We start from the raw sequence: 1,020,600 nt of genomic DNA on the forward strand, positions 1-1,020,600 counted from the left end.
TTATGGAATTTTATAGGCAAAAAAGCTGCAGGTCTATGGATGTCTCTGTGGAAATTTTACTCAAGTAAGAGTAGCGTTACTTCAAAATTAATATTACTCAAGTAAAAGTAAAAGTAGTCATCCAAAAAATGTACTCAAGTACAAGTAAAAAAGTATCCAGTGAAAAGAATATTCAAGTAATCAATAACATTGTGAGTAACTGCTTTTTTTATTTTTTTTTAAACAATGGTATTTTTTTTTCTCTCAGCACAAACTTATATATATGAATGTTTGATATAATGATACTGTACAATAACACATTACATAACCACACACCAAAGAAATACAAAAAGACAAAAAAAAAAACAAATCATTGAATTCCAGTGAGAGAGAAAAAATAAGAAATGAAGCATTATTTGTCCAAATAGCATGAGTGCCCTCTAGTGGAGAAAATAGTTCCTAGTTTGAATAGTGAAAAGTTCTTTTGTCGTTACTATTATGAAAATAAAAGGATCATATCTCCGGTTTTCCATGGTCAATCGGTGCCAAATAAAGACTGGGAGAGTCATGGTAAGGGCAGCGCTTTATGTCAAATACTTCAATTTTTTACATTGCTTTAAAGACGCCACGTGATTGAACAGGCTGGCGTGATCACAGAATAGCAAGCTTGCTTCAGATTGGTTAAACGGAGTCATGTGATTGTTTTTGCGACGTCTCATTGGTGAAATTGGTAGCGCTGGTTGATAAGATGGTTATTAAATATTTGCTTTTACAAATGAAGGCTCACAATAAAGTATTGATTGCTATAATAATATGTTCCATGATTGATGAGAGTACATTTTTGTGATTGATAACGATAGACATGTTTAGCTCTTGATAGAACTGCCTTGTCATTCTGACCGGTTTAAAACGGCCCAGGTTCCACAGGTCAACTTCAAGGACAAGCCACAGACATTGAGAAACTGAACTGTCTAGGACATTTAAGATATATTGTTGTTGTATATTGTTGTATTTTATTACTTCCCAAATGCTTTTGCCTAGTGCTGCTCGCAATGAAGAAATGCTTTTGCCCATTTGTTAATGTTTTGTCTTAAAGAAGCCTTGAGGAGGCAGCTTTGCCTTGCTGAAAATGTGCTGACACACATGTATACAATTCCACCTACATGCACACACATAGCCATACAAAAACAAGTGGTGTTGCCAGCTTGCTACCCCTTTCCCTTTTAGGGCATGACACCAGTCTGTTGCTTGGGCCATCCCAAATAAAAAACGAGGTGAAGGAGGGGCAAGTTTGAACGATTGCGGAAGCTGTATAGTGTACCCCTCTTTCTCCTTACAAGCTTTTCAACTAAATTGAGTGCCTCCCCTCCTTATTTCGGGTAATATTAAAACTGTCTACCTATGGATTCGTATTAGAACTTGACACTAGTCTTGGCATCGTTGGCAAAACAATAATAAATCTAAATATATAGAATAACGAGCAAAATTGTAACGACTCTTATGGAGTCCAAAGTAGCGGAGTAAGGTTAGCATTTTTTCATCACAAATCTACTCAAGTAAAAAGTATGGCTTATTGAAACTACTCTTAGAAGTACATTTTTCTCAAAAAGTTACTCAAGTGAATGTAACGCATTACATGTAACGCATTACTACCAATGTTCCCTCTAATTTTTCATGTTTCTGAGCAGACACACAAGCTCCCTGAGCAAACTGAGGACCACTGTGAGCAACATCAGATGTGCACGCTGTGGCCACACACCAGTATCACGCCTGTTCAAAACCTTGAATAATAGCAAGGTACATGGCTTATTAAAAGAATGAAAATACAGCAGCAATTTGCATTAGTTCATTTTTAATATAATTGATTTGGCCCACTTACAATGAAAAAGACAAAGTCTCATTGTTCATGAGATGTGTACTATGTTATACAGTGTATCACAAAAGTGAGTACACCCCTCACATTCCTGCAGATATTTAAGTATATCTTTTCATGGGACAACACTGACAAAATAACACTTTGATACAATGAAAAGTAGTCTGTGTGCAGCTTATATAATAGGGTTAATTTATTTTCCCCTCAAAATACCTCAAAATATAACCATTAATATCTAAACCCCTGGCAACAAAAGTGAGTACACCCCTTAGAAACTACGTACATCCCTAAATGTCCAAATTGAGTACTGCTAGTCATTTCCCCTCCAAAATGTCATGTGACTCATGACAGGAGTGCTGTCAGCATTGCTGCAAAGTAGGGCTGCAGCTATCGAATATTTTAGTAATTGAGTAAACGACTGAAAATTCTATGGATTAATCGAATAATCGGATAAAACACTTTTTTTAAGGACAAGAGCAATTATAAATATACATGAGGAAAAAAGACATGTAATCCAATATTGAACCATTTTCAGTCAATAAATGTCTTTATTTTCGATGTACATTGTTTAAAACAGCCAACAATTCCATCTCAGATGTGACTAGAAAAACAATTTCACTGCTTTCACTTAAAAAAACTTCTAGATCTTATGAAAAATATATATTTCTTACCTAAAAATGTAATTAAGCTTGATAACACGCATCACTTGAAAGCTACGTGTTTTTTCCCACGTGTTTCAATTGAATTTCCATTTGTGTCAAGCTATTTTTAAGTTCTAGTTAAGTTTTAAGTTAGTCTAAACTGTAAGTCCTGATAGGATTTTGAGTTTTTGCAGTGTTCAAAATAAATGTATGATACCTGCTGTATTGGAGCACATTAGGGACCTGTGCTACTTGGTGTTTTATTCAGCAATGACTAATGAGCTAAAACTGACAGTTAGCTTTATTATGTTTTAATTTTACACCCTCATCACTCTACAGCGCTGTGTTTTTACAGATTAAATAAAGCCTGTATGTAAGACACGTTAGCCACGCATCGACAGTGATCATAATCAATAGAAACCTAGCCCTCCGAAGGGCTAACGTTACGTGAGCGAGTGACAGTAATGTTAGATTTATTAGCGCTGAGAAGTCTACTGCTTAAAGATGGCGGCTGATTACTACCGCTGACCAGACGCGGTCGAGTCTGTCATTTTGCATCTAGTCCTAAATGCATGCGATATCTATGAAACGCATCAGACACTACCTGCTACCACACTAGCATCATGCGAGCGCAGTTTTTAGCAACGTCGGCGTAGTTTGTAGCGGCTGTCGCCTGCAGCAAGGTTGTTTTTTTAATTGCTTCTTCCTCTACGCACGTGACGTCAGCGCGTTGTCCCACATTAACAGTAGTCCGGGCAAAACGTGATGCTTAGAGCTGGCAATATTAAACGATTCCTCGGGGTGAATAAAATTACTCAGATCAGTTTTTAAACTCGAGTTACTCGAGTTGCTCGAGTATTCGTTTCAGCTGTACTGCAAAGATTGAAGAGGTGGGGGGTCAGCCTGTTAGTGCTCAGACCATACGGCACACTCTACATCAAATTGGTGTGCATGGCTGTCATCCCAGGAAGGAGCCTCTTTTGAAGACAGTACACAAGAAAGCCCGCCCGTCTGATCAGACCATAGGACATGGTTCCAGTAATCCATGTGCTTTGTTGACATGTCTTCAGCAAACTGTTTGCGGGCTTTCTTGTGTACCGTCTTCAGAAGTGCGGTGTATGGTCTGAGCACTAACCAATGGGAGCGTCGCCTTGCCGTATCGAACGCACCAATATGAGCGGTGCGTCGCGTTGCCATATCGAACGCACCAATAGCTGTGTTGTGCTGCGGCACTGAAGTAGTGACACTACAATACGTTTCTGTTTAATTTTATTTTGTGCACTGCATCAATTTTCTTGTGCACCGAGTTTGTGTAAGCAGTGCTCAATTGCGCACACTCATAGCTTAGAGGGAATATTGGTTACTACCCACCTTTTGTAGCTGTGGAACTAAATATGTTGACCGGGTTGTTATGGACTATGCACATTAGAGGAGTTCCAAAAAATCGATTATTACATGCATCGCGATCCGACACGTGATGATTAAATTACAATTCATTAAGGTTCAAAAATGATGATTTTCCCTCATAACTTTATGACAGCCGCTGGTAGCGGAACGAAATTCAAGACACGTCTGCTACCCGGACACCGTTAACGGACGCACGCACAACGTTATGATGGATGCTCCCAGTTACTGGGAGAGCGATTTACTCCTTTTTAAAAGACTGGAAAATAAATTTCTGTATGAGACAGGCAGGGCCCGGAGCGCGACCCGGTGGTCGCGCTTTTGTGCTCGTTATTTTTTAGAGCGAGAGGGGACGAGAGATACTTCATTGCTCCTTGTCTTTCAGATGTCCAGCAGGAGTCTTAAGCCATTTCAATTAAAAAATCCTGAAGTGTGTTGCTAAGACCTGTGTGCGTCGAAAAGAGGTGAGGCCATGAACCCTCTTGTACTGTTTAGCCTTTATTGTTGTTGTTTTTGAGATGTTAATAGTTAGTGCTGAGCGCTAAACTAATTAGCTAATTCGCTAAGGTGTATTTCATATGCAGATCGTGTAAAACCATGATTAAGTACAGCGGTAACACTACAAACATGTGAAGTAGTACAGAAATCTGTTGTTGCAAAAGCTGCCTGGGTGCCGACAGGCGTGTGTGTGCGTGGGCGGGCAGGGAGAGAAGAAAGTACGCGCGCTGTAATGAGTGTGTGTGTGGCTATGTTGGACGCTGCCGGACTTTTTTATGTGCTCGGCAATTAACGCCACAAGTTAAAAGTGATCAAGAGCAAATCTGTCACTCCAAGGGTTACACAAGGGAGGTAACACTGTGAAAACAAAGTATATTGGTTAAAAGAATTCTTATTTCTAAAGACACTTTATTTGTGTCCAGAAAATGTGGAATTCATTCCACCAGCATTCCACCAGTATAAATATTATTGCATTATTGAGAGAAATAAGTAGGGTTGTTCATATCATGTATTTTTGCTCCCAATCCAATCCCGATCGTTTTAGTTTGAGTATCTGCCGATCCCGATATTTCCCGATCCGATTGCTTTCTTTTTTTGCTCCCGATTCAATTCCAATCATTTCCGATAATTTTTCCCGATCATATACATTTTGGCAATGCATTAAGAAAAAAATGAATAAAACTCAGACGAATATATACATTCAAAATACAGTACATAAGTACTGTATTTGTTTATTGTGACAAGAAATCCTCAAGATGGCATTTACATTATTAACTTTCTTTCTGTGAACGGGATCCACAGATAGAAAGACTTGTAATTCTTAAAGGATAAATGTGTGATAAATGTGTATATTGTGACTAAATATATATACATTTTTACATTTTACATTACATTTTACATATTTACATATTTTACATTTTTAATATACATACACATATATATATATGTATATTGAAAAAAAAAGGCATGTCCGATATTTTTTTGCCGATTCCGATACTTTGAAAATGACATCTTTAGAAATAAGTACTCCCTTTAAAATGGTTAATGTTTTTGCACTTTCTTGTAAAAAATAAATGAATAAAAAAGCAGCTTAAGTTCAGCTTCTTGTTGGATCCATCGTTCCTGTTGAATCATACGGATATTTTAAATGAATAATGGACATAAATTTGTTTGGCTACTTTATTAATCAGTAATGTACGATGCATCGATAATCGTGATAATTGTGATGATCGCGTAAACCGAGATCAATGACAATACCGCGATCATCGTTCAAAAGTCGAATCGTAGCACCCTGAATCGTAATGGAATCGAATCGTGGGGTGCCTAAGATGGCACAACCCTAATGCGCATCATTAGTTAAATAAAGTATAATACAACAAACCAAAGTATATCAGTAGGTGTGTTTTCTGACAGTTTTCAACTTGCCTGTTTACTACAACGACATGATAAAAATCTGAAATTATGTCTTTTAGTTTTGGTGTGCAACCCCAACATTTTAAGTGGCCCCACTGGCCACCCCGATGGAAAATTTCTCGAGGTGCCACTGATGATTAGTTAATTTGCCCTTTCTGTAAAGATAATGGCACAGAGAGGAATTCACCTCCGTAAAAGCATTTGGGCAAAAGCAGAGAAAATTCTCTTTCACAAGAGTTCAACCGCATCTAAATCTAATTACAGTTTTTCATTACACAGGTGTCGGGCAGTCAGGTGACTATAAAAGTGGTGTTGACTAATGAGCAGTGTTGGGCACGTTACTTTAAAAAAGTAATTAGTTACATTACTCACTACTTTTTCCAAAAAGTAACTGAGTTAGTAACTGAATTGCTCTATAGTAAAAGTAACTAGTTACCAGGGAAAGTAACTATTTCCGTTACTTTAAAAAGAACTTGTTGTATGTCAAAGAATTTGAAAATTTCTGAGCAGTATTCGAGTCAGTGGAATAGAGAAGAACAGACAGGTAGTTAACTTGTTAGGTGCTTCAGCAGATTTGAATTGCTTACCACAGATGTCGACAAAAGCTTTGCCCTGGGACATAAATTACACATTACATGCAGGTTCTTTCATTTAATATCGACAAACTTGAAATTGAAATAGTGTCTATATCTCCACCTCTTAAAGGATAATTTTTCTTCTGAATGATCTGCCATCCCGACCCTGTGCATCTGTTTTGCGTGTGTGTGCTTGCCGCACGCGTTGTTCCGGCTTGCTTGTGAAATCACCGGCTCCGATTGGCTTACCACGACACATGACCAATCACAATCACTTCCATCGCATCTCTCGAGGGGCTGCATTCAGGTAGGCTCATTTCCCGACAATTTACGTCACCTTCAAAGCGTCTGCCGTCCTCAAGATGGAAGCAGAATTATTGCTGGCTGACAGTGGGAGATGGGAACGAGGCTAGCATCAGGTGTAGCAAACACAGAAACGTTACCAAACTTTGGAAAGCATTGTCTAATTGAATGAGCAGGGACAAACAGCTTGGAGTCAGAAGTACGTGCGCTGTTCTCGAACCTGAACGCACCCAAAGTCTTGGATGACAAATCAACAGAGCAGAGAGTCGACTCGACACGGTTGGTAGTTTATTCAATTTATTCAGAGTAAGTAACGCACCGCTTTTGACCGTCAGTAACGGTAACGGCGTTGTAACGGCGGAAAAAGTAATTAGTTAGATTACCCCATTACTGAAAAAATAATGCCGTTACGTAATGGCGTTATTTATAACGGCGTTACTCCCAACACTGCTAATGAGGAAACCCCTCTCAACACTTCATGCTGTTAGGAGTGTTAGGTGTGACTCAATAAAAAATATATACTGAAACACTTTTCGAACTTTGATGCTCGTTCATTAACTGCTGCTAACAAACTAATCATAAGTTTGCACTGCTAATACAACACGCATGTTCCTTTGTCTCCACCTTGCATTCTTTGTATTCCTCCTTGTGAAGTCATAGCATAGAGACAAAAGTTTGTTTTTCCCACTGCCAACGACTCCTGATTTTCTGCCACTAATTGACACTCAGGACTTGTTTGGAGTCAGAGTGAAGGCAAACACACCATAAAGCTGTCAGGATCAAACAACGCTCCCTTTGCCCTTTGACAATTTATTAAGTAGAAAACAACATGTCGCTACTGTGATGTACAGATTCCCAAACTTTTCTGATGTTATTAATGTTTGATATTTTGTCTAGTGTTTGTGTGCATGCACACGTTACATTTTAATCGTCCCAGCTGTAAGCCAAGCAATGGTGTGCGCAGATGTACAGGTCCCTTCTGTACTAACCCCAAAAAGTCATCATCACTAAAGCAGCTTCGGATGATGAAGAGGGGCTAGAATTGGTTCTACACCATCAGTCTCCTGCTTCTTCTTCTTCAGCTTCATCACACCCGCTCCCTCACATCTCCAGCTCTGGCTCTTCTCTACACACGCTCCAGTTCTCACTCTTCCACACCAAGTTGGACTTGTTTCATTCTTCTAAAGAAGTGTTCATCAGAGAATTTCCTCATTTATTCCCAAAAGGGAGAGTCTTCTGGATGCCAGATTATATCTTGTAAACTATACTGTAGCTCCCCGTTTCAGAGACAATTGTAGTAAAAATTCCATAGAAGCAATACGGAGTGAATGTTTCACTCAAGAGGGGATGTTAGAGGCAGTACTGTTAATCCTACTTAAAAAAAGTAATTAACTCATTCACTCCCAGCCATTTTCACCGGTGCAACCCCCTTCGCTCCTGGTCGTTTTACTGGATTTTGACTGATTTTGCAAGGCCCACAGAAAATTCTGTTCTATTGCTATATAAACATGGAACCCACTAAAAGAAAAACTAGACTCTCTTCTTTCAGCAGGAAAAAATTAAGTTCATATCTTTTTCCATTCTTTAGAAATCAGCATTAGAAAATAGCTTAGTTTGAGCAATTTTCCAATTTCTCATGAAAAAACAGAAATTGAGGTTTTTGTGAAAGTATACATTTCAAACATAACTTTGACTTTAAAACAGCTATTTTTTGCTTTAGTTACATCCCAAACATCTGAATAATGTTTTCCTTTTACAAAATAACAAACAACAAGACAAATAGAGCTTTTGATAGCAAAGTAACAATTTATTTACACATAACTAACTGAGATATGACGCTGTTGTGGCCGCAACAGCGGGGTAAACTTTTCCCTCATCGCCGCCTGTCTCATAAAGATGGATTTTTTTTTTTGAGTCTTGGCGAGCAGCATGGACTCAATGGCATCGTCCTCTGCACTGGTGGTCCCTGTCGTTCTGCTCTGTCGTCCAGCGCCTGGCATCCCAGGCGTCCGCTAGGTTGTTCTGCTCGGTCGTCCGCCGCCTGGCATCCTGGACACCATTCGATTGTCTTCCGTCGGTGCCCCGGCCGTGCGGCCCGGCCGTTTGTTGCCGTTGAATCAGGTTGCGGTTCTTACCAAATGCGCCAGTTTTATTGCTTTAAAATGGATTTTCAGCTTTGTGCTTTGGAGCTAAATGGAATCAGAACCCAGAGATGTCTCTTGTAAAACAAACGTAAAAATACTTCTTTGGAACACTGAAACAATTAAAAATAGAACGTATTTACAGTGGGGAGAACAAGTATTTCATACACTGCCGATTTTGCTGGTTTTCCTACATGCAAGCGATGTAGAGGTCTGTAATTTGTATCATAAGTTCTCTTCAACTGTGAGGGACGGAATCTAATACAAAAATCCAGAAAATCACATTGTATAATTTTTAAATAATAAATTGGTATTTAACTGCATGAAATAAGTATTTGATACATTACCAACTAGTAAATATTTCGCCTCTTAGTTCTTTTTTAAGAACCCCTCCTGTTCTCCACTCATTACCGGAAGTAACTGCACCTGTATGAACTTGTTACCTGTATAAAAGAAACCTGTTCACATGCTCAAACAAACAAACTCCAACCTCTCTACAATGGCCAAGACCAAAGAGCTGTGTAAGGACATCAGGGATAAAATAATAGACCTGCACAAGGCTGGGATGGGCTACAGGAAAATAAGCAAGCAGCTAGGTGAGAAGGTAACAACTGTTGGAGCGATTATTAGAAAATGGAAGAAGTTCAAGTTGACATTCAATCTGCCTCGTTCTGGGGCTCCATGCAAGATCTCACCTCGTGGGGCATCACTGATCATGAGGAAGGTGAGGGATCAGCCCAGAACTACACGGCAGGACCTGGTCAATGACCTGAAGAGAGTTGGAACCACAGTCTCGAAGAAAACCATCGGAAACACATTATGCCGTCATGGATTAAAATCCTACAGCGCACGCAAGGTCCCGCTGCTGAGGCCAGTGCATGTCCAGACACGTCTGAAGTTTGCCACTGACCATCCGGATGATCCAGAGGAGCAATGGGAGAAGGTCATGTGGATGAGACCAAAACTGAACTTTTTAGTCTAAACTCAGCTCGTTGTGTTTGGAGGAAAAAGAAGGATGAGTACAACCCCAAGAACACCATCCCCACCGTGAAACATGGAGGAGGAAACATCTTTTTTTGGGGGCTGCTTCTCTGCCAAGGGTACAGGACGACTGCACCGTATTGAGGGGAGGATGGATGGGGCTATGTATTGCCAGATCTTGGCTGACAAACTCCTTCCTTCAGTGAGAGCCCTGAAGATGGGTCGTGGCTGGGTCTTCCAGCATGACAACGACCCAAAGCACACAGCCAAGACAACTAAAGAGTGGCTCCATAAGAAGCATCTCAAGGTCCTGGAGTGGCCTAGCCAGTCACCATATCTGAACCCGATAGAAAATCTATGGAGGGAGCTGAAAGTCCGTGTTGCCCGGCAGCAGCCCCGAAACCTGAAGGCTCTGGAGAAGATCTGCATGGAGGAGTGGGCCAAAATCCCTGCTGCAGCGTGTGCAAACCTTGTCAAGGACTACAGGAAACGTTTGGTATCTGTAATAGCAAACAAAGGTTTCTGTACCAAATATTAAGTTCGATTTTTGTGATGTATCAAATACTTATTTCATGCAATTAACTGCAAATTTATTATTTAAAAATCATACAACGTGATTTTCTGTTTTTTTCTATTAGATTCCGTCCCTCACAGTTGAAGAGAACTTATGATACAAATTACAGACCTCTAAATGCTTTGCAAGTGGGAAAACCAGCAAAATCGGCAGTGTATCAAATACTTGTTCTCTACACTGTATACGTTTTTGGGAGCAAATGAGTTAATTACAGTTATAAATTACTTCTCCCAAAAAGTAATTGAGTTAGTAACTCAGTTACCTGAATGTAAGAGTAATTATTTATTTGGCAAAGTAACTGGTGTTACCTTTCATGTTTTGTTTTTTTTTTCCGTTAAAAAAACAACAACAACAAAAAACAAAAACTAAAAACAAAAACAAAACAGTAACCTTTGCTATACTTGAAAGTCATTTAATGTTGTGAATCAACCATTAAAGTTGTTAAAATTGCTCCCGTTATTGCATTATTTCCCTTCTATCTACTTTCGACATGTGAAAGTTTTAAAACTTTCATCATTTAAAGATAGATTCAAGTCAAAAATGTTGCCGATTTAAGAGTATTTTTGATGAAAAGTTAATTAGGTTTGCTCAGAAGGTTCGCTACAACAGCCTTCCAGAGAAGTCTACTGCTTTAAGATGGCGGCTTTTTACTAATGCCGTCGACTCTATCATTTCACATCTAGTTCTCTTTACATGCGCTAACGGTGCCGTGTCTGTTATTTCGCATCTACAGTAGTTCTATATACATGTGATATTGTAGAATTATATTTCCATTTATTCACATAATCATATGTGGAAGCAGTCACATTGCTTTCTCCATCCTCACAGGCTCTTTCTTCTTTGTTAGGTGTATGCTATTGAATAGTGGCACATCTGGAAAGTATTTACTGGTGCTAGCAAGATAGCGGAGGGAGATAACCTCCCAAAGTTAGTTGTTGTTTGTTGTAGTATCAATTTTTCATGGCTATGCCACCTTGAAACTATGCTATGAAATAAATAAAAGGTTTCTTTCATTGGGATTAACACTAGATTGTAAAGAAGAACTGAACCTGATGGGATTCATTTTCATGGGGGATGCAGGATTACCTATTCCAATACAATGAACTCAGGTGTCACACTGAGTGAAACAAAATATGATTGTTTTGTGTTTGTTTGATTCCTATTCAATACAAAACTTTATACAGTGATCCCTCGTTTACCGCCGTTGATTCACATATGTTAGGTTGGCCCATAGACTTCATATTGACGGGACACGGGGCCGATGAATCGGGGGCCTGCATTGTTGGCGTGGCCGTCAAAGCTGACCGAGTGGAATCACAGACAAAGCTTTTTTTGTTGAAAATTCTTGTGAATAAATGCTTAAATCCCTGAATTCTTTATAGATATGGATGGAAAACCAGTCTCGATTCTTGGTTAAAAGCAAAAAAAAAAAACTGTGCAGTAAGCATTTATTTTACGTAAATATGTCGAAGTACGATGCTAGTCTGTCAGTCTATGTGGCAGTCACCATATGTAAACAGCTTTTTTGGTGAAAATTCTTGTGCATAAATACTTATATCCCTGAATTCTTTATAGATATGGGTGTCAAACAGACTCGATTCTTAGTTAAAACAAAAAAACATTTACGTGAAATAAATGCTAACTGCATATGTCGAATTACGACGCTAGTCAGTCAGTTAATGTGGCAGCCACCATACGTAAACAGCTTTTCCAGTGAAAATACTTGTGAATAAATGCTTAAATCCCTGAATTCTTTATAGTAATGGACGTAAGACAGTCTCGATTCTTCGTTAAAAGCAAAAATAAAAAAAAAACCAACAACAACAAGCAGTTAGCATTCATTTTACGTAAATATGTCGAAGTACGATGCCAATGCTGTAGCGACTAATTTCTCCCATTGCTTTTTTTCACAACGTTTAAAAATGCATGCATGGCACGAAAAATATAATAACTACCTTGAATCCTCGAAGAAATCACTCCTTAGAAAATCCTTCCCGTTTGTATGCGGTGCAACTTTCGTACTTTTTCCAACTTAAATCCGGCGTTGGATTGCTGAATGTGTTGACTAACTGCGACCGACTGCGAATAACTGAAGCGGACAGTAGGATGGCCTCAACTTGAACATTGCACAGTGGCTGATGAATGTGACCTGTCAATACAATTATGAAGTCTATGGTTGGCCTTATCTGTATTTCTGTGAGATGGTTCCAGCATGTTACTACTGTAACAGATTCCTGATTACGGCTAGACAAAGACTGTAGCTTACACTGATGCTTTTCTTTTTAATTCATGCTTTCTGTAACTGGTTTTGATACTTCCTTCATAATTCAAAGCCTTGCTTCCAAACTCTTTCAAATTCTTCTATTTTCCATTATTTTAACAAGTATAAAGACTTGCATTACCAACATATGTGTGCTGCAACAGATTTGCCGCCTTCTTCATGCATCAAACACACACACCCATACATGGGCAGCCTTTGTACTTATTGGCTTTCTTTATATGCTTTTATGAGTGGATTTTTAATATCTGTTGAAAGCATTAATTTGCAGCGGAACAACAGTAAACGGGTGTGTGGGCTGGAGCAACAAGACATGGCTTCTTATCTTTTGTTTATCGCCCTCAGATTGAGGGGAGTGGAAGTGAAATATCACTCAGGTTTCATTTGTTAGAAAGCTTGAATAGCTGTTGAGTGTTTCCAATTAGCTGCCAATTATAAGGGCTGTTGTTTGGCCATCTGTCCATAAACAGCATCTTCCTGCCTTAGACAGGCGGAGTGGTAATTTCCCGTGCATTGGTACACATAGACAAACACTCCACTATTCTGTTTGACCTTGGTAAAAATAACAGTTTAAGTGACATACAATTGGTATCTAAAGCCCACAAAGCCATGTTCAAATATGAAGATTCTGTGGTATACAAATTTAGATCATTTCAGAACATCTTCCACCACAAATGTGTAATCTGTACAACTTAAATCGAAAAATAGACACATACACTCACCGGCCACTTTATTAGGTACACCTGTCCAACTGCTCGTTAACACTTAATTTCTAATCAGCCAATCACATGGCGGCAACGCAGTGCATTTAGGCATGTAGACATGGTTTAAGACAATCTCCTGCAGTTCAAACCGAGCATCAGTATGGGGAAGAAAGGTGATTTGAGTGACTTTGAACGTGGCATGGTTGTTGGTGCCAGAAGGGCTGGTCTGAGTGTTTCAGAAACTGCTGATCTACTGGGATTTTCATGCACAACCATCTCTAGGGTTTACAGAGAATGGTCCGAAAAAGAAAAAATATCCAGTGAGCAGCAGTTCTGTGGGCGGAAATGCCTTGTTAATGCCAGAGGTCAGAGGAGAATTGCCAGACTGGTTCGAGCTGATAGAAAGGCAACAGTGACTCAAATAACAACCCGTTAACACCAAGGTAGGCAGAAGAGCATCTCTGAACGCACAGTACGTCGAACTTTGAGGCAGATGGGCTACAGCAGCAGAAGACCACGCCGGGTGCCACTCCTTTCAGCTAAGAACAGGAAACTGAGGCTACAATTTGCACAAGCTCATCGAAATTGGACAATAGAAGATTGGAAAAACGTTGCCTGGTCTGATGAGTCTCGATTTCTGCTGAGACATTCGGATGGTAGGGTCAGAATTTGGTGTCAACAACATGAAAGCATGGATCCATCCTGCCTCGTATCAACGGTTCAGGCTGGTGGTGGTGGTGTAATGGTGTGGGGAATATTCTCTTGGCACTCTTTGGGCCCCTTGGTACCAATTGAACGGAACGCCACAGCCTACCTGAGTATTGTTGCTGACCATGTCCATCCCTTTATGACCACAATGTACCCAACTTCTGATGGCTACTTTCAGCAGGATAATGCGCCATGTCATAAAGCTGGAATCATCTCAGACTGGTTTCTTGAACATGACAATGAATTCACTGTCCTCAAATGGCCTCCACAGTCACCAGATCTCAATCCAATAGAGCATCTTTGGGATGTGGTGGAACGGGAGATTCGCATCATGGATGTGCAGCCAACAAATCTGCACCAACTGTGTGATGCCATCATGTCAATATGGACCAAACTCTCTGAGGAATGCTTCCAGCACCTTGTTGAATCTATGCCATGAAGAATTGAGGCAGTTCTGAAGGGGGTCCAACTCGTTACTAGCATGGTGTACCTAATAAAGTTATAAATAAAAAGTAATAATTTTATAGTAATAAAGTAATAAATTTCCAAGAAGGGAAGGAAAAATTATGTGGATGCACAAGTGTGACTACCTCATAACAGGGCTTGTGGCTATGTTCTGAATTAATCACATTCTAACTGATGTTGAATAGCAGTCAACAAACACCTGCTACCATTTTACGTGCATCTGATTAATATTAAATTAATAGGCCGTTTACAATAGTTACGCTCAAAGCAGTGTTTTTGGCAGATCTTTTAATTTTCGTGTTCGTCTTAGTCTTTTGGACGAAAATACATTTTAGTCTTGGTCATATCTTAAATATTTCAAAATGTGTTTGTCTTCGTCTAGTTTTAGTCAACGAAATCTTAGTCGTCATCGATGGGGCCCGCGGGGCCTTGGGTGGGGCTTGCTGTCCCTTGCTGGTGGGGTGAACGTCCCGTGGTCTCCGGTGCTTGGCTTAGCGCCTGCTCGGAGTGCGGGGTGGGTGCTCGGGCGGCAAGGGGAGGGGTGGGCGGTTGCGTGTGCGGCATGGGTGGTCTGGGGCCGTGGGTGTTGATCGGGGCCCTGGCGCTTCTCCTGCCTTGTGGCCACACCCGCGGGAGCCTGTCTCTTAACTCACGCACTTCTCACTTTGGCACTGTGGGGTTGGTGGCGCGTCCCCTTTTGTTATCCCTGAAGGCCGGTTGATGGGTGCGTGGGTGGCCCGGGGGACCACCCTGGATCCCGGGGGGGGGGGGGGGGGGTGGTTCGATGGCTCCTTTGCCGGGCTGAGGGAGGATGGACGGGCTGCGCTGAAATCGACCCCCCCCACCAACCGCCCTCCCTCCCCGGGCTAGCTGGGTGGGGGCCGTAGCCCTGGGTTGGCGCCCGCGTGGTGTCTCCACTCGTCTGCGTGGCTTTTGCGCGCCTGGTGGGACTTGCGTGTGGCTGGATGTGATGGGGCGCGCTTGGGTGAGGGGGTCCCGGTGCCGGGATTGGCGATTGGGCGGCGTAGGGTCGGTCGCCAACGGGCTTACACTCACAAGGGATTCACACGATTACTGGGTTCTAGATCACAGAGCTGATTTGTGTATACTCTACCCCTTTCAATCACTTATCTTATAGACTCCCCCACACCCATCCCCCTCTTTCCCTGGTCAACAGGACCCCCCACATGGTGTCAACCAGAAATACATCTAGCTGACGATAGCACCAACATATTAGTAGTTAGTGTAGACGTTCAATGTATTTCTTGTTGTAGTTTGTTTCTTTTCTTTCTTCTCGTGTTTCTTTTCTTCTGTTCCCGCATAACCCCTTCCTGTTCGCTACTTTGTCATAATAAACGAGGTAAGTTGAAGTTTTAGTCCTTGAATAAATAATTAAATAAATAAAAGATTTCCAACAATTTCAAATGAACATTGACAGACGAGCACATAATTGAGGAGTCTATAAGGAAATCAACATTTTCATGATGATAATACGCACTCAGCAGGAGAACAGTAAATTTTTTGCAATTAATTAAACTCACCTTGGCAAAGGGGCAAAGAAACGGACAGTTGGCATTTATTTTACGTAAATAATGCAAATTATTACGCCAGTGCCGTAGTGGTTAATTTCTCCCATTAATTCGTATTTCACAACATTTCGAAATGCATGCATGGTACAAAAATTATAACAATTACCTTGAATCCTCGAACAAATCACTCATGAGACAATCCTTCCTGTTTGTATACAGCTTTCGTACATTTTCAACCTAAATCCGGCGTTTGATCGCTGCATGTGTTGAATAACTGCAACCGACCACGAATAACTGAAGCGCAGTGTGGGACGGCTCCCTACTTGAAGGCGTGGCGCAGTGTCTGTGGAATGTATGCCGTCAATATAATTATGAAGTCTATGGCGTAAGAGCGTTCCATTCATATGGTTGTGGTGCAATCCCAAAACCGAATCCGACTGCTTTGGAGGCTGGAATCAAAAGTTTGCGTCTTCCCCTTCTGTTTTCACCAACACCATGTAAAGGCGAAGCCATTTTGCGACACAATTGTTGCGTTTTGGTGCAGCAGCGTCACCATGTAAACGTCCAAAAAGTTTAGAGCTTCTAGATTTTTTTTTTTGACAGTTTATTTTGTATGCGAATCTTAATCCTTTTTATTGGCCATGTATGTTATAAACAAATTGAATTTGTCTTCCGTTTTTACAACCAATCTAGTATTACAATGGACCATCCAATCTACGATTCTGCAGAAGACATCCGTGTACCACAGATTATGTTGTAAAATTTGACAATGAAAATGTCAAGATAAAAGCTGAAATGTGCTTGAGGTAAATAAGAGGAACTTTAATAGTTCCAGGTTTGTGCAGCCGCATTATTTTAGGTTTTAGAGTTTACTTTCTCCCTCAAAAAGACATCACATGTTAAACGTTAATGGTTGAAAACCTTTTGAAATTTTCCTGGGTAACTTTTATGTCACAAAAAAACTTACATTTGATCAGGGGTGTGTAGCCTATTTTATGTATTGTGAATGTAGCCTAACATGTGCCAGAAAGCTCGAGGAAGGACGAGGCAAGTAAAGAATGTGAGGTTCAGGCCTGCCTCTTCTCTAGTTAATTGGCCTGGCTTGTAGCTGGCGATGTGACAGATTGAATTATCAAGCTGCCTCCGATCCCCCTGCGGTATATCCTGGTTGACTATTAATGACCCTCTACAGTAGCCTCCTTTGCGCTGCTTACTCTTCACTCTGATATTTTCAACCCCTAGCAGAGAAGTACTCAGCCATCTGACCATCTATTCCTGCTGCTTTTTACATATGCACCAATTTCCAACACTGCTCATTCTGTTTAGTGTCACAAAAAGCTTGAGCTTATTCAAGCTGATTTCGTTATATAAAAAAATAAATAAATTAAAAAAAACGCACGCACGTTATAATGGATGCTGCCTGTAACTGAGTGAGAGATTTGCTGGAAAATAAGTTTGTGTATGAGACAGGCAGGCAGGAAGCACGACTGCGCATGTTATTTTTTAGAGCGAGAGGGGAAGAGAGATAGTTTGTTGCTCGTCGTCTTTCAGATGTTCAGCTGTAGTTTCAAGTCATGTCAACTGAAAAATGTCCTGAGTGTGTTGCTAAGACCCGCAGTGTTGGGAAAGTTCATTTTCTAAATTAACTAGTTCAAATTACAGTTCACAAATTTTAAAATGAACTGTTCAGTTCATAGTTCATAATTCAAAATTTTGAACTAAAGTTCATGGTTCCAAAAAATGAACTTTTGTAGTTCTGTTCTTTTTGTTCGCCAAGAATTGTTGCAAGCTATTATTGGCAGTGTCCATATAGAACCACAGACAGCAATTAATGTATCCTTTTTAACACTGAAACTATGTGTCAGATTCATCTTCATATTCAATTTCAAATCCTTGTCCAACCAGGGTTTACACTAGCAGTGAGGGGGCAGCCCTCAGATTACTGGGATTTCCATAATGCTTTGCTGCCACTCATTCAGGCCACACATTAGCAGCTCTACAGCTTTTATCTACAGTATATTTTCATAAGCATAAGCAAAACCTTGCTGTTTGAATGTTCTTTATTGTGACAACAAAAACAAGACTGAACAAGAACACCGAGGGGGAAAAAAAACAACTCAGGTATAAAAATGCAAAAGAGATAATTGTAAACTGCATTTAACAACAAAGCAAAACAACAAACAAAACAACAGTTAACAACAAAGTTAAAGTGCCAACATAACTCTGTACTAACTCAATCTGAACAACAAAATTTGAGGTAGGAGCCAGGCTGAGGTAGGAAACTGAGGCTGTACCTCAACGTGCAAAACATTCCCAGTAAACACTTATTAGGGCCCGAGCACTAAGCGTGCGAAGGCCCTATTGTTTTGCAAAGGATTTTTTTTTTTTCCCAGGGCAAATGAAAACGGCCAATTTGGAGGGCTGAACACGCACAAAAAGTCACCAAAATTCTCACATACTTGCAGAAAATTGTAAATTTTGATAACTTTGCAACGTTGCAAAAAAATGTAACAAAATGGCTCAGTGGAGACCCCTTGAAATTTTAAAATTGGTCTATAACATTAGGGTCTGTCAGCGTAGAGCAATGAAATTTGGGGAGTCTATACCTTGTCCAAAACCGCTCCAAAAAAGCATTGGCACCCATATTCCAAACCCAACAGGAAATCGGTTATTTTGGATCGAATATGACATTTTTATAGATTTACAGGGTGCACATTTGAGACCTTTTCGCGAAGGGAGGTGGTTGGATCATCTTCAAAATTGGTTAGACTGTTCAGGAGACATATGAGATCTAAAATTTTCAGAATGGTGCGTTTTCATTCACGGGTCTGACCTGGGCGTGGTGCCAAAGTCGGCCACTTTTTCGGCAAAATGACAAATTCAGTAAATGACTAATAGCTCCTTGTCACAACGTTCAATCTTTTTCATATCTGACATGTATGTGCGGGATCCCACCCTTAACACGAGTGCATTGAAATATTACACATTAGCCCTGGCGCCCCGTAGTGGGAACAGGAAATGCCTTTTTTTTTTTTTTTTTACGAAACAGGCTCCTCCTCCAAGGAAAAAAAAATCTATTCACCTCAAACCTGCATCAGGGGAGCCATAAGACATGTGTTCTGGTGCCTGATGAAAAATACTGAGGTTTGGTTGAAGCAGAAGGGTCCAACAGGAGAAGTGAACATGACTGAAGCCATTTCGTCTCACCACAAGTTTTGAACAGTCATTACTTGGAAGATCTACAACATATCTGCGCCAAACATCTCGTGCTTGTTGAGTCATACTCTGAAGGGCCCTGTGGGGGTCATTTGCATCAACCCTACAGCGCCAACTAGTGGCAATAGAAAGTCACTCGTTTTTCCAATACATGTACAGTTCTTTTCAGGTTGGTCATTGTAGTTTCAAGACCTTTTGAAATACTTATTTTACGGCCCATGTCCACGTCTGAGACTCAGGCAGCTTATAGAGCCACAGAATTTGGCACACTTGGTCGAATTTGCCCAGTTAGAAGATTCATTTTAGTTTTGAATGAGGGCTTGGCTGCACAACTCAGTAGTGCCTCCTTTTTTGTAGTACTCTCTCCAATATGGGTTTTTATCTCTTAGGTGTATGAATGTAAAGAGGCGACTTTCGAGCATGTTAGGTTCTAATGAGATGATTAGAGAGGACGATCTGCCACCACCGTGACCTGCACACTGTCCGAGTTGCGTGACGTCTGAGTTGCGCTAGATTGCGAGGGCCCGTTCAGTCCTGCTTGCAGGCCTAGTTATTTTTGTTTCCATACTTGTTTGCTCAATGAAAAAAAAAGTTTTACAATTTGTGAAAAGTTGTGGAGAGTGCAATATTCAGTCCAAATGAATGAGTTAAATACACAACTGGGAGCTAGACCAAGTCCCTCTTAACCATGTGTGTGTCGCAGATACCTAGCAAGGCTTGTCGCATGCTTTATTTCGATGTGCTGTTTAAGGTTGGCTAAAGACGTTACCGACGTACGGACGGTCTTCTTCAATCCAGGTGGACAAAGTTTATAAGTAAACGTTATATTTTTGCCATCCGGGTCGGCACTGACTTTTTCGTAAAACTTTTAAATGTTGGTACTGTGTAGAAAGTTGCTCTGTGCGGGCCGGGTTTCGAGCGCTGCCAGCTTCTGTGTCCATGCTGCCGTTGTTGTGATGACGTATTTGCTTAAACAATACGGCCGTGACAGGCAGCTTGGGTTGCCAGGTTGGATAATTTTCCGCTATTAAGGTTAATTTTTTTTATTGTTTGTTTTTAGCCTATGGTTTTATATGCAGTTTTGTCGGTAAGGCTCTAAATGTGATGAACTCATGAACGAAGTTATGAGCACCGCTCACAACCGCTAGAATGAGCGCGTTCACAGTAACGTTCATGAGACAGAAATATGATGCGTTCAATTCACGTTCGCCCAAAATATGAACGTGTTCATGAACGATCGTGCATTGAACGCGTTCATGCACAACACTGAAGACCCGTGTGTGTCGAGAAGAGGTGAGTACACGAACCCTCTTCAGTGGCGCCTCCAGAAATTTTTCATAGGGGTGGCCAGATGAGGCCACTTAAAATCTTGGGGTGGCACACCAAAACTAAAAGCCATAATTTCAGGTTTTCATTATATAATTGCAGTAAAAAGGTGAGGGGGAAATCGGCGTGTTGTCACGATGACGTCATCTCGCTTAGCAACGTGTCGCCATTTTGAGAAGGGGGCACGCAAAGGTAAACATCCATAGACAAACGTCTGAAATTCATATATTTCAGGTGTGTTTTGCGTCTTTTTTCATAAAAACGTCATAAACATGGCTTACTATTATAACGAGTCACTGCCGACAGACGCGAGAAGGCGATACAACTTAAAATTAGCGTGTATTGGCCTGCAAATCTGCCCATACAAAGTCGCAGCTGATAGCTGGATAAACAATCCAAAGTAGTTGCCTGCAGCGGAGTTCGGAAACATCTACAACTATCTCATAAAGTCACCCAGTAAGTTGACCTTTATCAGTTACGTGGAATATGTACTTTGTGAAACTTAAGAAAACTGGTAGTATATACGGAGTGATTATTTCTGCCCTAACCGGTAATTCGGGTTATTTAGCCGTGAGCACGTCACGGCAAAATAACCAATTCCCACCCGACCAATAATATACCGATTGACCGATCAGAGCAGTTCACGGCAAAAGAAAAATAACGCTTTGCGAATTGTCGGTTCCGGTAATAATAACCACTGCCCAGTCTATTGAATCCTAGCAGTTAGTTGGGGCAAAAAAACAACGATTAACGTTTACTCACCAGTAATAAAATGTCGGCTGCAAACGTAAATGGGCTTGGATTTAGGCTCCCACAGGCGAGAATAGTCCACGGAACCGTCTTCTATTACTGTTCCTCGATCAATTGCTTTCAGCAATTTGTTTTTCGGAAGAATGAAGAACTTCAAATGCGGCTCCGAACTCTTCCTTGTGTGACAACCCACAACACAGCAACTTTTAGTCATTCCGACGGAAAAAAGACCACAGATAAGACGAAAATTCAACGTGTTTGTATTACAATGCACGACAAAGCAACTGCTTGTGACTCGTCTTTTGCCCCCATTTCAATATGGCAACGCTTTGTTGTGGCTGGTGACGTCATTAATGCCCAGATGTCCTACTTCCTCCATTGTGTAATATTTGATGTTAATAATGATTTAATGTGCATAGTCCATAACTGTCCAGGCAACATTTTGAGTTCACCAACAATTCTGTTTTATTGTGTTATGTATATATTAGGCATAAGGTGTACATTTAACAAAAAAAATAATTACTGGGGAAAAGCAGGTGCTGGCAGATTTGCATTTGGGATGAAATGCATAATTGATGCGACAACAATCTAACGATATACTGGCAAGTGGGGTGGCCAGTGGGGTGGCCAACAAATTTATGGGGGCGCCACTGACCCTCTTGTACTGTTTAGCCTTTATTGTTGTTGTTTTTGAGGTGTTAATAGTTTGCGAATTAGCTAATTAGTTTTGCGCTCCGCGCTAACGTATATTTCATATGCAGAACGCGTAAAACCATGATTAAGTACAGCGGTAACACTACAAACATGCGAAATAGTATAGAAAACTGTGAAAACAAAGTATATTGGTTAAAATAAGGCTTATTTCTAAAGACACTTTGTTTACAGAAAATGTGGAATTCATTCCACCTGTGTAAATTTTATTGTATTAGGCTCGAGCGTATGACGTGGCACTCGCGAGGTTTCCGCCGCTATCGCCATTGTGGAAGCGAGAAACATAAACAGTTAGGCATTTCAACACAGGTCGCTCTTTAAAAATGGTTGGAAATTATTGTGCGGTAAAGAATTGCAACAACCGATCGAATAGAAAGGAGAATGTACAGCTCGACGGAACACCATTGAGTTTCTTCCGGATCCCTAAATGGAGAAAAGGCGAGAGAAAGGTCATATCTGAACTTACCAAACGTCGAAGAATGGCATGGGTGGCCTCGAACAGAAGGAAGGGCATAACGTTTGATTCTCCAGTTACACACTGAGTTTGCTCTATGCACTTCCACTCCGGTAAGTTAATTTCGTTTGTTTACGCAAATTTCAGTAACTTTATCCCCTAAGCCGGTCTGTTGTTAGCTATAGCTACAGCTAAACAACTAGCATGCATACATGTGCATTGTCTTCATAAGACATAATTCCTGTCGTTGCTAAATGAAAAAGCTGTAATATTTTGACGTGAGAGAGTGGCAAAGAATTTGTACACAGGCTACATTTTATGCAACAAAAAATGTGTACATCCGTGGCCACAGACTAATGTAAACACACATTGCCTACCTTTGCTAGTAATATGGTGTTGCCGTTTGCTATGGTCATAATGTGAAGATCCTGCACCCATCCGCAGCAAAACTGTTCGTAGCTTTGTAGCAATTTGTAGTTTCGGAATTGCTGATGAGTGTAGTAACATACACCAAACACTAAATACAGCATGATGTCCATTTCGCGTAGTGGTGGAAGCTTGTCGACATCTTTGTTCCATTTGTGTTCGGCTTGCTCGTGAGGGTCAACATTGTTCACATCCTTAAAATTGCTCACATATCTCTCCTTCGCCGTGGTAACAAGTTTGTCTCTGTATCGAACTGGCAAGTTTTCCCTACATTTTTCCATCTTTGGCACTCGTAGTTCAATTATATTTGCCGTTAAGTTTAAATGTCCCGTGATGCAGACGTGCTTCCGCAATAGCTGCGTTGTCGCAAATCTCGCACGATCCCGTGCTGCTGTGACGTAAACGCTCGAGCCTAATTGTTGAGTGAAATAAGTACTCCCTTTAAAATGGTTTGTTTTTGTACTTTCTTGTAAAAATAAATAAATAAATAAAAAAGCAGCTTAAGGGCAGCTTTTTGTTGTGTTGGCATGTTTCCAACGTTCGTGTTGAATCATTAGGATATTTTAAATAAATAATGGACAAAAATTTGTTTGTCTACTTTATTCATTAGTAACGTACGATGCATCGAGAATCGTGATAACCGTGATCATTGTCAATACCGTGATCATCGTTCAAGAATCGAATCGTAGCACCATGAATCGTAATCGAATTGAATCGTGGGGTGCCTAAGATGGCACAACCCTACCGGTCAACAGATTTTATTTGCGATACAGTTTTTCAAATAAATGAAGGTAATTACTGCCACTGAAAGAGTCCATCATAGTACATTTTTTATAATAGCTTTATTTGGAATTTATGTTAGTTAAAGCAAGTGTTCGTGCTCTGCTTCCAGATAAATTGCGGTGATTTTTTAAAAGATTTTTCTATTTCTTTTTTTTTTAATGTTTGCTCAGAGAGTAGCGATTCCTTTTATGCATGTCTGCATTTCAGGAAAGTGAAGCTGCTATAATAGGGATGATCATACACTTCCCACCGAGGCTAAAAGCTGGTTGCCCGCTGACTTTCTGGAAAGGTAGGCATTACTGCGTAATCACTGCTTACAATCTCTTGCACCAGGCAGACACAGAATCAACACATACAGACACCATTTGCTTTCCAAGATATAAACAAAAATGTACCGTCGCATGCAGGCAGAGTGCCTCAGACATACACTCTCTACTTCTCTCTGACACCAGTAATAACACTCCCCCGAACATGCTCACAGCTTGTGTATGTGCGAGAACAAGTGTGAGAGGCAGTAAAAGGCAGGGGCAGTTTATCTTTATATATGTGGGTAGTGGGTGCTTTCTTAAAATGCCAAACATGGGCAACAACTTTTAGATAAGATCCCAAATTCAAGAATTGCAGACTAACTTCTAAAAAAATGTGCAGAAGATTCTAATTTATGGGAGTGAACGGGTGAGGGGGAAGTAAAATGGCACTAAAGATAAAATCTAATACCAATTACATTTCTACACATTTACGGGTACCTATGACAAATTCCCATCCGTTGAAGCAAGACGACTGGACTGTTCTTATTTGTGGTCAGACAAGTCTTCACCCATCATCTGAGTGAAACAACATCCTCACATCTTTCCTCACAAATATCGCCTTCTCAGCTTGTAGCAGCCATAGCACTCTTAAACCCCCCAAAATGCTTGATGAACAGCTAGCGGCAACTGTGGCATTGTCATGATAGCAGGATTTTTGTAGCATACTGTGGCTATCCTTTTGAAATTTGTTTGACCACCCGTGGCTAGATTAAATTGTTCTTCTGTAGTGGCACCAAGCAGTGGACGAGGTTCTCTTTGTCGATAAAATCCACAGTGCTTAAAGAAGATGACGAGAGCCATGCAAGGGAGGAAATCCTCAAGTGCTATACAGTGTATCACAAAAGTGAGTACACCCCTCGCTAGGGATGGGAATTGATAGGATTTTTACGATTCCGATTCCATTCTCGATATTGCTTAACGATTCGATTCTCTAATTTCGGGAAAAAGAAGAACAAACATTTTGATTGGCATCAAGTTTGTTTAATCAGAAGTCAAAACCTTACAAACTCACAACGAGGTCAACAGAGGCCCAAAGCCTCAATGTTAACTGTGGCAATAAGTTTTACTGAAACATGTTTCTAATAGAAATAAAAAATATTGATATATTTTGGCATATAGGTCGTTGTTCTGCCTTTGGCAATGTCCCCAAACTTTTTCCTGTGAGGGCCACATAACTTTTCCCTTCTCTGATGAGAGGCCGGGGTCAGTTTGTAAGAGAAAAAGTGTGACGATTGCAGGAGTGCGTAAATGTAAAAAAAATATTATTTTTCAGAAAGCCACAATCAAATAACCCTCTGTGGATTCTACACGGAGCAAAAGTAAATTAAATAAAAATAATAATATAATATTATAATAATAAATAATAATAGCACTATTAATTAAATAGATAATAACCAAATAACCCTCTCTGAGTTATTCACTGAAAAAGGCCAGGAAATAAATAACACTACTGAGGGAGAAAAAAACAAACAAAAAAATCAAAATGCTCTCTGGAATTGTTCAGGGGGCCGGACCAAATATGGAGCCGCGGGCCGTAGTTTGGGGACCCCTGTTTTTATTTACCAGTATATTGAAATGCATGCCTTTTAGTTTTTATGGTGCTTTCACGCTGAAGTGGTGGCGCCCTTGCGCTTCCTCACGCAAAGAAGAACGCGCTCACGTGAAGAAGAGCGCGCTTACACCGAAGAAGAAGAAATGCGCATCCAAGCGAGTGAGCGAGTTAGTGAGAAAGGGAAACACTGCCACGAGCCAAGGTTCTTTTTTTAATGTTTGTAAAATATCTACAGAGCCAACGTCTGTATGTATCATCTTCTGTGTTGTTGTTGTGTGTTTCCACTCGCGATCAGACACTTAAATCCAGTTGTGTAGTGGTTTAAACGATGTGCTAATGCTAGCGAACGCATGCTAACTGTTTGTTATTACTGTTCGCAACTAATCATCGCTGATTTACGTTGATGCAAACCTGTTCGTTATTGGGGACGAAATTGATTTGTTTCATTTCTATTTTTAGATTCAATTGATTGTGGAATAAAGTCAGCAAATTATACCAACGTCTTCTGCATCGTCATTTGGGAGTTTAGCTAGCTGTATAACCAGGACTGAGCCTTAGCGTCTTGGTGAGGACGCGAAGTGAAGACACACTTTCGAGCGTTCGAACCTACGTGCTGTCATTGTTATGTTTACGGCGGCAATGCTCGTGCTAAACTATCGTAACCTTTCATTTTCACCTTTTTTCCTGGTGAAGTGTAGCCAAACTTTGGAGCGAGTGGTTCTTGGCGCTATGCTAGTTTGTTGCGTCTGGACAACAAGACACGTCACGACGCAATATGCGTCTTTAGGGATCGTTAAAGGGATCGTTAAGGCTTTTTCATTATGATGTCGAGGCCTCGAAACACTTGGAACCGGTTCCGAATTGGAATCGGATTTCGATTCCCATCCCTACCCCTCGCATTTCTGCAGATATTTAAGTAGATCTTTTCATGGGAAAAAAAAGTCTAAAAGGGTAAATATTTGAAAAAGAAAATCTCGACCACTCTTTAATGTCTCCGATTTCTGCATTGCGACCCTTGTTATATTACCGTGTTTCACCCATAAATCCCATAAAATTCACATTTCATATGCAGTAAACATTTTGTTGGGTTGGCATGGTCCTTCAGAGGACAAAGAGGTAAGCCATTTTGATATTTTTTACTCATTTTTTAGCGTGGTGTTTTGCCATGCTGCTTCTGTCTGACAATGAACAACCTGAAAAGAATTAAAATGGTATCTGACTGCTACTGTTACCTTTTCTGTTGTAAAAAAAAAAAAAACAACTTTAGTAAGGGGGAAGTGTAAAAATGCTATAGAATTAAGAGTGTTATTAATGAAAATTTAGAGTGTTCATTGGCTGTCAACGAGTAGCATTTGCTCTCCACACAACTACCGTATTTTTCAGACTATAAGTCGCGTTTTTTTTTCATATTTTGGCTGGGGGTGCGACTTATACTCAGGAGCGACTTATGTGTGAAATTATTAACACATTATGATATAATTTCACATGTTATTTTGGTGTTTTGGAGTGACACTCATGGTTTTGTAAACTTGTTAGCATGTTATTATGCTATAGTTATCTGAATAACTCTTAATAGCTATGGCCACGTTCGCGTTCTGCCTTTGACAATGTATCTTCAATTGTATTATTTACTTTTTTATTTTGAAATGGATGCATTTAGTTTGTGGCGCTTTCACGCCCACGTGGGGGCGCACTCGCACTTCTTTACGTGAAGAAGAGCGCTCACACGCCAGAAGAAGACGGACAGCTACGTAACTCTGAGTGAGTGAGTGGGCGAGTTAGCGAGGGAGAAAGACGGCTGCGAACCTACGTTCATTGTTTATGCTTTTAAAATATCTCTATAGAGGCAACGCCTGCGTGTATCATCTTTTCTGTTGTTGTTGTGTGTTTTCCACCCGCGATCGGACTAGGGCCAGTTGTGTGGTTGTTTGAACGATGTGCTAATGCTAGCGAATGCATGCTAACCTGTTACGTTATTGCTGTAATAGTACCTAATTATCATTTATTTACGTTGATGCGAGCCTGTTTGCTATCGAGGACCAAATTGATTCAGCAAATTATACGGACATCCAGCATTGTCTTTTGGGAGTTCTCTGTATAGCCAGGACCGAGCCGTAGCGTCCTGGTGAGGACACTATATTTGCATTTCGTTGTTCATGCACTGTACACTGTACATTTATTCAGCATGTTGTTCTCTATTGTATTTTTATATTAAATTGCATTTCAAGATGACATATCTGTTCTATGTGTTGGATTTTATCAAGTAAATTTCCCCCAAAAGTGCGACTTATACTCCGGTGCGACTTATATATGTTTTTTTTTCTCTTTGTTGGGCATTTTATGGCTTGTGCGACTTATACTCGGGTGCGACTTGTAGTCCGAAAAATACGGTACTACACAAGAATAGCAATGTAAATTTCCCAAAAGAACAGTCAGAGACATAAGACAATCAGAGGATAAAATACATAAGATAGGCAGGGCATATGGTGGTAAAAGATAGATTGTTGAAAGAGGAGAATGTCATTGTCAATGGCTTAAGAAAAAGGTGTCGATAAAAAAGCTAAGGCTAAGCTTAGGTCGGCTCGTTTCTTTTTTCCATTTTTTTCAGCCCTCAACACTAAAGCCATCTCTTTAACTGAACATATGCATGTTTTTCCACATCCTTACCAGTGAATTTGGCACCAGGGACATCCTTTTCGGACAGAATTGCTAGGTTTAGCTCCGTAAAAATCTCCTTCGTACACTATTTCCATTCATTTACTATTGGGGACAAACAGGAGCTTGTACCCCCCTTAGCAACAGTAGCTAACGTCATGAATATTAATGAGCGGAAGTGACATGTAGCGTGTGGAACACCATTGGAGGTCTCAGAGCGGAACTTCAAGTCACCTGAGTGTTTTCCGCCGTATACAGTATGTGTAGGCATACTGTACATATGTAGTATATGGCGGAAAACACAGACAAGGCTGAAAAAGCAGTTTCTTCTCTTGCCTCCCCTCTTTAAAACAAACTGATGTATTCTAAGCCAAAAGAACTGTTGTGTTTGATAGAACAATATGTCTAGTATTCAGCAAACTGTTTGCGGAGTTTCATGTGTACTGTCTTCAGAAGAGGCTTCCTCCTGGGGTGACAGCCATGCACACCAATCTGATGTAGAGTGCGGTGTATGCTCTGAGCACTAACAGGCTGATCCCCCACCTCTTCAATCTCTGCAGCAATGCTGACAGCACTCCTGTAAAGAGTCACATGCCATTTTGGAGGGAAAATGACAAGCAGTACTCAATTTTGACATTTAGGGATGTATGTAGTTCCCATGCGGTGTACTCACTTTTGTTGCCAGGAGTTTAGATAATATTGGCTATATTTTGAGTTATTTTGAGGGGAAAATAAATTAACTCTATCATATTAGCTGCACACAGACTACTTTTCATTGTGTCAAAGTGTCATTTTGTCAGTGTTATCCTATGAAAAGATATACTTGAATATATGCAGAAATGCAAGGGGTGTACTCACTTTTGTGATTCACTGTATAGTTACAATAAACAATAAAAACAAAAAAACATTTTAGCTAACAACGGTCGCTTCTCGGGAACATTCCAATATATCCGTTGTTTAGCATTGCCTCTCAGTCGTCTGTTTTTGCCTTGCTTTTTGATCATTGTCGACGAATAAATTGTCAACCTATTTTCAGTGAGCCTTCTTTAAACCGTTCAAAATGGAGTCAGTACAAAGGGTTAACACTGGACTGGACGCGCGGGGTTTGGCCTTTCCGGCCGACTTGCTGGGGCTGTGCCAGCGGAACGCCTACTGGTTCGGCTGTTGCGGTTCCAGCGGCTTGGCCGGGGGGCCGAATTCCTTCACAGGATGGCCTGTGTGTAGCTTCACAACCTGGAGCTGTGATGCTACACATAAAGTAGTAAAAGCGGACCCTGCTCCGGTTGCATTCACAAGCGAAGCGGGTGCGCTTTAAGCGCTTTTTGAGCAGACCAGAGTTCTACAATCCAGTAGCAATTTAATTTTGTCATGCTTTCAGTTTAATTTAGCTATTTCCCACTTGCTATATTGATAATTGCAATGTTTGTTTACCGCTTTTCATCTTGCTGCGAAGAAAGAGGAAGTGACCAGTGGCCTGTCATGATATTTATGTCATCAGCCATCGTGCAGTGTACCGGGAATTTAACGCTTGCTTTCACATCAGCTTCGTTCCGGGACTTTCCCTGGCATTATACTAAGATGCAACCCACGAAATGTCCGCGTAATCGACCCGGGAAATTGCGTTCACCTACAAGGGCGGTGTTTCTGCGTGTGTGAATGAGGCTTAAAGTGTATGTCAACACCTGGGGAAATGCTAATATTCCATCATTTATCCATAAACGAATGCCTTTTGGATTCATATCATGTCACTTCGTGTAATTACACACATTGCAACACCAAGAAAATGAGAGAAATTTGGGTCAATTTCAAGCTAAAAAGACCCGCCCCTGAGAACCCGGAAATCTGGCAGATTGTGGGCGTGACATCAAAACAAGGAAACAACCGGCTCAGTGCTTTAGTACTGAATGGCGGCGATGATGGCGGACAATTACGTTTGTAGTTGCAGCGACGAATCCGACATAACGAACATTCTTCTAATGGTGACGAGGAGAGTTATGAACCTTTCTTTGGTGTTTTGGGTTATCAATTTGAGCCCAAACGAAAGCCAATGCAGCCTAATGAAAGGATCATTGAGGGGAGCAATCACACTGATGAAACCCCGACAACAGTTCGTGTGGGAAACACCAAATGGTATGTTTTGCATTTCTTTTTGTGAAGCTGATACACCGTGACCGCAAAATAAAGTAATGTATAGAATAATTATCATTTAATATGCTATCATCGGTTTCGCTCTGCCAACCGACACAAATATGAATGGGATTAGAGCAGGGGTCCCCAACCTTTTTTGCACCACGGACCGGTGTGATTTGGGTCTTTTTTTTACGGACCGGTGTCCCTGTTTTATGTTCAGTTGGACTCTCAATATTATCCAATGGTGCTAAGAAAACTATTTCCATCACAAACATACATGTGCAACACGGAAATGGCGTAAATTAACGCTTAACAATACGGCGAAGTCGTTAAGTGAGAGGGCTACGTGCAGTTGTTGTGTGCGCCAAACATGGCAAACGTAAGTTAATATTCCTTTCTTTAAAGAAAGTTTGTAGTGTGTACTTAGGAATCGCTGCATTCGCAGTCCTTTGTAACGTTACACGCATGCCAACTTTGTCAGAACACCGGCAATGTGCAGCAGAAAAATACAGCAAATATAAAATAGCATTTGTTTTTAGCCCCGTCGTGTTAAGTGCAGGGAAAAAATACAACTCACCCGCTGAATCAGTGGGAGGGCTGAGTTTGTTTCGTTGAGACGAGATGGGAGAGTGAGAGAGGCTAGCATCAAGCTAGCGATGTTGGAAATTGTAGCAGTTTTCAGCGCGCTCCAAGCGATGTCGGGATATTCCGAAATGACTTCAATCCAGAACTTCGGTAGAGTTGTTGTCTCAAATGTACGTTTAAGTCGCCGTGATTTGCGATCTCTACAAGCTGATATTCCTGTTCCACAGACATGCTCGAATCACTCGATTTATTCACATACGGGTCACAAATTCACCCCTTCGCAGTTCGTGGGTTTTTAGTGATTGGGAAGTAGAATACATTTTGTTTCCTTTGAGGTTGTAGGCACATCTTCTGGCTCGTCAGGTTCCCTTTTCCCCGTAAAATTGCAAAATTAGCCCTCTTAGCACTGACAAACTTTACTCATTGTCTGCGTAGTCCAGCTCTTTTTCTCGCGTTCGGGAACTCATGGGTACTACATTGCGACAAATGGCTATTTGTAAACCACATAGCATGACAGGTTTGAACCACTTTAGCGATTTTTTGATAAAACACGAACGCAACTTTCTCGTCGATAAACAACGATGGCACCTGCCTCGACCTTTTGTTTCCTTGTTATGACGTCTCCGCCCCATTCGGCTGTTTCCGGAACACTTTCGGAAATGTTTGTCATTTTCGATCTATTTTCGATAATTGCTCATTAATGTGATTGATTTTTTTGTTAACTTTATCAATATTTGTTATCTTGGCACATAACGGTTCTAATGATGTCTCACACCCCCTTTGCATTTTCATACCCTTTAAGAAACAGATGATATGTTTACAGGATAAATAAATTTTGGGATTGTTTGCTTTTTACATTTTAATTTCACTGAACCAGGAAAACACCAAGACTAAACAAACTGGCGTACGTATCACCACTGAACCAAAGGTTATTGATTTATAAGTTTCTATGCAAATTAGCAACTTTACTGTGTCTGAGCTGAAAAACTCTATTGCTGACCTGCTCTTTTAATCCCTTCTAAAACCATTCAACCACAGGTAACAGGCTGATTAAAAAGCTTTACATTTTGGAGCCTTTCAGCCCATTACAGTGGTCTCTGTAGTCCACCAATTTAACGTTCCACAAATTTAATTGCAAACATCTCTTGGGGGCATTGTGTTCCCTTAAAGTTTGGTCCCCTCACACTCATTGACATCAAAGTACCCATGGACCCTTTACATATTATGCAGTCACTTCTCAGACCACACCGGAGTGTAGCGAGAACCCATGGGACCCTATTAACAATGACACTACCACCAAGCTCTACTTGCGCAGTGACAGAGATAGTGAGCAGATTAGAGCACATATACAGAGACAAAAAGCAATGGTCGATAGAGTACAGAAGGAAAGAAAAAAAGAAAAATGACCATTCCATTCAATAAAGCTGAAGAGATGGGGGTCGTTAAAAAAAAAAAAAAAAAAAAAAAAATCGACCAAGTTGTTGACGGAGGAATAGTATTATTCTCGTTTGCTGTCATGTAATGCTTGATCAATCTTGTGGCTGTAAGTGGATGTTTAAATCTTTTGTTATATTTGCTAAGAACGTACAGTGGGGCAAATAAGTATTTAGTCAACCGCTATTTGTGCAAGTTCTCCCACTTGAAAATATTATAGAGTCCTGTAATTGTTTACATGGGTAAACCTCAATCATGAGAGACAGAATGTGGGGGAAAAAACAGAAAATCACATTGTTGATTTTTAAAGAACTTCTTTGCAAATCATGGTGGAAAATAAGTATTTGGTCAATACGGAAAGTTTATCTCAATACTTTGTGATGTACCCTTTGTTGACAAAAACGGAAGCCAAACGTTTTCTGTAACTCTTCACAAGCTTTACACACACTATTGCTGGTATTTTGGCCCATTCCTCCATGCAGATCTCCTCTAGAACAGTGATGTTTTGTGGCTGTTGTTGGGCAACACTGACTTTCAACTTTCTCCACAGATTTTCTATGGGGTTGAGATCTGGAGACTGGCTAGGCCACTCCAGGACCTTGAAATGCTTCTTACGAAGCCACTCCTTTGTTGCCCTGGCTGTGTGTTTGGGATCATTGTAATGCTGAAAGACCCAGCCATGTCTCATCTTCAATGCCCTTGCTGATGGAAGGAGATTTTCACTCAAAATCTCTCGATACATGGCCCCGTTCATTCTTTCCTTTACACAGATCAGTCGTCCTGGTCCCTTTGCAGAAAAACAGCCCCAAAGCATGATGTTTCCACCCCCATGCTTCCTTGTGGGTATGGTGTTCTTCGGATGCAATTCAGTATTCTTTCTCCTCCAAACACGAGAACCTGTGTTTCTACCAAAAAGTTCTAGTTTGGTTTCATCTGACCATAACACATTCTCCCAGTCCTCTTCTGGATCATCCAAATGCTCTCTAGCGAACCGCAGACGGGCCTGGACGTGTTCTTTCTTCAACAGGGGGACACGTCTGGCAGTGCAAGATTTGAGTCCCTGGCAGCGCATCGTGTTACTGATAGTCGCCTTTGTTACTGTGGGCCCAGCTCTCTGTCGGTCATTCACTAGGTCCCCCCCGTGTTGTTCTGGGAATTTTGCTCACCGTTCTTGTTATTATTTTAACGCCATGTGGTGAGATCTTGCATGGAGCCCCAGATCGAGGGAGACTATCAGTGGTCTTGTATGTCTTCCATTTTCTAATAATTGCTCCCACAGTTGATTTCTTTACACCAAGCGTTTTACCTATTGCAGATTCAGTCTTCCCAGCCTGGTGCAGGTCTACGATTTTGTCTCTGGTGTCCTTCGACAGCTCTTTGGTCTTGGCCATAGTGTAGGGTGACCATATTTCGACTTCCAAAAAAGAGGACACTTAGCCCGGCCTCATGATACTTGCATTTTACTAAAAGTTCACTCAAAGATGTCTATATCCCTTTAATATATTTAAAGTGTGCCCCCTCACTCTGGATGGGAAAATGCAGTTTGAAAATAAAAAAAAAAGAAAATAATAATGACTAAAATATATACTAAAAGTTCACTCAAAGATGTCTATATCCCTTTAATATATTTAAAGTGTGCCCCCTCACTCTGGATGGGAAAATGCAGTTTGAAAATAAAAAAAAAGAAAATAATAATGACTAAAATATAATATAATAAATATATATATATATATATATATATATATATAATGCAGACCCATGGAAACGTAGTCCAGTCAATACGCATACACACAGTAGACTATGAGCCAACTAAACATTTTTATAAATTACTATCACGACGATTATCCTTGGCAAATTGTTATTCCCATTCAATTGATATTCTCATTCCATGTTCTAGATTACTTCGGTTATTGTTTGTGTGCAAACTGACAAACTATTCAACCAGCATATTTCCAAACATAGCAGTTCAAAACTACGTTTCCCATAATGCCTAGCATGGTTTAGCTTACTGATAGCTAGCTGAGGCAAAAATCAAACTTTGCTAGAAAAGTTTACAATCATCGGCAGCGCAACGATGTGACACAAAATGGGATTTTACAGTCAAAGCTTCAACAGAAGTCAACAGTTGCCATTATTTACGTATTTATCGTTAAAAACTTAACAACTGGGCAGGCGTTGTGGTCAAATTGTCAACCCAGTAGATGGCGGTAATGCCTCATGATAGGGGTAAACTGCCAACAAAAACAAGAACTACTCCTTCCCTCCCTTCTAGTACGAGCCATGTCAACTGCTGCCGCCCAGCGGCCGGAGGGATTCTCTTCAAATTGGTCCCGTGAAAAATCATAAAAACCGGACATTTTTATGAATTTATAAAACCCGCCCGGACGACGAGGCTACCACGTGAAAGTAGGACTTGTCCGGGCAAACATGGACGTTTGGTCACCCTACCATAGTGGAGTTTGGAGTGTGACTGACTGAGATTGTGGACAGATGTCTTTTATACTGACAATGATTTAAAACAGGTGCCATTAATACAGGTAACGAGTGGAGCCTCGTTAGACCTCGTTAGAAGAAGTTAGACCTCTTTGACAGCCAGAAATCTTGCTTGTTTGTAGGTGACCAAATACTCTAATTTGGAAATAAATTCTTTAAATATCAAACAATGTGATTTTCTGTTTTTTTTCCACATTCTGTCTCTCATGGTTGAGGTTTACCCATGTTGACAATTACAGGCCTCTCTCATCTTTTCAAGTAGGAGAACTTGCACAATTAGTGGTTGACTAAATACTTATTTAGCCCACTGTATACACTATAATCGATATAAATGAAAAATTTGAGGTAGCATTTATGATTACGTCTACTTGGAGAATGTGTGCTGCTGCGTGTTTAACAGCATGTCACTGCAAGCACCAAGTAGGGTTTTTCTCTGACAAGTGTGTACAGTTGTTGAGAAAATTGTTGCCGTGACAAATGAGCTGTCGCCATTTTTCTCCGCTCTACAGAGGCAGATGTCTGCTCTTGATCCCCGTCTGTTCCCTTTTGTTTCACTGTGCAAAGTGAGTCAATTAGTTAACGAGCAACAAAAGAGGAGATAAGACCAATTAAAACAATAGTGGATGTGATAATAGTAATTACCGCAATGATTTTCGTGAGTAACCAGGTCAGCATCAGGTAGTGGCAGTTTATATATAGCCTACTGGGTTATATATGCTGTGTACATGTACATACCCAATGCTCTTTCAATATAATTGGAGTTGGGTGTAGCTCTAGGCAGTTGGCAGTATTTCGAAGTTAGTGCGCTCACATTTTAATGAGAAACTCAACAGACCTGATAAGTTTTCAGACTATTTAAAACAAAAGAAGAACGAAAAAAATACTATATTTAAAAAGCTTGTTTGTCAAAAATGTACTTAATTTAAAAATAGGTATTGTTCAAAACATTATTTGAAAGCAATTTTTTTCTTGCACGGGGTGAAAAATTACCAACTTTTTGATATATAGGTTTAGTGAAAAACAATAGAAATATTTAGTCTAATACCCCTTTCCCACAGGCCAAAAAACCCATGTCAACCCACTAACAATCGGCTTTTGGTGGCAGTGGGAAAGGTGCAGCGACCCGCTTTAAAATCACCTCGGCTCTGATCGTCATGCAGTGTGAAAGCCAAACCCCGGGTCAACAGTCAACACCCTAATCTACGTGGTGACGTAGGCTCTTACGTGACGCGTCATAACAACGTGCCAGTCGCCTCCCATTTAACACGCCCCACAACCATAGTTATGTCAATGCTAACAACAAAGCTAGTAGAAGAAGAAGAATTCACGTCGCCTACGTTGCCTTAGCACAAGTAGAGTGTTGATCCTTTGCTGCATTTCGACCATTTTGAGGGCAGTAAAAAGCATGAAAACAGAGAACACAAACTGAAAGGAGGCTTCCATGTTGCTCTGGATTGTTTACTTCCTTGAACTGAATGAATTCGGTCGCACTTGGTTATGCAAGTGTTGAAAAATGATATTCAGAGATTTAAACACAACCATGGAATACATTTCAAAACAATGACTAAAATAAAAAACTGACTTTTCGGCAAATTTTGGCGAAGTACCGATCATGTCAATTATTTTTCACTAAAGCTTGCATTGTTTTTCTCTCAAAACTTTCCACTGACTTCAGTGAAGACATATTTATGAACACATTAACATTTTATATGTATTTTGTGGATATTGTGCATATTTAATTTAGAAAACTGGACTTAAACTGGAGGAGGTTGACAAAACTGTACCACAGAATAAAAATATTGGCTGAAAGTAGGCAGCAAGACTCTCCAGACCACAGTCACTCCACTGTCTGAAAAGAGTAGAATAAACAGGCAATAAAATGTAACTCGGGATGCCACTGGTTAACAAAGGGATCACCATCTCCAAATACATGTCGATGGCAATAATAGACACCCCCCATCATGTATGTTTACTCTCCGAATTGCTTCTGAAAAGGCACCACTCTTGAGAATTTGAGAAGGTCTCTTTTTAACTGGAGGTATTATTTATTTTTATTTTATTTGAAAGGTAGCGTGTTTATTGCTTGGCCTTTCCATGATCTCACCTCCGATATAACTGCTCAGTGTTCTTTGTGTGGAAGAGCTAAGAAATGAACTTCCTTTCGTCAGTTCAGAAATTTTTATCTTTTTTTTTTTTGCTTCGCAATAATGGTAATCATGCTTACACTAAGAGCAAAACATTATCAAAATATTTGTTACCTTTCCTACACTGCAAATTTATAACATCTTAATGAGATTTTTTTTCCCTTCAATCTAGTCAACTATTTTTTCCATCTTGTTTTGAGTGTTAAAGACTAGTTAACAGATTAATGCGTCACATTATTCCACTTACTTTAAGTAAATATTACTATTTAAGATTAAATGTACTAATTTATTGGTTAAAATAAATCTGTTAATGTTATTTTCAGATCACTATTTTTTCTTATCAAATATAACTGTCTATATATTTCAATCTACTTGCTTTCTATTCCTCTTGTGCATATCTCCATTGCTGATTTCAATTATTATTATTTTTAGTAGTAGTTTTTGTTTTATTTGTATTTATTTATTTTTATTCTATTTGTTATTAAATGCGATTTTTATGTATAATTTTATTTCCGATTTTGATTGTCTTGGTTTTTACGTTGTATTGATTTAAATGTGATTTTTATGATCTTCATGTGATGTAAAACACTTTGAATTGCCTTGTGTTGAATTGTGCTATATAAATAAAAAAAATTGCCTTGCCTTATTTCAAGAAATCTAAGTGAGCAAAATTTACTTGCAGCACTCAGATAATTTCACTTATTTCTAGTAGATTTACACCGAAAACAAGGGAATTTAATTAGTTTTACAGAGGTATGTTTTTGCAGTGTACTTGTCAGTCAAACATAGTATTTGCAATAGAGGTGTGTGAAATTTCCGATTCTTAGATTATTCGCGATTCGGCCAACGAAGATTTGAGAATGAAAGCCCTGAATTTTATACCGGAACTGAGTTTCTGACAGTTCCCGCCCACTTTCACCCCTGGTTAAAACCAAGGTGAAGAACGCACATCCCGGTGCTGGGATTGGCGATTGGGCGGTGTAGGGTACGGTCGCCAACGGGCTTACACTCACAAGGGATTCACACGATTACTGGGTTATAGTTCACAGAGCTGATTTGTGTACACTCTACCCCCTTTCAATCACTTAGCTTATAGACTCCCTGATGGGTAAAAATATTATGTGATGCCTTAACATTAGCACATTATGCCTTTGTGATGTATGATTGCCTCTGTGACCTACATTGTAACAACTTGTTATTGTTTTTCACCTTGGGTTCCATAGTTAGGAGGAAAACTCATGAGATAACTTGTTTTGCACCATAGTACGTGCTTGGGTTCCATAGTGAGGAGGGAATCTCACGAGATAACTTAAATAAACATTCTACTTTAACCGCTGGGAGCCTCAACTGGGGGGGAATCTCATACCCTTGGGGGGGAGGTCTCACGAGTTCGGGTGGTGTGTTTTCGTGGGGGCGAGGAGTGGCCACCCGCGTCAGACGTGCCTATAAGAGTCGGGAGATTCCCCAACCCCCCCGTAGTCTGCCAGAGGATTACGTACGGGTCGCTTGGCTTTGTTCCTATGCCGCTTTGCCAGAGCGTTGACTCCCCGCTCATTTGTCAACGGTAAGCGATTTTCTTTGTTAAGGAACAGTTTGTTGTGCTGTAACGGTAACGCGGGGATTCTGGGATTGACAAACTAGATCAAATGTCATCGTTACCACTTGTTATGCTTGTTCTTGATACTTGGTGCTTGCTCTTGTGGGATTTTAATCAATAAATCTCATTTATTCTGCATTTTCTAACCAATAAACATCGTCTATTGAGCAAAAGTGTGCTGGTTGCTGACTCACCGCGAACCCAGAAATTTCGGAAAACACTCCCCCACCCCTTCCCCCTCTTTCCCTGGTCAACAGACCCCCCACATGGTGTCAACCAGAAATACATCTAGCTGACGAAAGCACCAACATATTAGTAGTTAGTGTAGACGTTCAATGTATTTCTTGTTGTAGTTTGTGTTTCTTTTCTTTCTTCTCTTGTGTTTCTTTTCTTCTGTTCCCCCATAACCCCTTCCTGTTCGCTGCTTTGTCATAATAAACGAGGTATGTTGAATGATCACAATGGGAGTATGTCATACTCTCAATGTGAAAAATTAAAACTGTTCAGACCATCCGGGCACTTCCATTCTCCGTGTCAAACAGCTGAATAGGACAGGTTTAAAAAAAATAAAAATAAAAAAAAAATTTAAAAATAAGGTGAACGCAGGAAGTTTGGCCTTTTGGCCACGTTGTCTGGGTTCCGCTGTCCCAGGTCGTTGGAATTGCGCTAACGCGATTCCGGCAGTTCGGCTGGCATAATTCCGACAATCTGGCTGAAAGGTCAGATTCCTTCATGATGTTTTAATTGCAGTCTCTGGTTAATTTAGACTATTTTTGTCAGTCAAGTTCCACAACTTCAAATATAAATACAGTATACTTTATGGTGGATCAAAAATTGCCTCCTTTTAACACTCATCATTTTTCAAAGGCACTTACAAGCAAATACGGCATGATCTGATGACTGGTACGATAATCGGATATGCGTGTAACAACAACTGACCTAAAATCAAATGACATTTCAGTCTAAAGGTCCTGGGAAATTCCAGCAGCGTACTATCTTTTTCCTATGTCGCAACTAGTGACTTTAATTCAGAGTGCCAGTGGAAGGTTGAAGGTTGCCACTGTTTGTGGAGATGTCGCCCTACATTCTAATAAATCCTTAAGGGTTGTGTACATTGTATGTATATTACAATATTGGGTAAGTTGAAAATCTGTGAGTGTTTTTTTGTTATGTAATGTGCACACGCGCACACATAATGACTGTTTCTATTATCAGTGGGACATTTTTTGCTTGAGGTGAAATGATCCTGATGTCATTCATCTTCATTGCATTCCCTAAGGACGGACCAGAAAAAGATGAGGAAGTTAAAGATGGAACAGGAGAGAAAAGATTATGAGATACTACAAGCAGAATAAATACAATGTCCAAGACTGTACAAGATATGGCATTGATTTTGGGAAGTGGAATTAATAAAGTCCCGCCTGCACAGTAACAGTGTCACAAGGTGAGAAGTTATGTAGGCAGTTAGGCTCTGGCTTACAGACAGAATATGACAAAAGATGGCAAAACAAGAGCCGGGATGACTTAAAACACCATTTACTTGAAAAAGGAAATAGTCAGACATAACACAGGCACATCTTTGGGAAATGCTGTCACTCTTAATGGAAGTCTTTTCTCAAAAAAGGTTCCCTGCCTTTCTATTTATTTGAAGTTTTATGGCTGTGACAAATCAAATGCAGTGTGCTTTATTTTGTGGCTGTGAATAACGTTCCTATACATATTGTGCAGAGATGAAAGTAATATAATGCACCTGTGTTAATATAAGAGTTCTATAGTCAGTAGGTTAGAGTCCTTTGGGGAAGAGGATGTATGAAGGCTATGAAAAAATGTGTAAAAAGAAAAGCCACTTAAAGTGATCCTCTACCTTAAATACATTTAGGCTCTAATAAACCACAATCGTTCTCTTGTACTAAAATATGTGGTTAGAAACACATGAAATGTTAAATCAATGGCAGTATTTTATAATATTTACGACATATTTTGACCGTTAGTTGGCGCAACGGTTTGCGGGCTCGCAGTGATGACGTCATTGGGATCTTTCCGAATGTGTAGCGTGTTCAACAATTGCTTATTGCTGCCTAAACTCTCGAAGTAAAATGCCACGATGTGCTGCTTTTGGATGCAATTTCTAGTCAAATGGAAACAAGGGGAGTGAAGTGAGTGATCAAGGTGGAATTATTATTTTTAGTGAATAAATGTGCATAAGTGAAAGCTTCTCCCCCTTTTTGGTCCCTGTATGCACGTATCCTACCCACCACACGTTACAACTGGCGCCTGAACATTTTTCCTGGATCCTCAGTCAAGTAAGAGGTCCGTCTATTTTCTGGATCCGACGGTCCCACCGCGTCTGCTATGTTGGTTTCGGATCTGTCCATTTTTTTTTATTCGTCGGTCCATCAGCGGCTTTTCGGATCAGTCTATTTATTGGAATCGACGGCCTGATCGCGGCTCCAACATTGCCATGGGATCGGTCTAATTCCTGGATCTTCGAGTGAGTAAAAAACGCGGATTTGGATTACTATTGCTATTCTTCGTGGGAATTTTCCCCAAATCATACTAAATATTTTAATTTTTAATTTTAATATTTATACTAAATAATTAAAGCACTATGGCACGCTACAGTGACGACAGTGACTCTGACGTGGACCTTACAACAATGTTGGAGTTCGTCAGGGAATGCGTGTTTGCGTACTGCTGAGCTCCCGAGTGAAGAGTGGTCAAGGTGGAAATATTATTTTTTGTGAATAAATGTGCATAAGTGGAAGCTCCTCCCCTTTTTGGTACTTTTATACATGTATCCTACCTACCACGCGTTACAATGTACAAGACATGGATTACACAAGGTGTGCTCTTTGGCCTGTACTGTATGTAAAGCACACAACAGCTCTGGATGCTAATAATCTACATAATTATATTGGGATAAGTTTGAAAACGCGATATGCTTACCTTGAATATCTGCTAATAAAACCGGAGTTCCCAACAGCATACACTCTCGCTCCCAACCGGAGTTCCCAACAGCATACGCTCTCTCGCTCTGTTGTCATTGAGACTTTTGCCCAACTTTTGTCTTATCAGGTATTTGCTGCATGCATTTTTCCCTGAAGCTCGTCTTGTGAACGACCGACAGTGCTGTCCTGCTCCTCACTTTTCAGATCTGGTTCAAATAGGAAGGGTAGAACCGACAACATGTTCGGAAAGCTAACGAGTGACACGCTGGAATTTCGGCAACGGGCCCGGTGACGTCACGCACTGTGATGTAACAAGAATGTAAAATGATTTTTAACATCAAATTATTATAACTCATACTAACATTTATCTTTTAAGAATTACTTGTCTTAGAAATAAAGGATCCCTTTAAGGCAAACCATATTTCCATTCAGGGACTAAAAGTTATTTCACAGAGGTAAAACACAAATGGAGCATTGAGATAGCACTACTTGAGTATGTGGGCATCCTGGGTGGCAAGTATATCACCATTTGCGGACAAGGCAAATGTGGCTAAAAATGGAGAAAACATAAAAAATAACAATGACAACAGTACCTTAGTATATAATGCTGAATAATCGTCCAACAAACATGGTTGACGATGCAGTTGAAAAGATCTGGTGTAGCCACAAAGCTCTTGCTCACGCCACTGCACAGGTCAACAATTTTGGGTCAAGGCTTCAAGGCATCAAAGCTTTCTTGGATAATCCACAGCGAGGTATAATGGCAGCCTCCGGATATTATGAATCAGATAAAAAGATTCTGAACTTTACAGAATTCATAGGTATTCTCTATTAGTAGGCATTGTGTTAGAGTGCAGCAGCCGGCCATTTTTTTTTTTTTTACCCCCAGTCAATAGCACTTTCAGCAACTTACCAGCTGCTCCAAATCGTCGTATTTCGAGCATGTCGTCGGATGTAGAAACAAATGGCGAGTCAAATTTTACGTCGGATGTCGAAAAGATAGTGTGTCGAAGCGATCGTATGTCGAGGTACCAGTGTATATGTAAAAGGTTTTCCAAGAGTTTAAAATGACACTCACGACACTAAATGCTAATGCTAACGCCAAAGCTATGCTAACGCTACAAGTTGCATTTAGTGTGTGATGATCACTCAGCACAGACTTTTAAAGTCTAAAGCAACATGGCATATCTAGCCAAGATAAGAAAACAAAACTTAACAAGCATCACCTGACATGTTTAACAAAAAGGCAAGTCTGGAGCCTGGAGAATGAGGACACTCAGGACAAAGGAGAGCAAGCGTGTGTATGCATGGGTCGGGACGGGGTGCAGAACGTCACGAGCAGTGTTGTCACGGATTACTTAAAAAAGTAATTTAATTACTGATTACACCTCAAAAAGTAATCTAGTTACTTTACCGATTACTTTTATCAAAGTAACTAAGCTACTTTAGGAGTAACTTATCAGTTACTTTTTACCAATTTTTCTCCTTTTGCTGCCTCAACATAAAAATAAAAGAAAAATGTCATCGCGTGTAATTGAATTTTTCACATAAGGCTTAATCTTTGAGTTAGTGGGGGTTTAATTAGTCGATGGAGTTGATTTCAACCACCATTGACTCGCCCTAGCTTAGTCATTCCGGAGCCCTAAAACTAACAAATAACTGACAAACTGCACAAAATTTGTTTAAATCAACTCCAACGACTAATTAAACCCCCGCTAACTCCAAGATTACGCCTAATGTAAACAATTCTGAACTTCCCCTTTGAAATAAAGACCTAGTCGTTAAAATGTTGTCTATAAAAGTTGTAAAGCAATAAAACAAACAACAAAAATTAAAGAAATGAACAAAAATCCTACAACGCACAGTTTTTATAATGGGTCAAAATCCTTTTTCAAACAGATCATTTGACTAGCACCTTGGAGACTATCCTTTGCTTTGCTTAGCCAAAACTACACCAGAGGAGGCAAGATGGATATTTAAAATTTCTTTAAACCTAAGCTTTCAAACGCTAACACCAACAACCTGAACGGTTGATTTAACTCAAACATTGTCAAGATGTGTATATTAGTGGTGTCAACAATAATCGATGCGGCGATGCATACCGATGCGGGGCATGGACGATTCGATTCGATGCGGGCAACAAGCTGAATCAATTCAGCGCATTTTAGAATATATAAGTACATTCAAAAATCTTTCCTGCGCAATTCTGGTGATGCAACGGATTTGGTTTCCCCATTTGTATTTTTATTCTCATGTTTCATTTTTTTACACACGCATAACTGTGGTCAAGTTTCCCACCAACCTCGTAGAAGCCAATATGTCTCCAGATGTCTGCTTTCAATGTCTTAGGTGCATTAATAATCTTTCTTGCTCCCTCTTTCTCTGCTTCAGCCATTGTTACGTTATGTCCTATCTCTTAGAGGTTAGATCTTGTGCCCGAACCGTTAAGCATTCACGTTCGGGTCGGGCCGCAGCGCCGACTAATAAATTATATTAAAAAAAAAAAACGAGAGAGAGCAGGCTCTCTGTATTGTGCATTTGCTTGTGCACGCACCTGAATGCCGTGGTGCCGCCCGCTTTTTCTTCTCCTCCCGCTGTGGCGCTTGCAATTAGTTACGAAAGACACTTTTATTTATGCACACAAAGGCAACACAAATGTGATCCTTTTGAATCTTCTCCTCTGTGTGTCTGCAAGACCGCATGTTTTTTTTGTTTTTTTTTTAATATCAAACTTTCCCGGCGTTATTTCATTGTGTAAATGGTTTTATAATGATCATAAAAATATGTAGACCGTTTAAACATTAAGAAAACTTGCATTTTTTCTGCCAACTCGAAGAAATGAAAAAAAATTGCTGCTGCTGCGCTTTGTTTTTTTCCGCGTCCCTGCAAATCTAGTTAATTGATCGGGCTCGGGCCGGGTCGGGCTTCAATACCAGTGGGCCGTGTCGGGTCGGGGTGGATTTTTTAGGCTGATCTAACCTCTATTGCACATATATAGTGTGCTAGGCCTACATTTTACTTTTGTACTACATTGCAATTTAGCTGATGTTTTGTTTGCAACTGAACTGATCCCTGGATTGATATTGCGATAAAGATGCTGCTGCACTACAATATTTTCTTTTTCATTTTATTTTATATTTACTTGAATATTTTTATTGATGGGTCGTTGTGACTAAAATACGGTGCCTGTTATTACTGATTTTTCACAGGAATTCAGATGTTGCACTGTGTGTAAAAAAGGAGAAAGTCCTGGTCTCATTCGAAGCACTAATTAAATGCTGTGAATGCTTTAAAAAAATATATATATATATATGAAAGTATTTTCATTTGACTTCAAAAGGAGTGACACAAGAGCCAATAAAAAGTTGTTTAATGTCTAACCGCTTGTGTTGCCTCATGATACACGAAAAATATGCTTTGCTTTAGAATTTTAATGAATCCCAGGCTTTAATGCATCGCGATGCATTGCCGAATCGAACCGAATCGAATCTTGACCCTCTGAATCGAATCGAATCGTAGCCCTCCGAATCAAAGATGGATACTTTGAAGAATGTAAAATACAAAACCTGTTTTCAGTTATTTCACTTTTTTTTGCCATTCCACATGTTCGTTCATAGTTTTGATGTCTTCAGTGACAATTTACAATAGTAGTGAAAATATATCAAACGCAAAAATGATGAATTGTGTCCAAACTTGTGACTTTTGTTTCAGAGTCTTCAACATGCTTCTCCCCCCAGTCCCACAAATGTAAAACTCCGTCTATATTACAAACTATAAATAAACAAACTATAAAATGTACATAATTACACATATTATAAAGGCTGGTTACAAACTGTAGAAGTGCCTTCTGTCTCGTTACCTGTTGGCTTTGTTTCTAGTTTTTTCGCGTTGTGCTGTAATTCCAAGTGCTTCCTTGTGGAATTCGAGTTTTTAGTGGTCAACAGTCTTTCTGAGCCAGCTCAGAGTTTGCAACGCACGGAGATATTTTTGTCATCTTTACTGGACAGAAATGTGAAGTAATGGCTGTATTTCCATTGAGCAAATGCAGCCGTTTGTGGTATATTCTGACAAGGTAGCCAGGCTATGTTGTTGACCGTTGTGGCAGCATGGTAATACACGTGACCCGTTTTTTTCCCGATGAGAAAACGTGAGATGTGATCTCACTCCCAAACTCAAGAGCAGTATTTTCTATTCAAATGCTCTTCGTATATGACTACAGTATTCTTCATTCTACATACAGTATGAGGCAACAATAAAATAGTAACGCACAGGTACTGAGGAAAATACCTTAAATCAGATTACTGGATTGGAAAAATGAACGTGTTAGATGGCTCGTTACTGAAAGAAAGTAAGACAACACTGGCACGACCAAACACTGCTACGATACGTGCTAACTACACATACATTGTAAGAGAAAGTTGTCCACTGATTTCAACAATGTTGAGATGGCAAAAAATGTTGTAATGGCAATAATAAAAAATTGTTTCATCTAACTCTAAACCATTAACTTATATATGTAACTTATCATTTCAGACAGGTATTTTTCCTGATGAAATGAAAATAGCTAAAGTTATACCTTTGTGCAAGAGTGGATGCAGACATCACTTCACAAATTACAGGCCTTTATCTTTATTGTCACAATTCTCAAAAATACTTGAAAAAGTCTTTAATAAAAGGTTGGATGCATTCCTTGATAAAAACAATATTCTTGCTGAATGTCAATATGGTTTTCGTTCAAATAGATCAACAACAATGGCACTGATTGAAACAACAGAAGAAAACACAAAATCCATAGATGAGGAACAACATGCTATAGGAATATTTATTGACTTTAAAAAAGCATTTGATAACCAGTAATCATCAACTATTAATCAGCAAATTAGATAAATATGGTATTAGGGGGATAGTATTAGATTGGGTTAGGAGCTATTTATCTAATAGGAGACAATTTGTTAAACTCGGGGATTTTTGTTCTTCTCACTTGGATATTGTGTGTGGGGTACCACAAGGGTCGGTGTTGGGGCCCAAATTGTTTATTTTGTATATTAATGATATTTGCAATGTGTCTATGTTATTGAAATTGGTTCTTTTTGCAGATGACACATATATTTTTTGTTCAGGAGAGAATTTAAAGAAACTACAGGGAGATATTATGAATGAAATGGGTAAATTGAAAATTTGGTTTGATTATGATAAATTAGCATTAAACTTAGGAAAAACAAAATTCATGTTGTTTGGTAATAATAAAAGTAATTCATAGGCATTTATTTCTATTGGAGGTGTGGACATTGAGAGAGTTTCTGAAATCAAATTTCTTGGAGTCATCATCGACGAAAAAATCAATTGGAAATCACATATTAAATATTTTCAAAATAAAATATCAAGGAGTATTTCAGTAAGAAATAAAGCAAAATTGTTTTTAGATTTTGATTCTCTCTATATTTTGTACTGTTCTTTAGTTCTTCCTTATTTAACTTAAAATACTTACAAAACCTCACTGCAAATCTAACTATTCTTCATAAAAGAGCAATGCGTGTTATTCATAAGAAAGGATATGTGGACCATACTCATTCACTTTTTTTTTTTGATTCAAAGATTTTAAAATTTGATTTATTCAACAATTGTTTAATTTAGAAGACGCGCATTATAATCTAAGAAGGACATTTAATTTTAAAAGGATTAAGAACAGAACAACAATGAGAGGTTTCAGCATATCAGTTTGTGGAGTAAGGCTATGGAATGCTCTGAATATAGAGTTTAAAGAATGTCAAAATATTTATCAATTCAAGAGAATGTTTAAACAGTCAATATTTCAGTGTTACATGTGTGAACCTGTGCAATGATGGTTTTTAAGTTTGTATTTATCTTTTTGTGCTTATTTACTTATTGATTTATTTTGTTATGTTGATATGCATGTACAGTTTTGAATTATATGGAGGTGCGTCTTATGTATAAAATTCATTGTATTTTGAATGTGTAAGGGTGGGGACCTTATAAGCTATGCTTCTTCTCACTCCTTTTCAGATGTTTTGGTTATTTCAAATAATAATTTTTGTGTCGATTATTTTGTTTTCACACCTGAAATCAATCAATCAATCAATCATACAATAAGAAAATGTCAGACGAAAACTGGCTTCTGTTTTGTCATGTTTTAGTCTCCCAAGAAACATTTTTAGCTCGTCACGTAATCGACATGATAAAAATTGTTCGTCGACAAAATATTCTCGTTATTGTCATCAGTGACTAAAACAACACCGCTTCAGAACTGTGTTTTGATCCGAGTTCTGCATTTTTGGGTCAATTTTTTCCCTGGCTCGTGTCAGCTTGGTATCGTTTGGGCTTTATTTGATAACAGTTACTACTCTGTACTTTTTAAAATGTTCTGGGAATTTAATGGTTCTTGAACTTATAAAACGCACAACGCACAGAACCGGTTCCAATTTAATGCTGGGTTTCGACCCAAAACTGTAGAGATACAGTGCCTTGCAAAAGTATTCGGCCCCCTTGAATCTTGCAACCTTTTCGCCACATTTCAGGCTTCAAACAAAGATATGAAATTTAATTTTTTTTGTCAAGAATCAACAACAAGTGGGACACAATCGTGAAGTGGAACAACATTTATTGGATAATTTAAACTTTTTTAACAAATAAAAAACTGAAAAGTGGGGCGTGCAATATTATTCGGCCCCTTTACTTTCAGTGCAGCAAACTCACTCCAGAAGTTCAGTGAGGATCTCTGAATGATCCAATGTTGTCCTAAATGACCGATGATGATAAATAGAATCCGCCTGTGTGTAATCAAGTCTCCGTATAAATGCACCTGCTCTGTGATAGTCTCAGGGTTCTGTTTAAAGTGCAGAGAGCATTACGAAAACCAAGGAACACACCAGGCAGGTCCAAGATACTGTTGTGGAGAAGTTTAAAGCCGGAATTGGATACAAAAATATTTTCCCAAGCTTTAAACATCTCAAGGAGCACTGTGCAAGCCATCATATTGAAATGGAAGGAGCATCAGACCACTGCAAATCTACCAAGACCCCGCCGTCCTTCCAAACTTTCTTCTCAAACAAGGAGAAAACTGATCAGAGATGCAGCCAAGAGGCCCATGATCACTCTGGATGAACTGCAGAGATCTACAGCTGAGGTGGGACAGTCTGTCCATTGGACAACAATCAGTCATACACTGCACAAATCTGGCCTTTATGGAAGAGTGGCAAGAAGAAAGCCATTTCTCAAAGATATCCATCAAAAGTCTCGTTTAAAGTTTGCCACAAGCCACCTGGGAGACACACCAAACATGTGGAAGAAGGTGCTCTGGTCAGATGAAACCAAAATTGAACTTTTTGGCCACAATGCAAAACGATATGTTTGGCGTAAAAGCAACACAGCTCATCACCCTGAACACACCATCCCCACTGTCAAACATGGTGGTGGCAGCATCATGGTTTGGGCCTGCTTTTCTTCAGCAGGGATAGGGAAGATGGTTAAAATTGACAGGAAGATGGATGCAGCCAAATACAGGAACATTCTGGAAGAAAACCTGTTGGTATCTGCAGAAGACCTGAGACTGGGACGGAGATTTATCTTCCAACAGGACAATGATCCAAAACATAAAGCCAAATCTACAATGGAATGGTTGAAAAATAAACGTATCCAGGGGTTAGAATGGCCAATTCAAAGTCCAGACCTGAATCCAATCGAGAATCTGTGGAAAGAGCTGAAGACTGCTGTTCACAAACACTCTCCATCCAACTTCACTGAGCTCGAGCTGTTTTGCAAGGAAGAATGGGCAAGAATGTCAGTCTCTCGATGTGCAAAACTGGTAGAAACATACCCCAAGCGACTTGCAGCTGTAATTGGAGCAAAAGGTGGCGCTACAAAGTATTAACGCAAGGGGGCCGAATAATATTGCACGCCCCACTTTTCAGTTTTTTATTTGTTAAAAAAGTTTAAATTATCCAATAAATTTTCTTCCACTTCACGATTGTGTCCCACTTGTTGTTGATTCTTGACAAAAAATTAAAATTTTATATCTTTATGTTTGAAGCCTGAAATGTGGCGAAAGGTTGCAAGGTTCAAGGGGGCCGAATACTTTTGCAAGGCACTGTATGTTGTGAAGTGGTTGGACATTAGGTCAGCCTGCTGGGGATGGTGGCAGGTTTTTATTGGCGGAAGACTATGAGTAAGCAAAATACTGGTAAAGACCTTGCCAGAGATGAAGAAGCATGGATTTATGGTTGCCGCAGATAAATCTGCCACACTTACATTTATAGAGGGTAGGATGACGCCTCTGGTCTAATCAGTGGGAGACTCACTGTATCTTCCATTCCTGTTTAAGAATGTAGGAAAGCCACTTGATTATTCAATCTCTGCCCGATTTCAGAATTTTATAATGTTAAGTTTCAGCAGAGCAGATTTGACTTCTTCAGGTATGACAGGAACTGTTCTGCAAGCACCTCTAGGAACTACAGTGTTTACAGTAGCTGGGAGAGTGGAGTCAGTGGAGTTTGGACTGTATTGCAGAAGCACTCTTTCCAGGGCTTCAGGCAGTCGATGGGGATGAGGCTGGTGTCCATGTCTTTTATCAGGTCTGTCTTAAGGAAGGTGTGGACATCCTAAGTGGCAAACTGTGCCTTATGACGATGAACAATCAGTACTTGGTAGTTCGGGGAAAGCTGGGGTCTGTTGCCGTACTGGGTTCTGTTACTGTGCTCTGGTCTGTTTCAATGTTTGTCAGTTAGATTTATTTCCTGATCAGTTTAATAATAACAGGAAAAAAATAGCAGTCAAAAAGCTGGTCGGATGGTAAGAAATACAAGCCCTCTTGCCATAACACATCCGAATGAAAGGGGAGAGGTTTATTACTGTAAATGTGCAATACTGTTTATTACTACTTTTTACAACCAAGGCTTTTTTATACCCTTGTGTAATCGGACTGGGTACGTGGGTATGTGACTGCATCTATGTAGAGACCTGCATATGGTTATTTGCCTTTATGTCATGTCATAGCCATTTACTTCCAGGATGAATAATAGCACATAGCCTCCAAGCGGCACCAGTGCACATGAAGGAATAGATGTGAAGTGACAAGTGTTGGGGGCAGATTCCTGGTAAGCACTCTCGTATGACAGTCATAGGGCTCATTATGGCAAATTTACTAACAAAGGACAGCAGGAGTTAGGCAGAGGAATCTCGAGAGAACAATGCTAACAAATGGCCATTATTAATGCCAATGGACTTTGTAAAATGCAACATCTGAGCTGTGAAAAAGTGGTGTTAACTTAAATCACAGCCCCCATACGGCTGTAAGATTGGCGCCAAAAACATGCTCCCAAGTTTGAAGGTTGCAAAAAAAAAAAAAAATGAGAGCAAAAATAATAATTTAAATGTCTTCACACCCATGAAGGGTGCAAAACCACCCCGAATTTAAATTATGTTATTTAAATCTACAAATACAACCATGATAAAAGAAAATCTGGACGGGTAATCAAATCATTTTTTCAAGCTTGAACTTTCAAAAACATAATTCTAAGCGCAAGTTTTTTTCCATCACCGTGTCTTGGCCAAAGTGAAGCCTTTTCTTAGTCACCACGACCTTGAAAAAGCATTTCACGCTGGACGACTAAAATGCACTTTATGTTGGTCGATGTCGATTTTTAACCAGTACACCTAGACGTGAACATATTACCCCCGTGCTATCATCGCTCCCCCGTCTTCCAGTCCATTGTAGAATTGATTTCATACTTTTACTGTTTGCTTTTAATTCTATTATTGGCCAAGCTCCTTCTTATTCATCGGAAATTTTAACCCTCCGTAACTCTGGCAGGACTCCGGCCAGCTTCTTTTGCCAGTTCCGAGGTCGAAACAAACAGTGGGGTGATCGATCTTTTACGGTTGGTGCCCTAAGGTTGTGCCCCCTCAAATCCGCACCACTGAGGTTAGGGTAGAATGACTAAACCCTAACCCTATTATCTAGACCTTTTTAAATCGCAGTTAAAGACCCACTTTGTGAGACTCGCCTTTTCTTCCGACTAGGGTAGACTGGTGATATTTCTTAAGTCAAAATTATACCGGATACATGTGTGGTACTGTACTTAACTCATTTGCTCCCAAAAACGTATGAATACATTCTATTTTTAACTGTTTCAGTGTCCCCAAGACTTATTTATACGTCTTTTATGTTTTTTTTGTTGTTTTTTTTTAAAAAAAGACATCTCTGGGTCGTGATTCAATTTAGCTCCAAAGCACAAAGCTGAAAATCAATTTTAAAGCAATAAAACTGGCCACTGGAGGGCAGTAGTACATTTGGTAAAACCCGCAACCCGATTCAACGGCAACGAACGGCCAAGCGGCACGGCCGGGCGCCTGGCAGAAGACTACCAAATGGCGTACAGGATGCAAGGCGGCGGACGACCGAGCAGAACAACCGGCAGGATGCCAGGGATGCCAGGCGATGGATGACCAAGCAGAAAGACCGGGACCACTAGTTCAGCGGATGATGTCTTTGAGTCCGTGCTGCTCGCGAGCAGAGCCCGCAAAGACTCAAAAAAATTCATTTTTATGAGACGGACAGCGATGAGGGAAAAGTTTAACCGGCTGTCGCAGCCAGAACAGCGTCATCTTTCAGTTAGTTATGTGTAAATTAATTGCTACTTTGCTATCATAGCTCTATTTGTCTTGTTGTTTATCTTATTTTGTAAAAGGAAAATATTATTCAGATCTTTGGGATGTAACTTAAGACAAAAAATGTTGTGTATAAGTCAAAGTTATGTTTGAACTGTATGCTTTCACAAAAAAGCTCAATTCCTCAAACAAAATTGCTCAAACTAAGCTATTTTCTAATGCTGATTTCCAAAGAATGGAAAAAGATATGAACTAGCTTTTTTCTGCTGAAAGAAGAGAGTCTAATCTTCCTCATGGTGGGTTCCATGTTTATATAGCAATAGAACAGAATTTTCTGTAGGACTAGCAAAATCAGTCAAAATTCAGTAAAACGGCCAGAAGCGAAGGGCCTTATTCCGGTGAAAATGGCTGGGAGTGAATGAGTTATATATTTATATGGACAACTTTATGTATTGTTCATGTTCGCTGGTGATCAAACCATGAATAAGCACCTGGCTCTGCGCATTTTGACAGAAACGTCTCAGACAAAAAAAAAAATTAAAATAGCCCAAACCATCAGGCTCCACCGCAATATCTTCGCGGATCCGTACCGCACACGCATGCGGTATAATTTGGCCGTTAACGGTTTTAATGTTTTCGGATTTTAACGGTTTTATTGCAGTTTTGACTTTTAGCGAGATGCATTTTTTTGGTCTTTTTTTTTTTCTCAATTTCATTGTACACTTTCTTGCCTTTAATTCATCATGAACTATATCGTTGTTGTAAAGCACTTTGAAGAGCTATATGAATACATTTGATTTGATTTGATTTGAAAGTCCTTGTAAAGTGAAAATGCAAGAGATTCACTGAAAAGTCGGTGGTGGAAATGCGGTTTTTGTCCAAAACACTTTTGTCACCGAAATTTGTGAACCAAAACCCAAAATTGCTTTTTGACATCATAACCTGCCAAATTTGAAAAGCAACATTTTTAATCTTGGAGAAAAAATTCTCAAGTCTTTCCATGAAAATTTGAATCATCAGTGTACTGTAAAAGGATGCTTCGTCTTTGGGCAACTTCTTCTGTCTGCACATTGCACATTTTAGGGCCACAAAAATACAGTATCTCTCCTTTAGTGGTGAGAATATATCCTACATTAACGATGTTTCATCTGAATTTACTTTCATGTTTTTTCTATTTTGTTTGCACGATATCAATACGGTTCGAATTGGGATTGTGTGCATTTCAGGGGAAACCCCTTAAAAGAATATTTACCCATCGCAAGTGTTCCCGGTTGCTACATCAAATACCCTAAGGGGAATTTTTGCACATTAACAAACACCTAAAACTAATGAAAACACAACCTTGATGGAATGAAAAGAAAGCGTGTACTGAGCAAAAGCTTTTTGCTTCCAATCCTCAAGGCCGGAATTATTCAGCAAATAACAAAGATTCCATTTTCTCTCCCTTGCGAATACATCAAGATAGAAGCTAGGTAAGGAGTCCAATCCGACATTTTCAATTTTTTTTAAAAGCCATTTTATACGTATATTGCATATATATTATGACACAAACCGTGGAAACCCAATTAATTTACCTAAAAGGCAAATCTTGGTTAGGGGAAACAGTCATTCCTTTCATATATAGAATATACTTTACAACCAGGGCTGTCAAACGATTGAAATTTTTAATCGAGTTAATCACAGTTTAAAAATTAATCAATCGTAATTAATCGCAATTCAAACCATCTCTATAAAATATGCCATATTTTTCTGTAAATTATTTTTCAAACGGAAAGACACAAGACTGATATATACATTCAACATACTGTACGTAAGTACTGTATTTGTTTATTATAACAATAAAATCCACAAGATGGCATTAACATTATTTACATTCTTTCTGTTAAAGGGATAGAAAGACTTGTAGTTCTTAAAAGATAAATGTGAGTATAAGTTATAGTAATTTTATATTAAAACCCCTCTTAATGCTTTCGTTTTAATAACATTTGTAAAATTTTCAATCAAAAAAATAAACTAATAGCTTGCCATTGTTGACGTCGACGAGCGAGATGTCACGTGGGCTCCCTGCTGTTCTTCCACAGTGTCTTTAACTACGTAAGGTAGGGACTGAAATACACCACAAGGTGTCAATGGCGAGTTTTGAATTAGAGATCTAGCCAATGAGTGCGTTTTGATGCCGTAATTTCCGGGTTCATTGTACCTCACGTTCATTTGAGTGTTGACTTCACAACGTACAAGACCGCTGATAGTTTGTATATTGTGACTAAATATTGCCATCCAGTATATTTGTTGAGCTAAACAAAATGTTTGAAGAGTTTGACCAAAGCTTGAGTAAGTTTTATGTGTATTTTTCATAGCTATTTTGATCGGGAATGCCTGTTCTCTTTGCATTGAGCGCTTTTCTTGTTTTGAACATGATTTTTTTTAAGAGATAGGAATATTATTTTTGTTGTGCTTTCACTAAATGACACTGTAGCGACTTAACCGTTCCGCCCAAATGCATGATGGGCAGTTGGGCAATCATGACTGTCAGTGGTGGCTGCAAATGGTATGTGTTCTGCGTTGTGTTCAATAAAGCGTGTTAAGAAAAAGATCGTCTCCTGTCATTCTTCCCCACGTCGCTCTCCACAATAGTTATGTTTGTTGTGAAAGAGTTTCCAAAGCTTATGCCAATAAACCGCACGGTCCAATGATTGCTTGCGTCCACTCGCATTTCTCTTTCTCTTCGCCCTCAATGCACAAAAAACGGCGTCATTGTAATTTGTTTGAGGCAATGCATGAGCGAGTCATTCCGCGCATGCGTTAAATGCATCAAATATTTTAACGTGATTAATTAAAAAAATAAATTACTGCCCGTTAATGCGATACATTTGACAGCACCTTTTACAATCTAAGAATTCCTGGTGTTGACATCACCAAGATGCACATACACAGGTGTGCACCCACCCACACACACGCACACACACAAATATGCTTTCCAAAAAAGCCATCATTGAGGAAAACGATTATCTGGGCATCCATGTGTCTGACCTGGATTTTTAAAGGTTGTTAAGGTGAAGCGCCCGCTCCCTTCTCACTCTTTCCATCTACCCCAACAACACAAGCCATTAATGCCTAGGCGTAGCTGAGCATCTCAATGTTTCATTACCACAAGACCGGAGACACCGAAATTTCATCGGCCCTTTCTGATTGGCGCGCTCCTTTTTGGGCTGCTCGACAGCGAGGCTAAGAGTAAACCATGACAAATTGAAATAAATGAGAGGGAGAAAAAGATGGTGCACAATATTTGCTCCTCCTTTAGAGGCAATGGATGGAGGGTAAGATGACGACAGCGATAGAGCGAAAATGTTGGAAAGATTTGTCCGACACACTGTAATTACACCTGATCACATTCATACCAATTGATTCACATTTGATGCAGCTCTGTTCAAGCCATCCATTAAGTGGCACGCAGGTCAGTTTTTATTGCTGTGCACAAGGAAATATGAGGCCTCCGTCCGGACTGTTCGTTCCTTTTCCCAACCGTGCTTTTCCTTTCTCATTTTTGTACTTCTTGCCGATTTTTCAGATAAAAAATGCGACTTGGATACCACGTGTTTGTGACTGTTTATACAACCCTGGAACTTTTGTTTGGTGCTGTTCCAGTGAGAATTACAAAGATGACTGCCTGAAGAAGACATCAAAATTCCCTCAGTCCTTGATGATATAGGGCTTCATGTCAGGCAAAGGCACTGGGGAGATGGATGTGGTTAAATCTTCAATAAATGCACAAGTTTACATTGACATTTTAGACAGCTTTCTTATCCCTTCAATTGAAAATATGTTTGTCATTTTCCAAGATGACAAAGACACAGACTACTTTTCATTGTGTCAAAGTGTCATTTTGTCTGTCTTGTCCCATGAAAAGATACAGTGGGGCAAATAAGTATTTAGTTCACCACTAATTATGCAAGTTCTCCCACTTGAAAATATTTGAGAGGCCTGTAATTGTCAACATGGGTAAATCTCAGTCATGAGAGTCAGAATGTGGAAAACAACCCAGAAAATCACATTGTTTGATTTTTAAAGAATTTATTTGCAAATCACGGTAGGAAATAAGCATTTGGTCAATACCAGAAGTTCACTTCAATACTTTGTTATGTACCCTTTGTTGGCAATAACGGAGGCCAAACGTTGTCTGTAACTCTTCACAAGCTTTTAACACACTCTTGCTGGTATTTTGGCCCATTCCTCCATACAGCTCTCCTCTAGAGCAGCGATGTTATGGGGCTGTCGTTGGGCAACACGGACTTTCAACTCCCTCCACAGATTTTCTATTGGGTTCAGATCTGGAGACTGGCTAGGCCACTCCAGGACCTTGAAATGCTTCTTACGAAGCCACTCCTTTGTTGCCCTGGCTGTGTGTTTGGGATCATTGCCATGCTGAAAGACCCAACCACGTCTCATCTTCAATGCCCTTGCTGATGGAAGGAGATTTTCACTCAAAATCTCTCGATACATGGCCCCATTCATTCTTTCCTTTACACAGATCAGTCGTCCTGGTCCCTTTGCAGAAATTTAGCCCCAAAAGATGAGTTTTCCACGCCCATGCTTCACAGTGGGTTTGGTGTTCTTCGGATGCAATTCAGTATTCTTTCTCCTCCAAACACGAGAACCTGTGTTTCTAGCAAAAAGCTCTATTTTGGTTTCATCTGACCATAACACATTCTCCCAGTCCTCTTCTGGATCATCCAAATGCTATATAGCGAACCGCAGACGGGCCTGGGCGTGTACTTTCTTCAGCAGGGGGACACGTCTGGCAGTGCCTTTGTTACTGTGGTCCTAGTTCTCTGTAGGTCATTCACTAGGTCCCCCCGTGTGGTTCTGGGATTTTTGCTCACCGTTCTTGTTATCATTTTGACGCCACGGGGTGAGATCTTGCATGGAGCCCCAGATTGAGGGAGATTATCAGTGGTCTTGTATGTCTTCCATTTTCTAATAATTGCTTCCACAGTTGATTTTTTTAAACCAAGCGTTTTACCTTTTGCAGATTCAGTCTTCCCAGCCTGGTGCAGGTCTACAATTTTGTCTCTGGTGTCCTTCGACAGCTCTTTGGTCTTGGCCATATAGTGGAGTTTTGACTGAGTTTGTGGACAGGTGTCTTTTATACCGATAATGAGTTAAAACAGGTGCCATTAATACAGGTAACGAGTGGAGCCTCGTTAGACCTCTTTGACAGCCAGAAATCTTGCTTGTTTGTAGGTGACCAAATACTTATTTACCACTGTAATTTGGAAATAAATTCTTTAAAAATCAAACATTGTGATTTTCTGTTTTTTTCCACCTTCTGTCTCTCATGGTTGAGGTTTACCCATGTTGACAATTACAGGCCTCTCTAATATTTTCAAGTTAGAGAACTTGCACAATTGGTGGTTTACTAAATACTTATTTGCCCCACTGTATATTTAAATATCTGCAGAAATGCGAGGGGTGTACTCACTTTTGTGATACACTGGATATCAGGTGGTTGTTTGTTCTTCTCCTCTTCTGTCTGGTTCCTTCCCTCTCTGTCCCCCATAACCCCTATCTGCTCGCTGGTTTCTCCTGATAAATAAAATATATTAAAAAACAAAACAAAAAAGATCAAGGCAGGTTTTTTTTTTGGACTGGGGAAAAAATAGCTTTTAGATAGCGCAGGATTTTTGTTCAAAAAGTCTTTTGACTATAAGACAACATCAAAGACAATGACTTTTTTCTCGTTGTGCAACTTGAATACATTAGAAGAGTGGGATCTTTCTAAGGATATAAATCAATGATTCAAATGTGTCTTCGAAATTGCAACACCAAACAACAACAACAACAACAACAAAAAATGCAATTTGGTTTGAGTTTCTCATTTCTGTTCAACATCCCGGCTCAGTTTGAAGCAAAGTTAGATTCTTTTTCAATTGTGCTGCTTGCTATAATCCTATTCTGTTGTGTGCCCTATCTCTTGGCATGCAGACAGAGGTTGCTCCCTGCAGTGAACAGACATCAGACAACGGCTACTTGGATGGGAATGCCAGAGAATTAGCCTTTGCGAATATGCATAGCATCACTTTAGCAGACAGAAAGGGAGAGAGACAACAGCATTATATTTCTGTAGCTGTCATAGATTTGTTTGGATAAAAAGACGCTTGGTTGTCTTTTGTTTGAAGATTTAGACTGCGGGTGTTTGGGGAGCCAATCATACCAATTACAGTGCGTGTGTCTTGATAATGAAGTAGTTTGTTTTAAATATTTTGCTCGCTTATAAAATATAAATGCTTCAGATTCCCATAAGGATGGCAATGTTTGCTGATTTTTTCTGCAGGATGAATAATTTAATTTTCATTTTTGCTAATGCAGCATTCAAAACGATGAGGATGAGATACTTGTCATTAACAGCAACTTGCGCTCTTTACATCTTTTTGGTGATGTGGCTAAAAATGCATTGCCCAGAAACTGATGGACAGGGACTACTTTGAGTTTAGTCGTGAATTTAAAAGCCTTGCCCTCTGTAGCGGACCAACATACACATGGACACTGGTGTTTCAACTCAGGTGAAAATTCAATTTAATAAAAGTCACAAAAGAAACAGTTTAACAAAATATCTTGGGCCCAACATAAAAGAGGCCAACACAACAAAAAGGCTTCAACCAAACTGACCTGACCTCTAGACACATCTGTGTGGCTGTTTAAATCAGGGCGGACTCCACTAACGACCACATGAAGGAGGTATGACAAATTAACCAAACATTTTCAACTTACTAAACAACAACAGATGGAAAATATACATATATTCAAACAATAATTAACTAATGTGCATTTAAACAAACAGTGAAAACTTTACTCCAAACAATCAAAATTAAACCAACTTGAATATCCCCCCCTTCAGAATGGTAGGTGCCAGATCTTACACAGCTGTGGTCATTAACTCAAATTGGCAAATAAAATCTAATAGGTATTCAGACAAATATTAACTAAAGTGTGCACCCATTAGAAAATACATGTCCAAAAAAATATCACATAAATAATTAACTAAATCTTGAAACACTAAATTGTGGTGGTAGTGGTAGCCACCACACCCTCTTTTATTTAGACAATTGGTCTACAGTTTGCCATATTTATCATCTAACCATTCATTTACTTGCAGGCAATGAGATTGATATTGATTGTCTGGTTACATACAGCTGGGCAAATAAGTATTTAGTCAACCACTAATTGTCCAAGTTTTCCAACTTGAAAATATTAAAGAGGCCTGTAATTGTTAACATGGGTAAACCTTAACCATGAGAGACAGAATGTGGAAAAAACCCTAGAAAATCACATTGTTTGATTTTTAAAAAAGAATTTATTTGCAAATCATGGTGGAAAATAAGTATTTGGTCAATACCAAAAGTTGATCTCAATACTTTGTTATGTACCCTTTGTTGGCAATAACAGAGGCCAAATGTTTTCAGTAACTCTTAACAAGCTTTTCACTCACTGGTAGGTTGCAGGTATTTTGGCCCATTCCTCCATGCAGATCTCCTCTAGAGCAGTGATGTTTTGGGGCTGTCATTGGGCAACACAAACTTTCAACTACCTCCAAAGATTTTCTATGGGGTTGAGATCTCGAGACTGGCTAGGCCACTCCAGGACCTTGAAATACTTCTTACGAAGCCACTCCTTTGTTGCCCTGGCTGTATGTTTGGGATCATTGTCATAATGAAAGACCCAGCCACGTCTCATCTTCAATGCCCTTGCTGATGGAAGGAGATGTTCACTCAAAATCTCTCGATACATGGCCCCATTCATTCTCCCTTTGCAGAAAAAAAGCCCCAAAGCATGATGTTTCCATCCCCATGCTTTACAGTGGGTATGGTGTTCTTCGGATGCAATTCAGTATTCTTTCTCCTCCAAACACGACAACCTGTGTTTCTATCAAAAAGTTCTATTTTGGTTTCATCTGACCATAACACATTCTCCCAGTCCTCTTCTGGATCATCCAAATGCTCTCTTGCGAACCGCAGACGGGCCTGGGTGTGTACTTTCTTCAGCAGGGGGACACGTCTGGCAGTGCAGGATTTGAGTCCCTAGCGGCGCATTGTGTTACTAATAGTAGCCTTTGTTACTGTGGTCCCAGCTCTCTGTAGGTCATTCACTAGCCCCCCCCCCCGTGTGGTTCTGGGATTTTTGCTCACCGTTCTTGTTATCATTTTGACGCCACGGGTGAGATCTTGCATGGAGCCCCAGATCGAGAGAGATTATCAGTGGTCTTGTACCGTAATTTCCGGACTATTGAGCGCCCCTGATTACAAGCCTCACCCAGTACATTTTTAAAGGAAAAAGCATTTTGTACACACATAAGCCTCTCCTGCCTATAAGCCGCATGTACCCACATAGTAAACTGAAATATTTTTAAAGAAATACACAGTTTTCTAAGTTTTAATACCATACTTTAATGAATCGGGTTATGATATAGCGCGTGACTTACAGGTAAGGGAGGTGCGGAAGAGCAAGAGACATGCAATTTTTGCGGGTGTGTCTGTGTGTGTATTTTGGCTGCTAGAAGCAGCAGTCGTGTGTTGTTCGACGAGTTTCAAAAAATAAAGAATTGCAACCTAACTTAGCGGGTTACACTTTGTCATCGTTACAATACCTTAACTTTTCTTTCCAAACAGCGCCAGCAACACGGCACTTAGCTGACTCCTCAAGCTCACTCCTGAGCGTGTGTCGTCGTCTTCGTCACGTAACAGACCGGCTTTTGGAAACCCGTTGGTAATGGTGGATTTTTTTCACGCTGCTCCACACTGTCAGACTTTTGCAAAAGTTGCTCTTCGCATACGGCCACTTTTGTAAACGATCTGGTGCCGCTGGCCATCCAAGCCTTCAATTCAACTCGGCACGTCATATCCATTTCTTGTAGCATTTTCCATGATGCGGGTATGCTAATTTTACTAATGTACAACGATGAGGGTCTGCTACTTTTATTCGTGCACAAAGCACAAAGTTAAAATACGGGTAAGAGTGCAAACTAGCGTCTTCTTCGACACATATAATCCACGTGTCTTACGCTTACATTTTATGCTTGAGCGCTCCTGGCGGTCGTTAGAAAAATTGATAAATTGGCCGCATCATTGCATACGCCGCAGGATTCAAAATGAGGGAAAAAAGTAGCGGCTTGTAATCCGGAAATTACGGTATGTCTTCCATTTTCTAATAATTGCTCCCACAGTTGATTTCTTTACACCAAGCGTTTTACCTATTGCAGATTCAGTCTTCCCAGCCTGGTGCAGGTCTACAATTTTGTCTCTGGTGTCCTTCGACAGCTCTTTGGTCTTGGCCATAGTGGATTTTGGAGTGTGACTGACTGAGTTGTGGACAGGTGTCTTTTATACCGATAATGAGTTAAAACAGGTGCCATTAATACAGGTAACGAGTGGAGCCTCGTTAGACCTCGTTAGAAGAAGTTGGACCTCTTTGACAGCCAGAAATCTTGCTTGTTTGTAGGTGACCAAATACTTATTTGCCATTCTAATTTGGAAATAAATTCTTTAAAAATCAAACAATGTGATTTTCAGTTTTTTTTTTTTTTTTTCCACATTTTGTCTCTCATGGTTGAGGTTTACCCATGTTGACAATTACAGGCCTCTCTAATCTTTTCAAGTAGGAGAACTTGCACAATTGGTGGTTGACTAAATACTTATCTGCCCCACTGTATTTCTTGTTGTAGTTTGTGTTTTTTTTTCTTTCTTCTCTTTTTTTTTCTTTTCTTCTGTTCCCCCATAACCCCTTCCTGTTCGCTGCTTTTTCATCATAAACGAGGTATGTTGATTGATCACAATGGGAGCATGTCAGACTCTCAATGTGAAACATTAAAACTGTTCAGACCATCCGGGCACTTAAGACTTCCATTCTCATTGTCAAACAGCTGAACAGGGCAGGTTTAAAAAGAATAAAATAAATAAAATAAAACGGCAAGCTTTAGTTTGATTGGCATAATAGAGTAATTGGATTATTTTTACAACGCCTCATTGGTGGAACTGGTAGAGATACTGTTGGCATCTCTGGCAAAAAAAAAAACCCCAAAAAACATAAAAGTAAAATCTAATATATAGAACAAAGAGAAAAAATGTAATGACTACGGTAGCCTAAAGTAGCGGAGTAAGAGTAGTAGAGATGTCCCGCCCGATCCGATATTTGGATCGGATGCCGATATGGGCAAAAAAATGCGCATCGGTATCGGATCTGAACACGGGGAAAATTCCGATCCAGACTTCCGATCCAGTTTTTTTTTTTTTTAAATCCTGTCCGGGTTTTCCAGCGCACGGATTTACATAATCCATTCCAGTTTTTGCCTCGGTTTCCCTAAAACCGGTCCGCATTTTACGGCACGCCTTCAACGCACCACATTTACATTACCGTCTCCCAATTTACCGAGAGACTTTATCGGTAAAAATGTCAGCTGTGTGGCATCATTTCACCTTAAAGGACGACAAAGACGAAGAGGTAGAGAGCAACATATGCAACAATAAAGTCAAGCGTAGTGGTAAAGCTGGAAGAAGTTTTAATACAACCAACCTAATCAAGCATTAAGCGAAATACCACCCAAACAATAAGAGGAGTATGTTAAGAAAACCGAAGACAAAAAGAAAGGTCCTACGCAACTAACACTGGCAGAAACTTTTGCTATGCGTGACAAACTGCCACTCGACAGTCCTAAAGCCCAGGGAATAACAAGAGTCATTGCCGAAGAATTCATTCTGGATGACGAGCCATTATCTCACGTGAGTAAAGACGCACCATCCAAAACGGGATTCGGCCGTGGAATATTCGTGAACGATTCACAAACATCCAAATTCCGACTATTGAAATATGTCAAGTAAAGCGGAACTAATACACAGCGCGGTCTTCGGGACGCAATGAGAAACTGGCCGCATTGCGTCCCGAAAGTAAACATAACTTGTCTTAGACCCGGGTAATGCCAATGCTCAACTCACGGCTTTAGCTCAACTCATGCCGCTGGATAAAAAACACAAGAATACCTGACTGCTGCTGACAGCCGCTACAAACTAACTACGTCAACGTCGTTTTACTGGAGATAATAGATATCATATGTATATAGAACCAGATGCTACACGACAGACTCGACTGCGTTAGCAACATTGAAGTATTGAAAAACAGATGCGTTAGTAAACAGTCGCCATCTTAAAGTAGAAGAATTCCCTGGTAGGCTGTTGTGAACCTTCCAAGCGAACCTAATTAACTTTTTATCTAAAATACTGCTAAATCGGCAAAATCTTGACTTGAATCTATCTTCAAAACAGTTTTAAAACTTTCACATGTCGAAAGTAGACAGAAGGGAAATTATGGAATAACGGGAGCAATTTTAACAACTTTAACAGTTGATTCGCAAAATTAAATGAATTGAATGTAGTTTAAAGCTGCTGATACATAATGGGGACTTGAGTATTTTATTTACCATTTTAAAATGTTAACTTGATACTGAAATAGTCGTTTATTTAAACCTGAGAGGCTGTAAAGCGCTTTGAGCGCCTTGAAAGGTGGAAAAGCGCTATATAAGTATAACACCATTTACCATTTACCATTTTTATACAATTTTTGTGACTAATGCACGAAACATTAAAAGCATCTAAATGCTTGGGGGATTTGTGGGATTTTCCACTGAGGTTGTTGGTGTGTTTTGCTTTTTTAAGACAGTTTACAATATTATTTGCACGTTTTACTGACTGACTATGCCATTTCTGTTTGTTATTTATAATGTTTTGTGTTTGTCACTGAATAAACAGGTCAGTTTCTTGTTACCAACCGTTGTGTGTTATTAAAACTCACCTAATTCAGCTGGCTAGTTGTTATCAAGAGTACGAAAACCTTTTTCAACATGAGTCTGACAACTAAGTAAGGAGGCTAAATAACTTTAAACTTTAACACATGCTCAGATAGGTCGGTATCGGCCAGTATCGGTATCGGATCGGAAGTGCAAAACAATATCGGTATTGGATCGGAAGTGCAAAAACCTGGATCGGGACATCCCTAAAGAGTAGCGTTTTTTCTTCACAAATCTACTCAAGTAAAAGTAAAGGGTGGGAAAACTACTCTTTGAAGTACATTTTTCTCAAAACGTCACTCAAGTTAGAAGTAGCCATAGAAAGGTTTCTAACCTCACTGTGCTTCTGCGATGGTTACACAGCATCCAAAAACTGTTGTTCTGATGGAGTGAACTGGTGAAGCAGTGCCCCTGTTAGAGCCTGTTAAATATTTCCCCTCAAATTTTCTACTGGTTATTTGCAAACACAAAAATTGCCCCCTACTTTTCTCTGTGTCTTTCTTACTTATTCTTTAAAAGTGGCCTCCATGTTTGAATGATGCACACAGCAGTGTATTAAAGGTTAATGGCACAAACCAGTGACTCCACTGTTGCACACCATATAAAAAAAAAAAAAAAAAAAAAAAAAAACGATCATCATCACAGTGCTTCCTATTTCTCAAGGGCAAACTGATCTCAAGCAACACTTCAACTGCGAAGTACTAATAAAAACTAAGTGCGCCACTTTGTAAACACTGAGGCTCCCCAGAGATAAGCTCTTTAGAATTGTAAGATTTTTTTTCTAATAAGTGCCCATTGCCAACTGTTAAAAAATATTAACAAGTATTTTTTGAAGTTTATTATACAATAGCTGCTCACAGTTTTAGACAGTATGAGAATAAACTGTAAGTTCCACTCCACCGCCCCTCATCTTGTCCGTGCCTCCACAAGGACAAGATTCATGGGGTCACCCCATTTCAGATTCTCTTGGATGATTGGCGGCTCTGTTTGTCCGCCATGGGTGAGTGCCTCGTTGAGACATTGAGCCTTATTGGACGGGACCGGGGTTCAGGTGTGGGGTCAAAGGTGAGAGAAGATTCGAGAAGGGAGATGTTAGCTTATGATTAGTTTATGAGTGACAGCTTGACATGACCAGGTATGCTGAGAAGAGGTGGGAACAGCTCCAGAAGGTCAAAGTAGAACTTGCAGGCGTTATTGAATGCGTTGCCTTGGTGATGATAATTATAGTCTATTCATGTTCTGGATGCTAATTGTACTTGAGATATGCAAATTACTACCATGAAACACGGGAATTTCTCTGCACTCTACTTGAACATAATAAATAATGAAGATGCTAATTATTATTGAATAATGTACATTTTTGTTTACTTTCTATTCTCTACTAATATTTAACTTTAAAAACAATTATATTTAACACATGCAAACCTTTTGTCTATTTTCTCTAAAAACAGACACTATTTCTTCGTGCAAAATACATTTTGAATATTTTTGTTACCTAGACAACAGTGGCGATTGGTCAAAGACTGCAAGGAAAGCTCAGCTTCCCCCCAAAATGTAAAAACTAAGTGAACAAATGAATAGTGTGTGTTACTGGAGTGTACATGTCATTGACTAAATATACGTTATAACACGCTCAACTTTTGTTCAGAATCAGCTTCGTATCATTGGTTATGATGTAGCTTGCTTTTCATTCATTCACACAGCTTCACAGTACTTTAAACGTGGACGCTGGTACGTCTTCAGACTTGTGAGTGCATTGTTCCACTACAGCGAAATGAGTCACATATGGCTAAAGGCTAAGTTTTACCCACCCATTCGACAGTGTGCTTCACCTGGGGGTCTATACAGTGTATCACTTAACGTGAGTACACCTCTCACATTTCTGCAGATATTTAGGTATATCTATTCATGGGACAACACTGACAAAATGACACTTTGACACACTGAAAAGTAGTCTGTGTGCAGCTTATATAATAGAGTTAATTTATTTTCCCCTCAAAATAACTCAAAATATAGCCATTAATATCTAAACCCTTGGCAACAAAAGTGAGTACACCGCATGGGAACTACGTACATCCCTATATGTCCAAATTGAGTACTGCTTGTCATTTTCCTTTTTTTTTTTTTCTTTTTTAAAACCTGTCCTATTCAGCTGTTTGACACGGAAAATGGAGGTCTAAGTGCCCGGATAGTCTGAACAGTTTTAATGTTTCACATTGAGAGTCTGACACAGACCCGGCTGCAGAAAGAAATTACAGGGGGGGCATTACATTTTTTGGGGGGGGCACACTTCTTCAATGTAAATTTAGCTGTAACAGTGGCGTTTTTACCCGTTATATTTTCTGATGATAGTGTCAGTCAGTGAAACTGCAGGAGGTGGCAGCGCTATCCCTTCATGTTGACATTCGGCCGCGTCTTTGTCATGGCTTGAGTTCGTCTTTAGTTTCTTGAAAAAAAAAAACACGGATGTCCATTCCAATTTGAATTAGCAACGGAGGAGCCGCTCAATCGCCATTTCTGTAACCGGAGCAATCCCTATCCAATCGCAGTCCACAATAGCAGGTGTTGTGCCGAAAAATAGCAACGAAATGTCCCCCCCTGACGGGAACGCTTATTTATAACGCTTTATTGAGGCGAAAACATCAAATGTTTTCATGGACTCGTTACAGTAATGGATTTACGACTGTAAAATCACTTTTAAATAAATAAGTTAGACAAAATACTAGTACTTTATTTTACTAACAAATCGTGGACTGGGCCACATAACCATCTTTGAACAGAAATGTATTAGTCTACAGGTTTTCACGACCATATCTCAATGACAATCACACAGTTATGACATTTAGTTCAAGCAGAGTAAAATAATACATATATTCACGGTATAAGAAAATCGTTTCCATGTCCATCGATTGGTAAGAAAAAGCTGTACGAGTGACGTGTGGGCGCTCAACAATAAAATAAATAAACAAATAAATCAAATAAACGCTCAATAAAGCGTTATGAATAAGCGTTCCCGTCGGATGGGGACATTTCACGCGGGGCGGCTATTTTTCGGCACAGCACCGGCTACTCAGCCCGCCCCCCTATCTGTGATTGGCTAGAAATTGCCTACATTCGCTGCTGTGATTGTGACGACAGATCAAGATAGGATGACTAGAGCAGTGTTTTTCAACCTTTTCTGAGTCACGGGACGTTTTTACGTTGGAAAAAATCTCGCGGCACACCACACCAAAATGTTCCAAAATTACTTTCTGTATAGTATATTTAATTATAAAATAATTTCTCAGTATTTATACTTACTCAGTGTGAAACGTTTAGCAATTAGGCTTGAAAAACTATCAGACAGGGGACTTGAGCAATGCATTTAAGCACATAAGGGCTGGTCGTCTCGCTGACAATGGCTTTGCAGACAGGTAGTATTAACGTCTCTGCCACAGTTTGGGACTTTTGGGATTTAGCAACAAAGTAACTGGCTTTCAGGGCGTTCTTATTTACCTTTGTAGTTTTCCTCAAAAAAGTTGCCCATTTCTCTGTGTTTTCACGAAGGCGTACAAAATAATCCATCGACTTGTTCTGAAGCGACGGGGGTTCATTTGGAGATGAGTTTAAGCTTGTATGGCGCCATGGCGCTAGATAGCCGCTCGTGTCGCGTTCAAGAACTGCTCGGATTTCTAGGTATCTCCTACCTAGCTGTCCTCGATAATGTGTTGGAATAAAACAAAGAGGGAGGATTAACGGTCGTCACATATGGATAAAATGGAAAGGACACTTTTGTATATATCGACACTTGACGAGTCAAATAATGAACAGTAGAAGTGCTGGGGTCCACATTGTTACGGAGAGCAAGGTGGCTGACGGCTAGAAATCCGAGCAGTTCTTGAACGCAACACGACTCATCTGCACACAACCGAGAACTTTTTCCACATTCCTTCCTTCCTACTGCAACTTTGCCCGACGATGTTGAAAAAAAGCGACATTGGATAATTTCTCGCGGCGGCGGCACAATCGATTGAAAAACACTGGAATATAGGGTTCATTCTCCCCGTGTGTGTGTGTGTTTTTGTGGAAGATTTAAAAAAATAAAATAAAAAAAATACACAGTACAGTTTAATCGAGCTAGGGCGGGCACAGCCGTCCCTCAGGGCGGGCATGGCCCCCTAATGCCCCCCCATGCCGCCGGGTCTGGTCTGACATACTCCCATTGTGATCACTCAACATACCTTGTTTATTATGACAAAGCAGCAAACAGGAAGGGGTTATGGGGGAACAGAAGTAAAGAAACACAAGAGAAGAAAGAAAAAAGCAAACTACAACAAGAAATACATTGAACATCTAGACCACAGGTGTCAAACAGATTCCAGAAAAGGCGAAGTGGGTGCAGGTTTGCTTTCCAACCAATGAAGAGGCCACCTTTTCACCAATCAGATCTTTTACATGTGTAATCAGTTAAACTTTGTCAGGTGCTGCTTGTTTCAGTAGGAAGTTCATTGGTTAAACTCTCTGCACAGTATCGGTTGGAACAAAATCCAGCACCCACTTGGCCCTTTCTGGAATCGGTTTGACACCTGTGATCTCGACCAATTACTAATATGTTGGTGCTATCGTCAGGTTGCCTGGCACGGCCAGACTGTTCTCCCTGTGTTTTTCAAACACTGAGAGTGTAGTCTGGGACCCAGCCCCTTAACGGCCTCTCGTGCAAGTACAAAATCAATCGACAAATCAGATTAGTTTATTTGCGTGACGTGTTCTTAACAAGCAACGTCACTCTTCCACGTCGGAAGTCGTCTCCACAACAACACAGATGGCGAACAGGAGAGCCGAGAATATGTTCCAACCCACAGTAAAATCAGTTTTAAATTACCAAAAACACATCGACACAAGTCATTGACAACAGTCTGTCTCGCGCTAGCCATGTTGAATAAACTCCGCTCTCCTCGTATGTTTACCTCCGCGGGCAAGTCCCTTGTCCCGCCCGTCGCTGATTGGTCCACTCCGCTGTCTGTTTGCTGTGGCTTGCTCCGCCCTGAAAATTTTATCCGCTTAATGGTGGCCAGACTCAATAGCTGGAACAGCGGTGAGTCTGGAGTACCAGGCTAATCGTCAGCTAGATGTATTCCCGGTTGACACCATGTGGGGGGCCTGTTGACCAGGGAAAGTGGGGGATGGGGCTGAGGGAGTCTATAAGCTAAATGATTGAAAGGGGTAGAGTGTACACAAATCAGCTCTGTGAACTCTAACCCAGTAATCGTGTGATTCCCTTGTGAGTGTAAACCCGTTGGCAACCAACCCTACGCCGCCCCATCGCCAATCCCGGCACCAGGACCCCCCACCCGAGCGCGCCCTATCACATCCAGCCGTACGCGAGCCCCACCAGGCGCGCGACAGCCACGCAGACGAGCGGAAACGCCACGCGGGCGCCAACCCAGGGCCAGGCCCCCCTCCCAGCCAGCCCGGGGAGGGAGGGAGGGCGGGCGGGGGCTGGGGGTCAAGCGCAGCCCATCCCTCCTCCCGCAGGCCAGCAAAGGAGCCACCCCCGGGATCCAGTGTGGTCCAACAGGCCACCCGCGCACCCGTCAACCGGCCTTCAGGGATGGCAAGAGGGGATGCACCACCAACCCCACGCCTAACCCCACCCCCGCCCGCCCACCCGGTCCACGAGCCACAGCCGCAGCCCCCCAACTGGCACGGCACGCCACGGAACCCCCATCGGCCCACCAAGCCCAAGGCAGGGCAGGGTCCCCAGCCGGTGCAGGCAACACCCAGCTGATACACTGGCGCCCAGCAGCGACCCGCGTCAGAGCACAGGGCAGATATCCAGTCAGAGAAACCGCCACAGCCGCGACCCCCCCCCCCCCACTCCCACGGCAGGCAGCCCAGGCAGAGGGTAACCCACGCCCCAGGAGCCACGCCATAGGGAAAAAAGTGTGGGACCCACCTACCACCCTATTACTGTGGCTGCCAGGTTCCTGGCTGGCAGCCATCACCCAGCACCGTGATGGGATTGCTTGTCATTTTCCCTCCAAAATGTCACGTGAATCATTACAGGAGTGCTGTCAGCATTGCTGCAGAGATTGAAGAGGTGGGGGGGGGGTGTCAGCCTTTTAGTGCTCAGACCATACGCCGCACTCTACATCAAACTGGTGTGCATGGCAGTCACCCAAGGAGGAAGCCTTTTCTGAAGACGGTACACAAGACAGCCTGCCCGTCTCATCAGACCATTGGACATGGTCTGATGACCATGCAAACAGTTTGTTGAAGACATATCAACAAAGCACATGGATTATTGGAACCACTGGAACCAAGCAAACAAACATCGCAATCATCAACATGACAAACTGGAAATAGCAAAATTAAACTGGAAACGTAACGGAATTAATTAAATTGCTACTGCATCTTTGAGCCAAGGAAGTGAAAGTCCATCATCTATCTTTGGAAATGTGTGGTTTAAAATGACGTAATGTCCGGGTTATAAAATCATGTCCCCTGCCCTCTCCACACAGAGACCGCCAACATGGCACAAGTCTGAAAGTTTCCAACCCGGGTAATTCCCGGTGCATCTCTCCGTATATGAGCCATGACACGGGTAAATCCCACGTCACATTACGTGGGGATTTAGCAGTATATGTCTGAAAGGGGCAACTGTTACACGACAAAATAAATAAATAAATAAATAAATAAATAAATAAGAAAAAAAAACAACAACAAAAAAAAAAAACGACTGGAGACAAAATGGTAGATGAGAGTCCAGTGTCGTAAAGTCAAAATCACGTGCGCTGCATACCTGTCAAGTTGTACTGTTTCGGCGTAATTTGTACAAGTGAGCACTGATTTTTAATTGTGTACGCCGTACGTTCAAAATCTATACGTTTTTCATGCATTCCTTTTTTTTTTTCTCCGTTCGGATTTTGTCACCATTTCGGCAACGAGACAACGTGCGTTACTATGCATCACATTGGTTGAATGACGCGAAAAAAGTCAGAGACACGGAGAGAGAAGAGTGTTAGTTGTGACGCTGAAGCAAACGCGATGCTATGCTAGGTGGCTCCAATATTTCCCGACTGTAGCCGACAGCCTACAATCTACGCCTAGATATCACATGCATATAGAACTACATGGGAAATGCCAGACTCGGCAGCGTTGGTAAACAGCGGTCATTTTTTAAAGCAGTAGACTTCTTAGAGAGGCTCTGTTGTAGTGAACCTTCCTAGGAAACCTAAGTAACTTTTTATCTAAAATACTCCTAAATCGGCCAAATCTTGACTTGAATCAATCTTTAAATGATGAAACAGTTTTAAAACTTTCACATGTCGAAAGTAGACAGAAGGGAACTAATGCAAAAACGGGAGCAATTTTAACAATTTTAACCGTTGATTCACAACATTAAATGACTTCCAAACATAGCAAAAGTTACTGTTTTTTATATTTTTTTTTTTTTTTTTTTTTTTAATGATTAAAAAAAAAAAAAAAAAAAAAAACATGAAAGGTAACACCAGTTACTTTGCCAAGTAACTAATTACTCTTACATTCAAGTAACTGAGTTACTAACTCAATAACTAACTTTATAACTGATAACTAACGGGAGAAGTAATTTGTCACCGTAATTAATTACTTTTTAAAAGTAATATTAACAACACTGGTCATAAAGATGAAGTCTGCAGAATGAAAAGTGACGAATATGGAGATTTTATTCTGCCAATTTGTTGCCGAACACAATTTGCCCGCAACTATTGCTGATCTCTTCTCAGAATTAGCAAAAGAAATGTTCCCTGACTCAAAGATTGCATCGGTAAGTTCATTTTATCAATTTATTTGTTTTAATTTATAATCGGACACACTAACGAACTACCTTCAAGTCAAACTGAATTGCAAGCTGAAGCGCCATGAAGTGCAGCCATCAAAAGACATGATAGAAATTGCCAAAAGCGCTAGATATAATTATAACAAAAGTCACTGTTAAATTTTAGTAATCATGATGTAGCTGAAGATATTGATATTTCTTTGATTGCACTAGGTTATATGTTACAATACTACCAAAAAATTCACATTATTTTAAAACTTGAGTTTTTATTTTTGTTTCATATTGCACGCTGTATAGGACGTTGTAAGATTAGTCACCAGTTTGTAAGGGCATACGTCACTATTTGAAAGATTGCCAACGGCCTCGGGTTGACAGGTATGAAGTTGTATACGTCGTAATACCGGACAAACTGTATAGAGCTTTATGTTACAACTTTATTCCCTACCCCTCCCTACCTTTGGAATCTTCTCCGTCTAAACAATCCAACCCGTTCACTTCGCTCAACCACTATTCTTCCCCTCTCCGTCCCCCGTGTCCGCCTCTCCACCTTTGGTTCCAGAGCTTTTAGTCAGTGCGCCCCCCAGCTCTGGAACTCCCTACCCACTGATCTTCGCAGTATATCTGCCCTATCACTTTTCAAATCTAGACTGAAAACACACCTGTTCACTCTTTCTTACCACAACTCCTAGTTCTGTTACATTTTTACTTCTTTTTATTGTGCTTTTAATTTTTTATCCTTTTAATACCTTTTTATTGTACTGTGATTCCATGTCTCTTGTGAAGCGTCTTTGTGTGTTTTGAAAAGCGCTCTAGAAATATAATGTATTATTATTATAATTATTATTAACTGGAATCAATTAAAATTTTACTCAAAATTCTAAAAATAATAATAATTTGAATATATATTGTTGTATTATTTTGTTCTTTTGTTGTAGTTCCTGGGCTCTCTGGAGCAAGTGCTCGTCTCTGCAAATTGCCACATTCGTCTTTTCCTCAATCCTGAGATGCATACCGAAAGTCACCCCATGGTCATGGTCACCCACCACACAATACGTAACACTGATGATTGCACTATACTTGTGGATTAAACCAGTGTGCGCTGCTTATATAGCCCTGAAGGAGGTCTAATGGCAAAAGCAATAATCACAACTATGCTTCACCAACATTTTCTTTCTCTGTCCATTCTGTCCTTCTTTATCCATTTTGTCCAATCTAAATTCTTCCACCATCTCCCCCTCATTTCTGCTCTTCTCCCTGATTTGATTTCACCTCACATTTCCACCTCCACCCACACTCATCATCTTTAAAGCCTTCATGTTTCTCTGCCTCTTCCCGCTTAAACATATTTGTTCCTCCTCTCAAGTCCTTCCCTCCCCATCATCTGTATGCCCATCTTCATCTCACTGCTCAACCTCAGCCCTTCGCTAATCAGTGTCTCATCCTTCTTAAAAGCTTCTCATTAGAGCTAGCTAAAAGGAAGACACAATCATCCCCGCTTCCTATCCACAGTCAATCTCATGCATGAGGTCAGGTGCAGCCAAGAGCTCCTCACTTCAAAATCAAATCTAATGTCACCCTAATGACCATTTGAGCAAGACCAAACAAGTACGATTTGTATTAAGACTGACAGAGCTCATTGTTAAATGCCAGAATTGTTATACTTAGTTGACTTTACCACCACATTCTTGTACTGTAGCAGCTTATGAAAGCTCCAATTAACAAGTGATAGGGAAACACTCCGTTACTTTGTATTATTCAGTACAGCATTAGTTAAATGCTATACTGTAACCTCAGATGAGTTTACTGTAAATTCTGTGAAAAGCAAAGCACTATATTACATTGGAAATGAATCTTTGCAGCATGATTATACACTGCTGGCCAAAAATATTGGCACACCTGCAATTCTGTTGGGGTGGTACTGAGTTAGTCAGAGAGCAGTGGTTACATGGGCTGAGGGGACAGACAGTTGAATGAAGCAAGAGCATAGAAAATACACTGTAGCTGTGCTGTGCACTCATAGAGACTGAAATGCTCATTATAATAGTTGTCACAAATCACAGCCACCATGCAGCATTGATTTACGCATAAATGCTGTACTCTGCAATGATATGACCGTAGGCGGAGTTTGACTTTTGTGGCAGGGGGTGGGCAAAACATGTTGATGACCCCGAAACGCAGTGTCAGCAATAAAATTAACTGACAAGATATATGCTCACTGAGTAGCTTAGCCAATGCTCGTAAATACAGGCGTCCCAGAGATGCATGTGTGTGCGTCTGTGAGTGCACGTTTTTCTGTGGAAAAGTAGCGTTCCACGGAGATATCCAATTTAATGCCAGATTTTTCCAGTCACTCACACCCTTGCAAAACGAATCCTCACCGTGGTGAATTTGAAAATGGTGGCAGGCAAAACAGGAGACGGCATCATTTTTGACTGGATATTCCAGCCAGGAATATTTACAATCATACCTTGAAAATAAAAAGTGGGTTACGATTAGGCATGTGCCGGTTACCGGTTTCTCGGTTTACCGTGGTGTGAAAACGTCGCGGTTTCAAAACCACTAGCATTTTCCGTCAGACCGTAGGACGGTATTCGCTATTTTTCTTGTGTCAAAAATGCAGCCAGAAGCGGCTTGGCGCAGCAGCGCTCACCCCCTCCTGTTTGTTGCTGTGTGTGAGAGTGATGCTATCGGCTACACAGCCAGCTAACCCAAAAACAATTACTCCAAACATGAGGCGTACTGTTCTTCAATTTATTGAGCTCTCAAATCGTGGTAAGTTTAATATACAAAATGAATACATTTAAAATGTTGTACAATTAGATTTTTCCATGTGAGTAGCTTCCACAGATTAGCACCATGGAAAAAGTTCGCCAAAAACAAAACACACATTTTCCTTTCAAATTAAATATACAAACAAAGTAAAAGCTTACAAAGATGAATGTTAGCCTAGGCTCAGCTGGGAGAGCAACTTCGTTGAGTGTTACAGCCGCAGAGTGAGACAACAAGCTTGATTCGCTTGAATGAAGGGGAAAAAGTGATAGCATCAAAGATCGCTAATTGCGAACAATGATCTTGCCCTAAGCATAAATCCACGTTCGCTGGATCAAGGTGAGGTCTCACTCCCAATGTGTTTTTTTTTTTTTTTGTTAGATGAAACCTTTCCACAACAATATTGACATTTTAACTAACTTATACATTTTTACCTAACTTATGAATTCCTTATGTTCTTTTTAACACAAAGGCATGACATCATGTAGACTAGAGTTGACACAGTGGCTGAAAATGGCGAAACTTCACTTAAGCTTTTCCACCCTCAAAAAAAAGTCATGCAGTATAAATTTTTAAAAATTTTATTCAGAAGTGTTTTTACTTTATAGATATTATTTTGTTCTTGCTGTAATCTTGTGCAACTTGAGCTGTGGCTGTGAGTATAGTCTATAAGTTATATTTATTTTAATTTTATTTCAAATATTTTTTTATTGATAATTTATTTATTTTAACAATATATTCATGTTCCAATTTGCAACTATGGTCTGAAAAAAAATACTGTTCAATGGAAAAAAGTTTTTTTTTTTTTTTTTTTTAACCCATACATCTCAAAATTTTTGGGAGCTATAATTGCAATACCGTGATACCATGAAACCGCGGTATTTTTGCTCACGGTTATCATACCGTCAAAATCTAATACTGGCACATGCCTAGTTACGATTGCATATTAGTTTGAAAATCAACCGGATCTATTGTATTTTTACACGAGTGACTTCCGGTCTGCCCGATCCTAGCTACCGGTAGTAGTATTGACGCAGGAGGGTCGCGTCTCGCGTCAATTAATAAACTCTGCTGTTCTTTTCGCGTGCGTCGTATTGAGCCGCTTCTGGGACGCGTCTAGCACGCGGCTGCACTGCGACTGGTCTGCGTTGGCTGATTGACTTTAACGCCCGCATTTCACTGCGTTCTCGCGGTGGCCACGTTGTCACGCCGTTGACATTTCTGGGTTTTACTGTCCTACCGTGTTGGTCCTCATTATAGTAGAGAAGACGGAGTATATCTAATCTACACAAAGAAACTGTAACCCGATCGACTCATAGCTTCGAAAAGTAAGGGTTACATTATGTCAGAAACTCGTTCGGTACGCCCCCGTTCTGAGCCGAGCACCACGTACCGAAACTGTTCAATACAAATATATGTACCGTTACACCCTTAATTTAAAGTCATTTCCCTGTTGATGATTTTCAGTGACTTCCTGTTGATTTTGGGACATTTTATGGGTCACATCCTGTTCTGTAACTCAAAATAAACAGGAAGTGACCTGGGAATCACCCATATAAATAGGCAGTGACTCAAACTCAACAGGAAATGACCTGTAAATGCCCTGAAAATCAAACAGAATGACTGTGAATGCTCTGGTTTCGAATGAAAGAATGTTCCCAGTCTAAATGGATTGGGCTTTGAGCACCGTCAGTGGCAGCCTTAGAGTTAACTCAGACACTATTATGGTGGAAGATTTTGGTAGCAACTTGTTGGTTCCTTTTTTTTAATTTTTAATTTATTCTTTTTTTTTTTTTTTAAACATTGATGCCTTTTTAAAACGATATCTCGATTCTTGGCAAGAGCATATCTGTAACCTTTTGGCATACAAAGTATCACGATATATCATCATTTCGATATTTTGTCACACCCCTAATATCAGTATTGTGTTATTTCTAGGGCTGTCAAAATTATCGCGTTAACGGGCGTTAATTAATTTTTTAAATTAATCGCGTTAAAATATTTGACGCAATTAACGCAGATGCCCGCTCACAGTTTTAAATGACAGTACACATTGAAACGCTCACTTGTTATGTTTTATGGAGTTTTGCCGCCCTCTGCTGGCTGTTGGGTGCGACTGATTTTATAGGCATCCATGAGCATTGAGTAAGTAATTATTGACATCAACAATGGCGGGCTACTAGTTTATTTTTTAATTGAAAATTTTACAAATTTTATTGAAACGAAAACATTAAGAGGGGTTTTAATATAAAATTTCTCTAACTTGTACAACACTTTTCTATTAAGAACTACAAGTCTTTCTATCCATGGATCGCTTTAACAGAATGTTAATAATGTTAATGCCATCTTGATGATTTACTGTTATAATAAACAAATAGTCCTTATGTACCGTATGTTGAATGTATATATCTATCTTGTGTCTTATCTTTCCATTCCAACAATAATTTACAGAAAAATATGGCATATTTTATAGATGGTTTGAATTGCGATTAATTGCGATTAATTACGATTAATTAATTTTTAAGCTGTAATTAACTCGATTAAAAATTTTAATCGTTTGACAGCCCTAGTTATTTCATGTTCGCAACTTGTTAAAGTTACAGAAGTAGGCAAGGGTCGAATTCTGAGCTTGGTCATGGAATGAATATGGCCTTAAAGATATCACATTCATATGATTGCACTCACAATGTAAAAGTAAAAGTGGTGGTCGCTATAGGCAAATAGATGCATTTGCTGAGTGTTTTAAAAAATTGGCAAGTAGATGCATTTGCTGACTGTTTTAAAACCAAGGTCTTGGTACGTAAGCTTGTGAACGTTTAAAAGTGAACAATATAGTTAATTGTTTCTGCATTTACTTAACTCTTAACAAAAGTGTTTTGATGCATTTTAAATACAACAAAAGTTATGAATGTACTGTACACGTTGCATGTGTAATTATATATTTAATTTGAAATTCTTGGTACTAATTGTTAAAAGTTGTTTTGCATTAACTGTTTTTTTTTTTTTTTTTTTTTTTTTTTTAATTGGTCCTAAATTATTATAATTAAAGACTGAAAGTCTAAAGGGTTTAGTACAATGGGAGACTCTGGAATTTGCTGGGGAGTAAGCATAAATAAGAAAACTCATTTCAATGTAAAATTTAAGTTATTGGCAGAAAACACCCAGGTGACTTGAAGTCCCGCTCTGAGACACCCAATTTGGCCAAATTAAAAAATTTCCCGATATGCATGTGTGACACGTCATTGAAAGCTTAAAATCTCAATTTCCTGGGCGAAGAAAAATTTTGGACAGAAGGGCATTTAAAAAAAAAAAAAAGTTGTTTTTTGTTTCCCATCATTTATTAGGGGAATTCTAAATCAGGCTGCTTAGGATAGCTATGCTTTTGGCCAAGGACGTCGTACAGTGAATACGGTACGGTTGTGGTTCTGTTGTACAATTAGCGTCTTTACTGGGACAAACTGAAACTCCGCTTACCATTTTGGTTGTACCCTCCGGCATTTCATGGTTCACATCTTCAATCCTTCTCACTCAGTAGTTGTTGTCCCTTTTGAAAGCTTTGGCTTGAAAGAAATTACATGGGAACACTTTATAATAACTATCTGTTATAACTAGTTAATACATCATTACTAAACTGTTAATAAATGATTTATTGTTGACTTGTGAGGTGTTTTTTAACAGTTTGCTGTGATGTATGGACATTAAATGCCCCTCATAAGTTTATACTGTGTTTAGCACAAAAAGTATTAGAAATTAGTGGGTTTTTACTAGTATTTTGTTGTTCTGTCATGTGATGGCTCAGCATGTGTTTTTCTATGCATTATTTAATATGTTCAACATTTAATCTTTGGTGTTGGTAAAGTACAGTGTACAGAAAGGCCTATGGGCGGAAAAAATTTGAGGTACAAAAATTTGATATTTTACATATTACATGAAGTTTCTTCACCTTGAACTTGTTTAACCTATTTGCTGTTCTTTAAAGTTTAGTAGATGGTTGGCAAACTATTAACAACTGATCTGTAAAGTGTGAGTTAATATGTTAAGTATAGTTATAAGCTTATGTATGTTATTGGGATTTATTATAAAGTAGCACTTATCCGTCATTTACTAACAATTGAGAAATGAGGAGGAGTTGTAACTTAAGATCAACGTCCTAATAAAATAAATAAACTATCAACTGATACTTAATAAGTCATTAGTTAGTAAGCTGCTAATAGCTTGTTAATGGTATATTAGTAATTTATAAGGTTTAGGTATAAATCATTGACATACTGCTTGGAAGTCATTTATTATTCATTAACCATGAGTTTATTAATGGCATATTAACTATAAAGCATCATTATAAATGCTTAACAAACTGTTAACAGACACTTCACAAATCAAAAAGAAATAATTTATTAAGTTTACTAATGATCTATTAACTGGTTATAATGGATAGTTATTATAAAGTGTTACCAATACATTACATTTGATTTTCATTGATATTTTTTGTGTGATTTTGTTAGCACATTCAACAAATATTTCATTCATTCATATCTACAATGTGTTACTTTAGTGTTCCCTTTATTTTTTTGAGCAGTGTAGATTTTAATTTATTAGTGTAGACAAAGCTCTGTGAAATATAAAAGCCTTAAAAACCGTTTTGCCCTTTTAACTGCAATCCAAACAAAATAACGGTAAACGACGAAAATGTGAGCCTATAGTATACAACATGTCCTTCGACAAAATTTTTTCTCATGAGAAATATTGGCACAAACACATTGTACTGCTTCACCCAGGAAATGTCAACTCCCAGGGTGGTTTCTATCTGATAACCTTTTAAAGCTTGATCAAAATGCTTAGGAGTTGAGTGGCATACAGTAATACTCCGAAATGCAGTCATGAAATACCACAGTATCAACCCCCTGTGGACTTGAAGGAAGTTGATTTTTCTCTCAGGTTTAGCCAACTTTACCCAGAATTAACTGACTCCGTGCCAGCCATTTTTAAAAAGGATTAGACTGCCATCTCATTTCAGGCAATTTAACGTCATGTTATATCAATTGGAGGCTATCAAATGAAAGATGATGCTCCCTTCTTTCACCAGGGAAAAAAAGAAGCTTGCTTTTACCTCATTCTGTTTCAGCATTAGAACATTAGTTAATGAAAAAAAGTGTATTTACAAATAATCAAAAGTGTAAAATGTGATCATTTGACACAACAAGTGCTCATCAGAGAATAAAGGTCGAGTTGGCTTAAAGTATCTTCTTCAAATAATGAGCTGCGCTGTGATTAACTGTAGCTTCATCTCTTACCAGAACGAAAGTTAGTATGGTGTTCTAAAACCTAAATTGTGTCTACTTTTGAATCTACAGCAAGGGGCCCTAAACTTTTTTCTCTGGATGCCACGTCATTTCCGCTCATTAATATTCATGACGTTAGCAACTGTTGCTAAGGGGGGAACACGCTTCCGTTTGTCCCCAATAGTAAATTAATGGAAATAGTGTACGAAGGAGATGTTTACAGAGCTACACCTACCAATTCTGTCCGAAAATGATGCCCCTGGTGCCAAATTCACTAGTATAGTTGTGGAAGAACATACAAATGTTCAGTTAAAGAGATGTCGAGGGCTGAAAAAGACGGAAAAAAAAAAAAACGAGCCGACCTAAGCTTAGCCTTAGCTTTTTTATTGACACCTTTTTCTTACGCCACTGACAATGACATTCTCCAGTTTCAACAATCAATCCTTTACCACCATATGCCCTGTTTTTCTTATATATTATATCCTCTGGTTGTCTTACGTCTCTGATCGTTCTTTTGGGCAATTTACATTGCTATTTTTGTGTAGCGATCGCAAATGCTACTTGTTGACAGCCAACAAACACTTTTAATTTTTCTCATTTATAACAAATCACATATAAGCTAAGATTTGCTGATATTTCAGACTACTTATGTTGTCTTCCACCCTGCATATCTTTCGCACACCTCCATACTGGATGTAACCCTAGACCATGATTTAGCCACCACCAAACTTCACTGTTTTCTGAGTGAATTTCAGATCCATGCGGGCTCCAGTAGGTCTCCTGTAATATTTGCGGCGACTGTGGTGTAATTTAATGGAAGATTCATCTGAAAAATCCACCTTTTGCCACAAAACAGTGAAGTGTAGTGGTGGCAAAATCATGGTCTGGGGTTACATCCAATATGGGGCTATGCGAGAGATCTGCAGGGTGAAAGGCAACATAAACAGTCTGAAATATCCACAAATCTTAGCTGCCTCTTACATTCCTAACCATAAAAAGGGCCAAATTCTGCAGCAGGATAGTGCTCCATCGTATACTTCAATCTCTACCTCAAAGTTCCTCAAGGCAAAAAAGATCAAGATCCTCCAGGACTGGCCAGCCCAGTCACCAGACATGAACAGGATGAAAGAGGAAGCATGGAAGACGAAACCCAAGAATGTCGATGAACTCTGCGGGGCATGCAAGACTGCCTTCTTTGATGTTCCTGATAACTTAATAAATTGTATGAATCCTTGTCGGACCACATGGATGCAGTCCTTCAAGCCCATGTTGTGAATCAACCGTTAATGTTACTCCCGTTAATGCATTAGTTCCCTTCTGTCTACTTTCTACATGTGAAAGTTTAAAACGGTTTTATTATTTAAAATTAGATTCAAGTCAAGATTTTGCCGATTTAGTAGTATTTTAGATAAAAATTTACATAGGTTCGCTAGGAAGTTTCTTGACAACAGAGCTTTCCTGAAAAGTACTGCTTTAAGATGGTGGCTGTTTTCTAACGCCGGTGAGTGTATCATTTCACATATAATTCTCTATACATTTGCTAACGCCGCCGAGTCTGTCATTTCGCATCTAGTTCTATATGCATGTGATATCTACTGTAGCATCAAGTGGGCGTAGATTATAGGCTGTTGGCTTCAGTCAGGAAATATTGGAGCCAACTAGCCTAGTGTCACATTTGCCACGGCGTCACAACTTTCCCACTCCCACTCTTCTCTCTCGTGTCTCTCAGACTTTTCTCACGTCATTCAACCAACGTAGTAACTACTACTACTAATACTATTACTAGTAGTAGTACTAGTACTAATGCATGCCTTTACATCCTCAATAACGGTAACGGCATTGCAAAGATAAGAAAAGTAATTAATTAGATTACTCACTAATGAAAAAATTAACGCCGTTAGTAACGCCGTTATACTCTAACACCGTTATTAACAACACTGATTATGATGATGTTTAATATTATTTACCACAACTACTGTACTGCTGTGTCTGCAACACATGCTATCTGCTGCTAGCCTGTTGCTAATCAGTACGTGTAGGAAGGCACAATTATGTAAACGGATGAATGCAAGTGTAAGTTTTTTGTTCGTTTGTTTACTGGTGGAAAAAGCTGTTAGGCAACGGGAAGACATTGATGTGCCTCAAAACAACACTTTTTACTGTATCTCAATGGGCATATATCGAGACTACATGGGTTGTACTTTGATGATGGAAGGCTTGACTTATGTTCCACCTTTGTTAATGTTTTTCTAATAATTTTATAAATTGTGATTTATTGGCCTCTTTTGCACATCCACCAATCATTTTAAATAAAAACAAATGTCTAAATTGTCCAAATGTTGTATTGCTATCAACATCTGCAATAAAAATAAATGACATACTATTTTTGTTTATCTTTACATACATACCTTCTCGTATTTCCTTGTAACAACAAAATCCGTGTCAGCCCTTCTGCATTCGGTAACTGTAATATTATTTGTTATTCCTCCTCATTTTAGTCATTCAAATGGCCGGCATATTAATCTACACCTCACGTCAACGCAGAGTGACAGGTTGTGATAATTTTGTCCACGAATGACCAACGAAGTGGTAAAAACAATCATACAATCTTTTCGGTATATCCTTGGGTTTAAAGCACATCCTCAACTTATTGTCTGCAGCTGATTTCGATTAAAAGCGTATGGTGAGCTAGATCCACTGGCGGTTTAAAGCTGGATGCTGTTCAAAACATTCAACTTCCAACCATATATATAGGTGCTTCCAGGAGTTCACGCACAGCACAGAAAATCTCGGAGTGTCAACTACTTAGTGCTGAATCAATTTATGGAGATTCCATAGGTTCCTCTGGTTTGATTTTGTAGTTTTTAAGTTTGTCAACACACTGCTTACTTCAACCGCACTTCATTTTGTTCCGTCTAAACCAGAAGTTCGGAGCAGAAATTATCAAAGATGGTGCTGCCCATGTTTCACTCAGGAAACTTTTTAACTTGGCATGAATTTTATTTAATTATTTAAATGATGGGTGTGCATTTTTAATATTATTGTTTTTTTTTCTTCTTCTTGTAACCGACTTTATTAGATATTGGCGCATATAGAAAACATTTGCGCTAAAGGAAAATTTTGAAAAAAACAACAAGGGGAACCCACGCAGGCAGGGAGGGTTAAGATTTCCCCAGCTACCCGACCATCATACCGCTCCATTTTCGTTAGTTTCTCTGTAGCCTAAATAATGAATTACAAAACTCATTCTTTTCAGCAAGATTCTTTGCCCTTCGAGGACAATATATTAGCAGTGATGTAATTCATTTGTGACCTTCAAATGAATAATATGACAACAAATAGGGTTGAGTCTGTTGTCGTGCAGATGATTAATTTTGCAAGTCCTTATGTGATTGTGCCAGCCGCTACTGTTTAATTAACATCAACCAAATGGGATTCTGCTAGGATAAAGGATGACAGTGGGTCAGGTCAAACCTTTTTTATAATCACTGCCATTATAAAATGTATTCAATGTAAGAAAAAATGGTAAAGAAGACTATGAAAATGAAAAACATACTCTGGGAAATTGATCAGATTCGATAATACTAACAGCACAATATGCTTATGAGACAAGTGCATTACATATGAATCATGACTACTCAGTACTACTAAATATACTATCCATACTGGAAATGCAGCACCATCTGCAACATATGCAATGGTTTTGGAATGGTACATACAGTTTATTCATTTAGTTAAAAAATTGTAATTTTATTAATGCTGCTCCTGGTAATTAAATAGAGAATAAATAATAATAATTATGAAAAAGCATTTAAATCTGCATATGTACAGTGGGGCAAATAAGTATTTAGTCAACCAACAATTTTGCAAGTTCTCCTACTTGAAAAGATTAGAGAGGCCTGTAATTGTCAACATGGGTAAACCTCAACCATGAGAGACAGAATGTGGAAAAAAAAAAAACAGAAAATCACATTGTTTGATTTTTAAAGAATTTATTTCCAAATTAGAGTGGAAAATAAGTGTTTGGTCACCTACAAAAAAGCAAGATTTCTGGCTGTCAAAGAGGTCTAACTTCTTCTAACGAGGTCTAACGAGGCTCCACTCGTTACCTATATTAATGGCACCTGTTTTAACTCATTATCAGTATAAAAGACACCTCTCCACAATCTCAGTCAGTCACACTCCAAACTCCACGATGGCCAAGAGCTGTCGAAGGACACCAGAGACAAAATTGTAGACCTGCACCAGGCTGGGAAGACTGAATCTGCAATAGGTAAAATGCTTGGTGTAAAGAAATCAACTATGGGAGCAATTATTAGATAATGGAAGACATACAAGACCACTGATAATCGCCCTCTATCTGGGGCTCCATGCAAGATCTCACCCCGTGGCGTCAAAATGATAACAAGAACGGTGAGCAAAAATCCCAGAACCCTGAAGAAAGTACACCTCCAGACCCGTCTGTGGTTCACTAGAGAGCATTTGGAGATCCAGAAGAGGACTGGGAGAATGTGTTATGGTCAGATGAAACCAAAATAGAACTTTTTGGTGGAAACACAGGTTCTCGTGTTTAGAGGAGAAAGAATACTGAATTGCATCCGAAGAACACCATACCCACTGTAAAGCATGGGGGTGGAAACATCATGCTTTGGGGCTGTTTTTCTGCAAAGGGACCAGGACGACTGATCTGTGTAAAGGAAAGAATGAATGGGGCCATGTATCAAGAGATTTTGAGTGAAAATCTCCTTCCATCAGCAAGGGCATTGAAGATGAGACATGGCTGGGTCTTTCAGCATGACACTGATCCCAAACACACAGCCAGGGCAACAAAGGAGTGGCTTCGTAAGAAGCATTTCAAGGTCCTGGAGTGGCCTAGCCCATCTCCAGATCTCAACCCCATAGAAAATCTGTGGAGAGAGTTGAAAGTCCATGTTGCCTAACGACAGCCCCAAAACATCACTGCTCTCGAGGAGATCTGCATGGAGGAACATCCCAAAATACCAGCAACAGTGTGTGAAAAGCTTGTGAAGAGTTACAGAAAACGTTTGGCCTCCGTTGTTGCCAACAAAGGGTACATAACAAAGTATTGAGATGAACTTTTGGTATTGACCAAATACTTACTTTCCACCATGATTTGCAAATAAAATCTTTAAAAATCAAACAATGTGATTTTCTGTTTTTTTTTTTCCCACATTCTTTCTCTCATGGTTGAGGTTGACCCATGTTGACAATTACAGGCCTCTAATATTTTCAAGTGGGAGAACTTGTTCAATTAGTGTTTGACTGAATACTTATTTGCCCCACTGTACATTTATGAAAGGGTCAGAGCTCATTGTCCAGATATTGACTAAAAATATCAACCGAACATCTCAATGGTATAGATACTGTGTATTGTAATTGACCGCTGTTAGGAGAAGGAACTTTGGCCCGATACATTATGACTCAATGAAATTTAATTAACCTAGAAGCACCTTAGTGCTTCTGTTATGTTACTTTATGATATTACGCAATGCATTTGATACTTAACTGCTCTGGGAACAAGACTGGTGCCGAAATGGAACTGCCATAATGTAAAATTAGTCTATAAAGAAAACTCAGCACACAAGGGAAAATGTGAAAATTGCAAAGCAGCAGGAACCTATTGTGGTAATAAATACAACATATCAATTATATTTTCATGCATGCTCTGTGCATATCTGACTTGCTGCTACAGCACCATTATTTTAGTTTTTCACCTCATCTGACCAAATGTCACAAGAGGTTATATTTACAGTTTGAAAATCTACAGTTCACTCACCCTCTACCTCAGCATAGAACTGCATTATGATCAAATGTTTTCATTCATTTGCAATTGCCTGGCAACCACTCTAAGGTAGAAAACGTGAACGTCAGGGTTATTGCGCTATTTGCAATTTTAGTCTTTCATTTCTGTACTCTTATTATTCATTTATTTTTATTTAATCGTAAATCACATTGACTTTGATTGTTAATTTTAAAAGCATTTAATTACATTTAAAAAGCAACTTTTTTTTTTTTTTCTGGATCGTACGACAATTTATTGCCCACTTAATGCAAACTTGCCACTAGTTCTGTGTGTTAGGGATGATAAATAATAGCTGTGCTTTAAAAGGACACTTCCATGATACATCCCATCTGCATGGTTGATATCATAATCTGGCAGATTCTACTTGTATAAGGCTTCTGGGATATGCAGATTCTGTTCCCCCAAGCTGTTAATGTTTAATGGCCATCCGTGTGTAGTTGCCTAGTCTGCTTTCATTTTGATTTGTTAATAATCAGTTACTGTCAGCTTCACATCTGACTCACTCAGCAGTTAGCACAAATTCATGTATGAGGTTATTGTACAGTATATGTAAAGACAAACTCCCACTGCAAAAGTTTATGATTATGGATGCCGACTCTACGCAGGGACGCAGGTGCTCCCTCAAATAAATGTCTTGCCCTCTCAAATCAAAATTTTAGAACTTGAGAAAGCACATTTTTAACTCATTCACTCCCAGCCATTTTCACCGGTGCAACCCCCTTCGCTCTCAACCGTTTTACTGGAGTTTGACTGATTTTGCAATGCCCACAGAAAATTTTGTTTTATTGCTATATAAACATGGAACCCACCAAAAGAAAGATTAGACTCTCTTCTTTCCGCAGAAAAAAATTCATTCATATCTTTTTTCATTCTTTAGAAATCAGCATCAGAAAATTGCTTAGTTTGAGCAATTTTCCAATTTCTGATGAAATAACGTTTTCCTTCTACAAAATAACATAAACAACAAGACAAATAGAGCATTTGATGGCAAAGTAACAATTTATTTACATATAACTAAACTATTTGAAGGGAATAGTTTTCTTTCTCACACACACCATATAACTGTTTGTATTACTCTAACACACGTAGTATAATTAATCAGGGAATAGAATCATTTCTCATATTTACTGTAGGACTGTTTGTATTACTCCAACACACCTAATATAAAATAAATAGCGCTTACACCATAGTTTAATGAAAAGAAGCAGAATAGAGGCGAAATAAAAGATACACAACGCCATGTTATCACAGAAGTCCAACGTGTGCATCCCGAGCAAGATTTACGCGCCAACTCTCGCAATCAGCTCTCCCGGACATTCCAGGACAAAGAGCAGGGCGCTCTGTCCTAAAACAAGTAGCATCTCGCACAACCAGGATATCAAGTTGATAGCGGGCGCCTGGGACGTCAAGACCGGCGTCGGTCACTGTGGCAACCATGTCCCTGCCACGAAGGATGACGCACGAACCTAACCGTCCAAAACCTGCCACAGAGGAATGATCTCAAGACAACACCAAGACACGCCTTCAGCCCGGCCCACTCCACCGCAGCTTTCAAAAAGAACTGAACATTTAGATAACACGGTCCCTATGCTGGAAAAACTAACCTATGTAGTGAGAGGGAAGGCAGATGATTTTGAGCAAATATGGAAACCCGTATTGGACTTTATTGACAAATGGGGTGTACAACTTGCCTGGTACACCAGACTCAACGCTGTTCCAGCTATTGAGTCTGGCCACCATTCCCACGGATACAATTTCCAGGGCGGAGCAAGCCACAGCAAACAGACAGCGGAGTGGACCAATCAGCGACGGGCAGACGTGACGTTATTAACTGACTACGGAAAGACGAGGGACTTGCGCGCAGAAGAAAACATACGAAGAGAGCGGAGTTTATTCAACATGGCTTGCGCGAGACAGACTATTGTCAATGACTCGTGTCGCTGTGTTTTTGGTAATTTAAAACAGAATTACCGCGGATTGGAACATGTTCTCGGTTATCCCGTTGACCATCTGTGTTGTGGAGACGACTTTCGGCGCGTAAGAGTGACGTTGCTCAGGAAGAACACGTCACGCAAATAAACGAATCTGATTTGTCGATTGATTTTGTACCTGCTCGAAAAGGCCGTTAATGGGATGGTTCCCAGACTATTTCTCTCAGTGTTTGAAAAATACAGGGAGAATAGTCTGGCAGAGCCAGGCAAGTGTACAACTACCTGTGGTATAATAAGTTGTGAAACTACTTGACTTGTGGACGGTTTTGTTTTTGTTTATTTTTTGTTCTGTGTTGTATGTTGCTATAAAATGTGTATAATCAATAAAAATATTGTTTAAAAAAAAAACACGGTCCCTGCTAGAGAACATATCTATGTAGCCTTGTTAGCCGACCCTGGATCCAGCAGTGTCCCTCCGTTGTCTGTTTTTTGCCTTGTTTTTGACCATTGTCGACGAATAAATTGTCAACCTGTTTTCGGTGAGCCTTCTTCAAACTTTTGGAACATGGAGTCAGTACAAAGGGTTAACACGGGAGTGAACGTGTGGAATCTTGGTCCCCACCGGTTGGCTTGCGGGAGTGGTACCAGTGGAACAGCTTTTTGTTCGGCTGGCAATGTTTCAGCGGCTTGGCGGGGGGGGGGGGGGGGCAAATTCCTTCACGGTGAGATGACGCTGTTGTGGCAGCGACAGCCGGGGTAAACTTTTCCCTCGTCGCCGCCTGTCTCATCAAGATGGATTTTTTTTTTTTTTTTGTCTTCCTTTTGTGATGACCAATGCCTCATGGCGGAATTCGCCTGGGGAACTTGTCTGGGGCATGTTGTGTTCCTGGGGGGGGGGACTGGTTTGGCCGTGTGCATTTCCGGCTGAGTCGTGGGACACTGGCGGGTCACGGGGGAAGCGAGGGGCTGAGCACGGCGGCGCGGGCTCTGCTCGGCGAGCAGCACGGACTCAACAGTATCGTCCGCTGCACTGGTGGTCCCGGTCGTTCTGCTCTGTCGTCCAGCGCCCGGCATCCCGGGCGTCCTCCCGGTTGTTCGGCTCGGTCGTCCACTGCCTGGCGTCCTGGACGTCCTCCTGGTCGTTCATTCAGTCGTCTTACGCCGGCGCCCCGGCCGTGTGGCCGTTCATTCCGTTGAATTGGATTGCGGGTCTTACCAAATGCGCTACTGCCCTACAATGGCCAGTTTTATTGCTTTAAAATGCATTTTCAGCATTGTGCTTTGTAGCGAAGAGATATCTCTTGTGAAAAAAAAAACGTAAAAGACGTATAAATACGTTTTTGGGACACTGAAACAATTAAAACTAGGCCTGCAAGCAGGACTGAACGGGCCCTCGCAGTTTGGCGCAACTCGGACGCCACGCAAACTCGGACGGCATGCAGGTCGGGGTGGTGGCAGACAGCCCCCCTCTACATTTCCCAAGTTATCACTGTTCAAAATATGTGGAGAGAGAAAATGATGACAGCCATAATCACTTTCCTTTTGGACCCTTCTGCTTTACCCAAACCTCAGTAATTTTCATCAGCCATCTCAACACGTCTTAAGGCTTCCCTTATGCAAGTTTGAGGTTGATTGTTTTTTTTTTTCCCCTTAGAGCGGGAGTGTGTCCCGTAAAAAAGTGCATTTCCTGTTCCCAGTAGGAGGCGCCAGGCACAATTGGTAATATTTCAATCCAGTCCTGTTCAGGCTGGGATACCTCACACACATGCCAGATTTAAAAGAGATTGAACGTTGTATGAGGGAGTTATCAGTCATTATCCGAATTTGGCGTTTAGCCGAAAAAATGGACGACTTTGGCACCTCGCCTAGGTCAGGCCCGTGAATGAAAACACACCATTTTGATAAATTAAGATTTCATTTGTCTCATGAACAGTCTCGCCAATTTTGAGGATGATCAAACTAATTCCCTCCGTGCCAAGGTCTCAAATGTGCACACTGTAAATCGATAAAAATTTCACATTCAATCCCAAATACCCGATTTCCTGTAGGATTTGAAATGTGTGTGCAAGAGACTTTTTGGAGCAATTTTGCACAAGGTTTTGACTCTCCGAATTTCATCACTCTATGTTAAAAAAAAACCTAAATGGAGAGGCCTTTTTGAAAAATTCAAGGGGGCGCCACTGAGCCATTTTGTTACATTTTTTCGTCACATTGCAAGATTATCGAACGTTATCCAAAGCCGCATGTATGTGCACATTTTGGTGAGTTTTTGTGCATATTCAAGCCTCCAAATGTAAACTCCTACTGTGAACCCATGAAAATTTCACATTCGATCCAAAATACCCGATTTCCTGTAGGATTTGGAATATGGGTGCAAGAGACTTTTTGGAGCAGTTTTGCATAAGGTATCTACTCCCCAAATTTCCTCACTCTATGTTGAAAAAACCCAATAGGAAAGGCCTTTTTTAAAACTCTTTTCTGTCGCCACTAGTTGGCACTGTAGAGTTGATGCAAATGACCCCTACAAGAACCTTCAGGGTATGACTCTCAACAAACACGAGAAGTTTGGCGCAGATATGTTGTATATCTGCCGAGTTATGACTGTTCAAAGTTTTTGGCAAGACAAATTGTTGACGGTCATTTTCACTTCCAGTTTGGACCTCTCCGCTTCAACAAAACCTCAATATATTTCATCAGGCACCTGAACACATGTCTTGAGGCTCCCTTGAAACAGGTTTGAGGTCAACAGAATTTTTTCCCTTGGAGGAGGAACCTGTCTCGTAAAAAAGGCATTTCCTATTCTCACTAGGGGGCGCTAGGCCTAATGGGTAATATTTCAATGCACTCGTGTTAAGGATGGGATACTGCACATTCATGCCAGATATGAAAAAGATTGAACGTTGTGTCAAGGAACTATTAGTCATTTACTGAATTTGTCATTTTGCCGAAAAAATGGCCGACTTTGGCACCACGCCCAGGTCAAACCCGTGGATGAAAACGCACCATTTAAAAAACTTAAGATCTCATATGTCTTCCGAACAGTCTAACCAATTTTGAAGATGATCCAACTAACTCCCTCGACGAAAAGGTCTCAAATGTGCACCCTGTAAATCGATAAAAATTTCAAATTCGATCCAAAATAACTGATTTCCTGTTGGGTTTGGAATATGGGTGTAAATGCTTTTTTGGAGCAGTTTTGGACAAGGTATAGACTCCCCAAATTTCATTGCTCTACGCTGACAGACCCTAATGTTATAGGCCAATTTTAAAATTTCAAGGGGGTGCCACTGAGCCATTTTGTTACATTTTTTTGCAACGTTGCAAAATTATCGAAATTTACAATTTTCCGCACGTATGTGCAAATTTTGGTGACTTTTCGTGCATGTTCAGGCCTCCAAATTGGCCGTTTTCATTTGCCCTGAAAAAAAAAAAAAATCCTTTGCAAAACAATAGGGCCTTCGCACGCTTAGTGCTTGGGCCCTAAATAGAACGTATTTATACGTTTTTGGGAGCAAATGAGTTAAAATATTCACAAAAGTAATACATTACATGTTGACAGATTCATCTGCAGAAGTGGAAAAAAAGTCAGCCGAAAAGGGGACACGAAGATCTATCAGTTCTTTCTCATCCCTCTTTGCCTCTGCTGGATGGTCAGCGCGCGCGCACAGTAAAGCACGCACAGCCCCTTGTAAACATCCAATCGCTGTTAGGATATAAATGAGCATAGACGTCACCAGACAATGTGGTGTCAGGTTTCAGCACGGCCACGGACCGGGAAGACTTGTAGAAGCAGCTGCGTTTTCTCAGTCACAACAAGCACAGAAATAAGTCCATGTCCACTTCACGTGACAGACTGAAACCAAATCATGATCTTGGCCCATGAGATGTTTATAACAAATGACTTGGACATGGATGAATTTGTGAGAGTTTTTGCATTTGGAAGTAGGACACTGTTGTCGTCGAGTGGAGTGAAGAGAGATTTTTTTATATATTTGGTTGCTAACATAAAAAAAAGCCAAAAAAGACAGCCTGGTGACCGCTTCAGGGTGAAGTCTGCCTTTCTCCTGAGGTCAAATGAGATAGGCTCCAGCACCATGCGACTATGACAAATATAAACTATACACCTAATAATACTTGACATGACACGGGAAACGGAGCCGATCCGTAGGGGGCCTATTTTCAAAAACTTCAAATTCAAATAGTTTCGAAACCAAAGCTGCTACCCACCTAAAACCAAACAAGCACCTACCTTAGCCATATACAGTATGCGTCTCCGTGAGCAGCGGCATCAAAAAATTCATAGTCGTTCCCTTATAAAATCCTGATTAATTATTTTTTATATAACTATAACAAAACTTAAAATGGCTATACAAATCTCAGATTTTACACTAGATGCACAAAAATCACCAAATGCAGAGATAATGACTTATATTTTCAGGATCAGTAGCAATATTTAACATATCATATACGTTTTTGACCAAAATAGCAACTTAATTTTCTTATAATTTAGCGCAAGTTTTCAGCAGCTAATCACTCAGTTTAACATCAGAAACTTAATACTTGACCTTCTGGGTCAACTTGTAGCCGGCCTTGACAGACTTTGTGGTTCTCCCACCTGACCAGCACCTTCCGGCTCGAGAATCGGGCCATCCTCATCCACTCAGGCTCCTAAAAAACATGTTTGTTTTAGAAAGATAGGTATTTTGAGTAATCTTTTTTATGAAGTGAATAATGCTGGCCACTTACTTCAGCCCCAGGACACCTGGGCAGCACCATACAGCCGTTGTTGTGGAAGCTGCAGTAGATGTTCTTCCAAAGGTGCACGGGGTCAAAGTAGACAAAGATCTGCTTGGTTGGTGTAGGACCATGATTTTTCACTGAAGTCTCCAAACACGAGCAGTTACAATTGAAAAAAAAATCACCAGATATAAGCTTGATTTTTCGCTGGTCATTTTTAACAAAGCAAGGGTCGCTAGGATGAGTATGAAAGTCAGCGGTTAAACTTAGAACAACACAATGAAAATTGAAAAATGCCTCCTGCAGATGTTAATACGACAAGGTCACTGATTTGCTCATTTGGCTGTCACTCAAAAAGGGATTCAGCCTCAGATATTGTATCAAATCATCATGCAGAGAACCAGAGCGTCCGGGCCATCAGAGCCTCGCATACACAAAACTAGGAGTGGGAACCTCTTTTTACCTCACGATACGATATGATTTGCGATACAAAGCTCACGATAACGATGATCTCACGATATGGTGATACGATTATCGATACATTGGTCAGGAAATCATTTTAGAATATTCTACAAACAACTAATAAACAAAAAAACAAGCTTCTGCTGTGAATTGGAATGAGTTTATCACTAGTAGACGTCCAATTTGTTCATTCACTGCCATCCCTCCCACTTCAAACGGATTGAACGTCTATAGCCGTCATTGACAGCCAATGCCAGGCAATGAGGTAATTTTGGGCCATATAAGGTCATTTATTTGTTGATTTTCAGCTGCTTCCTGTTGATTTTGGGATATTTTATGGGTCTCTTCCTGTTTATTTTGAGTTACAGAACAGGAAGTCACCTGGGAATCACCCAAATGAATAGACCCCACTCACCAACGTCACACAATGACGTGTCGCTGTATCCGGCCACCATATTGTCCGTCATTGTTTATCCGTATTCTCAATGGTTTCAATTTGTCGTGCAATTTATAGTGCAGTTCATGGAAGCTTTCAGACGCTGTAAACTCATTGGATGCGTTGCATAAAAGGCGTTATGTGGAAAACTTCAGTCTATCCATTCGCCAGATCCATATTTGATGCCTAAATCGATATTTTTCGACCCGCTGTCTTCGCCGTCTCTGCCTGACATCTGCTACCCTGATATCTTCAACTATCTTGTCCACACAAAATCAGCCTATTCTCACGAAAGTTTGAAAAACTTTAAGAGCAGCACTCTAAGCAATATTACCCCATGTGACCATTTACTTCTAATTTTCTAAAAATGGCGACAATACATTAAAAAAAAAAAAAGTTGACTGCGATGGCCGACGCTTCAAGGATAGGTGGATATTGGACTATTTCTTCAATGAAACATGCAACAACTGTGTCTGCCTCATTTGCAAAGAGACAGTCGCTGTTTTCAAAGAGTTCAATGTGAGGTGATATTACCAAACAAGACACGCTGACATGTACAACGACATTACAGGAAAGATACGCAGCGAGAAATTATAGCAACTTGAAGCTAGTTTAATTTCACAGCACCAGTATTTTGCAAGAGCCCGAGTGTCGAAAGAGAACGCCACAAAGACGAGATTGTTGAAATTATGAATTTAAAAAAATCATAATAAAGCAAATGTGACACACAGAAGGACTTGCTAAAATTTGTTTAAATATATTGTTCTATGTAAATCAGCCAAGGTAGCCCCCCGCATTTTTACCACACCAAATCTGGCCCCCTTTGCAAAAGGTTTGGACACACCTGTTTAACTGATGATCCGTAGACGAGGCCAGATTCTTTCACTTGGTAACAGCTAAATATTATTCAAAAAATAATGATGGTGGAAGAAATAAGCATCTTGAATTTGAAACTGTATGTTGTCGGCGATTAGCCTCGCAATGATCTTAATTATTGTTGTCAGCCCAAAACCCTCTTGATATATATTAAATGCATCTTACCAGATATAAAATGACTACTACATAATCTGTGGTGATCGTTTGGTGCCCAGTTTTCTCGTTGGATTACAGCAGTCCATCTCGCTCTCCTCTCCGGGTCTCTTGGAATACGGTAGAACTTCAAGTCTCTCAGTCTATCTTCTCTGTTACTGCAACGAACCGCCATAAACGCCTTCACCATTTTGATTATTAATGTTAACGAGCAGAAAAACACGCCATAATAGGAGGAATTTACGTAGCGGTAATGCGTTAACACAACGAGCTGGTGGACAATATGGCGCGGAGGCGTGGTTGTGACCAGTGTTGTTAATAACGGCGTTAAAATATAACGGCGTTATTTTTTCCAGTAGTGGATAATCTAATTAATTACTTTTCTCATCTTGGCAACGCCGTTACCGTTACTGAGGACGGAAAGGCATGCGTTGCTATGCGTTACTATATTGGTCGAAAAGTCTGAGGGAGACGGACTCACCGAGACGACAGAGCAGAGCAGGAGCGGGGAGGAGGCAAGAAAGTTGTGACGCCGAGCAAACGCGATGCTAGGTAGCTCCAATAATACATGTTGTAGCCGATAGCCGACAAACTACGCCCGCATGTTATGGTAGATATGGTAGACATGGTAGATATCGCATGTACTGTATATAAATATAACTAGATGCAAAATGACAGACATGGCACTAGATGCGTTAGTAGACAGCCGCCATCTTAAAGCAGCAGGCTTTTTAGGACGGCTCTGTTGTAGAGAACCTTCCTAGCGAACCTAAGTAACTTTTTATCTAAAATACTTCTAAATCGGCAAAATCTTGACTTGAATCTATCTTTAAATGATGAAACAGTTTTAAAACTTTCATATGTCGAAAGTAGAGAGAAGGGAACTAATGCAATAGTGGGAGCAATTTTAACAACTTTTTAACAGTTGATTCAGGGTAAAGGGTAAATCAGGGTAAAGAATTGGGCTCCACAAAAAACTTCACATAGTGCAGCCAATGTTTTTTTTTTTTTTTTTTGAGGGAAAAAAAAAAGTAATTATCACCAATTACTTTGCCAAGTAACTAATTACTCTTACATTCAGGTAACTGAGTTACTAACGCAATTACTTTTTGGGAGAAGTAATTTGTAACTATAATTAATTACTTTTTTTCAGTAAGATTAACAACACTGGTTGTGACGTCAAGGGAGTGGGGTCTATAGGCAGCAGAGGTTGCGCTAGACATTTTCGTTGTCTGTCATTTGGACTGACAGCGTCATAAAAATCCGTTCATAATCTATTTTTAACCGTCATTTAAATTTTTAAAATGATAATGATGACATATTCAATAGTATTTAGTTTTCTTTCATTTTTAATTAATATTGTAACGCTTGCTTGGCGGTGAAAAAATTTTTTCTCCCTCTTTTTACTCTGCTTACCGCCAACAACACCAACAAAACAACAACTCCGCCCCCAAAGAAAAAGAGGCAACTATATAGACCCCAATCAGCAACGTCACACAATAATCTTAATTGTGGTTGTCAGCCCAAAATCTTCTAAATATATATTAAATGCATCTTACCAGATATAAAATGACTACTGCATAGTCTGTGGTGATCATTTGGTGCCCAGATTTTTTGTCGAATTACAGCAGTCCATCTCGCTCTCCTCTTCGGGTCTCTCAGAATACGGTAGAACTCCAAGTCTCTCCGTCTATCTTCTCTGTTACTGCAACCAACCGCCACACATGCCTTCACCATTTTCATTATTAATGTTGACGAGCAGAAAAACACGCCGTAATAGGAGGCATGTACGTAGCGGTAATGTGTAAACACGACGAGCTGACACACAATATGGCGGCTCCAGTCAGGGGGGCGGAGCTGTGACGTCATGTGATTGGGGTCTATAGACCCTACCCACGTGACGTCACAACTCCGCTCTCCTGACTGGTGCCGCCCACTTGTCCGGCAACACATCGTGTTGACCTGTTACGGCTACGTACATTCCTCCTATTTACGACGTGTTTTTCTGCTCGTTAACATTAATAATCAAAATGGTGAAGGCGTGTGTGGCGGTCGGTTGCAATAACAGAGAAGATAGACGGAGAAGACGGAGACACTTGAAGTTCTACCGGATTCCGAGAGACCCGGAGAGAAGAGAGCGAGATGGGCTGCTGCAATTCGACGAGAAAACTGGGCTCCAAACGATTACCACAGATTATGTAGTAGTCATTTTATATCTGGTAAGATGCATTTAATATATATTTAGAGGGTTTTGGGCTGACAACCACAATTAAGATCATTGCTCGGCTAATCGCCGACAACATACACGTATGTATGTAGTGAGTGCTATCGCTAAACCATATAAACATTAAAAGCCCTAGCTCCATTGACAAATGACATGAAATATATTAGACTTGACAGTGGATGTTAGCAAGAACAAAAGATTTTGAATTGAAAATTTCGTAACTCACCTTCCGAGCACAAGATTCCTGCCGAATTTTCGTGTACGAGGACCTGTTTCACCCAACCAGCAACGTAGCATTTATAAGCCTCCAAGCTCTTAAAGTTTTTCAAACTTTCGTGAGAATAGGCTGATTTTGTGTGGACAAGATAGTTGTAAATATCAGGGTCAGGCAGAGACGGTGAAGGCAGCCGGTCAAAAATCATCGATTTAGGCATCAAATATGGATCTGGCGACTGTATAGAACGAAGCTTTTCCACATAACGCCTTTTATGCAACACATCCAGTGAGTTTACGGCATCAGAAAGCACCGGGTCTTCCATGAAATGCATTTTAAATTCCTCGATCAATTGAAACCAATGCTAATAGAGAGACAAAATGACGGACAAGTGGGCGGAACCATACGTGGTTTTATGACGTCGGTGGGTAGGCTCTATACACAGTCGGCAATCTAGTCCACCAATTGGATGACGCGCTGGCACACCGGGTGCACCAATAAGAACCTCGGGTTGATGTGTCAATCACAATGCCGCCGGCAGACCCCGGTGATGCTACAATATTCTGACAGAATAGCCAACGACGTTATGCATTAAGAGAGACAATAGATAATTAATATGCTCACTCGCCACCCTGTGGTCTGGGGTGTGAATTGCAACCTGTCAAAATGACGGACGGACTTCAGTTTTTTCCGTCACCGTTTTAAAAAAACGGTCAACGACGGAAAATATTCGGTTAACGCGACCCCTGATAGGCAGTGACTCAAATTCAACAGGAAATGACCTGTAAATGCCCTGAAATTAAAATGAACAGCAAGTAAATGCCCTGAAAATTGGACAGAATAACTGTAAATGCTCTGGTTTCGAATGAACAAACGTTCCCAGTCTAAATGGATTGGGCATCGAGCACCGTAAATGCAGTCTTAGAGTTAACTGAGACACTATTATGGTGGAAGATTTTGGTAGCAACTTATTGGTTCCTTTTTGTTTGTTTGTTTTTTTAAACATTGACACCTTTTAAAACGATATCTGGATTCTTGGCAGGAGCATATCGATAACCTTTTGGGATACAAAATATCAGGATATATCACCATTTTGATATTTTGTCACACCCTACACACAACAGTATACATTTAATCACTTATTATTTGACATTTTGGGGCTTCCCTTGCAGTCTTTGAGCAATCGCCTCTGCTGGGGACAATGTTGCGTGTTCAATCAGCTGACCTTGCATGTTTTTTGGGTAGTGGGAGCAAACTGGAGCAAAGGGAGACAACACACGCAGGCACAGGTAGAACATGCAAACTTCACACGGGAATATACAAATTCAATTAATTGAGAAAAACATTAAATAATTTATTTGCCTCATTATAAAAAATGGTGCTGTTAAATATTTTATGTTGAAACCAAATTATTTATTTAGATCGTACAACACAACAATATCAGTCTAAAGTCACTTTACAGTGAGGTAACTACTCGATAGTGGATTATGTATTTTTAATAGATGTTTTTTGAATGTTGTTTCAAGTCATAGCCTTGCATGGTGAAGAACACATATGCTGCTCCAGTAAAGGTAAAAAAAAAGTGTGACATCACACGAGGTACGGATGGCCAGGAAGGAAAATACAGCGGGCTTCCCCAAAAGAAAAGAGGCCGGAATGTGGCACAAGAAGCAACTAAAAACAGCAAACTAAACATCTTAGAAAAAAAAGGGCAACTTAGGTCTGTTCTCACACGTCAAAATACTTCCTTCAAGGTCGCTCTCCTTCCACGGCTCCTTTCTCTCAGTCAGGTCGTCTTTTATATGCCGTATTTTTCAGACTACAAGTCGCACCTGAGTATAAGTCGCACCAGCCATAAAATGTCCAATGAAGAGAAGAAAAACATATAAGTCGCTTGGAGTATAAGTCGCATTTTTTGGGGGAAATTTACTTGATAAAATCCAACACATAGAACAGATATGTCATCTTGAAAGGCAATTTAATATAAAAATACAATAGAGAACAACATGCTGAGTAAGTGTACTGTGTACAGTGCATGAACAACGAAATGTGAATATACTGTCCTCACCAGGACGCTACGGCTCGGTCCTGGCTATACAGCGAGCTAAACTCCCAAATGACGACACTGGTGTCCGTATAATTTGCTGACTTTATTTTGGCCGTCATTATGACACCATCATTTGAAGAGTGAAACTAAAAATAGTAATAATACAAATAAATTTTGCCCTCCCAGCTAGCTAAACTCCCAAATGACGATGCTGGACCTCCGTATAATTTGCTGAATCAATTTCGTCCTCGATACCAAACAGGTTTGCATCAATGATAAATGATAAAAAAATAAATGAAAATTAGGTGCTATTACAGCAATGACACAAACGGTTAGAATGCGTTCGCTAGCATTAGCACATCGTTCACACAACCACACAACTGGCTCTAAGTGTCCCGGGTGGAAAACACACTACAACAGCAGAAAAAAATGATGCACACTGGCGTTGCCTCTTCTTCCATTAATGATTGCAAGTCCATTAATGATTGCAAGTCCATTAATGATTGCAAGTTGTCCAGGCCCTGAGGTAGCAAAACAGCCCCAAATCATGATGCTCCCTTCACCATGCTTAATGGTGGGAATGAGGTGTTGATGTTGGTGAGCTGTTATATTTTTCCTCCACACATGACGTTGTGTGTTACTCCCAAACAATTCAACTTTGGTTTCATCAGTCCACAAAATATTCTGCCAAAACCTCCAAGTGCCTTTTTTGAACATTAAACGAGCAACAATGTTGTTGATTTTTTTTTTAGACAGCAGTGGCTTCCTCGGTAGAGTCCTCCCATGAACAACATTCTTGGCCATAGTTTTACATAAAGTTGATGTGTGGACAGAGATATTAGACTGTGCTAGTGATTTCTGTAAGTCTTTAGCAGACACTGTATGGTTCTTTTTTACCTCTCTGAGTACTCTGCACTGAACTCTTGGTGTCATCTTTGGTGGACTGCCACTCTATTTGCAGACTTCTCTGACTGTTTATTGATGAACATCCAGACTTTTAGAGATGGTTTTGTATCTTTTCCAAGCTTTATACAAATCAACAATCCTGGATCGCAGGTCTTCAGACAGCTCTTTTGACTGAGCCATGATGCAATGCTTCTCATCCAAACAAGTCTTCCCACGTTTGTGTTTTATAGTGGGCAGGGCATCTTTAAACCACTCATCAGTGATTATGCACACATCTGACTTAAATGGTTTGGTAAAAATTGGTTTCAATTGCTCTTTAAGCAAGGGCGTAGGTTTGCATAGGGACGGTAGGGACATAACACTACCAACCTTTCAGGATCCTCAAATTGTCCCCACCAACTTTCAGGCAACCTTATTTGTATTGTATAATGAGTTCAGTTATGTCAGTAATTTAGATTTTTTTTTTTTTTTTTTTTATTATATGTTTTAAGGATAGAATTGACCCTACTATTATTAAGTGATATATTTACATTATTTTCAGACTACATTTACCCCTTTTCACTTGCTGAATGACCGGACCGTTTTTATTTTATTTAACCTCATGTGCATGTTGGATTGGCTGATGAAATGCCCCCCCCCCCCCACACATACACACACACGCACACCCACACAGCCCCGACAAAAATACAACATGTGGACAACATGCCGCCTCCGCCGACCCCTTTGAAGAGGAGGGATATTAGAATTTTTTTTCCGGCCAGCAGCAGCTACCCGAAAATCAGACCGATGTTGAAAAGATGTTGGATCAACATTCTGCTGTTAATCGTAGGTTGTTGAATCAACGTCACTTTTGTACCCTCAATTAATGTTGTTTCAACGTTAAAATCCTTACAAAACCTAAACATTGTTTCGATTATTTATGATTTTGGAAAAACACTGAATCAATGTTATTTTTTTGACCAAAACGCCCGCTCATCCATAATTCAATGACTTATCAATCATATTTCCCTGTCAATCATAAATAAACTATTTGTCAACATTAGTTCATCAACTATAAAACAATGTTAACCCAACCATCGCCTGATAACCATAGAACAACGTTGTTTCAACGTCACTTGACGTCGAAAATTTCTATGTCAACCATACTGATGATTTTGATGGAAAATCAATGTTTATTCAATGTCGGTCTGTAAGGAATGTAAAAGGCGTCAGTGTTGTGGACATGGGAAACACATCACTAATTTTGCTACTGAAAGTCTGACCTGCATCAGAGTTAGCATAGCATTAAACTGTGTGAACATGCTAACCTGCAAAACTCGAGTGGGAAGCTGCTTAAAGAGAAATGTCCTGTACATGTTTTCTGCTGTTAATGTTCTGAGTTTTTTTCAGTTATATTTATTAGACAGACAATGTTGAGTGGTCTAAAGACAAATATTTTTTTGCATTCCTGGACAGTTAAGAGATTATTAATAGGTTTGTATTTATTGTGTATGTTGAATTTGCTAATATAATCTAGAAATTTATTCTGGAAGTTTTAAAAAATGTTTCTTCAGTAGTTTTTGAAAACAAAGGTTTGAATCAAACTGTGTATCACCTGAACCAGTACACATGAAAGTTAGTATTGGTCAAAACAGATTCATTTTGCATTAATCATTATGCCTATTAATTAATTAGGTTCATATTCATGAGAAATGTAGCCCTGAGCCCCGTTCACCCAATCTGTTTGGGTTTAATAATGTCCCTTCCTAAGCAAAAAAGTGTACATGCAGGTTATGCCGTTATATCGTCCCTACCACCAATGTTGAGAACAAACCTACGCCCTTGTCTTTAAGTCTCCTTAGGCAGAGGGTTCACTTACTTTTTTTTCACCCTTCTGTCATTGTTTGCATGCTATCCTCATTAAAATATGAAAACCTATAAATGTTTGGGTGGTTTTAGTTAAAGCAGGCACTGTTTTTTTTTTTTTTCATCTGTGTGATTTTGACAAAGATCAGATCACATTTTATGGTAATTCAATGCAGAAATGTGAGAAATTCCAAAAGGTTCAGATACTTTTCCCACACCACTGTATATTAAAGTGATAAGACATGTATGAGTGAACTTCAAGTAAAATTTAAGTATCTCGAGGCCGCGCAGAGTGTCCTCTTTGTTGTAAATCAAAATATGGTCACCCTATACTACTATACTCCATCGTTAAGATGGTAATATAAAGTAAGGCCATGAAATTGCCTCATGCTCAGATACTATTTAGCGCTTCAGAAGTACTGAACCTTAAAAGGGAACATATGCCCTCATTTAGTTTTAAATCTTCTTTTTGTCTGCATTTATTTAAAATTGTGGAAGTGCTTTGTAAATAGCTTATTTAGATTATTTCTTCTTGTCAAGTCTAATGACTGGTAAGATACCCGACAGTCATTTGGTCTGTTAACATGTCTATCAATGCACATACTTATTATTCAGGTTCGTCACTCTTTGGTGATAAAAAAATTATTTTGATCAAGTCAATCATTTCACACAGTTATTATCGTTAGGGATGTCCCGATCCAGGTTTTTGCACTTCCGATCCGATACCGACCTATCTGAGCATGTGTTAAAGTTTAAGTTATTTACCCTTACTTAGTTGTCAGACTCATGTTGAAAAGAGTTTTAGTACTCTTGATAACAACTAGCCAGCTGAATTAGGTGAGTTTGAATAACACACAACGGTTGGTAACAAGAAACTGACCAGTTTATTCAGTGACAAACACAAAACATTATAAAAAAACAAACAGAAATGGCATCGTCAGTCAGTAAAACTCGTCAGTCAGTAAAACGTGAAAATAATATTAGTAGCATTAGTTACAATAATTGTATAAAAAGCCTCTCAGGTTTAAATAAACGACTATTTCAGTATCAAGTTAACATTTTAAAACAGTAAATAAGATACTCAAGTCCCCATTCTGTATCAGCAGCTTTAAACTACATTCAATTTATTTAATTTTGCGAATCAACTGTTAAAGTTGTTAAAATTGCTCCCGTTATTCCATAATTTCCCTTCTGTCTACTTTCGACATGTGAAAGTTTTAAAACTGTTTTGAAGATAGATTCAAATCAAGATTTTGCCAATTTAGGAGTATTTTAGATAAAAAGTTAATTAGGTTCGCTTGGAAGGTTCACAACAGCCTACTAGGGAAGTCTCCTGCTTTAAGATGGCGGCCGTTTACTAACGCATCTAGTTTTCCATACTTCAATGTTGCTAACGCGGTCGAGTCTGTCGTGTAGCATCTAGTTCTATATACATATGATATCGATTATTTACAGTAAAACGATATTGACGTAGTTTGTAGCGGCTGTCAGCAGCAGTCAGGTATTCTTGTGTTTTTTATTCAGCGGCATGAGTTGAGCTAAAGCCGTGAGTTGAGCATTGGCATTACCCGGGTCTATGACAACTTAAAAGCATGATTTTTACTCTCGGGACGCAATGCGGTCCGTTTCTCATTGCGTCCCAAAGACCGCGCTGTGTATTAGTTCCGCTTTACTCGACATATTTCAATAATCGGAATTTGGATGTTTGTGAATCGTTCTAGAATCTTCCACGGCCGAATCGCTCAAGGATGTAATGATGGCTGGGCATGTTGTACCGTGGTTCTAAGTGTTAGATGGTGCGTCTTTACTCACGAGAGATAATGGCTCGTCATCCAGAATGAATTCTTCGGCAATGACTCTTGTTATTCCCTGGGCTTTGGGACTGTCGAGTGCCAGTTTGTCACGGATAGCAAAACTTTCTTCCAGTGTTAGTTGCGTAGAACCTTTCTTTTTGTCTTCGGTTTTCTTAACATACTCCTTATATTGTTTGTGGTGGTATTTCGCGAAATGCTTGATTAGGTTGGTTGTCTTAAAACTTCTTTCAGCTTTACCACCACGCTTGACTTTATTGTGGCATATGTTGCACTCTGCCTCTTCGTCTTTGTCGTCCTTTAAGGGGAAATGATCCCACACAGCTGACATTTTTACCGATAAAGTCTCTCGGTAAATTGGGAGACGGTAATGTAGTGTGTTGAAGGTGGGCCGTAAAATGCGGACCGGATTTTAGGGAAATCGAAGCAAAAACTGAAATGGATTATGTAAATCGGTGTGCTGGAAAACACGGACCGGATTTAAAAAAAAAAAAAAAAAACTGGATCGGAAGTCTGGATCGGAATTTTTCCGTGTCGACAGATCCGATCCAAATATCGGATCGGGACATCTCTAATTATCATATGTATTTTTGTGGCAGGCGGAATAAGTTTCCAGCAAAAACATAATGAGTCTCGAAATGATCTGTGGTAGGCTACATGTTGCATCCTTTGTCGTAAGGTTACACTCTTTTCTCCCACCACCTCGCAAATCTCTTCAGGCTTTCACACTGTTTACTTCTTAGAAGAATACTCACATGGTGTTGATAATTGATCATTTATGAATTCAAACTGAAAAAAAGAAAAGTAATGCAAAATGGAATGGTGATGAAAGAGCGGGAAATTATGAGGCTCAAGGAAAGAAAGGGAGGAGAGACGTTAAAAGTTCTAAAAGAGCGTGACATGAAGGGAATTAAAAGGACCTTGGTGAATAGAGTGAAATACATAATGCACACAATGTGAAATGTAAAAGAATAATTAGGAAATACAGTATTTTGAACGAGTGCGCGTCCGTGTATGTTATGTATCTGGCGGCGAGCCTCCTCTGGCCGTCTGGTCACCACTACAGCAAGGGCTCTGCATTTATTAGCATTCCATTAACACCCCGCACATGGTGCTTTGTATGTTCTCCCATATAAAAAAAATGTGTGCGCATTTGGTTGAATGTAAGAGCTTTAATGGTGTGCATGTGTGTTCTAGTTTTGTATTTGACTATGGAAGTCAGTGGCCTAGATTTGGGAAGTTGTTTTGCGACAAATACATTGTAGTGTTTATAGAACTGTCACAACTCGTAATTCTTGTTGATCAGTGCTTAATTTGTAAATCATAAGGTGCCGGAACGCAAAGTACATATGACAGCGCTGGGATGACGAGACGGGCACAGGTCCCGGAACATACGCAGAAAATGGTGCTGAAAACAACACACAAATGCCCACTTGCCATGCTTTGGGACTTACAAGCCTCAATTCCAGATAATATTCATGGTATAAATGCTATGACAACAATTTACAATTATTTAGGCTATACTCTGCACAGCACAGGCAATTGCCCACATAACCACAGGTGGGACTTACAGTAACACATACATTGACATATTAGTGCATTAATAAATATTTAGTAATGTATACTGGTACTAGTAAGTGATTATGTTATTTTAAAATGAGAAACATTGCTCTGTGAGTCCTTGGATGCTGCTAACCTAACCTTAAGTATGCCATTATTTCATGTGAATGTACCTCATAAATATTTCTTAACCTTAATTAACCATTACTGAAGGGTTTTAGGACCCTTATTGTAAAGTGTAGCACATGTTTCCCTTAACTAAGAAATTATAAATGATTAAGTCCTCCCCCTTAACCTTTATTAACCATTAATGAATGCTTTTAGGACCCTTATTGTGAAGTGTAGCACGTGTTCCTTAACTAAGAAATGATAAATGCTAAGTTAACAAATCCTAACCCTAAACCCTAACCCTATATAGGCCTATGTATATTTTTAATTTTACCAAATCAATAGTTACTGTCTAGTTATGCAATAACTAATGCCTTACTTAATGCATTAGCTAATTCATTAACTCGTGTTAATTAATATATACAAGATTAATAATTCAGAATCATCATACAAGCTCATCAATCATGGAGTCCCCCAGGGCTCCATCTTAGGGTCACTCCTCTTCATCCTTTACATTAATGACTTTGTTAATTCCTCATCTGTTTTTTATTTGCTGATGATACAAATTTATTCTTTTCCCATAAACATCTCTCTGCTCTTGAGCAAATCATAAATAGTGAACTAAAGAAAATAGACACATGGTTCAAATATAATAAACTCTCTCTAAATATCAATACAATAAATTACATTGTGTTTCGCTCCTATAAAAAAACAGCCCATCAAACAAATCTGCTTAAACATAAATGGAGAAACCATTGAAAGAGTCTGCTCTACAAAATTCCTGTGAGTCCATATTGATGAGTACCTTAATTTTAAAAAACATACTGATGAGCTCACAAATAAACTGTCGAAATATGCTGCTCTGGTTTTTAAACTGCGACATTATATCCCACTATCTGCACTTCTCACCCTGTATAAATCTTTATTTGAACCACATTTACAATATTGTAATATCATATGGTGCAACACATTTCCAACCTAGCTAAAAAAGCTTGAAACCCTACAGAAAAAAAGTTATACGTGCCATAACATGGTCCGGGTTCACTGCTCCAACTAAATTAATATTTCACCACCACCACCTTCTGAGGCTAAAAAAACACAACTACTTTCAAAATGCTTGCATAATGTATCAGGTCATCCATAAACTAAACCATAAATTACATTATCTCATCCCAATCTGTACTCCTCAGCACACATATACTACCAGAAGAAAAAATCACATCACTGGAAAAAGTAGGTCTAAAGTCTACAATCTTTGGCATTGTATGCAAAGGACCACAGATCTGGAATGAACTGGACGAAACACTGAAAATGTCACTCTCCATCTCCGTTTTTAAGAAAAAACTGAAAGCTCACCTCTTTGCAATGTATACTTAATATGCTGAGTCTTTGAATAACACTACTAAGGTATCACATGTCAAATCCGATGTAATCAGAATGTTAAAATTTTCCATTGTTAATTGTATGTATTAGGGATGTCCCGATCCAGGTTTTATCACTTCCGATCCGATACCGATATTGTTTTGCACTTCCGATCCGATAATGGCTGATACCGGCCTATCTGAGCATGTGTTAAAGTTTAAAGTTATTTAGCCTCCTTACTTAGTTGTCAGACTCATGTTGAAAAGAGTTTTAGTACTCTTGATAACAACTAGCCAGCTGAATTAGGTGAGTTTGAATAACACACAACGTTTGTTAACAAGAAACTGACCTGTTTATTCAGTGACAAACACAAAACATTATAAATAACAAACAGAAATGGCATAGTCAGTCAGTAAAACGTGCAAATAATATTGTAAACTGTCTTAAAAAAGCAAAACACACCAACAACCTCAGTGGAAAATCCCACAAACCCACCCAAGCTATTAGATGCTTTTAATGTTTCGTGCATTAGTTACAATAATTGTATAAAAAGCCTCTCAGGTTTAAATAAACAACTATTTCAGTATCAAGTTAACATTTTAAAACAGTAAATAAGATACTCAAGTCCCAATGCTGTATCAGCAGCTTTAAACTACATTCAATTCATTTAATTTTGCGAATCAACTGTTAAAGTTGTTAAAATTGCTCCCGTTATTCCATAATTTCCCTTCTGTCTACTTTCGACATGAGAAAGTTTTAAAACTGTTTTGAAGACAGATTGAAGTCAAGATTTTGCCGATTTAGGAGTATTTTAGATAAATAGTTAATTAGGTTCGCTTGGAAGGTTCACAACAGCCTACTAGGGAAGTCTCCTGCTTTAAGATGGCGGCCGTTTACTAACGCATCTAGTTTTTCATACTTCACTGTTGCTAACGCAGTCGAGTCTGTCGTTTTGCATCTAGTTCTATATACATATGATATCTATTATCTACAGTTAAACGACGTTGACGTAGTTTGTAGCGGCTGTCAGCACCAGTCAGGTATTCTTGTGTTTTTTATCAAGAGGCATGAGTTGAGCTAAAGCCGTGAGTTGAGCATTGGCATTACCCGGGTCTACAACAAGCATGATGTTTACTCTCGGGATGAAATGCGGTCCGTTTCTCATTGCGTCCCGAAGACCGTGCTGTGTATTAGTTCCGCTTTATTCGACATATTTCAATAATCGGAATTTGGATGTTTGTGAATCGTTCTCGAATCTTCCACGGCCGACTCGCTCAAGGATGTAATGACGGCTGGGCATGTTGTACCGTGGTTCTAAGTGGTTCGTCTTTACTCACGAGAGATAATGGCTCGCCATCCAGAATGAATTCTTCGACTCTTGTTATTCCCTGGGCTTTGGGACTGTCGAGTGCCAGTTTGTCACGCATAGCAAAAGTTTCTGCCAGTGTTAGTTGCGTAGGACCTTTCTTTTTGTCTTCGGTTTTCTTCACAAACTCCTTATATTGTTTATGGTGGTATTTCGCTAAATGCTTGATTAGGTTGGTTGAATTAAAACTTCTTACAGCTTTACCACCACGCTTGACTTTATGGTGGCATATGTTGCGCTCTGCTTCTTCGTTTTTGTTGTCCTTTAAGGTGAAATGATCCCACACAGCTGACATTTTTACCGATAAAGTCTCTCGGTAAATTGGGAAACCGTAATGTAGTGCGTTGAAGGTGTGCCGTAAAATGCGGACCGGAGTTTAGGGAAACTGAAGCAACAACTGGAATGGATTATGTAAATCGGTGCGCTGGAAAACCCGGACCGGATTAAAAAAAAAAAAAAAAAAACTGGATCGGAAGTCTGGATCGGAATTTTTCCGTGTCGGCCGATCCGATCCAAATATCGGATCGGGACATCTCTAGTATGTATGTGTATGGGTGTGCTGTTTGACTGGGCCCCTACTAAAAGCTTTAAATAGCTTATTCGGAGTGTCCCTTTCATGCATCTTATCAGATGAACTGCTTGTATATATGACCATGTTCCTGTATGTACCATGATACGATGTGTGGGTAAACTGAAACTAAATATGAATAAATGTTAGAAAAGTAATTATAGTAATCTTGTAATGTTACTTAAACATTAGTTAATGTCTAAAAATGCATTAACTAATGTTAATGAAGGGACCCTTATTGTAAAGTGTTACCAAACCTTTTTTTAGCTGAACATTCGTTCATTTGGGTCCTTGGTATATCCTCGTCAAGATCACACAATTTCATTTTTTACTCTTACTCAGACATTCATTATGCGTGTTTTAGAATATGTTCTACTGGCAGAAAACATCTTCCTAACCAAGACAAGGTTATACCCAATGAGGGCGTTTGACTGTCGTGGATAGAATCCATTCATTGCACTTTTTGTCACCCTTCTACCTGTCAAAAATTCCTCAGAATTTCGGGGATTGAATTCATAAATGCAAGAAAGTTAATAATTTTGAATTATGTTCAACACGTATATGATTTTATGTGGCTCATTAAAACAGTTTTACACTTTTGAGACATCAGAGAAACATGCCGTAGTTCTCTGCTAAATTCTCACACTTAGTTTTATTGCTGAAATAAAAACGGCTTGATGTTGAAAGATTAAAAAAGACCCTTCTCGGGAAGAGCTCTGGTATTTTATGACATAATTAATATTTTGCAATAGATTTTGGTTGCACCTCTGTTATTCACAAAGTCTCCGCTAACTCATTTTTGTTTTATTGTATAATTTTAAATTCCAGGTGTGATGGAAGATGCATACTCTCCTATAATTTACACCCACACATAATACATTTATTTGGGGTAGACAAATTATTACTCTTCAATTATATTGGAAGGAAGAAAAGAAAGAAAGAAAGAAAGAAAGAAAGAAAGAAAGAAAGAAAGAAAGAAAGAAAGAAAGAAAGAAAGAAAGAAAGAAAGAAAGAAAGAAAGAAAGAAAGAAAGAAAGAAAGAAAGCCTGTGCTCTATATATGATTAATATGGGCTATAAAGACCACATACTGTAAGTGTGAAAAGAGGTGTCTTTTGATTTCTACCCTTTATGCTTTCTGCTCTCCCGAGGTATATAATCTATAGGTGGCATAACTCAGTCGTTAATGAAGTCAAGTATTGAGCAACTGTGTGAGGTGCAACTGCACACATATACTGGCATCTTCGGCCAACTAACATCTTCACCAGCTGTGGCATGAGGCTCTCGCTTCATCTCAAGCATATACAGTGGAGTAAATAAGTATTTAGTCAACCACTAATTGTGCAAGTTCTCCCACTTGAAAATATTAGAGAGGCCTGTAATTGTCAACATGGGTAAACCTCGACCATGAGAGACAGAATGTGCAAAAAAAAACAGAAAATCACATTGTTTGATTTTTAAAGAATTTATTTCCAAATCATGGTGGAAAATAAGTATTTGGTCATGACCAAAAGTTCATCTCAATACTTTGTTATGAACCCTTTGTTGGCAATAACGGAGGCCAAACGTTTTCTGTAACTCTTCACAAGCTTTTCACACTCTGTTGCTGTTATTTTGGCCCATTCCTCCATGCAGATCTCCTCTAGAGCATTGATGTTTTGGGGCTGTCGTTGGGCAACAATGAGTTCCAACTCCCTCCGCAGATTTTCTATGGGGTTGAGATCTGGAGACTGGCTAGGCCACTCCAGGACCTTGAAAAGCTTCCACTCCTTTGTTGCGCTGGCTGTGTGTTTGGGATCATTGTCATGCTGAAAGGCCCAGCCACGTCTCATCTACAATGCCCTTGCTGATGGAAGGAGATTCTCACTCAAAATCTCTCGATACATGGCCGCATTCATTCTTTCCTTTACACAGATCAGTCGTCCTGGTCCCTTTGCAGAAAAACAGCCCCAAAGCATGATGTTTCCACCCCCATGCTTCACACTGGGTATGGTGTTCTTCGGATGCAATTCAGTATTCTTTCTCCTCCAAACACGAGAACCTGTGCTTCTACCAAAAAGTTCTATTTTGGTTTCATCTGACCATAACACATTCTCCCAGTCCTCTTCTGGATCATCCAAATGCTCTCTAGCGAACCGCAGACGGGCCTGGACGTGTACTTTCTTTAGCAGGGGGACACGTCTGGCAGTGCAGGATTTGAGTCCCTGGCAGGGCATTGTGTTACTGATAGTAGCCTTTGTTACTGTGGTCCTAGCTCTCTGTAGGTCATTCACTAGGTCCCCCCGAATGGTTCTGGGATTTTTGCTCACCGTTTTTTTTTTTTTTTCCTTTGTTTTTTTTTTTTTTTTTTGCTTTGTTTTTTTTTTTGGGGGGGGGGGGGGGGTCAAACCTTTTAAACTACTGAAATGCAAAGAAAACTGTTTTAGCACAGTTGTTTCTATAACACATACAAAAACTGATTTTCATTCAAAATTGTATTTTTTTCCAATGATTTGCAAAATAAAAGTGAACAAAAACAGCAATAACCCCAACCTCCATCTCCTAATTTTTATTTTCCCTCATTTCCTCACATACAAAATGCCAAATCTCAATTTTAACTATTTAAGAACATTGGATGTATTTTAAAATTGAAGTTAATGTAAACATTTACTTTGGGTTTTTTTTTTTTTATATAATAAAGATATAAGTAACATACATTCAGAAAAATAAGTACAAATGACTTATATTAAGCAGAGTAAAATATATGTGATGTATACTCGTATTTTGAAGATTGCGCAAACAGTGACTTTTTTAAATCGTAAGGAAATTAATAAGTAGCCGAACATAAATCAACAATATCAGTCCAAAGTGCACATTGACAGCTAAGACGTTCTGAACCCCCCCCCCCCCCCATCAGAGCAAATAAAAGTAATTATGATAAATAAGACTCCTCAACTCTTTCGTTGCTCTTGGATTTGATCCATTTTATGTTGAATTGCCCTTTTTTTTCGCATCAATTCAACAAGTTTTTTTTTTAAAGTTTTTTTATTCTTTTTTTTTTGCTGTTCCAGAAAACATGCACATTTGAACCAATCAGAGCTAACCATCTCTGCTGATCATGTCAGTATGTCAGCCAATTGAATGGATAAATGAGTCCAGGCGTTTTGCTTTGCTGCATGCATTCGCACATTGACGTGACTCATCATCATCAAAATCTGAACTGCAGCAGCTGGGGAAACCTCCATGCCGTCCGTGGAATAAAATCAATAATAAATATGGGTGGAAACGGATTACGCTACACAAGCGCTTTATTATGCTTTTTTTTTTACATAGCGTTTTGACAGTTGCCGTCATATTTTTGGAATCAAAGCACTGTGTACCGGAACTGTGTTCTGGCCCTGAATCTTATACCGGAACTGAATTCCTGACCGTTCTGGCCCACTTTCACCCCTGCCGTTCTTGTTATCATTTTGACACCACGGGGTGAGATCTTGCATGAAGCCCCAGATCAAGGGACATTTTCAGTGGTCTTGTATGTCTTTCATTTTCTAATAATTGCTCCCACAGTTGATTTCTTTACACCAAACATTTTACCTATTGCAGATTCAGTCTTCCCAGCCTAGTGCAGGGCTACAATTTTGTTTCTGGTGTCCTTCGACAGCTGTTTGGTCTTGGCCATAGTCGAGTTTGGAGTGTGATGGACTGAGGTTGTGGACAGATGTCTTTTATACCGATAATGAGTTAAAAAAAGGTGCCATAATACAGATAACGAGTGGAGCCTCGTTAGACCTCGTTAGAAGAAGTTAGACCTCTTTGACAGCCAGAAATCTTGCTTGTTTGTAGGTGACCAAATACTTATTTTCCACTCTAATTCGGAAATAAATTCTTTAAAAATCAAACAATGTGATTTTCTGTTTTTTTTTCCACATTCTGTCTCTCATGGTTGAGGTTTACCCATGTTGATGATTACAGGCCTCTCTAATCTTTTCAAGTAGGATAACTTGCACAATTGGTGGTTGACTATACTTATCTGCCCCACTGCATATATATGCGGCATATAAAATAAAATAGAAGTTTAAAAAAAAAAAAAAAAAAGAGATGTTCTTAAAATAAAAAAAAAAATAAATAGATAAGTAAATTTAGCTTATTTGATAAATAGAGTATAGGTATTTTGTATTTAAATGGTTAAAAGAAACGATGAATGTATTGTTGCACTTTTTTATCCTTTCTACAACGACAACTTTACATCAATGTCATATAAACCAATGTATCATCCAAATCATCTGAAACCAACTTGCCAAAACAAGAGAAAACACAATGAACTTTCTTTAATTGGAGTGAAATCCACGAACACCTTCCAAGAAGGTCACTGTTAGGGTTCGCGGAACCGGTGGGGGATCCCAACGCAGGCAACGTGACAAACACGATGAGAGGGATCATTCTTGTTTATTTGGGTCTCTAGCTTCAAGCGAGGCAGGAGGCGGAATGTTCGTGAAGAACACTCTGGCTGCCACGTGTGTAGCTGTCAGCTGGGAGTTTGAAAGGCTGGGTTTGACAGAGGTATCCGACGAGGGGCGCGCTGATCAGGTCCTGGAAACAAAAGATATCGTGAGCCGGAGGTCAAAGCCAATAGATACACTAGGGATGCGAGAATCAACTGACGTGGAAAACAGACAAGTTGTTCGGGCGACGTGGTGGTGCGTCCGCTGGGCTTTTAAGCTGGCTGATGACGATTGCTTACAGCTGGCCGCTCCACCCGTCTGACGTTCGACCTGTAATCAGGCAAAACTCCCCTCACTTGAGGCAGGGCTCAGGAAGGAGGGACGGAGGCCCTAACAGGACCCCCCCTCCCACGGGCGCCACCTGGCGTCCGACGGAGAGCATCGGGATGGGCGCGGTGGAAATCCCGGATGAGAGCCCGAGACAGCACCCACCGGGACGGGACCCAGGAGCGCTCCTCGGGACCATAGCCCTCCCAGTCCACAAGGTACTGAAGCCCCCTGCCGCGGCGTCGGACGTCCAACAGGCGACGCACCCTGTACGCAGGGCCTCCATCGACAGACAGAGGTGGAGGAGGGGGCGGAACAGGGGGGGACAAGGGACACGAGGAAACCGGTTTGACCTGGGAGACATGGAACGTGGGATGGACACGGAAATGCTGAGGAAGCCTGAGACGGACGGCCACGGGGTTGACCACCTTGATGATCTCGTAAGGGCCCACAAACCGGGGGGTAAGTTTAGCTGAACCGTTCTTCACTGGCAGAAACCTGGACGACAGCCAAACCTTCTGGCCCACAGCGTAAACAGGTGCCGGCGTGCGACGACGGTTGGACTGGGCAGACGAAGATTGTGAGGCCTGTTGGAGCGCCGTGCGAGCCTGGTTCCAGACCCGAGAGCACCGGTTGACATGGGCCTGGACCGAGGGGACAGCGATGTCCTGTTCCTGCGAGGGGAATAACGGCGGCTGGTAACCAAGGGAGCATAGGAACGGGGACATACCGGAAGAGGCGTTGGGGAGGGAGTTGTGAGCGTATTCAATCCACATTAGATAGTCGCTCCAGGAGGCAGGATGGGCCTGCGTGGTGCATCGAAGGGCGGCTTCCATCTGTTGGTTAGTACGCTCGCATTGCCCGTTTGTCTGCGGATGATAGCCGGAGGAGAGACTCACCGAGATGCCCAAGGTTGTGCAGAAAGCCTTCCACACCTGAGAGGTGAATTGTGGCCCCCGGTCTGAGACGATATCTGCTGGGATACCATGCAGGCGGAAAACGTGCTGTGTGAGCAGATCAGCTGTCTCCGAGGCGGTGGGAAGCTTACGGAGAGGAACGAAGTGGGCTGCCTTGGAAAACCTATCAACTATCGTGAGGATTGCTGTGTTGCCTTTGGACGGCGGGAGACCGGTGACGAAGTCCAGGGCGATATGTGACCATGGTCTGCTCGGAATTGGTAGTGGGTGTAGTAGTCCAGCACTGGGCCTGGTGGTCGTCTTGCTGCGTGCGCAGACAGTGCATGCAAGGACGAATGAGCGGGTGTCCGTCACAAGGGTCGGCCACCAAAAACGCTGTCTCAGCACCGCCAACGTCCTCCTAATGCCGGGGTGGCAAAACAAACGAGAAGAATGGGCCCACTCCAGTACCTGGGCTCGAAGGTCTGGAGGAACGAAGAGGGTTGGTTGTGGCCCCACACGAGGGTCGGGGTGGTCCTTGAGTGACTCTTTCACCTTCCCCTCAATCTCCCACTCCATGGCGGCAAGGAAGCAGGTTGGCGGGAGGATGGTCGAGGGTTCCTCCTGGGACTGGCTTCTCTGGAACTGCCGGGACAGGGCGTCTGGTTTTGCATTCTTGGAGCCTGGAATGTAGGACAGATTAAAATTGAACCGGCAAAAGTACATGGCCCACCGTGCTTGACGTGGATTGAGACGTTTGGCGGACTTGAGGTATTCAAGGTTTTTGTGATCGGTGAGCACAAGGAACGGTACGGATGCTCCCTCCAGGTGGTGGCGCCACTCCTCCAGGGCCAGCTTCACAGCGAGGAGCTCTCTATCACCAATGCTGTAGTTACGTTCGGCTGGGGACAACCTGCGGGAAAAATAGGCGCAGGGGTGCACTTTGTCGTCGGTCCCGCGTTGGGACAACACAGCACCCACCCCAACCTCGGAGGCGTCGACTTCAACAATGAATTGACGTGCCGGGTCGGGATTGAGTAGCACAGGAGCAGTGGTGAAACGGGCTTTGAGGTCGCGGAAGGCTACGCTGGCAGCATCAGACCAGCGAAAGGGCGTGGCTGTGGAGGTGAGGGCCGTGAGAGGAGCAGCAATCCGACTGTAGTTGCGGATGAACCGGCGGTAGTAATTCGCAAAGCCCAAGAAGCGCTGGAGCTGTTTTCGGTCTGTGGGAAGAGGCCAATCCAGGACCGCTGAGAGCTTAGCTGGGTCCATTCGTAAGTGGCCTTTGCCGATGATGTAGCCAAGAAAGGTAGTCTTGGGGACGTGGAACTCGCATTTTTCTGCCTTCACAAAGAGCCTGTTCTCCAGTAACCGCTGGAGCACTTGGCGGACATGTTCCTTGTGTTCGGCGAGGGTGCGGGAGTAGACCAGGATGTCGTCAAGGTAGACCACCACGAACCGGTTGATCAGGTTCCCGAGGACATCGTTAACGAGGTTTTGGAAGACGGCAGGGGCGTTTGTGAGACCGAATGGCATAATGAGGTACTCATAGTGACCCAGGGGCGTGTTGAATGCAGTCTTCCACTCATCTCCCTCACGGATACGGACGAGATGGTAGGCGTTGCGGAGATCAAGTTTGGAGAAGATGGTGGCATCCTGGATGGGGGTGAATGTAGACTCGAGGAGCGGGAGCGGATACTTGTTCTTTACGGTGATATCATTCAGGGATCGATAATCAATGCACGGGCGTAAGCCGCCATCTTTTTTCGGCACGAAGAAGAACCCCGCGCCCACCGGGGAAGAGGACGGCCGTATAATGCCCGTTGCCAAGGATTCTCTAACATACTGTTCCATCGCCTCCCTCTCAGGTTGAGAGATGGAAAACAGGCGCCCCCTGGGGAGGGCTGCTCCTGGTAGGAAGTCGATAGCACAGTCATACGGGCGATGTGGAGGGAGCGAAGCCGCGCGTTCCTTACTGAACACTTGCCCAAGATCACGATAGCACTCCGGGACCTTGGAGAGGTCGGGTGGCTCCGCTTCTGGGACAGGGCAGGACGGCATCAATGAAGACTGAAGACAGTGTGCATGGCAATATGAGCTCCAGGCTTGGGGTGGGACCAGTCAATGGTGGGATTATGTTTCTTCAACCAAGGCAGCCCAAGGACAAGGGGGGAGCGAGGGCTCCTGAAAACGAGGAAGGGGCTCACCTCTCTATGATTACCTGATACGAGGATGTCGAGGGCTTCGGTCTGATGGGTCACCCGGAACAAGATTTGGCCGTCCAACGCCGTGGTCTGCATAGGTGTCGGGAGAACATGCATTGCGAGCCCCAACTGATTAGCCAGTTCTTGGTCAATGAAATTTTCATCAGAGCCACAGTCCACCAAAGCAGTGACGGCGCGCGACTGGCCCTTCCTGGAGAGGGTAACTGGGAGTTGGAGGCGGCAAGAGGGGATGTTGCTCATATGGCTCACAAGCAGTCCCTCTTTTACTGGCGAGCCAGAACTTCCCAGGCGTACGGGGCAGTCGCAAAGGAAATGTCCCCCTGTCCCGCAGTAAATGCACAATTTGCTTCTGAATCTTCGCTCCCGTTCTCCTGGCGTTAATCGTGCTCGACCCAGTTGCATGGGCTCCGGGTCGTCGACAGGGGGCGCGCCCGTGGGCACACACGCAGCGCTGGGTGCCGGGAAGGGAGGCGGAAGCGGCCGGGGGAGAGAGACACGGGCGGGCGGAGCCTCCTGCTGCTCTCGGCGCTGTCTCCTTCGTTCCCGCAGCCGATTGTCCAGCTGGATCGAAAGGGCGATCACGTGATCCAGCGAAGAAGCTTCCCTTGTGGCCAATTCATCCTTGAGGGATTCGTTTAGCGCACGGGTGAATACTTCCTGTAGCGCCTCGTCGTTAAATCGGCTCTCCGTCGCCAGCGTTTGGAATTCTATGGCGAATTCTGCAATGCTGCGGGCTCCCTGGCGCACTGACATGAGCCGTTTAGCGGCTTCCTTTCCCCGAACGGGGTGATCGAAGATCTTCTTCATTTCTTCGGTGAACCTGGCGTACGAATAGCACAAGGGGGAATCTTGCTGCCACACTGAAGAAGCCCACTCCAATGCGGTGCCGCGAAGACAGCTAATCAAATATGCTATCCTCGCTCTGTCATTCCGGTAAGTGGATGGCTGTTGTTCGAATACCAGGCTACACTGCACTAGAAATGCCCGGCATGCTCCGAGGTCGCCACCATACGGAGCCGGTGCGGGAACGTGGGGCTCTCGGCCCGAAGCCGATGACGCCGGGTTAGCAGTGGGCGCGAGGCTCGAAACGGCAGCGGGGTGGCCGGGGGGTAACGGGGCCGTATGCGAGTGAGAAAGCGATGTGAGCCGTGCCTGGATGGCCTGGATTGTCTGGGAGACGTCAGTTACCTTATGGAAGAGCACTTCTATGGCCTGGTGATGATCGAGGAGTGACGTAGGCAAGCGGGCGAGGTTGTCTGCGGGATCCATGTTTTGGCCCGAACAAACTGTTAGGGTTCGCGGAACCGGTGGGGGATCCCAACGCAGGCAACGTGACAAACACGATGAGAGGGATAATTCTCGTTTATTTGGGTCTCTAGCTTCAAGCGAGGCAGGAGGGGGAATGTTCGTGAAGAACACTCTGGCTGCCACGTGTGTAGCTGTCAGCTGGGAGTTTGAAAGGCTGGGTTTGACAGAGGTATCCGACGAGGGGCGCGCTGATCAGGTCCTGGAAACAAAAGATATCGTGAGCCGGAGGTCAAAGCCAATAGATACACTAGGGATGCGAGAATCAACTGACGTGGAAAACAGACAAGTTGTTCGGGCGACGTGGTGGTGCGTCCGCTGGGCTTTTAAGCTGGCTGATGACGATTGCTTACAGCTGGCCGCTCCACCCGTCTGACGTTCGACCTGTAATCAGGCAAAACTCCCCTCACCTGAGGCAGGGCTCAGGAAGGAGGGACGGAGGCCCTAACAGTCACCCTTTCAAGTGTAGTTCTGCACCTATACACTTTGGCACTTGAGGAAGAGGGACTCTCACGAAATGGGGAAATTATGAACATAATGCATACTGCAAGTTGATTTCCTGTTTGCATGTAGTGCACGTGAAGCCTCTTAGTAGTAAGCATATCCTAGGAATTAGGGTTAAATCATCTTGGCTAAGGAAACATTAGGAATGCAAGTTAGTCATTTGTTTCTGCCTTTCGACTTATCTCACACAAAGTGAAGTGAATTCATGGAAATTAATGATGACTTGGAAGAACATCCTTGGCAGTCTTCTGATTACACCTTAAATTACGTTTTAGGGTTAGACATTACAGATCAAAACATTTTTCTTGTGATCCTATTCGAAGTACATCCTTCAACACTTCTAGGCAAATAACATTAGCAGAGTGAGCTCAAATAGGTGCTGATGCAAAGGGGAAAGAGGCTGGTGTCTCCCAGATCACATTAAGATGGATGTTATTACAACAACTCATTTAAAGGCTAAAGACTTAAATCAATAACTACTGTTTAGTACGAGGCACTATTCGCTTGCAGGAAATTCAATACTTTGTCAACACAATGTCATGTTTGATTGGTAAAATTTTACTTTAAACTTTGGTCACATTTAAAATTGTTCAGAGAAATACTTGGGTGGAGTAGCTACAGTGGGGCAAATAAGTAATTAGTCAACCACCAATTGTGCAAGTTCTCCTACTTGAAAAGATTAGAGAGGCCTGTAATTGTCAACATGGGTAAACCTCAACAACGAGAGACATAATGTGGAAAAAAGACTGAAAATCAGATTGTTTGATTTTTAAAGAATTTATTTCCAAATTAGAGTGGAAAACCAGTATTTGGTCACCTACAAACAAGTAAGATTTCTGGCTGTCAAGGAGGTCTTACTTCTTCTAACAAGGTCTAACAAGGCTCCACTCGTTCCCTGTATTAATGGCACCTGTTCTAACTCATTATCGGTATAAAAGACACCTGTCCACAACCTCAGTCAGTCACACTCCAACAGTCACACTCCAAACTCCACAATGGCCAAGATCAAAGAGCTGTCGAAGGAAACCAGAGACAATATTGTAGACCTGCACCAGGCTGGGAAGACTGAATCTGGAATAAGTAAAACACTTGGTGTAAAGAAATCAACTGTGGGAGCAATTATTAGTAAATTGAAGACATACAAGACCACTGATAATCTCCCTCGATCTGGGGCTCCATGTAAGATCTCACCCCGTGGCTTCAAAATGATAACAAGAAGGGTGAGCAAAAATCCCAGAACCACATGGGGGGACCTAGTGAATGACCTACGGAGAGCTGGGATCACAGTAACAAAGGCTACTATCAGTAACACAATGCGCCGCCAGGGAATCAAATCCTGCACTGCCAGACGTGTCCCCCTGCTGAAGAAAGTATACGTCCAGGCCCATCTGCGGTTCGCTAGAGAGCATTTGGATGATCCAGAAGAGAACTGGGAGAATGCAATATGGTCAGATGAAACCAAAATAGAACTTTTTGATAGAAACACAGGTTCTCGTGTTTGGAGAAGAAAGAATACTGAATTACATCTGAAGAACACCATACCCACTGTGAAGCATAGGGGTGGAAACATCTGCAAAGGGACCAGGATGACTGATCTGTGTAAAGGAAAGAATGAATAGGGCCATGTATCGAGAGATTTTGAGTGAAAATCTCCTTCCATCAGCAAGGGCATTGAAGATGAGCCGTGGCTCGGTCTTTCAGCATGACAATGATCCCAAACACACAGCCAGGGCATCAAAGAAGTGGAAGCATTTCATGGTCCTGGAGTGGCCTAGCCAGTCTCCAGATCTCAACCCCATAGAAAATCTGTGGAGGGAGTTGAAAGTCCGTGTTGCCCAACGACAGCCCCAAAACATCACTGCTCTAGAGGAGATCTGCATGGAGGAATGGGCCAAAATACTGGCAACAGTGTGTGAAAAGCTTGTGAAGAGTTACAGAAAATGTTTGGCCTCCGTTATTGCCAACAAAGGGTACATAACAAAGTATTGAGATGAACTTTTGGTATTGACCAAATAGTTATTTCCACAATGATTTGCAAATAAATTCTTTAAAATCAAACAATGTGATTTTCTGTTTTTTTTTTCCACATTCTGTCTCTCATGGCTGAGGTTTACCCATGTTGACAATTACAGGCCTCTAATATTTTCAAGTGGTAGAACTTGCACAATTAGTGGTTGACTAAATACTTTTTGCCCCACTGTAAACAGAATAATCGTAATTTGCCTTCTTCCTGAGAATGAATTCAAAACACATTCTGAGCATTTTGGCCTTGTTCAGACTGGCGGCGAAAATTCGATTTTTAGCCTGTCAAGACTGAAACTGGATGGCTCTTTCTTAGTCTGAACAGTCACAAAGCCCAGAAATCTCATTTTTGCGAGACGGATTGAAACCTCATACTGGAGGCAGTTTCATATCAGATATGGACAAGTCATTCTGAACAGCTCAAATGGGTTTTGACTGTTCGTGACGTCACCCCATGCTAAATGACACCTTCGATGCCACTGTAATCTGTCAGGTGTGTCCATAATGTGGCCCACTCTGAATAGGCCCAGATCTGATTTGGACACTTGCTAAAAATCGTGTGAACAGTCAGTCAAAAAGATCACATTTGTGGAGGAATCCGACTGGATATGCCTGCAGTCTGAACAGAGCCTTGGAGGCTCATTTTGATCAGAGCCTTGGAGGCTCATTTTGATCTTAAAACAAGGTGTGACTTCTTAGGTCATTGGTTGCCAATAACAGCATTACACTTCCAATCCATTTTAAAAGGAAAGAGAATACAGACCGTTAAATATACAAAATGACGTTGTTGCCATTTGCTAACCGTTACGACAGAATATTGTCATCAGCATCAAATTTGTACTCATTACAATTATGTGGCCAGTTTTCGTACTGCTACAGTGTTACAATGACCGTGGTTATACATAGAATGTATTGAATCTAAACATAATTCATACATAGAAGAAGAGGAAAGACAGTGTATTGGTTACTTTAGAAAAAGTAAGTCCAGGCACTGTTTCAGATGTTTTAAACAAATGGGATAATAAAAACTGGTGAAGTACATTTGCTTACTGAACATAACTATGTGGACAGAAGCATTTGTTGCACACAGAAAGAGGACATTCATTTGCACCAGATGACATTCATTTGCATCAAGAGAAGATGGGCTATTCCTTCGAGAATAGACAAGTTTCCTGAGCTAAACATGGGCGGTGCCATCTTTGTCATTTTCTGCAGGGCCGTTCCTTACCAATTTAGTGCCCCAGGCAATACATTTGTTGCCCTCCCCCACCACTAATTTTCACCGCATATATTTAAACACTCACACTGAAAAAGCACATTATCTCTTTGTAATTTATTATATAAAAAAAAAAAATCAACGAACAAGTGCAGAAATTAAAAGAAAAATGCTGTAATAACTATTCACAAGCACCAATAAAAAACACTTCAAAACCAAATGCCTTAAATAAATTACAATTGTTATTACAATAAGATTAACACCCACCCACACAAACCTATATAAAGACACACCGAACACTTTAATATGAAACTTTTTCTTTTTTCACCTTGACCTTACTCACCTTGTATTCACTGATGCAAAAGCATCTATTGCACTTTCATATGACAGTTGTTTTGGAAGGGGCACTTCTTTCCTGGACTTGGTGGGCTTGGACTTGGTGCTGATGTGGATAAGTTGGCTGTAAAAGATGGCCCAGGATGTACAGAGGTAGAAGGAAAATATATCAGAAGAGCATCTACAAAGAGAAGAAAGTGGAATGTTGCATTATATTAGTCAAATAGTTGTTGATTGTGAAACCAGCATGACATAACCACAATATCGCCTAAATTCTTCCAGCTTACTGTACCTGTCTATTGGATCCGACCACTACCTTTGATGGGCGTAGTTAAAAGAAAATACATTCTTGATGCACGGCAACTACACAGGACTATCCATTCATTCATTTATTTTCCATGCCGCTTTTCCTCACAATAATAATGAATTGAATAATATATGATAGCAAAAAAAAAAAATTGAATATGTTTTTACATGAACATGATTGCCATTTTAATGAATTAATGACACATTTAATAACAAATGTTTGCATTTAAATCCGTGGCACTTTTAGTCCCCCATACCACAGAACTTTGAAATTATTAATTGCATATTTAATGGTGTATTTGTTTTATTAACCTTGGCACTTTTAGGCAAGGCAAATTTATTCGAAAAGTACAATTTTACAAAAGGTAAAAGTGGTTCACATCACCTGACATCAATACAATTTTAGTCTCCCATACACTTTGTCCAAATTTTTCTAAAATTGGAGGGGGGGGGGGGGGTAAATTTAACTGAAACTAATCCACAGCTGGCTGAATACTGAAAATATTTGTAAAACAACAGCATGGCTAATGATACAGTATAATTTTGCTTTAGCACTAAGTCATATAAACTCTTTGTAAATAACCGCTAGCTTGCAGTTGCGCTTAGTCTACGTGCTTATGCTGTTAAAAAAAATCATCACAACAAACCTCTGTTTTTCTTTACGTCCGACCCGAGGGCTTTTGTCTTTTCATGAAGTTGACTTGTCACCGTAACGTCGCTCAATTGCGGAGGCTAAAAGTAGCACCTTCAGGTAGCTCGCTGGTCTGCTGGGTGGTGAGACTAGGGTCTGTGGTGAAATTATCGCATCACAGGAAAGAGTGAAACGGACAGAAGACACACTAGAAAAAGGATTTCATTATTATTTAAAGACTTATTATGAACGGTTTTGTTGTTCTTTCGTTTTATTATTTTTTATAATTTTTTTGAATACTGCTATCATCAAATATTATTTGAATTAGGGTTGTTCCGATCATGTTTTTTTGCTCCCGATCCGATCGTTTTAGTTTGAGTATCTGCCGATCCCGATATTTCCCGATCCGATTGTTTTTTTTTTGTTCCCGATTCAATTCCAATCATTCCCGATAATTTTTCCCGATCATATACATTTTGTCAACGCATTAAGCAAAAAATGAATATAACTCGGACGAATACATACATTCAACATACAGTACATAAGTACTGTATTTGTTTATTGTGACAATAAATCCTAAAGAAGGCATTAACATTCTTTCTGTGAGAGGGATCCACGGATAGAAAGACTTGTCATTCTTAAAGGACAAATGTGACTTTGTATATCGTGACTAAATATTGCCATCTAGTGTATTTGTTGAGCTTTCAGTAAATGATATTGTAGCCATGCCCAAATGCATGATGGGAAGTGGAACCATGACTGTGCGTAGTGCTACCAATTGATATATCTTCTCTGCGTTGGGGACATAGGGTGTTAAAAAGATCAATTACTACCTTGCTTGCCCACATTGCTTCCCACGATAGCTCTAATCGTAGGGAGAGGGATTGTAAGGATTTAGCCAATTAAAAAAGGCTCCAAAGGCTTCCAAAATTCACTCTACTCATTTTACACTGCCTTTTAGCTCTCTATATAGGTAAAACGGCGCCATAACAGATTGAGCGCGACAACGCGTGAGTGGGCCGTGCAGCCCATGCAATAATTGTGTTAAATATTTTAACGTGATACAATTTTAAAACAATTAATTACCGCCATTATCGGGATAAATTTGATAACCCTACCTTAAGCCAAAAGTAAAGACTCTGGATGAGTGTAACATATTATGTCTGTAATGTTAAATACAATTAGAAAACGATTTATTTAAAAAATATATATATCAAAAAAAGGCATGTCCGACATTTTTTTGCCGATTCCGATACTTTGAAAATGACGTGATCGGACCCGATCGATCGGGACATCTCTAATTTGAATATTTTTCTTGACGCCCTTTTGGACGCTGGTGCGCCCCTAAGTGGTTGCCTAGATCGCCTTTTGGGTGGCACGGGTCTGATTTTCTGCTATGGACTTCTAGTTTAGGCAGAACAACATGAAGTGCGTTTGAAGTAAGCATTGTGTGGACAAAGTTAAAACTGCAAAATGAATCCCGAGGAACCCACAAAATCTCCAAAAATGGATTCACCATGATGTAGATGAAGCTCCAGGACTTTCTGTGTTGTGCGTTTGTTCTTATCACTTCGTTGATCGTTCGTGGACAAAATTCTAACAAGCTGTGCAGCCTGTGTTAACATGAGGTGTAGATTGATACGTCGGCCACTCTAGTGACCAAAGTGAGGCAAATTTACAAATAATATTGCAGTTGCCGAATGCAAAAGGGCTGACACAGATGTTGTTGTTACAAGGAAATAATACTACAAGGTATTGTTCATCTGTTTTGATTATTATGAGCTCATCACATATGTACATACAAACACAAATAGTAAGTCATTCTTTTTTTATTACAGATATTGATCGCAATAAAACTTTTTGGACATGATTCAATTTCTTGTTATATTTAAATGGATTGGTGTATGTGCAAAACAGGTCAATAAATTACAAATTATAAAATTATTAGTAAAATATTAACGAAGGTGGAGCATAAATCGAGCCTTCCATAATGAAGGTAGAATGCTCATAGTCTCGATATACTGTATGTCCATCATCTTCCCTTTCCTAACAGCGTTTTCAACCTGTTAACAAATGATAAAAAACGTGTTTATGCATGCATAATAAATTTATGAATTTAGGGTAAAAAGCTTGTGTATGACTTGTAGTGGATGACTGTGTGTTTGCCATTTCTTTATCGTTGAAGCTAATGCAAAGCTAATGATGTGTCAGCTGTGACACAACACACAGAATTGTAGTCAAACTGAACATACAGTCCCTGACAAAAATCTTATCGCTTGTCCATTTTGTAGAAACAAGTGCTAATAACCTGACTTTTAATTATTCAATTGGTTTCAGAAATGGCTCATTTGAAAGCTAAGACCCCCCCAAATGATGTTGAATGTACAAAAATATATTTGTTTCACTGAAAAAAGATTGATCATTTAATGAAGACATAAGGGTCAAGTTTTGTCGCCTACAGAAAGTGGTGTGAAATTGAACAAAAAATGTACTTCAAATACAAAAATATGTTACATAACATAAGCGAATTAAGTAGTGGTGCTGTGAGATCCAAATTTAATATTTTCCATGGGCTTTGGCAAGGATTCATACAATTTATTGATGAAGTCATCAGGATCATCAAAGAAAGCAGTCTTGCATGCCTCTCAGAGTTTATCCACATTCTTGGGTTTCATCTTCTATGCTTCCTCTTTCATCCTATCCTTATCTTCTTTGCCTTGAGGAACCTTGAGGTATAGATTGAAGTATGTGATGGAGCACCATCCTGCTGCAGAATTTGTCCCTTTTTATGGTTAGGAATGTAAGAGGCAGCTAAGATTTGTTGATATTTCAGACTATTTATGTTACCTTCCACCCTGCAGATCTCTTGCACACCCCCAGACCATGATTTTGGTAATGATGTAACCACCAAACTTCACTGTTGTCTGAGTGAATCTCGGATCCATGCGGGCTTCAGTAGGTCTCCTGCAATATTTGTGGCGACTGTGGTGTAATTTAATGGAAGATTCATCTGAAAAATCCATCTTTTGCCACTTTTCCAGCGTCCATCCTTTTGACAGGCTGTGGGCCTTGGCAAATGCCACACAGTTTTTTAATTGTCTGCGCCCTAAGAGATAAATAGTCTGATATATCAACAAACCTTAGCTGCCTCTTACATTCCTAACCATAAAAAGGGACAAATTCTGCAGCAGGATGGTGCTCCATCACATACTTCAATCTCTACCTCAAAGTTCCTCAAGGCAAAGAAGATAAAGATCCTCCAGGACTGGCCAGCCCAGTCACGAGACATGAACATCATTGAGCATGTCTGGGGTAGGATGAAAGAGGAAGCATGGAAGACGAAACCCAAGAATGTTGATGAACTCTGGGAGGCATGCAAGACTGCTTTCTTTGATGTTCCTGATGACTTGTATGAATCCTTGCCGAACCGCATGGATGAAGTCCTTCAAGCCCATGGAAGTCATACAAAATATTAAATTTGGATAACACAGCACCACTACTTAATTCACTTATGTTATGTAACATATTTTTGTATTTGAAGTACATTTTTTGTTCAATTTTCACACTACTTTCTGTATGCGACAAAACTTTTGTCTTGCCAAAATTTGACCTGTATGTCTTCATTAAATGATAAATCTTTTTTCAGTGAAAGAAATATATTTTTGTACATTCAATATCATTTGGGAGGGTCTTAGCTTTCATCTGAGCCAGTTCTGAAACCAATTGAATAATTGAAAGTCAGGTTATTAGCAATTGTTTCTACAAAATGGATAAGCGACAAGACTTTAGTCAGGGACTGTAAACGTACCTTTTATTGCTTTGTGGTGACACTGTCTTGGTTCCACATCTGCCTCCATGAACACAAAATTCCCATATTCATGTATTAGGACACATTCAACTGGATGCTTCAGAGTTTTTCATGTCCTTGATTGCGTTTTCATGCACTGCCTTTAAATCAATAAAATACAAAACTATTTTGGTCGTGGTGACTCAGCCATTTATTCATGTTGTCCTTCCATGTCGTGATGAGGACAGATGGATGCAACTGTCACATTCAGCTGCTGCTCGGATTGTGTTTTTGTTGCAGACCTGGTAGTGGTGGGCGTGTCCGATGTCTCACCTGAATCCAATGCAGGCTCATCAACACGGCAATTAAGCGCGGGTGGTCTCAGCGAAGGCTGCCGAGATATTTTCCTTGCTAGTCGCCATTCGACATCCGTGTCATTCGAGTAACTTGCTATTTTGGTAATTTCGCCCCTTCTATGGTTTTTGGTCGCCTGTCGCTTTAGTTTTGTATGCCTCTACCTTGTGCAGGTACGTGACTGTATTTTAGTTGTTATATTGGCTCTCTGCCTACCACCTTGGTTTACCTTCACGTATGTATATTGATCCCCGTCGACCTCCTGTCACTGACCCGTTTTGTTATTTCCCCTTTTTGCCGCAATCGCGTTTTTGTTTGAAAACTTGATAATCTGTCTTTAAACAGAAAGCGGGATTTGATGCATCACCTATCTGCCCCCTCTGACCAGACATTTCCTTTTTCAAAAGGAAGTCGTGCCCTGGTGAGCTATTTTGCCACATGAAGAGTAAATGAATGATTTGTATGATCCAGCCAAAGCGGGCGGCAACAACAACAACAATGTTGTTTACCTCTACAGCACACACGCACCGAGGCATAACAGGACTTCCCACCTAAACAAAACAAAACAAAACAAAAATGGAGTAAACCTTTGGCTTAAAGGTGAATTGTCTTCACAAGTCCAGTTTTCTTGAGTCAACCTTTGTGAATTATCGTGACATGGATGACTGAGATTCTAAAGAGACATATTTGTCAATGACTGCAGTTTTTTTCGCCAACAATATCAATTGGTCAATGTCAAATTCCCCTAGTTAATGTGTGGACTTCTATCAGGTTTTGACCCCAGCCTTTTGCAATATATTTCCCCACTAATAATACATGGTGTCACAGGGGTTAAATACCACCTTAAGCAATAGTGGAATTGAAAGTGAACGCAATTAGTAAATCAATAGTTGTTTCGAGCTTGCGCTTTCTAGGGAGGCTAAACATCATCATTCTCCAAGTGAGGTTGGCAGCATTGTTTCTGTCTTCTTAGTACGACAATCTGAATTTTCTCTCTCACTCTCTTTCTCTGTCTCTCTCACTCTTGATAATTAGCAATACAACCCAACCATCCATTCAAAAGCACTGCAGTGGAAAATGGAACATTGATTCTGTTTTTTGTATCAAGGTACTTTCCAAATATTGAAATGGGTAAAGGTGTTAGAATTATTCATGCAAACAGTACACAAATTATATGATACACATTTGTTTTTCTCCTCTGATATTTAAAAAATAATGGTTTCAATGTACAGTGTTTGTACTATGGCAGGGCTCAGGGTTACCCCAAATTTGACACATTTCATGAACATATTTAACTACTCGCCACAATATAAATCTTAACTAAGTATGCTCAAACTTTTTTTTCTGTAATTTAGTTTTTTTAGATGCCAACATTGCTTTATTTTTGGATGGCAGACTTAAACAACCGTACAACTGAATTGGTCCTCAGCCATTTAACCTTTGTCAAAAGTTCAGAGATGCAAAAAGACAAATGGTTCATCTCATGTCTCTTAACTCATATGCTCCCAAAATCATATAAATAAGTTTTATTTTTAATTATTTCAGTGTCGCAACAACGTATTTATACATCTTTTACGCTATTTTTTACAAGAGACATCTCTAGGTTCTGATGCAACTTTGCTCCAAAGCAATAAAACTGGCCACTGGAGGGCAGTAGCGCATTTGGTAAGAAGTGATATGTCAGGAAACGTAAGTCGGAAGAAGCAAGAAGCGTGAGAAAAATGTGGCCAAACCAGTACCCCCCCCCAGGAGCACAACATGCCCCACACAAGCTCCCCTGGTGAGCGGTCACCACACAGGTCCCCCCAGAATCCACCCACACAGGACGCCAGGAGCGACCAGATTTAACGGAACGAATGGTCGGACCACACGGAGGAAGACGACCGAACGGACGACAAGAGGACGTCCAGAACGCCAGGTGTGGGAAGTCCAAGCAGGACGCCCTGGAGGACATCCGGGACGCCAGGCGATGAACGACCAAGCGCGACGACCAGGAGTACATCCAGGACGCCAGGCCGCGGACGACCGAGCAGAACAACCGGGAGGACGTCCGGGATGCCAGCCGTTGGACGACCGAGCAGAACGATCGGGATCACCAGTGTAGTGGATGATTTTGTTGAGTTTGTGTTGCCCGTTGAGTAGAGTTCGCTTTGCCATGTTCGGCCGCTCGTGTCTCTCGTGACTCTCTAGTGTCTCGTGACTCAGCCGGAAACGCGCACAACAGCGTCATCTCTCTGTTCAATAGTTTAGTTATGTGTAAATATATTGTTACTTTGCTATCAAAAGCTCTCTTTGTCTTGTTGTTTATGTTATTTTGTTGAAGGAAAATATTATTCAGATGTTTGGGATGACACAAAAGCAAAAAATAGCTGTGTTCAAGTCAAAGTGTTTGAAATGTATGCTTTTACAAAAAGCTCAATTTCTCTGTTTTTTCATCAGAAATTGAAAAAATGCTCAAACTAAGCTATTTTCTAATGCTGATTTCTAAACAATGGAAAAAGATATGAACTTTTTTTTTATTCTGCTGAAAGAAGAGAGTCTAAACTTTCTTTTAGTGGGTTCCATGTTTATATAGCAATAGAACAGAATTTTCTGTGGGCCTTGCAAAATCAGTCAAAATCCAGTCAAATGGCCAGGAGCAAAAGGGGGGTGCTCTGTTGAAAATGGCTGGGAGTGAATGAGTTAATTGCAATGCTCCTCACTCCTCAAAACACTGAAGGGGACCCAGAAGTTATTCTTCCACTCCCATATTAGAACCATCTCAAGTCTCTTAAACGCTTACCAGAAACAAGCCGTGAGAAAGGTTTGAGGGTTTTTATTTGCGCTAGCTTAAATCGTGAAAACACATGTATCTTCAATAAATATGCCATCTCCTCGATGGTGAAGTATTTTTTTATTTTATTTTGAATTGCTACTGCATTCATAATGTTTAACTTGAATTTAATTCAACTTGAAATCTAATACAAAGTATGAACTGGATAATGTGTGGTTACAGTAATAATTTCGTTAAACTATTGATCATTTTGGTATCAGAATAATAATTTCGCAATGCAGACAACTGACTGTGATCAGTTTATGGCACAGTTTATGATGACAGTAGATGGTGTCATCGAGGTTTGAATCTCTAATTTCTACACTGCTCAAAACATTTTGAGGAACAATTTGAAAACACATTAGATCTAAGAGGGAGGAAAAATTATCTTGAATATCTTTCCTGGTAATAAGTAGGTGATGTATTTGTAACAAAATGATGACACGTAATTTAATAGAAAGATAATGATCACTCTCTAGAGGGGGCAAATCAAAGACACCTCAAAAATGAAACTGAAAAGAAGATACAGCAGATTGATCCATTTTGGCAAAATGTCATTCTAGCAACTTAAAATTATTCTCAGTAGTATGTGTTGCCCCCACATTCCATAATAACAACCTTGAAATATGCCCCTAATGAGACGACGGATGGTGTCTTGGGGGATCTCCTCCCCGATCTGGACCAGGGCATCACTGAGTTCCTGAAGAGTTTTTCATAGCAACCTGGTGGTGCTGGATAGTCCTAAACATAATTTCCCAAAGGTGTTCTATTGGGTTTGGGTCAGTTTAACGTGGGGGGGCAGTCAATGGTATCTATTCCTTAATGCGGTCGGGCATTGTTGTGGACCAGGAGGAACCTCTGTCCCACTGCATCAGCGTAGGTTCTGAAAATGGGTCCAAGGATTTCATCCTGATACCTAACACCAGTCAAAGTGTTCCATTATCTAACCTGTAGAGGTACAGTGCCTTGCAAAAGTATTCGGCCCCCTTGAATCTTGCAACCTTTCGCCACATTTCAGGCTTCAAACATAAAGATATGAAATTTAATTTTTTTGTCAAGAATCAACAACAAGTGGGACAGAATCGTGAAGTGGAACAACATTTATTGGATAATTTAAACTTTTTTAACAAATAAAAAACTGAAAAGTGGGGCGTGCAATATTATTCGGCCCCTTTACTTTCAGTACAGCAAACTCACTACAGAAGTTCAGTGAGGATCTCTGAATGATCCAATGTTGTCCTAAATGACCGATGATGATAAATAGAATCCACCTGTGTGTAATCAAGTCTCCGTATAAATGCACCTGCTCAGTGATAGTCTCAGGGTTCTGTTTAAAGTGCAGAGAGCATTATGAAAACCAAGGAACACACCAGGCAGGTCCGAGATACTGTTGTGGAGAAGTTTAAAGCCGGATTTGGATACAAAAAGATTTCCCAAGCTTTAAACATCTCAAGGAGCACTGTGCAAGCCATCATATTGAAATGGAAGGAGCATCAGACCACTGCAAATCTACCAAGACCCGGCCGTCCTTCCAAACTTTCTTTTCAAACAAGGAGAAAACTGATCAGAGATGCAGCCGAGAGGCCCATGATCACTCTGGATGAACTGCAGAGATCTACAGCTGTGGTGGGAGAGTCTGTCTATACGACAACAATCAGTCGTACACTGCACAAATCTGGCCTTTATGGAAGAGTGGCAAGAAGAAAGCCATTTCTCAAAGATATCCATAAAAAGTCTCGTTTAAAGTTTGCCACAAGCCACCTGGGAGACACACCAAACATGTGGAAGAAGGTGCTCTGGTCAGATGAAACCAAAATTGAACTTTTTGGCCACAATGCAAAATGATATGTTTGGCGTAAAAGCAACACAGCTCATCACCCTGAACACACCATCCCCACTGTCAAACATGATGGTGGCAGCATCATGGTTTGGGCCTGCTTTTCTTCAGCAGGGACAGGGAAGATGGTTAAAATTGAGGGGAAGATGGATGCAGCCAAATACAGGAACATTCTGGAAGAAAACCTGTTGGTATCTGCACAAGACCTGAGACTGGGACGGAGATTTATCTTCCAACAGGACAATGATCCAAAACATAAAGCCAAGTCTACAATGGAATGGTTCAAAAATAAACGTATCCAGGTGTTGGAATGGCCAAGTCAAAGTCCAGACCTGAATCCAATCGAGAATCTGTGGAAAGAGCTGAAGACTGCTGTTCACAAACACTCTCCATCCAACCTCACTGAGCTCAAGCTGTTTTGCAAGGAAGAATGGGCAAGAATGTCAGTCTCTCGATGTGCAAAACTGATAGAAACATACCCCAAGCGACTTGCAGCTGTAATTGGAGCAAAAGGTGGTGCTACAAAGTATTAACGCAAGGGGGCCAAATAATATTGCATGCCCCACTTTTCAGTTTTTTATTTGTTAAAAAAGTTTAAATTATCCAATAAATTTTGTTCCACTTCACGATTGTGTCCCACTTGTTGTTGATTCTTGACAAAAAATTAAAATTTTATATCTTTATGTTTGAAGCCTGAAATGTGGCGAAAGGTTGCAAGGTTCAAGGGGGCTGAATACTTTTGCAAGGCACTGTACATTCAACATACTGTATATAAGTACTGTATTTGTTTATTATAACAATAAATCAACAAGATGGCATTAACATTATTAACATTCTGTTCAAGTGATCCATCGATAGAAAGACTTTTAGTTCTTAAAAGATAAATGTTAGTACAAGTTATGGACATTTTATATTAAAACCCCTCTTAATGTTGTCGTTTTAATAAAATTTTCAATCAAAAAAATAAACTAGTAGCTCGCCATTGTTGATGTCGCCGAGCGGTGACGTCACATGGGCTCCCTGCCGTTCTTTCACAGTGTCTTTAACTATGTAAGGTAGTGATTGATATACACCACAAGGTGTCAATGGCGAGTTTAAATTACTTAGAAATCAAGCCAATGAATGTGTTTTATCCCTCGACCGATGCCGTAGTTCCCTGTTTACTTGTCCATCCATTGTACATCAGTTGAGCGCCTTCCCCTCTCTTCTCTGACTGGACATCCGCCCTGCGCTCCGTCGCGGGGTGCTGCCTGCACCGGCGGGGGATTCCTTGGTGGGCCGCTGGGGGTCCCGTGGCGTGGCGTGCCATGCCGGTTGGGGGGTTGTGGCTATGGCTCGTGGCCCGGGGGGGCGGGCGGGGGTGGGGTTAGACGTGGGGTTGGTGGTGCGTCCCCTCCTGCCATCCCTGAAAGCCGGTTGTTGGGTGTGCGGGTGGCCCGGGGACCACCCTTGATCCCGGGGGGGGGGGACAATGGCTCCTTTGCTGGGCTGCGGGAGGAGGGATGGACTGCGCTTCTCCCCCCCGGGCTGGCTGGGTGGGGGCCGTGGCCCTGGGTTGGCGCCCACGCGGCTTCTCCGCCCGTCTGCATGGCTGTCGCGCACCCGGTGGAGCTCGCGTGCTGCTGGATGTGGTAGGGCATGCTCGGGTTGGGGGTCCTGGTGCTGGGATTGGCGATGGGGCGGCGTAGGGTTTGTCGCCAACGGGCTTACATTCACACAATTACTGGGTTCTAGATCACAGAACTGATTTGTGTACACTCTACCCCTTTCAATCACTTAGCTTATAGACACCCCCACCCCCGTCCCCCTCTTTCACTGGCCAATAGGCCCTCACATGGTGTAAACCGGATATACATCTCGCTGACGATGGCACCCGCATATTCGTAATTACTGTAGTCTAGATGTTCAATGTATTTGTTGTTGTTGTTTGTGTATGTGTTTCTTTTCTTTCTTCTCTTGTGTTTCTTTTCTTCTGTCCCCCATAATCCCTTCCTGTTCGCTGCTTTATCATAATAAAAAGGTATTTGGAATGATCAAAATGGGAGTATGTCAGACTCTCAATGTGAAACATTAAAACTGTTCAGACTATCCGGGCACTTAGACTTCCATTCTCTGTGTTAAACAGCTGAACAGGACAGGTTAAAAAAAAAAAAAATTGAGTGCTGGCTTCACAACGTGCGAGACCTCTGATCGTTTGTATATTGTGACAGAATATTGCCATCCAGTGTATTTGTCGAGCTAAACGACAGCTAAACGAAATGTTTCAATAGTTTGTCCAAAGTCTGGGCATTATTAATACAGATATAAGCGCTTTTCTTTTTGTGAACATTATTTTTTTGAGGGATAGAAATATTATTTTTGCTCTGTATTCTGTACTCAAGTCATAAAAGAACCAAACTTCATGAATGTTTTTTGTGACAAAGAAGTATCTGTTCCAATCACTCTATCAGAGAAAAATCAGAGTTGTACAAAATAACTGGAAACTCAAGAGAGCCATGACATTATGTTCTTCACAAGTGTATGTAAACTTTTGACCACAACTGTAAGTAAAACGGCGCCAATATAGGTTGTTTGCGGCATTGCGTGAGTGGGTCATGCCGCACACGCGTTAATTGCGGTAGATATTTTAACGTGATTAATTTAAAAAATTAATTACCGCCTGTTAACGCGATAAATTTGACAGCCCTAATAAAATCATATTCCAAGACAGTTGTTTTAAGTTTTAAGTAGAATGTTCAGAGCTACTTTCTTGATTCATTTCAACATTTGTAAGCATAGATAATACCCGTGGTTTCCGCCCAAATAGCAGCTGTGTTTCTCACGGTGCCTCAAATATTGAAACTGATCAGGCCCCGACTGATCTACTAGAAACTTGGCGAATTCAAATCGGATCTTTTACCTAACTTTTGGCCTCGACCTAGACGCATCCCTTACGATTCTCAGGAGGGTCGTTAAAAAGCTTGATTATTATGTAGTGTAATGCCACCCGTAGTTTGACTTGAAAAGCCGCTAGGGTGTTAGCTTTAGGTGCTGGTCTTTGATGATGCTATAGGGCACATGTTGCATTGACACTTCATTCATCTCAACTTCTTTACAGCCAACTAAGTTAATAAGGAGCTTGGGGAATCAGCATGGGATGGAACTGGAAAGTAAAGGAAGATGTGAAGGAAATATAAAATACAAGAAAGGGCAGGTAGGAAATGAGGAAAATGATTCAAAGATGGAGCCCCAATGTAGTAAGGAGTGCAACAAAAGGGAGATGATGCAAAGTAGGCATATTAAATTGTTATATTGTATTTAAAAACAAATCTACACACTTAGACATTCATAAGCAGTGGAAAGAATCCACTGAATTTTAGACTGTGGTGTGATAATGCTAGTCCATGGCCAGCAAAATTGAATGCAGTTCTGCTTATGTTTTGACTTTAAAATATACTGTAGTAGTGCTTCAGAGCCTTCTTTCGAAAGTAGATCTTCATCCAACCTATCTGCAAATTCAAGGGTACAGCAAGTTGCTGTGGCAGTGGTTGTATGGGAATCACAGCAAGTGAAGACATGATTTTCGGAACCGAGCAGCTTATATTTAGATCCGTATTGGTTTTCGTGATGGCTGTGCGGAAATTCCAAAGACTCACATCATGTTTCCTTTTGGAAGATTTTTTGTATATTTTATTTTCAGAGGATAATATTAAACTAACTCTGTGGTGTTGTAGACCGAGATCAGAGCTCACCAAGATCAATTTAAACCCTCGGTCCCTCTCTTCGTAGGTAGCGTGGGTGAGCTCCAGTATAAAACGTGGTTGTAACCCGAGGCTTAAGTGCATTTCAGTGTCATTGCAAAGGTCAGTGCAGTGATCCCTTGTTTTTTGCGTTAATGGGGACCAGAACCCGCAGCAATAAGTGAAAAACCGCGAAGTAGTGCCCCCCCCCTCCAAAATTATTATTATTTTTTGTGTGTGTGTGTGTGTGTGTGCGTGTGTGTTCAATGTATTTATTCAGAATTAGCATTGGAAAAATATACCTACAGTGGTATGAAAAAGTATCTGAACCTTTTGGAATTTCCCATATTTCTGCTTAAAATCATCATCAAATGTGATCTGATCTTTGTAAAAATCACACAGATGAAAAAAGGTTTAACTAAAGCCACTCAAAAATTTACAATATTTCCTAACCGTATTTTAATGAGGATAGCATGCAAAGAATTACAGAAGGGGGAAAAAATAAGTGAACCATCACATTTAATGTTTTGTACCCACCTGCAGCAATAACTTCAACCAGACACTTACTGTAGCTGTAGATCAGCCTGGCACATCGATCAAGACTAATCTTGGCCCATTCTTCTCTAAATAACTGCTGTAGTTCAATCAGATTCCTGGGATGTCTGGCATGAATCACTGTCTTCAGGTCATGCCACAGCATCTCAATGGGGTTCAAGCCTGGACTTAGACTTGGCCACTCCAGAACGTGTATTTTGTTAATCTGAAACCATTCTGAAGTTGATTTGTGTTTTGGATCATTGTGTTGTTGCAGCATCCATCCTCTATTTAGCTTCAACTATCTGACCGACGGCCTCAGGTTTTCCTGCAAAACATCCGGATAAAGTTTGAATTCATTCTTCCATTAATGATTGCAAATTGTCCAGGCCTTGAGGCAGTAAAACAGCCCCAAATCATGATGCTTCCTCCACCGTGATTCACGATAAGGATGAGGTGTTCATGTTGGTGAGCTGTTCCATTTTTCCTCCACACAACACATTGTGTGTTACTCCCAAACAATTCAACTTTGGTTTCATCAGTCCACAAGATATTTTGCCAAAACTTCTGTGGAGGTTCCAAGTGCCTTTTTGCGAAGATTAAACGAGCAACAATGTTTTTTTTTTTGTGTTTTTTTTTTAGACAGCAGTGGCTTCCTCTGTGGAATCTTCCCATGAATACCATTCTTAGCCATAGTTTTACATAAAGTAGTTGATGTATGCACAGAGATACTCAACTGTGCCAGTGATTTCTGTAAGTCTTTAGCAGACACTCTATGGTTCTGTTCTGTTCCATTTTCCTCCACACAAGACATTGTGTGTTACTCCCAAACAATTCAACTTTGGTTTCATCAGTCTACAAAATATTTTGCCAAAACCTCCGTGGAGTGCCCAAGTTCCTTTTAGCGAACATTAAACGAGGAAAAAAATGCTTTTTTTTTTAGACAGCAGTGGCTTCCTCTGTGTTCCTCTGATTTCTGTAAGTCTTTAGCACACGCTCCAGGGTTCTTTTTTACCTCTCTGAATATTCTGCGCCTAACTATTGGGAGAGAAGCAGCTTTGCCAAACTCTCTCTATTTGTAGACAACTTCTCTGACTATCAGTTGATGAACATCCAGACTTTTAGAGATGTTTTTTTATCCTTTCCAAGGTTTATACATATCAAAAATCCATGATCGCAGGTCTTCAGGAGTTTCTTTTGACCGAGCCGTGATGCACATCAGCCAAGGCTTCTCATCAAGACAATTCTTGCCAGGTGTGTGTTTTATAGTGGGCAGAGCAGCTTTAAACTACTCATCAGTGATTGAGCAAACACCTGACTTAAATTGTTTGGTAAGAAATGTTTTCAATTGCTCTTTAAAGGGTATGAAAACGCAAAGGGGGTGTGAGACATCAATAGAACCGTTATGTGCCAAGATAACAAACATTGATAAAGTTAACAAAAAAATCAATCACAATAATGAGCATTTATCGAAAATAGATCGGAAATGACGAACATTTCCGAAAGTGTTCCGGAAACAGCCGAATGGGGCGGAGATGTCATAACAAGGAAACAAAAGGTCGAGGCAGGTGCCATCGTTGTTTATCGACGAGAGAGTTGCGTTCGTGTTTTATCAAAAAAAATCGCTAAAATGGTTCAAACCTGTCATGCTATGTGGTTTACAAATAGCCATTTGTCGCAATGTAGTACCCATGAGTTCCCGAACGCGAGAAAAAGAGCTGGACTACGCAGACAATGAGTAAAATTTGTCAGTGCTAAGAGGGCTAGTTTTGCAATTTTACAGGGAAACGGGAACCTGACGAGCCAGAAGATGTGCCTACAACCTCAAAGAAAAAAAAATGTATGCTACTTCCCAATCACTAAAGACCCACGAACTGCGAAGGAGTGAATTCGTGACCCGTATGTGAATAAATCGAGTGATTCGAGCATGTCTGTGGAACAGGAATATCAGCTTGTAGAGATCACAAATCACGGCGACTTAAACGTACATTTGAGACAACAACTCCACCGAAGTTCTGGATTAAAGTCATTTCGGAATATCCCGACATCGCTTGGAGCGCGCTGAAAACTGTGCTACAATTTCCAACATCGCTAGCTTGATGCTAGCTTCTCTCACTCTCCCATCTCGTCTCAACGAAAAACACTCAGCCCTCCCACTGATTCAGCGGGTGAGTTGTATTTTTTCCCTGCACTTCACACGACGGGGCTAAAAACAAATGCTGTTTTATATTTGCTGTATTTTTCTGCCGCACATTGCCGGTGTTCTGACAAAGTTGGCATGCGCGTAACGTTAAAAAGGACCGCGAATGCAGCGATTCCTAAGTACACACTACAAACTTTCTTTAAAGAAAGGAATATTAACTTACGTTTGCCATGTTTGGCGCACACAACAACTGCACGTAGCCCTCTCACTTAACGACTTCGCCATGTCGTTAAGCGTTAATTTACGCAATTTCCGTGTTGCACATGTATGTTTGTGATGTAAATAGTTTTTTAGCACCATTGGATAACATTGAGAGTCCAACTGAATATAAAAGAGGGACACCGGTCGGTGAAAAAAAGACCCAAATCACACCGGTCCGTGGTGCAAAAAAGGTTGGGGACCCCTGCTCTAATCCCATTCATATTTGTGTCGGTTGGCAGAGCGAAACCGATGATAGCATATTAAATGATAATTATTCTATACATTACTTTATTTTGCGGTCACGGTGTATCAGCTTCACAAAAAGAAATGCAAAACAAACCATTCGGTGATTCTGCTGCCGCCGGTGTTTCATCAGTGTGATTGCTCCCCTCAATGATCCTTTCATTAGGCTGCATTGGCTTTCGTTTGGGCTGAAATTGTTAACGCAAAACACCAAAGAAAGGTTCATAACTCTCCTCGTCACCATTAAAAGAATGTTCGTTACGTCGGATTCGTCGCTGCAACTAGAAACGTAATTGTCCGCCATCATCGCCGCCATTCAGTACTAAAGCACTGAGCCGGTTGTTTCCTTGTTTTGATGTCACGCCCACAATCTGCCAGATTTACGGGACCTCGGGGGCGGGTCTTTTTAGCTTTAAATTGACCCAAATTTCACTCATTTTCTTGGTGTTGCGATGTGTGTAATTACACGAAGTGACATGATATGAATCCAAAAGGCATTAGTTTATGGATAAATGATGGAATATTAGCATTTCCCCAGGTGTTGACATACACTTTAAGTCTCCTTAGGCAGACGGTTAACTTACTTACCCCCACCCCGTCATTGTTTGCATGCTATCCTCATTAAAATATAAAAACCTGAAAATGTGTGTTTTTTGTTAAGCAGACAGTTAAGCAGACAGTGACGCCTGACTTTTTATTTTAAACCAATTATCAAAATTAAATGGAGCTGATCTGAAATAGCAAACAAGCCACTGTGTTTCACATCTTTATTCAAAATCTCGACAAACAATTGAACACAGTGAAGCATTGATGAAACTGAAGGGAGAGCTAATCCTGTGTTGGAGACTTGCCCTCGGACGTGTAATGGAAATGATAATGGAACTGTCCTTCATATCGTTCTTTGTCTGTGGAGGAGTATTTGAAAAACCTTGACTAGATGTGGCATCAAAACCTCTGTGAATTAAGTGCAGCGTCTCTGAATGTAAACACGTGTCGTACATATCAGCTTCGCCAGATTGCTAAGGTGAAATCTATTGTTTCACGCTCTGATATGGAAAAATTGATTCATGCTTTTGTCATAACTCGGCTGGATTACAGTAATTCTTTGTATGCAGGTGTCGGTCAGGCGGCACTGGCCCGTCTGCAACTTGTACAAAACTCTGCTGCCCGACTCTTGACTAGAACCCACAGGCGCGAACATATCACCCCGATTTTAGCATCTCTTCACTGGCTCCCGCTACATTGCCGAATACATTTTAAGATATTATTATTTGTTTTTAAATGTTTGAATAATCTTGTGCCACCATATCTGTCATAACTGCTTCAGCCTTACAGTCCAGCCAGAACCCTCAGATCAGCTGACCACCTGCTTCTAGTAGTCCCAAGATCAAGGCTGAAGCTTTGGGGTGACCGTGCATTTGTGGTGATGGCGCCCAGGCTGTGGAACCAATTACCACTTACTATTAGACAGGCCCCCTCACTTACGGATTTTAAATCACGCCTTAAAACATTTTATTTTTCTTCAGCTTTTAATGTGCAATGACAGTTTATGACCTCGTCTTTTATTTATTTTATTTTATGTGTTTGTTTTATCTTTCAAAGTTGACTTATTTTGCTGTGTTATGCTATGTAAAGCACTTTGGTCTCCTTGACGGATTTTTAAATGTGCTATACAAATAAAGTTGATTGATTGATTGATTGATTGATATGATGTAAAAACATATTTTCCCATTCGCGGTGACATTTCCACTGCTGAAATCCCCCAGCAAATCTCCAGTTATTAACATACACATGACAATGCATCAAACACAGAATTCGCAAATCTTCACTTTGGTCGGAGTTTTTAAATACCTTTGTTTTTAATGCCCGAAATGCAGTCTACACAAACACTTTTTCAAAATAATTAATAGCTTGACCATTTGTGTCATGTTTTACTTTACTTCACCTTCAAAACACACAAATAAAAGGATTTTTTGACATTTCTATCTCTCCTACTATATGCTACCACAAGGCATGGTCCTTCATTCATCTGCATTACGTGGGAAGTGAATAACTGCAGCAAGTAAGAGGAGGCCATGATGGAGCTATGATGGGTCAGCAGGTGAAGAGGAGAGCAGAAAATTGAAGGATAGGCTGAGAAAGCTTTGTCTGGGACAACCCTGAGAGGAGTCATCACCGATGAAGCAGGTGAATGGAGCAATGTGAATATTGGTGTGAAACTCTGTGTACCTACCAAAAGTAAAACAAGGCAGATGGAATGACAGAAGTTGGGCCTGTCCTCACCCTTTTATTTCTAAAGATCATGTTGTACAAAACACTGTGTTGCACAAAACACAATGTTAACCCATGTGTTTATTCAGGATCAGGCAGGGGGATGTGATGTATTTGCAAGACCCTGTAATGTACAGGGATTAGAGTGATTTGCTGTGATTTAGTAGGCGGCAGTCAGGCTCAAGCAGGTTTCCGCAATAGTTTAATTCATGGGCAAGGAGAGGCTTAAATGAGATTGTTGAGTGCGGTCGATTAAGCTCATTTGGATTTTTTTGAGGAGGGCAGCCTGCATCACATCCCTCTTTCCCTGCAATCAGATCCTAGAGGATAATGGGAATTAATTAGGAACAGAGGCTCCTGCCGTCCTGCCCAATTGCATTATAGTCTGTGTGTAGACTTCTATGTGCATGAGATGTTTAAGAAAAGTTCCAGGACTAGTTTTAAAATATATTTCAAATCCTTGTCATGGGCATCTTTATGGCATCCACATTTTCAAAATGGGTTATGTTAATGCCCCATTTGAACTTAGGCAAAAGATAAATCATTACAGAGTGCCAGATAGATGAATAGTCATGGCGATGTTCTTTTTTTTTTTTTTTTTTTTTTTTTTTAAAAACCTGTCCTGTTCAGCTGTTTGACACAGAGAATGGAAGTCTAAGTGCCCGGATTCTGAACAGTTTTAATGTTTCACATGGAGAGTCTGACATACTCCCATTGTGATCCTTCAAAATACCTTTTTATTATGACAAAGCAGCGAACAGGAAGGGATTATGGGGGGACAGAAGAAAAGAAATACAAGAAAAGAAAGAAAAGAAGCACATACACAAACAACAACAAGAAATACATTGAACATCTAAACTAGTTACTAATATGCTGGTGCTATCGTCAGCGAGATGTATTTCCGGTTTACACCATGTGGGGGCCAATTGGCCAGTGAAAGAGGAGAATGGGGGTGGGGGTGTCTATAAGACTATAAGCTAAGTGATTGAAAGGGGTAGAGTGTACACAAATCAGTTCTGTGATCTAGAACGCAGTAATCGTGTGAATCTCTTATGAGTGTAAGCCCGTTGGCGACCAACCCTACGCCGCCGCATCGCCAATCCCGGCACCGGAACCCCCAACCCGAGCATGCCCTACCACATCCAGCAGCACGCAAGCCCCACCGGACGCGCGACAGCCACGCAGACGGGCGGAGAAACCGCGCGGGCGCCAACCCAGGGCCACGGCCCCCACCCAGCCAGCCCGGGGAGGGAGGGCGGGCGGGGTGGTGGGGGGGCCATGCGCAGCCCATCCCTCCTCCCGCCGCCCAGCAAAGGAGCCACCGTCCCCCCCCCCCGGGACCCAGGGTGGTCCCCCGGGCCACCCGCGCGCCCATCAACCGGCCTTCAGGGATGGCAGGAGGGGACGCATCACCAACCCCACGCCTACACCCACCCCCGCCCGCCCACCCGGGCCACAAGCCACAGCCCCCCAACCGGCACGGCACGCAACGGGACCCCCAGCGGCCCACCAAGCCCCAGGCAAGGCAGGGTCCCCCGCCGGTGCAGGCAATGTTCTTAACCAGGAATTGTCGGTTGCTCAGGAAATTTTGAAAAGACACTTGTCATGGTGAAGTAGCCATGAGTGTATCATTCGAATCATTCCATATCTGTTTTAGAATCCAAAATCGGAAAACGGATCACGACTTGTTATTTAAAAAGCATACGACAGGAGAAAAAAAGTCTTAAATAGCATTATTATGTGAATTAGAATGAAATTTTGAGACGATTCAACTATATACTGTACAACAGCAAAGCGCAGATGACGAGAAATTAGTCTTTTAATCTTAGCCACGCCTACCATTATAAGGCTCTAGCCTCTCCAACAGGTGGATGACATCAGTGGGAGACTGGGCTCATCGGTTTTACTATTCAGCCCATTGAGCGGAATTATTCTGAACAAGGAAAACGCGACGAAGAGAGCCGCAAAATGTCATTGTTTCTGTCTCTTTACTTCAATATTTTTACAGGATATTATTTTTATCCAAGTATTTTCCCCAATTGCGAAATCAATGGCATGGTCATGACAAATAACAGTCGGGTGCTAAATGGAATATGAAATAATAAAAATGCACTTATTCAGGACGACATGGCAAAATTACTCCATAATGGTCAAAACTGTCGACTTCACCTTTACTGTCGCACCTCCCGAACGATATTTTATGACACCTAAATCGGACATATGTCATTTCCCCTCCCCTGCTTCGGAGAATGTAAACAAACCAAGCGGAAAATCACACATAACAAGCCCGGATTATTTGACATGACTGGGTTGTCAATTGTCTTTGCGGATCGGCAAACCGCCCGGCGGAGAGAAATTTACAGCTCATTCCCCGGAGGAGGGCGGCTGCAGTTGTTGTGCAGCTAACGTGCAGCTAATGTGCATGAGGAGAGCTTTTTACATGCCTATCAATGATCAAACGTAAGTAATCCTTTATTTAAAGAAAGTTTGTAGTGTTTACTTTGTCATCGCTGTATTCGTATTTGACATAATACTGTTTAAAAGCATCCAAAGAGCCAACACAGACAATATGCATGACAAACTGTCTTGGCTTAAAGTTGATTCAAGGCTGCGAGTATCTCTTCTTGTTTTTCTGAAAAACACCATGACATTGAGCAAACCAGGCAGTTTGTTTAAGGATTACACTCTGAGCTCAACTCTGCACTCATACCCAACCAGATATGCTGTTAGCGGTAACTATACCATACCTATCATAAAAACTAACTTAAAACAACGTACAATACTATGTAGAGCTATGATTGAATGGAATGCCCTCCCCGACCAAATTTTTAAAACTCAAAATAAAGCTAATTTTAAGAAACAAATAAAGCAGTACTTTCGGGTCAACTGCATTTGATCACTGATGTAATTTGTAATGTATGCCTCTTTGTTGTTGTTGACTTATATTTTACCTCTTATATTGTCTATTTACCTCCTTACTTTCTTCTGTTTTTATGTTAGTATGTTGAATTATGTTTGTTTTAGTTTGTAAATTTTTCAAGATAAGAATTCTTCTTTTATATACAGTATAGCCTATGTTGATTGGTATGTTAATGTTTTGTCTGTTTTATGTTTTGTGTGGACCCCAGAAAGGGTCCTCCATAGATTAGTATGTTGATATTTTGTCTGTTTTATGTTTTGTGTGGACCCCAGTGGCCTATACTACGAAGCCGGTTTTCTGGCTTAGCAGGGTAACTTCGAGAGTAACTTTATCACGTGCGACGTAAGTTCGCGGCTATGCGAGACTACGAAAGGTGGATATGTTGGAACCGAGAAGTGTTGCCATGGCAACACACGCCACACGCCAAACCTGGTCGTGTCAGAGTTAGATCTTGCTTAACATCAGGATTCCAATTAACCACGCTCTATTTAAACAGCACTCCTCCGCGGACGTGTCCTCCTGTCAATGACAGCGTACTTGGACGACCCATACGACATTGGCGCGCGGATTGTGAGGGGCTCTCTCCGGAGGGCACGGGTATTTCGGGACCGCCAGAATCCGCTGGCGTACCCGGAAGATGTTCTCCATGAAAGATATAGATTTTCAGCTGAGGGAATTCTTTACCTGTGCCAACTGATCTAGGCAGACGTCACTAATGTAACCCGCCGAGTCAGGCCCTCACAACCGCGCAGATTGTGTGTGCCTGTCCGTGCGCTCTTTCGCCAGGGACAATATATGTATTCCATCGGTGATGCTGAATATCTGCGTAAGAACACTGTATGCCGTGTGATTCGGAGTGGGGTATGGAAACGCTTCAAATTGATGCATTTATAATAATCATAGAAATATGTAGACTATTTAAACATTGAGAAAACTTGCGTTTTTTTCTGCCAACTGGAGGAGATTAAATTAAATGTCAAATCCACTGATAGGACAGACGCACAAATATAAAAGATATAAATGTTTATTGAATATGCATCTTACAATCTTGTTTAACTGTGAAAAATCGTTACAAAAGACGGGCTTTTATTTACGCAACAACGCATGGCATCCCCGCATTTCCTTCTTCTCCTGAGTCCTCACAAATATAACTTTTTTTTGGGGGGGGGGGGGGGGGGGGTTGTCGGGCTCGGGCCTGCAAATCAAGTTTATTGATCGGACCCCAAACTAAAAAAAAGAACATACGTATACAGTCAAGGGGACTAAACATACAATCATCCTGTTTCGTGTGGTGATGCGTGACAATTATTTCTTACTGTTAATGTACCAAATCTTATTTTATTGTCCTGACAGCAGGCTTTATTTCTTTTCATGGACATAAGTAAACTGGCATATTGACGCATTCACAAATCACACGATCTGTAAATTCGCTGTCAACAGACCCGTTGCGCTCTACTCGCCGAAGTGGTGTTGGATTTCGCGGTGAGGGTGGATTTTAATTCCTCATAATTCCGCATGATCATCGCGCATTCCTCCTCCGTGAAGTAAGGTGCCCGTGCCATCGTCACAAGTAGTGTTTGACTCTGGTCACCGCCCCCTTTTATGTGAACGCGCAGTAACTCTGACTCATAAAATTCATAAAATTGCTCCCGTTTTTGCATTAGTTCCCTTCTGTCTACTTTCGACGTGAACATTTTAAAACTGTTTCATCCTTTAAAGATAGACTCAAGTCAAGATTTTGCCGATTTAGGAGTATTTTAGATAAAAGGTTGCTTAGGTTCGCTCGTAAGGTTTACTACAACAGAGCCTTTCTGAGAAGTTTACTGCTCTAAAATGGCGGGTGTTTACTAACGCTACCGAGTCTGTCATTTCGCATGTTGTTCTATATGCATGAGATATCTAGGCGTCGATTGTATGCTGTTGGCTAAGTTAGGAAATATTGGAGCCACCTAGCCTAGCATCGCGTTTGCTACAGCGTCTCAACAAACTCTTCCCTCTCCGTGTCGCTGACTTTCCTCGCGTCATTCAACCAACGTATTAACGAACATTGTCTCGTTGCAGAAATGGTGACCAAATCCGAACGGATGAAAAAAACCCGTAATGCACGAAAAACGTGCAGATTTTGAACGTAATGTACGGCGTACACATTTAAAAATGAGTGCTTACTTGTACAAATTACGACGAGACCGTACAACTTGACAGGTATGAATTATAGTGGACCGTCACAGTTAGGTAGTAGCACTCTGTAGCACGGGACGTCCAACAATCAGTGGGGAGGGCGAAACTATGTGCTTTAGCAAAATCATCTTCGATGTCTTTGCGTGCCATTTCATAAATGTCGGGGATTACGTTGTTGGAGAAATATGTCCGCGAGGGAACAATGTAACGCGGGTCAAGTATTGCAAATAAATTAACGAAGCCCGCCGTGTTTTCACTGGTGTCATCTTCGGGGTTGTCCTACCCTGAGAAAGTGATATCTGTGGGTGATGCCGGCTGAGGTGCCGGAGTCATGTTATAAAAGTGTTGCCATTAGCATGGGGAACAAGCGCTGAGCAATGCTTGCAATTTTTTTTTTTTTTTTCAATATGTTCTCTCCCTCTGCATTGTAGTCCACGGGGACACCAAAATGTTGCCACACCGCAGATTTGAAAGAAGTCGGTGCTTCCTCAAAATTCGGTCTCTCCACTCCTCCGCTCGCCATAGCTATTTGTTTTCTTTCTTGTTTCACTTTCACTTCGCTCGTAAGCGAGAGAGGGCGTTACTCGGCTTCTATTACGCAGGTGCTTGACAGCGATCCGACATTTACTTGCGGGGCGGGAATTTCTCCACAGTGGTGCTTCACATCACACACAGGCACACAGAGCTCGATCAATTCATTCCACAAGCGTTCGGAATACATTAATTGCAAAACCGAAAAGGCGCGGTTCATAAAGGTGTATTGAACAATACAGGGTGAACCGTAGGGTTTGGCTTTGAACCGCAAACCGTTGCACCACTAGTATTTATGTGGTTCTGAGGTAAAAATGTGAACCACAAACCTTCATGCGACTAAGGCTACGTTCATACTACAGGTCTTAATGCACGAATCCGATTTTTTCGTGTTTTTCCGACTCGAGTGAGGCATTAACTTGACGGTCTGAACGTGACAAGTCTCATAGAACTGGACCATTTCAAATCCGATCTGGGTCACTTTCGTATGTGGTTCAAATCCGATCTGGGCCACATTTTTCCAGACTGTTGCGGCGGTCTGTACTGTCCACTCTCCCAAATCGGATTTCATGCAGCAATTACGTCATCAAATAGCGAGAGAGACTCTTACCGTAGTGGTGCCGCTGTGCGTTATTAGCGTCTAGCTTGCAGTGAACACGGCTTTTGGGGAAGGGCTGGGCTTGACAACAATCATAAAAAATAAAAATGGGTTGAGGATAAACCTGAGAATGCTCAGTTTTCTCTCTGCTCCAAGTGAGCAATATTTCAACATTGCCTACACGGCCGAGAGTCGGGGCAAACTGCGCGTATTTGTGTGTGACATGCAGGGACAGTGCGTGCATGCTATCGATCCATATAAACTTTGAATATAAGCCTAAACGGGGATTATTTATGTCTGTTATTTGTGTCCTTTTGAAAAGCAAAATATATCCCTGGAATGACGGATGACGTGTGTCATTTGTTTTGATGCTTCTGCGCATGCGGGTCTTCATGCTCAGCGCGTGTCGGACTTCGAATTAGTGCGCATGCGTAATACTTGAACGGTCTCAATGGACAAAGTCAGTCTGAACGGGCACGCCAAAAAATCGGATTCGTGCATTAAGAGCTGTAGTATGAACGTAGCCTAAGAGTAAGTTATTGGGGTCAATTTAAGTGCTCCAATGTTTAGGGTTAGTCTTACCCTTGCCTTGTACAGGTTGGCATTTAGTCATGTTGACAAATTTTATCCACCATCTTTTCCACCTTTCACAGCCAATCACTTTGCCCCTGGCTTATCAGCTTGAAAGTTGCAGGTTCTATTTTCAAGACCGGTGCAAGTTTGGCGCAAAGAAGGGCTGTTTGGAGGAAGTGCATCTGTGTGCAATGTGTATTGGACCAGTATTTGCATGATGTCTTTTGAAGAGCATATTGGGACATGTACTGGTGTTACACAATATACAATCCACAGCCTAAATCTTTCTTTTCTGTCCTCTAATCTCTCAGTCTCTGTTTACTTCTGTGCTCTGATTTGGTCGTCAGCAGGTTGTAGTGACCAGCAGAGCAGAGAAATTGCCTGTTAGCTGGGGGTCGATTCTTCATCGGGGTCCTGTAAATTGCTTTGTATTGATACCCTGTCAGTAGCAGGGGTCCTCACGCTAACCCCAAGATTGGCCCCGGGGTTAGCTGACCGTCACCAACACTAACCGAACTGCAGCTGCCCTTTGCTGTGGAATTAAAAAGTCTCAGGTTTAGAGGCAAACTTTAGCAACTTAAGTGCGTGTTATGGTCATGTCAAGATTCATCAACATGAATTTGCTTTCATGCCAGTGGGGGTAGGGCGAATGTGGCCGGTAATTTACGTTGACATCATCAATGTAAGATGTTTGACAGCTCAAGTCCTTCCTCCTGATGTTGTAGGAGGCATTTCATTAAAATCCATCATATGATGGCGTGTAGTAGCAGAGAAGATCGCAGAACTGTCAGAGCTTGTGATAGCTGTAATCACACAGTATACCGATTGTAATGGGAAGTATGCATTTTGTGTCAGTTGTGGCGCAAAATGTTATTGCCGACATTGTGTTTGACGTTTTTTTTTTTTGTATTTGTTCAATCCTTTATAATCGGAATAAAACTGGAATATGTTTTCATTTTTTTAATGCAGTGGAGCAGCTATAACAGGGGTCCCCAAACTACGGCCCACGGGCCGAATACGGCCCACCTCCACATTTCGTCCGGCCCCCTGAACAATACCGGTGAGCATTTTGAATTTTTTTCTCAATAGTATTATTTATTTCCTGGCCTTTTCTGTGAAGAACTCAGAGAGGGTTATTTGGTTGTTATCTATTTATTTAATAGTGTTTCTATTATTATTATTATTATTATTATTATATTATATTTAGGGGTGTCAAACGATTACAATTTTTAATCGAGTTAATTACAGCTTAAAAATGAATTAATCATAATTAATCACAATCGCAATTCAAACCATCTATAAAATATGCCATATTTTTCTGTAAATTATTGTTGGAATAGAAAGATAAGACACAAGATGGATATATACATTCAACATATGGTACATACGTACTGTATTTGTTTATTATATCAATAAATCAACAAGATGGCATTACCATTATTAACATTCTGTTAAAGCGATCCATGGATAGAAAGACTTGTAATTCTTAAAGGATAAATGTTAGTACAAGTTATAGAAATTTTACATTAAAACTCCTCTTAATGTTTTCGTTTTAATAAAATGTGTAAAATTTTCGATCAAAAAATAAACTAGTAGCCCGCCATTGTTGATGTCAATAATTACTAACACAATGCTCATGGGTGCTGAAGCCTATAAAATCAGTCGCACCCAAGCGCCAGCAGAGGGCGATAAAACTCCGAAAAACACAACAAGTGCACATTTCACTTTACTGTCATTTTAATCTGTTTGAGCGTTAATTGCGTCAAATATTTTAACGTGATTTATTTAAAAAATTAACGCCCGTTATCGCGATAATTTTGACATCCCTAATTATATTATATTATTGTTTTTTATTTTATTTACTTTTGTTCCGTGAAGAATCCAGAAAGGGTTATTAAATTGTGGCTTTCTGAAAACAATACATTTTTACATTTAGGGACTTGCAATCGTCACACTTTTTCTGTTACAAACTGACCCCAGCCCCTCATCAGAGAAGAGAAAAGTTATGTGGCCTTCACAGGAAAAAGTTTGGGGACCCCTGCTCAATAAGCAACATGGAAGACTTCTGTTGGTCCTCACTTTTCAGAAAATATTTTGCGACTGATTACTCCTCTTTGATTATTATGACAGGATACGCTCATTTGTATAAAGTTACCGTTACAATTAAATCAGTACTAATGCTGTGGTTGATCGACTGATCGATAAGGACAGTTTTCAAGGTGACATTAATTAGAAAACAATATAAAACATGGATAAAAACCTAATAGCTCTATTGCGCCAAGATTTTTAGAGATACTATTACCACAGATGCATAGCTTGCCCAGGGATATGATCTACAGAGGTTAAAAAGCCATTATTCATCTCAATAATGTGAAGTTATGTGGGAGGGAGACTGGATCTGCCAATAAATCACTTCATCTCTGACATTCTCCCAATAGACACGGGTACAAATCCTCCCACTGCATTTGCTAGTGTGCCCGTTAAACTGCTATAGAACGCAGTTAAGTTAGTAAAACTTGTGTTTCCTCATTTTTTATGTAAATATTGTGTGAGAGCATCTTTGAGAGTGGACATGCATTCTGTATGCATTTAGTAATTTCCATTAAGGTCAGAAGGACAAAGTGTGTCATGTACTGTGAGACATAAAACAAAGGTGTGAACAGCTCTGCAATACATGTGCACACACACAGTATACTTTGTGATTGTATGCAAATTTGTTTGTGTTCACGTTGATGTAGTCCTTTAGTAACTATGTTTTTCTTTCCCAAAGAAGTCCTAATTGCAGCTCACTGATGTGCAGTTTAATTATTATACTGTAGGTACAGTGGGGCAAATATGTATTTAGTCAACCACTAATTGTGCAAGTTCTCCCACCTGAAAATATTAGAAAGGCCTGTAATTGTCAACATGGGTAAACCTCAACCATGAGAGACAGAATGTGAAAAAAAAATCACATTCTTTGATTTTTAAAGAATTTATTGGCAAATCATGGTGGAAAATAAGTATTTGGTCAATACCAAAAGTTAATCTCAATACTTTGTTATGTACCCTTTTGCTGGGAATAACGGAGGTCAAACGCTTTCTATAACTCTTCACAAGCTTTTCACACACTGTTAATTATTATACTGTAGGTACAGTGGGGCAAATATGTATTTAGTCAACCACTAATTGTGCAAGTTCTCCCACCTGAAAATATTAGAGAGGCCTGTAATTGTCAACATGGGTAAACCTCAACCATGAGAGACAGAATGTGAAAAAAAAAATCATATTCTTTGGTTTTTAAAGAATTTATTGGCAAATCATGGTGGAAAATAAGTATTTGGCCAATACCAAAAGTTCATCTCAATACTTTGTTATGTACCCTTTTGCTGGGAATAACGGAGGCCAAACGCTTTCTATAACTCTTCACAAGCTTTTCACACACTGTTGCTGTTATTTTTGGCCCATTCCCCCATGCAGATCTCCTCTAGAGCAGTGATGTTTTGGGGCTGTTGTTGGGCAACACGGACTTTCAACTCCCTCCACAGATTTTCCATGGGGTTGAGATCTGGAGACTGGCCAGGCCACTCCAGGACCTTGAAATGCTTCTTACGAAGCCACTCCTTTATTGCCCTGGCTGTGTGTTTGGGATCATTGTCATGATGAAAGAACCAGCCACGTCTCATCTTCAATGCCCTTGCTGATGGAAGGAGATTTTCACTCAAAATCTCTCGATAAATGGCCCCATTCATTCTTTCCTTTACACATATCAGTCGTCCTGGTCCTTTTGCAGAAAAGCAGCCCCAAAGCATGATGATTCCACCCCCATGCTTCATAGCGGGTATGGTGTTCTTCGGATGCAATTCAGTATTCTTTCTCCTCCAAACACGAGAACCTGTGTTTCTACCAAAAAGTTTTATTTTGGTTTAATCTGACCATAACACATTCTCCCAGTTCTCTTCTGGATCATCCAAATGCTCTCTAGCAAACCGCAGACGGGCCTGGACGTGTACTTTCTTCAGCAGGGGGATAAGTCTGGCAGTGCAGGATTTGAGTCCCGGGCGGCGCATTGTGTTACTGATAGTAGCCTTTGTTACTAATGTCCCAGCTCTCTGTAGGTCATTCACTAGGTCCCCCCGTGTGGTTCTGGGATTTTTGCTCACCGTTCTTGTTATCATTTTGACGCCATGGGGTGAGATCTTGCATTGAGCCCCAGATCGAGGGAGATTATCAGTGGTCTTTTATGTCTTCCATTTTCTAATAATTGCTCCCACAGTTGGTTTCTTTACTCCAAGCGTTGTACCTATTGCAGATTCAGTCTTCCCAGCCTGGTGCAGGTCTACAATTTTGTCTCTGGTGTCCTTTGACAGCTCCTTGGTCTTGGCCATAGTGGAGTTTGGAGTGTGACGGACTGAGGTTGTGGACAGGTGTCTTTTATACCGATAATGACTTAAAAAGGTGCCATTAATACAGGTAATGAGTGGAGCATCATTAGACCTCGTTAGAAGAAGTTAGACCTCTTTGACAGCCAGAAATCTTGCTTGTTTGTAGGTGACCAAATACTTATGTTCCACTCTAATTTGGAAATAAATTCTTTAAAAATGAAACAATGCGATTTTCTGTTTTTTTTCCACATTGCGTCTCTCATGGCTCCTTTTCTGGGCTGTTGGAGGAGGGACGGGCTGCGCTGAGCACCCCCCCCTCTCTCCCCGGGCTGGCTGGGTGGTGGCAGTGGCCCTGGGTTGGCGCCCGCGTGGCGTCTCCGCTCGTCTGCATGGCTGTCGCGCGCTTGGTGGGGCTCGCATGCAGCTGGATGCGACAGGGCACGCTCGGGTGGGGGGTCCTGGTGCCGGGATTGGCGATGGGCGCCGTAGGGTCGGTCGCCAACGGGCTTACACTCACAAGAGTTTCACACGATTACTGGGTTCTAGATCACAAAGCTAATTTGTGTACACTCTACCCCTTTCAATCACTTAGCTTATAGACTCCCCCACCCCCGTCCCCCTCTTTCCCTTGTCAACAGGCCCCCCACATGGTGTCAACCGGAAATACATCTAGCTGACGATAGCACCAACATATTAGTAGTTATTGTAGACGTTCAATGTATTTGTTGTTGTTGTTTGTGTTTCTTTTCTTTCATCTCTTGTGTTTCTTTTCTTGTGTTCCACCATAACCCCTTCCTGTTCGCTGCTTTGTCATGATAAACGAGGTATGTTGAATGATCACAGTGGGAGTATCTCAAACTCTCAATGTGAAACATTAAAACTGTTCAGACCAACCGGGCACCTAGGCTTCCATTCTTTGTGTCAAACAGCTGGGCAGGACAGGTTTAAAAAAAAAAAAAAAAAAAAAAAGCAACACCGGCTGTATGTATCGATATGTATGTGTATATTAGCCTACTATCAAAATGACTATGTTGGCTACAAATACATAATTAGCCTTCATGATTAAATGTTTATTTTCCCTGCAGTGGATCCTATAAAGGATGACGTACCACGTGACTACTCGTTTTTACGATGCCACCCCAAGTTTAACTTCATGACAATATTAATGAATTGAAAGAATGTTTGTGTAATGTTTGTCCTCCTACAGGCACCGTATGGAAAAAAAAAAATAAAAATAAAAAAAAAAAAATATATATATATATATATATATATATATATATATATTTCCCTCCCCCATCTTATTCATAAATCTTTGAAAAAGCTCTAGGGAGCTACTAGGGCAGCGCTAAAGAGCCGCGGGTTTCAGGCTCCCTTCGTAGTCCTTCTTTTTCCTTTTATTTGGCCCTAATACGTACCACATTACCACAGCAATAATAGTTCTTCTGTTAACGAATCCATTTCAAGGAGTAGGGGGGGATTCCAATAGCTGTGTAAAGAGTTTTACTTGTTTTGGTGAGAAGGTGAATAGTTTTTTTTTTTGCTGTTCGTGAACTACATTTCCACACAAATGCCCGTCGATGTACCATTAACTTAGCAAGGGGAGGTGTGAGAGTCCTTTGTCGAGTGTCCCAGAGCTCGCGAAACTTGAAAAAAAGCGCAATTATTAAAGTTTCGTCAGCCGTGATTGCGTATATGCGTCTGCCAAAACAGCCTGATAGCACACATACAAGTACGCCTGCCTTTCGTTGGCGATGTTAGCACGCCGGCGCTCTTATGGGCCCCGCCTCTTAGCACAAATTCATTCAAACTCGTCCATCCGTCCAAGACGCTCGTCCACTGCTAACTTTTGCCGAAAAGTCCGATCCAAACTACTGTAATGCCCTGGATATGGGGAAGAAGGAGAGGAGTCGGTATTGGCTTACCCAAATAATAAAGAAAAACAATAACAAAATAACAGTGGGCTGCCGCGACATGCGACTGCTATCTCGCCCGTTTTCACATTCTTCCTACTCGCTTCCCCCTGCGTCACAGCTCCCCAGTCCGATCGGCTCTTAAAGGGGGCTGCGCTTAGTTCCGGACATTACAATACACAATGAATAGGTTGTCACTGAACTCTTCACACTCGGCTGACACTAGTATGAAACGGCCTTAAAAAAAAAAAAAAAAACATCTCAGACGTAGCGGCTTTTATTTTGGTGTGGAGATGCGCCACAATCACTTATACAGTCCCTGAAAAAAGTCTTGTCGCTTATCCATTTAGTAGAAACAATTGCTACTAACCTGACTTTTAATGATTCAATTGGTTTCAGAAATGGCTCTTATGAAAGCTAAGACCCTCCCAAATAATGTTGAATGTACAAAAATATATCTGTTTCACTGAAAAAAGATTTATCATTTAATGAAGTCATAAAGGTCCAATTTTGGCAAGACAAACATTTTGTCGCCTACAGAAAGTCGTGTGAAAATTGAACCAAAAAATGTACCTCAAATACAAAAATATGTCACATAACATAAGCGAATTAAGTAGTGGTGCTGTGAGATCCAAATTTAATATTTTGTATAACTACCATGGACTTGAAGGACTGCATCTATGCGGTTCGGCAAGGATTCATACAATTTATTGATGAAGTCATCAGGAACATCAATGAAAGCAGTCTTCCATGCCTCCCAGAGTTCAGCAACATTCTTGAGTTTCGTCCTCATGTCTGGTGACTGGGTTGGCCAGTCCTGGAGGATCTTGTTCTTCTTTGCTTTGAGGAACTTTGAGGTAGAGATTGAAGTATGCGATGGAGCACCATCCTGCTGCAGAATTTGTCCCTTTTTATGGGTTGGGATGTAAGAGGCAGCTAAGATTTGTTGTTATTTCAGACTATTTATGTTGCCTCCCACCTGCAGATCTCTCGCACACCCCCATACTGATGTAACCCCAGACCATGATTTTGCCACCACCAAACTTAACTGTTTTCTGAGTGAATCATGGATCCATGTAGGCTCCAGTAGGTCTCCTGCAATATTTGTGGCGACTGCGGTGTAATTCAATGGAAGATTCATCTGAAAAATCCACCTTTTGCCACTTTTCTAGCATCCATCCTTTTGACAGGCTGTGGGCCTTGACAAATGCTACACTGTTTTTAATTGCCTTTTGTTTAACGCTGGTTTCTAGGTACTGATTCAACCATGGAGGCCGTTTCTAGACAGAATTCGACAGACTGTTCTGGTTGACACAGGGACTTCAGGTGACCAGATCTCGTGGAGCTCTGCTGCAGTGGAAAAAGATCAAGATCCTCCAGGACTGGCCAGCCCAGTCACTAGACATGAACATCATTGAGCATGTCTGGGGTAGGATGAAAGAGGAAGCATGGAAGACGAAACCCAAGAATGTTGATGAACTCTGGGAGGGATGCAAGACTACTGATGGAGGAAAATATTACATCATGGTTTTGTGATGTATGATTGCTTCTGTGACATAGATTGTAACAACTTCTATTGTTTTTCACCTTGTTCCCATAGTTAGGAGACGCGCTTGAGAATCTCACGAGATAACTTGTTTTGCACCATAGTATTGTTTTAGTACACGCCTGGGTCCCATAGTTACACGCCTGGGTCCAATAGAGATAACTTGTTTTGTACCCATAATATTTACCATTTGTTGGCATCTGTTGCAGCACGGCTCATTTGTCCCATGTAAAAAGCCCTTTTTCAAGGGGGCTGAACCAAAAGTAGCTTAAATGTATGTGATTGGATGGGGCCGCGCCGCTCGGGGGTGGAAGTTGGCCTCTCCGCCTCCGAGGGGTGCGTCCCTACAAAAACCGAACATTTCCGGGCGACCAGTGAGGTCCACCAGTGGGTTACGTACGGATCGCCTGGCTTTTGTCCTTTTGACGCTTTACTGGAATGTTGTTGGCTTCCCACTCGTTTGTCACGGTAAGCGATTTTCATTGCTAAGGGACAACTAGTTGTGCTGTAACATAACGCGGGGATTCTGAGATTGACAAACTCAAATCTAGCATCACGTTACCATTTGTTTGCTTGTTTTTGATATCTGTTTGCTTGCTTTTGTGGGATTGTAATCAATAAATCTGATTTATTCTGCATTTTCTAATCAATAAACATCATCTATTGAGCAAAAGTGTGCCTGTTACTGATTCACCGCGAACCTGGAAATTTCAGAAAACAACTGCTTTGTAAGATGTTCCTGATGACTTCATCAATGAATTGTATGAATACTTGTCGAACCGCATGGATGCAGTCCTTCAAGCCCATGGAAGTCACACAAAATACTAAATTTTGATCTCACAGCACCACTACTTTATTCACTTATGTTATGTAACACATTTTTGTATTTGAAGTACATTTTTTGTTCAATTTGAACACTACTTTCTGTAGGCGACAACATTTTTGTCATGCCAAAATTTGACCTCTGTCTTCATTAAATGATAAATCTTTTTTCAGTGAAATAAATATATTTTTGTACAATCAACGTCATTTTGGAGGGTCTTAGCTTTCATATGAGCCATTTCTGAATCCAATTGAAGAATATCATTATCTGGCTTTGCCAAAAAGGCAAAGACCAGATAATTAAAAGTCAGGTTGTTAGCAATTGTGTCTACAAAATGGATAAGCGACAAGACTTTTGTCAGGGACTGTATGTAGCGGAAACCCTGGGGTACCAAAAAAATCTTTTTTCAAATTTGACTTAACTGAGATAAACAAAGTTTGGCATGTTTTCCAGCCCCAAATTACTACATACTTATTAAAAATTAGTGTTCACAACAGGAGCAAATGGTTCTCGGTTGAATAGGCAATTAAACGGACGTGTTTTCAGTTGACATTTAAAATGTGTAAGAGTCTATATTTCGGAGTTGGGGTTAGTCAGGGAGCAGTGGTTACATGGGATGAGGGGACAGACAGCTGAATGAAGCAAGAGCATAGAAAATATGTAGTGACAAAAACGATTAGAAGTCCTTGATCACTTATTGAGCAATACATACACGTAGAGCCCTGTGGTTTCATGTTTACCTCAAAGAAAAGTTGTCCCTGTGGTGACCAAGCCAGAATATCTGGAGAGCCCACAAGGGGTGAGACAAATATTTCCCTCAGAAGTGTACAAAGTGGTGCTATTATTCATGTGTTGTGTTGAAATATACCTCCCATGGAGTGTACTCTCAAAGGGACTCAACTGGAGTCGAGTCAATTTTCAGCTTTGCATGGGATTGGAAGGCGGCTGAGAGGTTCAATAATGACAATGGTAGGCAAGTACCATACCTGCTGTAACAGATAACAGATACAAACAAATACAAATGTGTAGTAACACTTGACAAGCGTGTTTTTCTCAACATGAGCAATACATCTAATAATACATGTACATTGGGCCTCATTCACTAATGTGTAAGAATATTCTTAATTTATGCATAAATTCCACATAAGCGCAAAATTACCATTGCATTCACGACACGTGCACACCTGCCAATTACTCTTAGATGACAGGCTCATGCCTGGAAGCCACAATCTGCATAAAACCGTGCTGCCATTTCCCTATAAAAGGGCATCTATTTTATGCATCAAGCAGATATGAGATTTGAAGTTTCAAGAAATGGCCCTAAAACGTTCTTAATCTTTATCCATTTTTAAAAGGTTGGCTCGCCGGAAAGTTCTATAAACACAGGAACTAAAACCAGTGACGTACGGTGAGGTTCATGGTTGGTGAGGCACTGACTCCTTTAGTGTCAGATTTACAAATATACAGTGCCAAAAGTATTCGCCCCCCTTGAACCTTGCAACCTTTCGCCACATTTCAGGCTTCAAACATAAAGATATAAAATTTTAATTTTTTGTCAAGAATCAACAACAAGTGGGACACAATCGTGAAGTGGAACAAAATTTATTGGATAATTTAAACTTTTTTAACAAATAAAAAACTGAAACGTGGGGCGTGCAATATTATTCGGCCCCCTTGCGTTAATACTTTGTAGCGCCACCTTTTGGTCCAATTACAGCTGCAAGTCGCTTGGAGTATGTTTCTATCAGTTTTGCACATCGAGAGACTGAAATTCTTACCCATTCTTCCTTGCAAAACAGCTCGAGCTCAGTGAGGTTGGATGGAGAGTGTTTGTGAACAGCAGTCTTCAGCTCTTTCCACAGATTCTCAATTGGATTTAGGTCTGGACTTTGACTTGGCCATTCTAACACCTGGATACGTTTATTTTTGAACCATTCCATTGTAGATTTGTCTTTATGTTTTGGATCATTGTCCTGTTGGAAGATAAATCTCCGTCCCAGTCTCAGGTCTTGAAGAGATACCAACAGATTTTCTTCCAGAATGTTCCTGTATTTGGCTGCATCCATCTTCCCGTCAATTTTAACCATCTTCCCTGTCCCTGCTGAAGAAAAGCAGGCCCAAACCATGATGCTGCCACCACCATGTTTGACAGTGGGGATGGTGTGTTCAGGGTGATGAGCTGTGTTGCTTTTACGCCAAACATTTCGTTTTGCATTGTGGCCAAAAACTTCAATTTTGGTTTCATCTGACCAGAGCACCTTCTTCCACTGGCTTGTGGCAAACTTTAAACGAGACTTTTTATGGATATCTTTGAGGAATGGCTTTCTTCTTGCCACTCTTCCATAAAGGCCAGATTTGTGCAGTGTACAACTGATGGTTGTCCTATGGACAGACTCTCCCACCTCAGCTGTAGATCTCTGCAGTTCATCCAGAGTGATCATGGGCCTCTTGGCTGCATCTCTGATAAGTTTTCTCCTTGTTTGAGAAGAAAGTTTGGAAGGACGGCCGGGTCTTGGTAGATTTGCAGTGGTCTGATGCTCCTTCCATTTCAATATGATGGCTTGCACAGTGCTCCTTGAAATGTTTAAAGCTTGGGAAATCTTTTTGTATCCAAATCCGGCTTTAAACTTCTCCACAACAGTATCTCGGACCTGTCTGGTGTGTTCCTTGGTTTTCATAATGCTCTCTGCACTTTAAACAGAACCCTGAGACTATCACAGAGCAGGTGCATTTATACGGAGACTTGATTACACACAGGTGGATTCTATTTATCATCATCGGTCATTTAGGACAACATTGGATCATTCAGAGATCCTCACTGAACTTCTGGAGTGAGTTTGCTGCACTGAAAGTAAAGGGGCCGAATAATATTGCACGCCCCACTTTTCAGTTTTTTATTTGTTAAAAAAGCTTAAATTATCCAATAAATGTTGTTGTACTTCACGATTGTGTCCCACTTGTTGTTGATTCTTGACAAAAAAATTAAATTTCATATCTTTATGTTTAAAGCCTGAAATGTGGCAAAAGGTTGCAAGATTCAAGGGGGCCGAATACTTTTGCAAGGCACTGTATAAAGCAAAAAGGGTAGCTTATTCAATCGGCTACTAGTTATTTCATATCTCATGAGCGTTCTTCACAAAACACGATTACAGATACATAAAGGTAAGAAAATAACGTGCATTTGCTCTTATCCCTCCATGTGTTGGCCGTCACACTTCTATAATTCATACAACATAAATGAGAGTATAGAATGGTGTACAAAACCACAGATTTCAATTTTGACCTTTAGTGAAATATTCAGTTGTTTTTAAAACTTTTAATCCCGATACTTTAATCAATTTAATACAGATTGCTCCACAAAAAGCTTGAAAAGAATATTTTATTTAAGGCAAACATTTAGTTTTTAAATATTCTAATTAGGGCAGTCAAAATTATCGCGTTAACGGGCGTTAATTAATTTTAAAAAAATTAATCACGTTAAAATATTTGACGCAATTAACGCACTCCCCCCGCTCAGATAGATTTAAATGACAGTACAGTGAACTGCTTGTTAATTGTGTTTTATGGAGTTTTGCCGCCCTCTGGTGGCGCTTGGGTGCGACTGACTTTATAGGCTTCAGCAGCCATGAGCATTGTGTAAGTAATTATTGACATCAACAATGACGGGCTACTGGTTTATTTTTTGATTGAAAATTTTACAAATTTTATTAAAACGAAAACATTAAGAGGGGTTTTAATATAACATTTCTATAACTTGTACTAACATTTTTCTTTTAAGAACTACAAGTCTTTCTATCCATGGATCGCTTTAACAGAATGTTAATAATGTTAATACCATCTTGTTGATGTATTGTTATAATATACAAATAGTCCTTATGTACTGTATTTTGAATGTATATATCCATCTTGTGTCTTATCTTTCCATTCCAACAATAATTTACAGAAAAATATGGCATATTTCATAGATGGTTTGAATTGCGATTAATTGCGATTAATTACGATCAATTAATTTTTAAGCTGTAATTAACTCGATTAAAAAATGTTAATCATTTGACAGCCCTAATTCTAATGTATTTTTCTTAGTCAAATCTCTTTTTTATAAGATTGAAATGAAAACTGTTTGTGGTCTTAGCTTTATTTGTTGATGAAGTCCATGCGCCTATCCTTCGCCACAAAAACCTCCGTTAATTTGTTGTAAAAGTCCTCCTTAATTTCCTTTAATTTTTTGTCTGTCCGCCTCAGTGGAGATGATCGCCGATTGCTTCAATTGTAGGGTGACCAAACGTCCTCTTTTGCCCGGACAAGTTCTACTTTCACGTAGTATCCTAGTGGTGGCGGGTTTTATAAATTCATAAAAATGTCCGTTTTTTATGATTTTTCGCGGGACCAATTTGAAGAGAATCCCTCCGGCCAATGGGTGGAAGCGCCGACCTGCGATGACATGGCTCCTAGTAGTAGGGAGGAAAGGAGTAGTTCTTCTTGTTTTTGTTGGCAGTTTACCCCTATCATGAGGCATTACCGCCATCTACTGGGTTGACGATATGGCCACAACGGCTGAAGTTTTTTTACGATAAATACGTATATAATGGCAACTGTTTGGCAACTTCTGTTGGAGCTTTGACTGCAAAATCCCGTTTGGTGTTGCATCGTTGCGCTGCCGATGATTGTAAACTTTTATAGCAAAGTTTGATTTCTGCCTCAGCTAGCTATCCGTAAGCTAAACCGCGCTAGGCATTATGGGAAATGTAGTTTTTAACTGCTACGTTTGGAAACATGCTGGTTGAATAGTTTGTCAGTTTATTTCGGTTTTTGTTTGTGTGCAATCTAGAACATTGAATGGGAAATAACAATTTGTCAAGTACAATTGTCGTGATAGTAATTTATAAAAATGTCTAGTTGGCACATAGCCTACTGTGTGTATGTGTATTGACTGGACTACATTTCTATGGGTCTGCATTATATATTATACATATTTATATATGTATATATATATATATTTTTTTTTTTAATCATTTTTTTTCAAACTGCATTTTTCCATCTAGAGTGAGGGAGCACACTTTAAATATATTAAAGTGATATAGGCATCTTTGAGTGAACTTCGGGTAAAATTCAAGTATCTTGAGGCCGGGCTGAGTGTCCTCTTTTTTGGAAATCAAAATATGGTCACCCTATTCAATTGGATCTTTCTGTATTCTATTTGACACGCCAGAAAACACAGTGGATGTGTCCAAATGTCTAGCTAACCTCTCATCTTTCTCAGCAAAAGCATGTAATCGTTCTACATAATTGCCACGATTAGAAGAGCTTGCCCTCTAATGTTGCCACGAAATGCTAACTCCTGTTTAGCTAGGATGCAGGTTGCATAAATGAGGTCTTTCAAAATCTCTCGGTTTTCCTTTACCTTAGCATTGTGGATGCTAATGTTGAGCCTCCGCTGTTCGTTCAAAGTCAAATCAATCCTTGAGCTTCCAAAAGTTTTGAAAGCTATCTCATGTTTGCTGAGGCTTTGGGGTAAATTTTCCATGTCACAATATGAGAACAAAAGGCGATTTTTTGAAATACAGCCACATAGAGAGTATTTTCGGGTGTACCACTCTGAAAAGAGCGAGGTATCTTCTGTCCCGTCGTTTAAAGCAAACCTTTTAGCTCTGGCGTTGGTCACGTCCACTTTTGACTGAAAGTCCAGTTTTGAGAAATTTTTAAGCTTAGATATATAATCCTCTTTCATTTTGGGAGTACGACGTCGACGGGCTCGCAGCAGTGCACTTGACTCGACTGGCGGCAAGTACCCGTTGGCTCACGTACGCCCCTTTCTGTGCGGTAGAGTACTATCTGCCGCAACCTGTGCCTTTTTACTGCGGTTTTATTTCCCATCAGCAACACTAATTATGTCACTAACTAACATTACATTTTAAGGGATAAAAACATTAGCCAGACTGTGTAAAATCAGGTAAGATAAACATATCTGCAAACATTATAATGGAGACATGCAGATATACGGCAACCTGGACGCTCCAATTGCATGTATCAACCCAGTTTGTGATGGATTGCGCGTTTAGAGGTGAGGCTTGACTCGTTGCTGCCGCACCTCTCGTTTCATTTCTTTAAGTGAACAGGAAATGGGCAAATTCAGCAATTTTGACTATAAAAAATGTTTGAAATTATTCATACATAAAGATCAGTGGACAAATATTATCAGTGGACAAATAGTAATATAAATTTGATGTTATACCGTAATTTCCCGAATATAAGGTGCACCCACGTATAATGCGCACCCCAAATTTACTTGTAAAATCTAGGGGAAATTATTGTACCCATTTATAACGCGCACCCTAATTTTAGCACCAATAAATAGAAAAATACAAGAAAACAGAACTTGTGTACAGATACAGAAATGTCATTTTACTGACTGGTGAAACACAGCACAAGCATAGCACATTGGTAGTTCAAAACATTACCATAAACTGACAATATTTACGGTGATAATTGACACCTTCTCCAACTTACCAGAATCTAGGAGAAAACAAAACAGATGTGACATTTCTTTTAAAGACTGCTGTATAACTTGCTTGTTTCATCATGATGAATAAATGTTTCTTCCATGGATTGATACGGTAAAATGAAAGTGAGGACGTAAGTCGGAAATCTGTGAGAGCTCATCGCTGTTGACACGACAGTAACAATAGGAGCTATTGTTATTTGGGTTTGAGTTTCCCGAGGGACAGATATAGTTGACGGACACAGGAAGTGTGTGTGCTTACATTTGTTATGGTCCGAGTTGCGGAGCTGCAATTAACATTGACTCAAATGAGTTCAAGAAACTAATTTCTGTGCTTTATGAAGAGTGAAAAAAGCAGAATTTAACACAGACGAAATAATTCGACCAATTAGAGTGAAGTATTACCGAAACAAAATGGTGACGTCACGTACCGTAATGGTCAGCATACGTTTCTTCAAGACAACATGGCCGTGTCAATAAAAAAAAAAATCGGTTTATATATATATGTAATATATATATATATTTCTGTCTCCATCCATGTACCCGTTTATAATGCGCACCATGATTTTACAAGTTGATTTTGGGGGAAAAAAGTGCGCGTTATATTCGGGAAATTACGGTAATTATTTTTTTGGTCGTGATGACAGGTGAGCAGTGTTGTCACAGATTACTTAAAAAAGTAATTTAATAACTGATTACTGATTACACCTCAAAAAAGTAATCTAGTTACTTTACCGATTACTTTATCATCAAAGTAACTAAGTTATTTTAAAAGTAACTTATCAGTTACTTTTTACCAATTTTTCTCCTTTTGCTGCCTCAACATAAAAATAAGAACAAAAAATGTCATCGCATGTAATTGAATTTTTCACATAAGGCTTAATCTTTGAGTTAGCGGGGGTTTAATTAGTCGATGGAGTTGATTTCAACCACCATTGAGTCGCGCTAGCTTAGCCACCCCGGAGCCCTGAAACTAACAAATAACTGACAAACTGCACGGAATTTGTTCAAATCAACTCCAACGACTAAATAAACCCCCGCTAACTCCAAGATAAAGCCTAATGTCAAAAATTCTGAACTTCCCCTTTAAAATAAAGACCTAGCTGTTAAAATATTGTCTATAAAAGTTGTAAAGCAATAAAACAAACAACAAAAATTATTGAAATGAACAAGAATCCTACAACGTATTTCATAATGGGTCAAAATCGTTTTTCGAGCAGATCATGTGACTAGCACCTAAGACACTAGCTTTTGCTTTGCTAAGCCAAAACTACCCCTGTGGAGGCAAGATGGGTATTTAGAATTTCTGTAAACCTAAGCTTTCAAACGCAACCAACAACAACTGAGCTTGAACAGTTTTATATATATGTATATATACAGTATTGGCCAAAAGTTTGGTGACACCTCAAAGGTGGACACTTTGAAGAATGTAGAATATAAAACCTGTTTTCAGTTATTTCACTTTTTTTTGCCATTCCACATGTTCGTTCATAGTTTTGATGTATTCAGAGAGGATTTACAATTATAGGGAAAATATATAAAACGCAAAAATGTTTAGGTGTGTCCAAACTTTTGACTTTTATTTCAGTCATCAACATGCTTTGCCCCCAGCCCCACAAAAGTAAAACTCCGCCTATGGTTACAAACACTGACAATAAAATGTACATAAAGGCTGGTTACATACTGTAGAAGTGCTGGCTGTCTTGTTACCTCACGGCTTTTTCAAGTTTTGTCGCGTTGTCCTGTAATTCCAAGTGCTTCCTTGTTGAATTGGATGTTGGATGAGTTTTTAGCGGCCGACAGTCTTTTTCAGCCAGCGTAAAGTTTGCAACGCACGGAGATATTTTTGTCATCTTCACTGGACAGAAATGTGAAGTAATGGCTGTATTTCCAGTGAGCAAATGCATCCATTTGCGGCATATATCCTGCCTTTCACTGTTAGCCTCGCTGCCTCGTCAGAATGCTATGTTGATGACCGCCGTGGCAGACAGCCTCAAACGGCATCGTAATACACGTGACCCGTTTTATTCCCCCCCGATGAGAAATGCTCTTCGCACATGACTACAGTATTCTTCATTCTACATACATTATGAGGCAAAAACAAAATAGTAACGCACAGGCACTAGGGAAACTAACTTTAATCGGATTACTGGCTTGGAAAAATGAACGCGTTAGATTAGTCGTTACTGAAGAAAGTAATCAGATTACAGTAATGCGTTACTTAGTAACGCGTTACTGAATACACTGCAGGTAAGGCTCCGCCTCCTCTGCCTCCCATGACCGCACGTCACTGACTAAAACCATACTATAATAATCTTCATCTTTTTTAGTCGAACTAGTTAATGTGGCGCTCAAAATACGCATAGGAAAAAAAATAAAATACGAGTCCAGCATAAACAAGTACTCTACAGTCCCTGACAAAAGTCTTGTCGCTTATCCATTTTGTAAAACATTTGCTAATAAACTCACTTTTAATTATTCAGTTGGTTTCAGAAATGGCTCATATGAAAGCTAAGACCCTCCCAAATGATGTTGAATGTACAAAAATATATTTGTTTTACTGAAAAAAGATCTATCGTTTAATGAAGACATAAAGATAAAATTTTGGCAAGACAAAAGTTTTGTTGCCTACAGGAAGTAGTGTTCAAATTGAACAAAAAATTTACTTCAAATACAAAAATATGTTACATAATTTTAGCGAATTAGTTAGTGGGGCTGTGAGGTCCAAATTTGATATTTTGTATGACTTCCATGTGGTTCGGCAAGGATTCATACAATTTCTTGATGAAGTCATCAGGAACGTCAAAGAAAGCAGTCTTGCATGCCTCCCAGAGTTCATCAACATTCTTGGCTTTCATCTTCCATGCTTCCTCTTTCATCCTACCCCAGACATGCTCAATGATGTACATGTCTGGTAACTGGGCTGGCCAGTCCTGGAGGATCTTGATCTTTCTTTGCCTTGAGGAACTTTGAGGTAGAGATTGTAGTATGTGATGGAGCACTTTCCTGCTGCAGAATTTGTCCCTTTTTATGGTTAGTAATGTAAGAGGCAGCTAAGATTTGTTGACATTTTAGACTATTTATGTTGCCTTCCCCCCTGCAGATCTCTTGCACACCCCATACTGGATGTAACCCAAGACCATGATTTTGCCACCACCAAACTTCACTGTTTTCTGAGTGAATCTCTGATACATGCGGGCTCCAGTAGGTCTCCTGCAATATTTGCGGCGACTGGGGTATACTTCAATGGAAGATTCATCTGAAAAATCCACCTTTTGCCACAAAACAGTGAAGTTTGGTGGTGGCAAAATCATGGTCTGGGGTTACATCCAGATAGGGGGATGTGCGAGATATCTGCAGGGTGGGAGGCAACATAAATAGTCTGAAATATCAACAAATCATAGCTGCCTCTTACATTCAGAACAATAAAAAGGGACAAATTCTGCAGCAGGATGGTGCTCCATCGCATACTTCAATCTCTACCTCAAAGTTCCTCAAGGCAAAGAAGATCAATATCCTCCAGGACTGGCCAGCCCAGTCACCAGACATGAACATCATTGAGCATGTCTGGGGTAGGATGAAAGAGGAAGCATGGAAAACTAAAGCCAAGAATGCTGATGAACTCTGGGAGGAATGCAAGACTGCTTACTTTGATGTTCCTGATGACTTCATCAATAAATTGTATGAATCCTTGCCGAACCACATGGATGCAGTCCTTCAAGCCCATGGAAGTCATACAAAATATGAAATTCGGATCTCACAGCACCACTACTTAATTCGCTTATGTTATGTAACATATTTTTGTATTTGAAGTACATTTTTTGTTCAATTTTCACACTACTTTCTGTAGGCGACAACATTTTTGTCTTCATTAAATGATTATTCTTTTTTTCAGTGAAACAAATATATTTTTGTACATTCAACATCATTTGGGAGGGGGACTTAGCTTTCATGTGAGCCATTTCTGAAACCAATTGAATAATTAAAAGTCAGGTTATTAGCAAATGTTTCTACAAAATGGATAAGCGACAAGACTTTTGTCAGGGACTGTAAATGTCATAAAATATATTGTAAAAAATATACCACAGAAAAAGAGCCATTGGATAGTACTCCGTCTGGTTTGCTGGATGTTAAAAACTGACTTTTTTTTATTGTTGTGCCCTGGTGACCAGCCCAATGTTTGTTGGTAAAGACTTTCCTAATGTTGAGTCAAGAACAGGTGGTAAAGAACATGGATTGTTAGCTAGATATTTAATAGGGCTTCAAGTGTGAGTTCATTAAATCCAATCTGTTGCAATGAGCACCACAGTGGCACTTGTTTTCATTGAAAGCAGTTAAATGGCCTCCCTTGATTTTTGGATCAATTTGTTTTTTGCATTTCACTTATTGACAACTGAGGGAGAATGCATACATTCTGTCACTGAATCCAAAATGAAATCAGCATTGTGATCTCACGAATAATGAAGTGCTAGGCACAGTATGTGCGTTGGATATAAAATGAAGTAGTGCTACATACTGTAAGTACATTGGAAATATAATAATATTTGACTCATACGTACATTGGCAATAAAGAAAATACGAAAGATGTCACGTCATTTTCAAAGTATCGGAATCGGCAAAAAAATATCGGACATGCCTTTAATATATCAATATTTTATTTTTATTTTTTATTTTATTTAAATCGCTTTCTAATTGTATTTAACGTTACAGACAAAATGTCTCACACTCATCCAGAGTAGTTTTGGCTTAAATTAGGGCTATCAAATTTATTGCGTTAACGGTGGTAATTGATTTTTTTTAATTAATCACGTTAAATAATTACCGCATGCGCTGCACGACCCACCCACGCATTGTCGCGTTCAATCTATAAAGGCGCCGTTTTACCTATATATAGAGCTAAAAGGCAGCGTATAATGAGTAGAGAGAATTTTGACAGCGTTTGGAGCCTTATTAATTTAGCTAAAGCCTTACAATCCCTCTCTAAGCAATTAAAAATATCGTGAGAGGCAATGTGGGGAAGAAAGGTAGTAGTTGATCATTTTCTTAACACCTTATGTTCTTTCCCAACACAGAGAAGATATATCAATTGGTACCATGACGCACAGTCATGGTTGCACCTCCCATCATGCATTTGGGCAGAAGTTAAATGGCAGCAGTATCATTTACTGAAAGCTCAACAAATACACTAAATGGCAATATTTAGTCACAATATACAAAGTCACATTTATCCTTTAAGAATTACAAGTCTTTCCATCCTTGGATCCCTCTCACAGAAAGAATGTTAATAACGTATATGCCATCTTGAGGATTTATTGTCATAATAAACAAATACAGTACTTATGTACTGTATGTTGAATGTATATATTCGTCCGAGTTTTATTCATTTTTTTCTTAATGCATTGCCAAAATGTATATGATCGGGAAAAATTATCGGGAATGATTGGAATTGAATCGGGAACAAAAAAAAGCAATCGGATCGGGAAATATCGGGATCAGCAGATACTCAAACTAAAACGATCGGGATCGGATCGGGAGCAAAAAAACATGATCGGAACAACCCTAGAAAATACAGTAATAGAAAACCAATAATTAATGGACTCACACTTTAGTCAGAGTGAAACCAAAGGGACTGCATACAGTTAACAATTACAGAAATATAATTTTTAGAGAAATTCACTACTATGCTGAGGATATTCGCACAGCACATGGTTAATATGAAGTCTTTCTATTAAAAGTGTTTTTTGTTTTGTTGTTGTTTTTTTTATAATGCATGAGTACAACCATGCAACAACAAAAATGCAGTTTCTCTTCCATGCTCCTAACCCACCCTTACACTTAAAATGTACTATATGAAGGTACTGTAATCAGCGATGCCAACAAAAATAAGTCATTGAATATTCCGCTATTGTGAGGCTGCAACATTTACTGGTGACAAGTGTAAATTTGGATATGATATATTCATCGTGTATACATGTGCCATGATATTGATGCGAGTAGTTCTGTCATGGCCTCTGTCCCTGCTGCTGCACGGCCTGATCGGCTTCAATGATCCCCACCTGTTCTCAATCCACCTCATCGCCCAGCCAATAGCGCTGCTTCACTCTACAATTAACCTGTGTATTTAAAGCCGTTTGCAGTCCCTCTCTGTCAGACCGTCTGCGAAGCCTACCTCTTATTTACCTGCCTAGCTCTCCACAGCTGACTCTTGATCCTGAAACTGCCTGACTTTGGCCTGGTCTCCTGCCCCAGCAACTCGACCTGCCTTCTGCTTTTGGAACCACAAATCCTGCCTAGCCCTTATTTGTACTGCTGCCTGTTTTTCGCCTGCCCTGCTGTTGTGTGCGTGCCTCCCCAACCCTTCAATAAAAGGAAAGAACAGTCGAAATATGATGCATTTGTGGTCCTCTTCTGTCTGGCCCGTGAAAACTTCAGTATCGCTACAATGGCGTACCGCAAGCAACACGTCACTTCCGCTCATTAATATTCATGACATTAGCAAGTGTTGCTAAGGGGGGGACACGCCACCATTTGTCCCTAATGGGAAATTAATGGAAATCGTGTACGAAGGAGATGTTTACAGAGCTAAACCGACCAATTCTCTCCAACAATGATGTCCCTGGTGCCAAATTCACTGGCAAAGATAAGGAAGAACATAAAAATGTTCAATTAAAGAGATGGCTTGAGTGTCGAAGGCTGAAAATAACGAGCTGACCTAAGCATAGCCTTAGCTTTTTTATCAACGCCACTGACAATGACATTCTCCTGTGTCAACAAGCTATCCTTTACCACCAGCCCTGCCTTTCTTATATATTATATCCTCTGGTTGTCCTACGTCTCTGACCGTTCTTGGCAGTAATATAATTAGTTTTGTGTATCGATCGCAAATGCTACTCAGTGACCGCCAACGAACACTTTTAATTTATTCATTGATAACAAATCTTAATTCTATAATTAATAGTGTTGCACCGATACCATTTTTTGGCCCCGATACCGATACCTGGCTGTGCAGTATCGGCCGATACCGATACCATACTGATACCACCCCGATTATATGTATATATATATATTTTTTTTTTCTGATTTTTTTTTTTTCCCAAAGAGCTACATAATTGGATGTGAAATCATTGCTATCAAGGCTTTGTCAGGCTGTTGCTTACAAAATAGGAAAAAGTACACTAAACCCTAGTAGACAATAGTTGAATAAACCTTCCGCTCTCAAAGGCCAAAATAGTGCTAAATTCGTGAAATTAATAAAACATGTATAATACTAGCTCAACAGTAAGAAAGTAAAAATACATTCATAATAATAAACTCTGAATGAACTGAATAAACTTTTTTAAACCTCTCAAAGTCCAAACAGTGCAACTTTCATGAAATTATTGTTACATTCTGCTGCTGGTTAGATTGTGTTTTGTTGCTGGGCGTGGGGGCGTGGAACTTGAATCCAATGCAGGCTCGTCAACGCAGCATTTAAGCACGGGTGATTTCAGAGAAGGCTGCCGAGATATTTGCCTTGCTGATCGCTATTTGACATCTGGCACAATAATCTCGCTACATTTGCTTGTTATGCCCCTGCATTGGGTTTTTCTGTTAGTGTGCTGCTCTCGTTTGTAACCGCTGCCTATCATCTTAGTTTGTCCGTCGACCTGCTGTCACGGACTCCTTTTGTTATTTCTACTGTCCCGCGATCGCGTGTTATTTTTTGTTTGCAATCATTAAACCCTTTTATGTATCCCCCGCTTGTTGTCTGCTTCGAGGTTCAACCTTGTTTCCGCATTTGCGGACGCTAACAATTATAAGTAATAATAATTGACCACAGCATCCCGTCTCTCCTTTTTTTCGGGAGGTGGGAGTCCCTTATTTCTATTTCTGAAAGGTGGTAACAATACTTTGGAAACACTTCCCAAATTACTGCGGCATTTCTTTCAGTAAAAGACAATAAAAGTAAAGTAGACAAAGTGAACTGACCAGAGATTGTTGCTCCGGTCCAGCGGCCTTCTTCCTCTGGATAGCAGTCCTGCTCTTGCAGGCTCAAACTCGTTGTGTTCGTTCACGTTTCGTCTTCAAATGTTTTATCAAGTTCGAGGTATTGAAACTGGCCGATTTAACTCCACATCTCCAAACTTTCAGGCCGCAAATCTTGCATGCAGCCATTGATTTTAATCGACGGGATTTCTATTTGGAAATATTTCCCGACCGCCGCGGCGCCGCCATATTTCCTGGTTTGTTTTTCGTCCATATGAAAAAATCCCCCTTTTGATTGGTCAGGAGTGGCTATTGGCCCGCTCTCATTGGTCTGGAGCAGGCCAATAGCGATAGCTGCTTGGTGTTCACGTGTCATCACACAACACAGAGAAAGAGTGTAGTGAGCGCCAGGAGGAGAAAAAGGCTGTGGTCAAATGTTATAATAATGGACCGGTAAATGGTATCGGCGCCGTCTTTGTTGGTACTCGCCGATACCGATACCACCATTTCGGGCCGGATCGGCGCCCCCTGCCGATACTAGTATCGGTATCGGTGCATCTTTAATAATTAATTCACACTTCCCCCCTTACTAAAGTTTTTTTTTTTTTTTTACAACAGAACAGGTAACTGGCAGTCAGATACCATTTTAATTCTTTTCAGGTCATTCATTGTCAGAAGCAGCACGGCACAACATCACGCTAAAAAATAAGAAAATATCAAAATGGCTTACGACCATGCTAACACAACAAAATGTTTACTGCATATGAAATGTGAATGGATTCACTGAGCTGCCGTTAAAAGTCCGCTCAAGTTGATTCAATCTTCATCTTTTTTACTCCGAGTTTTTGGTTTCGGGAAACGTATGAAAAAAAAACATCCTTCATATGTAGTAATGTCTAGAGTCGTTTCTACAACTTCCAAAAAAAGCAATGTGTGATCGGCATGTTCGTTTTTGAAAGATAATCGGAGAAAAGTAGCAGAATTAACATCGTTTCTATGTGAGAGCGGGTCTATAATGTCCCACTTCTACTTTACTTCCGCTTTACGATGCGACGTCACGGTTTAAAAATAGCATGCGTGCGGTACACCATTGTTAGATTGTTCTATGCAGGTAATGTACAGTGGTAATAAAAGTTGTACATACACCAAATGTTCAAATGCAAGGATTTTGTTGTACAGTATAGATAAAAGATATGTAGGTATTAGTTTATGGACTTTCTCTCTAGGCTTGATTGGTTAGATGGACATTCAGGAAACGGTTATTTCAGGGTGGCATTTAATTTATGTAAACTCTTTTAAAAAAATGTTTTTTAAATGAAAAACTGAAAGCATACTTTACCTGAAAAAGTCTGTCTCTGATAAAATATTAATGCTGAATCATCATTTGTATTGTGTTAGTCTGGGGCAATAAGTAATATATTCCTTACACTTCATAATGATATTGACGGGACACCTTCCGCAGACACTGTGCTATGCCTTCAAGTGGGGGGCCATCCCAAACTCCGCTTCAGTCGGTCGAAGTCAGTCACAGTTATTCTCAAACAAATGCAGCGATCATACGCCGGATTTAGACTGAAAAAGTACAAAAGCTGTACAGTATAGAAACAGGAAGGATTGTCTCAAGAGTGATTTGTTTGAGGATTCAAGCTAATTATTGTGTTTTTCGTACCATGCATACATTTTGAAAAGTTGTGAAAAAATCAATGGGAGAAATTAACCGCTACGGCATTGGCGTCATAATTTGTAATATTTCTAACTGCCCTTTTTTTTCTTTTTTTTTTTTAACCAAAAATCGACACTATTTTACGTCCATATCAAGAATTCAGAATTGAAGGATTTATTCACAAGAATTTTACACGTAAAATGCTCTTTATGGTGATACAGCAGCACCACAGTGGCTTAAAGACTAGTAGCACATTCGACATATTTACAAAAAAATGAATGCTAACTGCCCGCTTTTAACCATAAATCAAAACTGTTTTACGTCCATATCTATAAAGAATTCAGGGATTTAAGCATTTATTCACAAGAATTTTCAACGTAAAAAGCTCTTGTGGTGATAAGGCTGCGCCTCAGAGGCTTAAAGACTAGCAGCACATTCGGCATATTTACGTAAAATAAATGCTAACTGCCCGTTTTTGTAGGTTTTAACGTCCATATCTATAAAGAATTCATGGATTTAAGCATTTATTCACAAGAATTTTCAACGTAAAAAGCTCTTTGTGTTTCCACTCGGTCAGCTTTAAAAGAGCCCCATGTTCCGTCAAAATATTATGAGGTCTATGTTTTTCATTAAAAAAAACAAATAAAAAAGGTGGTAAATTTAAAAATTAATCAAATAAGGACAAACACAACGTTTTCCTCCTTTTGATCGCTAAGTAAAAAGGAATTAAAAAAAAAAAAAAAAAACTCACTGATTAAGACCTTAAGACACAATGCGCGTCCCACAATCTCACAATAACCCCGAGGAACAGTTCCAGTCTAATTTCTGCCCACTCCAAAGCAAGGAAATAACATTTATTAAAATCTCTGAGGACTTCCTCAAGGCAGCTGATTCTGGATTCCTCACTACTTCTCATCCTCCTCTATCAGCATTACCCACACCCGCTTATTTGAACTAACTCACATTTTAACTCCCTGGTCATTCAAAACAATTCCTTCCTCTGTCACTTCAGGCATCCCCCAGGGATCTGTCCTTGGGCTCCTCAGTTTTTAGTTTTACTTTTCAGATACATTTGTTTGCTTAGTTCAATTGTTTTGCTTAAAGTCTTAATTTTTCACTTGTAATTTAGAGAGTTTTGTTTTAATCATTTTTGACACATATCTAATTCCATACCGTTTTTAACATATCGTGTTGCTTCTGATAGCTTGTAAAGTGATCTTGTGCCAAGAATGGTGCCATCAAATATAATGCATTATTATTTTTATTGTTATTATATCATCTATCTGGATTAGACTACAGCTTCCTCAGGGGATGACCTGAAATAAAACAGATGTATTTCAATACATTGCTACGCTATTGATGCAATCCGACCCTTTTGTATCTTCAGGTAACTGGTCAGAAAACAACCTGAGTGTGCAGAGTAGACAGAAGGGGCAGAAGCCACAACAAACCAAGGATTATTCCAGTACAGCCGCCGCCAAAATTAACACACAATGAGCAGGATGGAATCTGCGGATGCAAATAGAGATGGATTATAGTTGTTTGACATGTATCCCTTCTGTCTGATCCCCATTCTGGAGAATTAACCATTACAATCTGCTCAGAGAGAAATGTCGCCAGCAAGAAGAAAACCACAAAAGATCTTCTGAACCTTCGGTGGAATTTAGGAAGAAGTATGAATTGAATTTGTGTAATTTTACACAGCAATTAACTTTTCATAATAATATTTCTTTTTAAAATACACTATGCACATGGCACATTTCTATTGTTGTGTGAAACCTCTTATTCCAGATCAGTGGCAGATTCTGGTCTTTCAGTGAGGGGAAGTTCAAAGTTTGTTCAACTGTGAGTGCTTTTTTATGGTGGAGGGCCTCACCGGCACCCGCTTCCCAATAAGGAAAGAAATTAGAGTGCCAGAAGTCAAGTCTCCAAACACAAGCAGGTTACAATAGAAGAGAACACCAAAAATAAGATCGATTTTTCGCTAGTCAGTTTTAATAAAGCAAGTGTCACCAGGATGATATGACAGTCCCTGGTTCAACTCAGAACAACGGAATGAAAATTGAAAAATGCCTCCTGTGGATGTTAATACAACAAGATCACAGATTTGCTCATTTCTCTGTCAAAAAGGAATTCAGCCTCAGACAGATCATCAGATTATCATGCAGAGGCGGCTGGACAGAAACTCCATGCTGCGGTCCCACTGCCCCAAGCCAAGCTCTCTTATTTTAATGCATACATTGCACTACCCTCCCCTCACACCCCCATCACGGTGCTGGGTGATGGCTGCCAGTCGGGAACCTGGCAGCCACAGTAATAGGGTGGTAGGTGGGTCCCACACTTTTTCTATATGGCGTGGCTCCCGGGGTGTGGCCTCCCCTCTGCCTCGGCTGCCGGCCACGGGAGTGGGTTGGGGGGTCGGGTCTCCGATCTTGCATCGCCCCGTGGCAGTTCCTGGGCGTTCTCCTGCCTCCGCCTTCCCCTCTCTTCTCTGGCTGGGCATCCGCCCTGCGCTCCGTCGCGGGTCGCTGGCTGGGCGCCGGTGTATCAGCGGGGTGTCGCCTGCACCGGCGGGGGACCCTGCCTTGCCTGGGGCTTGGTGGGCCGCTGGGGGTCCCGTGGCGTGCCGTGCCGGTTGGGGGGCTGTGGCTCGTGGCCCGGGTGGGCGGGCGGGGGTGGGTGTAGGCGTGGGGTTGGTGATGCGTCCCCTCCTGCCATCCCTGAAGGCCGGTTGATGGGCACGCGGGTGGCCCGGGGGACCACCCTGGGTCCCGGGGGGGGGACGGTGGCTCCTTTGCTGGGCGGCGGGAGGAGGGATGGGCTGCGCATGGCCCCCCCAGCGCCCGCCCTCCCTCCCCGGGCTGGCTGGGTGGGGGCCGTGGCCCTGGGTTGGCGCCCGCGCGGTTTCTCCGCCCGTCTGCGTGGCTGTCGCGCGCCCGGTGGGGCTTGCGTAATGCTGCTGGATGTAGTAGGGCATGCTAGGGTTGGGGGTTCCGGTGCCGGGATTGGCGATGCGGCGGCGTAGGGTTGGTCGCCAACGGGCTTACACTCATAAGAGATTCACACGATTACTGGGTTCTAGATCACAGAACTGATTTGTGTACACTCTACCCCTTTCAATCACTTAGCTTATAGTCTTATAGACACCCCCACCCCCATTCTCCTCTTTCACTGGCCAATTGGCCCCCACATGGTGTAAACCGGAAATACATCTCGCTGACGATAGCACCAGCATATTAGTAACTAGTTTAGATGTTCAATGTATTTCTTGTTGTTGTTTGTGTATGTGTTTCTTTTCTTTCTTCTCTTGTATTTCTTTTCTTCTGTCCCCCCATAATCCCTTCCTGTTCGCTGCTTTGTCATAATAAAAAGGTATTTTGAATGATCACAATGGGAGTATGTCAGACTCTCCATGTGAAACATTAAAACTGTTCAGAATCCGGGCACTTAGACTTCCATTCTCTGTGTCAAACAGCTGAACAGGACAGGTTTAAAAAAAAAATTAAAAAGATTATCATGCAGAGAACAAGAGCGTCCGGGCCAGCCGAGCCCAGCCCACTGCACATAGACCCCCAGATACGCAGAGCGTCTGAAACCAATGGCTCGTCTCATTTCGCTGTAGTGGAACAATGTACTCTCAACTCTGGAGAAGCACACTGTCCACACTGTTGAAAAGACTGTGAAGCTGCGCAAATGAATAAAAAGAACACACATCGTAACCAGTGATAAGAAGCTAATTCTCAACAAAAGTTCAACGTGTTGTACCGCATATTTAGTCAATGACATGTAGTGTACATTTGATCACTTACAGTGCTGCCCAAATGTATTGGCACCCCTGCACTTCTGTCAGATAATGCTCAATTTCTCCCAGAAAATGATTGCAATTACAAATGCTTTGGTAGTAATATCTTCATTTATTTTGCTTGCAATGAAAAAAAAAAAAATCATTATCATTTTACACAAAACTCAAAAAATGGGCCTGACAAAAGTATTGGTACCCTCAGCCTAATACTTCATAGCAAAACCTTTAGATAAAATAACTGCGAACAACCATTTCCGGTATCAATCAATGAGTTTCTTACAATGCTCTGCTGGAATTTTTAGACCATTCTTCTTTGACCAACTGCTCCAGGTCTCTGAGATTTGAATGATGCCTTCTCCAAACTGCCATTTTCAGATCTCTCCACAGGTGTTCTATGAGATTCAGGTCTGGACTCATCCTGGCCACTTTAGAAGTCTCCAGTGCTTTCTCTCAAACCATTTTCTAGTGCTTTGTGAAGTGTGTTTTGGGTCAAATTTCCTGCTTTTTTTTTTTTTTAATTTTGGGGGGAGGTGAGCTTCCCTTGCAGTCTTAGAGCAATCGACTCTGTTATAGATACTTCAGCAAGCTTCTTTAGCAAGGTTGAAAGGCTTGATGGAGTTTGCAAGAATCTAACCAGGACGCAAAACGGCATGGCGAGCCCAATCTCCAGACCTAAATGATTCAAACAAAAAGAAAGAAGGACTAAAGCCTGAGTTAAACTCCTGCGTTGCGGTGACGGCGAAGTGATCACGGCGTCAATGAGCGTTCGATAGTTCTGCGGTGAGGGAACGCGTTGCTCTGTAATTCACCGCCAAGCCACTAGAGGGGTGTGGCGTTATGTTTTTACGGTTTTGGGGCATGCTTGTTGACTTCCGCTAGTCTAGTTTAACGGAGAAAAAATAAACAATGCAAGATGGAACGTTTGAATGTAAATCTTCTGCTCATCAACATTGAAGAAATGTTGATAATTCAAATGTTGAGGGGCAGGCAAAACAGAAGACGGTTTCAAGGCGGCCTGGCCGACTTTTGATGCCGCACAGAGAGTTCGAGACTCGGGTGGAGACAGCGAGCTGTGGCGGCTAGCTTCAAACTGACGTCGAGCACTGCGTCCAAGATCTGCAAAGCCCTCCAGCCCGATTTGTTTGCCGTGTCCTACAACCAGCCAGTGGGAAGCCATAGCAGATTTCTGGCGCCTATGGAACTTCCCAAACTGTGTTAGGGAGCCTTGATTTTAACGTTATCATAAAAAGCACCAAGGCACTCTCAATCAGTGATGATGTATCGTGTGTGAACTGTCTGTTATTGAAAATTAAAGATCAAAACAACTCTTTTGACACCAAACCTGTGCTTTATTCTTCATATACTTGAAGTGTGACACGTAATAACAGGGTACCCGCGGGTTATTAAAAGTATTGAAAAAGCATTGAATTTAGTTTTCCATTGTTAAAGGTATTAAATTAGCTGTTGTAAGTCTGGAATTTTTTCACCGTGGTCTTGATTTTCAAGAACATCTCAGTGCAACCTAAATTATATCCGTGACGAAGTTTTTTTTGTTTTTGTTTTTTTTTTTAATCCATAACGAAGATGACACATAGAATTTTTACCATGCACTGCACTACAAATTGAAATGCAACTCGTGCGTGCCAAACCACCACAACCGGCAAAATGGAGAATCCATCCACCTCTGCATCGGGAATGCGTCCGTTTGTCGGTGGAACGAAAACCCTGCAGGCAGAAGTATTGTGGATTCTGAACACCAAAACAGACCACCATTCATATACTTCAAATGAGTCCATTAGTGATCTGTTTCGGATATTACATCTTTTTTGGTCAGCATTGGCTGTCACAATGTTGGTCATATTGCGTTTTGTTCCAGAGGGCGCGTTCCCGATGTCTTAACTGTCTTTTGTAACGAAATTTCAGTTGGCAGAAAAAAAAACCGCACATTTTCTTAATGTTTAAATAGTCTACATATTTTTATGACCATTATAAATGCATTTACACAATGAAATAACGCTGGAAAAGTTTGTTAAACATAATGTTGTTCAAATCGTGTTTTTTTTCCCGGAGGGAGCATTCCCGACTTCGTAACTGCAGCCAATTTAAGCTCATCAAGACTTGAAGATAGAGGTAAAATCGGGCCTAAAAAGTCCAGCCTGACCCGAACTGGTCCGCGGGTATTAAAGCCCGACCCGCGTTTTGTGTGATAACATTTGTGACGATGTCTGCATAAAAGCCTGTCTTTTATAACGAATTCTCAGTTGGCAGAAAAAAAAAAAACGCACATTTTCTTAATGTTTAAATAGACTACATATTTTTATGATCATTATAAATTTATTTCCACAACGAAATAACGCTGGAAAAGTTTGTTAAATATAAATAAACAGATGCGGTTTTGCGGACTCGCAGAGGGGAAGATTAAAAAGGGCGTATAGGCACGCTCTGGCTCTGCAATGACCATACAGTGCCTTCTTTTTTTTTTTATCCAAATTATTTATTTTATAACAAATATTCCTTAGTTTATCATTCATACATCGTTAATATATAGTTATTTCAAAAAGTTAGCGAGAAAGAAGCCTGGCCCGGCCCGACGTAATAATTGACATTTTAATTTTGGTCATGTTTTCAGTTTAATTTAGCTGTTTCCAGCTTGCTATGTTTTTAATTCCGATTTTTGTTTAACGCTTTTCCTCTTACTGCGAAGAAGGAGGAAGTTACATCGGCCGCCGCTATGATATTTAAGTCATCAGCCATCTGCTGTGACCCGGGAATTTAAAGCCTGCTTTCACGCACACTGCTTCCCATGTCAGTCGACAGGGGAAATTGTTTTCACACACAACTGCTGCACGGTTAAGTCCCGCGATATTCCCGTTGTTTTGGAGTATGTGATAGGGGCTCAAGTTACATCCAGATACTTTAGGTTGCAGTTTATGGGTCATGCGAAGGCAGTGGACCTGCTTAAACATTTCGGTTTGCCTCTTGAATGAATGTGAATTTCGCGTTTTAACTCGAGAGTTAGCCATGTTCACCGGGGTCTTCGCAGGTGCACTAGCAGCTAGCCTGTTACAGAAGATGGCTGGTCTGAGTTCTGTCCTCCTCCTCTTTTTGTCCATAATTATTGTGTGCATGTGTGTGTTTAAAAAAATTCTGACAGACTTTATAATGTTACTTTAAATGTGTTTTAATTGTATCTTCAATATATGTGCATTCTTTTGTCAAACACACTTAGTAATTGAGGTTAAATTTGATGTTCAGTGCTTTATTTATTTAATATGATTCAATATGATCTAAATAATGGGTGTGAGAAAAGTATTAATTTTCAGTTGAAATGGCATTATAAAAGGTCTTAAAAGTCTTGAATTTAGATTTATCAATCCTGGGGGGACCCTGAATAAGTAACAGACTCACAGCAAACATACAGTACATTAGGTGGCCTCCACATTGACTAACAGACTAGCATCGTACTTCGACATATTTACGTAAAATAAATGCTAATAGCACGGTGTTTTTTTTTTTTTGGTTTTAACCAACAATCGAGACTGTTGTACATCCATATCTATAAAGAATTCAGGGATTTCAGCATTTATTCACAAGAATTTTCAACGAAAAAAGCTCTTTGTCTGTGATTCCACTCGGTCAGCTTTGACGGCCAAGCCAACATTGCAGGCCCCCTATTAATTATGAAGTCTATGGATGCCCATTCACAAGTGTATCCATTTTTATGTGTTGTAGGACCATAGGTAAGGCCGAGCATCGCACCACTTTCAAGACTGCATGCCCCACCATACTAGTCAATGACATACCATCAACGCCAGTCCAACTGAGTTTCCCCAACCAGCCCCCGAAATTGGCCTAAAATCATTGTCCCACATTAGATGAGTTGTGATCTGGTCACTCTATATGAGAGAAATTCGCAAAGCGATGCCAGGGGTCGGGATAGGTGGTGGTGTTTACCGTACTGGAATAAAGTGTAATTGCACATCCTCTCAGTGGGTGGCAGTGGCATTCTCATTTTTAGAGTTTGCGTGATCTCTTTTTATTTGTTAAAAAAGTTTAAATTATCCAATAAATGTTGTTCCACTTCACGATTGTGTCCCACTTGTTGTTGATTCTTGACAAAAAAATTAAATTTCATATCTTTATGTTTGAAGCCTGAAATGTGGCGAAAGGTTGCAAGATTCAAGGGGACTGAATACTTTTGCAAGGCACTGTATGTACACAATAAATGATGAAGTGCACCAACCAAAAAATACGACATAAAGTGATAAAAAGTTGGGATAAAAAGTTGGCAGTTTTTGGCCGACTATGTCACCGCTTCGTGTGGCCACTCGATTCTGAACACACACGTCTCGGTGGTTCTTCCATTTTTTTTTTTTCCGATCACCGACCTTGCCATTTGGCAATCATAATAATATCTTGACGAGACTTGCTATTCGATGATACACCCGTCGGCTTGGTCCATTTTTGCGTGTAGAAAAATAATGTTTTACAATGGCGGTGATTTCAGAAACAACAGTCTAAGCGAACCAATCACAGTCCATTTCTGCTACGTCATATGCGTTAACGTGACGCTAGGGTTTGAAAAATCAATAGGACCGCGTCAGGCTAAGGCACAGGGTCATAAATCGGGTCTTCCTTGATGGCGCAGGTCTGACGCGGAAGTATAACTCGGCCTTAAGTCACCAAATAGAGGTTAGTTTCCCCTTTGCATTTATTTTTTTTAATCAGAGGATGGCTGTTTCCTTTTTTTTAATCTCTCTTACTACACACTTGTATAACACAGTCAGAATGGTGCTACTTGGAAACAATTTTTTAAAAAAGTCACTTTAAAATGTTGTGGAAATACAAGCAAAGATAGATGACACTCACTGAATCGTTCGATCAGAGAAAATGCTTCAAACCTCCCTGACTGAGGTCTGGATTTTTATGAGCTCTCTTGTAGGTCAAGAAATTGAACTTTTAAAGGGTTTCTTACATGTCTATTCACCTAGACTTTTTCTATTAGCCTTAGCTTGAAAAGCGTGACACATTTTCTACTACAGGTCAAAAACTGTTCCACCCACATATCCATAAGTGCTTTAAACTATTTCTTCATTTTAAGTTAGTTGTCGTGAAAATACACTCTTCGGCAACACATTCTGTTAAGTGTATTGCTCTTTGTTGAAGTTTGTTTAGTGCAGAAAAGTTAACTCAATCAATAGTCAACAGAAGTCAACATACACTATAGACTTCTGCATAGTAACTTATTTTTCCTGCTTGACTCTTTTATTCCAGATCATATTTCATGAGGCGTGGCGGCTCCAATTGCCTAGAGACTTTCTGAGTTCTGACAGTATGTGAATGGAGACAACACCAAGGTCATGCCGGCACTGCAAACATGATCGTAGGTCCATCCACCCACTGATATTGTGGGAAGACAAGGTCAGTTGCATTCAGGCTGAATGTAGAATAGAAGTAAGTCACACAGAACGGCTTAGTGTAACATATCAAAATGTGGGACCCTGGAAACATAATCAATACTTGGATCTGACTTAATGACTCCTAAACTGTAGTTGAGAGTTGCATTAAGGAGTATTAAAATTGACAGCTTGATGTCTGCAAGTATTAACAATGTTAAATATCCTATTGGAGAGGTGAAGAGCATGAACATGAATATTGTTTTATTAGAAGCCTGAAGGTATATTAACAATACTCTAAGAATGGTCATTTATGAGTGCTAAACTGCACTACTTATGAAATAAGGGATCTATTTCATTCTAAATCTGTGTTGCTAATTATGCTGACACACACAAGGTGAATCATTTTAAAGATGGCTCCAATCAAAGTGTATTGTTCAATTAATCCCCTTCAAATATGGCGAGCAGGAGGCTCACTCATAATCCTTGAAACAATGCAAAAAGGAACTGATATTCACAGGAATGGCAATTCAAGGTGCTTAAAATAAAAGCCATAGTGATGTTTAAAAAAAGATGATAAATATGAAAGTAATAATAGGTAAACACACTAGATACCATTGAGCGTGAAATATGTCCAAGTCATTTTAACAGTCTCAGTCAAAATGAATTGTCGGCGTCACTTCCAAACCCTCCTGTTTCAAATTTTTTGACACCAAATTGCCAATCTGCAAGGCTAGCACTTTAGCACCTCTGCTGCCATTTGTAACTCGCGTTCTCCTGCTATTGTCGGCCTGGTGCGTATTATTTCTAGGGCTGTCAAAGGATTAAAAATTTTAATCGAGTTAATCACATCTTAAAATTAATTATTCGTAATTAATCGCGATTCCAACCATCTTTACAATATGCCATAGTTTTCTGTAAATTATTGTTGGAATGGAAAGATAAGACACAAGACGAATACAGTGGTGCAAATAAGTATTTAGTCAACCACCATTTGTGCAAGTTCTCCTACTTGAAAAGATTAGAGAAGCCTGTAATTGTCAACATGGGTAAACCTCAACCATGAGAGACATAATGTGGAAAAAAAAAAAAAAAAACAGAAAATCACATTGTTTGATTTTTAAAGAATTTATTTCCAAATTAGAGTGGAAAATAAGTATTTGGTCACCTACAAACAAGCACGATTTCTGGATGTCAAAGAGGTCTAACGTCTTCTAACGAGGTCTAACGAGGCTCCACTCGTTACCTGTATTAATGACACCTGTTTTAATTCATTATCAGTATAAAAAAAACCTGTCCACAATCTCAGTCAGTCACACTCCAAACTCCACTATGGGCAAGACCAAAGAGCTGTCGAAGGACACTAGAGACAAAATTGTAGACCTGCACTAGGCTGGGAAGACTGAATCTGCAATAGGTAAAACGCTTGGTGTGAAGAAATCAACTGTGGGAGCAATTATTAGAAAATGGAAGACATATAAGACCACTGATAATCTCCCTCGATCTGGGGCTCCATGCAAGATCTCACCCCGTGGCGTCAAAATGATAACCAAAACGGTGAGCAAAAATCCCTGAACCACACAGGCGGACCTGGTGAATGACCTACAGAGAGCTGGGACCACAGTAACAAAGGCTACTATCAGTAACACAATGCGACGCCAGGGACTCAAATCCTGCACTGCCAGACGTGTCCCCCTGCTGAAGAAAGTACACGTCCAGGCCCGTCTGCGGTTCGCTAGAGAGCATTTGGATGATCCAGAAGAGGACTCGGAGAATATGTTATGGTAGATGTAACCAAAATAGAACATTTTGGTAGAAACACAGGTTCTTGTGTTTGGAGGAGAAAGAATACTGAATTGCATCCGAAGAACACCATACCCACTGTGACGCATGGGGATGGAAAGATCCTGCTTTGGGGCTGTTTTTCTGCAAAGGGACCAGGACGACTGATCTGTGTAAAGGAAAGAATGAATGGGGCCATGTAACGAGAGATTTTGAGTGAAAGTCTCCTTCCATCAGCAAGGGCATTGAAGATGAGACGTGGCTGGGTCTTTCAGCATGACAATGATCCCAAACACACAACCAGGGCAACTAAGGAGTGGCTTCGTAAGAAGCATTTCAAGGTCCTGGAGTGGCCTAGCCAGTCTCCAGATCTCAACCCCATAGAAAATTTGTGGAGGGAGTTGAAAGTCCGTGTTGCCCAACGACGGCCCCAAAACATCACTGCTCTAAAAGAGATCTGCATTGAGGAATGGGCCAAAATACCAGCAACAGTGTGTGAAAAGCTTGTGAAGAGTGACAGAAAACGTTTGTCCTCCGTTATTGCCAACAAAGGGTACATAACATAGGTATTGAGATGAACTTTTGGTCATGACCAAATACTTATTTTCCACCATGATTTGGAAATAAATTCTTTAAAAATCAAACAATGTGATTTTCGGGTTTTTTTTTCTCCACATTCTGTCTCTCATGGTTGAGGTTGTTCAATATGCTGATGCTCGATTTTTTTACCGGCACATCTAGAAGTGAACGTGTTACACCCGTGCTATTGTCACTCCACTGTCTTCCAGTTAATTTTAGAATAGATTTTAAACTTTTACTGTTTTTAATTCTATTAACGGCCGGGCTCCTTCCTAGTTTTTAACCTTTTTTTTTTTTTTAAACCTTTTTTTAACCTTCCGAGACCCTGGCAGGGCTCTTCGTTCTCCCGGCCAGCTTCTTCTGAAAGTTCCAAGGTCGAGACTTAAACAGTAGGGTGATCAATCTGCCCCCTGATATCCGCACCTTCACTACTCTAGGCCTTTTTAAATCTTGGTTAAAGACACACTTTTTTAGACTAGCTTTTTCTTCTGACTAAAGTAGCCTGGTTTTTACAGTTTTCATATGTTCGGATTTTATGTTTTATTTACTTTTATCTGCTGTAATGACTCTCAGTGTGATGCATGTTTTTTCTTCTCAATTTTATTGTATAGTGCCTTCCTGCCTTTTATTTATCATGTTTTATATTTTGCTTTGTTGTAAAGCACTTTGAGGACCTCAAAGGTTTTTGTAAAGGGCTACATGAATAAATTTGATTTGATTTTGGTACACCGACTTTTATGCTGCAATGCCTGCCGAATTTCCAAACCCGTACGGCAAGACTAATCAGCATCAGTTACTGCTTTCCTTTCATCTTGAAATGTTTTTTGAAATTATGCAATACAGCAATAATCAGGCATGCATCAGTCTTTTGGCTAAATTCCCAAAATTTCAATCAAACTCTTTAAACTTAACTGTTTTGTCAGTGCTGTTTCAATTTCCAAATCTTTAATTTGTTTAAAATTAAATGAAGCATGTAAAAATCCAACACAATTACTAGAATATTACATATTACAAATATATAAAACAATAAATTTGGTAGTTTTTATAGTAACATGATTCAATAGAAAGAGGTTCTACTTTGGGAGCTGCCAACTGCCTCCGCAACGACTTCACCAACTGCTTGTTTGAGACAAATTTCACAAGCACATTAGATAAGCAGAAGCACACGTTCTATGTTGAAGAAGTACTGGACGCTATCTACCTCGTAAGAGTCATGAGAAATGTCAAGGACTCATCGTCATCTGAGAGCAGCCACCAAGATCATGTTGAGAGGTGGCATTAGATGACTTACCAATGAAAAATGTTGCAAACTAAATATTTTGTCGTTTTTATAGTTGTACTATGTTGGCACATTATATACAGTGTATCACAAAAGTGAGTACACCCCTCGCATTTCTGCAGATATCTATCTTTTCATGGGATAACATTGACAACACGACACTTTGACACAATGTAAAGTAGTCTGTGTGCAGCTCATAAAATAGAGTTAATTTATTTTCCCCTCAAAATATAGCCATTAATATCTAAGCCCCTAGCAACAAAAGCGAATACACCCCTAAGAAACTACTACTACTACACCAAAATGTCATGTGACTCATTACAGGAGTGCTGTCAGCATTGTTGCAGAGATTGAAGAGGTGGGCGGTCTGCCTGTTAGTGCTCAGACCATACACCGTACTCTACATCAAATTGGTGTGCTTGGCTGTCACCCCAGGAGGAAGCCTTTTCTGAAGACGGTACACAAAAAAGCCCGCAAACAATTTGCTGAAGACACGTCAATAGAGCACATGGATTACTGGAACCATGTCCTATGGTCTGATGAGACGGGCGGGCTGTACAAAGTTTTTATTACTAAAAACACAACAAAAAGTAAATGTTTACATTATCTTCAATTTTAATATACTAGTACATCCTATGTTCTTAAGTAATTAAAATTGATATTTGGCATTTAGTATGTGAGGAAATGAGGGAAAATAAAAATTAGGAGATGGAGGTTGGTGTTATAGCTGTTTTTGTTAACTTTTATTTTGCAAATCATTGAAAAAATACAATTTTGAATGAAAATCAGTTTTTGTATGTGTTATAGAAATAACTGACCAAAACAGTTTCTTTGCATTTCAGTAGTTTTGATCCCCCCCCCCACCCCTAAATAAATAAATAAAATTTCTGGCTCCGTGGCGACCTTCACGTCGGGGAGTTCCGGCAAGAAATTCTTAACACTTTCACCCCTGCACACATACAGTATTCTTTGAAAAGGCTCTATGATAGCAATGCTTCAGCAACAGGCGGGATGAACTTACAGGTGAAAACAACAGTAGATAACAGAGATACAAGTTTTGAGAGGGCCACAAATGGGCTGTGTGGACCGTAAAGTACAGTACAACTGGTAAGGCGAAAGTAATAATTTGATAATGCAAGGACTTTGAGGTGATGTAGGCAGAATTAGCTTTATTACATGGGTATAATGAACAATAGTGTTTGATTTGTTCATTCATCTTCCAAGCTGTTTATTCTCACGAGGGTTACAGGGTGCTGGAGCCTATCCCAGCTAACAGTGGGTAGTAGGTGGGATACACCCTGAATCCATTTATTGCTTGATGTGTTTCAATACTTATAAGTATTTCATATTACCCCAAATCTGCAAACCACAGTACCTTATTCTTATATAATTGCAAATGGTCAAGCGAAGCTGAAAGGTTTGATAAGCGTTAGGTGTCTTTTTTGTTGAAGCTACAAGATAGCTATTTTGATTTTCAGATTAGAGGTGGATTGAAAGGCTGTATAGGTGTTTGAATTGCTAGCAGTCTTTTTTGCAGTGATTAAACATAAAAAAGTAAAATTGCTTAATGATGAAGGGAAAAAAAGCTTTTTCCAAAGCTTTATTTAAATTTAACTAAAACTTTAAAACATTGAACTGCTTTGATAAAAACTAGGGCTGTCAAAATTATCGCGTTAACGGGCGGTAATTAATTTTTTAAATTAATCACGTTAAAATATGTGACGCAATTAACGCACATGCCCCGCTCAAACAGATTAAAATGACAGCACAGTGCAATGTCCACTTGTTACTTGTGTTTTTTTGGAGTTTTGTTGCCCTCTACTGGTGCTTGGGTGGGACTGATTTTATGGGCTTCAGCACCCATGAGCATTGTTTAATTATTGACATCAACAATGGCGGGCTACTAGTTTATTATTTGATTGAAAATGTTACAAATTTTATTAAAACGAAAACATTAAGAGGGATTTTAATATAAAATTTCTATAACTTGTACTAACATTTATCTTTTAAGAACTACAAGTCTTTCTATCCATAGATCGCTTTAACAGAATGTTAATAATGTTAATGCCATCTTGTTGATTTATTGTTATAATAAACAAATACTGTACTTATGTACCGTATGTTGACTGTATATATCCATCTTGTGTCTTATCTTTCCATTCCAACAACAATTTACAGAAAAATATGGCATATATTGTAGATGGTTTGAATTGCGATTAACTATGATTAATTAATTTTTAAGCTGTAATTAACTCGATTAAAAATTAATAAAAACATTCAAATTAAGTATCGTTTAAAGCAAAGCTAGGTAAATTCACAGCCTTTATAAAATATTTTCATAACATTTGTGATAATATTTCGACTGAAAACTAGTCGAATTACACCTCTTTTATCGCTTTTACCGGCACTAATTAACTTTGAAGAGGATGACAGGAACCCTGCCACACAAAAAGAACTACAAATGTGCTGACTGCTTTACGGCATACAGCACTTCCCCCTTTTCCCATTCATTATAAAGACGGAAATCGATGCAAACGCTTTCATGCGAATTCTGCAAAGATGGCAGAGCAACAAAAGAGACAAAAAGTTTCGTCTGAGGGAGGAAAAAAAAGTGGCTACCAGCAGTGTTGTTAATAACTGCCTTAGAATATAACGGCATTATTAACGGCATTATTTTTTTCATTAGTGAGTAATCTAATTAACTACTTTTCTCATATTGGCAACGCCGTTACAGTTCCTGAGGCTGGAAAGGCGTATGTTACTATGTGTTACTATGTTAGTTGAATGACGCGAGAAAATTCTGAGAGAGATGGACTCACGGATGCTAGGTGGCTCCAATAATACCTGACTATACCCAATAGCCTACAAACTACGTCCACAAGATGCTACGGTAGGTATCACATAATATAGAACTAGAGAACTATTAATAAGACCAAACACATTAGTTGAGCTGGGGTCAGAGTTACATTTCTCACGTATATGAACCTTATTAATTGATCGGCTAAATGATCAATGCAAAATACATACTTTCAAGTGTATTGGTTCAAATAATACAGTGTTTGATTCAAACCTTTGTTTTCAAAAACTACTGAAGAAACAGTTTGAAAACTTCCAAAATACCTGGATTTTATTAGCAAATTTAAATTGCAACACTTGAATATCACTTAAATTATATTAACATACACAATAAATGCAAACTTGTTAGTAATCTCTTAACTATCCAGGAATGCAAAAAATAAATAAATAAACATTTGGCCACTCAACATTCTTTGTCTGAATAAATAAATATATCTGAAAAAAACTTTATACACAGGGATTAAATAAAATAAATACAAATTGAGTCGTCCTTAAGGTAAAACACTAATGCTTTTGTCCAAACTGAATAAAAAAATGAAAGCTCATTTGGGACTCTTTAGGACCATGTAAATAAAATAAAAATGACAATTGGGAAGAAGGTGGTAAACCTCGGTTCACTACATTTCTCAAAGTTTAATTAACGTTAACAGTAGAAAACACATACAGGAGGACGCTTCTCTCCAAGCAGCTTCCTACTCGAGATTTGCAGGTTAGCAAATTCACACAATTTAATGTTATACTAACTTGAATGCAGGCCGGACTAATCTAAATTACCTATTGCGGAAAACACTCAGGTGACTTGAAGTTCCGCTCTGAGACCCCCAATTTGGCCAACTTTCAAAATTGTCCGATATACATGTGTGAGACATCATTGGAAAGCTTAAAATCTCAATTTTCTGGGGGAAGAAAAAATTGGAACAGGAGGGCATTTAAAAAAATGTATTTTAAACAGCAAAACGCTATCCGGAGGTGAGAGCACGCGAAAGCAGAATTACAGACACCATGACTTTAACGAGATATTATCGCGTACTTACCTTGTTTCAATCCAAAAACTTCATGTAGCATGTATCACTGAGTGTCAAGACACAGCTGTGAATGGCCACAGCTGGATTTTTGGGGGATTTTATGGGTGAAACATGCTCATATAACAAGGGTCGTGATGCAGAAATCGCAGACATCAAGGAGTGGTTGAGATTTTCTTTTTAAAATATTTACCCTTTTAAACCTTTTTTTTTTTTTTTTAAATTTTTCTTTGTTTGGATCGATTATTCGTCATCTAACATATTGGAGAAAATGTGACAGTAAAAAAACAAAAAACAAAAAAACAATTAAGCGATAGTTATGAGGTAGATATCCGTGACATTTTTACAGATGCCATTTTTTTTATTGTGACATAATTTGTTTAAAAGTTTAATATATGTTAGTGAATATTTTTTTTACAGATGCCATTTTTTTATTGTGACATAATTTGTTTAAAACTTTAATATATGTTAGTGAATAATTTTTTAAAGTCGTGTTTTCTTTTTAAACGAAATATAAGACATCAATTAATGATTCTAAGCTAAAAACGACAGACTTTTTGAATAATAAATATAATTAATTACCTTCGTTCCTACATTCGTTACCTTCGGCGGGGGACCCTGCCCTGCCCTGAGCTTGATGGGCCGCTGGGGGCCCCGTGGCGTGCCGTGTCGGCTGGGGTGCTGCGTCGGCGGCTCGTGGCCCGGGTGGGCGGACGGGGTTGGGGACGGGCGTGGGGTTGGTAGTGCATCCCCTCTTGCCATCCCCGAGGGCTGGTAGATGGGCGGGGAGGGGGACGAGGGCTCCTTTGCTGGGCTGTGGGAGGAGGGATGGGCTGCGCTGCCTCCTCCCCGGGCTGGCTGGCTGGGGGCCGTGGCCCTGTGTCGGGTCCCGCGTGGCGTCTCCGCTCGTCTGCGTGGGTGTTGCGTGTCCGGAGGGGCTCGCGTGCGGCTGGATGTGATTGGGTGTACTCGGGCGGGGGGTCCCGGTGCTGGGATTGGCGATTAGACGGCGTAGGGTCGGTCGCCAACGGGCTTACACTCACAAGGGATTCACACGATTACTGGGTTCTAGATCACAGAGATGATTTGGGTACATTCTATCCCTCTCTATCACTTAGCTTATAGACTCCACCACCTTCCTCCCCCTCTTTCCCTGGTCAACAGGCCCCACACATGGTGTCAACCGGAAATACATTTAGCTGACGATAGCACCAACATATTAGTAGATAGTGTAGCTAGGCGTTCAATGTATTTCTTGTTGTTGTTTGTGTTTCTTCTCTTTCTTCTCTTGTGATTTTTTTCTTCTGTTCCCCCATAACCCCTTCCTGTTCACTGTTTTGTCATAATAAATGAGGTATGTTGAATGATCACAAAGGGAGTATGTCAGACTCTCAATGTGAAACATTAAAACTGTTCAGACTATCCGGGCACTTAGACTTCCATTCTCCGTGTTAAACAGCCGAACAGGACAGGTTTAAAAAAATAAAATAAAATAAAATTACCTTCGTTTTATGGCTGGGTTGAAACAAAAGCGGTTGCGCGACGTCTGTAAACGGAGGTTTTCAGGTTAAAACGGACAAGTTGAAAACAGTTTGGGGGGGCTTCATGCACCATGAATCTGCTATGGCAGCATATAGACATATTGTTCTATCAAACACAACCGTTTTTTGGCTTAAAATACAGCAGTTTCTTTTAAAGAGGAGTGCAAGAGCAGAAACTGCTTTTTCAGTCTTGTCTTTGTTTTCCGCCCTATATAATTGAACTCATTTTACAATGCAAATAAGGTTTCTTAAAAGTTGGTGGGGAAAATTTGAGCATCCTGAAAAGTTGGTAGTGTTATGTCCCTACCGTCCCTATGCAAACCTATACCCATATACTTTTCCGATAAGTTTATTTCCTAGCTTTCAGATCATTGTTAACATGTGGCGGAACATTGCAATAATGTCACTTGCATCCACTCCAAAGGTAAAAAGATTGGAGTGATAACACCTTTGCAACCTGTAAAACATTGTGCATTTAGTTTATCCCAGAGGTGTTAGAATGAGATGTTTTCAACGAAACGCATCTCAAGTGTTAGGTTTTACTGAGTTTACTTTTTGAACAGGTGCACATTTGTGCGGAAATAGAAATATTCCCACAATCATAAAACTTGTCATTAATTCATTGAGTGGTCTGTCGTGTATGTTTGCTGTGTTTTAAATTTTACCCTTAGTCCCTCTAGTATCTCTCTAAACACGTTTCTCTTTCAAGAATCTCTGGAATTGCTACCCCAGTTTTTTTGTTTTTTTTGTGTGTTAATGACAGATTAATGTATGGACTACACAGCCCATTTTCCCCGTACAACTGCTGTCACTAAATTTCAAGCAGCATAGAGATCCTATTCATAGTGAATTTCCAGTCTTGATTGTGGATGCCTTGCAGTACTTTTCTTCCTCAACAACAAGGTTGCTAAGGCAACAGCCTCAGGTTCCAATCACTTGATACCACGTTCTAAAGCATGAACAGAATCTTAATGAGGATTTTTTTGTTTATCTATTTATTTACATCCTGATTATTCTGATTTTGCACTTTGAAATTCCATAATTAAATAAAATATTATTATTTTATTTTACCGGCCTTCAGGAGTCTGCAGGAGTTGCTCTCGTGTTATTTCATTTGGGCTTGCAGCCTTTATGGTAAACAAGGTCAAAAGCGCTGCAGACAAATTATAGCCAAGAGGAGGTTAACATGTAGCAAAAGACAAGGAATCATGTGCAATTTGCCATTTGACAATAGCAATTGCCTTTTTTTTTTTTTTTAATATATGTGAGCGCGTTCATGCATACGTTCAATGAGTATGGGCGCTTTCACACTAGACCAAGGGGACCAGAGTCCTGTTGGAGAGTGTCAGGGAAGTTCAATTTTGAACTACAAGACAAGTATCAACTCAATAGCTCAAATGAGAAATGAATCGAACACAGCCAAGGATTGCCTGCTTCGAAGACTTTATAGAACACAAGATATATATCGAGGGTACAATGGTGTGATCCAGCCAAGAGCTGTGAACACGCTGGAGTACAATGAGAAAAACACAAGTCAAGGGTCCACATACAGTGAGGCAAATAAGTAATTAGTCAACCACTAATTGTGAAAGTCCTCCCACTTGAAAATATTAGAGGCCAGTAATTGTCAACATGGGTAAACCTCAACCATGAGAGAATGTGTGGAAAAAAAAAAAAAAAAAAAAAAAAAATCACATTGTTTGATTTTTAAAGAATTTATTTGCAAATCATGGTGGAAAATAAGTGTTTGGTCAATACCAAAAGTTCATCTCAATACTTTGTTATGTACCCCTTGTAGGCAATAATGGAGGCCAAAAGTTTTCTGTCACTCTTCACAAGCTTTTCACACACTGTTGCTGGTATTTTGGCCCATTCCTCCATGCAGACCTCCTCTAGATCAGTGATGTTTTGGGGCTGTCGTTGGGCAACACGGACTTTCAACTCCCTCCACAGATTTTGTATGGGGTTGAGATCTGGAGACTGGCTTACGAAGCCACTCCTTTGTTGGCCTGGCTGTGTGTTTGGAATCATTGTCATGCTGAAAGACCCAGCCACATCTCATCTTCAATGCCCTTGCTGATGGAAGGAGATTTTCACTCAAAATCTCTCAATACATGGCCCCATTCATTCTTTACTTTACACCAGTGGTGTCCAAACTATTCCACATAGGGCCGCAGTGGGTGTGGGTTTTTGTTCAAACCCATCATGAGGACAACCTTTCACCAATCTGGTGTCCCACAAGTGTAATGAGGTGATTGCAGTCTGGTGCTACTTGTTGCAGCACAAACTTCATTGGTTAAACTGTCTGTGCTCGATTGGTAGGAACAAAAACCAGGACCCACAGCGGCCCTTGAGGACAGGTTTGGACACCCATGCTTTACACAGATCAGTCGTCCTGGTCCCTTTGCAGAAAAACAGCCCCAAAGCATGATGTTTCCACCCCCATGCTTCACAGTGAGTATGGTGTTCTTCGGATGCAATTCAGAATTCTTTCTCCTCCAAATACAAGAACCTGTGTTTCTACCAAAAAGTTTTATTTTGGTTTCATCTGACCATAACACATTCTCCCAGTCCTCTTCAGGATCATCCAAATTCTCTCTAGCGATCCGCAGACGGGCCTGGACGTGTACTGGCTCCAGAAGGGGGACACGTCTGGCAATGCAGGATTTGATTCTCTGGCGGCGCATTGTGTTACTGATAGTAGCCTTTGTTACTGTGGTCCCAGCTCTCTGTAGGTCATTCACTAGGTCCCCCCGTGTGGTTCTGGGATTTTTTGCTCAGCGTTCTTTTTATCATTTTGACGCCACGGGGTGAGATATTGCATGGAGCTCCAGATCAAGGGACACTGTCAGTGGTCTTGTATGTCTTCTATTTTCTAATAATTGCTCCCACAGTTGAACTCTTTACACCAAGCGTTTTACCTATTGCAGATTCAGTCTTCCCAGCCTGGTGCAGGTCTACAATTTTGTCTCTGGTGTCCTTCGACAGCTCTTTGGCCTTGGCCATAGTGGAGTTTGGAGTGTGACTGGCTGACTTTGTGGACAGGTGTCTTTTATACCGATAATGAGTTAAAATAGGTGCCATCAATACAGGTAACAAGTGGAGCCTTGTTAGACCTCGTTAGAAGAAGTTAGACCTCTTTGACAGCCAGAAATCTTGCTTGTTTGTAGGTGACCTAATACTTATTTTCTACTCTAATTTGGAAATAAATTCTTTAAAAATCAAACAATGTCATTTTCTGGTTTTTTTTCCACATTGTCTCTTTCATGGTTGAGGTTTACCCATGTTGACAATTACAGGCCTCTCTAATCTTTTCAAGTAGGACAACTTGCACATTTGGAGGTTGACTAAATACTTATTTGCCCCACTGTATGCTTGTTGAAAGGGTGTTGCTTCCTATAAAAAGAAACCTACGAAAATGAAAGTGAACCTTAAGTATCAACTCTGGTGGTTCTCCACAGAAAAACATCTTAAGTTACGACCATGGGAACTTAGCTGTAACTGGTACAAGAGGGAGTAAAATCAGATAAGGCAGTCCACAGAAACTATTTGTATTATGTTCAAAGTAATACATGTGCAGTGCAAGACCATAGAGTACAAAGTACAATGCTAGTCTGTTCATGAATGTAGCTAGCAGCTGCCCTATGTAATTAGAGCTTTGCTGGTGAAAATTCTTGTGAATAAATGCTTAAATCCCCAAATTCTTTTTAGATTTGGACGTAAACAGTTTTGATTCTTGGTTAAAAGCACACAAAAAAAGTGTGCAGTTAGCATCTATTTTACGCAAATATGTCGAAGTACAATCCTAATCTGTTAGAGAATGTAGCTAGCGGCTGCCTAATGTAAACAGGGCTTTTCCGGAGAAAATTCTTGTGAATAAATGCTTAAATCCCCAAATTCTTTATAGATATGGACATAAAACAGTCTCGATTCTTTGTTAAAAGCGAAAAAACGTGTAGTTCACATTTATTTTATGTATATATTGCGAACTATGGTGCTTATGCAGTTATGCGGCTAATTTCTCGGCAGCCTTACAACAAAGAGCTTTTTAAGATGAATATTCTTGTGAATAAATTCTTAAATAGATTGAATAGATTTGAATGTAAAACAGTCTCGATTCTTTGTTAAAAGAGAAAAAAAAAACAGGGCAATTAGCATTTATTTTACGGAAATATGTCAAAGATTGATGCTAGTCTGTTAGACAATGTGGCGGCAGCCTTACAACAAAGAGCTTTTACGTTGAAAATATTTACGAAAAAATGAAAAATACAATAATTACTAGGGTTGTTCCGATAATGTTTTTTTGCTGCCGATCCCGATCGTTTTAGTTTGAGTATCTGTCGATCCCGATATTCCCCGATCCGAATGCTTTTTTTTTTTGCTCCCAATTCAATTCCAATCATTCCCGACACATTTTTCCCGATCATATACATTAAGAAAAAAATGAATAAAACTCGCACGAATATATACATTCAACATACAGTAAATAAGTACTGTATTTGTTTATTATGACAATACATCCTCAAGATGGCATTTACATTATTAACATTATTTCTGTGAGAGGGATCCACGGATAGACAGACTTGTATTTCTTAAAGGACAAATGTGACTTTGTATATTGTGACTAAATATTGCCACCTAGTGGATTCTTATGAGCTTGCAGTAAATGATAATTCAGCCATTTAACTTCTGCCCAATGCATGATGGGAAGTGCAACCATGACTGTGCGTAATGGTACCAATTGATATATTTTCTCAGCGTTGGGAAATAAAATAGGATGTTAAGAAAAAGATCAACTACTACCTTTCTTCCCCACATTGCTTCCCACGATATTTCTGATTGTTGAGAGAGGGATTGAAAGGCTTTAGCTAATTAAATAAAGGCTGCAAAAGCTGCGAAAATTCTCTCTACTCATTTTACGTTGCCTTTTAGCTCTATGTATATGCAATACGGTGCCATCATAGATTGAACGCGACAATGCGTGAGTGGGTAGTGCAGCGCATGCATTAATTGCGTTAAATATTTTAGTGTTATTAACGCCGTTAACGCGATAAATTTGACAGCCCCACTTTAAACCAAAATTAAAGACTCTGGATGAGTGTAAGATATTTTGTCTTTAACGTTGAATACAATTAGAAAACGATTTAATTTTTTAAAAAAAATTATATATATATGTATATATATGTATATGTATATATATGTATATGTATATATATATGTATATATATATATATATATATATATATATATATATATATATATATATATATTAAAAAAGGCATGTCCGATATTTTTTGCCGATTCCAATACTTTGGAAAATGACGTGATCAGACCCGATTGATCGGGATGCCGATCGTTCGGAACATCTCTAATAATTACCTTGAATCGTCGAACAAATCACTCCTGAGACAATCCTTCCTGTTTGTATGCTCTACAGCTTTCGTACTTTTTCAACCTAAATCCATCGTTGGATCGCTGCATGTGTTGCTGCGACCAGCTGCGAATAACTGAAGCGGATTGTGGGATGGCCCCCTACTTGAAGGTGTGGCGCTGTGAAGGTGGAATAGGTCAATATCATTATGAAGTCTATGGTGTGCATGTGTTTTTAGTTTTTGTTTGTGTTATGAATGTAATGGAAACAAAGAGATGGACAAAAAATGCAAACATCCACACATTTTAGAGCAGGGCTCTCCAAACCAAGAGGCTTTCTTCAGCTGCGTTGCTTTTTGTGTTTTTTTTACCAAGGCTGCCAACATGTCTGACAATACTTCTGCTTTTCCTTTCATTCCCGCTACTCTTGTCCCAATTAAAAAAAAAGATGTTTTTAGCACTCCTGCTTCCCCAAACACTTCACACTGAGGCAAAGTGCCAACTTGTGTGCTGCATGCGGGCTGTCATGGCGCACAGAGTAGGATGGAAACTAATTACTAATAACTAATCAAAAATGAAGAGTACACTTGAAAATTTCAGTGTTCCCTTTATTAATTTATTCATTTTTTGAGCAAGTACATGCATCAGATCGTCACAATTGCCTTGGGATGTACTCACAAGTGAATCCAACTTTCATTTTTTTCTGAGTATCGTTGCAAACATTGTGACCTGCAATCATTACTGCTGAATTAGACAAATTCCAGGTCTTTAAAGAGCCACCGGCAAGGAAAATTGTAATCAAATAGTTCATTTAGTTTGCAATTTTCATCGCTTCACAGAGAATGAACAAATTCAGATTCAATTACACTGCAACCATCATGATCTCAGAGATACAGTTCACGGATTTAATCAAGCGTAAGAAGCTCCATACATTTACTTTAACACATTTGCTACTCGTTAAGTAGCACTTTCTGATGATTGGATGTTTTTGAGGCATAATTTGAAGACAGTTAGACAAACTTCGGAATAATAATAATTAAATTAAACTCCCACGAGATAAGGAGGTGTATTTTCTCCTCCCTTTTACCTCCAATTATTTTACTTTTCCCCCTTGATGACTTGCTGCCAGAATTTTCACACTAATCCGGCCTTGACATTTTACTCATTATTGAGGTTTGGGGTAAAGATATTGGATTAACAGCAGATTAAAGACGATTAATGCAACATAATGAGAAGTAATCTGTTTCTCGCGTGTTTGAATATGTACTTGCCTCTACACCTCTTTGCTGAATGACTCATCTGCCTCAAGGTGCAGCTGCTCAAGTATTCATGAGATGTTGGTTCACTGAAATAAATAAAAGACTGCTATGATCCCAGAGGTGGACAACCTATTTACATTTTCAGACTCATCAAATACAAATAAAAATCAGCAAATTGACTGTAATTGATAAGGCTTTCAACTTTTAACCTTTTTTTTTTCAAAATGTTCCAAGACGACAAGCTAAATTACATTATATAATAGAGGTGTGTATCGGCACTGCCCTCACGATTCGATTCGATTACGATTCGGAGGGCCACGATTTGATTTGATTCGATTCAGAGGGTCACGATTCGATTCGGTTCGATTCGGAAATGCATCGCGATGCCTTAAAGCCTGGGATGCATTAAAATTCTAAAGCAAAGCATATTTTTCGTGAATCATGAGGCAACACAAGCGGTCAGACATTAAACAACTTTTTATTGGCTGTTGTGTCACTCCTGGTTGAAGTTAAATGAAAATATTTTCAGATATATATATTTAAAAAAAAAAAAACATCACAGCATTTAATTAGTGCTTTGAATGAGACCAGGGCTTTCTCTTTTTTTTACACACAGTAGCAGCCTTTCACGCAGTGCAACATCTGAACTCCTGTGCAAAATCAGTAATAACAGTCACTGTATTTTAGTCACAACGACCCATCAATAAAAATATTCAAGTAAATATTAAAGAAAACGAAAAAGAAAATATTGTAGTGCAGCAGCATCTTTATTGCAATATCAATCCAGGGATCAGTTCAGTTGCAAACAAAACATCAATTAAATTGCAATGTAGAACAAAAGTAACATGTAGGCCTAGCCCACTATATATGTGCAATCAGCTTAGAAATGCAATCAGTAACTAGGCCTGCAAGCAGGACTGAATGGGCCCTCGCAATCTAGCGCAACTCGGACAGTGTGCAGGTCAGGGTGGTGGCAGATCGTCCTCTCTAATCATCTCATTAGAACCTAACATGCGCGAAAGTTGCCTCTTTACATTCACACACCTAAGAGATAAAAACCCCTATTTGACAGAGGACTACAAAAAAGGAGCGAATAAAGGGTCATCACAGCAACAGACAGAGACATGTGGACATGGGCCGTAAAATAAGTATTTTAAAAGGTCTTGAAACTACAATGACCAACCTGAAAAGAACTGGACATATATTTTAAAAAATGAGTGACTTTCTATTGCCACTAGTTGGCGCTGTAGGGTTGATGCAAATGACCCCTACAGGACCCTTCAGACTATGACTCAACAAGCATGATATGTTTGGCGCAGATATGTTGTAGAAGTTATGACTGTTCAAAACTTGTGGTGAGACGAAATGGCTTCAGTCATTTTTACTTATCCTGTTGGACCCTTCTGCTTCAACCAAACCTCAGTATTTTTCATCAGGCACCTGAACACATGTCTTAAGGCTCCCCTGATGCAGGTTTGAGGTGAATAGATTTTTTTTTCCTTGGAGGAGGAGCCTGTTTTGTAAAAAAGGCATTTCCTGTTCCCACTAGGGGGCGCTAGGCCTAATGAGTAATATTTCAATGCACTCGTGTTAAGGGTGGGATGCCGCATATACATGCCAGATATGAAAAAGATTGAACGTTGTTTCAAGGAGCTATTAGTCCTTTACTGAATTTGTCATTTTGCCGAAAAAATGGCCGACTTTGGCACCACGCCCAGGTCAGACCCATGAATGAAAACGCACCATTTTGAAAAGTTTAGATTTCATATGTCTCCTGAATTGTCTAACCAATTTTGAAGATGATCCAACTGATTCCCTCTGTGACAAGGTCTCAAATGTGCACCCTGTTAATTGATAAAAATTTCACATTCAATCCAAAATACCCGATTTCCTGTTGGGTTTGGAATATGGGTGCAAGAGACTTTTTGGAGCAGTTTTGCACAAGGTATCGACTCCCCAAATTTCATTGCTCTACGTTAAAAAAACCTAATAGGAAACGTCTTTTTGAAAAATTCAAGGGGGCGCCACTGAGCCATTTTGTTACATTTTTTTGTAACGTTGCAAGATTATCGAAATCCACACAAAGCCGTATGTATGTGCAAAATTTGGTGAGTTTTTGTGCATGTCCAGGCCTCCAAATGTAACCTGTACTAGAAATGGACAGAAATTTCACATTCGATCCAAAATACCCGATTTTCTGTTGGATTTGGAATATGGGTGCAAGAGGCTTTTTTGAGCAGTTAGGCATAAGGTATCTACTCCCCAAATTTCATTGCTCTACGTTGAAAAAAACCAATAGGAAAGGCCTTTTTTAAAACTCCTTTCTGTCGCCACTAGTTGGCACTGTAGAGTTGATGCAAATGACCCCTACAGGACCCTTCAGGGTATGACTCTCAACAAGCATGGGAAGTTCGGCGCAAATATGTTGTATATCTGCTGAGTTATGACTGTTCAAAGTATTTTGCGAGACAAATTGTTGACGATCATTTTCACTTTCATGTTTGGACCCCTCTGCTTCAACGAAACCTCAATATTTTTCATCAGGCACCTGAACACAGGTCTTAAGGCTCCCCTGATGCAGGTTTGAGGTCAACAGATTTTTTTCCCTTGGAGGAGGAACCTGTCTCGTAAAAAAAGGCATTTCCTGTTCTCACTAGGGGGCGCTAGGCCTAATGGGTAATATTTCAATGCAGTCGTGTTCAGGCTGGGATACCGCATATACATGGCAGATATAAAAAAGATTGAAAGTTGTGTCAAGGAATTATTAGCCATTTACTGAATTCGGTGTTTTGCCGAAAAAATGGCCGACTTTGGCACCACGCCCAGGTCAGACCCGTGAATGAAAACACACCATTTTAGAAACTTAAGATCTCATATGTCTCCTGAACAGTCTCACCAATTTTGAAGATGATCCAACTAACTCCCTCGGCGAAAAGGTCTCAAATGTGCACCCTGTAAATCGATAAAAATTTCATGTTCGATCCAAAATAACCGATTTCCTGTTGTGTTTGGAATATGGGTGCCAATGCTTTTTTGAAGCGGTTTTAGACAAGGTATAGACTCCCCAAATTTCATTGCTCTACGCTGACAAACCCTAATGTTATAGGCCAATTTTAAAATTTCAAGGGGGCGCCACTGAGCCATTTTGTTACATTTTTTTGCAACGTTGTTAAATTATCGAAATTTACAATTTTCCGCACGTATGTGCAAATTTTGGTGACTTTTCGCGCATGTTCAGGCCTCCAAATTGGCCGTTTTCATTTGCCCTGAAAAAAAAAAAAAATCCTTTGCAAAACAATAGGGCCTTCGCACGCCTAGTGCTCGGGCCCTAACTACCACATAGCAATAAAAAATAATGAACTAAAATGAAGTGCAGCAGCATTTTAGCAGCCATAACAATCTGTTTCAACATGAAAAAATATCATTTTTTTGCAATCGAGAGAGCAGAGAGATAGTAGAGGTTAGATCGGGCCTAAAAAATCCAGCCTGACCCAACACCGCCCGATGGTATTGAAGCCCGACCCGGCTTGGAGTGACGCGAAAAAAAAAATGCAGCAGCAATTTATTTTCATTTCTTCGAGTTGGCAGAAAAAACGCAACTTTTCTTAAAGGGTATGAAAACGCAAAGGGGGTGTGAGACATCAATAGAACCGTTATGTGCCAAGATAACAAATATTGATAAAGTTAACAAAAAAATCAATCACATTAATGAGCAATTATCGAAAATAGATGGTGTTAGAAGATGTTCCGGAAACAGCCGAATGGGGCGGAGACGTCATAACAAGGAAACAAAAGGTCGAGGCAGGTGCCATCGTTGTTTATCGACGAGAGTTGCGTCCGTGTTTTATCAAAAAATCGCTAAAATGGTTCAAACCTGTCATGCTATGTGGTTTACAAATAGCCATTTGTCGCAATGTAGTACCCATGAGTTCCCGAACGCGAGAAAAAGAGCTGGACTACGCAGACAATGAGTAAAGATCGTCAGTGCTAAGAGGGCTAATTTTGCAGACCCAGCCTCCGGCACGGTTTTGTGTGGTGCGCATTTTACACCTGAAAGCTATACGAACTATGGGCAAATGAAATCAGGTTTTGCTAAGAAATTGCTGCTGAAAGCAGATGCGGTGCCCGGTGAAAGAGGACGATGACTGGCTCTGATGAGACCACCTCACCACCCCAGGCAAAGCAAAGGAGGGAAATGGCCAGAGTGAGTACTCTTTTATAATAAAAAACATATCACGCATTGGATATAGGACTGGACACGTGCATAAATTATCCCTCGTAAAATATATAGAACAAATCCTCTAATCCCATTCAAATTTGTGTCGGTTGGCAGAGCGAAACCGATGATAGCATATTAAATGATAATTATTCTATACATTACTTTATTTTGCGGTCACGGTGTATCAGCTTCACAAAAAGAAATGCAAAACAAACCATTCGGTGATTCTGTTGCCGCCGGTGTTTCATTAGTGTGATTGCTCCCCTCAATGATCCTTTCATTAGGCTGCATTGCCTTTCGTTTGGGCTCAAATTGATAACCCAAAACACCAAAGAAATGTTCATAACTCTCCTCGTCACCATTAGAAGAATGTTCGATACGTCGGATTCGTCGCTGCAAATAGAAACAAAATTGTCCGCCATCATCGCCGCCATTAAGTACTAAGCACTGAGCCGGTTGTTTCCCTATAGTGACGTCAGGCACACAATATACTAGATTTCCGGCATCTCGGGGGCGGGTCCTTTTAGCTTGACAATCGACCTATCGATCTATCATTTTCTTGGTGTTGCGATGTGTGTAATTACACGAAGCGGCATTATATGAATTCAAAAGGCATGCGTTGATGGATAAATGATGGAATATTAGCATTTCCCCAGGTGTTGTCATACCCTTTAATGTTTAAATAGTCAACATATTTTTATAATCATTATAAAAGCATTTACACAACGAAATAACACTGAGAAAGTTTAATAAAAAAAAAATTAAAAAAACATGCGATTTTGCAGACACACAGAGAAGATTCAAAAGGATCACATTTGTGTTGCCTTTGTGTGCATAAAAAAGTGTCTTTCTTAACGAATTCTCAGTTGGCAAAAAAAAACAAACGCAAGTTTTCTTAATGTTTAAATAGTCTACATATTTGTATGATCATTATAAAAGCATTTACACAATGAAATAATGCTGGGAAAGTTTAATATGAAAAAAAAAAAACATGCGATTTTGCAGACACACAGAGGAGATTCAAAAGGATCACATTTGTGTTGCCGTTGTGTGCATAAATAAAAGTGTCTTTCGTAACGGATCGCAAGCGCCACAGCGGAGGAGAAGAAGAAAAAGCGGGTGGCGCCGTGCACAAGCAAATGCACATTACAGAGAGCCTGCTCTCGGTTTTATACCATTTTTTAAAATATAATTTATTAGCCCAGCGCGCAGCCCGACCCGACCCGACACGAACGTGAATGCTTAACATTTTGGGCCAGACCCGACCCGTTCGGGTTTGGGCACAAGATCTAACTTCTAAGAGATAGGACATAACATAACAATGGCTGAAGCGGAGAAAGAGGGAGCGAGAAAGATTATTGATGCACCTAAGACATTGAAAGCAGACATCTGGAGACATTTTGGCTTCTACTAGGTTGGTGGGAAACTTGACCAGAGTTATGCAGTGTGTAAAAAATGAAACATGAGAAAAATAATACAAATGGGGAAACCAAATCTGTTGCATCACCGGAATTGCGCAGGGAAGATTTTTTAACGTATTTATATATTTTAAAATGCGCTGAATCGATTCGGCTTGTTGCCTGCATCGAATTGAATCGTCCATGCCCCACATCGGCATGCATCGCCGCATCGATTATTGTTGACACCACTATTATATAATGTTGATATTTGACCTCTTAGCCAAAAACCGCACGTTTATGGTGTTGTAACAATTATCTGATGCCAAAAACACGAACTTTGATAATCTGAAGAAAAGCCCAAACAATGACATTCGAAAAAGTTGACAATTTAATCCAAGTCGAGAACTGTCAAAAATAACAAGGACAACAATGAAAACCAAGGGCGTAGGTTTGCATAGGGACGGTAGGGACATAACACTACCAACTTTTCAGCATGCTCAAATTGTCCCCACCAATGTTTAAGCAACTTATTTGCATTAAATAATGAGTTCAATTATACAAGTAATTTTGATTGTCTTCCCGTATGTTGTAAGGATAGAATTGACCCGACCATTATTAGGTGAATAAATGCTATTATGTTCAGACTTACATTTACTACCGATACCGATATTGTTTTGCACTTCCGATCAGATACCGATACTGGCCGATACCGATACCGACCTATCTGAGCATGTGTTAAAGTTTAAAGTTATTTAGCCTCCTTACTTAGTTGTCAGACTCATGTTGAAAAAGGTTTTAGCACTCTTGATAACAACTAGCCAGCTGAATTAGGTGAGTTTGAATAACACACAACGGTTGGTAACAAGAAACTGACCTGTGTGACAAACACAAAACATTATAAATAACAAACAGAAATGGCATAGTCAGTCAGTAAAATGTGCAAATATTGTAAACTGTCTTAAAAAAGCAAAACACACCAACAACCTCAGTGGAAAATCCCACAAATCCCCCAAGCTATTAGATGCTTTTAACGTTTCGTGCAATAGTTACAAAAATTGTATAAAAAGCCTCTCGGGTTTTAATAAACGACTATTTCAGTATCAAGTGAACATTTTGAAACAGTAAATAAAATACTCAAGTCCCTATTTTGTATCAGCAGCTTTAAAGTACATTCATTTAATTTTGCAAATCAACTGTTAAAGTTGTTAAAATTGCTCCCGTTATTCCATAATTTCCCTTCTGTCTACTTTCGACATGTGAAAGTTTTAAAACTGTTTTGAAGATATATTCAAGTCAAGATTTTGCCTATTTCGGAGTATTTTAGATAAAAAGTTAATTAGGTTCGCTTGGAAGGTTCACAACAGCCTACTAGGGTCTACTAGTCTTCTGCTTTAAGATGGCGGCTGTTTACTAACACATCTGGTTTTCAATACTTCAATGTTGCTAATGCAGTCGAGTCTATCGTTTTTCATCTAGTTCTATATACATATGATAGCTATTATCTCCAGTAAAACGACGTTGACGTAGTTTGTAGCGGCTGTCAGCAGCAGTCAGGTTTTCTTGTGTTTTTAATCTAGCGGCATGAGTTGAGCTAAAGCTGTGAGTTGAGCATTGGCATTACCCGGGTCTATGACAAGCATTATGTTTACTTTCGGGACGCAATGCGGTCAGTTTCTCATTGTGTCCCGAAGACCGCGCTGTGTATTAGTTCCGCTTTATTTGACCTATTTCAATAATCGGAATTTGGATGTTTGTGAATCGTTCTCGAATCTTCCACGGCCGAATCGCTCAAGGATGTAATGACAGCTGGGCATGTTGCACCGTGGTTCTAAGTGTTGGATGGTGCGTCTTTACTCACGAGAGATAATGGCTCGTCATCCAGAATGAATTCTTCGGCAATGACTCTGGGCTTTGGGACTGTCGAGTGCCAGTTTGTCACGCATAGCAAAGGTTTCTGCCAGTGTTACTTGCGTAGGACCTTTCTTTTTGTCTTCGGTTTTCTTAACACACTCCTCATATTGTTTGTTGTGGTATTTCGCTAAATGCTTGATTAGGTTGGTTGTATTGAAACTTCTTACCGCTTTACCACTACGCTTGACTTTATTGTGGCATATGTTGCACTCTGCCTCTTCGTCTTTGTCGTCCTTTAAGGTTAAATGATCCCACACAGCTGACATTTTTACCGATAAAGTCTCTCGGAAAATTGGGAGACGGTAATGTAAATGTAGTGTGTTGAAGGTGTGCCGTAAAATGCGGACCGGATTTTAGGGAAACCGAAGCAAGAACTGGATTATGTAAATCTGTGCGCTGGAAAACGCGGACCGGACTTTGAAAAAAAAACTGGATCGGAAGTTTGGATCAGAATTTTTCCGTGTTCCGATCTGATACCGATGCGCATTTTTTTGCCCATATCGGCGTCCGATCCGATCCAAATATCGGATCGGGACATCTCTAACATTTACCCCTTTTCACTTGCTGAATGTGCTGGTCCATTTTTTTCCCTCAAACACACTTTTGATTGGCCGATGACTTGACCGCCCCCACTATCACCACCACCACACACACACACACGCGCGCGCACACGCCAACAGCCGAGACAGAATTACATGTCGACAACATGCCGCCTTCTCCGCATACGAGGGATATTCCAATTTTTTTTCCGGCCAGCAGCAGCAGTCACTGTAGGTAATGTAAAAAAACTTCAATGTTGTGGAGGTGGGGAACACGCCACTAATTTTGCTACTGAAAGTCGAACCTGAATCAGAGTTCGCATAACATTAAACTGTGTGAACTTGCTAATCTGCAAAACTGGAGTAGGAAGCTGCTTAGAGAGAAGTGTCCTCCTGTATGTGTTTTATACTGTTAATGTTAATTAAACCGTGAGAAATGTAGTGAACCCTGAACATAAAATATAATGTTAATGGTCAAATATTTCAATTTAAATGTGCTAATAAAATCCAGACACTTATTCTGGAAGGTTTCAAAATGTTTATTTGGTAGTTTTTGAAAACAAAGGTTTGAATTGAACGGTGTATCGCCTGAACCAATGCACATGAAAGTTAGTGTAAGTCAGTACAGATTTATTTTGGATTGATCATTTAGCCTATCAATTAATTAGGTTCATATTCGCGACAAATGTAGAACTGACCCACGTTCATGCAATCTGTCTGGTGTTATTAATGTCCGTCCCCGGCAAAAAGTGTACATGCAGGTTATGCTTCTAGCAGGCATATAGAGAAGTGACGATCTCTGACGGAAATGTTCAGTCATTTTTTAAAGAGAGGAGTCAGAGACCGCTTCTTCCCTAAAGCTGTCACAATACTCAACTCCAGTCTGCACTGAGTAACATATCGTAAACTGTATTTTTTTTTTTTTGCACTGTCTGATGCTGCTATCAAATATCACTTTACCCTTACCACAAGAGTATCACTATTACAAGTCATTGACTCCTCTCTGATGCATTTTATATTGTTTTATCTTGTGTATATACAGTGCCTTGCAAAAGTATTCGGCCCCCTTGAATCTTGCAACCTTTCGCCACATTTCAGGCTTCAAACATAAAGATATGAAATTTAATTTTTTTGTCAAGAATCAACAACAAGTGGGACATAATCGTGTGGAACAACATTTATTGGATAATTTAAACTTTTTTAACAAATAAAAAACTGAAAAGTGGGGCGTGCAATATTATTCGGCCCCTTTGCTTTCAGTGCAGCAAACTCACTCCAGAAGTTCAGTGAGGATCTCTGAATGATCCAATGTTGTCCTAAATGACCGATGATGATAAATAGAATCCACCTGTGTGTAATCAAGTCTCCGTATAAATGCACCTGCTCTGTGATAGTCTCAGGGTTCTGTTTAAAGTGCAGAGAGCATTATGAAAACCAAGGAACACACCAGGCAGGTACGAGATACTGTTGTGGAGAAGTTTAAAGCCGGATTTGGATACAAAAAGATTTCCCAAGCTTTAAACATCTCAAGGAGCACTGTGCAAGCCATCATATTGAAATGGAAGGAGCATCAGACCACTGCAAATCTACCAAGACCCGTCCGTCCTTCCAAACTTTCTTCTCAAACAAGGAGAAAACTGATCAGAGATGCAGCCAAGAGGCCCATGATCACTCTGGATGAACTACAGAGATCTACAGCTGAGGTGGGAGAGTCTGTCCATTGGACAACAATCAGTTGTACACTGCACAAATCTGGCCTTTATGGAAGAGTGGCAAGAAGAAAGCCATTTCTCAAAGACATCCTTAAAAAGTCTCGTTTAAAGTTTGCCACAAGCCACCTGGGAGACACATCAAACATGTGGAAGAAGATGCTCTGGTCAGATGAAACCAAAATTGAACTTTTTGGCCACAATGCAAAACGATATGTTTGGCGTAAAAGCAACACAGCTCATCACCCTGAACACACCATCCCCACTGTCAAACATGGTGGTGACAGCATCATGGTTTGGGCCTGCTTTTCTTCAGCAGGGACAGGGAAGATGGTTAAAATTGACGGGAAGATGGATGCAGCCAAATACAGGAACATTCTGGAAGAAAACCTGTTGGTATCTGCACAAGACCTGAGACTGGGATGGAGATTTATCTTCCAACAGGACAATGATCCAAAACATAAAGCCAAATCTACAATGGAATGGTTCAAAAATAAACGTATCCAGGTGTTAGAATGGCCAAGTCAAAGTCCAGACCTGAATCCAATCGAGAATCTGTGGAAAGAGCTGAAGACTGCTGTTCACAAACACTCTCCATCCAACCTCACTGAGCTCTAGCTGTTTTGCAAGGAAGAATGAGCAAGAATGTCAGTCTCTCGATGTGCAAAACTGATAGAAACATACCCCAAGCGACTTGCAGCTGTAATTGGAGCGAATGGTGGCGCTACAAAGTATTAACGCAAGGGGGCCGAATAATATTGCACGCCCCACTTTTCAGTTTTTTATTTGTTAAAAAAGTTTAAATTATCCAATAAATGTTGTTCCACTTTACGATTGTGTCCCACTTGTTGTTGATTCTTGACAAAAAATTAAAATTTTATATCTTTATGTTTGAAGCCTGAAATGTGGCGAAAGGTTGCAAGGTTCAAGGGGGCCGAATACTTTTGCAATGCACTGTATATATATACATATATACTTTTTTAAAAATTTTGCATATTGGAGATTGTATATACTATTAGTCCATTCTACGCGTAAGTGTGTGTGCACTCTATAGGGCAGCTTTGAATTTCATAACACTTTGTGTAATGACAATAAAGGCATTCTATTCTATTCTATTCTATTCTATTCTATTCTATTCTATTCTATTCTATTCTATTCTATTCTATTCTATTCTATTCTATTCTATTGTATTCTAGTCGATTCTATCAGATGGGCTGTCCGGGCCTTGACAAGTGGTGTTATCAGTCTTGGATTGGGCAAAAGAGTTTGTGGCCATTGTTGTCGATGAGATGCTGATTATCCAGTGGCAGCGTCAGACAGGAGTTAGTTGACTTGGTGCATGACGTCATCTTTCTGTCCGCCCATTATCATATGGCGAGGGGGTGACATGGTTCGTCAACTATCATCAGACTGGCCTGTTCTTATCACTTAGTCACTATATTTTTTGCATAAAGGTAGTGATATAACCATAGGCGGAGTTTGACTTTTGAGGCTGGGGGGGAAGGGGGGGGCACAACATGTTGATGACCCCAAAACACAGTGTCAGAAATAAAATTAACTCACAAGAATATTTATATTTATAATGATAAGTTGACAATGAGCGTTTTTTATGTTTCCCATCATTCTTGAAGGGAATTCTAAATCAGGCTGCTTGGGCAATACTTTTCGCCAAGATCATCATCCATTGAATTTGGTACGCCCGCCGGTGTCGTGCCAATGTAGGTACCCCAGTCAAAAATTGTATCCCCTGGGCGGAGCCATATGGAGGTAGATTTGTGTCTTTATTATTCAATCAGAAAAAAGTTGCTTCAAGAAAAAAAAAAAAAGAAGTTGCTTCATTCAAAATATATATTTTCAACCAAAAAAAAAGTCGCTTCAATAAAAAAAAAAGTGTTTGAATGCAAAAATGAATTTGAAACTCAAAAAACTCAAAAAATGCATGTGAAAGTTATTTTTCTTTGATTAAATTTTTATTATTATTATTTTTTCATATTGAAGTGAAGTTTTTTTTTTTTTTGATTGACGTAATGTTGATTTGTGTTTGGGCCACATTGTGGCTAGGACATTTTTCTCTTTATTATTCAATCAAAAAATAAGTTGCTTCAAAAAAAAAATAAAGATTTTCAAAAAGAAAAATAACTCCACTCAAAAAAAAAGAAAAATTTCAATCAAAAAAATATTTGAGATTGAAAAATTTGCATATGAACACTTAATTTTTCATTGGAAAAGTTTTCTTTGATTGAAGCAATCCTTTTTGTGTTTGGGCCATATTATGATTAGGACATTTGTGTCTAAATCATTCAATCCCCCAAAAAGTTGCTTCAGTCAAAAAAATATAAATATTTTCAATCAATGAAAAAAATAATTAAAAAAAAATATTTTATTCTCTTATATATTTTAAATGATATGCAAAGCAAACTGTCTAAGGTGCTCGAAAAATAATTTCGACCCATTATAAAAATGTTTTTTGTTCATTTCATTCATTTTTGTTGCAATTTATAGCTTTTCAACATATATATATGTAGTATAGGAAAGTCAAATACAGGCAATGACACGTTTCGGCCACCGGGGGGGTGGGGGGTGCCCCCCCCCTTAAAATCCGCTTATGGATGTAACGAGGTACGCCGAGCTTTCGAAGCGTGTGTCGAGTAATGAATGGACTTTTTCACGAAGCGAGGACCGAGGCTCGCTTCACGGAGGGAAGGTTCCGAAAACGATGACGTCCGAAGCCTGGCTGCCCAGCTGTACCAAGACATTGCTTCAGGGAGTGCTGTAGAATTTGCTGCGCGGTTTGACAGCTCGCAACACTCTATAAACACCTCTGGCAACATTCAAAATGTGGGTGTTCGAAGGAGAGTTGCGATCAGGCGAGAGTTTGGATAGTTTGGAGAGGGTTTGGAAAGTGAAAGGTTTAGGAGAGAGGAGAGAAGGGTAAAGGAGTTGATAGGATGGAGCCAGCAAAGAACGAGGACTTCCTCTCTGTGGGAAAAAAACTTGTTTTTTAATAAAACAGAATGAAAATCTCCACCATCCTGTAGCTACATCAATGTCTAAATTACACAAGCATAATCAGTACCCTTTTTCAAGTTACACAAACACGTTTACTTTTCTCTCCCTGATTATGCTCATGTCATTTTCAGAAAAAAACATTGCACAACCTGCCATAATATGACAATGCCATTTGTAGAATCATTTTCACACATGCACAAACTACATTAAAAAAATATTGTTGGTTTTACTTCATGAGTGACATATTGGACCCAAAAGTTCATAAGTTTATTGGTAGAATTTGTTGTATGTTGATATTATGGCAGTTACTTGGCACTGTTGACTTACAGCAGACATCACCATATCATATACAACCCCTAGCAAAAAATACGGAACCTTGTCCAATGCAGATTCTTGACTCTTGACACCTTGTCCAATGCAGATTCTTGAACCTTGACAAGGTGATGATGCTGGAACTTTTGTTTGGTGCTGTTCCAGTGAGATTTACAAAGATGACTGCCTGAAGAAGACATCAAAATTCCCTCAGCAGGGGTTAATTTGTGCCGGAACCTCTTGATTTTAGATTCCACGTGTTCCGGGACTGATTTGGTCCGTTCTGGCACCTTTTGAGTGTAGTAAATACTCATGATGATAATATGCAGGGTGTTTTCGAGGAAAGCGTAAATACTCATGATGATAATATGCAGGGTGTTTTCGAGGAAAGCGTAAAACGACAGTAGTCTCCATGAATACTCAAGCTCTTTTCAATACATTACGCCACGACTTGCAATACTATATTGTACGGAGCACACATTAAATAACACTGGAAACCAACCACCACTCTAAAGTCATGGTTGCCCAAACTTTTCATCGAGCATTTGGGCTTAACAGAAAACAGTTGCTTTAAATTGTAACACTTGCTAGGTGAAAGCTTGGCAGCGAAAATAACACAGGAACCTTGACGCTTTTTACCCCCTCATTTTATTCTTCTTTCCGCCACCCTAATGCAAAACAAACAACCAGTCACTGGCGGGCGGCTATGCAGTCCACCAATCGGAGCGTCGTGCTGCCGCACCAATAAGAGCCCATAATATTATATAAAAAAGTTTATTTATTTTTTTAATTCATTAAAAAAAATAATAATGTGCAAAAATTCATTTACAGAAAAAAATCCCAAGAATTGTATGCTGTTTATTTAAAAAAAAAAAAAAAACGTCATTTGAAAGAGTCGGAGATTTGGTGATGACAAATGACGCCCCTCCCCGACATAAAAAAAAAAAACAAAAACAAAAAAAAAAAAAAAAAAAAACTTCGGCGGCATCTGGAAAGCACGCAGCCAGGAATCGGATTAAACATTATTTCAACATGCCAAAAAGGCAATTTAATTTACAGTTTTTCTTTAAAAAAAAAACAGGAAGATTCAAAACGAGTCAAAAAAGCCACAGCCGGCGAACAGGGAAGCTGCAGCAAACATGCTAACAGTGAGAAGCAGGTGCAGCAGGAGGCTAGTGCCGCAGCAGGTAGCCAGGTTCACGGGGAGCCAGCCAAGCAGAAGGCTACTACCGTGGCAGCAGCTGGTCAGGTTCAGCGCCACCCGGATTCGGGACCAGCTACAGCGCCAGCAGTCAGCCAGGTGAACCACCAAGAGCCGGAACAACAGGCCTGTACCCTGGCATCAGCTAGCCCGGTAAAGCAGCCGGAGCGAAAGGCGGGAACCGCCACATCCTCTCGCTCAAAGGAAGTTCCAGAAGGAGAGGAGAGTGCACTGAGCAGAGAAGAAAGCACGACATCCTCCAGCGACGGGGTTTGGACAGCAGCTCAGTTGAAGGTGAAGCAGACTTACTACCCCTGGCTTCTTATGGGAAATTCGGGTTTGGGTTGTACAATTTGTAAGGCGGTGGGAACTTTGAATTAATAAATGTCATACCTGTGTGATTCTAATTGGGATATGGTCGTCAAAACTTGTAGACTAATACATTTCTGTTCAAAGATGGTTATGTGGCCCAGTCCACTATTTTTTACTACAATACAGTACTAGCATTTTGTGTAATTTATTTATTTAAAACTGATTTTACAGTCTTAAATCCATTACTGTAAAGCGTCCATGAAAACATTTGATGTTTTCACCTCAATAAAGCGTTATAAATAAGCTTTCGCGTCAAGGGGGACATTTCACGCGGGTCGGCTATTTTTCGGCACAACACCTGGTTGGTCTTTAATACCCGCGTGCCAGGTCAGGTCGGGCTGGATTTTTTAGACCCATCTTACCGCTACACACAACACGGAGCGTAGTGAGGGTCAGGAGAAAAAAGGCTGCGTTCATTGTTACCGGACCAGACCGGTAAATGTGGTTATGTGGGCAATTGCCCGTGCTGTGCAGAGAAAAGCCAAAATAATTGTAAATTGTTGTCATAGCATTTATACCATGGATATTATCTGAAATTGAGGCTTGTAAGTCCCACAGTATGGCAAGTGGGCATTTGCGTGTTGTTTTTGACAGCAGTTTTTGCCTGTGTTCCGGGACCTGTGGATGTCTAGTCATATGTACTTTGCGTTCCGGCACCTTATGATTTACAAATTAAGCACTGTCCCTCAGTCCTCGATGATATGGGGCTGCAGGTCAGGCAAAGGCACTGGGGAAGATGGCTGTGGTTAAATCTTCAATAAATGCACAAGTTTACATTGAAATTTTAGACAGCTTTCTTATCCCGTCAAATGAAAATATTTTTGTCATTTTCCAAGATGACAATGCATCATGCCACAGAGCTAAAACTGTTAAAACATTCCTTGGAGAAAGACTCATCCAGTCAATGTCATGGCCTGCAAATAGCCCATATCTCAACCCTATTGATAACCTGTGGTGGAAATTGAAAAAATAAAAAAAGGTCTACAGCAAAGCTCCGGCCTGCAAGGATGATCTGGCAACTGCAATCAAAGAGAGTTGGCACCAAATTGATGATGAATACTCATCAAGTCCTGCCTCAGAGACTGCAAGTTGTCATAAAAGCCATAGGTGGTGCTACTAAATACTAGAGATGTGTTTTGATTGTTATTTCTTTGTTTGTTTCTCATTATTCCATTTTTTTCCTCAGAACAGAGTGATTCCATATATATATTTCCCTGCACTTGCTCTCTAAAATTAACATTTACTGACCACCACAATGTTTTTTATTCATTTCTTTTAGTGTTTCTGAATACTAAAGAGTTGCACTTTTGAACTCATTCATTATTTTATCAAACTTGTTATCTGAGTTTATTCTACATGATAAAATGTCCCAAAATGGGACACCCATGGGACTTCTAGTGTTAAATCCCAGGAATTACCCGGAGTTCAGTTACTGTTTGTGTGAAAGGGGCTTCTGTTTGTAATATCTTTTTAAAAATGATGTACTAAAACAATAGGATGTCCATGATTATCGATTTCCATGTTAGCAAAAATACCATTTTCCTTAATTCCTTAGTCCAGGGGTCCCTAACCTTTTTTGCACCACGGACCGGTGTGATTTTTTTTTTTTTTTTTTTACGGACCGGTGTCCTGTCAAATTTTGCACCCTTATAAAGTTTTGCTCCCAAAGCTTTTGTGGCGGGGAAAAAAGCCTTATTTTATATTCAGTTGGACTCTCAATGTTATCCAATGGTGCTAAAAAACTATTTACATCACAAACATACATGTGCAACACGGAAATGGCGTAAATTAATGCTTAACGACACGGCGAAGTCGTTAAGTGAGAGGGCTACGTGCAGTTGTTGTGTGCACCTAACATGGCAAACGTAAGTTAATATTTCTTTCTTTAAAGAAAGTTTTTAACGTTTCGCACATGCCAACTTTGTCAGAACACCGGCAATGTGCGGCAGAAAAATACAGCAAATATAAAATAGCCCGCTCAATCAGTGGGAGGCCTGAGTTTGTTTCGTTAAGACGAGATGATCCCGAGATGGGAGACTGAGAGAAGCTAGCATCACAAATACACGATGTTGGAAATTGTAGCACAGTTTTCAGCGCGCTCCTATCGATGTCAGGATATTCCGAAATGACTTCAATCCAGAACTTCGGTAGAGTTGTTGTCTCAAATGTACGTTTAAGTCGCCGTTATTTGCGATCTCTACAAGCTGATATTCCTGTTCCACAGACATGCTCGAATCACTCGATTTATTCACATACGGGTCACGAATTCACTCCTTTGCAGTTCGTGGGTCTTTAGTGATTGGGAAGTAGCATACATTTTTTTTTCTTTGAGGTTGTAGGCACATCTTCTGGCTCGTCAGGTTCCCGTTTCCCTGTAAAAAGTCTTTCCAAAGACATCTGTTATTCAGTCATTCCAGTGTGGGGGCTAATTATTTCCGGGAATAAATGTGATTGGTGACGACCTACGTCATACGTTATTATCGAGTCCAAGCGCGCATAGATATACAAAACGAGGTTTAGTGCTAACAGCCCAATCAATGCATTTCTCTGACGACCTCCTATCCTGTAGTTGTATATCTAGAGTAGACAGGGATATTGGTGTGTTAAGCGGCCAGTGTTGTTAATAACGGCGTTACAATATAACGGCGTTACTAACGGCGTTATTTTTTTCAGTAGTGGGTAATCTAATTAATTACTTTTCTCATCCTGCCGTTACCGTTACTGAGGACGGAAAGGCATGCGTTACTATGCGTTACTATATTGGTCCAAAAGTCTGAGGGAGACGGACTCACCGAGACGACAGATCAGAGCAGGAGTGGGGAGGAGGCAAGAAAGTTGTGACGCCGAGCAAACGCGATGCTAGGTAGCTCCAATAATACATGTTGTAGCCGATAGCCTACAAACTACGCCCACGTGTTATGGCAGATATGGCAGACATGGTAGATATCACATGTACTGTATATAGATATAACTAGATGCAAAATGACAGACATGGCACTAAATGCGTTAGTAGACAGCCGCCATCTTAAAGCAGTAGACTTTTTAGGACGGCTCTGTTGTAGAGAACCTTCCTGACGAACCTAAGTAACTTTTTATCTAAAATACTTGTAAATCGGCAAAATCTTGACTTGAATCTATCTTTAAATGATGAAACAGTTTTAAAACTTTCATATGTCGAAAGTAGAGAGAAGGGAACTAATGCAATAATGGGAGCAATTTTAACAACTTTTAACAGTTGATTCAGGGTAAAGGGTAAATTAGGGTAAAGAATTGGGCTCGGGCCAATTGTACCAAAAACCTTCACAAAAAACTTCACATAGTGTGGCCAATGTTTTTTTTTTTTGAGGGAAAAAAAAAAGTAATTATCACCAATTACTTTGCCAAGTAACTAATTACTCTTACATTCAGGTAATTGAGTTACTAACGCAATTACTTTTTGGGAGAAGTAATTTGTAACTATAATTAATTACTTTTTTTCAGTAAGATTAACAACACTGTAAGCGGCACAGGCCAAAGTCAATTGGCCAGAATGCAGTCGTTCATAAATTATTTATTATTTCTGCGCGGACCGGTACCAAATGCGCCACGAACCGGTGCCGGTCCGCGGCCCGGTCGTTGGGGACCCCTGCATTAGTCGAAACACTAGAGCTGTCCCGACTAGTCGACGTTGTCGACGTCATCGATGACGTAAATGCGTCGACGGGCAAAACATACCGTCGACAGGTAATGACGGGTTAAAAAAATGTTTTACATGCGGATAAAGTTAAGAATGGCGGGCACTCGTGATGCAAGCTGGCCGCTGTTATTTCAATGTGACCGGCATTGTCAGGTTGAGCAAAGAGGAAGAATGTGGGCGAGCGAGAGAGGGGGAGCGAGATCGGTGAGTTGGGAAAGTGCGCGGGTAGCGCGGAGTTCAGTGGCCGCCCCCCCACGTTTTTATTTTGGTCAATAAAAGTATCCATAAAGAGCCATCCGACGCCTCTCAGTGTTTTTTTGCACGCCGCCGCCTTCCTGAGGAGGAAATCGGACGAACCGACGACAACGAGCCAATTGAATCACCGGTTCACTCCTCACTACGAACCGACGACAACGAGCCAATTGAATCACCGGTTCACTCGTCACTACAGCGAGGAGTTGAAAACACCACCAATTTCAAAAAAGGGCAGAATTGGTGACACGTAAAAGTGGCATAAAGCCAAAAAAGCGGACCAGAATAGCCAGAGCCTGGAATTTTTTCATGGAAAATATGGAGGTTGCCACTGTGTATATACTCTTAGCTAAGCTGAGCTCGCATACCACAGTAGCACGTTGGCTATGAACGAACACTTGAAGCGCCGTCACCCAAGTATAATTCTCGAAGACAACAAAAAACAACAAGCTAGCGGATTGTAAGTCCATACAACTTTCTAACGATTTTTTAAAATGGAAGTTACCGTTATGTGCGTCGTATCAACGTGCAATTTTATTTAATAAAATAATTTATATATATATATATATATGTATGTATGTATATATATATATATATATATATATATATATATATATATATATATATATATATATATATACACACTCACTGGCCACTATATTAGGTACACCTGTCCAACTGCTCGTAAACACTTAATTTATAATCAGCCAATCACATGGCGGCAACTCAGTGCATTTAGGCATGTAGACATGGTCTAAGACAATCTCCTGCAGTTCAAACCCAGCATCAGTATGAGGGTGAAAGGTGATTTGAGTGACTTTGAACGTGGCATGGTTGTTGGTGCCAGAAGGACTGGTCTGAGTATTTCAGAAACTGCTGATCTACTGGGATTTTCACGCACAACCATCTCCAGGGTTTACAGAGTATGGTCCGAAAAAGAAAAAATATCCAGTGAGCAGCAGTTCTGTGGGCGGAAATGCCTTGTTGATGTTGGAGGTAAGAGGAGAATGGCCAGACTGGTTCGAGCTGATAGAAAGGCAACAGTGACTTAAATAACCACCCGTTACAACCAAGGTAGGAAGAAGAGCATCTCTGAACGCACAGTACGTCGAACTTTGAGGCAGATGGGCTACAGCAGCAGAAGACCACGCCGGGTGCCACTCCTTTCAGCTAAGAACTGGAAACTGAGGCTACAATTTGCACAAGCTCATCGAAATTGGACAATATAAGATTGGAAAAACGTTGCCTGGTCTGATGAGTCTTGATTTCTGCTGCGACATTTGGATGGTAGGGTCAGAATTTGGCGTCAACAACATGACAGCATGGATCCATCCTGCCTTGTATCAACTGTTCAGGCTTGTGGTGGTGGTGTAATGGTGTGGGGAATATTTTCTTGGCACTCTTTGGACCCCTTGGTACCAATTGAGCATCACTGGAACGCCACAGCCTACCTGAGTATTGTTGCTGACCATGTCCATTCCTTTATGACCACAATGTACCCAACTTCTGATAGCTACTTTCAGCAGGATAATGCGCCATGTCATAAAGCTGGAATCACCTCAGACTGGTTTCTTGAACATGAGAATGAGTTCACTGTACTCAAATGGCCTCCACAGTCACCAGATCTCAATCCAATAGAGCATCTTTGGGATGTGGTGGAACGGGAGATTCGCATCATGGATGTGCAGCCAACAAATCACACCAACTGTGTGATGCCATCATGTCAATTTGGACCAAACTCTCTGAGGAATGCTTCCAGCACCTTGTTGAATCCATACCATGAAGAATTGAGGCAGTTCTGAAGGCAAAAATGGGTCCAACCCGTTACTAGCATGGTGTACCTAATAAAGTGGCCGGTGAGTGTATATAATATAATTATATATATATGTATTTTTTTATTATTATTAAATTTATTAGGATCATGGAAGCTCCCACTTGGGGAAAACATATACATATATCCTGTATATACATAATATAATTAAAAATATATATGGAAACAGCACTGGCCTGCTTTCTTTAATCCATGACTGCACTAATGTTAGTTACTTTATATTATAAAGTATCATTGTGTATATACATATAGTAGTATACTATAAAATTAATACTATGTATTTAATTTTTGTTACTGTGAGCATGTGTGCCTCTCATTCAAAATAATTGTGGTAATATTTCAGTGTGCCCTCTACTTTATCTATTTTCAGGTTATAACAAACAAAAGTTGAACAGTTTTTCCCCTCCCCCCAAAATGCAGAATGCACACCAGAAAAAGCATCTGAACTCACACAACGTATTCTGAAAATGGTTGTCTGGGACATTGCAATTCATTTTAACATTTAGAACAATATAGACAATAACATACCACATAAAGAGTAAGAATTGCTTTGACTCCTGTGAAAAAGGTGAAGTCACAGTGTTTACGTTTATTTTATTTTTTTTGCACTAGTTAATGCCAGCAGCATTTGACCTCATTGTTTGTGATTTATTATTGATATTTATGTTATTTATTTATTTATACGTTAATAAAGAATGTAGGTGTTCCAAAATGTTTTTTTGTGAATTAATAAGCTTCAACAAAAATTTCATTATTAAAGTAGTAAAAGAAAAAAAAATATTAGATTAGTCGACTAATCGTAAAAATAGTCGGCTGACTAATCGGGAGGAAATTAGTCGTTTGGGACAGCCCTACTAAACACCCAAAGGTAATTTAGCATTTACATATAAACAGTGAAAACTATTATTGTAAAAAAAAAAATGTAAGTACTAAGTGGCCAATCCCTATTTGACACATTTGTTAGATTTTTTTGTATGTAAGTATTTGTTAATTGTCCATTCCATCCATTTTCAACATTATTCTGGATTAGGGTCTCATGGTGCTACACCACTACTCCAGCACGGACCCTTTTTTTTTGTAATTGTAAAACTAATTCATGGAAAATATGCAGTGAATCAAAAAAATAGTTAAGTTAGGGCACTGAGACATTGAACTGGTTAAAAACACACACACTCACAATCACACCACCCAGGCTATGACATTGTACGGTACTCAAGGTGGGGGGAGGTCACAGAGAATCATCCCCAAGTCCCTCTCAGCATCAGGACTCCGCCTCTGGGACCCGGGCTCTTTTTCTTCCCCTCTTCTTTCTTTCATCTCGTCCTTCTAGTATATACACAAAAGACTTATTTCTTCTATTATACCATACATCATATATAATGTATGCCTTGATGTCATTGAGCAGTCGTTGGAACCACTTGACCTTGCCTCAACACTAAATTTGCCCTGTGATTGCCTGCTCAATGCTGAGAAATTCTTATTAGTGTGAGATGGGACCACATGTTGGATTCTGAGCACATCTCTATATGAATGACTGGTTTTAATAGGCTAACTAGTAATACTTTTGAGGTGCAAATAAAATTAGCCTTCAAGTTATTTTTGAATTATGTTTGTTGTCGTATTGCTCAATTAAAGTGTCAGATTACACAAAAAACCTGAAAAAAATATTTGATGGACCACCAATGCTCATATATGTTCTATCATACTGTATATGATGTTTTACTGCTGCATATCAATATGGCCTATCGAAAGATAAGTCTACCCCAATCAAAAGTATGGAATGTTTATGCTCACTTTCAAATTCCTTAAGCGATCACTTGTAGTATACCAATCCATATCCCTGTCATGGTTTGAGTTTAACTCATTCAGTCCCAGCCATTTTCATCGGAGCAAGGCCCTTCGCTCCCGGCCGTTTTACTGGATTTTGACTGATTTTGCAAGGCCCACAGAAAATTCTGTTCTATTGCTGTATAAACATGGAACCCACCAAAAGAAAGATTAGACTCTCTTCTTTCAGCAGGAAAAAAAGTCAATATCTTTTCTTTTTCCATTCTTTAGAAATCACCATTGGAAAATAGCTTAGTTTGAGCAATATTCCAATTTCTGATGAAAAAACAGAGAAATTGAGCTTTTTTAGCCTCTGATAGTTTGTATATTGTGACTAAATATTGCTGTTCAGTGTATTTGTTGAGCTAAACGAAATGTTTGAATAGAGTTTGACCAAAGTCTGAGTAAGTTTTAGTGTATTTTGGATAGTAATTTTGATTGGGAATGCCAAATCTCTTTTTCTTCCCGTTTTTGTGAACATTATTTTTTTGTGAGAGATAGGCATTTTATTTTTGTTGTGCTTTCACTAAATGATCCTTATGTTTATTGTGAAGGAGTTGCTGAAGCTTATGCCAATAAATGGCGCGGTCCAATGAACGCATGTGTCCACTCGCCTTTCTATGCCTCTTATCTCTCAATGTGCGCAAAATGGCGTCATTGTAATCTGTTTGAGGCAATGCACGAGCGGGTCATTCCGTGCATGCGTTAAATGCGTCAGATATTTTAAGGTGATTAATTAATTAAAAAAAAAAAAAAATTACCGCCCGTTAACACGATAAATTTGAGAGCACTACATCATATTTATGAAATGACACTGCCATGAGCATTACTGAATGCTTATGACAGATGTCATTTTTGTGCCATCCGGGAAATTATCGAAATTTTGAATGGATGTAAAAGATCCGAGCTGGACATAAATGGGGTTAGTTAAAATTATTTGCTGGATGACACTTAACTCATTCACTCCCAGCCATTTTCACCGGTGCAACCCCCTTCGCTCCCGGCCGTTTTATTGGATTTTGACTGATTTTGCAAGGCCCACAGAAAATTATGTTCTATTGCTATATAAACATGGAACCCACCAAAAGAAAGATTAGACTCTCTTCTTTCAGCAGAAAAAAAGTTAGTTCATATCTTTTTCCATTCTTCAGAAATCAGCATTAGAAAATAGCTTAGTTTGAGCAATGTTCCAATTTCTGATGAAAAAACAGAGAAATTGAGCTTTTTGTGAAAGCATACATACAACTTTGACTTTAACACAGCTATTTTTTGCTTTAGTAACATCCCAAACATCTGAATAATGTTTTCCTTTTACAAAATAACATAAAAAACAAGACAAATAGAGCTTTAGATCGCAAAGTAACAATTTACACATAATTAAACTATTGAACTGTTGAACTATTTGCGCACATAACAACGGGGAAGGCTGCTCCCGGTTGAATGAGGTGGCTCCCAGTAATCTGATGAGTCCGGATCAAGATCGGTCTCACTTTTTTCATCATCTCCATCATTGGCTTCAAGCAGGGGCTCAGGAGCAGTGTTGGGAATAACGCCGTTATAAATAACGACGTTACATAACGGTGTTATTTTTTCAGTAACGGGGTAATCTAACTATCTAACTATTTTTTTCCGCCGTTACAACGTCGTTACCGTTACTGACAGTCAAAAGCGGTGCGTTACTTACTTTGAATAAATTGAAGAAACTGCCAGCTGTAGCGAGTCTACTCTGCTGTTTATTTGTCATTCAAGACTTGGGATGCGTTCAGGTTCATGGCAATGAAAATAGTAAACACACACAGCCTACCTTTGCAAGAACGATGGAGTTGCCGTTTGATACGGTCATAATGTGCAGGTCGTGCACCCATCCTCAGCAAAACTGTTCGTAGCTTTGTACAGCAGAATGTCCATTTCGTGTAATTGTTGAAGCCCGTTGACATCTTTACTCCATTTGTCTACGGCTAGCTCGTAAGGGTCAACATTGTTCACATCCTTAAGTTTGATCACATATCTGTTCTTTGCCTTAGTTTGTCTCTTTATCGAACTGGCAAAGTTTAATGTCCCGCGAGCCAGACCTGCTTCCAATATGGCTGCGTTGTTGTCAAATGTCACGTGATTCCCCATTCTGTGACGTAAATGCTGGAGCCTTCAGAGCCGGTGTTTTCACACACAAACAGGAACAGCACGTGCGGCAAACACACACACGCAAAACAGATGCAGAGGGATATGATGGCACAGCATTCAGAGGAAAATTTGTCCTTTACGAGGTGGAGATATAAACACTATTTCAAGTTGGTCGAAATTAAAGGAAAGAACGTGCATGTAAAGTGTAATTGATGTCCCGGGGCAAAGTTTTTGTCAATATCTGTGGTAAGCAATTCAAATCTGTTTATTTTTGTTGCACTTCAAGTGTAGGATAAATCTGTTGCTGGTGAGGTGCAATAAATATTACAAGGTTCTATAACACAACTACCTGTCTGTTCTTCTCTATTCAACTGACTCGAATACTGCTCAGAAAATTTAAAATTCTTTGAATACAACATTTTCTTTTAAAAGTAACGGAAATAGTTACTTTCCCTGGTAACTAGTTACTTTTACTATTGAGTAATTCAGTTACTAACTCAGTTACTTTTTGGAAGAAATAGTGAGTAACTATAACTCATTACTTTTTTAAAGTAACGTGCCCAACATTGCTCAGGAATAACGCAACGTGAGCTCCGCAAAACGCGTGTGGAACCTGACGCTGTTGTGGCCGTCACAGTCTGTCTCACCAAGATAGATTTTTTTGGATCCTTTTTTGGCGATGGTTTCATTTTCTTTTCAAAACACTCCTCCAGTTATCGTTCTCCACATTTTTCTCACGTCTTCACAAGATCCCTCCAACTTCCGTTCACTGACTATTTTTCTTCACTTCCTTTCTTGGCCCGAGATGAGTTCTTACAAAATGCGCTACTGCCCTCCAGTGGCCAGTTTTATTGCTTTAAAATGGGTTTTGAGCTTTTTGCATTGCAGTTTAGGTGCGTCAGGACCTAGAGATGCCTCTTGTAAAAAAAACGTAAAAGACGTATAAATTTGGCGGAAAACACTCAGGTGACTTGAAGTTCCGCTCTGAGACCCCCAATTTGGCCATCTTTCAAAATTGTCCGATATACATGTGTGATACATCATTGGAAAGCTTAAAATCTCAATTTTCAGAGCGAAGAAAAATTTTGAACAGAAGGGCATTTAAAAAAAAAAAAAAAAAAAAAAAAAAAAAAATTAAGCAGCAAAACCCTATCTGGAGGTGAGAGCACGCGAGAGCAGAATTACAGACGCCATGACTTTAACGAGATATTATCACGTAGTTACCTTGTTTTGATCCAAAAACGCCATGTAGCATGTATCACTGTGTGTCAAGACGCAGCTGTAAATGGCCACAACTGGATTTTTGGGGGATTTTATGGGTGAAACATGGTAATATAACAAGGGTCGTGATGCACAAATCACAGACATCAAGGAGTGGTTGAGATGTTCTTTTTCATATATTTACCCTTTTAAATGTTGTTTTTTAAATTGTCTTTGTTTGGATCGATTATTCATCATCTAACAGATCGGAGAAAATGCGATTGTAACAAAAATAATACAATTAAGCGATAGTTATGAGGTAGTTATCCATGACTTTTTTACAGACACCATTTTTTTCATTGTGATTTAATTTGTTTAAAAGGTTAAAATATGCGAGTGAATAATATTTTGAAGTCGTTTTTTTTTTTAACAAAATATTAGACATCAATTAATGATTCTAAGCTAAAAATGACAGAAATTTTGAATAATAAATACAATTAATTACCTACGTTTTATGGCTGGGTTGAAACAAAAGCGTTAGCGCGATGTTTGTAAATGGGGGTTTTGAGCGTAAAACGGACAAATAAAAAATTGGTCGGGGGCTTAATGCGCCATGAATCTGCTATAGCAGCATATACCAGTAGACATATTGTTCTTTCAAACACAACAGTTTTTTTGGCATAAAATACAGCAGTTTATTTTAAAGAGGGTTGCAAGAGCAGAAACTGCTTTTTCAGTCATGTCTGTGTTTTCCACCATACGTTTTTGGGACACTGAAACAATTAAAAATAGAACGTATTTATACGTTTTTGGGAGCAAATTAGTTAATTTTGTGCCCTAGTGTGTCTTGTTCATGTGATTATCCATTGATTTGAGCAGTTATGCCCTGCTCCTAGTGTGTTGACTAATCTGACTGTGTCTCATTGTCTTGTTACCTCTTGTCTGTGTTTAAAGGGATCCTCTATTTTTAAGACAAGTAATTCTTAAAAGATAAATGTTAGTATGAGTTATAATAATTTGATATTAAAACCCCTCTTAATGTTTTTGTTTTAATAAAGTTTGTAAAATTATTTTAAGTGATAGTTCGCCATTCTTGTTATGTCGCAGTGCATGACGTCACTGGTCCTGTTGCCAAAATTCCAGCGTGTCACTCGTTAGCTTTCCCAACATGTCGTCAGTTCTACCCTTCCTATTTGAACCAGATCTGAAAAGTGAAGAGCAGGACAGCACTGTCGGTCATTCACAAGACGAGCTTCAGGGAAAAATACGTGCAGCAAATACCTGATAAGACAAAAGTTGGGCAAAACTGGTGATGCGAGAGAGTGCTGTTGTGTTGGGAACTCTGGTTGGAAGCGAGAGTGTACGCTGTCCGGTTTTATTAGCAGATATTCAAGGTAAGCATATTGCGTTTTCAAACTTATCCCGATATAATTATGTAGTTTGTTAGCATCCAGAGCTGCCGTGTGCTTTACATACAGTACAGGCCAAAGAGCACACCTTGTGTAATCCATGTCTTGTACATTGTAACGCGTGGTAGCTAGGATATGTGTATAAAAGTACCAAAAAGGAGAGAAGCTTCCACTATGCACATTTATTCACAAAAAATAATATTTCTACCTTGACCACTCTTCACTCGGGAGCTCAGCAGTTAGCAAACACGCGTTCCCTGACGAACTCCAACATTGTTGTGAGGTCCACTTCAGAGTCACTGTCGTCACTATAGCATGCCATAGTGTTTTAATTATTTAGTATGATTTGGGGAAAACTCCCACGAAGAATAGTCAACATAAAAGATAGCAATAGTAATCCAAATCTGCGTTTTTTACTCACTCGAAGATCCAGGAATTAGACCGATCCCATGGCAATGTCGCAGCCGTCGATTCCACAAAACAGACTGGTCCGAAAAGCCGCTCTTGGACTGACGAATCAAAAAAAAATGGACAGATCCGAAACCAATATTGTAGACGTGGTGGGACCGTCGGATCCAGAAAATAGACGGATCCCTTACTTGATTGAGGATCCAGGAAAAATGTTCGGGCGCCAGTTGTAACGCGTGGTGGGTAGGGTACGTGCATACAGGGACCAAAAAGGGGGAGAAGCTTCCACTTATGCACATTTATTCACAAAAAAATAATAATTCCACCTTGACCACTCACTTCACTCCCCTTGTTTCCATTTGACTGGAAATTGCATCCAAAAGCAGCACATCGTGGCATTTTACTTCGCGAATTTAGGCAGCAATAAGCAATTGTTGAACACGCTACACATTTGGAAAGATCCCAATGACATCATCACTGCGGGCCCGCAAACCATGGCGCCAACTACCGGTCAAAATATGGACTAAATATTATAAAATATTGCCATTGATTTAACATTTTATGTGTTTCTAACAACATATTTTAGTACAAGAGAACAATTGTGGTTTATTAGAGCCAACATGTATTTAAGTTAGAGGATCACTTTAAGATCCCCATGTACTGTCTGCTCATGTATCATGATCCATACCTGCGTCATACCCCTCATGTTCAAGTTCCTGCCTTTCCCAATAAGTTCTGATATCTTTTGTTTGATCCTGTGGTCTTTTCTTTGAACGTTGTATTTTGGTCAACTATTATTAAAGCATTTTTGGGTTCCCCTCCCTTGTTGTGTTCCCTGTGATTGGGTCCTCCTAGTCCTCACCCTCATGACAATCCCCTTTAGTTTATATTCAATACATATTCACATCACCTCCGTCACACGCATTTCACTGTAGGCCCTTGACTTCACCAGATAAAAATGAAAAATCTAAACAAAGAAGTTTCGTCATGGTGCTAATGTTACACATTTTTTAATGAAGAAATTGTAACAACTTCAAGGTTTTATACATTTTTTCTTAAGAAAATGCTTCCAAAAGACTTTTTTTTTCTTTTTTACAGCATTGGTATTCATTGGTTTGAAAGTATCATTTTACTTGCATAAAAGTCTCAAAAACCATTTCATCAAGTCTTGGTCAAAGAGTCTTAAAGTTAATGCAACTGACCTTACCTTACCACACTTTTAGATCGAGTAGTTACTTGTTTATTTCACTCAACTTTGATGAATAACATGTCCTTGTATTGGTCCAACACTCCTGTTTTTTGTCCTTCTCTACCTTTTGTGACTCACAATCCTCCCATCTTTACCCTCCTCTTCTTATTCCGTGAGTCCCAATTTCCCCTTTTCCCTCCCAATCACAGACTCCCTAAGGCTTTGAGGCCATTCATCCCCCCACGAGGATATGCTGGCTCAAACAGACGCAATGGCAATACCTCTACCTCAACCTTTTATTCACCATCCGCGTACCCTGTCCCATGAGAGTGTCCCCCCTTAAAATAGAAAAAAAAAGAATCCCCCTAGCCCTTTTCTGTATAGGTTGAGCTGAACTGATGAATGAGCTAGGGCAGATGTGGATGAGAGGAGAGCAATTAAAATCTCTTCTGCTCTCTTTTCTCCTCTTCACATCCAGAGGGAGCAGGAGGAGAGATATTGTGTCTGGCACCAAAAGAAAAATAAAACACTCCCCTTCAAAAGTATTAGAACAGTGGGGCAGATTCCATTATTTTTGCTGGACACAAAATATTTGAGGTTGCATCAAATGATGCATATGAAAGGACAAGAATATGAATGTATTTTTTTCTTTCGTTTTTTTCACCGGTCCAGTTCAGTTGCTTAGACACGCAGAATAGTAAGTCTGAATGTCTTCAATTGATGAAACAGTTGAATATACTCTCTTGTGGTTTGTATTGTGGTGTTTATTAAGAAAATGCAGCAAGACAGAAGTGATGGAAGAAAGAAGAAGTGTATGTTACAAAAACATGATCAAATATACAGTGGGGCAAATAAGTTATAAGCCCCCTAAAATTCAGACATAAATCTTTTATAAAGCATCAAAATGCTTCAAAACATGTAACAAATACATGTTACAATTAGATTATAGCACAAAGAATAAAGAATGAAAGTGGATACACTCATGTTAAGGGATCCACACATACAGTGGGGCAAATAAGTATTTAGTCAACCACTAATTGTGCAAGTTCTCCCACTTGATAATATAAGAGAGGCCTGTAATTGTTAACATGGTTAAACCTCAACCATGAGAGACAGAATGTGGAAAAAAAAACAGAAAATCACATTGTTTAAGTTTTAAATAATTTATTTGCAAATCATGGTGGAGAATAAGTGTTTGGTCAATACCAAAAGTTCATCTCAATACTTTGTTATGTACCCTTTGTTGGCAATAACTAGGGTTGTTCAGATCATGTTTTTTTTGCTCCCAATCCGATCCTGATCGTTTTAGTTTGATTATCTGCCCATCCTGATATTTCCCGATCCGATTGCTTTTTTTTTTGCTCACGGTTCAATTCCAATCATTCCCGATAATTTTTCCCGATCATATACATTTTGGCAATGTATTAAGAAAAAAATGAATAAAACTCGGACAAATATAGACATTCAACATACAGTACATAAGTACTGTATTTGTTTATTATGACAATAAATCCTCAAGATTCTTTCTGTGAGAGGGATCCACTGATAGAAAGACTTGTGACTTTGTAAATTGTGACTAAACATCGTCATCTAGTGTATTTGTTGAGCTTTCAGTAAATGATACTGTAGCCATGCCCAAATGCATGATGGGAAGTTGAACCATGACTGTGCGTAGTGCTAAGGTGTTAAGAAAAAGATCAATTCCTACCTTGCTTCCCCACATTGCTTCCCATGATGTTTCTAATCATAGGGAGAGGGATTTTAAGGCTTTAACCAATTAAAAAAAGGCTCCAAACGCTGCCAAAAATCACTCTACTCATTTTACACTGCCTTTTACCTCTCTATATAGGTAAAACGGCGCCATTACAGATTGAGCGCGGCAATGCGTGAGTGGGTCGTGCAGCGCATGCATTAATTGCGTTAAATATTTTAACGTGATACTTTTTTTTTTTTTAATTCATTACCGCCGTTATTGGGATAAATTTGATAACCCCACCTTAAGCCTAAACTAAAGACTCTGGATGAGTGTAACATATTATGTCTGTAACGTTAAATACAATTAGAAAATGATTTAATTAAAAAATATATATATCTTAAAAAAAGGCATGGCCGATATTTTTTTGCCGATTCCGATACTTTGAAAATGACGTGATCGCCGATCGATTGGGACATCTCTAGATATAACGGAGGTAGACACAGGGATATTCATGTCTTTGGAGATGGACTTCTAGCCTTGAGATTGCCCAAGCTTCCTCACAATCCTCAGACAGTTCTTTGGTCCTCTTTCTATTCTCCATGCTCAATGTGGTACACACAATGACACAGTACAGAGGTTGGGTCAACTTTAATTCATTTTAACTGGCTGCAAGTGTGATTCAGTTATTGCCACCACCTGTTCTATGCCACAGGTAAGTAAGAGGTGCTGTTAATTACACAAATTAGGGAAGCATCACATGATTTTTCAAAGGGTGTCAATACTTTTGTCCGCCCAATTTTTGGAGTTTTGTGTAAGATGAACATTATCTGACAGAATTGCAGGGGTACCAATACTTTTGCCCAACAGTATATGTGCTCTGGCTGGTGACCAGTCCAATGAGAAGCAGGGGCATTTTGCCTGAAGACAACTAGGATACACCATGTCACCCACAACTCTACATCAAGAAATGGCATCGAAGATGGATGGTTAGATTAGTTTTTGAATGGTAAACAGTACTGCAACTTATAGCAAGGGATTTTCTGAAGATGTAGTGGGTAATGTAGTTGGTGATGACTTTGGTGGAGCAGACAAGGTCAAGGCTTTGAGGGCTTGCACGTGTCATGATGATTATCATTCAGCAGATGCAGATACGCCGTCATAGCTGACAAAAAAACCTACTAGCTGACAACCTACATGAAAAGACAAGGAACTTCTCCATATCAATAATGTTTATTTTCTCTTTTGGATGAAATGTTTTTCCTCCTGTAAATGCATTCACCGACTATGAAGCAAATGACATGGCAACAGTTGATGACAAAGTAGCGCTATTATAAATAAAATATACTTCAGAACTTTGAATGAAAAATAACCCATGTGAACTGACATTCTTGAAAATATAAAAATGTTCTTTTGTGCTTAGTCATTTGCGTTTTTTGGGTGTTTCAAAGAAATTGTTTCTTTTTTTTCTGTCAGATAACTTGTCAGGTTCTCAAGCTTAGTGCTGTATTTTCCAAACCCATGAATTCATCACTGTTCATACTTTATGTACTTGATCCCTGAAACAGACTAAAATATGATAGCGGATATCAGCACACACGGTGAGTAGCAAACAAACGCCCATCAATATTCAGATGTTTTGCATTACATGCAGTGGTAGGAAAAGGTTTGGGCACCCCTGACACTTCATATTACTTTGATTTATAAATCATTAGGTGTTTGTATCAGAAGGTTCATTTTGGGCACTCACAGGGCATATACAGTGGGGCAAATAAGTATTTAGTCAACCACTAATTGTGCAAGTTCTCTCACTTGAAAATACGTGAAAGGCCTGTAATTGTCAACATAGGTAAACCTCAACCATGAGAGACAGAATGTGGGAAAAAAAACTGAAAATCAAAGTTTAATTTTTAAAGAATTTATTTGCAAATCATGGTGGAAAATAAGTATTTGGTCAATATCAAAATTTCATCTCAGTACTTTGTTATATACCCTTTGTTGGCAATAACGGAGGCCAAACGTTTTCTGTAATTCTTCACAAGCTTTTCACACACTGTTGCTGGTATTTTGGCCCATTCCTCCATGCAGATCTCCTCTAGAGCAGTGATGTTTTGGGGCTGTCGTTGGGCAACACTTCAACTCCCTCCACAGATGTTCTATGGGGTTGAGATCTGGAGACTGGCTAGGCCACTCCAGGACCTTGAAATGCTTCTTACGAAGCCACTTCTTTGTTGCCCTGGCTGTGTGTTTGGGATCAATGTCATGCTGAAAGACCTAGCCTATGTCTCATCTTTAATGCCCTTGCTGATGTAAGGAGATTTTCACTCAAAATCTCCCGATACATGGCCCCATTCATTCTTTCCTTTACACAGATCAGTCGTCCTGGTCCCTTTGCAGAAAAACAGCCCCAAAGCATGATGTTTCCACCCCCATGCTTCACAGTGGGTATTGTGTTCTTGGGATGCAATTCAGTTTTCTTTCTCCTCCAAACACGAGAACTTGTGTTTCTACCAAAAAGTTCTATTTTGGTTTCATCTAACCGTAACATATTCTCCCAGTCCTCTTCTGGGTCATCCAAATGCTCTCTAGCGAACCGCAGACGGGCCTGTAAGTATACTTTCTTCAACAGGGGGACACGTCTGGCAGTGCAGGAGTTGTGTGCGCATTGTGTTACTCATAGTAGCCTTTGTTACTGTGGTCCCAGCTCTCTGTAGGTCATTCACTTGGTCCCCGTGTGGTTCTGGGATTTTTGCTCACCGTTCTTGTTATCATTTTGACGCCACTGGGTGAGATCTTGCATGGAGCCCCAGATCGAGGGAGATTATCAGTGGTCTTGTATGTCTTCCATTAATTCTAATAATTGCTCCCACAGTCGATTTCTTTACACCAAATGTTTTACCTATTGCAGATTCAGTCTTCCCAGCCTGGTGCTGGTCTACAATTTTGTCTATGGTGTCCTTCGGCAGCTCTTTGGTCTTGGCCATAGTGGAGTTTGGAGTGTGACTGACTGACTTTGTGGACAGGTGTCTTTAATACCGATAATGAGTTAAAACAGGTGCCATTAATACAAGTAACGAGTGGAGCCTCGTTAGACCTCGTTAGATGAAGTTAGACCTCTTTGACAGCCAGAAATCTTGCTTGTTTGTAGGTGACTAAATACATATTTTCCACTCTAATTTGGAAATAAATTCTTTAAAAATCAAACAATGTGATTTTCTGTTTTTTCCACATTCTGTCTCTCACGGTTGACGTTTACCCATGTTGACAATTGCAGTCCTCTCTAATCTTTTCAAGTGGGAGAACTTGCACAACTGGTGGTTGACTACTACTACTATTACAAGCTAATTTAAAATCCATTTACTGATGGGTCACCATATGGTGAGGGGATGCGCCTAAAAACCGATAGGGGAGCAAGTGGGAGGAAAGGACAGATTTGGGTATGACAGGGCAGGGTGAGTGTACAAAAATTACTATCCATGTACAAGAGGTAACCCGCTTATAAGCCAATTCACCTGTGCGAATTAATGAGTCGACATCCTAATGTTCACTATTATTGTTTTTGTGGCATATGTTACTAGTTACTAGTCAGGTAATTATTTTATAAAGTTAATTTTGTAGTAATTTAATTAAGCAAAATTGTTACCTTTACGTTTACGTGAAAAGAGAAGAGACATACACCGACTTCTTGGGGCATGCTAGACAGAATGTCTCCTCTTTGAAGTAAATTGAGCGAGCATTTTTCAAAGGGAGTGAATTGGATTTTGTATGGATGGGCTACCTGCAAACACAGCATGGAGTCTCCCCACCTCTTGGGGCGTGGGATCCACCCTCCTTTCTATTGGCCAAGATATAAAGAACAAAGAAACATGAAAGTTTTGCTTGTGGTACACAGTATAAATTAAGTTGGGTGTTGGCTCAGTTGCCTTCTCTGACCTTTCTAGAATACGTCTGTAAGAATGGACAAGAGATTTATGTATGAATAAAGCCTTGACTTGTTCAAACGGAATGATCATGTCTGTCTTAATTTCTACACCACCTGCCAGCTTGGGGACAAATTGGAGAGTCTTCAAGGAACCCAAACAGGCTCCTTTCTTTAACCCAGCACCAACAATTCCCCCAGTATGTGCCCATTGATGCCCCATAGACTTCATAAAGATATTGACGGGTCAGATTCCACCTTCACTGCGCCACGCCTTCAAGTCGAGGGCGATCCCACAATCCGCTTCAGTAATTCGCAGTCAGTCGCAGCGACACATGCAGCGATCCAACTCCGGATTTAGGTTAAAAAAAAGGACGAATGCTGTACCGCATACAAAGAGGAATGATTGTCTCAGGAGTGATTTGTTGAGGATTCAAGGTAATTGTAATATTTTTCGTTTTTTCAAAAGAATTTACAACGTAAAAAGCTCTTTGTTGTAAGGCTACCGCCACATTGTCTAACAGACTTGCATCATTCTTCGACAAATTTACGTAAAATAAATGCTAATTGCGCATTTTTTTTGCTATCTTAACAAAGAATCGAGACTGTTTTATGTTGATATCTATAAATAATTCGGGGATTTAAGCATTTATTAACAAGAATTTTTAACGTAAAAAGCTCTTTGTTGTAAGGCTGCCGCCACATTGACTAATAGACTAGTACTTCGACATATTTACGGAAAATAAATGTTGCAAAAACTGCACGTTTTTTTTTTTTTTTGCTTTTAACCAAGAATCCAGACTGTTTTATGTCCATACCTCTAAATAATTCTGGGATGTAAGCATTTATTTACAAGAATTTTCGCCGCAAAAGCTCTGTTTACATAAGGCGGCCGCCACATTCACTAACAGACTAGCATTGTCATTTGACATACTGTATCTACGTAAACTAAATGCTAACTGCACGTTTTTTTTTTTTTTTTTTTTTTTTTTTTTTTTTGCTTTTAACCAATAATCGAGACTTTTTTACGTCCATATCTATTGAGAATTCGGGGATTTAAGCATTTGTTCACAAGAATTTTCAACGAAAAAAGCTCCATTTACATAAGGTGGCCGCCATATTGACTGACAGACTGGCCTTGTACTTCGAGATATTTTACATAATGTTAATGTGTCTTTCCAACTAATTGCAATAGTCTCGTGATTTCTTGCGACATTTAAAGGAGGATTGCCAACTCCCTGAAAAAGTAAGGGACACCTCATTGGTACCGTCACCATTTAATTATTATTTTGTTTGTGAAAAGTGTTTTTTTTTTTGTTTTTGTTTTTTTTAGATGGGGCTTTGCAAGGCACAGGCCCAGCTAAAAAAAAATTCCTCAACTTTATTTTTATTTCTTTCATAATCTTATTATCCACATTTTTTCGGGACACTGGAGACTCCAAACCGTTTGACCGACCGGCACCGTTTAAATATCAAAATGACCGGAATTCCATTAATTTTTAATGGCAAACATTGTCCCTTCATTTTCAATGACAGGAAAACATAGGTGGTTGTGATTTTTGACCACTTACCATTACAGCCCATTGACATTGAAGTTGCGCCTAAGTAAGTCAATACCACTGACAGCTATGTACGTCCATGCCATTCACTATCCTGAATGTCGCTACTATTGATGCCAATGTACTGGATTCCATTGAGGCATATATACTGTAAATTGATGCCACTGACGGCCATTTACGTTAAAATTAGGGCTGTCAAACGATTAAAATTTTTAATCGAGTTAATCACAGCTTAGAAATAAATTCATCGTAATTAATATCACATTTCAAACCATTTCTATAATATGCCATATATTTTTCTGTAAATTATTGTTGGAATGGAAAGATAAGACAATATGGATGTATACATTCAACATACTGACATATGTACTGTATTTGTTTATTATAACAATAAAGCCACAAGATGGCTTTAACATTATTAACATTCTTTCTGTGAAAGGGATCCAAGGCTAGATTGTTAAAGGATAAATGTGAGTTTGTATATTGTGACTAAATATTGCCATGTAGTGTATTTGTTGAGCTTCCAGTAAAGATAATGTAGTGACAAAACCGTTCTGCCCAAATGCATGATGAGAAGTGGGTAACCATGACTGTGTGTAGCGGCTGCAGATACTATATCGTCTCTGTGTTGTGTACAATGTAGGGTGTTGAGTAAAAGAGCAATTCCTGTTAGTCTTCTCCACGTTGCTCGCCTCACTAGTTAGTATTGTTGTGGAAGACATGTCAAAGCTTTAGATAAATAAAAGCACGGTTCAAATGAATGCCTGCATCCACACTACTCACCTGTCACTGCTTCTTAACTCTATGCGTAGAACGGCGCCATTGTAGTCTGTTTGCGGCAATGCATGAGTGAGTCGTTCCCTGCATGCGTTAAATATATTAACGTGATTAATTGAAAAAATTAATTACCGCCCGTTAAAGCGATAAATTTGACAGTCCTAGTTGTGCCTTATATTGGTTCAACATGTGTGCTTTATGTTAAAAGAACACAATTGCTTAATACTGAAGGAAAGCAATTTAATCAGGTGCAAATTATGTATTTCTTTAATGTCGGTTCAACATGTATTTTGGGGTGAACATGAGTGCCTTATGTTGGCTCAACAAGAGTGTGTTATGTTCGCGCAACATAAGTGCCTAATGTTGGCGAGACATGTGTGCTTTATGTTAAAAGGACACAATTGCTAAATGATGAAGAAAAGCAATATTATCAGGTGCAAATTCTTTCCATAATTTTTTTATGTCAGTTCAACACCCCATTTTTTTCAGTGCATCTGCGGCTTAAAGTCCAGTGCGGCTTATCTTTGGACAAATACCATTTTCGTGTCAAATTTGGTAGGTAGCAGCTTATAATCAAGTGCGCCTTATAGTCCGAAAATTATGGTACTTATTCCTTGGAGGGGCATAACAGAAAATAATTGAGAAGCACTGCATTACTATTTTCCGTTATGTTGGTGGTGGTCACATTACAGATGACTTTACTTGTAGGAAAGGAAATACATTTATTGGGAGTAGGCCTATAGCAATATAGCCTATACGCAGACTACGCAGCTGCTTAGCGCCACCACTAGGGGGCCCCCAATCTGGAAACTGCATTTTATACGTTGTTAATACAGCATCGTGAATAATGTGGCGCGCGTTGCCGTTGATCTATGCAAAAATCCATTTTCTTATTATCACAATCTGGCAACCCGGGGAGTGACGTTGAAACTGCTTTGCAATGATTGGTGCTCAAACTTGCTTGGAAAATAGATGCACGAATACGTCGAAGAGAATTTATCCTTTGGAGCAGAGAAACGAAAGAAGAAAATCGGACAAGAAAACAAACAACAGTATCAAGGTAATAGAGCATGTTTTTCAAGTTGTTGTTGTGCAAGACACTCTGACTTTAACGTTGTTGTCAGATGAGCTTGTCAATATGTCTGGTAATTGTCATTAGCCGCAGGGCGAAGGCCCGGAGCAAGTTGTCACCTGTCGGCAACGGCAAATGTACGGCTTCCGCTAATTGTTGTAAAACGATTTGGACTGGTGAGCGTAGATATAGGCTACGTCTACACTAGGATGGATAATGGCCTTAAACGTGTAATTATTTGGCATACTAGCGTAGCCGACATGTGGTATAGTCCTATTACCCGGATTAGTTGTTAGACGGCTAATGTAGGCGGGTAATGTTACTCGCGCCTACGCGCCGCCGAATATGGACTGCTTTCATCGTACAACATTCGGATACTCGGCAAGGGACGTGATGTCGTCGCTGTTTTTAGTGCGGAATGACAGCATCGTAAACAACGGAGGCGGACGATCACGACGTGGCATTGCTGCTCTTTTCTTTTCCACACATTTTTCTTGAACCTTCAAACTACGTCTCAATAATATGCTTCAATTCAGTACCCATTTGGGGTCCTCCCATTGCGGATGAGGTGGTGGAGATGAGCGTTCTTTACAGAGCTCGTCTCCCGAGTTGTCTCCGATCAGCCAGCTGCGGAGCTGGCCCCTCCCAACTCAATGCCGACCAAAAATGAGTTCTGTATATAAAATGCATAGAGGAAAATTAAACCCCGAAAAGTGACCTGCGTGGTACCCCCAGTCAAAGAGGCGCGCGATCAGTTTTTTTCCAAGTCATTTCTGCCTGTCAAAACTGTCGCCACTTCCAGGATCGCTACTTTTATGCACAAGTTTACAGGAAATACACGCAGCGCCACACCATATGCTTCTATTTGTTATTTTCCAAGTGGCGAGAGCGCAACTGAGCATCGATTGTAACATCCCAGTTAATGATGTCAGGCTTATGTTGTTTTATAAAGATGTATTTCTATCACAACTTGGCGCCTGCTCGTAAAAGTGCTCTTCCTTCACTCTCGCTCCTGCTTGATGCGTTCAACTGCGATCACGAAAAAAAAACAGTGATCACAAAATAATGATAAACGTGTAGTGATTTCGAAATTCGCCGCGGGCAAGTAATGAGTTTCCGGTTCAGAGGTAACCCGCGCGGGCGATGACGTAACACATTAGGCTTCTCCTTTCTACGCATGCGTAGTTTGTGCAAATGCAGACGTAGCTTGCAGAAGCGTGGGGGCATTAAACGCACCTTAAACGAAGTGTGGAAAGGTACAAAAATAGTCGGCAAAATACCCTGGAGAAAATGATCTGTCCTAGTGTAGACGTAGCCGATCATTTCATTTATTATCAAGTAGTATGCCATGTACCGTATCAGCCCCGCAGTACACGTTTTTGTTGACGAATATTTTCCTGGGCTGAATTTTGTTCCATGCAATCATATTTTGTACTTTGGCTGATTCAAATGAGCTATTGAGAAGTATTTTGGAATTGGAGGTGGAATACCGTCCTCTTCACAAGGGGATTTTCCCAAATGTACAATTCAAGGTAATGCTTGGCAATGTCGTGTACATAGTTATGTGATCAAGAATCAAGAAAGATGCACAGAAGGTTACAATTTTAATACATTTTTACAAAAATATGGGCCCCTTGGCATTATTTTGCTTAGGGCCCCCAAATGGCCTGGGCCGGCCCTGGCCTATAGTAGTTGTGACTTGTTATAGTTTTCTAATGCTTTCCACTGTTAAACCCAGTACAATTAACTTCACTGAACTTGATTTTGTCGGACCAGTTAAGACGCTTAATGTTGTGTTTGAACTTGCATCAGTACCTGTACTCTTTATGTATGCTTAAAAAATACACAAAAATAAATACATCAGAGTATGTCAAACTATTTTTACAAATATATGAGGGCAGATGTGCTTGTGTATTCACTGACCTAAAATAATGCATGTTCACCACTATTTTCTTGTCTTAATCACTGGAGCTGAATGGGAGTCCAATATACAGTAGCAGTGGGTTCAGTGTGCTGACCATGAGCCAATGGCAAACAAAGACATAGTTATTCATTTCTTTTTTATGCTTTATTTTTGTTTGACAGTCCATTAGTATCAGTTTATATATCCAAAACTGATTTGTCATCAAGATAATTGTTTTTGCGCCATTTTCACCTCTTCACGAAGTGTCCTTGAGCAGCATAATGAACCTCCATGTTGCTCCTGATGCTGTGTCATCAGTAGGTGAATGAAGAAACAGTCTCAAAGCGCTTTAAGCACCTTGAAGGTAGAAAAAGCGCTATACAAGTATTAGCCCATTTACCATTACTTCAAATACCTTGATTCCTTTATTCTATTGAAAAAAAAAAGCCTTTAATTGTAACATTCAGTAGACTATTGTTTCCCCCTGGTGTGAAGGGCCCACGGTGCTTTTCAAGCCTACTCCCCCATCGCTCTGCCAGTGAGAGGCCCTCCGCTATGTGGTGATGAATTGATCTGAGGCAAGAGGACACACAATGTAGGTTGCACTCCAGGGGTTGTCGTCCTACGATGTGTACTTGTAGTTATTTGTGCGTATGTGAGTCCCGCTGAGTCTTGGGTTTTGGGGGGAGGAGGGGCTGCGGTGGCTGGCCTCATACCGCTTCCCCAGGGGTTGGCGTTATTGTGGGGGCGATGGTGCGTGTACCCACCTGCTACCACATGATACACGAGGAGTCCGTTCCACTCTATACACCTGCCCCTGTTACCATTTCTGTTTGCCTAAACCACATTCAGACAGTCATATACAAGGTGAGGCTATGCAGCTATTTATTATAGTGCTGCTTGATTAGCTTATTATCATCAGTGTGATGATAAACTGCTCTATGTCGAACAGACAACCTTGTCTGGTGGAACCAATGTTACACAGGTCAGTAGTTAGGACTCCAAAGATTTTTTCACACACTCCATGCTCTGATTATTTTCTTTTCAATTTTGAAATAAGGTAACAATGTCAAACCTGTTTGCTGTGATCTAGTATTGCACTGTTTATCAATAAAGAGAAGAATTAGGTCAGTAATGATACAGTGGGTAAGGTTCGCGAGAAACTTGATCATACATACCGTAATTTTCGCACTATAAGGTGCACCTGACTATAAGCCGCTATCCACCAAATTTGGCACGAAAACAACATTTGCTCATAAATAAGCCGCACTGGACTATAAGCTGCAGCTGTCCTCACTGTATTATGGCATATTTACACCAAAAGATATTAACCGGTAAAACTTTATTTGACAGCAGCAGCATCATACGACTTGTCATAAGACCAAATGAACCACCATGAAACAATGAAGCTTTGCAGCCAAAGATTCATTGCTTCAAGAAGCTTCAATTGGCCATCACTTCTCCCTTGGGGGAGACAGTCAACCTCTGCTGCCTCCTGCTATCAACACTGTTGTTGTCCAACCTGCCTCCTAACATGCATTTCAGCGCTACAGATGTAAATAACAATCCAAATTCATGTTCTGTGCTAATTATTTCTTCAGTTACTGTTCTAGTTGTTTCATTAATTGCTAGTTATGGTATTTGGTAACACTTTATTTGACAGTGGCGCCATAACACTCATTAGAATCATAACTATGACATGACACTGTCATTAGCATTAGTGAATGCTTATAACAGATGTCACTTAGTGTTATCTGGCAAATTATCACATGAATGAATGTAAAAGAGCCAAGCTGGACATAAATGGATGACCCCTAATGACGTAAGCATTCAGTAATACCCGTTATAGTGTCATGTCATAATTATGACAGTCTTATGACAGTGTTATGACGACACGGTGAAATAAAGTGTTACCTATTAACCCAAATAAATCAACAAATAAACCGCATTGGACTATAAGCCGCAGGATTCAAAATGAGGGAAAAAAGTAGTGGCTTATAGTCCGGAAATTACGGTACTCTAAATCTAATAACTGGATAGTGTTGTCATGAAACAAAAATGGTCAGATCGCTATTCACACTCATAACAAACATCATGTCATGATTCCATTTGTCACACTTGCAAGCTATTCGCTCATAGCCCTCTTGCTTTGGTTAGACTCAAAAGTGTCCGACACTTAAAGCATCTGTGGGAAAACTCCCCCAGACTTTGATCTGAAAGGAGTGCTTAGCTTGTACAAGTAAAAGGTTGTTTTGGGAAAAAAAAAAAAAAAAACTGGCATAAAAAACAACGTAAACATACACAAGTGATCCGTACCAAACATGCAAAACTGTAACGGTTCAATACATCCACGCGAACGTTGTACCCCTTCCTATGATGCTGTCTCGTGTGAAGACAACCAGATAGACTGGTTAAAGATACTTTTGCAATCAAACATCGTATCTGTCCGTATTGGTACTTTGATACTGTCGAATGTTATTTGTTGTTGTTTACCTTCTATTAAATCACCTTTTTCCAGAGATAAAGAAAAACAAGATCTGACATTGATTGTGTGAACATTTCTTAATAAAGAACTGAATATTTAATGGGTTGTCTTCATTTTTTTCACATGACTTCAGGTATTAACAAAAAATGCACATTAATAAGGAAAAAAGCACCCTTTAAAAAAAAAAAAAGTAATACATTACGTTATGACTGCAAACCTATTTTTGTAACCCTTCTGCGAATTATATATCATCAATTGAACAATGCAATTTTGGAGCTTCTGAATAAAGAAACTATAAGAAGGAGTCATGACATAACACCTGACAAAACTATTAACTCAGCATTTCAGTCTAATTGGGTTAATAGCATATGTAGCTATTTATGATTCTATCATCAGTATTGTCTTCAATCTTGTATGGGCAGCAGTTACATTTGCAGTTGTTGATAAGATCCTACTTACACAGTATAAAGTCTAAATTACTCTTCTACTCACACTTCCATTTGTGTCACTCCAACCTTACTTTAGCACATGCGGTGCTTTCCCGAATTTCTCTTAAAATCTGACAAAAATAACAAACCTTATTTTCAGTATTAATGCTCATAATTTACAAATTTTTGCAGAAATTAGTAATGTAGTTTTTCCAGATTGACATATTTTAAACAACCAAACCAACAAACATATTTGAATACATCATATGTATTTTTAACATTTGTTAGAGATAGAAAAAAATAAATAAATAAAGTAGACACAAGTACTTAGTGTGTAAACAGCACATGGCGGAAAACACAGACAAGGCTGAAAAAGCAGTTTTTGCTCTCGCACCCCTCTATAAAATAAACGGCTGTATTTTAAGCCAAAAGAACTGTTGTGTCTGATAGAACAATATGTCTATATGCTGCCATAGCAGATTCATGGCGCATTAAGCCTCCGAACTATTATTAATTTGTCCGTTTTACCCTGAAAACCCCCATTTACAGACGTCGCGCAACTGCCTTTGTTCAACCCAGCCATAAAAAGAAGGCAAGTAATTATATTTACTATTCAAAATGTCTGTCATTTTTAGCTTAGAATCATCAATTGATGTATAGTATTTCATTTAAAAAAAAAAAAAAAAAACTTAAAAAAAAATATTTACTCGCATATTTTAAAGTTTTGAACTAACGACGTCACAATGAAAAAATTGGCGTCTGTAAAAAAGTCACGGATATACACCTCATAACTATCACTTAATTGATTTTTTTCCGTTACTGTCGCTTTTTCCCCAATATTTTAGATGATAAATAATCGATCCAAACAAAGAAAATTTGATTTAAAAAAAAATAAAAACGTTTAAAAGGGTAAATATATGAAAATGAAAGTCTCGATTACTCCTTGACGTCTGCGATTTCTGCATCGCGACCCTTGCTATATTACCATGTTCCACCCATATAATCCTCAAAAAATCCAGCTGTGGCCAATCACATCTGTGTCTTGACACTCGATGATACATGCTATATGGGGTTTTTGGATCGAAACACGGTAAGTACGCGATAATATCTGGTTAAAATCATGGCGTCTTTAAATTCTGCTCTCACCTCAAGTTAGGGTTTTGCTGTTTAAATTTTTTTTTTTTTTAAATGCCCTCCTGTTCAAAATTTTCCTTCCCTCAGAAAATTGCCATTTTAATCTTTCCAATGATGTATCACACGTGCAAATCGGACAATTTTGAAATTTGGACAAATTGGGGGTCTCCGAGCAGAACTTCAAGTCACCTTAGTGCAGTACTTCTCAAATAGTGGGGCGCGCCCCCCCAGGAGGGCGCAGAGCGATGCCAGGGGTGGCGCGTGTGACCTTTTTTTGCCGTACTAGAATAAAGTGTACTTGCACATCCACTCAATGGGTGGCAGTGGCGCTCTCATTTTCAAAGTGCGCGCAGTATTTTTGAAGTAAGCAAGAGCACACGGAAGAGACTCATGAAGAGCTGGAGAGCTGTGCGCCGTTTTCGAAAGCCATTTTGCGGCCGGACTCACGCAGCGACCCACTGTCTTCTCCGGTTCTCACGTGTCCGCCCGAGAGGTGCCATTTTCGGCTTGGGATCGTCACGACGACCGCCCTCGCCCACGGTTCTCCCTCGGCCGCCGAGAATGCGCTTTTTTCGGGCCGTTTGCCTTTTGGCTTTGACATTTAATACAGTTGTAGACGAGGAAAGACCACTGTTTACTGTGTCTAAAAATGATTATAGCGGACAGCCGGAAGCCAAATCAATTAAGATGCCACTTAAAGACATTAGACCCCAATCTCATTGATAAGCCGCTTGGTTGTTTTTCAGCGAAAACGTGCCGAATATTGCCAACAATCGTCCCGCTTTGTCAGTGTTATATCAGTAAACCAGTGAGCACTGTTAGCATGCTCAGTGCAAAATAACCCCACATCATTGCAAACTGGAGGTGATACTGGGAGCAGCGAGCAACGAAAATAAAACTGTCCTTCTGTCCAAAGACACTTTTTTTCCCCTTCTATTCAATTTTGTTTTTTCGATCAAATTTTTTGGCATATTGTCCTCATGAGTTAATGTTTCTAATCAATTTGACTTTGTTATTATTTACTGATGTTATTTTTCAGTATCAAATGGTAAAAAATGTACCTTGAGTGTATTTTTACAGTTTGGATGAGACTTTTTTTTTTGTTTTAATTCAGGCAAATTGATGCGCGTTGTCTTTTCTGTTACAAACAAAACAATGTTAATAAAGTTATACTTTATAAGTTGATCTCTGTTGTTTTCTCTAATAGAAAAAAAAGGATACAATGTGAGGCAGAGGCGTACTTTTAATAGTAATATTATAGACAAATGATACTATTTACAGAGTTTGGGGGTAGCGCGAAACATTTACGTCTTCCTTGGGGGGGCGTAACAGAAAATAATTGAGAAGCACTGCCTTAGTGTTTTCCGCCACATGCGTTTACATAATCCACATAACCCAAAATCTATTTTCCCTCATTACAAATGGATGCTAAATACTATGGAGAGATCTTCACCTGGAACGCAACGTATTTCTCCAAGGGCTTACACAGACCTAGATCCAAATTATTAGATATACTACATTTTGTGTGGCCTTAGCTTAAAGTGGACATCTCCGAAAACTGCCATCATGAGAACCCAGCTACCTATGAGCACAAAAGGAAAAAGAGCAGAGCTGATGTGTGCTATCATGGCAAGGCAGCCTGCGAATTGCTGTCTCTTTGCTACGTTACCTGTTGGTCCTCATATAATTACAATGGCCACCTTCATCCATCATTGCATTGTTGTGGTGTACGGCGGGCCCATTCATTCTCTGGGCTGGCCAGCGCCATATAAAGAAACAATACGTCTAAAAGTCTAAACAAGCACCATCCATAGAAAGGGAGTTTTGGGGGCACAAACACATGCTCTATTGTTCACATATTGTTCCTTTTATAGTTGGTTAATAATGACCGTAATGTGCAAAATTAACCTCCTAAGACCCTACATACTCATTTGAGGATATTAGATTTCTGCCTCTGAGACCCATTCACCGTCTTTGTTTTTTTCATTTTGTATTTTTTTGAAACCTTTGACCACTTGGGCACATCCAGGGATATTGTCAGTACCCTCTTGTGGTGTCCACACTACTTTACAACATTTAAATGAATTCAGAGATGGCATCAAAATCTGCTCAATGCTTCTCCAGTAGCTCAGTGAAGAAAACTCAAAAAGGTAACCTTAACATCCAAGATTTTTTTTTTTTTTTAACAAAAATAGTATATTTATGTTAAATAACATTTCTAGCTTGATGTCATGTAAAAAAAAATGACACTATTTAGTAGTGGTGTCAACAATAATCGATGCGGCGATGCATCCCGATGCGGGGCATGGACGATTCGATTCGATGCAGGCAACAAGCCGAATCGATTCAGCGCATTTTAAAATATATAAGTACGTTCAAAAATCTTCCCTGCGCAATTCCGATGATGCAATGGATTTGGTTTCCCCATTTGTATTATTATTGTCATGTTTCATTTTTTACACACTGCATAACTCTGGTCAAGTTTCCCACCAACCTCATAGAAGCCAAAATGTCTCCAGATGTCAGCTTTCAATGTCTTAGGTGCATCAATAATCTTTCTTGCTCCCGCTTTCTCCGCTTCAGCCATTGTTATGTTATGTCCTATCTCTTAGAGGTTAGATCTTGTGCCCGAACCCGAACGGGTTGTGGCCAAAATGTTAAGCATTCACGTTCGGGTCGGGTCGGGTCGGGTCGGGCCGCCCCGCGCCAGACAAAAAAAAAAAAAAAAAAAAATGGAATAAAACCGAGAGCAGGCTCTCTGTATTGTGCATTGGCTCACATGAAGCAGTAGCGCCGCCCGCTTTTTCTTCTTCTCCTCCGCTGTGGCGCTTGCAATTCGTTACGAAAGACAGTTTTATTTATTTATGCACACAAAGGCAACACAAATGTGATCCTTTTGAATCTTCTCCTCTGTGTGTCTGCAAAGTCGGATGTTTTTTTTTTTGTTTTTGTTTTTTTTTTATTAAACTTTCCCAGCGTTATTTCGTTGTTTAAATGATTTTATAATGATCACAAAAATATGTAGACTATTTAAACATTAAGAAAACTTGCATTTTTTTTCTGCCAACTGAGAATTCGTTACGAAAGACACTTTTTTTATGCACACAAAGGCAACACAAATGTGATCCTTTTGAATCTTCTCCTCTGTGTGTCTGCAAACTCGGATGTTTTTTTTTTAAAAATGTTTTTAATAAACTTTCCCAGCATTATTTCGTTGTGTAAATGATTTTATAAAGATCACAAAAATTTGTAGACTATTTAAACATTAAGAAAACTTGCGTTTTTTTTCTGCCAACTGAGAATTCGTTACGAAAGACACTTTTTTATGCACACAAAGGCAACACAAATGTGATCCTTTTGAATCTTCTCCTCTGTGTGTCTGCAAAATCACGTTTTTTTTTTTAATATTAAACTTTCCCAGCGTTATTTCGTTATGCAAATGCTTCTATAATGATCACAAAAATATGTAGACTATTTAAACATTAAGAAACATGCGTTTTTTTCTGCCATCTCGAAGAAATGAAAATAAATTGCTGCTGCTGCGTTTTTTTTTCTTCGCGTCACTCCAAGCCAGGTCGGGCTTCAATACCAGCGGGCCGTGTCGGGTCGGGCTGGATTTTTTAGGCCCCATCTAACCTCTACTATCTCTCTGCTCTCTCAATTGCAAAAATCTGATATTTCCTCATGTTGAAACAGATTGTTATGGCTGCTAAAATGCTGCTGCACTTCATTTTAATTAATCATTTCTTATTGTTATGTGGTAGTTACTGATTGCATTTCTAAGTTGATTGCACATATATAGTGGGCTAGGCCTACATTTTACTTTTGTTCTACATTGCAATTTAGTTGGATGTTTTGTTTGCAACTGAACTGATCCCTGGATTGATATTGCGGTAAAGATGCTGCTGCACTACAATATTTTCTTTGTCGCTTTCTTTAATATTTACTTGAATATTTTTATCGATGGGTTGTTGTGACTAAAATACAGTGACTGTTATTACTGATTTTGCACAGGAGTTCAGATGTTGCACTGTGTGAAAGGCTGCTAATGTTTGTAAAAAAAAAAAAGAGAAAGCCCTGGTCTCATTCAAAGCACCAATTAAATGCTGTGATGTTTTTTTTTTTTTTTTTTTTAAATATATATCTAAAAGTATTTTCATTTGACTTCAACCAGGAGTGACACAAGAGCCAATAAAAAGTTGTTTAATATCTGACCGCTTGTGTTGCTTCATGATTCACGAAAAATATGCTTTGCTTTAGAATTTTAATGCATCCCAGGCTTTAAGGCATCGCGATGCATTGCCGAAGCGAACCGAATCGAATCGTGACCCTCTGAATCGAATCGAATTGAGTCGAATCGTGGCCCTCCGAATCATATTCTAATCGAATCGTGAGGGCAGTACCGATGCACACCTCTACTATTTAGGAAAACCCGCGTAAATAAAACACTGGTAAATCTTGGAATTATTTAAAAATATTAGTTTGGTGTAGTAGTTTGCTAATTCTGGGATTATTTGATTTGATTCATAGTTCTAACTACCCTTTCAAGTGTCAAATTTGCTAATTTGTGTGATCAAATAAATTAGGAAAGATTAAGAAATGATTACAAAACATTCCTGTCACGCCTGGGTGAGGGTTGTCACGTCTTGGTATATTCTCTTCCTGCTTTATTTTGAAGCCTCACCCTCCTGTTTCCACCACTCACCCTTCCTGCTTTCTCACCTGTCTCTGATTATGATTACCAATTGTTCCCACCTGTGTCCTATTCATCATGTGCTTAAATTGTTTGTCACTCCCTAGTCTCATGCCAAAGTGTCTTCGTCCTTCGTCTTCACTACCGCCAGTATTCATAGTCCAAGATATTCTATGTTGTGAGCTTATTCATAGTATTCAACAGTTTGTCTTTTATGCGTAATGCAAAGTCCTTTGTTATAGTATTCTACTCCAGTGCGTTTTTGCTCTCTTGTTTCCCGTTTGTACCATTTTATTTCATAGCTTGTTATTTCCTCCTTCTGGAGCGCACTCAGTTTGTTACTGCTTCTGATTATTTGTATTCATTAAAAGACTGAATTCTGCACGTGAGTCCGCTCCATTCCGTCCAAGTGCGACAATTCCCATGAAGACCAGCGCTGCGTTTCCCATGAGGACCAACGCACACCCGCACGGTTTCGTAAAATCCTCAATCAAAAATCAATCTCCCGGTCGTCAGCAAATGGATTAAACATTTCTGATTCCAGCGACTGTGTGAAGGACGAGTAATAAGGTAATGAATCCAGTTGTGGCTAAACAATAGCATGACTGTTAGCAACTGTGTGGCTTAGTGGCTAACACCCCCACCCCAACTTGTTGTTTATTCTGTATATCCTGGTAGCTTTTCCTCCACAGACAAAACTAGTTGCTTTGCCATCTTTGCAGCACTCACATCGACTTTCGTCTTTATAATGAAAGGGGGAAGTGCCGTATGCCGTGAAGCAGTCAGCACATTTGTAGTTTTTGTGTGTGTGTGTGTGTGTGTGTGTGTGTGTGTGTGTGTGTGTGTGTGGCAGGGTTCCTGCAAGTTAATTTGTGCCGGTGAAAGCGATACAGACCCCCTCGAGATATAAGAGGTGTCATTCAACTAGTTGTCAGTTGACATATTATCACAAATGTTATGAAAATATGAATTAACTCATTTGCTCCCAAAAACGTATAAATATGTTCTATTTTTAATTGTTTCCCAAAAACGTATTTATACGTCTTGTACGTTTTTTTTCACAAGACATCTCTAGGTTCTGATGCTAATTAACTCCAAAACACAACGCTGAAAATCTATTTTAAAGCAATACAACTGGCCACTGGAGGGCAGTAGCATAATTTGTAAGACCCGCAACCCGACTCAACGGAACGAACGGCCAGGCCGCACAGCCGGGGCACCGGCAGAAGACGACCAAATGGACGTCCTGGATGCCAGGTGGCAGAACAACCGGGAGGACGCCCGGGATGCCAGGGATTGGACGACCGAGCAGAACGACCGGGACCACCAATGCAGTGGACGATGCCGTTGAGTCCGTGCTGCTCACAGAGCAGAGCCCGCGCCACCATGCTCGGCCGCTCGCGTCCACCACACCCTCCATTGTCCCGCGACTCAGCCGGAAACGCGCACGGCCAAACCAATTCCCCCACCAGGAACACAAGTTCCCCAGGCGAACTCTGCCACGAGGCAGTGGTTACCACAAAAGAAAGACTTTAAAAAAAGAATCCATCTTGATGAGACAGATGGCGATGAGGGAAAGGTTTACCACGGCTGTCGTGGCCACAAAAGCGTCTCAGTTCAAATGTGTAAATAAATTGTTACCTTGCTATCAAAGCTCTATTTGTCTGGTTGTTATTTTGTAGAAGGAAAACATTATTCAGATGTTTGGGATGTCACAAAAGCTAAAAATAGTTAACGTTATGTTTGAAATGTGTGCTTTAAAGTGATCCTCTAACTTAAATACATGTAGGCTGTAATAAACCACAATTGTTCTCCATTCTACTAAAATATGTTGTTAGAAACACATAAAATGTTAAATCAATGACAATATTTTATAATATTTAGTCCATATTTTGACCGTTAGTTGGCGCCATGGTTTGCGGGCTCGGAGTGATGACGTCATTGGTATCTTTCCAAATGTGTAGCGTGTTCAACAATTGCTTATTGCTGCCTAAACTCGCAAAATAAAAGGCCACGATGTGCTGCTTTTGGATGCAATTTCCAGACAAATGGAAACAAGGGGAGTGAAGTGAGTGGTCAAGGAGAAATTATTTTTAGTGAATAAATGTGCATAAGTGGAAGCTTCTCCCCCTTTTTGGTCCCTGTATGCACGTATCCTACCCACCATGCGTTACAACTAACGCCCAAACATTTTTCCAGGATCCTCAGTCAAGTAAGGGATCCGTCTATTTTCTGGATCCGACGGTCCCACCGCGTCTGCGATATTGGTTTCAGATCTGTCCATTGTTTTGATTCGTTGGTCCCACAATGGCTTTTCGGATCAGTCTATTTTGTGGAATCGACGGCCTAAACGCGGCTGCGACATTGCCATGGTATCTGTCTAATTCCTGGATCTTCGAGTGAGTAAAAAACGCGGATTTGGATGACTATTGCTATCTTTTTTGTTGACTATTCTTCGTGGGAGTTTTCCCCAAATCATACAAAATAAAGCACTGTGGCACGCTACAGTGACGACAGTGACTCTGACGTGGACCTTACAATGTTGGGAGTTCGTCAGGGATCGCGTGTTTGCGTACTGCTGAGCTCCCGAGTGAAGAGTGGTCAAGGTGGAAATATTTTTTGCGAATAAATGTGCATAAGTGGAAGCTTCTTCCCTTTTTGGTACCTTCATACACGTATCCTAGCTACCACGCGTTACAATGTACAAGACATGGATTACACAAGGTGTGCTCTTTGGCCTATACTGTAAGCACACGACAGCTCTGGATGCTAACAATCTACATAATTATATTGGGATAAGTTTGAAAATGCAATGTGCTTACCTTGAATATCTAATAAAACCGGACAGCTTACACTCTCGCTCCCAACCAGAGTTCCCAACAGGACTCTCTCGCATCACCAGTTTTGCCCAACTTTTGTCTTATCAGGTATTTGCTGCACGCATTTTTCCCTGAAGCTCGTCTTGTGAACGACCGACAGTGCTGTCCTGCTCTTTACTTTTCAGATCTGGTTCAAATAGGAAGGGTAGAACTGACGACATGTTGGGAAAGCTAACGATTGACACGCTGGAATTTCGGCAACGGGACCAGTGACGTCACGCGACGACCTATCACTTAAAATAATTTTACAAGCTTTATTAAAACAAAAACATTAAGAGGGGTTTTAATATCAAATTATTATAACTCATACTAACATGTATCTTTTAAGAATTACTTGTCTTAAAAACAGAGGATCCCTTTAACAAAAAGCTCAATTTCTCTGTTTTTTTCATCAGAAACTGGAAAATTGCTCAAATAGAAAAAGATATGAACTTCCTTTTTTTCCTGCTGAAAGAAGAGAGTCTAATCTTTCTTTTGGTGGGTTCCATGTTTATATAGCAATAGAACAGAATCTTGAGTGGGCCTTGCAAAATCAGTCAAAATCCAGTAAAACGGACGGGAGCGAAGGGGGTTAGTCCAGTGAAAATGGCAGGGGAGTGAATGAGTTAATAAAAAGGTTGAAAAGTTACCTAGTGTTGCTTTAAATAAAAAATGCTAGCTAACTAAATGTGGACATATTTTATTGTATAAAAGTCACACATATGTACATCTAATGTAATGACTGAAAAAAAAATATTTGTACGTGTCCTTTTCTGTAATTTCTGTGTTTTTGGACAGTCCAATGAGAGACTCTCTTCTAAATGTTATTTTAGTTGGATTGTAAAAAGGATATTTGACAGCACCCACTGAAAAAAGAAAGAAATCCAACATCCAAACATTGTTTTCACTGCATGTTACATTTACATTATCTGCATTTCCCTCTGAAACTGATTTATCCCTTTGAAATTCTTTCTCTCCGCAACATGGACCTATCCAGAGACTAATTAAGAAGATGAGCTGCACAAAATAAGTGTGTGCCTATTTGTGTGCGCACGTGTTTGTTGTGCACACGCATACCCACTTGTGTTCACCCACAGGATGACCAGTACTCCTGTCAGTTTGTGATCGTGTGTTTTTGTCTGATAGTTGGGAGTGGGTTAATAAGTGTAATTCCCTAGTAAACTTACGCACACACTCACACACATGCGGGCTCACACTGAATTATAGCATATCTACTCTGGCAACTGTTTTGTTCAATAATACATCGAAACTCTTTCATAGCTTCTCTCCACATGCACTATACATCACAGAGGAGGAGAATAGCTGATGAGGGATTATTCCAAGGCGGCACATTCGCACTGGATGTGTCTGACTTGCTGTTACTGATCTACACAATAGGCACTCTTTCTGTATATGAAGGGTTAGTTGACAATGAGCGTTTTTTGTTTCCCATCACTCTTGACGGGAATTCTAAATCAGGCTGCTCAGGCAGTACTTTTCGCCAAGATCGTCATCCATTGAATTTGGTATGCCGGCCGGTGTCGGGCTAATGTAGTTACCTGTTGAGGTAATTATCAAGGGTTGATTGATTAAATATTTGCTTGATTGATTGAATATTTGCTTGTGCTCATATATACCATAAATAATACATATTGCCATATTTTTCTCTTATTGATATAACCAGTAAATGATTATTGCTTGCTATACTAGGTTGTAGTATAATGCTGAAGTGTTACAAACAGTAAAGAGGGTCGGGATGACAACTGCCTTGCTTCATGGCCGCACCATTGCGTAACTAGACCTTCCGAGACATCTTCAGCACCTGGCGTCTGGACTTTCGTCTAGACCTTCGAGGACAATTTTCCATCCGAGGACATCTTCCATGGCCGCAGCGTTGCATAACTGAAGTGTCTGGGTCATTTTGACCATTGTTTACATGAGCCTTTGCTTACATACGTGTACTTACTTAGTTCCACCTACATGCTCACACATATCCAACCAAAATCACATGGGTGTCTCCAGCTTGCTCTCCCCTCCCTCAGGGCGGCACCCTTTCTGTGTTAGGACAAACCCCTAAATAAAAATAGCAAGGAGGGTTTTTCCTTAGATCACTTTTGGTGACCATACAGCGTAATCTAGCATTTCTCTGTCTGGTCACTCTTTTGCTCTCCTTGGCCAAGAAAACTGAGTGTCTCCTCTCCTTATTTTTGGGTAATTTTACAAATGTCTACCTAAGGTTCTAGTTTTGATATTTTTGAACTTGACATTACCCCAGTCAAAAAGTGTATCCCCTGAGCATAGCCATATGGAGGTAGATTTGTGTCTTTATTATTTAGTCAAAAAAAGTTGCTTCAATTAAAAAAAAAAAAAAGTTGCTTCAATCACATAAAAATGTGTTTGAATGGTAAATGGTAAAAGGTGTTATGCAAAAATAAATTTGAAACTAAAAAAAAATGCATGTTAAAGCTATTTTTCTTTGATAAATTTTTTGTATTTATTATTATTTTTTTTTTGACTGAAGTCAGGTTTTTATTTTTTGGTTGAAGCAACTTTTTGATTGAAGTAAGGTTGATTTGTGTTTGGGCCGCATTTTAGCCAGGACATTTTTCTCTTTATTATTCAACAAAAAAATAAGTTGCTTAAAAAAATATATAGATTTTCAAAAAGAAATATAGCCTCATTCAAAAAATAAAAAATTTCAATCATAGAAAAACGTTTTTGAATGCGAAAAATTATTTGAGATTGAAAAAATGCATTTGAACACTTAATTTTTCATTGAAAAAGTTTTCTTTGATTGAAGCAATCCTTTTTGTGTTTGAGCCATATAATGAGTGGGACATTTGTGTCTAAATCATTCAATCCCCAAAAAAGTTGCTTCAACCAAAAAAAAAAAAAATATTTTCAATCAAACGAAAAAATCTTTTTTAAAAATATTTTTCTCTAATATACATACGTATATTTTAAATTATATACAAAGCAAATTACTGTCTAAGGTGCTCGAAAATAATTTCGACCCATTATAAAATGTTTTTTTGTTCATTTCATTCATTTTGTTGCAGTTTTATTGCTTTACAACTTATAAAGTCAATTACATGCAATTATGCTCTTCGGCCACCGGGGGGGCTGGCCCCTCCTTGAAATCCGTTTATGATCAGTGGCGGATGCTGGTCTTTCAATGAGAAGAAGCTCAAAGTGTAAGTACTTTATGACGTTGGAGGGGTTCCGCAGCACCCGCTGCTCAGTAGGGAAAGAAACTAGAGTACCAGAAGTCAGGTCTCCAAACACAACCACTTGAAGGAAAAAAAAAAAAACAGAAATATAAACTCAATTTTTCGCCAGTCGTTTTTAACGAAGCAAGTGTCACTAGGATTCAAATCAATTCAATTTTATTTGTGTAGCCCTATATCACAACAAGGTTGTCTCAGAGTGCTTTGCAGAGTCAATATGATGCACAATCAGATACAGTGGATGAATTAGATGAGTTCAAGTCCTGGGCATCCCCCATCCTTAGACCCTCTATGGCGGCAAGGAAAAACTAAAAAAAAAACCCATGGGTAAAAAGAGAAACCTTGGGGAGAACCACAGTCAGGAGAGATCCACTCCCGGGACGGACAGGCTATGGAAGCACCAGGACCGACGATGGGTATTAGCAGATGGAGTTCTAGGGTGATTATGAAAGTCTCTGGTTCAACTCAGAACAACAGAATGAAATGTGAAGAACGCCTCCTGTGGATGTCAATATGACAAGATCACTGATTCGCTCAATTCGCTGTCAATCCAAAGGGGATTCAGCCTCAGACAGATCACATCATGCAGAGAAGCAGGACATCTGGGCCAGCTCAGCCCGCCCACAGCCCCTCAGAGAAGCACATTGTCCGACGGGTGGGATAAACACAGCCTATAGCCAATGGCTCGTCTCGTTTCGCTGCAGTGGAACAGCGTACTCTCAACTCTGGAGACATACCTTGTCCACTCTGTTTAAAGGACAGTGAAGCTGTACAAATGAATTAAAAGCAAACTGCATCATAACCAGTAACGTAACCAGATAAGAAGCTAATTATGAATAAAAGTTGAGTGCGTTGTAATGTAGGATGACCAAACGTCCTCTTTTGCCCGGACAAGTCCTACTTTCATGTAGTATCCTCGTTGTCCGGGCGGGTTTAATAAATTCATAAAAATGTCCGGTTTTTATGATTTTTCACGGGACCAATTTGAAGAGAATCCCTCCGGCCGCTGGGTGGCAGCAGTTGACATGGCTTTTACTAGAAGTAAGGGAAGGAGTAGTTCTTCTTGTTTTTGTTGGCAGTTTACCCCTATCATGAGGCATTACCGCCATCGACTGGGTTGATGATTTGGTCACAACGCCTGCCCAGTTGTTAAGTTTTTTTTTACAATAAATACGTATATAATGGCAACTGTTGACTTCTGTCGGAGCTTTGACTGTAAAATCCCGTTTGGTGTCGCATCGTTGCGCTGCCCATGATTAAACTTTTATAGCAAAGTTTGTTTTTTACCTCAGCTAGCTATTTGTTGGCTAAACCGTGCTAGGCATTATGGGAAACGTAGTTTTGAACTGATACGTTTGGAAACATGCTGGTTGAATTGTTTTTCAGTTTATTTCGGTTTTTGTTTGTGTTCAATCTAGAACATTGAATGAGAATATCAATTGAATGGGAATAACAATTTGTCAAGGACAATTGTGATAGTAATTTATAAAAATGTTTAGTTGGCACATAGCCTGCTGTGTCTATGTGTATTGACTGGACTACATTTCCATGGGTCTGCATTCTAAATATATGCATATATATTTTTTTTTCAAACTGCGTTTTTCCATCCAGAGTGAGGGGGCACACTTTACATATATTAAAGTGATATGGGCATCTTTGAGTGAACTTCGAGTAAAATTCAAGTATCTTAAGGCCGGGCTGAGTGTCCTCTTTTTTGGAAATCAAAATATGGTCACCCTATTGTCATGCATATTTAGTCAATGACGTATATACACTATAATGATAGCTATAGAGGACGCTGCCTCCATTCTTTTGTGCTTGTTTTACCTGTTCTACAGTGCTGGCTAAAAGTATTGGCACCCATGAAATTCTGTCAGGTAATGCTCAATTTTTCCCAGAAAATGATTGCAATTACAAATGCTTTGGTAGTAATATCTTCATTTATTTTGCTTGGAATGAAAAAACATGAAAGCGAATGGGTGAAAAAAATAATCATTATCATTTTACACAAAACTGGGCTGGACAAAACTATTGGCACCCTCAGCCTAATACTTGGTTGCACAACCTTTGGACAAAATAACTGCGAACAACCGCTTCCGGTATATTTCAAAGAGATTCTTACAATGCTCAGCTGGAATTTTTTTACCATTTTTCTTCGGCCAACTGCTCCAGGTCTCTGAGATTTAAAGGTTGCCCTCTCCAAACTGCCGTTTTCAGATCTCTCCACAGGTGTTCTATGGAATTCAGGTCTGGACTCACTGCTGGCCACTTTAGAAGTTTCCACTGCTTTCTCTCAAACCATTTTCTAGTGTTTTTTTCAAATATGTTTTGGGTCATTGGCCTGCTGGAAGACCCAGCTTTCTCACACTGGGCCCTACAGTACATTATGCAGCAAAATTTGTTGTGGGGCTGTTTCGCTTCCAAAGGCCCTGGGAACCTTGTTAGGGTGCATGGCATCATGAATGCTTTAAAATACCAGGACATTTTAAATCAAAATCTGTTGCCCTCTGCCCGAAAGCTGAAGATAGGTCATCACTGGGTCTTTCAGCAAGACAATGACCCGAAACATATGGCCAAATCTACACAGAAATGGTTCACCAGACACAAAATCAAGCTCCTCCCATGGCCATCTCAGTCCCCAGACCTTGTTTTGTTGGCAAAAGGGGGTTGTACAAAGTATTAATACCAGGGGTGCTAATAATTGTGACACACATTATTCGATGTCAAATAATTTTTTTCTTTATGTAGGATTTTTCCCCCACTGAATTAATGCACTTGTATTGAAGGTTGGATTTTTCTCTTTTTTTTTCCATTAAGGTCCCATATTTATGGAATTAAGATATATATATATATATATATTAGAAGCTAAAAAACACATCTTTTTCAGGGGTGCCAATAACTATGGAGGGCACTGTAGCAATAGAACAGAATTTTCTGTGGGCCTTGCAAAATCAGTCAAAATCCAGTAAAATGGCTGGGAGCGAAGGGGATTGCAGCGGTGAAAATGGCTGGGAGTGAATAAGTTAAACTATTAAAGTTTTCTCTGTAAAGTGGAATTTGATAAATCGTATGTCATATCATTGTAAGTGTTAACAGTCTCATTAATTTAAAATGAAGCAGTTAAATATCCAATTTCATTTGGGATGGAAGCCTCTGCATCGATTCTCTGTCATTCACAACTGCCGCACCATAGTTTATAGACAAAATGAACAGCATATCACGCCCTGAAGCAACCATTACTTTCAAGATTAGACTATGAATGATTTAAATGAACCAAGGTTGTGAGTTATTGATTTGAATCGGGAAACTGAAAGCATTCGGTGTTAGTTTCAGATGCCTTTATGGATTAACTTTGTTGTGCCTCATAGGCTTTACATCACTTGAGAAGGTTTTAAGAAAGCACATTGTGGATGGAAAAGATAAATATTAGGGCTGTCAAAATTATCGCGTTAACGGGCGTTAATTTTTTAAATTAATCACGTTAAAATAATTGACGCAATTAACGCGTGCACTGAATGAGCCGCTCTCGCATTGCCTCAAACAGATTTCAATGAGGCCGTTTATGGACATTAAGAGCGAAGAGAATGCCACTGGCCGCTTGGGGGCAGCGCAGCGCCGTTCCATACTAATGTTGTTCCTTCTAATAGTGAGAGAATTAGTAGTTGTGAGACGTTTATGCTAATGCTTTGTGCTCCACACATATTTCGGTAAGTTTGCTTTCTTTTAGTGGCAATTATGTGTCTCTTGTTGTATTTTGGGTAAGATATGCACAGAGATATATCTTTTATAAAGGCGAGTGGACACAGGTGTTCTTTGGGCTGCGCCGTTTATTGGCATACGCTTCTGCAACTCCTTCACAACAAACAGAAGTATCATTTAGTGAAAGCACAACAAAAATAATATTGCTCTCTCTAAAAAAAAATGATGTTCACAAAAAGAAAAGCACTTCAGTCTGTAGTAATGAGGCCCTATTCTCACAACAATGCAAAGTAAACTGGCATTACTCAGAGTTTGGTCACTCAATTCTTATTATTGTTATTTTTATTCTTCTTATTATTATATTAACTCTACTTTTGATTGAAAATTGTACAATTTTTATTAAAACGAAAATATGAAGAAGGGTTTTAATATAAAATTACTATAACTTGTAACTATAACATTTGTCTTTTATGAACTACAGGTCTTACTATCCATGGATCACTTAAACAGAAAGAATGTCAATAATGCCATTTGTGGATTTATTGTTATAATAAACAAATACAGCAGTTATGTACAGTATGTTGTATGTATATATCCGTCTTGTGTCTTATCTTTCCATTCCAACAACAATTTACATAAAAATATGGCATACATTTAGAGATGGTTTGAATTGTGATTAATTACGATTAATTAATTTTTAAGCTGTAATTAACTCGATTAAAAATTGTAATCGTTTGACACCCCTAATAAATAAATATTTTGATGTGATTTGGAACGAAAACCCCTCCCAAAAAAAAGGGAGAAATGCAATATCTCGTTGTTGGCCTGAAATCATTTTTGTACCCTATAAACAAAACACCCCAGGTGCTATCAGGTGTAGCTTGTTAACACAAAGATTATTATAATTAAGACTTTAAAAAGGCAAACTCAAAGATTCCAAAGCATTTACATGAGACAATGGACAATGTGTCCACAATAATAAAACAAACATCTGCACACCATTAATGAAATACATCGTTGTTGAACGATGTCTAATTTCTAATGAGCGTCCAGAAGTAATTTATGGGAGTCATTCATGCAGAAATTTGTATGGATTAATGCACTCGGACAAAATGGGGGAGCATTGTAAGGATGCGATTGTTCAGCAACAAAACATGTTTTCATCAGGATAATTAAATTTTGACACTTCACTCTCTCCTAACGGAAACTGAGTGGGGGTGATGAATGCAAATATTCTACAACATGCACACTCTAACACGTTTCCTTACATATTAGTAGAATGTATGAAGAAGAATTAGGAAAGAGAAAAATTAGCCATTAAGCCATATACAGTGGTACCTCTACATACAATCACTTCGACACACGATCTTTTCGATATCCGACATAAAATTTGACTCGCCATTTTTTCCACATACGACGACATGACAGACGCACGGGGGATTTTCTTGTGAGAGAAATCAACACAGGCATAAACTGCATAATGGTATTGACGGGTCAGATCTGTCATACACTGCGCCTCACATTCAAGTAGGGGGCCCCCCACATCAAGAGGAGTTATTCACAAACACAAGCACCCAGCGATCTAACGCCGGATTTCTGTTGAAAAAGTACGAAATCTGTACCGCATACAAACAGTAAGGATTGTCTCAGGAGTGATTTGTTCGAGGGTTCAAGGTAATTATTATATTTTTCGTATCGTGTGTAGGCTAATGATTTAAATGCGCCACCAGATGTCATTGGCGAGTTTTGGATTAGTTGGGAGATCAAGGCAAAGTGTGCGTTTTGACCCTTCACTGATGCCGTGGCTTCCTCTGTCTTCCAGTGCTGGTGCCATTGGGCCTTATGTTAGTGATGGGATCTGTCGTTCACTTGAGTAAACGAATCCATTCCGGTTCGTTCAGTAAAAAGATTCGTTCAAACAAATCGTTCAACGAATCGTTCGACCCCCTCACCTCCCACTCTGCCCAAATGAATCGTTCGGTTAGTGAACGGGAAGTGACGTTGCCAAACGAATCACCAAAGACCGCTTCGCAGTATAACTGAACGGGAAGTGACATTGCTTGGTCCCTCCCTCTCTTGCACACAGGCTCCTCATTGACCACTCATCGTAGTTTCAGAAATGAGTGACAGGCGATATCATTCTGCTTTCACAGACAGCCTCGTCTCCCTCCCGCTGCTGCAAAAGCGAGGGAGAACTTCCGCATCGTCTGTCCTAGTTCAATGGGATCAAAGTCATGGCTCGTGCTTGCATTTCGATTTAGGACACGGTTAAACATATATTTGTGGGGGGAGTGGGGGGTCGGGGGCGCACGGACTTTCTTTAGCATGATCTTGATCACATATACAATGCTGCTGCTACCAGCCAACGCGGCATGCTTGCTGTCACGAAAATAAAAATAAATCGAAAATTTAATTTCTAAATATGGAACGACCAACACATCATATTTACCTCTCGCTCTGTTGTATTTTAGTTTTCATACTCGTCACTATTATTTTAGGTCACTATTGTTAAAACTAAAGTGTGAATAGCTAGTTGTCAAATGTGCTGCTCTGAAATAAAAACAATACTACATTTTGATATTTGACAGTTTAATTGCAAATCAGTATTAAGATGATCATATTGAATTTTTGCACTGGTATTAACAAATAAAATAATCCGGTCAGCTCCCCTGTCGTCCCCTCATCTCAGATCGTCAAATGCTGACGAGAAATAATTGTTTGCTCTTTACGATGTTGCCTTTCTACTCTCATTAGTCTGTTAAGAAAAATGTAGCCATATTGCGACATCTCCCATGTCCGCGTGCGTTGTTTTTGGGCGCTTGAGTAGCACATGATGGACAGATGGACATAATTTGTCAAACCAACCAACACCCGACACGCTCTGACACGAAAAAAAAATGAAACAGTCGGAAAAAATTGACATGTATATACAGTTTCATTGCAAATCAGTATTATGGTGATCATACTAAATATTCTTTTTTTCTGTGTACATATGAGGTAAATATCGCTGGCTTGAAGCCTCCATATAGTGACAGTTCTCTGCCCCCTTCACTGCCGTCACGCGACTGCAGCTCACTTTTGCTTGCCTCGTAGCTACCCGTGTTTTTTTTTTTTTTTTTTAGCTACCCGTGTTTTAATCTACTGTAAATTTGATAGTATGTTGTCAGTCATAGGTAGTCCCGAGTCTGTTGAGAAAAGTAGTACACTAAACCATGCTCGCTAGATTTGTGTGGTGTTTTGTCTGTTTGAGCAGCATTTGATAGGCTCCACATTAACAAATATGTGACAAAGTAATTCCATTTTTTGACTCGTTCACCGCATTACTGGAAAGTCAAGTTAGCAGCAAGCTAGGTCAGGAACCGGAGCACCGAGTCACTGAACGGGAAGTGACATAACTCAGTCGTGCCCCCTTGCGTGCACGCTGGCTGCTTATTGGCCACACGTGGAAGTGAGTGACAGACGCCCTGATTCTGTTTCCGCTCCCTCCCCTGCCCGCGATGACGCTGGCGTCTGATTGGTCGTGTGCGATGTCAGAAGACGCTGCCGCTTGCTCAACGCCCTCCCACGCAGGGAACAAGCCCTAACTTCATAGAACGAATCAGTGCAGATGGTGGTTAGTTTGGTCTCGTTCACCCAAACAATTTGTTCAAAAAGAACGACTCGTTCGCGACCGATACAACACTACCTTATGTTCTATTGTATGTCATGAAGGTAAGACGTATGTTAATGGCTCTCAGCATCAAAGTTGGTATATGGTGACTAAATGTTGCCATCCGGTCTATTTGTTAAGTTAAATGGGCTGCTAACATGTTTACAAAGAGTTTGAGCAAAGTTTAAGTGAGTTTAATGTGCATTTTGAATGTTTATTTTGCCTGTGAATTTGTGAATGCCAGTAGTTTTCTTTTCATTGTTGGTTAGCTGTGAGTATATTGCCTTATATTATGCAGATTGAGCACTTTTCTTTTTCTAACATTATTTTTTTGGAACATGTGAATATTATTTTTGTTTTATTTTTGTATATGACAATGATGTTCTATTGTATGTCATGAAGGGTTGGAAAAGAAGAAGTTGCCGAGTTGCTTGTGCCAATAAACGGCGTGGTCCAATCTACAAATCAGAACGCCCGTGCCCACTCGTCCTTTCTGCCATACACCCCGTCATTACCGATCCAACAAAAACACACAACGCAAAGCATCGCGGTGTACAGAGAGGGGTCGCACGGGTCGGGTTACACATGCATGCATTTTGAAACGTTGTGGGAAAAAAAAATCAGTTAGCGAAATTAGCTGCATAACTGCATAAGCATCATAGTTTGCAATATTTGCGTGAAATAAATGCTAACTGCACGTTTTTTTTGTTTTTGCTTTTGACCAAGAATCAAGACTGTTTTACGTCCATATCTGTAAAGAAATCGGGAATGTCAGTATTTGTTCACAAGAATTTTCAACGAAAAAAGCTCTGTTTACATAAGTTTGCGCCACATTGACTAACACACTGGCATCGTACTTCGACATATTTACGTACAATAAATGCTAACAGCACGGTGTTTTTTTTAGCTTTTAACCAACAATCGAGACTGTTTTACATCGATATCTATAAAGGTTTCAGGGATTTAAACATTTATTCACAAGAATTTTCACCGGAAAAGCTCTGTTTACATAAGGCAGCCCCCACATTAACTAACAGACGAGCATCGTGCTTCGACATATTTACGTAAAATAAATGCTGACAGCACAAGTTTTTTTTTTTTGCTTTTGACCAACAATCAAGACTGTGTTACGTCCATATCTATAAAGAATTTGGCTTTTGACCAACAATCAAGACTGTTTTACGTCCATATCTATAAAGTATTTAGGGATTTAAGCATTTATTCACAAGAATTTTCAACGAAAAAGGTATGTTTACATAAGGCGGCCGCTAGCTACATTTGCTACATTTACTAACAGACTAGCATTGTACTTTGACATATTTACGTAAAATAAATAAATGCTAACTGCACGTTTTTTTTTTTTTTTTTTTTTGCTTTTAACCAAGAATCGAGACTGTTTTACGTCCATATCTATATAGAATTCAGGGATTTAAGCATTTATTCACAAGAATTTTCACCAGAAAAGCTCTGTTTACATAAGGCGGCCGCTAGCTACATTCACTAACAGACTAGCATTGTACTTCGACATATTTGCATAAACTAAATGCTAACTGCATGTTTTTTTTTTTTTGCTTTTAACCAAGAATCGATACTGTTTTACTTCCATATCTATAAAGAATTTGGGGATTTAAGCATTTATTCTCAAGAATTTTTACCGGAAAAGCTCTGTTTACATAAGGCGGCTGCTAGCTACATTTACTAACAGACTAGCATTGTACTTCAACATATTTACGTAAAATAAATGCTAACTGCACATTTTTTTTAAATTTTTAACCAAGAATCAAGACTATTTTACATCCATATCTAAATAGAATTCAGGGATTTCAGCATTTATTCACAAGAATTTTCACTGGAAAAGCTCTGTTTACATAAGGCGGCCGCTAGCTACATTCACTAACAGGCTAGCATTGTACTTCGACATATTTACGTAAAATAAATGCTACTGCACGGCACGTTTTTTTTTTTTTTTTTTGCTTTTACCCAAGAATCGAGACTGTTTTACGTCCATATCTATAAAGAATTTGAGGATTTAAGCATTTATTGACAAGAATTTTAACCGGAAAACCTCTGTTTACATAAGGCAGCCGCTAGCTACATTTACTTACGGACTAGCATTGTACTTTGACATATTTACGTGAAATAAATGCTAACTGCATGTTTTTTTTTTTTGCTTTTTACCAATAATCGAGACTGTTTTACGTCCATGTCTATATAGAATTCAGGCATTTAAATATTTATTCACATGAATTTTCACCGGAAAAGCTCTCTTTACATTAGGCGGCCGCGAGCTACATTCACCAACAGACTAGCATTGTACCTTGACATATTTACGTGAAATAAATGCTAACTGCACGTTTTTTTTTTGCTTTTTACCAATAATCGAGACTGTTTTACGCCCATATCTATAAGGAATTCAGGGATTTAAGCATTTTTTCACAAGAATTTTCACCGGAAAAGCTCTGTTTACATAACGCGGCTGCTAGCTACGTGTACTAACAGACTACCATTGCACTTTAACATTTTTACAGAAAATTCAATTCAATTCAGTTCAATTCAATTTTATTTGTATAGCCCTGGATCACAACAATGTTGTCTCAAAGGGCTTTGCAGAGGCAATATGATACACAATCAGAAACAGCAAACGAAGCAACAAAGATGAATAAATAAATTCAAGTCCAAAATAAATGCTAACTGCACATTTTTTTTTTTTTGCCTTTAACCAAGAATCGAAACTGTTTTACATCGATATCTGTAAAGAATTAGGGGATTTAAGCATTTATTCACAGGAATTTTCAACGAAAAAAGTTCTTTGTCTGTGATTCCACTCGGTCAGCTTTGACGGCCACGCTAACAATGCAGGCCCCCTATTTATCCCGTGCCTCGTCAATACATGATGTCTATGACACAGGTTCCAAGAAAATTAGTGCAGGTGGTGAAACAAGGAAAAAGGTGATGCTTTGAAATGAAGATGGAAATGATAGAAAAATATGAGCGTAGGGTACATATCTGTGAATTGGCTCAACAACACGGCCGTAGAATGTCGATGATCTCCATGGTCCTCCTCCAATCTCCGTTCACCAGTCTTTATAAGTTAAATTGACAATTATTATTGTGGTAAAATCGCCAATGTAATCGCCAGCTTTGACAGGTTTTTATCATTTATTTCAGAACTTGTGCAACACAACACACCTACTGTCCGCCACAGTTGACGGTGTTCTCAACAAAACATTAAAAGTAAAATCTCAACCACATATCCCCCTCTCTCTGTCACGTCAGCGATGCTGTGCGTTCAGGTACAGCACGCAAAACAAGCCCGCCACATTCGAACCCGGTTCGTTATATTATTACTAGGGCTGTCAAAATTATCGCGTCATTGGGCGGTAGTAATTTTTTTAATTAATCACGTTAAAATATTTGACGCAATTAACGTACATGCCCGCTGAAACAGATTAAAATAACAGCACAGTGCAATGCCAACTTGTTACTTGGGTTTTTTGGAGTTTTGTCACCCTCTGCTGGCGCTTGGGTGCGACTGATTTAATGGGCTTAAGCACCTATGAGCATTGTGTAATTATTGAATTTCAACAATGGCGGGCTACTAGTTTATTTTTTGATTGAAAATTTTACAAATTTTATTAAAACAAAAACATTAAGAGGGGTTTTAGTATAAAATTTCTATATCTTGTACTAACATTTGTCTTTTAAGAACTACAAGTCTTTCTATCCATGGACTGCTTTAACAGAATGTTAATAATGTTAATGCCATCTTGTTGATTTATTGTTATAATAAACAAATACAGAACTTATGTACCGTATCTTAAATGTACAGTATATATCCGTCTTGTGTCTTATCTTTCTATTCCAACAATAATATACAGAAAAATATGACATATTTTATAGATTGTTTGAATTGTGATTAATAACGATTAATTAATTTTAAAGCCGTAATTAACTCGATTAAAAATTTTAATCATTTGACAGCCCTAATTATTACAGGAATTATCATTATTTTATCATCCTGTTTTTTATTAATCTTTTATTTGTTTTGCTATGTGTAATTGCCATTTTTAATTGTACCAGCAGTATTTATTAAGGATTTGATGCAGGTTTTTGAGCTTTGGTATGAATTAATGGAATTATAATTGTAAGGTTTTGTGTTGGTTTTCTCCTAGTGTGACTTGTCCCTGTGATTGCCCATTGATTTCACCTGTTGTACCTACTCCTAGTGTATCCTCCAATCTGCATCCTCCTGTGTTACCCAGCTGTTCCTCATTGTCTCGTTACCCCTTGTCTGTGTGTGTGTATATAAGCTCCCATTTTCTTTTCACTCCTTGTTGTGTCCATGTCAACGTCAATTTCAAGTCCTGTCCAAGCCCTCGTGTACCAGTCCCTCCGTTTAAGTACGTTTTGGTTTGAACATTGCCTTTTTGATCCCCAGTCCTTTTGGTTGTACTTTGTGCTTTTTGTTAGTTGCTATTAAAAGGTTTTTTTGAGTTCACCGCCACCTGCCTTGCTGCTTTTTGTTTCCCTGCAATTGGGTCCACACCACCTGCCTGCCCGCGTTTCCCTGACAATAATGTCTTCTTATGGGAAAATCCTGCTTGGCATACGACCATTTCGACTTACAATCACGGTCCTGGAACATTAACTTTGTATGTAGATGTACCACTGTAATGTCAATGTAAAACATTTTATTAAAACATTTTACCAAAACCAAGAAGACAGAAATCCACTGCAAACTGTGTATGAGTCCATGTACATTTGTAGGTCAGTTGAGGATACATGTTTTAAGTTTTTGGCTTGTTCTGTTTTAGTTGTTGGACTGTGGAAATTATATTGGTGCTATTTTATTGAATTATTTGTCTGAAATCCCTGATGTGGAATTTGTTCCAAGTTCTATTTGCAACATCTTGTCTGATTGTTTCACCCAGTGTAATCTACCCCGCCCTCCTCCACGGGGAGTCTTGTTTTGTTATTATCTCTCTCCTGCCAGATCTTGAAATGAAGCTTTGGTTGATTTTTTTTTTTTTTTTTCTGACTGCACCTTGTCCTACATCATTATACTTTATTCTTAACTTTTTGGAGGGGGGGGGGGGGGGGGGGCTGTAAAAAAAACAAACAAAAAAAACTACTTCTCTGTGTTGAAAAATATTAAGATTTGAATATATTGCAAAGAATGGTATAAATCTGCACCCTCCCACAAAAAAAAAAAAAAAAAAAAATGTATATGGCGGAAAACACTCAGGTGACTTAGTTCCGCTCTGAGAACCCCAATTTGGCCAACTTTCAAAATTGTCCGATATGCATGTGTGATACACCATCGAAAAGCTTAAAATCTCAATTTTCTGGGGGAAGAAAAATTTTGAACAGGGCATTTAACAAAAAAAAAAAAAAAAAAAAAAAAAAAAAAAAAAACGTTTTTTAAACAGCAAAACCCTATCTGGAGGCGAGAGCAGAATTGCAGACGCCATGACTTTAAAGAGATATTATCGCGTACTTACTGTATCTTGTTTTGATCCAAAAACTCCACGTAGCATGTATCACTGAGTGTCAAGACACAGCTGTGAATGGCAAAAGCTGGATTTTCCTGGGATTTTATGTGTGAAACATGGTAATATAACAAGGGTCGCGATGCAGAAATTGCAGACATCCTGGAGTGGTCAAGATTTTCTTTTTCATATATTTACCCTTCTAAACATTTTTTTTTTCTTCTTTTTTTTTTGTTTCTTTGTTTGGATCGATTATTTATAATTGAACTAGGGCTGTCAAAATTATCGCGTTAACGGGTGGTAATTAATTTTTTAAATCACGTTAAAATATTTGACGCAATTAACGCACATTCCCCGCTCAGATTAAAATGACAGCAGTGTAATGTCCGCTTGTTACTTGTTTTTTGTTGTTTGGCGCCCTCTGCTGGCGCTTGGGTCCAAATTATTTTATGGGTTTGGGGAGGGAGCATGGTGTAATGACATCAACAATGGCGAGCTACTAGTTTATTTTTTGATTGAAAATTTTACAAATTTTAATAAAACGAAAACATTAAGAGGGGTTTTAATGTAACATTTCTATAACTTGTACTAACATTTATCTTTTAAGAACAACAAGTTTTTCTATCCATGGATCACTTTAAGAGAATGTTAAAAATGTTTATGCCATCTTGTTGATTTATTGTTATAATAAACAAATACAGTACTTATGTACCATATGTTGAATATATACAGTATATACGTCTTGTGTCTTATCTTTTCATTCCAACAATAATTTACAGAAAAATATGGCATATTTTATAGATGGTTTGAATTGCGATTAATTACGATTAATTAATTTTTAAGCTGTAATTAACTCGATTAAAATTTTTAATCGTTTGACAGCCCTACATCGAACATATCAGAGAAAATGCGACAGTAACAAAAAAAAATACAATTAAGCGATAGTTATGAGTAGAGCTGGGAATCTTTGGGCACCTAACGATTCGATTACGATTACGATTCAGAGGCTCCGATTCGATTATAAAACGATTATTGATGCACACCCCTCCTTTTTTTTTTTTTTTTTTTTTTTTTTTTTAAATAAAGTTTTGTACATTAGTTCCAAAATTGTTCAAAAATACTCTCAGGCTAAACCAAACTACTATTTCAGTATCAAGTTAACATATAGCAGTAAAAAAATATACAAAAATAACATTAAATTAAAAAAACTCCAGTCCCCATTCTGTATCAGCAGCTTTAAACTACATTCAATTTATTTAATGTTGTGAATCAACCGTTAAAGTTGTTAAAATTGCTCCCGTTATTCCATAATTTCCCTTTTGTCTACTTTCGACATGTGAAAGTTTTAAAACTATTTTAAAGATAGATTCAAGTCAATATTTTACCGATTTAGGAGTATTTTAGATAAAAAGTTAATAAGGTTTGCTTGGAAGGTTCGCTACAACAGCATTGCAGGGAAGTTTACTGCTTTAAGATGGCGGCCGTTTACTAACGCCCGCATCTAGCTTTTTGCAGATGTGCTGCTACCGCTACCGAGTCTATAATCCATCTAGTCCTATATAAATGATATCTACCGTAACATTATGTAGCTTAGCTGTACTTGTAGCAGCTTTTCGGCAGCAGGCAGGTATGTTGTTGTGTTTTTTTATCTCGTGGCATGAGTTGAGCTAGAGCCGTGAGTTGAGCGTTGGCATTACCCGAGGGGCCGGTTAATGAGAAGCATAATGTTTAGCTACTCCCGCTCCGTTCCGTCCAGAAGCCCGCGCGGCGCGCTGAGTGTGTTGTACTTCCGCTTTACTTGGCATATTTCAATAATCGGAATTTGGATGTTTGTGAATCGTTCTCGAATCTTCCACGGTCGAATTGCGAATAATCTAAGAATCGGAAATTTTGCACACCTCTAGTTATGAGGTCGATATCCGTGACTTTTTTTACAGACGCCAATTTTTTCATTGTGACATAATTTGTTTAAAAGTTTAAAATATGTGAGTGAATAATTTTATAAAGTCTTTTATTTTTAAGCGAAATATGAGACATCAATTAATGATTTTAAGCTAAAAACGACAGCCATGAGACAAAGGGAAACAAACACAGGTTGAAACAAACACAGGTTGAAACAAAACGGTTGTGCAATGTCTGTAGACTGGGGTTTTCAGGGTAAAACGGACAAATTAAAAATAGTCCGGGGGTTTCATGCACCATGAATCTGCTATGGCAGCATATAGACATATTGTTCTATCAAATGCAACAGTTGTTTTGGCTAAAAATACAGCAGTTTCTTTTAAAGAGGAGTGCAAAAGCAGAAACTGCTTTTTTAGTCTTGTCTGCGTTTTCCGCCATATATATATATTGTGACCTACTGTATACACTACAAGCATTACATTTTTAACTTAAGTACACTCCACCAGTGAGGGGAAATAACGACTAGCCATAGATCCGAGTTGGGAGCTTAGACGTAATGATACATGACTAACAGGGACACTGCTGGCTGACCTCAAGTCGGCAGAGAGAGAAGGGGGCTGTCAAGGGATGGGAGTTAAAAACAAGAGGTGCTGAAACTAATGTGATGATGTGAAGGGTTGTTTCCATTTTTTTTTTTTTTTTTTTACATAAAAACTATTTTAATAATTTATTTCGAGTTTTGGCCTATGCTTTCTCATGTTTAATTTTCAGTTTTGATCTTTAATTTTTGAAAATTCAGCCCCGAAATCAATTTTGGCCAAGAATAGCCAAAATTGCATTTTCGGTTTTCGGTTTAAACACCGGAAGTTTACCACCGAAAAGTGTGAAGAACCGTTGTCCTCTTGTGATGACGTAATCAAAACATGGCGAGAAGCAACAAGCTGGCTACTACTAGCTCGCAGTCAACATATATGTGCTTTAGAAGTATTTTGAGGTATCAAAGAAATATATAAAATATTAAATGGTCACTAAAACACGAGAACTACCAAAGGTGGATCAGTTGATACAAATCACTTTCATACACAGAGAAGGGTCATCTGACACTAATCAGCATATCTTTTATGAGCACTGAGGTCCTCATTAGTCATTCCCATTCATACTTGCAAAATTGGACTGCTCCAATTAACATCTTGAGTGTTTGCAGGGCAGGGCTGCCTTGTCTTTGTCGGAAAGTGGACTGCTCCGGCAGGCAATCGGGCGGACAACCTTTTAATGTTGTTGTGTTTGGTAACTGCTCATTATGGTTGTCTAATGTGATCGAATTGTGCACAATTTGACAAAATTGGGAAGATATCAGAGCACTTTTTTGCTGGGGATTTGTTGCGGAGGTTGATGATGCACAACACAATTCATTTTTTGCACAAAAAGCTTTTTATTCAATAAACAAACGTATGTGAAAAAGAAACAAAAGAAACTATATACAAGGGATGGTGTAATAAACAACAAAACAAAACATTTTTTATGTAGTGATATAAGACACTTCGCCCTTTTTTCTGGGGCTAGGTGTTGGAAGTTGTTGCCGAAGCAATTTTTCCTTCTGCGCCCACATGAGAGTGAGCCAAATCCTTTGCAAGACCCACCAAGAAGTCCACCCGTATCTCTTGCCTTCCGGTGCATGCCTGATACAACACATATGCATTCAATGCTGCCATGTCAATCATATTGTAGAACACGGTGACTGGCCATCTCCGTGTTCCTCCCTGTTCGAGAAAGCCAAGGGAGCCCTGGGATTGCAAATATTCAAGATGCTAATTGCAGCTTTCCAGAGTGAAACCCCCCATTCACACCTAGGCAGCAACTCTGCGGGAGTGTGTAGGGGGGTTTTCTGCTTGATTGCTTGTTTGAGTGGTCTGTTGTTTGACAAAGCCAAGTAATCAGTTTGGTAGCAGGGTCATTTGACGTCTTTCTGGTCTTTCTTTATAGCCCCCCCCCCCCCCCAAAAAAAAAAAAAAAAAAAAACGGGACTTCCAGTGTTAATGATTAATTTTAATCAAGCTATCACTATACAAATAGTTGTATTTAAATAAGTACATGTGCATTTGCTGTAGTTTCGTACAATAATTTGATGGTACGACCACTTTCTCTTTTTGTCACATTTTTTCCACGACATCCACCTCCCTCTGCCAGTGCCCGTTTAATCCGGCTGGGATCGACTTCGCTCGGTTTCGTCACCGCTAGGACTCGGCCTACTCGCCTGGCTCTTGATCATTTCCACTTGTTGCAAAAGAAAACAGCATATCTTATTTTAAGGAGTACAAGAAATTGTAATAGCCTTGTAAAGAGCTTTACTAGTTTGGGCTAGAACGGAAGAGTATTTTGTTGTTGTTGTGAGCTACAGTTTCACACACGCGCATCGAGATCGCATTTAGCTTAACAACTGGAGGCATGAGACCCATTTTTCAAGTATCTCAAACAAGAAAGTACATTTATCAAGGTTTCATCGACAGTGACGTCCATCAAAGAGAAAACTATGACGACGCCGACACGGCTGCTATAGGATGCGTTTGCCATAAAATGCTCACTGTCGCCGAGAAAGTACACTACACAAGAGGTTGCGTAATCTGCACCTTTCAAACCAAATTTCTCTAGCCTTGGGGGTCGTAAAAGATTGAACTGAATTGTATACAGGTCTATTATTCCGCCTATCGGTTTTCGGTTAAGTGTTTCCAATATTCAGTTTTCGGTTTTGGCCAAGAATTTTTCTTTCGGTACATCCCCAGTTAATATACAGTTCCTGACAAAAGTCTTGTGGCTTATCCATTTTTGTAGAAACAATTGCTAATAACCTGACTTTTAATTATTCAATTGGTTTAAAAAATGGGTCATATGAAGGCTAAGATCCTCCCAAATGATGTTGAATGTACAAAAATATATTTGTTTCAATGAAAAAAGATTTTTAATGAAGTCATAAAGGTCAAATTTTGGCAAGACAAATGTTTTGTCGCCTACATAAAGTAGTGTGAAAATTGAACAAAAAATATACTTCAAATACAAAAATATTTTGCATAACATAAGTGAATTAAGTAGTGGTGCTGTGAGATCCAAATTTAATATTTTGTATCCCTTCCATGGGCTTCGGCAAGGATTTATACAATTTTTTGATTAAGTCATCAGAAACGTCAAAGAAAGCAGTCTTGCATGCCTCCCAGAGTTCATCAACATTCTTGGGTTTCGTCTTCCATGCTTCCTCTTTCATCCTACCCCAGGCATGCTCAAATATGTTCATGTCTTGTGACTGGGCTGGCCAGTCCTGGAGGATCTTGATCTTTTTCCACCGCAGCAGAGCTCCACGAGACACGGTCACCTGAAGTCCCTGTGTCAACCAGAACAGTCTGTCGAATTCTGTCTAGAAATGGCCTCCATGGTCGAATCAGTGCCCAGAAATCAGCATTAAACAAAAGACAACTAAAAAACCCTGGGGCATTTGCCAAGGCCCACAGCCTGTCAAAACGATGGACGCTGGAAAAGTGGCAAATGGTGGATTTTTCTTGTTTACCTTGAGGAACTTTTAGGTAGAGATTGAAGTATGCGATGGAGCACCATACTGCGGCAGAATTTGCCCCTTTTGTGGTTAGGAATGTAAGAGGCAGCTAAGATTTGTTGATATTTCAGACTATTTATGTTGCCTTCCACCCTGCAGATCTCTCGCACACCCCCATACTGGATGTAACCCCAGACCATGATTTTGCCACCACCAAACTTCACCATTTTCTGAGTGAATCTCGGATCCATGCGGGCTCCAGTAGGTCTCCTGCAATATTTGCGGCGACTGTGGTGTAATTCAATGGAAGATTCATCATTTTCCAGCGTACATCCTTTTGACAGGCTGTGGGCCTTGGCAAATGCCACACGGTTTTTTAATTATCTGCACCCTGAGAGAGCTGCAGGGTGGAAGGCAACATAAATACTCTGAAATATCAACAAATCTTAGCTGCCTCTTACATTCCTTACCATAAAAAGGGACACATTCTGCAGCAGGATGGTGCTTCATCGCATACTTCAATCTCTACCTCAAAGTTCCTCAAGACAAAGAAAATCAAGATCCTCCAGGACTGGCCAGCCCAGTCACCAGACATGAACATCATTGAGCATGTCTGGGGTAGGATGAATGGGGAAGCATGGATGACAAAACCCAAGAATGTTGAACTCTGGGAGGCATGCAAAACTGTTTTCTTTCATGAAGACTTCATCAAGAATTGTATGAATCCTTGCCAAACCGCATGGATGCAGTCCTACAAGCGCATGGAAGTCATACAAAATATTATATTTGGATCTCACAGCACTACTACCTAATTCGCTTATGTTATGTAACATATTTTTGTATTTGAAGTACATTTTTTGTTCAATTTTCACACTACTTTCTGTAGGCGACAAAACTTTTGTCTTGCCAAAATTTGACCTTTATTTGTTCATTAAATGATCAATCTTTTTTCAGTGAAACAAATATATTTTTGTACATTCAACATCATTTGGGAGGGTCTTAGCCTTCATATGACCCATTTTTGAAACCAATTGAATCATTAAAAGTCAGGTTATTAGCAATTGTTTCTACAAAATGGATAAGCGACAAGACTTTTGTCAGGAACTGTACAGTACTAATATGGCCTTATTTTGCCCATTAAAAAAGTGATAGAGAAATATGCTGAAAACTTGTATGACCATAATTCACTTAGAAACCCTATGTCTTACAAATTCATATTCACGGACCTCGAAAAGTAGTGTAGCATGCAAAACACGAACATATTGCTAGGCGGTGCCGTTACTATTAACTTTTAACTCAGTGTGTCATCTAACCTCACTGTCTCGCTCTCATTCGGAGAAGTAATTTTGCATTACCGAGTAAATTAGGGAGGCTGATGGCTATTGAGTTTTAGGAGATAACGAACCGATGAGTTGTATGATTGTGTGTGTGTTATAATAGAAGGAAAAGAGAGCGTGTGGGAGCCTTGTCAGCCAACAAGGGTCATGAAAAATTCATGGAGGTTGTGGTGTCAGTTTTCTGCCGTGAAAGCGCACAGACGAGGTTTTTCGGATCGCTTGCTGACTGCACCCTCACTCACCCAATCAGCCGCTGTGTTTTGTACAGCTTCAGCTAACTTTATTAATCTGGCTGTCCTCATCGCAACCTGTAACTTGGCGCCCAAACCTGTACACTTATTCTGACATGTTGATCGTGAATTTCTCCAAGGATGTTTTTTTTCCTGCTCAATTCTTTTAAGGTGTCACTGAGGGGTTGGCACTGCAAAAAAATAACTCTTTTGGCATGTTGTATCGTAAACTGACAATTACAGTTAAAAGATGAAAGACAAGTCTTTGGAATGAAAATGTATGCATACTTCTGCTCATCTAAATTTAATAAATCAAATTACAACAAAACAAAACAAACTTACTCTTTGGACGCACAATAATGTAATAGTTCACTTCTTATAGGCAAGTAAGTAGTGGGAAGGGTTGGAAGGGAACTCGACAAGGCTGTCCACTCTCACCCCTATTATTTGCTCTATTTATTGAACCATTAGCAATTGCAATAAGACAAAACGCTAATATCAAAGGGATCTGCTCGCACACATCGGAACACAAAATTAACTTATACGCAGACGATATACTTCTATATCTAGAAAAACCAGAATCCTCCCTACATGAGACTTTTGAACTAATAAAGACATTTTCACAAATATCAGATTATGCTATAAATTGGTCAAAATCAATTATAATGCCCTTATCAACAAACTCATGGAATCCTGCAAATCAAAATCACAATATTCCAATAGGGAATATAAAGTATCTTGGAATCAACATTTCACCAAAACTTACAGAATTAATTAAACTAAACCATACACCCCTCCTAGCAAAAATATGTGAAGATTTGACACACTGGAATAATCTACCCATCTCACTTTTGGGCCGGATAGCAACAGTCAAAATGAAAGTATTACCACAAATAAACTATTTGTTCTCAATGATCCCCTTTAAACCCACTCAAAAATGGTTTCAAGACCTAGACTCAGCCGTCACAAAATTCTACTTTAAAAACAAGAAAAACCGAATTAGCCTTGCCAAATTGCAAAGAAATAAACCAGAGGGGGGTCTAGAGGCCCCTAATTTCCAACACTATTATATAGCAAATCAAATACAATATCTTATTAGGTGGTTATATCTTAACACTGAACAACAGTCATGGCTAGAATTAGAGCAAACAGACTGCAACCAAATACAATTGGCAAACCTCCCCTTTATTAGCTCTAGTATTAAGCACCATAGCTGCTTCAAAAACCCAATGATAGCATGTACCTTGAAAGCCTGGTGGAGAGGTATGGAAATTACGCAATCACAACAAGCCCCGTGTAAATTCTCACCAATCTGGCACAACCCAGACTTTGTAGTTAATAAAATTCCTATTTATTTCAGCACATGGGATGATACGGGAATAAACCAGTTACAGCATTTGTTTAAAGATAATACATTCATGTCATATGAAAAAATAGTACAAGATTTCCAGATCAAAGGGGTCAATTTCCTTCAATACAATAAAATCAGGGCAGCCATCAGAAGCAAATTTCCATCACTAACGGGTACGTTAGACCCACCACCTTTCGTAAATAAAATAATAAATATACATCCTCAACAAAAAAAAATACTTTCAAAAGTATATAAAGCCCTCTCATGTAACAACTCTACTTGCCTACCAATCGAAAAATGGAATAACGAACTTTCGGTAACATTAGATAATAACTATTGGTCCAACATCTGTAAAAATGCATTTATAATGACAAAGAATAAGAACCTTCAGCTTATACAGTTCAAAATACTGCACAGATGGCATATTACTCAATCTAAAATGCACAAAATGGGGTTCTCCCAATCCGATAAATGTATAAGCTGCAACGAAGATATTTCAGATACATACTTTCATGCTCTTTGGCAATGTAAACCAATACAAGATTTCTGGGCACAGATAACGAAGAAACTCTCTTTCCTATTGAACTGCAGGATTCCATTGTCTCCAACTCTTTGTCTGCTTGGCGATCTGAATACAGTGAATATCTCTATCCATCAAACCCGTCCACTACTAGCAAGTCTAACGATAGCCAAAAAAACAATATTGTTGAATTGGAAAAACAAACAAAACATTAGCATTAACCAATGGCTAAATCTAATCATTGAATATATAACATTAGAGAAAATATCTGCCAAACAGACAAATAAAATGGACAAATACGAACAACAGTGGGAAACGGTTGCAAGAATGATGAACATAGACTAAGGATTCTCTCTCACCTGCGAAGGAATGCCACAAAAATAATAAAATTGTATACATAAATGGATGTATGCGGGGTGTCCAGGGAAGTTGTATGCATCCTTCTGCAGCTGGAAACTGGACATGTTTAAATCCGAATTGTTTTATACACTCCCAACAGCATGTAATAAATAATTTTTCTTCCTTCACAGTTTAGTCGGTCAATGGGCTTATTTTACAAGGATACTCATGGACAATTTGGTTTCCAGCTGCTGGGGATCATATGCAACTTTTTTTGGAACACCCTATATATTACTTATCAGACTTGGAACAATTAAGGAACTATGCGTAAATAATACACTTCACTGGTCCTTGGCATACATCTAATGGTGTTTGATAAACCTCTTCTTCTATCAGCTTTACAGGTGGAGTTTGTTGGCGTCCTGCCCTGGGCCGTCCCGCCGCCGGTCTTGGCCCCCGGGATTTTCGGCCGGGGCTTGTCCGGTTGCGTCTGGCTGTGCGGGGGGTCCCGTCGGGCGCGCGCTGGTGTCGTGGGCGGGTGGGGGGGCCGTGCGGGTGCCGGTCCGGGGCCGCGGCCCTTCCCCGGCCGGCCGGGGTGGGGTTGGGGTTGGGGTGGGGGCCGGGGGGTGTATGCGGCAGCCATGGTTCCCTCCCAGGTCCGCCCGGCCGGAGCCGCGTCTCCCTGTACCGGGTGCCGGGGAGGTGCCCTCTGGTGCCATACCGCGCGCCCCTCTTGGCCCGGGGGTGGGTTGTGGGGGGTGCGCTTCTCTCCCCTTGGTCTGTTTCCGGCCCTGTCTGCCTCCCTGGGCCGCGGCGGCTGCGGCTGCCCCCCGGCCGGCGGGGTCGTTAGCGGGGCCTCTTGGGGCCCGCGGGGCCTAGGGTGAGGCTTGTTGTCCCTTGCCGGTGGGGTGGACGCCCCCTGGTCGCCGGCGCTTGGTGTGGCGCCTGCTCGGGGTGCGGGGTGGGTGCTCGGTGGGTGGGAGGGGGGTGGGCGGTCGCGGAGGCGCCGTGGGTGTTCTGGGGCGGGGATTGATCGGGGCCCTGACGCTTCTTCCGCCCTGGGGCCGGTGGTTCTGGTGGACGGGGCCACGCCCGCGGGAGCCTGCCTCTTAACTCACGCACTTCTCACTTCGGCACTGTAAATATTTTTCACCCTGGCACTTACATGCTCATACATTTCTCCGGGGAGAGTTGGGACGGGGCTTTACAGTCCCAGCCCGACTCCCCCCTGTTTTTAATGCACCACACACCAAGGTTGTGGGATGGTTGGGACCTGCTGGGGGGGGGGGGGGCCTCACGGCTGCCTCCTCACCACAGGCCCCGCCATCCCTGCACCTTTTTTAAATGCACCACACACATCATACTCCACAGGAGAGCTCTGGCAAAGGGCGGTGGGACGGGCGGCTGGACAGAAACTCCATGCTGCGGTCCCACTGCCCCAAGCCAAGCTCTCCTATTTTAATGCATACATTGCACTACCCTCCCCTCACACCCCCATCACGGTGCTGGGTGATGGCTGCCAGTCGGGAACCTGGCAGCCACAGTAATAGGGTGGTAGGTGGGTCCCACACTTTTTCTATATGGCGTGGCTCCCGGGGTGTGGCCTCCCCTCTGCCTCGGCTGCCGGCCGCGGGAGTGGGTTGGGGGGTCGGGTCTCCGATCTTGCGTCGCCCCATGGCAGTCCCTGGGCGTTCTCCTGCCTCCGCCTTCCCCTCTCTTCTCTGGCTGGGCGTCCGCCCTGCGCTCCGTCGCGGGTCGCTGGCTGGGCGCCGGTGTATCAGCGGGGTGTCGCCTGCACCGGCGGGGGACCCTGCCTTGCCTGGGGCTTGGTGGGCCGCTGGGGGACCCGTGGCGTGCCGTGCCGGTTGGGGGGCTGTGGCTCGTGGTCCGGGTGGGCGGGCGGGGGTGGGTGTAGGCGTGGGGTTGGTGATGCGTCCCCTCCTGCCATCCCTGAAGGCCGGTTGATGGGCGCGCGGGTGGCCCGGGGGACCACCCTGGGTCCCGGGGGGGGGTGACGGTGGCTCCTTTGCTGGGCGGTTGGGGGAGGGATGGGCTGCGCATGGATCCCCCCGCCCCCCCGCCCGCCCTCCCTCCCCGGGCTGGCTGGGTGTGGGCCGTGGCCCTGGGTTGGTGCCCGCGCGGTCTCTCCGCCCGTCTGCGTGGCTGTCGCGCGCCCGGTGGGGCTTGCGTGCTGCTGGATGTGGTAGGGCATGCTCGGGTTGGGGGTTCCGGTGCCGGGATTGGCAATGCGGCGGCGTAGGGTTGGTCGCCAACGGGCTTTCACTCATAAGAGATTCACACGATTACTGGGTTCTAGATCACAGAACTGATTTGTGTACACTCTACCCCTTTCAATCACTTAGTTTATAGTCTTATAGACACCCCCACCCCCATTCTCCTCTTTCACTGGCCAATAGGCCCCCACATGGTGTAAACCGGAAATACATCTCGCTGACGATAGCACCAGCATATTAGTAACTAGTTTAGATGTTCAATGTATTTCTTGTTGTTGTTTGTGTATGTGTTTCTTTTCTTTCTTCTCTTGTATTTCTTTTCTTCTGTCCCCCCATAATCCCTTCCTGTTCGCTGCTTTGTCATAATAAAAAGGTATTTTGAATGATCACAATGGGAGTATGTCAGACTCTCAATGTGAAACATTAAAACTGTTCAGAATCCGGGCACTTAGACTTCCATTCTCTGTGTCAAACAGCTGAACAGGACAGGTTTAAAAAAAAAAAAAAAAAAAAAAAAAAAAAATAAGGTGTCACTGAGGGGTTGGCACTGCAAAAAAATAACTCTTTTGGCATGTTGTATCGTAAACTGACAATTAGAGTTAAAAGATGAAAGACAAGTCTTTGGAATGAAAATGCATACTTCTGCTCATCTAAATTTAATAAATCAAATTACAACAAAACAAAACAAACTTTCTCTTTGGACGCACAATAATGTAATAGTTCACTTCTTATAGGCAAGTAAGTAGTGGGAAGGGTTGGGAGGGTTACTTTAAAGGTGACCTTGCGTGAAATTCCCATTTCTACAGTTTCATGCTTATGCTAGGTCAAAATGGGTGTGTGACCTTGTTAAATTTGTCATCTATCATGTTTCAAATTGGAGAAAGTGTGACGTCCAGCCACACCCTAACAAGCAAGTACAGTGCCCTCCATAATTATTGCCACCCCTGGTTAAGATGTGTTTTTTAGCTTCTAATATTTTTTTTCTTTATTCAAATAATATGGTACCTTAATGGAAAAAAGAGAAAAATCCAACCTTCAATACAAGTGCATTTATTCAGTGGGGAAAAAATCCCACATAAAGAAATAATTATTTGCCATCAAATAATGTGTCACAATTATTAGCACCCCTGGTGTTAATACTTTGTACAACCCCCTTTTGCCAACAAAACAAGGTCTGGGGACTGAGATGGCCATGGGAGGAGCTTGATTTTGTGTCTGGTGAACCATTTCTGTGTAGATTTGACCATATGTTTAGGGTCATTGTCTGGCTGAAAGACCCAGTGACGACCCATCTTCAGCTTTCGGGCAGGGGGCAACAGATTTTGATTTAAAATGTCCTGGTATTTTAAAGCATTCATGATGCCATGCACCCTAACAAGGTTCCCAGGGCCTTCGGAAGCGCAACAGCCCCACAGCATCACTGACCCACCCCCATACTTCACAGTGGGTATGAGGTGCTTTTCAGCATGCGCATCTTTCGTGGCACGCCAGACCCACTTAGAGTGTTTGGTTCCAAAAAGCTCAATCTTGGTCTCATCTGACCAAAGCACACGGTCCCAGGCTTAAACTGGGACCGTGCGCCCTGGGAACCTTGTTAGGGTGCATGTCATCATGAATGCTTTGAAATACCAGGATATTTTAAATCAAAATCTGTTGCCCTCTGCCCGAAAGCTGAAGATGGGTCGTCACTGGGTCTTTCAGCAAGACAATGACCCTAAACATATGGCCAAATCTACACAGAAATGGTTCACCACACACAAAATCAAGCTCCTCCCATGGCCATCTCAGTCCCCAGACCTTGTTTTGTTGGCAAAAGGGTTTTTTACAAAGTATTAACACCAGGGGTGCTAATAATTGTGACACACATTATTTGATGTCAAATAATTATTTTTTATGTGGGATTTTTTCCCACTGAATAAATGCACTTGTATTGTACGTTGTATTTTTCTCTTTTTTTTCAACTAAGGTACCATATTATTTGAATAAAGAAAAAAATATTAGAAGCTAAAAAAACACATCCTAACCAGGGGTGCCAATAATTATAGAGGGCACTGTATCTTGCCGATAGCGTTCCGCATGTAACATGTCACCTTTGCTCATTAATATTCATGACGTTAGCAACTATTGCTAGGCGGGGGTCAAACTTGCGTTTGTCCCCTCATGCTAAATGCATGTAAATAGTGTACGGACGAGATGTTTACTGATCTAAACCTACCAATTCTTTCCGAAAATGATCTCCCTGGTCCCAAATTCACAGGTAAAGATGTGGAAGAATGTACAAATGTTCAGTTAAAGAGATGACTTGAGTGTCGAGAGCTGAAAAAGACAGGAAAAAGAGCCGACCTGGCCCAGAAGTAGCTTTTTTATCGACACCTTTTTCTTGTGTGTATTGCCTTTCGCCACTGACAATGACATTCTCCTGTTTCAACAAGCTATCCTTTACCACCATATGCCCTGTGTTTCCTAAATATTATATCCTCTGGTTGTCTTACGTCTCTGACCGTTCGTGGGGATCATTTATATTAATATTTTTGTGTCGGGATCGCAAATGCTACTCAGTGACAGCCAACGAACACTTTTAATTTTTTCATTAATAATAAAGTTGTTTCTTTACAACACAAAAGGTAACAACAGTGGTAGATACCCTTTTAATTTTTTTCAGGTTATTCATTTTCAGACAGAAGCAGAATGGCAAAACGCCACGCTAAAAAATAAGTAAAAATATATAAATGGCTTACCTCTTCGGGGCAGGCCGTGGAAGGCAATGGATCAGCATTGTCATCTGAAGGACCATGGCCCCCAACAAAATGTTTACGATATGAAGGTGAAATGAATTCACCTTGCTGGCATTAAACTGGTCAATTGGACGTCCGCACAAGTTGCTCCATTGTTCACATGTTTTGCTCTGAGTTTTTGGCTTCAGGAAACGTATGAAGAAAACATCCTTCATATGTTGTAATGTCTAGAGTCGTGTCTACAAGTTCCATCGCAGCAGTGTTTACTCGGCATGTTCTTTTTTGAAAGATTACTAGCAGAAAACAAGCAGTACTAGCATGGGTTGTATGCGAGCGCGCTTCTATGTTGACCCACTTACGGTTTACGATATGTGACGTCACGCAGCCTTGCGGTCTAAAAATAGCATTCATGCAGTACGCTATTTATATTGTCTTACCCACTTCCCAATGGCCACCAAGGTAAATGTATAAGCACTTGCCAACTGACACACTCACTGTCAAAGAGTTTATATCTAAACAATCAATATTAAGATTTGATCACATCAACCATACATCGGTGAAAATATGACTTTGCAGAAGCAAGCAAAAAGGTTACAAAATACTGTTTTGCAAATAATAATGCGAGTTCACCTTTAAAAATACTGGACAGTGGTACCTCTACTTACGAAATTAATTAGTTTCCGTAACCTGAAACTTCTGTAAGTAGAGACGCGTTTTCCATGCAAATGCCCTAATTCCTTCCAAACCCTCCAAAATTTAGACATAAATCTTTTATAATGCATCAAAATGCATCAAAAAATGTAACAAATACATGTTACAATTAGATTATTGCACAAAGAATACAGAATAAAAGTTAATACACTCACGTTAAGGGATACATACAACTAAGTATTTAGTCAACCACTAATTGTGCAAGTTCTCCCACTTGAAAATATAAGAGAGGCCTGTAATTGTCAACATGGTTAAACCTCAACCATGAGAGACAGAATGTGGAGAACAAAATTTTATTTGCAAATCATAGTGGAAAATAAGTATTTAGTCAATGCCAAAAGTTCATCTCAACACTTTGTTATGTACCCTTTGTTGGCAATAACGGAGGCCAAACGTTTTCTGTAACTCTTCACAAGCTTTTCACACGCTGTTGCTGGTATTTTGGCCCATTCCTCCATGCAGATCTCCTCTAGAGCAGTGATGTTTTAGGGCTGTCCTTGGGCAACACAGACTTTCAACTCCCTCCGCAGATTTTCTATGGGGTTGAGACCTGGAGACTGGCTAGGCTTGAAATGCTTCTTACGAAGCCACTCCTTTGTTGCCCTGGCTATGTGTCTGGGATCATTGTCATGCTGAAAGACCCAGCAAGACCAAATACTTATTTTCCACCATGATTTGCAAATAAATTCTTTAAAAATCAAACAATGTGATTTTCTCTTTTTTTTTCCACATTGTCTCTCATGGTTGAGGTTTACCCATGTTGACAATTACAGCCCTCTCTAATATTCTCAAGTGGGAGAACTTGCACAATTAGTGGTTGACTAAATACTTATTTGCCTCACTGTATATGCCCTGTGTGTGCCCAAAATGAACCTTCTGATACAAACACCTAATGATATACAAATCAAAGTAACATAAAGTGTCAGGGGTGCCCAAACCTTTTCCTACCACCGTATGTAATGCGAAACATCTGAATATTGATGTGCGTTTTTTTGCTACTCACCGTGTGTGCTGATGTCTGCTATCATATTGTAGTACATAAAGTATGAACAGTGATGAATTCATGGGTTTGGAAAGTACAGCACTAAGCTTAAGAACGTGACAGTTATCTGACAGAATAAAAGGATATAATTTCTTTGAAACACCCAATAAAACATAAATGACTAAGCACAAACCGACATTTTTATATTTTCAAGAATGTCAGTTCACATGGGTTATTTTTCATCTAAAGTTCTGAAGTATATTTGATTTATAATAGCGCTACTTTGTCATCAACTGTTGCCATGGCATTTGCTTCATAGTCGGTGAATGCATTTACAGGAGGAAAAACATTTCATCCAAAAGAAAATAAACATTATTGATATGGAGAAGGTCCTTGTCTTTTCATGTAGGTTGTCAGCTCGTGGGTTTTCTTGTCAGCTGTGACGGCATATCTGCATCTGCTGACTGATAATCATCATGACACGTGCAAGCGCGTAAAGCCTTGACCTTGTCTGCTCCACCAAAGTCATCTCCAACTACATTCCCAATTACACCTTCAACAAATCCCTTGCTATAAGTTGCAGTACTGTTTACCATTCAAAAACTAATCTAACCATCCATCTTCGATGCCATTTCTCGATGTAGAGTTGTGGGTAACATGGTGTATCCTAGTTGTCTTCAGGAAAAATGCCCCTGCTTCTCATAGGACCGGTCACCAGCCAGAGCACATACACTGTTGGGCAAAAGTAATGGTACCCCTGCAATTCTGTCAGATAATGCTCAATTTCTCCCAGAAAATGATTTAATTACAAATGCTTTGGTAGTAATAACTTCATTTATTTTGCTTGCAATTAAAAAAACAAGGATGAAAATGGGGGAAAAAAATTAAATCATTTTCATCTTACACAAAACTTTAAAATCATGTGATGCTTCCCTAATTTGTGTCATTAACAGCACCTGTTACTTACCTGTGGTATACAACAGGTGGTGGCAATAACTAAATGACACTTGCAGCCAGTTAAAATAGATGAAAGTTGACTGAACCTCTGTCCTGTGTCTTTGTGTGTACCACACTGAGCATGGAGAAAAGAAAGAAGACCAAAGAACTGTCTGAGGACTTGAAAAGCAAAACTGTGAGGAAGCATGGGCAATCTCAAGGCTACAAGTCCATCTCCAAATACCTGAATGTTCCTGTGTCTACCGTGCACAGTGCCATCAATAAGTGTGAAGCCCATGGCACTGTGGCTAACCTCCCTGGATGTGGATAGAAAAGAAAAATTGACGAGATATTTCAACGAAAGATTGTGCGGATGGTGGATAAAGAACCTCGACTAACATTAAAACAAGTTCAAGCTGTCCTGCAGTCCGAAGGTACAACAATGTCAACCAGTACTATAAGTCGGCGTCTGAATTAAAAGGGACTCTATGATAGGATACCCACGAAGATCCCACTTCTGACCCAGGGACATAAAAAAGCCAGGATGGCGTTTGCCAAAACTTTCCTAACAAAACCGAAAACGATTTGGAAGAATGTTCTCTGTTCAGATGAGACAAAAGTAGAGCTTTTTGGGAAAATGCATCAACATGGTGTTTACTGGAAAAAAACGAACCCTTCAAAGAAAAGAACACGGTCCCCACAGTCAAACATGGTGGAATTCCCTGGTGTTTTGGGGTTGCTTTGCTGCCTCTGGCACTGGACTGCTTGACCGTGAGCATGGCATTATGAAGTCTGAAGACTACCAACAAATTTGCAGCATAATGGAGGGCCCAGTGTGAGAAAGCTGGGTCTCCCTCAGAGGTCATGGGTCTTCCAGCAGGACAATGACCCAAACCACACTTCAAAAAGCACTACAAAATGGTTTGAGAGAAAGCACTGAAGACTTCTAAAGAGGCCAGCAATGAGTCCAGACCTGACTCCCATAACACACCTAGGGAAAGATCTGAAAATGGCAGTTTGGAGAAGGCACCCTTCAAATCTCAGAGACCTGGAGCAGTTGGTCGAAGAAGAATGGTCTAAAATTCCAGCAGAGCATTGTAAGAAACTCATTGATGAATACCTGAAGCGGTTGTTCGCAGTTATTTTGTCTAAAGGTTTTGCTACAAAGTATTAGGCTGAGGGAGCCAATAGTTTTGTCGGGCCCATTTTTGGAGTTTTGTGTAAAATGATAATGATTTAATTTTTTCCCCCTCTCTTTTGTGTTTTTTCATTGCAAGCAAAATCAATAAATCAAATGAATAAAATATGACTCGGAGTAATAAGTATTTTTGTACAAAAGACTAATGGCTATGACAAAAATTAGAGGGGGTGTAAAAAAACACACTGCTGCGTATTTCTTCATCAGGATTTATACTACTTTTCTAGTGACACAATTCATTTTTTCCTCCTCTGAGGCCCATTTTCAATATGGGTCATGGCTGTGGAAAGAGAACACATAAAATTGGATATCCTCAGGTCAAAATCAAGCCTCTTAGGAATGTGGATAGAAATCAGATATGAATAAGGTTATCAGTCAACGCCACTGCAAAAAAAAAAAAAAAAAAAAAAAAAAAAAAAAAAAAAAAAACAGAAAAAAACCCAGAAAAAAAACAACAGAAAAAATATCCTGATTCTTAATTGGTCATGACTGAACTCCATTGGTTTGAAAAATTATCTGAACGTTTTGGAATTTCTCAAATTTCTGCATTAAATCTAAATCTTTGTCAAAATCACACAGATGTAAAAACAGTGTCTGCTTTAACTAAAACCAACCAAACATTTATCGGTTTTCATATTTTAATGAGGATTGTATGCAAACAATTACAGGAGGGGGATAAATAAGTAAGTGAACCTTCTGCCTAACTTAAAGAGCAATTGAAACCAATTTTTACCAAACAATTTAGGTCAAGTGTGTGCCCATCACTGATGAGTGACAAACCTGGTAAGAATTGTCTTGATGAGAAGCATTGTTTGATGTGTGTAATGGCTCGGTCAAAAGAGCTGTCTGAAGACCTGCGATCAAGGATTTTTGATTTGTATAAAACTGGGAAAGGATACAAAACCATCTCTAAAGGTCTGGATGTTCATCAATCGACAGTAAAAGAAGTTGTCTTCAAATGGAGAGAGTTTGGCACTGTTGCTTCTCTCCCAAGAAGTGGCCGTCCACCAAAGATGACGCCAAGAGTTCAGCGCAGAATACTCAGAGACGTAAAACATAACCCTCGAGTGTCTGTTAAAGACGTACAGAAATCACTGGCACAGTTGAATATCTCTGTGCACACATCAACTACAGTGAGGAGAACAAATATTGTGTATCAAATACTTGTTCTCCCCACTTTATATGTAAAACTGTGGCCAAGAGTGATATTCATGGGAGGACTCCACGGAGGAAGGCACTGCCGTCTAAAAAAAAACATTGTTTCTCGTTTAATGTTAATGCAAAAAGGCACTTTGATACTCCACAGAAGTTTTGGCAAAATATTTTGTGGACTGATGAAACCAAAGGTGAATCACTTGGGAGTAACACAATATCAACAATATCAACACCTCATCCCCACCGTAAAGCATGTTGGAGGGAGCATCATGATTTGGGGCTGTTTTGCTCCTTCAGGGCCTGGACAACTTGCAATCATTAATGGAAGAATGAATTCAAAAGTTTATCAGGATGTGTTGCAAGAAAACCTGAGGCCGTCTGTCAGACAGTTGAAGCTAAAAAGAGGATGGATGCTGCAACAAGACAATCATCCAAAAACACAGAAGTAAATCAACTTCAGAATGGTTTCAGAAGAAGAAAATGCACGTTCTGGAGTGGCCAAGTCAAAGTCCAGACTTGAACCACATTGAGATGCTGTGGCATGACCTAAAGACAGTGATTCATGCCAGACATCCCAGGAATCTGACTGATTTACAGCAGTTTTGTAGAGAAGAATGGGCCAAAATTAGTCCTGATCAATGTGCCAGACTGATCTGCAGCTACAGGAAGCGTCTGGTTGAAGTTATTGCTGCCAAAGGGGGGCACAAAATATTAAATGTGATGGTTTACTTACTTATTTTCTCCCTTCCTTCTGTTATTGTTTGCATACTATCCTCATTAAAACATAAAAAAAACGAAATGTTTGGGTGGTTTTAGTTAAAGCAGATACTGTTTTTCCATCTGTGTGATTTTGACAAAGATCAGATCACATTTGATTGTGATTTTACGCAGAAATGTAAGAAATTCCAAAAGGTTCAGATACTTTTTCATACCACTGTATGTGTGCAAATCTTTGAACTCGTTAATCCAAATAGCGATTGATATTCGGATAGACTAAACTTCAGAGGATATTTCAGGTAACTATAATTTTGTATTAGCCTTTCTGCCTTTTTGCGCCCTGTAATTTCAGGAGTATTTGGTTTGAGGTCGTCAGAGTGGAGAAAAAGTTTCACAAGATGAAATTGTATGTGGACATTCTATTGAGAACTTTTCTAACTGATGGGATGCAGCCCTCCAGTCTGAAATCAAATGCTTTTTAAATGCAAATGGTGGCAAGTGAACGGACAATGTAGCACATTAACTCTCCTCCTAAAATGATGTCTGCAGAAAAATTTGACTTAGCAGGACTTCAATTGAAGTGTCTCCTGTTTCCAATATCCGAAACAATTTAACTCTTGTCAGAATTTAGTTTCTGGCATGACTTGCAAGACATGTATGACGTTTCAGTGCACTTTTGATAGTGTTCAGTAGTATACTCATCCAGAGAAAAGTGGTTGAATCCTAAAACCACTGTGGTTCCAGAATAGAAAATGTCTTTAAATGGCTGGTGCCAAACAACTCCAATCATCTGGTATGAGATTTTTTTTTTCTCTCCATCGTTTTTGACCAATTTCTCAACTTGGCTTTTCTATCGCCTGCCCATCTTTGTCAGTCTCTCCAGTCCAAATGTTAAGCCATCTTTCTAAAGCTCAGAGCAGCTTCCGCTTGGAACCAAATGACTCTTCTAGCCCCATGCTGCTTCTAATACGTCAGTGTTGCCTGCAGCCAAGCCATAAGTGAGACAGAGTGCGCGCAGGAGCACGGGGAGTGGGAAGACGAAGCAAGAGGAAGGGCGACGATGAGAGGTCGGAAGAGATAAAAGGATGACAGGGAGAGCAGAAGAGGGAAATAAGGGATGGAGTAGTGTGTGAGTGTGTCTCGGTGTGTGTGTTGAAGACTTACAGCTCAAAGATGACAAGTACAGTACAGTATATATCCTCAGGTTTGTTCTCCTCTGCTAGATCTCAGTACATTCCTCCATTCCACTGAGCCACAGGGAGGGATGAAAGTGACTGTGCAGAGGAAAGGGGGAGGTTAGGTGAGATCCTGCTGAGATGGTGAAGAGAAAAGCAGGTACTCCCAGGTTGGGAATGGGGGTCAGAATTGGTAAAAATAGCCTCTACTGATCCCTACGCAGAATTCATAATGTTACATTTGCTTCTCATTGACTCTGATGAACTGTAACTTCATAAGACGCTTCTGAGTACCGTAATTTTTGGACTATAAGCTGCTAATTTTTCCCCTCATTTTGGAATTTGGCGGTTTATACTCCAGTGCGGCTTATTTGTTGATTTATTTGGGTTAATAGGTAACACTTTGACAGTGGCATCATAAGACCATCAAAATTATGACTGTCATTGGCATTAATGAAGGCCTATGACAGATGTCATTAAAGCTGTAGTGTGAACTAATTTCTTCACATGCCAAATAGGGTCACAAATAAAGTAATTAAACATTCTCCACCAAATAAAGCATGAAAAAATAATTTATATGTTGTATATTTGACAAAATAATCGCGTTTCCGAAGTTTGAGCCTTAAAGGGGACGAACCCGGAAGTGATACGTCACACCGAGAACAGCGATGGGAGCGCTCCATACGGCCGCCCTACAAAGCCCTTCAAACAATGCTTCAAACAGCGATATAAGTAATAGATCAAGCGCAAGTGAGGAGACCCAAGTTTTTGAAGAGTTGGAGGAAGAAGAGGAGCTTGGAATTTTATGTTGGATCTAACATGTATTAGCCAGACGCTAATCAGAATGCAAACAATATGCCTAGACTACCTGACATGGAATGGAGACAAGACCCATCGAGATTACAACATTGGTAAGATATAGGCTGTTATTATTTTCATGATTTGAAGATGCAGGCATTTGCACATAATTTTATGTTTTTGTCTATCTGATGACATTGTTAAAAAAAATAATAATCAGACTTCATGTTCATTTTGGCAGATCCGGCAGCTCTCGTGCATATAAAATAATAATATAAAAACGTTGGGGGGAAAGAAGGAGATGAGTCTTCGATGGCTTTCTCCACTTTATTGTGGCAACAATAAGAAAACAAAATAATAGCGGACTGCTGCCACATTCGACCGCAAAGTTTTGCTTCTCGACGATCTCCTCCTCGCCTCCCACTCCAACGTCTCTTGAACGGATTGTGCATAGTGTCTTGTTATGAGCTTTTTGTTTACAAATGTATCGAACACACGACGCGCTGACAACCTTGTCTCTTTATTAACACATGGAGCAGTTCTTATGGAAAAGTTAGAACACAGCTCGGCACAGCTCTCGGCAGGAATTGGCGTCTAATGGCGTGAGGAAATGTAGTTTTTTCACACAAGCGAACAGATTACAAAGCACCACTTCAGTGTTGTCCCGAGACTACATTTCCCATGATTCACTGCGTGACCTGCGCGCTCGCTGATTCGCTGCAAGATTGACTCAATGGCTACGCTAAACCAACATGCTATTTGTCAGCTGTCACCGGCTCTCATAAAACACAAACTAGAAGCCTATTACCGCGACGCCGACCCGTTAATATGCACATCCACACCCGTTTCCCGATTGACAGTGGATTAACCCTTTCGGACACGATCGTAGATGACGCTCAATTTAAACACGCTTAACCTAGCGAACGCAACAACAACTATGATCGGGGATTGCCACGAGTTAACTTTCGGCTAACGTCGCTATCTTATACTGTTCAATTCCACAACAGTAGGCAGCTATGCTTTGACAAAGTCATCAGTCATCTATCCAAAAATCACACTTACTTTTTGGCAAATCCTTGATCATAAGCAGACCGGTTAAGGAAGCAGGCATCTTCGAAGTGTTTCCAGCAGAGAACACTACTCGATGATGGCGTGAAATTCATTCGCTTAGTGCAAACGAAAGATGTCCATTTACGTGCCCTGCTATCCTTTGGCCACTCATACAACTTTTCGTTTGAGCGAGAACAAAACATCGCCACACACCGCTGTAGCATCTTACCGAGAAGCAATGCAACAAACAATACTGTTCTATGGTGGATTTCCCCCGCACGTCTAGGTGTGACGTAATTTCCGAAGATTGCCGAAGAAAAGCATTTTCGTTGTCAAGGGCGTTGCTATGGGTTAAACAAAGAATCTGGAAGGGTTGCGTTAAAAAAAATAATGAAAATATGCTTATAATTGTTTAGCCATTGATATTATTCAAAAACATGGTTGGCCAACCTTAGTTCAAAGTTCCCCTTTCAGTGTCATCCAGCAAAGACAGATGTCATTTAGTGTCATCCAGCAAATAATGTTTTTATTTTTGTAACCCAATGGATAATTGAGTAAATATTTTCAATTGAATAACTTGATGGAATTTAATATTTTAAATTTGCCTTTCAATTATTTTAGTTTATAAATGATCTAATTCACAATAGATGAATTATAGATGAAACGGGTCTCCACCCCTCTGCTGTAGTACAGGGCCTGTGGAAAATTCCCAGCAACGCGATGAGACCAACCCCTTTTTTTCAATTTACCGCGTTGTGAGCTGCTCCAGCAGAGAGGTGCTGCGTTGGAGAGCCACTGAGAGAATTTATTCGACATTTTTCTGTTAATATCCCTCCAAAAAGACAGAGTTAAACTTTTGTAGCACTTCTTTATCAGCGTGGGCTGAGTTGGAGACGGTGTGTGTGAGGCAAAAGTGCAGTTTACTCGTCCTTGGTAAGTTTAGCCTATCAAGCTAATCGGCGCTAACGTTAGCATTAGCTGGCCAGTATGGCCGTTAATAAGAATTTGTCAACTCATTGTTGACTAAAGTTAGTAAAATAATCGTCATCCTATATGTTGACGAATAGAGAAGGGAGTGGAACCGGAGTTCCTTGAGCCTGGAGTTTGTGAAGCTCTTTGAATGCATCTTGGTGAGTTACTGCAAATGTGCGAACTACAGTTAACTGTAAAAATGTAGTCTCAGCAGTTGAACCATATGCACTCCTATTGTCTGTGATACTAAATTGTTGACAATGGCAACATTTATTTTTTTCAACGTTGAATGTCATTTTTGTATTTGTTTAAATGAGAACACTCAACTCAATTATTAAATTGAGTTGAACTGCAGTTAATGTTGTTAAAAATAACATTGGTTGGGAATTAGAAAATTTAGATTTTAATAGCCTTGTTTTATACAGGCTAGGTTTTTTGATGACCTTTGAATTACACTGGATTTGGATTCTGGATTCTCCCTGAAGAGGGGGATGGCGAGCTAACCCTTGATTGACGGACCTGGCTGCTTCCTTTTCCCAAGGAGCACAATCTTCACTTCCTACCTCTCCAGTGTGGTAGGATTGCGAACTTCTTCTGCAGTGGATAGGATAAAAAACTGAACAGTGCACTTTTATTTTCATATAAATTCGGACACTCTTCACTTATTTTGAAGGGACACTTTAATTTCTTATTTTTTCTGGCACCAATCTGAACTGTTATACATTAGAGAGCCGGCTCTCATAGGAAGTCATTGTGAATATATTGTAAATATTTGTACATAGTTGTCATGAAATGGACTTGCTACGAGGATGAGATATAGCAACAAGCTCTTTATTAGCATTCACTCAGTAACTGCGTACATTCAACAACTCGTATTTCCTTATACGTCACATCACTTATGCTTTGCTACGGCAAGCTAAATGGAACACTAAACCATTCTTATCACAATAGTTTTCTCTTTTAATTATTATTTTGAATTTTAACCCTTTCGTGGCTCCAGTTATTTATTGTGTGCTAAATTTCTTCTTGTTACACCAAAATTTTCCTTCAAGAGACAGACCTAAGCGCACGTGCCCAATTGGAAAAATTCCTGTTGACTCTACAGGGTTACATTTTTTTTTTAACTTGTCCTTTTCAGCTGTCTGACACTGAGAATGGAAGTCTAAGTGTCCAGTTGGTCTGAACAGTTTTAATATTTCACATTGAAAATATAACTTACTCCCATTGTGATCATTCAACATATCTCGTTTATTAAGACAAAACAGCGAACAGGAAGGGGTTATGGGGGGACAGAGGAAAAGAAACACAAGAAAAAAAAAAAGAAACACAAAAAACAAGAAACATATTGAACGCCTACACTAAATATTAATATGTTGGTGCTATCCTCGGCAAGATGTATTTCCGGTTGACACCATGTGGGGGGCCTGCTGACCCGGGAAAGAAGGGGAGAGGGGTGGGGAAGTCTATAAGCTAAGTGATTGGGAGGGGTAGAGTGTACACAAATCAGCTCTGTGATCTAGAACCCAGTAATCGTGTGTATCCTTTGTGAGTGTAAGCCTGTTGGCAACTGACCCTGCGCTGCCGCACAGCCAGTCCCGGCTGCGGTGCACCCCACCCGAGCGCACCAAATCGCATCCAGCCGCACGCAAGCCCCGGCAAACACGCGAAAGCCACGCAGACGAGCAGAGACACCGCGCAGGCGCCAACCCAGGGCCACGACCCCCACCCACCCAGCCCGGAGAGGGAGGGTGGGTGGTGGGGGAGCGGAGCGGAGCGCAGCGCATGCCTCCTCCCACAGCCCAGCAAAGGAGCCATCGTCACCCCCCGGGATCCAGGCTGGTCCCCGGGCCACCCGCGCTCCCATCAACCAGCTGTCAGGGATGGGATGAGGAGATGGACATCCACCCACCCGGCCCACGAGCCACAGCCGCAGCCCCCAACCGGCACAGCACGCCGCGGGACCCCCAGCAGCCCACCAAGCCCAGGGCAGAGCAGGGTCCCCCGCCGGAGCAGGCGACATCCAGCCGATACACCGGCATCCAGCCAGCGACCCGCGGCGGAGCGCAGGGCGGATACCCATGCAGAGAAGAAAGGGGAAGGCGGAAGCGGGAAAATGCCGAGGAGCAGCCGCGGGGCGACATGGGGCCAACAAATAATGTTAACTCACTCCATTTATGTCCAGCTCGGATCTTTTACATCCATTCAAAAGTTAGATAATTTTGCGGATAGCACAAAATGACATTCAGTAATGCTCATGGCAGTGTCATTTCATAAATATGATGGTCTTATGACAGTCTTATGGCACCACTGTCAAATAAAGTGTTGCTAAATACCATAACTAGCAATTAATGAAACAAGTGGAACAGTAACTGAAGAGTTAATTAGCACAGAACATGAATTTTGATTGGTATTTACATCTGTAGGGCTGCAATGCACACAGTGTGCAAACAGGTGGCAGCAGAGGTTGACTGTCTTCCCCAGGGGAGCAGTGATGGACAAATGAAGCTTTTTGAAGCAGTGAAAATTTTAACCAATTGGCCACAAAGCTTCATGCTGGTTCATTTGGTCTTATGACACTCTTATGATGCCGCTGTACAATAAAGTGTTACCAGTTAAAATATTTTGTATAAATATCCCATAATACAGTGAAGACAACTGTGGCTTCTACTCCAGTGCGGCTTATCTATTAACAAATGCTGTTTTCATGTCAAATTTGGCGGGTGGCGGCTTATAGTCAGGTGTGCCTTATTGTCCTAAAATTACGGTATGTAGTATCCTGAAAAAAGTGTTATTGACGTATATCCTATACAGTGGGGCAAATAAGTATTTAGTCAACCACTAATTGTGCAAGTTCTCCCACTTGAAAATAATAGAGAGGCCTGTAATTGTCAACATGGGTAAACCTCAACCGTGAGAGACAGAATGTGGAAAAAAAACAGAAAATCACATTGTTTAATTTTTAAAGAATTTATTTGCAAATCATGGTGGGAAATAAGTATTTGGTCAAGACCAAAAGTTCATCTCAATACTTTGGTATGTACCCTTTGTTTGGCAATAACGGAGGCCAAACGTTTTCTGTAATCTTCACAAGCTTTTCACACAATGTTACTGGTAATTTGGCCCATTCCTCCATGCAGATCTCCTCTAGAGCAGTGATGTTTTGGGGCTGTCGTTGGGCAACACGGACTTTCAACTCCCTCCACAGATTTTCTATGGGGTTGAAATCTGTAGACTGGCTAGGCCACTCCAGGACCTTGAAATGCTTCTTACGAAGCCACTCCTTTGTTGCCCTGGCTTTGTGTTTGGGATCATTGTCATGCTGAAAAACCCAGCCACGTCTCATCTTCAATGCCCTTGCTGTTGGAAGGAGATTTTCACTCAAAATCTCTCAATACATGGCCCCATTCATTCTTTCCTTTACACCAGTGGTGTCCAAACTATTCCACATAGGGCCGCAGTGGGTGCGGGTTTTTGTTCATACCCATCATGAGGACAACATTTCACCAATCTGGTGTACCACAAGTGTAATGAGTTGATTGCAGTCAGGTGCTACTTGTTTTAGCACAAACTTCATTGGTTAAACTGTCTGTGCTCGATTGGTAGGAACAAAAACCAGGACCCACAGCGGCCCTTGAGGACAGGTTTGGACACCCATGCTTTACACAGATCAGTCGTCCTGGTCCCTTTGCAGAAAAACAGCCCCAAAGCATGATGTTTCCACCCCCATGCTTCACAGTGAGTATGGTGTTCTTCGGATGCAATTGAGTATTCTTTCCCCGCCAAATACGAGAACCTGCGTTTCTACCAAAAAGCTCTATTTTGGTTTCATCTGACCATAACACATTCTCCCAGTCCTCTTCTGGATCATCCAAATGCTCTCTAGCGAACCGCAGACGGGCCTGGACGTGTACTTTCTTCAGCAGGGGGACACGTCTGGCAGTGCAGGATTTGAGTCCCTGGCTGCGCATTGTGTTACTGATAGTAGCATTTGTTACTGTGGTCCCAGCTCTCTGTAGGTCATTCACTAGGTGCCCCCGTGTAGTTCTGGGATTTTTGCTCACCGTTCTTGTTATCATTTTGACGCCACGGAGTGAGATATTGCATGGAGCCCCAGATCGAGGGAGATTATCAGTGGTCTTGTATGTCTTCCATTTTCTAATAATTGCTCCCACAGTTGATTTCTTTACACCAAGCGTTTTTCCTATTGCAGATTCAGTCTTCCCAGCCTGGTGCAGGTCTACAATTTTGTCTCTGGTGTCCTTCGACAGCTCTTTGGTCTTGGCCATAGTGGAGTTTGGAGTGTGATTGACTGAGGTTGTGGACAGGTGTGTTTTATACTGATAATGAGTCAAAACAGGTGCCATTAATACAGGTAACGAGTGGAGCCTCGTTAGACCTCGTTAGAAGAAGTTAGACCTCTTTGACAGCCAGAAAGCTTGCTTGTTTGTAGGTGACCAAATACCTATTTTTCACTCTAATTTGGAAATAAATTCTTTAAAAATCAATGTGATTTTCTATTTTTTCTTTTTTTTTCCACAATCTGTCTCTCATGGTTGAAGTTTACCCATGTTGACAATTACAGGCCTCTCTCTTTTCAAGTTGGAGAACTTGGACAATTGGTGGTTGACTAAATACTCATTTGCCCCACTGTATATCCTATATGTTCATACAAACTCTGACTCTGATCATATAGTCAGATTTTTGTATTTGGAGATTTCTCCTAAAACCTTCCTTAAAGTTTATGGTTTTACTCCCAGCTGCCTGACGTTGAAATTTGTTTATTTGAAAGAAAAACATTTGACAGATTATATAAAGGGTAGATGGTCAATGGCTTATTGTAAAGATAACTGACTTTTTTGTTTTGTTAAATTATTATTTTCATGCAGAAAACTGTAGCAAACAGTGAGGCAGATGTGATAAACACTACTAAAACCTAAATGACAAAAACATTAAGAAAGAATGTTTTGCCCTCTCAAAGAGAAAAGCTGTCATCTGTAGCTATTGAGGTTGCTAGGTAACAGTTGTGTTCTTATTGGGAAAAAAAAACACAAAACATCTCCCCCATTTGAAGCCAAAATGGCATGGGCCTTTTCAACCTTTTGTTGTTGTTTTTTAATTTTTTGCAATATTATGTGGCTTTTACAATTGCAACATGAATAACCTACTTATTGAGATCCCAAAGCTTAAGAGTTACTGAACCATAATTGCTAATGAGCTGGATGCCATCAAGAATGGCGGTCTACACTAGTTGTGCTGAGAGCAGCGCATATTAATCAACGATGTCCTATCCATTATGACTGAGAAGGCGGGAAGCGAATGTTGACCAGTTGTAATAAACTGAGCGTCAGTAGCACTTAAACATGATCATTCACCACCAGTCCTCCCAGTTCTAATAGATTGGCTATCAATAGAGGCAAATGAGTGAACATCAGAATTTAAACTCACACACATCTTTTTTTCAGTTAGCTTTTTTATTTTCAACTCATGTTTTTGTGTGTCTATGTGTGGAGTGAAACTTTGGAATAATCTGGGAATGCAACACAAGCAATGCCAAACCATCCACAGATTTAAAAGGTTATACAAATTTATGGTCTGGTCACAGTATACTGATATAAGGTCTTAATTACATCAATAAATTGTCTTGGTATGAGTACTGGTTGTTTCTTACCATTGCTGGTATATTGTCCGAGACCGTTTTTGGTATTGTTATTGTTGCCATTTATAATTTGTTGTCCTGTGTGTGTGGCCTTTACCATTGTTGGTATTAGGGTTGTTCCGATCATGTTTTTTTGCTCCCGATCCAATCCCGATCGTTTTAATCTGAGTATCTGCCGATCACGATATTTCCCGATCCGATTGCTCCCGATTCAATTCCAATCATTCCCATAATTTTTCCGGATCATATACATTTTGGCAATGCATTAAGAAAAAAATGAATAAAACTCGGACGAATATATACATTCAACATACAGTACATAAGTACTGTATTTGTTTATTATGACAATAAATCCTCAAGATGGCATTTACATTATTAACATTCTTTCTGTGAGAGGGATCCACGGATAGAAAGACTTGTAATTCTTAAAGGATAAATGTGACTTGGTATATTGTGACTAAATATTGCAATCTAGTGTATTTGTTGAGCTTTCAGTAAATGATACTGCAGCCATTTAACTTCTGCCCAAATGCATGATGGGAAGTGCAACCATGACTGTGCGTAGGGCTACCAATTGATATATCTTCTCTGCGTTGGGAAAGAACATAGGGTGTTAAGAAAATGATCAACTACTACCTTGCTTCCCCACATTCCCACGTTATATTTAATTGCTGAGAGAGGTAATGTAAGGCTTTAGCCACATAAAAAATGGCTCCAAAGGCTGTCAAAATTCTCTCTACTCATTATACGTTGCTTTTTAGCGCTACCCATAGGTAAAACGGTGTCTTTATAGATTGAACGCTGCAATGCGTGAGTGGGTCGTGCAGCGCATGCGTTAATTACTTAACGTGATTAATTAAAAAAAATTAATGACCGCCGTTAACGCAATAAATTTGATAGCCCTACTTTAAGTCAAAACTACTCTGGATGAGTGTAAGACATTTTGTCTGTAACGTTAAATATGCATAAAAATGCATGTCCGATATTTTTTTGTCGATCCGATACTTTGAAAATGACGTGATATGCCGATCGATGGGGACATCTTTAGTTGGTATGGTTTTACTTTCATTTACCATGTCGGTATGAAATTGTTTTTTGGTTTGGGTGTTCCCTGTGCTAACTACATCACAAGGGACAAAATTTGTTACAAAATTGTATATGTGCAAAACTGTTTGGACTGATTTTTTGCTTGCCTACATTTTTAGAAGGAAGTAGCAAGATTTTTTTTTTGTTCTTAATTAGATGAGAATGGGGGTGGGATTAAATAAAATTTCTTCTTCCCATTCCTTTTCAGGCATGTAGTTGATGTTGCAATGTTACTTAGTTTTGCTGATCTTTTGTGTTACATGATTATATGAGCTGTATATACACTCACCGGCCACTTCATTAGGTACACCATGCTAGTAACGGGTTGGACCCCCTTTTGCCTTCAGAACTGCCTCAATTCCTCGTGGCATAGATTCAACAAGGTGCTGGAAGCATTCCTCAGAGAGTTTGGTCCATATTGACATGATGGCATCACACAGTTGGTGCAAATTTGTCGGCTGCACATCCATGATGCGAATCTCCCGTTCCACTACATCCCAAAGATGCTCTATTGGATTGAGATCTGGTGACTGTGGAGGCCATTTGAGTACAGTGAACTCATTGTCATGTTCAAGAAACCAGTCTGAGATGATTCCAGCTTTATGACATGGCGCACTATCCTGCTGAAAGTAGCCATCAGAAGTTGGTTACATTGTGGTCATAAAGGGATGGACATGGTCAGCAACAATACTCAGGTAGGCTGTGGCGTTCCAACGATGCTCAGTTGGTACCAAGGGGCCCAAAGAGTGCCAAGAAAATATTCCCCACACCATTATACCACCACCACCAGCCTGAACCGTTGATACAAGGCAGGATGGATCCATGCTTTCATGTTGTTGACGCCAAATTCTGACCCTACCATCCGAATGTCGCAGCAGAAATCGAGAGTCATCAGACCAGGCAACGTTTTTCCAAACTTCTATTGTCCAATTTCGATGAGCTTGTGGAAATTGTAGCCTCAGTTTCCTGTTCTTAGCTGAAAGGAGTGACACCCGGCGTGGTCTTCTGCTGCTTTAGCCCATCTGCCTCAAAGTTCGACGTACTGCGCGTTCAGAGATGCTCTTCTGCCTACCTTGGTTGTAACGGGTGGTTACTTGAGTCACTGTTGCCTTTCTATCAGCTCGAACCAGTCTGGCCATTCTCCTCTGACCTCTGGCATCAACAAGGCATTTCCGCCCACAGAACTGCCGCTCACTGTATATTTTTTCTTTTTCGGACCATTCTCTGTAAACCCTAGAGATGGTTGCGCGTGAAAATCCCAGTAGATCAGCAGTTTCTGAAATACTCAGACCAGCCCTTCTGGCACCAACAACCATGCCACGTTCAAAGTCACTCAAATCATACTTCCCCATACTGATGCTCGATTTGAAGTGCAGGAGATTGTCTTAAACCATGTCTACATGCCCAAATGCACTGAGTTGCCACCATGTGATTGGCTGATTAGAAATTAAGTGTTAACGGGCAGTTGGACAGGTGTACCTAATAAAGTGGCCGGTGAGTGTATTTGCCGTCTTGACAAGGAATCATGGCCTGAAATAAACGAATGAAATGAAATGAAAAATGAACTCTTATTACAAAAGAAAGAACTACAAACCTTGTGCAATTTTACACCCTACCAGCGGTCAGTGAATCTATAGACAAACAAAAATTTGTACTCACGATTTTGGCAATTTAAAATCTTCAATTATCCATCCATGTTCAACACGGCTTTTCCTTGTCAGGGTGCCGGAGCCTATCCTGGCTGCTCAGTAGTCAGTCGTAGGGCACTCACAGAGAGGAAATGGAAGGATGAAAATAACAAACTGCAATTTGATCAGTTCCTATAAAAAAATCATATCATTCTCCTCAATTTCAGGTGAATACATTTTGATTACAGACAGTTCTACCACTTCCTTATTATTAATCTCAAAGCCCTCCTGGATACTGGTGGTTTTTATCCGTGGCAATTTAGCACTGCAGCACCTGATGCAGCTGACTGTGATGAAACAGACATGCTGAAAGTAAGTACCATCTTATTTCCCCTGCTGGTCATCATTTATTGAGGCTGCATGAAGACAGGTTGAATAAGAGCTCAGCCAATGGCCAACAAGCTCTCCTGTTTTTGGCTTCTTTCACCGACTGCATCTCCCTCTTTTCTCTCAGTAGCTCTCGTTTTTTTATCCCCGATTCCTCCCTGTCATCCTTTACCCGTCTCTGGAGAAACAGTGGGAGTCTTAGCACAATTTAATCGCCAATTGAGTTAGCAACACCGAAGTCTAATCCAGCCTAACTTTGTCATTCCGAATCGGACCATAGCGGAGGACAGAGTGAGTGTTTGTTTTGAGCGTGATCAGGTTGATTGAACTGCCAGAAAAGCCCTCAGGCACAGAAAAGAGGAGAGGAAAAAAAGAGAGGGAGAGGGATTTTTCAGTGCAAAATGAACGAGGTAATCTGATGCCTTGAGATATTTGAAGGCACCACCACAGCTCCAGGCGATGGGAAACAGTGTCAAGCTGCTGTGTTTCCAACAAGCAACTTCATGATAAACAAGAAATTATATAAATTTAGAACTTGAAGAAATATAATGGTAGATAATCATAGAGGTCATCATAATGGTAGATAAATCATTCAATCTTACTTGAAAAATTAAAAAAAATATGGTATTCAGGGTAGGGTTGTTCCGATCATGTTTTTTTGCTCCCGATCCCGATCATATACATTTTGGCAATGCATTAAGAAAAAAATGAATAAAACTCGGACGAATATATTAGAGCTGAAACGAATACTCGAGCAACTTGAGTAACTCGAGTTTAAAAACTGATCCGAATAATTTTATTCACCTCGAGTATTCGTTTATTTTGACAGCTCTAAGCATCACATTTTGCACTGACTACTTTTACTGCGGCACAACGCGCTGATGTTACGTGCGTAGAGAACGAAGCAAAAAAAAAAAAACTAAAAAAAAAAACTTACTGCAGCAGACAGCCGCTACACACGACGCCGACGTTGCTAAATACTTGCCTGCACTGATGCTAGTTGGTAGCAGGTAGCGTCTGATGCGTCTCATAGAGATCACATGTATGTTGAAATAGATGCGAAATGACAGACTCGGCCGCGTCTGGGCAGCGTTAGTAAACCGCCGCCATCTTAAAGCAGTACAGCGCTAAGCGCTAATAAAGAGCGCTAAGCGCTAATAAATAAGATTAACGTTACTGTCACAAGCTCACGTAAAGTTAGCCCTGCGGAGGGCTAGGTTTCTATTACTTATGACCACTGTCGATGCGTGGCTAACGTGTCTTACATACAGGCTTTTAACATAACATAGCGTTGTGGAGTGATGAGGGTGTAAAATAAAAACTCAATAATGCTAACTATCAATTTTAGCTCAGTAGTCATTGCTGGATAAAACACCAAGTAGCACTGGTCCCTAATGTGCTCCAATACAGCCTGTATCATACATTTATTTTGAACACTGCAAAAACTCAAAATCCTATCAGGACTTACAGTTTAGACTAACTTAAAACTTAACTAGAACTTAAAAATGGCTTGACACAAATACAAATTCAATTGAAACACGTGGGAAAAAAATCCTAACTTTTAAGTGATGTGTGTTATCAAGCGTAACGGCATTTTTAGGTAAGATATATATATAGTTTTTTAAAAAAAATTTTAATAAGATCTAAAAGTTTTTTGAGTGAAAGCAGTGAATTAGTCTTTTTTTTTTTAAATTCTAGTTACATCTGAGATGCAATTGTTGGCTGTTTTCAACAATATACATCGAAAATAAAGACATTGATTGACTGAAAATGGTTCAAGATTAGATGAAATGTCTTGTTTTCTCATGTATATCTATAATTGCTCTTCACCTAAAAATATATTTGTTTTATCCGATTACTCGATTAATCAATAGAATTTTCAGTCGATTACACGATTACTGAAATATTCAATAGCTGCAGCCCTAGAATATATGCATTCAACATACAGTACATAAGTACTGTATTTGTTTATTATGACAATCAATCCTCAAGATGGCATTTACATTATTAACATTCTTTCTGTGAGAGGGATCCACGGATAGAAAGACTTGTAATTCTTAAAGGATAAATGTGACTTTGTATATTGTGACTAAATATTGCCATCTAGTGTATTTGTTGAGCTTTCAGTAAATGATACTGTAGCCATTTAACTGTTCTGCCCAAATGCATGATGGGAAGTGCAACCATGACTGTGCTTAGTGGCACCAATTGATATATCTTCTCTGCGTTGGGAAATAACATAGGGTGTTAAGAAAACATCAATTACGACCTTTCTTCCCCACATTGCTTCTCAAGATATTTCTAATTGATGACAGAGGGATTGTAAGACTTCAGCCAATTAAAAAAAGGTTCCAAAGACTGCCAAAATTCACTCTACTCATTTTACGCTGCCTTTTAGCTCTATATACGGGTAAAACGGCGCTTTTATAGATTGAGCGCGACAATGCGTGAGTGGGTCGTGCAGCGCATGCGTTAATTGCGTTAAATATTTTAACGTGATTAATTAAAAAAAAAAATTAATAACTGCTGTTAAAGCGATAAATTTGAAAGCCCTACTTTAAGCCAAAACTAAAGACTCTGGATGAGTGTAAGACATTTTGTCTGTAACGTTAAATACAATTAGAAAACAATTTAATTAAAAAAATATATATATTAAAAAAAGGCATGTCCGATATTTTTTTGCCGATTCCGATACTTTGAAAATGACGTGATCGGACCTGATCGATCGGCATTCCGATCGATCGGGACATCTTTAATTCGGGCGGTAGCTGGGGACTGGGTGAAAAGTTATTTAACAGGCAGGGAGCAATATGTCAACATCGGCTCTTATTCATCAAATAAACTCGGTATTTCATGTGGGGTTTCACAGGGGTCAGTGTTGGGGCCTAAGCTTTTCTCTTTGTATATAAATGATATATTTAATGTATCCCAAGTTATAAAACTCATTCTCTTCGCATATGTTACAAATATTTTTTACAGTAGTGATAGTTACACTGAACTCGTAACTACACTTATTTATCCCAATTCCAATCACCTATCTTCTACACCCCCTCTCCTTCTTTCCCTAGTTAACATGGCCTCCACATGGTGTCAACCGGAAATACATCTAGCTGAGGATAGCACCAACAAAGCCCGCAAACAGTTTGCTTAAGACATGTCAACAAAGAACATGATTACTGGAACCTTGTCCTATGGTCTGATGAGACAGACGGCTTTCTGGTGTACCGTCTTCAGAAGAGGCTTCCTCCTGGGGTGACAGCCATGTAATTTGATGTAGAAATGTGGTCTGAGCACTAACAGGCTGGCCCCCCACCTTTTCAATTTCTGCAGCAATGCTGACAGCACTCCTGTAATGAGTCACATGACATTTTGGAGGGAAAATGACAAGCAGTACTCAATTTGGACATTTAGGGATGTATGTAGTTTCTAAGGCGTATACTAACTTTTGTTGCCAGAGGTTTGGATATCAATGGCTATATTTTGAGTTATTTTGAGGGGAAAATACATTAACTGTATTATATAAGCTGCACACAGACTACTTTTCATTGTGTCAAAGTGTCATTTTGTCAGTGTTGTCCCATGAAAAGATATACTTAAATATCTGCAGAAATGCGAGGGGTGTACTCACTTTTATGATACACTGTATAAAACATTTCAATAAAATAATAATAATAATAATAGTGTATAAATCAAATCTTATAAACTTACACACTGTAAAATTACACACTCAAGTTTCTCTTTTCACGAAATACAATGAGTGCGTCAAGTCCCCTCACAGGAGAGTTTTGCTACCATGGTGTCATTTCAAATGACATTTCAAATGACAATTCTTGTCGTTTCTGTGCAGTACATTGGAGGGCCCCTTTATTGGCCGGCGCCCCAAGCAACTGCCTGCCTTGCCTGTCCACTAGCCCCGCCTCTGACTGCCTTAAAGATTTGAGCTATCGGTAAGTGAATACATTTTTATGTTGATTGAAGGCAAGGCAAGACAAATTTATTTGTATAGCACAATTCAAGGGTCGCTGATTGTGTAGTGGTACTTTGGCACAGACAGCGTGGGATTGATTACCACTCAGTGACTGTGTAATTGTGAGTGTGAATGGTTGTCTGTCTCTGTGTGTGCCCTATGACTGACTGACTAGGTTTTTTTCTGCCTTTTGCCTGAAGTCAGCTGGGAAAGGCTCCAGCACCCGATGACCCCCAAATTATTTTCTCCATTTTGTTTTGTTGCAAGTCAGGAGTGGAAATAATGGTTGTGACAGTATTACAGAGAAAAAGTTTGGGCGAGTAGTGTCACATTCTGCTCCTGGTTAGATTGTAAACCAAGAGAAGGGTGCCGAGATATTGTCTTGCTGATCACCATTGATACCTCATACTATAGTCTCGTTACATTTACTTGTTTCACCCCTGCCTTGGGGTTTTGTTCGTGTCCTGCTTTCGTTTGGAATCCTGTACCTTGTGCAAGTATTTCAGTGATATATTTTGCCTTTTTGGCTCTCTGCCTATCGCCTTAGTTTACCCTCGAGCTACAGTGGCATGAAAAAGTGTCTGAACCTGTTGGAATTTCTCACATTTCTGCATAAAATCATCATCAAATGTGATCTGATCTTTGTCAAAATCACACAAATGAAAAAACAGTGTCTGCTTTAACTAAAACCACCCAAACATTTACAGGTTTTCATATTTTAATGAGGAAAGTATGCTAAAAATGACAGGAGGGAGGGGGGAATAAGTAAGTGAACCATCACATTTAATATTTTGTGCCCCCCCCATCCTTGGCAGCAATAACTTCAACCAGACGCTTCCTGTAGCTGCAGATCAGTCTGGCACATTGATCAGGACTAATCTTGGCCCATTCTTCTCTACAAAACTGCTGTATTTCAATCAGATTCCTCGAATGTCTGCCATGAATTGCTGTCTTTCGGTCATGCCACATCATTTCAACGGGGGTTCAAGTCTGGACTTTGACCTGGCCACTCCACAACGTGTATTTTGTTCTTCTAAAACCTGAAGTTGATTTACTTCTGTGTTTTGGATGATTGTCTTGTTGCAGCATCCATCCTTATTTTAGCCTCAACTGCCTGACAGATGGCATTAGGTTTTCCTGCAAAATGTCCTGATAAACTTTTGAAATCATTCTTCCACTAATAATTGCAAGTTGTCCAGGTCCTGAGGCAGCAAAACAGCCCCAAATCATGATGCTCCCTCCACCATGCTTCCATGTGGGGATGAGGTGTTGATGTTGGTGAGCTGTTCCATTTTTCCTCCACACATGACGTTGTGTGTTACTCCCAAGTGATTCAACTTTGGTTTCATCAGTCCACAAAGTATTTTGATAAAACCTCTGTTGAGTGTCCAAGTGCCTTTTTGCAAACATTAAACAAGCAACAATGTTTTTTTTAGACATTTTTAGACAGCAGTGGCTTCCTTCTTGGAGTCCTCCCATGAACACCATTCTTGGCCATAGTCTTACATATAGTTGATGTCAGCACAGATGTTCTATAAGTCTTTAGCAAACACTCTAGGGTTATTTTTTACCTCTCTGAGTATTCTGCGCGTAACTCTTGGCGTCATCTTTGGTGGACAGCCACTCCTTGGTAGGGAAGCAACAGTGCCAAACTCTCTCCATTTGTAGACAACTTATCTGATTGTCGATTGATGAACATCCAGACTTTTAAAGATGATTTTGTATCCTTTCACAGCTTTATACAAATCAAAAATTCCTTGATCGCAGGTCTTCCAACAGCTCTTTTGACCGGGCCATGATGCGCATCAGACAATGCTCATCAAGACAATTCTTACCAGGTGTGTGTTTTATAGTGTGCAGGGCAGTTTTAAACCACCCATCAGTGATCGGGCACACACCTGACTTAAATTGTTTGGTAACAATTGGTTTTGATTGCTCTTTAAGTCTCCCTAGGCTGAGGGTTTACTTACCTATTTTCCCCCTTCTGTTGTTGTTTGCATGCTATCTTCATTAAAATATGAAAATCTTTAAATGTTTGGGTGTTTTTAGTTAAAGCAGACACTGTTTTTACATCTGTGTGATTTTGACAAAGATCAGATCAAACTTGATGGTGATTTTGTGCAGAAATGTGAGAAATTCCAAAAGGTTCAGATACTTTTTCATACCACTGTAGTATTATTGAGCCCAGTCACCTGCTGTCAGGGACCCATTTTGTTATTTCCACTTTTCTGCTATCACGTGTTATTTTTTTGTTTGTTTTGTTTGTATTTAATAAACCCTTGTACGCTTCCCTCGGTTGTTGTCTGCTTCGAGTTCAAACCTTGTTTCCGAATTTGCTTACCCTAACAAGTGCACTGGACTTGACCATTTGTTATTTAATTTTTGGGGTCTAGCATTGCCAAGATTACTGAGAACCTGAAAAAAATATTTAATATATACATTTGAAAAAAAATTGCTGTCAATGGATGTGACAGACTATCACAGTTTTGTCATGTCACCTTACAGATCGTTGTGCTTTCTTTCTCCTCAGGTTTGAAAGGTCAGAGGGAAGGAGCTATTCCAAAGGAAATTTTGATTTAAAAAGTAATTGAAAATGTGATAATCGCTTAGAAACTTTGCAGGGAGGAGTATAAAAATAACAGACTGGATCTGCATTGGCCCTTAAGGAAAAGTATAGTCGATTATGAAGGCTGGTCAGTTCTATTCAGAATGCAGACAAGGTGTCTGTGATATCCAGGTCAGATTCTCTCTGGAGGTCTGAATCTCTTCTCTTAATATTTTCATAATGGGATTTTTAATTTTGATTGATGGCCTGCCTGTCAAATCAACTTGTTCCCAAGAGATTGAGGGCATTTGAATGTTACATTTTCCAAATGTAATGGAACGTCTCTTTGAGCACTTTGAGAGTGTGACGACATTTGAATGTGTTGAAGAGTTCCCTTTTAGTTGAAAGGAATCATTTTTGGAATAGTGTAAAACCCGGATCAAATGTAATTATTATTCATTTCTTTTGATGGCATAGATAATAATTGCAGAAAATCTTTTAAGGGACTTTCTCACTAGGGTATGTCTCTCTCAAGATTCATCATACCGGGTGAAATAATTCACGTTGTTTTTCTTGTAATTTTGATGATACAGGTATTTGATAATTGCAGGTTTCAGGTCATGAATACTTAAACTTCATCATCTTAAAAAATTAGAACATCCCATAAAACGGATAAAAATATTATGCTCTCAGCATTAATGTCAGCCTTTTGAAATAATGTACAGTGGGGCAAATAAGTATTTAGTCAACCACCAATTGTGCAAGTTCTCCTTTTGAAAAGATTAGAGAGGCCTGTAATTGTCAACATGGGTAAACCTCAACCATGAGAGACGGAATGTGGAAAAAAACAGCAAATCACATTGTTTGATTTTTAAAGAATTTCCAAATTAGAGTGGAAAATAAGTATTTGGTCACCTACAAACAAGCAAGATTTCTAGCTGTCAAAGAGGTCTAACTTCTTCTAACGTGGTCTAACGAGGCTCCACTCGTTACCTGTATTAATGGCACCTGTTTTAACTTATTATCGATATAAAAGACACCTGTCCACAACCTCAGTCAGTCACACTCCAAACTCCACTATGGCCAAGACCAAAGAGCTGTCGAAGGACACCAGAGACAAAATTGTAGACCAGCACCAGGCTGGGAAGACTGAATCTGCAATAGGTAAAACATTTGGTGTAAAGAAATCAACTGTGGGAGCAATTATTAGAAAATGGAAGACATACAAGACCACTGACAGTCTCCCTCGATCTGGAGATCCATGCAAGATCTCACCCCGTGGCGTCAAAATGATAACAAGAACGGTGAGCAAAAATCCCAGAACCACACGGGGGGACCTAGTGAATGACCTACAGAGAGCTGGGAACACAATAACAAAGGCTACTATCATTAACACAATGCGCCGCCAGGGACTCAAATCCTGCACTGCCAGACGTGTCCCCCTGCTGAAGAAATTACACATCCAGGCCCGTCTGCGGTTCGCTAGAGCGCATTAGGATGATCCAGAAGAGGACTGGGAGAATGCGTTATGGTCAGATGAAACCAAAATAGAACTTTTTGGTAGGAACACAGGTTATCGTGTTTGGAGGAGAAAGAATACTGAATTGCATCCGAAGAACACCATACCTACTGTGAAGCATGGGGGTGGAAACATCATGCTTTGGGGCTGTTTTTCTGCAAAGGGACCAGGACGACTGATCTGTGTAAAGGAAAGAATAAATTGGGCCATGTATCGAGAGATTTTGAGTGAAAATCTCCTTCCATCAGTAAGGGCATTGAAGATGAGATGTGTCTGGGTCTTTCAGCATGACAATGATCCCAAACACACAGCCAGGGCAACAAAGGAGTGGCTTTGTAAGAAGCATTTCAAAGTCCTTGAGTGCCTAGCCAGTCTCCGGATCTCAACCCCATAGAAAATTTGTGGAGGAAGTTGAAAGTCTGTGTTGCCCAACGACAGCCCCAAAACATCACTGCTCTAGAGAAGATCTGCAAGGAGGAATGGGCCAAAATACCAGCAACGGTGTGTGAAAAGCTTGTGAAGAGTTACAGAAAACGTTTGGCCTCTGTTATTGCCAACAAAGGGTACATAACAAAGTATTGAGATAAACTTTTGGTATTGACCAAATACTTATTTTCCACCATGATTTGCAATTAAATTCTTTAAAAATCAAGCAATGTGATTTTCTGTTTTTTTTTTTCCACATTCTGTCCCTCATGGTTGAGGTTTACCCAATTGACAATTACAACTACCTTTCTAATATTTTCAAGTGGGAGAACTTGCACAATTAGTGGTTGACTAAATACTTATTTGCCCCACTGTACATACAGTATATGTCTATATTCAATACAGTGGTATGGAAAAAGTATCTGAACATTTTGGAATTTCTCACATTTCTGCATAAAATCACGATCAAATGTGATCTGATCTTTGTCAAAAACACACAGATGAAAAAACAGTGTCTGCTTTAACTAAAACCACCCAAATATCGATAGTTTTTCATACTTTAATGAGGATAGTATCCAAACAATGACAGAAGGGGGGCAAATAAGTAAGTATACCTCTGCAATTGGTTGGGCCTCCTGGCTGGATGTGTTTTTTTGTTTTTGTTTTTGTTTTTTTTTTTAAACCCCCAACACACACACACTGCCTAAATACACATACACTCACCCTACGTTTCCTTCAAATTTCTCCTTCCACCCTGTGCTTCCAGTCTGTGATGTCCACGTGCTTACAGCAGGTAAGCAATTTCTCTGGCCGTGTCGACTGATTGGCACTTGTAAACACCAGAGCGGACGGCTCTATCGGCGGGCTTGTTTGTCTCCGCTGAGTCTGGCTCTCCGATAGAAGACATCAAATATATTCAAATTCACTGTGACTCCCTGGCGACCTGGCTAGTCTCCAGGAGACGTTGTAGGGATGTCTTCAAGAAGCGAATCCTCATTACAACACTACGCCCTGCAGCTGACAGCAGGTTGTCCTTTTTTTCTTTTATTTGCAACGCTTTGTCTCCAACATGCAACATGAGCATGAAAGTTAGGAAAATCACATCCAATTAATAAAAAAAAAAAACACACTGTCAAGTACAAATTAATAAAACAATGCATTGCTGTGAACTTTGATCCCAGGCTGATTGAATTAAATCAACGTTTATAATAGACTATAATTAGTATAGAATGATTTTGTTGTCCCTTGACATAGAAAAATAACTGAATCTAAGGAAAATTTAGCTTGACGAGAATATGTACTAATTGGACTTTTAATTTCACTCAATTTTTCAAATAAAACTTTTTTGTCAGTTATTATAATGTGACACCATTTAAGTGATCTTTACACATTTAGGCTATTTACACATGATGCTATTTACAGCAATACTATGTAACTTTTTAGTTTTGGTCGATTATAGTGACACCGGTGGACAAAAGCGGTAGTGTTTTGCCTTAAGGAAGACTGCGTTTTATAAGAGGACTAGCATGAGCGCATAGTGTCGTAAAATCTTATAATATAATACAATACAATACCGTATGACGGTGGTTAGCAACCATGTGGCTTTGTGTGGCTAACCCCCTCCCCACCCGAATTCGCTGACAAGTTTAGTTGGGGGGGATTGGGGTTGTCACGCCAGCGAGTGAAAGCCTGGCTAATGCTTTTTTTGTTGCGTGTCCTTTTATCCTATTTTCCTCCTCAGACAAAACTTTTTGTCTATTTTGTTGCTCTGCCATCTTTTAAGATTTCACACAAAAGCGTTAGCATCGACTTTCGTCTTTACAATGTGTGGGGAAAAGGGGAGGTGACGTATGCCGTAAATAAGTCAGCACATTTGTAGTTTTTTTTGTGTGGTAGGGTTCCTGCCACCCTCGACAAAGTCAATTAGTGCCGGTGAAAGTGATAGAGACCCCCTCAAGATATAAAAGAGGTGTCAGTCGACAAATCACAAATGTTATGAAAATATCTGAAAAGATTGAAAAGTTACCTGGTGTTGTTTTAGGTGATTTGTGCAAATTGTTTGCGATTCAGCACAAGGCCATTTTCATGGAGACATTAATGTGAACTATACATTTAGGGACTCTTAAAACTGGGCTGAAAACATCGCAGGGAAGGATTTTTTCTAGAGCAAAGTGTACAGTCCCTGACAAAAGTCTTGTTGCTTACCCATTTTGTAGAAACAATTGCTAATAATCTGACTATTAATTATTCAATTGGTTTCAGAAATGGCTCGTATGAAAGCTAAGACCCTCCCAAATGATGTTGAATGTACAAAAATATATTTGTTTCACTGAAAAAAGATTTATCATATAATGAAGACATAAAGGTCAAATTTTGGCAAGACAAAAGTTTTGTCGCCTACAGAATGTAGTGTGAAAATTGAATAAAAAATATACTTCAAATACAAAAACATGTTACATAACATAAGCGAATTAAGTAGTGGTGCTGTTAGAGCCAAATGTAATATTTTGTGTGACTTCCATGGACTTCGGCAAGGATTCATACAATTTATTGATGAAGTCATCAGGAACATCAAAGAAAGCAGTCTTACATGCCTCCCAGAGTTCATCAACATTCTTGGGTTTCGTCTTCCATGCTTCCTCTTTCATCTTATCCCAGACTGGTGACTGGGCTGGCCGGTCCTGGAGGATCTTGATCTTCTTTGCCTTGAGGAACTTTGAGGTAGAGATTGAAGTATGTGATGGAGCACCATCCTCCTGCAGAATGTGTCCCTTTTTATGGTTAGGAATGTAAGAGGCAGCTAAGATTTGTTGATATTTCAGAGTATTTATCTTTCAGGGTGCAGATAATTAAAAACCGTGTGGCATTTGCCAAGGCCCATAGCCTGTCAAAAGGATGGTGATGGGGGAAAATATTACATTATGCCTTTGTGATGTATGATTGCTTCTGTGACATAGATTGTAACAACTTCTATTGTTTTTCACCTTGTTCCCATAGTTAGGAGACGCGCCTGAGTAGGGAATCTCACGAGATAACTTGTTTTGCACCATAGTACGCGGTTGAGTCCCATAAATTAGGAGGTAATCTCACGAGATAGCTTGTTTTGCACTCATAATATTTACCGTGGGAACACAACATCTGCTACCGGACAGCACAACCTGGGAACCATGCAAGGAAAAGCCCTTTTTTCGAGGGGCTGAACCAAAAGTACCTTTGCCATTGGACGGGGCCACGCCACCTGGGAGCAGAGGTTGGCCGTCTCCGCCCCCGTGTGGCGTGTCCCTACAAAAACAGGACATTTCCGGGCGACCCATGAAGTCCGCCAGAGGGTCACGTACGGATCGCCTGGCTTTGTTCCTTTGCCGCTTTACTGGAGTGTTGCTGGCTTCCCACTCACTTGTCACGGTAAGCGATTTTCATTGCTAAAGGGACATTTTCTTTTGCTGTAACGATAATGCGGGGATTCTAGGATTGACAAACTCTAATCTAGCGTCACGTTACCATTGTTTTTGCTTGTTTTTGACACTTGTTGCTTGCTCTTGTGGAATTGTAATCAATAAATCTCATTTATTCTGCATTTTCTTATCAATAAACATCGTCTTGAGCAAAAGTTTGCCTGTTAATGATTCACCGCGAACCTGGAAATTTCGGAAAACAGATGGATGCTGGAAAAGTGGCAAAAGGTGGATTTTCAGATGAACCTTCCATTGAATTACACAGTCGCCACAAATATTGCAGGAGACCTACTGGAGCCCGCATGGATCCGAGATTCACTCAGAAAACAGTGAAGTTTGGTGGTGGCAAAATCATGGTCTGGGGTTACATCCAGTATGGGGGTGTGCGAGAGATCTGCAGGGTGGAATGCAACCTAAATAGTCTGAAATATCAACAAATCTTAGCTACCTCTTACATTCCTAACCATTAAAAGGGACACATTCTGCAGCAGGATGGTGCTCGATCGCATACTTCAATCTCTACCTCAAAGTTCCTCAAGGCATAGAAGATCAAGATCCTCCAGGACTGGCCAGCCCAGTGAAACAAATATATTTTTGTGCATTCAACATCTTTTGGGAGGGTCTTAGCTTTCATATGAGCCATTTCTGAAACCAATTGAATAATTAAAAGTCAGGTTAAGAGCAATTGTTTTACAAAATGGATAAGCGACAAGACTTTTGTCAGGAATTGTATTTGGTCTAATCTTTGTCATTGACCATATTAGTATCAATATGACTGAGCGAATTTAAAATGCAAGCAGTAAATTCTTGTGCCAGAATGCATTTGAGTAAAGTATTACATTGTCTGCTGTTTTTGCAAGGATAAGAACTTGAAATAAACCTTGCTCTTTATTATTTTTATAGTGAGTCCAAAAAAAATTAAAAATAAAAATAATCCCCAACATCTAAGGGAAGTGCACAGCAGGGATGGAAGGGTGGTGAAGAGTCAGAATAAAAACATCTAGACGAGGAAAGATTTACCAAAACACGTTTAATCTCTCCTTGATGTCTATTTACACGTAATAAATATGCGAAATAGACTTGGGTATAAGCAGAGTTGTGAAATAGCAGCGTCTTGTTAATAGTCTGTAACTCCTAAACCGTATCATATTTAATAAAATATTGAAACATCGTATTTGCTATTCAAAGATGGAAATCCACCTTACTGTAATGACTAACAAATCCAGATTCATTGGTGGAGTTCTGAGGCTCTTGTTGACGGACTCAGGAATGACGACACACACACAACTATCTCATCAGCGGCACTGCAAAGTATTTTTTCCTAACAAATCTAATACAGGGTCTCTTTATATAGTTTGGTAACAGTTTACAGCGAGGGTCCCTTAATTAACATTAGTTATTGTCTAAAAATGCATTAACTAATGTTTAAGTAACATGACAATAATTAATTTAATCCCTGATCTAACCTTTAATAATATATTAGTTAACATGAGTTAATGCATTAGTTAATGCATTTTAAGACAAAATAATGTTTAAGTAACATTACAATAATTCATATAATCCCTTATTTAACATTTAGTAATACAGTGATACCTCACCTCACGAACGCTTCAGCTCACGAACTTTTCGCCTCAAGAACTTTAAATTCGCGAATTTATAGTCTCTGCTGACGAACTACTTTTCGGCGGACGAACACACCACGCGGTCGAGCAGCGCCGCGCTTCGTTCCCCTCCCTTTCTTTGAGTGCGGACGTGGTTAGACATTTTGGACCATATTGAACGTACGTACAGTATTTTTGCTATTATGGGACCGAAAAAGACCCCACCACAGGCAACTGTTAAGCCTAAGAAGACGCTAAAGAAAATTACAATTGAGCAGAAGAAGGAGATAATTGGTAAACACGAACGAGGTGTACGTATGTGTGACTTAGCATCCCAGTACCAGTATGCTAAGTCAACCATTGCTACCATCCTTAAGAACAAGGAAGCTATTAAGGGTGCGTGTGTGGCTAAAGGTGTTTCTGTGTTGTCTAAGCAACAGTCTCAGGCAATAGAAGAAGTTGAAAAACTTCTGTTGATTTGGATTAATGAAAAGCAGCTAGCAGGGGACAGTGTGAGTGAGAGTATTATCGCCGAGAAAGCACGGCAACTTCACTCGGATATCATCAAGAGGCAACCTGGAAGTTCGTCATCCATTGATGATTTCAAGGCTAGCCACGGGTGGTTCGAGAAGTTTAAGGGTCGTACAGGGATTCATAGTGTCATTCGTCATGGTGAGGCAGCCAGTTCTGACAATAAAGCTGCCGAAGCTTACAAGGAATCATTCCTCAAGATGGTGGAAGAAGAAGGCTACGTTCCTCATCAAGTGTTTAATGCTGATGAAACAGGCCTTTTTTGGAAAAAGATGCCTAACCGGACTTTCATTACACAGGAAGAGAAGTCCGTCCCTGGGCATAAGCCAATGAAAGATAGGCTAACCCTCCTGATGTGCGCCAATGCCAGTGGCGACTGTAAGATAAAACCAATGTTGGTTTATCACTCAGAAAACCCAAGGGCCTTCAAGAAAAACCAGGTGGTTAAATCCAAGCTTCCTGTAATGTGGAAGTCCAACACCAAAGTTTGGGTTACTCGTCTCCTGTTTATGGACTGGATGCATGATGTTTTCGCTCCTTCAGTGAGGAAATATCTCGAGGAGAAAGGACTCCCTGTCAAGTGTCTTCTTCTCCTTGACAATGCCCCAGCGCATCCACCAAGTTTGGAGGAGGGACTTCAAGGTGATCTTGAATTCATCAAGGTCAAATTCCTCCCTCCCAACACAACCCCCTTCCTGCAGCCCATGGACCAGCAAGTGATCGCAAGTTTTAAGAAGCTTTACACTAAGGCTTTATTTACTCGGTGCTTTCACGTGACCAATGACACCGACCTATCCCTTAGGGATTATTGGAGGGACCATTTCAATGTGTATCATTGTGTTCAACTGATAGAAAAGGCTTGGCATGATGTTACCTTTCGAACCTTGAAAGCAGCATGGAAGAAGTTGTGGCCCACATGCATCCTTGAGAGGGACTTAGAAGGATTTGATCCTCGAGACTCTGTTGTTGTGAACGACATTGTTTCCATGGGACAGAACATGGGACTCCAATTGGATGCAGATGACGTCGAGGAGCTTGTTGCTGACCACAATGAGGTCCTCAACACAGAGGATTTGATTCGCCTTCAAGAGGAGAAGCAGAAGGAAGCCATTCAGGAGTTGTCATCTGAGGACGAGGAGGAGATGGCTGCAGCATCAAGTGAGAGCATCAAGACCATGTTAGCTAAGTGGAGTGATGTGCAGGCTTTTATCGAACAGTACCATTCAGAAAAGACTGTGGCTATGAGAATCATCAACATGATGAATGATAATGTGATGCTTCAGTTTCGTAAGACCCTACAACTCAGAAAGCAACAGGTGTCAATTAAGAGGTTTTTAGTCAGCAAAAAGGATAAAGAGTCTCCTTCTAAGAAGCAAAGAAGACAAGCCACACCGGAGGTTGAGTTACCTACAGTCCTTATGGAAGGTGACTCTCCTTCCAAACAGTAACTCCCTCCCTCCCTCCTCCTCCCACTCCATTCCATCAACTACCATCACAAAGGTAAATAAAACTTTATTATACAGTACAGTTTATTTATTTAATTTCAATACAATAGCACATTTATTATACATAAAATAAGGTATATTTTTGTGTAGTTTTAAGGCTTATTTAGTAGAAAATTATGTTTTATGGGGACCTGGGAACGAATTATTTTCATTTTAATGGTTTCCTATGGGAAATAAATGTTCGGAAGAAGAACTTTTCGCCTCACAAACTCTTTCTGGGAACCAATTAAGTTCGTGAGGCGAGGTATCACTGTATATTAATTAACATTAGTTAATGCATTAGTTAATGCATAACCAGACAGTAACTAATAGTTTTGTAAAATTAAAAAAATATATAGCCCTATTTAGGGTTAGGGTTTAGGGTTAAGGTTTGTTAACCTAAGCATTTATAATTTCTTAGTTAAGGGACACACGTGCTACACTTTACAATAAGGGTCCAAAAAACATTAAGTAATGGTTAGTTAAGGTTAAGTAATACTTATGAGATACGTTCACGTGAAATAATACCGTACTTAAGGTTCGGTTGTAATACATATATTTAATATAGGGCTGTCAAAATTATTGCGTTAACGGGCGGTAATTAATTTTTTTAATTAATCACGTTAAAATATTTGACGCAATTAACGCACATGCCCTGCTCAAACAGATTAAAATGACAGTACAGTGTAATGCCCGCTTGTTACTTGTTTTTGGGTGTTTGCTGCTCTCTGCTGGCGCGTGGGTCCAACTGATTTTATGGGTTAGTACCATGAGTGAGCATGGTGTAATTATTGACATCAACAATGGCAAGCTACTAGTTTATTTTTTGATTGAAAATTTTTACAAATTTTAATAAAACGAAAACATTAAGAGGGGTTTTAATATAAAACTTCTATAACTTGTACCAACATTTATCTTTTTAGAACTACAAGTCTTTCTATCCATGGATCACTTTGAGAGAATGTTAATAATGTTAATGCCATCTTGTTGAGTTATTGTTATAATGAACAAATACAGTACTTATGTGCCGTATTTTGAATGTATACAGTATATCCGTCTTGTGTCTTATCTCTCCATTGCAACAATAAGTTACAGAAAAATATGGCATATTTTATAGATGGTTTGAATTGCGATGAATTACGATTACTTAATTATTAAGCTGTAATTAACTCGATCAAAAATTTTAATCGTTTGACAGCCCTAATTTAATACATAACAATAATTCACATATAAATTAGTGCATTAATAAATAGTTATTAATGTATACTGGTACTAGTAAGTGATTGCTATTTTAAAATGAGAAACATTGCTCTGTGAGTCATTGGGTGCTAACCTAACCTTAAGTTAGTATGGTTAAGTCCCCCCCCCAACCTTTATTAACCATTACTGAATGCTTTTTGGACCCTTATTGTAAAGTATAGCACATGTGTCCCTTAACTAAGATATTATAAATGCTTAAGTTAACAATCCCTAAACCCTAACCCTATATAGGCCTATATATTTTTTTAAATTTACCAAACCATTAGTTATTGTCTGGTTATGCATTAACTAATGCATTAACTCATGTTAATTAATATATTAATAAATGTTAGATAAGCAATTATATTAATTATTGTAATGTTATTTAAACAGTAGTTATCGTCTAAAAATGCATTAACTAATGTTAATTAAGGGACCCTTATTGTAAAGTTTTACCTTTAGAGTTAACCGAACAGGACCCAAATCCTACACTCCTGTAATGGCCATTGAAACAAAGTCAGTAGTAGTAGGAAAATAAAGATGAAAAATGTGTCTGCATTGGGGGGCAACATGCTAACTCAGAGTGGACCATCCACTTATTCATCCATTCACCTGTATGCTTATTAAATAACCCGTTTGGAATATATCTAGTTATATCTAGTTAATAGATCATTAATAAACTGTTAACAAATGATTTATTGTTGACTTAATACTTAACAAACTCTTAACATTTAATAATGTGGCATTACGGAACAATGACTTGTTAACTATGTCAATCATTTCTACCTACACCCCATAAATTAGTAATATACCATTAACAAGCTAATAGTAACTTACTAATGACTTATCAAGTATCAGTTGATAGATAGTTATCGTGATGTTATTCTAAAGTTGCAAATTCATCTTCAGAATACGTCTCAATAAGATATAAATTCATAACTAATACTTAATATGCCGTATTGGCCCGAATATAAGACGGTGTTTTTTGCATTGAAATAAGACTGAAAAAGTGGGGGTCGTCTTATATTCGCGGTCTAGACATTATACCCATTCACGACACTAGATGGCGCCAGATATCATTGAAGCGATGTTCTGTCATGACAGATCTCAGCTACTCTCAAGTTTAACCAGTTTGCATTATTTTATTGCAATGTTTTTTCAGATTTTTCAGATGTACTGTAATTATTTTCTGTATAAAAATTAATTTGGTGTTCAAAAAGTCTTTTTTCAAACTTGAGTCTTGAAAAAGAGGGGGTCGTCTGATAATCAAGGCTGTCTTATATTCGAGCCAATACGGTAATAACTCACACTTTATAGATCAGTTGTTATTAGTTTGCTAACCAGCTACTAAACTTTAAAGAATATAAAATGGGTTGAACAACTTCAAGGTAAAGAAATGTGATGTGATATTTAAAATAGACATTTTTGTACCTCAAGGTTAGCCATAGGCCCTTCTGTGTGCTGTACTTTTCCAAAGAAACACCAGAGATGAAATGTTGAACTGTTGTTTAATTGTTTAATGTTTAATTCATAGAAACACACATGCTAACCCTAACCCTAACCCTATCTATGAGGCATTATTGTAAATGCTTGACAAACTTTTAACAAGTCAACAATAAATCATTTATAAACAGTTTAGTAATTATATATTAACTAGTCGAAACGGATAGTTAGTATAACGTGTTACCAAATTGATTTATCAGATGATATACTATATGTGAGCAGTATACATTGCAATTTACAATACATTTAAAAATTCTTGTAGGATACCTCCAGTGCTATTCTCAGTATGGTCAGTATAGGAAAGAGGCTCAAAGGCACAGTACAGACAAATAGAAAAATAGACAAATAGAAAAGAGTCACTGTGGCCTTTACAGTAATCCTCTCCTGTTTCCCATATTACTAAACACTAGGTCTATTCAATTGCCAGTAAGTGAGAAGTATCCAAAGTTTAGCTAAAATTTGTGAATAATTTTTATGTTTCCTATCCAGAAATTTGTAAAGTATACCATAATAATTTAGCTCGGTCAACTGTACTTACCAAAAGAGTTGGTCAGGCACACTATTGATTGATTGATCATCATTATAAAAGTGGTATACAAGAGCACCGTTCAACAGCAGGAATAGCATGGTAAGAATTCCACTTAACTTTCGTGTGGGAATACAAGGTTCTCAACTTTTACACATGGAGGCTGTCTTTTATGTATTTCAGGCCATTCACACATCCTACGCCATACCTTACATTTCTCACGCCCCCCCCCACCCAAAAAAATGACTCAGCCATTTATAAAATCAAGGCGCCCGTTCCTAAAATTGTTCCATTCACATTTGCTGCGCAACAAGAACATGCGCTCCACCTGCAAGAAGCCTGATAAACCGTGTATCACAAAAATGAGTACACCCCGCGCATTTCTGCAGATATTTAAGTATATCTTTTCATGGGACAACACTGACAAAATGACACTTTGACACAATGAAAAGTAGTCTGTGTGCAGCTTATATAATAGAGTTCATTTATTTTCCCTTCAAAATAACTCAAAATATAGACATTCATATCTAAACCCCTGGCAACAAAAGTGAGTACACCGCATGGGAACTACGTACATCCCTAAATTACGCGTCCAAATTGAGTACTGCTTGTCATTTTCACTCCAAAATGTCATGTGACTCGTTACAGGAGTGCTGTCAGCATTGCTGCAGAGATTGAAGAGGTGGGGGTTCAGCCTGTTAGTGCTCAGACCATACACCGTACTCTACATCAAATTGGTGTGCATGGCTGTCACCCCAGGAGGAAGCCTCTTCGGAAGACAGTACACAAGAAAGCCCACAAACAGTTTGCTGAAGACATGTCAACAAAGCACATGCATAGATTACCCGAACCATGTCCTATGGTCTGATGAGACAAAGATGAATTTGTTTGGTTCCGATGGTCTCAAGCATGTGCGGCGGCGACCAGGTGAGGAGTACAAAGATAAGTGTGTCATGCCCAGTGTTGTTAATAACTGGGTTGGAATATAACGGCGTTATTTTCTTCAGTAGTGAGTAATCTAATTAATTACTTTTCTCATCTTGGCAACGCCGTTACCGTTACTGAGGCGGGAAATGCGTGTGTTACAATGCGTTACTATGTTGGTTGACTGACGCGTGAAGTCTGGAAAAAGACGGACTCACAGAGACGAGAGAGCAGAGCAGGAGTGGGGAGGAGGCAAGGGAGTGTGACGCTGTTGCAAACGCGATGCTACTATGCTAGGTGGCTCCAATAATACCTGACTGTAGCCGATAGCCAACAAACTACGCCCACATGATGCTTCGGTAGATATCACGTATTCAGAATTAGATGCAAAAGACAGACACGGTGGCATTATACAACATATACAGAAAAACATATATAATAAAGAACTAGATGCGTTCGTAAACAGCCGCCATCTTAAAGCAGTAGACTTCTCATGAAGGCTATGTTGGAGAGAACCTTCCAAGCGAACCTAAGTCACTTTTTATCTAAAATGCTCCTTCATCGGAAAATTTAACTTAAATCTATCTTGAAATGATGAAACAGTTTTAAAACTTACACATGTCGAAAACAGACGGAAGGGAACAAATGCAATAACAGGAGCAATTTTAACAAATTTAACGGTTGATTCATAACATTAAATGACTTCCACACATAGCAAAGGTTATTATCTAGTTATCGCAATATCCGCAATACCCTTATGTCTAGTTAAGTTTAGGGTAAAGAATTGGGCTAGGACCAATTGTCCTAAAAACCCTTTAAACTTCACATTGTGCGACCTGTTTTTTTTCTTTTTTTTTTGTTTGTTTTTTTTTTAGAAAAAAATATATATATATATATATCACCTGTTACTTTTACTTTTCAATTAAGTAATTACTCTTACATTCAGGTAACTGAGTTACTAATGCAATTACTTTTTGGGAAAAGTAATTTGTAACTAATTAATTACTTTTTAAAAGTAAGATTAACAACACTGGTCATGCCTACAGCCAAGCATGGTTGTAGGAATAACCCCCACCCCCCCACCTCTACAATCTCTGCAGCAATGCTGACAGCTTTCCTGTAAAGTGTCACATGACATGTTGGAGGGAAAATGATAAGCAGTACTCCATTTGGACATTTAAGGATGTAGTTAGTTCCCATGCAGTGTACTCACTTTTGTTGCCTGGGGTTTAGATATTAATGGCTATATTTAGAGTTAATTTGAGGGGGAAATAAATTAACTCTATTCATTGTGTCAAAGCGTCATTTTGTCAGTGTTGGGCCATGAAAAGATATACTTAAATATCTGCAGAAATGCGAGGGGTGTACTCACTTTTATGATACACTGTAAAGCAGACACACATTGAAGCTGACCATCAATGTGCGTTGTTCACTTATTAATTTTTCTGGTCGTGTTGACAGCCAAATATATCAAATAGATGACCATCCAGGGGTCGCGTTAACTGAATATTTTCCGTCGTTGACCGTTTTTTTAAAACGGTGACGGAAAAAACTGAAGTCCATCCGTCATTTTGACAGGTTGCAATTCACACCCCAGACCACAGGATGGCGAGTGAGCATATTAATAAGCTATTGTCTCTCTTGATGCATGACGTCGCTGGCCTTACTCGGAAAAATGTCCGAACTAGCATTCAGGTGTAGCAAACACAGAAACGTTAGGAAGCTTTGGAGAGCATTGTCTAAGGCTACGTTCATACTACAGGTCTTAATGCACGAATCCGATTTTTTCGTGTTTTTCCGACTCGAGTAAGGCATTAACTTGACGGTCTGAACGTGACAAGTCGCATAGAACTGGACCATTTCAAATCCGATCTGGGTCACTTTCGTATGTGGTTCAAATCCGATCTGGGCCACATTTTTCCAGACTGTCGCGGCGGTCTGTACTGTCCACTCTCCCAAATCGGATTTCATGCAGCAATTACGTCATTAAATAGCGAGAGAGATGCTACCGTAGCGATGCAGCTGTGCGTTATTAGCGCCTAGCTTGCAGTGAACACGGCTTTTGGGGAAGGGCTGGGCTTGACAACAGTCATAAAAAGTAAAAATGGGTTGAGGATAAGCCTGAGAATGCTCAGTTTTCTCTCTGCTCCAAGTGAGCAATATTTCAATATTGCCTACACGGCCGAGAGTCGGGGCAAACTGCCCGTATGTGTGTGTGACGTGCACGGACAATGCGTGCATGCTATCGCTCCATATAAACTTTGAATATAAGCCCAAACGGGGATTATTAGGGCCCGAGCACTAGACGTGCGAAGGCCCTATTGTTTTGCAAAGGATTATTATTATTATTATTATTATTATTATTATTATTATTATTCTTTTTTCAGGGCAAATGAAAATGGCCAATTTGGAGGCCTGAACATGCACGAAAAGTCACCAAAATTTGCACATACGTGCCGCTTCGCGTAAATTTCGATAATCTTGTGTCGTTTTGAAAAAATGTCAAAAAATGGCTCAGTGGCGCCCCCTTTACCCTTAAAATTTTCAAAAAGGCCTCTCCTCTCAGGTTTTCAATGTAGAGCAATGAAATTTGGGGAGTAGATACCTTATGCCTAACTGTTCAAAAAAGCCTCTTGCACCCATATTCCAAATCCAACAGGAAATCGGATATTTTGGATCAAATGTGAAATTTTTATCGGTTCACAGTTGGGGTTTACATTTGGAGGCCTGAACATGCACGAAAACTCACCAAAATTTGCACATACATGCAACTTTGCGTAAATTTTGATAATCTACAAAAAAATTTAACAAAATCGCTCAGTGGCGCCCCCTTGAAATTTTCAAAAAGGCCTTTCCTATTAGGTTTTTTCAACGTAGAACGATGAAATTTGGCGAGTCGATACATTGTGCAAAACTGCTCCAAAAAGTCTCTTGCACCCATATTCCAAATCCAACAGGAAGTCGGAAATTTTGGATCAAATGTGAAATTTTATCGATTTACATTTGAGACCTTGTCGCTGAAGAAAATAGTTGGATCGTCTTCAAAATTGGTCAGAGTATTCAGGAGACATATGAGATCTTAAGTTTTCAAAATGGTGTGTTTTCACTCAAGGGTCGGGCCTGGGCGTGGTCCCAAAGTCGGCCATTTTTGGGCAAAATACCAAATTCAGAAAATGATTAAAAACTCCGTGATACAACGTTCAATCTTTTTCATTTCTAGCATGTATATGAGATATCCCAGCCTGAACACGACTGCATTGAAATATTACCCATTAGGCCTGGCGCCCCCTAGTGGGAACAGGAAATGGCCTTCTTTACGAGACAGGCTCCTCCTCCAAGGGAAAAAAATCTATTGACCTCAAACCTGTTTCAGGGGAGCCTCAAGACATGTGTTCAGGTCCCTGATAAAAAATATTGAGGTTTCGTTGAAGCGGAGAGGTCCAAACTGGAAGTGAAAATGACCGTCAACAATTTGTCTCGCCAAAAATTTTGAACAGTCATAACTCGGCAGATATGCAACATATCTGCGCCAAACTTTCCGTGTTTGTTGAGAGTCATACCCTGAAGGTTCTTGTAGGGGTCATTTGCATCAACTCTACAGTGCCAACTAGTGGCGAAAGAAAGAAGTTTTAAAAAAGGCCTTTCCTATTGGGTTTTTTCAACATAGAGCAAGGAAATTTGGGGAGTAGATACCTTATGCAAAACTGCTCCAAAAAGTCTCTTGCACCCATATTCCAAATCCAACAGGAAATTGGGTATTTTGGATCGAATGTGAAATTTTCATGGGTTCACAGTAAGAGTTTACATTTGGAGGCTTGAATATGCATAAAAACTCACCAAAATTTGCACATACATGCGGCTTTGGATAACGTTCGATAATCTTGCAACGTTACGAAAAAATTTAACAAAATGGCTCAGTGGCGCCCCCTTGAAATTTTCAAAAAGGCCTCTCCATTTAGGTTTTTCTAACATAGAGTGATGAAATTTGGAGAGTCAAAACTTTGTGCAAAACTGCTCCAAAAAGTCTCTTGCACACACATTCCAAATCCTACAGGAAATCGGGTATTTTGGATTGAATGTGAAATTTTTATCGATTTACAGTGTGCACATTTTACACCTTGGCACCTAGGGAATTAGTTTGATCATTCTCAAAATTGGCGAGCCTGTTCATGAGGCATATGAAATCTTAAGTTATAAAAATGGTGTGTTTTCATTCACGGGCCTGACCTGGGCGGGGTGCCAAAGTCGGCCATTTTTTCGCCAAAACACCGAATTCGGAAAATGACTGATAACTCCCTCATACAACGTTCAATCTATTTTAAATCTGGCATGTGTGTGAGGTATACTAGCCTGAGCAGGACTGGATTGAAAATTTACCATTTGTGCCTGGCGCCTCCTAGTGGGAACAGGAAATGCCCTTTTTTACGGGACACACTCCTCCTCTAAAGGGAAAAAATCAATCTACCTCAAACCTGCAAAAGGGAAGCCTTAAGACCTGTGTTCAGGTGCCTGATGAAAAATATTGAAGTTTCGTTGAAGCGGAGGGGTCCAAACAGGAAAGTGAAAATGACTGTCAACAATTTTTCTCTCCAAAAACTTTGAACAGTCATAACTCGGCAGATATACAACATATCTGCGCCAAACTTCCCGTGCTTGTTGAGAGTCATACCCTGAAGGGCCTTGTAGGGGTCATTTGCATCAACCCTACAGCGCCAACTAGTGGCAATAGAAAGTCACTCGTTTTTCCAATACATGTCCAGTTCTTTTCAGGTTGGTCATTGTAGTTTCAAGACCTATTAAAATACTTATTTACGGCCCATGTCCACGTGTCTCTGTCTGTTGCCGTGACGACCCTTTGTTCGCCATTTAAAGGAAATATTTTTTTTCAGAGACTCAGGCAGCTTATAGAGCCACAATAGTTGGCACACTTGGTCGAATTGGCCCAGTTAGAAGATTAATTTTAGTTTTGAATAAGGGCTTGGCTGCACAGCTCAGTAGTGGCTCCTTTTTTGTAGTACTTTCTCCAATAGGGGTTTTTATCTCTTGGGTGTGGGAATGTAAATAGGCGACTTTCGAGCATGTTAGGTTCTAATGAGATGATTAGAGAGGAGGATCTGCCACCGCCCTGACCTGCACACAGTCCGAGTTGCGTGACGTCCGAGTTGCGCTAGATCGCGAGGGCCCGTTCAGTCCTGCTTGCAGGCCTAGTTTATGTCTGTTTTTTGTGTTCTCCTTTTGAAAAGCAAAATATGATAGCCCTGGAATGACGGATGATTTGTCATTTGTTTTGATGCTTCTGCGCACCGGCGCATGTCGGACTGCGAATTAGAGCGCATGCGTAATACTTGAATGGTCTCAATGGACAAAGGCAGTCTGAACGGGCACGCCAAAAAAACGGATATGACAAAAAAATCGGATTTGTGCATTAAGACCTGTAGTATGAACATAGCCTAACTGAATGAGCAGGGACAAACAGCTTGGAGTCAGAAGTACGTGCGCTATTCTCAAACCTGAACGCACCCAGAGTCTTGGATGACAAATCAACAGAGCAGAGAGTAGACACAACATGGCTGGTAGTTTCTTCAATTTATTCAGAGTTGAGTAAGTAACGCACCACTTTTGACCAACACTGCTATTGAATATGTCATTATTATCATTTTTAAAATTTAAGTGACGGGTAAAAATAGATTATGACCGGATTTTTATGACCCTGTCAGTCAAAATGACAGACAACGAAAAAGTCTAGTGCAACCTCTGTGACCATCTGTAAAATTGTTGCTGCAAATCCCACCTTCTCACCTGCATAGAGCTCATTGTTGCCAGGTGTGGCTAGTGAATGACCAACAAGTGGAGTGTGTAGTGGTGGCAATCATACCCTTGAAGTCAGAAACTCTTTGAGGAATATATCACAGGACACTGTGTAATGGAAACCTCATCTTCCATTTAGAGACAGCCTTTTTAGTTTGAAATAGATATTTCTCAGACCAGAAACCCTCTTAGTTCAGAAGTCCGGAAGCGGACACATCCAGCAGAGACATAAATTGTCACATTCTGCTGCTGGTCAGATTCTGTTTTGTTACAAAGCCGACTGTTGGAGCATTCCTGACGTCGCACCTTCTCCAGCTCATCAACATTAATATATTAAAACAGGCAATCCAAAAGAAGGGGACAAGACAATGGTTTCCTGATTGCCATGGATTTGATTAGTTGGTCCCTCAGCGCTATTTACAAGATTTTTTCAACAAGACACTGCGCCCCAGGATAGCCGTCCTGCCCGCAGGGGACCCAGGCATGCAAACTGGTTAGGGGTGAAAAAGGTGACAAAGTAACATGGACTCACGGCATGCACGGAAAAGTGCATTTCATAGTGCAACCAGAGACATCTCGAATTAAACACAGTACATAATAATTTAACATATACAAGTCTAAATCTCTCATCCTGAAGTCAGAACATATAAGACGCATTAAGTAGCAAATTATACAAAATCTAAATTATAAAATATACAGTATTTCCCATTTGCATTAAGCAGCTGTACTCCAGTCTCTCACTATTGTCAGTCATTTGTTGTCACGAGAAGAGAGTGGCGGTTATAGGTCTAGGTCATCGGACTAGAGCAGGGGTCCCCAACCTTTTTTGCACCACGGACCGGTGTTATTTGGGTCTTTTTCTCACGAACCGGTGTTGACAAATCTTGCAACCCATCAAAAATTGCAACGATGTGGTTCTGCGCATGCGCGTAACGTTAAACATTGCCGCAAAATGCGCAAATGCAGCGATTCCAAAGTAAACACAAACTTTCTTGAAAGAAAGCAATATTAACTTACGTTTGATCACGGAAGGACTTGTAGAAAAGTTCTCCACAGATACTGTACATCCTGCCATGTTAGCTGCACACAAAAACTCCACACCGCTCTCACCATTAACGACTTCGCCTTGTCGTTAAGCATTAATTAAGAAGCCCGCTTGACAAAGATACGATGTTGGAAATTGCAGCAAGGTTTTCAATGCTCTCGTAGCGATGTCAGGATATTCCGGAATTACTTTAAACCAGAACCTCGGTAGAGTTGTCTCAAATGTACGTTTAATAAGGTCGCCGTCATTTGCGATATCTACAAGTTGATCCTCCTGTTGCACAGACAGTCTCGAATCACTCAGTTTATTCACAAACGGGTCACAAATCCACGTCTTCGCCGCTCATAGGTCTTCGAGGTTGTAGGCTCGTCAGGTGCCCTTTTCGACGTAAAAATATCTCCAAAAACGTCTGTTTTCCAGTCATCTTTGCTCGTGTGGGGAGTGATTTTTTCCGGGAACAAATGTGCTGCGCCCGCGGCCTATTAATACGTTATTATCGAGGACAAGCGCACATAGCTATATTATATCCACAAACAAGATGTACTGCTAGCCGTCCAATCAATGGATTTCTATGACGACAATCTAATCTATCCCGTCGTATTATATCTAGAGTAGACAGGGATATCGGTGTGTTAAGCAGGGGCACAGGGTTAATTCAGCCAGAATGCGGGTATTAAATTATTATTTCTGTGCGGCCCGGTAGCAAATGGGCACCGGAACCGGTCCGCGGCCCGGCAGATGGGGACCCCTGGACTAGAGTGTAGTTTTGAGCATTGGCTACGGTTTCAAAGTTAACGGTTTCACTCGCTCGTTGACAGACCCCCCCCCGCCCCATTTTTTTCTCCTCGGATCTACATGATTCAGAAGAATGACCCATTTTGATTTCAAAACAGCGAAAATTTGCCGAAAGGTGGCAAGTTTGCATGCCTGGGGACCTTTGTGGCGGGCTATGTGAGGGACTTATGGGACCACTGGAAGTCTGCTTGTCTTAGTCTTATCCGTGGAAGACGTCGAGGATATTTGGATGATTGGCATGTTGGTCGTGGAGTTTCTCCTGTTTGGCTTGGGAGGTGTCCTACTGTACCGGAAAGTTTCCAAGACGGCAGCTTTCAAGGAAATTGGTAAATTGACCACTGATCAAACGGCGTTATTAATGGCTTCGGAAGCTCGGATCGGGACTCTATTCCGTGCTTGCACCGTCCGGCTCAGGGATGAGAGGAGGAAAGTGAATTCCATCGAACACTAGCTGACGGAGCTCTCACATCAGGCTAATGTTGGTAAGGACTTGGGGGATCTGCAATCCGGACTACACCTTGATGATTTATTCAAGGCTTCGGAGGACAGATTGGAAACCCGGATTGGAAACTGATTCCATGATTCCACGGCTCATTCCGGGGAGGGTTGGAGACGTGTGGAAACCATCGGGCTCCAACTGGCGGAATTGTCGAGACTGACCGCAAATGTTGGGAGAGACTTGCGGGAATTAAGGTCTGCCTTTTGCCTTGATGAGCGCTAATGACTGAGGACAACTGCATTTTTTCGGACATACTAAAATCCTTTCAGCTTGATTTCGGCTTAAAATATCCCTACCTGATCCCCCCCCTTCTGTCCCCACCTCCCTCCTCCTGGGAGAGCTGCGCAGATGGTCCTTATCTGATGTCCTTGATCTTTCCTCCCAAGACCGGTCGCAGAGTTCTGTGACTCATATTTTGTCTAAATGCACACACAAATACTGTATATATTGTACATGCGCACAATCACACTCACACACTTACCCTCACTCCCTACAGTCCGCTTCCGTCTTTTCCTCCTATCACTGCAACAAGCAAGAGTGCAGTAGCGATGTCCTAATGCTGATTTTTTCTTTCCATTCCAATCAGATATATTTTATGATTTTGTTTTGCTGATACCGATTCAATGCCCATATATTTAGACCAGTAATAAAAAAGGCAAAAAGTAATGTAACATGTAAATGGCAACAGACAACAGAAGTACTCTCACTCAAGTTTGCCTTGCGGTTTGTTTTACAGCAGCCGAAAAGCACCATGGTACTGAAAACACACGCAATTACTGGATCGGATCTTGTGACCAAATCAGATACTGTCTGATACTCCAAAAATAGTCATATCGGCTTGGAACATCACGAGAGTGCAGCTGTCTTGATTCAGATTTTGCTAATTAAATTGCTTTATTGTTCCTGTATGAACTGAGCTGATTTATCCATCAACAATTCCGCATTGTTTAGAATTAGAGGTGTGTGTAGAACTTGAGAAGCCTCCAAATGAATTCTAGATCTAAAATCACAAAGGTATATTTAGGTAGATCTGTAACCCTAATCTATTAATGTGTTGTTGGAAAAGTGTTCTTATGTATGTACAGTGGGGCAAATAAGTATTTAGTCAACCACCAATTGTGCAAGTTCTCCTACTTGAAAAGATTAGAAAGGCCTGAAATTGTCAACATGGGTAAACCTAAACCAGGAGAGACAGAATGTGGAAAAAAAAAAGAAAAATCACATTGTTTGATTTTTAAAGAATTTATTTCCAAATTAGAGTGGAAAACAAGTACTGTATTTGGTCACCTACAAACAAGCAAGATTTCTGGCTGTCAAAGAGGTCTAACGAGGTCTAACGAGGCTCCACTCGTTACCTGTATTAATGGCACCTGTTTTAACTCATTATCGGTATAAAACACACCTGTCCACAAGTCAGTCACACTCCAAAGTCCACTATGGCCGAGACCAAAGAGCTGTCGAAGGACACCAGAGACAAAATTGTAGACCTGCGCCAGGCTGGGAAGACTGAATCTGCAAGAGGTAAAACACTTGATGTAAAGAAATCAACTGTGGGAGCAATTATTAGAAAATGGAAGACATACAAGACCACTGATAATCTCCCTCAATCTGGGGCTCCATGCAAGAGCTCACCCCGTGGCGTCAAAATGGTAACAAGAACGGTGAGAACAAATCTCAGACCCACACGGGGTGACCTAGTGAATGGCCTACAGAGAGCTGGGACCACAGTAACAAAGGCTACTATCAGTAACACAATGCGTTGCCATGGACTCAAATCCTGCAGTGCCAGATGTGTCCCCCTGCTGAAGAAAGTACACGTCCAGGCCCGTCTGCGGTTCGCTAGAGAGCATTTGGATGATCCAGAAGAGGACTAGGAGAATGTGTTATGGTCAGATGAAACCAAAATAGAACTTTTTGGTAGAAACACAGGTTCCCGTGTTTGGAGAAGAAAGAACACTGAATTGCATCCGAAGAACACCATACCCAGTGTGAAGCATGGGGGTGGAAACATCATGCTTTGGGGCTGTTTTTCTGCAAAGGAACCAGGACGACTGATCTATGTAAAGGAAAGAATGAATGGGGCCATGTATCGAGAGATTTTGAGTGAAAATCTACTTCCCTCAGCAAGGGTATTGAAGATGAGACGTGGCTGGGTCTTTCAGCATGATAATGATCCCAAACACACAGCCAGGGCAACAAAGGAGTGGCTTCATAAGAAGCATTTCAAGGTCCTGGCGTGGCCTAGCCAGTCTCCAGATCTCAACCCCATAGAAAATCTGTGGAGGGAGTTGAAAGTCCGTGTTGCCCAACGACAGCCCCAAAACATCACTGCTCCAGAAGAGATCTGCATGGAGGAATGGGCCAAAATAGTAGCAACAGTGTGTGAAAAGCTTGTGAAGAGTTACAGAAAACGTTTGGCCTCCGTTATTGCCAACAAAGGGTACATAACAAAGTATTAAGAGGAACTTTTGGTATTGATCAAATACTTATTTTCCACCATGATTTGCAAATAAATTCTTTAAAAATCAAGCAATGTGATTTTCTGTTTTTTTTTTTTCCCCCCACATTCTGTCGCTCATGGATGAGGTTTACGCATGTTGACAATTACAGGCCTCTCTAATATTTTCAAGTGGGAGAACTTGAACAATTAGTGGTTGACTAAATACTTATTTGCCCCACTGTACATCAAAGTATTTAAAAAAAAAACACATCTCCCAATAATGAACCAATGCACAGATAGAAAAGTCTCAATTTTATCTCTTCTAACTCAAGTCTCTGACAATTTGTGGTGAGAAAAGATGACTAATACTTACAATACGACCTGCCACATTTTATAGGCTAGCCCTTTATGCAATGTTCCTGTTATTTATACGGAGCCTTTTTCCCCCCTCTGCCACAGCAACAGAAAAAATAAGGGATGCACTGTGAAATAAGAACGGAAATCCATTGCAGCATTTTTCATTTTCTTCAGTCATTTTAACAACTGTGCCTTTGAACATTCAGAGTGCTTCTCCATTAATTCTAAAACTCATCAGACATGGTTGTTGATACAGTCTGGTCTTGTGCTCTATTTAGCAAAAACAATCACAGGATTTACATTGGCCTGCTTTACATATTGATTAGCCTTTCATCGTTTTTTTTTTTTTTAGCCCAAATTTTTCTCACCATAGCCAAACCATTGCATTCTTCGTAAAATTTAGTAGGACAATTTAACTGGACAATTTTTAGCAATATGAGTCATTACAGCAAAAAAACATGCTAAACTGAAATTAAAAAGCAATTTCATGTGACATTGTCCAGTTGCGATCGATTCAAATGCCCTGAGAATGACATGACCTGGATGAATGAGAATATTCACAGGCATTTACATTTTTAAACACTTAAAGTAATACTTTTATAATAATTACAGCGCTTATTTTTGGGAACTGACATCCTACTAAATTCTACAGAGAAGAGGCCTCAAGCAGGTCATTCATCGGCATATGGAAAACCGATTTCTTTTAAACCCTCATACAACCACAAAAAGAAGCAAGGGAAAAGGCCTTCAGTATGTAGAAAAATAACACAAAAATAAATACAATTTAGAAAGCACAAAGCACATTCACATTTTAAGAATAGAGTACAGTAAATAGCATTGCAGCTTTGACTGCAGATTGGAATACAAGTACAGTAAATCAATAACATCAAAACAGGTCCGTTTTTGAATTAAACCTTGTCAAATGTTACAAACGAGAGGGGAGGTCAGTAAGTGATTTTTCGACTAAGCGGTACAATTCAGTTCATCTCATCACAGTGCAGATCTGATCAGGTGAGCATTCATCATGTTTGCATTTCCATTTAAAGGCTGCACAAAACTCCCGCGCTGTCCAAAAGCAGTTCAGTCTTTTCTGGTTTCTAACATCCCAAATGCCACGTTTCCAGTAACCGTTAATAACCACTTCTTGATAACAAATCTAGATTCCCAGAAGGGATTAAATCAGTAGACAATAGGCCACTTTACAATAGTGTGACTGATAAATATAATACTTACAGTGGTATGAAAAAGTATCTGAACCTTTTGGAATTTCTCACAGTTCTGCATAAAATCACCATCAATTGTGATCTGATTTTTGTCAAAATCACACAGATGAAAAAAAGTGTCTGCTTTAACTAAAACCACCCAAACATTTTTATTTTGTCATACTTTATTGAGGATCGTATGAAAACAGTGACAAAAGGGGGGAAAATACCATATTGGCCCGAATATAAGACGGCCCTGATTATAAGATGACCTCCTCTTTTTTAAGACTCAAGTTTGAAAAAAGTAAAAAATATTTTATATAGAAAATAATTACAGTACATCCTAAACAAATGATTATAACTATATTTGAGAGAAAAAAACATTTTTAGGGCTGTCAAAATTATCGCGTTAACGGGCGGTAATTTTTTTAATTAATCACGTTAAAATATTTGACGCAATTAACGCACAAATGCCCCGCTCAAACAGATTAAAATGACAGCACATTGAAAGGTATACTTGTTGTGTGCTCTGCTGGCGCTTGGGTGGTACTGATTTTATAGGCTTCAGCACCCATGAGCATTGTGTAAGTAATTATTGACATCAACAATGGCGGGCTACTAGTTTATTTTTTGATTGAAAATTTTACCAATTTTATTAAAATGAAAACATGAAGAGGGGTTTTAATACAAAATGTCTATAACTTGTACTAACATTTATCTTTTAAGAACTACAAGTCTTTCTATCCATGGATCGCTTTAACAGAATGTTAATAATGGTAATGTCATCTTGTTGATTTATTGTTATAATAAAGAAATACAGTACTTATGTACCATATGTTGAATGTATACATCCATCTTGTGTCTTATCTTTCCATTCCAACAATAATTTACAGAAAAATATGGCATATTTTATAGATGGTTTGAATTCCGATTAATTATGATTAATTAATTTTTAAGCTGTAATTAACTCCATTAAAAATTGTAATCGTTTGACACCCCTAGTTATTTTGCATCATTCAAATCTTAATATCTGAACATTTAAATATGTAAACTAAAGTGCAATCACAATCGTCAATGAATGGCTTCTGGTTTTTGAAATGTAAATAAACCGAACTATTGTGATAAAACAACAACATTGCAATAACTGCATTAACCATCAAAGTTAAATCTAACTGTAACTGTAGTCTTGAAACAAATCTAAATAAGGAAAAACATTGCAATAAAATAATGCAAACTGGTTAAACTAAAAAGAGTAGCTGAGATCTGTCATGACAGAACATCGCTTCAATGATATCTGGCTCCATCTAGCGTCGTGAATGGGGAAAGTAGTTGAGATCTGTCATGACAGAACATCGCTTCAATGATATCTGGCGCCATCTAGCGTCGTGAATGGGTATAATGTCTCGACCGCAATCATAAGACGACCCCCTCTTTTTCAGTGTTATTTCAATGCAAAAACTACCGTCTTATATTCGGGCCAATAAGGTAAGTAAGTAAATTATCACATTTAATGAATTAATTTTTTAAATTTTGTGCCCCCCTGGCAGCAATATCTTCAACCAGACGCTTCCTGTAGCTGCAGATCTGTCTGGGACATCGATCAGGACTAATCTTGGCCCATTCTTCTCTACAAAACTGCTGTAGTTTAGTCAGATTCCTGGGATGTCTGGCATGTATCGCCATCTTAAGGCCATGCCACAGAATCTCAATGAGGTTCAAGTCTGGACTTTGACTTGGCCACTCCAGACCATGTATTTTGTTCTTCTGTATGCAGTTGATTAACTTCTGTGGTTTGGATCAATTAACCTGTTGCAGCATCCATCCTCTTTTTAGCTTTAACTGTCTGACAGACGGCCTCAGGTTTTCCTGCAAAATATCCAGATAAACTTTTGAATTCACTTTTCCATTAATGTTAATGTAAAGTTGTCCAGGCCCCGAGGCAGCAGAACAGCACCAAATCGTGATGCTCCCTCCAGTATGAATCACGGTGGGGATGAGGTGTTGATGTTGGTGAGTTGTTCCATTTTTCCTCCACACATGATGTTGTGTGTTACTCCCAAACAATTCAACTTTGGTTTCATCAGTCCACAAAATATTTTGCCAAAACTTCTGTGGAGTATCCAAGTGCCTTTTTGCGAACATTAAACGAGCAACAATGTTTTTTTTAGACAGCAGTGGCTTCCTCCATGGAATCCTCCCATGAACACCATTCCTGGCCATAGTTTTACATATAGTTGATGTGTGCACAGAGATATTGGACTGTGCCTGTGATTTCTTTAAGTCTTTAGCAGACACTTTAGGGTTCTTTTTTTACCTCTCTGAGTATTCTGCGCTGAACTCTTGGTGTCATTTTTGGTGGACGGCCACTCCTTGGGAGAGAAGCAACAGTTCCAAACTCTCTCCATTTTTAGACAACTTCTCTGACTGTCGACTGATGAACATCCAGACTTTTAGAGATGTTTTTGTATCCTTTCTCAGCTTTATACAAATCAACAATCCTTGATTGCAGGTCTTCACACAGCTCTTTTGACCAAGCCATGATGCAAATCAGATAATGCTTCTCCTCAAGACAATTTTTGCCAGGTGTGTTTTATAGTGGGCAGGGCAGCTTTAAACCACTTATCAGTGATTGGGCACACATCTGACTTAAATAGTTTGGTAAAAATTGGTTTCAATTGCTCTTTAAGTCTCGTTAGGCAGAGGGTACACTTACTTATTTTTCCCCCTTCTGTCATTATTTGCATGCTATCCTCATTAAAATATAAAAAAAAAAAACTTTAAATGTTTGGGTGGTTGTAGTTAACTCATTTTCTCCCAAAAACGTATAAATATGTTCTATTTTTAATTGCTTCAGTGTCCCAAAAATGTATTTATACGTCTTTTGAATTTTTTTTTTTTTTTGACAATCGGCATCTATAGATTCCCCTGTATCTCAGAATGCACAAAGCTCAAAAGCCATTTTAAAGCAATAAAACTGGCCACTGGAGGGGTCTAGCGCATTTGGTAAGAACTGCAACCCTATTCAACGGCAACCAACGGCCAAGCCGCAAAGCGTGAAAGGGTGGAAGACGATCGAATGGATGACAGGCGGTGGACGACCGAGCAGAACAACCGGTAGGACGCCCTGGATGCCAGGCGCTGGCCGACCGAGCAGAACGACCGGGACCACTAGTGCAGCGGACAATGCCTCTGAGTCCGTGCTGCTCGCGAGCAGAGCCCGCAGAGACTTAAAAAAAATTCATCTTTATGCGATAGACGGCGATGAGGGAAAAGTTTACCCGGCTGTCGCGGCCACAACAGCGTCATCTCTCATTTAGTTATGTGTAAATAAATTGTTACTTTGCTATCAAAAGCTGTATTTGTCTTGTTGTTTATGTTATTTTGTAAAAGGAAAACATTATTCAGATGTTTGGGATGTAACTAAAGCAAAAAAATAGCTATGTATAAGTCAAAGTTATGTTTGAAATGGATGTTTTCACAAAAAGATCAATTTCTCTGTCTTTTCATCAGAAATTGGAAAATTGCTCGAACTAAGTTATTTTCTAATGCTGAATTTTAAAGAATGGAAAAAGATATGAACTTACTTTTTTTCTGCTGAAAGAAGAGAGTCTAGTCTTTCTTTTGGTGGGTTGCATGTTTATATATAGCAATAGAACATAATTTTCTGTGGGCCTTGCAGAATCAGTCAAAATCCAGTAAAACGGCCTTGCTCCGGTGAAAATGGATGGGAGTGAATGAGTTAAAGCAGACACTGTTTTTACATCTGTGTGATTTTGACAAAGATCAGATCACATTTGATGGTGATTTTAGGCAGAAATGTGAAAAATTCTAAAAGGTTCAGATACTTTTTCATACTACTGTACCGTAAAAATGTGACTTTCACTTTTGCATCTGTTGCACGTCATACAATTTGGTGTTTTTCCATTGACCAATCAATTGGCAACATTCTGAAGTGTTTAGCAGCCCGACAACACAGGTTCATTGAAATTTGGGGGGGCTCAGTTGGACCCTTAAACATAGTTTAATGAACTGAACTGAAATGTACCACAAAATCTATTGGGAGTTTAGCCAGCAACCCCAGGATTCATGGAGAATACAGCACTGGGGAAAAATATTGATCTTCTTAAGTCACAAATTCCCGTAGTTGTCGCACTTCAATGTTTAAAGGGAACCACGGATAGAAAGACTTGTAGTTATTAAAAGATACATGGTATTATGAGTTAAGATAATTTGATATTAAACCCCCTCTTAATGTTTTCGTTTTTGAACAATTTGTAAAATTAGTTTAACTTGTAAGTCTCCTTTGTTGTTGAAGTCGCAGGGTGCTGACGTCACTGGGTTACGCTCCCAGGCTTCCAGAGTATGACTCTAGCGACATAAACATGTCATCTGTTCAATGTTTCGGTTTGAACCTGAGAGGAACATTAATGAGCATGACAATACTGTTGATATTTCACAAAATGAGGAGCAAAAGCAAAATGAACAGGAAAGACGTGATGAGACGAGAGAATGACAAAACTGGTGTTTTGCCAAAATGTGCTACACCGGCGGAACGTCCAACAAGAGGCGAATTTGACACCCAAATTACTACCGTGCGCTTTCAGCTTGTTTTGTTTAGATGCATACAGACAGAACATACTAAAGATACCTTAAAAAAAAAAAGCTTAAACGTAGTAATATCAAATAATGGTGGTTTAAATACACTGCGTAACTAATGTGGTCAACAGTTCAACAATCTGCTTTAAAGCTACCACAAGAAAACACAATGCTTAAATGTATGAGAGGGAAACACATGCAAAATGTATTTTGAGGCAATCAAATGTAATAAAAGACTCAATAAAAACACAAATAGTAAGTACTTGCTGGTTTTAACCACTATGTGCATGTGTTGGACGTCTCGCCACGTAGGAAGGAATTGCAGAACACCTAGTCTAGTGGCAGTGAAAAACTACGTCATCACCCTGAGCATCCATTGCGCGCATAACATATGGCACCCCCCGTAGGTCAAAACATGTACTAAATATAATTGATTCATAAATTAATGGCAATATTTTATGTGTTTCTAATAACATATTTTAGTATAAGAGAACTATTGTGTGTATTAGAGCCTACAAGCCTTTAAGTCCGAGGTTCCCTTTAAGATCTAACATGTAGATACCGTATTGGCCCTAATATAAGACGGTGTTTTTTGTATTGAAATAAGACTGAAAAACAGGGGGTCATCTTATATTCGCGGTCTAGACATTATACCCATTCACGACGCCAGATGGCGCCAGATATCAATGATGTTCTGTCATGACGGATCTCAGCTACTCTCCCCATTCACGACGCTAGATGGCGCCAGATATCAATGAAGCGATGTTCTGTCATGACAGATTTCAGCTTCTCTGAAGTTTAACCAGTTTGCATTATTTTATTGCAATGTTTTTCCTTATTCAGATTTGTTTCAAGACTACAGTTAGTTAGACTTCACTTTGATGGTTAATGCAGTTATTGCAAATTTGTTGTTTTATCACAATACATTGGTTTATGTACATTTCAAAAACCTGCACTTTACATATTTAAATGTTCAGATATTAAGATTTGAATGAGGCAAAACAACATGCTTTTTCTCTCAAATATATTGTTATAATCATTTGTTTCGGCTGTACTGTAATTATTTTCAGTATGAAAATTAATTTGGTGGTCAAAATGTCTTTTTTTAAACTTGAGTCTTGAAAAAGAGGGGGTCATCTTGTAAGCAGGGTCGTCTTATATTCGGGCCAATACGGTATTTGATAAGGATAACCCAAGTAAACATAAAATTTTATTTTTAAATTGAGTTTTTCTTTCCATTCGTGGGAAAAAAATGGGGGTAAAATGTATTACGTTGTATTATGTTTACTTGAGTTATATCTGTCTGATATTATTTGTATTTGTTTGAGTAGCTTAACCAATAAACTGGTGAAACTGTAGTAAAAAAAATAAACAAAAAAATATAGATAATAATTTGAGAAGGGAAGCAATATTTTCTCAAAACAACATTTGAAATTTGCAATTGGCTAGCAACCAGTCCTGGTGGCGCCACGTTCTGCCCAGTGGAAAAGGCTCCAACATACCCCTAACGATCATACATATCCATTCATCTGTGTTATGAGGAAAATCATAACAAAATTAGAAGTTCATTTACACAGCCTGTTCAAGCCCAGTTTTATTCCCCTTTTATAACTTTAATTATCTGTAAAATGTCATGGCCATGGAATGGGGTACCAAGTCATTCCGGCTATATTCACACATTGGACCTGTGTAAATGTGTGATTAAAACAGATGTTTTTATCCTCTTTCGCTGCTGTTTTGTTGAAAGAAATCGTCAAAATCTAAGCTATTTTATACAGTACGTCACGCCAGATGCATTTACAGTGAGGCAAATAAGTATTTAGTCAACCAATAATTGTTCTCCCACTTGAAAATATTAGAGAGGCCTGTAATTGTCAACATGGGTAAACCTCACCCATGAGAGACAGAATGTGGAGAAAAAAAAAACAGAAAATCACATTGTTTGATTTTTAAAGAATTTATTTGCAAATCATGGTGGAAAATAAGTATTTTGTCTATACCAAAAGTTCAGCTCAATACTTTGTTATGTACCCTTTGTTGGCAGTAACGGAGGCCAAACGTTTTCTGTAACTCTTCACAAGCTTTTCACACACTGTTGCTGGTATTTTGGCCCATTCCTCCATGCAGATCTCCTCTAGAGCAGTGATGTTTTGGGGCTGTCGTTGGGCAACTCGGACTTTCAACTCCCTCTTCACCCCGTGGCGTCAAAATGATAACAAGAACGGTGAACACAAATCCCAGAACCACACGGGGGGACCTAGTGAATGACCTACAGAGAGCTGGAACCACAGTAACAAAGGCTACTATCAGTAACGCAATGCGCCGCCAGGGACTCAAATCCTGCACTGCCATACGTGTCCCCCTGCTAAAGAAAGTACAAGTCCAGGCCCGTCTGCGGTTCGCTAGAGAGTATTTGGATGATCCAGAAGAGGACTGGGAGAATGTGTTATGGTCAGATGAAACCAAAATAGAACTTTTTGGTGGAAACACAGGTTGTGTTTGGAGGAAAAAGATTACTGAATTGCACCATACCCACTGTGAAGCATGGGGGTGGAAACATCATGCTTTGGGGCTGGTTTTCTGCAAAGGGACCAGGACGACTGATCTGTGTAAGGAAAGAATGAATGGGGCCATGTATCGAGAGATTTGAGTGAAAATCTCCTCCCATCAATCTGGGCATTGAATATGAGACGTGGCTGGGTCTTTCAGCATGACACTGATCTCAAACACACAGCCAGGTCAACAAAGGAGTGGCTTCGTAAGAAGCATTTCAAGGTCCTGGAGTGGCCTAGCCAGTCTCCAGATCTCAACCCCATAGAAAATCTGTGGAGGGAGTTGAAAGTCCGTGTTGCCCAACGACAGCCCCAAAACATCACTGCTCTAGGAGATCTGCATGGCGGAATGGACCAAAATACAAGCAAAATTGTGTGAAAAGCTTGTAAAGAGTTAGAGCAAACATTTGGCCTCTGTTATTACCAACAAAGGGTAGATAACAAAGTATTGAGATGAACTTTTGGTATTGACCAATTTTTTATTTTCCACCATGATTTGCAAATAAATTCTTTAAAATCAAACAATTTGATTTTCTGTTTTTTTTTTTCCACATTCTGTCTCTCATGGTTGAGGTTAACCCATGTTGACAATTACAGGCCCCTCTAATATTTTCAAGTTGAAGAACTTGCACAATTAGTGCTTGACTAAATACTTATTTTCCCCACTGTAATTGTGTTAATCTGGAATATCTCTGCTACTGTATGTTTTGGGTAATAAACAAATAGGGCTTCTATCAATACCTTCTGTTTCAGCTCTGAATTGGCTATTTTGGACGTGGAGATTCTATGTGTACATGATTGGCTCAAAAATTTCCTGATGTGTTCGCCTAAAGTATGGAACACCTTATGAGATATAGGAAGTTTCTGCAATTCAAATATCTATTTTGTCATGTACCTATTTTTATGTCTCACTATTATGACAACATTTCAGAATACTTTTATCTAAAGAAAACAAGTCTCTTTGCACTAAACAACATTCAAAGTAAAACATGGCACATTACGACTTTTCCTTGATATTTTTTTTTTCACATTTTCTACTTAGAAATATCAAATCCTGTCAAACCTATCATTTGTACATAAAATGCAAAACATCTCTGTCAACTCAAACGACAAGGTGTATATTTATATAGCTATAAATGTGTTCATATATCCTTTGCTCTTTTTTGTTTTAGCTTTGTTGTGCAAATTCAGCAGAAACACGAGTGGCACAGCACTAAGGAGAGGAGGCAGTTTGGTGGGGATGGAATCAAACGTGTCAACGAACCAAAAGCGGGGTATTAAAACTGAGAAATCAAACAGTTTAAATATAAGGACTCCTTGTCGGAAGGTATGGAGTTGTTTTTGTTTTGTTTTTTAATCAGTGCCAGAGGAAGAATTTTTCCAGTTCTTCCTCCTCAGTATCCATCCTGATGAGGAGTCACACTGGAAAATGGCAACAGGAAAGGGAAATCCCAAATTGGGATCAAGTTCTTTTGTCTCAATTCTCACAATTTAAGTCTGTTGAATTTGCACCTCGGTCATGGTCCTGATTACGTCCATAGAACTCAACCACCAAACTGGACAGGAGTCAAAAAGGTTGAGTACTCAATTTGGTTGTTCCAGGCTTGGTTTACAGCTCAGTTAAAAAAAAAAAGTAATTATTTAATTCCATCCTTTGCCATCTCTTCCTTGACCTTGTAGTTTCCTTTACTTGTCATTTGTTGTCCGAACGTTGACAAGCTTAGATTTCACATGTCAGGGAGCACAAAGCGGTCTACGAGAAGGCTTCTTGCCTGGCCGTTACAGACAAGTGAGCAGTTCAGCCCTCAGCTAGCCAAAGACATGGTATCAATGACCTGCTCCAACTTGCCACGTAGCCTCTGTCTTCGGGACTGCTCATCTTTTTGTAACGCTGATAGGATCTGCATACAAATGATGAAGAAAGACAACATTTTATTATAAAACAGGTAGTCCCCGGGTTACAACGTACTCGATTTACGCGATTTCGACTTTATGGTGCCAGGGTCTCGTCCACCATTTTGTCTCTGGTTGGTTTTTTATTTATTTATTTTTTTTTTGTCGCATAAACAGTACCTTATTGTACCTCACAGTACCTTATTTTTTACTTAATTAATATGATGTGTTCTCCTCATTAAACGTGGTTATTCAATTTGACAGATAGCAAACAAAACAATTGTGCTTTTTGAAGCTTTTTACTTCCTTCACTTCTGACAATTTATAAAGCTGTACCATAAATATGTACACTTATGTTCAAAACGACACACATTTTAACATTAAAACACTTGACACAAAACAATTGGTGTTCAAACATCCATGTAGTCTGATCGATATGTATATACAGTGTATGAAATTTGCCTAATTAGCCTAAAATAACAATATAACAAGAGGACACCAGTGAGTGTGTGTGTGTGGACGGGGGCGGGGGGTGCAACAAGTCACATTAGTGACACATAAGCGGATTTTAGGGGGGGGCACGCCCCCCTGGTGTCTGAAAAGTGTCATTGCATGTAATTGACTTTCCTATATAGACTCTACTCACATGACGTCACAACCACGCCTCCGCGCCATGTTGTCCGTCTACTTGTCGTGTATATGCATTACCGCTACGTAAATTCCTCCTATTATGGGGTTTTTTTTTTGCTCGTTAACATTAATAATCAAAATGGTGAAGGCGTGTGTGGCGGTTGGTTGCAATAACAGAAGATAGACGGAGAGACTTGAAGTTCTACCGAATTCCGAGAGACCCGGAGAGGAGAGCGAGATGGACTGCTGCAATTCGACGAGAAAACTGGGCTCCAAACGATTACCACGGATTATGTAGTTGTCATTTTATATCTGGTAAGATGCATTTAATATATATTTAGAGGGTTTTGGGCTGACAACCACAATTAAGATCATTGCGAGGCTAATCGCCAACAACATACAGTTTCAAATTCAAGATGCTTATTTCTTCCACCATCATTACATTTTGAATAATATTTAGCTGGTACCAAGTGAAAGAAGCTGGCCTCGTCTACGGATCATCAGTTAAACAGGTGTGTCCAAACCTTTTGCAAAGGGGGCCACATTTGATGTGGTAAAAATGCGGGGGCTACCTTGGCTGATTTACATAGAACAATATATTTAAACTAGGGCTGTCAAAATTATCCCGTTAACGCGCGGTAATTAATTTTTTAAATTAATCACGTTAAAATATTTGACGCAATTAACGCACATGTCCCGCTCAGACAGCATTCTGCCTTTTGGTAAGTTTTACAGCAAGGCTTTTTGTGCTGTCTAACAGCGAACTCTTGTGGTCGCTTTGCGACATGGTTTATTGTTGTCTTGCCAGTTCAATATGGCTGCACGACGTCTCTGGCTGACGCCTACATTGTAATGTTGTCCCTATATGATCCTTGGACAAGATTTGTCCGTAAGTATGGTTGTAGTAAATAATGTACATATTATGTTAGTAAGCGAAATGTTATATTTATTGTATGAGACGCTTTTTGTTTATGTTTAGTGAACCTGTATAGCGTGCTAAGCTAACGTTGTTGCTAATGCAATGCTTGTGTACTTTTTTTTTGTAGTTTTACAACGGTCTAAAGAGGGCAATGGTTTGAGGCCATTTTATTAATAAATCAGATGAAAAAGAAAGAAGTCTGATTATTATGACGTTGTTCACTAGCTGTCTAGCTTTGGAAAAAGTAGACGCTTCGGAGTGAGGACAGCATAGACAGATTTAAATGACAGTAGAGTGAAATGCCCACTACAGTCCTTATGTACCGTATGTTGAATGTATATATCCATCTTGTGTCTTATCTTTCCATTCCAACAATTTATTTTACAGAATATATATATATAATTAACAGAAAAATATGGCATATTTTATCGATGGTTTGAATTGCGATTAATTACGATTAATTAATTTTTAAGCTGTAATTAACTCGATTAAAAATTTTAATCCTTTGACAGCCCTAATTTAAACAAATGTTAGCAAGCACTTCTGTGTGTCACATTTGCTTTATTATTTTTTTAAATTCATAATTTCAACAGTTTTGTCTTTGTGGCGTTCTCTTTCGACACTCGGGCTCTTGCGAAACTGCGGTCAAGCCACCCTCCAGTCGTTAAAACGAAGTCAAGCTAGCCGCCCCTCATTTTGTACATGTCAGCGTGTCTTGTTATCATGGCGTCACATCGAACTCTTTGAAAACAGCGACTGTCTCTTTGCAAATGAGGCAGACACAGTTGTTGCGTGTTTTATTGAAGAAATAGTCCAATATCCACCTATCCTTGAAACGTCGGCCATCGCAGTCAACTTTTCTTTTTTTTTTTTGATTGTCGCCATTTTAGAAATCACACAGGGTAATGTTGCTTAGAGTGCTGCTCTTAATGTTTTTTCAAAGTTTTGTGAGAATAGGCCGAGTTTCTGTGGAAAAGACAGTTGTAGATATCAGGGTAGCAGATGTCAGGCAGAGAGGGCGAAGACAGCGGGTCGAAAAATATCGATTTAGGCATCAAATATGGATCTGGCGAATGGATAGACTGAAGCTTTTCCACATAACGCCTTTTATGCAACGCATCCAATGAGTTTACCGCGTCTGAAAGCACTGGGGCTTCCATGAATTGCTCTATAAACTGAACGACTAATTGAAACCATTGAGAATAGGGCTTAACAGAAACGGACAATATGGCGGCCGGATACAGCGACACGTCATTCTGTGACGTCGGTGAGTAGGGTCTATATACAGTATATAAAAGTTCTAAAGCAATAAAACTGTAATAAAAATGAATGAAAGGAACAAAAAAAAACATTTTTATAATGGGTCATAATTGTTTTTCGAGCACCGTAGTCATTTGCTTTGCATATAATTTAATATATATATTAGAGAAAAAATATTTTCAAAAATGATTTGAATTTTTTTTTTTTTTTGGGAGTTGGACTTTTTTGGGGCTTGAATGATTCAGACACAAATGTCCTAATCATAATATGGCCCAAACACAAAAAGGATTGCTTCATCAAAGAACACTTTTTCAATGAAAAATTAAGTGTTCAAATGCAAATTTTTCAATCTCAAATATTTTTTCGCGTTCAGAAACTTTTTTCTATGATTGACATTTTTCTTTTTTTGATTGAATTGATTTTTCTTTTTGAAAATCTATATTTTTTGGAAGCACCTTATTTTTCAATTGAATAATAAAGACAAAAATGTCCTACCCAAAATTTGGCCCAAACACAAATCAAAATTACTTTAATCAAAAAGTTGCTTCAATAAAAAAAAAAAAAAAAAAACTTTAAATTTAAAAAAAAAATCTAAGTAAAATAGCTTTCACATGCATTTTTTTGAGTATCAAATTTATTTTTGCATTCAAACACATTTTTTTTGATTGAAGCAACTTTTATTTGGTTGAAAATATATATTTTGATTGAATTTTTTTTTTTTATTGACGCAACTTTTTTTTGATTGAATAATAAAGACACAAATCTACCTCCATATGGCTCCGCCCAGGGGATACCATTTTTGACTGGGGTAACTACATTGGCACGACACCGGCAGGCATACCAAATTCAATGGATGGCAAAAAGTATTGCTTAAGCAGCCTGATTTAGAATTCCCCTCAAGAATGATGGGAAACAAAAAAACACTCACTGTCCACTTATTATTTTAAATATTCTTGTAAGTTAATTTTAATTGCTGACACTGTGTTTCGGGATCATCAACATGTTGTGCCCCCCCTACCTCAAAAGTCAAACTCCGCCTATTGGGCGACACAACCAAACACTGCTATGATACAGGCAAACTACACATACGATAAGAAAATGTCACACATTGTGAACATACGATGGGGCAAATCAGTATTTAGTCAACCACAAATTGTGCAAGTTCTCCCACTTGAAAATATTAGAGAGGCCTGTAATTGTCAACATGGGTAAACCTCAACCATGAGAGACAGAATGTGGAAAAAAAAACCAGAAAATCACATTGTTTGATTTTTAAAGAATTTATTTGCAAATCATGGTGGAAATAAGTATTTGGTCAATATTAAAAGTTCATCTCAATACTTTGTAATGTACCCTTTGTTGTCAATAACAGAGGCCAAACTTTTTCTGTAACTCTTCACAAGCTTTTCACACACTGTTGCTGGTATTTTGGCCCATTCCTCCATGCAGATCTCCTCTAGAGCAGTGATGTTTTGGGTCTGTCATTGGGCAACACGGACTTTCAACTCCCTCCACAGATTTTCTATGGGGTTGAGATCTGGAGACTAGCTAGGCCACTCCAGGACCTTGAAATGCTTCTTACGAAGCCACTCCTTTGTTGCCCTGGCTGTGTGTTTGGGATCATTGTCATGCTGAAAGACCCAGCCACGTCTCATCTTCAATGCCCTTGCTGGTGGAAGAGTTTCAATCAAAATCTCTCGATACATGGTCCCATTCATTCTTTCCTTTACACAGATCAGTCGTCCTGGTCCCTTTGCAGAAAAACAGCCCCAAAGCATGATGTTTCCACCCCCATGCTTCACAGTGGGTATGGTGTTCTTTGGATGCAATTCAGTATTCTTTCTCCTCCAAACACGAGAACTTGTGTTTCTACCAAAAAGTTCTATTTTGGTTTCATCTGACCATTCTCCCAGTCATCTACTGGATCATCCTAATGCTCTCTAGCGAACCGCAGACGGGCCTGGACGTGTAATTTCTTCAGCAGGGGGACACGTCTGGCAGTGCAGGATTTGAGTCCCTGATGGCGCATTGTGTTACTGATAGTAGCCTTTGTTACTGTGGTCCCAGCTGTATGTAGGTACTTCACTAGGTCCCCCCGTGTGGTTCTGGGATTTTTCTCCATACACGAGAACCTGTGTTTCTACCAAAATGTTCTATTTTGGTTTCATCTGACCATAACACATTCTCCCAGTCGTCTTCTGGATCATCCAAATGTTCTCTAGCGAACCGCAGATGGGCCCGGACGTGTACTGGTTTCAGCAGGGGGACACGTCTGTGGTCCCAGCTCTCTGTAGGTCATTCATTAGGTCCCCCCGTGTGGTTCTGGGATTTTTGGTCACTGTTCTTGTTATCATTTTGACGCCATGGGGTGAGATCTTGCATGGATTCCCAGATAGAGGGAGACTATCAGTGGTCTTGTATGTCTTCCATTTTCTAATAATTTTTCCCACAGTCGATTTTTTTACACCAAGCGTTTTACCTATTGCAGATTCAGTCTTCCCAGCCTGGTGCAGGTCTATTCTTCGACAGCTCTTTGGTCTTGGCCATAGTGGAGTTTGGAGTGTGACTGACTGAGGTTGTGGACAAGTGTCTTACATACCAATAATGGGTTAAAACAGGTGCCGTTAATACAGGTAACGATTGGAGCCTCGTTACACTTCGTTAGACCTCGTTAGAAGAAGTTAGACCTCTATGACAGCCAGAAATCTTGCTTGTTTGTAGGTGACCAAATACTTATTTTCGACTCTAATTTTGAAATAAATTTTTTAAAAATCTAAAACAATGTGATTTTCAGTTTTTTTTCCCACATTCTGTCTGTCATGGTTGAGGTTTACCCAGGTTGACCATTACAGGCCTCTCTAATCTTTTCAAGTAGGAGAACTTGCACAATTGGTGGTTGACTAAATACTTATTTGCCCCACTGCATGACGGGAACTATGGCACATTGTCTCATTATGTTGTCGTCTCCAAAGACACGTTTTTAGCTCGTCACGTCATGGTCATGAAAAAAATTCATTATCGTCATCGTTGACGAAAAACAATAATGCTGCGTTCTGGTCCAGAAATTACACAACATAAGATTAACCCAAAAAAGTCAGAGGATTGAGCCATTATATAAAAAAAAAAAGTTGTTTTTATCCACATTTTAGAAGTTTTTTTTTTCCTCCATAAAAAACATCACTTGCGAAGAAAACATCGAAAATATACTGAATATTTTTCACACAAACAAGAGCAAAGACATAAGCTAATGCTAATTTTAGGGTAAATGCTGATTGTTATATTTAAAACTGATTACAAGTTGTGCAATGAAAGAGGGTGATTTAGAGTGCGTCACTTTGCGTTTATAGTCAGGGTATTACTCTATGCGGACATGTACTTATACACATCTTTCCTGGGGATTTTACAGCTACCTTCTTCTTGATAATAGACCATAATGAAGGGGATCGAAGGGCTTGAATGGAGCCAGCTGCATGCAGCAAACACAACTACTATAATACAGCTTTAATAATGGCATGGAGAGGAAGGAAGGGAACGGAGAAGAAGCTGCAACTTCTCATCTTTCATCATTTTACGTGATAAAGTGGGGGAAATCAAAGGTTGATGAGAATATATATAGCTGTCCGTCACGAGTCACAAGAGGCGAGTAAAAGTTGAGGGCTTAAATTGCAGTGACTCAAGAGGAAATAACGACTCAGTGAAAATAAGAAGAGGACATGAGAGATTAACACAATATACAAGAATATATTGTAAAAAGTAACCTTCGCCATAGCAGTATTACCCTTTTAACATTATAAATGTGGTAGATGAAGCTCTGCAGGTTTTACAGTAATTGTAAGAACACTGCCAAGGCTGATGCAAGTTTGCCCTTGTTGCTTTTTGTAGATGTCTATAATTCAAATATATATAGCGGAACCTTACCTCGTCTTTGTATTTGATGATGTAAGTGTAGATCTCATGTAGTGCAGACATGCTGTTGAACTGGCTGAGGTGCAGGCGGGACTGCTCTGCTAGGTAGGCACTCATGTCCTGATCGCTGATAGCTGGCATACGGGAGATATCGGCGTAATATCTGGGGGATGGGATCGGCGCAGTCTCATTATTGTCATCTGTAATAATTTTGCTCAACAGATAGGAGAGTAAGGAAATAAAAATAACATTTGACATGGAACTGTCAGAGTGATGTTTTATGTGTGGCAGAAGCTTGAGAAAAAATACCTAAATAAATTAATCCAAATGAAAACATTCCCATACAGAAGTACATTTTTCATACAGTTCAGCCAAAGGTTAGTTGCACACGGTTCAAAAATCTGAGATGAAGTTGCAGAAAAAGTCAAGAATTTGTGTTAAATTCAGACATTCCAGAGTATTAAAACATTAGTGGCAATTTTGCACAGGTTTTTGTTTTATTTTAAATGGCAGATTGGATTGTATTTTATACATAGCATATGCAACACTGTAATTTGTGATATAATGAATAAAACTGGAGTTAAATAAATAATGGCATGAACAGTATGCACACATGTCAACCTGACCCAAGGTTTCCCTGAGGAAACATCTCTCATTACCTTAATACTTAAAAAAACCCTAGCACATCTAAAATTGAAGTGTGTGTGTGTGTGTGCGTGTGTGTGTGTGTGTGTGTGTGTGTGTGTGTGTGGGTATCTGGATCGGATCGGACGCCGATAAAGGCAAAAAAAATGCGGATCGGCCGTCACGGAAAAATTCCGATCCAGACTTCCGATAGTTTTTTTTTTTTTAAATCCGGTCCGGGTTTTCCAGCGCACCGATTTAAATAATCCATTCTAGTTTTTGCTTTGGTTTCCCTAAAATCCGGTCCGTATTTTATGGCACACCTTCAACACACTACATTACCGTCTCCCAATTTACCGAGAGACTTTATTGGTAAAAATGTCAGCTGTGTGGGATCATTTCACCTTAAAGGACGACAAAGACGACGTGGCAGAGTGCAACATATGCCACAGTAAAGTCAAGCGTGGTGGTAAAGCTGTAAGAAGTTTTAATACAACCAACCTAATCAAGCATTTAGCGAAATACCACCACACATAATATAAGGCGTATGTTGAGAAAACCGAAGACAAAAAGAAAGGTCCTACGCAACTAACACTGGCAGAAACTTTTGCTATGCGTGACAAACTGGCACTCGACAGTCCCAAAGCCCAGGGAATAACAAGAGTCATTGCCGAAGAATTCATTCTGGATGACGGGCCATTATCTCTCGTGAGTAAAGACGCACCATCCAACACTTAGAACCACGGTAAAACATGCCCAGCAGTCATTACATTCTTGAGCGATTTGGCCGTGGAAGATTCGAGAACGATTCACAAACATCCAAATTCCGATTGTAAAGTGGAACTAATACACAGCACGGTCTTCGGGACGCAATGAGAAACGGACCGCATTGCGTCCCGAGAGTAAACATCATGCTTGTCATAGACCCGGGTAAAGCCAATGCTCAACTCACGGCTTTAGCTCAACTCATGCCGCTGGATAAAAAAAAACACAAGAATACCTGACTGCTGCTGACAGCAGCTACAAACTACGTCAACGTCGTTTTACTGGAGACAAAAGATATCATATGTATATACAACTAGATGCAAAACGACAGACTCGACTGCGTTAGCAACATTGAAGTATTGAAAACCAGATGCGTTAGTAAACAGCCGCCATCTTAAAGTGCCTGTGACATGAAAAAGCATGTTTATTTCATAATACACGTGGTATTTTATGCCTCTGAATGATATGGGCCGCTTGGATGTGTGTGGAAGCGATCGCTATTTTTATTTAGTTTTTTAAATCCCGCGCCATGAAAATGAGTGACTTCCGGCTTCGGTCTTGCATTGAGGAGGAGGGCGCTGTGACGTGTACGGTAGAAGACGTCCTCTTCACGCTACAGTGTACTGTTGTGTATGAGGACGAAGGATTCAGCTGATTTTGCGGATTAATACGTTTATTTTTCGCATCACGCCAGCCAAACGGCTGCAGAAAAAAATCATTCTGTATGAGGGAGAGGCGTATGCGCCTTTTTGGAGTTTCAAAAGGTTCCCATTCACCGTGGATATTTACTGTGGGACCATTGGACTTACGAGGAAGTGAGTAAACATCTTGTTTTGTATTATGTCAAATACGAATACAGCGATTACAAAGTAAACACTACAAACTTTCTTCAAATGAAGGACTACTTACGTTTGATCATTGATAGGCATGTAAAAAGCTCCCCTAATGCTCATTAGCAGCAACACGTTAGCTGCACAAGAACTCCAGCCACCCTCCTCCGGGGAATGAACTGTAAATTGCTCTCCGCCGGTGTTGTGCGGGGCGGCTATTTTTCGGCACAACACCGGGTCGTCATGTCAAATCATTCAGGATAGTTATGTGTGATTTTCCGCTTCGAAGACTTTGAAACATCACTCGGTTCGGGTTAGCATGTCGGCTAGCTGTCACGCCTTCTGGTTTGTTTACATTCTCCGAAGCCGGGGAAGGGAAATGACATATGTCCGATTTAGGTGTATAAAATATCGTTCGGGAGGTGCGACAGTAAAGGTGAAGTCGACAGTTTTGACCATTATGGAATTTTGCCATGTCGTCCTGAATAAATGCATTTTTATTATTTCATATTCCATTCAGCACAAGACTGTTATTTGTCATGACCATGCCATTTAATTAGCAATTGGGGAAAATACTTGGATAAAAAGAATATCCTGTAAAAATATTCAAGTAAAGAGACAGAAACAATGACATTTTGCCGCTCTCTTCGTCTCGTTTTCCTCGATGTGAATAGTTCCCCCTCGACGGGCTGACTGGTCCTTCTCAAGCCATTTATATAGCTATTGGGGAAAATACTTGGATAAAAAGAATATCCTGTAAAAATATTGAAGTAAAGAGACAGAAACAATGACATTTTGCCGCCCTCTTCGTCGCGTTTTCCTCGTTGTGAATAGTTCCCCCTCGACGGGCTGACTGGTCCTTCTCAAGCCATTTATATAGCTACTGGGGAAAAATACTTGGATAAAAAGAATATCCTGTAAAAATATTGGAGTAGAGAGACTGAAACAATGACATTTTGCGGCTCTCTTCATCGCGTTTTCCTCGTTCTGAATAATTCCCCCTCAATGGGCTGAATAGTAAAACCGATGAGCCCAGTCTACCGCTGACGTCATCCACCTGTTGGGGACGCTAAAGCCCTATAATGGTAGGCGTGGCTAACCGGCAGATTAAAAGACTAATTTCTCGTCATCTGTGCTTTGCTAAATTGTTGTATATAGTCGAATCGTCTCAAAATATGATTCTAATTCACATAATAATGCCATTTAAGACTTTTTTTCTCGTGTCATATGCTCTTTAAGCAGAAGACTTCCCTAGTAGGCTGTTGTGAACCTTCCAAGTGAACTTAAATAACTTTTTATCTAAAATACTCCTAAATCGGCAAAATCTTGACTTGAATCTATCTTCAAAACAGTTTTAAAACTTTCACATGTCGAAAGTAGACAGAAGGGAAATTATGGAATAACGGGGGCAATTTTAACAACTTTAACAGTTGTTTCGCAACATTAAAAGAATTGAATATAGTTTAAAGCTGCTGATACAGAATTGGGACTTGAGTATTTTATTTACGGTCTTAAAATGTTAAATTGATACTGAAATAGTCGTTTATTTAAACCTGAGAGGCTTTTTATACAATTATTGTAACTAATGGACGAAACATTAAAAGCATCTAATAGCTTGGGGGGGTTTGTGGGATTTTCCACTGAGGTTGTTTTTGTGTTTTGCTTTTTTAAGACAGTTTACAATATTATTTGCACGTTTTACTGACTGACTATGCCATTTCTGTTTGTTATTTATAATGTTTTGTGTTTATCATTGAATAAACAGGTCAGTTTCTTGTTACCAACCGTTGTGTGTTATTCAAACTCACCTAATTCAACTGACTAGTTGTTATCAAGAGTACTAAAACTCTTTTCAACATGAGTCTGACAACTAAGTAAGGAGGCTAAATAACTTTAAACTTTAACACATGCTCAGATAGGCCGGTATCGGCCAGTATCGGTATCAGATCGGAAGTGCAAAACAATATCGGTATCGGATCGGAAGTGCAAAAACCTGGATCGGGACATCCCTAGTTATAGTGATTGAGCTTCAGGAGAAAAAAAAAAAAAAGGCTGCGGTCAAGTGTATAATATTGGACTGGTAAATGGTATCGCCACCCTGTTTATTGGTACTCGCCCCCCTGCCAATACTGGTATCGGTACCGGTGCATCTTTAGTGGAAATACAAATGATATTGACAGAACACAAAAATGTAATATAATTAGTTAAAGTACACAGAGAAGAACAAGAACACAAATTGTCATCATTTTGAACATCCTTTTTCACTCAAGCTTCTCTCAAATCTCCCTCACTCTTATGTTGTCTTCCATTATAATCATTGCAAGTAGGGTTTTTCCAATCATGTTTTTTGCTCCCGATCCGATCCCGAGCGTTTTAGTTTGAGTATCTGCTGATCCCGATCCGATTGCTTTTTTTTTTTTTTTGCTCCCGATTTAATTCCAATCATTCCCGATAATTTTTTCCGATCATATACATTTTGGCAGTGCGTTAAGAAAAAAATGAATAAAACTCGGACAAATATTTAAATTCAACATACAGTACATAAGTACTGTATTTGTTTGTTATGACAATAAATCCTCAAGATGACATTTACATTATTAACATTCTTTCTGTGAGGGATCCACGGATAGAAAGACTTGTAATTCTTAAAGGATAAATGTGACTTTGTGTATTGTGACTAAATATTGCCATCTAGTGTATTTGTTGAGCTTTCAGTAAATGATACTGTAGCCATTTAACTGTTCTGCCCAAATGCATGATGGGAAGTGCAACCATGACTGTGCGTCGTGGCACCAATTGATATATCTTCTCTGCGTTGGGAAATAACATAGGGTGTTAAGAAAAAGATCAACTACTACCTTGCTTCTCCACATTGCTTCCCACGATATTTCTAATTGAAAGAGGGATTGTAAGGCTTTAGCCAATTAAAAAAAGGCGTCAAAGACCGCCAAAATTCACTCTACTCATTTTACGCTGCCTTTTAGCTCTATATATAGGTAAAACGGCGCCATTATAGATTGAACGCGACAATGCGTAAGGTCGTGCAGCGCATGCGTTAATTGCGTTAAATATTTTAACGTGATTAATTTTTAAAAAATTAATTACCGCCGTTAACGCTATAAGTTTTGATAGCCCTACTTTAAGCCAAAACTAAAGACTCTGGATGAGTGTAAGACATTTTGTCTGTAACATTAAATTCAATTAGAAAACGATTTAATTAAAAAATGTGTATGTATTAAAAAAAGGCATGTCTGATATTTTTTTGCCGATTCCGATACTTTGAAAATGACGTGATCGGACCCGATCGATCAGCATCTTTAATTGCAAGCGATGGTACCTTGACCAATGCGATAAATGGGATTTCGTTTTGTCATTGTTCCATCAGCTCTGTGGTCAAAAAGCAAGAGAGGCGAAGGAAAGCATTTCCCTGCATATCCAGTATTCGTTCTTTCAACCAACAAGACACTATTTTAGATTTTCATGATAATAGCGCGTCCATTGAAAGCTCAATACTTCTGTTTCAGAATACTGGACAATTCTGTTTTTCAAGGGACTGTTGCCAACCCTAGTCCCAGATAAATTACCCTGAAATTAGCTTTTCCCTGTAGCCATTTCTTACATGCTACTCCAATTTGCTGCTCTCCATACTCAAAAACTGTACAGTTACGATAACATATTAACTTAGCTGTGTATTTATGGTTTTATGGTGTTGTAGATCTGTAATTCAGCTAATTACCGTTACCAGAGACGCTGTAAGCTAACTAGGCATCTGTAGATTGACTTAGTTGTATTAAAATAATTTAACCACCAGCACAATACTTCGCATTTGTGCGCCTGGAGTTAAGGAGGAAGTAGCCTTGAAAAGCTACTTAGAGATTAATAGACTCACCCATGAAAGGCAACTACAGCAAGCATCAGTGGTGCATAACTTATCTGGTGCTCAGAAACATTTCGGTGCTGAATAAAAGATGAAGGGTGAACCAGGGGCTGTTTTGAGTGAGCAGTAAATAATGTCACAGTTTCAACAAATCCTACCATCACCTGTGTCTTTTCTATCTCCACTTGATGAGGAAGATTAAAAAAAAATCTGAGGGAATCGTCCATTTGCATATTGTATATTAAAGTATGCAAGATCCTGATTTGAAAAGATGCAAGAAAGCAGAAAATTGTCTCGCATATATTTTAGCCGACGTTGTACTCTGACTTCAAACTACCTGTTTGCACTTTCGCAAACAACGAGTCCAGCTTTTTGAGGAATATTCTTCTCTTACAGTGGGGCAAATAAGTAATTAGTCAACCACCAATTGTGCAAGTTGTCCTACTTGAAGAGATTAGAGCGGCCTGTAATTGTCAACATGGGTAAACCTCAACCATGAGAGACAGAATGTGGAAAAGAAAAACAGAAAATCACATTGTTTGATTTTTTTAAGAATTTATTTCCAAATTAGAGTGGAAAATAAGTATTTGGTCACCTACAAACAAGCAAGATTTCTGGCTGTCAAAGAGGTCTAACTTCTTCTAACGAGGTCTAACGAGGCTCCACTTGCTACCTGAATTAATGGCACCTGTTTGAACCCATTATCGGTATAAAAGACCTGTCCACACCTCGGTCAGTCACACTTTAAACTCCACTATGGCCAAGACCAAAGAGGTGTCGAAGGACACCAGACACAAAATTGTAGACCTGCACCAGGCTGGGAAGACTGAATCTGCAATAGGTAAAACGCTTGGTGTAAAGAAATCAACTGTGGGAGCAAATATTAGAAAATAGAAGCTATAAAAGACCACTGATAATCTCCCTTGATCGGGGGCTCCATGCAAGATTTCACCTCGTGGCGTCAAAATGATAACAAGAACGGTGAGCAAAAATCCCAGAACCACACGGGGGGACCTAGTGAATGACCTACAGAGAGCTGGGACCACAGTAACAAAGGCTACTACTATCAGTAACACAATGCGCCGCCAGGGACTCAAATCCTGCACTGCCATACGTGTACCCATGCTGAAGAAAGTACACGTCCAGGCCGGTCTGCGGTTCGCTAGAGAGCATTTGAATGATCCAGAAGAGGACTGGGAGAATGTGTTATGGTCAGATGAAACCAATATAGAACTTTTTAGTAGAAACACAGGTTCTCATGTTTGGAGGAGAAAGAATACTGCATAGCATCCGAAGAACACCATACCCACTGTGAAGCATGGGGGAGGAAACATCATGCTTTGCGGCTGTTTTTCTGCAAAGGGACCAGGACGACTGATCTGTGTAAATGGGGCCATGTATCGAGAGATTTTAAGTGAAAATCTCCTTCCATCAGCAAGGGCATTGAAGATGAGACGTGGTTGGGTCTTTCAGCATGACAATGATCCCAAACACACAGCCATGGTGACAAAGGAGTAGCTTCGTAAGAAGCATTTCAAGGTCCTGTAGTGGTCTCCAGATCTCAACCCCGAAAAAAATCTGTGGAGGGAGTTGAAAGTCCGTGTTGCCCAACGACAGCCCCAAAACATCAGTGCTCTAGAGGAGATCTGCATGGAGGAATGGGCCAAGATACCAGCAACAGTGTGTGAAAAGCTTGTGAAGAATTACAGAAAACGTTTGGCCTCTGTTATTGCCAACAAAGCATACATAACAAAGTATTGAGATGAACTTTTGGTATTGACCAAATACTTATTTATCACCATGATTTGCAAATAAATTCTTTAAAAAATCCAACAATGTGATTTTTTTTCCACATTCTGTCTCTCATGGTTGAGGTTTACCCATGTTGACAATTACAGGCCTCTCTAATCTTTTCAAGTAGGAGAACTTGCACAATTGGTGGTTGACTAAATACTTGCCCCACTGTATATAACAGCTCACATACAACATATCACTTTAATTGTGCAGCTTTTAAATGCAATTTGGATGAATGCAACTAAAATTTTACCTCTCCACCCAATTCTTGTAGTTTGGGATGTCTTTAGCATAGAGAAGCTTGTTAGACGGTGAATCTTTCCCCAGTTTGTGTTCAGATGTCGAACAGGAATCCATGAAGGTCTGGGCGACTACGGACAGACAAGCATCTGTGATGCTGTTCTTTTGGATGTCGAATACAAATTGAGGATTCTTGATCACATTCACCCAGAAACGTAGAGGAAGGCTGTAGAAAGAAAATAAGTTACTTTGCTTATGAAACATTAACATGAACAATGATCAATGACGTCATTTTCCCAAAGTGTTAATCCATTTGACTTTGTTTGTTGGTCAGTTAAAGTCACTTGTACCTAATATTTAATGTGTTAATTCTGACGAAGAAATCAAGGGCGTAGGTTTGCATAGGGACGGTAGGGACTTAACACTTGCAACTTTTCAGGATGCTGTAATTGTCCCCACCAACTTTTAAGCAACCTTTTTTCATTACATAAAGAGTTCAGATATACACCGGAATTTTCGCACTATAAGGCGCACCTGACTATAAGCAGCCCCCCACCAAATTTAACACAAAAACGTCATTTGTTCATAGATAAGCCGCACCGGACTATAAGCCGCAGCTATCCTCACTGTATTATGGAATACTTACACTAAAAGATATCAACCGGTAACACTTTATTTGACCATGAAGCTTCGAACCAATTAGCTCCAAAGCTTCAGGAAGCTTCATTTGGCCATCATTGTTCTCTTGGAGACAGTCAACATCTGCTGTCGGCTGCTGTCAACACTGTTGTCATCCAACATGCCTCCTAGCATGCATTGTAGCGCTACAGATGTCAACAAATCAAAATTCATGTTCTGAGGTAATTGTTTCTTCAGTTACTGTTCTAGTTGTTTCATTAATTGCTAGTTATGGAATTTATTAGCACTTTATTTGAAGATGGCACCATCAGACTGTCATAAGACCATCATAATTATGACATGACACTGTCGTGAACATTAAATAATGCTTATGACAGATTTCATTTTGTGTCATCTGGCAAATTATTTCCCTTTTTTAATGGTTGTAAAAGATCCGAGCTGGACATAAATGGAGTTAGTGACATAATTTGCCGGATGACACTTAATGACATCTGTCATAAGCGTTCATTAATGCCCATGATAATGTCACGTCATGATTATGACGGTCTCATGGCAGTTTTAGGATGCCGCTGTCAAATAAAGTGTGACTTATTAACCCAAATAAATCAACAAATAAGCCGCACTGGACTATGAACCGCAGGGTTCAAAATTAGGGAAAAAAGTAGCGGCTTATAGTCCGAAAATTACAGTAGGTAATTTAGGTTGTCTTACCATATTTTGTAAGGGTAGAATAGACCCTACCGTTATTAAGTGAATTATTTTCATTATGTTAAGACTTAGTTATCCTGTTTCACTTGCAGAATATGCCGGTCCATTTTTCCCCCCTCAAACGAACATTTGGTTGGCTGATGACTTGAAGCCCCTCCTTCCCTCCACAAAGACATACACACAGACATACTCAAACAACCCCGATTCATATCGACAACATGCCGCCCCCTTCGGAGAGGAGGGATGTTAAAAGTTTCTTTTTTGGCCAGCAGCAGCCACTGGAAGTCATGTAAAAAGACGTCAATGTTGTGAAGGTGGGGGAAACACCACTAATTTTGTTACTGAAAGTTCGACCTGTATCAGAGTTAGCATAACATTAAACTTGCTAACCGTCAAAACTACTGCGGTCAGGTCAACCTCCAGAAGGAACAACGAAGACAAGCCAATCATCCCTTATTTGGATCGTTGTTTGCATTTTATGCAAAATGGTAATATTGTCCCTACCAATGTTGAAACCAAGCCTACGCCCTTGGAAGAAATATGATTGTGCAAACAGAGTGTTTTTGTAGATCCCTTACTTTAAAACAGTAAAATGTCTGGTAACAAAATACAAACAGAAATAACTAATTTAGTGATGCTCAAAGTGTGTTGTACATACCTCCATGAGTATGCAGGCTTCTCTTTTTCTCTTTTTTGAGTAAGATTCAGTTGTATTTAACTTTTAAAAAGCAATAGATTTGCATTTACCAACTTAAAATACCTTATTTTTTCCAAAAATTGACAGTGTACCATATAATCCACTGGGCCTTATGTATGAATTGTGGTTGTGCTTACTAACTGTATTAGACTGCTCCAATAAAGTACTCAAGACAACCATTCACCTTTCATCAAATGCATGAATAAAACAATAAAATAAATAATAAACATACAATAAGTTAAAAGATAAAGAATGACAAGTCACAAATGCCATAGATTGATGCATTATTAAGTTTTATAATCAGGTGAGCCTTGTGTATGAGTTGTTGGAATGTTTATTGATGATGTGTCATATAATCCAGTGTGCTTTATAGTTTGTAAAAGTTTTTTTTTCTTTGGTGAATGCCAATGCTGTTCATATTAACTGGTGTTGGACAAGTCACATTCACAGAAAATAGTTTGTTTTTGTATACCAAACCTTTTGCCCTTACAGTAATATACAAATTGTGGCTGCCTCAGGAATAGGTCAAGTAAAATAATAATAATAATAGGCATTTGCCGGTACGATATTCTAACAGTATGATATCCTTAAGCCAAAATATCACGGTTTCACGGTATTACGGTATTGCAAAAAAGAACTTTTTTCCACTGAACATGATTTTTATTTTTCCAAAAGTTATTAGCGAATTGGAACATAAGTATAATGTTAAGTTAAATTACTCTAAATATCATTTTAATAAATACAGTCCTTTAAGTGAGCCTAAATCCACATCCACAGCTCAACATTATTGCCATCAGAACAAAAATAATTGAATTATTTTCCATAAAAAGCACGTGCGTCTGACTCGTATCATGCTTACATTATAGACACACTCTCTTTCACAACACAGTTGCCGGAGAGAAAAAAAAAACACCACGTTTTACCACTGCCAGACACACTAAACACGCTGGAGTTAACTGTCGTAGCTGATAGGAAACGTTCATGACAGTGTTTACTAACCCTAAATTTTGTATAAATGTGAAATCATATAGGAAGTATCAGCAGCCACGCTCCACAAACATGTTTTACATGTCGGTTGGCCCTTCTCCTATAAGCTGCGGCCGTCTGTAATTTTTCTCTAGCCGAAGTATTCCCATACCAGCGATTTCGTTTTCTCTTTTTGGGGGGAAAAAAGCTCAGCAGTTTCACCTCCTCCAGCAATTGTTTAGCACAGCTGACTCAATGACACTGAGCAACAAACGGTGGGGAGGGTTGAGCCTTGCAGCTGCAAGCGAGGGATTTCTCCATGCATTTTTGGGACATAAAAATTGCTAATACCTTAGGGACGGTATGACGGAAAATTTTCGCGGTTTTGAAACCTTGATGTTTTCAGACAACGGTATACCTTGAAACCGGTAATCGGCACATGTCTAAATAATACTAACAATGATAACAACAAAAGACAATGCTTCAAGAAGTTAATGTTTACCAGTTGCTTTTCCAGGTATGTCGGACATCATAGTCTGTGATGTTGTGTTTGTCCGCCTGCTCGTCAAGGAAGTCAAACATGTACTTAATGGCCAGCGGCAAGGCGCTCCCTCTGTGGGCTGTGCTGAATATGGTCTCAAAGAGATCATCCACAAACTTCTGTAATGTGCCCTGAATAGGAAGAAAAGTAAAGTGTCTGTGACGACAATGGAAGTGAAAAGGACAGTAAGTCACACCCAGAGGGTGGCATAGTTTTCCATAATATGAAGTTCACTTTTACGGACAGAGTTGTCATAAAACACTTCAACATGTTATTTGGGAGCATGACCAGTTCTTATGAGCTATTGCAATGACAATTCAGTCTTTATACGGACACAACCGGACGACCAGTTGAAGCTTCACATTAGCACAAAACTCAGTAGGCAATGTCAATATGCAAGGGTCTGGAACATATTGCTCGCGAATCATATCTGGCTCTTTTGATGAGCGCATCTGTCTCTCCGCTGACTTCAACGGGTCTTGTCATGACCTGAATGAGCTGTGATGAACTGCTCGTTTAATGACGTTGTTGATCTTGGACACTTCAAACATACAGTGTATCACAAAAGTGAGTACACCCCTCGCATTTCTGCAGATATTTACGTATATGGCGGAAAACACAGACAAGACTGAAAAAGCAGTTTCTGCTCTTGCACTCCTCTTTAAAAGAAACTGCTGTATTTTAAGCCAAAACAATTGTTGTGTTTGATAGAACAATATGTCTATATGCTGCCATAGCAGATTCATAGCACATTAAGCCACCAAACTACTTTTAATTTGTCCGTTTTACCCTGAAAACCCCCGTTTACAGACGTCGCGCAACTGCTTTTGTTTCAACCCAGCCATAAAACGAAGGTAATTAATCATATTTATTATTCAAAAATGTCCGTCATTTTTAGCTTAGAATTGTTCTTTGATGTCTAATTGATGTCGTTAAAAAAAAAAAAATAAAATAAAATACTTAAAAAAATTATTCACTCACATGTTTTAAAGTTTTAAACAAATGACGTCACAATGAAAATAATGGTGTCTGTAAAAAAAGTCACGGATATCTACCTCATACCTATAGCTTAATTGTATTTTTTTTGTTCCTGTCGCATTTTGTCTGATATATTATATGATAAATAAGCGATCCAGACAAAGAAAATTTGAAAAAAAAAAGTTTAAAAGGGTAAATATATGAAAAAAAAAATCTCGACCACCCCTTGATGTCTGCGATTTCTGCACCGTGACCCTTTTTATATGACCATGTTTCACCCATAAAATCCCCCAAAAATCCAGCTGTGGCCATTCACAGCTGTGTCTTGACACTCACTGATACATGCTACATGCAGTTTTTGGATCGAAACAAGGTAAGTATGCGATAAAATCTCGTTAAGTCATGCCGTCTGTAATTCTGCCCTCGCGTGCTCTCACCTCCAGATAGGGTTTTGCTGTTTAAAAGACTTTTTTAAAAAAAATTTTATTGCCCTCCTTATCAAAATTTTTCTTCCCCCAGAAAATTGAGATTTTAAGCTTTCCAATGATGTATCACACATGCATATCGGACAATTTTGAAATTTGGCAAATATGGGGCGTCTCAGGGCAGAACTTCAAGTCACCTGAGTGTTTTCCGCCATATTTTTTCATGGGACAACACTGACAAAATGACACTTTGACATAATGAAAAGTAGTCTGTGTGCCACTTATTTAATAGAGTTCATTTATTTTCCCGCAAAATAACTCAAAATATAGCCATTAATATCTAAACCCCTGGCAACAAAAGTGAGTACACCCTTTAGAAACTACGTACATCCCTAAATGTCCAAATTGAGTACTGCTTGTCATTTTCCCTCCAAAATGTCATGAGACTCGTTACAGGAATGCTGTCAGCATTGCTGCAGAGATTGAAGAGGTGGGGGTTCAGCCTGGTAGTGCTCAGACCAAACGCCGCACTCCACATCAAATTGGTGTGCATGGCTGTCACCCCAGGAGGAAGCCTCTTCTGAAGACGGTACACAAGAAAGCCAGCAAACAGTTTGCTGAAGACATGTCAACAAAGCACATGGATTACTGGAACCATGACCTATGGTCTGATGAGACGGGCGGGCTTTGCTTAGGAGCTCTTTGGCAAGAGAGCTCGTTAGCCTTCGCCCAACCTGCAGCAGAGCTGGCCCCTCCCAATTCAGTGCTAAGCAAATTGAAGTGTTTTAAAAAGCGTAGGGAAAAATTACCACGAAAATGAACTGTGTGGTACCCCAAGTCACACATGTACATGTTTAACTTTCATCTGGCACGACTTTTGGGCTGTCAAACTAGAGCCACTTCCAGGTGAGGAGTTGCAATAAACGGTTGCCCTGGAACGCTCCACAACTGTCCACTCCTAGCAAATGTTCGCAACGGCACACCATGTTTGTATTTGCAATTGGCCAAAAGGTGATCGCGCAATGCGAAAACTGATTTTAACGAGACACATTTTTAAATCACTAGTTCAGACATTTTCCTTCCTGCTTGTTAAATCAGTTTAGGAGAGCAGTGGAGTCTCAGCTTTGTGCGAAAAACCACGCGGAGCAACGATATTGTAACGACGTTTGGCCTTCACCATTGCGTTCTCAAGATTTATTTTAGTCACAACACGGCGACTGTTCGCAAAATCTTTCTCTATTTTTCACCTCTTAGCCAAGTGAAGTATTCAAGAACATTAGCCAAGTGAAGCATTCAATAACATCACGGAAATAACAGGGCCTCACATACAACTGTATGGCTCTCATGGGATTACATTTTTAAAATACAATACAGGTAGTCCCTGGGTTACGAACGAGTTACGTTCCTACGCTGGCGACCTAATCTGAATTTCCGCATAAATCGGAATTAACCCTTTAAAACTAACTATCCAAAAAGTCCAAAAGTATTTTTATTTTGTTTAACGATGGAGGATAGATACACTGAACTCTGATGGCGGTGGTGTTGGGTGTGGCTGGACTGTCGCCTTGGCTTCTATGACTGAGTAGGAGGAATAGGATATAGGACAGCTGCCCTCTCATTTGGCTCACATAAGGCTATAAGTTTTTTCAGCGAATATATGTTTGCGTATGCATTTGTAATTACCGTAATTTTCGCACTATAAGGCGCACCTGACTATAAACCGCCACCCACAAAATTTGACACAAAAACGACATTTGTTCATAGATAAGCCGCACTGGACTATAAGCAGTAGCTATCCTCACTGTATTATAGGATATTTACACCAAAAGATATCAACCAGTAACACTTTATTTGGCAGCGGCATCAGAAGACTGACTTAGCTCCAAAACTTCATTGCTTCAAGAAGCTTCATTTGGCCATCATTGTTCTCTTGGGGGAGACAGTAAACCTCTGCTGCCAGCTGCTGTCAACACTGTTGTCATCCAACATGTCTCCTAGCATGCATTGTAGCACTACAGATGTAAATAACAAAAGAAAATTCATGTTCTGTGCTAATTATTTCTTTAGTTACTGTTCTAATTGTTTCATTAATTGCTAATTATGGAATTTATTAACACTTTATTTGAAGGTGCCACCATCAGACTGTCATAAGACCATCATAATTATGACATGACACCCCCATGAGCATTAAATAATGCACAAATTATCCCCCTTTTGAATGGTTGTAAAAGATCCGAGCTGGACACAAATGGAGTTGCTGGATGACACTTAATGACACCTGTCATAAGCATTAATTAATGGCCATGATAATGTCATGTCATATTTATGACGTTCTCATGGCAGTTTTATGATGCCGCTGTCAAAAAACTGTTACCTATTAACCCAAATAAATCAACAAATAAGTCGCAGGATTTAAAATGAGGGAAAAAAGTAGCGGCTTATAGTCCGAAAATTACGGTAAATTTAGAGCAAGTTTTTGGAGTTATGTGGGTGGGAGCAATTTGCTACGAAAATTGTGAATTCGTCAGCATTCATAGCTTTTAAGCTATGACTTTTGCTAGGTAAATTAGGCTAATTTAATCAACTAAATTTACATTTTGATCTAAGGAGATACACGTTTGAACACCAACTGTTTTGTGCCAGACGGTTTATTGTTAAAATGTGTATGGCGGAAAACACTCAGGTGACTTGAAGTTCCGCTCTGAGATCCCCAAATTGGCCAAAGTCAAAACTGTCCTATATACATGCGTGATACATCATTGGAAAGCTTAAAAAATTTTGAACAGGAGGGCATTTAAAAAATAAATAAATAAATAAAAATAAATAGCAAAACCGTAACTGGAAGTGAGAGCACGCAGGAGCAGAATTAAAGACGCCATGATTTTAACGAGATATTATCCCGTACTTACCTTGTTTCGATCCAAAACTCCATGTAGCATGTATCATCGTGTGTCAAGGCACAGATGTGAATGGCCACAGCCGGATTTTTTTGAGATTTTATGGGTGAAGCATGGTAATATAAGAATGGTCGTGATGCAGAAATCGCAGACATCGAGGAGTGGTAGAGATTTTCTTTTTCATGTATTCAATTAGGCGATAGTTATTAGGTAGATATCCGTGACCTTTTTACAGACATCATTTTTTTCCAGTGTGACGTAATTTGCTTAAAATATTATTCTCTCGCATATTTTAAACTTTTAAAGTTTTTTTTTTTTTTTTTTAAACTATTCCTAAGCTAAAAATGACAGACATTTCGAATACCTACCTTCCTTTTATGCCTGGGTTGAAACAAAAGTGGTTGCGCGACATCTGTAAACAGGGGTTTCCAGGATAAAACGGACAAATTAAAAATAGTTCGGGGGCTTAATGTGCCATGAATCCGCTATGGCAGCATATAGACATATTGTTCTATCAAACACAACAGTTCCTTTGGCTTAAAATAGAACAGTTCATTTTAAAGAGGGGTGCAAGAGCAGAAACTGCTCTTTCAGACTTGTCTGTGTTTTCTGCTGTATCATTTTGGAGATAAATGTAAATATGTGTGCTACAGCTTTAAACATTTTCAAAAGTGAATGACGGAAATGCCTTGTTTGCTGTCTGTCAAGCTGAACAACTTGACGTTTAGTGAGGACAGAACACGTCAAGTTAATAAAGTTAAAAATAAGATATTGTGTGGTACAATAAGATACTGTTTACACAGCTTACAAAACAAACAAACAAACAAAAAAAACGACTGGCGACAATGGCGTCATAAAGTCCAAATTGCTTAAATCGGGTCCATCGTAACCAAGGGACTACCTGTATGTGGGTTTTAAGCCAGACAGATTGCCAACCATGTCATATTCTGGAGAATACATACTGTATACTAGAGATGTCCCGATCAATCGGGTCCGATCACGTCACTTTCAAAGTATCGGAATCGGCAAAAAAATATCGGACATGCCTTTTTTTGATATATATATTTTTTAAATAAATCGTTTTCTAATTGTATTTAACGTTACAGACATAACTCATCCAGAGTCTTTAGTTTTGGCTTAAGGTAGGGTTATCAAATTTGTCCCGATAATGGCGGTAATTATTTTTTTTTAAAATTGTAGCACGTTAAAATATTTAACGCAATTAATGCATGCCCACTCACGCATTGTCGCGCTCAATCTGAAGTGGCGCCGTTTTACCTATATAGAGAGCTAAAAGGCAGCGTAAAATGAGTAGAGTGAATTTTGGAAGCCTTTTTTTTAATTGGCAAAAGCCTTACAATCCCTATCCCTACAATTAGAGTTATCGTGGGAAGCAAGGTAGTACTTGATCTTTTTCTTAACACCCTATGTTATTTCCCAACGCAGAGAAGATATATCAATTGGTAACACTACGCACAGACATGGTTCCACCTTCCATCATGCATTTGGGCATGGCTACAGTATCATTTACTGAAAGCTCAACAAATACACTAGATGGCAATATTTAGTCACACTATACAAAGTCACATTTGTCCTTTGTGATCCCTCTCACAGAAAGAATGTTAATAATGTAAATGCCATCTTGAGGATTTATTGTCATAATAAACAAATACAGTACTTATGTACTGTATGTTGAATGTATATATTCGTCCGAGTTTTATTAATTTTTTTCTTAATGCATTGCCAAAATGTATATGATCGGGAACAATTATCGGGAATGATTGGAATCTAATCGGGAGCAAAAAAAAAAAAGCAATCGGATCGGGAAATATCGGGATCGGTAGATACTCAAACTAAAACGATCGGGATCGGATCGGGAGCAAGAAAACATGATCGGAACAACCCTACTGTATACAGAAAAAAATGAGTTATTTACAGGGAATTGCTTTGTTATAACTTCCATGATTCCATCATTTTTGGTCATGTACAAAGCTAAACATATGGTTCGTTAAGTCTAAAAAATGTATGCAACTTTGTTTTGGCAACTTTAAAGTAAAGCTCCATTTTTCCCCTCATATTTCTTTTTTGGAACACAAAATGAATAAAGCTTGAGGGAAAACTATGAATCAAAAGCCTCCCTCTTCCACAACAGAGCCAAATTTCACTGTTATACTCGAACAAAGGAATTGCACCAGTTTGTTTTAATGCAAGAAACTAAAAATTAAAACCAAAATCCTATTCCGCGTCGCTGTTTCTTACTTTTGTAGCTAAGAGCCTGGTCAGGTAGATCTCGGACACCATCTTACTGCCCCGGTCGCCCTCCCTCTGGTCCGAATGGTCGTGGTTCTTCACCAGATGCCACAATTTAGTTCCACTTTCCAGGTCAGGGGTGATCATGGGTGTTCGTGATCGAAGGCTGTCTGGACTACTTGCTGTTCTCAGCATGCTCTCTGTAACCACAAATGCAAGTACAAAGGGCATTATGGACCCTTCAGTCATTCTGGTTCATTTTTGTACTTCCCACAATATGCATAAAGGCTTGAAAGAGAATAAAAGGCTATTCCCTGATGGGTAACTTGAACTCCTCCCAAAAAGCATAGTGGTTTCGTTTCATCTTTTTATAGTATGGCACTCTCCCTTTCTTGTTGTCTGTCCTCTGTGTGTTTTATTATTCATGGCTAGGGTGTCAAAGTTGATTAGCGCTAAGCAAGGAGATGCGTATCTGCGACTGTTCTACTCAGAAAGACAGCAAGGGAGACGGAAATGGAGAGGTGAGGTGCACAGACGTGAGATGGCGATCTGCAGAGAATGCTGCTTATTCTGTATCGCAGCAAAAGATGGGGATAGATGAATGGGAATGCTGGAGATGAGCGAAAAATGTGTGTTAGAGAGGCAGGGGAGTGAGTGAAATTGAGAGTAATGGGAGGGCACAGGCTCAAAAAGAGATAGATGCTTGCTGGAGTGCTGTCTGTTGTTCTTTCTGTCAGCAGGTCACTAGTGGCTTTAATTCCAAACCCATCACGAGCCACATTTATCCAAAGCAACCTTCACTCTTCCCAGCAGCATATACAACTACCTCACACACTCATTAAATAGAAAATACATTTTACACGTGCACATTCTCACACCTGCTAGAACGGTTGTGACAAAATATCGAAATAGTGATAGGTCGTGGCACGTCCATCCACTCGTTGCAAGAATCAAGATATCGTTTTAAAAATGTCAAAGTGCCAATGCTTTAAAATAATAAAAAATAATGAACCAACAAGTTGCTACTAAAATCTTCCGTCATAATGTCTCCTTAACTCGATGGCTGCCATTGATGGCACTCGACGCCCAATCCTAATAAGACTTGGAAGTGCGACTGAACTAGAGCTGAAACGAGTACTCGAGCAACTCGAGTAACTCGAGTTTAAAAACTGATCCGAGTAATTTTATTCACCTCGAGTAATCGTTTATTTTGACAGCTCTAAGCATCACGTTTTGCTCGGACTACTTTTAATGCGGGACAACGCGCTGTCACGTGCGGAGAGGAAGAAGGGAAAAAAAAAAAATTACTGCAGCCGACAGCCGCCACAAACGACGCCGACGTTGCTAAATACTAGCCCGCACGATGCTACGTTGGTACAGGTAGCGTCTGATGCGTCTCATAGAGATCACATGTATGTTGAACTAGATGCGTAATGACAGACTCGGCCGCATCTGGGCAGCGTTAGTAAACAGCCGCCATCTTAAAGCAGTAGAGCACTAAGCGCTAATAAAGAGCGCTAAGCACTAATAAATAAGATTAACATTACTGTCGCTACTAGCTCACGTAACGTTAGCCCTGCGGAGGGCTAGGTTTCAAATAATTATGACCACTGTCGATGCGTGGCTAACGTGTCTTACATACAGGCTTTAACATAACATAGCATTGTGGAGTGATGAGGGTGTAAAATAAAAACTTAATCATGCTAACTATCAATTTTAGCTCAGTAGTCATTGCTGGATAAAACACCAAGTAGCACTGGTCCCTAATGTGTTCCAATACAGCCTGTATCATACATTTATTTTGAACACTGCAAAAACTCAAAATCCTATCAGGACTTACAGTTTGGACTAACTTAAAACTTAACTAGAACTTAAAAATGGCTTGACACAAAGAGAAATTCAATTGAAACACATGGGAAAAAAATCCTAACTTTTAAGTGATGTGTGTTAAGCATAACGGCATTTTTAGGTAAGATATATATATGTTTTAATAAGATCTAAAAGTTTTTTGAGTGAAAGCAGTGAATTAGTCTTTTTTTTTAATTCTAGGTACATCTGAGATGCAATTGTTGGCTGTTTTCAACAATATACATCGAAAATAAAGACATTGATTGACTGAAAATGGTTCAACATTAGATGAAATGTCTTGTTTTCTCATGTATATTATAATTTCTCTTCACCTAAAAATATATTTGTTTTATCCGATTACTCGATTAATCGATATAATTTTCAGTCGATTACTCGATTACTAAAATATTCGATAGCTGTAGCCCTACACTGAACGTTCGCTCATTCGAAACCAGAGCATTCACAGTCACGCTTTCCAATCTTTAGGGCATTCATCTTTCTGTTCATTTTAGGACATTTACAGGCCACTTTCTGTTAAGTTTGAGTCACTGCCCATTCATTTGTGAGATTTCCGGGTCACTTCCTGGTCTGTAACCCAAAATCAACAGGAAAGACCTATAAAATACCCCAAAATCAACAGTAAGTGACCCATAAAATGCCCCAAAATCAACGGGAAATCAACAGGTGATGACCTGAAATGGCTCAGAATTACTTCGTCGCCTGGCATTGGCTGCCACTGATTGCCATACACTAGGGCAGTACTTCTCAAATAGTGGGGTGCGCCCCCAAGGGGGCGCATGTGACCTCGGGGAACATGCTTTTTTTTTTTTTTTTTTTTTTTTTGCCGTACTGAAATAAAGTGTACTTGCACATCCACTCAGTGGGTGGCAGTGGCGCTCTCATTTTCAGAGTGCGCGCAGTATTTTTGAACTAAGGAAGAGCACTCAGCACACACAGAAAACAGATATGAAGAGCAGTGTGCCGCCGCCGTTTTCGAAAGCCGTTTTCCGACCGGACTCACTCACGCAGCGACCCACTGTCTTGTCCGGTTCTCACGTCGCCGCCCGAGAATTGTCATTTTCGGCTTGGGATCGTCACGACGACCGCCCTCACCTGCGGTTCTACCTCGGCCGCCGAGAATGCGCTTTTTTCGTGCCGTTTGCCTTTTAGCTTTGACTTTTAATACAGTGGGTGATGAGGAAAGACCACATTTTACTGTGTCTAAAAATAATTATAGCGGACAGCCAGAAGCCAAATCAATTAAGACGCCACTTAAAGACATTAGACCCCAATCTCATTGATAAGCCGCTTGATTGTTTTTCAGCGAAAACGTGCCGAATATTGCCAACTATCGTCCTGCTTTGTCAGTGTTATATCGGTAAACCAGTGAGCATTGTTAGCATGCTCATTGCAAAATAACTCCACACCATTGCAAAGGAGGTAATACTGTGAGCAGCAAAAATAAAAAGTGTCCTTTGACAGAAGGACACTTTTTTTCTTTTATTCAGGTTTTTGTTTTGGTCCATTTTTTTTGGCATATTATCCTCATGAGTGAATGTTTCTAATCAATTTTAATTTGTTATTATTTACTGATTTTATTACATTTTATTTTTCTGTATCAAATGGTCAAAAATGTACCTTGAGTGTATTTTTTACAGTTTGGATATGACTTTTTTTTAAACTCAGGCAAATTGATGCGCGTCAAGTCTTCTCTGTTACAAACAAAACAATGTTAATAAAGTTATACTTTACTATAAGTTGATCTATGTTACTTTTTTTCTTTATTAGAAAAACAGGACACAACGTTAGGCAGATGCGTATTTATAATAGTAATTTTATAGACAAATGATACTATTGACAGTGGCAGCAGAGTTTGGGGGGGGCGCGAAACATTTACGTCTTCCTTGGGGGGGTGTAACAGAAAATAATTGAGAAGCACTGCACTAGGGTGACCATATTTTGATTTCCAAAAAAGAGGACACTCAGCCCGGCCTCAAGATACTTGAATTTTACTCAAGTTCACTCAAAGATGCCTATATCACTTTAATATATTTAAAGTGCGCCCCCTCACTCTGGATGGAAAAATGCAGTTAAAAAAAATAAAAAATAAAATAATGACTTTTAAAAAAAATTGTATACCGTATTTTTCGGACTATAAGTCGCAGTTTTTTTCATACTTTGGCTGGGGGTGCGACTTATACTCAGGAGCGACTTATGTGTGAAATTATTAATACATTTTTATATCATTTCACATGTTATTTTGGTGTTTTGGAGTGAAACTGATGGTTTGCTAAACTTGTTCAAATGTTCTTTATGCTATAGTTATCTGAATAACTCTTAATAGCTATGTTACGTTAACATACTGGCCACGTTCGCATTTTGTTGTTCATGCATCATGTAACATTATCATACTGTACACTTATTCAGCATATTGTTCTATATTGTATTTTTTATTTTAAATTGCCTTTAAAGATGAAATATCTGTTCTATGTGCTGGATTTTATCAAGTATATTTCCCCCAAACATGCGACTTATACTCCAGTGCGACTTATATATGTTTTTTTCCTCTTCATTGAGCATTTTATGGCTGGTGCGACCTTATACTCATGTGCGACTTATAGTCCGAAAAATACGGTAAATGCAGACCCATAGAAATGTTGTCCAGTCAATACACATACACACAGTAGGCTATGTGCCAACTAAACATTTTTATAAATTACTATCACGACAATTCTCCTTGACAAATTGTTATTCCCATTTGATTGATATTCTCATTCAATGTTCTAGATTGCACAAAAACAATAACCGAAGTAAACAGACAAACTATTCAACCAGCATGTTTCCAAACGTAGCAGTTCAAAACTACGTTTCCAATAATGCCTAGCATGGTTTAGCTTACTGATAGCTAGATGTGGCAAAAATCAAACTTTGCTAGAAAAGTTTACAATCATCGGCAGCGCAACGATGCGACACAAAATGGGATTTTACAGTCAAAGCTCCGACAGAAGTCAACCCCCCCCCCCCAACACGCACATGCACTCACAGCTTCGACAGAAATACAACATGTCGACAACATGCTGCCTCTTCCAGCCCTTTCACAGGGAAGGGATATTCGACTTTTTTTTTTTTTTCGGCCAGCAGCAGCCACTGTAGCTTTCATTTTTTTGGATGAGTTTGGCTGTGCTTGTGGACAAAAGCGGTAGTGTTATACCTAAAGGAAGGTTCCATTTTTCTTTATTTTTGTTATTTCCTGACTAAGACATTTTTTCAGTTATATTTAATTTCTTTATTTAGACAGAAAATGTTGATTGGCAAATGTTTATTTTTTTTGTAGTTTTGTATAGTTTAGATATTATTAACAAGTTTGTATTGTGTATGTTATGTAATTAAATTGTGTTCAAATTAGGGCTGTCAAAATTATCACGTTAACGGGCGGTAATTAATTTTTTAAAATTAATGAAGTTAAAATATTTGACGCAATTAACGCACATGCCCCGCTCAAACAGATTAAAATTGTGCAATGTCCACTTGTTACTTGTGTTTTTTGGAGTTTTGTCGCCCTCTGCTGGCGCTTGGGTGCAAATGATTTTATGGGCTTAAGCACCCATGAGCATTGTGTAATTATTGACATCAACAATGGCGGGCTACTAGTTTATTTTTTGATTGAAAATTTTACAAATTTTATTAAAACGAAAACATTATGAGGGGTTTTAGTATAAAATTTCTATAACGTGTACTAACATTTATCTTTTAAGAACTACAAGTCTTCCTATCCATGGATCACTTTAACAGAATGTTAATAATGTTAATGCCATCATTTTGATTATAATAATTATTAATAAACAAATACAGTACTTACGTACCGTATGTTGAATGTATATATCCATCTTGTGTCTTATCTTTCCATTCCAACAATAACTTACAGAAAAAGTATGGCATATTTTATAGATGGTTTGAATTGCGATTAATTACGATTAATTAATTTTTAAGATGTAATTAACTCGATTAAAAATTTTAACCGTTTGACAGCCCTAGTTCAAATATTGCTCTTTAAATTTGCAAATAAAATCCAGACATTTATTCTGGAAGTATTCGGTTTTCTGGAAGGTTCGAATCGAACGGCGTATCACCTGAACCAATACATATGAAAGTAAGTATAATACAGATTTATTTTGCAAAGATCAATTAATTAGGTTCATATCACCCAATCTGTATGGTCTTATTAATGTACTTTCCCCAAAGTGTTCATGCAGGTTGTGCTGTTATATGGTCCCTACCAATGTTCAGACCAAACCTACACCCTTGTTTTACACAAAACTCCAAAAATGGGCGGGAAAAAAGTATTGGCACCCTCAGCCTAATACTTGGTAGCACAACTCATAGACAAAATAGCTGCGAACAACCGCTTCCGGTATCCATCAATGAGTTTCTTACAATGCTCTGCTGGAATTTTAGACCATTCTTTGGTCAACTGCTCCAGGTCTCTGAGATTTGAAGGCTGCCTTTTCCAAACTGCCATTTTCAAATCTCTCCACAGGTGTTCTATGGAATTCAGGTCTGGACTGATTGCTGGCCACTTTAGAAGTCTCCAGTGCTTTCTCCAAAACCATTTTCTAGTGCTTTTTGAAGTGTGTTTTGGGTCATTGTCCTGCTGGAAGACCCATGACCTCTGAGGGAGACCCAGTTTTTTCACACTGGGCACAACATTATGCTGCAAAATTAATTGGTGGTCTTCAGACGTCATAATGCCACGCACACGGTCAAGCAGTCCAGTGTCAGAGGCAGTAAAGCAACCCCAAAACATCAGGGAACCTCCGCCATGTTTGACTGTGGAAACAGTGTTTTTTTTTCTTGAAGTCCTCGTTTCTTTCCCCTGTAAACTCTTGTTGATACCTTTTCTCAAAAAGCTCTACGTTTGTCTCATCTGACCAGAGAACATTCTTCCAAAACGTTTTTGGCTTTTTTAGGCAAGTTTTGGCAAACTCCAACCTAGCTTTTGTATGCCTCTGGGTCAGAAGTGGGGTCTTCCTGGGTATCCTACCATAGAGTCCCTTTTCATTCAGTCGCCGACGGATAGCGCGGGTTAACACTGTTGTACCCTCGGACTGCAGGACAGCTTGAACTTGTTTGGATGTTAGTCGAGGTTCTTTATCCACCATCAGCACAATCTTTCGTTGAAATCTCTCGTCAATTTTTCTTTTTCTGTCCAAGTCTAAGCAACGGGTGGTTTTGATTACACAAATTAGAGTCATGATTTTTCAAAGGGTGCCAATACTTTTGTCCGGCCCATGTTTGGAGTTTTGTGTAAAATTACCGTATAATGATTCAATTTTCTTTCCCCATTCTCTTTTGTTTTTGTTTTTTTTTTTCATTGCAAGCAAAATAAATAAAGATATTACTGCCGAAGCATTTGCAATCATTTTCTGGGATAAATTGAGCATTATCTGACAGAATTGCAGGGGTGCCAATACTTTTGGTCAGTAGTGTAGAAGTGGGAGAGGTTCATTTGCTGCCATCCTCCCAGTTGAAATGGATTGGACATCTACTAGGGATAAATTTACAGCCAAACGATGAAGATAGCTTGTTTTTCTGTTCATTAGTTATTTTGTAGAATATCTTAAAATGATTTCCAAACCAATGTATCATAATCATTGTATCTCCATATCGTGAAATCGTTATCGAGAGCTTTGTATCGCAAATCGTATCGTATCGTGAGGTACCAAGAGGTTCCCACCCCGACCTGCTAGTGCGCATCATTTTATTCAAATTGTGAGTCAACATTCACTCTGGGATACTATGTTCTGATATACAGTGATATGAAAGTCGAACTACTGTAGTGTGAGATATTGATCTTGATTATTTGCATGAATGGTTCATACTATGACCATGGAGGTCAATCTGATGAGATAGTTTTTAGATGAGAAAATATTCCTGCCCTTATTCACATATCATCATTGTCCTCACCGCTAATGGGATAAAATATGAAATTATGATAATAGGTAATGACCTATTTTTCTGACAGTGTTCTTGTCTGTTGAAATGATTGTGGCAGAAAGTAGAGCATTCAATCCAGATATCACAACCCTTTACAAAATGTTTTTTTCCTGTGGATTTATTATTTTGCAGCTAATAATTATGGCATACACAGCACAATGTTACGTTTTCTATTTACTGTAATTTCAAGACATAAAAGTGCACCTGACTATAAGCCACACTTCCAAGAAATTCGCATAACCTAATAATAAAAAACAAAACAAAACAAACAAAAAAAAAAAACATACTGACTATAAGCCAGAGGTATCCATGTTTTATAGGATATTTACACAAGGAGATGTTACATAGAAATTTTTGAGTGGTCAAAAGTATCTTTATATTGAAAAACTTGAAGGGGAAGAAGTCCCTAAAAAAAAAAGTAAAAATCCCTACCATAGCATTCAACATACTCATAGCTCATGGTTGTCAATGCTAGCTAGCAAAATTTGGATATTCTTTCTTTGAAAATATGTTTAATCATACATTGTTAGACTTAAATTTTTCTTCTGGAGTGGCACAAGTCAGCATATGTACCTGAAATCAACTCGTTTTCTAACAATCAGAGGCAATGGAGCTATCACTAAACAAATGGTGCGTTTGGAGAACAGAATACCAATCGAGTGCGTGTGGATACCCATGGAAATCTCCACAGTGTTGTCTTAAATAATGGAACACTTATCCTAGGTTTACCCCTGTTTTTCAACGGGTGTGCCGTTATATGGTCAGGTGTGCCGCGAAAAATTATGCAATATCACTTTTTTTTTTTTTTTACATCGTCAGGCGGAGTTGCAGTAGGAAGGAAGGAAGGGGTAGGTAAAAGGTTGCGGTCGTGTGCAGATTAGCGAGGTATTGAGTGTGTCGCGTTCAAGAACTGCTCAGATTCCTAGCCATTAGCCACCTTATCCATATGTGATGATCAGCAATCCTCCCCCTGTGTGCAAGGTGGCTGATGGCTAGAAATTCAAGCAATTCTTGAACGCGACGCGAGCAGCTATCCAACAGCACCATGGCGATTATAGATCATGGACGTCGCCAAACGAAACAGCCTTCAAAAAAACAACAACAAAAACATGCGGTTCGCATTTATTTTACGTAAATATGTCAAAATATGATGCAAGTCTGTCAGTCAATATGGCGGCCGCTACATGTAAACAGAGCTATTCCGGTGAAAATTATTGTGAATAAATGCTTAAATCTCTGAATTCTTTATAGATATGGACGTAAAACAGTCTCGAATCTTGGTTAAAAGCAAAAAAAACATGCAGTTAGCATGTATTTTACGTAAATATGTCGAAGTACGATGCTAGTCTGTCAGTCAATGTGGCGGCCGCTACATGTAAAGAGAGCTTTTCTGGTGAAAATTCTTGTGAATAAATGCTTAAATCCCTGAATTCTTTATAGATATGGACAGACTACAGTCTTGATTCTTGGTTAAAAGCAAAAAAAAAAAAAAAAAGTGCATTTAGCATTTATTTTACGTAAATATGTCGAAGTACGATGCTAGTCTGTCAGTCAATGTGGTGGCCGCTTTATGTAAACAGAGCTATTCTGGTGAAAATTATTGTGAATAAATGCTTAAATCTGAATTCTTTATAGATATTGACGTAAAACAGTCTCGACTTTTGGTTAAAAAAAAAAAAAAAACGTACAATTAGCATTTATTTTACGTGAATATGTCGAAGCACGATGCTAGTCAGTCAATGTGGCGGCTGCCATATGTACACAGAGCTTTTCCGGTGAAATTTCTTGTGAATAAATGGTTAAATCCCTGAATTCTTTATAGATATGTATGCAAAACAGTCTCAATTCTTGGTTAGAAGAAAAAAAAATAGCATTTATTTTACGGAAATATGTCGACGCACAATGCTAGTCTGTTAGACAATGTGGCGGCAGCCTTACAACGGAGAGCATTTTATGTTGAAAATTAATATAATTATTAATTAATTAATTAATATAATAATTACCTTGAATCCTCAAACAAATCACTCATGAGACAATCCTTCCTGTTTGCATGCGGTACAGCTTTCGTACTTTTTTAACATAAATCCGGCGTTGGATCGCTGCATGTGTCGCTGTACATTTTCTGTTCAATTCTCACACTACTTTCTGTTGCCGACAAAACTTTTGTCTTGCCAAAATTTGACCTTTATGTCTTCATTCAGTGATAAATCTTTTTTCAGTGAAACAAATATATTTTTGTACATTCAACATCATTTGGGAGGGTCTTAGCTTTTATATGAGCCATTTCTGAAACCAATTGAATAATTAAAAGTCAGTTTATTAGCTAGTGTTTCTAGAAAATGGATAAGCGACAACACTTTTGTCAGGGACTGTATGGTACAGCAGTATACTGTATTTGAACAAATATACTGATGTATAAGTAACATAGGTGTAGGCGTTGAGTTTTTAAGGTTAGCAATCACTCCTTTAATCTGTTTTTTTTTTCTTTTTTCTTTTTTTTTTCATTTTACACCATATTGATGTGGAGCTGCTGTCCATCATTGCTGCCACTCATCCTCACTTGCTTTCACTTCTTTGTCAGCTAGGTATTGAGGTGTCTTCTTTTATGCCTCTCATTTACAGGCTGCTTGGAAATAGCCATTAAACAGCCTTGGCCTGAGGTGATGGCGCTGGATAAAAAGGATTGCCATTGACTGAGAGGGAAAAAGAAGAATGGAGGCTATGATTGCTGCCATCATAAACAGAAACAGCCAAAGAGAGATGGGTTGGAGTGAGAGATGAGGATCAAGTCAATAAGAAGGCGAGTACCGTATCTGCTGAGGCTCTTGGTGAAGGTGGATGAGTTAGAGATGTTATAGGCTGAGTTCTGCTTTGGCACCAGTGCGATCACTGAGCCATCTGTAACCTACACATTAAATGAAACCACCAAAATGTTATTACTCCTCGGTGTGCAAACCTGCTTTGATGCATTTTTCTGCCCATATTTGTGCCTGTGTACCTGATAGTGAGCCAGACTGTTGAGTCTTTTCCAGTCATTATCTATTTTTGTTGTGATGTCTTCATCCTGCAGAATAATTCGGGCCATTCGACCTTGACGCCATTCTTCAGATGGAGGGGATAAAGTATTTTCGCAACAGAAATGGAAGAAAATATGGAGTTAGAACACAGTTTCTCTTTATTTTCATGGGGGGGAAACGTAAATACGTCTCCCTGGATTATGTTGTCATGCAGCAGAATTCCAGAAAATGTAGGAAGCATTTCAAAGTGTTGTTAATTTTACTTTAAAAAAGTAATTAATTACAGTTGCAAATTACTTCTCCCAAAAATAAATTGCGTTAGTAACTCAGTTACCTAAATGTAAGAGTAATTAGTTACTCTCCAAAGTAACTTGTGATCATTTTCATGTTTTTTTTTTTTTCTCAAGTCACACAATGTGAAGTTTAAAGGGTTTTGGGGACAATTGGCCCTAGCCCAATTCTTTACCCTCCACTTAACTAGACACAAGGGTATTGCGATAACTAGATAGTAACCTTTGCTATGTGTGGAAAGCATTTAAAGTTGCGAATCACCGTTAAAGTTGTTAAAATTGCTCCCGTTATTGCATTAGTTCCCATCTGTCTACTTTCAACATGTGTAAGTTTTAAAACTGTTTCATCATTTAAAGATAGATTTAAGTCAAGATTTTGCCGATTTAGGAGCATTTTAGATAAAAAAAAAAAAGTTAAGGATCTCTACATCAGAGCCTTCCTGAGAGGTCTACTGCTTTAAGATGGCGGCTGTTTACTAACGCATGTAGTCCTTAAAACATGTTGCCAATGCAGCCGTGTCTGTCATTTGCATCTAGTTCTATAATATGTGATATCTACCGTATCATGTGGGCGTAGTTTGTAGGCTATGGCTACAGTCAGGTATTATTGGAGCCACCTAGCATCGCGTTTGCAATGGCGTCTTCCCCACTCCTGCTCTGCTATCTTGTCTCCGTGAGTCTGTCTCTCTCAGATTTTTTTTTATTCAACCAACTTAGGAACGCATAGTAACGCATGCCTTTTCCGCCTCAGTAACGGTAATTAATTACATTACTCATTACTGAAAAAAATAACGCCGTTAGTAACGCCGTTATATTCTCACGCCATTATTAACAACACTGGGTATAACAAATGATTATATTTTTAATTTGACATCATAACTGGCAGAGGTCATTGACAGACAACATTCCAGGCATATTCAACATGTAAATATATGAAAAGTAATGTTCAGTTGAAAAATGTATGTAGGTGATACAGCATACACTGATTAAATTGGTTCTGGGAGCTGCAACATTTAAATTAAATGATTTTATCTATACGTATCCAAATTGTGTCCCCACAAGTAAGCTTTATTGGCACATGTTGGCCAAAATATGATTCTAGTTTAGTTTTTTTTTTTGTTTTGTTTTGTTTTGTTTCTATCTTGTTTGGATTTCTCATCATAACTATATGTAGCAAGCATTCTCTCCAAAGGGGTCTCAAAGAGAAACAGCAACACATTTTTTTTTTTTTTTTAAATACAGTGGTATGAAAAAGTATCTGAACCTTTTGGAATTTGTCACATTTCTGTATAAAATCACAATCAAATGTGATCTGATCTTTTTCAAAATCACACAGATGAAAATACAGTGTCTACTTTAACTAAAACCACCAAACATTCATAGGTTTTCATATTTTAATGAGGATAAAATGCAAACAATGACAGAAGGGGGGAAAAATAAGTAAGAAAACCCTCTGCCTAAGGAGACTTAAAGAGCAATTGAAACCAATGTTTACACAACATTTTAAGTCAGGTCACTGATGAGTGGTTTAAAGCTGCCCTGCTCACTATAGAACACACACCTGGTGAGAAATGTCTGGATGAGAAGCATTGTCTGATGTGCATCATGGCTCGGTCAAAAGAGCTGTCTGAAAACCAGCGATCAGGGATTGTTGATTTGTAAAAAGCTGGAAAAGGATATAAAACCATCTCTAATAGTCTAGATGTTCATCATTTCGACAGTCAGACAAGTTGTCTTCAAATTGAGAGAGTTTGGCACTGTTGCGTCTCTCCAAAGGAGTGGCCGTCCACCAAAGATGACGCCAAGAGTTCAGCACAGAATACTCAGAGGTAAAAAAGAACCCTAGAGTGTGTGCTAAAGATTTACAGAAATCACTGTCACAGTCCAATATCTCTGCGCGCACATCAACTATATGTAAAACTATGGCCAAGAATGGTGTTCATACGAGGACTCCACGGAGGAAGCCACTACTGCCTAAAAATAACATTGTTGCTCGTTTAATGTTCGCAAGAAGGCACTTGGACACTCCACAAAAGTAATGGCAAAATATTTTGTGGACTGATGAAACCAGAGTTGAATTATTTGGTAGTAACACACAACGTCATGCGTTGATGAAAAATGGAACAGCTCACCAACATCAACACCTCATCCCCACAGTGAAGCACAGTTGAGGGAGGATCATAATTTGGGTCTGTTTTGCTGCCTCGGGGGCTGGACAACTTGCAATCATTCATAGAAGAATGAATTCAAAAGTTTACCAGGAAGTTTTGCAAGAAAACCTGCGCCCTTCTGTCAGACAGTTGAAGCTGAAAAGAGGATGGATGCTCCAACAAGGTCCAAGACACAGAAGTAAATCAACTTCGGAATGGTTTCAGAAGAACAAAATGCAGGTTCTGGAGTGGCCAAGTCAAAGTCCAGACATGAACCCCATTGAGATTCTGTGGCACGACCTAAAGACATCCATTCATGCCAGACATCCCAGGAATCTGACTGAACTACAGCAGTTTTGTAGAGAAGAGTGGGCCAGGATTAGTCCTTATCGATGTGCCAGACTGATCTGCAGCTACAGGAAGCGTCCAGTTGAAGTTATTGCTGCCAAAGGGGGGCCACAAAATAATAAATGTGATAGTTCACTTACTTATTTTTCCCCCTTCTGTCATTGTCCGCATGCTATACTCATTAAAATATGGCAACTTATAAATGTTTGGGTGGTTTTAATTAAAGCAGACACTGTTTTCTGATCACTGTGATTTTGACAAAGATCACATCACATTTGATGGTGATTTTATGCAGAAATGTGAGAAATTCCAAAAGATTCAGATACTTTTTCATACCACTTTATATACATATATATAATGGCACTTTGTGTGTGCGTGTGTGTTTTCTTTCCCTATGGACTTCATAACGGTACATTTGTCGAGAGTTGTATTTTGTTTTTGAGAGTGTTCTTAGAGGATTCTGATCTCTGGAGGCCTCTATTTAGTGCGAAAAATGAATTAAAAACTCCAAAAATTACCATAGAAAATCCCTGATTGTGGAAACAACAGCACCATCTTTTCGACAACAGACGATACATTGATAATAATGATACATTGTGGCTTTGAGTATAAAACAACAAGACACTGGAGTTTTAAAAAGAAATGTACAATTTTCTGGAATATTACTAAGGAATTCATTTTGGACGGATATTTTATAATCTCTATTAGACGTGTGCTGATTACCGGTTTCAAGGTATAAACCTGGAAAAAATTTCCGTCATACCGTTCCTAAGGTATTAGCTATTTTTTATGTCCCAAAAATGCATGTAAAATCCCTCGCTTGCAGCTGCAAGGCTAGACCCTCCCCCACTGGTTGTTGCTCAATGTCGGTGAGTCAGCTGTGCTACACGGTGGCTGGAGGAGGTGAAACTCCTGAACTTTTTTCCCCCATCGAAGAAAACAAAATCGCTGGTATGGGAATACTTCGGCTACATAAAAGTTACAAATGGCCGCGGCTTAGAGGAGGAGGAATAACCGACATGTAAAACATGTTTGCGGAGGGTGGCTGCCGCGGAGGCAATACCTCCAATGATTTCGCATTTATACAAAATTAAAGGCTAGTAAATACTGTCATGAACATTTCGCACTCGCGACGAGGGTGAACTGCGAAGTGTTTCGTGTGTCTAGCGGTGGCAAAACCTGGCATTTTTATTTTCTCTCTGGCAATTGTGTTGTGAAAGAGAGTGTGTGTATAAAGTAAACATGATATTACCGTATTTTCGGACTATGAGTCAAAGTTTTTTTCGTAGTTTGGCAGGGGGTGTGACTTATACTCAGGAGCGACTTATGTGTGAAATTATTAACACATTACGATATCATTTCACATGTTATTTTGGTGTTTTGGAGTGACACTGATGGTTTGGTAAACTTCTTAGCATGTTCTTTATGCTATAGTTACGTATCTTAATAACTTAATAGCTATGGCCACGTTCGCATTCTGCCTTTGGCAATGTGTGTTTAATTGTATTACTGACTTTTTTATATTGAAATGCATGCTTTTAGTTTGTGGCACTTTCACGCCCACATGGGGGCGAACTTGCACTTGTTTACATGAAGAAGAGCGCTCACACGCCAGAAGAACACCGACAGCTACGTTGCTCTGACTGAGTGGGCGAGTTAGCGAGAGAGAAACACTGCTGCGAACCAACGTTCATTGCTTATGCTCGTAAAATATCTCTACAGAGGTAACGCCTGTGTGTATCATCTTTTCTGTTGTTGTTGTGTATTTTCCACCCGCGATCGGACACTTAGAGCCAGTTGTGTGGTTGTTTGAACGATGTGCTAATGCTAGCAAACGCATGCTAACCGGTTGTGTCATGTCATTGCTGTAAAAGCACCTAATTATCATTTATTTACGTCGATGCGAACCTGTTTGGTATCGAGGACGAAATTGATTCAGCAAATTATACGGACATCCAGCATCGTCATTTGGGAGTTTAGCCCGCTGAATAGCCAGGACCGAACCATAACGTCCTGGTGAGGACAGTATATTCACATTTCGTTGTTCATGCACTGTACACTTATTCAGAATATTGTTCTCTATTGTATTTTTCCATGAAATTGCCTTTCAAGATGACATGTCTGTTCTATGTGTTGGATTTTATCAAGTAAATTTCCCCCCAAAATGCAACTTATACTCCGGTGCGTCTTGTATATGTTTTTTTTCTCTTAGTTGGGCATTTTATGGCTGCTGCGACTTATAATCCGGTGCGACTTGTAGTCCGAAAAATACGGTAGTCATACACATTTGCTTTTTATGGAAAATAATTCAATTATTTTTGTTCTAATGGTAATAATGTTGAGCTGTGGCTGTGGGTTAAGGCTCAGCAAAAGGACTGCATTTATTTAAATTTTATTTAGAAAATTTGGTTATTTTTTAAAAATTAATTTTAACCCAACATTATACTTATGTTCCAATTTGCTAATATGTTTTGAAAAAAAAAATCTTTTTAACCCAGATATCTCAAAGTAACACATTTTAAAGCTGTAATTGCCATTCCGTCATACGGTGAAACCGTGATATTTGGGGCTTAAGGTTATCATACAGTCAGAATCTCATACCGGCACACGCCTGATCTCTATGAAGGAGCGTTTGTTTTAGTGTTCGTGTTTTCTGGAAACCGAAACGAAATTTACAGTTGTATTCTATGTGTCTGGGTGTGTTCATAGATGGGTTTGATCTCTGTTGACCTCCATTTAGAACAGAAAATTAATTAGAAATTCCAAAAATTAGCATAGAAAATGCCAATTTTCACTTTTTTACCCAAGCAAAGCCAGGGACATACTGCTCGTAAACAATAGGTGTCTTATTTGCTCGTGTGCCTTACCTAAGTCCATGTCCGAAGCTTTAGGCCTGAGAGAATAGGGACTGCCTTTATAGACAGCATCTAGCAGCTTCTCTTTAACCTGAGTGACGGTGTCACAATTTAGACACTTAACGGTCACCTCAGAGGCGTTCTCGTTCTCTGGGTTCACACAGTGCAATGTCTGGCAGATGAAACAAAGGAGGGGGAGGGAAACAGTCATAAAGTGTTCAAAATAACAGCTTCAGAATCATGTGAAGGCATGTGCTAAGGCACCAATTGATTAACTAATTTTAAACACTAGAGTTTATGAGGATTTTTTTTTAATCAGGGCCGAGCACTAAGCGTGTGAAGGCCGTATTGTTCTACAATGGATTATTATTATTTTTTTTTTCTCGCCAAATGAAATCGGCCAATTTGGAGGCTTGAACATGCTCAAAAACTCACCAAAATTTGTACATATTTGCTGAAAAATTTAAATTTAGATAATTTTGCAACGTTGCAAAAAAATGCAACAAAATGGCTCTGTGGCGCCCCTTGAAATTTTAAAATCGGCCTATAACATTAGGGTTTGTCAGTGTAGAGCGATGAAATTTGGGTGGTCTATACCTTGTCCAAAACTGCTGCAAAAAAGCATCGGCACCCATATTCCAAACCCAACAGGAAATCGGCTATTTTTGATCGAATATGACATTTTCATTGATTTACAGGCTACACATTTGAGACCTTTTAGCTGAGGGAGAGAGTTGGATAGTCTTCAAAATTGGTCAGACTGTTCAGGAGACATATCTTAAGTTTTTAAAATGGTGGGTTTTCATTCATGGGTCTGACCTGGGCGTGGTGCTAAAGTCGGCCATTTTTTCGGCAAAATGACAAATTCGGTAAATGACTAATAGCTCCTTGACACAATGTTCAATCTTTTTCATATCTGGCATGTATGTGTAGTATCCCACCCTGAACATGAGTGCATTGAAATATTACCCATTAGGCCTAGCGCCCCCTAGTGGGAACAGGAAATGCCTTTTTTTACGAGACAGGCTCCTCCTCCAAGGGAAAAAAATCTATTGCCCTCAAACCTGCATCAGGGTAGCCTTAAGACATATGTTTTAGGTGCCTGATGAAAAATACTGAGGTTTGGTTGAACCAGAAGGGTCCAACAGGAAAGTGAAAATGAATGTCAACATTTTGTCTCGCCAAAAATTTTGAACAGTCATAAATCAGCAGATATACAACATATCTGCGCCAAACTTCCCGTGCTTGTTAAGAATCATACTCTGACGGGTCCTGTAGGGGTCATTTGCATCAACCCTACAGCGCCAACTAGTGGTGATAGAAAAGAGTTTTAAAAAAGACCTCTCCTTTTTTCAACATAGAGCAATGAAATTTTGGGGAGTCGATACCTTATGCAAAACTGCTCCAAAAAGTCTCTTGCACCCATATTCCAAATCTAACAAGAAATCGGGTATTTTGGATCGAATGTGATTTTTTAAAATCTATTTATAGTACAGTTTATATTTGGAGGCCTGAACATGCAAGAAAACTGACCAAATTTTGCACGCGCACGCGGCTTTGCGTAAATGTTTATAATCTTGCGACATTACAAAAAAACGTAACAAAATGGCTCAGTGGCGCCCCCTTGAATTGAGGCGAGTTTTGAGCAAGTTAGGTTCTCATGAGATTACGAGAGGGGGACAATCTGCCACAGCCTTGACCTGCGCGCCGTCCGAGTTCCCGTGACGTCCGAGTCGCGCCAAACTGCGAGGGCCCGTTCAGTCCTGCTTGCAGGCCTAGTTACAATTATTATTCTTAGTAATTACATTTTTTATTTAGGTTAGCATTGAAATATATGTATTTCAATTGGAGCCTTAAGATTACTGAATTGCAAACAAAACCCATTTCCACTCTGAACAAGTCCCAAAAAATATTGTTCCCATGCTTCTACTGTTGATTTGTTAACTTTTACACAAATGAAACAGCATTGCCGGTGTTTCAAGCCAAAAGTAGACAGGAACATTAAGTTTACTGACCAGCGTTTTGTAGTCAATCTGTTGCCTGATGAGCTTGTCCTCACTAAGAGAATAGCGAGCCTCTCCTGTGATGGCATCTATTGGTCCTTTCTCCATCTGCTGCTTGATGGCACAGTGAAGCATGAAAAGAGGCTCCCCTGCACACTCCTGGTCAAAGGGAGGACACATAAAGAGAGGGACTCTTATGCAGCACAATTATTAAACTTGCAAAGCAATAATCGGGAAAGAAAAACAAAGATTGTGAAAAGAAGAAACCTTGGCTTATGACATTGCTGACTTAAAAAATAATAATAATAAAGGTTTCATTTACCATGAACAGGAAGTTCTACTCATAGATGCACCGAATGTAATTTTCTCCATGTGGAGTAAAAAACCTTGATCTGGAAGCATCATGACCTCAATGAGCCCAACATCCCGACCCTTTAAATTCCATCAAACCTCTTTCTATTTCACGCTGCCTGTTGAAGCTCTATTAGCATGACATTGGTGAAAAACACAATGGTAATGGCTGTGAATAACATCACAGTCAGATTTGTTATTTTAATTGGGGTTTAAATGCGTGTCCGTTCTGTAAGGGGCACCGATCAGAATTTGCTTTAGGTTTTATTAGTGAGTAGTTATGGCTGATGAGATAGTGTTTTAGAAATGTCTGGGCGAGCCGAACAGAAATTATCTAAGGGGCCATCAGACTGCAGAGTGGTGACGTAGCGGGAAGCAAGCTAGGAGGGAAGGAGAACGGCATGAGAGCGAAGTTAGCAGTCGCATGTTGCGGATGCCGCTGTTATTTTGTTTATTATTTTCAATTGTTGCCACAATAAAGTGGGAAAGTCATCACCGACTCCTCTCCTTTCTATTTCCCCATTCGGGGCTATTACAATATTTTTTTACGTCGTCGGGCGGAGTTGCAGTAGGAAGGAGTATGAAGTTCTCGGTCGTGTCGCGTTAAAAAACTGCTCGGATTTCTAGCCATCAATGACCTTGCTTTCCGCGACAATGTGGACCCCAGCGCGTCTATTGCACATTATTTGGTTAGACTTGTCATGTGTCGATATACTCGAAAGTGTCCTTTTTATTTTATCCATATGTGACAACTGTCAATCCTCCTCCTGTGTTTTATTCCAACACATTGTCAACGATAACGGTGTCAACAATAATCGATGCGGTGATGCATCCGATGCGGGGCATGGACGATTCAATTCGATGCGGGCAACAAGCCGAATCGATTCAGCGCATTTTAAAACATATAGGTACGTTAAAAAATCTTCCCTGGGCAATTCCGGTGATGCAACGGATTTGGTTTCTCCATTTGTATTATTATTCTCATGTTTCATTTTTTACACACCGCATAACTCTGGTCAAGTTTCCCACCAACCTCGTAGAAGCCAAAATGTCTCCAGATCAGAGGTTGCGCTAGACTTTTTCGTTGTCAGGGTCATAAAAATCCGGTCATAATCTATTTTTACCCGTCACTTAAATTTTTAAAATGACTATATCTTGATGCAGTCACTATATGTATATACACAATAATACAATAATACTTCATAATATAAAGTAACTAACATTAGTGCAGTCATGGATTATAGTAAGCAGGCCAGTGCTGTGTTACATATATATTTTTATTAGGGCTGTCAAAATTATCGCGTTAACGCGCGGTAATTCATTTTTTAAATTAATCACGTTAAAATATTTGACGCAATTAACGCACATGTCCCGCTCAGACAGTATTCTGCCTTTTGGTAAGTTTTACAGCAAGGCTTTTTGTGCTGTCTAACAGCGAACTCTTGTGGTCGCTTTGCGACATGGTTTATAGTTGTCTTGCCAGTTCAATATGGCTGCAGGACGTCTCGGGCTGACCCCTACTTTGTAATGTTGTGCTTATATGATCCTTGGACAAGATTTGTCCGTAAGTATGGTTGTTGCAAATAATGCACATATTATGTTAGTAAGGGAAACGTTATATTTTTTGTATGAGACGCTTTTTGTTTATGTTTTGTGAACCTGTATAGCGTGCTAAGCTAACGTTGTTGCTAATGCAATGCTTGTGTACTTTTTTTTGTAGTTTTACGACGGTCTAAAGAGGACAATGGTTTGAGGCCATTTTATTAATAACTCAGATGAAAAAGAAAGAAGCCTGATTATTATGGCGTCATTCACTAGCTGTCTAGCTTTGGAAAAAGTAGACGCTTCGGAGTGAGGACAGCATAGACAGATTTAAATGACAGTAGAGTGAAATGCCCACTACAGTCCTTGTGTACCGTATGTTGAATGTATATATCCATCTTGTGTCTTATCTTTCCATTCCAACATTTTACAGAATATATATATAATTTACAGAAAAATATGGCATATTTTATAAATGGTTAGAATTGCGATTAATTGCGATTAATTATGATTAATTAATTTAAGCTGTAATTAACTCGATTAAAAATTTTAATCGTTTGACAGCCCTAATTTTTATTATATTATGTATATACAGGATATGTATAAATATCCCCCCCAAAAAAGGGACCTTCCATGATCCTAACACATTTAATAATAATAAAATATTATATAATTCCATTATATATATATATATTTTTTTCAATTTATTATTATTATTAAATAAAAATGCACGTTGATACGACGCACTTAAAGGAAACTTCAATTTTAAAAAAAAAATCGTTAGAAAGTTGTATGGACTTACAATCCGCTAGCTTGTTGTTTCCTGTTGTCTTCCGAAATACACCTGGGTGACGGCGCGTCAAGTGTTCGTTCATAGCCGACGTGCTACCGTGGTATGCGAGCTCAGCTTAGCAAAAAGAGTACACACAGTGGTGGCACCCTCCATATTTTCCTTGAAATAATTTCAGGCTCTGGCTAGTCTGGTCCGCTTTTTTGGCTTTATACCGCTTTCACCGTGTTACCAATTCTGCCCTTCTTGGTAATTGGCGGCGTTTTCAACTGCTCGGCGGAGTTAGGAGTGAACCGGCGATTCACTTGATTCGTTGTCATCCTTCCTCCTCCACTGCATCAGTCCCTCTTTTTTCACCTCTTTTATCAACACCATCGTCGTTTTGGGGCTTTTTGAAGAAACTTCGGACACTCAGTTGCCTTGACATTTTTCCGAGTAAGGCCAACCACGTCATGCATCAAGAGAGACAATAGCTAATTAATATGCTCACTCGCCACCCTGTGGTCTGGGGTGTGAATTGCAACCAGTCAAAATGACAGATGGACTTCAGTTTTTTCTGTCACCGTTTTAAAAAACCGGTCAACGACGGAAAATATTCGGTTAACGCGACCCCTGGTCCTATCTCTCTGCTCTCTCGATTAGAGCTTAGTTCGGGCCTAAAAAAAATCCAGCCCGACCCGACCCGGCCCGTGTGTATTAAAGGCTGAGAGCCCGAAATTTTACGTTTTATTTGTAGGCTCGAGCCCGAACCCCCCCCCGAAAATGTACGTTTCATTTGTAGGCCCGAGCCCGTTTTATTTGTGAGGACTCAGCAGGAGGAGCTAATGCGGGGATGCAATGCGTGGTTGGGTTGTGTGATCACAATTGTGACGATGCCTATGTGCATAATGATAAATTAAAACCTGTCTTTGGTAAACAATTCTCCCAGATAAACAAGACTTTAAGATGCATATTCGATAAACATTTATATCGTTTATATTTGTGTGTCTGTTCTATCAGGTGGATAGTTCATGCTCATTTACTTGGCAAAATGCAGCAACGGACATTTATTTTAATTCCTTCGAGTTGGCAGAAAAAAACGCAATTTTTCTTAATGTTTAAAAAGTCTACATATTTTTATGATCATTATAAATGCATGTACACAACGAAATAACGCTGGAAATGTATGTTAGATATATTTCTGTTGGGGATATTGTGCTCACATGGACGCACCTCTCTGACGAGGAGAGGAACAGCTGCATATACAAAAATAAACTAAAACACTTTTAAATAACATTCTTTATTTTAATGACTGGCATCAAAAGAACAAGCTGCCTTAAGGAGCACTGAAACAAAATAAATAATAACATTTTAAGAAACACCATGCACGAACTCAATGATGTCCTGCTTAGCACAAAGAGGTGCAGCCCTTGAAACAAATGATAATAACAATGTGTGACTCATATCTTTTAGGCCAGTACAGTTTTTAAAATGCTTGCTCAGCGTGAAGGTGCCAGTCTTTCTGCTCTCGTACGAGAGCTAAGCGCGCGCCACATTTGTCGCATTCGGCAAGGCCGACACAGTTTTCTGTATGCATCTTCCACTATCAATTTAAATCCTTTCCACACACCACTCGTGGATTCTTGCCATTTCAATCCCCCCGTCTTTAGTTTGCTTTTCGCCTCTTGGTGCTCTATATCAGGGGTCGCGTTAACCGAATATTTTCTGTCGTTGACCGATTTTTTAAAACGGTGACGGAAAAAACTGAAGTTCATCTGTCATTTTGACAAGTTGCAATTCACACCCCAGACCACAGGGTGGCGAGTGAGCATATTAATTAGCTATTGTCTCTCATGATGCATGACGTCGTTGGCCTTACTCGGAAAAATGTCACGGCAACTGAGTGTCCGAAGTTTCTTCAAAAAGCCCCAAAACGACGATGGTGTTGATAAAAGAGGTGAAAAAACAGGGACTGCACAAGCGGGCACGCAATTCAAGTCCATGCGCACCAGGAGGAAGGTGTAAGACTCCGTTCAGGCCACAGCAGGTGAACTGTTAATTTCATTGTTCCATATGTTATGTAGCCTACCTACTGTGGCCACAGTCAGCTGTTTTTGTCACTGCGGAGAAAAAGTTACATATTCATCTGCTTGATGTGTGATGGCACGGTGTGGGTTCTCTGTTAAGCTTGTTCGGACAGAATATTAATTTAAAATGAATGAAAACGAAATACTATTGAATATGTTGAAGCGGTATGCAATGTTAAGAGTCTTGTTAGCTCGAATTGCTGTGTCCAGCCGCTGTAGCTCTGCTGCTCTCTGTGAACTCTCTATTCATATTCAAGCCGGAACGCGCGCGGCTCTTAAGTGTCTCTGTCACGTGACTTCGGCCAAATGGACACACAAGTACGGAAGGTGAATTATGCCAAACAAAGGGTCACCACACTGTCATTATCATCATTTTAAAAATTTAAGTGACGAGTAAAAATAGATTATGACCGGATTTTTATGACCCTGTCAGTCAAAATGACAGACAACGAAAAAGTCTAGCGCAACCTCTGCTCTATATCGAAATTTGAAAAGGAAATACCAGGATGCAGAGTTGCAGACTTGCGGAGAGCACTAGAGCGCAAGAGGAAGATAAAAAGGAGGGCGGGGCCACGGCGTTCATGTGCGCAACCAATGCACTGGCTAAACTGCGGCTCATGTTTGGGATTACCAAAGCGCCTTCTCTCTGTTTTTTTCAATTTATTTATTAATTAACAATTATTCCTTAGTTTAACATCCATACATCGTTTTAGTTTACAAATATATAGTTATTTAAAAACAGTTAGCGAGAGAAAAGTCCGACCCGCACGTAAATGATTGACATTTTGCGATAAAGATGCTGCTGCACTACAATATTTTCTTTGTCGTTTTCTTTAATATTTACTTGAATATTTTTATTGATGGGTCGTTGTGACTAAAATACAGTGACTGTTATTACTGATTTTGCACAGGAGTTTAGATGTTGCACTGTGTGAAAGGTTGCTACTGTGTGTAAACAAAACAGAAAGCCCTGGTCTCATTCAAAGCACTAATTAAATGCTGTGATCTTTTTTTTTTTTTTTTTTTTTTAATATTTATCTGAAAGTATACCATTTTCATTTGACTTCATCCAGGAGTGACACAAGAGCCAATAAAAAGTTGTTTAATGTCTGACCGCTTGTGTTGCCTCATGATTCACGAAAAGTATGCTTTGCTTTAGAATTTTAATGCATCCCAGGCTTTAATGCATCGCGATGCATTGCCTAATCGAACCGAATCGAATCATGACCCTCTGAATCGTATCGAATCGTGGCCCTCCGAACCGTAATTGAATTGAATCGTGAGGGGAGTGCCGATGCACACCTCTAGTCAACGACAGCAAAATGGCTGACTGTTAGAAATCCGAGCAGCTGTTGAACGCGACACGAGCAGCTCTCCTAAACATCATCTCCAAACTAAACACCCGTCACTTTAAAACTACTCGATGGACTTTTTGTTCGCCTTCGTGAAAACACAGAGAAACAGGCAACTTTTTGATAAAAACTACGAAGGTAAATGAGAAAGCCCTCAAAGACAGTTACCTTGTTGCTAATCCAAAAAGTCCCACACCGTGACAGAGACATTATTACTACCTGCCTGCAAAGCCATTGTCTGCGAGATGCTCAGCCCTGATGTGGTTAAAGACATTGCTCAAGTCCCCTCGTCTGATAATTCTGAGCTTTTTCAAGCCTAACTGCTATAAAAAAATAAATAAAAACAAGTAAGTATACATACTGAGAAATTATTTTATAATTAAATATACTGTACAGAAAATAATTTTGAAACATTTTTGGTTTCCGCGAGATTTTTTCCAATGTAAAAACGTGCCGTGAGTCAAAAAAGGTTGAAAAACACTGCTTTAAACAATGTACAACTTTATAACTTGTCACGTGTACTTCTCTTCTGCACAAAAAAAAAAAAAATTAAAAAAAAAATGTTACAAGGAGTGGGGGGGGGGGCACAGTGATGTCACAAACACCATCAAGACCAGTTACAGACGTTTTTAATACTACATTTATGAACATTTTTTTCTGCCTGTCATGTTTTTGTTCTCAGTTGTTCTTTGTGACATGTTTGTGTTCTCATTTTTCTTAGTGAAAGAGCAAATCAGTTGTTTTTTGTGACGCATTAGGAGCGCACTGTATTTAAGGAAGCCCATGTCTTTCAGCTGTGTTGGACAATTGCCTTGCTTACCACTGTGTGTGCCCTCATCTTTCATCTTTGTTTTTTTGTGCTGTATTTTCTACTGGACTTGGTTAAATTTGCGTGCTGTTTGGCATTATTCCTTTGTTGTATTTTTAATGAAATACAAAATTATTTGCGATTCCTGGTCTCAGAGTTTGTGATTGAAATCCACATCAACGGCTTGCCGTTTCACTGCCATGAAAAAATGTTTTTACTTGTATTTTATGATTTTCTGAAATTCTTAAAGGCAAAATTCTGGCAACTGGATAGTCATTTCTTTTTTTTTTTTTTTTGCTGTGTGCTGCCACGAACCACAGGTCTGTTTCATCATCTTTCACCTATCACCTCTTAAACTTCGTCCTGTCATGAGATTTTACCATCTTGTTAATATCTTGACCAATTAAAACTGGCAAGGTGAAGAAACAAGTACACATATTACTGTAATGTTGTGTCAGTTTTTGCCTTCCTACAATGCCTCGCCACATGATTTCCCCAACGCTGCACATGCTTCCCTCATTAAGTAGCAAGCTGACATTTACAATTCAGGGATAATGATTATTGCTGCTCTATCAATTGCATGCGTGTAAGTAGTGCAACTAGCTTTAGCAGTGCATCATCACCAATGTATCCCATTTTGATCACACTTGGTGCAGTGAGCAAAAATCCCAGAACCACACGAGGGGACCTAGTGAATGACCTACAGAGAGCTGGGAACACAGTAACAACGGCTACTATCAGTAACACAATGCGCCGCCAGGGACTCAAATCCTGCACTGCCAGATGTGTCCCCCTGCTGAAGCCAGTACACGCCCGGGCCCGTCTGCGGTTCGCTAGAGAGCATTTGGATGATCCAGAAGAGGACTGGGAGAATGTGTTATGGTCAGATGAAACCAAAATAGAACTTTTTGGTAGAAACACAGGTTCTCGTGTTTGGAGGAGGAGAAAGAATACTGAATTGCATCCGAAGAACACCATACCCACTGTGAAGCATGGGGGTGGAAACATCATGCTTCTGGGCTGTTTTTCTGCAAAGGGACCAGGACGACTGATCTGTGTAAAGGGAAGAATGAATGGGGCCATGTATCGAGAGATTTTGAGTGAAAATCTCCTTCCATCAGCAAGGGCATTGAAGATGGGACGTGGCTGGGTCTTTCAGCATGAAAATGATCCCAAACACACAGCCAGGGCAACAAAGGAGTGGCTTCATAAGAAGCATTTCAGGGTCCTGGAGTGGCCTAGCCAGTCTCCAGATCTCAACCCCATAGAAAATCTGTGGAGGGAGTTGAAAGTCCGTGTTGCCCAACGGCAGCCCCAAAACATCACTGCTCTCGAGGAGATCTGCATGGATGAATGGGCCAAAATACCAGCAACATTGTGTGAAAAGCTTGTGAAAAGTTACAGAAAACGTTTGGCCTCCGTTATTGCCAACAAAGGTACATAACAAAGTATTGAGATGAACTTTTGGTATTGACCAAATACATATTTTCCACCATGATTTGCAAATAAATTCTTTAAAAATCAAACAATGTGATTTTCTGGGTTTTTTGCCACATTCTGTCCGTCATGGTTGAGGTTTACCCATGTTGACAATTACAGGCCTCTCTAATATTTTCTAGTGGGGGAACTTGCACAATCAGTGGTTCACTAAATACTTGCCCCACTGTAAATGAAGCTCGGCCCGCTCTGATAAGGCGTGACGCAAAGAATGACGAAATGTAAGGTCAATAGATTTTTTAAGTCTATGTCTACTTTTCTAATTTTGCTTTTGTTTTTTTTTTTCTTTGAGATACTCAGTGCTATCTTTTGCTCTCTGTATCGCAATGACATGGCCTGTCAATACATTGTAAAAACAGTAAAAGTGTAAACTGAATCTTGTCCAGTCCCTTGCAATCAATCTCCCACACAAAGGTGTAACTTCAAATTTCCATCTAAACTTACGTAAACCATCTTCAGCATCAGAGCCTTCCACCAAAATAACTTATATTCAGTGCATGACAAAGTAATTTGACTGTCTTGTCTTCACACACTGAAACAGGGACTTGTCATTCTGACAGTACTGACATCTTCATTGACAGAGAAATTTAATTTTGAGCGAAAGACTAAGAATTTTGCACAAAAACCTGGCTTTTGCAGGTAATCCATGCAAAATGCACATACTGTCTTGAGAATTTCAATTCTGATCTGAGAAACGTACGAAAGCACTTGAGAAAAACTAACATCCAGAAGCATTTTACAGTGGGCACAAAACAGAAACCACATAAGATTGTGTTAATGAGGTAAAGATGTCTGCAACAGATGGTGGCCTTTCAGCTATTAGAGGAAAATTAGAGTAAGCATAAATAGAAAGTACAACAATTTCAATCTTTGATACTGCTATAAAGACTGAAGTTGTAGGCCTTACCTTGAGGAACTTATACAAAAGGAATGTAAACCAGTTGGTCAGCATTTTCTCAGCAACAGATTCCGTTCTGGCATACACAAAACACACATCAGTACAAATAAACATTCCAAATGTCAAAAGCATTCAACGCTATGTAGGTCTCTAAATTACGTTTTTATTTTTGTACAACTGTGAAAAGAAGAAATGGAGGGCATTTCCTTCAAAGACATTAAAGATATTATCTGTATTACCCATATGGAAAAGTCATATATACATTTTATAAAGTTCATATATTTTTTAAATGTAACTTGTATGTAAAGTATATGACACTCAAACCACATATGTGATCCTTAGTAAATTTGTACAATGTGAAAATTGTATAATTTGGGAACTAAACCCAAATGGAAAAGACAGATAAAGTTCATATATGTTTCATCTGGAACTTGTATGTAAAGCATGTGACACACAAACTACAGATACGATCCTTAGTAAATATGTGCAATATGAAACTTGTATATTTTGAAAACTTAAAATATATGACAGGAATTGCCCATACAATATCCTTAGTCGATACTGTATGTGTAGAATAAAACTTATATGCTTTAGAAAACTCAAACTAAAATCTTGCAAGTATCATAGAAAACATAGGTGCAGTGGCACATATATGATACACCGAAATAAAAAACACACACCGTATTTTTTGCACTATAAGGTGCATCGTAGTATAAGGCCTACCTTCAATGAATGGCCCATTTAAAAACTGTTTTCATACATAGGACGCACCGCATTATAAGGCGCAGTAGTATTAGTAGTAGTAGTAGTAATAGTGGTTGCGTTAAGCTAGTTAGCGATTATTCTAATTATTTTCTCAAGTGTCCATTTGTATTGTGTTTTGGAGAAGCATGTTGGCACATGATTTATTGTTACATAGTAAAGTTGTCCCTAGGGTTGTTCCGATCATGTTTTTTTCTCCCGATCCGATCCCGATCATTTTAGTTTAAGTATCTGCCGATCCCGATATTTCCCGATCCGATTGCTTTTTTTTTGCTCCCGATTCAATTCCAATCATTCCCGATAATTTTCCAGATCATATACATTTTGGCAATGCATTAGGAAAAAAATGAATAAAACTCGGACGAATATATACATTCAACATACAGTACAGTACATAAGTACAGTATTTGTTTATTATGACAATAAATCCTCAAGATGGCATTTACATTATTAACATTCTTTCTGTGAGAGGGATCCACGGATAGAAAGACTTGTGACTTTGTATATTGTGACTAACTATTGCCATCTAGTGTATTTGTTGAGCTTTCAGTAAATGATACTGTAGTCATGCCCAAATGCATGATGGGAAGTGGAACCATGACTGTGCGTAGTGCTACCAACTGATATATCTTCTCTGCGTTGGCAAATAACATAAGGTGTGATGATAAAGATCAATTGCTACGTTGCTTCGCCACATTGCTTCCCATGATATTTCTAGAGGGATTGTAAGGTTTTAGCCAATTAAAAAAAGGCTCCAAAGGCTGCCAAAATTCACTCTACTCATTTTACGCTGCCTTTTATCTCTCTATATGGGTAAAATGGCGCCATTACAGATTGAACGCGACAATGCGTGAGTGGGTCGTGCAGCGCATGCATTAATTGCGTTAAATATTTTAACGTGATACATCTTTAAAAAACATTAATTACCGCCGTTATTAGGATAAGTTTAATAACCCTACCCTAAGTCTAAACTAAAGACTCTGGAAGAGTGAAACATATGTCTGTAACGTTCAATACAATTAGAAAACGATTTAATTAAAAAAAAAAATATATATATATATATATATATACATACATATTTAAAAAAGGCATGGCCGATATTTTTTTGCCGATTCCGATACTTTGAAAATGACGTGATCGGACCCGTAAGTTGTCTCATTTCTTTTTATTAATAAACCATACAAATAACCACTTAATATAACAGCTGAGAGTCTTCTTTCAACACAAACTCAAACTAAATAGTCATACAAGAGTGGGCTTTAAAACTGGATTTGGATTGTATTTAAGAACAACTGTTTGATAAAGAAGACTAATTCATTACAGTCTGCCTCCTCCTTATTCGATTTTGTTGTTTAGTTTGTATAAAGAAAATAAATTAGTCATTGACACAATTTATATCAGCGCTTTTTCCAAAAGAAAAAACTTTTTTTTAATTTAAAAAAAAAGGACTTTTGTCTGATTTGTGTACTGAGAATTTTTTTCGTATTTTATACTCAAAGCCTTTATTATAAACTTAAGTTTTATGTACTTCAAACAGTACAGTTGCAGACGAACAGTCAAGTCAGGAAGCTGAAATAAAATGGTATTTTTGTGGGTTATCATCCGTTTTGTCTTCATTGTTACTTACAACATGCCTAAAACAACTTCAAGTTAAATTGTGAATGTAATAGAAAAAAGTTACATTTATTCGAATAATGGATTAATCGTTTAATTAATCGTTTGATTAATCGATAAAAAAATTGTTAGTTGCAACACCAATACACACACACCTCGATATTATATATATATATATATATATATATATATATATACATATATATATATATACATTAGGGCTATCAAAATTATCGCGTTAACGGGCGGTAATTAATTTTTTAAATTAATCACGTTAAAATATTTGACGCAATTAACGCACATGCCCCGCTCAGATTAAAATGACAGCACAGTGAAATGTGTACTTGTTGTGTTTTTCGGAGTTCTGTCCCCCTCTGCTGGCGCTTGGGTGCGACTGATTTTATAGGCTTCAGCTCCCATGAGCATTGTGTAAGTAATTATTGGCATCAACAATGGCGGGTTACTAGTTTATTTTTTGATTGAAAATTTTAAAAAATTTATTAAAATGAAAAAATTAAGAGGGGTTTTATTATAAAATTTCTATAACTTGTACTAACATTTATCTTTTAAGAACTACAAGTCTTTCTATCCATGGATCACTTTAACAGAATGTTAATAATGGTACTGCCATCTTGTTGATTTATTGTTATAATAAACAAATACAGTACTTATGTACCGTATGTTGAATGTATATATCCATCTTGTCTTATCTTTCCATTCCAACAATAATTTACAGAAAAATATGGCATATTTTATAGATGGTTTGCGTTGCGATTAATTGCGATTAATTACGATTAATTAATTTTTAAGCTTTTTAATTTTAATCGTTTCACACCCCTAATATATATATATATATATATATATATATATATATATATATATATATATATATAAACTTTTATATTTTCATGTATTTATTTATTTATTTTTCCATTTATTTGTCCAGGTTGGCAGTCGTGTGATTCAACTTATGAACAAATGCACAATAGCTCATTTGGTAAGCCATACACCTATCATCAAATTGACCAGGGCTCGAATCTATTAGACCTTGGTGATGTTATTTTTATTTCTTGTTTTAAGCAAATGGCATATATGGACAATATATTAATTATATAAGGAAAGCATATTTTACATGCAGAAAACATGAAACATCTATGGAAACTATAATTTGCCATGTTTTCCATATTTACCACATCCATAAATTTTACTTGTTTCATACACAAATCCTTTAAATATTTTGTAAGAAAAGTATGCAAAAGTGGCCACTTTCAAGAGTAAATCATAGTATGAGACATATATGAATTTACATCTATTTCAGTAGTAAATTTTTACACGTTTTTTATATTTCTTTTCCATATGGGTATATTTATTATCATTTTTTGCACAGGTATTGGCTGAACTTTTATAGGCGACATTCTTGGTTTTGTCAGTTTTTGAGCAAATCTTTCATCCTCTCCATGTATTAAGTTAGTATCTTTGGAGAGATGTTTCTCTTTGTTTTCCTCACCTCCTGAGAAGCAACTTGGGATGGTTTTTGTTCTCCAGGTTTCTGTCAATCAGATCAGACAAAAGCTGCTTCAAGACTCCCGTGGCGTACTCCATCTCCCCCTGCAGGGCTGTCATGATAAGAGATGCCACATTCCCTCGGTCCCGCATTGAAAATGACCTGAAAATACAGGTTGCGTGTTGATGAGTTGTCATATTAATATATTTAACAAATGGTTAAGCCTGTCATGTCTTTATTCCAACTGAAAATAATGTTCCAATAAGCAACATTACAGCAAGAGATTTTTCCTGGAAAATAAAAGTGTAAGATTACAAAAAAAAAGTTGTGATATAAGAATTAACTCATTCACTCCCAGCCATTTTCACCAGTGCAACCCCCTTCGCTCCGGGCCGTTTTACTGGATTTTGACTGATTTTGCAAGGCCCACAGATTTCTGTTCTATTGCTATATAAACATGGAACCCACCAAAAGAAAGATTAGACTTTTCTTTCAGCAGGAAAAAAAGTTAGTTCATATCTTTTTTCAGTCTTTAGAAATCAGCATTAGAAAATAGCTTAGTTTGAGCAATTTTCCAATTTCTGATGAAAAAAACAGAGAAATTGAGCTTTTCTGTAAAAGCATACATTTCAAACATAACTATTTTTTGCTTTTGTGACATCCCAAACAGTTCCTGGGTGGGAACTGGTTTGGCCGTGCGCGTTTCCGGCTGAGTCGCGGGACACTGGAGGGTAGCGGGGGACGCGAGCAGCCGAGCACGGCGGCGCGGGCTCTTCTAGGCGAGCAGCACGGACTCAACGGCATTGTCCACTGTACTGGTGGTCCCGGTCGTTCTGCTCGGTCGTCCAGCGCCTGGCATCCCGGGCGTCCTACTGTTCTGCTCGGTCATCCGCAGCCTGGCATCCTGGACGTCCTTCTGGTCGTCGCACTTATTCGTTCGTCGCCTGGCGTCGCGGACGTCCTCCCGGCTCGGACTTCCTGCGCCTGGCGGCTTGGACGTCCTCCTGGTCGTCCATTCGGTCGTCTTCCACCGGCGCCCCGGCCGTGCAGCCCTGCCTTTCTTTCAGTTGAATCGGGTTGCAGGTCTTACCAAGTGCGCTACTGCCCTCCAGTGGTCAGTTTTATTGCTTTAAAATGGATTTTCAGCATTGTGCTTTGGAGCTAAGTTGCATCAGAACCTAGAGATGTCTCTCGTGAAAAAAAAAAAAAAAACCTAAAAGACGTATAAATACGTCTTTGGGACACTGAAACAATTAAAAATAGAACATATTTATACCTTTTTGGGAGCAAATGAGTTAATTCAATTTCTCAAGCACAGACAAGAACGTGACATGAAACTATTGACGACAGTGAATGGGCCATTGACTGTTTTCCTAATAAAGCAATGGAGTGCCGCTTCAAATGTATCTAGCTAGCTAGATAGATAGTATCAAAAGTAAACAGACCTTTGTGCTTCGAGCGTTCTAATGAATGTCAGTAGGAAGTGTTTCTTTGTCAGCAGTTGGCCAAATAAAGTCAGAGCCTTTTCTACATTTGCCTGGACCTGAAGAAAAACGCATACAGAGAGAAACAGAGTGACTACAGGAACAATAGCGGAAAAAAGCAACACAACAATTTCTGTCATTTCTCCGCCGCCTCAAATATTTTAAACCTCAACTGTCAAAAAAGCCTTTCAACATTAAATTTATCATCTAATAAAATCACAATGCTTGAGGTAAGTTCAAGTTCAATGAATGACATATAGACAAAAACATGCCGAGAAAACGAACAATGAACAGTGGACACAGATGAAGTATTTTCTGGCAAAACATTTTTTTTTCAGGTACAGAACAACGTCTTGCTGTGCTGCTGCTTTTTTGTCCACCAAAGAAATGATTTTAGCAGACAATTTGACATAATTGCCTTTCTGGCAACACGGGGTGGATGAAAATTGACAAGAAAAGAGTAGTTTTCACCAGTGTCGGGAAACCTACATACTCTTTGAAAGTGAGACTCACATTAAATGTAGGTGCAGGAGAAATGCCACCCAGATAGCAGACCTTAACGTTGATTTTCCATCAAAATCATCAGTATGGGTGACATTGAAACAACGTTGTTCTATGGTATGTCAGGCGACGGTTGGGTTAAAAATGTTTTATAGTTGATGAACTGATGTTGAGAAATAGTTGATTTATGATTGACCGGGAAATATGATTGAAAAGTCGCGCTTTTGGTGAAAAACATAACATTGATTCAGCGTTGATCCAATATTATTACCGTATTGGCCCGAATATAAGACGGCCCTGATTATAAGACGACTCCCTCTTTTTCAAGACTCCTGTTTGAAAAAAAAAAAGACTTTTTAAACACCAAATTAATTTTTATACAGAAAATAATTAAAGTACATCTGAAAAAAATTGTTGTAACAATATATTTGAGAGAAAAAGCATGTTATTTTGCCTCGTTCAAAATTTAATATCTGAACATTTAAATATGTAAACTAAAGTGCAATCACATTCGTACATGAATGGCTTCTGGTTTTTGAAATGTAAATACATTTTGTGATAAAACAACAAAATTGCAATAGCTGCATTAAACATCAAAGTGAAGTCTAACTGTAACTGTAGTCTTGAAACAAATCTGAGTAAGGAAAAACATTGCAATAAAATAATGCAAATTGGAGAGTAGCTGAGATCTGTCATGACAGAACATCGCTTCAATGATATCTTGCGCCATCTAGCGTCGTGAATGGGTATAACGTCTAGACAGCAAATATAAGACGACCCCGCTCAGTCTTATTTCAATGCAAAAAACAGCGTCTTATATTCGGGCCAATACGGTAATTTTAATATAATAATAATTAAACACTTTCTCTAAACCTTTCTTGAACCATGTGTGATGTGTTTTAATCAAACCAACTAGAGCAAAGACAGGAGAGGCAGGAGATTCAGAGGCTCACCTGGATATTAAAAAATATCTCTAAATATATTTGGGGTGTGACGATACAAGTCAGTGGGTTCAGTACAAAAGAAAAAACAAAACATTTTCTCACAGCATTTGGAAGTTAAAAGTTTGTACACTGTTATACCCTTATATTGGTGAAATTTAAAAAAAAATAAAAATTAAGAGCGTGACCTACGTTTCTTTTTAAATAAAAAATCAGATCAATTGAATCAGTTAATATAAACATCTTTTCTATGAAAGATTTTCCAGAATGTATAATGTAATAATGCGTAGAACATGAAAAGTAACATCAGTTACTTTGCTGAGTAACTAATTACTCTTACAATGAGGTAACTGAGTTACTGATTGGGAGAAGTAATTTGTAACTGTGAGTAATTACTTTTTAACCCTATATTGCCAAATTTATCACATTTGATACACCTAAAATTTCATGATTTTAGGACTAATTCAGAATTTTGACATTTCTTTTGGAAAAAAAAAAGATGGATGCAAGTCAACACATGCATCTGCAGGTTTCATGAGAAAAACAAACAGGATTTAGCAAGGGTTATAGATATCTGAGTGCTTATTACACATATTCATTTTGACTTTTCTTTTTACAAACTTGGAAGAAAAAAAAAAAGGTTTCATTAGGACCTTAATTTTCAAATTTTGGGATTCTCTGATAATTGCTTCATATTGCTGGCATTAAAGGGTTAAAAGATAAACAACACTGCAGTTTACCCTGCCAGCAACACATCTTCAACCCATCCTGTACTATTCATCTTTCTTTAGATCAAATTTCTGTTAATTTCCCCAAAATATAATACCTCATTTGTTGAAATCATGAATGTTTGTCCATTTAACTATGTCAGCGACACATTGTGGAAGAGGAGGGAAAACGTTCTCTAATAGACTGCGATGTACAACTAAAATTGTCTATCCACCATTTGGCATTCAGAAACAGAATATTTTTGTGTTAAACTGTCAGTCTGCCTGATTATAACAAAGAGCCAGTACTTGCGAATGTGAATTGTGAACGATGTAGATATGTTTTCTTACTACACTTTAATCAATCAACGATGTTTGGTTGAGCCAAAAGAGAAACAAGACTACTGGGCTGCTATAATATAATAAAAATAGGGCTGTCAAACGATTAAAATTTTTAATCGAGTTAATCACAGCTTAAAAATTAATTAATCGTAATGAATTGCACTTCAAACCATCTCTAAAATATCCCATATTTTTCTGTAAATTATTTTTGAAATGGAAAAATAAGACAAGACGGATATATACATTCAACATACTGTACATAATGTACTGTATTTGTTTATTATAACAATAAAGCCACAAGATGGCATTAACATTAACATTCTTTCTGTTAAAGGGATCCACGGACAGAAAGACTTGTAATTCTTAAAAGATAAATGTTAGTACAATTTATAGTAATTGTTTATTAAAACTAGGGCTGTCAAACGATTAAAATTTTTAATTGAGTTAGTTACAGCTTAAAAATTAATTAGTTAATCGTAATTAATCGCAATTCAAACCATCTCTAAAATATGCCATATTTTTCTGTAAATTATTGTTGGAATGGAAAGAAGACACAAGATGGATATATACATCCAACATATGGTACGTAAGTACTGTATTTGTTTATTATAACAATAAATCAACAAAATGACATTAACATTATTAACATTCTGTTAAAGGGATCCATGGATAGAAAGACTTGTAGTTCTTAAAAGATAAATATTAGTACAAGTTATAGAAATTTTATATTAAAACCCCTCTTAATGTTTTCGTTTTAATAAAATTGGTAAAATTTTCAATCAAAAAATAAACTAGTAGCCCGCCATTGTTGATGCCAATAATTACACAATGCTCATGGGTGCTGAAGCCCATAAAATCAGTCGCACCCAAGCGCCAGCAGAGGGCGACAAAACTCCAAAAAACACAAGTAACAAATGGACATTGCACAGTGCTGTCATTTTAATCTGTTTGAGCGGGGCATGTGCGTTAACTGCGTCAAATATTTTAACGTGATTAATTAATAAAATTAATTACCGCTCGTTAACTCGCTAATTTTGACAGCCCTAATTAAAACCCCTCTTAATGTTTTCGTTGTAATGAAATATGTAAAATTTTCAATCAAAAAATAAATTAGTAGCTCGCCATTGTTGACGTCGCCGAGCGGAGACATCACATGGGCTTCCTGCCGTTCTTCCACAGTGTCTAACTACTTAAGGTAGTGATTAAAGTTTAAAATTAGACAGAAATCAAGCCAATGAGTGTTTTGTCCCTCGACTGACCCCGTAGTTCCCTGTTTACTGGTCCATCCAGTACTTCGCGGTTATTTGAGTGCTGGCTTCACAACATGCATGAGTTTGTATATTGTGACTAAATATTGCCATCCAGTGTATTTGTTGAGCTAAACAAGAGCTAAGTGAAATGTTTGAAATGGCTTGTCCAAAGTCTGAGTAAGTTTTATGTGTATTTTGCACAGCGATTTTAGTTGAGAATGTTAGTTCTCTTTTGCATTGTTGTTAAACTGTGGGAGAAGAGGGCCTCATTAATACAGATTGAAGCGCTTTTCTTTTTGGGAACATTTTTTTTTTTGAGAGATAGGAATATTATTTTTGTTGTGCTTTCGCTAAATGATACTTATGTTTGTTGTGAAGGAGTTGCCAAAGCTTATGCCAATAAATGGCGCGGTCCAATAAACAAACGTCTGTGTCCCTTCGCCTTTCATTGTAATCTGTTTGAGGCAACGCATGAGCGGGTCATTCCGCGCATGAGTTAAATGCGTCAAAAATGTTAACGTGACTAATTAAAAAATTAATTACCACCCGTTAATGTGATAAATTTGACAGCACTAAATAAAAAGTATAAAAGAAGAATGAGCAATCTCCTTTGCCGAAATTGTGACATTAAAAACGTGAAAATTAAAAAATGCATCAACAGTCACAACCGCTTCCTGTGAATGACAGCAAAAAGACGGAGAAAGGAGTGAAAAGGCATTGAGGCATAACGTGATTGTATGTGTTTGTGTCAGAGATGGTGACACCCTCACTCGTCCCACTGGCCTGCACCTGTCACCACTCATGCACAACACACTAAACACCCCAAAGATGCCAGTCTGTCAGCTACTGGCTCCGCCTCCCTCACTGCAGGCTTCTTTGCCAATGTACTGTTTTAATATTTGGCTCTTCTTGTTTTTTTTTTTCCTTTTTCACACACATGAATACACTATTTCCATCTCTATTGCCACCCTCTTGGCACTGGATTCTCTCCCGCAATGTGCTCTTATGAATTGTTGAGTCCTCCATAGCAGTAAATGAGATTTCTGGCCCTTGAAGCTAAGTATTATAAGTATTGGATGTGATGTGATGCGTGTTTTAGCAACATAAAAAAAGAAATATAAATGTTAAATAGATAAATAAAACTAGCAAATAGTTTACTATATAAGGATACTATAATTAATACTATATAAGGATGTCATCGCAATCGATCGGGTCCGATCACGTCATTTTCAAAGTATCGGAATCGGCAAAAAAATATCGGACATGCCTCTTTTTAATATATACATATTTTTTAATTACATCGTTTTCTAATTGTATTTAACGTTACAGACAAAATGTCTGACATTCATCCAGAGTCTTTAGTTTTGTCTTAAAGTAGGGCTATCGAATTTATCACGTAAACGGCGGTAATTAATTTGTTTTTAAAAAAATCACGTTAAAATATTTAATGCAATTAACGCATGCGCTGCAAGACCCACTCACGCATTGTCGCGTTTAATCTATAATGGCGCCGTTTTACCTATATATAGAGCTAACAGGCAGCATAAAATGAGTGGAGAGAATTTTGGCAGTCTCTGGAACCTCTTTTTAATTGGCTAAAGCCTTAAAATCCCTCTCTCAACGATTAGAAATATCGTAGGAAGCAATGTGGGGAAGAACGGTAGTGGTTGATCTTTTCTTTAACACCCTATATTACTGCCCAACGCAGAGAAGATATATCAATTGGTGCCGGTACGCACAGTCATGGTTGCACTTCCCATCATGCATTTGGGCAGAACAGTTAAATGGCTACAGTATCATTTACTGAAAGCTCAACAAATACCCTAGATGGCAATATTTAGTCACAATATGCAAAGTCATATTTATCCTTTAAGAATTACAAGTCTTTCTATCTGTGGATCCCTCTCACAGAAAGAATGTTAATAATGTAAATGCCATCTTGAGGATTTATTGTCATAATAAACAAATACAGTACTTATGTACTGTATGTTGAATGTATATATTCGTCCGAGTTTTATTCATTTTTTTCTTAATGCATTGCCAAAATGTATATGATCCGGGAAAAATTATCGGGAATGATTGGAATTGAATCGGGAGCAATCGGATCGGGAAAAACGATCGGGAGCAAAAAAATAGATCGGAACAACCCTAAATACTATACTATACTATACTATACTATACTATACTATACTATACTATACTATACTATACTATACTATACTATAGGTAGCACAACTGGTATGTCTTTAATGACAGGTTTGTAACAGAGTAATAAAGCAATTGAATTAACTTCCCACAGCCCACTGGATTATGGATGAAAGCCACTAGGAAATTAAAAAAAAAAAAAAAAAAAAATGAAGTCCGTTTATTGTATAATAATAGTGTATATGGCATTCCTTTGTGCCCTGAATAAATAGCTATAAATCTAACTTTCATGTTTGGATCGAGGTATTCAGAACCTGCGAGCTGTGTACAAAGGTGCTGACAGTTGTTCAGACCATTCCAGACTCTGCTTGTGTGAAATGTTTTGACATATTTCTTATCAATTTAGTAATTTTCAGCCTTCGTATCTTGCAGCCGTCACCTTAACCACTTTGCTCACATTCACATGTAATTGGTATCCTCACATGTACTGGTCGTTATTTGGGTAAACTTTGCAAACGGTGAGGCGGTGAACCCTCTGCCTAAGAAGACTTAAAGAGCAATTAAAACTAATGTTTACCAAACATTTTAAGTCAGGTGTGTGCCCAATAGCTTATGAGTGGTTTAAAGCTGCCCTGCCCACTATAAAACACACACCTGGTAAAATTGTCTTGATGAGAAGCATTGTCTGATGTGCTTCATGGCTCAGTAAAAAGAGCTGTCTGAAAACCTGCAATCAAGGATTGTTGATTTGTATGAAGCTAAGAAAGGATATAAAACCATCTCTAAAAGTCTGAATGTTCATCAATCGACAGTCAGAGAAGTTGTCCACAAATGGAGAGAGTTTGGCACTGTTGCTTCTTTCCCAAGGAGTGGCCGTCCACCAAAGATGACGCCAAGAGTTCAGCGCAGAATAGTCAGAGAGGTAAAAAAAAGAACCCTAGCGTGTCTGCTAAAGACTTACAGAAGTCACTGGCACAGTCCAATATCTCTGTGCACACATCAGCTATATGTAAAACTATGGCCAAGAATGGTGTTCATGGGAGGACTCCAAGGAAGAAGCTGCTCCTCGTTTAATGTTCGCAAAAAGGCACTTGGACACTGCACTGAAGTTTTGGCAAAATATTTTGTAGGCTGATGAAACCAAAGCTCAATTGTTTCGGAGTAACACACAACATCATGTGTGGAGGAAAAATGGAACAGCTCTCCAACATCAACACCTCATCCCACCCGTGAAGTATGGTGGAGGGAGCATAATGATTTGGGGCTGTTTTGCTACCTCAGGGCCTGGACAACTTGCAATCATTAATTTAAGATTGAATTCAAATGTTTATCAGGATGTTTTGCAGGAAAACCTGAGGCCGTCTGTCAGGCAGTTGAAGCTAAAACGAGGATGGATGCTGTAACAGAGAATGATCCAAAATACAGAAGTAAATCAACTTTAGAATGGTTTCAGAAGAACAAAATACACGTTCTGGAGTGGCCAAGTCAAAGTCCAGACTTGAACCCCATAGAGATGCTGTGGCATGAGCTAAAGAAAACAATTCAGGCCAGATATCCATCCCAGGAATCTGACTGAACTACAGCAGTTTTGTAGAGAAGAACGGGCCAAGATTAGTCCTGATCGATATGCCAGACTAATCTGCAGCTACAGGAAGCGTCTGGTTGAAGTTATTGCTGCCAAAGGGGGTGGTGGCACGGAATATTAAATGTGATGGTTCACTTACTTATTTTTCCACCTTCTGTCATTGTTTGCATACTATCCTTATTAAAATATGAAAACCTATAACTGTTTGAGTGGTTTTAGTTAAAGCAGAAACTGTTTTTTTCATCTGTGTGATTTTGACAAAGATCAGATCACATCTGACCATTATTTTATGCAAAAAAAGTGAGAAATTCCAAAAGGTTCAGATACTTTTTTATACCGCTGTATTTTATATAATAATTATCTTGAATCCTCGACCAAATCAGGATTGAGACACTCCTGCTGTTTGTATGCAGTATAACGTCCTTTTTCCTATTCTTTCTTTTTTTTTTTGAGTTTATCACAGTGAAAACCAAATGCTCTGCCTGGGTCGGCCCCCAACGGGAAGGCGTGGCGCAATGTTAGTGGGAGCTGTCTTGTCAACTGATGGTGAAGTCTATGTACAGTGCAATTTATAATGCCATTACACCCACTATAGATGCCCACTCTGTTTTCAACAGGTCTGTGAAGGTTTTGTTTCTGACAGATGCTGGACATCTGTCTATGGTGTGTATCAGTTCCAAAAAGATCCTAATGTTGACCATACACATTTCTATTCACAGGGGAAGATGAATACAAGAAGATGAAATGGAGGATATGTGATTGACATGAACGAAGTGGGCCTTTACATCTTGCGTCAAACCTCAGATTTGACCATCTCTTGAAAAAACTGTAATATCATTGGATGATAGATACAATCCACATCATTTTCATGAGTAGGAATGTGTACTCATATGTGCACGTAATGAGCGTATACAGTAAAACTATGACATTAACAAAACTACCGTCAGTCAATAGGTGCAGCAGCCCAGATTTTGCTTCCAATTCATGTTAGTATGTGTTAGTTTGAAGATGAGATGATGGTGTACTGACCCGTACCTCCATCTCCTTGAGTACAGGATGGTCCTCAATGCCCGGGAACAACACCCTCATGGCATACGTCCGATAGTCCAAGAAGGGAATTCCGGCGCCATCTAATTCTTGTGTTAGCTCATGGATGTCTGTCTGAAGTTCAGCAAAAGCTTCAGGGAAAACAAAAACAAAAAACAAAATATTGACAGTCAAATTTCCAAAGCAGGTTATTTTAATTTTCAAACATTTTAAATCTACTAAATGATGTAACTTTACAAATACCGTGTTTTCATACAATCGTCTCAAAGGCTTACGTAATTTTTATGTTAGTGTAATTTTAAAAAGACATATATATGCTTTACTTTAAAGTGCTTTAATATGTAACTTGCGTCTGCCTTTCATTTTTCTAATGTGTAACTATTTGCCGTATTCATGTCTACTCAGATGCTACTTTACATGTTCAATGTTGGATTGTCTGCCTCTAATAATGGTTGGCGGAGGATTGAACTAAATGACCCATGTCTCCCCCACACGCTCTATCTTGAGTTCACCTCTTTTATTTGCTTCTCCGCCCACACACTCTTTTACATTTCTAAAGGACAGCTGGGAGAGCAGAAGGCAGCATAGGCTCTTTAGGATATGGGAATAAATGCACAGAATATGTTTCTGACATTGCTTAAAATGCTTTTTTGATTTTGTTACACACCTTTTCCTGAAGAATAAACCTTCAATATTATATGTATCATGAACAAGAGAAGAAGAACGTGAGACGAGACGAAGACTGTTGACCGAAGCGGACCCAGGTTTGATGCAGTAAAATTACAGAGACCAAGCACAATGTTAGCGGTACTTGTAATCACTTACTCCATGTACGGTTAAGTATAACCTTATATAATGTTAAGTATAACATTTATTTTACATTTCAGCAGTAGTTAACTATATTTCAAACTTGTAGGATGAATCACAATCAATGTTGTGAGGCACATTTGCAATGCGACACATTTGCCATTTAGGCTAGATTCAGACCACAGGTCTTAATCCACGAATCCGATTTCTCCATGTTGTTCCTGTTGACTCCAGTGAGGCATTAAGTTGACAGTCTGAACGGAATAAGTCACATAGAAGTGGACCATTTCAAATCCGATCTGGCTAACTCTCATATGTTGTTTAAATCCGATCTGGGCCATATTTTTCCAGAATGTGGCGGCTGTCTGAACTGTCAAGTCCCTCGAATCGGAATTCATGCAGCAATTACCTCAGCAAAGAGTGAGAGCACCAGGCAGGACGGCAGCGATAGCTGTGCATTAGCGTTAGCACCTAGCTTGAACTCGGCTTTTACGCAGGAGGCGGGCTTGACCATAGTCATAAAAAAAATAAGATAAAATGAAGAAAAGGATAAGCCTGATAATGCTCAGTTTTCTTTCTCTAAAACTGACACAAACACCTAAGGCTTATGTGTGTGCGTCACGGACGCACAGTGCGTGCATGCGTTCAATTAATCCATATAAACTTTTAATATAAGACTAAACAGGGATTATTATTGTCTGTAATTTGTGTCCTCTTTTTGGAAATCAAAAGATGTTCACCCTTGAATGACGTACAGCCAGCCATAGGCAGAGTTTGACTTTTGGGGCAGGGGGGGCACAACATGTTGATGACCCCGAATAGCAGCGTCAGCAATAAAATTAACTTACAAAAATATTTGTAACAATAAGTTGACAATGAGCGTTTTTTGTTTCCCATCATTCTTGAGGGGAATTCTAAATCAGGCTACTTAGGCGATACTTTTCACCGAGATCATCATCCATTGAATATGGTATTCCCGCCGGTGTTGTGCCAATGTAGTCACCCCAGTTAAAAATTGTATATCCTGGGCAGAGCCATAAGGAGGTAGATTTGTGTCTTTATTATTCAATTAAAACAAAGTTGCTTCAACCAAAATATATATTTTCAACCAAAAAAATGTGTTTGAATGCAAAAATACATTTGATTTTTTGTTTTTTTGTTTTTTGTTTTGATTGAAGAAACATTTTTGATTGAAGTGATTTTGATTTGTGTTTGGGCCACATTTTGGCTAGGACATTGTTGTCTTTATCATTTAATCAAAAAATAAGTTCTTTCAAAAACAAATATATTTTCAAAAAGAAAAATCAATCCAAAAAAAAAAAAAAAAACTGCGAAAAATGCGAAAAAATATTTGAGATTGAAAAATATGCATTTGCATCGAAAAAGTTTTCTCTGATTGAAGCAATCCTTTTTGTGTTTGGGCCATATTATGGGTAGGAGATTTGTGTCTAAATCAAAAAAAGTTGCTTCAATCAACAAAAAAAAAATATTTTCAATCTAAGAAAAAAAATCATTTGAAAAATAAAATTGCCCTCCCCTAATTTATTTTTGAAAATGATATGTAAAGCAAATGACCATCTAAGTTGCTAGTCACATGATCTGCTCGAAAAACAATTGTAAAAACATATTTTTTTGTTCATTTCATTCATTTTTGTTGCAGTTTTATTGCTTAACTACTTTATATATATATATTTATACGTATAAAGGACAGTCAATTACGTGCAATGACACTTTTCGGCCACCGGGGGGGGGGGGGGGGGGGGGCTGGCCCCACCTTAAAATCCGGTTATGCAGCCAGCATGTGTAGTCATTTATTTTGATGCTGCTGCGCATGCAGGTCAGTTTGCTCAGCGCGCATACGTAAAACTTAAACAGGCACAATGGACAAACACTGTCTGGAAGGGCACACCATAATAACAGATATGACAAAAAATCGGAATTGTGCATTAAGACCTGCAGTATGAACCTAGCCTAAGGCTCTTCTTACGTAGTCTGATTAACAGTGGTAAATGTCCTTATACACCAATGTGATAAATAAGAAAACAGATGTCATTTTAGCGCTTTTACAGTTTTTAAGTGTAAAAATAGTGCGTAATGAGTGGTTGATAGTGGTCAGAAGAGCTGATAGCACAAATTGGCTGCTTTGCGTCTGTCAGACTGCCCAACGGCAGCTTTGGCTACTATAGTAGCTTACCACCATCTCCATAGAGTGGAGTGAAAGAATAATGCAATGTAAAGTGTCTTTGAGTGGCCTGAAAAGCAGAATATGAATCGTACATTAAAAGTATATTATTACTATTAAAGGCTGAACATCATAAAGTTTTATTTCATGGTTTACAAGTGCTCAAATGTGGCTACCACCGCAGGACAATATCAAGTTGATATGAGAACTCTTCGCAAATGCGGCTATACATGTCACGGTCCACCGTTTTGATTGTAGCTGTTCTTCGATCTTTCATGTCATCGATATTTGCTGAAAGTAGTGATATGCATAGACCGCATTGTTGGTGTGTCCGTCAAAGCTGACAGAATCAAATCAAAGAGAGACAAAGACCTTTTTTCTTTGAAAAATCTTGTGAATAAATGTTTAGGTCCCTGAATTCTCTATAGAGACGGACATAAAACACTCTCTTGGTTAAAAGAAAAAAAAAAAAAACGTGCAGTTAGCATTTATTTTACGTAAATATTGCGAACTATGATGCAAGTCAGTCAGCAAATTAGCGGCCGACATATGTAAACAAAGAGCTTTTTCCGTTGAAAATTCTTGTGAATAAATGCCTAAATCTCTGAACTCTTTATAGATGTGGACATAAAACAGGCTCGATTCTTGGTTGAAAGCAAAAAAAAAAAACGTATATTTAGCATTTATTTTGCATAAATATCGCGAACTCTGATGCTTGTCTGTAAGCAAATTAGCGACCACCATTTATAAACAAAGAGCTTTTTCCATTGAAAATTCTTGTGAATAAATGCTGAAATCCCTGAATTCTCTATAGATATGGACGTAAAACAGTCTCGATTCTTGGATAAAAGCAAAAAAACGTGCAGTTAGCATTTATTTTACGTAAATATTGCGAACTATGATGCTAGTCAGTAAGCAAATTAGCGGCCGCCATATGTAAACAAAGAGCTTTTTCCGTTCAAAATTCTTGTAAATATATGCTTAAATCCCTGAATTCTTTATAGATATGTACGTAAAACAGTCTCGATTCTTGATTAAAAGCAAACAAAAAAAATGGGCAGTTAGCATTTATTTTACGTAAATATGTCAAATGTGCTGCTAGTCTTTAAGACACTATGGTGGCTCCCTTACTCCCTTAGTAAAACAAACAGCTTTTTGCATTGAAAATTCTTGTAAATAAATGCTTAAATCCCTGAATTCTTTTTAGATATGGACATAAAACAGTCTCGATTCTTGGTTAAAAGCAAAAAAAAAAAAAAAAAAAAAAAATGGGCAGTTAGCATTTATTTTACGTAAATATATCGAATGTGCTGCTAGTCTTTAAGACACTATGGCGGCTCCCTTACTCCCTTAGTACAACAAACAGCTTTTTGCATTGAAAATTCTTGTGAATAAATGCCTAAATCCCTGAATTCTTTTTAGATATGGATGTACAACAGTCTCGATTCTTGCTTAATAGCAAAAAAAAAAAAAAAAAAAAAGGGCAGTTAGCATTTATTTTACGTAAATATGTCGAATGTGCTCCTAGTCTTTAAGTCACTGTGGTGCCCCCCTGACTCCCACAGTACAACAAAGAGCTTTTTGCATTGAAAATTCTTGTGAATAAATGCTTAAATCCCTGATTTTTAGATATGGACGTAAAACAGTCTGGATTCTTGGTTAAAAGCAAAAAAACGGGCAGTTAGCAGTTATTTTACGTAAATATTAGGGGTGTGACAAAACATCGAAATGGTGTTATGTAGAAATACTTTGTATCCCAAAAGGCTATCGATATGCTCCTGCCAAGAATCGAGATATCGTTTTAAAAAGGTGTGAATGTCTAAAAAATAAATAAATAAAAAGGAACCACCAAGTTGGTACCAAAATCTTCCAACATAATAGTGTCTCAGTTAACTGTAAGGCTGCATTGACGGTGCACAACGCCCAATCCATTTAGACTGGGAACGTTCGTTCATTGGAAACCAGAGAATTTACAGTCATTCTGTCCGATTTTCAGGGCATTTACAGGCAACTTGTGGTTCATTTTAGGGCATTTACAGGTCAGTTCCTGTTGAGTTTGAGTTCACTTCCTGTTCTGGAACTCAAAACAAACAAGAACTGACCCATAAAATACCCCAAAATCAACAGGAAGTAACTGAAAATCAACAGGTAAATGACCTTAAATGGCCCAAAATTACCTCATTGCCTGGTATTGGCTGCCAATGACGGCTATAGACGTTCAATCCATTTAAAGTGGGAGGGATGGCACCCTCCCAGTTCAAATGGATTGGACATCTACTAGTGATACCCATTCCAATTCACAACAGAAGCTTGTTTTTTCTGTTTATTAGTTGTTTAGAATATCCTACAATGATTTCCTGACCAATGTATCGATAAACGTTGTATCACCATATCAACAGATCATCGTTATCGTGAGCTTTGCATCGCAAATCGTATCGTAAGGTAGCAAGAGGTTCCCACTCCTAGTAAATATTGCGAAGTATAATGCCAATGGTGTAGCGGCTAATTTCAAAATGCACGCATGGTACAAAAAATATAATAATTACCTTGAATCCTTGATCAAATCACTCCTGAGACAATCCCTCCTGTTTTTATGCAGTACAGCCTTCATACTTTTTCAACCTAAATCCGGCATTAGATTGCTGCATGTGGCCGACTGCCAATAAATGAAGCGGAGTGTGGGACGGCCCCCTTCGGGAAGGCGTGACGCAGTAAATGTGTCATGTTATGAAGTCTATGGTGATATGTTAAAGACAAAGTTTCTGTTAATGGTGGTCACAATGGCCACTAGCACATATTGGCTGCTTTTCTTGTATATGGTATCTTAAAAACAAAGTTTATGTGCTACCATTTCCAGCAAACTCAACCTCAAGTTCCAAAGAGCATTGCTTTCAACCGCTACTATATGGTGTAATGATTTTTTTGCATTAGGATCATTTGTAGCAAAGCTCATTTGTGTACAATACCTTCTTTACATTCCAATGCCACTCTAGACTCCAAGTTGTCCATCTGTAGTTGAAGACGTTTAAGGGTGCGGTCAGCATCTCTGGATTTTCTCTTATAAGCTATTAGCACAGCAATGATGACCAATAAGAGCATCCCGCCGCCACCGCCGATTCCGATAATGGCAGGCAGTGTCAACAAGCTATCCGAGTATATGTGAAGAGTACCCGGGGAGTACTCGAACCCGCCGGCTCGGATCTGAAAATACACAAACAGCATATTCAATGATTGGAATGTACACAGAAGTTCTCGCGACTGTTATGCAAGCAAAGGCTGAAAGCTGCCTTACTGAAGCAGAATGTTCAGGGTATTGCTCCAAGGATCATAAGGGAAAAGCATATTGATGATATACTTGATAAAGATAACAGAATATATTTTCTGTTTCTATTGGGAGTCAATTCTATTAAGACGAAAATAAACACTTGGCTTGGTTTATCTCACAGCAGCAGATGGTTGGAGAAGAATATATGGTGGTCTAAGGAGATCGAAACTTGGTGGTCTGATGAAAGAAGTTATTTGACCCAATTTCTACCATAACAATAATAAAATTTTTATCTCCTCTCTAGTCAATATGGAGCCACATCGATGACAGGCGCATGCTTGGGGAGCCTTAGATCACCTCAATTACAGTGAACACTTTTTGTGAGGGAGGTTTTGATTTTTTTTTTGCCTGCAGGGTAAATGCTCAGAGCCGTAGAAGATGAAGATCTCTCAAGATAACTTTCTAAGCTTGGTTCACGATCTCTGTTCCAGAGAATGCATAGGATTAAAAATAATTGAACAATGTTGACGATGACTGCTCATAAAGATATGGAGCATGTAAAAACTCAATGAGAAGGGTCCAGAATATGTAGTTTGATATTTTATGGAAATATATTTGGCTATCCCATTTATCTAACCACTTGTCCTGTTGAAGATCAGAAGTGCTAGCTGATTATGAATAGAATATTGTATCAGTGTTGCAGAAAATATTAATGAAATGTGTCAATATTTATTTTATAGATATGGTTAGAATATGACATATCACCACTACAGTGGGGCAAATAAGTATTTAGTCAACCACCAATTGTACAAGCTCTCCTACTTGAAAAGATTAGAGAGGCCTGTAATTGTCAACATGGGTAAACCTCAACCATGAGAGATAGAATGTGGAAAAAAACCCAGAAAATCACATTGTTTGATTTTTAAAAAATTTATTTCCAAATTAGAGTGGAAAATAAGTATTTGGTCACCTACAAACAAGCAAGATTTCTGGCTGTCAAAGAGGTCTAACGTCTTCTAACGAGGTCTAACAAGGCTCCACTCGTTACCTGTATTAATGGCACCTGTTTTAACTCATTGTAAGATAAACTTGTTTTTGGGTGCCAAATATACAGTATTATGCTAGTTTGCTCTCCCACAGCTATTATACGCGAACTCCCAAGCTATTATGAAGAATACAGTTTTAGCCATCATCATGTGCTTACGGGTCATTGTTCACATCCTGCTGATTAATAGATACACACACATATGTTGATTCATCACACAACGTCGCAGTACTTTTCTACCAAGCTGCAGTACTTTGAGTGTAAATGTGGGTTCAAAACAAAGATATCTTGCCTGCTCAGGTAATGAAATCAGGAAGTTTTAGTCAGGAAGTGTGACTGTTCAATCACTGACTAGAATAAGGAATTTGCCCGACCGAACCTGCCATGTTGGACAACAGTGTTGTAACTGTATTCTGCCCATCAACAAGCCCTCAATAAAAGTTAGCAGCGCGGGAGAGTTCAGAGAGAGACTTGGATGAGAGACATTGGTCGCGGAACGTGTCTCCTGGCTCTCCCAACCTGCAGGTTGAAAAAAATGTACCCTCTCTGACTCTTCTCACCGTGCCCTGCCTTTGGTCAGCTTGCCTTGGGTAAATAACTAAGTTAAAGAACGAGTTTTAGACCCAACACTCATTAGTGGTATAAAAGACACCTGTCCACAATCTCAGTCAGTCAAACACCAAACTCCACTGTGGCAACACCTGAGACAAAATTGTAGACCACAGTAGCAAAGGCTACTATCAGTAACACAATGCGCCGCCAGGGACTCAAATCCTGCACTGCCAGACGTGTCCCCCCTGCTGAAGAAAGTACACGCCCAGGCCTGTCTAAGGTTTGCGAGAGAGCATTTGGATGATCCACAAGAGGACTGGGAGAATGTGTTATGGTCAGATGAAACCAAATTAGAACTTTTTGGTAGAAATACGGGTTCTCGTGTTTGGAGGAGAGAGAATACTGAATTGCATCCAAAGAACACCATACTCACTGTGAGCATGGGGGTGAAAACATCATGCTTTGGGGCTGTTTTTCTGCAAAAGGACCAGGACAACTGATCTGTGTAAAGGAAAGAATGAATGGGGCCATGTATCGAGAGATTTTGAGTGAAAATCTCCTTCCATCAGCAAGGGCTTTGAAGATGAGACATGGCTTTCAGCATGACAATGATCCCAAACACACAGCCAGTAGTTGCTTCGTAAGAAGCATTTCAAGGTCCTGGAGTGGCCTAGCTAGTCTCCAGATCTCAACCCAAAAGAAAATCTTTTGAGGGAGTTGAAAGTCCGCGTTGCCCAACAACAGCCCCAAAACATCACTGCTCTAGAGGAGATCTGCATGGAAGAATGGGCATAAATACCAGCAACAGTGTGCGAAAAGCTTGTGAAGAGTTACAGAAAACGTTTGGCCTCCGTTATTGCCAACAAAGTGTACATAACAAAGTATTGAGATGAACTTTTGGTATTGACCAAATACTTATTTCCACCATGATTTGCAAAAAAATTGTTCAAAAATCAAACAATGTGATTTTCTGGGGGTTTTTTTCACATTCTGTCTCTCATGGTTGAAGTTTGCCCATGTTGACAATTACAGGCCTCTCTAATATTTTCAAGTGGGAGAACTTGCACAATTAGTGGTTGACTAAATACTTATTTGCCCCATTGTAAATATGTGAAAATACATATTATAAAGTCAACACCCTTAACTATGTGGTCAGCAAGAAACTGTATCAGTAAAGAGTGACATGGAGCGATTCAAGAGAGACAATGTAAAAAACACATGCAGCATAAAGCATATTTAGCCACATTTAAGTAATCAAACAGAGTAATTAGCAACATTTAAATATCTCCCCAAGCAGCTATGGCAATTAAGACAAGTGAAACACATGTTTTTTTTTTTTTGTGTGTGTGTATTTTTTTGCGCTCAGTAAGTACATTTGCATAAGAACAGTTTATCTCAGTAAATAAAAAACGCAGTGCGGGAATCCATCAAATCAAGCGATCCACTAGGGGGGTTGATACCCGACTCAAATGTATAATGATTATTCACTTTGAAGTTCTTTTAAGTGAACTTTGGTGTCTAATTAGGCGAGGGAAAAATCCAAGCAGAGAATTGTAACGTCAATATGTACATATGGAGTGTGTGCGTACAAATTAAATTAGTGCTAGGAGAGACTGTTGCAAAAGCGTGTGAGGAAGTTAGTAGAAGTTGAAAAAACTAACATATAAAAAAATTTAACAAAACTCTGGCATTAGCTGGGAACCATAGGCGGAGTTTGACTTTTGGGGCAGCGGGGCACAACATGTTCATGACCCCAAAACGCAGTGTCAGCAATAAAATTAACTTACAAGAATATTTATAATAATTAGTTGACAATAAGCGTTTTTTGTGTTTACCATCATTCTTGAGGGGAATTCTAAATCAGGCTGCCTCGGCAACACTTTTCGCCAAGATCGTCATCCATTGAATTTGGTACGCCCGCCGGTGTCGTGCCAGTGTGTTTACCCCAGTCAAAAATTGTATCCCCTGGGTGGAGCCATATGGAGGTAGATTTGTGTCTTTATTATTCAATCAAAAAAGTTGCTTCAATTAAAAAAAAAAAATAAATAAATAAATGAATAAAAAAGTTGCTTCAATCAGAATATATATTTTCAACATAAAAAAAGTCACTTCAACCAAAACAAAATTGTATGAAAGCAAAAATAAATTTGAAACTCAAACAACAAAACAAAAAAAAAAGCACGTGAAAGCTATTTTTCTTTGATTAATTATTATTATTATTATTATTTTTGATTGAAATCAAGTTTTTTTTTTTTTTTTATTGAAGCAACTTTTTTGACTGAAGTAATGTCGATTTGTGTTTGGGCCACATTTTGGCTAGGATATTTTTCTCTTTATTATTCAATCAAAAAATAAGTTGCTTCAAAAAATTATAGATTTTCAAAAAGAAAAACCACTTCAATCAAAAAAAGAAAATTTTCAAAGAAAAGTTTTTGAATGCGAAAAAATATTTGAGATTGAAAAATTTGCATTTGAACACTTAATTTTTAATTGAAAAAGTTTTCTTTGATTGAAGCGATCCTTTTTGTGTTTGGGCCATAATATGATTAGGAAATTTGTGTCTGAATCATTCAATCCCCACTGGAGACTTCTAAAGTGGCCAGCAATGAGTCCAGACCTGAATCCCATAGAACACCTGTGGAGAGATCTGAAAATGGCAGTTTGGAGAAGGCAACCTTCAAATCTCAGAGAACTGGAGCAGTTGGCCAAAGAAGAATGGTCTAAAATTCCAGCAGATCATTGTAAGAATCTCTTGATGGATACCGGACGCAGTTATTCGTAGTTATTTTGTCTAACGGTTGTGCTACCAAATATGAAGCAGAGGGTGCCAATACTTTTGTCCAGACCATTGTTGGAGTTTTGTGTAAAATGATAATGATTTTTTTTTTCCCATTGTCTTTTGTTTTTTCATTGCAAGCAAATAAATGAAATTGCAATCGTTTTTCTGGAGAAATTGAGCATTATCTGACAAAATTGTAGGGTTGCCAATACTTTTGGGCATCACTGTATAACAGCATAACCTGCATGTACACTTTTTGCTCGGGATGGGACATTAATAAGACCAAAAAGATTGGTTGAACGGGCGTCAGGGCTATATTTCTCACAAATATGAACCTAATTAATTGATATGCTAAATCGGGGGTGCTCATTACGTCGCTCACGATCGACCATTCGATCGCAACGCTAGTGTGGGTAGCTCTCGGCATCCAAAAATAACCAACATTGTTTTCTTTTTATATACATAGTTAATTATGATTATGTTGTGTTGTGTGAGCAACATTTGAGGTGATGCAGCACCCATCTCTCTCTTAGCATCGTTTCCAGTTTACTACATTTCTCACAGTTTAATTAACGTTAACAGTAGAAAACACAAACAGAAGGACACTTCTCTCTAACTCGAGTTTTGCAGGTTAGCAAGTTCACACAGTTTAAAGTTATACTAACTCTGATACTGCTCGAACTTTAAGTAGCAAAATTAGTGGTGTGTTTACCACCTCCACAACATTGGCGTCTTTTTAAATCACTTACAGTGGCTGAGGTTGGCCGAAAAAAACAACTTCCACTATCCTTCGTCTTCGAAGGTGGTAGAGGAGGCGGTATGTTGTCGACATGTATTCCTATCGGGGCTGTGTTAGTGTGAGCATGCGTGTGTGTCTCGGGGGTGGGTCAAGTCATCAGCCAATCAAACATGCGTTGAGGGGGGAAAAATAAGTTCAGCAAGTGAAAAGGGGTAAATGTAAGTTTGAACATCATGAGAATAATTCACTGAATAAAGGTAGAGTCAATTCTTTCCTTACAACATATGGGAAGACAATCTAAATTACCTGTATAACTGAACTCATTATATAATGCATATAAGGTTGCTTAAAGTTCAGTGGGGACAATTTGAGCGTCCTGAAAAGTTGGTAGTATTATGTCCCTACCGACCCTAGGCAAACCTATGCCCTTGTATTTTCAAACTAAGCCACTAGAGGGCTGTGTTTTAACATTGGCGGGAGTATTGTTTTCGTCAACGATGACGATAACGAAAATATTTCGTCCACGAACGATTTTTTCATGACAATGTCACGATGACGCGCTGAAAACGTGTCTTGGGAGACTAAAACTAAACGAGGTGGATGCCAGTTGTCGTCTGATGACACGAGAATGAGATGAAAATTCGCCATAGTTTCCATCATAAATTCACAACGTGTGATATTTTCTTATTGTATGTGTAGTTAGCACACATTTAGCAGTGTTTGGTCGTGTCACTCATGTGAGGTGCTGCGCCTTCCCCCCTCCCCACACACAGGCTTACTTGACTGTGTCAGGTGCTGCTTGATAAGTTTTGCTTTCTTATCTTGGCTAGACATGCATATTGCTTTCACCTTTAAAGACCAAATGTGAAGTAATTTCTTCACATGCCAAATAGGTTCACAATTAAAGTAATTAAACATTGTCCAACAAATGAAGCATGAAAAAAATAATTGATATGTTGTATATTTGACAAAATAATCGCGTTTCCGAAGTTCGAGCCTGAAAGGGGACGAACCCGGAAGTGATACGTCACACCGGGAACAGCGATGGCAGCTCCATACATACGGCCGCCAGACAAAGCCCTTCAAACAATGATTCAAACAGCGATATAAGCAACAGATCGAGCACAAGTGAGGAGATCCAAGTTTTTGAAGAGTTGGAGGAAGAGGATGAAATTTTATGTTGGACCGTACATGTATTAGCTAGATGCTAATCAGGATGCAAACAATGTGCCTAGACTACCTGACATGGAATGGAGACAAGACCCATCGAGATTGCAAGATTAGTAAGATATAAACTGTTATTATTTTTTATAATTTGAAGCATATCACGTAAATAAACCAACTACTATTGCCTGGGATAAAAGAAAAGTTTTGACAAATCCCCAATCGTGTTGAGGAATGAGCGGTGGAGGCTAGCGACGTTAGCTTTTGTTTGCCTGGCATGTTTCGGCGAACACTTCCGCCTTCGGACCCTCTGACGGGGGCGGGGGTGTTTGCCAAAGCATGTCAGGTAAATAAACCACCTACTATTGCCTGGGATAAAAGAAAAGTTTTGACGAATTTATAAGTGTAGGCAAAATGAACACAATACAACTATGATTGGGGATTAGGCATGTGCCGATATGAGATTTTGACGGTACGATAACCGTGAGCAAAAATACTGCGGTTTCACGGTATCACGGTATTGCAATTATAGCTCCAAAATTTTGAGATGTATGGGATTTAAAAAAAAAAAAAGAAAGGAAAAAAAAATGTGTTTTTCCATTGAACAGGATTTTTTTTTCAAAACATATTTGCAAATTGGAACATGAATATAATGTGAAAATAAATTAACAAAAAATAAATATTTTATATGAAATTAAAATGAATAGAACCTAGACTATACCCACAGCCACAGCTCAAGTTGCTCAATATTAGAGTAAGAACAAAATAATTGCTATAAAAAAGTAAAAACACTTCTAAATAAAATTAAAAATATATACTGTATGACTTTTTTTGAGGGGGGGAAGCTCAAGTGAAGTTTTGCCATTTTCAGCCACTGTGTCAACTCTAGTCTACATGATGCCATGCCTTTGTGTTAAAAAGAACAAAGAATTCATAAGTTAATAAGTTAGTTAAAAATGTATGTTAGTTTTATAAATTAGTTAAAATGTAAATATTGCTGAGCAAAGATTTCATCTAAAAAAAAAAAAAAGTGAAGAGTGAGACCTCCTATCTCAATTAGCGATCTTTGACGCGATCCGTTTTCTTTCCCCCCTTCATTCAAGCTTGTATTATCACTCAGCGGCTGTGAGACATAAAACCTCGACGAAGCTGCTCTCCCAGCTTAGCCTAGGCTAACATTCGTCTTTGTAAGTTTTTGTTAGTTTGTATATTGAATTTGAAAGGAAAATGTGTGTTTTGTTTTTGCGAACTTTTTAATGGTGCTACTGCTATCCTGTTGAACCTAATCACACGTGAAAAAATACAACTGTACGTTTTAAATGTATTCATTTGTATATTTCACCACGATTTGAGAGCTCAATAAATTGAAGAAAAGTACGCCTTGTGTTTGGAGGGTTTGTTTTGGGGTTTGCTGGCTGTTTAGCAGAATAGCGTCACTGACACTCACGGCAACAAACAGGGGAAGGGTGCGCGAGCGCTGCCGCACCAAGCCACTTCGGCTGCATTTTGGCACACGAAAAATAGCGAATACCGTACTAAGGTATGACGGAAAATTTTAGTGGTTTTGAAACCGCGACGTTTTCACATCACAGTAAACCGTGAAACCGATAACCGGCACATGTCTATTGGGGATTGCCACGAGTTTGCTTCTGCTGTTTATTCCACAACACGATCGGGGTTTTGCCTCGAGTTACCTTTCAGCTAGCGTCGTTACCTTCTGCTGTTCATTCCACAACAGTTGGCAACTCTGCTTTGACAAAGTCATCAGTCATCTATCCAAAATTCACACTTACTTTTTTGCAAATCCTTGATCATAAGCAGACCAGTTGAGGAAGCAGGCATCTTCGAAGTGTTTGTAGCAGAGAACACTACTCGATGATGGCGTGAAATTCATTCATTTCGTGCGAACGAAAGATGTCCATTTACGTGCCCTGCTATCCTTGGCCACTCATACAACTTTTCTTTAAATTGAAAACAATAAATCGCCACACACTGCCGTGACATCTTACCGAGAAGCAATGCAACAATACTGTTCAATGGCGGACTTCCCTCGCAGTTCTCGGTGTGACGTCATTTCCGAAGATTGTCGAAGAAAAGCATTTTTGTTGTCAAGGGCGTTGCTATGGGTTAAACCACAGGTGTCAAACCGATTCCATAAAGGGCCAAGTGGGTGCAGGTTTGCTTTCCAACCAATGAAGAGGACACCTTTTCACCAATTAGATCTTTTACATGTGTAATCAGTTAAACTTTGTCAGGTGCTGCTTGTTTCAGCAGGAAGTTCATTGGTTAAACTCTCTGCCCGTTATCGGTTAGAACAAAATCCAGCACCCACTTGGCCCTTCTGGAATCGGTTTGACACTTGTGGGTTAAACAAAGAATCTGGAAGGGTTGCGTTAAAAAAAAAAAAATAACGAAAATATGCTTCTAATTGTTTAGCCATTGATATTGTTCAAAAACATGCTTGGCAAACCTTACTTCACATTTGGTCTTTAAAGGTCTCTGCTAAGTGATCATCACACACTAAACTTACTTGTAGAGGTAGCATTGAGTTCACGTTAGCATTAGCATTTAGCGCAGCGACTCGGTGTCTTCTTAAACTCTTGGAAAGCATTTCACATACAGTTCGTGGCGTCCAGGTGACTTTAATCAATTGCAGATAATGTATTCTTTTCCTGCTGAGTGTACAGTATATATATTTTTTTGTTCTTTGTTGCGCATATTTTGGCTAGTGCAACTTATACTTAAGTGCGAAATATTGTCCGAAAAATACGGTAATGTTTTTTCGTCTTTTTGCAACATTATGCCAAATCAAGGAGCGGCATCAACAATAGGTGTTAAGATGAAAGGAATGTGGAAAGAGGGATACTGTACAAGAGCAGAACTTGTAGTAAGTGAAGTGAGCATCTTTTGCATAACAAAGGCGTAAAACGCCGGCACTACCAGATGTATTGTCTCTCATCAAAAGTAGAGTGTTTTATTATGATCTACTAACTGGTTGACAACAATATCTTCAGATGATACGAGGCTTGTGAGCACAGGCATCTCCAAAAACTTAGTGACACATTTTAAAAGTGAGCCTCTATTTTTACTCATGTGACAGACTGAAGGACTGATGGAGGAATCTAAAAAGCTGTAGGCCAAAACAACAAACGAGTTTCTTCGAAAAACTCGAGGGAGGCGAGCAGCTGCCAACGCGCAGCTGAGCGTCAGAGGGGACACGCAAAGGCTGACACACACACACACGCACACTGCAGGGCCCGCACTTTACTCTACACCCACACAAGCTGTGTATGTCTGGACACCCATTGGGGTCCCCTGTATGTAGGTCATACGGCATGGAGAAAATCTTTATGCAACAGCTGCGTCCCTCCCTAATATATCATAAGCAAAACATAAATAAATGTGAACTGTATATGTTAATAGGTGTGTGTCAATATATCGAAATGATGATATGTCGCAATACTTTGTATCCGAAAAGATTATCGATACGCTAACGCCATGAATAGATATATCAATTTAAAAAGGTGTAACTATTGAAAAAGTTACATCCTAAATCTTCCACTAGATTAGTGTCTATGCATAGACTTCATAATGATATTGACGGGACACGGGGCCGATTAATAGGGGGCCTGCATTGTTGGCAAAGCTGACCGAGTGGAATCACAGACAAAGAGCTTTTTTCATGTTTCCATGTCGAAGTACGATGCTTGTCTGTCAGTCAATGTGGCGGCCGCCATATGTAAACAGAGCTTTTCTTGTGAAAATTCTTGTGAATAAATGCTTAAACCCCTGAATTCTTTATATATATATATATATATATATATATATATATGGACGTAAAACAGTCTCGATTCTTGATTAAAAGCAAAAAAAAATGTACAGTTAGCATTTATTTTACGTTAATATGTCGAAGAACTATGCTAGTCTGTCAGTCAATGTGGCGGCCGCCATATATAAACAGTGAAATTTCATGTGAATAAATGCTTTAATCCAGGGGTGTCCAAACTTTTTGCAAAGGGGGCCAGATTTGGTGTGGTAAAAATGTGAGGGGCCAACCTTGGCTGACGTCCTTTACGTAGAACAATATATTTAACCATATTTTAGCCATTCTTTGTGTCACATTTGCTTTATTACCGTATTGGCCCGAATATAAGACAACCCCCTCTTTTTCAGTGTTATTTCAATGCCATAAAAAAACACTAAAAAAAAAAAAAAAAACACTTATTTTCGGCCTTAAATTAATAATTTCAACAATTTTGCAACTAGCCTTTGTGGCGTTCTCTTTCGACTGTCAGGCTTTTGTGAAAGCTGCTGCTGTAAAATTAAACTAGCTTCAATTAGGGCTGTCCCAAATGACTAATTTTCTCCCGATTAGTCAGCCGATTATTTTTACGATTAGTCGACTAATCTAATAATGAAAAAAAAAAATTGTTTTAACTAATTTAGCAATGAAATTTTTGTTGACGCTTATCAATTCACAAAAACATATTGGAACACTCAAATTATTCAAGTACAAATAAACAAGTAAATAACAATAATAAATCACAAATAAACAATGAGTTCAAATGCTGATAGAATTAACTAGTGTAGCGTCCCGATTGAAAAGATGGTCTCTTAAACTGATGGTTTACAACTTTTATTCCATCCTTGATGTAAACACACTGTAAGAGCTACGGTGCACAAGAATAAAGCGACACAATTAGAAATTAACAAAAACTTTTCACCTTTTTCCTTTTAAACCTTATTTATATATCAATGAATTGCCTATATGAATTGCCTTTACCTTAATTTATTACCTTATCATTGACTATCTTTCCCTTGAGTGCAATCACTGTATATACTGTATATATTTATGACCTTTTAACCTTATATAATTTTTTATACCATAAAATATACCTTTCAATTAGCATTAAGAACAATACTAATAGCACTTATAGGCCCATTGTCAATGAAACGTTATTATTTAGTAAGGCGACAGCACCCTCTGGTGTACAAAAAAATGAAAAAAAAAATGTACAAACTGCGTGAAGGCGCTTGAGGTGTTTATTCACGGCCGACGTGCAGCCAAGCTTTGCATTGAAAAGACAGGACAGAAGAGTGTACTCTCCTTTGTTTCTTTGAAATAAGTCAATGTTTTGGGCACTCTGGTGCGCTTTTTTTGGCTTTGTGCCGCTTTCCCCGCTTGCAAACAGCATCCGACATTCTAACTTTCCACGCATATATTTTTTTAACCCTTCATTAACCGTCGACGGGATGTTGTGCTCGTCGACGGATTTACGTCATCGACTACGTCGACTATGTCGACTAGTCGGGACAACTCTAGCTTCAATTTCTCGCTACGTACCTTCCCTGTAATCTTGTCTTACATGTCAACGTGTCTTGTTTGGTAATATCGCCTCACATTGAACTCTTTAAAAGCAGCGACTGTCTCTTTGCAAATGAGGCAGACACAGTTGTTGCGTATTTTAGTGAAGTAATCGTCCAATTTCTACCTATCCTTAAAGCGTCGGCCGACGCAGTCAACTTTCTTTTTTTTTTTTGTTGATTGTCGCCATTTTAGAAAATTGGGAGTAGCGGGTCACATGGGGTACTGTTGCTTAGAGTGCTGCTGCCTTTTAGTGGGTAAAAGAGGAGCAGCATTTTGTGTGTAAGCTACTTCATGTGCTGGTAGCAGTACTGCTGACCAATTTATTAAGTCTGTGTGTCTTCGCTAGCATTAGCACATCGTTCAAACAACCACACAACTGGCTCTAAGTGTCCGATCGTGGGTGGAAAACACACAACAACAGAAAAGATGATACACACAGGCGTTGCCTCTGTAGAGATATTTTATAAGCATAAACAATGAACGTATGTTCGCAGCTGTGTTTTTCTCTCTCTCGCTAACTCGCACACTCGCTCAGAGATGCGTAGCTGTCAGTGAGCGCTCTTCTTTGTGTAAACAAGTGCGAGTGCGCCCCCGCTTGGGCGTGAAAGCGCCACAAACTAAAAGCATGCATTTCTATATAAAAGATACAATTGAACACGCATTCCCAAAGGCAGAACGCGAACGTGGCCGGTATGTTAGCTATTAAGAGTTATTCAGACACCTATAGCATAAAGAACATGCTAACAAGTTTACCAAACCATCAGTGTTACTCCAAAAACACAAAATAACATGTGAAATGATATGATAATGTGTTAATAATTTCACACATAAGTCACTCCTGAGTATAAGTCGCACCCGCAGCCAAACTATGAAAAAAAAGTGCGACTCATAGTCCGAAAAATACGGTACTTAAAAAAATGTACAACACATTGCATACTTTTATATTAATCAGGAAATGGTTGCATGTTGGGTTTTAAAATAAGTTGTTCAGTGTTGTACCTTGGAGCTGGCTGGTTGATGCTGTTGAGAGCTATCATGCTGAATTAAATGGATGTGCCATCATTGGATTTGGAGGCATATTGGCTGTCGCTAGCAGGGAACAAATGTCAAAAAGATATAGCGAGGCCATTGTGAAAGGACTAGCCGATAAGTTTAAAAAGAGGCATTTGGAGGATTGTGAGTGGGTGCACTGGCACAAATATTCAGACATACATCCAAATATATTCAGAGCGGGAGCTGTGTCGTCTGCCTGAGGTTTGACCTTCTCCAGTGCAAGATGTGGTGATTTTAAAAGTCTGCTTCAGTCAGAGCGAATCAGTGATGCACGTCTTCAGTCTGGTGACAGTTCGAAACAAGTACTGCACAACACTTGTTGTCGGCTGCACTTACTAAGCTTGCTTGTATTGGATTTCTGATACTTAAGTTATTAAAGTGACATTGACGTGATTCACACCGTAGATGCTTGGGAAAACATAGTTGCATTGATTTTTGACAGAACTTTTGTCCTGAAAGCCTTCAGACTTGAAAGTGTAATTGCAGTGATTTTACCATCATGTCATGCTAGTTTAATAAGCCCACTAAAAAGCATTTCTTTATTTAAAAACATATTCTGTATTATGTCTCCCTATGATGCATATTTCTCTTTAGATCAAGGCTTCTGGCAGCCTCTTTGCCTGGTGAGAATGTTTTTGTGCATTTCTGAGTTATTTTTCAAACTTTTTCCCCCCAATGAACAAACTTTATAAGGAGGACCAACTTTAAGTGATGCTGACAGAACAAAATCAGAGCTACAGAAGTATAATGTATGCAAATAAATATAGATTTTTCATTCAAATGTTAGGTGTTATATTAGTTTTTTCACCAAAATAGTTCATTAATTTTCACACTTCCGAGAAAGATTTGTAAAAATTGGTGTGTGCAATATACCCTACCAATGATGTTAATCATTGTAAATTTGATCAAATTGTACGAATTTTAAAATATGATATAACGTTGCAATGTACATGTATAATCGTGAGAATTTTTATTTATTTATGTTTAACCTGAACAGCCAGATACTTCATAATGATGTTGACGAGTCACATCCATCATACACTGCGCCTTGCCTTCAAGTAGGGGGCCAGCCCACATTAAAGGAGCTATTTCCAAACACACGCACGCAGCGATCTAACGCTGGATTTAGGTTGAAAAAGTACGAAAGCTATACCGCCTACAAACAGGAAGGATTGTCTCAGGAGTGATTTGTTCGAGGATTTAAAGTAATTATATTTTTTTGTGCCATGCATGCATTTTGAAACGTGAAAAAAATAATTGGGAGAAATTATCCGCTACAGCATTGGCGTCATAGTTAGCAATATTTACGTAAAGTAACCACTAACTGCCCGTATTTTTTTTGCTTTTAACCAAGAATCGAGACTGTTTTACGTCCATATCTATAAAGAATTCAGTGATTTAACCCTTTATTGCCAAATGTATCACATTTGATACACCTAAAATTTCATGATTTTGAGACTAATTCAGAATTTAGACATTTCTTTTTGAAAGAAAAAAAAAAAAGGATGGATGCAAGTCAACACATGCATCTGCAGGTTCCATGAGGAAAAAAAAACAGGATTTAGCAAGGGTTATAGATATTAGAGCGCTTATTACACGTATTCATTTTGACTTTTCTTTTTACAAATTTGAAAAAAAGGTTTCATTAAGACCTTGTTTTTCAAATTTTGGGATTCTCTGATAATTGCTTCATGTTGCAGGTCTTAAAGGGTTCCCCCTTAATGACTTCAAGACTAGCAGCACATTCGACATATTTACGTGAAATAAATGCTAACTACCTTTTTTTTTTTTTTGCTTTTAACCAAGAATCGAGACGTTTTATGTCCATATCTATAAAGAATTCAGGGATTTAAGCATTTATTCACAAGAAGTTCATCGTAAAAAGCTCTGTAGTGACAAGGTGGCGCCACAAAACTTAAAGATTGCAGCACATTTGACATATTTACATAACTGTCCGTTGTTTTTTTTTTTTTTTTTTTTTTTGCTTTTAACCAATAATCTAGACTGTTTTACGTCCATATTTATAAAACATTCAGGGATTTAAGGATTTATTCACAAAAAATTTCAACGTAAAAAGCTCTTTGTCTGTTTTTCCACTCGGTCAGTCTATTAATCGGCCACGTGCCCCATGTCCAATCAATACCATTAAGAAGTCTATGGAACAGCAGATCAGAAGTTGACCGGAATGGAATGGAATTATTTATAAAATGTGAGATGAATGGACACTTTGTGACACTAAATTTCAACTACATCCCCAGTCCCCAGTCGATAAACGAGTTTCGTTCCTACGACGTAACCCGAATTTCTGCCTAGATCAAAATGAACCCTTTAAAATTTCAAAATAACCAAATGTATTTTATTTTGTTTAATGGTGAAGGATATACTGCCCTCTGGTGGCAGCGTTTGGTCCGGCTGGACTGTCATTCAATAATGCTTCCACACAGGAGCACTCAGATGTGTCACTTGGATAAAGGATAGCTGCGCTCTGGTTTGGCCCACATAAGGTTGTAAGTGGCTTCAGCTAATATATGTTTGTGTATGCATTTGTAATTAAGTTTAGAGCTACGGTTTGGGGAGTTAAGTGTGAGCGATTTGCTATGGGAATTGTAAATACGTTAGCTTTCGTAGCATTTAAGCTAGCGGACTTTTTTGAAACAATTTAGGCTAATTTAATATACTAAATTTACATATTGATCAGACTAGATGGACGTTTGAGCACCAATCGTTTTGTGCTGAGTGTTTTATTGTTAAGATACCTGTCGTTTTGAACAGACATGTACAGTTGTGGTCAAAAGTTTACATACACTTGGGAAGAACATAATGTCATGGCTCTCTTGAGTTTCCAGTTATTTCTACAACTCGGATTTTTCTCAGATAGAGTGATTGGAACAGATACTTCTTTGTCACAAAAACATTCATGAAGTTTGGTTCTTTCATGACTTTATTATGGGTGAACAGAAAAAAGTGATCAAATCTGCTGGGTCAAAAATATACATACAGCAGCACTAATATTTGGTAACATGTCCCTTGGCCATTTTCACTTTAATTAGGTGCTTTTGGTAGCCATCCACAAGCTTCTGGCAAGCTTCCGGTTGAATATTTGACCACTCCTCTTGACAGAATTGGTGCAGTTCAGTTAAATTTGATGGCTTTCTGACATGGACTTATTTCTTCAGCCTTGTCCACAAGTTCTCAATGGGGTTTAAGTCAGGACTTTGGGAAGGCCATTCGAAAACCTTAATTCTAGCCTGATTTAGCCATTCCATTACCACTTTTGATGTGTGTTTGGGGTCATTGTCCTGTTGGAACACCCAACTGCGCCCAAGACCCAATCTTCGGGCTGATGATGTTAGGTTATCTTGAAGAATTTGAAGGTAATCCTCCTTCTTCATTATCACATTTACTCTCTGTAAAGCACCGGTTCCATTGGCAGCAAAACAGCCCCACAGCATAATACTACCACCACCGTGCTTGGAGGTAGGCATGGTGTACTTGGGGTTAAAGGCCTCACCTTTTCTCCTCCAAACATATTGCTGGGCATTGTGGCCAAACAGCTCGATTTTTGTTTCGTCTGACCACAGAACTTTCCTCCAGAAGGTCTTATCTTTGTCCATGTGATCAGCAGCAAACTTCAGTCGAGCCTTAATGTGCCGCTTTTGGAGCAAGGGCTTCCTTCTTGCACGGCAGCCTCTCAGTCCATGGAGATGCAAAACACGCTTGACTGTGGACACTGACACCTGTGTTCCAGCAGCTTCTAATTCTTGGCAGATCTACTTTTTGGTGATTCTCGGTTGAATCTTCACCCTCCTGACCAATTTTCTCTCAGCAGCAGGTGATAGCTTGCGTTTTCTTCCTGATCGTGGAAGTGACAAAACAGTGCCATGCACTTTATACTTACAAACAATTGTTTGCACTTTTGCTCTTGGGACCTGCAGCTGCTTTGAAATGGCTCCAAGTGACTTTCCCGACTTGTTCAAGTCAATGATTCGCTTTTTCAGATCCATGTATGTATATTTTTGACCCAGCAGATTTGATCACTTTTTCTGTTAACCCATAATAAAGTCATGACATTATGTTCTTCACAAGTGTATGTAAACTTTTGACCACAACTGTACATATGTGTGTTACGGCTTTACAAATTATCAAAAGTGAAGGAATTAAAAAGTTTCAAAAAACACAATTGTTTTGTTTGCTGTCTGTCAAGCTGAACAACTTCATGCTTAGTGAGGACAGAACGAGACATGTTAATAAAGTAAAAAATAAGATACTGTGAGGTACAATTAGGTACTGTTTGTGCGACAAAAAATCGAAAAAGAACGACTGGAGACAAAATGGAAGAAAGAGCTTGCAAAAATGGAGTCTGTTTACATGACAAGTAGGTTAGAAATAGGGTACAAAGCAAAGCTATGTGTCAGATCAATTTGATAGGGAAAAAAACATCTTATGCTGGCTTATGCTCATTTTATTCCCTCTTGTATATAACACTGACTAAAACTAATTCAAATATTGGAAAAACAGACTGCACCGAGAGACTTAAATAACTGGCAGCACCAGCCGCAAAGAAATTCTAATGCATGCTTAGTTGATGTTGTGATGTATGTATGCTTCACCGAACAGAAATAAATGTTTTGTTGTTTGTTTGTTTTAAACCTGCAAACATGTAACACTTCATTCAATGGAACTAGTCAAGTCACACACTTCAGCTGTAACAAATTAAAAGGTCTGGAGTAGGGATGGGAATTGATAGGATTTTTATGATTCCGATTCCATTATCGATATTGCTTAACGATTCGATTCTTTGTCGATTCTCTTATCGATTCTAATTTGGGGAAAAAGGAGAACAAAAGGTTTGATTGGCATCGAGTTTGTTTAATCAGAAGTCACAACCTTACAAACTCACAACGAGGTCAAAAGTGGCCCAAAGCCTCAATGTTAACTGTGGCAATAAGTGGCAAATACACAAGAATGTGTAACATTTTACTGAAACATTTTTCTAATAGAAATAAAAAATATTGGTATTTATTGGCATATACAGTGCCCTCCATAAATATTGGCACCCCTGAAAAAGATGTGTTTTTTAGCTTCTAATAATTTTTTTATTCAAATAATATGGGACCTTAATGGAAAAAAAGAGAAAAATCCAACCTTCAATACAAGTGCATTCATTCAGTGGGGAAAAAATCCCACATAAAGAAAAAATTATTTGACATCAAATAATGTGTGTCAAAATTATCGGCACCACTGGTGTTAATACTTTGTACAACCCCCTTTTGCCAACAAAACAAGGTCTGGGGACTGAGATGTCCGTGGGAGGAGCTTGATTTTGTGTCTGGTGAACCATTTCTGTGTAGATTTGGCCATATCTTTAGGGTCATTGTCTTGCTGAAAGACCCAGTGACGACCCATCTTCAGCTTTCGGGCAGAGGGCAACAGATTTTGATTTAAAATGTCCTGGTATTTCAAAGCATTCATGATGCCATGCACCCTAACAAAGTTCCCAGGGCCTTTGGAAGCGAAACAGCCCCACAGCATCACTGACCCACCCCCATACTTCACAGTGGGTATGAGGTGCTTTTCAGCGACCAAGATTGAGCTTTTTGGCAACAAACATTCTAAGTGGGTCTGGCGTGCCACGAAAGATACACATGCTGAAAAGCACCTCATACCCACTGTGAAGTATGGGGGTAGGTCAGTGATCACTTGTATTGAAGGTTGGATTTTTCTCTTTTTTTCCATTAAGGTCCTATATTATTTGAATTAAAAAAATATATATATTAGAAGATAAAAAACACATCTTTTTCAGGGGTGCCAGTAATTATGGAGGGCACTGTAGGTCGTTGTTCTGCCTTTGGCAATATGTGTTAAAGCAGGGGTCCCCAAACTTTTTCCTGTGAGGGCCACATAACTTTTCCCTTCTCTGATGAGGGGCTGGGGTCAGTTTGTAACAGAAAAAGTGTGACGATTGCAGGAGTGCCTGTTTTTCAGAAAGCCACAATCAAATAACCCTTTCTGGATTATTCACGGAACAAAAGTAAATAAAATAAAAATAATAATATAATATAATATAATATAATAATAATAATAATAATAAAACCACTATTAATTATAAAGATAATAACCAAACAACCCTCTCTGAGTTCTTCACAGAAAGGCCAGGAAATAAATAACACCATTGAGAAAAAAAATAAAAGATAAAAATGTTCTCTGGTATTGTTCAGGGGGCCGGACCAAATGTGGAGGCGGGCCGTAATTGGTCCGCGGGCCGTAGTTTGGGGCCCCTGGGTTAAAGTGTATTATTTACCATTATGTTGAAATGCATGCTTTTTAGTTTTTATGGTACTTTCACGCTTAAGTGGGGGCGCCCTTGCGCTTCCTCACGCGAAGAAGAACGCGCTGACGTGAAGAAGAGCGCGCTTACACGCGAAGAAGAAGTGCCGCATCCAAGCGAGTGAGCGAGTTTGTGAGAGAGGGAAACACTGCTACGAGCCTACGTCTTTTGTTAATGTTTGTAAAATAGCTACAGAGGCATCTCCTGTATGTATCATCTTTTGTGTAGTTGTTGTGTGTTTCCACTCGCGATCGGACACTTAAATCCAGTTGTGTAGTGGTTTGAACGATGTGCTAATGCTAGCGAACGCATGCTAACATTTTGTTATTACTGTTTTAGCAGCTAATCATCGCTGATTTACGTTGATGCAAACCTGTTTGTTATTGGGGACGAAATTGATTTGTTTCATTTCTATTTTTAGTTTCACTCTTCAAATGATGGTTGAATAAAGTCAGCTAATTATACTGACTGAGCCTTAGCGTCTCTGTGAGGACAGTGCAGTCGTATTCCCTCCCGATGCAGTTATCTCCACCTTGCAATGACTGCAAGTCGATTCATTCTAATTTTTCCTCGTGAAGTGAAGGCACACTTTCGAGCGTTTGAACCTACGTGCTGTCATTGTTATGTTTACGGCTGCAATGCTCGTGCTAAACCATCGTAACCTTTCATTTTCACCCTCTTTCCTGGTGAAGTGTAGCCAAACTTTGGAGCGAGTGGTTCTTGGCGCCATGCTAGTTTGATGTGTCTGGACAACAAGACACGTCGCGATGTAATACACGTCTTTAGAAATCGTTAAAGGGATCGTTAAGGCTTTTTCATTGTGATGTCTAGGCCTCGAAACACTAGGAACCGGTTCGGAATTGGATTTCGATTCCCATTCCTGATCTGGAGCACGTTTCCTCTTTTTTTCAAGTAAAAAGTTCCTCTGCCTTAAGAAAATATAAGTTTTCCACAACCTGATGCTGAGTTACAGGCCAGGAAGAGCCTGAAAAGTTAAACATGTTAATTAAGAATTACATATTTAGCAGCCACCTTGGTGTGCTAGCTCAGTGAAGCGTAACCTGGATCTGTCAGAAGAAATTGTTGTGGAAAGCCACAAGGGTTTATTCCCATAATTTAACAGCAAGGTTAGAGTGACATTACGTGCCTGGATTGTCAGATGGGAATATTTCTTAATGCATAAACATGACTGAGGTCAGTTTAAACATACCAAACCTCAGCAGGTGTTACAAAGAGAAACTACTATCAAACAATGGAAGACACAAAGGATCAAATGTCAGTGCAGTGTAGAGATTTTGCATAGGAGATGCTAAACTCGAGTTTGTACACCATATAAAGTTAATCATGAGGTCTCAATCACAGAAAAATAAATAAATATTTGAATCTCTCAAGAGACAAAAATAGGACTAAAATAAGACAATAAGACTATGACATAGAACATCTTTGTCATACATTCTGTGTTTTTGACAAATAACAAAGTATAAATACTGTATAATTGAAAAATTTCCAGACTGGGGCCCAGAAAGTTGCACTAACCGTGACTTTGTGTTGTCCTGTGAGGTTGGGCCACTCGCACAGCAATTGGCTCTCAGACAGAGTGAGGACGCATGGAGTTTCACCGATGAACACCGTGTAATTCAGACGACTATTGCCTGGGGCTGCTGGGATCAGGTTACGACCCTAAACCGAGGTAAAGAAAAAGACGGGGGGAAAAAGTCAACTTTCATTTACAACAGCCATGCGTTCGTTTTGTTATATTGCTTATCCTCGGTAGAATCATGGGTGCGCTGGAATATATCTCAGCTGACTAAGTGGCCAAGTACATTAAACCGTAGACTGTTTGCCAATTGCAGTCATACAGTGGCATGAACAAGTATCTGAACCTTTTGGAATTTCTCATATTTCCGCATAAAATAACCATCAAATGTGATCTCATCTTTGTCAAAATCACACAGATGAAAAAAAACTGTCTACTTTAGCTAAAACCACCCAAACATTTATAGGTTTTCATATTTTAATGAGGATAGTGTGCAAACAATGACAGAAGGGGGAAAAAATAAGTGAACCGTCACATTTAATATTTTGTGCCCCACCCCCCTTTGGCCGCAATGACTTCAACCAGACGCTTCCTGTAGCTACAGATCAGTCTGGCACATCAATCAGGCCTACCGTAATTTTCGGACTATAAGCCGCTACTTTTTCCCCTCATTTTGAATCCTGCGGCTTATAGTCCAGTGCGGTTTATATGTTGATTTATTTAGGTTAATAGGTAACACTTTATTTCACAGCATAAGACTGTCATAAGACCGTCATAATTACTGTATGACATGACACTATCATGGACTTTATTGAATCCTTATGACAGATGTCATTCAGTGTCATCCAGCAAATTATGTCAGTAACTCTCTTTATGTCCAGCTCAGATCTTTTACATCCATTCAGAAGTGAGATAGTTTGCTGGATGACACCAAAAACATCTGTTATAAGCATTCATTACTGCTCATGACAATGTCATGTCATAATTATGACTGTCTTATGACAGTCTTATGACGCCACTGTCAAATAAAATATTACTAAATCCAATAACTAGCAATTAATGAAACAAGTGGAACAATAACTGAGGAAATAATTAGCGCTGGACATGAATTTTGATTGGTTTTTTTTTTTTTTTACATCTGTAGCGTTGCAATGCATGCTAGGAGGCATGTTGGACGCCAACAGCAGGTAGCAGCTGAGGTTGACTCTCTCCCCGCAAAGGAGCAGTGATGGCCAAATGAAACTTCTTGAAGCAATGAAGTCTTGCAGCCAAGTTGTTCAAAGCTTCATGGTGGTTCATTTGTTCTCATGGCAGTCCTATGATGCCACTGTCAAATAAAGTGTTAACGATTAATATCTTTTGGGGTAAATATCCCATAATACAGCGAGGATAGCTGTGGCTTATAGTCCAGTGCGGCTTATCTATGAACACTTGCTGTTTTCGTGTCAAATTTGGTGGGCCTTATAGTCCAGAAATTATGGACTAATAATAAATAATAATAAGTTATAATCTTGGCCCATTCTTCTCTATAAAACTGCTGTATTTCAGTCAGATTCCTGAGATGTCTGGCATGAATTTCTGTCTTTAGGTCATGCCACAGCATCTCAATGGGGTTCAAGTCTGAACTCTGACTTGGCCACTCCACAATGTGTATTTTGTTATTCTGAAACCATTCTGAAGTAGATTTTTTGTGTTTTGGATCATTGTCTTGTTGCAGCATCCATCCTCTTTTTAGCTTCAACTGTCCGACAGACGGCCTCAGATTTTTCTGCAAAAAAATCCTGATGAACTCTTGAATTCATTCTTCCATCAATGATTTCAAGTTGTCCAGGCCCCGAAGCAGCAAAACAGCCGGAAATCATGATGCTCCGTCAACCATGCTTCACAGTGGGGATGAGGTGTTGATGTTGGTGAGCTGTTCCATTTTATCCTCCACACATGACGTTTGTGTTGCTCCCAAACAATTCAACTTTGGTTTCATCAGTCCACAAAATATTTTGCCAAAGCTTCTGTGGAATGTCCAAGTGCCTTTTTGTGAACATTAAATGAGCAGCAATGTTTTTTTAGACAGCAGTTGCTTCCTCTGTGGAGTCCTCCAATGAACACCATGTGTTCACATAGTTGATGTGTGCACAGAGATATTGGACTGCCAGTGATTTCTTTAAGTCTTTAGCAGACTAGGGTTCTTTTTTACCTCTCTGAGTATTCTGCGCTGAACTCTTGGCGTCCTCTTTGGTGGACGGCCACTCCTTGGGAGAGAAGCAACAGTGCCAAACTCTCTCCATTTGTAGACAACTTCTCTGACTGTCAATTGATGATCATCCAGACTTTTAGAGGTTTTTTATTAATCCTTTCTCAGCTTTATACAAATCAACAATCCTTGATCGCAGGTCTTTAGACAGCTCTATTGACTGAGCCATGATGCACATCAGACAATGCTTCTCATCAAGACATTTCTTACCAGGTATGTGTTTTATAGTTCGGCAGGGCAGCTTTAAACCACTCATCAGTGATTGGGCACACACCTGACTTAAATTGTTTGGTAAAAATTGGGTTCAATTGCTCTTTATGTCTCCTTAGGCACAGGGTTCACTGACTTATTTTTCCACCTTCTGTCATTGTTTGCATGCTACCCTCATTAAAATATGAAAAGCTGTAAAATGTTTGGGTGGTTTTAGTTAAAGCAGACACTGTTTTTACATCTGTGTGATTTTGACAAAGATCAGATCACATTTGTGGGTGATTTTACGCAGAAATGTGAAAAAATCCAAAAGTTCCAGATACTTTTTCGTACCACTGTATGAACAGCATTCAAACTATCTGACCACACACAGAGCACTTAAAAACACAGCCATTCACATATTGTGTGCACAATTCAACCTCTTAGGGGAGCCTATAATTACCTACATTTCAATGGTTCCATCATAAGTGTAAAGCGACCGTTAAATTTTCGGTGATGGTGAGTGCGAAATGGGGTTGGATGAAATAAACTGAAAAGCAGGAGGAGAATAATTGCAAAAATATCTTGGCAAGTAACTTCAGAAAAAAAACTAAGTGAGTCGTGTGGAAAAAAAGAGAAGAAAAGAAATAATATGTAAGACTCCAGAGAAGTAAGTGAGAGGTGATGGCTTCTGTGTCTCCTGTTGCTTTAGCAGTGGGACACAAAGACACACTCCGCTTTCTAATCCCATTGTCTCTGTGGGAGTGCATAACTCACTCCACAACCTCGTAAACATCCTCCGCTCCATTTTAAGAAAACACGCACATGCACACACGTTAGACTAAAAAATAGTTATACCTAATTTTACAGAATGCACATTTTTCCTATTTAAAAATGTGTGAAGAAAATTGTCATTGTAATATTTCTAATCTTGAGTAATTCATTATTGCTTGCAGTTTATTTAATGATTGAATAATTTCAGACGTATCATTATGGCACTTTTCCCTTTCAAAAATGAGCACATCAGATGTCCATGTGACGTTTTAATGACACATAAAAATTATTCTAGTGGATCTAAATTAACTATAATAACTCGACTAATGCAGCCCCCTGCACTGTAGTTATTTTTCTTTTGCCCTTTGCGTATCATTTAGGAGTTATTTTGTTAAGGCTGAGTTATGCTTCTGCGTTGTGGTGACGGCGTAGCGACGATGTAGACCCTATGGCGTTAATGAGCACTCGATAGTTCAGTGGCAAGGGAACACGTTGCTCTGTAATTCACCGCCAAGCCACTAGAGGGGTGTGGCGTTTGTACGGTTTTTGGGGACTCTTGTCGACTTCCTCTAGTTTTCTTCCGGTTAGACAACAATGCCAATGGAGATGGTACGCTTGAATGTGGATCTACATTTAATCAAAATTGAACAACAAATGTTGATCATACAAATGTTGAGGAGCAGGCGACGCAGAAGACGGTTGCGGAGGTGGCCTGTCCGAATGTTGATGCTGCACAGAGACTGGCAGTCACATTAGGAATTCTAGCATCGGATAGAAGTCAGCAAGCTGCGTTGTCCAGCGTTTTGTCCGATTTCTTTGCCGTCTCCTACAACCAGCCGGTGGGAAGCCATAGCAGATTTCTGGCAGCTATGGAATTTCCTGAACCATGTTGGAAGCCTCGATGGTAAACATGTTATCATTGAAGTCCCAAGGCACTCTCAATCAGTGATGATTTACCTTTTCAAAATAACCAACGATATTCTCCTCTCCTCCGACTGTGGACAACTCACCATCCTCATCCTCCTGGACCTGACTGCTGCTTTTGATACAATCAACCATACCATCCTGCTCTCCCGATTAGAATCTGTACACATCACCGGTACTGCACTTTCCTGGTTCCGCTCCTACCTCACCGACTGACAACAATTCATCACCATCAATCACTGCACATCCCCTCCTGTTCCCCTACCACAAGGTGTCCCCCAAGGTTCAGTTCTTGGTCCCCTCCTCTTCATTCTTTACATCCTCCCCGTTGGCCAGATCATCCGTAAATATGGACTCCAATTTCACTGTTACGCTGACGACATCCAAATTTACATCTCCACAAAACAAATCTCGCACAGCACCGAATCCACACTTCACAACTGCCTCAGTGAAATTAAATCCTGGATGCAAGCAAACTATATTCAACTCAACAGTAACAAATCGGACATAATCATCATCGACCCTGCAGCTCACATCAAAGACTGTCAATTTTCCCTCACCATCAACAACTGCACCCTGCCTCTCTCAACACATTCCCGCAACCTAGGCACCATTCTCGACAATAAACTAAGATTCGATCAGCACGTCAACCACATCACCAGAACTGCCATCTTCCACCTCAAGAACATAGCCCGTCTTCGCTCCTCCCTCACTTTCTCTGCTGCTGAAACCCTCATCCATGCCTTCATCACCTCCAGACTTGATTACTGTTCTTTCCGGTTCTCCATCCAAACTCATCAATAAACTACAATATATCTAAAACTCCGCTGCACACCTTCTCACCCGGACCCCCTGTATCAACCACATTACCCCCGTCCTCCACAAACTGCACTGGCTTCCTATTTCATACAGAATAAAGTTCAAAATCATCCTTCTCACTTACAAAGCACTCAATAACTTGGACCCTACCTACCTCACAGACCTTTTCTGTCCCCACACCCCCTCCCACCACCTCCGCTCTTCTAATGGAAACATTCTCGCACCGCGCCAACAAAGAACACACCGAATTTGGGGGGACAGAGCTTTCTCCGTTGCTGCCCCCTCCCTCTGGAACTCACTCCCTAAACCCATCTGTACCTGTTCAGACCTTCCCACATTCAAAAAAACTGTTAAAAACTCACCTTTTTAAACTAGCTTTTAACTTATAATTATTTTCTTTATTGTTTTGTCGGTTCACGTCGTTTGCTGTTTTTGTTTCAGCGTCTTTGAGCATTGGTAAAAGTGCTCTAAAAATAAAATGTGTTATTATTATTATTATTTAAGTGTGTGAAATGTCTCACGCACATACTAGTCTCGGAGGTTCTTCCATTTTTTAATGCATTCGCTGACCTCCAGCCCCGTATTTTCAGCAATCTCCTTCCACGAATTGCTTGCCATTTGGTTATCTTTATATTGCCTTGACGAAACATTGAACAGGTGGTCGTACTTGCGAACTTCTTCGATGATCCTCTCGTCGGCTTGGTCCATTTTTGAATGTAGCGCACGAATGACGGTGATTTCGCGCTGTGCCGGAAACAACGGTCTGCTGCAGAAGCATAAGTCAGTCTTTACTCTGTCCTGCTTATGATTTTTATCTGCTATACGAAGAAAATAGCAGTGCTAAGTTGATAATGCTACTAATATTTAAAGTTACAAGAAACGTATCATGAAAATATTTGCTCACCAACACAGTAGGCTCACTTACTTACCTATGTAATTAGATTGTTTAGTATTGGCATAGACATTTTTGCATGCACACTATTAGTCTAATTTTGTCATAACGACTGTGTTGGGAGATATTCGTGATTATAGACCCTGACACGTTGTTACTTTATGTTACGTACCCACATAGTAACATTCTGTTGTAAAATGAAGTACAGTCCCCGACAAAAGTCTTGTCGCTTAGCCATTTTGTAGAAACAGTTGATAATAACCTGACTTTTAATTAGGGTTGTTCCGATCATGTTTTTTTGCTCCCGATCCGATCCCGATCGTTTTAGTTTGAGTATCTGCTGATCCCGATATTTCCCGATCCGATTGCTTTTTTTTTTGCTCCCCCAATCATTCCCGATAATTTTTCCCGATCATATACATTTTGGCAATGCATTAAGAAAAAAATGGATAAAACTCGGACGAATATATACATTCAACATACAGTACATAAGTACTGTATTTGTTTATTATGACAATAAATCCTCAAGATGGCATTTACATTATTAACATTCTTTCTGTGAGAGGGATAGAAAGACTTGTAATTCTTAAAGGATAAATGTGACTTTGTATATTGTGACTAAATATTGCCATCTAGTGTATTTGTTGAGCTTTCAGTAAATGATACTGCAGTCATTTAACTTCTGCCCAAATGCATGATGGGAAGTGCATCCATGACTGTGCATAGGGGCACCAATTGATATATCTTCTCTGCGTTGGGAAAAAACCAAAGGTGTTAAGAAAATGATCAACTACTACCTTTCTTCCTCACATTAACTCCCACATTATTTTTAATTGCTGAGATGTATTGTAAGGCTTTAGCCACATAAAAATTGGCTCCAAAGGCTGTCAAAATTCTCTCTACTCATTATACGCTGCCTTTTAGCGCTATCTATAGGTAAAACCGCATCTTTATAGATTGAACACGACAATGCGTGAGTGGGTCGTGCGGCGCATGCGTTAATTATTTAACATGATTAATAAAAAAATAATTACCGCTGTTAACGCAATTTGATAGCCCTACTTTAAGCCAAAACTACGATGAGTGTAAGACAGTTTGTCTGTAACGTTAAATACAATTAGAAAACGATTTAAATTAAAAAAAAAAATATATATATATATATATATATATATATATATATATATATATATATAGATATAGATATTGTATATTAGGGCTGTCAAAATTATCACGTTAACGCGCGGTAATTATTTTTTTTAATTAATCACGTTAAAATATTTGACGCAATTAACGCACATGTCCCGTTCATACAGTATTCTGCCTTTTGGTAAGTTTTACAGCAAGGCTTTTTGTGCTGTCTAACAGCAAACTCTTGTGGTCGCTTTGCGACATGGTTTATTGTTTTCTTGCCATTTCAATATGGCTGCACGACATCTCGGGCTGACGCCTACGTTGTAATGTTGTGCTTATATGATCCTTGGACAAGATTTGTCCGTAAGTATGGTTGTTGTAAAGAATGTACATATTATGTTAGTAAGTGAAATGTTATATTTTTTGTATGAGACGCTTTTTGTTTATGTTTAGTGAACCTTATAGCGTGCTAAGCTAACGTTGTTGCCAATGCAATGCTTGTGTACTTTTTTTTTTTGTAGTTTTACGACGGTCTAAAAAGGACAATGGTTTGAGGCCATTTTATTAATAAATCAGATGAAAAAGGAAGAAGTCTGATTATTAAGGCGTCCTTCACTAGCTGTCTAGCTTTGGAAAAAGTTGACGCTTCGGCGTGAGGACAGCATAAACAGATTTAAATGACAGTAGAGTGAAATGCCCACTACAGTCCCTATGTACCGTATGTTGAATGTATATATCCATCTTTTGTCTTATCTTTCCATTCCAACAATTTATTTTAAAGAATATATATATAATTTACAGAAAAATATGGCATACTTTATAGATTGGTTTGAATTGCGATTAATTGCGATTAATTACGATTAATTAATTTTTTAAGCTGCAATTAACTCGATTAAAAATTCTAATCGTTTGACAGCCCTAATATATATTTAAAAAAAGGCATGTCCGATATTTTTTTGCCGATTCCGATACTTTGAAAATGACTTTGAAAATGACGTGATCGGTCCCGATCGATCGGGATCGGGACATCTTTACTTTTAATTATTCAATTGGTTTCAGAAATGGCTCATATGAAAGCTAAGACCCTCCCAAATGATGTTGAATGTACCGAAATATATTTGTTTCCCTGAAAAAAGATTTATCATTTAATGATGACATAAAGGTCAATTTTGGCAAGACAAAAGTTTTGCCGCCTACAGAAAGTAGTGTGAAAATTGAACAAAAAAAGTACTTCAAATACAAAAGTATGTTACATAACATAAGCGAATTAAGTAGTGGTGCTGTGAGATCCAAATTTAATATTTTGTATGACTTCCATGGGCTTGAAGGACTGCATCCATGCGGTTCGGCAAGGATTCATACAAGTCATCAGGAACATCAAAGGCAGTCTTTCATGCCTCCCAGAGTTCATCAACATTCTTGGGTTTCGTCTTCCATGCTTCCTCTTTCATCCTGTACATGTCTGGTTACTGGGATGGCCAGTCCTGGAGGATCTTGATCTTCTTTGCCTTGAGGAACTTTGAGGTAGAGATTGAAGTACGCGATGGGGCACCATCCTGCTGCAGAATTTGTCCCTTTTTATGTTAGGAATGTAAGAGGAAACTAAGATTTGTTAATATTTCAGACCATTTATGTTGCCTCCCACCCTGCAGATCTCTCGCACACCCCCATACTGGATGTGACCATGATTTTGCCACCACCAAACTTCACTGTTTTCTGAGTGAATCTTGGATCCATGCGGGGTCCAGTAGGTCTCCTGCAATATTTGCGACCACTGTGGTGTAATTCAATGGAAGATTCATCTGAAAAATCCACCTTTTGCCACAAAACAGTGACAAAGTTAGCGAGAGAGAAGTTGATCTGACCTGACCGTAAATAATCACACATAAATCACCCCAGAGTATAAGACGCACCCTCTGCCAAACTATGAAAAAAAACTGGGACTTATAGTCCGAAAAATACGGTAAATATATAAACGCGTAAAGACTGTATCAATGGCCCCGGTCAGTGGATCCACATGCTAAATGACATAGCACCGACAGAATACCAGTCAATGGATCCCCATGCTAAATAATGTGCACAACCGTGCCAATTTTAAATCACATCCTTGTTTTGCTTCTCTTGATGTCTTGAATCCTTTGAGATTCGTAATGAGTTGTTTTTTTTTTGCTTGAGAGGTTACATAATTCAAACTGTTTGTCAAAGTTGGCGCAGCCTTAGCTTACGCATTGTCCAGAGCTGTGGCAACCCAAACGAAGCCTGGAAACTCGTCTCTTGATTGATGAACACGGAAGCTAAACGGGAACACATTTGCGACGTGTGAAAAGTCTTTTAAAATGGGAAAATCTCTGAGATCCGTTTTAAAAACATTTGTTTCTTTAATGTTTATTGAAATATTATGGCTATTTCATAAATAATTAACGTGCAAATCTTACATTGTGCACCTAAAATGGAACCTCTGCAACATTTTATGAGGTAAAGCCCTGTATTTGTACTGTGCATTTGCTATAAAAAGTTAAAGTCAAATTAGTGATACCAGCTGATATGTTTATGAGAATGAAAAAAAAAAAAATACCCCACTGCATTTCTGACCTTAAGTATCAATGGAGATGTGGGTTTGAGCTCCATTATCCCCGATGAGCTCAGCGGTTCAAAGACAGGATCGGGGTAGTAGCTGAATGTCTCATTGACCACCAGCAAAGAGTTCACATTGTCCATGTAAAACCCGATCTCATCAGGACCAGTGCCGGTTTCAGAAAAGCCCAGCTCGGAGTCTGCCACAGATGGAGCGAGGCAGACCATGATTGAGTTGTTGTATACTGTACAGTTCTGTATATAAGAGAGAAAGACAGGATACCAAGGGATTAGCTGTCATAATTCTGAGATCACTCAGAATACCTTACCATTTCTTTGTCACTTAATGACCTAATTGGTATCGTCGCAATGACATTTACCAGAATGGCTTACAAATGGAAGTGTCCTTTATATGAACAGAATTCCATAATACTTGTTTTTTCTCCAGTTTTCCCATTTGACACGTCTCCATTAAGAAATCAATGTGTATTGTAAAATGTACTGCATGTATTAACGTAGAACGTATTTATTCTTTTTGTGTATTTCTTTCATTTTGTGACACGACCAGTCAAGTAGTACATTCACATTGAAATGTGCCCTGTTGCTGAGACCAAGAGGAAATTAGCAACACGGGTTTCTTGATAAATTTAAAGCAGCCACCATCTTATTAATGTTAATCTCACAAATAAACTACACCCCCCCACCACAAAAAAAAAACAAAAAACAAAAAAGCTAAAACAGGGAACCATAGTGGCCGTGAGTTTGCAAGTATGCAAGTGTGTCACGAAAACACTCACGTGGAAAGACTCTGCCTGCCCATATTTGGCCCTGATCTTTGGCTCCTTGATGGTTGCCAGGTTAGTCCCAGTCACTGTCAGTAGAGTTCCACCACTGCAGAGAAAACAGAAGAAATTTGGATGTTATCAAGGAAGAACCCTAAGTGCATAACAAGATTATAAAACAGGTAAAGTTATTCAAAAACTCAACTAAATTTTGCCTACGCCCTTTTTAGCCATAAGAGCTTTACCTTTACGTTGTCCTATGCATGTAGCAGATTTTTTGCACTATGAAGCGCACTGAAAAGCCTTAAATTCTCTCGAAAGTTGACAGTGCGCCTTAAACCCTTATTGCACCTTATATGTGGATCAATGTTGGTTAATAATGGCCTGGCATTCCCTTTAGCACAGCTTACTCTAGTGGATGCATATCGTAACTCCAACTACAACTACTACTATCACGATTACTACTACTACTACGACTACTACTACTATTTAGAAAATCAGGAAAATATAATTGAATATGGCCCATGCAAGAAGCTTAAATTCACTTTACATTCAGCACAGCTTAATCTTGTGGATGCATAACGTAACTCCAACAACAACTTCCACTACCGCTACCACTACTACTGCGCTTTATATATGAAAAGTTTTAAAATAGGCCATTAACTCAGTGCTTCTCAATTATTTTCTGTTATGGCGCCCCCCAGGAAGACATAAACATTCTGCGCCCCCCCCCCAAAAAAAAAACTCTCTGCCGCCACTGTAAATATACTGTACTATCATTTGTATATAAAATACTCCTCTGCATAATATTGTGTTCTTTTTAATATTAAAGAAAAAAGTAATATAGATCAACTTAGAATAAAGTTAAAAAAAAAAAAAAAATCATCCATACTGTAAAAATACATTCAAGATTTTTTCACCGTTTGATACTGAAAAATACAATTTAATAAAGTCAATAAATAATAATACATTCAAATTGATTAGCAACATTAACTCACGAGGACAATATGCCAAACAATTAGACTGAAAAAATAAAAATTAATAGAACAAAAATGACAGTCATTGGACAGAGGGACAGTTTATTTTTGCTGCTGGCAGTAAAAGCTCCTTTCCTATGTTGTGGAGTTATTTTGCACTGAGCAACTTGGTATGCCACCTTATATGATTATATGACAGTGCTCACTCGTTTACTGATGTAACACTGAAAAAGTGGGAGGATTTTTAGCAATATTTGGCAGGTTTTCGCTGAAAAAAATAATTTCTGCTGTCTGCTGCGAACATTTTAGACAAAGTAAATAGACCAGTCTTTCCTCGTCTCCCACTGTACTAAAAGTCAAAGCCAAAAGCCAAATGCTACATACGCTTCGTCATATTTCCTTGTCTTAGCTTTTCATATATCCAGTGCTTTTATCTGTGTGCTCTTGTTTGGTTCAAAAATATTGCGCACACGCTGAAAATGAGAGCAGCACTGCCACCCACTGAGTGGATGTGCAATTGCACTTTATTCTAGTACGGCAAAAAAGTATGTTCCCCAAAGTCACATGCGGCACCCCCAGCATCGGCCCCACTATTTGAGAAGTACTGCATTAACTGAAGGTGCGCCTTATACTCCGATCCGATTATTGGTGGTTTAGCAAGTCACCCTCTCATTTCCGAGTTCAAAACTGGGGTCTGGCCTTCATAGGTGGTCTCCGGGTACTCCAGTTTCCACATCATTCAGGTTAATTGAAGACCCAATAATTTAGTGCTTAAATTCATATTTATTTAATTTATATTTCCCCAGCAATTTGATGAAAGGTTCAGGCTGTCTCCTGCCTCTCACCCAAAGTCTGGAATGGGCTCCAGCAAACTGTCAGTGAGGATAATTGGACAGCTTCTTCCACATTTTATAGTAATTGCAGTATGACTAATTAGAGTACATTACTTTTGATCTAATCAAATATTATTACATTGTCTTATGTTAGTTTGATGGGCAAATTTGCATCAAAAAAATATATATGTGTGTGTGTATATACTAATGTGTTCAACTTAGCATACAGCCGTGTTATTTATACAGTCCCTGACAAAAGTCTTGTCGCTTATCCATTTTGTAGAAATAATTGCTAATAACCTGACTTTTAATTATTCAATTGGTTGAATGAAGACATAAAGGTCAAATTTTGGCAAGAAAAAAGTTTTGTCGCCTACAGAATGTAGTGTGAAAATTGAACAAAAAATGTACTTCAAATACAAAAATATGTTACATAACATAAGTGAATTAAGTAGTGGTGCTGTGAGATTTCAATTTAATATTTTGTATGACTTCCATGGGCTTGAAGGACTGCATCCATGCCGTTCGGCAAGGATTCATACACATTTATTGATGAAGTCATCAGGAACATCAAAGAAAGCAGTCTTGCATGCCTCCCAGAGTTCATCAACATTCTTGGGTTTCGTCTTCCATGCTTCCTCTTTCATCCTGTTCATGTCTGGTGACTGGGCTGGCCAGTCCTGGAGGATCTTGATCTTCTTTGCCTTGAGGAACTTTGAGGTAGAGATTCAAGTATGCTATGGAACACCATCCTGCTGCAGAATTTGTCCCTTTTTATGGTTCGGAATGTAAGAGGCAACTAAAATTTGTTGATATTTCGGACTATTTATGTTGCCTTCCACCCTGCAGATCTCTCGCACACCCCGTACTGGATGTAACCCCAGACCATGATTTTGCCACCACTAAACTTCACTGTTTTCTGAGTGAATCTCGGATCCATGCAGGCTCCAGTAGGTCTCCTGCAATATTTGCAACGACTGTGGTGTAATTCAATGGAAGATTCATCTGAAAAATCCACCTTTTGCCACTTTTCCAGCGTCCACCCTTTTGACAGACTGTGGGCCTGGGCAAATGCCACACGGGTTTTTAATTGTCTGCACTCTGAGAAATCTGCAGGGTGGAATGCAACATAAATAGTCTGTAATATCAACAAATATTAGCCTCTTACATTCCTAACCATGAAAAGGGACAAATTCTGCAGCAGGATGGTGCTCCATCGCATACTTCAATCAAGATCCTCCAGGACTGGCCAGCTCAGTCACCAGACATGAACATCATTGAGCATGTCTGGGGTAGGATGAAAGAGGAAGCATGGAAGACGAAACCCAAGAATGTTGATGAACTCTGGGAGGCATGCAAGACCACTTTCTTTGATGTTCCTGATGACTTGATCAATAAATTGTATGAATCCTGCCAAACCGCATGGATGCAGTCCTTCAAGCCCATGGAAGTCACACAAAATATTAAATTTGGATCTCACAGCACCACTACTTAATTCACTTATTCACTACTTTCTGTAGGCGACAAAACTTTTGTCTTGTTAAAATTTGACCTTTATGTCTTCATTAAGTGATCAATCTATTTTCAGTGAAACAAATATATTTTTGTACATTCAACATAATTTGGGAGGGTCTTAGCTTTCATATGAGCCATTTCAGAAACCAATTGAATAATTAAAAGTAGAGATGCACGATAATATCGGTCACCGATAATTATCGGCCGATAATGGCAATTATGACGTCACACAGATAATCCAGATGAAACGAAATTCAACCGATAATGCCAATCCGATAATTATATACTTAATTTAGCCTCCAAATGTGCGCAATCAACAGTTTTGTCCAATTTTGCTAGTTTTAAGGAGGTGTTTTTGCAGTGTAGTAATGTGATATATGTTAGGAATGGCTTACTTTTAAAGGCATTTTTGTGCAACTTGGGTGTTTACTCTTGAAGTAATTGTTGCCTAAATCTTACCATTACACAATGTCATTGCCATTGTTTAAATGTTGGAATTTATTACTTGTTCACATTTGATGTGGAAAAAAATAGCACTAAATTACATTTTTGCACAGTAACATTTGATCTTTGTATACTTTAAAATTTTACATACATATTTCAATAGAATTATCGGCGTGACATTATCGGTTATCGGGTGGAAGGGGCAGGAAATTATCGGTTATCGATATCGGTTGAAAAATGTATTATCGTGCATCACTAATTAAAAGTCAGGTTATTAGCTATTTTTTCTACAAAATGGATAAGCGACAAGACTTTTGTCAGGGACTGTATAAATAACACGGCTGTATGGTAAGTTGAACACATTAGTTTATACACACACATACATCTATATTATTGCACTTCCAAGATCAACTTAATAATTGTCTTTCTTCTCAAGCTCTTAAGTAGATTGCTCTCCACTTTCAAAAATGACTCATCATTTCATGGTGGGATTGACTGATTCCTTCAGAGCACTATAATGTGAAAAAGCTAAATGCAGACACTTCAATATACTACAGCTGCTTGCCGATAAATTTTAAGTCTGTTCTATTGTGTGGACTCTAATTAGCAGAAGTGAGAAGAAGTGCTGTGGAACTCATATATTAGCTCTTCCCATTATTTCCGATGTCAGACATCTAATCAGCGCAATTTAGCATCATTATCACAAGCCCACTCATCAAATACTACTGCCTATTCACTACCTCTCAAACGCTCTACTCCTCCTGTTGTATTTTGTGCTGAGTCACTCTGAATATGTTGCTCCTCTTTACAAGTTCAAGCACAAGCAAATGAACTGCACAATTATTCAAAATTTGAATACCCAGAATGCCCCGTTTTGAAACAGCATAGATTATGAGGACATGCTCCGAAAAACTGTACAAAAACACACCAAAAGTTGTTGTTGTTGCCAATCCTTTCCGTTCCCATTTGTGGTGCACTATGCAAAATATTTGAAGCATTTGTGATTTTTTTTGCATTATCCCAAAAAATTTTAAGGCATGGTTTTGAGTTTGGATTTTGAGAAATACAGGTAACACTTTATAATACCTATCTGTTTTACTAGTTAATAGATCATTAGTAAACTGTTGATAAATGATTTATTGTTGATTTGTGAAGTATTTGTTAACAGTTTGTTAAGCATTTACAGGGTGTTCTTAACCTGAAACACAGTTTGTGTAGAAATGTTTCAAGTTTTTGTGTGTCACGTTTGGCATTTCTATCCTTTCAGGTTGTGAAATGCCGTTCACTTCAAAAGAAAAGGCATTTCGATAAGGCATTTTGCAGGCAGCGCTCATGCTGAAGGTTTTTTTTTTTTTTTTTTTTTTTTTTTTTTTTTTTACATTTATTTATTTTCCCTTCAAGCATAACAAATCCAAACAAACATAAAGCATTTATATGTGTTTACAATTAATTCAACCCGAAAAGAAAAGGGCAGACGGGAGAAGCCGAAGCTTATTGAATCCCGCCCCCAGTATACCATATAGGACGCCGAAAATATCGAATAACAATTTTTGACATTCAGATTTCGTAGTGATTACAAGTTTTTTTTTTTTTTTTTTTTTTTTTTTTTTTTTTTTTAGAAAAAAAACATTCACCAATGCCATAGAACCAACAAATATTTGTACTTTTCTCTGTATATTTAACCAATAAAACTTATGACCTTCAACATAAAGTGTATATAGTTTTATTAAGATCCATCAACTAGCATGGGCATTTAGAATGGGGTCAACCATACTGGACACCCAGTAAATGCTTAAAAACTGTTAACAAGTACTTCACAAATCAACAATAAATCATTTATCAACAGTTTACTAATGATCTATTAACTAGCAAAACGGATATTTATTATAAAGTGTTACCGAAATACATGACAAAACATAACAAATACATTACATCTCCAAAGGCAATGACATCAAGGCTTGATGTGCAATGAGCCCGTTGCTCAATTCAAGAATATATATGGCGGAAAACACAGACAAGGCTGAAAAAGCAGTTTCTGCTCTCGCAACCCTTTTCAAAATAAAGTGCTGTGTTTTAAGCCAAAAGAACTGTTGTGTTTGATAGAACAATATGTCAAAATGTTGTCATAGCAGATTCATGGTGCAATAAGCCCCTGAACTATTTTTAATTTGTTCGTTTTACCCTGAAGACCCCTGTTTACAGACGTCGCACAACCGCTTTTGTTTCAACCTAGCCATAAAAAGAAGGTAGGTAATCATATTTATTATTCGAAATGTCTCATTTTTAGCTTAGAATCATTAATTAATGTCTAATATTTAGTTAAAAAAAAAAATATATATTCACTCTCATATTTTAGACTTTTAAACTAGGGCTGTCAAAGTTATCGCGTTAACGGGCGGTAATTAATTTTTTTAATTAATCACGTTAAACTATTTGACGCAATTAACGCACATGCCCCGCTCAAACAGATTAAAACGACAGTACAGTGTAATGTGCACTTGTTACTTGTGTTTTTGGAGTTTTGTCGCCCTCTGCTGGCGCTTGGGTGCGACTGATTTTATGGTTTTCAGCACCATGAGAATTGGTGGTGCTGAACAATGGCGAGCTACTAGTTTATTTTTTGTTTGAAAATTTTACAAATTTTATTAAAACGAAAACATTGAAGGGTTTTAATATAAAATTTCTATAACTTGTACTAACATTTATCTTTTAAGAACTGCAAGTCTTTCTATACATGGATCGCTTTACCAGAATGTTTATAATGTTAATGTCATCTTGTTGATTTATTGTTATAATAAACAAATGCTGTACTTATGTACAGTATGTTGAATGTATATATCCGTCTAGTGTCTTATCTTTCCATTCTAACAATAATTTACAGAAAAATATGGCATATTTTATTGATGGTCTGAATTGCGATTAAATACGATTAATTAATTTTTAAGCTGTGATTAACTCGAGTAAAAAATGTAACCGTTTGACAGCCCTATTTTAAACAAATTACATCACAATGAAAAAATTGGCGTCTGTAAAAAAGTCACGGATATCTACCTCATAACTATCGCTTAATTGTATTTTTTTTCATTACAGTTGCATTTTCCCCAACATTTTAGATCAGGGGTACCCAACGACCGGTCTGTGGCACATTTGGTACCGGGCCGCGCAGAAATAATAATTTATTAACGACCACATTCTGGCAGATTGCCTTTGGCCTGTGCCACTTAACACACCAATATCCCTGTCTACTCTAGATATACAACTACAGGATAGGAGGTCGTCATAGAAATACATTGACTGGACTGTTAGCAGTACATCTTGTTTTGTATATCTATGTGCGCTTGGTCTCGATAATAACGTATGACGTAGGTCGTCGCCCATCACATTTGTTCCCGGAAATAATTAGCCCCCACACTAGAATGACTAGAAAACAGACGTCTTTGGACAGATTTTTTTCCGGGAAAAAGGGAAACTGACGAGCCAGAAGATGAGCCTACAACCTCGAAGAAAACAAAATCTACGCTACTTCCCAATCACTAAAAACCCACAAACTGCGAAGGAGTGGATTCATGACCCGCATGTGAATAAACCGAGTGATTCAAGTATGTCTGTGCAACAGGAATATCAACTTGTAGAGATCGCAAATCACGGCGATCTTAAACGTGCATTTGAGACAACAACTCTACCGAGGTTCTGGATTAAAGTCATTTCGGAGTATCCTGACATCGCTAGGAGAGCACTGCAAACAGTGCTACGATTTCCAACATTGGATCTTAGTGAAGCGGGCTTCTCTCCCATCTCGTCGCAACGAAACAAGCTCAGGCCTCCCACTGGTTCAGCGGGTGAGTTGTATTTTCCCTGCACTTAACACGACGGGGCTAAAAACAAATGTTATTTTATATTTGCTGTATTTTTCTGCCACACATTGCCGGTGTTTTGACAAATTTGGCATGCGCATAACGTTAAAAATGACCGTGACTGCAGCGATACCAAAGAAACACTACAAACTTTCTTTAAGTAAAGGAATATTAACTTACGTTTGCCATGATAGCTGCACACAACAACTGCACGCAGCTCTCTCACTTAACGACTTTGCCGTGTCGTTAAGCATTAATTTACGCCATTTTCGTGTTACACATGTATGTTTATGATGTAAATAGTTTTTTTTAGCACCGTTGGATAACATTGAGAGTCCAACTGAATATAAAAGAGGGCTTTTTTCACCGCCACAAAAGCTTTGGGAGCAAAATTTTATAAGGGTGCAAAATTTGACAGGACACCGGTCCGTGAAAAAAAGACCCAAATCACACCGGTCCGTGATGCAAAAAAGGTTGGGGACCCCTGTTTTACATGATAAATAATTGATCCAAACAAAGAAAAATGGAAAAAAAAATGTTTAAAAGTGTAAATATATGAAAATGAAAATCTCGACCATTGCTTGATTTCTGCATCGCGACCGTTGTTATATTACCATGTTTCACCGATAAAATCCCCCCAAAATCTAGCTGTAGCCATTCATAGCTGTGTCTTGATACTTGGTGATACATGCTATATGGAGTTTTTGGATCGAAAAGAGATAAGTACACAAAAAATATCTCGTTAAAATCACGGCGTCTTTAGCTATACGCTCGCCTCCAGTTAGGGTTTTGCGGTTTAAAAAAAAAGATAATAATAATTTTTAAATGCCCTCCTGTTCAAAATGTTTCTTCCCCCAGAAAATTTAGATTTTAAGCTTTCCAATGATGTATCACACATGCATATTGGACAATTTTGAAATTTGGCCAAATTGAGGGTCTCAGCAGAACTTCAAGTCACCTGAGTGTTTTCCGCCATATAGAAGTACATTTGTACAATTTCAATTGATAAAATTAACGTTATGTTTCAATTAGGCATGTGCCGGTATGAGATTTTGACGGTACGATAACCGTGAGCAAAAATACCGCGGTTTCACGGTATCACGGTATTGCAATTATAGCTCCAAAATTTTGAGATGTGTGGGTTTAAAAAAAAAAAAAAAAAAAAAAAATTCCATTGAACAGGTTTTTTTTTCAGAACATATTTGCAAATTGAAACATGAATATAATGTAAAAATAAATTAATGTGAAAATAAATAAATTAACAAAAAAAAAACAAATATTTTATATAAAATTAAAATAAATAGAACCTAGATTATACCCACAGCCACAGCTCAAGTTGCTCAATATTAGAGCAAGAACAAAATAATTGCTATACAAAAGTAAAAATACTTCTAAATAAAATTAAAAATATATACTGTATGACTTTTTGAGGGGGAGAAGCTGAAGTTTTGCCATTTTCAGCCACTGTGTCAACTTTCTTCTACATGATGTCATGCCTTTGTGTTAAAAAGAACAAAGAATTCCTAAGTTAATAAGTTAGTTAAAATTGTATAAGTTAGTTAAAATGTAAATATTGTTGAGGAAAGGTTTCATCTAAAACAAAAAGTGAGGAGTGAGACCTCATTTCGCAATTAGCGATCTTTGACGCGATCCTTTTTCCTTTTTTTTTCTCCCCCCCTTCATTCAAGCATTTTCTCACTCAGCGGCTGTGAGACATAAAACGTCGACGAAGCTGCTCTCCCAGTTTAGCCTAGGCTAACATTCGTCTTTGTAAGTTTTAGTTTGTATATTGAATTTGAAAGGAAAATGTATGTTTTGTTTTTGGCGACCTTTTTCATGGTGCTACTGCTATCCTGTTGAACCTACTCACATGTGGAAAAATACAATTGTATAACGTTTTAAATGTATTCATTTGTATATTTCACCACGATTTGAGAGCTCAATAAATTGAAGAAAAGTAAGCATTGTCTTTGGAGGGGGTTTTTTTTGGGTTTGCTGGCTGTTTAGCAGAATAGAGTCACTAACACTCACGGCAACAAACAGGGGAAGGGTGAGCGCTGCCGCACCAAGCCACTTCGGCTGTATTTTGGCACATGAAAAATAGCGAATACTGTACTAAGGTATTAGTGGTTTTGAAACCGCGACGTTTTCACACCACGGTAAACCGTGAAACCGGTAACCGGCACATGTCTAGTTTCAATTGATTCTATCTAATATTTGCACGCTTCACTAAATGCAAATGTATTGTCATGTGCATGATAAATCAAAGGAGAGATATTGTTGATCATTTTGTTGCGTATTACTTGTGACACATGTCCATATAATCCATACTGTTTCCGCTAACATTGCTTTGGAGTAAAACTCATGGACCGAGTCTGAATATTGATTGAATTTGCTAAATGAACCACTCTTCCACTGGCGGTTGTCTTGGCTGCAGTTTATCTGCTTTACAAATTATACACTCACTTACATCCATCACTTATGACTCTGTACTCAATTATAATTGATATTGCATTCAGTCGGTCTATTGGTACTGCCACTTAGGATTACTGCATCAAATACAAATTTAAAGTCAGCAATACTGAGGTTGTATTTAATTTAAGTGTCCAGGTACGTTTCTATCTGAGGGCACCAATGCAAATGTTGCTTGAATCTTTTTTTAATGCTTTAGGTACTTCTCATTGACTCATTTTAAATGTGTTGTCTTCATCGAAATTGATAATCTCTGGAATTGTATAATATAGATGCCCTAACACTGTTTAGATGCCCTTCATCACATATTACTGCTGGAGCAAAAGTGTCAATTCTCTGCTGCCACACAAAGGCAGACAATGATGCAGGGATGATGAAATGTGATTTCATGTCTAATCATCTTGTCACACTTTCTGTCTGAACCCAAGTGTGACAGTGACACAATCAGAGACATGCCAGCTAAATGAAAGTGTTCTGTAATTTTCTCCTGAAGGTGGTTTTATCTTATTTATTTATTGGTTTATTTAACTTTTGGAATTTTTCACATTTCTGCATAAAATCATCATCAAACTTTTTGAATTCATTCTTCCATTAATGATTGCAAATTGTCCTGGCCCTGAGGAAGCAGAAAAAGCCCCAAATCATGATGCTCCCTCCATCATGCTTCAGAGTGGGAATGAGGTGTTGATGTCGGTGACCCGTTCCATTTTTCCTCCACACATGACGTTGTGTGTTACTCTCAAACAATTGAACTTTAGTTTCATCAGTCCACAAAATATTTTGCCAAAACGTCCGTGGAGTGTCCAAGTCCCTTTTTTTGCTAACATTAAACGAGCAACATTGTTTTTTTTAGACAGCAGTGGAGTCCTCCCATGAACACCATGTGTTCACATAGTTGATGTGTGCACATAGACAGTGGACGGTGGAGGTGATTTCTGTAAGTCTTTAGCAGACACGCTTGGGTTATTTTTTTACCTCTCTGAGTATTCTGCGCTGAACTCTTGGCGTCATCTTGGTGGATGGCCACTCCTTGGGAGAGAAGCAGCAGTGCCAAACTCCATTTGTAGACAACTTATCTGACTATCGATTGATGAATATCCACTTTTAGAGATGGTTTTGCATCATTTCCCATCAATCTTTCTATTCGAAAAATGTTTCAATAAAATGTTACACATTCCTGTCTATTTGGCGCAGTTACATATTGCCACAGTTAACATCGAGGCTTTGGGCCTCTTTTGACCTCGTTGTGAGTTTGTAAGGTTGTAACTTCTGATTAAACAAACTCGATGCCAATCAAAATGTTTGTTCTTCTTTTTCCCCAAATTAGAATCGATAAGAGAATCGATAAAGAATCGAATCGTTAAGCAATATTGATAATAGAATCGGGATCGTAAAAATCCAATCAATTCCTATCCCTAGATATTGTAGCCTGCAGTTATTATTTACAAACAAACTATCAATTATTGGACAACATTCTCAGTTGTTTAAGCTAATTTGAGACTGTTTACTGCTTCTAGGTTTGAACATGAGTTGAAATAGTTGTCTCAAAAGCTCCTTTTGCTCAAGAAAATGAAGTCAATTCTTCCATGAGTTAAAAATGTTTACCTGGCAATGCTCCAGTCCGGTTCAATCCTCAGCACAGTGGGGTCTTCAGTATAATTAAACTTGACCTCCGGGTTTCTGAGCTCGGCGGCATCTATGTCCACCAAGACAGGTGTACTTCCTGGAAACAGGCCAGCTGGCGTTATGCACACTATCTCATGGGCATTCCTCCTGGATGGGAAGACAACATTGGATGTTTAAACTCAGACATAGTTACAGGGTATCTGGAAGTTGTTGGACAGTAGCAGGCTTCACAAGAAAAAAATCGTAGTTCTTCTTTGAAAACTTGTGTAGAATGCAGATTTTAACCATTTACAGTAAATAATTGTATAGTACATACAGTACAGGCCAAAAGTTTGGACACACTTCATTTAATGCAACGCAAATGAAGGTCTCATTGATAAAGCAATAAATTCCACTAACCAACCCTGAAAAAGCATACCTATGAAGTCAAAAAACATTTTAGGTGACTCCCTCTTGAAGCTTGAAGCTAAAGACAAGAGTGCATAAAAGTAACCAGAGCAAAAGGTGGCTACTTGAAAGATACTAGAATATTATACATGTTTTAGTTATTTCACCTTTTTTCCCTAAGTACATAATTCTACACGTGTTCATAGTTTTATTATTTTCAGTGTGAATTTACAATGTAAATAGTCATGAAAATGAAGAAAATGCACGAATGAGAAGGTGAGTCCAAACTTTTGGCCTATACTGTAAGAATGATGAAATTTTGGGGCATCGGGAAAGAAACTACCAAATATGGCCATGCTTTGAGTTTGGCTGCTTGGACGGAGTTCTCTAGTTTTCATTATCTTTAATTCATTATCATCGAAAGAACAGCAAAGTAAATACATTCAATATTTTACTGAAAAAGTTTCACTGTCTGAGTCTATATTTCATGTTTTCAATTAACCTGTTTGTTAACATAATTTGAGAAAGCGTACTAACGAGCAAAGCAAATATATTAGATTTACACATCATTGATGCCGACAGCTAAAATGTATGAATGAGTGTGTAAATCATAGGCGGAGTTTGACTTTTGGGGAATTGGGGGCACAACATGTTGATGACCCCAAAACGCAGTGTCACCCAAAAAATTAAATTACAAGAATATTTAAAATAATAAGTTGACAATGAGCTATTTTTGTTTCCCATCATTCTTGACAGGAATTCTAAATCAGGCTGCTTCGGCAATACTTTTCGCCAAGATCGTCATCCATTGAATTTGGTACGCCCCCCGGTGTCGTGCCAATGTAGTTACCCCAGTCAAAAATTGTATCCCCTGTGGAGAGCCATATGGAGGTAGATTTGTGTTTTTATCATTCAATCAAAAAAAGTTGCTTCAATAAAAAAAAAAAAAAAAAGTTGCTTCAATCAAAAAAAATGTGTTTGAATGGTAAATGGTAAATTGTGTTATGCAAAAATAAATTAGAAACTCAAAAAAATGCAAGTCAAAGCTATTTTTCTTTGATTAATTTTTTATTTTTTATTTTTGATTGAAGTCAAGTTTTTTTTTGATTGAAGCAACTTTTTGATTGAAGTAATGTTGATTTGTGTTTGGGACACATTTTGGCCAGGAAATGTTTCTCTTTATTATTCAATCTAAAAATAAGTTGCTTCAAAAATATATAGATTTTCAAAAAGAAAAATCACTTCATTCGAAAAAAAAAGAAAAATTTCAATCATAGAAAAATGTTTTTGAATGCGAAAATATATTTTGAGATTGAAAAAATGCATTTGAACAATTAATTTTTTATTTAAAAAGTTTTCTTTGATTGAAGCAATCATTTTTTGTGTTTGAGCCATATTATAATTAGGACATTTGTGTCTAAATCATTCAGTCCCCAAAAAGTTGCTTCAATCAAAAAAAAAAAAAAAAAAAAAAAAAAAAAAAAAATCAAACGAAAAAAATCATTTAAATTTTTTTTTTTTCTCTCTAATATATATACATATATTTTAAATTATATGCAAAGCAAATGACTGTCTAAGGTGCTCGAAAAATAATTTCGACCCATTATAAAAATGTTTTTTTTTTTGTTCATTTCATTCATTTTTGTTGCGGTTTTATTGCTTTACAACTTATAAAGTCAATTACATGCGATTACACTTTTCGGCCACCAAAAATCCGCTCATTGTGTAAATGTGTATAACGTTAAAGCTTTATAAATGCTGTGTTTAAAAGTGCAGTTCTGACAAGCTACATAATCAGATACAAATTTAGTACAGCTATGAATTGGCTGACGTTTGTCCTAATTCTTAATGATCCGAGTCAATCAATTAAGGGGATTTGCTACACAGCAAAAACACACCTCCTTTAAACCAGTTAAATTCCCTTGTATTCATCATAAATCCACTAGATATAAGTGAAATTATCTGCCAGTACTTCAAGTAAATTTTACTTAGATTTCATCAAATAAGAAAAAATAGCTAGCTGAAAATAAGTAAATCAGACTTATTTTAAGCAATAAATTAGTATATATAATCTAAAAAAAAAAAGCGTTGAAATTTCAGAAATGTTCTTCATTCAATAATGGATACTGTTCAAAACATTGTTTGAAAGCAAATTATTTTTTCATTCAGCTAAAAAATGACCCATTTTTAGATGTATGGGCTTAATAAGAACAAATAGTAATACCTACCCAAAGTAAGTGGAATAATCTGATGCATTAATCTGTTAACTAGTCTTTAACATTCAAAACAAGATGGAGAAAATTATTTGACTAGATTTAAGAAATATAATCTGATTAAGACGTTATACATTCGCAGTGTAGCTAGTGCTTGTTGACAGCAACTAATAGAGAAGTTCCAAAAGTTAGATTATTACATGCATCACGATTCGACACGTAACGATTCGATTACGATTCATAATGGTTCAAAAAGGATGATTTTCACTCATAACTTTATGACAGCCGCTTGTAGCAGAACAAAATTCAAGACAGGTCTGCCGCCCGGACACTGTTAACGGATGCACACACAACGTTATGATGGATGCTGCTGGTTACTGGGAGAGAGATTTACTCTTTTTTTAAAAGACTGGAAAATAAATTTGTGTATGAGACAGGCAGGTACAGAAGCGCGGCCCTTTTGTGCTTAAGTTATTTTTTTGAGCGAGAGGGAAGAGAGAGTTCGTTGCACCTTGTCTTTCAGATGTCCGGCAGTAATTTTAAGGCATTTCAATTGAAAAATGTCCTGAGTGTGTTGCTAAGTCCTGTGTGCGTCTATAAGAGGTGAGTACACGAACCCTCTTGTACTGTTTAGCCTTTATTGTTGTTGTTTCTGAGATGTTAATAGTTAGCACCGAACGCTAAGCTAATTAGCCAATTCGCTAACGTGTATTTCATATGCAGAATATGTAAAACCATGATTAAGTACAGTGGTAGCACTACAAACTTGCGAAATAGTACAGAAATCTGTTGTTGCAAGTGCTGCCTGGGAGCCGAAAGGCGTGTGTGCGCGTGGGCGGGCAGTGAGAGAAGAAAGTGCGCGCGCTGTAATGAGTGTGTGTGTGTGGCGGTGTTGTTTTTTTTTTATGTGCTCGGCAATAAACGCCACAAGTTAAAAGTGATCGAGAGCAGTTGTGATTTCCACCTGTTACTCCAAGAGTTACACAAGGGAGGTAACACTGTGAAAACAAAGTATATTGGTTAAAAGAAGTTTTATATCTAAAGACACTTTGTGTCCAGAAAATATGGAATTCATTCCACCAGTGTAAACTTTATTGTATTGTTAAGAGAAATAGGTACTCCATTTAAAATGGTTAATGTTTTTGCACTTTCTTGTAAAAAATATATAAATAAAAAAGCAGTTTAAGGGCAGCTCTTTGTTGTATGGGCATGTTTCCATCGTTCCTGTTGAATCATGATTTTTTAAAATAAATAATGGACATAAATTTGTTTGCCTACTTTATTAATCAGTAATGTACGATGCATTGAGAATCGCGATAATCGTGATATCCGTATCATCGTTCAAAAATCGAATTGTAGCACCCTGAATCGTAATCGAATCGAATCGTGGGGTGCCTAAGAGAGCAGACCCCTAGCAACTAAGCCTTTTTTTTTCAAAATATGTACAGTATTTTGATTTTATGTTGCTGTGTTTCATCCCCATTTACCAGAGGCAAAAGAATCTACAATCTCCTCGCCGGCCAGTAACCATAGCAACTCCTTTTAAATACATACGGCAGCAACCTTGATAAAATGCGACAAATGTGGTGGCAAAGTTCAGGTTTGACAGATAAATACATAGTTGTGGTGAAGTGGAATCAAATGGATTTACTGTGAGAGGGCTGCGACAGAAATGACTGCAGCAACATCAAAGCTAGCAAACAGTAGTTGCTTCAACACAGATTAGCAGCAGGGGCTAATCCCTGCATTTGACATGCATGCTACAGTTGAGATAGTTGGGAATGTTTTCTTTGCCTGAGATTAAGGAAAAACCTACGTGAGTACAGGCGAAGCGTTGTCAGTGCCTGTGAATGATTCTCGTGCGAGCACATATGACATACACCTGCAAATACTGACTGAATGGTTACAAGCATGTTTCATCCTTCATGGTGTTGGCACTCATGTTTCTTGTACAAATTAACAACTACTTCAGCAGATTTATGTTTTGCGTTCTGTTCCCTTTTCAAACCCATTTTTAAAACCCAGTTTTTTAAGGGGGTCATCAAATGTCAAATGCAATTTACTTTGCTTCAAACAGACTTTGTGGCAAATAAAGAAACACATTTGTAATCCTGAGTGACAACTATATTCCTACTTTTTAAAATGGCAGGGTTGCGGACCAATGCTGACAGACACAGAACTGCCTGCATTGAGGTAGCTTCCCTCTATAGTGACACGGGTGCCCCCAGAAATTGGACCCTGAGAAGGCTGGATGCCAGTGAAAAATGGCGTCTGGAAAAGACACAAAACAAACACATGTAAACCATTGAACTGAATCTAGAATAACAACAAATTGAGTTCATTTAACAGTGTGTTTGCAACACTTGAACTACATCATACAGTGGGGCAAATAAGTAGTTAATCAGCCACTAATTGTGCAAGTTCTCCCATTTGAAAATATTAGATAGGCCTGTAATCGTCAACATGGGTAAACCTCGACCATGAGATACAGAATGTGAAAAAAAAAACAGAAAATCACATTGTTTGATTTTTAAATAATTTATTTGCAAATCATGGTGGAAAATAAGTATTTGGTCAATACCAAAAGTTCATCTCAATACTTTGTTATGTACCCTTTGTTGGCAATAACGGAGGCCAAATGTTTTCTGTAAGTCTTTACAAGCTTTTCACACACTGTTGCTGGTATTTTGGCCCATTCCTCCATGCAGATTTCCTTTAGAGCTGTGATGTTTTGGAGCTGTCGTTGGGCAACAAGGACTTTCAACTCCCTCCACAGATTTTCTATGGGGTTGAGATCTGGAGACTGGCTAGGCCACTCCAGGACCTTGAAATGCTTCTTATGAAGCCACTCCTTTGTTGCCTGGCTGTGTGTTTGGGATCATTGTCATGCTGAAAGACCCAGCCACGTCTCATCTTCAATGCCCTTGCTGATGGAAGGAGATTTTCACTCAAAATCTCTCGATACATGGCCCCATTCATTATTTCCTTTACACAGATCAGTCGTCCTGGTCCCTTTGCAGAAAAACAACCTCAAAGCATGATGTTTCCACCCCCATGCTTCACAGTGGGTATGGTGCAATTCAGTATTCTTTTTCCTCCAAACAAGAGAACCTGTGTTTCTACCAAAAAGTTCTATTTTGGTTTCATCTGACCATAACACATTCTCCCAGTCCTCTTCTGGATCATCCAAATGCTCTCTAGCGAACCGCAGACGGGCCTGGACGTGTACTGGCTTCAGTAGGGGGACACGTATAGCAGTGCAGGATTTGGGTCCCTGGCGGCGCATTGTGTTACTGATAGTAGCCTATGTTACTGTGGTCCCAGTTCTCTGTAGGTCATTCACTAGGTCCCCCCGTGTGGTTCTGGGATTTTTGCTCACCGTTCTTGTTATCATTTTGACGCCACGGGGTGAGATCTTGCATGGAGCCCCAGATCGAGGGAGATTATCAGGGGTCTTGTATGTCTTCCATTTTCTAATAATTGCTCCCACAGTTGATTTCTTTACACCAAGCATTTTACCTATTGCAGATTCAGTCTTCCCAGCCTGGTGCAGGTCTACAATTTTGTCTCAGGTGTTGCCACAGTGGAGTTTGGTGTTTGACTGACTGAGGTTGTGGACAGGTGTATTTTATACCAATAATGAGTTCAAACAGGTGCCATTAATACAGGTAACGAGTGGAGCCTCGTTAGACTTCGTTAGAAGTTAGACCTCTTTGACAGCGACAAATCTTGCCTCTTTGTAGGTGACCAAATACTTATTTTCCAAACAATGTGATTTTCTGTTTTTTTTTTTTTCCCCCACATTCTGTCTCTCATGGTTGAGGTTTACCCATGTTGACAATTACAGGCCTCTCTAATCTTTTCAAGTAGGAGAACTTGCACAATTGGTGGTTGACTAAATACATATTTGCCCCACTGTAACTGAACCTCGAGAGAGGGGTTGTGGATCAAATAGGTCCCAAATATTTGCCCTGGACCCCAAAATACAGTTATAAAAAATACCCATTTGGTTAAAGTTTCATGCTACTATCCTTACCACAAAAGTGAATGGCCTGGGGGAGAGGGCCCTGTAGTCATTAATGCAGTCTCTCACACACACCTCCACCTGAGCTTCTTGTACTCTGTATCCTGTAGCATCATTCAGCAGACACACTATTCTGTTGGTTGATGGATGGATAACAGCCAAGAGGGAGAAAGAGCATAAGAGTTTACTTAATAGGGAATGCATTCACATTTGTTAACAAAATTAAAGCCTTAGACATTGTAAGGACCTACTACATAACATGATCATTTTCATTGCCACCGCAAAACCGAGAAAGCAAATAAAAATACGCTTAAATAAAATGTAAATAAATAAACAGGCAAGATAACAAATTTTCACCAAGTCACATGCTGTCAACCGGAAATTCATCTCGCTGATAACAGCATCCACATATTCATAGTTAGTGTAGGTGTTCAACGTATTTGTATTGAAGAGGTGGGGGTTCAGCTTGTTAGTGCTCAGACCATACGCCGCACTCTACATCAAATTGGTGTGCATGGCTGTCACCCCAGGAGGAAGCCTCTTCTGAAGACGGTACACAAGAAAGCCCGCAAACAGTTTGCTGAAGACATGTCAACAAAGCACATGGATTACTGGAACCATGTCCTATGGTCTGATGAGACGGGCGGGCTTTCTTGTGTAACGTCTTCAGAAGAGGCTTGATCCTGGGGTGACAGCCATGCACACCAATTTGATGTAGAGTGCGGCATATGATCTGAGCACTAACAGGCAGACCCCCCACCTCTTCAAGCTCTGCAGTGCTGACAGCACTCCTGGAACGAGTCACATGACATTTTGGAGGGAAAATGAAAAGCAGTACTCAATTTGGACATTTAGGGATTTATGTTTTGTTCAAAGGGGTGTACTCACTTTTGTTGCCAGGGGTTTGGACATTAATGGCTATATTTTGAGTGATATTGAGGGGAAAATAAATTTAACTCTATTATATAAGCTGTACACAGACTACTTTTCATTGTGTCAAAGTGTCATTTTGTCAGTTTTGTCCCATGAAAAGATACACCTTAATAACTGCAGAAATGCGAGGGGTGTACTCACTTTTGTGATACACTGTAATTTCATAGACTTTTAGCACAATACAGGAATCAACTGTTTTCGTGCCAGAGCAGCACACAGTGTTTTGGAATTTTGGGAATTAGCAGTGTATGTGCAAAAAGATCATCAAATTGTGTGACTAATGGGACACAATTAAAAAAATAATTGAAGATGTGGTAGAAAGTCAGGATGGATATGAATATTAAGTGAAGTGTCTGTTCCATTTGAATTTCGAGTTTCACTGACAAGTCCGCATGTATGCGAGAGAAGATTTTGATTTGTCTGAATTCAATTCCTCAGCCATTCAGGACATTGAACAAAATCAAACATCAGAATAGAGGGATGCAAAAAGGGAAAGCACATATGTAGAGAGTAATGGGTGAGAACAACAGACTGAAGTATCCAGGTGTTATCATACGCAAACGTATGATTTAGCATATTTTCTTTACTTTGTCTCGTCGATCAATGAAAAGTTATGAATTGGTCTCGTCGATCAATGAAATGTATGAATTGAATACACTTTCTGATTTATCGGTCTTGTCGATCAATGAAATGTTATGAATTGGTCCGTCGATCAATGAAATGTTATGAATTGAATACACTTTCTGATTTATCATATTTTCTTTACTCGGTCTTATCGATTAATGAAATGTTATGAATTGAACACACTGTGGTCAATTTGAAATTATATACTGTGAGTTTTGATGACATTTGGTCCATGTTTGCGCTGTTGACTTCCTAGGTTTAATATCTATGTCTCGACTTACTGTTACACTGCATAAACACAGCTCCTTAAACCTCGTTAAATTCCCTTGTTTTCAGTGTAAATTTGCTAGAAATAAGTGAAATTATCTGCCAGTGGTTTAAGTAATTTTTACTCAGATTTATTGAAATAAAAATAGCGAGTCGAAAATAAACTTCAGACTTATTTTAAGCAAAATACCGTACTTGCCCGAATGTAATCTGAATAAGGAAAAAAACATTGCAATAAAATAATGCAAACTGGTTAAACTTGAGAGTAGCTGAGATCTGTCATGACAGAACATTACTCCTCAAGTTCAGCATTCGCTTCAATGATATCTGGCGCCATCTAGCGTCGTGAATGGGTATAATGTCTAGACCCCGAATACATGACGTCTCCCACTTTTAGTCTTATTTCAATGCAAAAAAAAAACACTGTCTTATATTCGGGCCAATACGGTATTAGTATCTTTAATCTGACAAAAAAAGCTTGTTTGTCAGAAATGTTCATAATTCAATAATATTGTTCAAAACATTATTTGAAAGCATTTTTTTCTTGATTTAGGTGAAAAATTACCAACTTTTAGATGTATGGGCTTCTAGGAAGAAACAATATTTACTTAAACTAAGTGGAATAATCTGACGCATTAATCTGTTTACTTGTCTTTAACACTCAAAACAAGATTGAGAATATTATTTGACTAGATTTACGAAAAATAATCTGATTAAGACGTTTTAAATTTGCAGTGTAGTGAGCTTCTTTGGTGCTAGCGACCATAATAAGAACAACTTCTAAAGAAAATGGATGTATCAATAGAAATTAGATGGGTTTATTCAAGGTGTGAAAGAATATATTTTATTCATGCTTATAAAACACATAACTGGTGTGATACTATATTCATTTGTTAAGACTATTCATCCAGGTTTGTGTGTTGTATTTCTTTGAACTTCCAAAATGACGCCAGTTGACTGCCTTATCAAGTTTTGACTCCCTTTCGTCCCAGCTACAGCTAAGTTTCCAAGGTCGTACCTGACGATGTTTTCTGTGGAAAATCCCCCGATTGAGCTGTGATAAATTTCACTTGTTTCACAGTAAGCATCCAGTTTTGAGAAACAACACCAAATAAGGTACTTCCTAAACTGTTGCTATTCTGAACTAACCAATCACTGCATGCCATGTACTCACTTTCTGCATTTACCATGTATTATTAGGGTTGTTCCGATCATGTTTTTTTGCCCCTGATCCGATCCCGATCGTTTTAGTTTGAGTACCTGCCGATCCCGATATTTTCCGATCCGATTGCTTTTTTTTTTGCTTCCGATTCAATTCCAATCATTCCCGATAATTTTTCCTGATCATATACATTTTGGCAATGCATTAAGAAAAAAAATGAATAAAACTCGGATGAATATATACATTCAACATACAGTACATAAGTACTGTATTTGTTTATTATGACAATAAATCCTCAAGATGGCATTTACATTATTAACATTCTTTCTGTGAGAGGGATCCACGGATAGAAAGACTTGTAATTCTTAAATGACAAATGTGACTTTGTATATTGCGACTAAATATTGCCATCTAGTGTATTTGTTGAGCTTTCAGTAAATGATACTGCAGCCATTTAACTTCTGCCCAAATGCATGATGGGAAGTGCAACCATGACTGTGCGTAGGGGCACCAATTGATATACAGTGCCTTGCAAAAGTATTCGGCCCCCTTGAACCTTGCAACCTTTCGCCACATTTCAGGCTTCAAACATAAAGATATAAAATTTTAATATTTTGTCAAGAATCAACAACAAGTGGGACACAATCGTGAAGTGAAACAAAATTTATTGGATAATTTAAACTTTTTTAACAAATAAAAAACTGAAAAGTGGGGCGTGCAATATTATTCGGCCCCCTTGCGTTAATAATTTGTAGCGCCACCTTTTGCTCCAATTACAGCTGCAAGTCGCTTGGGGTATGTTACTATCAGTTTTGCACATCGAGAGACTGACATTCTTGCCCATTCTTCCTTGCAAAACAGCTCGAGCTCAGTGAGGTTGGATGGAGAGTGTTTGTGAACAGCAGTCTTCAGCTCTTTCCACAGATTCTCCATTGGATTCAGGTCTGGACTTTGACTTGGCCATTCTAACACCTGGACACGTTTATTTTTTAACCATTCCATTGAAGATTTGGCTTTATGTTTTGGATCATTGTCCTGTTGGAAGATAAATCTCCGTCGCAGTCTCAGGTCTTGTGCAGATACCAAGAGGTTTTCTTCCAGAATGTTCCTGTATTTGGCTCCATCCATCTTCCCGTCAATTTTAACCATCTTCCCTGTCCCTGCTGAAGAAAAGCAGGCCCAAACCATGATGCTGCCACCACCATGTTTGACAGTGGGGATGGTGTGTTCAGGGTGATGAGCTGTGTTGCTTTTACGCCAAACATATTGTTTTGCATTGTGGCCAAAAAGTTCAATTTTGGTTTCATCTGACCAGAGCACCTTCTTCCACATGTTTGGTGTGTCTCCCAGGTGGCTTGTGGCAAACTTTAAACGAGACTTTTTATGGATATCTTTGAGAAATTGCTTTCTTCTTGCCACCCTTCCATAAAGGCCAGATTTGTGCAGTGTACTTCTGATTGTTGTCCTATGGACAGACTCTCCCACCTCAGCTGTAGATCTCTGCAGTTCATCCAGAGTGATCATGGGCCTCTTGGCTGCATCTCTGATCAGTTTTCTCCTTGTTTGTGAAGAAAGTTTGGAAGGACGGCCGGGTCTTGGTAGATTTGCAGTGGTCTGATGCTCCTTCCATTTCAATATGATGGCTTGCACAGTGCTCCTTGAGATGTTTAAAGCTTGGGAAATCTTTTTGTATCCAAATCCGGCTTTAAACTTCTCCACAACAGTATCTCGGACCTGCCTGGTGTGTTCCTTGGTTTTCATAATGCTCTCTGCACTTTAAACAGAACCCTGAGACTATCACAGAGCAGGTGCATTTATACGGAGACTTGATTACACACAGGTGGATTCTATTTATCATCATCGGTCATTTAGGACAACATTGGATCATTCAGAGATCCTCACTGAACTTCTGGAGTGAGTTTGCTGCACTGAAAGTAAAGGGGCCGAATAATATTGCACGCCCCACTTTTCAGTTTTTTATTTGTTAAAAAAGTTTAAATTATCCAATAAATGTTGTTCCACTTCACGATTGTGTCCCACTTGTTGTTGATTCTTGACAAAAAAATTAAATTTCATATCTTTATGTTTGAAGCCTGAAATGTGGCGAAAGGTTGCAAGATTCAAGGGGGCCGAATACTTTTGCAAGGCACTGTATCTTCTCCGCGTTGGGAAAGAACATAGGGTGTTAAGAAAATGATCAACTACTACCTTTCTTCCCCACATTGCCTCCCACGTTATTTTTAATTGGTGAGAGAGGTATTGTAAGGCTTTAGCCACATATAAAATTGCTCCAAAGGCTGTCAAAATTCTCTCTATTCATTATACGCTGCCTTTTAGCGCTATCTATAGGTAAAGCAGAGTCTTTATAGATTGTACACGACAATGCGTGAGTGGGTCGTGCAGCGCATGCGTTAATTATTTAACGTGATTAATTAAAAAAAATTAATTACCGCCGTTAACGCAATAAATTTGATAGTCCTACTTTAAGCCAAAACTACTCTGGATGAGTGTAAGACATTTTGTCTGTAACGTTAAATACAATTAGAAAACGATTTAAATAAAAAAATATATACCGTATTTTTCGGACTATAAGTCGCGTTTTTTTTTCATATTTTGGCTGGGGGTGCGACTTATACTCAGGAGCGACTTATGTGTGGAATTATTAACACATTATGATATAATTTCACATGTTATTTTGGTGTTTTGCAGTGACACTGATGGTTTTGTAAAGTTGTTAGCATGTTCTTATGCTATAGTTATCTGAATAACTCTTTATAGCTATGGCCACATTCGCGTTCTGCCTTTGGCAGTGTGTGTTCAGTTGTATTATTGACTTTTTTTATCTTGAAATGGATGCATTTAGTTTGTGGCGCTTTCACGCCCACGTGAGGGCGCACTCGCACTTGTTTACGGGACACGCCAGAAGAAGACGGACAGCTACGTAGCTCTGAGTGAGTGAGTGGGCGAGTTAGCTAGAGAGAATAGACGGCTGCGAACCTACTTTCATTGTTTATGCTTATAAATCATCTCTACAGAGGCAACGCCTGCGTGTATCATCTTTTCTGTTGTTGTTGTGTGTTTTCCACCCGCGATCGGACACTTAGAGCCAGTTGTGCGGTTGTTTGAACGATGTGCTAATGATAGCGAACGCATGCCAACCTGTTACTTATTACTAATAGTACCTAATTATCATTTATTTACGTTGATGCGAACCTGTTTTCTATCGAGGACCAAATTGATTCAGCAAATTATACGGACGTCCAGCATTGTCTTTTGGGAGTTCGCTGTATAGCCAGGACCGAGCCTTAACGTAGGACAGTATATTCACATTTCGTTGTTCATACACTGTACACTGTACATTTATTTGACATGTCTGTTCTATGTGTTGGATTTTATCAAGTAAATTTCCCCCCAAAAATCGACTTATACTCCGGTGCGACTTGTATATGTTTTTTTTCTCTTCGTTGGGCATTTTATGGCTGGATCGACTTATGCTCAGGAGCGACTTGTAGTCCGAAAAATACGGTATATTAAAAAAAGGTATGTCCGATATTATTTTGCCGATTCCGATACTTTGAAAATGACGTGATTGGACCCGATCGATCGGGATGGATCGGGACATCTTTATGTATTATCATGTAATTTTGCTAAAAAAAAATTTAAAAAAAAAAAAAAAGGGCATGCACAACAGAAGAGTCCGAGGTCGTCCCCGTGCACGTTAAAAAATGGAACTCGAATGGCTCTAATTCGGATATAAGATTTCCTTTTCCTTGTGACTGTCTTTAGAATAGAATACTGGTTGTGTTTTATTTCCTGACAGAAGGGAATGTATTTTTATCAGACAGCTGATAAATATTACAGTGCAGTACAGCAAAATCACAGTGCAGACATGCATTAATCTACAGTTGAATCATCACTGTCCTCTATTATTAAATCATTATGCAAGTCAAATTCAACTTGAGCATTGTGCTTGGATACACTGTAAGTGTCTGTCTTTGAATTTACCTTTCGGCACTCAGGTACTCTGTCTCGATGGGGACACAGGGCACCTTGCCTAACCTGACGCCCGTCTTGATGTCTCTGAAGTGCAAACCCAGGTTTTCTCCCAAGATGGTGACCCGCGTTCCCCCTTGGCGGGGTCCTGTGTCTGGAAACAACTGCAGCCAAAAGTGAAATACTTCAATTCATTCAATGTATTGACACACTGTCGACATATTTCACTGTGATTTCTTCGTTGAAAATGGCTAAATTTAGTCTCCACTGAACACCATTATTGGACTTAAAGAATGTGGCACCCGTGGCCACACATATTAAACCAGTATTACACATTGGGGCAAACACAGTAATTCATTATTTATTGAAAACAGATTTTGCTATTTGTCAAATAAAGCTCTTGCAAAGTAACATAGAGGAAGATGAAACAAGTCGATGAAACAGTAAACCAAACCAAGACCAAAGGGACATCTCAAAGCTTTAATTGAAAGCTATTACCAAGGATTGGTCAACAGTATTTTCCGGGCTGTGGTGGGATAACATTCAGTGGTGCTTTTTGAAACCATAATGTGATTTATCACACCAGATTATGATGCGTAATGCGGTGTGACAAAACAAATATAGTGACGGATGGCTGGTGGTTGCTACCAACACACACATTGAACCAGGTACATGCTTACATATGCCTCATCAGTAATAAGCATCACACGGTAATTATGTGTAATTTGTCCATTTCTCTGTATTACACCACTGCTTGGCAGATCAAACTGCGTAGTGTGGGTATGCTATTTTTGGCACAGATGAATGCCAGTATACCTTAAACGGTTTAATTAACTAGTTAATTTCCAAGCAGATTAAAAATTTACAATAAATTTTAAAGCATTTTATAAATAATATTGCATGTTAAGAAACACTTTTGTCTTTTTTAGAAACTTACAAATGTGGGTCGAGAGATATAAATGATGAATTTAGTTGGTCTCGTAGCAGGGATCCCAAACCACCAGGCCAAGGACCAGTAACTGACCATTAACTACCGGGCCGCAGAGAAATAATAAATAATTTGTTAATATGCATGTAGTGTCTACTCTATTGATTAATCCGAGAAGAGATTTGTGTACTTCGCCCTCAAACTGGTTGGCCGCCATTACTGGGGTGTTTGCACCAAGGGTGTAGGTTTGCATAGGGATGGTAGGAACAAAACACTAGCAACTTTTTAGGATGCTCAATTTGTCCCCACCAACTTTTAAGCAACCTTATATTTGCATTATATAATGTTTTCAGTTATTTAGGTCTTTTAGATTGTCTTCCCAAATGTTGTAACGATAGAATTGACCCTACCAACATTAAATGAAATATTTTTGTGATGTTCAGACTTACGTTTACCCCTTTTTGACTTCATGAATGTGCCGCTACATTTTTTTTCCCTCAAACGCACGTTTGATTGGCTGATGACTTGACCCACCTCCGACCCACGCGCACACTCTCAATCACAGTTCAGAAATTACATTGCATGTCAGCATGCCCTCCTCCACCCGCTTCGAAGAGGAGCGATATTAGAAGTTTGTTTTCGGCCAGCGCAAATAATAGTGTAGCGGACCCGCTCTAAATAAGCAAGAACTTTTTTTTGTTATATGTATTTTATTTAAAAAGACAATTTTGAGTGGTACTAAGAAAAATGTTTTTTTTGTTTTGTTTTGTTTTTTTCCATTCCTGGATGCTTAAGAGATGATTAACAAGTTTGCATTTCTTGTGTATGTTAACATAATTTGTGTTCAAATTATGGCTGTCAAACGATTAAAATTTTTAATCGAGTTAATCACAGCTTAAAAATTAATTAATCGAAATTAATCGCAATTCAAACCATCTATAAAATATGCCATATTTTTCCTGTAAATTGTTGGAATGTAAAGATAAGACACAAGACAGATATATACATTCAACATACTGTACATAAGTACTGTATTTGTTTATTATAACAATAAATCAACAATATGGCATTAACATTATTAACATTCTTTTTGTTAAAGGGATCCACGGATAGAAAGACTTGTAGTTCTTAAAAGATAAATGTTAGTAAAAGTTGTAGAAATTTTATATCAAAACCCCTCTTAATTTTTTCTTTTAATAAAGTTTGTAAAATTTTCACTCAAAAAATAAACTAGTTGCTCGCCATTGTTGATGTCAATAATAATTATGGTGCTGAAACCCATAAAACCAGTCGCACCCAAGTGCCAGCAGAGGGCGGCAAAACACCAAAAAACACAAGAAACAAGTGGAAATGACACTTTGCTGTCATTTTAAACTATTTGAGCAGGGCATGTGCGTTAAATGCGTCAAATATTTTAACGTGATTAATTTAAAAAATTAATTAACGCCCATTGACGCAATAATATTGACAGCCCTAGTTCAAATAATACAATTTAAATTTGCTAATAAAATCCTGACATTTATTATAATTTTTCAAAATGTGTCTCCAATAGTTTTTGAAAACAAAGCACACAATCGAATAGTGTATGACCTGAACTAATACATATGCACTGCAAAAACCCACCTCCTTTGTCAGAAATGTTCTTCATTCAGGAATAGATATTATTCAAAATATTATTTGAAAGCATTTTTTTCTTGATTCAGGTGAGGAAAAACTACCAACTTTAAATGTATGGGCCTAATAAGAACAAATGGTAATATCTACTCAAAGTAAGTGGAAGAATCTTACGCATTTATCTGTTAACTAGCCTTTAAAACTCAAACCAAGATGAAAAAAATTATTCGACTATGTTTAAGAAGAAATATCAGATTAAGACGTTATACTGTAAAATTTGCATAGTGAAAGTACAAGTCAATACAGATTTATTTTGCATTTATCATTTAGCCTATCAATTAATTAGGTTCTTATTGGTGAGAAATGTAGCCCTGACCGCCGTTCACCCGATCTGTTTGGTCTTATTAATGTCCTGTCACCAGCAAAAAGTGTACATGCAGCTCATGCTGTTATATCGTCCCTACCAATATTGAAACCAAACCTACGCCCTTGGTTTGCACACCTATAGCAACCTAGCGTCAGTCAATGTAAACAATACCGTTAGCTCCTGTTAGTTGTGTGCTGCACGCAGCACACCTCAGAAATGGCGGACGCGGTACTTCTGGTCGTATCGCTCGGATTAGCTATCTATGTGCACCTGTCCTCTATAATGACGTAGGCTCATTAGATTTGTTCCCGGGAATAATAAACCCACACGTTAGGGAAGATGACTGAAAAACAGACGTCTTAGAGGGAAAAGGCCACATGCTGAGCCAGAAGAGGACTAAGTCCATTCTGCATGATATGTAACTAAAAGCTGGCAAAGCGGCAATAAAAGTGAATGTACTGAGAGCATCTCGTGGCACACCGTATTGCTAAAGCCAAGAAACCTTTCAAGATTGGAGAAGAACTCATGATGCCTGCGACCAAGGATATTTGCCCTTAAAATTTAGGAGAGGCCACTGTTAATAAAGCTTGATTCAGCGCGTGGTGAGTTACATTTTCCCTTTTTTTTTTAGCCCCATCCATCCATCCATCCATCCATCCATTAAACGTGGTCGGGTTGAGGGTGTAGCAGCTTTAGCAGGGGAGCCCAGACTTCCCTCTTCCCAGTCACTTCAACCAGCTCCTCTGGCAGGATCCCAAGGCATTGCCAAGCCGGCCGAGATACATAGTCTCTCCAGGGTGTCCTGGGTCGTCCCCGGGGACTCCCGCTGGTGGAACATGCCCGGAACACCTCTCCAGGGAGGCGTCCCAGAGGCATCCGGATCAAATGCCCGAGCCACCTCAACTGGCTCCTCTCAACGTGGAGGAGGAGCGGCTCTACACCAAGTCCTCCCCTAATGACTGAGCTTCTCACCATATCTCAAAAGGAGAGCCGGGACACCCTGCGGAGGAAACTCATTTTGGCCGCTTGTTCCGGGATCTGCAGTGATGCAGACTCTGCACTGGACCGATCCGCCTGTCCATCTCCCACGCCCTCCTACCCTCACTCGTAAACAAGACCCCAAGATACTTGAACTCCTCCACCTGGGGCAGAATCTCATCCCCGAACTGGAGAGGGCACGCCACCCTTTTCCGACTGAGAACCATGGTCTCGGATTTGGAGGTGCTGATCTTAATCCCAACCGCTTCACACTTGGCTGCGAACTGCTCTAGTGAGAGTTAGAGATCACGGCTTGATGAAGCCAACAGCAACCACACAATTTGCAAAAAGCAAAGATGCAATGATGAGGCCACCAAACCGGACCCCCTCAACGCTTCGGCTGCGATTAGAAATTCTGTCCATAAAAATTATTTACAGAATTGGTGACAAAGTGTAACCTTGACGGAGTCCAACCTGCACTGGGAACAAATTTGACTTACTGCCGGCAATGCGGACCAAACTATGACACCGAACAGCCATTACCAAGGGGACAGTATTCCCAAAGCACCCCCTACAGGACTCCCAGAGGAGTCGAACATTAGCTTGTCATAGTTAACAGATTTTCATATATTTGAGCGCTTTGGCAGCGGTGCCGTACAGAACATGTCACATTTTCCCACATGTTCCTACTTTGTTAAAAATATTGCTTTCCGATAACTTGGAACTGGAAAAAAAAATCTTTGAATCTGTTTTGCAAAAAGCCAAAAAAATACAGTTTATAGGGGGAAAAAATCAGGTCGGATTTGGATTCAGCACTCCAAAATCACTTAACAACAAAAGTCTGCATCAATGCAACATTTGCCTCAGGTAAGCAAAATTTTGGGTGCACTTAACCAAAGAGTGCTATTTGAAGTTTGCTACATGTGAGTAAAAATATGATTTTATGATTTTTATCATTTCTAAAATGTTAACTTTTAGCCTGGAAAGGGGGCTTCTTTTACCTGCTTTTATCTGTAATACAAATGGTTTAGCAAAAAGCAAAACCAATTAAATTTAACTCCGTAAATAACATGATTTTTAGAAGCATAAGACTGCAATGATCTGTAAAAAGCTCACAGAAACCACAAACGTATACCTTTTGGTGAAAAAATGCTTGTAAAAAAAAAAAACACAATCAAATAATCATCAATCAGTCTTCCCCTTCACAGTGCTAGTTTGATGTAACACTGTGTAATGATACAGCTTCTATGCCAAGGGCGAACCCAAGGAGCCAACGTGTACTTGTTTTAATAGCAACACATTAAAATAGAGCAGTTTTCATTCTCTGTGAAGGACACCAAGAAGAGATTCTGTGAGCTCTGGGGATTCACCATAGATGGCTGACGCAATGGTCTATCAAAGTTGATCAGCCTTAGATCTCTGCAGGTAACTGTATGCCCTTCAAACGATGATGATGGATTGAGATGTGGTACTGAATGACATTACGTTATTTGTTATCTTTGTATCTTTTCAACTAATATACTGCATTTTTGTATTGATCTAGTTTCACTACCTTGTGCAACGCTAATTTGCCCCGGTGAACGGAATAGTATTTTTTCTGTAAATAGTAATTTTGACTGTTTGTATTACTCTAACACACTTAATATAATAAATTAGGGAATAGTATATTTTCTCATAATTACTGTTTGACTGTTTGTATTAGTCTAACACACCCAATATAAACTAAATACAGTGTATCACAAAAGTGAGTACACCCCTTGCATTTCTGCACATATTTAAGTATATCTTTCCATGGGACAACACTGACAAAATTACACTTTGACAATGAAAAGTAGTCCGTGTGCAGCTTATATAATAGAGTTAATATAATAACTCAAAATATAGCCATTAATATCAAAACCCCTGGCAACAAAAGTGAGTACACCACTTAGAAACTACATACATCCCTAAACGTCCAAATTGAGTACTGCTTGTCATTTTCCCTCCAAAATGTCATTTGACTCGTTACAGGGGTGCTGTCAGCATTGCTGCAGAGATTGAAGAGGTGGAGGGTCAGCCCTGTTAGTGGTCAGACCATACGGCGTACTCTACATCAAATTGGTATGCATGGCTGTCATCCCAGGAAGAAGCCTCTTCTGAAGACAGTACACAAGAAAGCCCGCAAACAGTTTGCTGAAGACATGTCAACCAAGCACATGGATTACTGGAACCATGTCAAATGGTCTGATGAGACGGGTGGGCTTTCTTGTGTACAGTCTTCAGAAGAGGCTTCTGCCTAGGGTGACAGCCATGCACACCAATTTGATGTAGAGTGCGGCGTATGGTCTGAGCACTAACAGGCTGACCCCCCCCCCCACCTCTTCAATCTCTGCAGCAATGCTGTCTGCACTACTGTAACGAGTCACATGAAATTTTGGAGGGAAAATGACAAGCAGTACTCAATTTGGACATTTAGGGATGTACGTAGTTTCTAAGGGTTGTACTCTCTTTTGTTGCCAGGGGTTTAGATATCAATGGCTATATTTTGAGTTATTTTGAGGGGAAAATAAATTAACTCTATTATATAAGCTGCACACAGACTACTTTTCATTGTGTAAAAGTGTCGTTTTGTCCCACAAAAAGATTTTGTCCAACGAAAAGATATACTTAAATATCTGCAGAAATGCGAGGGGTGTACTCACTTTTGCGATACACTGTAGCATTTATACCCGATAATTTTTCCCGACCATATACATTTTGGCAACACATTAAGAAAAAAATGAATAAAACTCGGACGAATATATACATTCAACATACAGTACATAAGTACTGTATTTGTTTATTATGACAATAAATCCTCAAGATGGCATTTACATTATTAACATTCTTTCTGTGAGAGGGATCCACGGATAGAAGGACTTGTGACTTTGTATACTGTGACTAAATATTGCCATCTAGTGTATTTGTTGAGCTTTCAGTAAATGATACTGTAGGCATGCCCAAATGCATGATGGGAAGTGGAACCATGACTGTGCGTAGTGCTACCAATTGATATTTCTTCTCTGCGTTGGGAAATAACTTAAGGTGTTAAGAAAAAGATCAATTGCTACCGTGCTTCCCCACATTGCTTCCCATGATATTTCTAATCAGAGGGAGAGGGATTGTAAGGCTATTGCCAATTAAAAAAAGGCTCCAAATGCTGCCAAAATTCACTCTACTCATTTTACGCTGCCTTTTAGCTCTCTATATAGGTAAAACATCGCCATTACAGATTGAGCGCGACAATGCGTGAGTGGGTCCTGCAGCGCATGCATTAATTGCATTAAATATTTTAGCGTGATACATTTTAGAAAAATTAATTACCGCCGTTATTGGGATAAATTTGATAACCCTACCTTTAGCCTAAACTAAAGATTCTGGATGAGTGTAACAAATTATGTTTGTAACGTTAAATACAATTACAAAACGATTTAATTAAAAAATACATATATATATATATATATATATACACATATATATATATATTAAAAAAAGGCATGGCCGATATTTTTTTGCCGATTCCGATACTTTGAAAATGACGTGATCGGACCCGATCGATCGGCATCTCTAATATTTTCCTAAAACATTTTTCCTGAAGAGCAACATTATTCATCCCGAAGGAAATGTGATTAATCATGATTAATCACACAGTTGACAAATGATTAACTAGATTAAATTTTTTAATCGTTTGACAGCACTAATTTAAACATTTTTCTGTAGTCAATGCCTTTTGTGCCAGGTTATGATAATTGTGGAGCTATTTTATTCCCAAAACCCAATTTGAGCTGTTGTCCTACTGCAATGCTGAAACACAAACGTAATCAATATTATTTAGTTTCCAGTCATAAAAAATATTGTTGACACAATTAATGACATCATAAAAGATACAGCTACAGTAAAGGGAAAAACAAACAAACTGTATATTACATTCAAAGCTAAAGATTTGCTGTCATTTCTTTGTCTTATTAATTTTACCTTTGTGATTTTGGGGTGGATACATCTACTGTTTCCAGAAGCAGCATGCATCCAGCCTCCCCCGTCAGTCAACTGAAGCGGTAGGTGGGAACTCCCACCAATAGTACATTCCTGCCTGAGGGAGCACTTCTTGTCCAGGACACACCACCCACACTCGAACCGTGGGTCTGCCTTCAGACACATGCCACAGCTGTCACGTAGTGCCCTGCACTTATACAGGTGAGCTGGATGACAAAACAGAATGAAAAACAAGCGTTTAATGACCCTGATGTTAATAATATATGAAAGCAAGCAGTTGTGTCATTATTCTGTTTCAGATTTGTGACCAAGAATGATAAGTTAGGGCTATTTTACTATTTTTACGATTAGTCGACTAATCTAATAATTTTAAAAAATGTTTTTTTTTTTTTTTTTTTTTTTTTTTTTTTTTTTTTTTTTACTAATTTAGCGATGATTTTTTTTTTTTACGCTTATCAATTCACAAAAATATTTTGGAACACTTAAATTATTCAAGTACAAATAAAAACGTAAATAACAATAATAAATCACAAATAAACTGAGTTCAAATGCTGATAGAAAACTAGTGCAAAAGAATGAAATGTAATCAGATTCAGAACACTGACTTCGCCTTTCCAACATGATTCAAAATCTAGCATTAATATTATAGTATAGTACTATATTTAATAGTATAATAATAATAATTATTCATTGCCAATCAGCACAGTGCAATCTCCACTTGTTACTTGTGTTTTTTGAAGTTTTGTCGCCCTCTGCTGGCGCTTGGGTGCGACTGATTTTATAGGCTTCAGCACCCATGAGCACTGTGTAAGTAATTACTGGCATCAACAATGGCGGTCTACTATTTAATTTTTTGATTGAAAATTGTACAAATTTTATCAAAACAACTTTTTTTTAAATTTTTTTTTTTTTTAATTTCATTTCATTTCGGGCAGTTACATCCATCTTCACAAATACAGATCTTTGTTTTCAAGAAACAACAGAGACAAAAAAAAAAATAAATAAATAAAAAATGCCTGAAAGGGAGTGGGACGAAGAAAACTTATTAAATCCCACCCCGATTTCTCAATTATCATCAAAATAAGTTTAGTTACAGAGAATACATCCTTCCCCGGCACATGTAACAGGAGGGCCGAACCCTCAATGTCGATTTTTAACATCATCATTTTTCTTAAATCTAGTCGAATAATTTTCTCCAACTTGTCTTGAGTGTTGAAGGCTATTTAACAGATTAATGCAATTTATTCCATTTATGTAAAATTATTCCCATTAAATAAATGAAATCAAATTAGGTAAATATGACTATTTGTTCTTGTTAAACCTATACATCTAAAAGTTGGTCATTTTTCACCTAAATCAAGAAAGAAAAAAAAACTTTCAAATAATGTTTTGAACAATATCCATTCTTGAATTAAAAAAAAAAAAAAAAAAACGTCAGAAATGTTCTTAAAATTAAATATACAAGTGTTTTGCTTAAAATAAGTGTGTTGAGCTTATTTTCAGCTAGCTATCTTCTGTTTTCAAGAAATCTGGGTAAAATTTACTTGAAGCACTGGCAGATCATTTCACTTATTTCTAGTCGATTTACACTGGAAACAAGGGACCCCCCCGCCCCCCCCCCACACACACCCCATCCCCAGTTTTAAGGAGGTGTTTTTTTCTAAATTACCCATATAACGGAAGTCACTATATAATGCAAATAAAGTTGCTTAGTGGGGTCAATTTAAGAAGACTGAAAAGTTGGTAGTGTTATGTCCCTACCGTCCCTATGCAAACCTTCCCCCTTGGGCCCTTATCACAATGGTCCATGGTGCAAAAAAAGGTTGGGAACCACTGCAATATTGCGCGAAGTCTAGCTTAACTTTACTGATAAATGCGTTGATGGGTAACAAAATGCTATGTGATTGATCAACAATTGAAAGTGAATTGCTTGGGAAATTTTTTTTGAATTTTCTTCTTGAATCTTTCAAAATTTAAAAAAAAAAAAAAAAGACGTTTTTTCAGTTAGAAAGTTGATATTTTCAGGTTCAAATATTAATAATAACAACAGCAGCAATAAAATAATAACTTTTTGGTTAATATTTTTGGTCTAACTTTCACCTTCAGATTTGTTTTCACTTTCAGATCTTATTTTTTTCCGTTTCAAACATTTTTTTCACTTTTAGATCTTTTTTCCGCTTTCAGATCTTTTTTTTTCTTCCAGTTTCAAAACTTTTGGCCATGTTCTGGCGTGGGTGGTGTGGCCTTGTCGAGAAGCATGTTAGCTTGAGAGACACAGCCTATCAAAGCAACCCCAAATGATGCTGCCTTAAGGAAACCTGGGTACTTTGATGGACCATGACGCCACACTCTCACCACTTTATTTTCTTAATACATCATCATGTAAGGTTTATTTTAATATCTTCAAGTGTTTTGAATGTTTATTTGAAGTTTAAAGTGGTTGGTGATAAGTCTCAGAAGAAGCAAAACAATGAAAAAGGGCGTTTAAGTCACATTTACACAACACTGTGGGATATGAAATAAACACATGTATTTCATGATAAACCAATTAAAACATGCTAAAACAGTTGTGATGATGAAAGATAAAATAATAAATGAATAAATGCATATTTCAAATGTTCCAGAAATTAATTCAACGGTTAATTTGTTTTAATGCCAAAGGGAAATTGATAATTTGTTGTGCAAAAATATAACTCCTCAGAGTGGAAAAAGTCATTAGAACTAAAAATGAACACAAATAACCTTTAACACCTGAGAAGAGGCGGCTGATGAAAGGAACTAAACGTGTGTGTGTGTCTGCACTTTGGTGCGTGCGTTATTGGCTACAAACGGCATTATGGAAATAAAGTCGCATCCACACATGAAAGCACAAGCACCATTAAAATTAGCATTTGGTGGTGTCTAAAATAACAAAGATGTTTAAAAAAGAAAAAGCGGACCAGAGGATAGAAGAAAATCATCCTTCCTTCCCCTTCTCTTCGTCAGTATCCGCACATAGTGCGACACTTCAAAGTGAGCTCTTTCCGAATCCTCTGCCTCAGCCTCGGCCTTAGCGCGCCCTAATCTGATTAGCAATGGTTTATCTTAAAAGTAGCATAACGCTAATTAATCTGAAGCAAATGAATGATTTAATTAACATCTCCACTTCACACTAGGGCAAAGCTGGGCAAGCGCCAAAATGCTCTTCCTCAGACGGATAATACAGTAATAAGGGTCGGATGTTAAAAGAGAAAAAGAGGGGATGGAGTGGCAAAGGATTAATGAAGGATGGGTGGAAAAAAGGAGGAGAAAATGAAGAGGAGGTCTTTATACAGTATGTGAGCAAGGATGCTTACATAATGTGTGCTATTAACAGTGTTGGGCACGTTACTTTAAAAAAGTACGTAATTAGTTATAGTTACTCACTACTTCTTCCAAAAAGTAACTGAGTTAGTAACTGAATTACTCTATAGTAAAAGTAACTAGTTACCAGGGAAAGTAACTATTTCCGTTACTTTAAAAAGAAGTTGTTGTATGTCAAAGAATTTGAAATTTTCTGAGCAGTATTCAAGTCAGTTGAATAGAGAAGAACAGACAGGTAGTTGTGTTATAGAACCTTCTAATATTTATTGCACCTCACCAGCAACAGATTTATCCTACACTTGAAGTGCAACAAAAACAGATTTGAATTGCTTGCCACAGATGTTGACAAAAGCTTTGCCCCGGGACATAATTTGCATGCACGTACAGTGCTGCTCAAAAGTTTGTGAACCCCCTCAACATTTTGGAATTTTCTATTATTTCAACCTGATTTCCTAATCAATCAATTCAGTAGTTTTTTTTTGTTTTTTTAACAGTTGTGTTGTCGAGACTAAATTAAAAAGAGTTTTCATCAACTGATGTAGGTGCAAAATTGAACTGTTTGGTCACAACCAAAACCGCCATGTCTGGCGAAAAGTCAACACTGCATACCACCAAAAGAACCTTCTCCCAACAGTGAAGCATGGAGGTGGGAATGTCAAGATCTGGGCTTGCTTTTCATCCTCAGGACCTGGACAACTCCACATAGTCCAGGGAATCATGAATTCTGAGGAATATTGTCAAATCCTAGAACATAACCTGACGCCATCTGTTTTGAAGTTAAAGCTTGGCAGAAGGTGGATCATGCAACATGATAATGATCCAAAGCATTCCAGCAATACAACCAAGGAATGGCTGAAAAAGAAGAAGATTCGTGTTCTGGACTGGCCCAGTCAAAGTCCTGACCTAAATCCCATTGAAATGCTGTGGCGGGACCTGAAGCGAGCAGTTCATGCCAGACGCCCATCAAACCTCTCTCAACTGACTGCGTTCTGCAAGGAAGAATGGGCAAAAATCCCCCAAAGTAGATGTGAGAGGCTGATTAGTCACTACAGAAACCGTTTGGTTGAGGTAATCTCTGCAAAAGGAGGCGCAATATCCTATTAACTGAAGGGGTTCACATACTTTTGCACACATGATATCTGAGTTTTTCTTAAATTAACCACTTTTGTTAAATAAAGAATGACAATATAACTATTTCTTTTGTTTCAGTCCATTATTTGGAATGTCAGTATTGTGGATTTGGGTATAACTTAACATTTAATAAGGTTATTTTAGTTTTTTTTACAAAAAATCTGACCATCGCTGTGGGGTTCACAAACTTTCGAGCAGCACTGTACTTTCCTTTAATTTCGACCAACTTGAAATAATGTTTATACAGTGCCTTGCAAAAGTATTCGGCCCCGTTGAACCTTGCAATCTTTCGCCACATTTCAGGCTTCAAAAATAAAGATATAAAATTTAATTTTTTTGTCAAGAATCAACAACAAGTGGGACACAATCGTGAAGTGGAACAACATTTATTGGATAATTTAAACTTTTTTAACAAATAAAAAACTGAAAAGTGGGGCGTGCAATATTATTCGGCCCCCTTGCGTTAATACTTTGTAGCGCCACCTTTTGCTCCAATTACAGCTGCAAGTCGCTTGGGGTATGTTTCTATCAGTTTTGCACATCGAGAGACTGACATTCTTGCCCATTCTTCCTTGCAAAACAGCTCGAGCTCAGTGAGGTTGGATGGAGAGTGTTTGTGAACAGCAGTCTTCAGCTCTTTCCACAGATTCTCGATTGGATTCAGGTCTGGACTTTGACTTGGCCATTCTAACACCTGGATACGTTTATTTTTTAACCATTCCATTGTAGTTTTGGCTTTATGTTTTGGATCATTGTCCTGTTGGAAGATAAATCTCCGTCCCAGTCTCAGGTCTTGTGCAGATACCAACAGGTTTTCTTTCAGAATGTTCCTTTATTTGGCTGCATCCATCTTCCCGTCAATTTTAACCATTTTCCCTGTCCCTGCTGAAGAAAAGCAGGCCCAAACCATGATGCTGCCACCACCATGTTTGACGGTGGGGATGGTGTGTTCAGGGTGATGAGCTGTGTTGCTTTTACGCCAAACATATCGTTTTGCATTGTGGCCAAAAAGTTCAATTTTGGTTTCATCTGACCAGAGCACCTTCTTCCACATGTTTGGTGTGTCTCCCAGGTGGCTTGTGGCAAACTTTAAACGAGACTTTTTATGGATATCTTTGAGAAATGGCTTTCTTCTTGCCACTCTTCCATAAAGACCAGATTTGTGCAGTGTACGACTCATTGTTGTCCTGTGGACAGACTCTCCCACCTCAGCTGTAGATCTCTGCAGTTCATCCAGAGTGATCATGGGCCTCTTGGCTGCATCTCTGATCAGTTTTCTCCTTGTTTGAGAAGAAAGTTTGGAAGGACGGCCGGGTCTTGGTAGATTTGCAGTGGTCTGATGCTCCTTCCATTTCAATATGATGGCTTGCACAGTGCTCCTTGAGATGTTTAAAGCTTGGGAAATCTTTTGTATCCAAATCCGGCTTTAAACTTCTCCACAACAGTATCTCGGACCTGCTTGGTGTGTTCCTTGGTTTTCATAATGCTCTCTGCACTTTAAACAGAACCCTGAGACTATCACAGAGCAGGTGCATTTATACGGAGACTTGATTACACACACGTGGATTCTATTTATCATCATCGGTCATTTAGGACAACATTGGATCATTCAGAGATCCTCACTAAACTTCTGGAGTGAGTTTGCTGCACTGAAAGTAAATGGGCCGAATAATATTGCACGCCCCACTTTTCAGTTTTTTATTTGTTAAAAAAGTTTAAATTATCCAATAAATGTTGTTCCACTTCACAATTGTGTCCCACTTGTTGTTGATTCTTGACAAAAAAATTTAATTTCATGTCTTTATGTTTGAAGCCTGAAATGTGGCGAAAGGTTGCAAGATTCAAGGGGGCCGAATACTTTTGCAAGGCACTGTATCTCCACCTCATAAAGGACAAATTTTCCTCTGAATGTTCTGCCATCATATCCCTCTGCATCTGTTTTGCGTGTGTGTGTGTGTTTGCCGCACACGCTGTTCCGGTTTGTGGGTGAAAAAGTGAAAACTCCGGCTCTGAAGTTTGTTAAAAAAAAAAAAAAATCCAAGAAATACACATATACAAACATAGGGCGAGGCAATTCACATATAATCAACCGGCTCTGAAGTATGTGCGCTATTAGGCTCGAGCATTTACAGTACGTCACAGAATGGGGGATCACGTGAGATTTGACAACAACGCAGCCATATTGGAAGCAGGTCTGACTCCCGGGACATTAAACTTTAACTTGCCAGTTCGATAAAGAGACGAACAGATATGTGATCAAACTTAAGGATGTTAACAATGTTAACCCTTACGAGCAAACCGAAGACAAATTGAGTAAAGATGTCGATGGGCTTCCACAATTACGCGAAATGGACATTCTGCTGTATTTATTGTTTGGTGTATGTTACTAAACTCATCAGCGATTCCGAAATTACAAATCACTACAAAGCTATGAACAGTTTTGCTGCGGATGGGTGCAGGACCTGCACATTATGACCGTATCAAATGGCAACTCCATCGTTTTTACAAAGGTAGGCTATGTGTGTTTACTATTTTCATTGCCATGAACCTGAACGCACCCCAAGTCTTGGATGACAAATAAACAGAGCAGAGTAGACTCGCGACGGCTGGTAGTTTCTTCAATTTATTCAAAGTAAGTAACGCACCGCTTTTGACCGTCAGTAACGGTAACGGCGTTGTAATGGCGTAAAAAAATAATTAGATTACCCCTTTACTGAAAAAATAACGCCGTTATGTAACAGCGTCATTTATAACGACGTTATTCCCAACACTGGCTATTAAAAGGGAAACAAAATAGAGTGTTTTCTTCACCTCGGACATCACTTTGCTAATTAAACATACAACATCTACAATATTTATTTGAGGAAACCTTAGCAATAAATACACATAACTTGTTTAGTTGATGGGAAAATTAAATAAAAAGTGTGCACTTGTACAGTGTTTCTGACTGCTTCAATTTCAATTAACCTATTATGTGTGTGGAGAAAACCATGAGAAAAATCACAGCACAGCGAGAACATGCAAACTCTGCAAGGGGCGTTTTTGCATAAAACCACCATCAAATGTGATCTGATCTTTGTCAAAATCACACAGCTGAAAACAAGGGCGTAGGTTTGCATAGGGACGGTAGGGACAAAACACTACCAACTTTTCAGGATGCTCAAATTGTCCCCATCAACTTTTAAGCAAGTTATATAGGTCATTCAGACAGACTTCCCATATGTTGTAAGGATAGAATTGTATCTACTAGGGTTGTTCCGATCATGTTTTTTTTTTGCTCCCGATCCGATCCTGATCGTTTTAGTTTGAGTATCTGCCGATCCCGATATTTCCCGATCCGATTGCTTTTTTGCTCCCGATTCAATTCCAATCATTCATGATAATTATCGGACCGGGAGCAAAAAAACATGATCGGAACAACCCTAGTAGCATATAGACATATTGTTCTATCAAACACAACAGCTCCTTTGGCTTAAAATACAGCAGTTTATTTTAAAGAGGAGTGCAAGAGCAGTAACTGCTTTTTCAGTCTTGTCTGTGTTTTCCACCATATGTTTTTTCCTTTTCGTTAGGCATTTAATGGCTGGTGTGACTTATACTCAGTTGTGACTTATAGTCTGAAAAACACGGTAATATTATATAAAGGTGATGCTAATCTTTAGTAAAATCTTTAGCGACTTTACCCACCTCTGAAATCTAATAACTCATTTTAAAAATGTTGATTGTCAATTATTATAAACTTTGATTTTTATTAGGCCCTATCCCCTAATATGTTGGACAATTTTGTAAACATGTTTTGGATTAAAATGGTGCTGACAGAAGAATTAGGTTAAGACCTACAAGCAACTCATTTGCAAGATGAACGCATGTCTGACTTCACTTAGAAGTGGGTCACAAAACGCAAAGGTTGCAATATTAAAAACAACCACTTTGTCATCTAAAGATAGAAAATGAGTAGTGACTGAAAGGAGAAACACTCAGAAACAAACAACCGCAGCGGTTGACTCTATGTATGTAGATTTCTAGCAAATATCTGTGTGACACACTTCAGAGCATGGTTTGTGTTATTTTGTGTAATGGAATGTCGGGATCCATTAGCCTCTCCAGCTCAAAATATTACACTTGAGAATGAATTTCTAATGTGTAATTGTTTTCCACTCCATGCACAGAGTCAATTAAAATAATAAATGTCATCCTTCGGTGTCACTTTTGCTTTTTCTTTATCGACTCTTTCATTCTCATCTTCACTTTCTGCTATTAAACGTCACATTTATCAAGCTGTAGTTCACCCATCATTCTTACCAGACATTTCTTCTTCTGTTAACAGGTTTCTCAATTTGTCTATTTGTTTATCTCGCATCCATTTAAGTTAATTTTGTAGGGATTGATGCTTGTTCTTTGCCCAACCATTAATCCCATGCTTACTTAACCGTTTTCATGAATCATAGTAAAACTGTCTTTCTACATATTCGTGGGTCATGCCGAGTTATGTAAATTTTAATATTTAATCCTTGTAAAGGTGTAGTCCTGCAACGATTAATCGATAAACTCGAGTAATTGATTAGAAAAAAAGATTCAAATTAAATTTTTCTGCTTCGAGTATTCGTTTAATTAATGTGGCGTTGTAATGGTTTATTTTGAAAGTGTTTGCATTTAGTTTTATTGATTTGGGTGGATACACTGCCTTCTTGTCTGCCTTATTTTGCATGGGTGAATCCAGCTGCTCCCTGTTAAGACCAACATACAGTTCCATCCATAATTATTGGCACCCCTGAAAAAGATGTGTTTTTTAAGCTTCTAATATTTTCTTTTAATTCAAATAATATTGGACATTAATGGAAAAAGAGAAAAATCCAACCTTCAATACAAGTGCATTCATTCACGCCAGACCCACTTAGAGTGTTTGTTGCCAAAAAACTCAATCTTGGTCTCATCAGACCAAAGCACACGGTCCCAGGCTTCAACTTCAAGTGGGTCTGGCGTGCCACGAAAGATGCGCATGCTGAAAAGCACCTCATACCCACTGTGAGGTATGGGGGTGGGTCAGTAATGCTGTGGGGCTGTTTCGCTTCCAAAGGCCCTGGGAACCTTGTTAGGGTGCATGGCATCATGAATGCTTTGAAATACCAGGATATTTTAAATCAAAATCTGTTGCCCTCTGCCCGAAAGCTGAAGATGGGTCATCAGTGGGTCTTTTAGCAAGACAATGACCCTAAACATATGGCCAAATCTACACAGAAGTGGTTCACCAGACAGAAAATCAAGCTCCTCCCATGGCCATTTCAGTCCCCAGACCTTGTTTTGTTGGCAAAAGGGGGTTGGCCAAAGTATTAACACCAGGTGTGCTAATAATTGTGACACATATTATTTGATGTCAAATAATTTTTTCTTTATGTGGGATTTTTTTCCCCACTGAATGAATGCACTTGTATTGAAGGTTGGATTTTTCTCTTTTTTTCCATTAAGGTCCCATATTATTTGAATTAAAAAAATATAAATCAGAAGCTAAAAAACACATCTTTTTCAGGGGTGCCAATAATTATGGAGGGCACTGTAAAGGCCCAAGTACACCAGATGCATGATCGTTGCGGTTCCGGTCCGACTCCGGTAAAAAATAGCGCTGGAGCCAATCCGTTCCCATTATATCCTATTGTTCAATGTATACCGGCCGCGTCAGTGCTCCAGATTGACTGCGAACCACCTCCGGCGTGCCGCATGCCCACCGGATGGTATAGGCTATTTTCTATTTTTGCCGGACACGCATCCGACAAAATGGGCGGAGCTGGGCCTGACGTCAAAAGCCCAGGTGCCTAATCACGGTTTAAAGCGAAGATGGATGATGAGCGCTTCATCATGGAGGTGGAAACTGGAAAGTCACAAAGTAATATAGGATGCAGCAGATCGTTATTATAAGGACAGCATTAAAAGCGAAGCTGCAGGGTGTCCTATTATGTGTGTTTTTCTGGCAATGATATCAAACACACGGCATGCCGAAAAATTCGAGCGAAAAAAAAAAAAAACAGCGTATCTGGAAGTGGTTCCACTGCAGAAATTCTCGTGCCCGGCGCACACACAATGTTGGTTTGTATACAGAGTCGAGGGGGAAATGTACGAAAGAGAAAAAAGAGACACCCACAAGTTTCGACCTGGTGGTCTATTCAAGACGTTTCTTTCACCAATTCCAAGTACACTGTTTTTTAGTTCGTGTGGTATAGAATTCGCTATCCATTTTATAAAGATTACAGATTATTTAACTGTTGTTTATAACAGCTTTATGAGATGTTATGTGCCATAAATTTTAAATGTGCACAAAGATATAAACCCACCGACACAACCAAGCGCATAATAGCCCCCTTTACCCCCACACACGGAGCCCTGATCTCAACATGATGCAGTCAATCTGGAATTAAGAGACAGACACAACTAAAATATTGTAGCGTCGCCGGGGCTGTCATCGGTGGGTTAATTTATGCATCAACGCGGGGCTGTCATTGGTGTGCTGGTGCACCAGCGCGACGCTCCGATTGGTGGACTAGATAGCGTCAGTGTATATAGTTGTTGTTTTTGCATTGGTTAGGTGGCGGGAAGTTAATAAAGAAAAAGAGGAAAAAGGCGTTGAAGCTCGTGTGTTGTTTTCGCGGCCAAACTTCCGCTTAGCAAACGTTACAATATCAATATGCAAGGAAAAAAATGTGCTCTCTCTCTGCTTCTCTGATGAGTACAGACTCCGTGTGTTTGTCGTTGTTTTAAATGGCACATTATCGCGCGGGGTCACGCGAGAGCTCACAAGGGGACGGAGTTGGCGGACTGCAGCCGGTATGATTTGCCTGTTTTTGACGTACTGCGTGGCACGCAGTCAACACTGAACCGGACCGGAACCGCAACGATCATGCATCTGGTGTACTTGGGCCCTAAGCTTTTGTTTGTTTGTTTGTTAATATTTAGCTGTTTTTTTGTGGGAATATGTGTCTGAACCATTTGTTAAGAGCATTGTAAAAAAAAAAACGTTAGCATTTTATAGCATTTAAGCTAGCAGAATTTTGCTCTGTAAGTTAGCCAATTGTTCTTTTGTTGTTCATAGAGCCTCATTTATTTTTTTATACTGTTTGAGGCTGAGCTCAGGTATTTTAATTGTTCATGTTCCTTATCCGATTACTCAATTATTCGAACTAACTAGTTAATCGATTAATCGACTACTAAAATAATCGATAGCTGCAGCCCTATAAAGGTGTCAAAGGTTAGATTGGAATACAAATGCAGTACACCAGACAACAATAATGATTGGTAATAAATTTGAATGTCCATAATTCACAGGTGGCACAATAATGTTAATAATGTCTGTATCAAATGAAACTGCTCAATTTGGTTTTCTGTTATCTGCTCCAATAGATGGTTATGACTTTGCGTTGTGTTTTAAATTATGCTCCTCATCAGCAAAATGTAAAATGTAGTCAATTCATTTTTGATGTGATTAGAGTCATCTTTTGGTGTGACTCAAGGGCAAACTGATTAACTTGATCGTGAGGTTGAAGAGTTCACATCTCAGCTCCAGCATTCCTGTATAGGGTTTGATTTTTTTCTTGTATGGACATCCTCAAACGATCCAAAAACTAGAGATTAGAGATAGCAATTGGTGCCCATTCAGTAAATGTTTGTTTTTCAGTTGTATTTTCATTATGACCCCATTGTGGGATATTTCACAAAAGTCATAGACTTCATAACGTATTGACGGGACGCGGGACTGATTAATAGGAGGCATGAATTGTTGGCGTGGCCGTCTCAGCTGACCAAGTGGAATCACAGACACAGAGCTTTTTCCTTTGGAAATTCTTGTGAATAAATGCTTAAATCCCTGAGTTCTTGATAGAAATGGATGTAAAACAGTGTCAATTCTTGGTTAAAAGCAAAAAAAAAAAAAAAAAAAAAAAAAAAAAAAAAAAAAAGCAGTTAGCATTTATTTTTGTAGATGTTAAAACTATGATGCTAGTCAGTAAGGAAATCTAGCGGCGGCCTTATGTAAACAAAGAGCTTTTTTCGTTGAAAATTCTCATGAATAAATGCTTAAATCCCTGAATTATGTATAGATATAGGCGTAAAACTGTGACGGTTCTTGGTTAAAAGCAAATAAAACGTGCAGTTAGCATTCATTTTTCATAAATATTGCAAACTATGATGCTAGTCAGTAAGGAAATGTACTGGCTGCCTTATGTAAACAAAGAGCTTTTTCCGTTGAAAATTCTCGTGAATGAATGCTTAAATCCCTGATTTCTTTATCGATATGGATGTAAAACTGTTGATTCTTTGCTAAAAGAGCAAAGAACCGGGCAGTTAGCATTTATTTTACTTCATATATCGAAGTATGATGCTAGTCTGTTAGTCAATGTGGCGGCAGCCTTACAACAAAGAGCTTTTAACGTTGAAAATTGTTGTGAATAAATGCTTAAATCCCTGAATTCTTTATAGATATGGAGGTAAAACAGTGTCGACTCTTGGTTAAAAGCAAAAACAAAAAACAAAAACAACGTGTAGTTAGCATTCATTGCGTGAAGTTTGAAGCGCAAAGTAGTGAGGGATCACTGTATATATTTTTCACATTTTGCATCGGGAGAAAATACTTTTTGTTTGTGAAGTAAATTTTAAAGCAAGTAGTTTTGTACTTTTACTTGAGTATTTTTTTCCTAGATACTTGTACTTTTCCTAATTTTTTTTGCCCCTGTATCTGTACTTTTTCTAAAGTAAAAAAAAAAAAAGTAAGTACTTCCTCTACCAATGACTACTGATGATGAAGAAGAAAAAGTTGACATTCTACCTTGGATGTTGAAGGGATTGTCGATGACAAAATTTCCATTCCACAGCACGGAAAGTTCAACTGGGAGGTCACTGATGTCACTGCCCTCGTAGTCATACTGATGGAAAAAAGAAGACAGTGAGTTTTTCCTGGATTGGAAAACACAAAATGCAATTTGAAACAGTGAGCATTTCCCAAACTAGTGAATCCCAAAAAGTTTTACAGCATAGCCATGCAAACTGACCAAAATAGCTCAATTCATATACAGTAAGGAAAATAAGTATTTGAACACCCTGCGATTTTGCAAGTTCTCCCACTTGGAAATGATGGGTGGGTTTGAAATTTTCATATTAGATGCTGTCCACTGTGAGAGACAATCTAAAGAAAAACATAATCCAGAAATCACATTGTATGATTTTTTTTAACTGCTGTGAATAAACATTTGAACACCTGTCTATTAGCGAGAATTGTGAGCCTCAAAGACCCGTTTGTCGCCTTTAAAAAGTCCAACGAATAAGTGGAGCAGAGGTAGACTTTTCAAGGTTATTGTTGGTAATACACTAGGACGTCATGGTTTAAAATCATGCATGGAACGAAAGGTTCCTGTGCTTAAACCAGCACATGTACTGGCCTGTTTAAAATTTGCCAATGACCATTTGGATGGTCCACAGGAGTCATGGGAGAAAGTCATGTGGTCATATGAGATTAAAATGGAACTTTTTGGCCTACATTCCACTCAAAGTGTTTGGAGGAAGAAAAATGATGAATACCATCCCAAGAACACCATCCCTACTGTGAAGAATGGGAGTGGGAGTTTCATGCTTTGGGGGTGTTTTTCTGCACATGGGACTGGGTGACTGCACTGTATTAGGGAGAGGATGACCACGGCCATGTATTGTGAGATTTTGGGGAATAACCTCCTCCCCTCAGATGAGCATTGAAAATGGGTCGTGAATGGGTCTTCCAACATGACAATCGCCTGAAGCAGACAGCCAGAATTACAAAGGAGTGGCTTCGTAAAAAGCATAGAGTGGGGCAAATAAGTATTTAGTCAACCACTAATTGTGAAAGTTCTCCCACTTGAAAATATTAGAGAGGCCTGTAATTGTCAACATGGGTAAACCTCAACCATGAGAGAAATAATGTGGAAAAAAAACCCAGAAAATCACATTGTTTGATTTTTAAAGAATTTATTTGCAAATTATGGTGGAAAATAAGTATTTGGTCAATACCAAAAGTTCATCTCAATACTTTGTTATGTACCCTTTGTTGGCAATAACGGAGGCCAAACGTTTTCTGTAACTCTTCACAAGCTTTTCACACACTGTTGTTGGCATTTTGGCCCATTCCTCCATGCAGATCTCCTCTAGAGCAGTGATGTTTTGGGGCTGTCGTTGGGCAACACTGACTTTCAACTCCCTCCACAGATTATCTATGGGGTTGAGATCTGGAGACTGGCTAGGCCACTCCAGGACCTTGAAATGCTTCTTACGAAGCTACTCTTTTGTTGCCCTGGCTGTGTGTTTGGGATCATTGTCATCCTGAAAGACCCAGCCACGTCTCATCTTCAATGCCCTACTGATGGAAGGAGATTTTCACTCAAAATCTCTCGATACATGGCCCCATTCATTCTTTCCTTTACACAGATCAGTCGTCCTGGTCCCTTTGCAGAAAAACAGCCCCATAGCATGATGTTTCCACCCCCATGCTTCACAGTAGGTATAGTGCAATTCAGTATTCTTTTTCCTCCAAACACGACAACCTGTGTTTCTACCAAAAAATTCTATTTTGGTTTCATCTGACCATACCACATTCTCCCAGTCCTCTTCTGGATCATCCAAATGCTCTCTACCTAACCGCAGACAGGCCTGGACTTGTACTTTCTTCAGCAGGGAGACACGTCTGACAGTGCAGGATTTGAGTCCCTGGCGGCGCATTGTGTTACTGATAGTAGCCTTTGTTACTGTGGTCCCAGCTCTCTGTAGGTTATTCACTAGGTACCCCCGTGTGGTTCTGGGATTTTTGCTCACCGTTCTTGTTATCATTTTAACGCCACTGGGTGAGGAGGGAGTTGAAAGTCCGTGTTGCCCAGCGACAGCCCCAAAACATCACTACTTTAGAGGAGATCTGCATGGAGGAATGGGCCAAAATACCAGCAACAGTGTGTGAAAAGCTTGTGCAGAGTTACAGAAAACGTTTGGCCTCTGTTATTGCCAACAAAGGGTACATAACAAAGTATTGAGATGAAATTTTGGTATTGACCAAATACTAATTTTCCACCATGATTTGCTAATAAATTCTTTACAAATCAAACAATGTGATTTTCTGAGGTTTTTTTTTTTTCCGCATTCTGTCTCACATGGTTGAGGTTTACCCATGTTGACAATTACAGGCCTCTCTAATATTTTAGTGGAGTTTGGAGTGTGACTGACTGAGATTTTGGACAGGTGTCTCTTATACCGGTAATGAGTTAAAACAGGTGCCATTATTACAGGTAACGAGTGGAGCCTCGTTAGACCTCGTTAGAAGAAGTTAGACCTCTTTGACAGCCATAAATCTTGCTTGTTTGTCGGTGACCAAATACTTATTTTCCACTCTAATTTGGAAATGAATTCTTTAAAAATCAAACAATGTGATTTTCTGTTATTTTTTTCTCACATTCTGTCTCTAATGTTTGAGGTTTACCCATGTTGACATTACAGGCTTCTCTAATATTTTCAAGTGGGAGAACTTGCACAATTAGTGGCTGACTAAATACTTATTTGCCCCCACTGTATCAAGGTTCTGGAGGGGCCTAGCAAGTCTCCAGACCCAAACCCAATACAAAATGTTTGGACGAAGCTCCAACCCCGTGTTTCTCAGTGACAGCCCAGAAACTTGATTGATCTAGAGAAGATCCGTGTGGAGCAGTGGTGAAAAATCCCTGCTTCAGTCCGTGCAAACTTGGTGAAAAGTTACAGGAAATGTTTGACCTCTGTAATTGTAATCAAAGGCTACTGTACCAAATATTAACATTGAATTTTTTCAGGTGTTCGAATACTTATTTGCAGCAGTATAATACAAATCAATGGTTAAAAAAAAACATACATTGTGATTTCTGGATTTTTTTTCTTAATTGTCTCTCACTGTGGACAAGCACCTGCCATGACAATTTCAAACACGCCCATCATTTCTTAGTGGGAGAACTTGCAAAACCGCAGGGTGTTCAAATACTTATTTTTCTCACTGTACGTACACTGTACACATCCACACAGGGAAATAACAGAAGGGTTTTAGCTGGATAGGAATAGTGAGAATGTCATGGGAAGGTGAAAGACAACAGCAAAATGAAAGAAGAAAAGATGTTCACTCACACATGATATCGTGGCCACATGAGAGGGGAGTGAGAGATGCGATAGGGTGGGAAATTTTAAAGTGAAATTGGCATTTTCCATTTGCTCACTGACACACTAGATCTGGTAGACGGACCTTCACCACTCCAAATAAGCGATGGGGCTTGTAGAACAGACACGTACATTTATGATGCAGACTGAAAGTTCCAGCACACACTATCTAGATTTGTGGCCAAATCCACTTTATTCCTATCAAGTCAGGAAACTCACACGAGGTAGAATGTCCTTATTAGCATTACCACAATGTCCCACTGGTTAAATACCTGCTTAAACACTGGCAACCAGCAGTGAAACAATAGGACCCTCTAAGGCGAGATCCCCATTAAATTTTAAGGGTTCTCACTTGTCTGCTGTCGCCAAAACACAAGGTGGACTTGTTCTCCAGATCACTCCTGCCCACCCAGATGCCGGCCACATCATGCTTTATTCATATCGTCACATGCTTTGAAATGCCAACACAGACCACACCGTGACACCCTGTCACACTGCAAACACCCACAGTCTAATCAGCTTTCTGGGAGGTTCACGTGGACAAAAAAGTCAGACAAGGCAGTAAAACCAAGTTCCTATGGTGAAGTTGTGCACCAAAGGAGTTGAAAGTCAATGTGGAATTACAATGGGTGGCCAACCGTCTTAAAATATTTACAATAATGTGTAGAAAATGTTCAATGATACAGTGTATCACAAAAGTGAGTACACCCCTCGCATTTCTGCAGATATTTAAGTATATCTTTTCATTAGGGCTGTCAAACGATTTTTAATGGAGTTAATTACAGTTTAAAAATTAATTAATCGTAATTAATCGCAATTAATCACAATTCAAACCATCTCTAAAATATGCCATATTTTTCTGTAAATTATTGTTGGAATGGAAAGATAAGACACACGACGGATATATACATACAACATACTGTACATAAGTAATGTATTTGTTTATTGTAACAATAAATCCATAAATGGCATTATTAACATTCTTTCTGTTAAAGTGATCCACGGATAGAAAGACTTGTAGAACTTAAAAGATAAATGTTATAGTTACAAGTTAGAGTAATTTTATATTAAAACCCCTCTTCATGTTTTCATTTTAATAAAATTTGTAAAATTTTCAATCAAAAGTAGAGTTAATATAATAATAAGAATAAAAATAACAATAATAAAAATAGAGTGACCAAAGTCTAAGTTTTACGTGTATTTTGCATAGCTATTTTGATATGGAATGCCAGTTCATTTTGCATTGTTGTTTAACTGTGTGTCAGAATAGGGCCTCATTACTATAGACTGAAGTGCTTTTCTTTTTGTGAACATTATTTTTTTGGGAGAGATAGGATTATTATTTTTGTTGTGCTTTCACTAAACGATACTTATATTTGTTGTGAAGGAGTTGCCGAAGCTTATGCCAATAAACGGCGCGGTCCAAAGAACGCCTGTGTCCACTCGCCTTTACTGTATAACATATATCTGAATATATCTTACCCAAAATACAACAAGAGACACATAATTGCCACTAAAAGAAAGAAAACTTACCGAAATATGTGTGGAGCACAAATAGCAATTTGCATTGCATTGTGAATACAGCATAAACGTCTCACAACTACTAATTCTCCCACGTTTAGAAGAAATAACATGAGTATGGAACAGCGCTGCCCCCAAGTGGCCGGTGGCATTCTGTTCACTCTTAATGTCTATAAACGGCCTCACTGTAATCTGTTTGAGGCAATATGCGAGCGGGTCATTCAGTGCATGCGTTAATTGCGTCAAATATTTTAACGTCATTAATTTAAAAAATTAATTAACACCCGTTAACGCGATAATTTTGACAGCCCTACTTTTCATGGGACAACACTGACAAAATGACACTTTGACACAATGAAAAGTAGTCCGTGTGCGAGGTGCACTTTTAATAGGCGGACTAACAGGTCTTTCAGGGTCAGAATTCTAGCTGATGTACAGGTGTTCAAATACTTATTATCAACTGTATCACACAAAATAATTGTTAAAAAGTCATGCATTTTGATTTCTGGATTTTTCGTTTTAGATTATCTGTCACAGTTGACATGCACCAACGATGAAAATTTCAGACTCCTCCATGATTTCTAAATGGGAGAACTTGCAAAATAGCTGGGTGTTCATTTTCTTCACTATAAATGCTTTGGGGACATCTGGTTCACTTTCACTGGTAGTTACATAACAAATGTAGAATCTAAACCTGAAAAATTATTAATCAGAAAACAAGTAGATTGCAAAAAATGGAAGGCCCATGTGGTGCAGCTGCGCAACAAGCTTGCTAGGAGCATCTCCATTCTCTTTAGAGCACAAAATATGCTAGATAAGAGGGCTCTCCAAACCCTTTACAGCGCACTTGTCTTGCCGCACCTCAGCTACTGTTTGGAAATCTGGGGGCACACGTACACAACACACCTTTGTCCACTTTTTATCCTTCAAAAAAAGGCAATTAGGATAATTCATAAAGCACCGTTCAGAGCGCACACAAAAGAACTTTACTTCAAGTCCAAGCTATTAAAATTTTATGACTTGGTTAACTTCAAAACTGCTCAAATGATGTTAGGTCTCCCACCTAACCTACAAGCTCTATTCCAACTAAGGGAATCAAACTACGACCTAAGAGGAATCAGATTGCTTTCCTACCGGGCAACTAGGACAACATTAAAATCTTTCTCGATTACGAACATTGGGGCTCGCCCATGGAATACATGTGATGCAACGCTTACGAGTATAAAATCATTGAGTTACTTCAAAAAGATGTACAAAGAAACTATACTAAATTGCTACATGGACCAAAATGAGTCATAGCTGCACTGCACACACACATCTGCTACAAATTGTTCCCACAACAAAAAGGCAAACACAGAATGATTAAATGTCAGGGACAGAGACTAAGACATAACATTGCTTGCTCTGAAGATATGCCCTCCAGTAAAATTAGATTACTGATCTGCCATTGCAACGTGAGCGCTGTGTTTAACCTGCTGTGAGATGGAGCTCCTTGACTGGACACTTAGCTCATTGGACAAAATATTTTCTACAATGAGACCCACACCAAACCAACGGACAATATTGCGAAATGCCATGGAAATAAATGACTTTTTGAAAGATACAGTGCCTTGCAAAAGTATTCGGCCCCCTTGAATCTTGCAACCTTTCGCCACATTTCAGGCTTCAAACATAAAGATATGAAATTTAATTTTTTTTTCAAGAATCAACAAGTGGGACACAATTGTGAAGTGGAACAACATTTATTGGATAATTTAGACTTTTTTAACAAATAAAAAACTGAAAAGGCCCATGATCACTCTGGATGAACTGCAGAGATCTACAGCTGAGGTGGGAGAGTCTGTCCATACGACAACAATCAGTCGTACACTGCACAAATCTGGCCTTTATGGAAGAGTGGCAAGAAGAAAGCCATTTCTCAAAGATATCCATAAAAAGTCTCGTTTAATGTTTGCCACAGGCCACCTGGGAGACACACCAAACATGTGGAAGAAGGTGCTCTGGTCAGATGAAACCAAAATTGAACTTTTTGGCCACAATGCAAAACGATATGTTTGGCGTAAAAGCAACACAGCTCATCACCCTGAACACACCATCCCCACTGTCAAACATGGTGGTGGCAGCATCATGGTTTGGGCCTGCTTTTCTTCAGCAGGGACAGGGAAGATGGTTAAAATTGACGGGAAGATGGATGCAGCCAAATACAGGAACATTCTGGAAGAAAACCTGTTGGTATCTGCACAAGACCCGAGACTGGGACGGAGATTTATCTTCCAACAGGGCAATGATCCAAAACATAAAGCCAAATCTACAATGGAATGATTCAAAAATAAACATATCCAGGTGTTAGAATGGCCGAGTCAAAATCCAGACCTGAATCCAATCGAGAATCTGTGGAAAGAGCTGAAGACTGCTGTTCACAAACACTCTCCATCCAACCTCACTGAGCTCGAGCTGTTTTGCAAGGAAGAATGGGCAAGAATGTCAGTCTCTCGATGTGCAAAACTGATAGAAACATACCCCAAGTGACTTGCAGCTGTAATTGGAGCAAAAGGTGGCGCTACAAAGTATTAACGCAAGGGGGCCGAATAATATTGCACGCCCCACTTTTCAGTTTTTTATTTGTTAAAAAAAGTTTAAATTATCCAATAAATTTTGTTCCACTTCACGATTGTGTTCCACTTGTTGTTGATTCTTGACAAAAAATTTAAATTTTATGTCTTTATGTTTGAAGCCTGAAATGTGGCGAAAGGTTGCAAGGTTCAAGGGGGCCGAATACTTTTGCAAGGCACTGTATATGAGCAAAAAAATGGACTATGCAACACTAACACGCTGGACTGTGCGTCCCGGGCTGTTAGGGGACGGGTATCGATAGCATTTGCTTTTTTCCCGTCTTCCTTTGTCTGTCATCGCCTTTTTTCGGGCAAATTATTCCATATTCTGTGTCAATGTTTCTCCTTTCTGGCCAAACTATCCCACACTGTGTAACTGTCAATGATACTGATGATGATGACAATGACAATAAATTCATTCATTCATTCAAAGTAACGAGAAATAATAAGAATAAGTTGTTTAACTAGTGTTTTGTTTGAGGATAAACGAGAGCATGATCTTCTGGACTTAAGTATTTTTCTTTGGACAGCGACAATACGAAACCTGTGCATGGGCACCTTTCTGTGTCATCAAATTAGCCTCAGACTTCGCTTGAGCTTTGATCCAGATTTGGTGTCAATGTAGTTAAAAGTAGTGGAACCATGTGAGGAAAAAGTAGTATTCCTCAGGCCCCATCCCCATTCTTTTCAAATGAGAGGCCCCTGTGCACGGCTTGGTGTCCTTCCTCTCCTTCCCTTAGCACCTAAAGCTGCTGGAGATGAGTAATCAAACTCATTACCGAAGCCTCTGGCCAGCGCCTCCATGTCACTGCATGTAATTAATCTACCTGAGCCAACACATACAGTAGTAAGGTCCCTGGGGGAAAAGACTAGAGGAGAATAGGTTGGTTGGAAAGAAATGTGGCAAAATCAGGTGAAGGAAGCTACAAAATAAATTAGAGTGAAATGCAAATTAGGCAGAAAGGACAAAGCAGACATGACAAAACCTGGATTATTAACGAACAGCAAACAACGACCACTGAAAGCGTCCAAGGGGCAAACACCAGGATGGTTAAATGAATCCCCGGAAATGTTATATAAAGCTGCGGTAACGAAGATCGCCACTTTTATAAAATGTGCAATTTCACCATCAAATAAAACTGTTTAAAGGTTATGGTATAAACTTTGATTTTGCCTGTATGGCGACACAATTGCTTCATGACAATTGGATAAGGGTGAATTTTCTGTAACTCAATTGTTAAGTCATAGTCTCGCTACTAAAAAAAAAAAAAAAAAAAAAAATCCTAAATGGGCTGGGGTATGCTCACATGCATTTTCTGATTCATTTGTCCAACTTAGGCACTTTTCAAATGCTGGCCAGAGCCATATAAAGAGAGTCGCGACACTCCCATAGGGATCCATTATAAGATTTTACTTCCGGGTTTTCCGGGTTACGGAGCCTCGGGTAGTTCCAAACATGGCTTCGACGAGGGCGGACCGCATTCATACAAATGGCTGGCTGTCAAGTATATTCGGAGGTAAGTTGATGATAAAAAAGGTCCCTTCTGAATTTTCAACAGTCTATATTCTATAAGAGGCGCTTTATAATGTATATGTTGAGCTTTATTTGTATTTGCGTGCGTATTTTATCTAGGTGACAAGCTTTTTTCTCCTACTTTTTAAGCTGACTCTGCTAACTGAAAATGTATCGCCAGGGATAAATTCATTAAGTCGCTACCTCTTTTAAAATTGTTAACTCTTTCAGAGGCCCTTTGTGACGTTCACACTCATTTACATTTGTGAGTATTGGTACACGACTGGCTTTCACGTGCTAATTAGCTCGATTTTGTAAGCTTTGAGCTAAGCTATAACCCTCATGGAAGAGTACCAACTCGATGCATGACAACCTGTATTCTTTACACCAAAATTTTTGACATTATTATATTTTAGAGATTTGTATAGATTTAAAAGTGGTGTCAGCAAACAATAAACACAAATTTATAATAGAAAACTAAATTAATGCTTTTTTTTAGGTCACATTTTCAAGATCCGCTTCTGCTGGGGACTGCAGCTGGTGCCTGCTGGCTTTTTCAAATAGCAAAAAACATAAAATAAGCCTTTTATTTCATGTTTTGACAGCTGACCATTGCCATCCATTTTTTCTGCTGTTCTTGTTCTTCCCATGCTGCACAACCAACCATCACAGGCCACTGATCTATAAAATGTTAGGTGTAAACAATGAACCATGACACAACAAAAAATGTTTTTCTTGATCAAAGGGTAATAAGTTGTTATTGTTATACATTACACCATGTTACAGAAAATAATACAATTTTGTTTCTATCTTCAAATCATTTTATTTGTGTTGCTTGGGTCCAAACTAAATGAAAAATGCCTTTAAAAAGGTAGAGGTTTGGTTTTGCTAAAAATTAGAGGCTATATTCAAAATTTGAGTTAAGCGGGAAATATTAGTTAAACGTAATTTCTTTGTGTTTCAGATTAAACTAAGTCTATAAAATAAAAAGTAAAAATACACACGGTCCCAGGCTTCAACTGGGACTGTGTGCTTTGGGCAGATGAGACCAAGATTGAGCTTTTTGGCAACAAACACTCTAAGTGGGTCTGGCGTGCCACGAAAGATGTGCATGCTGAAAAGCACCTCATACCCACTGTGAAGTATGGGGGTGGGTCAGTAATGCTGTGGGGCTGTTTCGCTTCCAAAGGCCCTGGGAACCTTGTTAGGGTGCATGGCATCATGAATGCTTTGAAATACCAGGACATTTTAAATCAAAATCTGTTGACCTCTGCCCGAAAGCTGAAGGTAGGTCGTCACTGGGTCTTTCAGCAAGACAATGACCCTAAACATATGGCCAAATCTACACAGAAATGGTTCACCAGACACAAAATCAAGCTCCTCTCATGGCCATCTCAGTCTCCAGACCTCAACCCCATTGAAAACCTGTGGGGTGAGCTAAAGAGAGTACAGAGGAGAGGACCCAGGTCTCTGGATGATTTAGAGGGATTCTGCAAAGAGGAATGGCTGAAGATCCCTCTTTCTGGTCTTTTCCCATCTTGTGAAACATTATAGGAGAAGATTACGTGTTGTTTTGTTGGCAAAAAGGGGTTTTACAAAGTCTTAACACCAGGGGTGCTAATAATTGTGACACACATTATTTGATGTCAAATAATTATTTCTTTATGTGGGATTTTTTCCCCACTGAATAAATGCACTTGTATTGAAGGTTGGATTTTTCTCTTTTTTTCCCCATTAATGTTCCATATTATTTAGAAAAAAAAATGTTGAAGCTAAAAAACACAATTATTATAAATCCAATAATTATGGGGGGCACTGTATTTTACGTAAGTGTGTCGAATGTGCTGGTAGTTTTTAAGCCACTGTGGCGCCACCTTATCACCACAAAGAGCTTTTCACGTTGAAAATTCTTGTGAATAAATGCTTAAATCCCTGAATTCTTTATAGAAATGGACGTAAAACAGTCTCGATTCTTGGTTAAAAGCAGAAAACTGGGAAGTTAGTATTTATTTTCCGTAAATATGCTGAATGTACTGCTAGTCTTTAAGCCACTGTGGCGCCGCCTTATCACCACAAAGAGCTTTTCACGTTGAAAATTCTTGTGAATACATGTGTAAATCCCTGAATTCTTTATAGATATGGACGTAAAACAGTCTCAATTGGCCGGGGGTGCATTATATACTCTGGAGCGGCTTACCGTATTGGCCCGAATATAAGACTGTGTTTTTTGCATTGAAATAAGACTGAAAAAGTGGGGGTCGTCTTATATTCGCGGTCTAGACATTATACCCATTCACGACGCTAGATGGCGCCAGATATCATTGAAGCGATGTTCTGTCATGACAGATCTCAGCTACTCTCAAGTTTAACCAGTTTGCATTATTTTATTGCAATGTTTTTCCTTATTCAGATTTGTTTCAAGACTACAGTTACAGTTAGACTTCACTTTGATGGTTCAATGCAGTAATTGCAATTTTTTTGTTTTATCACAATAGATTGGTTTATTTACATTTCAAAACCCAGAAGCCATTTATTTACGAGTGTGATTGCACTTTAGTTTACATATTTAAATGTTCAGATATTAAGATTTGAATGAGGCAAAATAACATGCTTTTTCTCTCAAATATATTTTTATAATCAATTGTTTCAGATGTACTGTAATTATTTTCTGTATAAAAATGAATTTGGTGTTCAAAAAGTCTTTTTTCAAACTTGAGTCTTGAAAAAGAGGGGGTCAACTTATAATCAGGGCCGTCTTATATTCGGGCCAATACGGTATGTGTGAAATTATGAACATATTATTATATAATTTCACACTAAACCACAAGAGGGTGATGACGAGTAGTCTGACGTAAGCGACGTAAAAGAGGAAGCGCAGCACTTTCTACCTCCGGAGTTGGCGGAGTTGTTTAAAAGTGACACAGAGAATAAAGATTTCATTGGATTTAGTGACTTGGAGTGACCCTGATGGTTTGGTAAACCTGTTAGCTTTTTCTGTATGCGATAGTTATCTGAATAAGTCTTAATAGCTATGTTACGTTAACATACATCATGTAATTAGTAGAGCTGTCAAAATTATCGTGTTAACAGCCGGTAATTATTTTTTAAATTAATCACGTTAAAATATTTGACGCAATTAACGCACATGTCCCGCTCAAACAGATTAAAATGACAGCACAGTGTCATTGCCACTTGTGTTTTTTGTCTCCCTCTGCTGGCGCTTTGGGGCGACTGATTTTATGGGTTTAAGCACCATGAGAACATCAACAATGGCAAGCTACTAGTTTATTTTTTGACTGAACATTTTACAAATTTTATTAAAAAGAAAAGATTAAGAGGTGTTTTAATATGAAATTTCTATAACTTGTACTAACATTTGTCTTTTAAGAACTAAAAGTCATTCTATCCATGGATCACTTTAACAGAATGTTAATGCTGTCTTATTGATTTATTGTTATCATAAACAAATACAGTACTTATGTACAGTATATTGAATGTAGGGCTGTCAAACGATTAAAATTTTTAATCGAGTTAATCACAGCTTAAAAATTAATTAATCGTAATTAATTGCAATTCAAACCATCTATAAAATATGCCATATATTTCTGTAAATTATTGTTGGAATGGAAAGATAAGACACAAGACGGATATATACATTCAACATACGGTACATAAGTACTGTATTTGTTTATTATAACAATAAATCAACAAGATGGCATTAACATTATTAACATTTTGTTAAAGCGATCCATGGATAGAAAGACTTGTAGTTCTTAAAAGATAAATGTTAGTAGAAGTTATAGAAATTTTATATTAAAACTAGGGCTGTCAAAATTATCGCGTTAACGCGCGGTAATTAATTTTTTTAATTAATCACGTTAAAATATTTGACGCAATTAACGCACATGTCCCGCTCAGAAAGTATTCTGCCTTTTGGTAAGTTTTACAGCAAGGCTTTTTTTGCTGTCCAACAGCGAACTCTTGTGGTCGCTTTGCGACATGGTTTATTATTTTCTTGCCAGTTCATTATGGCTGCACGACGTCTCGGGCTGATAATGTTGTGCTTATATGATCGTTGGACAAGATTTGTCCGTAAGTATGGTTGTTGTAAAGAATGTACATATTATGTTAGTAAGCGAAATGTTCTATTTTTTGTATGAGACGCTTTTTGTTTATGTTTAGTGAACCTGTATAGCGTGCTAAGCTAACGTTGTTGCTAATGCAATGCTTGTGTACTTTTATTTTGTAGTTTTACGACGGTCTAAAGAGGACAATGGTTTGAGGCCATTTTATTAATAAATCAGATAAAAAAGGAAGAAGTCTAATTATTAAGGCGTAGTTCACTAGCTGTCTAGCTTTGGAAAAAGTAGACGCTTCGGAGTGAGGACAGCATAGACAGATTTTTAAATGACAGTAGAGTGAAATGCCCACTTCAGTCCTTATGTACCGTATGTTGAATGTATATATCCATCTTGTGTTTTATCTTTCCATTCCAACAATTTATTTTACAGAATATATATATAATTTACAGAAAAATATGGCATATTTTATAGATGGTTTGAATTGCGATTAATTGCAATTAATTACGATTAATTAATTTTTAAGCTGTAATTAACTCGATTAAAAATGTTAATCGTTTGACAGCCCTAATTAAAACCCCTTTTGTTTTCATTTTAGTAAAATTTGTAAAATTTTCAATCAAAAAAAAAACTAGTAGCTCGCCATTGTTGATGTCAATAATTACACCATGGTCACTTATGGTGTAACACATAAAATCAGTTGGACCCAAGTGCCAGCAGAGGGCGCCAAACACCAAAAAACAAGTAACAAGCGAACATTAAACTGAACTGTCATTTTAATCTGGTTGAGCGGGGCATGTGCGTTAATTGCGTCAAATACTTTAATGTGATTAATTAAGAAAATTAATTCCCGCCCGTTAACGAAATAATTTTGACAGCCTTAGTTGAATGTATATATATCCGTCTTGTGTCTTATCTTTCCAATCCAACAATCATTTACAGAAAAATATGGCATATTTTATAGATGGTTTGAATTGCGATTAATTACGATGAATTAATTTTAAAGCTGTGATTAACTCGATTAAAAATTTTAATCGTTTGACAGCCCTAGTAATTAGATGAACACACGGTTCCTGAAAACTATGCTGTTGGGATTTATTTACTTTCTAAATAAGCCATTAATCTATAGCAGGGTTCACCAAATCCGGACCTCGGTGCCACTTTTCCTGTCGTGTTTTCCACGTCTCTCTCCCCTAACACACCTGAATCAAATGATGATGTCATCAATAGGGATGGGAATTGATTGGATTTTTACGATTCTGATTCCATTATCGATATTGCTAAAAGATTCGATTCTTTATCGATTCTCTTATCGATTCTAATTTGGGGAAAAAGAAAAACAAACGTTTTGATTGGCATCGAGTTTGTTTAATCAGAAGTCACAATCTTACAGACTCACAACGAGGTCAAAAGAGGCCCAAAGACTCAATGTTGACTGTGGCAATAAGTGGCAAATGTACAAGAATGTGTAACATTTTACTGAAACATTTTTCTACTAGAAATAAAAAATATTGGTATATATTGGCATATAGGTCGTTGGTCTGCTGTTTGCAATATGTGTTAAACTTGCAGGAGTCCCCAAACCTTTTGCTGTGAGGGCCACATAACTTTTCCCTTCTCTGATGAGGGACCGGGGTCAGTTTGTAACAGAAAATGTGTGACGATTGCAGGAGTGCCTAAATGTAAAAAAGTATTGTTTTTCAGAAATCCACAATCAAATAACCCTTTCTGGATTCTTCACGGAACAAAAGTAAATAAAACAAAATAATAATATAATAATAATAACACTATTAATCAAACAGATAATGACCAAATAACCCTCTTTGAGTTCTTCACAGAAAAAGGCCAGGAAATAAATGACACTATTGAGAAAAAAAAAAATGGTATTGTTCAGGGGGCCGGACCAAAAGTGGAGGCGGGCCGTATTCAGCTCGTGGGCCGTAGTTTGGGGACCCCTTTGTTAAAGTGTATTATTTACCATTATATTGAAATGCATGCCTTTTAGTTTTTATGGTGCTTTCACGCTCAAGTGGGGGCGCCCTTACGCTTCCTCACGCGAGAAGAACGCGCTCATGTGAAGAAGAGCGCTCTTACACGCGAAGAAGTGCTGCATCCAAGCGAGTGAGCAAGTTAGTGAGAGAAGGAAACACTGCCACGAGCCTACGTTCTTTGCTAATGTTTGTAAAATACTGTATCTACAGAGGCAACATCTGTATGTATCAACTTTTGTGTTGTTGTTGTGTGTTTCCACTCGCGATCGGACTCTTAAATCAGTTGTGTAGTGGTTTGAACGATGTGCTAATGCTAGCGAAGGCATGCTAACCGTTTATTTTTATTGTATTAGCAGCTAATCCTCGCTGATTTACGTTGATGCAAACCTGTTTGTTATTGGGGGCGAAATTGATTTGTTTCATTTCATTTTTAGTTTCACTCTTCAAGTGATGGTTGAATAAAGTCAGCAAATTATACCAACGTCTTCTGCATCGTCATTTGGGAGTTTAGCTAGCTGTATAGCCAGGACTGAGCCTTAGCGTCTCGGTGAGGACAGTACAGTCGTATTCCCTCCCAATGCAGTTATCTCCACCTTGCAATGACTGCAAGTCGCTATGTTGTAATTTTTCCTCGTGAAGCAAAGACACACTTTCGAGTGTTTGAACCTACCTGCTGTCATTGTTATGTTTACGGCTGCAATGCTCGTGCTAAACCATCGTAACCTTTCATTTTCACCCTCTTTCCTGGTGAAGTGTAGCCAAACTTTGGAGCCAGTGGTTCTTGGCACAATGCTAGTTTGATGCGTCTGGACAACAAGACACGTCACGACACAATATGCGTCTTTAGGAATCGTTAAAGGGATCGTTAAGGCTTTTTCATTGTGATGTCGAGGCCTCGAAACACTAGGAACCGGTTCGGAATTGGAATCGGATTTCAATTCCCATCCCTAGTCATCAACCTCTCTAGAAGCCTGATAATGATTCTGATTATTTTGATTCAGGTGTGTTGGAGGAGGGAGACATGGAAAACACGACAGAAAAAGTGGCACCGAGGTCCGGATTTAGTGAACCCTGATCTATAGTATGTTTTACATGCCGCACAATTGCCCCATATACGGGCTTTACGAACACAGACAGAAAAGATGCCAGATGTCATGGCGCCGTCCTGAAAAGTGAAAAGTGGGGAGCAAATAGAGACCACTACTATATGATATGAATGACACCACCAAAGGTTAGTCGACTTCTTTTATGAGTCTGTTCTAAAAAAAAAAAAAGGGGGGGGTGATGTGTTCAAAATCCGAGGAAGTGACAGATGGGGAGAAGGGCAGTCATTGTTAGTTGACAAGAGGAGTCAGATGAAGAGGGGCAGAGGAGGTTGGTTTGGGACACACAAAGTACAAGGTGAGCAGAAAGCAGTTGCCGGCCTCATTACTGTAACACGGCGAGTTGGCTCGGGTTCATTCGTTATCTGCTCCTGCACTCGTTTACGCTCCCGCTACATGAATCGTCTCTATGGATTGCTTGTCCCCGTGGAATGTTAGGATAGATATAGTGTGAGTGTATGTGTGTGTCCTATTAGGTATAAAAACTGCCACTTTTTAACCAAAGCAGAGCACCTGTCTGATGAGGGGGGTAAAAAGCTGATTTTGTGTGCACGCACGGGTCGCCCTCACGTAATTAGTCATCTTGGCAGATACCTTGAGAGCGTGTTAGAAATAGACTTCAAGTACTCTGTTTTTCTTGAATTCAGAGGGACTTTTTACCTCTTTGATTCGACTTTTCAAGTTCACCAATAGTTTGTGATACACATGGCATTTTACATCTGCACTCATGCCAGTTTAACAGACAAGAGATGACACTAATGTGAATGTTAGAGTTTCAACAGTTAGAGGCCAATTGGTTTGAAATTGACACCTTGAGGTTTTTAATAAAATTACATGTCCTTATACAGGATATATTATAATTTACTATTATTTATTTAATATTCTGCAATGCCACACACATTAAAAAAAAAAAAAAAAATCTGGGTAACACTTTACAATAAGGGTCCCTTAATTAACATTAATTATTGTCTAAAAATGCATTAACTAATGTTTGTAATGTTTTAGTAATTAATATATTTGCTTATCTAACATTTATTGATTAACATGAGTTAAAGCATTAGTTAATGCATTAGGTAATGCATACCCAGACAGTAACTCATGGTTAGAAAAATTAAAAATATATATAGGCCTATATAGGGTTAGGGTTTGTTAACTTAAGCATTGTGCTACACTTAACAATAAGGGTCCAAAAAACATTTAGTAATGGTTAATTAAGGTTAAGTAATACTTATGAGGTACGTTCACGTGAAATAATACCATACTTAAGGTTAGGTTAGCAGCACCCAAGGACTCACAGAGCAATGTTTCTCATTTTAAAATAACATAATCACTGACAAGTACCTGTATATATTAATAACTATTTATTAATGCACTAATGTATATCTGATGTGATGTAAATGTGTAATGTGTTACATATATTATAACATAACCTTATGTATGGTATTATTTCACGTAAACGTACCTCATAAGTATTACTTAACCATTACTGAATGCTTTTTGGACCCTTATTGTATAGTGTCGCACATGTGTCCCTTAACTAAGATATTTTAAATGCTTAAGTTTACAAACCCTAACCCTATGTAGGCCTATGTTTTTTTTTTGTTTTTTTTTTTAATTTTACCAAACTATTAGTTACTGTCTGGTTATGCATTAACTTATGCATTAACTAATGAGAATTAATATATTACTAAATGTTAAATAAGGGATTATATGAATTATTGTAATGTTACTTAAACATTAGTTATTGTCTGAAAATGCATCAACTAATGTTAATTAAGGGACCCTTATTGTAAAGTGTTAACAAAATCTGGTACAGCCGGTGAATTTATGGAATTTCACTTATAATTGCAGTGGATGATCATTTTTAGTGACATTGTCGGCCATAGACGTTCAATCTATTTTGAAGTGGTCAATTGGACTGGACTTCTATCAGTGTCAATGGCAGGGAATGAGAAAGATGTGACATTTATGGTCCATTATTTTACTAGATTTTTATAACTACTGAGTGATTCTGATGCCGATAGTAATATTGACCCACTGACTTCTCTCTCTGTTTCTCTCGTCTCTCTCTCTTTCCCCACTGTGTTTGATAGTGTCAGTATAATAAATCATGTAAAGCAGGTCACTGGTTGTTAGTGATACCATTCTCCAATGGCTTTGCCTGATTTGAACAAGAATGTTCGTGGGGAATCCGTCATATGCCTTATACGCTATGTTGGGCGATATCGAAACAAAGCACATGCACCCTATCTCTAAGGATGCACATGATCTTGTGCATTCATGCATACTCTGAATCCCTCGTGCATGCGTAGGTTGGATGTTTGAGTGCTAGCGAGGGGTTAAATAATGCACTAGACAGAAAGATTAAATGGACAGGGGAACATCCACTGGTGGCTAATTTTTGTAGTGATTTATTGCACGTGACTCCTCCAGACACAGCCTGCTGTGATGCATATACATATATTTTCCTCCTGAGATTACAGAACACAATGGTAACAGTGAGAAGGTTCATCAATCATAATGTCTCTTGAATAGTGTCTCTTTGGTAGGCTATAGAACAAATATTTCAGTTTCATTTTACCTTTAAAAATGCACAACAAAACCTAGAAAGTACCAGTCACAGCAACTTCCAGAAACCCCACATTAGTTTAATCTGTATTAGTTCAATACTAGTTATATATTGCTATTATTACTATTATTAGTGTTACTAAAGGGCAAAATTAACATATTTTTAGTATATATAATATAAAATTATTAGGGCTGTCAAACGATTAATATTTTTAATCGAGTTAATTACAGCTTAAAAATTAATTAATCGTAATTAATCACAATGAATCGCAATTCAAACCGTCTATAAAATATGCCATATTTTTCTGTAAATTATTGTTGGAATGGAAAGATAAGACACAAGGCGGATATATACATACAACATACTGTACGTAAGTACAGTATTTGTTTATTGTAACAATAAATCCACAAACGGCATTATTAACATTTTTTTCTGTTAAAGTGATCCACGGATAGAAAGACTTGTAGTTCTTAAAAGACAAATGTTATAGTTACAAGTTATAGTAATTTTATATTAAAACCCCTCTTCATGTTTTCGTATGAATAAAATTTGTAAAATTTTCAATCAAAAGTAGAGTTAATATAATAATAATAAGAATAAAAATAACAATAATAAGAATAGAGTGACCAAAGTCTGAGTAAGTTTTACGTGTATTTTGCATAGCTATTTTGATATGGAATGCCAGTTCATTTTGCATTGTTCTTTAACTGTGAGAATAGAGCCTCATTACAATAGACTGAAGTGCTTTTCTTTTTGTGAACATTATTTTTTTTGAGAGAGATAGGAATATTATTTTTGTTGTGCTTTCACTAAACAATACTTATGTTTGTTGTGAAGGAGAAGCTTATGCCAATAAACTGCGCGGTCCAAAGAACACCTGTGTCCACTCGCCTTTATAAAATATATATATCTGTACATATCTTACCCAAAATACAACAAGCGACACATAATTGCCACTAAAAGAAAGAAAACTTACCGAAGTATGTGTGGAGCACAAATAGCAATTTGCATTGCATTGTGCATACAGCATAAACATCTCACAACTACTAATTCTCCCACGTTTAGAAGAAATAACATTAGTATGGAACTGCGCTACCCCCAAGCGGCCGGTGGCATTCTCTTCACTCTTAATGTCCATAAACGGCCTCATTGTAATCTGTTTGAGGCAATGTGCAACCTGGTCATTCAGTGCATGCATTAATTGTGTCAAATATTTTAACGTGATTAATTTTTAAAAAATTATTAACGCCCGTTAACGCGATAATTTTGACAGCCCTAAAAATTATATATAAAATAAAATTACTACAACTTGTACTAAAATTTATCTTTATATCTTTTAAGAACTACAAGTCTTTCTATCCGTGGATCCCTTTAACAGAAAGAATGTTAATAATGTTAATGCCATCTTGGGGATTTATTGTTATAATAAACAAATACAGTACTTATGTACAGTATGTTGAATGTATATATCCGTCTTGTGTCTTATTTTTCCATTCAAACAATCATTTACAGAAAAATATGGCATATTTTTGAGATAGTTTGAATTGCACTTAATTATGATTAATTAATTTTTAAACTGTGATTAACTCGGATTAAAAATTTTAATCGTTTGACAGCCCTAGTATAAATGTGTCACAATAACATTGTTTCCGCCTGAATTGGTGTTATCTTTATCCGGTTTGCCATGTTTGCTGGTTTGGAAGTTTTTTATTTGTTAAACACAACTTAGAACTTTGGCATATTTTGTGAATGTTCTGGATTCTACCTAACAATCAAATCAAGGTTTTGCATATTTTTAAATTCTGTAATCTGGTCAAACAAATGCATCAAATTGCACATCTGAAGCTGATCAAGCCGCAGCGAGAATTTCTTTGTCAGGAGAAACTATTCCTCCGTTTTACAATTTAGAGGTTTGGATGTGTGTGCTTGCACAACTGCCATGTGAGTTACAACCATGTGGTTTTATTTCTCATTTCTCATGTTAGGTGGGACTGTGATAGGGTCCAATTAAGGAAGCTAAGTAAAGAAATGATGATGAATTACAATACTGCCATCAATGGACGCGAGGCCACACATGCACGCAGGGCAGCGAGGTAAATAGATGGAGCAAACAATGACGAAGCAACAAGAAAGGTGATGGAAGAGGTTGAATGAGTAAAGACAGACAGGAAATGAGAGGAGAAAATTGAACTCTGGAAGCACAATTGAGGCAAGAAGAGATTATATATTACTGTGTAATATAAAAGATGCACATGTTTGAGAAAGTGATAATCCTGATTGGCACAAAATTCTGGATGAGTATTAGCTTTGTTACTATTAGTGCTGTAACGATTAATCAATTAACTCGAGTAATTCAATTAGAAAACAACTTCGGATCAAATGTTGCTGCTCTGCGGATCCGTTTAATTAGGCTAAGTTCGTATTGCAGGTCTTAATGCACAATTCTGATTTTTTTTTTTTGTCATATCTGTTTTTTATAGGGCTGTCAAACGATTACAAATTTTAATCAAGTTAATCACAGCTTAAAAATTAATTAATCGTAATTAATTGCAATTCGAACCATCTCTAAAATATGCCATATTTTTTTGTTATTATTGTTTGAATGGAAAGATAAGACACAAGACGGATATATACCTTCAACATATTGTACATAAGTACTGTATTTGTTTATTATAACAATAAGTCAACAATATGGCGTTAACATTATTAACATTCTGTTAAAGCGATCCACGGTTAGAAAGACTTGTAGTTCTTAAAAGATAAATGTTAGTACAAGTTATAGAAATTTTATATTACAACCCCTCTTAATGTTTTCATTTTAATAAAATTTGTAAAATTTTCAAACAAAAAAACTAGTAGCTCGCCATTGTTGATGTCAATAATTACACAATGCTCGTGGATGGTGCTGAAACCCGTAAAATCAGTCACACCCAAGCGCCAGCAGAGGGCAACAAAACACAAGAAAACACAAGTAGCAAATGGACATGACACTGTCATTTTAATCTGTTTGAGCGGGGCATTTGCGTTAATCGCGTCAAATATTTTAACGTGATTAATTTAAAAAAATAATTACCGCCCGTTAACGTGATAATTTTGACACCCCTAATTACTACCCCTCTTAATGTTTTCGTTTTAATAAAATTTGTAAAATTTTCAGTCAAAAAATAAACTGCTAGCTCGCCATTGTTGACGTCGCCGAGCGGTGACGTCACATTGGCTCCCTGCCGTTCTTCCACAGTGTCTTTAAGTACGTAAGTAGTGATTCAAATACACCACAAGGTGTCAATGGCGAGTTTTAAATTACTGAGAAATCAAGCCGACTGACGCTGTAGTTCCCTGTTTACTAGTCCAGGGGTTTTCAACCCAGTCCTCAAGGCACACTGTGGGTCCTGGTTTTTGTTCCAGCCGATCCAGCAGAGACAGTTGAACCAATGAGGCTTCTGCTAAAACAAGCCACACCTGACTGCAATCAACTGATTGCACTTGTAAAACACCAGATTGGGGAAAAAGTGTTGTCATCTTGTTTGGTAAGAATGAAATCCTGCACCCACAGTGTGCCTTAGTGGAATAGGTTGGGGACCCCTGTACTAGTCCATACATTGTACACGGTCATTTGAGTGATGGCTTCACAACGTACGAGACCTCTGATAGTTTGTATATTGTGACTAAATATTGCCATCCAGTGTATTTGTTGAGCTAAACGAATTGTTTGAATAGAGTTTGACCCAAACCTGAGTTTTATGCGTATTTTGCGTAGATATTTTGATTGGGAATGAACTTTTTTTTTTTTTTTTTTGAGAGATAGGAATATTATTTTTGTTGTGCTTATGCCAATAAACCGTGCGGTCCAATGAACGCCTTTGTCCACTCGCCTTTCCTTGACTCTTAGCTCTCAATATGCAAAAAACTGCATCCTTGTAATCTGTTTGAGGCAATGCGTGAGCGTGTCATTCCGCGTATGCGTTAAATGCGTAAAATATTTTAACGTGATTAATTTTTTTAAATTATTACTGCCCCGTTAATGCGATAAATTTGACAGCACTAATTTATACTGTATACGAAATTGAAGGAATTTCACAATGCATCAGGCAGGCTATCAAGGGGAGCTGTGGTTTCAGCAACTTCCTCAAGGACACTGAAGAAACCAGCTATCAAATAGTGACCTTCAATAGGAAAAACTATAGCTCTATGTCTACGAAATCCATAGCTAATATTGAAGCTCACATTAATCAGGGCAATATATTTGGGAAGCTGTCTCCATTAAACTGGAACCATTGAGGTTTTTGGCTTGTCGACATACATACAGAAAGTGTGTGATGTCTTACTGTGCTCTTCTGACACTGGATGCTTGTGCTGTTGAACCTCAGGGCCGGGACACTGAGCGTGTTGCCTTGAATGTGAAAAATACACTCGTAGTTCCTCTGTCCAGACTGTGGCTGGGGCAGGTTCTGTGCCAGGAGCGTGATTGGCCTCATAACTCCAGCAGGGATATAGATCTGAGTGGAGGGCAGGATTTGAGGACACTCCTGGAGATAAGAAAATTAAGAAGAAGGAGGTTGAGATGTGACCAGCAAAGTAAGAGGTTCTCTCAGTGAAGATTCACATCTGGATGGACAAAGTGTTCCGGACACGGTGCTTAGCAATGGTGCTACATTCCAATACATTCCTGATACATTAAACATGCTCTTTAGAAGGGCTTTACATCTCAGTTAAAATTAGAATTCTTTTTACAATCATCTCTGCTTTCTATTCATGAGTACATTTTTATACAGAGAGGCAAAGAATTGCTTGGTCGGTTACCAAATATCAAAATGATAGCACTTTAATAAAATTTGCCCTAGAATGCATTCAATGATATTTGAATAAATCTGACCTTTGTTGACATTACTTTAGTCAAAATCAAAGCTTTCGTACAAGATTAATATGCCTTTCAGCGTGCTGGCGATGTCAAATATATTGACATGTTTTTTACATCCTTGAATGATTGATGTTTCAAATACCGTATTTTTTGGACGGTAAGTCGCATCAGCCCAAAAAAATGCAATGAAAGTCACATTCTTGGGGGAAATTTAGGGTGCTTTCACATGAGCACTGTTTAATCCTTTTTAAATGGACTAAAGTACTTTTCTAGGATAGTTTGTTTCATTTTGTAAATATGAACATGAACCCGAACTCTAGTTCAGACCAAACAAACTCAAAAATAATGGGTCTCGGTCTGCTTTAAGCGCACAATTCTTCTAAGCAAGGCAGGATTCAATTCAACATAAGGCAATTCAAAGTGCTTTACATCACATAAAAATCTTATAAATCCCATTAAATCAATAGAACGTAAAAACAAAGATAATCGAAACAGGAAATAAAATTATACATAAAAATAGCATTTAATCACGAATTTTAAAAGAATACAATATACTACTACTAATAATAATTGAAATCAGCAATGGAGATGAAGCACAAGAGGAATAGAAAGCAAATAGATTGAAATATATAGATAGTTATGGATATGCTGTAGGGCTGCAGCTATCGAATATTTTAATAGTTGATTAATCGATGGACTAGTTAGTTCGAATAATCGAGTTACCGGATAAGGAACATGAAAAATTAAAATACCTGAGCTGAGCCTCAAACAGTATAGATTTTTTTTTTTTTTTTTTTTTATATGAGGATCTATGTTCAACAAAAGAACAATTGGCTAACTTACAAAGAAAAAGTCCACCTGGACCTAGTAACACTAACGAGTCACATGACATTTTGGAGGGAAAATGATTGTTGCCAGGGGTTTAGATCAGTGGTCTTCAAACTATTCCACATAGGGCCGCAGTGGGTGCAGGATTTCACTCCAACAAAACAAGACCACACCTTTTCACCAATCTGGTGTTTTATAAGTGTAATCAGTTGATTGCAGTCAGGTGCTGCTTGCTTTAGTACAAACTATATTGGTTAAAAGGACTGTGTTTGATCGGTATGAACAAAAACCAGGACCCACAGCGGCCCTCGAGAACCGGTTTGGAGACCCCTGGTTTAGATAGTAATGGCTATATTTTGAGTTATTTTGAGGGGAAAATAAATTCACTCTATTATATAAGCTGCACGCAGACTCCTTTTCATTGTGTCATTTTGTCAGTTTTGTCCCATGAAAACATATACTTAAATACCGTATTGGCCCAAATACAAGACATTGTTTTTTGCATTGAAGTAAGAATGAAAAAGTGGGGGTCGTCTTATATTTGCGGTCTAGACATTATACCCATTCATGACGCTAGATGGTGCCAGATATCCTTGAAGAGATGTTCTGTCATGACATATCTCAGCTACTCTCAAGTGTAACCAGTTTGCATTATTTTATTGCAATTGTTTTCATTATTGAGATTTGTTTCAAGACTACACTTACAGTTTGACTTCACTTTGATTGCAATTTTGTTGTTTTATCACAACAGATTGGTTTATTTACATTTCAAAAACCAGAAGCCATTCATTTACAAATGTGATTGCTCTTTAGTTTACATATTTAAATGTTCAGATATTAAGATTTGAATGAGGCAAAATAGCATGCCTTTTTTCTCAAATATGTTGTTATAATCATTTGTTTCAGATGTACTGTAATTACTTTCTGTATAAAAATTAATTTGGTGTTCAAAAAGTCTTTTTTCAAACTTGAGTCTTGAAAAAGAGGGGGTCGTCTTATAATCAGGGCCGTCTTATATTTGGGCCAATACGGTATCTGCAGAAATGCGAGGGGCGTACTCACTTTTGTGATACACTGTATACATAGGCGGATCTACTATTCAGGTGAAGTAGGCGATCACCTTATGCCCCCAACCAGTAGGGGGCCCCCAACCAGCTGCCCTTGTCCCAACAAGCAAGGGCTAGGGCCACCAAAGCCAGCAGCACCCCCAACTATTCGTCATGTTTAATTATGTCAGCATACCAAACAAACAAATAACAAAACAAAAAAAAAAGCTATTTAAATGCTGCATTTATATTATCTCTCCCCCACACACAATGGACTGTTCCACGACGACGGACTGAGTATCAGTCGCTTAGCTTCATTTAGCGCTGTTTAGCTTCGCTTGGCTCTGTTTAGCATCGCTTAGCGCCGCATAGCTGTTTGTTAGCTTCACTTAGCTCTCCCACGTTTTTCACGCCACTTAGCTCGCTATTTTTACAGCTCACTTAATACTTTGCACGTCCACTATCGTTTATTTCGAACACATGAGCGAACGTGCTCCCCATGAGAGCCAAAGTGCAGTGAGGGATAAGTTGAGAACAGGCCGCTAATGCCTCTTTTAACTTTCTTCTTCTTCACACCGAACATAAAATACATTACAGCACACCCTGTGGCGAAACAATGTACTACAGTTCCAATCAGTCATACAATAACACTCAACAGCTGGTTAACAGCAAAAGCACGTCATGTTCGTCATATAAATAAATAATGATTTCCGGAGTTAATCCCACAGTGTAAAGCGCTTTGAGCGCCTTGAAAGGTGGAAAAGCGCTATATAAGTATAACACCATTTACCACTCGTAAATGCTATCAGCATTTAACCCAGTGCTTCTCAATTATTTTCTGCTACGCCCCCCCAAGCAAGACGTAAATGTTTCGCGCCCCCCCAAACTCTCTGCCACCACTGTAAATAGTATTATTCGTCTATAAAATTACTATTATAAATATGCATCTGCCTAATATTGTGTCCTTTTTTTCTAATAAAGAAAAAAAGTAACATAGATCAACTTATAATAAAGTATAACTTTATTAACATTGTTTTGTTTGTAACAGAGAAGACTTGACGTGCATCAATTTGCCTGAATTAAAAAAAAAAAAAAAAGTCACATTCAAACTGTAAAAATACACTCAAGGTACATTTTTGACCATTTGATACAGAAAAATAAAATGTAATAAAATCAGTAAATAATAACAAATTCAAATTGATTAGAAACATTCACTCATGAGGACAATATGCCAAAAAATCTGACCGAAAAAACAAAAATGAATAAAGGAAAAAAAAGAGTGTCCTTGGACAGAAGGACAGTTTTTATTTTTGCTGCTCACACTCAGTATTACCTCCTTTGCAATGGTGTGGAGTAATTTTGCAATGAGCATGCTAACAATGCTCACTGGTTTACTGATATAACACTGACAAAGCAGGACAATTGTTGCCAATATTCGGCACGTTTTCGCTGAAAAACAATCAAGCGGCTTATCAATGAGATTGGGGTCGAATGTCTTTAAGTGGCGTCTTAATTGATTTGGCTTCTGGCGGTCCGCTATGATTATTTTTAGACACAGTAAACAGTCTTTCCTCATCACCCACAGTATTAAAAGTCCCACTATTTGAGAAGTACTGATTTAACCTTATTGTTTATTTGTGATTAATTATTGTTATTTACATGGTTATTTGTACTTTAATAAAGAATTTAAGTGTTCCAAAATGGTTTTGTGAATGAATAAGTGTCAACAAAAATGTAATTGCTGAATTAGTTAAAAAAAAAAAAAAGAAAATTATTAGATCAGTTGACTAATCGTAAAACTAGTCGGCTGACTAATCAGGAGAAAATTTGTCGTTTAGGACAGCCCTAGTTTACTGGAACATATTTCCTCCACACCCTTCTCACCTTTTTAACCCCTGACCCATGAAGAGGGCCCCTGGATATGTTCGCCTTAGGCCCCAAAATTGTCAAGTCCGCCACTGACTGTATATACTGGCAGAGTATAAATTGCACCCCTGGCGAAACTATGAAGAAAACTGTGTTATAATCTGAAAAATATGGTAGTTGTTGCTTTGTATTTATCAGAAGTAATACTGCACACAGCAGGGAATGTAGTTAGAATGCTCATTGACTCAGTCTGACAGTAATGTTGTGATAATGTGACAACAAATTGTCCTTATTGCCTGTCAATAGATTCTGCCATCAAGTGATCACATAATCCATAAATGGATCCCAAATTGGTCTCTTTCCCTCTGCTAAATAACTGTCTTCAAATAGAAGGACATGTTTAGTAATTGCTATTAACTTTTATAAGACATTCACCCCAGCCGATGGCTCGCATTTGATGGATAGAAGAGGAAGAGGAAAAAAGAGAAAGACAAGAACAAATCGATGTGGTTGCTGGAGTGAAGCAGATTGTCAACAAGAATGGCCGACTGTTCAAGTCTGAAGTATTCACAGGTGGTGAAGGAACAGTGATGGACTGCCGCTAAGCCTCAAAGCTCAATTAGAATGAAAAAAGGACTTGGGGTGTGCATGTGTGTGTGTGTGGTTGTTGTGTATGTGACCAAATATGTTGGCTAGATGTTAAAGTACCTAGTCTGAAATAGTAGCTATTGTTAACGTTGAAGGAGCATGTTCAAGCATCTGTTCCAATTACGACACGGAAATCCTGCAAGGTTGATGCACGTACACGCGCAAACACACATTTCTACACAAACAAAAAAGCACTGGCAGCAGAAGATTGTGGGGGCTGTTTCATTAGGAGTGGTGACAGGTGTCAGAGCTGAGTCTGCATCAGATTGTGGAGCTGTGCAACACAATGAGACACAACAATCTTCTCTGACTGGGGGATTCCTCATGAGGAAATTCTCTTTTTTTCCTCCACTGCCCCCTTCCGTACTTATTCTTTTCCCACTTGCCCTAAAGTCATCCCAATCTTTTTACTTTTTCTCAGCCTGGATGAAGATGCCCTTTGCCTTGCTACTCCATAAAGGCCTGACAAATAACATTCCCTTGTTTAGACAAAAATTTTGGTTGATATTTTGTTTTAAGATGGTGACCAATCTGCAGATTATGTCAACATAAAGATCATTATTAAAGTGCACCGCATCCTAATATCCTAAGCAAGTATAACAAGGTCATAAAATCGGCAATATTCTCGAGCAGGGGTGCGTATGACGAGAAAATATGTCATTTCGGTCCAAAATACTTTTCCCAGCAAAATGACATGGGCGAAAAAGGATGTTGTGATGAGAGAAGCAAACATTTTCAAGCAACTACTCTAGCCATCTTACAGTTGTGTTCAAAATTATTCAACCACCACAGTCAATAATTGTTTTTGCAAGTTTGACATTAAGTTTTCATCTTGTTTATAATCACATCAATTAACACTAGAAGTCCCAGAGAATTCTGGTACTCCTATTAGTCCCAAGCAATGGCCGATATGGCCTCTCCCCCGGAAAACCCGGAGGTGGCCAAAATTACCCAAATGCTTTGGAATTGGCAAGTCGTTGTGCGACAGACAACAGCCGTTGATATGGAAATGCAACCACTACACATACATTAACTTCAGACACAATGACTACAATTAATGCTCCATGCCCCTGATTCAGTCCTTCTAAACTATAGACACAATTCCTACTTTACGTTCAAATTACAGTTCTAATACACTTTTTTTTCTCCCCTTCAAAACAACGTACACATTTGGGCCATTTTTTTCTGTCATTGGGTGTGGAGCATAGGAGAAGTGAGTTGAAAAAGGTAAAAAGTGTCGAACGTCATAAATGTAATTAAATAAATGTAGCTTGACTTCAACTAACGCAAACGTTTGGACCGCAAACCAACACAATGCATGTCTAGTGCATGGTTGCTGTCTGTCTGACAACGACTTGCTAGTTCAAAAGCACTTCTGGGTTTTTTTCGGAGACGAGGCCAAATCGGCCATTGCTTGGGAATAGTATTTGTCTCGGGAAAGGCCGAGTCGGCCTCTGCTGGGTTTTTCTATTGTTAATGACATGTCAAATAGACAAATACAACTCAAATAACAAAAATAGTTTTGGGAATATTCCAATTAATGGCCTTTCTGCTATTACCTCATCGACAAAATTATTCATCCCCCCAAAGTACACCACTCTTAGGAACAAAGGTTTCCATCAGGTGTTGTCAAACAGCTAATGAATACATTTGTAGATGTGAACGGAACCATAACGAGCAGCAATTAAGCAGATTTAAAAGGACTGTGACACATGGCTCTTCTTGGCGGTTAATGACATCTTTACAACATGGTGAAGTCCAAGGAATGGTCAAAAAAGTTCAGAGAGGAGGACTTCACAAGATAGGATATGGTTAAAAACATAGCAAAAGGACTAAAAATTTCAAGAGACGCAATTGGGAGCATAGTCCGCATGTTTAAAGCTAAAGGCACAGTGGAAACGCTACCTGGGGGTGGTAGAAAGAGGTTACGGTCTGCAACTGTTGTGCAATACCTGAAGCGAAAGGTGGAGAAAACTCCTTGGGTGACTGCTATGAAATGACATGTCATAGGAAAGTATTCAGGTTTCATCCTAGACAATAAGACGCACTCTGCGCAATATGGCTTTCATGCAAGAACTCCCAGGCGCACCCCCTGCTGATTCCAAAGCACAAGAAGTATGCCATGTAAAAACCATGTAGACAAACCACAAAGCTTTTGCGATACTGATCTCTGGAGTGATTAAACCAAACTGGACCTTTTTGGGCCAAAGTTGTAGATTAATTAATAGGCCGTCTCATCAGACCATAGGACATGGTTCCAGTAATCCATGTGCTTTGTTGACGTCTTCAGCAAACTGTTTGCGGGCTTTCTTCTGTACCGTCTTCAGAAGAGGCTTCTTCCTGGGGTGACCGCCATGCACACCAATTTGATGTAGAGTGCAGCGTATGGTCTGAGCACTAATAGGCTGACCCCCCCACCTCTTCAATCTCTGCAGCAATGCTGACAGCACTCCTGTAACGAGTCACGTGACATTTTGGAGGGAAAATGACAAGCAGTACTCAATTTGTACATTTAGGGATGTACGTTTTTTCGTTGGGGTGTGCTCACTTTTCTTGCCAGGGGTTTAGATATCAATGGCTATATTTTGTGTTATTTTGAGGGGAAAATAAATTAAATCCATTATATAAGCTGCACACAGACTATTTTTCATTGTGTCAAAGTGTCATTTTGTCAGTGTTGTCCCATGAAAATATATATTTAAATATCTACAGAAATGCGAGGGGTGTACTCACTTTTGTGATACACTTTGTATTTGGTCATGCAGCGTTTTAATACTGTGGGAATGATGAACCTTACAACATTAGTAATTACAAGTACGTCCTGTTCATGTGCTTTTGTTGTTGTAGCATTAAGAGATAGCAGGCATAGACTTCATTTTGGTTTGTTGCCTGGGAAAAAACAGTTTTAGACATATTACTCAATCTACAACAACAAGAAGAGAATGCATCAAAACACCTACAGTAAATTTTTGTAACTAAACATTTTAGCTAACACCTGGTTTAATTTTTTTTTTTTTTCTTTGATAAATGTATTCATTACGTTACTATGCTGGCATGAAGAAAACATGCAAATTGACGATAATTCTTTAAAAACTTAGCTTCATCATTTAGCAGGATCAATCTACAAACTGTTCCGACTGATGTTCTGATGCATGAACACGCAGGACCAAATCGGCTCAATATTTTTCCATGAACACAGTGCATCCGATCATAACTTTAATCCGAATGCTGATCGGAATTAAGAAATTTTGTCAATGTAAACATACCTATTGACACCAACAAAATAATGGAAACACCTTTAAAAAAAAATCTACAAAAACGAATGGGGTGTAGGTCTGCCTTCTGAGGCAATTACAGCCTCTGGAAATCGACGTCTTAATTGAATCTCTAAAACTGACCATAAATGCTCAATAATGTTGAGGTCTGGGGATTATGCCGGACATACGAGATGCTCAACTTCATTAGGATATTCCCTATGCCATTCTTTAACAATTATGTTCAATGACTGTGATGTCAAAATGTTAGGTGTTTCCATTATTTTGTCCAACGCCTGTAAATTCACAAACCATAGATATATAGTACTGGTATTAATTTTAGTACAAATTTAAATAAAATAATAATAACACCAGAGAGTAGTATTAAACTGTGGGTGAGCAAAATGTGAGGAGAGGTGAAGCAAGGGGGAGGAAGAGAAAAAGAATCTTGGTTGTCTTCATGGGAGCAATTTGCTCATTTATTAAAGTGGGAGATAAGACCTGAGAAGGGCAAGTTGGAGCGCCGCTACATGGGAGTCATCCCCATCACTTTGAGCTAAACGAAATCCCACATGGTCAACATGCACAACCACACACACAGATTCATCTCAATACACCCACATCGACTCCACACCAAAGTTAATCTTGCCCTCTGGCACTCTGAAGTCAGTTAGCGGGGATTGTTGTACATTAGCCACAGGGCAAAACACTGATACTCTGATCAAAGTTGTGAAGGTGAGCCCTCAGCAGAATTGAGTTTGTCTATGACTATGCATTTTAAATCACACTTACTCCTGTGTCACATCTGTGGATCTCGGATATACTGCACAGAATCAAACTCATAAAGTCCACTATTTTGTTGATTCAACCACCAAAGTGACAATATTTGCAGCATTATCTATGGGGTGGATATCAATGGGACGTAGCACATCTAGTCTGCTGTTTCATGATATCTAGTGTGTGCGCGCATTAAAAAAACACATCTGCTCATTACTGCACAACACCAGCATATGACAATCGACTTTCATAAACAGGACGAGTTTGAAGCACAGCGCTCTTAATTTGCCACTCATTGTTCATCATGTCCATTCAGCTGCAGTAACGAGGAATACAAACTTTTAACAGCATATCTGCCCGTGCGCGCGCAGCGATTAATCGCAGCGGAAAAATTACCGCCTTCATTTTTATTTATCGTGTGATAAATGGAATTATTGCATATTGCGACAGGCTTAGGTATAACTATGGCTCACTAAAGCCATCGGATCTTCTGCTTGCTGTACCCCCAATTCATACTTTTTCTCTGCAAGAATACATCCTAACCACGGTGATTTCAGAGATGAGGCGAGAGCACTGATTGGCTACTGGCCATTATCCATGAGGCTACCTTCCTGCGGTGCTGACACTATGTGAGTATGATGGATGAGGATGTATCTGGGTGTGTGTGTTTGTATGTGTGTGTGTCAAGGGGTCAGCACAGTAAAGACGGTCCTTACGGATTAGCTGTACAGTCCAATGAACCGTTTCAGAAAAGAGGGGACAAGACCCTATCGACCAGTTCTTTTACTTTATACGCACACATGGAAAGGAAATGTGATGACCAAGAGCAGCAAAACGACTCATCTGTTGAGCAATATCTCAGTTCAACGTATGAATATTGATGTACTATTTAAGTACAACAGAAAGTAACTACTGGTGCACGATAATTATTGGTCCGATAATTATCGGTCCAATAATAGGAATTATGACGTCATCCCAATAAATCCAATAACATTATTAATAAGACCGATAATATGTACAGTGCTGGCTGGCCTGGAAATCAGTTGACCATTTGCGGGGCATTGCTGCCACCTGCTGGTCAGAATAATTCGCTGCATCTATAATTTGTTCCACAAACTCATTCACGTTACACAGTGCTGTGTCTAGCGGTGGCACTGACAATCGTGAATGCTTTCTGTTACTTACGTTTCCGCCTCGGAATTATATGTCTGTAAGTATTTGTTTACTATGACATATGGATGTGTAATATATGTTTACTTTGGTGGTGAAGGGTCATATGTACAGAACTTCATAAGTTGTTGTGTTATAGAAGCCAGCCAATGCTTAAGGCTAGTAGCTCAAGCTAGTGGACTATGCTATGCATACATATAATAGTTGCCGTGTAATGTTAGTCCTGTCAGCATGCTTGGTAGGATTTCATACTATGCAGAGAAACCTCATACTTTATTGAATATGGGTTCACTCACTGCCGTTTATATTGATTATTATAAGGCAAGCCATTAATCCATTTTGTTCTACCATATTTTTGTTATGAGGAAAGAGTGATAAACCTTACTATATAATGTTTGCATTTTAAAGTGTTAGTTATAAAGTTCGTAAGTTATTGAGAGGCCTTTTGGTTATTGATCTGCTTGCTGTCCTAACCTGTCTCCCAGGTTAATAAAGTTGTTTCATGGACCTAAACCACAACAGTCTCCTGTAGCACCAAATATTTTTATCTGATGACAAAGCACAATACCTGTTGGGTTTATGTTTTAGTTCAGTGCTCATTGTTCAGCAAACACATCTTCAATTGTACTAACTAATTGATTGTGATTGACTCAAATTGTATTTATTTGAAAAAATAAATATTGGCACTTTGTTTGAAGTCAAGACTGTTCTTGTCTTTGTTCATTATAATAATGTTCATGTCATTATGAAAATTCTGGTGAGGTCAAAGTCAAATGTTTGTTGAATCCACCATTATTTTTTTTTAAAACCTCCAGGTGTTCAAAAACTCGGTGAATATACATTTTAAAAAGTATATATTTATTATCGGTTATCGGTATCGGCTTTGAGGAGCAGGAAGTTATCGATATCGGTTTCAAAAAATGGATATCGTGCACCCCTAAAACTAACCGATATGTTTAATTCAAAGAGCCCGATTTTCGTACGCCGTCTAGACTAGTGTGAATCTGTGCCAAGAGAAGGGGTGTTTTACACTAGGTTTTGGTAAACCCAGTAGTAACCAGTATCGCCCAACTCAACCATAGTCTTCACAATCCCTTTAACAGACGCGTCTGTGAACTGTTGGAAGGAAAAATTTTGTTTCCTCAGAGGAAGGTTGACTTGTGCTAGGCATTAGGAATTCTACATGAGTGCATTGGCGTCGGGGATCTGAGGTCTAGCTTTTGCCAAACATAGACACCATTTTAGTTGGTGCACCTTTCATTCATGAATTCTGACTTGCATGAGATTTACAGTATATACAAATATCTACTCTAGCCTATGGGCACATAAGCGTGGTCTACAAAAATAAAGGTCAGAATATTTTAATAAAGTGCTATGGATCACATCCCTAATCTCAACAGATTTAGCAATTTAATAAACAGAGAAACAGTTCAGCTCTCTTTCCCCGTGGGTCTCCTCAAACACTCATATACTGTATTTTTGATAAATATATACACTGCTGGCCAAAAGTATTGGCACCCCTACAATTCTGTCAGATAATGTTCAATTTCTCCCGGAATTTGATTGCAATTACAAAGGCTTTGGTAGTAATATATTCACTTATTTTTCTTGAAATGAAAAAACACATAAGAGAATGAAAAAAATATATAAACCATTATCATTTTACACAAAACTCCAAAAATGGGCCGAACAAAGGTATTGGCACCCTCAGCCTAATACTTAGTAGCACAATCTTTAGAAAACATAACTGCAAACAACCGCGTCCGGTATCCATCAGTGAGTTTCTTACAATGCTCTGCTGGAATTGTAGACCATTCTTCTTTGGCAAACTGTTCCAAGTCTGTAAGATTTGAAGGGTGCCTTCTCCAAACTGCCATTTTCACATCTCTCCACAGGGGTTCTATGGGATTCCGTTCTGGGTTCATTGCTGGCCACTTTAGAAGTCTCTAGTGGTTTCTCTCAAACCATTTTCTAGTGCTTTTTAAAGTGTTTTGGGTCATTGTAGTGCTGGAAGACCCATGACCTCTGAGGGAGACCTAGGTTTCTCACACTGGCCCTACATTATGCTGGAAAAATTGTTGGTAGTCGTCAGACTTCCTAATGGCATTCACACGGTCAAGCAGTCCAGTGCCAGAGGCAGCAAAGCAACCCCAAAACATTAGGGCACCTCCGCCATGTTTGACTGTGGAGACTGTGTTCTTTTCTTTGAAGGCCTCGTTTTTTTCCCTGTAAACTCTATGTTGATGCCTTCTCCCAAAAAGCTCTACTGGTCTAGTCTGAGCAGAGAACATTCTTCCAAAACGTTTTTGGCTTTCTCAGCCAAGTTTTGGCAAAGTCCAGCCTGGCTTTTTTATGTGTCTGGGTCAGAAGTGGGGTCTTCCTGGGTATCCTACTATAGAGTCCCTTTTCATTTAGGCGCCGACGGATAGTACGGGTTGACACTGACTTCCCTCGGACTGCAGGACAGCTTGAACTTGTTTGGATGTTAGTCGATGTTATCCACCATCCGCACAATCTTTCATTGAAATCTCTTGTCAAATTTTTTTCCCCGTCCACATGTAGGGAGGTGAGCCACAGGGCCATGAGCTTTACACTTATTGATGACACTGCCCACAGTAGACACAGAAACATCCAGGTCTTTGGAGATGGACTTGTAGCCTTGATATTGCCCATGCTTCCTCACAATTTTGCATCTCAATTCCTCAGACAGTTCTTTGGTCTTCTTTCTTTTCTCCATGCTCATTGTGGTACACACAAGAACACAGGACAGAGGTTGAGTCAACTTTAATCCATTTTAACTGGCTGCAAGTGTGATTTAGTCATTGCCACCACCTGTTATGTGCCACAGGTAAGTAACAGGTGCTGTGAATTACACAAAAATGAGAGGCATCACATGATTTTTTTCAAAGGGTGTCAATAGTTTTGCCGGGCCTATTTTTGGAGTTTTGTGTAAAAATGATAATGATTTTTTTTTATTTTTTATTTTTTTTATTCTTTTAGTGTTTTTTTCATTGCAAGCAAAATAAATGAAGATATTTCTACCAAAGCATTTGTAATTGCAATCATTTTCTGGGAGAAATTGAGCATTATCTGACAGAATTGCCGGGGCGCCAATACTTTTGGCCAGCAGTGTACTTTCTGTCTGTCTGTCCGTTTGTCTTTCTGTCCGTCATTCTTTCATGGTGTCTTTAAAACAATGCTTCTCAATTATTTTCTGTTAACCCCCCCCCCCCCAAGGAAGACAAACGTTCCACGCCCCCCCTCTCCCAACTCTCTGCCAACACTGTAAATATACTGTAGTATCCTTCGTATATAAAATTCTTATTATTATAAGTAGAACTCTGCATAACATTGTGTTCTTTTTAATATTAAAGAAAAAAATAACATAGATCAACTTACAGTAGAGTGTAAAAAAAAACAAAAAAAACATCCATTCTGTAAAAATACACTCAAGATACATTTTTTAACCGATGCTGAAAAATAAAATTTAATAAAATCAATAAATAATATTAAATTCAAATTGATGAGCAACATTATGTCGAACAATTACACCAAAAAAAAAAAAAAAATTAATACAACAACAGGACAGTGTCATTGAACAGAGGGACAGTTTTTATTTTTGCTGCTGGCAGTAACAGCTCCTTTGCTATGGTGTGGGGTTATTTTGCACTGAGCAGATTGGTATGCCACCTTATATGATGCTGATAGTACTCACTGGTTGACTGATGTTACACTAACAAAGCGGGAGGATTGTTGGCAATCGCTGAAAAAAATAATTCCTGCTGTCCGCTGTGAAACAGTCTGGTCTTTCCTTGTCTCCCACTGTGCTAAAAGTCAAAGCCAAAAGCTAAATGCTACATATGCTTCGTCATATTTCCTCGTCCAAGTTTTTCATATCTCCAGAGCTCTTTGCTGTGTGCTCTTGTTTTGTTCAAAAATACTGCGCACACGCTGAAAATGAGAGTGGAACTGCCACCCCCTGAGTGGATGTGCAATTACACTTTATTCTAGTATGACAAAAATGTATGTTCCCCAAAGTCACATGCGCCACCCCCAGCATTGCTCTGTGCCCCCCTGGGGGGGCCCACCCCACTATTTGAGAAGTACTGCTTTAAATAATCAAGAATTTGGATTGGGGCGGGGGGTTAAATGGTATTCAGGGATTGTGAAAAAGGGTGTACCCTCATTCCAATTTCATAATGAATGTTTAATGTAACATCACAACAAGGCTGGACAAAAAAGAAAAAAAAAAATAGGTACCTGACCTCTTTTGCACTGACTATACAAACCTCTTCACACACATCTCTATTAGAATCTGTGTTATTGCCGATGACCAAGCTTGATTGCATGTCAATCTAGATGCTATCGAAGCTCAGAGAGTCAAAGAGGATGTTGCTGATCAGGATCAGCTAGCAAATCGATAGGAGCGCCTAAAAATATCCAGTGGGTGTACTATGTAACAAAATTGACCTTTTCATTTTCATTGAAAATCATTTCCTTCTAATCCAAGCTCTGCAGGCCATATTATATTGATTTATTGTATTATTTTAATAGTTGCCTCTACTTGAATGTAAACAATCTTTAGCTATTTGAAGAAGATTGTTTGTGACACAGAGTGCCGGAAGGAAAATGACAGACTAAATCATGTCAAAATATTTTTCACTACTAATGTCACCAACTCAATTGAGTTAAACCTTCTTGAGAAAAGAATTTAAAGTATAAAATGTGGATATGTGTTCATAGCCAAGGATTGAACCCTTGATCTCAGAACTGTGAGGTGTTGTGCTAACCTATCATCCACTGTGTTACTAAATTGGAGAAACCACTACTTATATAATATAATAAAACCCAGATAGCAGACAGACATTGAATAAACGTTGATTTTCCATCAAAATCATCAGAATGGTTGACGTCAAAATTTTCGACAATAAACAATGTTGAATAAATTTTGCAAATACTGATGACACATGGCATTGACAACATTGTTCTATGGTATGTTATGCGATGGTTGGGTTAATATTGTTTTATGGTTGATGAACTACTGTTGACAAATAGTTGATTTATGATTGACCGGGAGATATGAGTGAAAAGTCATCGAATTATGGATGAGCTGGAGTTTTGGTCGACAAATAGTTATGTTCTTGGTTGACTGGAAAGACAGCGACTCACCTCGAACAAATTCCACTGGAAACGCCTCATTTAAAGATAGCCATATTTAAAGGTAAGCCTGCTGCACTTTTTCAGAGCCTTTAACTATGTTATACCTGACACCTGAGACAACCTGACACAATGTGACAAAGTTGCCAACATTCTAAGAAACTGCATTTGCTGTGATTGCCATTCAAGCAAAGACCTACTTAGCTTGGATGTTAGCTAAGTAGAAGTTCAGGCAAACTGAATTCCTTTTCCAATTCAAGCGCTAAAATTGCTAGATATTACACAATCGAGCCTAGTCTTAATTTATTGAACACCGTAACAGTGCGGGCATTTTTCCATCGTAGCTAGCTCCGTTCCCACATGTAGCCCAAATTTGGCTTGAGATTTATTGAGAAACTCACTTCACCACAAAATACTGAAGAATGTTAAACTAACCCATGAATTCCATGACTAACTGTGAAAGCCGTTTTGTTTGTATTCTTCAGATTCACTGAAGAGGCAGATGGGGACGAACGTGTCAGAATATGCATTCGCTGCTGTTGTGCAGAAGTGGCTACGCTATGCCCCTGGTTGAGCTGGTGGCAAGGTTCGCAGCGAAGCTCGTCAGACTGAAGAGGAGTCTTGAGTTTGAAATATGTTTGCTGAGAGTTATTAAAAATAATTTCAAATCTAGACAAGTTTTTATTTCTATTATTTATTCAGTATAATATTTTATCAGTCAGCTTAGCTGTTTCTTCTGTCTGTAAATAAAGCAGAAGCTCTTAATAAAGGCATATTTGAAAGCAATAATAATAGCGTCATGGTTAAAAACGAAGGAGAACATTACATTGTTTCAGTGTGTTTCTAATATTATTAATAATCAAAATGTTTTGTAAGGATTTCAAAGCCCCAACAGAACACTCCGTTCTCAGAATGCAGGTCTACTGGTAGTTCCCAGGGTTTCTAAAAGTACAGTAGGAACTAGAACCTTTAGCTACCAAGCTCCTGTCTTATGGAATCAGCTTCCAGCTAATATTAAAGAAGCCGACACAGTCTGTACATTTAAGATTAGACTAAAAACGTTCCTATTCGACAAAGCTAATGGTCAGGCTCGTTGAAATCGGACTAGACTCACAGTTCAGTCGAAGCTGCACTAGAAGCTATAATGCTGGGGGAAGTACAGCCACTGAGTCCTATCTCCTTTTCCTCACTCTACCTACCACTTGTCTTACTTTATTTCTATTTTCCAATGTTAATGTCTAGTTGTCTAGTCTCTTCATCACTAGTCATCCGGTGTCCCCTTTCCCCCCTCTCCTCTGGGGAGGGGCTATTTTTCAGCTGCAGCCTCCTGACTGTCCGGACCCCTGGCTGGATAGACGTCCTCGCTGCTACCCCCGTCTCATCTGGCTAGATGGACCTCCTCACTCTATTGCATTTCTATAAACTGTAACTCTGTCTGCTAATTCTCATTAGCAGTCCTGGTACATCTTGTCTATCCAGTTTTTTTCCTTGCCGACATAGAGGGTCTAAGGATGAGGGATGCCCAGGACTTGGACAAGAACTTTATTTAATTCATCTACTGTTTTTGACTGTGTATCATATTGCCTCTGCAAAGCCCTTTGAGACAACCTTGTTGTGATATAGGGATATTCAAATAAAATTGAATTGAAAGTTGAAACAACATTAATAGAAGTTGCTAAAGTGATGACAAATCAACGTCTGGTGTCAACGTTGATTCAACGATATAAGATCGACAGTGGAATGTTGATCCAACATCTTTTCAATGTCGGTCTGGCATCTGGGGAAACTAATTTTTGACACAGGGGGAAGCATTATCTTTTTAAAAACCACTCAACCTTCTCTTGACTTGAACGTCGCCATGCTACTTTTTTCTCAATAGTCTTCAGCCAAAGTAGCAGTTTCAATTATACTGTTTCACGTTACCATAACAATGCCATACTTATCAAATATAACTGGAAAACAGAGACTCTCAGCTTTTTGTCAGTGTTGATTTTTTATTTTTTATTTTGGTATGATTGGGCAAATACTGTATTGGCCCGAATATAAGATGGCCCTGATTATAAGACGACCCCCTCTTTTTCAAGACTCAAGTTTGAAAAAAGACTTTTTGAACACCAAATTAATTTTTATACAGAAAATAATTACAGTACATCTGAAACAAATGATTATAACAATATATTTGAGAGAAAAAGCATGTTATTTTGCCGCATTCAAATCTTAATATCTGAACATTTAAATATGTAAAGTGCAATCACATTCGTAAATGAATGGCTTCTGGTTTTTGAAATATAAATAAACCAATCTATTGTGATAAAACAACAAAATTAAAATAACTGCATTAACCATCAAAGTGAAGTCTAACTGTAGCAGTAGTCTTTAAACAAATCTGAATATGGAAAAACATTGCAATAAAATAATGCGAACTGGTCAAACTTGAGAGTAGCTGAGATCTGTCATGACTAGGGATGGGAATCGAAATCCGATTCCAATTCCGAACCAGTTCCTAGTGTTTCGAGGCCTCGACATCACAATGAAAAAGCCTTAACGATCCCTTTAACGATTCCTAAAGACGCATATTGTGTCGTGACGTGTCTTGTTGTCCAGACGCATCAAACTAGCATGGCGCCAAGAACCACTCGCTCCAAAGTTTGGCTACACTTCACCAGGAAAGAGGGCGAAAATGAAAGGTTACGATGGTTTAGCATGAGTATTGCAGCCGTAAACATAACAATGACAGCACGTAGGTTCAAACACCCGAAAGTGTGTCTTCGCTTCACGAGGAAAAATTACAACAAAGCGACTTGCAGTCATTGCAAGGTGGAGATAACTGCATTGGGAGGGAATACGACTGTACTGTCCTCACCGAGACGCTAAGGCTCAGTCCTGGCTATACAGCTAGCTAAACTCCCAAATGACGATGCAGAAGACGTTGGTATAATTTGCTGACTTTATTCAACCATCACTTGAAGAGTGAAACTAAAAATAGAAATGAAACAAATCAATTTCGTCCCCAATAACAAACAGGTTTGCATCAACGTAAATCAGCAATGATTAGCTGCTAATACAGTAAAACAAACGGTTAGCATGCCTTCGCTAGCATTAGCACATTGTTCAAACCACTACACAACTGATTTAAGTGTCCGATTGCGAGTGGAAACACACAACAACAACACAAAAGATGATACATACAGATGTTGCTTCTGTAGATACAGTATTTTACAAACATTAACAAAGAACGTAGGCTCGTGGCAGTGTTTCCTTCTCTCACTAACTTGCTCACTCGCTTGGATGCAGCACTTCTTCTTCGCGTGTAAGAGCACTCTTCTTCACATAAGCGCGTTCTTCTCGCGTGAGGAAGCGCAAGGGAGCCACCACTTAAGTGTGAAAGCACCATAAAAACTAAAAGGCATGCATTTCAATATAATGGTAAATAATACACTTTAACACAGTGGTCCCCAAACTACGGCCCGCGAGCTGAATACGGCCCGCCTCCACATTTGGTCCGGCCCCCTGAACAATACCAGAGAGCATTTTAAAAAAAAAAAAAATTCTCAATAGTGTCATTTATTTCCTGGCCTTTTTCTGTGAAGAACTCAGAGAGGGTTATTTGATTAATAGTGTTATTATTATTATATTATTATTTTATTTTATTTACTTTTGTTCCGTGAGGAATCCAGAAAGGGTTATTTGATTGTGGATTTCTGAATAACAATACTTTTTTACATCTAGGCACTCCTGCAATCATCACACTTTTTCTGTTACAAACTGACCCCGGCCCCTCATCAGAGAAGGGAAAAGTTATGTGGCCCTCACGGCAAAAAGTTTGGGGACCCCTGCAAGTTTAACACATATTGCAAACGGCAGACCAACGACCTATATTCCAATATATACCAATATTTTTTTATTTCTATTAGAAAAATGTTTCAGTAAAATGTTACACATTCTTGTGCATTTGCCACTTATTGCCACAGTCAACATTGACCTCGTTGTGAGTTTGTAAGATTGTGACTTCTGATTAAACAAACTCGATGCCAATCAAAACGTCTGTTCTTCTTTTTCCCCAAATTAGAATCAATGAGAGAATCGATAACGAATCGAATCGTTAAGCAATATCGATAATGGATTCGGAATCGTAAAAATCCTATCAATTCCCATCCCTAGTCATGACAGAACATAGCTTCATTGATATCTGGCGCCATCTAGCGTCGTGAATGGGTATAATGTCTGGACTGTGAATATATGTTGACCCCCTCTTTTTCAATCTTATTTCAATGCAAAAAAACACCGTCTTATATTCGGGCCAATACGATACCTGAAGAGTTATGCTTCCACAAAAAGTGTGGCAATATTGCTATAGTTAGTGTTTTTCAATAACACAATTCCTCAGAGTGTCAGCTTTTTTTTTTTTTTTTTTTTAAATCGGGCTAACTTTGATGCAGTTACAGTAAAAAACAAAAATGTACTGCGCTCGAAAGAGAAAAGGGCTTCCATTAGAGCTGGCTGTAAAATTACCGCTATGCCACCACATTTGTTGTAAAGTGCAAGGTCTACGCTTTCAGATAACATTGTAATTTTTCAGATTGTGCTAACGGTGACAGAGTTACAGTAATCCAAAGTACGCCTATGGAAATGTGGAGCCGTCGGCACACTCTGTGTAAAAGGGTTAAAAACATGTCCATTAGCTGACCTAAAACTTGGGTTAGCTATCCAAAATTCTCAAAATTGCTACTTGATTATTTGAGCCACAACCTCAAAGGAGATTTTTTGAGTCTGTTGCAGACCAGAGCCAAATTCTTAATAATGTCAACGCTTTGCAGAGGCTGGAGTAGAAAGGGGTTGCGTCTAATAGGAATATTAACCAGGGAGTAACAAAGTTATTGGTTCCCTTTCATTCACGCTCTGAGACTCAACCCGGTGCTCCATTTCAATGAGAAAAGTTTTCATCTACTTTGCTCAAATGAAGCGATTCCCATGACGAGTGTCAGGTGTAAGGAGGCCAGGCCCCATTGCACCAGACATGGAGCTCTTGCATTCAATGAAAGCTACTTTGAACTGTAAGAACTCTTTTGCTGAGTCCACCCACTCATCTCAGTCCCTGACTATGGGGGATAAAGAGAGAAGTGGAAAAGGCTGTAAAGCAGCAGAGATAAAACATAAAAAGTTTATCATATTGGCGGCTGAGAGGCTAACACTTAAAATGTACTGTATGGGTAACTAGATAGAATCAACCATCTTTTAACAAACACACCTGGCAAAGAGGTAAGTAAGAATGTTGGAATGAATAATTCCTGTCCCTGCAGATATATGAATGGGAATTAAATGATTGACACGACCTGTGACGGAAGAAACCAAGGTAAATGACTTGGAATTATTGAGCAGTTATTAAGGAAAGAAAAAGCAGGTCGTATGATGACCCTAAATTTAGCTTTCAACTCTGGAATGGTTAAACTTGCCTCAAAACTTCCACCTACTCCACTACCCATTTTACATTATTTTTTAAAACCTTTGATGCCCAGAATGTTCCTTTTCCCAAGTTATGCAAACAGTCAGATTCTAATTACTATGTGGCTGACTTGATCAAATCTAAACCTAAAATTCCTCTGCTGCTCTCTTATTTTAATGCATACATTGCACTAACCTCCCATCACGGTGCTGGGTAATCGTTGCCAGGTGTGAACCTGGCAGCCACAGTAATAGGGTGGTAGGTGGGTTCCACACTTTTCTCTATGGCGTGGCTCCTGGGGCGTGGCCTCCCCTCTGCCTGGGCTGCCAGGCGCGGGAGTGGGGGGGGGGGATCGAGGCTCCGTTCTTGCGTCGCCCCGTGGCGGCTCCTCGGCGTCCTCCTGCCTCCGCCTTCCCCTCTCTTCTCGGGACTGGGTATCCGCCCTGTGCTCAGTTGCGGGTCGCTGGCTGAGGGCCGGTGTATCGGCTGGATGTTGCCTGCTCTGGCGGGGGACCCTACCCTGCCCTGGGCTTGGTGGGCCGCTGTGGGTCCCGTGGCTTGCCGTGCCGGTTGGGGTCCCGTGGCGTGCCATGCCGGTTGGGGTTCTGCAGCCGTGGCTCATGGGCCGGGTGGGCGGACCGGAGAGGGGTCGGGCGTGGGTTTGGTGGTGCGTCCCCTCTTGCCATCCCTGAAGGCTGGTTGATGGGTACGTGGGTGGCTCGGGGGACCAACCTGGATCCTGTGGGGGGGGCGATGGCTCCTTTGCTGGGCAGCGGGAGGAGGGATGGGCTGCGCTGAACCCTACTCCCCCCCGGGCTGGCTGGGTAGGGGCCGTGGCCCTGGGTTGGCACCCGCGAGGCGTCTCTGCTCGTCTGCGTGGCTGTCACGCGCTTGGTGGGGCTCGCATGCGGCTGGATGTGATAGGGCGCGCTCAGATGGGGGGTCCTGGTGCCGAGAGTGCCGATGGGGCGGCGTAGGGTCGGTCACCAACGGGCTTACACTCACAAGGGATTCACATGATTACTGGGTTCCAGATGACAGAGCTGATTTGTGTACACTGTGAGTCACCCTCTTTCCCTAGTCAACAGGCACCCCACATGGTGTCAATCGGAAATACATCTAGCTGACGATAGCACCAACATATTAGTCTTTAGTGTAGACGTTCAATGTATTTCTTGTTGTTGTTTGTGTTTCTTTTCTTTCTTCTCTTGTGTTTCTTTTCTTCTGTTCCCCCATAACCCCTTCCTGTTCCCTGCTTTGTCATAATAAACGAGGTATGTTGATCACAATGGAAGTATGTCATACTCTCAATGTGAAATATTAAAACTGTTCAGACCAACCGGGCACTTAGACTTCCATTCTCCGTGTCAAACAGCTGAACAGGACAGGCTTTAAAAAAAAAAAAAATAAATAAATAAATAAACCTAAAATGTTTGCTGTGATCGGTATGATCGGTATTTGGCGAGTGAGTGTGTCTGCTTCTGTGTTGTACTGTATATAAAGCCTATAATTGCACCTGACTATAAGCCGCCACTCACCAAATTTGACACGAAAACGGCATTTGTTTATAGATAAACTGCACTGGACTATAAGCCACAGCTGTCCTCACTGTATTATGAGATATTTACACCAAAATATATCATCCGGTAACATATTATTTGACAGTGGCATCATAAGACTGTCATAAGACCAAATGAACCACCATGAAGTTTTGAACATTCATTCATTCATTATCCGAGCCGCTTATAGTCACGAGGGTCACGGGGGTGCTGGAGCCAATCCCAGCTAACTATGGGCAGTAGGCAGGGTACACCCTGAATCGGTCATCACAGGGCACAAGGAGACGAACAACCATTCATGTACACACTCATTTCGAGTGTTCGATCAGCCTACCATGCGGGAAGGAATTCCAGTAACCCGGTAGTATTCGGCGAGTAATAGTGACAATCTACATCATCAATCCGAGCGTCCATGGCGCGTCTGAACCATGGCGCCCTTCATAGGTCAAAACATGTACTAAATATTATAGATTTTTAAATCAATGGAAATATTTGATGTGTTTCTAATAACGTTTTTGTAAAAGAGAACAATTGTGGGTTATTAGAGTCTGCATGTCTTTAAAGAGCATATGACACCAGAAAAAAAGTCTTAAATGGCATTATTATGTGAATTAGAATCATATTTTGAGACGATTCGACCATATACAACAATTTAGCAAAGCGCAGATGACGAGAAATTAGTCTTTTAATCTGCCGGTTAGCCACGCCTACAATTATAGGGCTTTAGCGTCCCCAACAGGTGGATGACGTCAGCGGTAGACTAGGCTCATCGGTTTTACTATTCAGCCCATTGAGGGGGAATTGTTCAGAACGAGGAAAACGAGACGAAGAGAGCTGCAAAATGTCATTGTTTCAGTCTCTCTACTCCCAATATTTTTACAGGATATTCTTTTTATCCAAGTATTTTCCCCAATAGCTATATAAATGGCTTGAGAAGGACCAGTCAGCCCGTCGAGGGGGAACTATTCACAATGAGGAAAACGCGACGAAGAGAGCGGCAAAATGTCATTGTTTCTGTCTCTTTACTTCAATATTTTTACAGGATATTCTTTTTACCCAAGTACTTTCCCCAATTGCTAAATAAATGGCATGGTCATGACAAATAACTTGTGCTAAATGGAATATAAAATAATAAAAATCCATTTATTCAAGACGACATGGCAAAATTACTCCATAATGGTCAAAACAGTCGACTTTACCTTTACTGTCACACCTGCCGAACGATATTTTATGACACCTAAATCGGACATATGTCATTTCCCTTCCCCGGCTTCGGAGAATGTAAACAGACCAGAAGGAGTGACAGCTAGCCGACATGCTAACCCGAACCGAGGGATGTTTCAAAGTCTTCGAAGTGGAAAATCACACATAACTAGCCTGGATTATTTGACATGACGACCCGGTTGTCGAGTTTCTTTGCGGATCGGCAAACCGCCCGGCGGAGAGCAATTTACAGTTCGTTCCCTGGAGGAGGGTGGCTGGAATTGTTGTGTAGCTAACGTGCTAACAGCTAACTGCTAATGAGCGTGAGGATAGCTTTTTACATGCCTATCAATGATCAAACGTAAGTAGTCCTTTATTTAAAGGAATTTTATAGTGTTTACTTTGTAATCACTGTATTCGTATTTGACATAATACAAAACAAGATGTTTACTCACTTCCTTGTAAGTCCAATGGTCCCACAGTAAATATCCACGGTGAATGGGAACCTTTTGAAACTCCAAAAAGGCGCATACGCCTCTCCCGCATACAGAATGATTTTTCTGCAGCCGTTTGGCTGGCGTGATGCAAAAAATAAAAGTATTAATCCGCAAAATCAGCTGAATCCTTCGTCCTCATACACAACAGTACACTGTAGCGTGAAGAGGACGTCTTCTACCGTACACGTCACAGCGCCCTCCTCCTCAATGCGAGACCGAAGCCGGAAGTCACTCATTTTCCTGGCGCGGGATTAAAAAAACTAAATAAATATAGCGATCGCTTCCACACACATCCAAGCGGTCCATATCATTCAGGAGCATAAAATACCGCGTGTATTATGAAATAAACATGCTTTTTCGTGTCACAAGCACTTTAAGTTCGAGGTTCCCTTTAAATCCAGTACTGTTTGGCATGCTTCCTTTGTTGTACTTTGTTATTAAATACAATTCTATTTGCTATTTCTGCTCTCTGAGTCTGTGATTGAGTTCCACATGAGCGGCTTGCCGTTCATCACAGTTGCACAGTTCAATGTTTGCTGATAAGCAAAATAAACAGAATTCAGGAGAAAAAATTGTTGTTCTTGCGCACAAATTACGTACCAAAACAGAATTGAAACCATGGCCAAAAAAACGAGGTACGGACCATACCGTTAGCTACCTGTACCGTTGCGCCCCTAGTACAGTGGGGCAAATAGGTATTTAGTCAACCACTAATTGTGCAAGTTCTCCATCTTGAAAATATTAGAGAGGCCTGTAATCGTCAACATGGGTAAACCTCAACCATCAGACACAGAATGTGGAAAAAAAAAAATAGAAACTCACATTGTTTGATTTTTAAATAATTTATTTGCAAATCATGGTGGAAAATAAGTATTTGGTCAATACCAAAAGTTCATCTCAATACTTTGTTATGTACCCTTTGTTGGCAATAACGGAGGCCAAACGTTTTCTGTAACTCTTTACAAGCTTTTCACACACTGTTGCTGGTATTTTGGCCCATTCCTCCATGCAGATCTCTAGAGCAGTGATGTTTTGGGGCTGTCGTTAGGCAACACGGACTTTCAACTCCCTCCACAGATTTTCTATCGGGTTGAGATCTGGAAACTGGCTAGGCCACTCCAGGACCTTGAAATGCTTCTTACGAAGCCACTCCTTTGTTACCCTGGCTGTGTGTTTGGGATCATTGTCATGCTGAAAGACCCAGCCACGTCTCACCTTCAATGCCCTTGCAAATGGAAGGAGATTTTCACTCAAAATGTCTGGATACATGGCCCCATTCATTCTTTCCTTTACACAGATCAGTCGTCCTGGTCCCTTTGCAGAAAAACAGCCCCAAAGCGTGATGTTTCTACCCCCGTGCTTCACAGTGGGTATGGTGTTCTTCGGATGCAATTCAGTATTATTTCTCCTCCAAACACGAGAACCTGTGTTACTACCAAAAAGTTCTCTTTTGGTTTCATCTTACCATAACACATTCTCCCAGTCCTCTTCTGGATCATCCAAATGCTCTCTAGCCAACCGCAGACGGGCCTGGACGTGTACTTTCTTCAGCAGGGGGACACGTCTGGCAGTGCAGGATTTGAGTCCCTGGCGGCGCTTTGTGTTACTGATAGTAGCCTTTGTTACTGTGGTCCCAGCTCTCTGTAGGTCATTCACTAGGTCCCCCTGTGTGGTTCTGGAATTATTGTCACCTTTCTTGTTATCATTTTGACGCCACGGGGTGAGATCTTGCATGGAGCCCCAGATCGAGGGAGATTATCAGTGGTCTTGAATATCGTCCATTTTTGAATAATTGCTCCCACAGTTGATTTGTTTACACCAAGCGTTTTACCTATTGCAGATTCAGTCTTCCCAGCCTGGTGAATGTCTACAATTTTGTCTCTGGTGTCCTTCGACAGCTCTTTGGTCTTGGTGATAGTGGAGTTTGGAGTGTGACTCACTGAGCTTGTGGACAGGTGTCTTTTATACCGATAATGAGTTAAAACAGGTGTCATTAATACAGGTAACGAGTGGAGCCTCGTTAGACCTCGTTAGAAGAAGTTAGACCTTGTTGACAGCCAGAAATCTTGCTTGTTTGTAGGCGACCAAATACTTATTTTCCACTCTAATCTGGAAATAAATTCTTTAAAAATCAAACAATGTAATTTTCTGTTATTTTTTTCACATTCTGTCTCACATGGTTGAGGTTTACCCATGTTGACGATTACAGGCCTCTCTAATCTTTTCAAGTAGGAGAACTTGCGCAATTGGTGGCTGACTAAATACTTATTTGCCCCACTGTATATATCTGGTGATTTACTGATTTATACCATGACCGCAAAAACAGAAAATTAATATCTTAACCTTTTAACTATTTTCCTATGCTGTAAGAAAACAGACCATTGCTAACTAAAGCTGTGTACTAAAATTTCTGACAGGTGACTGTCTAAAGGGGAATTTTTCATTGTGCAAATCAAAATCATGGTTTTATTAATTTGCAGTGAATTCCTCCACACTTTTATAAAGGAGTCCCCTGACGGTATGCGCGAGCTCACAACTAGGCCACTGTCACAACTCCTCCCCCGTATGTTTTACTGCGGATGCTCCACCTTTCGCTTCTCATCTCATCTGTCTCTCTCCATTAAACACGCCGGCGATCAGAGAAGCATCTGGAGATGCATCTTTAAGCTTTAATACACTTTGAATAATTAACACACGCGCGCGCACACACACACATAAGTAAGATGCACACATAGCAAGGCAACTAGTGGCATACGGACCCAGAGGGAAAAGGGAAGCTCACTTGGTGCCAGCCTCAGACACAGAGCCTCGAAGCTGGGCTGCCCAATGCGGTGTGCCAGCCTGAGCTCAAGCTGACACGCACAAAGAAAAGAAAGCTGTGAATATAACAGACAGAAAGAGAGGACACCGGCCTCTGTCTAATTGAATTGTTGCAGCTAATGGGGGAACTCAGACAAAAGAGAAAGTAGTTCATATGGAAGGGATCAAAACGGAGCGCACTATGAGCTCTGATATATACAAAAAGACACGGGAACGTGCACATGCAAGCGAGCACACACACATTTACATTTACACAAACATTTATGTCTACTGCAGCATTCAGGTGACATACAAATGAACACAGAGCCAGATCACCCATTATCATGATATATTCTGTAATTAACACAGACAGGAGCACTGATGCACATATCTCGTGTTCACCCGCTGTTTATCTGGAGCCCAACTTGTCCTTTTTAGGATTACCAATGAGGCCGTCATTTTAACTCCCCATGGTGCAACTACACTATGTATTACTGAATACTTTGTCTTTTATTTATGATATGGAAGTAGGTCAGAAGCCTGGAATAGGCCCGATTTACCAATAGATGAAGTTGCAATAAAATGCTATTTTGAACCAATTTATAACGTTTATGTAGTGTCCTTTTGGCAGTGTGTTTTTCTTCAAGGGTGTCCCAACCAGGGGTCGCGTTAACCGAATATTTTCCATCATTGACCGATTTTTTAAAACAGTGACGGAAAAAACTGAAGTCCATCTGTCATTTTGACAGGTTGCAATTCACACCCCAGACCACAGGGTGGCGAGTGAGCATATTAATTAGCTATTGTCTCTCTTGATGCATGACGTCGTTGGCCTTACTCGGAAAAATGTCAAGGCAACTGAGTGTCCGAAGTTTCTTCAAAAAGCTCCAAAACGACGATGGTGTTGATAAAAGAGGTGAAAAAAGAGGGACTGCACAAGCGGGCACGCAATTCAAGTCCATGCGCACTAGGTGGAAGGTGTGAGACTGCGTTCAGGGGCCAGGCCACAGCAGGTGAACTGTTAATTTCATTGTTCCATATGTAGCCTACCTACTGGGGCCACAGTCAGCTGTTTTTGTCACTGCGGAGAAAAAGTTACATATTCATCTGCTTGATGTGTGATGGCACGGTGTGGATTCTCTGTTAAGCTTGTTCGGACAGAATATTAATTTAAAATGAATGAAAACTAAATACTATTGAATATGTCATTATTATCATTTTAAAAATTTAAGTGACGGGTAAAAATAGATTATGACCGGATTTTTATGACCCTGTCAGTCAAAATGACAGACAACGAAAAAGTCTGCGCAACCTCTGGTCCCAACGCAAAATAAAGAGGAACCTTGACAGTTGAATAACCCAATAATATAATTCCCTACTTGACCAATCTTGCAAACAAAAATATTGATCGAATGACAAACCTCAACTTTCTGAAGCAAGATATTAGAATAACCTCTATACAACTATACCATTAAAGTGCTTATGACAGCAAAAAGCATGTTTTTCTCATATTTTCCACGGAATTTTATGCTCCTGAATGAAATGAACCACTTGGATGTGTGAGGAAGCGATCGCTATATCTATTTAGCTTTTTTAATTCCGCGCCATGAAAATGAGTGTCTTCCAGCTCCAGTATCGGGTTGAGAAAGAGGGCGCTGTGATATGTACGGTAGAAGGAGTCCTCTTCACTGTCCAGCCATACTGTTGGATGAGGACTAAAGCCTGAGTTATACTCTCACGTTGCGGTGACGGCGCAGCTACTGCGGCGTCATTCGACATTCGATAGTTCTGCGGTGAGGGAACGCGTTGCTCTGTAATTCACCGCCAAGCCACTAGAGGGATGTGGCGTTATGTTTGTACAGTTTTGGGGCATGCTTGTTGACTTCCGCTAGTCGGAGAAAAAATAAACAATGCAAGATGGAACTCTTGAAAGTAAATATTCTGCTCATCAACACTGAATAAATATTGAACATAAAAATGTTGAGGGGCAGGCGACGCAGAAGACGGTTTCGAGGCGGTCTGGCCGACTTTTGATGCCGCACAGAGAGTTTTAGACTCGGGTGGAGAGAGCTAGCTGTGGCGGCTAGCTTCAAACTGGCGTCGAGCACTGCGTTCAAGGTCTGCAAAGCCCTCCAGCCCAATTTGTTTGCCGTGTCCTACAACCAGCCAGTGGGAAGCCATAGCAGATTTCTGGCGTCTATGGAACTTCCCAAACTGCGTTGCGAGCCTTGATTTTAACGTTATCATAAAAAGCACCGAGGCACTCTCAATCAGTGAGGATGTATCGTGTGTGTGAACTGTCTATTATTGAAAATTAAAGATCAAAACAACTCTTTTGACACCAAATCTGTGCTTTATTCTTCATATATGTTAGGTCTAAACTTAATACTTGAACTAAGAAAACAACAAAGACCTAGGAAAGGACGGAGGAAGGATCAGACTTGAGACGGAGATAAATTTTCACTGGCGGCCACCAGGGAGAGGGTCGACAGCGCAGTACACTCGCTCGCAGTGAGCCTCTCTCAGCCCCCTCCCTGGGGTTGCGCCTTTTATTGACAAAGTGGGAGAGCATCAACACACATGCGTAAGTTTCACATTCCGAGAAATAGCTGTTTTCTTGAGAAATGGGTGCGGGCAGTTATTTGTTTCATTTTACTGAAATGTGTCCCACTGGGTCATGCTGACATCTGTTAAGTTTCACATTCTTTCTTTTGTAAGGCCTTAACGGCTGTTAAGTAAGACAGTAGTTATAGCTATTAGTTTTAAACACACATTATTAACCTTAGCGTGCAAAAGCATTAAAGCACATCTTACAATATACTTGAAGTGTGACACTTAAATAAGTCACAGACTCATAGCAAATATATGTACACAATAAATGATGAAGTGCACCAACCAAAAATACGACATAAAGTGATAAAAAGTTGGCAGTTTTTGGCCGACTGGGTCACCGCTTCGTGTGGCCACTCGATTCCGAACACACACGTTTCGGTGGCTCTTCCATTTATGTATTTATTTTTTCAATCGCCGACTTTGCCATTTGGCAATCACAATAATGTTTTGACGAGACTTGCTCTTCGATGATACTCCCGTCGACTTGGTCCATTTTTGCGAGTAGAAAATAATGTTTGATTCTATTCTAGAATGGCGGTGATTTCGCGCTAAACCGCAAACAACAGTCTGAGCGGACCAATCACAGTCCGTGTTCGCCACGTCATACACGTCTACGTGACGCGAAGGTTAGAAAATTCGAGAGGCGCGCGTCAGGCTACGGCGTAGGGTCGTAACTCGGTTCTTCCTTGACGGCGTAGGTCTGACGTGGAAGTATAACTCGGCCTTAAGGATTCAGCTGATTTTGCGGATCAATTAGTTTATTTTTCGCAACACGCCAGCCAAACAGCTGCAGAAAAATTTTGCTGCACCATGGAGAGGCATGTGAGCCTTTTGGGGGTTTCAAAAGGTTCCCATTCAGTGGTGGATATTGGCCAAAACAAGCCCTACTTCTGTGGGACCATTGGATTTACGAGGAAGTGAGTAAACATCGTGTTTTGTATTATGTCAAATATGGGATCATTGTAATACGTAGGTGGCTTGTATTTTGTGGCTGACATGCTCCTTGTCGACTTGGCCGACGACACCAGTGCCTTGTCACACATCCCCCCACCGGGAGAGCACTATACTTGGTTTATTGCCCTCTTCATGTGCCCAGTGTTCTGTTAAATTTTCAACCCCATCAGAAATTCCAACTTTGTGTTAAAATGGCCGCGAATACACCGATTGCAAAGTAAACACTACAAACTTTCTTTAAAAAGATCTCCTAAGATACATTCTGTCTGTCATATTAGCTGCACAACAACTACACGCCGCTCTTTGTTTATGTCGTCGCCCTGTGGTAAAGCATTATTTTTCATTACATTCGTGTTGTCCATGTGGCAGCTACGCGTTCCTCCGACATCGGCCGGGTTGTCCGGCGGTACTCTCCAGCTGCTTCCCCGGTGACCTCTCCTGTCTGTGGTAGCAGGGGAACAAGCTGTAACTTGCTCTACGCCTGGCGGGTTGCAGATCGGCGAAGACAATCGACAACTCCGCAGCATTGTGACGTAATCCGGGCTAGTTTTGTGCAATTTTTTGCTTCGAAAGCGAAAATAAGACTGAGCTGTCACTCGGTTCGGGTTAGCATGTGGGCTAGCTGTCACACCTCTTGGTTTGTTTACATTCTCCGAAGCCGGGGGGCAGGGAAATGTCAAAAGTCTGACTAACTATGGCGGCATAATATAGTTTTTGGGAGGTGCGACAGTAAAGGTGAAGTCAACAGTTTTGACCATTATGGAGTAATTTTGCACTGTCGTACTGAATAAATGCATTTGTAATATTTCATATTCCATTTACACAAGATTGTTATTTGTCATGACTATACCATTTATTTAGCAATTGGGGAACAATACTTGGATAAAAAGAATATCCTTTAAAAATATTGAAGTAGAGAGACTGAAACAATGACATTTTGCGGCTCTCTTCGTCGCATTTTCCTCATTATGAATAAACCCCCCTCAATGGGCTGCATACTAAATCAGATGAAACTATTGTACCGCTGACGTCATCCACCTGTTGGGGACGCTAGAGCCCTATAATTGTAGGCGTGGCTCCACGGCGGATTAAAACACTAATTTCTCATCATCTCCGCTTTGCCAAATTGTTCCATATAGTTGAATCGTCTCAAAGTATGATTCTAATTCACATAATAATGCTATTTAAGACTTTTTGTTATCCTGTCTTACGCACTTTAAGATAGGCCGGCTGCGGAACATTTGGCAGAGGGAATACAGTGTCGGAATCCTTGACCGTCCACTGTCCAATGGTAAAGTGTCCTTGAGAAAGACCCTAAATTGCTCCAAGTGGGAATGTAAACACCACCTCCTATTGCTGTATGAATCTCCAAAGACCTGAATGTTCCTTTGTCTACCATGTGCAGTGTCATCAAAATAGCGTAAAGCTCATGGCACTGTGGCTAACCTCCGTGGATGTGGACGGAAAAGAAACCATTAACGAGAGATTTCAACGAAAGATTGTGCGGATGGTGGATAAAGACTCTCGACTAACATCCAAACAAGTTCAAGCTGTCCTGCAGTCCGAGGGTACAGCAGTGTCAACCCGTACTAGCCGTCGGCGTCTGAATGAAAAGGGACTCTGTTGTAGAATACCCAGGAAGACCCCACTTCTGACCCAGAGAAATAAAAAGGCCAGGCTGGAGTTTGCCAAAACTTACCTTAGAAAGCCAAAAACTTTTTGGAACAATGTTCTCTGGTCAGATGACACAAAAGTAGAGCTTTTTGGGAAAAGGCATCAACATAGAGTTCACAGGAAAAAAACGAGGCCTTCAAAGAAAAGAACACGGTCCCCACAGTCAAACATGGCAGAGGTGCCCTGATATTTTGAGGTTGCTTGCTGCCTCTGGCACTGGACTGCTTGACCGTGTGCATGGCATTATGAAGTCTGAAGATTACCAACAAATTTTGCAGCATAATGTAGGGCCCAGTGTGAGAAAGCTGGGTCTCCCTCAGAGATCATGGGTCTTCCAGCAGGACGATGAGCCAAAACTCACTTCAAAAAGCACTAGAAAATGGGGTAACACTTTACAATAAGGGTCCCTTAATTATATCAGTAACATTACAATAATTAATATAATTATTGTAACAAATATATTAATTAACATGAGGTAAAGCATTAGCTAATGCACTAGTTAATGCATAACCAGAAAATAACTACTGGTTTGGTACAATTAAAACTACAGTATATATTGGCCTATATAGGGTTTAGGGTTTGTTAACTTAAGCATTTCTAATTTCCTAGTTAAGGGACACATGTGCTACACTTTACAATAATGGTCCAAAAAGCATTCAGTAATGGTTAATAAAGTTTAAAGGGGGGGGGGACTCAAGCATTTATAATTTCTTAGTTAAGGGACACATGTGCTACACTTTACAATAAGGGTTCAAAAAGCATTCAGTAATGGTTAATAAAGGTTTTGGGGGGGATTTAAGCATTTAAATTTCTTAGTTAAGGGACACGTGCTACACTTTACAATAAGGGTCCAAAAAGCATTCAGTATTGGTTAAGGTTACTGGAAATCAAATACAGCTTATGCTGAAATCTGCAGGGAAAGAAAAAAAAAAAAAAATTAAATAAAAATCAACATTCAGTGCTGGCCAAAAGTATTGGCACCCTTGCAATTCTGTCAGATAATGCTCAATTTCTCCCAGAAAATGATTGCAATTAAGAAGTCTTTGATAGTAATATCTTCATTTATTTTGCTTGCAATGAAAAAACAAAGAGAATGAAGAAAAAAAAAAAAAAAAATCTTACTTACTTAAACATTAGTTATTGTCTAAAAATGCATTAACTAATGTTAATTAAGGGACCCGCATTGTAAAGTGTTACCGAAAATGGTTTGAGAGAAAGCACTGGAGACTTCTAAAGTGGCCAGCAATGAGTCCAGACCGGAATCCCATAGAACACCTGTGGAGAGATCTGAAAACGGCAGTTTGGAGAAGGCACCCTTCAAATCTCAGAGAAGCAGTTGGCCAAAGAAAAATGGTCTAAAATTCCAGCAGATTAATGTAAGAAACTCATTGATGGATACCAGAAGCGGTTGTTTGCAGGTATTTTGTCTTAACGTTGTGCTACCAAGTATTAAACTGAGGGTGCCAATACTTTTGTCCGGCCCATCTTTGGGGTTTTGTGTAAAATAATAATGATTTAATTTTTTTTAATTCTCTTTTGTGTTTTTTCATTGCAAGCAAAATAAATGAAGATATTACTCCCAAATAATTCTTAATTGCAATCATTTTCTGGGAGAAATTGAGCATTATCTGACAGAATTGCAGGGGTGCCAATACTTTTGGCCAGCACTGAATGTTGATTTTTATTTAATTTTTTTTTTTTTTTCTTTCCCTGCAGATTTCAGCATAAGCTGCATTTGATTTCCAGTAACCTTTGGGGAGAATCCATACTGATAAAAATGCAAATCGGGAGATTTATTTTGTTATTTGCCATTGGAGCTATGATGGAAGTATCGCCCCATCCAGCATCCCATCCCCACCAAGATTGGAAATAGTATGTGTGAGTGTTGTTGGTGTTTTTTGGTTCATATAATTTTCCTGTTGCTCTAATATCCCACAATGGGAATTTAGTCATCGGAAACAACCCCCGGGCCCAGTCGGATCCACCAACTAAATGTTGGGATCAGTGGAGCAAAGACAATTTGTTTGTTTCTGTGTTTGTTTGTCCTGCTGGTGTTTGTTTCTCTTGCTGTTTGTGTTTATGCACATTTGTTGTTGATGGGCTGCCCGAGTGTTTCTCCAACTAGCAATTTTCTGCCTGGTCGCCTCTCATGTGCTTCGGTCTTTATCGGCTGTCACAACACTGTGAATTTATATATATTTACAGATCCAGGAGAGACAGGGAAGAATTATATTTAAGGGGGCAAGCACATCTTTGAGGATAGCACAGTGTAAGTACTAATTTCCTGTGGCACAGATAGATAGGTGCATTTTGATGCCAGTCTTAGAAACATCAATAAATGCCTTTGGGGAGAGAAGCAGTGTGGTGTGACTTTAATCCCTTTGTCATTTGACTACTAATGGTGTATGGGTAAATTTGTGTATAGTGTATGCACGCATTGTCATATGTGCAAAGTATCATGGGAGCTAATATAGGCTAACAATGTTGGGCTTGTACTTTTTATGCAAAGAGTTCAATATTACAAGAGCTTTTTTCAACCACTTCACTAAGAGTTTTAACAGTAATATTTTGCGGGCACATGTGTATTAGAATGATACACTTAGGGGCGGTTTACATGCTGACGCTGCGACACCAAGATACAACAATTGTGTTGCGGAATAGCCTCGCTTTTACACGATGACGGCCAAAACAGAATGCAATACGCAAACTTTTGATTCCGGCCTCCAAAGCGGAATGATTCTATTGCGCGGATTTTTCCCAAACCATTTGAATGGAACGCTCTCGCTCTGATGACGTCAGCACTCGCACACGTCACTTTGGCTAGGTTCATACCACAGGTCTTAATGCACGAATCCCCGATGTCTTTGTGTTTTTTCCGACTCGAGTGAGGCATTAACTTGACGGTCTGGACGAGAAAAGTTGCATTAAAGTGGACCATTTCAAATCTGATCTAGAACACTTTCGTATGTGGTTAATATCCGATTTCAGCCACATTTTTCCAGAATGTGGCTGCGGTTTGAACTGTCAGGTCTCCCAAATCCGATTCATGGAGCAATAAATTCAGGAAAGAGCGAGAGAGACAGGGAGCTACGGTAGCCATGCATTAGCGTTAGCACCTAGCTTGAACGTGGCTTTTAGGGAAAAGGCGGGCTCAAATAATAAAATGGGTGGGGGGTTGTAAGCCAGTGAATGCTCAGTTTTCTTGCTGTGCTCCAAATGAGCAATATTTCAAGATTGCTTACACGGCCGAGAGTCGGGGCAAACTGTGTGTGTGTCATGCACTGACAGCATAAGCGGAGTTTAAGGGGGGGGGCCAGGGCCAGGCCCCCCCCTTGTGGCCTAAAAGTGTCACTGCATGTAATTGACTTTCCTATATGTCTAAAAGTTGTAAAGCAATAAAACTGCAACAAAAATGAATGAAATTAATTAAAAAAAAAAAAAAAATTATGATGGGTCAAAATTATTTTTCGAGCACCTTGGACGGTTATTTGCTTTGCATATAATTAAAAAACAAACAAACAAACAAAAAACTGTATATACTGTATATATATATATATATATATATATATATATATATATATATATATATATATATATATTACAAAATATATTTTTAAAAAAGGATTTTTTTTTTATGAAAAGATATATATATATATATATATATATATATATTTTTTTTTTTTTTTTTTTTTTTTTTTTTGATTGAAGCAACTTTTTTTTGGGATTGAATGATTTAGACACAAATGTCCTAATCATAATACGGCCCAAACACAAAAATGATTGCTTCAATCTAAGAAAACTTTTTTGATGAAAAATTAAATGTTCAAATGCAAATTTTTCAATCGCAAATATGTTTTCATATTCAAAAACTTTTTCTATGATTGAAATTCTTATTTTGATTAAAGGGATTTTTCTTTTATGAAAATCTCCATTTTTTTGAAGTAACTTATTTTTTGAATGATTAGTAAAGACAAAAATGTGGCCCAAACACAAATTAACATCAAAAAAGTTGCTTCTATCAAAAAACACTTGACTTCAATCAAAAATAAATAAATAAATACATAAAAATAAAAATAACTTTCACGTGCATTTTTTTTTTTTTTTTTTGACTTTCAAATTTATTTTTGCATTCAAACACATTTTTTTTTTTTTTTTTTGACTGAAGTGACTTTTTTCTGGTTGAAAATATCATTTAGATTGAACCAACTTTTATTAATTGAAAATAAAGACACAAATCTACCTCCATATGGCTCCGCCCAGAGGATACAATTTTGACAAGGGTAACTACATTGGGTTGACACCGGCGGGCGTACCATATTAAATGGATGACGATCTTGGCAAAAAGTATAGCTGTCCTGAGCAGCCTGATTTAGAATTCCCCTCAAAAATGACGGGAAACAAATAACGCTATTTTGTCAACTATTATTATAAATATTCATGTAAGTTAATTTTATTGCTGACACTGCGTTTCGGGGTCATCAACATGTTGTGCCCCACCTGCCCCAAAAATCAAACTCCGCCTATGACTGACAGTGGGTGCATGCTATTAATCCATATAAAATTTGAATATAATACTAAACGAGGGTTATTTATGTGTGTTATTTGTGTCCTCTTTTTGGAAATCAAAATATGATCACCCTAGAATGACGTTAAGCCAGCATTTGTTTTGATGCTACTGCGCATGCGGGTCAGTTTGGTCAGAGCATCTCGGACTACGAATTAGTGCGCATGCGTGATACTTAAACGGGCTCAATGGACAAAGGCAGTCTGAACAGGTGCGCCAAAAAAACATGACAAAAAATCGGAATTGTGCATTAAGACCTGCGGTAAGAACCATTGGGGATGCGCACTCGCTGCTACTAAACATTCAAAACTGTAAAGATGGTGCAACATCGGGCTTAATTTGCTGTTGTTATAATTTTTTTAATTTAAAAATATTTTATGTTCGCGTTTTGTGCCTTTTGAAGACAAGAAAAAAACACATGGACGCCATTGCTTCGAGTAGGCGGGTATGTTGTCTTCCGGGCTGAGAAGGTTGCACTGCCTCCTAGGGCCTAGCATGGATAATACATCGTTTTCACGCAGAATTGTGACATCCTTTGAATGGAGACGGAATCTAAACAGACCCATGTACAGTGGTACCTCTAAATATGAAGTTAATTAGTTCCAGGACCCTGTTTGTAAGTCGAAATGGTCGTATGTTGAACAGGATTTTCCATTAAGAATACATTATAATTCCGTTAATTAATTCCACAGCCCGAAAACCTACACTAAATCCTTAATAAATGCTGCTGGTACAATTGCAAATAGCAATTACACAGAGCAAAACAAATAAATTATAAATAAAAATCGGAATAGTAAAGCAGTATAATAATATTCCCTGTAATAATGTAACAAATCAGGTTCTAATTTGGCAGATGTGTTTTGTGTGCTGTACCTGAACGCACCGTGTAAGGCGTCAGATTAAGAGAGGAGTGGTAGAGATTTGACTTTCTCTTTTCATGTTTTCTTGTAGTTGGCGTCAACTGCAGCGGACAGTAGGCGTGTTGTGTTGCACAAGTTCTGAAATAAAACCTGACGAAGCTGGTGATTTCTTTGGCGATGTTACCATAATAATAATTGTCACCTTAATTTATAAAGATTAGCGAACAGAGGTCGGAAGAGGACGGCCGAGATCCCAGACATGGTACGGCCGTATTGTTGAGCCAGTTCACAGACGCGCACCCCACGCGCATATTTTTTCTATCATTTCCATCTTCATTTCAACGGCAAGCACCACCTTTTTTTCACCACCTGCACTAACCTTCTTTGAACCCTTGCTGATTTTTCTCACAAGAAAATCCGCTGTGTGTCTGTCTTGCGGGAAAACAAAGAAACTGCGGCGCTGTCATAAATTGTCGTATTTCGAGCATGTCGAAACCAATGGTGTGTCAAATTAAGCGGCTTGGGTAGCCATGGTGATATTTACCTTTATATCAAAGCAATCAACAGGCATTACATATATCCCTTCAATCACCTGTCCAATCAGGCAGTAAAGAAAAGGTCGCATCAATAGCAAATCCAAGAAAATCAGGAATTTAATCAAGTGGACAGGCGGTAAAGTAAATGGAAATGCTTGCATAAAATGCAACCTTAAAGCATACATCCTTCTGTACAGACTACCAAACGTTGAAGCGCAAATTTTCTATATTTAATGTTAAATAAAAACAGCCATAAAAGAAAATGTCCTTGCCACAAGGCTTTGTGAACATTGCTAGAAAAATACAGGACCAATTAAAGCTCAGGATACATCCTATTCACTCAATCTAATTTGAAGGGAATAGTTAACTTTCTCGCACACACCATATAGTCCCTACCCACGTGACGTCACAACTCCGCTCTCCTGAATGGTACCGCCCACTTGTCCGTCAAAACATAGTGTTAACCTGTTACGGCTAAGTACATTTCTCCTATTTACGGCGTGTTTTTCTGCTCCTTAACATTAATAATCAAAATGGTGAAGGCGTGTGTGGCTGTTGGTTGCACTAACAGAGAAGATGGAAGGAGAGACTTGAAGTTATACCGTATTCCGAGGGATCCAAAGAGGAGAGCGAAATGGACGGCTGCAATTCGACGTGAAAACTGGGCACCAAGAAATCACCACAGACTATGTAGTAGTCATTTTATATCCGGTAAGATGCATTTAAGATATACTTAGAGGGTTTTGGGCTGACAAATAACCACAATTAAGATCATTGCGAGGCTAATCGCCGACAACATACGACGTAGTACGACATAGTTTCAAATTCAAGATGTTTGTGACTTCCCTTTCTTCCACCATCGTTATTTTTTGAATAATATTTAGCTGGTACCAAGTGAAAGAAACTGGCCTCGTCTACGGGGCTGACAAATAACCACAATTAAGATCATTGCTAGGCTAATCGCCGACAACATACACGTATGTATGTAGTGAGAGTGCTATCGCTAAACCATATAAACATTAAAAGCCTTAACTCCATTGACAAACGACATGAAATACATTAGACTTGACAGTGGATGTTAGCAATAACAAAACATTTTGAATTGAAAATTTCGTAACTCACCTTTCCAAGCACAAGATAGATTCCTGCCGAATTTTCGTGGACGAGGACCTGTTTCACCCAACCAGCAACGAAGTATTTATAAGCCTCCAAGCTCTTGAAGTTTTTCATATTTTCGTGAGAATAGGCTGATTTAGTGTGGACAAGATAATTGTAAATATCTGCGTAGCAGATGTCAGGCAGACAGGGCGAAGACAGTGGGTCGAAAAACATCGATTTGGGCATCAAATATGGATCTGGCGACTGTATAGAACGAAGTTTTTCCACATAACGCCTTTTATGCAACACATCCAGTGAGTTTACGGCATCAGAAAGCACCGGGTCTTCCATGAAATGCATTTTAAATTCCTCGATCAATTGAAAACAATGCTAATACAGAGACAAAATGACGGACAAGTGGGCGGAACGACACAGCGAGCACGTGGTTTTGTGACGTCGGTGGGTAGGGTCTATACAGGGGGCAAATAAGTATTTAGTAAACCACCAATTGTGCAAGTTCGCCTACTTGAAAAGATTAGAGAGGTCTGTCATTGTCAACATGGGTAAACCTCAACCATGAGAGAGAGAATGTGGTAAAAAACAGAAAATCACATTGTTTGATTTTCAAAGAATTTATTTCCAAATTAGAAGGAAAAAGAAGTATTTGGTCACATACAAACATGCAAGATTTCTGGCTGTCAAAGAGGTCTAACTTCTTTTAACGAGGTCTAACGAGGCTCCACTCGTTACCTGTATTAATGGCACCTGTTTTAACTCATTATCGGTAAAAAAGACACCTGTCACAGTCAATCAAACTCCAAACTCCACTATGGCCAAGACCAAAGAGCTGTCGAAGGACACCAGAGACAAAATTGTAGACCAGCACCAGGATTGGAAGACAGAATCTGCAATAGGTAAAACACTTGGTGTAAACAAATCAACTGTGGGGGCAATTATTAGAAATTGGAAGACATACAAGATCACTGATCATCTCCCTTGATCTGGGGCTCCTTTGGTGTCAAAATGATAACAAGAACGGTGAGCAAAAATCCCAGAACCACCCGGGGGGACCTAGTGAATGACCTACAGAGAGCTGGGACCACAGTAACAAAGGCTACTATCAGTAACTCAATGCGCCGCCAGGGACTCAAATGCTGCACTGCCAGACGTGTCCCCCTGCTGAAGAAAGTATACATCCAGGGCCGTCTGCGGTTAGCTAGAGAGCATTTGGATGATCCAGAAGAGGACTGGGGAAATGTGTTATGGTCAGATGAAACCAAAATAGAACTTTTTGGGAGAAACACAGGTTCTCATGTTAGGAGGGGAAAGAATACTGAATTGCATCCAAAGAACACCATACCCACTGTGAAGCATGGGGGTGGAAACATCATGCTTTGGGGCTGTTTTTCTGCAAAGGGATCAGGACGACTGATCTTTGTAAAGGAAAGAATGAATGGGGCCATGTATCGAGAGATTTTTAGTGAAAATCTCCTTTCATCAGCAAGGGCATTGAAGATGAGACGTGGCTGGGTCTTTCAGCATGACAATGATCCCGAACACACAGCCAGCGCAACAAAGCAGTGGCTTCGTAAGAAGCATTTCAAGGTCCTAGAGTGGCCTAGCCAGTCTCCAGCTCTCAACCCCATAGGAAATCTGTGGAGGGAGTTCAAAGTCCATGTTGCCCAACGACAGCCCCAAAACATCACTGCTCTAGAGGAGATCTGCATGGAGGAAAGGGCCAAAATACCAGCAACAGTGTGTGAAAAGCTTGTGAAGAGTTACAGAAAACCTTTGGCCTCCGTTATTACCAAAAAAGGGTACAAAACAAAGTATTGAGATGAACTTTTGGTATTGACTAAATACTTATTTTCCGCCATGATTTGCAAATAAATTATTTAAAAATTCAGACAATGTGATTTTCTGTTTTTTTTCCACATTCTGTCTCTCATGGTTGATGTTTACCCATGTTGACAATTACAGGCCTCTCTAATATTTTCAAGTGGGAAAACTTGCACAATTAGTGGTTGACTAAATACTTATTTGCGCCACTGTAATTGTTTGCATTAGTCTAACACATTATAGTAAAGCATTTAAACATAGTTTAGGCAGACTTCACTCCATGTCCTTTGAGACAGTAAAGTGAATCACCTTATCAGCCCTCGCCTGATAAAACGAAGGAAAAGACATCAACGGCTCTTCGGTGGGTCAGGGCACTCTTGCCCTACCGAGGCAACAAAATTGATAGTGCGACTGATAGAGCCTTGGACGTCAAGACATGCTTCAGCTGGCGTGGCAACCACGCCCCGGCCACGAAAGATGACGCACGAACTTGACCGCCCAAACCTGCCACAGAAGGACGATCCCAAGAGAACACCCGGGCACGCCTGCGGCCCGGGCCACTCCACCGCAGCTTTCAAAAGACTGAACAATTAGATAACAACAGTCACTTCTAGGGGACATTCCGATGTATCTGTTGTTTTGCGGACCTTGGATTTAACATTGCTTCCCTGTCGTCTGTTTTTGCCTTGTTTTTGAACATTGTCGACGAATAAATAGCCAAGCTGTTTTCGGTGAGCCTTCCTTAAACTGTTCAAAATGGAGTCAGTACAAAGGGTTAACACCGGAGTGAACGCGCGGGATTTTGGCCCCTCCCAGCCGACTTGCTGGAGCAGCACCAGCGGGACGCCATTTGGTTCGGCTGTCGCTGTTCCGGCGGATTGGCCGGGGGGCCGAATTCCTTCAAATTAAAAAAAGGAACTGACTGGTAATGTGCACAAAATCGAAACTAAAGTGACTGGTATCTGTGTGGACATGACACACCAATTATATCAGTGACTTGTATCTGGGACTACTAACCTGTATCTGGGACTAGTACCAAAAATGCAGACAAATAAACTTAGATCAATTGTGCTAGTTCACGCCACCTACCTGTGAAGTGTTGACACGTCCCTCCTGGAAGGAGCAGTCACTGGCATCCTGCGTGCACATGTGGCGATATTTGCACCAGTGACAAGGGAATTTTCCATCCACGCAGGAAAGACACCTGCAAGAGAGAAATAATGTGGTCAAGCATGATGGAATAAAGAAATGTGAATCGTAGACGACACCAACATATCCCATGAGATAGATTAAACACAGAGAATGATGGAACAGCCACAGACTAGTGAGGGACCAACATTGGCAATAAGCCTATGAAAAATATACTACTAATTAGTGCTTCAGTTTAAATGGGAATAAAGGGCAAAACTCACCAAATAGATCACAACACTCCCCCAGCCCGTTTCTGCTCACATTTTGTGTTTTCCACTCAAAAGTTGTATTTATTATTTTTAATAGTTTTTGCTACATTAAAAATCGCTGACGTGTTTGTCTAGGTCAAATATTGGAGAGAAGAAAAAACAAAACATTTAATGGTGACTGTGCATCAGATGTTTGAATATAGTAGCATACCTGTCAACCCGAGGCCATTGGCAATCTTAAGGCCGAGTTATACTTCCGCGTCAGACCTGCGCCGTCAAGGAAGACCCGAGTTACGACCCTGCGCCTGACGCGCTCCTCTCGAATTTTCCAACCTTTGCGTCGCGTAGACGCGTATGACGTGGCAGAAACGGACTGTGATTGGTCCACTCAGACTGTTGTTTCCGGTTCAGCGCGAAATCACCGCCATTGTAGAATAGAATAAAACATTATTTTCTACACGCAAAAAATGGACCAAGCCGAGGGGAGTATCATCGAAGAGCAAGTCTCGTCAAGATATTATTGTGATTGCCAAATGGCAAGGTCGGCGATTGGAAAAAAAAAAAAAAAATGGAAGAACCACCGAGACGTGTGTGTTCGGAATCGAGTGGCCACACGAAGCGGTGACCCAGTTGGCCAAAAACTGCCAACTTTTTATCACTTTATGTTGTATTTTTGGTGACCTAGTCGGCCAAAAACTGCCAACTTTTTATCACTTTATGTCATATTTTTGGTTGGTGCACTTTATCATTTATTGTGTACATATGTTTGCTGTGAGTCTGTGACTTATTTACGTGTCACACTTCAAGTATATAAAGAATAAACCACAGATTTGGTGTCAAAAGAGTTGTTTTGATCTTTAATTTTCAATAACAGACAGTTCACACGATACATCATCACTGATTGAGAGTGCCTCGGTGCTTTTTATGATAACGTTAAAATCAAGGCTCCCAATGCAGTTTGGGAAGTTCCATAGACGCCAGAAATCTGCTATGGCTTCCCACTGGCTGGTTGTAGGACACGGCAAACAAATCGGGCTGGAGGGCTTTGCAGACCTTGAACGCAGTGCTCGACGCCAGTTTGAAGCTAGCCGCCACAGCTAGCTCTCTCCACCCGAGTCTAAAACTCTCTGTGCGGCATCAAAAGTCGGCCAGACCGCCTCAAAACAGTCTTCTGCATCGCCTGTCCCTCAACATTTGTATGTTCAATATTTATTCAGTGTTAATGAGCAGAATATTTACTTTCAAGAGTTCCATCTTGCATTGTTTATTTTTTCTCCGTTAAACTAGACTAGCGGAAGTCAACAAACATGCCCCAAAACCGTACAAACATAACAGCACACCCCTCTAGTGGCTTGGCGGTGAATTACAGAGCAACGCGTTCCCTCACCGCAGAACTATCGAATGTCGAATGACGCCGTAGTCGCTGCGCCGTCACCGCAACGCAGGAGTATAACTCAGACTTTACAAATAGTGACGTATGCCCTTACAAATTGGTGACGAATCTTACAACGTTCTATATAGCGTGCAATATGAAACAAAAATAAAACTCAATTTCTAAAACAATATTAATTTGTTGGTAATATTGTAACATATAACCAGGTGCAATCAAAGAACAATCAATATCTTCAGCTACAGTACATCATGATTACTAAAATTTAACAGTGACTTTTGTTATAATTGTATGTAGCACTTTTGGCGATTTCTATTATGACTTTTGATGGCTGCACTTCATGGCACTTCAGCTCGCAATACAATTTCACTTCAAGGTAGTTCGTAAGTGTGTCCAATTATAAATTAAACAGGTCAATTGATAAAATTAACTTACCGATGCAATCTTTGAGTCAGGGAACATTTCTTTTGTTAATTCTGAGAATTGATCAGCAATAGCTGCAGGCAAATTGTGCCCGGCAACAAATTGGCAGAATAAATTCTAAGCTTTCGGCAGTTTTCATTCTACAGACTTCATCTTTACAACCAGTGTTGTTAATCTTACTTTTAAAAAGTAATTAATTACAGTTTCAAATGACCTTTCCCAAAAAGTAATTGAGTTAGTAACTCATTTACCTGAATGTAAGAGTAATTAGTTACTTGGCAAAGTAACTGGTGTAACATGTTTTTTTTTTTTTCCCCATTTAAAAAAAACAAAAAACAAAAAAACATAGTAACCTTTGCTATGTTTGGAAGTAATTTAATGTTGTGAATCAAATGTTAAAGTTGTTACAATTGCTCCAGTTTTTGCATTAGTTCCCTTCTGTCTACTTTCAACATGTGAAATTTTAAAGCTGTTTCATCATTTAAAGATACATTCAAATCAAGATTTAGCCGATTTAGGAGTATTTTAGATAAAAAGTTACTTAGGTTCGCTAGGAAGGTTCACTACAACAGAGCCTTTCTGAGAAGTCTACTGCTCTAAAATGACAGCTGTTTACTAACGCCGCCGAGTCTGTCATTTCGCATGTAGTTCTATATGCATGCGATATCTAGGCGTGGATTGGAGGCTGTCGGCTACAGTCAGGAAATATTGGAGCAACCTAGCCTAGCATCGCGTTTGCTACAGCGTCACAACAAACACTCTTCTCTCGCCGTGTCTCTGACTTTTCTCGCGTCATTCAACCAACGTAGTAGCGCATAGTAACACACACTGTCTCGTTGCCGAAATGGTGACAAAATCCGAACGGAGAAAAAAAAAAAGGTAATGCACGTAAAACGTACAGATTTTGAATGTACGGCGTACATATTTAAAAATCAGTGCTCACTTATACAAATTACGCCGAAACCGTACAACTTGACAGGTATGCCAACATATCCCATGACATAAATTAAACACAGAGAATGATGGAACAGCCACAGACTCGTGAGGGACCAACATTGGCAATAAGCCTATGAAAAATATACTACTAATTAGTGCTTCAGTTTAAATGGGAATAAGGGGCAAGACTCACTAAATAGATCACAACACTCCCCCAGCCAGTTTCTGCTCACATTTTGTTTTCTGCTCAAAAGTTGTATTTATTTTCATTTAATTTTTTTGCTACATTAAATGTTTGGCTAGGTCAAATATTGGACAGAAAAAAACATTTAATGGTGAATGTGTATTAGATGTTTGAATATAGTAGTGATGACATTGAAATGACAAGTGTAACTGTGGTCTTGTGCATTAGGACTTTATCCAGGCTGTCAGCAAGACCCGAGCGGAGGATGAAAACATCACAGAGTGAGAAAAACCAGAGGAATCCACTCTTCTCTCCTTATGCTCCATTCTTGGAGGCTTTAAGTGCAATAAGCTGGCAGCCCAAGATAAGCTCCTTTATGCCTGTTGTCTTTCTTTCTCACAAAATCAAGTAGGAAAGTGTATATAAACATATTGAGAAATTGATTTGTTGTTGAAAACAAAATGGCCAATAACTGACAATGTAAAACAAATATTACTGTATATGTGCAAAACAATTAGGTTTGTGCAGTAAATTGTAATTATAAACTGATTTTTGTGCTTTGTGAGCTGAAACCAAATTGTAATGATGGCAAAATATTCGTTGGTTGAGAATGTTTCTAGCTCAGTGCCATATAGAATCACATTAATCACTTCATAAAACTTCCATTATCTATACCACCTATCCTTTCAAGGTAGAGGGTGTGCTTGAAAGACATCACAACTGACTTCGGGTTAGAGGCAAGGAACATCCTGGATTAGGTATGAGCCGATTACTAGTTTGATGGTACATTTACTGTGGTTTTTAAAAGTCGAAGTTTCAAAAACATTCAAACTAGACATACCAGTACAGTGGTTTGTCAGTCGAAATGGTCGAATTTCGATTGGGATTTTCCCATAACAATGCATTATAATTCGATGAATTTGTTCCACAGCCCAAAAACCTACTCTAAATCTTTAAAAAAATACTGCAGGTACAATGACAAATACCCAATCAAAACAAATAAATTATAAATACAAATCGGAACATAATAATGATAATAATTTTATTTATTTATTTTCCGTTCAGGCATGACAAATGCGTTTACAATTAATTCAACCCGAAAAGAAAAGGGCTGACGGGATAAGCCGAAGCTTATTGAAACCCGTCCCCAGTATACCATATAGGACGCAGAAAATACTGAATATCAATTTTTAACATTCAGATTTCGTAGTGTTTTTTTTTTTTTTTTAAAATAGTAGCCATCCCCTCTGATTGTTCATTTTCCCAATAGTTCATTGTCGATCGTGGCAATGTGCTCGTTATGTTGATTTGATCCAGTAGATTAGTTCATAATTCAGTAGTTTATTCAGTTGATTCAATCCAGGAACTTGAAGTCAATTGTCTGTGCATTTACAGCCAAAAAACAAAAAACTGACCGAAAAAACAAAACTGAATAGAAAAAAAAAAGTGTCTTTGGACAGCAGGACAGTTTTTATTTTCGCTGCTCGCTCCTCACAGTATTACCTCCAGTTTGCGATGGTGTTGGGTTATTTTGCACTAAGCATGCTAACAGTGCTCACTGGTTTACTTATATAACACTGACAAAGCTGGACGATTGTTGGCAATATTCGGCACGTTTTCGCTGAAAAACAACCAAGCGGCTTATCAATGAGATTGGGGTCTAATGTCTTTAAGTGCCATCTTAAATGATTTGGCTTCCGGCTGTCAGCTATAATCATTTTTAGACACAGTAAACAGTGGTCTTTCCTCATCTACCACTGTATTAAAGGCAAATGGCCCGAAAAAAAGCGCATTCCCGACGGCCGAGGGAGAACCGTAGGTGAGGGCGGTCGTCGTGACGATCCGAAGCCGAAAATGGCACTGCTCAAGCGGACACGTGAGAACCGGAGAAGATGAGAGGACAGTGGGCCGCTGCGTGAGTCCGGCCGGAAAATGGCTTTCGAAAACGGCGCACAGCTCTTCATATCTCACCTCTGTGTGCGCATGCTTACTTCAAACATACTGCGCGCACTTTGAAAATGAGAGCGCCACCCACTGAGTGGATGTGCAAGTACACTTTATTCTAGTACGGCAAAAAAAAAAAGAAAAAAAAAAAGCATGTTCCCCGAGTTCACATGCGCAGGGGGGCGCGCCCCACTATTTGAGAAGTACTGATGTTAAACTAAAGTGCAATCACATTCGTAAATGAATGGCTTCTGGTTTTTGAAATGTAAATAAACCAATCTATTGTGATAAAAAAACAAAGATAAAACTGCCTTAACCATCAAAGTGAGGTCTAACTGTAACTGTACTCTTGAAACAAATCTGAAAAAGGAAAAACACTGCAATAAAATAATGCAAACTGGTTAAACTTGAGAGTAGCGTATATCTCTCATGACAAAACATTACTCCTCAAGTTCAGCATTCACTTCAATGATATCTGGCGCCATTTAGCGTCGTGAATGGGTATAATGTCTAGACCCCAAATATAAGACGACTCCCACTTTTTCAGTCTTATTTCAATGCAAAAAAAACACCGTCTTATATTCGGGCAAATACGGTAATATTCTATTACTGCGACTACTACACACTATTGATAGCAGTTCCTCTGAGTTCCTATTTAGTCATAATGTGAATACAATTATGATACATTTGTACTAAACAATAATGTTTAAATGTTCATTGACTAAAATAAAATACCAATCCATCATAATAACAATGATGAATTATCCTGATTTTGGAGGACTGATGATGTCAATTGAAGAGAAACTGCAGCACTAGGAGGGCAATCACATGATGTGATAAGCTCGTGAGGCTTGATTTGAGTGCTGCATGAGGTACACAATCAATGGTAGGGGATTACCATTGGGTGGGTGAGAGGTGCACTGAGGTTATGCTAACATTCTGATGTTTGTTAGTAGAGTTGGTGAGTCAGAAGTTCCTCACTATTAACCCCGGGGTATATTGATTTCTCCTCGAATCAGTGTGTGTATTCGTGTTCACACCGTGTGTGGCACTTGGGTGCAAGGGACACAAATACACATAATAGGACACACTTAGATGCACAACATGTCAGCTGCATTGGCATAGCAGTGTTCCTCTGGGTCACCTGAATATTGGAGTCTTACAGTGAAGCTGTCAATGCTTTGGACAACTGGCCTGGATAAGTGTACTGCTGCACTTGAGTCAATAACCCCCCCCCCCCCAATGCTCGCCCACTATTTAACAAGGCCTAACTCCAGAGTCAAGTCAAACACATTTTCATCTTGTCTGAGCTCATTTTCCTGGAAGAGAATCAATATTACAAATATTTGGAATTGGATGAGCAGCTATATATGAACAGAGTCATGAGGATGTAATTCCTACCTTAAACTGGTTTCAAGATAAGTGTTATAAATAATAATTGAATGATATAACACAGTAGGCCTCCCATTCCCTTTCGATAGCAATATTGATATCCTATTTAAACAAGAACATTAGACGCAGGTTGATCACATTATACCTATCGGTCATTGTTTGTGAGCTCCTATTTGACAAGTTCCACATACTGCATATATCAGGAAAACTTTCCATTGATGTAATTGTTTGATAAGTTTGCCTTATTTCCTACAGATAGAGCTTCACCTGTACAATCTAATGAGATCCAGTGCAAGATCTTCATCTAAAGCGGCTGTAAAATAAAATAATTACAAATAATATGGCTATAATATAATTAACCCTTAGATGCACAAGTTACTGGACCCTACACTCTTCCATAAGTGTTCCATAATTTTGGTGAAGAATAGTCACTTGTCATATTAGTATGATATTTAGGGCCACAAAAGAATGATTTCATGCTTGAAATAACTTTGATTCAATGAACATTTTTTTTGGGAAGAAAAAAAAAAAAAAAAACAGAACAACAATAGACTTCATCCTTCCTTGTATTTTATCATCAATGATGAAGAGATCCCATGCATCTTTTTGGTGAGATAGCGATGCTAAGCCCTTTTCTGAGGATATTGTAGCTCTGTGTTCTCCCCTGGGTGGGAGGTAATTCTCTCTAGTAAGAGCCCTACCAACTCATTGTGTTGGCCATAACACATTCTCCCAGTCCTCTTTTGGATCATCCAAATGGTCTCTAGCAGACCGCAGACGGGCCTGGATGTGTACTTTCTTCAGCAGGGGGACACGTCTGGCTGTGCAGGATTTGAGTCCCTGGCGGCACATTGTGTTACTGATAGTAGCCTTTGTTACTGTGGTCCCAGCTCTCTGTAGGTCATTCACTAGGTCCCTCCGTGTGGTTCTGGGATTTTTGCTCACCGTTCTTGTTATCATTTTGACCCCACGGGGTGAGGAGGGAGTTGAAAGTCCGTGTTGCCCAACGACAGCCCCAAAATATCACTGCTCTAGAGGAGATCTGCATGGAGGAATGGGCCAAAATACCAGCAACAGTGTGTGAAAAGCTTATTAAGAGTTACAGAAACGTTTGGCCTTCGTTATTGCCAACAAAGGGTACATAACAAAGTATTGAGATGAACTTTTAGTATAGACCAAATACTTATTTTCCACCATGATTTGCAAATAAATTCTTTAAAAATCAAACAATATGATTTTCTGTTTTCTTTTTTTTCCCACATTCTGTCTCTCATGGTTGAGGTTTACCCATGTTGACAATTACAGGCCTCTCTAATATTTTCAAGTGGGAGAACTTGCACAATTAGTGGTTGACTAAATACTTATTTGCCCCACTGTATGTTTGTCCCTCTATTTGCAAGTGCAACACAGATCTGACACAGATTCATTCGGAATTTGAAGAGGGCATTTATTTATCTATTTTTTGCTACTGTTGGCATGAGCACTGGCCACCCCCTTTGCAAACAATAAGCAGCACCTTTTCAATTCCCTTTAAATGTGTCACGCTAGTGGCACACTGCCAGTCCTAAACATTTCAACGCACACAATGTACAGATGTAATCCTGTAAAAACCTGGCAAACCAAAACTTGAATTCTTTGGTCGAGGTCAAAGTGGCAATTTTGCTCAGCTCATAACTTTAAAAAGCAGTCCTTACAAAAGACATGGAATCAATTATATTTATTCAAACGTTACATTGTCAAATCTGGAAGAAAAGCATTCGTGAAATGGGGTATTTAGCTCTTAGCTCTTCAGCTATGCGAAGCAAATGAGAAGCTTCTCAGCAGGGAACTGAGACTCATTATAAGATATTATTGCATCTTGTCACGGTGAAGTCCAAAAGCTGCAAGTACGATAGTCTCAAACCCCAGTTTAATTACGCCAGGTCACACTTATTGGAAATTGGAGCGATGGCAAGCTGGAAATATTCAATGCTTGTGTAACTACATTATATATATTTGTCTGGTTCCAAAACGCAATCTCCTACAATTGAGCTTCGGCCATCGCAAATCTGAACAAGCAGAATCAACAGATCGAGAGCTGTCCGATAGTATCAGGTAGCCAATAATATTGTCGATAAAAGTATATTAAAATGATATTGGAAAACATCGACATTGGTTTTTCTTTGACAGTTTTGGGCCAATTTGCATGTTGCCTTCAAAGTGAATACAGAAGCCTTTTGCCTTTGTACAAAGGCTGGCCACAGCTTAGTACAGCAGTTATGCTTATTGACCATGATATGTCTCTAAACTAAGATACTTGGGAATTGTTATGTCTGCAGACCATTTGCAGTCATAGTGCAAAAATCAAATAAAGAATAAATGATTGAAAAATTAAAATATTTTAAATACACAACCGCATATATAGGTATCGGTTTGAAATCGGTATGGCATGTTTGGAGTTGGACAATATTGGGAAATTGGTTTTTGATTAAAACGTCATTATCGGACAACTCTAATCAGAATCATTTACCCTTTCACAACGAACGTGTCGGCGGCGACAAAATTAAGCAAATCATCTTTGAGGCCTTGTCGCGCTGTAATTCCGTCACCAACATGACGCTGGTTGGTCTCTTTTGACAGTGGGAAAGTTGAGGTTCATGCCCGTTTTTACCTGAAGTCAATCGACCAAGTAAAACGGGAGATAATGTCATTTGAGTTTTATAGTTTTATTGCTCTCATAAAGAAACATTAAAATGCTGCATGGACCATGGTTTTATGTCCATATTTCCATTTTTCTTGTCCTTTTTCAAAACCAAAAGCACCACGAAAAACGACATATCCCAGGAGCCATTGTGAGGTCACGAAGAAAAAAACGTAATGCAAACATTTTTAATAAATTGCCAATTGAGGCGCCAACTAAGGAGAGGGAGGCGAGGTAGCGAGCGACGGCCGGTTGGATTGAGCGAGCGACTTTGAAATGTGTGGAGTGAATCGTAAGCTAAATTTAGCGCAAGCTAATGCATTATTTCATCAACTCGAGGAAGAGGATGACCCAGATTTGTCATTGCTTTCTTCGGATGAGTCGGCGGAGAGAAATGTGACAGCGTGCAAATGGCAGAAGAGTGGGTTGTGTGACGTAGTGTGTGACGTAGCTGTGTGTCCTGTTCAAGAGGAAACTGAGTGGCATGCCTAATAAAATTTAACGGAACCTAATTTATTGTCAATATTTTTTAAAAGACTTTTTTTCAATGTTATATTGATTTTTTTTCCCCCACTATCAATCTTTAAAATGTGTATATAGGTGTGTGTTTGTTCAAGGAGCTTGATTGTACAGTATGTCTGTACAGTGGGGAGAACAAGTATTTGATACACTGACAATGGGAAAACCCATTGGCAGTGTATCAAATACTTGTTCTCCCCACTGTACATGGGGACAAATAAGTATTTAGTCAACCATTAATTGTGCAAGTTCTCCCACTTGAAAATATTAGAGAGGCTTGAAATTGTCAACATGGGTAAACCTCAACCATGACAGACAGAATGAGGAAAAAACACAAAAAAAACAGAAAATCACATTGTTTGATTTTTAATTCTTTAAAAATCAAACAATGTGATTGTTTGTTTTATTTGCAAATCATGGTGGAAAATAAGTATTTGGTCAATACCAAACGTTCATCCCAATACTTTGTTATGTACCCTTTGTTGGCAATAATGGAGGCCAAACATTTTCTGTAACTCTTCACAAGCTTTTCACACACTGTTGCTGGTATTTTGGCCCATTCCTCCATGCAGATCTCCTCTAGAGCAGTGATGTTTTGGGGCTGTCGTTGGGCAACACGGACTTTCAACTCCCTCCTCACCCCATATGAACGTCCAGGCCCGTCTGTGGTTCGCTATAGAGCATTTGGATGATCCAGAAGAGGACTGGGAGAATGTGTTATGGTCAGATGAAACCAAAATAGAACTTTTTGGTAAAAACACAGGTTCTCTTGTTTGGAGGAAAAAGAATACTGAATTGCACCATACCCACTGTGATGCATGGGGGTGGAAACATCATGCTTTGGGGCTGTTTGTCTGCAAAGGGAGCAGGACGACTGATATGTGTAAAGGAAAGAATGAATGGGGCCATGTATCGAGAGATTTTGAGAGAAAATCTCCTTCCATTAGCAAGGGCAGTGAAGATGAGATGTGGCTGGGTCTTTCGGCATGACATTGATCCCAAACACACAGCCAGGGCAACAAAGGAGTGGCTCCATAAGAAGACTTTCAAGGTCCTGGAGTGGCCTAGCCAGTCTCCAGATCTCAACCCCATAAAAAATCTGTGGAGGGAGTTAAAAGTCCGTGTTGCCCAACGACAGCCCCAAAACATCACTGCTCTAGAGGAGATCTGCATGGAGGAATGGGCCAAAATACCAGCAATAGTGTGTGAAAAGCTTGTGAAGAGTTACAGAAAACGTTTGGCCTCCGTTATTGCCGACAAAGGGTACATAACAAAATATTAAGATGAGCTTTTGGTATAGACCAAATACTTATTTTCCACCATGATTTGTAAATAAATTCTTTAAAAATCAAACAATGTGATTTTATGGGGTTTTTTTTCCACATTCTGTCTCTCATGGTTGAGGTTTACCCATGTTGACAATTACAGGCCTCTCTAATATTTTCAAGTGGGAGAACTTGTACAATTAGTGGTTGACTAAACACTTATTTTCCCCCAACGTATGTTCTGTACTTTTGATTAGGTGATGGGTGCCATACCTAACCTCACAAAGAGATATACTCCAAACCCTTTTTGTGTTGGATGGATAGATATTATTACTATTTTTCACTGTTGGTCTACTGCATATTACCGGTTTTGACCATAGTATGTAGAAAGGACAAAAACATTCCAATGACCATACCTGCTGTTTCTGTTGAATTATCGAATATAAAACTATTCAGTCTCATATTTTTCAGTTGAATGTTTATCTGAACAAGTTGAATTAATATCAAGCTTCAAAACGTTTCGATAAGCATGTTATGGTTGTCAATGGGACATCAATTTTACAAATTCTGACAAAAAAAAATGTGATTTAATTTTTTTTTTGGTCCAAAATGTTGATTGCAATTGGTCAGTGAAGAAAACAACAGTTTGGACATTCAGGTTATGGTGTCCTGAAAAAAGGGACCCAAGCAGGCCATTGTGAACATTTTTTTCTCTGAAATATAAAGGCAACATAAAAGGCATGCAAATTCAGACAAAATAGGCTAAGGTGTAAAAGGGTTAACTCAATAGATTGTGTGCTCTGACATTTTAAATTCGAGGAGTAAAGGAAAAAAGAAAAACACTTGAACACTTGTTCATTTGCATATGATTTCTCCTTTTTTAAGACACTGTTTTCTAAAAGGGGAATTTCCCAGTCTTTCCCTTCAGCACTCACTTTAGTAATTTTGCACTTCATTTTAAAACAAGCAATATTCTTCCTCACGCACGCTATATTAAACTACCCAAAGCCTCTTGTTAATACAAATGTCTAATAATGCAAAACACTGTGTAAATAGCCAGCAGCGTCATTTGCTGTGCCAACGCAGTGCCTTCTGTCTCTTTGAGGCCCTTCTGACTGAGCGCGCACCTGTTTGTGTACAATGTAAGCTGCATCACACACTGGCAAGTGTGTAGATCCAGTTTGTATTGTGTGAGTCCGTGTGCGAGCTTCACCACGCTACTTGCCCTCAGGCTTCTCCGCAACTGAGCCTGTTGCACGTGTGCGTCTGCCGTTGCGCGTCAGCTGTTGTGCGTCTGCGCTTGTGAGCCTGTATGCTCTCATCCTCCAGCATGCCCAAGGGGGGGAACTCCATTATCTACCACTGAGCGCTGCGGCCTCTGTGCCATGCTTCCTACAGGCTAGGTCAAAGATTAAAAGTAGCAAGCTGATACTAGGGGGAGGGGAGTGACTGGGGTGTAGAATATATTGTTTTATGTTAAAGCTGCTATTCACTCTACGTTAGCAATGTTAATAACTCACTCACTGTGTTTGGTTGGCTGCAACAAGGAATGGTAACACTTTACAATAAGGGTCCCTTGATTAACATTAGTTAATGCATTTTTAGACAATAACTTTTGTTGAAGTAACATGGCAATAATTCATTTTATCCCTAACTAACATTTATTAATATATTAACATAAATTAATGCATTATTTAATGCATTTTAAGACGATAACTAATGTTTAAGTAACATTACAATAATTCATATAATCCCTTAACATTTAGCCGTATAGTAATTAACATTAGTTAATGCATTAATTAATGTACAACCAGACAGTAACTAATAGTTTGGTAAAATAAAAAAATAAATAAAGGCCTATATAGGGTTAGGGTTAAGATTTAGAGTTAGGGTTTGTTAACTTAACTCATTCACTCCCAGCGATTTTCACCGCAGCAAGGCCCTTCGCTCCTGGCCGTTTTACTGGATTTTGACTGATTTTGCAAGGCCCACAGACAATCCTGCTCTATTGCTATAAAAACATGGAACCCACCTAAAGAAAGATTAGACTCTCTTCTTTCAGCAGAAAAATAGTTCATATCTTTTTCCATTCTTTAGAAATCAGCATTAGAAAATAGCTTAGTTTGAGCAATTTTCCAATTTTTGATGAAAAAAAAAAACGGGAAAAATTTAGCTTTTGTGAAAGCATACATTTCAAACATAAACATAACTTTGACTTTGAGTTAGAAAATAGCTTAGTTTGAGCTATTTTCTACGGAGCCCCCCGGGTGCCAGGGTAGAAAAAATAAAAAAATCTTAGCTAATCATAGCTAAACTGTACCCACAGTTTACTAATCTGTACCCATAGATTACTAAACTGTACCCACAGTTTAGCAATCTGTACCCACAGATTACTAAACTGCACCTACAGTTTACTAAACTGTACCCACAGTTTAGCAATCTGTACCCACAGTTTACTAAACTGTACCCACAGTTTACAGAACCCACAGTTTAGCAATCTGTACCCACAGTTTACTAAACTGTACCCACTGTTTACTAATCTGTACCCGCAGATTACTAAACTGTACCCGCAGTTTAGCAATCTGTACCCACAGTTTACTAAACTGTACCCACAGTTTACTAATCTGTACCCACAGATTACTAAACTGTACCCACAGTTTAGCAATCTGTACCCACAGTTTACTAAACTGTACCCACAGATTACTAAACTGTACCCACAGTTTACTAATTTGTACCCACAGATTACTAAACTGTACTCACAGTTTACTAATCTGTACCCACAGATTACTAAACTGTACCCACAGTTTAGCAATGAGTCGGAAACTGTAGTCACCGATGTTTGGCGGGGACTCCAAATGCCGAGGGACCGACTGAGCAAGCACCTGCACCTCTTGCCCTCGACGAACAAAGGGGTTTTAAAAGGTAACTATTGCACATTTTCTTTGGTAGCCGTCTACATTTTCAGGTGTCATCAATCAATACGGCATGTTATGTGTTAGTAGCCACTAATGCGGCTACTAAAAATAGCTAACTAACAAATGAACACTACTTGAAATAAGCACGCACGAACACGACAGCAGCACAGAAAATGTGCAAACACAACATGGCATATTGTTTGATGACACCTTAAAGATGCCTACCAAAGAAAACGTGCAATAGTTACCTTTTAAAACCCCTTTGTTCGCCGAGGGCAAATGGTGCAGATGCTTGCTTGGTCGGTCCCTCGGCATTTGGACTCGGAGTCCCCGCCAAACATTGGTGACTACTGTTTCCGGGTCATTGCTAATCTGTGGGTACAGAGTAGTAGATTTTGGGCACAGTTTAGTAATCTGTGGGTACAGATTAGCAATCTGTGGGTACAGATTGCTAATCTGTGGGTACAGTTTACTAATCTGTGGGTACAGATTAGTAAACTGTGGGTACAGATTAGCTATGATTTTTTATTTTTTTCTATCCTGGCACCCGGGAGGCTCTGTAATTTTCCAATTTTTGATGAAAAAAAAACTGAAAAACTGAGCTTTTTGTGAAAGCATACATTTCAAACAAACATAACTTTGATTTATACATAGCTATATTTTGCTTTAGTTACATCCCAAACATCTGAATAATGTTTTCCTTTTACTAAATAAAATAAACAACAAAACAAATAGAGCTATTGATAGCAAAGTAACAATCTATTTACACCTAGCTAAACTTGAACTGTTGAACTATTTGCGCACCTAACAACAGGGAAGGCTCTCGGCTGTTCCCGTGGCTAATCTGATGAGTCCGGATCAAGATCGGTCTCACATTCTCATCATCTTCATCATCTTCATTGTTGGTTTCAACCTCGGGCTAAGGAGTAACGCAACGTGAGCTCCGCAGAACGCATGTGGGACCTGACGCTGTTGTGGACGTCACCATCTGTTTCATCAAGATAGATTTTTTTGAATGCTTCTTTAACGATCGTTTCGTTTTCTTTTCAAAACACTCCTCCAGTGTCGTTTACCTTTTTTTCCCCCCGATCGTTCTCCACATTTTTTTCAAATTCTCACGCGTCCTCACAAGATCCCTCCAACTTCCGTTTCCTGACTATTTTTCTTCACTTCCAGTCTTGGCCGAGATGAGTTCTTACCAAAAGCAATACTGACCTCCAGTGGCCAGTTTTATTGCTTTAAAATGGGTTTTGAGCTTTGTGCATTGTATCATAGCTACAACGGAACCTCTAGATGCCTCTTCTCAAAAAAAAAAAAAAAAAAAAAAAAAAAAACGCAAAAGACGTATTAATACATTTTTGGGACACTGAAGCAATTAAAAATAGAACATATTTATACATTTTGGGGAGCAAATGAGTTAATTAACGTTAATTCATTTTTAGATGATAACTCATGTTAAAGTAACATGGCAACAATTCATTTAATCCCTTATCTAACATTTATTAATATATTTATTAACATAAATCAATGCAATATTTAATGCATAGCTAATGTTTAAGGAACATTACAATAATTCATATAATCCCTTACTTAAAATTTAGTAATATATTAATTAACATTATTTAATGCATTAGTTAATGCACAACCAGACAGTAACTAATAGTTTGGTTCAGTAATGGTAATAAAGGTTAAGGGGGGGTGAGGGGGGGTTGTCTTGTCCCTTAACTAATTTCTTAGTTAAGGGACACATGTGCTACACTTTACAATAAGTAATGGTTAATTAAGGTTAAGTAATACTTATGAGGTATGTTCACGTGAAATAACCCATACTTAACGTTAGGTTATAATATACATAATACATTAATTAACCATTTACCATTAATTCACATATACATTAGTGCATTAATAAATATTTTTTTAATGTATACTTGTACTAGTAAGTGATTGTTATTTTTTTAAATGAGAAACATTGCTCTGTGAGTCCTTGGGTGCTGCTAACACAACCATTAGTTACTGTCTGGTTATGCATTAACTAATGCATTAACTCATGTTAATTAATATGGTGTTATGGTATTATACTTGTATAGCGCTTTTCTACCTTAAGGCACTCAAATATTAATAAATGTTAGATAAGCAATTACATGAATTATTGTAATGTTACTTAAACATTAGTTAATGCATTTTTAAACAATAACTAATGTTAATTAAATGACCCTTGTTGTAAAGTGTTTTAATTTTTTTTTTTTTTTTTTTTTTAACTGACAAAATGAACTGAAGATTAAACTCGGTCTTGAGGACAAGAGGCCCAGGTGAGCCTTCTCACCATCAAGCCCACTCCATTATGCTGCACATACAGACCAGCCAAAGCAAATTAACGGACAATTACTATGCAGATATATGCAAGGCCAAGAGCATAGTGCAGGCAGTGAAATAGACTTGATTAATGAGACAGGGAATGCGAGTGGGACATGACAAGTGAAGCTCGGGGAGGATGGAGAGGATAGCTAAGAAGGATTGTGGTCAGGATAAGGAGGAATCAGATGAGGGAACGTGGAATAGGCAGGAATGAAACAATGGAAGGGGAATCTGGAAAGAGAGTGGGATTAATTGAGGGAGGATCCAGGAGATCTCTGGGGCAAATCAGATGTAGTGTGGATTGGACGTATAATATGTTCTAGTTTACTGGTCTTGCCTGTACAAGTTGATGGCAACATTCACCACGCTGTTTTGAATTTTGAACACAATCTGAATACCGGAGAACCTGCAAAGTCCACTTTGGATTGCAGAGAGCTGGGATCGAACGGTCAATTTCGGAACTTTAAGGCTCTTTGCAAACCATCAAAACAAAATTAGCCACAAACATGAGCTGTCAGGATTTTTCGTTTCATATAATGAAATAAAATCACCCAAAATGGCCTGGATTTTACGGTTTCACTGCTGCTATTTATGTTGAAAAATGAAATATGAAAGTAGAGGCTCGGAGCGTGGTTTTACCGTCAATTTTGATTTATTCATTTTGCCGCCAGACGGTTCTCTGCTTATATAATTGTTCAGGATGAACTATTTACAACAATTTACAACGTGTGCGATTCCAGAAAATTCCACCATTTGTGTTTATAGAGAAGAGTCAAGTCACATTTATTAGCCCTTAATCAAACACCTCCTATTTCGGGCTTTGATTTGTAATCGAAAAAAAGTTGTTGAGAATCAATTCCATAACTATACGCTATGATGTTTATTATGTCCCCCACGTCAATCTTAGACAGTTTAGCCTCTTGGACTATGCCACTTTAACAGAAATTGTGTCAAAATTAAAGCCCACAACATGCTGCCGTGACATCCTTCCTTCAAACTTTTTCAAAACTGTTTTTCATTGCATAGCCCCAAACATACTTCAGATTATAAACACTTCTCTCCAAACAGGAGAGTTTCCACAGACTTTAAAAACTGCAGTAATAAAACCTCTCCTCTCCTAAAAAAAACCTAATCTGGATGCCTCAACCATTAGTAATTACAGGCCAATATCAAATCTGACATTCCTGAGGAAAATTATCGAAAGGGTTGTGTTCGAACAGATCCAGACTTTTATGATGCAAAACAATCTTTTTAACTCATTTCAGTCTGGATTTTGGCCACAACACAGCACCGAGACCGTGCTTATCAAAGTCCTAAATGATATTCGTCGGAATACCGATGCAGACAAATCATCTGTTCTGTTACTATTGGATCTCAGTGCCACATTCGACACGGTTGATCACGACATACTACTCAGCAGATTGGAACAGTGGGCAGGGCTTACTGACACTATTCTTCAGTGGTTCACATCCTATTTACATGATAGGGATTTCTTTGTGTCAATCGGAAACCATCAGTCAGAACGAACCAAATCCACGTGTGGAGTCCCTCAAGGGTCAATTCTTGGACCACTCTTATTCAACATCTATATGCTTTCCTTAGCTCAGATAATGGAACAGTATGACATCTCCTATTACGCCTGTGCAGATGACACACAACTGTACATTTCTGTGTCCCCACATGATTATAGTCCCTTAGTATCCCTGAGTAAATGCATTCATCAAATCAATGAATGGATGTGCCAGAATTTTCTCCAGTTAAATGTGGAGAAGACAGAGGTGATCATTTTTGGGCCAAAAAAAGGAAAGGTCAAAGATAAGCAGGCAATTTAGCACAATGTCACTTACAGCTACAAATCAAGTCAGAAACCTTGGCATAATTATTGACTCAGACCTAAAATTTTATAGCCATCTAAAGTCCGTCACTAAATCTGCTTATTACCACCTAAAAAATATAACCAGAATTAAGGGGCTTCTGACGCAGCAAGACATGGAAAACCATATGCATGCATTCATTTTCAGCAGATTGGACTATTGCAACGGTATGTTTACTGGTCTTGATAAAAAATCAGTCAGGAAGCTGCAGCTAGTACAGAATGCTGCAGCCAGAGTCCTCACAAATACAAGGAAGCTGGACCACATTACACCGGTTTCTAAATCACTACACTGGCTTCCAGTGAGTCAAAGGATAGACTATAAAATACTACTGCTCGTCTACAAAACACTTAATGGCCTTGGACCAAACTACATGCTTGATTTGTTAGATTCCTATGAGACATCTAGACCCCTAAGGTCGTCTGGAACCGGTCTTCTGCATGTTCCAAGAACAAGAACCATGCAGGGTGAGGCAGCATTTAGTTATTATGCTCCTCACCTCTGGAAAAAGTTACCTGCACATCTGAAGTATGCTCAAACTGTTAGCTCTTTTAAATCAGGGCTAAAAACGTTTTTGTTTAGCACTGCATATCCATAACTGTCTATATTTTCAATCTACATGCTTTCTATTCCTCTTGTGCTTATCTCCATTGCTGATTTCAATTAGTATTAGTAGTAGTAGTTTTTGTTTTATGTTTATTTATTTATTTTTATTCTATTTGTTATTAAATGTGATTTCTATGTATAATTTTATTTCCGATTTTGATTGTCTTGGTTTTTACATTGTATTGATTTAAATGTGATTTTTATGATCTTCATGTGATGTAAAGCACTTTGAATTGCCTTGTGTTGAATTGTGCTATATAAATAAATTTGCCTTGCCTTGCCTAATAACGCACAGCTGCACCGCTACCGTGGCGTCTCTCTCGCTTTTTGATGACGTAATTGCTGCATGAATTCCGATTTGAGAGACTGGACAGTACAGACCGCCGCGACAGTCTGGAAAAATGTGGCCCAGATCGGATTTGAACCACATACGAAAGTCACTCAGATCGGATTTGAAATGGTCCAGTTCTATGCGACTTGTCCCGTTCAGAACGTCAAGTTAATGCTTCACTCGAGTCGGAAAAACACCAAAAAATCGGAATCGTGCATTAAAGTGCATGTGACACGAAAAAGCATGTTTATTTCATAATACACGCGGTATTTTATGCCCCTGAATGATATGGGCCGCTTGGATGTGTGTGGAAGCGATCGCTATTTTTATTTAGTTTTTTTAATCCCGCGCCATGAAAATGAGTGACTTCCGGCTTCGGTCATGCATTGAGGAGGAGGGCACTGTGACGTGTACGGTAGAAGACGTCCTCTTCACGATACAGTGTACTGTTGTGTATGAGGACGAAGGATTCAGCTGATTTTGCGGATTAATATGTTTATTTTTCGCATCACGCCAGCCAAACGGCTGCAGAAAAATCATTCTGTATGAGGGAGAGGCGTATGCGCCTTTTTGGAGTTTCAAAAGGTTTCCATTCACTGTGGATATTTACTGTGGGACCATTGGACTTACGAGGAAGTGAGTAAACATCTTGTTTTGTATTATGTCAAATACGAATACAGCGATTACAAAGTAAACACTACAAACTTCCTTTAAATGAAGGAGTACTTACGTTTGATCATTGATAGGCATGTAAAAAGCTCTCCTAATGCTCATTAGCAGCAGCACGTTAGCTGCACAACAACTCCAGCCACCCTCCTCGGGCAACGAACTGTAAACTGCTCTCCGCCGGGCGGTCTGCCGATCCACGAAAACAATCGACAACCGGGTCGTCATGTCAAATAATCCAGGATAGTTATGTGTGATTTTCCGCTTTGAAGACTTTGAAACATCACTCGGTTCGGGTTAGCATGTCGGCTAGCTATCACGCCTCTTGGTTTGTTTACATTCTCCGAAGCCGGGGAAGGGAAATGACATATGTCCGATTTAGGTGTCATAAAATATGGTTCGGGAGGTGCGACAGTAAAGGTGAAGTCGACAATTTTGACCATTATGGAGTAATTTTGCCATGTCGTCCTGAATAAATGCATTTTTATTATTTCATATTCCATTCAGCACAAGACTGTTATTTGTCATGACCATGCCATTTATTTAGCAATTGGGGAAAATACTTGGATAAAAAGAATATCCTGTAAAAATATTGAAGAGACAGAAACAATGACATTTTGCCGCTCTCTTCGTCGCGTTTTCCTCGTTGTGAATAGTTCCCCCTCGACGGGCTGACTGGTCCTTCTCAAGCCATTTATATAGCTATTGGGGAAAAATACTTGGATAAAAAGAATATCCTGTCAAAATATTGGAGTAGAGAGACTGAAACAATGACATTTTGCGGCTCTCTTCGTCGCGTTTTCCTCATTTTGAATAATTCCCCCTCAAAGGGCTGAATAGTAAAATCGATGAGCCCAGTCTACCGCTGACGTCATCCACCTGCTGGGGACGCTAAAGCCCTATAATGGTAGGCGTGGCAAACCGGCAGATTAAAAAGACTAATTTCTCGTCATCTGTGCTTTGCTAAATTGTTGTATATAGTCGAATCGTCTCAAAATATGATTCTAATTCACATAATAATGCCATTTAAGACTTTTTTTCTCGTGTTTAAGACCTGTAGTATGAACGTAGCCTTAGTTATTTTCCCCCCTTCTGTCATTGTTTGCATGCTATTCTCATTAAAATATGAAAACCTATAAATGTTTGGTTTTAGTTGAAGCAGACACTGCTTTTACATCTTTGTGATTTTGACAAAGATCAGATCACATTTATGGTGATTTTATGCAAAAATGTGAGAAATTCCAAAATGTTCAGATTAGGGCTGTCAAAATTATCGCGTTAACGGGCGTTAATTAATTTTTAAAATTAATCACGTTAAAATATTTGACGCAATTAACGCACCCGCTGGCATATTGCCTCAAACATTACAATGAGGCCGTTTATGAACATTAAGAGTGAAGAGAATGCCACCGGCCGCTTGGGGGCAGCGCCGTTCCATACTCATGTTATGTCTTCTAAATGTTGGAGAATTAGTAGTTGTGAGACGTTTATGCTGTATTCACAATGCAATGCAAATTGCTATTTGTGCTCCACACATACTGTATTTCGGTAAGTTTTCTTTCTTTTAGTGGCAATTATGTGTCTCTTGTTTTATTTTGGGTAAGATATGTACAGATACAGTGGGGAGAACAAGTATGTAATACACTGCCAATGGGTTTTGGCAGTGTATCAAATACTTGTTCTCCCCACTGTATATGTTATACAGTAAAGGGAGTGGACACAGGCGCGCCGTTTGTTGGCATAAGCTTCTCCTTCACAACAAACATAAGTATCGTTTAGTGAAAGCACAACAAAAATAATACTCCTATCTAAAAAAAAAAAAAAAATGTTCTCAAAAAGAAAAGCACTTCAGTCTATAGTAATGAGGCCCTATTCTGACACACAGTTAAACAACAATGCTAAACTAGGCCTGCAAGCAGGACTGAACGGGCCCTCGCAATCTAGCGCAACTCGGACGTCACGCAACTCGGACTGTGTGCAGGTCAGGGTGGTGGCAGATCCTCCTCTCTAATCATCTCATTAGAACCTAACATGCTCGAAAGTCGCCTATTTACATTCCCACACCCAAGAGATAAAAACCCCTATTGGAGAGAGTACTACAAAAAAGGAGCTACTACTGAGCTGTGCAGGCAAGCCCTTATTAAAAACCAAAATTAATCTTCTAACTGGGCCAATTCGACCAAGCGTGCCAAATATTGTGGCTCTATAAACTGCCTGAGTCTCTGAAAAAAAATATTTCCTTTAAATGGCGAACAAAGGGTCGTCACGGCAACAGACAGAGACACGTGGACATGGGCCGTAAATACGTATTTTAATAGGTCTTGAAACTACAATGACCAACCTGAAGAGAACTGGACATGTATTGGAAAAACGAGTGACTTTCTATTGCCACTAGTTGGCGCTGTAGGGTTGATGCAAATGACACCTACAAGGCCCTTCAGGGTATGACTCTCAACAAGCACGGGAAGTTTGGCGCAGATATGTTGTATATCTGCCGTGTTATGACTGTTCAAAGTTTTTGGAGAGAAAAATTGTTGACGGTCATTTTCACTTTCCTGTTTGGACCCCTCCGCTTCAGCGAACCTTCAATATTTTTCATCAGGCACCTGAAGACAGGTCTTAAGGCTTCCCTTAAGCATGTTTGAGGTAGATTGATTTTTTCCCTTTAGAGGAGGAGTGTGTCCCGTAAAAAAGGGCATTTCCTGTTCCCACTAGGAGGCGCCAGGCACAAATGGTAAATTTTCAATCCAGTCCTGCTCAGGCTGGTATACCTCACACACATGCCAGATTTAAAATAGATTGAACATTGTATGAGGGAGTTATCAGTCATTTTCCGAATTCGGTGTTTTGGCGAAAAAATGGAAGAATTTGGCGCCCCGCCCAGGTCAGGCCCGTGAATGAAAACACACCATTTTTATAACTTAAGATTTCATATGCCTCATGAACAGTCTCACCAATTTTGAGAATGATCAAACTAATTCCCTAGGTGCCAAGGTGTAAAATGTGCACACTGTAAATCGATAAAAAGTTCACATTCAATCCAAAATACCCGATTTCCTGTAGGATTTGGAATGTGTGTGCAAGAGACTTTTTGGAGCAGTTTTGCACAAAGTTTTGACTCTCCAAATTTCATCACTCTATGTTAGAAAAACCTAAATGGAGAGGCCTTTTTGAAAATTTCAAGGGGGCGCCACTGAGCCATTTTGTTAAATTGTTTCGTAACGTTGCAAGATTATCGAACGTTATCCAAAGCCGCATGTATGTGCAAATTTTGGTGAGTTTTTATGCATATTCAAGCCTCCAAATGTAAACTCTTACTGTGAACCCATGAAAATTTCACATTCGACCCAAAATACCCGATTTCCTGTTGGATTTGGAATATGGGTGCAAGAGACTTTTTGGAGCAGTTTTGCATAAGGTATCTACTCCCCAAATTTCCTTGCTCTATGTTGAAAAAACCCAATAGGAAAGGCCTTTTTTAAAACTTCTTTCTGTCGCCACTAGTTGGCACTGTAGAGTTGATGCAAATGACCCCTACAAGAACCTTCAGGGTATGACTCTCAACAAACACGGAAAGTTTGGCGCAGATATGTTGCATATCTGCCGAGTTATGACTGTTCAAAATTTTTGGCGAGACAAATTGTTGACGGTCATTTTCACTTCCAGTTTGGACCTCTCCGCTTCAACGAAACCTCAATATTTTTCATCAGGGACCTGAACACATGTCTTGAGGCTCCCCTGAAACAGGTTTGAGGTCAATAGATTTTTTTCCCTTGGAGGAGGAGCCTGTCTCGTAAAGAAGGCCATTTCCTGTTCCCACTAGGGGGCGCCAGGCCTAATGGGTAATATTTCAATGCAGTCGTGTTCAGGCTGGGATATCTCATATACATGCTAGAAATGAAAAAGATTGAACGTTGTATCACGGAGTTTTTAATCATTTTCTGAATTTGGTATTTTGCCCAAAAATGGCCGACTTTGGGACCACGCCCAGGTCAGACCCTTGAGTGAAAACTCACCATTTTGAAAACTTAAGATCTCATATGTCTCCTGAATAGTCTGACCAATTTTGAAGACGATCCAACTATTTTCTTCAGCGACAAGGTCTCAAATGTAAATCGATAAAATTTCACATTTGATCCAAAATTTCTGGCTTCCAGTTGGGTTTGGAATATGGGTGCAAGAGACTTTTTGGAGCAGTTTTGCACAATGTATCGACTCGCCAAATTTCATCGTTCTACGTTGAAAAAACCTAATAGGAAAGGCCTTTTTGAAAATTTCAAGGGGGCGCCACTGAGCCATTTTGTTAAATTTTTTTGTAGATTATCAAAATTTACGCAAAGTTGCATGTATGTGCAAATTTTGGTGAGTTTTCGTGCATGTTCAGGCCTCCAAATGTTAACTCAAACTGTGAACCGATAAAAATTTCACATTTGATCCAAAATATCCGATTTCCTGTTGGATTTGGAATATGGGTGCAAGAGGCTTTTTTGAACAGTTAGGCATAAGGTATCTACTCCCCAAATTTCATTGCTCTACGTTGAAAACCTGAGAGGAGAGGCCTTTTTGAAAATTTTAAGGGTCAAGGGGGCGCCACTGAGCCATTTTTTGACATTTTTTCAAAACGACACAAGATTATCGAAATTTACGCAAAGCCGCACGTTTGTGCAAATTTTGGTGACTTTTCGTGCATGTTCAGGCCTCCAAATTGGCCATTTTCATTTGCCCTGAAAAAAGAAGAATAATAATAATAATAACTAGGCCTGCAAGCAGGACTGAACGGGCCCTCGCAATCTAGCGCAACTCGGACGTCACGCAACTCGGACAGTGTGCAGGTCAGGGTGGTGGCAGATCGTCCTCTCTAATCATCTCATTAGAACCTAACATGCGCGAAAGTTGCCTCTTTACATTCACACACCTAAGAGATAAAAACCCCTATTGGACAGAGGACTACAAAAAAGGAGCGAATAAAGGGTCATCACAGCAACAGACAGAGACATGTGGACATGGGCCGTAAAATAAGTATTTTAAAAGGTCTTGAAACTACAATGACCAACCTGAAAAGAACTGGACATATATTTAAAAAAATGAGTGACTTTCTATTGCCACTAGTTGGCGCTGTAGGGTTGATGCAAATGACCCCTACAGGACCCTTCAGACTATGACTCAACAAGCACGATATGTTTGGCGCAGATATGTTGTAGAAGTTATGACTGTTCAAAACTTGTGGTGAGACGAAATGGCTTCAGTCATTTTTACTTCTCCTGTTGGACCCTTCTGCTTCAACCAAACCTCAGTATTTTTCATCAGGCACCTGAACACATGTCTTCAGGCTCCCCTGATGCAGGTTTGAGGTGAATAGATTTTTTTTTCCTTGGAGGAGGAGCCTGTTTCGTAAAAAAGGCATTTCCTGTTCCCACTAGGGGGCGCTAGGCCTAATGAGTAATATTTCAATGCACTCGTGTTCAGGGTGGGATCCCGCACATACATGCCAGATATGAAAAAGATTGAACGTTGTTTCAAGGAGCTATTAGTCCTTTACTGAATTTGTCATTTTGCCGAAAAAATGGCCGACTTTGGCACCACGCCCAGGTCAGACCCATGAATGAAAACACACCATTTTGAAAAGTTTAGATTTCATAGGTCTCCTGAATTGTCTAACCAATTTTGAAGATGATCCAATTGATTCCCTCTGTGACAAGGTCTCAAATGTGCACCCTGTTAATTGATAAAAATTTCACATCCGATCCAAAATACCCGATTTCCTGTTGGGTTTGGAATATGGGTGCAAGAGACTTTTTGGAGCAGTTTTGCACAAGGTATCGACTCCCCAAATTTCATTGCTCTACGTTAAAAAAACCTAATAGGAAACGCCTTTTTGAAAAATTCAAGGGGGCGCCACTGAGCCATTTTGTTACATTTTTTTGTAACGTTGAGAGATTATCGAAATCCACACAAAGCCGCATGTATGTGCAAAATTTGGTGAGTTTTCGTGCATGTCCAGGCCTCCAAATGTAAACTGTACTAGAAATGGACAGAAATTTCACATTTGATCCAAAATACCCGATTTTCTGTTGGATTTGGAATATGGGTGCAAGAGGCTTTTTTGAGCAGTTAGGCATAAGGTATCTACTTCCCAAATTTCCTTGCTCTATGTTGAAAAAACCCAACAGGAAAGGCCTTTTTTAAAACTTCTTTCTGTCGCCACTAGTTGGCACTGTAGAGTTGATGCAAATGACCCCTACAAGAACCTTCAGGGTATGACTCTCAACAAACACGGAAAGTTTGGCGCAGATATGTTGCATATCTGCCGAGTTATGACTGTTCAAAGTTTTTGGCGAGACAAATTGTTGACGGTCATTTTCACTTCCAGTTTGGACCTCTCCGCTTCAACGAAACCTCAATATTTTTCATCAGGCACCTGAACACATGTCTTGAGGCTCCCCTGAAACAGGTTTGAGGTCAATAGATTTTTTTCCCTTGGAGGAGGAGCCTGTCTCGTAAAGAAGGCCATTTCCTGTTTCCACTAGGGGCGCCAGGCCTAATGGGTAATATTTCAATGCAGTCGTGTTCAGGCTGGGATATCTCATAAACATGCTAAAAATGAAAAAGATTGAACGTTGGATCACGGAGTTTTTAATCATTTTCTGAATTTGGTATTTTGCCTAAAAATGGCCGACTTTGGGACCACGCCCAGGCCAGACCCTTGAATGAAAACACACCATTTTGAAAACTTAAGATCTCATAGGTCTCCTGAATAGTCTGACCAATTTTGAAGACGATCCAACTTTATCCTTCAGCGACAAGGTCTCAAATGTAAATCGATAAAATTTCGCATTTGACCCAAAATTTCCAGCTTCCTGTTGGGTTTGGAATATGGGTGCAAGAGACTTTTTGGAGCAGTTTTGTACAATGTATCGACTCACTAAATTTCATTGTTCTACGTTGAAAAAACCTAATAGGAGAGGCCTTTTTGAAAATTTCAAGGGGGCGCCACTGAGCCATTTTGTTAAATTTTTTTGTAGATTATCAAAATTTACGCAAAGTTGAATGTATGTGCAAATTTTGGTGAGTTTTCGTGCATGTTCAAGCCTCCAAACGTAAACTCCAACTGTGAACCGAAAAAATTTCACATTCGATCCAAAATACCCGATTTCCTGTTGGATTTGGAATATGGGTGCAAGAGGCTTTTTTGAACAGTTAGGCATAAGGTATCTACTCCCCAAATTTCATTGCTCTACGTTGAAAACCTGAGAGGAGAGGCCTTTTTGAAAATTTTAAGGGTCAAGGGGGCGCCACTGAGCCATTTTTTGACATTTTTTCAAAACGACGCAAGATTATCGAAATTTACGCGAATCTGCACGTATGTGCAAATTTTGGTGACTTTTCGTGCATGTTCAGGCCTCCAAATTGGCCATTTTCATTTGCCATGAAGAAAGAAGAATAATAATAATAATAATAATAATAATAATAATAATAATAATAATAATAATAATCCTTTGCATTACAATAGGGCCTTCGCACGTCTAGTGCTCGGGCCCTAATAATAATAATCCTTTGCAAAACAATAGGGCCTTCGCACGCTTAGTGCTCGGGCCCTAATAATCCTTCGAAGAACAATAGGGCCTCGCACGCTGAGAGTGCTCGGGCCCTAATAATCCTTCGAAGAACAATAGGGCCTCGCACGCTGAGAGTGCTCGGGCCCTAATAAACTGGCATTCCATATCAATTTAGCTATGCAAAATACACGTAAAACTTTTCACTCTATTTTTATTATTGTTATTTTTATTCTTCTTATTATTATATTAACTCTACTTTTGATTGAAAATTTTACAAATTTTATTCAAATGAAAACATGAAGAGGGGTTTTAATATAAAATTACTATAACTTGTAACTATAACATTTATCGTTTAAGAACTACAAGTCTTTCTATCCGTGGATCACTTTAACAGAAAGAATGTTAATAATGCCATTTGTGGATTTATTGTTACAATAAACAAATACAGTACTGATGTACAGTATGTTGTATGTATATATCCGTCATTTGTCTTATCCATTCCATTCCAACAATAATTTACATAAAAATATGGCATATTTTAGAGATGGTTTGAATTGCGATTAATCGCGATTAATTACGATTAATTAATTTTTAAGCTGTAATTAACTCGATAAAAAATTTTAATCGTTTGACAGCCCTAGTTCAGATACTTTTTCATACCACTGTATCTAGCTGTATACAGTATTAAATGGATTTATTTCCAAAGTACGTGCTATCCATGCTTGACCGCACATCTTAGTTTTGCATGGTTCAGGATTGATTTATCACTGCACCCATCAGTAGTCTTATCATTGCATGAAATGTAATTAAGTCATTGATTTTTAGAAATGACCTGAATACTAATAACGAATAAGCAGAGGTCACACTCTGTTCGTGTTTACTTGTAATCATTATCCATTATTGCAGGCTCTATTGCTTTACGTAAAGAATTGCAATGGACTTAATCAATGTCTTTCACCACTCACCTTCTTACTGTACTATAACATACCTCCACCAAGGCCAAACATTTGAATTTGAATCAGCATTAAATTGTACACCTTCATGCTTAACTGCCTCCTAAATATCCCTGAAATTTGTCATTTGGATTTATGTTCATTAACTGAGCGATTTTTGACGTCAATAGATAGTTTTCTATGGCTTGAAAAAGTTTGGAGGTTTTTAGTCTTACTCTAAAGAAGCTGAGCTATTTGGTGACTTGCTACCTTCAAACTGAACATTGTAAACTAAAGACAATGTAAGGGAAAGGAAACCTCTTAATCAGACGTTTGCTAATGGCGATTTAAATTCTAATAGGATTTCTGTGTTTGCCATTTGGAGCAGAACAAGGTTGATTTGCTTTGACATAGAACTATGTTGAATATTCTTAAAGAGAATACGACAGGAGAAAAAAAGTCTTAAATAGCATTATTATGTGAATTAGAGTCATATTTTGAGACGATTCGACTATATACAACAATTTAGCAAAGCGCAGATGAGGAGAAATTAGTCTTTTAATTTGCCGGTTAGCCACGCCTACCATTGTAGGGCTCTAGTGTCCCCAACAGGTACTGTAGATGACGTCAGCGGGTGAATGGGCTCATCGGTTTTACTATTCAGCCCATTGAGGGGGAATTATTCAGAACGAGGTAAACGCGACGAAGAGAGCCGCAAAATGTCATTGTTTCAGTCTCTCTACTCCAATATTTTTACAGGATATTCTTTTTATCCAATTATTTTTCCCCAATAGCTAAATAAATGGCTTGAGAAGGACCAGTCAGCCCGTCGAGGGGGAACTATTCACAACGAGGAAAACGCGACGAAGAGAGCGGCAAAATGTCATTGTTTCTGTCTCTTTACTCCAATATTTTTACAGGATATTCTTTTTATCCAAGTATTTTCCCAAATAGCTAAATAAATGGCATGGTCATGACAAATAACAGTCTTGTGCTAAATGGAATATGAAATAATAAAATGGCACTTATTCAGGACGACATGGCAAAATTACTCCATAATGGTCAAAATTGTCGACTTCACCTTTACTGTCGCACCTCCCGAACGATATTTTATGACACCTAAATTGGACATATGTCATTTCCCTTCCCCGGCTTCGGAGAATGTAAACAAACCAAGAGGCGTGACAGCTAGCCGACATGCTAACCCGAACCGAGTGATGTTTCAAAGTCTTCGAAATGGAAAATCACACATAACTAGCCCGGATTATTTGACATTACGACTGGGTTGTCGATTGTCTTCGCGGATCGTCAAACCGCCCGGTGTTGTGCCGAAAAATAGCCGCCCCGCGTGAAACGTCCCCCCTGATGGGAACGCTTATGTATAACGCTTTATTGAGCGCTTATTTTATTTATTTTATTTTATTTATTTATTTTATTATTGAGCACCCACACGTCACTCGTACAAACAGCTTTTTCTTACCAATCGATGGACATGGAAACGGTTTTGTTGTACTGTGAATATGCATTATTTTACTCTGCTTGAGCTAATAAATGTCATACCTGTGTGATTGTCATTGGGATATGGTCGTGAAAACCTGTAGACTAATACATTTCTCTTCAAAGATGGTTATGTGGCCCAGTCCACGATTTGTTACGAAAATACAGTACTAGTATTTTCCGTAATTATTTATTTAAAACTGATTTAACAGTCGTAAATCCATTACAATAATGCGTCCATGAAGACATTTTATGTTTTCACTTCAATAAAGTGTTATAAATAAGCGTTACCGTCAGGGGGGACATTTCACGCAGGGGGGACATTTTTCGGCACAACACCGGCGGAGAGCAATTTACAGTTCGTTCCCCGGAGGAGGGCGGCTGCAGTTGTTGTGCAGCTAACGTGCAGCTAATGTGCACGAAGAGAGCTTTTTATATTCCTATCAATGATCAAACGTAAGTAGTCCTTTATTTAAAGAAAGTTTGTAGTGTTTACTTTGTAATCGCTGAATTCGTATTTGACATAATACAAAACAAGATGTTTACTCACTTCCTCGTGAGTCCAATGGTCCCAGAGTAGTAGGGCTTGTTTTGGCCAAAATCCACGGTGAATGGAAACCTGTTGAAACGCGCACACGCCTCTCCCTCATAAAGCAAGGTTTTTTTGCAGCTGTTTGGCTGGCGTGATGCGAAAAATAAACGTTTTAATCCGCAAAATCAGCTGAATCCTTAGTCCTCATACACAACAGTACGGCTGGAAAGTGAAGATGACGCCTTCAACCGTACACGTCACAGCGCCCTCCTCCTCAATGCAAGACCGAAGGCAGAAGTCACTCATTTTCATGGCGCGGGATTCAAAAAACTAAATAAATATAGCGATCGCTTCCACACACATCCAAGCGGTCCATATCATTCAGGAGCATAAAATACCGCGTGTATTATGAAATAAACATGCTTTTTCGTGTCACATGCACTTTAAAGATATACTGAAATGTCCATGATTGGGGTATTTTTACAGTCCTCACACCCATTCGAATTGAGCACGAAACAAAACACACACACACAATAAAAATGAAAGCCATCTAGCAAAAACTTACGATCGGTGGACACTGCAGTTGTAGAAGACAAAGTCAACGTTGGCAAATGTCTTCCCAGTCTCCTTTGACCTCAGATACAGTTTTATTACACGGCGGTCACCTACAAGTCAGAGTTGCATAAATATCCATGCATTTTATGACATCAACAATATTCCTTTATTACATTTGACATTTGCACTTCAGTAAGTGCATGTAGAATGTTTCATGAACCTTTTCATTAATGTCAAATCCGAGTCAATATATTTGGAAATGTTAACTGCCGCTGTCCACTTTTGCACAGTTGACATTTTCACATTCAGAGTGTTGCTGTGCTAAAGCATCCAGATAAATCAATAGGCTTTTAGTTTACCGCTCTACATGTTGATGATTAGCGATCATATTCCTTAACATCTAATACAAAATTAAATTGAGGGAAGATATAGTATATTATAGCTTGTCTATCCATTACTTAGCTGCTTAATCGTTATCTTTCTCACACCACTGTAAATATTATATTACCTTGGTTTTGCGTGATGGGAGCCACCTCTTTTGCTGAGGGGGACAAGCAAAAGATCCGACCACTATAGATGCGTCCTTCTGTTTCGACGTAGTCTCCAAAAGAGCAGTTTACTCCAGCAGACAGACTGGGCACATTCTGGGTCTGAAGAGATAACTGGGAGGAGGAAATGTCAGGGTAAAAATACAATTGACCTAAGATATTTAAGTACATCTTTTCATGGGACAACACTGACAAAATGACACTTTGACACAATGAAAAGTAGTCTGTGTGCAGCTTATTTAATAGAGTTAATTTATTTTCCTCTCAAAATAACTCAAAATATAGCCGTTAATATCTAAACCCCTGGCAACAAAAGTGAGTACACCCCTTTGAAAAGGGGAGGAAAATGAGGGAAAATGACAAGCAGTACTCAATTTGGACATTTAGGGATGTACATTTTTTCAAAGGCGTGTACTCACTTTTGTTGCCAGGGGTTTAGATGTTAAAGTTATTTTGAGGGGAAAATAAATGAACTCTATTATATTTGATGCACACAGACTACTTTTCATTGTGTCAAAGTGTCATTTTGTCAGTGTTGTCTCATGAAAAGATTTGCCAAGTAACTAATTACTCTTACATTCAGGTAACTGAGTTATTAAAGTTACTACTGTCCTCATCAGCGGAGTTTGACTTTTGGGGCGGGGGGGGGCACAATATGTTGATGACCCCGAAACGAAGCGTCAGCAATAAAATTAAGTAACAAAAATATTTATAATAATAATACGTTGAAAATGAGCATTTTTTGTTTCCCATCATTCTTGAGAGGAATTCTAAAATCAGGCTGCTTAGGCTATACTTTTCGCCAAAATCGTTATCCATTGAATATGGTATGCCCGCCTGTGTTGTGCAATTGTAGTTACCCCAGTCTGGGTGGAGCCACTGCACTGCACTGATTTGCTTGATTTCCATGTTTTGGTGATGTAGTTATCAACAAGGTTTTATAACTGGCACATCCATAATAAAAACAACAACTTTTTTTCTGTCGTATACCGTAACATTCAGTACGTACTGAACGTTAAAAAAGACAATTCTTCACTGTTTTACTCATGGGATGACCTATACCTTTTTACTGTAATTCAAGTCCTGTATGGAGTTTCTCCAGTTTAGTAAAAGTCAATGTCCAAAATATATTACTGTGGTTCTTTTCTGGCTTCAATTAATTGTTTAAGTCAGACATGTCCAAAGTCCGGCCCGGGGGCCAAATGCGGCCCGTGGACAAATTTCATCTGGCCCCCAGCCTCTGTCATAAAATCAATAATGTCTGGCCCACACACAAACTTAATTGGTCTGCAGTACTGCTACCAGCATATGAAGTAGCTTACACACTAAATGCTGCTCCTCATTTACCCACTAAAAGGCAGCAGCACTCTAAGCAACATTACCCTGTGTGACCCTTTACTCCCAATATTCTAAAACGGTGACAATCAACAAAAAGAAGAAAGTTGACTATGCGACGGCCGACGCTTCAAGGATAGTTGGAAATTGGAGTATTTCTTCACTAAAGTGCGCAACAACTGTGTGTGCCTCATTTGCAAAGAGACAGTCCCTGTTTTTAAAGAGTTCAGTGTGAGGCGATATTACCAATCAAGACACGCTGACATGTACGACAAGATTACAGGGAAGATACGTAGCGAGAAGTTGAAGCAACTTGAAGCTAGTTTAACTTTACAGCAGCAATATTTTTCAAGAGCCCGAGAGTCAAAAGAGTACGCCACAAAGGCTAGTTTGTGCAGGGGACACAATTTTGGACGGGGGTAACTACATTGGCAAGACTCCTGTGGTGGCTCTGTTGTACAATTAGCATCTTTAGAGGGGCAAATTGAAACGCCGGTGGTCTCTAGCGTTTCATAGTCTAGATTTTCAATCCTTGGTTCTTGCTCAGTAGTTGTTGTCTCTTTTGAAAGCTTAGGTTTGAAAAAATTATGTATATATTAGGGCTGTCAAACGATTAAAATTTTTAATCGAGTTAATGACAGCTTAAAAATTAATTAATTGTAATTAATCGCAATTCAAACCATCTATAAAATATGCCATATTTTTCTGTAAATTATTGTTGGAATGGAAAGATAAGACAGGATGGATATATACATTCAACATACGGTACATAAGTACTGTATTTCTTCCTTATAACAATAAATCAACAAGATGGCATTACCATTATTAACATTCTGTTAAAGCGATCCATGGATAGAAAGACTTGTAGTTCTTAAAAGACAAGTTATAGAAATTTTGTATCAAAACCCCTCTTCATGTTTTCGTTTTAATAAAATTTGTAAAATTTTCAATCAAAATATATACCAGTAGCCCGCCATTGTTGATGTCAATAATTACTTACACAATGCTCATGGGTGCTGAAGCCTATAAAATCAGTCGCACCCAAGTGCCAGCAGAGGGCGGCAAAACTCCGAAAAACACAACAAGTACACCTTTCACTGTGCTCTCATTTTAATCTGTTTGAGCGGGGCATTTGTGTGTTAATTGCGTCAAATATTCTAACGAGATTAATTAAAAAAATTAATTACCGCTCGTTAACGTGATAATTTTGACAGCCCTAGTATATATACGTAATTACGTATATCCATCTTGCCTTTTCGGTCCTTGGGTGGTTTTGGCTAAGCAAAGCAGATGACCGTCTAAGGTGCTAGCCACATAATCTGTTCGAAATTTTGACCCATTATAAAAATATCTCTTTTTGTTCATTTCATTCATTTTTGTTTTTTGTTTTATTGCTTTACAACTTTTATAGACAATTATTTTACCGGAAAATTCTTGATTTTAAAATCATATAGTCTATAGGAAAGTCAATTACATGCCATGACATTTTTTTGCCCCCCTGAAAATCCGCTTAAGACTGCCCCTAGTCAGCCTGGATAGGTTCCAGCACCCCACAACCCAAACAAGGATCAGCGGTGTTAAAAATGGATGGAATAATGTTGCAGTGGAGATAGGTGTAAAGTAGGGAGCAGATGGTTATCATGCTCAGGAAAGTGGTGCTGGTCATGGGCAGGGTGAATGAGTCTTATGTGGAGTATGTGAAGGGTTTCTTACATATACAGTGGATATAAAAAATCTACACAACCCTGTTCAAGTAATGTTTTTGAGATGTTTGAGAAGGTGACTAACCAAAGTAATTGAAAAAAAGTTCAATTAATTAAACTTACTACCTGTACAACTCGTTAAAATTAAACCACTGACAGTACACTTTCCTATAAAATTAGCTTCAATGTTAAGCTTCAAAACTATTATTACCCAAGTCCTGTCATTTAACCCAAAATGGGAGTGATGGCTAGTTTGTACCAGTGTTGTTTTCGTCAACAATGACTATAGCGAAAATATTTCGTCGATGAGCAATTTTTTCATCTCAATGACGTAACGAGAATGAGCTAAAAACGTATCTCGGTAGACTAAAAATATAACGAGATGAAAGCCAGTTTTCGTCTGAGGAGACGAGAACTGACATTTATGTGTAGTTAGCCTGCATCGTAGCAGTGTCTGGTTGTGTCACTCGTGACGTGCTGCGCCCCCGCAACTCACCCACTAACTTGTATTGAGACACACGCGTTAGGATTTTTCTTCTTATCTTTGCAAGAGATGATATGTAAGGTTGCTTCAGCCTGACTGATCATCACACACTCATTATAACTTGTAGCCTTAGCATAGCATTTACATTCGCTTCAGCATTAGGCTATTACTAACCGCCAGCGTCCTCATAAACTCTCGGACAGCTTTTTTAAATACAGTCCGTGGCGTGCGGGTGGGTATAAATAATTGAAAATAATGTATCATATTTTTTTGGACTATTAGTCACACCTGAGTATGAGTCGCACAAGCCCAAAATGCGCAATGAGGAGGAAAAAAAAAAACATATAACTCGCACTGAAGTATAAGTCGCATTTTGGGGGGTAATTTACGTGATAAAATCCAACACATAGAACAGATATGTCATCTTGACAGGCAATTTAAATGTGTGTATTATCATGTGATAGATTTGTAGATGCTACAATATGTGCTCATCTGTCCATATTCCTTCAAAATAGTTGGAAACCTTTTTTTGTTTATTTTGGGAGTGAAACTTTTCAATTTTTACTGACGAAAATATTGCGTAAACGTCGACTAAAACTAGACAAAATTAGTCTGAGTTTTCCTTAACAAAAACTAGTCAAAGAGAAACACATTTCGAAATGACTAAAATAGGACTAAGACTATTAAGTATTATCGTCCAAAAATGACTAAGACGAAAATTAAAATGTCTGCCAAAAACAACACTGGTTTGTACCTATCAGCTAAAGGCATAATTGTATTTTAACCTCATTACAGATTAGCATGATTATTTTTGACTAAATGTGCTCACGTGCATAAGTACAATATAATTACATAAAAAGTAATGTTGTTAAAATCTAAGGTAAAGGAGTTAAAATGAGCAGCCTAAGGCTGAGACAGATAAAAAAAAAAAAATCCTAACAGTAATTTAGTTGTATAAGAAAAATGAATCCAATGAAATTCCAAGACAATAGATTTCATTGTTGCTTTTATTAATGAATGATATCAATCTCACCATAGCCTCCAACAACAACAACCCTTCTGAAACTATGATAAAGGATTGCATTTTCAGCACAGCAAATCTTATATGAGGCGTGTTTGATAGCGGATTCGTTTGGTGTAAATCACTATATTTTCTTGCATGCAGTAACTGTAATGTGCTTTACTTTTTGTTGATACATTTTCTTACTGAGTTATTATAAAGCAGTTTTCATGCATCATAAGTACAAGTCTTGCCGCAGTTTTCCCAACCCCCGAAGAGACTACAACACAACATTATACCTGCACTTCTGACATGGTGACCGAGACGGTGTCAGGTTGGACAGAGAGTCGAACGCACTGATCCACTCTAGTGGTGAAACGCTGAGGTTCCTCCGCACGCTCGCAGTGATCCTTTCTTGAACATCTACGAAGGAACAAACAATAATAATTATTTTAGTGAATCAAAGGCTAATTGTGGACAGAGAATTGAATCTAAATAAATGTTCTTAAAGGGCCCTATTTTCATATGCCTTTTGAAGCAGAATGTTCATGTACAGTAGGGCAAATAAGTATTTATTCAACCACCAATTGTGAGAGTTCTCCTACTTGAAAAGATTAGAGAGGCCTGTAATTGTCAACCTGGGTAAACCTCAACCATGAGAGACAGAATGTGGAAAAAAACATAACATCACATTGTTTGATTTTTAAGAATTTATTTTCAAATTAGAGTGGAAAATAAGTATTTGGTCACCTACAAACAAGTAAAATTTCTGGCTGTCAAAGAGGTCTAACTTGGTCTAACGAGGCTCCACTCGTTACCTGTATTAAAGGCACCTGTTTTAACTCATTATCGGTATAAAAGACACCTGTTCACAACCTCAGTCAGTCACACTCCAAAGTCCACTATGGCCCAGACCAAAGAGCTGTCGAAGGACACCAGAGACAAAATTGTAGACCTGCAACAGGCTGGGAAGACTGAATATGCAATAGGTAAAACACTTGGTGTAAAGAAATCAACTGTGGGAGCAATTATTAGAAAATGGAAGACATACAAGACCACTGATAATCTCCCTTGATCTGGGGCTCCATGCAAGATCTCACCCTGTGGCGTCAAAATGATAATAAGAACGGTGAGCAAAAATGCCAGAACCACACGGGGGGACCTATAGTGAATGACCTACAGAGAGCAGGGACCACAGTAACAAAGGCTACTATCAGTAACACAATGTGCCGCCAGGGACTCAAATCCTGCACTGCCAGATGTGTACCCTGCTGAAGAAAGTGCACGTCCAGGCCCGTCTGCGGTTCGCTAGAGAGCATTTGGATGATCCAGAAGAGGACTGGGAGAATGTATTATGGTCAGATGAAACCAAATATAAATTTTTGGTAGAGACACAGGTTCTCGTGTTTGGAGGAGAAAGAATACTGAATTGCATCCGAAGAACACCATACCCACTGTGAAGCATGGGGGGTGGAAACATCATGCTTGGGGCTGTTTTTCTGCAAAGGGACCAGGACGACTGATCTGTGTAAACGAAAGAATGAATGGGGCCATATATCGAGAGATTTTAAGTGAAAATCTCCTTCCATCAGCAAGGGCATTGAAGATGAGACGTGGCTGGGTCTTTCAGCATGACAGTGATCCCAAACACACAGCCAGGGCAACAAAGGAGTGGCTTCGTAAGAAGCATTTCAAGGTCCTGGAGTGGCCTAGCCAGTCTCCAGATCTCAACCCCATAGAAAATCTGTGGAGGGAATTGAAAGTCCATGTTGACCAATGACAGCACCAAAACATCACTGCTCTAGAGGAGATCTGCATGGAGGAATGGGCCAAAATACCAGCAACAGAGTGTGAAAAGCTGGTGGAGAGTTACAGAAAATGTTTGGCCTCCGTTATTGCCAACAAAGGGTACATAACAAATTATTTAGATGAACTTTTGGAATTGACCAAATACTTATTTATCACCATGATTTGCAAATAAATTCTTTAAAAATCAAACAAAGTGATTCTGTTTTTTTTCCACATTCTGTCTCTCATGGTTGAGGTTTACCCATGTTGACAATTACAGGCCTCTCTAATATTTTCAAGTCGGAGAGCTTGCACAATTAGTGGTTGACTAAATACTTATTTGCCCCACTGTACCTATGAATAGAAGCACGATGACGTCAGCCTATTTCGAAAGCTTAGTAAAATACCTTTCATCCACAAGATTTTCACTAAACCGGCGTATATGCGAGGACACACTAACTGCACCAGAACTCTTACATTGCCACAGACAGGAATACAAAACCCCAAAACACTCACACTAACTCTCATAAAACTGGCATAAAAATGGCGTCACATTTTATGCCGGAGCACATGACCACTGCCTATGAAAATAGGGCTCTAGAAATACATTAGGCCTAGTAAAAACGAATAGTCACAAAAGTCATCAGTAAAGGGGTGAAGCTAAGTTTAAGAGCATTGATAAATATTAGAAAGACATATCAATAATATGGTGTGAAATATTTGACGGTTCAATAGACACTTTAAAAACACATGGAGAATAGTAGTAGCTGAGTTTTCAAGTGGAGCTCTTTTGGCCTGACAATATACCATAGACTTCATGATATTAACGGGTCAGATTCGACTTTCACTGTGCCACGCCTTCAAGTAGGGGGCCATCCCACAATCCGCTTCAGTTATTCAGTCGGCTTCAGTTGGTCATAGCGACACATGCAGCGATCCAATGCCGGATATAGGTTGAAAAAGTATGAAAGCTGTACCGCATGCAAGGAAGAAAGATTGTCTCAGGAGTGATTTGTTCGGGGATTCAAGGTAATTATTATATTTTTAGTTTTTTCACAAGAATTTTCAAAGAAAAAAGCTCTTTGTTGTAAGGCTGCCGCCACATTGTTTAACAGACTAGCATCATTCTTCGACACATTTACGTAAAATAAATGCTAATTCCACAGTTTTTTGCTCTTTTAACAAAGAATCAAGACTGTTCTACGTTCATATCTATAAAGAATTCGGGGATTTAAGCATTTATTCACAAGAATTTTCAACGTAAAAAGCTCTTTGCTGTAAGGCTGCTGCCACAATGACTAACAGACTAGCATCGTACTTCGACATATTTACGTAAAATAAATGCTAACTGCACGTTTTGTTTTTGTTTTCAACCACGAATTGAGACTGGTTTACCCCCATATCTGTAAAGAATTCAGGGATTTAAGCATTTATGAACAAAAGTACTAAAGCTGTTCCGCATACAAGCAGGAAGGATTGTCTCAGGAGTGATTTGTTCGAGGATTCAAGGTAATTATTATATTTTTAGTTTTTTCACAAGAATTTTCAACGTAAAAAGCTCTTTGTTGTAAGCCTGCCGCCACATTGTCTGACTTGCATCATTCTTCGACACATTTACTTAAAATAAATGCTAATTCCCCAGTTTTTTGCTCTTTGAACAAAGAATCAACTTTTATGTTCATATCTTGAAAGAATTTGGAGATTTAAGCATGTATTCACAAGAATTTTCAACGTAAAAAGCTCTTTGCTGTAAGGCTGCCGCCACATTGTCTAACAGACTAGCATCATTCTTCGACATATTTACGTAAAATAAATGCTAATTCCCCAGTTTTTTTGCTCTTTTAACAAAGAATCAAGACTGTTTTACGTTCATATCTATAAAGAATTCGGGGATTTAAGCATTTATTCACAAGAATTTTCAACGCAAAAAGCTCTTTGCTCTAAGGCTGCTGCCACATTGACTAACAGACTAGTATCGTACTTCGACATATTTACGTAAAATAAATGCTAACTGCACGTTTTGTTTTTGTTTTCAACCAAGAATTGAGATTGGTTTACGCCTATATCTATAAAGAATTCAAGGATTTAAGCATTTATTCACAAGAATTTTCACCAGAAAAGCTCTGTTTACATAAGGTGGCCGCCACATTAACTAAGAGACTAGCATCGTACTTCGACATATTTACGTAAAATAAATGCTTACTGCACATTTTTTGCTTTTAACCCACAATCAAGACTGTTTTACGCCCGTATCTATAAAGAATTCAGGGGTTTAAGCATTTATTCACAAGAATTTTCACCAGAAAAGCTCTGTTTACATAAGGCGGCCGCCACATTGACTAACAGACTAGCATCGTACTTCGACATATTTACGTGAAATAAATGCTAACTGCACTTTTTTTCTTGTTTTTGTTTTGTTTTCAACCAAGAATTGAGACTGATTTACACCCATATCTATAAAGAATTCAGGGAATGAAGCATTTATGAACAAAGTATGAAAGCTGTACCACATACAAGCAGGAAGGATTGTCTCAGGAGGGATTTGTTTGAGGATTCAAGGTAATTATTATATTTTTGAATTTTCAACGTAAAAAGCTCTTTGTTGTAAGGCTGCTGCCACATTGTCTAGCAGACTAGCATCATTCATCGACAAATTTACGTAAAATAAATGCTAATTACCCAGTTTTTTGCTGTTTTAACAAAGAATCAAGACTGTTTTACGTTCATGTCTATCAAGATTTCGGGGATTTAAGCATTTATTCATAATAATTTTTAACGTAAAAAGCTCTTTGTTGTAAGGCTGCCGCCATATTCTCTAACAGACTAGCATCATTGTTTGACATATTTACGTAAAAATAAATGCTAACTGCATGTGTTTTTGTTTTTGTTTTTGTTTGTTGTCAACCAAGAATTGAGACTGGTTTACGCCCAGAATTCTAACTCAGGGCTTTAAGCATTTAGTAACAAGAAAAAAAAAGCTCTGTTTACATAAGACGGCCGCCACATTGACTAACAGACTAGCATCATACTTCGACATATTTACGCAAAATAAATGCTAACTGCCCGTTTTTTTTCACTTTTAACAAATAATCGAGACTGGTTTACGCCCATATCTATAAAGATTTCAGGGATTTAAGCATTTTTTAACAAGAATTTTCACCTGAAAAGCTCTGTTTACATAAGGCGGCCGCCACATTGACTCACAGACTAGCATCGTACTTCGACATATTTACGTAAAATAAATGCTAACTGCACGTTTTTTTTGCTTTTAACCAAGAATCGAGATTGTTTTACATCCATATCTATAAATAATTCGGCGATTTAAGCATTCATTCACAAGAATTTTCAACGAAAAAAATCTCTTTGGCTGTGATTCCACTCGGTCAACTTTGATGGCCACGCCAACAATGCAGCCCCCCTATTAATCGGACCCGTGTCCCGTGAATATCATTATGAAGTCTATGCAATATACAATGTATTAACAAATGAGTTGGAAACAATGAATTTAATGGCCTATTTTATTGTTTGTCAAATACAAATGCTGCTTTTAACACCCCTTTGTAAAGATTTAAGTGGAGTAACCCAACATCTAAGTAAATGGGCACTTAGTATGTTGCAAGGAATGGAAGGAAATTGTTGTGCACAAAATGTCTCAAAACAACATGTAAAATACTTTAGGATTAGCATTGTTAATGCTGTGATATGTATATTTTGGCATTTCAGGTTTCTTTAATTCAACAGTTTGTCACAACATGCACAAACACCCGAGCAAATTCATTTAAAAGCATTTATTTTGCATGATTGGTAAACAACTTCAGAAAAAAATGCACTTCCATCTCTATAAAGCCTGCGTGACCAGCAGGGGTGATGCTTTAATCAGTAATGACGCATAGTAATGTAAGAAGTAAGCTTGGTTAATGTCAATTTTATGAAAAAAAATAAAAGATCAAATAGCACATTCCATTAAAGACAACTGATTATGGATGCATGCACTTACATGTTGTGAAGCACACACCAGCCACAGTGTGGGTCCCCTGATCCCAGACAAGCACTGCAGGATGTGTACTGCTCACAGCTTTCCACTGGTACTCGTGTAACCTTAGAGTAAGATGCATACATAGTTAAGAATTCTCGACATAAGGCATCACACAACTTTTTACTTGTTATACAACGTTTAAAAAGGATATACCCGACAGGGGTCTGTGACTGAAACCTAACATTAAAGGAACATGTCCACTGTGACAAATGCTTGTGGAGGCAGTTGCTTACATCTTGCCACTGCATACTTGCAAGTGAAGCTCTAACTCATGTAAACAAACACACGCTGAATGAAACCCGATGTTTTTCCCAAACATTTCTTGCTTGTTTTTTGTAATCAAGCTTGTTTTACAAACCCGAGCAATTGATTTTTGGAAATATTAGACCATCTATATACACTGGTGACTCGGAGTGGGAACCTCTTGGTACCTCAAAATACTACGGTTTGCGATACAAAGTTCACAATAAAGATGATCTGACGATATGGCGGTACAACGATTATCGATACATTGGTCAGGAAATCATTCTAGGATATTCTAAAAACAACTAATAAACAGAAAAACAAGCTTCTGCTGTGAATTGGAATGAGTTTATCACGCGTAGACGTCCAATCCATTTGAACTGGGAGGGCGAATTCGTTCATTCGCTGCCATCACTCCCACTTCAAACGGATTGAACGTCTATGGCCGTCAGTAGTAGCCAATGCCAGGCAATGAGGTAATTTTGGGCCATTTAAGGTTGTTTACCTGTTGATTTTCAGTTACTTGCTGTTGATTTTGGGATATTTTATGGGTCACTTCCTGTTCATTTTGTGTTACAGACCTGGGAATCACCCAAATGAATAGGCAGTGACTCAAACTTAACAGGAAATGACCTGGAAATGCCCTAAAATGAACAGCAAGTGACCTATAAATGCCCCGAAAATCTGACAGAATGACTGTGAATGCTCTGGTTTCCAAATAACGAACGTTCCCAGTCTAAATGGATTGGGTGTCGAGCACCATCAAGGCGGCCTTAGAGTTTTTTTTTTTTTTTGACATTGACACCTTTTTTAAATGATATCTCGATTCTTACACGAACATATCGATAACCTTTTGGGATACAAAGTATCACGATACAGTGCCTTGCAAAAGTATTCGGCCCCCTTGAATCTTGCAACCTTTCGCCACATTTCAGGCTTCAAACATAAAGATATGAAATTTAATTTTTTTGTCAAGAATTAACAACAAGTGGGACACAATCGTGAAGTGGAACAACATTTATTGGATAATTTAAAATTTTTTAACAAATAAAAAACTGAAAAGTGGGGCGTGCAATATTATTCGGCCCCTTTACTTTCAGTGCAGCAAACTCACTCCAGAAATTCAGTGAGGATCTCTGAATGATCCAATGTTGTCCTAAATGACCGATGATGATAAATAGAATCCACCTGTGTGTAATCAAGTCTCCGTATAAATGCACCTGCTCTGTGATAGTCTCAGGGTTCTGTTTAAAGTGCAGAGAGCATTATGAAAACCAAGGAACAAACCAGGCAGGTCCGAGAGACTGTTGTGGAGAAGTTTAAAGCCGGATTTGGATACAAAAAGATTTCCCAAGCTTTAAACATCTCAAGGAGCACTGTGCAAGCCATCATATTGAAATGGAAGGAGCATCAGACCACTGCAAATCTACCAAGACCCGGCCGTCCTTCCAAACTTTCTTCTCAAACAAGGAGAAAACTGATCAGAGTGCAACCAAGAGGCCCATGATCACTCTGGATGAACTGCAGAGATCTACAGCTGAGGTGGGAGAGTCTGTCCATAGGACAACAATCAGTCGTACACTGCACAAATCTGGCCTTTATGGAAGAGTGGCAAGAAGAAAGCCATTTCTCAAAGATATCCATAAAAAGTCTCGTTTAAAGTTTGCCACAAGCCACCTGGGAGACACACCAAACATGTGGAAGAAGGTGCTCTGGTCAGATGAAACCAAAATTGAACTTTTTGGCCACAATGCAAAACGATATGTTTGGCGTAAAAGCAACACAGCTCATCACCCTGAACACACCATCCCCACTGTCAAACATGGTGGTGGCAGCATCATGGTTTGGGCCTGCTTTTCTTCAGCAGGGACAGGGAAGATGGTTAAAATTGACGGGAAGATGGATGCAGCCAAATACAGGAACATTCTGGAAGAAAACCTGTTGGTATCTGCACAAGACCTGAGACTGGGATGGAGATTTATCTTCCAACAGGACAATGATCCAAAACAGAAAGCCAAATCTACAATGGAATGGTTCAAAAATAAACTTATCCAGGTGTTAGAATGGCCAAGTCAAAGTCCAGACCTGAATCCAATCGAGAATCTTTGGAAAGAGCTGAAGACTGCTGTTCGCAAACACTCTCCATCCAACCTCACTGAGCTCGAGCTGTTTTGCAAGGTAGAATGGGCAAGAATGTCAGTCTCTCGATGTGCAAAACTGATAGAAACATACCCCAAGCGACTTGCAGCTGTAATTGGAGCAAAAGGTGGCGCTACAAAGTATTAACGCAAGGGGGCCGAATAATATTGCACGCCCCACTTTTCAGTTTTTTATTTGTTAAAAAAGTTTAAATTATCCAATAAATGTTGTTCCACTTCACGATTGTGTCCCACTTGTTGTTGATTCTTGACAAAAAATTTTATATCTTTACGTTTGAAGCCTGAAATGTGGCGAAAGGTTGCAAGGTTCAAGGGGGCCCAATACTTTTGCAAGGCACTGTATATCACTTTCAAAATTTTGTCACACCCCTACTGGTGACACACTTGATCAAGTGGAGACCTCAACTAGTGTAAAAATCTTTTTTTATTCTTCTCCCTCTTTTCATACTACTAGATCTGACATAGGGTCAAATAATACCGTATTGGCCCGAATATACCGTAAGACGGCCCTGATTATAAGCCGACCCCCTCTTTTTTCAGACTCAAGTTCGAAAAAAGACTTTCTGAACACGAAATTAATTTTTATAAAGAAAATAATTACAGTACATCTGCAAAAAAATGATTACCGTAATTTTCGGACTATAAGCCGCTATTTTTTTCATTCATTTTAAATCCTGCAACTTATAGTCCAGTGCGGCTTATTTGTTTATTTGGGTTAATAGTTAACACTTTTTTTGACCGGCGTCATAAGACCGTCATAATTATAACATGACACTATCATGGGCATTACTGAATGCTTATGACAGATGTCATTAAGTGTCATCTGGCAAATTATGTCACTAACTCCATTTGTGCCCATCTTGGATGTTTTACATCCATTCAAAATATGAGAATTTGCCGGATAACACTAAAACACATCTTCTATAAACATTCATTAATGCTCATGACAGTCTCATGTCATAATTATGATTGTCTAATGACAGTCTTATGGCGCCACTGTCAAATAACGTGTAACCAAATACCATAACTAGCAATTAATGAAACTACTGGAACAGTAACTGAAGAAATAATTAGAACAGTACATGAATTTTGACTGTTATTTATATCTGTAGCGCTGCAATGCATGCTAAGAGGCATGTTGGATGACAACAGTGTTGACAGCAGGTGGTAGCAGAAGTTGACGGTCTCCTCCAAGGGAACAGTGATGGCCAAAGGAAGCTTCTTTTATTAATTATCAATTAATTACGCTTTGCAGCCAATTGGTTCAAAGCTTCACGGTGGTACATTTGGTCTTAGACAGCCTTATGATGCTGCTGTCAAATAAAGTGTTTCCGGTTAATATCTTTTGTAAATATCCCATAATACAGTGAGGAAGGCTGTAGCTTATAGTACAGTGCAGCTTGTCTATGAACAAATGTCGTTTTCGTGTCAAATTTGGTGTGCGGCAGCTTATAGTCAGGTGCGCCTTATCGTGCAAAAATTACGGTATAACAATATATCTAAGAGAAAAAGCATGTTATTTTGCCGCATTCAAATCTTAATATGTGAACATTTAAATATGTAAACTAAAGTGCAATCACATTCGTAAATGAATTGCTACTGGTTTTTGAAATGTAAATAAACCAATCTAATGTGATAAAACAACAAAATTGCAATAACTGCATTAACCATCAAAGTGAGGTCTAACTGTAACTGTAGTCTTGAAGCAAATCTGAATAAGGAAAAACATTGCAATAAAATAATGCAAATTGGTTAAACTTGAGAGTAGCTGAGATCTGTCATGACAGAACATCGCTTCAATGATATATGGTGCCATCTAGCATCGTGAATGGGTATAATGTCTAGACCCCGAATATAAGACGACTCCCACTATTTCAGTCATTATTTCAATGCAAAAAACACCATCTTATATTCGGGCCAATACGGTATGTCCAAATGCAATACTGGAAACAGCTGACCTGCAGCTAAAGTAGCTTTTTAATTTAATGCCCAAAAATGCTCAACAAGAAGAACATATTTGCTCAATTAACATTATACTTTGTTAACTGGGAATATGCATAGTAATGATGTTCATTACAAACTTCACCGTTAAGGCTGATTTACGCTTCTGTGTTGCAGTGACGGCAGACCTACGCAGTTAATGCAGACCTGATTTACGACCCTATGCCGTAGCCTTACATGCGCCTCCCAAAAATCCTGACTATGAGTCACATCAACGCGAATTGGTGTGAACGTCGAAGGACTGTAATTGGTCCGCTTAGAATTAGTTAGTTTCTGGTTCAGCACAACAACACTGCCGTTTTTAAAACATTCGCAAACATCTTCGATGTCGCCTATGCTTCAACATTTGCATTAACAACATTTGTTGTTCAATATTGATCAATATATACAGTGCCCTCCATAATTATTGGCACCCCTGGTTAAGATGTATTTTTTAGCTTCTAATATATATATATATTTTTTTTCAAATAATATGGGACGTTAATGGAAAAAAAAGAGAAAAATCCAACCTTCAATACAAGAGCATTTATTCAGTGGGGGAAAAATCCCACATAAAGAAAAAATTATTTGACATCAAATGTGTGTCACAATTATTAGCACCCCTGGTGTTAATACTTTGTACAACCCCCTTTTGCCAACAAAACAAGGTCTGGGGACTGAGATGGCCATGGGAGGAGCTTGATTTTGTGTCTGGTGAACCATTTCTGTGTAGATTTGGCCATATGTTTAGGGTCATTGTCTTGCTGAAAGAACCAGTGACGACCCATCTTCAGCTTTCGGGCAGAGGGCAACAGATTTTGATTTAAAATGTCCTGGTATTTCAAAGCATTCATGATGCCATGCACCCTAACAAGGTTCCCAGGGCCTTTGGAAGTGAAACAGCCCCACAGCATCACTGACCCACCCCCATACTTCACAGTTGGTATGAGGTGCTTTTCAGCATGCGCATCTCTCGTGGCACGCCAGACCCACTTGAAGTTGAAGCCTGGGACCATGTGCTTTGGTCAGATGAGACCAAGATCTTTTTGGCAACAAACACTCAAGTGGGTCTGGCTTGCCACAAAAGATACGCATGCTGAAAAGCACCTCATACCCACTGTGAAGTATGGGGGTGGGTCAGTGATGCTGCGGGGCTGTTTCGCTTCCAAAGGCCCTGGGAACCTTGTTAGGGTGCATGGCATCATGAATGCTTTGAAATACCAGGACATTTTAAATCAAAATCTGTTACCCTCTGCCCGAAAGCTGAAGATGGGTCGTCACTGGGTCTTTCAGCTGAGACATACTTATAATTGTAATTTTATAGACAAATTATACTATTTAGAGTGGCGGCAGAGAGTTTTGGGGGGCGCGAAACATTTACGTCTTCCTTGGGGGGGCGTAACAAAATAATTGAGAAGCACTGGTCTAGTGACAGTGACAAACTACGTCATCACCCTGAGCGTCGATTGCACGCATAAAACATGGCACCCTCCATAGGTTAAAACATGAATTTAATATTATATATTTTTAAAACAATCAATATTTTGTGTTTGTCATAACACCTTTTAGTAAAAGACAACAATTCTGGCTTATTAGAGCCTACAAGTCCTTAAGTCCGAGGTTCCCTTTAAGATCCTAACCATCCTTTGATATCGTTTCAGTACATAAGCGCTTCTCCCTCGTGTTGGGTGTTTTGATTAAAACCTTCAGCATTTGGACGCAACATATTGTTCCAAAATTACATAATGTAAGTTATTGTTCCCTTGTTTAACTCATTTGCTCCCAAAAACGTATAAATACGTTCTATTTTTAATTGTTTCAGTGTCCCAAATATGTATTTATACGTTGTAAGATGTGCTTTAATGCTTTTGCACACTAACAGTATTTACAATAATTAAACCAATTATGTGTGTTTAAAACTAGGTGTTATAATTATGTTTTCTCATGTAACAGTCTATTCGCTTGTGCTTTAGTGCTTACACAATGAAAAGAGTAAAGTTTCTGTTTTCAGTAAACGTCACCATAATGTTTCATTCTAGTTTCTGTTCTCAGTAAATGATACAATAACAGCTATTTCTCAATAAAACAAAACTTACGCATGTGCAATGAATGCTCTCCCACTTTTCAATAAAAGGCTGCACTCCTCAGGAGAAGGTTAGAGAAGCTTGTTGTGAGCCACTCGCTCCGCATCAACCTTCCTCCTGACGGCCCTCAGCGTAAAACCTTTTCTCTGTCTCCGTTCTGATTCTCTCTCCGCCCTCCCTCAGGTCCTTTATTACTTTCTTAGTACAATAGTAAGTTTAGACCCAACATACGTCTTTTGCATTTTTTTTTTTTTTTTTTTACAAGAGACATCTCTGGGTTCTGATTCAATTTAGCTCCAAAGCAAAAAGCTGAAAATCAATTTTAAAGCAAAAAAACTGGCCACTGGATAGCAGTAGTGCATTTGGTAAGACCCTCAAACTGATTCAACGGCAACGAACAGCCAGGCCGCTCGGCCGGGGCGCCAGCGGAAGAAAACCGAATGGATAACAACCTAGAGGCACTGGACGACCGAGCAGTATGACCGGGACCACCAGTACAGCGGACGATGCCATTGAGTCAGTGCTGCTTGCCGAGCAGACCCCGCGGAGAGAGAGAAAAAAAACATCCATCTTTATGAGACAGGCAACGATGAGGGAAAAGTTTAGTCGGCTGTCGCAGCGGCCACAACAGCGTCATCTCTCAGTTAGTTATGTGTAAGTAAATTGTTACTTTGCTATCAAAAGCTCTATTTGTCTTGTTGTTTATGTTATTTTGTAGAAGGAAAACATTATTCAGATGTTTGGGATGGAACTAAAGCAAAAAATAGCTGCGTTAAAGTCAAAGTTATGTTTGAAATGTATGCTTTCACAAAAAGCTCAATGTCTCTGTTTTTTCATCAGAATATGGAACATTGCTCAAACTAAGCTATTTTCAATGCTGATTTCTAATGAATGGAAAAAGATTTGAACTTTTTTTTTTTTTCCTGCTGAAAGAAAAGAGTAATCTTTCTTTTGGTGGGTTCCATGTTTATACAGCAACATAACAGAATTTTCCGTGGGCCTTGCAAAATCAGTCAAAATCCAGTAAAACGGCCGGGAGCGAAGGGCCTTGCTCCGGTGAAAATGGATGGGAGTGAATGAGTTAAGTGTGTCTAGTGCAGTTTCATGCTGCCAACCTCGTGGGCAAAGGGCTGAGGCCTTAATAGCATCAACGTAATTCAAGTAAATGCACACAACGCAAATGAGGGTATGTAAAATTTTAGCTCTTAAATATGTGGCTTCCTATAACACGGTTTCATTAGATACATCGAAACAAGAACATGAAGCAGAATCATTTTTTTGTGACAAATGGTATATTTTCCAAATACTCTATCAGGCTATTTCAAATAACATCCATTTACAGCTTTAACGCAAACACATATCTCTACTAAATGCATCTTTTTCTTCATTCCCAGAATGAGCAGTGCAATAACAATAGCTTACAGCAGATTCATAGTGACCCGCACCAGATAACTATTATAATACAACCATTATCAACATGTACCTTTTCACAGTACACCAAATGACACCAGATTACTGTTATTACTTGGTGCCTGGTAAAATACCATGTTAGCATTACAGCCTGATGGAGTGGAGGAGAGAGCATTACAAAAAAAAACAAAAAACAAAAAAAAGTGTCACATTCAAGCACAATAGCAGATGAAAGAGAACGGAATTCAGGTTTAGTGACTGGGTGGTGGATGATGAAATGGTTCTTTCATTGAGTTTGAGAAAACACATAATAGTATAGGAAAGTGTTAGCCTAGTGTCTTACAGAGTAAATATGAACCACCATTGTTGAATCAAATATGGCATTTCCATTTCAGGCCTATTTGCTACAGCAAAGACATTCATTTGTGGATGGCAGAAGAAGGGGAGTGGAAGGAAAATGAGGATTAGAAGATCAGGTAGATGTGGATATAAAGAACGGCATCTCTGGTGCGGGAAACATCCTGCAACAGCTTGAGATCCGTGATAATTACTTGAACTACGAAACAACTTCTTATGAGCCTCACTTGTTCGGGTTATGTTGGAGGAGCAATGAAAATATGGACCAGCAGCCGGATGGTAGCGACATATATCTTGTGGCTCGGTCCACTTTTAACCCAAAGTATAATTGCCCCACAACAATCTGATGAATGGCTTCTCTAATGTGAGTCCAGAACCAAGAATTTCAAACAGACATAAACACAATGGACTGTAGAGCAGTTCTTTTAAAATGCTGAAAAACAACTCAAAGTGAGAAATGCTTTTGTTGTGCTTTGGTAATAAAGAGTAAAAGCCGATTGTATTTCCTTATGACTGGACAACATGTTCATTTAATCCACTGAGTGCGTGTGAAGAGGTATCTATATTTGGGGTAAGCTGTTTATTATATGATGAATTTTAATTAGGGCTGTCAAACGATTAAAATTTTTAATCGAGTTAATCACAGCTGAAAAATGAATTAATCGTAATTAATCGCGATTCAAACCATCTCTAAAATATGCCATATTTTTCTGTAAATTATTGTTGCAATGGAAACATAAGACGTATTTATACATTCAACATACTGTACATAAGTACTGTATTTGTTTATTAGAACAATAAATCCACAAGATGGCATTAACATTATTATCATTCTTTCTGTGAAAGGGATCCACGGATAGAAAGACTTGTAATTCTTAAAGGATAAATGTGAGTTTGTATATTGTGGCTAAATATTGCCATCTAGTGGTACCTCATATGCTGTTGTTTAGCCACAACCGGATTCATTACCTTATTACTAGAACTGGGAATCTTTGGGCACCTAACGATTCGATTCCGATTCAGAGGCTACAATTCGAATTATAAATCGATTATTGATTTATTAGCTGCTTTTAATGTTTTGTAGATTAGTTACAAAAACTGTATTAAAAAAAAAAAAAAAAAGGCTTGCAGGCTTAAATAAACGACTATTTCAGTAGCAAGTTAACAGTTAAAAACAATAAATAATACACTCAAATCCCCATTCTGTATCAGCAGCTTTAAACTACATTCAATTAATTTAATGTTGTGAATCAACCGTTAAAGTTGTTAAAATTGCTCACGTTATTCCATAATTTCCCTTCTGTCTACTTTCGACATGTGAAAGTTTTAAATCTATTTTAAAGATAGATTCAAGTCAATATTTTGCCGATTTAGGAGTATTTTAGATAAAAAGTTAATTAGGTTCGCTTGGAAGGTTCGCTACAACAGCCCTGCAGGAAAGTCTACTGCTTTAAGATGGCGGCCGTTTACTAATGCCCGCATCCAGCTTTCTGTACATGTGCCGCTAACGCCACCGAGTCTGTTATTTTGCATCTAGTCCATATAAATATGATATCTACCGTACCATTATGTGGACGTAGTTTGTAGCAGCTGTCGGCAGCAGTCAGGTATGTTGTTGTTTTTTTATCTCGCGGCATGAGTTGAGCTAGAGCCGTGAGTTGAGGCAAGCATGATGTTTAGCTACTCTCGCTCCGTTCCTCATGGCGTCCCGATTACCGCGCGGCGCGCTGAGTGTGTTTTACTTCCACTTTACTTGACATATTTCAATAATCGGAATTTTGATGTTTGCCGAATCGCGAATAATCTAAGAATCGGAAATTTCGCACACCTCTACTTATTACTATTCATCCTTCACACAGCCGCTTGCAACTCAAATGTCATTTAATCCATCTGCAGGTGACAAGGAGAAACATTTTTGATTGATTGATGATTTTACGAATCTGTGCGGATGTGCGCTGGTCCTCATAGGAAACACAGTCTTCCTTCAGGGAAAACATTACCGCCGTTGTACACCGGCGTCGCTAAAATCGTCCCAAACTAAAAAGTCACATAGTGTTGTTTTATGTTAACAAAAGTGCCTGACAAACATAAACTAATCTGAAAGATTTTTCCCGATTTGATTTTCCCTGATTGTTAGATTATTTTCATTCAATCCTTTTCTTTTTGTTTTTGTTCTTCACTCATCAGTCTCGTATTTGGCCTGTTACACAGAAAAACACAGCAAATGAAGCCATTGATCAAAAGTAGTCACAGGCAAAGACAACCTTGGTGGAGGCAGACAAACAAGAAAAAGCTGTCTCGTGACAAGGGGATCTCTCTATCATTATTCCATTCCGGGCTGACATCTAATCGAGCAACGGTTACATCCACATATCCAGACAAGAGTGCGAAAAAGTTTGGGGGACAAAGAGATATATACTATAGGATTTGAAAGTGTTATGGTCCTTAAAAAATAGTGGTAGGAGGTATTTAAGTAAAATTAAACCCTGAAACACTTCTGAAAACAAATAGAGTACTGCATAAATTTAGCAGATTGTGACCACATCCCTAAAACTCTCTTTGCTTGGCAGGAATAACATCAATTATACTGTATTTAATTGTATGGAAACAAATAAATCAATCTCAAATTGCTTTTTTCTGCACACGTTCACACATTTTTTTCTTCCTATCCCAGTGATGTCCTTGTTCTCAATACACAATAAATTACATGCATCAGACACTTTCATTCGTCTTGCCTTGTTCTTGCTCACTCTATAATGGTGTGCGATACTGCCTATTTTGACATCCATGAGGTCCAAGTGGTAAAGGAGCCAGTACTTTCGATACAATTTCAGATACTATTTAATATTACATTTACTAGTTTAGTTTAGTAATATTTAATATCAAGAATACTATCACATATCGAGATAGTTCTGGAAAAATATATTGTTCTCCAGTGGAAAATTCCAAATCCTCACTTTAAAATGTTCTAATGTAAGATAGTCACTCTGGACGATGTGAGTGTAGCCTCCAGCACCACAGTTAAAAACCTAGGAGTTCTATTTGACCCAGACCTATCATTTAAATATCAAATTAAACAAACCTGCAGAATAGACTTTTTTCACCTGCGCAACATAGCCAAAATTAGAAATACTATGCAGAAAAATTAATTCACGCGTTCGTTACATTTAGATTGGATTACTGTAACTCCTTACTCGCAGCTTGTCCTAAAAGTTCCCTATAAAATCTGAAAGACTTTTAACAGGAACTAATAGAAGAGAGCACAGCACCCCTGTGCTCCAAGCCCTTCACTGGCTTCCAGTCGAGTTTAGGATTGAATTTAAAATCCTCCTTCTTACATTTAAGACCATTGATGGTTTGGGGCCATCTTATCTCACAGATGCTCTGGTTCCATACCGCCCCAACAGAACACTTAGTTCTCAGAATGCAGGTTTGCTGGTAGTTCCCAGGGTCTCTAAAAGTACAGTAGGAGCTAGAGCCTTTAGTTACCAAGCTCCTGTCTTATGGAATCAGCTTCCAGCTAATATTAAAAAGGCCGACACAGTCTGTACATTTAAGATTAGACTAAAAACGTTCCTATTTGAAAAAGCTTATGGTCAGGCTAGTTGAAAACAGACTGGACTCACAGTTCAGTCTAAGCTGCACTAGAAGCTATAATGCCCGGGGAAGTACAGCCACTGACTCCTATCCCCTGCTTCTCACTTTACCCACCACTTGTCTTTACTTTATTTCACTTTTCTAATTTTAATATCAAGTTGACTACTCTCTTCATCACTAGTCACCCGGTGTCCCCGTCCCCCTCTCCCCTCTAGGGGAGGGCTATTTTTTAGCCGCAGCCGCCAGACTATCCTGACCCCTGGCTGGATGGACGTCCTCGCCGCCCTCCCAGTCTCATCTGGCTAGAAGGACCCCCTCAAGTTCTCTCACCCCATTGCGTCTCTACAAACGAACTCCTTCTGCTAATACCCATCATCAGTCCTGGTGCTTCTATAGCCTGTCCATCCTGGGAGTGGATCTCTCCTGACTGTGGTTCTCCCCAAGGTTTCTCTTTTTGCCCATGGAGTTTTTTTTTAGTTTTTCCTTGCCGCCATGGAGGGTCTAAAGATAGGGGATGCCCAGGACGTGAACTCATCTAATTAATCTACTGTATCTGATCGTGTATCATATTGACTCGATTGAACTGAATTGAATTGAAGTATGATTCTCAATACGTAGAGCAATGTGTATTCATTTCATAATTGATTTACTCTTTTGCCCCCGCTTTTTTTTTTTTTTATTTATTTTTTTTAATTTTCGGCTTTTGTTTTCATGAACACCATCAATCTTGGTTTATGTGGCAAGATGAATATCAACTTTGGATAGCATCATCACCATACTGGTTCTGGTGTGAAGTTGTAAAAGTTGTAAAGACAGTGGTACCTCGACATACGAACGCTAAGACCAGGGGTCCCCAAACTACGGCCCGCGGGCCTCCACATTTGGTCCGGCCCCTGAACATTTTTTTTTTTTTCCCTACTTGTGTTCTTTATTTCCTGGCTTTTTTTCTGTGAAGAACCCAGAGAGGGTTATTTGGTTATTATCTATTTAATTAATAGTGTTTTATTTACTTTTGTTCCGTGAGGAATCCAGAAAGGGTTATTTGACTGTGGCTTTCTGAAAAACAATACATTTTTACATTTAGGCACTCCTGCAATTGTCACACTTTTTCTGTTACAAACTGACCCAGGCCCCTCATCAGAGAACGGAAGAGTTATGTGGCCCTCACAGGAAAAAGTTTGGGGACCCCCTGGCTTAGACACATGTTATTTGCAATAATACCAGCAGCATTTATTAAGGATTTAGTGTAGGTTTTTGGGCTGTGGAACGAATTAATGGACTTATAATGTATTCTTATGGGAAAATCCTGCTCGACATACAACCATTTCAACTTACAAACAAGGTCCTGGAACGACAATAAATTACATGCATTAGACACTTTCATTCGTGTTGCCATGTTCTTGCGCCCTCTTGCGATATTGCCAAATTTGACACCCATGTGGTCCAAGTGATAGAGCGTCCAGTATTTTCGATACAGATACAATCCAGATACTTTTTAATATTACATGGTCACCATCAATATTGGTTTATGTACCAAGATTAATATGAAATTTGGATAATATCATCACCACACTGGACTATTCTGATGTGAAGTTCTAAATAATTGTATTTCCTTCTTTAACAGTGATATGCTTAAACACTTGCCTTGGCAAAACTGCGTAAAACAGCATTGTAAAAACTCAAAACACACATCAGCCAGGAAGGCCAAATGTAAGAGTAAATTTCAACACCCTTCCATTATTCCTGCTGTATGCTGCCTTTGTTAGCTATTTTAACAACTTCAAAGATGACAAAACACCAAAGACAATTTCATTAAGTAATATGGTGCCATTTCCCCACTGACCTCTAAGTGCACTAAATGTTGAGTGAATTAAATATGAAGCCTCTCTAATGTGGTGCCAGGCATAGCACTCTTTCATCGTGTAGTACTGCACATCGCCACATTTTTCTGAAGGCTAGTCAAATCGATAGACGCAGGTGCATCATCAGCCCGTTATGTCACCGTCAAGGAATCCCCATGGAGGAAGGGGTGAAGTCATTAGCTGCCAGGAGGTCATCTCATGAATCTGTTTTACAAGGAAAGAGGCATGACCTTCCTCTTTGTGTTAATTAGTTAATGTCTGCTTTATATTCCTTATAGAAACTGGAAATAATCTGGAGAGTGGATGGCTTAACTATACATGATCTATATTTCAACTATATATAATACTTATCTGTCCATATACCTGTGGTTTATAGTCCAGTGAGGCTTATTTGTTGATTTGAGTTAATATGTAACACTATATCACAGCAGCGTCATAAGACCATCATATTTATGACATGGCACTATCCTGGGCATTACTGAATTCTTATGACAGATGTCATTAAGTGTCATCCCACAAACTATATAACTAACTCCATTTATGTCTAGCTCGGATCTTTTACATCCATTCAAAAGTGAGATAATTTGCTGGATAACAGTAAATGATATCTGTTATAAGCATTCATTAATGCTCATGACAGTGTGATTATATAAGTATGATTTTCTAATGACAATGACACAGTCTGTTAGACAATGTGGCGGCAGCCTTACAACAAAGAGTTTTGTACGTTGAAAATTCTTGTGAAAAAACGAAAAATATGATAATTATCTTGAATCCTCGAATAAATCACTCCTGTGACAATCCTTCCTGTTTGTATGCGGTAAAGCTTTCTTACTTTTCAACCTAAATCTGGTTTTGGATCGCTGCATGTGTCACTGCAATCGACTGTGTGTATTTCTTCAATTTTTTTAATCCAGCGCCATGAAAGTGAATAACTTCCTGTTTTGAGGAGGAATGCGAGGATGACGTCACCCGGTTCAGCATCTCACAATACAGCATTTCTTCATAGCACTGGTATCAAACCGACTCCATAAAGGGCCAAGTGGGAGCGAGACAGTAACAAAAAGCGATAGTTATGAGGTAGATATCCGTGACCTTTTTACAGACACCATTTTTTTCATTGTGACGTCATGTTTAAAGTTTAAAATATGCGAGTGAATAATTTTTCAAAGTCGTTTTTTTTATTAAAACGAAATACTAGACATCAATTGATGATTGTAAGCTAAAAATGACAGACATTTTGAATAATAAATATAATTAATTACCTTCGTTTTATGGCTGGGTTGAAACAAAAGTGGTTGCGCGACGTCTGTAAACGGGGGTTAAATCTGCTATTGCAGCATATAGACATTGTTCTATCAAACACAACAGCTCTTTTGGCTTAAAATACAGCAGTTTCTTTTCAAGAGGAGTGCAAGATCAGAAACTGCTTTTTCAGTCTTGTCTGTGTTTTCCGCCATATGTATAATTTTTGTTGTCGTTTTTTTGCCGTGAGGACACAAAAGAATCATGACTGCCAATTACATGAGAAGAGGGTGATTTTCAGGGCAAATCAATACATTGCAACGTGTCATGAGCATGATGAATTGGATGATGTCATTCATGGGAACATTCAGGGAGAGTAAAGAAACATTCCTGCATCAGGATATTAACTATTGAGGGCAACTTGGTAAAACATGTATTTGAGCACATTATCTTGTTAGATCATGACAATTACATGTTGAAAGTGTAAACTCACTGCAGTGGCAATTTTTACTTTAGCAACTCTCATCTGAAAAATATGTGATGACACCGAATTTACTGGTAGTGACCAATAAACTATATTTAAGCATGGGGAATGTGTGTGTTCAGTGCGTACAGATATGACAGAAAATTTGTACTGGTCACAAAGCAGACATTCTTATGTTATCTCACTGTGTGTGTCTGCTTGCGCATGCGTGTGCACGTGCATGTGTGTCTGTGTCGAAGAGGAGAGTCACCTCTGGGACAAAGATAGTCCAATCCAACACTTTTAATTACGTGAGCGAGTGAATATGGGGAAGGTAAATTGCTCTGTCAAGCTGGGAAATGGGCTTTTTTATGTTTGAGCTCTCATCACTTGGCATTTCTATTATTCAACATGGAGTGAGGTAGGCTGGAATGGGGAGAAGCAGGAGGAGGGCGGAGGAGACAAAAAAGATGATTGGATATACAGTGCTTCTGTAAGTGCACATCGAGACACTAAACACTCACTCTTGAGCATCTGGGAAGATTTGAAAAGACCTATTTCTATATGTTCTCATTGCAGGGAAGTACATAGCAACCGACATAATAGAACACCGACAAAGTTTAAAAGGGAACCTCGAACTTAAAGACTTGTAGGCTCTAATAATCCACAATTGTTCTCTTTTACTAAAATATGTTATCAGAAAAATAAAATACTCCCATTGATTTAAAAATCTCTCATACTTAGTGCATGTTTTGACCTACGGAGGGCGCCACGCTATATGCGCACAATGGACGCTCGGGGTGATGACGTAGTTTGTCACTGTCATTAGACTTCAATTCCTTCTACGCGGCAAGATGTCCAACACATGCGCACATCGGTTAAAAACGGCAATTCCTTAATATTTGTGTTTTTATTGAGTCTTCTATCACTTTTTCATTGTCTCAAAATAAATTTTGCATGTTTCCCCCTCATACTTTTAAGCATTGTGTTTTCTTATGGTAGCTTTAAAGCAGATTGTTGATCTGTCGACCACATTACTCACGTAGCGTATTTAAACCACCCTTATTTGTTATAACTACATTTAAGTATTTTCCCACTAGAACTACCAAAGCTGGACCAGTTGGTACAAATCCCTTTGTAGCCACAGAAGGGTCATCTAACCCTAAACGGCTTATCTTTTTTTTAGCATTGAGGTTGCTCCAATTAGCATCTTGAGCGTTTGCAGGGCAGGACTGCCTTGGCTTTCTCGGACAGTGCTCAGGCAGGCAATCGGGTGGACAACCTTTTTACATATGTCAGGCCCCTGGCTAGGCAAGTGCCTGTCATTCAATTAGTATCAGCACCTGACGGGTGGTGTGACGTCAGCTGTCTGCAATCATCATCAACAGCCTACATAAGCCAGCCAGAGCTCCACCACGTCGCTGGATCGTCTCTTCATTTCACTGTTAGTGCCCTCTCGCGTTTTGAATATTTTTGTGTGGACTCAACTGATCATCGACTTATTTGCTTTGTTCCAGGATCTCGCCTATGCCTCTCGTTATTTGTACCTTTGTCCGGAATCTTCACGCCAGACTCCACAGCCCTGTGAACAATAAACTGCTTGAACTCAGATCCTCGTTATCTCCCGTGCCTGTTTTGAGGGTTCTCAGCCCACGATCATAACAACATATTCCAAAAGCTGCAGTTTGCCTATACAAGGGACGGTGTCATAAAAAGCAAAGCAAAACATTTTTTAAGTGGTGACAAATGACACTTCGCCCTTTTCCCTGGGCTAGGTGTTGGAGGTTGTAGCTGAAGCAATTTTCCCTTCTGCACCTTCTTTGCGCCGACATGAGAGTGAGCCAATTCCTTTGCAAGACCTACCAAGAAGTCCACCCATCTCTCTTATATTCAAGATGCTAATTGCAGCTATCCAGAATGAACCCCGCCCCCTTCAACACCTAGGAAGCGACTCCACAGGAGTGTGTAAGTCTGCTGCATTGCTTGTTTGAGTGGTCTTTTGTTTGAAAAAGCCAAGTAGTCATTTTGGTATCAGGGTCATTTGACGCCTTTCAGGTCTTTCTTTTAGCCCAAAACCCCCCCGGGACTTCTAGTGTCTTAAGGCATCTTTAGTATGTTCTGTCTGTATGCATCTAAACAAAACAAGCTGAAAGCGGACGGTAGGACTTTGGGTGTCAAATTTGCCTCTTGTAGGATGCTTAGCTGGTGTAACACATTTTGGCAGAACAATGGTTTTGTTATACTCTCGTCTCGTCCCATCCTGCCTTTCCTGTTCATTTTGCTTTTGCTGCTCGTTTTGTAAAATATCAACATTGCTGTCATGCTCATTAATGTTCATCTCGGGTTCAAATTAAAAGGGTTTAACAGATGACATGTTTATGTAGCTGGAGTCATACTCTGGAATCTGGGCAGTGTAACCATGTGACGTCACCGCCCTGCCATGTCAACAATGGCGACCTACTAACTAAACTAATTTTACAAATTGTATAAAAACTAGGGCTGTCAAACGAATACAATTTTTAATCGAGTTAATCACAGCTAAAAAATTAATTAATCGTAATTAATCGCAATTAAAACCATCTCTAAAATATGCCATATTTTTCTGTAAATAATTGTTGGAGTGGAAAGATAAGACACAAGACGGACATAAACATTCAACATACTGTAAGTACTGTATTTGTGTATTATAACAATAAATCCACATGATGGCATTAACATTATTAACATTCTTTCTGTTAAAGTTATCCACCGATAGAAAGACTTGTAGTTCTTAAAAGATAAATTTGAGTACAAGTTATAGTAATTTTATATTAAAGCCCCCTCTTAATGTTTTCGTTTTAATAAAATTTGTAAAGTTTTTAATCAGAAAATAAACTAATAGCTCGCCATTGTTGACGTCGCCGAGTGGTGATGTCACATCGGGCTCCCTGCCGCTCTTCCACAGTGTCTTTAAATACGTAAGGTAGTGATTGAAATACACCACAAGGTGTCAATGGCGAATTTTAAATTAATTCGAGATCTAAAAAAAAGTCTGAAAGACTGAATAAGTTTTATGTGTATTTTGCATAGCTATTTTGATTGGGAATGACAGTTCTCTTTGCATTGAGCGCTTTTCTTTTTGTGAACATTATATTTTTTTGAGAGATAGGAATATTATTTTTGTTCTGCTTTCACTAAATGATACTGTAGCGACTTAACTGTTCCGCCCAAATGCATGATGGGAAGTTGGGCAACCATGACTGTCAGTGGTGGACTCAAATGGTATACAGTATGTTCTGTGTTGTGTTCAAATAGGCGTGTCAAGAAAAAGAATGTCTCCTTTTCGCCCAAATGCATAATAGGAAGTTGGGCAACCATGACTGTCATTGGCGGCTGCAAATGGTATACAGTATGTTCTGAGTTGTGTTCAATTTGGCATGTTAAGAAAAAGATCCTCTCCTGCTCCACCCAAATGCATGATGGGAAGTTGGGCAACCATGACTATCAGTATTGGCTGCAAATGGTATACAATATGTTCTGCGTTGTGTTCTATTAAGCGTGTTAGGAAAACCATCGTCTTTTGCTCCGCCCAAATGATTGATGGAAGTTGGGCAACCATGACTGTTAGTAGTGGCTGCCAAACTTTAAGCCAATAAAAGGCGCGGTACAGTGAACGCCTGTGTCCACTCGCATTTCTCTGCCTTTTCGCTCTAAATGTGCTAAAACGGCTTTAATTCTGTTTGAGGCAACGCATGAACGGGTCATTCCCTGCATGCGTTAATTGCGTCAAATATTTTAACGTGATTAATTGAAAAAATTAATTACCGCCCGTTAACGCGATAAAGTTGACAGCCCTAATAAAAACGAAAAAATCAAAAGGGGTTTTCATATCAAATTATCTTAACTCTTAATAAAAAAGTCTTTCTATCCGTGGATCAGTATGTAATTGTACATAAGACAATGTGTGATGATGAGCCTAGAACAGAAATAAAACTTATGTGTACTGTATATCCAGAGTAGGCTGTTCTATACAATTTACGAAAATAATAAAGAAAATATGCTAAGTGTAAATTGTTAATGTTTTTTTTTTCCCAAGTTCACCATTAAACTGTTTGTAGGTATAACCATGCCTATTCCTACAATATTCCCCAGTACTCAAACAACAAAGAAAAGCCCATAGTATATGTATAGTGTAAAGTTGCATGTTCCATGTGCATGCATTGTGATATGTTAAAGAGATGACAGATATCAAATAGTATGTTGTTTACTTGAATAAAGCCAAAATCACCATCTGTTCAAGTGACATTGCAATTCCGGCTGACCTGCATTTATTTGATCTTAGACGGGATACAGGTTTTGCAGTGGAGTATAAATGATTGAAATCTGCATTTTAATACAGCCAAATATTTTCATCTGTCACACTTGCAAACACGAGGAGCAAAAGTCATTGATTTCTTATCTTTTTTGATGGACTCCAAATATGCCAGCTTTGTGCTGGTCAAGATGGCAAACAATATCAGTCAGCTACCTCAGCTGAGCAAGTCTCAGACAGTACAATTACCCGTTTGCAAAGTCCATCGTAAATATTTGTTTGCCTTCATGTGTTTGTGTTTCAGACTCGGATAGAAATTATTTAATACCGTAGTTCAAAAAGCCTCAAGCGCAGACAGTCCTCCAAATCAGCAGGCCAGAGAGGCTCCTGCTCCACTTTCATGTTGAATTTATTAAGTATGAGTGTGAGACCTTTAGCTGTCTGAAGCCCCTACTGGGAAAGCATTTCCTCCTCATCTCTAGTTTAAACTTACTAGAACAAAATAAAGAAATGACGCAAGAAGAGGCACAAAGGGAAACGGTGCAAATCCCACAAACCAATTATATTGTTCCACCTCTTCGGCACTCACACCTCAGTTGGTTTCTGAAAATGGTTGTGAATATTGTGGAGGGAACTGAAATTATGTGCTTCCCAAAGCTATTGTTTTATACTTATTCTCCTCTGAAAAGAATTGGAAAGGGACACGTGCATATGTAGACAGCACTTCCCACTTAGTATATTGACTCTTACATGAGTGTATCAACTATGGTCCAGCTTTCCATGGAAGTATTGTGGTTTATACAAGGCTTTTATCTTGTCTTCCACACAGTCGTAGTACGAACACACAAATGTAGCATACATATTGGTGCTCATCAAAAAGTAAAGCAGTCAGCTTTAATTATTGAAAATGGCTATTTTGGTGCCAGGAGACATTATAATGTAGATAACAGCAAATGAGAGGGAACCTATGGGGGCACTTGAAACATGAATGACTTTGCAGCTTCTAACAACTCTGTTGAGAAATCTGCTGAGCAATGCTAGATCACAATTATGGATGCTTACTGGAAACAAATGTAAGAGTGCCTTTAAATACAAAGTTAAAAGTGGTCAGCTGAAAAAATAAACAGTATATGGTTCCTGGAGAAATATTGTATGAATTGATGAATATCAGGTGTGATAATATTTATGTCTAGCCGTAGACTTCATAATGTATTGACGAGACACGGGGCCCATTCATAGGGGGCCTATTCCCGTCAAAGCTGACCGAGTTGAAACACATGCAAAGAGCTTGAAAGTTCTTGTGAATAAATGTTCAAATCACTGAATTCTTTATCGATATGGACGTAAAACAGTCTCCATTCTTGGTAAAAGCAAAAAAAAAAAAAAAACATGCTGTTAGCATTTAGTTTACGTAAATATTGCTGACTATGATGCTATTCAAGAAGAAAATTAGCAGTTACCATATCACCAACAGAGAGCTTTTTCCGTTGAAAATTATTGTGAATAAAAGCTTAAATCCCTGAATTCTTTATAGATCTGGACGTAAAACAGTCCAAATTCTTGGTTAAAAGTATAAAACCATGCAGTTAGCATTTATTTTACATAAATATTGCGTGCTATGATGCTAGTCATCAACCAAATGTAGCGGCCGCTATATGAAAACAAAGAGCTTTTTCCGTTGAAAAGTCTTGTGAATAACTGCTTAAATCCCTGAATTCTTAATAGATATGGATGTAAAACAGTCTCAATTCTTGGTTAAAAGCAAAAAAAATAAAATAAAATAAAATAAAAAATGTGCAGTTAGCATTTATTTTACGTCAATATTGCGAACTATGATGCTAGTCAGGAAGCAAATGCAGCGGCGGCCATATGAAAACAAAGAGCTTTTTCCATTCAAAATTCTTGTGAAAAATGCTTAAATCCCTGAATTCTTCATAGATATGGACGTAAAAGTCTTGATTCTTGGTTAAAAGCAAAAAACAAAAAAACTAGGGCGTCAAACGATTAAAATTTTTAATCAAGTTAATTACAGCTTAAAAATTAATTAATCGTAATTAATCGCAATTAATCGCAATTCAAACCATCTATAAAATATGCCATATTTTTCTGTAAATTATATATATATATATTCTGTAAAATAAATTGTTGGAATGGAAAGATAAGACACAAGATGGATATATACATTCAACATACGGTACGTAAGGACTGTAGCGGGCATTTCACTCTACTGTCATTTAAATCTGTCTATGCTGTCCTCACTCCGAAGCATCTACTTTTTCCAAAGCTAGACAGCTAGTGAACGACACCTCAATAATCAGACTTCTTCCTTTTTCATCTAATTTATTAATAAAATGGCATCAAGCCATTGTCCTCTTTAGACCGTTGTAAAACTACAAGAAAAAAAGTACACAAGCATTGCATTAGCAACAGCGTTAGCTTGGCACGCTATACAGGTTCACTAAACATAAACAAAAAGCATCTCATACAAAAAATATAACATTTCGCTTACTAACATAATATGTACACAACCATACTTACGGACAAATCTTGTCCAAGGATCATATAAGCACAACATTACAACGTAGGCGTCAGCCCGAGACGTCGTGCAGCCATATTGAACTGGCAAGAAAACAATAAACCATGTCGCAAAGCGACCACAAGAATTCACAGCACAAAAAGCCTTGCTGTAAAACTTATCAAAAGGCAGAGTACTGTCTGAGCGGGACATGTGTGTTAATTGCGTCAAATATTTTAACGTGATTAATTAAAAAAATTAATTACCGCGCGTTAACGCGATAATTTTGACAGCCCTAAAAAAATCACAAAATATAAACATGCAGTTAGCATTTCATTCATTCATTCATTCATTTTCCATGCCGCTTTTCCTCACGAGGGTCGCATTTATTTTAGGTAAATATTGCAAACTATGATGCTACTCAGTAAACAAATGCAGCGGCCATATGAAAATAAAAAGCTCTTTCCGTTGAAAATTCTCGTGAATAAATGCTTAAATCCCTGAATTATTTATAGATATGTACGTAAAACAGCCTCCATTCCTGGTTAAAAGCACACACAAAAAAAACGTGCAGTTAGCATTTATTTTACATAGATATAGGGAACTATGATGCTAGTCAGTAAGCAAATTAGCGGCCGCCACTGCTAATAGATTAAGCGGAGTGTGGGACGGCCCCCTTCGGGAAAGTGTGACGCAGTGAATGGCAAATGTGTCACGTCAATACATTATGAAGTCTATGATCTAGCCAAATTTATCCCCTTAGTTAATTTTCATGCACGCCCCATTTGAGGAACGGATGTAGCGACATGGCGTTGACTGGGCTTCTGTTGCACCCACTAGTTACTATTCTTTGTTGTTTTGGTCAACAAGGACGATAACGAAAATATTTTGTGGAGGAATAATTTTTTCATGAGGATGAAGAGAAGATAACAAGCTAAAATGATGGGATGAATGTCCATTTTCGTCTGACGAGACAACGGCACGAAAATGTGTGACATTTTCTCATTGTATATGCAGTTACCCTTCATTGTAGCAGTTTTTTGTTGTGTCACTCATGTGACGTACTGCACCCACCCCCACTCACCGGTGCCTTCTCCTGGCTTTCTTGTCTTGAAACATATGGTAAGATCTTTTTTCGTATTTTGGCAAGAGAATTTGCAATGTTGCTTTAGCCTTGAAAGGTCTGTGTTGACTGATCATCAAAACTCTCGGGCTACTTTTTTTTTTTTTTTAACATACAGTTTGCTGCATCCAGGTGGGTCTAATTGAAAATTGAAAATAATGTACTGTTTTCCTACTGAGTGTGTAATATCATCACCAAGTTGGCGTTGTCCTTGTAGAGCTACAATATATGTGCTTTTCAATTTTGCAGACAAAAACATTCTGAGTATGCGTCGACTAAGGCCATGTCTACACGTAGCAGGGTTGTTGGCAAAAAGGAGAACTTTTTTCTAGGGTTTGGCCTTTCATCCACATGCGCATTTAAATGAGGGTTTTTGAAAACTGCGCCCAAAACGAAGCTGTGCGAATTCTTTGTTTGTGGCGCAATCTGTTAACCGAAGATTTAACTGTGGAAACGTCACTGACTGCGACAAACTTTTTCCCTACGTCACACGAGACCAATGTTTACATTTGGAGTAAATTACGTACTTTTTTGCTTCCATTTTTTTTTTACAAACTCTTGCTGTGCTTTATATTGAAGAACACATGAGAAGGATAGGTGTATTGTGGACAATTATTTTTCGCGCATTGTTATGAATGTACTAGAAAATGAATGAATGCGGTTGGCTGTGTGGAAGTAATTATTTTTTCCCCCGACATATTAGGGCAGAATAGTCGGTTTAAAAAATAAATAAAAAAAAAACACTTGCTAGTTGTAGACATGGCCTACACCTAAATTAAATATCTCTGAGTTTTCATCAACGAACACGAGAAGAACACAAACACATTTTGAGTTGGCTAAAATATGGCTAAGTCTAATAAGTATTTTCGTACATCAGACTAAGACGAAAATTTGAAAAAAAAACAAAAACAAAACAAAAAGTGTTGCTATTGAGTGATATGATGGATTGTTGTTATTGTCATCTATTCCACAATCAAAAGAACGTTCTGGATGAACATGTTAGGCATGCAAAAGTAGTATTTACTAGAGGTGGGAATCTTTGGTCACCTAACGATTCGATTACGATTACGATTCAGAGGCTCCGATTCGATTATAGATGGATTATTGATGCCCCGCCCCCCGGTTTTAATGTTTCGTACATTAGTTTAAAAACTTGTACAAAAACCCTCTCAGACTTATATGAATGACTATTTCAGTATCAAGTTAATAGTTGAAAACAATAAATATAATAGTCCCCATTCTGTATCAGCAGCTTTAGACTACAATCAATTTAATGTTGTAAATCAACAGTTAAAGTATTAAAATTCCTCCAGTTATTCCATAATTTCCGTTCTGTCTACTTTCGACATGTCAAAGTTTTTAAAACTGTTTCATCATTTAAAGATAGATTCAAGTCAAGATTTTGACGATTAAAGAGTATTTTACTTAAAAAGTTATTTAGGTTCGCTAGAGGTGGGAATCTTTGGGCAACTAATAATTTGATTACGATTCAGAGGCTACGATTCGATTATAAATCGATTATTGATGACACCCACAAACCCCCCTAAGCTATTAGCTGCTTTTAATGTTTTGTACATTAGTTACAAAAATTCTACAAAAAGCCTCTCAGACTTAAATAAACGACTATTTCAGTATCAAGTTAGCAGTTCAAAGCAGTAAATAAAACTCAAGTCCACATTCAGTATCAGCAGCTTTAAACTACTGTACATTCAATTCATTTAATGTTGTGAATCAACCGTTAAAGCTGGTAAAATTGCTCCCGTTATTCAATAATTTCTCTTCTGTCTACTTTCGACATGTGAAAGTTTTAAAACTGTTTTAAAGATAGATTCTAGTCAAGATTTTGCCGATTTAGGAGTATTTTAGATAAGTTAATTAGGTTCGCTACAACAGAACCTTCTAGAGAAGTCTACTGTTTTACGATAGCGGCTGTTTGTCATTTGCATCTCGTTTTCAATATATGTTCTGCTAACGCCGTCGAGTCTGTCATTTTGCATCTAGTTCTATATACATATGATATCTATTATATACTGTAGCATGATGTGGACGTAGTTTGCAGCGGCTGTCGGCAGCAGTCAGGTATTATTGTTTTTTTTTCATGAGTTTAGCCAGAGCCGTGAGTTGAGCATTGTCATTACCGGGGTAATGACAAGCATGATGTTTACTCTTAGGGAGCAATGCGGTTAGTTTCTCATTGCATCCTGAAGACCGCGCTGTGTTTTAGTTCCACATTACTTGACATATTTCAATAATCGGAATTTGGATGTTTGTGAATCGTTCTCGAATCTTCCACACCCAAATTGCGCATAATCTAAGAATCAGAAATTTCGCACACCTCTAGTATTTATCCTTGTTTTTGCATTCAGCCATTAGTTCAGAATCCTCTATGAGCTATGACAGGGCTTCTTAACCTTGCTAAAGGTTCCGAACCCCGTGAGATTCACATGCGCATTAACCGAACCCTTTGGAATTATACATATATATTTTTTTCCCCTAAAATTCCAAATCGATATATCTAAGCTAGAAAGCTAAAACCTAAGTGAATTTCTATTCAAATTTCTTCTAATTTTAACAGCATGTTTTAAACAGGGCAAAATGTATGTTTTTATCTTTATGCCTGCAGGATTATTAGGCAACTAAACCAAGACTGGCCCAATGCTTAGAATTTTTCATTTAAATCTAGAGGAATTTCTCTTATATTGTTCAATATTAAACTTGCTTGGTTGTATTAACCTTGACCGTGCAGTTTCTGTCATGTTTACATCTCATGAATCTTTTCACAAATCCAATAAAAAGTGTGAATTTACAACAAATAATTTTGCCTTTTGACATTGGAAAATGAAATTAAACTCAATTCATTTCACACTGTTTCTATTTTTGTTTTCATATCGACACTCTCATTCTATCGCATCCTTGCTTCACATACTATTTTCATGGCGTAAAATGCGACACAAATGTTTTTTTTTTTTTTTTTTTTTAATGTCAACGCAGTTGCTGTTGTATTTCCTCATACCAAGTGAGAGTCAACCTTCCACTGAGCAAACCAGCTTCTCCTCCCATCAGATAGAGGACTAGCAATTGAAAGAACTGGAATAAAGCCTGTATATTGTAGACTAACCAGTCCAAAACCTGGTCTAAAACGCTACTTTGCCTAGATTTAGTCAGTGTCCAAAAATAGGGCGCCGTGTGTTTTAACCTTCACCGAACCCCTTAGAGTGACTCCCCAAACCCCTGGGGTTCGATAGAACCAAAGTTAAGAACCACTGAAGCAGCATCTCAATGAATGGCACAGTTGCCCCTCGCCGACATTAGGTCACAACCAAATATGGCTGTGCGCTTGAGCTGTCATGGCGTCTCGGACAAAAAGTTCAAATTCTAATTTAAATCTAATCCTGAGTGGAACATAAACACGTTTGAATGCAAATTTTCTTGATCCACCTTTTTTTTCAGCTGACAATTGGAAGTACACTTTAAAGTAGTTTTTCTATGTTTTTGGTCATATTTGTGTTTTTCATGACATGAAAGGAAAAATAAATTGATTGTAGTGCGTTGTGTGTCTGTCCATGAATTATAATTTTTTTAATTGATTTTTTTACGTTATGTTTCAAATAAAAACACCATTGGAGACATGTTTTCCTTTAGACATCTATGAATTCTACATTAAAATGAAAATTTTGTAGGGCTGTCAAACGACTAAAGTTTTTAATCGAGTTAATCATAACTTAAAAATTAATTAATCGTAATTAATCGCAATTCAAACCAGCTCTAAAATATGCCATACTTTTCTGTAAATTATTGTTGGAATGGAAAGATAAGACAAGACAGATATACAGTATACATTCAACATACTGCACATAAGTACTGTATTTGTTTATTATAACAATAAATCCACAAGATGGTATTAACATTATTAAAATTCTTTCTGTGAAAGGGATCCACGGACAGAAAGACTTGTAATTCTTAAAAGATAAATGTGAGTACAAGTTATTGTAATTGTATATGAAAATCCCTCTGTATGTTTTCGTTTTAATAAAATTAGTGAAAGTTTCAATCAAAAAATAAACTAATAGCTCGCCACGTTCATTTGAGTGTTGACTTCACAACGTAGGAGACCTCTGATAGTTTGTATATTGTGACTAAATATTGCCATCTAGTGTATTTGTTAAGCTAAACAAAATGTTTAAATAGAGTTTGACCAAAGTTTGAGAATTATTTTGCATTGCTATTTTGATTGGGAATGCCAGTTCTCTTTGCATTGATCACTTTTCTTTTTTGGGAACATTACTATTTTGGAGAGATAGGAAAATTATTTTTGTTGTGCTTTCAGTAAATGATACTGTAGCGACATAACTGTTCTGCCCAAATTTGCCCAAAAGTTGGGCAACCATGACTGTCAATACAAGACGTCTGTTAAATCTCATTAACAGAGTACAGAATTATAAACAGAGAGCAATTATCCTCTCTTTGGACGCAGAAAAAGCATTTGACAAAGTCAACTGGATTTTTCTCTTCAAAATTTTGGAAAAATTTGGCTTCGGTGAGCCATTTATCCGTTGGATAAAAACATTCTACAATGCCCCAAAAGCCACTGTCAACAAAAACGGGGTCATTTCACAAAGTTTCTGTCTTCAAAGGGGAACTCGACAAGGCTGTCCACTCTCACCCCTATTATTCGCTCTATTTATTGAACCATTAGCAATCGCAATAAGACAAAATACTAATATCAAAGGGATCCGCTCGCAAACATCAGAACACAAAATTAACTTATACGGAGACAATATACTACTATATCTAGAAAAACCAGAACCCTTCCTTCATGAGATTTTTGAACTAATAAAGAAATTTTCACAAATATCAGATTATGCTATAAATTGGTCAAAATCAATTATAATGCCCTTATCAACAAACTCATGGAATCCTGCAGATCAAAATCTAAATTACAATATTCCAATAGGGAATATAAAGTATCTTGGAATCAAACATTTCACTAAAACAACAGACAGAACTAACTAAACTAAATCATACACCCCTCTTAGGAAAAAAGAATATAATTTATGTTGTGCTTTCAGTAAATTATACTGTAGCGACTTAACTGTTCTGCCCAATTGCATGATGAAAAGTTGGGCAATCGTGACTGTCAGTGGTGGCTGCAAATGGTATATCTTCTCTGCGTTGTGTTCAACACAGGTTGTTAACAAAAAGATCATCTCCTGACATTCTTCCTCACGTCGCACGCTACAATGGTTCTAATTGTTGTGGAAAAGATGCCAAAGCTCATACCAATACATACCCCAATGAATGCTTAGCTTCAATATACATAAAACGGCGCCAATGTAGTCTGTTTGCGGCAATGCATGAGTGGGTCGTTCCGCGCATGCGTTAAATGCGTTAAATATTTTAACGTGATTAATTGTAAAAATTAATTTCCGCCCGATAACGCGATAAATTTGACAGACCTAAAATGTACACTTTTTGCAATATCTCCACATGTTGCTAGTTTGGAGCCTTTTCTTTGGATGGTTTTATTCAGTCTAAATCGCTTCCTTAGACCTGCCACTCTTGTTTGACAGGCCTAATACCAAGCAGGGCAACACTGTCCATTTGTATCAATTACACTTCTCTGTGCTCATCCAGACACATGGAAGTCAATTATGTCTAATCTTTGGTAAATTACGCGGCACTCAATTGATGGTTCTATATGCCGGGAACGTTTCACTGAAGGTTATCACAATGTGGTCATTTGCTTTTATGAGATAAGAGTCTTGCAGGTAAAAAAGGAGAAGAGGATGGAAAGTAGAGCAAGGCAAAGGGTCATACTTAACACATTTATGTGCAAGACAGTGATGATAATGCCACGATATGCTCTGTCTGTTGTGTGTTAATATATTGACACTGCATTCACACGTCAGGAAAGTAAAACTACTGTTAATTAATGATTACAAATGATTTTAACATTGTTCCTTATGTTTTAGTATTTTGTTGCAAAGCATTTCAGTGTATAAAAGACAGCTTCCCACAATGTTCGGACTCTTGCATATGTTATGCTGAATGGTTATTTGCTCATATCACATAATGCATCTGAATGCCTTATTGCTTGGTCTCTCAGACCTGCTTTCTTCCATAAAAAATATGTTTTTGTTACAGTCTCAGATGTGAAAGTCATGGCATATCATGCCTTAAAATCTACACTGAGTTGTTAATAGAAGCAATGTTCCTTAGATTTTGGTGAGGTATTTCAAAGTATTCAACACAATTCCGATTGATGATAATCTTCTGTTGGTGATTATTCGTAAGTGTGTGTATGTTCGAACTTTACCTGTTGATCAGTGAGAGTGTACAAGTATTGGTGATCTGGGCTGAAGAGCAAATCTTTCAGGATAGGACTGCCGTTGTTCACAAGGACGTTTTCATACAGCAAAGGAGGCTGGGTAACAGAGTTGACAAGGATCTAGAAATCAAACAGAAAACATAGTATCATTTCTACAGGCTCAGTTTCTTTCTTAAAGAAAACAACTTTGTATGCTAAATTTTCAGCAATCAATAAACATAGTAGGCATTTTGAAAAAAACGTGACATGATCACTATTCCACACCAGTCATTTCACAGAAGCAATAACCTTTGGGTGGTTCAGAAACAAACTATGATTAATGTATTCCTTTAAACCAGAGGTCGGGAACCTATGTCTCTCTTTTGATGAGTGCGTAATTTTAAATGTGGAATCAACCGGCTCATTTGACATGAACGAGCTGTGATGAGCTGATGGTCCATTCACACATTTTTCTTGGACCTTCAAACATACGTCGCAAGAATATGAACAGAGCGATCTGGAGTATATAAAAATGCGTAGGGGAAAATTAAACCACAAAAGTGTACAGTGCAGTACCTCAAGTCATAGAGGCATGCAATCAGTTTGACTTCCATGACTTTTTCGCCTGTCAAATTTGTCAAGTTCCCTTGTTGCGGTTTTACACTGACAGGTAATATGTGCAGTGCCACACCATGATTCTATTTGTTATTTTCCAAGTGGTGAGTGCGCAACGATTGTAACATACCAAGTAACGATGGCAGGCTTTCATTGTTGTTTTCTAAAGATTAATTTCAATCACTCAATCAACTCAGCGAATGCTCGTAAAAGCCGAGCGTTCCCTCACTCTCCTGCATGCTGCGTTGAAATGCGCTCAGGAAAAAAAAAAAAAAAAAAGTGATCATAAAGCCGACTCGGACAAGCTGGCAAGATAATATGTAAATATATATAGCTCACTACTCTTTTAGAGAGCACCTGGAGCTGAGACAAAAATCAAACGTCACTGTAAAAGTTTACAATATTCGGCAGCACAATGATGCAACACAAAATAGGATTTTACAGATCACACCAGTACAAAGCTCCAACAGAAGTCAACGGTCGTCAAAAGGTAAATTTAGCAAGTGTACATAGCCTGTGAGCTCCTGGCGTGACGAAGGTTTGTTTGGGAATGACGCCATGATAAAGCCAGTCTGTGACTGCACACACATTCGCAAATTGGTATCCGAAGTAGAATAAATATATTTTCGACTTAATTACTCTTTTAGGTACATGAGCATTTGATTATATACCTATTGATCTTAATAAAAGTCTTAATATATGGGCAGGCTCTCTGGGAACACGTCACAGGCAGCACAGTACTTTGTGTATTCTGTGTGTCAGTCAATTTCAACACACGCTCATTGGTCCTGCGAAAAATAATGAAAAACCGGACATTTTCATGAATTTAAAAAACCCCACCAGGCTGCGGGAGGAGGGATGGGCACGCTGACCCCCCGGCCAGTGTTGGGCACGTTACTTTAAAAAAGTAATTAGTGATAGTTACTCACTATTTCTTCCAAAAAGTAACTGAGCTAGTAACTGAATTACTCTATAGGTAAAAGTAACTAGTTACCAAGGAAAGTAACTTTAAAAAGTTGTTTTATGTCAAAGAATTTGACATTTTCTGAGCAGTATTCGAGTCAGTTGAATAGAAAAGAACAGACTGGTAGTTGTGTTATAGAACCTTGTAATATTTATTGCACCTCACCAGCAACAGATTTATCCTACACTTGAAGTGCAACAAAAATAAACATTTGAATTGCTTACCACAGATGTCGACAAAAGCTTTGCCCCGGGACATAAATCACACTTTACATGCACGTTCTTTCCTTTAATTTCGACCAACTTGAAATAGTGTTTATATCTCCACCTCGTAAAGGACAAATTTTCCTCTAGATGCTCTGCCATCATCATGCCTCTGCATCGGCTTTGCGTGCGTGTTTGCCGCACATGCTGTTCCGGTTTGTGTGTGAAAACACCGGCTCTGAAGTTTGTTTAAAAAAAAAAAAAAAAAAAAAACTTTATTGACAACAAATACACGTGCGTTATTAGGCTCGAGCGTTTACGTCACAGAATGGGGGATCACGTGAGATTTGACAACAACGCAGCCATATTGGAAGCAGGTCTGGCTCGCGGGACATTAAACTTTAACTTGCCAGTTCGATAAAGAGACAAACTCGTTACTAAGGCGAAGAACAGATATGTGATCAAACTTGAAGACAAATGGAGTAAAGATGTCGATGGGCTTCCACAATTACGCGAAATGGACATTCTGCTGTATTTATTGTTTGGTGTACTGTATGTTACTAAACTCATCAGCGATTCCGAAATTACAACTCGCTACAAAGCTACGGACAGTTTTGCTGCGGATGGCTGCAGGACCTGCACATTATGACCGTATCAAACGGCAACTCCATCGTTCTTGCAAAGGTAGGCTATGTGCGTTTACCATTTTCATTGCCATGAACCTGAACGCACCCCAAGTCTTGGATGACAAATTAACAGCAGAGTAAACTAGCTACGGCTGGTAGTTTCTTCAATTTATTCAAAGTAACGCACCGCTTTTGACCGTCAGTAACGGTAAAAAATAATAGATTACCCAGTTACTGAAAAAATAACGCCGTTATGTAACGGCGTTATTTATAACGGCGTTATTCCCAACACTGCCCCCGGCCACCCTCCCTGCCCGAACTGGCTGGGTGGGGGCCATGGCCCTTGGTTGTCGCGTGCTTAGTTGGGCTCGTGTGCAGCTGGTTGTGATTGGGCGCGCTCGGGTGGGGGGTCCTGGTGCCGGGATTGGCGGCGGGGTGGCGTAGGGTCGGTTGCCAACGGGCTTACACTCACAAGGGATTCACACGATTACTGGGTCCTAGATCACAGTTCTGATTTGTGTACACTCTACCCCTCCCAATCACTTAGCTTATAGTTCCCCCCCCCCTTTCCCTTGTCAACAGGCCCCCCACATGGCGTCAACCGGAAATACATCTAGCTGACGATAGCACCAACATATTAATAGTTAGTGCAGACCAGACATGTCCAAAGTCCGGCCCGGGGGCCAAATGCGGCCCGTGGTCAAAATTCATCCGGCCCCCAGCCTCTGTCATAAAATCAATAACGTCTGGCCCGCACACAGACTTGATAAATTGGTCAGCAGTACTGCTACAAGCATATGAAGCAGTTTAACTAAAAACTAAGAACTATCTTAACACTAAATGCTGCTCCTCATTTACCCACTAAAAGGCAGCAGCACTCAAAGCAACATTACCGCATGTGACCCTTTACTCCCAATGATGTAAAATGACGACAATCAACAACAACAAAAAGTTGACTGCAACGGCCGTCGCTTCAAGGATAGGTGGAAATTGGACTATTTCTTCACTAAAATACGCAATAACTGTGTCTACCTCATTTGCAAAGAGACAGTCGCTGTTTTTAAAGAGTTCAATATGAGGCGATATTACCAAACAAGACACGCTGACATGTACGACAAGATTACAGGGAAGATACAGTACGTAGTGAGAAATTGAAGCAACTTGAAGCTAGTTTAATTTCACAGCAGCAGTATTTCACAAGAGCCCGAGAGTCGAAAGAGAACGCCACAAAGGCTTTCGAAACGAAGTGAAATTATCAGACACTAATTATACTATTTAAAAAATCTAGTTATTAAATATGTATTCACAAATATGCCAAATACATATAAAAATACATTATTTTAACTCCTGTCTTTTAAAAAAAAAAAAAACATAATTTAAAACAGCGGGTGCAGTTGTTCCTTCAGAGCAGCAATCCACTTTGTATAAAAGGCAAGTGCATGGATGAATCTGCTTTGAGAAGGTTCTCAGCAGGATGTTTTATCAGGAAAAAAAATCTCAAGATTTTACCGTACAAAGCAAACTGTCATGTATTTACCTCTTGAGTGTACAACAAAATGGAATATAGGAGTGAAAGAACAATGGAACAAGTTACACGAATGATGACCTGACTTTTAGATCATTCAAAGACCCCTGTGAAAAAAACGCTGGCTAAATAAACATTCAAAACTGTCCATTGGCGTAAGTTTGATCTTAAAATTGTTATTCTGGAAAGCAAGTGTGATTGTTGTAACATTTGTGAAGATTATAGTGCAGTTATGTGGGAATATGATCAGGCAAGCTGCCCTACAGCTCGGGGCAGAGGGCAGTTGGCGGTGGATGCAGGTCAGCTGGCACAGAAGGGATGAAGAGTGTCACAGGTGAGCGTACATTGTCATCTTTTCAAATAGCCTGCGGGTTTCTGCTCCCCTCCTGCGTCCATTTCCATCCAACTTTGTTGGGTTCATATTTTATGTAATTTTTAACTTTGTCATTTGTTTGAGTCACTTATTTCTTAGCATCACCCTTTTGGTGACGTTGACAGATAATGCTTATATTGCTGGTACTATTATTTTTTTACATTATTTGTCAATTTACTATGTTGATTTTGCGATTCAACCCATATCTTTACTAATGTAGGCAATGTTCCCTCTAATTTTTCATGTGTCTGAGCGGACACACAAGCTCCTTGAGCACACTGCGGACCACAGTGAGCAACATCAGATGTGTACAGGGTGGCCACACACTAGTATCACAGCTTTTCAAAGCATTGGATCAGAGCAAGTTACATGGCTTATTTAAAGAATTAAATTACAACAGCATTTTTCATTAGTTTGCTTATAATTTAATTGATTTGGCCCACTTAAAATGAAAAAGACCAAATGAGATGTGTACTATGTTACACAGTCCCTGACAAAAGCCTTGTCGCTTATCCATTTTGTAGAAACAATTGCTAATAACCTGACTTTTAGTTTTTCAATTGGTTTCAGAAATGGCTCACATGTAAGCTAAGACCCTCCCAAATGATGTTGAATGTACAAACATAGATTTCTTTCACTGATAAAAGAGTTATCATTTAATGAAGACATAAAGGTCAAATTTCGGCAAGACAAAAGTTTTGTCGCCTATAGAAAGTAGAGTGGAAATCGAATAAAAAATGTACTTCAAATACAAAAATATGTTACTTAACATAAGCGAATTAAGTAGTGGTGCTGTGAAATCCAAATTTAATATTTTGTATGACTTCCATGGGCTTCGGCAAGGATTCATACAATTTATTGATGAAGTCATCAGGAACATCAAAGAAAGCAATCTTGCATGCCTTATCAGAGTTCATCAACATTCTTGGGTTTCGTCTTCCATGCTCAATGATGTTCATGTCTGGTGACTGGGCCAGCCAGTCCTGGAGGATCTGGATCTTCTTTGCCTTGAGGAACTTTGAGGTAGAGATTGAAGTATGCGATGGAGCACAATCCTGCTGCAGAATTTGTCCCTTTTTATGGTTAGGAATGTAAGAGGCAGCTAAGATTTGTTGATATTTCAGACTATATATGTTGCCTTCCACCTTGCAGGTCTCTCGCACACCCCCATACTGGATGTAACCCCAGACCATGATTTTGCCACCAACAAACTTCACTGTTTTCTGAGTGAATCTTGGATCCATGCGGGCTCCAGAAGGTCTCCTGAAATATTTGCGGCGACTGTGGTGTAATTCAATGGAAGATTCATCTGAAAAATCCACCTTTTGCCACAAAACAGTGGAGTTTGGTGGTGGCAATATCATGGTCTGGGGTTACATCCAGTATGGGGGTGTGCGAGAGATCTGAATATCAACAAATCTTAGCTGCCTCTTACATTCCTAACCATAAAAAGGGACAAATTCTGCAGCAGGATGGTGCTCCATCGCATACTACAATCTCTACCTCAAAGTTCCTAAAGGCAAAGAAGATCAAGATCATCCAGGACTGGCCAGCCCAGTCACCAGACATGAACGGGATGAAAGAGGAAGCATGAAAGACGAAACCCAAGAATGTTGATGAACTCTGGGAGGCATGCAAGACAGCTTTCTTTTATGTTCCCGATGACTTCATCAATAAATTGTATAAATCCTTGCTGAACCACATGGATGCAGTCCTTCAAGCCCATGGAAGTCATACAAAATATTAAATTTGGATCTCGCAGCACCACTCTTTAATTCGCTTATGTTATGTATCATATTTTTGTATTTGAAGTGCATTTTTTGTTCAATTTTCACACTACTTTCTGTAGGCGACAAAACTTTTGTCTTGCCAAAATTTGACCTTTATGTCTTCATTAAATGATACATCTTTTTTCAGTGAAACAAATATATTTTTGTAACTTCATCATTTGGGAGGGTCTTAGCTTTCATATGAGCTATTTCTGAAACCAATTGAATAATTCAAAGTCAGGTTATTAGCAATTGTTTCTACAAAATGGATAAGCGACAATATTTTTGTCTGGGACTGTATATTTTTTTAACTGAGTTTAGTTTTTTGAACATATAGGAAGTTACTAACCCCTTTTGTCTGTGTATAAATGATGTTGAGCGGGATAATGTAAATTATTGGAAGAAGTGGGCAGTAGTCCACAACTTTTTTTCAAATGCATGAGACACACAGGGCTCTATTTTGACGAACTGAGTCTATGCACTTCGGTGAAAAACAGAAATGAAGTGTGGTTTTGCGCAAGCGCAAACTACAGCATGTAAGTTTTGGAATTTGGTAGACCAGTCTGTGCCAATGGAGACATATAGGCACAGCTTGGCTGGTGCAAGTGATAATTTCATGGACAAAAGAAGCACTTTTATAATCATGCTGAAGAGGAGTTGTAAGTTTCATACACAGACACGAGTGATCATAGTTCCTCATAACAAGCATGTGTTTACTGAGCAAGCATTTCTTTTCTTCAGTTAGAGGTTGAGCTATGCCAACAAATGCACCGGCGTTAAAGGGAATAAAAAGAAACATACTTATTAGTGTAAAGGAGTTACACCTCTTAGCAACTTGTCCCAAACTCTTTTTAAAATGTGTGTTTGCACCTGTCCATGAAATTACCAAAACCTGATCTAAACCACACCTTAATATAAATTTGGATGGCGTGCAAAAATAAGTCCCACTTCCTACTTATTAGGTATGTGATATCGGTACACAATGGAATCTGCTGCTTTTGTTTTTTTCATGGTCGCGTTAACACATTCAAGCAGCTATGTGAGTAGCATCTCTTCACTCACAGGCGAGTCATGCTGTGCATCATCAAAAAAGCAGCTTATTTTTCTGCTTGCAGTCAAAATAGAGTACAAATGGTATGTGGATCTTAAGAGCATTCTATTTTGGTGGCCATTATCAAAGGCAACCAAATCCAGACTGACAGGGCTGGCATGAGCAGTGCAGCATACTTTTTTATCTGGCAGGAATACCTGCAGGACTTTGACGAATATAATTGTGAGAATTTAGTCAGAAATGCTACAAAAACAAACACTGCGTTAGGCTTAAACTAGGGCTGGCTGTTTTTAAGATCAAGATTGTAGGATGGAAAATAAATGAGGTGAGCCCATTGATCAGCCGTGACATATAGTGGGGCAAATACAGTAAGTATTTAGTCAACAACCAATTGTGCAAGTTCTGCTACTTGAAAATATTAGAGAGGCCTGTAATTGTCAACATGGGTAAACCTCAACCATGAGAGAAATAATGGGAAAAAAAACAGAAAATGACATTGTTTGATTTTTAAATAATTTATTTCCAAATTAGAGTGGAAAATAAGTATTAGGTCACCTACAAACAAGCAAGATTTCTGGCTGTCAAAGAGGTCTAACAAGGTCTAATGAGGCTCAATTGTTACCTGTATTAATAGCACCTGTTTTAGCTCATTATCAGTATAAAAGACACCTGTCCACAATCTCAGTTAGTCACACTCCAAACTCCACTATGGCCAAGACCAAAGAGCTGTCGAAGGACACCAGAGACAAAATTGTAGACCTGCACCAGGCTGGGAAGACTGAATCTGGAATAGGTAAAATTCTTGGTGTCAAGAAATCAACTGTGGGAGCAATTATTAGAAAATGGAAGACATACAAGACCACTGATAATCTTCCTTGATCTGGGGCTCCATGCAAGATCTCACCCCGCGGCGTCAAGATGATAACAAGAACGGTGAGCAATAATCCCAGAACCACATGGCGGGACCTAGTGAATGACCTACAGAGAGCTGGGACCACAGTAACAAAGGCTACTATCAGTAACACAATGTGCCGCCAGGGACTCAAATCCTGCACTGCCAGACGTGTCCCCCTGCTGAAGCCAGTACACGTCCAGGCTCGTCTGCAGTTTGCTAGAGAGCATTTGGATGATCCAGAAGAGGACTGGGAGAATGTGTTATAGTCAGATGAAACCAAAATAGAACTTTTTGGTAGAAACAAAGGTTCTCGTGTTTGGAGGAGAAAGAATACTGAATTATATCCGAAGAACACAGAACCCACTGTGAAGCATGGGGGTGGAAACATCATGTTTTGGGGGCGTTTTTCTGCAAAGGGACCAGGACGACTGATCTGTGTAAAGGAAAGAATGAATGGGGCCACGTATCAAGAGATTTTGAGTGAAAATCTTCTTCCATCAGCAAGGGCACTGAACATGAGACGTGGCTGGGTCTTTCAGCATGACAATGATCCCAAACACACAGCCAGGACAACAAAGGAGTGGCTTCGTAAGACGCAATTCAAGGTCCTTGAGTGGCCTAGCCAGTCTCCAGATCTCAACCCCATAGAAAATCTGTGGAGGGAGTGAAAGTCCATGTTGCCCAATGACAGCCCCAAAACATCACTGCTCTAGAGGAGATCTGCAAGGAGGAATGGTGCCAACAAAGGGTACATAACAAAGTATTGAGATTAACTTTTGGTATTGACCAAATACTTATTTTCCACCATGATTTGCAAATAAATTCTTTGAAAATCAAACAATGTGATTTTTTTTTTCTCCACATTCTGTCTCTCGTGGTTGAGGTTTACCCATGTTGACAATTACAGGCCTCTCTAATATTTTCAAGTGGGAGAACTTGCACAATTAGTGGTTGACTAAATACTTAGTTGCCTTACTGTATTCAATCGAGTAAATATGGTGTGGATCCGAAATGACTATAGTTTGTCAGATACTATTAGTCTGGGGAAAAAAAGTCGAATGCTAATAGTTTTCAAGCATTTAATTACACTCAAGCCGGTTAATGGGGGAGCGGATGGTCCTGGGGACCACCCTGGGTCCCGGGGGGGAAGATGAAATCGGCCCCCTTGCTGGAGCTGCAGGAGGAGGGACGGGCCCCCGAGCACAATTTCCACTAGTCTGCAGGACGATCACACGTCTGATGGGATTCACGCATGACTGGGTGAAATTAGACATACTCAAGTAAAGAAACTATCGGTCCCATGATTTGCGATCCGGCAGCATAGAATAGGATATCTTCACCTCATTTTTCCCCTCACATTGTCAATTTTTGCACACTCCACCCCACCTAATCACATCTCGTTCTCTTTCAGACTCTCCCCCCTCCTTTATCTCCTCAGTCATCAGACCCCTCACATGGTGTCAACTGGAAATACAATTAGCTAATGATAGCGCTACTATATTCATAGTTGGCGTAGGTGTTGAATATATTTATTATTGTTATTTGTTCTCTTCTGTATCTCTCTCTTTTTCTCCCTTTCTGTACCCCAATAACCCTCTTACTGCCTCTGCTTTCTCCTAATAAACGAAACACAATGAATAATCATCACACTGGGAGTTAATCATACATTATACAGTGTCCCACAAAAGTGAGTAACCCCTCACATTTCTGCAGATATTTAAGTATATCTTTTCATAGGACAACACTGACAAAATGACACTTTGAAACAATGAAAAGTAGTCTGTGTGCAGCTTATATAATAGTTAATTTATTTTTCTCTCAAAATAACACAAAATATAGCCATTGATATCTAAACCGCTGGCAAGAAAAGTAAATACACCCCTTAGAAACTACATCCCTAAATGTCCAAATTGAGTACTGCATGTCATTTTCCCTCCAAAATGTCATGTGATTCGTTACAGGAGTACTGCCAGCATTGTTGCAGAGATTGAAGAGGCAGGGGGTCAGCCTGTTAGTGCGCAGACCATACGCCGCACTCTACATCAAATTGGTGTGCATGACTGTCACCCTAGGTGGAAGCCTCTTCTCAAGACGGTACGCAAGAAAGCCTGCCCGTCTCATCAGACCATAGGACACGGTTCCAGTAATCCATGTGCTTTGTTGACAATGTCATCAGCACACTTTTTGTGGGCTTTCTTGTGTACCAGCAATGCTGACAGCACTCCTGTAACGAGTCACATGACATTTGAGGAAAAATGACAAGTAGTACTCAATTTGGAAGATTAGGGATGTAGTTTCTCAGGGGTGTACTTACTATTGTTGCCAGGGGTTTAGATATTAAGCTCCACACAGACTACTTTTCATTGTGTCAAAGTGTCATTTTGTCAGTGTTGTCCCATGAAAAGATATACTTAAATATCTGCAGAAATGTGAGGGGTGTACTCACTTTTGTGATACACTGTACATTAAAACTGTTGAGACCAAAAGGACACTCGGATTCCCATTCTCTATGTCAAGCGGCTGATCAGGGCAGGTTGAAATAAATAAATAAATAAAACATTTACAAATAATTACTCTCTAGTTGATGTAAACTGAAAAACTAAACACACATAATGAATAAACGTTACTCTTACCGTGCATTAAAATACAAAATACATTTCGTTTTTCAAAACCCCGCAGGTTTAATGCTAATATACAATGGAATATGCCATTTGTGTGTAAAAAAAAACTTACCATCACATTGCCTATCAAAACAATGCGCATTCACACACAAATTGTAGAAAAATATGCATAGACAAGAAATACAATAATGCTCATAGGCTCTCTCTACGCAGTTATCGCAACAAAGTTTTTTTCTTCATTCTTTTTTCCTCTTCTATAATCGTTGAACCATGTCTAACACCATTTGTCAAGCATGGTGGAGGTAATGTGCTGGTCTTGGGTTGCTTTGGTGCTGGCAAAGTGGGAGATTTGAACAAATTAGATGGGATTCTGAATAAGGAAGGCTATCGCTCCATTTTGCAAAGCCATGCCATACCCTGTGGACAGTGCATGATTAGAGCCAATTTCATCCTACAAAAGACAATGACCCAAAGCACATCTCTAAATTGTGAAAAAAAAAAAAAAAAAAAAAAATTTAGGGGGGAAGCAGGCATCTGGTGTTCCCTCTGTAATGGAGTTGCCCGTACAGTCATCAAATCTAAACCTTATTGAGTTGTTGTATGGGCAGATTGACCGTATGGTACACAAGATATCATGATAATCATGCCCATCAAGACAATCCCATTTATGGGTGGCACATAGACTTCACAATGTATTGACGGGACACGGGGCACAGAGCCGATTCATTAGGGGCCAGACAAAAAGCTTTTCACGTTGAAAATTCTTGTGAATAAATGCTTAAATGCGTGAATTCTTTATAGATAGGGACGTAAAACAGTCTCAGTTCTTGTTTAAAAGTAGTGCTGTCAAATGTATCGCGTTAACGGGCGGTTCTTAATTTTTTTTATCAAATCACGTTAAAATATTTGACACATTTAACACATATATCGAATGACCCGCTCATGCATTGCCTCAAACAGATTACAATGCCACCGTGTTTAGCGCATTGAACATAAGAGGCAGAGAAATGAGAGTGCACACAGGCGTTCATTGGACCACGCCATTTATAGGCATAAGCTTTAGCAACTTTATCAAAACAAACATAACTATTGTGGCGAGCGACATGGGGAAGAATGACAGGAGAAGATCTTTTTCTTAACACGCTTGACTGAACACAACGCAGAACATATACCATTTGCAGCCACCACTGACAGTCATGGTTGCCCAACTTACCATCCTGCATTTGGGTGGAACAGTTAAGTCGCTACCGTATCATTTAGTGAAAGCACAACAAAAATAATATTCCTATCCTTCAAAAAAAATAATGTCACAAAAAGAAAAGCGCCCAATGCAAAGGGAACTGGCATTCCCATTCAAAAAAGCTATGCAAAATACACATAAAACTTACTCAGACTTTGCCTTGACTGGATCTCTAATTAATTTAAAACTCGCCATTGACACTTTGTGGTGTATTTCAATCACTACATCTCGTAGTTAAACACACTGTGGAGGAACGGCAGGTAGCCCATGTGACGTCCCGCTCAGCGACGTCAACAATGGCGAGCTATTAGTTTATTTTTTGACTGAAAATTTAACAAAATTTATTAAAACGAAAACATTAAGAGGGAGTTTAATATAAAATTACAATAACTTGGACTCACATTTATCTTTTATAAACTACAAGACTTTCTATCCGTGGATCCCTTTAACAGAAAGAATTCATAATGTTAATGCCATCTTGTGGATTTATTGTTAAAATAAACAAATACAGTACTTATGTACCGTATGTTGAATGTATATACTGTATCCATCTTGTGTCTTATCTTTCCATTCCAACAATAATTTATAGAAAAATATAGCATATTTTAGAGATGGTTTGAATTGCGATTAATTATGATTAATTAATTTTTAAGCTGTGATTAACTCGATTAAAAATTGTAATCGTTTGACAGCCCTAGTTAAAAGCAAAAAAAAAAAAAAGTGCAGGTAGCATTTATTTTACGTAAATATTGCGAACTATAAGGCTAGTCAGTAAGGAAATTAGTGGCCGTCATATGTAAACGAGCTTTTTCCGTTGAAAATTCTTGTGAATAAATGCTTAAATCCCTGAATTCTATACAAATATGGACGTTAAAGAGTCTTGATTCTTGGTTAAAAGCAAAAAAAAAAAAAAAAAAAAAAAAAAGAATAAGCATTTTTTTTTAACGTAAATATTGCAAAATGTCAATTTCCAATCCAATAATCAATCCAATCCAATTTCTCCCATTGATTTTTTTCACAATGTTTCAAAATGCATACATGGTATGAAAAATATAATAATTACCTTGAATCCTCAAACAAATCACTCACTCCTGAGACAATCCTTCCTGTTTGCATGCAGAACAGCTTTCATACTATTTCAACCTAAATCCGGTGTTAGATTGCTGCATGTGACCGACTGCTAATAAATGAAGCGGAGTGTTGGTCGACCCTTTCTGGAAGGCGTGATGCAGTGAATGGGGAATGTGTCATGTCAATACATTATGAAGTCTATGAGTTGGGCTTCTGGAGGCGTGGTCTGAGATTTCTCCAGAAGCCTCAAGAAATTAACAGCTAGAATGCCAAAAGTGTGCAATGCTACAATTTCTGCAAATCATGTCTTGTTGACGAGAGCTTGAAGGACAATATCATTACTTCAAATAAAAATCATTTTCTAACATTGTCAGTCTTGACTTTACTTTCTATTCATTTTGCAGCTCATTTGAAAAATGAGAGTGTCACTTTTCATGGAAAAAAAACAAAATATTGAACAGTAGTCAAAGTATTACATAAATTATCTATTCATATTCAATTTTACAGTCTACAACTGTAACCTACTCATCTTCTGGTAATGTCACTTACATCTACTTCTTTTCTAAAGCTTTTTTTACTAAGCGAAAAAAAAAACACTTGTTCCTCCTTATGTGCTAGTGACCTTAACAGTTAACTATGCACTTAATTACGTGGGTGGACAAGGAGAGGGCAGAAAAGGGCAATGGCTGGATAGTGATTGCGAGAAGGGAAAAGTGGGAGAGGTATTAAAGGAGCTACTTGTTAACCTTGTTAGAATTTCTCAAGGAAACTAATGTTAAAACTGTCTGGTGAGGAAGAGTAATGATCCAGAGTCCGAAATGTTTTAGTAGCTCTTTGATGATGGAGCGAACAGAGGGAGGCACTTACTTAATGAAATCAGTCCATGTGTATGCAATTGTGTAATGTGTGTAGGGTCTCTAATGAAATAGATTTTGATCTCATCTCTTGATGAGGATTTTGGTAAACGATCATGTACTGTATATGCATTTGTCAGTAGACTCGGCACATAGGTGCATACTAATACGCTAATGCCTTATCAGAAAACTGCCAGCCTCAAAAGACAATGACGCTTGAGGTTTGAGAACTCAATTTGAGCAGACTGCTCCAGCTTCGTCCCACATTCCAAAAACATAAATACAGTGTAACCTCCACATATGGATTTAACTCGTTCCAGGACCTGGGTTGAAAGTCGAAATTGTCAGATGTCGAGCGGGATTTTCCCATAAGAATACATTATGATTCGATAAATTTGTTCCACAGCCCAAAAACTGAATCCTTCTTTAATACTGAAGGTACAATTGCAAATAGCAATTTACATCGCAATACAATTAAATTATAAAAATAAATCAGAATAATCATAACATAATAATATACAAACCAATCGGGTTCTAATGTGGCGGTTGTGTTTTGCATGCTGTTCCTGAACAGGCTGACGAGAAAGTGAGATAGGTGCGTTAGAGTTTTTACCGTATTGGCCCGAATATATGACTGTGTTTTTTGCATTGAAATAAGACTGAAAAAGTGGGGGTAGTCTTATATTGACGGTAGAGTTGTTCCAATCATGTTTTTTTGCTCCCGATCCGATCCCGATCGTTTTAGTTTGAGTATCTGCCGATCCCAATATTTCCCGATCCGACTGCTTTTTTTTGCTCTCGATTCAATTCCAATCATTCCCGATAATTTTTCCCGATCATATACATTTTGGCAATGCATTAAGAAAAAAATGAATAAAACTCGGATGAATATATACATTAAACATACAGTACATAAGTACTGTGTTTGTTTATTATGACAATAAATCCTCAAGATGGCATTTACATTATTAACATTCTTTCTGTGAGAGGGATCCACGGATAGAAAGACTTGTAATTCTTAAAGGATAAATGTGACTTTGAATATTGTGACTAAATATTGCCATCTAGTGTATTTGTTGAGCTTTCAGTAAATGATACTGTAGCCATGCCCAAATGCATGATGGGAGGTGGAACCATGACTGTGAGTAGTGCTACCAATCTCTGCGTTGGGAAATAACATAGGGTGTTAAGAAAAAGATCAGTTACTACCTTGCTTCCCCACAATGCTTCCCACGATATTTCTACTCATAGGGAGAGGGATTGTAAGGTTTTAGCCAATTAAAAAAAGGCTCCAAAGGCTTCCAAAATTTACTCTACTCATTTTACGCTGCCTTTTAGCTCTCTATATAGGTAAAACGGCGCCATTACAGATTGAGCGCGACAATACGTGAGTGGGTCGTGCAGCGCATGCATTATTGCGTTAAATATTTTCACGTGATACATTAAAAAAAAAAAAAAAAAATTACCACCATTATCGGGATGAATTTGATAACCCTACCTTAGGCCAAAACTAAAGACTCTGGATGAGTGTAACATATTATGTATATATACATAACATATATTATGTATATTATGTAACGTTAAATACAATTAGAAAATGATTTAATTAAAATATATATAAAAAAGGCATGTCCGATATTTTTTTGCCGATTCCGATACTTTGAAAATGACGTGATCGGACATCTCTGATTCACGGTCAAGACATTATACCCATTCACAAAGCTAGATGGAGCCAGATATGATTGAAGTGAATGCTGAACTTGAGGAGTAATGTTCTGTCATGATAGATCTCAGCTACTCTCAAGTTTAACCAGTTTGCATTATTTTATTGCAATGTTTTTCCTTATTTCAGATTTGTTTCAAGACTACAGATACAGTACCTCACTTTGATGGCTATTGCAGTTATGCCATTTTATTGTTTTATTTACAGTTCAAAAACCAGAAGCCATTCATTTACGAATGCGATTGCACTTTAGTTTACATATCTAAATGTTCAGATATTAAGATTTGAATGAGGCAAAATAACATGCTTTTTCTCTCAAATATATTGTTATAATCATTTTTTTTCAGATGTACTGTAATTATTTTCTGTGTAAAAATTAATTTGGTGTTCGAAATGTCCTTTTTTAAAACTTGAGTCTTGAAAAAGAGGGGGTCGTCTTATAATCAGGGACATCTTATATTCGGGCCAATACGGTACTTTCACTTATCGTGTTCTTTAGTTGTTGGCGCCAGTTACAGCGGACAGTAGCTGTGTTGTGTTGCACAACTTCTGATATAATTTATTAAAAAGCTGAGGAAGATGGCGACTTCCTTGCCGATGTTGCAATAATTGTCACCTTAAAGCACCACTTGGTAGGTTTCAGTTTTGGTCGATTATAGTGGCGCTGGTGGACAAAAGCGGTAGTGTTTTGCCTAAACCCTCGTGGGGTCAGAATTGACCTGTTTTCAAATTTTCGTATGCAAAAATCAATGGCACTTTTGACATACCCAAACTTGAAAACGGGTCAGTCTTGACCCGAAAACATATACTGCAAAGGTTTAGTATTTTCAGGCCAAGTTAATTTACAGATCAATTAAATTCCCTAGCAAAAATGTGGGCTGATTTCTAACACGAGACAGGGGTTATGGATGACTGCGTTTCCCATGAGAACCAGCACACACCCGCAGTGTCGTAAAATAATCAATCAATCAATGGATTAAACAACATTTCTGTTTCCAGCGGCTGTGTGGAGGATGAAAAGTAATAAGGTAATGAATCCAGTTGTGGCTAAACAATAGCATATGACGGTTAGCAATTGTGTGGCATAGTGTGACAAACCTCCCCAACCCACCTGAACTCGTCAGCTTTAGCGAGTTCGATTGAGGGGGTTTCAAACCAGCGAGTCTTGCCGCATCTTAGTTATTGTTTGGAAATTTGGGGACATACACATAAGGTTCACCTCTATCCTCTCTTGATCTTGCAAAAGAAAGCAATTCGGATTATCCACAACGCACCATTAAGAGCACACACAAATGAGCTCTACATCAAATCCAAACTATTAAAACTTTATGACCTGATAAACTTCAAAACTGTTCAAATGATGTACAAGGCCCACCCAAACTGTCTCCCGCCTAACCTACAAATTCGCTTCCAACTGAGGGAATCCAATTACGACCTGAGTGGAACCTGATTGTTCTCTTATCAAAAAGTCAGAACAACCTTAAAATAATTTTCGGTTACAAACAGTGGCGCTCGCCTATGGAATATCAGTGACCCAACACTTACGAGTATAAAATCATTTGGTTACTTCAAAGAGACTTATAAGAAAAGCATTTTGAGTCGCTACTTGCACACCAGCTGTGATAACACATAACACTTTTGCCACACACACAGCCACAACAAAATGTTCCCACAACAAATCGATGCTGGAATGTCAGGGACAATGACAAAGCCATAACTTTGTACGCCCTGAAACTCAGACCACTAATCTGCTTGTGCACAAGACTGCTGTGTGATCTCAACAATCACGCAATGGAGCTGCTTGACTGGATGCTGAGTTCACTGGACAGAATTTTCTCAACAATGCGGCCTACTTACACTAATCGACAACTTAGCTTAAGTGCCATGCAATTAATAACTTTTGTGAAGATAATTCATGTGAAAAAGGAAAAGCTCATGTAATGTGATGTATGCAACTCTACCATGTTTGATTGTGCGTCTTTAGCTGTATGGAGGACGGGAAAATGATAAGCATATGCTTCTCCCGTCTGCCCTTGTCTTTCTTCGGTTCTTTCTTCCTTCGAGCAAATCATATCACATTTTGTAATTGTCAATGATACCGATGATGATGACAATAATAAAAAAAAGTTAAATATATACTGTATATATATTTCATTTCAAAGCCGGGCCAATGTTTATTCTGTATATCCTGGTAGCCTTCCTTTTTTCCTCCTCAGACAAAACTTTTTGTCTCTTTTAATGCTCTGCCATCTTTACAGAATTTGCGCGAAAGCATTGACTTCCGTCTTGATAATGAATGGGGAAAGGGGCAAGTGACGTATGCCGTAAAGCAGTCAGCACATTTGTAGTTTTTTTGTGTGGCAAGGTTCCTGCCACCCTCCTCAAAGTTAATTAGTGTCAGTGAAAGCAATACAGACCCCCTCAAGATATAAAAGAGGTGTCATCCAACTAGTTGTCAGTCGACATATTATCACAAATGTTATGAAAATATTAGTGCTGTCAAAATTATCGCGTTAATGGGCGGTAATTTATTTTTTAAATTTATCGCGTTAAAATATTTGACGCATTTAACGCATGCGCAGAATGAAACGCTCGTGCATTGCCTCAAACAGTTTTCAATGTCGCCTTTTTTTTCACATTGAGAAAGGCGAGTGGACACAGACGTTCATTGGACCGCGCCATTTATTGGCATAAGCTTCGGCAACTCCTTTACAACAAACATACTGTAAGTATCATTTAGTGAAAGCACAACAAAAATAATATCTCTCAAAAAAAATAATGTTCACAAAAAGAAAAGCGCTTCAATCTGTATTAATGAGGCGCTATTCCCACGCAACAATGCAAAGAGAACTGGCATTCCCAATCAAAATAGCTATGCAAAATACACATAAAACTTACTCAGACTTTGGTCAAACTCTATTCAAACATTTCATTTAGCTCTTGTTTAGCTAAAAAAATACACTGGATGGCAATATTTAGTCACAATATACAAACTTGAGGTCTCGTACGTTGTGAAGCAAACACTCAAATAAACGTAAGGTACAATGAACCCGGAAACTACGGCGTCAGTCGAGGGGCAAAACACCGTTGGCTAGAACACTAATCATCATCAATCAATTTTACCAAATTTTATTAAAACAAATACATTAAGAGGGGTTTTAATATAAAAGTAGTATAACTTGAATTAACATTTATCTATTAAGAACTTCAAGTCTTTCCATCCGTGGATCCCTTTAACAGAATGTTAATGCCATCTTGTAGATTTATTGTTATAATAAACAAATAAAGTACTTATTATGTACAGTATGTTGAATGTAAATATCCGTCTTGTGTTTCAAAAATATGGCATATTTTAGATTGTTTGAATTGCAATTAATTACGATTAATTTTTAAGCTGTGATTAACTCGATTAAAAATTTTAATCGTTTGACAGCCTTAGAAAATATTTTTAAAAGGTTGAAAAGGTACCTATTGTTGCTTTAACCTATAAAGACTGGTGTACAGGGGTCAAAGGAGGACTGTCAAGATCGTAGACATAAATTCCATCTTAATTTCAATGGTAAGCGTCACCTTGTTCCTTTTTTCACTACCTGGACTAACCTTCTTGGGACCGCTGTGCTGCCGTCTTGGGGGAAAACAATGAAATTGCGACGCTGTTGTAAATAGTCATATTTTGAGCATGTTATCATATGTCGAGACAAATGACGAGTGAAATTTTACACCAACTGTCGAAAGTATCGTATGTGGAGGTGTTCGTATGTCGAGGTACCACATTATTATACTTATTGAAAATGAATAAATGTTTTGATGGTTGTTTGTCTTGATGTGTTCTCCCACTGAATGGCGGACAGTTTAGGGTGTACTTAGCTGGGACCTGAAAAAGGACAGGGGCTATATAAATATAGGATAAGAAAAAAATGCAATCCAGAGAGAAAGAAAGAGACCAAAATCTGTGAATGAACACTTAGGTGTGTATGCGTTTCAGTGCATGTGTGTGTGTAAACCCGAATGGAGGGCAGCCAAAGTATCACAGCACACCTGCTGACTACATGTCTACTGCGCGCGCGCACACCCCTGCACGCGCACACACAGGTGACTTGTAGTGAAATTAATCATTGTTCCTTTGCCGCACCGCCACTCTCACAACAGGAAGATAGCCTCCGGTGACACACACACAAACAAATACACCCCCCCTCACTCACACACAAACCCGCGCACAAGCATTACAAGTCACAGTGACAGACAAACAGCTGGTCAATGACAACATACCATCATAATGCATTGATACGGACATTTACATTGCAGGCCAAAAGTATTGCTACCCCTGCAATTCTGTCAGATAATGATTACAATTACATATGCTTTGGTAGAAATATCTTCATTTATTTTGCTTGCAATGAAAAATTAAATCATCATTTTACAAAAAACTCCAAAAAAATGTGCCGGACAAAAGTATTGGCACCCTTTGAAAAATCATGTGATGCTTCTCTAATTTGTGTAATCAACAGCACCTGTTACTTACCTGTGGCACATAACAGGTGGTGGCAATAACTAAATCACACTTGCAGCCGGTTATAATGGATTAAAGTTGACTCAACCTCTTTCCTGTGTCCTTGTGTGTACCACAATGAGCATGGAGAAAAGAAAGAAGACCGATTAACTGTCTGAGGACTTGAGAAGCAAAATTGTGAGGAAGCATGGGAAATCTCAAGGCTACAAGTCCATCTCCAAAGACCTGAATGTTCCTGTGTCTACCGTGCGCAGTGTCAAGAATAAGTGTAAAGCCCATGGCACTGTGGCTAACCTCCCCAGATGTGGACGGAAAAGAAAAATTGACGAGAGGTTTCAAGGAAAGACTGTGCGAAGACAGCTGCAGCCTCCTGACTGTCCGGACCCCAAGCTGGATGGACGTCCTCGTTGCTACCCCCGACTCATCTGGCTAGATGGACCTCTTCTTGTTCCTTTACTCCACCGCATTTTTTACGGACTGTAACTTCGCTTGCTAATTCCCATTAGCGGTCCTGGGGCTTCCTGTCTATCCATCCTGGGAGTGGATATCTCCTGACTGTGGTACTCCCCAAGTTTTCTCATTTTCTCCCGAAGACTCTGGAGTTTTTGGAGTTTTTCCTTGCCGATATGGAGGGTCTAAGGATTGGGGATACCCAGGACTTTAATTTATTTATTCATCTTTGTTGCTTCGTTTGCTGTTTCTGATTGTGTATCATATTGCCTCTGCAAAGCCCTTTGAGACAACATTTTTGTGATCCAGGGCTATACAAATAAATTGAATTGAATTGAAATTGCAGATGGTGGATAAAGAACCTCGACCAACATCCAAACCAGTTCAGGCTATCCTGCAGTCCGAGGGGTACAACAGAGTCAGCCTGTACTAGACGTTGGTGTCTGAATGAAAAGGGACTCTATGGCAAGATACTCAGGAAGACCCTACTTCTGACCCAGAGACATAAAAAAACCAGACTGGAGTTTGCCAAAACCTACCTGAAAAAGCTAAAAACGTTTTAGAAGAATGTTCTTTGGTCAGATGAGACAAAAGTAGGGCTTTTTGGGAAAAGGCATCAACATTGAGTTTACAGGGGGAAAAAAACGAGGCCTTCATAGAATAGAACACGGTCCCCACAGTAAACTGTGGCGGAGGTCCCCTGATGTTTTGGGGTTGCTTTGCTTCCTCTGGCACTGGACTGCTTAACTGTGTGCATGGCATTATGAAGTCTGAAAACTACCAACAAATTTTGCAGCATAATGTAGGGCCCAGCACGAGAAAGCTGGGTCTCCCTCAGAGGTCATGGGTCTTCCAATGACCCAAAACACACTTCAAAAATCACTAGAAAATGGTTTGAGAGAAAGCACTGGACACTTCTAAAGTGGCCAGCAATGAGTCCAGAACTGAATCCCATAGAACACCTGTGGAGAGATCTGAAAATGGTTGTCTGGAGAAAGCACCCTTCAAATCTCAGAGACCAGGAGCAGTTGGCCAAAGAAGAATGGTCTAAAATTCCAGCAGAGCATTGTAAGACACTCATTGATGGATACCGGAAGCGGTTGTTCGCAGTTATTTTGTCTAAAGGTTGTGCTACAGTGTATTAGGCTTAGGGTGCCAATACATTTGTCTGCCCAATTTTTTTATTTTTGTGTAAAATGATAATGATTTTGGTTTTTTGTTTTTGGTTTTTTTTTCATTGCAAGCAAAATAAATGAAAATATTGCTACCAATGCATTTGTATTTGCTATAATTTTCTGGGAGAAATTCAGCATTATCTTACAGAATTGAAGGGGTGCCAATACTTTCGGCCAGCAGTGTAATAGTTGTCATTTTTGCCATTCAATCATTGATTCATTTATGTTTAACGCAACTGTGTGTGGTTATCAGAATCCAAGCTCTGCCGTGTAGCATTACAATGAACACATATGTATACTTTCAACCTGAGTAAAACTTAACACGAACATGAAAAATAAATAGGAGGCTGCTTGGAGCACCATGCCACTAGAGAACCACCCGAAAAGTGTAAGGTTTGTGTTAAAGCACAACTTATTAAATATGAAAGGAGCAGCGATCCAAATCAAATTCTGCTTAGGGCCTTATAACGATGTTGGTTGACACAACATATAACTCTCAAACATAAAACTTGACAGTAATTACAATTACATAGACGTTATTGTTTTACTAAGAGCATGCCTTTGCTGGGCGGCGGGAGGAGGGATGGGCTGCGCGTGGCCCCCCCCCGTCCCCCCGACCCGCCCTCCCTCCCCGGGCTGGCTGGGTGGGGGCCGTGGCCCTGGGTAGGCGCCCGCGCGGTTTCTCCGCCCATCTGCGTGGCTGTCGCGCGCCCGGTGGGGCTTGCGTGCTGCTGGATGTGGTAGGGCATGCTCGGGTTGGGGGTTCCGGTGCCGGGATTGGCGATGCGGCGACGTAGGGTTGGTCGCCAACGGGCTTACACACTTATAAGAGATTCACACGATTACTGGGTTCTAGATCACAGAACTGATTTGTGTACACTCTACCCCTTTCAATCACTTAGCTTATAGTCTTATAGACACCCCCACCCCCATTCTCCTCTTTCACTGGCCAATAGGCCCCCACATGGTGTAAACCAGAAATACATCTCGCTGACGATAGCACCAGCATATTAGTAACTAGTTTAGATGTTCAATGTATTTCTTGTTGTTGTGTATGTTTCTTTTCTTTCTTCTCTTGTATTTCTTTTCTTCTGTCCCCCCATAATCCCTTCCTGTTCGCTGCTTTGTCATAATAAAAAGGTATTTTGAATGATCACAATGGGAGTATGTCAGACTCTCAATGTGAAACATTAAAACTGTTCAGAATCCGGGCACTTAGACTTCCATTCTCTGTGTCAAACAGCTGAACAGGACAGGTTTAAAAAAAAAAAAAAAAAAAAAAAAAGGAATAGGTACCGTTCTCGAACACATTCATTTAATTGTTTGCATTAGTCTAATGCATTCATCTAACTATAGATTAGGCAGACTTCACTCCATGCCCTGGGACACAGTAAAGTGAATCACCTTATCAGGGCTCATGAGGGGGAAATGAAAAAATGGTACCATTTCTCGTAGGCACCGTCTAACTGTTACGTAATTTAATTAATCAGGGAAAAGTATCATTTCTCATATTTACTTTAAGACTGTACTATTTTAACTAAAGATGATCGATCGGGTCCGATCACGTCATTTTCAAAGTATCGGAATCGGCAAAAAAATATCGGACATGCCTATTTTTTTATTAAATCGTTTTCTAACTGTATTTAACGTTACAGACAAAATGTCTTATACTCATTAAGAGTCTTTAGTTTTGGCTTAAAGTAGGGCTATTAAATTTATCGCGTTAACGGCGGTAATAACGTTTAAATATTTAACGCAAGCGCTGCACGACCCACTCACGCATTGTTGCGTTCAATCTATAATGGTGCCGTTTTACCTATATATAGAGCTAAAAGGCAGTGTAAAATGAGTAGAGAGAATTTTGGAAGCCTTTGGAGCCTTCTTTTAATTGGATAAAACCTTACAATCCCTCTCTGAACAATTAGAAATATCGTGGGAAGCAATGTGGGGAAGAAAGGTAGTAGCTGATCTTTTTCTTAACACCCTATGTTATTTTCCAATGCAGAGAAGATATATCAATTGGTGCCACTACGCACAGTCGTGGTTGCACTTCCCATCATGCATTTGGGCAGAACAGTTAAATGGCTACAGTATCATTTACTGAAAGCTCAACAAATACACTAGATGGCAATATTTAGTCACAATATACAAAGTCACATTTATCCTTTAAGAATTACAAGTCTTTCTTTCCGTGGATCCCTCTCACAGAAAGAATGTTAATAATGTAAATGCCATCTTGAGGATTTATTGTCATAATAAACAAATACAGTACTTATATAGTGTTTGTTGAATGTTCAGTATATATTTGTCTGAGTTTTATTCATTTTTTTCTTAATGCATTGCCAATATGTATATGATCAGGAAAAATTATCGGGAATGATTGGAATTGAATCGGGAGCAAAAAAAAAAAAAAAAAAAAAAAAAAAAAAAAGCAATCGGATCGGGAAATATCGGGATCGGCAGATACTCAAACTAAAACGATCGGGATCGGATCGGGAGCAAAAAAAAACTTGATCGGAACAACCCTAATTTTAACACACACCTAATATAAAATAAATAGCACACCATGGTTTAAGGAAAAGAAGCAGAATAGATACACAATGCCATCTTATCACAGAAGCCCAACGTGTGTGTCACGAGCAAGATTGACGCACCAACTATCGCAGTCAATTCTCCTGGCCACAACAAGGACAAAGAGCAGCGCGTTTTGTCCGAAAACAAGTAGAGCCAGCCCGGATAACAAAGTTGATAGCGGGCGCTTGGGACGTCAAGACCAGCGTCAGTCGCTGTGCCAACCACGTCCCATCCGCGCACGAACCTAAACCGCCCAAAACCGGCCACAGAGGGAAGGTCCCAAAAGCAACGCCCAGACACACCTTCGGCCCGGCCTACTCCACCACGGACCTAAAAAACACTGGACACTGAGATAACATGAATTTGCTGCTCGGAAACATTTTCTATGTAGCCTTGTTTTGGATCCAGAATTGTCCCGCCGTCGTCTGTTTTTTGCCTTGTTTTTGTTTTTGGTGAGCCTTCTTCAAACTTTTGGAACATGGAGTCAGTACAAAGGGGTAACACAAGACGTGAACGCGCGGAATATCCGCCCTCCTGGTTGGAAGCGTTAAGCAGCGGAGCACCACTTCGTTCGGCTTCGAATTCCAACAGCACTGATATGCTATTAACACCAACCCCTGAACCCTAACCTGAAGTTAGCGGGGGTTTAATGTCGGTGGAGTTAACTTCATCAAATTCCATGCAGTTTGTCAGTTTTTTGTTAGTTTCATGGCTCCGGAGTGGCTAAGCTACCGCGAGTCACCAGTGGTTGAAATCAATTCCATCGACTAATTAAACCCCGGTAACTCAAAGATTAAGCCATATATGAAACATTCTGATCTTCCCCTTCAAATTAAATTTTTGGAAAATCAATTACATGTGATGACAATTTTGTGTCTTATGTTGAGGCAGCAAACGAAGAAAAAATGGTTAAAAAATGATTAATTACTTTTAAAGTAACTTAGTTACTTTGATAATAAAGTAATGAGTAAAAGTAACTAGATTACTTTTTGAGGCGTAATCAATAATTAAATTACTTTTTCAAGTCATTTTTGACAACATTGCCCATTCCATTTATCTGTTCTGCGTTTTTTTCCCCCTCATAAACATTTTTTCATTTGTACTCACTACTCAGAGTTCTTATTTGTTAAATATCAGCCTTGTTCGGTTGCCTAAACGTCATTTTATTTTTTCTCTGGGGTACTATGCTGGGGGGGGACTCTACTGCCGGGAAGTCAAACCAGTGCAAGTGTGACACTACTCCTCCACTGAAAGTGTTGCCAGTCTACCAACTTCCTTTTTTAATGTCCCATCATTAGCTAGCTATTTTTAGAACAGGCCGTCAGGTGACACACGTGGTCCTTTGGGGCACCTTGGTGCCCGTGGGTTCCACATTGTTGACCCTTGAGTTAGATTTTAGTTAATGAGCAATTCACAAGTTTTATTCATTTACGACTGAGTAGGGGTGCCTTGGGGATTACTAAATCAGACCACAATTGCATAACATCCCAACTTAATCAAGTGACAAAGCAATATACTGCATGTACTCACTCAAATCTTGACAATGGTAGATTTGCATCTAAATCAAGCGGAACTGTCAGAAGTTTAGGACTGAATCCAATTACGTCTTTTTTTTTCTTAAGGGTCTTCTTCAATCCACCCTCACAGTGCCACACTGAGATACAAGTAGGGCAGGCTGTGCGCAAAAACAGCAGCTCTATATTCTTCCCCCAGGCAGATCCTGCGGTGTGAGGCCACTGTGTGTCTAATGACATCCACACGGTTCTGCAAAATGTCATGTAATTGTGTGGAAGTTGGCTAGAAAGCTTCTGCGAAAATGTAGGCTACACCTCAGAGAAACATCTCTATTTGTATACAGTCATTAGGGAGTAGTGCTGTATGTATATACATTCACCGGCCACTTTATTAGGTACACCATGCTAGTAACGGGTTGGACCCCCTTTTGCCTTCAGAACTGCCTCAATTCTTCATGGCATAGATTCAACAAGGTGCTGAAAGCATTCTTCAGAGAGTTTGGTCCATATTGACATGATGGCATCACACAGTTGGTGCAGATTTGTCGGCTGCGCATCCATGATGCGAATCTCCCGTTCCACCACATCGCAAAGATGCTCTATTGGATTAAGATCTGGTGACTGTGGAGGCCATTTGAGTACAGTGAACTCATTCTCATGTTCAAGAAACCAGTCTGAGATGGTTCCAGCTTTATGACATGGTGCATTATCCTGCTGAAAGTATCCATCAGAAGTTGGGTTGATTGTAGTCATAAAGGGATGGACATGGTCAGCAACAATACTCAGGTAGGCTGTGGCGTTCCAACGATGCTCAATTGGTACCTAGGGGCCCAAAGAGTGCCAAGAAAATATTCCCCACACCATTACACCACCACCACCAGCCTGAACCATTGATACCAGGCAGGATGGATCCATGGTTTCATGTTGTTGACGCCAAATTCTGACCCTACCATCCGAATGTCGCAGCAGAAATTGAGACTCATCAGACCAGGCAATGTTTTTCCAATCTTTTATTGTCCAATTTTGATGAGCTTGTGCAAATTGTAGCCTCAGTTTCCTGTTCTTAGCTGAAAGGAGTGGCACCTGGTGTGGTCTTCTGCTGCTGTAGCCCATCTGCCTCAAAGTTCGACGTACTGTGCGTTCAGAGATGCTCTTCTGCCTACTTTGGTTGTAACGGGTGGTTATTTGAGTTACTGTTGCCTTTCTATCAGCTCGAACCAGTCTGGCCATTCTCCTCTGACCTCTGGCATCAACAAGGCATTTCCGCCCACAGAACATCCGCTCACTGGATATCTTTTCTTTTTCGGACCATTCTCTTTAAACCCTAGAGATGGTTGTGCGTGAAAATCCTAGTAGATCAGCAGTTTCTGAAATACTCAGACCAGCCTTTCTGGCACCAACAACCATGCCACGTTCAAAGTCACTCAAATTACCTTTCTTCCCCATACTGATGCTCGGTTTGAACTGCAGGAGATTGTCTTAAACCATGTCTACATGCCTAAATGCACCGAGTTGCCGCCATGTGATTGGCTGATTAGAAATTAAGTGTTAACGAGCAGTTGGACAGATGTACCTAATAAAGTGGCCAGTGATTGTACAGTATATCGCTCACAAGATGACATTTTCAAAGGCTTAAAAAAAAATACATTAATGATTAGAAGATAAAAAAGGAATCATTAGGACTTAGGCAGTAGTCACTAGCCCCCGCGCTGGAGTGATCATGGTTTCAAAAATTGAATGTGCTTTTGATTCCAAGGTTTACAAGATTTTCAAGATTTGTTAATATAATGAATGTCGTTTTACAGTGGTATGTAAAAGTATCTGAACCTTTTGGAATTTCTTACATTTCCGCATAAAATCACCATCATAGAGCTGATCTTTGTCAAAATCACACAGATGAAAAAAAATGTGTCTGCTTTAACTAAAACCACCCAAACAATTATAGGTTTTCATATTTTAATGAGGATAGTAGGCAAACAATGACAGAAGGGGGAAAAATAAGTAAGTGAACCATCACATTTAATATTTTGTGACACCCCCCTCCCTCCACCCACCCCTTGCCAGCAATAACTTGAACAAGACGCTTCCTGTAGCTGCAGATCAGTCTGGCACATCGATCATGACCTCTCTTGGCCCATTCTTCTATACAAAACTGCTGTAGTTCAGTCAGGTTCCTGGGATGTTTGGCATGAATGTCTGTCTTTAGGTCATGCCACAGCATCTTCATGGGGTTCGAGCCTGGGCTTTGACTTGGCCACTCCAGAACGTGTATTTTGTTCTTCTGAAACCATTAAAAACATCTAATAGCTTGGGGGTTTTGTGGGATTTTCCACTGAGGTTGTTTGTGTGTTTTGCTTTTTTAAGACAGTTTACAATAATATTTGCACGTTTTACTGACTGACTATGCCATTTCTGTTTGTCATTTACAAAGTTTTGTGTTACTGAATAAACAGGTCAGTTTCTTGTTACCAACCGTTGTGTGTTATTCAAACTCACCTAATTCAGCTGGCTGGTTGTTATCAAGAGTACTGAAACCTTTTTCAACATGAGTCTGACAACTAAGTAAGGAGGCTAAATAACTTTAAACTTTAATCCATGCTCAGATAGGCCGGTATCGGTATTGGCCAGTATCGGTATCGGATCGGAAGTGTAAAACAATATCGGTATCGGATCGGAAGTGCAAAAACCTGGATCGGAACATCCCTAGTTTGATTGCGGGATCGAGCTCTGACGGTCCGCTTCGAGGCGAGCTAGCACCACCAGCCCCTGCTTCTAAGCCGCCCCCCGGAGTCGAGCCGTCCATCATCAAAGTAGAACACACGTAGTCACGATATATGTCCATTAACGTACAGGTCAAGTTGTCTTCCCTTGCCTAACAGCATTTTCCAGCTGTAAACAAACGGACAAAAACTTGTTAAACTTGGATTTATGTGGTGCCATCCAGCACGTACTGATTAGCAACAGGCTAGTAGCAGCAGCATTAGTTGTAGAAAAAAATTATTAAACTTCATAATTACAATCATCATCGTAATATCAATAGCAAAGGCAACAAGTCATTTCATGTGCCAGATTTTCGGTTTGGTATTTTTGGAGATCAGTGGTAGCAATAGATAAACCACACATGCAGCCAGTTAAAATGGATTAAAGTTGACTCAACCTCTGTCCTGTGTCCTTGTGTGTACCACATTGTGCATGGAGAAAAGAAAGAAGACCAAAAAACTGTCCGAGGACTTGAGAAGCAAAATTGTGATGAAGCATAGGTAATACCAAGGCTACAAGTCTATCTCCAAAGACTGAATGTTCCTGTGTCTACCGTGTGCAGTGTCATCAATAAGTGTAAAGCCTATGGCACTGTGGCTAACCTCCCTAGATGTGGACGGAAAAGAAAAATTGATGAGAGATTTCAATGAAATATTGTGCGGATGGTGGTTAAAGAACCTTGACTAACATCCAAACAAGTTCAAGCTGTTCAGCAGTCCGAGGGTACAACTATAAAAAAGCCAGGCTGGAGTTACCTAAGAACTTACCGGAGAAAGCTTTGGAAGAAATTTATCTGGTCAGATGAGACAAAGGAGTTTTTTGGGAAAAGACATCAACATAGAGTTTACAGGGAAAAAAACGAGGCCTTCAAAAAAAACAAAAAAAAAACACGGTCCCCACAGTCAAACATGGCGTAGGTTCCCTAATGTTTTGGGGTTGCTTTGTTGCCTCTCGCACTGGACTGCTTGACTGTGTGCATGGTATTATGAAGTCTGAAGACTACCAACAAATTTTGCAGTATAATATAGGGACCAGCACGAGAAAGTTGGGTCTCCCTCAAAGGTCATGGGTCTTCTAGCAGGACAATGACTCAAAACACACTTTAAAAAGCATTAGAAAATGGTTTGAGAGAAAGCACTGGAGACTTCCAAAGTGGCCAGCAATGAGTCCAGACCTGAATCCAATAGAAAGCCTGTGGAGAGATCTGAAAATGGCAGTTTGGAGAAGGCACCCTTCAAATCTCACAGACCTGGAGCAGTTGGCCAAAGAAGAATGGTCTAAAATTCCAGCAGAGCATTGTAAGAATCTCATGGATGGATGCGGGAACCGGTTGTTCGCAGTTATTTTGTCTAAAGGTTGTGCTACCAAGTATTAGGCTGAGGGTGCCAATACTTTTGTCCGGCCCATTTTTGGAGTTTTGTGTAAAATGTAGGGCTGTCAAACGATTAAAAATTTTAATCGAGTTAATTACAGCTTAAAAATTAATTAATCGTAATTAATCACAATTAATCGCAATTCAAACCATCTATATAATATGCCATATTTTTCTGTAAATTATTGTTGGAATGGAAAGATAAGACACAAAATGGATATATATATTCAACATGCGGTACATAAGGACTGTATTTGTTTATTATAAGAATAAATCAACAAGATGGCATTAACATTATTAACATTCTGTTAAAGCGAACCACGGATAGAAAGACTTGTAGTTCTTAAAAGAAAAATGTTAGTACAAGTTATAGGAATTTTATATTAAAACCCCTCTTAATGTTTTAATAAAATTTGTAAAATTTTCAATCAAAAAATTAACTAGTAGCCCGCCATTGTTGATGTCAATAATTACTTACACAATGCTGCTGGGTGCTGAGGCCTATAAAATCAGTCGCACCCAAGCGCCAGCAGAGGGCAGCAAAACACAATTAACAAGTGGGCCTTTCACTCTTCTGTCATTTAAATCTGTCTGAGCTGGGCAAGTGCGTTAATTGCGTCAAATATTTTAACGTGATTAATTTTAAAAAATTAATTACCGCCCGTTAACGCGATAATTTTGACAGCCCTAGTAAAATGATAATTGTTTTTTTCCCATTCTCTTTTGTGTTTTTTCATTGCAAACAAAATAAATAAAGATATTGCTACCAAAGCATTTGTAATTGCAATCATTTTCTGGGAGAAATTCAGCATTATCTGACATAATTGCAGGAGTGCCAATACTTTTGCCCAGCACTGTACCCATTGGGAGTCTTTTCAGCGATACTCAAAGTCAGGGACAGGAGAAATATAAACAAAATGCTTCAAACAGACACATGCAGCAGTAATTGTAAAGGGAGTTAACATTAATGGATGTCTTTTTGAAATAATTCACCTATTCTTTTTGCCAGTAATGTGTGTCTTTGTACTGTGTGTGAACTGTGTAGTAGTACAGATGATGATTCAAACATGTACGCATTTCTGAATATGTACCACGGACTTCAATTCATATAATAACTCTCCCACGGCAAGCCATCTTTGTTTTTGGGAAAGAAGAGGACAATGGGCCCCCTTGGTGTGTTTAAAGTTTAATTCCTGTGTGTGTTGGCAGCAACTGTTCAGTCAAAGCACATTCCACCACAGGCCACAAAATCGCTTCTTGTCCTTTCTGTAGTCTTCCTTGGACTTTTTCTCATCATATTCTCTTTGTTCTTCAAAACATTTCCCCTACAAAAATTTCCCATTTCCCAGCATCTGTTTTACTCGGACTTTCCACCCCACACCTTGCTGTCAGTTTTAACAAACACGTGCCTGTCCGCCATCTCTAACAAAGACGTTAGCTATTGTACTCCCGTGCTATCGTGAACTTATCTGTTTTCCCATTTTGGATTCTAAAATGAAAATTGAAATTACAAGTCTTTATACATTTTCTAATTTTGGATTCTAAAACTGATATGGAATGAACGAATGACACGCTAATATTTTTTCTTTGAAAACGAGAAATGAAATAACTCGTCGTCTGTTTTCCGATTTCGGATTCTTAAACGTAAAATGAAATAAGTCGTTATCAGTTTTCCAATTTTGGATTCTAGAACAAAAAAAACAAAAAAAAAATAACAAGTCGTTATCCATTTTCCCATTTTGGATTCTAAAACAGATATGGAATGAATTCATAATATGGCGGAAAACACAGACAAGACTGAAAAAGCAGTTTCTGCGCTTGCGACCCTCTTTAAAATAAACTGCTGTATTTTAAGCCAAAAGAATTGTTTTGTTTGAAAGAACAATATGTCTATATGCCATAGCAGATCCATGGCGCATTAATCCCCCAAACTATTTTCATTTAATCTGTTTTACCCTCAAAACCCCCGTTTACAGACCTCGCACAATCACTTTTGTTTCAACCCATCCATAAAACGTAGGTAATTAATTATATTTATTATTCAAAATGTTCGTCATTTTTAGCTTAGAATAATTAATTGATGTCTAATATTTCGTTTAAAAAAAAAGAAACGACTTAAAAGAAATTATTCACTCGCATATTTTAAACTTTTTAAACAAATTACGTCACATTGAAAAAAAGGGTGTCTGTAAAAAAGTCACGGATATCTACCTCATAACTATCGCTTAATTGTATTTTTTTTGTCACTATCGCATTTTCTCCGATATGTTACATGATAAATAATCGATCCAAACAAAGAAAAATTGAAAAACGACATTTAAAAGGGTAAATATATGAAAAAGAACATCTCGACCACTCCTTGATGTCTGCGATTTCTGCATCGTGACCTTTGATATATTACCAGGTTTCACCCATAAAATCCCCCAAAAATCCAGCTGTGGCCATTCACAGCTGTGTCTTGACAATCAGTGATACATGCTACATGGAGTTTTTGGATTGAAACACGGTAAGTACGTAATATCTATAAGTAATATCTCGTTAAAGTCATGGCGTCTTTAATTCTGCTCTAGCGTGCTCTCACTTTCAATTTGATAGCCATCTAAAGTCTGTCACTAAATCTGCTTATTACCACCTAAAAAATATGGCCAGAATTCAGGGGCTTCTGACTCAACAAGACATGGAAAAACTTATGCATGCATTCATTTTCAGCAGACTGGACTACTGCAACGGTATATTTACAGGTCTTGATAAAAAAAATCCGTCAGGAAGCTGCAGCTAGTACAGAATGCTGCAGCCAGAGTCCTCACAAATACAAGGAAATTGGACCACATTACACTGGTTTTGAGATCTTTACACTGGCTTCCAGTGAGTCAAAGGATACACTATGAAATACTACTGCTGGTCTACAAAACACTTAATGGCCTTGGACCAAAATACATGCTTGATTTGTTAGATTCCTATGAAACATCTAGACCCCTAAGGTTGTCTGGAACCGGTCTCCTGTATGTTCCAATAACAACAACCAAGCAGGGTGAGACAACATTTAGTTATTATGCTCCTCACCTCTGGAAAAAAGTTACCTGAAGGTCTGAAGTATGCTCAAACTGTTAGCTCCTTTAAATCAGGGCTAAAAACGCTTATGTTTAACACTGCATATCCATAACTGTCTGTATATGTCAATCTATTTGCTTTCTGTTCCTCTTGTGCTTATCTCCATTGCTGATTCCAATTATTAGCAGTAGTAGTAGTATTTGTTTTATTTTTATCTATTTTTTATTCTATTCATGATTAAATGTGATTTTCATGTATAATTTTATTTCCTATTTCGATTGTCTTTGTTTTTACGTTCTATTGATTTTAATGTGATGTTTATGATCTTCATGTGATGTAAACCACTTTGAATTGCCTTGTGTTGAATTGTGCTATATAAATAAATTTTCCTTGCCTTGCCTTTCCCTTCAGATAGGGTTTTGCGGTTTAAAAAAAAAAAAAATATTTTTTAAGAAATGCCCTCCTGTTCAAAATTTTTCCTCCCCCAGAAAATTGAGATTTTGAGCTTTACAATGATGTATCACACATGCATTTCGGACAATTTTGAAAGTTGGCCAAATTGGGGGTCTCAGAGCGGAACTTCAAGTCACCTGAGTATTTTCCGCCATATACAGATAATGGAGCTATAATAAACTTGGAGCAGGGGTCGCGTTAACCGAATATTTTCCGTTGTTGACCGGTTTTTTAAAACAGTGACGGAAAAAACTGAAGTCCATCTGTCATTTTGACAGGTTGCAATTCACACCCCAGACCACAGGGTGGCGAGTGAGCATATTAATAAGCTATTGTCTCTCTTGATGCGTGACGTCGTTGGCCTTACTCGGAAAAATGTCAAGGCAACTGAGTGTTCGCCTGGAACGGCCAGACTGTTCTCCCTGTATTTTTCAAACACTGAGAGAAAAGTCTGGGACACAGCCTCTCGAGTAGGTACAAAATCAATCGACAAATCAGATTTGTTTATTTGCGTGACGTGTTCTTCACGAGCAACGTCACTCTTGCGCGCCGAAAGTCGTCTCAACAACAACACGGATGGCGAACGGGAGAGCCGAGAATATGTTCCAATCCGCGGTAAATTCAGTTTTAAATGAGCTAAAACACATCGACAGGAGTCATTGACAACAGTCTGTCTCGCGCTAGCCATGTTGAATAAACTCCGTTCTCCTCGTATGTTTACTTCCGCGCGCAAGTCCCTCGTCCTGCCCTCGTCCCTTTGCTAACGGCACGTCTGCCTGTCGCTGATTGGTGTACTCGGCTGTCTGTTTGCCTCTTGTTAAGCTTGTTCGGACAGAATATTAATTAAAAATGAATGGAAACTAAATACTATTGAATATGTCATTATTATCATTTTAAAAATGTAAGTGACGGGTAAAAATAGATTATGACCGGATTTTTATGACACTGTCAGTCAAAATGACAGACAACGAAAAAGTCTAGCGCAACCTCTGACTTGTTTTTTTTTTTTTTTTTAATATGTTTTTGTATGTGGTTTCAGGTCACTTTAGCATGGTTTCAGAATATTGTATGAATTTTAGGGACTTTGAAATCTGAGCAACAAGACAAAATTTACAACTCAATATTGACCTTTCTTTTACAGAATATGCCCAATTCAAACGGTATACCTACCTACATTTTGGAAAATTAAAATACATATTGACTCCATGACGGACGGACGGACGGACGGACGGACAGGCAGATACGTCAGCAAACTAAATGTAAAGTGTTTTAGATGCAGACACACTGAAATGCTTGTTCTGTGACTGTCTCTACTACTGTGAGACGTTGTCTTTGCGGTTACACTTACTGCACAGCAATGACACCGCCAAGGGAGTTTGTTATTGTCTTCCACCGTATGGCTGTTTAAATGGCAATTTGAAGCTCGGCTGACTCTATAATTAGCTGTGAGCTCCCAGAGGATAGGAGTATAAAAAAAGTCTTATCATATCCCCCTTGTAATTACATATCCACAGTAGGATGGCAGACTGCACAGACAAACTGTAGGAAGGGTGTAAATGCCTTGGCATTGTACCGATATGTACTGCTGTATATATTCACCACCTGTAACTCAAGAGACAATTGTAGCCGATAAATGACAGCACAGCAGAAAAGAAAGTCCGGAATATGAGTTCACTAATTTGTTCTCCCTCTGTGACCCATCCCACACTGCTGACATGAAGCTCCAATAAAGCAGCAGACTGATGTTGAGAGGGAAACGGTGTGCGTTAGAGGGTGTGAGAGGTCATAAATCTAGCTGCCCACTCTTTTTACACCAAACACAGTGCAATGTTGAGAATGAGCTGATGTCTGAGAGAGAGACCCTATTGCACTTCACAATGGGAACTTTTCTTATTAGGGTTTTTGGATTCACGTTGTTTTGGTCCTGTAAATTATAGCAAAGTATAGCCAAACCTTGGCCAAAATGTCTCATTTTGTCAAGGTCATTTATTTAACAAATCTAAAATGTGCATCTGCTAAAATCTGATGAAACACAATCAGGCTGCGCAGGGGCCTATTTTCAAAAACGTAAATTTCAAATATTTTCTATTTTGATTGGGAATACCAGTTCTCTTTGCATCGAGCGCTTTTTTTGGTGAACATTTTTTTTTTCCCGAGCGATAGGAATATTATTTTTGTTGTGCTTTCAGTAAATGATACTGTAGCGACTTAACTTTTCCGCCCAAATGCATGATGGGAAGTTGGGTAACCATGACTGTCAGTGGTGGCTGCAAATGGTATTCTTCTCTGCGTTGTGTTCAATACAGGGTGTTAAGAAAAAGATAATCTGTCATTCTTGCCCACGAGGCTCGCCACAATAGTTATTTTTGTTGTGGAAGACATGCCAAAGCTTTTGCCAATAAATAGCGCGGCCCCAATGAATGCCTGTGTCCACTCCACTCGCTTGTCTCTGCCAATTAGCTCTCAATATACATAAAACGGCGCCATTGTAGTCTGTTTGCAGCAATGCGTGAGTGGGTCATTCCGCGCATGAGTTAAATACATTAAATATTTCAACGTGATTAATTTAAAAAAATAATTACCGCCCGTTAACGCGATAAATTTGACAGCCCTACATGTAATATTTATATTTCAGTTTACTATGAAATCACAAAAAATAAGTTATCCTCCTAATTGTTACCATGGACTCTCTCCGTATGTTTTGTATCACTGATTACCTTAAAATTGCATTTCTAATATATATATATTAGGGCTGTCAAAATTATCGCGTTAACGGGCGGTAATTAATTTTTTTAAATTAATCACGTTAAAATATTTGACGCAATTAACGCACATGTCCCGCTCAGACAGTATTCTGCTTTTTGGTAAGTTTTACAGCAAGGCTTTTTGTGCTGTCTAACAGCGAACTCTTGTGGTCGCTTTGCGACATGGTTTATTGTTTTCTTGCCAGTTCAATATGGCTGCACGACGTCTCGGGCTGACGCCTATGTTGTAATGTTGTGCTTATATGATCCTTGGACAAGATTTGTCTGTAAGTATGGTAGTTGTAAAGAATGTACATATTATGTTAGTGAGCGAAATGTTCTATTTTTTGTATGAGACGCTTTTTGTTTATGTTTAGTGAACCTGTATAGCGTGCTAAGCTAACGTTGTTGCTAATGCAATGCTTGTGTACTTTTTTTTTGTAGTTTTATGACGGTCTAAAGAGGACAATGGTTTGAGGCCATTTTATAAATAAATCAGATGAAAAAGGAAAAAGTCTGATTATTAAGGTATCGTTCACTAGCTGTCTAGCTTTGGAAAAAGTAGACGCTTCGGAGTGAGGACAGCATGGACAGATTTAAATGACAGTAGAGTGAAATGCCCAATACAGTCCTTATGTACCATATGTTGAATGTATATATCCATCTTGTGTCTTATCTTTCCATTCCAACAATTTATTTTACAGTATATATAATTTACAGAAAAATATGGCATATTTTATAGATGGTTTGAATTGCGATTAATTGAGATTAATTACAATTAATTCATTTTTAAGCTGTAATTAACTCGATTAAAAATTTTAATCGTTTGATAGCCCTAATATATATATATAAGTACGTATAGAGTGCCTTGCAAAAGTATTCGGCCCCCTTGAACCTTGCAACCTTTCGCCACATTTCAGGCTTCAAACATAAAGATATAACATTTAAATTTTTTGTCAAGAATCAACAACAAGTGGGACACAATCGTGAAGTGGAACAAAATTTATTGGATAATTTAAACTTTTTTAACAAATAATATTTGCAATATTATTCGGCCCCCTTGCGTTAATACTTTGTAGCGCCACCTTTTGCTCCAATTTCAGCTGCAAGTCACTTGGGGTATGTTTCTATCAGTTTTGCACATCGAGAGACTGACATTCTTGTCCATTCTTCCTTGCAAAACAGCTCGAGCTCAGTGAGGTTGGATGGAGAGTGTTTGTGAACAGCAGTCTTCAGCTCTTTCCACAGATTCTCGACTGGATTCAGGTCTGGACTTTAACTTGGCCATTCTAACACCTGGATACGTTTATTTTTGAACCATTCCATTGTAGATTTGGCTTTATGTTTTGGAATATTGTCCTGTTGGAAGATAAATCTCCGTCCCAGTCTCAGGTCTTGTGCAGATACCAACAGGTTTTCTTCCAGAATGTTCCTGTATTTGGCTGCATCCATCTTCCTGTCAATTTTAACCATCTTCCCTGTCCCTGCTGAAGAAAAGCAGGCCCAAACCATGATGCTTTCACCACCATGTTTGACAGTGGGGATGGTGTGTTCAGGGTGATGAGCTGTTTTGCTTTTACGCCAAACATATCGTTTTGCATTGTGGCCAAAAAGTTCAATTTTGGTTTCATCTGACCAGAGCACCTTCTTCCACATGTTTGGTGTGTCTCGCAGGTGGCTTGTGGCAAACTTTAAACGAGACTTTTTATGGATATCTTTGAGAAATGGCTTTCTTCTTGCCACTCTTCCATTGGGGCCAGATTTGTGCAGTGTACGACTGATTGTTGTCCTATGGACAGACTCTCCCACCTCAGCTGTAGATCTCTGCAGTTCATCCAGAGTGATCATGGGCCTCTTGGCTGCATCTCTGATCAGTTTTCTCCTTGTTTGAGAAGAAATTTTGGAAGGACGGACGGGTCTTGGTAGATTTGTAGTGGTCTGATGCTCCTTCCATTTCAATATGATGGCTTGCACAGTGCTCCTTGAGATGTTTAAAGCTTGGGAAATCTTTTTGTATCCAAATCTGGCTATAAAATTCTCCACAACAGTATCTCGGACCTGCCTGGTGTGTTCCTTGGTTTTCATAATGCTCTCTGCACTTTAAACAGAACCCTGAGACTATCACACAGCAGGTGCATTTATACGGAGACTTGATTACACACAGGTGGATTCTATTTATCATCATCGGTCATTTAGGACAACATTGGATCATTCAGAGATCCTCACTGAACTTCTGGAGTGAGTTTGCTGCACTGAAAGTAAAGGGGCCGAATAATATTGCACGCACCACTTTTCAGTTTTTTATTTGTTAAAAAAGTTTAAATTATCCAATAAATGTTGTTCCACTTCACGATTGTGTCCCACTTGTTGTTGATTCTTGACAAAAAAATTAAATTTCATATCTTTATGTTTGAAGCCTGAAATGTGGCGAAAGGTTGCAAGATTCAAGGGGGCCGAATACTTTTGCAAGGCACTGTAAGTATAAGCCCTAATATATACATAAGTATGAAAAATATGATAAATCCTTGGCACATCCCAGGATTGCTCTTCTTCAGACATTATCGTATATCATCTTCTGTTCTTCCTTGTTTTCTTTCATTAGGCCAGATGGGGCAACATGATTATTTGATGTCTTGACTCATACATATTTTTAGGAGATGAATGATTTCACAGCATAAATAATGTGTGTAGCGCTACCTTCAGCTTGTGGCCTTTGACGCAAGGCTGTCCAAAATGTGCCCCACTCATCAGTCTATCACCCTCTTCTCTGCAGCCAAGAATTAATAACAACGGCAACTCGCCAGAAACGGAGAGCCAAAGGCAGAGACATTCATCATTCACTCAGTAAACGCTCGAACCCTTGGCCGCGCCAAGACATTGTTTTCTTGATCCAGGTCATTGGGGTCAGGTAGTGATCATTGTGAAGCAGTGCATCTTTATTAATGGCTCGTCGTCTACTGGAGCGGGGCCTTTGTTTACTGACACACACGTTAAACACTAAGTCAACACTGAGGTCTTGACTGCACTTTATCAACAACCACATACATTAAATTTGCATCGTCATCATCATTATATATTTGCTCTGATCAGCTGCATCGAAAGAAACAGCATTGACTTAGTGTTAGCCATAGGAATATCCTGTCTTTTCCTTTTAAATCGTCTCTTGTCGCCTTGTCGACAGCTGTCCACTAGCCCTCAAGGGCCCCACCTTTCTCCTCTTGACAAATTGAACTCGTTTAGTTGTACCTGCACCACTCACTGCAGGGCAAAGAAAGGAAAACACACACACACGCGTACAGAAGGGGTACACGAACGGCATCGCTGCGCTGTACACAGCCAGTGTGTTCTGGTTGGCTGCTCATGTGTGTGAGCTGAGGTGGAGTTGCAGAAGAGAGCATGTGACAAGTAGTGGTGGATAGAGGAGTGCAGGAAGAGAAAAAGGAAGTCGATTACACACAAAGAATCAGAGAGATGACAATTTACTTCCAATGGTTCTCCCTCATCACACTTCTGTCAGGATAAAGCCATTACAGAGGTACTTTGAAAACAATAGCTCAGGGCTTTGGGTATATTTTGGTGCAGGTATGCATCATATCCTTCACTCTGCATCAACCTTGAACTTTTCAGCCCTCGCTACACTGTGGTTATTTCGCTTTCTAAGTTCTTATCATCTCAAGCATTAGAGTAAATTCATCATTTTTTTTTTTTTTAAGTTCTTAAAATTGCTCCCGTTATTCCATAATTTCCCTTCTGTCTACTTTCGACATGTGAAAGTTTTAAAACTGTTTTGAAGATACAGTTGTGGTCAAAAGTTTACATACACTTGTGAAGAACATAATGTCATGGCTCTCTTGAGTTTCCAGTTATTTCTACAACTCTGATTTTTCTCCGATAGAGTGATTGGAACAGATAGTTCTTTGTCACAAAAAACATTCATGAAGTTTGGTTCTTTTATGACTTTATTATGGGTGAACAGAAAAAAGTGATCAAATCTGCTGGGTCAAAAATATACATACATGGATCTGAAAAAGCAAATAATTGACTTGAACAAGTCAGGAAAGTCACTTGGAGCCATTTCAAAGCAGCTGCAGGTCCCAAAAGCAACAGTGCAAACAATTGTTTGTAAGTATAAAGTGCATGGCACTGTTTTATCACTGCCACGATCAGGAAGAAAACGCAAGCTATCACCTGTTGCTGAGAGAAAATTGGTCAGGAGGGTGGAGATTCAACCAAGAATCACCAAAAAGCAGATCTGCCAAGAATTAGAAGCTGCTGGAACACAGGTGTCAGTGTCCAAAGTCAAGCGTGTTTTCCATCTCCATGGACTGAGAGGCTGCCGTGCAAGAAGGAAGCCCTTGCTCCAAAAGCGGCACCTTAAGGCTCGACTGAAGTTTGCTGCTGATCACATGGACAAAGATAAGACCTTCTGGAGGAAAGTTCTGTGGTCAGACGAAACGATAATCGAGCTATTTGGCCACAATGCCCAGCAATATGTTTGGAGGAGAAAAGGTGAGGCCTTTAACCCCAAGTACACCATGCCTACCGTCAAGCACGGTGGTGGTAGTATTATGATGTGGGGCTGTTTTGCTGCCAATGGAACTGGTGCTTTACAGCGAGTAAATGGGATAATGAAGAAGGAGGATTACCTTCAAATTCTTCAAGATAACCTAACGTCATCAGCCCGAAGATTGGGTCTTGGGCGCAGTTGGGTGTTCCAACAGGACAATGCCCCCAAACACACATCAAAAGTGGTAATGGAATGGTTAAATCAGGCTAGAATTAAGGTTTTCGAATGGCCTTCCCAAAGTCCTGACTTAAACCCCATTGAGAACTTGTGGACAATGCTGAAGAAACAAGTCCATGTCAGAAAGCCATCAAATTTAACTGAACTGCACCAATTCTGTCAAGAGGAGTGGTCAAAGATTCAACCGGAAGCTTGCCAGAAGCTTGTGGATGGCTACCAAAAGCGCCTAATTGAAGTGAAAATGGCCAAGGGACATGTTACCGAATATTAGCGCTGCTGTATGTATATTTTTGACCCAGCAGATTTGATCACTTTTTTCTGTTCACCCATAATAAAGTCATAAAAGAACCAGACTTCATCAATGTTTTTTGTGACAAAGAAGTATCTGTTCCAATCACTCTATCAGAGAAAAATCTGAGTTGTAGAAATAACTGGAAACTCAAGAGAGCCATGACATTATGTTCTTCACAAGTGTATGTAAACTTTTGACCACAACTGTAGATTCAAGTCATGATTTTGCCAATTTAGGAGTATTTTAGATAAAAAGTTAATTAGGTTCGCTTGGAAGGTTAACAACAGCCTACTAGGGAAATCTCCTGCTTTAAGATGGCGGCTGTTTACTAACGCAACTAGTTTTCAATACTTCCATGTTGCTAACACTGTCGAGTGTCATTTTGCATCTAGTTCTATATACATATGATATATATTATCTACAGTAAAATGATGTTGACATAGTTTGTAGCGGCTGTCAGCAGCAGTCAGGTATTCTTGTGTTTTTTTATCCAGCGGCATGAGTTGAGCTAAAGTCGTGAGTTGAGCATTGGCATTACCTGGGTCTATGACAAGCATGATGTTTACTCTCGGGACGCAATGCGGTCCGTTTCTCATTGCGTCCCTGTGTATTAGTTCCGCTTTACTTGACATATTTCAATAATCGGAATTTGGATGTTTGTGAATCGTTCTCGAATCTTCCACAGCCGAATCGCTCAAGGATGTAATGACGGCTGGGCATGTTGTACCGTGTTTCTAAGTGTTGGATGGTGCGTCTTTACTCACGAGAGATAATGGCTCGTCAACCAGAATGAATTCTTCGGCAATGACTCGTTATTCCCTGGGCTTTGGGACTGTCGAGTGCCAGTTTGTCACGCATACCAAAAGTTTCTGCCAGTGTTAGTTGCGTAGGACCTTTCTTTTTGTCTTAGGTTTTTTTTAACATACTTCTTATATTGTTTGTGGTGGTATTTCACTAAATGCATGATTAGGTTGGTTGTATTAAAACTTCTTACAGCTTTACCACCACGCTTGACTTTATTGTGGCATATGTTACACTCTGCCTCTTCGTCTTTGTCGTCCTTTAAGGTGAAATGATCCCACACAGCTGACATTTTTACCCATAAAGTCCCTCGGTAAATTGGTAATGTAAACAGTAATGTAAATGTAGTGTGTTGAAGGTGTGCCGTAAAATGCGGACCGGGTTTTTAGGGAAACCAAGCAAAAACTGGAATGGATTATGTAAATTGGTGCGCTGGAAGACCCGGACCGGACTAAAAAAAACTGGATCGGAGGTCTGGATCGGAATTTTCCCGTGTTAGCCGATCCGATACCGATGCACATTTTTTTGCCCATATCGGCATCCGATCCGATCCAAATATCCGATCGGGACATCTCCAAATCAAACTATGAACTTTTTAACAGCAGCAAGTTTATGATACGCTATAGGAGCTGGAATTACCGAGGACAGCGGGAGAAAGCCCTTCTGAATGCCGCCGAGAGTCTCGTAATGTCGTGTGAAAATTTGGCTCCCTTAAGCTCTGCTGTCTGATAAAACATTCCTCATATGCCTAACCTTCGTTAATTTTTTTCTAATCATTTTATTAATTATGATTTATTAACCTGTTTTGCATATGCACCAATTGTTTTAAATCAGTGCTTCTCAATTATTTTCTGTTACGCCCCCCCAAGGAAGACGTAAATGTTTCGCGCCCCCCCCCCAACTCTCTGCCGCCACTGTAAATAGTATCATTCGTCTATATTACTATTATAAGTACGCCTCAGCCTAACATTGTGTCCTTTTTTTCTATTAAAGAAAACAAGTAACATAGATCAACTTATAATAAAGTATAACTTTATTAACATTGTGTTGCTTGTAACAGAAAAGACTTAATGCGCATCAATTTGCCTGAAGTTAAAAAAAAAAAAAAAAAAAAAAAAAAAAAAAAGTCACATCCAAACTGTAAAAATACACTCAAGGTACATTTTTGACCATTTGATACTGAAAAATAAAATGTAATAAAATCAGTAAATAATAACAAATTCAAATTGATTAGAAACATTTACTCTTCAGGACAACATGCCAAAAAATTTGACCGAAAAAAAACAAAACTGAATAGAAGGGGGGAAAAAGGTCTCTGGACAGAAGGAAAGTTTTTATTTTCGCTGATTCACCACAGTGCTCACTGGTTTACTGATATAACACTGACAAAGCGGGACGATTGTGACAATTGGCAATATTCGGCACATTTTCGCTGAAAAACAATCAAGCGGCTTATCAATGAGATTGAGGTCTAATGTCTTTAAGTGGCGTCTTAACTGATTTGGCTTCTCCGCTATAATCATTTTTAGACTCAGTAAACAGTGGTCTTTCCTCATTTCCCACTATATTAAAAGTCAAAGGCAAACGGCCCGAAAAAAGCGCATTCTCGGCGGCCGAGGGAGAACCGTAGGTGAGGGCGGTGGTCGTGACGATCCCAAGCCGAAAACGGCACTTCTCGGCCGGACACGTGGGAAAGACAGTGGGGTCGCTGCGTGAGTCCAGCTCTGCATGAGTCTCTTCCGTGTGCTGTTGCTTACTTCAAAAATACTGCACGCACTTTGAAAATGAGAGCGCCACTGCCACCCACGGAGTGGATGTGCAAGTACACTTTATTCTAGTACGGCAAAAAAAAAAAAAAAAAAAAAGCATGTTCCCCGAGGTCACTCGCGCCCCCCCTGGCATCGCTCTGCGCCCCCCTGGGGGGGCGCGCCCCACCATTTGAGAAGTACTGTTTTAAATGAAACAAGAAATGAAATCATGTTGTCCAAATGTTTTACCGCGATCACTGGCTGCTATAAAAAAGAATCACATACTATTTTGTTTATATGATATGTACATACCTTGCAGTATTTCCTTGTAACGACAAAATGCGTGTCAGCCCTTCTGCATTTGACAAATATAATATAATGTGTAATTTCATCTAATTTTGGTCACTCAAGTGGCCGGCGTATCAATTTATACCTCACGTCAGCACAGGCTGACAGCTTGTTATAATATTGTCCACGAATGATCAACAAAGTGATAAGAACAATCATACAATCTTATCTACGTCTCATCTACGTCGTGCTGAATCCATTTATGGAGTTTTCGTGAGTTCCTCTGCTTTAATTTTGCAGTTTTAACTTTATCAAACACTGCTTACTTCAACTGTAATTCATGTTGTTTTTTTCTGAACCGGAAGTTCGAGGCAGACGTCCACGATGGCGCCGTCCATATTTTGCTCAGGAAACTTGTCTATATAATACAATGGTTTGTCTCCAAGCATTCCGAATAATATCATCCATTAGCTTCCAACCCACATGCTGAAGTTTCCACTTGAGCTTTAGTGAATACACTAACAGCCAGAACAATTTCCAACTCTGCTGTAAAGTTTTATGGTCCTAAAGACACTAGCCACAACAATGTTTTCTAGAGCGTTAACTAGACAAAGCGCCCACGTCTTTTTTTCCCCCCTTCTTTATTTTATAAATGCACACGGGTGTTGAGCAACCTTTAACAACTTTCTTTATGAAGCAAGTTCACGGTGAAGCTAAGGCAAGCTATTAGGAGACTGGTTTGTTTAGAGGCAACATAAAATCTGTATTTCAGTGGAAATTTATTTCTGTTTATACTGCGGCCATCTGCAATAGTTTACTCCCTTTTTTATTCACTGCAACATTGCTGCAGATAATAGTGAACTCTAAACTGCAGGACTGGACATGATGGGATGGTATTTGACTTAGAACACATCCATAACTGAACAGTACGAACATGCAGGTGACAATGTTTTTTTTTCGGTAACCTATTGTGGTTCCTCGGTTTTATTATTATTATTACCGTATTGGCCCGAATATAAGACGGCCCTGATTATAAGCCGACCCCCTCTTTTTCAAGACTCAAGTTTGAAAAAAGACTTTGAACACCAAATTAATTTTTATACAGTAAATAATTACAGTACTTCCGAAACAAATGATTATAACAATATATTTGACAAAAAAAGCATGTTATTTTGCCTCATTCAAATCTTAATATCTGACATTTAAATATGTAAACTAAAGTGCAATAACATTCATAAATGAATGGCTTCTGGTTTTTGAAATGTAAATAAACCAATCTAGTGTGATAAAACAACAAAATTGCAATAACTGCATTAACCATCAAAGCGAAGTCTAACTGTAACTGTAGTCTTGAAACAAATCTGAATAAGGAAAAACATTGCAATAAAATAATGCAAACTGATTAAACTTGAGAGTAGCTGAGATCTGTCATGACAGAACAATGCTTTAATGATATCTGGCGCCATCTAGCATCGTGAATGGGTATAATGTCTAGACCGCGAATATAAGACGACCCCCACTTTTTCAGTCTTATTTCAATTCAAAAAACACCGTCTTATATTCGGGCCAATACGGTATTATAGTTTTTCTTTGTTCCGCAGCCCCGTTAAACTCAATTTCACCCCCTTAGAATGCTTCAAAATGCATCAAAATCGGCAGGCTGGTCAAGACAAGTGCAATCACAACACTCCGCTCTCAGAATGCAAGTCTACTGGTAGTTCCCAGGGTTTCTAAAAGTAATGTCGGAGCTAGAGCCTTTAGCCACCAAGCCCGTTTTATGGAATCAGCTTCCAGCTAATATTAAAGAAGCCGAGAAATTCTGCACATTTAAGATTAGATTAAAAACGTTCCTATTCGACAAAGCTTACGGTCAGGCTAGTTGAAGTCGGAGTAGACTCACAGTTTAGTCTAAACTGCACTAGAAGCTATAATGCTGGGGGAAATACAGCCACTGAGTTCTATCTCCTTTTTCTCACTCTACATACTACTTGTCTTACTTTATTTCTATTTTCCAGTGTTAATATCTAGTTGTCTAGTCTCTTCATCACTAGTCACCCGGTGTCTTTCAGCTGCAGCCTCCTGACTGTCCGGACCCCTGGCTGGATGGACGTCCTCGCTGCTACCCCCGTCTCATCTGGCTAGATGGACCTCTTCTTGTTCCTTTACTCCACTGCATCTTTACGGACTGTAACTTCGCCTGCTAATTCCCATTAGCAGTCCTGGGGCTTCCTGTCTATCCGTCCTTGGAGTTGATCTCTCCTGACTGTGGTACTCCTCAAGGTTTCTTATTTTTTCCCCAAAGACTCTGGAGTTTTTGGAGTTTTTCCTTGCCGACATGGAGGGTCTAAGGATGGGGGATACCCAGGACTTGAACTTTATTTATTCATCTTTGTTTACTTCATTTGCTGTTTCTGACTGTGTAACATATTGCCTCTGCAAAGCCCTTTGAGACAACATTGTTGTGATTCAGGGCTATACCAATAAAATTGAATTCAATTGAATTGAATTGAACTGATCTTTGATACCGTGTAAAGACAAATTCCAAATACCCTAATATGTGTAACGCCCCCTAGTAACAAGACCAACATTTCATTTCATATATATATATATATATATATATATATATATATATATATATATATATATATATATATACAGTATATATATTTTTTTTAAAGGTGAAAGAGTAGGTTACAACGCAAAGGTTAAAACTTAGAACACATCAGTACTATATGAATGGATGCTCAGACTGCCATTAGTAGTACATCCAGTTTTCTTTGGGTGGGCAGAGCATGTCCATGGGTGGGCACTGCCCACCCCTGCCCCCCCGGTAACGCCCCTGGCTACACTATAATGTTATTTATGGCCATATTGCTTAACCTTATACATTTTTGTAAATACCTGAACATATCACAAGCGTAAATGTATTAAAAGTGAGTTATTTCTTTTAAGGGTATGACATGAATCTGGTTGTGCATGATCAATAAATCAAGAGCATGCCTGGTTTTTAGTAACAACCCTTGAATAGACTGTTTTCTTTGAGTTTTGTGTTCATGAATAGAATTAAAATATTACTTTTTTTGAATGCCAAATAACCAGTTTCCCCCCCCTCTAATAAAAATATTTCATAACAGTGTCAGTGGAACAAATTTAATATCCTAAGATACACTCATGAAAGATGAGAATAAACGCATAATGGAAGCAAACATCTGGAGTTAAAGATATATTCCAGATAAAGGAGTGAATATTTGCTCTATAAATGAGATAGAGTTAACTGTTCCTACTTTGTTGTGAGTTGTGCACAAATGCCAGATGCAGCGCAGTTGTCTGAAATAAGTACATACCATTGCTCATTTTTGACAGCTTTTTATTGGTTGCTGCCTATTCCATGTGCAGCTCTGCAGCAGAATGTTCACGGTCACTCGCTTTCAGTGCGATTAAATGTGTTCTCAGCACCACTAATAGGCTTCAAACACAATAAAAGCACCATAAACTCTATGAGGGCAAAACAGTTTTAGCTTCAACATGATGTTTTCATAGAACTAGACATTATGACTCCGAAAATACTCGACTGTAACATCTGAACCGAATGCAGAAGAACAGACTGAGTGAAGGAAGAGAGAAAAACAACATAACTACAGAATGAATTCATTGTCATCCTGTAACTTGTCCACACATTTAAAAAGGGTTCCACTTTTCACATCAAAAACATGAATGAAAAAAGAAAAGGAAATCTCTGTCGAGCATGATTTGACCTTAACTCATTTGCTCCCAAAAACGTATAAATACATTCTATTTTTTATAGTTTCAGAGTCCCAAAGACGTATTTATTAGCCTTATAGGGTTTTTTTTCCACAAGAGACTTCTCTAGGTTCTGATGCAACTTAGCTCCAAAGCACAATGCTGAAAATCCATTTTAAAGCAATAAAACTGGGCACTGGAGGGCAGTAGCGCATTTGGTAAGACCCGCAACCCGATTCAACGGAACGAACAGCCGATGCGCCGGCGAAAGACGACTGAATGGACGTCCAGGATGCCAGGCGACAGACGATCGAGCAGAATAACCGGGATGATGCCCGGGATGCCAGGCGTTGGACGACCGAGCAGAACGACCGGGACTACCAGTGCAACGGATGATGCCATTGAGTCCGTGCTGCTCGCCGAGCGGAGCCCGCGCCGCCGTGCCCGGCCGCTCGCGTCCCCCGCACCCTCCAGTGTCCCGCGACTCAGCCAGAAATGCGCATGGCCAAACCGGTTCCCCCCCAGGAACACAAGTTCCCCAGGCGAACTCCGCCACGAGGCAGTGGTCACCACAAAAGAAAGACTAAAAAAAATCCATCTTGATAAAACAGGCGGCGATGAGGGAAAAGTTTACTCCGACTGTCTTGGCCACAACAGCGTCATCTCTCACTTCAATAGTTTAGTTATGTGTAAATAAATTGTAACTTTGCTATCAAAAGCTCTATTTGGCTTGTTGTTTATGTTATTTTGTAAAAGGAAAACATTATTCAGATGTTTGGGATGTCACAAAGCAAAGTTATGTTTGAAATATATGCTTTTAAAAAAAAAATCTGTTTTTTCATCAGAAATGGGAAAATTGCTCAAACTAAATTATTTTCTAATGCTGATTTCCAAAGAATGGAAAAAGATATGAACTAACTTTTTTTCCTGCTGAAAGAAAAAGTCTTTTTATTTTGGGGGGGGTTCCATGTTTATATAGCAATAGAACTGAATTTTCTGTGGGCCTTGCAAAATCTGTCAAAATCCAGTAAAACAGCCGGGAGCGAAGGGGGTTGCACCAGTGAAAATGGCTGGGAGTGAATGAGTTAACCCTTGAGAGTCGAAGGACGCGCCGGCGCGTCCTCAGCGAACGTCGTCTTTGAAGCGCCCTCGCGTTTTAATTACGTCACCCACATGCCGTTGGTTGGTCTCGTTTTAAAGTGCGGAAGTTGCGGTTTACTCTCGTTGTTATTTGAAGTCAATCGACCAACTAAAACGTGAGATATTGTCATTTAAGTTTTATAGTTTTATTGTCCTCTCAAAAAAACATTAAAACGCTGCATGGATAATTTGTTTATGTCTATATTTCCATCATTTCTTGTCCTTTTTCAAAACGGAAGCTCCATGAAAAAAACACAAATCAAACGAACCCTTTCGAAGTCACAGTGGAAGCACAACATGCGTTTTTTTTTTTTTTTTTTTTTTAAATAAATATAACTGCCATGCGAGGTTCCACCGAACGAGAGGGAGGAGTGTTCTGAAGCAGCGAGGTGGCGACCGACGGCCGTTTGAATCGAGCGAGCGAGCGACTTTGTGTGACTTTGAGAATGAACGGATAACTAAATTTAGCGCAAGCAATTGTGCTTTTTGATCAACGTGAGGAAGAGGATGGTCCAAATTCGTCATCATCGTCTTCTTCGGAAGAGTCCTCGAGTGAAGATAGTGACGGATTTGAACACGTGGGTGACGCCATCGACGAGCAGAGGTAAGCCAACCCACTTTTTTTTTTTTTTATGCTGCTGAAAAAGTTTCTTTTGAAAGTTTCTTTTGATATTGCAAGACAAAGTTAATTTTGATGCAATATAAGTGTGTGTTTGTGTATATAATAATAAAATGTGCATATCGGATCAAAGTATAATTTGTGGTCTTCCTTCTATATGAAGATTAGGGATGTAGCACATATTCAGCTATGGTATTCTTTCTATTGTCATACATATAGATTTCCATTATTATTTATTTCTGTATATATTTTTATTTTATACTTTATTATTTTCATAAATACTGACTTTTTTTTCATGTATATTTATAGTGACAACGAAAGTAAAGTGAAATGAAAATGGAAGGGTGGAAAGAGGACCGACACCCCATGGAAGTGTGGGCTGTGTGATGTAGCCCTGTGTCTAATTCCAGGACGAAACTGCTTTTCAGAGTGGCATGCCTGAAAAAAATTTAACTTATTTATTGTAAATATTTTTGAAAATACTTTTTTTCCCAATGTTATATATTTTTTTTTCCCCACAATCAGTCTTCTCAATTTGTGTGTATAAATGTGTGTTCAAGAAGCTTGATTGTGTGTACATAGTTTTCATCAGGTGATGGGCCGCAATACCTAAACTCATATAGAGATGGCCTCTAAACACTTTTTGTGTTAGATGGTATATTATTTCACTGTTCTTCACTGTTTGGTCTGCTGTATATAACCTGTTTTGACTAGAGCATGTATAAAGGCAAAAAACGCCTATGGCTATACCTGTTGTTTATGTTGAATTGTCAAATATAAGACTATTTATTCTAAGTTTTTTTGGTTGAATGTTCATCCTAACATGTTGAATAAATATTACAAAGTTTCAAAACGGTTCGTTACGCATGTTTGGTTGTCAATTGGACATCAATATTAAAAATTTTGACAAAACGATTTTGGAATTTTTGGTCTTTTTGGGCCCAAAATGATGATTTATAATTGGTCAGTGAAGGAAACAACAGTTTGGACATGAAGTTCAAGGTGTCACAAAAAAAGGGACCAAACCAGGCCATCGTAAACAATTCTTTCTTTGAAATATAAAGGCAACTTCAAAGGCATGCAAAATAAGACAAAATAGGCCCAGACCTTAAAGGGTTAAATGGCATCAAAGCTCTTTTATATTTATTCCCTTACAGATCCCTTGCTCAAGAACCCATTGACACTTCATCACTTATACAAGACAGATCCCTAAAACATTGTTACATCTTAAATGTTTCCGCTCCAACTGTTATTTCATTATTTGGTGCCACGAGACATATTTGAAATATACGAGTTGTTTTTGGGTAACAAAAATGCTTAAACTGCAACAGTTAAAAGCAGCTATTAAATGCCTGTGTCCATTTCTGGGGTAAGCTTGGAAGGAATGTGTATGTGTATAACTGTGGGTGGCCCCCGTAGAATGTGGAGTGCCAGGCAGAAGGAGACACCAATTCTGCTCTCAGGACTTTAATCTCTCTATTATCCTATTGTTTTTCATTTTATTCTACTTTTTCTCCACTTTTCTGTGGAATAAATAATGAACTTGACAAAGAGTGTGCATTTACTTGTGTATAATCTTACTACAGGCATAGACTTCATAATATATTGACATGACACTTCCAGCAGACCCTGCGCCACGCCTTCAGGTAGGGGGCCGACCCACCCCACACCAGCCTGGGCCCCTGGCAGGGAGAGCAATTCTCAAACACTAGCGCCATATTTAGGTTGAAACAGGACGAAACTCAAGCCTACAAGCAGGCACTCTCAAGAGTGTTTTGGTTGAGGATTCAAGATGATTATTATATTTTTCGCACCATGCATGCATTTTGAAACATGAATACAATGGAAAAAAATAGCTGCTACGGCCGCCATATTGGGTTGCTAACTAGCGTTATACTTGGATGAAATTTTCAAAAAGGCCTCTCCATTCAGGTTTTTTCAACATAGAGCGATGAAATTTGGGGAGTCGATACCTTGTGCAAAACTGCGCCAAAAAGTTTCTGCACACATATTCCAAACCCAACAGGAAATTGGGTATTTTGGATTGAATGTGACATTTTTATCGATTTACAGGGTGCACATTTGAGACCTCATCGCCGAGGGAGTTAGTTGGATCGTCTTCAAAATTGGTGAGACTGTTCAGGGGACATATGAGATCTTAAGTTATCAAAATGGTGAGTTTTCATTCACGGGCCAGATTTGAGCGGGGTGCCAAAGTCGGCCGTTTTTTGGGCAAAACACCAAATTCAGAAAATGACTAATAATTCCTTGACACAACGTTCAATCTTTTTCATGACTGGCATGTATGATAGGTATCCCAGCCTGAACACGACTGCATTAAAATATTACCCATTAGGCCTGGCCCCCCCTACTTGGAACAGGAAATTCTCTTTTTACTAGACAGGCTCCTACTCCAAAGGAAAAAAAATCTATTGGAATCTAACCTGTATCCTTAAGACATGTGTTCAGGTGCCTGATGAAAAATAGGTTAAATGAGGTTTCACTCCGGTCCGTCACTAAATCCGCTTATTACCACCTAAAAAATATAACCAGAATTAAGGGGCTTCTGACTCAACAAGACATGGAAAAACTTATGCATGCATTCATTTTCAGCAGATTGGACTACTGCAATGGTATATTTACAGGCCTTGATAAAAAATCAGTCAGGAAGCTGCAGCTAGTACAGAATGCTGCAGCCAGAGTCCTCACAAATACAAGGAAGCTGGACCACATCACACCGGTTTTGAAATCACTACACTGGCTTCCAGTGAGTCAAAGGATAGACTATAAAATACTACTGCTCGTCTACAAAACACTTAATGGCCTTGGACCAAAATACATGCTTGACTTGTTAGATTCCTATGAGACATCTAGACCCCTAAGATCGTCTGGAACGGGTCTTCTGCCTGATCCAAGAACAAGAACCAAGCAGGGTGAGGCAGCATTTAGTTATTATGCTCCTCACCTCTGGAACAAGTTACCCGAACGTCTGAAGTATGCTCAAACTGTTAGCTCCTTTAAATCAGGGCTAAAAACGCTTTTGTTTGGCACTGCATATCCATAACTGTCTATATATTTCAACCTACCTGCCTTCTATTCCTCTTGTGCTTATCTCCATTGCTGATTTCAATGATTATTAGTAGTAGTAGTTTTTGCTTTATTTTTATTTTTGTTTTATTTTTATTTATTTATTTTTATTTTGTGATTAAATGCGATCATTTGTCTTGGTTTTTACGTTGTGTTGATTTAAATGTGATTTTTATGGTCTTCATGTGATGTAAAGCACTTTGAATTGCCTTGTGTTGAATTGTGCTATATAAATAAATTTGCCTTGCCTTGCCTTCATTGAAGCGGAGGGGTATAAACAGGAAAGTGAAAATGACTGTAGCCATTTTGTCTCACCGCAATTTTTGAACAGTCATAACTTGCCAGATATACAAGATACATGCGCCAAACTTCTTGTGCTTGGTTAGAGTCTTACCCTGAAGAGTCCTGTAGTGGTCATTTGCATCCACTCTGTAGCGTCAACTAGTGGCAGCAGTATTTGGGGCCCTTTTATGCTTGAAAATTCACCAAAATTTGCACATACATGCGGCTTTTTGTAAATTTTGATTTTGCAACGTTGCAAAAAAAACGTAACAAAATGGCTCAGTGGACCCCTCTTGAATTTTTTTTTCAACGTAGAGCAATGCAAGTCGGGCAGTCGATGCGTTGTGCAAAACTGCTCCAAAAAGTCTATTGCACCCTTATTCCAAACCCAACAGGAAATTGGGTATTTTGGATCGAATGTGAAAGTTTTATCGATTTATAAGGTGCATATTTGAGACCTTGGCACCTCGGGAGTTAGTTGGATCCACCTCAACATTGTTGAGACTTTTCATGAGACCTATGATATCTTAAGTTATCAAAATGGTGAGTTTTCATTTACGTTGTTTGCTGATTTTTGTTTCAACTGTAAAGCGTCTTTGAGCATTGGTAAAAGCGCTCTACAAATAAAATGTATTATCATTATTATTATTATCATTATACAGTATATGCACGTGTGTATTATACAGTGCCCTCCATAATTATTGGCACCCCTGAAAAAGATGTTTTTTAGCTTCTAATATATATATATTTCATATTTTCATATTTTATATATATATTTCAATATTATCATGAAGTCTATGCTCCATGGTCACCAGAAGTTAGGCAAACCAATCTTGAGACAGGGTGAGAAGGGCAGAATCAGGATGAAAAAGAGATGGAAACGACCCAGTGGAAACCATGATGTCATGATTAGGGATGCTACTATCCAGCACCCTGCTGGCAAAGTACAGTCGCCAGTGCACAGGACCCACCCAAACAAATACTCTTTTCTTTGCTTTAAAGTATTATAGCAACTGGAGAAAACAATGCACTTGTTGTCACTTGGTACCTATACAATGAGCGGGGGGTCTAATATGCAGGACATAAACACTAGAGGTGGGAATCTTTGGGCACCTAACGATTAGATTACGATTCAGGGGTTCCGATTCAATTATAAATCGATTATTGATGCACCCCCCCACTTTAATTTTTTTGTACACTAGTTCCAAAATTGTTCAAAAATCCTCTCAGGCTAAACAAACTACCACTTCAGTATCAAGTTAACCGTTAAAAACAGTAAATAAAATACTCAAGTCACCATTCTGTATCGGCAGCTTTGAACTACATTCAATTAATTTAATGTTGTGAATCAACCGTTAAAGGTGTTAAAATTGCTCCCGTTATTCCATAATTTCCCTTCTGTCTACTTTTAACGTGAACGTTTTTAAAACTGTTTCCTCATTTAAAGATAGATTCAAGTCAAGATTTTGCCGATTTTTTTTTTTTTTTTAGATAAAAAGTAATTAGGTTTGCTACAACAGAGCCTTCAAGAGAAGTCTACTGCTTTAAGATGGCTGTTAGGTTTTGTGTTGGTTCCCTCCTAGTGTGTCCTTGTAATTGCCATTGATTTCACCTGGTGTACCGCTCCTTGTGTATCCTCCAATTTAAGTCCACCTGTGTCACCCATCTGTTCCTCATTGTCTTGTTACTCTTTGTCTGCGTGTGTATATAAGCTCCCAGTTTCTTTTCAGTCCTTGTTGCGTCATTGTCAATGTCTATGTCTATGCGAACGTCAATTTCAAGTCCTGTCAACGCCCTCGTGTACCAGTCCCTCTGTTTAAGTAAGTTTTGGTTTGAACCTTGCCTTTTTTGATCCCCAGTACTTTTGGTTGTACTTTGTGTTTTGTTAATTATTATTAAAACGTTTTTGAGAACACCACCACCTCATTGGCTGCCTTTTGTTTCCCTGCAATTGGGTCCACACAACCACCTGCCCGCGTTTTCCCTGACAATGGCGCCTGTTTATTAGCGCGGGAAAGTGTCATTTCGCATCTAGTTCTTGGTATATGATCTAACACGGCCTTTGTCTGTCATTTCACAACTAGTTGGAGATATACAGTGGGGAGAACAAGTATTTGATACACTGCCAATGAGTTTTCCCATTGGCAGTGTATCAAATACTTGTTTTCCCCACTGTATGTGGTATCCACCATAGCCGTATGTTGCCGTATGTTTGTAGCAACTAGCAACTGGGCGCTGTTTGTAGCGGCTGACGGCTGCAGTCAGGTATTATTGTTTTTTTTTTTTTTTTTTTTTTTTTTTTTTTTATCTAACGGCATGAGTTGAACATGATATTTACTCTTGGTCCATTCCTCATTGCATCCTGAAGACCGCGCTGACTGTGTTTTATTTCTACTTTACCTGGTATAATTCAATAGTCGGAATTTGGATGTTTGTGAATCGTTCTTGAATCTTCCACGGCCGAATTGCTAATCATCTAAGAATCGGAAATTTTGCACGCCTCTAATAAATATATAGTAGGTGGGATACCCTGAAGCTCAGGTATAAAATCAACCATAAATGATTTTTTTCTTCCTAAATGGGTTCTATTGGATATTGAAAATAATTCTTGCAGTAAATTGTTATAAATGCAAACATAATCTGAAAGCCACTTCCAAACGATTAACTGTGTAAAACCGCAGTTATAGAAAAAAACAAAGATATAATACCTTAAGGCCAGAGTGAGTAAGGCCCAGACGCGGAACAATTTCTTAGTTTATCAGTACTTACCGTTGACGGTAGATTCGTCTAATCAGCGATGAATGTACTTTTTGACTGGTACCTAGTTCTTCCGGTTCTTTAATTTTGTCGTTACATTTGTCATTGTGTTTTCTGATTAGTTTTTTTTTTTTTTTTGCTAAGTAAGTGATGTGCCGTTGTGTTTTATAATTTGTCGTTGTGTTTTCTGAATTGCTTTTTGTTATGTGATTTAGCGTTGTATTTTATTTGTTTTTTAAAATCATTTTTTGTTATGTGATTTGCTGTTGTGTTTTTTTATTTGTTTTTCTGTTATGTGACTTGGCGTTGTGTTTTTTAATTTGTTCTTTGTTATGTGATTTGGCGTTGTTTTTTAATTTATTTTAATGTTATGTGATTTGGCATTTTGTTTTTAATTTATTTATTTTTATTTTTTTCATTATTATGTTATGTTGTGTGAGTGTTTTTTGATTTGCAGTTGTGTTTTGCACTTCAGGGCCACCGTAAGTTTCTTCCACTCATGTATGTAAATGTACAGAATAAGAAACCTCTCAGTGGAATAAGTCATTATACATCAGACAATGTTATGTTAAGGGAACATATTTTGTGGTACTTTTTACGATTTGTATGTCATCCTTTGCCTGTGTTCTTGAATATGGAGCATTATCTGGGCATGTAAAAAAATAATCCAGAAAATCCTCATGAGGTCTTATGTTTCCGATAGTATATATGGATCGCATTATCGCACATGTGATGAAAGATCATTTATCGTTTCAGACGATGATGGTTCAGATGCAAAGCCCCGGTTATTGATTTTGTTATTGACACATGCAGATGGATTAAACTGAGAATTTGAATTATTCACTTTGGTTGAAACGCTTTAAAACAATTCTATTTATTGCATTCAATTTGTGTTTGCGTGTGAATGACATGCCAAAATGTAGGAAAATATCTTCTTTTAACGAGACACACTCCTACAAGAAGGCAAGGCCTGAGAGATGAAGAGAGGCTGTCGGTATTAATATTTTTGAGATGCAGTCGAAAACTCGCTGGCCAACACTGCTGGCATTCCCCACAGGAGCATGCTCATTAATGCCGAAAACCTGGAAGTATCTGAAACCTGCTAACACACACGAAATCATACACACACACAAGACACTGGGCTCGCCCATTTTTGAAGACCGCTTGTATCACGCTTCATTCATTGGATTCAATCAGTGTACTGAGAGACAGATGAGATCAGAGCTTTGACCTTCAACTCACAAAACCCACACATCCACTTAAAGACAAAAGGCCTATTTGAGGAAATGACATCAGCAGCAGCGGCGGCAGAGTCACGGGGGTCAAGGCTGGCTATGAGCGGTCTCATCACAGCAAAGATTACACTCAAGCCAATGGTTATTACCAATCTTTATGAGGAATTGTGAGCAGGGAAAATGACTTGAGGTGCTCCCATCAGCCCCACCCTGTCTCTCCCATCACTTTCCCTCAACTGCTCCGGATTGATAGCATAGCTTATTACTGATGGATGGAGAAGATTATGGAACGCTCCATTAGCGTCACTTCATATCGGTGGGCGAGATCAGCCGCAGAGTCAGTTAAATCGAAAAAAGGTGTCTGGAACAACCCGGGACTCATCACTGGTCCCAGAACAGGACTTCTACTGCAGAACATCGCACAAAAAGGTATATTTATAGCCAAAAACCAATGGAAGAATTGGGAATTAGTTGAAAATTTCCTTAGTATCAACAGATGGGATTGTTTTAGTTCAAGATATACCGTAATTTCCCGAATATAAGGCGCACCCGTGTATAATGAGCACTCCAAATTTACTTGTAAAATCTAGGGAAATTATTGTACCCGTGTATAACGCGCACCCTAATTTTAGCACCAATAACTAGAAGAATACAAGAAAACACAGCTCGTGTACAGATACAGAAATGTAATTTTACTGACTGGTGAAAGACAGCACAAGCATAGCACATTGGTAGTTCAAAACATAACCGTAAACTGACAATATGTACGGTAATAATATGATCTGATAACTTCTTCAACTTACCAGAATCCAGGAGAAAACAAAACAGATGTGACTTTTCTTTTAAATGCTGCTGTATAACTTGCTCGTTTCATCATGATGAATAAATGTTTCTTCCATGGATTGGTTCGGTAAAATAAAAGTGAGAATTTAAGTCGGAAATCAGAACGAGTGCATCGCTGTAGACTAGAATGTAACAATAGGAACTATTTAGGGGTGTCAAACGATTAAAATTTTTAATCGAGTTAATTACAGCTTAAAAATGAATTACTCGTAATTAATCGCAATTAATCGCAATTCAAACCATCTATAAAATATGCCATATTTTTCTGTAAATTATTGTTGGAATGGAAAGATAAGACACAAGATGGATATATACATTCAACATACGGTAAATAAGTACTGTATTTCTTTATAATAACAATAAATCAACAAGATGGCATTACCATTATTAACATTCTGTTAAAGCGATCCATGGATAGAGAGACTTGTAGTTCTTAAAAAATAAATGTTAGTACAAGTTGTAGAAATTTTATATTAAAACCCCTCTTCATGTTTTCGTTTTAATAAAATTTGTAACATTTTCAATCAAAAAATAAACTAGTAGCCCGCCATTGTTGATCTCAATAATTACTTACACAATGCTCATGGGTGCTGAAGCCTATAAAATATAAACCTTTAATTTATTCATTCATTCATGGACTGAATCTTTTGAAGTTAATAGACAAAAACATTTGAGAACTGTCGACTCAAACTAGACAAAATTTGAGTTTTCGTTGACTAAAACTAGAAGAACACTAACACATTTTGAAATCACTAAAATATGACTATGACTAATAAGTATCGTATTGGCCCGCATATCAGACGGCCCTGATTATAAGACGACTCCCTTTTTTTCAAGACTCAAGTTTGAAAAAAAGACTTTTTGAACAACAAATTAATTTTTATACAGAAAACAATTACAGTACATCCGAAACAAAGGATTATAACAATATATTTGAGAGAAAAAGCATGTTATTTTGCCTAATTCAAATCGTGATATCTGAACATTTACATATGTAAAATAAAGGGCAATCACATTCGTAAATGAATGGCTTTTGGTTTTTGAAATGTAAATAAACCAATCTATTGTGATAAAACAACAAAATTGGAATAACTGCATTAACCAAAGTGAAGTTTAACTAACTGTAGTCTTGAAACATCTGAATAAGGAAAACATTGCAATAAAATAATGCAAACTGGTTAACTAAAAAGAGTAGCTTTTGTCATGACAGAACATCGCTTCAATGATATCTGGCGCCATCTAATGTCGTAAATGGGGAGAGTAGCTGAGATGTGTCATGACAGAACATCGCTTCAATGATATCTGGCGCCATCTAGCGTCGTGAATGGGTATAATGTCTAGACCGCGAATATAAGACGACCCTCTTTTTCAGTTTTATTTCGATGCAAAAAACACTGTTGTATTCGGGCCAATACGGTATTTTCGGCCAAAAGACTAAGACGAAAATGAAAATGGCTGCCAAAATCAACATTGTTTTCAATATTGAAAAATGACCTTACTGCCTCTTTAAGCAATCTATTAAAAAATTGAAATCTTTGGAGGCCTTTGACGCACCAATGGGAATGCTGATAAAATGTATTTTTAATTATTAACAGAGGCATGTGCTTCTGTTATCATCCGCATCTTAATTTTGTAAGAATTACATCCTGACAATAATTATCAATTTGAAAAGATTCTAATAAGATGAACAATTGCATGTATTACACACAATAAAATCCTAATTTACTAAGATGACACGACACCCCCCCTGTGCGATATCAATTTACCACACAGGGTTTCAATTACAGCTCAGCTGCTCCCCAGTGTGACTCCAACTGACGGCACAACATGCATGAACACACACATATATACTGTATGCGCGCTGAGCTCATGCCATTGGAAAAGTAGGAGTATCATAAAACCCAAGGATAAGCCGGGAAGGTGAGTAACCTTCGTCAAGCTAATGTCACCTCATCTCTGAGCTAATAGAGCCTTGCGGCGCCCATTTGATAGAGGATTAGATATTAAATCTTAGTGCTCACGAAGCCTAATTGATTTCAATAAATACTTCTAATATTTAATTAAACTTGGAAATGTGCATTCATGACATGAAATATAAATTCTGACCATCAAGTGGACTGTGACAGTTGGTGTTTGCTCATGCAAGGTTCTTGAAGCCAGTGGTGACTTGCAATCAGTGGAAAACTGCCAACATTTGAAATGGCCAACTAAAACTCTTACGTCAAGCTGCAATGCTATATAGCTAGAGGTCCATCTCCCTCTCAAACATACACACCTGCTTTCTTCCAGTATTCTCATCTGCTTCATTCCTAGGCCTCTCCATGCTGCCACAGTCTCATCCATCCGTCTGTTTTTAATCTCTCCCTCCTTTCCTTGTGTTCTCACCCAGTCAGTGTTCACTTTTATCCCTCCCTCCAGCTGGCCACGGTTGAGTGACAGCACAGTTAAACTCTTATTGGCTTGTGTACTGGAAAGCAAAGCAGCACCGCCACTGTAAAGTAGTTTCTGTGTGGGTCTGTGCCATAGAAGTCTGCAGAAGAGAACCTATAACCTGCATTTGAACTCAGTTTAAGGATTGAAGAATTTGTGACCATGACACCTGGTAGCTAGATTGGATACACAACCAGCCATTTATTCTATTGCTCCTCTACAAAGTCAATCGTTGCATGTCCTAAGGGTCTTTCCAAATGTGCCCACCACATAATGCCTCAGAGTTATTTGGGTCTTTGAAAAAAGACCCAGATAGTGTTATTCTTTTTTTTTTTTTTTTTTTTTTGAATGGGATTTCTTTGGCGAGCCACACACCCCGAACTGCTTGACCTATCAGCACCGTTCAAGTATCCACACGTCCGGAATTTTTGTGCGACGCAGGGAATTTTTCAAACGGCTCCGAAAGAATTTGCGCTACGCCGCAAATAGCAATTTTCCGGAAAAAAATAAATAAATAAATACATTTTCAAAATGCATCTAGTCCTACAATTTCTGACCAAATTACATAATTTAGGTATCAAAAATTCTGGGACGGTGAGGGGCATATAAGTTGCATACAGAATTTGGGAAAAATTTACGGTTCCCCGGAAATTTGCCAAAAACTTGCCCATTCATTTTTAATGGGAAAAAAAAGTTTCAAAATGTGTATAGTCCTTCAATTTTTTACCAAAACACACAATTTGGGAATAAAAAATCCCGGGACCGCGAAGGGCACAGAAGTCATTAAGAGATTTTTTTTTTTTTTAAATGTACGGTTTCCCTGAAATTTGACAAAAACTTGCCCATTCATTTTTAAGGGGAAACAAAAAAAAAAAGTTTCAAAATGTATCTAGTCCTTCAATTTTTGACCAAATCACACAATTTGGCCATCAAAAATTCCGCGATGGCGAGGAGCATTTAAGTTGTATTCAGAATTTTGAAAAAAATTTACAGTCCCACGGAAATTTGCCAAAAGTTTGCCAATTCATTTTTAATGGGAAATGTCCCGTTGACTTTTAATAGGATTTCCAATAGAATTTCCAAATTTCCCATTCATTTCCAATGGCATTTAATCTGATTTTTTTCATTCTATTGATGCTAATGTATTTGGATTCTATTGACGCCTATGTAAGTCGATAGCACTGACGTCCATGGACGTCCAAAAATTTTCCCATTCATTTTCAAAGGCAAAAAAAAAAAAAAAAAAAAAAATCCCCAGATCAACAGGAAATGACCAGATAGCAATACGACGTGTCCCACAAATGTCCCGATTCCTTTGACGCTTATGGAGGGTGCTGACATTGATGTCCATGGATGTACACATTTTTTCCCCATTCATTTTCAATGGCAAAAAAAAAAATGTCCTCAAATCAACAGGAATTGACCTGATATTGTCCCCGAAATAAATAATAAATATAATCATATATTTTGTTCAGCTCAACAAATACACTACATAGCAATATTTAGTTACAATATACAAACTATCAGAGGTCTCGTACGTTGTGAAGTCAACACTCAAATGAACGTAAGGTACAATGAACCCGGAAACTACGGCGTCAGTCAGGGGCAAAGTGTACTTGTTGGCTAGATCTCTAATTAATTCAACACTCGCCATTGACACCTTGTGATGTATTTGAATCACTACCTTACGTAGTAAAAGATAGACTATTAGTTTAGTTTTTGATTGAAAATGTTACAAATTTTATTAAAACGAAAACATTAAGAGGGTTTTTAATATAAAATTACTATAACTTGTACTCACATTTATCTTTTAAGAACTAAAAGTCTTTCCATCTGTGGATCCCTTTAACAGAAAGAATGTTAATAAATGTTAATGCCATCTTGTGGATTTATTGTTATAATAAACAAATACAGTACTTATGTACAGTATGTTGAATGTATATATTCGCCTTGTGTCTTATCTTTCCATTCCAACAATAATTTACAGAAAAATATGGCATATTTTAGAGATGGTTTAAATTGCGATTAATTCCGATTAGTAAATTTTTAAGCTGTGATTAACTCGATTAAAAATTGTAATCGTTTGACAGCCCTAAACTAATTTGAGTTTAGCCTGTCAACTGGGTTTTCATTGCATGCTAGCATTAAAGCTAGCGGTGATCCTAAAACGAAGTATGTTTTGTATTCAAATGTACATCCATCCATCATCACACCTCCTCAAGGTGCTGGAGCTTATTCCATCTAAATACGGACGGGAGGTGGCATACACCTTTAACTGGATGCTAGCCAATTTCAAGGCAAACAACCATTCACAATCACATTCAAACCTATAGTTAATTAAAAATGTTCAAGCCTATTCTGGAGATTAGGGATGAAACCAGAGTTTGCAGAAAAAAACCCACACATGCACGGGATTAACATTCAAACTCCACACAGGAAGGCTGGCGACTAAATGTGTTTCTAAATATGTGTTCTTGTCTGTTCGTGTGCAAGTGAAACATCATCAGAGTTTTGGGCAATCGATGTGTCCCATATTGCTTCACTGCAAAACAAGCCTGCAAAAATGACTAGCCAGCAATACCTGTAGACAGACTGTGGTATCATTATCAAGTTTTCAGATGTTCTCATACCCAAGCAAAGCATTTTGGGTAGTGCCGTTCTCGCCAAGTCCGTACTTTTCATGTTCTTGGCAAGAATGTACTTAAAAAAGTACTGTATATGAGTACATACTCTAGTACTCATTCACTTCCATTTGCATTACAATTACAAACTTCATAAGAACTTCATTACGCACCAGTTGGCACAGTAATGTCTTTGATTTTTATGATTATGAGAGGCCAAAATCACAATTCAATTTTTAATAGTCGCCCATCATGGTGACCTAAATCTTTATTTATCCCCTGGGATTACAAATTTTACCCAGTCACTGGCAGTGTTGTTAATCTTACTTTAAAAAAGTAATTACAGTTACAAATTACTTCTCCCAAAAAGTAATTGAGTTAGTAACTCAGTTACCTCAACGTAAGCGTAAATAGTTACTCTGCAAAGTAACAGACGTTATTTTTCATGTTCTACATGTTATTACATGATCCATTCTGTAACGTCTTTCACATCAGATATGTTTATAATAACTGATTGAATTGAACGCTTTTTCATTAAAAAAAAAAAAAAAAAAAAAAAAACATAGGGCACCCTTTTTACATTAAAAAAAAAATTATACATATATAAAGGAGTGTAATGGTATACAAACTTTAACTTTCAAACGCTGTACAAAAAAAAAGCCTTTTTCCTGTTGTACTGAACCGTGACTTGTGTGTACCATCACACCCCTAATATATATAGATATATTTTTTTATATTTTTCAATATGCAGGCGAGGCTTGAATCTCTTCACTCTTCTGTCTTTGCTCTAGTTATTTTGATTAAAAAAATAAAAATAATCACACATGGTTTATGGAAGCGTCATTCAAGAAACGTTTAGTGCAAGTGACTATAGAGCCTACCCACGTACCACGTGCTCGCTGTATGGTTCCGCCCACTTGTCCGTCATTTTGACTCTGTATTAGCATTGTTTTCAATTGATGGCGGAATTTAAAATGCATTTCATGGAAGACCCGGTGCTTTCTGATGCCGCAAACACACTGGATCTGTTGCATAAAAGGCGTTATGAGGAAAAGCTTCGTTCTATACAGTCGCCAGATCCATATTTGATGCCCAAATCGATGTTTTTCGACCCACTGTCTTCGCCCTGTCTGCCTGACATCTGCTACGCAGATATTTACAATTATCTTGTCCACACTAAATCAGCCTATTCTCACGAAAATATGAAAAACTTCAAGAGCTTGGAGGCTTATAAATACTTCGTTGCTGGTTGGGTGAAACAGGTCCTCGTCCACGAAAATTCGGCAGGAATCTATCTTGTGCTTGGAAAGGTGAGTTACGAAATTTTCAATTCAAAATGTTTTGTTATTGCTAACATCCACTGTCAAGTCTAATGTATTTCATGTCGTTTGTCAATGGAGTTAAGGCTTTTAATGTTTATATGGTTTAGCGATAGCACTCTCACTACATACATACGTGTATGTTGTCGGCGATTAGCCTAGCAATGATCTTAATTGTGGTTATTTGTCAGCCCCGTAGACGAGGCCAGTTTCTTTCACTTGGTACCAGCTAAATATTATTCAAAAAATAACGATGGTGGAAGAAAGGGAAGTCACAAACATCTTGAATTTGAAACTATGTCGTACTACGTCGTATGTTGTCGGCGATTAGCCTCGCAATGATCTTAATTGTGGTTATTTGTCAGCCCCGTAGACGAGGCCAGTTTCTTTCACTTGGTACCAGCTAAATATTATTCAAAAAATAACGATGGTGGAAGAAAGGGAAGTCACAAACATCTTGAATTTGAAACTATGTCGTACTACGTCATATGTTGTCGGAGATTAGCCTAGCAACGATCTTAATTGTGGTTGTCAGGCCAAAACCCTCTAAATATATATTAAATGCATCTTACCGGATATAAAATGACTACTACATAGTCTGTGGTGATTTTTTGGTGTCTAGTTTTCACGTCGAATTGCAGCCGTCCATTTCGCTCTCCTCTTTGGATCCCTCGGAATACGGTAAAACTTCAAGTCTCTCCTTCCATCTTCTCTGTTAGTGCAACCAACAGCCACACACGCCTTCACCATTTTGATTAATGTTAAGGAGCAGAAAAACACGCCGTAAATAGGAGAAATGTACGTAGCCGTAACAGGTTAACACTATGTTTTGACGGACAAGTGGGCGGAACCATACAGCGAGCACGTGGTACGTGGGTAGGCTCTATTTTGGGTAATAAAAAACAAAAACTATTATTATATAGTAGCACCTACAAGGACAACGCCCACTTGGTGATGATAATGTATACTGAACAGGAAAACATTCCATTATTTTCAATTAAATTTACCCACCTGAACACCACAAACTGTATGTAAAAAGTTTAACATGGCGCACGCCACGATAAATGCTAATGCTAGCGTGAAAGTAAGTGCTATGCTAACGCTCCGAGCCACCTAGCATCGAGTTTGCAACGGCGAAAACAACCCCCTTCAACTACTCCCCTCTCCTGCTCTGCTCTCTTCATGTCTCAGACATTTCTCGAGTCATTCAACCAACATAGTAACGCATAGCAACGCACGCCTTTACATCCTCAGTAATGTAACGGCGTGGCAAAGATGGGAAAAGTAATTAATTGGATTACTCAATACTGACAAAAATAACGCCGTTAGTAATAACACTGGTCATTTGTAATTGCATAGCTCTGAATCACACTGATCTGGTAAAATAGTGGATCTAGTAAAATCCAGGTTTGAATACTGAATCTGATTTTCCTTTTTTCAGATTTCTGTAACTAAATGGATTACACATACTGTATAACAAAAATAATTCAGAGCCTACACACCAAAATTCTGACAAAAAAAACAAGCAAGCTTGTTATTGAAGTATATGCTTTTAAAGTGCTAAATCATATTTATTCAAATGTACAAGTATTAATGTTAATACGCGGCAGATATTGACGGGTGGCTGTGTGTTAATGCATTTGTGTGTATGCACGTTTGTGTGTGCCTTCGCAAGCAGCAGGACACCACCTCACTCTGTCGCAAATTACCTCATTAAATTCTACTGCATTAAAGACACTTTTATGAATTTCGCATAGTCCCAGGCCCATTGTTCCCCTGCAAATGAGATTAAAGCAACATTTGCCTTTCTCCCTGCTTTCAATTATAGTTCTGGAAGGACAGCTTGGGCACTGCGACTTAATGAGATGAGAAGAGGAAGAGGAGGAAGACCTCAATCTAAGGAGTCTACAGGAGTCCAGCTTTGTAGAAAAGAAAGAGATTTGATTCATCATTTTGTATTGTATTTCAGTTATCTTTTCTATGATGCATGGGCCTATCAGGAAATCTAATAAGGTCATATGAACTGCCCGTATAAACAACATTTATTAATTGAGCTAATGATAAATAACCTTAGCTAGTAACCAGTACAACTGCAGTCCCTGACAAAAGCCTTGTCGCTTATCCATTTTGTAGAAACAATTGCTAATTACCTGACTTTTAATTATTCAATTGGTTTCAGAAATGGCTCATATGAAAGCTAAGACACTCCCAAATGATGTTGAATGTACAAAAATATACTTGTTTCACTGAAAAACTATTTATCAGGTAATGAAGACATAAAGGTCAAATTTTGACGAGACAAAAGTTTTGTAGCCTTCAGAAAGTAGTGTGAAAATTGAACAAAAAATGTACTTCAGATAAAAAAATATGTTATATAACATAAGCAAATTAAGTAGTGGTGCTGTGAGATCCAAATTTAATATTTTGTATGAATTCCATGGGCTTGAAAGACTGCATTCATTTGGTTTGGCAAGGATTCATACAATTTATTGATGAAGTCATCAGGAACAACAAAGAAAGTAGTCTTGCATGCTTCCTAGAGTTCATCAACAATCTTGGGTTTCGTCTTCCATGTTTCCTATTTCATCCTGTTCATTTCTAGTGACTGGGCTGGTCAGTCCAGGAGGATCTTGATCTTTTTTGCCTTGAGGAACTTTGAGGTAGAGATTAAAGTATGCGATGGAGCACCATCCTGCTGCAGAATTTGTCCCTTTTTATGGTTAGGAACTAAGAGGCAGCTAAGATTTGTTGATATTTCAGACTATTTATGTTGCCTTCCACCCTGCAGATCTCTCGCACGCCCCCATACTGGATGTAACCCCAGACCATGATTTTGCCACCACCAAACTTCACTGTTCTCTGAGTGAATCTCGGATCCATGCGGGCTCCAGTAGGTCTCCTGCAATATTTGTGGCGACTGTGTTGTAATTCAATGGAAGACTCATCTGAAAAATCCACCTTTTGTCACAAAACAGTGAAGTTATTAGTTATGTTATGTAACATATTTTTGTATTTGAAGTACACTTTTTGTTCAGTTTCACACTACTTACTAGGGTTGTTCCGATCATGTTTTTTTTGCTCCCGATCCGATCCCGATCGTTTTAGTTTGAGTATCTGCCGATCCCGATATTTCCCGATCCGATCCGATTGTTTGTTTGTTTTTTTTTTGCTCCCGATTCAATTCCAATCATTCCCGATAATTTTCCCGATCATATACATTTTGGCAATGCATTAAGAAAAAAATGAATAAAACTCGGACGAATATATACATTCAACATACAGTACATAAGTACAGTGGTACCTCTACATACGATCGCTTCGACACACGAACTTTTCGACATGCGACGTAAAATTTGACCCGCCATTTGTTTCTACATCCGACGACATGCTCGAAATACGACGACAACGCAGCACCGCAGACGAATGCACGGCGGATTTTCTTGTGTGACAAATCAACACTGGTTTCAGAAAAGGTTGGTACAGGTGGTGAAACAAGGAAAAGGTTGACGCTTACCTTCTAAATGAAGATGCAAATAACAGAAACATATGAGCGTAGGGTGGGCATCCGTGAAATGGCTCAACAATACATCTCCACGGTCCTCCTCCGACCATCGTTCGCCAGTCTTTATAAGTTAAGCTGACAATTCTTATTGTGGTAACATCTCCAGAGAAATCGCCAACTTCGCCACATTTTTATCATTTATTTCACAACTTATTCAAAACAAAAACACCTTCTGTCTGCCGCAATTGACGGTGTTCTCAAGAAAACATTCAAAGTGAAAGTGAAACTTAAGCTCACCGATCTGTCTCTGGCACGTCAGCCCCGCGGTGTGTTCAGGGTCAGCAAAAAACGTCCGCCACATTAGAACCCGATTCGTTACATTAATACAGGAATTATTATTATTATTATTATTATTATTATTCCGATTTTGATTTATAATTTATTTGTTTTGCTATGTGTAATTGCCATTTGTAATAGTACCAGCAGTATTTTTTAAGGATTTAGTGAAGGTTTTTGGGCTGTGGAACGAATTAATGGAATTATAATGTATTCCTATGGGAAAATCCTGCTCGACATACGACCATTTCGACTTACAAACAAGGTCCTGGAACGGATTAACTTCGTATGTAGAGGTACCACTGTACAGTATTTGTTTATTATGACAATAAATCCTCAAGATGGCATTTACATTATTAACATTCTGTGAGAGGGATCCACGGATAGAAAGACTTGTGACTTTGTATATTGTGACTAAATATTGCCATCTAGTGTATTTGTTGAGCTTTCAGTAAATGATACTGACGGCCATGCCCAAATGCATGATGGGAAGTGGAACCATGACTGTGCGTAGTGCTACCAATTGATATATCTTCTCTGCGTTGGGAAATAACATAAGGTGTTAAGAAAAAGATCAATTGCTACCTTGCATCCCCACATTGCTTCCCATGATATTTCTAATGGTAGGGAGAGGGATTGTAAGGTTTTAGCCAATTAAAATAAGGCTCCAAAGGCTGCCAAAATTCACTCTACTCCTTTTACGCTGCCTTATAGCACTCTATATAGGCAAAACGGCACCATTACAGATGGAGCACGACAATGTGTGAGTGGGTCGTGCAGTGCATGCATTAATTGCGTTAAATATTTTAACGTGATACATTTTTTAAAAAATTAATTACCGCGGTTATTGGGATAAATTTGATAACCCTACCTTAAGCCTAAACTAAAGACTGGATAAGTGTAACATATTATGTCTGTAACGTTAAATACAATTAGAAAACGATTTAATAATAAATAAAAAAAAAAATATATATATATATATATATATATATATATATATATTAAAAAAAGGCATTGCCGCTATTTTTTTGCCAATTCCGATACTTTGAAAATGACGTGATCGGACCCGATCGATCGGGATGCCGATCAATCGGGACATCTCAACTACTTACTGTAGGCGACAAAACTTTTGTCATACCAAAATTTGACCTTTATGTGTTCATTAAATGAGAAATCGTTTTCCAGTGTAACAAATATATTTTTGTACATTCAACATCGTTTGGGAGGGTCTTAGCTTCCATATGAGCCATTTCTGAAACCAAATGAATAATTAAAAGTCAGGTTATTAGCAATTGTTTCTACAAAATCGATAAGCGACAAGACTTTTGTCAGGGACCGTATACCACAACTCTAAAGGTATGTTAATAAAGGAGCAACTCAATAAAAACAAAAAAAAAAAAGTATAAAATGACCATATGCCTCTGGGTTGCTTCAAAAGATATTGAAAATCCCCATGGATGTTAATAAATTAATGTTGCTGCGAAAGTTTACTCGAGCTAAAGCCGAGTCATGTGTTCCAAGTAACCCGAATAAGTGGCCAAGCTCACCAATGAAATGTCACAAGGCTCACTTGGTCTTGCTGCAGCATGTGGCTAGAGGGGACATACAATCGATCCAAGATAAATGAAGGCAGCAACAAGTACCAATAACATTACCATGAAAAATCCCGGACTGGTTGCCAGTCCATCACAAGACGCATTTAGAGACTAACTCCATTCTCACTCAGTTGTCACACTGTCAATAAGGCCCAGTAAACACTTTGGGGATTTTTTAGATGCTAAAATGTTGTTTTTCTGTTAGTGATCCCACACATGACAGGAAAAAAAAATCAGGCACGTTACAATTTTGGCTGTACTGTAGGCCTATGTGGTATACTCTAATAATCCTAATAGAGCTAGAACACTGCACATATAAAGATTCTTTTCCCACAGATATCGAAATAAGTCCTCCGAGGAACAATAATACGAAGAACTTTCACTACACATGTGCTTATTTCTCCCGGCGATGGACCAGAGGCCGAAGTGATTTTGCGGCAATGTCATTAAGACTTTGTAAAATATAGGAAAAATAAAATGTACCGTATTTTTCAGACTATAAATCGCAGTTTTTTTTTCATAGTTTGGCTGGGGGTGCGACTTATACTCTGGAGTGACTTATGTTTGAAATTATTAACACGTTATTATATCATTTCACATATTATTTTGGTGTTTTGGAGTGACACTGATGGTTTGGTAAACATGTTAGCTTGTTCTTTATGCTATTGTTATCTGAAAAACTCTTATTTGCTCCCAAAAATGTATAAATATGTTCTATTTTTAATTGTTTCAGTGTCCCAAAGACTTATTTATCCGTCTTTTGCGTTTTTTTTTTTTTTTTATTCATAAGAGACATCTCTAGGTTCTGATGCAACTTAGCTCCAAAGCACAATGCTGAAAATCCATTTTAAAGCAATAAAACTGGCCACTGGAGGGCAGTAGCGCATTTGGTAAGATCCGCAACCTGATTCAACGGAACGAACGGCCGGGCCGCATGGCCGGGCCACCAGTGGAAGACGACCGAATGGACGACCAGGAGGACGTCCAGGACGACAGGCACGGGAAGTCCGAGCAGAACCATCGGGAGGACGTCCGGGATGCCAGGCGACGAACGACCAAGTGCGACAACCAGGAGGACCAAGCAGAACAACCGGGAGGACGCCTAGGATGTCAGGCGCTGGACGACCAAGCAGAACGACCGGGACCACCACTAACCCTCCAGTGCCCCGCGACTCAGCCGGAAACGTGCACGGTGCTCAAAATAGTCCCTCCCCAGGAACACAACATGCCCCACACAAATCCCCAGGCAAACTCTGCCACGAAGCAGTGGTCACCACAAAAGAAAGACTCAAAAAAATCCATCTTGATGAGACAGGCGACAATGAGGGAAAGGTTTACCCTGCAAATTCTGCAGCAGGATGGTGCTCCATCGCATACTTCAATCTCAACCTTAAAGTTCCTCAAGGCAAAGAAGATCAAGCTCCTCCAAGACTGGCCAGCCCAGTCACCAGACATGAACATCATTGAGCATGTCTGGGGTAGAATGACAGAGGAAGCATGGAAGACGAAACCCATGAATGTTGATGAACTCTGGGAGGCATGCAAGACTGCTTTCTTTGATGTTCCTGGTGACTTCATCAATAAATTGTATTAATCCTTGCCGAACCGCACGGATGCAGTCCATTTAAGCCCATGGAAGTCACACAAAATATTAAAATTGCATCTCACAGCACCACTACTTAATTCATTTATATTATGTAACATATTTTTGTATTTGAAGTACATTTTTTGTTCAATTTTTACACTACTTTCTGTAGACGACAAAACTTTTGTCATGCCAAAATTTGACCTTTATGTCTTCATTAAATGACCAGTGAAACAAGTATATTCTTGTACATTCAACATCATTTGGGAGGGTCTTAGCTTTCATATGAGCCATTTCTGAAACCAATAGAATAATTAAAAGTCAGGTTATTAGCAATTGTTTCTACAAAATGGATAAGCGACAATACTTTGGCAGGGACTCTATGCATCAAATGAATCATTTTTGTGCATTTTTGTGGAAAACGATGCACTAAAGAAAATGATGCTCATCAAATACCGTTTAAACATATCTTGATCATTGCATGAGCATTAAAAGTGAAAATAGGTTAACGTTGTAAATTAGGCATAGTGGTCCTTTTGCAGGAGCACTCATTCAAAAAAGAAATAAATGGTAGGACTAATTTTTGATCTAATGAAGATTTAGCACACACTGGCGCTAAGAAAAAAAAAACTTGGCTTCAAAAACACTTTTCTTGAAATATTTGAATACATTTTGGAGCTCCACACACAATGCTGCCGGGTGAGTCAACAAGCACACCCACCAGCATTGCATTCACTGAAAGGAACTGGTAGTGGTTTGTTGAACAATTGAAGGCCCTCGTGAATGCCTCTTTGAAGAGGCTTATGTGGCTGATCTGCATGTGAAAAACATGAAGGCTTCACACATATTATTCAAGGATTTGACCCTCTCAACAAAATCACACGCACACGTGCGCTAACACAAGTAATTCAGAAAAAAATTCAAAAAAAATTTAAATTTATACCATAGCACAAGTACTAAAAATCATATTAACTCATTTGCTCTCAAAAACATATGAATACGTTCTATTTTTAATTTCTTCAGTGTCCCAAAAACGTATTTATACGCCTTTTGCGTTTTTTTATTTATTTATTTATTTTTTTTACAAGAGGCATCTAAAGGTTCCGATCTATCTAAAATAGAATGCACAAAGCTCAAAACCCTTTTTAAAGCAATAAAACTGGCCACTGGAGGTCAGGAGCGCATTTGGTAAGAACTCATCTCGGGCCAAGAAAGGAAGTGAAGAAAAATAGTCAGGAAACAGAAGTTGGAGGGATCTTGTGAAAACGCGTGAGAATTTAAGAAAAATGTGGAGTCCGATCAGGGAAAAAAAAGGCAAACGACATTGGAGGAGTGTTTTGAAAAGAAAACGAAACCATCGTCAAAGCAGGATTCAACAAAATGTATCTTGATGAGACAGACGGTGACATCCACAACAGCGTCAGGTTCCACACGCATTCTGCGGAGCTCACGTTGCGTTACTCCTTAGTCCGAGGTTGAAACCAACGATAAAGATGATGAAAAAAGTGAGACCGATCTTGATCCGGACTCATCAGATTACTGGGAGCCACCTCATTCAACCGGGAGCAGCCGAGAGCCTTCCCCGTTATTATGTGCGCAAATACTTCAACAGTTCAATAGTTTAGTATTTGTAAATAAATTGTTACTTTGCGATCAAAAGCTCTATTTGTCTTGTCGTTTATCTTATTTTGTTAAAGTAAAACATCATTCAGATGTTTGGGATGTAACGAAAGCAAAAAACAGCTGTGTATAAGTCAAAGTTATGTTTGAAATGTATGCTTTCACAAAAAGCTCAATTTCTCCGTTTTTTCATCAGAAATTTGAAAATTGCTCAAACTAAGCTATTTCCTAATGCTGATTTCTAAAGAATGGAAAAAGATATGAAATGACTTTTTTCTGCTGAAACAAGAGAGTCTAATATTTCTTTTGGTGGGTTCCATGTTTATATAGCAATAGAACTAGAGCTGAAATGAATACTCGAGCAACTCGAGTTTAAAAACTGATCCGAGTAATTTTATTCACCTCGAGTAATAGTTTATTTTGACAGCTCTAAGCATCATGTTTTGCTCGGACTACTTTTAATGCGGGACAACCCGCTGATGTCACGTGCGTAGAGGAAAAAGCAAAAAAAAATTTACTGCAGCCGACAGCCGCTACAAACGACGCCGACGTTGCTAAATACTAGCCCGCACAATGCTACGTTGGCAGCGGGTAGCGTCTGAAGAGTCTCATAGAGATCACACGTATGTTGAACTAGATGCGAAATGACAGACTCGGCTGCGTCTGGGCAGCATTAGTAAACAGCCGCCATCTTAAAGCAGTAGAGCGCTAAGCGCTAATAAAGAGCGCTAAGCGCTAATAAATAAGATTAACGTTACTGTCACTAGCTCAAGTAACGTTAGCCCTGCGGAGGGCTAGGTTTCTATTAATTATGACCACTTTCGATGCGCGGCTAACGTGTCTTTAATACAGGCTTTAACATAACATAGCGTTGTGGAGTGATGAGGGTGTAAAATAAAAACTCAATAATGCTAACTAGGCATGTGCCGGTATGAGATTTTCACGGTACGATAACCGTGAGCAAAAATAACGCGGTTTCACGGTATCACGGTATTGCAATTATAGCTCCAAAATTTTGAGATGTATGGGTTTAAAAAAAAAAAAAAAATCCATTGAACAGGATTTTTTCAAAACATATTTGCAAATTGGAACATGAATATAATGTGAAAATAAATAAGTTAACAAAAAATAGCAAATATTATATAAAATTAAAATAAATAGAACCTAGACTATACCCACAGCCACAGCTCAAGTTGCTCAATATTAGAGTAAGAACAAAATAATTGCTATAAAAAGTAAAAACACTTCTAAATAAAATCAAAAATATATACTGTATGACTTTTTTTTGAGGGGGAAGCTCAATTGAGGTTTCACCATTTTCAGCCACTGTGTCAACTCTAGTCTACATAATGCCATGCCTTTATGTTAAAAAGAACAAAGAATTCATAAGTTAATAAGTTAGTTAAAAATGTATAAGTTAGTTTTATAAATTAGTTAAAATGTAAATATTGTTGAGGAAAGGTTTCATCTAAAAAAAAAAAAAAAAAAAAAGTGAGGAGTGAGACCTCCTCTTTCAATTAGTGATCTTTGACGCTATTCTTTTTCTTTTCCCCCCTTCATTCAAGCTTTTCTCTCACTCAGCGGCTGTGAGACATAAAAGAAGCTGCTCTCCCAGTTTAGCCTAGGCTAACATTCGTCTTTGTAAGTTTTAGTTAGTTTGTATATTGAATTTGAAAGGAAACTGTGTGTTTTGTTTTTGGCGAACTTTTTAATGGTGCTACTGCTATCCTGTTGAACCTAATCACACGTGGAAAAATACAATTGCACAACGTTTTAAATGTATTTATTTGTATATTTCACCACGATTTGAGAGTTCAATAAATTGAAGAAAAGTACGCCTTGTGTTTGGAGGATTTGTTTTTGGGTTTGCTGGCTGTTTAGTGACACTCACGGCAACAAACGGGAAGGGGTGAGCGGTGCCGCACCAAGCCACTTCGGCTGCATTTTGGCACATGAAAAATAGCGAATACCGTACTAAGGTATGACGGAAAATTTTAGTGGTTTTGAAACCGCGACGTTTTCACACCACGGTACACCGTGAAACCGGTAACCGGCACATGTCTAATGCTAACTATCAATTTTAGCTCAGTAGTCATTGCTGGATAAAACACCAAGTAGCATTGTCTGGTCCCTAATGTGCTCCAATACAGCCTGTATCATACATTTATTTTGAACACTGCAAAAACTCAAAATCCTATCAGGACTTACGGTTTAGACTAACTTAAAACTTAACTAGAACTTAAAAATGGCTTGACACAAATAGAAATTCAATTGAAACACGTGGGAAAAAATCCTAACTTTTAAGTGATGTGTGTTATCAAGCGTAACGCCATTTTTAGTTATATATATATATATATATATATATTTTTTTTTTAAATAAGATCTAAAGGTTTTTTGAGTGAAAGCAGTGAATTAGTCTTTTTTTATTCTAGTTACATCTGAGATGCAATTGTTGGCCGTTTTCAACAATATAGGCTACATCAAAAATAAAGACATTGATGACTGAAAATGGTTCAAGATTAAATGAAATGTCTTGTTTTCTCATGTATATTTATAATTGCTCTTCACCTAAAAATATATTTGTTTTATCCGATTACTCGATTAATTGATAGAATTTTCAGTCGATTACTCGATTACTAAAATATTCGATAGCTGCAGCCCTAAATAGAACGGAATTTTCTGTGGGCCTTGCAAAATCAGTCAAAATCCAGTAAAACGGCCGGGAGCGAAGGGCCTTGCACCAGTGAAAATGGCTGAGAGTGAATGAGTTAAAAGGACAACGATCAATTCCAAAACATTACTAAACAATTTTTTTTTTTGTTTACACTTTGGAATAGTTAAAACTACTAACTCAAGCAAATGTGTCGTGTCTTTTTTCCCCACTAAATGTCTCTCCTGTGGTGCTCTAAATGCCAGCTTTGATTTCACGGGTAAAATCATTCTTTTCTCTGTCTGTGTATAAAGTTGCAGTAAAGGTATAGAAAAGAACAGTGGCATTCAAAGGTTTAGGTGTACAATAAAATTACGCCTCAGAGAGGTTGGGTCACATCAGAGGTCTGCATGGATTTAGTCCTTCAATGAATATTCTTCTTTTCCACAACTACTTGAAACACAATCATCAATTCCTGTGCTGGTTACAGCCAATTAGTACGCTTCCCTTTGTCAGTGGCTTTACGACAAGATAAATCAAAATACATTCCGTATAATCACTTTGAGTCAGTATCAGGCATGAAAATCTCTCACCTTTCGGCGAAATTCGCCGTTTTGAAGTCAAAAATGGCGACCTACGTGAATTGCGTAGATCCGAGGAGAAATTCATTTTGGGAGGAGGAGGGGGGGTCGGGAGGTTTTATTTAATTATTACTATTGTAACGAATCGAGTTATAATGTGGCGAGGGTGTTAGCATGTGTTCCTGAATGCACCGCATGACGTGGAGGGGTGAGGGAGGTGCGGGAGAGCGAGGGACGTGCCTTCCGTGTTTACGTTTGTTCTGGCGGTGGAGATATGTGCGTTGGCTGCGGCAGATAGCAGTCGTGTTGTTCAATAAGTTTCCACAAATAAAGAATTTCAATCTGATAAAACGGTTGACTATTATCAATGTTACATTATTATTATCATCATGTGATTAACTTAGTACGTAAACTGAGCACTTAAGAAATCGGTTCTTTAAAAAATGTCACACTTGGACAGTCAGCAAATCCTTCTAGATGCTTCGCTGACGAGAACCAATCATCGGCCCAAGGTGCGTTCCATTATTCCAAACGCGCGCACTCCTTACTGAACATGGAGTGCTCGGAGAGCCTTTGGGTGGCATTGCATAGCTGCGAAAACAAAAAGCAGGCCTTATCCACATCGGGGCAGACCAGAGCGCAGCATACACACTTGCCTGTATTTGCCAGCAGATTGAATTTGGTGAGTAATGGTTTCAATCGTTTTCACATTTTGCGATATAAAAAAGTTACTGCCATTCGTTGCAGCTTGCGTTGAACACTGCCAGAGCTAGCCAAATCTCCCATGAAAAAAAAATAGCTCCCGTTAAATTGGCGTCAAGCTTGTGTATTTAGCGGTAATATAAACGAAGAAACACACTGTTGAGTCAAATTAAGCGGCATGCTCTCGGATGGAGGTGGCGCCTCACATCGCTCCCGTCGTCCGCCGGAGACGCATTATTTTCGGCTTGGATTTGGGCTGACGGCCGGTGTCAGCACAACACCGGCCCGACGAGTGGTGGGAATGAGTCCTGTTTCTTAAAGCTTTTCAGAAATACAGGGATCCCTCGTTTTTCGCGGTTAATGGGGACCAGAACCCGCCGCAATAAGTGAAAACCGCGAAGTAGCCCCCCCCCCCACCCCCATTTTTTTTGTGCGTGTTCAATGCATTTATTCAGATTTTACATTGGAAAAAAGATACATATATATGACATGTTTTTTCACTTTTTTCACCAAAGTATCATTTATAAATGGTTTTCAGGCACTTCAAAATGTAAGAATTATGATAAGTTTTAAACATGTTCCTGGCCCACCGAATTATTTTTAAACAAGAATAAAGTAGTAAGAAAATGCTTGGCTTTATTAAATGCTTCATAGTGAGTCTACTCAAACCCTCTCAGGCTTTGGTAAACGGTGATTGACACGTGTGCAAAGTTTTTCTTTTTATATATATTTTTTTGTTTGAAGCAACTTATTTGATTGAATAATAAAGACACAAATGTCCTAGCCAAAATGTGGCCCAAACGCAAAGCAACATTACTTCAATGGAAAAATTTGTTTCAATCAAGTAAAATAGTTTTCAAATGCATTTTTTGTCTCAAATTTATTTTTGCAATCAAAAACAACTTTTTTTAATTGAAGTGACTTTTTGGGGATTAAAAGTATATACTGTATTTTGATTGAAGCAACTTTGTTTTTGATAGAAGTAACTTTGTTTTTTGATTGAATAATAAAAACACGATTGAATAATAAAAACACAAATCTACCTCCATCGTTATTGAGAGAGAAAGAAATTAAGAAAGCTTTAAAACTAAAAGCCACCAGGGAGTCTGTTTTTTTTTTTTTTTTTTTTTTTAATATTTATATTTCATTACATAGACATGCCTCGTAGGGAAGGGAGATTGAGGGATAAAAAAGGAGTTAGATGAGGCTGCTAAAGGCAGTGGATACCTCATCAGCTGGGTGAATAGCAGACCTGGTAAGAACAAGTTTGCAAGGATAGTCGGGTATTAAATACAATTATAAACACAATTACAATGTTATGTTTCTATAACATTTTATGTCATTGCTTTATTAATCATTAGGTGCTAGAGTTGTTAAGTATGGATAATAATGAAATAATAGTTTTAAGAAAACTGTGCTGTTGGTGGCTCAGTGACCATCTAATGTGGTTTGTTCTCAGATGAACAAGTTGAGGAAGGAAGTTTTGATGCAGAGGTTGAGGGAAGAAAATAGGCAGACTGACTGAGTCAAAGCCAGAAAGTGTTGATGACAGTTTTGATTTCTATTCACTGTTGCCCCCTCCCAATTAAAGTATGTCACAGTCGCAGCCAATAATTATCTAAAGCTGGTTAAAATTGAAGTTATGTTGTTTTAAGGTGTATTAAATACTTGTTCATGTGCTCCTTTTGATCTACGAGCAGCCGCCCCTCCACCGGTCTCTGCACGGCCCTGCTGAAACACAGTGTGGGTCGACAGAGCTCAATATTTTGTTGGGGTGTACAGTGTACTGGAACATATTTCCTCCACACTAAGAGTGTGACAATATCTCGATACAGCGATATATCGCGATATTTTGCAACCCGATCGGTTATCGATATGCTCCCGCCAAGCATCGATACTTTTATTTGACATATTGGCCATAAAATGGAGTATGGATGCTGTAAACTGCTCAATGTTTGTTGAGCAATTCCTTGGCGGTCCACTAGGGGCGCTTAACAGTGGCGGTGAAGGTAAAGTGCACACAAGTCGCCTAGAGAAGAAGAGCGGTCCCAAGTGGGTTGAAAAAAAAATAAAGCTTCGTGAGAACGGTGGAGGAAAAAGTGAGAAAAATATTGCTGAAAATCACACATGTGGACACACTTTGGATTTTACACCAACAATAAAGGAAGTAAGGTGAACAAGGACTTTGCTGTATGCAAGAATTGTCTAATAAAATAAGGTTCACTGGCAGCTGGTGACTAATTGAACACCGGATTTCTGTGGCGCATCACTTGAGGTAGGAAACTTTTGCAATGTACTAGTAATTGATTTTTTCATTTAAATGTATTATTTTGATGACATATTTGAGAACCACTTTCCATCTAGTTTACTACACAAACTGTTATGACTGCCATTTTGATACAATAAGCTATAAAAACGGCTTGAATAGCTTCCAACATATATAAGGTGACGTGCATGATAATTAATGTGTCCTACATATTAAAAACAGGTAATTATTGCATTTTTAATTTCTATTCATTCAATTCATATATTTTTTTAATTCACTCAATACTTCCAACACACACAAAAAAATCAGAATTTCAACTCAAAAGCTATTGAGTAGCTAATGTTTTTTATTTATTTTGTTTTTAAGTTGAGGAAGAATGTAACTGACTGAGTCTGACGTCACAAATGCTGAAGCAGATGGTGGAAGTGCTCAAACCAATGCTTTTGACAACAAAGGTCATATACAAAGAAAAGACCCACCAATTTTATCATTGCCCCACTCAAAGCTCAACTGCTGACTGACACTTACAGCACTGTTAAAAATTTTCAAAAGATTAAAAACTTAAGAAATTAAGGGTGCCATTCATCATGATTTCGCCAAGAAATATCAGTGGTTGTGGTTTGTTTCCTCTATATGTGCAGGTACACAATTATCAGTAGATTTATATTTTACAGCAATGTTACACTGAAAAGGTGTCACTGTTTAATAAATGACTTAAACAGTATTTTTTCTATTTTGAAATATGTTTTTTTCGTTTCAACAGTTGTATCGTAGAATATCATCTATCAAATTTCTGACCAATATATCGATATTTGCTGTATCGTGATATCGTGAGATAATCGTTATCGTGAGCCTTGTATCGCGAATCGTATCGTATCGTGAGGTGCCTTGAGGTTCCCACTCCTACTCCACACCCTTCTCACCTTTTTAACCCCTGACCCATTGTCATGCCTGCAGTATTCTTTACTGTGTGTTGTAAGCCTCGCTTGAGCACAATGCAATGACTAAATCTGTAAGAGTGTATGATTTGTGCTTCTTTCGATAAGGTGAGGGGCTCGTATTGGGAGACTTCCCTTGTAATGTTGCAACACAGCCGCTCCGTGTGATTACGTTTAAAACGTTTTGAGTTGAGTTACAGTGTAAGGCCTCTGGGTCCAAAGTAAAGAGGTGGATGACAGAGGGAGTAAGATTAATGAGAGAGGAGGTGAGATATACTGGATCATTTTAGAAGATATACTGCATAACATAAAGTGGGATTGGAACACAGAAAAGGACCACACTACATAAATGCCTTCCTAAATGAAAACACCCGCCAAATCGAATTCCACATCTTATAGTTATATGTAAAAGCCCTTTTATAAACCCACTCCCACAAAAGGGTTTAAGATTGACTCAATTTATGAGTCATCCTGAGCTCAAAATGTGGATTTTTTTTTTTTTTTTGAGCAAGCTAAGAAATGTTCTGCCAAATTAATTAATTGTTACGTGCCAGGATTTTTTTTGTTTTGTTTTGTTTTGTTTTGTTTTTTCACAGCACTGAAAAATTGTAGAGATGTCCCCGATCTGATCAAACTGGACTGATCGCGCAATTTTTCAGAGGATCGGAATTGGGTTGGTCACCGGGTTACGACGGTTTCGATTTCGACTTTACGACACCTGCGTCTTGTCGTTTTGTTTTGTTGTTCACTTTTGTTTTGTGATGCATGATTTTATTTTATTATATTATTATATATTAAATTATTGGCACCTCTGCAATTCTGTCAGATAATGCTCAATTTCTCCCAGAAAATGATTGCAATTACAAATGCTTCAGTAGTAATATCTTCATTTATTTTGCTTGCAATGAAAAAACACAAAAGAGAATGGAAAAATAATTAAATCATTATCATTTTCCACAAAACTCCAAAAATGGGCCTGGCAAAAGTATTGGCAACCTTTGAAAAATCATGTGATGCTTCTCTAATTTGTGTAACTAACAGCACCTGTTACTTACCAGTGGCACATAACAGGTGGTGGCAATAACTAAATCACACTTGCAGCCAGTTAAAATGGATTAAAGTTGACTCAACCTCTGTCCGGTGTCCTTGTGTATACCACATTGAGCATTGAGAAAAGAAAGAAGACCAAAGAACTGTCTGAGGACTTGAGAAGCAACATTGTGTGGAGGAATGGTTAATCTTAAGGCAACAAGTCCATCTCCAAAGACCTGAATGTTCCCGTGTCTACCGTGCGCAGTGTCATCAATAAGTCTAAAGCCCATGGAACTGTGGCTAACCTCCCTAGATGTGGACAGAAAAGAAAAAATTACAATACATTTCCGCGAAAGATTGTGGATTATGTGGTGGATAAAGAACCTCAACGAACATCCAAACAAGTTCAAGCTGTCCCACAGTCTGAGGGTACAACAGTGTCAACCCGTACTATCCGTCGGCGTCCGAATGAAAAGGGAATCGATGGTAGGATACCCAGGATGACCCCGCTTCTGACCCAGAGACATAAAAGGGCTGGAGTTTGCCAAAACTAACCTAAGAAAGCCGAAAACGTTTTACAAGAATGTTCTCTGGTCAGATAAGACATATATATATATATACGGTGAGGAGTTGAAAGCACCGCCAATTACCAAGAAGGGTGAATTGGTAAGACAGGCATTTATTGGAGTCGCGCTATTTATTGGTATAAGCTGTGGCCTTTCTACCACATCAATTATAACTATTGTGGCGAGCGACATGGGAAGAATGACTGGAGATGATATTTTTCTTAACACCATGTATTGTACACAACGCAGAGAAGATATACCATTTGCAGCCACCACTGTGACTCATGGTTGCTCAAATTCCCATCATGCATTGGGGCAGTTAAGAACATTTAAGTCGCTACAGTGTCGTTTGGTGAAAGCACAACAAAAATAATATTCCTATCTCTCAAAAATAAAATGTTCACAAAAAGAAAAGCGCTCAATGCAAAGAGAACTGGCATTCCCAATCAAAATAGATATGCAAAATAATACTCTATTCAAACATTTAGTTTAGCTCAACAAATACACTAGATGGCAATATTTAGTATTTTAGTCACAATGTACAAACTATCAAAATTACTATAACTTGTACTTACATTTATTTTTTAAGGATTACAATTCTTTCTATCCGTGGATCCCTTTCACAGAAAGAATGTTTATAATGTTAATGCCATCTTGTGGGTTTATTGTTATAATAAACAAATACAGTACTTATGTACAGTATGTTGAATGTATACATCTTATCTTTGCATTCCAACAATAATTTACAGAAAAATATGGCATATTTTGGAGATGTTTGAATTGCGATGATTATGATTAATTTTTAAGCTGTGATTAACGCAATTAAAAATTTTAATCGTTTGACAGCCTTAATAATTATCCAACTAATTTATTAGAATTTTGACAAACAATAGTTTTAGAGCCAGATCATGGTTAAACAGATTATACATTTCTAATCCACCAAATTGTATCCAAATTAATTTGCAATTTTATGAAATAATCTCACTCCAAATACTGGATTGTGATCCAAAAAAACTATCTAGTCATTTCCAAATGCTTATCCTACACTCGGTCATGTAAAGAATGGAACAACTTCTAGATGGGGAGAGCATGATTGGTCACCAGAGTATTACAAGTCAGTACAATAATTAAGCATAAATTGATTCCAACTCATCTGTCAGAGATAGAAATTCAGACCACAGCAAATTTGACAGTTGAATAGTTGAATAAAATGTGATCGAACAGTGTTGTTAATCGATGACTACCTCCTTTCTTGGCTGTGAATTTGTCCAATCTTTGAGGGATTTGGTTATGGCCACGGGGTGCCAAAGAGCAGGGTAAATCAATATGTGTAGCGGCAACAGAAGGTGTGTGCATGTACATTTGTGCCGGCGCAAATCTACTACGAGGGGGGTCTGAAGGATTTGTATAATCAGTTTTTTTTTGGTGTCCTTTTTTTAGGAATCCCACTTGGTCCCCCATATCCTTATCCCACTGCTGTGGAGTGCTCCAACTGCTCCCTCATCCCCCTTTCCCCTCAGCCTCTTTCACCCCCTTCATCTCTCAATCTGTGCCTTTATCCCTCGATCTTCCCTCGAGCTTTTTACTGCCACTCAATTCCTCGTTCTCACTCCACTTTACCATTCATCCCTCTGACCTCATCCTCTTACACTTATCCTTATCACAACCTTCGACGTTGTAGGCATTTAGCTTAGCAGCTTGGAATTACAAGCCTCTCTCCGGGTGGAGTGTCACTCTGTGATACCGAGTATCATTTAAAAGTCCACTGTGCTAGAAGAGTGAGAACTGACGACTGACCAAGTACGAGTTCAGTGTAAATGTTGACAAAATCAGCTACTAGGGTATAAGGATGAAACACTGGATTCAGCTAATAATTAAGTCCCAAAAATGTTTAAGGTTTTAAGGATTATTTCTAGAGTTGTCCGGTAGTGACTTTTTAACCCAGACATGTCCAAAGTCCGGCCCGGGGGCCAAATGCGGCCCGTGGTTAAATTTCATCCGGCCCCCAGCCTCTGTCATAAAATCAATCACGTCTGGCCCGAACACAGACTTAATAAATTGGTCAGCAGTACTGCTACCAACATATGAAGTAGCTTACACACTAAATGCTGCTCCTCATTTACCCACTAAAAGACAGATGCACTCTAAGCAACATTACCCAGTGTGACCCTTTACTCCCAATTTTCTAAAATGGCGCCAATCAACAACAACAAAAAAAAAAGAAAGTTGACTGTGACGGCCGAAGCGTCAAGGATAGGTGAAAATCAGACTATTTCTTCACGAAAATACACAACAACTGTGTCTTCCTCATTTGCAAAGAGACAGTCACTGTTTTTAAAGAGTTCAATGTGAGGCAATATTGCTAAACAAGATACGCTGACATGTACGACAAGATTACATGGAAGATACGCAGCAAGAAATTGAAGCAACTTGAAGCTAGTTTAATTTCACAGCAGCAGTATTTCGCAAGAGCCCAAGAGTCAAAAGAACGCCACAAAGGCTAGTTGCGGGATTGTTGAAATTGTTAATAAAAAAAAAAAATAAATAAATAAAAAAGCAAATGTGACGCACAGAATAGCTTGCTAAAATTTACTTAAATATATTGTTCTACGTAAAGGACGTCAGCCAAGCTCGGCCCCCCACGTTTTTACCACACCAAATCTGGCCCCCTTTGCAAAAAGTTTGGACACCCCTGTTTTAACCGATTACTGAAATTGAGATACCGATATCATACCAGAGGTGGGTTGTAATAGAGCTGGGCGATATGGCCTTCAGTACGTATCACGGTAAATTGAGCAGATTTACCTCAATAACGATAAATGAAGATAAATTCGCCCAAGCGGACTGTTATATAATATGAAAATCTGAATGAATGCATGAAATACAAATTAACCGTTTTGCGTTGATTTATTCACCAGCTTTCAATTTCACAATTGTACATGCAGTCTATTCACAATTGTACATAAAAATTTCTTGTGAACAATAAGAATTCAAAAATGAACATTTATAACATTATAAGAATCAATACGACGACTGCAAACATGTCATTGTAACACAAATGACTCACAGCTTGAACAGTACACTTTACACAGACATCTTTTTGTTAATGGCTGCTGTGACATAATTACTCAACATAAGTGTTAACTTCAAGGTTTCAGTTTTTTTTTCCACCCTTGCACCCTCCACACAAACACAACTACATTAAAGCTATCTTGCTCTTATGCCAACGAAACATTTAAGATTTTATGATGGCAGTAATGACACAGAACAAAGCAACCACATACAGAAAAATAGCTGTGGCCATTAAACGGTCATATTATAGGCTTGACTGTTGGATTATAATTTATGCTGAATGCTTTAGCATTATAAAAGCTATCAGGGAGAAATCACACACACAGAGATACAAAATAACGCAACATACTGATTGCTAGATGCAGTCCGTGCCCAATCAACTCTTTAATTTCAGCTGTTTCGACCAGGTTAAAGACGCTATCTGACTCCATTATGTCACTCCTTGGGAGAGAAGTAACAGTACCAAACTCTCTCCATTTGTGGACAACTTCTCTGACTGTCGAGTGATGAACATCCAGACATTGAGAGATGGTTTTATATCCTTTCCCAGCTTTATACAAATCAACAATCCTTGATCGCAGGTCTACAGACAACTCTTTTGACCGAGCCATGATGCTCATCAGTAAATGCTTCTCATGATACAATTCTTACCAGGTGTGTGTTTTATAGTGGGCAGGGCAGCTTTAAACCACTCATCAGTCATTGGGCACACACCTGACTTAAATTGTCTAGTAAAAATTGGTTTCAATTGCTCTTTAAGTCTCCTTCGGCAGAGAATTGACTTACTTATTTCCCCTCCTTCTGTCATTGTTTGCATGCTATCCTCATTAAAATATGAAAACCTATCAATGTTTGGGTGGTTTTAGTTGAAGCAGAGACTGTTTTTACATCTGTGTGATTTTGACAAAGATCAGATTATATTTGATGGTGATTTTATGCAAAAATGTGAGAAATTCCAAAAGGTTCAGATACTTTTTCATACTATTGCTCATAAATGTGTTCTATATGACTTAGCGTTAATACCTCACCAGCAATGAAACTCACTGCACTTCACTGGAAAGAGCTATGAGGTATAGAAGAGGGCTGAATAGTAGCATAGCCTAGTGTCAGCCAAATTGCAGCACTGCTTGTTGTAAATGACACCATGACAATGAAAGGTGGATGACAGAGCACAATATGCTGTTTGCTTGGAAAGTGATGAAGGCAGTGATAGGCGTGTTTCTAAAATGTATTCTTTTACTCAACCAGTATTATGTTCATTAGATTGTAAAGAGGTCACTGAATCGTGTTCTCTTCAGGCTAAAACATCAGTACATCAAGATTAAAAACTAGAATTATATAAATATCTAATTATATTTGCATATGCAATCTATTTGCTTTTGGTTAATAAGTGAAATCTTCAGATATTGTGCTATTTCACCAAAATCACTGGTGATGTTAAAATGAATTACCATAATAAAACGTTGTACAATTTACAGCTACAACATTCCTGGTTTTAGAGATAATTTTTTTACAATCCAGATGACGGAAAGATCTAATTAATGAGTTGTCTGTTTCTGAAAGGAGCATGCCTGTGTAAAATAATTGAACTTGTTTTATGTCATTCGCTTACGGAATATTAATATGCATTTTAAACATCTATGAGGAAGACCCATAGACTCTCTAGACTGTTTAGTCTGCTTCTGGGTTGGTCTCCATTTCATAAATTAGCTGGACAAACACAGAACAACCTGTTTCCATGTCACATGTCATGAAATACCCCCTGCGCTAACATTAAACCCAGTTTAGAATCCCCCGACGCACTGAAAGAAGACCAGATAACGGTTAACAATGGAAGGGGGCTAAACAGGAGATGTGTTTTGGAGTTACTAGTGTTGTCAGCTCAGTCACCAATTTATACTACGGTATTTTTCGGACTACAAGTCGCACCTGAGTATAGGTCGCACCAGCCATAAAATGCCCAACGAAGAGAAAAAAACATATATACAGTGGGGAGAACAAGTATTTGATACACTGCCAATGGGTTTTCCCATTGACTGTGTATCAAATACTTGTTCTCCCCACTGTAAGTCGCACCGGAGTATAAGTCGCATTTTTGGGGGAAATTTACTTGATAAAATCCAACACATAGAACAGACATGTCATCTTCAATGGCAATTTAATATAAAAATACAATAGAGAACAACATACTGAATAAGTGTACAGTGTACAGTGCATGACCAATGAAATGCGAATATACCGTCCTCACGAGGACGTTACGGCTTGGTCCTGGCTATACAGCAGGCTAAACTCCCAAATGACGATGCTGGACGTCCATATAATTTCCTGAATCAATTTTGTCCTCGATACCAAACAGGTTCGCATCAACGTAAATAAATGATAATTAGGTGCTTTTACAGCAATGACAAAAACGGTTAGCATGTGTTCGCTAGCATTAGCACATCTTTCAAACAACCACACAACTGGCTCTAAGTGTCCGATCGCGGGTGGAAAACACACAACAACAACAAAAAAGAATATACACACAGGCGTTGCCTCTGTAGAGATATTTTACAAGCATAAACAATGAACGTAGGTTCGCAGCAGTGTTTCTCTCACTAACTCGCCCACTCACTCAGAGCTACATACAGTAGCTGTCGGTCTTCTTCTGGTGTGTGAGCGCACTTCTTCAAGTAAACAAGTGTGAGTGCGCCCCATCGTGGGCGTGAAAGCGCCACAAACTAAAAGCATGCATTTCAATATAAAAAAGTCAATAATACAATTGAACACACATTGCCAAAGGCAGAACACGAACGTAGCCATAGCTATTAAGAGTTATTCAGACAACTATAGCATAAAGAACATGCTAACAAGTTTACCAAACCATCAGTGTCACTCCAAAAAAACAAAATAACATGTGAAATGATATCATAATGTGTTAATAACTTCACACGTAAGTCGCTCCTGAGTATAAGTCGCACCCCCAGCCAAACTATGAAAAAAACTGCAACTTATAGTCCGAAAAATACGGTAATTTATTTTTTAACAGGCTGAAGACCTGCCAAGTCACCACACAGGTTGTTGCTGTTCTTCTTATGGATACTAACGTTGAAGTCCTACTCCTCAATCATTTGTGGTAGCTACGTGTGTGGGCGGAAATGAAAATTATTGTTCGCACTGATGTCCGGGGAGAGTCGCTGCGATGGACCGCGATACTTGCACGGGAAGAATGAATGGATTGAATTGTGTCAGGTAAGACGTGACAAAACAATTTACATACAAGTCGTGCTCAACACTAATTTAATAGAATTATAATGATTTAGTTTAGTTGGAAATGCATAAAACTGGACAAAAGTGAGAAGTGTTTCTTCCTCATAGTTTTGACGTTGAGGCTTCAAATCTCTTCCTGCGTGGTTTCCATTTTCCATTTGAAATTATTTGTATCAGGGCTGATTTAATTGATTTACCTGATTGCAGACTTGTTGTGTTTGTAGGTTCCAACTTTGCCACTTCAGGGGATGCGTACACGGCCGTCAGCCTGTTAGTGTGCTGGGCGTTAGAATTTAACGGCGTTACTAACGGCGTTTTTTTTTTTTTTTTTTTTTTTTTTTCAGTAGTGAGTAATCTAATTAATTACTTTTCTCATTTTGGCAATGCCCTTACCGTTACTGAGGCGGGAAAGGCGTGCGTTACTATGTTGGTTAAATGACGCGAGAAAAGTCTGTGAGAGAGACGACTCACGGAGACGAGAGAGCAGAGCAGGAGTTGCAAGCATGACGCCATTGCAAACGCGATGCTAGGAGGATCCAATAATACCTGACTGTAGCCGATAGCCTACAAACTATGCCCACATGACGCTACGGTAGATATCACATATTATAGAACTAGATGCAAATGACAGACACGGCGGCATTAGCACCATGTATAAAGAACTAGATGCGTTAGTAAACAGCCGCCATCTTAAAGCAGTAGACTTCTCAGGAAGGTCGCTGTTGTAGAGAACCTTCCTAGCGAACTAGCTAAGTAACTTTTTATCTAAAATGCTCCAAAACGGCAAAATCCTGACTTAAATCTATCTTTAAATGATGAAACAATTTTAAAACTTACACATGTCGAAAGTAGACAGAAGGGAACTAATGCAATAACGGGAACATTTTAACAACTTTAACGGTTGATTCACAACATTAAATGACTTCCACACATAACAAAGGTTACTATCTAGTTATCGCAATATCCGTAATACCACTGTGTCTAGTTAAGTTTAGGGTAAAGAATTGGGCTAGGGCCAATTGTCCCAAAAACCCTTTAAACTTCACATTGTGTGACCTGTTTTTGTTTTTATTTTTTTGGAGGAAATAAAAAACATGAAAATCATCACCAGTTACTTTGCCAAGTAACTGTTTACTCTTAAATTCAGGTAACTGAGTTACTAACGCAATTACTTTTTGTACTTTTTGGGGGAAGTAATTTGTAACTGTAATTAATTACTTTTTTAAAGATTAACAACACTGGCTAGAACAGACATTAAATGGAACATTAGACTTTAAGACTTGTAGGCTTTAATAAGCCACAATTGTTCTCCTTTACTAAAATATGTTATTAGAAACACATAAAATATCGACATTGATTTTAAAATCTATAATATTTACTACATGTTTTGACCTACGGAGTGCGCCATGTTTTATGGATGCTCGGGGTGATGACGTAGATTGTCACTGTCACTCAACGAATACTACCGGGTTACCGCAATTACTTCTACGCGGCGAGACGTCCAACTCATGCGCTGATCGGTTAAAAGCAGCGAGTACTTACTGTTTATGTTTACCTTTTCATAGCCTCAAAATACTTTTTGCGTGTGTTTCCCTCTCATAGTTTTGCATTGTTTTTTATTGTGGTAGCTTTAAAGCAGATGTCTGATCTGTTGACCAAATTAGCCAAGTAGCATATTTAAAGATCCCTTATATGATATTACTACGTCTATGTATTTTTTTCAAGGCATCTCTGTATGCATCTAAACAAAACAGCTGAAAGTGCACGGTAGTACTTTGCGTGTCAAATTCGCCTCTTGCAGCACGTTTCGCCGGTGTAGTACATTTTGGCTGAACACATCTCGTCTCATTCCGTCCTTCCTGTTCATTTTGCTTTTGCTGCTCGTTTTGTGAAATATCAACAGTGCTGTCATGCTCATTAATGTTCCTCTCGGGTTCAAATTGAAAGGGTTGAACAGATGACATGTTTATGTCGCAAGAGTCAGCACAACAGTGTAACCATGTGATGTCACCGACCTGCGACATCAACAACAATGGCAACCTACAAGTTAAAATAATTTTACAAATTGCATAAAGACGAAAACATCAAAAGGGGTTTCAATATATAATTATTTTAACTCATAATAACTTTTTAAAACTACAAGTAGAAATGTTTTAAAGAGTCAGACTTGTATGATCTGATAGTGTACGCATCATCGTTTTAGTGCTTGTGCAGGAGCAAAAACCTCAGTGTATGGACATGGAATCTTAGCTCCACTTTACCACATTCAATACTGCTGAGACTTCACTGTCAGATTTAGCACTCAATACAGGGTCTGTTATGTGTATACATTCTAAATGTAGTTTATGGTAATACTTGCCAGCGGGTATCGCACAGGCGACATTCTAGTCTATTGACTGCAAATGGCAGTGGTGCAGAAATACAGCATATTATAGGACCATGAAAAATATGGAGCAAAGTAAGTACTGCCTGTAGGGAAATAAAAATCGGGCCACCGTGCATTTAATACGCCCCTTTTAAGACATGTTTGTTTGTAAGGTCAAAAGGTCTGTTCACTAATTTGCCTGCTGTAAAAGGAAACAATTCTACAGATTGCAGAGTTAACTAATTAAGGCTCAGTTTAATGTGGGACCATTTTGGACTAAACAATAATAAACTTTGTAGTATCTATTGCAATATTCATAACAGGCACGTAGAAAGCCCAAAGTTTTCCCATGATACCAAAGCCTGTTTGCAATGCATTGGAAATGATTTGTGAGATCAGTTTTATTTTCAATAATAGTAATATGGTAATGTGGATTTGTATAGTGCCTGCCATTGAACCTAAGGCTGCTTCACAGAAAATGTGTCACACACAATAAGAAAAAGGGTATTTCGACATTGAAAGATACGTTAAACAGGTGAGTTGTATTGGTTGAACTTTAGCAGCTTTCGAGATTTGTACTTCAAAGGACTGCTACAATAATTTTTGCAAATGGAATACAGTTGTTATAGCAGAAAAGCACTTTGTGATATTTTTTGTTGTTGTGCTGAAAGCATAACTTTTGCAATGACCCACTATGGCCATAAACTTCACTATCAGTTGGCGGAACACGGAGCTCGGTGCCTATCCGTAGGGGGCCTATTTTCAAAAACTTAAAATTCAAATATTTTCAAAACCAAAGCCGCTAGCAACTTTAAACCAAAACAGGTACCTCCCTTAGGCATATATGAGTCTCCATGAGCAGCGACATCAAAAAATTCAAAGTCAGTCCCTAATAAAATCCCAGTTTTTTTTTTTTATAAAGGATAGCAACACTTAAAATTCCAAAATTTTACGCTAGATGCACAAAAATAACCAAATGCATAGATAATCATCAATATTCTCAGGATCAATAGCAACTTTTTTTTTTTTATTTAGTGCAAGTTTTCAACAGCGAATAAATAACTCAATTTTCACATCAGAAACTTAATACTTGAGGACAGCATGCAGAATCATCTTAATTTTATTCAACAAAAGCAAAATTTGCATTTTTCTATATACAATCACAACTTATTTAGGTTGAATTCCGCTTTTGTGTAGAGATACAAAACCCAACATGGCAACCGTCACAAAACACAGAGCTTTTTAAGTTAAAAAATTCTTTTAAGTAAATGCTTAAATTGGGGAATTTCTATAAATTCATTCATTCATTTGCCATGCCGCTCTTCATCACGAGTGTCGCGGAGGTGCTGGAGCCTATCCCAGCGAACTACGGGCAGTAGGCAGGGTACACCCTGAACTGGTTGCCAGCCAATCGCAGATTTCTATAAATTTGAATGTAAAACAGTCTAGATTATTGGTTAAAAGCAAAAAAAGGCAGTTATCGTTCATTTTTCAAAAAATTTTCAAGCAAAAGTTGCTGTCTTGTGTAATTCAACATGGCAGCCGTCAAGAGACAAAGAGCTTTTTAAGTTGAAAATTATTGTGAACAAACATTTGAATCACAGAATTTCTGTCGATATGAACGAAAAACACGCTAGACTCATGGTTAAAAGCAAAAAAACGGCCAGTTATCATTCATTTTACGTAAATATTTCAAGGTAAAGCTAGGCTAATTTTCATTGTATTTCATTTCATTGTATTCACAATGTTTCAAAGTGCATGCATGGTGTGAAAAATATATTTACCTTAAATGCTCTACCAAATCACTCTTGAGACACTCCTGTCTGATTGTATGCACGAGAACCTTAGTCCTATTTCCACTTAAATTTGGCGTTAGAACTAGGGATGTCCCGATCCAGGTTTTTGCACTTCCGATCCAATACCGATATTGTTTTGCACTTCCGATCTGATACCGATACTTATACCGACCTATCTGAGCATGTGTTAAAGTTTAAAGTTATTTCGCCTCCTTACTTACTTGTCAGACTAATGTTGAAAAAGGTTTTAGTACCCTTGATAACAACTATCCAGCTGAATTAGGTGAGTTTGTTTTTAACACACAACGGTTGGTAACAAGAAACTGACCTGTTTATTCAGTGACAAACACAAAACATAAATAACAAACAAAAATGGCATAGTAAGTCAGTAAAACGTGCAAATAATATTGTAAACTGTCTTAAAAAATGCAAAACCCACCAACAACCTCAGTGGAAAATCCCACAAATCCCCCAAGCTATTAGAAGCTTTTAATGTTTTGTGCATTAGTTACAAAAATTGTATAAAAAGCCTCATAGGTTAAAACAACTGACTATTTCAGTATCAAGTTAACATTTTAAAACGGTAAATAAAATACTCAAGTCTCCATTCTGTATCAGCAGCTTTAAACTACATTTAATTCATTTAATTTTGCGAATCAACTGTTAAAGTTGTTAAAATTGCTCCCGTTATTCCACAATTTCCCTTCTGTCCACTTTCGACATGTGAAAGTTTTAAAACTGTTTTGAAGATAGATTCAAGTCAAGATTTTGCCGATTTAGGAGTATTTTAGATAAAAAGTTAATTAGGTACGCTTGGAAGGTTCACAACAGCCTACTAGGGAAGTCTTCTGCTTTAAGATGGCGGCTGTTTACCAACGCATCTGGTTTTCAATACTTCAATGTTGCTAACGCAGTTGAGTCTGTCGTGTAGCATCTGGTTCTATATACATATGATATCTATTATCTCCAGTAAAACGACGTTGACGTCGTTTGTTGCGGCTGTCAGCAGAAGTCAGGTATTCTTGTGTTTTTTATCCAGCGGCATGAGTTGAGCTAAAGCCGTGAGTTGAGCATTGGCATTACCCGGGTCTAAGACAAGTTATGTTTACTTGCGGGAAGCAATGCGGTCAGTTTCTCATTGCGTCCCGAAGACCGCGCTTTACTTGACATATTTCAGTAATCGGAATTTGGATGTTTGTGAATCGTTCTCGAATCTTCAGCGGCCGAATCGCGTGTTGGATGGTGCGTCTTTACTCACGTGAGATAATGGCTCGTCATCCAGAATGAATTCTTCGGCAATGACTCTTGTTATTCCCTGGGCTTTGGGACTGTCGAGTGCCAGTTTGTTACGCATAGCAAGAGTTTCTGCCAGTGTTAGCTGCGTAGGACCTTTCTTTTTGTCTTCGGTTTTCTTAACATACTCATCTTGGTTGTGGTGGTATTTCGCAAAATGCTTGATTAGGTTGGTTGCATTAAAACTTCTTACAGCTTTACCACTATGCTTGACTTTATTGTGGCATATGTTGCTCTCTGCCTCTTCGTCTTTGTCGTCCTTTAAGGTGAAATGATCCCACACAGCTGACATTTTTACCGATAAAGTCACTTGGTAAATTGAGAGACTAATGTAAATGTAGTGTGTTGAAGGTGTGCCGTAAAATGCGGACCGGAATTTAGGGAAACTGAAGCAAGAACTGGAATGGATTATGTAAATTGGTGCGCTGGAAAACCCGGACTGGACTTTGAAAAAAAAAAAAAAAAAACTGGATCGGAAGTCTGGATCGGAATTTTTCCTGTGTTCCGATCCGATACCGATGTGCATTTTTTTGCCCATATCGGCGTCCGATCCGATCCAAATATCGGATCAGGACATCTCTAGTTACAACCCAGCGTGTGTTTGAGTTCATCACAGTGAAAGCCAACTCAGCTTTTGCTTACAGAAAGGCGTGGCACACTGTCTGTGGGAACTATCTTGTCAACTGATAGTGGAGTCTATGCTATGGCTATTTTTTCATCTACTTATCCCTTGCTGCTTGGAATTGCTCAATTTGATCAAAAAGCACATATCAAAGTAAACTGTTCCTATTCAAGATCAAGAGGATATCCGTTTGACACTCTGTAGGAGCATCACAAATTTAAAAGCGTTGCTATCACATCCCAATGTATTCTGTAACAACTTACATGGCGATGCAGAGGAATTTAATTAATAAACTGACCAACTAACATTTGGTCCTCTAGGACTTTGGAGTTGCTAGTCATAGTATTCTGTTGGTTTTGTCAGAAAGGCCAAGTGTTTAGGATATGGACCCCCAAAATAATTCTCCAAATATCTTAAAAAGTGTCACTACAGCTCTCCGATATTGGCCCTTTCGCCGCCATTCCGCTTAGTGACTTTGCATGGCTTACTGAATTAATGTTGCATCTGCTACTGCTGACATGGGGACCCCGCAGTGATGTTCTGGTGTTGTCTGTTTCTATTGCTATCTCCAACCAGGGCACCCAGTAAGCAGAGCCCGGGCATGTATGGGTGTGTGTGTCAACTCCTAAGCCACATGGCTAGGGGCTAATCATATTAGCAGATGGGTTGGTAGGTTTACATCAAGCAAACACAACAACACACTCAATTCTGAGGACTGCCATATACTGTATGTTTTGGACAATGTGCGCTACACATGTGTATGGCAGAAAGCACAGACAAGACTGAAAAAGCAGCTTCTGCTCTTCCACTCCTCTTTAAAATACAGCAGTTTCTTTTAAGCTAAAAGAACTGTTGTGTTTGATAGCACAATATGTCTATTATGATGCCATAGCAGATTCCTGGCGTATTAAGCCCCCGAACTGTTTTTAATTTGTCCGTTTTACCCTGGAAAACCCCGTTTACAGACGTCGCGCAACACGTCGCATTTGTTTCAACCCAGCCATAAAACGAAGTAGAGCTGAAACGAGTACTCGAGCAACTCGAGTAACTCGAGTTTAAAAACTGATCCGAGTAATTTTATTCACCTCGAGTAATCGTTTATTTTGACAGCTCTAAGCATCACGTTTTGCTCGGACTACTTTTAATGCGGGACAACGCGCTGTCACGTGCGGAGAGGAAGAAGGAAAAAAAAAAAACTTACTGCAGCCGACAGCCGCCACAAACGACGCCGACGTTGCTAAATACTAGCCCGCACGATGCTACGTTGGTACAGGTAGCGTCTGATGCGTTTCATAGAGATCACATGTATGTTGAACTAGATGCGCATGGACAGACTCGGCCGCGTCTGGGCAGCGTTAGTAAACAGCCGCCATCTTAAAGCAGTAGAGCGCTAAGCGGTAATAAATAAGATTAACGTTACTGTCGCTACTAGCTCACATAACGCTAGCCCTGCGGAGGGCTAGGTTTCATTTAATTATGACCACTGTCGATGCGTGGCTAACGTGTCTTACATACAGGCTTTAACATAACACAGCATAGTGGAGTGATGAGGATGTAAAATAAAAACTTAATCATGCTAACTATCAATTTTAGCTCAGTAGTCATTGCTGGATAAAACACCATGTAGGTGTGGTCCTTAATGTGCTCCAATACAGCCTGTATCATACATTTATTTTGAACACTGCAAAAACTCAAAATCCTATCAGGACTTACAGTTTAGACTAACTCAAAACTTAACTAGAACTTAAAATTGGCTTGACACAAAGAGAAATTCAATTGAAACCCGTGGGAAAACTTTTAAGTGATGTGTGTTATCAAGCGTAACGGCATTTGTAAGATATGTATATATATTTTTTAATAAGATCTAAAAGTTTTTTGAGTGAAAGCAGTGAATTAGTCTTTTTTTTTTTTTTTTTAATTCTAGTTACATCTGAGATGCAATTGTTGGCTGTTTTCAACAATATACATCGAAAATAAAGACATTGATTGACTGAAAATGGTTCAAGATTAGATGAATGTCTTGTTTTCTCATGTATATTTATAATTGCTCTTCACCTAAAAATATATTTGTTTTATCCGATTACTCGATTAATCGATAGAATTTTCAGTCGATTACTCGATTACTAAAATATTCGATAGCTGCAGCCCTAAAACGAAGGTAATTAATTGTATCTATTATTCAAAATTTCTGTCAGTTTTAGCTTAGAATCATTAATTGCTGTCTAATATTTCATTTAAAAAAGAAAAACGACTTTAAAAAATTATACACTCGCATATGTCACGGCGGGGCACACACGGCTGAACTCAAATGCATGAGAAGACACGATTGCAATATCCAAAAAGTATTTAATTCAAAAAAGGAAACAGGCTTCAAAGTACAACACAAAACAGGCAATGGCAAAAACTTATCTTGAATGATGGTGGTGACGTGATGGCCTACTGATCTCCAAAACATTGAAAACACACTGGCAAAGGACAACAACAAGAGGAGTATTTAAGGAGTACAGCTAATGGGGAACAGGTGTAGGCACTCAGGTGATTAGGGGAGGAAGACAAAGCTGGCTTTAGTGAACACAAAGTAACCTACCAAAATAAAACAGGATATGGAAAGACTAAATCAATGCCTCTGACGGCAGCTTGTAGCAGCATATTTTAAACTTTTAAACAAATTACGTCACAATGAAAAAAATGGCGTCTGTAAAAAATTCACGGATATGTACCTAATAACTACCGATTAATTGTATTTTTTTGTTACTGTCAGATTTTCCCCAATATGTTAGATGATAAATAATCGATCCAAACAGAAAAATTGAAAAATGTTTAAAAGGGTAAATATATGAAAAAGAACATCTCAACCACTCCTTAATGTCTGCGATTTCTTGCCTGGCACGGCCAGACTGTTCTCCCTGTATTTTTCAGACACTGAGAGAAAAGTCTGGGACCCAGCCCATTAACAGCCTCTCGATCAGGTACAAAATCAATCGACAAATCAGATTTGTTTATTTGCGTGACGTGTTCTTAACGAGCAACGTCACTCTTGCGCGTCGGAAGTCGTCTCCACAACAACACAGATGGTGAACAGGAGAGCCGAGAATATGTTCCAATCCACGGTAAACTCAGTTTTAAATTACCAAAAACACATCGACACGAGTCATTGACAACAGTCTGTCTCGCGCTAGCCATGTTGAATAAACTCCGCTCTCCTCGTATGTTTCCTTTCGCGCGCAAGTCCCTCGTCATGCCCTCGTCGTTTTACTAACGTCACGTCTGCCCGTCGCTGATTGGTCCACTCCGCTGTCTGTTTGCTGTGGCTTGCTCCGCCCTGGAAATTGTATCCCCTGAATGGTGGCCAGACTCAATAGCTGGAACAGCGGTGAGTCTGGTGTACCAGGCAATGCGATTTCTGCATCACGACCCTTGTGATATTACCATATTTCACCCATAAAATCACCCAAAAATCTGGCTGTTGCCATTCACATCTGTGTCTTGACACTCGGTGATACATGCTACATTGAATTTTTGGATTGGAACAAGGTAAGTACGCGATAATATCTCGTTAAAATGATGTCTGTAATTCTGCTCTCGCGTGCTACCACCTCCAGTTAGGGTTTTGCTGTTTATTATTATTATCATTTTTTTTTTTTCAAAATGTTTCTTCCCCCAGAAAATATAGATTTTAAGCTTTCCAATGATGTATCACACATGCACATAGGACAATTTTGAAATTTGGGGGTCTCAGAGCGGAACTTCAAGTCACCTGAGTGTTTTCCGCCATATGTTTTTTTCCAATTAAAGGATGTGGCGTTGGACAATACACTTCATGAGTAAACATGACAAAATGTATATTAACACTTTGCATGCAGCTGGGGTCCTTTTAATCAAAAAGTTTGACCTTTTGTAAAATGTTTACATGAATATGTGTGATAAACACATCGTGCAAATAACATAGTCCTGATTTTATTGGGGGCCTTCAACAAGAAGCATATGACAGAGCTTTCATTTTCATTGTATGCTTTGCACACCTATCCGAAGAGACTGCTTAACACACTTTCAATGATGTCAAGCGTGCTTTCAATTTAGTGAATTAAAATTCATCAATTGAACTGACTTTGCTAGCGCAAAGGTGAAAAAAAACATTTATCAGTGTGTTTATACTTCAGAGGACCAAAAGAAATGAAAAAGCAGAGTACGATGAGAGATGTGGACAGTGTTGGATAACGGACTGGATCACATACAGAGTAAGAAAGGCAAGGCAAATTCATTTGTAAAGCACAATTCAACATAAGGCAAATCAAAGTGCTTTACATAACATGAAGATCCACGAGCAGAGATCAAATGATTCGTAAAAATCACATCAAATCAAAAAGAAAGTAAAAAAAAAAAAAAAAGAATAAAAAGCAAATCGTGTGAAATTTGAAATATATATACAGTGGGGAGAACAAGTATTTGATACACTGCCAATGGAAAAAAACCCATTGGCAGTGTATCAAATACTTGTTCTCCCCACTGTACACAGTTAAAAAAATACATGAAACTTGTGCTTGCTTGAGAAAGTCTCAGCTCCCTAGTGAGATCAAATTTTGTAAGAGTGCTGGCGATGGCGCCCGTCTAGACTGTTTCCTTGGAGTCGTGCTAAAGGCATCAGCCATTCGCTCATGCATGTGCGAATGAGCTCTAGGAGGGAGTCAACAAAATCATCACAGTTGTAATTAGCCAACGCTGGTAGCAGGTTCATAGTGATGCTCGTTGAATGACAATGGGCCTAAGTTCACCACAAGGTCAAGAAAGAAAAAGAAAGTGTCCACTATACACATGTTCTATAGTGACACTGATAGAATACATTTCCTGACACATACTTTACATGTCGAACACATGTAAGAACAAGCATATACTGTACATAGAGCTGCGGCATCTGGTCTCACTGGTGTCACTGTGGTTGTCGCAACCATCACAGCACAGCCACAACACAAGCACGTATGTATATTTATTAGTGGTGATGATGTTTTGTCATTTATTCATGTGGGTCACCACTTCCCCCTTGGCAGCAATGGTGCAAGATACATGTATTTTGACAAATTGGAGTTCAGGACCAGGATGCCACTTCAGATTTCTCAAAACAGAGTAGCACACAGTTAAAAACACACACAAACACATACACGGGAATATGAAAAAGAATGTTGTGAAATCTATAAGAGCGAAACTGTCAAACAGAAAAATACAACAAAGTCCTATATTTTCGTTGGGTGGTGTCTTGTTGCACATCCATTCAAAAATAGTTTCATCAGTCTCCACAAATTTTGAATTAAGGCAGTGCTGACATAGAGGAGACAATGGTTGTTCAATAATGCTAATAACGGCAAATTTAGAACTCGTGAACTTTAAGATTAGTACTTGGCAAGGTCAGTCTTATGCATGGTCAAGATCTAACATACAAGGGGTGTTTCAACGATATTTAAAGTAGGGCTGTCAAACGATTAACAATTTTCATCGAGTTAATCACAGCTTAAAAATTTGTAATTAATTGCAATTAAAACCATCTCTAAAATATGCCATATTTTTCTGTAAATTATCGTTGGAATGGAAAGATAAGACACAAGACGGATATATACATTCAACATACATACAAGTACTGTATTTGTTTATTATAACAATAAATCCACAAGATGGCATTAACATTATTAACATTCATTCTGTTAAAGGGATCCACGGATAGAAAGACTTGTAGTTCTTAAAAGATAAATGTTAGTACAAGTTATAGTAATTTTATATTAAAACCCCTCTTAATGTTTTCGTTTTAATAAAATTTGTAAAATTTTCAATCAAAAAAATCCCTGCCGTTCTTCCACAGTGTCTTTAACTACGTAGGGTAGTGATTGAAATACACCACAAGGTGTCAATGGTGAGTTTTAAATTTCTTAGAAATCAAGCCAATGAGTGTGTTTTGTCCCTCGACTGACCCCGAGTTCCCTCCGCTCTCAGAATGCAGGTCTACTGGTAGTTCCCAGGGTTTCTAAAAGTACTGTCGGAGCTAGAGCCTTTAGCCACCAAGCGCCTGTTTTATGGAATCAGCTTCCAGCTAATATTAAAGAAGCAGAGACAGTCTCCACATTTAAGATTAGATTAAAAACGTTCCTATTCGACAAAGCTTATGGTCAGACTAGTTGAAGTCGCATGAGACTCACAGTTCAGTCTAAGTTGCACTAGAAGCTATAATGCTGGTGGAAGTACAGCCACTGAGTTCTATCTCCTTTTTCTCACTCTACCTACTTTATTTCTATTTTCCAATGTTAATATCTAGTTGACTAGTCTCTTCATCACTAGTCTCCCAGTGTCCCCTTTCCCCCCTCCCCTCTGGGGAGGAGCTATTTTTCAGCTGCAGCCTCCCGACTGTCCGGACCCCTGGCTGGATGGACATCCTCGTTGCCACACCCGTCTCATCTGGCTAGATGGACCTTTTCTTGTTCCTTTACTCTACTGCATCTTTAAAGACTGTAACCCCGTCTGCTAATTCCCATTAGCAGTCCTGGTGCATCCTATCTATCCGTCCTAGGACTGGATCTCTCCTGACTGTGGTACTCCCCAAGGTTTCTCATTTTCTCCCAAAGAGCTTGGAGTTTTTGGAGTTTTTCCTTGCCGACATGGAGGGTCCAAGGATGGGGGATGCCCAGGACTTGAACTTTATTTATTAATCTTTGTTTACTTCATTTGCTGTTTCTGACTGTGTATCATATTGCCTCTGCAAAGCCCTTTGAGACAACCTTGTTGTGATTTAGGGCTATACAAATAAAATTGAATTGAATTGTTTCCATTGTACTTCACGGTCATTTGAGTGCTGGCTTCACAACGTTCGAGACCTCTGATAGTTTGTATATTGTGACTAAATATTGCCATCCAGTGTATTTGTGGAGCTAAACTAAATGTTTGAATAGAGTTTGACCAAAGTCTGAGTAAGTTTTATATGTATTTTGCATAGCTATTTTGATGAGGAATTAACTTTTTTTTTTTTTTTTTGAGAGAGATAGGAATATTATTTTTGTTGTGCTTTCACTAAATGATACTTATGTTTGTTGTGAAAGAGTTGCTGAAGCTTATGCCAATAAACGGCGCGGTCCAATAAACGCCTGTGTCCACTTGCCTTTCTCTGCCTCGTAGCTCTCAATGTGCAACAAATGACATCAGTGTAATGTGTTTGAGGCAATGCATGAGCGGGTCATTCCGCACATGCATGAAATGCGTCAAATATTTTAACGTGATTAATTTTAAAAAATTAATCATCGCACGTTAACGCGACAAATTTGACAGCACTAATTTAAAGCTCAGATCAGCAAGTTTGGACTTGGAACTGCAAAGTGCCTGAAGTCTTCATCAGTTTCGGTTCTAATTCTCAATTACAGAATTTTTCGGACGGTACGGTGCACTTAAATCCTTTATCTTTCCCAAAATTTGACAGTGACAAAATTTGACAGTGTATGATTCTGGTTATGCTTCCTGACCTCAAACTTATTTTTTGGACAATAACTGTATGATACTGTTCCAGAAAAGTGCTCAAGACACAAATTCAACATTCATCCAACCCATAATTAGAACAACGAAGCAAATAATAAACACATTAATAGACTAGAAACTGCCATTTCCGGAGAAATTACGATGGAGATTTGTTGTGGTAGAAATAGATATATCAGGTCACTTCCTGTTGATTTGGGGACATTTCGGGGACACTACCTGTTGATATCAGGTGACTTACTGTTGATTTGGGGACATTTCGGTGACACGTCCTGTTGCATGGCTGTCAATAGCATCAACTTACATTGGTGCCAGTTGAATGTCAATGGGCTGAAATGTTAAGTTTTTGATCAAAAATCACAACCACACAGGTTTTTTCTACCATTGGAAATGAATGAAAAATGTGGACATACATGGCCGTCAATGGCGTGGACATGCATGACTGTCAATGGCATCAACTTGGGCGCCAGTTGAATGTCAATGGGCTATCACGGAAAATGTTAAAAAAAATAAAAAAAAAATCATAAGGACCAATGTTTTTCTGTCATTGAAAATGAATGGGAAATTTGGACTTACATGGCTGTCAATTGCATTCCATTAGAAATGAATGAGACAGTTTACAACAAATTTTGGAGGATATGTAAGTTTTTGCCAAATTCTGTATACAAATTTTATGCCTCTTACCATCCTGGAATTTTTGATGTGTAAATTATGTGATTTTATCAAAAATTGTAGGAAAAGTAGCGGTTTGAAAAAGAGTTTTTTTGTTTTTTGGGGTTTAAAAAAAAAAAAAAAAAAAAACATGTTCACGGGGGAACGGAATATTTTGGGGGTATGTCATTTCAAAAATTCCCTACGTCACGCGGAAATTCCGGCAATTTCAATAACTGAATGGGGCGGGTCTGTCGGAATATTATTTTTGTTGTGCTTTCACTAAATGATACTGTAGCGACTTAACTGTCCCGCCCAATGGCATGGACATGCATGGCTGTCAATGGCATCGACTTACTTAGGTGCCAGTTGATTGTCAATGGGCTGTCACGGAAAAAATATATCATAAGGACCAATGTTTTTCTGCCATTGAAAATGAATGGGAAATTTGGACTTACATGGCTGTCAATGGCATTCCATTAGAAATGAATGACACAGTTTACAACGAATTTTGGAGGAATCGTAAGTTTTTGCCACATTCTGTATTCAAATTTTATGCCCCTTACATCCTGGAATTTTTTATGTGTAAATTCTGTGATTTTATCAAAATGAAATATAAATTATATATATATATATATATATATATATATATATATATATATATATATAAATATTAAAAATTGACTTCTACTATCTGGGCCTTTGTCTTGCAAATCCCCATCTGAACAACTGATAACTGAAATGTTAAAATCTAACAAACTATTTAAAAATGCAGGACAGCAATGGACTAATGCACCTTATAATCAGATGGACCATATGTATGAAAATAAACTTGTTAAATGACGGCATGCCTCATAATCCACTGTGTCTTATAGTCCGACAAATATGGGATGTTCCTCGATAAAATTTGACCACACTTGGCCATATGCGAACTTATAATTGAGACCGTAATAAGTCTGATAATGATGACATTTTCAAGTCCACAAGTACTAAGAGTTACGTATTTTGAGAAACGGCCAATGACACGCCAATGCATCTATCTCTGTATCTGTCCCCTTGGCAGCCATCACTATGCAAATGACCGCAGAGCGATGAAATGTGCTGTAATGTGACTGTTTGGCGGAACCAGTGTGCAGTAATCATCTTAAGGAGTATGAGTCTAGAAATCAAACAAGGTTATTTATTACCCAGTGATCCCTAATCCGATAAACTGTCATCACTTCTCTCCCTAGCAGTGCAGAATGAAGTATAAGCAAAGAAATAAAGAATGAGAGAACATAGAGAAAGCTTTGGTCCACGCAAACAACTCCAAATCCACATTTAGAACGTCCAACTGATGAAAGGCAAATCATGTATCAGCTTTTTATTTGCGGTGTGACAGTAGAGCTTGTAATAAATACACCAAAAAGACAAGTTAAGTGAGCAGAGTAGCTAGTGTTGAGGGAATGTAGTGAGACGAGAAGGGAGGGAAAGACAGGAAACAATCCATCAAACTCAACCCCTCTTCCCTCCCGTTTTTGCTTTATTAAACATCCTCTTTGTTGCCCTTTGACCCCAGAGAGAATCAGCGCTCCAGCAGCCTCAGACGAGAGAAAGCTGATTTCGCTTCCCCTTTCGAACCCCAAGTAAAAGCTTTTTCCCCAAGGCTGACTGACAATGTAAAAAATATAACACTTTTTTTCTCCCTTTGCAGAGGCAAACAAGTCATGATGACCGACCTGGGAGCAACACGGCAAATTGCAGGTTCAATCCAAATAAACAATCTAACGGGGGAAAAGCTATACATACAAACACAGTGCTGTCCCCCATGGGCTCGAATAGTGCTTGATGCCAAGTAGTCGAAGTCACATTTCCTCCGCTCTGTGATTTGCCGACCAATTTGTGCTTTAAAATAAAATGCGTTCCCCTTAAGCAATTTCGAGCTATAATGTCCCTGCAGTGTAACAACATATAGTAAGCTGATATACAAACACCCAGAAAGAAAGAGATTACGAGTGCAAGTTGTGTTCAGTGTTGGGAAAGTTCATTTTCGACATGAATTAGTTCAAATTGCAGTTCACCAATTTTAAAACAAACTTCAGTCCATCATTCAGAAATTTGAACTAAAGTTCATGGTTCGAAAAAATGAACTTTTTTGTAGTTCTGTTCTTTCTTCTCCCCCATACAGTAATTGCTGCAAGCTATTATTCACAGAGACAATATAGAACCACAGACAGAAATTATTCTTAGAGCTTTCAAATTTATCACGTTAATGGGCGGTAATTAATTATGTCCCGATCGATCGGGTCTGATCACGTCATTTTCAAAGTATCGGTATCGGCAAAAAAATATTGGACATGCCTTTTTTTAATATGTATATTTATATATATATATATATATATATATATATATATATATATATATATTTACATCAGGGCTGTCAAAAGATTAAAATTTTTAATCAAATTAATTACAGCTTAAAAATTAATCGTAATTAATCACAATTCAAACCATCTATAAAATATGTCATATTTTTCTGTAAATTATTTTTTGGAATGGAAAGATAAGACTAGATATATATAAATATATTCAACATGTGGTACATAAGGACTGTATTTGTTTATTATAACAATAAATCAACAAGACCGCATTAACATTGTTAACATTCTGTTAAAGCGATCCATGGATAGAAAGACTTGTAGTTCTTAAAAGATAAATGTTAGTACAAGTTATAGAAAGTTTATATTAAAACCCCTCTTAATGTTTTCGTTTTAATAAAATTTTCAATCAAAAAATAAACTAGTAGCCTGCCATTGTTGATGTCAATAATTACTTACACAATGCTCATGGGTGCTGAGGCCTATAAAATCAGTCACACCCAAGCGCCAGCAGAGGGCAGCAAAACTCCACAAAACACAATTAACAAGTGGGCATTTGACTGTACTGTCATTTAAATCTGTCTGAGCGGGCATGTGCGTTAATTGCGTCAAATATTTTAACGTGATTAATTAAAAAATTTAATTACCGCCCGTTAACGCGATAATTTTGACAGCCCAATGAATATATATTTTTAATTAAATCGTTTTCTAATTGTATGTAACGTTACAGACAAAATGTCTTACACTCATCCAGAGTCTTTAAGTTTTGGCTTAAAGTAGGGCTATCAAATTTATCGCGTTAACGGCGGTAATTTTTTTTTTTTTAATTAATCACGTTAAAATATGTAACGCAATTAACGCATGCGCTGCACGACCCACTCAGGCATTGTCGTGTTCAATCAATAATGGCGCCGTTTTACCTATATATAGAGCTATAAGGCAGCGTAAAATGAGTAAAGTGGATTTTGGCAGTCTTTTGGCGCCTTTTTCTAATTGGCTACAACCTTACAATCCCTCTCTCAACAATTAAAAATATCATGGGGAAGCTACGTGGGGAAGAAAGGTAGTAGTTGATCTTTTTCTTAACACCCTGTGCTATTTCCCAACGCAGAGAAGATATATCAATTGGTGCCACTACGCACAGTCATGGTTGCACTTCCCATCATGCATTTGGGCAGAACAGTTAAATGGCTACAGTATCATTTACTGAAAGCTCAACAAATACACTAGATGACAATATTTAGTCACAATATACAAAATCACATTTATCCTTTAAGAATTACAAGTCTTTCTATCCGTGGATCCCTCTCACAGAAAGAATGTTAATAATGTAAATGCCATCTTAAGGATTTATTGTCATAATAAACAAATACAGTACTTATGTACAGTATGTTGAATGTATATATTCGTCCGAGTTTTATTCATTTTTTTTCTTAATGCATTGCCAAAATGTATATGATCGGGAAAATTTATCTGAAATGATTGGAATTGAATCGGGAGCAAAAAAAAAAAAAGCAATCGGATCGGGAAATATCGGGATCGGCAGATACTCAAACTAAAACGATCGGGATCGGGAGGAAAAAAACATGATCGGAACAACCCTAGTTATGAGTGATGTGATTTTCAAGCTAATTTTGGGAAATGGTTTATATGAATGAGTTGTAATTCATCACAGAAAAAACAAACTGACATTTTTGCAATTCACTTTTATACAATAAATGCACATCACTCCGGTTACCAAAGTATGACTGGAACATACTCAAAGTCTACTTAAGCCAATGTACTAAACAACATCCTGAAAAAGCACTGGAAGATCTCTGCACAAAGCCCAAAAACAAATGATTCATCAGGTTCATGCAGTACTTGGCCAGCAAAGAGCGCTGACCTCAGCTCTAAATAAAACCTTTGGGAGAAACTGGAATGTGGATCGCCGTCCAAACGTCATCAGTGCATTAATGTACGCAGTTCTAAAATGCAATGTGGTGTACTGATTGTGGGCGGTGATGTTTGGGTGTCTACAGAGTTCCAGTTCTAAAGTGCACCAGCTCGTAGGCACAAGCACGGATGCATGCTGTCCAAGAATCTGTTATCCTTCTGTCTCTCACTCTCCTCCGTAATCCCTCTCTCCACATTCTGTCATCTGTCTGGCAGAGGAGAGGAGGACAAAGAAATAGAAGGGAGGAGATGTAAAGGGAGAGAAAGGGAGACTATTGGCGGCCGTGCACAGGCTGTTTGGCCCGATACGGGGCTGTGGAGAGCCCTAATATCTCTAATCCCCCACCGCCAGTCACATGAATCTGGTTATGCTTCTCAAACTCATTCACTTAAGCGATCAGTTACATTTCAGGAATATGACATTAAATGCATGCTATTTATATGATTATTCATTCAATGTCACAGTAAAAACAAGAGAACAGTGCATTGTTTAAGCAGAGTAATCACTGTAGTAGTCCCTGGGTTACGACGGACCCGATTTACAAGACTTTACGAGGCCTGCATCTCGTGTATTTTATTTTTTTTTAAATGATGACTTTTGCTTTGTGTTTTGTTTTTATTTTGGCACAGGAAGCGTCGAACAGGAATTGAGCACATATGTACAGTGTATCACAAAAGTGAGTACGCCCCTCGCATTTCTGCAGATATTTATGTTTATCTTTTCATGGGACAACACTGACAAAATGACACTTTGACACAATGAAAAGTAGTCTGTGTGCAGCTTATATAATAGAGTTCATTTATTTCCCCCTCAAAATAACTCAAAATATAGCCATTAATATCTAAACCCCTGGCAACACAAGTGAGTACATCCAGTGCTGAATTTGTAAATCATAAGGTGCCGGAACGCAAAGTACATATAACAGCGCAGGGATGACGAGACGGGCACAGTTCCCGGAACATATGCAGGAAATGGTGTTGAAAACAACACGCAAATGCCCACTTGCCATGCTGTGGGACTTAATAGCCTCTATTTCAAATAATACCCATGGTATAAATGTTATGACAACAATTTACAATTATTTAGGCACAGCACGGGCAATTTCCCACATAACCACAGGTGGGACTTACAGTAACGTAAAGTCTAACTTGTAGAACATAGAAAAAAAATCAGAGATTACAAAAAATAACACAAACCCATTCTTTTGCCAGTTTCATCCCCCCTGAACCTACCCAGCTGCTGCCACGGTAGCAGCCTCCTGCCCCGGCTTGGCTGCTGTCAGTGGACGTGGGTAGCTGCTTCGGCGCTAGCCTCCTGCTGCACCCGGTCCTGCCCGTTAGCATGATCGCTGCAGCTGCCCTAATCGCCGTTTGTTGCTTTTCTGACTCGTTTTGAATGATCTTCCTTCTTTTTGAAAAAAGACAGTAAATGCCACTGTCTTTTTGGCATGTTGAAACACCATTTGATCCAGGCTGCTTGCTCCCCAAATGCCGCACATTTTCAATTTTTTTTTGTTTTTTTATGTCAGGGCCGTGATTTGTTGGTCCAGCTTTTCAGTGCATCAAAAGATCTCCTACTTTTTCAAATGACGTTAAGTTTTTATAAAGAACATGCAATTCTTAGGATTTGTTGATGCATATTATTATTCTATTTTATACTGTAATGTACGTAACTATGCACGGTCCCGTTAAGAGACGCGGGGACTGGAGAGCTGTGAGTTAGTAGGAAGCGAGGGGGAGACGGGCGAGAGGCAAAAGTTAGCGGTCGAATGTGGCGACAGTCCGCTGTTATTTTGTTTATTGTTTTCTTATTGTTGCCACAATAAAGTGGAGAAAGCCATCAACAACTCCTCTCCATCTTTCCCCCCATTTGGGGCTATTACAATACAGTTTTTAAAAACGTTTTTATATTATTATTATTTTCTATACACGAGAGGTGCTGGATCTGCCCAAATAAGTCCCGGATCATAGGGAGGCCAAAATCAAGTGGTGCCGGATCTTGTTCCAGCAGGATCCGGCACAAATTAACCCCTGAGTACATCCCTATGAAAAATGTACATCCCTAAATGTCCAAATTGAGTACTGCTTGTCATTTTCCCTCCAAAATCATGTGACTCGTTACATGAGTGCTGTCGGCATTGCTGCAGAGATTGAAGAGGTGGGGGGGTCAGCCTGTTAGTGCTCAGACCATACGCCGACCTCTACATCAAATTGGTGTGCATGGCTGTCACCCCAGGAAGCCTCTTCTGTGTGTCGGTACACACGAAAGCCCGCAAACAGTTTGCAAAGACATGTCAACAAAGCACATGAATTACTGGAACCATGTCCTATGGTCTGATGAGACGGGCGGGCTTTCTTGTGTACCGTCTTCAGAAGAGGCTTCTGAAGACGGTATATGCGGCAATCCGAGTTACATCGCCAGCGCAGGAACGCAACTCGTTCGTAAACCGGGGACTCCTGTATGGATGTGATCTTCTGGGCAGGAACCTAAACATCTCAAATTGAAAACCACGTTATAAGTGTACAATAGATAACGTTATGAAATAAACTGGATTATGGGAGACAATACATACTAGGGTTGTTCCGATCAGGTTTTTTTGCTCCCGATCCGATCCGGATCGTTTTAGTTTGAGTATCTGCCGATCCAGATATTTCCCGATCCGATTGCTTTGTTTTTTTGCTCCCGATTCAATTCCAATGATTCCTGATAATTTTTCCCGATCATGTACATTTTGGCAATGCATTGGCGGCCGTGGCGCAGTTGGTAACTGGAGTTGTCCTTGGACTGAAGGGTCAGTAGATCGATTCCAGGCTACGACTGCCCACTGTCGAAGTGCAGTGGGCAGTCGTCCAGTGCCTTGCCAAAGGCACTGAACCCAGATTTGCCCTCAATGGGTTGACATGGCATTGCATGGCAGCAGCCCCATTGGTGTGTGAATGTGTGCGTGAATGGGTAAATGTGTGCTACTATAAAGCGCTTTGGGCATGGTAACCATGCAGATAAATGCGCTATATAAGTACTGTCCATTTACCATTTACCATTAAGAAAAAAATGAATACAACTCGGACGAATATATACATTCAACATACAGTACATAAGTACTGTATTTCTTTATTATGACAATAAATCCTCAAGATGGCATTTACATTATTAACACTCTTTCTGTGAGAGGGATCCACGGATCGAAAGACTTGTAATTCTTAAAGGATAAATGTGACTTTGTATATTGTGACTAAATATTGCCATCTAGTGTATTTGTTGAGCTTTCAGTAAATTATACTGCAGCCATTTAACTTCTGCCCAAATGCATGATGGGAGGTACAACCATGACTGTGCGTAGGGCTACCAATTGATATATCTTCTCTGCGTTGGGAAAGAACATAGGGTGTTAAGAAAATGATCAACTACTACCTTTCTTCCCCACATTGCCTCCCACGTTATTTTTAATTGCAGAGAGAGGTATTGTAAGGCTTTAGCCACATAAAAAATGACTGTCAAAATTCTCTCTACTCATTATACGCGCCTTTTAGCGCTATCTATAGGTAAAACGGCATCTTTATAGATTGAACGCGACAATGCGTGAGTGGGTCGTGCAGCGCATGCGTTAATTATTTAACGTGATGAATTTTAAAAAATTAATTACCGCCGTTAAAGTAGGGCTATCAAATTTATTGCGTTAAGCCAAAACTACTCTGGATGAGTGTAAGACATTTTGTTTGTAACGTTAAATACAATTAGAAAACGATTTAAATATATTTTTAAAAATTATATATATATATATATATATATATATATATATATATACATACCATACATACCATACATACCAATGCAATTTGCATACAATTAACAGAACAATGGAGATGGCTTATCATGAAATATGTACAAATGGTCATTGTGTTTCCAATGGTATAATCCACTCTTCCTAATATTAATACCGCAAATGGATAGCTCACTTGCCCATTGGTGTTCAGACTTGGACACTGTATATTTTCTTTTGTTTTCATATTGTCAACATTAAACTGACTGTGAATGGATAGGATGATTTTGACATCATCCCCCACGAGGTCTCTCTGCTGTAGGCCACCATGTCGGTTTGGAATAGGAAATGAATAATTGACTCAAGTGGAGGCCGCTTCCTGTTGTAATTTGGGGGATTAACTGCACCCATTATTCACAAATGTTAAATAGGGCCATTTTAACTCATTCATAATGATGGAAAGAAACTGTAATCACGAGCTGTTTTGTCCTGAATGTTTGAGGTACGAGTGATCTTTTATGGTTTGTCAGGTATTTTACTGGTTTCTTAATTATGATGTCAGCTTTCTGGTCTTTACAAAAATGCATTCTGCTTGAAATGCACTTATGTTAGCTCTCCCCTGCTGGCCTCATTGAAAGTCAGGCTTCCTGCCCTCTGTGGTGCAATTAGCCCCTTTAGTTTCTTGCCATTAAGATCATGTTTACTGTGACAGCCGAACGACTCCTGCTTGGCTGAGATGGTGATCAGGAGCACAACAAAACTCTGCAAGAAATGTGCACTCCATTGTGGATTAAGTGAAGATCGATTGTAGTATTTTGTGTCTAAGTAGTGTCACACTATTTTCATGTTTACCTGCTTAAATGGCCAAATATTATTGTAAATTTAAAAACTACAACTCCAGTACAAACTCATACAGTATATTCCCGAAACAGAGGATCGGGTCGATTTAATACTGTTTAAACAAATTTATGCTCAGCCAAAAATGTTAAAATATTGAATAATACAGATTAGTTACGCTAATGTACCTCCCAATTTACATCCACAACCATGATGGTACATAAAGTATTTACTGCTTGAAACCTTTATAAATACTTTTTTGCATTTTCTGAAATGTTAGCCACCATGTACATAGGCGGAGTTTGACTTTTGGGGCAGGAGGGGTACAACATGTTGAAGACCCCAAAATGCAGTGTCAGCAATAAAATTAACTTACAAGAATATTTATAATAATAAGTTGACAATGAGCGTTTTTTGTTTCCCATCATTCTTGAGGGGAATTCTAAATCAGGCTGCTTAGGCAATACTTCTCGCCAAGATCGTCAACCATTGAATATGGTACGCCCGCCGGTGTCGTGCCAATGTAGCTACCCCTGTCAAAAATTGTATTTTTGGGCGGAGCCATGTCGAGGTAGATTTGTGTCTTTATTATTCAATCAAAAAAAGTTGCTTCAATAAAAAAAAGTTGCTGCAATAAAAATATATATTTTCAATTTTAAAAAATGTGTTTAAATGCAAAAATAAATTTGAAACTCAAAAAAAAAAAATGCATGTGAAAGCTATTTTTCTTTGATTGAATTTTTTGGGGGGATTGAAGCAACTTTTTTGATTGAAGTAATGTTGATTTGTGTTTGGGCCACATTTTGGCTAGGACGTTTTTGTCTTGATTATTCAATCGAAAAATAAGTTGCTTCAAAAAATATATATTTCCAAAAAGAAAAATCACTTCAATCAAAAAAAAAAAGAAAAAAAAAAGACAACATTTCAATCATACAAAACATTTTTGAATGCGAAAAAATATTTGAGATTGAAAATTTTGCAACACTTAATTTTTCATTGAAAAGCTTTTATTTGATTGTAGCAATCCTTTTTGTGTTTGGGCCATATTATGGGTAGGACATCTGTGTCTAAATCATTCAATCACAAAAAAAAGTTCATTTAAATGAAAAAATATTTTCAATCAAAGAAAAAAAAATATTTGAAAAATGAAATTGCCCTCCCCTATTTTTTTTTTTTTTTTTTTTTTAAACTATATGCAAAGCAAATGACCGTCTGTTTGAAAAATAATTTGGACCCATTATAAAAATATATTTTTTTGTTCATTTCATTAATTTTTGTTGCAGTTTTATTGCTTTTATATATATATATAGGAAAGTCAATTTCATGCAATGATACTTTTCGGCCACCGGGGGGGCCTGCCCCAACCCCCCCCCTTAAAATCCGCTTATGACCATGCACAACCATTGGCTCATGTTCAGAAATACAAGTGAGACCCAATGAGGACCGGAACTATAAGATAATGCACGTCTGAGGCATTTTACGTTATCCAATGGGGAGGGGGTGTACCTTCATTAGTTCTTGTCTAATTTCTCTTCATTGCCAGGTTGTTCACTTTCTTCTCCATTTCCCACACAACCACACTAACCCCACCATCACCTTTTTCTCTATAATACCCTATAATCATTTGGTTCTGAATCTCATTCAACGCTTCCCCTTGTCCCCCCCAGTTTATCCCTCACATCTTCTATTGTTCCTTTATGTGATTTTTAAGATCGGGCAGTCTGCCAATTGAGCACACGCTTCAATTACTGGAAAGAGACCATCGCAGAAACACACTTACACATACACGCATATTTGCCCGTCGATGGGCTCAATGCTTCAAACACTCATGTGTGTGCAGGTCCAAAAACGAAGCCTGTCCTTCAAGCCTTATTCAGACACACAAAGAAGTCCGGGAATCAACTGGTACTTAGGACTGAAGCTATCGAATATTATAGTAATCGAGTACTCAACTTAAAATTCTATCGATTAATCAAGTAATCAGAAAAAAACATTTTTAAAAAAATAAAGAGCAATTATAAATATACGTGCGAAAACAAGACATTTCACCTAAAATTGAACCATTTTTAGACAATAATGTCTTTTAGATTTACATTGTTGAAAACGGCTAACAATTGCATCTCAGATGTGACCAGAAACAACAAATTCATAGCTTTCACTCAAAAAACATAATAATTGTTTGATGTATTTATTTATTTTTATAAGATCTTATTTCTTATAGGAGTGCACGATATCCATTTTTTGAAACCGATACCAATATCGATAACTTCCTGCTCCTCAAGACCGATACAATAACCGATACTATACTGTATTGGCCCGAATATAAGACAGTGTTTTTGCATTGAAATGAGACTGAAAAAGTGGGGGTCATCTTATATTCGCGGTCTAGACATTATACCCATTCACGACGCTAGATGGCGCCAGATATCATTGAAGCGATGTTCTGTTATGATAGATCTCAGCTACTCTCAAGTTTAACCAGTTTGCATTATTTTATTGCAATATTTTTCCTTATTCAGAATTGTTTCAAGACTATAGTTAGAGTTAGACTTCACTTTGATGGTTAATGCAGTTATTGCAATTTTGTTGTTTTATCACAATAGATTGGTTTATTTACATTTCAAAAACCAGAAGCCATTCATTTACGAATGTGATTGCACTTTAGTTTATATATTTAAATGTTCAGATATTAAGATTTGAATGAGGCAAAATAATATTCTTTTTCTCTCACATATGTTTTTATAATTATTTGTTTCAGATGTACTGTAATTATTTTCTGTATGAAAATTTATTTGGTGTTCAAAAATGCTTTTTTTCAAACTTGAGTCTTGAAAAAGAGGGGGTCGTCTTATAATCAGGGCCGTCTTATATTCGGGCCAATACGGTATACATAATTTTAAAATGTATATTCACCTGAGTTTTTGAACACCTGTAGGTCAAAAATACTAGTGGTTGATTCAGCATAGATTTGCCTTTGACCGAATCAGAATTTTCATGATTACGCAAACATTATTATAATGAACAAAACAAAGACAAGAACAGTTTTGACTTCAAATAAAGTGTGCATATTATTATTATTTTAATAAATATAATTTGAGTCAATCACAATCAATCAATCAATCAATCAATATCATTGACGATGTGTTTCCCTGAACAATGAGCACTGATTTAAAACAAACATAAACCCAACAGGTATTGTGCTTTGTCAGCAGATAAAACATTTGGTGCAACAGGAGAGGAGACTTTTGTCATCTTGGTCCATGAAACAACTTTCTTAACCTGACAATTATAGAACAGCAAGCCTATCAATAACCAAAAGGCCTCTCAAGAACTTGGAAACATAACACTGTTAAATGCAAATATTTGCTAATTGCCATAGTAAGGTTTATAACTTGGTGAAGGAAAAATACGGCCTCTACAACAGTAACAAAAATTTGCATACTGGCAAAACAGGAGTGGAAAGAAACGCACACATCCCAATCCGACACCGTGCCAAAAATATTTTTAATTGGCCCGATAATGTATAATGTTATCGGATTTATTGAGATGACGTCATAATTCCTATTATCGGACCGATAATTATCGTGCACCTCTAATTTCTTACCTAAAAATGTCATTATGCTTGATAATACTCATCACTTAAGAGTTGTGTGTTTTTTCCACCTATTTCAACTGAATTTCCATTTGCGTCAAGCTATTTTTAAGTTCTAGTTTTAAAAGTTTTCAAGTTTAAGTTATTCTAAATTGTAAGGTTAGCTGATAGGATATGGAGTTTTTGCAGTGTTCAAAATAAATGTATAATACCTGCTGTATTGGAAGCACATTAGGCACCACTGCTACTTGGTGTTTTATCCATCAAGGACTACTGAGCTAAAATTGACAGTTAGCTTTATTTTGGTTTTATTTTACACCCTCATCACTCTACAGCGCTGTGCTTTTACAGATTAAATAAAGCCTGCATGAAAGATACGTTAGCCACGCATCGACAGTAGTCATAATTAATAGAAACCTAGCCCTCCACAGGGCTAACCTTACATTAGCAAGGTACAGTAACGTTGATCTTATTTACTAGCGCTACGTTAACTTAATTTTACTTTGTCCCGAGTATCACTCCTCCGCTCTTGGAGTAAATGGGGTGCCTTCGGTGGAGCTGCAGCATTGAACACATGCTGTAGTGTTATGCAAGCGCTGTCTTACAGTGAATACATTAAACCAGTACTTCTCAAATAGTGGGGCGGGCCCCCCCAGGGGGGCGCCTAGTGATGCTGGGGGTGGCACATGTGACTTTGGGGAACATACCTTTTTTGCCGAACTAGAATAAAGTGTAATTGCACATCTGCTGAGTGGGTGGCAGTGGCCAAACAGGAGCATACAGCAAAGAGAACTGGAGATATGAAAAGCTAAGACAAAGAAATATGACGAAGCGTATGTAGCATTTGGCTTTTGACTTTTAGTACAGTGGAAAATGAGGAACGACCAGTCTTTTACTTTGTCTAAAAATGTTCGCAGCGGACAGCAGGAATTTGTTTTTCAGCGAAAAGGCGCCGAATATTGCCAACAATCGTCCTGCTTTGTCAGTGTTACATCAGTAAACAAGCGAGCACTGTCAACATACCAAGTTGCTCAATACAAAATAAGCTAACACCACAGCAAAGGAGCTGTCTCTCTGTACAATGACACTGTCGTTTTTGTTCTATTAATTTTTGTTTTTTCAGTCTAATGGTTTGGGATATTGTCCTCTTGAGTTAATGTTGCTAATCAATTTGACTTTAGGATTATTTTTTGATTTTATTTATTTATTTTTTTTCAGTATCATACGGTCAAAAAATGTATCTTGACTATTTTTACAGTATGGATGTGTTCTTTTTTTAACACTATTTTTTTTCTTCTTTAATATTAAAAAGGACACAATGTTATGCAGAGGTGTACTTACGTATATTATAATAAGAAATTTGTAGACAAATGACGGTATATTTACAGTGGAGGGATAGAGTTGGGAGGGCGCGGAACGTTTACGTCTTCCTGTGGGGGGCGTAACAGAAAATAATTGAGAAGCACTGCATTAAACAGTGTTCACCTTGGTCTCCAGCTTTGAAATGCTCCCGCACTTTTGACATTTTCTGCTTTTTCTTGTTGCCTTTCTCTTGACTTTCATCGGCTTCATCGTCGTTTCCTCTATATTCATGCGTGGTTGAAATCAAATATATCCACCTCCTATGTCTACTTCCTGTAGGCACGTGAGGTCAGCACGTTGTGCCGCATTAAAAGTAGTCTGGGCAAAATTTCATGCTTACAGCTGGCAAAATTAAACGATTCCTCGAGGCGGATAAAATTCCTCGATCAACTTTTAAAATCGAGTTATTTGAATTATTCGAGTAATCATTTCAGCTTTACTAATATTTACCTGGCAAGTACTGAGTGTAAACGCAATTTGCCAGCTCGACATAGTCACAAGTCTGGTACATTACTAACTCGCGTTACAGAAAGCACAGAAGATGATGATGTTGCTATTTCGTGACTACCCTACACTTTTTTTATTCTTATTTTTTTTTACCATAAGACAAACTAATCAACAACATTTGAAAAGCAGTAACAAATAATTTGTTAACTCAGTGCCTGTTCATTTAAGCTGGGCTATAAATGCTCATCTTTCAGTGCCATTGCAATTATTAATTGTCAGCCTCACCCAGTCAACATGGAGTGGATGTCTAACGCCGTGAATGGCAGTCATTGACTTAAGAAAAAAACAGATCTGAAAACTGTTCGCCAATTTTAGGGCTTAGGAAGAGACTTAGCTTTTGAATGGGATGGTGTAGGAATCTGTGGCTTTTTTTTTTTCCTCAAGGACGTTTTATTGTTCAGTCTAGTCTCTTACAAATGAATGAGATAGATCGGGACATGTAAATTAATTCTATTCAGCGGAATCTAAAACAGTAAACATGAATGACGTCATGCCTGAGCCACACACTGCATGTCAAGGCTGCCGAGCTACCGCTACATTATTATTATATTTCTCTATATCTGAAAGCCATGAGCCTGGTAGATTCCAGGTCACGTTACTCATGTATAGTATGTCATGTATATTATGCCTGAAAGCAGCAAAAGTGTAAGTTTGATACAAGCCTTGATGAGTTATGTCCTTTCACATACAACAGAAACTCCACTTCTATTGCAGTGCTTGACTCTATTCACTGTAAAACAATAAACCTGCATATAGTATATTTTCTCTGCAGTTTGCAAGTCCCTACACTCCACTATTTGTCCGTCTAAACGGATGTTTATCTATTCGTATTATTTTTTACCACCCAGGGTAAAACTAAAAGAGTCACTTTCAAAAAGGCAGACAAGCTGTGATAGCAGCCCACCAGGCATGCAGCCAAGCAATTTCTCAAAATATAATCAGGTTTTTTCCTTGTGTCCCCAATCAGTTAAAGTTGGGGGAAAGCAGACCCAGAGGAAAAAAAAGAGTTGAACAGTTTAAAAGACACAAGATTCCAATGGAGTAGGAAAACAACACAAGATCTGTGGAGCTCTTAATATTAGGAACAATAAGACAGTTTAAGCCTGAAAAGTAAAAACTGACATACTGTACTGAAAGGGAAGGAACGTAGTGACAGTGGGGTAAATAAGTATTTAGTCAACAATAGGCATGTGCCGGTGTGAGATTTTGACGGTACGATAACAGTGAGCAAAAATACCGCTGTTTCACGGTATCACGGTATTGCAATCATAGCTACAAAATGTGTTATTTTGAGACGTATGGGTTAAAAAGAAATATTTTTTTTTCATTGAACAGGATTTTTTTTTCAGAACATAGTTGCAAATTGGAACATGAATATATTGTTAAAATAAATAAATTATCAATAAAAAAACAAATATTTTAAATAAAATCAAAACTTATAGACTATACCCGCAGCCACAGCTAAAGTTGCTCAAGATTAGAGCAAGAACAAAATAATTTCTATAAAAAAGTAAAAACCCTTCTGAATAAAATTTTTAAAAATGTATACTGCATCACTTTTTTTTGAGGGTGGAAAAGCTCAAGTGAAGTTTTGCCAATTTCAGCCACTGTGTCAAATCTAGTCTACATGATGTCATGCCTTTGTGTTAAAAAGAACTTAAAGAATTCATAAGTTAATAAGTTAGTATAAGTTAGTTAAAAATGTAAAAGTTAGTTAAAATGTAAATATTGTTGTGGAAAGGTTTCATCCAAAAAAAAACAAAAAAAAACATTGGGAGTGAGACCTCTCCTTGAGCTAATGAACGTGGATTTGTGCTTAGGGCAAGATCTTCTTTCGCAATTAACAATCTTTGATGCTATCCTTTTTCCCCTTCATTCAAGCGAATCAAGCTTATTTTCTCACTTTGCGGCTGTAACACTCGACGAAGTTGCTCTCCCAGCTAATCCTAGGTTAACATTCATCTTTGTAAGCTTTTAGTTAGTGTGTATATCGAATTTGAAAGGAAAATGTGTGTTTTGTTTTTGGCGAACTTTTCCATGGTGCTAATCTGTTGAAGCTACTCACACATGGAAAAATACAATTGTACAACGTTTTTGTGTATTCATTTTGTATATTACACTTACCACGATTTGAGAGCTCAATAAATTGAAGAAAAGAACGCCTTATGTTTGGAGTATTTGTTTTTGGGTGCGCTGGCTTTCTAGCCGATAGCGTCACTTTCATACACAGAAACAAACGGGAGGGGGTGAGCGCTGCCGCCGCGCCACACCACTTCTGGCTGCATTTTTGACACATGAAAAATGGCGAATACCGTACTATGGTCTTACGGAAAATTTTAGTGGTTTTGAAACCACGACGTTTTCACACCACGGTAAACTGTGAAACCGGTAACCGGCACTTGCCTAGTCAACCATCTATTGTGCTAGTTCTCCTACTTGAAAAGATTAGAGAGGCCTGTAATTGTCATCATGGGTAAACCTCAACCATGAGAGACAGAATGTGGAAAAAAAAAAAAAACAGAGAATCACATTGTTTGATTCTTAAACAATTTATTTCCAAATTAGAGTGGAAAATACATGGACAAATGGACAATGGACAAAGGCAGTGTGAACGGGCACGCCAAAAAATACAGATATGACAAAAAAATAAGATTTGTCCATTAAGACCTGTAGTATGAACCTAGCCTAAGGCAATATATACACACAAGAGGTAATGGGTAACAGGTGGAAACAATAGGTGATTAGGTGACAAGAGAAGGGTAAGTACGCAGACACGAGGAGGGTGAAGCCTTCAAAATAAAACAGGAAATGACATGACACGACATGACAGATGATCTTTCCTAGGAGGCTTTGCCAACGTTAGCGTCACGAAAGAGCGATACTGGTTATTTGGTTGGTATATGATTATTTCAGTGGAAATATCACTGACATCGTTGCTGCTGCTATGCTCGCTGTGGATAGTCTTCTGTTGCGTACGGGAAATTACATCACACTTCCCGGTTTGAGAATGCAGTATTGACAGAGTGCTAAAAAAACTTTAAAAATCTAACTGTCCTCATAGTTACGCGTTAGAAATGAGATAGTTGTTTTGACGAACTCATCTAAACGTTATAATCGTAAAATTACACCAAAATCCGGAAAGCTCTTTGCCTGCCCTTTAAGAGCAAAGGTAGAAGAAAATAAATAAATGAAAAGGTTACGTGAGCCAGTCTCTGTTCCAGCCTAATTTGAATGAGACACCCTGAAATGGTTGCTCAATGCTCATTAATTGCAAAGAGACAAAGCACTATTTACACTTAGCCCAGAGTATCGAGAGAAAGAAATACCCATGGGGAGAGCATTGGGAGCAAACTATCTGTGTCAAGCATTTCATAATGCTAATATTACTGATTTAATTAATTCAATTAATATTTATATAAAAAAAGACTCCCTTCAGATGATGAATCAGTCGTGACATCACGCTGAAAAAGCCTGGTGTCTACCAAGCATTCCCCGTAAATCTAAGAGTTAACAGACGGACTCTTTGCATGTGCAGTAATAAATGGGGAGACAGATGGGGCGGTCTAAAGGAACAGTTGAGGAAGGCTTTACGCTGCAGCTGCCCCTTTCTTTTTCCCTCGGCAATCACACTAAAGCACACAAAAACCTACATTGGCACCATGTTTATTTGTAATTGTGTGTCTGTCCGTGTGCTTGCGTGTTTGTACTGCCTTAGTATCAGTTGGAGAGCTCCCACTCTACATGACGAGGGCACAGCTGTTGGATTTTTATAAAACACACAGCATCGTTACTCCAAAACAATGTACACATTGATGCTCACAGTCTACATACAGAACATAAACACAATTGAGTTTGAAAGAAGTGTTGGAATAGTTCCTAGGAATTTTAATCAGGATTTACTGTAAATAAATTCATCAGTTCTTAACAATTCTTTCATGGCATTTCATACAAAATAATCAGAGGTGGGTAGCGTAGCCAAAAATTTTACTCAAGTAAGAGTAGCGTTACTTCACAATACTATTACTCAAGTAAAAGTAGTCATTCAAAGAATGTACTCAAGTACAAGTAAAAATGTAGCGTTTTTTTCTTCACAAATCTACTCAAGTAAAAAGTATGGCTTAGTAAAACAACTCTTAGAAGTACATTTTTCTCAAAAAGTTACTCAAGTAAATCTAATGGAGTACATGTAACGCGTTACTACCCACCTCTGATAATAATGCACTGTAATGAGTATTGTGTCTGGTTGAGTTTATTCATTTAAATTATTTTCTCTTAAAAGCATTTCTCTTTAGCAAAATAAAGTACCTCACTGGTTAGCACATCCACCTTTCAGTTCTGATATCAAGGGTTCCAAATGTCAATCCATGTTCAATTGCATGTATTCCCCGTGCCTGTGTGGGTTTCCCCTGGGTACTCAGGTTCCCTTCCACGTCCTAAAGACATGCAGGGTAGGCTGATTGGACACACCAAATGTGTGTTTGTAAGGTGGTTTGTCTCCTTGCACCCTGCGATTGGCTGGCAACTACAGTCCCTGACAAAAGACTTGTCGCTTATCCATTTTGTAGAAACAATTGCGAACTAGGCCTGCAAGCAGGACTGAACGGGCCCTCGCAATCTAGCGCAACTCGGACGTCACGCAACTCGGACTGTGTGCAGGTCAGGGTGGTAGCAGATCCTCCTCTCTAATCATCTCATTAGAACCTAACAAGCTCGAAAGTCGCCTCTTTACATTCACACACCTAACAGATAAAAAAAAAAAACTATTGGAGAGAGTACTACAAAAAAGGAGGTACTACTGAGCTGTGCAGCCAAGCCCTTATTCAAAACCAAAATTAATATTCTAACTGGGCCAATTCGACCAAGTGTGCCAAATATTGTGGCTCTATAAGCTGCCTGAGTCTCTGAAAAAAAATATTTCCTTTAAATGGCGAATAAAGGGTCGTCACGGCAACAGACAGAGACACGTGGACATGGGCCGTAAATAAGTATTTTAATAGGTCTTGAAACTACAATGACCAACCTGAAAAGAACTGGACATGTATTGGGAAAAACGAGTGACTTTCTATTGCCAATAGTTGGCGCTGTAGGGTTGATGCAAATAACCCCTACAAGGCCCTTCAGGGTATGACTCTCAACAAGCACGGGAAGTTTGGCGCAGATATGTTGTATATCTGCCGAGTTATGACTGTTCAAAGTTTTGGGAGAGAAAAATTGTTGACAGTCATTTTCACTTTCCTGTTTGGACCCCTCCGCTTCAACGAAACTTCAATATTTTTCATCAGGCACCTGAAGACAGGTCTTAAGGCTTCCCTTATGCAGCTTTGAGGTAGATTGATTTTTTCCCTTTAGAGGAGGAGTGTGTCCCGTAAAAAAAGGGCATTTCCTGTTCCCACTAGGAGACGCCAAGAACAAATGGTAAATTTTCAATCCAGTCCTGCTCAGGCTGGTATACCTCACACACATGCCAGATTTAAAATAGATTGAACGTTGTATGAGGGATTATCAGTCATTTTCCGAATTCGGTGTTTTGGCGAAAAAATGGCCGACTTTGGCACCCCACCCAGGTCAGGCCCGTGAATGAAAACACACCATTTTGATAACTTAAGATTTCATATGCCTCATGAACAGTCTCGCCAATTTTGAGAATGATCAAACTAATTCCCTAGGTGCCAAGGTGTAAAATGTGCACACTGTAAATCGATAAAAATTTCACATTCAATCCAAAATACCCGATTTCCTGTTGGGTTTGGAATATGCATGCAAGAGACTTTTTGGAGCAGTTTTGTACAAGGTATCGACTCTCTGAATTTCATCCCTCTACGTTGAAAAAACCTAAATGGAGAGGCCTTTTTGAAAATTTCAAGGGGGCGCCACTGAGCCATTTTGTTACATGTTTTCGTAACGTTGCAAGATTATTGAACGTTATGCAAGGCCGCATGTATCTCCAAATTTTTGTGAGTTTTCGTGCATGTTCAAGCCTCCAAATGTAAACTCCTACTGTGAACCGATAAAAATTTCACATTCGATCCAAAATACCCGATTTCCTGTTGGATTTGGAATACGGGTGCAAGAGACTTTTTGGAGCAGTTTTGCACAAGGTATCGACTCCCCAAATTTCATCACTCTATGTTAAAAAAACCTAATAGGAAACGCCTTTTTGAAAAATTCAAGGGGGCGCCACTGAGCCATTTTGTTACATTTTTTCGTAACATTGCAAGATTATCGAACGTTATCCAAAGCCGCATGAATGTGCAAATTTTTACGAGTTTTTGTGCATATTCAAGCCTCCAAATGTAAACTCCTACTGTGAACCCATGAAAATTTCACATTCGATTCAAAATACCCGATTTCCTGTTGGATTTGGAATATGGGTGCAAGAGACTTTTTGGAGCAGTTTTGCATAAGGTATCTACTCCCCAAATTTCCTCGCTCTGTTGAAAAAACCCAATAGGAAAGGCCTTTTTAAAAACTTCTTTCTGTCGACACTAGTTGGCACTGTAGAGTTGATGCAAATGACCCCTACAAGAACCTTCAGGGTATGACTCTCAACAAACACGGGAAGTTTGGCGCAGATATGTTGTATATCTGCCGAGTTATGACTGTTCAAATTTTTTTGCGTGACAAATTGTTGACATTCATTTTCACTTTCCTGTTTGGACCCCTCCGCCTCAACGAAACCTCAATATTTTTAGTCAGGCACCTGAACACAGGTCTTAAGGCCCTCCTGATGCAGGTTTGAGGTCAACAGATTTTTTTCCCTTGGAGGAGGAACCTGTCTCGTAAAAAAAGGCATTTCCTGTTCTCACTAGGGGGCGCTAGACCTAATGGGTAATATTTCAATGCACTCGTGTTAAGGGTGGGATACCACACATACATGCCAAATATGAAAAAGATTGAACGTTGTGTCAAGGAACTATTAGTCATTTACTGAATTTGTCATTTTGCCGAAAAAATGGCCGACTTTGGCACCACGCCCAGGTCAGACCCGTGAATGAAAACGCACCATTTTCAAAACTTAAGATTTCATATGTCTCCTGAAGAGTCTCACCAATTTTGAAGATGATCCAACTAACTCCCTCGGCGAAAAGGTCTCAAATGTGCACCCTGTAAATCGATAAAAATTTCATATTTGATCCAAAATAACCGATTTCCTGTTGGGTTTGGAATATGCGTGTAAATGCTTTTTTGGAGCGGTTTTGGACACGGTATAGACCCCCCAAATTTCATTGCTCTACGCTGACAGACCCTAATGTTATAGGCCAATTTTAAAATTTCAAGGGGGCGCCACTAAGCCATTTTGTTATATTTTTTGCAACGTTGTAAAATTATCGAAATTTACAATTTTCCGGACGTATGTGCAAATTTTGGTGACTTTTCGTGCATGTTCAGGCCTCCAAATTGGCCGTTTTCATTTGCCCTGAAAAAAAAAAAAAAAAAAAAAAAAAAAAAAAAAAATCCTTTGCAAAACAATAGGGCCTTCGCACGCTTAGTGCTCGGGCCATAATAACCTGGCTTTTAATTATTCAATTGGTTTCCGAAATGGCTCTTATGAAAGCTAAGACCCTCCCAAAAATATATTTGTTTCACTGAAAAAAGGAAGACATAAAGGTTAAATTTTGGCAGGACAAAAGTTTTGTCGCCTACAGAAAGTAGTGTGAAAATTGAACAAAAAATATACTTCAAATACAAAAATTTGTTACATAACATAAGCGAATTAAGTAGTGGTGCTGTGAGATCCAAATTTAATATTTTGTATGACTTCCATGGGCGTGAAGGACTGCATCCATGCGGTTCGGCAAGGATTCATACAATTTATTGATGAAGTCATCAGGATCATCAAAGAAAGCAGTCTTGCATGCCTCCCAGAGTTCATCAACATGCTTGGGTTTTGTCTTCCAAGCTTCCTCTTTCATCCTGTTCATTTCTGGTGACTGGGCTGGCCGGTCCTGGAGGATCTTGATCTTTTTTGTCTTGAGGATCTTTGAGGTAGAGATTGAAGTATGCGATGGAGCACCATCCTGCTGCAGAATTTGTCCCTTTTTATGGTTAGGAATGTAAGAGGCAGCTAAAATTTGTTGATATTTCAGACTATTTATGTTTCCTTCCACCCTGCAGATATCTCGCACACCCCCATACTGGATGTAACCCCAGACCATGATTTTGCCACCACCAAACTTCACTGTTTTGTGGCAAAAGGTGGATTTTTCAGATGAATCTTACATTGAATTACACCACAGTCGCCACAAATATTGCAGGAGACCTACTGGAGCCTGCATGGACCCGAGATTCACTCAGAAAACAATGAGGGAGGGTCTTAGCTTTCATATGAGCCTTTTCTGAAACCAATTGAGTCATTAAAAGTCAGGTTATTAGCAATTCTTTCTACAAAATGGATAAGTGACAAGACATTTGTCAGGGACTGTAGTTCCGGGTGTATACCCCCGTTCCTGCCCAGTCAGATGGGATAGGCTGCAGCACCCCTGTGACACTCGTGAAGATGAATGATTGCATTGATCTGGGCGACAGTCTTGTGGATTTTTTATGTTCTTCTTGTGCTTGAGTTTGTTTTCTCCAGGTTCTCTGGTGTTTCTGCTGTTTTCTTGAAAAAGAGCTAGCAACAAGGCTCTGTCGGACTTTGCTTATGATATTTATTTATTCATTTTTCATTGCAAATAATTGATATTTGACAGATGGACGGACTTTCCTGCTGTTGCTGTGGAACCATTTGCCGCTAAACCTACACGTTTCATATTGATATACTTTACAGTACGTACTGTACATAGTTTTTTTTAACTAAAACATTTTTATTTTTTACAATTCTTTCAGAATTGTAAAAAATAAAAATGTTTCAGAATTTCATGAGTTATAGGAGGGAAATTACCAGCAGAAATTGGAAGTGTGTAAGTTTCAAATATTTGAACATGCGTGTACATATTTAATGTCTTCTAATAATAATATAATAGGCTTCATATCTTCACTTTGCATCTTCCCTTGAGAAAAAAAAGTGAATAATTTAGAATGCACAATAAAACTGAGCATTCAAGGGAATTGTATTCTAATAATAAACTACAGTAACACACAGTGTTTCATAATGATGATGCCCCAGTGCAGTTTTCATTAGATTATTCTGGGAGTTGACTTAGCATAATGTTTTGTTATTTAACAGCTTATGTTTATTCTCGCGTACACTTTCAAACACTTGTTTTCGGTTGCAGTTGGGTTGGAGAAGATGATATTAGTTACTTAAACAGAAACACAGTGTTGCAAAATACAACAATATATTCCAAAAGACATCTTAAAAATTCCCAATGCCATATTATAAGTACCAAGTATGGCCATAAATTAGGGGTGTGCCATCTTAGGCACCCCATGATTCGATTACAATTCAGGGTGCTACGATCCAATTATTAAAGTATGATCACGGTATTGACGATGATCGCGGTTATCGAGATTCTCACGATTATCGATGCACCATACATTATTACTTAATACAGTAGTTAAACAAATATGTCAGTTATTCATTTAACCCTTTATTGCCAAACGTATCACATTTGATACACCTAAAATTTCACGATTTTGAGACTAATTCAGAATTTTGACAGTTCTTTTTGGGGAAAAAAAATGATGGTTGCAAGTCACCACATGCACCTGAAGGTTCAATGAGGGGGGAAAAAAACATGATTTAGCAAGGGTTATAGATATTAGAGCGCTTATTATACATATTCATTTTGACTTTTCTTTTTACAAATTTGAAAAAAAGATTTCATTAGGACCTTATTTTTCAAATTTGGGGATTCTCTGATAATTGCTTCATGTTGCAGTTATTTAAGGGTTGAAATATCCTAATGATTCAACAGGAACGATGGCAACATGCCCATACAACAAAAAGCTGCCCTTAAGCTGCTTTTTCATTTATTTATTTTTTACAAGAAAGTGCAAAAACATTAACAATTTTAAAGGGAGTAATTATTTCTCTCAACAATACAATAAAATTTACACAGGTGGAATGAATTCCACATTTTCTGGAAACAAAGAGTCTTTAGAAATAAGTAGTGCTGCGACGATTAATCGATTAACTCGAGTATTCGATTAGAAAAAAATATTCAAATTAAATTTTGCTGCTTCGAGTATTCATTTAATTAAAGTGGCGTTGTAATGGTTTGTTTTTGAAAGTGTTTGCATTAAGTTTCATTAATTTTGGTGGATACACTGCCCTCTAGTCTGCCTCATTTTACATGGCCAAATCCAGCTGCTCTATGTTAAGACCAACATAAGCTAGGTTTTTGTTTGAGCTCATGGTTTTTAATGCATTCGTAATTTAGTTTGAAGGTATATTTAGCCAATTTTTGTGGGAATATGTGTCGGAACTATTTGTTGAGAGCATTGTTTAAAAAAATAATAATAATAAGAGTTAGTATTTTATAGCATTTAAGCTAGTGGACTTTCGATATGTTAGTTAGCCAATTGTACTTTTGTTGTCCATATGTACATCCTTATTTATTTATTTATTTATTTTTAATACCGTTTTAGGCCCAGCTCAGGTATTTTAATTTTTTCATCTCTATCCGATTACTCGATTATTCGAACTAACTAGTTCATCGATTAATCAACTACTAAAATAATCGATAGCTGCAGCCCTAGAAATAAGACTTCTTTTAACCAATATACTTTGTTTTCACAGAATTCTGTACTATTTCGCATGTTTGTAGTGTTACCGCTGTACTTCATCGTGGTTTTACACGTTCTGCATATGAAATACATGTGAGCAAATTAGCTAATTAGCTTAGCGCTTAGCGCTAACTATTAACACCTCAAAAACAACAACAATAAAGACTAAACAGTACCAGAGGGTTCGTGTACTCACCTCTTTTAGATGCACACGGGTCTTAGTAACACACTCAGGATGTTTTTTTTTAAATTCAAATGCCTTAAAACTACTGCTGGAAATCTAAATGACAAGGAGCAACGAACTATCTCTCTTCCCCTCTTGCTCTAAAAAAATAACTTGCGCACAAAAGCGCGACCACCATGTTGCGCTTCTGTTGCTGCCTCTCTCATACACAAATTTATTTTCCAGTCTTTTAAAAAGAAGTAAATCTCTCTCAGTAACCAGCAGCACCCATCATAACGTTCTGCTACGAGCGGCTGCCATAAAGTTATGAGGCAAAAACATCATTTTTGACCCTTTATGAATCGTAATCAATATCGTTACTGTCGACTCGCGATGCATGTATTAATCGATTTTTTGGAACTCCTCTACCATATATACAACATGTCCTCATGGGATACAATTAACGAAGCATTTAAGAGTATCGCTGTTGTTTTTCTTGCTAAAGTTATCTGGAAAAGAAATGCTGCATTCATAATTTACTCTTAATGCACTCCGTTCACTTTCGATTAGTGTGTAGGGATGACAGGATTTCTCTCTGGGTTACTGTTTCCATTCCAATGTGTTATTGAGCAGTCCTTACCAATTCGTATAGCCCTCCCTGCATTATACACAATTATGAGCACAACCATTAGCACCAATGCTTGCATTAAAAATAAAAAGTAAAGAAATAAATACATTAGTGCTGCTCCAGCTTGTTTGTCAATATTAAAAACAACTAAAGAAGGTTTAAGGATATATTTATTACATCCAGAGTTATATAACCGAAAAAAGAAGGTCAAGAAACATGTAATGTTTTTACCGTAAATTACCAGCATCTTAGAGTCGATAGGTTAAACTACGAGCGCTCCTTTTGTCTCTCAACACACCAGGATGCCTTCAAACTTATCAAAGATTCATTAGCTCGCTAACACATCCATCCAGCTCGCCATGCACATCGGTACCCCCCATTAACACTGGGCCATATTCTTCCAGGGGGACATCTGAGATAATGCTTCATTCAAGGACACAGGGGGTAATACATAAGAGGTGATAGCACACCTGGGAATTAAACTCACAACTGCAATGGCACAGAGACTGCGTCCAATCAGCCTATGTCCCCGAGGTTGTGAAGGTTTCCTACTGCTGAAATTGGAATCATTGCATGGTGCAAACGAATATTTATGACGGAAAAATGTCTAACTTCATTTACCTCATTGTTGTATGTAATGCATTTAAATAGCATGATGCACAGACTTCATAATGACGGGACACAGGGCGCGGGGCCGATAAATAAGGCATTGTTGGCGTGGCCGTCAAAGCTGATGTACTTAAAACAGTCTCGATTATTGGTTAAAAGAATAAAAAAAGTGCAGGTAGCATTTATTTTACGTAAATATGTTGAAGTATAATGCTAGTCTGTCAGTAAAGGCGGCGGCCGCCACATGTAAACAGAGCTTTTCTGGTGAAAATTCTTGTGAATAAACGTTTATATCCCTGAATTATTTATAGATGTGAACCTAAAACAGTCTCAATTCTTGGTTAAAAGCAAAAAAAAAAAAAAAAAAAAAAAAAAAAAAAAAACGAGCAGGTAGCATTTATTTTACAATAAATTTACGGCCACCCAATGTAAACAGAGCTTTTCCGGTGAAAATACTTGTGAATAAATGCTTAAATCCCTGAATTATTTGTAAATATGGACGTAAATCAGTCTTGATTCTTGTTTAAAAATAAAAATAAATAAATAAAAAATAAAAGCGCAGTTAGCATTTATTTTACGTAAATATGTCGAAGTACGATGCTAGTCTGTCAGTCAATGTGGCCACCGCCATATGTAAACAGAGCATTTACCGTAATTTTCGGACTATAAACCGCTACTTTTTTCCTTCATTTTGAATGCTGCGGCCTATAGTCCAGTGAGACTTATTTGTTGATTTATTTGGGTTAATAGGTAACACTTTATTTAATAGCAGCGTCATAAGACAGTCATAAAACCACCATAATGATGACATGACTCTATCATGGGTTTTATTGAATGCTTTATGACAGATTTCATTAAGTGTCATCCAGCAAATTAAGTCACTAATTCCATTTATGTCCACCTTTGAATTTTTACATGAATTCAAAAGAGATAATTTGCCAGATAATACTAAATGACATCTGTTATAAGAATTCATTAATGCTTATAAAAGTGTCATATCATAATTATGATTGTGTAATGAGTGTTATGGCGCCACTGTCAAATAAAAGTGTTACCAAATACCATAATTAGCAATTAATAAAACAACTGGAACAGTAAATGAAAAAATATTAGCACAGAACATGAATTTTGAATGTCATTTACATCTGTAGCGCTGCAATGCATGTTAGGAGGCATGTTGGACAAAAATAGTGTTGACAGCAGGTGGCAGCAGAGGTTGACTGTCTCCTCCAAGGGAGCAGTGATGGCCTAATGAAGCTTCTTGAAGATACGGTGGTTCATTTCGTCTTATGACAGTCGTATTATGCTGCTGTCAAATAAAGTGTGACCGGTTAACATCTCTTGGTGTAAATATCCCATTATACAGTGAGGACAGCTGCGGCTTAAAGTCCAGTGCGGCTTATCTATGAACAAATGCCGTTTTCGTGCCAATTTTGGTGGGTGGCAGCTTATAGTCAGGTGCGCCTTATAGTGCAAAAATTACGGTATTTTACATAAATATCTAACTATGAGGCTAGTCAGTATGGAAATTAGCGGCCACCACATGTAAACAAAGAGCTTTTTCCCTTGAAAATTCTTGTGAATAAATGGTTAAATCCCTGAATCTTTATGGATATGGATATAAAACAGTCTCGATTCTTGGTTAAAAGCAAAAAAAAAAAAAAAAAGCGCAATTTGCATTTACTTTACGTAAATATGTTAAAGTACGATGCTAGTCTGTCAGTCAATGTGGCGGCCGCCATATGTAAACAAAGCTTTTCCGGTGAAAATTGTTGTGAATAAATGCTTAAATCCGTGAATTCTTTATAGATATGGACATAAAACAGTCTCAGTTCTTGGTTAAAAGCAAAAAAAAAAAAATGTGCAGTTAGCATTTATTTTACGTAAATATCGAACTATGAGGCTAGTCAGTATGGAAATTAGCGGCCACCACATGTAAACAAAGAGCTTTTTCCCTTGAAAATTCTTGTGAATAAATGGTTAAATCCCTGAATTCTTTATGGATATGGACATAAAACAGTCTCGATTCTTGGTTAAAAGCAAAAAAAAGTGCAATTTGCATTTACTCTACGTAAATATGTCAAAGTACAATGCTCGTCTGTCAGTAAATGTGGCGGCCGCCATATGTAAACAGAGCTTTTCCGGTGAAAATTGTTGTGAATAAATGCTTAAATCCCTGAATTCTTTATAGATATGGACGTAAAAGAGTCTCGACTCTTGGTTAAAAGCAAAAAAAAAAAAAAAGTGCAGGTAGCATTTATTTTATGTAAATATATCAAACTGTGGCTAGTCAGTATGGAAATTACCGGCCACCACATGTAAACAAAGAGCTTTTTCTGTTGAAAATTCTTGTGAATAAATGTTTAAATCCCTGAAATCTTTATAGATATGGACGTAAAAGAGTCTCGACTCTTGGTTAAAAGCAAAAAAAAAAACAAAAAAAAACGTGCAGTTAGCATTTATTTTACACAAATATTGCGAGGTATAATGCCAATGCTGTAGTGGTTAATTTCTCTCATTGATTTTTTTCACAACGTTTTAAAATGCATGCATGGTACGAAAAATATAATTACCTTGAGTCCTCGAACAAATCAAATTCTGAGACAATCCTTCCTGTTTGTATGTAGTACAGCTTTCGTACTTTTTCAACATAAATCCGGCGTTGGATCGCTGCATGAGTCGCTGCGACTGACTGCGAATAACTGAAGCGGATTGTGGGATAGCCCCCTACTTGAAGGTGTGGTGCACTGAAGGTCGAATCTGACCCGTCAATATCATTATGAAGTCTATGCATGATGGGAGTAAAATGTACTGGGAACCTACATGAAAGAATACTTAATCGATTCTATGAATAGTGACGAAAATGGTACAGACAAGGAGTCAGAAAAGACGAAATAGGAGATAATCCGACTAACTAGTAATTGTAATCAAAGTAGAATGAGTGCTCAGGTGTTGCACACATCTGCTCATGATGAGTTTGGACTCAAAGGAGACACTATGGGTCGCTTCCACTCAAGATACCAACACGGAAAACAACAGCGGTTCAACTCAAAATGATCAATCATCTTTGCCCGGCTGGCGTTTTTGCCATTTAAGCAGACTGAGCTGCCGTTCCACTGCTTCAATCATCAGCTGCCATTCTAAATGCTAGTGCTAATTAGCATTCCCATGCTAAATTACCTTCCATCCCATGTTCCCTGATTAGCCTTAATCATTCTGACAGCCCGTTTTATGGCTAAGATTGCCTACCAGCTCAGAGTCTATCAGAAGAGATTAGAAAGAGAGTGATCCGAAATGGGAAATTGACACTTTGAAAGGTTGAGATGTATTGTGATAAAGAGTTGAAATTATGAATAAAGGATTGCACTTTCAAGAAGGAACAAGGAGATTAAGTAGAACATCTTTGATTACTAAACTCAAATTGAACCGGATCTAACCTCAGTCTGACAGTAGTTACCCATGCCATGTTCCAGACCCGTGACATCCATAAGCCGAGCTAGGCAACAGCCAAAGGGCGCACCATCGTCCAAAAGGGCGCAAAGAAAAATATTCAAATAATATTTGATGATAGCAGTACTCAAAAAAATTATACAAAACAATAAAACAGAAGAACAACAAAACCGTTCATAATAAGTCTTTACATAATAATGAAATCATTTTTCTAGTGTCCCTCATATATTATTTCATTCAATATTATTGGATAGTCCTGTGAACTACGCCCATCAAAGATGGCGGCCGGATCTAGTAGACTGCAAGAATTTAGGCGCTATTATGATTAGGGTTGTTCCGATCATGTTTTTTTTTTGCTCCCGTTCCGATCCTGATCGTTTTAGTTTGAGTATCTACCGATCCCGATATTTCCCGATCCAATTGTTTTTTTTTTTTTTTTGCTCCCGATTCAATTCCAATCATTCTCGATAATTTTTCCCGATCATATACATTTTGGCAATGCATTAAGAAAAAAATGAATAAAACTCGGACAAATATATACATTCAACATACAGTACATAAGTCCTGTATTTGTTTATTATGACAATAAATCCTCAAGATGGCATTTACATTATTAACATTCTTTCTGTGAGAGGGATCCACGGATAGAAAGACTTGTGACTTTGTATATTGTGACTAAATGTTGCCATCTAGTGTATTTGTTGAGCTTTCAGTAATGATACTGTAGCCATGCCCAAATGCATGATGGGAAGAGGAACCATGACTGTGCGTAGTGCTACCAATTTATATATTTTCTCTGCGTTGGGAAATAACATAAGGTGTTAAGAAAAAGATCAATTGCTACCTTGCTTCCCCACATTGCTTCTCATGGTATTTCTAATCATAGGGAGAGGGATTGTAAGGCTTTAGCCAATTACAAAAAAAGCTCCAAAGGCTGCCAAAATTCACTCCACTCATTTTACGCTGCCTTTTATTTCTCTATATAGGTAAGACGGCGCCATTACAGATTGAGCGCGACAATGCGTGGGTGGGTCGTGCAGCGCATGCATTAATTGCGTTAAATATTTTAACATGATACATTTTTTAAAAATTAATTGCCGCCGTTATCGGGATAAATTTGATAACCCTACCTTAAGCCTAAACTAAAGACTCTGGATGAGAGTAACATATTATGTTTGTAACGTTAAATACGATTAGAAAATGATTTAATTAATATATATTAAAAAAAGGCATGGCCGATATTTTTTTGCCGATTCCGATACTTTGATCTCTAATTATCAGCTATTTGACTAATATAATGTAACATTCCACTTTCTTCTCTTCGTAGATGCTCTTCTGAAATATTTTCCTTCTAGCGCTGTACATCCTGGGCCATCTTTAACAGGGTACTTATCCACATCAGCACCAAGTCCAAGTCTACCAGGTCCCGGAAAGAAGTGTATCTTCCAAAACAACTGTCATATGAAAGTGCAGTTGATGCTTTTGCATCAGTTAAGACAAAGTGAGTAAGTTTATAGGTCAAGGTGAAAAAAAAAAAAAAAAGTTTCATTTTAAAATGTTATGTGTGTCTTTATATAGGTTTGTGTGGGTGGGTGTTAATCGTATTGTAATAACAATTGTAATTTATTTAATGCATTTGTTTTTTAAGTGTTTTTATTGGTGCTTTTGAATAGTTATTATATTATTTTTCTTTTAATTTCTGCACTTGTGCTTTTTTTTTTATATATATATATAATAAATTACAAAGCGATAATGTGCTTTTTCAGTGTCAGTTGCCAACAAATTTGTTGCCTAGGGCAGGGGTCCCCAACCTTTTTTGCACCACGGACCGGTGTGATTTGGGTCTTTTTTTTTACGGACCGGTGTCCTGTCAAATTTTGCACCCTTATAAAATTTTGCTCCCAATGCTTTTGTGACGGTGAAAAAAGCCCTCTTTTATATTCAGTTGGACTCTCAATGTTATCCAATGGTGCTAAAAAACTATTTACATCATAAACATACATGTGCAACACGGAAATGGCGTAAATTAATGCTTAACGACACGGCGAAGTCGTTAAGTGAGAGGGCTACGTGCAGTTGTTGTGTGCACCTAACATGGCAAACGTAAGTTAATATTTTTTTCTTTAAAGAAAGTTTGGAGTGTGTACTTTGGAATCGCTGCATTCACGGTCCTTTTTAACGTTACGCGCATGCCAACTTTGTCAGAACACCGGCAATGTGCGGCAGAAAAATACAGCAAATATAAAATAGCATTTGTTTTTAGCCCCGTCGTGTTAAGTGCAGGGAAAAAGTACAACTCACCCGCTGAATCAGTGGGAGGGCTGAGTTTGTTTCGTTGAGACGAGATGGTCCCAAGATGGGAGAGTGAGAGAAGCTGGCATCACAAATACACGATGTTGGAAATTGTAGCACAGATTTCAGCGCGCTCCTAGCGATGTCAGGATATTCAGAAATGACTTTAATCCAGAACTTCGGTAGAGTTGTTGTCTCAAATGTACATTTAAGGTCGCCGTGATTTGCGATCTATACAAGCTGATATTCCTTTTGCACAGACATGCTCGAATCACTCGATGTATTCACATAAGGGTCACGAATTCACTCCTTCGCAGTTCGTGGGTCTTTAGTGATTGGGAAGTAGCATAAATTTTGTTTTCTTCGAGGTTGTAGGCACATTTTCTGGCTCGTCAGGTTCCCTTTTCCCCGTAAAAAGTTTGTCCAAAGACGTCTGTTATTCAGTCATTCTAGTGTGGGGGATAATTATTTCCGGGAACAAATGTGATTGGCGACGACCTACGTCATACGTTATTATCGAGTCCAAGCCCGCATAGATATACAAAACGAGATTTAGTGCTAACAGCCCAATCAATGCATTTCTATGACGACCTCCTATCCTGTAGTTGTATATCTGGAGTAGACAGGGATATTGGTGTGTTAAGCGGCACAGGCCAAAGTCAATTGGCCAGAATACAGTCGTTAATAAATTATTAATTATTTCTGCGCAGCCCGGTACCAAATGCGCCACGGACCGGTACCGGTCCGCGGCCCGGTCGGACCCCTGGCCTAGGGCACCAAATTGGTCAGGAACGGCCCTGCCGTGGTCCTAACTTGTGAACATCCATCTGTAATGCCCCAGATGTTTAAATAGTAGTAGTACCCATGGAGTGAAAGATCTTATTGCCACGGTACCTCACCATCATCTTTACTCCAGCCTCTCCTGCCACTCAGACAGTCTTCCAAGATAGAAAGAAGAGAATGTAAGTAACTTGGATCCCGGCTTGCAGGCAAATGATGAAATCATGTGAAACCGTTCACCTCACCCATTACACACCTTAAGTAGGCTTGCTCATCTATTTCACTCTTTTTTACTTGTTTCTTTTTGTGTGTACATGTGTGTGTGTTTCAAGTCTGGAAATCCTTTCGGTTTTCGAGTGTTCTGTATCATCTTGACTAATGTGCCATGAGTGTCCTGCTCTCCCAGGTAGACTAAAGAGCAGATGAAATTGAGCGAATGATGGGATTTTCAGGGTTTTCCTTTCTCCTCGAAGGACGTTTCTGGGAAATGGTTTGGAAGTCAACAGCTAGTGCCATTATTTAGACCACTAACAAAACATTGTCTTAATGCTAGGTGATGAGCTCTGCTGTTGGGAAAAGGTCACACATTGAGAAGGGAAATGTATCAAGAGGAACAGCACATGTGCATACCGTTTCACACATAAGCAATATTCATACAATACGCCACCATTCGATTGTAAATGAACAATTTGTAGCACGCAATGTAGCAAGATTCTCCGACGGTATCAGGTGACTTTCTCCCAGATACAAAGACACCCTCACACAGAAAAACATTCGCTGCTGCCATGGGACTACCAGGTTCAAGATTAACTCGGGTAATTATATATTCACAGATTGATCAATATATGAAGTCAAACACTGTAATTCACACTAGGAATTCTAGTGTATGCATAGACATCAATACACTGCATCTCTTCGTTCCCCGAGCCAAAGAGAACAGTCTAACCCCAAATTAATGGCAAGTTGTTTTCCGAAATTTCCGGGTTCGCGGTGAGTCAGTAACAAGCACACTTTTGCGCAATAAACGACGTTTATTGATTAGAAAATGCAGAATAAATTAGATTTATTGATTACAATCCCACAAGAGCAAGCAAACAAGCATAACAAATGCTAACGATGACGCTAGATTTGAGTTTGTCAATGCCAGAATCCCAGCGTTACCGTTACAGCACAACAAGATGTCCCTTAGCAATCGCTTACCGTGACAAATGAGCGGGAAGCCAACACTCCGGTAAAGCGGCGAAAGGACAAAGCTGGGCGATCCGTACGTCTAATCCATCAGGGGACTTCACGGGTCGCCCGGAAATGTCCGGTTTTTGTAGGGACGCGCCCCGCAGGGGCGGAGAGGCCAACCTCTGTCCCCGAGCGGCGCGGCCGTGCCCAATGACGAACATTAAAGCTACTTTTGGTTCAGCCCCCTTGAAAAAGGGCTTTTCACATGGGGCAAATGAGCTGTGCTGCAACAGATGCAACAAATGGTAAACATTATGGGTGCAAAACAAGTTATCTCGTGAGATTCCCCTCTAGCTATGGGACCCAGGCGTGTAACTATGGGACCCAGGCGTGTAATAAAACAATACTATGGTGCAAAACAAGTTATCTCGTGAGATTCCCTTCTAACTATGGCACCCAGGGTGAATGTGCTAATGTTAGGGCATCTAGGTCACAGAGGCAATCATACATAATGTGCTAATGTTAAGGCACGTAATATTTTCCCCCATCACAGGTAAACCATTCAAACCCTTTGCACTCCATCTGCCTTCCACCATAGAAAATCTTGATGTTTTTTGTGATCTCATTGAGTCTCCTACATATGGCCTCTTGTTTTTATTTTGATAGTTCCACTATTTATGGCGATATTCCAATTTATTTAGACATAAGCCAAGGCTATTCATTTCTTCTGCCTGAGAGGTATTTTCTTTATTTATTGTTAAGCTTAGTGAGCTTGTATTGGTTCAATCCCTGTTGATTTACTGTAATTGGTATCCTGTCTCGCCAGCTCTGTGCTCTTATAGATGACAGCATGCAAGTGCATCCAGCTCCATTGATGTGCATAAAGACACTGGCAGCCCCCACATCCTGTATCCCTCTATCTCCAAGCTGAGAAATGCACCATATGAGAGGAAATAGGATTCCAATGAATGGGATATCATCCAAGATCTGCTGGCTGTTCTCACTCTTCAAAGACACACAAATCATCCGTCTCGCCACAAACGCGCACACACGCATGCACACGCAAAGACGCATACCCAGGGGTCAAGCACAAGGACTAGTGGGCAAGGTTTCAGTCGACTTAGCAAAACCAAGAGAGACAGGAAACACTGTAGGAGACATGTTTTTGCATCCGTTTGTGTGTGAACATGTGTGTGCTGTACAATGCTTATAAAACGCCTACGAGATTTGTGCAGCCATTGAGGTAAGTTTTTGTAAGCAAGTGTGTCTTTATTGATTTTACTTTATAGCATAATTGTACGCTCTTTCTTATTATTGTATTTTATTTTCAAATAGTGTGTTCATAGTATAATAATGACGATGACAAATTAATACATGTAGTTGTAAGAAAAAGTGTTACCAGAGGAAAGTCAAATGTATGTATGTACAGTGGGACATACAGTGCCTTGCAAAAGTATTCGGCCCCCTTGAACCTTGCAACCTTTCGCCACATTTCAGGCTTCAAACATAAAGATATAAAATTTTAATTTTTTGTCAAGAAGCAACAACAAGTGGGACACAATCGTGAAGTGGAACAAAATGTATTGGATAATTTAAACTTTTTTAACAAATAAAAAACTGAAAAGTGGGGCGTGCAATATTATTCAGCCCCCTTGCGTTAATACTTTGTAGCGCCACCTTTTGCTCCAATTACAGCTGCAAGTCGCTTGGGGTATGTTTATATCCGTTTTGCACATCGAGAGACTGACATTCTTGCACATTCTTCCTTGCAAAACAGCTCGAGCTCAGTGAGGTTGGATGGAGAGTGTTTGTGAACAGCAGTCTTCAGCTCTTTCCACAGATTCTAGATTGGATTCAGGTTTGGACTTTGACTTGGCCATTCTAACAACTGGATACGTTTATTTTTTAACCATTCCATTGTAGATTTGGCTTTATGTTTTGGATCATTGTCCTGTTGGAAGATAAATCTCCGTCCCAGTCTCAGGTCTTGTGCAGATACCAACAGGTTTTCTTCCAGAATGTTCCTGTATTTGGCTGCATCCATCTTCCCGTCAATTTTAACCATCTTCCCTGTCCCTGCTGAAGAAAAGCAGGCCCAAACCATGATGCTGCCACCACCATGTTTGACAGTGGGGATGGTGTGTTCAGGGTGATGAGCTGTGTTGCTTTTACGCCAAACATATCGTTTTGCATTGTGGCCAAAAAGTTCAATTTTGGTTTCATCTGACCAGAGCACCTACTTCCACATGTTTGGTGTGTCTCCCAGGTGGCTTGTGGCAAACTTTAAACGAGACTTTTTATGGATATCTTGAGAAATGGCTTTCTTCTTGCCACTCTTGCATAAAGGCCAGATTTGTGCAGTGTACGACTGATTGTTGTCCTATGGACAGACTCTCCCACCTCAGCTGTAGATCTCTGCAGTTCATCCAGAGTGATCATGGGCCTCTTGGCTGCATCTCTGATCAGTTTTCTCCTTGTTTGAGAAGAAAGTTTGGAAGGACGGCCAGATCTTGGTAGATTTGCAGTAGTCTGATGCTCCTTCCATTTCAATATGATGGCTTGCACAGTGCTCCTTGAGATGTTTAAAGCTTGGGAAATCTTTTTGTATCCAAATCCTTCTCCACAACAGTATCTCGGACCTGCTTGGTGTGTTCCTTGGTTTTCATAATGCTCTCTGCACTTTAAACAGAACCCTGAGACTATCACAGAGCAGGTGCATTTATACGGAGACTTGATTACACACAGGTGGATTCTATTTATCATCATCGGTCATTTAGGACAACATTGGATCATTCAGAGATCCTCACTGAACTTCTGAAGTGAGTTTGCTGCACTGAAAGTAAAGGGGCCGAATAATATTGCACGCCCCACTTTTCAGTTTTTTATTTGTTAAAAAAGTTTAAATTATCCAATAAATGTTGTTCCACTTCACGATTGTGTCCCACTTGTTGTTGATTCTTGACAAAAAAAATTAAATTTCATATCTTTAGGTTTGAAGCCTGAAATGTGGCGAAAGGTTGCAAGATTCAAGGGGGCCGAATACTTTTGCAAGGCACTGTATAAATATTTAGTCACCCACTAATTGTGCAAGTTCTCCCACTTGAAAATATTGGAGAGGCCTGTAATTGTCAACATGGGTAAACCTCAACCATGAGAGACAGAATGTGGAGAAAAAAGAAAAAACCCCAGAAAATCACATTGTTTGATTTTTAAGGAATTTATTTGCAAATCATGGTGGAAAATAAGTATTTGGTCAATACCAAAAGTTCATCTCAATATTTTGTTACGTACCCTTTGTTGGCAGTAACGGAGGCCAAACGTTTTCTGTAACTCTTCACAAGCTTTTCACACACTGTTGCTGGTATTTTGGCCAATTCCTCCATGCAGATCTCCTCTAGAGCAGTGATGGTTTGGGGCTGTCGTTGGGCAACACGGGCTTTCAATTCCCTCCACAGATTTTCTATGGGGCTGAGACCTAGAGACTGCCTAGGCCACTCCAGGACCTTGAAATGCTTTTTTTTACGAATTTGTCAAACCTTTTCTTTTATCCCAGGCAATACTAGGTGGTTTTATTTACCTGACATGTTTCGGCGAGCACCTACGCCTTCGTCAGAGGGTCACTGATGTTGGTGTGACACATCTTTATCAGGTGATGGATGAAGGCGTGACTCACCTGTCAGAATGACAGTCGAGTCACGCCCTCTGCTGCCCATTCACTCTTCCAAGATGCTGTTCCAGGTCTTACGTTCTTACGAAGCCACTCCTTACTTGCCCTGGCTGTGTGTTTGGGATTATTGTCATGCTGAAAGACCCATGCACGTCTCATCGTCAATGCCATTGCTGATGGACGGAGATTTTCACTCAAAATCTCTCTAAACATGGCCCTATTCATTCTTTCCTTTACATAGATCAGTCATCCTGGTCCCTTTGCAGAAAAACAGTCTCAAAGCATGATGTTTCCACCCCATGCTTCACAGTGGGTATGGTGTACTTTGGATGCAATTCAGTATTCTTTCTCCTCCAAACACGAAAACCTGTGTTTCTAGCAAAAAATTCTATTTTGGTTTCATCTGAGCATAACACATTCTCCCAGTCCTCTTCTGGATCATCCAAGTGCTCTCTAGCAAACCGCAGACAGGCCTGGACGTTTACTGGCTTCAGCAGGGCGACACGTCTGGCAGTGCAGGATTTGAGTCTCTGACGGTGCATTGTGTTACTGATGGTCCCAGCTCTCTGTCGGTCATTCACTAGGTCCCCCCGTGTGGTTATGGGATTTTGGCTCACCGTTCTTATCATTTTGGGGCCACGGGGTGAGATCTTGCATGGAGCCCCAGATCGAGGGAGCTTATCAGTGATCTTGTATGTCTTCCATTTTCTAAAAATTGCTCCCACAGTTGATTTCTTTACACCAAGCATTTTACCTATTGCAGATTCAGTCTTCCTAGCCTGGTGCAGGTCTACAATTTTTTCTCTGGTGTCCTTCGACAGCTCTTTGGTATTGGCCATAGTGGAGTTTGGAGTATGACTGACTGAGTTTGTGGACAGGTGTCTTTTATACCGATAATGAGTTAAAACAGGTGCCATTAATACAGGTAATGAGTGGAGCCTCGTTAGAAGAAGTTAGATCTCTTTGAGAGGCAGAAATCTTGCTTGTTTGTAGGTGACCAAATACTTATGTTACACTCTAAATTGGAAATAAATTCTTTAAAAATCAAACAATGTGATTTTTTTTTTTTTTCCCACATTCTGTCTCTCATGGTTGAGGTTTACCCATGTTGACAATTACAGGCCTCTCTAATCTTTTCAAGTAGGAGAACTTGCACAATTGGTGGTTGACTAAACACTTATTTGCCCCACTCTATCTATCCATCCATCCATCTACCCTATCTATGCCATTTTATGTAATACATGTTACATGTATTTAGGGGTACTTAAAGGGTTAATTCCAACTTGCACGGAAATTCGAGTTACGTTGCCAGTATAGAAACGGAACTCGTTCATAACCCGGAGACTACCTACATTACATTCCATGTATGCACATGTCTCTGCTTCAGAACAGTACCATTCATCAACATCAATACGCTCATGCGACCAAAACACAAAGCTCTCAGCTTTTCAAATACAGCACTTTTTTCTAAACTATTATGAAAACTCAGCAACAGATAGTAGAATCTACATGCAAAAAGGAGGAGAGGGGTAATCTAATCTCTTCATTTAATTCAAATCTCAGTTGTCTATTTGATTCAACAAATTTTCCAAGGTGTTCTGATGTCAAAAATAGAAGAGTGCTTCTAAGGAAAGTGATACTACAGCGGCAGCCCAGCTGGAAGTCAGATGAACTGAAGCTGATTGGCACTCACAACGTGACATCTCCTCAACAGGGCCGCTTGATCCACACACACACACACACACACAAACTACAAGACTCCATGCTGTGTGCACGCCAAATACAGTGGAAAGTCATTGCTTAGAGTCACGGCTGAACATAGCCGCTAAATAGGTTTACTTACCTGCTGTGCTCCAAAATCTCTGATAATCGTGCTACTACTCTAGTAGGAGTTACATGCGTCACACATCAATTTAACATAGCTTCACACAGTTGTTCTGAAATATTGTTTGCACAACCAACTACTATGTCTTAATCCTCATTTAATGCAGAGTCAACAGCAATAATCATATCAAATGTAAATCAGAATTGTGTGCATGCTTGATGAGCATTAACTGCCACTGACCATAGACCCTCTTTAGATACCAGCCTCATTTTATAAAAACAATGATTAAATGTGCCATATTGCAAACTTACCTTTTTCAAATGCCCGCTACGAGTGCCCATGAACGACACGGTGTTTCCGCGGTAGTCATAAGCCGCCACTGAGGTCATGCCATCATCCTTATCCACATATAGCGGCACCCCCTCGATGGTAGTGGTATCCCCCAGAGGCTGGTTGAAGTCAAGTCCGCAGAAATTATCGTCAATCTGCAAAGGCTAGGTGAGGGGGGGAAAAAAGACAAAGAACCATGAACGACTCCATAAATGCTTTTAACTCCCTTGTCTCGTTAAAATGACATTAATTGTTAAAGATGCAGGAGCCTCTCAGTCTCGCCTGCACTTACTACACATTTTATGGAACCGGCGTAAAAGAAACACATGGCAGATTTAGTGAGGTGCTGTCTGAAATTAATGGGTTTCATCAGTAAAATTAACTTCATTTTAGTCTCACGTTTTGACAGAGATGTTAAAGAGATATTTTTGATTTATTTATCTAGAATGAAAATTCTCACAAGCTTTTGTTTTAGCGCGCATGTTTACTTTAAACAGTCAGTGATGTATTGTGGTTAGGAAAAAGTATCTGAACCTTTTGGAATTTTTCACATTTTTGCATAAAATCACCATCAAATGTGATGTGATCTTTGTCAAAGTCACACAGATGAAAAAAACTGCTTTAACTAAAACCACCCAAACATTTATAGGTTTTTAATATTTTAATGAGGATAGTTTGCAAACCATGACAGAAGGGGGGGATAAGTAAGTGAACCATTACATTTAATATTTTGTGGCACCGCCCCCTTTTGGCAGCAATAACTTCAACCAGACGCTTCCTGTAGTTGGAGATCAGTCTGGCACATCAATCAGGACTAATCTTCTCTACAAAACTGCTGTAGTTCAGTCAGATTCCTGGGATGTCTGGCATGAATCGCTGTCTTTAGATTATGCCACAGCATCTCAATGGGGTTCAAGTCTGGACTTTGCCTTGGCCAGACCAGAACGTGTATTTTGTTCTTCTGAAACCATTTGGAAGTTGATATACTTCTGTGTTTTGGATCGCTGTCTTGTTGCATCATACGTTCTCTTTTTAGCTTCAACTATCTGACTGACTGCCTCAGATTTTCCTGCAAAACATCCTGATAAACTTTAGAATTCATTTTTCCATTAATGACTACAAGTTGTCCAGGCCCTGAGGTAGCTAAACAGCCCCAAATCATGATGCTCCATCCACCATGCTTCACGGCGGGGATGAGGTGTTGATGTTGGTGAGCTGTTCCATTTTTCGTCCACACGTGAAGTTGTGTGTTACTCCCAAACAATTCAACTTTGGTTTCATCATCATTCCACAAAATATTTTGCCAAAAGTCTGTGGAGTGTCCAAGTGTGTTTTTGTGAGCATTAAACAAACAACAATGTTTTTTTTTAGACAACAGTGGCTTCTTCCGTGGAGTCCTCCCATGAACACCATTCTTGGCCATAGTTTTACATATAGTTAATGCGTGCACAGATATATTGGACTGTGCCAGTGATTTCTGTAAATCTTTAGCAGACACTCTAGGGTTCTTTTTTTAGGGTTGCCACCTTTTTAGAAATAGAAATAAGGGACACCCCCCTCGTGCCCAAAGCCATACAGGCGGGAAAAAAAGAGACATCCCCCAAAATCCAAAAATGCATAGAAATATATCTTTATATACTGCTCACAAAAATTTTCGTGCCAAACTCTCTCCATTTGTAGACAACTTCTCTGACTGTCGATTGATGAAGTTCCAGACTTTTAGAGATGGTTTTGTATCCTTTGCCAGCTTTAAACAAATCAACGATCCTTGATCGCAGGTCCTCAGACAGCTCTTTTGACCGAGCAATGATGCCCACCAGACAATGCTTTTCATCAAGACAATTCTTACCAGGTGTGTGTTTTATAGTGGGCATGGCAGCTTTAAACCACTCATCAGTGATTGGGCACACACCCGACTTAAATATTTTGGTAAAAATTGGTTTCAATTGCTCTTTAAGTCCCCTCAGGCAGAGGTTTCACTTACTTGTTTACCCCCTTCTGTCATCGTTTGCATGCTATCCTCATTAAAATATGAAAACCTATACATGTTTGGGAGGTTTTAGTTAAAGCAGACACAGTTTTTTTCATTTTTGTGATTTTGACAAAGATCAGATCACATTTGATGGTGATTTTATGCAGAAATGTGAGAAATTCCAAAAGGTTCAAATACTTTTTCATACCACTGTAAGCGTCAAAACAATATCAGCAAGAAAAGACTTTCTGATGTTGCATTGATTTTTCTTTGGAATGTGAATGGGCTGGTTTCTTATTAGAAACTACACGGCCAATCAGGCAGCGCATGCAACAAAGGGGCAACTGTGATCAAATAATCAAGACACGAGCAAATGCCAAGATGTAAATTGTAGGTCAAATTAGCATACTACAATCACAGTGAGTCATGTGAAAGTGAATTGGCATTGAGGTACGCCGCTATGTCACATACTTGAAAGAGTGTGTGGGGCTGTGTGCATGCTATGTGCACGGTGAAAGATTTTCATGTAGGTGTTTGTAAAACAAGCATATTATATAAAGTAGGTGGAAAGCTTGATGTTGCTTTGAATCATTTTTCATGGGACAAAGGACACAAAAAGAACTGTGATAAAATGGTATTAAAAGTTTGTAATTTGGTGATTATAGTGGACACTAGATGTGCAACATTAATTGATTGCTTAGTTGGTTAAACTAATTCATCAAGAAATTAGTCAACGATTTTGATAATATTAGTCTTGATAATAAATCCGCTTTGATGATCCCACCACAAAAGAGTAGAGATGGATGAGCCAATATTTTTTTTTTCTGTTTGATTACGACAATTTTACTGGTTCAATAATATAATTAGGATATCTGAAAGGAATTTTAATATGTGGAAAGTACTAGTTGAAGTTTAAAATTGTTGTGACAATCTGCGGTAGTATGTAAATTTGGGGCAAATAAGTATTTAGTCAACCACTAAGCATACAAGTTCTCCCACTTGAAAATATTGGAGAGGCCTATAATTGTCAGCATGGGTAAACCTCAACCCTGAGAAACAGAATGTGAAAAAAAAAACGGAAAATCACATTGTTTGATTTTTAAAGAATTTATTTGCAAATCATGGTGGAAATAAATATTTGGTCAATACCAAAAGTTCATCTCAATACTTTGTTATGTACCCTTTGTTGGCAATAACAGAGGCCAAACGTTTCGGTAACTCTTCACAAGTTTTCACACACTGTTGCTGGTATTTTGGCCCATTCCTCCATGCAGATCTCCTCTAGAGCAATGATGTTTTGGGGCAGTCGTTGGGCAACACGGACTTTCAACTCCCTCCACAGATTTTCTATGAGGTTGAGATCTGGAGACTGGCTAGGCCACTCCAGGACCTTGAAATGCTTCTTACGAAGCCACTCCTTTGTTGCCCTGGCTGTATGTTTGGGATCATTGTCAAGCTGAAAGACCCAGCCACGTCTCATCTTCAATGCCCTTGCTGATGGAAGGAGAGTTTCACTGAAAATCGCTCGATACATGGCCCCATTCATTCTTTCCTTTACACAGATCAGATGTTCTGGTCCATTTGCAGAAAACCAGCCCCAAAGCATGATGTTTCCAACTCCATGCTTCACAGTGGGTATGGTGTTCTTTGGATGCAATTCAGTATTCTTTCTCCTCCAAACACGATAACCTGTGTTTCTACCAAAAAGTTCTACTTTGGTTTCATCTGACCATAACACATTCTCCCAGTCCTCTTCTGGATCATCCAAATGCTCACTACTGAGCTGCAGACGGGCTTGGACGTGTAATTTCTTCAGCAGGGGGCATGCAGGATTTGAGTCCCTGGCGGCGCATTTTGTTACTGATAGTAGCTTTTGTTACTGTGGTCCCAGCTCTCTGTAGGTCATTCACTAGGTCCCCCCGTGTGGTTCTGGGATTTTTGTTCACCGTTCTTGTTATCATTTTGACACCATGGGGTGAGATCTTGCATGGAGCCCCAGACTGAGAGAGATTATCAGTGGTCTTGTATGTCTTACATTTTCTAATAATTGCTCCCACAGTTGATTTGTTTACACCAAGCGTTTTACCTATTGCAGATTCAGTCTTCCCAGCCTGGTGCAGGTCTACAATTTTGTGTCTAGTGACCTTCGACAGCTCTTTGGAGTGTGACTGACTGAGATTGTGGACAGGTCTTTTATACCGATAATGAGTTTAAATAGGTGCCATTAATACAGGTAACGAGTGGAGCCTTGTTATACCTCGTTAGACCTCGTTAGAATAAGTTAGACCTCTTTGACAGCCAGAAATATTGCTTGTTTGTAGGTGACCAAATATTTTTTTTCCAACATGATTTGCAAATAAATTCTTTAAAAATCAAACAATGTGATTTTCTGTTTTTTTTTTTTCCACATTCTGTCTCTCATGGTTGAGGTTTACCTATGTTGACAATTACAGGCCTCTCTAATCTTTTCAAGTAGGAGAACTTGCACAATTGGTGGTTGACTAAATACTTATTTGCCCCTCTGTATACAACCGGTCGTACAACTACTCTCCACAATTGACTACCTACAGCCTGCAAATGTGATGAAAATCAGTTCTATTTAATATTGTGTTAAACACTCAAAAATACATTTTAGGTAAAGGAGCGCTATGGCAGGAGGAGTATATTAACTAAATGCAGACTAGTTTCAGATGATCTATTTTGGTATTTTGGTGCAAGGCCATTACATGTTTTGTAGACAATAAGTAGTATTATAGTATAATCTATCCTTTGACTCACTAGGAGCCAGTGTAACGATTTTATAACCGGTGCTATGTCGTCCAGTTTCCTTGTAGGCTATTTGTAAGGATTCTGGCAACAGCATTTTGTACTAGCTGCAGCTTCCTGACTGATTTTTATAACCACGGATAGAAAGACATGTAGCTCTTAAAAGATAAATGTTATTATGAGTTAAGATTATTTGATATTAAAACCTCGCTTGATGTTTTCATTTTTATACAATTTGGAAAAATTAGTTTAAATAGTAGGTCCCCATTGTTGTTGACGTCGCAGTGTGGCGATGTCACTGGGTTACGCTGCCAGGATTCCATAGTATGACGCTAGCGACATTAATATGTAACATGCTCAACCCTTTCAATTTGAACCCAAGAGGAACATTAAAGAGCATGACAGCACTGTTGATATTTCACAAAACGAGCAGCAAAGGCATAATCAACAAGAAAAACTGGCTGAGATGAGACCAGAGTAGGACAAAACCAGTGTTCTGGCAAAATGTGCTACACCAGTGAAACATGCTACAAGAAGCGAATTTGACACCCAAAGTACTACCGTGCGCATTCACCTTGTTTTGTTTAGATGCAAAGAAACAGAACATACTAAAGATGCCTTAAGAAAATACTTAAACGTAGTAATATGAAATAAAGGTGGTTTAAATACGCTATATGACTAATGTGGTCGACAGATCAACAATCTGCTTTAAAGCTACTACAAAAACCCAACATTTTCAGGCAATGAAAAGGTAATAAAAGACCCAATTAAAAACACAAATAGTAAGTACTTGCCACTTTTAACCGATGAGCGCATGTTTTGGACGCATAGAAGGAATTGCAGTAACCCGGTAGTGTTCGTCTAGTGACAGTGACAAAGTACGTCATCACCCCGAGCGTCCATTGCGTTCATAAAACATGGTGCCCTTCGAAGGTCAAAACGTGTCCTAAATATAATAGACATTTAAATGAATGGCAATACTTTATGTCTTACTAATAGCATATTTTAGTAAGAGAGAACAATTGTGGCATATTAGAGCCTACAAGTCTTTAAGTCCGAGGTTCCCTTTAAGACCTGTAAATATGCAATCGCAGTAGTCCAATCAACCAAAAATTAATGCATTAATAAGTTTTTTTCATGTCTTGTTAAGAGAAAACTCCCTTAATTCTGGCTGTATTTTCTCTGTGGTAAAAGCCAGATTTAGTGATGCTGAGTCAATAATTATGCCAAGATTTCTGGCTTGATTTGGACAATGTATTCTGGAAAACAGTGAAGTATAAATATGAATGGCATGCTACTTCAAGGTTTTAAGTACAAACGTGAGACAAAAGAAAGACAACACTGCAGTTTGAGAATACCACTTGCTAGGTGATGGAGACGTGAGCATTGCAAAGTAAAGCTGGCGATTGGGCTGCAGTAACTTGGCACTTGCTGGATGGCCCAGCGCTGCAACTCGCAGGGTGAGCAGAGTTCATCATCCATATTGTGGTGCATTATTGGCAGTCGGCTAGCATAGAACAGTCATCACAATAAAGTATTTCCTCATGAATGACATTTCTATTCTACGTACCCTGTAATGATACAGTATGTCAGACTTGTACTGTGGTATCAGTAGGGATAGGAATTGATAAGATTTTTACGATTCCGATTTCATTATCGATATTGCTTAACGATTAGATTCTTTATTGATTCTCTTATCGATTCTAATTTGGACTAATGGACTGTATGAGGTTCTGGGTTCAATATGTTTTATGGTTCATTCGCCTCTGGGTGTCGGTTAGAACACAAGGATCGGAGAGTGGAGTGGGTCTTTGGCACTTTTAATCCAACTTGGCAACAGGCACAACTATATACAGGCAATGGTACTTGATATGAGAGTCACTCAATGAGCAGATGAGAGCATGCATTGAAAGATGTTGATGTATTTGTATGTGTGTGGAAGAAGACTGGAATGTGTGGTTCTGAAAGAAAAAAAATGCATCATATTAGTGCTGATGCAATAAACAATGCAAATTGACTGTAAAGCAGTCAATAACACACATACATGACTTAATGAACACAAAGGTGGGGGGGGGGTAGTGCGAGTGCGCATGCACAACCCGGAAGCACGCTGTGTTCACGTTCAGTCATCTTGGCCATAAAAGTGGCGAAAACTAAGCACTTTGCACTCAAATGGATGTACAACATCATCTTAAGATGCTGAACTAACACATTCCCTCTAAATACAAATGTGCGACGCGAATATAATGTAAACAAACCAGCTGATGTAACAGTAAAAACACGAAACGGTTGCGCTGATAACGGCTCTAATTTATCATAAGAACTTTATGACATGAAGAGGAAATACGTACATTCGTTCATGGACGCACATAGTGGCCACACTCTGCTCGAAATGCGCACCTTACGCCTATTCTCGGTCCCAGAATACACAGCACTTGTGATGTAGGACAATAACAGGAAGTAACTGACTGGTTGCTATGGGAACGAACGCATACTCATGGAAATGTTCTAACAGGAGTATTAAAATTGTGAATAAAATTGTTTACGATTATTTTAGATGTATATATGTTATAATTTTCTTATACAGTATTCAACGACAAATACGATAGACCCATTAATAGACTTTTTTGGGGGAAAAAAATCACCATTCCTTTAAGAAGTCTCATGAATAATGACTTGGCCTGTGAAAAGAAGTGCATAATCACTCGGCAAAGACTCCTCAGAATAAACTTGGTTAGTTGTCCTTCTCTGAGTAACCATGTAGTGATTCTTGTTGAACTGAAAGAGTGTAACATGCGTAAATAATGTGACGTAAATTATGTGACGTAAATGGAACTGTTTGGAATTGATAAGAGAATCGTTAGATAAAATGTATACCGATTCCATGGAATTGAAACAAACAGAACCGGTTCGCTATAGGATTTGGTGCTCAATTCCCATCCCTAGGTATCAGTGTGTTGTCAGGTATGCGGGCAGGCAGGTAGTGTGTGGACCCAATTGCAGGGAAAGGGAAGCGGGGCAAAAAAGTGATGCAAAAGTAATTTAATTAAATCTGACAGAAAAACAAAGTACAAACCAAAACTGAGGTGATCCTAAAAAACACAGTAGCAAACTCAGGTTACTAAAAAAAGGCTGGGTATTAAAAATTTACTGAGGGGAGCACGAGCTTGGAGAAAACTGACGAGAATAGATCCGGACGTGCACATGGACATTGACAATGACGCAACAAGGAGTGAAAAGAAACTGGGAGCTTATATACACACACAGACAAGGGGTAACAAGACAACGAGGAACAGGTGGGTGACACAGAAGGATGCAGGTTGGAGAATACACTAGAAGCAGGTACAACAGGTGAAATCAATGGGAAATCACAGGAACACGCTAGGAGGGAATCAACACAAAACCTAACATGTGTTAGTTTGGAAGCATTTTTATGGTCAAAGCACAATTGCAGATGAAGATTATCAAAACTATACAGACATATGTATGAAATGGGTGACTTCTCAAACCAAATATGAGAACCATATCCACGCAATAGACAATATTCATGTTTTGCAAGCAACAGTAATATGCATTGTTAAATGTATGGCTGAATGTTGAGAACGCAGCAACAAGCACACAAATATTTATTTAAGATGGACCTTTTCCAAACATGAAATCTGGAGCAGATAAACAGTTATGCATGTGCATTTATAAAATCACTTTAGCCAACACTTATTTATACAGACTTGCCAGACTTGTAAACTAATTTGCATTCTCAGTGTATGTCTCGCTTTTTCACACAACTGCGTACACGCACACACACTAAGAAGTGTGATCACCATCTTCCCAGCACTTTGACCGGCATGCTGAGGATGCTAATGGTTTGTTATGTTTAGACTGACTTGCATCATTACCATAGAGTCAACAGCTTAGACTGAGGCACAGCAGAGCGTTCAGGCAACGTGTCTTCAGACAAATGTGGCCTCACACAGGCATGACATCTGCTCGCAGTTGTGGGCCGTGTAGACATGTAATTCTTGCAGCTAGCCCGCTCCATCATTAGTCCTTCCCTTACTCAAACAAAACATGCTGGATCACTTTCAGCCACCAGGGACAATTTCATTATTTAAAATCTAGTTTTACACACAGCGCGCGCCACAACTTTTCATTGCTTTCAACTACTGTCACTTTGCAATTTATCATAGAGATATAATGCTGAGCATTAACATGCCATATTTCTGTTAATAATATGTTTTTATGAACTTATAGAGGTCTAATCCATTTGAACAGTGAGGGGGTGGCACTGAATGATTCACTGTTTGTTCTCCCAGTTCAAATGGCTTGGATCTGAGCTAGTGCTGCAACGATGAATCGATTTACTCAAGTAATTTTGATTAGAAAAAATATTTGAATTAAATGTTGCTGCTTCCAGTATTCGTTTAATTAAAGTGGGGTTGGAATGGTTTGTTTTGAAAGTGTTTGCATTTAGTTTTATTGATTTAGGTGGATACACTGCCCTCTAGTGGCAAAAGAGAATATGACATAAATAATTTCATAAGGCTGAATCCAGCTGCTCCGTGTTAAGACCAACATAAGCTAAGATTTTGTTTGAGCTAATGTATTTTAAATGCATTCGTAATTAAGTTTATAGGTATATTTAGCCATTTTTTGTAGGAATATGCGTTTGAACCATTTGTTAAGAGCATTGTAAAAAGAAAAAAGAAAAGAAAAAAGTTAGCATTTTATAGCATTTAAGTTAGCGGATTTTTGCTATGTAAGTTAGCCAATTGTTCTTTTGTTGAACTTAGATCCTCTTTTATTTATTTATTTTATTCGTTTGAGGCTCAGCTATTTTATTGTCTTATGTTCCTTATAGAGATGTCCCGATCGATCGGCATCCCGATCACGTCATTTTCAAAGTATCGGAATCGGCAAAAAAATATCGGCCATGCCTTTTTTAATATATATACTGTATATATTTTAATTAAATTGTTTTCTAATTGTATTTAACGTTACATACATAATATGTTACACTCATCCAGAGTCTTCAGTTTAGGCTTAAGGTAGGGTTATCAAATGTATCCCGATAACGGCGGCAATTAATTAATTTAAAAATGTGAAAAAAATGTGTTTTGAAAGTGTTTGCATTTAGTTTTATTGATTTAGGTGGATACACTGCCCTCTACTGGCAAAAGAGAATATGACATAAATAATTTCATAAGGCTGAATCCAGCTGCTCCCTGTTAAGACCAACATAAGCTAAGTTTTTGTTTGAGCTAATGTATTTTTAATGCATTCGTAATTAAGTTTATAGGTATATTTAGCCATTTTTTGTAGGAATATGCGTTTGAACCATTTGTTAAGAGCATTGTTAAAAAAAAAAAAATTAAAAAAAGTTAGCATTTTATAGCATTTAAGTTAGTGGATTTTTTCTACGTAAGTTAGCCAATTGTTCTTTTGTTGTACTAAGATCTTCATCAATTTTTTTTTTCTTTTTTTTTTTTGCCGTTTGAGGCTCAGCTCAGGTATTTTTATTTTTTTATGTTTCTTTTCCGATTACTTGATTATTTGAACAATTAGTTTATCGATTAATCGACTACTAAAAGAATGGATAGCTGCCGTCCTAATCTGAGCTGTAAAACTGTAGTTCAAACAGTAAAGGCAGCTGTGATGTCATGGTATCGTCTGAAAGCATTGCCTATGTGACATTCCGATATTCTACTGCTCTCAGTTATTTGGGCTAGTGTTGTAACTCCCAAGAAAGGTATCTGTCTCAAAACAACATTTTGGGGTTCTTGGTCTTGCCTCGGTCTAGATTTGACTGGTAAGGTGGACTCAAGATTTTTTTGTCAAGACAAGAACTTAAACTTGATTAAATTATTCATTTTAACGAATACTTGGTAAAAAGAACACATATACAGTGGAACCTCTTTTCAGGTTACGACACGCCTCACCGGGAAAATATTTCCTCTTGGTACATAAGAAATTTCAGGCTACGAGAGGCAAAAATACAGTACAGTACTGTAAAAAATATATGTATGTACTTCCTGTTTTCTGCTTTTAAATGTCACTCCAAAAGATCTCGCTGCCCTATTGGTCATAATCTTTACCATCATGCTTCAGTATTCTGCTCTACTATTGGCCTATTGTTGATGACATTTCAATTAGGGTGTCTGAGTATGATGAGGTGCACAGGCGTGACTGTATTCCGGCGGAAGACGACCGAATGGATGGCAGGCGGCAGACGACCGAGCAGAACAACCGGTAGGACGCCGGGATGCCAGGCGCAACATACATCATAACCATTCGGTTATACGTAATACGGTGCCATTATAGATTGAACGCGACAATGCATGAGTGGGTAGTGCAGCGTATGCATTAATTGCCCTAATTATTACCGCCATTGACGTGATAAATTTGACAGCCCCACTGTAAGCCAAAACTCAACACTCTGGATGAGTGTAAGACATTTTGTCTGTAACGTTAAATACAATTAGAAAACGATTGAATTAATATATATATATATACTGTATATATTAAAAAAAGCATGTCCGATATTTTTTTGTCGATTCCGATACTTTGAAAATGACGTGATCGGACCCGATCAATCAGGACGCCGATCGATCGGGACATCTCTAGTTACAGTACTTTAGTTTTTTATACAAAGCATTATGAGTTAATCTGACCTACACGTAAATTCTGGTTATGTCACTTGGAAGTCGTTCATAACTCAAGGACTTCTTGTATTTCCTTTGTGTTAATGTGTCAAAAAACTGTATCATGCCCTATTATTTCATCACCGGTTCCTATGAGCTCCCAATGCCATTTTTTTTTTTTTTTTTTAGCTCAAGTCTTACCCAGTATCATTACACCCATGAACAACTTTTGTTGCATTTGTTGTGGGTGATAGAAGGCAGAGTCCCATGTGTTGTCCTTGCCCAAGACCTCTGCAGTACATAGTCACGTTGTAGCCCTTGGCATCACACACACATGCATATGGATGCAAAAATACACACACACACGTACTGTTTTCTAAAGTCTTGAATGATGAATGTGTGTTGAGAAATACAGGAGACTGAGAGCAGTCTGCGAAAGAGAGACAAGGAGGAGAAACACGGAATAAGACAAAGGGTCAACAGTGTGCTTGTTGACACTAATTAAATTCAATGTAGAAGGAGAGTTTCGATTTACTCCAGAGAGTTGCCTCAAGCATTGACCTTGGTGCAATTTTCTGGGAGGCACACATCAACTCTATTATGGTCATTATTGTGCACCATCAAATCTACATGATTCAACACAAGAAATTGTGCACTTTGCAATGCAGTGTTGGTTAAAGTGTACTTCTGGTGGTAAGCAGAAAAAATGTTTATGGTTCTCAGAGCAAAATTATACATTTGGATAAATATCTGGTGTTACCATATTTGTGTCAACTCTTGTATTTGCCAATTACGAAATTACCAAAAAATGAACTCTAAATTTTTTGGCCACCCTACTGGCCACCCCAGTATAACAGTGGCGTGAGAAGTAGGGTGTTGAGGGTGCTGCAGCACCCCCTGGTGTTAAACCAAGGCTTATTGAACCTTTTATTTTTCAAATGTGTTCGTGTGTCATTGCCGTCTAGCTGCAGGGAATTGCATTATAGTACACGGTCGCTTTATTTCCAGTACAAAAACTCCAACACACACTGTAGGTGAAATAGAACGTCTTTGTAGTAGCCTAGTAGTAGTACGTAAACTATCCAGCATGTATGGAGAAAATGCACAATCATGACAAATTTGGACCAAAACGGCTGTTCTTGGACGGGAAAAACTAAAAAAAAAAAAGCTATGAGTGACTTCCAGCGCCGCTGCAGTATAATGTCAGGTTGTGGTAGCTGTGGAACTTAAAATGTTGACTGCACTGTTATGGACTATGCACATTAAATCATTAGTAACATTAAATATAGCACAATATACCAAAGTATATCAGTAAAGGGTTAACCTAAACCAGTACTTCTGAAATAGTGGGGCGCGCCCCCCTGAGCGATGCCGGGGGGGGGCGCATGTGACCTCGGGGAAGATGCTTTTTTTTTTTTTTTTTGCCTTATTGGAATAAAGTGTACTTGCACATCCACTCAGTGGGTGGCAGTGGCGCTCTCATTTTCAGAGTGCGCGCAGTATTTTTGAACTAAGGAAGAGCACTCAGCACACACAGAAAACAGATATGAAGAGCAGTGTGCCGCCGCCGTTTTCCGACCGGACTAACTCACGCAGCGACCCACTGTCTTGTCCAGTTCTCACGTCGCCGCCCGAGAAGTGCCATTTTTGGCTTGGGATCGTCACGACGACCGCCCTCACCTGCGGTTCTACCTCGGCCACCGAGAATGCGCTTTTTTTCGTGCCGTTTGCCTTTTAGCTTTGACTTTTAATACAGTGGGTGATGAGGAAAGACCACTCTTTACTGTGTCTAAAAATAATTATAGCGGATAGCCAGAAGCCAAATCAATTAAGACGCCACTTAAAGACATTAGACCCCAATCTCATTGATAAGCCGCTTGATTGTTTTTCAGTGAAAACGTGCCGAATATTGCCAACAATCGTCCTGCTTTGTCAGTGTTATATCAGTAAACCAGTGAGCATTGTTAGCATGCTCATTGCAAAATAACTCCACACCATTGCAAAGGAGGTAAATACTGTGAGCAGCAAAAATAAAAACTATCCTTCTGTCCAAGGACACTCTTTTTTTCTTTTACTCAGTTTTGTTTTTTCGGTCAAATTTTTTGGCATATCGTCCTCATGAGTGAATGTTTCTAATCAATTTTAATTTGTTATTATTTACTGATTTTATTACATGTTATTTTTCTGTTTTGTATCAAATGGTCAAAAATGTACCTTGAGTATTTTTACAGTTTGGATGTGACTTTTTTTTAAATTCAGGCAAATTGATGCACGTCGTCTTCTCTGTTACAAACAAAACAATGTTAATAAAGTTATACTTTATTATAAGTTGATCTATGTTACTTTTTTTCTTTATTAGAAAAAAAGGACAATTTTAGGCAGATGCATATTTATAATAGTAATTTCATAAACAAATGATACTATTTACAGTGGCGGCAGAGAGTTTGGGGGGGGCGCAAAACATTTTCGTCTTCCTTGGGGGGGCGTAACAGAAAATAATTGAGAAGCACTGACCTAAACCCACTAGTTTATTTTATTTATTTATTTTGAAACCTCTAGGTGTTTAAAAACTAAGGTTATACATTTGAAAAATTACATATTTATTATCGGTTATCGATATTGGTATTGGCTTTGAGGTGCAAGAAGTTATCGATATCCGGATCGGTTTAAAAAAATGGATATCGTGCACCCCTACCTGTCAACCAGGGGCCCTTGTCAATCTTACAAATTGTGACGTATGCCCTTACAAATTGGTGACTAATCTTACAATGTTGTATATAGCGTGTGATATGAAACAAAAATAAGACTCAATTTTTAAAATAATATGAATGTAATGGTAATATTGTAACATATAACCTGGTGCAATCAAAGAACAATCAATATCTTCAGCTACATCATGATTACTAAAATTTAAGAGTGACTTTTGTTATAATTGTATGTAGCATTTTTGGCAATTTCTATCATGTCTTTTGATGGGTGCACTTAATGGCACTTCAGTTCGCAATTCAGTTTGACTTGAAGGTAGTTCGTTAGTGTGTCCAATTATAAATTAAAAAATCAATTGATAAAATTAACTTACCGATGCAATTTTTGAGTCAGGGAACATTTCTTTTGCTAAATCTAAGTGATCAGCTAAGGTTGCGGGCAAATTGTGTCGGGCAACAAATTGGCATAATAAAATATCCGCTTTCGTCACTTTTCTTTCTGCAGACAAAATCTTTATGACCAGTTTTGTTAATCTTACTTTTAAAAAGTAATTAATTACAGTTACAAATTACTTCTCCCAAAAAGTAATTGAGTTAGTAACTCAGTTACCTGAATTTAAGAGGAATTAGTTACTTGGCAAAGTAACTGGTGTTACCTTTCATGTTTTTTTTTTTCCATTTTTTCTAAAACAAAACAAAACAAAACAAAAAAACATAATAACCTTTGCTATGTTTGGAAGTCTTTTAACATCGTGAATTAACCGTTAAAGTTGTTAAAATTGCTGCCGTTTTTCCATTAGTTCCCTTCTGTCTACTTTTGACGTGTGAAAGTTTTAAAATTGTTTCATCATTTAAAGATTGATTGAAGTCAAGATTTTGCCGATTTTGGAATTTAAAAAAAAAAAAAAAAAAAAAAAAAGTTACTTGGGTTAGCTAGGAAGGTTCACTACAACAGAGCCTTTCTGAGAAGTCTACTGCTTTAAAATGGCGGCTGTTTACCAGCGCCGCCGAGTCTGTCATTTCGCATGTAGTTCTATATGCATGTGATATCTAGGCGTAGATTGTAGGCTGTCGGCTACAGTCAGGAAATATTGGAGCCACCTAGCATCGTGTTTGCTACAGCGTCACAACAAACACTCTTCTTTCTCCGTGTCTCTGACTTTTCTCGCGTCATTCAACCAACGTAATGCATAGTAACGCACATTGTCTCATTGCTGAAACGGTGACAAAATCCGAACGGAGACAAAAAAAAAAAAAAAAAATGTAAACGTACAGATTTTGAACGTATGGCGTACACATTTAAAAATCAGTGCTCATGCATACTGTATACAGTACATTACAACGTGTTTTGTTGCTGTGAAACATGTTAAAACAATAAAGTGTATAGCTAAAGACCAACAGGCATAAACAACTTAACTAGTCTTTTGAAGAGGAACTGATCTATTTTAAGTGCTAAAAAGTAACAATAATCCAGAAATACAATGGAATTGCCAAAAGAAACAAAAAGATAGACGTTTTATACTCCGTGACACTTCCGGAACAGGCATAAACGACTTAACTAGTCTTTTGAAGAGGAGCTGATCTATTTTAAGTGCTAAAAAGTAACAATAATCCAGAAATATAATGGAATTGCCAAAAGAAACAAAAAGATAGACGTTTTATACTCCGTGACACTTCCGGAACAGGCATAAACGACTTAACTAGTCTTTTGAAGAGGAGCTGCACTTATTGCCTTTTCTCATTAGCGGTAGAAGCTTGCAGTTTGCCGCGCAGTCCTATTCATTGCATGCGTAGGAGAGAGCGTACCCAACAGTAGCGAGTGTTTGTGGCCATTGTGGACAGAGCCGAAAAGTGAGTAAATTTGTCGCGGAGTGGCCTGTTCTGCTTTAGATTGGGGAAATTCTGAGCGTGTTCTTAAGAGTAGTTGCTGGTAGGGATGTCCCCTGATCCGATCACGTGATTGGAAATCGGGCCGATCGCGCCATTTTTCAGAGGATCGGAATCTGACAAAAAGGATGGGTTATTTAGTTTTTAAAGAGAATATATTTTAAGGGCTAAAAAGTAACACAATAATCCAGAAATACAATGGAATTGCCAAAAGATACAAAAAGATATACGTTTTATACTCCGCGACACTTCCAAAAAAAGCAGGAGAGGAAGTACTGTAAACGTACAGTACTGTAACATTAATGAAAATAAATAAATGAATAAAAATAAAGACTTTTTTTTCGGTATCAGATCAGGACTTGGTATTGGCAGATTTTCAAAATCAGGCAACTTGGGTGCAAAAATATGCAATCGGGACATTCCTACTCGCTGGCGTTGTTTTGGCAGACGGATACTTACAAGTCGCTCTCCACGTTCTTGCTAAAACTTGTAGAGCCCTTTTCCGGACGCTACAGTGTATCACAAAAGTGAGTACACCCCTCGCATTTCTGCAGATATTTAAGTATATCTTTTCATGGGACGGCACTGACAAAATGACAATTTGACACAATGAAAAGTAGTCTGTGTGCAGCTTATAAGATAGTTAATTTATGTTCCCCTCAAAATAACTCATAATATAGACGTTAATGTCTAAACCCCTGGCAACAAACGTGAGTACACTGCATGGGAACTGCGTACAGTACATCCCTAAATGACCAAATTGAGTACTGCTTGTCATTTTCCCTCCAAAATGTCATGTGACTCGTCACAGAAGTGCTGTCAGCATTGCTGCAGAGATTGAAGAGGTGGGGGGTCAGCCTGTTAGTGCTCAGACCATACGCCGCACTCTACATCAAATTGGTGTGCATGGCTGTCACCCCAGGAGGAAGCCTTTTCTGAAGACGGTACACAAAAAAGCCCGCAAACAGTTTGCCGAAGATATGTCAACAAAACACATGGATTACTGGAACAATGTCCTATGGTCTGATGAGAAGGAGATAAATTTGTTTGGTTCCGATGGTCTCAAGCATGTGTGGCGGCGACCAGGTGAGGAATACAAAGATAAGTGTGTGATGCCTACAGTCAAGCACGGTGGTGGGAATGACCCCCCCCCCCCCCCAAACCACCTCTTCAATCTCTGCAGCAATGCCGACCACACCCCCTTAACGAATCACATGACATTTTGGAGGGAAAATGACAAGCAGTACTCAATTTGGACATTTAGGGATGTAGTTTCTAAGAGGTGTACTCACTTTTGTTGCCAGGGGTTTAGATATTAATGGCTATATTTTACCACCTCTTCAATCTCTGCAGCAATGCCGACCACACCCCCGTAACGAATCACATGACATTTTGGAGGGAAAATGACAAGCAGTACTCAATTTGGACATTTAGGGATGTAGTTTCTAAGAGGTGTACTCACTTTTGTTGCCAGGGGTTTAGATATTAATGGCTATATTTTGAGTTATTTTGAGGGGAAAATAAATGAACTCTATTATATAAGCTGCACACAGACTATTTTTCATTGTGTCAAAGTGTCATTTTGTCAGTATTGTCCAATGAAAATATATACTTAAATATCTGCAGAAATGCGAGGGATGTACTCACTTTTGTGATACACTGTATTATCTGCCCCACCTACTTTAAATTAGAAAAGTTGTGGCTGTTTTGTCCAACACTGAAAAATATTCACTTCATTTCCTGGCTGAGGCTACGTCAGCACTACGCGGGTGGCTCCTTCCTTTTGCTGTCGTGTTACTCTTTGCCACAGGACCCTTTCACACTGATCTACAGCTAGTGCAAAAAGGCGTTAACACTGCATCACTGATGTGAGAGTATTTGTCAAGTTGAAGAATGCACTCAATTATGTGTTTGAATGTCCTTTCTAATATAGACTGGAGTAGAGAGTGGACTCTGGCAACATACACAATACTCTGGCTTCTGTCCAACTATTTGCGGTGAGCTGGCAGTGCAAGCGGAGAACAGAACTGGTCGGTCTTTGGTTCTCCCCAATGAGCTGATATCTGCTCTTTAATTGGTTGTTAATGAGGGCAATTTGTGTGTGTATGAGAGTGGGTGTGTGCATGCGTTTTTGTGTGTAGAAAAAGGGAGACTGTTTGCACATGTGTAACAGGGCAGGGGGTGCAGCAGGGATGTTAAACATCTGTCTAACAGATGGGGGGCACTTGAGGCTTTGAGCTGCTTAAACACACGCATACAAGGAGACACACACGCCCCTACACGCATACACCAACACACACAGATTTTAACATTTGTGTAAGTGCTATATTTATGTCTGCATGAGAGCATGTCGAGTCAAACAGATTTGAAGTGTGTATTGCTTCAACTTGACATCCACATACTGTACAGTAACTGCAGAACGGAAGGTAATTTGTCAGCCAGGTTTTTCGTAATATAGCTGTAAGAGGCTATCCACACCTTAAAACTATGCTGTTTACACAATATACAGTGGGGCAAATAAGTATTTAGTCAACCACCAATTGTGCAAGTTCTCCTACTTGAAAAGATTAGAGAGGCCTGCAATTGTCAACATGGGTAAACCTCAACCATGAGTGACAGAATGTGAAAAAAAAAACAGAAAATCACATTGTTTGATTTTTAAAGAATTTAATTCCAAATTAAAGTGGAATATAAGTATTTGGTCACCTACAAACAAGCAAGATTTCTGGCTGTCAAAGAGGTCTAACTTCTTCTAATGAGGTCTAACGAGGCTCCACTCGTTACCTGTATTAATGGCACCTGTTTTAACTCATTATCGGTATAAAAGACACCTGTCCACAAGCTCAGTCAGTCACACTTCAAACTCCACTATGGCCAAGAAGACTGGGAAGACTGAATCTGCAATAAGTAAAACACTTGGTGTAAAGAAATCAACTGTGGGAGCAATTATTAGAAAATGGAAGACATACAAGACCACTGATAATCTCCCTCGATCTGGGGCTCCATGCAAGATCTCATCCCGTGGTGTCAAAATGATAACAAGAACGGTGAGCAAAAATACCAGAACCACATGGTGGGGACCTAGTAAATGACCTACAGAGAGCTGGGACCACAGTAACAAAAGCTACTATCAGTAACACAATGCGCCGCCAGTGACTAAAATCCTGCACTGCCAGACGTGTCCCCCTGCTGAAGAAAGTACACGTCCAGGCCCATCTGCGGTTCGCTACAGAGCATTTGGATTATCCAGAAGAGGACTGGGAGAATGTGTTATGGTCAGATGAAACCAAAATAGAACTTTTTGGTAGAAAGACAGGTTCTCATGTTTGGAGGAGAAAGAATACTGAACTGCACCCGAAGAACACCATACCGACTGTGAAGCATGGGGGTGGAAACATCATGATTTGGGGCTGTTTTTCTGCATAGGGACCAGGACGACTGATCTGTGTAAAGGAAAGAATGAATGGGGCAATGAAGGAGATTTTGAGTGAAAATCTCCTTCCATCACCAAGGTCATTGAAGATGAGACGTGGCTGCGTCTTTCAACATTACAATGATCCCAAACACACAGCCAGGGCAACAAAGGAGTGGTTTCCTGGAGTGGCCTAGCCAGTCTCCAGATCTCAACCCCATAGAAAATCTGTGGAGGGTTGAAAGTCTGTGTTGCCCAATGACAGCCCCAAAACATCACTGCTCTAGAGGAGATCTGCATGGAGGAATAGGCCAAAATACCAGTGTGTGAAAAGCTTATGAAGAGTGACAGAAAACGTTTTGCCTCCGTTATTGCCAACAAAGCGTACATAACGAAGTATTGAGATGAACTTTTGGTATTGACCAAATACTTATTTTCCACTGTGATTTGCAAATAAATTCTTTAAAAATCAAACAATGTGATTTTGTGTTTTTTTTTCTCCACATTCTGTCTCTCATGGTTGAGGTTTACCCATGTTGACAATTACAGGCCTCTCTAATGTTTTCAAGTGGGAGAACTTGCACAATTAGTGGTGGACTAAATACTTATTTGCCCCACTGTATGAACACTCTAGCAAACAGTATACTGCAGAGGCGATTGTTCTAAGACTGCAAGGGAAGCTCAGCTTCCCCCAAAACAACACAGCCAACTTTTGTTCAGAATTAGCTTCTTATCATTAGTTACGACGAGGCTTGCTTTTCATTCATTTGCTCATCTTCGCAGTCCTTCAAACAGTGTGGAAGCTGTGCTTCTCCAGAGTTGAGAGTGCATTGTTTCAGCACAGCGAAACGAGACGGGTCATTGGCTAAAGTCTGGGTTTATCCCGCTCATCGGATGGTCTGTGTCTCTAGGGGTCTATGAGCAGTGGGCGAAGCTTGGCTGGCCCGGATGCTCTGGCTCTCCACATGATGATTGGATGATCTGTCTGAGGCTGAATCCCTTCTTGATTGACAGGGAAAGAACTCTTTAAAACAAACTGTTGTATTTTAAGCAAAAAGAACTGTTGTGTTGGATAGAACAATGTGTCTTTATGCTGCCATAGCAGATTCATGGCACATTAAACCCCTAAACTATTTTTAATTTGTCCGTTTTACCCTGAAAACCCCCGTTTACAGATGTCGCACAACCGCTTTTGTTTCAACTCAGCCATGAAAAGATGGTAAGTAATCATATTAATTATTCTAAATGTCCGTCATTTTTAGTTTAGAATCATTAATTGGTGTCTAATATTTAGTTTGGAAAAAAAAAAAAAAAAAAAAACAGTCATGAGTGTGGCAACCATTTGCCAACAATGTGATCATAGACAGTTGTAAACTTCCAACTTTGTGAATAGTAATTCGTGTAACTAATTCTCTTCCAGCATGGGTGAGTCCTTGTCTACAAATCTTGATTACTACTCTTAATGCTTGGATGAGTTTGAAAAAAAAAAACGAAAAAAAAAAAAAAAACACTGAGTCAGGCCTCTTCTTGTACATAGACAGAAACAGAAATGACAGTTCATTGCATCTTGCATTATAGCTTCACTTTAGCAAAATTGTTCTTTCTATGTACTGTAACGAAAACCAGATGATGCTCTTAAAGTGGCGGTGCCCATTCGAGCACAGCGGAGCATAATCTGTGTAATCGCAACTAAAGCCGTTTCTGACAGCCGTAATCCAATTACAACAGACCATTACGGGAGCTCATCCAAAAGTTCGCGCCTCAATCTGCTGTCACAGAGAACTGTGTACACTAAAATTTAACACACAGGTGCAGCAATGCAACTCTGGACATTTTCAACTATAAGCAAGGCATTTTGTTTTAGTGGTAGTGTTTGTTAATTAATTTCCTTTGTTAGAACCAGAGATGATTAATCTTAAACAATTAGGTGATGCATTCCCTAAAAGGACAAAAAAGATATTTCTTAAGACAAAAGCCTGTCATTATTAATTTTTGTTGTTGTATTTCAAAGAGAAAATCATTTCCCTCAATATTGTACATCATAGGACATCATTACTAAGCGTGTAACAGTATTTGTATTATACCAGCACTGTACAGGCATCACGGTTTGGTACACAGTCAGACGGCGACTACGTTTGATTAGAAAAAAAGAAAAATCTTGTCAGAGTTAGTCCTCCTCCACTCCAGGGGGCGGGAGAGGTAATGAGCCTTAACCAACAACTGACATTACGGGAAAAAGAAGACCGACAAAACCCGACAAAGTTATCATTGATCACTATGAGGGAAGTTACGACGAATATATACTGTGGGAACTATCAAATGCAGTATTATATAAACCAGGGGTTCCCAAACTATTCCACATCAGGCTGCTGTGGGTGCTGGATTTCTTTCCAACAAAACAGGATGACATATGTGTACCAATCTGGTGTTTTACAAGTGTAATCAGTTGATTGTAGTCAGGTGCTGCTTGTTTTAGCAGAAACCTCATTGGTTAAACGGTCTGTGCTCGATCGGTAGGAACAAAAACCAGGACCCACAGGGGTCCTTGAGGACCGGTTTGGGAACCACTGATATACAGTGGGGCAAATAAGTATTTAGTCAAACACCAATTGTGCAAGTTCTCCTACTTGAAAAGATTAGAGAGGCCTGTAATTGTCAACATGGGTAAACCTCAACCATGAGAGACAGAATGTGGGGGGGGAACAGAAAATCACATTGTTTGATTTTTAAAGAATTAATTTGCAAATTAAAGTGGAAAACAAGTATTTGGTCACCAACAAACAAGCAAGATTTCTGGCTGTCAAAGAGGTCTAACTTCTTCTAACGAGGTCTAACGAGGCCCCACTCGTTACCTGTATTTTTGGCACTTGTTTTAACTCATTATAGGTAAAAAAGACATCTGTCCACAACCTCAGTCAGACACACTCCAAACTCCACTATGGCCAAGACCAAAGAGCTGTCGAAGAACACCAGAGACATAATTGTAGACCTGCACCAAGCTGCGAAGACTGAATCTGCAATAGGTAAAACGCCTGGTGTAAAGAAATCAACTGTGGGAGCAATTATTAGAAAATGGAAGACATACAAGACTAGAGGTGTGCAAAATTTCCGATTCTTAGATTATTCGCGATTCGGCCGTGGAAGATTCGAGAACGATTCACAAACATCCAAATTCCGATTATTGAAATATGCCAAGTAAAGCAGAAGTACGACACACTCAACGCGCCGCGCGGTCTTCGGTACGCAATTAGGGACGGAGCGAGAGTAGCTAAACATCATGCTTCTCATTACCCGGCCCCTAGGGTAACGCCAATGCTCAACTCACGGCTCTAGCTCAACTCATGCCACGAGATAAAAAAAAAACAACAACAACATACCTGACTGCTGCCGAAAAGCTGCTACAAGCCACATTATGTTACGGTAGATATCATTTACATAGGACTAGATGCATTATAGCTTCGGTATCGTTACCAGCACATCTACAAAAAACTAGATGCGGGCGTTAGTAACGGCCGCCATCTTAAAGCAGTACACTTCCCTGCAAGGCTGTTGTTGCGAACCTTCCAAGCGAACCTAATTAACTTTTTATCTAAAATACTCCTAAATCGGTAAAATATTGATTTGAATCTATCTTTAAAATAGTTTTAAAACTTTCACATGTTGAAAGAAGACAAAAGAGAAATTATGGAATAACAGGAGCAATTTTAACAACTTTAACGGTTGATTCACAACATTAAATTAATTGAAAGTAGTTTAAAGCTGCTGATATAGAATGGGGACTGGAGTTTTTTATTTACTGTTATTTTTGTATATTTTTTTACTGCTATATGTTAACTTGATACTGAAATAGTAGTTTGGTTTAGCCTGAGAGGATTTTTGAACAATTTTGGAACTAATATACAAAACAAATTAAAAAAAAAAAAAAGGAGCGGGGTGCATCAATAATCGTTTTATAATCGAATCAGAGCCTCTGAATCGTAATCGTGATCGAATTGTTAGGTGCCCAAAGATTCCCAGCTCTATACAAGACCACTGATAATCTCCCTCGATCTGGGGCTCCATGCAAGATCTCACCCCGTAGCGTCAAAATGATAATAAGAACGGTGAGCAAAAATCCCAGAACCACACGGGGTGACCTAGTAAATAACCTACAGAGAGCTGGGACCACAGTAACAAAGGCTACTATCAGTAACACAATGCCCTGCCAGGGACTCAAATCCTGCACTGCCAGACGTGTCCCCCTGCTGAAGAACGTACACGTCCAGACCCGTCTGTGGTTCACTACAGAGCATTTGGATGAACCAGAAGAGGAATGGCAGAATGTGTTATGGTCAGATTAAACCAAAGTAGAACTTTTTGGTAGAAACACAGGTTCTCGTGTTTGGAGAAGAAAGAATACTGAATTGCATCCAAAGAACACCATACCCACTGTGAAGTATTGGGGTGGAAAAATCATGCTTTGGGGCTGTTTTTCTGCAAAGGGACCAGGATGACTGATCTGTGTAAAGGAAAGAATGAATGGGGCCATGTATCAAGAGATTTTGAGTGAAAATCTCCTTCCTTCATTGCCTTCAGCAATGGCAGTGAAGATGAGATGTGGCAGGGTCTTTCAGCATGAAAATGATCCCAAACACACAGCCAGGGCAACAAAGGAGTGACTTTTTTCACTCTCTTCACACCGCAGTCACCCATTTCATGCATTCAACAACTATTTACAATCCTAGTGTCAGTTGACCCACAAGTCTTTGTGCAGCGAATCACACCAATAGTAGTGTCACGTTGCAACATCGAATGTACCAATAGCAGTACCGCTTGCGACGCTACAATATTTTCAAATCAAGAAAAGTTTATTTTGCATTAGCCCTAGGCTGGTGTCAGTGAAACTCTGAGGACAGTGACCCCTCGCTACTTCGCGCTTCAAACTTCACGCCTTCAGTTCAACGCGGATTTTTTCAATTAAAAAATAAATAAACAAATAAATACAGATGAGCTGTCCCGTTCCAATCACGTTGTCTACCTCTCCCTACTGCTGCTTTTCTTAGTCTGGCAGTCCACTGGAGTTTATTCAAGTTAACGATGATTGACAGACGTTAAGGTTTGATCTTGCCATAGATGCTAGGAAGCCAAAACTTCAAAGCGCAATCATCGTTTAGCTTGTTTTGTGGTAGTTAGCAGCTTCAGCGGATTTGAGTGGACTTACTCAATGAAGCATTTAATACAGACAAGCATTTTTATACTTTATTCTTCTTTAAAAATAATTCGGTGGTACAGTAACATGTTTAAAACTTATATTATTATATTATGTATTATATAAATAACTTAAATTATTACATTTGAAGTGCTTAAAAAAATTATTAAAATATATATACTGTACATAAAAGTTTTTTTTATTTTTTTTTATTTTGGGAAAAAAGTGAAAAAATCTTATATGTATCCCTCTCCAGTGCTACATCTCAATAAATACATTTAAAAAAAAAAAAAAGAGGGGTGCTACGTCAGGGCTTATCGCGGCAGGTTCTGGTCCCAAGATCACTGTATTTATTTTTGCACTAATTTAAGACATGCTTTTTCAGTTTTGGAACATTTTGCACTTTTTATTTTATTTTAGCGGATATAAAAATATATCTTAATGTAGGAGTGTATAATGATTTACAGTTAACTGTGTGTAATCCAACATTGAAAATGATCGTATTTTATTTCTATTTGGGGGGGGGGGGGGGGGGGGGGGGGGATTACAAAGGAATCAAAATGGCGAGTGCTCCCTAATTTTAACTGTACAAAAAGGATGTGTTGTCTGTTTTTTCACATAAACTGTGAATTAAATAATGTTAGAACCATAAAAACATTAATTATATTAATATAATAATATATTATCATAATTTTATGTTTTCTTCTTGTAGTTATTTTACACTTTGATCAGTGCTGCTTTTTAGTTTCAGCCAAAAGAACAAAAAAAACTACGTTCAAATGCTATGATAAAAAAAAGCCTTTTTTTTTTCTTCTTGTACCAAACCAGTGCCGGACCATGACCCGCGTACCGAGGTACGTATCGAATAATAACATTACAGTATAATATTTTTACTGCATTTGCACATGTGTATTCATAATATGTATATTTCATTGAGAGTGTATAATAATATAAATGGTATGCATGTGTTCAGATACAAAATAAAAAGCCTACACAAATACATATACCAACAGTGCAAACACGGTTTCCAATAAATTATTATATACCTAATTAGCAGTTAAAACAAATAAAGTTAAGAAAAACTTGATGTTTTGTTTACCAAGAATTGGTGGTAAGCGTTCCAAAGAAAACGGGTTTTTAGTTCATGTGAATCAAAGCTCTAAAATACTCAAAATCCACAACAAGCTGACGCTTGTAAGCCATTAGTGGCTATTAATCCATCCTGTCATGTGCTCGTGTTAACAATGAACAACACTGTGCAATAAATATTGCTTCACATGCGCTATTCATAAATCCTTCTGTTGAAAATCACCTGCAAAATCTATCTTGAGACCAAATATATCACATGACACAAACATACGTATCTAACCATGGAAATCATTAAAATGCCTAGAGGTGTGTAATGTTTTGCTCCGTCATAGTGTGAAATCCCTTAAAATAATGAAGTGAAAGCAACCCTTCACTAAAAACAAATATTTCATCAAAAAACTGTTTTGACAAAAAATCCTGCTTTAGACCAAGGAAAACACAATTGTAACAGAATTAGATTTGTATATACCACTGGAATATTGTCTGTCATCTTTAGTTTCATACTTTAAAAAAAATAGAAGTACAGGTAGTACCCGAGTTACGACGTACCCGACTTTACGATGCACAGCATGGCACAACACTGACAAAATGACAATTTGACACAATGAAAAGTAGTCTGTGTGCAGTTTGTATAATAGAGTTCATTTATTTCCCCCTCAAAATACCTCAAAATATAGCCATTAATATCTAAACCCCTAGCAACAAAAGAGAGTACACCCCTTAGAAACTACGTACATCCCTAAATGTCCAAGTTGAGTACTGCTTGTCATTTTCCCTCCAAAATGTCATGTGACTCGTTACAGGAGTGCTGTCAGCATTGCTGCAGAGATCGAAGAGGTGGGGGGTCAGCCTGTTAGTGCTCAGACCGTACGCCGCACTCTGCATCAAATTGGTGTGCATGGCTGTCACCCCAGGAGGAAGCCTCTTCTGAAGATGGTACACAAGAAAGCCCGCAAAAAGTTTTGCTGAAGACATGTCAACAAAGCACATGGATTACTGGAAGCATGTCCTATGGTCTGATGAGATGGGCGGGCTTTCTTGTCTTCAGAAGAGGCTTCCTTCTGGGGTGACAGCCATGCACACCAATTTGATTTAGAGTGCGGCGTATGGTCTGAGCACTAACAGGCTGACCCCCCACCTCTTCAATTTCTGCAGCAATGCTGACAGTACTCCTGTAACGAGTCACATGAAACATTTTGGAGCGAAATCTATCTATCTATCTATTGCATTTTTTACTTTATTTTATTAATGTGATATATAATACATGTTACATGTATTTAGGGGTACTTAAAGGGTTAAGTCTGATTCACGCGGAAATTAAGGTCATAGCGCCAGCATTGGAACGGAACTCATTCGTAACCCGGGGACTACCTGTACATAGAATTTAAAAATTGTATCAAAAAAATAAAAAGTACAGGTAGTCCCCAGAGTTAGAACGAACTCGACTAAACCGATTTGACTTTACGACACCTGCGCCTCGTCGATTTTTTTGTTTTTGTTTTTTCATGTTGACTTTTGTTTTGTGATGCATGCTTTTATTTTGGCGCAGGAAGTGTAGAACAGGAAGCAAACGCTTTTGCAGACGCCCCCGCCCACCCCACAATCCACACATGCACACACGGAGCAGCCAAGTGACAGCGGTGACAGCCTGAGCACACATTTGTTGCTTGTGAAGCATCCAGAGACGATGGCTATATGTAACCCCTCTTGTAGTGTTTATTGTGCTTTTCAATTGTGGTCAAATACTTGGAGCGAGTTTATGCGTTAGTTTTTGTTGATGTGCAGATGCTAACTGATAAACGCTAATCGTTTGTTATTGCTGTATCAGCAGCTACTTGCAAACGCAAATTTGAATTGCTGTTATTGAAGATGAGGCTGATTTAATTTAATTTTAATTTAGTTAATTTTGCAAGTGTTGATGTCATGAGAAGCTGAATAAGGTCAGCAAAACACACGGACGTCTGATATTGTCATTTCAGGGCTTAGCTCACTGTCTAGATCCGACTTCGCTCCAACGTCTTGGCAAGAATAGTACAATGGCGTACAATATATGATTTGGGATTTTCTCTTTTTTTTTTTTTTTTTTTTTTTTTTTTTAATTTGTTGGTGTTTTGAGTTATTATTAGGGTTCATTCCGACTTACGCGAAAATAAAAGTTACATTGCCAGCGCAGTAACGGAACTCTTTCGTAAACCGGGGACTACCTGTATGTACAACTTGTTCATGTCCATGCATAATTTGAATGTTTCATTATAACACTGAATCAAAAGATCTGTGACGCGAGTCACATACAGTACATTACTTTTTTCATTCATAAGTAGGGTTGGGCATCGTTTGAAATTGAACGATTCCGGTTCCGATTCCGATTCTACGTTTCAATTCCGGTTCCGAACGATTTCTCGATTCAGATTCTTTTAAGAGGCAGCGTAAAAAAAAAAAAAATGCATATTTTTTTAAAGTCTTGACTTCTCCATGATTTTTTTTTTTTAGATTAAATGAACTTGTCACACTCGGGGGATAGCATGGCTCAGTGGTAGAGTAGTTGTTCCCCAACCCAGAGGTTGTGCGTTCGATTCTCTGTCCTGATGAACTCGCCTAAGTATCCTTGAGCAAGATACTGAAACCCACATTGCTCCTGGTGCTGCGTCACCAGTAGGTAGATGGCAATGTAGTGTAAAGCGCTTAGAGCACCTTGAAAGGTGGAAAAGCGCTATACAAGTATAACACCATTTACAGGGCTAATTTTAATTTGTATATAAATATCAGTATCTGAATTCGAGCAATTTTTCTCCACTTGCCGGTCAGAGCATCGAAACGAGGAATCGAAATTTAAAATTTCGAACGATTCCGTGGGCATCGGACTGTTAGAACCGGTTCCCATCGATGCTCGCTGCCAAACCCTATTCATAAAGAACGCTAAAAGTGGGTAATTCCTTACACAGTGAAAAATCTGAGGAAGACAATAATAACAATGAATTGTAGTCGTCTAAATTAATTTAAGACCTCTCAAAAAATACATGCTTTTTCTTTAAGAAATTTCTGTAGAAAAAAGAAATTACTGTATTTTTCGGACAATAAGTCGCAGTTTTTTTCGTAGTTTGGCTGGGGGTGCGACTTATAATCAGGAGTGACTTACAGTATGTGTGAAATTATTAACACATTATGATATCATTTCAGATGTTATTTTGGTGTTTTGGACTGACACTGATGGTTTGGTAAACTTGTTAGCATGTTCTTTATACTATAGTTATCTTAATAACTTAATAGCTATGGCCACATTTGCGTTCTGCCTTTGGCAATGTGTGTTCAATTGTATTATTGACTTTTTTATACTAAAATGCATGCATTTAGTTTGTGGTGCTTTCACGCCCACGTGGGGGCGCACTTGCACTTGTTTACATGAAGAAGAGCGCTCACACGCCAGAAGACGACCGGCAGCTACGTAGCTCTGACTTAGTGGGCGAGTTAGTGAGAGAGAAACACTGCTGTGAACCTCATTCTTTATGCTTGTAAAATATCTCTACAGAGGCAACGCCTGTGTGTATCATTTCTGTTGTTGTTGTTGTGTGTTTTCCACCTGCGATCAGTGACTTAGAGCCAGTTGTGTGGTTGTTTGAACGATGTGCTAATGCTAGCGAACGCATGCTAACCATTTGTGTCATGTCATTGCTGTAAAAGCACCTAATTATCATTTATTTACGTCGATGCGAACCTGTTTGGTATCGAGGACGAAATTGATTCAGCAAATTATACGGACATCCAGCATCATCATTTGGGAGTTTAGCCCGCTGAAGAGCCAGGACCGCGCCGTAGCGTCCTGGTGAGAACAGTATATTCGCATTTCGTTGTTCCTGCACTGTACACTGTACACTTATTCAGTATGTTGTTCTCTATTGTATTTTTATATTAAATTGCCTTTCAAGATGACATGTCTGTTCTATGTGTTGGATTTTATCAAGTAAATTTCCCCCAAAAATGCGACTTATATTCTGGTGCGACTTGTATATTGTTTTTTTTCTCTTCGTTGGGCATTTTATGGCTGGTGCGACTTATACTCAGGTGCGACTTATAGTCCGAAAAATACGGTAATTCCTTACACTGTGAAAAATCTGAGGAAGACAATAATAACAATGAATTGTAGTCATGTAAATTAATTTAGCACCTCTCAAAAAATACATGCTTTTTCTTTCAGAAATTTCTGTAGAAAAAAAAATTATGAATATGACATGATTTCCTATGGGTTAATTGGTCTGAGCCTGACGGGTGTTGCTGTTCCACTGTTATATTTACATTTTTACTCGCTGGATTGTAAATGCGATGTCCACATTTCCTCATCTACACACTATCGCTGCGGGTAATAACAAATGTAAATTTCCGCTGCATGATGTAAACTCAGCCATGGTATTCCCACCCAGGAGGTCCAAATCATGATGCAAAGTGGGTGATCCATCCCTTGTGGCAAAAGACAACTCTAATGAAACTGAAGAGCTAAATGGGAGCTACAAGGCGGGAATGAAGCAATAAACAGAGGAAAACAAACACCAACATGTTCTCTCATACAAATGAACACTAATCATCTGCCAGGGTGTAAGCAGGTAAAAAAATGCCACAAAAAAAAAATGGACCAATAATCCTGGTCAGTAAGGAAAATAATCAAATAAAATAATAATCAATAATATAATAATAAATAAAACAGTGGGAAGTTATAAATTTCCGCGTTTGTCCCACTGAGATCCACTTGGCCTGTTTTAAAGACATACAATAGAGCTAAAAGAGGACTCTTAGCAAGCATCCACACAGAGGATAGTATCGTTGTTTCTGAATAAGTCTCATTTGACATTCTGAGTGGGTAACATTGCAGCCGGGTCTGCCCGCTTAAAGAGCTGTAGAGCTGGATGGCAGCCCACAGCCGGCGAAGGTCACCCAGCACTTTAACTCCCAGCAGAGCAACACTGGCCTCTTTGCAATAACGAAGCGACATGAGGAGGCAAAAGGGACAGAGCTGTCATTTGAGCAACACCCGTTAAAGAATAAACTGACAAAGCCTAAAAAGTCAAATGAACCAAGTGTCATAGAATTCACAATTTGATCAACAATTTTCATGACACCGTACATTTAGGTAATTGATTATTACTTAAGATCATAGGCGGAATTTGACTTTTGGGGCAGTGGGGGCACAACATGTTGATGACCCCAAAACGCAGTGTCAGCAATAAAATTAACTTAATAAGTTGACAAAGAGCATTTTTTGTTTCCCATCATTCTTGTGGGGAATTCTAAATCAGGCTGCTTAGGCAATAGTTTTCGCCAAGAAAGTCATCCATTGAATTTGGTCCGCCCGCGGGTGTCGTGCCAATGGAGTTACCCGAGTCAAAAATTGTATCCCCTGGACGGAGCCATATGGAAGTAGATTTGTGTCTTTATTATTCAATCCAAAAAAAAATCGGTTCAACAAAAAAAAAAAAGTTGCTTCAATCAAAATATATATTTTCAACCCCAAAAAAAGTCGCTTCACTCAAAAAAATGTGTTTGAATACAAAAATAAATTTGAAACTCAAAAATCTAAAAAAAAAAAAAAAAAATGCATTTGAAAGCTATTTTTCTTTGATTTTTTTTTTTTGATTGAAGCAACTTTTTGATTGAAGTAATGTTGATTTGTGTTTGGACCACATTTTGGCTGGGACATTTTTCTCTATTATTCAATCAAAAAATAAGTTGCAAAAAAATATATATATAGAATAAGTTGCTTACAAAAATATAGATTTTCAAAAAGAAAAATCACTTGAATCAAAAAAAAAAAAAAAATCAGTCATAGAAAAAAGTTTTTGAATGCGAAAAAATATTTGAGATTGAAAAATTTGCATATGAACACTTAATTTTTCATTGAAAAGGTTTTCTGTGATTGAAGAAATCCTTTTTGTGTTTGGGCCATATTATGATTAGGACATGTGTATTTAAATCATTCAATCCCCAAAAAAGTGGCTTCAATCAATAATCAAAAAAAAAAAAAATTCAATCAAAGAAAAAAATCATTTTAAAAAATATTTTTTTCTGTATTATATATATATATTAGGGCTTTCAAAATTATCGCGAAAATGGGCGGTATTTAAATATTTAAATTTATCACGTTAAAATATTTGAAGCAATTAACGCACATGCCCCGCTCAGGTTAAAATGACAGCAAAGTGAAATGTGTACTTGTTGAGTTTTATCGCCCTCTGCTGGCGCTTGGGTGCGACTGATTTTATAGGCTTCAGCACCCATGAGCATTGTGTAAGTAATTATTGACATCAACAATGGCGGGCTACTAGTTTATTTTTTGATTGTAAATTTTACAAATTTTATTAAAACGAAAACATTAAGAGGGGTTTTTATATAAAATTTCTATAACTTGTACTAACATCTTTTAAGAACTACAAGTCTTTCTATCCATGGATCGCTTTAACAGAATGTTAATAATGGTAATGCCATCTTGTTGATTTATTGTTATAATAAATAAATACTGTACTTATGTACCGTATGTTGAACGTATATATCCATCTTGTGTCTTATCTTTCCATTCCAACAATAATTTGGTGGTTTGAATTGCGATTAATTACGATTAATTAATTTTTAAGCTGTAATTAGCTCAATTAAAAAATGTAATCGTTTGACACCCCTTATATATATATATATATATATATATATATATATATATTTATATATATATATATATATATATATATATATATATATATATATATATATATATATATATATATATATTTATATATATACAGTGCCTTGCAAAAGTATTCGGCCCCCTTGAACCTTGCAACCTTTCGCCACATTTCAGGCTTCAAACATAAAAATATAAAATTTTAATTTTTTGTCAAGAATCAACAACAAGTGGGACACAATCGTTAAGTGGAACAAAATTTATTGGATGATTTAAACTTTTTTAACAAATAAAAAACTGAAAAGTGGGGCGTGCAATATTATCCGGCCCCCTTTCGTTAATACTTTGTAGCGCCACCTTTTGCTCCAATTACAGCTGCAAGTCGCTTGGGGTATGTTTCTATCAGTTTTGCACATCGAGAGACTGACATTCTTGCACATTCTTCCTTGCAAAACAGCTCGAGCTCAGTGAGGTTGGATGGAGAGTGTTTGTGAACAGCAGTCTTCAGCTCTTTCCACAGATTCTCCATTGGATTCAGGTCTGGACTTTGACTTGGCCATTCTAACACCTGGATACATTTATTTTTTAACCATTTCATTGTAGATTTGGCTTTATGTTTTGGATCATTGTCCTGTTGAAAGATAAATCTCCGTCCCAGTTTCAGGTCTTGTGCAGATACCAACAGGTTTTCTTCCAGAATGTTCCTGTATTTGGCTGCATCCATCTTCCCGTCAATTTTAACCATCTTCCCTGTCCCTGCTGAAGAAAAGCAGGCCCAAACCATGATGCTGCCACCACCATGTTTGACAGTGGGGATGGTGTGTTCAGGGTGATGAGCTGTGTTGCTTTTACGCCAAACATATCGTTTTGCATTGTGGCCAAAAAGTTCAATTTTGGTTTCATCTGACCAGAGCACCTTCTTCCACATGTTTGGTGTGTCTCCCAGGTGGCTTGTGGCAAACTTTAAACGAGACTTTTTATGGATATCTTTGAGAAATGGCTTTCTTCTTGTCACTCTTCCATAAAGGCCAGATTTGTGCAGTGTACGACTGATTGTTGTCCTATGGACAGACTCTCCCACCTCAGCTGTAGATCTCTGCAGTTCATCCAGGGTGATCATGGGCCTCTTGGCTGCATCTCTGATCAGTTTTCTCCTTGTTTGAGAAGAAAGTTTGGAAGGACGGCTGGGTCTTGGTAGATTTGCAGTGGTCTGATGCTCCTTCCATTTCAATATGATGGCTTGCACAGTGCTCCTTGAGATGTTTAAAGCTTGGGAAATCTTTTTGTATCCAAATCCGGCTTTAAACTTCTCCACAACAGTATCTAGGACCTGCCTGGTGTGTTCCTTGGTTTTCATAATGCTCTCTGCACTTTAAACAGAACCCTGAGACTATCACAGAGCAGGTGCATTTATACGGAGACTTGATTACACACAGGTGGATTCTATTTATCATCATCGGTCATTTAGGACAACATTGGATCATTCAGAGATCCTCACTGAACTTCTGGAGTGAGTTTGCTGCACTGAAAGTAAAGGGGCCGAATAATATTGCACGCCCCACTTTTCAGTTTTTTATTTGTTAAAAAAGTTTAAATTATCCAATAAATGTTGTTCCACTTCGCGATTGTGTCCCACTTGTTGTTGATTCTTGACAAAAAAAATTAAATTTCATATCTTTATGTTTGAAGCCTGATTCAAGGGGGCCGAATACTTTTGCAAGGCACTGTATATATATATATATATATATGGCAGAATTGTACACAAATTGAATCAGAGTTTGCTTAGTATGATTATGTAGATACTACAAAAAGGTACAACTGATATTTACAAACTGATATAGAGAAACACAGCTTTATATTTTTCATGTCCACTAATTATTGATGGCAGTAAATGTCAAATTTAAGTTTTTACTTGGGTGGCAACTAAGGTGGCAAGCCTATCTTTAGTGTGGCAGTGGATCCGCCCCTGACTTGGAGGGTTATTTCTTTTTGAGGTGGTATTTGGTGGAAAACATTTGAACACCACTGCATTAAATCATTTAAATTGTGCGCAGTTTATGTTGGCGAACAAGCTCATAGAGACATTGTTAAACTGATTTTAATAGTATTGAACATGGTATAGTGTTTGACTTTATGCACAGATTCCTACACTTAAGTATGTTACACTATATTTTCCTCAATGTGTTAAAAAGCTGTGAGAACACGGTGCTGGTGACATCATGTGAAATGAAAAATACAATTCTAGTTAGCCCGCTTTAAGAGAAACAAAGCTAAATCATTTCTGGTGCCACTAATTAATTTGAAAAGCCACAAACATTTAATGGAATGAATGCTGTTAATTAAATGGAGATCCCCTGTGTGTAATCAAAGTGTTACAACTCACCAGAGGGCATTTCTGGTGGAATAATCATCGTCATCTCATGTTAAATCACAATGCAAAAATGTGTTTTTATGAAACACTTTTCAAAAATATGTTGAGTGAACAGTCAGCAAGGAGTTCCAAGAGCAGGCTGCCCTTCAAAACGGAGACAATGCGACACTGAGGCATTTCAATCTCAGAAGCGTAATACGAATGCATCACAAGCATCATTACTTCTCACAGCGTTGTGATGTGGGTGGCTTTATTTGTCCTTGAAAGACAGTCTTATAGCTTTTTGAAATTGCTTTAAAAAAATACTTTTGCCGAGACCAAGGGCTCAATTTTCGTGCCAGTGCCAATGTAGACGGACTCATTTTTACGCTGCGCAGGGAGGCATTTTAGACCAGGTGTTGGTAATTTGGTGGATTCATGCTAGCATACACATTTTAAGGATGGCTGTTTGCACGGCTGTGGATCCGAATTTGCCAATTCCATTTCCCACCAATCAAAATTTCACGTCTTGTCCCGTTTAGAGGTGGCAAAGAAGCACACTCACATATTGTATTGCGTTGAGATGCCTTAGATGTGTTCAAAGTCATTAACTCATTCACTCCCAGCCATTTTCACTGGAGCAAGGCCCTTCGCTCCAGGCTGATTTTGCACGGCCCACAGAAAATTCTGTTCCATTGCTATATAAACATGGAACCCACCAAAAGAAAGATTAGACTCTCTTCATTCAGCAGAAAAAAAGTAAGTTCATATCTTTTTCCATTCCTTAGAAAACAGCATTAGAAAATAGCCTAGTTTGAGCAATTTTCCAATTTCTGATGAAAAAACTGAGAAATTGAGCTAGTTGTGAAAGCATACATTTTTCAAACATAACTTTTACTTTAACACAGCTATTTTTTGCTCTAGTTACATCCCAAACATCTGAATAATGTTTTCCTTTTACAAAATAACAGAAACAACAATACAAATTGAGCTATTGATAGCAAAGTAACAATTTATTTACACATAACTACCTGAAAAATGACGCTATTGTGGCCGCGACAGCCTGGTAAACTTTTCCCTCATCGTTGGCTGTCTCAAAAAGATTAATTTTTTTGATCTCTGCGGGCTCTGGTCGCGCGCAGCACGGGCTCAACGGCATCTAGTGGTCCCGGTCGTTCTGCCCGGTCATCCAGCGCCTGGCATCCCGGGCGTCTTACCAGTTGTTCTGCTCGGTGTCCGCCGCCTGGCATCCATTTGGTCGTATTCCGCCGGCGCCCCGGCTTTGCAGCTTGGCCTCTTGTTGTCGTTGAATAGGGTTGCATGTCTTACCAAATGCGTTACTGCCCTCCAGTGGCCAGTTTTATTGCTTTAAAACGGATTTTCAGCTTTGTGCTTTGGAGCTCAATTGAATCAGAACCTTGAGATGTCTTTTTTGAAAAAAAGGAAGAAAAAAAAAGGTAAAAGACTTATAAATACGTCTTTGGGACACTGAAAATTTTAAAAATGTAACGTATTTATATGATTTTGGGAGCAAATGAGTTAAATATGATGACTTCAAGAATATGCGTGCGGACCTCATGGACGGTATGCTATCTATCTGCACCTCAGATTGTCCGTGTCCAACTAAACTATTCTAATCAGTAGAGTTTTGTGTACTGGATTGTCCACCACTAATATTATATAAACCCCCAAATATCGCATCTGCGGTCAGCAGCGTTATATTATTTGATAACTGAGATCAAATGCTGCATTTTTTGGTGCAACAATCCCTGATGTAAAAGAGTCTGTGGAAATTAGTATTGTTTTTATGTGTAATCATATAGGGTGTTAGCAGGGATGCTAATTTACAACTACAGTCCCTAAGTAGATCACCTCAATTTATTTTTTAATTGCATGTACTCTATACAAACAGTTAAATCTCTGGAGGGCCAACACACCATCAAGTGCGAAATTACACAATCAAGTCAATCTTTTGTGAGCTATTTCCAAAATGTGAGCAAGTTGTCCTTAATTTTCTCAGATTGTGAAATTTAAAATGGGAAAAAAATCTATAAAAGGCCACAGTGACGGCCAGTTACAGGCCAGTTTGTTGAAGCAAAGCATGCAATTTCTAATGACTTAAAACAGTTACCTTTTATGAGATGATTTGTTTTCGTCAGGAAATAATCTATGATACTATTCATGTGCCACAAGTGCATTTAATGAGACAGAAATACGTGAACTGTGTGTGCAGCTTTGACAAATGGTGGAAAGCACCGTCAAGTCAGCCTTAGAGTTAACTGAGACACTATTATGGTGGAAGATTTTGGTAGCAACTTGTTGGTTCCTTTTTTTGTTTGTTTTTTATGTACATTGACACCTTTTTAAAATGATATCTCGATTCTTGCAGGAGCATATCGATAACCTATTGGGGATACAAAGTATCACGATGTATCACCATTTCGATATTTTGTCACACCCCTACCTGCCACCCTCCTCAAAGTTAAATCGTGCCGGTGAAAGTGATACGGACCCCCTCCAGATATGAAAGAGATGTCATTCAACGAGTTGTCAGTCGACATATCACAAATGTTATGAAAATATTTTATAAAGGTTGAAAAGTTACCTAGTGTTGCTTTAAGTTACACAATGCTTTAAATAAATTTTAAAAAAATCAGCTGATTGCCAATGTCTGAAGCTACAGTGGGGAGAACAGTATTTGATACACTGCCAATGGGTTTTCCCATTGTGAGTATCAAATACTTGTTCTCCCCACTGTATATAATTTTTTTATTTATATATACGGCGACTTGAAGTTCCGCTCTGATACACCCAATTTGGCCAAATTTCAAAATTGTCCTATATGTATGTGTGGTACACCATTGGAAAGCTTAAACGAAAAATTTTGAACAGGAGGGCATTTACATTTTTTTTTTTTTTTTCAAACAACAAAACCCAATCTGGAGGCGAGAGCAGAATTAAAGACGCCATGACTTTAGCGAGATATTATCGCGTACTTACCTTGTTTTGATCCAAAAACTCCATGTAGCATGTATCACTGAGTGTCAAGACACAGCTGTGAATGGTCACAGCTGTATTTTTCGGGGATTTTATGGGTGAAACATGGTATTATAACAAGGGTCCGATGCAGAAATCACAGACATCAAGGAGTGGTCGAGATGTTCTTTTTCAAATATTTACCCTTTTGAAACGTTTTTTTTGTTTGTTTGGATCGATTATTTATCATCTAACATATCGGGGAAAATACGACAGTAATAAAACAAATACATTAAGCAATAGTTGTGAGTAAGATATCCGTGACTTATATACAGACGCCAATTTTTTATTGTAACGTAATTTGTTTAAAAGTTTAAAATATGCGAGTGAATTTTTTTAAGTCGTTTTTTTTTTTTTTTTTTTTTATACGAAATATTAGACATGGATTATTGATTGTAAGCTAAAAATGACTGACATTTTGAATAATAAATATAATTTATTACCTTAGTTTTATGGCTGGGTTGAAACAAAAGCGGTTGCGCGACGTCTGTAAATGGGGGTTTCCAGGGTAAAATGGACAAATTAAAAATATTTCGGGGGCTTAATGCGCCATGAATCTGCTATGGTAGCATATAAACATATTGTTCTATCAAACACAACAGTTGTTTTGGCTTAAAATACAGCAGTTTCTTTTAAAGAGGACTGCAGGAGCAGAAACTGCTTTTTCAGTCTTGTCTGTGTTTTCCGCCATGCGTTGATTATGAAAGACAATTGAAATACTCGTCAAGTTCAAATACAGATCCTTAGGAGGACATTTAAAAAATACCACAGAAAATAAAGAGAGAAGACACTCGACTTTTTTAAGAACATGCAAGGAGAATGGAAGGGGACTATAGAATGTAATACTAGACTACATAACAAAGTCTCCAAAGTCGTTCTAACCTAACCCTTCCGTTCCCTTTCTTTTTTTTTTTTGGGATGTCCCTAGCAAAAAAGAAGGGTATCAACCTTAACAGGGATTAGGGAGCCAAAGCGAGGGCGGCACCCAGTGAACTTGTTTGGCTGTGTGTGTGCATGTAGGTGGAATTAATACATGTCCATTAACACATATCCACATTCTTTTCATCCTACCAGTTTCTTCAAGGCAAAACATTTCTTCATCGTGAGCAATAATAAGCAAAGCATTTCCCCATTACGAGCAGCAATTGATTAAAGCAAATGTATAATAAACATCTTAGTAATTATCTCATCATTACTCAATATGTATATACAGTATATATTAGAGTTATTTTATTTTATTTTGCTAAAAGTCCATATATCGGCCCGATATATTGGTTGGCAAATACAGTGGCATGAAAAAGTATCTGAACCTTTTGGAATTTCTCACATTTCTGCATAAAATCACCATCAAATGTGATCTGATCTTTGACAAAAACACACATGTAAAAACAGTGTCTGCTTTAACTAAAACCACCCAAACATTTATAGGCGTTCATATTTTAATGAGGATAGCGTGCAAACAATGACAGAAGAGGGAAAAATAAGTAAGTAAACCATCTGCCTAAGGAGACTTAAAGAGCAACTGAAACCAATTTTTACTAAACAATTTAAGTCAGGTGTGTGCCCAATAACTGATGAGTCGTTTAAAGTTGCCCTGCCCACTATAAAACACACACCTGGTAAGAATTGTCTTTATGTGTATCATGTCTCGGTCAAAAGAGCTTTCTGAAGACCTGCGATCAAGGATTGTTGATTTGCATAAGGCTGGGAAAGGATATTAAACTATCTCTAAAAGTCTAGATGTTCATCAGTCTACAGTCAGAGAAGTCGTCTACAAATAGAGAGAGTTTGGCAATGTTGCTTCTCTCCCAAGGAGTGGCCATCCACCAAATACGACGCCAATAGTTCAGCACAGAATACTCAGACAGGTAAAAAAAGAACCCTAGTGTGTCTTCTAAAGACTTACAAAAATCAATGGTACAGTCCAATATCTCTGCGCACACATCAATTATATGTAAAACTATGCCCAACTATGTTCATGGGAGGACTCCACGGAGGAAGCCACTGCTGTCAAAAAAAACCAAAACATTGTTGCTCGTTTAATGTTCACAAAAAGTCAGACACTCCACAGACATTTTGGCAAATTATTTTGTGGACTGATGAAACCACAGTTGTATTGTTTGGGAGTAACACATAACGTAATGTGTGGAGGAAGAATGGAACAGCTCACCAACATCAACGCCTCATCCCCACCGTGAAGCCTGGTGGAGGGAGTATCATGATTTGGAGCTGTTCTGCTACCTCAGGGCATGGACAACTTGCAATCATTAATGGAAGAATGAATTCAAAAGTTTATCAGGATGTTTTGCAGGAAAACCTGAGGCCGTCTGTCAAACAGTTGAAGCTAAAAAGAGGAGATGCTGCAACAAGACAATGATCCAAAACACAGAAGTAAAACAACTTCAGAATGGTTTTAGAAGAACAAAATTCAAGTTTTGGAGTGGCCAAGTCAAATCCAGACTTGAACCCATTGGGATGCTGTGGCATGACCTCAAGAAAACGATTTATGCCAGACATCCAAGGAATCTGAACTGCAGCAATTTTGTAGAGAAGTATGGGCCAAGATTAGTCCTAATCGATGTGCCAGACTGATCTGCAGCTACAGGAAGCTTGTAGTTGAAGTTATTGCTGCCAAAGGGGAGGGGGGGCACGAAATTTTACATGTGATGGTTCACTTAATTATTTTTCCCCCTTCTGTCATTATTTGCATACTATTCTGATTAAAATTTGAAAATCTATAAATGTTTTGGTGGTTTTAGTTAAAGCAGAGAGTTTTTTCATCTATGTGATTTTGACAAAGATCAGATCACATTTGATGGTGATTTTATGCAGAAATGTGAGAAATTTCAAAAGGTTCAGATACGTTTTCATACCACAGTATATTGGTCGACCTTCATGAGAAAGATCATCACCCAAACTGAACAAAACAATTATCTGATTATATTGGCATATATTGGCCGATTTCGGACAAAAAAAGATCATATATCGGCCCGATATATCGGCTGGCCAATATATTGGTCGACCTTCATGAGAAAGCTCATCACCCAAAGAGTAAACAAAATATTTATAATATATCAGCTATATATCGAGTGATGCCCAAACTAAAAAAAAAAAGTCCATATATTGGCCTGATATATCAGCCGGCCAATATATCTGTTGACCTTGAATTTGAAATTTTAAAATTTTTGTCAAATTGTACAACAGTGGTCTCCAAAAGTTTCACTTTTTATTTTGCTGTACATGTTAGGGGTTTAGTTAATGTCATGATGTTTTGATGCCTTACCCAACCTTAATAATAACTCATACTTGAACTGAAAGCCCAACCTTTTCTTAGCACCAACACATCCGCCAAATTATAAAATGTACATTTAATGGTTTCTCAGGCGAAAAGCGGTGTCTGACTGAACACGGCCTTGCAATGGGCTACTATGAAAGTTTCCAGCTGACACGACAAGAGAGGCAACGAGCTGTCAGGTAAGAACTCTCTTTAGGAAAAACGGAGCATGCCTTTAAGATGATAAATTCATCACAGCCGCGTCCCAGAGCGAATGCCTCTGACACGACCTTGATCGATTGCAGGCAAACCAACAGATGGTCATAAAGGACAATCATGTAACTGTATGCTCATTTGCATAATTGCAAGCACACACATGCACTTCAGACTACAAGGCCACATGGAGCTAGCACATCACCAGTGGGCTTGTGACAGAGATGTAAAGCTTTCATTGCCCTGTGTCAGCTATGTCACTCTTCAAAAGTAAATGAAATCAGAGGGAATATTTGGAACGGATAAAGTGGACATGCCATGTTCAGTATAGTGGGGCAGTTCTCACCCCCCCAACCCCCAAACAAAATAACTTTTTCAAATGTTGCTCTTGAATTTAAGCAGTGTTGTTAATAACGGCGTTACAATATAACGGCATTACTAACGGCGTTATTTTTTTCAGTAGTGGGTAATCTAATTAATTACTTTTCTCATCTTGGCAATGCCGTTACCGTTACTGAGGACGGAAAGGCATGCGTTACTATGCGTTACTATATTGGTCGAAAAGTCTGAGGGAGACGGACTCACCGAGACAACAGAGCAGAGCAGGAGTAGGGAGGAGACAAGAAAGTTGTGACGCCGAGCAAACGCAATGCTAGGTTGCTCCAATAATACATGTTGTAGCCGATAGCCTACAAACTACGCCCGCATGTTATGGTAGATATGGTAGACATGGTAGATACCACATGTACTCTACATAGATATAACTAGATGCAAAATGACAGACATGGCACTAAATGAGTTAGTAGACAGCCGCCATCTTAAAGCAGTAGACTTTTTAGGACGGCTCTGTTGTAGAGAACCTTCCTAGCGAGCCTAAGTAACTTTTTATCTAAAATACTTCTAAATCGGCAAATCTTGACTTGAATCTATCTTTAAATGATGAAACAGTTTTAAAACTTTCATATGTCGAAAGTAGAGAGAAGGGAACTATTGCAATAATGGGAGCAATTTTAAAAACTTTTAACAGTCGATTCAAGGTAAAGGGTAAATTAGGGTAAAGAATTGGGCTCGGGCCGATTGTACCAAAAACCTTCACAAAAAACTTCACACAGTGTGGCCAATGTTTTTTTTTTTTTTTTTTTTTTTTGAGGGAAAAAAAAAAAAAAAAAAGTAATTATCACCAATTACTTTGCCAAGTAACTAATTACTCTTACATTCAGGTAATTGAGTTACTAACACAATTACTTTTTGGGAGAAGTAATTTGTAACTATAATTAATTACTTTTTTTCAGTAAGATTAACAACACTGAATTTAAGTAGGAAGGGCTTCAATGAAACGAGACACAAAAGTATTAACATGTTATCTTGCCATTTGCATGAGATAGGAGAGCATGACACATAACCCCCCTGTGAGACTTATATCCGGGTAAATTCCCGTGTAAGATGACGCGGGATTTACCTTGCCTGGTATACCAGACTCACCGCTGTTCCAGCGATTGAGTCTGGCGACCGTCCGGCGGATCAAATTCCGAGGGGCGGAGCAAGCCACAGCAAACAGACGGCGGCGTGGACCAATCAGCGACGGGCAGAAGTGACGTTGTCAAAGCGACAAGTAATTAGCGTGATAGGAGAATGGAGAAGTTTATTCAACATGGCTAGTGCGAGCCATGTTGACTGTTGTCAGTGACTTGTTTTGATGTGTTTTTGGTCATTTAAAACTGGTTTTACCACGGATTGGAACATATTCTCAGCTCTCCCGTTCGCCATCTGTGTTGTTGTAGACACGACTTTCTGCGCGGAAGAGTGACGTTACTCTTTAAGAATACATCACGCAAATCTGATTGGACGATTGATTTTGTACCTTGCTCGAGAGGTCGTTAATGGGCTGGGTCCTAGACTATTTCGAACAGTGTTTGAAAAATACAGGGAGAATAGTCTGGCTGTGCCAGGCAAGGATTTACCCGCGTCATTGCTTTCACACGTAGAGAGATATCCGCGAAATAACGCGGGTTGGACACTTTCACAGACTCGGCTCTCTCCGTGCTTGGAGGGCGCCTGGCGCGATTTTATAACTAAAGGTGGGAATCTTTGGGCACCTAACAATTCGATTACGATTCAGAGGCTCCAATTCGATTAGAAATCGATTATTGATTTTAACCCTGCCCCCCGCGCTTTTAATGTGTTGTACATTAGTTCCAAAATTGTTAAAAAATCCTCTCAGGCTAAACCAAACTAATACTGCATTGGCCCGAATATTAGATGGCCCTGATTATAAGACGACCCCCTCTTTTTCAAGACTCAAGTTTGAAAAAAGACTTTTTGAACACCAAATAACTTTTATACAGAAAATAATTACAGTACATCCGAAACAAATGATTATAACAATATAATTGAGAGAAAAGCATGTTATTTTGCCTCATTCAAATCTTAATATCTGAACCTTTAAATATGTAAACTAAAGTGCAATCACATTCGTAAATGAATGGCTTCTGGTTTTTGAAATGTAAATAAACCAATCTATTGTGATAAAACAACAAAATTGTAATAACTGCATTAACCATCAAAGTGAAGTCCAACTGTAACTGTAGTCTTGAAACAAATCTAAATAAGGAAAAACATTGCAATAAAAACTGGTTAAACTGGTTAAACTTGAGAGTACCTGAGAGCTGTCATGACAGAACATCGCTTCAATGATATATGTCGCCATCTAGCGTCGTGAATGGGTATAACGTCTAGACCGCGAATATAAGTCGATCCCCTCTTTTTCAGTCTGATTTCAATGCAAAAAACACTGTCTTATATTCGGGCCAATACGGTATTTCATAATCAAGTTAACAGTTAAAACCAGTAAATAAAAATACTCAAGTCCCCATTCTGTATCAACAGCTTTAAACTACAGTCAATCAATTTAATGATGTGAATCAACAATTAAAGTTGTTAAAATTGCTATCGTTATTCCATAATTTCCCTTCAGTCTACTCTCAACATGTCAAAGTTTTAAAACGTTATTTATTTAAAGATACAGTAGATTCGCCACAACAGAGCCTTCTAGAGAAGTCTACTGCTTTAAGACGGCGGCTGTTTATAATTTCGTGTATTTGCTAGCTTGTTCGTCTGCCGCCCTTGTTTTGAAATCCCCTACGTTGTGCTGGTATTTGAATGTATTTGTTTTGGTGTCTTATCGGTTCTCTGTCTACCGCTTAGGTTAGTATTATTGATCCCCGTCGACCTACTGTCACGGACCCATTGTGTTATTCCACCTTTTCTGAGATCGCGTGGATTTTGTTTGTATTCAATAAACCCTTGAAGGCATCCCTCCGTTGTTTTCTGATTTAAGGTACAATCTTGTTCCGCAGTTGCAGACTTTGACATCGGCAACAAAATAAACAATACATTTCCAAAGATGGGCTGCCTTCCTCGTCTCTACGATCCATTAGCAATTAGCAATTTAATCTACGATCCATTAGCAATTAGCAATTTAATTTAGCTTATTTTTTAGTTTATTTTGCCATGTCCAGTTTGCCATGTTGGTAATTGCGATGTTTTTTTACAGCTTTTCGTCTTACTGCAAAGAAAGAGGACATGACGACCGGCCCGCCATGATATTTACGTCAACAGCCATCGTGCTATGACCAGAGAATCAAACGTGTACTTTCACACATGCCTTGTCCCGGGAAAGTTCCAGACACAATACTAAGAAGCGATCCGTTAAATGTCCGAGTAATCACCATGTCAGTTGACCCGGGAAATTGCTTTCACACACAAGGGCTACATGTTTAAATCCTGGGATTTTAACGGTATTCAGATTAGAGCATGGTGGTAAACCGAAAATTTTCCGGTACCGAAATTCTTCACGATGACAAACTTAATTTTGATCATGTCGGTAAATTCGGTAATTTAATAAAACATAAAAATCATTACACTTTGACGCTGTGTTGTTCGGCTATGTTCATTCCCCTTTAAGAAAGCAGTCAGTGTGCTTACGTATGGAGTCACGTGATTATCAGGAGGCCAAACAAACAGAAGCCCGGTAGGCTAACGCTAGCGGCTAATGCTACAACCAAACGTGATGGATTGCGGCTTAAGGGAGGTTCACCAAACTTTCATCCGACATTAAGTTGACTCTTGGCGGCATCCAGAAGGCCTTTCACCCGCTGTCCTCCCTATTTCTCACGACTTCCGAAGAGGGTGCTTTCAGTGCTTTCTACCGGTAACCAGGCCACAGGCTAACGCTAGCGGTTAACGCTATAAATGAACGTGATGGAGTTGGACAGCGGCTCTAACCTTGCTGAAACGGCTGAACTTAATGAGTGGATTTGGCACGGACTGCATCTAGCAATTAGTATGTCGCGTTATTTTGTATCTCTGTGTGTGATTTCTCTGATAGCTTTTGTGATGTAAAAACATTCAGCATTAAGTACAATCCAACAGTGAAAATTATAATATGACCGTTTAATGGCCCCAGCTATTTTTGTGTATGTGCTTAATTCTGTTTCATTACTCCCATTATGAAATCTTATGTTTGCAGAAGATCAATATAGATTGAATGTGTGTTTGTCTGTGTGGGGGTTCATGTGTGCTTGTATGTATTAAAAAATGCGCTGGGAAAAAAAAAAACTGAAACCTTGAAGTAAACACCTGTGTTGAGTAATTATGTCACAGCAGCCATTAATAATAAGAGGTCTTTTTAAAGTGTACTGTTCAAGCTGTAAGTCATTTGTGTTACAATGACATGTTTGCACAGGCATATTTATTTTGACAGTGTACATCGTTCAAGCCATACAAGCGGTTATAAATTTTCATAATTGAAATCTTATTGTTTACAATAAATTTTTATATACTTAATGTTTAAACCACATGTACGATTGTTAAATAAAATTGAAAGCTGGTAAATAAATCAACGAGAAACGGTTAATCTGTATTTCATGCATTGATTCAGATTTTCAAATTACAGTGGGGCAAATAAGTATTTAGTCAACCACTAATTGTGCAAATTCTCCCACTTGAAAATATTAGGCCTGTAATTGTCAACATGGGTAAACCTCAACCATGAGCGACAGAATTTGAAAAAAAAAACAGAAAATCACATTGTTTGATTTTTAAAGAATTTATTTGCAAATCATGGTGGAAAATAAGTATTTGGTCATTACCAAAAGGTCATCTCAATACTTTGTTATGTACCCTTTGTTGGCAATAACGGAGGCCAAACGTTTTCTGTAACTCTTCACAAGCTTTTCATACACTGTTGCTGGTATTTTGGCCCATTCCTCCATGCAGATCTTCTCTAGAGCAGTGATGTTTTGGGGATGTCGTTGGGCAACACGGACTTTCAACTACCTCCACAGATTTTCAATGGGGTTGAGATCTGGAGACTGGCTAGGCCACTCCAGGACCTTGAAATGCTTCTTACGAAGCCACTCCTTTGTTGCCCTGGCTGTGTGTTTGGGATCATTGTAATGCTGAAAGACCCAGCCACATCTCATCTTTAATGCCCTTGCTGATGGAAGGAGATTTTCACTCAAAATCTCTCGATACGTGGCCCCATTCATTCTTTCCTTTACACAGATCAGTCGTCCTGGTCCCTTTGCAGAAAAAAAGCTCCAAAGCATGATGTTGCCACCCCCATGCTTCACAGTGGTTATGGTGTTCTTCGGATGCAATTTAGTATTCTTTCTCCTCCAAACACGAGAACCTGTGTTTCTACCAAAAAGTTCTATTTTGGTTTCATCTGACCATAAAACATTCTCCCAGTCCTCTTCTCGATCGTCCAAATGCTCTCTAGCGAACCGCAGACAGGCGTGTACTTTCTTCAGCAGGGGGACACGTCTGGCAGTGCAGGATTTGAGTACCTGGCGGCAGATTGTGTTACTGATAGTAGCCTTTGTTACTGTGGTCCCAGCTCTCTGTAGGTCATTCACTAGGTCCCCCCTCTGTGGTTCTGGGATATTTGCTCACCGTTCTTGTTATCATTTTGAAGCCACGGGGTGAGATCTTGCATGGAGCCCCAGATCGAGGGAGATTTCTTACACCAAGCGTTTTACCTATTGCAGATTCAGTCTTCCCAGCCTGGTGCAGGTCTACAATTTTGCCTCTGGTGTCCTTCGACAGCTCTTTGGTCTTGGCCATAGTGGAGTTTGGAGTGTGACTGACTGAGCTTGTGGACAGGTGTCTTTTATACCGATAATGAGTCAAAACAGGTGCCATCAATACAGGTAACGAGGGGAGCCTCGTTAGACCTCGTTAGAAGAAGTTAGACGTCTTTGACAGCCAGAAATCTTGCTTGTTTGTAGATGATTAAATACTTATTTTCCACTCTAATTTGGAAATAAATTCTTTAAAAATCAAACAATGTGATTTTCTGTTTTTTTTTTTTCTTAAGGCCATATCGCCCAGCGCTAGTTCAGATATATGTGAAGGGAGCTATAAAGTTAACAAGTCATTTATTCCATAAGGCACCGTTATAAATGCTTAACAAACTGGTAAATAAATGATTTATTAACAGTTTACTAATGATCTATTACCTAGTTATAACGGATAGTTATTATAAAATAGTATAGTATGAATAATCTCTCATCTTTTGTGGAGTTTTTCGATGCTCACCTATTTTACATTCAATGCCTCATCCTGTTCTCTCCACACCATCTCAACAATAATTCAGCAGTTGTACCCTCTTCCCCTTCGATATCCTTCTGTATGAACTTCTTTCAGTCTCCATCAGTCTCTATCAATCCACTCCCCTCTTTAGTTGCATCAGCTGTTCTCCCTGCATTGTGTTTTCAGATCACATTCGAGCGATGGCTTACACACTAAGTCACTCTTTACCTCATCACTCAGCGGAAAGTCAAGACGAGGTCAGACAGAGTTGGTGAAAGAGCGAGTGGCGGCAGAGTCTGTGACAAGAAGAAGCGAGGCACAAAAGGAGTGGGACTGACTGGAGATATGAAGGATGTTTAAGTTTACAATATTCAAGATAAAGGAGGCCAATGGATGAATTGGGGAGGTCAAAAACAGTTGGATGAGACAAAAAGGCAAGGGTTGAATGGGTCTGGCCAAATGAAAGAACCCTTAGTGCAAATGATGAGTCTGGATTGGAAGACACTAAGGAGAATGTGAGGGCAGGAAGAGCAGAAGAGGGAGGAGAAGATGGGGACAGAGGGGTGCAGAGTAGTTCAGAGATTTACAGCGGGCTGTTACGGAGAATCGACTGAATAACAGGAGGTGAGACCAGTTGAATAATTCATGAGGATACGGGGCACACATAATGTTCACCTATGAGGAAAGGAAAAGAAAAGCCATTGCAAAAGCATGTATTTTGTGAATTATTCTTACGCGTTATCACAGAGAAGTGAATTTCCTGTTGAATGAGAATGTGTCAGAATTTCAGATCATGGAAGAAACGTTTTGACCATTACATAGTATACAGTTGTGGTCAAAAGTTTACATACACTTGTGAAGAACATAATGTCATGGCTCTCTTGAGTTTCCAGTTATTTCTACAACTCTGATTTTTGTCCGATGGAGTGATTGGAACAGATACTTCTTTGTCACAAAAAACATTCAAGAAGTTTGGTTCTTTTATGACTTTATTATGGGTTAACAGAAAAAGTGATCGAATCTGCTGGGTCAAAAATATACATACAGCAACACAAATTAGCTTGTGAGTGATTATTGACTTGAACAATCATTGACTTGAACAAGTCAGGAAAGTCACTTGGAGCCATTTCAAAGCAGCTGCAGGTCCCAAGAGCAACAGTGCAAACAATTGTTTGTAAGTATAAAGTGCATGGCACTGTTTTGTCACTGCCACGATCAGGAAGAAAACGCAAGCTATCACCTGCTGCTGAGAGAAAATTGGTCAGGAGGGTGAAGATTCAACCGAGAATCACCAAAAAGCAGATCTGCCAAGAATTAGAAGCTGCTGGAACACAGGTGTCAGTGTCCACAGTCAAGCGTGTTTTGCATCTCCATGGACTGAGAGGCTGCCGTACAAGAAGGAAGCCCTTGCTCCAAAAGCGGCACCATAAGGCTCGACTGAAGTTTGCTGCTGATCACATAAGACCTTCTGGAGGAAAGTTCTGTGGTCAGACGAAACAAAAATCGAGCTGTTTGGCCACAATGCCCAGCAATATGTTTGGAGGAGAAAAGGTGAGGCCTTTAACCCCAAGTACACCATGCCTACCGTCAAGCACGGTGGTGGTAGTATTATGCTGTGGGGCTGTTTTGCTACCAATGGAACTGGTGCTTTACAGAGAGTAAATGGGATAATGAAGAAGGAGGATTACTTTCAAATTCTTCAAGATAACCTAACGTCATCAGCCCGAAGATTGGGTCTTGGGCGCAGTTGGGTGTTCCAACAGGACAATGACCCCAAACACACATCAAAAGTGGTAATGGAATGGCTAAATTAGGCTAGAATTAAGGTTTTCGAATGGCCTTCCCAAAGTCCTGACTTAAACCCCATTGACAACTTGTGGACAATGCTGAAGAAACAAGTGCATGTCAGAAAGCCATCAAATTTAACTGAACTGCACCAATTCTGTCAAGAGGAGGGGTCAAAGATTCAACCAGAAGCTTGCCAGAAGCTTGTGGATGGTTACCAAAAGCGCCTAATTGCAGTGAAAATGGCCAAGGGACATGTTACCAAATATTAGCGCTGCTGTATGAATATTTTTGACCCAGCAGATTTGATCACTTTTTTCTGTTCACCCATAATAAAGCCATAAAAGAACCAAACTTCATGAATGTTTTTTGTGACAAAGAAGTATCTGTTCCAATCACTCTATCAGAGAAAAATCAGAGTTGTAGAAATAACTGGAAACTCAAGAGAGCCATGACATTATGTTCTTCACAAGTGTATGTAAACTTTTGACCACAACTGTATATAAGAAAATAATATTCTGTTTGAGACACAATATTTGTTGAACAATTTTAGTTCAGGAAAAAAAATTCGGGACATCTATATCTAAATCAATGGTTCTTAACCTGGGTTCGATCGAACCCCATGGGTTCGGTGAGTCATTCTCAGGGGTTCAGTGAAGGTTATGCCACTCACGGCACTATTTTTGGAACGCTGACTAAATCTAAGCAAAGTGACGTTTTAGACCAGGTTTTGGACTGCTTAGTCCCTAATTTACAGGCATCAGTCCAATACTTCTATTCTTCTATCTGATGGGAGGAGAAACTGGTTTGCTCCGTGGAAGGTTGACTCTCAATTAGTATGAGGATATACAACAGACCTACGGGCAGCGCGCACTGCATTGACTTAAAAAAACAACATTTGCATCTCATTTTACACCATGAAAATAGTATGTGAAGCAAGGATGTGGTAAGTTAACGAAAGAGAACGAAAAGTGGTGTTAGGTATGTAATTTTGCCATGTGGCATTTTTTTTGCCATGTGGCAAATTTGGTATGTGGCAAAATTGATTCTGGCATGTGGCATATTTTCCTTTTTGGTATGTGGCAAAATTGATTTTGGCAGGTGGCATTTTTTTGGGGATGTGACATTTTTTGGGGTATGTGTCAAAATTTATTTTGGCATATGGCATTTTTTGGTATGTGGCAAAATGTGTTTTGGCATGTGGCATTTTTTGGGTATGTGGATCTTTTTATGGTATATGGGGAAATTATTTTGCCATGTGGCATTTTTTGGGTGTGTGGCAAAATGAATTTTGGCATGTGGCATTTTTTCCTTTTTTGGTATGTGGCAAAATGGATTTTGGCAGGTGGCATTTTTTGGGGATGTGACGTTTTTTGGGGTATGTGGCAAAACTCATTTTGCCATATGGCAGTTTTTCATTTGTGGCAAAATGTATTTTGGTATGTGGCATTTTTTGGGTATGTGGATCTTTTTTTGGTATGTGGCAAAATTATTTTGCCATGTGGCATTTTTTTGCCATGTGGCAAAATTGATTTTGGCATGTGGAATTTTTTTGGGGGGTGACATTTTTTTTGGGTATGCGGCAAAATTGTTTTTGCCATGTGGCAAAATGTATTTTGGCATATAGCATTTTTTTGGTAACCTATGTGGCAAAATGGATTTTGGCATGTGGCATTTTTTGGTATGTGGCAAAATGTGTTTTGGCATGTGGCATTTTTTGGGTATGTGGATCTTTTTATGGTATATGGGGAAATTATTTTGCCATGTGGCATTTTTTGGGTGTGTGGCAAAATGAATTTTGGCATGTGGCATTTTTTCCTTTTTTGGTATGTGGCAAAATGGATTTTAGCAGGTGGCATTTTTTGGGGATGTGACGTTTTTTGGGGTATGTGGCAAAACTCATTTTGGCATATGGCAGTTTTTCATTTGTGGCAAAATGTATTTTGGTATGTGGCATTTTTTGGGTATGTGGATCTTTTTTTGGTATGTGGCAAAATTATTTTGCCATGTGGCATTTTTTTGCCATGTGGAAAAATGGATTTTGGCATGTGGAATTTTTTTGGGGGGGTGACATGTTTTTGGGTATGCGGCAAAATTGTTTTTGCCATGTGGCAAAATGTATTTTGGCATATAGCATTTTTTTGGTAACCTATGTGGCAAAATGGATTTTGGCATGTGGCCTTTTTTTGTCATGCGACATCTTCTTTGGTGTGTGGCAAAATGGATTTTGGTATGTGGCATTTTCTTTGGTTGAGAATCTTGAGATGTAACCATGACAGCAACTGCACGGTCAAGGTTAATGCAACTAAGCAGGTGAACAATGTAAGATATATTTCTCCAAATTTGAATGAAAAATTCTAAGATATGCCCATTGGGCTAGTCTTGGTTTTTGTGGTCTGATGATGATGATGCAGGCTGTGAGGGATGCAAAAAAAAAGACAAAAACATACATTTTGGCCTGCTGTCTAAATGAAGAAATTTCAATGGAAATTCATTTAGGTTACCGATATTGAATTTGGAAGAAAAAAAAAAAAGATTCTTAATTCCAAAGAGTTTGGTCAATGCCCGTGTGAAACTCATGGGCTTCAGTATCTTTAGCGAGGTTAAGAACCACTGATCTAAACTTATATATATAAATGGAACTTTGTGGTTGCGTGTCTGTCTGTTCGCTCCTTATGGACTCCGAAATTTTTTTTTACATAGTTGTACTGTATGTTTCTGGGATTGTTCTTACATGGGTTTGATCTCTGTAGGTCTCTTTTTAGTGAGGCAAATTAATTCAAAACTCCAAAAATTAGCATAGAAAATCCCTGATTGTGGAGGCGACAGCGGCTTCTCTTGAGCAAGAGACGTGTCTCTTGTGATTGCAATGTCGTGGTTGGATTTTAAAGTTGACTGTTTCATGTACAAATTTGAATGTGCTGTGATGAAACGTTGTGGCTTTGAGTTCTCCACAACAAGACGCTGGATTAAAAATGTATACATATATAATTTTACGGAATATTTCTAAGGAATTCATTTAGGCTGGATATTCATAGTGTAGCAACTGTTATTTATTATGTGTTACGCCTGCAATGGTTCATGGGTAGTTGTGGCGACCATGACTGAGAGTGATAATTGCCGTTGTAATTTTCTGGTGTTTACTGTGCAATACAGGGTCCGTCTCTTGGGGTTGTGCGGTGTATGGGGCACAAGGGCAGCAAGTGTCAAACATCTCCATGTTGCCATAATGTCACCGTACACAGTGATGGAAAAGCGATTGTGCATTAATGCCTTTATTGTGTCCTTTTACTATTACTACATTACAGCTGCATCTTTAAGGAAAGTATGTTTGTGTAAAATGGCACAAACAACTATTAAATGTAGAAATTTCTATTTATATGGTGAAGTGATGATTAGCATGCCAATGTCCTCACAATTCTGGTCTATTCTTTTCCCAAAAAAAATCTTTAAAAATGTTTATTTTTAAGGGTATTTGTGTGAGATGAGTCGAAGTTATTCTTAAGTGTTTGGATATATACTTTTGGTATATTTAGGGTTTGAACTACATTGTTAGGGCCGTGTATTACTCGCAAATGGTCCCTAACCCTAGCTAATAGCAAGGATTCACATATTGTGTAGAAATATTTTAAAAATAATAAACCCCACCCCTTATTTTTCATGGCAAACTATTAGGTATGGAGCTTGTACAGGTCCTGTGTAGGATAACTGATTGTCGATCAGAAAGACTCCAGAAAGTCTAATGAAAAAATATTCTAAAAATCTCAAATGATCCTTACAACCACATACATGGCATTGTAATGCATATTTATTGCTGTCTGAAGTCTATAAGGTTACGATAAATGTTAGGCTCAGTTGGCTTGTGGTTGAACCATTAGCGGGAATCGTGGCTAGCATTGTTAAACTACACCACTGGAATTTAACATTGGTCAAATTTAACAATCTTAGCCACAATAATGTCCGATAGTTCAACCAAGAATAAAAGTAAAACTACTTTTTCTTAGCTTTGATTTGGACGTTTGCTCTGAAAAACATGTTGAGCACAGTTATTTTAGAGAAGAATCAAGATGACTACTTAATCTGTATAGAACTTTTAAAAACTTATACAAGTCAGAGATATTTACAAATAATTTAAAAAAATAAATAAACTGCTGCTGCTGTGAGTCCAAACACAGATAATGTACAGTGGGGCAAGTAAGTATTTAGTCAACCACTAATTGTGCAAGTTCTCCCACTCGAAAATATTGGAGAGGCCTGTAATTGTCAACATGGGTAAAACTCAACCATAAGAGACAGAATGTGGACAAAAAAAAAAAAAAAAAAAAAAAAAAAAAAACAGAAGATCACAGTTTGATTTTTAAATAATTTATTTGAAAATCATGTTGGAAAATAAGTATTTGGTCATTACCAAAAGTTCATCTCAATACTTTGTTATGTACCCTTTGTTGGCAATAACGGAGGCCAAACGTTTTCTGTAACTCTTCACAAGCTTTTCACACACTGTTGCTGGTATTTTGGCCCATTCCTCCATGCAGATCTCCTCTAGAGCAGTGCTGTTTTGGGGCTGTCGTTGGGCAACGCGGACTTTCAACTCCCTCCACAGATTTTCTATGGGGTTGAGATCTGGAGACTGGCTAGGCCACTACAACACCGTGAAATGCTTCTTACGAAGCCACTCCTTTGTTGCCCTAGCTGTGTGTTTGGGATCATTGTCATGCTGAAAGACCCAGCCACGTCTCTGATGGAAGTGAAATTTTCACTCAAAATCCCTCGATACATGGCCCCATTCGTTCTTTCCTTTACACAATTCAGTCGTCCTGGTCCCTTTGCAGAAAAACAGCCCCAAAGCATGATGTTTCCACCTCCATCCTTCACAGTGGGTATGGTGCAATTCAGTATTTTTTTTCCTCCAAACTTGTGTTTCTACCGAAAAGTTCTATTTTGGTTTCATCTGACCATAACACATTCTCCCAGTCCTCTTCTGGATCATCCAAATGCTCTCTAGCGAACCGCAGATGGGCCTGGACGTGTACTTTCTTCAGCAGGGGGACACGTCTGGCAGTGCAGGATTTGACTCCCTGGCGGCGCATTGTGTTACTCATAGTAGCCTTTGTTACTGTGGTCCCAGCTCTCTGTAGGTCATTTACTAGGTCCCCCCGTGTGGTTCTGGGATTTTTGCTCACCGTTCTTATTATCATTTTGATGCCACGGGGTGTCTTCCATTTTCTAATAAGAGCTTGTGGACAGGTGTCTTTTACACCGATAATGAGTTAAAACAGGTGTCGTTAATACAGGTAACGAGTGGAGCCTCGTTAGACCTTGTTAGAAGAAGTTGGACCTCTTTGACAGCCAGAAATCTTGCTTGTTTGTAGGTGACCAAATAATTATTTTCCACTCTAATTTGGAAAAAAATTCTTTAAAAATCAAACAATGTGATTTTCTGTTTTTTTTTTTTTTTTCCACATTCTGTCTCTCATGGTTGAGGTTTACCCATGTTGACAATTACAGGCCTCTCTTATCTTTTCAAGTAGGAGAACTTGCACAATTGGTGGTTGATTAAATACTAATTTGCCCCACTGTACATCAAATCTAAAATCATGAGTTCAGTTCTGATTTCATGTATGAATGTGAGTTGTTGTTTAATACAAAAGGGTGTTCACTTTTGAAGCTTTGAAAAAAATTTACAAAGTTGCTAAAATACAGAAATTAGGTTAAAGTCAGGTAGCCCAATTGCACTATTGGAATAGAATGTATATTTGTAAAACCACATACAAAGACACGCATGCATATATGCACACACGCCTGAACAAACCGCAGACACATACCCATAAAATTTGATTCTATTACTGCCTAAAATACACTGTTAATAAGTACCATATTGTAAGATAATGATGTCAGCTGATTGAGTTGTGATGATTATTTCAGTTGGCAAATGTGTTAATGCAAGGGCATATCTGAATATTAATCCCAAAGGTACAGTGTGTACTGCAAGACTTCATGTGTTCTAAGCCTGCAAAGACTGCCCACTCATCTGTACAGCATAAGCAATGCACCAACACTGCAAACTAGCTTGTGCACTTAATAACGTTTTACTAGTCGAGATGCTTGTCATGGGTTCAACCCCATGCGTTAATCAACAGTTAATTGATTGGGGAGGGGGGTTAAATAGACATAATAGTGTATATATTAACTGACAAAAAAACAACATTAAGAGATCATGTGGTTAAACTACAAGGGATAGGTCACAATAATGGAAAGGTTTGAAATGTCTTCACCTCATTATTTTGTATTACAAAGCATTTAAACAGGGAATGTAGTTTACATACCTACTAAAGTACTAAACATTATACATGTGCCGGTTACCGGTGTCGAGGTATACCGTGATATGAAAACGTTACGGTTTCAAAACCACTGATATTTTCCGTCGTACCGTTCCTATGGTATTAGCTACTTTTATGTTTTATGTTGCAGGGCTTACCTCTGCCCCTCCGGTTGTTTCTCAGTGAGTCAGCTGTGCTAGACGATGGCTGGAGGAGGTGAAACACCTAAACTTTTCCCCCATCGAGGAAAACAGTCGTTGGTATGGGAATACTTCGGCTACAGAAAAGTTACAGCTAGCTGCGACTGAGAGGAAGAGGGCCAACCAACATGTAAAAGATATTTTCGGAGGGTGGCTGCCAGAGGAGGCAATACCTCCAATATGATTTTACATTTACATGGCCACCCATCGCTTTATACAAAATTGAAGGTTCGTAAACCCTGTTATGAACGTTTCCCACCAGCTATTAGAGCTACCTCCAGTATGTTTAGTGTGTCTATTGGTCAAAGAACATATACTGAAATTGGACATTAATTCAATTATATTCAATCTGATAATAATAATGTTGAGCTGTGGCTGTAGGTTTAGGCTGACCTAAAGGACTGCATTTATTTCATTTATTTATTTATTTATTTATTTAAGTGACCCAGAACTTACGAGTATAGAATCATTTGGTTACTTCAAAAAGACTTGTCAGGAAAGCATGTGGAGTCGCTACTTGAACACCAGTTGTAATAATACATAACACTATTGCCACACACACAGCCACAACAAAATGTTCCCGCAACAAATAGATGATGGAATGCCAGGGACAGAGACAAAGCCATAACTTTGTACGCCCTGAAAATATGCCCTGTAGCAAACTCAGACCACTAATCTGCTTGTGCACGAGCCTGTTGTGTGATCTCAACAACAGTACAATGGAGCTGCTTGATTGGACGCTGAGTTCACTGGACACCCTAATCAATGAACTCACACTAATCGACAACATTGTTTAAGTGCCATGGCAATTAATAACTTTTGGGAAGATAATTCATGTGAAAAAGATAAAAAAATAAAAAGAAAAAAAGAAAAAGAAAAAGAAAAGCTCATGTCATGTGATGTATGCAACTCTACCATGTTTGTTGTGCGTCCTTGGCTGTAGGGGGACGGGTAATGATAAGCACATGCTTCTCCCGCCTGCCCTTGTCTTTCTTCGGTTCTTTCTTCGAGCAAATCATATCACATTTTGTAATTGTCAATGATACCGATGATGATGACGATAAACATTTCATTCATTTAGAGTATTTCATTGTACTCAGACCCGTGCCGTCCATAAGGCGAGCTAAGCAGATGCTAGAGGCGTCGCAGCGTCCAACAGGGCGTCAATAAAAATATTCAAATAATATCATTTTTCTAATGCGCCTTCTGCCCGTTTGAGTGTTTCCTGTGAAGCGGTAATTTCACCACAGTCTCTAATCTCACTCAACCAGCAAATATGTTGCCTTGGGTACCAAATTCGTCAGGAGAGGCCCTGAGTATACTTATGTTCCAATTTGCTAATATGTTGTTTTGAATAGAGATGCCGATCAATCGGGTCCGATCACGTCATTTTCAAAGTATCGGAATCGGCAAAAAAATATCGGCCATGCCTTTTTTTAATATATATATATATATTATAATTAAATCGTTTTCTAATTGTATTTAACGTTACAGACATATTATGTTACACACATCCAGAGTCTTTAGTTTTTGGCTTAAGGTAGGGTTATCAAATTTATCCCGATAACGGCGGTAATTAATTTTTTTCAAAATGTATCATGTCAAAATATTTAACGCAATTAATGCATGCACTGCACGACCCACTCACGCATTGTCGCGCTTAATCTGTAATGACGCCGTTTTACCTATATAGAGAGATGAAAGGCAGCGTAAAATGAGTAGAGTGAATTTTGGCAGCCTTTGGAGCCTTTTTTTAATTGGCTAAAGCCTTACAATCCCTCTCCCTACGATTAGAAATATCATGGGAAGCAATGTGGGGAAGCAAGGTTGCAATTGATCTTTTTCTTAACCCCTTATGTTATTTCGCAATGCAGAGAAGATATATCAATTGGTAGCACTACGCACAGTCATGGTTCCACTTCCCATCATGCATTTGGCCATGGCTACAGTATCATTTACAGAAAGCTCAACAAATACACTAGATGGCAATATTTAGTCACAATATACAAAGTCACAAGTCTTTCTATCCGTGGATCCCTCTCACAGAAAGAATGTTAATAATGTAAATGCCATCTTGAGGATTTATTGTCATAAAAAACAAATACAGTACTTATGTACTGTACAAGACATGGAAAAACTTATGCATGCATTCATTTTCAGCAGATTGGACTAGTGCAACGGTATATTTACAGGTCTTGATAAAAAATCAGTCAGGAAGCTGCAGCTAGTACAGAATGCTGCAGCCAGAGTCCTCACAAATACAAGGAAGCTGGACCACATTACACCGGTTTTGAAATCGCTACACTGGCTTCCAGTGAGTCAAAGGATAGACTATAAAATACTACTGCTCGTCTACAAAACACTTAATGGCCTTGGACCAAAATACATGCTTGACTTGTTAGATTCCTATAAGACATCTAGACCCCGAAGGTCGTCTGGAACCGGTCTTCTCCATGTTCCAAGAACAAGAACCAAGCAGGGTGAGGCAGCATTTAGTTATTATGCTCCTCACCTCTGGAACAAGTTACCCGAACGTCTGAAATATGCTCAAACTGTTAGCTCCTTTAAATCAGGGCTAAAAACGCTTTTGTTTAGCACTGCATATCCATAACTGTCTATATAATTCAATCTATCTGCTTTCTATTCCTCTTGTGCTTATCTCCATTGCTGATTTCAATTATTATTAGTAGTAGTAGTTTTTGTTTTATTTTTATTTATTTATTTTTATTCTGTGATTAAATGCGATCTTTTGTCTTGGTTTTTACGTTGTGTTGATTTAAATGTGATTTTTATGGTCTTCATGTGATGTAAAGCACTTTGAATTGCCTTGTGTTGAATTGTGCTATATAAATAAATTTGCCTTGCCTTGCCTTGCCTTGTATGTTGAATGTATATATTCGTCTGAGTTTTATTCATTTTTTTCTTAATGCATTGCCAAAATGTATATGATCGGGGAAAATTATCGGGAATGATTGGAATGGAATCGGGAGCAAAAAAAAAAAGCAATCGGATCGGGAAATATCGGGATCGGCAGATACTCAAACTAAAACGATCGGGATCGGATCGGGAGCAAAAAAAAAAACATGATCGGAACAACCCTAGTTTTGAAAAATAAAAGTCCTGTTCAAGGGGATTTTTTTTTTTTTTTAACATCTCAAATAACACATTTTAGAGCTATAAATGCAATACTAAACTGTGAAAAGGTGATATTTAGAGTATTGGTAACATTTTCTATTTGTCTTATACTGATAGCTGTGACTACTTTGATGGTTTTGTGAGGCCTCCATTGAGCTGAGACAGGAACTAAGAAATATTTTAGTCAAAAGGACACTTGGACAAAGATTAAATGTGAATTGGGGAAATAGTCAAGCTCGCACACTTACCGAGTTGATGCAGGACAGCTCCTTGTTGAGCAACCAAGGCAGGGAGAGTATCCCAATTCCACTGTAGCACGACTGAATCCTCATTTTAATCTTCTCTTTTATCTGTCTCATTGTGAACAGACACAAAGCAGTCTCCTTGGGTGGCTTGGCTCTGTTCTTCTGGCCTTGGGCAAATATAGCAAAAAGAACTTCTTCATGCTCTTGAATACCAAGCGATTGAGCCAAACGGGACCCCGGTCGAGCCAAATAAGCATCCTGGATCAAGCGATACTCCACTCCATCCTTGGTGCAGCCAATAGGGAACTCAATGTAGGAGTAGAATTTGGGATCGTCCACACAAAGCCGTACAATCTTCGAGGTGAAAAACTGCTCACTGCCCGCATCGGGTGAAGTGAGTTTGGTATCGAGCTGTAAAGTTAGATAATAGACAAACTGCTCACTGTTAAAGCCGTAAATGTAGTAGATGTCAAACGCTGGGAATTTGGATAGCGTGTCTGATGGAATCTTCAGCTGCGAGGATACAAATTCATCCTGGTAGACAAAGCTGAACATGTCGGCATTCTCCTCGTTGGATGTTAATTTACGGCTCGACAAAGTTGGAAAGTACTCCGACTTTCCATCAATGGGGGTGCCGAGGAAAAGCTTCCCTCCCCCGCCGAAAGCATCTGGGGGGATCACTACCCCAGACATGGTACATGACTCAGCAACACTGGACAGATAGTGCTCCTTACGGTGATGGGGCTCACCGAGTTTGAACAAATCATCCAGACGAAGGAACTGACAAATTCCCTGGAAAGTACTTCCGCAGGCAATTAAACGGTTATGGGCATCATCAAGCAGCAAAAGTTTATTGATATTGGGAGTCTGCACTAGCTCATGAGGGCACGACTGGACGCCGGGCGGAGGGTAACAACGAGGATTATCTGTCACAGGACCAGTAACATGGCTTCGTAGCTTGGTGAGATTGCTCGACAACTTGTAGATCCAGTTGACAGCACCCAGGTAAATCTCACCTGACTTATTGTGAACCACCAAATGCGTGAGCCCTCCTTCTGGTGGTGAGAAAGAAAGGAAAGGTGAAGAGGGAGGAGAAGAAGAGGAGGAGGTCTTGGACAGCAGGAAGACCAGGAGGAGAATGGTGTAGGTGAGAGTTGAAGGCATGGCTGTTATGTGAAGAGAGGCTTTGGAGCCTTCCTTTTTCAGGTGTCCACTTCCAAGCCTTTCTAGAACTGCAGGTTTCCTGCTTTTCTTCCTTTTTGGCTCTTGTTTTTACAACATGTTCTTCAACTTTGTTTGCCTCCAGCTCTGAAAAGGAGACACACAAAACAAATATATCATTGGACGCACTTCTTACAAGTGTAAAGAAATTGATACCGTTGTTTTCGTCAAAGAAAATGACATGACTAATGGTCCTGCATACCAAAGTCAGTTCCAGTCAACGAAACCACATTTTTTGCATCAAAACATTTCTTATTGCACATAACAAGAACATCCAACTCAGCCTTTAACTACAGTATGCTGTATAAAACAACAACTCCTCCTCTCTCTCCTCTGTGCCATTATAGAAAGCACTCTCACATTCTCCACAGCCATCTGGAAAACAACTCTGACCACAAAGAACGAAAAAGACTACAACGGATCATCATCCAGTTCTCAAAAATCTTTGCGTAAATGGGCATTGAAGCAAAACAAAACAAAAAAAATCTCAGATTCCACCCATCCAGTTCGGCAAACTTTTCAGCTGCTGCTTGTACAGAGCTCCCGTCACCAGAATAACCTGCTTTAAAGCAACGCTTGGTAACTTTTCAGTTTTAGTCGATCTTAGAGATTAAAGTGGACAAAAGAAGTAGTGTTTTGACTTAAAGACAACTGCATTTCCCATGAGGACAATCGCTGCGTTTACCATGACGACCAGCGCACACCCGTATTGTGTCGTAAAATCATCATGGTCGCCTGCAGATGGATTAAACAACAGCCCCCCCCCCCCCCCCCGGAGGCCGGAAATGGCATTGCATGTAGGGCTGCAAATATCGAATATTTTAGTAGTCAATTAATCGATGGACTAGTTAGTTCGAATAATCAAGTTAAACGGATAAGAAACATGAAAAATTAAAATGCCTGAGCTGAGCCTCAAACGGTATATATATATATATATATATTTTTTTTTTTTATGAGGATCTAGGTACAACAAAAGAACAATTGGCTAACTTAAGTCTGCTAGCTTAAATGCTATAAAATGCTAAAGTTATTTTTTGCAATGCTCTTAACAAATGGTTCAGACACATATACCCACAAAAAACGCCTAAATATACCAATAAACTAATTAATGAATGCATTAAAAAAAAATAGCTCAAACAAAACTTAGCTCACGTAGGTCTTAACAGGGAGCAGTTGGATTCAGCCATGTGAAAAGAGGCAGACCATAGGGCAGTGTATCCACCCTAATCAATAAAACGAAATGCAAACACTTTCAAAATAAACCATTACAATGCCAATTTAATTAAACGAATACTCGAAGCAACAAAATTTAATTCGTATATTTTTTTCTAATCAATTACTCGAGTTAATCGATTAATCGTTGCAGCACTAATTCCATGTAATTGACTTTCCGTTATATGATTTCAAAATTAAGAATTTTCCGGTAGAATATTGTCTATAAAAGTTTTAAGGCAATAAAACAACAGAAATGAAATGAACAAAAAAATATATATAATGGGTCAAAATTATTTTTTGAACAGATCATGTGACTATTGTAATGATATGAGCAAATTGTATCTGCATATTCGATTAGTAATACCTGCTCGTCACAGTACACTGAAGTCAGAGATACGCAGCGAGCTCGAGACAGCTGATAAAAACCCCGCCAGTGGACAGTTAATGTTGATGATGCCGCTCTTCTGTTTTGTAACTAAAGATCTGTCAGTAAAAAACGGAACCCATTCAGTAACTTGTCTTATTCAAGAAACCCACAAAGTAACACAACTAGCACCGGTCATTTGTTTTTGCTTAGCCAAAACCACCGGAGGAACAAAGAGGCAAGATGGATATACGTAATTTTTTCGAAGCTAAGCTTTCAAAAACGACAACAACTACTGAGGAAGGGTTCCACAGGGGTGAAAGTGGCAAGAATTTCTTGTCGGAACTCCCAGACATGAACGTCGTCACGAAGCCAGATTTTTTTTTTTTTTTTTTTTTTGGGGGGGGGGGGGGGGGGTTGTCAAACCTCTTAAACTACTGAAATGCAAAGAAAACTGTTTTAGCACAGTTATTTCTATAACACATACAAGAACTGATTTTCATTCAAAATTGTAGTTTTTCAATGATTTGCAAAATAAAAGTGAACAAAAACAGCTATAACCCCAACCTCCAGCTCCTAATTTTTATTTTCCCTCGTTTCCTCACCTACTAAATGCCAAATCTCAATTTTAATTACTTAAGAACATAGGAGGTACATTAAAATTGAAGTTAATGTAAACATTTTTTTTTTAATAACAAAGATAAGTAACATACATTTAGAAAAATGAGTACAAATAGAGAGTGAAATGGAAAATATTTTGAAGATTGCGCAAACATTGACTTTTTTAAATCAGAAGTAAAGATGTCCCGATCACGTCATTTTCAAAGTATCGGAATCGGCATAAAAATATCTGACATGCCTTTTTTTAATATATTTTTTTCTTTTTATTTAAATGGTTTTCTAATTGTATTTAACGTTACAGACAAAATGTCTTACACTCATCCAGAGTAGTTTTGGCTTAAAGTAGGGCTATTAAATTTATTGCGTTAACGGCGGTAATTATTTTTTTTTTAATTAATCACGTTAAATAATTAACGCATGCGCTGCACGACATGCATTGTCGCTTTCAATCTATAAAGACGCCATTTTACCTATAGATAGCACTAAAAGGCAGCCTATAATGAGTAGAGAGACTTTTGACAGCCTTTGGAGCCATTTTTTATGTGGCTAAAGCCTGACAATACCTCTCTCAGCAATTAAAAATAACGTGGGAGGCAATGTGGGGAAGAAAGGTAGTAGTTGATCATTTTCTTAACACCCTATGTTCTTTCCCAACGCAGAGAAGACATATCAATTGGTGCCCCTACGCACAGTCATGGTTGCACTTCCCATCATGCATTTGGGCAGAAGTTAAATGGCTGCAGTATCATTTACTGAAAGCTCAACAAATACACTAGATGGCAATATTTAGTCACAATATACAAAGTCACATTTATCCTTTAAGAATTACAAGTCTTTCTATCCGTGGATCCCTCTCACAGAAAGAATGTTAATAATGTAAATGCCATCTCGAGGATTTATTGTCATGATAAACAAATACAGTACTTATGTACTGTATGTTGAATGTATATATTCATCCAGGTTTTATTCATTTTTTTCTTAATGTATTGCCAAAATGTATATCATCGGGAAAAATTATCGGGAATGATTGGAATTGAATCGGGAGCAAAAAAAAAAAGCAATTGGATCGGGAAATATCGGGATCGGCAGATACTCAAACTAAAACGTTCGGGATCGGATCGGAGCAAAAAAACATGACCGGAACAACCCTAATCATAAGGAAATTAATAAGTAGCCTAACATTAATGAACAAATTTAAGTCCAAAGTGCACATTGACAGCTAAGATGTTCTGAACCTCCCCATCAGAGCAAATGAAACTAAATATGATAAATAAGCCTCTTCAAGTCTTTCATTGCTCTTAAAGATTTGATCCATTTTTTTTTTTTTTTTTTTTTTTTTTTTTTTTTTTTTTTTGCTGTTCCAGAAAACATGCACATTTGAAGCAATCAGCGCTAACTATATTTGCTGATCACATGTCGGTATGACAGCCAATTGAACGGATGAATGAGTCCAGGCGTTTTGCTTTGCTGCGTGTATTCGCACATTGACGTGACTCATCATCATTGGACTCTGATAACTGCAGCAACGGGGCGAAACCTCCATGCCGTTCGTGGAATAAAATAAATAATAAATATTGTTGGAAACGGATGATACTACACAAGCACTTTATTATGCTTGTTGTTAACATTTGTGTATGTAAATCTGATGTTGGTAGATTGTTTTTTTCTTGGAGATGAAATGCATGTGTGGCATCTTAGCATTTTTTAAAAAATTTTTATATAGCGTTTTGACAGTTGCCATCATATTTTCGGAATCAAAGCACCGTGTACCGGAACAGCATTCTGGCCTTGAATCTTATACCGGAACTGCGTTCCTGACCGTTCTGGCCCACTTTCACCCCTGATTGTACAACAAATTTTGCACCCTTATAATATTTTTCTCCCAAAGCTGTTGTGGCGGTGAATATGCCCTCTTTTACTTTGGATTCTCAAAGTTATCCACATGTGTTACACAAACAAGTAACATCGTAAACATTCATGTTCCACACGAATATGGCGTAAATTAATGCTTAACCACACGGCGAGGACGTAAACAGTGAGAGAGCGGCGTGCAGTTGGTGTGTGCATTTAACATGGCAGAATGTGTCTGAGGAGAACTTTTCTACATGTCCGTCCATGAACAAACGTACGTATATATTACTTTATTTAAAGAAAGTTTATAGTGTTTACTTTGTAACTGCTGTCTTCGCGGCCATTTTTAACACAAAGTAGCAATTTCTGATGGGGTGCAAAATTTGACAGAACATCCGTTAACACCGGTGTGCGTACCATATTCAATGGATGACGATCTTGGCGAAAAGTATCGCTGTTCTAAGCAGTCTGATTCAGAATTCCCCTAAAAAATTATGGGAAACAAAAAACACCTATTTTCAACTTATTATTCGCCTATGGTAACGATTAGTGTAGACCAAAGTAGCAGAGTAAGAGTAGCGTTTCTTCTTGACAAATCTACTTAAGTATAAATAAAAAGTATCGCTTAGTAAAACTACTCTTAGAACTACCGTAATTTTCGGACTATAAGCTGTTAATTATTCCCCTCATTTTGAATCCTGTGGTTCATAGTCCGGTGCGGCTTATTTGTTGATTTTATTGGGTTAATACAAAAAATTGTGTACTGTAAGTAGTTAACACATCTCAATCAGGTTTTAACATTCTAAGCCATGCCATAGAGAGATAAATACAGTGGTACCTCTACATACGAAGTTAATCCGTTCCAGGACCTTGTTTGTAAGTCGAAACGGTCGTATGTCGAGCAGGATTTTCCCATAGGAATACATTATAATTCCATTAATTTGTTCCACAGCCCAAAAACCTGCACTAAATCCTTAAAAAATACTGCTGGTACTATTACAAATGGCAATTACATATAGCAAAACAAATAGATAATAAATAAAAATCGGATTAATAATATAATAATAATAATAATTCCTGTAATAGTGTAACGAAACGGGTTCTAATAAGGCGGACGTTTTTTTCTGTACCTGAAGGCACCGCGGGGCTGACGTGACAAAGAGGGAGGGGAGCGGGTGAGAGTTTACTTTCGCTTTCAATGCTTTCTTGAGAACATCGTCAATTGTGGCAGACAGCAGGCGTTTTGTGTTGAATAAGTTGTGAAAGAAATAATGAAAACGTGGCAAAGCTGGCGATTTCTCTGGAGATGTTACCACAATAAGAATTGTCAGCTTAACTTATAAAGACTGGCGAACGATGGTCGGAGGAGGACCGTGGAGATGTATTGTTGAGCCATTTCACCCCACGCTCATATTTTTCTGTCATTTGCATCTTCATTTAGAAGGTAAGCGTCAACTTTTTCCTTGTTTCACCACCTGTACCAACCTTTTCTGAAACCTGTGTTGATTTGTCACACAAGAAAATCCGCCGTGCATTCGTCTGCGGTGCTGCCATTGTCGTTGTATTTCGAGCATGTCGTCGGATGTAGAAACAAATGGCGAGTCAAATTTTACGTCGGATGTCGAAAAGTTCGTGTGTCGAAGCGATCGTATGTAGAGGTACCACTGTACAATATTACTGCTTGATAGAAACATGTCAAACCTGCTACAAAAAGCTAATTTTATAAAAACTCCCAAGTAAAACGCTTCTCATGTCTAGCATCTATTTTGCCTCTCTTTCTCTAATTTATCACATTCCTCTCTCTCTCTTCCCTTCAGAAACTTTACTCTGTCAATAGTGTCTTTCATTCCGGGCCCGGTCATGATTATAGTGGTCCAGATCATCACGCTGTTGCCAGTCCTATCAGGACAATACAGACCCTGTTTCATGCCCCTGATTCACAGACAAAATGTGAGAAGACTGCACATACTTACAGTATGTGGTCGGGAGCATCTTTACACAATCACGCACTGATCCCACTGACTTCGCAGTCCTCCGACATGAACTAACTCAATCATACACACATGGAACATTACAACATAGCCCTCACACACGCGTGCAGGCACGCAAAACACACGCACACACACCCACGCACTCATGCGTGATAATTACCCACACACCCCTGCACAGTGACAAAATATGAACACATGGGAATTGTTGGGATCAAACATTATTCGAAAGGACAGCTATTTTCATCATCTTGTACTTCACAAATTCTATAAATAAATGAAAGAGGAGCATACATGTAGAAGAAGATGATGTGAGGAATGATTTGACAAAACTGGGACAAGATGAAGAGAAAACTGAAATGTCTATAAAGTGGAACAAAACAAGTTTTTAATTTAAAAGTTGTTCTTTAATATCTAAATCAAACCAAATGGAAAAGTTTCCAGTCTGCGGATGTAGTTAAAAGAAGAGCCTTGCCGAGAAAATGGGACGAGATCTCCAAATAGGGGACAACATTTGCATGTTTTCACAAATGATATGGCGGAAAAAACAGACAAGACTGAAAAAAACAGTTTCTGCTCTTGCACTCCTCTTTAAAATAAACTGCTGTATTTTAAGCCAAAAGAACTGTTGTGTTTGATAGAACAATATGTCTATATGGTGCCATAGCAGATTCATGGCGGATAAAGCCCCCGAACTATTTTTAACTTGTCCCTCTTACCCTGGAAACCCCTGTTTACAGACGTCGCGCAACCGCTTTTGTTTCAACCCAGCCATAAAAAGAAGGTAAGTAATGACATTTATTAATCAAAATGTCTGTCATTTTTAGCTTAGAATCATTAATTGCTGTCTAATATTTCGTTAAAAAAAAAAAAAAACGACTTTAAAAAATGTTTCACTCGCATGTTTGAAACCTTTAAACAAATTCCGTCACAATGAAAAAAACAGCGTCTGTAAAAAAGTCTCGGCTATCTACCTCATAACTATCGATTAATTGTACTTTTTTGTTACTGTCGCATTTTCCCCAATATGTTAAATGATAAATAATCGATCCAAACAAAGAAAAATTGCAACAACAAAAAAAGTTTAAAAGGGTAAGATAAATGAAAAAAACATCTTGACCACTCCTTGATGTCTGCGATTTCTGCATCACGGCCCTTGTTATATTACCATGTTTCACCCATAAAATCCCCCAAAAATCCGGCTGTGGCCATTCACATCTGTGTCTTGACACTCGATGATACATGCCACATTGAGTTTTTGGATCAAAACAAGGCGATGCGATAATATCTCGTTAAAGTCATGGCGTCTTTAATTCTGCTCTCGTGTGCTCTAACCTCCATAATGGGTTTTGCTGTTTAAAAAATATTTTTTTCTAAAAATGCCGTCCTGTCCAAAATGTTTCTTCCCCAAGAAAATTGAAATTTTAAGCTTTCCAATGATGTATCACACATGCATATCGGACAATTTTGAAATTTGGCCATATTGGGGGTCTCAGAGCGGAACTTCAAGTCACATGAGTGTTTTCCGCCATGTGGTTTTAAATCCAATTTTGTCCACATATTTCAATATGACGAGGATATGACGAAAAATTGGAATAGTGCATGAAGACCTGTGGTCTGAACCTAGCCTTAGACTAATTCATACAAAGAACTTTTTGAGCATGAAGTTCACATCCCTTGCATACAACAATCTCTGTGAACATGCGAATGCACACCCTGCTTCTATCTGATCCTTTTTACTCTTAATAACCAAATATTGTACACATATTGGTCCATTAATAGACATTGCTCAACTTAAATAGTATCTCTACAGTAGGGTGACTAAACGTCCTCTTTTGCCCAGACATGTCCACCTTTCACGTCGTGCACTCGTCATCTGGCCAGGTTTCGTAAATTCATGAAAATGTCCGGTTTTTATGATTTTTCACGGGACCAATTTTTAGAGAATTCCTCCGGCCGCTGGGGGGCAGCGTTTGCCTGCGTTGACGTGGCTCCTATTAGTAGGTGTGGGAGAAGAGTACAGTTAACCACTTGTATTATGGGGCATGACCGCCATCTACTAGTTGGACGGTTTGGCAAGAGAACAGGCAGTTACAGACAAGGAGTCGTTCTAAGAGACATTTATAGTGCTCCGTACACCTTTCTGTAAGTTTATCTCCTGTTAATGTCACTCATATGTCTTCTGTTTTATATTGGGTTATACATGTACAAAGAGATGCAGTATGTTATATTAGTCTTGCATTAATTGTTCTGCGTTCGTGTATTTGGTTGAATGTTAATATTATATTCTAAGTAGGAGCGTCTGCACAGTTGTAAAGAGTTTTTTACGATAAAAACGTATATAATGGCAACTGTTGACTTCTATCCGAGCTTTGTTCCGGCTTGATCTGTAAAACCGCGTTTGTCACATCGTTGCGCTGCCGATTGTAAACTTTTATAGCAAAGTTTGATTTGGCCTCATCTCCCGGTACTCGCTAATAGGGTAGCTATCAGTGAGCTAAGCCACGCTAGGCATTATGGAAAACATAGTCTTGAACTGCTGCGTTTGGAAACATGTTGGTTGAATAGTTTGTCAGTTTATTTTGGTTATTGTTTGCATGCAATCTAGAACACTGAATGAGAACAAAAAATGAGTGGGAATAAGAATTTGTCAACGACAAATGTCGTGATAGTAATTTATAAAAATGTTTATGTGGCACATAGCCTACTGTGTGTCTGTATTGATTGTACTATATTTCCACGGGTCCGCATGATTTTTGTTGTTGTTGTCATTTTATTGGGTTTTTTGTTTGTTTTTTTGCGTTTTTATTGTTTGATTATGTTTTAGTAAGAATCAAGCCTGTTGAGTAAAAACATTTCTATATAGTATATGATATATACTATATGGCAATATTTGTTTTTAATAAAACTGAATTTTTCTGTCTATACGGAGGAGGCACGCTTTAAACATATTAAAAGTGACATAGGCATCTTTGAGTGAACTTTGAGTAAAATTCAAGTATCTCGAGGCCGGGCCGAGTGTCCTCTGCCCTACTCTACAGTAAAAACTAGGGCTGTCAAACGATTAAAATTTTTAATCGAGTTAATTACAGCTTAAAAATTAATTAATCGTAATGAATCGCAATTCAAACCATCTATAAAATATGCCATATTTTTCTGTAAATTATTGTTGGAATGGAAAGATAAGACACAAGACGGATATATACATTCAACATAGGGTACCTTAGTACTGTATTTGTTTATTATAACAATAAATCAACAAGATGGCATTAACATTCTGTTAAAGCGATCCATGGATAGAAAGACTTGTACTTCTTAAAAGATAAATGTTAGTACAAGTTATAGAAATTTTATATTAAAACCCCTCTTAATGTTTTGGTTTTATTAAAATTTGTAAGGTTTTCAATCAAAAAATAAACTAGTAGCTCGCCATTGTTGATGTCAATAATTACACAATGCTCACTCATTGTGCTTAAACTCATAAAATCATTTGGACCCAAGCGCCAGCAAAACAAGTAACAAGCAGACATTACACTGCTGTCATTTTAATCTGTTTGAGCGGGGCATGTGCGTTAATTGCGTCAAATATTTTAACGTGATTAATTTAAAAAATTAACTAACGTCTGTTAACGCGAAAATTTTGACAGCCCTAGTAAAAACCTTGTGTACATTACCAACATTTGCACTTTCTCTTGAAAAAGCGCAATACAAAAACCACTCAAATAACAAATTAGCTGAATGTAGCTTTTTTTTTTTTCTCAAGTTTGTCGTGATTTAAATGTGAAATTCCCACATGGATTGAACTGTACTTGCCTCTTAGCTGTTCTCTTTTAGGTCATTCGGAATGTGAATCACATGAAGGCACCCTTAAGCTCGAAACACATGATCAGCAGCATGAGCAATAATTAATACTAAGGACAGAACTAGGACTCAAAGCCTCAATGCTTGTGTTTTATGAAACCATCTTTGTTCACTTTATGCATGAATAAGTATACTTGCTCAGGTTCCCCACTTTAAATCACCAAAAAATATGCATTCAATATGAGTCTGATCCATCATATTTAACACCAAGCACCTTGCAACAGATGGTATCAAAGTTAAAGTCACAGCACAGATCAAAAGAGGATAACAGAGAGGATACAAGCGCAGGCACAGGAAGCGTAAAGACACTTGAACGTGAGGGGATTTTTATTTGGAATCCATTTTTGAAAAGGCATACTGAGTAGCTGCTAATACGGCTGGATGGAGTCAACTCACAGCCTCCACTTCTGGCTCGCTGGATAAGAGAAGGAGTGGATGGGGAATTTCTTGGATAGATACACAGTCACACACGCTGCCAGCAAAAACAAGTAAAATAATTTGTACAGTACCCTATGACTGACTGGCAAACAGTTTAGGGCGTAGTCCACTTGTCGCCCTAAATAATATCCAGCTACCCGTGACCCTGATAAGGATAAGTGCTGTTGAAGATGAATGAATGAATGAATGAATGAATAGTACATTTGTTGAGCATGATTAAATGATTAAAATAATACTGATTCATCCAATTTCTGGAACGTGTGTACTGTTCAGGGCCACATGGGAGTTTAAGACTATCCCAGCTGACTGTGGGAAAAAAACAGACGACATCTTAACTCATTTGCTCCTAAAACGTATAAATACAGTGGGTAAAATGAGTATTTTTACAACCACTAATTGTGCAAGTTCTCCCACTTGAAAATATTAGAGAGGCCTGTAATTGTCAACATGGGTAAACCTTAACCATGAGAGACAATGTGGAAAAAAAAAACCTGAAAATCACATTGTTGGATTTTTAAAGAATTTATTTGCAAATCATGGTGGAAAATAAGTATTTAGTCAATACAAAAAGTTCATCTCAATACTTTGTTATGTACCCTTTGTTGGCAATAACGTAGGCCAAACGTTTTCTTTAACTCTTCACAAGCTTTTCACACACTGTTGCTGGTATTTTGGCCCATCCCTCCATGGAGATCTCCTCTAGAGCAGTGATGTTTTGGGGCTGTCGTTGGGCAACACGGACTTTCAACTCCCTCCACAGATTTTCTATGGGGTTGAGATTTGGAGACTGGCTAGGGCACTCCAGGACCTTGAAATCCTTCTTACAAAGACACTCCTTTGTTGCTTTCACTCAAAATCTCTCAATACATGGCCCCATGCATTCTTTCCTTTACATAGATCAGTCGTCCTGGTACCTTTGCAGAAAAACAGCCCCAAAGCATGATGTTTCCACCCCCATGCTTCACAGTGGGTATAGTGTTCTTCGGATGCAATTCAGTATTCTTTCTCCTCCAAACACGAGAACCTGTGTTTCTACCAAAAAGTTCTATTTTGGTTTCATCTGACCATAGCACATTCTCCCAGTCCTCTTCTGGATTATACAAATCCTCTCTAGCGAACCGCAGACGGGCCTGGACGTGTACTGGCTTCAGCAGGGGGACACGTCTGGCAGTGCAGGATTTGAGTCCCTGGCGGAGCATTGTGTTACTGATAGCAGCCTTTGTTACTGTGATCCCAGCTCTCTGTCATTCACTAGGTCCCCCCGTGTGGTTCTGGGATTTTTGCTCACCGTTGTTATCATTTTGACGCCACGGGGTGAGATCTTTCAAGGAGCCCCAGATCGAGGGAGATTATCGGTGGTCTTGTATGTCTTCCATTTTCTAATAAGAGCTTGTGGACAGGTGTCTTTTATACCGACATTGAGGAAAAACAGGTGCCGTTAATACAAGTAACGAGTGGAGCCTCGTTAGACCTTGTTAGAAGAAGTTAGACCTCATTGACAGCCAGAAATCTTGCTTGTTTGTGGGTGACCAAATACTTATTTTCCACTCTAATTTGTAAATGAATTCTTTAAAAATCAAACAAGGTGATTTTTTTTTCCACATTCTGTTTCTCATGGTTGAGGTTTACCCATGTTGACAATTACAGGCCTCTCTAATCTTTTCAAGCAGGAGAAGTTGCACAATTGGTGGTTGACTAAATTCTTATTGGCCCCACTGTACGTTCTATTTTTAATTGTTTCAGTTTCCCAAAAACGTATTTATACGTCTTTTACGTTTTTTTTTCACAAGAGAGATCTCTACGTTCTGATGCAAGTTCGCTTCAAATCACAACGCTCAAAATCCATTTTTAAGCAATAAAACTGGCCACTGGAGGGCAGTAGCGCATTTGGTAAGAACTCATGTCGGACCATGAAAGGAAGTGAATGAAGCAAAATAGTCAGAAAACGGAAGTTGGAAGAAGTAAGAAGCGTGAGAAAAATGTGGAGAACAATGTAAACACAGGGCACATGCCCCCAAACAAGTTCCCTCGGTGAATTCTGTTATGAGGTAGTGGTCACTACAAAAGAAAGATTTTAAAAAATCTATTTGATGAGACAGACAGGCGGTGATGAGGGAAAAATTTACCCCGTCTGCCGATACAGCCGCGGCCACAATGGTGTCATCTCTCAGTTCAATAAGTTTAGTTATGTGTAAATAAATTGTTACTTTGCTATCAAAAGCTCTATTTGTATTGTTGTTTATGTTATTTTGCAGAAGGAAAACATTATTCAGATGTTTGGGATGTCACAAAAACAAAAAATAGCTCTGTTAAAGTCAAAGTTATGTTTGAAATTTATGCTTTTACAAAAAGCTCAATTCCTCTGTTTTTTTCATCAGAAATTGGAAAATTGTTCAAGCTAAGCTATTTTCTAATGCTGATATCTAAAGAATGGAAAAAGTTATGAACTTACTTTTTTTTTCTTGCTGAAAGAAGAGAGTCAAATCTTTCTATTGGTGGGTTCCATTTTTATATAGCAATAGAACAGAATTTTCTGTGGGCCTTGCAAAATCAGTCAAAATCCAGTAAAATGGCCGAGAGCGAAGGGGGTTGCTCCGGTGAAAATGGCTAGGAGTGAATGAGTTAAGGGTAACTCACACCTGCTGCGACAAGATTGGCTGCGTTCACGACGTCGTAGGTATTCGCAAAAATATTCATCAATATGACAATTTCAACCGCCTGCGGAATCGTCTACAACGTGCCACAGGTAATCGTAGGCTTGACGCAGAAGTCAATTTTATCCGGACGGTGTCGCCGCATGAAGTTACAACAATATGTTGGTAAGGACATTTAGCATTGATAAAAAATAAAACCACCAGTGTCCTTTCAAAACAAAGCCTTTTTGTCAACAAGGATCACAATTATTATATTCACTTAACAGTCAAATGTTATGAAAAGCTATTTTATTTTTCGTATTTTTCATTATCATAAAGAGATAAAATATAAAACAAACTGTAAAGAAGAACTGAATGTAGCGGGATTAACTTTCATTGGGGATGCAGTGATACCTATTACTGCTGGTGCACAATAATTATTGGTCCGATAATTATCGGTCCAATAATAGGAATTATGACGTCATCCCAATAAATCCAATAACATTATTAATAGGACCGATAATATGTACTGTGCTGGCTGGCCTGGAAATCAGTTGACCATTTGCGGGGCATTGCTGCCACCTGTTGGTCAGAATAATTCACTGCATCTATAATTTGTTCCACGAACTCATTCACTTTACACAGTGCTGTGTCTAGTGGTAGCATTGACAATTGTGAATGCTTTCTGTTACTTACTTTTCCGCCTTGGAATTATATGTCTAAGTATTTGTTTACTATCACATATGGAAGTGCAATATATGTTTACTTTGGTGGTGAAGGGTCATATGTACAGAACTTCGTAAGTGGTTGTGTTATAGAAGCCAGCCAATTCTTAAGGCTAGTAGCTCAAGCTAGTGTGCTATGCTACGCATGCATATAATAGTTGTCGTGTAATGTTAGTCCTGTCAGCGTGCTTGGTAGGATTTTATACTATGCAGAGAAACCTCATACTTTATTGAATATGGGTTCACTCACTGCCGTTTATATTGATTATTATTATTATTATTATCATCCATTTTGTTCTACCATATTTTTGTTATGAGGAATGAGTGATAAACCTTACTATATAATGTTTGCATTTTACAGTGTTAGTTATAAGTTAGTAAGTTATTGAGAGGCCTTTTGGTTATTGATAGGCTTGCTGTCCTAACCTGTCTCCCAGGTTAAGAAAGTTGTTTCTTGGACCAAGACCACAACCGTCTCCTGTAGCACCAAATATTTTTATCTGATGACAAAGCACAATACCTGTTGGGTTTATGTTTTAGTTCAGTGCTCAATGTTCAGGAAACACATCTTCAATTATACTGACTAATTGATTGTGATTGATTCAAATTATATTTATTTGAAAAAATAAATATTGTGAAGTGGTATGCAATGTTAAGAGTCTTGTTAGCTCAAATTGCTGTGTCCAGCCGCTGTAACTCTGCTGCTCTCTGTGAACTCTCAACGCAGCCGGAACGCGCACGGCTATTAAGTATATGTCACGTGACTGCCACGTAGCCGGTAACGCGCTCGGCCAAACGTACACACAACTTCTGTGGGTGAATTATGTTCCAAAATAAAGGGTCACCACAATTGGAACTTTATTTGAAGTCAAGACTGTTCTTGTCTTTGTTTTGTTCATTATAATAATGTTCATGTCATTATGAAAATTCTGGTGAGGTCAAAGGCAAATGTTGAATCCACCATTATTATTATTTATTTATTTATTTTTTTAAACCTCCAGGTGTTCAAAACTCGGGTGTATATACATTTTAAAAATTATATATTTACTATCGGTTATCGATATCGGTATCAGCTTTGAGGAGCTGGAAGTTATCAATATCGGTATCGGTTTGAAAAAAATGGATATTGTGCACCCCTACGTATTACCTACTCTAATACAAAAAGCCGAGATGTCAGACTGAGTGAGTAAAACTATGATTATCAAATGTGTTTGTCATTGTGTTTGTTTGATTCCTATTCAATACATAACTTTATATTTTTCATATAGGCAACAAAACCTAATTTTTACATTTTGGGTGGTGTGCCTGGAGATTTTTTAAATGAAAAAAGGTGTGCCGTGGCTCATAAAAAAAACTGAAAAACACTGTTTTATGGTATTCTATTTACGTCTGTCTACATAAAGATATTTTGATGAATAAATCTGGTTTTATGGGCTTTAGGCACCGTAAAAAAGACAATAGAATTCACTAGTCTGTCCAGCCAACCATGTTCTTTTAATATTTATCCTGTTCCTGAGTCACGGTTGGAGATGGATGTAGTCCCAGCTCACTTAAGTCGAAACACAGACTAAACCCCTGGACTTGTCGACAGTGAGTCACAAGAGCATTGGGATTGACCGGCATTCATGCCTGCATCAGTAAAATTGTTATAGGTTGACAGCTGACCGATAAAAAAATAAAAAGAGCTGTGTGAGTGATTATACTAATAATGGTCCTGACATAATATTTCTGTCATGTGGAATCAGAACATAACAAAACAAAAACTTTTCTAGGATTTCTTTTTGATAACACATCCTGCTTGAGTTATAAAAGATTTCAAATTTGGTATTGTTTAATGGCACATATTGGTATGACGTACACCAAAAATCAACACATCTCACTATAATCACATTTACTTGCTAAATTAACTTGGATAAAAAAAAAATCACAGCCAGTTGTGCCCATCAAATCCTGCAGGCCCCTACAAGAGAAAACGATAATGATAAACAAAAGCTAACGACTGTGATTATAATATCATTTTTTGTATATTTGTTTGCTTTAAAACATGTCAATTCAAAATATACAGTGTATCACAAAAGAGAGTACACCCCTCGCATTTCTGCAGATATTTAAGTAGATCTTTCCATGGGACAACACTGACAAAATAACACTTCGACACAATGAAAAGTAGTCTGTGTGTAGCTTCTATAATAGAGTTAATTAATTTCCCCTCAAAAACACTCAAAATATAACCATTAATATCTAAACCCCTGGAAACAAAAGTGAGTACACCGCATGGGAACTACGTAAATCCCTAAATGTCCAAATTGAGTACTGCTTGTCATTTTCCCTCCAAAATGTCATGTGACTCGTTACAGGAGTGCTGTCAGCATTGCTGCAGAGATTGAAGAGGTGGTGAGTCAGCCTGTTAGTGCTCAGACCATACGCCGCACTCTACATCAAATTGGTGTGCATGGCTGTCACCCCAGGAGGAAGCCTCTTCTGAAGACGGTAAAGAAAGAAAGCCTGAAAACACTTTGCTGAACACATGTCAACAAAGCACATGGATTACTGGAACCATGCCCTATGGTCTGATGAGACAATGATTAATTTCTTTGGTTCCAATGGTTTCAAGCATGTGTGGCGGCGACCAGGTCAGGAGTACAAAGATAAATGTGTCATGCCTACAGTCAAGCATGGTGGTCGGAATGACCCCCACCACCTCTTCAATCTCTGCAGCAATGCTGACAGCACTCCTGTAATGAGTCACATAACATTTTGGAGGGAAGATGACAAGCAGTACTCAATTTGGACATTTAGGGATGTATGCAGTTCCAATGCGGTGTACTCACTTTTTTGCCAGGGGTTTAGATATTAATGGCTATATTTTGAGTTATTTTGACGGGAAAATAAATTAACTCTATTATATAACTTGCACACTCACTACTTTTCATTGTGTCAAAGTGTCATTTCGTCAGTGTTGTCCCATGAAAAGATATAGTTAAATATCTGCAGAAATGCGAGGGGTGTACTCACTTTTGTGATACAGTGTATCTAACCTAACAATTTTCATTTAGTCAGGTCATCCCGATTTTAATTCATTCATGCACCAAATATATTCCGTACTAAGTTCATGTTGTGGGGATAGTGATGCTGCACAGCAGTTTTGTCTCAATGCAGCCACAAAAAAACAGGCAAAAATACAAACTCCTACATTGTCTGATGTAATAAAGGCATATGGTTTGGCGTGAGCTGCTGTACCATGTAGCTGCAACAAAGTGGTGCATTTACAGTCACATTCCACCAGTGACACACTGACCCTCTGGGCAGTAGGAGTGCACTAGCAAACAAATACACCAATGGTTTAACATCAGATCTACTAAAAAAAAAAAAAAAAACTTTAAACTTTGTACACTTTGAGGTCTGTTTTTGCAGGTGTCCGTACTGGGGGGTGGGGATTGGGGATATTCTATCCTGATTTTTCACAAAACTCTCTTCATATGTCACCATGATGGGGGTTCTAGAATGGCAGGGACAAGTCCTTGAAGATAAGCCTAGCCCAGGGTCGGCACCCCAAATTATTGATAAAGCCATATTGGAGCAAAAAAAAAAAAAAAAAAAAAATATATATGTCTGGAGCCGCATTCCTTATAATGAAGGCAACACATGCTGTATGAATCTATATTACTGTAATTTTCGGACTATAAGGCGCACCTGACTATAAGCCACAACCCACCAAAAATAACACGAAAACGGCATTTGTTCAGAGATAAATCGCACTGGACTATAAACCGTAGCTGTCCTCACTGTATTATGGGATATTTACACCAAAACATATTAACCTGTGACACTTGATTTGACAGTGGCATCATAAGACTCATTAGACCAAACTACCATGACCCTTTGAACCAATTGGCTGTAAAGCTTCATTGCTTCAATAAGCTTCATTTGGCCATCACTACTCCTTTGGGGTAGACAGAAAATGCCAGCTTGCACGCATCTGCGAAAGCACCAACTGCAGGTCTAACACACCTCCATACGGCCCATCATGTTTTGCAAAAATGACACTGTATTTTATTATGGATATTTAGTTTCATACAAAAGCCTTAGGAAATCTGTTTTACATTACATGGATATGGTCTGCGGGCCTTAAGTTTGACACTTGTGTTGCAGAGGAATACAGATACAGCAGCTTTATACCGAGCCAATGCCAAATAAGTAATCATAACCCTGACAGTCCCATAAAACTTATACCAAATTACACACATGATGACAGGTGCAGTCACCATTAATTTACAAAGAGCTGTGTAGTTGGAGCCCTAATCATTTGTAATCTGACCAAGTCTCCTTAACAATATGCTCATTCCGACTCCAAGAGTTTCATTACTAGAGAGCTTTAAGAACTAACAGACACAGTTGAATCCTGACAGATATGTTCACAAGCCGTGAAGCCTGGCCAACATGAAGCTCAATTTTACATGCAAGAGCTGCACTAAAAGCCTTACAAAACGTTTGAAAGAAGAATCAAAATAAGAGTATGGCTAGTCAACTAGTCCACATGTGTTGCTCAGTGTGGATACGAAAGAGTTGAAAACAATGGAGAGACAAACCCATTTGCCAAGTCAGACGTATTGTGCGTGTAGCCGATTGCAACATCGTTTCAAACATTTCTTACATCCAAATGGGAGAAGCATATGAGGCGCTGTATTTCATGGTGTATTGAATCCAGGACATGTTGTCCTACTGAACAAATTTGATGTAGCAATGAGAAAGTGTGACAAATATTTAGACAAAACCAAGATTACTGGGCTAACAGTGGCACAAAGGCCACAGCTAGGCCTGTCGCGATAAATTTTAGTGTGCGATAATTATTCTCATAAATTATTGCGATATGCGATATTATTGCGCTCCCCCAATTTTTTTTAACCAATTTACAATAACACAGTGAGAATACAGTATATATAAATGGATCAAGTACACCCATTTAAAGGTGATAAATATTTACTCTTAAATTCAAAAATACTTTTTAAGAAATCACAACTAAAAACAATAGACCATGCCTCTTAAGTAAAAAACAACAATATTGATACCGCACAGAAACACAGAAAAAATAAAATGTGTTTAAAAATAAAAAATAAAAATTGCACTTAATAACTTAAGCATTTAGGCAAATGAAAACTTTTCCCGTCATAGCTTCTGCAATGGTGTTCTATAGGGATGCAACGATAGTTAAGTCATGTTTCGGTACGATTTTTGATACGGGGGACACGATTTTCGATCCGATTCAATACATTTAATGCTCTGTAAAAAAAAAAAAAATAATAATAATATTTTTTGTTTTGTTTTTTTGGTTGTTGTTGTTTTTTTTGCTAACGAGCAAAAATTAAATTGCCATCATATAAACATGCATTTTAGTGCATAATATTTATGTGCTTACTTCTTACTGACCTGAAAAAATTTTGTGTAAAAGTGCTGAGAACAATCTTTACTGTTTGTAAAGTGAGGCAGGGCACACTGTTGATTGCTACAGCTCTCTTAGCAGCTAGGCTTACTACATGAGCAAGACATCCTATTTGTGGTCCGAATCCATCTGTGTCACGTACTGAATTAACAATATTTGCAACATTATCTATAGTCACTGGTATGGATTGATTTGGCCTTCTTAACTTCCATTGAGTCATGGTGGTTTATAATTTATCGATGTAGTATATGGACTAAGTGTCCCATAATCACTCTGGGCTCACGTAGCCAATGGCATGGGACGTAGCACATCTAGTTTGCCATTTCATGATATCTAGTGTGTGCGTGCATTAATAAAGTTAGCAAGCGCCGCTGAAGTCACGTCTGCTCATTACTACACAACACCAGCATATGACAATCGACTTTCATAAACAGGACGAGTTTGAAGCAGCTGTTCGTTGTCAAAGCGAGGTTGTTCGTAGCAGCCAAGTCGGTAACAATGTTTTGGCGGACTTCGTTGTAAATATCCGGCGTTGTGCCGCAAAATAGCCGCCCCGCGTGAAATGTCACTCCTGACGGGAACGCCCACACGTCAACAACACCGGCGCGCCATAGATGGTCCACAGTCACTCCGGAGGACTGACGCGGCCGGTATACGTTGAACAATAGGATATAATGGGAACGATTGGCTCCGGCGCTAGTTTTTGCCGGACCTGGAACGAAGATGCATTTTGCGCAGTTGGTAATGAGGATTCCGAACTTTTAACAGCACGCACGATTCGATACATATCGATAAATCGCAGCGGAAAAATTACCGCCTTCATTTTTATTTATCGCGCGATAAATGGAATTATTGCATATTGCGACAGGCTTTGCCACAGCTTGAACAAGAAATCATTTGGGTTCTATTTGAACCCTAATACAGTGGTACCTCTACATACGAAGTTAATTTGTTTCAAGACCTTGTTTGTAAGTCGAATGTTCGTATGTCGAGCAGGATTTTCCCCATAAGAATACTTTACAACTCCATTAATTCGTTCCCCAGCCAAAAAACCTACATTAAATCTGTTAAAATGCCAGGTTGTTTGCATGTTACATGATTTGGATCCCTCTAGTGGCGATTTGCAATTTGTTGTTTTTATGACCAGGCATATTTTGGCCACCTAAAGAAAGCTCGACCTACGTTCTCATAGACAGAAAATAAAAAGGCAACGCGTTGATGAAGAGAAAGTTTTGGTCTAATTAATTCGGGACGGGCATCATTAGTGTTCTAAAAGGACTATCTGGAGTGGTACCCATTCTTCTAGTCACACCAGCTCAGTGCTTTTTTATAAAATCCTTAATAATTACTGCTGTTACTATTGCAAAAAAGCAATTACAAGAGCACCACAAATACATTGTGTGTTTTGCGTAGTGTTCCTGAACACACCGCGGGGCTGACCGAGTGAGAGAGTGCAGTTGTCTTTCTCTTTTCACGTCTTGTTGTTGCTATCAGTTGGCGACGCCTGTTTGTTGCTCAAGTTCTGAATTAAATGATTAAAAATCTGATGAAGCTGGTGATATCTCTGGGGATGGTACCAGAATAATAATTGTCACCTTAACGTATAGAGACTGGCGAACAGAGGTCGTCGGAGTATTGTCAAGCAGTTCATGGACGTGCACCCTTCGCTCATATTTTTCCATCATTCCATCTTCATTTCAATGGTAAGCCTCACCTTTTTTTCTTTTCTCATCACCTGCTTTAACATTCTTGGAGCCCATGTCATGTTGATTTCTCTCACAAGAAAATCCACCATGCGTCAGTCTTGCGGGAAAACAATGAAATTGCGACGCTGTCATGAATCGTCGTATTTCGAGCATTTCGTCAGATGTAGAAACAAATGGCGTGTCAAATTTGACGTCGGATGTCGAAAAGATTGTGTATCGAAGCGATCGTATGTCGAGGTACCACTGTACAAGCAATTGAGGAATTCAACATACTGGATGACGTGTATCTACAGTGGTATGAAAATGTATTGGAATCTTTTGGAATTTGTCACATTTCAGAATAATATCACCATTAAATGTCATCTGATCTTTGTCAAAATCCCACAGATGAAAATACAGTGTCTGCTTTAACTAAAACCACCCAAATATTTTCGGTTTTCATATTTTAATGGGAATAGCATGCAAACAATGACAAAAGGGGTGGAAATAAGTAAGTGAACTCTCTGTCTAAGGAGACTTGCATCATGGCTCGGTCAAAAGAGCTGTCTGAAGTCCTGCAATCAAGGATGGTTGATTTGAATAAGGCTGGGAAAAGATACAAAACGATCCCTAAAAGTCTGGATGTTCATCAATCGACAGTCAGAGAAGATGTTTACAAATGGAGAGAGTTTGGCAGTGTTGCTTCTCTCCCAAGGAGTGGCCGTCCAGCAAAGATGACGCCAATATTTCAGCGCAGAATACTCAGAGAGGTAAAAAAAAGAACCCTAGAGTGTCTGCTAAAGATTTACAGCAGGGGTGCCCAATCCCGGTCCTCGAGAGCCCCTATCCAGCTTTGTTTTCCGTGTCTCCCTCCTTTAACACACCTGAATCAAATGATCAGCAAGCTCTGCAGCAGCCTGATAACGATCCTGATTAGTTGATTCAGGTGCGTTAGAGGAGGGAGACATGGAAAACAAGCTGGATAGGGGCTCTCGAGGACCGGGATTGGGCACCCCTGACTTACAGAAATCACTGGCATAGTCCAATATCTCTGTGCACATATCCACTATATGTTAAACTATGGCCAAGAATGGTGTTCATGGGCAAACTCCACTGAGGAAGCCACTGCTGTCTAAAAAAAAAAAAAAAAAAAAAAAAAAAAAATTGTTGCTCGTTTAATGTTCTCATAAAGGCACTTGGACAATCCACTGAAGTTCTGGCAAAATATTTTGTGAACTGATGAAACCAAAGTTGAATTGTTGGGGAGTAACACACAACGTCATGTGTGGAGGAAAAAATGGAACATCTCACCAACATCCACACCTCATCCCTACCGTGAAGCATGGTGGAGGGAGAATCGTGATTTGGGGCTGTTTTGCTACCTCAGGGCCTGGACAACTTGCAATCATTAATGAAAGAATGAATTCAAAAGTCCATCAGGATGTTTTGCAGGAAAACCTGAAGCTGTCTGTCAGACATTTGAAGCTAAAAAGAGGATGGATGCTGCAACATGACAATGATCCATAACACAGAAGTAAATCAAATTCAGAATGGTTTCAGAAGAACAAAATACACGTTCTGGAGTGGCCAAGTCAAAGTCCAGACTTGAAACCCATTGAGATGCTGTGGCATGACCTGAAAACCGCAATTCATGCCGGCCATCTCAGGAATATGACTGAACACAGCAGTTTTGTAGAGAAGAATGGATTAGTCAAGATTAGTCCTGATTAGGGTTGTTCCGATCATGTTTTTTTGCTCCCGATCCGATCCCGATCGTTTTAGTATCTGCCGATCCCGATATTTCCCGATCCGATTGCTTTTTTTTTTTTGCTCCCGATTCAATTCCAATCATTCCCGATAATTTTTCCCGATCATATTCATTTTGGCAATGCATAAAGAAAAAAATGAATAAAACTCGGACAAATATATACATTCAACATACAGTACATAAGTACTGTATTTGTTTATTATGACAATAAATCCTCAAGATGGCATTTACATTATTAACATTCTTTCTGTGAGAAGGATCCACGGATAGAAAGACTCGTAATTCTTAAAGGATAAATGTGACTTTGTCTATTGTGACTAAATATTGCCATCTAGTGTATTTGTTGAGCTTTCAGTAAATGATACTGCAGCCATTTAACTTCTGCCCAAATGCATGATGGGAAGTGCAACCATGACTGTGCTCAGTGGTACTAATTGATATATCTTCTCTGCATTGGGAAATAACATAGGGTGTTAAGAAAAAGATAAATTACTACCTTTCTTCCCCGCATTGCTTCCCACGATGTTTCTAATCGTAGGGAGAGGGATAGTAAGGCTTTAGCCAATTAAAAAAAGGCTCCAAAGGCTGCCAAAATTCACTCTACTCATTTTACGCTGCCTTTTAGCTTTATATATAGGTTAAACGGCGCCATTACTGATTGGATGCAACTATGCGTGAGTGGGATGTGCAGTGCATGCGTTAATTGCGTTAAATATTGTAACGTGATACATTTTTTTAAAAACTTAATTACCGCCGTTAACGGGATAAATTTGATAACCCCATCTTAAGCCTAAACTAAAGACTCTGGATGTGTGTAACATATTATGTCTGTAACAAATAGAATTAGAAAACGATTTAATTTAAAAAAAATATATATATATATATATATATATATATATATTAAAAAAAGGCATGTCCGATATTTTTTTGCCGATTCCGATACTTTGAAAATGACGTGATCGGATCCGATCGATCGACGTCCCAACATCTCTAGTCCTGATCGATTTGCCAGAGTGATCTCAAGCTACAGGAAGTGCCTGGTTGAAGTTATTGCTGCTGGAGGGGGGTACAAAATATTAAATGTGATGGTTCACTTACTTATTTTCCCCCATTCTGTCATTGTTTGCATACTATCCCCATTACAATATGAAAACCTATAAAGGTTTGGGTGGTTTTGGTTCAACCAGACACTGTTTTTTCATCTGTGTGGTTTTGACAAAGATCAGCTCACATTTGATGGTGATTTTGTCCAGAAATGTGAGAAATTCCAAAAGGTTCATATACTTTTTCATATCACTGTACTAAATACTACTGAATTATAACATAAACATTAAAACTGGAAATATGTACTTTATGTTATCACTATCTGAGCCGACAGACCACAACAGGACAGGGTGTCTGTCTTTAGAGGTAATCTCTGCTGATTTGAGGAAACCACAATGTCTGATTTTTTTTCCCTGTCTGGCATGGCTGCTGTTGATTCAAAAATTGGTGCTCTTAAACATCGAAAATTGTCTCACAAACCTAATTGTTGCATCCTAATACATTTGACTAATTATTTTATTCTCTCTTTTTTATTACACGTGTTATCAACCAAATTTGTCAAATCTAACACTGGATAATCACTGGAAAAAATGTGTTAACCCAGCAATAAAGCGAGTGAGTTAATACCTCAAATTTCCAAATATTGGCACCGATAATCGGCCCAGCCGATATTTGGCCTATCTCTACTACAGTATGTATTTACATTGGATATGCCTGTCTTGAGAAAGAGTATGGATAATTTTGCCAATTTGACCAATTTTATTTTTTTTAATATGTTTGCCAGTTTCTCTTGTATATTCCATCACGTTTGAACCAAAATTAAAAGTTTGAATCATCCTTGAATAAACTGCATACAGTCGTTACAGCACTGCTCAAACAACAAATCAGATGATTGCCTCAGACTTTAAATTCATGAATTATGAGTGCTGTTGAGTGGCTGACGGTATTGTTTGCGTCGTTTATCTAAATGTCAACAGCAACTTTTGGCGCTGTTTGTGCTTCTGCCCCTTTGTTGTGGAAAACACTTTTATCCACCAACTGGTACTCCTTATAAGAGTGCTTCCCATCCCCTTCTGTTTATGAAAAAAATATATGAGTGTTTTCCAAATAAAAAAATGGATGACCTTGATATTTAGGTTTGGGTTCTTGTTTCAAGTACGCTTAAAGTCCTGAGTTTTTTCCAATGTGCATTGTGCCTTCGACAGTGTAGTAAAGGTACAGCACATCCACAATATACATAGAGTGAAGAAAATAATTATTTGAACACCCTGTTATTTTGCAAGTTTTCCCACTTAGTCCACCTCTACTCCATGTATCATCCTGAATCAGATTCACTTGTTTGAGTTCAATAGCAGCATAAAGACACCTGTCCACCCAATATAATCAGTGAGAAAACTTCTAGCATGGTCAAGACCAAAGAGCTGTCCAAAGACAACAGCCAAATTTTTCACCTCCACAAGGCTGGAAAGGGCTCTGTGCCAATTGCCAAGCAGTTCGGTGAAAAAAGGACCACTGTTGGAGCGATCATTAGAAAATGGAAGAAGCTAAACATGATGGTCAATCTCAATCGGAGTGGAGCCCCATGTAAGATATCTTGTTGTGGGGTCTCAATGATCCAAGAAAGGTGAGGTATCAGCCAAGAACTACACGACAGGAGTTTTTTAATGACCTGGAAAGAGCTGGGACCACCGTTTCCAAGGTTACTAATGGTAATACGCTAAGACTTCATGGTTTGAAATCATGCATGGCACGGAAGGTTCCCCTGATTAAACCAGCACATGTCAAGGCCGGTCTTAAGTTTGTCTAAGACCATTTGGGATGATACAGAGGAGTCATGGGAGCATGTTTTGTGGTCAGATGAGAGTAAAGTAGAACTTATTGGTCATAATTCCACTCACCATGTTTGGAGGACAAAGAATGATGAGTACTATTGCAAGAACACCATCTCTAATGTGAAGCATGGGGGTGGAGGCATCATCCTTTGGGGGTGTTTTTCTGCGCATGGGACAGGGCAAGTGAACTATATTAAAGAGAGGACGACTGGGGCCCTGTATTGTGATATTTTGGGGAACAACCTCCTTCCCTCAGTCAGAGCATTGAAGATGGTTCGTGCCTGTGTCTTCCAACATAACAATGACCCGAAGCACACAGCCAGGAAAACCAAGGAGTGGCTCCATGAGAAGGCTAACAAGGTTCTAGCATGGACTAGCCGGTTTCCAGACCTAAACCCAATAGAAAATGTTTGGAGGGAGCTCAAACTCCGTGTTTCTCAGTGACAGCCCAGAAACCTGACTGATGGGTGGGCCAAGGTCCTCCTGCAGTGTGTGCAAACCTGGTGAAAAACTACAGGAAATATTTGACGTCTGTATTAGAGATGTCCCAATCGATCGGCATCCCGATCGATCGGGTCCAATCACGTCATTTTCAAAGTATCGGAATCGGCAAAAAAATATCGGACATGCCTATATATATATTTTTTTTTTAAATTAAATCGTTTTCTAATTGTATTTAACGTTACAGACATAACATGTTACACTCATCCAGAGTCTTTATTTTAGGCTTAAGGTAGGGTTATCAAATTTATCCTGTTAACGGCGGTAATTAACTTTTTTAAAAAATGTATCACGTTAAAATATTTAACGCAATTAACGCATGCGCTGCACGACCCACTCACACATTTTCGCGTTCAATCTGTAATGGCGCCGTTTTACCTACGGTATATATAGAGCTAAAAGGCAGTGTAAAATGAGTAGAGTGAACTTTGGCAGCCTTTGGAGCCTTTTTTTAATTGGCTAAAGCCTTACAATCCCTCTCCCTACGATTAGAAATATCGTGGGAAGCATTGTTGGGAAGAAAGGTAGTAATTGATCTTTTTCATAACACCCTATGTTATTTCCCAACGCAGAGAAGATATATCAATTGGTACCACTACGCACAGTCATGGTTGCACTTCCCATCATGCATTTGGGCAGAACAGCTAAATGGCTACAGTATCATTTACTGAAAGCTCAACAAATACACTAGATGGCAATATTTAGTCACAATATACAAAGTCACATTTATCCTTTAGGAATTACAAGTCTTTCTATCCGTGGATCCCTCTCATAGAAAGAATGTTAATAATGTAAATGCCATCTTGAGGATTTATTGTCATAATAAACAAATACAGTACTTATGTACTGTATGTTGAATGTATAGATTCGTGTGAGTTTTATTCATTTTTTTCTTAATGCATTGCCAAAATGTATATGATGGGGAAAAATTATCGGGAATGATTGGAATTGAATCGGGAGCAAAAAAAAAAAAAAAAGCATTGGATCGGGACATATCGGGATTAGCAGATACTCAAACTAAAACGATCGGAATCGGATCAGGAGCAAAAAAACATGATCGGAACAACCCTACTCTGTATCTACAAACAAACTACTCTACCAAATATTAACATTTGCAGCTGAATTACACAAATAAATTGTAAAAAAATAAAAAAAATTTAAAAAAAAAAAAAATCAAAAAAAAAAAAATCATACATTGTGATTTCTGGATTTTTCTTTTCAGATTACTTCTCTCACAGTGAACATGCAGCTACCATGAAAATTTCAGATCCCTCCATGATTTTTAAGTGGGAGAATTTGCAAAATAGCAAGCTGTTCAAATACTTATTTTTTTCAATGTATTTATAAATTTATTATTGCCACTTCATAGAGATATTAGAGATGGAGAACTGTGGGTATATTAAATGTGTGCTGACCACTTCTGGTTCTAGAACGCTTACACTGAGAGACAAAGGTTATCACAAATACCTTACCCCATATCCAGAGCAATTCAACAGGGTGATTACTATGTTAGCAAGAAATATTGGAAGTCTAATGCATTTGCAGCCTGCCTTGAATGCTGAGCACTGCTAACACGATAACCATTCCCTTAACATTTAAGCACATTAACTCATTGCATAATTGTTTTTGGTAAATTTCATATCTTAGATCCAATTAAGACACACATGATTAAGAAGAATGTTCATTTATTGTTCCTATCCAGGGGGGAGCATGAATCTGAGGCTCTTCTCTAAATTGCTGCTTAGTATTTTGAAGGCGGACTTAAACAGACGACATACAGTACGTCAAAGATGCTGAGTTTGGGGAGGTCCTCTAAACATTACCTGCGAAATAATAGATTTTTTTCATTTCGACTGGAACGGACCAAAACATAAATCTCCAAGGCAAGGGATTGCAAAGAGGCTTTTTTTCCAGTTCAACGCTCACACACATAATTCATGGTTACTATCATCGACTGTAAAGAAGAACTGGACATAGCACCAGTGACATCACCCATAACGTTTGCCTGCTCCCAATTGAAGCTGTTTTTTTACTGGTCAAGGCACCACCGTGTCAGCTGTCATTCTTTAATCTTGTCATTCGTTTTTGGGGTATGTGGGCGCATTGGGCGTATGTCAGTCTCTGAGTGGGAACGCCAATGTCCCGGGTGTGAAAGAAATCCCAGAAATGCAAGTGAACCCCTCCCACTTGTTCATTATTTTTTTCAGAGGTGGATTACGATTTGAGGATTGTGGTCGGGAAAAAATGGCTGCAATCAGACTGCAAGCATATCTGAGTCAATATATGAAATTAAAATTAAGACTTTGCCGGTAAAATGATGTCTATAAAAGTTGCAAAACAATAAAACAAAAATGAATTAAATGAACAAAAAAAAAAAAAATGAGAATGGGTCAAAATTATTTTTCAAACAGATCATGTGACTAGCACCTTAGATACTGTCAATTGCTTTGTTAAGCCCCCCCAAAAAACACCTTAGGACAGAAGAGGCAAGATGGATATTATTTTTAAACCTAGGCTTTTAAAAGCGAAAACAACTACTGAGCGAGAACCAAGAATTGAAGATGTCGACCATGAAACATCGGAGAGCACCGCTAAAATGGTGAGCCAAGTTTCAATTTGCTCCACTAAATACATTAACCCTAAAAAATGATGGGAAACAACAACAAAAAATGCTCATTTTCAACGAATTATATTATACATTTTCCTGGCAGGAATATTTGTGTCGCATTTTGTCTATATATGATACGAAACTACCTCCCATATGTGGTTTAAATCTATCTCGCAAAAATCAGATTTCTGTGCTGTGTTGAGACTATAAAAGAGCCATCCAGTTTCAATCGGGATGGGCTAAAAATCAGATTTTGGCTGTCAGTCTGAACAAAGCCAATGGCCACCCATACAGTTGTCATGAAGCATTTATGTTCCCCAACAATTCAAATTCAAAGTTTGAACAAGTTTTTAACCGGTTGATTTGGATGGTGAAATCGGGAAGTTTAGAATAGTGTGTCAATGTTAAATGCTAAGTCATGAAACCACAGGACCCAGACCTAGAGGCCAATTTTGGTTATTTTGGGCTTATTGGGACATTTCGGAGACTTCATTTTGAAAGACGTGGGTTAAGCCTTAATAACTACATCCACTAGCAACTTTGCATCGGGGTACTAGGCGTGTGACAAAATATGGAAATGGTGATATATCATGATATTTATATCCCAAACTGTTATTGATACGCTCATGCCAAGAATCGAGATATTGTTTTGAAAAGGTGTCAATGGTTAAAAAAAAAAAAAAAATCGATTTTCGGGGCATATACAGGTCACTTTCTGTTCATTTTAGCGCATTTACAGGTGACTTCCTGTTGAGTTTGAGTCACTGACTATTCATTTAGAAGATTGCCGGTTCACTTCCTGTTGATTTTGTGTTACCGAACAGGCATAAAATGCTCCGAAATCAACAGGAAGGGACCCTGAAATGCCCCAAAATCAACAAAAAGTGACTGAAAAATGACCATAATTTTCAGACTATAAGGCGCAACTGACTATAAGCCGCCAACCCAACAAGCATTCCTTTATTGGTAAGCTGCACTGGACTATAAGTCGCAGCTGTCCTCACTGTTGTATGGAATTTTTACACCAAAAGATTTTAACCGGTAACACTATATTTGACAGCAGCATTGTAAGACCATCGTAAGACCAAATGACCACCATGAAGCTTTGAACCAATTGGCTGCAAAGCTTCATTGCTTCAAGAAGCTTCATTCGGTCATTACCGCTCCCTTGAGGAAGACAGTCAACCTCTGCTCCCAACTGCTGTTGTCATCCAACATGCCTCCTAGCATGCATTGCAGCACTACGGATGTAAATAACAATGAAAATACCTGTTCTGTGCTAATTATTTCTTCTGTTACTGTTCCAGTTGTTTCATTAATTGTTAGTTACACTTTATTTGAGTGGCACCATAATTATGACATGACACTGCCATGAGCATTAATGAACGCTTATGACAGATGTCATTTTGTGTCACCCGGCAATTTATCTAACTTTTGAATGGATGTTGAAGGAGATACTACCTTTTCTCGTAGGCACCGTCTAACTGTTCGCATTAGTCTAACACACTTAATATAATCAATCAGGGAATAGTATCTTTTCTCGTATTTACTGTTTGACTGTTTGTATTACTCTAACGCACCCAATATAAAATAAATTGCACTTATACCATAGTTTAAGGAAAACAAGCAGTTTATAGGGCATAAGAGATATATGATGCCTGCTTATTACAGAAGCCCAACGTGTGCGTCATGCAACTGACAAGCCCACGTCTGCACCACCAACTCACGCAATCAGTTCTACCAGACAGTCTAGAACAAATGGCAGGACGCCCTGTCCCAACAAAAGGAACACCGGAGAATGCCCGATAGTTAACTGATAACATGACTGATAAGACTCCAAGAGCCCATTTGACGCTGAGGTGGCAAAATCTACAACCTTCTTTGCCTTGACAACAGTAACTCCCGAATCCTCCTGTCCAATCCACAAACGCACAATAATCTTAAACAACGCCCAAACACACCCTTCTCCCTGCCCACGGCCCACCCCACGAGAGCCTTCAAAAGACTAAATGTTTAACTAAGCATTGTCATCTTTCTCGGGAACCTTTTGTTGACTTGTGATATGGTGACCATGGATCCTCGCCTGGGTCCCTCTGTGCTGTATTGTTGTTGTCGACTCAGAATAAATTGTCAAGTTGTGCCCCGAAGCCTTCTCCCAGCTTTCAAAATGGAATCAGTACAAGGGGTTAAGACTAAGACGAAAGCGCGAAGTTTGGCCTTTTGGCCAGGTTGTCGGGATCTCGCCGGCCTGGGTCGTTGGAACTGCGACAGCGTGGATCCGGCGGTTCGCCTGGCGTGATTCGGCAATCTCGCTAAAAGGTCAGATTCCTTCAATGTAAAAGATCTGAGCTGGACATAAATGGAGTTTGTGACATTATTTGCCAGATGACACTTAATAACATCTGTCATAAGAAAAATTACATTACCTCGTTGACTGGCTGTGGCTGCCACTAATGGCCATAGATGTGGGAGGGGCCCGTTTGAAGTGGGAGGGGTTAATTTGCTGCCACCTTCCCAGTTCAAATGGATCGGACATCTACTAGTGATAAACTTACCACAGTAGGATAAGATAAGGATAAGCTTGTTTTTCTGTTTATTAGTTTTGTAGAATATCCTAGAATGATTTCCTGACCACTGTATCTATAATCGTTGTATCGCCATATCGCGAGATCATCGTTATCATGAGCTTTTTATCGCAAATAGTATCGTATCGTGAGGTACTAAGAGGTTCCCACCCCTATCAGGTACCTGCATGTGATACATAATCATAGTGCCTCTGCCTGGCGGCCTCATGCCAGGATTTTTTTACTCAATTTATGCAGTGTTGAAGCACTTCAGTACCACACATTCACAAACACACATACAAATGTGGGTGTGTCTTCTAAAAAAAAAATACTACGTAACCACAAACGGGGTAACAAGGCATTTAGTGGCAGTGGCAATTGCCACACCTTGACACCCCAGAGATCCACCAGCGGTGCTGACAACCGTTAAACACAGAAATAGCACCAATGTGGATTGTGGAAAGACGTTTGTGTGTCTGTTTATGAATAAGCATAATCACATGTGTGTGCGGGTGCGCGTGTGTGTGTGTAGTCTCGCAAATGGCTCTAAACCTAAAGCCATTTAGCAGGGCTTTAAGTGCTTGAATAGGCCAAAACCACACTTCTTTATCAGGGAATTTGGCATAGATAATCGAAGCTGGCTCCCAACCACAGAATAGCAATTTTGCAGATTAAGAAAATGAGAGGCAGTGAACAATGAAGGATGTAGTAGGGGAGAGACAGAGAAAAGATTTGGGAAGGGAATGAGCATGTGTGTGTGTGTGTGTGTGTGTGTGTGTGGCAGGGGCTGTCGATATGGCGAAGGTTTGTGTGTTAGTAAATGCAAAAAATAAAAAATTTCAAAATGGTGTAAAACTCAAGTGCCTCATATGTGGAGGCTTTAGGGATATATCCCATCCATCTTTATAGCAGAGCTACATTAGAGAAGCCTGTTTTATTGTGGCGGCAGCGCTGGCTGTAAAGTGAACTGTCAGTACAAATGTTCAGCCACCATTAGGCAGGCGAAGACGTAAACATACTAATTTGACAACGGCCGGTCTGCCAGACATCGGCGCCGCGCTGCTTTTAACGACCAATATCTTTCTCATTTTACAACATCAGATTAAATCACGTGAGCGGGATGAGGACAAGCTACGTTGTGATACAAATAGCAATAAAAATCTTGCAGGTATAAAACGGATGATATACTGATATGTACAAGATGATACAAGTAGCACAGGTACTTAATGATCACCTCTGCGAGAGATGTATTGTTATTTCTGTTATGAACCTATTAAAAAAAAGTGAGAAAAAGTATTTGTCCCCATTTTGACCTTAGCCAATTTGTCATATATTGATTAATGAAAAAAGTTCATTTTATAGAAGAACACAAAATCGATGCATCCGTTTAGTTTAGAAAAACATACAGCGAAACTAAAGCCTTAGTCTCTTTTCCACTGATCAGTACCTGTTCGACTTGGTTGACATATAAGTAGCGATGGCTAATTGAAGCTTCTTCTTCCCAGATAGTCACTCTGGACAATGTGAGTGTAGCCTCCAGCACCACAGTTAAAAACCCAGGAGTTTTATTTGACCCAACCTAAGATTTAAAGCTCATATTAAACAAACCAGCAGAACAGCCCTTTTTCACCTGCGCAACATAGCCAAAATTAGAAATATTGTCTAAAAGTGATGAAGAATAATTAATTCACATTACATCTAGATTGGATTACTTTAACTCCTTACTCGCAGCTTGTCCTAAAAGTTCCCTAAAATGTATTCAACTAGTCCAGAACGCAGCAGGAAGACTTTTAACAGGAACTAATAGAAAAGAGCACATCGCCCCTGTGCTCCAAGCCCTTCACTGGCTTCCAGTCGAGTTTAGAATTAAATTTAAAATCCTCCTTCTTACATTTAAGACCATTAATGGTTTGGGGCCATCTTATCTCACCAATGCTCTGGTTCCGTACCACCCCAACAGAACACTTCGTTCTCAGAATGCAGGTCTACTGGTAGTTCCCATGGTCTCTAAAAGTACAGTAGGAGCTAGAGCCTTTAGTTACCAAGCTCCTGTCTTATGGAATCAGCTTCCAGCTAATATTAAAGAGGCCGACACAGTCTAAACATATAAGATTTGACCCCCACGCCCCACCTGTCTCATATGGCTAGATGGCTCCTCCTCATGTTGTTACTCCACTGCATCTCTACAAACTGGAACTCCTTCTGCTACTACCCATCATTAGTCCTGGTGCATCTATAGCCTGTCCGTCCTGGGAGTGAATCTCTCCAGATTGTGGTTCTCCCCAAGGTTTCTCTTTTTTCCCATGGGTTTTTTTTGTTGTTGTTGAGTTTTTCCTTGCCGCCAGTGAGGGTCTAAGGATGGGGGATGGCCAGGTCATGGACTCATCTCATTCATCTACTGTATCTGTGTATCAAAATGACTCTGTAAAGCCCTCTGAGATAAACCTCTTGTGATATAGGGCTATACAAATAAAATAGAATTGAATTGAAGCTTCTTGAAGCAATGACGCTTTGCAGCCAATTGGTTTCAGAACTTCATGGCAGTGTTGTTTTTGGCAGCCCTTTTAATTTTCGTTTTAGTCTTTTGGATAACAATACTTAATAGTCTAAGTCATATTTTAGTCAGGTCAAAATGTACAGTATGTCTTTGTCTAATTTTTGTTATGAAAATTCTAGATTAATTTCATCTAGTTTTGGTCGACGTATACTAAAAATGTTTTTGTCAGCAAAACTTAAAGAATACTCCAAAAATAAATAAATAAAGGTTTGGCAACTATTTCGAACGAACATTGACAGACGAACACAAATTGTAGCATCTACAAGGACAACGCCAACTTAGTGATAAGACACAGCAGTTTTCAAAGAATTATACCCACCTGGACACCACAAACTGTATGGAGAGAAAAGTTTTCCGACAGTTTTAGAGGACGCTCGCCCTGCTCACCCTTGCCGTTAGCATTAGCCTAATGTGAACGCGAATGCTATGCTAACACTGCAAGTTACATTTGGTGTGTGCCGATCACTCAGCACAGACCTTTTAACTCATTTGCTCCCAAAAACGTATGAATATGTTCTATTTTTAATATGGGTGTCAAACGATTAAAATTTTTAATCGAGTTAATTACAGCTTTAAAATTAATTGTAATTCATCGCAATTCAAACCATCGCTAAAATATGCCATATTTTTCTGTAAATTATTGTTGGAATGAAAAGATAAGACACAAGATGGATATATACATTCAACATATGGTACATAAGTACTGTATTTGTTCATTATAACAATAAATCAACAAGATAGCGTTAACATTATTAACATTCTGTTAAAGCAATCCATGGATAGAAAGACTTGTAGTTCTTAAACGATAAATGTAGTACAAGTCATAGAAATTTTATATTAAAACCCCTCTTCAGGTTTTCGTTTTAACAAAATTTGTAAAATTTTCAATCAAAAAATTAACTAGTAGCCCGCCTTTGTTGATGTTAATAATTACTTACACAATGCTCATGGGTGCTGAAGCCTATAAAATCAGTCACACCCAATTGCCAGCAAAGGGCGACAACACTCCGAAAAACACAATTAACAACATGACATTTCACTGTGCTGTCATTTTAATCTGAGCGGGGCATGTGCATTAATTGCTTCAAATATTTTAACGTGATAAATTTTAAAAATTAATTACCGCCCGTTAACGCGATAATTTTGACAGCCCTAATTTTTAATTGTTTCAGTGTCCCAAAGACGTAAATACGTCTTTTACATTTGTTTTTTTTTTTTTTTCCAAAAAAGACATCTCTGGGTCGTGATTCAATTTAGCTCCAAAGCACAAAGCTGAAAATCCATTTTAAAGCAATAAAACTGGCCACTGGAGGGCAGTAGCACATTTGGTAAGACCCGCAACCCGATTCAACGGCAACGAACGGCCAAGCCGCACGGCCGGGCGGCAGCGGAAGACAACCGAATTGATTCCAGGCAACGACCGAGCAGAACAACCGGTAGGATGCTCGGGATGCCAGACGCTGGATGACCGAGCAGAACGACCGGGACCACTAGTGCAGCGGACAATGCCTTTGAGTCCGTGCTGCTCACGAGCAGAGCCCGCAGGGACTCCAAAAAATTCATCTTTATGAGACAGATGGCGATGAGGGAAAAGTTTAACTGGCTGTCGCGGCCAGAACAGTGTCATGTTTCAGTTAGTTATGTGTAAATAAATTGTTACTTTGCTATCAAAAGCTCTATTTGTCTTGTTGTTTATCTTATTTTGTAAAAGGAAAACATTATTCAGATGTTTGGGATGTAACTAAAGGAAAAATAGCTGTGTATAAGTCAAAGTTATGTCTGAAATGTATGCTTTCACAAAAAGCTCAATTTCAGACAGCTTATCCAATGACGTTTCTGCTAAAACAAGCAGAACCTAACTGCAATCAACTGATTACACTTGTAAGACACCAGATTGGTGAAAAGGTGTCGTCTTGTTCTGTTGGAATAAAATCCAGCACCCACTGCAGCCCTACGTGGAATAGTTTGGGCACCCCTGGTTTAAGAAAATTATATGAATGTTCTGGTGTTACTTTATGAACAAAATGCGGCATGGATAATTTGTAAGTCTTCTTCATTTAGAAAATTACAGTGTTTGGCTTTAAACGGCTTCATACGTCATCATTTCTGGGTTTTGCCCAAATAAAGCGCATCTTGAGTCGCACTTTGCGGAAACGCCTCTCTCACTACTCAGTATTCCGACACGTAACTACATATAAGCCACTAGGGAAAGCTGCCTTTCATTTTTATGCCCTTCACAAATCTTCGAAATCAACTGAAACAGAATCACCTAATTTATTTAAATGGTTTTACAAACTGAATTTTAAACGTTATGCAGTCTGAATGTAAATGTGAGGCATGACCAGATTACAGTATATTGTATGTATTGCATTATGTGGTTTGATGTGATATGTAATCAGGGCGTCACTGGAAAAGAGCTTGCTTTCAATTGACTTCCCTGAATAATTAAAGGTGAAATGACATTTATGTGAAGTTATTTGTCTCTAAGGGCACTTTCACATTATTCCAAGAGAACCTGGGTCCGTTTGGACAGCTACCTCACAACAACACCTGCAAATGACTTGTTGAAAAGGTCCAGTATTCACACTGCGCCAACGCAACTTTACGAGTAGCATCACATGGACAAAAGGCGCACTCGTTGATTGGAGAAATTTAGAAGAGGAAATACCTCCTTCCTAGAAGGGGAGGCATACCAGTCAAGTTGTACGGTTTCGGCGTAATTTGTACAAGTGAGCACTGATTTTTAAATGTGTACGCCGTACATTCAAAATCTGTACGTTTTTTGTGCATTACGTTTTTTTTTTTTTTCTCCGGTCGAATTTTATCGCCGTTTCGGTCACGAGACAATGTGCATTACTATGCGTTACTACGTTGGTTGAAAAGTCAGAGACACGGAGAGAGAAGAGTGTTTGTTGTGACGCCGTTGCAAACGCGATGCTAGGCTAGGTGGCTCCAATAATACCTGAATACCTACAAACTACGCCCAAATGATGCTACGCTAGATATCACATGTATATGAACTAGATGCGAAATGATACACTTGCCGGCGTTGGTAAACAGCCGCCATCTTAAAGCAGTAGACTTCTCAGAAAGGCTCTGTTGTAGTGAACCTTCCTAGCGAACCTAATTAACTTTTTATCTAAAATATTCCTAAATCGGCAAAATCTTGACTTGAATCTATCTTTTAATGATGAAACAGTTTTAAAACTTTACATGTCGAAAGTAGACAGAAGGGAACTAATGCAAAAACGGGAGCCATTTTAACAACTTTAACAGTTGATTCACAACATTAAATGACTTCCAAACGTAGCAAAGGTAACTGTTTTTTTTGTTTGTTTGTTTCTTGTTTTTTTGAAAAAAATGAAAAACAAAAACATGAAAGGTAACACCTGTTACTTTGCCAAGTAACTAATTACTCTTACATTCAGGTAACTGAGTTACTAACTCAATTACTTTTTGGGAGAAGTAATTTCTAACTGTAATTCATTACTTTTTTAAGTAAGATTAACAACACTGGTCATAAAGATGCAGTCTGCACAATGAAATGCTATAATGTGACGAAAGCGAAGATTTTATTCTGCTAATTTCTTGCCGAACACAATTTCCCTGCAACTAGGGCTGATCACTTCTCAGAATTAGCAAAAGAAATGACTCAAAGATTGCCTGACTCAAAGATGGCATCGGTAAGTTCATTTATCAATTGACCTTTTTAATTCATAATTGGACACACTAACGAACTACCTTCAAGTCAAGGTGAATTGCGAGCTGAAGTGCAGCCATCAAACGACATGATAGACAGGGGTGAAAGTGGGCCAGAACAGTCAGGAACGCAGTTCCGGTATAAGATTCAGGGCCAAAACGCAGTTCCGGTATAAGATTAAGGGCCGGAATGCTGTTGCGGTACACGGTGCTTCGATTCCGAAAATATGACAGCAACTTTCAAAACGCTACGTAAAAAAAAAAAAAAAAAAAAAATGCTAAGCTGCCACACATGCATTTTTTCTCCAAGAAGAAAACAATCTACCAACTTCAGATTTACATACACAAGTGTTAACAACAAGCATAATAAAGTGCTTGTGTAGCGTAATCCGTTTCCACCAATATTTATTATTTATTTTATTCCACGGACGGCATGGAGGTTTCCCCAGCTGCTGCAGTTATCCGAGTCTGACGATGATGAGTCACGTCAATGTGCAAGTGCACGCAGCAAAGCAAAATGCCTGGACTCATTTATCCGTTCAGTTGGCTGACATACTGACATGTGATCAGCAGAGATAGTTAGCTCTGATTGGTTCAAATGTGCATGTTTTCGGGAACAGCAACAAAAAAAAAAAAAAAAGTTGTTGAATTGATGCGACAAAAAAGGGGCAATGCAACATAAAATGGATCAAATTTTGAAGAGCAACGGAAGAGTTGAGGAGCCTTATTTGTCATATTTAGTTGTATTTGCCCTGATGGGGAGGTTCAAAACTTAGATGTCAATGTGCACTTTGGACTTATATTTGTTCATTTATGTTAGGCTACTTATTCATTTCCTTATGAGTCAATGTTTGCCGATCTTCAAAATATATTCCATATCACTCTGCATAATATAAGTAAGTTGTTCTTATTTTTCTGAAAGTATGTTACTTATATATTTATTATTACAAAAAAAGTAAATGTTTACATTAACTCCAATTTTAATATACATCCTATGTTTATAAGTAGTTAAAATTGAGATTTTGCATTAGTATGTGAGGAAATGAGGGAAAATAAAAATTAGGAGATGGAGGTTGGGGTTATTGCTGTTTTTGTTAACTTTTATTTTGCAAATCATTGAAAAAAATACAATTTTAAATGAAAACCAGTTTTTGTATGTGCTATAGAAATAACTGTGCTAAATCAGTTTTCTTTGCATTTCAGTAGTTTAAGAGGTTTGACCCCCCCACCCCCCACACCCCCCCAAAAAAGAAAGAAAATAAATAAATAAATACAATTCTGGCTCCGTGGCAACCTTCACGTCGGGGAGTTCCGGCACGAAATTCTAGCCACTTTCACCCCTGATAATAGAAATTGCCAAAAGTGCTACATACAATTATAACAAAAGTCACTATTACATTTTAGTAATCAGGATGTAGCTGAAGATATGGATTGTTCTTTGATTGCACCAGGTTATAAGTGACAATATTACCAATAAATTCATATTATTATAAAAATTATGCTTAATTTTGTTTCATATTGCACGCTATGTAAAACGTAAGATTAGTCACCAATTTGTACGGGCATATGTCACTATTTGTAAGATTGCCAACTAAGAGTGTGACAATATCTCGATACAGCGATATATCGCAATATTTTGCAACCCGATCGGTTATCGATATGCTCCCGCCAAGTATCGATACTTTTATTTGACATATTGGCCATTCGATGCTGTAAACTGCTCAGTGTTTGTTGAGCAATTCCTTGGCAGTCTACTAGGGGCGCTCAAGAGTGGCTGTAAAGGTAAAGTGCGCACAAGCTGTCTAGAGAAGAAGAGAGGAAGCTCCAAGTGGGTTGAAAAAAATAAAGCTTCGTGGGAACGGTAGAGGAAAAAGTGACAAAATATTGCTACAAATCACACATGTGGTGTGGACACACTTTAGATTTTACACCAACAAGAAAGGAAGTAAAGTGAACAAGGACTTTGCTGTATGCAAGAATTGTCTAACAAAAATAAGGTTCACTGCCAGCTGGTGACGAAGTGGACACGGATTTCTTCACTGCTTCACTTTCATCACTTGAGGTAAGAAAGTTTTGCAATGTAATTGATTTTTTATTTTACATGTATTATTTTGATGACATTTGGTGTTGAATGATATAAAATAAACCAGGACCGTAAACTGGAGGAAAATGAATATCGAACAAGCCTACATGAACTTACTGATTTATTTGATATTATTTGAGAACCACTTTCCATCTGGTTTACTACACAAACTGTTATTACTGTCATTTTGATGCAATAAACTATAAAAATGGTTTGACTAGCTTCCAAGATATATAAGGTGATGTGCATGATAATTAATGTAGCCTACATATTAAAAATAGGTAATTATTGCGTTTTTAATTTCTATACATTCCATTCAAATTTTTTAATTCACTCAATACTTCCAACAAAAAAAAAATCAGGATTTCAACTCAAAAGCTATTAAGTAACTAATTTTTTTTGTTTTATTTTGTTTTTAAGGTGAGGAAAATTGTGGCTGAGTCCAACATCTCAAATGCTGAAGCAGATGGTGGAAGTGCTCAAACCAATGCTTTTGGCAACAAAGGTCATATACGAAGAAAATACCCACCAATTTTATCATTGCCCCACTCCAAGCTCAATTGTTGACTGACACCTACAGCACTGTTATTTATTATTATTTTTTTTTTAAAGATTGAAAACTTTAAAGAAACTAAGGATGCCATTCATCATGATATCTCCATGTGGTTTGTTTCCTCTATATGTGCAGGTACACAATTTGCAGTAGATTCATATTTTACAGCAATGTTGCACAGAAAAGGTGTCACTGTTTAATAAATGACTTAAACAATACTTTTTCTATTTTGAAATATCTTTTTTTTCCGTTTCAACAGTTATATCGTAGAATATCATGTAACAAATTTCTGACCAATATATCGATAATTGCTGTATTGTGATATCGTGAGATAATCGTTATTGTGAGCCTTGTATCGCGAATCGTATCTTGAGGTGCCCTGAGGTTCCCACTCCTATTGCCAACGGCCTTGGGTTGACAGGCATGGGGAGGAAACGTGGAGCGTCACAGCAGCTGCACATAATGTAACCTAAGTGCACTGAGATCCACGATTTTTTTAACTACAATAGAGTTCGGATGCACGTTTACATTCAAAAAATGAAGCGAACTATCTTAGAAAAAGAACTCCGTTTAAAAAGCATTAAACAGTGCTAGCGTGAACGTGCGCTTAGTGCTCTTTGAGTCGTTGGCCACCAGTCTAGGTGCTACCCCACCTCTTGCTCAAAAACAGCTGCAATAGGCTCCAGCTCATCTGATCCAAATGAGGAAGAGCGCTATAGAATATGGAAGGGTAATGTTTCCTGGCCCCGGTATTTTTTTGACCATGAATTATCAGCCACAAAGAACTCTATTGAAGCGGGAAATTGAACTTCCTCCAGCATCTAGTCTGTAGCTGACCACATACTCTGACCGGAAAAGTTAATTCCCCCACGAGGGAACGATGAATAAAGGATCACAGTATCGACACAATCATTTATAACAATAAAATACTGGGAGCCGTTGTCAGCAGCCCTCAACATAAGCACCCTGCATAAAAACAAAACAACAAGCACAGGTTGACACACATTATTATTAGCACAGGGAGTCAACACTTTTACAAAGCAGAATGTTATTTAATTTGATTTTCCTTGAGAAACAAGTGGCATATTGCTTGCTTACCTACAACAGGGCAAAATGATGTTTAACTTCAGGTTATGTATTTGCGTACCTTTGCAGTGCTTTATGTTGCTATTTATTTCTAATCTCTCTTCAAAGCCTGTATGTCAACAGTGAGCTTTCTTGCATCTCCTGCATTCATCTGATTATATGATCAAATGCTGCTGAACACATACACGGTAATAGCTTCAACACAAGCATGTGCACACATCACACTAATACACACTACACAGGAGATAATGTAACTGCTCTTTCAGCGGCCTTAACACAGATGCCAAGACGTATTACACTTGATTAAACAGTGTCGCTCCAGTCGGGCCCTTGCACACCTACACATGCACACAAATACATATGCATACCTTCAGGCAAGATGAGGAATGAGGCAAGCGCACATTCACAAATTTGTTCAAATCTGTCTTCATGTACATGACAGGAAGCGAGTGTGTGTGCGCGCGCACGCTCGTGTGCCACAATGTCTCCGGGTTTGAATGCATGTGTCATCTATTTGTGTGTCATAGCTACTCTGATGTGACCTTTAAACACAGATATTTTCTTGCCGGCCTGCAAACAACACTGCTAACACAATTACACTGGGCAAATGAACAGAAGACCTTGACACACACACACATGCATTTCCCTTCATGCAAATCAATCTCCTTGCAAAGGCTACATTTGCATCTTTAACATAAATGAAAGTGCTTATTAAAGTTCATGCCAATGTTAAAAGCAGATTGACTAAATCCAGAGTGTTTAACCTATCACACCTCCCCCACTTCCTCTAGGCTCTTAAATCCACCTTTGTTTCTCCTGAACCTGTGCACAAGGTAAAACACACTAAATCATTCTAATATTGTCCTAATCTAATGACTGTCCACAGAGGAAGATCTGGATCGCAAACAGTCTGCTTACAGTAATGTAGATGGAAATAGTGAAATGCTGGATTAATTCTACAGGGTGTATGCTTCGAATAAATGATAGTTGTCTGAGGTATTTTTTTAGGGTCTCTTTAAAAAAACAGGTTGAAACCTATACATACATGTATCACAAAAGTGAGTACACCTCTCGCATTTCTGCAGATATTTAAGTATACAGTGGGGCAAATAAGTATTTAGTCAACAAGCAATTGTGCAACTTCTACTTGAAAAAATTAGGCCTGTAATCGTCAACAGAGGCGTCGCGTCCCATTAGGCAAACCAGGCAATTGCCTAGGGCCCCCAGCCAGCAGGGGCCCCCAGTCAGACCAACAGATTTAGCGCACGCAGCTTTACTGCACTGTCGCAGCAACGAGTGTGACAGTGCCAGTGAAAGCCTTGTGTCTGAGTTCCCTGAAGGTGCCCCTTCACTTGCTCTACAGCCCCCCCCAACCCCACATGTGACTCAGAGAGAGTGAGCGGCGATTTGGCTTTTTCTTTTAATTGGCGTATATCCAAATGAAGAGAAGTTATCCTTCTGGAAGCGACACAAGAAATAGTAAAAAAAAAAAAAAAAAAAGAAGAGGAGAGGAGAAAAGGAAGCAAGACAGGGGTGAGTGTACTATGATAATGTAGTTTTATGTCCTAATGTAGTAGAAGCCGGGCACTTTGAGTGACCTAAAAAACGCTCTATGAGACCGAGGTGTTATTATACTTTTATTAAATATGCTATTGCTCCAAGTCCAACTGTCCCCCTTACTTGCACACGCTCGAAGGGCCCCATGTTGCTTGTTGCCAGGGGCCCCCGGGGACCCTTGCTATGCCTCTGATTGTCAACATGGGTAAACCTCAACCATGAGAGACAGAATGTGGGAAAAAAAAACAGAAAATCACATTGTTTGATTTTTAAAGAATTTATTTCCAAATTAGAGTGGAAAATAAGTATTTGGTCACCTACAAACAAGCAAGATTTCTGGCTGTCAAAGAGGTCTAACGTCTTCTAACGAGGTCTAACGAGGCTCCACTCGTTACCTGTATTTAATGGCAGCTGTTTTAACTCATTATCGGTATAAAAGACACCTGTCCACAAACTCAGTCCCTCACACTCCAAACTCCACTATGGCCAAGACCAAAGAGCTGTCGAAGGACACCAGAGACAAAATTGTAGACTTGCACCAGGCTGGGAAGACTGAATCTGCAATAGGTAAAACGCTTGGTGTAAAGAAATCAACTGTGGAAGCAATAATTTGAAAATGGAAGACATACAAGACCACTGATAATCTCCCTCGATCTGGGGCTCCATGCAACATCTCACCCCGTGGCGTCAAAATGATAACAAGAACGGTGAGCAAAAATCCCAGAACAACACGGGGGGACCTAGTGACTGACATACAGAGAGCTGGGACCACAGTAACAAAAGCTACTATCAGTAACACAATGCGCGGCCAGGGACTCAAATCCTGCACTGCCAGACGTGTCCCCCTGCTGAAGAAAGTACACGTTCAGGCCCATCTGCGGTTCGCTGGAGAGCATTTGGATGATCCAGAAGAGGACTGGGAGAATGTGTTATGATCAGATGAAATCAAAATAGAACTTTTTGAAGGAAACACAGGTTATCTTGTTTGGAGGAGAAAGAATACTGAATTGCATCCGAAGAACACCATACCCACTGTGAAGCATGGGGGTGGAAACATCATGCTTTGGGGCTGTTTTTCTGCAAAAGGACCAGGGCGACTGATCTGTGTAAAGCAGGGGTCCCCAAATTTTTTCCTGTGAGGGCCACATAACTTTTCTCCTTCTCTGATGAGGGGCTGGGTCAGTTTGTAACAGAAAAAGCGTGATGATTGGCGGAGTGCCTAAATGTAAAAATGTATTGTTTTTCAGAAAGCCACAATCAAATAACCCTTTCTGAATTCTTCACGGAACAAAAATAAATAAAATAAAAATAATCATAATAATTTAATATAATACTGTATATAGACCTGTCAAAATTATCGCGTTAACGGGCGGTAATTAATTTTTTAAATTAATCACGTTAAAATATATGACGCATTTAACGCACATGCCCCGCTCAAACAGATTAAAATGACAGCACAGTGTCATCTCCATTTGTTACTTGTGTTTTTTGGTGTTCTGTCACACTCTGCTGGCGCTTGGGTGCGACTGATTTTATGGGTTTCAGCACCATGAGCATTGTCTAATTATTGACATCAACAATGGCGAGCTACTAGTTTACTTTTTGTTTGAAATTTTTACAAATTTTATTAAAACGAAAACATTAAGAGGGGTTTTGATATAAAATTTCTATAACTTGTACGAACATTTATCTTTTAAGAACTACAAGTCTTTCTATCCATGGATCACTTTACCAGAATGTTAATAATGTTGATGTCATCTTGTTGATTTATTATTTTATTATTATTTGTTATAATAAACAAATACAGTACAATTGTACAGTATGTGGAATGTATACATCCGTCTTGTGTCTTATCTTTCGATTCCAACAATAATTTACAGAAAAATATGGCATATTTTATAGATGTTTGAATAGCGATTAATTACGATTAATTAATTTTTAAGCTGTGATTAACTAGATTAAAAATTTTAATCGTTTGACAGCCCAAAATATAATATAATATAATATAATACAATAAATATATTATAATAAATAATAATAACACTATTAATTAAATAGATAATAACCAAATAACCCTCTCTGGGTTCTTCACAGAAAAAGCCAGGATAATAACAATAATAATAATAATAATAATAACAACAACATAATAATAACACTATTGGGGGAAAAAAAATGTTCAGGGAGACGGACCCAATGTGGAGGCGGGCAGTAGTTTGGGGACCCCTGGTGTAAAGGAAAGAATGAATGGGGCCATGTATCAAGAGATTTTGAGTGAAAATCTCCTTCCATCAGCAAGGGCATTAAAGATGAATAGACGTGGCTGGTCTTTCAGCATGACAATGATCCCAAACACACAGCCAGGGCAACAAAGCAGTGGCTTCATAAGAAGCATTTCAAGGTCCTGGAGTGGCCTAGCCAGTCTCCAGATCTCAACCCCATAGAAAATCTGTGGACGGAGTTGAAAGTTCGTGTTGCCCAACGACAGCCCCAAAACATTACTGCTCCAGAGGAGATCTGCATGGAGGAATGGGCGATAATACCTGCAGCAGTGTGTGAAAAGCTTGTGAGGGGTTACAGAAAACGTTTGGCCTCCGTTATTGCCAACAAAGGGTACATCACAAAGTATTGAGATGAACTTTTGGTATTGACCAAATACTTATTTTCCACCATGATTTGCAAATAAATTCTTTAAAAATCAACACTGTGATTTTCTGTTTTTTTTCCACATTCTGTCTCTCATGGTTGAAGTTTACCCATGCTGACAATTTAAGACCTCTAATATTTTTAAGTGGGAGAACTTGCACAATTAGTGGTTGACTAAATACTTATTTGCCCCACTGTATGAAGTTAATTCGTTCCAGGACCTTGTTTGTAAGTCGAAATGGTCGTATGCCGAGCAGAAGTTTCTCAAAAGAATACATTAATAATTCCATTAATTCGTCCTACAGCCTGAAAACCTACACTAAATCTTTTAAATTAATACTGCTGGTCTATTGCAAAAACAATTACACAGAGCAAAACAAATAAATTATGAATAAATATAGGAATGATAAAATAATAATTGTAATGATAATAATAATAATACCTGTAATAATGTAACGAATCGGGTTCTTATGTGGCGAATGTGTTTTGCGTGGCTGACTTGACAGAGTGAGAGAGGACTTTTTACTTTCACTTTTCATGTTGCGGCAGACAGTCGGCATGTTGTGTTGTTCTGAAGTTCTGATATAAATTATTAAAAACCTGACAAAGCTGGTGATTTTTTGGCGATGTTACCACAGTAATAATTGTCACCTTAACTTATAAAGACTGGCGAACGAAGGTCGGAGGAGGACCGTCGAGATCGTAGACATTCTACGGCCGTATTGTCGAGCCAGTTCACGGACACTAACACCACGCTCATATTTTTCTATCATTTCCATCTCATTTCAATGGTAAGCATCACATTTTTCCTTTTTTCACCACCTGCACTAGCATTTTTGGAACCATGTTGATTTCTCTCACAAGAAAATCCGCCGTGCATCCGTTTTACGAGAAAATAAAGAAACCGCGGCACCGCGGCGCTGTCAAAAACCGTCGTATTTCGAGCGTGTCGTAGGATGTCGAAACATGGCGAGTAAAATTTTCTCTCGGAATCTAAAAGATCGTGTGTCGAAGCGATCGTATGTCGAGGTACCACTGTACTTTAAAATAAAAGCTGAACTGTTGACCTTGTCTTCTTTATTTTTGCACAAAATTCTACAAAATTGAACCAAGCACATTGCTTAACCAACTAAATCAGGGAATATGCATTAATTTAACAGATAATAACATCACATAATTTGATTTTTTTTCTGGGTGACACCTTTTTAGCATTCGCTACATTGCAAAGTACCGTATTGGCCCGAATATAAGACGGTGTTTTTTGCATTAACATAAGACTGAAAAATAGGGGGGCGTCTTATATTCGCGGTCAATACTTTATACCCATTCACGACGCTAGATGGCGCCAGATATCATTGAAGCGATGTTCTGTCATGGCAAATCTCAGTTACTCTCAAGTTTAACCCGTTTGCATTATTTTATCGCAATGTTTTCCTTATTCAGATTTGTTTCAAGACCACAGTTACAGTTAGTCTTCACTTTGATGGTTAATGCAGTTATTGCAATTTTGTTGTTTTATCACAATAGATTGGTTTATTTACATTTTAAAAACCAGAAGACATTCATTTATGAATGTGATTGCACTTAAGTTTGCATATTTAAATGTTCAGATATTAAGATTTGAATGAGGCAAAATAACGTGCTTTTGCCCTCAAATATATTGTTATAATCATTTGTTTCGGATGTACTGTAATTATTTTCTGAATAAAAAATAATTTGGTGTTCAAAAAGTCTTTTTTCAAACTTGAGTCTTGAAAAAGAGGGGGTCGTCTTATCATCAGGGCCATCTTATATTCGGGCCAATACGGTAAATGTAACTTGGATGACGGTAATACATTAAAAAAATATATTGTCAAAAGCGATTTAGGTCTTTAGAAAAGTTTCTGTTGCGGTACTTTCTCAGCGTGCGTCATACTTACCGCAACCTCTCATCTACACTACAAACATATCATAAAATTGCTACATGACACTAAATGAACAACATGCCTTGGTCCTATGATGTAATTCCACTGCTTATAAAAGCTGGACCCACATATTTGGCGTGTTGGTTAGAGTCATCGAGGAAGAGTGCGGATTGTTATGGCCATAAAATTTGCAATTGGACAAGATGGTGTGGCTTGCTGACGCTGGTTCTGATTAACAAGTGTTAGCGCTGAACATGTACAAGGCCATTGCCTTGGAATGAATGGAAGGTCTAACTCTCCTTTCATCTACGTATGTGCCTTCCAGTTGAACCGAACCGCTGACCTCCCAATGGGCCAGTTAAAGTATTTGCAAAGCTGATTTCCTTATGAGGAATGACAAAATATAACCACAGTGTCATTGCGTAATCAGCAAATCAATTGAAAACAGGGTTCCTCGAAATATTTAATCCTGAGCTTCAGTTACTGTGTTCATTAACTGACATAATTTGATCAACTTAATTTGAATGTGCTCCCGTTTAGGCACATTTAGAGAATGATCCAATTAGAAACATATGCTATTATTTTTTTTAAATAGCAAGCACATGCCTTAACATGTCTGACACCTTCTTGACTAAGGCATATTTTTCTTTCATTTTTTAAGCCCTTTTACAAGAAGCCAGATTTTTGATCTTGGGGAAAAAATGCAAATGTGCTTCTTTTCACTCTCTATCCTTTGGGGTGTATCAATACAGCTGCACGCCTTTTATGACATACACCCACGAAAGCAGTCGGGCTAAAATCGAAACAGCTTACTTCCAGACATGTTTTCAAAAATAGATCGATCGCACTTTTACTTGGTTGCATAATTTCACATACGATAGTTGACCAGGTATTGAATATGAGCAGCTAAAAAGTACATTTTCCCTGAATACAGAATTCTGGTATATTTAAAGAATAGGGATGGGACGACCCCCCATGAGTCATCACCTTATCGTGGTGGAGGGGTTTGCGTGTCTCAATGATCCTAGGAGCTATGTTGTCTGGGGCTTTAAGCCCCTGGTAGGGTCACCCATGGCAAACAGGTCCTAGGTGAGAGGCCAGACAAAGTATGGCTCAAAAAGACCCCTTATGATGAGCAAGATTATTGAACCCCAGTTTCCCTTGCCCGGACGCGGGTTACCGGGGCCCCCCTCTGGAGCCAGGCCTGGAGGTGGGGCTCGAAGGCAAGCGTCTGGTGGCCGGGCCTGTCCCCATGGGGCCCGGCCGGGCTGAGCCCGAAAAGGCAACGTGGGTTCCCCTTCCCATGGGCTCAACACCTGTGGGAGGGGCCAAAGGGGTCGGGTGCGTAGGGAGTTGGGCGGCAGCCAAAGGCGGGGGCCTTGGCGGTCCGACCCCCAGCTGCTGAAGCTAACTCTTGGGACATGGAATGTCACCTCTCTGGCAGGGAAGGAGCCTGAGCTGGTGTGTGAGGCAGAGAAGTTCCGACTAGATATAGTCGGACTCTCCTCCACACACAGCTTGGGTTCTGGTACCAATCCTCTCGAGAGGGGTTGGACTCTCTTCCACTCTGGAGTTGCCCATGGTGAGAGGCGCCGGGCAGGTGTGGGCATACTTATTGCCCCCCGGCTTGGCGCCTGTACGTTGGGGTTTACCCCGGTAGACGAGAGGGTAGCCTCCCTCCGCCTTCGGGTGGGGGGACGCGTTCTAACTGTTGTTTGTGCTTATGCACCGAACAGCAGTTCAGAATACCCACCCTTTTTGGAGTCCTTGGAGGGTGTGCTAGAGAGCACCCCCTCTGGGGACTCCCTCGTTCTACTGGGGGACTTCAACGCTCACGTGGGCAATGACAGTGAGACCTGGAGGGGCGTGATTGGGAGGAACGGCCCCCCCGATCAGAACCCGAGTGGTGTTCTGTTATTGGACTTCTGTGCTCGTCACGGTTTGTCTATAACGAACACCATGTTCAAACATAGGGGTGTCCATATGTGCACTTGGCACCAGGACACCCTAGGCCGCAGTTCGATGATCGACTTCGTAATCGTGTCATCGGACTTGCGGCCGCATGTTTTGGACACTCGGGTGAAGAGAGGGGCGGAGCTGTCAACCGATCACCACCTGGTGGTGTGTTGGCTCCGATGGCGGGGGAAGATGCTGGCCAGACCTGGCAGGCCCAAACGTATTGTGAGGGTCTGCTGGGAACGTCTGGCAGAATCCCCTGTCAGAAAGAGTTTCAACACCCACCTCCGGCAGAACTTCTCCCTTGTCCCGGGGGAGGTGGGGGACATTGAGTCCGAGTGGGCCATGTTCCGCACCTCCATTGTTGAGGCGGCCGATCAGAGCTGTGGCCGTAAGGTGGTTGGTGCCTGTCGTGGCGGCAATCCCCGAACCCGCTGGTGGACACCAGCGGTAAGGGATGCCGTCAAGCTGAAGAAGGAGGCCTATCGGGCCTTTTTGGCCTGTGGGACTCCGGAGGCAGCTGACAGGTACCGGCTGGCCAAGCGGACTGCGGCCTCGGCGGTCGCCGAGGCAAAAACTCGGACATGGGAGGAGTTCGGTGAGGCCATGGAAAATGACTTCCGGATGGCTTCGAGGAAATTCTGGTCCACCATCCGGCGTCTGAGGAGAGGAAAGCAGTGCACTATTAACACTGTGTATAGTGAAGATGGTGTACTGCTGACCTCGACTCGGGACGTCGTGAGTCGGTGGAGAGAATACTTCGAAGCCCTCCTCAATTCCACCGACACGCCTTCCTTTGAGGAAGCAGAGTCTGGGGACTCTGAGGTGGGCTCTTCGATCTCTGGGGTTGAAGTCACTGAGGCGGTTGGTAAGCTCCTCGGTGACAAGGCCCCGGGGGTGGATGAGATCCGCCCGGAGTTCCTAAAGGCTCTGGATGTTGTAGGGCTGTCATGGCTGACACGCCTCTACAACATCGCGTGGACATCGGGGACAGTGCCTCTGGATTGGCAGACCGGGGTGGTGGTCCCCCTTTTTAAAAAGGGGGACCGGAGGGTGTGTTCCAATTATAGAGGAATCACACTCCTCAGCCTCCCCGGTAAAGTCTATTCAGGGGTGCTGGAGAGGAGGGTCCGTCGGGAAGTCGAATCTCGGATTCAGGAGGAGCAGTGTGGTTTTCGTCCCGGCCGTGGAACAGTGGACCAGCTCTACACCCTCAGCAGGGTCCTCGAGGGTGCATGGGAGTTCGCCCAACCAGTCTACATGTGTTTTGTGGATTTGGAGAAGGCGTTCGACCGTGTGCCTAGGGGAATCCTGTGGAGGGTGCTCCGGGAGTACGGGGTACCGAGCCCCTTGGTAAGGGCTGTTCAGTCCCTGTACGACCGGTGTCAGAGTCTGGTCCGCATTGCCGGCAGTAAGTCGAATTCGTTCCCAGTGAGGGTTGGACTCCGCCAAGGCTGCCCTTTGTCACCTATTTTGTTCATAACTTTTATGGACAGAATTTCTAGGCGCAGCCGAAGCGTTGAGGGGGTCCGGTTTGGTGACCTCAGCATTGAATCTCTGCTTTTTGCAGATGATTTAGTGCTGTTGGCTTCATCAAGCCGTGACCTCCAACTCTCACTGGAGCGGTTCGCAGCTGAGTGTGAAGCGGTTGGGATGAAGATCAGCACCTCCAAATCCGAGACCATGGTCCTCAGTCGGAAAAGGGTGGAGTGCCCTCTCCGGGTCGGGGATGAGATCCTGCCCCAAGTGGAGGAGTTCAAGTATCTTGGGGTCTTGTTCACGAGTGACGGTAGGAGGGAGCGGGAGATCGACAGGCGAATCGGTGCGGCGTCTGCAGTAATGCGGACGCTGCACCGGTCCGTAGTGGTGAAGAAGGAGCTGAGCCGAAAGGCAAAGCTCTCGATTTACCAGTCGATCTACGTTCCTGCCCTCACCTATGGTCACGAGCTTTGGGTCGTGACCGAAAGAACAAGATCCCGGATACAAGCGGCCGAAATGAGTTTCCTCCGCAGGGTGTCCGGGCTCTCCCTTAGAGATAGGGTGAGAAGCTCGGTCATCCGGGAGGGACTCGGCGTCGAGCCGCTACTCCTCCGCGTAGAGAGGAGCCAGCTGAGGTGGCTCGGGCATCTGGTTCGGATGCCTCCCGGACGCCTCCCTGGAGAGGTGTTCCGGGCATGTCCCACCGGCGGGAGGCCCCGGGGACGACCCAGGACACGCTGGAGAGACTATGTCTCTCGGCTGGCCTGGGAACGCCTTGGGATCCCGCCGGAGGAGCTGGTTGAAGTGGCTGGGGAGAGGGAAGTCTGGGCTTCCCTGTTAAAGCTGCTGCCCCCGCGACCCGACCCCGGAACAAGCGGAAGATAATGGATGGATGGATGGATGGATGGGACGATCCGCTTTTGTCAAGATCCGATCTGTATCCCGATACCTGTGTGGGATCCGATACATTTTACGATACTTCAACTATGGCAATATATTACCTTTTAAAATGTATTGAAAACAAAGAGGCATGTATCTCCGTTTAAACTAGATGCCTTTTGAATTGTATTAAATGGAACGAAAACTATTTAAAACACTTTACATTTTATACAGAATCCCGATCAGATAGCGGGAAAAAAAAATTGATAAAAAAATAAATATGTGAATAAAATAGTTTTAAATATGTGACTGTCCCACTGAGTTATTTGAAACAAGAATAACTTAGAAAAACACTTGTCTTTAACAATTAACAATTTCACATGGCTGAATCCAGCTGCTCTCTGTTTGGACCAACATATCACCACAAAGAGTTTTTTTACGTAGAAAATTCTTGTGAATTAATGCTAAAATCCCTGAATTCTTTGTAGATATGGACGTAAAACAGTCTCGATTTTTGGTCAAAAGCAAAAAAAAACGTGCAGCTAACATTTATTTTACGTAAATATGTCGAACGCGCTGCTAGTCTTTAAGCCACCGTGGTGCCGCCTTCTCATCACAAAGAGCTTTTTACGTTGAAAATTCATGTGGATAAATGCATAAATCCCTGAATTCTTTCTACATATGGATGTAAAACAGTCTCGATTCTTTGTTAAAAGACCAAAGAACCGGGCAATTAGCATTTATTTTACGTAAATATGTTGAATGTGCTGCTAGTCTTTAAGCCACTGTGGTGCCGCCTTATCACCACAAAGAGCTTTTTACGTTGAAAATTCTTGTGAATAAAGGCTTAAATCAAACAGTTTTGATTCTTTGTTATAAGAGCAAAGAACCGGGCAATTAGCATTTATTTTACGTAAATATTGCGAAATATGACGCCCATGCCGTAGAGGTTCATTTCTCCCGTTGATTTTTTTTACGTTTCAAAATGCATGCACGGTACGAAAAATATAATGCTCAGGTTAAAACCTCGAACAAATCACTCCTGAGACAATCCGTCCTGGTTTTTACGCGGTACAGCTTTCAGACTTTTTCCAACCTAAATCCGCCGTTGGATCGTTGCATGTGTTGAATCGCGACCGACTGCGAATAACTGAAGAGGACTGTGGGACGGGTGACCTTCAAAGGCAGCGAATGCGTCAATCATCGTTTAGCTTGTTAAACACTAGCGGTACTGTGCTGTGGCAACTCGTTGTGTGTGCAGCGTGAGTGGATTTGAGCTGAATCGCTCAATGAAGCATTTAATAAAGACAAGCATTTTTCTACATTATTCTTGTTTTAAAATTATTCACATTATGAAGTCGGCATGGTGGGACAGTAACATGTTTAAAACTTATTTTTTTAACAACACTTTTTCGTTATTGGATTGGGACTGTTAAAATCAGGTAACTCAGACTCGGGTGCAAAACATTTTGATCGAGACATCCCTAATAACATTTGATATTTTCGACATATTAAATATTTTTGAAAAAGGTTTAACATTTCATAATTTATTAATGATAATTCAACTTGAAATTTACATTTTAATTAATAACAGCAGAAGTTTGATTCTGGTAAACCTCTGCTTCATTCATTTAAGGCATTCATCCTTCACTGTAAAGTGGTGTCTTAAGTGTGATGAAACACCTTCATAAGATAAACATTCAAGGCTCTGAATGCCAAGGTGAGGTTAGAAATAAAGAAGATAGCAGGGGGTAGTGGAAGTAATATATCTTCAAGAGTTCAACTTTGGTCCACTGCAGTAAAAAAAAAAAAAAATGCAGCACATTGTCATTCCCATACCTTTACGTTCTTGCATTATTTGCAAATAGATTGGCTGAACTGTATAATCAATGTTTAATAATAAGAACAAGACAGAATTATTTATTATATAGTGCAGGCATTCTGTTATGTTACTCGTTGACTTTTTTTTTTTTTTTTCTGTAAGAGAGATTCATGAACTGCTGTTGTAAACCTTAAGGCAAATGCTTCTGCAATAATTCAGCTGGGTGGGGGCAGGAACGTGGTCCAGAATTTGGCAGGCTATATGGGGTTCATAAATTATGACCTCAATGAGTTAGTTGCCCTAGTAAAAATAGGAGATCTCCCAGTAAATGTTAATCATTTTAGACACAAAATCTTTTGGACATCTGGCCACTAAACCTGAAGGAAGTGAAATGAAGTTAAACCTTACCATTACAGCTTTCACTTCTTTGTCTCTCCAAAGATTTTCAATGTTTCTAATCAAATTGTATTAATACATCCACAAGAATGCTGATAGTTGACACATGTTTGACATTGTTCAAATTGCCTTCAAAATAATTAATCCACTTTAGTAAAATATAGCTGCAGTTCAGTTGTGTTTAACTCAAAACTGCAATAAATTAATGTTGTTGTTAATTTGAAATCATTTTATTCGAATCCCTATGAAAATAGAGTACCGTATTTTTCGGACTACAAGTATACGTCGCACCAGAGTATAAGTCGCACCAGCCAAAAAATGCCCAATGAAAGAAAAAAACATACCATTTTGGCCCGAATATAAGACGACCCCCTCTTTATTAAGACTCAAGTTTGAAAAATGACTTTTTGAACACCAAATAAATTTGTATACAGAAAATAATAAAAGTACATCCGAAACAAATTATTATAAGTACAATATACTGTAATTTTCGGACTATAAGCCGCTACTTTTTTCCTTCATTTTGAATTCTGCGGCTTATAGTCCAGTGCGGCTTATTTGTTGATTTATTCGGGTTAATAGGTAAAACATGCCTCCTAGCATGCTTTGCAGCGCCAACAATGTAAACAATCAAAATTCATGTTCTATGCTATTTTTTTGTTCAGTTACTGTTCCAGTTGTTTCATTAATTGCTAGTTATTGTATTTGGGAACACTTTATTTAACAGCAGCATCATAAGACTGTCATAATTATGACATGACACTATCATGGGCATTAATCAATGCTTATAACAGATGTCAAGTGTCATTCGACATGTTAATAATGCCATTTATATCCAGCTCGGATCTTTTGCATCCATTCAAAAGTGAGATCATTTATTCGGATTTATAGGTAACACACGCCTCCTAGCATGCATTGCAGCGCCAACAATGTAAACACCAATCAAAATTCATGTTCTATGCTATTTTTTTATTCAGTTACTGTTCCAGTTTCATTAATTGCTAGTTATGGTATTCGGGAACACTTTATTTAACGGCAGCATCATAAGACCGTCATAATTATGACATGACACTATCATGGGCATTAATCAATGCTTATAACAGATGTCAAGTGTCATTCGACAAGTTATGCTAATAATGCCATTCATATCCAGCTCGGATCTTTTGCATCCATTCAAAAGTGGGATCATTTATTTGGATTTATAGGTAACACACGCCTCCTAGCATGCATTGCAGCGCCAACAATGTAAACACCAATCAAAATTCATGTTCTATGCTATTTTTTTATTCAGTTACTGTTCCAGTTTCATTAATTGCTAGTTATGGTATTTGGGAACACTTTATTTAACGGCAGCGTCATAAGACTGTCATAATTATGACATGACACTATCATGGGCATTAATCAATGCTTATAACAGATGTCAAGTGTCATTCGACATGTTAATAATGCCATTTATATCCAGCTCGGATCTTTTGCATCCATTCAAAAGTGAGATCATTTATTCGGATTTATAGGTAACACACGCCTCCTAGCATGCATTGCAGCGCCAACAATGTAAACACCAATCAAAATTCATGTTCTATGCTATTTTTTTATTCAGTTACTGTTCCAGTTTCATTAATTGCTAGTTATGGTATTTGGGAACACTTTATTTAACGGCAGCGTCATAAGACTGTCATAATTATGACATGACACTATCATGGGCATTAATCAATGCTTATAACAGATGTCAAGTGTCATTCGACAAGTTATGTTAATAACGCCATTTATATCCAGCTCGGATCTTTTGCATCCATTCAAAAGTGAGATCATTTGCCGGATAACACGAATGACATCTGTTATAAACATTCACTAATTCTCGTGACTGTGTCATGTCATGATTATGATTGTGTAATGACAGTTATACGGCACCACTGTCAAATAGTGTGTCACCAAATAGCATGACTAGGAATAAATGAAACAACTGGAACAGTAACAGTTTTAAATAATTAGCACATAACATGAATGTTGATTGTTATTTTCATCTGGAGCACTGCAATACATGCTAAGAGGCATGTTGGACAGCAACCGGGTTGACAGCAGGTGGCAGCAGAGGTTGAATGTCTCCCCTATGGGAGCAGTAATGGCTGAATGAAGCTTATTGAAGCAATGAAGCTTTGCAGCCAATTGATTCAAAGCTTCATGGTGGTTCATTTGGTCTTATGACAGTCGTATGATGCCGATTGTCAAATAAAGTGCTGCCAGTTGATATCTTTTGGTCTAAATATCCCATAATACAGTGAGGACAGCTGCGGCTTATAGTGCAGTGCGGCTTATCTTTGAACAAATGCCGTTTTAGTGTCAGATTTGGTGGGTGGCGGCTTATAGTCAGGTGCGCCTTACAGTGTGAAAATTACGGTATTTGAGAGAAAAAGCATGTTATTTTGCCTCATTCATATATCATATGTAAACTAAAGTGCAATCACATTTGTAAATGAATGGCTTCTGGTTTTTGAAATGTAAAACCAATCGATTGTGATAAAACAACAAAATTGCAATGACTGCATTAACCATCAAAGTGAAGTCTAACTGTAACTGTAGTCTTGAAACAAATCTGAATAAGGAAAAACATTGCAATAAAATAATGCAAACTGGTTAAACTAAAAAGAGTAGCTGAGATCGCTCATGACAGAACATAGCTTGCTTCAATGATATCTGGCGCCATCTAGCGTCGTGAATGGGGAGAGTAGCAGGGATCTGTCATGACAGAACATCGCTTCAATGATATCTGGCGCCATCTAGCGTCGTGAATGGGTATAATGCCTAGACCACGAATATAAGATGAGTGAGATTTCAATGCAAAAAAACACCGTCTTATATTCGGGCCAATACGGTATATAAGTCGCACCGGAGTATAAATCGCATTTTGGGGGGGAAATTTATTTGATAGAATCCAGCACCAAGAACAGACATGTCATCTTGAAAGTCAATTTAAAATACAATAGAGAACAACAGGCTGAATAGGTGTATGGTATGCTAACATTACATGACGCTAGAAGTTAGATCGAGCCTAGAAAATCCAGCCCGACCAGACGGGCTCACGGGTAATAAAGCCCGACGCAGCCCGATCCCGATCAATTAACTTGATTTGCTTGCCCGAGCCTGGAAAACCCCGAAATTTTATGTTTTATTTGTAGGCACGAGCCCGAAAAAAAACGAAATTTTTATGTTTTATTTGTGAGGACTCAGGAGAAGTAGGAAATGCGGGGATGCGATGCGTGGTTGCGTTTTGTGTGATCATGTTTGTGACGATGAGGTGCATATATGCATAACGATAACAAATTAAAGGCCGTCTTTTGTAACGAATTATCCCAGTTAAACAAGACTATAAGATGGATATTCAAAAAACATTTACATCTTTTATATTTGCATGTCTGTTCTAACAGGCGGATAGTGGATTTGACATTTATTGTAATTTCGAGTTGGCAGAAAAAAAACGCAACTTTTCTCAATGTTTAAACAGTCTACATATTTTTATGATCATTATACGTCCGTGTGGTTTACTTTCTTTATTCAGCTGCTCATGACATCAACACTTGCAGAATGAAATGAAATCAGTTTCATCTTTAATAACAACATTTCAAAATTGTGTTTATAACTAGCTGCTGATACAGCAAAAACAATCCACACAAAGGATATGTATGTATCAGTTAGCGTCCGCACATCATCCAAATCTCATAAACCCGCCCCAAGTATTCGACTACAATTATAAACAGTGCAAAAGGTGTTTTATATAGGTTTTTGCCTCTGTGGATGCTTCACAATCATGAAATGTCTTTCCCCTCTCTCTCTCACTCGGCTGTGGGACTTCTTTGTGTGTGCATGTGCGCTTTTCCTCGTGTGTACTCTTCTTTGTGTGCGCAAATACGTTCTTCTTCTTGTGTACATGCGCTCTTACTCGCGTGTGGAAGTGCTACCTGCTCTATGCTTCCTGTGCCAAATTAATAAAAGCATGCATCAGAAAACAAAGGTCAACATTATTAAAAGAAACAAAAACAAACAAAAATGACTGGAAACAAAATATCGTACGAGACTCCGGTGTCGTAAAGTCAAAATCACGCAAGTCGGGTACGTCATTACACGGGGACTAACTGTATAACCGATGATCAATTAATTGATGAATTCGTTTTCAGAGAGCAGTAAAGGTGAATGCAACACACACAAGGTGCTGATGATGTTTCCTGGCTTCTGTGGTTCATGCCAAGGGCAAGTCAGAAAACAAATAAGTACCGCACCATGGTGAGCCCTCATCATATGTTATAAATTCCTTCCACAGTTGAAAACTTATTGCTGATGAAGAAATTTTCAGTCACACGCTGTTTAACTCAGTCTGTGTTGAAGTTATACTGTTAAATGGTTTTCCTTCAGATGTGTAGAGGGAACACCCCTGGGCCTGAAGGTCAGAGGGGTCGTGAGATCATCCAAAGGCCTCACGCCAAGAGAATGACTGAGAATGTCTCTCAGCATGTCTGCTCCGAGGAAGTAGTAGTAGGCAGTAGAATACTGTAAACACACTGTCAACTTCAAACTGGGAGACAAAACCCCACGGGATGCTGAGATCCTTAAATGATAAGACTGATAGAGCTTAAGATACATCTTGAGCAGATCTACACACACATACACAAACGTGTGTGAGCAGTTATGTGTGTGGTTAAATATATATGCGTACAGTATATAGAGTTTTTCACAAAACGAGCATAGTCACGAGAGAAAATGAGTCATTATGCGAGCAAATTTCATTATAGATATTGTCTAAAAAGGCATTAAGTAACATGACAATAATTCATTTAATCCCTTATATGACATTTATTAATATATTAGTTAGCATGAGTTAATGCATTAGTTAATGCATTTTAGGACAATAACTAATGTTCAAGTAACATTATTATAATTAATATAGGGCTGTCAAACGATTAAAATTTTTAATCGAGTTAATTACAGCTTTAAAATTAATCGTAATTAATCGCAATTAATCGCAATTCAAACCATCTATAAAATATGCCGTATTTTTCTGTAAATTATATATATATTCTGTAAAATAAATTGTTGGAATGGATAGATAAGACACAAGATGGATATACATACATTCAACATACGGTACATCAGGACTGTAGTGGGCATTTCACTCTACTGTCATTTAAATCTGTCTATGCTGTCCTCACTCCGAAGCGTCTACTTTTTCCAAAGCTAGACAGCTAGTGAACGGCGCCTTAATAATCAGACTTCTCCCTTTTTCATCTGATTTATTAATAAAATAGCCTCAAACCATTGTCCTCTTTAGACCGTCGTAAAACTACAACAAAAAAAAGTACACAAGCATTGCATTAGCAACAAGGTTAGCTTAGCACGCTATACAGGTTCACTAAACATAAACAAAAAGCGTCTCATACAAAAAAATAGAACATTTCGCTTACTAACATAATATGTACATTCTTTACAACAACCATACTTACGGACAAATCTTGTCCAAGGATCATATAAGCACAACATTACAACGTAGGCGTCAGCCCGAGACGTCGTGCAGCCATATTGAACTGGCAAGAAAAAAAATAAACCATGTCGCAAAGCGACCACAAGAGTTCGCTGTTAGACAGCACAAAAAGCCTGCTGTAAAACTTACCAAAAGGCAGAATACTGTCTGAGCGGGACATGCGCGTTAATTGCGTTAAATATTTTAACGTGATTGATTTTAAAAAATTAATTACCGCGCGTTAACGCGATAATTTTGACAGCCCTAAATTAATATAATTGCTTATCTAACATTTATTAATATATTAATTACCATGAGTTAATGCATTAGTTAATGCATAACCAGACAGTAACTAATAGTTTGGTAAAATTAAAAAAATATATAGGCCTATATAAGATCAGGGTTTAGGGTTTGTTAACTTAAGCATTTAAATTTCTTAGTTAAGGGACACATGTGCTACACTTATAAGGGTCCAAAAAGCATTCAGTAATGGTTAATAAAGGTTAAGGGGGGCGGGGGGAACTTAAGCAATCAATCAAATGTATTTACATCGTCCTTTACAAAACCGAAAGACCCTCAAAGTGCTTTACAACAAAACATTACTCAAGATAAATAAAAGGCAGGAAAGTATTAAGAATGACATTAAGAAAAACAAATAAATGAAACAAAAGCATTTTTAAGCATTTATAATTTCTTAGTTAAGCAACACATGTGCTACACTTTACAATAAGGGTCCAAAAATCATTCAGTAATGGTTGATTAAGGTTAAGTAATAGTTATGAGATACGTTCACGTGAAATAATAACATACTTAAGGTTAGGTTATAACATATAATATATATAATACATTACTTAACATTAATTCACAAATACATTAATTCAATTCAATTCAATTTTATTTGTATAGCCCTCAATCACAACAGAAGTCTCAAAGGGCTTTACAGAGGCAATATGATACACAATTAGAAATGAAGCAACAAAGATATTCATCTTTGTTGCTAGATACAGTTCAAGTCCTGGGTATCCCCTATCCTTAAGACCCTCCATGCCGGCAAGGAAAAACTCCAAAAACTCCAGAGTCAATTGGGAGAAAAATGAGAAACCTTGGGGAGTACCACAGTCAGGAGAGATCCACTCCCAGGACGGATAGACAGGAACCCCAGAACTGCTAATGGGAATTAGCAAGCGAAGTTATAGTCCGTAAAAATACAGTGGAGTAAAGGAGCAAGAAGAGGTCCCTCTAGTCAGATGAGACGGGGGTAGCAGCGAGGACGTCTATCCAGCCACGGGTCCGGACAGTCATGAGTGCATTAATAAATAGTTATTAATGTATACTGGTACTAGTAAGTGATTATGTTATTTTAAAATGAGAAACATTGCTGTGTGAGTCCTTGGGTGCTGCTGACCAAACCTTAAGTATGGTATTATTTCACGTGAACGTACCTCATAAGTATTACTTAACCTTAATGAATCACTGCTGAATGTTTTTTGGACCCATATTGTAAAGTGTAGCACATGTGTCCCTTAACTAAGAAATTATAAATGCTATGTTAACAAACCCAAACCCAAAACCCAAAACCCTAACCCTCTATAGGCCTATATATATTTTTAATTTTACCAAACCATTAGTTACTGTCTGGTTATGCATTAACCAATGCTTAACTCATGTTAATTAAAATATTAATAAATGTTAGATAAGCAATTATTTAATTATTGTAATGTTAAACATTAGTTATTGTCTAAAAATGCATTAACTAATGTTAATTAAGGGACCCTTATTGTAAAGTGTTACCAATATTTTGTTTTGTATGATTGTTATGCTATCTTGCTATGCTACTGTTAACACTCCAGCCCTCATGGCTAAATAATGTTATATAATTTTTAAAAATTTCCGATTATTTAGACTTATAATGCTGCCTTGAATTATTATTTAGTGGTAAAATAACATACTGTAACATAATTGAGTTTTATATATATATATATATATATATATATATATATGTATATACATATATACATATATATATAATATATACATATATATAATATATACAGGTAGTCCCCGGGTTACGAACGAGTTCCGTTCCTACACCGACGACGTAACCCGAATTTCCGTGTAAGTCGGAATTAACCCTTTTTCGGTGATGAGTCAAGAATCTGCATTGGAAAAGGTGCTGATGCTGGAACTTTTGTTTGGTGCCGTTCCAGTGAGATTTACAAAGATGACTGCCTGAAGAAAACATCAAAATTCCCTCAGTCCTTGATGATATGGGGCTGCATGCCAGGCAAAGGCACTGGGGAGATGGCTTCAATAAATGCAAAGTTTACATAGAAATTTTAGACAGCTTTCTAATCCCTTCAATTGAAAATGTGTTTGTCATTTTCCAAGATGACAATACATCATGCCACAGAGCTAAAACTGTTAAAGCATTCCTTGGAGAAAGACTCATCGAGTCAATGTCATGCCCTGCAAATAGCCCAGATCTCAACCCTATTGAAAACCTGTGGTGGAAATTGAAAAAAATGGTCCACAGCAAGGCTCCAACCTTTCAGGATGATCTGGCAACTGCAATCAAAGTGAGTTGGCATCAAATTGATGAAGAATACTCTTTGTCACTCATCAAGTCCATGTCTCAGAGACTGCAAGCTGTCATAAAAGCCAGACGTGGTGTAACTAAATACTACATTGATTTATAGATGTGTTTTGATTGTTATTTCTTTGTTTGTTTCTCATGATTCCATATATTTTTCCTCAGAATGGAGTGATTCTATATTTATTTCCCTGCACTTGCTCTATAAAAATAACATTTACTGACCACCACAATATTTTTTATGCATTTCAATTAGTGTTTCTGAATGCTAAAGAGTTGCACTTTTGAACTAATTCATTATTTTTTTCAAGCTTTTTATCTGAGTTTGTTCTACATAATAAAATCTCTGAGTGAGTGCTCGTCCCAGACTGGTGATTCCATACTTTTTTCTAGGGGTTGTAGATAGAAGAAGAACGGCTATTCAATACCACTACACTCATGAATCACCTGTCACTTGAAGCAGAACCATGCCCGTGCATGATGGGAAAAATGCCAAAAGACTTCCGGTGCTCATGACAGATGTTACACACATCGATTTAGCAACATCTGCCTGAAAAGATGCATCCTTAAATGGTGACAGAGTGTAAACAAGGAGAATCACACTCATGCATGCTAATGCTGCGTATCTGTTTGGGTCTATTTGAGAGCAAGAGTGAGAGATTGTGTGAAATGAGAAGGAAATCTCCTAAGATTCTGAAAACAAGTCCCATTTGTGGTGATAAAATCAGTTAATCTGGCCCTTCTCAGTATCGGCCCAATTCATTTCCCTAAAGGACCGCTGGAGTAGGGTAGCGCCAAGTTCGGGATAACACATACACACTCCCACAGACACACACAACCAGATGTTTAGTGTGAGTTGATATACTCATTGCATTTGAGAAGTAATCCCCTTCAATGTGTCACTATAACACATATAACATTTCACCACAGGCACGTTTCTCAGATAATGATGTTTTGGCAAACATATGCACTGAAGTTGATTAAAAAACATAAGGTAGCATGGTGCCTGAAGTTACTTTAAGGCAGGGGTGTCCAAACGTTTTGCAAAGGGGGCCAGATTTGGCGTGGTAAAAATGTGGGGGGCCGACCTTGACTGACGTCCTTTACGTAGAACAATATATTTAAGCAAAATTTAGCAAGCCATTCAGTGTGTCACATTTGCTTTCAACAATCTCGCAACTAGCCTTTGCGGCGTTCTCTTTCGACTCTCGGGCTCTTGCGAAATACTACTGCTGTGAAATTAAAATAGCTTCAAGTTGCTTCAATTTCTCGCTGCGTATCCTCCCTGTAATCTTGTCGTACATGTCAGCGTGTCTTGTTTGGTAATATCGCCTCACACTGAAATCTTTAAAAACAACGACTGTCTCTTTGCAAATGAGGCAAGACACAGTTGTTGCATATTTTAGTGAAGAAATAGTCCAATTTCCACCTATCCTTGAAGCGTCAGCCGTCACAGTCAACTTATTTTAGTTGATTGTCGCCATTTTAGAAAATTGGAAGTAGAGGGTCACACGGAGTAATGTTGCTTAGCCCTTAAATACCTGCAACATGAAGCAATTATCAGAGAAGCAATTATTAGAGAATCCCAAAATTTGAAAAACAAGGTCCTAATGAAGCCTTTTTTTCAAATTTGTGAAAAGAAAAGTCAAAATGAATATGTGTAATAAGTGCTCTAATATCTATAACCCATGCTAAATCATGTTTATTTTCCTCATGGAACCTGCAGATGCATGTGTAGACTTGCATCCATCATTTTTTTTTTTCAAACATAAATGTCAAAATATAAATTAGTCTGAAAATCATGAAATTTTAGATGTATCAAATGCGATACATTTGGCAATAAAGGGTTAAAGTGCTGCTGCCTTTTAGTGGGTAAATGAGGAGTAGCATTTTGTGTGTAAGCTACTTCATATGCTGGTTGCAGTACTGCTGACCAATTTATTAAGTCTGTGTGCGGGCCAGATGTTATTGATTTTATGACAGAGGCTGAGGGCCGGATTAAATTTGACCACGGGCCGCATTTGGCCCCCGGGCCAGACTTTGGACATTTCTGATCTAAGGCCTAAACATGAACAAGACTTGAGCTCCAGCTTTGTTCTGGCTCAGCAGAACTGTTCCATTCCGGCCAAATAATGTGGAAAAAGTGAGCTGCTGTGAATTCACGTGTGAAAGAGAAAAATTGAAACGGCAATGCTTAGACTTAGCCAAAAATTGCCCAAGGTCACTTTTGATACAACAGCTGCGCGTGAGGCAAATTCATAGCATGCTCATATTAAAAAATGATATCCTGAAAATAAACAGTATTTTGTATGCATGAAAAGAAAACAGTTTGGAATATAAGGCTTCCTTTGTATTCGTCTTTTTTTTTTTTTTGCAAGATATAAATCATTGAACCAATGAACTTGATAAAATCAGGTCAGCATCACGATCTGCACGTCATTACAGTTTTTCAAGGGGTGTGACAAAATATCGAAATGGTGATATATCGTGATACTTTGTATCACAAAAGGTTATCAATATGCTCCTGCTAAGGTAAAAAGGTGTCAATGTCTAAAAAAACATAAAAGGAAAAGGAAACCAACAAGTTGCTACCAAAATCTTCATAATAGTGTCTCAGTTAACTCTAAGGCTGCATTGACGGTGCCCGATGCCGAATCCAAAGCATTCACAGTCATTCTGTCCAATTTTCAGGGCATTTACAGGTCATTTCCTGTTGAGTTTGAGTCACTGCCTATTCATTTGGGTGATTACCAGGTCACTTCCTGTTCTGTGACTCAAAATAAACAGGAAATGACCCGTAAAATACCCCAAAATAAACAGGAAGTAACAGAAAATCAACAGGTAAATGACCTTAAATAGCCCAAAATTACCTCATTGCCTGGCATTGGCTTCCAGTGACGGCCATAGACGTTCAATCCGTTTGAAGTGGGAGGGACCAGTTCAAATGGATTGGACGTCTACTAGTGATAAACTCATTCCAATTCACAACAGAAGCTTGTTTTTCTGTTTATTACTTTTTTGTAGAATATCCTAGAATGATTTCCTGACCAATGTATCGAAAATTGTATCACTATATCATCAGATCATTGTTATAGTGAGCTTTGTATCTCAAATTGTATCGAATCATGAGGTACCAAGAGGTTCCCACTCCTAGTTTTTTCAATAAATTATTTTCTTCCTTCTCCTAATATGCTAAATTAGCCTTTTGGTTGGTGGGTTTGGTTGTTGCTTTGGCATGTATTTTGCATCTTGCATATACGGACTAATTTTATTTAGTACATTTTAATACAAACAAAGAGGGGGCATTTGTTTTAACGTATTTTTCGGATTATAAGTCGCAGTTTTTTTTCATAGTTTGGATGGGGGTGCGACTTATACTCAGGAGCGACTTATGTGTGAAATTATTAACACATTATGATATCATTTCACATGTTATTTTGGTGTTTTAAAGTGACACTGATGGTTTGGTAAACTTGTTAGCATGTTTTTATGCTATAGTTATCTGAATAACTCTTAATAGCTATGGCCACGTTCGCGTTCTGCCTTTGGCAATGTGTGTTCAATTGAGTTATTGACTTTTTTATATTGAAATGCATGTTTTTAGTTTGTGGTGCTTTCACTCCCACGTGGGGGCGTACTCACACTTGTTTACGTGAAGAAGAGCACTCACACGCCAGAAAAAGACGGACAGCTACGCAGCTCTGAGTGAGTGGGCGAGTTAGGGAGAGAGAAACACGGCTGCAAACTAAGCCTGAACGATATATGTTTAAACATCGCCATCACGATGTGCGCGTTCGCGATAGTCCCATCGCAAGGACGTGCGATAATTTTTATTTTTTTTAACCCACATACGCCTTGCTTTCTGCTCTGCCCACAGCCTCCCTCTCCCAGCTCTTTGAACCTCCCAGTCACTGCAGCACTTGCTTTTTAAAGTTAACGATGCTGGTTGTCTTTGATCTTGCCAAAGAAGCGGACATCACAGTGCAGCAAGTGTCAATCATCGTTTAACTTGTTAAACAGTTTCTGCAAGGAAGCCGCTTTGGAATGAATGCGTGTGTGTGGAGACGTTCTAGACATATAAAATAAATGCCAGAAGTGATCATGAGGAGTTTTGTAATTTCTACATGTCACTCCAAGAGTCACAGCTAAGTTAGATAAACAGAAGTATTTAATAAAGCCAAGCATTTTTCTACTACAGTACTTTATTCTTGTTCAAAAATGATTTGGTTGGACAGTTATGTTTAAAAGTGATCATAATTATTACATTTGAAGTGCTTTATATATATATATATATATATATATATATATATATATATATATATATATATATATATATACACACACACACACACATATTTTTAAAATCATACTTTGGGGAAAAAGTGAGAAAAAAACATGTCTTAGATGTATCTTTTTCAAATGCTAAATCGGAATAAATTCATTGAGCACTCACACAAAAAAATTAAATTTGCACAATTCTTGACTTGGATGCAAAACTGTCTATGGCATTTTAAATTTGTAGTCTGTTATTTTATTGTATGTGTATGAGTGGTTGTGTTATCTGTTATTTGTATGCTTACCTGCTGTAAGACAAGTTTCCCCTTCTTAGGGGACAATAAAATTAAACTGAACTGAACTTAAAATTTGGGGGGCGGGGGGCACAACTTCGCGGTTTTTCACTTATCGCAGCGGGTTTTGGTCCCCATTAACCGCGAAAAACGAGGGATCACTGTACACTGTGGTCATGGTGAGTCATCCAAAGTCTTTCCAAACGGCTATTCAAATTATCTAGTGAAAATTTTAAAAAAATATATATATTTTTTTAAAATATCGCAATATAATATCGCAAACCCCCCAAAAAAATCGCAGCAATAGTTTTTTCCAATATTGTTTAGGCCTACTGTGAACGTACGTTCAATGTATATGCTTGTAAAATATCTCTAGAGAGGCAACGCCTGTGTGTATCATCTTTTCTGGTGTGGTTGTGTGTTTTCCGCCCGCGATCGGACACTTAGAGCCAGTTGTGTGGTTGTTTGAACGATGTGCTAATGCTAGCGAACGCATGCTAACCGTTTGTGTCATTGCTGCAATAGCAACTAATTATCATTTATTTACATTGATGCGAACCTGTTTGGCATCGAGGACGAAATTGATTCAGCAAATTATACGGACGTCCAGCATCGTCATTTGTGAGTTTAGCTCGCTGTATAGCCAGGACCGCGCCGTAGCGTCCTGGTGATTACAGTATACTCGCATTTCGTTGTTCATGCACTGTACACTGTACACTTATTCGGCATGTTGTTCTCTATTGTATTTTTATATTAAATTGCCTTTCAAGATGACATATCTGCTCTATGTGTTGGATTTTATCAAGTAAATTTCCCCCCAAAATGCGATTTATACTCCGGTGCGACTTATATATGTTTTTTTTCTCTTCGTTGGGCATTTTATGGCTGGTGCGACTTATACTCAGGTGTGACTTTTAGTCCGAAAAATACGGTACATGTAAATATGGAGTAGCTCAGCCATGAAAATTTCCCCAAAATATGCTAATTTATGATTCAGCAAATAGAGGATTGATAGAAAAAGGTTGCCTCAAACATACTTTCTCAGTGTTTCAGCTCAACAGTTGTAAATGAAACAACATGCCAAATATAAGTCATTGTGACATCACTCTCCAAATGCAACACTTAAGTTCTGTGTGCTCCCATACAGCTGTGATACTTTACTACATAACACTCGCTGCAAAGAATGGTTCTAATCAGGGATCGAGGAATTCGACCCATAACCCTTGTCCATGACCCATTGCAGGCCCTGCTGCCTTATCTGATTGGTCTGTCTGGCACAGTAATCACTTCCAGAACACAAACAGGGTTGCAGAATGAATGGGGAGAGCAACTGAAGCACAAAAAAAATAAAACTATTAGAGGCAGTCTTTGTTGAAAGTCCAGCTCAGACAATGAACTTGGATTCACAAGAAACCAGTGTTGTTTTCATTAACCGTGGCGATAATAAAAATATTTCCTTGATGACATGTTTTTTTATGACAATAAGGATATGACAATGTGCTAAAAAACGGGTCTTGGAAGACTAAAACATCACAAGACAAATGCCAGTTTTCTTCTGATGAGACGAGACTGAGACAAATACGTGCCATAGTTTCCGTCACATTTCCACAATGTGTAACATTTTTATGTGTAGTGAGCCTGTATCGTAGCATTGTCCGGTTGTGTCACTCATGGGATGGGCTGCACCCTCCCAACTCACCAGTGTCTTCGCTAGGCTTACTTGTTTTGTTACCTCACTTGGTAAGATTTGTTTTCTTATACTGGCAAGAGAGAATATGCAATGTTGCTTATTATGGTATTGGAATTTAACCTCTAAAATTCCCCTGGAAATGTTTTTTCTTTGAACAGAAATCAAGCCAAATCAAAAATTGTATAAAGTTATCTTTAACTATACAGCTAACTCCCCATTTAACCATGTTTGTTTAAAAAAATAAAACACAGGGCTAAATTAAATCTATATTTACTCACACACCAATTTCCTTTAATATAGTATATCCGCCCAGATGTCTTAGTGCATATATTCAATTATCAAAGACTTAAGTAGACAAAGGGGGATCATCTTGAAGTGTTCATTATTTATTATGTACAAGGATGGGTGTCCAAAACCTTTTTTAAAATGAAAATTAAAAAATTAAAGTGAAAATTTCAAAGGTCTCAAAAATGTCTATTTTTTCCACTCACTTGATTTGACCTATTTTTAAGGTGTCAAGAATACCCTTCTGATTCGGACGGATGGATATATGATTTGTAACTAGGGTTGTTCCGATCATGTTTTTTCTGCTCCCGATCCGATCCCGATCGTTTTAGTATGAGTATCCCGATATTTCCCGATCCTATTGCTTTTTTTTGCTCCCGATTCAATTCCAATCATTCCCGATCATTTTTCCCGATCATATACATTTTGGCAATGCATTAAGAAAAAAATGAATAAAACTCAGACGAATATATACAGTCAACATACAGTACATAAGTACTGTATTTGTTTATTATGACAATAAATCCTCAAGATGGCATTTACATTATTAACATTCTTTCTGTGAGAGGGATCCACGGATAGAAAGACTTGTGACTTTGTAAATTGTGACTAAATATTGCCATCTAGTGTATTTGTTGAGCTTTCAGTAAATGATACTGTAGTCATGCCCAAATGCATGATGGCAAGTGGAACCATGACTGTGCGTAGTGCTACCAATTGATATATCTTCTCTGCGTTGGGAAATAACATCAGGTGTTAAGAAAAAGATCACTTGCTACCTTGCTTCCCATGACATTTCTAATCGTCGGAAGAGGGATTGTAAGGCTTTAGCCAATTAAAAAAAGGCTCTAAAGGCTGCCAAAATTCACTCTACTCATTTTACGCTGCCTTTTATCTCTCTATATAGGTAAAACGGCGCCATTACAGATTGAGCGCGACAATGCGTGAGTGGGTCGTGCAGTGCATGCATTAATTGCGTTAAATATTTTAACGTGATACATTTTTTAAAAAATTAATTACCGCCATTATCGGGATAAATTTGATAACCCTACCTTAAGCCTAAACGAAAGACTCTGGATGAGTTTAACATTATGTCTGTAACATTAAATACAATTAGAAAATGATTTAATTATATATTTAAAAAAAGGCATGGCCGATATTTTTTTGCCGATTCCGATACTTTGAAAATGACGTGATCGGACCCGATCGATCGGCATCATCTCTATTTGTATTTTTTTTAATTTTTTTTTTTTTATCATCAACTTCTTTGATCAGATTAGTGCTGCAACGATTAATCGATTAACTCGAGTATTCGATTAGAAAAAAATATTCGAATTAAAATTTCGAGTATTCGTTTAATTAAAGTGGCACTGTAATGGTTTACTTTGAAAGTTTTTGTATTTAGTTTTATTGATTAGGGTGGATACACTGCCCCCTGGTCTGGCTCATTTCACATGGCTGAATCCAACTGCTCCCTGTTAAGACCAACGTAAACCAAGTTTTTGTTTGAGCTAATGTTTTTTAATGCATTCGTAATTTAGTTTATAGGTATATTTAGCCATTTTTTGTGGAACCATTTGTTAGGAGCATTTAAAAAAAAAAAAAAGTTAGCATTTTATAGCATTTAAGCTAGCGGACTTTTGCTATGTAAGTTAGCAATTCTTCTTTTGTTGTACATAGATCCTCATTTAAAAATATATATATACCATTTGAAGCTCAGCCCAGGTATTTTAATTTTTCATGTTCCTAATCCGATTACTCGATTATTCGAACTAACTAGTTCTTCGATTAATCGACTACTAAAACAATCGATAGCTGCAGCCCAAGCTCAGATGTTGAAAAAAACATTTTCCTTACGGTACTGGCGGTGTTTCTGTCAAGGAGATCACTATAAAGTTGATAAACAAGGCTTAATATAAATGAGGAGCACATTTGGTTAACTTTTCTTTATACACAGAGCATAAAATGTCAACATCACAGATGTTTCACGTACACCAGCCACCAAATTACTCTTATATAGCAGAATGAGTGGCACTTCAGCACTTTTACCTGCTTGTACTTGCCGGCCCAGCTCTCTATTTCTCCAGTGCCACGTTTACATTTCCAAGCATCAGCATGCAGACAGGATCACATCAGTAATCCCCCCTAGTCTACTTGCTCTCCTGCCCCATGGTAGTTATAGGTCACTCACATACACAATCACGTGCAGCACATTCGTGCATAGTACGCATCAACAGGTTAAAAGCTACACGTCTACATGCTGACAATGTGCTCGATATACAGGTCACAGTAGATTTACGTATGTCATATGCTACCGATCAGTGGGAGTAAAGTTGTAAATCCTAATGTCAGATCAATTCAAAATGTTATGAAAACCAACCTGAAAATAAAAATATGTAAATAATTTGTGCACTTAGCACTTCAAAAGACAAAATGATAAGTAAGAGTGAATCTTATGAATATAAACTAAAAATGAATGATGTTTGAGCTATTCCACAAAATATCTACACTACTGAAGAAAAACATGATTTGAAGTCCAGCAGGAGCCCATCAAGTCCATGAGGAAAAATGAAATGCGTCGAAACAATTCCCTTTTCACTACTTCACTAGAAGAAAGAATGTGCTTAAAAGCAAACCATTGGCCCCGATAGCTACACACGAACACTCACTTAAACACATATTAAAGCCAAATCAACAATTTCACCAAGTTATATACACAAACCGGCATGCTGCTCTGCACACAAACCCCCACATATACTTTATAGACAAACACAGGATGTTTAGTAGGCTGAGAATCTTCAGTCACATATTCAAAATAGCCAGACTTCTTTCTTTGACATTTGCAATTTGCAGCGAAAGATGGAGAGAGCATTGTTGCTAGTGCTGAGCGCTATGAAGAAAAAAATTGTCTCATGATACAGTCTATCACAAAAGTGAGTACACCCCTCGCATTTCTGCAGATATTTAAGTATATCTTTTCATGGGACAACACTGACACTTTGACACAATGAAGAGTAGTCTGTGTGCAGCTTATGTAATAGAGACAGTTTATTTCCCCCTCAGAAAAACTCAAAATATAGCCATTAATATCTAAACCCCTGCCAACAAAAGTTAGTACACCCCTTAGAGACTACGTACATCCCTAAATTTCCAAATTGAGTACTGCTTGTCATTTTCCCTCCAAAATGTCATGTGACTCGTTACAGGAGTGCTGTCAGCATTAGGGGCGTGACAAAATATTGAAATGGTGATATATCGTGATACTTTGTATTCCAGAAGGTTATCGATATGCTCCTGCGAAGAATCGAGATATCGTTTTAAAAAGGTGTTAGTGTTTTAAAAAAAAAAAAAAAAAAAAAGGGACCAACAAGTTGCTCCAAAATCTTCCACCATGATGATGTCTCAGGTAACTCTAAGGCTGCCATTGATGGTGCTCGACACCCAATCCATTTAGACTGGGAACGTTCGTTCATTCGAAATAGGGCTGCAGCCATCGATTATTTTAGTAGCCGAATAATCGATGAACTATATATTTCAAATAATCGAGTAATCAGATAAGGAATATAAAAAATTAAAATACCTGAGCCTCACACGGTATATATATATATATATATATATATAAAAAAAAAAAAGAGGATCTATGAACAACAAAAGAACAATTGGCTAGCTTACATAGCAAAAGTCCGCTAGCTTAAATGCTATAAAATAATAACGCTTTTTTACAATGCTCTTAAAAAATGGCTCAGACACATATTCCCACAAAAAAGGCTAAATATACCTTTAAAGTTTAAAGTTTAAACTAAATTACGAATGCATTCAAAAAATAAATAGCTCAAACAAAAACAGCTTATGTTGGTATAACAGGGAGCAGATTAATTCAGCCATGTGAAATGAGGTATACTAGAGGGTCGTGTATCCACCCAAATCAATGAAAATAAATGCAAACACTTTCAAAACAAACCATTACAACGCCACTTTAATTAAACGAATACTCGAAGCAGCAAAATTTAATTTGAATCTTTTTTTCTCATCGAACACTGGAGTCAATCGATTAATCGTTGCAGGACCAATTCGACACCAGAGCTGTCATTTTGTCCGATTTTTCGGATTTATGTTTAAAAAGTACGAAAGCTGTTCCTCATACAAACAGGAAAGATTGTTAATTGATGTTTCACAAGAATTTTCAACGTAAAAAGCTCTTTGCTGTAAGGCTGCCGCCAAATTGCTTAACAGACAAGCATCATTCTTCGACATATTTACTTAAAATAATGCTCACTGCACGTTTTTTTTTTTTGCTTTTAACCAAGTCTCGAGACAGTTTTACATCCATGTCTATGAAGAATTCAGGGATTTAAGCATTCCTTCACAAGAATTTTCACCAGAAAAGCTCTGTTTTCATATGGCGGCCGCCACATTGACTGACAGACTAGCATCGTACTTCAACGTATTTACGGAAAATGAATGCTAACTGCAGGTTTTTATTCCTTTTAACCAAGAATCAGGACTGTTTTACGTCCATATCTATAAAGAATTCAGGGATTTAAGCATTTATTCATAACAATTTAAACAAAAAAACTGTCTGTGATTTCACTCGGTCAGCTTTGACGGCCATGCCAACAATGCAGGCCCGATGGCCCTATATTATGAAGTCTATGAATCTACTCCATTGAAAGATTTTAGTCGCAACCTGTTGGTTCTTTTATTTATTTATTTTTTTAAACAATGACACCTTTCCAAAATGACATATCGATTCTTGGCGGGAGCATACCGATAACCTTTTGGGCTACAAAGTATCGCGATATACCACCTTGTCGATATACAGTGCCCTCCATAATTATTGGCACCCCTGAAAAAGATGTGTTTTTTAGCTTGTAATAATTTTTTTAAAATTCAAACAATATGGGACCTTAATGGAAAAAAAGAGAAAAATCCAGCCTTCAAAACAAGTGCATTCATTCAGTGGGGAAAAAAATCCCACATAAAGAAAAAATTATTTGACATCAAATAATGTGTGTCACAATTATTAGCAAATAAGCACAAGGTTCCAGTTGAAGCCTGGGACCGTGTGTATTTTTGTATGAGACCATGATTGAGCTTTTTGACAACAAATACTCTAAGTGGGTCTGGCGTGCCACGAAAGATGCGCATGCTGAAAAGCACCTCATACCCACTGTGAAGTATGGGGGTGGGTCAGTGGTGCTGTGGGGCTGTTTCGCTTCCAAAGGCCCTGGGAACCTTGTTAGGGTGCATGGCATCATGAATGCTTTGAAATACCAAATAAATCAAAATCTGTTGCCCTCTGCCCGAAAGCTGAAGATGGGTCGTCACTGGGTCTTTCAGCAAGACAATGACCCTAAACATATGGCCAAATCTACACAGAAATGGTTCACCAGACACAAAATCAAGCTCCTCCCTTGGCCATCTCAGTCCCCAGACCTTGTTTTGTCGGCAAAAGGGGGTTGTACAAAGTATTAACACCAGGGGCGCTAATAATTGTGACACACATTATTTGATGTAAAATATTTTTTTCTTTATGTGGGTTTTTTTCCCCACTGAATGAATGCACTTGTATTGAAGGATGGATTTTTCTCTTTTTTTCCATTCAGGTCCCATATTATTTGAATGAGAAAAAATTATTAGAAGCTAAAAAACACATCTTTTTCAGGGGTGCCAATAATCATGGAGGGTACTGTATTGTCAAACCCTTAATGCTGAACCCTATAGTACTTGTTGTCTCAAGTCAAAAGTAAGAGCGTCACCAGTAAAAATAAAGCTTAAAGTGATTCACCCTTTGCTGTCATCTGGAATTTGGATTACAGAGAGTAGAGGATTACTAGAGAGGGACGGTGCAAGAAAGAATAAAGGGACTAGAGAGGAAATCCCACACCAAATAATAGCACTCAATTCCATAACAGTAAAGAAAGAAGGAAGAAAGACAAATAGGGACAAGAACAAAAAATGAAAATCACATGAAGCCCCATTAGGCAGACATTATTGAATGCATTCGTCGCACTTAGGAAAAAAAAAAGCTTTTGTCACCACTTCCATGAAACTCATTCTCTCCAATTTCTGATCCATTTGGAAGCGCCATGTCCGTGTCGCCTCACAATGGTTCCCCATGCGTCACCAGCTTGTAAAGTTAGTGATACATGGGCCAATTTCAACGTCCAAGTCGCAATACTTTCGAGTCGAAAACCTCAAGGTGCATTGGATACGTTTCATCATTTTTCTGACCCTGCGCTGTTCCACTTTGCTTCGGGGGGAAAGAATGGAAGCATTTACTTTCAACAGCGCACCGCTTATGTGCTCCATCATCCATATCCTTCACGTCATCCTTGCTTTCACATGGCATGTTGGGGAATTTGAAGGTGACAGAATTGCACACAATACCCAAAAAGGAACGCAAGGTGGAACTTGGAAGATAAGGCACACGTCGACAAATGTTTTAAAACCATTCAATTGATAGATACAAGGACACCTGAAAATTCTGTCAGTAGAGACACGTTTTCCATTTAAATTCCCTAATCTGTTCCAAGACACCCACAATTGAGACATTTTATAATTCATAAAAATTAGAGCTGAAACGAATACTCGAGCAACTCGAGTAACTCGAGTTTAAAAACCGATCCGAGTAATTTCATTCAACTCGAGGAATCGTTTAATTTTGCCTACTTTTAATGCGGGACAACGCGCTAACGTCATGTTCGTAGAGGAAGAAGCAAAAAAATAAAAATAAAAAAAACTTAGCAGCCGGCAGCTGACACAAACTACGCCGACGTATCTAAAAACTACGCCCACATGATGCTACTTTGGTAGCAGGTAATGTCCGAGGCATCTCATAGATATAGCATGCATTTAGAACTAGATGCAAAATGACAGACTCTGCCACGTCTGGGCAGAGTTAGTAAACAGCCGCCATCTTTAAGCAGTAGACTTCTCAGCGCTAATAAATATAACGTTACTGTCACTCGTTCACGTAACGTTAGCCCTTCGGAGGGCTAGGTTTCTATTGATTGATGCGCATACAGGCTTTATTTAATCTGTAAAAACAGCGCTGTAGAGTTATGAGGGTGTTAAATTAAAACATAATAAAGCTAGCTGTCAGTTTTAGCTCAGTAGTCATTGCTGAATAAAACACCAAGTAGCACTGATCCCTAATGTGCTTCAATACAGCAGGTGTCATACATTTATTTTGAACACTGCAAAAACTCAAAATCCTATCAGTACTTACAGTTTAGATTACCGTAATTTCCCAAATATAACGCGCACTTTTTTTCCCCAAAATCAACTGGTAAACTCATGGTGCGCATTATAAACGGGTACATGGATGGAGACAGAAATATATATGTATTACATATATATAAACCGATTTTTTTTCATTGACACGGCCACGTTGTGTTGAAGAAACGTATGCGGCCACCCGTTGCCGACCATTACGGTACGTGACGTCACCGTTTTGTTTCGGTAATACTTCACTTTAATCGGCCGAATGATTTCGTCTGTTAAATTCTGCTTTTTTCACTCTTCATAAAGCACAGAATTTAGTTTCTTGAACTCATTTGAGTCGACGTTTATTGCAGCTCCGCAATTCGGACCATAACAAATGTAAGGACACACACTTCCTGTGTCCGTCAACTATATCGGTCCCTCGGGAAACTCAAACCCAAATAACAATAGTTCCTTTTGTTACTGTCGTGCTGACAGCTATGAGCTCTCACGGATTTCCGACTTACGTTCTCACTTTCATTTTACCGTATCAATCCATGGAAGAAACATTTATTCATCATGAGGAAACGAGCAAGTTATACAGCTGCCTTTATAAGAAAAGTCACATCTGTTTTGTTTTCTCCTAGATTCTGGTAAGTTGGAGAAGTTGTCAAATCATATTATTACCGTAAATATTGTCAGTTCACGTTAATGTTTTGAACTACCAATGTGCTATGCTTGAGCTGTGTTTCACCAGTCAGTAAAATGACATCTCTGTATCTGTACACAAGCTCTGTTTTCTTGTATTCTTCTATTTATTGGTGCTAAAATTAGGGTGCGCGTTATAAACGGGTACAATAATTTTCCCTAGATTTTACAAGTAAATTTAAGTAAATTTGGGGTGCGCATTATACACGGGTGCGCCTTATATTTGGGAAATTACGGTAATTTAAAACTTAACTAGAACTCAAAAATAGCTTGACACAAATGGAAATTCAATTGAAAGACGTGGGAAAAACACGTAGCTTTCAAGTGATGTGTGTTATCGAGCGTAATTACATACAGGAATATGTTGTTTTCCTTTAAAAGATCTAGAAGTTTTTTGAGTGAAAGCAGTGAAATTTTTTTTCTAGTCACATCTGAGATGCAATTGTTGGCTGTTTTCAACAATGTACATTGAAAATAAAGACAATGATAGACTGAAAATGGTTCAATATTGGATTAAATGTCTTTTTTTCGCTATGTATATATACCTATATTTACCTAAAAAAATGTTTTATCCGATTACTCGAATACTCGATACAATTTTCAGTCGATTACTAAAATATTCGATAGCTGCAGCACTTATAAAAATGCATCCAAAAATGTAGCAAATGCATGTTACATTTAGAGAATTGCACAAAATAACATAAAATCAGAGTTGTGCATCATGTAAAAAAACAAGAATAAGGAATAAAAGTTAATACACTCATGTAAAGCTGTCGGAACACGAGGGGAGAATGAAGTGGACGCTGGGATACACGCATACAGTAGAGGTCCCTCTTAGCCAATTGGATGCCAGGAAGATGCTAGGCAATAGCCAGTGGCAGAGCACCTATAAGTATGTTACATTTAGTAAACTCTGGGAGCTGCGAGTGCCAGCCGTACTGTATTTTTGCCTTTCGTATCCCGAAATTTCTTTCGTAACAAGATGCAATATTTGTTATTATATTTATTTATTTATACTTATTATATATTCATATTGACATATGTCTTAACCTGAAAATTCTCTATGTAGAGAAGTTTGCAAGTAGAGGAGCCACTGTATACAGACAGACAGACAAACAAAATGGAGGAGGATGTAGAAATGACACCAAAATAACTATATCAACAACAACATTTTTGGAAGTGCGACGAAACCACCAACTCTTTTCCATAGCACATTTCCAAATAAGGGTCATGGGTGAGCCCTTTCCATCTGACTCGAGGCATGAAGTACACCCAGGACTGGTTGCCAGGTGATAATAGGGCACTTAAAGAACCTTTACACGTATTATACACAACACTGCATATTCATACATACCGTATTTTTTTGGACTATAAGTCGCACCAGCAAAAAAATGCGCAATTAAAGGAAAAAAACATATATAAGTCGCTAGGGATGGGAATTGATAAGATTTTTACGATTCTGATTCCATTATCGATATTGCTTAACGATTTGATTCTTTATCGATTCCCTTATCGATTCCAATTTGGACTAATGAACTGTATGAGGTTCTGGGTTCAATATGTTTTATGGTTCATTCGCCTCGGAGTGTCGGTTAGAACACAAGGAGCGGAGAGTGGAGTTGGTCTTTGGCGCTTTTAATCCAACTTGAGGGGCGGGAGCACGCACGCTCAAGTCGGAAGCACGCTGCGTGCACGTGCGGTCATCTTGGCCATAAAAGTGGCGAAAACTAAGCACTTTACACTCATAAGGATGTACAACATCATCGCGAATATAATGTAAATAACGCTCTCCTTGACACAGCGAGAACGAATGGGAGCAACCAGCCAACGTAACAGTAAAAACATGAAACAGGCGCACTGATAACGGCTCTAACTTATCACAAGAACTTTCTGGCATGAAGAGGAAATACTTACATTTGTTCATAGACGCGCACAGATTACTTCCTCTAACAGGTGGCCGTCCTCTGCTCGAAATGCACACCTTAAGACTAGGGCTGTCAAAATTATTGCGTTAACGCGCGGTAATTAATTTTTTTAATTAATCACGTTAAAATATTTGACGCAGTTAACGCACATGTCCCGCTCAGAAAGTATTCTGCCTTTTGGTAAGTTTAACAGCAAGGCTTTTTGTGCTGTCCAACAGCGAAATCTTGTGGTCACTTTGCGACATGGTTTATTGTTTTCTTGCCAGTTCATTATGGCTGCACGACGTCTCGGGCTGATAATGTTGTGCTTATATGATCCTTGGACAAGATTTGTCCGTAAGTATGGTTGTTGTAAAGAATGTACATATTATGTTAGTAAGCGAAATGTTATATTTTTTTGTATGAGACGCTTTTTGTTTATGTTTAGTGAACCTGTATAGCGTGCTAAGCTAACATTGTTGCTAATGGAATGCTTGTGTACTTTTTTTGTTGTTGTTTTACGACGGTCTAAAGAGGACAATGGTTTGAGGCCATTTTATTAATAAATCAGATGAAAAAGGAAGAAGTCGAATTATTAAGGCGTCGTTCACTAGCTGTCTAGCTTTGGAAAAAGTAGACGCTTCGGAGTGAGGACAGCATAGACAGATTTAAATGACAGTAGAGTGAAATGCCCACTACAGTCCTTATGTACCGTATGTTGAATGTATATATATCCATCTTGTGTCTTATCTTTCCATTCCAACAATTTATTTTACAGAATATATATATAATTTACAGAAAAATATGGCATATTTTATAGATGGTTTGAATTGCGATTAATTACGATTAATTAATTTTTAAGCTGTAATTAACTCGATTAAAAATTTTAATCGTTTGACAGCCCTACTTAAGACTATTCTCGGGCCCAGAATACGCAGCGCGCATGACGTCGGAAGAAACTGACTCGTTGCTATGGGAACGAACGCATACCCATGGAATCTTTCTAACAGGAGTATTAAAATTGCTATTAAAATCGTTTAGGATTATTTTAGATGCATATATGTTACATTTTTATTATAGCGTATTCGACGAGGAATACGATAGACCCATTAATAGACTTTTTTTGGGGGAAAAAAAATCATCATTTCTTTTTAAGTCATCTCATGAATAATGACTTGGCCAGTGAATATCTATGCAAATTCACTCGGCAACGCCTCTTTCCAAAAAACACTTGATGAGAGGTCTCTTCATGAGTAATCATGTAGCCGTGCTTGCCGAATCGAACGTGTATAACTTGTAAATCAACAACATTTTTGGAAGTGAGACAAAACCACCAACTCTTTTCCATTGCACTTTTCCAAATAAGGGTCATGGGTGGGCCCTTTCCATCTGACTTGAGGTATGACGTACACCCAGGGCTGGTTGTCGAGCTACCACACAGCAACACTTGCAAATGAGTTGTTAAAAAGGTTCAGCATTCACACTGCGCCAACCGAACTTTCGAAGGAGCCTCACGTGGACGAAAGGTGCACTGATTGATTGGATAAATAGAAGAGGAAATGCCTGGAGCGTCACAGCGTGGTGCTGTGATACTGCACGTTAGAGCCTAGTTCGGGCCTAAAAAATCCAGCCCGACCCGACACGGCCCGCTGGTATTGAGGCCCGACCCGGCCCGAGCTCGATCACTTAACTAGATTTGCAGGCCCGAGCCCGAAAAACCCGATTTTTTTTTTTTTTTTTTTTTTTTTTTTTTTTGAGTGACGCGGAAAAAACGCAGCAGCAGCAATTTATTTTCATTTCTTCGAGTTGGCAGAAAAAAACGCAAGTTTTCTTAATGTTTAAATAATCTACATATTTTTCTGAGAATTATCAAAGCATTCACACAACGAAATAACGCTGGGAAAGTTTGTTAAACATATTTCTGAGTGTGTGGGATATTGTTCTCACATGGACGCGCCTCTCTGACAAGGAAATGAAAAAGCGGCCGGCGCCACGGCGTTCGTGCACACGCACAAGCAAAAGCGCAATACAGAGAGCCTGTTCTCCATTTTTTTTTTTTTTTGGAGTGACGCGGAAAAAAACGCAGCAGCAGCAATTTATTTTAATTTCTTCGAGTTGGCAGAAAAAAACGCAAGTTTTCTTAATGTTTAAATAATCTACATTTTTTTTTTGAGAATTATCAAAGCATTCACACAACGAAATAACGCTGGGAAAGTTTGTTAAACATATTTCTGAGTGTGTGGAATATTGTTCTCACATGGACGCGCCTCTCTGACAAGGAAATGAAAAAGCGGCCGGCGCCACGGCGTTCGTGCACACGCACAAGCAGAAGCGCAATACAGAGAGCCTGCTCTCCAATTTTTTTTTTTTTTTTTAAATAATTTATTAGTCCGGCATGGCGGCCCGACCCGAACTGACCCGAACGTGAATGCTTAAAATGTGGGCCCGACCCGACCCGACATTCGGTCGGGCCCACATTTAAGCAGGGTTCGGGTTCGGGCACAAAATCTAACCTCTACTGCACGTAACGTAGCATAATCGCAAGCGCAAGTAGCAGTTGGCAATGCCGTGCGAACTGGCGTATATACAAAATGCTGACGGATGGAGGGACGGACGGATTGATGCCCTGGGTGTACCGTCACACATGAATTAGCAAAAGCGGACCCTGCTCCGGTTGCATTCACAAGCGAAGCAGAGTGCGCTTAAAGCGGAACGAGACCCACGATTTTTGAGCGGACCACAGTTCGTTTGTTTGGTCTGAACGAGAGTTTGATTTGAGCGTTCACATTTACAAAACAAAGCAGACTATATAAGAAAGAGAACTTTGGTCTGTTTAAAACGGACCAAACAGTGCTAGTGTGAAAGCGCCCTAAGAGAATGCTCACATTAGCATTAGCCTAATGCGAACATGAATGCTATGCTAATGCTACGAGTTACATTTTGTGTGTGATTATCAGTCAGCACAGACCTTTAAAGGCTAAAGCAACATTGCATATTCTATTTTACCAAGATAAGAAAACATATCTTACTGTGTGTTTCAAAACAAGCGAGCCTGGAGTTGATACTGGTGAGTTGGGTGGGGGGCGTAGCACGTCACATGAGTGACGCAACCAGACACTGCTACGATGCAGGCTAACTACACATAAAATGTTACACCTTGTGAACATGTGACTGAAACTATGGCGCATTTTTGTCTCCGTCTCGTCTCGTCAGATGAAAACTGGCATTTGTCTCATTATGTTTAAGATACGTTTTAAGCTCGTTATCGTCTCGTCATCATAATGAAAAAATGGATCGTTGACATAATGTTTTTTTATCGTCATTGTTGACAAAAACAACACTGCGTCAAACTATAATTTGCTGAAGAATTACTTGTGTATAATTATTTTTTTTACCAAAATGTTCAAATGAGTAAATACGTTCCCGGGTCATCACCACTCCTGAAAACAGAACAGAAGCCCAAACAAAGACAGAAATCCTAAATTGGATGCTAAAGTCAGCTGTTTTATGGGAGAATGGGAGTAAACCTTCTTGTGTGTCCTTGTGCGATCCACTGAACCTACACGCTCCACTTTTCATGAGCAATGAAGAGGATGCACCGCACGGTTCGCTAATCCTGTTCCTCAAAGTCAGACCCAACCTTACAGTCACCTCTCTCTCTCTTTTTCTCACACTCTCAAACACACACACACATTTGACTGAGCACTCAACAAAATGAGGTGAGCTTCAATTTGTGTGCGAGATGATCAGAGGGTGGGTCACTGTTCTCTCTGACTCAGCAGTTATGATACCTTCATTTATTTCATCCTCAACACTGAGCCAAGTGGACCCGTGCCAGGATTCCTTTCGCAGATGTTTAATGCACAACATCCACTGCAAAGTGAACTTCTGTCTGCTGGCAACATAAGTAACAGAACTCATGCTCGCTCTGTTAATGACGATCAAGGCGTTTCAGGTACTGTAGTCAGTTGGGAGCTCAGCCGCACTACAGTCCTGAACAGCATAAGCATTTGCAACATATGTGAACTAGAGGAGTTCAAAAAAATCAATTATTACATTCATCGCGATTCGACACGTGATGATTCGATTACGATTCATAAATGTTCAAAAATGATGATTTTCCCTCATAACTTTATGACATCCGCTCGTAGCGGAACGAAATTCAAGACACGTCTGCCAACCGGACACCGTTAACGGACGCACGCACAACGTTATGATAGGTGCTCCCGGTTACTGGGAGAGAGATTTACCCCTTTTTAAAAGACTGGAAAATAAATTTGTGTATGAGACAGGCAGGTCCAGAAGCGCAACCCGGCAGTCGCACTTTTGTGCGCAAGTTAATTTTTAGAGCGAGAGGGGAAGAGATATAGTTCATTGCTCCTTGTCTTTCAGATGTTCAGCAGTAGTTTTAAGGCATTTCAATTGAAAAATGTCCTGAGTTGCTAAGACCTTTGTGCATCTATAAGAGGTGAGTACATGAACCCTTTTGTACTGTTTAACCTTTTTGTTGTTGTTTTTGAGATGTTAATAGTTAGCACCGAGCGCTAAGCTAATTAGCTAATTTGCTAACGTGTATTTCATATGCAGAACACGTAAAACCATGATTAAGTACAGCGGTAACATTACAAAAATGCGAAATAGTACAGAAATCTGTTGTTGCAAGTGCTGCTTGGGAGCCGACAGGCATGTGTGCGCGTGGGCGGGCAGGGAGAGAAGAAAGTGCACGCACTGTAATGAGTGTGTGTTTGTGTGTGTGGCGATGTTGGCTGCCGGACTTTTTTATGTCCTCGGCAATGAATGCCACAAGTTAAAAGTGATCAAGAGCGGTTGTGATTTCCACCTGTCACTCCAAGAGTTACACAGGGGAGGTAACACTGTGAAAACAAAATATTTTGGTTAAAAGAAGTCTTATTTCTAAAGAAAATTTTTGTCCAGAAAATGTGGAATTCATTCTACTAGTGTAAATTCTATTGTATTGTTGAGAGAAACAAGTACTCCCTTTAAAATGGTTAATGTTTTTGCACTTTCTTGCAAAAAATAAATAAAAAAGCAGCTCAAGGGCAGCTTATTGTTGTCTGGGCACATGTTTCCATTGTTCCTGCTGAATCATAAGGATATTTTAAAAAAAATAATAATAATGGACATACATTTGTTTGGCTACTTTATTAATCAGTAATGTACGATGCATCGACTGTCGTGATCATCGTTGAAAAATCGAATCGTAGCACCCTGAATTGTAATTGAATCGAATCGTGGGGTGCCAAAGATTGCATACCCTTATGTGAACTAATAAGTATGAATCACTTGCTTCTCTCAGTATTCAAAAAATGTCATCCTGCATGCACATCCAATGTCAGTTTCTTCCTTGCACCTCACCTTCTTGTCCTCACTTTGGAGGCAAACTTATCATAACAAGAGCAGGAGTGAGAAAAGCTTTTTTGTGCACTCAACAAAACTCTGTCAGTGTGCTGCCATCCACTTTAGGTCATCTTTGGCTCGCTGCTTACGGATTTTTTTTTCCCATCCTCCTAGCTCATTTCTTTCATTTTCTCACATTTTTCCTCATCTCTCGCCTCATTTGTTTGCCTCAAGGACTTTTACCCCTTTGACGTACTGATGCTTTCTCTACTCACTTATTTAGACTCCTGCGCTTGAAAGGGGAACCATGGATAGAAAGACTTGTAGTTCTTAATAGATAAATGTTAATATTAGGGCTGTCAGATGATTAAAATTTTTACTCGAGTTAATTACGGCTTAAAAATTAATTAATCGTAATTAATCGCAATTCAAACCATCTATAAAATATGCCATAGTTTTCTGTAAATTATTGTTGGAATGGAAAGATAAGACACAAGATGGATATATACATTCAACATACGGTACATAAGGACTGTATTTGTTTATTATAACAATAAATCAACAAGATGGCATTAACATTATTAACACTCTGTTAAAGCGATCCATGGATAGAAAGACTTGTAGTTCTTAAAAGATAAATGTTAGTACAAGTTATAAAAATGTTGCGATGATGCGTCTCTTCTACTGGCTCCCCTCAGGGTTGTGTACTCTCACCCTTACTATTCATCCTTTATACAAACGATTGCAGGAGTCAGTATAGAAATAGACACATCCTGAAATATGCTGATGATACAGTCATTATCAGTTTACTGCAGAAACATGAATCCCAGCATGGGCCTGTGGTAGACAAGTTTGTTAGTTGGTGTGACAGCTCTTTTCTCCAACTCAAGACCTCAAAAACTAAGGATATGTGTATAGATTTTAGGAAAAAACAACCTGCTCCTCCTCAACCCACTCGTATAAAAGGTAGCAGTATTGAGGTGGTAGAGCAGTATAAATACTTGGGCACAGTGATAGATAGTAAACTCAAATTCAAGGCAAATATAGAGACCATCTGCAAAAAGGGTCAACAACGACTGTACTTCCTAAGAAAGCTGAACTCTTTTAATGTTGATAAGGATAACTTGTCTTTGTTTTATAAATCTTTTATTGAATCTGTTCTTACTTTTGCTTTTATTGCCTGGTATGGAGGTATCAGCCTAAAAGAGAAAAATGACATCAACCACATTGTTAAGGTGGCTAGTAAGATAATAGGTTGTCCACAGGTCTCCTTAACTGATATTTATGAGAGGCGGGTTATGAGGAAGGCAAATGACATTCTTGACTGTGCCAATCACCCCCTGCATTGTTCATTTGAGGTTCGCCCTTCAGGCAGGAGATTCAGACTCCCTTGTTTTAAGTCCAACAGGACAAAGAACTCCTTTTTATCAAGTGCGATTAGGCTGCTAAATTTGCACAATTCTCGGACCGAGAGGCAAAGCTGTTCATTGCATTTTTTAAATTGTGGTCTTTGTTATTTTATGTGTATGTGTTATCTGTTGTTGTGAATCTGTGTGCTCACCTGCTGTAAGATAAGTTTCCCCTCCTTAGGGGACAATAAACTTGAACTTGTTGTATTAAAACCCCTCTTAATGTTTTCGGTTTAATAAAATTGTGTAAAATTTTCAATCAAAAAATAAACTAGTAGCCCGCCATTGTTGATGTCAATCATTAGTTACACAATGCTCATGGGTGCTGAAGCCTATAAAATCAGTCACACCCAAGCGCCAGCAGAGGGCAGCAAAACTCCATAAAACCATTAACAAGTGGGCATTTCACTGTACTGTCATTTAAATCTGTCTGAGCGGGGCATGTGCCTTAATTGCATCAAATATTTTAACGTGATTAATTTAAAAAATTAATTACCGCCCGTTAACGCGATAATTTTGACAGCCCTAGTTAATATGAGTTTAAATAATTTTATATTTAAATCCCTCGATGTTTTCGTTTATATACAATTTGTAAAATTAGTTTAACTATTAGGTCCTCTTTGTTGTTGACGTTGCAGGGCGGTGACTAAAGGTGGGAATCTTTGGGTACCTAACGATTTGATTACGATTCAGAGGCTCCAATTCGATTATAAATCGATTATTGATGACACCCCCACCCCCATGCTACTAGCTGCTTTTAATGCTTCATACATTAGTTACAAAAATTGTACAAAAAGCCTCTCAGGCTTAAATAAACGACTATTTCAGTATCAAGTTAACAGTTCAAAACAACAAATAAAATACTCAAGTCCCCATTCTGTATCAGCAGCTTTAAACTACATTCAATTAATTTAATGTTGTGAATCAACCGTTAAAGTTGTTAAAATTGCTCCCGTTATTCCATAATTTCCCTGCCAAGTCAAGTATCCAAGTCAATGTCATTGACTGCAAATAGCCCAGATCTCAACCCAATTGAAAACCTGTGGTGGAAATTGAAAAAAATGGTCCACACCAAGGCTACGACCTGCAAGGATGATCTGGCAACTGCAATCAAAGAGAGTTGGCACCAAATTGATGAAGAATACTCATCAGGTCCATGCCTCAGAGACTGCAAGCTGTCATAAAAGCCTGAGGTGGTGCTATTAAACACTAGAGATGTGTTTTGATTGTTATTTCTTTGTTTGTTTCTCATGAGTCAATATTTTTTTCCTCAGAATTGAGTGATTCCATATATATTTCCCTGCACTTGCTCTATAAAATTAACATTTACTGACCACAACAATGTTTTTATTCATTTCTTTTAGTGTTTCTGAATGCTAACGAGTTGTACTTTTGAACTAATTCATTATTTTTTCAAGCTTTGTGTTCTACAAGACAAAATGTCTAAGTGAGTGCTCGTCCGAGACTTGTGATTCCATACTTTTTGCTAGGGGTTATACCACCTTTTAAATATATTGTCACACCCCTGTTGTTACCCTTGTATGGGAAATTATTGAAGTGAAACAAAGATGTCACCAAGGAGTGAACATGAACGTTTTTTTTTTCCTTCGTTTTTTTTGGTTCTCCTTTCATCAGGCAAAAAGCTATTTAGATGAAGATGAATCATGTGATGAAAATCAACACCTTGAGAGCCCCAACAAAAACATCCAGTGAATGACCTCAGCTACCAAAAATATGTATCTTAGAACAGCTATACTTTAAACTAATTGGGGTAACTCTGACACTAAATAGACCCTTGTGGCTTTATCTTGGCAAGATTGTCAGTAAACCTTTCAGAATTTCCTAAAACATGTTGTTAATAACGCATTTTACCGTATTTTTCAGACGATAAGTCGCAGTTTTTTTTTCATAGTTTGGCTGGGGGCAGGCCCGGAGTGACTAATCGGGAGCTTCTGGACGATTCCAGAAGGGCCGGCCGGCCAGATGGGCCGGTCCGCGTTTTATTAAAAAAAAAAAAAAAAAATTACACTGTTATCATTTTTTGTTTGGTATTTATTTATGACAGTGTCACTGAGTATAACTTACATTCTGTTACCGCTGTCCCTGTGGGCCGTCTTAAAAAAAAAAAAAAACAGTATTATTTTTTTTCCCAGACTCATCCTCACGTGTGCAGACGAAAAATACAGCATGCAGCTCCGCCCCCTAATTGTAGTCTGTATTGAGCCAAATTAGCTGCTATCTCGGTGCTCGGATGGATAAAAAGAGCAAGGGTGGCGCTGAAAAATAAGAATTAAAAAGAGAAACGCACTCGTGAAAGAATCGGCAAAATGCGCGAAAATAGCTAATTTTTTTCATGCAACGACCTTGCTGCCTCAAACTACAGAGGATTACAACGAAAGTGGTAAGGCCAGATGGCGAATAAAATGCAACTTGCACCGTGTGATACGACAATATGTAATTGTGGAAACTTTGGCTTCTTGTAGCACCTCACAAGGGATATGTAGCAGCAAGCATTAGCCATAATGAACACACCATAGGTGCAGAGCTGGAAGGTAGGATTGCCATGTCGTTCAGCGAGTGAACATTAGAATTAATATAATCAATTACGTGGCGTTTTTAAAGTGGAAATGGAAAATGGATAATAGTATCATTAGAAGTTGTTACAATGTGCAATACGTATTCTTTATTTTTCATATTGTTATGTTGCTATGTTTGTTTTATCTGTAAGCACTCATTTTGTTAATATTTGATGTTGCAGAAAAGGTCTTATTTATTCATTTATTTTGGGGCTGCCAAAATTATCGCGTTAACGGGCGGTAATTAATTTTTTTAATGAATCACGTTAAAATATTTGACGCAATTAACGCACATGCCCTGCTCAGACAGATTTAAATGACAGTACAATGACATGCCCACTTGTTAATTGTGCTTTATGGAGTTTTGCCGCCCTCCGCTGGCGTTTGGGTGCGACTGATTTTATAGGCTTCAGCACCCATGAGCATTGTGTAAGTAATTATTGACATCAACAATGGCGGGCTACTAGTTTATTTTTTGATTGAAAATTTTACAAATTTTATTAAAACGAAAACATTAAGAGGGGTTTTAATATAAAATTTCTATAACTTGTACTAACATTTATCTTTTAAGAACTACAAGTCTTTCTATCCATGGATCGCTTTAACAGAATGTTAATAATGTTAATGCCATCTTGTTGATTTATTGTTATAATAAACAAATACAGTCCTTATGTACCTTATGTTGAATGTATATATCCATCTTGTGTCTCATCTTTCCATTCCAACAATAATTTACAGAAAAATATGGCATATTTTATAGATGGTTTGAATTGCGATTAATTACAATTAATTTTTAAGCTGTAATTAACTCGATCAAAAATTTTAATCATTTGACAGGCCTAATTTATTTTTCAAATGTATCATTTAATATAGTTTTTTTTAAAATCCATTTTTAAATTTGTTCAAAATATGTTGTGTTGCACTTGTTAAAATAAAGCCACCTTGTTAAACAACCATGACCTGCACTGAATTGGAATACACAGAATTACAGTACACGGCTTTAGAGAACACTGAACTTAACACGTGTATGCATAATGACATAATTTTAAATGAGTGGGCCAGTCTGAGGCATGAAATTCCAGGGCCGAAAATGAGTCCCACTCCGGCCCTGGCTGGGGGTGTGACTGATACTCTGGAGCGACTTATGTGTGAAATTATTGATCCATTATTATATCATTTCACATGTTATTTTCACACTAAACTGCAAGAGGGCACTGAAGGAAGGCCTGTGTTTCAACATTGGCGGTAACCTATAACAACTAAAACGACTGAGAAGACAAAATGGCACTGATAAGAAAATCATATTCTGCAGATTACAAGCTGCAAGTAGGGAAATATGGAGCCGAAAACGATAATTGAGCAGCAGAAAGAAAGTTTGGAGTTGTAAGGGACAAAAAAAAAAAAAAAAAACCTTATCTCTAATAGAGTGACACTGATGGTTTGGTAAACTTGTTAGCATGTTCACGATGCTATAGTTATCTGAATAACTATTAATAGCTATGTTAACATTCACTCTCTCAATTCGTTGGTTATGCGTTATGTAACGTTAGCATACCGTACACTTATTCATTCATCCTGTTGTTCTCTAGTCTATTTGTATTTTAAATTGCATTTCAAGATGACATGTCTGTTCTTGGCGTTGGATTTTGGCAAATAAATTTCCAGCAAAAATGCTACTTTTACCCCGGTTTGTCTTATAGTCTGAAAAATAATGAAAATAAAAATGTACATATTTATTTCCCTGGCAATGGCAAAATGCGATGACCAAGTCAATTTCTGAAATGAAGAAAACAAAAAAAGCTAATCGCTAATGGAGCAACACTGATTGTTTTGTAAACTTGTTAGCATATTCACGATGCTATAGTTATCTGAATAACTATTAATAGCTATGTTGCGGTTCACTCTCTTAATTCGTCGGTTATGTGTCAAGTGTCATTGCATGTAATTTACTTTCCTATATACAGTGCCTTGCAAAAGTATTCGGCCCCCTTGAACCTTGCAACCTTTCGCCACATTTCAGGCTTCAAACATAAAGGTATAAAATTTTAATTTTTTGTCAAGAATCAACAACAAGTGGGACACAATCGTGAAGTGGAACAAAATTTATTGGATAATTTAAACTTTTTTAACAAATAAAAAACTGAAAAGTGGGGCGTGCAATATTATTCGGGCCCCTTGCGTTAATACTTTGTAGCGCCACCTTTTGCTCCAATTACAGCTGCAAGTCGCTTGGGGTATGTTTCTATCAGTTGTGCACATCGAGAGACTGACATTCTTGCCCATTCTTCCTTGCAAAACAGCTCGAGCTCAGTGAGGTTGGATGGAGAGTGTTTGTGAACAGCAGTCTTCAGCTCTTTCCACAGATTCTCGATTGGATTCAGGTCTGGACTTTGACTTGGCCATTCTAACACCTGGATACGTTTATTTTTTAACCATTCCATTGTAGATTTGGCTTTATGTTTTGGATCATTGTCCTGTTGGAAGATAAATCTCCGTCCCAGTCTCAGGTCTTGTGCAGATACCAACAGGTTTTCTTCCAGAATGTTCCTGGATTTGGCTGCATCCATCTTCCCGTCAATTTTAACCATCTTCCCTGTCCCTGCTGAAGAAAAGCAGGCCCAAACCATGATCCTGCCACCACCATGTTTGACAGTGGGGATGGTGTGTTCAGGGTGATGAGCTGTGTTGCTTTTTACGCCAAACATATCGTTTTGCATTGTGGCCAAAAAGTTCAATTTTGGTTTCATCTGACCAGAGCACCTTCTTCCACATGTTTGGTGTGTCTCCCAGGTGGCTTGTGGCAAACTTTAAACGAGACTTTTTATGGATATCTTTGAGAAATGGCTTTCTTCTTGCCACTCTTCCATAAAGGCCGGATTTGTGCAGTGTACGACTGATTGTTGTCCTATGGACAGACTCTCCCACCTCAGCTGTAGATCTCTGCAGTTCATCCAGAGTGATCATGGGTCTCTTGGCTGCATCTCTGATCAGTTTTCTCCTTGTTTGAGAAGAAAGTTTGGAAGGACGGCCGGGTCTTGGTAGATTTGCAGTGGTGTGTTCCTTGGTTTTCATAATGCTCTCTGCACTTTAAACAGAACCCTGACACTATCACAGAGCAGGTGCATTTATACGGAGACTTGATTACACACAAGTGGATTCTATTTATCATCATCAGTCATTTAGGACAACATTGGATCATTCAGAGATCCTCACTGAACTTCTGGGGTGAGTTTGCTGCACTGAAAGTAAAGGGGCCGAATAATATTGCACGCCCCACTTTTCAGTTTTTTATTTGTTAAAAAAGTTTAAATTATCCAATAAATGTTGTTCCACTTCACGATTGTGTCCCACTTGTTGTTGATTCTTGACAAAAAAAATTAAATTTCATATCTTTATGTTTGAAGCCTGAAATGTGGCGAAAGGTTGCAAGATTCAAGGGGGCCGAATACTTTTGCAAGGCACTGTAACTAAAAGTTATAAAGCAATAAAACTAACAAAAATGAATAAAATTTAAAAAACAAATTTTTATGAAGGGTCAAAATTATTTTTCGAGCACCTTAGATGGTCATTTGCTTTGCATATAATTAAAAATTTATATATATATATATATATATATATATATATATATATATATATATATATATATTAGGGCTGGGCGATATGGCCTTAAACATGTATCACGATAAATTGAGCAGATTTATCTCGATAACGATAAATGACGATAAATTCGCCCAAGCGGACTGTTATATAATTTGAAAATCTGAATCAATGCATGAAATACAGATTAACTATTTCTTGTTGATTTATTGACCAGCATTCAATTTGATATACTGTATTTAACAATTGTACATGCAGTCTAAACATTAAATTTATAAAAATTAGGGCTGTCAAAATTATCACGTTAACTGGCGTTAATTAATTTTTTTAATTAATCACGTTAAAATATTTGACGCAATTAACGCACTTGCCCAGCTCAGACATATTTAAATGTCACTAGAGTCAAAGGCCCACCTGTTAATTGTGTTTTGCGGAGTTTTGCTGCCCTCTGCTGGCGTTTGGGTGCGACTGATTTTATAGTGTAAGTAATTATTGCCATCAACAACGGCGGGCTACTAGTTTATTTTTTAAAATTTAACAATTTTTATTAAAACGAAAACATGAGGGGTTTTAATATAAAATTTCTATAACTGATTTAGAACTGATTTATTGTTATAATAAACAAATACAGTCCTTATGTACCGCATGTTGAAAATATATATCCATCTTGCGTCTTATCTTTCCATTCCAACAATAATTTAGAGAAAAATATGGCATATTATATAGATGGTTTGAATTGCGATTAATTACGATTAATTAATTTTTAAGCTGTAATTAACTCGATTAAAAATTTTAATCGTTTGACAGCCCTAATAAAAATGTATTGTAAGCAATAAGAATTCAAGTATGAACATTTATAACAGAGTGTATGACTTGAACAATGTACATTGTCAAAATCAATATGCCTGTGCAAACATGTAATTGTAACACAAATGACTTGCAGCTTGAACAGTACACTTCAAAAAGACAACTTATTGTTAATGGCTGCTGTGATATAATTATTAAATACAAGTGTTTACTTTATGGTTTAAGGGTTTTTTCCCCCCAGTGCATTTTTTCATAAATGCACGCACAATAAAAATAGCTGGGGCCATTTCTCGGTCATTATAAATTTCGCCGTTGGATTGCACATAGTAATTGCTAGATGCAGTCCGTGCCCAATCCACTCATTAAGTTCAGCCGTTTCGACAAGATTAGAGCCTCTATCCGACTCCATAACGTTCATTTGTAGCGTTAGCCGCTAGCTAGCGTTAGCCTGGCTACCAGTAGAAAGCACTGAAAGCACCATCTCCGGAAATCGTGAGAACAAAGGAGGACAGCGGGTGAAAGCCCGTCTGGATGCCACCAAGAGTCTACTAAATGTCGGTTGAAAGTTTGGTGAACCTCCCTTAAGCCACACTCCATCACGTTTTGCTTGTAGCGTTAGCTGCTAGCGTTAGCTTACCGGGCTTTTGTTTGATTGGCTTCCCGATGATCACGTGACTCCCTACGTAAGCACATTCACTGCTTTCTTAAAGGGGAATGAACATAGACGAACAACACAGAATCAAAGCGGGATGAAAAGACTATTTTCTTGTTTTATTAATTTACCGAATTTACCGACATGGTCAAAATTACGTCGGTCATCGTTAAGAATTTCGGTGACGGTAAATTTTCGGTTTACCGCCCTGCTCTAATATATATATATATATATATATATATATATATATATATATATATATATATATATATATATATATATATATATTTTTTTTTTTTTTTTTTAATATTAAAAAAAATTAAAATATTTTTAAAAAATGATTTTTTTCTTTCATTGAATTTTTTTTATTTTTTTCTGATTGAAGCAACTTTTTTTGGGTTTGAATGATTTAGACACAAATGTCCTAATCACAATATGGCCCAAACACATAAAGGATTGCTTCAAACTTTTTTAATGAAAAATTAAAATGTTCAAAAGCAAATTTTTCAATCGCAAATATTTTTTTGCATTCAAAAACTTATACTATAAATAAATAAATAAAACAAACTTAAAAAAAAAAAAAAAACTTTCACATGCATTTTTGGGTTTTTTTTTTTTTTTTTGAGTTTCTAATTTTTATTTTTGATTTCGACCACATTTTTTTTTATTGTAGCCACTTTTTTGGGTTGAAAATAAAGACACAAATCTACCTCCATATGGCTTCGCTCAGGGGATACAATTTTGACTAGGGTAACTACATTGGCACGACACCGGCGGGCGTACCATATTCAATGGATGACGATCTTGACGAAAAGTTTAGCTGTCCTAAGCAGCCTGATTTAGAATTCCCCTCAAGAATGATGGGAAACAAAAAACGCTCATTGTCAAATATTATTATAAATATTCTTGTAAGTTAATTTTATTGCTGACACTGCGTTTCGGGGTCATCAACATGTTGTGCCCCCCCTGCCCCCAAAAAATCAAACTCCGCCTATGAGAATACTGTACACTTATTCAGCCATCCTGTTCTTCTCTATTATATATATTTTTTTAATTGCCTTTCAAGATGACAAGTCTGTTCTTGGCGTTGGATTTTAGCAAATAAATTTCCAGCAAAAATGCTACTTATACTCCGGTGCGTCTTATAGTCCGAAAAATAATCAAAATAAAAATGATTTCCCTGACAAAGGCAAAATGGGATGACCAAGTCAAATGCCAATGACAAATATTGCAGCAGGATAGTCAATATGAAGCAATACCACTATATTGTCCTTTTGTTTGCATTTCTACACACATGCGCACGCACTCTCGCTGCACTGATTATTCTGCTGCCTCAACTGTTCAGACTGCACAGAGCATAAGGCCTAAATTGGTCCTTTGGGACTACACAGCACAAACTGTATGCTCTGCAGATGAAAAAAAAAAATGCAAAAATTATTTTAATCGCTGACTAAACAACAGCGGAATTATCCGTACACACAATGACACACAAGGAAAGAAGATGTGCCACCTAGTTTACAAAACGTTCATGTGACTTCAGAGCAGGTGTCAACATCAAAAGGTTCCCCTGCAAGTTGATGTTTTCATCTTGAGAAGTGTTTGTGTTTACGGAGTGAAAGGGGTCCTGCACTCATGGAAGAGGAACTATTTCGATCTGGCTGCTCTATTTGATATGCTCGATCTTTCAGCAAAATGATAGCAAGAACTTAAAAAGCTCCTTTACGCTTTTTTTCTACTTCATTTTGCCCTTGCGCTTGTTTGCCGTTTATTTCACATTAAAATAGGGATGTGAAGTTACTTTCATGAAGGAAAAAGTTTAGTAAATGTCCCTGCAAAGCAAGTTGATGTATCACAATAAATACGCATTGAACATTAGGTTGTAGTTCTTTACTGTACCGTAGTTTAGGTATTGTAAGATTTACAAAAGAAAGCACATCATTACATTCACGCAATGTTTACTCAAGAGGTTTTCAAATGTTTAATAAGTGCGGCACAATTACCAGCAGCGGTTTATGGGCTCTCTTTAGTGGAGCGCAAAATCATTTGTGAATTCACTGTTCAAACTTTTTTAATCCAGTATATTAAATAGGATGACCAAACGTCCTCTTTTGCCCGGACATGGCCACTTTTTACATCCTGTCCGTGGCGTCCGGCGGGGTTGTTTTAAATTCATGAAAATATCCGGACCAATTAGCGTGTGTTGAAATCGACTGAAGCTTTGCACAGAATACTACAGTACTGTGCTGCATGTGAGGCATTCCCAGAGGGCCTGTCCAGTTGTTAAGACTTATAAGGATCAGTAGGTATATAATCAAATGCTCATATACCCAAAAGAGTCCTTAGAGTGCATACGACAGGATAAAAAAAAAAAAAGTCTTAATACCATTATGTGAATTAGAATCATATTTCGAGATGATTCGACTATATACAACAATTTAGCAAAGCACAGATGACGAGAAATTAGTCTTTTAATCCGCCGTTTAGCCACGCCTACCATTATAGGGCTCTAGTGTCCCCAACAGGAGAATGACGTCGGCAGGGTCATGGTCTCATCTGATTTAGAATTCAACCCAATGAGAGGGAATTATTCAGAACGAGGAAAATGCGAAGAAGAGATGAAGAAAGCTGCAAAATGTCATTGTTTCAGTCTCTCTACTCCAATATTTTTACTGGATATTCTTTTTATTTAAGTTTTTTTTCCCCAATTGCTAAATAAATGGTATGGTCATGACAAATAACAGTCTCGTGCTAAATGGAATATGAAATAATAAAAATTAGGGCTGTCAAGATTATCGTGTTAACGAGCGGTAATTAATTTTTTAAATTAATCCCGTTAAAATATTTGATGCATTTAACGCACATGCCCGCTCAAACAGATTAAAATGACAGCACATTGTCATGTCCACTTGTTACTTGTGTTTTTCGGTGTTTTGTTGCCCTCTGCTGGCGCTTGGGTGCAACTGATTTTATGGGTTTCAGCACCACATGAGCATCGTGTAATTATTGACATCAACAATGGCGAGCTACTAGTTTATTTTTTGATTGAAAATTTTACAAATTTTATTAAAACGAAAACATTAAGAGGGTTTTTAATATAAAATTTCTATAACTTGTACTAACATTTATCTTTTAAGAACTACGAGTCTTTCTATCCATGGATCGCTTTAACAGAATGTTAATGCCATCTTGTTGATTTATTGTTATAATAAACAAATACAGTACTTATGTACCGTATGTTAAATGTAAATATCCGTCTTATGTCTTATCTTTCCATTCCAACAATCATTTACAGAAAAATATGGCATATTTTATAGATGGTTTGAATTGCGATTAATTACGATTAATTAATTTTTAAGCTGTAACTAACTCGATTAAAAAATTTTATCGTTTGACAGCCCTAATAAAAATGTATTTATTCGGTACAACATGGCAAAATTACTCCATAATGGTCAAAACTATCGACTTTACCTTTACTGTCGTACATCCCAAACGATATTTTATGCCACCGTAGTTAGGCTTTTTTCATTTCCCTGCCACGGCTTTGGAGAATGTAAACAAACCAAGAGGCGTGACAGCTAGCCGACATGCTAACCCGAACCGAGTGACGTCTCAAAGTCTTATTTTCGCTTTTCGAAGCGAAAAAAAATCACAACACTAGCCCGGATCACGTCACACAGTAGCGGGGTTGTTGATTGGCTTCGCTGTTCGGCAACCCGCCCAGCGGCGAGCAAGTTACAGCTCGTTCCCCTACTACGTACAGGAGAGCTCGCCGGGGAAGCAGCTGGAGAGTACCGCTGGAAAAATCGGCCGGCATCGGAGGAGGGCGTAGCTGCCGCATGGGCAACATGAATATGGCGTGAAATAATGCTTTACTACAGGGCAACAACGTAAACAGAGAGTGGCATGCAGTTGTTGTGCAGCTAACATGGCATTCGTGTTTGAAGTGTCACCTTTTCACCGCAAGTTTGCGTTTTGGAGGAGACTGACAGTTTGTTATAGCAGGCTAAAGTAGGTTGTCTTTTTTTTCCCCCCATTAGCCTAAATGTAGCAAAGCTAACGTTTACAGTGTTTCATATAGATGTGTTTCCTTATTTTGTATGTCTGTATGTATGACGAATTCTACGGCGTGTTGATGACCAATAAACATCTGTGAAAAGAACTGGAGTCTCATATGCCATCAACACACACGTGTACAAGTATGCACAAATGTATGCGCACACGTACGCACTTGGCGATAAAACGCAGCCGTGAAAATTACCACCCTCATTTTTATTCACAGTGCGATAAGTGGACTTGCATATCTCGACAGGCTAAGCAACTTCAATAAAAAAATATCGTTAGTTAGATGGACTCTTCTGTCATCTTCTAAAATTACAACTGGGTGACGAAACTTTAGGTGTTCATTCACGGCCGACGTGTAGCCAAGCTTGGCATTGAAGAGACAGGACACAACACTCCTTTGTCTCGTTGAAATAGGTCAGTGTTTTGGCCACTCTGATGCACTTTTTTGGCTTTGTGCCGCTTTCCCCGCTTGCATACCAAACGTCCGACATTAAAAAAAAAAAACACCTGAACCCCACCCATAGGTGGAGTTTGACTTTTGGGGCAGGGGGGGCACAACATGTTGATGACCCCGAAACACAGTGTCAGCAATAAAATTAACCAACAAGAATATTTAAAATAAGTTGAAAATGAGCGTTATTTTGTTTCCCATCATTCTTGAGGGGAATTCTAAATCAGGCTGCTGGCAGGACAGCTATAGACCCTACCCACCGACGTCACAAAATCACGTGCTCGCTGTATGGTTCCGCCCCCTTGTCCGTCATTTTGTGTCTGTATTATCAATGGTCTCAATTGATCGAGCAATTTATAATGCATTTCATGGAAGACCCGGTGCTTTCGGATGCCGTAAACTCACTTGATGCGTTGCATAAAAGGCGTTATGTGGAAAAGCTTCAGTTTATCCATTCGCCAGATCCATATTTGATGCCTAAATCGATGTTTTTCGACCCGCTGTCTCCGCCGTATTTGCCTGACATCTGCTAGCTACCCTGATATGCACAACTATCTTGTCCACACAAAATCAGCCTATTCTCACGAAAGTTTGAAAAACTTTAAGAGCTTGGAGGCTTATAAATACTTCGTTGCTGGTTGGGTGAAACAGGTCCTCGTCCACGAAAATTCGGCAGGAATCTATCTTGTGCTTGGGAAGGTGAGTTACGAAATTTTCAATTCAAAATGTTTTGTTATTGCTAACATCCACTGTCAAGTCTAATGTATTTCATGTCGTTTGTCAATGGAGTTAGGGCTTTTAATGTTTATATGGTTTAGCGATAGCACTCTCACTACATACATACGTGTATGTTGTCGGCGATTAGCCTAGCAATGATCTTAATTGTGGTTGTCAGCCCAAAACCCTCTAAATATATATTAAATGCATCTTACCAGATATAAAATGACTACTACATAATCTGTGGTAATCGTTTGGAGCCCAGTTTTCTCGTCGAATTGCAGCAGCCCATCTCGCTCTCTTCTCTCCGGGTCTCTCGGAATCCGGTAGAACTTCAAGTCTCTCCGTCTTCTCCGTCTATCTTCTCTGTTATTGCAACCGACCGCCACACATGCCTTCACCATTTTGATTATTAATGTTAACGAGCAGAAAAACACGTCGTAAATAGGAGGAATGTACGTAGCCGTAACAGGTAAACATGATGTGTTGACGGACAATTGGGCGGCACCAGTCAGGAGGAAGGAGTTGTGACGTCACGTGGGTAGGGTCTATACTTTTCACCAAGATTATCATCCATTGAATATGGTACGCCCGCCGGTGTCGTGCCAATGTAGTGACCTCAGTCAAAAATTGTATCCCCTGGGCGGAGCCATATGGAGGTAGACTTGTATCTTCATTATTCGATCAAAAAAATAAAAAATAAAAAAATGCTTCAATCAAAATATATATTTTCAATTGAAAAAAAGTCACTTCAATAAAAACAAAACAAAAAAAATGTGTTTGAATGCAAAAATAAATTTGAAACTAAAAAACTATGTATTTGAAAGCTATTTTTATTTATTTTTTTATTTATTTATTTATTTTATTTTTTTTATTGAAGCAACTTTTTTGATTGAAGTGGTTTGTGTTTGGGCATCATTTTGGCTTGAGCATTTGTGTCTTTATTATTCAATCAAAAAATATGTTTTTTCATACAAAAAAAAAAATATTTTCAAAAGAAAAATCACTTCAATCAAAAAAAGAAAAATTTCAATCATAGGAAAAAAAAAAAAAAAAAAGGGTTTTGAATGCGAAAAAATATTTGCGACTCAAAAATTTGCATTTGGACACTTCATTTTTCCATTAAAAAAGTTTTGATTTTAGCTATCCTTTTTGTGTTTGGCCCATATTATGTGTAGGACATTTGTGTCTAAATCATTCAATCCCCCAAAAAGTTGCTTCAAACAAAAAATATATATATATTTTCAATCAAAGAAAAAAAATCCTTTGAAAAATAAAATTGCCCTCCCCTAATTTTTTTTTTTTTTGGGGGGGGTGTAGGGGGGATAATATGCAAAGCAAATGACCGTCCAAGGTGCTAGCCACATGATCTGTTCGAAAATTAATTTTGACCCATTATAAAAATATATTTTTTTGTTCATTTCATTCATTTTTGTTGTTTGTTTTCTTGCTCTACAACTTTTATATACCGTATATAGGAAAGTCAATTAAATGCAATAACACTTTTCGGCCACCGGGGGAGCCTGGCCCCCCCTTAAACTCCACTTATGCTCCCACCCCCCCTTAAAAATGTTCTCCTCGGATCTACACAATTCACGTAAGTTACCCTTTTTGACTTCAAAATGGCGAATTTCGCCGAAAGGTGAGATTTTCATGCCTGAGAGGAGATGGGCCAACAAACATGTAAAACATGTTTGCGGAGGGTGGCTGCCAAGGAGGCAATATCGCCAATATGCTTTCGCATTTATACAAAACTAAAGGTTAGTAAACACTGTCATGAACATTTCCCACCAGCTACGAGAGAACTCCAGCGTGTTTAGTGTGTCTAGCAGTGATAAAACATGGTGTTTTTTTTCCTCTCTGGCAACTGCCTTTGTTGAGAAAGAGAGTGTGTGTATAATGTAAACATGATACGAGTCATACACACGTGCTTTTTATGGAATATAATTCAGTTATTTTTGTTCTGATGGTAATAATGTCGAGCTGTGGCTGTGGGTTTAGGCTCACCAAAAGGACTGCATTTATTTTAATTTTATTTTGAATATTTCAGTTATTTTATTACTGTTTTAACTTATTTCAACTTAACATTATACTTATGTTCCAATTTGCTAATATGTTTTGAAAAATCAAAATCTGTTCAATGTAAAAAAGCCTTTTTTTTAACCCAGATATCTCAAAGTAACACATTTCAGAGCTGTAATTGCAATACCGTGAGACCGTGAAACTGTGATATTTTGGCTTAAGGTTATCATACAATCAGAATGTCACACCGGCACACGCCTAAACACAATTTATACAAATAATTATTTATTTAACTATCTTTCAAGAGCAGTGTTAATGTTTAAATGTATAATTTTTTAGGGCATGGGTTCTGGACATTCATTTTTGATGAAAATTTCAGCCTTTTACAATCTATTTCATTGCAAGCCACAATGTTGGTACTTGAAGAGCCAAGTGGTTTTTGATGTGGTACTTATTATAAAGTTTGACAACCACTGTTATAGAGTGTCAGGACTTGTCCTTTTTTCCAGAGCGTTGTTGTTGCAGGCATTTTGAACAATGCACAACAGACTAAAAACAATTATTTTTTTAACATTTTACATTAAACATGCACAACTGACATTTACAAGACACCAACTCAGTAAAAAAAAACAAGAATAATTTACCTTTGAGTCTCCAAATGACAATGACTATGACAAAACAATGCCACCGTGTGGACCTGCATACTGAAAATGTATATTGCGGAAAACACAGACAAAGAGTGTAAAAGCAGTTTCTGCTCTTGCAACCCTCTATAAAATAAACTGCTGTATTTTAAACCAAAAGAACGGTTGTGTCTATATGAATATAGAATATGACTATATGCTGTCATAGCAGATTCATGGCGCATTCAGTCCCCGAACTATTTTTAATAAAGATGATGCCGATCGATCGGGTTCGATCTCGTCATTTTCAAAGTATCGGAATCGGCAAAAATATATCGGACATGCCTTTTTTAAATATATATATATATATATATATATATATATATATATATTTTTTTTTTTTTTTTTTTTTTAAATTTTTTTTTTTTTTTTAATTTAAATCGTTTTCTAATTGTATTTAACGTTGCAGACAAAATGTCTTACATTCATCCAGAGTAGTTTTGGCTAAAAGTAGGGCTATCAAATTTATTGTGTTAACGGCGGTAATGATTTTTTCTAATTAATCACGTTAAGTAATTAACGCAAACGCTGAACAACCCACCCACGCCTTGTCGCGTTCAATTTATAAAGCTGCCGTTTTACCTATAGATAGTGCTATAAGGCAGCGTATAATGAGTAGAGAGAATTTTGACAGCCTTTGGAGCCATTTTTTATGTGGCTAAAGCCTTTCAATACCTCTCTCAGCAATTAAATATAAAGGGGGAATGTGGGGAAGAAAGGTAGTAGTTGATCATTTTCTTAACACCCTATGTTCTTTCCCAACGCAGAGAAGATAGATCAATTGGTATCCCTACGCACAGTCATGGTTGCACTTCCCATCATGCATTTGGGCAGAAGTTAAATGGCTGCAGTATCATTTACTGAAAGCTCAACAAATACACTAGATTGCAATATTTAGTCACAAAATACAAAGTCACATTTATCCTTTAAGAATTACTAGTCTTTCTATCCGTGGATCTCTCTCACAGAAAGAATGTTAATAATGTAAATGCCATCTTGAGGATTTATTGTCATAATAAACAAATACCGTACTTATGTACGGTATGTTGAATGTATATATTCGTCCGAGTTTTATTCATTTTTTTCTTTATGCATTGCCAAAATGTATATGATCGGGAAAAATTATCGGGAATGATGGAATTGAATCGGGAGCAAAAAAAAAAAAAAAAAAAGCAATCAGATCGGGAAATATCGGGATCGGCAGATACTCAATCTAAAACAATCAGGATCGGATCGGGAGCAAAAAAACATGATCGGAACAACCCTAATTTTTAATTTATTCATTTTACCCTGAAAACCCCCATTTACAGACGTCGCGCAACCACTTTTTTCTCAACCCAACCATAAAAAGAAGGTAAGTAATCGTATTTATTATTCAAAATGTCTGTAATTTTTAGCTTAGAATCATTCATTGATGTCTAATATTTCGTTAAAAAGAAAAACAAAACTACTTTAAAAAATTATTTACTCGCATATTTCAAAGTTTTAAACAAATTACGTCGCAATGAAAGAATAGGCGTCTGTAAAAAAGTCACGGATACCTACCTCATAACTATCACTCAGTTGTTGTTTTTTTTTTCATTACTGTCGCATTTCCCCCAATAGTTTAGATAATAATCGATACAAACAAAGAAAAAATGGGAAAAAAACAAAAAAAAAAACGTTTAAAAGAGTAAATATATGAAAATGAAAATCGCGATTACTCCTTGATGTCTGCAATTTCTGCATCACCACCCACATTATATGACCATGTTTCACCCGTAAAATCCCCCAAAAATCCAGCTGTGGCCATTCACAGCTGTGTCTTGACCCTCGGTCATACATGTACATGGAGTTTTTGGATCGAAAAGAGGTAAGTGCGCGATAATATCTCGTTAAAATCGTGGCGTCTTTAATTCTGCTCCTGCATGCTCTCACCTCCAGTTAAGGTTTTGCTGTTTAAATGTATTTTTCTTCCCTCAGAAAATTTACATTTTAAGCTTTCCAATGATGCATCACACGTGCAAATCAGACAATTTTGAAATTTGAACATATTGAGGGTCTCAGAGCGGAACTTCAAGTCACCTATATGTTTTCCGCCAAATATCTTTGCACTTTGGATGTCACACTAGTCTCACAAAATGTTGCAAGCACATAAATAGACATAAAACAGATAAAGAGGAAAAACTGCCCCGTTGAGAGCTGTTTTACAATGTTGAAACAAAAAAATTGTGTTTCTTTTAGCGGGAAACTGTTATCTTAACAAACCTGAAGATAGGTCTGCAGAGGTTACTTTAACTGAATGCCAAAATGTACATCTCAATCCCTCCTGTTCCATCTTCTGACCACATTGCCCTACATTTAAATGAGTAGTCAAACTAGGAGATAAAAGTTCCAATTGAAAGAATGTTTTCCTAACATCTTATTCAAAATGGCACCTTAACTGATGTTGATCTCAGCTCAAAAGTAGAGGATTGTGGTGAACCAGCTGCCATTGCACCAACCACATTTTTTAAATGTCAAATCTGAAAACGTCACATACAATGTAGAACATCTTGCGACGTGTCGCAAGAGGTTTTCCGGGGTGCGAGATTGTCATCCAACGCACTGCAGGCGCTTCAAGTATGAAGCTGCTCGGCACACACAGACCGCAGGGTGCGTGGCCGACTGTCAGCGGAGAGCGCCAACCCCCCTACTTCTCAACAGGCACACCACAGCTGAAGCAGTTGGTGCTTTGGTCAAAACAAGGCAGGTTCTCACTATAGGCAAAGCGGTGAGGAGCCAAAATTGAACCGTCTGATTGCTCAATCATTATCAAGCCAGTCGAGTTTACTGAATGTTGATCCGCTTCCAAAATACGAAACGACACTCTAGCAATAAACATCATGTAGATGAACATTGATGTAATTGATTCAAGTAGAAGTTGACTATAAGTTGCTGTAAAGAAATCTCCACTACTTTGTGTTCTAAATATGATGCATGACACGTTTTCACTAGGTGTAATATCTTTTTGTCATGTACTGTATTAGGGCTGAAGCTATTGATAATTTTAGTAATTGATTAATCTATCAACTAGTTAGTTTGAATAATCGAGTAATTATATTAGGAATATTTTAATGCGTTGTAGATTCAATTTTAGGAGATGTAAAAAAAGGCTTGCTAAGACTGCACTTTCAAAAAAGTCTAAAATGCGAATACAAAATAAAATTTCTGACTGTTTCTTCAAACTATGCAGAGTTGCACTTTCATCAGAAAAATATATTGAAATACCTGAGCTTAGCCTCAAACAATATAAGGCGGAAAACACTCAGGTGACTTGAAGTTCTGCTCTGAGACCCCCAAATTTGGCCAAATTTCAAAATTCTCCTAAAAACATGTGTGATACATCATTGGAAAGGTTAAAATCTCAATTTTCTAGGGAAGGAAATTTTTGAACAAGGCATTTAAAAGAAAAAAAAAAATGTAACAGCAAAACCCTAACTGGAGGCGAGAGCAGAATTAAAGACGCCACGATTTTAACGAGATATTATAGCGTACTACCTTGTTTCGATCCAAAAACTCCATGTAGCATGTATCGCCAAGTGTCAAGCCACAGCTGTGAATGGCCACAGCCAGATTTTTGGGGAATTTTATGGGTGAAACATGGTAATATAACAAGGGTCGCGATGCAGGAATCGCAGAAATCAAGGAGTGTTCGAGATTTTTATTTCCAAATATTTACCCTTTTAAATGTTTTTTTTTTTTCTTTCTTTGTTTGGATCGATTATTTATCATCTAAAATGTTGGGGAAAATGCGACAGTAACAAAAAAAATACATTTCAGTGATAGTTATGAGGTAGATATCTGATTTTTTTTACAGACGCCAAATTTTTCATTGTGACGTAATTTGTTTCAAAGTTTAAAATATGCGCGTGAATAATTTTTTTAAGTCTTTTTTTTTTTTAAACCAAATATTAGACATCAATTAATTATTCTAAGCTAAAAATGACAGACATTTTGAATATTAAATACGATTACTTAGCTTCTTTTTATGGCTAGTTTGATATAAAAGCGGTTGCGCAACGTCTGTAAACGGGGGTTTCCAGGGTAAAACGGACATATTAAAAATAGTTCGGAGGCTTCGTGCGCCATGAATCTGCTATGGCAGCATATAAACATATTGTTCTATCAAGCACAACACTTGTTTTGGCTTAAAATCCATCAATTTCTTTTAAAGAGGAGAGCAAGGGCAGAAAGTGCTTTTTCAGTCTTGTCTGTGTTTTCCGCCATAAATAAATAAATAAATTAGGAATTAAGTATAACAAAAGACCAATTCGCTAAATTGCATAGCAAAGGTTTGCTAGCTTAAATGCTATAAAATGCTATTTTTTTTCCCACTATGCTCTTAAAACATCGTCTAAACACCTATTTCCGCAAAAAACAAAACTGCTAAATATACCTTTAAGCTAACATACCTTATGTTGGTCTGAACAGGGAGCAGCTGGTTTCAGCCATGTTAAATGAGTTATATTCACTTTTCCCACTAGAGGGCCGTGTTTCCACCCAAATCAATAAAATTAAATGCAAACACACACTCAATGTTGGGTACCCAATACTGGGTATTGGTGTCAATGCATTCACTCCCTTTTCCGTTCTGCAGGAAGCAATGATGCACATTACTGGTTCTGTTTTTGACATTTGCAATCGAATGGCGTCATATTTACCAAATAAGGGAATACATTTTACATTCTCAAGATTGCAGGTTTAAACTTTTGTGCATCATTTTGTGAAAACCCACCATTGGGCTTGACCGAAGCACAGGACTCCTCAAAGTCCCATTCATGAACTAAAGACTGAACTCTGAAGGCACCAAACACACAGACTACTAGAAATGAGCGGGATCTAATTAATAATAAAGACTCCCGGACTGAATTAGGTAATTAGGTTACAGGCAGCCAGAAGCAGACACAACGTCAGAGTCGGATCCTGACTCACTTTGAGCCCCACTACCACGAGTGTAACGGCCGAGTATCAGCTTCATCATGTCACGATGCAACACTTTACTTTGCATGTTGAGATGATGCTCAAGTGATCTGTCTGATATCACATATCCTTACAAGTTCACTCCGGAGAGACAAAATATGAGAAAGAACGAGATGAACATCAAATGAAGATCACACTTGCACACACCCGTTCCGTCAGGTTTGACAAACGCTTCATCACCTATCATGTAAAAATAATCATTATAATTGCAGGTGAGACAATGAAAAAAACAATCATATTACATTATGATTGCAACAGCTTCACCTAATTCCTTCAAAAGTGCACCAACTGTATGACGGTGACACTTATAGTCAAGGGCGTAGATTTGCTCAGGGACGGTACGGACATAACACTACCAGCTTTTCAGGATGCTCAAATTGTCCCCAACAACTTTTAAGCAACCTTATTTGCATTATATAATGAGTTCTGTTAAAACGGTGAATGAGATTGTCTTCCCGTATGTTGTAAGGATAGAAGTGACCCAACCATTATTAAGTAAAACATTATCATTACGTTCAGACTTAGATTTATCCCTTTTCACTTGCTGAATGTGCCAGTGCACCACCACCCACCCCCTACACACACACACACACACACACACACACGCACTCACAACATGTCCACAACATGACGCCTCCTCCACGCCCTTCAAAGAGGAGGGACATTAGAAGTTTTTTTCAGCCAGCAGCAGCCACTGCTGCTTTCGTTTTTTTGATGAGTTTGGCAGTGCTTGCGGACAAAAGCTGCAGTGTTTTACCTGGAGGAAGGATTCATTTTTGCTTACTTTTGTTATTCCCTGACTAAGCCATTTTTTAGTTATATATAATTTCTTTATTTAGACAGACAATGTTGAGTGGCAAATGTTTATTTTTTTGCATTTCTGGATAGGTAAGAGATTATTAACAAGTTTGCATTTATCGTGTATGATATAAAATTTAATTTATGTTGGAATATTTGCTAATAAAACCCAGACATTTATTCTGGAAGCTTTCAAAATGTTTCTTTAGTAGTTTTTTGAAAACAAAGGTTTTGAATCAAACAGCGTATCACCTAAACCAATACATATAAAAGTATAAGTCAACACAGATTTAGTTTTGCATTGATGATTTAACCTATCATTTAATTAGGTTCATATACATGAGAAATGTAGCCCTGACCCCCAGTTTACCTTAATCTGTTTGGTGTTATTTATGTCCCGTCCCCAACAAAAAGTGTACATGCAGGTTATGCTGTTATTTAGTCCCTACCAATGTTGATACCAAACCTATGCCCTTTGCTTATAGTGTCCATAATATTAACATACCTGTCAAGTTGTACGGTTTCGGCGTAATTTGTACAAGTGGGCACTGATTTTTACATGTGTACGTTCAAAATCTGTACGTTTTTCGTGCATTAGGTTTTTTTTTTTCTCCGTTTGGATTTTGTCACCGTTTCGGCAACAGGACAATGTGCGTTACTATGCGTTACTACGTTGGTTGGTTGGCGAGAAAAGTCAGAGACACGGAGAGAGAAGAGTGTTTGTTGTGACGCTGTAGCAAATGCGATGCTATGCTAGGTGGCTCCAATATTTCCTGACTGTAGCCGACAGCCTACAATCTACGCCTAGATATCACATGCATATAGAACTACATGTCAAATGACAGACTCGGCGGCGTTCGTAGACAGCCGCCATTTTAAAGCAGTCGACTTCTCAGAAACGCTCTGTTGTAGTGAACCTTCCTAGCTAACCTAAGTAACTTTTTATCCAAAATACTCCTAAATTGGCAAAATCTTGACTTGAATCATATCTTTAAATGATGAAACAGATTTAAAACTTTAACATGTCGAAAGTAGACAGAAGGGAACTAATGCAAAAACGGCAGCAATTTCAACAACTTTAACAGTTGATTCACAACATTAAATGACTTCCAAACATAGCAAAGGTTACTATTTTTTTTTTTGTGTTTGTTTTTTTAAAAATGGGGAAAAAACATGAAAGGTAACAGCAGTTACTTTGCCAGGTGACTAATTACTCTTACATTCAGGTAACTAAGTTACTAACTCAATAACTTTTTGGGAGAAGTAATTTGTAACTGTAATTAATTACAAGTGACGAAAGCGGAGATTTTATTCTGCCAATTTGTTGTTGCTGAACACAATTTGCCCGCAACTATTGCTGATCACTTCTCAGAATTAGCAAAAGAAATGTTCCCTGACTCAAAGATAAAGTTAATTTTATCAATTGATCTTTTTAATTTATAATTGGACACACTAAGGAGCTACCTTCAAGTCAAACTGAATTGCGAGCTGAAGTGCAGCCATCAAAAGACATGGTTAGAAATTGCCAAAAATGCTGCATACAATTATAAAAAAAAAGCCAATGTTAAATTTTAGTATTCATGATGTAGCTGAAGATATTGGTTGTTCTTTGGTTGCACCAGGTTATATGTTCGAATATTACCAATAAATTCATATTATTTTAAAAATTGAGTTTTATTTTTATTTCATATTGCACGCTACATACGACGTTGTAAGATTAGTCCCAATTTGTAAGGGCATAAGTCACGATTTGTAAGATTGCCAATGGCCTTGGGTTGATAGGTATGTATTAATGTCCCGTCCCCAACAAAAAGTGTACATGCAGGTTATGCTGTTATATGGTCCCTACCGATGTTGACACCAAACCTACACCCTTGGCGTATAGTGTCCATAATATTAAATACACCAGCGCTATTAAGTTAGGCACAGCTGATGGTTCGATTCACCTCCGGTGCAGCGAGGCAGAAGGCAGAAGATGAGCACTGCTGTGTTTGTTTACTGAACAGAACTTAGAACCAGAACTACCAACCCTTTAAATCACTCCTTCATATAATTAACTACTCTTTCATTTATCAGTTTAAGTTTCATGGTGGCAAGCTTGCGTAGAAAATGCAAACTCCATCATATCTGCCAGTTAAAGTTGCTGAATAACAGTCGGAGGTGTCAATAATATATTGTCTACCTAGTAGGAGGGCACAGTATTAGAAACTGCAACTGTACACGGCTGTGAAATAATTTCATCCTGAGCGTGTCAATTGCGCATTCATTTTAAATTGATCACATGGGACCGTGCAGGTGTACTTAATGTTATGACCAGTTGGACGCGCGTAGAGGTGAGACTTTGCAGTGGAGTGTGGAAATCGTTGCAGAAAGGGTTTTGTATTATAGCCACGTTTTTATATTTATGGGCCGCAATGGAGCGCAGACGTACGATACGGAACCACGCAGCATTTGTACATGGTGTGGGGAAAGCCAATTCATGTCCATTTGCGCAAGCTATTTGGACATATTCGGATGCTCAGAATGACAAGAGGGACAGAGAGAGCGGACATCATGAGCGAACCATGACATTAAGGAAAAAAATATCATACCCATGTACACTTCAGATGCAAGGATTTGAAAAACGCAGAGCAAAAAAAGTTTAGTACTTACTCGTTCAAACAATCCTCAACGTGATTTGTGCCTTTGCAAAAATTCTTTGAAAGATGTCACGGAGGAAACAAGAGGTGCAGTCATTTACATTCCCGGCCGAGATGTCAGCGGAATCAGCAGCGCTCCGAAAGCTCAACTCCGCGGCTTCCTGCGCACAGGAGAGCAGCAGCCAACATGAATGAGAGCGAGCTTGTTTGAGTCAGACATCCAATAAACCAGAGAGAGAGAAACAGAGAGATGCAAGAACAGAGAGAGGATATGACGCCCTCTGGCGGCGTAATTGTGTACAGCGAATGGCCGGGAGCTTCTTTTAAATGTTGCCTGTAAGTGGCAGCATTGGACTCAAGGACCCAATTATAGAAATTTTAATGTCGTTCACTCTTTAATTCAAGGGCGTAGGGATGCATAAGGACGGTAGCGACATATTACCAACTTTTTCAGGGTGCTCAAATTGTGCCCACCAACTTTTCAGCAAGGACGTAGGTTTGGTCTCAATATTTATAAGGATGATTTAACAGCATAACCATAGGCGGAGTTTGACTTTTGGGGCAGGGGTGGCACACCATATTGATGACCCCGAAACACAACAAATTTAACTCACAAGAATATTTATAATAAGTCGAAAATGAGCGTTATTTTGTTTACCATCGTTCTGGAGGGGAATTCTAAATCAGGCTGCTGCCAGTACAGCTGTACTTTTCGCCACGATCATCCTCCATTGAATATGGTACGCCCGCCGTTGTCGGGCCAATGTAGTTACCTCAGTAAAAAATTGTATCACCTGGGCGGAGGCATATGGAGGTAGACTTGTGTCTTCATTATTCGATTAAAAAAAAAATTCTTCAATCAAAATATATCATTTCAATTGAAAAAAAGTCACTTCAATCCAAAAAAAATGTGTTTGAATGCAAAAATAAATTTGAAATGAAAAAACAATGCATTTGAAAGCTATTTTTATTTGATTTTTTTTTTTAATATGATTGAAGTCATTTTTTTATTATTATTATTATTATTTAAGTATTTTTTTTGTGCTTGGGCATCATTTTGGCTAGGACTTTTGTGTCTTTATTATTCAATCAAAAAATAAGTTTTTTCATACAAAAAAATATTTTCAAAAGAAAAATCAGTTCAATCAAAAAAAGAAAAAATTCATCATAGAAAAAAAAAGTTTTTGAATGCGAAAAAATATTTGAGACTCAAAAATTTGCATTTGGACTCTTAATTTTTCATTTAAAAAAAAGTTTTCTTTGAATTTAGCAATCCTTTTTTGTGTTTGGGCCATGTTATGGGTAGGACATTTGTGTCTAAATCATTCAATCCCCAAAAAAGTTAAACAAAATATATATATATATATTTTCAATTAAAAAAAATAAATAAATAAAAAATCCTTTGAAAAATAAAATTGCCCTCCCCTATTTTTTTTTTCTTTTCAGAAAATAATATGCAAAGCAAATGACCGTCTAAGGTGCTAGCCACATGCTCTGTTCGAAAACTAATTTTGACCCATTATAAAAATATCATTTTTTGTTCATTTCATTCATTTTTGTTGTTTTCTTGCTTTACAACTTTTATGTATATATATATATATATATATATATATATATATATATATATAAAGGAAAGTCAATTACATGCAATAACACTCTTTGGCCACCAGGGGGGCCTGGCCCCCCCTTAAACTCCGCTTATGAGCATAACCTGCGTATACACTTTTTGCTTGGGGTGGAACATTATTACACTGCTGGCCAAAAGTATTGGCACCCCTGCAATTCTATCAGATAATGCTCAATTTCTATATCTTTATGTATTTTGCTTGCAATGAAAAAACACAAAAGAGAATTAAAAAAAAATAATAAAACATTGTCATTTTACCCAAAACTCAGAAAATGGGCCAGACAAATGTATTGGCACCCTCAGCTTAATACTTGGTAGCACAACCTTTAGACAAAATAACTGTGAACAGCCGTTTCCGGTATGCATCAATGACTTTCTTACAATGCTCTGCTGGTATTTCAGACCATTTTTCTTTGGCCAACTGCTCCAGCTCTCTGAGATTTGAAGGGTGCCTTCTCCAAACTGCCAATTGTCAAGACCCATGACCTCTGAAGGAGACCCAGCTTTCTCACACTGGGCCCTACATTATAATGCAATTTTTTTGGGAGTCTTGAGACATAGTAATGCTATGCACACGGTCAAGCAGTCCTGTGCCAGAGGCACCAAAGCAACCCTAAAACATCAGTGAACCCCTGCCATGGTTGACTGTAAGGACCATGTTATTTTCTTTGAAGGCCTCGTTTTTTCCCCCCTGTAAACTCTATGTTGATGCCTTTTCCCAAAAAAGCTCTACTTTTGTCTCATCTGACCAGAGAAATTTCTTGCAAAACGTTTTTGGCTTTCTCAGCCTGGCTTTTTTATGCCTCTGTGTCAGAAGTGGTGTCTTCCTGGGTATCCTACCATAAAGTCCCTTTTCATTCAGACGCCGATGGATAGTACGGGTTGACACTGTTGTACTCTCGGACTCCAGGCCAGCTTGAACTTGTTTGGATGTTCGTCGATGTTCTTTATCCAACATCCGTACAATCTTTTGTTGAAATCTCTTGTCAATTTTTCTTTTCTGTCCACATCTAGAGAGGTCAGCCACCGTGCCATGGCTTTGCACTTATTGATGACACTGCGCACATTAGACACAGAAACATTCAAGTCTTTGGAGATGGACTTGTAACCTTGAGATTGCCCATGCTTCCTCATAATTTTGCTTCTCAAGTCCTCAGACACTTCCTTGGTCTTCTTTCTTTTCTCCATGCTCAACCTGGTACACACAAGGACACATGACAGAGGTTGAGTCAACTTTAAGTTGCAAGTGTGAATTAGTTATTGCCACCACCTGTTGAGTGTCACAGGTAAGTAACAGGTGCTGTTAATTACACAAATTAGAGAAGCATCACATGATTTTTATAGGGGTCAATACTTTTGCCTGGCCTTTTTTGGAGTTTTGTGTAAAATGACAATGATTTTATTTATTTTTTTCTCCATTCTCTTTCGTGTTTTTTCACTGCGAGCAAAATAAATGAAGACATTACTACCAAAGTATTTGTAATTACAATCATTTTCTGGAAGAAATTGAGCATTATCTGACAGAATTGCAGGGGTGCCAATACTTTTGGCCAGCAGTGTAAGACCAAACAGATTGGGTGAATGGAGGTCAGGGCTACATTTTTCACAAATATGAATCTAAATAATTGATAGGCTAAATGATCAGTGCAAAATAAATCTGTATTGATTTATACCAACTTTCACACTGCAAATTTATACCGTCGTAATCTGATAATTTTTCTTAAATCTTGTCAAATAATTTTCACCATCGTGTTTTGAGTCTTAAAGACTAGTCAACAGATTAAGATGTCAGATTATTCCACTTAAATTAAGTAAATATTATTATATCTAAGCCAACACATCTAAAAATTGGTCATTTTTCACCTAAATCCAGAAAAATTTGCTTTCAAATAATGTTTAGAAAAATATCTATTTTTAGATTTCTGACAAACAAGCTGTTATTTTGAAGATTAAAAATACTAACATTTTGCTCAAAATAAGTCTTAAGAAAAATAGCTAGCTGAGTAAAATTAACTTAAATCACTGGCAGATTATTTAACGTATTTCTAGTATATTTACACCGAAAACAAGGGAATTTAACTCATTTTAAGGAGGTGTGTTTTTGCAGTGCATATGTGTTGCTTCAGGTGATACACCGTTTGAATTGAAACCCTTGTTTTCAAAAACCAAAAAAGAAACACTTTGATAACTTCCAGAATAAGTAATAAGTTAATTAAATTAATTAATTAGTTATTTTAAATAGCAATATTTGAAGCAGACACAAAAAATACAAACCTGTTAATAATCGCTTAACTATCCAGGAATGCAAAAAAATTAGGGCTGTCAAATGATTAAAATTTTTAATCCAGTTAATTACAGCTTAAAAATTAATCGTAATTAATCGCAATTAATTGCAATTCAAACCATCTATAAAATATGCCATATTTTTCTGTAAATTATATATATATTCTGTAAAATAAATTGTTGGAATGGAAAGATAAGACACAAGATGGATATATACATTCAACATACGGTACAAAAGGACTGTAGTGGGCATTTCACTCTACTGTCATTTAAATCTGTGTATGCTGTCCTCACTCCGAAGCGTCTACTTTTTCCAAAGCTAGACAGCTAGTGAACGACGCCTTAATAATTAGACTTCTTCCTTTTTCATCTGATTTATTAATAAAATGGCGTCAAACCATTGTCCTCTTTAGACCATTGTAAAACTACAAAAAAAAATAGTACACAAGCATTGCATTAGCAACAACGTTAGCTTAGCACGCTATACAGGTTCACTAAACATAAACAAAAAGCGTCGCATACTAAAAATATAACATTTCCCTTACTAACATAATATGTACATTCTTTACAACAACCATACTTACGGACAAATCTTGTCCAAGGATCATATAAGCACAACATTATCAGGTCGAGACGTCGTGCAGCCATAATGAACTGGAAAGAAAACAATAAACCATGTCGCAAAGCGACCACAAGAGTTCGCTGTTGGACAGCACAAAAAGTCTTGCTGTAAAACTAACCAAAAGGCAGAATACTTTCTGAGCGGGACATGTGCGTTAATTGCGTCAAATATTTTAACGTGATTAATTTAAAAAATTAATTACCGCGCGTTAACGCGATAATTTTGACAGCCCTAAAAAAAATAAACATTTGTCTTAAGACCACTCAACACTGTCTGTATAAAAATAAAATGTAACTGAAAAAACTTCTTAGTGTATAACAAAAATTAAAAAAAAAAAAAAAAAAAATGCCTTCACGTAAAACACTACTGCTTTTGTCCACAAACACAGCCAAACTGAAATCTTCTTTGGGCTGCTTTTAAGACCACATAAATAATATAAAGTTGAAAATTGGTGAGAAGGCGATAAACCTCGGTTCACAACATTTCTCACAGTTTAATTAACGCTAACAGTAGAAAACATACAGGAGAATATTTCTCTCAAAACAGCTTCCTACTCGAGTCCAGCAAATTCACACAGATTAATGTTATGCTAACTCTGATGCAGGTCGGACTTTCAGTAGCCAAATTAGTGGTTACTTACAGTGGCTGCTGCTAGTGGAAAAAAAACTTCTAATATTCCTCGTCTTCGAAGGGGCCGGAAGAGGCATTTTGCATTTGTGCCGGGACTCGGGCTGTGATTGCGTGTGTGAGGGGGAGGAGAAGGACAAACCTTCAGCCAATCAAACATGCATTTGAGCGACAAAAATGGACTGGCACATTCAGCAAGTGAAAAGGGGTCAATGTAAGTCTGAAAGTAATGAAATTAATTCACTTCATAATGGTAGGGTCAATCCTATCCTTACAACATATGGGAAGACAATCAAAATTACCTACATAACTGAAGTAATTATGTAATGCGAATAAGGTTGCTTAGAAGTTGAATGTACAAAAATATATTTGTTCTACTAAAAAAAGATTTATCATTTAAGACATACAGGTCAAATTTTGGCAAGACAAAAGTTTTGTTGCCTACAGGAAGTAGTGTGAAAATTGAACGAAAAATATACTTCAAATACAAAAATACAGTATGTTACTTAACATAAGCGGATAAAGTAGTGGTGCTGTGAGATCCAAATTTAATATTTTATATGACTTCCATGCGTTTGAAAGACTGCATTCATGCGGTTCGGCAAGAATTCATACAATTTATTGATGAAGTCATCGGTAACATCAAAGAAAGCAGTCTTGCATGCCTCCCAGAGTTCATCAACATTTTTGGGTTTCGTCTTCCATGCTCATGCTCAATGATGTTCATGTCTGTTGACTGGGCTGGCCAGTCCAGGAGGAGCTTGATCTTCTTTGCCTTGAGGAACTTTGAGGTAGAGATTGAAGTATGGGCACCATTCTGCTGCAGAATTTGTCCCTTTTTATGGTTAGGAATGTAAGAGGCAGCTAAGATTTGTTGATATTTCAGACTATTTATGTTGCCTACCACCCTGCAGATTTCTCTCATGCCCCCATACTGGATGTAACCCCAGACCATGATTTTGCCACCACCAAACTTCACTGTTTTCTGAGTGAATTTCAGATCCATGCGGCCTACAGTAGGTCTCCTGCATTATTTGCGGCGACTGTGGTGTAATTAAATGGAAGAGTCATCTGAAAAATCCACCTTTTGCCACTTTTCCAGCATCCATCCTTTTGACAGGCTGTGACACGTTTTTTTAATTGTATGCACCCTCAGAGATAAATAGTCTGAAATATCAACAAATCTTAGCTGCCCCTTACATTCCTAACCATAAAAAGGGACAAATTCTGCAGCAGGATGGTGCTCCAGGATAGATATTAGCAATTGTTTCTACAAAATGGATAAGCGACAAGACTTTTGTCAGGGACTGTATATTTACCTGCTTTCACTTGCTGAATGTGCTGATCCATTTTTTCCCCCTTAAACATACATTTGATTGGCTGATGACTTGGCCTACACACATGCACACAGCCCCGACTAATGTCGACTACATGCCGCCCCCTTTGAAGAGGAGGCATATTAGAATGTTTTGTTTTTTTCGTCCAGCAGCAGCCACTGTAAGTAATGTAAAATGATGTCAGTGTTGTGGAGGTAGGGAGCACACCACTAATTTTGCTAGTGAAATTCCGACTTGCATCACAGTTTGCATAACATTAAACTGTGTGAACTTACTAACCTGCAAAACTCGAGTGGGAAGCTGCTTATAGAGAAGTTTCCTCCTGTATGTTTTCTACTGTATTGTGTTTGTCAATATAATCTAAGTTTGGGTCAAATATTGCAATTTCAATTTTACTATTAAAATCCAGACATTTATTCTGGAAGTTTTCAAAATGTTTCTTCAGTAGTTTTTGGAAACAAATGTTTGAATCGAACGGTGTATCACCTGAACCAATACACATGAAAGTTAGTATTGGTCCATACAGATTTATTTTGCATAGATCATTTAGCCTATCAAATATTTAAGTTCTAATTCGTGTGAAATGTAGCCCTGACCCCCGTTCACCCAGTCTGTATTGGTTTTATTATTATATTTCCCGTCTGCATGAAAACGTGCACGTGCAGGTTATGCTGTTATGTCGTCCTTACCAATGTTGAGACCAAACCTACACCCTTGCTTTTATTTTTCCTTAAATGGTATGATTTTGCATGATTTAACAATCTATTTTCTATACCTGTACTACTTATCCTTGGTTGGGTCGCGTCTAATTTTGGGAAATAGACAAGGCTTACCGCGAGACAGATAGTATGAGAAATAACCATTCACACATATGGTTCATAGATATGAACGTGAAAGTGATTTTTTTTTTTTTTTTTTTTTGTCATTACCCTGCCTCAAAGCATGATGGGACAGGTGCCAGATTACCCTTGACCCTCATGAGGACAAGCCCTTTGGATGAATGGATAATATTCTTCATCCAAAAAAGCTGTCTTTTTTCACATTTTTATAACCGCACGTTGAGCTCTTACACATTTGTCTGTGCCCCAGCTTATACAAAGGGGGGGAAAATAACAGTAGAGTATTAATGTAGCATTATGTTTACAAATAGTAGCAGTAGTAGCAGTTTGCAGTGGTGCACAGCTGCACTGCCTCATAATGGGAGTCGTTTCAAATGTTTTTCATAGTAATGCCAATTTTGAGTGGTACACTAAGAGGCAGGACTATGAGAAGCCCTTTCAGCATGGCACAGTGCTGCGACAGTAACAGTAACACCTTGTTGTGTATGAATGCACTTTGGTAAAAATTTGTCGATAAATGCACGATAAGTGTATAAGTACCGGTACTCTCTATTTAACATGTTGTATCATCACTCTCCAAATTGATTAGTTTTAAATGCAGTACCTGTTATTTGGTCTTCTCATAGTTCATCTCTTTTACAGGATGAATAAGGTTATTGTTTTATGACATGTGAGAAATGTACTCTTTGCATTTCACTTGTTCCAGAGTCAGGTGTGAGCATGTGCCTTGATAGACTGATTGACACCTGATTGTGAGGGTTTACTTAAAGTTTTCAATATATTCAATGGGTAAAAGCACATTACAGAGGTACTTTGACTTCTGAGGCATTGTGGCGGTTGAATTCCAAGCATAACTAGTAACAATTTGATGTTCGATAATAAGAGTTTAGATACAATCAAGCATTTACAGTGGGGCAAATAAGTATTTAGTCAACCACCAATTTTGCAAGTTCTCCTACTTGAAAAGATTAGAGAGGCCTGCAATTGTCAACATGGGTAAACCTCAACCATGAGAGATAGAATGTGAAAAATCCCCAGAAATGAACATTGTTTGGTTTTTAAAGAATTTTTTTCCAAATTTGAGTGGAAAATAAGTATTTGGCCACCTATAAACAAGCAAGATTTCTGGCTGTCAAAGAGGTCTAACTTCATCTAACGAGGTCTAACGAGGCTCCACTCGTTACCTGTATTAATGGCACCTGTTTTAACTCATTATCGGTATTAAAGACACCTGTCCACAAGCTCAGTCAGTCACACTCCAAACTCCACTATGGCCAAGACCAAAGAGCTGTCGAAGGACACCAGAGACAAAATTGGAGACCCGCACCAGGCTAGGAAGACTGAATCTGTAATAGGTCAAACACTTGGTGTAAAGAAATCAACTGTGGGAGCAATTATTTAAAAATGGAAGACATACAAGACCACTGATAATCTCCCTCGATCTGGGCCTCCATGCAAGATCTCATCCCGTGGCGTCAAAATGATAACAAGAACGGTGAGCAAAAATCCCAGAACCACATGGGGGGACCTAGTGAAAAACCTACAGAGAGCTAGGACCACAGTAACAAAGGCTACTATCAGTAACACAATGCGCCGCCAGGAACTCAAATCCTGCACTGCCAGACGTGCCCCCTGCTGAAGAAAGTACACGTCCAGGCCCGTCTGCGGTTCGCTAGAGAGCATTTGGATGATCCAGAAGAGGACTGGGAGAATGTGTTATGGTCAGATGGAACCAAAATAGAACTTTTCGGTAGAAACACAGGTTATCGTGTTTGGAGGAGAAAGAATACTGAATTGCATCCGAAGAACACCATACCAACTGTGAAGCATGGGGGTGGAAACATCATGCTTTGGGGCCATTTTTCTGCAAAGGGACCAGGACGACTGATCTGTGTAAAAGAAAAAAAGAATGGGGCCATGTATAAAGAGATTTTAAGTGAAAATCTTCTTCCATCAGCAAGGGCATTGACGATGAGACGTGGCTGGGTCTTTCAGCATGACAATGATCCCAAACACACAGCCAGGGAAACAAAGGAGTGGCTTCGTAAGAAGCATTGCAAGCTCCTGGAGTGGCCTAGCCAGTCTTCAGATCTCAACCCCATAGAAAATCTGTGGAGGGCGTTGAAAGTCCGTGTTGCCCAATGACAGCCCCAAAACATCACTGCTCTAGAGGAGATCTGCATGGAGCAATGGGCCAAAATACCAGCAACAGTGTGCGAAAAGCTTGTGAAGAGTTACAAAAAACGTTTGGCCTCCGTTATTGCCAACAAAGGGTACATAACAAAGTATTGAGATGAACTTTTGCTATTGACCAAATACTCATTTTCCACCATGATTTGCAAATAAATTCTTTAAAAATCAAACAATGTGATTTTCTGGGGGGATTTTCCACATTCAGTCTCTCATGGTTGAGGTTTACCCATGTCGACAATTACAGGCCTCTCTGATATTTTCAAGTGGAATAACCTGCACAATTAGTGGTTGACTAAAAACTTATTTGCCCTACTGTAAATGGCGAATAATAGACGGAGGAAAGGTGGACGCTTGGCAGCTCCTGAGGTGTGTCAACACCCCAGTAATGGCGGCCAATTCTAGACGGCGACATACACAAATCTCTACTTGGATTAGTCAATAGTTCCAAAACAAATACTGAATAGCAATTTTATTCAAGTGCAAATAGACAAGCCAAATGTAAAAATGGGGGCACGTTATGCTCAAAGAGACAAGACAATGAGAAACACTGGGGCAAGACTCAACAGGCTGAAGGAAGCTGATTGGTTCATACACAAGGACCTTGCCTGGCACCAAATGAACCAAATCACATATCCTAAGACATTCGGTAAAACAGATCAACAACAAAGACAAAAGACAATCAAAACAAAATGGAAATAGAGAAAATATCAAGTGCATATAGTCACATTACTTGACAATGACACTGTTAGTGCCATTTATAGCCGGTTTTCTGCCGAGATATGAATATACTGTATAAAAACAAAGATAATTACATTTCACGCACATGGACAACTCTATTTTAAGAATCTCATCTAACCAAATGCTAACACTCAATGCAATATGCCATTCAGGCCCTATGGGCTAGCAAATAGTGTCACTAGTCACAAGGTTTAAACATAGAATACTTGCACGCAATTGGTGCGTTATCACAATTTGACAAATAATATACAGGTATACCCAGGGTTACAAAAAGAGTTGCGTTCCTACGCTAGGGGCGTAACCCGAATTTCCGCGTAGGTCGGAATTAACCCTTTAAGTAACAAAATAACTATCCAAAAAGTCTACAAAATTGTATTTTGTTTAATTATGGAGGATACACTGGCCTCTGGTGGCAGTGTTGGGTCTGGCTGGACTGTCGCCTTGTATGAGTGAGAAGCAGACTCAGACATCTGCCATGAATAAAGGATAGCCGCACTCTGGTTTGTCTCACATAAGGCTGTATGTTGTTTCAGCTAATAAAGGTTTGTGTATGCATTTGTAATTGAGTTTACAGGTACAGTGTGCATGAGCGATTTGCTATGACAATCGCAAATACGTTAGCATTCATAGCATTTAAGTTAGTGGACTTTTGTTAGGCAAATTAGGTTAATTCAATCTACTGAATTTATATACTCATCAGACTAGAAGGATGTTTGAACACAAATTGTTTTGTGTCAAGTGTTTTATTATTAAAATGGGTGTCGTAAAAAAATAAGATACTGTGAGGTACAATAAGGTACTGTTTATGCGACTAGGAAAAAAAAATGACTGGAGGCAAAATGGCGGACTCCGGCGTCATTAAGTCGAAATCTACATCCACATCTACATGTATACATACTTTATTCTTTACGGAAATTAACCAATGTTGCTAATGCTATTGAGTCAGTTGTGAAACTATTCATTGATGTGTTACTTAATGTCTATATTATAGTGCCCCCTTGTGGTCAACGTGCACAAACCAGAACGCACGCAACAGATTACCATAATTTTTGCACTATAAGGCGCACCTGACTGTAAGCCGCCACCCACCAAATTTGATACGAAAACGACATTTGTTCATAGATAAGCTGCACTGGAATATAAGCCGCAGCTGTCCTTACTGTATTATGGGATTTTTACATCAAAAGATATTAACCGGTAACACTTTATTTGACAGCAGCATCATACGACTGTTATAGGACCAAATGAACCACCATGAACCTTTGAGCAAATCGGTTGCAAAGCTTCATTGCTTCAAGAAGCTTCATTTGGCCATCACTGCTCCCTTGAGGGAGACAGTCAACCTCTGCTGCCACCTGCTGGGCAATGTTGTTGTCCAACATGCCTCCTAGCATGCATTGCTGCACTACAGATATAAATAACAATCAAAATTCATGTTCTGTGCTAATTACTTCTTTAATTGCTGTTACAGTTGTTTCATTAATTGCTAGTTATGGTATTTGGTAACACTTTATTTGACAGTGGCGCCATAGACTGTCATTAGACAATCATAATTATGACATGACACTGTAATGATCATTAATTCATGCTTATAACAGATTTCATTTAGTGTTATCCGGCAAATGATCTCACTTTTGAATAGATGTAAAAGATCCGAGCTCAATTATGACGACGTCAAAAAAAGTGTTACCTATTAACCCAAATAAATCAACAAATAAGCCGTACTGGACTATAAACCGTAGGATTCAAAATGAAGGATAAAAGTAGCTGTCTATAGTCTGAAAATTCTGGTAATGGTTTTTCTATTTATTACGGTGAGGGAAAATGATTTCAGAGACAAGTGTTTTGAGTTGCGAGTGTGATCATGGATGAAAATACCATTAGACACCACTGCATATTAGTTAGACTATTAAAATAAGGATATTAAGATTAAGATGAGGTTTTGTGTTCAATTTATATGAGTGTCGCCCATCCGGTGACACTGCAATCACCTTTAAGACTACCATGTGAATATTATCCTGATATCCATGCTTGACTTAGTGACAACTCAGCAGTTTTCCTCCACTTTGGAAGGAAGACAGAGGATGTGGTAAATGGGATGATACCGCTCCACTCAAATTACATAGCTTGTGACCTGTGCGTCCCACTTGAAACATTTCCAGTAAATGAGCACTGTTTTATTAATTACAAGCGGCAGCATGAAAGCACATTGATAAGGATAATTCATGATTATTATATTTTTTTAAGCATCTTCATTATTTTGAGTAATATCAGTTTGTGGTTGCGTCATCTTAATCATAACTAACAGATTTTTCATGCGACAGCCACTTGCCACAGCAGATTTTTTTTCTTTCTTTCACCCTCGAAAATAATAAGAGCAAAATACACAGAGAAGTGATTGCTCCAGTAAGTCAGAGTCTTACAGCCCTGCTGCTCATTCACTATCATGCACATTCCTTAAGGGAAGTCCCCATACAATAACTGCTTGTTAATACTGCACCTTCTACAGGCAATACAGTTCAACCTTGTGTTGTAATATTAAGTGTGGATCTGATAAGACAAACAATCACAGGAGTGCTGCCATGTTTCCAATAATCTATTTTTTTTTTATTATTATTATTATGAACCCCTAAGTATATCAAGAAAATAAAAATAACATTTATAGTTGTTTGTAAGGTCAAAATTCGGAGTTAAACAACTATGTGCTTTTTGCTTTTAGACATATTTTTTGTGAGTGGATGTTAAGTCAAGCCTGCTTACGCAGGGACATAACACTACCAGCTTTTCAGGATGCCCAAATTTTCCCCACCAACCTTTGCATTATATAATGACTTCCGTTATTTATGTCATTTAGATTGTCTTCCCATGTGTTGTAAGGATAGAATTAACCCTACCATTATTACACTCAATAAAATGGGGTGTTGAACAGACATAAAAAAATTATGGAAAGAATTTGCACCTGATAATATTGCTTTCCTTCAGCATTTAGCAATTGTGTCGAGCCAATATTAGGCACTTATGTTGCGCGAACATAAAGCACTCTTGTTGAGCCAACATAAGGCGCTCATGTTCACCCCAAAATACATGTTGAACCGATATTAAAGAAATACATAATTTGCACCTGATTAATTTGCTTTCCTTCAGTATTTAGCAACTGTGTTCTTTTAACATAAAGCACACATGTTGAGCCAACATAAGGCACATCTAGGGCTGTCAAATTTATCGCGTTAACGGGCGGTAATTTTTTTTAAAAATTAATCATGTTAAAATATTTAACGGATAAACGGAACGACCCTCTCACGCATTGCCGCAAACAGACTACAATGGAGACATTCTACGTATATACAGAGCTAAGAGGCAGTACCAGGTGAGTGGAGTGGATACAGGCATTCATTTGGCCAGTGCTTTGAAAGTAAAGCTTTGACATTTCTTTCACAACAATTATAATTACTGAGGCGAGCAACGTGAAGAAGAGTGACAGGAGTTGATCTTTTTCTTAACACCCTGCATTGTACACAACACAGAGAAGATATATTATTTGCGGCCGCCACACACAGTCATGGTTACCCTCTTCCCATCATGCATTTGGGCAGAACAGTTTTGTCAATACATTATCATTTACTGAAAGCTCAACACATACACTAGATGACAATATTTAGTCACAATATACAAACTCACATTTATCCTTTAAGAATCTATCCGTGGATCCCTTTCACAGAAAGAATGTTAATAATGTTAATGCAATCTTGTGGATTTATTGTTATAATAAACAAATACAGAACCTATGTACAGTATTTTGAATGTATATATCCGTCTTGTCTTATCTTTCCATTCCAACAATAATTTACAGAAAAATACGACATATTTTAGAGATGGTTTGAATTGCGATTAACTACGATGAATTAATTTCTAAGCTGTGATTAACTCGATTAAAATTTTTAATCATTTGACAGCCCTAATTTTAACGTAAATGGCTGTCAGTGGCATCAATTTATGTATGCCTCAATGGAATCCAGTACACTGGCATCAATAGTAGCGACATTCATGATAGTCAATGGCATGGACGTACATAGCTGTCAGTGGTATTGACTTACTTAGGCGCCACTTCAATGTCAATGGGCTGTAATGGTAAGTGGTCAAAAATCACAACCAGCTATGTTTACCTGTCATTGAAAATGAAGGGAAAATGTTTGCCATTAAAAATGAATGAAATTCCAGTCATTTTGATATTTAAACGGTGCCGGTCGGTCAAACGGTTTGGAGTCTCCACTGCGCCAAAAAAATGTGGATAATAAGATTATGAAAGAAAAAAAATAAATAAAGTTGAGGAATTTTACTAGCTGGGCCTTTGCCTTTCAAAGTCCCATCGAATTAAAAAATCTCTTTTCACATACAAAATAATAATTCAATGGTGACGGTACCAATGAGGTGTCCCTTACTTTTTCAGGGAGTTGGCAATACTTTTAAATGTCGCGAGAAATCACGAGACTATTGCAATTAGTTGGAAAGACACATTAACATTATGTTGCATCAACAATATCTAATCAAGCTCCTCATTCACTGTTCATGTTTATGGAGAGACTGCATGATTCAATCATGCTCACCTTGGAAACATGATGGTTTCTTGCTGAAAATGCACACTGTCTTTTAGTAAACTTTACAACCTGCCTGATTCATTTTTTTGAGTGTAAGTGAATTAATTTAATTATGTTCTAGTATTGTGACAATTAATCGATTTACTTGAGTAATTCTATTACAAAAAAGCTTCGAATCAAATTTTGCTGCTTCGAGTATTCGTTTATAGTGAAGTTGTAATGTGTCATGTTCTGCTCCTGGTTAGTTTTTGTGTTGTTGCAGAGCCAGCTGTGGGGCGTTCCCGACATCGCACATGCGGCTAATCACTGCTCATCAACAATAGTATAAAGATGAAGGCGGCCCCATTGCTGGTCGCCATTAACACGTACTGCTTTCGAGTCGCTTTGTATTTGCCTTCGAGTTCGTCGGACGTCTTAGTTTTGTGATCCTCTACCTTGTGCAGGTATTGAGTGTATTTTTGTTTGTCTTTTTGGCTCTCTGCCCTCCGCTCGGTTTTCGCGTGTTTGATCCCCGTCGACCTATTTGTCAAGGATCCCTTTTGTTATTCCCTTTTACCGCGATCGCGTGTTTTTGTTTTGTATTTTTGTTTTTGTATTTAATAAACCCTTGTACGCTCCCCTCAGTCGTTTTTTGTCTGTTGAGTCCAACCTAGTTCGCGGACCCTGACATAATGATTTGTTTTAAAAGTGTTCGAATGTAGATTTATTGATTTGGGTGGATACACTGCCCTCTAGTGGCAACAGTGAATATGACCTAACTCAATGAACATGGCTGAATCCAGCTGCTCCCTCTTAAAACCAATATAAGGCAAGTTTTTTTTTTTTTTTTTTTTTTTTCCCGCTAATATGTTTTTATGCGTTCGTAATTTGGTTTATACACTGCTGGCCAAAAGTATTGGCACCCCTGCAATTCTCTCAGATAATGCTAAGTTTCTCCCAGAAAATGATTCTTCTTTTACGGTATTTTGCTTGCAATGAAAAACACAAAAGAGATATCCTAGATTATCCTACAATCCTAGATTACTAACGCATCTAGTTCTTTAGACATGTTGCTAATGCTGCCGTATCTGTCATTTGCATCTAGTTCTGTATATATGTGATATCTACCGTAGCATCATGTGGGCGTAGTTTGTAGGTCATCGGCTACAGTCAGGTATTATTGGAGCCACCTAGCATAGTAGCATCGCGTTTGCAACGGCGTCACAACTCCCTTTCCTCTTCCTGACTCCTGCTCTGCTCTCTCGTCTCCGTGAATCCGTCTCTCTCAGACTTTTCTCGCGTCAGTCAACCAACATAGTAACGCTCGTCTTTCCCGCCTCAGTAACGGTTACGGTGTTGCCAAGATGAAAAAAATAATTAATTAGATTACCCACAACTGAAGAAAATAACGCCGTAAGTAACACTGTTATATTCTAACGCCGTTATTAACAACACTCGTACCGACGCAGATTTGAAATGAAATATGAAGATGATTCTGACACAGTTTCGATGTTTAACCCCTTCAGACCTGCATTTTTTCTTCTGGGCAAAAATAAATAAATAAATAAAAAAATAAGAATAATTGCACTGATTTTTACTGTACTCAAACACCAGAAAAAATGCATTTTTTTGGTTGGGGATATTTCATGCTTTTATTGGTTATTTTTAATGTTAATGAGTTTTTAATGCGAAATGAGCACTTTACATTATCCTTTTTGAAGTTGCAGCCATCTTGAAAAAGCCAAAAATAGCAAAGAGGGCGTGTCAGACCTTATGATTTGATTTCGATGGGTAAAGTTTCATCCAATCATCTTCCAGAAGTGGCAAAAGCAACTAAATACAGTGTATGTATTGGTTTAGAAATGCAAACGTGTCATGTCCTTCAGCAGCATGCTTAGGTCTGAAGGGGTTGAGTGGATAAAATAACTGCTGTCTGGATTTAATATTGACTCTGTCAATAATAGCTTACAGAAATTATTGGGGAGGAGAAAGAACTACAAAAGTTCATATTCTTGAACCATGAACTTTACTTCAAAATTTTGAATCATACATTATGAACAAAACATTGTATTTTTAAATTTGTGAACTGCTCTTTGAAGTACTTCATGTAGAAAATGAACTTTCCCAATACTGTATGTGTCTTCAAAATGAATTGCGGAATATATTAACTTGTCCAAAGCCATCAGTCATCCTATTACTAATGGTGATTGTTTATGAAAGTTTCACATGGTTTCATTTCTAGTCACGCGTCTCTAACGAGCCTCCAGCAGATTTTTGATCAAGAGCATTCATTCCCTCCCACAAATGCCTGATGATGCCAAATCATAATTTACAAAAAAAAAAATTCCGTAAGACTCCCGGAGGGTTTAGATAAAGATGGTAATTTGGCTTAAAGAAAAAAAAAAAAAAAGAAGACAAAAAACAACTGTTTCAGAGGAGAGAGATAATTATTACACTATTACACTACATACTAAGAGTGTAACGGTACATGTATTTGTATTAAACCGTTTCGGTTCGGGGTCCTCGGTTCGGAACGGAGGCATACCGAACGAGTTTCTAACGTAATGTAACCCTTACTTTTCGAGGCTGTGAGTTGATCGGGTTACAGTTTCTTTGTGTAGATTATATATTTACTCCATCTTCTCTACTATAATGAGGACCAACACGGTAGGACAGTTAAGAAACGTCAACCGCGCGGCAACGTGGCCGCCGCGAGAACGCAGTGAAACGCGGGCGTTAAAGTCAATCAGCCAATGCACACCACTCGCACTGCGGCCGCGTGTTAGACGCGTCCCAGACGCACAAGAATGGCAGAGTTGATTATTTGACGCGAGACACAGCCCTCCTGCGTCAATACTACTACCGGTAGCTAGGATCGGGCCGGAAGTCACTCGTGTAAAAATACGGTGGATCCGGTCGATTTTAAAACTAATATTGTTAGGTTTTGTGTTGGTTTTCTCCTAGTGTGACTTGTCCCTGTGATTGCCCATTGATTTCACCTGTTGTGCCTCCTAGTGTATCCTCCAATCTGCATCCTCTTGTGCTCACCTGTTCCTCGTTGTGTCGTTACCCCTTGTCTGTGTGTGTGTATATAAGCTCCCAGTTTCTTTTCATTCCTTGTTGAGTCATTTTCTATTTCAATGTCGATGTCGAAGTCCTGTCCAAGCCCTTGTGTATTAGTCCCTCCGATAAAGTTTTGTTTGAACCTTGCATTTTTGATCCCCAGTACTTATGGTTGTACTTTGTGCTTTTGTTAGTTATTATTAAAACATTTTTTTGAGTTCACCGCCACCTGCCTTGCTGCCTTTTGTTTCCCTGCATTTGGGTCCACACCACCTGCCTGCCCGGTGTTCCTGACAAATATGAAATCGTAACCTACTTTTTGAGTCCATCAGATCTCTTGAGTGGTAGATCGGGGCACAGTTGACTTGTCTTTGTTGGTTTACTGCTGTCTTCTCCGCTATAATAATAACCAACACGGCCCCGTGTTCAATACAAAACCCTCCTACCACACACAAAAAAAAAAAAGGAACTAATATTCACATAGGAACTAAAGTTATACAACATAAAATATACAATATAAATAAATGCTACATCACATTTGTAAAATATAAACACATAATAAAATAAATAATAGCCCATTTAATTAAAATAAATTGAAATGAGCTAAAACACCTGTAATTAAATAATAAGAATAATACACATATCCTGCTTACACAATTAAATTTATTAATTTCTGTGTGGCGCTTAAACTTGAGAAAATCCACCAATAAAGCTTTTGAAAACCGTTCATAAGAAAGAAAAAAAAAGCTTCATTGAGGCATTGCATTCGTAAAATACATGTTAAAATCTTTGTCATTGGGATTGCTTTTCTCTTTAGCACAGGACTTCTTTTTTCTTCTTTCTTTGAGAATGAAAGCTGACCAATACGTGTGGTCTGAAAGGCAAATTGTTGTTGGATTATCTTTTTGGGCCAAAAAAGGAAAGGTCAAAGATAAGCAGGCAACTTAGCACTTTGTCACTTACAGCTACAAATCAAGTCAGAAACCTTGGCGTAATTATTGACTCAGACCTAAAATTTGATAGCCATATAAAGTCCGTCACTAAATCCGCTTATTACCACCTAAAAAATATAACCAGAATTAAGGGGCTTCTGACAGAACAAGACATGGAAAAACTTATGCATGCATTCATTTTCAGCTGATTGGACTATTGCAACGGTATATTTACGGGTCTTGATTAAAAAATCAGTCAGGAAGCTGCAGCTAGTACAGAATGCTGCAGCCAGAGTCCTCACAAATACAAGGCAGCTGGACCACATTACACCGGTTTTGAAATCGCTACACTGGCTTCCAGTGAGTCAAAGGATAGACTATAAAATACTACTGCTCGTCTACAAAACACTTAATGGCCTTGGACCAAAATACATGCTTGATTTGTTAGATTCCTATGAGATATCTCGACCCCTAAGGTCGTCTGGAACCGGTCTTCTGCATGTTCCAAGAACAAGAACCAAGCAGGGTGAGGCAGCATTTAGTTATTATGCTCCTCACCTCTGGAACAAGTTACCTGCACGTCTGAAGTATGCTCAAACTGTTAGCTCTTTTAAATCAGGGCTAAAAACGCTTTTGTTTAGCACTGCATATCCATAACTGTCTATATATTTCAATCTACTTGCTTTCTATTCCTCTTGTGCTTATACCCATTGCTGATTTCAATTATTATTAGTAGTAGTAGTGTTTGTTTTATTTTTATTTTTTTTTTATTTCTATGTATTTATTTTTATTCTATTTGTGATTAAATGCGATCTTTTGTCTTGGTTTTTACGTTGTATTGATTTAAATGTGATTTTTATGATCTTCATGTGATGTAAAGCACTTTGAATTGCCTTGTGTTGAATTGTGCTATATAAATAAATTTGCCTTGCCTTGCCTTAAATACCCGCTACTTTTTGAGCAGAATTATAGCTTTGTATAGGCTAATGTTTCTATTGTTGAAAGCACAAAAGTGTGTAATAAACAACTAGAACATTTATATTTTGCATTTTGTTTTCTTACTGTACCAAAAATGAACCGAACAGTGACCTCAAAACCGAGGTACGTACTGAATCGAGATTTTTGTGTACCGTTACACCCCTACTATATACCCATTATTTTGAATTACAGTGGTATCTGTCTACAAGTATCTGAACCTTTTGGAATCTCACACATTTCTGCATAAAATCACCATCAAATGTGACCTGATCTTTGTCAAAATCACACAGATGAAAAAACAGTGTCTGCTTTAACTAAAACCACTCAAACATTTATAGGTTTTCATATTTTAATGAGGATAGTACGCAAACAATGACAGAAGGGGAAAAAATAAGTAAGTGAACCATCACCCCATTTTGTGTGGCCCCCTTTGGCAGCAATAACTTCAACCAGACGCTTCCTGTAGCTGCAGATCAGTCTGGCACATCGATCAGGACTAATCTTGGCCCATTCTTCCCTATAAAACTGCTGTACTTCATTCAGATTCCTGGGATGTGTGGTATGAATCACTGTCTTTAGGTCATGCCATAGCACCTCAATGGGGTTTAAGTTTGGACTTACATGGCCAATCCAGAACGTGTATTTTGTTCTCCTGAAACCATTCTGAAGTTGATTTACTTCTGTGTTTTGGATCATTGTCTTTTTGCAGCATCCATCCTCTTTTTAGCTTCAACAGTCTGACAGTTCTGACAAATCCTGATAAACTTTTGAATTCATTGAATTCAGAAATGTGAGAAATTGCAAAAGGTTCAGGTACTAGTACTTGATACCACTGTAATTCAAAATAATGGGTATATAGTATAATAGTGTAATAATACTTTTTCCTACCACTGTAGTCAAAAAACATGAAAAACTGCACCCACCCATCATTATTGACACAAGCGAATGATGTAAAGGGGGGGGGGGAGCAGAAGCAGATGATTGGGAGAAAAGAAAAAGCCAAACCAATTCCATTTTTTTCTTTTTATTTTGCAGTTTTAGGGACAAGCAAGCATCTGAGCTCTCATTTTGTCCCTCCTTGATCCCTATCACACATCTAACAAAAGGTACATGCGCAAGCAGACGCACATGCACAGACGAATCCGCCCACACAGGCACCCACATCCACGGATGAAAGGCCAGTCTACTTTCAAGACCGTTGCTTGTGTCTCTTCTGGATGCATCCCTAATTACAGCTTGGCCCTTCATGGTCCACAAGGGGAAGCTGTTAATTCTACAGCAAGCTGTGGGCGTTCGACATTTATGTGTGCGCGCATGTGTGTACTTGCTGAAGACCAACCTAACAGGAAAATGCCCCAAGAAGTAGAAATAGAAGGCAGTTGCAATAATATGGCTATACAATATGCATTTCAGCTACCCAGTGTTACCACCTGTTAAAAGGGAGAAGCATTTATTTATTGAGTGGAGGCCACTATTTTAAGATGCATCTCGAAGGAAGACAACTACTTAACTAATTAATGCATCTCTGTGTTACTAAAGATGTTGATGTCACACCTGGTGTTGGGGTGAATGCAAAGGCGTTAAATGAAATTGTAAATGCGAGGGCTGTCGATCATTATTGCCAGTAGTAAAATTGCTGGTCTGTATTTCATCAGAAATTTCCTCTCATGTCAAGGCTCAGCATCTGCAATTATTTCTCCGGAAAGGATTCGGATGAACTTTGATTTCATACCCTGCTCCTCCTCCTCTTCCTTTTTCTTTCATTCTTTACCCATCCTCCCCCTCTTATCCCCTCTCTCGCTCTGGACCAATTTAGGGTGGCGAGGCGATGGTTATCTAAATGCAAAGTGATGCTGTAATAGGGATGCTGTAATAGCAGGCGCAGAGAAGGCATAAATGCCTGGCAAGACCTGGAGACGGAGGGAAGGATGGAGGGGGATTCGGAGGATGGAGGGGCTCTCTGGTGACGGAGATAGGATACATGCACACAAAGAGAAAAAGAAGATTGTGCTTTTATGGAACGGTGATATGTGAGGAAGAGAGAAAGGGGAGGAGAGGAATGAAAGCAAATGAGCAAGTAAACGAAAGAGGAAACAGAGCTAAAAGACAGGAGGTGGGGGGGGGCATGAGGAGAAGCGGAGAAATGAATAAAAGGACAGACTGAGCATAAGAAATTAACTGGCATCACTTGGGAAATCATGCAAACTCAATTCAAACAATGTGCAATTACTGTATTACCACTAGGTACTGTACATGTATGACACATTAGAGTGCCGCACTTTGTTTCATTTTGGGTTTTTTTGTTTTGTTTTGGGATTTTTTTGTTTGTTTGTTTTGTGTTTTTTTGTTTTGTTTTGTTTCGGGGGGTTTTGTTTTGTTTTGTGTTTTTGTGTTTTGTTTTTTTTGTTTTGTTTTGTTTTGGGATTTTTGGGTTTTTTTTTCGTTTTGGGTTTTGTTGTTTTGTTTTGGGTTTTCTTGTTTTGTTTCGTTTTTGTTTTTTTGTTTTGTTTTGTGTTTAGGTCTTTTTTGTTTTGTTTAGGGTTTGTTGTTTTGTTTTGGGGGGTTTTTTGTGTTTTTTGGGGGGGTTGTTTTGTTTTGTTTTTTTGTTTTGTTTTTTTGTTGGGGGTTTTTGTTTTAGGGGTTATTTTTGTTTTGTTTTGTGTTTTGGTTTGGTTTGGTTTTTTTTGTGTTCAGGGTTTATTTGTTTTGTTTAGGGTTTTTTTGTTTTGTTTTGGGGTTTTTTTTGTTTTGTTTTGGTTTTGTTTTGGTTTTTGTTTATTCTTTTTGTTTTGGGTTGTTGCTTTGCTTTGCTTTGCTTTGCGGTTGGTTTATATTTTTTGTTTTTGGTTTTTCAGTCCAAAGTGTTGCTCGGGTAGAATAGTGTAACATTTGGGAGTGTTTCCACTGCTAAGCTGATAGTACACTCGGAATGCCTAATCATTTTCTATCACCTTTTCTTTCTTTCTTCTTGAGAGTAAACTCCAGACCATGGGGCAGAGCTAAACACACCTACTCTGAATAACGTAGCGCACAAATGCTATTTTTAGACCACCATCGTGACGTCGGCCGACGACGGCCTCTTCTGAAGACGGTACACAAGAAAGTCCGCAAACTGTTTGCTGAAGACATGTCAGCAAAGCACATGGATTACTGGAATCATGTCCTATGGTCTGATGAGACGGGCAGGCTTTCTTGTGTACTGTCTTCAGAAGAGGCTTCCTCCTGGGGTGACAGCTATTCACACCAATTTGATGTAGAGTGCAGCGTATGGTCTGAGCACTAACAGGCTGACCCCCCCACCTCTTCAATTTCTGCAGCAATGCTGACAGCACTCCTGTAATGAGTCACATGACATTTTGGAGGGAAAATGACCAGCAGTACTCAATTTGAACATTTAGGGATGTAGGTAGTTCCGATGCGGTGTACTCACTTTTGTTGCCAGGGGTTTAGATATTCATGGCTATATTTTGAGTTATTTTGAGGGGAAAATAAATTAACTCTATTATATAAGCTGCACACAGACTACTTTTCATTGTGTCATTTTGTCAGTGTTGTCGCATGAAGAGTTATACTTAAACATCTGCAGAAATGCGAGGGGTGTACTCACTTTTGTGATACGCTGTAATTATGTCCAAGAACAACAAGAACTATCATCCAATCTCATCTACGTCTCATCTACGTCGTGCTGAATCCATTTTGGGAGATTAGATGGGTTCTTCTGGCAGTTTTAACCTTGTCAACAAACTGCTTACTTCAACCGCAATTCATGTTGTTCTTTCTAAACCGGAATTTCGGCGCAGACATTTTCTAAGATGGCGCCGCCCACATTTCGCTCAGGACACTTGTCTATACTACTATTAAAAATGTGTATAACCCAGACCGGCCCACCGGGATTTGTCCCGATCCTCCTGATTAGCCACTCCGGGCCTGCCCCAAATCATGAAAGAGTAACACTGAAGCAAACACTGTTGTCATTGACAACGAAGGCTCCGTGACATAGGGCAGATGCAGACTTAAAGGAAAAAGGAAAACAGTTTGTATTCCTTTTGTTGACTCAGTAAGTCACAAAACGACACAATTCGCTTCAGTTCACTTCTCATTTTTTTCATCTTACTCATTTTTCTCATTAATCAAGCATCAAGCAAAAACATATTTATAAAAGACTTTATGAAAGTATCTTAACTTACAAACAATTAAATCATGACTTCAAATGCTTAAAATTTGGTGACGACTCAACTTGAAAAATCTTATCTGTCATGAAAGACAAACCATTTTTTGATTTCCACCAAAACAATTAAAACTAATCATCCCAGATGAATTAATCCTTTTCCCCAATTTCATTGCAGTGCATTGCCCCTAGCATTATTTTTTTCTTTTTGTTTTTTTTTTCATTAGTTCTTCCCAGGTTCCAATTCTTCTTGCCCATTTGAAATATCAGTGGAAATGGAAGTAGAAAGACAAGTAGGGGAGTGAATGTGTTATTAATTGCTCTGACGTGGATAAGATGTGTGAATCACGGGCATCCCACCAACACCCTCTCCTCCAATTACATTTCAATTAACAACAGTCAGCCAGGCGTCACCTCAAGATGTGCGAGCAAGATGATTGCTCTGTCAGTCAGGGCTACTAGGGAGCATTTGCAATTTGGCGGCAGCTACCTCTTTTCCCACTAGCTCTTGCTTTCAAAATCTCTTTTAGACCCTCTGCTTTCTCAGATAGGGAAAAAGCTCTTCTTTTAACAATCTTCACACTGTGGTTTATAAGGAGCAGAACAAAACTGACTTTTTCTTGTGTTGTTCAAGTGCTGGTCAGTGAACTACTCACCAAAAAATGATATCAGCCTTTTTACAGCGCAGCTAAAATGTGCTTGAAAAAAGAAGAAAATATATACTTTCATTCATGAGAATACAAGTACCATAATTTTCGGACTATAAGGCGCACCTGACTATAAGCCGCCACCCAACAAATTTGACACGAAAACGGCATTTGTTCATGGATAAGACGCACTGGACTATAAGCCGCAACTGTCTTCAGTTTATAATGGGATATTTTCACCAAAAGATATTCACCGGCAAGGGCGTAGGTTTGCATAGGGACGGTAGGGACATAACACTACCAACTTTTCAGGATGCTCAAATTGTCCCCACCAACTTTTAAGCAACTTTATTTGAATTAAATAACGATTATAATTGATAATCATTATTAATGATCATCATTTAAAGTGTCTTCCCATATGTTGTAAGAATAGAATTGACCCTTCCATTATTACAGTGGGGCAAATAAGTATTTAGTCAACCACCAATTGTGCAAGTTCTCCTACTTAAAAAGATTAGAGAGGCCTGTAATTGTCAACATGGGTAAACCTCAACCATGAGATCTCATTGTTTGATTTCTAAAGAATTTTTTTCCAAATTAGAGTGGAAAATAAGTATTTGGTCACCTACAAACAAGCAAGATTTCTGGCTGTCAAAGAGGTCTAACTTCTTCTAATGAGGTTTAAAGAGGCTCCACTCGTTATCTGTATTTAATGCAGTGCTTCTCAATTATTTTCTGTTACGCCCCCCCCAAGGAAGAAGTAAATGTTTTGCGCCCCCCCAAACTGCCACCACTGTAAATAGTATCATTTGTCTATTACTATTATAAGTACGCCTCTGCCTCACATTGTATCATTTTTTTCTATTAGAGAAAATAAGATCAACTTATAAAGTATAACTTTATTGTTTTGTTTGTAACAGAAAAGACTTAACACGCATCAATTTGCCTGAATTAAAAAAAAAAAAAAAAAAGTCACATCCAAACTATAAAAATACACTCAAGGTACATTTTTGACCATTTGATACTGAAAAATAAAATCAGTAAATACTAACAAATTCAAATTGATTAAAAACATTAACTCATGAGGACAATATGCCCACAAATTTGACCGAAAAAACAACACTGAATAGAAGAAGAAAAAAAAAAGTGTCTTTGGACAGAAGGACAGTTTTTATTTTCGCTGCTCGCTGCTCCCAGTATCACCTCCAGTTTGCAATGATGTGGGGTTATATTGCACTGAGCATGCTAACAGTGCTCACTGGTTTACTGATATAACACTGACAAAGTGGGACGACTGTTGGCAATATTCGGCACGTTTTTGCTGAAAAACAACCAAGCAGCTTATCAATGAGATTGGGGTCTAATGTCTTTAAGTGGCGTCTTAATTGATTTGGCTTCCGGTGTTGTGCCGAAAAATAGCCGCCCCGCGTGAAATGTCCCCCCTGACGGGAACGCTTGTTTATAACGCATTATTTGAGCGTTTATTTTATTTTATTTTTTTTATTTTATTATGGAGCGCCCACACGTCACTTTTACAAACAGCTTTCTCTTACCAATCGATGGACATGGAAACGATTTTCTTGTGCCGTGAATATTTATTATTTACTCTGCTTGAACTAATAAATGTCATACCAGTGTGATTGTCATTGGGATATGGTCTTGAAAACCTGTAGAATTTCTGTTCAAAGATGTTTATGTGGCCCAGTCCACGATTTGTTATTAAAATACAGTACTAGTATTTTGTTTAATTTATTTATTTAAAACTGATCTTACAGTCGTTTATCCATTACTGTAATGCGTCCATGAAAACATTTGATGTTTTCACCTCAATAAAGAGTTATAAATAAGCTTTCCCGTCAGGGGGGACATTTTACGTGGGGCGGCTATTTTTCGGCACAACACCTGTTGTGCCAACACCGGCTGTACGCTTTAATCATTTTTAGACACAGTAAACAGTGGTCTTTCCTCGTCTACCACTGTATTAAATGTCAAAGCCAAAAGGCAAACGGCCTGAAAAAAAGCGCATTCTCGGTGGCCGAGGGAGAACCGTAGGTGAGGGCGGTCGTCGTGACGATCCCAAGCCGAAAATGGCACTTTTCGGACGGACACGTGAGAACCGGAGAAGACTGGGTCGCTGCGTGAGACGGCTTTCAAAAACAGCGCACAGCTCACCAGCTCTTCATTCATGAGTCTCTTCCGTGTGCTCTTGCTTACTTCAAAAATACTGCGCGCACTTTGAAAATGAGACCGCCACTGCCACCCACTGAGTGGATGTGCAAGTACACTTTATCCTAGTCCGGCAAAAAAAAAAAAAAAAAGCATGTTCCCCGAGGTCACACGCGCCACCCCTGGCATCGCTCTGCGCCCCCCTGGGGGGGCGCGTCCCACTATTTGAGAAGTACTGATTTAATGGCACCTGTTTTAACTCATTATCGGTAAAAAGACACCTGTTCACAATCTCAGTCAGTCACACTACAAACTCCACTATGGCCAAGACCAAAGAGCTGTCGAAGGACACCAGAGACAAAATTGTAGACCTGCACCAGACTGGGAAGACTGAATCTGTAATAGGTCAAACACTTGGTGTAAAGAAATCAACTGTGGGAGCAATTATTAGAAAATGGAAGACACACAAGACCACTGATAATCTCCCTCGATCTGGGGCTCCACGCAAGATCTCACCCTGTGGCGTCAAAATGATAACAAGAACGGTGAGCAAAAATCCCAGAACCACACGGGGGGACCTAGTGAATGACCTACAGAGAGCTGGGACCACAGTAACAAAGGCTACATAATGCGCCGCCAGGGACTCAAATCCTGCACTGCCAGACGTGTCCCCCTGCTGAAGTCAGTACATGTCCAGGCCCGTCTACGGTTCTCTAGAGAGCATTTGGATGATCCAGAAGAGGAGTGGGAGAATGTGTTATGGTCAGATGAAACCAAAATAGAACTTTTTGGTAGAAACACAAGTTCTTGTGTTTGGAGGAGAAAGAATACTGAATTGCATCCGAAGAACACCACACCCACTGTGAAGCATGGGGGCGGAAACATCATGCTTTGGGGCTGTTTTTCTGCCTGCAAAGGGACCAGGACGACTGATCGGTGTAAAGAAAAGAATGAATGGGGCCATGTATCGAGACATTTTGAGTGAAAATCTCCTCCCATCAGCAACGACATTCAAGATGAGACGTGGCTGGGTCTTTCAGCATGACAATGATCCCAAACACACAGCCAGGGCAACAAAGGAGTGGCTTCGTAAGAAGCATTTCAAGGTCCTGGAGTGGCCTAGGCAGTCTCCAGATCTCAACCCCATAGAAAATCTGAAAATCACTGTTCAATAGGAGATCTGCATGGAGGAACGGGCCGAAATACCAGCAAAAAAGTGTGAAAAGCTTGTGATGAGTTACAAAAAATGGTTGGCTTCGTTATTGCCAACAAAGGGTACATAACAAAATATTGAGATGAACTTTTGGTATTGACCAAATACTTATTTTCCACTCTAATTTGAAAATAAATTCTTTAAAAATCAAACAATGTGATTTTCTGTTTTTTTTTTTTCTTCCACATTCTGTCTCTCATGGTTGAGGTTTACCCATGTTGACGATTACAGGCCTCTGTAATATTTTCAAGTTGGAGAACTTGCACAATTCGTGGTTGACAAAATACTTATCTGCCCCACTGTAGGTGAATTACTATATTTTCTTTATGCTCAGACTTACATTTACCCCTTTTCACTTGCTGAATGTGCGGTCCATTTTTCCCCCTCAAACGCACGTTTCATTGGCTGATGACTAGAACAAACAAGCACGCACACTCACACAACGCCGACAGAAATACATGTCAACATGCAGCTTCCTCCACCCCTTTCAAAGACGAGGGATAGTAGAATTTTTTTTCGACCAACTGCAGCAGCTGCCACTGTAAGTAGACGCCAATGTTGTGGAGGTGGGGAACACTCCACTAATTTTGCAACTGAAAGTCCAACCTGCATCACAGTTAGCATAACATTAAACTGTGTGAACTTGCTAACCTGCAAAACTCGAATAGGAAGCAGATTAGAGATAAGTGTCCTCCTGTAATGTATGTGTTTTGTACCGTTAACGTTAATTTAACTGTGCATTTATTCATTGATTAAAATATATTCATTTATTTTCTCCATCATTCATTGAAAAATAATTCATTTGCAGACTAGGCAGACATTTCTTTAAAAAAAATAATAATAATAATAAGAAGAAGAAACACAAAAACACAACCACTGTAAATTTCCCTTGATATGAAGAAGGTGGGATTTCCCCCATGAAAATTAATGTAACTTTTTTCATTTTTACGTAGGCAACACATCAGCATATTTCTGAGAAATGTAGCCCTGACCTCCATTCACCCGCTGTTATAGCGTCCCCACCGATGTTGAGACCAAATCTGTGCCCTTGTTTACTGGTGACACTTTATTTGACAGCAGCACTGTAATACTGTCATAAAACCAAATGAACCACCATTAAGCTTTGAATTAATTGGCTGCAACGCTTTATTGCTTCAAGAAGCTTCATTTGGCCATCACTGGTCCACCTGCTGTCAACACTGTTGTCCTCCAACATGCCACCTAACATGCATTGCAGCGGTACAGATGTAAATAACAATTAAAATTAATGTTCTGTGCTAATTATTTCTTCAGTTACTGTCCCAGTTGTTTCATTAATTGCTATTTATTATATTTGGAAACACTTTCTTTGACAGCGGCATCATAAGACCAAATGAACCACCATTAAGCTTTGAACCAATAGCTGCAAAGCTTCATTGCTTCATTTGGCCATCACTGTTCTCTTGAAGGAGACAGTCAACCTCTGCTGCAACCTGCTGTCAACACTGTTGTCGTCCAACATGCCTCCTAACATGCATTGCAGTGATACAGCTGTAAATAAAGAATAGAAATTCATATTCCGTGCTAATTATTTCTTCAGCTGATGTTCTAGTTGTTTCATTCGTTGCCAGTTATGGAATTTGATAACACTTTATTTGACAGCGGCGCCATAAGACTTTCATAAGACGATCATAATCATGATATGACACTGCATTAATGAATGCTTATGACAGTTAAAGATTTTGTGTCATTCGGCAAATTACCTTCATTTTGAATGGATGTAAAAGATCCGAGCTGGACATAAATGGAGTTAGTGACATAATTTGCCGGATGACACTTAATAATATCTGTCATAAGCATTCTTTAATGCCCATGATAATGTCATGTCACAATTACGATGGTCTTATGGCAGTCGTATGACACCACTGTCATATAAAGTGTTACCTATTAGCCCAAATAAATCAACAAATAAGCCACACTGGATGATAAGCCGCAGGATTCAAAATGAGGGAAAAAGTAGCGGCTTATGGTCCAAAAATTACGGGAAATAAGAATCAAAATTCATTTTATTTCTTCAGTTACTCTTCCAGTTGTTTCATCAATTGCTCGCTATGGTATTTGGTAACACTTTATTTAATCATCATAATTATGACATGACACTGCCATGTTTTTGAATAAATGTAAAGGATCCAAGATGGACATAAATGGAGATGTAAGAGGCAGCTAAGATTTTTTGATATTTCAGACTATTTATGTTGCCTTCCACCCTGCAGATCTCTTGCACACCCCCATACCGGATGTAACCCCAGACCATGATTTTGCCACCACCAAACTTCAGTTTTCTGAGTGAATCTCGAATCCATTCAGGCTCCAGTAGGTCTCCTGCAATATTTGCGGCGACTGTGGTGTAATCCAATGGAAGATTCGTCTGAAAAATCCACCTTTTGCAACTTGTCCAGCGTCCATCCTTTTGACAAGCTGTGGTTTTTTTTTAATTGTCTGCACCCTGAGAGATAAATAGTCTGAAATATCAACAAATCTTAGCTGCCTCTTACATTCCTAACGATAAAAAGGGACAAATTCTGCAGCAGGATGGTGCTCCATCACATACTTCAATCTCTACCTCAAAGTTCCTCAAGGCAAAGAAGATCAAGATCCTCCAGGACTGGCCATCCCAGTCAACAGACATGAACATCATTGAGCATGTCTGGGGTAGAATGAAAGAGGAAGCATGGAAGACGAAACCCAAGAATGTTGATGAACTCTGGGAGGCATGCAAAACAGCTTTTTTGATGTTTCTGATGACTTCATCAATAAATTGTATGAATCCTTGCCGAAGCCCGTGGAACTCATACAAAATATTAAATTTGGATCTCACAGCACCACTACTTAATTCGCTTATGTTATGTAACCTATTTTTGTATTTGAAGTACATTTATTGTTCAATTTTCACACTATTTTCTGAAGGCGACAAAACTTTTGTCTTGCCAAAATTTGACCTTTATGTCTTCATTAAATGATAAATCTTTTTTCAGTGAAACAAATATATTTTTTTACATTCAACATCATTTGGGAGGGTATAAGCTTTCATATGAGCCATTTCTGAAGCCAATTGAATAATTAAAAGTCAGGTTATGAGCAATTGTTTCTACAAAATGGATAAGCGACAAGACTTTTGTCAGGGACTGTTAATCATAGAAGCTAATGCCATGACTATCGCTCACAACATAGTAATTGTTTGTTCCCAAATATTTGCAAGTCTACTAAACTAATTTCTTGATTTGTAATTTCTTGAGGTAATATCTGGGTCAAGCTAATTTGCCTTACACACACACACACACCCTCCACATATAAATGTATATAATATATAATCATCTTCTTGGCTTTCTCCTCTTTCTAATCATTACTCTCTTACTCACCTTTACAATAGAGGTCTTTCACCCTCTTTGTTCCTTTGCGCTGACTCCTACAGGTCAATAAAGGTGGTGGAGTGATTATTATTACCGTATTATTATGACCATCCACTGATGATAATCATACAGTACAGGCCAAAAATTTGGACACACGTTCCCATTCATGCGTTTTCTTTATTTTCATGACTATTCACATTGTGAATTCTTACTGAAGGTGATAAAACTATAAATGAACATGTGTGGAATTATGTACTTAGCAAAAAAAGGGGAAGTAACTAAAATCATGTATAATATTCTAGTATCTATAGAGTAGCCACCCTTTGCTCTGATTATGTTTTGCACACTTTCGCCATTTAGGGTTGGGACCTTCATTTGCGTTGCATTGAATGATGTGTGTCCAAACTTGTAGCCTGTACTGTACGTGAATGAGCTCAGCTCCTGTACTCATCTATGAGTAAATTGAGAAACAGCTGATGCTCCAGATTCAAAGGAAGCCACCCCAAAGATAGCTGTAAAAAAAGACTTAACTCTATAAACAACCTGGACCTTCACAACGCATTCAGAGTAACTAGCTAGCAGTAGCTAGGTAGCAGCGTTATTTTAGCGCTGGAATGTAACTTTGACTTTTACTAACTTTTTATATGTCAAACACGGAGCATTTGGTTTATTAATCACAGTGGACTTTCTGCTGTTAGCTGGGGCTCGGAGCTAACTTTTACTCCCAGCAGTGATTAATACTCACTTTCTTGAAATCCGTCTTATGTCCCTCTTATGTCCAATTCTGTCAGATATTGCTCAATTTCTACCAGAAAATGATTGCAATTACAAATACTGTGGAAGTAATTTTTTCATTCATTTTGCCTGCAATGAAAAACACAAAAGAGAATCATTGTCTTTTTACACAAAGCTCCAAAAATGGGCCGGACAAAAATATTGGCACTCTCAGCCTAATACTTGGTAGCACAACCTTTACACAGAAAAATTGTGAACAACCACTTCTGGTATCCATCAATGAGATTCTTACAAAGCTCTGTTGGAATTTTAGACCATTCTTCTTTGGCCAACTTCTCCAGGTCTCTGAGATTTGAACGGTGCCTTCTCCAAACTGCCATTTTCAGATCTCTCCACAGGTGTTCTATGGGATTCAGGTCTGGACTCATTGCTGGCCACTTCAGAAGTCTCCAGTGCTTTCTCTCAAACCATTTTCTTGTGCTTTTTGAAGTGTGTTTTGGGTCATTGTCCTGCTGTAAGACCAATGACCTCTGAATGAGACCCAGCTTTCTCACACTGGGCCCTACATTATGCTGCAAAATTTGTTGGTAGTCTTCAGACTTCATAATGCCATGCACATGGTCAAGCAGTCCAGTGCCAGAGGAAGCAAAGCAACCCCAAAACATCAGGGAACCTCCGCCATATTTGACTCTGGGGACCGTGTTCTTTTCTTTGAAGGCCTCGTTTTTTTCCCCCTGTAAACTCTATGTTGATGCCTTTTCCCAAAACGCTCTACTTTTGTCTCATCTGACCAGAAAACATTCTTCCAAAACGTTTTTGGCTTTCCCAGGTAAGTTTTGGCAAATTCCAGCCTGGCTTTTTTATATCTCTGGGTCAGAAGTGGGGTCTTCCTGGGTATCCTACCATAGAGTCCCATTTCATTCAGACGCCGACGGATAGTACGGGTTGACACTGTTGTACCTTCGGACGGCAGGACAGCTTGAACTTGTTTGGATGTTAGTCGAGGTTCTTTATCCACCATCCGCACAATCTTTCGTTGAACTCTCTCGTCAATTTTTCTTTTCCGTCCACATCTAGGAAGTTTAGCCACAGAGCCATGGGCTTTACACTTATTGATGGCATGGTAGACACAGGAACAGTCAGGTCTTTGGAGATGGACTTGTAGCCTTGAGATTGCCCATGCTTCCTCACTATTTTGCATGGGGTTAGGGTTAGGGCATCAAATAAGGATCTGGCGACTGGATCGACCGAAGCTTTTCCAAATAACGGCTTTTATGCAACTCATCCAATGAATTTACAGCGTCTGAAAGCACCAGGGCTTCCATTATTTGCAAGTGAATCCACCTTTAGAAACTATACAATACGGACACACAATGACGGACAATATGGCGGCACAATACAGCGATCACGTGATTGTGTGACGTTGGCGATTGGGGTCTATACATTTTGTTAGTGAATTTTCTTATTGTTTCATTCATTTCTGTCAACCCAATTTTCAAAAATACATCCAAATAAAACTCAAAGCAAGGACCCCTTCACACAGAACACATGCCCCCACCTCTTCACACCTTCCCCCACAGCAATCCAACAAACACAATCAAACCACGAGGAGCATGAACGCGTTCGACATAGTTATCCCAACAGACATTGTTGGGGAAATTGATTTTCCCCCGTTGGTACGGTAAAATGCAGCTGACGAGCAGGTAAAGTTTTTTTTTTTCTTCATTGTTTGATTGGTACAACGGTTTCTAGACTTTCCATTAAAACAAATTTTGAATACGCCAATGCAAATGAACCACAAGGGAAATGGTTTTTGTCATTTTTGCCCGTCTATTAACTGAACATAATCTTTGTATGTCTCTAAAATAAAGCAAACTTTGAAACGTGTGATTGTACATGCTGTAGTCATTTTAAGATGACTGAAATGATATCAGACAGGGACAGAGGAAATAAATGGAGGCATGTTTGGAATTGCCCCTCATTGACAAGCCTCGCCAGCGTTCCTGGAACAACAAGCACATAGCCGAGCTTAAGGAAGCAAGAATCGGAGCAGCAATGAGAAAAGCCTCGGCATATCTTCTACTGGCCGAGCGGCCCCGCTCTCTCTCTTTCGCTCGCTCTCCTGTCTTTATTAAAGAGAACCACATGTAGTGTCGAAGCACCCAAGTATGAAATTCAATTCTCATCCCTCAAACTGTGTTTTCATTAAAGCCCTTACTATCACAGCAAGCAGGCGGGCCAAGACAGCCCGTTGCTTGGCTTGTTGCGAGCACATATTGTTTCAGAAGGGAGGGAAAGGGTTGTATTTGGGCAAGAAAGTGCCTGAAGGAGGGCACAGAAAGGATTGAGTGTGAACAAGGGGGGGAAGGATTGGGTCAGTCAACTGCAGCGCGACAAAGGGACTTAATTTACCCAAAAGGCAGTTCAGCTTCTTATGCAATTTAACAAGAGACAAGCTTGATTTGAGCTCTGGTTCGTGCCACAGTGCGACCCACTGCACTGAATCAGCCTTGTTTTTTTTTTTTATCATAGATGTACTTTTCAACCAAGGGCGTAGGTTTGCATAGGGACGGTAGGGACAAAACACTACCAACTTTTCAGGATGCTCAAATTGTCCCCACCAACTTTTAAGCTACCTTATTTGGGTTATATAATGACTTCAGTTACATAGGCCTTTTAGATTGTCTTCCCATATGTTTTGTTTTAATTGACCCCACCAATTATGAAGTGAATTATTTTCATTATGTTCAGACTTACATGTACCTCTTTTCACTTGCTGAATGTGCCAGTCCATCTCCCCCGCCCCCCCACCACCAGCATCACACACACACAAACACAGACATTAGCTATTAGCCACTGTAAAAAATGTAAAAAGTAGGGCTGTCAAACGATTAAAATTTTTAATCGAGTTAATCACAGCTTAAAAATCAATTAATCGTAATTAATCGCAATTCAAACCATCTATAAAATATGCAATATTTTTCTGTACATTATTGTTGGAATGGAAAGATAAGGAACAAGACGGATATATACCCTAATTTTTGGACTATAAGCCGCTACTTTTTTCCTTCATTTTGAATCCTGCGGTTTATAGTCCAGTGTGGCTTATTTGTTGATTTGGGTTAATAGGCAACACATGCCTCCTAGCATGCATTGCAGCACTACAGATGTGAATAACAATCAAAATTCATGTTCTGTGCTAATTATTTATTGTTACTGTTGTAGTTGTTTAATTAATTGCTTGTTATGGTATTTCGTAACACTTTATTTGACAGTGATGTCATAAGACTGTCATAGGACGGTCATATTTATGACATGACACTATCATGGGCATTACTGAATGCTTATGACATTGCTAAGTGTCATCCGGCAAATTGTCATGAACGCCATTTATCTCCAGTTTGGATCTTTTACATCCATTCAAAAGTGAGATAATTTGCGGGATAACGCTAATGACATCTGTTATAAGCGTTCATTAATGCTCATGACAGTGTCACATCATAGTTATGATTGTCTAATGACAGTCTTATGGTGCCAATGCAAATAAAACCTTACAAAATAACATAACAATAAATGAAACAACTGGAACAGTAGCTGAAGAAATATTTAGCACGGACCATGAATTTTGATTGTTATTTACATCTGGAGCGCTGCAGTGCATGCTAGGAGGCATGTTGGACGACAACAGTGTTGGCAGCAGGTGGCAGAAGAGGTTGACTCTCCCCCAAAGGAGCACTGATGGCCAAATGAAGTTTCTTGAAGCAAGCTCTGCAACCAATTGTTTCAAAGTGTCATGGTGGTTCATTTGGTCTTATGACAGTCGTATGATGCCGCTGTCAAATAAAGCATTACCGGTTAATATCGTTTGGTGTAAATATCCCATAATACAGTGAGGACAGCTGCGGCTTATAGTCCAATGCGGCTTATCTATGAACAAATGCCATTTTCGTGTCACATTTGGTGGGTGGCGGCTTATAGTCGGGTGCGCCTTATAGTGCGAAAATTATGGTACATTCAACATACTGTACATAAGTACTGTATTTGTTTATTACAACAATAAATGGCATTAACATTAACATTCTGTTAAAGCGATCTATGAATAGAAAGACTTGTACTTCTTAAAAGATAAATTTTATATTAAAACCCCTCTTAATGTTTTCGTTTTAATAAAATTTATAAAATTTTCAATCCAAAAATAAAGTAGTAGCTCGCCATTGTTGATGTCAATAATTACACAATGCTCGTGCTGAAACCCATAAAATCAGTCGCACCCAAGCGCCAGCAGAAGGCGACAAAACACCAAAAACACAAGTAACAAGTGGACATGACACTGTTTAACCTGTTTGAGTGGGGGATGTGCGTTAATTGTAGAGCTGGGAATCTTTGGGCACCTAACGATTCGATTACGATTACGATTCAGAGGCTCTGATTCGATTATAAAACGATTATTGATGCAACCCCCTTTTTTTTTATGTATTTATTTTTTTTTAAATTTTTTGTACATTGGTTCCAAAATTGTTCAAAAATACTCTCAGGCTAAACCAAACTACTATTTCAGTATCAAGTTAACACATAGCAGTAAAAAAATATACAAAATAACAGTAATTAAAAAACTCCAGTCCCCATTCTGTATCAGCAGCTTTAAACTACATTCAATTAATTTAATGTTGTGAATCAACCATTAAATTTGTTAAAATTGCTCCCGTTATTCCATAATTTTCCTTTTGTCTGCTTTCGACATGTGAAAGTTTTAAAACTATTTTAAAGATAGATTCAAGTCAATATTTTACCGATTTAGGAGTATTTTGGATAAAAAGTTAATTAGGTTTGCTTGGAAGGTTCGCTACAACAGCCTTGCAGGGAAGTGTACTGCTTTAAGATGGCGGCCATTTACCAACGCCCGCATCTAGCTTTTTGTAGATGTGCTGCTAACGCTACCGAATCTATATTGCATCTAGTCCTGTATAAATGATATCTACCGCAACATGTGGATGTACTTTGTAGCAGCTTTTCGGCAGCAGTTGGGTATGTCGTTGTGTTTTTCTATCTTGCGGCATGAGTTGAGCTAGAGCCTTGAGTTGAGCATTGGCATTACCCGAGGGGCCGGGTAATGAGAAGCATGATGTTCAGCTACTCTCGCTCCGTTCCTCATTGTCCCGAAGACCGCGCGGCGCGCTTAGTGTGTTGTACTTCCGCTTTAGTTGGCATATTTCAATAATCGGAATTTGGATGTTTGTGAATTGTTCTTGAATCTTCCACGGCCGAATTGCGAATAATCTAAGAATCGGAAATTTTGCACACCTCTAGTTAATTGCGTCAAATATTTTAACGTGATTAAATAAAAAAATTAATTACCGCCCGTTAACGCGATAATTTTGACAGCCCTAGTAAAAAGACGTCAATGTTATGGAAGTGGGGAACACACCACAAATTTTGCTCTTGAAAGCCCGACCTGCATCCAAGTTAGCATAACATTAAAATGTGTGAACTTGCTAACCTGCAAAACTCGAGTAGGTAGCTGCTTAGAGAGGTGTCCTCCTGTATGTTTTTTTATGTTCATTTTTATTTCTTTATTTTTTGTTTATTCCCAGACAAAGACATTTTTTTTCAGTTATATTTAATTTCTTTATTTAGACAATGTTGAGTGGTCTTAAGACAAATGGGGTTTTTTTTGCATTCCTAGATAGTTAAGAGATTATTAAAAAACTTGTATTTATTATGTATGTTAACATAATTTATGTTCAAATAATGCAATTTAAATTTGCTCATGAAATCCGGACATTTTTCTGGAAGATTTCAAGTTTCTTTAGTAAGTTTTGAAAACAAATGTTTGAATAGAATGGTGTAGGCTGAACCAATACACATAAAAGTTAGCATACATTGATACAGGTTTACTTTTGCATTAATCATTAAGAACGCCCCGTCCCCAGCAAAAAGTGTACATGCAGGTTATGCCATATCGTCCCTACCAATGTTGAGACCAAACCTACGCCCTTGTTTTCAACAAGTCAGATTGTTAAAATGAATGCGGAAATTACAGTAGTTCAGCTTTCCTGTGAAATTTTCAGGATTGACCTAAAATGTATCATAACATCAACAGTTGAAATTATAGGCATGTCCAACATTTTGGTGTTTCAGTACTTTCTGCACTGTACATCAATCAGGGATTATAGGTGGTCCCCGGGTTACCACGTACCCGATTTATGTGGTTTCGACTTTATGGCGCGTGTCTCGTCCGCTGTTTTTTTCCCAGTGTTTTGTTTTTTTTTAAAGTCGCGTAATAGTGTCTTGTCCGCCAACTCTCAGCATTGACTGTAAGTACAGTATACAGTGCCTGACAAAAGTCTTGTCGCTTATCCATTTTGTAGAAACAATTGCTAATAACCTGACTTTTAATTCTTCAATTGGTTTCAGAAATGGCTCATATGAAAGTTAAGACCCTCACAAATGATGTTGAATGTACAAAAATATATTTGTTCCACTGAAAAAAGATTTATCATTTAATGAAGACATAAAGGTCAAATTTTGACAAGACAAAAGTTGACAAAAGTGAAAATTGAACAAAAAATGTACTTCAAATACAAAAATACGTTACATAACACAAGCGAATTAAGTAGTGTGTAGTAGTGGTGCTGTGAGATCCAAATGTAATATTTTGTATGACTTCCATGGGCTTCAGCTAGGATTCATACAATTTATTGATGAAGTCATCAGGAACATCAAAGAAAGCAGTCTTGCACGCTTTCTTGGCACGACACCGGTGGGCGTACCATAGTCAATGGATGACGATCTTGGCGAAAAGTATGTAAGAAAAAAGTAAGCAGCCAAGAATGATGGGAAACAAAAAAATTCTCGTTTTCAACTTATGATTATAAATATTCTTGTAAGTTAATTTTATTGCTGACACTGCGTTTCGGGGTCATCAACATATTGTGCCCCCCTGCCCCAAAAGTCAAACTCCGTCTATGACTTTAAAGCATAATTGTACGCTCTTTGTCATTATTGTATTTTACTTTCTAATAGTGTAACGGTGAAAAATTAATGACTGCCAGTTGTAAGTGTATAATACATGTTTTAGGATAGTTATTTTAAGAGGGTTAATTAGGGGTACTTAAAGTGTTAATTCCGGTTTACAAGGAAATTCGGGTTACGTCACCAGCATAGGAGCGGAGTCAGAAATCTTGGCTTAATTATTGAATCAGAACTAAAATTTGACAACCATCTAAAGTTCGTCACCAAATATGCCTTTTACCATCTAAAAAACATTAGAATTAACAGAACAGAATTAACTCATTTGCTTCCAAAAACGTATAAATACATTCTATTTTTAATTGTTTCAGTGTCCCAAAGACGTATTTATACTTCTTTTACGTTGTTGTTTTTTTTCACAAGATCTCTAGGTTCTGATGCAACTTAGCTCCAAAAGCACAATGCTGAAAATCCATTTTATAGCAATAAAACTGGCCACTGGAGGGCAGTAGCCCATTAGGTAAGACCCGCAATCCGATTCAATGGAACGAATGGCCGGGGCGCTGGCGGAAGACGACCTAATGGACGTCCAGGATGCCAGGCGGTGGACGACCGCGCAGAACAACCGGGAGGACGCCCGGGACGCTGTATTGGGTTTACACCAAACATATCCTCTGTTCTGGTGTCCGAATAATTCAATTTTAGATTAATCTGTCCAAAAAACATTATTTCAGAAGTGAAAATGGCTGGGAGTGAATGAGTTAAGAGGGTTCTGTCTGAACAAGAAATGGAAAAGCTTATGCATACATTCATTTTCGGTTGATTAGACTATTGCAACGGTATATTTACAGGTCTTAATAAAAAATCAGTCAGCAAGTTTCAGCTGGTACAGAATGCTGCTGCCAGAGTCCTTACAAATACAAGGAAAATGGGAAATATTACACCGGTTATGAAATCGTTACACTGGCTATAAAATACTACTGCTTGTCTACAAAACACTTAATGGCCATGGACCAAAATACATGCTTGATTTGTTTGACCCCAATGAAGGATCTGGGCCCCAAAGGTCGTCTGCAACCGGTCTGCTGTATGTTCCAAGAACAAGAACCATGCAGGGTGAGGCAGCATTTCATTACGATGCTCCTCACCTCTGGAACAAGTTACTTGAGGGTCTGAAGTGTACTCAAACTGTTAGCTCCTTTAAGTTTACCACAGCATATTCTTAACTGTCTTTATACTTCAAATTTCCACTTATTTGCTTTTTATTCATTATTTTGTTTTATTTCTATTTCCGATTTCAATTATTATTTTTTAAAATTCTCTTGATTATTTAATGTGATTTATTTTAATGTATGATTTAATTTCTTGTTTCAACTGTCTTGGATATTGAGGTATGAAATGAATGATACAAGACAATAACAACTTTCCAGCACTGTCAAGTAGGCCACCGTTAGATCTTTGTTCGAAGGACTTTCCCTCCTGACAGCGAGTTTACCGTCAGGGTCGGCTGACCCGGCCTCTGCCTGAGAGAAAACAATGCATTGTGGCTAAAGCGTTGTGACAGGCTTGCCCTTTTTACACATGAGGAAGATGAGGGGAGGATAGAAGTATGCTTGGTGGGTCAATGAATGGTTGTGGGTTGGGAGGAAGTGCAATAGATGCAAATGTGATTGCGACCATAGCAAATATAGAAAGTATTACTAAGGAAAACTCAAATTTTACTGTTTATGTGACCAAATCCGATCCGAAATTTGAACGATCCGATTTTTGTTTGAAAAAAGAGTTCCAAACATGTTACAGTAATAAACCCGAGTCCACGTCACCTGATTTTCAGAATCTGCTGATACAGAGTCTCGATCTGATTTATATTTGAACATAAGTTCCAAACATGTTACAGTACTGTACTGTTTACAGTACTTCCTCGTCAGCTACTGAGTAGCATTTCCTTGCAACTGCAGACATGACAAAACATTTTAGTTAACTTTCCACAAGCTTCTGACAGTACACTCCTGGAATCCTGACTCATTCATTCATTCATTCATGATGATGCTTCCACCCCCATGCTTCACAGTAGGGATGGTGTTCTTGGGATGGTATTCATCATTCTTCTTCCTCCAAACACTATGAGTGGAATTAAGAACAATAAATTCCATTTTAATCTCATGTGACCAGTTTTTAGAGATGCAATTGGGTGAGGGAACATGAGGGGGTCCATCTAGCCAGATGAGCCGGCGGAGGCAACGAGGACGTCCATCCAGCCAGGGGTCAGGATAGTCAGGCGACTGCGGCTGAAAAAATAACCCCTCCCCCAGAGGTTAGGAGGGAAAGGGGACACCAGGTCACTAGTGATGAAGAGAATAGTCAACAAGATATTAGCATTAGAAAAGAGAAATAAAGTAAAGACAAATGGTAGATAGATTGAAAAACAGGGGATAGGACTCAGTGGCTGTACTTCCCCTAGCATTGTAGCTCCTAGGGCAGCTTAGACTGAACTATGAGTCCAGTCTGTTTTCAACTAGCCTGACCATAAGCTTTGTCAAAGAGGAACGTATTTAGTCTAATCTTAAATATACAGACTGTGTCGGCCTCTTTAATATTAGCTGAAAGCTGATTCCATAAGACATTAGCTTGGTAACTAAAGGCTCTAGCTCCTACTGTACTTTTAGAGACCCTGGGAACTACCAGTAGACCCCGTATTCTGAGAACGAAGTGTTCTGTTGGGGCGGTATGGAACCAGAGCATCTGTGAGATAAGATGTCCCCATACCATTAATGGTCTTAAATGTAAGAAGGAGGATTTTAAATTTAATTCTACTGGGAGCCAGTGAAGGCCTCGGAGCACAGGGGTGATGTGCTCTCTTCTATTAGTTCCTGTTAAAAGTCTTGCTGCTGCGTTCTGGACTATTTGAACATAAGTTCCAAACATGTTACGGTACTGTACTGTTTACAGTACTTCCTCTTCCACTACTGAGTAGCATTTCCTTGCAACTGCAGACATGACAAAACATTTTGGTTAACCTTCCACAAGCTTCTAACAGTACACTGCTGGAATCCTGACCCATTCATTCATTCATGATGATGCTACCACCCCCATGCTTCACAGTAGGGATGGTGTTCTTGGGATGGTACTCATTATTATTCTTCCTCTAAACACTATGAGTGGAATTAAGACCAAAAAGTTCCATTTTAATCTCATGTGACCACATGACTTTCTCCCATGATTCCTCTGGATCATCCAAATGGTCATTGGCAAACTTAAAACGGGCCAGGACATGAACTGGTTTAAGCAGGAGAACCTTCCGTTCCAAGCATGATTTTATACCATGACGTCTTAGTGTATTACTAACAGTAACCTTGGAAATGGTGGTCCCAGCTCCTTTCAGGTCATTGACCGGCTCCTCCTGTGTAGTTATTGGCTGATTCCTCATCATTCTTAGGATCATTAAGACCCTACGAGGTAGATCTTGCATGGGGTCACAATTCGAGGGAGATTGACAGTCATGTTTAGCTTCTTCCGTTTTCTAATAATTGCTCCAACGGTGGATCTTATACCACCTAGCTGCTTGGAAATTCAATTCAATTTTATTTGTATAGCCCTATACCACAACAAGGTTGTCTCAAAGGGCTTTGCAGAGTTAATATGATACACAGTCAGAAACAATAGGTGAATTAGATGAAGTTCATGTCCTGAAGTTTATGTCCTGGGCATCCCCCATCCTTAGACCCTCCATGTCGGCAAGGAAAAACTCCAAAAACCCTTTAGGAAAAGTGAGAAACCTTGGGGAGAACCACGGTCACGAGAGATCCACTCCCAGAACGGACAAGCTATAGATGCACCGTAACCCTTTCCAGCCTTGTAGATGTCTACAATTCTGTCTCGGGTGTCTTTGGACAGCTGTTTGGTCTTGACCATGCTAGCAATTGGATTCTTCCTGATTGTAAGGGGTGGACAGGTGTTTATATGTAGCTATCCGTCTCAAACAGGTCAAAAAGTCACTCAAAAAGTTTTTCTCCACTCCACTTATTCGGTGGACTTTTTAAAAGCGACTAACAGGTCTTTGAGGCTCACAATTCTAGCTAATAGACAACTAATATATTTAATCCCCAAAGTCAAATGCGCTATTTTTTTACAGATATATAATTTTTAAATTTTTAACAACAACAAAAAAATAATAATAATAATTTACCAAAACAGTTTTTCCCCCTCCCCAACACCAGGGGGTGCTCCAGCACCCACTTCCTGCAGCACAGGCTGTCTATGACTGGAAGAAAACTAAAGGAATTCAACAAAAGTCCCCAAAACCGTACAAAGCCACACCCCTCTGGTGGCTTCAGGTGAATCACAGAGTAACGCGTTCCATTGACGCAGAACTTCAATTGTTCAATGACGACGTAGGGTCTACACCGTTTTTTTTTTTGTTTTTTTTTTTTACAATGCTCTTATCAAATGGTTCATAGTCCCTCAAAAATGGCTAAATATACCTATAAACTAAATCATAAATGCATTTAAAAAAAAAACAGCTCAAACAAAAACTTTATGTGGGTCTTAACAGGGAGCCACTGGATTCAGCCATGTGAAATGTGTTATGTTATATTCACTGCTGCCACTAGAGGGCAGCGTATCCACCCAAATCAATGAAAATCAATGCAATCACTTTCAAAACAAACTATTACAGCACTACTTTAATTAAACGGATACGCTAAGCAGCAACATTTAATTTGAATCTTTTTTCTAATCCAATTACTAGTGTTAATTGATTAATCGTTGCAGAACTAGTTTGTATAAAGCTAAATAGTTTGAAGATTGAGTTTACTCCAGCAGATACGATATGAACATGGTGACGTTGATCTTGTTCCTATCTTACATTTTCAATCAGAAAGGATCAGACTTGGTACCAGGGATTAAAGTGTCTCCTGTTCACTATAGCAGAGTGTTCGTAGCTTTATCACAAGTCTTGTTGTGTAGGGTTTGCAATTGCCCTTTTTCTCGATTGATGTAATCCAGGGAAACAGTCACTGTTGAACTTAACTTCAGATGCATTGAATATAACAATGTGGATATTAGGTTCTAAAAGATCATTCACTTAGGCTAGTTTCATACTGCAGGTCTTGTTGCACAATTCCGACTTTTTTGTCATATCTGTTTTTTGGGGGGGCGTGCCCGTTCAAACTGCCTTTGTCCATTCAGCCCGTTCAAGTATAACGCACGTGCACTAATTCGTAGTCCGACGCGCGCAGAGCAAACTGACCAGCATGCGCAGAAGCATCAAAACAAATGACGACACATGCTGGCTGTACGTCATTCCATTTATAATAGCAGTTTAGTCTAATATTAAAAGTTTAGAGTAGAATAGAATAGAATAGAACTTTATTGTCATTGTCAGCAAGAACGTTGTCAACAACGAAATTTAACATGGCACGCAGTATAAAAATATGTATTAAAAAAAAATAGAATAAATAATAGGAAAATAGATACTCTAGGGCTATATGGATTGATAGAACGTATTGCTGCATGAATTCCGATTTGGGAGACGTGACAGCTCAGACCGCTGCCACATTCTGAAAAAATGTGGCCGAGATCGGACTAACCCTAACCTAAACACTTACGAAAGTGACCCAGATCGGATTTGAAATGGTCCACTTCTATGCGACTTGTCCCGTTCAGACCATCAAGTTAATGCCTCACTCGAGTCGGAAAAACACGAAAAAATCGGAACTGGCATTAAGGCCTGCGATCTGAAGCTAGCCCTAGAGTTTTGCATAAACATGTTAAATGAGGAAATGGGGGTTCTACTAGTAAGAACTTGCTTCCTTTTTATTCCTGACTCTCACGAGGACACACATTTGCTCGTAAGACTGTCTTTTAGCTGAAGCTTCTTGCTTGCATTTTTCATGCCTGTAATTTACAGGACTGCACAGGCTGTAAAGTCGAAATTACTTATTCAGAGCGTTGAGTGTCCTACACTTAAAGCTAGAGATGTCCCGATTGCCGATCGATCGGGTCCGATTACGTCATTTTCAAAGTATCGGAATCGGCAAAAAAATATCGGCCATGCCTTTTTTTAATATATATATATTTTTAATTAAATCGTTTTCTAATTGTATTTAACATTACAGACATAATATGTTACATTCATCCAGAGTCTTTAGTTTAGGCTTTATGTAGGGTTATCAAAAATATCCCCATATCGGCGGCAATTAATTTATTAAAAAATGTGTCACGTTAAAATATTTAATGCTATTAATGTGTTCGCTGCACGACCCTCTCACTCATTGTCGCGCTCATTCTGTTATGACGCAGTTTTACCTATATAGAGAGATAAAAGGCAGCGCAACATGAGTAGAGTGAATTTTGGCAGCCTTTGAAGCTGTTCTTCAATTGGCTAAAACCTTGCAATCCCTCTCCCGATGATTAGAAATATCTTGGGAAGCAATGTGGGGAAGCAAGGTGGCAATAGATCTTTGTTTTAACACCTCAACTTATTTCACAAAGCATGGTCATGGTTTCACTTCCCATCATGGTTTCACTTCCCATCATGCATTGGGGCATGCTGCAGTATCATTTACTGAAAGCTCAACACATACACTACATGGCAATATTTAGTCATAATACACAAAGTCACAAGTCTTTCTATCCGTGGATCCCTCTCACAGAAAGAATGTTAATAATGTAAATGCCATCTTGAGGATTTATTGTCATAATAAACAAATACAGTACTTATGTACTGTATGTTGAATGGATATAGTCGTCCGAGTTTTATTCATTTTTTTCTTAATGCATTGCCAAAATGTATATGATCGGGAAAAATTATCGGGAATGATTGGAATTGAATCAGGAGCAAAAAAAAAGCAATCGGATCGGGAAATATCGGGATCGGCAGATAGTCAAACTAAAACGATCGGGATCGGATCGGGAGCAAAAAAACATGATCGGAACAACCCTACTTAAAGCGTCTGTGCTGAAACTTCCACCGGACTTCAGTTCCACACTCAGTGCTTCGCTTACACTAATAATAAATTTTATGAGGGAAAAAAAATTAATCCAAAAAAATAAAACGGTACACAAGTGAATCGAACTGAACACGCAAAACTGAAACGGTTTAATACAACCACGTGAACCATTACACCCTTAACTCGTTTTCTCCCAAAACGTATAAATACGTTCTATTTTTAATGGTTTCAGTGTCCCAAAAACGTATTTACATGTCTTTTATGTTTGTTTTTTCACAAGAGACATCTCTAGGTTCTGATGCAATTTAGCTCCAAAGCACAATGCTGAAAATCCATTTTAAAGCAATAAGACTGGCCACTGGAGGGCAGTAGCGCATTTGGTAAAACCCGTAACCCAATTCAACGGCACGAATGGCCGGGCTGCACGGCCGGGGCACCGGTGGAAGACGACCGAACGGACGACCAGGACGCCAGGCGCGGGAAGTCCGAGCAGGACGACCGGGACCACCAGTGCAGCGGACGATGCCGTTGAGTCCGTGCTGCTCGCCGAGCAGAGCCCGCGCCGCTGTGCTCGACTGCTTGCGTCGCCCGCGATTCATGCGCATGCCAAACCAGTTCCCCCCCCAGAAACACAACATGCCCCACACAAGCTCACCAGGCAAACTCCACGCCGAGGCAGTGGCCACCACAAAAGAAAGACTCAAAAAAAAAATCCATCTTGATGAGACAGGCGGCATTGAGGGAAAAGTTTACGCCGGCTGTCGCGATCACAACAGCGTCATCTCTCAGTTAAATAGTTTAAGTTATGTGTAAATAAATTGTTACTTTGCTATCAAAAGCTCTATTTGTATTGTTGTTTATGTTATTTTGTAGAAGGAAAACATTATTCAGATGTTTGGGATGTCACAAAAGCAAAGTCAAAGTTATGTTTGAAATGTACGCTTTTACAAAAAGCTCAAATTCTCTGTTTTTTCATCAGAAATTGGAAAATTGCTCAAACTAAGCAATTTTCTAATGCTGATTTGTAAAGATTGGAAAAAGATATGAACTAACTTTTTTTTTCCTGCTGAAAGACGTCTTTTTTTTTTTGGTGAGTTCCATGTTTATATAGTAATTAGGGCTGTCAAACGATTAAATTTTTTAATCGAGTTAATCACCGCTTAAAAATTCATTAATCGTAATTAATCGCAATTCAAACCATCTATAAAATATGCTATATTTTTCTGTAAATTATTCTTGGTATAGAAAGATAAGACACAAGACGAATATATACATTCAACATGCTGTACATGAGTACTGTATTTGTTTATTATAACAATAAATCAACAAGATGGCATTAACATTATTAACATTCTGTTAAAGCGATCCATGGATAGAAAGACTTGTTGTTCTTAAAAGATAAATGTTAGTACAAGTTATAGAAATTTTATATTAAAAGCCCTCTTAATGTTTTCGTTTTAATAAAATTTGTAAAATGTTCAATCAAAAAATAAACTAGTAGCTCGCCATTGTTGATGTCAATAATTACACAATTCTCATGATGCTGAAACCCATAAAATCAGTCGCACCCAAGCGCCAGCAGAGGGTGACAAAACATCAAAAAACACAAGTAACAACTGGACATGACACTGTGCTGTCATTTTAATCTGTTTGAGCGGGGCATGTGCGTTAAATGCGTCAACTATTTGAACGTGACTGGTTAAAAAAATGAATTACCGCACGTTAACGCAATAATTTTGACACCTCTAATAGCAATAGAACAGAATTTTCTCTGGGCCTTGCAAAATCAGTCAGAATCCAGTAAAACGGCCGGGAGCGAAGGGGGTTGCACCAGTGAAAATGGCTGGGAGTGAATGAGTTAAAAACCAACGCTGAAGGTAGATCAAAAGTTTGAAAATTTCACTGTTAAATATTGCCAAGCACTGTAAGTCCTTCATTTTTACGGCCACTGCTCGTGTGCCAAGTAAGGCAGAAAGGCTTCCTGTCAAGAGGGGGAAAACTCCGTCTCCCATGTCTCCCATCCAGCTCCAGGAAAATGCCAGGTTGTGTTTTCAGCCTGAATGGACGAGAGGTGCATGGCGCAACCATCAATGTCAGCAGAGTACAGTATCTAAAGCAGCCACGGTCAAAGCGCTGACAGGTTGGAGAGGTAAAACGATGAATAAAGCAGCACTCTACCCATCGGTTAGCTGGTTAAATGCAAATCGTTACTATTGTATCTTTTTACAGGGTGTTACTTTGCAGTAATTCAGCATTGATTTTAGGGGCATTGAGTCATACTGTGTCATGTCTTACATGTTTTTGTACATAGTCCAAATGCATTGTGATTTAATATGCCTGAAATGAATAAAAAGGTGATTTACTGTCCAGACCTGCATGGATTTTGGCGACTTGGCCATGAATAGAGCAAACATAAATGTATGAGTCCCTGCACCGAAATGTTTAATGTTATATCCCTACTTACTTCTTTTTAGCTCTATGTGTTCTCTCAGAAGTTCTTCTCCGGAAACAATCATAAAGCGTAGTGATGCAGCTCGGTGACCAGCTCATAAGCCAGAAGGAACGGAATCCCACAGCTCAACACCAAGATGTAATCCTCTTCGCAAAGCCAGCTTTCCCTTTCTGGAACAATGCCTTCATTTTGTACCAGAGTGATGCTCAACCTTATACTGGAAATAAGGTGTACAGAGCAGGTCGCAAAAAAATAAAAAAGAAAAAAAAAACAGTAAAGGAAAGCACAAGACTTCAGTAAATCTCATGAAACCATTATGTTTTTCTTTTTTATATGGCTTTTTTCCCCTGTAGTCACAACAGAACTATCAAAAAAAGAGAAACTTGCAGTCCAACAAAATAAACACAAGCTTAAACTAAATGAAAACCACAATAATACTGTATTTAGCGCAACTTTTATAAGCTCAAAAAAAAAAATACAGTTCACCATACTCTTCGTTAGTGAAAATATACAGTCATGGAAGAAATTGTTGGCACCCCTGGAATTTTTCCAGAAAGTACAGAATTTCTTACATAAATTAATGCAATTATAAATGTTTTCAATATAAATGTCTTTAGATCTTGAATGTGCATTGGAAAAAACAAAGAAGCTGAGGAAAAAAGCCAAACCTGACATTTCAGACAAAACTCAAAAAATAGGCTGGACTAAATTGTTGGTACCCTTAACTCAATATTTGGTTGCACATCCTTTGGAAGCAATAACAGAAAGCAATCGTTTCCTATAATCATCAACAAGTTTTTTGCACAATTGATGGCCACCTATAGATTTCATAATGGTATTGACGGGACAAGGGGCGCGGGGCCGATTAATCGGGGGCCTGCATTGTTGGCGTGGCCGTCAAAGCTGACCGAGTGAAAACAAAGACAAAAAGCTTTTTTGTTGAAAATTCTTGTGAATAAATGTCTAAATCCCTAAATTCTTCATAGATATGGACGTAAAACAGTCTCGATTCTTGGTTAAAAGCAAAAACACTGTGCAGTTAGCATTTATTTTACGTAAATATGTTGAAGTACGATGTTAGTCTGTTGGTCAAAGTGGCGGCCGCCATATGTAAACAGAGCTTTTCCGGTGAAAATTCTTGTGAATTGATGCTTAAATTCCTTTTTTTTGTTGTTGTTGATTTTTTACACATTAATGGAATAGGTACAGGCGAAACACAATAAAGATAGAAGCACATAAATTACAGTTAACGATAGATGGGGTTTCGATGCAACTCAGTGAGCCTCTCACCGAAGAGGTCAAGATATAGACATAGATACACAGATATATAGACATAGACAAGATAAATGTTTCCTTCCCAGCACGTTTAAGACAACAGACATTCTCATTCACAACTTACACACTACACACACATATTAGAAAAATAAAATATAATGAGGAAAAGAAAAAGAAAAAAAGAAAAAAAAAATGCTTAAATTCCTGAATTCTTTATAGATATAGATGTAAAACAGTCTGGATTCTTGGTTAAAAGCAGAAAGAAAGAAAAAACGTGCAGTTAGCATTTATTTTACATAAATATGTCAAAGTAAGATGCTAGTCTGTTAGTCGATGTGGCGGCCACCATATGTAGCTTTTCAGGTGAAAATTCTTATGAATAAATGCTTACATTCCTGAATTCTTTATAGATATGGACGTAAACAGTCTGGATTCTTGGTTAAAAGCAAAAAAAAAAAAAAAAAAAAACGTACAGTTAGCATTTATTTTACATAAATATGTCGAAGTACTATGCTAGTCTGTTAGTCGATGTGGCGGCCACCATATATAAATAGAGTTTTGCGGTGAAAATTCTTGTGAATAAATGCCTAAATTCCTGAATTCTTTATAGATATGGACGTAAAACAGTCTGGATTCTTGGTTAAAAGCAAAAAAAAAACCAAAAAAGTGCAGTTAGTATTTATTTTACATAAATATGTCAAAGTATGATGCTAGTCTGTTGGTCGATGTGGCGGCCGCCATACATAAACAGAGCTTTTCCAGTAAAAATTCTTGTGAATAAATGCTTAAATTCCTGAATTCTTTAAAGATATGGACGTAAAACAGTCTGGATTCTTGGTTAAAAGCAAAAAAAAACCCAAAAAAGTGCAGTTAGTATTTATTTTACATTAATATGTCGAAGTACGATGCTAGTCTGTTAGTCGATGTGGCGGCCACCATATGTAGCTTTTCAGGTGAAAATTCTTGTGAATAAATGCTTACATTCCTGAATTCTTTATAGATATGGACGTAAACAGTCTGGATTCTTGGTTAAAAGCAAAAAAAAAAAACAAAAAAAACGTACAGTTAGCATTTATTTTACATAAATACGTCGAAGTACTATGCTAGTCTGTTAGTCGATGTGGCAGCCGCCATATATAAATAAGAGTTTTGCGGTGAAAATTCTTGTGAATAAATGCCTAAATTCCTGAATTCTTTATAGATATGGACGTAAAACAGTCCGGATTCTTGCTTAAAAGCAAAAAAAACCCCAAAAAGTGCAGTTAGTATTTATTTTACATAAATATGTCAAAGTATGATGCTAGTCTGTTAGTCGATGTGGCGGCCACCATATGTAGCTTTTCAGGTGAAAATTCTTGTGAATAAATGCTTACATTCCTGAATTCTTTATAGATATGGACGTAAACAGTCTGGATTCTTGGTTAAAAGCAAAAAAAAAAAAAAAAAAAAAAAGTACAGTTAGCATTTATTTTACATAAATACGTCGAAGTACTATGCTAGTCTGTTAGTCGATGTGGCAGCCGCCATATATAAATAAGAGTTTTGCTGTGAAAATTCTTGTGAATAAATGCCTAAATTCCTGAATTCTTTATAGATATGGACGTAAAACAGTCCGGATTCTTGCTTAAAAGCAAAAAAAAAGCCAAAAAGTGCAGTTAGTATTTATTTTACATAAATATGTCAAAGTATGATGCTAGTCTGTTGGTCGATGTGGCGGCCGCCATATGTAAACAGAGCTTTTCCAGTAAAAATTCTTGTGAATAAATGCTTAAATTCCTGAATTCTTTATAGATATGGACGTAAAACAGTCTGAATTCTTGGTTAAAAGCAAAAAAAAAAAAAAGTGCAGTTAGGATTTATTTTACATAAATATGTCGAAGTACGATGCTAGTCTGTTAGTCAATGTGGCAGCCACCATATGTAGCTTTTCCGGTGAAAATTCTTGTGAATAAATGCTTAAATTCCTGAATTCTTTATAGATATGGACGTAAAACAGTCTGGATTCTTGGTTAAAAGAAAAAAAAAAAAGTGCAGTCAGCATTTATCTTACATAAATACGTCGAAGTACGATGCTAGTATGTTAGTCAATGTGGCGGTCGCCATATGTAAACAGAGCTTTTCCGGTGAAAATTCTTTTGAATAAATGCTTGAATCCCTGAATTCTTTATAGATATGGACATAAAACAGTCTTGATTCTTGTTTGGAAAAAAAAAAAAAAAAAACGTGCTGTTAGCATTTATTTTACATAAATACGTCAAAGTACGATGCTAGTCTGTTAGTCAATGTGGCAGCCGCCATATATAAATAGAGCTTTTCCGGTGAAAATTCTTGTGGATAAATGCTTAAATTCCTGAATTCTTTATAGATATGGACGTAGAACAGTCTGGATTCTTGGTTGAAAGCGAAAAAAAAAAAGTGCAGTTAGAATTTATTTTACATAAATATGTCAAAGTACGATGCTAGTCTGTTAGTCGATGTGGCAGCCGCCATATGTAAATAGAGCTTTTCCAGTGAAAATTCTTGTGAATACATGCTTAAATTCCTGAATTCTTTATAGATATGGATGTAAAAACAGTCTGGATTCTTGGTTGAAAGCGAAAAAAAAAAAAAAAGCGCAGTTAGAATTTATTTTACATAAATATGTCCAAGAACGATGCTAGTCTGTTATTCAATGTGTCGGCCGCCATATGTAAACAGCTTTTTTGTTGAAAATTCTTGTGAATAAATGCTTAAATCCCTGAATTCTTTATAGATATGGACATAAAACAGTCTCGATTCTTGGTTGAAAGCAAAAACACCGTGCAGTTAGCATTTATTTTATGTAAATATGTCCAAGTACGATACTAGTCTGTTAGTCAGTATGGCGACGGCCATATGTAAACAGAGCTTTTCCGGTGAAAATTCTTGTGAATAAATGCTTAAATCCCTGTATTCTCTATAGATATGGACGGAAAACAGTCTCGAATCTTAGTTAGAAGCATAAAAAGGTGTTTTTAGTATTTATTTTACGTATATATGTCCAAGTATGATGCTAGTCTGTTAGTCAATGTGGCGGCTACCATATGTAAACGCAGCTTTTCTGGTGAAAATTCTTGTGAATAAATGCTTAAATCCCTGAATTGTTTATAGATATGGGCGTAAAAGAGTCTCGATTCTTGGTTAAAAGCAAAAACACTGTGCAGTTAGCATTTATTTTACGTAAATATGTCGAAGTACAATGCTAGTCATTAAATTTAGCTAGGGGCCGCTTTATGTAAACACAGCTTTTCCGGTGAAAATTATTTTTATTCAATGCTTAAATTCCTGAATTCTATATAGATATGGATGAAAAACAGTCTGGATTCTTGGTTAAAAGCAAAAAAAAAAAAAAAAAAAAAAAAAAAAAAAACGTGTACATTTTGGCTTTACTCTTAGGCTTTTTCGTGTTTTTTCCAATGCAAATCCAAAGAATAAGCACATTCATACTGAACACATTTGTAATTGAATTAATGTCTGGGAAAAAATGTGTATTTTCTGGAAAAATTCCAGGGGTGCCAATAATTTCATCCATGACTGTACATACCCTACAAATAAAGGATAGTTTCTGCACAGTATTAACATACAAAATAGCGCTTCTTTTTGCCGACCTTTCCTGATCAAGGGTGAATGCATGCTGAATCTCCTTGTTTTCCTTCAAGTCAACTTTGGCTTAAATGTCACCCTGTGAATCAGCAGTGATCCAAAAGGCAGCCAGCCTGTTTCCTGTGGTGAAAAACACTTTTCTTGCCTCCTTTCACCTGTTATGACAGCAACTTTTAGGGCATGGTCTTAAAACATCACAGACATCTTAGATTTATTTTAAATGTATTAATTTGTTTTGATTATTTAGAGAAAAACAACATGTATTGAAACAAACCAAAAATACTTTAAAGCTCATTGACAACATGCATATTGTTTGATAATATATATCATAGCTTGTATGCTTTGACAATGCAGTATGTACAGTGGGGCAAATAAGTATTTAGTCAACCACCAATTGTGCAAGTTCTCCTACTTGAAAAGATTAGAGAGGTCTGTAATTGTCAACATGGGTAAACCTCAACCATGAGAGACAGAATGTGGAAAAAGAAATAGAAAATCGCATTGTTTGATTTTTAAAGAATCTATTTCCAAATTAGAGTGTAAAATAAGTATTTGGTCACCTACAAACAAGCAAGATTTCTGGCTGTCAAAGAGGTCTGACTTCTTCTAACGAGGTCTAACGAGGCTCCACTCGTTACCTGTATTAATGGCACCTGTTTTAACTCATTATCGGTATTAAAGACACCTGTCCACACCCTCAGTCAGTCACACTCCAAACTCCACGATGGCCAAGACCAAAGAGCTGTCGAAGGACACCAGAGACAAAATTGTAGACCTGCACCAGGCTGGGAAGACTGAATCTGCAATAGGTAAAACGCTTGGTGTAAAGAAATCAACTGTGGGAGCAATTATTAGAAAATGGAAGACATACAAGACCGCTGATAATCTCCCTCGATCTGGGGCTCCAATCAAGATCTCACCCCGTGGCGTCAAAATGATAACAAGAACGGTGAGCAAAAATCCCAGAACCACACGGATGGACCTAGTGAATGACCTACAGAGAGCTGGGACCACAGTAACAAAGGCTACTATCAGTAACACAATGCGCCGCCAGGGACTCAAATCCTGCACTGCCAGACGTGTCCCGCTGCTGAAGAAAGTACACGTCCAGGCCCGTCTGCGGTTCATTAGAGAGCATTTGAATGATCCGGAAGAGGACTGGGAGAATGTTTTATGGTCAGATGAAACCAAAATACAACTTTTGGTAGAAACACAGGTTTTCTTGTTTGGAGGAGAAAGGAGGAGATACTGAATTGCATCCGAAGAACACCACACCCACTGTGAAGCATGGGGAGGAAATCATGCTTTGGGGCTGTTTTTCTACAAAAGGGACCAGGACGACTGATCTGTGTAAAGGAAAGAATGAATGGGGCCATGTATCGAGAGATTTTGAGTAAAAATCTCCTTCCATCAGCAAGGGCATTGAAGATGAGACGTGACTGGGTCTTTCAGCATGACAATGATCCCAAACACACAGCCAGGGCAACAAAGGAGTGGCTTTGTAAGAGGCATTTCAAGGTCCTGGAGTAGCCTAGCTAGTCTCCAGATCTCAATCCCTTGAGAATCTGTGGAGGGAGTTGAAAGTCCGTGTTGCCCAATGACAGCCCCAAAACATCACTGCTCTAAAGGAGATCTGCATGGAGGAATGGGTCAAAATACCACCAATAGTGTGTGAAAAGCTTGTGAATAGTTACAGAAAACGTTTGGCCTTCGTTATTGCCAACAAAGGGTACATAACAAAGTATTGAGATGAACTTTTGGTATTGACCGAATACTTATTTTCCACCATGATTTGCAAATACATTCTTTAAAAATCAAAGAATGTGATTTTCTGGGGGGGTTCCACATTCTGTCTCTCATGCTTGAGGTTTACCCATGTTGACATTTACAGGCCTGTCTAATATTTTCAAGTGGGAGAACTTGCACAATTAGTGGTTGACTAAATACTTATTTGCCCCACTGTAACTATTTTTACACATTGGCGGTGTTGTAATTATTAGTTCACAAGGTGATTTGATGGACTTAGTACAATACAAATACAGTGCCCTCCATAACTATTGGCACCCCTGAAAAAGATGTGTTTTTTAGCTTCTATTATATATTTTTTCCAAATAATATGGGACCTTGATGGAAAAAAAGAGAAAAATCCAACCTTCAATACAAGTGCATTCATTCAGTGGGGAAAAAATCCCACATAAAGAAAAAAATATTTGACATCAAATAATGTGTGTCACAATTATTAGCACCCCTGTTGTTAGTACTTTGTACAACCCCCTTTAGCCAACAAAACAAGGTCTGGGGACTGAGATGGCCATGGGAGGAGCTTGATTTTGTGTCTGGTGAACCATTTCTGTGTAGATTTGGCCATATGTTTAGGGTCATTGTCTTGCTGAAAGACCCAGTGACGACCCATCTTCAGCTTTCGGGCAGAGGGCAACAGATTTTGATTTAAAATGTCCTTGTATTTCAAAGCATTCATGATGCCATGCACCCTAACAAGGTTCCCAGGGCCTTTGGAAGCGAAACAGCCCCACAGCATCACTGATCCCACCCCCATACTTCACAGTGGGTATGAGGTGCTTTACAGCATGCGCATCTATCGTGGCACGCCAGACCCACTTAGAGTGTTTGTTGCCAAAAAGCTCAATCTTGGTCTCATCTGACCAAAGCACACGGTCCAAGTTGAAGCCCCAATACCGCTTGACGAACTCCAGACATTTGCGTTTCGGATTGTGAGTGAGGAAAGATTTTCTCCGTGCATGCCTCCCAAACAGCTTGTTGGCGTGTAGACAGCACCTCATACCCACTGTGGTCTTCTTTCTTTTCTCCCTGCTCAATGTGGTACACACAAGGACACAGGACAACGGTTGAGTCAACATTTATCCATTTTAAAGTTATTGCCACCACCTGTTATGTGCCACAGGTAAGTAATTGGACACAAATTAGAGAAGCATCAAATGTTTTTTCAAAGAGTGCCAATACTTCTGTCCGGCCCATTTTTGAAGTTTTGTGTAAAATGTAAAATGATTTTTTTTTTTTTTTTGTCCATTCTCTTTTGTGTTAGTTCATTGCAAGCAAAATAAATGAAGATATTACTACCAAAGCATTTGTAATTGCAATCATTTTCTGGGGGAAATTGAGCATCCTCTGACAGAATTGCAGGGGTGCCAATACTTTTGGTCAGTACTGTATTAGCCCAAATGAACAAATAAGCCGCACTGGATGATAAGCAGCAGGATACAAAATGAGGGGGGAAAAAGTAGTTGTTTTTAGTCCGAAAATTACGGTAAATAAGAATCAAAATTCATATTTATTTCTTCAGTTACTGTTCCAGTTGTTTCATCAATTGCTCGCTATGGTATTTGGTAACTCTTTATTTGATCATCAAAATTATGACATGAGACTGCCATGAGCATGAACAAATGCTTATGACAAATATCATTTTGTGTCATTCGGCAAATTATCTCACTTTTGAATGGATGTTAAAGATCCGAGCTGGACATAAATGGAGTTAGTGACTAGTGAGTAATTTGCCAGATGATTCCTAAAGTGATCCTCTACCTTAAATACACGTAGGCTCTAATAAACCACAATTGTTCTCTTGTACTAAAATATGTTGTAAGAAACGCATAAAATGTTAAATCAATGGCAATATTTTATAATATTTACTACGTATTTTGAACGTTAGTTGGCGCCATGGTTTGCGGGCTCGCAGTGATGACGTCATTGGGATCTTTCCAAATGTGTAGCGTGTTCAACAATTGCTTATTGCTGCCTAAACTCGCGAAGTAAAATGCCACCATGTGCTGCTTTTGGATGCAATTTCCAGTCAAATGGAAACAAGGGAGTGAAGTGAGTGGTCAAGGTGGAATTATTATTTTTAGTGAATAAATGTGCATAAGTGGAAGCTTCTCCCCTTTTTTGGGCCCTGTATGCAATGATGTATCCTACCCACCACGCATTACAACTGGCGCCCGAACATTTTTCCTGGATCCTCAGTCAAGTAAGGGGATCCGTCTATTTTCTGGATGCGATGGTCCCACCGCATCTGACATATTGGTTTCGGATCTGTCTATTTTTTTTTATTCGTCGGTCCCACAGTGGCTTTACGGATCAGTCTATTTTGTGGAATCGATGGCCTGATCGCGGCTGCAACGTTGCCATGGGATCGGTCTAATTCCTGGATCTTCGAGTAAGTAAAAAACGCGGATTTGGATTACTAAAGATATACTATCTTTTTTGTTGACTATTCTTCATGGGAGTTTTCCCCAAATCATACCAAATAATCAAAGCACTATGGCACGCTACAGTGACGACAGTGACTCTGACATGGACCTTCCAACAATGTTGGAGTTATTGGGATAAGTTTGAAATCGCAATATACTTACCTTGAATATCTGCCAATAAAACCGGAGTTCCCAACAGCATACACTCTCGCTCCCAACCGGAGTTCCCAACAGCATATGCTCTCTCGCTCTGTTGTCATTGAGACTTTTGCCCAACTTTTGTCTTATCAGGTATTTGCTGCTCGCATTTTTCCCTGAAGCTCGTCTTGCGAATGACTGACAGTGCTGTCCTGCGCCTCACTTTTCAGATCTGGTTCAAATAGGAAGGGTAGAACCGACGACATGTTGGGACCAATGTTCCCTCTAATTTTTCATGTGTCTGAGCAAACACACAAGCTCCCTGAGCACAATGCGGCCCACGGTGAGCAACATCAGCTGTGTACCGTATTTTTTGGACTATAAGTCACACCGGAGTATAAGTCGCACCAGCCAAAAAATGCACAATGAAAAGGTAAAAACAAATATAAGTCGCACAGGCGTATAAGTCGCATTTTGGGGGGAAATTTATTTGGTAGAATCCACCACCAAGAACCACCAGGCTGAATAAGTGTACGGTATGCTAACATTACCTGACTCATAACGAACTGAGAACATGCCTGTGAATTAGTTCACACATACAGTAAGTCGCTCCAGAGTATAAGACGCACCCTCTGCCAAACTATTAAAAAAACTGCGATTTATAGTCCGAAAAATACGGTACATGGCGGTCACACACCAGCATCACTCCTCTTCGCGCCGATTAGCATTTCTACTGCCTGTAAATTATCTAGTAGTAACAGAATTTTATGATATCTATTATTAAAAAATCTTAATTAATGTCACCAAAATACACACCAATCTGACTTAAATTGTACCTTATTTTTCACGTCGTAACATATAGGACTAGCATTTTGTGTATTGATATGTCAGTGCTCTCATCTATTATCAGTGTATGCCAGGGTGCATTTTAAACACTGCACATAGTCTCGTTCTCCACTATCTCATTGATTGAGTTTACAAATGCAAAGGCATAGTTTTTACTTCGCCAGCTTTTTGCAATACTCACATACTTTGCCATGTGATTGCGGATTTGTTGACCTGACACCATTAACGCATTCATTTTGATGGCAAGTAAAATATTGTCAATGAGAACTTCAACTTGCTCTGGATCAGATTTTGTTTTGTGGGACAGTTCGTTTCTCTTCTGTCGGTCTTTTGCATTCTCCCGCAATAATGTACCAATCCCCTGTCCCAAGGAGTCTTCGTAATTTTCAACAGCTTTCAAATGACTTTTCTGCTGAATATGACGCATGAGGTAGTCCAACTTCCATTCAGTCCACATTTTTACCTCTGAAAACTCACTTGGTACTTTGACTTCGCTGCAAATATCACCCAGTTTCCCCGCTTGTTCGTCTATGTGCACATGCTCCGAAAGCCACTCCATCTTAAATGAACCGCATTTCTTTTTTTACTTTGGCTTGGTGAGTGGATATGTCGTTGTCATATGACAGTCGCTTTCCGTTCGTTTCGCCATAATAAGGGGTTGGCCTTTGCGTCTCCGCCGCCGCACTCATAGTCTCACGCACTGTCAGCTTGCTATTGCTAACCTACAACGGGCGTGTAGGCTGGGCAATACACAAGCAATGTCAATGCTATGATTGGCTGCGTAGCGGAAGTGAACCATATCGTATCATTGGCTGGACACCTGTCACTCACCGAGTTTCAACGCAATTAATACGTTTCTGTTGATTTTTTTTTTGTGCGCAGCATTGAATTTCTTGTGCGCAGAGTATGTGACAGCAGTGCGCGATTGCGCACGCACGCAGCTTAGAGGGAACATTGGTTGGGAAAGTCAACGAGTGACACGCTGGAATTTCGGCAACGGGCCCGGTAACAAGAATGGCTACCTATCACTTAAAATAATTTTACAAACTTTATTAAAACAAAAACATTAAGAGGGGTTTTAATATCAAAATTATTATAACTCATGCTAACATTTATCTTTTAAGAATTACTTGTCTTAAAAATAGAGGATCCCTTTAATGACATCTGTCATAAGGATTCATTAATGCCCATGATAGCGTCATGTTATAATTATGATGATCTCATGGCAGTCTCATGACACCACCGTCAAATAAAGTGTTCAACAAATAAGCCACACTGGACTATAAGCCATAGGATTCAAAATAAAATAGTAGCGGCTTATAGTCCGAAAATTACTGTGACTACATTTCATGACACGCAATTGCAAGGACTAGAATATTTAAAGCTTGTCTTTCAAAAAAGAGTTAGGCTTAAAGGAGACGTTTATGGAGAAAGATTCAACAAATTTCGCAGGTCTTACACTCCACAGGGAGTTGGTCCGAAAGTCAAGGCGCTCTGGTGGAAAATGCTCTGCTGCTTTCAGTTTTAAGCTTGGACTTTGGAACAACCAGAAAGCCCTCAACCGAAGATCTGTGGGCAAGGGTTGCCTCGGCATAGTAAAAAGTTTGGTTTAATTCACTCAAAGTCCTGTTCTTAGTATCTACTTTAAACTCATTGAGGAAAAAAACTCTTAAAACCAATTCTAAATCAGACACTGAGCCAATGAGGTGATGCTAAAGTTTTGTCTGTTTGAGCCTCATTTCTGCATTCTGAACCAGCTTGGAGACATGATCTTTTTTCTTTTCCTTTATAGAGAGGATTGTGTTGCAGTCATCTAACCTGGAGAAAAGGCTACATAGAAGATATAGGAGGTATTTGACAAATCATGTCAAATTATGAGCTAATAAGTTGTCCAGTGGGGATGTCCCTGATCCCGCCATTTTTTAGAGGATTGGAATCGGGGAAAAGCATCAGGTTTTTAATTACCCTAACCCCAAACCCTAACCCCCTAACCTAACCCTAACCCTTTTAATTAAAAAATATATATATATATATATCTATATACAGTGTATCACAAAAGTGAGTACACCCCTCGCATTTCTGCAGATATTTAAGTGACAAAATAACACATTTGACACAATGAAAAGTAGGGTGCAAAAAATATGCGGTCAGGACTAGGGTTGGTCGTCGTTTAAAATGGAACGATTCCAGCTCCGATTCTGATTCCAAGTTTCGATTCCGGTTCCAAACGATTCTCGATTCTTTTAAGAGGCAGGGTCAAAAAAAAAAAAAAAAAAAAAAAAAAAACATTGTCAAAAAAATTGCATCGTTACTATCAAAATCTTAATCTTCTTGATGATTTTTTAAATTATATGAACTTCTCACAGGGCTTTATTTTTTAACTAGTACATAAATATCAATCTTTGAACTTGAGCAATTTTTTTCCCGCTTGGCAGTCAGGGCATCGAGACATGTATTCAAAATTTTAAAATTCTAACGGTTCCGGGAGCATCGGAGTGCTAGAACCGGTTCCCATCGATGCTCGATGCCCAACCTTAGTCAGGACCAGTGTTGGGCACCTTACTTTAGAAAAGTAATTATAGTTACTCACTACTTCTTCCAAAAAGTAACTGAATTAGTAACTGAATTACTCTATAGTAAAAGTAACTACTTACCAGGGAGAGTAACTATTTCCGTTACTCTAAAAAGAAGTTGTTGTATGTCAAAGAATTTGAAATTTTCTGAGCAGTATTCGAGTCAGTTGAACAGAGAACAGACAGGTAGTTGTGTTATAGAACCTTGTAATATTTATTGCACCTCACCAGCAACAGATTTATCTTACATTTGAAGTGCAACAAAAATAAACAGATTTGAATTGCTTACCACAGATGTCGACAAAAGCTTTGCCCCGGGACATAAATTACACTTTACATGCACTTTTTCCTTTAATTTCGACCAACTTCAAATTGTGTTTATATCTCCACCTCGAAAAGGACAAATTTTCCTCTGAATGCTCTGCCATCATATCCCTCTGCATCTGTTGTGCGTGTGTGTGTTTGCCGCACGCACTATTCCGCTTTGTGTGTGAAAACACCGGCACTGAAGTACGTGCGCTATTAGGCTCGAGCGTTTACGTCACAGAATGGGGGATCACGTGAGATTTGAGAACAACGCAGACATATTGGAAGCAGGTCTGGCTCGCGGGACATTAAACTTTAACTTGCCAGTCCGATAAAGAGACAAACTCGTTACTAAGGCGAAGAACAGATATGTGATCAAACTTAAGGATGTGAACAATGTTGACCCTTACAAGCAGGCCGAAGTCAAATGGAGTATAGACCCTACCCACGTGACGTCACAACTCCGCCCTCCTGACTGGTGCCGCCCAATTGTCCGTGAACACATCGTGTTTACCTGTTACGGCTACGTACATTCCTCCTATTTACTGCGTGTTTTTCTGCTCTTTAACATTAATAATCAAAATGGTGAAGCCGTGTGTGGCTGTCGGTTGCAATAACAGAGAAGATAGACGGAGAGACTTGAAGTTCTACCGGATTCCGAGAGACCCGGAGAGGAGAGAGCGAGATGGGCTGCTGCAATTCGACGAGAAAACTGGGCTCCAAACGATTACCACAGATTATGTAGTAGTCATTTTATATCTGGTAAGATGCATTTAATATATATTTAGAGGGTTTTGGGCTGACAACCACAATTAAGATCATTGCTAGGCTAATCGCCGACAACATAAACGTATGTATGTAGTGAGAGTGCTATCGCTAAACCATATAAACATTAAAAGCCCTAGCTCCATTGACAAATGCAATGAAATACATTAGACTTGACAGTGGATGTTAGCAAGAACAAAAGATTTTGAATTGAAAATTTCGTAACTCACCTTTCCAAGCACAAGGACCGTGGACGAGGACCTGTTTCACCCAACCAGCAACGAAGTATTTATAAGCCTCCAAGCTCTTAAAGTTTTTCAAACTTTCGTGAGAATAGGCTGATTTTGTGTGGACAAGATAGTTGTAAATATCAGGGTAGCTAGCAGATGTCAGGCAAAGACGGCGCAGACAGCGGGTCGAAAAACATCGATTTAGGCATCAAATATGGATCTGGCGAATGGATAAACTGAAGCTTTTCCACATAACGCCTTTTATGCAACGCATCCAGTGAGTTTACGGCATCCGAAAGCACCGGGTCTTCCATGAAATGCATTATAAATTGCTTGATCAATTGAGACCATTGATAATACAGACACAAAATGACGGACAAGGGGGCGGAACTATACAGCGATCACGTGATTTTGTGACGTCGGTGGGTAGGGTCTATAGATGTCGACGGGCTTCCACAATTACGCCAAATGGACATTCTGCTGAATTTATTGTTTGGTGTATGTTACTAAACTCATCATCGATTCCGAAATTACAAATCGCTACAAAGCTACGAACAGTTTTTTCTGCGGATGGGTGCAGGACCTGCACATTATGACAGTATCAAACGGCAACTCCATCGTTGTTGCAAAGGTAGGCTATGTGTGTTTACTATTTTCATTGCCATGAACCTGAACCCCAAGTCTTGGATGACAAATACACAGAGCAGAGTAGACTCGCTACGGCTGGTAGTTTCTTCAATTTATTCACAGTGAGTAACGCACCGCTGTCACTAACGGTAACGGCATTGTAACGCTTTTTAGATTACCCCGTTACTGAAAAAATAATTTAAATAATTTATATCGGCGTTATTCCCAACACTGGTCAGGAAATCCCTATTTTACAGTATAAACTGGTAGATTCAGCTGCTTCTGCTTTTAGTAGTTTCTGTTGAAAGAGTTCACAATCCCAAAGGTGTATCACGCCAAAGCGCTATGAACATGCACAGCGTCAATCCAGCCTGTTTATCTGCTTTTTTCAATTTATCCCTCTGTACCTGTTGCCACGGACACTGATAAGAAGCGCACGCGCACACTGAGTCATAGCGATGGCCTCCATGTTTCTACCTGCGAACCAAGTCTCCATTAGTAGCTGCGTGGTTAAGTGACTCTGGGTCCACTCTAAAAGTTAGATGTGTGTTGACAGCTCTGTCCTCCAACATCTATGCGTGTATTTTTCATGCACACTTGAGCCTCGGGGGTCTTGTGTGTTGTTGTATCATCGTGCTACTGTTGCGTTTTTTTCTTCTCGTCTTAGATGACTTGTGTACTACCTGATACATTGACTGCATATTTGCTCCTCAAATTGTGTCAATTTCAGAGGTAGGAGTAAGTGCAAGGCTGCCCTCTGTGGTCCGAGTCAAATAGTCATCATGTTTGTTAACTGAGCCGAATGTTTTGCAGATGCATTTATGGTCTTGCTAACATTTTTCAAAATAAAATCTTTTTCAGTCACCTTTTTACATTGCTGGAATGAACAATTATTTCAGTAATTCATTAATTCGGTCCATTATGTTTAAACCAGATCAATAAAAATATGATTAGAAATAATATTAAAATAATTAAACTTATTTAAATTAACCAATACATTCTTTTATTAAAAAAACAGCGTTTTACTCTGAATTATCAGGGCAGAGAAGTGCACAAACAGGTTAGGAATTAATTTTTTAAAACCCTTTATTGCCAAATGTATCACATTTAATACACCTAAAATTTCATGATTTTGAGAGTAATTCAGAATTTTGACATTTCTTTTTGAAAAAAAAAAATGATGGATGCAAGTCAACACATGCATCTGCAGGTTCCATGAGAAAAAAAAACCAGCAACAACAGGATTTAACCAGGGTTATAGATAGAGATGTCCCGATCAATCGACTCGGGTCCGAACACGTCATTTTCAAAGTATCGAAATCGGCAAAAAAATATCGGCTATGCCTTTTTATAATGTATATATATTTTAATGAAATCGTTTTCTAATTGTATTTAACGTTACAGACATAATATGTTACACTCATCCAGAGCCTTTAGTTTAGGCTTAACGTAGGGTAATCAAAAATATCCCGATAACGGCGGCAAATAATTTATTTAAAAATGTTTCACGTTAAATTAGTTAATGATATTAATATATACGCCTCACGACCCTCTCACCCAATCTTACGATGCCGCTTTACCTATGTAGTGAGACAAAAGGCAGCGCTAAATAAGTAGAGTGAATTTTAGCAGTCTTCGAAGTCATTTTCAATTGGATAAAACCATGCGATTCTACTACCTATGATTAGACATATCATGGGAAGCAGTGTTGGGAAGCAAGGTGACAATAGATCTTTGACTTAACATCTGAACGAATTTCCCAAAGCAGAGAAGATATATCCATTGGTAGCACGACGCACAGTCATGGTTTTACTTCCCATCATGGTTCCACTTCCCATAATGCATTGGGGCATGCTGCAGTATTTACTGAAAGCTCAACAAATACACTAGATGGCAATATTTAGTCACAATACACAAAGTCACAAGTCTTTCTATCCGTGGATCCCTCTCACAGAAAGAATGTTAATAATGTAAATGCCATCTTGAGGATTTATTGTCATAATAAACAAATACAGTACTTATGTACTGTATGTTGAATGTATATATTCGTCCGAGTTTCATTCATTTTTTTTCTTAATGCATTGCCAAAATGTATATGATTGGGAAAAATTATCAGGAATGATTGGAATTGAATCGGGAGGGGACATAAAGCAATCGGATCGGGAAATATCAGGATCGGCAGATACTCAAACTAAAACGATTGGGATCGGATCGGGAGCAAAAAAACATGATCAGAACAACCCTAGTTATAGATATTATAGCGCTTATTACACATATTCATTTAGACATTTCTTTTTACAAATTTCATTAGGACCTTATGTTTCAAATTTTGGGATTCTCTGATAATTGCTTCATGTTGCAGGTCTTTAAGGATTAAATTGCTTTAAAAAAGCAGGAGGAGGACCAACACATTAAAACCTGACAAATATTGACATATAGTATTTCAATGATGGAGCATAAAACAATTTTGTATTGTTCCTACAGTATGTAACAGATGATCAAGAACTAAGCAAAAGGGAAAACTTTTCAGCACATGAGATAAAGAAAAAATTTCAATTACCCTAAAAATTACTAAGGTAATACTAATTAATTGATAATTGTAAATTATTCATCTAGTCTTACTTCAAAACAGAAACACTTTAAGAGTATTCATTAAATTATTACAATCAGTGGAGTATATGTAAGGGTGTATTTAAGTTTATTCCATAGACTTCATAATGGTATTGACGGGTCAGATCGGTCATACACTGCGCCTCGCATTCATGTAGGGGGCCGCCCACATCAAGAGGAGCTATTCACAAACACAAACTCCCAGCGATCTAATGTTGGATTTCTGTTGAAAAAGTACAAATGCTATACCGCATACAAACAGCAAGGATTGTCTCAGGAGTGATTTGTTCGAAGATTCAAGGTAATTCTCATATTTTTCGAACATGCATGCATTTTGAAACTTTGTAAAAAAAAAATATATATATATATATCAATGGGACAAATTAACCACTACTGCATTGGCATCATAGTTCGCTATATTTACGTAAAATAAATGCTAACTGCACTTTTTTTTTTTGCTTTTAACCAAGAAATGAAACGGTTTTACATCCATATCTATAAAGACTTTGGGGATTTAAGCATTTAGTCACAAGAATTTTAACCAGAAAAGCTCTGATTGCATAAGGCAGCCGCTAGCTACATTCACTAACAGACTCTCATTGTGCTTCGACATATTTACGTAAAATAAATGCTAACTGCACGTTCTTTTAGCTTTTAACCAAGAATCGAGACTGTTTTACGTCTGTATCTATAAAGAATTCAGGGATTTAAGTATTTATTCAAAAGAATTTTCACCGGAAAAGCTCTGTTTACATATGGCAGCCGCCACATTGACTAACGGACTAGCATCCTACTTCGACGTATTTACGTAAAATAAATGCTAACAGCACGTTTTTTTTTTTTTTTTTGCTTTTAACCAAGAATCAAGACTGTTTTACGTCCATAGCTATAAAGAATTCTGGGATTTAAACATTTGTTCAGAAGAATTTGCACCGGAAAAGCTGTTTACATAAGGCGGCCGCTCGCTACATTCACTAACATACTAGCATTGTACTTCGACATATTTACATAAAATAAATGGTGACTGGACAGTTGTTTTTTTTTTTGTTTTTAACCAAGAATCGAGACTGTTTTACGCCTGTATCTATAAAGAATTCAGGGATTTAAGCATTTATTTACAAGAACTTTCACCTGAAAAGCTGTGTTTACACAAGGCGGCCGCTAGCTACATTCACTAACAGATTAGCATTGTACTTCAACATATTTACGTAAAATAAATGCTAACTGCACGTTTTTTTTTGTTGCTTTTAACCAAGAATCGAGACTGTTGTCCGTCCATATCAATAAATAATTCGGGGATTTAAGGATTTATTCACAAGAATTTTCACCAGAAAAGCTGTGTTTACATAAGGCAGCCGCTAGCTACATTTACTAACCGGTTAGCAATGTACTTCGACATATTTACGTAAAATAAATGCTAACTGCACGTTTTTTTGCTTTTAACTCAGAATCAAGACAGTTTTACGTCCATATCTATAAAGATTTGGGGGATTTAAGCATTTACTCACAAGAATTTTCACCGGAAAAGTTCTGTTTACATTAAGTGGCCGCTCGCTACATCTACTAACAAACTAGCATTGTAAGTCTACAAATTTATGTAAAATAAATGCTAACTGCACATTTTTTTTATGCTTTTAACCATGAATCAAGACTGTTTTACGTCCATAAAGAATTCGGGGATTAAAGCATTCATTCACAAGAACTTTTACTGAAAAAAGCTCTGCTTGCATAAGGCGGCCGCAAGCTACATTAACTAACAGTCTAGCATTGTACTTCGACATATTTACGTTAAAATAAATGCTAACTGCATGTTTTTTTTTTTGCTTTTAACCAAGAATCAAGACTGTTTTACGTCCATACCTATGGAGAATTCGGGGATTTAAGCATTTATTCACAAGAATTTTCCCCGGAAAAGCTCTGTTTACATTAAGTGGCCGCTAGCTACATCTACTAACAGACTAGCATTGTACGTCGACATATTTATGTAAAATAAATGCTAACTGCACGTTTTTTTTTTTTGCTTTTAACCAAGAATCAAGACTGTTTCATGTCCATATCTATAAAGACTTCAGGAATTTAAACATTCATTCACAAGAATTTTCAAAAAAAAGCTCTTTGTCTGTGATTCCACTTGGTCAGCTTTGACGGCCTCGCCAACAATGCAGGCCCCCTATTTATCAGCCCCGCGCTCCTTGTCCCACCAATGCATTATGAAGTCTATGTTTATCCATTATACACTATTTAAACATTAAAGCTTCAAACAAAACAACAAACAAAAATCACAAAATATAGGGCTGCACAATATTGGTTCAAATGCAAATCGGTGAATATAATGCACATGAACCAATCTGGGATAGCATCTAATTAAGTGTTCAAAATTTAGTACAAATTTCTCCTTTTCACTCTTATTTATTGCTTCAGCAGTTTACAAAACCTACCTCACTAGAACACAGATGTTTACCAGAGGTGGAGATTTACCATTTTCTAACTTATACCGTAATTATGATATCTATAACACAAGATTATTACATTTTGATTCAGTTTTAGAAATTAGAAGGGGGTTAAGGATGGAGCTACTTAGCAAAAGACAGAGAGGAAGATCGAAGAGAAGGTGGATGAATGTGATGATGAAATTCATAACGGCAGTTGGTGTGAGTGAAGAAGATGCAGAAAATAGACTGACACTTATTTATTTTATATTTTCAAATCAGGAAATGTTTATTTTTCTCTAGCTCTAGGCTGAAGTCATTGAAACACTGAGTGAGTATTTATTTTTTCTTTAACCTGTCCTGTTCAGCTGCTTGACACGGAGAATGAGAATCTAGCGTTCTATTGGTCTGAACAGTTTTAATGTATCACATGGGAGTATGATAAACTGTGACGATAATTCATTGTGATTTGTTTATTAGGAGAAAGCAGTGAGCTGGAAGGGGTTATGGGAGGACAGAAAATGAAATAGAAAAGAGAGAGAGACAGAAGAGAAGAAGAAACAACAAGAAATACATTCAACGCCTGCACTAACTATGAATGTAGTTGCGCTATCGTTAACTAACTGTATTTACGATTGACAGCATGTGGGGGGCCTGATGACCGAGTAGAAAGGGGGGGGGGGGTCAGAAAGAGTTGTGATCAGGTGGGGTGGAGCGTACACAAATCGGCAATGTGAGATGTAGATGTTATAAGTGTGGCTATGTTGACATCTTATTGTATGCTGCCTGATCGCTAATCCTCGCACCGATAGTTTAACCATTTAGCATATCAGTTAATTAGGTTCTTATTGGTGAGAAATGTACTGCAGCCCTGACCACTGTTCACCCAATCTGTTTGGTCTTATTCATGTCCCTTCCCCAGCTATAAAGTGTACATGCAGGTTATGCTGTTATATCGTCCCTACCAGCATTGAGACCTAACCTACGCCCTAGGTGTTGCCTATTTTTGCACATAAACTGTATTTAAAAAAAATTAGAACAATAAAAATACAAATTCAAAAGTTTAATGTTTTATTCATTCTTTTTTTCACTTTAAGAACAGTAAGTCCTTTTTACTTTTAGCCAATAGAACAAACTTTCAAATGCTGTGATTAAAAAAGGCCCTTTGTTTTCCCTGTTGTACCAAACCGTACCAAACCATGACTTGTACGTACCATTAGAGATACAGTGTATCACAAAAGTGAGTACACCCCTCACATTTCTGCAGAAAGTATATATTTTCATGGGACAACACTGACAAAATGACACTTTGACAATAAAACGTAGTCTGTGTGCAGCTTATATAATAGAGTTCATTTATTTTCAATCAAAAATTCAATCATTATTATTTTACACAAAACTCCAAAAATGGGCCGGACGAAAGTATTGGCACCCTTTGATTTGTGTAATTAACAGCACCTGTTACTTACCTGTGGCACGTAACAGGTGGTGGTAATACCTAAATCGCACTTGCAGCCAGTTAAAATGGATTAAAGTTGACTCAACCTCTATCCTGTGTCCTTGTGTGTACCGCATTGAGCATGGAAAAAAGAAAGAACACCAAAGAACTGTCTAAGGACTTGAGAAGCAACATTGTGAGGATGCATGGGCAATCTCAAGGCTACCAGTCCATCTCCAAAGACCTGACTGTTCCTGTGTCTGCCGTGCGCAGTGTCATCAAAAAGTGTAAAGCGCATGGCACTGTGGCTAAACTCCCTAGATGTGGACGGAAAAGGAAAATTGACGAGAGATTTCAACGAAAGATTGTGCGGATGGTGGATAAAAAACCTCGACTAACATCCAAACAAGTTCAAGCTGTCCTGCAGTCCGATGGTACATCAGTGTAAACCCGTACTATCCGTCGTCGTCTGAATGAAAAGGGTCTCTATGGTAAGACACCCAGGAAGACACCACTTCTAACTCATAGACATAAAAAAGCCAGGCTGGAGTTTGCCAAAACTTACCTGAAAAAGCCAAAAACGTTTTGGAAGAATGTTCTCTGGTCAGATGAGACAAAAGTAGAGCTTTTTGGGAAAAAGCATCAACATAGAGTTTACAGGGGGAAAAAACGAGGCCTTCAAAGAAAAGAACATGGTCCCCACAGTCATCATGGCGGAGGCTGCCTGATGTTTTGGGGTTGCTTTGCGACCTCTGGCACTGGACTGCATGAGTGTGTGCATGTCATTATGAATTCTGAAGACTACCAACAAATTTTGCAGCACAATGTAGGGCCCAGTGTGAGAAAGTTGGGTCTCCCTCAGAGGTCATTGGTCTTACAGCAGGACAATCACCCAAAACACACATGGTTTGAGAAAACACTAAAGTGGTCAGCTATGATTTCAGACCTGACTACCATAGAACACTTGTGGAGAGATCTGAAATTGACAGTTTGGAGAAGGCACCCTTCAAATCTGAGAGACCTGGAGCAGGTGGCCAAAGAAGAATGGTCTAAAATTCCAGCAGAGCATTGTAAGAAACTCATTGATGGATACCGGCAGTTATTTTGTCTAAAGGTTGTGCTACCAAGTATTACGCTGAGGGAGCCAATACTTTTGTCCAGCCACAGTGTACATATGAATATACTGTCTATATTGTATAATATACAATTGTAGATATGTACAGTATATTATACAGTATGTATACAGTATATGATGCAAAATTAATCTAGTAAGAGATTTTTTTTTTTGTTATGACTACACTTTTAGCTGATTTACATACAGCCTCGGCATAGTTGAAGGATGACACTTGGGAGTATTCTTCCTCTCGGTGTCAAGTGCAAGTGTGTCAATCACTGGACCAGACGGGGGGGGGGGGGGGGGGGGGGGCAAACCAGGACCTGTGCCATGCATCATTAAGTTGAGTTTGGCTCCAAACCTGTGGATGGAGCCGTATAAAAAATGCAGTGTTGCTATGGTTAGCTAAATAATGATGTCCAGGGGGCAGTTTCAGCCTTAGACTGACTGCTAGAAAAATAAATTGATGTTTTGCCGCCGGCTCATTGTTAATAATAGATTTTTAGTTTGCAGGTGAGCAGTGGCTGTACTCAACTAATCCTCTAATAATGTGAGCTAGTAGGCATGCCGGCATCCTAAATGTATAAAACATGTGCTCATGTGTTTAGACGGACACAATAAAGTTTATCTGTATTAGGAGTTCTGATTAGATTTTTTTAACTATACAGTACTACAATTAATGTTGTTGCTATCATGCACAGATCTTGATCCATTTTTCTTTCCACATTAAGCTGTTGAATGAAATGCATGCTCCGGATCTCTAGCTGTCTGCTCTGTTGCAGCTTTATGATTCATTGGTTGACTCCTGTGGAACATATTTTGCCAATCATCAGGGTATATAGGATCAGCAGAAGCAGAGGATGAAACCCACTATTGGTGTGGTAGCAAATTTCGTATGTTCTTTTAGATGATTTTTTTTGGATAGTTTTTTCTGTTCTTATTTAGATTACGGTAGTTCTTTTTCAGTTGTTTTGTTCCAGGTCCCATTTTTTATTATTTGTTAGTATTAGTTTAACACTGACCTTTAGTTGTTGACACCTTTGCTCTGTCTGATTGAACAATATTAAAAAAAAAAAAAAAAAAAATGTTTCGCCTCTCAACCGAGCAGGCATCATCACTTCATACGCGACAAAAAGGCTTAGTTGAGACAGCACTAGGTGTTAGAAAACCCAGCTATTTATGCTCTATGTTGAAGGCTTTGGTATACAGGTAGGCAACTCAGTTTTGACCTGATGTTAGCTTATCTGTATTAAGCCACGTGACTAGTCAGTGTTTGCAGTTTCCCCAAAATACAGTATACAGTGGGGCAAATAAGTATTTAGTCAACCATCAATTGTGCAAGTTCTCCTACTTGAAAAGATTAGAGAGCCCTGTAATTGTCAACGTGGAAATACCTCAATCATGAGAAACAGAATGTGGAAAAAATACAGAAAATCACATTGTTTGATTTTTAAAGAATTTATTTCCAAATTGGAGTGGAAAAATAATTATTTGGTCACCTACAAACAAGCAAGATTTCTGGCTGTCAAAGAGGTCTAACCTCTAACGAGGTCTAATGAGGCTCCACTCGTTCCCTGTATTAATGGCACCTTTTTTAATTCATTATCGTTATAAAAGACACCTGTCCACAACTTCAGTCAGTCACACTCCAAACTCCACTATGGCCAAGACCAAAGAGCTGTCGAAAGACACCACAGACAAAATTGTAGACCTGCACCAGGCTGGGAAGACTGAATCTGCAATAGGTAAAACGCTTGGTGTAAAGAAATCAACTGTGGGAGCAATTATTAGAAAATGGAAGACATACAAGACCACTGATAAGCTCCATCGATCTGGGGCTCCATGCAAGATCTCACCCCGTGGCGTCAAAATGATAACAAGAACGGTGAGCAAAAATCCCAGAACCACACCGGGGGACCTAGTGAATGACCTACAGAGAGCTGGGACCACAGTAACAAAGGCTACTATCAGTAACACAATGTGCCGCCAGGGACTCAAATCCTGCACTGCCAGACGTGTCCCCCTGCTGAAGAAAGTACACGTCCAGGCCCGTCTGCGGTTCTCTAGAGAGCATTTGGATGATCCAGAAGAGGACTGGAAGAATGTGTTATGGTCAGATGAAATCAAATTAGAACTTTATAGTAGAAACACAGGTTCTCGTGTTTGGAGGAGAAAGATTACGAAATTGCATCCGAAGAACACCATACCCAGTGTGAAGCATGGGGGTGGAAACATCATGCTTTGGGGCTGTTTTTCTGCAAAGGGACCAGGACGACTGATCTGTGTAAAGGAAAGAATGAATGGGGCCATGTATCAAGAGATTTTGAGTTACAATCTCCTTCCAATGCAAGGGCATTGAAGATGAGACGTGGCTGGGTCTTTCAGTATGACAATGATCCCAAACACACAGCCAGGGCAACAAAGGAGTGGCTTCGTAAGAAGCATTTCAAGGTCCTGGAGTGGCCTAGCCAGTCTCCAGATCTCAACCCCATAGAAAATCTGTGGAGGGAGTTGAAAGTCCGTGTTGCCAAACGACAGCCCCAAAACATCACTGCTCTAGAGGAGATCAGCATGGAGGAATGGGCCAAAATACCAGCAACAGTGTGTGAAAAGCTTGTGGAGAGTTACAAAAAACGTTTGGCCTCTGTTATTGCCAACAAAGGGTACATAACAAAGTATTGAGATGAACTTTTGGTGTTGACCAAATACTTATTTTCCACAATGATTTGCAAATAAATTCTTTAAAAATCAAACAATGTGATTTTCTGAGGATTTTTTCCACATTGTCTCTCATGGTTGATGTTTACCCATGTTGACAATTACAGTCCTCTCTAATATTTTCAAGTGGGAGAATTTGTACAATTAGTGGTTGGCTAAATACTTATTTGCCTCACTGTATATCCAGGCATTCCTCACTGCACTTGATTGGGTAAACCAGATTGCTTTTTATGTGTATGGGGTGTTCAATCTTTGGAGTGCAACATCATTTGTCTCAGGGTGTTGCCGGATTGGAAGTTTCCTGGAAAATAGTGTTGATTGTTTGCAGACTACGATGGATAGGTGTAAAATATCCTGTATAACCCTATAGAGAGTCTTCGCAAATACAACCAGGAACTGAAAAATGCTAGACAATCATATTTTTCAGAGATCATTAGTAGAAACACCAACAATACTCGCACACTATTTTCTGTTGACAAACTGACAAACCCACAAGCATCAATACCTCAGGAATTGGCTTCTGAGGTGTCCTGTAATAATTTCGCAGCATTCTTTACACACAAAGTACTAGACAGACTGTGTGCAACTCCGGATTAACAAATGTTACACTAAACGCCTCCCAAAATGTCCCCCACGTCAATCTTAGACCGTTTAGCCTCCTGGACTATGCCACTTTAACAGAAATTGTGTCGAAATTAAAGCCCACAACATGCTGCCTTGACATCCTTCCTTCAAACTTTTTCAAAACTGTTTTTCATTGCATAGCCCCAGACATACTTCAGATTATAAATACTTCCCTCCAAACAGGAGAGTTTCTTCAGACTTTAAAAACTGCAGTAATAAAACCTCTCCTAAAAAAACCTAATCTGGATGCCTCAACCATTAGTAATTACAGGCCAATATCAAATCTGACATTCCTGGGGAAAATTATCGAAAGGGTTGTGTTTGAACAGATCCAGACTTTTATGATGCAAAACAATCTTTTTAACTCATTTCAGTCTGGATTTCGGCCACAACACAGCACCGAGACAGTGCTTATCAAAGTCCTAAATGATATTCGTCGGAATACCGATGCAGGCAAATCATCTGTTCTGCTACTATTGGATCTCAGCGCCGCATTTGACACGGTTGATCACAACATACTACTCAGCAGATTGGAACAGTGGGTAGGACTTACTGACACTATTCTTCAGTGGTTCACATCCTATTTACATGATAGAGATTTCTTTGTGTCAATTGGAAACTATCAGTCAGAACGAACCAAATTCACGTGTGGAGTCCCTCAACGGTCAATTCTTGGACCACTCTTATTTAACATCTATATGCTTCCGTTAGCTCAGATAATGGAACAGTATGACATCTCCTATCACGCCTATGCAGATGACACACAACTGTACATTTCTGTGTCCCCACATGATTATAGTCCCTTAGTCTCCCTGAGTAAATGCATTCGTCAAATCAATGAATGGATGTGCCAGAATTTTCTCCAGTTAAATGTGGAGAAGACAGAGGTGATCATTTTTGGGCCAAAAAAGGAAAGGTCAAAGATAAGCAGCCAACTTAGCACAATGTCACTTACAGCTACAAATCAAGTCAGAAACCTTGGCGTAATTATTGACTCAGACCTAAAATTTGATAGCCATCTAAAGTCCGTCACTAAATCGGCTTATTACCACCTAAAAAATATAACCAGAATTAAGGGGCTTCTGACTCAACAAGACATGGAAAAACTTATGCATGCATTCATTTTCAGCAGATTGGACTACTGCAACGGTATATTTACAGGTCTTGATAAAAAATCAGTCAGGAAGCTGCAGCTAGTACAGAATGCTGCAGCCAGAGTCCTCACAAATACAAGGCAGCTGGACCACATTACACCGGTTTTGAAATCGCTACACTGGCTTCCAGTGAGTCAAAGGATAGACTATAAAATACTACTGCTCGTCTACAAAACACTTAATGGCCTTGGACCAAAATACATGCTTGACTTGTTAGATTCCTATGAGACATCTAGACCCCTAAGGTCGTCTGGAACGGGTCTTCTGCATGTTCCAAGAACAAGAACCAAGCAGGGTGAGGCAGCATTTAGTTATTATGCTCCTCACCTCTGGAACAAGTTACCCGAACGTCTGAAGTATGCTCAAACTGTTAGCTCCTTTAAATCAGGGCTAAAAGGGCTGTTTGGCACTGCATATCCATAACTGTCTATATATTTCAACCTACCTGCCTTCTATTCCTCTTGTGCTTATCTCCATTGCTGATTTCAATGATTATTATTAGTAGTAGTTTTTGCTTTATTTTTATTTTTGTTTTATTTTTATTTATTTATTTTTATTCTGTGATTAAATGCGATCATTTGTCTTGGTTTTTACGTTGTGTTGATTTAAATGTGATTTTTATGGTCTTCATGTGATGTAAAGCACTTTGAATTGCCTTGTGTTGAATTGTGCTATATAAATAAATTTGCCTTGCCTTGCCTTGCCTATAATTATACCTGGTCACATGGGTACTCATAACAAAAATTTGCTGCTCATATACAGTGTAGAATCAAACACTCACAATTACGGACAATTTAGAACCTTTACTGAAATTGGAGAAAAGCCATTCAAGCACCTTTTGTGGGTAAAAGCTTTGAAATCCTGATTTGTCAAAGTCAAGCTAGCTAAATATGAGATTTTGGCCGATTCGGTCAGAACCAGTTAAATAAAATCGATTACGAAGAAACATTAATTCCTTTTAAAAGTCCAAAATAAATTGTGTTCTGATTAAATTCTGTCCAACTCCAATTATCGCTTGGTTTACTTTTCACCCTGTATTTCACGTTTTCTTCGTCGCTATCATTGATGTCTTTTTTTCTCGAATGAGACATTTAGTACTCTAGCGGTGACTTCAGAGATTGATGTCAGAGAGGGCTGACAGCCCCTCTGAGCTCATCAATATCTTCAAAATAAAACCCACAGTGAGTTCTTCCGAACACATGGCTCTGTGAAGACGTTGTCAGAACATCTTTGGCAGAGTGCTGCTCACAAGGATGAAGTGCATGCTGGGTCACACGCTCTTCAGAAATATTGCACGAGTCAAGGATGTGGCCATCCCCACGGTCGCCCGACACATGATGATGGACATTTCAAAGAGTTGTTGACATTGAGCATTTGTTAGCCTCCATAGCAGACTTTGGACATGACTCATGTAGCCTTGAAAAATATGACATATGCAGCCTCTATCATAACGCATCAAAACCAAATTGAAAAGAACTCATGGGGCACACTTTATCTGCAGGAGGGCGAGACTTAGACAGGGGCTCTTCATCTATAGTTTCTGAATTGACCTCTTTGGCCATTATTTATAAAGGGGCAAGGGCTTGTCTTCCATTGATCGCTGATCGTAGTCATTGTTCCCTGCAGCTACAGCGCCAAAAAGGAACACAATAATTTAGTTGTTCAGGTACTAAAAGACCCACGTTAACATGCAAATGTGTGATCAGACAGTTCAGTCAATTTACCCTTTTCACACTTTTCACACACTGTTCATGGTATTGTGGCCCATTCCTCCATGCAGATCTCCTCTAGAGCAGTGTTGTTTGGGGGCTGTCGTTGGGCAACACTGACTTTCAACTCCCTCCTCACCCCGTGGCGTCAAAATGATAACAAGAACAGTGAGCAAAAATCCCAGAACCACACTGGGGGACCTAGTGAATGACCTACAGAGAGCTGGGACCACAGTAACAAAGGCTACTATCAGTAATAGGAGTGGGAACCTCAAGGCACCTCACGATACGATACGATACGCGATACAAGGTTCACGATAACGATTATCTCACGATATCACGATACAGCAAATATCGATATATCGGTCAGAAATTTGATACGTGATATTCTATGATACAATTGTTGAAACGAAAAAATATATATTTCAAAATAGAAAAAATACTGTTTAAGTCATTTATTAAACAGTGAAACCTTTTCAGTGCAACATTGCTGTAAAATATGAATCTACTGATAATTGTGTACCTGCACATACTGTATAGACCCTACCCACGTGACGTCACAACTCCGCTCTCCTGACTGGTGCCGCCCACTTGTCCGGCAACACATTGTGTTGACCTGTTACGGCTACGTACATTCCTCCTATTTACGACGTGTTTTTCTGCTCGTTAACATTAATAATCAAAATGGTGAAGGCGTGTGTGGCGGTCGGTTGCAATAACAGAGAAGATAGACGGAGAGACTTGAAGTTCTACCGGATTCCGAGAGACACGGAGAGGAGAGAGCGAGATGGGCTGCTGCAATTCGACGAGAAAACTGGGCTCCAAACGATTACCACAGATTATGTAGTAGTCATTTTATATCTGGTAAGATGCATTTAATATATATTTAGAGGGTTTTGGGCTGACAACTACAATTAAGATCATTGCTAGGCTAATCGCCGACAACATACACGTATGTATGTAGTGAGTGCTATCGCTAAACCATATAAACATTAAAAGCCCTAGCTCCATTGACAAATGACATGAAATACATTAGACTTGACAGTGGATGTTAGCAAGAACAAAAGATTTTGAATTGAAAATTTCGTAACTCACCTTCCGAGCACAAGATTCCTGCCGAATTTTCGTGTACGAGGACCTGTTTCACCCAACCAGCAACGTAGCATTTATAAGCCTCCAAGCTCTTAAAGTTTTTCAAACTTTCGTGAGAATAGGCTGATTTTGTGTGGACAAGATAGTTGTAAATATCAGGGTCAGGCAGAGACGGTCAAGGCAGCCGGTCAAAAATCATCAATTTAGGCATCAAATATGGATCTGGCGACTGTATAGAACGAAGCTTTTCCACATAACGCCTTTTATGCAACACATCCAGTGAGTTTACGGCATCAGAAAGCACCGGGTCTTCCATGAAATGCATTTTAAATTCCTCGATCAATTGAAACCAATGCTAATACAGAGACAAAATGACGGACAAGTGGGCGGAACCATACAGCGAGCACGTGGTTTTATGACGTCGGTGGGTAGGCTCTATAGAGGAAACAAACCACAACCACTGATATTTCTTGGAGAAATCATTATGAATGGCACCCTTAATTTCTTAAGTTTTAAATCTTTTGAAAATTTTTAACAGTGCTGTAAGTGTCAGTCAGCAGTTGAGCTTGGAGTGGGGCAATGATAAAATTGGTGGGTCTTTTCTTTGTATATGACCTTTGTTGTCAAAAGCATTGGTTTGAGCACTTCCACCATCTGCTTCAGCATTTGAGATGTCAGACTCAGTCAGTTACATTCTTCCTCACCTTAAAAACAACAAAATAAATAAAAAATATTAGCTACTCAATAGCTTTTGAGTTGAAATCCTGATTTTGTGTGTGTTTTGGAAGTCTTGAGTGAATTAAAAAAAATATTAATTGAATATATAGAAATAAAAAATGCACTAATTACCTATTTATAATATGTAGGCTACATTAATTATCATGCATGTCACCTTATATATCTTGGAAGCTATTCAAACCGTTTTTATAGCTTATTGTATCAAAATGGCAGTCATAACAGTTTATGTAGTAAACTAGATGGAAAGTGGTTCTCAAATAATATCCAATAAATCAGTAAATTCATGTATGCTTATTCGCTATTCATTTTCATCCAGTTTAGGGTCCTGGTTGATTTTGTGTCATTTAACACCAAATGTCATCAAAATAATACATTTAAATTAAAAATCAATTACTAGTAGCCTACATTGCAAAACTTTCTTACCTCAAGTAATGCTCCATAGAAATCCGGTGTCACCAGCTGCCAGCGAACCTTATTTTAGTAGACAATTCTTGCATACAGCAAAGTCCTTGTTCACCTTACTTCCTTTATTGTTGGTGTAAAATCCAAAGTGTGTCCACATGTGTGATTTTCAGCAATATTTGTCTTTTTCCTCCACCGTTCTCATGAAGCTTTTTTATTTTTTTCAACCACTTGGGGCCGCTCTTCTTCTCTAGGCGACTTGTGCGCACTTTACCTTAACCGCCACTGTTGAGCGCCCCTAGTGGACCGCCAAGGGATTGCTCAACAAATATTGAGCAGTTTACAGCATCCATACTCCATTGTATGGCCAATATGTCAAATAAAAGTATCGATAGATGGCGGGACCATATCGATAACCGATCGGGTTGCAAAATATCGCGATATATCGCTGTATCGAGATATTGTCACACTCTTAATCAGTAACACAATGCGCCGCCAGGGACTCAAATCCTGCACTGCCAGATGTGTCCCCCTGCTGAAGCCAGTACACGTCCAGGCCCGTGTGCGGTTTGCTAGAGAGCATTTGGATGATCCAGAAGAGGACTGGGAGAATGTGTTATGGTCAGATGAAACCAAAATAGAACTTTTTGGGAGAAACACAGGTTCTCTTGTTTGGAGGAAAAAGAATACTGAATTGCATCCGAAGAACACCATACCCACTGTGAAGCGTGGGGGTGGAAACATCATGCTTTGGGGCTGTTTTTCTGCAAAGGGACCAGGACGACTGATCTGTGTAAAGGAAAGAATGAATGGGGCCATGTATCGAGAGATTTTGAGTGAAAATCTCCTTCCATCAGCAAAGGCATTGAAGATGAGACGTGGATGGGTCTTTCAGCATGACAATGATCCCAAACACACAGCCAGGGCAACAAAGGAGTGGCTTCGTAGGAAGCATTTCAAGGTCCTGGATTGGCCTAGCCAGATTGATTATATTACGTGTGTTAGAGTAGGTGCCTACGTGAAACGGTACCATCTCCTTCAGTATGCATTGACCAAATTGATGTCAGGTTTTAGTACCCAACCCTACTGATGAGGCAACCTATTCAGTGGCGTTCAGTTCTTCCTGTACATACGCTAGTTTTTGTTTTTTTAATCTTTTGTGTGATCAGTTTTTAAAAGCACTTCATGTGGAGACTGAAGAACTGGCCAATTGTTTTAAAACTCCGCTTGCAGCAAACATGAATGAGGTCTTGCAAGCTGTGATGATTGTTGATTTCAGTTTCCTCATACACTTAGCAAAGGAGATTTCAATAATTTTAGAATTACAGGAGAACTGGTCTGAGTTTCAATTATTTATTCATCTTATTCTCACAAGGGTTGCTTTATAAAACCCAGGATTGAACCCTCGATCTTAAAAACTGTGAGGCAGACATGCTAACCACTCAATCAACTTTGTCGCTTAAAACTCAGATTCATCATTCATTAGTGAGAAATTTTGCATGGTGTGTAAAGTTATGGTAAGGCGACTATTTCTTTTGTCTTCGTTGAAATCCAAAACTGAATTATCATACCGCACCACTGCCTCAGTGATCCACAATCATGCAAGCATATTTGTGTGTGTGTTTGAGGAAGGCACACACGCTCTCTTCCTTAACCCTGATTAAAGACTTCCACCTCTCTAATGCCATTAGAAAGGATGAGAAAAAGAGAGGTGTTTTAGGGAATGGACAGCGTGCTTAACCTCCACCGTTGTGCAGCGAGAGAGCAATTTAATCCCTGTCTCGGAACCCGGATTAGTGCTCCGTTTTATCACCGCTGCCCCTTTTTCTCTGGACCTTGCTGTCATTTTTTTTTCTCCTCTCCACTCATCCTTCCTTTCATCATCTGCTATTTCTTCCTTCAGTAATGCTTCTTCTGGTACTGAGTGGCTTAATACTTCATAATGCGGTGGCTTCTCTTCATCTGTCTATTGTCATTACTCTTTCTTCAGGACAATACGCTCTTATTGTGAAGGCTCTGTCAAGCTGAAATTGTGCTGCTGTGTGTGAAAGGAGTGGTTGGGGGCAACGTTCATTTTCCATGTTCGCATATTGTCGGTGATGAAGCAGAATTCAGAATGGTAAGATAACATTGTAGCAGCGGTATTGACGGTCTTTTAGGACTGCGTGACACATTACAGACTGGAGCATCTCAACAGATTAGAGCTGTACATGTTTTCTTCATATAAAATGTACAGTGGAACGTCTCTACAAATGTAATTTTCAGGTTACGACACGCCTTAACGGGAAAATATTGTCTCTTGTTAAAGGGGAAGTTCAGAATTTCAGAAAATTTGTATGGCTCTGAAGTGGCTAAACTAGCTCGAGTCAATGGACCTGTCATTGCATGCCAATAAAAAAATAACATGTACGCATGAAAATCACTGTGTAAAGGCCCATGTACACCAGATGCATGATCGTTGCGGTTCCGGTCCGGTTCAGTGTTGACTGCGTGCCACGTAGTACGTCAAAAATAGGCAAATCAGCCGCCAACTCCGTCCCCTCGTGAGCTCTCGCGTGATTGCGCGCGGTAATGTGCCATTTAAAACAACGACAAACACACGGAGTCTGTAGTCTGTACTCATCAGAGAAGCAGAGAGAGAGAGAGAGCACATTTTTTTCCTTGCATATTGATATTGTAACGTTTGCTAAGCGGAAGTTTGGCTGCGAAAACAACACACGAGCTTCAACGCCTTTTTCCTCTTTTTCTTTCATAACTTCCCGCCACCTCACCAATGCAAAAACAACAACTACAGTGGGGAGAACAAGTATTTGACACACTGCCAATGGGTTTTCCCATTGTCAGTGTATCAAATACTTGTTCTCCCCACTGTATAGACCCTACTCACCTACGTCACTAAATGACGTGTCGTTGTATCCGACCGCCATATTGTACCTATTTTTTGGACCTATTCTCATTGTTTTCAATTAGTCGTGCAAGTTATAGAGCAATTCATGGAAGGCCCGGTGTTATCTGACGCTGTAAACTCATTGGCTGCGTTGCATAAAAGGCGTTACGTGGAAAAGCTTCAGTTTATCCATTCGCCAAATCCGTATTTGATGCCTAAATCGATGTTTTTCGACCAGTTGTCTTCGCCATCTTTGCCTGACTCTGATATTTACAACTATCTTGTCCACACAAAATCAGCCTATTCTCACGAAAGTTTGGAAAACTTGAAGAGCTTGGAGGCTTATAAATGCTACGTTGCTGGTTGGGTGAAACAGGTCCTCGTACACGAAAATTCGGCAGGAATCTTGTGCTCGGAAGGTGAGTTACGAAATTTTCAATTCAAAATCTTTTGTTCTTGCTAACATCCACTGTCAAGTCTAATGTATTTCATGTCATTTGTCAATGGAGCTAGGGCTTTTAATGTTTATATGGTTTAGCGATAGCACTCTCACTACATACATATATAATATGTCATAAATATGAAGTGCGATAGCAATACTCCAGATTGTCCCTAGTTGAATTTATTTTTTGGCTTTTGACCTCAATAGTGAAATTGTAAATTAATTGTATGACAACTGTCTGATTATCCCCTTATAATTATATATTTTCAGGTAGTTCATTCACAACGTCTGAGTGTATGTTGTCGGCGATTAGCCTAGCAATGATCTTAATTGTGGTTGTAGGCCTAAAACCCTCTAAATATATATTAAATGCATCTTACCAGATATAAAATGACTACTACATAATCTGTGGTAGTCGTTTGGAGCCCAGTTTTCTCGTCGAATTGCAGCAGTCAATCTCGCTGTCCTCTCCGGGTCTCTCGGAATACGTTAAAACTTCAAGTCTCTCCGTCTATCTTCTCTGTTTTTGCAACCGACCGCCACACACGACTTCACCATTTTGATTATTAATGTTAACGAGCAGAAAAACACGCCATAATAGGAGGAATTTACGAAGCGCTAATGCATTAACATGACGAGTATACGGACAACATGGCGCGGGGTACACCGACGCTATCTCGTCCACCAATCGGAGCGTCGCGCTGGTGCACCAGCACACCAATGACAGCCCCGCGTTGGTGCATAAATTAACCGACCGATGGCACAACACCTGCGACGCTAAAATATTTTAGTTGTGTCTGTCTCTTAATTCCGGATTGTCTGCATCATGTTGAGATCAAGGCTCCGTGTGTTGAGGGAAGGGGGGCTATTATGCCCTTGGTTGTGTCGGTGCGTTTATATCTTTGTGCACATTTAAAATTTATGGCATATAACATCTCATAGAGCTGTTATAAACAACTGATAAATAATCTGTCATATTTATAAAATGGATAGCGAATTATATTCGACACGAACTAAAAAAACAGCGTACTTGGAATTGGTGTCTCAACACTGCAGATTCATGTGCCCAGCGCAAACTGTTATTTTTTCTATGAAGAGTCAAGTGAAATGTAGGAAAGAAAGAGAAATGTCTTGAATAGACCACCAGGTCGAAACTTGTGGGTGTTTCTTTTTTCTCTTTCGTACTTTTCCCCCTCGACTCTGTATACAAACCGAGATTGTTTGTGCGCCGGGCACGAGAATTTCTGCAGTGGAACCACTTCCAGATACGCTTTTTTTTTTTTTTTTTTTTTGCTTAGCACGTCGTGTGTTTGATATCATTGCCAGAAAAACACACATAATAGGACACTTTGCAGTTTCGCTTTTAATGCTGTCCGTATAGTAACGATCTGCTGCATCGTATAACACTTTGTGACTTTCCACCTCCATGATGAAGCGCTCATCATCCATCTTCGCTCGTGTTTAAACCGTGATTAGGCACCTGGGATTTTGAAGTCAGGCCCAGCTCCGCCCATTTTGTCGGATGCATGTCCGGCAAAAATAGAAAATAGCCTATAGACCCTACCCACCGACGTCACAAAACCACGTGCTCGCTGTATGGTTCCGCCCACTTGCCCGTCATTTTGTGTCTGTATTATCAATGGTCTCAATTGATCGAGCAACTTATAATGCATTTCATGGAAGACCCGGTGCTTTCTGATGCCGTAAACTCACTGGATGTGTTGCATAAAAGGCATTATGTGGAAAAGCTTCGTTCTATACAGTCGCCAGATCCATATTTGATGCCCAAATCGATGTTTTTCGACCCACTGTCTTCGCCCTGTCTGCCTGACATCTGCTACGCTGATATTTACAATTATCTTGTCCACACAAAATCAGCCTATTCTCACGAAAATTTGAAAAACTTCAAGAGCTTGGAGGCTTATAAATACTTCGTTGCTGGTTGGGTGAAACAGGTCCTCGTCCATGAAAATTCGGCAGGAATCTATCTTGTGCTTGGAAAGGTGAGTTACGAAATTTTAAATTTAAAATCTTTTGTTATTGCTAACATCCACTGTCAAGTCTAATGTATTTCATGTCGTTTGTCAATGGAGTTAAGGTTTTTAATGTTTAAATGGTTTAG

General features: G+C 39.0%; 1 protein-coding gene across 2 annotated transcripts; it reads right to left on the reverse strand.

The window, feature by feature from the left end:
* Positions 1 to 336,343: 336,343 nt before the first annotated feature.
* Positions 336,344 to 936,183, reverse strand: LOC130907841 (plexin-A1-like). 2 transcript variants are annotated; one of them, XM_057823323.1, is made up of 33 exons: positions 936,026 to 936,183; positions 825,811 to 827,115; positions 766,322 to 766,504; positions 624,410 to 624,541; positions 594,726 to 594,826; positions 589,240 to 589,363; positions 584,379 to 584,532; positions 583,881 to 583,980; positions 553,008 to 553,122; positions 511,001 to 511,201; positions 487,926 to 488,022; positions 474,626 to 474,849; positions 466,758 to 466,909; positions 459,779 to 459,899; positions 457,877 to 458,013; positions 453,122 to 453,289; positions 441,437 to 441,530; positions 440,658 to 440,894; positions 431,085 to 431,228; positions 410,222 to 410,456; positions 404,249 to 404,397; positions 395,710 to 395,807; positions 394,268 to 394,426; positions 390,394 to 390,460; positions 381,093 to 381,239; positions 379,090 to 379,249; positions 373,416 to 373,519; positions 373,226 to 373,322; positions 362,585 to 362,775; positions 355,987 to 356,156; positions 352,488 to 352,700; positions 344,357 to 344,507; positions 336,344 to 337,637 (listed from the first exon to the last, which is right to left on the reverse strand). In XM_057823323.1, the coding sequence occupies exons 2-33, from the start codon at positions 826,969 to 826,971 to the stop codon at positions 337,542 to 337,544; spliced, it is 5,682 nt and encodes a 1,893-aa protein (XP_057679306.1). In that variant the 5' UTR covers positions 826,972 to 827,115; positions 936,026 to 936,183; the 3' UTR covers positions 336,344 to 337,541. The 2 variants fall into 2 exon arrangements, with proteins under 2 accessions (XP_057679306.1, XP_057679315.1); XM_057823332.1 differs by having other exon boundaries at positions 336,345 to 337,637; positions 404,255 to 404,397.
* Positions 936,184 to 1,020,600: the final 84,417 nt, after the last annotated feature.

The sequence above is a fragment of the Corythoichthys intestinalis genome, chromosome 2, assembly GCF_030265065.1.
Source record: "Corythoichthys intestinalis isolate RoL2023-P3 chromosome 2, ASM3026506v1, whole genome shotgun sequence".
Taxonomy (NCBI): Eukaryota; Metazoa; Chordata; class Actinopteri; order Syngnathiformes; family Syngnathidae; genus Corythoichthys; species Corythoichthys intestinalis.

Coding starts and splice junctions, on each gene's coding strand:
- LOC130907841 (XM_057823323.1), bottom strand. CDS start 826,971: ATGCCTTCAACTCTCACCTACACCATTCTCCTCCTGGTCTTCCTGCTG. Junction 583,981..584,378: donor TCCCATCACGCAAAACCAAG/GTAATATAATAT, acceptor TCTGACTTGTAG/GTGACCGCCGTGTAATAAAA. Junction 356,157..362,584: donor CCAGGCTCTTAGCTACAAAA/GTAAGAAACAGC, acceptor CTTCCTATTCAG/GGCACATTACAGAAGTTTGT.